The sequence below is a fragment of the Aythya ferina genome (genome assembly GCF_964211825.1).
Source record: "Aythya ferina genome assembly, chromosome: 1".
In the NCBI taxonomy this organism is placed as follows: domain Eukaryota; kingdom Metazoa; phylum Chordata; class Aves; order Anseriformes; family Anatidae; genus Aythya; species Aythya ferina.
The window spans coordinates 56,707,775-57,772,844 of record NC_140296.1 but is presented as its reverse complement, the minus strand read 5'-3'; the positions used below and the strand labels follow the sequence as shown (position 1 = coordinate 57,772,844).

The following is a 1,065,070-nucleotide window of genomic DNA, read 5'->3' as shown; positions in this document are numbered from 1 at the left end:
AAATCAGCCAATGCCAGTTAGGTTTTTGTTATCTTGAAGGAGGTTTACTCATGTATTAATTAGGTTAGCAATCTCTTGTACAGAGTTTTCTCGTACAGAGACTGTCTCTCAAGGCAGAGAGTTTGGCAACTACTTGCACATATCACTGGGTAATGGTTTAGCAATAGGAACGCAGAAGCCACCAAAGTGGTAGCCATGCTTCTGTAACTAATAAATGTTACTATTTAGGTGTTCAACTGCTCATAAAAACAAAGGAAGAAAATCACAGAAATATTAATTTAAAAGGTCTTCTCTTTTCTGCTCATTTTTGCCAATTTAAAAGGAGCAGTAAAAATAAGACCACATCTTTGGAAGAAACATGTACATTTATTACACCTTTTATATGACAGTAGGTCTCTCAATAATCTGCAGAGAACTGCTGAAAGGATTTTCCAAGTAAAAGGAGTGGTTAGATCATCCCAAGCATCACAGGACTACAGAAATCATTGGTAATGTTTTCTACCCTGTGCAGTGTGGTACAGATGGAGACTTGCAATACATACCCATCGATGGGCACTATGTTTGCAGTCACAGAGCTTCCCATTCCTCGTTTAGAGTGCTAATGTCCTGCTTATTGAAGACAACAAAATCTAGCAGGAAACAAACAAACAAACAGCCCTTCTCATGCTTATATTTATACTATTTAAATTTTAGCCAAAAACTTCATGGGGTGAATTTTCATCACATGGGGATACACACAGATATATGCACATACAGTTATGCACATATAAAACACGTTTTTTTTCTTATACAACACTTGCTTTCAAGTTCATACATGTTAAGCCTGTGGGATGAGATTAACTTCCCTTTGGAAAGTCTAGCACAAACTCAGCCTATAAGCCTTGTTAAAGCCCTATTTTCAGAGCTTAAATAGTATTAAATGTTGCGGGAGCCTCATGCCACGTCTCTGCAAGGGGATCGGGCGAGTTTGTTCACTGTGAAGTAATGTTTGTGTTAATAGTTACAGGTGGGGTGACTGGGAATCCATGCCTGGAAAGCCTGTGATCTTGCTGATTTCGGTGCCCTCTCTGGAATGCTGTGAAAAATCTCACATGACGGCTTTGAGGGTTGCTGGATCTCTCACCGGTCAGCTGCCCATTTTAGAAAATTATTCTTTGGATATTCCCTGGATGGCAGAAAAACCCATCACAACAGCATTTAGAGGGGAAGAGCAGAGGAACTGCAAAAGCAGACAAAGGTATGTATATAGTGCCTCCATTTCAGATAAACCCATCAAAAAACACTTTTAGGCTAGTAGATAAAAACAGTAAAACACTGGGGCATGGAGCTCATCTTGAGCTGTTTCTTCATTTGTTTCTGGAATAGGTTTTGAAGTCCAAATTGAACCCTTGCTGCAATGGGTAGTTAGCCAACAGTGCTTAGCATAATGAGCTTAAAGGTGTGTCTATAGGGCAGAAATACCTCTCTCTCTCACATCCCGGTCCTTTGGGATCAATCTGTCACCAGTATATACATGTATATATATAAATATATATATAAGTCTTTGTGCAAGAGACAAAACATTTACAAAAGGCATCTAAGTGTGAGGTTTAGGTAAAACGTGTGTAAACACAACCACGGAGCATCCTCTCATGCACTTCAAAGTTTGCAAGTCACCTCACAAAATGCCTGCATCTTGGCAGGGCTGCATGTGTCCTAGCTTTCAGCATTCAGAAGATGCAATGTAATTCAGAAGATAAAGTAACGTCCCCAGGGAACATGTTTTTTTTTAGAGGTACCCCTCAGACCATGCTGAATATACAGTGTCAGTAGGCAGTCATGCAACAGCTTGAGCTTGGAGGAGCCAGGGCTAGGCAGAGCAAGGAGCTTGCTGTCTTGATTTGAGACCATATCTGAGGCCGTATTTGAGGTAAGAGCAGTCTAGGTGTAGCACAAAGCTCTTCTGTGCCCTCAAGGCCCACTTCCCTAACCGCTTGCAATGTCGAACTGCAGAGGAGCCTCCCACACTATTGTCCCTATGTCCCAAACTGTAATTTGAGGGTGCCTGGCCCAGTATAATGGTTGACTTCAAAATAATGCCAGAATATGATCAAGAAATTGCAGGAAGGGGAAGAAAAACAGAGCTGGGTGTGGCCTTGAAGGAGTGAGGTGACTTCGCTCAGATCTGTCCCCAGGCCTCAGAGAGGGATCCACAGAATCCCGCCTGGATCATGTCCCGTAGACACAGTTCCCTGTCTGCACTCTCCTTCCCTGGGCAATTGAGCACCCGCCGTCATGTCCACATCAGCCCCAAGTGCTGTTACTGGTAGGCGTGGAGCCTGGACAGGCCTTTGTCACTTGTCAGGTAATTTTAATGATCAGTCTGGCACCTGCCCTTTCTTTCTTTTTTCCTTTCTAATGTATCTGGAAAAAGTTCTTTGCTGTGTGCTGAGTCTGAATAGGGTCAGAGGGCTTCCAGATGGCCCCTGCAATCGAGCTGTTTCTTAATCACAGTAAGGCATGTATAAAACTTTTTGCTTCTGTAGAGATCTGACAGAGCAGGGCTGGACTCCCACTGAGGAAACCATCCTTCAAAAGTTCATTTTCCTTCTATTTTCTTCTGACTTCCAGAAGCAGAAAGCATGTGTTTCAGCTGAGACGAGATGTCCATGTCACACTGGAAGGTGGAAATGTGAGGTGATAATCCTTCAGCTTGCCTGCCTGTCTAAATGTCTGCCGGGGTCTCCTCCCACTTTCTTATGTATTTCTTAAATCACAGAATCACAGAATCATCTAGGTTGGAAGAGACCTCCAAGATCACCTAGTCCAACCTCTGATCTAACACTCAGTCCTCCACTAAACCATATCACTAAGCTATATCACTGTTTTGCTTTAAGACATTCCTGTACAAAGTCTTGCTGAATTCAGGGAACTGAATGGACAAAAAGCTAGAGAAAAGTGTATATATATTTTTGTCTCTGTAGGTCAAGTTTTATGCCCCCTTTGTTTTCTGCATCAGCTTGCTGTGGGGTCATGGGAGCAGTGGGAGCAGTCTGACCTCTCACATGACAATAAATTCTGGTGCCAAAACTTAGTGATTCACAAATGTTGAACAAGACAGTTTTAGCTTTCGATAGTGCTAGGCACTTTAATTTCCCCATTCTCATCCATTAGCAAAATCTTTCTGTGCATAATGCCCCTTGTACTTTGGAAGAATATCTGCACATTAAAAGAACACCTAGTTTCCAGTTTAATGGAAACACATCTCACAGTAATTTCATTTATATCATAGTTGACAAAAAGAACCCCTCTCCCAGGAACAAAAGTCTGTCAGGATAACAGGAGGGTAGCATTTGCTTTTCCCTTGGTTGCAAAGCTCATTTTTTCCTGTAATTGGATGTTAGCACCTCTGACACTATGACAGATATCACAGACGATGTCCTGGCACCGTCCCAACTGATCCACAGTGCAGGCTACAGCAGTGCTGTAACTTGTGCTCCTAACTTCAGGTTTCAGTTTCCCAAGGAAGGACCATGCCAGAGTATTTCCTCTTTCCTCTGAGGTGTGGAGAGAAGAATCAGAGGAGTGTTGGCCTGATGGTCTCAGGCTGAATCAGATGGCCTTTTGCATATTTCCCCGTGCCATGGGGATCCAGCTACAGACTTAGAGATCTACATCAGTTTGGGGCATCCTGAAGTGAGCTTGAATATTCACCTGCATTCGAAAATCACTGCATGTTTTGGATGTATGACAATTGCTTTTCAAAGTTTGTGTTTGTTGGTTTGTTTTAAAGAAATGTGTGTCTGCATGTACATATGTATGTAGAGTCCATGTACACACTTATGAGTATACATATTTCAACCTAAACTTAACTTCTCTTAGACATATGTATAGAGAGAAAGTTTGACTGGGATATTGGGGCTATTCCAGGAGGGTGATACACCTTAAGTGCATTAGCACAATGAAGATTAACTCCAGTGTTTCAGGATCCTTCTGTACAGTAAAGTCAAAAGATTTTACAAAAAGCTGCTCAGGAAGGCAGTAATAATGGTAGATGTAAGCTTGTAAAGTGTTTCAACCTCTGACAGAAATAAACATTCCCATGTTCTTTTAAAATTAGAAGTAATCATATATGTGGAGTGCCCCCTAACAACACCTGTCCCCTAACAACACCTGCAGCTAGTAAACAGCTGCTTTCCAGGTTATACTGACCTGAATAAAGTATTTCTTACAACTAGATCACATCCACATCAGATCTCAAGGAGTTTGCTTCTGGAGATCAAGGTCAAAAATAAGCTCTTAAGCACTTCCATCACTTCAGCATGCCATGTGTTATTTGATGCTTACAGCTACACATGCTCAAGTGATAAGCCACATCTATGACACCATGAACTTTACTAAATTAAAATTTGTGGTGCTGCACTAGTGAAATAAAACCATTGACTCAGTAGACCCAGTTTTTATAGTAACTTTTTTTTTTTTTCTTTCTAGCAGGACTGTGTTTCCATTCTGACATGATTGGGTCCTATTACACTGGCCTGCTTTGAATCAGAAAGATTATGCCGCCTGTACAGTAAATTCTGGCGTTCAATGGATTTATCACCTCTCTATTCTCCTTCCCTCTTTCTGAAGGGGGCGATGAAATCCCCATCCTGATGGGACATCTGCAACTGCATGGGATGAAAAGACACCCTGCCTGCCTTCCTGGCACAAAGAACCCTCTCATCACAGTGACACTTGTCCTAATGTTTTCTGGAGCAGGGGAAAAACACAGCAACAACTCAATGAATGTGCTCAGTACAGTTTCTATATGTTCATTTTTGGCTACCAGGTATCGGAAGTGAAACTGGAGCTTTTACCCTATCTAAGGGGGTAAGGTGGAGTACCTGATTTTTACCTAAACAGCTGCCCAGAACTGGGGGTAGGTAGATACCCTGTGCTGCACCAGCACAAGCTCCTGTGCAGGTGGAGCCCAAGGGAGCCTGTAAAGCTTCCTTGAGGTAGCAGCTGCAGGTGTGAATTATTGTTGGGATTGCTATTATGGTATAATAGCATAATTGATATATATATATATATATATATATATATATTTACTGTCCAGTGCCTAAGAACAATAGCATATTGGTCTGTTATCTGCTTTTTGTTCAAAGATGATGCACTGTGAGTAGTTTGATCAAGTTTTGTTGGAGTGGTTTCAGCACCTAATATGTTGGTGGTCTCCAGTCCTTGTTTCACATCCAGACTGCTGTACACAGTGCCTTCTGAAAGTACTTGTGGGGACAGAAACGGAAAAAAAATAAAACCAGAGCCAAGTGGAGAGTATTCAGAGTACCACTTGTTACTGATACTACAAACCATGGAAAGATCACTATACTAAGTGCTTTACAGGCAAATGGATATGACTGAGTCAACAGTATACTTAAGTCAATAAGAGAAAGTAACTGAGTAGAAAGATAAAAATAAATAAAGCAATTGCTTAGGTATCAATTCATCAGGCTTGGAAGGGCCAGTCTCTCATCTGCTAAGGCCATGCTGCATTGTACAAGCAGCAAGTAGTGCACTCAGGCATCTCTTACATGTTTAAATTAAATTTTGGCTGATTTTTGGTTGTGACTTTCCATACCAACTTCCTGCTCAGTGTAGGGAACTGATCACGGTGGCTGCACTCTCAAACTGCCCAGCATAGGTGCTTGGGTTAGGTGTTGTGACTGCATCTCTCCATGGGTTGTATGAGAAGCCTTGGTCCAGCAGTCTGGCAGGAAAGGCAACTTGAATTATTTACTGCCCTGTTGAACTAAAAATGCAGTAATAACCATAATAACTAACAAGGCACTTGGTCTGAGGTCTAAATTCAGGTCTTTAAAGCAGGGAGAGGACAATATTAGAAAATCTATTTATTTGAATGAAGTATTTTCTGGAGCAGAAATACACCAGTGGACTTTTGTAGCCAACAAGTGAGGGGAGATATTCTGGAAACACAGCAGGCTAACGGGGAGGATGAGGAAAATGGGTGAAGGAGAACACATCTCTATATCTCTATTGTTCCCTAATATGAATAACCTGGATCCAGGTACTCCTAAACCTGCTCGGAGAAGGGGTGCTTCAGCACTCCTGCAGAAGACAAATGAGGCCCTCAAAACCCAGGCTTCATTCCCAGTGCACGAATATCCCACTGATTTGATTTAAATGAGTCAGCTGCAGGACTCTTGGCAGGGCTGGAGCCTGCGTGCTGGCAAAGGGCGGTAAATGGTTGTGGGAAATGGTAGGGGAGATGTGGTTGAAGCTGCACTGTTGGACATGGGAGGGTCTCAGGGTTCAGTTAGGACTAGGCCTGAGCTAATTAGGCCTTGAAAACTGCAGGCCAGAAAGATCTTGTCTGGCTTGGGTGATGGGCTCTGAGACCAGGGTCAGGAAAACTTGCTTATCCTGCTTCTGTGCTTTGGCAGCTGCTCAATGGCTGCTAAATTTGTGCTAGGTTACTCAAAACCCACCCAGGTATCTCCCTGTCCGACCCCAACTTGTCTGCGGAGGGATGTCAGAGAAAGGATTTTTGCTTTGCCGAAAGGCCTGGACACCTGTCACTGTTTTTTCAGGGTAATAACCAGAGCAGGTTCTCCTGGCACATGCTGGGCACCCTTTGGTTTAACCCCATGTGATAAGCCAAGTTCAGCTCTGGAAGCAAGGCTGGGGCACGCGAGGGTCCTCATGTCATCCCTTCTGTCACCAGTGGGCACATAAACCTGGGCAGCTCCCGGCCCACTTCTGTGCTGCCTTTGATCAGTTCTGCTGAGCCCAAGTTGCAATGAAGTGACCTTTCTGGAGACAGGTGACACCAGACATTTAAATGCTTCCAATAAATTGGTAATAATTGGTACTCGTAATGAAAAAATTGAATACTGCATTGGTATTCAGAGACTGGAGAAATGGAACAAGCACAGAAACTTTCTTCTTAAATGGCCCGTCGGCCAAATGTTATAATCAGCATTACAGATAGCATAAAATACCTTATAATATATATAACAATATATCATATAAATAAGTATTATATATCACTATTATGTTTTATGATAAAAATATTGTTATTTCCCTCTTATATTTATCAGGTAGTTTCTGATTTTTCCCCTTCTGGCTGAGGCAGACTGTTGCTCTCATGCTATCTTTACGATTTCTAACTTGGCTTCTGCAAATGAAATCAAAAACCAGTCCTCACTTCACAAACATGTGGTCATGCTTCTTAAATGAAACAGTGTGATGCTCAGAGTATTAAGGCTGTAATTCAAGTTGCTGATCACAAAGTGCCCAAGTCATTTTTCTTTCAGGATATTGCCTTGCACTGAACTTGAAGATTGACTTACAATTTGTTGGGCCATCCAGGATATCTGTTACTGTTAGGAAGAGTGATTAGGAAACACTGGCAAGGCATCCTCCTAAGTAATATGTCACTACTGGTAATTTTAAATAAAAAGATATTACAAGCTACCAACTTAGCTGTATGCATGTTTTTCCTCTGCTGTTTATTAACTATTGCTTCATAGCAAATGAGAATTTTAATGTTCTGTTAGCTGTAATTTAAGACCAACAAATCAAAGAACCTGGTTCAAGGAGGTTTCTGAGCATTGAAGCAAATTTTCTCTATTCAGAGCAGTACAGGCAGATGTTAAATTAGAAGTGCGGAAGTAAACCTTTAAAACTCTGTGACTTAAGAAGTATGTTTGCAGAAACTGACCCCTTCAACAGAGGGGTCAGTTTTATTTTTATTTTTATTTCATCAATCATTAAAGAAAAAATTGAAAGTGGTGTATTTCGAAAAGGGCTTTGTGCTGCTTTTGCTACTTCCAGTTGACTCTGGTAGCCTTACTGATTGCCATCCTGGTTGCAGGTAGCAGATGGCTGAAGAGAGCTGTGCTACAATGCTCAAAACAGTTGTGCCAGCATTGCTTTTCATTGCATTTTATCACCAAGAACTAAGGCAGTGACTATCTGGTCCCAAATTCTCCTGTCAGTAGAGCAGCAGGGAAACATTTTTCTGGGCAGATGAAATAAACCAGAGATATGGAGAAGGGGTCTCAGTGGCCAGAGAATGCTCTTAGAGGAGCCATTTTTTTCTTTTACAAGTGTACTACAACAGATCCAACCTGTTACATGGTAGCCTTTAGAAAAGGGCACTTTGCAGTTTGGCGTTGAAGGGGAGGGCTTGAAATGATGGAATAACTTGAATGTGCCTAGGGGAATTGATGAGAGGGAGTAGAGGCAACCTAACCCTTATTAACTTCTACAACCTAACTAACTTCTTAAACCACGGAGAATGTCCTTTCTCATGTTCCCTGCACAGATGCTGGAGATAATTCTGAGTCTATAAAACTTTTCTGGATATAGTACTGTTTGCAGGGGCTCATTCCAAGTTGAGGAGTGAGCACATTCTTTTCCGGTCTTCAGAGTGCTGCAGTTTGGAAAAAAACACTACATGCCAAAGCAAAGTTTCCCTCCATGTTGTCCTTGGTCAGCATGAATGTCTGCAACAGTGGGTGACATAAACACTTCTTAGTTTAGAAATAGGTTACAGTTTTGAAACACAGAGGGAGATGAGACAAGAGTAGCATATCTGTTTACCAATATTATTTGTCCCATTTAAATGAACATTTTACATGTAATATTGCTAAGAAGCACAGTTTAGTGCAGAGAACACTCAACACTTACTGTCCACTGTGAAATTTGTTGGCTTATAAAGTGTTGGAATGACTTGCCCTGTAAGTTTGGGTCCGGCAAGGCACCCAGTGATGTGGTAAGGTGGTGAGTTATCCCAGCTCGTGATCAAACACATCTGCAGTTGCTGTCATTCAGCAGGGTGTTTGCATATATTTTCCAATTTAATCCTATTGCATTTAATGAGATTTGGAATACCCTTAATTATGGTGCTACACTTGAGCGATCTTCTGATGTAGAGCTTCATCCAGAGGGTGTATGACACCTTGCAAATCTGATCTGACCCTTGGACCCAGGTCCTACACCTGTAATCCACTTTTTATTGTGGACCCCAGTAAAATGAGGAATGAATCCCATTGGTGGTCCTGAAGGGCAGGTTAGACAAACCTCTGCCAGGAATGGTTTAGGTATGGTTGCTTCTGCCTTGGGCTGGAAGAGTGTCCTTCTACAGGCAGTTGCAGCCCAATTTTCTGTGGCTTCTAGGAAATTTTGCCATGTAATGGTTAGACTGTTACATGAATGATAAATACAGCTACTAGCTAGTAGTCAAAATTAAAAACAATGACACTTATTATGCAGCTTTTTCTGTAGCTCTTCCAAAGTTTACCCAGGTATCTTCACAAAGAGAACACTGGAGGCAAGAGCATGCTTTCATGCTAGACAGAAAATCCTTTTTAACTTAATGATTGAGAGAACATGCTTTCCACCCAATTTTACCTGTTATTTCCCCCAAGGGAGACAGAAGAAATGTCTAAATCACAAGTAGCCATTTAAGTCCCACTTGGGCAGCTAAATCCAAACCATACAACCTGTAAATTGTACTTCAAACCACCACTTGACTCCTGCAAAATCTACCCTGTAACTCACTTTCCATGTGTAAACATGTCTCTGTCTCATCAGTTGCTGCCCATAGTTACAATTAATCAAATACAAATGCTTCTGTCCAAAAACATGGCCCAGCGGTTTTCCTAAAAAAAAATGCTTTATTTTTTTTTTTCTTTTCTATTTCATGCTCGAAGACCTAAGTTTAAATCTAACCCTCTTCATGTCATTGCTGCTGCCGCCTGGTTGAAGGCAGCTCACAGGGGATGCTCAAGCCTCTTCATACCAAGGGGGTTCAGTTACTACAGGACAGAGTGTGAAAAGCTGACTTAAAAATAACCAACATGAAAAATAAAAATAATCAACATGAAAGCTGGACCACTCTTTTGGGAGATACGGAAAGATGGTACAGAGGCAGCTGCACCCATAAATCTTCTAGCTGTGGGTAAAAAGGAGTTTTCAGCGCCACAGCTCTCATGATCTTGTCTGTGACGTCTACTGCAGGTGGTTAGGCTACCTTCCCTAAAAATTACCTTATATCTCTCTTAAATCATAGCTGTTTTTATGATTAGTGGACATTGGTTGACACAGTCAAGGGAGCCTGGAGGATGACTCAGATGCCCTACCAGTGTGGATGGTCGTCAGTTCTCCTGACATTGGCTCCTTGGTGCTATTTGATACTCCAGGGCTGATGAGACATCTGCACTGGGTGGCAGATATGATGCAAGGGCAAGGAAGCCCATGTTCTGTTTGGTGCAGCAACAGGATGCCAACCAGGGTAACTCCACGACACCTAAAAATAGCATCAGACATCTGCTTTTAGGCAACTGAATCATGGTTTTAGGAATGGTTCCTAGCTGAATTGGTTATGCAGAATGTATCTTCATGAGTCCATGAAGACTAGAGCGAAGCTAAACCCCTCCAGACTTAAGTGTTCTCAGCTGGAATTGAATCTTGTCCCTGGAAGAACTGAGTGGCCTAAATATGGTACCTGGTGTAAGGCTGCTGGGTGCCCCACCTGGGTGCCAGCCACTGCTGCAGGAGGCTGTGGGTCAGCATACTTTGTGTCAGGGCAGCCCAAATGTCTCCGGGATGGGAAGAGGGACTCTTGTCCTGTACTGAAGTACTGATTTTGTGCAGAAGTATTTTGTGACACCTGTCTCTCCATGATGATTTTGTGCTGTAAATACCACTTTCTGCCTTAAAAAGCATATTGATGCTGAAATTTCCATTTTCCATGGTACGGTTCCTTGTCCTAGTAATCCTGATAAGGTAGTGTTATCAACTGCAACAACAGGAACCCAGGATTTAACATTCATATTTAGCTGGAGAGAGATATCTCAGGTCTCCTTTTCAGTCAAACAGGTCAAACAGGAGAGATTTGTGTCTTTTACTTTGTGATATATTCAGTGTTTTGAGATTCTGTTTTGATATCAGCATAGACTTTACAGAGCAGCACCACGTGCCCCGATAACTGAGTAACTCCAATACAATTTGTCATTCAAGAACTCGTCTCTTTTTGTTGGGCTTTTTGGGTGAGAGCAAACTTTGGCTCCTGTGCACAGCAGTAACAGGGCAGGGAGAGCAGGCAATGAGAAGGATCCTGCCCTGTACTGGGGTGATACTAACCAACATAATGAAGATCCCCCTAGGAGAAGGGGGAGAGCATGAATGTCTTGCCATAGGTAATTTCTCCTTATGGCATCTTAGCCAACTTAATGATGAGATTTACTTGGCAAATACACAGTTATCTTTGCATGCAAGTGCTCTCATATACTCTTGCTTGTGAGTTTGTCTTTCCATTGTGAGAGACTAACTCACATAGCTCTGATCTCTTATTTTGTCTCACCGAGCAGGTGTGAGGATGACAAACTCACTTCCAGCAACCCCTTAATGCCGCGCTGCCATTTCATGTCAGGCAAGGAGTAGAGGAGATAAAAGCTGATCTCAGTGCTGAGATGATGAAAACTTTCCGTTGTCAGTTCCAAGCACAACCATGTGAGCAATACAAGGTTGTAAAGACAACAACTAAAGTCAGACTGGTTTGGGCAAACCTGTTATTTGAGACCCCTGAGCCCCATCCCAGCTGTTTCAAAAATGGAAGCTTTCAATTAACAGTTCACACCGTGACAGGCAGCAGACACGACAAGTATTTTCCTGCTTGCAGATAAAAGTGAACCTAGCTTTTGTATCATGAAAAATAATCATTTAAGTTAAAGGAATAAATTCCACCACCTTTCAATCGCAACACACCATATTTAAGCAAGGGGCTCTGTGACATCAAAATTCAGAAGCATCATTAAAAAAAAAAAAGAAAAAAAAAAAAAAAACAGTTTTAGTGCAAACCAGGAGGCTACAACCACAAAACCACCCTGCACATATATATGGTTTCTGTTTACAGCAGGTTGTTTTTCCCTTATACTTGGTTCAGTTAAACCAAACCACAAGTTATCACTGGCACAGGGAATGAACAAGTAGCAACTCCTTTAGACAAAAATTCCTTAATTGGGTGTCTCAGAAATTTTTTGCAGCTATAGTGGGAATTTTTTAAAGGATCCCTCCTCCTTCAAGTCATAGAAAGAAGACTGAAGGGTTTACACATGGCTCGCCTAGGGTGGGAGTGCTTCCCAAAGCTGGGCCATATTAATTACTGCTGTGAGCGCTTCCTTTACTCAGAAAAAAAGCTGCTTATTCATTGTCGCTGCTCCTTTTTTTTCCATGTGGGCAACATCATGTTTTGGCCAGGCTTTGCTGAAGGTGGAGCTGCTGAAGGGCGACAACTGCCTGGAGTGGCTGAAATGTTCGATCCTGGGCGTGGGCTGAAGGAGACACATCATTATAGACAAGTCCAGCAACGCAAAGCTCAGTTCGTTTGTCTGCTTTTAAAGTCCTTGTAGTTGGCAATTGTTGCAGGGAAAAACTCAGCTGAGATGGTGCAACTGCTACTCAGTCTTCAGAAGAGATTAACTACAGAATAGGCGGCAATTAAAACCGACACAAAACTATCAGTCTTCCAATCAAACTTCATAACTTGTGTGTGGATTACTGCAGGGGAACTTTTTGGCTGTGCCAGGGCACAAAGGCAGGCAGCTCACATGCAGGGGCAAGCTCTGGGGCAGGGGCAGTGTGAGGATGGGACATAGGAGCACGTTGGTTTGCAGCACTGGGTGGCACCTCCTCTCATCGCTGTTGCTGTAGCCCTGGATAAGCCCATGCTCTATTCATAGAATCATTAAGGTTGGAAAAGACCTCCAAGACCATCTGGTCCAACCACCCCCCTACCACCAATGTCACCCACTAAACTATGTCCCTAAACACCACGTCCAACCTTTCCTTGAACACCCCCAGGGATGGTGACTCCACCACCTCCCTGGGCAACACGTTTCAATACCTGACTGCTTTTTCTGAGAAGGAGTTTCTTCTAATTTCTAACCTAAACCTCCCCAGCACAACTTGAGGCCATTCCCTTGAGTCCTATTATCTGTGAGGAGAGGCCGGCCCCCAGCTCCCCACACCTTCCTTTCAGGTACCTACGGAGAGCAGTAAGGTCTCCCCTGAGCCTCCTCTTCTCTGGACCAAACACCCCCAGCTCCCTCAGCCGCTCCTCACAGGACTTGTGCTCCAGGCCCTTCGCCAGCTTTGTAGCCCTTCTCTGGACACCTCTTGATGTCCTTCTTGTAGTGAGAGGCCCAAAACTGAACACAGTACTTGAGGTGCGGTCTCACCAAAGCTGAGTACAGGGGGACGATCACCTCACTGGCCCTGCTGGCTATGCTATTCCTGATACAAGCCAGGATGCTGCTGGCCTCCTTGGCCACCTGGGCACACTGCCAGCTCGTGTTCAGGCGAGCATCGACCAACAACCCTGGATCCTTTTCCTCTGCACAGATTTTGAGCAATGCTTTAGCCAGGTAACAGCTGCTAACAACGTGTGTGGCACCTGGCAGCTCCTTACACAACATGACCATCCCTCCTCAGGCCTCTGCACTGAAACACTGCCATCATGCTCCACAAACAGCTTTTAAAAATGTCTGTTTTCCCCCCAGGTAGGCTCAAATACTAAGAGATCCTGATCTATTTTGGTTTTAAGTGGAATAGAGTCATGGAGTGGTTTGGGCTAGAAGGCTCTTTTTGGCGCTGCTGGTGAGGAGCAGTTTTAGACTTGCAGCAATAGTCATCCCAAAATATCTTTTCTGAATAACCTTGCAGAAGCTGCCAGGCAAATATTTCATAGCTTTAAGTATTACTGGTACTTTCCAGATAACGTAATTTGGCTTTCTCCAGGCCATTCCTATCACGTTATGCACATGCAGCATTACTGCAGGAGCAGCAGACAACAAAAGGTTTGCCAAGCCCCAAAGCTGTGCTGCTGGGACGTCTCGCCTCGCACCTCCTCTGCACACACCAATGTGATGGGACAAGCTGAGGAAATGTGTCCAGATTCAAGGGTCCCTCTGATTAAAAAAAAAAAAAAAAGAAATCAACACAAAAAAACATGCCCAAACTCTCCCTTCCCTTCAAACAGCCAGACTTTGCTTTATGTCCACAAAAGGCAACAAAGCCCACATTGTGCTCCTGTAGAATGACACCTATTTTCTGAAGACTGTTTTGGAAGTCCTGAAGAAATCACAAGAGCCCTGGTGCCAGGAGCTCCCCCTTTAGCGAGGTAGGAAGGGCTTAGCTTTGAATTCTGATTGTTTTAGGAAGAAAGCTGATGGCTAAATATCCACGTTTTCATCCTTTTAGACTTTTATAGCGCAAAGTCAACACCTTATTTCTCCTTAGGAGACAATCAGCATGGGTTTTCCCATGAAGCAGGTGCACGTAGTAGGCCAGCCAGCACTGAATGCAGAGCCCATTTACATCTATGGACAGTGATTACAAAGATGCGATGACAGACGTGGGAGCTTAATGGGTTTGAAAAAAATAAATATTAACAGTCACTCAGGATTACATCCTGCAGTTCTTGGACAAGGCTGCTGAGCTTTAAAACATATTGCATACTGCAGTGCACAGATGTCTATCAAGTCCAAGTGAAGCTGAAGGCTTCAAGCTACCTCTTTTTTTTTTTTTTTTTTTTTTTTTTTTTTTACCAAAATTCATTATATAAATGGAAAAAACAAACAAACAAACCACAAAACATCATACCAAATACACAAAAAACGTCTTACAGCTATGCCCAAGGAAATGAAGTCTTCTAATTTGTCATGGTTCAAGGCAAAAATCCCACTGACTTCAATGACAGAAATTTACCTTATGGTCACATTCTGACGTTTTCACTTCAGTTTCAGTATCATCACCAGGTTGGAGGACTAACTAGGGTATAGCCCTGCTTTGACTTGCATTTGATTTTTGATTTGCATGCACAATAGTTAGTGAATCAGACTTTCTATTGACCTTTAAATCTGTACAGTTGAGCTCATCGTAGCTAGGTTTATTAAAAAACATTGCATTCAGGTGGCTGCCAAGTCAACAGGGACTCTTCTGATTCTTTTTAATAAGGTCAAGTTACTCCCGCTAATGGTCTGCGGAAAGCGTAATTTCTAAGTACTTAACTCCTGCTGCAAAACTAATTGCTTAATCGCAATTTTGCTTGAGCTACTCATTAGTTGTTTTCCTGAAACTACTTTAAATCCATTTTTGTCTTTCTTCTAAGGAAGCACCACACTTTTCACAAGTGGAAGGGAAGCAAGGAGACTCTTCAGCTGGGTCCTGTTACTCAGACGTTCAATCATCTTTTACCACAACTAAACTCTCCCTGACTTCAGCAGCTTTACATGAAGAACAAGGACTTGCCAAATTTAACCCCCAATTAATTTAATTTTAATGTTACAACATTAAGTCAGTTCCTCCTCTGAGTATATAGTAACCAGCCCCAAAGAGATCGCATAAAGGCAGCCCTGCTGTAAAACTTCCCATTCGGTAAATTAAGACCATCACAATCCTTGCTCTATAAAAAGCTCCATGGAATTAGTTCAGGATCTCTTTCCTTGCCATAGGGAAAAAAAATAGCAGATGGTACCGAATCCTCTTCTGAGCAACCAGCTGAGAAATAGCAGAGGGGGCTGGGGAGGTAAGAGAAAACCCCACAGCAGTGCTAAGAGCTCCTTGGTGAAGGGTTAAAATTCTTCCCAAGCTTTGAGGGAGTTCAGACCTGAACTGACAGTTCAGCTTCAACAACTCCATCCCCAGGGAGTGGGGATCTTCAAACAGGTGGGGCCAACAAGCAACGAGGAAGGGGGACACCATGGCAGACCTGTGCTGAGAGCAGAGCAGCCAGACACTGAGGGACTGAGATCAACAAGGAGAAGCAAATTGAAATGATCACCTGCAGGCAAACAGCTCTGGGTTTTGAAAAGCTGAAAAGTGACTCTGCTGAGAGGAGCAGAAACAAGTGGCTGATTTTACACCAAACCTCACTAACCAACCCCCGAGCGCAACTGCACTGTACCTGCATGACCTGTAGCAGCTCACTTAATGGGCCTGTGCCACAACAGGAGAGACTTACAGAAGCTGGATGAAAACCTCCAGGATGAGGAAATTAGAGGAAAATCAAACTTTGGTACTTCTGGTACCACAGCACAATGATCCCCTGAGTGGGAGCGCAATTTTAAGTAATCGTCTGGCAAGGCTTGGCCTAGCTCGCTGCTTGAAGCCTCTCGTTGTATTTTATGTGGAAATAAGATTAACCCTGATGAAATTAGTGTGCAGCATTAAATCAGATACAGAAGAAGAAAAGACAACAACTTCCTGTCCTGTTGTTTTGGACAGCATTCCATATTTTATATCCACACAGACAATAGGAGGGATTTTTAAAACTATAAATATGAGCAGGTATTTTCTCTGGGTCATAGATCCATCAGCCTGTGTTTGGTCATCCTATGAAGCAAACAAACAAACCACAAATACACCTCATATACAAACATTTTTTTCCCCCCTGTGTATCCTGCTTTACATCTGCGACCAGTTCTGCCCTCCCAATAAAATCAGCACTTTTATTACGCAGTATGTAGACCGTATGATCATTTATGACCACTACCATGGGAAAAACTAGCCGAACCACAGAGGAGCAAGTTCCCAAAGCAGTTTATTCTTGAGTGTTTTATTTAGATATACAGCACATCATGTGAGGCAAAAGGTGGCGGGGTTTGTAACAGTTTATACCCAGGTGAAGCATTCAGGCAAACATCTGAGATCACACTCTTCAGACCTCTGCTGTGCTCAAGAATCAAAACATGGAGAGCCTCTGGAGACCCCACATCCACCCCTCTCCATGGAGGAAGCCATCCACCTCAGATAGGTGAGTAAAAGACAGCCTGTGCCAAGCTTAGAAGATGTCTTTCCTTTAAAAATAAAGGAAAGGCTGCATTTGGTTTGAGGACCCCTTCCTGCACTGCTCTGCTCTGCTGGCTGCTGTGGGTCGGGAAGGCCACTGCTACCTCTGGGTGCTGGTGACTTCGGGCCGGGGCTTTGTCCCTCGGCTTCAGGAGTGGGAGCAGCAGCCCACCAGAGATGCTAACCTGGAACCAACACCACCTTCCAGACGGCTGCCCTTCAGCAAACAGCACCGGCCCTGTCAGCACCACGCCGCAGACAGTTAGCTAGCTGCTGACAGCAGCTAAGAAGCCCCTGCCATTTGGAGAATGCAAACATGCCATCCACATCCAGAAAAGTTCAGCAGATGCCTACAGCAACAAAGGTGAGGAGAATCTGCCCTAGAACTGGGGGCCCTTTGTTCTTCAGTCATTCAGGTGGCCTCCAAGGCCCTCCAGCAAATCCTCAAAGTGAGGGAGACCCTGAATTCCTACAGGGGCATAAATATATATATATATATATATTTTTTTTTCCATCCTTATAAAATTCCAGCAGTCCCTTTACCTTTTTGATTACTGATATACTTTGGAAGGGTATTTTTATATAGCAGTCTCCAGTGCCACTAAGATCTCTTTTCTCAGTGACACCAAGTTTGAGCCTGTCCCTATGCATTATGTTGTACTTGTAGCACCACAGAAGGTGTATTGGTCACTCGGACAGCGATGTACCTGTGTTTTTCCTTCCAGTTCCTAGCTCAGGACTACTTGTTTCCACGGCTTGTCAAGTCAGGGGACTGCATGAGATGCTCAATGAACAGACACAGCAGTTAGATAGACTCAATACCTTACAGAGTTACAGTCTAATACAGTTAATGCTCAGTCTCAGGGATCAAAACAAAAATGTTTCAAATATTAGATTTCAGAGAAAAAGAACCAGGGAGCATTGGAGTGAGCATCGAAGTGTTTCACACACTTGGTGTGACTGCTGGAGACATCCAGTGGCTGAGGTGGGAAACGCACAGCCCCATGGAGGGAAAGGCTCATTCTGGGTCATTCCCGAGGAGAACTTTACCCAAATTTACCAGCTGTTCACACGAAAATGCAAATCCTTGCATACTGAGCTCAATTTGCTTTGCCACCCACCTCTCTTATTCTTGCTGCCCACCCTCAGTCGTTCATCCAGGGGCTGTCTTCCAGCCTTGCGAGTTCCACAGCTCCTCTCAAACTTTTTTACTCCAATTCCATTTCTTCCTAATAAATCTATTCCAAGAAGAGGGGAGGGCAGAAGTGCAGCGGAGTGGTAAATGCACATAACCCTCCCATTCTTGAAGCATATAAAGGAATACACATTTGGCTTACGCAGACCACACGGGAACACAGAGCCCTTGGCAGGAGCAGCCTTATGGCCCCGTGAACTTTTCTCCGCGCTTGGGCTACTGCCAAGCAGCCACTGCTACTACTGCGCTACTTTGCCCACGTTCAGCAGCTCACTTGGGTCAGGACTGCAGATCGTAACACCAACAAGAGCAGCAGGCTGAGGTTTCATTCCTGAGGCTGGAAAGCTTCAGAGAGCAAAGTCCAGGAGCATTCACATTTCATGCTGCAACTGGAAAAGAGTTTAGCGTGAGGCAGTAGGTGTCTGGTAATGTTGCCGTAAATAGCCCACCATCTCCCCCCGCCTGCACAGGGCAATCCCTTCCAGGTGCGTGCCCCTATAAAAACCTCTGGAGCGGGCATCCTCCCACAGGAAACTTCATCGCTCTCCATCGTAGCAGGTAACCATGCCACTGGCCCACTAACCCTGTCTGCAGCATGGTTTTTTTTTTTTTTTTTTTCTGCTGACTAACATGGGGAACAGGGCTCACCGTATTCCTCGACTGCAGAGAGCCAGGCCAGCCAACGCGCTTGGGCACACCCCGCTCCTGCAATTTCAGCAAGATGGATACTCAGTGCTGCTTTTCAGTATTTTGCATTTGCCTTGCGGGCTCACGTATGGTACAGGTTTATAGCGCTGATATTTATTTCCTAGCATTTATATATATATATACACACATACATAGCATTTTTATATATATATACAAACATATATATATACACACACTATATATGTTACATATACATGTATGTGTGTGACACCATATACATGTTATATATATGTGTGTGACACTACATCTATATATGCTATATGTGTGTATATAGACATATATATTATTCAGTGCATGAGAACATGAGGATATTGCATGAAGGAAACGCAAAGAAACACTGATGTTTGTGCATAGCGTGCTAAGCCCTAACTCACAGAGAATGCTGTGCAACTGCATTTCCCATTTGAGCAGATGGAAGTGGCTTTTGCCAAATAATTCAGACTAAAACGGACAACGCTGTATAACTTCGTGAAAGAAATAAATGTTTCAGCCAAGCGGTGTTCACAGCTGAAGTGACACAGTATTACTCAGTAACCTATCTTTTCTTCCCTTTTTTTCCTCCATGTAGTCAGATTTAAAACTCTTTCCAAGCAATGAAGGTTAAGAGGCAGAAAGTTTGTGCTTATAGTGGGTAAACTATAACTGTAAGGTTTATATTCATTGTTCAATTCACCCTTAATTATTTTATTACCTTGTTAATTTCATGTAACATTGATAAATAGACATAATTTTTTCAATTGTTCTCTTCCTCACGTTCTGAAGAAACCAAATGTGATTTTGTAAGCCATTTTGTTCATGACAAAGTTCATTAATGAAGTCAATACTAGTTTAAATACTTTGGAAACTACAAAGCTTAGACGATCTCCCTTCAGAATCACTTTACAAAGAAATTAGCTGTGAACAGAGAGCGCCAACAGTTTCTAAGGGAATAGATTTTGCTTGGCATATTATTATTATTATTTTTTTTTTTTTGTAAGATGCATCATTTTCAATGAAATATGGATCAGAATAGTAAGAATAGTAAGAAATGTCAGTTCTAGTCACACAGCAGCAACTTGACCATCTTACACAAAGGGCATGTAATAATGCAGACATCACCTATGTGCAATGAGCTTACTCAACACTGACTTTGTCTTCAGGTAGTTTGTCATTTAAAATAATAACACAAAGCTGTTCATCACTAAGCCCAAGACACTAATATACTTGAGTCCAGACTACACGTAGTTTGTAACTAAAAAGAAAACAACAAATTTTTCCTTCAGTTCATGAAATGTATCACTAATAGTTATGTCAGCGAGCTGTATAATAGAATAACTTTCTATTTGCAAAAGCTACACCTATGAAAAGATGTAAATGCTGTAACATCTAGAAGTTCAGCCAAAAACCAAAGCCCATTGTGATAAGTGATATATAATTGCAGAGTGAATAATCCTTTTCCTCCAGAACTGTTCTCTAGGAACTCAGGCTCCTTATGGACTTAAGGACCATTCCAGGCTCACCACAGTGTTAGCGTGTGTCTTCAAGCTAGTTTTTCTCCCGGCCACGGCAGTCACCAGTTACTACAGATCCTTCTATTTTCATTTCATACTTTGCCAATTACATAAGCATTAATATATTTTCCCATAAATTTCCTATAACATTAATAACATGATCAGATTTTATTCTAGCTCCATATATATATATATATGAAAAGGCATTACTGAGAACAGGCAGTATACTTTTGAAAAGTAAGGCTGCATAGAAACCACTGCTGTTTTCTAAGGAGACACATTATCAAAAGTGAGAGGAAAAAAACCAAACACATTGATGCATGCACTCAAATGCCAGGGAATGCTGTAGCTGCAGCATTATCTTCAGTCTCCTATCTGCCTATCTCCAACATATCTTGAATTATATAAAAAAAGATGTGCAGCCAGAACTTGTTGCTAGCTAGATGGAAGCCCTCTGAGGGGAGAAAAAACAATAAACACACCAAAAAACATATCTGTAGAAGTCAAATTGCTTTAAAGCATTCTGTTTTTTAAACAGTACAGATTCACTGCCACGACTTTTGAGCAAATGCATTGCTACAGGACTCAGAACATAAATCCTGTCCTTGTGAATAAACAGAGTAGCAATAAGGAATATATCAGGTAACAGAAAAACTGCAATGGTGTCAGTATCATGTGTGCAAATAAAGCACCCACACAAGTCAGCAGTCACTCTGCCCCTTAAAAAACTACCTGCAGGCACTGCTGAGCCTCCGAGACCTTGCCAAACCTCTCCCCCTTCTGGACAAGATATCCAGAGAAGCCTCCTGCGATGTGATGCAACCCAAATTACACAACCCTGTCTGCAGGACATGTGGTGGAGAAACCATGCAAGCACGCCTTCTCGAGAATGGGCAGAGGCCAGTCATGGATAAGAACTGAGCACGCTCCAACCATCACAATACATGGGAAGGGTGAATTTGTACAGCTTCTGGCCATAGGAAATCAAGATCCAGTTTCATTTATGTATGCGTGTGTATACCACTGATTAAAACTCACATTAAGCAAAATTTTTTTTGGCAGTTTCGTTTCTCCCCAGGCAGATTTAGATCCACCCCCATTCCCACTCGCTAGCTGGTATCAAGCAGTTCCTTACGATGCTGGGTGCTGCCCACGTGCACTGGAGATGCAGAGCCACATGACACACGTGCTGTTCTCCAAAGCAGCTCACTGTTCCGATCTTCTCACTGCAATTATTTCCTGACTGCAGTTCACTGCATCTCAATTAGCTGTTCACTGCAATTCAATTAGCTGTTCTGCAGGAGAAGGCAGAAGCGAAGGTAATGAGGAGGCAAAACCAAGAGCACTGGCTGCAGCAAATTAACCAGTTTTATCACAGGAATACCGAGTCCTGAGGCATAGGAAATGACACTGATAAAAAGTCGTAGACACTGAAAGGCAGTTCACCTTTTCCATCTGTTGCTTCAGCCTGTCTGAACACCAAGGAGCTCAGTGTGCAAGGAGCTCACTATTCAGACTGATTAGTGGTATCAATTTAGCGATATTATGATAAATTGCTGTTGTTTGTATGATAAAATGAAAACTCTGACTTCGTTACCAGAAAGTGTTTACAGCATTCTCCTTCTGAACGGGGATGCCACCTCTCATCATGGTTTCCTGCCCCCTCATCGTGCCATAAAAACAAAGCAGAACAAAAAAACGAGCACACAAACAAAAAAAAACCACCACACCTAAACTTCGCGCTTTCTTCTCCCTCATATATTATATGGAGTGCCCTCAAGCTTTTCCCTCCCCTCTCTATTTCAGCTCTTGTGCCATGATCTCTGCGCAGCAGCTACCGTTCCCAAACAAAATACAAAGAGTAATGGAGGAAGAAGCCTGTGAAGAGCAGTATGACTCTGAAAACTGCACTTGCAGCTCCACATGTGCATCATCAACAGAATCCAACTCAGGTTTAATCCACTTTAAATACTGCTACTGCATCTCACAGTTTCATTTTCCTTAGTCTTGAAATAGCAAATGTTACCGTCACTTTTCATTTTGAAGTCTATTTTTCCACTTCCCCCCATTATCACATTAAATCTAGAAAGAAGTACTCTTTCTCATAATTAAGAGAGATATTTTAAAAGGTCTCTGGATTTTATTTAGGTATCTGAGGATTATTTCTCAATTAACATCAGAGAGATGATTATAATGTGCATTAATTGGGTTGGCACTATTGAAGCTGTGGTATTGCAAAATTTCAACACTGGCTAAATTGCTTGAACATCTACCATGGATAACAGGCTGCCATTAATTAAAATCCATGCAAACCAAACCAAACTTTTTCTCTGCAGCCGAAGTTATCATCTAAACACATCCTTGTATCATCTAAGCACATCCTGCTAATAGGCTTCCAACAGCAGCACAGTCATTGAGAATGGAGTGTCCTTGTTTTTGATGAGAGCAGGTGGAGTAGTTAAGCTGAGCTCTCCTAAAAATCCATTTTAAAAGCCTCCATGCTCTGATGAGATACGCTAGCACAACTGCAGTAGTGACATTTACTGAACGGCATCATATATTTCAATACATACTTAAAAAGTGTATCTCACAAGCCTCCTTTTGTGGACATGTGATTAAAAAATGATACCACTAAAAAATGCTGCAATTTCTTCAATGTACAGTGTAAAATCGAACTTGGAGATCTTTTATTTGTAAAAAGAAGCTTAGCATCCCAGATCTCTTGGTCATCCTCTTCCTATAGCAGGCCTATCTAGTTAACTGAGTATATTAGTATAAAAAGACAGAAAGATGCAAAAATTTGGTGTTTGTATCTGCTGCATATAAACACATGCATATAAAATACAAATTTAATCTCTCTCTCACAGATTCACCAGTAATTCTTAAAATACTGCAGAACTGGGTTCCTAGAGTTTCCCACTACTTTGACAAAGAGCACTATACTTACGTAGGCCACCAGATCGTCATCCAGGAATCCATAGAGCACTTTGGAGCAGTGGTATGGCCCGGGGTAAGTATTTGACACAGCATCCAGAAGGTTGATATGACAGAAAAGTCAGTCATGACAACGGCATACAAATCTTAAGGAAGTTTCTTTAGATGACAGCAGAGGCTTCCTTGTGCAGAACCAAGCTGTGTCTTCAGCAGAAAGCTCTGCATTATGGCTAATTTAATACAGTTTGGACCAAAACAACTGTGGCACATAAATGAACAAAATGGTAAATTGTTTAAAATGTGCACCTTTAAGTGGAAAGGAGAAAAAAAAAAAAAAAAAACCACCAACACACACATCAATTTGTTAACTGGATGCAGATATTAAAAAAAAATATTTGGAAAGAGATGGATAGAAGTGTTCAAGCTTCTTCCATGTTTCCAGTCACTGCTGGGATGTAAACAATCATCATTACTGGAAGGAAAATAAAGAAGAAAATTGTGAGAGATTAAATAAAGGAGTTTAATATGTTTCTTTTAAATAACAGCCTGGAATAACTCCTTTGCAGTATAGAAAACCATACTTGCAAAGAGGTGTGCTCCGGTCTTTGCTCTCCCTGCTTGGAAAAACAGAATTTTATGCAGACTCAGAAATGTGTCTTTAATTGGAACAGAGGGTCAACTGATGGAGACATGAAAATTAGGATTTCAGAATTTTCCAGATCAACATTTATTGAAAAAGCTCACAAAAAATGGTAGAGAATTTCAAAATAAAAAAGAAGCGTATGGTTAAGTGGAACAGTAGCTTATTTTGGTTATGTCAGAGCATCAATTCTCAAATTAATCAGGTGTCAGAATGCAGATGGTAAAACTTTCCAAGAAAACCAAGAGTGGCACAAAGTGGCCTGGTGATTCATTAGTTGTCAGCATTCCCAGAGCAGGTAGTCAGTGTTGTATTATGAAAAGCACAGTAGTTGAAACAGTAACATCACTCCAAAGAAGAGAAGCAAAAGGGCAAGTTAGTTTCTTTTGCATCTGTTTATATTATTTATGATTAGCAAATAAATTGGCAGTTTATTTTTTTTTTGACACCTGTTCAGCAATACTTTTGTTCTCCTTTGCAGCAGTAAATTGTCTTTGAAATTTACAGTATCATCAAGACAAGTGTTGAGTGGATAATTTTTTTAAAAAACAATTCCTTTGCAAAAAAAGTTCCAAAAATCTCTGGTGAAGCCCAAATCTATTTTATGATAATAAAGTGTAAGAGTATTATAAACCATAACATGACTTTGTGCATATTGTTAAACTTCTTTTGCTGTTCTGTGTACAGTTCACACCTGAACTCTACTTATCTTGAGCTGTGAGAAGAATCACAAAGTGTATAGATGTATGCAGCAAATCACAAAACCTGGAACTAAAAAGGAACTGTTCAATTAGATTGATATAAAAGAACAGGACACAATGCTTCTTTCCATATTATCTTTATGTTACAGCCTTCAGTGTTTTCCACTGTATAAAAAACAGCATAAAAAAATCAAAGTAAATGCTGTGCAGCTTAACTGATATGTGATACTGATATTTTAGGCACTGGCTTTATCTCAATATCTGGAATCAAATCAAGAACGATTCAACCTCAAAGACAAGCAAGTTCTGGAAATTGGCGCTGGAACAGGCTTAGTTTCCATTGTGGCCTGCATCTTAGGTTAGTAAATTCCTATTTCCTTTGGATTTCTTATGAAATATAACCTAGATCTGCTCCTGTCGGTTTAAAGCAATGAAGCAACACTTGAAATTAGGCCTGTTTGACACTTTTTTTTTTTTTTTTTTTTTTTTTACAGATGAAAGTTATTGTCAAATACTGTTTTGTAAATAAAGTAACTACCCTAGTTAATGCTGAGGGAAGTAATACAGATAAAGTTATGTATCTGTATGTTCAACTATATACCTATGAATTAAAACAAATTAATATTTTCTTTAGGAGCTTATGTCACAGCAACTGATTTGCCTGAAGTTCTTGAAAATCTCTCATTTAATATTTCAAGTAATATACAAAATATGAATATCCACAAACCCGAAGTGCGAAAACTGGTATGGGGAGAAAGCCTCAGTGAAGACTTCCCTTCATCAACTTACCATTATGATTTCCTACTGGCAAGTGATGTTGTATACCACCATACAGCTCTGGATCCCCTGCTAGAAACAATGGTGTATTTTTGTCAGCCAGGGACAGTATTACTATGGGCAAATAAATTCAGATTCAGTACAGACTATGAATTTTTGGAAAAACTTAGCAGTATATTTGATACAACCATCCTAGCAGAATTTCCAGAATCAAATGTCAAGCTGATCAAAGCCACGGTAAGAGAGAATTGAAGAAAAAACAGTTACTGATTTTGATTTATTGTCAGCACCTTGCAGTTTGGAATGTGATACAGAATTATTGTGTACTCTGTGCATTTATGTCTGTAAAGCTCTAGTTGTATCTGAGTTTTGCATTATGAGTTACAAAAAAAACTTCCAAGAGAATGATACAGTCATTTGTTTTAGGTTCACACACAATTTTGTTCAAACAGACCAATTTCACTCCATTGAAAGAACAGCATTATTAGTAGTAAGTTAGTAGAAAGGCATTAGCAGAAAGCATTGATCTTCTCGGCTGCACTGAACTTCTGCAGTTTGTATGGTGAATTTCTATTTCAGCAAGTTTCATTTATCGGAGAAACCAATACAACGTTTAGCTTCATTATTTGTTTTTATTAATTATAAAATAATCTTTTAAAGTATCAGAGTGCACATGGTGTTTTTTGATCTTCAGTCTTGCACATTTATTCTGTTGTCTTACACTTTTAACATTATTAAACATATATGTATAGCTTTACAATACCTGATTAAGATTTAACTGTCTGGCACTTTTATACATGTATCAGCCTGTCCTGATACTCAGCTTCACGTGGATTTTTGAGTTTGCCTGAAATCACTCCAAAATGAAAATTTACAAGAGCACCTATGAATCAGCAATTCTTAGTTACATGTCGTAACAGTTTGAGAGGTTGAATTTTTCTTAAAAAACAAACAAACAAAAAACCCACAAATGTAAACTCTTGCAAACAATACAGGTAATGATGTCCCATTACTTTAGTCTAATAAATAAGTTTTTAGCTACTCTTGAAGTAGCTTTAAGGCCTTCATACAATTGGAAATGAAATTAAGATCAAACGTTAAAATTCGTTTTACTGTAAAAAATACAGAGCTTTTACAGGTTTGCAGTTAAAATTAACAGTTAAGAACCTAACGTGCATGCAGTAAGCTTTTTCAGCCTAATTCCGAATTCCAAATCCTTCGTGTTGGCAGTTCTGGCACATCCATTGCCAGCAATGGGATGCACAAAAAGGAAACTCCCTGATGACTGGAGTTAGGTTAACAGGTATTAAGCTGTACCCAGGTGCCTTTACTGATAAATACACACAATTTAATAATCAGCATTCAGCAATGAAAACATGCGTTCCAATAGAAATTCAAACTTATCTTTTCATATCCTGCCCATATAGAATCGCTTTAGGTTTACATTTGTCACTTTTCTAGAATACACAATAATCAGGTGGATACATGACAGGAAGCCAGTTTTCAGTGAAAGTTGCACAATGAGTCCATCCAAGTAACTTCATTAGCTAAACAAAAACAAACATGAAGAAAAAGTGAGATGGATTTATTTAAACCCTTCCAATGAACACTCTCATTCACATCAACATCTTATTTATGAAGTCTACAATCAGAAAGGTAAGATTGGAGACCTGGATATCTTTGAATTACTTAATGCTGAAGGGGGAAAAGGAAAACCATTCCACATGATCTACAGTCTTTCAATTTAACGCACAAATATTTTGTAGGACAAAATTTTTAGGAGTTATTGTAATTCCTATTACTTCCTCACCTATATTCTACTAGCATTATTTGCAATTAATACTACTAACAATAGCAGTGGTTAAAAACCAACGTAATACGATTTAAATACACATACTTTTTTGCTGTTATCTCAATTTTTTTTTTGTTTTGTTTTTTATGTCCTACAGTAAGTTCCAGAAAGTAAGTCTGCTAAAAGTGGTAATTACTCACAAATGAGATATTCTAGAAGGAAAAAACAAAGGCCAAACCACAAAAACCCGAATGAAGCTAAAGTGTTAAAGTTTGGCAAGTTCTATAATTTAAAAGATAAAAGGGATTATACCTCTCTTATTAAGGGAGTATACCTCTCTTACTTTTAAACATTTACTCATTATTAAGATGGCCCATTATTTTACTAGATAGACCTTACCTGAATGCAGTTTTTCAAGTTGTCTTTCGTTGGCTTTTCTTCTGCAAGTTTTGTTGCAAACTTGAGACCTCTGCCATACATTTTGTTTACCAATGCATGCTTATAGGCAAAAGTTAAGACCTACAATGTGAAAACAAACACAATTTAGATATTTTAATATTTGAATCCTATATATGCTTAGCAAAACATGGCAGATTTTGTTCAGGCAGCAGAAGTGACTTAAAGTAAAACATATGCACAAAATAGTTTGCATTTTTCTTTGCAGGAAAACAGATTATTCACAGTAGTAGTTATAAGCAAAAACTTCCTAGAGACTATTCTGACTTCCTGAACATGTCCAACTTTAGAATATAGTATACAATACAGACTTCAAATTTTTTATTCACCACATTTCTAGCTTCTTTGGACTTTCATTTGCTAGAGGCAACTGTACAGTATAAAATAGTTAAAAAAAATAAATTATCAAGAACCAGTCAGGTATATCTTTGACCCACAGAAACAAAGACCCAATTGAGAGTTTTGATTCCTAGGAAATGAACTTACTTCAGAAACAAGTATGAACATATATACTGAATGATATACGTATGTATATATGTATGAGTATATATGTGCGTATATATATGTATATATACATACACACACACACACACACAAAGGTATACACATAGTTATAAACAAGCAATGAAGACAGGTAAGCATGAAAACAAGCCTCAGATTTTGGCCAACTCCTCAACATTGATACTGTATTAAGAACAGATTATAAGAAAGCTTCCTCTTGATAGCGCAAACTCCAAAGAGAGAGTTTACAATACCTGTCAATGGTATAACCAGCACATACAAATGAATGTGTCTACTTCAAAGTTACGTAAAATCAGGTTCTGAACACTCAAACAGGGTGTTCAGGGTGATGCCAGACAGTTCATAGTACTTCACCAGTTACAACACTAAGAATTAATGCCAAATTAAGCAGAGTTTCATGTATTTCCTTTGGAACACTCATAGTAAGTAGGTTTTATTATTATTTTTTTTTCCCTCAAATAGTGACAGCACCGAAGTTGGAGAATATGGGATTGTTAGTGTTGTTAGCGAAGTTCTTATGAAATCTGGTATTAAAGTTTATTATTCATTTCCCCTCTCTTAGTATAATAGTTTTCCCTTTCCTCTCTGACTCTTCCAATAAAGTCGCATTTTTCCAACAATGTATACTTAAAACATAGAATTGAGAAGCTAATAGAAACACTTAAAGGATGTTAAAAAATAAGTATTTCGTATTACAATACAAAAATGTACATACTTTCCAGCAATAAGGACATCCCTACCCTGTAAGGACTGAAGACCCTTCCTAGTTTTAGCTACCAGAACACTTATACTGAATGTTAATTGCACACACAATCTTTGTGGAATCTACACTTAAAAGACTGAACTAGAAGAAATAACATGCTTAATTATCATGAAAGAAAAGGTGTGATTTTCAAGCTCTGAATTATATGCCAAGCACTTTTAACATAACACAAGTTGCTCGTTCTTCTATCTTCAAGTACTTATTTTGTTCTGTTAAAGTATTCACTTAAGCTGCAACAGCTTTTGAATACAATACTTACTAGTTAAAGCACAGACATATATGCAACAATGAGCTTACAGCACCATTCACATACAGATTTTCCAAATATCACTATTGGAAAAGTATTTTGCATGCTGGATTCTAAATCCAATTATTTTGAATATTTTCCTAAAGCAAAACACAAACGCTTCTGAGTAACTGCTCAGTGGGTCCATTAGCAGACTCAATTGGTCTAAACAACAAAAAAAACTCCCTTCTGGAAAGATGATAGAACCACAAAACAAAAACAGAAACAAATAAAGAAACCAAAATCAAGTGAAAGATGCATTGGAGCTCTCAGCAATTATAACATATTAGAGGCTAACCAAAAATAATGTCACTGCTCTATTAAGAAAGCTCTTACCTGACCCTGTAAGTTTTGAATGGCTACTGAACATCAGTGATAAAGGCAGGAGGAAAGCCACTTGACAGCATTTCTTTCGTAACAGGGCTTCCTAGAGTTTTTGTGGCAAGAAAACAAAGCATTTTACGAAACACCCTTGCTCTGGCCAAATAAAAGTTCGGGTATTTCTACATGAAAAACAAAAAAACTTCTGCTGGACCAAAAGTTTAAAACAATGCTCCAAGCCCTTTTGATAAAAGATGATAATTTCTGTCTTAGTGCTTGACAAAAAAAAAAAAAAAAAAAGTCAGCTGTAAGCAAGTTAAGCAAAACTATTAAAAGTTTGTTAGCACTTCAGAAGTTAAGAATAACGTAATAAATGCTTTAAAATCAGTATAGATTTACAAGCAAAAAAATATAGGTAAGAAATAATACTTTATAACTTGTGCATATATTGGTTAATGTAAACCTTATAATTAAAATATCACAAGCTTTATAGTATCACAGTAATGGAGGTTATGATTCCTTGATATGTGTAAGCAAAATGTAAACTGGAGTGCTATTAAGATATAACATACAGCTGCTATCAGAACATGTAACATCGGCAAATAAATTTATTATATACAAAAGCAGTTGCTATATGAACGAGTAGGAATGAACTCTCAGTATTTCATACTATTTCATAATTTCAATAAATATAAAGGCCAGCTTTCCTAGAACAAGTGACATGGACCAGAAATTGGCCAAGAACTATAGACAAAGGGTAATAAAAAAAAAAAACAAAAAAAAAAAACACTGTGCACTTCTAGAATAATGGGTTTGGGGAAATCACTGTTAAATACTACGTTAGCCCCAAGCTAATGGCCTGTAATAAGCATACTAAATGCCTGACCTGCAAAAGTAGTTGGATACAGAGCTCCTCATTAATTGCCTAAATTGCTGATGGTTACATAGAGATAGATGTATATTTTAGATTATAAAGTTCTGAAATGATCTCAAGACATCTGAAAGGCTGAAGCATTTTAAAGCCTGAAAATGCTCTTTAGAAACCAGTATGTTTTAAATTCATCAATACTAAACTCCTTAATAAAACCATTTCCAATACATAGAAAAAGGAAAACAGACTTATATAATCAGTTACTTCATTATTTGAACTGTTCATTAAAACATACCTACACTTACAAATAATGACAATGCTAGGTTCCACAATATAACCTATAGATAATACACCCCAACCACTTGTAAGAATGCCGAAGTTGTCATGCTTATTACTAGCGATTGAGTTTTTTCAGGTTCATACACATCTATGGCAATAAACTAAAGTTTCTTGGCTACCTTTGCTGACTCTCTGCTCTATCAAATGGCTCATTACAAATAAAAACAATATTCATACAAAAATCTACTCATTTTCTAGAGAGGGAAGGGAGTACATGGAATTGACTATACAGCAACGAGCTTTTGACAGTGACTGAATACGATCAGTTGGAAGAGACAGCTGCACCTGACAGTAATATGAAAAACACTCCAGGCTAAAGATGTTTAAAAGGCAGGATGGAAAGGTCTGGGTATTTTATTTGTTTACTTATTTTTAAACATGACTTTTTCCTTGTCCCCAAACAGCTAATTTAAAGGTTAACAGGCACTAAATTCTACAGATGAGTCAGTCCCAGTAACAAACAGGCAAATCCTACTAGTCTTCTGTAACAGTTTTGTTTAAAACTGGGGATTTGGGCCAAAAAATTTTGAAATTATGTTCTGAGTAGAAGAAAAACTGCAGGTTTTACATTCCAATGCTAAGAACACCTAAAGCACTATCACTAATGTGTTACCATAATCAAATACTGGCTGAACAGAACTGCTTCAAGTTGGGTGTGTTTGAAATGCTTTTGTGCACAGAATACTTAAGTATTTTCTTTCATGTGTCATTTAAAATTAAGCTTCAGAAACAAATCATCTAACTAGAACAGCTGAAAGTGTGAACAATATACTTACTATCAAGAGAGCACCAACTTCCCTGCATACTTGCTATAATGATGACAAGCATGACACTTCAATGGAAAAGAGGAAATTAAAGTAACTTAAGAATGCTCTGTGGTAACACATGCTTCAACAGCAGAAAAGAGGTGAAACCAGTAATAGCACTTGATTTACTAGATGGTGAGCAGAAACACACATCTGTGTGTGATGATATTCTCAGCTCACCTTTAGAAACAACACAGAAAAGATTTTCTTTCAGTTTTCAGAAATTCACTTAGCTTTGCAATTATTTTCATCTGGATGAACTTTGACTTAAGTGAAGCTTTGAAGTAGAAGCACCATGTTTCTCTCAATGCAATATTTCTATCTAAAGCCATACAAACACCCAAATCATTGCTGCAGTAACTCTAGTGCTTCTTTTCCATTTGTTCGCACCCAGTTGTTCTGTCTTCTGAGCATCAATGACCCAAAGCCATGTTCATGTACAGTAAAGAGCTTCATGTTTTCAGTTCCAACCTCATACATTAGAATAACTTGGCTGCCTTTTGAGGACTCCTTTATTTGAAGGACATTTATACGAGGCCTATACCTGATCCTAACTCATTACTTCAAACTTTATCTGACCTTCTTCCAAACTTCTGTTCCTCAAAAGGCAAGGCAGTCATCCAAGGCTAGGCAATACAGCCAAGCCAAAAACACTTCATTTTATCACTCCTGCCTAAGTCTGCCCAGAGTATTGTTACAGAAAAACTATTAGTCATTTTCTTGGTTACTATTAAGATGAGTTTTGCCAAGCACGGGTCAGCTGGAGATCTTCATCAACAGAATGGATGCTTTTGCCCTTACTCAAGCAACAATACCTGGTTATGTATTCTAACAATCTTTGCATCTGTTTTGAGCCTTCAATATTACTTTACAAAATTAAGTCCTCAACACTATTCTTAAACTCCCCTCCTCAAAGGATGCAAGCTACATGAACAGTAAGGTTCCTCTTGAATTTTCAAAACTTAAAATTTTCCTCTACCAATCTTCAAAATAAACTTATGCACTAAGCAGCTTAATTTGTTTTTAAAATAGCAAAATACTCCAGAAGTAAAGCAGAATATTGCATGCAACACTGAGCTGGAAGCTTACAGGACTGCTTCTTCTGTGTAGATAAAAAGTTACAAATGAGGAAGACCAAATGCCACTGAAGATATTTAAAGCATTCTATTGGCCTGTCTATAGGACAGAAGACACTTATATTTGTTCAAGCAGAAGGCTGAGAAAGTTTTAAGTACAACCCTACTTTTGAAACTTGTCAGTCATGATAAAAATAAATGAACACTGACAAGCCAGCTTGAACATCAGATGCAGTTTGGCAGAAGTGGGTAGAACGGAGGAACTATGAAGTGTTGAATTCGGTTTTTGAAGAAAAGCAACAGCCCATGACACACATGTATTGCTATTCTCAGAGTTTACAACGAAATATAAGAGGAATATAATTGCGTTTTTCCCCCTGTGCTTTTTTGCATCAGGCCATACCATAATAAATTCTGTAGTCTTGGAGATTAATAGTGATCCTTAAAAAAGCATAATTGGATACTCATCGTGTGTGGTCATTTCAAAAACATTAACATAAGTAACACTCCTTCACTGGCTGGAAACCACAGTGCTAACAGCTGAAACATCTGGTTTGAACTGTGTAACTGCTAACTACAGCTAGATCTCAAGAAAACTACCAGATGAACACGACACCTGTTAGAAATGGAAATGAAAGAATATGATCAGCAGCAAGCATAAAAATTATTTAATAAAATAAAGAAAAAAAAACAAACTTTTCTTTATAAAAATAACTCCCCTGACTCCAGCCTTGGTCCTTTTATCCCGATCTGTTAGTAGTGAAAATTATTACAGCGCACTACTATCTCCTTTTAAACCAAGGTTCTCAATCCCACTAAGACCGAAGTAATTTCACACTATTTTCACTACTCGTCCCTTTCAGTTTCCAGAAAGAGAAAATATAAAAGTAAAAACATGAAGAATTAAGTCTCAGTTCCAATAATCACATGAACAGTTTACTAAGTAGCAGCATATATTTCTTTCCCTTAAGACTTTTGCTTATTTTATTTGTAGCTACCGCTCGGGTTAGAATTACGGAACATTATCATTGGAGAGATGAGAGGACATATCCATCATGAGGTCTTTTGAAAGACTGATAGCGAAACTATCACTGCATAATTACCGACCAACACACAGGCTTATAGATCACAGAAAGGATGAAGAAAAGCACCGCAGAAACTAACAAGCTATGCAAATGTATTGGGTTTTCATAGCAAGGGCTTGGTAGCACGGGGCTGCAGGGCTGGTCAACCTAGAGCAGGTTGCCCCAGATCATGTCCTATCAGGTTTTGAGTACTTCCAAGGACAGACTTCAACACCCACATGGGAAACTCATGCTAGCATTGGATCGCCTTCACAGTAGAAAGCTTTTTCTTATGCTTGAGTAGAAACTCACATGTCTTTGTTCCTGCCCACGGCCTCCCGTCCTGTCACTGAGATCACTGTGAAGAGCCTGGCTGCCCCAGCACCACGTGTCTATTCATGTTGAAAAGATCTACTTCAGGCTCCACTTCTCTAGGCTGAAGTCTCAACCTCTCCTCATACAACAGATGCTCCAGTCCCCTAATCATTTTGTGGCCCTAGTAATATTACTCACACTAGTAATCACAACTGGCAATACAGGGCAATTTGTTCAGCTGTGGGAGATCACAGAAGACAAACTGTATGTACATGGGCCAGACGGGTAGGGTAAGTGAGGCTACGTATGGGTCCAACACAGTCAGGCTGCAGAAGAGCATGGGACGACGTACCTCCTGTGTCATTAGGAGTAGCGTGATAGACTCATTTTCTCCATGTTCAGAAGCCACCAGGTTCTAGAGTACTCAGGTACTGAGCACTCTAGAAGATTTCTGCACTAAAAGCATCCCCAATGAGTTTAGATTTCAATTTGACTGGTAATATCAAGAGGGAAGCAAAAAAGCACACTGCATAATATGATAGAAGTAATTTATATATGAAATGCTACTACAAGGTTAAAAAAAAAGTTGGCCATTTAGTTCTAATTTAACCATACAGAAGAATCCATTTTCAGAGCAAAACTTGAACATGCACTTAGACATGGATCCAAGAGAGGTTCAAATCCCTAATCTGTCCAATTCAAGCCAGAATTACTCACTCCAGACCAAAACACTTTTCTTGATCAGCTTCTGACAGGATGACTATACTGACAGTTTTCCACTGAAAATATTCCCATAATATTTACAACCAAAAGATGAAAGTAGGATAGGTTTCACTACACTGGAACACAATTCTGCATTTAAAGACAGGCAGCAGGAAAATCATGTCACACAAAACATGATTAAAGCATAAAATCTGCTACCATGGGATACTGTAATTGGTTAAAGATTAGAAGAAGATGAATGCTTAGAAGATGTATGTGTACGAGAATATATACACTGAGAGAAGTGAAGGTAGACACCATCAACCTTTATGTTCAGGCTGCCAGCTCAAGCACAAGTTCTTATCCAAGAAGAGTCTTTACTATCGAGGAAATTAATTTTTTTCTTTTGTGACTAGCTGAAGTGCTTTGGCAACTTAACTGAAGTATAAATAAATACATTGGTCACTTCATCTTCCACTAACACAGCCATACGTAGAGCTACACACAACAACTAATTAAATAATACAGAATAGCTCTACCATTAAACACACAAAATCAACTCAGTAAACTAAGAACTGTACAACTATAATGCCACTATAATGCCTCAAGGGATTTTTCTTCTGCAATAGCTGTCTTCAATGAAGCAGACAAACTTAAGTCTCAAGATTAGGAACCTTGAAATAACAGGGAATTTTGTGTTAATCAATTTAAGAGTAATCATTTTGAAGGGTTTCTTCTTTCACCTCCATAGACATTACTGACAGTAAAACACAAAACTTCTCTTGTCCATAGTGCGGAAGGCTACAGAATACAGGTCTGAACAGAGTAGGGATGCTGCACACTTGCGTACAGCTAGAACAGCTCAGAGGTTAACCAAAAACACTGCCTGAAAGGTACAGAAAGAAGCAATTTGATAAAACAAGCACCTTTTTCACGGAAATCTGATACCGTTCTATGCCCCTCCTGTAACCTCTACATTAATATGCAGACAGCCATCTTTTACCACGGTTCTGATAGCCTTCACAAAACCCCTGTGGAAAAAGGTCATTAAAGAAGCTCAACTTATGGGGACAGCATGAAAAAGTAAAAGAAGAATGTATGAGGCTCTGCTCACAAAGGTGGTGCATAATTCTGGGAGAGATCATCTAAATATACAACATGCAAAAGAAAAAGTTTGCTCTGCTCTCTTACCTTGCTGTCAAAAAGATCAGTCCATTTTGTTGTTTCCCAGAACGTCTCTGTCAAGGCTTCTGAGCAGCTCTCGTGATCTTCGTCTTTGCCTTCAGCATCACTGGATGCAGCCCCATCTTGGGCCTGCAGATGAAGAAGCTGGTCAGCCAGTGCACTTCCTTTCCGACAAAGTGCGTCCACTAAAGTACTTTTCTGTTTTTCCATTTCACTAGAAAAAAACAGCAAGAAAAAAAATATTAAGGACTTTTCACAGATACATCATTACGAACGGAATCAGTACTGACTTTAGCTGTAATCAGCAGTTAGCATACACAAAATGAAAATAAGCACACAGACCATTTAAAAAATAAAGCTATTTACCAAAATAAAAATAATTTAAGAAAAGAGAGATACTCTGCATTACACAAGCTCAATTGTTCTCCCAACCCAACATCTTTGGTGTTTTAAGGCAAGGGTAACTTGGGATTTGAAAACTGAGTAAGGCAGAATCTAGAAATACAGCTTTACAGTTCTTGGCATTATAAACGGAGTCAAATCCGGCACTAACATAAGCAGATACAATTCTGCTGACTTCAAAGGAATTGCATGCATTTAAAGCACCACTGCATTTGGTGTTCAATTTCAGAAGTTAGATTCAACCACATGATCTAATGGGTCAACCTCCCGAGAAATGTTTAGAATGAAATGTATTATGGCATAACTTTGTTTTTATATCAGCAACTCTAGGATTATATGCAAATATTCAGGAAAGTTAGAACAGACAGACTCATCTTACAACTGAAATCTGTATTTTATCTAAAATAACAAACAAATGTGCACCTCCTCTTTTAAAGGATTTATCTTCAAATCTGTTGCTTTTGTATTTGTGACTAAAACAACACCTCAACATGCACTACAAAATCCACCAGTTATTCTCCACACTACAGTGTCATGTTCCAATTACTGTCTTCCTAAGGATGTATACTGGTAATTCAGAGGAACATATCTAAAAACTAAACTAAAAATTCTCAAAAATATTCATAAGCACAAGTGTGGTCACCATGCCTTTCACAAATTAAATCTTTGGCAAGTGGTTATTTCTAAAACTGCTGTCAATTTTGCCCTCTAATACATAGCTGAAAGGTCACCAGGTATTATGAAAAGGCAGGTAGCATTCCAAACACCCAGCTTCATAGCAAGGTCCTAGTGTTCCCTCTGATTTGAGATTTAGCTTTATACAAAATCAATACCCTGTTTTTTGGTCTTTACATCCTGAAAGCACCTTTGTTTATTTAACATTTCAAAGCAAAAATTTGCAGGCTTCAGTGTTCCTGCACTCCTGAAATATAATAAAGAATGAAAACTTCTTGCAAGCAAGCTTGAAACTACCTGTGCCTAAAAAAAACAACCCATAAGTCATTTAGTAATGTTACAGTCATTCCAATTCTTACTTAACAGCAGAGACAAGGTACACAGATTAGAAAAATAGGATGCAAGAAAATTATTTACTGGGTAGGTACTTTTTTATAGTAGTTGCATCAGGTCTGGGATCAGTCTTCATGGCAAAATAAACCGCTAATGCCGTCTGATCAATATGAGAGATGACAGTATTTGCAGCTTCAACAATTTCATCAAGTCTTTTCATACGTTCCTAAATGAAGAATAAAAAGGTATTTAGCAATATGAAATCACACTACTTGATTATCGATTTTACTACCACTAGGATAATTGCAAAGGCACACAGAATAACATGAAGTGATTCAATATGAACTTTTCTTCATTTTTTCCAACTTCTCATGCAGAAACTCCCGATGAGAAGTCTGCATTATCAAGATTTCACACATATGTACTGCATTTGTTACTGAAAATAGATTGTAAAATACACAGTACATATATGCAAAATGCAGATTTTACAGGAAGAAAAACCCCTTCCAGTACAAATTAATCCTCTTAATAAATAATGGCAGCAGTTGTTCATTTCAGAAAGAAATGCAAAATCAGAATCAAATAAACAGAAATAAATCTGACTAAAAACTAGTGACATACAGATGAAGACATTTATCTTCAAGATGAACAAAAAAACATATGTAGACTTCTGTTTAATAGTTCATGGTTCTCATTTTTGGCAACAATGGCATATGATGGACTTTAACGGTGTTATTTCAAAGGGTTACTGTCCCCAGTTGTCTGGGCAATTCTACAGGAAATTACCAATTCAGTGAAGGAGCACAATGGGAAGTGTGCTTGTCTCAGGTACCACTGTTCAGAACAATACTCTCGTAGCCCGAAGCAGTAAAGAAGCTGCTTTCTCATGTTTATGTGTTTTTCGTATGTTTAACTGAGTAAGGAGCAAATGATAAGCAAACATACTTTACGAAGGCTTTCATTCTACTGCAGGGTTAAGGAATTCACACTGGGGAGGTGGCTTACTATATTATTGCCAGTCTAATTAGAAATTTCTGCTTTATTATACTAAGTACAGCTACGGCAGTCACTTCAAGACCAAACGCGTGGGAATAAAGATTCAGTTGTTTAGGCACAACAGATGCAGTGAGACAAACAAAGTTTTGAAACGTTAAACAACCTTTTCAGAATCCAGCTGATGAAGTCTTGCAACATATAGTGGAAGATGATTAGGAAAGGCTTCTTTCAACTCATTGTACATGTCAGGGGTATCCAGCCTAGAAGAGAGAAGGACAGAGCATGAAAGTACAGATTCTGGAGTTTTTATCCTAGCATTAAGCGTGTAGTATTTTTGTATAGCTGCTTCATGCTTGTGTAGTAATGACAGCAGACGTACTTGGTCATCCATTGTATTTTTAGATCTCGTAAAGCTTCAGCAAATTCTTCTTTTACATCTTTTTCTTTTTCCTGTTCTCTTTCTTTTTCTTTGCCGCCATTTTTACTCTTTGATGGTGATGGTATCAGATGATAATGAACTGTAAGGACATCCTGGAGGTGGGAAAAGAGGCACATACTGAGAAGGATACAGTACACTTTCTGATGTGATAGAAAAGCTAAATCATAGCAAGCAACTACTCTGAGCTATACATATAGTGAGTAAGGATTCCGAGAGCAAAGGTATATGTCACTAAGAATTCAGAAACTTCTTTAACTTTAAAAAAAAATATATAAAGATGTAAGTATCAGAACAGCACACTTGGTATAAGACAAATAAAGCTTAAGACTGAACAAATTTGATATTTTTGTACTCAAATAATTTAACATATTATTAGTTAGGGAACTGAAAGTTTAATTTTTTGTTTTTAAAGAAAGCAAATAGTTTGGTTAAAAGGCAAAGGAGTCAAGAGATTCTATCGTACAAATGGGGTAATTAACAAACAAATGAAGGTGACTGAATTCTAAAAATACTGCAGTAACATGAACGTGAATGACGCCATTGGATACATGAATTTATTCCTTTTGAGAGAGTATTTCTTCCCCGTTGTGCCTACTGAATAGCTGGTGCATCCACAGTTAACTTTCCCAGTTTGATGCTACAGACTTTCTTCCCAGTTTCACCTGTAGCTGTGCTCACATTAAGCAGACAACAGCAAGATTTTATTTTTGAAAACTGTATATGCTAGCAATGAAATATCATTATAGTTTGAGTTCATGCTACACTAGTCAGCAATTATCACATGATAATTGTGATATTATAGCTACAGCTATTAAAATGAAAATCCTAACAGACCTTAGCCACTGCTCTGAAGCTCACTTCCTGAGATAACTTATACATATGTTTCTGAATAAGCCAGCATTAGACTTCAGTCATTGCTTAATTGCTTATAAGACATTACAGCTGGTGGGAGGATTTTTTTTTTCTTTTACAAACTCTGAGGGCACATGTCCAGATAGTCTATATACAGAATATTTCACAGAGAACCTTACTTAAGTTTAAATCCTCCAAATACCATTAGCCTGTTGAATATTATGCAAACTATTGTGTTGCCTGCTCAATTCTTGTGGCAATTTAGGTATTCAAACCAATTATTCCAAAACAGGCTTTATTGGAATACATTTCCCATAAATGAAGTCAGTGTTGCATAATGAAATAAAATCTTGTCACAATTTATTTTAATCACTTAATGAATATAAAGGTGACTATTACAAACTGTTATGCAGAACTTTGGAATAATGGACTTAAACACTACACTTCTGAAGCTATGAAAGAATACTGAGGCAGAGCAATTTTACCTGAATAACAGTCCAAACAGATCAGCAGCTTGCTAGGGTTTACTGAAAACTATACTGGTAAGACTAAGCTGCAGTATTCCCCCCAAGACAATCCTTCCAGTTACTTAAAATGTAATTACAGCACAACACTAACATTTACAGAATTTTTTAAACCTAGTTTAGATCACCAGTACACATTAATGTGTAGTTTTCACAGGAACTACCCTGCACATGTGTACTTCAAGTATGATGTACATGACCAGGCATCTAACGAAGACCTCGACAGTACCTAGGCCAGAGCGTGATAAAACATATCACAAAGGCAAAAGAATGCAGCAGAGGGTACAGAAGTCAGGACCCAGTGGTACAGGGGCTAGCTAATCTAATTAGAAAGGTAAAAACTATGTACTCCATTAAAGCAAACCAAACATTTTAAAATGCCTACAAAGTTAGATCAGTCAGAAAATCTGAATCAGTAATTTACGTCTTTTTTAACATAGATCCTATGCTGAGACTAACATTTTCCTAAGAAAGAAACCTTCCTTCCTAGAAATCTCCTAGTATTTCAGGATTTCCTTCCTTTGACGGTACTTGGCAATGTGTTCAGGGTTATGTATCTAAACAGCCTGTCCATTCTCACACCTTGCCTATATGACAACTGTGCAGCCCCTGAGTTACCTGAACATCCCGGACACTGCCCTTGCCTTTACAGAAAGGCTTGTCAGAGCTTAAGGAGAAAGGCAACTCTTCACAAGAGCTACAGACAGAATGGCATTGAGCAACCATATTATACACTGGAAAGATTACTTGAAGGATTACTTGAAGGCAACTTTAAAACTAACAAGGAAGCTACCCTTTGTTTATCCTTAAAAAAAAAAAAAAAAAAAAAAAAAAAGCAACATTAAAAACTTTGGAAGCATGCATGATACTGCATACTTTGGGCAGAGTGCTCCGTGCACAATTTGGTAAGCCTCAGAGGGTTTCCTTTTAACTAGAACTACAAACTGTATGCTTTGTATGTTTTATGTATCTACTTTAAGACACAAACAGTGTGCATAACACCACTTACTTTTAAGGCAGTATTATTGTTTAACTGAAAATTGATGAAGTTCCTTTAAGTCACCAGCCAGGTTGACACAAAATTTGATCAGATACATTCACTTCATTGTATTTTTGAAGGCCTCCTGGTTAGACAGGAATAACCTCTAATGCTGAAATAAGTCATCCAACATATTTCTTCTTACGTTTGACTTCAGATATTTATTAGGCTTCTACTGCCATTTATCTATAACAGCATAGGAAAGGATGGCAAAGTAGGGAGAAATATGTACAAGCTGTCCTTTAACCAGCAGGGCAAGGGAGGACATTGTGCCTGCACTCCTGAGACCCCACCTGGAGTGCTGGGGGCCCCAGAGCTGGATGCAGGACAAGAAGGACCTGGAAGTATTAGAACAACTCCAGAGGAGGGCCATTAAGATGATCAAGAAGCTGGAGCACCTCTCCTATGAAGACAGACTAAGGGAGTTGGGGTTGTTCAAGTTGGAGATCACAGACTCCCTGGAGAAGTTGTGGATGCCCCAGGTGTTCAAGGCCAGGCTGGATAGGGCTTCAGGCAACCTGGTCTGGTGGGAGGCGTCCCTGCCCACAACAGGAGAGATGGAACAGGATGGGATTCTGACCCAAATTATTTTGTGATCCTATGATATTGTTCAAAAGATGCATTATGTAAAGTAACAAAAAACTTGCTTTCTGCAGACCAGAAAAAGTCAATCATCTGTTTCCACTCTGACCACATTCAGGACAAAAACTGGAGAAAAGGAAGAGTCAGATTTTAACTGTATGGCAGAAGTTTGGTTGTGAAAGAAGTAAGGTACACAACCACTGCTTTTTCCCCCTATTGCTGTTTAGCATGTGCTGCTCCATTAGAAAACAAGTACTAATAGGGGTAAATCAGCTTCCCATGCCAAGACAGTGGGGTTCTCAGTGGGGACCAGTTCAAAGAAAAACATCTGTGAATTCTGAACTTTACACTTATCTAAAGTTCAGTTGTCAGAAAGGATATATTTTTTTTTTTAAATAAAAAAAGTTCTGCACTTTGTGAAGACAGAAAGATACTTTGCAAAAACCCATACCTCTGTGATTCTACTGTTGTATTCAGACAAAATCGAGTCCTCAAAGCAGAGTATCAGGGACTAGGTGTACCATTCTGCAATTTGTGTCCAGTAAGACAAAAACTCTTGCTTATTATGTGAAAAGAACCCATTGATATTTTTGTCTAGTATGAAAGAATTAAATGCCTTCTTTGGAAAATCAGGGTAATATTTTCTGGCATAACCTCAGGCTTCTTTCATGCAAAACAGAAGCACTTTACAACTGCAAGAAATGCCCACCCTGGGTTTCTGGTAGTATCATGCACATAGGGGCAAGCTAACACCCCTCCACACCCCAAAAATCAAAACCATTTCTGCAGAATACTCATTGGTCATTGGAGCAGGACTATGTATAAAATAAAAATGAGATTTGTTAATAAACACTCCTAATCTTACAAGAGGGCCTGGACATATCTCTGCAAAATAAAATAAAAATCTAGATGTACCTTTTTGACTTGTCAGGCCACATAAGAAATATAGAAGCAAGTTTTTGAGCATGCAAAAAAATCTGTGTTGCATGTACACTTAGACATGACAGGGTAAACATTCAAAACTTGTCAACTCGGAAGCCCAAAGACTTGTATTCTTGGATAAAAACCCTATTCATTAATGGAGCTCTCATGGATCAATGCACTGAAACACAGTGTGTTTTTATGTATTCACTGCCAGTATGCTGATGCCTCTTGCAAATAATAGGTGGAAGTATCCAGAAAAAGAACAGTTTTCATTTTGGTTTGGGTGGGTACACTACTTGGATCTGAACGTAAGTCTACTCTAGAAGCAAAAAATAAAACAGAACATGTAGCCTCCTGGATCTGTTTAATACGTTTTGTTAAAGAAATTAAATTATGATTAGAGATTAACCACCTTTTTATGGATCCACTTAGTGAAGTTTTTATATCCTATCCACTGGAAACCAGGCGTTCACATGGGTTTTTAAATCGCCTTTCCAAAACTCATCTTCATAATTTTCAGATGCATATTAAAATAAAATTGTAGCAATGTACATCAATGTATGTTAAAATCCTTCTTGTAAAGCCTAATCACATTCCCTCACAGTTGTTACACTAATACCAGATTAGGTAAACAGGCTCAGTTTTCCAGCTCAGCATTAACAAGAAAAAATACAACAATAAAAAACATGTTACTGCAATCAATTGTGGCATTTGTGGTTCTCACACCTTATTTCTAACAAGAATCCTGAACTCCACAAGACGGTACCATGAAAACAAAAGAATACAAATAGCTTCACAACTTCAGAAGAACAAAACAAGAAAAAAAAAAAAAAAAACCCTAACCACTAGTTCTATAAAGGCAGATTGTTAAAATAGATCTTAGGGGAAAAAAAAAAAGACAAGCAGTCTTTTGTCTGCTGGGAATACATTGTACTAGCTAATGTAAAAGTATGAGAAATCACAAAACTAAACACTGCTGTGTTAATCACTCACTCCTTCCTCCACCTCCCTGAAATACATCTTACTCACATTTTCTTCCTGAATTCCACTACCTGCTACATCAGCGTACAAACTAACTTAAAACAAGTTACATTTCAATACATCTAAATCTTGAACTGAGAGACTTTTCAGTCAACTTCATCCCTCCTAAGAAAGATTGCTTATTGGAATTTTTTTTTCTATGACTGTACCAAAGCCATTGTAAACAGCTGTTTTGGTATACAGTTAGGTATTCAGTTCTATGTGAAGTGTTATGTTTGTATTGAGTTCCCCACCTGCAGACACAATACAGCAGGCAGAAACACTTGCCACTTGACTACAAATACTGAAGATTCCTGAGTATCTTACAAAAAGAATCATTTCAGACCACTAGTCATCACATGCATTTTTATGGCACTTATTGCAGAAGTATTCAGATGCTCACATGCCTCTCATTTAGCCTTGTATTACAGTAGTGTTTTGCCATTCTACCAGTAGATGTATTTAAGATGCTGAAGCAAATAACCCAGAACTAAGGAGGTAGATGAGGGAGAGAAATTAAAAATCAATACTGGTAGACAAATTCTTTAAGTCATATGAAAAAAGACTTAAGTATATCTTTTTCAAAAACTAACATTCAGTACCTTTTTAAATTTTCCTTGTCGCTTTGCTGCAGACTGCCCCTGGGAGTTAGAATAACATACTGTAAGAAAACATGCACACACCACACAGGATGGAGACACCTTCTCTGTACAATTATAGTTACACTTTCAACCTACATATTTTTAAACTGTTAAGTCAAATCTATGACCAAACATGCTCTTAAAGCATGCTTTCTTTTTAAAATTAACAATGCATTGTTTTGTATAGTCTGTTATTCCTGTAAAACAAGCAAGTGTTGTTAACCACTTAGCTTAAATTAATGAAGTTACAGAAATTCACTTCAAAAATACAAATTTCAGATTTTGACTGTTTAGTGGCATTGTTCTGTATTTCTCAATAAATATACAGAAATTAGGTGTATTTTCCCTCAAATTGCACCCTACTTGCTAAAATAGAGAGAACATTGCTACCTATTCCTCTCTTTTTGTCTGCTGGCACACTACAGATTTATTAAAGGCAGTGGAAAGAATCTGATGTTACCTGGTATCATCCTTTTTCCAAAGAAATATGACCATAACAGTAAAGCCTCAGAGTATGATGCACAACAGGCCTCACCTAGAATTTCTCTCAATGTAAACTCTTTCATACTCTTCATGAAGAAATTAAATTTGATAGGCAATACCTACTACCTCCTACTTCCCATCCCAAAAATCACTGTATAAAAACACTTTATCTAGTTTTAAAATAAGATAGAAAAGAATTACAAACAACAGTTCAAGGAAGCACAGAATTCAAGTTAGGTAAACTATACTACACTCCTATAATGGATTTAACATGGTTTTTATTAGAAGTATACTTGCAGCTTTGCATGAATCACAAGAAATCTAAACCTAATTTCAAAGTACTTCACTGTATTTTTAACCCCTCATTCATTCATACTTAGCAGACATTATCTAACTTGCAGTTATACCTAAGATTAATACATGCAATTTTCCCCAAAAGTTCTACCTGCAACCAAATCAGACTGAATAACTAAACTTGTCTACTCAACAAAATCTAACAGCATGTGCCCACCTCCAAGTAGTGAAATATATGATGGATTACTTCTAAATACCAGCTCACCACCATTCAAGCTTATTTTCAGCTTTGCCAAGTATTTGAAAAATATTTTAAGAGCTAGGGGAATCTTCTAGATACCTTAGCACCAGATACACGCACGAGTGACCTGGTTATTATAATCATTGCTGCACTACAGATTCATTCAAGTTAGCAAACTGTTTTTTTGCAGGATGCTGCACTATAAGTCAAAAAAAAAAAAAAACCCTATTGCTTTTTCCCACTGTGACATACAGAGATTTTATGTCATTATGTTGGAGCATAGTCATATTAGTGGTTGACAACATCGGTGTGCAGCAGTTAAGAAAATCTGCTTAAGCATCTGAGTCAGCAAAATGCCTCCTCCTTTGTAAAAGTAACATGTAGGTGTTAAGGAAGCACTTATATTTTCGCTGAAAACTGTATGCATGCAAGGAAGAGTATAGCTGTTTATTAGAGAACCAACATGCACAAAATACATGTACATTTTTCATTCAAAAATGATACTGATTAGGCAACTGAACAAAACCACTCTTAAAGACTGCCACACCAACAAAAAAGTTGCTTCTAGAAATATAGGGATTCAGAGTCAAGGAGTGAGAATTCAAAAATTAGAAGGTGCAATTAACTTGAATTGTAAGATGAAAACAAAACTAAGAAGTTATTCTGACCTCATAATGAAACAACTGCTTCTAAAATGTGTTATGTCACTAAAACTGTTGCTCTTTCAAGTACTAAAACCATAAAACAAAGTGCTTCCTTGGCATGCCATTTACCCACTTCAGAAGTTTCAGAAAGAGGCCATCATCCATTTAAAATACTCACAGCTTTCTTTCCAAGTTCTGTTTTAGACAATGTCAGAGCTCCTGCAAGATAACATCCTGGTCCTGCTCCTTTTGGTATTCTGTTCAAAGAAAGAAAACTCTGTGTTAAAAACTAGGTCCATTAACATGCCATTGAGGCTACAAATAAAGAATCCAATCAGTGAAAGAGCAAGACAAGAGGAATACCAAACCCAGACAGGCAGACACAGCATGATTTTAGTTAGGTGTAGAGGCAATCGGTTAGATGTAGACAAGAAAACAGGACCTCAGTTAACTTACTTGTCATCAGGCAGAGACGTAACAAAAAATGGCTGACTGTGTTTTGGTGGTAATGTCAAACTGTTGGATTTCTTCTTCCCTAAGAGAGCAAGGCTATGGTTTTCATAAATATCTAAGCTCAAGGTACTAGACAATCTGTGAGAAACAATAAATGGAAGGTCCTTGATGCGATCTAGTTCACTGTTCTGTTCATGACGAATTTGTAATCGAATAGTGTAGTCTCCTTTTTCCAGTTTCACAGAATACTGAAAGAAAGAAGTTACTGTAAATATCAAAATTAAATATTTCACTCACCATGCACACACAGAAACCCAGAAATAAAACTGTCATGTTTTTCTTGATCCAAATAGCTCAAACCATTTAAAACATGCTAAGTAGCTTAGTTTTGGAACGTCCTGAGAATAGAGCACTATCAAGACAAGAGCAGCTGAAGCATTTTGGATTAACTGAAAAAAAATAATTGTTTTCAGACCACAAAATAGGATTATATCATTCATTCCTACTATAATACTGTATTAACTGCTCAAATAGAAATCAGACAACTTGCTAAACTTTCAAGCTTTCAACTCAAAACCTCTTGCAGGTTTGCCTTGATACATTTTCAAGTTACTATGCAACTTCAGGTGTTGCGTGGTTGAGATCACAGTATACTTCCTACTATCTCTAATACGATGGGGCTTTGAGCAATCTGACACAGTAGGAGGTGTCCATGCTCATGGCAGGGGGGCTGGAACTAATTGATCTTTAAGTTCCCTATCAACCCAAACCATTCTATATGATTCTATACCACTTTCACACTGAGGGATCCAACATTCCTATGACGGTCTAAGGCTGCAGTTTAAAGAGCCAGCAGGCTCTCTGACCTGATTCTACAAAGCTTTTCATACATGCAGTTAAGAATAGGTGGATAACATCATCTCTATTTATATAACAAACAAAAACTCCACAGATTCTTAGTTATGAAAATGTTCTTTAATTTCTACTAATTTAAAAAGTCGCCTTATGGATTTTTTTAGTGCTAGCATGCTAAGCTTCCTTTAGGATGTTTCTGCTGATGATGCTATAATACAAAAGGCATCCCTGAGAAGGACAGTTGTTCAGGACTAGCCTGCTCCCAGAATCTCCTTCTTCAAGGTTAGTATCAACAGGAAGCTTGATTCTATTTCCTGGATTAGTAAATTTTTAATTACTTTAGAATTGTTCTGTTATGCAGAACACCAGAGAGGCACGGTGTGGTAGTCCACTAGGTACAGGTAACGGACTTTTTTTTTTTTTAATTTTACAGCACTTTAAAAATACAGGGTAAGGGATATGAGCTCAAATAAAGCAATTCCTGAACTTCGTAAAATTCAGAAGTCATGCTTTAAAATCAATCTATTGTAGACTTCCAGTATGACTAATCCTTCCTTTGAAAATGTCTTTGAAAGACAGCAACAGAATCAACTGAGCTTCAGCACTTAGAAGGCTGTTTAGAAGACAAACTGAGGAATAGGGAAGAAAAATCATAATGTTCTATTTCATGGTAACAAATCTGTCAATTGTTTTGTTTTTTTTTTTTTCATACAAATATCACCATTGAAAGGTACAATGACTTGTCATAATGTCTTCTTGTGAAGAGAAATGAACTAAATATTAGAAACTGTTAGGAGCTAACAGCTTGAAAAGCAGAAAAAAATGAAGCTTTCACACAGTGCAGAAAACAAAAGGTAAAATAAATATATAACTCCGTACCTGGTGCGGATAGGCATCTCCTGAACCCATCTGTCTTTTGTTCTGGTCAAAAATAATCCACAATTGACTGTCAAATTCAGATTCATACAGCAATTCACAAAGAAGTGGACAGCTTGGAGTTACTTCTCCACTCTTTGGCTATGAAAAGAAAGTTCAAAATACTTCATCCACTATTGAATAACACAAGTATAATTATTACACATATTCAAGAACAGAGCTGACCTGAAGTCACTTCAAGACACGCTAGATTCTAAAGACAACTGAGTTAAAGTTACTAATGCAGGGACTCTAGAGCTTATATCTCGACTTCATTTCTGACTGAAAGGTGAAGTTAAAACTTGCTTTTGGAAAGCAAAAATGTGTTCATTATGTGTTCATTAACAACTTGTTCATTATGTGTTCGTTAACAACTTGAAAAAAACAAGCATAAACTTTACCTGATGGAAGTTATAGGTCAAAATCATCTCGTACAGTTGGCGATTATTTGGTAAAATATCTCTGGATCCTAAAGGTTTTATTTTTGCACTCACTGGTCTGTAGTTAAAATAAAAAAACAGAAGACACTATTAAACAATGTGTATCTGTTGTCAAAATCTGTATTGCTTAAGCAGAAATAGATTCTGAAGCACATCTAATAGTACATAGCACAGCATATGTGATAACAGTATTTTAAGAAATGTTAACTACCTAAGCACTATAAATTTTACAGTTAAAATGAATGTCAATTCAAAAAGATGACTTAGAAACATTATGGACACCGCCAAAAAAGAAATGAACAGAACTCAGCAAGCACATCTAAGTCCAAAATTAAAAGCCTTAAGAAACAATTAGGAAAAGAGAGACTTCAGGATTAAGACAAAAAAAAAACAGGTTGCTATACAACTCCAGTATCTGCGTTGCAATCAGCACATTTATTCACAGATTGCAAGATCAGCGTCATCGTAATTAGAAGACACAGTAAGTGGTTGATACTTGTTTGCTACAGAAATTTTTGTCAAAAGAGAATTTATACAAGAAATCCTAGTAATACCACAAAGGAAAAACATTAATGCATATTGTCTACGTAGAAACTCAGAAACAGTTGGGACAAGCTACTGTTCAAAAAAGCACAAACACCTCAGATAATGAGCACTGAAGAACACCAGCTAAAAATAAGAAAACCACTGGTTTGGAAATAAAGGAACTGGAGAATTAAGGTGGTCTATACATCATATAAAACTACATTTCATATATACTATTCTGACAACCTTTAATGACATTAATGAAATTTCTCTTGGATACTGTCAGCTCTTTGTGTGCAACCCTGCTTCCAAGCACTTGAAATTCAGAAACCTCATAAGAAGCCATTCAGCATCCACTATCCCCTTACTTTAAGCCATACTCAAAAGTATGGCATTTCTTTCTCCTTCTGAAACTACCAACTTTGGTTAATGCTGTTGTTAGTAATTTTCCAATTGTTAGTAATTAAAAAAACAAAACAAAACACCTTTTCCTCAAAATCAGCATGTGTCAAACTGCCACAACTGATAACAGAAGAAACACAAAATAAATACTGTTATCATTGCCTACAAAAAACACTTCCAATCAAACAAAAAAGAGAGAAGACAATCTTCCCAGGTCAAACTTAGGCAGGATCTGAAATATCTGCTTAAAAAAAAACACCAACAAAATGACACCAAATAACTCAGTAGGATTTGTTTCTTTAGATCTTAATATGCCTTTTACCTCTGTCTCTCCTTTAGAAGCACCATAAGTTTCTGTAATTTCTTTTAAATTTGGCTAAAGAAAAATAATTTATATGGAAGAAGTTACCATAGTTGTCCATTTTTTCACAGCTAAAAGGAACCGAAAAAAGAAAGTGCTGAAATATTTAATAAAATTTCCAAACTGATGGTTCCAAACTTTGTAAGAATATTCTTGTTATTCTAGCTGTCACTGTTAATTTGTGACTATTTTAGCCACATTCTAACAGCTTTCCCACTTTCCCCAGAAACCGTACCTGAGAGTTTGAACCCAGCTTTTCAGATTTATGCATGGAGCAATATCTTCATACTTCAACATGGACTGAACATCAAATCGTACGATGCCTTCTGAAGCATGCTAAAGAAAAAATACATAACAGCTATTCTTTTATGCATCTGTAGCATCAGATGTGGACCATTCAATATATCCTTTGAAAACATAATACAAGATCTATTTATCAACATTAGAAGTAATAGTGCGTGAGTTTGAAAGTGTCACAACCCTATCTCTATTTTACAAAAACAGATTCACTAGGACATAAAAAACAACACATCAGTAGGAAAAAAAAATATAACAGACTTTTGGTCCAAGACTATCTATTAGCCACTTTTCAGCTGGTCTGATACTGCTGGCATAGGAGGAGCTTGAACCTGCTTTAGTAAAAAGGCTGTCATGTACGACACCAACACCACCTCTTCTTCCTCCTGCTCTAATTCAAGATCTGGTACCTTAGCACAATGCAACCTTTCCCCCCCACCCCCCAAGTTACTCAGCTCTTAGAGCATGAATACATTCAACCTCACCTGTGGTACAGGTCTAATTTGCTCTGACCCTTAGATTAAAAAAAAAAGTAGCAAGGAGAAATATGCATGGTGCTGCTTCCTGCAGGTCGTACAGCTCAGCTCTCAGAGTGCCCCTCTCTTAAGGGAGAGAAAGTCAAGCCAAAACACACTGCACAAGACAGCAAACAACACAGCAGTGAGACAAAGTACTGTAAGTAACATGATACTGATGTTTCTCACAATTTTTTAGTTCTTTGGTATCACAGAACCATGGAGTCATGATACTGTCCATCCACTGTACCTTTAAGTGCCCTAAAAAACGAATCTCAAACCAACTGGCACATCTTGATACAACACCAAACAGAGTGGAAAATAACTTTTAATGACATTTTATTCTGAAAATATTATTCAGAGTATCGTGCTTTAGCAACGGTGGTCTAGACAATCAAATACAAGAACTGTGATCCCTGCAAAGTTTCTTCACATAACATTTGCAATAGTTGCAATACGAACATTTTAGTACGTCTTTTCTACTGGTGTTTGTTTTTTTCCCCCCTCTCTAATCTTCTCTCCAGTGATTCATAACGAAAAAGCATAAAAGATTCATAACTAATGGTACTGGGCATTTGTGGGGGCCTAAGCTCCTATTTACCTAATTTTAAGAGAAAACATGCATCTCATGTATAACCATGCTTTTAGTCTACTTAAATAGAGGCAAGAACGAGGAAAAACTTTTTTTTTTTTTTTTTTTTTTAACATTCTGTCAGAGACTTCAGAATAATTTTAAATAAACAGTCTGGAAAACTTACCATGTTTAGCTGCGGAGTAGCACAAAGTACACCATGAAAAGAAATTGTGTAATTAATGCTGACTTCGCTAAGGCTTGCCCACCACCGAGCAACACAAAATTCAATGGTTTTTCCAGCCTGTGTAACAAAAATGCAAGGTTAGACACAAAGTCTCTTCTCCTTCTATTCACCCCAGCCTCCCTCTGCCCAAACCAAAAAAAAAAAATGGAATATGACTCAAAGATGACCCTATCACGCCCAATTTACACCAATTATATTGGTTTGTATGGTAGCAAACCAGACATTACACTTGATCCAGAAAATACAAGACAGTTCTAACACAAGAGTATGTCCAATTACTCCCAATATGCTACAAAGGAAGGTATGCAGCTTTTATATGTAACATCTTCCTTTCCTACTCTTAAAATTAGGCAGACAAGTTAGTTTATAGATGATGTCAATGCATATCAGAAAAAGAGATAGTGCTCTCTATCTCGAGAAGACGTGAAGCTTGGAATGTTTTTTTGTTGGCGCTGTTTTTCTGGTTGTTTTAAACACAATAAATTAATTCACAATCAGTCAGTGGGATGAATGAAGCTTAGTGCCTTCCTCTTGACTTTTTCACAGTACAGGACTGAATAGAAATTACAACCTCTCTTAGGGTTTAGAGCTACACCTCTCAATTAAGCAGTGAAAGGGGGGACAAGCTTGAGCACTGGACTTGATCATTCACATAACTGAACAGCCAGTTTTTGTTTTAGACTCTTGAACTAGCAAGGTAAGTCTACTGTATCTAAGCAATAAATGTTACCCAGTATTACTTGACCTCAACATCAAGGAGATTATCCCCATAATCACTAGAGTTCAGCATATGCTGAACTCTCTTTCTTCAAGAAGTTACAGCCCCTGTTTGAAAGGGAAAAACTAGTCTGTATAAACAAGCAGTAAAACTGAAGAGAGAATGAATGGCAACACAGGATAATTAAAAAACGTCAGGGAGCTGTTAGAGACCTTTTCAAAATGAAGAAACAGATACATTCACTACTATAAGAAATGCACGACTTGGTCTTTTTTCTTAATCATCAGCATCAACCAAACAACAACAAAAAAAAACAAAACTCTCTCTTCCTCCCACCCCACCAATGTAACTTACTAAGACAGGAAATGCTTCAGTCACTGATCCTTTTTCAGGTAAGGATGAAAATTTATAGAACTCATGACTTCTATATGCTTTTTGTTTCACTAGCTGAACAGCATGAAGCACAAACTTTGCAGTCACATCAGATGAACACGAACATACTGTCACTTCTAGATGAAAAAGAAAAGTTTTGCTTCAACATCCATGAATTTTAGATGGGAAATGGAGATTCAACATAAAATTCACAAGATATTCATGGTTTTAGAAGTTATGCAGTACCAAAGTATGTACTGCATAACATACAAAATATTCATACGTGAATTATGCTTATCTACAAGTTATTTACTAAGACCCCTTCAGATTAAGGAAAACTAAGTTCAGAGAGATCAGTTAAAAGAAACATTACTCAACTAGATGTTATGAACTAAGCAGATAGTACAAGTTATAAAACTGTATAGCACAGATGGCTGCTAAATTTCAAATTAAGTTTTATCAGTAAACTTCAGTCCAAATGAAAGATTCTTTTTTCTCCTTGCAGAATTACGAGCTCCTTGCCCATCACCTTACATTAAGCTATCTTTCAATACTATGGCCATAAACACTAAAAACCAGGCACACAGATTGCATTTGCTCGTTTCTAAAAGATGAAGACTGTATTCCACCATAACAGAAACCATGAGATAACCCTCCCCAAAAAACCACTCCTGTAAGAGCTTAGAATCAAATACAGATTTTACATACTCATGGATCAAATGCTTAAGTTCTTTCTTAGGCAGAAATTGGAATGATTGGAGAACTCTGTCAACTGTGACAGATGTGATTGCTTATTTAATCAATATGCTCGTTTTCCTTACCAGCCCATGTAGCTCCCTGGGGAACATCAATGAAGTGCCTTCGGATTTGACCAGGTTTAAAATGAACGTCTGTATATACAAGGTCATAGCTTGATGATTCATCTACTCTGTACATCAAAAAGAAAACAGTAGTAATTAAACAAGCTGTGAAGCATTTTTTTCTAAAAAAGTAGTTTTAAATAAAAAACTCTCCAAACAGACTATAATTGAGGATATTCAGTCCCCAGCTCCCCCCCAGAAAAAAAAAAAAAAAAAAAAGCTGAATTTAAGCAAAACAGATTTAGAAAGGTGAAAAAATTGAGCATGTGGTCAATGTTAGGTGACACTCCTTTTGAGGCTATCACTGATACTCATAGAAGCATAGAATATCCCGAATTGGAAGGGACCAAAAGGATCACCAAGTCCTGTTCCTGGCTCCACACAAGACCACCCAAAAATCACACCATGTCTCTGAGAGCATTGTCCAAATGCTTCGTGAACTCTGACTCACCCAGTGCTGTGACCACTGCCCTGGGAAGCCTGTCCCAGTGCCCGATCACCCTCTGGGTGCAGAACCTGACCCTCCCCTGTCCCAGCCCCATACTGTTCCCTCAGGTCCCTGTCGCTGTCTCCAGAGAGCAAAGCTCAGCGCCTGCCCCTCCACTCCCCTCGTGAGGGAGCTGCAGGCCACCATGAGGCCTCCCCTTAGCCTCCTCTTCTCTGGGCTGAACAAACCAAAGGACTTCAAACTGCTCCTCATACCTCTTTTCCCCTCTAGACCCTTCACCATCTTTACAGCCCTCCTTAGGATGCTAATGGTTTCATGTCTTTCTTATTTTGTGGCACCCAAAACTGCACACAGTACTTAGGGGCAAGGCCACAGCAGCACAGCGCATATTACTACACTCCACAGAATAGTGAGTATCACTCATCTTAATAACTTAAGAAATGGAATACTGCCCACTCACAGCTTCACAGAGACATGTTAGCAAGTTAGCGAGGTCCCAAAGTGTTTTTAAATTTCTCCTCAGACATTATTTATGATATTTGTTTTTCTAGCTTCTATTTGTTCAGTGTCCAGAATGTAGTAATTGCCCCTATTCTTTCTGTTAAGCGTACAAGAACTGTACCAGTACAGGATCTAACAGCACAATGCACCTAAACAATTTAAAACACCTGTTCCACCACATTATGTAGATACTTTCTCCCCTGGTCTCCCCAACCAGAAACACAGCTGTACTTAAGCATAAAAACCAAAGGTTTTCAATGAAATTGAATTTCATGGTTGAGTGACTTTCCACTGAAGGGAGCAAAGGCATGTGAGTAGTAATATTTTTGTGAATGAGTTAGAGAAAAGTTTTTATTTCTTCCTCTGAGCAGATTGTTCACTGAATAAATTCAATAATCTCTCCTTCATTATCACAATCTTTGATGTGTTTAAAACAGTTAAGGCCATAACACAATACTAACTCTAAATTTCCTGTATTAATGTTATGGTGGAAGTTCATCCCAATTTCCACCTGCCAAATAACGTCCACTGCCTTTACAGACTCTAGTCCGTCAGCTAGAAGTGAAAAAACAAGCTCCGACTGATGAACACCAAAGAATATTCTTTTGAAAAAGTCAGAAATTATTCTGATTGATCAGAAAACTCCTGCTATTGTGACCAAGAACATGCTGCCTTCTGGTTGCCAAGACCAGAACAAAACGCGAACACTACTGGTGTCCAAGCCTGTTGCAAGAAACTTTCCAGAGCTCTGCTCCCTTCCCTATCAGTGTCAGTAGTAAATTCAAGAACTCCTAGAGGAAGAAGGTGAAATAAATGACAAAAGTAAACTGGGTACACAAAACTAAACTTAAAAAAAAAAAAAAAGTAAAGCTTAGATTTACTGACCTTGTTGGTATGACAACTGTTATTGGAACTCTGAACAGAGGACCTGCATTAGGCGTTGCTGTATCATATCCACACACCTGACAAAATAAGATACAGCCACTTAAAATCTTTGGTCAAAATGAAATTACAGGAGACAATATTGAACTACTTGACTTAGTTGCAGGGTGTTTTGAATTGTCAGAGATGAAACTATACATAGAGAACAAATTAATAATTTATTTCCATGTATACACTTTTATTTTTCAAACAGAGATACTTAAAATCTTCTTCACATCTGCCGTACGAAGTTGTATAAAGTAACTGCTGCTGAACCCTGAATTCAGCCTGTATAATATGGAGTGTGGCAGCATTTCTGTTCCATGAAGCATAAAGCTTTTATTTCCTTAAAATTACTTCTAAAAAAAAGTTGATAGAGGCAATGTGAAAATGGAAGAGCATACAGTCTTAAATAGAATACCAATATTTTAATACCTCCGTATAATGTACTCCTTCTCTCAGTCCACGTGGATCCACACGAATATTAATGTGTCGACACTGGTTCATAAGCTCTAAATGAGTAGGGCACTGGACCCATGGTGCATTTGAAGTTAAAGCTAAATGAAGCTGGAGAGATATTCTTTCAGTGTTTTCTGCCAAGAAACAAATTAAGAACAATTCATTAACAAGTTATGTACTCATACTCTACTGTAACAATATTTGCCATTAAAATGTACCCATCTCAAACAAATTCCTTAGTCCCCTGAAGTCAGATTCTCCAAAAAAGAACACTGATTATCATCTCTTAACAAAACAGTCAAACCTCAGTCAGTAAGCTAGTAAGCAATGCTTCAGTTGCCTATAACATAGCCTGGAAGCAGGTATAAGTATTCTTATGTAGATGCAAAGTCTTGCCTAATGTACAGAAATAAAATAAAAACCAACTACACTCATTCTAAACGTTACACTAATTATCAAATTACATTACAGAGCAACCTAAGTGAGGGTTTATGCTTATTAAAAGAATTACTGCCATAATATAGACTGACTTTGCAAACAGTCAATTTAGCTGATTTTGTGAATCAGCTTCTGTGTCGAAAAAAACATGGGTTAAAGCATAACTTCTATAAAAACACGTGGCCCTGGAGTTTAGGTGTTTTATTGAATAGAAGTCACCTTTATCCTGCTCTGAAGATTAATGATGTTTAAAAAAAAATTAAATGCTTTCTAGATTTAATTGACCTTAGCTTAACATTCAGATATTTAACTTCATATTTAACTTCATTGCATCTTTGTGAGGTACAGAAAAGAGTTCTCTATTATCAGATGTGCCTTCCACAGAGGTACCTCAGAAGCGGTAAGAGCTCAAAGAGAACTTCAACAGACAAACTGAGTACATGAGTCTTCCTTTATGTCCTTCCTTAAACCCTCTCAAACTTAGTCTCCTTGAAGACACCAGACAGCACAGAAATGGCCAAAAGGACAAGTACAAGGGAAACAATATCATGCTGCAAGCCAGTCACCCGTTACAAATATCTATGTTTTCAGATTTGCTTCCTACAGAAGAGCATGATGTGTATATTTACACATTATAGTATATAACTAGTTTATTTCTCAGTGTCATATTGTCAATTTAAAAAAAATATTGATTGCAATGCAACGGATCAAACAACTATGGTACTCGGAGTCAGTAACCTGTCTTATTCACATTATCTCTTCTCCTAAATAAATTCACCACACTGTCACATGCCAACCTTCTTCTGGATCACTGGTTTACAGGAAAAGAACTAACCTCAGTAACAAGCTCTCATATGGTTCATTTTTTGAATAAGATACAACTCCATTTCTCATGGAGGTGAATCTCAGGTGTTATTTAGTAAAATATAGCGTGGTAAACCAGTTTATGGAAAAAAGATGTCAAACCTATTTTGACTGGGACAAGTTCCTTACCCTATCAATAAATAACTAAAACGTGTATCAATTCCTGTATTACCTTTAGGTATATGTATGCTGATCCACTAATAGCTAGTGAACGAAATGCAAAGCTAGAATTTGTGGTCTTTAAATATCCAGATATTACTTAAGTTCTTTTGTAAATTCTTTGTCAAGAGTTATCTGCAAAAGTATCTCCCAAGTTCTACAATTTCAGGAAACATTAATGATATTTGATGATTTTTCTGTATTTTTCCAGTGTCCCACAATTTCACTTCAAACTTTTTTTAGAGCAGAGACACTTTTTTTCAGTGACAGGAAGCTTGAAGCAACAGACTCACCAGAAACACAGATATTTAATTGTAACACTCCTAAGATTAAATGGGAAAGTTGTTTACTTGCTTGCCTTTATTTACCAACAAATTTAGAATTGCATTTTTTCCTTCTATAGTATGAGACTTCTACCGCTCCTCACTGTCATGGCTTTTTTCGTTTAAAGATTACATTCCATTTTTTCCTCATACAAAACAAGCTCTTTCTTACCTGTATTCTCAGGAAAGACAGGTTCTATGCCAACCCCATGATCAGAAGGTGCAGCTATCTGGGCAGGGTCTCTGAGGTAGATTCCACGATTGCTTCCAACAGTAACAGTAAAGCCTATGTTACTTGTGAATGATGAATTCTGAATGAGGTAGTCATAGGCTTTATCAACCTGTTAGAAGACATTCTAAATTAACGCATTTCAACTTGATTGCATATTATCTGCTACATGCAGCATTCATCAGATGTAGCAACAAGCAGTGAAATAACTAACACACTGTCTATTAGGCTCATACTAATTCTACATTACATGATATTCAATACTAAAATGAGACAAAACTTTCAGCATGCAGCTGCCATATGGAACACTGAAATAGTTGAGAACATTTAAAGGAACAATATGACAAATTCCCTTTGCAATAAATTCATCAGAAGATGCACAGCAAAGGTTTCCAGAGATGACTCTGAAGACATAGGTCCAGTTCTACAATACCACTTCAGCACTCCTTCTCATACATGGAGCAAAAACTAGTCAAGCATTTAAACCTTTTATACAGTACTGTAAGTTAAACACTCGAACACACAAACAAGATAGGACGCCCATGTAAGATTTATATAATGATGTGAAATAAGCATTTGACTGTTTATTCTCTTAAACTCAGATGACAAGGTCATCTTTCTGTTTTGAAAAGAGACCCTTCTATACCTCACTTTCTATTCTACCGACTCCAAAAATCTTACACTCTTATACTTCAGCAAGCTACCTTCATCAGATTAGGGGACTCTCCTCTGAAACAAGCAGATGCAGTATAGCCTCAGTCTCCCAGGTCACAGTTTTAACCACATTTTAACACATGCTTTTACCACAGATTAGTAAATCATAAGATGCAACTGCTGCATTTCATTTTTCTTTGGCAATGTTTTTATTTGATATGGCCACCAATATGCTGCCTTCTGTACAAAACTCAGCATTACAGATATATTTAGAAGGCATCAGCTACTGGGTTCTAGCATCAGAAGAACATGAGTTTAGGGTTAAGCTCTTAATATCTGGCATCATTAAGCATGACAGAAAAATCTCAGTACCTCTGTCTGGCTAGGATAGAAGTGACTGCAGGCAAACATAGCAGCAGCTCTTTAAGAGCCTCAGCTTATGCACAGGGACAGTGTCATTCACAATGCCTTTATCATAAAAAGGTTTACACTGCAGATTTCCAAGCTACTTAAAAGACCACAGGATACAATGAATGCCCAGATTTTTCTACAGGCCCACTCACAGCAAGGTCATTGCAAAACTGCAGCTGTACCGCTTTGTGAACCAGCGTGGGTATCTATTTGCATTGCCCAGAACTTACAGTTCCAGCTTTTGCCTATAAAAAACAAGTTCAGCTCTCTGACAACAGCATAAAGACATTTTCAGACATTAAGACAGAATTTAGGCATCCACATCTGTATGTGGGTGACAAAAACCCACAACCTACTTTTATGTCCACACACCCTTTTGGTCAGTCTAGGAATGTGTCTAGTTAACACATATTCTAAAGAAACCAACTGCATGCAGAAGTGAGAGGAATATTTGATTCCTCCTCCCCTCCCACTACATTCCCTTCTTCACTCTGAATCAAATCTGCTAATCAAGTAGCATGGGAGCAAGCTGTCTGAGCTCATCTAGAAAACTTTGTTTTTTTGTCACTTTTCCACTGGCTGTTATGCTGGTCTTCATCTCCCCCCCTCCTTTTTTTTGGCTGGCAAGTACCTGAATAATACCATGTCCTTGTGCAAATACTTCTATGTTTTCAGCTTTCACTGCAGTATTTTCTAAGGCTCTTCTGACAGAATGAACAGTGTAATGAATATCATTAGCTTTGAGTCCTGAAATTAAAAATAAGGCTATTACTGGAAAAGAATTAAAAACTTGCAAGTAAGATTCTTTTTCTCTAAAAAAATAAAAAAAAAAAATGCTATAATCTCTTTACATTATGCAGCTGTATTAAAGATTATAGCCTATTACCTGACAGTACTAATGCAATGCCTCCACATGCATTAGGAGAAGACATGGATGTGCCGTTCATGAGTTGTGTTCCTCGCAGAGTCCAGTTTGGAACAGAAGCAATAGCACCTCCAGGGGCACTGATACTTACTCCAAGGGCTCCATCAGTGCTGGGGTAAAAACAGAATTGTTGAAAAACATTTTTTCTGCATACTTTATTTTCAAGTTATACGTGCACTTAAGATAATTTTAGCTTTAGGTAACATTTAGTTTAGGTAACATCTAGTATATTAATTCACTAAAACATTAACCCATTAAAACCAAGACAAAGCATGACATAAACTGCAACTTAAAATGTCAACTTAATCATCAGCTATGCTTGTTTTCTCAAAATTTTCTGAAACTGCCCCCACAGGAGCAGGCCCCGGGCTAGAGCTGCAGCCCGTGGAGAGGAGCCCACACAGGAGCAGGGGTCTGGGGGGAGCTGCCGCCCACCCGTGGGGGACCCGTGCTGGAGCAGTTTGCTCCTGGGGGATGGATGGAACCCGTGGTACGGAGCCGTGTGGGAGCAGTGCTTGAAGAACTGCTGCCTGTGGGCAGCCCCCACAGGATCAGTTTGGGAAAGCTGGCATCCCATGGGAGGGACCTCACGTGGAGCAGGGGCAGAGAGGGACCTGTGAAGGAGTGGCACAGATGAGCCATTAGGGACTGACTGCAGCCCCCTACATGTTAAGACTTTCCAAGAACAGCAGGTTACCTACGCTCTTCCTGTGGGAAAGACATATTGTCATTCTGGTATTAATGACCAATTTTTAGATTTTGAATAACCTAATATGAACCCCAAAGTAATTAATTTCTTCTTTTAGCATAACCTACCTAGGCCCTCTGGATGACCAAGTATATTGATTTGCTGGTAGTTTTTCTCTCAAAGAATATTCAGCAACCATCATATCAGGTGACACATAGGCACCAACACCTATTAAAAAAAACATTTTAGATGTATACTGTTACAAACTACAAGGCTGCCTCAAAGCAATCTGTATGAAATCATTCACACATGTTCACACAGCTCAGAGCCACTCCACCTCAAACAGATGGCCACATCCACACAGCTCAACTACCATGGCAATGAGACAGTAACTATATTCCTGTTCATCAGTCCAAAGAGCCTAACACATGTCAATGACTAAGTTGAAAGCCCGCTAAATTTTATTCTTAAAACAGTGTCAAGCAAACACATTACATCCTTTCAGGGTGACTGTTCCAAATCGTACACTCTGTTCTTGTTACGACTGAAGCGCTATCACCACTGTAGGAAACCACCACACCAGGCTAACTGAACCACATTTGACATGGTCCACATCCATGCTGCATGAACTAAGCCATCCAGCCAACTGTATTTTGTTTTTCCCCTCAAACAAACCCATCTTGTTCACTCCAGATGGAGGACAAGGAGCAAACTGTAGATCAAGAAATCCAGTCTCTGGAGTTATACAACAAAGAAGCTGGATTGACAGAGTTGATGTGCCGTAAGAGCAAAGCCAATGCAGTTCCCAGCTGTCCAAGCTCACTGGCAGAGCAATTGCAAATCAGATTTTAGGAAGCAATAAGTGTTAATTCTACTAGATGTCCTGAAATAGTCTCTCTCAAACCTTCAAGTCTACCTGCTGTACTGCCTGCACGAGAGATTTAACAAGTACCTTGAGTACTGCAGTAATGCTGCACCAGAGCATTTATACAAGATTACAACCAGGAAAAGTTACCCTTGAGAGTTACATGGTTTAGTTAAGTATCGTACCTCAATCTTCTACTGAAATACCAAGAACACATACTAGCCCATCTGAAAAGCCAAGTCTTTAAAAGCCAAGCCAGTAATAGCCTGTCACAGAAGTGGCACTGCAACTGAAAGAATTATTCTCCGGAAAGGATTTGTCTAGGTCATTTCACGGGGTTATCTGATAACCAAAATAAAAAGATACGCTTCACTCCAAATAGAAGGAGAGCGTACCAGGATATCTGATGAAGGCAGACAGACCATCTAAAACTGCATTTCTGACAATTCAGGATGTATTACAAGACTTTTCAGGAGACAAATGACAATCAAACTTGCTAATATTTTTACTAGTTACATTTACAAACAACTAAAGGTGCAAGCGATGTGATTAGACCGTTACAGTTAAAAAGAAACATTCTGTGCTCTTCAGATAGATCAGACCACAAAGATTTATTTTCCAAATTTTACACAAAGACATATCAAATCTACATCATCTGCCTCCACCACCTGTTTTCTGCATAGCTAAGTTCTTGAAGTGTAAGAAGATAATCTAAAATTTCTATACCTAACCATACTGTAAATGCCTCCCTTAAGATTAATCTTGTAGGCCAGTAGTATTTGAGAATTTTTTTAGATTTAGTATAGCAATCAATTTGTGATCCCAAACATGTAACAGAAGTGCACAGATTGACCGGACAGAAGCTGAATCCCGTCTTTTTTTTTTTTTTTGGGGGGTGGGGGGGGGTGTAGGAGGCGAGATGGGTTGGGGAGGAGGTGGTGGTGACGTACCTATTACACTAGATGTAGTGCCACCAGGACATCCGACTGTAGAAAGGCAAGGACCATTATTTCCTGCACTTGAAACATAGATTACGTTGTGTTTCCACACTGCTTCATTAATTACTTCACAAATTCTCCTAAAGTAAGAGAAAAGTCTTTAATCAACAATATGGGTTTTTTCCCCCCTACATAGGAAAACCACCACAATTCCTAAGCAGAATCTCTGCAGGACCAGTCAGAGGAATATTTTTCTCTGCTTCCCGTATCAGGCAAAGCTGTTTCCAGTACTGAAGTTATCCAGAAAAAATACATTCTATTTTAAAAGGGAGTAACAATCATGTAGCAACATTAAGTTTAAAATATGAAAACCCAAAGTATGAAATACGAAACCCAAACAAACAAAAAGCACACCGAACAAAAAAACAACACCACCAAAAGAATTCTTTAGTATTCTAAAATACTCCTTGTATTACAAACCCATAGCACTTTCAATATGTTTAGTTAATTTTTGAAGATATTTAGAAGAGTAAATCAATTGGGCCTGCACAATTCATTCTTAATGACAGAACATTTACACAAAACCAAACCTTTGAATTCCACTTCCATATTGTTAATGCTTTTTATACTAACCACTGCAGCACTTACCCAGAATTTGGCCAATGTGTTGCCTCTCCATAGCTATAGTTGACAAGATCACATTTGTATTTTATTGCTTCTATCATCTAATAAAGTAAAAAGAAAAATGAAAATACATATTAATCTAGAATAAGTCAGTTATGGAAAAGCAAAGAATGTTTCCTTAAACCGATCTACAGAAAAGGAATTATTTCTTTTGACTCTACAAAACATAGTGACTGAAGTAAATTACATTAAAAAGTCATTTTCCATATAACCAAAAAGAACAAAAACCCCAGTCCTTGAACAACCTTCTATACTCTAGTCTCAAGATATGTCTGAAAACTTATTTTTTTTTTTAAAGCTGGTAATAAAATAGGACAATAAAAAACAACCTATAAACAACTGAAGCAGAAAGCGTTCCACAGTATTCTACAATTAAGTTAAACTGCTGAGATTAATAATTTATCCAGTTAAATACCCACAGCTCTTATTAGACCAGTGCCAGTTTCCATTGTACTTAGTCTTGTATCACCAATCTTGATTGCAAGAATCTGAGCCCCAGGAGCCACACCATTTCTTTCTGGTTCTTCTGGAAAGTATCCAGCTGCGATACTAGCCACGTGTGTTCCATGTGCTCCTGAGCAAATGAGAAGCCATAGCACTCTGTGTTTATTGAACTTTATTTATATTAATTTAATACACTGTTGCTCAATTCATTTTCATTTACTGAACTATAATACAAATTACATTTAAATAGAGTTGCATTATACTAAGAGACAAGAGGCCAGTAAAGAACAGCAATTTGCAAAACAAAAACAGCTTTTGAGGGAGACAGGATAAGAGAAGGAAATATTAACTAATTAACTCCACTAACAGAAGTTACCTGACAGGCCCAACTTTTCCTACTCAAAAGTTACAAAAATTTTTATCTAAAATACCCAGATAGTAGGGCTTAAAAAAAGAATTAGAATTAAAACTGCACGTAACTATAAAAAGGAATTTCACAACATTATTACTTATTTAGAAACCAGAACTGTTTCTGTAGTTCTACTAAGATAAGACAGTTTCATAAGAAATTAGAATGTTTTTAAAATCAAATACATCCATACTACCTTAACCACTCAGGATATTTCCAAAACAAAATAGGATTGTACACAGAACGTACAAACATGGGATGAGAGCAGTTGGAGCTACAGCTAGTGACATCTGCCATCACATAGAAGTTCAGATAAACTGAAATAAAAACTAAGGTGCACATCACAGATGTTTTAATTAAGATTCTTAAATTATAAAAGCACAAAGGACAGCAATGAAATTCAGTAACCACCCTATATTTAAGAACAAAACAAAAAAAACTTATTTGAAATACAGTTCACTACTTTAATTGTATGCCAGTAAGATACATGAACACCTTAGTGTAACTAACTATAAATACACTAAGTATACAAACATATGGATAAAAAGACTTTCAGAAACAAAAATGCAAGCAAGTTTAGTAACATGATGTCCTTATGGGTTTACCACAGGAAATCTGAATACCGATTTTTAATTCCTTAGTAGTGAGTGCTATATTAATAAACCGCCTTAAGTCATTGCAACAAAGTTTTCTTAACATTATTTTCAGTTACCTCCACTTGTCACAATGGAAAGAAGGTTTCCATCATCATATATATTCACGGAATAATTCAACATTTCAGATGTTCCAAAAGATCCATATTCCTGAGCCTCTTTGTAGGTTCTCAGTACCGTACAGCTGCTTAAATCACCACTCTCAGTTGTATCTATGCAGGCTCTGTTGACAACAACAACAAAAAAGGTAATTTTCCATCTGCTAAATACTTCCAGGTATTCTTCATACAGGAGCAACACAAATGCTTGAACAGGCCTGGTCCTGTGTTTATGGTATCTTACCTAGCATCACAGAATGAGTTGGAAGGGACCCATAAGGATCACTGTAAACCCAGCCTTTCACTGATCCAGAAACAAAGTTCTCTAAACTGATTTTCAGATGCTACTAAATTCAAAATACATCTCTAAGTGAAGCCAGCATATGGACTTTTTTTTCTTTGAGGAAATTTTAGGAAAGCTAGCTGTTCAGTACCAGAGTACACAAATATTTTAAGTCTTAAATACTGGTTTGTATGATACACTAATCGTCAAGAAAAATGACATAATACATTCTGAAGTTTGTGCAGGGAAATTTATGCCTTTTAAAATTATTTATTTCCTACTTCCAATGGATGCTCAAAGCAATTTTATTCTTTGCCTCAGAGGAAAATCCCACAAGTTTAAACACAGAACTGTATTGATTTTAGTAAGACTTAATTCTATCTTCATTTAAGATCAAAACTTTATCATGATATAGTAGGGTTACTTTAAAGCAAATTTTAAGCCCTCTACAAAGACAGATGTAAAAATCAACACACTCCTTAATGCAACCTGTTGCTTTATATGTGAATCAAGACATTTTAGACAAGCTGAGATATTTACCTCCAGGTCTCACCATCATTCCATACTAAACAATCATATACTGGGCCAGGATCACTATATTTTTTCTCAAAAGAATTTAACAGTTCCACTTGATTTTGAAGTTCCTCCTTTATTAGCTTATTTACCTAACAAGACAATAAAAACACAGTTAAGAATATTTCTAAAATCTTTCTAAAATCATTACTGTGCAGGTATAAATCAGAAAGGAATATGGCTTATCACTGTAACACTATGCATTTGTTCCACTACTTCAACAAAAATGCAGGACTATCACAGAAGTCACAAATATCTAGAAGCTCAATGGTCTCCACCAATGCACTATTTATTCTTGGCATGGCATGTATAGTTATTTCCAACTTCTCTAACTATCATATTTAATGCCATTATTTTTTCTACAGATTGTTAAATGATATGGAACTGCCTGAAAGAACGTCTGATACTTCAACAAAAAAGTATTTAGCTTACAAAAGAAAGCGTGTTTAGAAGATTCCAACTTTAAGAACAACTTTTTTTTTTGAGGCTACCATCTAGAATTAAAAATAAAACTTAATAAAATATGGTACTTCGTATTTGAACTAATACTCTTTTCATATTTGACAACAAGTTTAGCAAGTCAACAACTTTAGGCAAATCAAACCACCCATCCATTTATTTTAAAATCAGTCAGAAGATGTATTTGTAAATTATCAGAAGTGTCTTTCTTTCACTCATGTAATAAAAATATTTGAATCCTCTCAACCAGGAACAAATCATAAACAACACGTTTACAAACTTATTTAGAAGCATACTAACCTGGGAGGGAGAACTATGAGCAGCATCAAATTCCTCTTGTTTCCTGCAGGCCTCTGCTAGAGCCAGCCTGTGAAGAGGATCCCAGAGCTTTTCCTTGCGTTCCTTCTGTAATATAAAACTCTGTTCCTCAATACATATGTCAAAGTATGAAGACTACAAAGCCATTTGCAAGTTCTGATTTGAGACACAACGTTTAAAAGGTTCAGTGTAATATTGGAAGTAAACAATTGCTACACAGGAAAAACAGGTATCAGTAATTTCTAGACTTTTTGCCTCAATGGACCTATTTAAGGAGGACCACTTGACCACCTGATGTGACGAACTTCACAGAAATCAGGTTAAGAACACCTCTCAACCTCTGGCACATGTTGTAGTTTTCTGAAAAATTTCCACATCAGAACAGTGAAGTATGACTATACACCAAAAGCAGAATGTGCTTTCTTACCTGAATCCTCTCTTTAAGAGCTTTAGGATAGATGTCATAACCGTTTTTTATGCCAATGTGATATTTGCCTGAAGGATTTACCCAGTTTGCTGGAATCTAAAAAAAAAATTAATGCAGAAACAGGTTAACTAATGGCATTACAAACAAACAAAAAAACATAAGCAAACAACAACCAAACCACTACTGTGTAAGGGAGCTTAGCAGAACAGACTATACTTTATGTATATCATAAATCATTATCAATTAATGTGGCACTGCAGTCAAAACATCTTTATCTGCTGCCCACTGTACTTTCAAAACACAGCTCCCCATTTTAGGTAGAGATCTAGGGCACTAATAGTACTATCAACAAGGAGAAACACTGTCATCAAGAGTTACTAGAGTTTGACAGGGACAAACATCTGAGTGTTTAACTTCTAATCTTGGTGTAGCTTAGGCCCTCAGCAGACCAGAACCATTATCCTTGATAACAACAGGAAAAGAGACCAACAGATTCACTCTTACAATCAATGCCACGTAAAATTCAGAGAAAAGCTGGTAGATGCCTCTCTGTACCACCACACAAATTCTCACCTTTAAGGATCTTCCGGAAAGACCAATAATTTCCCCATCTTTAGGTTCTACAATGGTACATGTAGTTACATCACCACTGCCTGTTGTATCAATTATATCAACTATCTTGGGCTTCCCATCAGTTGTAATCTGAAAATGAAAGCACAGAAAAATTGAAAGTTCAGTTAATTATCCTCTAGCATACAAATCATTATTTTTGTTTTATTTTTTGTTAATAAGAATATCAAGTAACTTTATTAACCACCTAATCTTTAACAGAAGGACTTAAAAACAGCTTGAAAGCAGTGAAATCTCGAGCTAAGAGTAACACGCCTATCTTCCTGGCTTATAAATCTTCCCTTGATTTGCAAAACTGCTATTTGCAAAAACCACCATTTATGTTCCAGTGATTGGCAACATTGCTTTCATCCTACTGCTCCAGCCAAGTTTTACAGTAATGACAGCACAAACCTAGCAAGATGAAAGGTACTGAACTACATGCAGTTACAAGCTGGAGTCTTAACTGAGCATAAATCTAGCATGAACTCAGACTATAATCATCTTATTTTTCTGTAACAAGGACTCTGTCTCATATTTTATTAAATGTGAAGTGCTAAGAGCTAAAGCTATATATACCTAATACTTTATAAGGTATAGTTTTACCGGAGCGAGGAGAAAGGAGAACTGACTTGCTAGGCAGAATTTAGGAACACAGCTTCAAAGCCTTCTCCAGTTAAATGAAAACTAGCCCCAATGGACATTACGACAGGTCCAGTTTTCCTACTGGGAAAGAGTCCAAGTCTACCCAACCACAGGGAGACACGATGATGTGTTTTTAAGGGGAAAGAATCAAACGGATCAGAGAGTAGCAATACAAGGAGCTTCAGAAGTGAAGGAAAATATCACATAGCATTGAAGAATGACACACCATTTGACTTCTAATGACTTCTGAGAAAGAATATAGTTAGCAGGGCAAACAGTTTTTTACAAGATATACAGCAAAATAAAGAAACCACTGACACACCTATAGCCCTGTCCACCTAGAGGAACCTACTACACTGTTGTTACCAAGAGTATGACTAAGACCCTTACACATTTGGCAAAAATATTCAACGCTATCTTCTTGTAATAACATGCTTCGCCTATTAGATCAATTTACTGAGCAAATAAACTGTTCCATATGCAGAAGTAGCTGCTTGAAGGATAACTGGAATTGGCCATAAGCACCTAGTTTTACAGGTCTGCATTAAAGATTGATAAATAAAACAAACACCTCCTATATAATAACTGTACCAAAAGCAGGGGGAAAAAAAAGCTTCCTGTTCAGGACTGTGGCACCACTTGCTGTTTTCCACTGCTTAAATATTTGGTATTTTTGCTTTCATGCTCTATGAATAGTCTTGATCCTATACATAATGCACACGGCAGGTAGTTTTGCACAAATCATGCTCTGGAATTGTGGATTCCAGCCACCAGAAATGAACAACATGATCAAAGAATTTCATAAGTCAACCCTGCTGTCAAAAAGACAATTATCAGGCTTTTATCACACCTCAACAAATACGGACAAGTACTCCAAAGTCTCAAACTCCTGTGGTTTAAATCAACACAAAGCAGCAAACAATGGTCCCTCACCCCCCCCCAGTAAAAAACAGGTTTAATAGCTGTTGAAAACAACTGCAACAAGTACAAACAGGGCATTGATTCCTATTTCCCAGAAGGTAACAAACAGAACAGCTCTCATTGCAGAAACCACCACTGCTAGTCTGTTCGTAGAAATTCACGTTGAGTTACAAAAACCACTAAAACCACGTTAACCTTCTAAAACATCTGCTGAACAGGCATTACGCAGCAGGGAAAACACACTTGGGCAATTCAGTGCACAGGCTTTCACACAAAGTAAAATTTTCTTGTGTTTGTAATTAATGCCTTCAGATGCCTGCCTCCACTCACAGGGAAGTCAAGAGCTGCTTCACTAATAAAGCAACAGATTATTCGAATCAGACACTTTAGTTAGAGGCGTGTTGAAAAATAAGCTGTTCAGTGATCAAAGCACAAGAAAACAAGTACGAAAACATAATCCGAGGTGACGTGTGCGAAGCAGACAAGTTATACCGCAACAGGTGGCCCGAACACCAATTTATGCCGTAGTGAGCTTGGGTAGTTTTGAAGGTTGTTTCGCAGCCACTCCAGAAACGCTATGTGCAATTTCTACGCTATGCAGCTCTTTGTCTTCCCGCTGAATAGCAGATCCAAACACACACGTGTGCTTGCGCCATTACAATCAACAAATCGGAGTCTTTCAGTCAGCCACAGAGAAGTGAGCATTTCAGTTGCAAAGGTCCAAGGTTCAACTCCTAGTGGCAGCGATCCAGACAGTCAGTCATTCACCGCAAGCAACTGATACGGGTTCTTCTGCGGACATGAGCTGCTGCTTGGCATACTGCCCACCAATAGCAATGCTACAGTGAAACTCAGATTTCAACTGTTTTTTCAGGTCCTGTGTTTCTGAGGGTAAAAATTAAATCAATGTGAACTTGGTCAATTTCCTTGTCTGATCAGAGAATCCTGAAGTACTGAATGTATTACAGACGAGGTATATTTCAATACATCTTGCAATAAAATTCAAAAAACTGAAAATTTCTATGCAATGAAATTAAAAAAAAAAAAGTATCCATAAAAAAACCCACAATTGTACTTTTACTATCATGGTTTTGCCACAATCATTTGAAAAAAAAAAATCTACTTGTTAATTACAGAATTATTTTGTTGTTTATACATTTTTATTGAAGTTTCAAAAATGTGGTTTCATGTTAACTCTGACTCTAAAACACACGAAGAAGTAAGTTGAACACTTCAAAAATAAAGCATATGTATAATCCTGGCAGCTGATGCATATAAGAAAAGTACAGGAATACCACTCCCTGTGATGATGCTGCATGAAAAAGGCAAAGCCAGATGCATTTGAGCATACTTTTATCCAACCATACAACTTATCTATCGTGAAATATAGCAAGAAGCAACAGCAGCAACAGGGAAATGACAGGGTGGGGATGAACAAAGACAACACATATACAACCACAACTCTCCATTAAACTTCCGCGCCCACACAAAATTTCATCAGGTACTGTGCCTTAATGAGGAATCAAGAGCCAGGATTTGGCAGATAATGCTAGGAAACAGATTCTGCTGAGAGGGGAAGAAAACAGCATGTAAGAAGCCGACAAACTGAACTGTGAGTTGGTGGCAACACGCAGAGTGCAAAGCAATGGAAGTCTAGTGAGAAAGTTCACTTGAGGACACCGGCTACTAGACATTCAGAAAGGAAAGGAAAATAAGTACAAGTTGGATTAACATTTTACGTAGCGAAGCAAGAAAACCAACAGAAAAATACAGCTGATGCAAGTAGGTTTGTTAAGCCCAGTAACTAAAATCTGTATAGCAGCAAATGTCCAGGGAAGATTGTAAACATAAAGGTGCTTCTCTGTCATACCTTAAATCATTCTGTCCCTCGGCAACTGACTGCATGCTTCGCATTTACATTACTGGTGTTGACAAACCAAAGTATGAACAAGCAAAGGAAACAAGCAAAGGAAACCTACCTAAGAATGAGACACTGTGGAGCAGCAAAACATGACCTTTGTTTTTGTTTTGACTAAGAACCCCACTACACTCAAAACAGGACAGCTCATTTTGGCCTTTAATTATTATTGACAGTAACTTCTACTAAAAGATGCAATGCCTATTAACCGTGCTGCATATAGTGCCCTCTTTTTGCTTTAAACAATCGACTCAATTCTCCAAGTTCTAACACCATACCTCACTGAGAACCAGCAGCAAGTCAGACAGCAAGAAAAAGCAGCAGCAGAGAAGAGGGCAGGAGGGAAAAGTCATCCCAAGGCTGGAAACCACATGCCACCACATGGCTGCTCCTACTGTGCAGCATGCTGTCTCGCCCCAGGATACCGCCTTATTCTGGGGAGGCAGAACGTAAATTGCCTGGTTCACTGAAGAGCGAGGACATCCTCCTTCTGAAGCAACATTTACGAAGCTATGTTTCAGAGTATGCACTGCCTGCATTTCCCTTATAATTCCCCACACCCCGTGCAATAAGCTGCCACGTTGTGTAGATCAGCAATGTGCATCCAGCTAACACCCCCTGAAATTCACTTTCATCCACTGGAAGTTGTATTTCTTTTTCCAAAGTTCTCTACAAATCTTTTGCTTCACTCCCTAATATTCTATCTTCCAGATAAAGAAATGAGATAACCTCAGACTTTAAGGGATTATTATGAACCCTCATGATCCCAGCCTTGACCATACCTATTTTCTTTAATCCATGCCAAAGTAAAGCATCCCCTTATTGCCCACGAACTCATGCTTTTTTGGTTCACCACTCCTATTTACGACCTCTGAGGCATTTTGCTTTCACGTTTAACTTCACAACTATGCACATCCCATCTATATACACTTCAATAAGCCTGCCTTTTATTAATGACATGGACAGACCAGGGAGTACCTCGTTTGCTTTTTGTTTAGCTTTTGGCTAGCTTTACTCCAGCTTCACTGAACTAAGTCACAGCAGCTGCTCAGTCCCACCCCAGACACCCTCCTCGCTAACCCTGTTATTCCTCAGAAGTGCATCAGTTAGGAATGCTGGACTAAACCCACGCCAGGGCCAGGTCCCTGCCCCAGGGCACTTGAGACAAAACCCGTGCCAAACAAAGGGCAGAGCCCAGCGCCGCTCGGCTCACACAAAGGCCCCGACACCCAGGCGGGTCGCGTGCGGGCCATTTCTCGAGGCTTCCTTCGCCACCTCTGCTCGGAAACACGCTGGCAAGAACCCACGAGCAGCGGTGACATAAAAACCCACGGAGAAGCTCCACGATAAAGAAGCGTTAATAAACAAACGATAAAGAAATACCGCCCCCCCCTCCTCCCCAGCAGCCCACCCCGGCCCGAGGGCGGCCCGGCCCTGCCCTGCCCGGCTGCCGGCGCTGACTCAGGGCGCTCCGCCGGCCGTTACCTGCATGCCCGGCGCCCCCGGGTCCACGCCGGTGTCGAGCACGGCCAGCAGCACCCCCCGGCCGTCGAAGTCCGGGAAGCGGGCGAGGAAGGCGGCGGCGCCGGTCTCCTTCTTGGGCAGGAGGCCGTGGAAGGGGAACGGCTCCTCGGCGGCGGCCGCCATCACGCGAGGGCAGGCCCAGGCCGGGCCGCGCTGGGGCGGGGAGGCGGAGCCGCGCCCTGCGCATGCGTCCCGCTGAGGGGACGCGGGGATAGCGCGGTCCGGGGCTGCGCCCGCCGCCGCCTGGTTGTTAATAAAGGGGATGTGGAGATGCTTTGTGTGTTTCGTTTATTTATTTATTTATTCCTTCCTTCCTTCCTTCCTTCCCAGTCTTTTCATACCCGCCCCCCTTGACTACCCGAAGCGCCAAAATAAAATTTTAGGTGGGGTTGCCAAGGGAAAACGCCCGCTTCCAAGAGGGTCTTTAAAGCTGCGCTCCAAGCCTTCCTGATTGTTAATAAACCTGCAAACAAACAAAATCAGCTGCAGAGGGACAGAAACCAAACCTATGACAAACCCACGGAAAATCCATTCCGCTCACAGAGCCTGGCCCCAGCCTGCTTACCTGCTTCAACAGGCCGCAAGGGCACGATCTTTTGGTGTCTGCCTTCCCCAGGCAGGTTTCTGCTCAGGGGAGAGGAGAAAAAAGGATTTATCTGGGTGTCGTGCTCCCCATGAACAAAAGGGGACTGGTGCTTTTCTGAGTTCTGGTTTGGTTTGGTTTTCCCAGCAAACAGTGGTATACATTATGCTTTTTCCTTATTTTCTGGGCTGCCATTGGCAATGTCTTCCAGCTCATCAAGGTCTTCCAGCCTTAGAAATCTACAGAATTTTTATTCACATAAAATACCAAGATAAACCCGAAAAGCACTGCCTTTAAAAGTGCGTACTATATATATACATATGTTTATATATATATAAGAGTCAAAGCTGTACTGTATGTACTTACTGTGGAGCTCCATCTGCTTCCCTATTTGGCTTTCAATCAAAAGTCAAAATTTTGAATTCTGATGTCTAGATATCATATGATTGACTGTTTCTTAGAATACTACTGGTGTGTGATAGCCATATTCAGATTTTTTAGGATTATATAAAACACTGACTGATCTTACTTCGGGAGACAATTATTCTGACAATATCATTATTCACTTGGGTTACATCTAATTTATTGCCTGTTTGGGTTTAGTTTTCCTTCTATGCGTCATTGCTAATACAAATCAATGGGAGATACTTGCATTTCTGGCAGCACATTCAGATCATCAGAAGTCAAATATTTCCAATTCTAATACATTTTGAGACATCCAAGTACATCAAATTCTCAAAATATTTCATATCACATGCAATACACAAGCTGTATGTTGCAATTCAGAGACATTTATTACTAACTCTGAAAATTTCTGCACTGTTCTATTGCCTTCATCTCAGAGTTATATCACAAACAAATCATCTAATTATCGGGCACATTAACTGTACACATAGCTGTAACTCAGTGGTGTGCACTGCCAAGTAGCAAGGCAGGTTCTACAGGAAAAATCAGAATATGAGGAAGGTGTGCCAAACAGCTTTTAACAGATTGAAACAGTACCAAGAGAGAAGAAAGAAAAAACAGATTTAATTTACAGTCTTTAAAACTCATAACCATGTTTTAATACAAATGCTATGTGTTGTGATACTGGGTTAAGGTTAAGGCTGTGCATCCTACTGAGCCTTTGCAGATCTGAAAAAAAAGAGATTTTTTCTTGAATGGTACATTTAATTCTGAGCTTCTCATGTTTCTAATGTTTGGTTTGGTTCTATGGCTTTTTACAATAAGTCTGCAGCACATTTGTTTTATAAGAGTAATACTCTCAACATTGACTAATCTTACTGTATCTAATGTTCTGAATTAAATAAACAGAGCTTTGTTTTGCAATGAGTAATACTCTTGCTGTTCTGCAAAAGTAAAGGCAAAAGTAAAGCTGCCATATTGAAAACTCAAGAGTTTTTCTCAAAGCTTCTTGAAACAATATGGTTTGGTCATTAGAATAATGATTTAGCTTCTCTTGGGATCTAAGTTTATACAGCAGTTCATCTGGGTTCGCTGCATTAAATAGATTCATATCCCCATATTAGGAACCATTTCGGCTGTTTGTATGTGAATCTGGGGAGTGAGCCAAAGCAAAAGAGTAAGCAACAGCTGCCACGTCCCAGGACCCGGATTTTGAAAGTTGCACATGATTTGCAGATGTCTTTGAAAGCAGTGAAAGCCATGGCTGCTCATTTTCCCTAATTATTCTTCTACTGTGAAATGAGTTTTAGGCCTCCTCACAACATCTAAACAGCTACAGGTAGCTTGATTTCTGTAGGCAAGTGGTACTCCATCCAGCTTCATCTCTGAGGATGGCAAACCTCATGAGCATTTTCCATCCAGTGTGGCTTCCCGGTCACTGGATGAGAAGCATGTGTGACAGCATGCTCTCTGAACACTACTGGGTAAAGAGTCTATCATGTGCTTTAGCAAAAACGTGCTACCACTGCCAAAGATGTTGTTTACAGGTTTCCTGCTGTGATGGGACAGTCTGATTTGGACAGCAGCATTAAAGCCACTCCTACCAGAGTAGGTGGGCTTCTGTGTCTGCTTCTGAGAATCAGTAAAGCTGCTTCAGTCTTGACAGCACTGTGCAGTTCTCTACCTTGTTAGCGCTAGGCCTGCTAGGGCACAGAAATGAGACAATCCCCTTTGATTTCATGAGCAGCCCTAACATGCTTCAGACAAGGATGTTGAGGATACTTGCTGTGTCTTCTGCCTGAAGTTTCATCCAGAAGTTTTCATCCAGAAGTTGGATGCTTGTGTTCTGATCTCTCTTCTGTCTGAGCTTGCAGACTAAAAGCTCTGGATGCTGCAGGGTTTTCTCTGAGTCAGCCTTTTCTGTTTTGCATAGAAGCATCCCAAAGTGAACAAGAGGCAACATGACCCAGTATCTTGCTAGTGCAGGCATTGACATGGATGCAGGAATACTGGGGTTTTCATTCTTTCTCTAATTAACACTGAATTATTCTATGCAAAGTATCAATTGGAGCTGAGCACAAGAACTCTTAAAATTCACTTGCAAGCAACTACCTTGATCTTTGGGTTACAGATTTCACCCACTTATATCATCTTTCAACCTTGCCTCAGTTGCAACATGTTGGAAGGACGAATGAGCCTACTAGTTAGACCAGGGGCAAAGGCTGTTAATCAAAACACATTAGGCAAGGGAGGGACTTCAATATTCCAAGTGAGTTCATTAATTACTGAGGTGTTCAGTAAAGGTCCCTCCTCACTCCCACTTCATGTTGAAGAGTTAGCTTTGGTATTTAATTCTGAGGTTACAATGGGAATAGATGGTCCTTGTGAGAGGTGAAAATCAAGTTGTACCTAACTCCTATCATTTCCTTTTGGCCATCTTCCCTTTACGCTGGCTCTCATGAGTCCTATGTAAGTGCAAATCAACATGGGTCTTTCAGAAGGAAGAGGTTCCCATCTGTTCTTGGCCTTTCTGTGGCCATTTGCTCTCATTCTGCTTCCTCAGTCTCTTGTGGTTGTGGGGCTTTGTGGTGGAGTATATCAGGGAATGAACCTGGCTGAAAACTATCCCACAAAAGCAGTCAGGATCTGCAGGGACAGGTTCCTGTTACACTTCTGGCATGGTTGTGCTGGTGCAGAGCTTTCTGATAGCAAATCTTTCCTTCCTGGAAAATGTATCCTCAGCTTTGTCTTCATGAAGTTATTTACCTAATCGGGTCAGTTTGCCAAGTTTGTTCCTTGATAAGTATAAAATAATAATATCATTGTATACATCTTGAATGATGAGGTCATTAGTCACAACAGCTGGCTGTTTCTCTCCCACATAATCGTAATTCAGATATGCCTGCTAGAGTTATCAGAAGCTAAAATTCATGAATTCTTATTGTTCTTTGCCACAGACTCTTGAGGCCCAGCTAATGGTTTTAGGCTATGCTCTCATTCACAAAGTTGTTAAAAGTTGTCTATAATTATATTCATATGGAGAACTGTTCATATATTGCTTTAAACAATTTCTCAATAATGTGATTTAAAATAACTGATTAATGCTGAAAAACTAAGATAGGGTTCATTTACCAAGGCACTGGCCTCAGCAAAAATCTGCAACTGATGTTCCGTACTGATTCAACCTCAAACATCTGATGGTCTTCTAAGGTGCCTTTTGGTACAAAATTACAGGTATGGTTGTTTTTTGTTTGATTTTAGACATTTCTTTGAGAACACCTTTTATTTTCATTGTAACTAATGAGTTTTTCTTTGTTGTTTGTTTGTTTGTTTTCACAGAATCACAGAATATCTAGGTTGGCAGAGACCTCTAGATCATCGAGTCCAACCTCTGACCTAACACTAACAGTCCTCCACTTATCCATATCCCTAAGCTCTACATCTAAATGTCTTTTAAAGACTTCCAGGGATGGTGACTCCACCACTTCCCTGGGCAGCCTGTTCCAATGTCTAACAACCCTTTCGGTAAAGAAGTTCTTCCTAACATCCAACCTAAAACTCCCCTGGCGCAACTTAAGCCCATTCCCCCTCGTCCTGTCACCAGGCACGTGGGAGAACAGACCAACCCCCACCTCGCTACAGCCTCCCTTGAGGTACCTGTAGAGAGCGATAAGGTCACCCCTGAGCCTCCTTTTCTCCAGGCTGAACAAGCTCAGCTCCCTCAGCCGCTCCTCGTAGGACTTGTTCTCCAGACCCCTCACCAGCTTTGTTGCCCTTCTCTGGACTCGCTCGAGCACCTCGATGTCCTTCTTGTAGTGAGGGGCCCAAAACTGAACACAGTACTCGAGGTGCGGCCTCACCAGAGCCAACCCCTTACCAACAAAATGAAATTTTTGTTTTCTTTTGTTTTAGAAAAAGAAGGAAAGAAGAGAATTGCACCTTGTGACAACAAACCCCTGCAACGGAAGAAGACTCAGAAGAGGTGTGCAAGGCTCAGGGACAAATTTAAGGGATGATCACCAATTATCATAAAGAAAGCTGAACTTACCTTAGTATGAAGGGTGTTGAAAGTGATTTTGTTTTAGATATCCAGCTGTACCAGTGGGTTTTTGGGTTGTGTAAACAGCCTTCCCTGAGATAATTAGTAGAGAAAAACAGCATGGGTGGAGAAGGGTGTAGGCAAGTCAGACAAACCTATAAAGTGTAAAAGCTGAATAACCAACAAAATGAATTTTGAAGACAGCAACTGGCTTGATCTGGTTTCAACCCACATATTAATCCTCTGTGATAGGGACGCCCAGTGTTGTAATAATGACCATATAGAGACCATATAATGGTAATTACATTTGTGTTGTGTTTCAACAATATATTGCAATTGCTATATTGTGCTCGTGATTTCAGTACATTGCTGTGTCACTCTGAAATATTCCAAATCCAAAGTAACATCAAATATCTACAAATAAGGAAATTTGGTATTAAACATGAAGCTCTCCTAATGGGGAGAATCTCAAAGAATTTCTCAGAGCATATTAGGCTCTGGCACCCCTCCAGCCACAAGAGGCTTGAGGGGCCTCAGCCAAACACAGCTGGCGGTTGACACTTATAGCGAGCATTCCTTCCAAGTAATTATCCAAATCATTGGAGGTTGTATTCCAATCTCAAAGTGACTTTCTTGAAATTTATCTTTCATAAGAAAATTAGACATGCATTTTTTGTCTCGCATGTGAAGAAGACCTTCCAAGGAATTAGAGAGAATTACTTATGGCTGAGGTTTGAAATGGTGTAACACAGAATAATGAGGATCTGGCAAATGTGGCCTCCATGATCAGTTTTCTAGCTGGAGAGCATTCAAAGCCAAATTATTATATTCTGTTTAAGAACATAAATGAAACTGAGAGAACCATGCCTTCACCAGTATAGGAAAGATGCAAGAAGAACTGTGGGGTCTTTAACTTCTTTGCAGAACTGAGCAAAGAAACTGTTGGATATGAATATGTACTTGCTTTTCCTAGAGGTGAGCATGCAGATTGATTTTTCAGGTATCTATAAACCTGGAAACAGAATTAAGCCTTTTTCCCACACTTGGTCTTGCATACTATGTAGAGATTTGTAACTGAAATATAAAGATTAGTAGAGTGGATTGTGATGGAAATTCATATATGTAAAAGCACCAGAAGCAACAATACCAACCAAACATTGAAGAACATGTTATGCCGATAACTAAGGACATGACTAATATCAGTCAAAAGGGTAAACGCCAAGGAATGGGTTGTTTACATCAGGACCAGATGGCCTGAGCTCTGATGAGGCTACAGCATGGTGACTTTTTGGCAGAAGACTTGAACTCATAACAGGAGGATGGCAGCAAGGTTACAGCAATGCCGTAGCCACAAGGGTACCCAAATGAGGAAACCAGACCATGGGTGGCGACCTTCCCTAAGGTTTCTGGTAAAGTAAGCAAGATTCTCAAGCGAAACTTGATGCTGTGGTAACTACCTCCTAAAGAGCATAAAATGATGTCCAACACTTATTGTCAGCAAGAGGAATCCAAGAGATGTAGTTAGGAGCTGATGTCCCTTGTCCCCTGTGTCATGTCTAAATGGAATTGGCCAGACCACTAAGACACACACATTTTGCTGCAGGTGGATGTGTGGGTGTAGGAGAGTAAAATCTCTGAGATAATGAACATAATGACCCAAATTGGTTTTGTGTGACATAAGACATCTTCATCCCTGCAGTTTCACATTGATTTCTGCTATATTAAATTTCTGCAATCACAGGAATATTATATTAACAGGGTGATTGCCCAAGCAGCCAGCATTGCAGCAGCACATACTCTGTTAAATGAGAGTCATTTGTGTGTTTTTATGCTTTTAATTATTTGGATTTTGTAAGACACCAAAGCTTTGTTTCCTTTCAAATTTATGAAGGTAAATACTCTTGTGCAAGTTACAATTTTACAGAATTAAGTATAGCAATTCAAGCCTATTTATGCTGAAATGTAAAGCACACATCCTTACAAGCTGTTTTCAAAGCTTTCCCATAAATGCTTAAATTCTAAAGCCCCATCTTGGAAAGGCTGAAAAATATATCATGTGTCTGCATATGTATATGAAATATTTTCATATATCTTATGATGGAACTTAAGAGATTCTGATTTATAAATGCTTTATTTATTTAGATGTAAATACATGAGACATCTGAAACTATTTTCTTAGACAGAAACCGTGCAGTAAGCCAACAAAGAGTATATAGAAAATTTCTCATAACTACTTTTTAACTACTTTTACAACATTATTGACAGTGCTTTTTATTATAGATGAACCTTAACTAAAGTGTAGATATTCTGAACTCTAAAGTTCTAGCTTTTGTCTCCATAAGGGACAAATCTGAGACAAATCTTATTTGGCTTATGTGAATAGGAAATGGGGAGCAGCTATTGGATTCCAGTAGTCAGGACTGAGGAATTTGCTTAAAGTAAAGCTGGTCTTGAAAGAAATAAAAAGAGAACTGCATCAAGGTAAGAAAACTCACAGTGAATTTCCTTTAATACAAAGGTGTCTCGTGAGAAGTCTCCCAAATAGCAGCAGCTCTTACCGTGAGGATAGTGCTGTCCATTCCCCCATTTAAATCCTTCTTTTTTTTTTGTTTTGCCACATGCAGTGGCAAACTCAGTGGGAGTTTACCTCCATTTACAAATGGAGGCAACTACAAACCTCATACAAACTAGTCACAGCAGGTAGCAACTTTTAACATCTTGTAAGTAATTTCCCTTTTTTTTTTTTTTTTTTTTTTTTTTTTTTTTTTTTTTTTTTTTTAATGAATGCCTGAACACAATTAGTAGCCCTCAGCAGGGATTTCACTGGCTCTCTTCAAGGACATGAAGAAAGTCATGGCATAAGAGAAAAGGAAGCATAGGAGAAAACTATAAGGTCCTGCACAAGGTAATTGATTCCCCCCCCCTTTTCCAGTGGGTGACAAAGAGCAGCATAATCTATGCTGTTCTTGACTTTTATGGTACTGTTCACTTAATCTCCATGTTTTACAGATGCACATGTCAGATACATTTTCTGCTGAGGTCCCCCATGAACTAAAACATGTAAGACTTGCCACTGCCTCCAGTAAATAAATGAATAGATGAGCTTAAATCTTCAAACTAATACTTTTTTGTTTGTTTGTTTTGTTTGTTTGATTGTTTTTCTTAAGTTTCTCTATGATTCCATTTTTTGTTTATTACTCTTCCATTTTCTTGGAAAGACAATGATGTCACTAAATAGGAACCTAAAAGAAATTTAGAAATCCACTGGTAGAATGTTGCTAAAAGAACAAAACGCCGAGAATCCCAGGAAAGATTTTGACTACTTCCAGGAAATATCTTTTTTGAAGAGCACAGAGCTCTTTCCAGAAGATAGTAAGAACATGGCTCCTCAGGGTCATTTCCTGGGTTATTTACCCTATGCCTGAAGAATATATTTCAGAACCTAAGGGTGGTTAATGTGTCCATCTGATCAGTATTCCAGACAAACATAAGTGATGTTTGTGAATATTCTCTGAACCCTTTACTATTTTCAGTTCAGGTTATTTCCTAAACACGACGAGGCTTGTCTATTAAGTAACCCTGCATGGATATGCCTTCCACATGCTTGTTTAGGCTCCACCTGAAAGTCTATGGTGGCGGTGGTGGGGTTTCAGCTACATGGCATATGGATTTTTTTTTTTTTTATCTGGCTTAAAAATAAGAATAACTCCAAAGCTACTTGTTTCAGGCTCTGAAAACTCAGAAAAGACATATTCTGCCAGTGATGTAGTGACTGGGATGCACTTTTGTTTTGCAAAATATAAAAACCACCCCTCAGTTATTAGTTCTAACAGAGTAGTATCACAAATCATATATTTATTAAAGTTCTCCTCTTGAGGGCAGCAAACATTCAGAACTAAAACTTGTTCATGTTTCTTACTGGTGGGATAAAGAATATCCTGAATTTGAGATACATCAGGTTTAGTTTGGTCATTGGTCCCATGGCTGAGTAGATCTGCTGTGGTTTAAACTGGCAGGCAGTTCAGCCCCACACAGCCACTTGCTCACTCCCCTGCAGTGGGATGAGGGAAAGAATCAGAAAGGTAAATGTGTGACAATTTGTGGATTAACAGGTTAACAGGAAATAAAGGAAAAAAAAAAAGACAAAAAAAAAAAAAAGTGATACAGAACAGAATTGCTCGCCACCAATCAACAGATGGCCAGCCAGTCCATGAGCAATAGCAGCCCCCCTAGACAACTCCCCCAAGTTTTATGTTGCCATCCATTTAGTATGGGACATCCCTCTGACCAGCCTGGGCCAGCTGTCCTGGCTGTGTCCCCTCCGAGCTCCTGGTGCACCCTCAGCCCCCTCTCTGGCAAGGCAGCACAAGAAGCTGAAAAGTTCTTGGCTCTGTGTAAGCACTGCTCTGCAACAACATCAGTGTTATCAATACTATTTTCATTGTAAATACAAAACAGCACCTCATGAGCCTACACGAAGAAAATTAACTGTATGCAAGACAAAAACAGCACAAAGGCTCTGCCAGCAGCTTTACAGCTCTTATGTTAAAGGACAAAACCTGAAAGTTTAAGTGAAAAATACAGCCTATGAAACCAAGGCTTGACCTTATAAACCAACTGCGAACAGAGTAACAGAGAAGAAGAAACACGCCCATTGTTAGTAAGGCCAGGAGAAAAAAAAATCTACTTAAAATTAAGCAGTTTTCTTTTTCTACGTATTGTTGCCACTCATGGCCAGTTGCATGTGGTAAAGTTTAAAATGAGCTTTTAAAATATGGCTTTGCAATCATAGAATTCAACCAGACATTGTGTGAGAAGCTCAGGGGCCAGCCTTTGGCAGCACTGGTGATTTATGAACATGTTCAAATGTTCAGACATTCATAAATTACATCTCTGGCTGTATTCTGTCTAGTGTGTCTTTATCATGAACATAGTGCAATGCCTTAAAATGGAGAAAAGGAAAGAACTACAGACAAAATAGTAAAAACTACTGACGTGCTGGGCCTGCCTGTGTATTGTTTGTGTCTCCCACATGGCTTCATCCTTTGCTACAGTTTCATGCTGCAAAAGAAGTAAATGCAAATGATTGCAGGGATTAATAGGTCTGTTACATGTTTCAGGAAATATTTCTGAACCTCAGTGCAACACCTGCTCTTGCTACTTCTTGTGCTAGTGCCCTGCACTGCACCAGTGATGGGCAGACTCTCTTAAATGTCATACCAAGTTCAGTGCAAGGAATAAGCTTCCTTTCCTCATTTATGTGATAAGTAAAAAAAAAAAATAAATCAAGAAATGTTTGAACTAGTGCTGTATTTACTACTTCAGACAACTGTGACTTTTTTGTAATCACTAAATGAAGCTAGACAAAGGAGTAAATTAGACAAATCTAAGTGTAACGTTTCATGCTGCCAATGCTACAAATGTACATTGGCATATCTCATTTCACAGTTACATTGATCTTATTAATAGCCACTGTGATTCAGAACTTTTTTCTTTGCTTTTGACCCAGAAAGTAAGCCTGACCCAGAAATGACCTGCTTTCCTTGAACTTATTTCATGTGCTAGAAAACATAATACCCTCAAACCAGAGCTCACAGGAACAATGGAAAGAGTTTGACTGCCTTCTGTTCTTTTTGTGGCTTAATTCCAGTTCCCAGAAAAGCTGAATATTATTCCCTGTGTCGTATAGCTGTTTTACACTGAACTACACACTACAGGAGTACTTACAGTCGTATAACAAGAACAAGAGTCTAGATGTGTTACCCAAATCCTATATCTGAAATCCCCGAGTAGTTTACATGTACTGCATTTTTGGTGATATTGATCAGTTTGTCATAAGGCAGAGAAAATTTGGGAAAGTCATCCTCATGGAATGTCACGTAGTCCAAAAGAATGAAACTCATGCTGATGTGAACAGTGGTGAATGTTGCATGCCTTTCCTGGAAAGGCTGTCCAGAGGCTTATGGTGGTTTCACACTGATGGCTAGCTCAACTCTACCACAACCACTCTCTCATTCCCTCTCCACAAGGTAACAGGGGGAGAAAATGCGATGAAAAGGGCTCAAGGCTTGAGATAATGACAGGGAGGTTGTTCACCAGTTACCACCATGGGCAAAACAAACTCAGCATAAGGGAGTCTCATGCAATTTATCAGCTACTATGGACTAGAGTAGTAAGAAACTAAAAGTAAACTAAAAACACCTTCCCCCCATCCACCTCTTGTATGTCCTCCCCCAAAGCAGCAGATGGGAACAGGGAATGGGGGCTGCAGTCAGTCCCTAATGCTTCATCTCCGCCACTCCTTCGTGGTCCCTCTCTGCCCCTGCTCCACGTGGGATCCCTCCCATGGGATGTCATCCTTCCAAAACTGAGCCTGCGGGAGCTGCCCATAGGCAGAAGCTCTTCAAAAACTGCTCCCACATGGGTCTGTATTCACAGAAGTTGCCCCTGCAGCCCCCTGCTACCAAAACCTTGCTGTGTAAACCCAGTACAGGCTTATGGAGGAGACCTGAACATGCAGGTTGTTTTCTGTGGTGTGCAGGGTAAACTACATGCAGGTTGGTGAAAGAGCATGAGATTTAACACTGCATCCATCTGCATGGCTGGACTTAGTCCTATCACTTTCTGCAATGGTGACTCTTACTAGTAGGCATTTCAACTTCTTTCGTGCCTGTCTGTAAGGCTCTGCTGTTGGATCATGTGGAACCCCCTCCTGCCTTTGTTGTGCTTTGAAAAAATCCACTGGAGTTGTAGCCACATAACTCCTTCCTGTCCGACCTATGGAAAGGTTTCCTCTCTTTTCCCAGTCAGATTTGTACTCCACCAGAAGAGCAACTTGTTCTAACAAAAGAGAGGAAAGTTTTTTGTCCATATGCTCTTATGTGCTCTTATGTGATCAATAAAACATTGTACATATTTGCTTGCTGTCATATAACGCAAGCCTTAGGGTGGTGCTTTTTCTTTCAAAGTTCTTAAACCCCAAATTTTTAATATTTCTGTATATCTGACCATTTTACCTGTCCTATCTGAGTGGGTTCATAAATAGCATCACCCATTGCTCCCATACAAAATCAGGTTCACTTTGCCCATATGACATCTTTAAATGCCTTCTGAATTGCTTCTTCTATCCTTTACAATTGTAGCATTTTTTGCCCTAACATAATTCAGAATTGTAAAGTAGGTATTTGTACTCAGATATATGTGCATCTTTCTTAGATGGGTATTTCAAATTGTATTAAGATGAATACCATTTAAATAGAAAATAACATCTGCTAATACACAAAATGTCTTTTAAATTAGCTATGCAAAATATATAGAAATAATTAACTTTGTGGCCACTAGATGTGACTGTTGCTCTGTGTAAACACAGCTGAAGCATCATTCATTGCTATGTCCTTTGAAAACATTATGTGGGATAACTCTGTATCTTCTACCATTGTCCTTAATTCTATAAATTGAATCTTCACTATTTATTTTAAAAATTACACCTTAGAAATTTCAGAGCAATAATTTCATCATTCTGAAGTCTAACAATTAGACATTTTATTAGAATGAATACATTTTCTCTATAAAATATATTTATATATATGTATCTATATATCTATATATATCTCTGTATATATATATACCCAAAGATTCCATGTTGGATTATTGATGAAAACATCAAATCAATGCATGATAGGGCTCAAAAACCAAGTGAAATATCAATTTCTAGCGGAAGAAGCAGAGAATAAGATAGAACATCATTATGCCCTGCTCCATGGTTCATCTACATACAGTTCTGCTTCATCTGCTTCATGTTTCATCTGCTTCATCTCAAATAGGGAAGAATGCAAAAAATGTTCAGACAGAAGAAATGAGAAACTGGAACTGGAACAAGTTCAGAGAAGAGCTACAAGCCTGAGGAAGTTCATAGATTTCTTTGTAAAATGGGACTCTGGCAGTCTCTGAAAGAGAAATGAGGGGGTTAAGGCAGAAGTCTATAAACAGGTGTGCGCTGAAGGTGAATAGGATTCAGTTCTTCTCTTCCAGTACAAAACCTGGCACACAGTATAATTAAGCTGCAGGATCTTTTTTTTTTTTTTTTTTTTTGGATGGGATTTTGTAACCACTAAAAATTTATGGGTTCAGAGAGACCTTGTAGTTCTGACAAGTGACTGTTATTACGTGATTATTCAATATATACTATTGATATGTACTAAACATACCAAATCTACAGGTCACAAAAAGTTGGAGAGTATATGGAGGAAGCATCCTACATGTTTGTCCTGCTCTTAGGTACTTCCTTGGCCATCTCCTTCTGGTTCATGCCAAGGACAGGATACAGGCTGAAGGGACCTCCAGTCTGAGACAATGTGGCCACTCTTATTTCATAATTTTAACCAATATGGATAATATGAAGTTAATGAAGAGGGAGCTGTGTAGATATAGCCTACTTCAGTAAAATTTGAAGTGTTTTACTTACCTGAATACTGAAGACCCCATAAAGTGTCATTAGAAGAAAACAAAATCATAACCAAATTTTAAAATAAAAATTTGTTTTAAAAGTATAGTATTAACATCATAAGGACAAGTAACTACTAATCTAGTAAAAAAAAATCTTAATAATTTTCAAAGAACTACATGCAGATCACTTAGCTGCCTTAGAATTAAGATTTGTGTAGTCATATGGTTAAAGGAAGATTGTGATGGAGTATTAGAGATGTCACAGACTACATACAAGAAGGTGGCTTCTGAGACCCCTTCCAAGGCTCCTTACAGGAAAATAAGTAATTCTGGTTCTCCACCAAAAATGCTGTTTGCTCTTTCAGTTGGAAGTGACTGCTTGATCCAATTTTCCCTTCTTCTTCCTTCCAGTGTTTCATTCTTCTGGTGTTTTAAATGAAGCCAAAGTTTGTTTTTTTTTTTTTTTTTTTTTTTTTTTTAATATATTGCCTTTGAAAATTTAATTTGTCCTTTAAACAAGGCAATATAATACCTGTTCACATCAATGTTTATTTGCTCATAATTTTTTGCAGTATTTAGCAATATTTACCTCTGTATGCACTCTGGCGTATGAGAACTTACACTGTCTACTGTCCTAAGGGAGTCACTTCTTTATACACATTAGTCAGATTTTTAAAATACAGTGTTATTACATTTCTTTATCTCATAATCTTCTTGTATTTCAGTTTGCCTAGCCAGTGAAGAACTGTCAACACCAGAACCAGTTTTTCTCAGGAGAAATACCCATGTTTGTCTCCAGCTTTTGCATAATGCTAAGCTGTTGTTTTTTGTTCCTGTTAAATATTACACTAATATTTAATACGAAATGGAGTGCAATCAAATGGCAAAGCCATTATTAGCATGCCGGAAATATGAATCATTATGGTCGTTTTGTCATAAATAAATATATAGAGAGATCAACTTGTTAATAGTTCTTCAGGTAAAGCTTGCCACAGCTTTAGCTACTGTTATGCTGGTATTCTTAGAAGACATCTAAAACTCAAACCCTGACTTTCATAGGGTTTAACAGCGTCCTTAATAGGCATTACATTCGAACAGCCATACCCAAAAGATGCAGGAGTCTCTTCTTTCCACATCATGTAGGCTCCAGTGTCCACTGCCATTCAGAAATGTGGGCAAAAAGAAAAGGTAGTGTTGTTTTCCCATTGATAACATCAATAATTCCTCTCTCCGTTTTATGGGTTCACTTACAACTGCTTTTTCAAGGGTTACATTGAGGATCTCCCAACCTTGTGCGCAGTGAGGTCTGCTCTGTCATCAGGTCAAGACTTTTTGCCTTTTCTGCCAGCAGGAAAATAAATATAATCCCAGCACTTCCTATAGCATTTCTCAGTCCTGCAGACCAGGCCCTTTGAAGCCCTACCAGAACTGAAGTGATTCACAACCCAGGGCAACTTTCCATCAGTGTTAACAGTGTTAAAAGGCTTGAATGAATTATTTAAGCACTGCTGGATGTTTAAAATATCCAGGGCTCGTCACCTGGAGCAGTGAAACCTGGGCTGTCAGTTGGAGAGGCTCAGAAAGAATTGCAAGGCACCAGCCGGCCGTGTGACAGAGGCTGAGGACTGTCACCTTCTGGCAGAAACGCGCTCAGATCTCCGCCTGCTGCCTCATGGCTCGAAGCTGACGCACAGGCACGTGGCAGCCTTCCAGCTCGCACCATGCAGGCATGACACTCCTTCGTCAAGTGTAGTCCGCCAGCAACCTGTGTGGGCACACCGCTTGCCTGCTCTCTGAGAAAAGACGTAAAACGAATTAGCAGCTATACGAGCACATTTCTTAACCCTGAGACTTCATGTACAGTTCATTTTCATCCAGTCTTATATATATAAAATTCAATTTCTTGTCTTTTAATATTAAGCATGAAAATGTTGGCAGTGCTCATCACCTGCAGGAGCCTAGGTAACTTTACATACTGTTAAAATCAGTGGCAATCATCTTGATGTTAACAGTATTCAGTCTTGCCCATCACCTTTCCCTTGTCTCATTGTTTACATAAAACAAAATTTTGTCTAATGACTTTAATGTGCTTCCAGGGATGTTTCTTTGCTTGTTCGATTAACCCTATTATCCCTTCTCCCTTGAATTTACCCCAAATTACTGACAGCAATAGCAGAGTATAAAAAAGAACAGAAAATTACAACAGGCTATGCACAAAAGCATATTTCTACGTACTTATACTGGGTACCTAAAGTTAGGCACTTTATTTTCATTAAGCATAAAAGGTCTTATTTTAAATATTGCTAGCTATTTCACGGATCATAAAATCTTTGTGCTCACAGGAAGGCACATTTACACAGGCAGGAGGTGAATAATCCATCTCGTGAGGATCTCCATGTTTCTCTGAAGAGTAAGGTAGTGTAAAATGGCTTACCTGTGCCTCCATGACTCCAAGAAACTACAGAAACCAACAGTTTTTCAAAATTAAATGTTGCAGGTCACCAGGCATTCAAGACCATACCAGGCTGGAGGGATTTCAAAGGAACCAAATCTATTCAAAAGAGTGAACTTCCCAAACATTTATGGAGAAGCAGACTGCTGTAACAAAGTGCTTTTTGCTGGGCCTCAAGTTCTGCTCCTTCCTTACATGTACTTAGAAGTCTTCTGGATTCTTTCCCTCAGTGAACTGCAGCCCACTGCTGAGTTTTGTAAGTCAGCAGGGTGATGGGGAGTTACAAACAAAACAAGACAAACAAACACAGAAAGTGTCATGGAGTTCTTGCCACTTCTAGTCCTGTGTTCTCAGGTGGGTGAGAGATGAGGTCCTCAGTACAGCTACGCAGGAGCCCCAGGAGAAGTGAAGTTCCCTTTGGATGGGACTATATGGGGTGCTCTGTATATACCATCAGAATCAACACAAAAATTGTTATTCAAAAAGAATCCCAGCTTCTTTAACCACTATAGGAACAGGGACTGGAACAGAGCACCAAAGAGGGATGGCTGATCCTTCCCAGCTAGGAGCTGGTAGCTGCCAAAGAGCTGCAGAGGTTTCTGTTTAAGAATGTGTAGTAACGGAGAATTATACCTATGAGCTAATCCAGTGACTAATGATTGAACCTGTCTAGGATGGCCAGATCCTTATGTTGCTACACGTGTCTCAGGTAAGTTTGCAGAACACCTCTGAAGCCCTTTTCTTCCCCCCAGCACTTCTCTCCTGTAAGCCAGCCTAGCACCACTACCTGCTCAGTGCTACTGGATTCTTAAGTTCTTCCCTAATTCATTTGAATCATAGTTAATAATACCTTGGTACTTACACAGCACTTGAATATTCAAAGCGCTTTACAAATATTCTCTAATTAACTTTGAAGTGTTCCTTGGCAGCATCACAGAGAGTAGAGATGGAAAATGCTTAGAGATAGAAAAATGCTCTACCCATGCCTGTTTTCAAAATACTCAAAGATGGGGCCATCAGTTGCTTTCTTTGGAGTCTTTTGCCAATAAATAAATAATTAAATAAAAATCTATTAGCACCCTCCCTTATTCTACTTCCTACCCCCATCTTCCGAAATCTCTCAGGATTTCTCAAAATGTCGACTAATTAGATATTGGTATGCGTCTATACCAGACTGTGATTCGTCTTCTTCCTTCTGGCCGATGGAATGTCATCTGCACTGCAATTTGACTAACTGGTAGTATTCTGCCTGACTATACAGCATTGAAGAAAAGTATCAGGAGAAAGAGGACAGTGAGCAAAACAAAGATGAGGTATCTTTATAAAAACTGCTTAGGGGAGTTGTGGGAACAGCTCAAGTCCATTAAGTGAAATTATGTCTTCCAGGTGATAACCAGAATCAATAAAGATTTTTATTTCAAAGGCAAAAAGGGAAAGTTAAAAGCATCCTTTTCAGAGAAATGGGTTTTAGGGTGTGTTCCTCATACAGATAGGGTTAGGCACTGACAAAGCAATCCTAATGCACTGATGCACTTCGCCTTTAGCAATCTCAATAAATTTAGTATCTCTCTGCAATTAGCTTTTTAAATGAATGCACTGAATTTTTGGTTAAATTGCCCTGGATTGCAGTTGGGCGAGATCCATTTTAAAATTGCTAGGCTAGAAGACACTCATTTCTCTGCATTCAAAACTTAGTTTTCACAGGATGGGGTGAATGTTTTTAACATCCACCACTGTTAAGAGGCCTTGCTCCCTTTTCTGTCTGTATTGCTTCCTTCTCTGTCGTGCATGGTCCTCCTGCTGAGCTTTTGGAAATAAATTCAGTGTCTTAATCCAGCACAAAGCCAACCATTTTTATTTTATCTATCTATTTATTTATTTATTTTCTGTTGGGAAGGGAGCAGGACAGGGAAGTGACTCCTCTCCTTTCTGGTGGCGACAAGTCATTAACTCAGAGCAACTGCCACAGCATAATATAACAGATGAACCCTTAAAGCCAAATGTGATACGGTTGTGTCTGAGAAGGTGTCCAGTGGCAGGTGCTGATCTAATTATTACTAGCCCCTGATGACAGCTCCTGACCCCTAATATGCAGGAGAAGGAGAGTTTCTCTCATACAGGTGGCAATTCCTATGATTGTCTCAAAAGCTTCCATATAGGGGTGAGATTCATGCTAGTGCTCATTAAAAAACTTGCTTAAAATTGTCAAATGAAGTATAACCCTGAGCTCCTATGAGATGACAATTAAGTCTATGCTGTGTTTAAGCATGGTTCCACATCCTTTTTGATGTGAGTGTGTCTTGGGTCTGTACCAACCCAGTGTTGCTTGAAAGCTCAGGGTTTTGAGGAGCTTCGGGGCATATGAAAGGAGAAAGCCTGGGCCTCTGCTGTGGACTGTAGGGACCAAACAAAGAGAAGAGAGCAAAGCAGCAGTCTGCTTTACCAGCATAGAGTATCTCCTTGCCAGACCTCTTTAAGTTTACAAGGAATCAAAAAGACCAGCTCTTTATTGCTTTAACCCTTTCCATGGGTATCTACAGACCATTAGTTAAACATGCTTTTTTATACTTTTTTTTTGGTCACATGGCTCCTGGAGAAAGATTTGAATGCACATATCATGAAATTTATCCCAGACCCCACTCTACATGTAAATTTACTTAATAAAGTGTAAAAATGGAACAGCTTTAAGAGATTAAACTCATACATGCTATTAAGGGGTTAATCTAGGAGTTGTTATTAGTGCAAGGACAAATGAATAAAACAAACATATTAGCCGCAGTTTTCAATATCTGCTAAGAGAGGAATGGTCTTACCTACCCAAGCACAGCTGGACAGCCAGCTTACCGCTGCTCATATGCTGGTTAAAGGGCTGATAGACCACACAGCACAATGGTCTAGGTAGCTAACACCATGATTTAGTGGCTCAGGAGACATTCCCTGATCTTCTTTATCTCCAAAATGACTTCAAGTAATGCTGACATCTGCAAATGCTTTAGATTTTAATGGTGTTTCTCTCAAGACTTAAGCAGGATGAGTTTTTATTTTTATTTTTTCTTCTTATGAGAGGAAAAAGAGTATCAGTCTTTTGATGCAGCTTGCACTTTTCAAAATAAACCCAACATGGGTGCTGAACTCGTTTCAGATCCCTGCTCTTCAGCAGGTGTGGACCATTCATCCTGGACTACAGGAAATGTAGCATACACTGCCTCCGAGCTGCAATTAGGAGAATTCATTCTTTATACAGTGTGCTTCTGCTGAAGCCAGTAGCAAAATAAATGACTAAATGAATAAATCCTCTTTACATCAGTGGAGACCAAATTATCTAACAAATTAACAACAAATAACCCTGCTAAATTAAATCTTGTTTTCTTCAAATAGCCACAAGGAGTTAGAACATACAGCAGCAAGCTAATTGCATAGAAACAAAGACATCTTAGGCAAATACCAGCTACAACAAACAGAGTATTGTTTAACATTCTGATACTCAGATAAGAGTTTATGAGTATTATGCAGACTTTATGTAAGCATTCCCTTTTCCCTGTAAAGGAAATGTCAGGCAAGATTCAGGCAAAAACAATGCTTCTAGTCAAAATTACTGTACCATTAAAATAGAATTTTATAATGAAAGACGATTATATCTTTATAAATACCTGCTTCCTTATAGAAAGTTACAACCTACCTCTCCTGACATTACAATGTCTGTATCTTTTTGCTCTCTTCCCTTGTGTACACATACATACATGTACATGTAGATGTGTGCATTCCTGCTCTGACATACGTACAGACACTCTCACACACCACTTCCACACATCCTCTTGGGCTTTTACAACTAATGGAGCACTCCAGCATCTGTAGGCTGAGATGAAATATTCAACACCTTCCAAAGGTTATGCAAGCCTTTTTTATATGTAATTAAACTACTGTGGTTTACATGGATTTAAAAATTCATAAACACTTCAGTCCTTTTTGCTAAAGCTTCTGCTAGTACAATGAGGTACTCCAAGTAAATCTTCTGTACAAAGTTTCTCATGGTGCCAGGGAGGGTGTTTTTTCTTTCCTCTGGAATAACTAACAAGAAGAGGCTGACATGAAAATTTTGAGTTTTTTGTATGGCTATTTTTTGTTGTTATTACTATGGAAGCAACAGTCTATGAAACAAATTGCCTGTAAGTTGTAATACAACTGATTTGCTGTATCCTTTGTCCCCTCCTTTATTTTTCCCCAGGATGCTTGATGCTTATTTGCAAGAGGCACCACTACTGTAGCTGCATATGTGCTGACTGGCTCCCAGTCGTTGACAATCTGAGTGCATTACAACTGAGTTCTGCCAGCCTTTTTCTCAGTGGGAACATTAATTTAAGTCCCTTTCAAGAACCAGCAATTTTCACATTTTTTATCACGTAGAAGTCTTTAGTAGACTTCTCTTTTTTTTTTTTTTTTCAGGTCTTGTGGGAAACAGCCAGTGGATTCAATGGCTGGTCAGCATAACAGACACCTGGACAGGTAGGCAGAGCAATCACATAAATTCCGTTTGTCCTCAGAAAGCCAACCTAGAAGAGAGAAGGGATATAAAACATCATGTCTCAGGACAAGCTACAGCTATTAACTGAGAGAGCATGGGAATAAGTGTCCCATTGTAGATGGACCATTGTGTACTCATACAAATGTTCTCTTTGTTCCAGTCACTGCTGCAAATAGGATATGGGTTAACTGATTTTATGGACTGATCAGAAAGGACAGGTACATTTCTGCATCTTATGCAGCATGAAGATTTAAAAGAAAAAAGAAAAGGAGAGAGAAAAAAAAAGCAAGGTTCAGGGCTGCCCTGTGCTGGCCAGCTGCTCTGCTAGCACTTGTCATTTTCGAGGTGATGGCTGCTCCTCTGGATTGATAGGAGGCTGAGAAATCACCACCTTTACTTTTAAGCCAGTACTCAACTGGGACCTATTTCTGCCCAGCCACTGCTTTTCCTGGAGCCTGTGATACTTAGGACCTCGACCAGTCTGTCAGATCTGATTGAAATTGGATGGCAGGTTCAAAAATTATTACACAGTGAACAAACGAAGAGATGAACACACAGGTGGATAGGCAAGGCAAGACAAAAATACCTCTCCTCTTGAATCTACACTAATCAAAGTTTAATTAAAGTTTCTCATGAAAGTCACCTGGATGAGAATCCTGATTTATGCTTCCATGATTTAATCATATCATCATCTGACTTTCTGCCTAAGAAATATAAGTATTATTCTAAGAGTACAGAAGCCCAACCAAATTTCTTACCTAGGAATTAGAAGTCCTCAGGTGCTGGATTTCCAAGCTTGGAATAATATTTTTGCAGTAAGTATACCATGAATTTTATCTCCTCTCCTCTTTTGCTTCGCCTACCATTACAAAGCTATATGAAAGAAAACACTCTATGTTTTTATAGATAGTGTTATTCAATGACCGCAGAAAAAAATGAATAATTCAGAATCAGGTTCTGAATTCGGTTACTGGAAACTGCTTCACTCTCTTCTTTTTTTATCCTTTTAGTTTTCACTTTTAAAGATATCTTTTAAAAATCAGGTTAGCGCTCATTTAAAAACATTACTGGATTTCTTTGCAAGCAAGATAAGCACACAGTGTGGGAGCAGTCGGGGGGTGACAAGGATGTTGTTCTGCACAGGGGGCTGGGGGCAAGGAGGGAGAGAGCTAGTGCTGGTGCAAGGCTTCTGCTGGAGCTCAAGGGGAAAAACCTGACTTTGTAACTTAATAAGATATATATTATGACAAATACATGTATTATGATTTCATAAGATGACTGCTTTAACAAGACAGAATAAGAAGAGGAATATTGATAGCAAGTAAATCTTATGCTCCTTCAGAGACATCCCACATGCAGCCTGGGTGCATTTTTCCATGTTGTGCTGCGCTGGGCAAAGCAGATCCTGTCCATTGAGAGAAGCTCTCCCTGGTTGGTAATTTGAGGTGTTGTACGATGTCCTTACAAGAAAATAACTCTGCTCCTTGGGGATGCTCACACCAGAACATTGTTGTAAGCAGGGAGTGGGAGCTGCCGGCAGGCTCCCCAGTTAACAGTGAGCTGGCTGAGGTTCTCCTGTGGTCAGGGGATGTGGGAAGCACAACACAGGTCTACAGATTATATTAACAACACATGGGCTTCTCAAGCCCTAAATACCAGCCCCAGCAGAGCAGATTAGGCCTGTCCCTGGTCACTGACTCCCCCAACACAATGTCTTCCACAAGGCTCCCAGTACAGATGCATGTCTTTGAAAGTTTCCCTCTACATCTTCCATTTAAAAATAAGCTGGTACATATAAAATGTGTATGAATCATTTAAAAATGTCACCAGAGAGTTACATTAAAGGGTAATGTAGCACTCTATAGCAACTAGAAATAAATCCCTTAGCACGGAAAACTGCTGTAATGTAGAACAGCAATTACAAGCAAACAAAAGGAAACAACAAGATTCTTGAATCTTCTGGCTATATCTCAAAGCCTAATTAGTATGTTCTCCAGCTACGTCAAAGAAGTACATTAATGAACCTCTGAATCATCTGTACTCCTGTGTGACTGATACCATGACTCAGTATTACCAGCTACAAGGGTCAGGTGGTTTGGTGGTAGAGACACTAAATTGCCACCTGTCTCCACCTTCTGCCATGAACTTGCATGGGCAGACTGTCAACTCTACACCTCAATTCTTCATTGAAAGGCAATGCTTGTCGAGACCCTGACATTTACTTTACAGAGTGGATCACTCATTGCAAAGAGCCTTGAGCCTAGCAGGGTCTTCTAGGTAGTTCTGAAGAGCTTGAGAAAGGACAGAAAGTGTTCACAGCTGGGAAACACAGAATGACCTAACTTTTCAAAAGTTTCCCAATGGAGAAATTGTGGAAATGGCCAAATTGTAGCAGATGGGAAAGGAGGAGCATGGTTCTAGAGAAGCAGCGATTAAGGATTCATAGGGGAAAAAAGGATGAAAGAAAGGAAGAAATAGTGAGCAGAGCTAAGTTTAATTGAACAGAGAAAAGACTGAGGTGATTTGTGGAAATAAAATGGAGTTACTATCAGATTATGTGGAGCGAAATTAATGAGAAAAGTGAACGCAGAAATCCTGGTAGGGAAACCAGAAATGCCAGATGAAAGAACAGAGGATGGACCTTCCTAAGATGGTTAATTAAAACAGAAATTCTCTCATAGGATACTTTACAAAACTGATATTCATAGAGACCATTGTACTCTGAATGGTCCTGAAGACAAAGATACATTTTTGCTACTTTTTTTTTTTTTTTTTTTTTTTTCTTGCAGAAGAACATCAATAATGTACATCTTAATTACATTCAACTACAGGACCTGTGTGTTAGAATGGTGCTGCTGCTTTGGTGATGAATAGAGAGGTCTGCCCATTTGTCATCTTGCAAAGTACAGTACTGGGAAAAGCTTAGCTTGCCAGTGTAAAGCTGTAAGGGCCAGTCTGTAAGAGAAGACTGGAAAATATGTACTAAAAAAATACATTATACTGAATAGCAGTAGGTCCCCAATATGAATACTGTGCTGAATTCTGGCCCTATTGTTATAGCTCAGATATAGTGTTAGATGTAACTGAAGTACAAACAGTCCAGAAAGGAACAACAGAACTGAAGAAAGATGAGGCTTGTGCAACAAAAACATTGCAAAGTCAGAGTGATTAACCTGAAAATTAAATAGTAATAATAATATATATATATATTACATTTCAGGAAAAAATTATTATATTTTAAAGAATTTAGAGACTTCAAAGACGTTTATCTGTTTTTCTAACGTTCTTTCCAATCCACCATACAACGAAAAACTGAAGCCATCTTCATAGCACGTGCTTTTAAGTAGCAACAGAATTTCTGAACAGGTTTTGTTGTACATTGGCACATATACCACTTACTGTGCTCTACTGCTAACATACTTTTTGCAGTACAGGGATGGTAAGATTGTCTCCCTCAGAAGCTGTCTGTCAAAATCCTGTTTACTCTACCTTGTCATAAAATTCAAGTATAACAAACTTTTCTGTCAGTCTTAGGTTTTTAGTACAGCTGGATCTGACACCAGTTCTCTATATAACAAATTTTGACTGTCAGTTTAGATATTATAAAATTTCCTTGTTTTGAAACAAAATTTGGGTAGAAATGTTGGCTTTTCATTTCTTTTAATTGTAAAATATAAGGTTGAAGCTTCTTCAACCACAAGTACTATAGCTGGAGAGCAGTAACTGATTGCTTGTTGACTTCTGAAACAACCTTGCATGGCAGGAATAAAAATTGCTGAGTGCCTTTCTTGTTCTTTTTCTTGCTTGGCTCTAGACAAAGACACGTTGTTCCTCAGAGAAAATAGACAGTACCTTCTCCAAGGAACTGATCTGTAAGCATGGAAAAAGCATTCAGATACATTAGCATAGCATCAAAATTTGAAATACTTAGAAGCTACTATATTTTTCTTCAGGGGAGAGTTACTTTTATTTAAAGGTGAAACACCGAGTGTAGACTGTTTGGGCTATGTCTATCGTGTCTTGTAGCTTACCATATGCAAGCTTGATGTCATGGAGTTTACTATAGCCACAAGTTGTCCCTATGCCCTTTTGGAGTCTGGTGTTGTAGCTCAGGGCCCACGCACTTCTGCACAGAACTCCCTTCAGGAGCTCCAATATACATGGTGCAGCTTTTGCATTTCTGGGTGCTAGTGATCCTAATCAGAGGGGCTATTGCTGGTGGGTGCTCCTTCCCTGCAGCACAGAAATTTTGATGCTAGACAGCTCATATCCCCATGGCACACAAAGACTGCCTCATGATGCCTGGAGAACATCAGGGGAGTGCACTGTATCCCTGTCCTCCACAAGGAGGACTTCACAGTCACTGACTAAATACAATGACAGGTGTTATCAGGCACGCCAAATCTGCCTGAGCCACCAAAGATCCAGGGGCTGGATTCAGTTGCTCCTACTTAATGCCACTTGTGATGCCCTGGGGCATCTGAAACTTCTCTACAATGGAGTCAGATGTGGTATAGGAACTGCTGAGGATCAGGGTGGTGGCTATAGAGCAAGGAGGACACTGCCAGGCATCAGAAATGGTGCTAGATGCAGGTGTGTGGGCAACTGAATTAAGTTCCAGATGGCAATGAGACTAGTTCTGACAAATGATGGAAGGTGTCAAATGTGTCAGAAACATTGCTCAGAGCAGCCTGGAGGACACAGGATGACCCAACCATGGACAGTCATCACACAATATTCCCAGTCTTCCTCCTCCTGCTGTGTACTAACCCCTTGGCAGCCCCCATTACATCCAGATCTCTGCCAGAGGTAGAGATCCCTGTGACCCCACAACCCAGATTCCATATATGCCTCGGCCCCTGCGAGGTTCAGGCCCTAGGAGAGGCAACCAGGCTGGCACTCTCTTTAAGTAGAGAACACTCCATGAACCATGAGTTTTGGTGCTTCATATGCAGTCAGAGGGACCCCATGGCAGAATGGCACTACAAGGCAGGGCACCTACTTGAGAGGTTGGACTCGATGATCTTGAAGTCTCTTCCAACCTAGAAATTCTGTGATTACTTACTGACTATCAAAAGTCTTCCTACTCCCCTTCCAGGATGTCTTCAGAACCCTCCCTCATCTTCTCCCTCACAGCTAAGTGAAACCTTTCCAGGTACAGTCATGTCAGAGCTATCTGTAAGTGTTTAGAGCCTGTGACAAATTCCAGTTCCTCTTAGGCACAAGCAGTGTACCTGCATCTAGGGAACTTTTGTGTGTAAAGAGATGGTTGGAGAGGGAACTGCTTATTACTGCTAGCTTTCAGACAGTGTTTTTGGGCACAGTTTCCTGATTCCTACACCATACTGTCTTCTCATCTTTTTTGCTGTGTTTCAGAAAGGAATCTCTAGGCTATCACATCACCCAAAGGCAGTATGGAAACACTGTAGAAAATGGAGCCAGTTTTACTAGCTGTGCCATTTCTACCCCTGAGATGTCCCACACAATTAGGAGGAGCAGAAGAAACAATATGAGACATAAATCCTAAGCTTCTTTTGTTTTCTGTCAGGCCAAGACCTTTGACACCAGTTTTGGATGAGCGTGCCATAAACCCAACTGAGTAAACAGTGGAAGTCTCTATCCAAAGCTATCTATGTAAAGGAAACTTCCAACGTTGAGGAGATCTTAGGGAATCTGTTTTATGTCAGTCCTGTTAGTCTCTTTGCCAGGGATCTGGCTACCTAGTATTTAATTTTACTTTATTTCATTCCTCGAATAAAACTGTCTTATAGTCGTGTTTCTTTTCCTTTCACTCCCAGACTGCAAGAATTGCCTATCAGACACAAATGAGGTGTTGTCCTCTATCAGAATGCTGTTACTCTTATTGTACACTTCTGTTCTTATTTTTCTGTGCTCATTCATATCTGTTTTCTGTTTTTTTTTTTTTTTTTTTTTTTTTGATTGTTGTTGAAATTCCTCAAACTCGTCTTTCCACAAGTCAGAGCTCAGAGCACTTCAAGCATTTATCTTCATGTGAGATTTCACCAGAATGATGTGAGGTGTTATCTCTGAATAATTTTTCACTTTAAGTAATCCATCACATGAAGTCAGACAAGGCAAGCACTACGAGTTTTGTGTGGCAGGAAGAAAGTTCTGCAGTGGACATAGAACAAGCTACAAAGATCATATAGCAAGACTTCTTGTCCTTTTTTTCATTTATAACCTTGAAGGTTAACGTTAGATTGACCACTAACTCCATATTGAACCAGTAACACCTGTCAGTGAAGAGAGTGGTGATTTTTGTGAATGGAAAGGAAGACACAGATAAATAAAACCTTTCATATATTTATTTAATTCCTGTCAGTAGTATTCTGGGTACCAAAAGGCCAGAATTTTGGGTCAGTGAGACATGGTAGTATATATATGACAGTGCAAAGGATTTCCATGGGAAAATTACTGATGATCTCACACTATTTCACGTGGAGTGAAAGTCCACTGAACTGACACATGCTAGAATTAATGAGTCTCTTCTGTCCTGCATGACCCTTGTCTAGGAACTCAAAGTACAATTAGGACAAAAAGTGCAGTTCACAGACAGGTGGCATAATTATTCACTATTCAAGTGAGCAAGACAAAATTTTTTGTTGTTGTAAAGATTGTTACATTCTCTGCAGCTCTTGTGGTGCAGCAGCTCTCATTAATATTTGCTTTGTCATTCAAGTTTAAGACAAATATTTTAATTGAATTACTCTCAATAGAGTTTAAACATAAAGTAAGAAAGCTTAAAAACATCTACTGGAACAAATGTTTTGATTTTAAAAATAAATCTTACTTGTAGAAATAAAAGTTATGTAAGAAATACAATTTGAAACAACACTCTCTGCACATGAGAACATCTTGTACAAGTACTGCAATTACCAATATCCTTCAGACTGAAAAGAATGAATTCCTCTGCTCTCCTTAGCAATCCAACCTGAAGATACTGGTGCCTCTATCCACTGGGCATCGTTGTTGGATTAGGAAGGCTGAAGACTTGAAGGATATGTTTTGGATAGGAAGGAGTTATAGGGGACAGTATAGGACAAGACACGGTGAATGACTTGCTTAATTGGAGGCTTTTCTTTGCATCCTTCCATAGTCAAGGAAGAGGGTCCTGCCAGGCCAGCTGAGAGCAGGAACCTCCCAGTGCATATTCTGCATTGCCCTCGCCTCTGCCACTTTAAGTTAAAGCTACCTGAAATCTTCCAAAAGAAAGAGAGAAAAAAAAAAAAAAAAAAAAAAAAAAAAAGAGCAAAGGAGAAACAAAGTAGGAAAATGGCCAGAGAAGAACAGAGACAGAGTATGAGAGTAGAAGGACACTCACATGAGAAGAAGAACCACAGTTATGCAGCAATTTGGCATGGATTCTCTTGACAGGAGAGACCAGACTTAATCTTTTGTATTGCAGGGGGTAAGGATCCCACTGAGGATCTCAGAAATCACATCAGTTGTAATTTGGAGCAGAAATGAATGAATGTTGCAAACTGTACAAATGTAAAAAGGAAGTGTTTAGTGACAGCAACTAGAGAAAGAGAAGGATGCTGTAATCCTGGGGAAAAAAGAAAAAAAAAAAAAAAGACATAAGGTTTTCCTGGTGTAGATATAAAGAAAGGGATGGTTTTACAAGGATGTTAGAAAAGTAAATTTGCCCAAGAGAAGTATAAGAATGTCAGAGAAGTACACAGCTGGAAATCTGAATTACTGAAAGTACATCTGAAATGTCAATGACAATAACATAAAAGAAGGATAGGAAGAAAGAAAATTCAATTTTAGTAATCTAAAGCCAAGGAAGTACAGACCTAAACATTGATCCCATCTCTGCTTCCAGGGAGTCATGGAACAAGGCACACAGTGTGCATAATTTAGGCTTTTAACTGGCACTTTAAATTTAGGCAGATAATACCTCTTTCTGAAGGCTTTCAAAAGCACAATCTTCACTCCATTAGCTATACAGGAGACTCATCCAATTTACAGAGACCAATGATCTAGGAACAGAAAATTGAGGCACAAGTCTGTTTTCTAAGCTAGCTAGCATGGATCCAACCCAAAAAGATATTTAGGCAGAGCAGCAGACATTGGTTTAGGAAGCTAAAATTGTGGTTACACAAGCTAACAGTGTTTACAGAGAATATGGAGTAAAAGAGGCCGCTTGGGAAGTGGGATTCCAGAAAAGTAGGAAAAATACAAATATACAATGGCAATATGTTGACGGAGGAATGGAAAGACAAGGGCAGGCAGACACAGGACATGGAAAGGAGTAGTGAGTCAGAGAGAAGCTGAAGGAAAGAGTCAGTGACAAGAGCAGAGGAGATGCTACTGTACTTCAGTGACTCCGAAAGGTGATGATTCCTTCAAGTCAGTATTTGATTTGGGCTTGGACTACAGTAAAGTTTAGGAGAGGATCTCAAATTTTGCCATGCCTCAGCTGTGTTAATAAAACAAGAAACAGTTTTAACTTGGTGTTTCAATAGTGTTAAAGACAGTTTCAAGTCACTAAAACTAAGATTTGGTTATAAATTTCATTTGTCCACTTTTTGGGTATTTGCATTTGGATTTGATTCCCTGTCTTTACTGCATTCGATGAAGCAGATGCATCTTAGTATCTGGAGACATTTTGGCTTTTGTAGTGTTTGGCTTCAAACCTAATGCTTATTAAAGAAGGCAATGTATAGGATTTATGTGAATTGCTGCCTTTTTTTTTTTTTTGCCAATTTAAACTATTGCATAGAGAAATTAGATGAGATTGCATATACATTTATCAATACTATGAAGATAGATAGAAGCTGATCCCATAGCTCTGAGAATAAAACTTTTATGCATCTCCATAGACAAAGCTATCCCTTTAAAAGCATTAAAGGCAACTAAAAAATTGTAAAATTGTTTTCCAAACAACTGTAAAATATAGTGCTACAACAAGAACAACAAAAATCTGTTAGATGTCTATTGCACTAGAAATGATTACCATGAATGTGCAGTTTGGCTAAAATCTATTTAGAAACCCAGCTGAACATGTTTTCAAGGTGGAGTCATTCACTCTTCACCACTGTTATGGTGAACTGCAAAGTAGCAGTGCATAATCACCTCCTGGTCTGATATAAAAATGGGATTTTTTATTTTAAATAGCAGTTCTCACATTGCCTTCTCAACAGCAGAATATTTCAGGCAGTACTGCCTACCATGGTGTTCTACACTGTGATCTGAAATATTAAAATTCAAAGTGAAAGAAAGGAGATCGATTCACATATCTCAGCTATAAAGCGTATGTTTTGTTATTGATGATCTGACTCTAAAATCTTGACATCCGTAGGAATACTGGCATACAAAATTATATGTAGTAGCTTTGAAACTGTGCTTTACCAGTGGAAATATTTTAGTTTCAATCTGGAGAAAATGCGTGAGATGAACAGGTATTTTGAAAATTTTCCTGCCTATTCTATTTGTGTTGGCTTTAAAATCAGTCGGAAGTAGCTATATGACACATCAATTTTTAATCAAAAATATTTTAGCAATATATATTTGTTTGGGAAGCTACAACAAAATAACAAGATGAATTATACTGTTCTTTCACTGTACAGCTTAAAAGAGAATACTTAATAACACCATGCAGCACAAATTGTGCTTACATAGTGATTTTCACAGAGTGTCTTAAGGAAAATTGCACATAAATAATGCAAAACCACAAATTTAGTTCATTTGGTGGAAACCAAGGAGAATAAATAAAATTTACATCTAGATTTATGTCAGAAATTGAATTAATAATGCAAACCACAGTGGGCAACATGCTCCAGATGTGAGAAATAGTACCCCAGCACAATTTCTAGCTTTTAATAAATGTCAGCATACTGTTAAAACAGCTAAAAAGAAGTAGCACAGTTATAACCACAGTGACATTCTCTTACATATGTGAACAAAAGGCAGTGGGTTGTGCTAGGTTAAAATAAAATAAAAATTAAAAGTAACATAGTGCTTTTTGTAACAGACCTACTGCCTGAAAAAATGTAGGGATGAAAGTCAATACACTAAACCAAGGTAATCTGTGTAGATTAATGTGTGTTAAGTCTCCTAACTGACTAAAAATTGACTAATGATAGTAATCCAGAAATGAGTAAAGCATCAGTTGGTGCTTATATATCACACGATTATGCACAACTGAGTTTTATTCTCAGAAAACCTGTAAGACAATGATTTCCCCAATTGACCAATATCCATGGTTTTCTAGTTAATTTATATTCTGGCATCATATATGTTTAATGTTATTGCTGACTGATAACGGAGCAGTCATAGAATCATAAAATCATGGAATCACAGAATCATGGAATGGCTTGGGATGGAAGGAAACTTAAAGATCACCTAGTTCCAATCCCCCTGTCATGGGAAGGGATTACCTTTTTCTAGAGCAGGTTGCCCAAAGCCCTATCCAACCTGGCCTGAACACCTTTGGGGATGGGGCATCCACAGCTTCTGAAGCAACCTGTTGCTATCCTTCTTCATGGTGGGCTCAGTTAAATCATATTGCCTTGCATTTGTCATGAGCCAGGGCACATCTGTAGACTGTCACTGTGGCTCAGCCATCACAAAGTTCCTGTGGGAATGTGATCAGGTAAGGCCGAGCCTGGAGACTGAAACTTCTGCATTCATTGCTGATCTGAGGTGACATCCATATCAGCTTCCCAATTAATGTCACAAAGCAGTCTGGATTTCAGCCGTTGCATCTGTAGCCTTCTCTTGCCTTGTCAGAGAAATCAGGGGTATTAAAGCTGAGGAAACTAATCATTAAACTAATCCATTGCTCTTTAAATCCCAAACATTGCTATTTAGAAGCAAAGCAAAACAAAACAAAACAAACTAACAAAAAACATCACAAACCACAAAACTGTAGAAACAGAATGAAAGAAAAGAGAATAAAACATTTTCATTTGAGGCTGAATGAAACTGGAAAGCTGAAGGGGCAGGGATTATGTAGTGTTTTATCATATGTTTGATGCGCAATGCTCTTGCCTCCTTATTGTCTGATAGGTGACATTAGGTTTTTCAGCTAGGGTAGGATGGATTCATATGGAAACCGGACAATTCTTTTTACCACACTTTAGCTCTGATATAATTGATATTTCTTGAGCAGAGTGGCTTGCAACAAAATAATGGACTACTGGTGTTTAAAGGAGAAATAATTGAAGTTCCACTGCATGTGAAATTATTGCTTGTCACAGTTAAACAGAATTTCAGAAATAAAATGGCAATTAGTTTACTAAAAGAGTAAAGGACTTATATGGTAACTCATTAAAAGTTACATTAAAATGTCAGTAAATCAGAGAAGGGAAGTGAAAGACCTTGTATCTTTATCAGAAGAAAAACAGAAATAATCAATTAATTTTGTGTGCAGTAATACTTACACCTGCATACATTAACAAATGTATGTGAAATGCTCCCATCTTGGGATATGCAACTTGTTTTAGATAAAACCAATGTGCTTTGTTGTGTCAATGGGTGGTAATCCACAGGTCCTGTGTGGTTCCTTAGGGAATACAGAATATGAATTCATCAATCTCCCCAGGACTGACACTTCAGCAGAGGATGAAATATACATTAATTAATTAACAGTAATGTTTGTGGTTTTTAAATGGGAAAACACTTGAAAGCACATGACTATGACCTCAAGCTGCAATGAATCAAACAAAAATAAGTCAATGGAATTGGCTACATTTTATTTTTCTTTCTTTCTTTCTTTCTTTCTTTCTTTCTTTCTTTCTTTCTTTCTGGGTGAAACTAGAAAGAACTGCAGGTTTTGCTCTTGACTTATTGTATTACTTTGGCAATTCACCTACAGCTATTTACATAAACATAGTATTAAACAATATTTCTGACTAATAACAGCCAATTAACTGCATGGTTAACCATTCAAAGTCATTCTTTTACCATGGTAATGTATTAAATGATTAGGAAACTGGTCACAAAGAACAGACAGACTGTTTAAGCATAGCACTGATAATTAGCTTCTGGGGAGAAACCAGAATCTAAGATGCCTGCTTCTTGTACAGCATATTTCCTAATTTATTTATGGGGCTGTAAAGCACAGAGATGAGCCCACCTGGTACTGAGTTCAGCTCTGGACCCCCAGCATAAGAACAACATGGAAATATTAGAACAAGTCTAGAGGATGGCCACGAAGATGATCAAAGGGCTGGAGCACCTCTCCTAGACAGAAAGAGAGCCTTCTTGTTCAGCCTGGGGAAGAGAACACTCTGGGGAGACGTTATAGAGGCCTTCCAGTATCCAAAGGGGGACTGCAGGAAAGCTGAGAAGGGACGCTTTGTCAGGGACTGTAGTGATAAGAAAAGGGGGAATGGCTTTAAACTAAAAGAGGGGATATTTAGATTACATATAAGGAAGAAATTCTTCACTGTGAGGGTGGTGAGGCCCTGGAAGAGGCTGTCCAGAGAAGCTGTGGATGTCCCATCCCTGGAGATGTTCAAGGCCATGCTGGATTGGGCTTTGGGCAGCCTGGCCTAATGGAAAGTGTCCCTGCCAGGGGTTGGAACTGTGTCATCTTAAAGGTTCCTTCCAACCCAAACTATTCTGTGATTCCATGATTTCTATGACTCTTCAGAAATCTGTTTCATTCTCTCAGCAGAGGGTGAGGATTTAAGTTTAAGAGGTAAGTCCTGGGAGACAAAAGGCACGGGTATTTGGGGAAATTTCTTCAGATCTCTAATACTCAGTGCCTTTCAGTACCTTGGCAATCTTTGGAAAGTGCCAACTATGTGAAATTAAATACTGGAAAAAATACCATTCTTAAAAAAAATGTATCCTTATATCTGATACTTATATGGTTGGTTCACCAGTAACTGGGGATTAAAAAACACTCAATAGCTTTCTGTTGCATGGAATTTCTTCCAGCCTTCCTCTTTTTCCTCACACATTTTACAAATGTTATGCTAGCAAGATTTATAAGTTCATTAACACTTGGATTAATTGTACCTTCATTATAAATAGCAAGCGAAGCTTCTGGAAAAGTCTGTCTAATAGTGCCTTAGTACAACTTTGCAGTTTCATTTATGAAAGCATGGAAGTTCTATGAACTTAAACACTTAATTAAATGTTATCAATAATCTTAATGCTGAAACTGAAACCTGGGTCAATATCATCTACATTCCTCTCCAGATTGGTCCCTTAATCCTCAGTTCCAAAACCAAACCAAACCAAAACAAAAAAAAAAAAAAAATGATGGCAGGTTTAAATTAACTTACATCAGTGTTACAAGCCTCCATTATTTTGTAGAATGCTTTCAAAATCTATGAAATTTAATGGTAGATTAATAATAACAGCCCTTATTATAATAATTATTAACTGTTTACAGTTGCAATCAGGTTGCTGAATGCCCTACTCATTGCAAAGAGGCCGGAAAGAGTTCAATTTGTTGCATAATCAACTATCTGCTCTTCAGTACACAAGCTAAATATAGTAGAAGATGTCAGTTACTAAATATGTAAGACTTGACGATACAGCTCCTCTCTAACCTCAATACTTCCAAACAAGTGCTACCAAATTCTGTAGAATTATCTTTATTTACACACCAGTATGGAAAGAAATAGGCTGTAGACTGTGGGGTTTAGATGAAAACTCTGTGAATGCACAACAAGAATGGCCAGTACAATGAGGTTATGGGCACAGCTGCCAGTGCCTCTGCTGCTGCTTCCAGAATTCCCTGGCACTGGTTGGATGAGGCCCATGGCCCTCCTACCTGCCCTAGATGTCTATTTTGTAATAGGATGAATTAGTAACTCTGAGTTTCTTGTGGACATGGTGCTACTGGAATCTCTGGGGACGCCTGAGCAACTGACAAAACTTGGTCAAAGTCATCCTCCATAAGCTTGGAAAAGCTTTGAAGAAGAGTCATGGTGATAGCCTGGAACTATTTACAGCAGCAGGAGATACAAAATAGGATGAGAAGAGAAAGACAGGCTGTGACTTCTAGCTGCACAATAAATAGCTTAGTGTTTCCAAAATCAAAGGTGGGAGAAGCAGAAAGAGAACACTCCATCTGGCTTGAAGAAATTGGAAGAGATGACAGGAAAGAAGGACTTTCTGTTATTTATCAGACTGTTACTTCTTAAAGAATGCAAGTGAAGGGTTTTTCCAGCAAGGACAAAAGCCAATAGCCTCAAAAGAATCCATGTATGACATGTTATGACAACTCTAGTGGTTGGCAACCCTGCCCAGAGCAGGGGGGTTGAAACTAGATTATCTTTAAGGTACTTTTCAACCCAGGCCATTCTATGATTCTATGAGTCTATGATTCTATGTTGAGATGGGGACATATGATATTCCTTCAGAGAAGTGAGGGTTTTCATTATGGATCAGTCTTCCAGAAAGATATAAGAATAAAATATTCTTGAACTGACTTAGAGGGAAATCATAACTTCAATTTTTAAATTTTAAAGAGGATTTTAAATTAAAAAATTGACAATGTTATGATTAAAGATGGCTTACAAATCCTTCTTCCTCTGAATTGTTATGACCTGGGATGAAAACATAACTTTCAGACTCAGTACAGAGAGTTGGGAGATGTGACTGGGCTATTAAACTTCTGTTTATCTGATTGCATAGGTTTGAATTTGCCTATTTTGAAGTTGGTTTCAAGACAGCATCCTCGGGGCCTTTGGAATGATTATAAAAAGAAGACATCTGCAAAAGAAAGTGAAGAAGATTTGGAGAATTGCTAATGTTCTTTCTACTTCATCTAATAGTGAGGAGGGTAACAGACAATAGCTCCAATTGGGTGGGATTTGTTTCACCTACCTTCAGACATTTAAAAGCTAGGTATGTGCAGAAGGATCGCTCAAGCAGTGATAAAAGGTCTCATACCACATTCCCTTGTGGATTTAGCTTAAGACATATATGTTATCTGCATGCCACAAAAGGCCTGAAACATGGACTAAGGTGCTTTTAGACCATCCGACACTAACACTAAAAAAGAGCTGTTACTGGAGTTAAAACTTATCTGCAAAGACAGCAATTAACTGCAGTAATGGTGATGTAACGGACAATTATCAGGCTCAAATAAGGAAAACTATTAGGAAGGGTGCAGTGTTCATGCTAATCATGTTTTAAGATTTTTATACAGTGATATCTCCAATAGGAGATGAGTATAAAAATCGTAGGCATAGCTGACAATCCCTCCTACAGCTCAATTTGCCTGACACATTCCATTAGAAGGCTCTGTTTTCAGTTATTTAAAATGTTGCCAAAGATTAACCAAAGTTCTGGGCTAGATTTTTCCCAGGCTCAGAATTTGTAATTTCTTTCAAGATTTCAGGTAAAAATGAGACTGGAGACAAGCTCTTTACCTTTCTGCTACGAAAAGTGTTTTTGTGAAGAGCACTAATGCTCCCACACTTTAAAGAAGAACCTTGAAGTTTACTGGCAGGGTGTGTTTTCTCTCTCATAAGGATCTCCATAAATTTAAACAACCTGGAAAATGACCAATCATGCCCAGCTGGCAGTAGAGGCAATAAAGTTTGATCATTACAGTGGCTGAAGATCTTATCTATATGAAGCACCAGTTATATGTAGATGGAAATGCAGGGTTGTCTGCACCCCCAAAATGAGCACGGTGGATTAACCTTCGATTGAGATGGCAAAACCTTTTGGACTCATGATAACCATTTGAATTGAGATGATAACCATTTGGATTGAGATGCCAAAACAAGCAATGTGATGCTTTTACAAAAAGTAATCCCTGGGTAGCACTCCAAACTCTTTCCAATAGCCTCTCACAATAACACTTGTAAAATAAACCCTGATGTCTGCATGCCATGGGCTGCAAAAGAGTAATGACTTTGAAATATCAGAACCTAGTTGTCTCAGGCTGGGCACTAAAATTGGTGGGCACTTATTTCACTTTTCTCTCTAAATTCTGTATCTAAACAGTAAAGAGCAGATTGCTTTCCAGCTCCTGGAGACAGGTCTCTATCCAGTCCATGCCTGGACTGGACATAGGCTCAATAACCTCTTTCAGTTTCTCTTCTCCCCTTCTGGGGGATGGCTGCCAATGGTCAAGGCCAGCTCCGATACAGCCCAGCTCTGTAGTCTGGGAAAAAATGTTTGGGAAGGAGCTGGGTCAGAGAATGTGGTCCTCCCCATACTGATTTCACTTGGGCTCTGCTTTGGAAACCAGGCTAAAGCTGAGCTTTAAGCTCAGTTTCTGGTAGTCACCTGAGCTACACAACAGGAAAGCTGGTACTCAGTCTTGTATTATGTTGAGCCTGACCTCGATGTGCTGACTTGAGTTGTTCCTCCATCATTGCTATGAACTGCACTGCTGATCTGGACTCTCAGCTGACCCTGGCGACTGTCCCTGGACCTGCTCTGCAACTCTTGTGTGGGTCCTGTGGGTCTGTACTAGGTGGGTCAAGGTCCTGCCCTGGCTGCTCCCAGACATCTTATCCTTCTCTGGTGTAAATAAGAGCATGTATATTTTAGTGCATAAACTCTTCCACTCACATTGATGTGGTTGGTGGGAGCTGTAATGGAGTTTTAACATAGCCTTTTTTTTTTTTTTTTTTTTAATTACATTCAATATAAGAGAAGGTAGTAATGAACACTCAGAAACCACGATGTTCCAAATATCCAGGAATTATCCAAAAAAAACACATCACGGCTAGCTGGTCTTGCAGTTCTGTGCTGTTGCCCCCAGCAGTGTGCTGTTTGGGAGAGCAAAGAGATCTGAGGCTGTTTACATTCAGGAGCTGAGTCATGAATGTGTGATGAAACTGAGTGCCTTGGGCAGTATCTTCAAGTCCAGAAAGCTACAGCAAGAGGTCACTTATGCCTTATGCACACAGCATGTAGGATTTACAAACAAAGCTAGCCAAAAGAAAAATGAAGTATAGGAGCACAGAAGCAGTTTTGTGAACCAGCACACACCTCTTTAACTCAAACACAAAGTAGTAGTACTTACACCTTGTTTGCACCCTGTGGGATTGGCACATATCAGGCAATGGTAATCATCTTGCTAATGTGGTTATCCTAATGTGGATTTGAAAACCTGTTTCATCATACAGAAGCAAAGTCATAGTCTAAAAGTTTCAAGAATTCTGTGGGCTGAATGCACAGCTGTACTTGCTGTTCAGTGGAGCCACACCAGCCATTTGCCAGGACATACTTGTAGGAGGTTGTATTGTTAGTACTGGCCCAAGATCATTGTATTCAGAGGTGCAAAGGGTAAAAAATAAAATCAAGAGAAACAATTAAAAAAAAAAAGAAGAGAGTTTAACTAAAAACTATAGTATCCAAGTAAAATGGTCAAGACTATTTTTTTTTAGAAACATGTATAAAAAATAATGAAATTCTTATATTAAATTTGTTTTAATAGGCCTTATCTTTTCATTGTGAGACATTTTTCAGAAACTCCAAGTTTTAGTTTTTGTGAATTTTTCACTGGGTGGACCATTCTTACACTGAAAGCAGGCTGTGCCACTCTGCAATAAATTCTTCTGCCACCTGTGTACTCCTGAGCAGTGAATTGCACTCGAGGGTGACTGAACTTTGGCAGTCTGATAACCTCTGTATAATGTAAAAAAAGAGACAAGTAGGAATTTTGTGGAGCTACTTATAAGCTTATCTCCCCTGGAAGGTTTCACATTCCAAGTCAGTCAGTAGAAGTCAACCCAAACCTGCCAGTGACACTATTCTTGTAGAAAAGTGTGTGCTAGTGTGTCTGGAAGCAAAGAGAAAGCAGTGACAAAGTTCAATATGTGGTAGAAAAAGAAATCCAAACAACAGAGGGAGCCAATAGTGGTTGTGTTTTTACTTGTGTTTTTACTTCTGTTTATTTTTCTAAAGCATTCTAAACTAGACAATCATGGGTAGTCTCTCATTCTCTCTCCTCCACTGCTTTTGATTTTACTTTCGGTACCCGCAGAATAGCCAATGATTGCAGCAGCCTGGGAGATTATGCTAAATATCAAATCAGATTCCTGTAGGCTTACAGGAAGACAAAGGGTAATCTTGAACATGCCTCAGAACCTGACAGTCTGAAAAAATATGTCAACCCACATTTCCCTGAGCACAGTATTTAGGAACTATGATAACTTGGTGTGATGTCCTGTTGCTTTGTCTCTTTCCTCCCATTAGCCCACAGCTGCCCCTTCTGCTCTCTAATGTTATTCTTGCTGTTGCACTTTGAACTGTGGTACTCCACACTTAGGGACAGAGTAGAGATGGATCTTCCATCTCTACCACGTCCTCTCTTTCTCTCTCATTGGCCTGCTCTAACAAGCTTGTTACATTTTTTTTTCCATCTCTATGTTCCTTAGACATTGCCCTTCTCATCTGACCGCTGTTCCCATTTTTTTTTCCCAGTCCTTCAACTTCCCTCCCTTCATCCAGTACCCCTAGCTTTTATGCTGAGAATAAAAGTTGCCTCCCGTTTCTGTTACCTTCTCCCTCAGCCCCAGTTCAACTCCATTTCCACCTACCTATTGGTACCTCATCGCTACTTGCCCGCATGGTACATTTTCTCTAATCACAACCATATTTTCTTCTCTATCATTTTCTCTACCTAAAACTCTTCTTTTGCACTCAGACATTCCAAAGTTGGGGTAAAAATAATATCTCTAATGTTCCTTTTTCCCTTCCATATCTCTCACCTCATTTAATAGTTCAATATTTTGAGTACAGTTGATCCCTACAACAATTGCATGGAGGATGGGCAAAGAGTTGATCCATTTGCAGAAAGGAGAGTTTGCTTCTTCAGCATCCAAATGCCAGATGGAAAATCCTCTCAGATATGAGATCCATGGGCCATCTTTTAGGTGACATTAATTCCTGCTGCTGTATTTGAAATCTAAACAAGCCCGAGAATCTAAAAGAAAACTTCACTACAAGTTTACAATGAGCAAATGTAAAAGTCTGTAGCACCCGTCTATTTTCGTCATTGGACAGAAATGTAAGAAAGAAAGAAGATATAATATATATATAAGCATTAAATATATGTAAATAACTTATAGGTAAAAGTAGTTATATAATTACAGATACAAAAATGAAAATATTTCAGTTATAACAACGCAATAATTTCATGAGAAAAGACATATATATTTTTTCTTTTTCTCATGCCCAATTTACACTGAAGTAACTCAGCCCTCTTTATGCTCTGCACAATGCCTAGCCCAACAGAATTCTGCTCTGCATGGAAAATAAAATAAGCCATAAAAATGATTTTGCACCCGTAACACCACAAAACAAAACAAAACAAAACAAAAAAAACACACAGCAGTAATTTATACTACTGCTGATTTCCTCCTGTTTTACATCACTGCTGAATGTAGAAAAGGTGATGATGAAACAGGAACTCTGATCCTGAAAAAAACAGCACTGCTACTCTTCATTCAAAATCTTAATGAGGGAGAGAAAGGGAACAGCCTCAATTGAGTAAGACAGTTTTCATCACATGCAGCTTCACCAAACAGGTTTTTGACATAGTCATATTTTGTGTTCCCCAAAATAGCACTTCAGCATGCTTCAGTTTCTGATTTTTTTTTTTTTAACTCCTTTGAATTTAATTAGGCTATTCATCAGCATGGTAAATGCAAGGAACCTTTTAAAAAGGGAACAGTGATTGATTTTTAAAGTGCTATAATCACTCCATCTAACTAAAAAAAAAAAAAAAAAAAAAAATCCAAGGAAGTATTTCAAAAGATACTAATATTCACTTTATAAAATAATAATAATAAATAAATAAAATAAGTAAAAAATCCCAACCTCTGTCCTTCTTTTAATGGTTATCCAGGAAGCCACCATAATGTCTTTGAGGCTGAACTCCTACCCAGCAAAGTCCCAGTATAAAGCTCCTGCTAACATCTTTGTTGTCAGGATAACTCATATGAGTTGTCCTGACACAGGTCAGACCTTTTCCTGGGAGGAAATTTTGGAGTAAAAGAAAATTTGATTCTGCCCACAGAATCTAGGTCTGGGTCCGAATGGCCTCGCATGCAAAGCAGAGCTGTATGGCCATACCAGCACATCTCTCCACTAGGGTAAAATACAGTTTTGTGCATGCAAGTAGAGGTGTCTCAAGTACATGAGCATGTCGTTGAAGTGAGTGACATTGAAAAAGCTTAGAAAATGGGAATCCCGGATCTGCTTTGTCTGCCAATAACCCCAAAAGAATCAGGTCAAATTCAATTCCTCTTTTCCATTTTCCTGGCTCTTGGACCAACTGATTTATACGAGAATAGTACTGTATAGACTGCAGCACTTGTAGTTTTGACTGACGGTTAGCCTGAGGGACGGAACTCACCCCCGAGAGATGTTTCTGGCAAATGTCTCCAGCCTTCAGTGGTGTCCCACATGTGCACCTGCTGCAGAACCTGAGGTTATTCCCTCAACAACATCAAAAAATGTTTCTTGTCAGGCAATTCAATTTACAACAGACACTCAGATTAGCGGCATGGGCTGTAAAACTTCTCCCTCAAACCCCAGCCCTGTGCCCCTTGCCCAGATAAGGCCCATGTGGTGAAGAAGGGGTCGCTGCCATTCTCTGACCGATTTTCTGCCTTCCTAGGGCATTTGTTAAATAGGTTTTCTGCCCAGTGTCTTTGTCCATGAAAAGACAACTTTTGGGTGATGTTTCAGTTTGAGCAATAGCCCACAGAATTTAATCCAGTACAAAAATATCCATTTTGTAGATTTTTTCATTGATAGCTTACTGAGTTTCTCCTGTGTATGCTGTAGTCTCTTGCTGGGCATTTTTCAAGCAAGGCATTTCTTGGGCAGTCCTTTAAATAGATAACAAATACACAATTCCTGTCCAAAGTAGTAATGTGACCTGTGACTGCTGCTTGCACTTGCTCTCTTCACTCCTCTTATCCTTTTTTTTTTTCCTGAAGAGCTGACAAAGACTTGCATGTCCAAAAACCAGACCTTCTACACTGTTCCTCATGCACAAACACTCTTGCTCTTTCCCCCATTTGCTTAACAGGTACACAGAGCAACAGCTTGATTATCAGCACTGCCTAATTCAGATGTCTGACTGACCACAAAGTGTGTTGCTGTCACCACAAATTTGGCTGCTGAGAGCTCTCACAAAGGGAATGAATATTTCTCTGCTGTGCGAAACACTGGAGGTCTGACCAATTCTAGAGTGAGGGCTGTTTGTGCCTTTTGTGAGGGTGCTCCTCTGCAACCAGCAGGTGCTGCCAAGTAATGAAAGAGAAGAAAAGTTCAGGCTGGATATCAGGAAGAGGTTCTTCACCCAGAGGTGGATTGCACACTGGAACAGGCTCCCCAGGGATGTAGTCACGGCACCAAACCTGTCGGAGTTTAAGAAGCATTTGGACTCTTAGTCATATGGTCTGAATTTTTGGGTAGAATTGTGGAGCCAGGAGTTGAACTTGATGATCCTTGTGGGTCCCTTCCAACTCAGGATATTGTATAAGAAAGCAGGACACCTTCAGACTCTCATTTCTCTATAGAATGTGCTCTGAAACACTTCGTCATCTCTTCTCTGTACCAGACCAAGTAGTTTCCTTGACTTTCTCATTTTTTTTCTGTCTGTCCTCCTCACTTTTTCTTCAGCTCAGTGTACTGTGTTTATGTGAAAAGTTTTTGGTAGTAGGGGGCTGCAGGGGTGGCCTCTGTGAGCAGAGTCTAGCCGCTGCCCCATGTCACTTCAGAGCCAGCTCCAGAAGAGACCCGCTGCTGGCCACAGCCAAGCCAGTGAGTGATGCTGGTTGGGCCTCTGGGAAGACAGAATTAAGAAAGGAAAAAACAAACAAACAAACAAAAACCTGCTGTGCAACAGCAGTGGGAGAGTGAAGAGAGAGAAAATGTGAAACAGCCCTGCAGACATCAAAGAAGAGACAAAGCGTTAGGGACTGACTGTAGGCCCCATTCCCCATTCCCCTGCACTACTCAGAGGGAGGAGGTAGAAGAGGGTGGATGGGTGAAAGGTGTTTTTAGTTTGCTCTCAGTTTTTCACTGCTCTACTCTATTATCAATAGGCAATAAATTGCATTACACTCCCTTATACTGAGTCTGTTTTGCTTGTGACGGTAACTGGAGAGCTATTTCCCTGTCTTTATCTCAACTCATGAGCCTTTTATCATTGTATTTTCTCCTCTTGTGTTGAGGAGGGGCAGTGAGAGAGCAGTGTGGTGGAGCTGACTTGCCCATTGGCATTAAGCCATCACATCCTCTTCCATCTTGGCTCCAGCTATGCACAGGCAGACTTGATCATATTCCAGCCACAGGTGACAACCCTCTAAACACTGCTGTGTTGTGGTGCACACTTGTGAACTACTGTGCATCTAGAAAAAAATCATGTATTCTGCCCAGCTTGTGGAGAATCACAAAATTCACGTGAGAGTGTAATTGCCATTCCCATCATCTTACTGTTGGGTACAAAGCACATTAAATTGACCACAGGAAAAATATTTCAATTATCCCACTAATGGCACAGAGAAATCCAGTCATGAGTCACACCAGTAAATTTTAGGGAAGACAAACAGATTCATACTGTGCGCACACAGACCTCTTCTATTAATACAATGCTCTGTAATCCCAAAGTGCCTGACTTCACACTGCATACATGTATGTAGGGAAGGCTCAGCTCAGGAGTGAGGCAAGGCTTAGGGATGCTCTCCGCAGCTCCTTGAGCCACAGACTAGACCCCAGCAAGAAGCCTACACCACAGAGGAGAAGCAGAGCACAGGGCAAATCCTCTCCTCCTACACCAGGCAAGGGGATGGTGGTATCACAGCCAGCATGGTGTTTCGCAAGAGCACCACTGCACTCCCTGCTGACCTTGCAAGAGGCTGCAGGCTTCAGGCAGAGAAAATGTTGGTTTCAGGACAAAACAATGTGCAAATGGGCATGTAACTGTGGCATTTACTGAGCTTTGTGCTTGTCTGTTACACCTCTGCAGAAAGACTGCACTTGCATTTTAGGAGACAGTTTCAGTTCTTTTCAATGGAGAGCACCAAGGAGCAAGTGAACCCTCTGCACTCTCCTCCATTTTATCTAACTGATTTAAATAATTCATGTAATAGCTACAAAAATACAAGAAAGTAAAAGCATTTTAAAATTTGCTTCCATTTGTGTACTTCAGGCTTCAGTGAAATAGCTTAAAAAATATAGGTCCCCTCAAGCTGAAACTACTTGATTTTTATTTATTTATTTATTTTCCAAGGCTCTCACACTTGGTCTGCTCTAAGTGATTCTTTTCTTCCTGAGTTTTGTTGTCACAAACAGCAAACCCATCTGCCCCCAAGCCTCATCAGCTTGAGAAAACGAGTGCTACTTACAGGATTCAGAACACCACACATGTCATCAAAATATTACAATGCATCTCAAGTCTGGAGACAACACCATAGAAATATGTCCCAAGAATGGCAGAGGCGATGAAAGGTTGATGAATAGAACATGAGATGGAGTGCCCTGCTTTTATTTTTATATTTATTTACTTTCTGGGAAAGTTGATAGCTTGCCTTCTTCCCAAAGAATAAGTTATTTTCATTTATTACAGTTCAATCCCCCTGCTATGCATACCTTGCCCCTGATGGCTACAGGATGTGTAAGTGCTTAAAATGGATGCAAAATTAATTCCTGCTTTTATTCAGATTACAGGAAGTTCTAGCTAAAGCTTTTGTAAATGATTAATGCAGGTACCTTGATTAGTTTGCTGAAATCATTGGGTTCTATTCTTATGTAGTAAAAGTCATTTTTACAGGTTATATTTATTTTTCACATCTGTAAGCTACTTCCATACTTGAAATAAACGAACCTTCATAAATAACCTTAGTATACTTCCAACACAAGAGATAAAAGGGATAATTGGATGTAAGTCTACCCAATTTAATATTTTAATTGTCTGTGCATTTTAGGAGCCTAACAAAGCAAGCCTTCTGAAGCAAGGGCCATACTTTCCTATAAAGACAATTAAGATAATTACTTTGATGGTTTCCAGAGCGAGGGAGAGATCTTGTCTCTCAAAGTTGAATGCCCTGGATCCTGAGGGATGAGGAGCAGGAAGAGACTCATATCATCTAAGATTCTTTGATAATGAAACATTCCTGGTTCTAATTTTAACTAGGTAATTATTCCTATTTAAAAGATTTTTTAAAAGAGCAAGTTAGCCAGGTCTGGATTTCCTTATGCTTTTGCACATACTTTGAGATTGTTGACTTTAGACACTGGAGAATTGAGAGAAGGTGCTCTTTTATCATAATGCTACATATTGCAGAAAAGCACTGCATGTCAAAGACTCATCTGTGACATCCTACATTGCACTTCTTGACATCCACTTATACCAGCCTTGGTGTATTCTGTCCCATGACCTGGGATAATGAAGATTGTGACTTGTATGCCAGGAACTGACGTGTTGAGACATGGCATTATCTGCCTTGGGAAATGTGAAATGAAGGCATTGTCTGAAAAAATGTAATTAAGGAAAAGGTTTTTAAGCCCTTAACAGCAGAGCATGAACACTACCAACATTGCTGTTCTTTTCTAGAAGTAATTGGAATAACTAATGCCAAATTGAAGTGTTTTTATTCTTATTTCTTTGGTTGGGGGAAGCATTCTGGAGAATACACTCTTCCAAGAAAAATGGAGTGAACTGAAGCAATTAAATCAAGGCTATACAGTGCTCTTAAGGACATAGCTTTGTGTTCACATAATGTATTATTATATTTTCACATTACCTGTACCCCATTAAAATGAACTATTTCTTGAAAATCAGTATTCAGATAATTCATATCCTCACAAAGAAGTAATGTCACGGGAAACAAAAGCAAAAGTTTTGCTGGATGATCAGGACTCTGGGGTGAGTTTCCTCTTGTATTACCTGCAAATTAAATCAGCCTCCACTGGTGCTGAAATCACAGGTCTTTTTTCATAGAAAAAAGAAAAAGACAAAAAAAAAAACACAAAACAAAAAAACACTAAAAAAACCAACAAACAGTTTTGAAGCTCACAAATACAAACAAAAATGTAACACTAGTTATATATTCTTATAACTATTGCTAATACTGTTATTATCTGTAATGCAATGGCACATATGAGTAGCCCTAGTATGGATTTGGGATCCATTGCACTGGGCACCCTGCAGTCAGATGGTGTACACAACATCTGTTATATAGAAGCAAAAAAGATGGCCCTCTGTGCTTAGAAGAGCTTACATCCTAACATGACATAACAAATCAATGAACGTCATTTGTACCAAATTGGAGGGAACATGGAAAGAAAGGGTAAAATACAGAGAATAGCAGCATCCACTTATATAACTGAACAGGCATACTCATTACCTTTGCCTCCAAAGGACTTCTGAGATAGACCAAAGTAGTTGCATGTAAGACCTCAAGGTTCCTCGTGCGTGATGATGTGAGAACTGTGCTTACACTGAGCATTCTCAAAGATAAGCTTCTGGCACAGATACTGCACTTCACATGAGAGATCAACGTGTGGCAAAACTCTAAAAAGAAGAGTGTGTGGAGGATGAGGAATACAGGGTGACAAATGAAGTAAAACAAGAAAATGCTTGTGAGATCAGGGGCCTTAGTTTTTCATCCTCGACAGAATCTTTTAAATTGAGTTCAATGGAATTTCAAACCCATCCTTTCCCATTTACCTACGAGAAGAAGCTCTTAGAGATGATGAGGTTAGTCATGCAAGCGAGGTGAACACTGTTTGGCCTCATCGGCCCATCAAGGCAAGGATGTGGAAATTCCATTTTCATGCTATGACAGAGAATAAATAATAATAAGTGCGGCTGTACCTTCGTCATGCTCTAAAGCCCCTGTATCGGCAGCTAGATCAGTGTGAGAAGGCCTTGTTGTAACTGAGAATTAGACTTTGAGTGTCTACATTCTTCTCCAGTACTGTCCTCAGAAAGATGAAGTGCACACACACCTCTACCAGGATGTCTTTAGGCCCTGCACTTCTAGGAGTCGATAGAAATAGCCTCCTGAAGTGGCAGAAATAAGCAGAGTTAAGCTGCTGTAATAATTCATTGTCCTGGTTTCGGCTGAGATAGAGTTAATTTTCTTCATAGTGTCTAGTATATTGCCATATTTTGGATTTAGGAAAAAAATAATGCTGATAACACACCAGTGGTTTAGTTGCAAAGCAGTACTTACATGGAGCCAAGGACTCTTCTGCTTCTCATGCTGCCCTGCCAGCGAGGAGGCTGGGGGTGCACCAGGAACTGGGAGCAGACACAGCCAGGACAGCTGGCCCAGGTTATTATTGTTGTTATTATTTCCCTTCCTTTTCTGTCCTATCTTTATCACAACCCATGAGGGTTTTTTGTTTGTTTGTTTGTTTGTTTTCCCCAATTTTCTCCCCCATCTCACTGAGGGGGAGTGAGCAAACAGCTGTGTGGTGCTGAGATGCCTGCCAGGTTAAGCCACAACAACTATTTAGCAGTGCATTGCTAAAATGCAGGTTCCTCATCTTGGTTCTGCATTTCATCACTCCTTTAGGTTTTAAATGTGTAGTTTTTATTTTATGAAGGCATTGAAATACAACAGGCAAGCAAACCATAACATCCCACTGTTTGCAGTGCTGAATACTGATGACAGTGCAACTGAAATAAGAACACTGTGCTCAGGAAGAACTGCAGCTTTAATTTTGGTCTGTCTTCATCCTGCATGTGTTGGATATCCTGTAATTGTCAAAGCAATCCAATAACAAATTCCAGTAATGTGGAGTTGCTTTTTCAGCTCTTGCAAAGTGACAGTCACCAGGATTTGGATAAAATTGCTGAAAATTATGGCATAAATATTTTGCACACAATCACAGGTTCCAAAACAGTCACTTATGTACAAAATTTGGTTACAAAAGGTGCTATACTTTGTTACCTGCTATCACATACAAAGGACGCCTGTTGTCCAATACAGTAAATGTTGAATAAATTGGCCTCACTGCAGGAAGTGGTTACCTACATTAACAACAGTCACAAAAGACATTCCAGACTCCTTCTGAAATATTTCCATCTGTTCAATTTGCATTTTGGGGGGTCATACAAAGAAATGTAACCAAGAATACTGAATTCATTCAGAATCTCTTCCTCTCACAGATGGGGTCTTTTACATAAAGAAGAATTGCAAATTTAGGGCTAAGTTTTGAATGCTTTCATGCTATACAGTTATATCACTGTGTAATTATATTGTTAGCAGAAATCAAGCAATAGCATTCAAAACCACATCTGGGCTAGGCTGGGGACCGGAGCCTGCATTTAAGCACTAGGCAAAGATTCAGTTCAGGTTTGGCTTTGCTAATGCAGAAATCCTCAGAGCTGACCTTGCAAGACCATGGCTTGCACCCAGACCAGAGCACCTCGGAGCTTAGGAGTCCGTGACTGCTCGCTGATGCTATCTTTAGAGCTCATATACCCATATGAGCTCCACTTATCCATCCCAGTGCTTCTTGTCTTCTCATACTGCTCAAATCCTGTAACTTAATGCCTTGAACTTTCTGGCATTTAGACAAGTGTCCAAGTGAAATGGTCACTTAATTACCTGACTGGCAGTTTCACTCATTAATTGTTGGTGTTGGTCTGTTAGAAAAGCCATGCTGGTTTTGGCAGTTCCAGATCTATATGTCACTTCATATGAGCCTGTAGAGATGAACAGCAGATCCTGTGGGCACTTCCATTACAATGTACTGGGTTTATCCAAAGGGGCCAGTGAGAACAAAGAGCCACGTCTATCTTTCACCTTGGCATGTGCACATATATTTCATGCTAGATCCTGCAGCTGCATAAAAAGTTTCAGAGGACAAGCAGGAATGGATTAAAGGCGACTGACTGAAAATGTTCTCTCTGCAGTTCTCACAAAAAGTTACAGACTACGTATAAGATATTTTTAAAAGTCTTTTTACGACTTCCATTCTTTTCCTGGTGGTTCACTTTTCAGCTGACAGAATGATTTATTAACTGTCTTTAAAATGTTCCATTTCACTGAACAAAATGATAAATATCAAAACCTGAAGCCTGACCCAACATCCATATCTAACTAGCTCAAACATTTATGGGCTTAGTTTATTTTTCAAAGAATAAACAAAAGATAAGTGAATGAATACACAATGCAAGAATGCATTAGAAATGAGTTACTATTAGCCAGAGTGGCTAGCAGACCCAACTCACTACGTTAATTCCACTAGACATAGAAAATAATCACACTTGAGAGTTGTGAATCACTTGTCCCCCTCCTTCTCTGGAAAAAGTGCCTCTATGAAGTAGAAAACGTAGAAAGAATGTATAAGAAAACTAAAACAAAAAAATAAACTGCATCTTTCTGGTTTGCTTTTTCCTCACAGACATCTACCTTCCTAAAGGCTTGTGACAATTTGTGTGATCAGTTCTGTTAAATTCATGGAGTAGAAAAATGGTGCTTCTGCAAGGAACAATAACAGAGAAGATGCTCTTATTCCCAAATGCATACACATGCATACACGGAGTGTACAGGCAAAAACTGTGAAGCAATCAAAAGTACTTCATTCATTAGAAAATGTGATTTCCTACTGTTCATGAATGCTATTAGTTTCACATAAGTATGTTTTCACTTAAGCCATTTATAACTTGTTCATTGTATTTTGTTTAAGCTCCAGTTTTCTTAAGTGGATTTTTTTCCCAGTTCAAATACTGTTTAAATACAGAAAGATGTGTAACTATGAAGATATTCACGGCTTTGATGCAACTTGTTTTACATCGTGCTGATGCGTGTTGATCTGACTGTCAGAGAAGTTAAGAATGGAAGGACTCAAGCAGAGCCCAGATGCAGAGGTACTTGGCAATTCTCTACACATATCAATGTTAGTCAGCTCAAGCTCCGTGTCCTGCAAGAGAAATCCCCATGATCATGTGAAGATTTCTGCAACCATCACCTCATTTTATCAACATCAGTTTTTATTCACTACATGGAAAGAGGTGAAAGGCTGAAGACATCCAAAACCTCCCCCAAATGACCCAAAAGTTCTGCAGCTTGTTGTTTCTTAAAATACATTCTGAACTAGTAGAAAAGGAACAAGTGGCTCATGAATTTCACTTTTAGGGACGCTTTTCCCCAAGTAAACGCTAGACATTACCTAAAAGATGACCTCTCAGCATGAGGAAAGCCAGAATACCTTAAGTTCTTAAAAACATGGCTACTCTTCGTATTTCCTGGTGTTCATAAGGTGTCCAAAACAACACATACCAGAAACAAACTCAGTTTTCAGAAGGGATCTAGAAAACTTCTCCGGACAAAAGATTTTTGGGTAGAGACAGAGGGTTCAGGAGTGAGTCTCCAAAGAAAAAGCAAGGAGCTAGAAGCACTCAGGGTGAATTCCTCCACTGGCAAACACATTTCCTCAGAGAAAAGATAATCCTTGTAGGACACCAGAGAGAAGGCAGGTTTAAAATGAAGGAATTACTCACTTTTTGTATATATATCTGTGTTCAATGTATTTTAAAGGTGCAGTTGCACAGAAATATTCCTCTTCAATTTTTAATACGTAAAAGTTGATACTACAAAATCTTGTGATTTCTAGAAAAGAGAACAAGAGGAAATATTTTTTTTTTTGCAGCTCAGAGAAGAGTGAAGATATTTATTTTCAGTTGCTCTTATAAAGGACCCCACTGTCTTAGAATCTGCTGAGGGATAGAGAAGCCCCTGCATAAAAGTAAGGAATGGACAAAGAGGAAGAGAATGGCATTCTCCTGCAAGACAAGAAGAGAGTGCAGGCAGAAAAAGTGGATTTCCTGACCTATCTTTCCCTTTGTAAAATACCAGATTAGTAAACTGTAAGTGTAGATTGTCTCCCTGGCACTAGCTGAAGGCCAAAGATAGCACACTGACTGTCTCTGGGATCTACTGGGAGATGGGTAAACTTTGGGGTCAGGCTTGTCAGATTTACTGATATCACAGCAGATTGTCTCCATGGCTAAAACGAAGACTACTGTGGTATCTTTTCTCTGCTTATCCAAGTGACCATGAAGAAAAATAAATTTAAATTCTCTGAAGCAGAAAGGCACAAAACTCATGTGAGTGGAAAACTGTAGGGCTGAATACTGTTATGATTTGTCATAAGAATAAATTTATTTAATTATATGGCCCTAATCTCCATCAATATTTAGCTTTCTATAAAATAATAAGAAACTAAATTTATGAGTGTATTGGATTTACATAACAAGATTTGGTAGTGGGGGGCTGCAGGGGTGGCCTCTGTGAGAATCCAGAAGCTGCCCCATGTTAGATAAGAGCCAGTTTCATCTGGCTCCAAATGGGACCCACCACTGGACAGAGCCGAGCCAGTAAGTGATGTTTGCTCCTCTGTTAGAGCAGATTTACAAAAGAGAAAAGCAAAAACAAAAACCAAAACCTACTGCACAACAGCAGCTGGGAGATACAGGAGTAAGAAAACATAAGAGAAGCAGCCCTGCAGCCCCCAAGGTCAGTGCGGGAGGGCAGGAGGTGCTCTCGGCACACAGCAGCAGTTCCCCTGCAGTCTGTGGAGAGGCCCCTGGTGGAGCAGGCTGTCCCCCTGCAGCCCATGGGTCCCACATGGAGCAGATCTCCACGCTGCAGCCTGTGGAGGAGCCCCCGGTGGAGCAGGTGGATGTGGCCTGGAGGAGGCTGCGGCCCATGGAGAGCCCCCGCAGGAGCAGGCCCCGGGCTGGAGCTGCAGCTCGTGGACAGGAACCCACGCAGGAGCAGGGGGTCTGGGGGGAGCTGTCACCCACCCGTGGGGGACCCATGCTGGAACAGTTTGCTCCTGGGGGATGGATGGACCCCGTGGTACGGAGCCATGTGGGAGCAGTTCTTGAAGAGCTGCTGCCTGTGGGCAGCCCCTGCAGGCTCAGTTTGGGAAGGACTGCATCCCATGGGAGGGACCCCACATGGAGCAGGGGTAGAGAGGGACTGTGAATGGCGGAGATGAGCCATTAGGGACTGACCACAGCCCCCATTCCCTGTTCCCCTGTGCAGCTCAGGGGAAGGACATAGAAAAGGGTGGATGGGGGAAGGTGTTTTTATTTATTTATTTTAATTTCTCACTGCTCTAGCTTGTTAGTAATAGGTAATAAATTTCATTAATCTCCTTGTGTTAAGTCTATTTTGCCCATGACAATAACTGTAGGGTGAGCTCCCTTGTCGTTATCTCACCCCTTGAGCCCTTTTCATCATATTTTCTCCCCCTTTCCTTTTGAGGAAGGGGAGTGAGAGAGAGGTTGTGGTGGAGCTCAGCTGTCAGGCTGAGTAAAACCACTGCAATGAGAATGGCTGTAGCATCAGGAGGTTCAGTGAAAACTGTGCATAGGTGCTTCTGTGAAGGGCAAAACAAAAAGAATAAAGAATAATATTGCTGTAGGGAGTGGAAACTTTCAAAGGGAAACCCTTTATTTTAAAGATGAAGCTCAACAAGCTCAGAACACTGAAGTCAAAGGAGCTGTGTTACTGTGCAATCCCATGTGTCATCCAAGTCCAGTTTAGGCACAACCAACTCTAGTGTTTAAATCCTCAGCATCCACAGTGGAATGCCTTCTCCATGTTATTTATTACCTGGATTTCTCTATTCCCTGGACTGCTTATACCTTCTCAAATAAAGACAGAATACATATATAACATCTTAGCTCCAAAGGTGGAGAGTAGAGACAACTTGTTTTTATTTGATTTTAGAGATCAAATTCAATCGATGTTTTTTTTTGTTCCCATTCTGAGAGCTTCCTGGTCGGAATTTCAGTCCTTCAAGACTGAACATTATCATAAATAAAAAATCCTGGGGAGATATATGTTCTACTGAATCTTTGGTGAAAAAGATTTGGCTTTTCTAAATGGAAAAAACATATCTAATTGTGCTTTTTAGATCTAGTGATTGCAGGAAAGACTCTTAAATGTGTAAAAATCTGTTAGGGACCTAACTTCCATAGGAGATGGTGGAAATGGTGTCTTTAACTAGCATTTGTATCTTATGAAACTTTCCTCTTCAGTGAATATTCAATTACTCAATTTGCAAGCATAAATGCACAATTTTCATGATCTACTTAGGCCAACATATTGTACTGTACTCTGAAATGGTTGTAAACTATTTACATGGCTATCTTACTGCCGATGTAATACGCTTTCTAAATCTGGAAATACTCCACTTAGCTGTTGCTGCTGATTGAAAAAGAGAGCTGTGTTCTTTACGCTTTGTGGACATGTCCATTAAGTGATGATAAATTGGTATGATGTAAAATATCACAAATGGTTCTCTTTGACAATAAATATATATTTTCTTTTCTCTGTTAACAATGTTCAATTAATTCCTGTGTTTTTCCTAAAGATAAGAGATACTTATTTTTTTTTAGATAGCTCAACATATGTTCATTTTGGTCACTGCATATATTCAAAAATATTTTGCTCTTTTCTACTCTGATATAGTTTAATTATATCAGAACTATACCTTAATAAAACTATACTTTCAAAAATTCTGAGAAGTATCTCTAGCAACATAAATATTTTTGTCTTAATGACCTCCAAACTGTGGAATGTGTTCATCTGATTTGTGTCAATATGGAACAATGCTAGGGCCACATGGTATGATGAATGTGACCTTCTGTCATACATACCCTTGTATAACCACAGGTCTAAGAAAAACAGAGTGGTTAATGTATATAGTTCTTGTACCTTGCAACGGAATGTTTTAGCAATTCGTGTCAATAGAGAGCTTGAAGGGAAATGTATTTGCAGACTTTTCCTTGAAGTCTCTGATATCTGGGGGGGGGGAGGGGGGGGGTGTTCAGAATAACTGCTAACTATTATGACTATTGCATGGGACACTATGCAAGTCTCTGATATCTGGCCAGGAGATTAAGGAGACAGGAGAGCTGAAGAATGACTAAAAGATAAAGCTTGCAGGGGATGCTGCACAAGTCTTTTCATACAGCCAAGTTGGACAAAGGAGAAGGACAAGAGGGAGGAAGACTATGAGCCTTCAGCATGAGAGACCCCCAGAGGGACCAGTGGAGACTGATACGCATGCTCCAGTAGGAAGGTTTGGATTCCGGAAACTAATTATAATAACCCTGTTTTTTTTAGAAGTAGTAATGAATATGTATTAGCCTAGGAGCATAAAAATCAGCTGCTTGATGTAACTGGTGTGCGTCTTGGTGGAGCAGAGACTCCCGGCGCACCCAGCGCTGTTTGCTTATCTCTATTCCTTTAATAAATTGTAAACTTTGATTATAGTCCTCTTTTGCAGACTGAGCCATTTATTACAAAACCATCTTGACAGAATATATTTGGAGCATATCAGAGGTTTTTTGACTCATACAAAATTTCAAATTACCTATCTATTACCTACTAAATCAGTGAATTATACACTTTCTTCTGCACATAGGTGCATCTGTTTAGCTTTAAAATGTGATAGAACTATCAGTGAGCATGTTTGCTATCAGATGTGGCATATACTCAGATTTTTTGTTCACTTTGTATTTGAGCCTCACTCTAACAGTGGTAAGGATACTTATTTTCTGTTTAATTTTCTCCTTGCCCTTTCCTTAAAATATTAAAATGTCATTTCTTTTTAGTAAAGTGGTAGTAGGTCCACTACCACAAGAAATGTATCAGTCAAGTAGTATGTTCCTGTTTCTTTTAACAATATAATACAGAAACATTCCGGTTCTCTCCTTTTGTAAAGACTAAAATGCTGCTTATTTTCCTTTTTCTTTTCTTTCTTCTTTTTCTTCTTCTTCTTCTTTATTTTTCATAAATGTTTTTCCAGAATTCAGAAACTATATGCATGTATATATTTTTTTGGCTTACTCAATGGCCATCTTTACCACCTTGCTGTCAGCTTTCAGTGTTAGAGAAGTGTTGTTCTTAGAGGCTCCAACATTACCCTTGATCAAGAAAAAAAAGGAAATATCAAACTGTAGGGGGGCTACAACATTACCTTTGCACATGAGAACAATACAGTGCTGTAACAGTTCTACCTTTGCAATAGCTGTGGTACTGTGCTACAGTAAAATTCTTTGCTGCTGTAATATGCTGGGCTACCATAGTTGTTCTGTTATCACTTCAAGAGGAAGAGACAAAAAATCAAATACCTAAATATAACTCCTAAAATGAGAAGCTGATCCTACTCAGCTTATGAAAGGGAGGCCAAGACAAGATCTTATGTAGCTACTCATACATGTAGAGTGAAAAAAAATATCTGAAAGTGTGTGGTTCTGTTTTTAAGGAAAGAAAGCAATGTTGAAAGTGTTTTCAGTCTTACATAACATAAGATAGCCAGATCCAAGGAGCAGCAGTCAAACATATTCACCTTGACATAAGATGCTGTTTTTGAGCAGGGAGGATGATAAATTAGCACTGATTTTGGAGGGTGGTGCAGTCTCTATAATTAGAAGGTGACGTCAGTTGCCATCCTAAAGATAGTATTTGATCCAGCTTCTGAGAGCTCAAAGGCTGCATAGGCAGGTGTATAAGTAAGCCTATGTGGTTGTGTTCCTTCGTGCTTCAGATCTTGTGACTCCAAATGCTACTCTGCTGCCTACTTTCATCCACCCATCCCTAGGGAACAGAAGGATCAATAGTCTTTCCTACATGGTCCTACAGAACTGGCTGCTGTGCAGTAAATCACTGTAATATATTCCCAAGACTCCCATCTCCTTCAAGGTTCACCAATTGATCATTTGAATTAGAAGAACAACTGGCCAAATATTGTTTTCCATGTTTCTACCTTAATCTAAAATATTAGATTCTGACTGGAACTGGATGCAGAACAACAGATAGACTGGTACTCTGAGGTACACCAGGTGGGTCCTGCCAGTTGGCTGAAGATTGACAATTACTCAAAATTCAACTGAACACAAGACACTTTTTTTTTTTTTTTTTTTTTTTTTCCCCCAGATTAAGTAAAAGAGGAACAGATAATTTCTGTTGTAGTAGATCTCCTCCACTCTAGACTGACTCCTCAATCTTCTCTGTTCCCTCTGTGGTACAAAAGGGTTTAGTTGCCTAAGGATTTAAGTCTAATTAAAGTCATTGTGTTCAGTACAGGAATGTGTGGGTGACATTTACATGCCTTTAATACATGAGAAGTCAGTCTAAGTAATTTAACAGTCAGCTCTGGCCTCTTAAGATGACATGCTCCATGAGAAGATGAAATCACCACTTGTCATAATGATCTCCCTCATGAATATAGTATCAAATCCAGATGTCAGATTTCATTTGTTAGCCCAAAGCCGTTGGCTTACTGAGAGTCTTTTGGGCCCTTCTTTGCTTCAGCTCCATTCAGTCTCTGCCAGGATGAGTATGCTCTGCCAGTGATGATGGGCAGCCCACCTTTGCCTGCCCTGGTTCCTCTCTCCTTCCCCACAAGGAAGTCTGTGGGTCTCTTGGCCAGGAGCAGGGAGCTGGTACACCAAACTACATGCAACCTCTGTGACAGCTGGAAGGCAACACTTGGGACATGACCCCAGGTCATCCTTTGGAACTGGGAGCAGCTGCTTCTAGACATAGGCAATGGGTAAGGCTCAAAGCTGTCACCAGCAGAAAGGTGTCACATTTTACTGGCCAAAAGCTAGAGGAGCTAATTGTGTCTGAGCTCATGGTGACAACATAAGGAGCTCACAGAAGGCAGAAGTACATTCAGGAGGCAAAGACAAATGGAGAAGGTGCAAGAAAATTGAGGGACAGTCTTTCTCACACAGGGAACAGAAGTCACAGCCTTTAGCACATTTGTACAGGAACATGAAGCAATCTGCAATGAGATCTGCTCTACCACTTCCCCCCACACCTAGCATAGCTGACCAGCACCTTGGATTCACCTCTCCCTGTACCTGCTGTACCTCAATGATACACAGCCTCTCCTTGGGCATTGCTTCTCATCCCTGTTCCCAGCAAGAACTCTTGCTATTGGTCACACCTTCAAAATCTGGTTCCAAGCTCTTATTAGAATCATCTTGGAATAGACCTTGTTGGCAGAGGAAAAAAAATAGATTTTGAGATGAAAAAAATCCATATACAATCACATTAGTCATAGCATCTCAAAACTCCACTCTCTGCCCAGGACTCCTTTGAGCCAGACAGGGTACAAACACAGAATTAAATATTGCCATGTCACAGAGACTTACAATTCTTTGAGCTTAAAAGGCTGGTAGATGCTGTTTTACATTCACTTTATGCTGTACAGACCAAAAAAAGTGTAAAGAATGGACAGTCAGGCTGGTTCCCTTATCCTTTGAAAGTCAGCTGATCATTTTCTTGTATCCTAAAGTACCAAACATATGTACCATGTGATCTGACATTACATTGTTTTACACAGGGAACTTAAAATTGCAAGATTGATTGCATAATAATCCTGTAGAAGGCGAGTCCTTGCAAGTAAACCCAGAGTGTCTAGATAATGTGCAAAAATCTGCTGAAATTGTAGGTATTTGGGCCTGGTGAGGAAAAGAAAGTGCCTACACTGCCTTTAAAGTTAATGGAGAGTGTTAGGTGTCTCTGAAGATACTGAAAGGGAAGTGCAGCCTCACTAAATCAGACATTTATCTTTCTTCATTAACTTCATAGAGACTTTATGAAATAATAGATGACTTCATCTCTTCAGAATACATTCTGCATAGTCCTCTTTGAAGATATGGACCTAATAAAGCATGACCACTCTTTTTATAAAAGAAAATGATAACCATGGTGTTCCACTTTCCCATTGTATAGATATTAACACAGTGATGAGAATCCTTGCTCCAGATTGGGACAGACTCTGTTGTGGACCCTCATAAACCTGGGAAGTTTGTCTCTGTCTGTCCCAGGAAAATCTCTTAACAAACTGATTCTGGTGTACAAAGTAGGGGAAAAAAAAATCCACCCTCTCTTCTGAGGCAAAAAGGTTTAACTACCAGGTGAGAAAGAAGGACAGATGTGAGGTCTCTTACCTTGGATACCATCATTTTTTTTTTTTTTTTAATGTGAATTCTATCATTTTGATATACTTTCCCTCCTCTTTCCCTGCAAATAACTCAGATTGAATTGAGACTGCTTCCTTTCTAAGTTGCAAGAAATAGATGAACAGCTGCAATTCTCCAGTCAGCCATGTCAAGAAGTTGTCAATATATATGAATTGGTTATGACACCAGGGTGGAGGAGAGCGTAATACATGTAATACTGTGAAAGTTTTAACATAACTCCTGAGATTTAGCTACCAGCAGAGATAGCTAACTTACCCTCAGGGGACTGCTGAGCTCAACTTTGTAGTGATTTGATATCTTCAGGTTTATCAGTTAGCTTTCTCCAAGTCTTACTAACAATTTCAATGTTAGCACATATCTATCGTATTGATCTGAGGCTTTTATAAGCAACATTTTCCACAGTAGCTCCGTAATGAACAAGATTAAGCAGAGACTTAGAACAAAGTGTTATTTTTACAAGGGAGAAAAATACAGACATGCTTTTAAGATTTTAGACTAAGAGGCTCTTTCCTGCTGTCCTTCTCCTCCTGCCAAACAAACAAAACAACAACAACAACAACAACAAAAGCAAACAACAAATTCAATTGGTCATAAAAAGCCCTCTATGTAGATTTGTGTGAATTGGCTCTACAGGAACTTACAGACATGGACACGGATGAAGAAAGAGTTACTGGAAAAAGTCAGGGGCTGGAAGCAAGTGTGTGACCATGACTGTTGATGGATAATTACCTGCAACTAATTTTAACAGCTTCCCTCCATTAACCATAATAACTTTGGCAATAAAAGGTGTTCTAACAAATATTGGCTGTGGTTTGCATCTCCCCCAGTTAGACAGCCAATTAGGGGAAAGAAAATTTCCATGTTTTTCAAACTATTTTTCTGTAGAAACCATCTTTTCCTTTACAAAACAATAAAATTTCATTCTCAACCTTTTATCTTTACTGGTAGTTTGGGATTTTAGTTATTCATAATTATTCTTATCTCTTTCTGTTTATCTTACTGGTAGTACTGTATACGTGGGGAAGAGAATGCATCTTGTCAAAGCATTGAATGTTCTTATTTTGATTTTCAGGGAAAAAGCAATAAAATATTAATTTAAATTCATCAGAGGATGTACCTGATGAAGAACCAACACTTTTCAATCAGCCTGGTTAAGAAATAAATGAGATACCTCCTTGAGCAAACTATGATAGGAACAAATCAATATAACTGTGTAACTAGTGCATGTTCTGCATAGAGTAGGGTAGTAAATGGGTTGTAAAAGCAACAGTCTTCATTCCTCTATGTTCACAGGGACTTTCTGCCTAGAAATAAGCTCAGGTTTGTCTATTAGGAAGTGAGTAAATAGCGAGATCACTTTAGAGGCTTTTTGTAAAATTGAGTCTTACTTCAGCAGTCCTAAATATAAATCCACATCGCTTGGTACTGATCTTGTCTTGCTCTCTCTATGGTTGGAGTATGTCTGTATATGGGAATTTAACTACAAGATAAAATAGTCCTTTATATAAATATCTTATGAGTCAGTCCCAACTGTAACTCCGAAGTGGTGAAGTCGTTAAGTAAATGCTGTTAAGAGAAATGTAAAATGAGCTATGACTTCTTCACAAGAAAATGCTTTTATAGCACTTAATATAAGGAAAAAAGTGCTTTAAAAAGGCAGCACTGGACCCTGTGTCATGCTCTACAAATGACTATTTGAAAAGTAACAGGGTTAAAATAAGACAGAGATATGAATCAACATGTCTGATATAGTTACTGTGATGGGTTTACACCAGCCATGCTGGGGCATCCTATCCTATACTTCTGTAGATCAAATCTCACAATCTTTTCATAAGAAGAGAAATGTATCTTTTATGAATATAAAAATAATGTACTCTGTGCATAGTGTGTTTCTGCCAGTAGATAAATCTTTGTATTATTAGCTCATCAAACCCAGTCTGTTATTCTATTCTTCTTCACTGTGAGGGTGTCGAGGCACAAGAACAGGTTGCCCGGAGAAGTTATAGATGCCCCTTCCCTGGAGGTGTTCAAGGCCAGTATGGTGGCATCCCTGCCCATGACAGAGGAATTGGAACTAGATGATCCCTTCCAACCCAAGCTGTTCTATGATTCTATGAATATTAAATGAGATGCATTATTTATATAATTTTCAATTAGTTGAATTAACGCTTATAATGGAGACTTCTGTTATCTTTGATTTCTAGTTCTTCTTGCAATTTTTTTTTTTAATGATAATTAAATGTCAACCCATATTTCTAAGTTTAATTTTTACTCTGTTTTATTTCCTGGAAATATAATCGATTTATTTTATTTTATTTTATTTTATTTTATTTTATTTTATTTTATTTTATTTTATTTTATTTATTTATTTATTTATTTTTGTCACAAAACAGTTAATTTCTGTATAGCTTCTTCCAAACTGGATTTCCTGGGGACCAAGCCAATTTTATCAGCAATTAAAAGGTCATTCTTTTATCTTTTAAAACATACTGAGTAACATTTTTTATGGGCCATATGTTACAATACAGCCATGTTCTGATAAGTGATCATCATGTACAACTGGTTTAAGGGGATTCTAATTTTTATTGTTCTTCAATGGTTTAATTCCACATCTGTCACTTTACAACCACGTTGTGATTGCCAGCAATGCAAATGTAAGTGCTGGAGTATATGCTAAGCACCATCAGCAACAAATTTTGTTTCAGTTTCATTGACTTCTGTAGATGCTCCTGGACATTGCTGTTGAATTGTCTTGTGAACTGCTGGTAGCCTCAAACACGGAGCAAAATATTATTCCTGTGTGGTTACATCTGGCCTGCACAGTTAACACCAGCCGAAAGTATAAAATCATTCACATTTGATCTGATGGCTTTACACAACTGAATTAACATTGTAGCTCATGAAGGTCCTAGTGTTAATTGGGAAGTGGATGAAGTTCACACATAGAGCTTAGGGATATGGTTTAGTGGAGGACTGTTAGTGTTAGGTCAGAGGTTGGACTCGATGATCTTGAGGTCTCTTCCAACCTAGAAATTCTGTGATTCTGTGAAACTGCACCACAGTCAGCAAGACACAACGTGGTAAAGGTCTGTCTGCACAAACCACACTGACCAGAGCCTCAGCACCTTCCTAGGCCACCAGCACTGCTGTGGTCTTTCAGGTGGAAGCCATATACTTTATGGCAACAGTATGCAATTTCTTACATGGAAGCTCTTTCTTTAGTGAAGGATTTTTAAAGGCTCATTGGCTATCATTGATGTGGTTTAGCTCCAGAGGCAAGTACTGATACTGCACATAGCCCTGGTCAGCTTTCTGCACAGTACTGCCTACATTCTCTGAAATAGCACATTCGGGAAATATGACCTGGGTTCCCAGAGCAGTCCAGTTTGTGGGAAATGATTTCCAATGCATTTCTTTGCATATGAAATGAGTACCCCTTTGGTCAGTGTTATGCCCTAGTCCTAGACGAGAAATGAGAATTCAATACTTCTGTTTCTTATGGAACAGTAAACTAGACCTTGCAAATATAGCTGCTTAAATTTAGAGCATCTGGACTGTGAAGGAATCTGTAGACCTCAGCTAGGTGACAGTAAGAAAATAGTAATAGTATCTAATCTGTAAATGCTTCCAGGGAGTTCAGAAGATGTGTAAGTCCGCGGAGCAGCTGGTGAGTAGTGCTGTTTTTCTGATCTGAATCTCTGCAGACACTAGAGGAAGGACTATTCATCTAAGAAGCTGCCTCCTGTCTCAGACACACGTGGTCAGCCTTTGTGATAGCCTGAGAAAGAAGCAGGAACAGAAGGTATGTCTGTGGAGAAGTCATTCCTCTAATGGATATGAGGAGGAACTTTGTTTTTCTACCTACCCAAAAGACTGACAGGAAAAAGACAGAGTAACTGCTGAGCTGCTATGGAAAAAGAACAAAATAAACTATTCAGATGAGTCTCAAATGGGAATGCCATATACCCAAATACATAGAATTATAGAATTGGAAAAGACCTTCAGGATCATCTGGTCCAACCAACACCCTGCTATCAATGACACCCACTAAACCATGTCACTATGCACCATGTCCAACCTTTCCTTGAACACCCTCAAGGACGGTGGCGACTTGACCACTTCCCTGGGCAACCCGTTGCAATGCCTGACTGCTCCTTCTGAGAAGAAATATATCCTAATTGTTTTAATTGTTGAAGAGTAGGGACATGATATTTCCATTTTTCCACTCACCAGGGACATCACCCAAATGCCAGGACTTTTCAACTATGATGGAGGGACACTTGGCAACTACATCAACCAGTTCCCTCAGGACCCTGGTATTCTTGTCATCAGGTCCCACAGATTTGTACCTGTTTAGATTCATCAGGTGGTCTCAAACCTGCTCTTCACTTACAGTGGGTGGGACTTTGATTCCCCAGCCTCGATCTACAGGTTCAGGGAAATTAAAGACTTGGGAAGCCTGTCTGTCAGTGAAGACAGAGGCAAAGAAGTTGCTGAGTACCTCAGCCTCTCTGTGTCTGTCATTACCAATTACTCAGATATAGAAACTCACTCCTAATATAAGAAATTAGCCACCCATAATCACTTAAACACTACTACTTTCATCCCTCAGTCTACTTTCACAAATGTTAAAGGTGCATGATGGCCCTCAGGGACTCCTCCTGTCACCCGAGTGCAGCAGCCTGAAGGAAGCTGGGTCCTCTCCTGTGCTCTTCCTCGAGGCTCTGTTCAGAAGGGGTGCCACCTCTCACATGAGGGCTGGCAGATGGGAAAGAAGCACTCACACAACCCCTGTGAATCAGCAACTGAGTTCTCTATTGCCAGGACATCCTGCAGGTGACATCCTCTGGACATCCTCTGTTGCTGTATGGCTGAGGGGGCAGCCCATTCCCTGTGTTGTTGCGGTGCCAGTGGTACTGCTGATATGTGTCTGTGGGCTGAGTGCCAGAGGTCCCTTGGGCACTGGTGTCTGCTGTGCCACAGGTGCTTTCCCTCTGCCCAAGACACTTCTCATTAGGTGCATTCCTTCTCGGTGTTTCCTCAGACTGCATCGCTGTCCTCACACCAAGGAGGGCTGCCGCCCACTTTGCTTCTTCTAGCCTAATTCCTGCCATGTACACTGGCTCTCAGAGAACCTAGTAGCTGAGCAAGTGGTGGGCCAGCTGCAGGGGACATGTTTTATAGGGCCTGGAGAAAAGGTGGGGCAGTGGTGGCCACTGTGACCTCAGCAAGTCTCTGTGATGGAGAGGCCCACGCTTGGCCAAAGACAGCTGTGTTGGGAGTGGCCTGGAATATGCCCTCATGTGGAAGAAGGAGGAGTGTTGGGGGGTCTGAGGGCCCCTTTTCTGGGGCTGGGTCCCGCGGGGCCATTTGGCTTGCCAGAGAGAAAGGCTGTCCCTCAGCCACAGGGACTGCCCTCCACCTCCTATCCTGTGCCCTGGGTTTAGTTTTAACACTGTTTTTTAGGTAATTAAAATTAATTTAAATAAAAGAACAGAAGCAAGGTGCATCTTCAGCCCTAATTCCCATGTGTGCTTTGTGCTCTGATAATTTCTTCCTCACTTTCTGAAAAATTTCTTCCTCACATCACATCTGAGCTAAATCTTCCTCCATTTGCTCAAAGCCATTATTCCTTGTTCCATCACTACACTCCCCGATGGAGTCCCTCTCCAGCTTTCTTTTAGGCCACTTTTATGGGTTAGGTTAGGTGGCAGAACTGCAGGAGCTTGCAAATTGCAGTCTTACCTACCTTGTTCCACATGTTCCACATGACGTTTTCCAGCTCAGGCTCTAGCCTCTCAACAGTGTAACACAGAATCACAGAATCATTCAGTTTGGAAAAGACCTCCAAGATGGTCCAACCATCCCCCTACCGCCAATATCACCCACACCCACTAAACCATGTCCCTAAGCACCACATCCAGCCTTTCCTTGAACACTCCCAGGGGCAGTATCTATCATGATCCCCAACACCTTTTCTGTAAACATCACTTCCAGCGATCTGACTTCCAGAATCTACTAGTACATGAGATTTCTCCTCTTCAGGTATATTTGCTTTTGTTGAACTGCAGGATGTTCCTGTCAGCTCATTTCTCCAGCCTGCCATACTGAGATTATTCAATTTCCATAGTGATTAAAATTTATTATTGCTCGAGTCACTGCAAAACACATGAATTGCTTAACATGCTTTAAAGCTCTCTCTTAATTACAAGAAGATGTCTTAAATGGGCTTCTAACATTTTACTGTTATTATATAAGATACATGAACATTAAGGCAGGTATCATCAGTCTTAAAGACTTATTTTGAAGAATTAATTTAAGAAGTCTGTAAGAACTTGATCTCCAGAAGTAAAAAATATTTTTGCCTCCAAAAATGCTAATAAGGATGGTTAATTCCTTGCTAGATAAGGCCAGGGCTAGCTTTGTGACTCAAGGTCACACAGGCTATGTACATTTGGAAGCACTGTGACATAATACGAATGTATCTACAGAGCAAAAAAGTTCATACAGTTGATCCATTGTTCACACTACTTGTATTTTGGAGGACTTTCCTTCAGATGAGGTCAAGTCCCACAGAGGCCCACTAGTGGCTGGAGAAAAAATAATGTAATCTCAAAACACATTTATCAGTTTAGATTCATCCATAAGGAACTGTGCTTGTGAAGTGCAGCTGCAACTGCTCTGTAACGTGCACCGAAGTGGAGTCTGTGAGGTTGGAAGGGACCTTAAAGACCACCCAGTTCCAACCCTCCTGCCATGTGCAGGGGCACCTCCCACCCCTTTGAGGTTGCAACCTTTGAGGTTGCTCAAAGCCCCATCCAACCTGGCCTTGAGCACCTCCAGGGATGGGGCATCCACAGCCTCTCTGGGCAGTCTGTGATCTCCAGACTGAACAACCCCAACTCCATCAGCCTGTCTTCATAGGAGAGGTGCTCCAGCCTCTTGATCATCTTTGTGGCCCTCCTCTGGACTCATTCTAATACCTTCATGTCTTTCTTATGCTGGGGGCCCCGGAACTGAACACAGTGCCCCAGGTGGGGTCTCATGAGAACAGAGCAGAGGGGAAGAATCACCTCCATCAACATGCTGGCCATGCTGCTTTTGATGCAGCCCAGGATACAGTTGGGCTTCCGTGCTGCAAGCACACATTGATGGCTCATGTTGAGTTTTTCTTCAAGAAACATCTTCAGTCTCAGTTTTGACATAGTCATGTCACCTCTTTTCCTTTTCTCCTCACATGATCATGCACTTAAAAAAGGTCATCTCTTTAAAACGCTGGGCTTGCTCCAACCTTTTAAAACATATTTGCTTCTGCTACCACCTTTCTGTATGATAGCCTAGTGGACAGAGCAGCTACTTGGGATGCAAATACTATAGTCTCCTCTCTTTCTCAGGGGTTTCAAACCCTCTTCATAAGTATTAAAGTACTGTAATATCATGCAGCAACTAAGAAAGGGCAGTTAAGAATTGCAGCATTAGACTTAATAGTTTTTCCCAATTAGCCTTGTTCTGCATGAAACTAAGGAAGAGGAGAAGCAAAGAACAGACACAGGTGGATACATGTGGGTACCTAAAGCAGTGACATGGTCCCTGAGATCTCAGCTGTATTTCCAAGCATCCTCAGGGGAATATTTTGAAGTTGCTTGCATGTGTGTAAAGGGAAGAAATGGTCTCATACAGCAGCAGAGAATGGAAAAGTAATAAAAAAATTAAATTAGATAAAATTAGTTTAAATAATGAGAAAGAATATAGAGGAGATGATCTCAGAGGCAGGTGCCCTTTTGAGAAAGTAGCTTTATTAGATTTTGATTTAATTTATTAAAGCTAGGTTGACAGTGTCCTTTTTTTAATACTGTGTGGAACATTAGCTTCTACTCCTGTTGGTGGACAATGACAAAAAGCAGGGCATCTAGCTCTGAGTGTGGTGTGAGGGAGGACCTTCAAGTTTTGTTCTGTTTTTCATCTTCTCTCCACATTTCGGCCCCATTTGACAGCTGATGCCTGCTAAATGGTCTTACTGCAGAAAAGCCCTAAAGCCTTCAAATTTTACAGTACCTCATGGCAGCTAACTTGAAAATAACCTCAACAACACAATGAAGATGTAGATTTGGTGCCTAAATGGTCAAAAAAGCAATTAAGAAATTACTTTTTTTTTGGTAGGTATTTTAGTTAGAAGTTTACAAGTGCTTCCAGTTGGTTTATATGTCTTTTAGTTTCCTGTCTTCTTCAGTGGAAACTGAGAGACAACCTAAAGTTTATTCTATGCTAAAACCATGGATAATCTAAATGTTCTTTTTATCAAACCATATTTCTTGTTCTTTTTTAACTTAATTTATTTACAAGGTATGTTATAACAAGGAAGAAGTAGGGCCCCGTATTCCTAAACCTGATCGTTCAGAAGTGGGTATATTTAGAGATAGCAATACACCTGCACTAAATCCAAGCACTTCTTGCTGGCAAGATACACTGCATTAGGGGCTCTGCCCTGTTTCTCTCCTTTCTTTTTTTTTTTTTTTTTTTTTTTTTTTTAACTTTCTCATCACTTCTAATACCATTTTATTCTTTGTAATGACTGGTGTATGAAGATGCATGTTAATGAAACTAGCAACTGTCAAAGTTAGATTTCCCTGTATGGATCTCTGCATTTCTCAGTGAGCCCACGTGAATTTGTGAATGTTGTAAAAAGAGGTTATCATAAACTAGCACTGGAAACTACTGAATCAGCCTATGTTGTCTGCTCATCTTTCTCTAGGTAAGTCCAAAATATTCCAGGGGCAGCCAAACCTTGGACCTCTAGATATCTACACAAGACTTCTACTTCCTACGGACTCATTCTCAGCACATCCTGCACTCCCTTTAAATGCAGCAGACAGAGGATGGAAAATGCTCCCTCCTATCCAGATTCAGGTATTCCTGGGATGGCATTCAGAATATATTCAAAAAATAGTGGATCTTAAGTTTATTGAAGAGTGTAACTGTTTTGTTTTGTTTTGTTTTGTTTTGTTTTTTTTCTTTGTCTAATTTTCCACAGTTGTATTTTCTTCCTTGCCAGCTATCACCAGAGTTGGACTCTCATTAAAACTCCATTGAAACCTAATACATATTAGAAGCAGGATTAATTAATATCATCACTAATCTATTCACTCTTCAATGATTTCTGCAAACCTTCACTTCATATCATCCTGTGTGAAAATGAACCTCAACTGAAGAACTGCTAGCAGAATTTCTTCATCTTCTATAACGTTTGAACATATATTAATTTTGATGAAGCTGATTTATAGGACTCTTGATCTTGCTGCTCTACGTGATTTCAGATGCATAAATGGGGTTAAAAAATAGCTTTAATCTTTTTTTTTTTTTTTTTAATGCTTTGTTTTTTTTTTTTCCTCTCTTTAAAGAAAACTAGCTAAACACTACCCTGGAGCAGTCTGTCACTCTATCTTTCATTTATTTATTTATTTATTTATTTAAAAAATAGCATCAGAACAGCTCAAATGTCTCTAAAGAAGATGATTATATTATTCTAAGCTATACACTGCTCTCATTTGTATTTCTAGTAATGGACAGCAACTTCAGTGATTTGACAGTTAACTTCAGATCGTCAAGGGTGCAGATGGGAAGAAAAACTGGGCTTTGTTTTTGAAAGGCACTTTTATTTTAATACACCTCTTTGTACTTTGTTCTACAATTCCATGACACAAACCACAGATTAGTCATTTAGTGCAATATAAATGCAAGATCTAAGATGTGCAGTGGATACATTGTCAGTCTCTCTTGTAATTTATTATTTACAACATGTTCTCATCCATCTGCAGCTGAAAAGTAGATCACTTTGTATTTTAATTTATTAAATAGTAGATTGTTACCTGTAAGGCCCATGCTCCAAGTACAAAGTAAAGCCTTTAATTGAAATATGTTCAGTGATCTCTGTGCAGTTGAAGTGCCTTGTCATAATTTAAAATGTTATTCTAGCTGGAAAGGTGGTGAATTAGCCAAATCAGACCTGAAATTAACCGTTTGGGTTTTTGGAACTAATATGAAAAAAATCATGAAAAGCTTGGAGTGAATATTATTCCTTTTGGGAAGGAAAAAAAAAAAAAAAAGGAAAAAAAACAATTTAGAGAGGTATTCTACAGTAGCAGTTTGTTCAGCACAATCATCAGTTAGACATTGACATGAAAAGAAAGAAAAAAAAAAAAAGAAAAAGAAAGAAGTTACGTGTGTAATTTAGAACCTTTATCCTAAGGCAAGAATTTGTATATTTTGCCTTGGCTGTCTTGACTGGAATTGTTAACTCTTTATTGATATAACAAAAAGGAATCAATTTCAGATCTTAATTTTTCCAAATGCATTGGAAGGGAAGGGAAGGGAAGGGAAGGGAAGGGAAGGGAAGGGAAGGGAAGGGAAGGGAAGGGAAGGGAAGGGAAGGGAAGGGAAGGGAAGGGAAGGGAAGGGAAGGGAAGGGAAGGGAAGGGAAGGGAAGGGAAGGGAAGGGAAGGGAAGGGAAGGGAAAGGAAGGGAAGGGAAGGGAAGGGAAGGGAAGGGAAGGGAAGGGAAGGGAAGGGAAGGGAAAGAAGAGAAAAGAGAGGAGAAGAGAAGAGAAGAGAAGAGAAGAGAAGAGAAGAGAAGAGAAGAGAAGAGAAGAGAAGCGAAGAGAAGCGAAGAGAAGCGAAGAGAAGCGAAGAGAAGCGAAGCGAAGAGAAGAGAAGAGAAGAGAAGAGAAGAGAAGAGAAGAGAAGAGAAGAGAAGAGAAGAGAAGAGAAGAGAAGAGAAGAGAAGAGAAGAGAAGAGAAGAGAGAAAAGAAAAGAAAAGAAAAGAAAAGAAAAGAAAAGAAAAGAAAAGAAAAGAAAAGAAAAGAAAAGAAAAGAAAAGAAAAGAAAAGAAAAAAGAAAAGAAAAGAAAAGAAAAGAAAAGAAAAGAAAAGAAAAGAAAAGAAAAGAAAAGAAAAGAAAAGAAAAGAAAAGAAAAGAAAAGAAAAGAAAAGAAAAGAAAAAAGAAAAGAAAAGAAAAGAAAAGAAAAGAAAAGAAAAGAAAAGAAAAGAAAAGAAAAGAAAAGAAAAGAAAAGAAAAGAAAAGAAAAGAAAAGAAAAGAAAAGAAAAGAAAAGAAAAGAAAAGAAAAAAGAAAAAAATATTTTTGTTTCTCTTGATCACTGCTACTGTGAAAATGATTAGTGATAGCAAAATCTGGCATGTGGAGAGTTCTCACTGAAAAAAAAGACACGACACACGAAACAGCACTGTTTCTGCTTACTAAGCTCTTTAATTCCTTTAACTGCATTTTGTCTTATTTACCTGCACTATTCACGAATTGTTCTTTTATCGCATCTGACATATGTATAGTATACAGCAGAGAAAAGCTTCTGTCAGTGATCTTATCATTATGATCATAGGTATTGCTTTCAATGGGAAATGTTTAAATATTTTTAATGCTTGGGCTGTAGCCCCGACCCATAGACATGAAAAAAGTGGAGAAAAGTAGTGTCAATAACTTCTTCCAGCAAGCAATTCAGAGGATGGCTCTTTTGCCTTTTGTCCTAACACTTCTGAAAATGTGCTCATAAAAATGCCTTATTGTTCATTATGCTGATGCCAGGAAGGACAGTGTTAGACACTGTGCTGGGAGAAGGAAAAAAAAAGAAAAAAATATATATTTTATATACATATAGTAAATAAATATATATATAATATATATATATATTTTTTTTTTCTTACAATGACAAGTTTTACAGAGCATTCACAATTTGTATGTCTCTCTCTCCTGAAAGAGGGAGCTTCACTAGCTTTCCAGTTCTGCATTTGTAGGTGTGCCATGTTGCTGAAAGGATCAGTCTTTTCTGTGACCAGAGAAACAAAAGGCAAGACTCCTTAGCCCCTTTAACAGTCATGCTTAGTACCATGCTTTCCTTTGCCCATTGAGTTTTTGGCCTTCTGGCTGTGCAGTTCTTCCATCACTCACATCTGGAGCAACAATGCTGTGGTGACCACGTCCCTTTTAAGTTCATATTGAGAAGTATAGCCACATTAGTGTGGTTCTTCACCAAGCTACTTAAACATGCTTCTCACTTGTACCTAACTTGGGAAAATCTACACGAATGTCTCTGCAGTGTTCGAGAAAAGCAAAAGAAGGACCAGAAATCTGCCACAGCTCTCTCTGGAGCTTGACATATTTGTGGACATGTCAGAAGGAGAAAACCTGAATCTAGTGCAGGGCCCTAAGACAGATCAAGTGCCTGCCCTACATATGTTTTGGTACACTGGACTTAATGGCAACAGCTAGTGGTTGAGTGATAGTCTGTCACTATCTATGTAATCTAGTGATTATATAGTGAAAGATAATCACTCTCTTTAGATTGAAGAGTCTCTCCTCTGGAGCTACAACTGCAGCCACTGGCTAATTTAGCAGGTGGGCTGGATTCAGTCCTCTGAATAATCAGCGGAAAAATAAAGAAGGTACTCAGGTAGGACAAAATGGATTTTCCCTCTTGTCTCCCGTGGCAGAGTGATTCAGTGAGATCAGTTCCTATGTCAGGCAACTAAACAGATGAGCTGACTTGTATCTTCAGCTATTTCTTGGGTACTCATTTGAAGGGTACTCTTTATCTTATCATAGGTTGATGGCTGAGTTGAATGCACTCCCTATTGAGTCGGGACTCAAAAATAATATAAAAATTCAAAACCATTTGAATGGTTTGGAATCTCTTCCTTTAGAGGACTCTGATTTCCTCCTGTGGATGATGGATTCTTGTTTCAGGGAACATGTGTGTTAATATGAAAACTCTGCAGATAAAAACACTTCATGAAGAAAGTCCTCTGTGTCCAGCAGGTACATATCTGCAAATTCCCCTACTCTGCTTTGGTGGCAAACAGATTTCTTCTCTTCTTTGGTGATCTGTCCTAATGCTGACAGTGCTGCACATTTCACTGCTATCTGTTTAAACAGCTTGGCAGCCCACTGCACCACCTTTTTTTGCCCACCACTTTAATTGGTGCAGCTGCTGCCTTAGGGTGCTCTGCTAAATGGCACCAAGACAAATATAAACAGTCTGCAAACATGTGTTCAGTCTTGTCACCACTGTACTTCTCTTTATCTTGTCAGGAACCGAGTCTGCTTTCTGTATCAATTACACTCTCATTTAGATCAACATATATTTTATGCTTTCTTGTTGGATCATAGCACAAAGTATAAGGTATCATGTTTTATTTATGCTTTCATCAGCGTTTGCTTTTTTTTTTTTTTTTTTTTTTTTTTTTTTTTTTTTATTCCAGGGATCTTTCAGATACTTTGCTCCTCCTATTGCTCAGGCAATAAAACACTACAGTATCTTCTTTAGCTAATAGTTTGATATCTTCACATCTTTCAAATACAATAAATATAAAACTGAGACACAAATGTAAAAGCTTTTCAGAAGCTCCGCTGAAGCAGAATTATTTTATTCCACTTAAACCACTTGGAGCATTTTGCTGTCCTTCCCTGACACCATTTTTAATTTAGCCACAGAGCTGTAACACAAATATTTTGCCGTTTAAGAACTATAAAAGTTTCACTAGTTGGTCTTCATAGCAATTATGCATATCTGAAATTAAATCAGGCAACTACAGACACCAAACCATTGTGTCACCTAAACAACTTAGACTAAGCTATTTTTAAATGCTTCCTCTGTCCTAAAATCTGCAATATTTGCTTAGATTCACAGTTAATTGCTCCTCTAATGCCACTGCCCTTAAGTCCTTGAGACCTTTCTTTCAGTGTATCTTTTTAACTGCAAGAGCCTTGCTCCTTCGATGTTTTTATATTTCTGAAATTACTACCCTTTACCCTGTAGTACATGGTCTTGCACTTTATGAAACTTCTATTATTGAAGGGAAAGAAAAGAGGCACAATCTGCATTTGAAATCAGTGCTGGGACCAGGTTTGTTTAAAAATGAATCCCTTCTGCTCTAGTACCCATGGCTGTATTTTGTTTGTAGTATAACAACAATCTCACATTTGCTACAGATCATGGTCTCTGCAGTGACTGACTTGCGCACCCACAGAGGACATCACTGCAGTTTTAGCCTCTCAATTCAGTAAGGGATGTTCCCAGTCCCCTGGCATAACCACAGTGCTTTACAGCTACATGTCACCATGGATTAGCCAGGGCTCTGCTCCCCAAAGTATAGTGAGTTGAGCCACACTTTGTGCTGAAGCTGCCTGGAGCCAGCACTAGCGGCTGCTTCAGGCACAAAAGCTCAATCTGTAAATCTCTCACCTGTCACGCTATTCTCTAACCCCTGCCAAGTGCCTTAAAAGTGGTCACTGTCATCTGATTGCCCCAGGTTAGACAGAGATGAGTATGGCTGTAACAGCCTGCTCAGGTATGCTTGCCACAAGGGTGATTGAAGGAACTTTAATAGGCTTTCTGAAGACAAATCCCACATGGAAACCTACACAGGATCCTCCTGCATCATATGTCATCCCCTTTGCTGGACTCTGTGCTCTGCCAGATGATCTTCATTTAGCTTTTCCCCTGGAAAAGGCTGAGAAGGTACATACCCTGATGGACTGATAAGTGTTTATGTTCATTGGACCTCACTTTTGTCAGGGGAGTTGTTCACAGCTAAGACATACAGGAGCATTTCTGTGCTTCTGTGAACTTCTCTCATGTTGAATAATGAATTAAATGTTGTCTAGCATGTGACAACATCCGAACCACCCCAATCTGGGTGTTTCCTCCAAGCTAAGTTTCTTATTGTTTCTTGAAAACACTGATTTAGGCCAGGCGCAGTCTTTGATTGAGTTTTACAGGGCCCAGTATGCCAAGGTCTTGATACATGACTAACGCACTTTGGCATTACTAGAGTAATAATAACAAATTGTTCAGTAAAGCAATCTTGGCACCTCCCTGTAAAGCATTTCATTGTAATTCCAGTCCAAAACAGGGTAACAGATTAGAGTTTTTTTTGAGTGTCAGACTACGTTATGTAGCACTCAGTCCACATCATGCTCACATCCCACCCACAACCCCGTTACTCTCTCACAAAATCTTACTATGCTGTATGGAGACAGTAGGATTCCTCCCACAATTACTCCTCCCGAATATCAGGACCTGTTTAGGCCCCTGCTGAGCAGGCAGTGCAATGGCCCTTTTCCCCCCATTCAGTTAGCTCCTTTCCCACGTATGCAATGCCATCACGAGTACCAGGCTGGTCAGAGAAAAACAGATAATAAAGGGCACCACTCATGTATAAGAAAACATCCACTTATGTTAGCAACCTAAAACAATCCCAGTATCTCAAAGTATGTTCACCTTCACCCATGCAGCTCAGCGAGGCACCACCAGCACAGGGCACCATTGCAGCACCAGTTTAGAGCACCACTCACAAGAGTTCCTTCAGGAATTCTCTGCAGTTCTTCCATCATGTTGGAACAACAGGTAAATCCTGATGTTTGGTAACCTCTTTTTGTACATATGTAATGCTTGTAAGATACAGTCTATTCCCTGTTGTCTCCCTTTCTTTCTCAGATAAGAGCTGTCACCCTTACTGTCCTAAAGAATGTGGCACTGGGCTGGAACTGGTGAATGAACATGTTCTAATTTGTAAGATCATCCAGTATTCAAGCTCACTCCTTTCATTCTGCCAATGTGTGTGCCCATATTGTAGGAGAATGACAACCCTTTCTTTTTCCCTTTACAACTAGGAGCAAAGCAGAAATTTCCAAAAAGACTGTATCCCTTTATCTCCACTGATCTTAATACTTGGGCAGTTCTTTCTGATTTTCAATCATTAAATAGTCCAAGAGTCTACCTTGGACTACCTTGGAAGTATGGCGAAGAGTTCAGCCTTATACTCCCCTAGACTCTACTCCCAGCACAGAAGAAAAAGAGATGCAGAGCATTTTAGAATCAGCTGTACCCAAAGGTGGTAATAGCCTAGAATTGTAAACTTTTAGTTAAGCTTGTGGATAAAACACCTCAGATGAGGTATCTGTATACATGGAAACCTGTGAGCTGAGTACCTAAGCTCCATTGTAATCAACAGAGATTTAGGAGCTCTGTACAGTTGGCTTATGCATGGATAACCATCACTGGTCCTTTGAGATGCTCTAGGATGTACTGTGTGGCCTCCACCTGCAGGTCCAGAAAGCCCTAAGTCACCTGTAGATACAGCATCATATCTGCCATGCCTGATATTGTAAGATATCTTAGGAAGAGTCGAACACCACTTGATGTCTAAGTTTCAGCAGAAAAATCAAGTTTCTAGATCTCCATGGGCTATAATAGAGTAAAAGCATCTAACTCACAGACATCTAGATGCCTTGTTCTACAGGCTCAATTTCATTGAATGATAGCTATGGTCCTAGAATTTTCTAGACAATATGAAAATAACATAAGCTGTATAATTTTGAAGACCAAGGAGTTTGCAGCATTTTTTTTTTCCCTAACTTACTCTTGGAATCAATGTATACAGAAACTTTGGGTTGAGGGGGTTATTCTTCAGCCTTAACATATAAGCTGTGCATATGGTAGGTTTGCCTTGACATCCTGGGAAAACTGTCTCTCTTCTCAAAGAGAGTCTTCTTTTCTCTCATCCAGAAGACAGGGAGTCTTGGTGGTATGCTGTAAAATCAAGGGGCCTTTCATTTTGTTATGTTTTTCTTCTCTCCTCAACCTGCAATAGTATATCAAACAGAGGTTTTCTCTGTACAGCCTGAGTGCTCAGAATATTTCACTACTGCTTTCTCCATTTCGCCCAGAAGGGAACCTGAAATCCACGGAAAAAGATCTGACTGAATACGTCATATTGATTTTCACTTCTCTTGACTTGTAGATGACATTTTCTTCCACGGGTCTGCACATCTTTTATGCATATATCTCTTTTCATGTAAAGTCCCGTATTCTGTGGTCCTTGAGGCAGATCAGAACCCTTGAGGGAATGTTTTTGTCCAGTTTCCTTTTTTTTTTTTTTTTTTGATTGCTTGCCCATTGTATGCAGTAAAGTATGAAATTTATTTTTGCACATGAATCTTCCTTCTGTGATAAAATGCTTACACCCAGTTCAGTGCCAGTTAATGATAGGCCATTTATAAATTAATTAAGTGTTGAAAAGGATAATTTATACTTAGACTAAACAGGTTTGAGTAAATGTTTTAGACTTTTCAAGGTTCTTATACATATTTCAGCTAAGAATAAAAGGCTTCCTCTGTTTTCATCACATCAGGTCAACTCTTCTTTCAAAAGGCTAATCGTTCCATGACTTAGACTTTGCATAAAAAGGAATTCTGAACAAATCACATTCTTGCTCAGGTATTTCCCCACAGACTTGCCCTGTTTTGGGGACCTCCTCAAAGGCATTAAGTTATTGGATTCACAAGGTGAATGAGGTACAGAGCTCCTGCTTCTACCCTAACTCCAGTAACCCTTAAATAACGTATCACCTCCAGAATGAGAACCCTTTGTCTCTGCCGTCACAGATCCTGATACCTGAATGATGGTGAGATGCTAAATAGAAGTTTTACTTTCATTTAGAAATAGAGAGTTACATGCTAGCCTGGAGGAGGTACATAAACCAATTACTGGGGTGGAAAGCTTGTCAATGACTTATTGTTTTTCACAGATCACAGACTGTTCCAGCTATATAATGTTGGCTCTGGTGGTCAACAAAAGATAGACAGGGATCTCTGATATTTTTGGGAAGACTCTAGATCAATTTTATGTTTGCAGGGAGCAGTGACATATGAGCTACCATGAATAGCACTAGGGCTGCTACGAACTCCCAGCCAGCTGGTGGCAAGGTGGCCGAGCCAGATCATCTTCCCAGCAGCCTGTGTAACTCCGGCACGCTGCTGTCATTAATGTTGTTCATTAGTTCAACAGGCAGTGTGGCCATGGGGAAGGGGAAAGGGACTGAGACGCTTCTTAGCATAATCTTCTTCTTTGACTATTGCTTCACTTTCTTTTTACCTTTTCCTAAATTTTATCCATCGAATTTTGCTTATTTTATTTCTTGCAAACTTGGGTGCCTACAAGCAGATACCTCCCTGTACATATAATGCTCTGCAGTCTCCATGGGTCACTTCTCACAATATGACCCTTCATTTCTGTGCGTTATCCTTCATCTCCATATGACAGGGTAATGCCATTTAAATATTATGTAGATAGGGATCTCAAAACCAAGCAATTCATCTACTTGCATAAATCCATAAACTCACTGAAATGATAGCTATTGGAAATTTTCAGTACCTGTCACTTCTCTTGATGTTAACAGTCAGAGTTCACAAATATTGGTAGCCAGCGAGCCAGACGTCTTCATGGGGGAGGAAAAGCCCATAGAGAACCCCCTGAGTTTTTACACACTTTAGTCTTACTCTTCCTGGAGCAATGGCAGCTTCCATGGCCTCAGAAGAAAACACCAAAGTCTGACCGTGTCTGAATGAATGTAAATACAAACAGAAATGTCAGAGGTGAAAACAGCGTCCTGGGATTTCTGTTTTTGTCTGAGAAAAAGTAAATGGTCAACGAAAGGGCCTTTGTCCAAAGAGGTAGAAATGATCAAGAAGGAGGATACAGATGACTTTGGCAAGAGGAGAAGAGCAGGAGAGGAGAGAGAGCTGTTCTTTCTTCCGCTTCTATTACCCATTTTCTTCTTCCACCTTCATCCTTTCAACAGTTCCCTTCTACTGCTACCCCATTGTCTTTTCCTTCATTGCTTCATGCTCCCTGTCCCGTACTTCCAATACCTTCCAGTATCCACGCAGTCCAGCAGAGCATCTGGAGGGGAGAGGGAGAACACGGGCATCAACCTCCAGCCCTCACAGTGCCACCACTGCCATGCATGGGTGCAACCACACTGCTGCAGGGCTGGATCAGTGCAGTGAGCCTCCCACAGAGGCTGGGGAGGGCTGGTGAAAGGGCAGGGGGCTCTCTGCATGGGACTGCAGTGAGTGGCACTGCTCAGGAGCTGGCCTGTCTCTCTCTCTTTGGGCCTGTCAACTCGTCTGAGCTATGGGTGCTTTGTGGGGTTATTTTGCATTGCCTTTGTGGGGTGCTCACAGTGCTTGAGCCCGCCAGTAGCGTCCCAGGCCTCCACCGTGCACCATCCTAACACAAAACAGCACCTTCCCCTTTGGGGGCAGCCCCCAACCGCCCCATCACCCCTCCCACATCCAACCCCCACCGCCCCCCATTTCATGGTGCCGGCTGCGCCAACCACCTCTACCACCCCAACCCCAGCACCGCGACCGCACCTTGGGGGCAGGACACAAAGCCCAGCCACCCCCGGGGTGCCCGGCAGCCTGGCGGGGACCCCTCGCCCCCATCCCTGCCGCACGTGGGTACGTGCCGGCGCTGCGGGCCGGGGGGGCAGCGCGGCTCCTCCTCCCCGGGCGCCCGGCGGCGACTGGGCGCCGAGGCTGCGGCGGGCGGGCGGGGGGCGGCGGTGGCAGCGGCCTCCAGCGGGGCCGGGGGGCGGCGGGGAGGGGGCTGCGGGCGGGGTCGGCGCCCGGAGAAGGGCGGCAGGCGGTGTCTCCGCCCGAAGAAGAAGCCGGGCTTCGCCGGGGGCCGGCGGTGCGCTCTCCCGCCGCGGGGCCGCACAATGGCAGGCGCTCAGTAGGATGGATCCTGCCGTGGCTTTTGTTCTGCGGATCCACCCATCCTCCTAGCAGTCAAGTGCCAGGCTATGGTTTTCTCCTCGGGGATCTCTCCGCCGCGTTTTGCCGGCGTCTCCGGTGAGGGTTTGGCCTCGGCTGGGATTTCGCTACCTTACTTTTCGTTTGGCTTCGCGCTGAAAAAGGGGATTTTTCTTATTTTTATTATTTATTTTTCCCTCTCCCTCTCTCTCTTTCCACGCTTTTGGTTATAATCCAATGTTGATCTAGGGGGAATAACCATTCAGCCTGGCTGAAAAAAGCATCCATTGAAAAGTCTCAAAGAAATATACCACGTGAGGAAAAAAAAAAACAAAAAAAAAACTGGGAGAAGATCGGAATATAATCATTTTTTCTATGATAAAACTGGTGCCCCTCTTCAGGAGAACTGGTCTCAATTTATTATTATGCAACCACAAGGATCTCTTCTTTCTCAGGGTGTATAAGCTGCTGGATTGCTTTTCGCCCAAATCAATGTGGTTTCTTTGGAACATTTTCAGCAAAGGATCGCATATGCTGCAGTGTCTTTGTGGCAAGAGTCTTAAGAAAAACAAGAACCAAACTGGTAAGCAATCCATTGCACTGCGTTGTTTTTCTTTTATGCTACCCTGTCTGTTGCTCGCCGAGGTAGATCTGCAATCCTGCTGAGGGGAGAAGGGGGAAATGTAACGAGGCCGGCACGGACATGCATGTGCATACGTGTATGAATAAGCAAGGAGCAGCACGGATTAGCTTCAGCCCCTGTCACCACGGAGGAAAAAGATAATCCAAGGCGACCCTATAGCCCGGTCCGCATCTCCTAGTTGCCGTGCGCTATTTCCGAGGAGGAAACTTTGTTCTCACTGCCCTTTCCGAGGGGCGGCCGGTAGCGCCCACCCTCCCGGCTCCCGGGGGCGAGCCCCCCGGGCACTGCCCCTGTGGGGCGCCCGCTGCGGGGCCGAGCAGCGCGGCCCCGCCGTGCCCGTGCGAGCCGGCCCCGCTGCGGTGGGCGAGCGGCTGCGGGGCTCCGGTCCTGCCCCGCACTTTGTGCTCAGCTCGCCATAACACCCACCCACCTCGTCCGGTTTTGCCCAAGCCGAGCCCGGCACCCCCCGCCCCCGGATGGCGAAAGGAGGGGGGGGGGGTCCCTGCTTATTACTCCCCCTCCCTCCGCCGGGACTTCAAGCCAGGGATGTGGAGGGAGCGTGTGTGGGGGGCATGGACCTGGGGTGGCCGCTCGCCCGGGGTTTGTGCCCTAGACGGCAGCCGAGCACGGCAGCAGCACGGCCGGGGTGGCTGCGCCTCCTTCAGGATGCCCCCTCCGTGCACACCCGCCGGGGGCCGTGCCGTGCTTCTCCATTTCTGCCTCGCTGCCGGCATCATGCGCTTCCCTTCAGCCCGGCTCCGACAGGGAAACTTGCGGTGCATTACATAAGAAATGTAAATGCGGGTGCCCCGGGCCGCCCGGCCCCGGGGGGAGAGGGTGGGTCACGGCTGCCGCTGTTGCATCCCTCCGGCTCCGGGCGTCCGGCTCGGAGGGAGGGGAGGGCTGCTTTTCGGGGAAATACCGGCCCTCCTTGCCTAACCCCCCCCAAGCCTCGGTCCCCCCCCTTCCTCCCTGCTCGCTCCCCCGGCCAGCGGGTTGTCTGCAAGCACTTCGTGCCGGGGGAGGCGAGAGCTGCCGGAGCCCGGGCTGCGTGGGGAGGGATGCTCTGCGTGTGCGTGTGTGCCGGCTGCCCTGCAGTGGCAGCTCCCGAGCAGGAGGCTCCTGACGCTGGCACTGCAGTGTAGTAGATCATAGGCTCTCCTCGCCTCTCTGACACCCCAACACCGCCAAGCAGCAGCCCCGGCAGCCCGCACCCCTCTGCTCCCCGGCCAGCCGGGGGCCGGACCCCGCTTTGCCCGGCTCGCAAAGGTGCGGGGAGTCGCGGTGGGCACCTCGGCGGATTTTTTGTGCCCCCCCCGTTCTCCCCGCTCCTGCTTTGCCAGCTCGGCTCCCCCCTTCCCTCCCCGTCGCTGCAGCAAAGAGCAGCCACTTCTCAGCATACCAAAGAAGCCGAAATGCCCCGCTTGGGGCTGGGAAGCGGCCGCAGCCTCCTGCAGGCCGCCCCCGGCTTCCCTCGCCCCTTCCCTCTGCACCGAGACGCCCCCCCCGGGCCGGGGGCAACTCAAAGCTCCTTGCACTCCGCTCGGGGCAGGGGCAGCCTCGCAGCCCTCAGGGACGGCGCCTGCCCCTGCCCGGCCCCGGCCGTGCTTGAAGGGGTCGTGACCGCAATGGGGGGGGGGGGGCTTCAGGGGGAGAAACGGAGCCCGCTGCCGCCCTACGGGGGGGCCCGCACCAACACCGCCGTGCCCTGAGCGAGAGGCGATGCTGATGCTCCTGGGAAGGGTTTTGGGAGCGGAGGTGGTTTCTAGACCTTTCAGTTAGCAGCCCCGGGGGGTGTGGAGAGGCGTCACACCCCCCCTCTACACCCCCAGGCCCCCAAAAGGGTGGGCTGGTGGCAAACTGCACCTGAAGCCGAGAGGCGTCCCTGGGGGTGTCGGGGCTTGTGGCCCCCCGGCCGGGGTCGTGGTTCCCTCCGTCCAGCCGCTCTCCCATCTTCCCCCCGGAGGAGGAGACACCCTGGTCCCTAAATCCCGGCTCCGGGCAGCGCTGAACGGCGACTGCTCGCAAGAACCGGGCCGAGTAAGGGGGTCTTGGGGTACCGGGGGCAAATCACCTCCAGCTGCCGTGCGGTGCCCGCAGCAGAGCGGGGAGACGGGGCCGCGACGCCCCCTGGGGGGGGCTCCCTTTCCTGCCACCACCCCTCTCCTTCGCCCGCAAAACTTTTTAGGATCGGCGGGGCTCTTCGCTCTCCAAAAGGCTGCAACATGGGCGAGCAGCCGCTGCTGAGCCAGCCAAGGGGAAAAGCGGGCAGGTTGGGCAGCTGAGATTTCAGTTCGTTCAGTTATTTGCGGCCTGATGGCATTTATTTATTTATTTATTTCTCTATGGGTCCCTCACAACAGCTGGTCTCTTTCCAAAAACGGGTTTCCAAACGTTCTTTGCTTTGCATTTCCACCCCGTGGCTGGCTTCAGCCCTCTCCCCCCTGTGCTGACCTCCTCCGGGGCTTGCCTGCTGTCTCCGGGGGGGGGTTCGTGGCACAGGACAGGGTCCGGAACCAGGGCGAGAGGGGCAGGAGGGATGGGGAGCCCCGCGGGAGGTGTCAGAGCTCTGGCAGGGTTGCTGCAGGAAGCTTTGGTTTGTCTGTCGTAGAAATGCATCAGGCTGAATGCAGTGTTTCAGGTCCGAGATCCTGGAAAGAGGAGTAGCCTGTGAGCACTACAGTTGTTTACCTCTTTATGTTTCTTCATAAGGAGGAAAACTTTGAGGAACCGTAGGTGTGGCTTTGCTGGCACTGATTGACTTTTTTGTTTTCTTCCTGGAGTTTAATAATGCACACACAAAGCGATGAAGCCCTGTGTAGCTTCAGCGTCCTGCCCAGCATGAAAATATTTCCGTGCTAGGTTCCCTGAGCCTCACTTGCAGGTGTAATTACTCCCACCTAACTCAGCCACTATGGCTTGCCACACACACACACAGGACTTCACAAAGTGTGGGACTAAAGGAACACTTTCTCAGAAAGAGTTAAACATTGCTTGAAACCACAGGGCCTGTAACGGTGAGATGCCATCCTGGTGGCTTGCCCCTGTAGCTCTGCATAGTGCATGTTCTAGTGAATGGCTAAGTTTTCAGGAGAATTTGGGGCTTGGGAGGATATGGGGAAGGTGAGTACCCCTGGGTGTTTTTTTAAGGCAAATACAGGAAGTGACTAACATTTTTTACCAGGTGACAGCTGCTAGGTTGCCCATGGGAGATGGGATATTTCGCTGGGGTACGAGATGCCCCCATCGCTATCACATTTCACTCCTGGTGGCAGCCCAGCAGGCAGAGGATGTATCGCATTTCCTCTCCGTTTACCTCCAAGGAGAGGCATCTCTCCAACTTAGTCAGGGGTGTTGACAGGAGAGTAGATGGAAATTGGCATTACTATAAATATATTGCTGATAGAGGAATTTAGTTTCTGTTAGTATCAATCCTGGATCAATCTCAAGCACAAAACCTATTTAAAAAGAAGAACATCTGACATGCGAGTGGTGTCTAAACTGGGATCTCCATATAATCCCCATAAAGCAGTCAGGCTGCTCCTTCATGGTCACTTATCATCTTGAAAAAGTTTCCGAGCATAGTCATGCGAGACTGAATCTGTTTAAAACAGCAACTTGGGTCCTGCTCATAAAATATATAGTGTGAGCCATTATCTGAATTTGAAACAAATTGGGGCCACCCGCTGCGTTTCTTACTCATGGAAAACAAACCTCCCACCGAAAGGCAAAGGACCCCAGTAAGAGCTGTGGGATTGGGTCCTTGGAGTTTCTTTCAAGTAGGTCTGAAAAGCATCTCTGACTGCCTAAATACCGTAATTCCTGTGCTGTTATTAGAGCCACGGTGTGTTTCTCTCACTCAGATGTAAAATTGCCTATTTCATGTATCTCACCTACTGAAGTTTTGTCCTCTATGGAATACATTTTGTGAATTTATACAAATTTGATTATTGTTGAGCAAATTAGATTGCATGTTCTACTTGTTAAGGGGTGAAATTTATGCCTGCTCATGAATCTCCCTACTGTGATAAAATGCTTATACCTCAATGTTCAATGTCTGCTAATGATAGGCCATTTATAAATGAATTCAAATATACGAAGGATGATTTAGACTTGGAGAAAATATGAAAAATACATTTACAGAAATAATTGGTTTAAATGTTTATGTGTATGCCATTTTCCTTTAAGAGTGGTGTTTATTCTACTTATCTACTTAGATTATGTTAAGTATATTAATTTTGAGCTAAAATCCCCATTGACTTCAAATTCAGGTAAGGAGTGATTTAGACATTCAGAATTTGTCCCTTTCTTTGCAAAGATTTTCCGTCCTGTAAATGTCTATAAAAATGTAGTTTGGAGAGGAGAGAGCTGCTTGAAACTGTAAAGCAGTTTTTCAAGAGGACTTGATGAAAATTAAGGAAAGAAGCAGCTGGGCACTACAGCAACCGTGGGATGGTATTTTGTGGTTTATGGGGTCACTATTGAAATTTCTCTGTAATTGTAGAGTGAGATGCTGCAAGTGTAGAAGGTGGTTGGACAAATGAAGTGGTTGTGTGCAAGCTAAACTGTGCTGAATATTCACAGAAATTAGCCAAATGAGATTGTGAGTGCTGAGTCCTAGTAGAGCAGGTTTCATGCAGCCAGGGCTGGTCTTGGGTTCGTTTTGGGTCCATTTCTATATCTAATTCTGTTTAAGATCTCCCTTGGGATTTTGAACACACTATTACTGCCCTATGTCTTGTTTGCTGGCTTGTTAAAAATTACAGACCTGACCAACATTGCAAAAGCATGCTGCTGATATATTTTTTTTTCTCTGTGTTTCAGTGAATGATAGCTTTTTAAAGACAAATTAGTAGTTCACTAAACAATTTACTTATTAACAAAACACCAAATGCTTTTAAATTTGGAAAATCTCTGTTGTGGGGAAAGAATAAACAAACAAACAAAAAAACAAACCTGTTTTGGTGCAACACAAGACTTGAACAATTAAACCACCTGAGATCTACTTGCCACTGCATGGCAAGACTGTATTCAACAGACAGACAGTGTACCTGGAAATAAACTTTGCAGGACTGGGACCATGTTTTAATTGAGAAAGAGCCAGCATCTTGCACAGAGCATGTTTCAACTGTCAGAACAAACCAAGTGGGTGCAAGGAAAATACTTTTTCTTGGAGGCCACGTGATGAAATGCTCAAAGGAGTATATTCATCTTCAGACTGAATATTTCAAAAATTATTTATCATCTTCTTAAAGTGGATTCTGAGAGGTTCTGAACCACTCAAAAGTACTGAAAATTATAGTTGCAAGGGGAATTGATGGTGTTTGGCACCATGATGGACTGAACTCACAGTGAACAAAACATATTTAAGGGATGTGTCCTTTTGAATATACTCTGTGCCAAAGATAAATAACCAGCAAAACTGTTGTTCAGATAAGGAATCCATTGTCTTTGAAAGGGATCTTTTTGATGGCAAACCCTCCAAAATCATTAAGTGAAAGGCTTTTAATGGATAAATGTAATGCAGGCTTTGTGTGTCTGTAGCATACTCTGTTGTAAGCACTCCCATTAAGTAGTAGCAAGAGAAGTAAATAGTTGCTGATGAGACAGCACTAAGAAGTCAGAATAATAATATCTGTAGTAAATTCAATGCACAAGTCAGAATAATAACACCTGCAGTAAATGGACTAGTCTAGGTAACATATCGTGTAGAACATAAAAAAAATTAATAGTTTGGGAGTTAATATTGGATAGTTCTGTGTGGTAAATAACAATAAATGGAACTCAGCTGATAGCAGAAATCGGTGGTGTAATTTTGATGTCCTTATCCTGTGTTTTCGTTCTGACACCTGCTTATTTTACTTTTAGCTGGAAACAGCATGAGGATTTCCACTGAACAAGTTTAATGTTTGCATACAGAAGGTAGTATCTTGGAAATCATTTGGCTTGATTCGGTGGCACTAAAGTTAACCAGGTCTCAGAAGGCAGTATAATTATACCAGGGTTAAACATTTTAATTTATCTGAAATTATATTCATTTTTGCTGGCAAACAATGATCCGAAATAAGCTGTAATCCCATACAAAAGATTTGTTTTAAGGAGTTTCCAGAAAGGTCTCATACAGGAATAGACTTTGCTGTTCCCTGCAAATTCATCGCGTCATCATTTTTTTTCATGCAACTTTCTAATTTGGAAAGATAAGAAAAGGATGAGGACGCAGAAAGTGTGTGACTAGTGCCTCAGCTGTTGAACATATCGCATCCTGTCTCTAGCACTGGGCAGTAGGTGGAGTTAAAAAAAAAAAAAGAAACAAGGCAAATCTATGTTTGATCCTTCTCCTAATCTATCCACTCAGTTTTCAGTTATTACCAGACTGTCAGAGATCTCTTTATTCAGGCGTCTGCATTTATTAGCCTCTGAAGGAGCTTGTCAAAGAGCATTTCTACTTTGGTCTTCAAAAACTTTTGTGGCAGTGAGCTCCAAGTAATGATGTATGGAAGGGGTGTGTGAAGGGATTTGTACTTTCTGTGGGTGCTCCTTTGCTTGACTTCTGTTGAAAATCAGAAGCTAACAACACTATTGCCACTTCATGTTCATGATCATTGAACTTTTCAGTAATTATTTTTCAGGGGTATCTCATCTGTAAGGTGAAGAGCACTTCCCTTATGGTTCCTTCTCCTTCCTTGAATGGTCAGAAAAATACTCAGCATTTCTATCATCTCAGTTCCCACGCAGTGTAACTTGCCTTTGCTGAGGGTATAAGATGCCTCTGGCTTTGAAGGACGAAGATGAAGCAGCAGCTGACACATGCCTTTGCATGAGGAAACTGCCTCTTTGGTCCTGCTGAAGCCAGTGGAGGCTTTTGCTTGTGTGTGGAGGTGTCTGCAGAGCATTGCCCATGGTTTCACCACAGCCCAGAAGCTCACAGAGCCACAGCACAGTGAGGAAGATGGAGTCCAGCACTGACAAGTGGCTTCTGCTTTCATCCAGCTAGAAGGAGTTCATTCCTATATATTTTCTAGGCTATGGGATTCAGAAGTGTCTCCTGCAAAGGTCATGTTTTCACAAAGTCCTTTCTCTGGAGGGGGATATTGCTGCCTTGAACAAGCTTTTAAAGAAGTAAGCTCTACTGTCACTGAGAACTAGAATTTATACCACTGTTAAATGGTTTGAGCAGGAGAGAGAGCTTGCACATAAGATCAGATACTTCTGTTTACATATAAATCTCATGGTTCTCAGCAATGCTAGCAAAGGAAATTAGAAGAATTTAATTGTCCTTTAGTGAGGTTTTGAGTTTAAAATGTTAATTTAAAGAAAACAAGTTTGCCAGACTTGTTACTCTTTCAGTAAATGCATTTCTAAGCATGTCTTGCTATATTTAAACAAAACTCCCAGATAACAGGTTCCTGTCAGAGAAGTGCATTATGGAGCACTGCAGTTGCCTGGTAGTTTTCTACACATATCATTTATTGCTAAGATAGGTAAATTTACAGACACTGAATGGCATGACCAGGATCTAACAGTGCAAAACATAGTGGAAAACACAGAAAAAGGTATGGAAAAAATATAGTGTAAGTAACTGCTTAAAAAAAGCAGTGAAATCATTAGTATAGAAGTAAACAATAAAATAGATTGTCCTATCAAGAATATCTTGATAAGAGTTAAATTAATGGTAGTACTTATTAAATCATAGGGCTAATGATATGAGAAACCACTTTACAGTTCAGATATTCTTGCAACTAGAAACTTCATGTAGATACCTGCACTACTAATAGTCTCCAAGAAACAACCTAAACATGATTTAGACAGATTATCCCACTAAGAGATCAGCACAAGATCTCAGATGTGAATTAACTTTAGGCTATCTAAAACCCAGGTGTTATTTTGTTGCTTGAACTCTTTAAGCTTTTACTAAAATCCGTGTTTTTAAATGGCATTAACAGTTGCATTAAAATCTGTAAAGTCTTGTGTCCCCCAGGGATTTCCTCCTGGAACCGATGCTTTGTCCCCATGTGAAGGTGACTTTCTGTCTCAATAAGCAGGGTTATACAGACTTCCAGCACCCAAAACATTTTCTAATCTCCTGGCTTTACTGGGACCTGTTTTATAACCATGAATCTGATCTTGGGCCATCACAGACACCATGTCTTCCATAATAGCATCTTGCATCTCAGTTCTTTCACCTGTTCTCTGGGTTAGGATCTGTGAGGAAAATTAGCCCTTAATTATAATTCTTTCTGATGTTTTAAAGTTCTTTCCACTTTGAATAATTAGCTAGTGGCAGTGAGCAGAGCTATCTTACAGGTTATTACTGAAGTAATAGATATTTATGATGGATGAAGGGTAGGCTGATGAACTATCCTTGTTTATTGGACATGAGCAGTATGAATGATTGGTTTCCCTATTGCTGCTAATTTATGATAGCAGAACAGTAGCAGAAGTACATAAATGTAGAGGCAGCAAAGCAACTGTGATTGATTAGGAAAGGACAGTAAAATCAGCAGGAAGAGTCAGAAAACTCAAGAACAAATGCTACCCCTTTCTATTGTCTTGGGGACAGTTTGAGCATATTGTTTGAGGGTAAAATGCTTTATACGTGATTCTGCAGTTAAAGCAGGACAACTCAGCTTCCAGGAATATTTTCTGGATAATATTGCTGACCTCTTCTTACTTGACCTGGTACAGAGTAGTTTTTGGGGCCTGGCTGTGCTTGTTCACATGGGTGCCATGTGTCTCCTAGAAGATTGTGACTGTGGTACCCTACTAAAGCTGCTCCCAAGAGTTCCCAGAGAATTGCAAATCCTTTGTGGGTGCAAGACATGCCATGTATGTCTATATCTTCAGCAGGGTACAGACAGAATGAACTTGTAGTCTGGGTCCTGCTTACCTTTGATTCACCTTTGATTAACCTTGTTCACCTTTAATTGAGTTCACTTTTGATGGTCCAGTTCAGAGACATTATTGTATGAGAAAATTACAATATTCCACTTCAGTGCAACATACTTTAGGGTTCATGCTGACTAGGGAGATTTGTGACAAAGCAGGTGACTATATGCATTATTTCTCCCCGTGTCTTGAAGTATTAAGCTCTGTCAACTTGCAAAAAAAATTTGAAACATGTTGAAGATGAGTTCTCTCACCTTTGAAACTTGTATCATCAACATTTTTTTTTTTTTCCCATGGAACAGCACCTAAAAACAATATAGGATTGTTCTACAGCAAATATGTCATTATGTAGTATATGTGTTGAAGACTTTTTCTTTTTTTTTTGAAGAAGCCTGTATTTTGTTTTTGATCTAGACTTTAAACCCTGATAATATTTGTGGAGTTGTGGAAGTGTAAGGGAAAAAAGAAAAAAAAAAAAAAAAGCTTTTGTAGCTTCCTAGACAATATCTATCTGGGTAAAATCAATGAGTTTAATCATGGTTGGAGGAATGTGTGCCAAAGAACTGGGAATGGAGTCACTGTGATTTTATGTTCTGCTGTCTTTCCTAATTTCAGTTTGTCTTTGCAGTTTATAAGAGATGATATATCTGGGGTCCTACTGACATGAAGTGGAGGTGAGTCCTGAGATTTGTGAGCCACAGAAGATATTCTCTCCTCATTGAAGGTTTTCAGAGAAAGATTATCTTTGAAGACTTTGGCTGTCTGAGCACTGTCAAAGCACGCACATCAATTTTGAACATTGCCATACACCACTGAGGAAAATACAATACAAAGAGTTCCTCAAGATGCCTAATTAGACATGGTGCTCTTAAAAGCAAAACAAAACAAAAACAAAAACTGTAAGCACAATGAGAAAAAATAATTGAACCTAAAGATGTATGAATAGAATAGTAGTTTATCTACTTAATTTTATGGCCTCTTAAATGCTGGATCAGAAATATTTTATCCCTGTTGTGCCAGCTGCCTCCAGAATGAAAGAGGAGGTAGCAGTCTGGGACCTTATAACCAGAGCAGAAGTAAACTATAAGTTGTGCAGGTTAGGTTAAAACCTTTTAACAAAATATGGGGAAAAATGGCAAGATGAGAATTCATTATACTTGCTGAGGCCCATTTTATTGGCTTTCATTGACTAACTGGAATCATTATGGCTTAAGTTGGCTGCCAAAAAGAATATTGCTAAATAATATTAAGATGGAAGATGGGGAAAAGGTAATTACTAAGACCGAGTAGTCATATATATAAGTTAAGAATTTGGGGGTGGAATTTGATGAAGTTCAAACAAAAGTAAGTCAGAATGAGATGTTAGTACATTAAGTTAGATTTTTTTTAAAGTGTGGATGATACTTGAACAGTGTAGGATGATCTCTCTCCCACTTATTCTCAGAGGAAGATGAAAAACCAGAATGACAAAAGAAATTATAAAGTAAATAATAAAGGGATTAAAGGAATCTGTAATCATTTAGAGAGGTTAGTGACAGAGTCCTGCAGGCAAACAGAATTTAGAAATTCTTTAAGCTACTTATCAATTGAAGAGCAAATAGACCTGAAATTTAAGGACATATTCATGGAAAACATCTATTTCTAGAAGCATTCCTTTACCAAGGACATATAGGAGTTATATTTAATAGAGTCTGGCTTCTCTCAGTGTATTCCATTTATAGCTATCTCACTAAAGGTGAAATACCCTTGTAAATGCTACTTTGTTTTCATAAAACAAAGGCATTCTCACACTGGCATGAGTCTATCGTCTGTTGTTGCACAGCTCTGAAGGAGTGGCCTCCAGGGTGACCTTAGACCAAGTGTCCAGTACCTCCTGCCTGCTGGCATGTGGACAGTCTGCTGTCCGTCTGCATGTGCGCGCCTGGCAGCCGTTACTTTTCTGAACCTGCATGGGCATGTGGTATCCTACGTGTGCCCCAGCTGCCCAGGCTAACACCTGCGGGTTCACCGAAGATGGCACATGAGTCTGGTCATGAGGGTGACCAACAAGCTAACAGTAAATCAAGCTAACCCTAAACCATCAGAGTAGTTGCCTCAGCATCTGCTGGTGAGAGGAAATGTGTTATTTTTTCCACCCTAAAACTGATTTACAGCACAATTTTTAAAATGTGGTGTGTGTGCTTCTATGGATCTTCAGCTTTGTGAATCTTTGTGAATCAGACACCATGCAATGGGCAATATAAACTGTAGAGGTATCCAACACCAGAAGCATTTCACTATATTTTATCTTTAGCAAGAGGTTTCAAAGTCATTTTTGCATACTTGCAGACATTAGTACAGGTTCAATATTAATTTGACTTTTTCTTCCAATAACTTGTTAAGTGCACAGCCAAGTAGGCCAAGAATCTTAGGTGCTATCCAGGCAAACCAGATCACCATAAATCTGCATAAAGAAGTTTATTCTGGAGATCTTAAAGGAACATTGAGGGGAGAGTAAATCTCATCTTATTATCAGGTGGCAAGTAAGAATTGTAAGAACTATACTCCTTCAGTTGGGTATTTTTATTCTTCTCCCACCTTAAGCTCTTCCTAACTGCCAAGGAGCCTAAGCTTGAGTTTATATTGCTTGATTAAAAAGTAAGATGGATTGATCCAAGCCCAAATGGCTATGTCTAGTGTCTGGCTTGTATACACATTACTAGTAGTTACTGCCCTCCCTAGCAGGTATGGGTGGAGAAAGCTAGCTTAAGTGGTCCAAAAACATCTGTGACATAAATAACAAGTATGAGTGACCAGGGGTCTAGCACTTTTATTTACAGTACAAGCACAGCCAAAGAGAATTAGAGAACCCCTTTTGATTCCACTAAGGAAAGTCAGAGCAAGCTGTGCCTGTAGGGTGATTTGCTTTTACCCCCAGCCTTAGAGTGAGAACACACCTGGACTAATACCAGCATATGTCACCATCCCAGGCATGCAAAAGGGATATTAGAGCTTAAGTGGAACGGATATACCTCAGCTCTGAGAAGAAGCATCCAGGAAAGTTCTTTCCATGTTTTCTTGGTTAACCCTGTGAAAGCTGGTGAAGAAAAGACAGCAAAGCACCCAGCTTTGGAGTAAGTCTGGCAGCTGAATAAGAGAGACCCGAGTCAACAAGAAATAAATCATAATGGATTTCTGAGAAGAGTGAACCAGCCAGGAGGGAAGGCTCAGTCCTTCTGGAGAAAGCAACAGATTTCTCCTTTCTCTTTTCCCTGACGAACAGAAGATGTTGCTCCAGGGTAAGGAAGAGCTGAAGAATGAGAGTTTTCCTCTGTCTCTGCAAGAAACCTTTCTCATCTACTTCACTGACTTTTACTCACTTTCTTCCTCACTGACCTTACCCTTTCATCTGTGAGTGCATATGCAACGAAACTGGTCAACATTATTGGTCAAATGACTAAGCTGTTTTATTGCACTCTTATCTTCAATTTGCTGAGTTCTTTGACACCACCCCGAGTTACTGCAGCACATGCTTCTTAATCTTCCTTTTAATGAAAGGATATATATTTCTTCCTACATGGCTACTGGTCTTTCTCTTTCCTTATATAGTTGTGAGAAGTGTGAGCAAATAATTTTTTTTTACTGATTGTTGATATTTTATATATTTTAACAGGCTAAAACCAGTTTGTGAGTTGAAAGGGTTTGTCTTACAGTCTGTCAGCATGCACTGGTATAATTGTGTGCATTTTGCCTGCATTAATGAGAATTAGAGATCATAAACTATGTTTTATTATTATTATTATTTAAATACCTTTAGTAAAATCAGTGTATAGCACTTGGAATCTCTTAATTCTTTCCTCTGAGGCACTGAAGGGTATGTTTATTCTTGCATTAAATGATAAATACTAAAAGGTTGAATTTAAGCAGTGGATTCTCCTTTCATGAATTCCCTGAGAACCTTAGTTTTTTTCTTAGTGTAACTCTTTCTTCACAAATTACGTATCTTAAGAAACCCAAGTGTCATTACTTAGTCTGTGACAAAGAAATGTGTTGCATTTAACATGAAAAGAGATTGTGTTTGCATTGCCTGCAATAAAACCAATTGTAGAATGCTCTTGATGATGGGATGTAGTTTTCTGTTGCCTTAAAACAGACCATGGTGGAGGACTGTGTTCAGCATGTGGGCTTGTTACATAGAGATGGGATTTCTGAAACCACCCTGTAAATTTGGAAATCAAGTCAAATCTTCTAATCTGTCAAAATCTTTTTAGTAGTAAAGCTAAAAATAGAGTAAAAGACTTTCAGTACAAATACTTATCAAATTCTTAGGTATCTTGAAAGCTTGTTTCTTGAGTTAGCATAACACTAATGTAACAAGTCTAGGACCTTTTACACAGCACTGCAATTAGGTTAACTAAATGCTTTGAGCTTCTTTCCAAGAGCCCAAATATTCCTTCGCCATTTCCCCTTCCAGGCTGGGCAGTTGTTTTCTGGTATCTCCTTATTTACAGTGCCTTTCTTTTTGGCAGGCTAGCTGAATGAGCCACCTTTAACCCTTATTCTGTAAGATCCTTGCTGTTTGCTGTATGCTGTAGTGCTCCGGTGTCATATCAGGTCAACAAAGATGTCCAGAGAAGGTTTTACAGGGCAAAAATGGGTACATGTTCTCCATGATCAGACTGAGACCATCTGGGTGACAGAAGTTATCTTTGCGCTCAAAGGAAGGAAAGGAAGTGGTGGTTTTTTTTTTTTTTTTTTTTTGTTTGTTTGTTTGTTTTTTTCTTTCCCCCTTTGGCTTTAGCACACTGTTCTGGATTTTTCAAATCTTGTTAACCTTAAATACTCAAATCCTTTCTTCCTAGTACACCACTCTTTTGTTTGTTTGTTTGTTTGTTTGTTTGTTTTCTTTCTTTCTTTTTTTTCTTTTTTTTTTTTTCTCCTATGGAAGTTATTAATTGTACAGATTAAGTGAATCTGTGCCTAATCTACTCTAATTCTAATTCTTACAACATCATTTCCAGTCTGCTCCATCTTCATGTCTATTTTAACTTACTGTGGCTAATTTGCAGAACAAGCATGTCTTCTCCAGTTTGCATCCAAGAGAATTAACACATAATGAAAGTAATCTAGATCTACAGAAACCCAGCAGAACATGCAGCAAATGAACAGCTGAGACAGAACAACAGTTCTTCACTCACATGTACACAGTTTTTTTTGGGTTTTCCCTCTAAAAAGAACTAAGCTTTCTCTCAGAATCCCAAAGTTATTTGCTTGTTTGTTTTTTTTTTGTTTGTTTGACTTTATTTATTTGTCTATTTATTTATTTTTCACTCTTAATGTGCAGGCAACAGAGGAAACCAACACAAACTGGTGGTTATGCAAACAGATTTCAGAAGTCTCATTGCATCAGCCCTGATGAAGGCGAGAAAATTTGCTGTCTTTGGCTAGACAGAAGGACCTTGAAGTCTTTTCAAGGCCTCAATGTTTATTTTGTCTTGCATTCGCTGGCCACCAGGAACAGATATTGCCTTGGGGGTTTTTGTGCTGGTGATTTTCAATGAAGGACCTCAAAACAAACTTATAAAATGAAAGGCTTTCCCAAGTTAGCTGAAACTTCTAATGTTTTTGAAAAATCCTTCCAAAAAAAGGAATATCAGAAAATGAAAGTTCAAACTGCAAACATTGCAGCATGCAAATTAGTAAGCCTGGACTACACGTGGTAGTCCTTTCTGTGTGCCAAAACAATATCCTAAATACATAACAGAGTATGACCATTTATTTAATTATTTAATCCAGTACAGAAAGATCTGGCTAGTGCAGAAACATGTGGTATCTGTTGCTATAAACGGTACTTTTCAAAGAGTAGCACTAAGAATACTAGTCCTTTTAGGATTATATTTAATGGTAAGTTTATGATAAACTTCTGAGAGAGCACTGCTGGAATGGCTGCCCTGGCACGTACTGACACATATTATGGGCCAGTAATGATGCTGAGTTGACTCTTCAACTAATTATAAAATGAAGGTTCATCACATAAGCAAAACGTAAAAATTCCTGCTTGAAGTTTAATGCTGTTTTACTTAGAGAGCAGTTGAATCAGAAGGTTTGTGGTACTGAACACACTATTCTTTGCATCCTCTGTCAGTGCCTAAACCTTTTGAACTGAGGATGCACTGAGGCACTCAGGCTGCCAAGGTGGTGAAATGGTATTTTCTTGAGTTTATAGGAACCAGTTGTATGCGATTTGTTTGAATTAACGGTGAGCAGTATTACATTAACAATTGTCTTAGTGCTAACAAGGAGGAGTGTCCATAGTGTGGTAGTTTGCATGCTCACATTGTACCTGTGCTTCAAGAGGAGGCAGGTCGTTTGTCACCCCCAATGCTTTCAAACAGAAAGGACGGCACTGAAGCTTTCTCACTCAGATATTTTTACAACCTCTTTTTACTTCAGTGTATTTTTTGTTTCATCTTTTTTTTTTTTTTTCCTCTCTCTTTTGTTCATAACTAGGCAAACTGCTACCACACTATTTTCAATGTCAAAAATTAGCCATAGCTCCAATGTTTTCTGTCATAGTCCTGTGAAAAGACAATATTTTTGTCATAATATTCCACAGTGATGGACTGTTGCTGTCCCTGGATATGTAGTAACCTGGTCAGAGATTAGGTAATACTTTAATTTTTGATAAAAGTTATCCAATTACAGAGTTCCTGTACTTTCCCTTCTTTGCCCACAAAAGACATACATGTAAGCATAGGGAAACTACTTTTATCAGTGTCATTGTTTCTACCACAGTCCATCTGCTTATTCCCCTCCTTCCTGCTTCATCTCTCACTTCACATCCTCCTTTCAGACAAATCTGTTAGATTGAAAATCCTGCTTTAGAGCAACCAGCTGGTACATTTTTCCACCTGGGAATGGGATTTAGAGGAAGGCTTTCTCGCTGCTCTCTCCACTTCTGTGGGTACCATACAAAGCTCCTGTCAGTTCACATCTTTCCCTGCAGTGCGGGGCCTTGGGAGCACTGAATGATTCCATGTTCTTAAAATCCTGGTGGATTTTAAAAAGCCTGAGAGCTAGGACACCTCTGCTGTGCTCTATAACAGATCTTCCACTCTTTCTCCTTCACTTCTTTCCAGTGATGAAAGGAAATATACAAAGCCTGCTTTTAATGTTAGAGTGACAATTACTGTCATCCTTAGAGTGCATCGCTTGGCCCTGCTACCAGATGAGGTTAAGCATGGTGAAACTGTTTTGTAACAGAGGAAACCTTTGTTTTAGGAGTGAAGAGACTTTGAACTTTGAGTTGATTTTACTCTGGGGCAAATACTGCCCTTCTGAGAGTAAGCTCTTCTCAGAACAAATTAGGGTGGATTCAAATAACAGATGGGAGGGAAAAGGCTTTTGAAATTTCTCTAGAGAGAGTGCAAGCCCTGCTTGTTGTGGCAGCTAGCCTGTATGCAGTGGGATTTGTGTGTTGGGAGTTGGGTGACGAAAGAACAAAGTCCAATAAATCCACTGGTACCCAGATGTCCTACAAATGAGCTTTGGTTTTGTTCCTGAGATCTCTAATATTTAGCTATTATTACTAAAAGTTTTTGTTCTACAGAAGGTGTAAAAAGAAAGATAGCTTTAATTTTATTGTAGAGAGCCTTCCTGCACTTCCATGTACTATTCTCACAGTACTCACAGTGAGTACTTCTCCCTTCCTGCTCTTCCAGGCTCATGGATAGCACGAGGCTGTTAATGCTTATAAAATTACCTTTATTTTGATTCTTCTTCATCATGCAGCAGCCGTTTCAACTGTGTCCACTCAACTCCATTTGTGGGTATATTGTGATGAGGATTTAAGAAAGTGTCTAAACGGGAATCAGATAATCATATTTATGATGGATGTACAAGGATGTACAAGGATGTACTATTTATGATAGAGCACAAAACAAAAAAAACAAACAAACATACAAAAGCACTTTTTGTTTGGAACATTCAAAACCCCTTCCAAGGCTCGTTTCAGTAAGAAGGAATACTACTGCAGTCCTGGCTGAGTTTTTAAGTGAAACTTGTCCTATGTTGATGTAATACATGGGACTTATTCAATTAGCAAAAACATAAAATGGAAGGTGCAATTGGCCTGTTTGCATGTAAGGGATAATATTAACATTCAGTTTCTTAACCAGCCTTTCTCAATGCATAGTTTTACCAGTTCGTTTTAACATTAGGTTGAAAGAAGAGCTCAGTCATTTCAAAGCTGTATCCATTCAGCAGCAGGAGGTTTGCAGCCCTGTCTGTATCTCAGTCTCTACTTGGGTGAAGCTGCTACTCTTTGATTGTGTTACAAAAAATAGTAGCAAAAGCAAGTGCAAATTCAATGTATTTAAGATATTTTTTTTTTTTCTGAAAATGGTCCGAATGCTGTATTTATGCTCCAGACACTAATAAATTATTCTTTCTGAGTATCTTTCCTCTCACTGTTTTCATTTATTTATTTATTTATTCTCTCTCTCTCTCTTTTTTTTTTTTTTTTTTTTTTTTTTTTTCTCCTCCTGGAGACTGGAACAAAAATGTCACAAGTTTGGACTCTGCTTAGCTTGTATTGTACCACACAAGGCCTAGATAAAGACCGATTTTCCTGTATTAACTGGCTCTCAATGCAGCATGTACACACTGAGCTGCACGTTGTACTTACTGTACCACCAAATCAAATCTCAGTCTGTAGCTTTGAAGAACTGTGTGTGCAAAGATGACAATTTGTACATTCACAAGCTGGTGCCTGAGCTGATACTTATCATTCACATCCTGCATTACAAACACAAAAGGAAAATATTGCCTACATACAAGTCTGAGGAGATGCAAGAGCCACTGAGATTGCTGGGCCAAACTGTCATTCAGATAAACAGATAAACCATATCGACTTACTCAGCTGTCTCTTTATAAAGTAGCACTACATATGTATATAGTTCTACTAAAAAACTCAATTGGAGAGTGGTCCATAGGCCTAATATAATAAAGAAGTAACAAAATACAGTTATTTAAAAAACCTTATTAGTAGAGGTGGTAAACATGCAACAAAAAAGTTAAAAAATAAACTTAAAGATTGTACATTTTTTTATTGCCTAGAATAAGAAAAATATTCACATTTAATAAGCAGAATGAAAATGGATGAAAAGTGTGTTTTATTTATTTATTTATTTATTTATTTATTTATTTATTTATTTCTCTTTTACCCTAAGGTTATTTTAATTATATAAATAGGAACATATACTACCTGAATCATTAGAATGTCTTTTAAGAGTTAGTGATTACTCACTATTTACTCTAGGTAGCCTTGATCCTAAAGAACTTTCTTTCTGCGTCTTTGGTAGTCTTTGAAAATATTCCTGAGATACAAGACAGGTTATTCATTTGTCTTATCAGTGGCTTGCTCTCTCTTACTAACTAAATTTGTCACAGTAGCTATAGAGTGGAGGCACTGAAGGCTTGGTCATCTATATCTTGGCTTTTAGAACCAAAATTGGAAACTGTATTTCTTGAAATGCATTTTCAGGGGAGAAAAAAAAAAAAAAGGATTAGGAATAATAACATCTGGCTAAAATAGAATGGAGTGTCTCTGCTTTTCATCCCAAGACACCATGAAGCTCACTGCTTTCTATCCAGATTCAACATCTAACTGGACAGTGACAAAGGATAGGATTTTATTACTCACTGTCTCTGCTTTACCTGCGTAGTATTACCATTGTTATGACAGAAAAGCACTAAAATATGTTCTGATTCTGTCAGATGCATCTAAAAAAAATCCTTATACAATAACGTTCACTCATTTAAACAGTGCTATTCACATGGCCTCTCACTTGCCATACCAAAGATGAGGCAGTGCCTAACCCTTTCTCTTCACTATTTTCCAGCAGTGGCTGGCACATACTTATTTATTATATTCTGAGCATAGATGGATGTCCAGGAGGTTGTTGCTTGACAAAGTGGGAAAAAACATGTCTCTGATCTCTCTATGTCAGCCAGAAGACTATAGCTACACTGGTGGGGCTGAAGGATGTGGAATAATCACCCATTTCTCCCAGTCACAACAAATCTGACTCTGATATTACATGGAGTTGTGCAATCATCTTGATTAAAAAGGTTCCTGACTACTTGCTTCCCAGTGGTGTGTGGGACACAACCACAAAGTCACCACTCTGCTTCACCACAGCTAGCAATTAAAATTGACAACTCTGCAACAGCTGCTCATAGTATTTTTTCAGTGTTGTGTGGCAGAACATGCATTTCTCACTGCTCACTCATTTGTCCCTTCGCTGTAAAGAATAATTCTGCTTAAACTGCAGTTAAAGTCTCCAGTTTTCCACATTTTATCTGATCTGTTGATGGTGTACGCTACTGTCATATTTTGTGGAAATTAAGAATAACAAGTTACAGTATGTTATTTCAAATATTTGACAAATACTGACTTCTAAGCAGGGAGATGAATGGCCGGGGCTTTTAGCATCTTTCATCTCAGAATTCAAGCTGTGACTCACATACAATTTCTAACACGCAATATTTACAAGAGTGAAAGCAATACTACCTGTTCCACTGCTTTGTGAGCATCTGTTCAGAGCTGGATGTGCTTGATCTCTGGATGACTCTAACACAGCACGTGCAATGCAGGCAGCAAGAACGAGGCATATTTTCAGTTGTTGATGCTTAAGTGAGAGTGACTTTGGCAATCAACAAACCGAGGGAAGAGAGAACTCCTGTTTGTTGCAGGATTGAGATCACTCAATTTTCTGGTATTTTTGGTGTTTGCTTTTAATACCTGGTAATTAACTATGTCTGTGGCATGAAGGTTGTGCACAGAAATATGAGATAAATTAACTTCTTTGCAGCAGAAAGAGTTTCTAGATCTCTAGTTCAATTTAGAAATGTCATTTAATGTTGACCCCAAGGGGCTCAGATGACAGTGGAGGAGCAAAGAAAAGAAGTATGCCCCAGTTCCTCTGGCTTTAACCTTCCCTCTATGAACACATGTAAGAAAATTGCCCAAGAGCCATAAACATTTCTCGATATGATGTGGAGGCAAAGTTGACAATTCTCCCATGTTTAAGCAACTGGATCTGCAGGAAGATGCCAATAGCCTCAGGAGAGGAATTAGCCAAACCCTCACCATGGAACAACATCTCAGCTGATGAAAACTGAACGGCTTTCTTTCACATCGGTGATGCTGTGGAGATTTGCTACTGTCACAACAGCACTTACTTCCCAGAGGAACTGCTGTATGGTATAATATCTGAAACAAGAAGTGCTTTACATTTTATTCTGTATGACTAAAAGTAATGAAAAATGCTCCAGCATATTTTGTAAGTGTAGTGGTTTTGAGAAGGTATAAAAGTTGTTGGCTGTTTTTATTGATAATGCCAAAGATATATATATATATTATTATTATTACTATTACCATTATTATTATTTTTTTTTCTGAGAGAAAGTAGTGCAAAGAATAATTAGTGCTATGGAAACTTTCAGATGTGTCATAGTTGTACTTTTATTTTCTTCATGTAAAATCAGGTCCATTTAACTCCATTAATTCAGTAGTATTCTGAATGCTCTGAGAGAACAGAGCATAGCAAGGAGTTCTGCATTTTTCTGTGTTCTGTATGGTAGACAGAAATTAAGTGTGCAGCATGCAGTTCTTCCGAGATGCCATATAGAAGAGAGAACCAACAAAAATGAATTGCTTTAAAGTAGATTCATCCATCCATGATCATAAATTATTTTGAAAATGTTAATTAGAACTTGAAAATTTCTATGGGCTCAGAAGGTTTACTAACCTCCATCTAGAGATAGGGAAATGAGGAATTGAATAGTATAACAGCTTAATGTTTTTCTGTAATACTCTTTCTAAGAACACAACCTTATTTTTCAATGCATTAACCAAAAAACTATTATTTGCTCACTAGTCTTTGTATCCTGGCATCCAGATATCTAAAAGAAAGTAAATAGCTATCAGGCAGTTAAACCTGCTGCATGCAATCACAGTGCTTGTTTTTGTCTTGTTTTTGTTGCTGCTTGACAATATTTGTCAATACATTATTAAAAACAAGTGACTAAATTAAAGCACATTAGAAGGAGCTGCAAAATCCAAGCATTCATGTTAGGTGTAAATGACTTTAGAAAACTATATTGTTTTAACTACAGCAGTAAGATTAAATCCCTTGGTTTCCAGGCAGTTGTACCAGGAAGAAATAAGGTTCCTTGGAATAAGGCAATTTCCTGTTGTTGTAACAGTTAACTTTCTACTTAACTAATCTTCATTATGCATATTAATTAGGATAGATTTGGGCTTTAATTACATGATTGCCTGTTCCTTTTTATTTTTCATCTTCACTGCTGAGCATCACAAGAGCACAGGAGGTAGTATATCCCAGGTGGCAGGAGCAAATGGAGACAAAATCATCCCTGCCCACTGATGAAAACCCTGGGCTGAAGCATGCACAGCACAACCAGAATTTCAGAGACGTAAGCTGCTAAATTCTCCTAAGTCTGTTATAAATACAGTCTGAGGTTTTCTGTGGTGCTTTTTCAGCCGTCTGCTCTACTTCACTGATGCAGTAGACCTTTTCAGAGCAATGACTGAAAGGCTTTTTTAAATATGGGCAAGGCATATTTCCAGACAGCTCAAGCTGACGCTAATAAGTCTCAGGAGGGCTTATTAGTTCAGGTGTGATTAGAAACCAAGCTGTCTGTGTGTACTTGTGTTATACCATGCCTAAATGAATAAGGTTTCAAATAACCTGCTGTGCTGAAGAGCGCAAGGTGGGGATGGCCAAGTGGCTCCAAGCAAAGCTCTCTTGATCCGTCTGAAACTGCTGCTCATGTAGGGCTAAAATACCCTGATGATTACAAACTGATGCCAGGTACCTCGTGCATCTTGTTTCTGGTGTGAGCCTAGCTGGGGAGAGGAGGTGTCTCCTCCATGTAGAGAAGGTAGTTATGTAAGTGCCAGCTTCTTACTGGGAGTTCATTGTCCAAACACCTTCCAGAGTTGAGGACCATCACTTTCTTAACTGAATAGAATTTCTCTGTGGACTTTGACAAGAGAAATGGTTGCAATTGCTGTTCAAGTTGACAGATACTGTATGTGGATTGATGAAAGTATGCAGAATTCATAGTTTATTTTTGCCATTAGATTTTCTTTTTTGCTATTATGTTTTGCTTCCCCCCTTATGCATCAACATGACTAGATGTTGACTAAGTATTTTTGTTGTGGTAAAACTTTACAGTCTACTTTTCGGAAATTGCAGAACCACGTTATTTAAAGCTGTAAGAGTTAATTAAAAATAAAGTTTTTTTGTTTGTTTGTTTTTGTTTTTTCACCACAGAAGTGGATGAATTTTATTTAAGACTTTGGGAATGATTCATTACTTTGGGCTTTTCTAGGAAGTCTTTATGGAAGGCTTATTTTTCTCAAGTGTGTGTAAACACCTATGTCTCAATGTACTGAAGCAAAACCAGTGTAGCCACTGCAACATTTTACTTTCTGAATAGAAACTTGGGTTTTGTAGAGCTGTTTTTAAAAGAAAGTATTATATAACCAGACCTGGCATGTTGTATGGAAATCTTTAAATGAGGTTTAAAAAATTGTTCAATACTGCTTTTAGAAAGTAGCTTCAGTGCTCACATAGTCACACTGAGCAAAATACAACATTCAAAATGCTGCTTGAAATATTGTAAAGAAAAATCAACTGGGACTATAGTAAAGCAATTTGATACAGCTTTTCTTATAATATGTCTTTGGCAGTTTGCATAATGAATGTTTATGAAATAAAAAATGTATACCTTTGGAAAAACAAGAGAAAGAGAAGGTTTCAGTTTTAGCTCATGCACAGAGACATACATATTTAGTTTCGTGTTTGTTGCAGATTTTCAGTTTTTGTATAAGTGACATAATATCAATGTTCATGACAATTTGTGTATTTGATTGTTATTTGCACATAACCTTAAACATGACAGACATTAAGTAGGTGGTGGAGAATCTGCTTATAGGGCCATGGATGCTAGGAAAGCTTCTAAGGAAGGCAGGGTGATGGCAGGATGAAGACAGGAGATTGTATCCTGCTGGAAGTTTTTTTTTTTTTTTTTTTTTTTTTTTTTTTTTTTTTTTTTTTTTTTTTGTGAGGAACCAGTGAGCAGGAAGATGACTCCAGTGGGCTTACTTCTTGCCTGGGAAGAAAATTTTGAGGCAGCTTTGAGGTGTGAGGCAGGTTTAGAAGGGATTGTCATATGCAGTAGCCTGATGGATAATGAGTCAGGAATAAAATTGGCCCCTTCCTCTTGGGATGAAAGTGGTTGTTCTTGCTTACTTTGACTTCCTCAGTATGAGACAGAATGGGTTGGGGTATGCATGGATCCCTTATGTCATGATAACCAATGACAAGGGTGTCAGCTGCCTGCCCAGGCAGCTCCACTGGATGCAGGAGAGCAAGCTGAGAGCTGAGACTGTGTGACAGCAATGCCAGAAGAAACAGATGCTTGATAGCCCTCACCACAACATGAAATGCAGCATTCATCATCTGAGCCTTCACAAACAAAGGCGAAATTAGCAGCATATCAGGACCAAACTCTTCTGTAGGGTCAGAAAATGTGACCCTAGCCCTTCTCTCCAAACCTGCTGCAATATTATGGTTTTCTGGCTTGGAAAATATGTCCTAGTAAGTCTGGCAAACTGATGGGAATCTTGTCTGCTGGTAGTGCTCTACAAGTTTTACAGTCCAGCCTGGATGGCACCCGTTTTTGGCCTTCAGATGGCCTTCTGGCTGTCAAGGCAAGCCAGAGTAAGTTTCCCATCAGTGCCTAGATCTGTAAGACCTTGGTTCCTTTCCTGTACTCTGACATCAACAGCTTGAACTCTTAGTCTAAAGCCCTGTAGGAGGTACACAAAACTGCCCTTGAGACTCGCTTTTATAAGTCTTTAATAACTAGTTTGGAGCCTTCTCTTCTGGGTACATTCTGGGAAAATGGGTGGAAGAAAAAGAATGAACAGAAGCAAAGTGTCCTATTTCATTCTCTGGCTGCTTAAATAAGGATGAAGCTAGCAAATCCCTTTTTTTCATTCCTATTACTGTTACTCTCTTTTTGTTAATAACTCCCAAGCAATCCAAAATAAAATGCCACAGTTTCAAAGGAAAATTGGATTATACTCACTTGGAGGGAGGGAATAAAGGAGAAAACAGGGTTTATACTTTGACTGAATTCAATCCAGACTTTTGAAAAATTAAACTGAATAATTTTGCAATATTTTCTAAGACTGTGTATTCTAAAGATTCAGCTAATCAGATATGCATGCAGATTTAACACGGGTTGCCAACTCTCATGATTTTTTTTTTTTTTTTTTTTTTGCTACAATTATGCGGCGTAAAAATTGGCCTCTTGTGAGAAGTTGCTGACAGCTCAGCAGTTCTGCTTCAGTGCTGGCTGCAGAGGGTGGGATGGCTGCCAGAGTGGGAGGCTAGAGGATAGCTTTGGACAGGGTGCAGGATGCTCCCAGCTGAGGCAGCTGTTGCACAGCCTGCATTTGCTCCTGCCACCCTAGGAGCTGCAACCTGTGGGGCAAAACAAGAAGTCTGCTCCATCCCCTTGCACACCTTCTCCCTTCACTTGGGGTGAAGCGGAAGAGAGTGAAGCAAAGGAGAATGTGTAGCAGGTGCCTTGTATCTCTGCTTTTCCCAGTCTTAGCCCAGCTTGCATGTACTCAGATCCCAACAGGGAAAAGGTGAGCAGAGAGAGGGTAAAAACTTTTAGGAAATAACATCCAGGGAACAGGAGATAGGAGAGCTGGTTTTCTGGTCTTTTAGTTAGCCACAACGTGTGGAGAAAAAGGAAAGCAGCAGTTTTACAAGAGATGTGAAACTGGACAGAAACAGTGCTTGGAGATAGAATTCATGAAGATGCAAGGCTGTGGGCTGGAGGGCTACAGGGAGTTGCACATGGAACAAGGAGTTAGGGGAAGCACACCACCATAAGCAGAAAAGTGGAGGTCCCTATGGAAGGCTTCCCCAGAATACTCCACAGCAAAAAGATATAGTCCCTTCCAAATAATGGCCAAAGCCAGGACAGAACTACTCTACTTAACATTGTAACTGTGTTAGGCTTTGCTTGTGTATTGTTCTTGTGAGGTTGGATATTGTATATGCATACCTATAAAATCTGAGAAAATTTGCAGTGAGCAAAACGGGGAAGCAAAAACATTTAAGAGTATTTCTCTGTTACTGTTCTATTTAAGTTCTGAAAGGTTAGCTATTCCTTTATTAATTTAATGTCTTTATTTGACTTTTTGACAAAATACCTAATTACTGCCATCAGGTATTAGTCAATTGATGATAAAATTCCAATGCAGAAGCTTATATCATTTAGACAACAGATATGGTATAGTTCATTGTCTTTTGTATTCTTCCATGTGCTGTTGTTTATCAGAAGACAATTGAAAATCTTTGTTAGCCAATATTATTACCTGAAGTGAGTCCTGGTGAATGAATATCGGAGCCAACCCAGAAAAATAAGTTGCTTTGGACAACTGGACAGGTGCTTTGGTTTGTGCCAAGTGCTGACTGGAAAACAGACCTCTAGCAGCTTCTTTGTCTCATTATTGGCTCCCACTTTATTCTGTGGTCAGATTGGAAATTTCAAACCGTAGTAGGCAGCCAGTAGGAGCAAGCTGAAATGTAGAAAAGTTGTCATTTTTAGCAGTCTGCAAATATGTGGGAGTGAGAGCTAGCTGGTAAACAACTTGGAGAAACGTTAGGCTGACTTCTTTACTGCTGTGCTCAGTGTGAGGCCTCCTATATTTGTGCAAAGCATAGGGACAGTACTAAATTCAGTCTGTCTGCTTATTGCACTCTCATTTTGCATGCTTGTGAACTGCACAACTTACAGAATGAAGAATGGTGACATTATCGATGCTGGCATTGCATACATTCTATGATATGTCGTTCAAAAATCAGCTCCATTTGAATCAAAGTTGCATCACCATAACTGTATCTGTTGGTAAAGTGCATGCTGAATGCTAGTTCAGCAGGGGACTAATGAAAATAAAGGTCAAGGATCAGGTTCTGCCACCTCCTTGAGCTCGTACTGAAAGAGTGTATGGGCTGGAGATGTGCTTCATGGACTCAAAGCAGATTGACTTCACTGCCTCCTGGCACTGTCACCATCATCCTTACACTGTTCTCCTAAGTCCTGTTTGGAGGCTGTGGCACTGTGTTCTGAGTTCTGGCTCAGAGCCCCCTTCACTCCCAGCTGAGAGATGTGGCACCTCCTGAATTTCTACCTAAGAACATCCCGTTAAGCTAGCATTTTGTGCGCTGCAGAAGAATGTTGTCACATGTTGCAACTGAAATGGTGAGATTTGTTGCTGGAGCTATAATTCCCTAAGTGTGAATGTTTTCGAGTGCTAATTTTAACTTAAAGACCAAAGACTGAAGGACTATTTTTAACTTAAATTCTTGATTCTCTGTGCTGGGAAAGTAAAAGTGGGATACATTCAAAGGGTGTTATAAATACAGTGTACCTATTCTAATTCCCTGCTCTCTATTTTGATCATGTAATGAGTATTCAACCTGAATGATTCCTATTGTAAGGGGATGTTGACTTTTTTTACAAGTTATAATTGAAATTAAAAAGAGAAAGATGACAAACTGTAATTTTGTAGTTACACTGTGGTTATACTATGGGTTGAGAAGGAAAATGGTCCAGAAATGCATGTCTGGTACTGCGGACTTGTGCATATTTAAAAAAGGTCTTTGAAGGCAGGCAGCACATCAAAGCTGATGAATACCAAATGGCTCACTTACGTGTTTGCTATGAAATTATTAACGATTGATGCTAAGTGTTTGACACTTACAGAAAGAGAATAGCTCATATTTTTTCTTTTACACAAACAACAGAGAAGCAGAATGATCTTAATTTCATGGCAATGGAAACGGAGTCCTCTTTAGGACTTTCTTGACATATTTGAGGTATACAACTCTGATTTGTGCTGAAGAGTAGGAACAGAGCTGGGCGAAGCTGTTTCACTGAATTTCTCCCTACATATAATTTGACTCTGCCCAGGACAACAACTCATAGAAGCAGTTACAAAAACAGTGTTTTTATTAATTATAGCAGAATATTCATGAAAAGTAAATATTGCATTCAGGCTCATGAACTGACATACTGCAAATCAAATGAATTATGCTTGTGTAAACAGAAAAAGAGACCTTTGCCTTGAGACCTGTCAATTTTGATGGAATGTTGAATTGTGATCTTATGATGCATTGTTGTAATGGACAGGTTATTAAAGTCTATAGGGCAGGAGGTGCATGCATTTAAACATGTTCAAAAGGTTTTTGATTGATAAATACATTTATGGGAAACGTTTTGTTTCTAGGCAATTCTTGCTGAGTGCTAAATTTGACTTAATTGTTGATAATTATTTCTCACCATTCCATGTGGTAAACCCATTGAAAATGACCCTATTTTGTGAATTGGAGATTATGTAAAAACAAAGTGAAGGATTCTATTGTTTATTGAGAAATACATTCTGATGGACTTCATAAAAATAAGGTGAGTCCAATGTATCTTGTTAAATCTTTGAACTGCAGAGAGACTCTATTTTAATGTAATGGCATGAGGTCAGATGGAGCAGTACAGTCAGTATGTGAAACCAGTGGTGAGAGTTTGAGACTTACTCTGAGTTTGTGCCAAAGACATCTGATTTGATCCAGTTTTGCCTGGGCAGTGGATCATGAGTGCTTATGGAACAAAAAGAGTCAGGTGCTATAACTATAGGCACTATATTGCTCTCCTCAGTTGCTTACTTGGGCACAGAAACCTGTATGTGTTAACTAGACTAGTCAGCTTAGGCAGGTATCGTAAAAAAATTAGACTACATTAAGATGGTGAATATCTTTGACTAGGCTTTTGGACTGTGGATGTGGGCACATGTGGATGGCCATGTATAGGATACTAAAAAATCTGTAATGTTGCACACAGTATTTTAGTTAATTTACTGTGTTCTTGTTATAGGATAATAATATTTAACAGTTACTGTGCTTGAGCAAAGCAGAACATTTGTAGAATAAGGAAAGGGGGCTGACCACAACTTTGTTTTGCACTTAAGAATTCTTAAGTCAGGAAGTGTTTTCCTTCTTCATTGTTGCTCCTTTCAGAAATGCATTAAATTTTATTAATGTCTAATATAACGTATTAATATATTCAAACAACAGCATGTTAATTATTTCTTCATTTTCTTTAGATGGGTAGTGCATGTTGTGAAACTGAGTGCTTTGGATTATTAGAAAGATGCACATGATTGTTCTGTGGTTCTGTTAGAGAAGACTCAAAGAAATGCACCTTGCATTAGAAGAGAATTTTCTGGTGGCCATTCATTTTACTGAGAAAATCTTTACTGTAGAAAGTTCTACTGTGCCGGAAAGGTGAACTTATTTACCAGAGCCTCAATGCTTATGAGCTATTAGATATCCTCATGCTCAGACATTGAGAGATCTGAAAATAGGGATTAGGGCCTTGAAATTGACATTCCATGGAAAATGCACACAATCTAAAACAAAGTCTGATATGGTCAAAATGGATATGGAGATATGCTCTGTTAGACTGCATCACTTGGCATTTACTGTTCTGTATAGATTCTGTGTAGATGCTGTTCTGTATAGATGGTTGATAGGCAGCTAAGTGGTGCTGAAAATATAAACACCCTAGGGAAGTGCAGGATGCACACGCTAAAAAGTAAGCAAACTGTAGTTTCCCTTCAGTAAGGAAAATCAAGTAAACTCATCATTTATCTAGATAAATAAGTATACACCAGTCTTTTGTGCTGCTGTTCTGTGTGTATATATGCGCATACACACACACGTATACCTTTACATATGCATCATCTTTTCAAATCCAGTCTGGAAGGCAAGAGAAAGTATTTCTTACAATTATATGTGCCATCACGTATGCACATGTAGAGTTATATGCCAGAAGGTAGACTTCTATGGTTATACACAGCCTGATTATGCACTGCTGCCTTTGAACACAATACCTGTGCGCTGTTCAGCATGTCAAGAGGTACAATTAAAAGATGAATTTTCAGACTAGCTATTTGTACCTGGTAAGAACTGGAGCAGGTAAGCCTTATGGAATTTACATTTGTAAGTGCGTACTGGCAGTTTTGATAGAAATGAATGTAGTTATAATTAAAAAGATCTTTCTATAGTGGTTTTTGTTCAGAAGAAGGGTAACCTTTATATAATGCTTTCTTGAAAAGTGTTTTCCTTAGAGGAAAAATGAAATCCCTATTTTTACTCCCAGGCATAATTACTGTTGCATGTAGGATACACGGCAAACCTCTCCTTCCCAGTCCCCTCTCCTCCCCCCACACTTTTTTTTCTTCCAAGTAATTGTTGAGAAAGATATCTTCTTTTTATAGGTAGGTACAAAGTCATAAAAGAGCAACACCCTCCCATATGAGCAACACCCTCCCATATGTGAGACAATACTGCAAAAATAAAGAATAGGATTACAAGTAGTCATCAAAAAACCTGAAGCTCTAATTTTGAGTTTCAAAAGCCTGTATTTTTCTAAAAGTGCAAGGATCTCATTAGTGTAGCAAGGATTTGGGTTTGATTTATCATAATCTGGAATAACTGTTCTAAACTAGAGGGGAGTCACTGGTGCTACAGCAATATACAGCTGACATAAGCAAGAGACCTTTCAGACTGTGTGTTGGAGTCCTTAGCCACAGGAAAAATAATTTCTCTGTTAAGACCTTAACCTGTTGCTTATGTGATTGTCTTATGAAACCTGAGAGCATACTAACATTTTAGCTGCTTTATGAAAATATAATTGTTTATTTTGTTTGCCTTACTCATTAGAAAATACTCTTAAACAGCAATATTAAGTTCCCAAAAGGTCTTTTTATTATTTATTCATTTATTATTATTATTATGGGAGCTACAGCCTTTATGGCTTAGTTTGTGAATAAGGACCCAGTTCTTTTTTTCCATTGTCTCTTGATTTAATTCCCTAAGAGACAGTGAAAATAATTAGTTCCTGAGAGTGATACCAAGAGTGATACCACTCCTGCACACCAGGAATCATCCTCAGAAGCTGCTTTTTAAAGCACTCTGTAGTGGGCAGGTGCAAATATATGATTAACATTGTTGTTTTTTTTTTTTTTTTTTTTTTTTTTAGTGTATTAACATATAACTCAGGTAAGTTCAAGATTTTCCTTTCTCCTGAAGTTACAGTTAAAATGCTTTTGTCAAAAGGCAGTTTTGATGCTGCAGCAGAGCTCCACGTACTCCATCTGAGGGGGAGGTGGGATTCATACACTGTGATTCATCTGCACAAAGTGTTTGCTTTTCCACTACTGACTGGTGCAGCACAGAGCGGGGAGGACAAGGGCAATCCATTTTGTTTTAAGGGCTTAAAGGATGTGTACACTGGCAATGACGTTCAGGCCAGCTGACAACTGTAGACACCCATTGTGGTGTACTCACAGGCTGCCCAGAGAGGTTGTGCAGGCTGCCCTGGAAAACCTTTGCAAATGCAAATTGGTCAAACACCCGTGTAACCTGGTCTCTGGTGTCAAGTCTGGCTTGAGCAAAAGGCTGGACTAGAAATCTCCTGAGCTCCCTTCCAACTCAAATTACTTTGTGGTACTGATAGGTGATCAGAATAAGATTTCTCTTCAGCTCCCCAAGATTGTCTGGGGTTGCTGGCAGCCAATAGGCAGCAGCAGCTACTGGAGAACCTTGTGTCCACTCGGCAAGAGGGGTGCCCAAAGGCACCTTGGCAGCAAGGCACCTTCAGCCATTGAACCAATGGGAGGGTGGAGCATACCTACAGTGTGATGCAAATGTCAGCCTAAAAAGAGCCTCTCCTTTATATGAAGTGGCTGGTACAAGTGCACACTGTGTTGGTACTATGCTGCTAGGGGTGAAGCGTATCTTTGCATGACTTGAAAAAATCTCCAGGTTGCTTAAAATGCTGTCACACTGTCACAGACCTGATAAGTCTGTTTTGGCAACAGACACTGCTGGAATAGTATTTTCCTTCCTTCCTTCCTTCCTTCCTTCCTTCCTTCCTTCCTTCCTTCCTTCCTTCCTTCCTTCCTTCCTTCCTTCCTTCCTTCCTTCCTTCCTTCCTTCCTTCCTTCCTTCCTTCCTTCCTTCCTTCCTTCCTTCCTTCCTTCCTTCCTTCCTTCCTTCCTTCCTTCCTTCCTTCCTTCCTTCCTTCCTTTTTCTTTCCTTCCCTCCTTCTTTCCCCCTTTCTTTCTTTCCCCCTTTCTTTCTTAAATTTTCCCCTAAATCTTATTCTCCATAACTGGAATCATTGGAACACATTTATTCTATATTTCAGTTGGAAAACTCTCACATATTGGCAATTAGTCTGAAACTACTACATTAAGTTAGAAAAAGCTAACTGGTTGTACTGAGACATTTAGATTTATTTATTTATTTTTAGTCTAGCAGGCACCTCTCTCTCTCTCTCTCTCTCTCTCTCTCTCTATTTTTTTTAATTGTATTTTATTTGAAATAAGTCGTTAGGAGTGTTTTCCCCCCATGTCTTTCAGATGAATATAAATATGAGCTTATTTCAAAGAATAATTTTTTTTTCAGAACCCGGATTTATAGTGTTATAGTTGCAATGTCAATGCAAATTATGTAATGGTTAATCATGATAGCTTTGTCCATCAGGCATTAAGCAAAAAAATAAAATAATAATAAGAAGAAAAAATAATATATATATTTTCCCAAATAATTATTAAATTCAGTTAAGTTATGCAAGAAATGTTTTGCCTTGACTTGTTTAAAAGCATCATAAACATATCAGGGTCTCTGAAATAGCTGCATTTCCATTACAGCTGATTTATATATTTTTTCTGGGTAATATACAATAATGTAATTGATTGAAACTTTAAATTGCATGTACGTGAATGCCAAAAGTTTATATGAAATCATTTCTTGTTGCATAATAGTATCCTTCAGAGTTTAAGCCTTTGTAAATGTTATTTTCCTTTTTATTTCTAAGCTAAATTGCTTATCTTGAATAAGTGGGATAACTAGATTCTATAGACTAGGTTCAATGCATAGATGTTAAGTGGAATTATTCCACATTTATTTATTGTTGTTGATGACAACAGTTTAAGTGACTCTTGGCATTGATCATATACTTATTGGAGACTCGGTTATATTTGAAAATAACACGTTAATTTTTTTCAATATCTAGACTGAATAAAAAGAGGACAGCTGTTTACAAATCTTCAGTTTTGTTGGATATTCCATCTGAATGTTTAGAGGGAATGGTACTAGTACTGTGCAGTACCTCTATTGTTTTAGGGTAAAAAATGACGAAGTATTGGGATGAATAGATAATGATAAGGTAGCATCTATGTGTATGTCAGCTTCAGTATAGGTTAAGAATAAGGGCAGGGATCATCAAGGATGAAGATCGACTGCAAACATGCCGACCTCTAATTAAAATGTTCTAAGAGTGAACATCAGAAAGGGCTGATCTACTAAGGTTTACTCTGTGCAGAACCTCATAAAAAGTCTGCTAAAGTTTGCATCAGATTCTTAAAATTTCAGTGGATTTCATTTTATTTTGTGGACCATAAGAAAGGTATGAGCTCTGGGGATTTGCATGCTGAATTGCAGATATCTACCCTACAAATAACTGTTGCTTCATTGTTGACAAAACTATTTTCAGAACTTGCCAACATCTTCAAGAAGACTTTGAGAGAAGGTATTTTCTCATGAAAATATACTGAATGCAGCAGGTTAGTTCCCCCCCCCCCCCCCCCCCCCCCCCCCCCCCCCCCGGATTGTTTATTCACAGAAGATTAGGAATATCACCCCAGTTTTCTGAGAAATAGAATTGACATTCATAGGAGTAAAAGCCACTTGGTATTTTACACTCAGTATCTTGCAGTATCACATTTTATGTTGCTGGAAAAAAATATCACAGGATAAATTGAAGGGGATTTAAAAAGTGTGCGTCATTACCAGTTCTTGTGTTGGAAAAATATTTGTGCAAGGAAGCCAGAAAGTATTTTCAAGAATAGCTCTTTGTAGTTTTGATGACAGAACTGTCCAAAGCATGGTAATTCTCACCAGAAAGTATTTGACCATTTATCAGAGACTTACTGCTAGGGTAGATTATCTAGCAATCTTCATAATCAGGCTGAGAAGTTTTAAAGCGTTGATTTCAGGATCATTGCTGCATAAGTCAGTCTGTTTCCCTTTCAGAATCAGCAATTAGAGTTTAAAGTACTGGTATGATTTTGTCACAGAAGTTGATCATGAAGAGAAAGTCAGAGTTAGAAATTCAAAATGCAGGAGAAGTATATCATTTTTAGTTATGTTTAATTGCAGTGTGACGTATTGCATACTGCAACTGGTATATGACATACTCTGTATGTAGACAATATTTATAGTACCATCATGAGATGCTTGCATACTGGCTTCTTGAAGCTTGTGGGTATTTCCCAACATAACTATACTGCAGTGATGCCATGGCAGAATATTTCTTCAACATGCCAACTAATAGAACTTACTTTAAAAACAAACAAACAAAACAAAACCAGGGATTTCTTGCATATGTTATTCCATGATTTTTAAACACTTATGTCCCAAAATTCAGATATACTGTATTTTTCTCCCTGCTTAAATGACAGAGTATTTCACATTGCAGAGTGCACTATTTTGGTGCTTAGACTGTGCAAAGTTCTGTTATCACGTTGAATCACATGATTGAAACAAAATAACTTTCCAATAAATGTGAACCACAGCCTCCCCCCAGCAAACAAATTTCTGATAATTCTGAGATTTAACCTGCAGGCACAGAGGAAAAGAAATTCAGACATTCAGAATGCACAGCATCTTCTGTGCCTGAATAGCATAGTATATGCAGCTGTTCAGAAATTCCTTTAAAAAGCAGACAGAAAAACTGAATTAATAGCATCAATGCAATGCTGCTAGTGTGGCTTGCTATGTACTTTGTACTGAAAGTTCAATTTCAAATGTCAGAAATGATGCTGGTTATAATAGGAAGAGTACTAGCTGGCACTAGAGACCAGTTTATTCCTTTTCTTCTGTGTATTTTCTTGAAGATTGGGAAAAACAAATCCCTTCTCTTAGACCTCCAGGTAAAAAGTGGTGTGGATACTTCTTTACCACCCAGTGGTATTGAAAGGATGTGCAGGATGAAAGATAATGTGCTCAGAAAGGGTGCAGACTTTGTATTTCTAACATGGCATTGGCAAATCCTGTTGCTTTTGTTTTGGGTAAAAGAGTGTCGTTCTAATACGGACTAATACTTTATTAATGTACATGGTTGTAGGTACAATGTTTTGAGGACTTTAACTTCTTGCCTTCACACTACAGTGAGCATATATACATGTATATATATCTATTTAAATAGCTGTGAAATAACTTGTGTCTGGGAGCCACATTAATTGCTTGAGAAGGAGGAACAATGCCTTTAGGACCTCTATGCATCACTCCTGTGTTTAGTGAAATCTATTTCTGGAAATAATGCTATGCTGCAAATCTATGACTGAAGAAATGTCAAAGGAATAACGTGACAGAAGTCACCAGTGTTATTAGAAGCCCATTACAGTAAAAAGGATTAGTGCATTGTATGAATATACCTATGTGCATGGATAATACATGGATATACCATCTACCAACATCAATTCGTGTGTTATGTTTCTCATTTTGGAGTAAAATATGTCTATGTGGGTTGTTTAGCAATCTTAATCTCATTTTATAAGAAAGTAATTTATAAATGTCATGATCTCTGAAGAAATGAAATTGTTTTACATATACTTTGCTTATTCAGGGTAAACTCAGCCATAGCATTGCAAGTATTGTAATTTATTAGTGTTATGTCTATCATTGTCTAATTTAAAACATATAATAAAAGTGAATATTGCCAACAGTCCTTATAAGAATAAGAATAAAAGTGTTAAAACTGGAGCTTATATTTTGTGTATATGCTTTTTTTGCTGTAATCCAGTTGTTTCAGACTCCGGATATCTCTGTTTCTTTTCAAAGCTTAGACAATCTTACGATTTATTGACATGTACAACAGCTTTCGGGTGCATTGCAGGTACTTTGCCTGCATTGCTTTAAGGTCATGCAATGCTGTAAACGTCAGAATTAATTTAATTGCATATATACTGCATATGATTTAAATATTCATACCAGTAATCTGTTTATTATAATGGCAGCAACCATATGATTATAATTCTAAAGCTGCAATTCTTTTATAGCATTTTATGACACATTCAAAATGGATAGAGGACATAAAATACCCACTGTTTTATGAGACTGGCATAATGTTTACTGTGATCTATTCTTTTTCAACATTTTCAGTTATTTAAGAGTTATCATCAACAAATGCATTTCCTATTATTGGTGCTTATCAATGTTACATATTCAGTAACAAGCACTTTGCAATAAATACAATCTTTTTGTTTCTTATCAGTCTATGTTCTTCTGATCACTCTTACTATTTTGAATACTTTATTTCTTTCCTTTAAGTTGCATTGTCAGCACTTGAAATACTGTTAAATATTGTGTTCTCACACACAGATAAACAATGTCAAAGCAACTCTTTAAGTTAACAATTACGTGTCTCTAAAGCACTTGCTTACACAGCAGGCTGCTAACCAAAGTATGTGTATTATCCTGTTTCTTATTTACTTCCAGTCACAATTTCCTTTTTGGAAAATGAGGCTTTTCTAATCTTCATCTTTTCTACCACTGTAGCTGCTTATTTATTTATTTATTTTTAAATATATATTTTAATTTCACAGAATCACAAAATTTCTAGGTTGGAAGAGACCTCAAGATCATCGAGTCCAACCTCTGACCTAACGCTAACAGTCCCCACTAAACCATTTCCCTAAGCTCTACATCTAAACGTCTTTTGAAGACTTCCAGGGATGGTGACTCCACCACTTCCCTGGGCAGCCTGTTCCAATGCCTCACAACCCTTTCAGTGAAGAAGTTCTTCCTAACATCTAACCTAAAACTCCCCTGGCTCAACGTAAGCCCATTCCCCCTCGTCCTGTCACCAGGCACGTGGGAGAACAGGCCAACCCCCACCTCGCTACAGCCTCCCTTGAGGTACCCATACAGAGCGATAAGGTCGCCCCTGAGCCTCCTCTTCTCCAGGCTGAACAAGCCCAGCTCCCTCAGCCGCTCCTCGTAGGACTTGTTCTCCAGGCCCCTCACCAGCTTCGTCGCCCTTCTCTGCACCCGCTCAAGCATCTCCATGTCCTTCTTGTAGCGAGGGGCCCAAAACTGGACACAGTACTCAAGGTGCGGCCTCACCAGAGCTGAGTACAGGGGGACGATCACCTCCCTAGCCCTGCTGGTCACACTATTCCTGATACAAGCCAGGATGCCGTTGGCCTTCTTGGCCACCTGAGCACACTGCTGGCTCATATTCAGCCGACTATCCACCATCACTCCCAGGTCCTTCTCTGCCTGGCAGCTCTCCAACCATTACTCTCCCAGCCTGTAGCTCTGCTTGGGGTTATTGCGCCCCAGGTGCAGGACCCGGCACTTGGCCTTGTTGAACTTCATGCAGTTGACCTCAGCCCATCGGTGCAGCCTATCCAGATCCTCCTGCAGAGCTTTCCTACCCTCAAGCAGATTGACACACGCACCTAACTTGGTGTCATCTGCAAACTTACTGAGGGTGCACTCGATGCCCTCGTCCAGATCATCGATGAAGATATTAAAGAGGACCGGCCCCAGCACCAAGCCCTGGGGGACGCCACTAGTGACTGGCCTCCAACTGGACTTGGCTCCATTCACCACGACTCTTTGGGCCCGGCTATCCAGCCAGTTTCTAACCCAACGAAGTGTACGCCAGTCCAAGCCACGAGCAGCCAGTTTCTTGAGGAGAATGCTGTGGGAAACAGTGTCAAAAGCCTTGCTGAAGTCAAGGTAGACCACATCCACAGCCTTTCCCTCGTCCACCCAGCGTGTCACTTTGTCATAGAAGGAGATCAGGTTCGTCAAGCAGGATCTGCCTTTCATAAACCCATGCTGACTGGGCCTGATCGCCTGCTTGCCCTGCAAGTGCTGCATGATGACTCTCAGGAGGATCTGCTCCATGAGCTTCCCTGGCACTGAGGTCAAACTGACAGGCCTGTAGTTTCCCGGGTCTGCCCTCCGGCCCTTCTTGTAGATGGGCATCACGTTTGCTAGCCGCCAGTCAACTGGGACCTCCCCCAATAGCCAGGACTGCTGATAAATGATGGATAGTGGCTTGGCCAGCTCCTCTGCCAGTTCCCTCAGTACCCTTGGGTGGATCCCATCCGGCCCCATCGACTTGTGCACATCCAAGTGCCGTAGCAGGTCGCCAACCATTTCTTCGTGGATAGTGAGGGCCACATCCTGCTCCCCATCCCCTTCCACCAGCTCAGGGTACTGAGTATCCAGAGAACATCCGGTATTGCCGCTAAAGACTGAGGCAAAGAAGGCATTAAGCACCTCCGCCTTTTCCTCATCTCTTGTAACTAAGTTTCCCCCCGCATCCAGTAAAGGATGGAGATTCTCCTTAGTCCTCCTTTTTGTGTTGATGTATTTATAGAAACGTTTTTTGTTATCTTTAACGGCAGTAGCCAGATCGAGCTCCAGATGAGCTTTGGCCTTCCTAATTTTGTCCCTGCACAGCCTCGCTACATCCTTAAAGTCCTCCCTAGTGGCCTGCCCACTTTTCCAAAGCTTATAAACCCTCTTTTTCCTCCTAAGATCAAGCCACAATTCTCTGTTGAGCCAGGCTGGTCTTCTTCCCCGCCAGCTCGTCTTTGGGCACGTCTTTGGACAGACCGTTCCTGCGCCATTAAGATTTCCCTCTTGAAGAGCGCCCAGCCTTCCTGTACCCCTCTGCCCTTCAGAACCGCCTCCCAAGGGACTCCACCAACCAGTGTCCTGAGCAGCTCAAAGTCATTTTGACAAAATTTTTTTTAGTACTTCCTGGTTAAAGCCAGGCTTTGTCACTAGCAATTCAGATTTTTGTTTGCAGCTGTATGCTATAGATAGAATTCCACAGTTATTCATAATTTGATTATTCATGAAAAACTGTTACCTCTTTCCTTTATCTATTGTGTCTATCATTCATTCATCACCTTTTGAAAAAGGTTGAAAACTAGTTCACTTCACGTGTTTTCATTTTCCCCAGTGAGTGGAGAGGAAGATCAAACACATAGCTGCCACTGAGTCAATAATACTCACTGTGGAGAAAATGACCTGCAATTAGCCAGGTGCGCAAGCATTGGTTTCAGTGAGGCCATGCAGATGCAACTTAGAGTTGAAGTTGATCAGCTTGGGCTGTGCTGTGTATACCCTTACCTGGGAAATCCCTCAGATATAGGGAGGCTCTGCCTGGTGGTAACATTCACACTGAAACTTCTGCTGCTGGTTGTGATGTTGCAAAATGTTGTGGCAGTATCAAGGAGGTTGTGAAAAGATGCAGGTAGCATAATACATAGTTTAGACCAAAGCCTCTAAATAACCTTCTCCTTTGACATGTAGTCTTCTACTCTCAGGCCTTCCTTTAATATATATACACACATACACTTCTCTCAGATAGGAGGTGAATATGTCGAGAAAACCAAAATGTATTTGTGTGCATGTGGGTGTATGTATAATCTTTAATCTGTCATTGGTTTCCAAAGAAGACTTTTTTTTTTTTTTTTTTTTTTTTTCCATAGAAACCTTGGTAATAACAAGACCAAAGATTGTGATTTCTTCATATAGAACTGTGGAGCCATAAATCTATGTTCAAGATTAAAAAGAGCACTGTGAAGTCTGTAACTGCAATAACAGCGATTGCTTTAGTTTAAAACCATGTTAAATTAAAAAGCCTTTTTGTTGTTTTTGAGAAAATACTGTTTTCATGGAGTTTAACAGCTTCATTCCTATATCTGCAGTTTATGAAAGAGGGAAAAATCCTATCTATTTTCCAAGTTCAGTCTCTGACAAGAAGAGTCATGATAGATGTGATTTCTACCTTTCACAAGAGGGAAAAGTCAAAAAATCACAAAAGTGACTTGAGCTAAATAACTGACTTTGTCTTGGCTATGGCCATTACTGAGGATCAACAAAGCCAACAAGATTTTCTTCTGGCATTGGTTTCTGCCCATGTCTAAGTATGTATCCACCATTTCATGCACTTCCCTCTTAACCTGTAGGTAGTCAGTTCAAGCAACTTGCCTTTATGCTTTGATCTGTAGAGAAAAGGTACAAGGAAGAACAAAATCGGACTTTTGCTTGTTCCATAATGTAAATGGAAGTCCTTTTGCTGTAGTGTGATATAGTTGTTCTGGAGGATCACATGAAGATTGTTGCATGACAATAAACATTTAAGGAGAAGGTCTTGATATTATTGAATTTGATTTATCTAGCAGGGTAGACTGGTAGTGATGCACTTAATCACATGATATTGATTTCTCTGTTCTGACTGAATTAGGTCCTTTAGAGATAGAAGTGCCAGAAAGAGAGAGGTGAATTGTAGAGACTGCTAAGAGTTGTAGTTATGTAAATAATGAGGCTTTACATATGAGGGCACGATAGTCCAGCCATCACTTGACAAGAAGACGTTCAATCTTCTTTAAGCCTTGGAAAGAAGTTGTTTTTGTAGCAGTGGTTACAAATACACAGAAGGAGTCATAAAACAAGGTGAACAGCCTGGTTACAGAAGGTCTTGGTGATCTCAGGGCACACATTCATCATGAGGAGTGCTATTACAGAAGAATTTGTGTATTTCCATCTGCTTTTCTCCTTGCCAGCATTACTTTAGTCCTAGCTTTCAATTCTTCAGCCAATTGCTTACCTTAATTGTTGAGTATCTATTGTGCCACACATAACTAACAGAATGGGTGTCACTGCCACAGGCATGTGTCTGCCTTTTCCTTGTGACTCCATGGGCACCCTGGAGAACAGGGCAGAAACACTGTTGGACTTCCCAGGGGACTGGACTAGCAATGCAAAGTATATTCACCAGGCAATAGTTAATCTGAGATTACTGTGACAGTCATGGTTTTAATACTGGTTGGATTATGCTATACTTCAGGCATGTGTTCTTGTTGGAATTACAGTGCTTTGTACCCTCAAGAAAGTTGGTATTCTCAATCCTGTAAATGCAATAGTTTTTTAGTAGGAATGGAAACATCACAATCCTGGACAATTCTGCAGTATAGCATCCTCTTTATTGGGCTTAATGTGAGTCAGATGAAAGGATGAAAGGGAAGAAAAATACTTTATTAGGAGCCTAATATTTATGGTATTGTTTTGTTCTTGACAGCAGAATGCATTTTGGTTTAGTGAGGGAGCTGAGCTTTTTTTTTTTTTTTTTTTTTTTTTCTCTCCCAGTGAGTTAATGATAGCTTCTGAACTGTAATACAGCATACAGCATGTATTGTAAATCTTTTACTCTGGTAGACTTCTGCTGTGCCTTTTCTACACTGAAGTCTCCAAGACAGAGTAGAGCAGAAGCTGGTTGTACCAACTTTATGGCTACTGTTTGACTGTCCTGTTAAAGGTTGCTTGTTCTCTTCTGTGTAGTGGCAAAGAAAGAGAAAGTCTTGAACGTGGACTGAGGAATTTAAGCAATGCTGTGGAACAGCAAGACAACAAAGAGCAAGTGAAATGGTCACAATTATGACAAGGCTGGCAGAATTATGAATTCTGAATTGGTTCATCATCTCTCTGATTCCTCTTACTGCCCTGAAATGCCTGCTTTGCTAAATGAAAATAACCCTAGCTGCCACAGCTTTGCCATTACATTTTCAATCCACTGTGTCTAGTCACCAAAAAGAAAAAAAAAATCCATCAAACTCTAGTTCCTTCTTCATTTGTCTACACGATTGACTCACAGAGTTTGTTGCAACCAGGAATTCAGCTGAGTCACAGCAACATGCTATGGTTAATTCACAAAGATGTGATGCAACATTTTGTAAATGGCACAGATGGTACAGTATCTTGTTATTTTGAAATAGAAGTCTTCATTGTTTGCTAAGGATCCATCCTTAACATTTAGTTTATTGCAGTCCAGTTACTTATTGGAATACAAACAAAATGCAACAGAATACGGCAATTGCCTCAGCAGCCACCATACACAGCAGGAGAAGAATCAAGGGCTGAACTTGAGAAGCAATGAATTAAACTTAAGGAGCTAGTCAAAAACATATCCATATTGCTTATGCCTCAGAATATGTCCTTATTCTACACCATATTTTGTTTTGTAAAAATACAGGTTTTATATCTTGTGTTTGCTTCTTAAAATAAATAAAAAAAAAGAGGTAAAGATATGCTAGGATGTGACTGACTGTGAATCTACTAATACATGATTTTGCACTTCTCATGTTGCCCAATTCCACTTCCCTGCTCCTCTGCTCCCTAAACCCCTGTTGGCATTCATATGTTGGAGATGTGGATGGTTTGAGCAAATGTCAGAAATCCTGGCATTTTCTCTGGGACACACAAGGCTACATGATTTTACTGCTATTAGGACACCCTCTGGACATGATTGTGCTTCTAGAAAAACTGTCTATTATCTGCTCATTTGTTCAGGAACTATACACATGCTTTAGCAAAAAAATCACTGCTTGCCAAGTCCCACTCATGTAGTGGGGGATTCAAACAGCAGTCAGAATGGGTTTAATGAAATTAACTGTTTTTCTGAGAACAAGTGAATGTATTCTCTATTCTGGGATCCTGAACTGCTGTTACTGTTAAGAATGTGTCAGCATTTTCACTGAAGATATGCTTCATACTTTGATGGAAAATCATTTTCATCAGTCTGAAATTTGGTATGCTAGCTCAGCCTTTATTTAGACATCTAAATAAATGGATTGGTTTTATCGAAGTATTTATCATACTAAAGTCAACATGCCACAGAAGTAGAAATCACTGCGGTAGGACTTGCTGGCATTCAGCTCTTTTGGAAATATGGCACTTAGGTTTGATTTAGGAAGCTGACATTAGACAATCATGTTTTAAAAATTTGAGCCTGAGTGCATAGTAATATGTACTGCAGAATTTCTGTATTAGGAAGACTCTATCTTAAAATAATCTACCAACCAGCATTTCAAAGTCTATGGGTTGTTTGCTGCCATCATGGCCTGGATCTTCTTGATGAAACTTTTAAAAACTGATTGTTCATTTATTTTAAATATATTTTTTCTTTCCCTTTTTGATCTGCATCCAACCTACATTACAGCCTTCCTTGTCAAAACATCATCAGTGTCTTGACACAGTTTTAAAGTCAGAAATATTAACAGCTGAATGCAGATCAAAAATGTGAATAATGTTATCTGGGGACAAACAAGTTAGGGAGAGTCTGACTCTTAAATCTATAATTCTGAATTGGGATCAAGAAAAAACATAAGGAAGATTACTCACTGACTTTCTAGGTGCTAATTAGAATGTTCTGGTTGGTTTAGATCTAGTAGTTTCCTAATCATAGAATCATATGGCTCGGGTTGGAAGGGACCTTAAAGATCATCTAACTCCAAACCCCCTGCCATAGACAGGGATGCCACCCACTAGATCAGGTTGGCCAAGATCCCATACAGCCTGGCCTTTAACACCTTCAGGGATGGGGCATCCATGACTTCTCATGGCAACTTATTCCAGTGCCTCATTACCCTTACAGCAAAGAATTTCCTTCTAACGTCTAGTCTAAATCTCCTCCCTTTTACTTTAAACCACTTTCCCTTGTCCTATCATTATCTACTTGAATAAGGAGTCCTTCTCCATTTTTTCCAAAAGACCCCTTTAAGTATTGAAAGGTTGCAATGAGGTCTCTTCAGAGCCTTCTCTTCTCCAGCCTGAGCATCCCCAGCTCTCTCAGCTTTTCTTTACAGGAGAGGTGCTCCAGTTCTCTGATCATCTAATTTTTGACAACAAATCACTGGAAGTCTTTAAGGCCATGCTAAATGGTACAAAGCTGTCCCATGGAAACAAACAGCTGATGATATTTGCCGGTACCTCCGTCAGCTCTAATATAGCACAGCAGAGAGTTTACGTCTTAGAGAGTACCTCAGAACCTCAAAGTCATGCAACAATGGCTGAAAAAAACATTGAGGAAGACATAAAGGTAAATTAAGATATAAAGTTCCTAATATGCTAGAAAGGGTGCAGCAGTGCCTTTTGAAGATGTTTACAGAATGCACTGTAAAAACTATTGTTTTTTGAGTTTCTCCTAGATCAGAAGGAGATGTCAGGGGAAGAAAGGCAAGATGAAATATTCACAGGTAAGAAATAGTAGAAGGAATAAGATTTTTGTCTGCACAATTATAACAGGCTACCAAATAAGGTCATGATTTAGGTAACCATAAGCTATACAAATCAGGTTTAAGTTTAGATGGAATCTGCCTGGAAACAAGGTGATACTATAATTACAGCAACTCATCCTATTTATAATAAAGCAGCTTAATTTTAGCGATCAGGTAGTAAAGGATTGGATCTGCCCTGGAGCAAAGTTCTTCTGGCAAAGATTCATATTCATGTTCAGTTCTCAGTTGCAGGTACAATGGGACACCTTTTTCACCCCAGAAGTGACATTTTTAAGGAAGTTTAGGGAAAATTTATCACAAAGCTTATTTACATTTTTCAACCTACATAGTTGTAAGAATTCCTTTTGATAAATTATTAAACTTATACTTCTTGTGCCTTTTTTTCCTGTAATGTTTGTATTACTTTGTGTTGTAATGTTCCACAATTAATATTATAAGTAACAGTCTTCTGAAGTCCTGTGGAATACTTCATCTCAATCTGGAACTCATTTAGTATATACTTTTTTTTTCTTTTCTGCCTGTAACTAAACGTGTCTCTTACTTCGCATTAGGCACATTGCTTAGTGGCACAGTACTCAACAGTTAATGAGAAATGTCAAGGTATTACAGCAATCTGTTGGTCCAGACTACTTGGGAACCACTAATTTGACTAAAACATGTTTTTCTTAGCCTTTCTGAGCTCGTTCTCACCAAGTGTTAGATATGTAGTTTCCTGGTGGTGTAGCAGGTCAAAGGGCTGTGCCAAGTATATGTAGGAAGGTGTGGGAACAGTACTTTTGAAATACTGAGTCAGACTGAGTAGTGAGAGCTGCCAGAGCATGCTCAAGGTAAAGAAAAGGTAGTCTTCAACAAAAATATAGCTGTTCAACATGATTTCTGACTAATGACCTTGGTTTGCTGTAGCTGAGGAAATTAATCTATCCAGCACATCAACGGTTACGTCAGTGTGCTTAAGAGAAGGACATGATAAAATTAATTTGTGGTAGGAATAGTCTGTATTTTCAAAGTTTTTGATTTATTACATTTCTGCTTCAAGAAGGTAGAAATTAGAAAATCATTGTTACAAGCATTTTGAAGAAGTAAACAAAAGAAGAACATCATGCTTCTGTACTATTTCTCTTGTTTAGGTTTGCTCAAGTATGAAAATGGGGAACTAGCCCATATGTAAGGAATTTTATGCATTAGGCCTTGACCTGCAACATAAGATGCCATGTAGAGACCTACTTCAATTGGGCTTCTTGGCAATAGCAGCTAGAAGGCAGGGAGCTGGTGTTCCAGCTTGTGTCTGTCTCCTGAGCTCTTTCCTCTAATGGTTTTCAGCTGATCAGTCCTCATGTGACAAAACTCATCTCCTAAACCCCAAGACAGATTTCTCATTAATTATCAAGACCATTGCACCAGGCATGAGGCAGGGGGCAAAACGTATGAATGTGTAACAGTTGCTAGCATTCCACTCCTTGGCCTATGGTGCAGCCAGGAGTGAAACTGTAATGGCCTGTGCTTTTCACAAGAGAAACACTGCTTTCCATCAAAATTGCATCTAGCATATTGCTGCCCGATGCACAGCCATAGCTGTGCTACATGTGCTGTGCTGGAACTGGGAGTGTATACTCTGGAAGCTGCAGTGTGGGCACTCTTGAAAACATTTGTAAATGAGGCCAGATTCTCTACGTGCTTTCTACTTGGGGAAAAAAAGAGAAGACTGAGAGGCTTGAAACCTGCTGGGGGAAGATGTGCTATTGCTCCTCTACCATGTGTCTCAATGGTGAGAGAACTCCTCCAGGGCTCAAGGCAGGCAGCTCTTGGAGAAAAATTCAGTTGCTATAGTTGCTATTAATGTAGCATTTTGTTTTTCATATCGATGAGCAAAACGAAGTGCCACTCAATTGGAACAATTATGTCAAATTATGTTGTTCCCCCCCTCCTTTTTGATGAGTTAAAAAATCAGAAATCCTTGGATGTTTTCCTCACTTTATCAGTTTAGCAGCTGGTATTGCTTAATCACAAAGCCATACTTTATCAAGTCTGCATATGGCACATGAATGCAGGCAAAGCAAACTATAGATTGCATCTTTTCTCCTCTGCAGTTTAAGGAGTAGGGTACATCATCACTTTGTCCAAAAACATTTTCTTCTTTATAGATATTAGGAGGACGTGCTGGCAGTGAACTGAAGGTGGGTCTGTCTGCTGAGTACACAGGAGGGCAGTGCCAGCTGATTGCATGTTTCAGAGATACCTGCACTGGGAATCTCTTCTTGTAAGCCTCTGTCTGGCACTCTTACAGTACCAGAGCAGCTGTGAAGTTACAGATCCCCTGGACAATCTGTCCACTCCTCTGATATATATGTGCTAGGCAGTGTATGTGTCTTTATATCTGTCAGGCTTAATAATGCTGTGCTCAGTGCACAAAGCAACAAAATGATCAGCGCAGCATGTTCAGGGTCACAGGTACCTGCTGCCAGCTGAGTGCAGAGTGAGCAGATATGGGCTGGGGGAAGGGAATGATCCAGGGCTTCCCATGCCCTTAGCTAAATCAGATGGGTTTGATCAAGTGTGCTGGTTGCACTTTATCTGATGAAAATGAGACTGTGGGTTTGCTAAGACCATTGATGGAAATATTGTTGACCTGAAAAACTTACAGTGAACATCGGTGGTCCTCAAATCAGTGGCTTAGGATGAATAAAAATATAGTGGTAAAATCACTTGATTCATTTAACCTCATCATGTCAAACACCAGTGTTTTTCTTTGATATATTTATGTAAATGCTCTTATGAGGTCAGTGATGTTCCTTGGTGCAGATCACCAGTACTATGCATGTTAGGAACTGAGCAGGATGGGTGAATTCAAAGAAGTCACGATTCCCTTCATAATATGGTATGGCTTTCTGTGGCCACTTCTGCTCACATTCTACTGAACATTATATAGAATTGCTGGGAAAAATCACAGTAAATCTATGTGTGTGATGTAGAGATAAGATCAATCTAATGATTCGCAAAGGGACAAACACAAGATTTCTGCAACTCATGGAAGAAAGAAAGTATTGAAAAGGATTGAAGACATCCACTTTTTGTTATGGCAATATGTCTTATCCTTATCAAAATATATTTTTGTACCTGTGCACGCTATACTAATTCTTATGAGGAGGAGGATAATGAGGATGTCCATTGCAGTATGCTAGAAAGAAAGCAGATTTGAAGTGGGGCTCTATGCTTTGATTCTTCTTCTTCTTCTTCTTTTTTTTTTTTTTTTCTTCCACATACCTTGAATTTTTCAGTTTCTTTTCATCCCCTCTCTGTGATTTCTCTTTGCCTCCTTGTTTTTTTACATAGCTACACTTACTTTTACACTGTAGCTGTTGATCTAATGGTGTTACTGGAAGGTGAGAAGCTGAAGCAATGAGCAGTGCATTACTATTAGGGTTGACCTCATTTCTTATTGATTCTTTTCTTATAGTATGAGGAAAAAAAGAGCTTAGTTTGAAGATAGTACAGTGATGCACTTTCAGGATGCATTTGCACAAGTTAAGCTAACGATGTAATCTCAGGTTTTGCCTGCTTATCCCAACCTTCCCACCTCAGCTCTCAAGCTCTGTGGTTGCACTGGTACAAGTGGTCTGCAGATCTGTTCTACACACTAAGACTGGGAGATAATCTGGGTTAAAAATACCTTTTCAGAAAAAATGCACAACTGATGTATCTGAGAACTGTGGCAGATGCACAGGAACATGAAGCCAGAGTGGGAATCTCTTAAATGGGCTTTGCCTTCAAGAAAATCTATTTGTGGAGCTCATGTTATGACACAGAGCTAAGTCATGACTCAGAGAAGCATACACACCTCTCCCTAATGTGATCCTTCAGGTAGCATTCAGTTCCCTTTCTGCTATGCTCCACAAACCAGTTTCCTAGGTAGGACCAGCCTCTCAGCTGTGCACACCCATGTTGTGGTCATCTGAGCATCACGCTCTCGCACTGGGGAAAGGCAGCAGGAAGGAAGGGCTGTGGCAGGGAACCATCCGGTTTGCAAACGCTGCTCATGTGGAGCTTGGGATGATGGGAGCCTGGGGGGCTGCTTGCAAGGGTTAAAAATACTCTTTTTAAAATATTTTAACTAAATATATATATATATATATATATATTTGTAAGGTGAATTAGTAAAACATCTCAAAAATTAATAGTGAGCAAATTAATAAGTTGTACTTGTGACAGAGCTAATAATAACAGGGAAGCAGTGTCTGTATTCCACCTTCAGACTGTAGAAAAAGAGAAGCAAATACACCCAGCCTGCAGACAATGCTTTCTTTTGGTAGATTCCATATATTCTCAGATGAGATTGCAAGTTCTTAGCAGATTTTTGTGCAGGTTGATGGCAGGAGATCACTGGGCACAAGTAATGTAACACCTTCAAAATTTAGTTTGGTCACCTAAAGCATGTGTGGATAGGGACAACTGGAAAATGGCTTCCCCTTTTGGCTTTTCTTTCTTTCCATTTTCTTTTCATCAGCTTTGTTGATAGAAAATCATGTCTAGTTTCAAATCCTCATGGATTCTTAAATTTGTGCCTTGAAAAGTGCTTGATGATTGTGTTAATATAAAAGAAATTTCTATCTTGGCTGTTGATAAAGTGGATTTTTTAAAGCATTTTTTACTGTTATATCTAGATGCTGAACCCTGATTGGAAAAATAATCAAGACTTCTTGGCTTCTGAAAAGTGACAATAGTGGTTTTGAATACTGAGAGATAGCACAATTTGTGACTGACAGAGAATCATAAATGTTAGTCACTTGAGAAACAGTTTAGGAAAGAGTTATTTCTGAACACTCGATATCAAAAAAACATTGGCTTAAGTTATTCATATTTACTGGAGCAAATTTTACTTCAATCCACAAGTTATGAAATACTGAAGAATGGAATTGTATTTATTTATTTATTTATTAGGTTATAACCTGAACAAGGAAGGTTTAAAGAAAAAACAAAACAAAACACCACAGCCTGACGATTTGAGATTTGAGTCTGACTTTGAGATTTTAATGGGTAACTGCTTTCCCCACTCCATATCAATTCTGTGTGATTAAAGGTTTGAAACCAGAGATCTTGGCCAAGTGCTTCAGAACAGCAGGACCTTCCTTTCATATTAAAGAACTCCCTCAGTTACTCTGCAGAAACAGAGCCTGAAATTCTTCTGGAGATACAGCTAGTCAATAAATGGAGAATGATCACACATGGGAGATGTCCATATCCTACTGAAGTCACCATCTGAAAAATACCAGTACTTGTCAAGTGGGACAAAAACTCACAGAAACAACTGGCAGTAGGTCTGAGCTACAATGCTGGCTACAATGCAAATTGTTATTAATCTTGATCATTAATAAGTTTTCAGAAAGACTAAAATGTGGTAACTGACTAGGTAACAGCAAGCTGTCTCTCAATTACCAAGAAAAAATATTATATGCAAGATTTAATATTATGGTCATTTGATTAGCATTGCAAATATAAGTAATTTATTTGTAGCAACTAATTAAGTTTAAATGCTCTTCGGGTTTTGAGGGAATATACTTTCTGTTCTCTATCTAACAATTTTCAGGCCTGATGAATATTTGCAAGATTAAGTTATGATGTCAGATAGGCACAAAGCAGGACTTATGGAGGTTCATTAAAAGTCTCTCCAGAGAGTAGGCTTCGCAACTGTTTGTTATTTGCAAAATTAAAGCTACCTTTGAGAGTAGTTTCCAGTATGTGACAGCAGTGAGTGACTGCATATAGTGTACAAACGTGCATATATATTTAAACACATCTAGAAGTAGCTTAAGACAAGAAGAAATCTCCTGTTATTCCCAAGCAGACTGTTATCTATGGCTCTGGCTTACTTCAGTGAGAGTTATTCTTATCTTGTCAGAGATGAGTAAGTCTAGTAGGAATGGTTAATTCCAGACAAGATTCTTAAAAGAAGTGTTTTGGTAGATTTACTGTGCTGTGTAAGGTATGGTTTTGAAGCTCATAGGCTTCAAAAGGAAGATGCATTATGTTAAATGCAATGACTGCCTTTGGGAATGGGATAATTTTGGGGTCAGAGCGAGGCATGTATGATAGAAAAGACAGCATGTCAATAGGAAAAGATTTTCCATGGAGGAAAGAAAATCATCTTTGCTGGTTCTGAAGTGATTCATTGTCTGTCAGTACAAAAATTCATGAGGTTCTTTCCAATAAAACTGTACTTTGAATACATTTTTTGGTTTAATATTAGTGGTGAATTTGTTTTTCAAAAACAAACAAACAAACAAAAAACACAAACCAAACCAAAAGAAAAAAACGAACCACTACCAAACCAAACCAAAAAAAAGCAACCCTATGAAGGGTTTTACCAAGTAAAATACTTTGCAGTCAAGAAAGAAATTGACTCAATGCATTAAGATGGCACTGCTTGTTTCATATAAACACACTTTTTTATAATTTCAGCACTTTTTGGAAAAAGTCCAAAAAATATTCTTTCAGCCCATTTATGGATAGTTTCCCCATGTTTTGTCATGTTCAAAGGAATGAAGATTCATACCAAGATCCAATAAAAAACATTTTTATTTTATCTGACTATAAAATCTTTTTTTTTTTTTTTTTTTTTTTTTCTTCTTCCTCAACTTATGTTTTCATTTTTGTTGATTTAACTGGAAATACCTGGAAATGGGACTTAGTTCAACTTTATTATCCACTGTTCAGTTCACCAACAATTTTTCATCTTGTCTATCATCTTGCTTTCCTATTTTTTTCTTTTCAGAGGTGTAGGCAATGAAATTAAAATTGCAGTTACAGATATTTTCTAACTCTTGCAATGAGATATAGAAACTGATATAATATTACATAACATTAATGGTTTCAGTACTTGAAGGATATAATTTATAAAGCTTACCAGAAGCTATTAAAAGTTTGGTTCTGTAAGCAATATAAAACGTTGCCCTAAAGTTGTAGTGAAGACTAAATTTAACTCGTAAGAAAATAACCCGTTACATTCGTACTGATACTCCAATACACTTATCTGTTAAGGAAGGGGAGACAGAGACTAAAAAAATAAATAAATCAAATCTAAGTTTTGTGATGAATTGATATTCCTACACAACTGTCACAGGTATTCGATAACAGAATTTCAGTTCCTTAGAAGAGGAAAGTAACAGGACATTAAAGCCTACCGTGGTTATTACTCCAGGCATTTTTCTCAAGGTCTCTAATGCCTATAATTCTTTCTCTACGGGGATTGACTCCCACATTCCACTTTTGATCCAGGTGGGATGAAACCTCTACCTTCATTACAAGAAGATTATTGGTTGTCAGCATTATCATTACCTATAGATACTGAGGATTGTTAAAAGCAAACAATGCTTATTAATGGCAGCTTCTCCTTTGGTTCAACTAATACATGTTTCTTTCTTAGATCTCAAAACTCATGCAGAAAACATATAATGTGTTGATGACATAAGGTAGAAAGGGATGTTACAAGGTGTATTATTTTTAATAACTGACTTTTCCAATGGAGGTGATAGTGTGGAAAGTCTTTTAAAGTACATTTTAGCAATAAAAGTGAACTATGCATGAGCAAAATGTTAAAGGATTTCATTTATCATGTGTGAACAGAATAGCCTTTGTAGGAAAAAAAATATCAGTTCTGACTAATCTAAACCAGTATTTAGGTACAGTTACCTCATGGAGGGAACTTGAGAATGATTTTGTCAGAAGTTGGAACATATATCTGAATCTTCCATTCAAACTGGGCTATTTTTCTTTATCAAAACTAGTGATGTTTTCCATTAAGGATAATACAATCTAAGCTAGGTCAACCTTGCGTTTTGGTCAGGTGAAAGAAATGACAACTTAAAGAAGGGTATTATTTAAAGAAACTATTGAAATCACAAGAGGAAGAAGAGTAATTCTTTGACAACATTTTGGCTGACTTATCAGACAGGACACCAGAACATGGGTTACTGTGTTTTGTTTGACGATCAGTGCATATTGCTCCAACATATTGACTCCTGTCTTGTGGTTTCTACTGTATTGCTTGGCTTGCCCCATCTCTGAAGACCTTTTCTTTTCTCCAATTACAGCTATTTTTTCTCAGTTGCCTGTTCAAAAAACAAAACTTAGAAAATATTGGAAATTGTTTTCTCTCCCTTTGAGCATGACTCTAATGTCTTTGCTGAAAGGACAATAGTTGTGTGTTCATTTTGTTTACAAGTGTGCAGGTAAAAAAAAAAAATCACTAGAAAAATCAGCTATTACTTATTTTTAACATTAGGTTAATTTAAAAACTAATAAAAAACACATTAATAACAAAATTCCCTGCATTGCTACTGAATTCCAAACAAATTGACAGAATAGCTTGTATCTTTGGTTTCTGGAGACAAGCAACCTCCTTTCTTTGCTACTTGTAGAAAAGACCAGTAAATCTTTTTCCCCAAAAAGGCAAGGAGACATTCCATTCTCCTACTCTTTTAATTCTTCCCTATGAAATACAAGAGATTTTTGTAAGCTCCCAAGGAGGAATATGTTATTTATCAAGACTACCAAGTTTGATTCAGATAAATTATTCCCTTTCATTCTTCACATAAAGATTCTTTTATAAGGCATTACAGAAATATCCTGGTTCAAAAATAGTTAAAAATGACAATGTAAAGCATTCATTAAATTATAAGGAAATCATGTACTGGTAAATGTTTTGTAGAAACCCTTAATGTGCTTCTCAAGTAAGTGTCTGAGATGTTTTGAAGAACAAACTTTTTGGAGTTGCACATAACATACATACAAAATCACCCAGTATCAGAAAAGGAGTTTTATGTAAAAAAGGTTGGGAGTTTGAGCCATTTAGGTTATTGAGTACAATATGTTTGCAAATGTAGCTTTTTCTTCCGCCCTCCAACATTTTAACTATGGTCAGCTGTTGACTGCCTGATGATGGCTGGTCTGTAGGACTGGAGAAAGATTTGAAGAAAATCTGCCCTTTCAGTATCTTGGCTGCATGGATCTGTGTGAGGCTGGTACAGAAAAATGGAAGACTTAACCATAGCCTCTGTCCCCAGTCTGTCAAAAACTACACTGGCTCCCAATAGTTATCAGGATATTTGTCACTGAAGCACTGTGAATTGCATGCAAAGCTTATTCAGATTTTCTTCCCTTCCTCTCTTATTCAACAGAAGTGTATTGTTTCAGGAGGTACATAACAAACATGAAGAAGAGCAAAAGATATTCCATGTAGTATGGTGGATTTACCTGGTTAGAGCTGTAAGATAATGAGGGAACAGTACAGGAGATGCTAGCCAGGAGGTGTTGATGAACTGTCAGCATAACATTGTGCTTTGCTTCCACTGCAATTTTTTTTTTTTTTTTTTTTTGTGTGTGTGAAGTTTGGTAAGGGAGAGAATAAGATGGGGTATATGAGTTCTGACTTGATTTCTGGTAAACTAATTCTGCAGGTATTTCTAAAAATAATCTGAGTAGATGACTTAGAAGTGGAAATGTAATTCATATTGGCAAAGTGAAGTGACATTTTGCTAACTGAATGGTAATGCTAGGCTTTGGTGGAAAATGGGCTGGTACACCAGTGGCACAGGTTGTTCTGAGGTGGATCTGTTGCTTAGAGTTATATCTTACTCTGCAGCTCTTATGAAAATGTAGTGGAACTCATGTCTTGACTAGAGAGACCATATTCTATGGGCTCCACACACTGTCATCTTAAGACATACACTGCTCAAATGACAAGTGAAGCAAGGCAAATGAGTTGTGTTTCACAAAACTGTAGAACATTATAAAAGATTTTGTAGAAGGTGTCCTAAAAGTAACCAAAATGAAACCTCTTTTTACGTCATCAGATTGCTAAGAAATGCATAAATAAATGCAGTATGTATTTTCTTAGGAAAAATATGCATCAGGATGTGGGCACAAATATGTAGGATCTGCAGCTCTTGATGTTTGTTTTAGGAAATTTCAAAGATTTTGGAGCCAAGAATTTTGCTCAGTCAGGCAATTCTACAGAGATCACCGAGGGATAAGCAGATGGATTTTCAATGTTTTCCCTTCCCAGTCCCTTGTTTAGCTTGGACCAATTTTATGACAGTTTGTGTGTCATAAAGAATGACAAGCCTTGAAAAGGTGAAGAGAATGAAGAATGTTAAATGTATATTCTAGTATTCTGGGCAGATATATAAAGATAGAATCATAAAATTGTTTGGGTTGGAAAAGACCTCTAAAATAACAAAGCCTAACCTTTAACCTAGCACTGCCAAGTTTGCCACTCTGGACCATGTCCCTAAGCACCACATTTATGCGTCTTTTGAATACCTCCAGGAACGGTGACTCAACTACTTCCCTGGGCAGCTTGTTGCAATGATTCACAACATTTCAATGACAAAATTTTTCCTAATATCCAAATTAAACCTTCTATGGTTCATCCTGAGACCACTTCCTTCACTACAATCCTCCTTTGAGGTAGTTGTATAGAGTTATAAGATTCTCTCAAGGCTCCTTTTCTCAAAACTAGACAACTCCAGCTCCCTCAGCTGCCCCTCATAGGACTTGTGTTTCAGACCCTTCACCAACTTTGTTGCCCTTCTCTGGACACACTCCAGCACCTTGATGTCCTTCTTGTAGTGAGGGGCCAACAACTGAACACAGTGTTCAAGGTGTGGCTTCACCAGAGCTGAGTACAGGGGGAGACAAGGAGGTTTTGCTTGCATCTTGCTGGAGATATCTGAGAATTAAATCTCTAAATCTGGTCTGGTAATCCTTGGACAATTGCAGAAAGTGTTTTGTTTGATCTTTTCAGACAGCCTGTTTAGGCTGAGCTCTATTGCTCTCTGGAACCACAAGCTTCTCTCTTGAGTGCAGACTGCTCAGGTTGATTAAGTCAGATGTGGATGTCTAGCAGATTTCTATGGTGAGTTTCTCCTGAACTGTAGGACACAGGAAACTTTGATCCAGACTTGATCAAGAAGTGTGTTTTTCCCTGACAGTCTGGTTCTAGTACATCTTCAGTGACCATAAGACTCAGTAAGAGAAGCAGTCAATATTTACTTCATTTTTAAATACAGACTGTTTCTTCACAAAAAGTACAGTTCTGAGAGACAGAAGAAAGGTCACTAATAAAAAAAAAATAAAAAAGCAAAAATAATAATAAAAAAGCATAGTGTTTCTGTCCAATCCATCAGAAAACATTTAAACATTTAGAGAAAAATGTTCTGTAATGATTAATCAGGCCATCCATCCTTTACCGGATGCAGGGGGGAATGTGACTACTAAGCTACTAAGTATAAGGAAAAAGCTGAAGTTCTCAATGCCTTCTTTACATCTGTCTTTACTAGCCAAACCACTTATTCTTGGGGTACTCATCCTCCTGACCTGGGAGTCTGGGACAGGGAGCAGAAGAACCCCCCCTACAGTTCAGGTGGAAACAATTAGACTGTCACAAGTCCATGGGGCCCAATGGGATCCACCATAGGGTGCTGAGGGAATTGGTGGATGTGATTGCTAGACCACTTTCCATCTATCAGCAGTCATGATCATCTGCGGAGGTCCCAGATGACCGGAGACTTGCTAATGTGATGCCCATCTGTAAGAAGGGTCATAAGGAGGAGCTGGGGAACCACAGGCCAATCAGCCTGACCTCGGTGCCAGGAAAGGTAATGGAATTCATCTTGAATGCAATCATGCAACGTATGTGGGACAACCAGGGGATCAGGCCCTATGGTGAGGGTGCACCTCGAGCACTTTGTTCAGTTTTGGGGCCCTCAATACAAGAAGAACATAGAGGCCCCAGAGCATGTCCAGAGAAGCTACACCCTGACATTATTTTGTATCTATGTGTGGATGTTGCAGGAGATTCCTATGTCAACTATATAAAATGTGGTTCTCAAAACTCCAGCAGTTATCCGAAATATTAGTTTTTCTTTCTTCTAAGATTTAAACATGTTGAATACATTGTATATATAATGTGAAGCTCTATTTTCCCGTCATATTAGTTTATGGATGTTTCCTGACTGTATACTGCAAATATTGGGGCACAGTATAATCTCGTTTGCCAGAGTTTCTCTTCAAGATACCTCCTTCTCATTCACCTACATTTGTAACACCTTTTGGGAAATGTGGGAATAGAGGAGGCAGACCTTGCCAAGTACAGTCTTTCCATGCACATATTTACCCTCTGAAAAGTTATTTTTCTAAGCTCTTACTTTATTTTTCTAAGCTCTTACCATATTCCTGGGCTCTCCATCTATCTCCCTGGCACACCTTATCTTCCTTCTCAAGGCCTGACACTGCCTGTTGCTAATGATTCTATCTGACAGTTGCTGTTAAGATCTATTTGGCTCAGGATATTCTTATGCATCTTCCATTTGTCATTTATCAAACAAATATTTTTGGCTTTGTTCCTTAAGCTAGGAAGGTCTTCTACATGAACTTCTCCAAAGCACTGCCTAAAACTTTATGCATACCGTGGCAGTGTTACCTGTAAAAAACACTTTGTCTGTGAACTAATTGTAAGAGTTTCTGCCCAACAAAAGAAGAGCAAACTCTATGGATTAGTTCTATATTGCATTCAACATTTTTTTTTCTAATTTTGCGATTATTCAGTCTGTCCAAATCTTATCCAAATATTTATGAAACTGAGTAGAAGATTATTTACCTTCTTATCTACCCTCTTTCCTTCTTTCTCTCTCTCTCTTTATTTATTTTTTATTTTTTTTTTTTTGGGGGGGGCGGGAGGTAGAGGATGACACAGAGTAGAGGGGCTGGTTTTCTTTTCTTTTTTTTTGGTCTTCTTCACCGGAGTCTTTCCTTTTTAACCTTTAATATCTTCATTTTTCATACCCTCTGGTCTTTCTGTGACACTAGAAGAAGATGGGGGTTTTCTGCACTTTCGGAGAACTAAAGACATTGTTCCATTTAAGGCTATACCATTTCAGTAGAAGCCTTGCAATCATGCCAATATTATTTTCTGTTCAGTATCATACTTTCTAGTATTGTTTGTTTTATTGATTTGCAGGGTGCATAGAGGTTTTCACTGAATTCTTATGCAGAGTATAGTGCCCATGGTCTTTTCCCATAACACATTTTGCTTTCTATCATTTCTTCTTGTTGATTGCCTAAAATTAATTTCCTATACTATAGAAGTATTTAGCATTTTCCCATTCATTTGCTTTTTTTCTTCCTTCTGTTCTATTTAGAGATATACTTATCGGTATTTTACCACCTACACTTTTTAAAAAATCCTGAATTTTCTTTATGCTGTTGTTTGAAAAGTTTACCGTATTAATTCTCTACTTTTGTATCTTTTTGATTATCCTGTTCACTCGTCTCCCCTCCCCTCTTCTCATATATATATATATATTTTTTGTCTTATAATTTCTCCATGGAGGAAGTTGAACTTTACTGTATTGTGTCACTGTTAATTAACAGCTCAGCTGCAGTTACTTGATGTACTAGTTCCAGTGTGTTTTAAAGCAGAAATATGAGAATAATTTCCAGCCCTGCATACTGTAAAATAAGCTCTTCTGAGAAGCCATAGTTTTAGGGGTTAAACATGTTCTATGTGTTGCATATAAGCTGAAATATCTATAATCACTTGACATTTGGAGCTGTTTCCATTATATCCCTTAAATTTGTGCAAGTGATTTTCTTTTCTTGCTCAATTGATTTTTGAAATAAATGCACTATGTATTTATGACTCAAGATTTGTATTCACTTATATTCTGTTGCAGGTATCTCTTCACTTTTTACTTCTCATGTTTTTCATTTATAATGTTCCTTCCACCCACTACAAAAACTCTGTCTTTCCTGTATGTTTTAGGGTCCAGATTTACATTTACCTGTATATATATTCATTTTCTGTGTTTCTGTGATATCTTATATTATTACCAGACTAAATCACCTAATTTTGTTTCTCAGATACTTCCACTGCATACTAATATTTACTTTTTTTATTATGCATGCTGCAACTATTTGAATAAAAACGCTGCTGTCTCACAGTGTGTTATTTTTCAGAATTTATCTCAGGTGCTCTGCTGTTATGCTTTCAGTTCACAGTATGAATTCTAACCTGTCCCTATTCAAATACAACTCATTGTGTGTAGCGTGAGGAAGGAGAAACTGAGTTTGGATGGTACATGCTCAGTTTTCCCCAACAGATAGCAAAATATAGTTTTGAAAAAATGTAGGATGTCATGTTTGAGCTGGAGAATATTGTCTTTAAAACAAAGTAAATTGTCATTGGTGTGATAAATAAAGATGAATTAGACATAGGACTCAAAGATGATGGCTATCTGGGGACCAGGGACTAGTGATTGTAATGTAATTATGTTCATTATAAGAAAAAAGTGAAAATCTCAGTAGGAATTTGTTTTCTGTCTCAAAAGAGCAAAATCCTGAAAGTGAAGAATGTGTGAGAACAAGTAACTATATTTTTAAAAGCATAAACAGGAATAAGTTACAACCATAGGCAGAGTTCTGGCTAGCATCCTTTCTTGAGCTAGTGATGGCTGCTTCCATCACTACACCTTTCTTGAGGTGTAGTGATGGAAGCAGGAGCCATAATCAATTAAAAAATAAAATGATGAGTAAAAGAAAAAATTAAAGTGGCTATTAGAGGTTATGAACTATTGCATCTATGTTAGGAAGGTCAAAGTTGTCAGGGAAAAAACCTAAACCTGATAAATGTAACAGCACTAGAAAGTTTTTTTTTCTTTTCTTTTTCTTTTCTTTTTCTTTTTTATTTTTACAAGATTAAGAAAAAGAAAAAAAAAAAAAAGAAAGAAATGTTGGCAGAGGTGCCAGTCCAATATGGAATGAAAATGATCACATTGTTAACATGATTCAAGGGAAACAAAACTGTTCAAGAATTTTTATTTTATTTTATTTTATTTTATTTTATTTTATTTTATTTTATTTTATTTTATTTTATTTTATTTTATTTTATTTTAATTGGAAAGGAATAGGGATATGTGTTCTTGTTGCATGAAAATAATTTAGTCATTCTGGTCTTCGTTCATAGACAATTAGTATGTTAAATGGTGTCTGCTAAGGGTAAACAGATTTAAATCAGCAGAACTTGTAAGAAACTGACTGGGAAGTTGTCTACCTCCTTTATGTTAATTAGGAAAAAACATTAGGAAATGTTTGCAATTTAAGCAACAAACATTAGGAAAATATTGCAATTTAAGAGAACTATCGCAGAGCAACATTAGAGAAATATGACATGGGTAAACTGACATCAGTCCTGGGCAAAATAATGGAAAAGTTGATACTGGATGTAATTATTAAAGTCTTAAAGGATAAGCAGTTCATTAAGGCTAGTCAACATGGTTTTATGGAGAATATGTCTTATCAAAAAAGCCTTATTTCATTTTGGAAGAATTATACTTGATTGAAATGCTGAAAGAAATCTGTGTAGGTAAGATCCAGCTTCACAAAGCTGTTCATTTAGTTCTACATGTCATTCTAGCTTTGGGGTTTTTAGGACCTGAGAAACTTTTTTTTTTTTTTTTTTTTTTAATCATAAAGTTTCAAAATGAAATATGGAAGTCACTGCTGATTTAAAACAAACAAAGAAACAAACAAAATAAAACTATAGAAACTGGAGAAATGTGTATTTGAGAAAGAGTGCAGCTTGGCTTTCTGGGAAGGTCTGTCTGCTAAAACAAATATACATGAGGACAAGGGAAGGAGACCATATATATAAAATGGAAGACTGTGTACAGGAAAGTAGCAACTTGCAAAAAGGCTTGGGAATTTTGGTGGGTGAACACCTCAACATAGGCACCAGAGTAATACTTTTACCGAAAGACTATGCTCAGTCTTTGAGCAAGTTAGTATAAAACTGTGTAAACCTGATAAAAGCAGGTGGATACAGCATTTTTCTTATTGCTAATAAATTGTACAGTGTGTGCAGTTCTGATGTCACTTTTCTGAAGAAACCTGAGCAAAAGAAAATGATGCAGGAGAAAAATATGAGAAAGAATTTTGAAGCCATAGAAAATACCTTTTAGAATTGTACTTGCAAAACTCAGGCTCTTATAATGTGTCTCGATTACAGTCTACAAGCTCAAGATAAAATGTCAGAAACAAAGTTCTTTTTAGTTTAGCTGGAAAAGACTGCAGAAAATAATGGCTGATAGCTAAAACCAGACAAAATCTTACTAGAAACTATTTTTTTTCCTTTTTTTTATTTACTTTTTTTTAATGGTGAAAGTGGCTGATGGTTAGAACAGATTATTGAGGACTGTATTTCTTATGTCATCATATCTAGAAAGCGCACCTTTCTGAAAAACATGCTTAACATTAAACCAAGTTATTTGTTTTGGTGTCTTCTAAATTGGAATTCTCCTTGAGTCATCAGACATTGCTTAGGGCACAGGCAAGGGATTGTTTTATCTTTGTCCATACTAGGCAAAGTGTCTACATGCTGTCTTTATGGCTAATCCTGTGAATAACCCCTCCCCAGGTTATTTGTTTTTTTTTTTTATTTATTTATGGCTAGGACATTTAACAAAGTTTCCATAGTTTTAAAGCTATTTAAAGTAATGAGTTGATGCTAATACCATAAGTATTTCTCTCTTATATACTCTGCCTGTAGTGTTCCTCCTTTTCTTCTAGTACCTTATTCTTCTTGGACATCTTTAACATCAGTGCTTACCCGATACTCTGCTTTGGGAATGCAAAATTCCCTTATGACATTCCACACAAAGCCTATAAAAGTAAACCAATTTGTTTTATTTATGGAAGCTTTTGCCTCAAATTGCGTTTTGAATTAAGAATTTAAGAAGGAATTTTGGAAGTCATTCTAAGTGGTTTAGAATCATACCATAGAATCATCCAATGACAGGACAAGGGGCAATGGTTGCAAGCTGGAACATAGGAGGTTCTGCTTAAATATGAGACAAAACCTTTTTATGGTGAGGGTGACAGAACACTGAAACAGGCTGTCCAGGGGGGTTGTGGAGTCTCCTTCTCTGGAGACTTTCAAAACCTGCATGGACATGTCAGGTCACATGTGTGACCTGATCTAGGTGCTCTGGCAGGGGGATTGGACTAGATGATCTTTCAAGGTCCCTTCCAATCCCTAACATTCTGTGATTCTGTGCAATCATAGAATGTCCTGGATTGGAAGGGACCTCATGAATCATCTAACTCCAATCCCCCTGCCATAGGCAGGGACACCATCCACTAGATCAGGTTGCTCAGGGCCTCATCTAACCTGATCTTGAACACCTCCAGGGATGGGGCATCCACAACCTCTCTGGGCAACCTGTTCCAGTGCCTCACCACACTCTGAGTGAAAAATTTCCTTCTAATGTCTAATCTAAATCTCCACTGGTTTAAAACCATTCCCCCTTGTCTTATCATTATCTACCCAAGTAAAGAGTCCTTCTCCATCATTTTTTAAGACCCCTTTAAGTATTGAAAGGCTGTGATGAGGTCACCCCGGAGCCTTCTCTTCTGTAGTCTGAGCAGTCTCAGTTCTCCTAGCCTGTCTTCATAGGAGAGGTCCTCCAGCCCCTTGATTATCTTTGTGGCCTTCCTCTGAACCTGTTCTAACAGATCCACATTCTTCTTCTCCTGGACGCAGTACTCCAAGTGTGGCCTCACAAGGGCAGAACAGAGGGGGAAAATTACCTCCCTTGCCCTGCTGGCAACTCCTCTTTTAATGCAGACCAGGATGCAGTTGGCTTTCTGGGCTGCAAGCACACACTGCTGATTCCTGTCAAGCTTTTCATCCATCAGAACCCCCAAGTCCTTCTCTGCAGGGCTTCTCTCAATGAGTTCTTCACCCAGTCTGTACTCATGTCCAGGATTGTCTTGCCCCAGGTGCAGCACCCTGCATTTAGACTTGTTGAACCTCATTAGGTTCACATGTGCCCACTTCTGAAGCCTGTCCAGGTCCCTTTGGATGGCATCCCTTCCTTCTATTGTATCAACTGCACCACTCACATGTTTAATGGCTTCTCATGCATTTTCATATTTTACCCCAAACATTGATGAAATTCTGTATTTTGGGCTGATATCTCTCCCCACACTCATAATTGAGAAGCCAGCCTAGAAGTCAAAGTAGTGGTTTCTTTGGTCTGAGAGAAACATACTTTAATAAATTAGGCACATTTGTTGCCTTTCATCTTCTTTGATATATTTTACAAGCTACAGGGTTTTTAAAACAGCGTTTTCCTACCACACTTCTTCTGACCTCACCCCTTAAAACATGTCTCTATTTAATAAGGGATCTTTGAGATTTCATATCATATCAAACCGAAAATGGGCTTGTTGGATAACCATTTTTCTGTGGCCATTTCTAGGAAAAATAAATATATCTAGGCTCCTGGAATGTTTAACAGTTCAGAAAGTGAACCCATTTGTCACTTTAGACTACAACACCCTTTGTCAGGAAGTTTTTATCTTAATCATTAAGATTAGTTTTGACTATCTTACCACTTCGAATTAAAAACACAACATCAAGCTCTTGGTAAAAAAGAATGCACAAATGCATGTTTTGTTGTCTGTTTTCTTTTGCTTTTAAGGTCTTTGACCAATTAGAGTATTAGATAAATAACATATCTGTATTTTTTTGTTGGATTCTCTGTTATATAATTTTTCCTCTACTTTTACCCAAATGCTAGAATGAAACAAACGCCTTAGTAGGCAACTTCTATTTTTTTCTCCCCTAAATGACTTCATTTTGGCAGGGAGGAAGCATCTGCACAGTACTGTAATTTCTTCCCACTAATGTTCGCTCTGATGAGAAACACTGAGAAGAAAATCAGTCCTTGTTATGGACAGATTTACAGGGTGGTATTTGCTTCACTAAAAGCCTCCGAATTCCAATTTGTTGAAGCTTCATACTGATAGTGTTTGGCATAAATGTAGCCTGTGTCTATGTGATCTTGCCACTTGCATGAAAAGTGATTAACCATAATTCATACTATCTGCATTTTGTTACACATGCAGATTCATGTTGCAACAGCTTTTATAAATATTGTCTGACTCTCACGAATGAATATTTAGACAGGCATGGTCAATTTTAAATCTAATCACTTATTGGATGCCTTCATTTCTTGAATTTTGAATCTCTACATTGTAATTTCGATTTGAAGTTCACAATTCAGAATTAGCATTACTTAGTCTTACATTTTAAAACATAGATCAGTTTCTTTTGCTTTGCCCTTTATAAATGAAGAACGGAATTTCTTTCTTTTAAGTAGTCATTGCTTTCAGCCCTTCAGAGATTCCATACATCTCTCCCTCTTTTTTTTTTTTTTTTTTTTTTTTTTTTTTCCTATCTCCATACTTAGAACATGTCCCAGTTTATCAAAGACTTCTGTGGGTTCAAGCCATATTAAGCTGGTATAAGATAAAAGATGATCAGATTGTTAGATACTTAAAACAGAAAATACAAAAGAAGCTGTTCTCATATAGTCAAGTAGATGTTATTTTGAAATGTAAGAAAGGTTAAGATTGTCAAAATCTGAAAACAAGAGTCTTCTTTTTAAGATCATGTCTTTATGGCTTCTAGAAAACTGATGTCTTTTATTTTCCCATAAGTAAGAGATAGGTTCAAAGAACAAAAAACTTACATTTGAATATTTTATTCTCACAGTAGCCTTAGATAGTATATAGAGATCATGTGCCTTTGACTTGAGGCCTTCTACTCAATAAATGCTATCTTTAGATCAATGATACCTGCTTCCTTACAGGAAAAAAAGAAAAAAAATCTTTTTTTTTTTTTTTTTGTTTTTAAATTCAAAAATCATAACTTTCAATACCATCAGAATCAAATGTCTAAGATAGAAATCTATTACAGCATCATGGAGTAATTTAGGTTCTAATAGATGTCTGAAGTCCCTCTGGTCCAACTCCTGCTCAGAGTGGGTTCAACCAAATGAGGTCGCTCACGGTTGAGTGTTGAATATTTCCAAGTATGCCCACAATCTCTCTGGGAAACCTGGTCCAGGATTTGACTTCCTTCTATGTATTAGCAGAAAAATGCAAATATGTGATGGAAAAAAATATATGTTTTTTTCTTTTACACAATTTGACATAAGAGAGCATCTTTCTAGAGGACTAATCTGCAACCTCCATGAATGGCAAGAAATCAAGGTTTCCATCTTGTTTTTCCATTATCATAGCAGTGTATTCCTATTAGCTCATGCATAAAACATACAATAGTGTAGCTGATGTCCAGACAGTGCCTCACTTTACTTTCCTCTTGCTACTTGAGTCATCCATACACAGGTGGACCAGACCCATTATAGTTTTATCTGTCATTTTATAAGGCATGATTTTATATATTGTCTGTGATCATTTAGAAGGATTTTCAGCTGTCTTATTTTTAGCTTGGGTAATGTCTGATCAAAGCAGACATGGTGAAGGTTGAAGCAGCAGAAACACTAAGTTAATCCCATGATTCTCGGGAGAGCATCACTTAAGAAAAATGTTAAAGTAAAAGGAAAAAGTAGGTGTGCTTGGCAAACCAAAGATCTTTACAATTTTTGCAAAGACCACACAACTAAAATATTTTTGATCATGCCCAGGAATAAACTAGGAAACTGTCAAAGAAAAGAGTTAAGATTAACTGAATGGGTGAAGGTTTACATGGACTTTAAAGCATTCAGACATAGAGTGGGGAAAAGAAAAGAAAAAATGGTAACTAGGCTGATGCCTCAGCTACAGTTGCCGCTTTGTCTTCAGTGTTGTGACACTAGCCTACATGCCAAGGATCCACCTCTGGGATTCTGGAAAATTCAGCATCTCAACACTCCCAGGCATAATACTAACTTTAGTTATTACTGTGGGATTAGGAAGATTTCTTCCCTCCCAAGATGTACTTTCATTCTGCCTATTTCAGAATTTCTTGTGTTTTCCTCTGAAGAAATCCTAGGAAGATGCTGTAGACATTACTGGACCAGCAAGGCCACCAGCCAGGTCACCAGCCAGGCCCAGTTTATGGTTTCTGTGCTATGCTGGAGCAGAAGCTCTGTGTGTTTGAAATGGAACATGAGCCTATTTAGTAGTGCAGTGTGATAATTACAGTGTCACCACGATGTTCCTGAAATAGGATTTAACATTCTGCAAGCTCTCACAGCAGCTTTCATAGGACCAGATGCTTTAGCTCAATCTGTGTTGACTCAGCTCAAGTGAAAACTGCTTGAAGTTTCTGCAGTTGAGGGAGAAGTTGCTGTCTTCAGGAAAAAAAAAAAAAAAAAGTTTATTTTTAACCTTCCTTTACTGATTTAAGAAGTTGTAATTTTATTTTATGATTTTTATTTTTTTTTAAAAGACTTATGGTCTACTGTGAAACCTCAGTGGCTTTACAGTCACTAAAATGGACAGAAGAATACCTAAACACCTGTTTATAGGTTTTTAGCTTTTTATATAAATTTATTTATTTATTTATTATGGTTATGAAAATATTTATCAAACTCATTTTGGCCAAATTCCATATGCAGAGTCACAAAAAATAGGATTAGTTTCCAGCTCTATCAGTAAACTCTGTATGCATTTCCCTCATCTGTGGGGCTTTCTGAGCAGGACAGTCTTTTGCCTGATTCAAGCAAAAAAATCAAAGTCGAAGAACAGGCATAACTCTAACAATTTGCGCTTTGCATCATTTTATGGTGCTTTATCTGAGTGAAAAAACTAAGAAAGTACTCTTTATTGTTAATTTAACTGTGTTAAAAATGATAAATTCAAAATTTCATACAATACTGTTTTGAGGGAAGATTTGTTTGAAAGAAGGGATTATGACTGTCCTGTCAATAGTCATTAAAACGTAAATCACTGATTCCTTAGAAAGAACAAAAATGATTTCTTCAATGGTGATTCACTCTAAGCTAGGTATGACCAATATTCTTGAAAGACTTATCTTTTTTCTTCTTTGCTACTGTTTTGAGTTTCTAAAAATTGGAATAATTTTTATACAATAAGTCATTCCAGCTTTCTGACAGTTCAGATAATTTTTGTGGTGTAGTGTCATCCAAATGACTTGATGCATTTAAAGATGGGAACATTTTGTAAGTTATAACCATAAGATAATTTATTCATACAGAGAAGGCATTGTATTTGATAACTGATAAATTTCATTCTGTTTTCATGATAAAAGCAAAAAGGGTGTGTGAATTGCAGCTGCTAGCTTAATAATGCTACTGATGACTAAGTATGGAATGGATCTTTCTGTGAGTTATATAATCAGTTTAAAAGCTCTCCACATTCTGTCTATGACAGTTTATATATACATATGTATATAAAGTAAAACACAAACCTATGAGATAGAGGTTTATAAAATACAAAACAAAAAACAAAACCAGAAAACAACAGCAAAACACTTAGCTGTTCTAGATGAATGTAACAGCCAGTAAAGATCAGGTGTGAATTACTTAAACAGTAGTTCTAGGAATATCTGTAAAAGTAAGTACTAAATCTTTTCTGTATTTAAATTAAAATAAATATTATATTTATTTAGGCTCAGAGATTCTCATTTAGGAAGCTATGAAGGAAAAGTTTAAGCATTTAGCTCTGACTAATTGGGAACTTGCTCAGAATTGTAATTATTGACAACTAAGGGAAATAGTAGAGAGCTCTTTTCTCAATACACCAGGGCTTAATGCTTCCTAAAATGGAGCATTGGCTTCAATTATGATAGCCTAAATAAACACATAGTCTACAGAGCATTCTGGTTTCTTTTTAGCCTGGGACTGGTTATTAGCTCTGAAAATAGTAAGTAAATGCCTACCCTCTGCCTCACTGAAGGACTTTTATGTATATAGCATTTATGTCTGCCCAGATTCTCTTCAAACTGTTTTTTAGAAGCCATGATACAAAAATCACAATGGCCACGAAATGGATCACAGGATGTTCTGCACCAACATGCGAAAGAGCTTCTTCACAGTGAGGGTGATGGAGCACTGGAACAAGCTGCCCAGGGAGATTGTGGAATCTCTCTCTGGAGATATTTAAAACCCATCTGGATGCCTACCTGCTCTAGGCAACCTATTTGTTTGTTTTTGTTCTTGTTTTGAACAAACATAGATTTGAAGAAAAGCCTTTTTTGTCTAAGTCCAGAGGTTTCATGTCATCTCCAGGCAGACTGAAGGTGTGTTTGCCTCACCTGTTTTTCTTCTGTGGATCCAGGAGAAAGTAAATACTTTAAATAAATAGAGATCATAGAATTACAGAATAGTTGAACAGAGTATTTCGCAAGCTGACCAGAAAAGAGAAAGCAGAAAAGAAAAACAACAAAGGAAACAAAACAGTTGAGAAGGATAGGGAGTAGTTTTGAAAGATGTAGTCAGAAGAATCTCACCACAACCAAAGTAGTCTCTGAACATCCTCTGATGCTGTGACCATACATGTGGTGCCACAGACAGGCTGTGTTTGTTCTGCTATCTGCACTGTAATTCACTCTTCCTTTGTTTAATATTAAGCAAGCCATGCCATATTTTGAGACCTTGGCTATCTCAAGTGTAGAAAGAAGAATTATTCCCAATGTCTGGTAAAACAATTTAGATATTCCAATGAAAGGTGTTAGCTCTGTAAAAAGTGTCAGCATTGTATTGTTGAACACTTCTGTCAGATTATTTTCTATCAGGCATTCTATTTTCCCGTGCATTTTTTCCAAATTAAATTTCACTTTTATTTCTTCACAGGATGTTTTAGCCTCTTAACTACCTTTTGTATTTTCCATAATACCTCAGTGACTTTACATTTTTACAAAAATTGTATTCTTTTGTGTCAAAAGACATATGTCAAAGAAAACAAACGTTAAATACAGCAGGATCTATTAGCTTTATAAAGATCAGCCTTGGAAAGTAACCAATGGAGTCTGGTGTAGCTATCCAGTTCTACATGGGTGTTGTCTGGTTTCTAAACCATTTTTACTCATTCCTACTGCTCCTATGTTGCACAAGATGCATCCGCTTATTTATTGCTAATCTGGACATGTATTTGAGGTTTGGCTGTAGTTCTAAGCAGTTAGGAAATAAATTGCTTATGGGAAAACATCTATCTGTACATTTGTATAGTATTTCTTGACTTATTCTTTCACATAATTTTCAAGATTTCAGAAGACAGTCTGAAAGATTCAAGATCTAGTAAAGAAATAATGCCTTTAACAGTATTGACAGCAAACAAAAAAAATGATTCTGTGACAATGGATGGTCTTAGAGACAACTTAGAAAAAAATATTGTTAGAATCCAAAACTAAAACTGGAAATTTAACAAGCTAGATGTTGCAGCTAAGGGCTCTATCAGAGAAACACAGAATTGAAGGGGTTGGAAGGGACCTTGAAAGATCATCAGGTCCAACCCCCCTGCCAAAGCAGGTTCCTTAGAGCAGGCTGCCCAGGTAGGTCTCCAGATAGGCCTTAAATATCTCCAGAGAAATCAGTCTTATATTGCCGGGCTGGTGACTTTAGTGGTTGGCACACCTGTTGTGCCTGACCAATGTGATGAGTCCAACAACCAAGTTCTCACTTTGATTGTGTAGGGAAACGGTGCACACATTTGTTCATGTGCTCAAAAGCACCATGAGAAAACCAATGTAGTCCTTTTCAGCTATCCACATTATAAATAAATAAATGTAATAGGTTAGTGTGTTTGCAAGATTACCTGATATAAACTGATGGTTTTTATTTTGTAATAATGGGAAAAATAAATTAGACTGCACTTTCTTTATACCAAAACAGAGCAAAACAAGAAACTGAATAGATAACATTTTACCAGCCTCAGCTGTTTCTGAGATCTTTAGATAACACTGAGATTATGGTCTTAAAGAAAGTAGCTTTACAGAAATTCTAAAATTTGTGACGTTAATCTCAACTGATGAAACTGTTTAAAACTTGATGTCTTTGTCAGGTAGACTGTTGAATGGCTACCGCAGCATTTATTATATTATGAAATAACTGTGACATACATAAGAAGTTTGAAGGGCTTATTGATTAATTTATTGCTATTTTTGGCTGGCTGATGAGATTAAAAGACAAAGAACAGTTTTGGTCACTCATCTGACCACCTTGCATATCATATGGTTATGGAAGACTGTATCTAGGCCATCTGTGCAATACTAGATAATTGAATTGTTTGATAAAATGATTGTAAAATGGCATGTTTGGTTCCCAATGTGAATGTAAGGTAAAGCATTACTACTGTGATGTGCACATTGTGTTCTACCTTGTGCTGTACCAACATGCAAGCCACAGCAAGGCTTAATAATAATTTTATCTCTTTTTTATTTTTTAGTATTTATCTATTATTTTATTTTATTTTATTTTATTTTATTTTATTTTATTTTATTTTATTTTATTTTATTTTATTTTATTTTATTTTTATATTTTAAAGTGGTATGTTAAGACATGCCCACTTGGGTCTGGCATAGAGGAAAACAGTAACAGTAAACATTGTCATTTTAGGCATCAGTATCACTGTGAGGAGTGTAAGGGTGAGAAAAATCTAACTACACAAATCTCTGGTATTTCCTTTTTACTTAAATGGCATGCTGAGGAGGATGGCCCCATCACATACAGCACTGTTACTCTGGCTGCAAGGATAAGAGGATCTATCATGCTTGTCTCCTGGAAACATAAGATCATTCCCTACATTTCAGTAGAGAACTACTGCATTATTACTGTATTATTGAAATGATACTGACTTCTGTTTTAAAAGTCCCAGAAAATTAGATTTGTACTACTTCTCTTGTCAGATGATTCTGTGGCTGAATTGAGAGTGCATTTTCTGTAAATAGGTAAAAAATGTGCTTCTTTCTAATTTAATCTTAACATTAAAAAAAAAAAGAAATTTTTAAAATATGAGTAGGACACTGTCTTACACCTGCACATAACCAGTTATTTTGTAATGAATGCATCTAATCTTTTTTTCACACTAAAGCAGTTTGTGCTCCCTCTTATCCCCCTTATCAGATTTAGCATTGCTGTTTAGATAACATGGTGCGTCTAATTGAATTTGATGATTCAAAGGTAGTCACATTCAAGTGTTAAGGATGGCATGCACCAATTGCTAAAGATGGTGTTTGAAAAGGGCAGGAAATGATTTAGTCATCACAAAATCTGCAAGACATCATCTTTGACTTTACTTGCTTGAAGTTCAGCATCAACAAACACCTTTCAGGCATAAAATCAACTGAAGCAAATACTGTCTTTTGGTCTATATTCTTAATATTAGCTTTCAGTAATAATACTTTTCAGTTTTATTTTTGGAGCAGCAGTATCTTCCACTGTCAAGTATGCTTTAAGAGTCTAGGACTTGCATACTTAATTTTGAAACATGGGACATTTAGTGCTGGTAGACTTTAAATACCACAGATACAAGTGACATAATCACTGATATTAATCAATTTACTCTAGGTGTATTTTTTGATTTCTTCCAAAATTCAAGACCATCTGAGTAGAAAGTAGGGGTACCTTATTTTTCAGCAAGAGTAAAGATTGATGGCATCTCTCTTCTCATAAAATCTTTACTAAAAATTCAAGCAATATATTTACAGAATGATTTTTTCCTATAGGTATTCTGTAGATGTTATTTATTTTAATAAGTCTCTCACTGATGAAGGGAAATGGCCCTGAAGATATGACGTATTCCTAATTATTTATTATTATTTTTTATTTTTTATTTTCTTAACAAAGACTTTCTCCCTGGGAATAAACAACGTATTGCTTCTTCCTATTAATACACAAGCTCCCTTGCACTGTATGTCATGGAAATTTACAATGTTGCCATTTGTTTTTTATATCTGATATTTTGTGCAGATGAATGTAGTTGAAACTACAAAATGCATATTTTGGCACTGAATCTTTATGAGATTCTGCCTTGCACCTTCACCAGCTCTGCAGCAGATAAAAACACCAGTAACAGCTTGCAAAGGGTAGTGTATGGGTACAGTACTTTTTTTTTTTTTTCTGGAAGGCCGAGTTCATGGTCTTTTCTTTTCCTTCCTGGAGGGAAAGGATCCTGGGAAAAGAGATCCTGGGAAAAGTTATAACCAGCATAAGAAGATCTGCTGTAACTTTAAACAGCCTGTATTCTATTGAGGTCTATTTTAGCACTTCAGAGAACTGAAAATTTACAGGTGTCATAAATATAAGAGCATATGCTAGTCCTTTGCAGAATGAGTCTGTTTTATCTAGGATAGCAGTAACTGTGTATGTGCCATTTAGTTGATCTGGGCATGGGCAGAGTGCACATCAAAAATACATCCGTATGCATACAGTCTGCTCAGTGCATAGGCAGGCATCCTGGAAAGGGAAGGCTTTGTGCATATGCATTTGGAGCTGATCTATATTTTTGAAGAGGACATTTACCTATATTTACCTGTAGTTTCTGAACATGTGACAATGTGGACAGGGCTCCTGTTACTGTAGCCTGACCAACCTGGTAAACACCGGGACTCCTCTCATAATCCTCCTCGGGTATTGCGTTAGTGTAATTTCTAGGCAGAAAGAAAAACGTGTGCAAAGGAGATGTACCTTTGATGATACTTGGCATGTTGAGCTAGACAGGAAACTGTCTTGCATGGGATGTGGCAAGGCAGCAACATCACTGAAATGTTCATCCATATAGTGGGTCAAGATATGTACAGTTTACTGCAAATAAGTAGGAGAATTTAGACTTGGCTGCAGCTCATTTTTGATAATATGATGATTTATAAGAATCATCTTACACATGGAAAATCTAATGTTTTAAAGGACTCTGTTGCAGCAGAATTGTTTTATCCCATTTCCATCAGTTAGTCATTCCATAAATTTAAAACTCAGATCATAATTTGTATGCTTTGGTTATATATATATAAAACTATGCTTTTACTGTGATGTGTTCAGGCCAAGGATAATGTTGATCTGGTAAATGTGTTAATCTCTGTTCTCAGAAGTATTCTGTATGAGGCATTGATTTTACAGATTATCAGTGCTTCTAGGAAGTTTTTTTTCATGCCTGTCTGTAATGTTTGGATCGATGCTCCTTTTTTTCTAGCTGAATACTCCCATTTGTTTTCTTCAGACAAGAAATGGATTAATGTTAAGACTTTTTTTTTTTTCTTTTTTTTTTCTTTTTCTAAAACAGTAAATAGACATCATTCCTGTCTAACCCTCTAACCCTAAGGAAAAGTTTTTCAGCTGAAGTTCTGTTAGTTATCCATACCTATGCTCAACAGCAAAAATGTATTCTGGAGACAGTTCCCATGTTCCTTTTGTGTCCCATCTCAGTTAGGTGCTTCAGTTTCATATGTACATTAGAATGCTAATTAAATACTTATGATTAAACATGCATATAACTATTTTGCTCTCATGGGATATAAAGTATCTCTCATTTTGTTTTGAATGATTTCAAACTCTGAGAGATTAGTGATGATATCAGAATGTTTTCAGGAAAAGACGAAAAAAGTTTATGTGGGTTGTAAAAAGAAATAAATCAAGTGTTGCAAAAGAGATTACAGAGATCTTAAAAAAAAACATTATGCAGACCCTGATGTAGCAATTTATTATCAATTTCTCTCATGTAGATAAAGAAACTTCTTCTATAGTGTCTTATTTATGTTTGTTCCCTAAGATACTTTTTAAAAAATGTTTAGAGTTTGGGCATTGGTCTCCTATTTTTTTACAAAACTAATTTGAAGTAAATAATGAAATAATTTTAACTCAATCCACAAATTCTATATTAATCTTATTCATAGGAAGCAGGAGAGAAAAAAAAAAAAAAAAAAAAAAAAAAAAAAAAAAGTTAACAAATAGAGATAAACCCATCTAGATATAATTTTTGGCTTTCCAGGCTGCACAGTCCTTAAAAAGGTCCAGGCACACAGGGTAGCTCTTCCCTGGTGCAGGTCTGACCTGCTTTGCAGAGCCAGAGAGAAAGCAATGTATACCTACAAAAAGAAGTAGTGGTATAATAAAAGGAAATGAAAGCTCATCTAAATTAGCCCTTTATTACTTCTGCTATATAGCTCAGTATTTCATCTGAAGGTCTTTGTTCACCACTAGTGCTCCTGTGTGTAGGAAGTCCAGAGCAGGCAGTCCTTTGCCATCAGCTCTGCTGCCTCTGTGCCATGCAGCAGGACTGGGAAGAGCAGTGACTTTGCTGATATGGGGGTGACCGGAGCTTGGACCAAACTGGTCCTATGCAGAATAATATAGTGCCAAAAGAGGGAGAAGAAAAATATGAATCCCTGGATGATAACAACAGGAGGAGAAAACATCATCAGCAGCAGCACCTTCCACATGCAGCTCTGTAGGTGTGGGGTAGCTGCATGTGTACTCAGAAGAGTTTGTTGCCTCGTTTCTGTCCTGTTGGATCAGCATAGAAGTGGGGCTACTGGGGGGGCTCTGTCCATGACAGACCCTGAAGTGTTCTGCCTGCCAGAGCCCAGGGAACCATGGCTTGGAGCACTTTTTGGATCAGATAAGACAGTAAACAGAAGTAGCTGGGAAATAGCTCTGTAGTTTAAGAAATTCAAAGTGTAATCACAAGACAAACAACATGAATGATCTGGCTATTAAAATGAGATTACTGAAGTACAACATCAGTCTACTTGATTTTCTTGTATTAATATACTTGCTTATTTGCATGTTTCAAGAGAGAACTTTTTATGAGAGAATCTAACCGCATACCAGGTTGTTTCTCACTTTTAAAATATATTTTTTAGAAAAGCTTTATTTAAAATAAGTAATACAGTGAGAATTCCGCTAGCTTGATTATCAGGGTTTCAGGAGAGAGTCTGTAGATACTAAATTTTATTCATAGTAATGGAAGTGTTCATAGTCGGCATCTAGAATCAATTGAATGAAGGGGCTCCAAAGGAAACCAAGAGGAGTCAAATATTCTTTCAGTCACTCTCTAGGATAAGTCAACCTCTTCGCTTAGAGTCATAATAATTCAGCTATCTACTCATTGTATTTGCTGCTGTGTAGTTTTAAGTTTTACCAAGGCTTAGTTTGCTTAAGTGCATGCTGCACAATGCTGGACATTTTATGTGACTCCTTAATACTGGGGGCTTCGATCCTGCAGGCAGGATTTAAAGAGGATTTTAAATAGAGTTGTATGCAGCGATTTCTTCAAGAGATTTTTTTTTTTTTTCCTTCTAGTAACCAAACTGTATTGAGGAACATGCAGTTACTTACTGAAAATGTTTTTGTGCCAGTTTTTATGCAAAAATGCTAGTGCTATTTTATAAGATGCATTTGGAACTTTGAGGTGGTTTGGACTGGGCTGCTATAATGGTTAAAATGGCACTGTATTTCTTCAGATTTCATAGGAATCTGATACTATTCTATATCACTATAGAGATCTCTATAAGTTATTGTAATATCAATTCTTAACGGCTGAAGTTGTCTTATGAGTGAATGACTTCTCAGATTCAAACTGATAACTTATTGTATAGCTTTTTCAGTGTTCGAGATGCTTGATATTATAATTACAAAGCTTTTAGCTGTTTCCACTTCCTTATCTCATGATCAGAATTAAAATAATAATAATAATGATAATGTTGCCCTGGCATTCAAATGAATTTTATGCTGAGGTAAGGGACTAAGGTGAAGAACCTATGCTGTTAGGATATACACATACATGATAGATGAATTCAAGTAAATAATGTGGTAGCTGAGATAATCAAACAACTATTCTTTCTTCAACATCTGAATTTAATTTATGATTATCTGATTTTCCTTGTTCTTAAAAAAAGTTCTAGGCAAGGAGCAAGCTACTGCTGATGGATAAGTTATCCTTGAGGTGATATCATTCAGCTCTGAGCTAGTATCGGATCCTCATAACTTCTCAGAATAAAAAAAAAATAACATTTCAAACATTTATCCCTGTCCCATACTTCTGTTCTTCATGTGTTGAATTTCTTTTACCTTTTTCTTTTTCTTATCCCCTGCTCCTCCCCCCCGGCCCCCCCCACCATTGTAGATGTAGTAGCTAACTATCCAAGACCTAAAGACCTAAGTTGCCAACAAAGAGCAGTCATGAGCAGTGTTCATATATAAATTAGGTGAGGCATGTGAGAATCCAGCAGATGCGGAGTTGATAATCATGAGAAAGCTTTTAGAAGATGAATGGTGTTTAAACACCATTGACCATTCACTTGCCCACTAATTTGTCTCTGCCACAGACGCTAATATTCTAAACCTCTCAGCTGCTTCAGGTGGCTGACTTTTAAAAAATACATACCTGCTACAAATAATTTTCTTTCTTCTGGCAATATATGGTACTCTGTCCCCTTCTGTACAAAATATGGAACCACCTACTGCATTTTCAAATGATAATGATATTCAAATTAGATGAGTAAGAGTTTAGTTTCCCATGTTCCTAAAAGGTTTTCACTGTGGTAGAAGTTTTACTTATAGTTTGAAAAGGTCTTAGATATATGGATGTCGAACATTATCTAATTAGTTCTTTAATATCAGAAAGATATTAGACTTAAAAACTGTCATTTTTATGTGTAAATGAATATTTATGGATGACCATATAAGGCACAAAAAAAAAAAAAAAAAAAAAAAAAAAAAAAAAAGTGGCTACCTCTAAATGGTGTTTATTTGAACTTATTTTTACTGAAATATCTTCTTTGAAAAACTGGTCCTAAACCTAGTTTGCATTTTTAGAAATGCTTACATAAAATACTAAAATTATTTAGTTTTCAGAGATTAATGAAAAAAAACTTGATAAAAATAGTTGCCTACAAGTGAACATGCTTATTGTATTAGAAAGATAGAAATCGCTTATGAACTAAGGCAAGACAAACGTAAATAAAAGTGCTAAAAGAATTGTGTCCTAATTATATAAAATTTATTATTTCTATTTTATGCATTACTTAAAGTCCTGTCTAGTTAATCAAAAAGTTTAAAAGAAATAAATGAACCAAATGAAAGCACAGGATCAGAGAGGGTGGCAAAAATAAAAAGTGATAAATGGTTATATAGAAAAGTGGTGTAACTGTGATTTGGAGGTGAAATTTTTGATTTACAGGCTATTTGAGAAATCTCATAAACTGCCCCTTAACTAAGGGATAATATAACAATATTTATCTAGATTTTCACTTATTTAGGGGGTCAAGTTTCCTATCAAAAGGGCAAGAAGGAACTCCTTTTTGTTTAAAACTCATGTTCTTTCCAGTTTCATGAGAATATTTTATTGAAGAGTTTAAATTCCCATGCTGTGTGTTCAACAGAATATAAATTATTTTAGTAGCAACCTCACTCATGAAAGAGAAGAGAATACTAAGATTACAACATGCAGAGAAACTTTTGTTTTAGGGGTGATGGTTTAATACCATAAAGGATGCTTAGTTCACAGGGAAAGGTGTTATCTTTTGAATGTTCAACTGATACAGTCAGAAAAAACAGTGAACTCCTGTGCACTTATTACCATGCCTGAGACTGAAAGCTCACCTACTGCTCCTGATTCCCTCAGGTGCTCAAATAAAATATACAGCCTCTCCTTGAAACCTGGGCTGTTCTCATATAGCATGGAGATGTAGCTGCTTCTTGTCTTTAGGCTGGGGACTGGCTTCTTGAGTTCCTTTCTGGCAGAGTCCTCAAACTCTGAGCTCCTTTGAAGGTGAGCTTTCATCACACTTATACCACTAGACCTCCATGGCACCTTCTGAACAGCTAAGCCATGTCTAAAAGAAGTTTAATTTCCTGATACTCCTGACAAGCACTGTCTCTGCTTTGCCGTCAGGAAGAGCTTCGCATGAATTGCTATGCAATACTTCTCTACTGTGGATCCATTGTAGCCTTCGTACTTGTAATAGGACCTTAGACTTAACAGGAGCCATTAATGCACTCCATAATGCACTAATGCATATCAGCGTGCTTGATTTTTCAGTTAAAATCCTCTGCTTGGGAGTCAGGTGAAAATTATATATATCACTGTTGGAATTAGACTTTTACTGGATCAGAATTTGATCTCTATGCATGTGTGAGGCTCACAGTTATAAACAGCATTCTGTGAATCTGCTTGCTTTTGCTGACTAAAATGAGAAATGAACAGATAAGGAACTTTAAGAAACAGACCTTCTCTAATGTAATATAGTCTGTGTATAATTTGATTTTATTCTGACTCGTAGGAAAAGTATGTGTTTGTTTGTTTGTTTGTTTAAATCTCGATAGAAGCCAGACCAGCCACTTTTCCATCTTGAAGATTAGGTATTTGAACAACTTCATAGCCAGAATACTGCAAATGTCTCTAGATGAGAGATGGGAAAGCAGGGAAAGGAGTTGTCACAAAGAATGTCCATGGAAGATATCTAGCCTACAGGACCATGGTCACCAACTTCTGAAAAACTCTGGCCACTGAGAATTCTCTAGCTTTCTAAAGACTCATCTTACTAAGACTCAACAAGACTATTGTGGCATATTTATGTCCTCGAGTAGCTGTTTCAGCAGAACCCCTAAATAACTTCTATCCAGGTCTACCCACCTTGGTTACAAAGTCCATTACATAAGCAAAATCAGAACCAATCAAAAAGAAAAAAACTTTTCAAGAAAATACCATTTTCTCCTCAGACAAATCTGTTTGCCTACAAGTTTCTCAACCCTCCTACATAGTTTGGCAGCAGAAATAAGAGTTTGGACTCATTTCTTGCAGTGCAGAGCTGATATTTATCTTCTTGCCAAGGTGTCCCTTTGTTATAGGGCAATACCCTACTTTCCTTCCCTGTTCATTCTGTAGTGAGGGTCTGTATCCTCAAAATATTGGCTACATGACTTTTTGTAGACACTAAGGGTACAGTCTAAATAAAAGAAAGACAGGGATCTAGTTCATTGATATAATGATATAGTTCATTAGCCATTTTCTTTAGCTCCTCTACAGCAGACTGTCTGTCTGGAAACTATGTGGTTCCTAGCTTTGATTCTCCTCTGTGCCCTTGCACGGGGAATGTGTTGCAGCCCATCAGAGCAGAATTTCCATGTATGAAACCCAGGCTGATGCAATCTTTGAGGAAGGAACTGAGTGGCTGGGCTAACACTGTGGGCTTCTGAGATATTTAATTTTTCTGCAAACAAGATATTGCTGCAAGCAAGGTAGGAGTTAAACACTAACATGACTGTACTGCTTCTCATATCAGAGTAGTGCCACATAGGCATGGCTGTCTGTTTCCTCTTGCTGAACTCCATGCCTTATAGTTCTCAAAACAGATTAGTCAACTTACCAAGACTCCATCTTGCTGTCTTAAGCACCACTGTATTCATCCTACAGGTCATGTTCTGGAGCATTCACAAAGACAGCATCCCTGTCTTTTTATTGTTGGCACAACCCTTTTAATTTTGTTGTGATAAAGAAAACGATGAATCAGAAAGTTCACACTACCTGAAAGAGGTTCACTTTAGTTTTCACTTTCTCTAGATTATGAGTCCTTTGCAAACTACATCTTAGTAAGGATAAGTAGAAAATGCATTGAAGCCAAGGGCTTTCCAGTCATGTATAGTGATATTTTTTTATTTTTATTTTTAATTCTTACAGTGAGGTTTGAGCCTTGCAGCACTGCGGTCTTTGTGACAGAACAAAGTGACATTGAAGAGAAACTTGCAAAACAGTCATCATAATTTTTCTGCCAGGACAAATTTTCTTTTGCTTTTTGCTATAGTATATAGAAAGTGAAATGTATAAACAAGTTTTATTTCTTGAAAAATTGATATCCCTCAACAAGTATTTGGCATCTCATCTTCTTAGTGAGGCAAATGTTGAAGGTGCATTATCCGGCTTCTCTCCTCACCTGTACCTCAATTTTCCTGCCAAGTCTGGTAAGGGTTATAACTGGCCTTGGTATGGCAAAATCTCCAAGCAGATGGATCTCTGTGCTTGTACAGTGTCCTGGGAGAACACTGAGGTTAGTACCTGAATGTGTGTTAAATTACACTGTTGGTAACAGTTACAGACTTGTCCAGAAATGTGCAATATGAAACTCTTATGCTTTAAGATATATCATGTTTTCAACAGACAGTTTGCCCTCTTTTCTTCCAAAGAGGGGAGATGATTCCTCAATGTTCTTGATGCCTTTCTCTTTTCCACCATTCCCAGCTACCAGAACTGATAATGGCTGAAAAGTAGACCTTCATTTTATGTGCAAATTGAAAACCACCAAGACAATAACCCTTTCAAATGAACCTGGGTAACCAGTTTTTGACAGAAGGCAAAGTGGCACTCTTGGGCCAAGGCACCAAGGCACCTGGAAGAAAAGACTCCAAACTACACTACAAACCTGATGCTTATTTGCTTCCCGAGGTGTGTTAAGTATTATAGTATAGTATATTAAATGACAGTTCAACAACTTCCTATTTTGTCTGAAAGGAATGGCTCAGTATAAGAATAAAGATTAGATGTTTTTCAAACAAGCCATGATATAAAATGTAAAGCTTGAAATTTCATTTTAACATTACTTTTAATGTTGTCAGTTAAGAGAACTGTCAAAAGATGTGTTGCTGGGAGTAAGGGGTGTCTGCTCATTGCTCTCATCTTGAACTGTAGTTCTTTCTCTGAACACCTGAGGATTTAGCAAAGTCCTCATCTTTCGATAAATAACATACAAAAATAAAGCACAAAGATGGTTGTCCAGCTAGACTGAAGAGTGGGATTAGAGAATATGTTTTAAAGTTAATGTAATAATTTATCATTCGCCCCTAAAACAAGAGTTTCTTAATCACTCTGGAACTTCAGAGGAATTAATTTGTTTTATATGTGTGGCTTTATTTGTCTCTTTTGACAGTCTGCAAGCCCAGAGCCCCCCTTTTGGCCCCAGTAGGAGAATTCCTTATCCTCTGATAACCTCAAACTGTCTGACAGTTTATGGCTAAACTGCTTTGCTCTCTAGTGTGCTCTGAGAAGACAAGATTTCCTAGGCAACTTTCTCTCCAAAGGCATTTTTTTCTCAAGTAATTTTGCTCATTTCTGCCTGACTTTCTTGCCTGAAAAACAGCAAATAAATTTCACTATCCAGCCAGCAAGCCTGAAATCTCTGCAGCTGGTGCTGCAGCTGAATAGACCCTCCCTGCTCTTCTCTCCAGCAGCTCAACAGTCCCCAGTGAGTCCTTACTGATGCTTCTGCTCTTTAATATGACTTTTCTCCTTCTTCCAGGTTACAAATAGGGACACTAGTTTCAAAATGTTGCTCAGAGGCATGATTTTAAGGGGTAAAATATTTTTGCAGAGTTGTCATGCTTTGCTTTCAAATTGAATGGTCCAGCTAGTGTCAGAGAGCCATTCACCATCTCCAGGAAAGTACCTCTGCAGTAACTGATTTAAAACACTGCTTTAAATACATACTGCAATTCTTTGCCCAATTCTGTAGACAAAGAGGAAAATAGAGCTCCTAGCAGAGAATTCACTTGGAAACATACTCAGGTGTTCTGTGCTCCTAATGAAAGTTCCAGGACAGGTTCATATTAGATCATCCTTTATTTTATTTTATTTTATTTTATTTTATTTTATTTTATTTTATTTTATTTTATTTTATTTTATTTTATTTTATTTTATTTTATTTTATTTTATTTTATTTTATTTTTATTTTATATATTTTTTAATTTTTTCTTTGGCATAAATTATTCTACCCACGTAGGAGAACTTGACAAGCTCAACCAGGGTCAGGAAGAGGAGATGTCCAGAGTTCAGATATGAATGCTCAATTTATATACATTTGGTAACTAATTTACCAGACCCCAGGCCTTTCAGATATGTTGGCTCCCACTTACATACATTTAATATTGTGTTGTCAGTTGCCTATCCAAATGAGAGCTGTGCATTCAATCAACAGAGCTAGGCATACAGATTTTCAAAAAGTCAATTGTAACAAGAAGGTAAATAAATAGAGCTGAGATTGTGGAGCTCGCTGCCATATCTTGGTGATCTATACAGTTGTGTGTTCAGTCTTGCTGAAATTTTATCAAGTGTCTCCCCTAAATGCCTAGAAGTATCAGGAGAAAATTTTTCTTAAGTGGAATATTAGAATTTATTTCTGTCATTGAAAGAACAGTGACTTTGAGTTGGTCTTTGCAGGCACAATTTATTGAGGTGAATTTATTCATTGTTTAGTCTTCTTTTTTTAGAGTTTGATTCAGTAAAAAGACAAATTGTTTCTCTGATACATGTTTCATACCCCTAATGATTCAGGATGCTCAGAGACATGGAAAATATATACTCTGAGATGCTGGGAATATTGGCGTCTATACACATGATTTAAAATAGGTACTTATGGCTGGAAGTTATAGAGCTAAGAGAGAAGATGAGGATGACAAATATGCTGAATAATAAAATGTTTTTCATTTCAAAAGAATATAGTGACAATTACTCATGCATCTTATATCCTTGTTTGCAAGGAAAGTGGCAATCTCTCAAAGAAGAGTGAGATAAAAATAATTAAATAAAGGGGAAATATTCTGAGATCTCTTTTGAAGCATATTCTTCCAAACCAAGGGCCATAAATAACAAAAAAGGTAAATGTCAAATTGCACACCATCACAGAACAAGCAACCTTAGTTAATTTAGCAACAAGAAAGGATGTTCTGAATGGACACTTTACTGCCATATGGTGTACCGCATATGAAACCATGTTTTCCCTTAAGTTTCCTTTAGTTTGTGTATACTCCAGTACCCAGTCTCTCTTCTTTTCTTCAAGATTTAAAAAAAAAAAAACAAACAGAAGGGCCTGAAGTGAGGGGGTCAACTGCTAATGCTTCAAAATGAGGCTGAGGTTTTGGCTGCATTATGAGCAGCATAAACTGGATGCGCTCAGGTCTTGTGAGCAGACTGTCAGCCCAGACCAGTACCACACAGGGGCTCAGGTTTGCCTGTCACTTCATGAGACACCTGAAACACCCATCTCCTATTCTGCAAACATTCCAAGTTTTCATTTAGTACAAGGAAAATATAGAGGCAGGATCTGGTTTACTACTCTCCTTTCTTTTATCTAGCTTGACTTTTTCCTTCCAGCATCATTTTCCTTGAACTGGAGGAGAGTCAGTCTTTAAAAAATGCAGCCTCCTTTTCTGGTTTCGTCCAGATATCTTTGTCTTGTAATAGTTATTATTTTTTTCATTTTCTTTTTAATCTGCCTGGCTTCACTTTTTTTTTTTTTTTTTTTTAATTATATATATATATCTTCTTTCATGGCATTTTTGTTTAAACAAGAGATTTTGAAGATTCAAGCATCTCCATTAGTTGGTGATGTCACCACTGTCTTAGACTTCATCTGAAAATGGAAGTAAAAATATAGTAGATATATCAAGTTATTCTTAAAATGAAAACATAAGCTGTAGTTTTACAAAGATATAAAGAGAGTTCATAAAATCAGGCTAGGATTCACACCTTCATAATACAGTGTTCATATGGCCACACAGTAATTATATTTTATGAACTCCACCACATCAAACTGTGAACATCTTACCTTTCTGCAGGTTCTATTACCACCTGCAGTTTTTCAAACAGAGAAACCTAATAAATTTTCAGCACAGGGATTCAGGCAATACTAGAAAGAGACTGGCTATGGAATGCATGTCTTTCATTACATTACAACAATCTAGTAAAATAGCTTCATCAGTAACTGCAGATAACCCATAACAGAGTTTCACCATTGTTCAAGAAGTGGTTACTGAGGATGTTGGCTAGTCTAATGACAGATATGAACTAGTTGAAATCAATGGGATTTCTGTCCTTGGATATGCTTGAAACTCATCTAGGTCTGTCTACTACCTCAGGCACAATAGTGTACATCAGTCTATTGCACTGTCTTTTAAAGTACTGCTTGAGAATGAGATGTAAGCCTCAAAATTGCCTAGACTGTCGCTGAAAGTATTATTTATTTTTTTTTTCAGTGACTTTGTTCAGCACTAAATAATTATCTCTGATATTTATTTGTTTGTTTTTCCAGTCTGAGACCTCAGATTGCCTGTACTAGAGTAACCTTTAGGACAAACAGACGCAGCAACTATGTGCTTTGAGTTTCTTTTCAACTGTAATCAACCCCACTAATTCCAATAATGCATTTTCTTGCCAACACAAGAAGGTGTCTTACTGAAATCATAATAACAGCAGATTTTAGTTAGTCAGACTGAGGCAAAATCCAGTGCTAGGCAGGCTAGACTAACATCTGAATTAGATATTTTAATCTTTTTTCATTGTACGTATGTGTATGCACTCTGACTTTATGATTTGAGGATACCGGTATTATGGATGTTGAAATAATCACAAATTATGTGGTAGGAAAATGAGACTGCATTATGTGCAGTTAATACAAATACCTTGATTTCCATGAATATTTGCATCCTATTTTAATTGCTTGCTCATCAGCTTATACAAACGCATATTGAAAATGCAAGATTTGGCAAGATTAAGGTATCCAATAAAGGGCCCAAACTGGCCTCTGTCAGGGTTTTTTAAAGGTTCTTATCCATTGACTGCATCAACATCTTTGGTACTTCTATTGTGATGCTTAAACAGTGCTCTAAAGCATAAATGGAAGTTGAACAGCCTGGGTTCTTGCTGCCTGTTTTCTTTTCATAGCATTCATCCAGTTTGGGTTATTTTATGTTGGAAGAGAAGCCACAATCACAGCAGGTACAAATATCCCCAAACTAGCTTTGACCTGTATTTGACAAGAGACTGACAGGAGCAGAGATTTCAGTGTTGACTACACAAGTCTAACCACAATCTATTACTGTACTTTAGCACTATTACCACCTGAGCAAGGTACTGCATTCAGCTATGCTTCTGCTTGTGTCATACAGATGTGCCCAGGAACAGTGCAGTATAGGAATACTTAAACTCTCCTTGATAACACACATTATTAGCTGAATGAATTGCCAGCTGCTTATTTGTGCAGTTGGTTCTCATTAGCCATCATATGAACATGAAGATCTCTCTATTTTGTCTTGATAATCTCTCTGGCTCCTGTGTGGGAATTTCCGTGTTGTTTTCAGAAAACGTCAGTGCATTAATTTCCCAGTCTTTTCAAATGAAACTGGAGAACTTCAACATATACATGACAAAAGACAAGATGATAGGACTGTAAAACTGTCAGATTTTAAAAATTCATTCCCTTCCTTCCTTCCCTCCTTCCTTCCTTCCTTCCTTCCTTCCTTCCTTCCTTCCTTCCTTCCTTCCTTCCTTCCTTCCTTCCTTCCTTCCTTCCTTCCTTCCTTCCTTCCTTCCTTCCTTCCTTCCTTCCTTGAGACTTCTTGGCATGGAAAGAATCAAGACCATTTCTCTGGATTAAGATCTTGGTTGTTATTAGCCCGTCTTTCATTTTCAATCTGGATAGTATGCAATTACAGCACCAATGTGAGTTCTGATGTAGTTGCTGTTCCATATCCTGCAAGACTAAATTAGTTGCTTATTACCTAGAAGATATGATCAGAATATGATCTCCATCATTTGGCTTGTGGTGGCACCTTGAGATCTTCAGAGTTTCAGCTTCAACCAGCAAGTCAAGGGAGGTGATTCTGCCCCTCTGCTCTGCTCTCATGACACCCCACATGAAGTATTGTGTTCAGCTCTGCGGCCCTCAGCACAAGAAGGATGTGGGCCTGCTGGAGTGGGTCCAGAGAAGGGTTACAAGGAGGATCAGAAGGCAAAGACTGAGAGAGCTGAGGTTTAGTCTGGGGAAGAGAAGGCTTTGGTGAGACTTCATTGCAGCCTTCCAGTACTTTAAGGGGGTCATACATAGAAGATGGAATGAGACTTTTTACTTGGGCAGATAGCAATAGGAAAAGGGGGAATGGTTTTAAACTAAAAGAAGGGAGATTTAGATTAGATATTAGGAGGAAGTTCTTTATTCAGAGGGTGGTGAGGCACTGGAACAGGTTGCCCAGAGAATCTGTGGGTGTCCCATCCCTGGAAGTGTTCAAGAACAGCTTTGAGGAACCTGACCTAGTGAAATATGTCCCTGCCCATGGCAGAGGGTTGGACTAGATGATCTTTAAAGTCCCTTCCAATCCAAGCCATTTAGTGATTCTGTGAAAATTTCAGTGTAATAAACAGATGTTTATTAAAATGTTTTTATTTCTACTGCACTCTCAAGACATTGATTTTTAGTCAAGAATAATGCCATTTCTTGATTATTTTTGATGAAGTAGCATTAGGGGTCTGAACTATGTATAGAGGGCATGTACTGAAACTTTGTGATATACATGTTTTTTTATTCCTTTACACATCTATCTCAAACATGGATGATTACAGAGGAATCTGGGGGCTGTGTTGCTCTATGCCATTTCATGTAACACAAATTCTCAACCCTGAAGGTAAAAGGAAATTTAACCCTTGTGTTTGATTTGCCTTGGCACCTTAGAAAAATATGTCACTAATGTTGATGGAACATTTTGTGATGTCAGTTCACATTCACACTGGTGTATTTTTGACTCCTTGACTGAGCATCTGGGCTGGGAGATGAACAGTCTTTTGTGGCAGGACACATTTGGGCAGATTTTAAGCTGCATAATCAAGAGTGAGCATCCAATTAGTGTTCATTGTTTTCTGAGAAGATTGATAGAGTTCACTGACCTGAATGCCCGTTTTATAATTAGGAAGATGTTAAAGTGACTGGCCTCTAGAAGAAGTTCTGACAAGTTCTTGGTAACCTATCAGGACTGTTTTGCTTTGGAAAAGGATTGAACATGAACTTTTTTATCTCTAAGTGTATTTGCAGTATGCCTCTGTTAAGGACAGCTGTGAATAATGACAGCAACATAATTTTAGCATTTCAGAGTCTTTTGAAAGCAGAAGATATATAAGGTTTGGCAAGAATTTCTTTTTAAACTTTATTTCCAAACAGAAAAACCTTTCTTTCATGGTCTCTTTGAATATTGAATACTCCTTTTATCTTTTCTGATGGCACTATGCGTCACTGTATCACAATAGGTAGCAGCCTCCTATTATTTGCCTTAGCCTCTGTAACCTGACTGTCTGCTGTATGTCTCTCCCATGTTATTGCAAATGAGAAAGCCAGACTTGTTTTGGCATCTGTGTTAAAGTGAGGAGTGTATAACAGCATTACATCTGGCAAGTCATATGGATGCCTTATTTGATCACATCAATCACTGTTTTTGTGGCTGAGACTTTTTAATGATAGTACTGAGGGCATTAGATCCGACTGAAACAGAAAGAGCTGGACCCAAAAGAAAGATGTCAATATCTAATTATGTCTCAGGAAGAAGTCAGAAGCCAGTACACAAAATTGTGATGCGGAAACTACTGCTTATCTGCTCCCTAACCCTGGAAAAGCAGCATGAATGCTGCTCTCTGTAAAATTCCTTAGACACCTGATATCTGACTTCTGTCAACTGCAGGCTGTTTTGTTCCTGATGTGGCCAAATAAGCTTGTGTTTAAGCCCCATTTGGATGTAAAAATGTGAACTTCCTCTCCTTAACCCCTGGAGCACTCCTAGCATAGAGTAAACACACTCAACACAAAATGTTAGTGCCCACTGCTGTTCAAAACAGAGCTGAAATTCTGAGGCAGAAACTGCTTTCCTGATACCTCTGGAGCCAGAGTCCAAACCTCTAATGGCTGTAGAAGACCAGAATTAGATATTTGTGTTTATGTGATGGTTCAAATATGAGCTCAGACTGTCAAGCTCTGCTCGTACTATTAGCTTAGAGTCTGAAAGTGGTGATGGGAAAGAGAAGGAGAAGGAAACAGAAGCAATCTGATATAGGACAGACAACATGGGACTGTGTGGGGAAAGTGAAGGACCATGCCAAGAAGTCTTGGAAGAAAAAGGCAGTTAGTGGGAGTGTATAAGGAGATTGGAAGAAAACACTGCAAAGAGGGTCATCAGGTGAAGTGCTCAGGCTGGAAGTAGCAAAGGTCAGTTCAGTTCCTTAGTTAGCCAAATCTACCACCTGCTAGGAAAGGGCTCAGAACTGCTCGGTAGGCATGGCTCAGTAGAGAGTAAAGAAGTTTCTTCACTTTCCCCTTTTATACCTTCTTGTAAATAGCTCACTATCGTATGAAAAGAAACTGCTGTGCTCCCTGTCTCAGTTGAGAAATATTCATCTAATACTATTGAAATGAGTATTTAGAGCAGAAAATAGCATTTGTGTACTTCTGAGTGTGTATTGTAGTTACAAATACACTGTCTTCCTCTGTGTCCAGTGAATCTTGAGTTCTTTGAAATATTGTGGTGATTGTCATCGGCTTTGTCATAGCCTGTATTTGACTTTGTCAGATTTGTCTAGCCCTCTTAATATGATCCCTGGAAAGCTCGACAGTATTTTGTCTTTGAATCTTTGACCTCGAGTACTGTGTTCAGCATTGGGCCCCTCAGTACAAGAAGGACTTCAAGGCCCTGGAACATTTCCAGAGCAGGGCTACGAAGCTGGTGAAGGGCCTGAAACACAAGTCTTGTGAGGAGTGGCTGAGGAAACTGGATTTGTTTAGTCTGGAGAAGAGGAGGCTCAGGGGAGACCTTATTGCTCTCTCCAACTACCTGAAAGAAAGCCGTGGCGAGCTGGGGGTTGGTCTCTCCTCACAGGTAACTTGTGATAGGACTAGAAGGAATGGCCTCAAGTTACGCCAGGAGAGGCTTATGTTGGAAATGTGTAGACATTTCTCAGAAAGAGCAGTCAGGCATTGGAATGGGTTGCCCAGGGAGTTGGTGGAGTCACCGTCCCTGGGGGTGTTTAAGGAAAGGTTGGACATGGTGCTTTGGGACATGGCTTAGTGGGTGACATTAGTGGTAGAGGGATGGTTGGACCAGATAATCTTGGAGGTCTTTTCCAACCTTAATGATTCTATTCTATAAATCTAAATATTTTAAGCAAATAACTCTTTCCAATATGTTTGTGCAGTGTCTGTTTCTTAACTACATTTGCCTTTGTCCCTGCCCTGTATCTCTGGATGTGAGACTTTGCATCACTGATTTTTTCCATATAACATCTAAATGACTATTTATTTATTTATTACTACCTTGTTCATCTGAAGGCACAGGCAGGACAAGAAGCTATCTTTGGGTGTATGGGTGTATGCTGCAGGACATTTTGATCCTTTAATCATCCCATTTAGTGATGAATTAAAATAATTGTATCTTACGTGCAGAGGAAAGTCCCAGAGGAAAGGCAGAGTGTCCAGGCTTCATCTTGTGTCACGATATGTCACCTAATTTGACCAGAGAGTATGGAAGTTCATGGGTTCCTCATCTGGGTGTAGTCATACAGCATATGTAATTTTTTTTTTCTCTGTTTCTAGGTTTTTAGGTGATATTGCCTGATATGAGATAGGGTAACTCTTGAAGGTGAAAAAAATGAATTGTGAATGCCATGAGGAATATAGTAGGATGCATACATGTGTGAGGGTGGACATTTGAAGCTGAACTTTTGAATTGTTAAGCAGAAGCCTGCTACTCACTACCTGCAACCAGTACAAATTGCTTGTAAGATTTGGTAACACTAAACAAGTGCCACCACCTCAGTCCTCCTGTTAAGAGAGACATGAGCCAGAAACAGAAATGAGGAGGCTGATTCCATGCTGTGCTTCTGCATGTAGACAATTTAGTTTGGGACAACTGGGAGCTTGAGATGTTGGAAAGGACAGATGATGCCAATAAGAGTTTCTGAAAATATGAAACAATCTCAAAAGAAAGAAGGGAGTTTGGAAGGAAGGTGAACACCTTGGCTAGAAGAAAGATCCTCGAAGTCATCCTGGAGACCAAAGATCTCACCAAAGAGCTGTGTGGAGATGGATGACAGGGGACACCTGGAGACATTGGCCCATAAAACCTATGACTGTTCACAGTGTACAGCAACACAGCTGGAATTATCTGACTTGATGCCTGATAGTCATGGGCCAGCAGTGACATCCCTGCTGGGAAGGGATAGCAAGAAATCATGGCAAGAGCAGTGGGGCAAAGAAGGAGTGGATGCCTGGGATAACCAAATAGGGTAAAATTCTCACCTCACTGGTTCTTAAATAAGTCCCAGTATGTAGACATAGTGTGGGTTATCATTCACCTCTGACTCACTGACTCACTTCTGACACCCTGACTCATGGATGCCAGGGCTACTGGGGCCCCAGTGAATTGGGCAGCCTTGCAGCTGTGCAAATCTACCTTTCCTTAGGAGCAGAAGTTACTGAAGGATTTTTGACACCATCCATTTTCCCACCACCAAGTCTTAGAAGAACCTATAGATATTTCAGGGCAGGAACTCATATCAAGTTAGCATTTTCTCCTAAAACTGGGTCTTTGGAAGGGCTTGTAATTATCTAACTGAATGATGCGACCTGAACTTTTGTAAGACAGATGGTTTTAAATATAAAAATATCCTGCCTGTAGATACATAATATATTTTTGACTTATTTCTCCTCTTCTCTCCTCTCCTCTGCATAGTGACAAGTATTTAAGGCCTGCAGATTCCTCTGTTCAACTACAGCATGGTATTCTAATTTCCTTCACCTGTTTTTCCTTCCCTCCTACTGCGTTACTCTAACTTTCTACTTCTTGTCATCTACTCTATTCTTTTTCACTGTTGTACTGTATGTTCAAATCTTCAGTTTTCCCAATTACTTAAAGAGCATTCACGAGTGCAAGTTCATTGCTGTGGAAGCATCTGTGGAATATTTCCAGTGTTCACATACACTTTATCACAATGAGTTATAAGCATCAAACTTCAGTGTACCATTAAAGGAAGATCTTTATTTTCTTTATTTAAGGAAAACCACTAGCAACAAGCTTGGCTAATATAATAATCACATTAGTACCTTGTAGCTCATTCCATTTTATTTGTGGTTTACGTTTCCTGACAGGGATGAGTTTGGTCACAAAACCAGTTAAACCACTGGATGTGACTCATAAGAAGGGTATTGGTACTGAGTGTTTTTTTTGTATCAAAATGAGAGCAGAAATAGGCCATATGGGACACAGCTAGTAATATCACTGGAGGTACTTCTGGCACAGGAAGTGTACATGTGCTAGAATTAGGTCATGCTCCTCATCCAGTTTCTCGCACAAAATTGTCTGACCCTGGCACTTGCCCCAGTGCACCTGAGGGAAAGCTATCTGGCCCAGCATCTGTCATCAGTTTTAAATCTTAAAATGGAGATTTATGGTAGTCTGTGGAAAAATCATTGTTTCAAGCAGATCTGCCATGTGCTGCTCTACCCTCCCTGAGGGTGTCTGTGATTCTTGGTGGAGTCTAGGTTGCTAGTAAAGGAAACAGAACATTGGAAGGGTTTTGTTTTAAAAAAATAAAAAATCTTCTTACAGGGTTACCCAAAACAGAATAGTATGAGAAGATATGACCCTATAAAGATTCAAGGTGATCAGGCTAGAAACCCCTGCCCATATTTTGGGGATTTTTGCACTTTTTTCTTCAGCATGGACCACAGAACACCAGCTGAAATCATTTGCCTATTTCTATCTGACTGGTTCCTTGCCATTGCAAGAATCTTAGATATTGTCTACATGTCAAACTCTTCTGTTCCTCATATATAACTAGTGATTACTCAGTTTCTTTGTGGGTTGATTTTGTTTCTTTTTACCAGTAAACAAAATGAGACAGGAGCCATCCTCTGGCCCTGAAACTGCCTTGTGCAACATTCCTTGCACCCCTATGGTGATGCTCTTCCTTCCTAAAACAGAGGTACACAGACCTAGATAAAACCTTGTCAGAAACAAACAAACAAACAAACAATAAAACAATAAAACACACACACACACACAAAAACCAACACACACACACACTCAAAAAACAAAACAAAACAACAACAAAACAAACAAACAAACAAAAAATAGTAAAAATTTAATTATCTGATTGAAAGTTTGCCAATGCTTGGACATGTATATTGATGCCCAACAGATAGGCAGTAATCCAACCAAGGTCTCTGGGCCTTTTCTAGGTGTCAATTAGCCAGTTTATGTGTAATATCTACTTGATGAAGTATGTATGTCCCACATTAAAGTTATGTAGTACGCCAGTGCAGTCTTAGTAAACGGGCAGAACCCAAGCTGTACTGATCCAAAGGTGCAATGTAGGGCATGTGACTAGATCTGCTTGATGGCCTGCATCCTCTGCCAGTATATTGGATTGGGATTTGAAAATTAGACTCTGAGACTTTCATGACTGATAAAATTTAGACTGGTGGGAGAGACAAATGTTGCAAGTTTCTGTTGTATCCCTGTACAGAGGTTTCTCCCTGTGTTCTGTTAATAATTCTCTACTTAGAATTAATCAGATTTCAATGTTTTAACTGTATAAATGTTGATATATGTTCCATAACTATTTCAACTTTTTTGTTGTTGTTCCTGCGGTGTACTGTGACAGTTACTCTATTTATTGCCTGAATGATCTTGTGCCTTGTCCTAAAACTTCTCTGTAACAGAAAGTCCTTCTGGGACTAAGGTAGATGATGCAGGTGAAGAATCAGTCCTTTTTTTTTTTTTTCTTTTTCTTTTTTTTCTTTTCTCTCTCTCACAAAAGGAAACTTCTGTGTAGGAAAAAAGCACAATGATTTAAGATTTACATACCATTGTAATGTTAGATACATATCAATGAACAGATAACAAAGCACTATATTACACACTTCGAAGGTGATTAAATGAATACTTTCTCTATCTGAAGAACAGCTTAATGCTAGAAATAACTTAGGAGGCTCTTTTATGTCAGCCTGCTGTAGAGAGAGTGTGGCAGTGTTTTAAGTAGTGCAGTATGTTCTGCGAGTTTGGTGCAGTGCAGCAAGCTTGTATAATATTAGCATCATCTTGATGTTACATTTGGATCTTAACTTTGAGAAATGGAAAGCATCCAGTGCTTTGCCTTTCCTTTCTGTCTCTCTTCCCCTTGTCTTCTTCATTATTTTTAAAAATCAAATTATATCTTGACAAATGAGGTCCAGTACAATGTCGCTACCAGCAAGTCCACCATTTGCTGGAGTTTGATTTTTGTCTAAGACTCTTGAGGAAACTTTCTGCTAACTCTGGCAAGCTTAACTCTAAGTTTTTCTTTCTTTCTTTCTTTCTTTCTTTCTTTCTTTCTTTCTTTCTTTCTTTCTTTCTTTCTTTCTTTCTTTCTTTCTTTCTTTCTTTCTTTCCTTCTTTCTTTCTTTCTTTCTTTCTTTCTTTCTTTCTTTCTTTCTTTCTTTCTTTCTTTCTTTCTTTCTTTCTTTCTTTCTTTTTCTTCTTCTTTTTCTTCTTCTTCTTTCTCTCATGTAGGCAGGAAATAAATGATAGAAGTGCTGTTGTATTTTTCTTGGTTTGTCTTTGGTCTTAAAATTTAGTTTTAAAGTCAGGCCTATTCATTGTTAAATGTTAACAAAGGCTCCAGAGCTGGTGTTTGTTGCAAGACTAATATTTTATACTTCTCTTTCTTTGAAATCATAGAATCATAGAAATAAACATGAAATCATCATGGAAATATACACAGAAATCATCAGAAACATGCATGCAACACATCTTCCTTTTGCTACTGGGTTTGCTATTTTCTCATTCATATTTGTTTCCACGTACTGTGACTTCACAACCAGCTCTTTGGGTTCCAAAACTGTAAGGCACGAGTCATGAACTGTTGTCTTTAAGACTCTTCCTGCAGTGAAGGTGTGTTTTTCCAGGCCTTTTTCTGTAGATCTGCTTAGTCTTATGGTAATCTTTTCTGCTTACTCATAAATGGACAATCTAATTTAGAAGCCTACTTCTCCTGAGAGGTAATTTTTTTTTACCTGCCAATTTTAGCCTCATTTTTTGGAATGAAGTCATCTTTTTCACAACTGAGGACTAAAAATGATGAATGATTTCATTTATTTATCCAGGAAAAATAATTCACTTTTTTTTTTTGTTGTTTTGTTTTGTTTTTAAAATGTCAGGTTTATTTCAAAATTAATGCACCCAAAACACAGCCAGCAGTCACCTTTTCTCATTTTGTTCAGCTTGTTGTCATGATCATTAATTAAACTGCATCTTTCAGATGTAAATATCCTTCAAGAAACTAAAATTGTTTTATAGAAATAACACTCATGGGTGTTGTTGCTAGGCTGTTCATGCACACTTTGAGTATCCTGCAGCCCTCAGGAAGGATAAAAGTAATGCAGTAATTAATAATATCATAAAAATATTGATTAGTAATCATAAGTTTCAGATATTTTCAAAAAGAACATTTTAGTGATTTTTTTTTTTTCAATGTATCTCTCCCATAATATTTACTGGTGGTAAAAACATGACAAGAAAAATAATGGCCCAGGAAGGTTCTTTCTGGTACATTAAATATATTGTTGTATATTACCTTTATACATGTTGCATATTTTCAATTATCCCATCTGCCTCCTCTCTCATTTTTCTTCCATCTTCTCAGTTTTCTGGGAGGATTTCAAATCCTGATCTTCTTTCAACTTCCTGAACCTAACTACTACCAACATAAGAAGCAGTTTCTGATTCAGTTCTATGCTATACTGTTTCTGCTAAGAAAAAAAAAAAAAAAGTAAAGTGGGGTTTATAATTTATAATTTAATCTTTCTAACAGAAAATGAGTATTGGTGCTGGATGCTGAACTGAAATCTGATGCAAAGACATCTGGGCTAAGGCACAAAAGAAATTTAAAGCTAACTACTTTCTTCTTCAGAACTTGTTCTACTCTCTAACACACATAAATGCACAATTTCTCTTCTGCCTCCTGTTACATTTGCCATCACCCTTGTTCCTGAATCTTTTTTTTTCTCTTTCAGTAAATGTCAGAAAACTGGAACTAGAAGCCAGTTACATTCACGTTGTGTTCATTGTAAAAGGAAAGTCTGAGTGTCCTATGCAGGGAGAGTAGGTTAGTGTTTTATGAAGGGCATGGCATACAGTGGTAAGTGGTGAAAAAATGCATTGACATTTTGTTCAAACCTCTACTCCCTATTTTTGATAGTTTCTTGTTCTTGAAGTTTTACTTTGAACAAATTTTCCTATAAATATGTATACTATATATATATATGTATATATATATTTATATAATATTTATATTTTTAATATCTCTCTCTATATATATTTTTTAAGAAAGGAAACCTTATTCTCCTAGTATTTTTAACACTGAGTGTAAAGAATTATGAATTCTTTCAGCCACTGCCCAGATGGTCTCTCAGTTCTGTTAACAAAGACATTTTTTTTTCTCAACACTGCATATTCTCCATAGGATGAAAGCTGCTATCTTTCTTTAGCTAGGATGATGCAAAATCCAAGCGAACATTTTTTTATACCTCTCAAATACAATAACAGCTCAAAGGATAGATTAGGGTGGAGCCTAGAAGTCCTAATTTGGTTTTAAAAATACCAGAACCTCAACTTCACCAGGACTTCATCACAGAGATAGTTACCACAAAAATGCAGAACAAATATATTTTGAAAAAAGGGATGCAGGAAAGAAACAACATGTTTCATATTCAGAAAACTGCAATATTAACAACAAAAGATACAAAGTCATGGAAATAGCTGATGACCATTAACTTGGCTTAAACCATTATCTTGGCTTATTCCTCAGAATGCCCCTTTTGAGGGTATTTCACTTGTTTAAAGAGGAAGATCTAGCTGATGTAGTTACAAATCCAAAAAGTGTGATCTGAGTGCAAGTTACGTCATGCTGTGGTTCAGAAATATGAAATGTAGAGGTTGGATTAAAAACCTGTAAAAATTCTATCAGATCTCTTGATAATTAATTGTAATTTCCAGAGGCTGAATTATTTTCTTTATGAAGTTCTGAACTTAGTAGTATCATTAATTTATCCTTTTCTCCTAAAGCTCTCTCAAGAAATTTTAAAGTTCTTTGAAGGGAGAGTATTTTATTGATGTTACATAAATGAATTAACTCTAGGAAGGCTTATGCACTATCTGCTGTGTACCTATAACCTTTGGGAGCTTTTAAGGTTTAAATATCTTTTCACCTGCTGCCCTTTTTTTGTGGCTCTCTCTTATTTTGTGGTGCACAGAAAACACTCAACAATCCATGACAGCTAGATTATGGCAGAGTGAAATGTTTTTATTTATTGTTAAGAATAAAATCTTTGATATGATCGATTTCATCAAGACATAATAGAAAAGCTGGATGTCTGCATGGCCTTATTGTCATTACTCTTCTTCATGTCCTCCTCTTCATCAAACTTCTAGTAGCATTTTGTTGAAAATAAGGTCTCTGAAAAACAGTTTGTCTTTGCTTTTGCTCAATGTTAAGAAAAATATGCTTAGAGGTTTGGGGACTTTGGTTGACCATTTCTCCCACAGTTTATGACGTTTATTCTTTAATTTCTTTGTGAGAGGAAAAAAACTCTAATTATACGGGACACAGATTTTCTCGTTCATTTGTCCTATGAGTGATTGGAAGGCACAATCTATCAAACCTTTGCAGAACAACCCAGAGCAATGTAAGTGTTAATTAAACCTCCTTTCCAGAGTAAAATGAAGCCTGAAAATAATGTTTTTGAAAAAATCAGCTACCAATATTTAAGACAAACTTTAAGTTACCAGGCTTTTAAGGCAGATTTAAGTCTGCCTTCCTGTGTTTCACAAGGCTGAATTATATACCTGCAATAATGATCACAGATGTGGCTTTACACAAGAAAATTCCACTTATCATACTGGTAGGTTGATGGAAATTGAACTCCTAGAGAGGGTCACTAGTGACTGTGTGAACATGTGTCTTTGCCACATTATCCATGTTTTATTGTGTTTTATTGAAAAGGTGCAGTCAGTTCTTTGCTCTGAAATGTGATTGGGCCGTGAACAGCAGGAGGAGACTACTCCTTCCAGTAAAATCTGAATGTTTCTTCCTTCACCAGCAGTGCTCAGGAAATTTTCATCCCATCTCAGCTGGCCATGCACAGGAATAGAAGGTGATAATTTACACTTTATTTTTTTTTTTCTGAGACACTAAGGAGATGCTAGTTAAAAAAGTGCAAAAGTCGTAAGCGAAATGAGCCCCTTGAAAAGTGGACTGAATGTGAATTTTGAAGAGAATGGAGGTGAAAGACTGCTTCTAAACAATTCTATCACTTCCAAAACTGGGACTACAGTTTGGAGGCTAAATGACCTAACAAAAAAAGAGATTGTAAACTGTGACTTTTTTTTTTTTTTTTTTTTCTGTTGGCTAAATCTTTTTTCTCTTCTCCAGATCACCCTGCTATTTAAGGTTGAGCTAAGAGCAAACAAACAAACAAACAAACACCAAACCAAAATAAACCCAAACCAACTAACCAACTACACCCTACCCCCCATCATCTTACTGTCTTTTTTTTTTTTTTTTTAATTTAATGGTAAATTACATAAATATGAAATGTTTTAAACATTAAAAAATTCCAGAGTGACTATAGGCAGTTTATGTAGCTCAATACCACCCCTGTAGGGTACAGAGTCTCAGGTTTATTATCCATAAGGGATGGAAGAAAAAACATCTGCAATGATTTGCCTACATTTTGATATTATAAACATATTTTAAGTCCATCTATTCATATTTGTATTCAGTGCTACCATGGTGGTAACATCCCATTGGTGAGTCAAAGTACAGACAGAGAGGCTTTACATTCCCAAAGATGAGTAGGAGAGCAGTTTTCATGCATTTGCAGAGACAGCAGTAATTGTCATAAGGCTTACTGGAGCTTCTGCAGAAGAAAATTCTCAGTCGTTTAGAAATGACTGTCAGATGTAGGACAGCATGCAAATCAAGCAGATCACAAACACAACTGTGGCATAGCTCAAGAACAGAATTCTTGAATTTTTTGCAGTGCTAAAATTGTGGACTAAGAAAATAAAGCAAGTGATAAGGGGAATTATGGAGAAAATATGTTGTCTTACTATATATTATGCATAATCATTCACACAGACCACTTAATTGTGGTGGAAAATTAAGTGTTGCAGTTTTCCACACAGTGGGATAGAAACTTTATGCATAGTCATTCGTGTACCAGCTCTTCTCAAAAGTAATGGCTTCTCTGAAAGGATATATTTTTCTCTATGGCCACTGCTGTCTCAAACCAGGGAAATAACAAAATGATTCCAAATTAATTATTTGTTATCATAGAACCTCAGTGAAAATAATCGATTGTTTCTGTGGTTATTGTTTAAGAGCTGAAAAGACAATGTATTAGGAATAATTAAAGATATAAGAACACATCCTGAATCAACTGATGCATACAAATCAACTGATTTCAGGTTTGACAGGATATATTAATCTGCAGCTAAGTAGTGCTACTGTTTGTAACCCCTGAATGTTATCTTGCCTAAAGATAAATTCAATTTAGGATGAGTATCTGTTTCCTCGTTTTTCCTTGTGCTTCAGTGTTCAACAAAGCACAAAAAGCCACACAGAATTTTTACTTCCTTCTTTTTCAGTCCCAAAAGGGTCAGAATTGCTAACATACCATGAAATTTTCCCTCACCTCTGACATTGTATCTACAACCTGCAGCTGAAAGTATATGCAAATATTTTCTTAGTGGTCTAAGTTGCTTTCTACTTTGTATGAAAATAACAATTATAAAATCTTCTTAGGCATGACAAAGATGAAGAGATGCTGTCAGTAATATAATACTAATTTCTGTTTCTGTCACAGTGTATTTAAAGTTTTTATGAAGCAGTTTGAAAGCTAGAAAAAAATATTTTATACCTAATAAAGTTTATGACATAATTTAGGCACATGAACAAAGAATTATAGCAAGCCATTCCTGAAAACTAAATAATTTTTTTCTGTAGAAACATATCATTATAAAGCAGAAAGACATGGAGAAACTTTATTTCTACAGTATATTAACACTTCAATAACTACCTTTACACTTTATTTTAACAAGAAAATTCATCTTAACCAGGTTTGCTCTCAAGTTCTTATCCACTCTTGAATTGTGATGCTCAGTCTTACCTTAAACAGAACAGTGGAAAGACCATATAATTCAGAGAAGTAGACAGTTTACAGATCCTGCTAAGTATTGATTCTGCTAGGCTTGAGATTCCTATAAAAGTTCAAAAAGTTCCTATATAAAGTTCATTTTTTTGTATACTGAGATTTGTGAATGAAGCAAGATGTATTCAAATGTATTAAAACTGATAAGTGCTACTTTAAATTTATCTTGGATTTTTAATAATTGAACAATACATTTGGAGATTTGTAGACGGTAGAAATGTACATTTCAGGAAAAGTACATGCTATATGGTACTTCTTGAAAAGATCCTTTTTCATCTCATTGTCTTTTTTTTTTTTCCATCCAAGAAATATTGTTCCTCCAGTTTTACCCTATTATCAAAATAAGAATTAACAGTAAATTGTTATGCTAGGTAAAATGCAATAATCAATGGGTAAATCTCCCTCAGTCTTGACTAACTGCAAGAAACATATACTAGTAATAACAAAAATGGATATATAAAAGAAAAATACATTAAGTATTTTCTTGCTTCAGTAGGAATAAAACCAGACTCTGAACTAATGGAACCCATCAGATATACAGCATATTATTGATGGCAACAAGGAAATAAAATAATCTCTTTTAAAATGATAAGTCCTCATTTGCTTCATAACATTTTAAAACCAAACAATGTGAAAGCTGGCTGAACAAATATAAGCCTGCTTTGAAGTAGCGTTTCTTTGAGAGGACATCATGTTGAAATGCATCTCTTTTTGTAAGCGGCTTTATTTGACTTCTACTAATTTGTTAACAGATTATTTATTGCTTTATGCAATTTTCTTCTAAAGAGGGTTGGTGCTAATTTGCTTCTTTTAGCAGTACTATTAAATTAGGCAATCACCTTTGTGTCTACATGCTGGTAGAAAAAAAAGAGGTGACAGCATTACACAATGGGTTCATTCAAAAGAATGCAAAATATAAACATGATCTAACAAAACAAAATGGGGTTAAAATACAGCTAAGACTGATTAACAGATAGATTCTTCATGTTAGCATATCTCTGTTGCTGGGGCCTAATCCGTATGTTTTCCTACATAGAGTATAACAGAAGTTTTTCAAATGCGATATTATTTAACCAGGTAATCCTTTTAAGACTTTTAAGACTCCTTGAAAGCCTCACATTTAAGTTTGACTGGATTTTTCTTCCTTTACTCAAGTTAAGTAATATCTTTTATCCTTTAAAATTCTTATTATAATCCCTGAGATCACCTGAAGGATGAAGTAATGCTTATTCTCCCAAGAATGCAAGTATTCTCAATAGATTTTAACATCAAGAAAAACAGGTGAATCAGTCTACAGCTACACAGGCACAAAATGTCATTTGGAAAGCATGACACATAAAATCAGCATTTCCTTCAAAAGAGATGAGCTTTGGAACATATCCACAGCATATTTCAACAATTCAGGGCTTTCTGGGGCAACAGTTAATATCAACAATTCAATAAAAATTGACTATTGCCCCAGAAAGCCCTGAATCATAGAAGTGTACTGTGGATATACATTTTATATTTGGAGCAAATTTGAAAGTTATGAGCCTTTTCTGAAACAAAAATATAAATCCTTGGTAGCACTTTTTTTTTTTTTTTTTTTTTTTTTCCTATATTGAGAAATCTTCAATGAGAGCAATAATATTTAAAATGACAGTCTGTAGTAGGTCATTTTTAATTACATAATATAGAAGGGTTCAAAAAGTTAGCAAACATTTCTGAGCCCGTGGTTCAGAAGTAATGGAAGTCATAACTGTACATTTCTTAAATGCTTGAAGATTTATAAACAATGAAATACACCAAAAAACACTTTTTCATATTCTTTGTTTAAAAATATGAAGTAAATTTCAAACATACAACATAATATTTTGTAGTGAAAATAGTACTTTTACAATTCTTCTGTTGTTTGTTTTTCAACTTCCCTTTCCCTCTGTTTTTCATGTGGTGTTTTAAAGTTTTTCATTACAATCACAAATTTTTCATTTTTACTATATGTATATATTTTAATAAGACTTGTAATTATAATGAGCTTTCATGATTACAGAACTTAAAGAAAAAAAAATGCTCTAAAGTATTGAATGACTTTATAAAGTAATGAGTGACCATCACTATACTGTATACTGATGGCTTGGTATGGCACTGCTGGCCTGAAGAATTTTCACTGTTTGTGGCAGTGGAGCAGCAAATTAATAATTAATTATTTTTATTTATTAAATTTATTTAATTATATTTATTTTTTATTTTTAATTAATTATTTTTTTTTCAGTTAAGGATAAAAAAACATTTATGATCATTTAAAAATAATTTGTTCATAAAATTAATCATTTCATTGCAACATATTCTTCTGTTCTTCTGTTTGATACTTCAGTAATCTTTGTCAGCTTTGTAAAGCTTAAATCTCCCTGCAATATGTTTCAGTTGTTGGCCTAATTAATATATTGCTCAACATATTAACATAGTGCTCTACATAATTGAGTGATCAGTGCAAATTCAATATTGACAAAGACCATTGACCTAATGTGCAGACAATCCCAAAAGCTGGATTCCCAAAATTTTGCAAGGAATTCAGAGTGTGGAGTTAGCACCACATGCACTGCATGGCTGTAGTCAAGTATTAAAAATAATTCTTTTGCATTGCAGAATTGTATAGAGCACTCCAGTGTGCCCAGAGCACTTCATGACATCTTACTCCTTTAAAAACAGGAAGAGGCAAAAGGAAAGTGCAAACTGACCTCAGTGAGAGTTGGTATGTCATTAAAAATAAATAAATTAATTAAAATGATATTTTGAAGTGAACTATGTCCTTCTCTGGCAAAGTTTAGTCTTCTTATAGCACTCAGTTTACTGTAAAGGTGAAAAGGCAGGTAACACTGAGTTTGTGTATCTGTTACAAACAAAAATTTATATTATATATATTCCTGATGGGGAAAAAATAATCTTTTGTTGTTGTTGTTGTTGTTGTTGCTGTAATTACGTTAACTTAAATTGGTGGCAAATTAACTTAGAAGTATTTGTAAATGTTGATTGCTAGTATAAATCAGAGGTCAGAGCCAATGGCATTTTAAAAGACAAAGACAAGTGTATCTCTTGGCTCTACTTAACTCCTCTCTACAATTTCTAATCAGAAGTACAAGTCCTCATTCCCTTGGATTAATCTCAGGAGCATGTCTGTTGCTAAAATTTAGAAATGAGGGATACGATATGAGGAAAATAGTTCTGTGGAGAAGAACCTGGTAGTCCTGGTAGACAGCAGGTTAACCATGAGCCAGCATTGTGCCCTTGTGGCCAAAAAGGCCAATGGTGTCCTGGGGTGCACTAGGAAGGCAATACACCCTGGGCCAGAAATTTTGAGTTTGCATCTAAAAGCATAAATTATACCAGCAGAACTCTCTCAGATTGGTTTCACAATAAATGTCTGATACTATATAACAGGTAAAATCAAGTCCTGTTTGTTGAAGGGTTTGTTGAAGGTTTTCGTGGCATCTGAAGCTGAAAGATTCTTTGTAACACTTGAGAGTGAACAAGTGAGCACTTCAAAGCTCAGACACAGGGTTGCTAGCATCATCTTTCTGCCCCTTGTGTACAGCATCACAATGTAGAATAGGGAGGGATGTTTTGGAAGAAGTGTTAGATGGTTCCTTTTTACTTATTTATTCATTTCTGTATTTTTCAAGACTGCTCTTCATTTCATTTGTGCAAAGCAGATAAAATTAATTACTGCACTGCAGATAATAGTGCATAAAGGTCATCCTTTGAATTGTATTTTGCTTTGGTATCTTTTTCATGCTTTGAAGATAATGGTGTGATGTTGTTTGTACACTGTGGAGTACACTTCTTTCCCCTGGGAAGCCCATTGAGAAAACAAATAACTATAACAGGATGGTGCAGCATAGCTGTTCTGCAGTGTTTATCCCTGCTTTAAATGTCTCTGCTGCTTAAAAAAGTGCCTGATGACAGTGCAGAGGTTCCTCAGTCTGTAAATGCAAAGGCATCGATCTGAGGACACTGATAGTGATGTATCTGTGAGAAAAAGGATGTGCTGGGTTGGAGGTCATTAAATTATTCCAAATGGTTTGCTGCTGTTATGCCTTTCTACAACATCCTTCTTGTGCACCCTCCTTCCTTTGCAACTTGTGAAGGATGTCAGTTCAAAATGGGTTTGTGCTTGTAGAAAAGTGTTTTATATATCAGCTGCCTCTCCCCATACACAGTGCAAGGGTGTAAATGAGGTTACTTGGGAGAGAAGTGTTAGATCTCATCAGTATACATGCATTTTTTTTTTTTCCCTTTGGACAAGTGCTTTGGGTTTACAAATGGTCACAGAGCATATGGTTCAGCTTCTCCTCCTTGAACTGTGCAACAAACGTGTCGCCCCATCAATGAAGACGTAGATATCAATCAGAGTTGTTCACGGCCTAGTTTGAAAGAGATTTCCTATTTTTTAATCTCTGTAATTGTCATGTGATGGAATCATCTGGGCTCTACCATCACGTTTGGTCACATGATGGGCCTGTGTGGGTCTTGTTCTGGAGGAAGCATGCTGTGCCAAAGCATCAGGAGCAGGGGAGGTGTGCACAAGTGCCTGTGCACATGCCTGGTGGTTGTATGTCTATGCAGCTTCTCTCTGCTGCCTGAAAAGCAACTGGGAAGGGGTGAATTGCCAGGACTGTGGTGCTGAAGGGAGGAGCAGGTAATGAACAAGAAACAAAGTGAGGAACTCAAGGGATAACTGCTGAATTAATGTGGCTTGTAAACAGGCTTCTTATAAAGAACTTTAAAGAAAAACAAATACTATTTACTGCTTTAGCTTCAACTGTTGGTGATTGGATACATTCTCTCTTGGAATATATAAGCTGTACAGAAGTCAGAGATATATTATTTTGCATTATGAACAAGCCTTGCATAGGTCAGAGATGTTAAATTTGGAACTGTTTAGAACACATCTGGGTCATCTACACCCAGGAAAGTATGCAGTATATAAGAAGCGCCTATAATAAGTGACAAAATAGTTTGAACTGCCTCAGATGCTGTTGATAATTACCATGTGATTCCTGGCTATTGATAGAAGTGTTTCAAAGGAGATATAGTGCTGAGTCTTGAGGACATTGTTAGTGCTGATGAGATTGCTCATAATCAGTAAGTGGTTCATCATGCTGTTGAAAGCCAGTAGAGGGAAATGTTTTGGGAAAGCCAATAATAGAGAAAAAACCTCAAAGGAATGGTTCACTGTCTTGCATTACTCACGCCATTAGATGGATTCTCACAGTTCCTCACTGGAAATAATTATTCATGACAAGCAATATTTATGTCATTAAATGTTTCTGCCCTGTGATAGGACCCAGTTCTGAAGAGCTTATGCAAAGTATTTGTGGAATCTGAGATATTTGGAAGCTCAGAAAGACTTGTGTTCCTACTGTTTACACTGAAAGGATGATAAATATAGGATAATAAATTGCAATAGGAAAAAACAATTCAAATAAAACAGTGAACTACTTTGTTTTTCATCATAAATCTACCAGTCCTTTACAGAAGAATCAGTATGCTTTGACAATTATTGCTCTGCTGACAGATTAAGCTGTAAGGGAAAAGCATGTGTGCTGTGAGTGCCCCTTTAATTTTTGGAAGTATCTGGCTCTTTTCATGCTGGTTGCTAAACCTAAAGGCAATAAAAGAGCCACTATATAATTCTGAGATCTTGTCAAGGACTTTTAAGAGGATCAGGAAACTAGCCATGGATATCCAAGGCAACTATTCTGAAGCAATAAATTTAGTCCAAGTTTATTTATTTATTTAGTTTATTTATTTATTTATTTAGTTATTTATTTATTTATCTTGTGTGTAGACAGTTGTACAGCATGGTTCGTGCAGTGCAAATTGACTTTACTCTGGCTAGCTACTCTATGACTAACTCTGTGATCTTTAGGGTACTTTCTTCTTCTTCAGCTGATCCCAGTTTCTTAAAGGAAATTTGTCTAATCAAGGGTGATGCTAAAAACAGATTCTTTGTCAATTCAGAACTTAAAAAACAATCAATGATCTGCTAGCTGTTCTGTCCAGTGCTGAAACATATGGGGTTGCTCTACCATTGATTTCAATGGCAGCTGGGCACAAACCTTAGAGGATGGGGGCCTTGTTGCAGAGGCAGATCAAAGGGTAAAACCCACCACAGGTTCCAAATGTCTTTTCTCAGCAGTGACTTTTGGTATTGCTGTGCATCCTTTGAAAGTGCACTGGAATCTGTTAACTCATTTGACTGGAGTGTTTGATCTATTTTTTCTGATGAAAGCTGACAGTGGACAAAGGCACACTTATTTCTGTAATTCTGTGCAGCAGAGCACATTTGGGCAGAATTTCATTGTTTTATACCCAATAATTCTCGAGTCTAAAGAGAGACAGTAGGAACACAGTAGGTTCAGACCTATTCAACAACACAGGAAGCTGAACTGCTTCCAAAGTGCCTGCTTTGTCTGTTGGCAGTCTCTCTGAGACAGGATATTATGGGAAGATACCTCTCTCCCTCCTCCAGCTCTCATCTCCAACCCTTTATGTAACAGATTCTGTACTCTTTTGTTTTCTTAACAAAGACATTGCTTCTCAGAGCTGCTGGGATGCAAGGCGGTGGGTCTGCATTCAAGAATTGCTTCCCCAGGAGGACATGCAGGAAGTGTGAATATTAAAAACAAGATGACTCATATTATTGCTCTGGAGCAGGGGGCTGTGTGGGTCTTTCACAGATGACCCATGCCTCTTCATCTGGCAGAGAATAAAGTACCTGTGCAGGGTAACACCACAGGACTCAGGTAGCCTCACATAGGTGGTCCCTGGAGGGAGGATTGGCAGCAGCTTGTACATTCCTAGAGGTCTTGTGTCTGGAAGTAGTCTCCTTGTGGCAAAACACAGCATCAAATACTGGGCTACCCTCTCTAGAGCAAGCACAGACTCTTGATTCTGTGAGTGTGTGTTTCTTGCTGAGTCGGGGAGATTCAGCTCATCACCTTTCTTGAGCAACATAGTGCAAAAGAATGCTGGGATTAATCAGCTGGGTCAAGGCTGAGAATATATTCTTTGCATCAGCACAAGATGGGCAGTTCTGGTAGTGAGGGGAAATGTGCTGTGAAATCTACCTTATCTCTACCAGTCATGCATATCTTGAAAAGCATCTAGATCTTAGATAGCCAATCATTTCATGCAGCATCCTGGACAATATATTTCTTACTGCTGCGAGCTCTGCTTTTCTGCCAGAGCTCAAGAAGTGCTGAAATACAGGTGCTGAAGCAGCCAGCACTTTCCTGAGATGACTACAAAAAGAAACGAGCATCTTTATGTTATTTTTGGCCCCTCATAATTGCAGTCTGAACACCTTTCCAGTCTGTCCTGTGATAACTGTACCATGTTGTATCCTCAGAATTGTCTCTTTTCCTTGTTTCTGAAAGTGACAGTCATTCCTGCTCCTCATATAGCAGCAAAGAGTACGTTTGCACCCAGATATGCTATGGTGAGAGCAGAGGACTCAAAAATTCCTAATTTCCTATAGCGTTTATAGGGGTGATGTAGCCTAATCTATCACAACAGCCTTTGTCACTACCATAACACCAACTAAATTTAACCCTCATCCTTAATTTCAACCTTGGAAGATTTAAATTTCAGTGAAGCCTTGGATGTGGCAGTTTTCTTCCTAAAAGCTTCTGTCTCAGCTAGATGAGGCAATGATGAGTATTTTAGGTTCTGGAAGGTTTTGTGGCTTCTTAGCTAGATTTGTCAAAAAAAAAAAAAAAAAAAAGATGATGACTTTTTGCTGATTGTTGGCTTTTAAAATTTATTATGCTTACTCTTGTGAAATCACTATAACTGTGCTATTACAGATCAGTTGTTACAAGTATATGAGATGTTGCCTAGAAGAATGCTCTAAAGTGGTTTCTGCTTCTGTACCAGAATGATTTTTGAATAGATTCAGGCCACTTCTGATTGTTGAGATTTGCAGAGCTAGTATTTAGAGAAGAGAGCAGTGTTCATCATTGTGAATTTGGTGGTATTACTCAGATTTGGAAGCCAGTTAGAAATTTCATTTTAACTGCCCCTCTTTCGTTTAAAACCTTGAGAAGCATAAGTAGTTATTTGGTAAGCATTCTAGAACAGGAGCAGAAGAACTGTAAAGAAAAAAATGAAAATTACTTGACAGCAAATGTAATTCAGCAGAAACACCTGTTCTATCTTCATCCATACCTGTATTCCAATTTTCTTATGTTATTTTGCAAATAACAATATAATAAAATACTGAAATTATTTCCTAATTAGTACAGGCTCTTGACTTATGAATGGATAACTGATACAGTGAGTTTTTAGAGGTTTCCATTAATACAGTTCTTTTGTTATACTGCAGATGTTCATTAGAAGGGATGTCATTTGCCCTCCTGTTACTGTTGTTTGTGATTGCAGCAAGTTGCTGGATTCCTGGAGATGCCATACTCTTTCTGCCTCTTTACCCTGTGGAACAGACACTGATTGTCAGAATTCCTTCCAAATACTGCTACACCCAGTCCTCCCCTCTTTAACCTTGATAAGTCACAATCACACAGAGCAATTCCATAATCCACACACAAATTTAAGAAATGAAGTAGCGCTTTCTTTTACTGCAATACTTCATAAGAAGATTTGACTTCTCTTAAGCCTTCCTGTGAGTTCAACAGCAAAGTTCTGTCAAGATGGATGTGCATTTGGGAGAAATTTGAAAGGAATTCTATTTAAATTTGATGCTGGAAGAGATCTACCCTCAATAAACACATGTAACGGACTTTACATCTTCTGTAGTTGAGGTGCTTGGTGACTATTACACAGCTAATAGTTAGAGAATTAAGGCATAATGTAGATTTCAATACGTTTAATATCATAGAAGTTATTCAGTTTTTTTTGTCATGCTCTAACATTTATGAGCTGATGCAAGTGCTTCATACACAAGCACTGTCAAAGTTTCCTGGTTACATTTATGCATTATAATAATACAGTTGCATGTAAATGATAGTGCTTGTGTAGTCACTTTACCGGAAGGATTTGTTCTTTAATCAGAAGAGCAGGGAGGTGGAAAAGTGGTGGACTCAGGGAAAGGAAGTTAATATGTGTCCTTGCAGAACACTGCTCTCCCATGGAGTAACATTCAGCTCATCACTCTTCTTCTGTGCTTCAGTTATGCTGCTGTCTAATTGAACAGCAGAACTAGCCCTACTTCACCTGGGGGGACAGGTCTGAACTTTGAATAATTAGTTTTCGTTATTCTCATGGGGGATGTACATAAGCATTAAACAATTTTCTCTGTTTGCCTCATTTTTTTCAAATTCAACTGATACTTACCATGACTGGTAAGAAGCTCTGTATTGCACAGGGTGACAGCCATACCTAGCTTTAAACATATTAGTTTCCAGTTAAACTATATAGACCATAGTGGCTTTATTCTCATGCTGAAAGTCTGTTGTGTGGCCCTAGGTATTAAGAAATATGTCCCTGACCCACAGTTCCTTCCAGGTCTTATGTCTAACCTCTGCAAAAGATACCAAGTTAGTTTTTTTTCCCGTGGAATATGAGATTGCTCACTACCATAAAGCATACATCGCAGAGAGTGTGTTTGCTGAAGTTTCTTCAAGAATACAAGAATACGTGTTCTTTGAGAATGCGTGTGAGTTTCTTTAATGATAACCTCTAACACTTCTTATAGGCTTCATTGTGAAAATGTGCTTTAACTACTGAGTAAGGGGACCTTATTTGGTGGTCAAAAAATTCATCCAATCCTTCAAGTTCTTCCTAGAAAGAATGACAAAATTCTATTTGAGCAGCATACACTGTCCATATAAGTAGGCACAGAGTTGCACACAGCTAGGCTGCATCCACTGCTGCTGAGGTGAGGAAGGGATACGAAATTGTAGAGAAATGGGCTAAGAAATTAGAGCATGACAGGCAAAGAAGGATAATATGGAAATAAGAACCCAAACCCCAGATCTGGTTCCTGTGGCTGCCACAGTTGTACTAACTGGGTAATTCTACTAACTTTTCCTTCTCCTCAAAGTCTGTAGTCTTTCTATAATCTTCTCAGTTAAGGCTGTCATGTGGCACACTGTGAAACCTCTCAGTATCACTCAATAGCAGCCTTCCTACGTGACAAAATACAGTTTGTTGATGCCTCATATGTAAACGTATCCTATCTGGACTTCCTTTTCTCATTTCTATTGACGCTCTACTTCAGTAAAATTAGACTAGAAACACATTACTTTATGAACTAGCACCTCTTCTTTGAGTAACTGACTGAGCACTGGATGAAGCTGTAGGGGTGTTGAATCATTTCCTTCCAAACAAGCTGCTTAGGCTTCCAAAATGATTTGAAAAAAAAAAAATAAAAATAAAAAATGTTGCACCTGCAGTACTTAATAAGCCAAAACATGTCATTTTTCACCTGGTAAAAATTTAGCTCCTATACTTATTTTCTATTGCATTTCACAGAAAATAAAACAAAGTTCTATCTTTCATGATTAACTCTTGGCTAGTTTATACTGTTCCTTGAGACTTTATGTACCTTAGCAGATGGTGCTAAGTTTTCTGTGAATAGCTTAATTTAATTCCCACTTTCTTAAAATCACCCTTTGCTTTTAATTATTTTGCTTGCAAGTTAGCTAATGCAAACCAGATGAACATGCCATAACAATGGACTGCAGTTGCAATATAAACTTTAGGAGGTCAAAATGTGAAGCAATTTACTGATTTTTAAAGGAAAATTGTCCAGGAATATATCAACATCTTTCTTGCAGGTTATTACAGAAAGACAGAAATAAATACATCTTAGTGCAGTGGTAGGTATTCATGAATTTTGGCTATATATCATTTTGGGCAAATTTGATCATAATTTGGGCAAATCTAGTTGCAATCACTCTGAAAAGGAGAAACACCAGAATAAACCCCAACTCTGTAAAAATGACTTTTTATGTGGGATCCATGCAGATTCAGGGCCTTTTCCAACAAAAATACTAGGATGACAGTTTTTACTTGGAACAGTGACATAACCTCTTCAGCAGACTAAATATGTAATATTTTCTTAGGTGTAGAATATATCCCATTAGTACAGATAAGAAATATCTGTAGGCAAATTTCAATCTTATGTTCTGAAATTTAAATACTTCAGGCAGTGTTCAGTTGCCAAAACAGAGGTGTGAAGTGCCACTTAAAATATTGCTGGCTAACATAACACAAGTAATTTAGGAAATTCTTTGCCTTATGGAGTGACAGCTAAGGTTAGACAGGATACCTCACAATGCTCAAAATGATGCCACATGTCTTAGATGAGATAATTGAATCCAGAAGCTAGCACTGACATAGTGGGAGTTTTTGCATATCCACCACCTCCGAAAGTCATGCACATATTTAAGCATATGTCTTGCATCAGAATATCTGCAGGAGTTTAATTTTTGTAGAACAAAATAAAAGATTGTTCTACCTACTAAAGTACTGGAAAAAAAAAAATCCACAATAGTGAAAATTTTCATGGTGTGTTCAAAAAATTGTAATTATTACTGTCTTATCTGTTATTAATGGCGATCTCTGTATCTTGGAATCTTGTATGTTTTGCATCATTTATTGTAATATTTTGAATGACACACCATTAAGAAACTACATCTGATAATATATGTAGTAGTTTTACTCTTCTGCTGGTGACATCCTTTATTTTTTTTTTATTCTTATTTATTTATTTATTTATTTATTTATTTATTTATTTTTAAAGCTTAAGAAACATTAAGTTTCAGGTGATTTTTTTCTTAGACTGAAATCATGATCTAAATTTAATTCAGGTTTTTTATTATACCTATTACAGGAAGAAAATTCTGTTTAACACCCTCCCTCCCTCCATCCCCCTGCCCCCCCCCCCATTTGAAATGTCTAAAATCTACTTCATTTTAGAAATTTGACAGTAATTCATGTAGTATAGTTTCATATCTAAGAATTTTAGTTAACTTCCCTGGAGTCCAAAGCTTAACCCAAGTGAATTTTAATCAAAAAATGAAATATACAGAAAAAGGAAATGCATGTAGTTAATACATATAGTTAATTTTCGTCAATAAAATCAGTTATCCCATTTTAGATTATTAAGACCAGGTATCCAGTTACTGACATATAAAACAAGGACTAAGCATTATCCAGACATAAGACTCAGCCTTCGTGCCATTGTCAATGTAACTTTGTAATTGAATATAAAGATAACTAATGGTAGAAATAGTAATACACTGCACGTTGAGCATGCGTGAACATCTGTTATTAGGTATATGTAATAAAATAGTTATTAAAATTACATTTACACATAAAACCATTAAATATTGGCCAAAATCTCAAACATGGCTCAAGCAGTTCGGTAAGATTGGTCTAGTTTTTCAAAGCAGTAGAGGAAAAGTGCATTTTCAGATATACAGTGTCTTATAAAAGTGTGCAGGCTATTTGGGGTCAGGTAAGTAACTTTCAGAAGACAATGTTGAAAAAACTGATTTAACTTAGTATGAATTCATGGTGTCTTGGTCTTTTGAGATGAATTTAAAAGATGACTGATGGTATTTTTTTTTCCTCATTTCCCTACAACCTGGTTATGGTTTCTCTCATGACAGTAAAATCTCCTATTTTAAAATCCTCTCACTTTTAGAGCTGTCTAGGCTTTTTAACAACTACCCTTTATGCTGTTGGAACCCATCTCCTTTTCTGCAACATGCCGCTCTATCTCTACTCCATTAAATATATATATATATATATATTTTTTTTTTTTGCTCTACAGCGAAGCATTAATTTCTTTTACCTGAATACCAGTATCATTTGCCACCAAATAAAAATAAATTAATAAATAATTTGGTCTAACTACTTTGGTAGAGTTGCACACCTTTCAGGTTTGTTTTTATAAAGAAGGAAAAGCTATATTTAGCTAGAGTTACATTTACTGAACTACAGCCTGAAGCTGAAACTAGTTTTCATTTTGAAGTTCTGTTGTTTTTTTTTTTTTTTTTTTTGTTTTGTTTTGTTTTGTTTTGTTTTTTTTCCTGGCCATAGAACTGCCTTCTAATATGGGCTCTGCAGAAAAAAAGATCAAATTCATGTTGGAAGTGGAAACTAGTGTTTTCTGAACCTTTTTGAAAATGAAAACAAAGTCATCTTTGCATTATCCCCTTGACTAAAACTTTGCCTTTAGTCAGAATTTGATTAAAATAGCCTCTTGCTGGCAAGGTAAAATGTCTGTGAACTCCTGTTATGTTAACTAAATTAGAACACAAACTGTATTGAAGTAAAGCTCTCTAAAATGTGTGATTTAGTTCTAACCTCTATAGTAGGAGTTTCTTTTTCTGATACAGAATCATGAGGACTCTATTCTATGTGTCTGGGAAATTGGTAGGGAAAGATATAAACATGGACACATTAGTTGAATATTCATTTGCCCTGACATGGCTGTTAGTAATGTCCAAAGCTTATATGGCTGTGAATGACAGGCTCTAGTGTTAATTTTACCTTTTATTTTGCAAGTGATGTTGCTCATGTCATTTGAGCAACATTCATTTGTCCTTACCATTGTTATTATAGGTAAATGAAAGCTTTTTTTTTTTTTTTTTTTTTTTTAATTGTTCAAGATCTTTGTGTTGGTACTTTGGCTTGCCCCTTTTTCCAACAAATTTTGCTGGAGAAAACACAGGGCTTTTCTTAAGCTACCAGAAATATGCATTTTTAGTAGAGTAATTGTTTTTGTATTTAGAAAGCTTCAAAAATCTTTTCTGTGAAAAAGGAATAGATAAAATTTTCTCCAAATAGGAAGAAAAATAACACATGACAAAGCTTAAATATGTAATAATACCCTCTAAATTAACTAAATATTTGTAGTAGAAGCATTCATTTGCAAAATCTCTTGTTCTTTGGAATGCTTTAAATTTTAACAAAATCTTTATGGGATATTACCTGCATTTTTATACCTACACTTACATTTTACTGGGACTGCTGTGCCTGTACTTGAAAAATGTTGTCCTTGTAAGCCATTAAGGTGTTGTTCCAGTTTTCCAGCATTTACTTGCCCATGGTTTTTCCAAGACAGCTGCAAAGTGTGATAGGCTTCATTCAAAGTAGCATGACTTTTTTTTCATGTTCATTTTCTTAGTAGTTTATTTTACAGTGTCTACAGTACATTCAATTTATTCATACTTCTTTTGTCATCTTTTTAAAGACAGATTTCAAAAGAGATTTCAGTATCGCAACCATTACTGAAACATCATTAATTTAATCTCTCTTCTAATTTATTAACATGCCTTCTTTTTCTTGAAGTTTTGTTTTTGATGTTTATAAAATATTCTATTCTTCTTAACCTCTGTGGAATATGAAAAAAGCTTTTAAAATATGCACTATTAACCACATATTTATTCTCGTCTTTCCCTTCACATCTGCTGATTTTCACCCAAATTTACTGACGCATTTGCATGAGACTCCTGTTACCAAGTTTCTCATGAATACCAGAATACTTCTCTCTAAATTTTCTGCTCAACTATGCATCAATAATTGAATGCATTAACAACACAGAAGTAAATAAATATTTAATCAATAGCAATATCTGAGGTTGAGTGTCAGAATCTGTTGCAGGTAAATGTTGTTGCCAAATGCAGCTGACTGGTAAGGACCTTTACATAAAATAGGCTAATGTGTATAAATTTAGTCTCCTAAAATATTTCGGTAGAAGTACAAGTGCAAAGAGTTAGATAACTTAGAGGTATTCAAAGAGAGCCATTCTGCCTGAATCTGTGTATTTGTCAGACGAACATGCTATTCCTCCGGAGGCATTTCACCTTCTCCATTTGTAATATGGTGAACTTGATTGCTTCCTTAGTTAATGGCTTTACTGCCTCAAATTTGAGTGCAAATTAGGTGCTGGAGTTTGGCAGATTGAATCTTACTGACAAGGCTCAGCCCAGGCATAAAATCTTGCTTAAAAGGATTGTAATTTGCTTTGCAAAATAATTGTGTAGTTGTGCTGTAGATTGTTCAAGATTGCTGATCAGTTCCAGGTCAGGTTTTTGTATACCAGTTGTTACATGATTTAAGAATTATACATGGCTCCAGAACCTTTATTAAAAGTGTTAAGTAGACTGCCAAATCTAGGAAGTGATGGGGAAGAGGAAAAAATTAAATCTCCTAGTCACAGAGCAGTTTCAAATCTGTTTATTTTCACCTGAATTTTAGAGTCTTTTCTTTATAGCTTGGCTAAGCCAAATGTTTATTTTAAAGAATGGTACAGGCAGTAACATTTTAGTTTGGAAAATTGTGCAAACAACTTAAACAAGTATTTCAGTGAAGCCTAAAATTTTGCTCTGGCTTGTATCCAGAAAAGAAAAGCAGACAGAAATGCCTATCATTTTATATCCAATACATTATTTGTGAAATAACATGGGAAGAATGAACATAACTGTAAATATACATATGTTTTCACACGTGTTCACAGTAACTAACATTATTTTTTAATCTTCTGCAAAAGTCTACCTCCAACTGTTTTTCAAGTATGTATTGGTATGCTGGAGGAATTTTTGATAAAATGACATGAGAATTATTGTTGCAAATAGTAACTGTCAGAAAATAACCCTCTTGATTCCATGTTGCTGTTATACAATCAACTAAGATTTGCTCTGCAGAGCTTTATTTCAACACAGATTAAGCTTAAGAAAATTTGTGTTTAATTATTTTTTGGAGTAAATGATGAGTACAAAATTAGCTGAGACATGGCAATTTAACATTCAGCAGAAAATATTATCCATATATGGACTGAAAAGAACTGTATTGCCCATAGGTCTTAAATTCATCATTGATTAGGAAATGCTCTCAAGATCCTGGTTTATATTAGAGCCATATAAATATCAGAAAACCAGCTACAGTTTTTAATATGTTCTTTGCTGTAGGGCTTGCAACAACAACAACAAAAAAAAAAGCCAGGAAACATGATTCAAAAATGTTGTTTTAATACTGAAAAACAAGAAAGTAAAATAAAGTGTTGTGGTTTAACCTGGCCGGCAGCTAAACACCACACAGCCATTTGCTTACCCTCCCCCGTTCCTTTTTGGAATGGGGGAGAGAATCAGGAAAAAAAAAAAAAAGTCAGCAGATTGAGATAAAGACAGTTTATTAGGACATAAAATAAAGGAAAATAATAATGATAATAGTACTTATAGTAATAGCGTGTACAAAATTAGTGAGACATAATGCAATTTCTTACCACAGATGCCCAGCTTATCCCCGAGCTGATTCCTCCACCTCGGCCAGACCCCATATTAACTGTTTAGCATGACGTCAGATGGTATGGCCCCTTTGTCCAGTTTGAGTCAGCTGTCCTGGTTCTGTCCCCTCGCAGTTCCTGTTGCACCCCCAGCCTGCCTACTGGCAGGACAGAACGAGAAGCTGAAAAATCCTTGTAAGCACTGCTCTGCAACAATTAAAACATCAGTGTGATATCAACATTATTCTCATCCTAAATCCCAAACACAGCACGCTACCAGCTACTAAGAGGAAAAGTAATTCTATGCTAGCTGAAACCAGGACATAAAGGCACCTGAAATGTATACTTTTCCCACCGTAATTAATGCCTTTTGTTACGTGGTGTCCTGACACAGGACTTGTGAACATCTGACATCAGCAATAAAGTGAAGGCTCTGGGAAGTGCTTCTACTTTTATTATTATTTATTATTATTACTAATTCCTAATATATTGATAACATTTTCTGCTTAGAAACAAAGATTGTATCTCAGGGTTGGGGGAGTTGCTGGTAGTCAGTAGGCATCTGAGACTGTAATGGCATGGTGGGAATGAGAAAACTGTACTACTTGCTCAGGAGAATTAAATAATTGAGGGAGAAAAAGAAATAATTAGTACTGGAAGAAATAACCCTGGTCCTGGGACTTTCTGCACAGATTCATACTGCTACCAAAAGAGTATGTGTTGGCTAGAAATCTTGAACAACCTCCCCTCCATGATTCCCAATGCCATCAATATCGTGAATTTAAAGTAATTTTTATTTATTGAATGTTGAATGCTCTGGCTGGTTGTAACTTTAGGTATTGAATGTTGCATGGCCTTCGTATTGTTTCAGAATGGCAAATGTATGGGAAGAAGTAGTGCAAAAAGTTATTTGTTTAAATTATTTGATTATGTTGGTGCTAGCACATGTGTACAAACAGATATGAGGAACTGATGGAGAAAACTGAATGGGATGCTAATTCACAGCACTATACATTATAATAATAATATCTATTGTATGTTTTTATTCCTGACATTTAAGAGCAAAAAGTGTTAACCAAAAGCACTGGCTAAAAAGTCTGAAGAGATACCTTGATACCTTGACTTCCTTGGCAAGATGCTGGTAGTAACAAGACAGTACTTAACAAGACAATCAAAACAAACTCAGAACATTGTTACTGATATTCCCTTTGGACAGATAACTGTAACAGACAGCTAGCTACTTAGAGGCAGGATAACAGTATTGGCACCTGTCCATTGGAAGGCACTTAACAGTATCATTTTGCTAAAAGACTTGTCAGTTGGTATGTTGATACTGAAATACTCTGTCTCATTTCCTGAGAATGCATTTGGCCAACTTACATCAGCTGCAATCTGATCTACTTTTTCTGGTGGCTGCACAAATCATAAATAAATTTTATTGTTGTAAATGTCAATCTCCTTAATAAATCTGATTTAAGCAATCTCTTTCAAAGTAATATCCCTCCAGTTCATTCTGCTTTGTTCAATTTCCCACTTAAGGCTCTAATGTTAACTCAGAAATTTGGCAGAAATTAACTAATTATCCGCTTAAAACTTTTGGACAATTTGAACCTTTCCTTTCTTCATGGTTTATTGAACTGATCTGCAAACTGGTCCTATTCCACTCTATTGTAAAAGAAGATGATAGCTGTGACACGGATTTACGGTAATTTGGCGTTAATTATATCAGGTACTTCTGATGGATAAAATTAATTTTGACAAGATGTTTGTTGGAACCTTTTTCCCCCACTCCTATATTGTATTTGTTTGGGCTCTGAGTCTACTCACAGACCCTGATGGCCCTGCCCAGGTGCAGCTGGGGCCTCTGCCCTTACCCTGGCCAGCAGGTTAGTCCCTGCTTCAGTGACACTGTAGGTAGGTCAGCTCCCAGCCTCTTTCCCTGCTGCATCCTGGCATGACCTGGAACCTGACATCTCTCCTTGCGTTTTCCTGCTGGCTGTGGTGGGAACCATTCCCACCCCATCCTGCCTGGTGATGCTGTGGGACTGCACCCTGCTGTGCTCACTGTGCTACCTGCATGAGGGTTGGCTTGTGCAATACAAAAAAAATTAAAGTTAATTGGAAGTCCAAAATAATAGTCTGGTATAAAGGAGATCAAGCTGTAAGACAGCACTGCAGAAGGTGACATGTAAAAGCATAGGGACGTAACAACTGCAGAGGGCTGCTTCCATGGATATCACGACAGGGTTAAGACACATATTTATGGCGTACATCTGTGAACATCTTTTAGTAATTTGTTAAATTTCAATAAGGTTAGTCTTTAAGCATGCATCATTGAGTAACTCACACAAGAGAGTACCATCTTGCACTTTCATCCATGTTAATATGAACCTTTAGCAAATGTAATTAATGTTAGAATTACAAATATACTGTCATGGAAACCATAGGTGATCAACATGGTTTAATTCAATCAAATCGACCTGTTTAATGAGTATGCCTGATTTTAAAGGGAATGAAACTAAGTTGTTTCAAACAAGCCATGTTAAAAGCTCAGAAGTCTTTCAAGTCAGAAATTGATGTCTGTCAGTGCAGATTTGTTCTGCTAGATTTAAATAATAGTAAAGCAGCGTTTAACATAGGAATTAGGCAGAACAAGAATAAAAAGATTAAAGAAATACTATCATGGTCAATATGTGATTTGGGTTTGAAAATTCTTTAGAAAATGTAATATATAACTTTAGAATTTATTTATTATTTTTTTTCCTAGCTCAAGCTTTTCTCTTGAAGAACACTAAAACGTCACTGATAACACTGAAAATATGTTTTTCAAGTTTATAATATCCCTTTAAATTTCTGTCCCATGCAGTAGATATCAGTGGTGTCATAAGTGAGTTTATTTTACATGTGTACTGAAGGGATGATTTGTACACTCTTTAAGAAAAAAATGTGTCAATAACATTTTTAAAAAAATAAGAAATTATTTTGGAAGTTGGAGGAAGGAACAGCATCTAATTAAAACAACAAAATGATTTTTCTATCTTCCAAGCCACATCTACTCTTAAACTTAGAACAAATGTTTCTGTATCTTTTTTTTTTTTTTTTTTTTTTTTTTTTTTAAGGCCATAGTGTAAATGCATTGCAATAAAGTCTGGATAAAATATGGAGCTTCAGTTCTTGCATCTGGGTTGCTGGGACAGACTGTTGTTCCGGGGGTGAAAGCTATCTCCCATAGAAGAACTTGAGGTGGGCATGTCAATTCCCTCACATCAACTGGTGTACAGTTTCCCAGGCCTCAGTGTGCCAGTTATAGATTGTAATAAAGTCATGCTTTTGGCATGAATTTTTATTAATCATGCAAATGACTGGTAGTACTCATGTTCTTGGTGATGAGCACTAAAGCTCATCAAAAGAGACAGTCGAGTTATAAAAGCAGTTTCACCATAAAGCCACCCTCAAGCATTCTTGCTCTATTAAAATTATCCTTCTATTCAAATATCTGATACTTCTCTCTTGAAAAGAAGAGAAAAAAAATGCTGATTTCAATTCTGGTCATTTTTCTCCCTTAAACTTACACTTGCATATCTTCTTTAAATCATACAAAAAAAAAAAAAAAAAAAAAAAGAGAAAATGTTAGATATGAAAAAAACATTGGAGTTGAAGGTTTTGAAATATACTTTGTCATTAAACAGGTTGTATTCCTACAAGCATACACCTATCTGAATGTGAATGTAGTAGTTCCCTTTCATTCCGTAATACTTTTCATATACATAGAATTAAAACAATATTTTTTTTAAAGCTAAGTTTACACTATGCTTTTGTGAGTGTGTTGATGTTTTTGGAATTAGAAAAAAATATTGCTTAAAACCTCAGAAAAATTCATGTGTTATAGAGACAATTTAATGTAATAGCTACCATTTAGAAACTGGAAAAACTTCATAGTTTTGATTTTGTTGTTGTTTGTTTGTTTTTGTTCTTAATTTTTAATAAAGACTTTAACATCTATAGATTTATTTTTACCTTCACTCCTTGGCCTTCTTTAATTTTCATGTAGCGATGCATTAAAAGGCTATTTCAGATCAAACAGAAAATGATCAGATACTTCCCTTTTCCACAATGTGCCATGTCTTATTCTTCAGAACAGATTTATTACTTCACAAATTGTAGTGGTATAGTTATTCCTTACTGAACTAAGAATTCATGAGACATTCTGTCTCTCTTTTTGCGGAGCTGTCTGTGCTGCTGCTGCTGCTATTTGTGTTGGTGCATGGCAATGTAACCTCTAACTTGTGTGAAACACAGTTAGCATTTTTTTTCCCCTGAAGTGTACAGACTGTGGCTCCACTTGGAAGGAAAAAAAGATGCAGGTTTTTCATTCATGAAATGTGTTTCTGTATACTAGCATGTTTTATTTTAATTGTAGTTGAGCTATAGTATCACCTGCTGTAATATTTTCATTATTACAGTGCAGGGTGCTCTTGAATGCTAGAGAATATTTTTAAAGGAAAAACATGAATTTCTTATTTCCAGACAGCCAAAATAAATTTTTATATTGTTTTATCACATTTCCAGATAAAATATATATCTCAGTATGCATAGGTTGGATAAAGGATTATAAAAGTATTTGAAGTTTCAGCATGAGGTAGGGTTTTTAGACTCTTTCAGGCAGGTAAATGGTTAACAGGCACTGACAAGACAGATGGGATGATGAAATGCAGCTGGAAGGGATAAATGCACTTAGGAGAAGGAGGGTGTGTGCTTAAGGAAGTAGGGGAGAGCACTTAGAAGAGTGCTGCTGGAAGGGCATGCTATAAAGCTCAAGGTGATATGAGCCTCTGAAAGAAGGGAATAGGAAAACAGTTGCTATGTGAAGAGGAAAAGATAAAGATGTACTTTCGGGAATGAGTTAGAGAATGAGTAAGAAGGAGCCTTCTATTCCAGCAAGACCAAACCTGGCAAGGTGGAGCTCTGGCACCTTGACTTGTTTGTAGTGCCTGGGTGGGGTTCAGCTCTCCCTAACTCCAAAAGTTTTCTATGTGGTAGCAGTTTGTGTTTGAGCTCATTGGTGTTGGCCCCTTTGCTGTCAATGGAAAGAAACAGATGCTTTTAGGGCATGATTCATCTGACCTATTTTGGATGCCTGCCTTAGGAGGAAATGAATCATGCCCTGGAACTGCTTCTTTCTTTACATTGACTGTAAAGAGAGCCGAAGGCAAGTAACTCAGATTTAAATACCTGTATAACAGATATCTTTGCTTGGCCAGATATAAGCAGCCTCAAAGAATACCACTTAAGTGGTAAAGTAATGCTTGAATGGCATCATTGTGACAGCTCTAGGTCATCAACACTACAGCAGTTTCTTTGTATTTACATTTTACTCTGCATCTTTGCTTCTTTATATGACACAGTCAGTGGGAGATAGTGGCCTAAGCACCCTACGCAGTTCCCCAGGCTATGTGCTGAGGTCTGGTGGGTACTGCAGATATGTATGGCTCTCCCAACCATCCTGCAGCTCTTCTGGTTCTCAAGTATAAACCTTTTAATTCTCAGTCTTTGCTTTCCTCTGAGCTTCTGGGGAAGAAAACAAACAAAACAAAAAAAAAAAAAACAAACAAACAACAACAACAAAAAAAATCAGTAAGGAGAGAGGGGGATGGGATGGGAAGTGAACAGATTTACCAAGTTTTCCTATGTGCTAGAGTACCTTGCACCCCACTTATAAAGGAGGTCTGCAGCACTTCAGTGATTAGGAGGAAGATCATGAAATTTTGCTGCAGGAGGGATAAGGTTATCTTCATATCATTTTTTTTGTCAGTCCTATGGAAATATTCTGAGTTCTGCCTGAAGTGTATTTTAGTTCACAGAGACCCAGAAGGAATCTGTCAGTTTTCATTCAGTATTTGTGGAGACTTCTAACATTGCCTCATTGTGTCAGTTTCCTGGTTGTGAAATCAGGGTTTCTCTGATGGCCTTCACCTGCAAAAGAGATGAATTTTCCTGAGGACTTTGATTAGCATAGATGATGGCAGCCTTCAAAAAGACCATGAGGAAATGTTATTTGTTGTTCAGACCAGGATTTAAATCATCTATAATAAATAAATTATTTGGCTTAGCCTTAAACAACAAGGAAAATAAATGAAATGCTGAATAGCTGTTGATCAGGTGAGTGTTGTCAAGATGATATACTTAATAAGACCTAAGCATTGTGAAGAAACATTTTAAAGAAATGGGCACTCTTAGTTCTAGCATTCCTAAAGGCTAAATATGAGCTAACAACTTCTGCAACCATAATTTCTTTAAGTTAACAATTTATGTGCGACATCATAACATTTTTAAAATAGGGTGTTTGAAGTTCACTGTAATCATAGCTACAGTCTAAACATAAATACAGTCTTTACAAATAACAGTCTGACACTGTTATTATTCTGTTTATAATATTTTGTTTTAAGAACTGAAATGTCTTCTGATTCCTGAGCACAAACTTAAAATTATTGTAAATTTTCCTCTAAGTTCAGTACAAGCCAAGTTTGGCATATCTTTTTTCTACAGCTGGAGCTTGGATATGTGTCAAGAAAACAGTTCGGTAGAGGAAGTGAACTAATTTAGGTCAGAATACAGATATATCATTTATACGTATTCTTTACACTTACAGTAAGCAGATATCATTAGAGACTTTTCAAAGATTGCAGTAATTTTGTAATTTTAAATTGTTAATGGAACTATAACTCTTTGATAATTTAGAACATTTTCTGCGTACTTTTTAAATAGAAACATAGAATCATTAAGGTTGGAAAAAACCTTCAAATCATCTGGTCCAACCGTCACCCTACCACTCCTATCATCTACTAAACCATGTCCCTAAGCACCACGTCCAACCTTTCCTTGAACACTCCCAGGAAAGGTGACTCCATCTCTTCCCTGGACAACCCATTCCAATGCCTGACTGCTCTTTCCGAGAAGAAATGTCTCCTAATTCATTCTTTTACATTAAACAAGACAAAACACAAATAGGCAAGTGCCTTCAGCATTAGGATATATATATATATATTTTTTTTTTTTTTCCAGTCAATGCTTTGTATTTTTAGTTATTCTACTTTTCTTTCACAGGTGGTTAAAATGACTCAAAGAAAATTAAATATATGTTTAATGACTACTACACAGACATGTTTGCAGAACTGATACCAAGAACTGAATTCAAATGCACTGCTATTTTGTTCAACTACAAGAAAACTGACCTTAATGGCATACTTAGATTGTTATCTTATCTCTATTTATTTGGCTATATCTTATCCTGTCTCAGTGCTGGATGTTACACTAGATGATCTTTAATGATCATTCTAGTTCTGTCTTTATCATACTCCCAGATGAGGGGATAAGAGCACTGATGTGACACAAAGCAGGTCTTCTCCCTTACTATACTCGTATGGACACCAAAGCCCTTTTAGGAAGAACAGAGTGCTCCAAACTCCTATTCCAGTAAAAGGGTTAAATGAGTTTAGGAGAAAAAAAAGTTAGGATGCTTCAAAGGAAGACGGGTAAAGCAGATGAGATTATTTGATCTCATTAATTAGAGGTCATTAATTAGTGAAGAGGAGAATCCTCACAGCCAGACAAAACTAAACAGTATAACAAGACTGTAGAGCTTCAGTTTAAGGTGTTCTAGATTAGTTTGTTTTCCTTATGTATGGGTAAAAGACAAAGCCAAGAATGTTGCTAATAAAGCCAACACTGACTTTTAAAAATATCTACTATTTTATCTAATCTGAGCTGTTAATCACATTTCATACTCTGCTTAATCATATGTCATTTGAGGCAGAGGTTTGAAAGGAAGGCATCAAAGATATGTGTGGTGAGCCCCTGTGAAGTAGAGAATATCAACTTATTTTTCTTGTTAGATGTTTCTGTTTCATTCTAGCTGCACAAATTATATGCGTGCTCTTTCACAATTATTGAATACAAGTAATCAATAAAACCCAATATCGTTTCTGAACTCTAAAATAAGGAACCTTCTGAGGCAGACTAATTTATCATTTTCACATTAAGATGTGTTTTGAATATGTGAAAAACAAAACAAAACAAAACAAAAACAAAAACACATGGAAAATGCCTATTTTCCTTGTTTCTGAATGAGAACAATAAATGTTTGTAATTGAGTATCATCCTGATTTCTGAGAACTATTTGTGCTTTAAGTTAATAAACATGGATGCTGAATAACCCATATATCTGAGATCTTGGATGATCATATGTTCATATATACATATGTATACACTACATATGTGTGTGTGTTTTTTGTTTGTTTGTTTGTTTCCAAACTGAACTTCTGTTCCCTGCTAAGACTTCTTTCATTTCTAGTATTAAGGTTTTATTTCCCTTTGCTGGGATTTTTCATTACTATATTAGAAATGTGTCTTCATTGTTGGTATCTAGTGAGCTTAGTCCACACCGATCAACTTTGTGTGAATTGATAATTAACTTTTAACTGGAATTAAGTAGTAGCTGCAATTTATCCTGCATTTCATAAACAGTTCTGACACAGACTAGCAAGAAGCAGTATAAGGTTCACTGAACTGAGGGAGTAGAAAAATTTGTAACTGAAACTGCTGAAGATTTGGAGCTATTTCCTAATGAATTGCAATCTAGAAAGTACATAGCCTTTCTGCCAAAGCCTTTTCTCCTGTGAAAATGTGTTTAAGGTGACAGTTGTTATAACTAAGGATAAAGCACAACAGGTTAAATCAGTTACTGTCCATCTGGGTGTTCACCTGAAGAAGTCCAAGCACAAATGATTTTTCAGTGGTTTCATTGAATATACAATATCAAGGCATTTTAGTGTTTATAATGTACTAAAAAGCACATGAACAAGTCCCCCAGAAACACATCCCAGCCAGAGAAGCTTATATTCTTAGGTATTTAAGAGGAATTTTGAGGTGCTTAAGAACAACTCTGCTTATGCTGCTTGCTCTGCAGTGTGGTAATTTTAGTGAGTATGTAGGCAGTTTAGGGTTTAACTCTCTCTGGAAGTTAATAAGTGTATCCATCTCTCTGTTCTTTGCATTGGAAAACCTTTGTCCTTGTTGTCCAGGAACACAGAAGGAAAATCTGTGAAAATATATCCAAGCAATTACACAGATTTTTGTCACTGATCTAAGTTGGCACTGATAGGTGAGCTGTCCTCTTTTCCCATGTTGAAGTGAGTGTGCAAACTGAGAGCTCATTTAAAAAATATCAATAACTTCAACAAAAAGAAACATAAGTTTTAATTGCCGTTTTGTGGTGCATTGGGACATGTCCATTTTTTCTGTTTTTTTTTTTTTTTTTCCTTTTTTTTTTTTTTTTCCAGTTGGTCTGGAGTGTTTCCCTGTTTGATTGTGTGAGAAATCACTATAATCACTGTATTGGAATGGGTGCATAATAATAGCTTTATAGGTATAAATGTCAAAATGCTATTAGTGCTGAGAAAAATTGTTTTGGCAATAGGATCTTGTGTGGAACAACCTAATTTCTAATAATATAATTTGCTTAATGTTACATATTCATAAAATTAACAGTCATTGAAATTTCCCATGCATTTTCTTTTTTGAATTGAAATAGTTTTGCCTGTCAGATGCTGTGTTATTAAAGAACATTAGCTAAATTAAAATTGCACCTAAGCTGAGAGTGTTCATGACACTTAATGTACTTTTTACAGTTTACTTCCAAGTACTTGCCTACTAACAAAATTAAAGGCATATTAAGAAAAGTGTGTTTGTGGGGGAAAATTTCATGCTCTAAAGAATAAAAACACTTTCAGGTGCACATCTTCTAAACCATTATCTCTCACATAGAAAAGCAAGCCTTCCTTCTACCATCCTTGCTGTAGCATGTGAAGACATGGAGTTGTAGGAAGGGGCAAGTAAAAAAGATTCAGACACTGTGAAAGAAGCAGCTTGAAGAACAGGAAGAGAGGTCTGAGCTCTACGGACACATGCTGCACTGCAAGAGCTTCGCTCTCTACCAACCTGTCTTTTTTTGCTACAATATTCTCTTACAGTTCTTTTGCAATAACCTACATTCACTGAGAGTTTTGTTATGGATCTATGGTCTTGTGCAATTTGGTAACTCCTCCAGATAAGCAGAGTAACTTTCCACAATACAAGCATATTATTTCCCAAAGCTGTCAAGGTCTCAGGAGACTTCATCGGTGTTTATAAAATGTCTCTCGATGTTCCTGTGAGAGGTGCTTTATACTGCAATATCTGTTGTGGAACAGGCCCTCCACCCACCCTCCCTCCCTCTATCCTATACCCAAAACAAACATCTCCACGGTGGTAATGAGAAATTTCCGTAGTAGTGAAATAATTTTTTTCTTAAAGAAGCATGCCATACCCGTCATGAGACTTATTATGGTAGTGTGGAAAAGCTACCCAGACAAATACAATGCCCTGAATTAGGCCTGAAAACAATGCAAGACGACTTATTTTTGATTAACTGTAAGTCACATAGCTTTTTTTTTTTTTTTTTTTTTTTTTCCCTCTCTTTAGTTTCATCCTTAATTGAACTTCTCTTACCATTGTTTTTCACACTCTGTACCAGGAGAGGAAAGACAAAAGGCAGAGGTATGAATTGCTGCTTGACCCGTAAGACTGTCCCAGCATTTGTCAACCACAAGTTATTGAGCTGAACATCTGGCTGTTTTGGATGATTTCTCTTTTAATCTCTGTGCCTTTGCCTTGCCACCTATTCCTCGTTTCATACAAGCAACAACCAGATTTACTATCTTCTCTTTGGTCTAGCTACGTTGTCTCTGGATGGACTACTAAGGACTGAATCATTTTCTAAACTAGATCTCGTGTTACCTTCTTTTAATGGAATCAAAGCATGGGGCTATGGAGTAGTGGCAACTGACACCTGTAGCTGTGCTTTAAGTTTTGCAGCATTCTAAGTGAAAGATTTGAAATTGTTCTGTTCAGCTTCAACATGGAGCTCAACAACCACTTTCTGAAAGTGTAATTTTAGGTAAAAATTAATGAGAGCAACACGAAGGCAGGTTACAAGAGTACCAATGCTCCCAACCCAAATCAGAAACTCCACTTCGAGCTTTCAGAAGTCAAAAGCAAGAAAGTCAGATTTTAATTCTGCATCTTGGATCACAGACTCGTGTAAAAATGTTATTGCCAAAAATAGATACCTCTTTTTCACTCACTGCCAAAACATTCTGTACTGGGGAGACTTCTCTAGTATGTACTTGGCTCACCAAAAACTGTGTCATTTTTATGTTTTTTTTTTTTTTTTTTTTTAAATTATTATTATTATTTATTTATTTATTTATTTATTTTTATTTTTTTCTTGCAAATATGAAGATTTATATATGCTACTAGTCAGAATCTAAAAATCTAAAGATTTTTCTAAAGAATCTAAATCTTCTTAAACATGCCAGAAGTTTTGATTAACTATGGAACCAGAAAGAAGTCTTGCTTTTGTTTAGGAACAGAAGTAGAAGTTATGTTCGCATCTTTAATAACCAGAGGCCTAACACTTATCTTGATAAAGTCTCAGGGATATGAATACCACATAAAGTAGTTAATTCATGTATTTTGAAAGTGCTCACCTTTGGTTTTTATTTTTTTTTAAAGAAATATGTGTATGTTTATGTCCCTAATTTTTCAGCTTTCAGCCAACCATGACCATCTATAAATTTAGATCTACATAGATGTAAATCTAAAGTAGATCAGATCACAGAATCACAGAATCACAGAATTTTCTAGGTATTACTTAGCTGTGAGAAATTTGAAAATTCTCCTGTTTGGGCCAGATTAATCTTTACATTGGTCCAAATGGGACACAAATGATAGAAGAGATTAACTCTGGAAAAGCATAGTTAAAATATGCATGTGCAGCATCATCACCTTGGGCAGTGTAGGTTTCCCCTGAACAGCTATATCAGTTCCAGGAAACAGAAGCAGCACCGTTATGAGCAGGTAGTGGAAACCAGTGCCTAAATGAAAATCTTGAACACTTAGAAAATAATAATGCTGCCCAGTTAAACAAACAAACAAACAAAAAATCATTAAGACTCATCAATACTTGAGTAGGAGAGTCATAAGTCTTCCAATAAAATTAAAATACTCATAAACTTTCATTTCTGTGAGAGTGAGAATGAGCCATAAATTCCAGGGGAAGTTTATTTTCTAGCCAGAGAGAAATTATTTTTTTGTGTGTGTATAAAAGACTGAATTATAAAAGCTGGTCTCACAAAACTATTTATAAACTTGGTGGTTGTATTTGTATTTTATGACCTCAGCTTCAGCTTGTTTTGACTAATTACTTTTTTTTTTTTTTTTTCCTACAGTATTCCAAATATTCTTTCTGTGTTAACAAAAGTGATTTCTCATCTTTTATGATGAATCATATCTATGGCTTGCAGCATTCATTTATTATGAGTGAAATTCAAATCTAAGTTTTCATGCCTTTATTTTCAGAAGAGAAAGGTATTCTTAGAGAAAGATAACTGAGTAATTTAAGAAATCCATATCTGTCATCTAGCACAGTATAATGGTAATAGTCATCTGGAGAAGTTGCTGGAGACAGAACAAGCATGCTACGAATCTTCTTTCCACTAACTATCCTATTTTCCAGTAGTCAGAATTTTGTAGGCTTTCTTTTTATGCTTCTTAGCTGACAAAAAAATTGCTAATGGTCAGAGAGGGAATCTGTCCTGAAACCTTGAAATGAAATAGATAAGAATGTTTTCCTCTAGGAATGTCAGCTGTTTCTTAACATTCAACACCTAGGAAAAAAACAGTCCTAAAGACTCATGTTATACTGTCCTTAATGTTTTCTTAAAATACTTAGTGCCTTCAAAAAAACTTACTCTTTCTGTAATTCTTTTAATAAGAAAATAAATAATTTTCTTATGGCTGAGAAGAATTTAGGGGACATATTATGTTCAATGTCACTGCTGTATTCTCAGAGCTATAGGTTTGTCTGGATATGCTGCTATGATTTGCTAAATTATGTTCATTATGTCTCTTTATATAAAGATGTACATGTTGACTTTTACCCCATAAAAATTCTTCCCCATAAAAATTTCCCCAATTAAATTCTATCATACAAACATAAAATGTTAAGATATTTTCCAAAATCAGGAATAACTAGCAAGCATTAACTAGTAAGCTAATGCACAATGGCAGTGTTTTTTTTTTTTTCTTTTCCCTGTTCCCCCCTCTACCCCAGCTAGCATTAAATGTGGTTCTCAAAGCACAAAACAATGGACCAATAAAAATAACTACTGATGAACAAGAAGATTATTAGTGGTATACAAAGATAGACTTGTCTATTTTGAAGGGGGGTGTTTTATATAAAGGCACAATAGAGCCTCCATCTTGCTTTCAGAACCGGTTTTTACTAGATAGCAGATAAGTACTCTTGAAAGAGCTACTTTCACAGAGCTGTTTCACCTTTCTTCAGCAGTGTCACCAGTGCAAGTGGACAGGTTTCCGATGGATCTGAAATAGCTAAGTGGCTATTTGCTTCTGCTTACTCTCTGCACACCTTGACCTCTGTGTGCTTGTGAGGGAGAGCTGTCCTGACTGACCATTGTTCCTTGAAGCAGTTGTTGCAGTCACGCTTGTCCTACTCCTAACTAATTCTGGGGGCTCTTAGGCCATTTTTAGATAAAGAGACTTAAAATAAGGGAAAAGGGAAGAAGGGGGGCTACATGTGCTGTGCTCAGCAATCCAGCCCATCCACCACAAAGCTTTACTTTGCCTTGTAGTTACTTGTGCCTTCTACCCATTTAAGTCAAGTCATTTTAGTTAGGGACTGATGTATAAAATTCAGCTGGAGGAATGGCCTGAAACCCTCAAACACTCTCAAAGTCCAGAGCAAAACCAATGTTTTTTGCTTGTCCCTGCAGGAGGCATTTACTACAGTTTGTGCAAACCATGTTAATCTTAATCTTAATCTTAACCTTAATATAGTCTCACATGGCTGAAACTACACAGCATTTTGTAACCCAGTACAGTATTAACTTCACAATCTCCAGACAAGATTGCTTATAGGGATGGGAATGTAATAATCGAGAGGCAACATATAAGTTGAGAGGCATTTTTCCATGTTTTTGTATGCCTTTTCTCTAGTTTGTGTCATCAGCTTTTAGGCCTATACATACATACAAAAAAAAAAAAAAAAAAGTTATAGAGGAACATACCTAAGTAATACTAATTTAATGTAACTGCTGCAGTTTAAAATGTTCCCTTTGCAGTGATCAGTGTAAAGCTGATTTGATATTCAGAGGGGAATGGTGAAAATATGCATTTCCAGAGATTCAATCACCACAGTGTATTGAATGCTTGTTAGAATATCACACATGAAATAAATAGACAAATCTTAGTTGTAAATGCTTCGCCATATTTTCCTCTTGAAGTAAAAATCTTATACCTCAGGCTTTCACATGTATTAATAATGTATAAAAATTTAGTAATTGTCTTCTGTAAAGCATATACATATTTTTTTCTAAGATAAATTTCACTCTTGGATTTATCTCAGACAAGTATTTTTGTGGAAGCAAGATTGTACTCTACAGAAGAGCAACAGTATTTGCAATATGGTGTCCAAAACCAAGGGCTCCTAAATCTATATTGAAATAGCAAAACAAAACAAAACAAAACAACAACAACAACAAAAAAACCACAATCAAACAACAAAACAAACAAACAAACAAAAAAAACATGATTAAGACATTTCTTTCTTTTAAGTAGATGAGGATTGCTAGAGGGATATGGTTTAGTGGAGGGCTGTTAGCGTTAGGTTGGAGGTTGGACTCGATGACCTTGAGGTCTCTTCCAACCTAGAAAATTCTGTGATTCTGTGATTCTGTGATGGTGCATTTGTCCTCCTGGGTTACTTATGATTATGCATTACTGAAGTATTCATCAACCGTGGCACACTCATTGTCTTGCAAACATTTGACAGAGGCATCCATACAAGAGGTAGAAGCTGCCAATGTGGCAAAGTATGGTATCTATATACCTACATATTGACACCAGCAGCACCCATCCTGAATCTGGATAGGTTTGTCGGCTATGGGTCCTATTTGTTGGTCATGGGTCCTATTCCTTGTGTTGTGTTGAATACAGTCAGCAGTGGTTGCTCTTTAGGCATCTTCTCCTCACCACCTGTGCAGACATGTTGGGCACTTGTCTGGCGATGATTTCAGCTCCTGAAGTTGGGTTGCTGCAAAACAGATCCAGAATAGAGTGCCTAATCTGCCACCAGGTACGGTCAAGGTGTCCAATATCTTGCAGATATGGTCATGATTTACAATATCTTGTAGAAACTACTCTAGCTATTGCACAGCTAACTCACTGTATCTGTATCTGATGTGTAACTCAATGTGTCTCTATCTTCTTTATTCATAATTTTGTTGCGCACCACTGACATGTATAGTCATATAGTTATTATTTGTATTTTGCCAATGGGGTTGAAAGACACAGGGAAATTACAGAGGTTTTTCATCTTGTTATAAGTGGTTCTAGTGCAGGCTTATAGTCTTTGCCTGAAGATCACCTCTTTCCTTCAAATTTCCTGTGCAGAGAAGTGTAGAGAGTCTAATTTGAAGGCTAAGGTTTCTAATACATGTGCATATGATTTTATAAATGAGAAATTTCATAATTTTCATATGGCAAGTAAAAATATAAATCCTAATTGATAAATCAGATTCTTTATAAATATAATCTAAAATGATTTTCCATTTCTGAATGCCAAAAATAATCATAGTCATTGTGGAAAGTGTGTTCAAGGCAGAAGTGTAGTAAATAACACTGTGTAGAGGCTAAGAAATAACTGCATGATGTAAGATGAAAAAAAAAAAATAGAGTTACCATAAAAAGGTATAAAATTAGAAGAAAAATGTTTCTGTGAACTGAGTTTTTGACAGTTTGTCCTTTGCAAATGGCATGTTTCCCTGAATCTTCCAAATACTTAGAGAATAATTGTTGTGGAAGCTGGTGTATAGTTTTCATACAAATGTATGCTGATTCTGACTAACTGAGTGTTATAAGCATAACATTCTTTTTTCTTTTCTTCCCCCCCCCCCCCTTTTTTTTTTCTTCAAATGCTGAAAGCAGCTTAGAACAAGATTTCACTAAAAGCTGAACTAGCGGAAAAATAACACATTTTAGTTATTAGATAAATATCACTTTTATAATCTAATTACATATTTAATCACTTTTTAATATGTTGGAGTAGAAAGAAGGGAATGGAAATGCAAGGGTTAATTTTTGATTGAGTAGACCTTACTAAGAGCAGATTCAGAGGGTGAATGACAGACTTGCAGTTTTGAAGTTAGAGGAAAAGTTGGCCAGAAATGACAGGATCAGCTGGCAATTCACCAAGTGATGTGAACCCAGATGGAATGGCTGTTTGCTGTGCTGTTAAGGACTGCGCTGCAGCATAGACAGGAAGAAAAAGAATGCCTAACCCCAAATCGGTAACTGAGTTTTTCCTATGAGTAGTTACATACCAAAGTAGTTTCTGGATCGCTATCACTTTGTTCACAAGATGTGATACAAGAGCATAATTACAAACCTGAGTGTAAGAGTTTTTGAAGACTGAAAGACATTAAATTTCAAGGTAATGGTTAATTTTCAAATAATGAAAATTCTCTGCTCTGAGTTGAATTATGCCTTAAGTTGTTCTCATATCTTTCTCCTCTCCTAGTAGGTCAGCCTCTTTTGGTAGATAAGTGACAGGATTATGAGGATGATCATATGTAGTCAGATAACATTGAGTTTGTAAGGAAGCACCAGGCTGAAGTGCAGATCCTTACCATTTTAATAAAGCTTTTTCTCCCTTGACACACCCTTCAGAACACTAAGGCATATAACAGCAGTCATGAATAGAGATTTTAGTTTCCTCATACTCTTTGGAAAGATTACAACACCTCCTGGGTTGTAATCCACACTTACATGCTCAGAACTCTAAGCTCCGTGCAGGTAATGTACTTTATACTAGCCACAGGTTACTTGGGGTTTAACTCTGTTATAAATTGACATGGGGGAGATACAAGCCATTTGTATTTGTGCTGAAATGAAGCTTCTTGCAAGCAATCTGCAGCTGCAATATTAGTGGTGGAATAAAGCAGTGTCAGCTGGAGTTGTAGAAGGCACTGCTTTCTGCAAGCGATTTTTATTTAATTTATTTATTTATTTATTTATTTATTTAATTTTTTTTGGGGGGGGTGAAGTTAGTTTTGGGGCTAAAGGAAGTGAGGAACTGTGGCAGCCCCACCATAAATTAGCTGGAGCTATCAACAAATCACATCCTGAATTAATCCCAGGAAAGTCTCTCTCTTTCTGGCTGGGCTTTGCTGTCTTATGCTTCTCTTGCAAATGTACCTGTGTAGATATGTTCTTGGGTTTGAGCAAGTCGGATAGAGATTGTAACACAAAGACATCACGATGAAGAATGTTAAAATAGGGTAAGGTATAATTCCACTAGTGACTTAAATGGATCTACAGTGAGGCTTCTGCCAAAGCAGTTGTGTTGACATGGCCACCCAGCATGTTGACATCACACCACCAGGGCACACAACCTGGATCTTCAACAAAATCCTGCAATGACCCAGGGAAGTCATCGCACTGTTCCAGCTGAGTGGAACAGGGATAGGCATCAGTTGTTCATTGTCATATTGCCCTGTAGAGGCATGCACAGGAGATATTTGGCAACTGTTCTTGGTTAGTTCTGCTACAAGGTGGTTGTGTCTACTGCATGCTCATGATGTGGATGTATTGAGTTGCCTTGAAGTAGATGGAAAGTTGTAAATTCCCATCAGCCTCATCAGTTTAATTTTGTTGGCAAGCCTGCAAGCTTATTAGAGCAACATTTTGAAGGGCAGGGAGAACAATGTGTGCTTGACTGATATGTTGTATGTGTACATCTGAAAAGGCTCTTGAATGCTGGATGAAAAGTAAATTTTAAATCCACAAGATAATGTTATTGATTATAAAACAGGATTTGGGAATAAATGTTAGAATTGGCAACTATAGTCATTGGAGTTATTACAACCTACTGATGTTTAATGGATAAGAAGTAAAATCCTTGTTATTTTATTTTGTAAAGGGTAATGCCATAATTCTCCTGGGTAGCTGACTTCCTTAAGTATATGTGATCTTTAAATTGCTGAGTAGGTGAGGTGAATACAAACAGTAGCTATAAATTGCTGGCTTGGTGGCCTCACCTTAGTGCTCTTTCTTTCAAATGTGAGGCTTTGTCAGTGTTTCTTCCAGGGTATTTAATATTTTAAAAAGTGACAGTTGCAACAGTATATAAAAGAAACTAACAATAATAATCCAAAAAATGCTGTCCTTTTCTTCTTATGAGCTCATGGGTGTTTGCAGTATGTGGAGAAGCACAATTCTCTTTATTAAGATGAGGCATAAAGCAGTATTGAATAATACCACCTAGGAGTATCTCTTTTCTTTAGGATTGCTGCAAGCCAACATTTTTAACCTTCTGTGCACCTGTAATTGCATTAAACAGTTGTATTCCTTTTCTTCTCCTTTAACCACTGTTTTCTTCTTTCCCAAAATTGCATCTTCAATATATTGCTTACTAATGTTTTGTGTCACTTTTTTTTTTCTTTTGTCAGAGTTGAACATGATAAAAGGTAATAAATTTTGTGTGATGAATTTCATCTAACATATTTGACATATATATATTTTTTTCCATTCGGATAGCCGTTCAGTGAATTTTTGGCATAAGTAATCTTCTTTCCCTGGCAAAATCCCAAAAAGTAACTTTTCCTGCACCATAAGTAGAATGAGAGCTGATGAATGAATGTGAAAACAAAATAAATTTGAAAAATATTACATGGAAAAAAATAGGTGAGAAAAGATTAGACTATTCACATAAGCACACTTCCTAAGATTTTTTTTTTTCCTTTTTCAGTCTTTTTTATAATATTAAATTGGGTATAATTCTTGATTTAGTATTCACTGGGATTGTCAAAATACAAAACTAACTTGAGGAAATCTGTTCAATGATTTGTTTTGTTTTGTCTGAAGGAAAGAAAAACAGATTAAAATCCTAATTTTTGTGTTTAGATTATTTCAATTTATAGAAATTCAAGGAAGGGAATCAATCTGTTTATTTTTTTTGTTGTTGTTGGTGGTGGTGGTGGTGTTTTTTGTTTGTTTTTTGTTTTTTGTTTTTTGTTTTTTTTGACAGAATAGGCATGCTTTCAATGTGCTGTTGCATGACTCTTCATGATAGATTTTCAAAGTCAAAAATAGTAGAGAAGTGCAATAGAGAAGATAGCAATATCATGGTATGTATTTGGTTGGTGATGATACAGCTCCTAATCAGATTTTAAGACCAATGAAAAAAACATCTATTGGAAAGTTGTGACAAATGCCTGGCTGGGGCTGAGCATGAGCTTGTTTGTCCATGTGGCAGGTAGGGTGGGCACGTTGATGAGGTGTGGGTGCAAAGCTAAACCCTGGATACACTGTACTTGCCTGCCACATCTACCTGGTGGGTAGGCTGTCACCCGAGTGTCCCTTAATGAGGAAGGTTAGATCCAGAGGTTAGATCTGGAAGAGACAGGGGTGGCTGCTATGACCATGAAAGAGTGATATGGATTAACCTTGGAGGTTTGAAAATATTAGATGCAGGTCTAGGGGAGTGGAGTGGCCATGAAACAGTGTCAGGACTGGGAGTAATGTGTTTTTATCACATTTCCAATAACCAGGCTGTCACCAGTGAAATCTTGTATATGCCCTGTGGTGTTTTTTCCTTAAAAAGCTTGAATAGATTTTGGTAAATTGCTAAGGCATGAATGATGAGCATCCAGGGAATCTATGAGTCCTAAATAATGGAGGTTTGTGCAGTGCACACATCTGATTTCCAACAGAAGGTCCAACTGCAAAAGAGCCTTAGAGAGATGCAATATCATCTCTCAGTTTCTTTGGTAAGACAATTTACTCCCTAAGAAAGGAATGAATGTAGGTTGCCAAGTAATATTTTCAGGGTAGAGCAAGTTGAGTAAAGTATGTTTTTGTGTTTTGTATGGATTTATTAAATAATCATGCTTAAAAACTTATTTTTGAGTAAAACATGAAATAAAGTTTTTATAATAGAGATTCCCTATAGAGGATAAAAGAACATAGTTTTTATCCTGATATAAACTTTTATGACAGACTGAGAGGATATTAATATTTTATTGATTTGATACTTAGGATGATGCTATACTTACCAAATTCATTGCAAATTTCTCAGAAGGTATTGTCTTGTAACACATACATTTCCTATTTTTGCTAGAAATGTGCTCATTGGATGTGTATTAGTTAAATTATTTCTGTAATGAACAAGAAGGAAAGAAAAGAAATAGGAATGCAAATCTGCCCCTTCTCAGTGATCCTTCAATAGCTGAGAATTTGGATAAACATCTTATGATTTATCACTTTCTATAATCCTAAAGATTTGTTTTAAATGTTATGAAATGGGAAAAGCAAAGATTTTTGTTTTACTGAAACATGGTAGCTGAGTTAGAATGGTTAAAAAGTTATTTCTCTTGAGTACTAACTACAAAATTAATCAAATTTATCTGTTTTTCTTTTCCTTTTTTTAAAGTTTTTTTTTTTTTTGTATCAGTTTTTTTTTTTTTTTTTTTTTTTTTTTGGAAAAAGAGCAACAGTTATATATTTTAATTCTGATGAAATAAGTCTCAATTTCAGACAGAAAGGAAATACTGCAGTAGCTAATAACTTCTAACCAAAGTAGGTTCTTTTGTGATTACGGTTTGAATTACTGGACACTTGTAAAAGTATATAAATTATTTCTTTTATTATTATTATTTTTAACTGTGGTGTTGAGGAGATATTTCAGTCACTTAATGCACTCTGAGAGTTTAAATTTGCTGTCTTAAAATTTTTCAGGAAGAGGATGTCGAGACATAATCTTTCATTAATGAACTGTGCTTCTAGCTAAAATTAGTGAAACTACATATGAATATATTAGTAAAGGGAAAATGCATATTTTGAATTGGTTTAACTTTTCTGTGGAAATTAAATCAACCACTAGGTTAAATACTTTCTTCTACTCTATTGCCAACTTATTCTGTGCTCAAAGAGTTTCAAGCACTTCTGACTTTGAGGCTTGGACTAATTTTGTTCTTCAGGTTTTAAGAACCTAAGAAGCATTTGGGTGTTTGTATACAGAATCACAGAATTGTCTAGGTTGGAAGAGACCTCAAGATCATCGAGTCCAACCTCTGACCTAACTCTAACAAGTCCTCCACTAAACCATATCACTAAGTTCAACATCTAAACATCTTTTAAAGACCTCCAGGGATGGTGACTCCACCACTGCCCTGGGCAGCCCATTCCAATGCCTAACACCCCTCTCAGTAAATAAGTTCTTCGTAATATCCAACCTAAAACACTCCTGGCGCAACTTTAGTCCATTCCCCCTCGTCCTGTCACTGGGCACGTGGGAGAACAGACCAACTCCCACCTCACTACAGCCTCCTTTAAGGTACTTATAGAGAGCTATAAGGTCACCCCCGAGCCTCCTTTTCTCCAGGCTGAACAAACCCAGCTCCCTCAGCTGCTCCTCATAGGACTTGTTCTCCAGACCCTTCATCAGCTTCATCACCCTTCTTTGGACTCTTTTGAGCACCTCGATGTCCTTCTTGTAGCGAGGGGCCCAGAACTGAACACAGTTCTCAAGTTCTCAAGTTCTCAAGTTCTCAAGTTCTCAAGTACTCAAGGTGCAGCCTCACCAGAGCCGAGTACAGGGGGACAATCACTTCCCTAGCCCTGCTGGCCACACTGCTTCTTATGCAAGCCAGGATGCCGTTGGCCTTCTTGGCCACCTGAGCACACTGCTGGCTCATATTCAGCCTGTCCAAACTACCTCAAAACAATGAAACCCTATGTTTGAAAATAATTTGGTATTAAACATGCAGTTGGTTTGTTTTGAAAATGCTTTGTTTTGTTTTTAAAACAAGGTTATTATGATTGTTTCTTTTTTCAAGTAGGAGGGGAAGACTCCACTTGTTTTTGTATTTATCACATTGAGGGTTGGTGGCCATCAGGTTTCACTCAGGTTTACAAGGTATACTATGCTAATGCAATGCTGGGAGTCCTATTGTTTGAGCTCTCAGCTGGGAAACGAGAACAAACCTATAATGGGAAAATCATATGAATGAATGGAAATTTATGAGATGCAAGTAAGATGAAATTTTGAAATTTGTATGCTTTGTATCTCTTTCACCAAGTAACTTAGGGGTTTTGACTGTTTTGAATAGGTCTTGGTCTAGGTGGTTCCATATCACTGTAAGTCAACAAAGTTTTAAATTAATTAGCTCAACATTTCAACCTATCTAAACCTATAATTATTACAGCACTTAATGTATGGATTGAGTTCAAAACACAAAAAAATAATAAAAATAAAAGCTTAACAGACAAGAATTGCTTAATGTAGTGGTGCCCAGGAATGCACAAATGCAGATACTCTGCTGTTTGTGTATATGTGAAGTCCTTGGATTTCTTCTCATACCCATTTAAATAAGAGAAGTAAGCCATTCTTCAGTGCCTTACCTGACACTAGGACATGATCAGGGTGACTCTGATAAAGAAGATTTCTCTGAGTGCTTTCCTAAGGTCTTCATGCCTCAGCAAAGCTGAATCAGGACTTGCCTTTACATTAATGTGGTTGTACACTGTCCAGGTAGGTTTATACTGACTGCTGTGACAGTACTTGACTCAAATGGACTTAGTGAATTGCATTTGTGGGGTGAAGCACTGTGCTTATTTCTTACTAAGCTACAAATTGTTCTGGAATGACTAAAAAGTCCACATCATAAAAACTCAACTACAAACACCTACATGAGTCACCTCTGAGAAGGTTTCTTATTGTGTAGAAGAAAAAAAGTGTGTTTTTTTTTTTTTTTGGAAGAGGGAGAAACTCAGATGTGACTGATTCATCTGACCTGACATTCATGTAGCTGTTTAAAAAGCACAAGGTACAAATTTTTTTGATCAGAGCATTACTCAGGTGTAGGGATAAAAAAAAAAAAAAAAAAAATACTTGCCCCTTTACCTTGTAAAATTCTATGTCAAAAGTGCTTTATTTTTGAAGTATGTGTCTTATTTGTTTGGAATTAGCACTTTCTCTGATCACCCTCTTCTGCAAACTGTTGTGGTCAAATAAAAATTTGCCACATTTATCTTCCAAGGTGCTTGAGTGCTCCACTGACATCCTCAAATCTTGAAATTGTTTCTGATATTCATGTGTGTTCACTATTGAGGAATTATTTTTGCAGCAATAAACTCTGATTATCTTTTTCTTTGGTTTCTAAGGCTGGAACCTGTTGTTTGAGGAATCTGTCACTTTTTAATATTAGTCTTTTCAGTCTGTTTAGTGAAAATTTGAAACAAACAGGTAAAGGATTATCCTATGTTCCTTGCATTGTGTCCCTTTAACAGCCAGAGTTGCCTACGCTGTTCTTCTGCATGTGATTGCTTTGCCTGAGCAACAACTGAGAAGCAAATCTTTCCATGCTCCCCTTTTTCTATACAGTTGCTTATTGATTGTACTGAAGATTGACATATTCAAAATAACAAGCAACATTTGTTCTAACAGAGCAGTCAGATTTAACTTACACTACTTAAAATGATTTTTGCATTCAGAGTACAGGCATATAAGGAAAGAAAATATTAACCAGAAACATAATTACTTGAGCTGATTTACACAGTTACCTAGTCCTTTGCTTACTGTATAGAAAAAAAAATAGAATAAATTATTCTACCTATAGAAAAAAACTAAGTGTATTAGAGAATTAATAAAGATACATGGAGTCTCACAAGCCAACAGTAATCCTAACACAAAACCATGAATCCTTTAGGATTTTAAAAAAATCATCGGCTGTCAATCCTCTCTGAACTTGAGCCTTGTTTTATGTGAAGGATTTTATTACCTCATTTGTAAATGGGTGGGGGGGGGGGGCGAAGGAAGCTGTTTGAGACATTGGGATCTTTGTTAGCAAATTGGCTTGGTGGAAGGTAGAACCACTTTTTTGCAAAATATTTTAGTCTTGAAATGGTTATGTTATCCTGCTCTTCTGTGCTTTTATGGACTTAGAGGCAGGATCTGGCTGTTAAGTTGAACTCTCATTCTGGGAGATGGGAAATGAAGAAGTTTAACTACTATACTGCAAATACCAAAAGTAAAATATGGACAATTGAAAAGATTTAAATAAAACAGAGCATGGAAGAGCTCTCTTTGAAGAAGTAAAGATGCTCCTAGTGGATTCAAGTATTGATCTGTGTAAAATTTTCATTTTGGTTTGAAAAAGATCTAATAACATAGCTTATCCATAAAGTTATGTGTAGGATAAAAAACAGAGTGGGGAGTTTGAGATATACTCAAAAGACACTGAACTAAGACGCTGGAATCAAAACAAAACAACAGCAACAAAAAACAACAACAAGATCAAAACACCAGTTAAATATAAATGAATGTAAAGTAAGACTTATTTGCTTAAAAATCCTCTTGGGGAAAAATGTTCCCATCATAAGACAGACTGCTAGAAGGGCAACAAGATGGTATGCAAGCAATCCAAAAGACTTTGAACAGATGTTAGATAGCACTTTGTAACACAGGTGCAAGATTGGCTAGCCAATGGTGATAGTCTCCTGGATCTGCTATGCAAAAAAAGGAAGAATTGATTAGGGATGTGATAATTAATCTGTGGTAACCTTAACTGTAGGGACCATGAAATACTGAAGTTCAAAAACAGAAGGGGAGTAAAGAAGGCTTTTAGCCAAGCACAGATCCTGGGCTTCGGGAGACTAAACTTTGGTTTCTGCAGAGAACTGGTAGGTAGAATCCAGGGGAGGTAGTTCTGAAGGGCAAAATAGCTCAGCATTGCTGGCAGGTATTTAAGGACAACATGTAAAGTTCCATAAGGCAGCATCCTCCAAGCACAAGAATTCTCCATCATGATACTCAGGAAAGCTAGCAAGGAGACCCATTTGCTTAAATAGAGAACTCATGAATGAGCTCTAGCACATAAAGAATGTACACAGACCATGGAAACAAGGATAGTTGTAAAAGAGGAATAGAGAAACACTGTCTAGGCTTGTATGGAAGGTGTTGGGAATGCCAAAGCTGAAAAAGGGATACTCAAGGAAGGAAGAGTAGCTACTGCTACGTTAATGGTACTGCTACATTAATGGTACAAGGCAAAATGAGGAAAACGTAAGTCTATTAGTGAGCAGAGTGGGTGATTTAGTAACACATCTGCAAACACAGATAAGACTCAGTGCTTTCTTTGGATTGGTCTTCACCAGGAAGATGTCACAGGCCTCTGTGCTTCATGAAAATCTTCAGGCAGGAGAAGAATGTCCAGAAGCAGGTGAGGATTGAGCCAGGGATTACCTGCAAAAGCACAACACATACAAGTTCGTAGAATCAGACAGGCTGCATCTGAGGCTGCTGAGAGAGCTGACTTACGAACTTAAATGGAAAGTCTCTTTGAAATCATCTTTGAAAGTCACTGAGCTAGGGTACAAACCCAATGAGTGGAGAAAGGCAAATGTTGCATCTGTCTTCATAAAGGCTGAAAAGGACAAGCTGAGGGATTAGGCTTCACTGTGGCCCCTGGCGATATCATACAACATACTTCAGCTTCACTGTGGCCCCTGGGGATATCATACAACAGGTCCTCTTGGATCACATTTCTGGGTAAATAAAGAAGGTTATTGGGAGAAGTCATCAGTAATTCACCAAGGATAAATCATATTTGAAAGACCCAACTGTCTTTTATGATAATATCTGTATTTGTGGATGAGGGGAGGGCAGTGAATGTCATTTACCTTAATTCTAGCAAAGCTTTCAACACCATCTGCCACAGTATTCTTCTATACAGGTTAGATCAATGGACTACTGAATGGGTGAAAAAGCATTTGGGTGGTCAGGCTAAAGGTCAGTGATTGTTCTCTACCTGGAGGTAAGTTACAAGTGCTGTACTGCAAGGGTCTATCCTGGGTCCTATCCTGTTTAATATCTTTAGCAATGACTTGGAGGAGGAGATAAAGGCACCATCAACAAACAAGGGAGTTAATGCACTTGAGGGTTGGGCTGTAATCCAAAGGGATTTAGACAACCAAGAAGGGTGAGACAATAAGACAGTCATGAAATCCATCACAAGGAAATACGAAGTTCCACAGCCAAGATGAACTCTCTGCAATGAAAGAGGCTGGGGAGCAGCTCTTCAGAGAGAAGCTGGAGGTCTTGGCAGACAGTGATCTGAACAGAGCCAACAGTGAGTTCTGGCAGTGGAGATGGCCAACAGCATCCAGGTATGCATCAGTGGGAGCACAGCCAGGAGGTCAGGGCAGTGGTCTTTCCTCTTGGCTTCAAATAGCACCTGGAATCTTGCCCATGTTCTTTATCTCATCTAGGACAAGGAAGATGTTGAATTCAATTCCAGCAGAGGGCCACCAAGTCATTTGGTGGTAGGACAAACTGAGGGAGAGAGGCTTGTACAGCTTGGAGTAGAGGTGGTTTCAGAGGAAATACCAGCAGCTACATGATGCCTACAGGGAGGGGAGTGGGAAGTTCGAACCAGACTCTGAGGTGTACAAGTGGCAGTGGCTACAGACTGAACAGTGGGAGGTTCTAACCATTTATAAAGCAAAACTTCATCACCAGGAAGAGAGTCAGACTGTGGGAGATGTTGTCAGGGATGTTGTTCAGGCTCCATCCTTGGAATTTTTCAAGATGCAACAGGATAAAAACCTGAGCAACCTGGTCATGTCTCACAGCTGACCACTTGAAACTGGGATGAACACATGAAATCGGAAGGTTAAGGATTTGGTTATCTTAATCTGATAAGTGTGTTCTTTCCAGAATCTGAACATCGATATTAACAAGTACTGGGTAAGCAGAAGCAGAATAGAAGAGAAGGATATTCATCTCCTAAATTGGTGGTGTCTTCACTTGGCTTCAGTCAAAATAAAGTATTTTACATAAGAGATGGAGCCCATACCCTTCAATTTCTTTGAGATAATCTGATTCCAGTATGATTATTTACTGCATGTATTCCATATAACACGGTGTTTAATGTTTCTTTGACTGATTGTTCTGACAGAAATTTCTTATGTAGTCATATAAAAATAAAAGTGGGGGGCAGGGAAAGCTTGAATTAGCAGCCTTCTGAACAACAATATCATAAATCCACAACTGGGTTGCTTTGTCTTCCCTTGAGCTCGACATTATTTTCTTCTGACAAAATGTTTATCTTCTGAAGAGTGAAGGACAAAAAATTGCCACCATGTTTTGCAAATATAAGAATCTGTGAAATAGAATAAATTACCAACTATTGGCTTGATTTTAAAGCTTTAATTAAAGCACATAGTTGTTTAGTCACACAAATATTCCCTAAGTAAGCCAGCAGCCTATTTTCAGGTGTCAGATTTTTATAAATGACTATGATGTGATGAACAATTTAAGATATTTTGGGTTGATCTGAATATTAGAATGATAATTATACCTCCCTGGCTGTGTAGTTCCTTTCTGGTTAGTGTTTCCAATCTAAATATATGTAAGTGCTTTGAAAGCACAGACTGTTCTTTGTGTAAAAAAAGGTACATGCTACCACAATACAGGGCAATTTTGTAGAGAAGTTAAGGTATCATGTTGAATATTCTTCTACTTTCTACTTTCCATTAAAATAAAAACAATCTAAAAAGACCAAGGGCCTAATCTGGTATATTTGTTGTTGCCTTAGATCTGCCCACATCTCTCCCTTGAGGCATGCAGAAAGATTTGATAAGCAAACCTTGCCAGATGGCTAGTGCTTGAAGGGAACGTTTTGCTACAAACATTGCAAAGTACAGAAATTTTAAAGTGCAACAACATTCTACAGGCATAGGACTGTGCTCTGCTTAACATGTGCTCAAGTATCTTGTCTTCTGGAGAGGGGACAGAGGGCTGAATTGGTTTTTTAATACCCTTGGCACAGCTGGCATTAGCATACACATTTGTGTTATTGTCTGAACAGAAAAAGGTATACCTCCAGTCTGCAGATTCCTCACCATATTATGGATATATGAGGTTCTGGACAGGGAGTAAGAAAGCATGGAAAAGGAAGGGAAAATTGGCAAAGCTGTTATTGTTGAATTGCCTCCATGCTGTGTGTATTTTGAAGGAGGACAGGAGCTTGCTCATGATAAATACCAGCTGTTCACAGTTGAGAAAGCAGTCTGCTGTACTTCCTCTGTCCCTGTCCCTGCCCTTGCATACACCTGGTAAGCAAAAAGTTATCAGATTCATGAAGGCAGCTGCTCCAGCCAAGCAGGAGAACTTTAAATAAAAGGGCTCTTTGGTGCATTGATTGTTATGGATATGTCATCAAAATAATTTTTGTGGGGTTACAAGTTTGCCTACAGTGAGGAGAATGGTATCCTGTGAAATAGTCATGTTCAGACAAGCACTTAAAGAAAGCTTTTCATATACGAATGAAGGGACAGAAAATAAATTCAAGTCTGTATTCTATATTTGCAATTTGTCCTTTTAGATATTGTGTTTCAGGATGAGTAAACTGAAAATGATGTGGTTAGTTTTCTACATCCTATTGCATCAGTTCTCTTAGATTTTGAATTTTTGTGAAGAATGAGGCTGATTTTAAAATGAAAGGATCGAGTCCTTAGTTGCAAGAATAGTTGTAGAATATGATCCATCATATCTAGAAGCATACACAACTAGTACATACATTTGTGCTATGCACTTTCAAGGCCCAGCACCATACCCAGGCTGTATTTTCACAGGGTAGAGGCATTATAAGACTTCCTACAAATACCCTGCTTCTTTGCTCCTGGGTGAACTCTACCCAATCTGTAGTATAGCATCATGGTCTGAAGTGATGTTGGCATCCCTCCTAAGTCTACAACATTCTACGTGCCATTGCTACTTTCCCCTCTTCTTTCCAACTGCCTTCAGTCATAGTTACTAAGCATTGAATTCTTAAGTGCAGAACTACAATATACATCCTCTTACAAGTCCTTAGACAGCTAAACAGTTTGACTAACCTTGAGCTGTTGGAAATGAAGTATACCACCAAAGCAACAAAATAATTCTGGATGCTTTTCATAAAGTATCCAATGATGGCTTCCTAAGGCACTTAATCTGGAGATAGCTTCTCAGATTCCCACCCTTTCTGTAAGCAGCAGATCATAGGTCTGCTGGAAAAAGAAACTTTAGCAAACTGCAGAAGAGTTTTACCATCATAACATATGCAGCATCTCTTCCTGGTGTTCATCATGACAGGCTGACTGAAAAGTTCAAAATTTGCTTCCTTCATTCAATAAACATGGTTAGCTTAGCCACTACATGTGATGACACAAGCGCTGTCCATCAACTTTGCATTTGAATCTCTAAATGCATATTGTCAGAAGATATATCACAAAAGAGTTTTACTTTTTGGGTCAGAATAACAGTTCAGATGAGTAACTGTTCATTGGTAATTTAACAGTCAAGGTCCATTAAGTTACAGAATAATGTGCCTAAACTTACTGTGATATTAAAGTGATGTTAAAATCAGATTCAAAATATATTCACTTAAATGCTAAATAAAGATTTCTGGTTATATTTAGAAAAGCTGTGAATGTCTTTGTTTATACAAAAAAAAAAAAAAAAAGAATAAAATTCAAACTTAGTAGTCACTGAGGACCACAAATACCATTTCAAATTTTAACTGTTATTGCTGTAGCTTTCCCTTAAGGAATAATAATAATAATAAAAAGTGAGGATAAAATTATCAGCTTAAGAACATTATTCTTCAGTCTTTGACTTTTGAAGGCAAGGGAAAATGTATGATTACCTACAGTGCTGCCAATTAGTGCCTGGTAAAATGCTGCACAGGGAAAATTATTTACAAGAAAAGGGGGCCAAATACTTGCACAGATCATATTGATAAATAATGTACCTCTGCAGCTTCCTGTGGTGCTTAATCTTACCTGTTTCAAAATGTTTTCCATAATTGTATGAATAAACCACTCATTATACACAGTAAAGTGTTTTTATTATATTATTTTCTTCACTTCCTCTGTTATGATTGATCATGTAGCACACCTCAACTCTAGCAGAGAAGCTAGTAATGCATGCCAGTCGCTCTTCCTTCAGAGGTGAAAAGATACATTTAAGCTGCACATTAAACAACCCTGTAATTCTCTTCTGGAGTCAGACCTGGACTGGACTGGGGAGGTTTCTGTACTTCTGTACAGAGTGTGCTTCTGCTTGTCAGTGGAGCCTCCACTGAGGCTACCAAGAGGCATCCAGAGTCCCACAGCATTCATTAAGATTTTGAAGAATACTCACTAGGCACATGAAAAGTTTCAGGTAGAATATTTCTTCATAATGTGAAAGAAAGAAAGGTGCTTGCAGATTATTTAAATGAAAATAGAGCATGGCAAAGCACATCTGACTTTTATTATTATTATTATTATTATTATTATTATTATTTATTTATTTATTTATTTTTTAAAGCAGTTAATATGGCTTATAACATGCAAATGATACCTTTTTAAATAATGAAACCATGTCATGTGTGGGGCTTGTTTTTTTGGATGGTTGATGGCTTTTCAGGGCGTGTTTTTTGTTGTTGTGTGACTGTTTATTTTAATTGGAAGATTGTGCTTTGAGAGGTTTTGCAACTTTGCCAAATGTGAATGTTGGACTGAAACTATCAGTGCTGTCTGTCTGTCTCAGAATGTCTTTGACTGATTAGTGTTTTTTTGTTTTGTTTTGTTTTGTTTTGTTTTGTTTTTAAAGAAATATATTGAGTGGAAACAAAAGTTATGTGATTCCGAAGAATTTAAATTTATATGTATTCTACAAATCTTTGATGATCGTTAGCTGAATGTGACTCATCTTAGATCGGAAATGGCTAAGCACAACTTTTTCTGTCACAATTCTGCTAATAGTGAGAAGGGATTGTCATGCATGGAAATGAAAGTATAATTAATGACTGATGTATTTTGCCTATACAGAGAACACTGAATTAATATTTCATAGATATTAATATCTATCTTTTTAAATATTCTAACTTTTGACCACTTGTTAACTGTAACGATAGCATATTCTTGTTTAATATTTGGAAAGTTAGTTTTATGTAAGTGTTCTGTGTTGATCATATGTTTATCCTTGTAGGTTGCCACAAATCCAAGATAAGCAGTGTATGACAAGGGCATGCTGGCCACAGTAGCTGTTTTTTTTTCCTTTTACCAAATGTTAGTCAGCACAGGAACCTTAATTAGAATTCTTCTTCAACTATTTTCTGTTTATATTAATGGATGTGATTTTCTGTGTTAATGGGCGTGATTTCTTGAAATGTGTGAATATTTTTAAAGTATTTAAGCAGAATTTAATAAAAGGTATTTATCCAGCAAATTTGGAAGTAAACTATCTCAAAGAAGTTACAGTGATATTCCAACTCAGTCTCCACCACAACAAAACAATGAATGCACGAACTTTTAATAAGTTAAACTACCTTTATAAAAGAGAAGTATTAGAAGAGTGGTTTCTGTCTTTACTGTAGTGAAAGGAAACATTATAGCATGTCGCAAATGCTACTACCCCTGTACTTCACCTGCTACAATGGGTAATTCTGAAATTTGTATAATGTTTGTTTGACGTAACTATAATACTACCAATACCGTATTTCCTTCCTTCCTTCCTTCCTTCCTTCCTTCCTTCCTTCCTTCCTTCCTTCCTTCCTTCCTTCCTTCCTTCCTTCCTTCCTTCCTTCCTTCCTTCCTTCCTTCCTTCCTTCCTTCTTTCTTTCTTTCTTTCTTTCTTTCTTTCTTTCTTTCTTTCTTTCTTTCTTTCTTTCTTTCTTTCTTTCTTTCTCTCTTTCTTTCTCTCTTTCTTTCTCTCTTTCTTTCTCTCTTTCTTTCTCTCTTTCTTTCTCTCTTTCTTTCTTTCTCTCTTTCTTTCTCTCTTTCTTTCTTTCTCTCTTTCTTTCTCTCTTTCTCTCTTTCTCTCTTTCTCTCTTTCTTTCTTTTTCTTTCTTTCTTTCTTTCTTTCTTTCTTTGTTTGTCTCTTTCTCTCCTTTTTTTTTTTTTTTTTGTGTGTGTGTGTGTGTTTGTAGAAGAAAAAGCAGAGTTACATTATGTTTCTATTAATAAACCTAGTGAATCAAAGAAGTTTAATGTGTCTCCCTCACTGTGGGTGACAAATTCAGAGATCATTTGTAGTTTTAAGTAACTAGGTGTGCATGTATATCAGCATTTTAGTGGATGCCAGGCCTCTAACAACAGTTGCTTTGCTGCAGATATTGCAGCAGGCTACATGCTAATGTAGACACCAAAGGCTGCTTTTGTTAGCAGCCTTTATCAAAGACTGGGCAGGATGGATGAGAGACGAGAACAGGTAATGCCAAGCAATGGCAAACAATTAAACACAAATTGAGGCTTTGAATTTTGCAGTATGTCTTCATTTTGTCTTTCTTTTAAACTTTTTTTTTTTTTTTTTTTTTTCCCCTAGGAAGTGCATGAGTTTGTTTTGTTTTTGTTTTTAACAGAGAAAAATCATGCTTGCCTGCCTTTTACTGTATTTAGAACTGTTTAATGACTATTCTCTTAGGTATTAGGGAAGGGGTGGAAGAGAAAAAGTTAGTTGATATAGACTGCTGCTTTAAGTTTTTTTTCTTAAGACAAAATGTACTAGGAAAAAAAAAAAAAAAAAGTAGTAAAAATAGAAAAAGCCATTCTTGTCTCAGGTGCTGGAAAAATGTAGGCAGAACACATGGCCTCATCAGCTGCTCTGTGATGTGGCAAACCTGTATCAGGATTGGGCTGCTGGGAATTTTATTGAGTTACCTTATTTCTCACCAGTTCACAAAAGATGTTGTCTTGTCAAAAAGATGTCTAGGTGTATCATCAAATTCTCATGTCCATTCCTCTGGAATTGTGTTTTTAAGTTCAAGGATGTAGCTATCTCATTTGGGATATCCATACTACTGAGTTATACACCTAACACAGAAATCTAGTCTGTCCTTCTGGTCAGATAAGATATACTTTGAATCTAGAAGAGTTCTGTATTGTCTTTGATTCTGTAAGTGTTGCGTTAAGGGATGTAGCCGATTAACCATTACAGGTCCAGTCACAATCACAATCACAGATTCCCCAATAACGGATTAACCGTTAGGGGTCTGGTTCTGATTCATAAGTAACGCATTAACCATTAGGGGTCTGGTTGGATTCAGAGTACTGAACTACCACAGTCACGGATTCACCAATAACATATAACCACCCTTACTCTAGTCATGTTTAATGAGAACTCTCACGGCTAGGAACAATGCAATCAAGTGCAATTTATTACAGCAACAGTTATACAGGTTCTTTGGATTGCCAGTGATAGTTACTGTCTGCAAAAGCAAGCTAGCATGCATGAAATACACAGATGACACAGGTGCACAGCCTGGAAATTAACGCGTTAAAAGGCACAAATATTCTATTATTTTCTATATTTTAGGTGGAGCTTGAGTGACTCTAGTCAAGCATATCTTAGTTATGATTGGTGAAAAGCTTTCTTGTCTCCGTTTAAAGTAATAGGCTCAGAGAAATTCAGAGTGCATGCTCAGTGAGGGGTGGTTGCACCTTAGGGGCAGGTAGCTTTTGGGATGGAGGTGTGTTTTGGTATTATAATGATATTATAATGAGCGAAAGTACACTAGGGTACAGCATTTGTCAAAACATGACAGGCCGTTGGCTCAGGGTAGTAAAAAGTGCAGCTTATCAGTCTCGGTGTGCACAAGAACAGTTGAGTCCCCACCTGATCACAGAGCCTAGCTGTGGTGTCTCCACTCCACTTTATGCTCCTTACTTTTCCTTAGAGCTAGCACACCAGGTTCCCCCAGCACAACAGCATCTAAGGTTGGAAGCTTAGGGAACACTCAGGTAATGCACCTACACCCTACCCTGAAAGCCTCTTCAATGCTGTACATTTTCTTTAAAATGTGAATGTTAGTTTTATTTTCCTAGTTACTTCAGGCAATTGTATCACAATAAGAAGCCTAAGAAAATGATCTTTCCAAAACACATGTTCATAATGAGGCACCTAAAACTTTAAAGCTAGTTGGAACAAATGACACTCCAAGCTCTGATCTATGAACAGCTCTTGTGCCTGCCTCTCTCCTCAGTATTGACATCAGTTGAACATGAATACTTCAAGGAGCTCATGAGCTTCTTTTTTTTTTTATTATTATTACTATTATTATTATTATTTCCTCTTTTTCCCATTTTTTTTTCTGCTTCCCTGTCCCCTATCCATGTGTTTTATCTATTACTTTATTTGACACTATATTATAGAAAAGAATAGGTTCTGGAAACAAAGTTCTGAACAATAAAGCCTCCTTATTTTTAAAGATACGCATAAAGTAAAAACAGCAAAAAAAGTCAAAAAAAAGTTGCTAGTGCAAATGTATATATTTTATCATCAGTAGAAAAGTTTGATTCTGGTCCATGACTTCAAGACTACACCATTCAGTAATTTCTATACGAGTAGAACATCTGTTTCTTTTTTAAAATATGGGACAAGTTTGTAAACTACTTCCACAAGTTAAAAAAAAAAAAGGGCCAACCACTTTGTGAAACATTTATCAGCTGGGAATCTAAGTCATCCTAAATTCCTAAATGAGTGAATAGTGTGGAGAGAGAATTGAATGCATATGGGTGGTGCTACTATGTTCAGAGTTAGAAACTTTGACTTAGAGTCATCTTCCTGGATGAAAGTGTAGTAGTGGGGGTATTTCACAGGTGAGGAAAGGGATTGTGGAAGGAAATGCTCCAATGTTGCAGTGCAGCCTTGCTGCTCTGTGGTACCCAGCTAGCATCTGAACTGCGTAAACTGCATGGGTGGTTGCCCACATCTATCAGGGTGGGAGAATTGCTTGCATGACTGAAATCTGGAGCTGTCTTGTGGGCTGCTGATTCTGTTTGGAGACTCTGGCTGGGGGTAGAGCAGAAGCTACGGGTATATGATTCATTCCTGATAATGCGTGGGTGAAGCTCAGGCAGACAAAAAAGCTGTGATTCAATGAACCTTCTGAACAAAGAGAGGATGGGAGGTGAGCAACCAGCAAGGGTGTTTGGGGAATGAGTTAGTGTGTACCATTTTAAAAAATACCTACCTATGGTGTCCATACGCAACAACGTTTTTAGAGGTAGTTATTGTTCTTTGTAACCAAAACACCTGAATGTAATAAAGACACGTAAAGACATGTTCCTTGGTGCATTAGGACATATCTTTCTGTGATTTCCTTTATTCACTAGATAACAGATTGAACCAAACATCATAAGAAAAATTACAAATACCAAGAAAAGGAATCCCCTTATGAAAAAAAAAAAAAAAAAGACATTGAACTATTTTACAAATTTTTATCTGAATATTTTCTTGTGTACAGCCAATTCACCATTTGGAAGCCTGTTAGACTAGGGGAAGAAAAGAACAAAGAGAGAAATTATATAGGGTTCTGCCAGCTTCATGGATTCTGGGTGGGATAAATAAGGTAGAGTAACAAAACCCAGAGCTGATGGTCTTTTCAGTATTTCATCATGCCCTTTCTTTCATCACATGATAGGGAACATCTTCCGAGAGAAAAAAAAAAAAAAAAAAAAAAAAAAGGAGCAAGAGAAAGAAGAATAATTATAATTCAAGCACTTGCATTTGTGCTTATCTGTGCTACCTCTTATCTGTAGCTTTTCTTTTAAAACCCTGACTTTTTTTCAATTTCATGAGCAGAAGATACAGACTATGTAGAGTTTTATGGCTATTTCAGTGGTTTGGCATGGTCTGAAGAGCCTTGCTTATGAATTTCAATGCTACATAAACTGTCAGAGGGCATGCTCTCTAGGGCAGAGATTATTAGCCATTCAATTGTGCTCTGCTGAGCCTGTTCTAGATATTACCCCTGGACAGACAAGAGCTTTGCTTTCCAGTGGCAAGGCCCCTGTGACAGCATGCTGACACTGCAGCACTGCTGTGCGATTACCCTCACGGCTCTGGCAGAGTCCAAGGAGCACTGATAAGAGTTGAGCCTAGGCTTTATTTCCTGACTTAGGAGTATGATGTGGGTCAAAAAATATTTGCCTGTCATTTTCACTGGCCCTCACCTAATAGTACTGTGTGTATTCTGTTTCAGTAATAAGAATTAATTTGTTTCCATTTCACTAATAAGAATTCATTTGTTTCTAGCCAGTGTTTTGTTTCAAGTTGGCCAATATGTTGAGGTGAGTAATTTAGGAGGTAGTTATATAGAACTCATATGAAAGAATCAAGAGTAACAATAGCATGGCCATGCAAAATATCACTTCATATTTAGACAAACTTATTAAGTGTTTCTTAAAGAACTAGACATGTAAATATTATTTATTCTTTCTGTAGTTCTAGACAAATGTGTCCTGAGCTTTACCCTGAATAATCTGAATCTGAAAACTGTCATAACAGCAGGCCCTCATCATGAAGGGAAACTGAGAGGTCAGATGAAACATTAAAATGTTACCTTATAGTCAGTAAACAACTATTCATAGGTATAGTTGATGAATTAAGGAAAAAAAATATATCCCACAAATACTGCAATATGTAAAGAAACTGCCCTATTAATGAAGGCAAGCAGATGAAGCAGGTGGTATATTTTAATATATCAAATTATATGATCTGATATCTCACATTTATGGCAACAGGTTACTCTCAGCTAACACTATTGACAGTGAAGCTACTGTTTTCGTGGCTGGCTTTAAAAGTTTATTCCTTTTTGTAGAATTCTGTTTTTTAAATCTCTTTTTAATTGATATTGCACATTATATCTTAACTGAAAAATCTATAGGGAGAATTCATACAAAGTGCTATAGAAATGACAGGTGTACCACTTACACAGTGCAAAAGTGTAAAAAAAGTGTAAAAAAAAAGTAGGGGAAAGTTCATAGGTGCTCCAAGTTGAGAAAATCCTGAGTTAAGAGCTTAGTGTTTGTATTCATGAAATGATTCCTAATTAAAATATTTACTGTTTATCTGAAAATATATTTAAGCTGTAGCTGTAAGGACAACATCAAAATCTACTATGTCAGTGCTTTGCCTCTTTAAAAAGCCTTTCATTGAGGTTTCTGAAAGTATTAGTCCACACTGAGAGTCTCAGTCCATACTGAGAATCCATCTTCATATGAACACTTTGGAAGAAAAGATTTTAAAAATCCTGAGAAACACTGTTATTGGCACTGGAGCATTGGTTTTAACATCTGTACTGCGAATTTAACCTTGCTGACCCATTTTGCAGAGACTTTATGAGCTTATCAAGGTGTACTTCATGGCCTTTTTGTTTGGTCTGAGCTCAATAATGCTTTCTATTTTAATCACAACATTTTTGGTGGCAGACTCCACACTTGGGCTTGAGATGTGGAGCTGTTCTGTTGAGGCGTCCTGTTCTCACATTTGAAGTACAGTCTCAGTGCAAGCATTGCTAAAAACACATTAGGAACCTTATTTGGGTATTCTCTATTCAGGGCATGAAAGTGTAAGTGTTTCAAAGACTTTTTTTTTTTTTCCTCAGCAAACAGAAATGCAGTCTGTGACAAAGGTTCAAGGAGAAAAATAAGAGGACCTGCCTGACCTGAAGGCTACAAGGTCAATGTCCTGAGTACTTAGACAAGGGCGCTATCCCAGGAGCAGCCTGGGAAGCTTGCCATTCATATGGGACTACAGTATTAGAGTCATCTGCTGGGACAAAGTCCAGGTAGGCTAGCTGTGGGCAGTCACCATTCTTGGTGAACATGAAGTCAGTGAAGAACCTGCTGTGCCAAAAATGGCTTGGGTGTCATTCCACTAGAGCTGGTAGCTATAGGTTGAGTTGAATTCTAGTAGAGTCCTCCATCAGTGCAGTAAGAGTAATTACTGAGCAGTGTTCAGTGGTGTATATTTGAAGAGCCATGTGTAAACAGTGGTGGGCAACAATGGAATTTCTCAACTGAAAGTATAGCTGTTTGAAGGAAAGCTGGAGGATGAGATGCTACATGTTCACTAACAACTTCTTCACCAGCTGCATTCCAGCCTTTGAATGTGCCTCTAAATTCATCCACAGAGCTATTAATGTTTTTGAGAGTTTTGTATTTGAGCACTGCACAGTTATTTTTTATTTATTTTTTTATTTTTTATGGATTAGGTTCAAATAGTTAGACTTCAAATTTATAAAATTATGGGACAAAAAAAGCTGTGTGTGAGGGGAAGATTTTGCCTATTTATTTTTTTATTTTTTACATTTCTGTGTGGTCTATCTTGTTGCCATACATTCTGTTGGTCTCCTTTCTTTTCTGTAATTCTATAATTCTATGATTCTATGATTATGTTGCCATTTATTGATCTTCACAGAGGTTTCCTAAATCTGGACTCCATCTCGCTGGCTTTGGTGAGGACTGGAACAATTTGCATATTTGCAGGGTCTGGATCCAAACTCAGCTTTCCTAGTCACTGCACTCCCTCAGGCTCCACCATGCAACTTCTTACTTTGAGAAGATAAATCTATCAGTTTCTTCCTCCTGTCAGTACTGGTTTTTGCAGGGAACAAATGCTGACAGCATGCCCAGGTACAGGTATTACGGCTTTAGCAAAACTCTGGCTGCTACACAAAGAGTAGAACTGGTTCTGCTAATAGGTTCTGCTTAATACACTGTCTTTTTTAGCCCATTTTAGTACTTCCCAAAATATACAATTCTGCTGTAGTTTATAGAAACAAGTCTACTCATGTTTTTATGTTTTCTCTATGGAACCTCATCTCCATTTTTAGAGGGAGAGAGGGTCTTGGAGAGAAATCCAATTCCTAACCAAAAAGAAAAACAACTACTATTGCTGGCATATCTTTATTGCTATATAAGGCAACTAGAGTACAGTGTTTGAGGAAGTGCAGTGAAGGCACCTATTTCATCATTTGGAAAGCACAGAAACTAATAACTCACTTCTCTCAAATAGAGGTTTTCCCCAAAGGAAACTACTAGGACAACTAGCTAGGGTTTGTCATTGTATACCTCATTGAAACTAAAAATCTTTATCTTGCTTTTGAAAATGCCAGGAGAAAGAGGAGAAAATTATGTTGGTTGAAAGTGAAGTTTTGTTCTTGACTTTTTTTTGTTCGTTTCTCTTGTTTTGCCCATAGCGATATTTACATTTCATAGGAAGTAATTTCCTTTCTGGAAAAGATACAAAACATCTTCAAATCTATCAATAATGCCAGCAGAGAGGTTCAGTAAAAGACAATTCTGAGAATGAGGGCAAATTATTGAACTTATTGATGGAGGGAATCATAACCTCTTGCCAATGAAGATTCAGAGGTGAAGGTAAGTTTGAGAAACTCCAAACCTCCTGAGAAAAATTACTGTAACGACATCTTCAGACATCACATTTGCATAGTCAGTGCTAAATTATTAACTATATAAAAGAGACACTTTCATAAGTATCTTGTATTATTTCTAAAATAATGGTTTGATAACATCACATGGAAAGTGTAGAAGTCATATTAGAGAGGATATGAGTTAACTGGAAAAAATCAAATAACAAAATGAATAAGAGGGATATAAGGACAGGTTGGGACTGAGTGGAACACTCTGAATAGTTGCCAAACTCCACGAATACATGCAAGTAGAAAAGTCAGTTTAGATTAAAATAAATGTATTCTTTATTTATTGCAATAGTTGTTGCAAATTAAAGGGAACCTAGAATAGAAATTTCAGAAAGGCACTGAGATTTGCTGTTTTAATTTTTCTGCATAAAATCTTTGTAATTCTCATAAAAGCCTTGCCCTTCATAATATTTATTAATTTGTAATTTAATTTTATATAAGAAAAATGGGTTCTAAAAATCAAGAAACTCTGGTTCTTGATCTGTATCTGGAGAGCAACAGAAGAGATCATTGCCTCTTCTTGTTAGCCAGTTGACTTGTTTTATTTTTTTGCGTCTTACGGTTAAAATGCAGACTTCAACTTCTTTCTCTTGTTTTCATCACAATTTAATTTTTGCTTTCCAGTACTTGATTTTTGATTGAGAATTATTTCAGATTTAACCATATTTGTATTATTTATCCCTTTCTAACATAAAGCCAGAAATAAAGGAATAAATTGATTAGCAATTCTATGTCTTAAAATAGAAAAAGGAACATTAAAAAAAAAAAGTCATTAACATTTCCTTTTACATCTTCTAGGGCTATTATATTTTTCCACATTGGATATCAGAATGAATGTACAGTGGAGTACATGTGTATTCCTGCAACTTAATGAGCACTGTATTTTCAGTATGTGGTTTGAATTTAACTCCAAAATTCATTCTTTTTTCTTGATGGAGATCTGTACTGCTTTTTTTTTTCATCAGTTCAGAGAAGAGGAGGAAAATATTAACTTTTTCAAAGAGATTCAAGAGGGTATCATTAACAAGATGAGCATCATGCCTTTTGGAGAGACAGTGATTTGCTCAAGGTTTTGTCTTATTTCTTTTATATATATATCATATATATCTCTTATATATATCTGATGCTTACATCCAAGTCATTTTAAACCCTTTTCCAGTCTTTACAACATTGAAGGATTCTTATTCTAGTTGAAGTAACTTGGTAAAGTCATGATTTCCTTTTGGAAAAAAAAAAAAATTCTAAAAGTCCTTTAAGAGAAGATTTTCTTAGATCTTTAATTGTCCCTTAGCTGAAGTCTGAAAGAAAAAATGAATTAAAGGTGATGGAAGGCTGATACTAAATTTAAAACACAAGTATCTTTATAAGGGAGATAAAAAAAAATAAAAAAAAAAAAATTGTGAAATCAGTGTTTTCAGAAGAATGTGGTTTGGCTTACTTTTAATATATATATATATATATATTTTTTTTTTTTTCTTCTTAACAAAGTGACTGGCAGTCTTACTTGATAGAATTAATTCCTTAATCTATGATATTATTCATAAAGTTTAAGGATTACACACCAATCCAAAACACAATAGAATCAATGAATTTAAGAATGATCTCTTCAATATCATGACTCTTGCTGAAAAGATTCCAAGGTATTTTTAGATGAGAAACTGTAGGTTTGTTTAAAGTAGGCATTACACTAGTGTGGAGTGATTATCTGATGTTAATATTTCTGAACTTTGCAGGGTTCTGAACAAACTCTCAGTACATCTTATCTAAGGCTGAATTAGAGCCATCTCCAGGCAAACAGGTAATATTTATGTGGCTTCTGGAGAAGCCCAAAGGAAAATTAACTATATGGTCCAAAGCCCTGTTCTAAGTTTCTGCCTGTTATTTTGTAACAGTAGAGGAATGTTCTGTCCAGTCACCCCTCTATTCCAGTTCTTGAAATGTTCCTCATAAGTGATTGAAAGCCACTTGTGAAAGATAATCCTGTAACCTGTATAACTCATTACAAAAGGTTGCATGCCCAAGGCTGTGTAAGTTCATGTTTTTGGATAGTTCTCCCCCCTGTCAAAACCTTCCAAATATTCTTTTTATAGATGTTTTCTTATCTTTTTTTTTTTTTTTTTCCTGTTGTCTGGTGGATCAACAGCACCACTCATGGTATTATTCACCTGTATTATTTAATGAAATCAAAAAGTGTTTAAATCTTTCTATTAGGTTGTTTTCAAACTAGATGCAGAGAACACGTGTTATTGTGGAATGTTAACTTTTGTCTTCTTAATAGTTTAGTTTTCACAGCTCATCTAAAATTAAAATTCAGAAGCAAAAGATACTTTGTGACTGATTAATTTCTTGATCATGATGCACAGATTACTCATCAATTTTCAGGGTAATGTATCATACCACTTATAAATATCTCATTACCTTCTCTATGAAAACACCACGTGTATCAGAAATACAACAGTTGAATGCACTCAGGATTTATATTTCCCTAGGGAAAAATAAAACTTAGACTCATTACAGCATCCCTAGGCCTGTAAAGGTTGTCATACCAAGTTTTACCTGGCTTGCTGAAAGCCTCTTCTTAGCTCAGGACAGCAGTAAAATATTTCCTAGTCAGGGTGCTAGGCAAGTGTTCAGCTTGTTCATGGACAAACCAATATTTTGTCACTCTTCAGGAGATGTTCTCCCCTTTCTCCTTAACTAATTATATGAGTTAGAAGTTAATACAGGAGAAAAAAGTAATGCTTTATTTGTAGAGCTCATTTCCACATGCACAAACCATGCAAATGACTAATATTTTTGTTATTTTCAACTTTTTTTCCAATAATTTTAATTCTACAAGTTCAGAAAACGAAATGTGGTTTTAATCAAAACCAAAGAAACAGTGAGTTAGAGAATAGGAGATTTTGGCAAAGGATCCTGTTTTTTTGTTTTGTTTTGTTTTGTTGGGGGAGAGGGAGAAGCAAGGCTTTGGGTCATACAATATCTAAATAGATAAGAAAAAATCAAAATCATAAAGTTTGGTTAAAGGACCCTAATATTTTAAGCAACATAGAAATTGTTTTATCTTCATCAGTAAGAAGAAAGCTAATATATTAATCAGAACTTGAAATGGTAGCTTAGGCTGTGGTTTAAGAATTGATCTCAAAGAACACTCCTTTATATTCTAGTTTTGCATGTTATATATATATATTTATTTAAAGGATGCTTTTTGTTTTGGATAAAATATTTTTCCAAGTCAAAATATAATATCTCTTGTATGTTTACTTGTATGAAAAAAGATGATGTAACCACTGATGCATTTACCAGGGGAAACACATACCTTTTTCCTCTCTGAAATAACAATGCTGGAGTTTTTTCCTTAGAAATCTGTGTGAGTTCCATCTCGTCTAACTCCAGCTATCTAAAAGTTACATTCTTGAATTTCCTCATTAGAAACATCAATACTGTGGGAGCCCAAGGGTTCTGGTATTCTGTTTCCATCAATGGCATATAGCCATATAAGCTTGGGGAGAACACAAACAGGGACAACCATATACAGTACTTCCACGGAGTACTTTCCTAGGTTCCAGATGTCTTCCACTCAGCTGATTTACAAAGTCTGATGTTTCTGTGAGCTTACTAACCCCTTACAGATGCTTCTTCTAAGTACTTGTCCATTCCTTCCTTGCACTCTTGTAAACTTTTATCATTCAAAACATTTCTTATATGCAAGTTCCTTTTGTCTGCTTTGAATTGCACAAAGAACCACCTTTGTTGTTTCTTTGAGAATGAACTTCTACTATATTCATTTGATGCCTCTAGTTTTTGTATTGGAAGATGCAGCAAGTACTCACTGTCTATCCCTTTTGCCATGGCATTCGTGATTCCTTCTATGGAAGCTGTTCTTTCCTGTTCTTTCCTTTGACTACCTTCACTATTTCTTCTGGAATCTTCCAGTTATCTGATATGTCCTTTTTGACATGACAGAATAAGCACCATGCAGTGTTCAAGATGTGGGTGACCCCCAGACTTGCAAACTTTGAACTTGCTCTTTGTGTAGTTTTCTATTCTTTTTCCATCGATTCATAATACTTGATTAATTTTCTGATTACTACTGAGATAATAATAGTTCTATGAAAGTAACTGTCACAATGGTCTTAGAAATATGCGCTATGATAGTGCTCCAAAATACAGGTCCTTCAATAATTCTGTAAGGATTAAACTGTCTGTAAGTTTTTAACTATCTTAGTTGCTCTTTTTTAAACAAGTTTCTTCATGCTTGTGCATTTATATCTCTTGAAATAGAGGAAAATTGCAGTGTATCTTCCTGGTGTTTGTTTTGCCTGTAGAGATATTGACTTAGCTTATGTCTGCAGCTACAAGGTTTATTTAGATTCCCATGTGCTGTTTTGAGCAAAGCCACGTGTTAGAGTCAGGGCAAAGCTAAAGGGGTGTTCCCACTTTTTGGACTGCCTTCACAGCTGCTTCAAGGAGTACTCATCGATGGCCTCATAAACATATGACCTCTGTGTTATGTTCCAGTATTACATTTTCCAATCTTCGTAAAAGTATTTGAAGGCTCCTACAGTTCTTGTGTTTCCTGTCCTTCCTGCCTGTAATCTCTCATGGCATAGCAACCAGTGCTGTTATTCTATCTGGGTGATTAGTAATGTCTTACACTCTTACTTTTCAGGCCTTGAATTTTAGTCACTAAGGATAGTGAGGTGCTTGATCAGGTAGTTTGTAAATTTTGGTTATTATCAAACTTGGCTTCTCTAGCCTGGTGACTGCTGAGAGTGTATGAGTGTAGACATGAGGTCATGAGGCAGAAAGGGAGCAGCAACAGAGTTCAGGGTTCACGCTCCCTGTATTCACCCTGACTTTCTCTGTCATTGAAGGAAAGAGAAAGGATCTGTATAAAGAACAATTAATGCCACTTTCTTAGGAATAAGGTGAACCAATTTATGTTTAGATGTATAACGTTATATTGGCTGCTTCTAAGTTAGTTTTCCAATAGAAAAATACATGTTTGAGGTCTAAGTGATGAAGGATTTAAGTCTGTGAAGTACATAATCAGGGAAATATAAACTTGTAGTGTACACTGATTGGATTACCCTTTTCCTTCCACTGAAACTGGTCCAATTGCTTTCTTTTAGGTGTTGATGACAGAACTCTTTGGCTGTTAGGGCGTACAAGGGTAGGGGAGTAGAAATAGGATACAATGGTTCTGGTGCTTGGTCCAAGGACCTATTTTTATATTAAATATTTATTGGGTAAGAGAGAAATCCTTGGAATGGAGACTGTCTGCCAATAAAGCAACCTTACTCCTCAATTCTCTCAGTTCTTCTTAAACATAGAAACACAGTTCCAGGCACCTGAAGGATTTTGAAAATCGGATTTTGATGGCTTAAAGCTTTACTCTTTTCAGGGAAAATGTATCTCTTATTATATAAAGAAATATTATATAGATTATATAGATTATATAGAAAGATTATACACAAAGATGGGGAAAAAAGGACAAAAGATGTATTTTTATAGCCAAAGCAGATTATTTACATGCAAAGCTCAGAAAAAGAAAAAAAAAAAAAAGAAAAAAAAAAAAAGGCAACTCCCCTTAAGTAATTCTGAAGTCATACATCATTAATTTAAGAGATATAGTCCACTTGTATTATTTCACTAGAAATAACTTTTTTTAATAACATGTAAAGTTTAATATTTCATAAAAATTAAGTGATGCATCTGAGATTATATCTATGAGACAGAAAACTTAATGTGCCATTCCAGTTGTATAGGAGTAGAAACTAAATAATCCTCAGTTTGAAGGTGAGGTAAGATATCGCAGCCTGTGTCTGCTGGTCAATGACCTGCAAGTATGTAGAACATAGTTTCAACAGCTGCTTTGACTTGCCAAACTTAGTCTATTTTTTTTATGCAGTAGAAGATAAAAATAGAAATTCTTGTTGAATACCCCAGTAATGAATGTCTTCATTTGTTTTGGTCAATTTAAAATTTAGTAGACATTTGTTGGAGTTGCACTATTACTGCCTGAATTATCTAATACTAGGCTAGAAGAAGATCCTTGTGGACTTCTTAAGCACAGAGTGTGCTGTTTTGTTCTGGATACTTTTTATGATCATACTCAGAGGAAATATTTAATGGGTGATAATTCACAGATTTGAAGTCACTTTTCAGTGTATGTGACCCAGTGGGCTATATTTCATAAAGTACATCAGAGGGATTTTAATTAACTTTTTTTTTTTTTTTTTTTTTTAATAATATAGAAACTTTTATAATACTTTTACTTAGAAAAATACTAACTTTCATTTACATGAAAGTAAATATATTTACATTCCTGTTTAACAACCCATTGAAGCTACATAAGCTCATAATTCTCTCTACAAACAGAAATATTCTTTAAGTGCACTGTCATATATTTAATTATTTATATTCTTTTGTTCCATTTTATATTATGTAGATTTTCTTACTGTAATGTCTGAGCAGTCTTCTGAAGAGCAGAAAGTAATGTGACTTGCATCGATCATATTTGTTCTTGCATTCTTCCCCTATGGGAAAAATGAGAGAAGTAGAGATGCTTTGAGTTAATAAAAGGAGTCAAAGCTGAAAATAACTCTGGCACATAGATGTCCTTTGGTTATTCAGGAAATACACTTCAAACACTTAGCCCTGGAGAAAATGATGTCTCTAGTGCAGACGAGCTTCACCCTCACTGTAGAAAATTTCACTATGTCAGAGAAACAGTGCTGTTGGCAGCGTTGCTAATGTTGGCCTTTCAGTTAACCTTGGTTGAAACAATGACGTACCTTGAAGATAATATCACCGACCTTGGGCAAGGAGAAATACTATACAGAGGACCAGATCAGGAAGCAGAGAACAGATTTGCTACCCAAACAGTAAACAGTATTGTTTGAATGATGTACTATAATATTCTGAGCCTTTTAGTGTTTTCTAATTGCTGAAGGCTACAAAACCAAATATGTTTCATTGACTTGCTCAGCTCTGAATATTTAATGAGAATATATGATCACTGCCTATGGGCATGAAATAGAGGACTTCACGTCAGTGCAGAAAAACAATCCAACTGACAGGGTGATGTCACTAGTTTTAGGAGCCTCTAGCAAAAATATTATTTCAGGTTGAGTTTTAAGTCTATCCTGATAAAATACCAGCTTAATGCCATGCTCTGGCTGAACAGAAATATTAGCCAGCTCAGAAATGAGATCTAGCTTTTTCTACCTAGAGGGATTTTTTTTTTCCTGATGTGTGCATCTTACAGCAGTCCTAGACATTAAAACTAAGAGTTAGTTTGACACTTTCCCACATCCCCCAAATGATCTAAATAAGTAAATCCCACCCCTAGAATCAAGCAGTAACCTTTCTATGCCAAATTTTGCTCCTAAGCCATGTGCTTATTGTTTTTACCTACATGGGAGCTGTTTGTTTATAACCATGGCTGAAATTTGGCCCTTAACACTGAATGTATCATCACTCTTTCTAATGTAGGTCAAGAGAAGAAAATAAATGATGACATTGTGCTGCTTGCTGTGGCATCCCCCAGGAGTTTGTGTGGTCCCTAGTGAATGCTTTGAATCATTAATCAAAGGGTAACTGCACTGCACAGCCTACAATATATTCTCAACAGGCACATGCATTGATGATGCTGCACCAAGAAAAAAGACTTAATTGCAGTGACAGTACAGTTTTTTCACAGTTTAGAGTGTTTATCAAAATTGTGCTTGTAGCATCTAAAAATACTGTAATTAATGCAGCTTTTGGCCTCTTCACACACTGTTTTCTTTTTAATTTCTTCTGTTAAAGAAGACAGCTGTTTGCTAGGAAAACAAATTCATCTCTTTTCCTTCTCTATCTCGCCTCCTGTTTTGTGTTTGAGTGCATCAGTAGGAGGCTCACAGTTTGTTGTAAATGTTCATTCACAGTTACTGCAGATCCCTACATTCATATTCACAAAGGCAGAATATTTCAAGATGTCCTTCACATCAAGTTACTCTTACTTCACATTAGATGTGTGGAATACAGAATGCAGACTTCAGGAACTTTGCTTCCCTAGGCAAAACAATGATCCTCAAGGGAACAAAACACATTTTCCTTGGGGAGAGTGTGAAAATTTGGGTCAGTTATTTCTTCATTCTTAAATTATCTCCTTTCATTTCTGATTTAAGCATGGCTTGCAGGTATTAACATGTAGAGTATGTTCCAGAATAAAGAAAACAGATCTTTGATTAGATAAAACATCTGTAAGAGAAGGTGAGTGTGTTGGTGAAGCCACTAGGCAGCTGGGCCTTGGCTCCTGGGCAGGCCAAGGTGAGGATTTTCTTTTTCCTGTTAAATATTCGTGGCTCCAAGAAAAGGAATAGGCACAAAAGCATGGCATACAGTCTGTGCCACCAGCCGAGGCTGCTGTTTCTGTTCTGGGCAGTCTGCACATATGTGGGGACCTACAAGCACATGAGAAACCCCATGTATTTAGCTGCCAGCAGGGTGGGAGTAAGGGAGCTGTGGTTGCTGTCTTTTGTGGGGAGAGACAGGAACAATGGAAATTTATAATGGAAATACATCAAATTCTGTTAAAGAAGATACTGAAAAGAATATCTATTTGAGCACAAGAAAAAGGAGAAAACATCTGTTTTTCTCTCACTTTTAGAGAAAAATAGTACTATCATGACTCACTTTTGTCATTCATCCACTACTGTTAACTAAAAAGGACTTTTAGTGCTTTAGTAAAGCACTGAAAACTTTAGTGCTTTACTAAAAGTAAAGCACTAAAGTGCTTTACTCCTTCAAATATTCACATCAGGTTTTAAAATATTCGAGGTACTACCTATTGCCTTGTAAATCTTGTGTTACAGTGTGGAAGGCTGTGTATGTAGCAGAGCTCTGCAAAGCTGCAATTTCACTGAAATGACTGTTATTACTTCATAGACTGCAAGGGTAAAGCTCAAGTGGTTGCAGTATATGAAATCCAAAGGTTAAATAATGGACTTTACCATAATGTTATGCTGGACTTTATACTTCTACCACTGATGTAGGACTTGCAGCTCTATTAAGACAGGAGTATATTGAAAATCTTTATCATCATCTGGCAGAAAAGCCTGCACTGTGTACACACACAGCGTGAGGGCTCAAGATCGCAGGGGAGGTGGCAGTATCTCAAGTTCATCAAATGCTTTCTGAAGGAAGATATTCAGAGCCAAGCTACCAGTACATTGCTAGTTTACAGTGCATGTGAGAATTGAGGTTATTTATTCATCCAGACAGCAACCCCAGAGACCATTCATTTAAATGATCTTATGACAGTTTGAATGGCCAAGCATGAAGACCCACAGCCACTCCAATGGAGACTGCTGAGCAGCACCAGAGCTGGAAGCAGCTAGCAACATACTGGTCCTGTGGTCACCTAAATGTGCCTGCGCTCACCTAAATCTACAGACACATTTTTATCTTTGTCAGTGAGGTGACCATGGATTCAAAGGCTATGCACATTAAAAAACAAACAAAAACCAAACCAAACCAAAACAAACAAAAAAACAGCCACACGCACATACACACACAGAAATTATTAGTATAAATACTTGTTGTTTTGGGAAAGAATGGGTGTGGGAAAATCTGCAACCAGAATGCATTTGAATGGGTATTTTAAGTCTGGAAGATAACTGTGTGTGTGATGTAACCTCCATAATGAGGGTAAATGTTTCCCTTCTTTCCTTCAGACCTGTGGCCTCCAGGCATACAAAGATTTACAGAGCAAGTAGAGAGATATTCCAAGGTGTTTCTTAAAGATATAACTTCTGTTATGCTTATCACAGTTAAAATAGTTTTATTTTATTTAATTTTATATCACAAGATAAACAATTATATCAGAAAAAGGAATCTACATTAAAAATTCATCATTTAAATCTGATAGAATTTTCAGTTTCTCCCTCCCTCTGTAGATGAATGGATAATTCCTACACCTGCAATAAAATCTATATGGATTAATTAGTAACACATGCATAGCACTAAAATATGAAAATAACCAAAAGAAAAAGTAAACCCTACAAAGTGTTAAAAGAAAAGATTAATCAAAATCAAACTTGTTTTAAATAATTATGTTTTTAATGAAGGTGATCTTAAGGAGACATTTTCAATAGACATGTCTCTATACCTTTTTCATTGCCCTTAAACCCATCTGTCTCCTTTGATATGCTGAAGTGATATTTTGTGTGGGATAGAACACCTTGAAGAATTCTATTAGGTAGTATTCAAGAAAATATATTAGACTATTTAAGCTATCAGCTGCTATAACCTTCCACAATAATTAGAATTTATAGTTTTGAAAAAAAAAAAAATGCCAATTTCTCTCACAGTACAAACCCTATTCTTGTAAGTGCTGCCTTGTAGAGTAGAAGAAACTTAATGCACATAGATCGTGAGTCTTAAAACCACTTAAGAAGCAAGGTGTTCCTAGACCTGATGTGCCAGCTTGTGCTGGCATTTCTTTCTATTCATTAACAAAACAACATGTAGCTGTAGTGATTATACAACTGCTGTTAAAATTGCATCAGGACTTTCTTTTAAAGGGGATGAAAAACCATGCAGCAAACATTCTGTACCTGATACTAGCCTGCCTATTAAAATCAATAGTGGTCTTTGCATTGACAGATATTTTTTATTTGTATAATGCTGTGGAGAATGATGGGTGCACCTTAGGAATTCTCCTTTGTGTCTGTTATAGAAAACTATAGATGGAAAATTATCTTGTAATTGAGGATTATTTTCTGCCTTCAAAAACTACAGCACTCTGAGATGGTAGATGAATGTAGATGAATCCCTCACTTTGCATCTGGCTGTTGTTTTGATTTATGACTGTATGCTGAGGCTGAGGTTTTTGCAGCCTTTCAAAGAGGCTGTTATTATGGATGAGCATAAGAACATTTGAAAACCCTTTTACTTGCTGATGCTAGGAAATGCTGGCTTCCCTCTTCCCATGTCACTCCCAGCTTCATTTATTTCTTAGCAATAGGAACGTCATAATGTCATATCACTACGGTGCTATTTCAAATGTCTTCAGACAAAACAAACAAACAAACAAACAAACAAACAAAAAAAAACAACAGCGCAACATACCAAATACCTCCCTGGTACTACCATTGCTCCCTTAAAGAAAAAAGTGTGAAAGACATTAGAAAACAAACCATAAATGCCAGGCTGGGATCAACTAAGAGACTGCAGTTTACAGGTTAATGGTTACAGTTCATTAAATGTACGGTCATCCCCATACAGGTAGTCTACAGTTTTTACTCCTATCCTTGCCTTTTTGCAATTCTGCAGTTTACAGAGCTTTTGAAAAGAATTATCGAGTTAATAAAAATACAGAAGTAAAACATCATTTTAAGTTCAACCTTCTTTCTAATACTCTAATATTATCACTAACCTGTTTCATTTAATTTGGCTTTTGTCCTGTGCTATTTTTAAAATGCTTAGTAACATCAAATACTAAAATACAGGTGCTATTAATAATTTTTAAACTCTACAGTTACACTAATAATACAATTCTGAAAATATTCCTGTCTAATTTTACCACTTAGATAGCATTTGGGTTGAGACTCCACAGGAAACATTTCTGAGGAAGCAGAAACCAAGGTAGTTTGCAAGCAGTTCCTGTCAAGCAGCCATTCAGATAACTGCAGCTTCAATTGCTTTATAAAAAGCCAAATTGTTGTTTTCAATAACTGACTGCAGCACAATACATCTTCTGATATCAATGTCTAGTGATAAAAATTGATCTAAGGCTGCTGCCTCTTATACTGAAAAAAGGTCTGGAAAATGGATCTTTTTCATGATGTATACTTTGGAAAAAGGAGTTTTAAACAATTCACTATATAAAACCTTACTCTGCTCCTGCTCTTGAATACAAAAGAGAAATTTTGTGTAATATTTCAGCTGTTAGTAGATTTCGAATATTGTAAAGGTTTTTGTTCCTCATTTAAATTGTACCCTAAGCCCCTTTAGCAGTCACAGGAGTTATGAATGCTCTATCTTTTGTTCCTTATTAGTCTAACACGTAATATTGTGCATTTATAAATGAATGACATATAAACTTTCTTAGTTATCAAAAATGTACAGATTTTGAACAAAACCAAGTAGTATTTACAACAACAACTGTGGTATTTTATTACTACCTGATATTACACTTTCCTTCACTCATAAATTGATTTATCATACATTCAGGTGATACGTGCTTGGCAAACTGCAGGACTTGTGAAACTTGAATAATTCCTGTGAAACTTGAGTAATTCATGTGACTTCATCTTTTCCTTAAAAATATAAAAGCAAAATTATATAAGCCCTCCTTTCTAGGGGAATAACAAAAAAAGTGTCAAGGCCCATAACTGAACACAGCTTTTGTCCTTGTAATTCTGTGGCCATGCATTTTGCCATTTTAACAAGAGCTGTTTGTGGAGTTACAGTGTTTACTACCCTGGAATTCAGACTTTGCATCTTTCCATCAGTCTGGTACACACTGGTAAAAGATATAAACTGGGTCATTGAACTAGAACTTCATAATCCACCATAATAGTGGGTCACAATCTTTCCTCAACCTCACATACAGTTTCTGTGGTTTTGGATCAGATCCTGATATTAATAAAAATGTATTAATATTTCCACACTCCAACTTAGGCAACCTCTCTTGCCACTTCCCCTGTGTTTTAAGTGTTTCTGGAGCTTCACTGTTGTTTGCCATTGTGTAACCAAGGTTTCTATGGGCTTTCTATTTCTGCATTTCTCCCCTATAAACAATTGTTAGAAGGATATGGAATGAAACTATTTCCTAACTGGAGACCATTGCCTAAAATGCCTTTTTTTTTTTTTTTCCCCGTGTTCCTGAAAAACATACCACCACTCTGCTCTGCAAACTTGTCATTATGCTGGGCACCCAGTGTGCCTTGAGACATTAGCAATAGTGCCAGACTCATTATTAACAGGATAGGGCCACACATTACATTTACAGATACACCAGCAGGGTTGGTACTATTAGCATCCTCTGGCTGATGATACATTAACTTAACAATGTGTTCCAGAGGGAGTGGCCATGGCCAGTGTTAAAATCCAATTGTTTCTCATGCAATGAGGATGAAGAAGGTGTTGCTTTCTTTTCTCCAGAGATCACCTGCATTGGTTTCACCACCTGACTTTTGGGATCCTCTCTTTCACTTCTAGCATACAGTTCTGCCAACCTATGCATAAAGGCAGTAGGTGTTTTCTTATTCTGCTCATTGTATCTGCACCCAGACTCTCAGATTTTTTTCTTCCAAACCCTATTATTGTTCCACTTCAAATGCCACCCTAATGACTCATCCAGCACTCTTGGAAAAATAAAATAAAAAGAAAAAACCTCTGTGTCTTCCTGCAGGCAAGCCCTGTAACTAGAAATACGAGGGTCTGATTTGTCCTTGTTTTCCAGGGACCTGGATTGCTTGCCCTCAAAGCCTGTATTAGCAAGCATAATAACTGCTTGTATTTATTTTAATATTGTATTTATTTGCCTTATACGTTTTGGTTGGGTTTCTTAAGCGCTTCTCCTTCCTGGAGAATCTTCCTGTACCTCTCAGCCTGCCTTTCCCACTCTACAGGGTTCAAAGGTCCCATAATCACTTGCAATGCATGAGTGAATCCTCCAATGCCACATTTTTGAATAGCTTTTCATAACTACAAACCCCAGTTTAACAACTACAGCAACAGTTTAACTACAGACAGTAGCAGCTTTTTAACAATGTGTGACCCATTTGGTCTTTTTATTTTTTTTTCTTCCAAATGAAGCTCTGCAGACATGAATACAGCTGCCTTAACAGATCTCAACACTGGCTGCAACCATTCTAATTCCCTGTGGCTGGCATTTTGGCAAGTTCATTACACATGACCCAATCAGTGACTGCACAGGCTGTTTTAGTCATGTGATTTTGATTTGCATCAGTGAAACTAAACTGTGATTCTTCTGTGATTCAAAACCACCTGTCCCCCACATAGGTATTGCTCTTCAAAAGCCCCAATTATTTAGATAAAGCTCAAATATGAGTAGTAGCCAGGTGTATTTCAATGGTTAAAGTCTTGGTAGCTTTTTTCACTTGTGCTTTTCCCTCCCCTGCTATTTTTACCACTACAGGTTGCCTTTGTTTTCATGTCTGTCCCTCTTTATGCAAAGGGGCACATGCAATCTAGTGTCAGTGCTTGACTAGGGACAATTTACTTTCACAAGGAGTATGCTCAGATGGACTGGGATCATCCCAAGGTCTCTTTGACAGTTCTCAGGAACCCATTTTGCTAGCTGTTTTCTGGTTTGTACTGCAGCCATGCTACCTGTTCTACCAGGTTATCAGCTACCTTTTTGTAAGTGTCATACTTATCACCATCCAGTCTCCCTTCCTGTATTTTATCCAATAATAGCAGTTTTAGCCTGATCAAACTCACTGTTTGCTCTTTTTCCCTCACTGTGCTTTCCATCCAAACCTTCTTTCCTTAGTCTCTTCTCCCATGCTCACCATCCCCTCATAGCAGCAGCCATTTTAGCGCCTCTGCAGCGAAGGTACGTTCCTTTCTGAGATCCCCTATTTACTGTTCTCCCCTAATGCCCTGCTCTTATCTGCATGTGCTCTCACGAGCTGCTGTCTGTTGCCCAACATTCCTCCAGCCCAGGCTGCCCTCCACATTAACTCCTCCTTTTCCATAAGCAATCCTCTCTTTCTAAGGCCCCCCAAAACTCATATAACTCTACTTACTAGACTTTTAAAAGCCTCACATGTCCAGGGGGCAGGACCCTGGTGTTCTGCCTATGCTCCTTCCGTAGAAGACGTTGTAGCCTCCTTCAATGGCTGCAATATTCCCAAGTGGGTTTAAAGCCCCTTCCCTGTCCTGCCTTGGCTTACATGGGTTATGACCTTTTTTACCATCCTGGTATTCAAGTGTTCTTGTACGCTGTGTGTGACAATGATACAACTTCTATTTCTGCTCCACTCAGGCTCTCACATTCTTGCTCTCATAGCCTTGGCTGTTGAGTTGCCCGCATTCTCCATCAGTCTGTTACATGAAAAACGACGCCTTGTGCTGTTTGCAGGACCCACCTGTTGTAGGGTGGACTAAAGAGAACAGGACTGACTTTGTTGCTACTTTTGCAAAACAAAATTGAAAAAAAAAAAAAACAACAAGCAAAACAAAACACAACAACTGATAATTACTAGTATTTCTGTTGTGCTAGACAATTCTTGGGAACATCTAAATGTGTATTAATGTGCACAAAGTTGCACGGAGGAGCCAACCAAAGGGGAATCAGTCCTCACCTGGATACTCACATGGTAGGTGGACTTTTCTGTCTGGTACTCATTGTGTACTGTTTTACATCCATTTTGTTCTTTACATATTCTGGTATCATGGGAAAGTATGCTTTATCTAGCCTGAACTATCCTGTGTATTTTATTTTTTTTTGTACAATCTACTTTGCATATACAACTATATCAACATATCAGTGAACTTTTGTTTTGTGAGGATTCTTTAGTTTTGCAACAGCTTTGCAACCTACTCATATTGCAAAGCATTTAGTTCCACTAATCTGCTAAACTCTTGAAAGTCCATGGCAGGTGCTGTTTTCTGCAGTGGAAATAGTCATGGTCAGCAGCAGTGTCCAGGATTTTCTGTACTGGGTACTGTCCACTTCTGGCAAAAGTTCAGTGAAACTGAAGTGGTTTTTGGATTATCTTCCAGTTGTATCATGTGAATCACAATCACATTTCTCATTTGAATCTTTAGGAGATGAACAAGTCTGTCAAGACACTAAAATTGTTAGGAAATTACATTCTGATGCTTTCTTTAGGAAGGAGAATGTTGGTAATGAAACCTGCAATGAGTAAAGATACTTAAAAAGTAAAAAGAAAACAAAAAGAAACAAACTTTGGTTCATTTTAAGTTTTGCGGTGTGAAGGTTTTCTTTAGTGAATCTGGAGGGGGGTTGTCTATTGATTAGTTGTCCTATAGCAAGCCTGATGGAGCACCTGGTTGTGAGTGTTGACCATAAAAACTTAATTTTTATTTTTATTTTGTCTATGTTCAGTTTCCCCATTCAGTTTCATCAAAGTTGAGTCATCCTATAGATTTAATGAATTTCATAATTTCCCTTGTATGGAAGCCATGTCAGCTTTTTGTTACTTGCCATTACTTGTCAAACATCTTTGGCTTACTCTTAGCATATATCTTTTGCAGTGTACTGTTTTTCAGATGTTCATACTAGAACAGAAAATTTAAGGCATTGTTTCCTGTTCTCTTGTCAGAACTGTCAGTTTCAACAAAGTATATATGCTGGATTTACTGCAGTTGTCTTGTATTTACCCTTGCTTTGTTCGGCTAAATTGGTTTACTTCTGTCTCTCCCTTTTTTTATTTTATTTTATTTTATTTTATTTTATTTTTTCTTATCAATGACAAGTGTGTAATTCTGAAGTCTCAGGTTATTCTGCACCCATCTCCCACTTGCAGCTGGAATATTGGTTATAAATCACTAGGGATTATACTGTGAAGGTTTGGCTTATGGGATCCCCAGGAATCCTACTGGCTTTTGTGGGAGGAGGAAACTGCAATCCAAAACCAATGCTTTTTGTTTTATGGTGGCCAAGATCTGCCAGTTAACCCTATTTGTTTTAGAATTTCCAAAGGAATACGGAAGTTGGTACAAAGCAAATGGCTCAGACATCTTTATTACACCAATTACATATTTTTTAAAAACTGATAAAATAGAAACATTTCAGTAATGCAGATGGGTGTCAAACAACACTATGTATTAAATTAATATAGTTCATTAAGTTTAGCACTGGCTAATCTGTGAGACTGACAATTTAAAACTTATCAGGAATAATGTAGTGCTGTTGTTGCAGAAGATTATTAACGAAATGGTCATCAGACTTTCTCTGACCACCCTTACACTTCTGGCAGGTTCATCTGGATCTCCCTTTTCCTTTTGTGAGAAAAGAGAAAGACTACAGAGGTACAGAAGGCTGACACAGCTCATTTTTTGTACAGCGTGTGCTCCTTTCTGGCCCTACTCGAGAAAGAATGCCTCTTTCTCCCAAACCTTCCTTTTAAAGGCTAAGGCTATAAGGCGCCCTGTCACAAGGCACAGAGGGATCACAGGAAATATGAGAGATTACACTATTATCTTAATTCTTCCTCTATGAGGGTTGATTTGTTTAGTTTTGCTTTGTTTTCCTTTGAATCCTCAGGTGGCTTTTATTCAATAATGTATTTGTATTAATGGATTTACACTGGAAATGGCTTTGAAAATTTTTAAGATTATCATATGCATAATCACATGTATCTAGCAACATGACTGAAATGTTTCCCCTTCTAATCAACCTGTACACTTTAAAAATGATACTTACACACAAATGAATATTGAAATTGAGAAGGTAGACACCTCATACTCATGTTGGATTTTGGGTAAAATCCTAAGAACAAAAGCTGCCTTCCTTCTATATCCATCAGAAAATAACTCAGAAGACTTCTAGGAGTCAGAATTGAGTGTGTGTTGTACTAAAATTTGAAATTTTATATTAAAGGTGGCTGGATCATTCCTTTCTTTAAAACATGCAAAAAACCTCACCCCCCCCCCCCCCGCAAAAAAAAAAAAACAACCAACCAACCAACCAAACAAACAAACAAACAAAACTTAAAAAAAAAAAAAAAGCAGACATTCATTAGCAGAAATACGTGAATTTCAGGTATTATTTAAATCATGAAACGACTTAAAAAACAAATCAAACAAATAACAACAACAAAAAAACAGTCCACCATCAGCAAATTGTTTTAGAAACTAAAGTATATGTGTTTCTTGGTTTTAATAGAGAGCAACCTGTAAATTTTCTTATTTCAAGCATGGAATAATTTTAATACTTCTTATTTTGTTTTACTGGAAAGTGCCATTTTCAAAGAACAAGAAGTTCATGTTTGGTTATGATGTCACCTATTTATTCTCGCACTGATTTTTTTAAGAAACAACATCCATCCACTCAGATTTGTAAATAAGCAATACTCAAAAAAGTATGTAAAAGCCTCTGGCCCTGACTGATCCATTTTCTAGTGCAGACTTGCCAGTAGATGAAGGACTTTAGTGCAAGGGCAAAGGCTGTGTTGAAAGTGGATGAGAAACATGAGCTTAGTTTTCAGTTCTTCTTCTGTGACCTAGACATTGAATGGCTTACAACATTTCTTGGACTGGACTCGAAGGCAAAAACGTGTACTTCAAAAGGACTAAATAAAGGGTTCCAATTGTCTGAAAGACGGGAAGATACAAAATGTTCCTTCTTAACAGTCTGTTCTTTCATTTGGTCATGTTTGTGCCCCTGGTATAAAGAAAACAGCATTTAGGTTTATGACAATACCGTTGTGTATGCCAAGTCAGCTTTAGGTTTGCAAATATTATTCTTCATTCTTGCTGAAAACAGCTATTGCTGTACTTGATAAATTATGTCTATGTTAGAATGATAATAAATTGAGAGTTTATAGGTTTTGTATTTAAGAATAATTGATATCTTTGCTTCATATGTCCTTTCACATTGCATTATAGCAAATTCAGTTCTTCTTGGAGGATGATTAAACATTAGCAACAATCAAAGATGGCTGACATAGAGCAGTACAAAAATTCTTTGTAGTCTAGATTTTGTTCTTACTTTGAACATATTCCAGTTAAGCAAACAGTTAAATGTAAACCAAATTAAATATAGAAAATATTTCTCATGAAAACAAATTGTAATTTGATTTTGACATGACCATTTTTTTTTGTTTTATCTTTTCAGTGAGAATGTTTTTAGACCAGCAACATACATTATCACTTTAAAAAATATATATGCAGCTGTACATGTAATAAATACACTGCAAGCAAGCCTCTGATCATATGCTGCCTTCACTGGTTTAGATCATTAGGAGTATTATAATTTGGACACCTTTAATAGTTTATTTTCATTTTCTTTTTAATTACATTTAATCCCACACTTCATCAGTTTTGTTTGTTTGTTTGTTTTGTTTTTGTTTTTAATAGTTATTTTTCCTCTTTGTATCAACAAAAAGCCTCAGCTTCTCCTTGCATTGTGTGCAAAGTTTTACTACAGTTTGTTCAAGGTATATGGTATTTCAGCCTCACAGTGGATAGCCTTAAAATGAGCATCGGAGAAAATAAGGTGCATAATGAGTAAGGAAATATTTTAATAAATGAGGAAAATCTAAAGTAAAAATTGTAAAGAGTTATTCTTACTGTTATAGAAATATAATAAATTTAAAGCTGTAGCTTTAGTTGTAGCCGTAGTTTCATTTAATATTTGTTTTACCCTGAAAAAAAAAAAAAAAAAAAAAAAAAAAGAAAGAATTTTACCATGAAGAAAATTTCATACTGAAGAATCACTGGGAAAAGGAGCATGAACCAAGGATAAGTTCAATAAATTGTAATGTATCCATAATGTATAATGGAGGTGTCCTGATATACAGGATAGTCCTGATTACAGATAGAAACTCTACCAGGGTGTCTGTGTTCTGTCCAAACCTTTGATATTATCTCATAGAATCATATCCTGATTTGGAAGGGACCTACAAAGATTGTGCAGTCCAACTCCTGGTTGGACAAGACCACCCAAAACTCAGACCATAAGTCTGAGAACTTTATCCTTCTTGAACTCCGTCAGGCTTGGTGCCATGAACAATTCTCTGCGGAGCCTGTTCCAATGCCTGACCACCCTCTCATGTCATCCATTCTGCTCCCCAGCTGCAAAAATTTAGTTTAGTTTACTTTAGTTTGCTTTAGATTATTTTATTTTATTTTATTTTATTTTATTTTATTTTATTTTATTTTATTTTATTTTATTTTATTTTAATTTTATTTTATTTTATTTGTGGTCACTGCACCGAGCCTGTCTGAATTTAAGAAGAGATTGGACTGTGCACTTAGTCACATGGTCTGAACTTTTGGGTAGACCTGTGCGGTGTCAAGAGTTGGACTTGATGATCCTTAAGGGTCCCTTCCAACTCAGGATATTCTATGATTCTATGATTCTATGATTTTATTTATAGTTATCTAGATATTACCTACTTTCTACACTTCTCATCTGCATATTATCTAGATATTGAGATATCTAATACGTCTCTGTGAAAACAGAAGCCCAAAACAAGAAACTGAAGAAAGGGCAGATTATTATGACTTTGGACAAGTAATATTTGACTTCTTACTGCTTAACACTTAACATCCAAAAAAAAAAAAAAAAAGATCACATCAAAACAAAGCACTCCTTTGTAACTTTGAACTTTTAAGTTACTTCGAATCCATTGCAAATTCAATGTTTTCAATGTTCAGAATGTGTATGGCTACAACTGAGTCTTTAGATGTGATTTTTTTTAAGCTTTGGCAGGTGTAGACCAACTCTGAAGTTCAGCCTGCCTCATTTACCCAGATTCTGGAATATATTCCTAAGGTTGACCCTATTTAATCTACCAAGCTCTCTCATACATTCGTCCTACTCTCTAAGGTCTCCCCTTCATATACCTTTACCATTTTCTTACCCCAATAAACCAAGATGTAAAGGTAATATTAAAGACCTCTTTTTTTGAATCTAATTTCCCTTCTCTGTGGTCAGAAGTACACAACCTTTTATTCAGAGGTCATCCCAGCTCCAAAGCCACCAAAAGCCCCTGACCAAAAGTGATGATGATGTATTGTATGCTTGCCCGTACACCTGGTTTTATTTAAACTGGTATGGATGAACCAGAAAAACAACATTTTACCATTAGAATACATATACACTAGGTTAAAATACTGCAGGAAAAACAAACAAACAAACAAACAAACAAAAAACCAACACTGTGTGATATTTTTATTTTCAGAATAAGTTAAAAAAAAATTAATTTGTACCAACCTACTCTGCTGGGGACTAAAGCATAATAAAAGGCAAGGATTAAACAGAAAAACAAATACTTTTTATCTTGTAATCTTATAATATATTACACACAAGTGAATGTTCTTTTTTTTTTTTTTTTTTTTTTTTTGTTGTTGTAAGCATTGAAAAGTTTTATAACCTTCATTTCTGTTTTCTAAATCTGATTTATATGTTAAAAGACTTGTTGATATTTGCTAGCTGTCATCAGAAGTAGTTCAGAGTGTTGAACAGAAAAGTCCTACACTTTGTTTTGGTCAGCTTTTTTTTTCAGTCGCAGTTACTGAGAGACCTTTTTGTTTAACTGGGGGAGATTTTCATGAACTGACTGTATTATTTATTTTCTTATCTATTTTACTTTATCTGATTCTGTTTTGTTCCCGGAATCTTCTGTGTATAAGTTTACAACATTGGCTTTAATTTCAAGCCAGAAATTTCCCTACAAAGATTCATGTATGATATTCTCTCAATTTAAACTCTCATAATTACCTTTACTAAGTTTCAGCAAAAACTTGTGCTCATCTTCATGTTTTAGAAATCAGAATTTTTACTTGCAGTGGAGCTGAAATGAACTATCATATGTTCTTCATTAGTGTCTAGACATATACTGATCATAGTAAGTCAAACAAACAAACAAAAAAGCAAAAAGAATAAGAAAGTTATGGGGGACCAGTGACCCCATGGAAACAAGATAAAGATATTTTAGTCTTTGTGAAGATACTAGGGAGGGTGCAAGATGTCTTCTGAGTTGCTGTTGGCAATGAGGCTGGCAGCCTACTGGATGGATTACAGACTGAGCCTGTCTCTACTTCAGCTTCCCTAGCAAGCCTGATCCTTCCTGAATGGCATATCATTTATATATATATATATATATATTATTTTTGTTGTTGTTGTTGTTATTGTATATAATTAAACACTCCCCCAGAGTGGCTGTGGCAGTGTCCACCATCAGCTCTCAGACTCCTGGAGATATATTTGAATATAGTTGCTTTGCAAGGTAGTGCTTTATCTCCCCAAATTTATACTCTGCATCACAACTTTGGTACTTAAAGTAACATTTTCCACTTTCTTTTGACCTTGGGAAACATCTTCGTGTTCTTTCTTAATATATCATGATTATTAAGAAGATATGATTTTGCAGTTATCCTCAAAAATATCTCGTTTCCTCCTAGTTTTAGAGAGGGAGAAATCTATAATAGCAACAGGTAGAGAATCTGATTCATTTCTATGTAACTCTGCCTAAAGCCACTCTAACTCTGTCCACCAGAACTCGGTTGGACTGATTCGTGGGAAAACTGCTGAAATTAGAGTCATATGAAACTTGGGTAGTGATAAATCAGATCTATTCCGTTTTTAGCTGTTCATATTTGTACTACTTCTAGAGGTGTGCTTAGTAACTATGCCCATTATGAATGCTATCTTTGTGGGCTTTCTGGATGCCTACACGAGTCTTTGAACAGCCATCTGGTGAAATGTGCTATGGATTGTTATTTACATGGCATTTAGCTATGCCTGCGTAAGCTTCAGCAATATAATGGAGACCAACAATTTCTACTGAGCAGCTCATTGAAACCAAGTTGTAAAGCAAGCTGTATCCAACTGTTAAATAAAAGGAATCAATATTAAACTGTAGGGGAATTCCACTAGAATATAGGGAAGTTAATTTTTGCTTTCTGTGATTCTTGTTTTATTTATTTATTTTTTCTTTTAGGAAGCACAGCCAATCTCAGCAGTTGCCATGAGCAGTATCTTCAACCTTGGACTTTTTATCTTAATCATCACACCCTTTCTATTTCAGATGATTTGTCTTTGAGGACATTTTATTTTGTTTTCTTTATATCAAGCTACAGGAATAGAAATGCTTGGAACAGTCATATTGACAAGTTCCCCAGCATAACATACAAAGGATTAAGGCAAAGCTGTTAATTTTCTCTGCTTTCATTGATGTAATTTGGAATCATTATGACGCTGGCAAATGAGACTATTTAGCCACATTATTCTGTTGCTATTTATAAATGGGATCTCATTTAAATTTAGAACACAAAACCTTCCTGGGTGGAAAACTGCCATCTTGTGTATCTGCATGCAGTGCAGTGCAAGAGATCCAACGTGATCACTGTTAATATCGCTGCTGCAATATGGCCAGCCATAATGAGAAGAAAACTGAGCAGCCCACAGGTCTCAATTCTGTAACCTTGTTGTATGCCAACCTACGCCCTCATTGGTATGTGACGTTTTACAGGGACTGCATGTTTAAATGCATGTATTTATCAGGGATCATGGGGCTGGTGATATTCTGAGTGGGTGTCCATCTGAGCTATGGGAGCTCTGAGCTTCCAGGGGTGCCTCCCAACTACACTCCAGCAGCACAATGGGGTGCAAAAAAAAACCACCTAGCCTCATCTTTTCTCTTCCCATCTCCCGTCCTCCATTTCTTTCCTTCCCTAGAAAAGCAGGCTGGGCTTTTGGACAAGGAAAGGGCAATGGAGTTACAGTGAGCACTGGGTGCTCCCTGAGCCTGCCCTGCAGCTTGAGTGTAGCTAAGGACAACTTGTTCTTGACATCTTGTGTTTACACTGTTACCAGCTCTAGAAGAGTAGGACACAAAGAGTAAGAACTGCTGTTTTGCTGCAAATGTACAGAGAGGAAACAATATCACTAAATAAGACAGTTTCTGGTTCAAATTAGGTATTTGGGATATTGATCTAATTGATACCTTTCAATCTGTCTAAAGTCTTGTTAGGATATGTAAAGCCTAGAATCTCAGATCCAGCTCTGCTTTTGCAACTTCAGATTCTCAGAATTTGTTACAGGTAGTGATCTTCATCCATGTAGAGCAAATAAACTTGTTGCATTGGCAGTGATTTATAAGGATGCAGCACAAAGCAAATATCTTTATTATTATTTTATTCACACAGACATATACGTATACATATACAAAATGTAGCTGGGACTTTTTATGCCTCTGAGTAGATGTCACTTTTCTCTAAACTGAGATAAGGAGGAGTGCATTTATGAAGATTTATGGAAGTTTTTTCTTACCTGTAAATTCAGTGTCCTGTCAGCATTTGGCACTGTCAGTTTCAGCTCACATTTGCAAACATTTCTTAATATAAATTGCATGAAATGTGATTACTCCCAATCAGAAAAACAATGAAGTGATCCAGGCATTTTGAGCCACAATTATTTCATATAGGAGAGGCTGTTTCTCCCATCTTAAGTTAAATATCATGTATGAAGTAATTGTTACTCAACAGTGGTTTCATGAAAAGCCACATGATTCATAATAGTTTGACCACTTCGGATTAACAAATTACTGCCTGTCAACTCACCAGCACTAGCTTACCAGGTAACAGTTACAAAGATGATTGTTATTACAATTAATGTAAGTTTTATTAAAATTCTTCTTGGGACTTTCTATAAAATAACTGCATTCCTATGCAACTTTGCTTTATGTTGCATATCCTTGAGTTATTACATCCCCACAGGTCACCTGTGTGTGCGCCTGCAATATTTTATGTGTGAGATTTCAAACTGGCAGTCTCCTGTTTTTGTTATTGAAATACAACTTTTCTACTTTTTTATTGTGACAGTTGTAAATAGCATTTTTCAAAAAATAACAAGAACAAAAAAAAACATCATTTATGGTCTTGGAAGGAGATTTCATGAAACAATTCTGTGTTCTAATCCTATCAGAAGTATCCATTTTATTATTTGTTCAAGTTTGATATAAATCCCAATATTGCTAGAAATTACAGACTTTCACTGCTATAATTTGCACTGTTGTGGATGCCTACAATGTCAAAAAGAACATATATTTTGTATGTTCTTGCTGCTTGATTTTTTTCTTTTTTTGTGCATTTGGAGCACACTTGAGCCAGTATAGAAGCATAAGTTCAAAGTCGGGAATTCAATACCTGTATGAACAAACAGAATAGCTGGTGAAATCTATCACTGCAGGGATCAGTTATAAAATTCCTATGAGTTCAGTGGAGCCAAGACTCTGCCTTTATCTTAAAGTGTCAGAAATGATGTACAAAGGGCAGGGTAGATGTATCTTCATCTTTACTAAATATACTCCAAATTACCTACTTCACTGGCTGATCATTTATAGAACTGCTAGTTTATTAATCAGTGAGTGATAATAAACTGTGAAAACTTTGAAAGACTTGAAAAATTCTTTTTAACTTTGGAACATCAAAAACATTTCATTTGTTTCGGTTCTCCCTTATATCATCATACCATGAATTCATAGCTTTGCCAGCAGTGCAGGGTTTCAGGTGGTAGGAATATGCTTCTGGCACCAATGGCTGCAGAAGCTCTGCAGATGCTGCTTCCTTTGAAATACTTTCAAAAAATCTTTCCAAAAGAGTTTCAGCGTGGTTTAAGTGGCATACCATAGTGGTCTAAGATGGCTCAACTGAAGGACCTGTCCAGGCCCATCCCATTCAGTTTTATGCGTAGACTTTTTTTTTTTTTTTTTTTTTTTTGGGGTGTGTGTGTGTGTATAGTTCATTAGGAAGGCTCACTTTTCAAGCACAGATGCAGTGATGAGAATATATGATGCGACGTTCAGCCCAGCCTGATTCCCTGTGCAACTGTGTCTCCTTGAACTGCAATCTGCTCAGATTTCAAAAATGAAAACAGGACTTTGTCATACCAAAATGTGATGAACCTCCTTCACAAAAAAATGCATTGTCAGGGTCCTCAGGGCACCAGTACATCTTCTGGCCATGCCAAGCCACTAAGCTCTATACTAAGCCATACTAAGGTCCCCCCTACACTGCCGATCACCCAGAAACCCATTTAAGTCCTACCAGGACCATCAGTCTCTTTCAAGTGATGCCATAGCAGTCTTAACAGGCTCCTCGTAAGAGTAAGAGCTCTAACTTCAGGGTGAAATTCTTGTCAAGTTCTTTAGCTTGAGCAACAGTACACTGCACAGCTGCTTTAACCCACTACAGAAATACCTATCAAAATGTCACCTTTCCCTATGTTGATAGGAATTTGGTATTAAGCTGCTTGTAGCTTCACTGCTCTGTTTTGGAGGTGGCCGCATTTCCATAGCAGGCAAGCAATCGATGCATGCGAGTGTAAATTTGAAAAGGCACTTTTCCACTTTGTAGGGCCCCAGACAATCTAACAGTGTGACCCTCTGAGAGAGGCCACATCCGTGCCATTGGAGGGAAACAGCAGGTCCAGGAAAGAGGCCAGAGACTAAAAATATAACACACGCGTGCTGAGACAGAGTTGTGACATTTGAAAAACAGCACTCTTAGCCTGGTCATATTGGATAAAACCTGTATTTCCTGATAGCTAGAATATACAGTTGCCATTGCTTTAGCACCTCCAAGTGGTCATTTATATTATAAAATTACTAAAGGGCTTCATATCCACTGGGATTTATTCTGACCTTCCGAGTAAATACATTTGATGACAAAGTTAACTTGTAGGCAGGGAAGACAGATCTCTTCCCTATGTCTTCAGCATGCCTCCTCATCTAAGCAGCAAAACGAGTTTTAGTGGTTGTCTTCTACCAGTTTTCTATTTTTACATTTGAGGCATTCGTTTTATCCTCAGAGTGCTTTAATTTTATGACTTGGATAATGCAGCCTGTATTCAGCTCTAGTTCCTAAGAACATAACACGAATAGCGTTGTGGTATTTGAAACTGAAAATTGCATTCCTGTGAAAATCCAATGAACAGATTGAATTTGTGGTCAACAGTAACGACTTCTGTTTCTGAAGTGAAACCATGGTAAATATTGACAATAACAAGGGTGAAAGAAAAAGTTTCAGATAACAGAAAGGAAACTCATCCCCTTAACAGCAAACATACCAAAACTTTGTGTTTGGAGATGGGGCATGAACTTTTAATGCTGTGTTTTCCTAAGAACAAATTAGCTTCGTGTGGGCACCAAAGTGAGATAAGCTTGCACATACACTGCATTTTGCTGTTCAGTCAGGCAGCATTGGACCTCAGAAGAAAAAGTGGTGTGGAATAGCATGTCAAAAGGACCATCCATTCCAGACAATCCTTGTAGTGGGATTTATCTAGCTGTTCTGGAGCTTCAATGATAGCACTGTAGGTTTCTGCTTTGTGATAAGTCTCATTTGGTATATCTGTTCCAAAGTAAGTCAGAAAACCTTGCCTTGCTATGCTTGAAGCAGGACAGGCACCTCCATGGGACAGTTCACCCTATTTATTCTATATATGATTTGGAAGGGATGAACCTTCCTTGAGAAGTGTTTATTTTTCTCCTTGGGTTTAGAATAAAACCCTGAAATTCCAACACAGATGAGGGATGTGACTCAGATCCAAACTGAGACATCCAAGAAAATACCCGTGTGTCTAGAGCTGTTTCTGGGGACATCTTATAGTCAATGGAGGTACATGGTGGACCACTCAAAACGTGGTGGACGAGAGACAGCTTCTGAGCTGACCAACATGGGTGGTTGCTTATGGTGAAATGATAATTCATGTCTCTTTTGAAGATACTGACTAGATCTCCAGTGATCGTAAAGGGACTATGGGCAGTTGAAGTTAGGTCTTTGAATCAAGAACTGCACCCCAGCACTTGATGCCTAAGTTCTAAATTACCAAAGTCAAGAGAAATAATTTTAGGCCTAAAAGAACATTTTTTTTCTCCCTCCTTAATCCTAGCTCAAGATTTTGTTACTCAGAGGATTATATCCCCTCATTTTTCTGCTTTCACTACAACATTTGCCTTTAATGGTTCCTCTGCACTTCCATTCAATTAAAAATGTGTCTATACCTACAAAAGGAAAAAAAATAGTAACAGAATGAGATCTGTGTTTTCAGATGTTGGGGTAACAATATGAATTGCCTTAAACAGCCAGACTTTCTCTTACGTATTCATTTCTATTTTTTTCAAAGAGTCACAGCTTCTCAATCTTTACCTAGAATATATCATCTCTTGAATGGTTTGCCTAGATACTTTGTTAAAGGTATGTTTGTTAAAGGGTGTGCAACCCCCTTTTGTTCATATATTATAAAATCTGAATGAACGATATAGGCAATTGGTAGCCTTTTTCCCTCTGCTGAAATATTGACTTATTACTTGAATTTTGAGCTTAGTCTGAGAATTGGGCCCTAGTCCTGCAAAAGATGTATGTGTATGCTCTACATTTAATGACATGAATAGTTCTGCTGAGATCTGGGAGTGTTTTACAGTGTAAAAATTAAAGAGCAATAAATCTTTCCAAGATGAGTCTGTTTGAAAGCAAAAATTTAACTAAATGCTCGTAGTAGATCAAAAGTAGATGGAAGTTGGCATGCTACATTTGTAAGATCTGTCTGATATATCGATGCTTTTGCATTAAAGAATTTAATTTATTTGAATTAATGAAGCAATGCATTCTGTAATTTGACTAATATAGATAAGTTGGATTTTTTCCTTCTTTCCTTTATGAAATCTATTTGTCAGTAATTGAGTCTTTAAGAAATGAAAATGAGTCAATATACCGTTTTTTAAAAACGTTATAATTTGTTATGCATTCTTTGCTGAAAATTCTGATACTTACAGATGAAATGCATTTGTATATACACAAAATTATTTTTTAAAAAGCTTGAGAAATCCCCTTGCTTACCCATGCATCAGTGCTTCTATTCCCAGTTCGATGTTATTTCTGTTTGGGTCTAGGTAGAAAAACGAAACTACAAAACTTTTTACAAGATTGCTGTCAGATTAAATTTACATTTGAAAAGTTTGTTGGAAGTTTTGTTGGATTTTCTTTCTTTTTATGCTCATTAGGAGAAGTAGCTCTAATGGATGTCAAGAGTGTTATCTGTAAAAGCTGTACATGCCCAGCCATGTGCAATATTTGAAGCACTTGAACCTATAGTTTCGCTTCTGAAAATGTACTACAACAAAAACTGAAAAGCTTACTTATTTCATGGTGGTATATCACCTTTGGAGTTTTTCCTTATATTGTATGCAATTAATTACAAGTATTTTAATCCATCGTTTTCTAACTTAATAGTTTGGGGCTTTTAATATATATTTCTTTTTTCCCATTGAAAATATTAATGGACAAGTAACAACCAAGAAGGTTGTTTTTTTGTTTGTTTGTTTTGTTTTGTTTTGTTTTGTTTTGCTTTTTCCTTTTAACTGTTTTGTCTATAAAAATCCATCAAAATCTAATGCTAGAGAGAGAGTTGATAGATTTTGGGTACCTGAATGAAGGAAAGAAAACTCTTTTTGAAGGGCTTTACTATTTGTGTATTCCTCTCCAGGATGTACCATAGGGATGAACCACTGGCTGCTTCTGCTTGCACTGCTGCTCCCATCATTCAGTGACATCACAACTGCTTGTGCATACATTTGCCATATTTTCATATTGCCTCTAAATAAGCAGAATGGCTTCTGGTTTCAGTGTGCATTTAAACATAATTTTACCGACTGATGTGTACTACATCAGTTTTCTACAGAATTTTTTGGTCTTCAATTCTTATTCCATTTTCTACCACTTTGCTTACACAAGGTTTTTATATTCTTGATTTGGTATGGAGAAAAATCAACTATCAAGCTCTTCAGAGGTGGGGCACTCACAAAAACCTGGTTCTTCATTTGTACTGCTATCATTCACCACAAAAAAAAAAAAAAAAAAAAAAAAAAAAAAAAAAAAAAAAAGGTAGATGGTTGTTGAATCTTTACTGTGGAATATTTTTGATTTCTAAGTTCTTGTCAACAGAAATTAGATAGGAAATATGTAGCTGCATAAACAATAAAATACTTGTTTTTTATTTGCACTTCTAGTTCAATGTTTTGCTGTAACGAAAGGTTTAATAGGAGAACCTAAATTCTACCTCTCTTTTGATTATAGAAGCATACTCAAATGTCTCGTATTGAAAGCTCATCTCTAGACTGTATTTGTGGGAATATACTTAGAAGTATGTTTTAACAGGAGGGGGAATATGTGTTGATAGTAATAGGACAATGGGGAGTGGTTTTAAACTAAGACAGGGGAGATTAGGTTAGAAATTAGGAGAAAGTTTTTCACTCAGAGGGTGGTGAGGCACTGGAACAGGTTGCCCAGAGAAGTTGTGGATGCCCCATCCCTGGAGTCATTCAAAGCCAGGCTGCATGTGGCTCTGGGCAGCCTGCTCCAGTGGTTGGCAACCCTGCCCAGAGCAGGGGGATTGAAACTAGATGACCTTTAAGGTCCTTTTCAACCCAGGCCATTCTATGATTCTATGACTTTAAGACTCCAGGTTTTATGTGGCCTTTTAGTTAGCATTAGGACTTAAAGCCTTCCTTTATTTTTTTTTTTCATGAGGAGATCCCACTCCCAGGTCTAACCACCTTCCATTCCAACTTTCCAGTGTCTCTTTTGAGTTTTAGCTTCCACAATGAAATTAGTCATCAACTCCTTGGATAATACATTGAAAACTGAAGTAAAATGGTAAATGTCCCTCAGCAGTTTTCTTCAGTTTCATCATCTCACTTGTGAAGCCATGAGCCCTAGAGGAAGATAAAAACCTGTTAAGACTGGCGGTCTACTGCATTTTTTAATTTGTAAACCAGTAAGGATGCCTGTGTTCCCCTTTCCAGTTAGTCATCCTTGGAGATGTGTATTTTTTAGTAAGAAGGAGGGGATGAGCAGGTACAGGGAGCCTATAAATATTCCTGGCTAGACACAGCACTGAAGAATTGGAGTTCTTCAGTAATTTGTCAAAACACACTGAATGAAGCAAGTGGTGAGATCATACTTTTCACCATAGCAGTGACTTATTAGCTCTGGGAATGAAGCTGAGTGGCTGGAGGCTGAACCGAGTCTCTCCTGCCTCCAATGTAATTATATATATATATTAAATAAAGAAAAACTGATTTTGACTAATTGTATCTTGGTTGTGGAGGGTAATTTAGTTTTATTGTATTCATGTTGAACGTAATAACTATCGTCACACAAAACCTGTGCAGTTAACTATGTTTATTTGTTTTCTTGTTATAAATTCTTCTACTGTTTTTGATAAATATTTGGTAATTAATTCTGAGAGAAAAAAAAAAAAAAAAACTTGAAAATTGTTTTTAAAGTATATCTTTATAGATTAACTGTTTTTAATGTTTGACCATCAGACAGTAATGAGATTATATATGCAGTGAAGGAAGTAATAGTTATACTAATTAATATTAATGAATTTGCAGAATTTGCAGAACACTGTTCTTCTTGATGGAAATTTCACCAGATTCGGTATTTAACTGTTTTCTCTGTTGCTGTTTTATAGACTTTGTTTTCAGGTTGTTTGGTTAGAGAAGAGAAGTAGGGTCTCATGTTAATTAATCTCATGATAAGTCTTGCTGCTGCTAATTTAGTAGTTATGCAGCATGTCATGATTCTAGACTGTTTATATCAACTGTTATTGGCTGTAATTCAGTCTTTGAAGAGAATCATTAGGACAGTGTTTGGATTTGGAATGAAAGGTATCCTGGCCCTGGAAATGAAGGGCATGCAGTTGTGAAGTTTTCAGCCTTTCTCAGTGTTTCACCAAAGCCTGCTGAATGGTCGTTGCTCCTTCATGAAGTCTTAAAAAATAGCTGATGTAGAACTTTTATAGATCTCTGTTTTCATATAAAGTCTGTACTCTAGTCTATGTTAAAATTATAAAAAAAAAAGGGGGGGGGGGAAGAAAAAAAAAAAGAGAGAGAGAGAATTAAAGTCGTGCTTTATTTTATCTCCTTGTGAGAAATGAGCATATTTATATTTTAACAGATAACGTGCTATCACAATAATCTAATGCTCTAGCAGAATCATCAGGGGGAGTTTTGTAAGGGTGAGAGCTTGTGATTGCAAGTGTTATTGCTGACACGTACAGCTTTATACCAGAATTGCACTGTTCATTTCTTTGTGTGTGTATGTGTATATAATTTCAAATAACATGACACATAAAATCTGTAGTGTGTGTCTGCTGGCAGCTGCTGTAAAAAATCAGACCAGAGGCACTGCCCTCATCTCTCAGCCAGCCTGTCAGCAGAGTTCAGCAATATCACAGGACTAGCACCAGCAACCCGTTTCCAGGGACTCTCATCGTTTGTTACAGCTCAATAAATCTCTGTGTGAGAAGGAAAATCCATGCTCAAAATCCATCTGCGTGATCAGCTAAATCTTGCAGTCAGAGCAAAGAAAAGTACAGGTCTCTTTGTGTGGATGTGTACAGGGATGGTTGGGTCTTTTCACTCTATTTCTTGGTGGGTAGATTTTGGGTTCTGCCCCACAGCCTCCACATCATCCACCTGGGTGCACATAAGGACAGCAAACTGTAAGCAAACCTTTCTATTAAGGGAATTAGTTCTGTCTAAGATTTTCATATGTATTAATAATAAAGTTGCCAAGGAATCTGAGTAGGAAAAAAATTGCAATGTATAAAGTGAAACCGTGTTTAGGTGATGGCCAAGGTGAAAACGATACTAGCGCTTTCTACATCAATGTACTAGGAATACTTTAGTCCACTATCCCCTATAGTGTTATTGACAGTATTTCAAGAAAATTAACTATTGCAAAACATAATACTGCTTGTACTTAACTATTTTTAAAGAATTAATACTTCATGCTGCGTGAACTGTGCCTGCTCTGAACAATCCTTGAAATAGTATATGTAAAAGACTGAACTCTAAGCATTAACACTTACAGAATTTACTGTTCTGGTGGTAAATAATAAACATGCCTAAAGGTAGCCTAGAAAAATTGGTAATACCATGTTACCTTCAGACACAGAAAGCCATATACTAACAATACCCAGTGGAAGAGTAATCTTCTTCCTATTAAGATCTCACTGTCATTGTGCCTGGAATGTTCCTTTCTCTAGAGAGTGTTGTAGGCATAAAGTTTTCATACTGCCAGGGGATGTTATCTCCCCCTGAAAAACATAACTTTCCATTTCAAATGGATGTTGTTAATGTTTGAATACCTAACTTTGCATCTCAATAAAATAAAATAAAATAGAATAAAAAAAAAGGCAATGAGAGACTAGTCTAGGGTTAGAAAATGCATTTCCTTTTATTTTGTTCTGGGTACAGCAGCGTGAGAAAACTAGTTAACTTAAAGTGAAAAGCAAGTAAAGGAAACTGTACCAAAATCAACCAAACAACAAACCAAACTCCCCACATATTTTAGAACTAAACTTTTCTCTATAAGATAGGTGAATTATTATTAAAAATAAATAAATAAATAGTCATAGCAGAGTAATGCAAAATGCAAAGACGGAGGAAATTAATTGAATAAAGTGCTTTCCTAAGATCTCTAGTTAGAACAAAGACCTACTTTATTATCAAGGAGGAAAGGAGTAACCTACTTGTGTCATTTGTGCTCAGAAGTGCTCTATGGCAAGATCAGTGTGGATTCATTACCTAATATTGTGATAGAAAAATTAGAAAAATAGAAAAATTTTGCCACCAAAATACTTCTGAGTCCTGTGTGAAGGAAACTGGGCCTTGGAATTGGCCCACAACATAGTACCCTAGCAAGTACAGACACATGTATGATCAGCATTGTGGATCTTTTCCAAAATTAGTGAGGGCCCCTACTTAAAGCTAGTATTGAAGTGTAAGTGAGTGCCAACCTGGTTATTGTTTGTTTATTTATTTATTTATTTATTGCTGCAAAACAATATTGGAGATTTAAGTGAGTGAGTGTGTTTCATACATATTAGTTATAGATAGAGGTTTATTACAGTAGACTGTTGCAGTACAAAGAGAAAATAGCATATATACTTTGTCACATTTGTTCAAAAATGTTACAGCTTGACATTTAGTTACAGTATAGAATAACAGTTAAAAATATAAGGGTCCTCAGTGTTTCTCACTGCATTAAGCGTAGGCTCCTGTTCTAAGAATGCAAGCTCTTCTGTTTGGGGACACATAGGTGAAAATTAGTTTAATTCTGAATCGACATTTCTGGAATCTCTAGGTATTTGTGAAAAATAAATAAGTGATGATTGTAATATGACATTTCTGTGTTGGCATTAATTACTGAAACAGAGGACACTCAAGTAATTTTGCTTCTAGGACCATTCTTGTAACACAGATGGTTGGTGCAAAATTTGTGAAAAGCTTTAGATTGTACTGGATTTTGTCTATTTGTGTAGCATATCTCCAAACAATGTCAGAACATTTTTCATATGGATTTAATCTTTAGTAGTACTTATTGCCAAAACTCCTCCTCAGTTTTTTTATGTACTAAGCTTGGCGTTCTGATCTAGCTCCTTCACAAACCACCCTGGGTTTAGCAATTGGTGCAATTTTTTTTTTCTGAGTGTATACTTAGGAAGGCAATAATGTTGCTTAGTTTCATGGGAAAAAAATAAGTGCTAATGAGAGAGCTGAACTAAAATGTGAGAGGCAACTAATGCCAGAAATGTTTTTTCTTTATTGGTCTTTGAATTCATACTAAAGCTCAAAAGCAGATTGAATTATTTGAAATTATTCAGTATATGAAATTTCTGTGTGCATATAAACATATGTGTCTGAATTCTTTCTGAAGAGTGCGTATTGTCAACCAGTTTTGCAGTGGAGAAATTAAAAAGAAAAAAAAAAGAAATGGGTGAGGTTGCGTTTTCCTGACTTTTTGAGTGAGTGAACCACATGCTTAGAGAAAAACATCTCAACAACTGTCACTGGGCAATGAGTCAATGGGAAAACCCAGTTTGATCTGGTAACTGATTATTTTTCTATGCTAAGATACACTTTGACAATAAATAAATAAATAAATAAATAAATAAATAAATATCCAAACGTTATCACAAAAAATGTTAAGATGGTGGGGAGGTTCCCTACCTCCATTCCCCTTTGAGGTATCTATCTATCTTATGGTTAGTAAAAAGTTTTAGAATGTCTGCTGTTTAAATCATGAGATATATGTGAATACACAACCTGCTGAAATAAGAGCAGTGAGGTGTGTTAAGGAGAATATGTGGGTCTCATACACAACATATACGACAACACTGTATTATGTGTTTGTTTTTTCTTTTCTTTTTGAAACAAATAAGGGGTTTTATCCACCACTTCCTCCTCCCCCCCCCCCCCCCCCCCCCACTTTTTAAAAATATTATTATTATTTTTCCTATTTAGCTGTTAATTGTTTAAAAAGGAGGGATGGGAAGAAATAACCATCCTTTGTAAAACCTGTGCCTGATACATGAGATGACCAAGTAGAGAACAGGAAAAAAAGAAGAAATAATTTTAACTTTTAATCTAATGGTGAAAGACTGCAACACGTAAAACTCCTTCAGAAACTGCTGAAGCTATCCTTACAGAGACTTCTCACAGGCTTCTGCTTGGATATCTGAACCCCTAGCTGGTGCTGGCTGTAAGACAGGCAGTTTGGCAGGAGGCTGGAAAGGTGGCTAAGTTTTTTGCTTTCATGGCCTGGAACACCCATTGGGCTCTGTGATATGAGAAAATCCACCCTTTAGGTTTTGATTTTTCATTTTCCTAAGTATTTTTCTTGCAGTTATGCTTGTTCTTTTTGTACTATAACTCTACAGTCCAGTGCCAATAAAGCAAAACAAAAAAATTGCTCACTTTATCTAATGACAGTTTCTTGTAAACTGTAGTGGTAGTCTTAGAGAACAGTACTCAGAATACAGTCTTTGGGGTATGACCAGCCATTAGGCAGTCAGACTGGAGGTCTTGCTCTGGCAGTGCAGCTGGGCTTCAGAAGAGACAGGCTGCAAAGTGCAGCCAAATGTCGGCCAATGACTCTCGTCCCATGGGCCATGGAGGAGAAGAGCTTGAAGTCTGGAGTTTACCTAGAGATCAGTCACTGGCACTGTTTAATAACGTGCCCTCCACCACTCTCTACTTATTCCTTGGAAAGACGGTTTGTGGTCACTGCTGGGTGCACTGAAATCAGGGCGATGGATACCAAACAGACTAGGAGTTGCTTCAAGGAAAATGAGCACACATCTCTTGTTTTTATATTCCCTGCTGCTAGACATTTGTTGAGCTCCCACTCAGAGCACAAGTCCCTTGCCTTATCTACAGTTCTTGTGCATTGTACGCTTGTTCTGTGTCTAGCTCTGAATTTTCTTTTCTGCTCTTTGATTGAGCTTTAACAAATTAGACGTTATTTAGACATTGCCATTTAGACATGCCTAATTTAAGATGGCTAATTCTTTTACTGGATTATTTTTAAGTCTTTTATGAATTCAGGCCCAGACATTTTACGTTCTGGGCTTCTGATGTTTGTTGTTACACTAATCTCAGTCATCCTGTAGATTTAGTAACAGTAAATTATCCTGAGACTATAGGAAAGCAAGAAATGGAGACTGCATCCAAGACTAGGGATCTAATCAAGAACACTTTCCTGTGGCATATGTTTTTCTAAGTTGCTTTGTTTGTTTTATTGATGGATATAATGGAATTGAATATCTATACAACCAAATTGGTTCCATAAGCAGCAGCTCAGTGTAATTCTTGTCGAATTATCAATAAAGGCTTGAAATTTCTCTGAGGAATGAAAGACATCTCTTACAAAAGTCCTTGATCTCTTGACTGGTGGGAAAAACCTTTCCTCTGGGAGAAAGTCTGGTGGAGATTAGTTTCTATTTATCAGGTTGGCCCACGAGGTCAGCCCAAAATTCCTCCTGGGTTCTGAGGAGGTGAAGAAATACATGTAAATGAAAAAGTAGTTCCCACATCATTAATTTATAAATACTATTTTTATTTTATTTTGTATAGTTGTACTGTTTTCTGTCACTCTTGATATACGCTCTCCTTGGATTTCCATCAGTAGTCTGATTAGAAGGATAAACTAAAAATCAATAAAGTTTGGTGACTGCATTTGTGAACAAGACCATCTAGTTCATTTTCATGCTTATTATGATCAGCCAGAGCTCTACCAAAGCTGTTTTCAGCTCTGTTTGAATGCAGTTTCATTTTGCAGCTGGTGAAATTTAACTGAGGGTCTAACCCCCACACGAAACCCCAAGGATATGCAGTTTCAGTCTCCTTTGCACTTTTGCAACATGAAGATGACTCACAGTGATTTGTCTTGTGGAGAATTAACTAACGAAAACACAGGGTGCAGGGCTTCACTAGATCATCAAGCTCATCCCACTTGCCCTGCAGCCCCATTTTTGTAGGCCTGATGCACAATAAACATTGCAGGAGATAAAATGTAAATGTGCATTTGGCAGCAATGTAAAATTAGAATGTGGTAGGTATAAGATGTTATACCTACTGCTGGAGCATGTAGTGATTTTACATTAGATATTAAGTCTCCTATGAAGACTGGCTGAGAAAGCTGGGTTGTTCAGCCTGGAGAAGAGAAGGCTCTGGGGACACCTTATAGTGGCCTTCCAGTATCTAAAGAGGGCCTACAGAAAAGCTGGGGAGGGACTCCTTGTCAGGGAGTGTAGTGATAGGGCAAGGGGGAATAGTTTTAAACTAAAATAAGGTAGATTTAGATTATACGTTAGGAAGAAAGTCTTTACTATGAGGGTGGTGAGGCAGTGGAACAGGTTGCTCAGAGAAGCTGTGGATGCCCCATCCCTAGAAGTCTTCAAGGCTAGGTTGGATGGGGCTCTGAAACAACCTGGTGTAGTGGGAGGTGCCCATGGCAGAGGGGTTGGAATTTGATGGTCTTTAAGGTCCCTTCCAACCCAAACCGTTCTGTGATTCAATGATTTTATAATGTGATGTCTGTGTTAGGGTAATACTGAGTAATAGAGTTATTGTCTGGGTAATAATAGGTAAAGTTGGGTAGTAGTGTTAGTATAACATTTAGAGATCCACACAGACAGAGATACACAGAGACTGGTACCCCACCAGGCTAAGCATGGTACAAATAGGTGAGGAAAGGGCAATCCTTGTACCACACCAATGTTAGGATCCTAAGTATAGGACAACATGTACTTGAGAAGTTTGGTAGGAAATAAGCATGAAGATTCACCAGCAGTGAATATAAATGTCCTTCATTCCCTATCCATAACTGCATGAGCCCTTTTTAAGGTTAGACTACTGAAAGAAAATAGAATAACACCTGAGCAAGTAGCTTTTTTAATTAAATATATATATAAATAAATAAATAAATAAATAAATTGATATATATATATAGCCTGATATATATAGCCTGATATATATAGCTTTCATAAACCTTAGATGATTTCTGAAATTATTTTGGACTGCCTTTGTTTTTTGAGGCATTATTTTTTCACATATTCCTGGCATTTTGTCATTTGAGTATTATTTGTGACCACTGGTGTCTGGTAGACTCCTGACTAACCCTGTTCCTTGAAGATTTGGCTATTTTAATATACTGCATTGTTTTAGGTAGAGTAACTATTAAGTCATTACAGAAAGATTCTAAATCATTTTGAACTCATACACATAATTTATTTTTATGGCACTTATGGAAGAATGGTCATTTATTTCTACCTAAATAAGAAAACAAAAAGTATTGGTTTAGAAACCAGGGCAACTTTTATAGACTACTGGCATTTAATTTGTAAATGATTGGCTTTGAGAGATACAGATAACAGTGAACATTATGAAGACTTTCTTATTGCTAAACTTAGCTTTAATTGTTGTAGCATGGTCAACTACTTTATGTATAGGGGAGCATATACAATGCTGAATTTTCTGAAACCTTGACAGTTATGACTGTGAAAACATGTTAAAGTGGATTTTAGAACATGATAATTTTCAAGAGATGCAAAATTTCTAATAGAAGAATTCAAGTGTTGTGAAGTAAAATTATAAACAAATACAAGTCAGAACAACATAACAAATACTGAAAAAAAATTACAGACTCACAGAATGGAGAATGTTGGATGGGACATCAGAAGATCATAGAGCCCAATACCCCTGTCCAATGCAGGGTGACTTAAACCAGGTTGCCCATGACAGTATCCAGAAAGTTTTTGAATATTTCCAAGGATGTAGACTCTACACCCTTCCTGGATGACCTGTTCCAGTGCTTGTCCACCCTCACAGTAAAAAAAGTTTTATTGTGTTTAAACAGAATTCTCTGTGTTTCAGTGTGTGCCCATTGCCTCTTGTCCTATCACTGGACACCACTGAGAAGAATTCTGCTCCATCTTCTTTACTCCACCATCAGGTATTTATACATGTGGATAAAATGAACCTGTGAACCTTCTCTTCTCCATGCTAAACAGTCCCAGGTCCTCAGCCTCTCCCCATAGGAGAGATGCTCCAGTCCCTTTATCATCTTCATGAGCACTTGCTGGATTGGCTGTGCTACCGATGTCTCTCTTGTACTGTGGACCCCAGACCTAGGTCTAGCTGTCTAGGTATACCAGCAATGTGTAGTAGAGAAAGATCACCTCGCTTGACCTGCTGGTAATGCTCCTCCTAATGCAAACCAGGAGCCTGTTGGCTTTCCTTGCTGTAAGAGCACATTGCTGGCTCATGTCCAACTTGGTATGCACTAGGACCCCCAGCTCTACCTCTGCCAAGTTTCTTTCCAGCCAGGCAGTACTGGAACATGGTCCAGGTAATACAGCCTGCAAAAATAAACATGTAGCCAAAGATTAAACATAGCTAAATATGCTATTCATATTTTCTTCTAATAATAGCTTATGTAATTAAAAAAAATAGTCAGCAAAATTTCTGTAGGAAAAAAGATAAATATGGAAAGAAGTCTTGAACTGAAATGTGTGGTTTCTGCAGATAAGAATATATAGGGCACAGGAGGTTTTTTTATTATTATTTATTTATTTATTTTTTGTATAGTAAGAAGTACATTTTTATTATTATTATTTATTTTTTTTTTCTGCCAACAGGAGCACAGTTCCTTATATACAGCTTCTAGCTACATGAATCTAAAATAAATCATCTTTTCCTTTCCTCTCAGTTTTGTCCTTCACAGAACAGGATTATTTTCTGTTCATATAAAAATATATATACACATGATTAAGGTTCTAATTTTATTCTTGAATTATTTTTTTTTTGCTTCAGAACTTGTGCAAATATGCATGTTTTATAAACTAAAGTCATGTAACCTGCAGTATAGGGAATGAGTAAAAATATTTTTAATCCTTTTATTTTTCATGATGTGTATGTGTTAGTACCTTTCTCTCATTCCTCTGTGCCTCTTCCTGGCAGCAAAGGTCTGTAAGGTTGAAGAGACAGGTCAGGCTCAGTTATTGGAGGATACTCTAAGGAATCCTTTTTTTTTTTTCCCTTCTTGCCAAGCATAGGATTCTATGCAGCTGGGCCTCCATCTTTTCAGAGCAAGCTTTTGCCAGTGTCTAAATTACAGGTTGGCCAACTCTTCCATTCAAATTTCTTTTCCTTCATGTTCAAAAGTCTCAAATCCAGCTCCTCAGCTATCTTTTCCTTGTAGTGTTGAGTGAATTTTAAGACCTGAAATTTGGCATTCTGCATATTGCCATGTAGAGAGAAGTATCAAAAACAATGGGAGCAATATTTTTTGTTCAGATAAAAATCATGGGTACAGTTGACTATTGCTATTCTTTCCCAAATTTACAATTTAGACTGCTTGTAAACAGTAATCCCTCTCCAAACATGGGATGGTATCTGCACATAAGACTATACTAAAAATAAAAGTACTGCAGTTTTTTTCTGTATTCTGCAATCTAGAAGTTGTAGGCTATAATTTTTATTGTGTACTGCTGTTTTTTCTTTTTTTTTGTTTTTTTTTTTTGTTTTTTTTTTTTCATATGTTTTTGGCTTGTTCAAGAAAATGAACAAATGAGTAGATGAAGGAAGAGATTGTTAGTATTAGAATATAGTCTGCTTTATGATGGGTTTACAGCTCATTTGTTAGGTTGGATGGAGATTTGTGATTCTTTATCAGAATTTAAACTCAGTTTCTTAAAAAATAAGGCAAAGTAAAATACTTGTGAAAATAAATAACCACTGGGGTCCATTTCTACTTCTTTATTTTGCATCCCGCTACATATAAATATACTCAGCTTAAATATTAATGGAAACGGGGACTTGAGTATTTTCTAGATACCATGTTCACTAGATACTTCTCACATGTCTCCTCCTCAAATGTTATAGAAGAGCTTCAACAAGAAAAAAGAACTGCAGAGCACAGGAATATCTTCCCTGTGTTCCAGTATGTGATCTTTTTGTCTGCTAGTTGAGATGACAGAAGGAGTAGTTGTTTTAATTTTCACCTACCACTTGTATTTCCATCTACTTCACTTAGACTTTCACTGTGACTAGACCTAGGTATTTCTTCTTGGTCAACTTGTAAGACCAAAGTAATAGGGCTATAATATATACTTATGTCTTCAAGTCATAAAATATAATATTTTATTTATTTACCTTTATTGTAAAATAGTATTGTGTTTTTCAAGTTTGCTTGTACATAGCTAAATTAGATTATTTCACTGAAAGACTATAGTATTTTTTAAGGCAATTTTCAATAATGGGAGAGGAAATTAATTACTAAAGTTTGCAATTGAATCAACATTAACCTAGTTCCTGGTTATGATTTCTTGCAGCTAGAAGCTGGTTACTTTTCTAACTTTACTTTGATGTAAAAGTGCTTGAAGTGTCATTGGAAAGGCCAACAAATACTTACCAGTATTAACCTAAGATGCTGTGAAATTCTGTAATAGAAATATGTGTAGGTATTATGTTCTTGTTCTAATTAATTTTCCTAGGTACCAGATTATGTGTTAAATAAATCTGTGATTTTACTTTTTTGAGATGTGCTTGTAGAGAAAAAAATGCATATGGAATATACAGATATACACTACAGAGATAAGTTCATATCATTAGAAAATTTGTGTCTAGGAAAGCTTGAAAGTAAAACATCCTGAATATGTGAAACATGGTGGTGAGCATTCTCCTGAAACCGGAGCAATTTTGTTCCTCATGGGTGGTGAATATCCCCCCTTCTAGTAACTGCAAATGTAGTTTCCTTTGTCTGAATTGTCAGATTAAGTAGAAAAACTATGGGCTACTGTGGGCTACTGGTAAGGCTTCTCAAATTTTATCCACTGTTTTGCCTATTTGATTTGGTGGGAAGACAAAGGTCTGAAACAAGCAAGCATTGAGTTTTATTTAATCTCAACACAGAGGTTGATGTCTTCTAGCTACCTTCTAGCTTACTTGGGAATGGTTAAAAAAATATATATATATCTTTTTCTATTAAAGTAAAGATTTACATTCAAACAGTTAGATGTATTATGGCTCTAAAAATACAATGTTTTAGTTAAAAAAAAATCTAAAAAAAATATCTATTGAAATACATTATTAAGTTCGAGTGTGACAACTTCTACTTGGGTTATTCTGTTGCTGATTACAGCAGTCAAGAAAATCATCTGTATGGTCCATTTGCTGAAGGTTATAGAGTCATGCTTCCAGAAGCTACAATATGCTCTTTAGACTTTCTTTAATTTAATTCTTCTTTATGAATTTTTGACCACAGAGCATAATGTTACTAGATAGAACAGTGGAAACATTATGCAAATATATATGTATATGTACTTTTGCTTTGCTGGCTGATTGTTCAGGTGTCTGTCAGACTTCTCAGGCAGGGTTTCGCAGCTGGATCTGGACAGCTGCACATCTGAACAGCTTACAGGACTAGCAAAGGTTTGTTTTTTAAATTTCAGAACTACGTCTTAAGTCAGTTGCAAAGTGCACAATGTTTAGTGGCAATGTTCAGACCATAAGCCTAAGTTAAAGTGCATGTAGAACTCTCATACATAGTCATGCCTGAGCTCTCCAAGAAGATTTGAAAAAACAGCATAATTATACATTACATGTAAGTTAAGCTAATTATTTGACCCAGCAGTTATCTCATGATTCTGTAGATATGAATGTGTCCTATCACAAATTAATCTTCAATACTAACACTTTGAAGCTGGTGAAAAACTGTTTGTGTAACAAATGTACCCTTGTAATCAATAGCTTTTTTATTATTTTTTTTATTATTTCTTTTTTTTTTTTCCACCCTCACTCTCACTGCCAGAATCTCTAAAATTTTGGGAAGCACATTTATTAAATGGGTTGCAGTTTCCTCCTTTGAAAATGTATTTGAATCTGATAAAGGCGAGCTAAGGCCAATTAAATGATCAAGGGAAAAACTCTAGATGAATAATTAGGCATATTTTTCTGTATCACTAATAATCAAGTTTCTACACTGCAGCAAGAAGAAAGTTGTTTCTTGTTAGAAGGATTGGAGATAAACTTAATTCAGGATGCAAACCAAAAACTTTTGCTGTCCAAATGCAGGCATCCAGACATCTTAACTGTTTGGGTACTGAAACAGTTCTCTCTGAGCTGTAAAAACCATGTGTTCTTCTGTTAGCATGCATTCTTTGTAAGAAAGTTAAAAAGAAACATGCCTATTCATGTCTTTTAGAAAATAGGTCTAGAACCTAGAAAATAGGTTCAGAACAGGTCTACAGAAAAATAATTCTGATAAATCTTAAAGTTATTAAAGCTTAAAGAACATGTTATGTGTTTGAGGCTATCAATATAGAGTCATGGTATCTTGCTTTTCTGCCCTTTTTTCTACCCTTTGACTTTGTTGAGGTTAGAGAGGCCTTGCAGAGAGCTCTTGACAAATTACAGGACTGGGAATTGCCAACTGCATGAAGTTTAACAAGAGCAAGTACCAGATTTGGTGCCCGGGAAGGGGCAATCCTGGCTATATGTGCAGAATGGGGGATGAGAAGCTAGAGAGCAGCCCTGCAGAAAGGGAACTGGGCATTTTGGTCAATGGAAAGTGTGCCCTGGCAGCCAGGAGAGTCACCTGTGCCCTGGGGTGCATTAAGCATGGCATTGCTAATTGGTCAAGGGAAGTGATTGTTCCACTCTACTCTGTGCTGGTGTGGCCTCACTTTGAGTACTGTGTGCAGTTTTGGGCACCACAGTACAAAAAGGACATAAAACTATTAAGGAGTATCCAAAGGAGGGCTACAAAGATGGTGAAGGGTCTAGAGGGGAAGAGGTATGAGGAGCAGCTGAAGTCCTTGGTTTGTTCAGCCCCAAGCAGAACAGGCTGAAGGGAGGCCTCATGGCGGCCTGCAGCTCAAAAGGGGAGTGGAGGGGCAGGCGCTGAGCTCTGCTCTCTGGGGACAGTGACAGGACCTGAGGGAATGGCATGGAGCTGGGACAGGGGAAGGGTCAGGCAGGGTGTTAGGAAAAAGTTCTGCACTGAGAGGGTGGTTGGGCACTGGAACAGGCTCCCCAAGGGAGTGCTCATGGCACTGAGCCTGCCAGAGTCCAAGAGAGATGTAGAGAGATGATTATGCAAGACAGTATTTAATCAATTATGGAATAAACATTAATAATGTCCTTAATCTCTACTTAAGCTACAGCGTTTCAGCGCTGCTCTTTACCCTAGTCACCATTTCAGAGCAATTTCAAAACCAGAATAGTAAGGGAAAACCATGGCTTGTCATTATTGTTCCTTCTACTCATATGTCTTATGGTTGCAGAAAGCTGAATTTTCTTCAAGTTTGTTGATCTTCCATAAGATCTCTCTGGGAGTACAGGTTTATTCTGACTGAGGCATCTTGTTCTGACTTCCCAGAGGGTGTGTGAAAATAGTCCGTGAGTTACACGGATGGATCACTTTAATGGATCAGGCTCAGTGGCTAAGTTCTTCATTATTCCAGGACACACTGAGCTAGTTTTATGAACTTTAATTGTTTCCATTACTGATGACATGGAAAGGTAAAATAAACAGAGCCCTTAACAGCAGTTGTTACTTAATGTGAATCTTAAAAATGCTTGCTTTTTAAACAGTGTTTGCTTTTTGCTCTCTTTTTACTTAATCCCAGAAAGGAACAGACCCTGACTTTGCTTCCACGTATGCTAAGCAAATGTTTTAATCAACCAAATCTGTCTCTAGCAATCAAAGAGTTATTTAGCACTTGTATGCATTTGACAAATTAAACATATGTAGTAAAATATGTATTGTATGTAGAATACAGAATCACAGAATCACAGAATTTCTAGGTTGGAAGAGACCTCTAGATCATCGAGTCCAACCTCTGACCAAACACTAACAAGTCCTCCACTAAACCATATCACTAAGCTCTACATCTAAACGTCTTTTAAAGACCTCCAGGGATGGTGACTCCACCACTTCCCTGGGCAGCCCATTCCAATGCCTAACAACCCTTTCGGTAAAGAAGTTCTTCCTAACATCTAACCTAAAACTCCCCTGGCTCAACTTAAGCCCATTCCCCCTCGTCCTGTCACCAGGCACATGGGAGAACAGGCCAACCCCCACCTCGCTACAGCCTCCTTTAAGGTACCTGTAGAGAGCGATAAGGTCGCCCCTGAGCCTCCTCTTCTCCAGGCTGAATACAAGTAAGCTGTAGTTATTTATATGGTAGGTGCACTACTGTTTTGAGGACAAAAATTGAATATGTTTTGTCACTGTGATTCTTTTTCCTTCTTTGCTGTAGAGAAGGGAATATTGGTTAGCATCATTCTCTCCTGCTTTATGATGGATTTGCTTTTAAAGTGTTCTGAATATGTAGAAACATTATAAAGGGACAATGGCTAGACTGTAGCACATTGTGAAATCAAAGAAATTAATAACATGGTTAAAAGTTCATTCTCTTCTACAACCTCTGGACAATTTTTTCCCTGACTCAGACTCAGCTGACAGTGAATAATGTTTTTCTAAATGATTTCTCACATTTCTGATAGAACAAATTATGCCTTGATTGCATGACTGTTGGGAAGTGGCATAATCATGGATAAGTAAGTGCATCCTTTAGTACCAAAATAAAGGAGAAAAAATGGGTGAGAGGGAAGAGCGGACAGTTGAAAGGGAAGGGCATGGCCATCTGTCAGACTCCAGTCCTGCATGATTCTTTGAAGAATAACTGAGCAGTGGTAACTATTTGTTAATAAGACTTCAAATAATACCCCCTGGTAACCTGCATATTTTTGTAACTTGAAATCTTGTGAGATATTGCAAACATATAAGAAATAACATTTTCATATGTTGAACCAGTATATATTTAAAATGATGGGCAAAAGTATTGAAAAACAGTTTTAAGCTCCCCTCATACTCAAATTTTGTCATGCTTTTTGTTCCTATGCCTGTGCCAACCAGGTCCTTGGGCTTGCACAAACCTTTAAGCAGTAACATTGCTGGACAGTTTCTCCATGTTAAAGCTAACCTGTCATGAACATTTCTTTCAATGGCAGGTCCAGCTTAAGCTGGTTTAAAGTCTTCTCTGCTACCACTGCTTTACTAATCTACAAATGCAATTTAAAATAGTCAAGAAAATAATATGGAAGAATGATTTTAAAGCACAAGTCTTGATTTGATCTGTTGAAGCCGCTTCACAAAGATACTGACTAGAATCTGCCTTTACTGATTTACATGATTAATGTGAAAATGAAGTCTTTCCCCAGACCTGTAAAAATCTTGCAGGTAAGTTGGCAGATAATGTAAATAGCTCATGTATTCTACCTTTCTTTCTCTCAGCACGCTTCCAGCTTTGAGGGCTGTAGGGGAGGAATTTTCTGTAGATAGTAATAAATACAATAATAAAACCTCTGATGCCTGACTTCTCTGACACAGAAATGTTGCTCTTTGCTCTGTTTTGATGACAGAGAAATAGAAGGGGAGAAAGTGAAAGGTCTGAATAATCCATTTCCTGAAAAATTCAAGCTGATAAATGCCCATGTCATGTGTACTTCCTTTCTCCTCCTACTTCTCTGCAAGAATGAAGTCTGTGATGCCTCTTTTTTCCTTCTCTCTCTCTCTCTTTTTTTTTTTTTTTTTTGGTCTTTTACTAAAGAAAAGCAGGTCTGCTCTGTAGTAACAGTTTTTATTAGTAAACTCTACATCAATTCTTTGAACTTATCTGACTATCCATTTTGGATTTCTTGGGGACCGTGACTGCATAAATGATGTTGCAGTGCGAGGCAAAGAAACATTTTAAGGGTAGGATTTATCTATTATGAGATACCTAACTTTGCTCATGTAGGAGGGAAGCAGGGGTAATTGTCCATCTATTTTCTTCTTGCTTCACAAACTTTGAAGAAATAGGGAAATTGGACAATAAACCTATCTTTCATTTTGACAAGGCACCAGTTCTGTCCTTGTTTATGTATTCATCTTTGTGCATACCATTATGCTTAACCTTAACCAGATGCCAACAAGGGGAGCTGGGTTCAGGCCTGCTATTTCTAAACATATAATTCTAGGCAGTACAAGAGTTTTCCCAAGACTACATGAGCTTATTGCTGGTATTGGAAAACTAAAACATCACCTCATTGGCAGCAATCTTCTTTGTCTTGCTTTTATTTTAATGTAATTGTGTGTTCATGCTTGGAAATATGGAACTTTTTTGAAATTTTATTTTGGGAGGAGAAGGAAAGAGAAAGTGGAATATGAGGAAACATGTCAACAGTCTATCCAATAAAACAAGCAAAATTTCACGTGCATTCAGGAATGTAGTTTGCCTCATACTTACAGCAACTAAACTCTGTGGTGTCATTGAATCATAGAAAAAAACTCCTTGGCAGGTTTTGGCTTGTCTGTCAGTTAAAGTCAGTATTTCATGCTTTCCTTTATAATCTCTGTGCTCTTGCACTACCACCCACCACTGAAAGGTACTACAGGTATTTTTAAATCTTTGCAGCAATCTTAATCTGTCTCTCAGAGGTGTATTCCACAAATGGTATTAAAATAACTAGATAGAAACAAGGATTTTTGATTTGTCCTCTGGACACAATCTATGTTCAGTGGCCTTTGATGTCAAGAGCAGATCCCTTAGCTATAGCTTGAATGGTAAGCTGTTTTGTCAGTTTGATTTGTCCTGCAGGATCCCTCCCACCCACCAGTTTTTTTTTTTGTTGTTGTTGTTAAAGCTACTATATGATGCTATTCAGTTTGTCCTTGGTTAGGGATGGAGTCAGAATAAAAGTGACCCACTTGCCCATTCCTGAGTCTTGTTACAGCAGCATTCCAAAACTGCACATGTGGTCAGAGCTTCAGTTGCTTCTAGAGGACAAGTGGCATCCTGTCCCCCTAAACTTTTTATCACTGGACATCACAGATATCAGAAATAATCTCTATTCTGATTTTTAAAGAAGATCACAAAGCAAGCCTTTTCTCTGATTCTGTTTGATTTTTGTAGTTTCCTGAGAAATGCACCAGAGATTAAAGGGAAAAGATTTTGCAATTAATGTTTCACTTCCTGTTTCAAGGAGGTATGGTGAGCATGCTGTGATATAAAATGATTTGTACTGAGCGTGTTGTGAAATAAAATTATGCAGAAAATATTTTGTAAACCACAGTTCATTTTCAGTTTATAAATAAGACTTTCCAAGTCTTATTGGGAGAAAGGGAAAAGGAGAAGCCAAGGCAAAATAAGCTTGGGGTCTTCTGTTGCTCAATAAAAACAAAAATTTTGTGTAAGAAGTCTTCCCTGAATGACCTAGGGGTCAGATCTTTGACTGGATGTGGAGAACTGCATCCTGACCTGCTGCTGCTTCTGTGATTTCATATAATTAACTGCAATATAAATAGCTTCTCCTCCTGGATGAAGTCTCATTTCTTGCACAGTTCCTTTTTTCTTAACAGTTTAATCAAACTAATTGTGACAAGCAGTGTATTTGTATAAATATTTAAATGCGGAGCATGAGAATTGAATTATTTATTCTGCAAATGTAAGCTTAATGTAACTATCTTTGGAAACCATTTCATTCTCATATGGTTGTGCAATTCAGTCATGCATGCTGTCTGCTGAATTCCATGTTTAATGTTGCAAATGGCTCAAATAAATTATATTATTTGCATAAGTACTAAACAAGATGCCAGAAGAAACAAAACACAGGAGATTATCTTGCTTTAGCACATGGAAAAACTAGTTATCTTTCTAATGTCATGGGACCTTGGTTCCCTGAAAATGGGTTTACAAAGATACAGATGATGTCATTTTTTTTCACCCAATCTTCTCTCATGCACAAAGAGGCATATGTTCTGAGCTGGAAAAAAAAAAAAAATCTTATTGATGGCAGATGCCAAGCAGCATGGGGAGATTCTGAGACTGAATGTCAGAACCGGATTTTTCCTTCGTGCGATATGGTGGCTTGCAGTTTTTTTGCACTGTCCCTCTTCAGGGAGAATGAAGGACTGTATGTAACACGTCCAGCTGTGCAGATGAGTTATGGCTCTCTAGGGAAAAAAGTATCACTAAATACGACAAAGATACCATGCCAAAAAAACATCCTGCATCCCAGTGAGTGGGGGACTAGTGGAGTCTCGTGCTTGACTGCATGAATTAAAAAGGATGGCTTAATAATGCATAAAGCCTTCTTCCTTACAGTTTCCATACTGAGCCTTCCTGGTCGCTGCTGCTTCCATGGGCATTGGCCACTGAGCTGGGAGCTGTTCCGGCAGCTCTGATTCACAGGCACAGCAAAGCTTGACGGGGGAATCAGCACTGATAGGAATCAATGCTTTGCATGCTGACTTTCATGTTAATTAGGCACCGTGTTTCCAACCATCGTGTGCCATTGTGCCACCTTGTGCTACCTTTCCTCTTCACTTCTATTATTGTGGAGTTGTGGCAGAAAACTTTAAGGATATTAGTCAGCAAACTGAAAATGGTTAGCAACAGTAAACTCCAAACTCAGCAAATGTGATATTTTTTTACCCCCATATTTCTAAAAAAGTGCAAAAGCATTTTCTGAGTATAGGATTCAGTTGTTCACCTCCCACTGATGGCCCCCAGTGTTGATATCACCGACAGCACGCTCAGAGAAGGCTTTTATTTTCTGTCTTCTGAGACATGCAGCAGAGCTGTAGCAAAATAATTCTCTTTGGCTTTTGGAAACACCTTCTTATGAAGATTTGCTTGTTTAGTGTGTCAGCTCTACTTTAGACAAGTTTACTGGTTGATGTTAACACTGGGAGTCTTTGGTGGGAGGTGAATTGTAATCCCAAGTAGTATTGCTGCAAAAAAGGGGGTAGGCACCAATGCCCCTTTTTTCTTTTTTTTTTAATCTTTTTTTTTTTTTTTTTTTTTTTTTTTTTTTCTCTCAGTAAAATTTACAGATTCCCAGATATCCTGCTCGGAGACAGGAAGAAGCTAGTTTGCCTAAGCCCAGCTGATCATGTGATTTCAGTTTTATTCACAAGGAGACAAGTTTTGCTACATCCTTACTGTGTAAAGCTTAGAAATTTAAATTTGTCTCAGCACTAGTGGTTAGATCAAGTATTCAGGACAGGAATTTTTTCTGATTGGCTCTTTCTATTCAATATTTCACTTTCCTCTGGCAAGAAAACATCAAATTTTATCAAAATCAAGCATGTCTCCCAATGCAATTTTCAACAGTTCTTTCTAGGACTTAATTTCTGTTTTGAAATGTGACAAATCTGTCTTGGAATAAGTAGTGTATCAGAGTTTAGCTCATTTCCTTGAAATGTGAGAGACCAAGGTGTATGCATCTGTGGTTGGATTGTTCTGGTAAAGCAGCCTTTAGATGGAGAAGTTGCTGTTGTTTCTCTTTCACAAATGTCAAAACTAAAATGTTAAGGAAGGAAAAAGAATTCAGCACTTTGGGGGTAATTTTATTTTTCTATCCATCTCTGCCTGTGTCCGTCAGAAGATTTCATTCTCTGAAAAGAAGCTGTGTATTTCTAGAGACAGCTTATATGCTCGATGACATCAGTTTTACTAAGTTTAGCAGAACTGAAAAAATCTAAATTAACCAACTATTTAAATTTGCCTTGGTGCTATAGCTAGATCAGCAAATAACGTTTTCAGAGAAAGATTAATAATTTTTTTCCCAAGGTTTCTTGCAGGGTCTCAGCAAGGAAAGAAAATATATTCGGTGAACAGATCAGACTAAAACTACACTTTTATCATGTCACAGTTCTAGAGGGGCTTTTATTTCTCTCTGTCATGGTGTCTGATCAAGTCAGTAAATACAGTGTTATTGATTTTTTTTTATGATTTTTTTTTTCTTGAAGAACTGAAAAATCTCTGTTACCTAACCCTTATCAATCTGAAAAATATTTTCATTGGAAATGTTTGGAAATTAGAGACTTGTCTCATATGATGTGACAGGGAAACCGCTCATAAATTCCTCTACTGAAAGTTATGTAGAGAAGTGGAAATTGTTGTGCTGAATTTTGTGCTGTTTCAAAATTATAGTAGGGTATTTTCTACAGTATTTATCTTTGACAAGAACATTTATGGGGTCTTACTGAGAAACTGGATTGAAATATTTGTTGTGCCCTACTATGGAGATAAAAATACTTTTTTTTTCAAACTTTTTATTATTATCATTATTTTAATGGAAGGAAATAATCTGTGCATTAAAATAATAATATAAATGTTTTAAGTGCTAGAGTTTTCCCAATGTAAACCATATGTTTCAGCATATTTTTTGTCAAAAATCCTTCCAAGGTACTTGACCAGGCACTGAATTTTCAGGTTCATTTTGAGTTAAAGTGGAAAGGGATTATGGCTATCCAGAGAAGCATTATGTGGGCTGTCTCACATTATTATTATTGTTATTATTGTTATTATTGTTATTATTGTTATTATTGTTATTATTGTTATTATTGTTATTACATCACTGTGAAATTCGGGAACTGCTAAATTCAGCTAGGTTTGGCTATGCATGAGTGATGACTGGCACACATTTTTCAGTGGGAAAGAAAAGGTTAGGAAAGTGTGACGCAAGTTTTGTACAGTGAGGTGCTACCCTCATGTCTGTTTTTAGATCAATTCAGTAATAGACCCTTGAAGGGAAGATGATTCTTACTTTAATAAAAATTAGAATGTTTTCACTTTGTTTTTCCCCTTTCATTTTGTTTATTCTAGTATTTTAATGCCTTTCTTTCATGCTGTGTATATATTTAATCTTTCAACAAAAACCTAGGCATTCTTGCCTATTAAGAGCCCATCTGACAAAACTACATTAACTAGACTTTTTCGATAAGTTAAAAAATAAAATATAAAAATAGAGTTTCCTTTAAAACAAATAGGATTTTCAAGCTTTCTGTAAAGTAGGGAAACAATTCCATAACACAGCAGCATGCTTTACAATAACAAAAAGGAATCTATGACTTACCATTTTACCAGAAATTAAACCCAATGTGAAGGTGATAAGGAGACTATTGTTGCTTTTGCAATGAATGCAGCTTATATGTCATTATATGCCATAACAGTGTGTGAATGGTGAAGAAAAAGGAAATGATAATGATGGAGGAATATTGAAAGAAGCCCTGAAAACAGGCAGAGCTTTTGGAGGCAGATGAAGGAAATAGGACAATGAACTAAGCCTGTGTTTGGGGATTGTTGGTAAACAACAGTTTTCTTAAATGAAGGTTAATGTTTTATTATTAATTCATACCAAAAGTACATCACCTGCATTTGAAACAGTGTTGGAACTCTTAGCTGTCACAACACTGTGCAAAACTGCAAGCTTGAGTTATCTATGCTATGTTGATACACTATGTGACTGTTTCTCAAACTATAAAATTGGGAGTCAGAAATTAGTGTCTGCTTCAGACTATTTATTTCTCTTGCAGGTGTAATGCCAACATATACCTGTCAAAATTTATAGCATATTTCAGGTTTAGATTTTTAAAATATAACTGCACCAAAGTGCTGAAAGGCTGTTCTGTTTTCCTTCAAGTACATGGAAAATGACAAAGTTCTGAAATCTTAAGTGCTTGTTTATATGCACTGTTTTTAGTATACATTCCATTAATTTAATGGAATATATTCTATGTACAAGTGATAGCTGAGGTGAGTGACATTACCCAGACTCTTAGAGAATGTTAAATCATGAGAATAAATTAATTTAGAGAGGAAGGAGTGAGTGACTGAAGGAGTTAGACACTCCAGAAAAGATTATGTGCATAGCAAATAGTTCAGTCAACATTTAAACTCTTCCATATCAGAATTTCTGCACTGGTATCAATTTAAATTATGAAGTTATCAAGCATGGTGGAGAAAAGACAGAAATAGCGAATTGTTTTATTTCTTTAAGGAAAGTTGTGAGGGTGTCAGAGAAGTAGTGCCACGTTGCCTATTTCAGAAGAAGCTAAAGAAGTTGTACATCACCTGCGAAACAAGCATTTTTCTATCTGCAGGTTTGATAACTTATAGTAAAGTTGTTCAGATGAATTGACCAAAAAGCTTTGAGTCAGTGACAAATTTTAGTAAATATGATACTAATGATGTATTTAAAAGAGCTGTAAAATGTAATGTCTCAGTATTCTTTGATTATTTTAAATGTAAATACAGGCTGATTTAGAACACTGTAACCCAGTTAACTCATTGTTAGTCCTTGAGGACACCACAGGAGATTCAGTTCATTAGATATTAGAGGATGAATGTTGACTTGAGTCAGTCAGTATAATTTTATGAAAAATAGGACTTGTCACAAAAAAAAATATATTGTTGCTGTGTCATGCAAAGATGACAACTCTGCCTGGTGACTGTATTCCTGAATTTCTGTAAGGCACATGAGTCAGGATCACCCATGTTTTGTCTGGCATTTGGATTTTAAGCAGTCCCATGCTGCATAGGTTTGGTGAATTGAAAGTTTTTAATTTAATAGGCATTCTTACAACTATTACAGGTATTTTTCAGATTTCTTAAAATCATTATTATAATTTCATCTACTTTTCCCTTAATAACAAAGTTAAATATTGAGAGCCCTGGGGCAGAGAAACTTGAGTTTTGAAAACTTTTAGTGATTTTTGTTTAATCAACATTTTTGAAAGCCTGGAGCCACTGGATTATATTTGATATCAATTTGTAATTAAAAATTTAAAGGAAAAAAAAAAAAAAGAGTGAATATTTTTACTTAAAGGAAAAACATTTCAAAACTATGTTAGATAATAATGATGTTATCTAACTGATAACTGCTATTAGACTTTTTATGTAAATCAGTGCTTAATTTCAGTTTAAAATATGTGCATTTCGGTCATGATTTCCTATCAGATATTAAGTAAAACAGATATCTGAAGTAAAGATTTACTCAAGGCTTTCTTTTCTTGGCCAAAATATCATTTACATAGATTTACCTTTCATGACAAACTGCAAGAACTGCAGTTTGGATGTACTTGGTCAAATGAACACTCCTAATATCCTTGGTGTATTGGCACAAATGGCTTTGTGAATGAAGGACAAGGAGCAAATGAATGTCCTTCATTTATGTGGAAGCAAACATGAGGCCAGGAAGTGACATTGAGTGTTTGAATGCTGGTGTTCTTCCATACCTACTGAAACACTGCTTGTGAACTAGATAAAAAAGTCTTCACAGATTTCCTGGTAAGAGATTGAAGATGATGTAATTAAAAGGAAATACAGTATATATGACTTAGTAGCAGGCTGAAATCTGCTCAATTAGTAGTATGCTGCTCTGTAATTTATTCTAAAAATCAATAAAACATACTTCAGTGTAGAAAAACAATTTTATTTTGCATTTTCTGCTGAATGTTAGCACGATACATTCCATTTTTCCCATGCATCAAACATCTTCGAATATTTTTATTAAAGAGATATACTATATATCGTATACATAATAAATACGTAATAAATTGTTAGTATAGATTCTTGTTCATAGTACCCCAGCTGTCAGTATTTGCAAAGGTCTTCCTGATCTGTGCCGATTGATAAGACAGTGACTTTACTCTGTCATGATGCTTAGTCTTCAAGCTGTTACTATAGCATGAGAAAGGAAAAAATAGATTTCAGAATATATTTTTTCAGAATAGATTTTCAGAATATAACTGAATTTTCTTCAGTTATATGTCTGCTATTAAAATGTTCAGTATTCTAAATGGTGTTTATACAGAAAATCTTTTAGAGTTAATTCAGAAACTCATTACGGACCAATATAGCTTCTTGATCTTGATCATGATCCTGAAGATGAGCACTAGCAAAACACTGGATAAGATGCCAACTCTTTAATACTGAGTAAGATTATCCACTAACTGTTATAAAAAAAACTTTTGTATTTATTCTTTGCAAATTTTGTTTTCATCTAATATGCCTGAGAGATTCCTTAAATCTGAAATGTCATTTCTGACAGTCAAACTTAAGAGAGGAAAGAAGCTTTATTAAAAACATTTAGGTGAATCACTAAGTAAGATCCTCAAATATGCCCACAGAAAAGCAAGAACGATAATTTACGTCCTCATGCAATAGACTATGTTTCTTTTGTTATTTCTTTCTAGTTATTTCTTTCTTTTTAGAAAGCTTATCTGATATTGTTCTGAACAAGTAGCAGATGAATTAGGAAAGGTTATTTTGGTTACCCTGAAACTTAGACTTCAGGACTTGGAGCTGCTAGAGTGAGATTGTGCACTTGAAAAAGGCAGGAAATTCCCCTAAGCCAATCTGACCTGTGTGCTGCATAGACTAAAGGTGACTTTTCCAGCTGGCTGATCACCTCTGTGTCACTTTTTTAAAATGCTTTAGTTAGAGAGTGAGAGAAAGAAGTGACTCATTAACCTTACAGTGAGCACAGCCCCTCTGAGAGATCTGAGCATCCTGGTGGCGTCCACAGCTCCTGCAGCTGTGACTAGCAGCTTTTGGCTTTTTTTCCCCAAATGTTTATATTCTTAGCCTGGTGAAGATTTTTCAAGAAATGATACTAGAAGCGAAACAGACAGTAGGTTTAGGTGTTGTATGAACATACACATATTTATCTATTTTAAAAATATTGTCTAATAATGATTTAATTCCAGCATACATTTTTATTTTGGAACATAAAATATTGAACATAAAATACAGAATTTCTTTGAAATATGTATATTGTTTAGAATGTATCAATTGTAAAACTCCTAGTTTGTAAGTTTCTTTAGACTGGAATTAACAGGCAAATGATCAATATAAGTATAAATTAAAAAAGAAATGAAAATGAAAAGCTGTTATGAGTGCCATGAAAATAATTCTAAAGAGAGTTAGCAACAAGTGTTCTGTAACTTGATGCTAGCCACTAAGTTAGGAAAAATTAGGTATCTACAACATACATCTACATATAACTTGTAACTTACTTGTACTACTGGTTTAGTAGGAAAAGCTAGCACAGTAGAGTTTTCATGAAGAATAGTAGATATTTCCAAGGCTTTTTTTTTTTTTTTTTCCCTTTGCAAAACGCCCCTGGGAAGTATGCTGTGTGTCATGTTAACAGGTCTACCACTAAATTGTATTCAGAACCTTAGCTGCTCACTTGACCGAAACCAATCTGTATATTGCCTGTCATTCCTACATTTGAAAGACCAAAATTAATTCTATCTCACCTTAACCATCAACAGAACTACTCTCTGAATCATGTCTTATATTTCTGGGCAAAGAACAGCAAGACTATGTACTTATAGCTTGTGTTCCATCCAGTGCAAGTTTTACTAACATCACAAGTTCTTCTGCTGCTTTCTTTGGGTTGCTGATTTGCTACAGCTTTACCATAATATATATAGATATATATATATAAAATTTTCTTTCTTCCAAATGCAGTCATTTTTGGCAGAGAAAATTCACCTGTTCCAAAACTGTGAATTCATCCTTTGCACCTGCATTTAAGGGATTTAATGTCTGCAAGCTGGAAAGCCAATATTAGCTTGGTTACTGTGGTAACAGACTCATTTTCAGAAGACTGTAATGAATGCTGCTAGAAGCAGGGCTGCTATTCTTGAATTTTATTTATGTAAATGTGTTTTAAACACCTTTCTCCCGTACCGCATCTCCTTCTACCAAATCTCCAAGTATGAAGGCACTGGTATTTGAGGCTTTCTCATACAGTTCAGACCTAAGTAGGACTGTTTGTTTGGGTGAAGTTAAAATAAATTCGGATGCATCTAGAGGACTCTGACCTATAACCCCAATTAACTCCTTACTACCTATGTTCAGAGATGACTGTTTTATTGAATCTCCAGTCTGCTTCTGAGTTTTATAAAAGCTTGTAGAATAAAAGACCTTATAGCCTCTTGGATTTAAACCAGGTTTTTGAGAGAGGGAGACTGCTCTATGATGCCTCAGAAACTGGGTATGTATTTCAGTTTAATAATTATGTTCTTAGAGACAGGAACATTGTTCCCTGGATTTCTTGTAAAGTAGTAAGAACTCTTTAAATCACATCACAAAAAAATATTAAAAGGATTGTTCATCACTTATAAAGCTGCCAATACTTTTATGAAATACTTTTGTTTTTCATCTCAGTGCTTGGATCTCTTTGGAATAACATTTTCACAAATTTATTTGTGCACATTTATTCATTCTTAAAGTAGTATACCAAGGCTTGCTGGCCTGCTATTCTTTGTCCTGCCCCTTGCCCTGGCTTCTTCTCTTGCATAAAAGGGAAACCATCTGCTACTTCCCTATCCCCACTATATGAGATCAGCAGATTTTTTATTTTATTTTATTTCTGGGGAGTGGGAGGGGGCGGGTTATTCATGGCAAAACTTAGAAACAAAATTCTGTAGGTATAATCACTTTGAAATACAAAACAAGTATTTTAGTAATTAGAAAGAATAGTTCAAAACTTTAAAAAACAGTGAAATAAATATATCTGTCCTCCAGGGAGAGGAGGATGCAGTTCACCACAGTTCACCATGTTTACTCAATCTTTAGATAACAAACCTACCAACAGCTCTAGAAGCATCACCTTTTTCCATCTGTTTTGAAGGGTTCTTACTGTAACTTAGAATTACCTCTTTTTCATGTCTCTGGTAGTAGGATGCTGTCTCCCATGGCTGAACCTGAAAATGAGCTATGAGAACATATATAAAAAGGACCACCTTGGTGATGTAGACAGAATTGAGCATGGTGCTCTGCAGAGTGATTCACCCTCCTCCTGCAGAGTTCACCCTCCTCCACGGTGCTGCATTTCTTCCAGAGCTTCTATGCATTCATAGGTGGAATGGACTGAAAAAGCCATGCCATCAGAGCATCTAAGCCATGTTTATTGTCACAGTATGATACTAAACAAATTCAGGTTTTCTATTAAAAGCGGGGATGTTTTTCAGTCTTTTGCTTCTCTCCTGGAAATGTCTCAATACATCTTTTTAGCTTTTTTTTTTTTTTTCCTCCTCTTTCTACTCCAATCAGGAGTTAATAATGTACCAAATGCATGCAAATAATTTAAAGAAATTTAAGTACTTTTTTTTTTCTTTTTTTTTTTTTTTTTTTGCTGCATTTGTTGTCTATTTTTTGAAGTGCTGCTAAATTATAATTGGAAATGAGGATTGGACATCTTTTGCTGTAATAGCTTGACTTGTCTGTCTTCCAGCAGCAAGTTTCCAAAAATTCCTCACCTACTTTACGCTGCACTGTAACATGTGTGGATTAAGGATGCTAAACAGTTGCTATGTTTAGCTTTCTCCCAGAAGGTGATGGCTGTTGGGGATGAGCAAACAAGTTCAGTGATTTGGCATGGTTGGCACTGCAGCACACGGAGCTCGATGGGCTGGAGAGAGAATGACTTGTGGTAGCTCATTGTCCCAACCCTACAGTAACGGCTGGTGTCCTCTCCTGTCCCCACTTTGCTTGTATCCATGCACTGCAAAAGAATATTACCTCTTATATCCAACATTTTTTTAAATACATAGGATATAATGGTAATTTAAGATAAAGGATTGATGGGTCTTAGAGGGTTGATAAGCTCTTAGGGATCTGATAAAGCTTTTTAATATATTACTGGTGAGGGTGAAGGGCTAATAGGTGTTTTGAGTGTGCCTGGACAACAACAGAAGAAAATGCATTGGCAGAACATAATCTTGGAGGACTCAGTAAAAAGACATACGGTATGTAGATTTCTCTGGCTTCTGCGGATATTTGCCAATTTCTCTGATGAGACTATTCAGGACCAAACCTGCTAACAGACCACAACACAAAGCAACCTTAACAAGAATGAGCTTCTGCAAGACTGAGCTTCTTCACAGGGCAGAGTCCTGCCTGGCAGGATGGGGCAGAAGCTTGAGCTGTTTTTTTCTCTTCCTGTTTCATTTTTGTCTTGATGATGGTGTTGTACTGTACTGCCATCAGGGACTGTGGAAAGCTGTGACACTGTATCACAGGAGTTTGTTTCCCATGCAGTTCCTCAAAGGTCCACAAAATGAAGAGGCCGAAGCAGGACAAGCTCCAGAGCTATACACAGCATTTTTATTGAGGCTAGTTCGGGTTTTCATTCAACATTTTAAATTGTATTCAGAGACAGTGCATAGTCTAATCTTGTTCTATTGCTTCCATGGTCTTGCTGAGCTAAAAAGCAAAAAAGATGCATTTAATATTAGATTCCCCAGAGAAGCAAACTGTTTAAAAGAAGAGTATCACTGGCACCAAAGCTGAGTAGATGTTGAGGTTAATGTTTTTAAACTATAATGTTCTGCTCATTCTGTTCAGAACAGAGATTTGGAGCAAGACAGGAGGAAGTTTTAATATCCTGAAATATTCAAAATTTGTAACAATCAGTAGAATATACTTCAGGGAGTATAATTATCTCAGGGAGGATGTTAAAAATTATGGTGGCAAATGTTTTCAAAAATTATGAATTTAAATACAATTTGTTTGCAATTATTGGGGTTTGCCATATGATCAATATGGTCTTGATGGGGAATGGGAATAGGGGAATGAAAATAAAGACACTTTTTCTCAGTAGTTTTCATTAAAAAAAGAAAAAATCTGGTAGAACCTGCATAAATTAATAAAATATTTATGCATTGTCTTAGGTGGCTATTTCTATTTCTCTCCTGCTGCCCATAGGAGAGCACTTTAGAGAACAATTAGCAGCATTTGATTTCTCTTTATGTGTTTTTTTTACATAAGTTTTGCAATAAATTAACTAATTTTTCCAACACCTGTAGCAGTTGGCTATTTTGATTCCAAAGCTGAAGCACAATTAAACAGCTTTTATTCTTTGAGAGGAGAATGAGGGGAGAGTTTGTTTCCTTGTTAATAAATTAAAAACAGATTGGGCTTGTGTTCTCATTTCAAATCCCTGAGTCATTAATGGGAATATAATGGTGTGATAATACTGGTAATGCTATGGCTTATATTGAACAAGGGAAAAACTGATATTTTTGCAGTGGCTTTCTCATTTTGTTCTTTGGGTCTTTGATAGCAACAGGGCTTTTTGTCATTGTTGTTGTCTTTTTTTTTTTTTTTTTAAATAAAAAAAAAAAAACTGTTATTGGTAGAATCTGCTCACCACCAAAATCCATTTCTTCCACATCACTACAATAGGTGTCAGAATGACCCTGATTAGAAATGGCCTGAATAAATCTGTACCTCTTACAGTCTTTCTCCAATTGCACTGTTGGTATCCAGTCACAAGACATACATGTAGACCTCTTACTTTTTAAGTATTTCTTATTGTCATGAGCTAACATTAAGCACTCTTACTTTAAGGAAATGGTCTTATTCACTGCTGGTCACCACTCATCCCAAAGAGAAAAAGTAACAGCACTAAATCTTGCTGGATCACCCAGTTAGGTACATTTCATATGTGGGGCACCACAGCATGAGAGTCATTTCCAGAGTTTCAGCTGAAGGTTCATTTCCAGGGTTTCACTTGAAGGTTAAGAGGCTCAGGTCATGCTCAGAAATGCTAGAATAGGTCTTAGAGTAGGGGTAGCCATAGACATACTAATGACATATTGGAAAAACAGTGCAGTATGAAAGCTATGATTACTTCTGTACATCAGTAAAGAATTTTGCATGAGTATCTGCTCCATGTGACATTCAGGGCCTTCTCTGCCTCCAGTGACATATTAGCATGCTCTGTCATCCTGGTTGTCAAGCTTCATGTGAAACTTCCTTTAAGGAACACTGAAATGTCCCTGCAGAATGACTTGTGCAAGCTGCAGAGATTTCTCATGAAACCTTACCATGTTACAACAGCCTGTGGTTATAACTAATGGCAGCTTCTAACAAGTTTACAGGAACAGCTGCAATATAAAATTTAAATAGTGCCTGATGACAAATTCCTGGGGGGTGGGGGGTGGGGGTATATTGCTTGTTTCAATATGGCTTTTTTCTTGTGTTTCTCTCTTTTCCTGATGAAAGAACTCCATACGGTTATACAGACTGGCCATACTGTTTATTTAAAAAGCTGAGAGCACATATTTGTATGTCGTGAGGATAAACATCTAAATGTAAGCAGTAAGGTCTCCACTGCAAACTGACTTTTGATGAGAGAAGTATTTGTTTATGATGTGTTTTGTTTTTTGTTTGTTTGTTTGTTTGTTTTTTCCCTTCCAGTTGTAAGTTTTCTGGTAATAATGCAATATACATTTTTAAGGAAGTAATAGCTCTGTACTTAATGTCAGGATAGACTTGAAAATAAACGAGATTTTGGTATTCATGTATTTTCTAATGAGCTTGATCATAGCATCATAGAATCACAGAATGATTTAGACTGGAAAAGACCTCTAAAATCAAGTCCATTCGGAAACTGAGCCCAGAAATGCAAATGACTGATAAGATCATTATATTTCCTCTACCAAATGACATACATGAAATACATATGTAAAAGAATCAAAAATTGAACTATTTTAAAAATAAGTTGCTTTTACTAGAAGGCATTTGTTTTGCACCTCTGCTGTTTATTTTATTTTAGGATGTGTTCCACAGTCTACACCCCTACCTTCTGGAACTTGTACATCTCTTTAAAAAAAATTGTTGTGCAGCATATTTAGTGCTTTGGGTATTAATATCAAGCTATGTTAATCATCTAAATTTCTACCAAGATGCAGTAAACGATTTAAGGGTATACCAACTCAAATCAAACCCGCTCGTTTAGAAGTAGCATATTCAAACATGGCTTTATACAGTATTTTGATCAATTTTTGTCAACCTTTTTTTGTTTGTTTGTTTCCTTTACTGTGCTGTCTTCTGAGAGGAGGAGAACATCTGTAGCTGACTGTCTGGGGAGCCCTTCAGAGCTCTCCATATGCAGACCTGCCTTCCAAGCTCATTTAAGGCTGTTTAGATCCTTCCATTGTTTGCAATGGTTGAACTTTTGGTTGAATGTGCTGGAAAATAGGATAGGTGCATGGCACATCTCATGTTTTAGTAGTTGAGTTTGTGAGCTTTATCACAAGCTTATTTCTATTTATTTATTTCTTTTGAGCTGCCTTTGTCCATATAGCTAACAGAAGTACTGACTTTATCCTAAAGCAAATACCTCTTGTCAATAAGTTTGTTATGGACTTTGAAAATATATTGGCATATAATCTGCCCAAAGGTCTACCTAGCTCTGTACACCATCACTCAGGTGGAATACAGCAAAGAGTTTTTTGGGGAAGAATAAGAAAATGGTGGGAGGAGAGAATTTTTTTTCCAGAAACTCAGTTTCCAGTGTCAGGCAGTTTAGTGGCTTCCAGAGCCAAAGACAAAATGTTTCTATTTAATATAACTCAGAGAATTTTTGACTAAGAAATATTCTAAGTAATTTTTCAACTTACCTAAACTTTGATTCATCTACAGTATCCAGTGACTGGTTGAGCACTGATTTTGTTTCTTTCATACCCGTCCTCTCCCAAACTCATTTGATATAACAGTTGTATTCTTGCTCCCTTTTTACCTTCTCTATGTCACTTCTGAATTTATAGAAAGCTCTTATACACCTCATGTTCAGCAGTGTTTTTGCCTGGACTGAAGAATCCTAGTTTATGTAGCAGGCCTTACATTTCAATGTAAAACTTCATTAAAAAGCTGACCATTTTCCAGTATTTTCTTCAAAAGATTTTAATCTGAACTTTCCCCACAAATCCAAAATGTACTATAGGAATGGTAGGAGTCAATGTCTAAGTTTAGGGATTTTTTTTTTTCCTTTCCTATATCAATTTTTTACTGATTCGCAGTAATGCTTTTCTTACTTATTTATTTTTAAAGTAAAACTAGCTACACATTCTAAGTAGATCTTTTTAAATTTAATTTTCCCTGTAGATGACCTATTTTTTAGCTGATTCATTAGGAAACAATGAAGAATTATCTTTCCTTTTATGAGTGTGCATGTGTGTATGAGTGTGCATGAGAAATATTTTTTTTCAGCAGTTGCTATGGAAAAGTGTTATGTGTTGAATCATACTTTGACTTTTGTTGAGTAATGGCATTCTGATTATTTTATAATAATTTTAATTGCAAATATTAATTGCAATCTGAAATGCTAAGGATTGAGACCTATGTTTAAGTAGAGTCTGAAAACACTTTAAAAGCAATGCTTTTTTTGTAGTGTATTAATATGATGTGTGATATTTTAATGTAACACTATAAAAGAATATATATAAAATTCTTTGTAGCAAAAGCCTATGTAGGAAGAGTTGGGAGGGCTAGTTCCCTTGTTCATAGGATACGTCTCAATTTAAATGTGTTCTGTTCTGCAGCGGGACTGAGTGTTTGGAGATGAGCTCATGAGCATTTGCATCTATCACAGAACGGCTGTATATTATAGAATATAATAGACATAATTGTAATTTTCTCTTTGTTCTACTATGTTTAGTCATTGAACAGAAAAGAGCCTGATAATCAGCATTCGCTGGAATACGGACAGCAGAGTTATATTACCTGATGTAGGTTTTACAGCAAGTGGATTTTAACCAGCCTCCATCTCCTTAGTGTTATCTTTGTTGGGAATGTTATTTAAAGATTACTTCTCTCAGCCTTCTTTTCCTCTTTTATTCTTTCCCCTTCCCACCTCAATCAATCAATAAATTAATTCTTGTAAAAAGTGACAAATATGTTCCAGCCAAATGTTTGGATTTTGCAATTTTTTTTTTTTTTTTTTTTTTTTTGACATCTTTTCACATCTGTTCCCTCTTGTTTAAAAACAAAATTACAGGAAAAAAATAGAGTCGGTATCACCTTGTACTGCATGGATTTTTGCTGAGATGAGCTGCATTTAGATCATTAGGTGCAATATGCAAGAAGTGAGAAAAAGCTTCTAGTTTCAATTAACATTTTTGATAGCAGCCAAAATAGGTTAAATAATAATGATAATGAGGGAGGAATTTTCATTATGAATTTTCATAGCAGACTGGTACTTGCAAGTCAGTTTACAGTAAATAAACATTTAAGGCTTCATCAGTTATCTTTTTTTTTTTTTTCACTTGCCATCAACTCCCTCTAATGATCTTAAGTTCAATTGTGATCTTTGTAAGAATTATAAAATAGAAAAAATCCCCAGACCAGAAGTTGGCATAGTCATTTTCAGGCCTGTTCCTTCTCCTTTATATAGCTCTTCTTTCTTGAAGTCATTTCATGAAAACCTTGAAATTTATAGTTGGAATCAGAACTGTTCAAAAAGGGTCATACTCATTTAGGCCTGATATATTTTTTTCCTCATACATGAAATAAAGAATATAGTGAGTAATTGTTGGCTATCCAAACAGAGAATTTGGATTGCCCTAATACCTGTGACAGAGAAGCTGTAGTAATGAAAGATGAACATGTGAATAAGGCAATGAATCCCTGGCAGTATTAAATGTGATTCAGCATCTAAACTGCAGAAAGCCTGTAACTTAATTTCATCTAGACGATAAAATAAATCTAAGTCTTGAAAGACGTTAGTCTTTGTCTCACCCCTCACTTATGTTTACAGCTGTTCTTCATCACTGGAAAAACAAAACAAGAAAATGTCATGTTAGTTTTCATTCTAATTTCTTTTTTTTTTCTTTGCATTTTATTCTTTTTGCATTTTCTTCTTTCTTTTCCTTCTCCATTTTTCCACATGAAACAAACAACAACAAAATTGTTGCCTCTATTATTTACCATCTGTCTTTGAGAACTGAAACTACTTGCCATCCCATGGAATTTGCATATATGGAATTTGAATATATATGTAGATATATATACCGATTTCCCCTATGGAACCTGTCAAGTCTTTAGATTATGAGTCCTAAAAATGACATGCAATATATAAAGAACTGCAAATATACAAACACTGGAACTCTGAGAGTTATGTCTTCTAATTTTATGTCCTTCATATGTTCTTCACATTACTCTTGTTTAAGATAGCTCTCCTGTATCTGATTAATTTTCCATTGTTAGCAGGAGGAAACACTTTTGTGATAATTAGTGAAGCTTGATTTCAAGTCAATATGGGTTGTCTCAGTGATCTAATAGCAACTGAATTTCTTGTATTAGTATTTTGCATTATTATTCTGATTACTTGTTTCAGCACCATGAGAAGTAAAAATTAATTTAGAATAATAAAAATAGAATGAAAAGCTATGAAAATAGATAATTGTGATGCACCAAAAATGCCCCGAAAAGTTAAACAGATGTGATTACTTTCATCTGTTAATCCTTTTTTTTTTTAGTTAGATTAAAAGAACCTGTTTTAATTAATCTGTATATGGAAAGAAAACACAAGATTATGCAATATAGACAACATCTTATTTTCTTGCCTTTGTATGTTTAAGATCTTTCTGTTTTCTTACACATTTTTAAAGGCCTTTGTTTTACGTGGACTCTCTTGTCAATACTTGCTTTGTTTTATGTTCCTAAATGATTCTGCAGTAAACTTTATATATTACATAAACTGAAAACAGCAAATCTTACAATTTACTGGTTTTTATGTATATGTGGAAGGGTCCAAGTTTTTATGGTCAAATTAAATATCTTCAACTGTAAGTAAATAAAAGGAATTTTGGTGACGTTTGCTTGTTTTGGTTTGTTTTTTGTTAGTTAGACAGTCCTGATATGTATTGATCAGTATTGTTTCAGACTTTATGTTAGAATCAGTAATAGGTGTTGGGTTCCAGTTTTCTGAGTCGTTCTTAGAGCGGTCTCATGTGTCAAAATGGTTTGTAAATATAATTGGAAAAGTGTAACCAATAAAATGTTCTGGAGTTTTGTTGTTCTAGTCATGCATTTAAAACAAAGAAACTAACAAACAGAATAGCTTGTTGAAGAATTCCTTTAATTTTGCTTCTTATTCAACATTATCTAGAAGAATTTCAATTTTTGTTTTTAGTGATAAAACTAAATATCACTTGGAGCAAATTCAGATGAGTGGGCAAAGTGTGGAAAATAACAAAAAGATGGTGAAGCAACAGAGAGAAGGCAAAGTGTGGGTGCTTTGTTTCATTGTTTTGTTGAGTAGCTTTCCCCAACACACACCTCAACTGTATCATAGCAGTTTTGTGGAGACAATGATCTGAAGAAAGCTGTAAGCATATTTAATGAAATATGATCTTATTTCTAACACTCGCATTATTCAGGAATTCTTTATTGGAAAAAAAGTGTTGAACCATCTGGTATAGCAAACAATTGTTGTAAAGAGGACAGTTGATTAAAAAAAAAAAAAAAAAGAATACTTTTCTATAATCAGTTGAAAATGCAATTTTATTTGGGTTGAAAAGTGAAACTTCTGAATATTTTTATGTTATTGTCATGGTTCCGCTCAAGTGGGCAGCCGAGCTCCACCACAGCCGCTCTCTCACTCCCCCTCCTCAAAGAGGAATGGGGAGAAAATATGTGAAAAGGGCTCAAGGATTGAGATAAGGACGAGAAAATCACGCAGTAATTATTGTAATGGGCAAAACAGACTCAGCATAAGGAGATAGTAAGATTTATTGCTCATTACCAACAAGCTAGAGAAGTGAGAAACAAAGGAAAGAAACCAAAAGCACCTTCCCCCCCCCATTCACCCTCTTCCACCTCCTCCCCCCGAGCGGCGCAGGGGAACGGGGCAATGGGGGTTATGGTCAGTCTACAGCACTTCTTCTCTGCCGCTCCTTCTCAGTCACTCTCGTCCCCTGTGCTGTGGGGTCCCACCCATGGGATACAGTCCTTGATGAACTGATCCGGCGTGGGCTTCCCACAGGCAGCAGCTCTTCCAGAACTGCTCCAGATATGGGTCCGTACCACGGGGTCCATCCCTCAGGAGAAAACTGCTCCAACCTGGCTCCCCTATGGGCAGCAGCTCCTGCCAGGTCACCTGCTCCTGCGTGGGCTCCTCTCCACGGGCTACAGGTCCGGCCCAGAATCTGCTCCGGCAGGGGTCTTCCACAGGCGGCAGCCTCCGTCGGTGCAGGGCCACCTGCTCCACCGTGGTCTCCTCCACGGGCTGCAGCGTGGAACCCTGCTCCACCGTGGTACTCCATGGGCTGCAGGGGGACATCCTGCTTCACCATGGTCCTCACCACAGGCCGCAGGGGACTTCTGCTCCGGTGCCTGGAGCACCTCTCCCCCTCCTTCTACACTGACCTTGGTGCTGTTCCTCACTCCCTTGACTCTCCCGGCTGCTGTCTGGTGCAGCGTTTTTTTCCCTGTCTTAAATATGCTCTCACAGAGGCGCAAAACAGCATCGCTTATTGGCTCAGACCTGGAAAACAATGGGGCCCTTACCAAACATGGGGCAGCTTCTAGATCTTTCTCACAGAAACCACCCTTATAGCCCCCTGCTACCAAAACCTTGCCACGTAAACCCACTACAGTTATGTAGATGTTGTATAACAATTAAAACTAAGAAATAGGTTAGATTTGCAAATTTCCCATGTTTTTGATCTAAAAGAGCATCTGAAAGTTGTTTGGTTGATTGGTTTGCTTGATAAAGGAAAGATAAATGTTTATCTTCAGTCAATAGCATTCATTTTGTCCATTACACCTCAGAGTATTATTCTTTTTTCCAGAAATTTGATGCTTTTATTGGTGAGAACATGTGTGTTCACCTATAAATATATATATAAATAAAAATCATTACAGTCTAACCTTCTGAAATATTTTAAGTTTCTAATAGCACTGCAAATAATTGATAGTTTCCAAAGTAGCCATGATTTTTTTTTCAGGATCCATACAGAAATTATAGGTATATTCTTCTAAACCTTGATGAGTCAGATGCTCTGTCTCTAGAAATCCAAAGACAAGGAGTTCAACCAGTGATGTTTCTCATTAATAGTATATTTTATTGTTAAAGCTGCAAATCTTGAACTTGCTGTGCCCAGTCCACTTTGTGAAAAGATTTTAGAGGCTAGAAACACATGACATATGAAACTAATTTTTAACTCTTGATTTTCTTTTTCCTGTTACTTTGCTGAAAAAAATACTTGGAGAACAATGTAAAAAAAATTAGGAGTTAGAGACCCTTTTGGTGCAACTAGACATATAGATTCAAGAAGCATAGGCAGCATGAGGTTTTCAACAGTGAAAAGGCCATTATATTCCTTATGTCTTAAATATGTAAGGAACAATGCCTTTTTTTTTTTTTTTTTTTTTTCCTAACAGACACACTCAGACCAGCAGTAAAATACATAAATTTAGTTTTATTTTTTAATTGCAAAATATTCATATGTAAGTATAAGCTCTAAGGTTATATTCAAAAAGACAAAAACATAAGAATCTTTCAAAAGCACATGAAGAATTTGGTTTTGAGGAGTGGACCCATGATGGTAATGGCAGATATTTATAGCACATATGCAAATAATATGATTTCACTACTACTACTACTAAATAAATACATAAATAAATGTGTTTTATTGTTATGCGCTTTCTGCTCTTCTGTTTGCTTTATAGTGCCATTCTGTCATACCACTGTGTCCTTTCTTTTTCCCATTTTCCTCCAGGTCTCATAGGACCACATAGTTCAGTATTTACTTTCACCAAAGTAAGCTAGCTTTATTCCATAGATTTCTGTGGCTTATCATAGTAGCTTCATGACTGTTTTACCTGCTGAAGGTTGGCTTCTCTCTCTGCCTGATTATTTTTCTGTTCCTTTTTTTTTCCCTTTTTTTTTTTTTTTTTTCATATATTGTGGTACGTGGCTGAGTAAATCATAGAATCATAAAGGTTGGAAGAAACCTCCAAGATCATCTGTTCAGTCTCTGAGCCACCAATACTACCCAATGAATCATGTCCCTAAGTACCACGTCCAACCTTTTGTTAAACTACCCCAGAGATGGTGACTCCACAATTTCTGAGAAGAAATTTCTCCTAATTTCCAACCTGAAATGGAACCTTGAATTGCTGTAGGTTTTATTCATTCAGTTCTGTATACATGTAGATGATCTGTTTAACTGTATAATACTTTAATCACTTAAAAGAGAACAAGATCACATGCATTTTTAACAAAATTTTTGGTTTGTTAATTTGTTTGTTCTTTTCAACAGTTCAAGCATTTCTATTTAATAACTTGCTTTTAGTTGTTGTTGTTGTTGTTTTTTTTTTTTTTTTTTTCCCCCAAGTTTTATTAACTGAAGTTAATTCTGTCTAACATATACATCGATCTCTCAATTTTTGCTCCAGTGATAAAGTAGGCGAATCAAAACTATCCCATGTAATCTTATATACACCAAGGCAGAAGTTGGAGGCAATAAATTCCATAGATTGGTGGATTCAGTATGGGTAACTGAATCAAAGAATCTTGCATGTAACCATGCATGTCACTGATAGCTTCTCTATCTCCAGAAAACTGGTATCTTCCAGTAATCTAGTAAAAATTAAAATCTGTCCGATGCTGACTTATGTTGGTTAAAAAAGAAAACAAAAATGTCTAATTTACTCTTGTGACATGGCATTTGATGTCTTTCCTCTTCATCATAATGTGCAAGTCTGTTAGTTGTGTATGGTCTTCTTTTCCTTGTTTTGTGAGCAACAACACTGGACAAGTGGGCATGTGGAGTTGGTTAGCAAGGCAGAGACTGAAAGGTTCATAGAACAACATTTGCAGTTGTGCAGTCCATCATGAATTCTATTCTCTTCAACTTATCACTGGCACTTTCCTGTACAGATAAGAGTGAGCTATTCTAAATTGTGTTATCAACAGTACTTTTATTTTGGCATTTTCAAGTCTATCTGATATCAGTAAATGTAACTTTACTTCTCAGAGACGGAAAAATCAGATAGGTGAAATTGTAAGCATCATACTGGCAGTTCTGAAGCTATAATATTGCTTATATTGCTCTTCTACATACTTTTAGAAAAAGTCACATAAATGGTGTATGAATGGCATGGTTATAGCTGGGTGTAATGGGGGTTTCTGAAAAGCTGTCATATATTTCATAGAATCATAGAATATCCTGAGTTGGAAGGGACCCTTAAGGATCATCAAGTCCAATATTTGAAATGTTTATTCATTTGTTTATTCATTATGTTTATTCATATATTTGAAGTCCCATATTTGAAATGTTTCAGACTGTATTGGTAAGAGGAATAATAAGACTGAGTCACAAAACTGAAGGTGAAGAAACTTAAAAATACAGGTAAAATTACACATAGGAATTATTCATATTTTCTAGGAATTGAAACTTCTGTTTAAAATATGATTTATATCACTAGCTCCCTATTGCAGGTAATACACATTTCTGGACAGATATTTTCAATAAGTAACGGTTGCAGCTCCAATGAGCCTGTTACACTTAGCAAAGTTGTTCTCTGGAAAACATTATTTACAGAAGGTAATTAACCTCCTGCCTTTTCATGTTCCTACTGCATATGAGCAACTGGAACAAATAGCTCTTTTATAATTATTTTCATGCACTTTCATTCCTGTCACTTGTCTTGAAAAAAAAAATCACAACTTCCACTTTTTTTGTGTGTGTGTTTTTTATATTATTAGCTAAATTTTAATTGTATGCTGACTTTACCAGAGTCATGGAGAAGCATTTTGTTTGGACATAGCTGTCAGTAATTTTAGAATACAGTGACTGAGAGGGATTTATGCAGTTTTTCCTTATTATTTCAGGCAGCATTTTATAAATTATTCTACATCAGAAACTGATTTTTTTTTTTTCTTTCCCACTATTCTTCTGGGTAGATGGAGTACAATATCACTAGTATGATGTTTGATTTTTTTTTCCTTCCACTGCTCGTTTTCTCTGTAATGTGCATTCATATTTTGTTCACCCAATTCTGTTTTAATTTTACCTGACAGTAAATTTTAAAAGACCAACTACCTTTGAAATAGAATTTATTTTCACAAGATCAAATTCTTTTTTTTTTCTGTAAAAGTAACTAAGCTTTTTGTTGCCTTTGATTTAAATACAAAACCTCGAGCTATTTTTTACTTCATTGTTAATAAAAGTGCTCAAGCTTTCCAGAATGCATCACAGGATACAATTCTTGGTGCAAGCAGAAAATGTAGTTGTGGCACAAAACAAAGAGCATTTGAAGAACATTTGTGCTGCCTCTGCAACAGTACAATAGTATCTTAAATATTTTGCATCCTTTTTTTTTTTTTTTTTTTTCCTTTGGCAAGGGTGATGAAAAATTAATACTGCTGTTTTTACAGAGATAGCTGGTTCTAGGATGGATTTAAAGGTTTAAAAAAACTACATCTGGGGGAGGGGAAAGAGGGGAAATAAGAAATAAATTGTAGAGCTGAATAATGATGGAAAGCTGAAAAGCAAGGGGGATAAGAAGACAGCAAGAGACAGCAGTCATATCCTCTCCCCACCAAAAAAAAACAACAACAACAACAACAACAAAAACGGCAAAATTGAATAAAGTTTTTAAAACATCATTTTTCTAGTATCATTCACTTACAACCTAAAAATGCTTATTTAACAAAGATACTGTTCTTGCATCTCTGGTAATTGGAGATGGCAAATCCAATCAGTGATATCCAGAATTGCGGCTGGGCCCTCAGATGTGATGCTGGAGTGTCTCTACAGTATATAAAGAATAAATGAAATTAAAAAATATTTTTAGAAGAAAAGTTTCAATTTTTTCTTTTTTAATTCTGATTGCTATTTTCCATGACAGTGGGATAGCATAATTGTACACATGTAATTTGTATCATATGTTTTGACCATATTGAATAACTAAATATTTTTGCTCCCTTTATTGTGAGACTAGTAAATTTTTATCATCTGGGTGAGTTTTACTCTATAGTGAAAAGATATATTTTTGAAGCTTCATCAAAACCCATGTTTGCTTTTCTTAGGAAAAAAAAAAAAAAAAAAAGTAACTTGCACTCTTTGAACCTAAATCAACAAGAACTTTTTAACAGATAAGAAAGTAATTTACTCTCTTGGGCTTTGTTTAGTTGGGATTTTGAGGGCTGGGGCTGGGGATGGGAAAGTGAATATAAGCATGTATCAGTTTCAGTCTTTGTTTCAATATATTTTCTTAAAGGTAATATAATGGTAGGATGAATTTGAGTCCAACAACTGAAGGGGAGATCAATTCTAAAAGCTCAAGCTGTATGTACAGAAGGAGACATCTTGTGAATATTCCTTGGCATTGGTCTAGAATGCATGCATGCTTAGCACTTTGAGAAACATGGGAAATAGTAAAATTCTTCAAATACAGCAAATTCTTGTGATTGTTAATGAAAAAATCTGACAAGCTGTTGTAATCCTACTCACTTCAGAAATTCTGTATAAGAGTCTTTATAAGGCTGAAAGAGTCATATTCACATGCTTCAAGTGGCTTAACACGGTAATTCTGCAGTGGGCTAAGTTAGCCCTATGTGGATACAGTGTCCATAAAATTTAACATTTTTGTACAGGCAGCATCTTTAAAATGCAGGAGTCCCTTATCCTCTATGTGATTTCTGAAGTAGTCCTCTATGTTAATAGCAGGTGATTTCTGCTTGTCTTGATTCAGGAACAGGTGATTTGTCGCTTTTTCTGCTTAGAGATGTTTTTTTCTTCAGAAGAGGAAGATTTTTTTTTTTTTTGAGACCCTTTAGCATTAATGTTTAACATAGAATTTCCCAGCAGTATGAAAAAGTGTCAAAAAAAAAAAAAAAAAAAAAAAAAAAAAAAGGAAAAGAAAGTTTACTTTCATGTAGAACTTAGTGAAAAATGACTAACAAGATAGAATTTGGAAACTTTCTGTTTTCCAGAGCCAAAGACAGTAAATTATAACAGAATATTTTAACTACGTTTTACACTGCATTATTAAAAGTGCTTGAATCAAGAGAATGTGCTGAAGCTGTAGCCTGTTATGCAAACTATTAATTAAACTGAAATGATGGTTGGAAAAAACTAGTTAATTTATCATCTTAAAATGGCACTTGAATATAATAATTAAATCTATAAAATCTAGGTACATTTTTTTCATAACTGTGTAGTCTGTTGCCTTTCAATTTTTCTTAATAGTTATGTATTAACTGTGATGACACACTGAATATTCATCCATGTGATGATTTATAATGTAAACCTACCTGTATCCTAATATAATTACTTCAAAGATTCCCTTGAAATTGGTGGGAAGTAAAGGGGGAAGAACATTGAGATTTCATTAGCAGGAATATGAATATCCTGCATTTGGATAGTGTTGATGAAGTGAGTTTATTATGTGTGTGATTCCCTGATATGAAATCAAATTTTGTTGTGTTTGCCTGACTTGTTAAGGAATTTTGAGACTCTTTGAGGTGGAAATCCGGTTGAACTTTTTTCTCTTAATGCTAGACAACTATAAGTGAAACTTTGATAATGGGATCTGAATTCAGCTTAAATTATACTGTTTTGAAGGACAGTTGAATTTAGGAAATGGAAAATTTTCATCAGTCTATGGTAATAATATATTTAAACCAATTTAGTCTTTTGTTGTATATATTAGGAACTATTAGATTTTACTTGTGAATACAGTGAATGCTTTATTTATTTATTCTAACCGTATTTGAGTGAGCAGATTCTTGCTTTATATCTTAATTTTAGTATGCCTTATAGTGTCCTTCTGTATTATTTTAAAAAGTTAGAATACTGTGTAGCAGGCTTTGTCTTTTTCCACTTATAATGTTTGCAGAGATGGATAACATACTGAAAAATATATTTAAGGTCCAAACTAACTGTATTGTACTGTTAAGTTATTTTTCACTTGGTGTCACTGAAAGAAGATTGGGTTTCCTGAACTAGATTTTACTTTTTCTAAAACACCAGCAAGATGTTCTAATCTTATCTAGCTATAAAAATAAGGCATTTGGCTTTTAAAAATATTCTAAACAAGTCAGTTGCTAAGCATTTTTGATTTTTTTTTTTCGTGGAAGCTGTGGAATTAGGAAAAAAAATATCTACACAGCATTTCTTAATGTCCCTTTCTGATGCTGACATGTAAAGGATAACTGTAGCAAGACCATGGGAAGGTGTGCAAACCTAGACAATACAGTCTTAAGACTATATCAAGACTATATAAGACCATTAAGGCTATATAGTCAATAGTCTTAAGTAGCAAGTTACAAAGACTTACAAAGGATGAGTCGTACTTACAGTAAAAAGGAGTTTTAAAAGGTACAAGTGATTGGTAGGCAATTCACTTTCCATGCAGTGTGCAGTTTATTTTTTTGTTTTGTTTTGTTTTGTTTTGTTTTTTCTTTCATTCTGGAGATTGGAGATTTGTCAGTAAAAGGTTTTATTATTATTATTATTATTATTATTATTATTATTATTATTTTAGGAAAAGGAAATAAGCAAGACATTTGTCCTTCTGTACTATGTGCCTCACCCATAATAACTGCTGATACAAGTTAGGTACCGCTCAACAGCTGTCTGATATGCAGACTGGTCAAAATGCCAACTCTGAATTCAAGCTGTTGCAGCCTAATCTCATGTGTTCTTATTGCTTTAGCACACAATATTCTCCGAAGAAAAAGTTAATAGAGCAATGCATGGAGGAGAAATAATCAACACAACACTTCTACAACTGATGTTGTTCACCTGTGTTCCTATTCTAGTGAGGGGAGGGATACAAGTTTTAAAAACAGGCCTGCCATTATATGTTAGATTGAATTATTGTAGCATACAAAAAGACCTCAATATTCAAATATAATAGTGCAACGTCAGGTATTTAAATGCTATGTCTAAATACATGGATATATTGCACAATTTTTATAGGTTGTGAACACTATTTTAGGCATTCAGAACAGTGTGTAGTTTAGAAATACACTGAATACTGGAGTTTCTTGAAAGATACTGAAGTGCTATTAATTTACCTGCACTCCACTTACTTTGTAGATGTTTCATTCACATTATTCTTTATAGATGAATTATATTCTCTGAATATATATATATATATATTATCTTTTTACTATCTCTATCCTCTGTTAATTATTTTCTATTTTCATTTCTTTTGACGCCAGTCTCCCCCGGCACACATACCAATATAACACACACATTCTGTCTTATTCTGTTGTCCAGGCTGACTCCAGCTTTTGTTCATCTCTTCATGATGTTCTTTCTCTCTTCTCAAAGTGTATGCTTCTTCACTCTGTTCATATGAGAATCAGCTTTCTTAGTTGGGAATCATGCTTTCTCTTCTAGGTTAGAAGATCTTGTAATCTTCCTTCTTGATTTTCATGTAAAATTATACGTAGCACTTTATTTTCTTATTACATGTTCCAGTTCATCTCTCTTATAAAAGCTTTTGAAGGTGTGTTTTAAAGAGGATTTTCTCTTTTCTTTCCTGATCCCTCTTATAATGCTGTTCAATGAACTGTTTTTAGTGTTATCATATTGGTTATCATAACACTTAGTTTTTTGTTGTTATTGTTGTTGTTAGAAAGAATATCATTCATTATGTATTTTCAAAGAGAAAAGTACATTTATACATGTATGGCTAGCAACTCAAAATATTACAAGCAAGTATCTTTATCTTGAAGCATATTTAAAGAAGCAAGAGGTCTTTTCAAAGAAGTAATGGTGTGATGAAGAAACTGTCATAACTGACTAGCTTTACATGGCTATTGTATAGTTAGATGTGTTACTTATACTGCAGTAGTACCTCAGAGACCTAGTTATGGTCCAGAAACTCACTGTGTGCTGTAAAAACAAAGTCAATTTCTGTGCTATAGCTGTTATACGACTGAGGAATTACATCCTTCCTTCAGGCAGCATCTCTCTTAAATGTGTCAGTGAAGCAGAATTTTAAATGGATGACTATAATACGAGTCAGTGGTAATATGCTACTATTCTTGTATTTCGTGTATAAGCCCAGTAGAATAATATCTATAACATTTTCTTCAGAGTTTCTGGAGTTCCTTGCAATCCCCATAATCATATCCCATCAGACGTGAACTTTACAGTGTTTATAGCCTAGGGAATTCATGGTACATTCTTTCCTTCTGCAAGACAACTTGAAAACAATTGTCTTCATGTTCAATGGGTTAAGATACTAAACATGGTATTGTCAAACTGTAATTGTTTATGAAGCAAACATAAGATAGCAAAAGGAGTTGATTTATAAACAAAATAAACTCATTTAATTATATGCCTGCATTTTTACAGCTGGTATTTGCTTGACACATTGCTTGTTTACAGTACAGTGAGTGATTAACTCTTGTGACTAGAGAATAATTATTAATTATATTGTAATTTGGGAACTGTTATGTGTGTATCTGATAACTTAGGTTGTGCTACAAAGTCTGTTGGGCCAGAGGAAATTAGTTACATTTCTAAGAAATTAGGAAATGCCTGCATTGCACCTTATGCTTTGACATGTGTATTTTTAGTGAGCTGTGTAGTACTAAGCCTAATTGACCCAGACAATAGATCCATGGTCAATAATCTAACTGGAATATTCTTTCCTCCATTTCTGACTTGAAAATTCCTTGCAAGAACAAGTTCATTATGAAAAAGTACTTGTATTTGTGCAAGCAAGCATTTTTGTTTCTTTAATACAATCAGTTCAGAAGAACTTCATTCAAAAACATTGGCTATAAAGAGTAAGATGTTCAAGAAGTTGATAACAGAATACAGATTATTTTCACTTTGAGGATAATGGTTAAAAGCAAATAAACCTAGACAATGGAAAAAAAAAAAATAGTTGTGTGATCTCACGGAGGTTGCTTTAATGTTCATCTGCAACCTGTGAAAAATGTCTGGTCTCCTGCATTTAATAAATGTTACTGCTGTTGCAGATCTATTTTTTTCACTTTTTTGAGCAATACCTGTAAATGGCTGTAAGCAGAGCTCAATCTAGTAGATAGTTTATCCCATATGTTCTTTCTTCTACTTCCCTAACATCCAAGACACTGTTTTGTGATGATTACAATACTGCTATTTTTTACAATACTTACTTACAATACTGCTAGATTTGTGGAAAAAAGAATTTTTCCACACTATTTCTCAGATTTCATCATAGTTTTATATTCCCCTCTTCTCAGCCTACAAAATAACTTTACATACAACAAGTAATATAACTCCACCCACTTGAAATGAGGAGAAATAAGGGAAATTTCATAATGGAAAGTATGAACAATCCAGGTGTATGTTATCTTAGCTCACAGGTTTTCCTAACACTTGTTCTTCTGAGATCAGGCCTTTTGCTTCCAAAGGAAAATGGTGTGCTGGCCTGAGGTATATCTCATAAATCATATTCAAACTTTTGTTGAAGTTATTGACCCCCATGTCACGGGTTTCCTCCATCTCTTGGAGGAACAGGAGATTATGTATTCTACACATTGAGCTCTGTGTGTTGTCCAAGAAATGTCCTGAATCACTGAGATTCTAGCAGAGCACAGTCAGTTGTAGTTATCTCATTTCCTCAGTTTATGGTTCTCTCTCTCTCTCTTTTTTTTTTTTCCCTCCCCCTTTCTATTAATCATTTTCCCTTTTTTACCAAACAGAATTTCAAGGAAAATGGAAAATCCAATATTTTAATGTTATTTTCAGGTGTGTGTCTTCTACTTGAGTTCATGATAAAACGTTGCAGATATAGTTGGATCTCTTCCTATAATTTTAGGAGAAATTTCCTTTTTTGCTTTTTTTTTTCCCTGTTAAATAACTAAGCTCTTGCTTGTCTTTTTATTTTATTTTATTTATTTTATTTTATTATTTTATTTTTCCCCTGTATTCTGGCATCTGATGCATTCTTTACAGTAGATAAAGATGTCCTTCATCTCCATACAAAAGTGGGTAGACTTTTGTAACTGTTAGTATTTAGTCTTTCATTTTTTATAAGTCATTCTGTACTCTTAATTCTGTGTACATTCACCATTTGCTAAACAGAGCTCATCTCAGCTAGAAAAGGCTTCCTTCATAGAAATGTTTGCTTTTCTTTTTGTTTCTGCACTGCCTGCTTCTGCTCCTGCATTACAACTGTCTTTTACTCAGCCCAGTGGGACCCACTGTTTACATGATGACATTGGTTACATGATGACATGTAAGATACAAAACTTTATCAAACAAAAATTATTATGAAGATCTGTAGGAGAACTCCCAAGTCAGATAGTGTTCTGAGAAATAAAAAATATTTCTATTAATTTTTAGATTAATTCGCAAGAACCTCTTGAATATATTTCCAATATGTTACATATATATACAGAATGTATATATGATATGTGTACTTTTGTATACAGAAACCACCTGACTGAGGATACTCTCCATAAAGCTTCAGCAACTTCAGTGGAGCTGTTAGGACACAACATTTTTTCTGAAAGATGAAGAATGACAATTTCATTTCAGTAAAAATATATGTATTTAAAACCAATGTTTCTGTTTCTGTTTTTTGTTTGTTTGTTTGTTTTGTTTTGTTTTTCTTTGGTCAAAGAGCAAATTTTACACAAATCTTTGCTCTTTGAGGGTTTCATTACCATTAACATGGTTTTGGTGAAAAAATCTTACGTATTATTTGAAGATAGGATGACTGAGTGTAGAATTTATAGACCTAGCTCATGTTACCTGAACTGTTCAATGAGATTTTGGCCTCCTTTAGTACTCTGTACTCTGTTTACTGTGCAGGCTTGTAGTGGGTTGTGGTGGTTTTACTGTGCTGGGCAGCTAAACCCCACAACCGCTCTCTCACTCCCCCTCCTTTAGATAAGGAGGGGGAGAAGTAAAGCAAAGAACAACTCACGGGTTGAGATAAGGATAATTTAATTAAAGGGAAATAATTATAATAATTAAATAAAGACTACCATGAACTAAACAATTTAACTAAGGGGAAATAAAAGGGAAAGGGGAAAAAGGGAGGAAAACAAACAAACAAAATAAATGAAAGCTATATGGAAGTGCAGAGGAAAGAAATTACTCTCTACTTCCCACAAATGAGCGATGATTGACCACGTCCTTGAAGCAAGGCCTCAACGCACGCAGCCGGTGTTCGAGAGGAGGACCAACGTCTTCTCAACGAGAGCCCACCCCTCCCCTCTTCTTCCTGTTTCCACCTTTTATTGCTGAGTGTGACACCACATGGTATGGAATATCCCTTTGATTGGTTTAGGTCAGCTGCCCTAGTGATGTTTCTCTCCTCACTTTTTTGCCCACCCCCTAGGAGGGTTAGAGAAAGGCCCAATGCTGTGCCACTGCTGCTCAGCAGTAGACACAACACTGGTGTGATAACACTGCTGTTCCAGCTACAAGTACAGAGTACGGCACTGAATGGGCTGCTGCTGGGAAAGTTAACATTCCAGCCAGACCCAGTACATGGGTTTACGTGGCAAGGTTTTGGTAGTAGGGGGCCATAGGGGTGGTTTCTGTGAGAAGGATCTAGAAGCTGCCCCATGTTTGGTAAGGGCCCCATTGTCTTCCAGAGCTGAGCCAATAAGCGATGCTGTTTTGCGCCTCTGTGAGAGCATATTTAAGACAGGGAAAAAAACACTGCGCCACACAGCAGCTGGGAGAGTGAAAGGAGTGAGGAACGGCCTTGCAGGCGCCAAGGTCAATACAGAAGGAGGGGGAGAGGTGCTCCAGGCACCGGAGCAGAAGTCCCCTGCGGCCTGTGGTGAGGACCATGGTGAAGCAGGATGTCCCCCTGCAGCCCATGGAGTACCACAGTGGAGCAGGGTTCCACACTGCAGCCCGTGGAGGAGACCACGGTGGAGCAGGTGGCCCTGCACCGACGGAGGCTGCCGCCTGTGGAAGACCCCTGCCGGAGCAGATTCTGGGCCGGACCTGTAGCCCGTGGAGAGGAGCCCACGCAGGAGCAGGTGACCTGGCAGGAGCTGTTGCCCATGGGGGAGCCAGGCTGGAGCAGTTTTCTCCTGAGGGATGGACCCCGTGGTATGGACCCATATCTGGAGCAGTTCTGGAAGAGCTGCTGCCTGTGGGAAGCCCACGTCGGATCAGTTCATCAAGGACTGTATCCCATGGGTGGGACCCCACAGCACAGGGGACGAGAGTGACTGAGAAGGAGCGGCAGAGAAGAAGTGCTGTAGACTGACCATAACCCCCATTGCCCCGTTCCCCTGCGCCGCTCGGGGGGAGGAGGTGGAAGAGGGTGAATGGGGGGGGGAAGGTGCTTTTGGTTTCTTTCCTTTGTTTCTCACTTCTCTAGCTTGTTGGTAATGAGCAATAAATCTTACTATCTCCTTATGCTGAGTCTGTTTTGCCCATTACAATAATTACTGCGTGATTTTCTTGTCCTTATCTCAACCTTTGAGCCCTTTTCACATATTTTCTCCCCATTCCTCTTTGAGGAGGGGGAGTGAGAGAGCGGCTGTGGTGGAGCTTGGCTGCCTGCTCAAGCAGAACCACGACAAGGCTTTATTTTTATTAATCTGGGCAGGACCATATATCTGGCAGCAAACTGCTTTTAACAGTGATGTAATCTGACTGCCAGGTCTGTTAGGACATTCCTGCTTAATCAAATGTGTATGACTGTGGGGAGTTTGAATATGCATGAGAAATCCAAGTGTGCTATCCTACATCTTCAGTCACTGATATGTGTAAGAAAGACTTGACCGGAGTTTAAGGTGGCTGTAGGGTCAAACAAATTTCACAGTAAAAAAGCCAGCACATGTGGCCCCATGCTCTAGTTCCTGGTTCTTCTCCTAGAATTTCTTCTCCTGGATAGAATTTCTATCTTAGATCCTTTCTCCACTGGAAGACATTTCTGTAGGTACAACAGTAGAGGTGGTGTGTTCTCTGGATCTGTAGCAAGATTTTGACTTTAAGCCAGCTTGAAAACTCTGCATCAGGTAACTCAGACAGAAATGGTATATTTAGGAAGCCTGAGGCTGGTGGATACCATGTGTCTGTATCACTTGCCTGTATGTGGTAGCTACCGGATTGCTTTTTCTTTGTCCTCCATAAACGCAGTGGGTCATTTGGAGGTGCTACATAGTTCTATTCACTTGTGATTTGTGCATTTTCAGTTTTCTTGACTGTCTTAACATGTCAATGTTAGTGAATAGCTGTTCTTCGCTACCTAAATAAAAGAAGTCTATAACTTTTTATTTTGTAGCTATAACAAGGCAAATAGATCATTTATTTTGCTTTCAATGTATTTTAATTGCTCTGTTCCCTTGCACTGGTGGAACATTTCTATTTTCTCATAGCTTCTTTAGCTCATAGTTTAGTCTTTTATATATTGGATTATTTGGTCTTCAGACTGCCTTCTAAGTTTACCTGTGTTGATTTTACTCTTGGAAAAAAATGTCCTATAGATGTTGAATATTTATTTCCATTTATTGGATTTTGCTTCTTCTGTCATACTGCTGTTTCCTCTTGCTCTGACTACTCATTGTGACTTAATTATATTATTCTAAAGGAGACTTCAAAAGGTGTTGAAGAATTTTAACCTACATATGTTTGCATCTTTGCATTTGGTGTAGATATTTATTTTTTTTATTAACATCTTTTTTTCTTTTTAATATCACTGTAAAGTTCGTAATGCTCATAGTACTGTAATAATTATCCTAAAATGTGAACTTTAATTGCATTCCTGTTACCATAGCTTAGTAACTGAACATGGCTGCTGTGTGAAATTAAGGATTGACTTATGGTTTTCTCAAGAACGTCTCTTTTATATTGTAGAACATTTAGTTAAAATAAATATATGTAAATTGTCAGGGACTGTTTATGTACATCGTGTCCTCTTGTAACATTTGACCTGTTACTGCATGAATATCTAACCCAACCTACCCCACCCAGACATCCTACTTTTGGCTTAGTTGCCCACTTATACTTTGATATTTAGTGTGTAGAAACAGTGAAATAACCTCCTGCAACAAGGTATGCGTTTCACTATTCTTTCAATCTTCTTGTACTTATCTACAACCAATTTTGACCCACCTGCCTCACTCTGTTTAGTAGTCATTCTATCATATTTGTCTTCTAACATCAATTTCTCTTTATATTGTTACACATTATAGCTGTTTAACAGCTGTTGAATCCTCTTAGTTTAGGGTAGCTTTGTAGGCATGTGATCTCTGAAGTTACTGGGTTCTAATTCCCCTTTTCAGTACAAAAATCAAAAAAACACTTCTTTGTGCTTAAGAAATTTCCATACTTAATGTACTTAAGATACGACTTGACAAACACTAAGAAAAGGATAATCTGTATTTCAAAACCTGGAAATTCCAAAATTTTCTGTATGAGTCTTGTTGAGAACACTCATTTGTTTCTATACAAAAGGAGGCAGACCTTGTTATTTTTCTGAGCCAGCTACTTACAGCTGGAGTTTGTTGTGTAGTTTATCTCTCTTTCCTTCATTTTTCTGCATTATATAGATTGCTGTAACTCTTGGTTTTCTTAAGAGCTGTCAGATGGCACTGGTCACCATATGCTTCTATCTTCCTTAACCTAGACCACACTCTAGATGACACTATATCCTCACTCAAAAGTCATCTGATTTATTCTATGGGAACGGAATTTTAAAGTAATACTTGAAATAAGCATTACTTAGTTCTGTGAAGATATTCCATTGGGTACAGAAAAAGTGTAGTTGTTTGCCTGTTCATGAGCAGTGTATTGAAAGCATTTTAATCTTCTACACCAAAGGACTGAGGCAACAACATCTGCTACATGCAAAGCTGAGATTTGATCCTTGATGCAGTTCTTGCCACTATTGTTATCAACAAGATTTATTACTTAGTCTGGATGATTTTATATGAAGAATTCCTCAGGCTGGCAATAAAAGGGAGTCTATCATCTCCTGATTGCATTTCTTACCACTTCTGCTTGTTGTATGGAATCTTATTTTGTAGGATGGGAGGAGACAGGATATGCAAAAGTGTAAAATTACGTACAAGTAATTGTGTTTGTCATAGTCTTGTTTTCTCCCATCCTACCTTCCTCCCTCTTTCTCCTTTTTGCATTATAGTGACTTCCTCCATATTAGTATATTTCCTAAATCTGAAAAAAAAAATCTCTTTTTGTTCCCTTCCTCTCCCCCTCCCTTTTTTTTTCTCCAATGACTACAAGGGGGAGAAAGGGTGGAAGTTTACTGTATGTAATACCCCTGTGATTGACAGTCTTTTTACCTCCTAGTTCCTAGTAGGTAGATAACGCTTGCTGTATGGGATCTTGTTTTGTAGGGTGAAAGAAGAGGGAGGACTACAACAAACACAAATAGTGGTATGTAATTTTCCCTTTCTCCTTTGTCTCTCCCTACTTACCAATCTTAACACAGAATGTTCTTGATCATATGATGATGTTTTGTACTGCTATTTTCTGCTTTTTAAAAAACACATCTTCCTGGCTTTTGTTATTTAATCAGCTGAAGTGTTTTGAGAAAGAGCGCAAATTTAAATACAATGTATTTAAATGAGTATTGGGTCATTCTATACTCATTCTTGGTCGCAATGAGACTGAAGTTAAACAAAACAGATTCTATATCCCATTATTATACCTTAGTCCTCTAGGATATAGTATATGTCCTATATGTATATGTATCCTCTAGTCATACACTATCTTTTAAAACACCTTTAAAAGGCTACAGTATATCAGATATTGGAGAAAACAGCTGCAATGGCAATTATCTGGCTATTAATTAAATCTACTATATTCATACAGTGTGCTATTTTTCCAAAAAGCTAATACTGTAGAGCTGATAGATAACTGTCTGATTTTCTGGGTCAAATTTCATTAAAATATTGTAAACTTAAATTCTAGTTGCAGAGTCTTAATTAATTCAAATGGCATGAGGCAAATCCATCCAGTATGCACAACAAGAACTGTCTGGAGGTTAGAGGGATATTTCTCATAAAATGAAAAGGAAGATCGCTGTAAGCACAGGACCTGTATTATTTTTAAGGGTAGGCTAGCACTTTAAAAAGTACTGTGCTCCTTAGTGTTTGATCATTTTGCTCAAAACCACAGAAGTTAGTCGTATTGTTATTTTTTTTTCTTCTTCTTCTTTTTTATTTTCCTGTATTAAAGTGCCCTTAACTTCTGTCCTCATGTTAAAATGGTACAAATTGACAGTGTTTATAATGCATATATATATAAAACATCATAGTTTTTGCACAAAGATTACAGAAAAAATACTGAATACAGTTATCAAAGGAATAGAAAAAACAAATGAAGTGTCAAAAACTTGTTTCAAGAAAGATACCATCTTCATTAAAGAAACTTTTCTTAGAATTAATAGGCTATTTGTTCATTATTGCCTGAGAAACAACATGCCTGCCCAGTGAATCATTACTAGTTTCTATGACACCCTTAAGATCCGGAGAAGTACACCTACAGCAAAACAAAACAATAAAAAAAAATAAAAAATTGTATGGTTGTATGTTCAGTTCCTAAATATCTGTGAAATGAAAGCTGCATTTGTGTTTACCACAGTGATCAGAAGGTTCTTCCATTTCAACTGAAAACAAGAATGAAACCCAACAAAAACTCAGAAGATTAGTGAATCAGTACTCCTTTTGATAAGGGCACATTAGGGATCAGATCCTGTATGTTAACCGACCCACACAGATTGTGTGTCAAGAAAGTAAATGGAAAGGCAGAATAAATTTTATCTGTTTGATACTCAGTAAAATAATCTTAATATCTGCTAGGAGAAAAATCTATTATAATGGATTACGTTAATTCTCAGCATGCCGCTGTGGACTAACCTATGATGATGCCTCTGGTCAGAATATTTCCTTCTATTGTGAAAATAGAAATGACTTTTTTTTTTTTTTTTTCCTGGTCCACTTAAAAGGAAATTCAGCCTTTTGGTGGAATGATATTTCCCGGTCTAAGGTAAAATCTAAATTCATGTTGTCAACATTGAGCAAAACTACTTCATCATGCTGGGAAATTAGTCCCCAAAGTGTACTTTATGCGGATAGTAACTTGATGTTTTGGAAAAATATGAAATAAGATAATAGAGAACTAATTAAGATGTAGAGGTTTTGCATGTCTTTTCCTTCTGGCATTTTGAAAAAAGTTAATTGCTTTTATTCTGAGGTTCATAATATTACCATTAATTTTCATGATAACTTTGTTGCATAGACATGACACATACTGAATAGAGCTGTCTGTTTGATAGAGAGTGCATGGGCTACTAAGATGTCAAGAAAAATTGCACCTTTAGAGTTGCAAATTATTGTGGATTAAGTTCTAATTGAGGTGGATGTGGAAGGAATTACTTTTCCTTTTTTTTTTAATTTAATCTCATTTTATTTTATTTTATTTTATTTTATTTTATTTTATTTTATTTTATTTTATTTTATATGAGCATGATTTGTCTGCATAACCTTCACAAATCCTATGGAAATGATAGCTTCCTTCTCTCCATGCAGCATAGAAGGTTGTCCATTTTAATTGCAAGAGGTTTTCTTGGACTATAGCAGAGTGGCAGCCACCTCTGGGTTATATTCTCTTTTTCTGAATACTGAATATGTGGAAAAACATATTCAAAAAATGTGTGGATGAAATTCGTGGATGAAAATATGTGGATGAAACGTATTTTAGTGGAAATAGGTGTGTAGTGAGTATTTTACCAGCCGGAATGGAAAGGAATAGCAGAACTTGGATACTCTAAGATCCCATGGCATCACTGTGGCACCTAAAAGTCCTGGTTAGCAACAAAGATCTCATTATCTGTGTTGGCTGAATTGTGAGTGCAAAATATATGTTGCATCACATGAGTCTTGCATTTTCTGTATTTCCTGCAAATAGTGTTTACAACAACCCTCTTAATGTAATAAAATAGATATGACAATTTACTAAGACTACTACAAACCTTTTCAAGCAAAGCTTTCCTATGGACATAAGTGGATACTTAGAAACAGATATGTGGTTGTTCTTTCTGCAATTTGCTAGATTTTTATTATATTTCTATTATAAATAATGAAAGACAACATTTAGGAATACTGAATGGTTGATTTTGAGAATGGATAGCTAGAGTATGAAGTTTGCTATATTTAAAAAATAATAATATTTCTAGTTCTTCAGTCATACTGAAATCTCACATTGTTAACGAGAGATGGCATGGCTGAAATTCTCTCAGAACATGAAAACTGTGTAACAAATGTTAGGTGTAACAATTCAGATTAATAGTAACTTCATGTCCAAGCCTGTTTATTTTGCAGCTGGGATTTTCTTTTGGCAATCTTTTCTTTTTCTTGTTTTATGCCAAATATATAATATTTTTCTTACTGTGAGTATAATGACTTTTGCCTTTAAAATCATTTCTGGAGTCCTTTGTTTTTGCTCTTTAAGCCTATAATTATTATAACATGTTTGTAAATATGCCTATCCATTTTGTTTTGCCTGTTTCATTATTAATAATTCTCATAAGAGAAGCAATTTCTTGTGCGTACTGAAATGGGATTCTGATGGTACTATAAAAAGTGTTAGTTGTGGGATTGATGTCGAAACAAAAGAGATGTCAGCCAACGAGAAGCAGCAACTTTCTGCATCTACTTCCTAGGACAGGAGAATTACCAATACACTATCTTTCCTGAGGGTGTGGCAAGAGAAACCTATACCACATCCGCAATGAAATGAACTCCAGACTAACAATGCTCGAGAAACGTCTTCATGTTATCACTTCCTTCATGTTATGGCACCACTGAAGTTATGTCTGACCACTACAGGATCTTTTTTACAGGATCATTCAGCACATCTCCCTTTAGCTTTATTAGAAGGTAGGCAATGAATAGGTTACTTATTCAGGCTCAGTAGAGACACTGGCCCCATCAAAACCTGTTCCTTCCCAACCTTTTGTCCTAGCACCATGCCCAGAACCTGGGGAGGAGGGAAGGTAAATTGTTATTTTCACATTTCTTATCAAGCCATTTGTAGCTCTGAGAGGTCTACTATTTCTGTTCATGTGAGTTTTTGATAATTCATACACTGAAGTGCTTCTGCATTTTAAAAATATTAAATTACTCTATAAGAGATTGAAAGAAGAAAAATTTCTCTTTTTTAACAGATGATTTTTTTTTTCCAGTGAAATGAACTGTTTATGTAATAAGTTTATAACACAAAGAAAGATTAGTGGTCTCAATAAAAGTTAGGTTTCTTTACCTTATAAAGAACGAAATATAAACATTAGGTTCTATTCTTTTGCCTAAGAAACCACATGCTTTTTTTTTTTTTTTTTTTTTATTTTCTGATCAGAACACTGGTAGTGGTCTTCCTCAGAGACCTTTCCAAAGTTCTGTGTTACATGTTAACTTCCTTTAAAGAGATAAACTGGATAATTAATAGATAATTTTCTTTTCAGTCCTTTCATAAAATAATTTAGTTCATATTTAATTAATTTATTGTATATTTATTCACTAAGCATAAGAAAAAAAGTGTATTAAAGACCCTTGTGAAGGAGGGAGAACTTGCAGTAGTATTGAAAAAATAAAAATAAAAATAAAAATAAAAATAAAAATAAATAAAAATAAAAGCAGGTTTTGTAACACTACTGTTTGGGAGGTATATTGAGATGCCAAGCCTAAAAGATGTTGAATCATCAAAGATAACTAGACATTTAGTCATTTCTCTGAGGTAACTTCAGGAGTTCTTACTGAGAAATCTGGCTTTTTTTTTTATCTATCTATCTATCTATCTATCTATCTATCTATCTATCTATTTATCTATATCCTTTCTGTTCATGTTTGATGTGCTCAGTTTAAAGCACATCTGTTTGACAAAGTATTCAAACACTACAGAATTATCCAAGAATTTGAAAGTCATGTGGTCTCTCAGCTCTCCCACGGTGACCATCAGTATAGCTCTTCCTTCAATATGCTTCTTACCAAGCTACATATTGTGCTGTGCATTGTTTCCAAATGCCAGCCTAAGCTGCTACTGTCCCACCTCTCCCCACTTATTTTTTCCTTTTTTTTTTTTTTTTTTCTGAATATATCTTACTTTCAGAAAAACAAAACAATACAAAACCACACCTGAGGCAGAGGGTAGCTGTATATGAACATACAGGAAAAGAAAAGAAAAAAAAAAAAAAAAAAAAAAGACAAAGTTTTGCATAAAAAGGAGCCTGTCTTAGATGTTCACTGCACAGAGCAAACCAGCATTCCGTGGTCTTATGGTATGGACCTGTGATGGGAGAAATCAACAGAGACGCATGTTTGGATGAGTGATCTAGAAAAAAATGGTCCCATGCCTGTCTTCTCTGTTCTCTGCATGTACACCGAAGATATAAATATGTGTAAAATGTATCTTAAGCTCTAGCATCAGTTTAGTGCTTACCTACACTCCCCTTAAACGTGGGAGGATTATTTGGCTGTTTTCTATGCAACTTCAAAGAATACTTCTAACACAGAAATAAATTATTTATCAATCAACTTCATTTTGATAAACAGATATGCAAAAAAAAGAACAACGACCAATGGAGTTTAATTTAATTAATACTTAGTAGCACTTATCTTATTTCTAAACTGAAATATAATACTTATTTTATACCTGTGAAGCAAATATAATGTTTTCTGATTTAGAGCAGAGTTCAGAAAAGTTACTGTAATGTTAATACGTAGATAGTAGGGAGGTCCGTGGCTGAAAGAACTCTTGCTTTTCTATCTGTCCAACCTGGTATTTTGCTGTTCTGAGTTCTTGTGTTATTTATTTGACCTAATTTGATTATGTTATTTCCATTTGACCCACTGAATTTGGAATGTTAGCCATGTTTATTAAGTGTATTAAAGTCAAATGATTTACCATGGAAACCAAAGATTTCCCAGTCTTCATGCAATATTCTTGGAACCTGTCTTATTAATAATGGAATTTATTTTGCCATCTGCTTGATACAACCGATTTCCTTCAAGTAAGCTGAAGCAAAAGAGATGATGTGAACTACACAATTTTTAAAACCTCTCTTATTGAAAAAAAAATTGAAAAAATATACTTTATCTATGAAAGGCAACAGATTGTGCTTTTTACCACAATCATTTTTCTTATATACTGGTGACTGTCCCTTTAATGTAAGACGTCAAAATCACATGAGTGAATTTACAGAGGTTCTGACTGGGACTCTGCAAGTCAATAGGAGCTATGGCAGTCCTCCCTCTAAAAATAAATGGCCTCATTTTTAGACTGAAGAAATTTTTGCTAAAGCAAGAAAAGTGTCACTGCCAGATGGTGATGGAAGCATTACTACAGAAAGGGGACATTAACAAAGATACACTCAGCAAAGCAATTGTTACCATAGTTACAGGATGCTAAGCATTTTCAAATAAATAAATAAATAAAATCAGCCTGTATTATTTAGATATCTCAATGGGGAAGAATAATTTTGGATGATTTTTTCCTTTATGAAATGGAAGAGTTATATGTAGTATTGCTTAAAACTTTTTTACAGCACTCTCTTTGCTTACTAGGTGTGTTCCGTTCTAGTTAAGTACCTTTATCAGCTGTGTTTATTTTTTCTTCTAGAACAAATACTTTTAATTAGTGTGATGGTTTTACCCTGCTGGGCAGCTGAGCTCCATCCCAACTGCTCTCTCACTCCCCCTCTTCAAAAGGAGAAGGCGGAGAAAACACAACACAAAGGGCTCACGGGGGCTCATAAGAACAGGGAGATCACTCAACAGTTATCGTCACAGGCAAAACAAACTCAGCATAAGAAGATTAATATAACTTATTGCCTATCACTAGCAGACTAGAGCAGTGTGTAACTAAAAGAAAAGTAAAAACACCTTCCCCCCCGGCACATCCTCTCCCACTTCCTCCTGTTGAGTGACATAGGGAATAGGAAATGGGGATTGAAGTCAGTCCATAACACTTCATCTGTAACTCCTTCCATGGTCAGTATCTTCCCTTGCTCCAATGTGGGGTCCCTGCCATGGGATGCCGTCCTTCCTGAACTGATTCTGCGGGGGCTTCCCACAGGCAGCAGCTCTTCAAGAACTGCTCCCATATGGCTCCATATGGGGTCCATCCATCAGGAGCAAACTGCTCCAGCATGGGTCCCCCAGGGGTGGCAGATCCCCCCAGGCCCCCTGTTCTTGTGTGGGCTCCTCTCCATGGGCTGCAGCTCCAGCCCAGGGCCTGCTCCTGTGGGGGCTCTCTATGGGCTGCAGCCTCCTCCAGGCCACATCCACCTGCCCTTCCACAGGCTGCAGCATGGAGATCTGCTCCACTGTGGGGCCTGTCTGGAGCTGGCTCTGATCTGACATGGGGTAGCTTCTGCACTCTGCTCACAAAGGCCACCCCTGAAGATCCCTCTACCAAAACTTTGCTTCATAAACCCAATACACTTAGTCCCTTTCTATATTATACCACCATGTCTGTACAACTGAACAGAGTGTAATCATCTATATCATTTGGGAGAATAATTAGACTGATAGAATAATATGGCAAAAGGTGAAATTAATGTTAACATTATAAGAGCTCCTGACTGTCTTTAGTTTGTGACTGACAGCTTGCTGTGTTAATTACCAAATAAAAAGGTAGTTTCATGGAAATGCAGACACATTAAAGAGTCTAGAATTTGGTCTGAGTCACCATAAAGTGGACTAAATAAAGCCTTAGAGGAGGGAAGAGTCTGAGGTAGAAAACAATGTTAAAGCAAGTGTATTTTAATATAGGAAGCAGTAGTATGCATTTATTGCCACATGGGCAAGGATAACATCTTTACCATGATAACATCTTTATTGTTACATCTGTGTGCTGTGCAGATTGTGGGGTTTTTGTCTTATAAAAACTGTTTGAGCCATAACAAAAGTTGAAGAACTAATAAATCAAAAGAAAACCAGGCTCTTCTCTCAAAGGGCCTCAAACAATGCTGTTTGGGTATTTCTATCCTCCTCTTTTGCTAGAGATACTAATCAGATATCACTTATTTAAATAAAAATTGTGACTTTCTAATTCCAAACAGGTTAAGGCCAATCTGACAGGAGTTTATATGTGAGAGATTTCTCATCTTTACAGGAAGCACCGATGAGATCTTGGATATTTTGTTCTGGAGATCTTCTCTGTGTTTGAAAAAGCATTCTGACTAAAGGCCTGAAAAGGTTGAGATGTGGCATGGGATTGTCCTTGAGCTAATTTGACAATTTATTATTTTATATAGAAATTGTGGCAATTGTGTTGTTGGTAGCAAATCATTTTCTCTTTAAAGTGTTCACCACCGACCTGAGCATATGGAAAATTGGTGTTGCTCCTATAGCTGAGCTCTCCATTCTGCAGGATCACACTGTGTGTTGCATTTGCACCATCTGTCACTATTTTAAATATTTAGATTAATGGTCTAACAGTAACCTAATGTCTCAAGCTATTAATTGCTCTCTATCTGTGGAAAGGGAGACAAAGAGAAACTGATTTCCTCCAGGAAAAGTTATTATAATGTATTTTTTCCACTTAAAATATTTTGTAGATCTGGGCCAAATACGCTAATACAGTTTAAGCAAGCAAAATATTCAGATGTGAATAATCCATGAATATACATAACAAATCATATTTAATTACATTTTGATGTCTGGATAGAAGCCAGTATGTTTTCTCAAGTCTCATAGGGAAACTGCACAGACTATTTATGCATTGTTTCATAAATTGTTTTACCACCATGCTTAGTTCTGTTCTTGAAGCGTATTTTAAAGCTGACTTCACTGGCTAAGACCAGGATCATATTAAAAACAAAACACAAATTTCAGCGTAAAAGCACCAAAGAATGCTCTGGTGAAAATTTTTCACTCATCCCATCTGAAAAAGTTTTTTGATCTGTTTTTTCTGTTTCTTTCAATGCAATAAATTTCCCCCATTAAGAGATTTTTGATATTTAATTTGTTATATTAGGCAGTCTTATAAGCTACCTCTAGCCTTCTTTCAATATTTGGATGTCTTGAATTTACTAATCATTTTACATCTGTGGAATATCAACATCATATCTTGAGAGAATGTGGTAGGTAACTGTTATATTTGTTGTAACATTTAATAATAATAATGTACATTTGTCCTGAAGAAGTGATTTGTGGTCTGAAATGTACACCCACATAAACATCTTTTAAAATGTGTCATCAAGTTTCTTAATGATAAACAAATGCATTCTAGTTTTTGTTTTGTTTTGTTTTGTTTTGTTTGTTTGTTTGTTTGTTTTCCATTTACTCCTCTCACTTTTTGGGATGCACACTTTTAAAAAATGACTTTGTCGTCGTTGTTGTTATTAACCCTTTTATTTATCTTCTCTGTAGTAGTTAGTACCTCATTTTCTGTGGTTCCATAAATAGATAAAGATTTCAAATACATTTCCAGCCAGAGTGAAAGCAAAATCCAGAGGAACCAAGAAAAAATTATATTTTTAAAATATACTAGAATTATCATAAATAAGCTGCACTGTTACTTTAGCCATTTAGTACATGTGTTTAAGTGATAGAGAAATGTGCGAGTATACGTTTATTTGTCTTGGTCTTAAAATTAGTCATTTTTTCCAGACATTTATTTCCATAAATATTTAGTTTGTTATGGTATGCATACTTAGTCTTGCTAAGGTAATGCAAGATAAATTTATTACAAAAGCTGTTATTTTCTTACACATGTGTAGGTTACTTCACTGCAAGATACAACAAATTAATTCATCTATATTTGTTGTGCAGGCCTGCAAACCCAAACAAATTAAATAAAGTAAACCTGACTGAACCAAACAAAATACCAGGAGAAGTTTGGAAATGGATGCTAGAACACGACAATGATACTTTTGGTCTTGATCAATGATAGTGAATCTAAGCCAGGGCTAAGTAAATATTGCTGCTGACTCAAACCTGCATGAAGCTTTGAAGTAAAGGTATCTCCCATGGATTATACAGACATCCATGTGCCATCTCTTATGCCATATAGGCATCCAGCAGTGCCATCTCTTATGCAAATTACTTCCTTCTGTGTGCTCATAATTGCCACACATTTATGATTTCTTGGCTCAGGCAGAGTTACCCTTCTGCCTTGAGGTTCTCCTCCTGTTGCAGTTGGCGTTGGAAGAGCATTGCTGGCAAGCCTCAACTTATTTATGCCACTTTCCCACTGTGAGTGTTTTTGTGTCCTTCATGAAGTAAATTACTTGTCACAGAGCTTGTTATCAAATGTCTGAGACTTCTAATTTGTGAATTTAGTTAGGAAGAGTTTGATTAGTTTTCCTTTGATGGAAACTGACCTTCTATATGGTGTTACACACAAGATTTAAGTGATATTCTGTTTGGTGTTGTATACACGATCAAAATGATTTTCAATGAAAATGAAGTTTCATCCATCACAAATTTTTGCAGTTGAATTGCGTTATCTAAAATTATTAATTTTTTAAAAATCTACTATTTTTGGGTAAAGAAAAGATTAAATGGATGGTCTGTAATATATAGATATATTTGAGTCTGTTATAGAGGATACTTGCACTAGTAATAGCTTTGGGGTTCATTGCTCTTTTAGTGGCACAAGAGGGGGGCAGAGGAAAAGGAAAGATGGGAAAGTAGTTTTAAACTTTATTTTTCTTTTCTGGGAATTCAAACTGTTAAATAATACTTGTAGTTGCCCCCAAAAATATTACTGTATTTTAAAGTTAGGTGATTGATTTTAATTCGTATTTTACCAGATAGTGTTCTTATGGTTTGTTTGATAAATTCCTTTTAATTTTCTTTTGCAAGAAAGATTCAGCAAAAGTTGTATTTATCAAAGAAAAAAAAAAAAAAGTGGAAGGAATATGTCTATATTCACATCGAGCCATTTCTACTGCAAAATAAATATAAAAGGAAACATATTTTGAAATTTAATTAACAACTTGTAAATTTTTAAAATTCTTTATATATATATATATATATATTTTTTCTTCCTTCAAATTTTTGGGGGGTCTTTATGTTTGTTTTTAAGAAGTTTACTCAGAGGAAGTAAAATGAAAGATTGAAGGAGCTTCAACGTATAGTGACATCAGGAAAAAAAACTGTTCAAAACTTTTAAACAAAATTACTATCCATTTGTTGTTGAAATTTTGGATTGTGTAATGAGGAAAATAAATAACAGAAGAGCTTCAGTTACTATCAGAACAGTTTGGTGTTGAGTATTCACGGAATCACAGAATTGTCTAGGTTGGAAGAGACCTCAAGATCATCGAGTCCAAACTCTGACCTAACACTAACACTAACAAGTCGTCCACTAAACCGTATCACTATTTTTTGAAAGTATCTGATTTTTGACGCATTGACTAAGCGTGACTCTTTTTTTTTTCTACTTCATTTAAATAAGTATTCTGAGCTGAAATGATGCATAGGATGGGAAAATCAATGTAACAATCGTTGGAAATGCCTTTCAAATTGGTAAAATAAAAGTAAGACAAAATACAAACAAAATGTTTTTTTTTTTTTAATCAATATATTACAATTAAAAAAAAAAAAAAAGTATTTAAATTTCAAATAATTCTGAGCATGCAAGCCTATTTTAAAACAAGTACCAAAATGCTCTACAGCTGCATCTACTTAGAAAAAAAAAAATGCTTTAGAATATCAAGTTTCTTGCAACACTATCAAATGAGGCTTCACAATCATAGAGGAAAAAGTCTTAGCTAGTATTTTCTTTCCTCTTGCTTTATAGTCATCTCTCAAATTGTACCCTGATTCAAGTGCATGGGGCAGCAGATTTAACTTTCGACATGTAATCTTGTTTGGTTATATGAATTTTATTTTTAGGAAATTTTCTTCAAATTCGTATATGTGTGTGTACACAATGTAAATTTCCCAGGGAAATGTTTCAATTATTCTTCCAATCACAGTGCTTATATACCAAGTAGAAAATATTTTTAATCTTGGGGGTAACTGTTCTATGGTTTGATACATCAGTGAGCATGCTTATGTTGTGCCTTTTAAAAACGTTTCATTTTATGTGTATCTGTATTTAGCTTGTCCTAAGGTTTTATTTTGCTTATAGTGCCCTCACCTGTAACTTGGGGCCAACTGCAGAACTTTAGCATTTTTTTCAGAAATTTTGCCTGAATCTTAACCTGAGAAATAAAGCTAAATGTATTATTTTGACAGCTGTAAACAGTTAATGTGTTCCAGCTGACTTTCATTAGTTTGAAAGATTATACTTGACATATTAATGTGTTTTTAGTATACCCTAAACACAGTTTACTTTTATGTCAAACCTCAGTTGTGCACTTCTGCTCTGTAATGGAGCCTGCAAACACTAATGAAGCAATGCATTGGCACTTTAGTTATAGGTATGATCCTTAATTTTACTATTTATCAAGATGTGGGGCACAACAGATTAAAACAGAAAACAATTTGTGTGGGAGACACAAAACCAATTTAATTGCTCTTTTGGTTAACACTGTGTTTCTTTATTTCTCCTTTCTTCAGTTTACTTCTGTCATTTTTGGATAAAATCTCTGTTAGAAGCTCATAAGAACAGAAGTTCATAAGCATATCTTTCAGTAACAGACTTCATAGATTTTTTTTTCAGAAACACAAATGAAACTGAAAAAGGTTATGCATTTAGTTTGGATTTTTTTTTTAATTTAATTTAATTTTATTTTTTTAGGAGGACTCAAAACCGTCTCCCAGATAGGGACAAATACCATATAGGTTACTTTAATTTACACCATTACTCACATTTTAGTACATAGATGCAGGGCAACAGCTGGTAGAGTACAGGTATTTTTCTAATGACAGAGCAAATGAGTGGGGTGCAATAGCTTCTTTTTGACAGGGAAGTTTATATCTGGCAGGATTTAATCACTGGCAGTATTAGATCTCTGAGATTCCCTTTTGTTGGGAACCTTTCTCTCTCCCATGGTCTTCCAGACTGTGGTTCCTTTGATCTTGTGTTGCCAGTCAGGCTACAGAAGCTAGTGGAGACATAGTTGTGGAAACTTTTAAAATAGTGGAAACTTTTAGATTCTATAAGTTCAGAGTTCTGTACAATTTTCAGGACTTAGGCAGCTTTCCTTATGTGTGTTTTCCTGGCAGGAGTTTATGGATGCTTCTGACAAATTCTTTTTTACAGGGCAGAAGGGCAGAATCCTACATACTGTAAATCGAAGCTTGTTCACATGCATGCCAGTGCATTCTCTTTCCCTCTCCCATTTCCCTACAAGCACATATTTCCATTTATTTCATTCATACTAGCCTTAGTATTTCTCTTACAAATTTCTGCCCTGTTAACAGCAGATTGTTTAAGTTTTCCTTGTTCCTAATAAGAATCTAGTAGGCTGTATTAAAGACAAGTATCTGGTCTTCACGTTGTTACATTTTATGAATGTAGATGAGAGACAGAGAATGTATATGTTGAATTTTGCATGAATTACTGCACTGTTTCATGTCTGCTTTATACATATGTGTGTGTGTGTGTGTGTGCATTTACACATGGTTACTGTTCTCCTGTAATGCCTCAGAGTCTTAGGCCAGGATACCACTGTGCTGAGGCTGTTCCAGACAGCCTTTCTGGATTTGAAGCCAAAATTAATGGGATTTTTTGGACCACCGCCAATCTAAATTTAGTTTTCACCATATGTATTCCACGGTCATAAAAATAATTTAATTTTTACATTGTTTTTTATTTTGGCTTCTGTTTTTAGTTTTATTTGCTTCTCAGTTTTCAAGCATTAGCACTATGGTACAATAGATGGACAACAAAGACTAAGGAGGTATTTCTTGAAAGAAATATGCTTTCAATAAATAGTTACCTCATTATACATTTTTACTAAACTTAGGTTTTCAAAAAATATTTTTTATCTTCCTTTTGAGCCAATTTACATAGGGAACTGTTTCATTCAATAGTATTACAGCTGCAATCCTCAAAACTTGTTCCACTATACATGTTCTAACATTCTTTTTTCTCATTTCAAAATATGAGGTTATTTTAGAAAATAACCTCAATAAGCTGAATATATGTCTATCTATGTATATTTTGATCATAATAAGCTTTGGGAATTTGTATGGGTACAACAGATGGAAAAGGGCACAGGAATTTTTGCTGTCTTGTAATGTTCCTGACATTATAACCTTGGGCAAGGAGTTTGGTTTGACCTTCCAGAAATGAAGATTAACATCCTTTGCAAATATTTGAGATGGGTAGGTTGAAATCCTAGAAGCACTGTCTCGGGAGTTAAAAGCCTGCTTGATTTTGACGGCTTTGGCCTAGGCTGATAGCTTGAATGTTAGGGTGATAAATACAAGAGCATCTGCTAGTGGAGCAAGCTTCTTGTTTATGTGGTATTTTGTTTTTGTGGAGTGGAAGGTTTTCTTTGGAATTTTCCCTTAGAAACTACAGACCAGAGCAAGCTGTGCATGATTTATGTCCAACAAATTATTTTTAAAGGGAAACTCAACTGCAAGCCTTTAGTTTAAGAACAAGACGTTCTTATAGCTGAACGGGGAAAAATATCATATTCCTTTCATTTCAAATATAAAACAACAGTTCGTTCTGTGTGGATGTGTAAGCCTGCCATTATAACTACAGCTTTAAAGATACAAGAGATATGAATCTGCCAGTTCTGATGTTATTTGAGCCATAGCAACATCTTATTTTTCTTTTCTGATTATGGGAGTTGTTAAAACTATCAAAATGATAACATCTTTTAGAATATTCTTTTAGGTGCATAACTCCTCCCATGACTACTCACAGACAAATACTGACTTTATTTTAGAATGTGTCAAAAGAAGTGTAAAATTCTGACTCTGGAAACACCCTAGAAACTTCACATTTTTCTTTTTTCTTCTTTTTTTTTTTTTTTTTTGGGTTAAACAGAACACTTTTCTCACATTAATTATTAAAAATGAATTTGTTTTTACGTTTCAAACTTGCCATGAACTTAATCCTTAACTAAAACATTTCTTCATGGCTGAAGCAAATCAGTTCATACATCTTTATTTCATCCCCAATGTGTAATAAAAACATATCCTATATGTTTTTAAACCCATATCTACTGTGATATAAAATCTTGATGAAACTGTTGAATGAAACTCTCTGAGGTTACTTTCACTTCATGGTATTGAAAATGAGAATGAGCTCAAAGACAGGTATTGTCACACAGTCACTATTGTGTGTGAAGCTATCAATGTAATGTAAATTATCTTAATTCAGAAGAATGAATAGATCAGAGGTGTTTTTCTGAATCTCTAGTGGAATAAGAGAGTAGTTCTAGGAGCTATTTTTTGTTTGCTTTTAATTCTTGTGAGGAAATATCCCTTAAATGGAAAATGCATTTGGTTCTAACACTGCCAAAATTATATGCAAGGAGAGCCCTTCTTGTCGTGCCTCTGCTCATTCCCATGTAAAGTAGACTTCAACTGAAATTAGAAAGTTCAAACACTTAAGCTTTACTTCAGCCTGAGCAGTCATTTCTTTAACCATTAATTAATTCAGACTATTAAAAAAACAAAACAAAACAAAAAAAATATTAAATATGGAAAAAAAAAAAAAAAAAAGATGCCTTTATAAGTAAAGGTCATAGCAAATTAGGAAGTTAGGAATAATAGAATTAGCAACCTTCTTCTTGAGGCTGAGACTTCAAAAACAGTTATGGTAACTTAACAAACCTCCTTTCTGAGTTTTTCTATATAATCCTGGTCCTTCACTGGGAAACTGTTTTCTTCATGCTTCCTATTTTTGAGTAACAATTAGGTCACTTCTGCCTTTCTCGGGTATTTCCCCCTACATTTCCTTTTTCTTCACTTTTTATCCAAACTATTTATACACATCCAGCTCTTTACTTAATAGTAGACTGGAGTTCAGGGTCTGAGTTTAAACACACATCTGGTTCTGGAGGAAGGTGGCACAGATCTCATTGTTGAGGAAAGCATTCAATATGTAATAAAGTTATTTCAGCATAGGCAGTTTAGGGCTATAAATTTCTGATGGTTTTCATTAAACTTATTACACAATGTGTTCTGACCATCACAACAGAAAAGATACAAACTATGTGTAATAAAGTATTTCACTATGCTTTTTCATATTTCTTGTTTTATGAATAAATACGTGAGCAGAAATAACAAGCAGCTCTCTCCACACCACCCCAACAGATATGAACATTTTAAAATGCATCTGAAATAAATTTGGAGTACTGCATTTGGCAGCTATTTTGGGTCTTATCTATAAAAATCATTAAAATTTTGCCACTGATTTCCATGAGAAGTCACTTCATCAGTGCTATCACTATAATAAAAAAAAGTGCTTGTTATGAAGTGGGCTGGCATGAAAGAGGTTTTCAAATTCATAATGAATATAAATGTGCAATTTCTATGTTGCCTCACAATGTAATCAATTGAATCTGTATGTTTGAAATAATTGGGAAAACAAGTCAGTGAACAACTCAAAACAGAATTCATGTGCAAACATTCTTTCTAGTTGATAAATAAGGTTTTCTTCTATAGGTTGTTTAGATGGATTAACTGAAACAGTCATTCATACCTACTTATCCATTAACATCTTCTTTAAAAACCACAGTGGAAAGATGATTTGATTTGATTATTGATTCTATTCCCAAGACTAATTAACTCTCCAGTACATGTAGTTTTCTTCTATTACTTTTTTGGGGGATGTGAAGGGAATTGCATTTTAATCAGAACTACAGGTCACCAGCCCATGCTGTTCTCCATGGTTTTAATTCACTGTTCATAGTCTTTTCCCCTTTCAGAGACTGGCATAAGTCTTCATAGGTACTTACTAAACAGGACAGCCAAGCCCACAGTACCACACGTCTTCATAGGGCTTGTCTCATGGTGATAGTTCCTGTGTGAAGTATTAATGAACTCTAGTACAGAGGTCATACTATTACAAGCCTCTTATATCAGAACCTGTAACTGAGACTTGAGTCAGGCTAGTCTGCATCTTCTCAGTAGTGTAAGAACATGTACTGGAAGAATCAAGACCATTTGCTTTGACATATATTTTTTGGCTTCAAATTCTGAAGAGAGCATATTAACAGATCCAGAAATGTATGCAATGTTGAACAACAATAGAGCAATAGACCATTTGTGAACTTGTTACAATAGTCTCTGAAAATTCCTTGAGTCTATAGCATCTTCTTTCTCTCATATCAGAAGTCTTGGAATCATCCTATGTTCATGGCATTGTTTATGAAATAGACTCACTCTTTCCATGTTATGCTCTCTCTTTTAAGAGTCCCTGTAACATTTGTTATAGGAGGTTTCCAAAAAAAAAAAAAAAAAAAAGTCATGTAAAAGTCATGTAAATTAATTCTATAAAATATTAGTGTCATCTTTGTGACAGAATATTACCATCATAGAATTCTAGTAGCATTAACTACCTCTGTGCTAACAGATCCTAAACTGATACGCAAACTTCAGAAGTTCAAATATGCATGGCAATAATCTCTTACCAAGCACTAGATGTTTTAATGAATTATGTCAAGCTTTTGAAAGCCATTTTTATGAGAGGACTAGTGTTCTTCGTGGCCTCACATTCTTCTTCTGTCTCCTGCATCATGGTGGCTACAGGGCAAGTAGAATCAGTATCATGAACTAGCAGATACAAAGTGCTAAAACTAACAGTTTTTACTAACAGATCAGTGAGCTGCTCTGACCCCCTGGAAGAGGGAAGCAGAGATCAACAGAGGGAACTGGAGGCTAATGGTTAGATCAACTTAAAATGAAACTGCAGCTCAGTTAGAACCTGTCTAAACAGAAAAAGAGCAAATGCAAAAAGAAATACGCTTTATTTTCAAAATAAATTAAAAAAAATAATAAAAAAGTGGATTCACATATTCAGTGACCAGCAAGTTGTATTTCTATACCTCTTAAGATTTTTTAAACAGGAAATGGATTACTCTTCTTGGCTTTTCATTGGCCATGCTTAACAGCCCTCTCCAGACTTGAAAGTTGACAAAAAGGTACATAGGAGGAAAGAAACTGTCTGCACATATTGAATATCTTTGTGGGAGCATTCAATCACTAATCCTTAACATTTCTTATGTGCATTGTACTGACATCTACATGGCAATTTATTTTGCTTCTGCCACACCATTGTATACAAGAAGTGGGGAATGGCTAAATGTTTCCGAATTGCTTGTCAACCTTTTAATTTGTAACTGATGTTTTTGTTAATGGCTATGCAACCTACTGTGAACTTTTCTCATTAAAATGCCTTGTAACACAGGCAGCTGACAGTATTACTTGAATTTACATCTTGTATTTAAATTCTATGTCAGGAAAAAAGACTTTCTTGTTTCCTTCTAACTGTAATACAAGCCTTTTGTATACTAGCATATTTTTCTGCATCCTGTTAAAAAAAATAAAAGGGGGGGGGATTTTAGAAATATAATCTTTCAGCAATAACAGGAGAATAATGCTGAAAGTCAGTTTCTTCTCTGGCCAAAAATCTTTTTAATAGTTATTCCATGATATGCAGAATAATGGCTGGTATTCCTAACATTTTATAGGCAGCATGAAGTGTTGAGACTTTCAGAAATGACCACTGCATTTGTTACCATGATTTTTGCATAACTACTTTAAGATGATCTTTAAAGCAGTACCAACCCCAGATCTAAAATATATGCATGTTCAAGTGTTGTCACCCACGAACACTGCACCTTTCAGATCTTTTTTTTTTTTCTTTTTTCTCTCGCTTAAAGTTTCTATTTGTTTCTTCGCTAAAGTGAAAATACCTGTGTTTTTCACAGGTGACTTTGAAATGTGAAAAATTGCTGTTATTAGGCTACTGCACAGTAGTTTCCTGGTCAATCAAAATCATGTGTTTTGTGAATGAAATGTTTCATCTGTAGTTCCTTGTCCTTACTAACAAAAAAGGAATTTTACTTCTACTCTGCAGTTGTGCTATAAAGTACTCTAGAAATGTTTGTATTTGTCAGGCTGGTATTTACAACCAAAACCCTCTCCAGAGGGTTTTGAATCCTCTTCATTACTTTAAATATTAGAGCTTAGTTAATTTCTCCTGCATTCACGTGCAGCTGGTGCTGTAGAAAATGATGTTTATTTTTTATATAGTCTCTGTATTTATTCACTTACTTGTTTGAGACTATAGAAATCATAAGACATACAAACTAGAAGTCCTTTGCAGACAGGAGGACTTTGGGAGTTACTGTTTGCAAACCAGGCAGTGAGAGAGAGGACACTGTTCTTCCTGTTCAAGATGTAGCCCTATGCCACAGTCAATGGGAGAGGGGAGGTATGGGCATGACAGTAGCCCTGTAAGAAAAAATTCCATATGAAAGAAGGGTTTTCTGGCTTTGAGTTCCTATTCCTGGGGCAGTTCTTCACCCCACTTAGTGATTGTTTAGTGTAAAATCCATTACAAGATTGGTGAATATAGCAGGATTTAGAATGTGGAAGGGAAAGGTAAGAACTGTGGATAGAGGAAAAGTAATAGCAAAAACTTGGAGGCAGAAATTTTATAATGTACCTTCTGTCTCATTACCTTTTGTCATTGCTAACTACTGGAAGCATGTCTATTAGATATGATTTGCAAAGATTTGCTCAGGAGATTAGTAAAATATTATCTAATCAAACAAGTGCAAAATAATCCTCAAAAAAATTGTATGTTCTTAACTCTCAGAGTAATACGCGTGTGTGTATGTGTGTATTTAGTCATTGTCTCATAATCCCCAAGAGTTTATTGTCCTGTCACGAATCTAACATCTCAAATCTTCTACTGAGAAGTGCCTTCTGAAAGATTTGAAAGTAGCAGTTTGCACAAAGGTTTATTTAGACAAAATACATGTAGCTAATAAATTTTGAGTGCTCTCTTTACTTGTCATTTGAAGGACTTTCTATCAAGCATGCCTGTGGAATGTTATGAAATTTATGACCATCTAAACACTAAGACAGTGCTAAAAAAGTGCTAAAAAAAATACTGTATTCCCTCTCCTGTTTCACCACAATCCAAAAAGGACATCATGCTGATTGCATTTTGTCACAGTGTGGGCACTCAGAGGCAAAGTCCTTTCACCCTGCCTTGTGATTCCTCTGATTCTGGGCAGAACTTCTACAAGACCTTCTGCATTACCTGTCTTGTACTCAGAGGAACAGAAAGAGATCCAGAAAAGTAAAGAAGAAATAGTTAACATATATAGATAGACAGGATGAAGGTAAGCTAATGTCAGGTTTCACAAAATGAATTTATAAAATCTTGATCTATATTATTAAGAGGACACAACCACTGAACCTGAACTGGATGAATAAAGGGAGGGTATGGCTGCATACCGTCATGTACATAGCTGGGTGCAAAAATATGTCTCTTATACTGCAGCTGTTGCATGCTTCCCTTGGGTCTCACCTAATTCTTAGGATAATTCTTATGATCTTTTTTATGGTCAGTAGAGGGTTGTAAGGATTTTCCAAAGGTTCAGTGTTTGTCTTGTTTGGACAGGTTGGTTCACAACAGAGAGAGTCAAAATTCTGTACTTCCAGTGACTAAATTTATGTGAGCCTAATCTAGCTCTTTGTGTATTTTGTCTTTATAAATCCTTATTAATGGCAAAACTGAGCCTTTAAACATCACTTATTGCTTGTATTTATTATATATACATTCCTGTATTCAGATTCACACTGTGGTTTTTTTTAACAGTTTCACTAGCAGAAGATTTCTTAAGGACACATGGGAAAATTCTCTCTCTCTCTCTCTTTCTCTCTCTCTTTCTCTCATCTTTCTCATCTTTCTTTTTCATTTTTTTCCTTTTCTTTCTTTCCTTTCTTTTCCTTCTTTTCATGGCATTGCTAGTCAGTCAAGAAAAGTGATTGTCCCACTTTACTCTGCGCTGATACAGCCTCACCTCAAGTACTGTGTGCAGTTCTGGGCACCACAGTACAAAAAGAATGTAAAACTGTTGGAGAGTGTCCAGAGAAGGGCTACAAAGATGGTGAAGGGCCTAGAGGGGAAGACGTATGAGGAGCAGCTGAGGACCCTTGACCTGTTCAGCCTGGAAAAGAGGAGTCTGAGAGAAGACCTCATTGTGGTCTACAGCTTCCTCATGAGAGGGAGTGGAGGAGAAGACACTGATCTATTCGCTTTAGTCACCAGTGATAGGACCCACAGGAATGGTGTCAAGCTGAGGCAGGGAAGGTTTAGGCTAGACATCAGGAAAAGGGTCTTCACTGAGAGTGGTTGCACACTGGAACAGGCTTCCCAGTGATGAAGTCATGGCACCAAGCTGGTTGGAGTTTAAGAAGTGTTTGGACGGTGCACTTAGTCACATGGTCTGAATTTTTGGGTAGACCTGTGTGGTGCCAGGAGTTGGACTCGATGATCCTTGTGGGTCCCTTCCAACTTGGGATATTCTATGATTCTATGTTTCTTTCTTCTCTTTTCTTTCATTTCTTTCTCTCTTTCAAAGTTTGTATAATGTTAATGTTGATTAGACCTTGAGTAGTTGGATCAGTTGTACACAGTACAAAAAGAATGATCTTTGATCTTGTTATAAAGAAACTGCGGTACATAATAATGTGTTTTGGGTGAGTTTAAGCATTATTGTTGCACTTTGTGCTATCAGATATTTAGAGTATGTATAGCGGGGGCTAGCAAGATAACGTTTCACACATCCTAATGGTCAAATTCTGAATGAGATGGCATTACCCTCTTTTAAATATATATATATTTATATATTCATATATATATATATGTCATAAACTGGCAACTATTTTCAATTGCAAATTAATCACTTATGGCAGGATTACAAGTGAGATGGGTTGTTTTGACTCTTTATGCTCTAGGCTGGGAAAGAATGTATCCTGATTACACTCATAAAATTTTAATAACTTTTTTATGTCTTTTTATTAGTATTATTATTATTTTGTTCTTTTATTTGACATGCCATGTGGGGAGAGGGTAAGCAAGGAAATTACCTATAATTGACAATAATAATGAGCATTTCAGAGAATAAACTGTATTTTGTCTGTTAAAGTCTACCTACTGTTCTTCAGATTTCTGGTGGTTTTTATTTTTTTGTTTTCTTGTTTTTCCTATACTAGGAATACTAATTACCAATCTACCAAAGATCGTTATCTACTAAAGATCGGTAATTAGTATTAGTATTAGAAACTTTATTAGTATATAAAGGTTCCTCTAAGGAACCTGCTTTGGCAGGGGGGTTGGACCCGATGATCTTTTGAGGTCTTTTTCCAACCCCTACAATTCTGTGATTCTGTGATTAAAATAGCATATAGACATTGGTGAGATTACAGCCTTCTTTATACTAAAGTGAAAACAACTCTGTACTATGCCTCAGAACTTTCTGTATTCTCCAATACTGGCAACAGCACTTATTTCATCCCACTGTTATGTATTATGGGAGGAAGCTATTGCTAGTTTAGATGATGTAATCAGAAATTCTGAAAACATGGGGATCATTGGTGGCCTGGAAGCTTTATCTTGGCCTAGCTGACACAGAAATTCAGTCCCCACACTTGATACCTGGAATACAGAGAAGACCCTCCTCCAAAGAGCTCAGAAGGCAACCATCATGTTGTATCACTGTGGTTGGACTTCAGTGGCATGCAAATGAAAGCCCCACCACAAAACAGAGCATAAGATTTCATTATAATGGATCCAAACCAGATTAATTAATAATTCAAAAACTGAATCTTGATAATGTGTAGGAACTGGATTTCTGGTAGCAAGGCAAAGTATATGATGCCAAAGGGATGGCGCAGTGTAACAGGGGAGTCAAAGTTACTGTCCACCAAGCAGAGAAAAGAGGTACAGAAAGATGTCTTAGGAAAAGTAAGTTTGTTGACATTAATTTCCATTTGCAAGCTGAGTATCCACAAGAAGGTCTCAGAAAAAGAGGGGGGATATTTTGTCTGCACTTCTGTGTTCATCTGGAACTGAGCAACCCAGAGCAGGGCAGCTTTATCTTGCCTTTATATTCAAATGATATTAACTTTTATAAATGATATACTTTTCCAAGAGATACCAAAAGGTGCTGTTGGTTAGAAGGAATGAACTTGTGTCTTCTTTCTCAATAAAATATGTTTCATAGCAGAACTGCATTTTTTTTAATTTGGAATTAATATTTAACTTAATTCAGTGAACATAATTAGCAGTAGTCACATACAAAAACAAACAAACAAAAACCAATGAATTACATAGTATTTTAACACAAACATTTACCTCAACTAGGACGTATTTTAAATTGAAATATTCATTTAGATTCAGAGTTTGTGTGTGTGTGAAGAGGGTTGATGCTTGTCTTCCTTCTCAAAAAATGTCCTGCAACCCAGGAGTGCTTTACAACAAAAAGCAGCTCAAATTTTCATCTATGATTCTCAATCCCCTTCCTCTCTCCTACCCCTGGAAAACACTATTAAGTACAGGCAGACTTGGTTACGTGGTATGTCAGGTTAGTGATGTAAGTGCAGTGAGAAGAGAGAGGAAATCTTGTCTAGAGATGTGTTCAGGCATCACTGAATAACCAGGAAAATGATAACAGCTACGATGCAAAATTACTTAAGTTTCTGCAGATATACATGTAACTGAATGTGTCAAAGTCAGTAATTCTTGATAATTTTTAATGTTTCAATGTCTACATCCTAAAACTGCTTTACATAATCTTTTAATTAGCATTCTTGTTGGTTTTTGTGAGAAAATTTAAATGGCCTAGAGATTTCTGGTGAGTGTAAGCTTTTTAAACAAGAAAAAAAGAAAATCCAGGATATTTCAGCTGATGCTAGAATACAGAGAGCCCAGTTCAAACAATGGTTTATTAAGTACTGAAAATTAATAACTTTTTTTAATACCTTTGAAAATTTCCTTTTTTTGAAAGCTTATCTGAAGCTTTCTTATTAGTTTAAACTCCCAGAGCATCTTAAATGCTTCAGTCTATTTTAAGAATTAGAGGTGCATTTCAGAAAAACAGAATTAGACTTCTGAATCTAAATCTAATTACTCACTTTAGAAACAGAAAAACAAACAAAACAGTAGGTGTTTCACACAACAACTCAAAATCCATGTTGGCCAAATGACTTCACATAAAGAGTGTTGAATAACACTGTGAAGGTCCCTGATAACACAAATTGTTGTGATAGTTAATGATGGGGATTGTTATAAAAGGGATTTGCCCATCAAGTCCAGTGATTCTAGTCCTAATGTTTGTTTGCAGCACATGAAAAAGGCACAAACAGAGCAAGGCTTTTCCTAGAACAGTCTCTATGTCTTTCATTGAAATGTTACCATTCCTTAAAGATACTATTCCTCCAACTCTGCTATGTGGGTTATGATCTGGATTTCCATTATACTAATATCAGATTTGCTGATTGGTGACAATCTAGCTTCACCTAGAAAATAGATAATTATGATTTTGCTGTCACGTTTTGCACACATGCTATATTTCTATGGTGGTTGGAGGGAGGAAGGGGGCGGGGGGAAGCCCAGTTTATTTTCAGTCTGCAAAAGAAATTTTATCTTTTCCAAATTTTTTTTAATAGTTTAATTATTTTATTGAATACTTTGAATGAAGAAAGCAAACCTCCTTCATTTCTGACTAGATTTGAAATTTGCTTGGATCACTAAATTTGTCAGTAGTTTATATGAAGAACATTTTCATTTATTTTATTGTCCAGTCTATTAAATGTTTGTGTATTCTCAATTTGAATATGCAAACAACATACCTGTAATTTCTTTATCCTTGTAGTAAAAAAAAAAAAAAAAAAAAAAAATCTGAGTTAGCTTTTTAAAGATATGTTAATTTTTTTAAGGTAGGTATGGGACAAATCTTGAAATAATGACGTTGATGGGCAAGGTGCTGATATTTTCAAAGGAAATTATATACAAGATTGATCTTAACTTCCACAACATACTGGGAGACAAATGAATTCATTTGTTGTTGCTGTTGTTTTTAATTAGGATATTTAAAATAATATAAATTGATTTCTATGAAAGTTGACCTACCTGTATAAAAGACTTTTAACAGTCAGTTTAAAAAATGTGGGTTATTATTATTAATTATTATTATTATTATTATATAGTGAACTATTAGAACTATTATTTTGTGAAACATAAATTAAACATAAATTTAAAAAAAAACATAAATTAAAAAAAAAAATCATTGAAAATTTCTTTATATGAGTAATAATTACAGCAAGGTGCTACCCTATTCCACATTTGTAAAACTGCAGCAATAAGTATCTCTTTTCACAATAAGTGATGTGTAGGTTGTTTATATTTGAGTCTTTTAAGGTCCAGAAAGTATTACTTTGTCTCTGGAGAGAGAATATTAGTCAAGCAGCTATGGTTCACAGCAATTTGGCTGCCAGTATGTTCCATTTCTAATGAGTTCTGTTCTTCCTTATCAGTGTAGCATAGCCAGAACCACTCAGTTATTATTTACAGAGCACAGCTTTGAATTGCATCAAAGAGAGCTTCCACTCATCAAGCTGTTTCCTGGTATTAATTTAGATCTTCCTCCTTACATCTGTAGCTAAAGCAAGTTTCCGTAGTGCATAAACTAGGGCTGGAATTAAATCAAAAAGCTTTGAGACTTCGTCAAAATTCTTATATATATATATTTATTTATTATTTCTTAAACACAAAAACTACATTTGCTTATCTGAACACTGAAGAGCAAAACAAGATACACTTGGAGACTTTTGGTAACAAATGAGACTCAAAGACGTGTATGAGGAACCCTGTACACCAGTAACAAGTTCGGTTTCAAGATGAATGGATTGGGAAAATGGAGCTTTGGGGCAGCACAGTGTTCTGCCTACCTGTGCTCAAGGGTGAGCATGTTTTAGAGCTGATGGGACTAGACTGCAGTTTCAGCAGGTCTCTCAGTCTAGGCCTATATATAGTAGGTCGGTTCTGCTTTGATTGTATTCATCCACTGACTGATGACTTCTAAGTCACTTCTGTCTAGTTAATAAGAGGCTATGAACAAGAGTCATTGACCCAGACAATGCTCAACGTTCTTAAGTATTGAAATGCTGCCAGCTGTAAGCTAGCAACATTTCAGACCTCCTCAGTTTTCTGGGAGCTGATTTCAAAATAGTCTTAGATTGATGTGAGACTATCCTACTGCTGAAAATATGCATGCTCCTCTCTTTGCTTCATACCAATTTCCAAATCAAATGCAACAGTTAAAAGGGTTATTATTTTTTTTATTATATATATATATAAAAAATTTGGATCTGCAACTGACTTCACGTGACAAAAAGCATAGATCTAGGAGACTTACTCGGTGCCTTCTGTATACATACTGTCAGCAGATTATTAGGTCCTATTTGAAAATTTTCAGCTGCATTAGCCAGACAATGAACATTATGCTATTAAGATACCACATATTGTGGTGGTTTTACCGTATGGGACAGCTAAACCCCACAACCACTCTTTCACTCCCCCTCTTTTTAGATGAGGAGGGGGAGAAGTAAAGCAAAGAACAACTCACGGGTTGAGAAAAGGATAATTTAATTAAAGGGAAATAATAATAATAATAAAATAAAGATTATTATGAACTAAACAATTTAACTAAAGGGAAATAAAAAGGGGAAGGGGAAAAGAGAGGGGGGAAAGGTAAAACAAAAAGGGAGGAAAACAAACAAATAAAATAAATGAAGGCTATGTGGAAATGCAGAGGAAAGAAATTACTCTCTACTTCCCACAAATGAGCAATGATTGACCACGTCCTTGAAGCAGAGCCTCAACACACGTAGCCGGTGTTCGGGAGGAGGACCGACGTTTTCACAACGAGAGCCCACCCCTCCCCTCTTCTTCCTGTTTCCACCTTTTATTGCTGAGTGTGACATCACATGGTATGGAATAGCCCTTTGGTTGGTTTAAGTCAGCTGCCCTAGTGATGTTTCTCTTCTCATTTTTTGCCCACCCCCTAGGAGGGTTAAAGAGAGTCCCAATGCTGTGCCAGCACTGCTCAGCAGTAGACACTGGTGTGATAACACTGCTGTTCCAGCTACAAGTACAGAGTACAGCACTGTATGGGCTGCTGCAGGGAAAGTTAACATTCCAGCCAGACCCAGTACACATATATTTACATGAGAAGTGCATTTACATTATACAAGACTGGTAGGAATTTTAGGGGGAGCTTAATGAGGTATTTGAACATGGGGATTAAAAATGTGATTTGCTGTAAATGTTGTAACTCTAGGAAGATAATATTTATTATCTGTGATTATTCTTGTGTATTGCTTTTCTTAAATGCTTAGATTTTCTTTCTGTCTTTACGATGAATAGAAACTCTCTTCCAAACAGCTAGGTTGATTCCTAGCTAATTCTTCTGCAACATTCTGGGTTGGTTTTACAGTTATCTGTTTTCTGTCCTTATCCAATATCTACACTTCAGCTTAAGTTTAAAGTACCTGTAAAAGTGTCAGTGAGTTGTACTTTGCAGATTTTGAACAATTATATTCAAAATATAAAAAAGGATTGGTACAGGCTTCTGAAGTAAATGTCCTGTTTAGTTGTTTTTTTTGTTTGTTTGTTTTGTTGTTGTTTTTTTTTTTTTTTTTTTTTTAGCCTGCTGATTTAATTAAATGAAAAAATTGTATAAAAGCAATGTGAAACATTAAAGCATTTAGAAGGATTTACAGCTTCAATGTGAGAACCGTGGTTTTGTGAAAGAGAGGAAAGAAGGAATTTTATTTTTCAGTATCAGAACATCTTCTAGGACCTAAAATGATTATGATGGGGGAAAAAATCCCATGTAAGTAAGTCAGGATATTTTTTTTAATTACTTTAAAATAATAATATATATATACATATATATTATATATATGTATATATATATGTAAAGAAATGAACAATCTATCTGCTGCCACAAAAATATTGAAAAATATACCTATCATACAGTATTTATTCAGTTTTTGCCTGTTGTAAATAACTCTAGTTTCTTACAGCAAGGAAAGCAATAAAAGAAAAAAATATCAGTATGTGTTGCAAGTTATTCTCCAGCCAATATATCTGTAGATAACTAGAGTAACAGTGTCCACTGCTGGCAAATCAGATAATTGCACTGCACATTAGATTTTAACCGTTGAACAGTTTTGATGAGTTAACAATCTTGATTGTGAAATACTTCATAATTCAGGTTTATTGGACTTTTTCAGGTCATTATAGGAGTACTAGGTCACTATGTTAGCAGTATTCATGCCATTGCTGCCAATAATAAATGCTATGGCATTTGAACTAATAGTCAGGAATGCCAGCATAGTAATATAAACAGGCATTGTAATATTTTTTTTCAAGACTTGAAAATAGGTGTATTTTTTATATTTATGAGTAGTATTCATGATATGCTAACTGTTGTGTCTTCAAAATCGAGGACGAGATAGCTTAAGAGCTCTATTTTGATATGATAATTTATAGGAGTAACAAAGCAAAAGTAGATTGATTATCATTGAGAGGATGAGAAAAGTCTTGTACCTAAAACTTATTTTAATCAATTTCCTTCTAGTATTTTTGTGGAAGATAATATTTTTCTGCTTTTTTGCTGAAAAGCATGTCAGTGCAAAGAAAAAATTTCCATTAATGAAAATAGTGCAGAATGAAAGAAACATTAAGAATCACAAACAATAGTATATTCCTATGCTAGTATAAATTACCTTATCATATATATATATAATACATATCCTATAGATACTTCTGAATATATAAAATAATTAAAATATATATATTTATATCTGTCATTAATTTACTCCAGGAGAAATAGCAGACAATACACTAAACTTTCTGTTTAGAAACAAGAAAGCAGCTGTGGCTTTTATAGAAAACATTACTTGTGTCTGAACCCCAAAGGAAGGGATGTTCTTATCCCTTGGAACATAACTATTCCAAGAAAAGTGAGACACCCTTATTTAAAATACGTATTAGGGAAGAGTTTCAAAAAAACCTGTCAGTAAGCTTGATATATGTATACACATATATTGCTTGGATGGCATTTAGAGTTTCCTAATAATTTAAAGCAGAAGATATAATCTCAGTGTATAATTAGGGGTTTAAATATTGCATAAAGAGCAGACAGGTTATGCACTTTTAAATGTCACTCAGACAAGGCATCTGAATAAAAATATCCCCATACTAACCATCCCAAATTCTTATAAAAATCTTTTCATATACAAGTGTCAAATATTCTTTGTAAGATTTCACATATTCATATATTTTGTAATTGTATATATTGTGTGTTTTCTGTATACACTGATGTTATTTATTTCATGAGCAAAAAGACTAAGAGACTTGACTCCTCTATGAAGATATCAGCTGGAATATAATCATCTAATTAACTGGTAAATATCATTATATAATAAATTTCAAATTATATGAAGGGAGCAATTGCATATGTGTATGCTGGTAAATATTTCCCATGTTACAGTTATAAAGGGAGCTAAGATATTTTCTTCTTTGCAGTTGGAAAATTGCATATTGATAGCTACTTTTCTGTATATATATATATTTATATTTATTTTTCCAAGAACTCGTGTAAAAAATCAATGTGTGTCAAGAATTACATTTGTAGTGATTCCATTCTTTCATTCAGGATACTGTGAATAAGTTCATTGCAATCTTTTTTTTTTTTTTCTTTTCTTTTCTTTTACTGTTTTAAGAGTAGAAAGCCCCCTTAGAAGTATTAAGTCAAACAGGTATAATAGCTTACATATTGGCATGTTCTGTCAACTGTATTGACTTCAGAGGAAGTTCACTGCAGGCTTGAGACTGTATTTCGCAGGAATGGTGTTTCTTTTGTTTCTGTAGAATAAATTTTAGCAGACTCACATTGCAGTGACTTTCAGTTACTTCTGAAATATCTGTTGCTTATTTCAGAATTAATGCAAAATAGAAGACAGTCCTGTTGTGGCTACATAAGCAAATACAACAGATGTTTATTTAAGCTGTGCATACTACAAATTAATAAAGAAGCTCATCACTGTTTTTAGGTCTCTAATACTTAAACTGCTCTATGCATCTGTGTGCACTAGAGATGTGTGCTAGCTTTTTTTTTTTCTTTAACAAAAGTTGTTATGGCTTGTGTCACTGAAGCCTTTTCTAAAGGACTCTGATAGCAGTTTTTTGTTGTTGTTTTTATTATTTATCTTCAGTGTGAACAAAATAAAAGACAATGCAATTCTGTTATTAGTACTTAAGAATCCCTCTTCAAGGGGACTATTTAGTATGGAGAGTTAAAATCATACATATAGATATCATGGAAGAAAATGCAGTGTATTTCATTTTTAATTACTTTTATAGATTTGTCCCTGAAAGTGGTCTTGTTTTGTGTGTGTGTGTGTGTGTGTTTGGGTTGTTGTTGTTGCTTCTTCATTATTTTTGTTAACTGTTGCTTAAAAGAGATATTTTTTTGGGGGGGATAGGTTTTGGACCCAGGTGAGTTATCCTGGACAGCTTCATATGATCTTCTTGCTGTTCAGATTTTCCTGAAACAGGAATCCAGGTGGTATCTTTTGTTCACCTTATCTCAGAAGAAGCAATATCAGAAGTAGAGGATAAATAAGCCGAAAACTGGGGATATTCGTGAAAGATATCTGAGAAGTATTAAAAATTAGGAGCTATAATCATGTGTCTTGGTAATAGTGTGAGAATCTCTATTCACTTTTATTTTCACTGTAGAAGAATGGAGAGTTAGCCAACAGAAATGAAAATGAAAATTCAAGCAATTAAAACAGGTATATTCCTTGAGTTGTCACTATTCGTAAGACTCATTACTACAATATAATCAACGCTATTGAGAGGAAGGAAAGCAAAGTCAAAAAAAAAAAAAAAAACAAACAAAAGCAAAGCTAAGCAACTTCAAAATATGTAATTTCTAAAAAACAACCCAATAATACTGTTCAGTGTTGCCCTATTTGTCATCTACCAGACAATTTTATTCAGTTCCCTAAATGAAACTGAATCCTTACCATCATATATGTACTTCTTCCTTTGAGTTGCAGACGTATCCCAGGTCATGTTTGGAAGAAATCAGTTGATGTAGAAGATTTACTGCATTAGCTAAGGAATTGGCAGTGAGCTGATATAATGGCTCTGACTTTCTTATATGTTATGCATATTAATATTTAGTTTTCGATAGTTCTCTGCATAACCAGTAACCTAATATAGGACTTTCTTACATGGCAGTTTTTTTTTTTTTAATATACATTAATTACTAATTAGCAGATTGTCTAATTATTTGGATACATAAAGTTAAGTCTAAAGTCTGTGGAGAAGATGGATAAAACATGTGCAGTCCTCTAAACTACATATTGGAAACTTCCTTTTATCTTATTTAAAAGGAAAAACTTTTTTTCAATATGAGTATTTTTTTCAACATGTATATATATATATTAGATAGGACTTCATATGCAATCAGTACGGTTTAGCAGGTATAGGTTTGGATCCTTAAGTGCATCTTGAGATGAAAGCTGACTGCCTTTAATACAGAACAGTGTAAAAGCAGAGCTATCCAAATTCTGAAGTATATTAGCATGTTTAATAAACTTCATTCTTAATACTTTTCAAAGTCTAATCAACCAGCATCAAGTGTTTGGGGCATTAAGGATTTTAAATTGAAGCACTTCACAGTGGATTGTCTTTGGATAGCTTGACAATAATGCATGAACACATAAAACTGAACTAATTTAAACTGTTTAAACCTCATTGCATAACAACATTCATCTTATTATAAGCATAGAAAGCACTTCAGCTTTCTAGAAAAAACAAACAAACACAAACATTTATTATCTATCATTTCATATGTTCATACTGGTATGTTCTCAACAAATATGACCTTTTATGTCAATGAATATTTTTCTATGTTGTTAATATTTAAAAACTAAACACACAGCTGTCTATAGAGTAAACCCTCGGATATATTTCTTCTTATTCAAGTCATTCAGTTATATCTCTTGTTCTAGCTTTGCCATCCAAGAAAAATAAATAAAGAATTAGAAGTTGCTGTTTCTTTCCAACACCCACTCTCCCCTCTGTATAAACACATTGCATACCTCAGGCAGATACAAGTTTGTAGTTACATGAATAATCCTTTCCGTAGAACTGTATCAATTTTCCTTGCCATTTCATTATGCAGAATTTGATAAGTATGATAAGTATTTGATTTGATATGTAAATTGAATTTAGACACTTGAATTACATTCCACCAAAATTATCAGCAACCTTTAATAATTTTGATCAGTACTGACAAATGTTCAGAATCAGAAGCCTAGCACTGTGGTAATCAGTCTGCTGTCTCACTGAACATACTGGAATGTTGATTCAATTCATCCTTCAGAATTTATAAACAAGTATTTTTCACTGCTGAGACACCTTTTCTTGGAATAACATTAAAATTTCTCAATTGCCCAGATGTGCTCTTACGCATACCTTGCTACTGTTATGACTAGACAGGTACTTTTATTCCCAGAGAAGCCTACCCAGTTTGAAAGAAAGCATAAGGGGTAAGGAATTAATCTTCTTTGCAGGTATAACACAGGCTGTCTTAAAAAAATATAGTAATAATTGCTTTTTCAGGGATACAAAATGATCTTCAACTCTTCAGAGTCCAAAAGAACTTCTAGATTCACAATGCTCAACTAATTGCTTCTAGAATATAAAATAAGATGGATTTAGAGCATCATGTTCTAAGTTATTTAACCAGATAAGCAGGCTGCGTTTGTCTACTCTTGTTCAGAAAATGTAATAAAAATGTGTTCTCATGAAACTAAATCATCTTTAGCAGCAATCAAATAATCTGGCATTTGCATTTCTAGAAAATCTATGCTTGTTAGGACTTTGGGGTATTTTTCTTAGCGTGAAATTTTACTGATAGTAGTAGTAGTAGTAGTAGTAATAGTAGTGGAATGGTTTCAGGGTATCTGGGAGGAGGATACATGGTCTGAGTTTGTGTAGGTGAAAACATACCTATGGTAATACCTTTTTGTTTATATTGAAATGAATTATGAAAGGAAGAACAGTCTTCATACCCGTACTGGCCAGAAATGAGTCTGTAGCTTGTAACCCTATCCAAAAAAATTGAGAACATACACAAAGTAGAGAAAGAGAGAGAGAGAGGAACACAGCTTTTAAACCATAATGATGACAGTTTGACAGTTTTGCAGCCTATAGATCTATGTTAGGATAGGATTTAAAGTATAGAATCTTATTTTTTTTAAAACGGAAGCTCCTATAAAAACATACTATGTACCACTAGTACATGAATATACACAAATATTAATGGTGTATATTCTCACTTATTAAACTTTGATGCCTGAAAATGACACATTATAATTTACATTTAAAAATAGATAAAATGGGAAAAGTTTTGTCCCCAGAAATATTGCCAAAATAAAATTAAGAAAAAAATATGGTTTCATATCCTAATATGTGGTAAAACAAGTATTTCACATACACCTTATATGGTGAATGCTTTTCTCAAAAATTCATTAAAATAAGTAATTAAAAAAAAAAAAAAAAAAAAAAAAAAACAACTTTTATTTATTTATGTTTATTTTAGTAGACTCCTGAATTCTATGGTAAATTAATAGTTAGAAATGAACAGATCGAAAAATGAAGAGTATTGAAAATTCCCTCTTTTGCTTTAAATCATTTGTTTGCACATTGAGAATTTTGTTAATCAGAAATAAAACTCTATTTTAATGTAGCAAATGTTATAACTGAGATATTTCCATTTGTCCTAAATGCATAATCTTATGCATTTACTAGTCATTAAGACAGCAGATATGTTCTTACTTCTTCAATCCATCTGTTAGGAAAAGCTTCACTTTGACTAGAATTGCACACATTTTATCACAGGTTAAGACAGCAGATGGCTCTCTTGAGTTTTCTTTGCAAAACCTCAAACCGTAAACAACTGCTCTGCATTTTTGAGATGCAAGTGGAAAGCTATTGTTTTTGATCTCTGCATTAATAAACACATCTTCTCTTGTCTGTAGGCATACTGCCCATCTTCATCTTCGTTCTTTGGCCATGACCCTGAGCATCATAACACTGATAAATGTTAGGGTATTTTAGCAGAAGTCCAGTATTTGAAGGAAACTATGGAAATAGAATGAGAGGAACATAGAGGGGATAGTATCATGGATAGTACAGGGCAAAAGAACGTGGAACTTACTTTACAGATGGAGTCTCACACATAAAAATTAGGGCTGTTTGTATACCATTCCTAAATTCCTCTGAAAATTCAAGATAACAGTGGGATGGGCTTTATTTCACTCCCTCACATTCCTTCCTTTGTTTGGAGCCAGGAGCCAGGTCTGTGGGCTGTGTCCTGTAACCTCCTCCCTTGTAGGCAGGGGACGACGTCCTAGGGCCGCCCGCCGTCGGGCTTTCTGCGGCTGTCCATGGTGCTGAAGGCAGGGGCCGAGCCGGGCCGTTAGGAGCCCCCGGGAGCACCTACACCTGGAGAAAGACCTACAGGAGGCAACGCTGTGTCTTGCCCGCTTTCTGGGAAATATGGAGAGAGAAAGGAAAAAAAAAAAAAAAGCCTAATGCAAAACTAGAACAGTCAAATGTAAATATATAAAAAAAATAGTCCTCATTTTAATTACATTAGTTAAGGTAATTGTAGCAGTTGTAAGGAAATTGCTGTTCTGTAAAAACTACCAGACGGAAAATCCAGTGTGAGTGTTTTAGCTGAATCTCTTTAGAGACACTTTTAAATAGAATTAAAATGTATTATCCAGATCCGATTGTGCGTGTTCTGCTCCTAGTTGGTCTAGAATTAATACAAAATCCCTGTATAAAGGAGCTCCTTTCATAAACTTTTGCCCTTTGTATAAAAATAGTCCTTCATAGATTAAAAGATGTAGGGAAAAATGGTCAATATAGGAGATGCTGAAGCCTCCACTGAAACAAGAACCTGCTTGTTTACAATACACCTATAGGTTCTATATCGAAAAACAGTGAAATATTCTAGATGTGAATTATTCTGGATGCATATTTACACTTCAGTCTTTTTAGTTGTTTTTGATTGATTTATTGTTTTTGAAAAAGGCATCTAATTAGAAAGTAGAGCACTCTGACGAGAGTATAAAGGCTATATGTTTGTTTCGTTGTATCTGCCTGTGCAAGCTTTTCCCTGTAGGATAACTCTACATTATTTCTGTATTTAGTTACAACTTCAGGAAGTTTCACTATTAGACTAGCAGAAAGTAAACCTGAAAAACATTGAACCCTTATTTGAAATGGAAGATGACACAATATGAAAAAAAAAAAAAAGAAAAAAAAAAAAAGAAAAAAGACGAGTAGTGATATTTTACATAGTAGTTACTACCTGTGTTGTTTGTGAACTCATTGGGGCAGAGACTTGGTATCTAATAAGCTTGACTAGTGACTGCTCAAGGGCTTCAAGATGTAGATTATGAAAAATGCTAAGAAAGAATTTTACATTAAGATGGTGATCTATAAATCTACCTGCTGTGTCTGTTTGTGGGTGCCCTAGGGAAATCCTTCAGCATTTCTGAAACCACCAAAAACGGATTAGGTTCCGAGTTAAAAGTCTGCTCTTGATATAGTCTTGGTATAGACCACGAGCGCATGCTAGTTTTGGTGGAGGGTCCCGTCTGCTGCGTAGGAGTGTTTCTTTCTCACTGCTCTGAATCCTTCCCATGTGGCAGAACCTCCTTGCCCGTGGGACCGCCACCGTGCGAGGCGCACCCGTGTGCCCTGCCCGGCTCCGGGCGGGCTGGCCTGGAGAGGGAATGCTCCCAGAGCATCTCTGGCTTGAGCACAGAGGAGATACCTGTGTAAAGCAGCGTCTGGTGGGGGATTGTTTTGGCTGGTCGGCTCTGTCGGCGGGTCATCGCCGCTCCCCCCCCGTCCCCAGGTTTCGTGCTCCGTTTGGCGAGCAGAAGGGGTTGCTCAGTCGGCATCCCCGCCGGAGACCCCACCCCACCCTCCGCCGTGCCCTGTCTGAGGGCAGCAGAGCCGGGCGGCGCCCAGGGAGGCTCGGGAGGGCGAGGGAAGGTGTTGGGGGATGCAGGGCGGCAGGGAGCCGCTGCGAAGGTGTCGGAAGGAGTGCGAGGGAACTGGCGTGAAGGTGTGCGTGTTTGCGAGGGTGTCTGGGGAAGCACCCCGGAGAGCTAAGGGGGAGCAGCGGCTGCCGGTGGGGGATCCGTTGGGAACTCGCCGTCGCCCACAAGAAAAAGGCGTCAACGACACCCCCCGCCCCTCGGCCTTTTTTTCTTTATTCTCCTGCCTTTCTCCCGTCCCTCCTCCACCCCCTTTACCCTCGCCGCCCCTCGGCTCGGGAGGACAAAAAAGCTCCAGCGGTGCGTGTGTGTGCGGTGTGTGTGTGCGTGTGCGTGTGTAGGGAGGCTGGAGCGGGGTGGGACTGAAGAGCTGTGATTACAGCTCTCCCAGGAGAAGGAGATTGCTCTCTCCAGATGCTGATTTCCGAAGCACTTGGCAATCATCAGGCGGGAGCCTGCAAGAGGCGGCGGCGATAGCCGCCGGAGCCGCTCCGATGGCAGCGGCGGGCGAGCGGGCGGTGGCAGCGCGGGGCTGAGAGGGGGCAACCGGGGCGGGGGGCGAAGAAGCCCCCGGCCCGAGCGGGGCTCCTCGGAGCGCTGCTCTGCCCCGAGCCCGCCTCGCTCCGCGCCCCTCCGCCCGCAGCCGCCGGGGCAGGGCGGCGGGGCGCCCATGCGGTGACCCCCAGCGGCAGCGCAGCTCTCGGGGGGTCGCGGGGCGGGCGTGCTACCCCCCTGCAGCAGCCCCTCGTCCCGGAGGGAAGGAGGGAGGCTCTCGCTCGCCCGCTGCCCCCGGGGATGGGTCCCCGTCGGGGCTGAGCGCCCCGCCGCCTGCGCCCCTGCCCGTCGCGGGCGAGCCGGCGAGCAGCCATGGCAGCGGCCATAGCCAGCGGCTTGATCCGCCAGAAGCGTCAGGCGAGGGAGCAGCACTGGGACCGGCCCTCAGCCAGCAGGAGGCGGAACAGCCCCAGCAAGAACCGCGGGCTCTGCAACGGCAACCTGGTGGACATTTTCTCCAAGGTCCGCATCTTCGGGCTCAAGAAACGGAGGTTGCGGCGCCAAGGTGCGTCCATGGGGCCGGGAGCAGCCGGGGGGCGGGCGGGAGAGGGTGACCTGTGGCCACAAACTTCCCGGGCGAGGAGAGCCCCTCCCCGGCTCCGGCTGTCCCCTCCCGGGGTTTCCTTTCAGCCGTGGGTTTGGGCTCCGGCCGCGGGAGCCGGGGCTCCGGGGGTCTCTTTGGGCGAGGTGGAGGCGTGTGGCGAGTCGTCTTACCCCACCCGCACCACTGCATCTCCCTTTCTCCATTTTTTTTTTTTTTTGGTGTGGTTGTAAGGACGAATAGTAAACGGCGCGTAAAGCCTTTCAAGTGTCCGGTGTCTGGGAAGGCAATTCGAGGGAGCCGTCGCTAATGAGTCCCTTTGTTAAGCTGCTTGAGTGGTTTTGCCATGCAGCCTGTAGCGGTGCCCCCTCCAGCTGCCCTGAGCAGCAGGAAATGGTAACTTCCGAATTACGAAAGTAATAAATATGTCACGGTTGGCAGCCTTGGGAGCTCATGTTTGCATCCCCCTCTGTGTGTCTGCCTTCCCACTGCTCTTCCGAGTAGTGCCCCTGAGTAGTGATGAGGAAGTTTGGCAGACAGTCCTGGGTAGATCGCAAGTAGTCAACAAGCCCAACATGTCTAAAACCGGTACTACAGGGACTGCCTTTCATCACTACTTCGTGTCTGGACACTAGGCATAAAAGGAGTTAAGCGATAACGCGACTTCCCTAGTTGTTCTTATTTTGTGATACTCAATATTCAACAGTGTTCAGAACTTATGATGACCTATTTTGTACTCATTCTCAGGAAACAAGTAGTTTTAAAACAAAATAATTGTATCATGAAGAGTGACAATCTTAAGTATAACTCAAAACGTGGATAATACTAATCAATGATGAAATGCAAGATATACGTTAGAGAATGCCACCATATGTTGTAGTTCAATATGTATCGATATGTAGTCGATACTACATCTCCTTTTTAAGCTGATGTGGAAGGTAATTTTAAGAAGCACCATTAATGATCTGCCCTAATCAATTTCTCTCTCTCTTTTTTTTTTTTTTTCCCCCATGCATTTGAAATATCATACATTGTCAAAGTAAATCCAATTTTATTTTTACATGGCTCTATTACAATAAGAATTATTTCTTATAACTTCTAATGTAAGCTAAATCTTGCCATTTTTAGATAATGATACTGGGAAGATGAGTTATCGCTCACCCTGCATGTCAGTGGTAAATTCGATGCAGGCTTATTTTTAGGCAGTCTGCATGTGAGAGAAGACTAGACTTCATAAGAAGACTAGAGTACGTGGTTTATAATGGTGGATTAATGTATGTAATGTTTGTGCATGAGAACAAGTTTAGGAGGGTTTCCTAACTTAACAATTGTTTTGAACCACCTGTTCACTCTTAGTTGGGGGACAACTCTGCGTTTGACTATATTACAGTTTGAAGAGGCGATGACTGCCTCTCGGCACTGAAATGCAAACATTTTCTTAGGAAGGATGAAGCTTAAAAGGAACTTCCAAAATCATCTTTCTTCATTCTTTCCTTTTTCATAAGGCACTTTGTGTCATGCTTGAGTAAGGGCATTTGATTAGTATATATCTTACCTGTAACCCATACCACTCATACAGATGATATCTAAAAGAATGATTGGAATAAGGGCTGTTCACTTGTAAAGTCTGTAGCATCAAACCTTATTTCCTCTAAGAATCATTCAAATGAAGATATGATGAAGTTCATTTATTCATGTTAAGGTCTTGGAATTACTGTTCATCCAATAATTCCTTCTGAAAAAAATACTATTATACCTTTTACTGTGTATGAACTTTACTTTTCATGATTCATAGAGTGATATTTGGAGTACCTGTGGATTCAAAGTTGTATGCTATTAGGAGGAAAGCTGATGAAACAAGTTGATTGCTTTAAATGTACAATTCATATAGAAATTAATATTTATGTGAGTCACTTTTTAGTTTATCTAACCAGAGTTAGTTTACCTAACCAGAGTTAAATGATTGCTGAATTCTTCGCTGAAATTTACTGTCAAACCCATCAAATAAGTCTTTGCCAAGCAAAACAGGATGCATGTCAAAATATCTGTTGTCAGAAAGGCACTATGGAATTCTGACAAATAAATCTTATGTAGATGATATACAGAGTGTCATGAGAACATTGTGAAAAATGAGATAACCGAGATGTGACAAACAAAATGTAGCTTCTTCATTCAGTTCAATGGAAGTGTAGAAGTATATATAAAATATCTTTCACATATATCAGTAAAAGCTAGACACATGGAATTAAAAGTGTTTTGCTTTGTAAAGTTCTTCCATATGAAAAATAAATGTCTACCCATCTTTAAAATAGACGGCAAAACCTAAATATGCTGCTTTTTTAATTCAAAATATACATTTTCTCTTGTATATGCATATGTACGTGATAGACAAATACTTATACACAATGTATGCACACTTACCAAGATGTTAGCAAACTTTTGAAAGTATTCTTTATTTCTAAACTCTTCTTTAAAAATGTCTGATAATACTCTTGCTGAGTGGGATTTATTTGTGCACAAATCAAGTTATTATAAATATATAACACAATAATATATGCATATCTAATTGAATGTGATTTTTTTTTTCTGTTGTGACTAATTTTCTGTGCATAGTTCTTCTTTTAGAAATATGTTTTGGAAGACTAACACTTATGAAGGGTAGCATAAAAGAAAGATCCAGGAGATCAATCAGGGTAGTATTTTTATTTGCTTATATACTTATATACTCCAGTGATACATGCAGTGGTAATTTTAAACAGCTTTTCTAAAATTTGGCTAATGAATTAGACTGGTAATCAAAGTGATTTCGGTGAAAAACTTGTCTGGTAAGCTACTGAATAGATGAAACCACTTTCATTCACCAGACAGCTTGGGTTCATATTGTTTCATATTATGATATTTCAAATTTGTCTCATCTTCATTTTATTCTACTTGTCATCTGCAGAAGAAATCACTGTCATTAATTTTCAGGTAGCCATGAAGCCAAGATCTTGCTTGACACTGATGCCAGACATCAATTAATTATAAATTGTCCTCTTCTTCTGTATTAGATATTGTTCAATTCCAATTGTTTCCCAATTTATGTTAACATAATTGCAAGTGGAATGCTTCACAGACAAGATTTAAGGTTGTTTTGGGAAATAACCTAATATAACCTGGGACTATCCAATAACAGGAAGAAAACAAAAGCCAGTATACCTCATACATCTACAGTGTACAGAGATTAAAAACATATGATTACCACTAAGTGCAAATTCTAACTTCTTAGTGTATATTTTCATCTTCAAATGTAGCTTCTTTGCTAATCTGAACAGTCATCATTTGTTTAATTAAGTCTCTTGAGATTATTTTACTGGAAAATATGCAACATTTAAATGTATTAAAAACCAAGTGTAATGTTTAGTGTTTCTCTGTGTTAATACCACATTTAGAGGTCTAAATTTATACATACAGTGTATAAATTCTGGAATTACTTGGCCTCTGATTTGGTATATTAATATTTATGAGAAAGAGAAACCCAGGGAACATGTTCAGAAAATGCACTGATTAGATTTTATTGCATCTACAAAGGTAATTTAATTCTCCAAAGAAAGCATTTTTGGAAAAATCCTCAGAATATCAACTAATGTTTTGAGGTATATGTGGGAGTGGCCCAGAATTTCAGATGTAGATAATTCCCCATAATGCCTGAAGTAGTTTTCAGTTCTCCTTACCTGTAGACTGATAGAAATGGACATGCCTCGTTTCTGGAAACTTAAGAACCTGCATAGAATTCCAATCCATTAACTCCAATCTTTGGATGATCTGTCTTGTTTGAAGTTTCTTTGGACCACAACCTGTAGCTGCACTTCCCTGTGTAACTGTCTCTAGAGTTAATTAATCTTAACAGCTCAGTAAAGCCCACGGTTTCTGCATTGTCTAAGTATAAAACTTAGAAAATGAAGGTGTTTTTGATGGGTCTTTTGCTAGTGTTGCTAATTCTTATTTTTTTTTTCTTTTAATGAAATTGGCTAACCCACAACCCTTTTGGAACTAATGACCTAGTCTTAACAGTGTATATAAAAGAATCATTTCTTTTAAAATCAATTTTTTTATTTCTTTACTGCTAATCTATTCGAGGGATTGAATGCTCATCACTAATTGAAAATGTATAAATATTCTATTTCTTATGTAAAATATTATAAGCATATTTAAAATTCATTTTTAAAATGTATGGTCTGCTAGACAGAGTGTCAAGTTTTCTTTTCCATACATTCAGTATTTCATGTCGACTCTGTTCTTGCTAACAGAGGCTTTAAAAATAAATATAATAATGGCTGGACTGTAATTCTCTTATACTGAATTGGTCTTAGTGGCTCTAAAAGTGATGAATGAGAGGATTTTGAGAGGAAATTGGGAAAGAGAACTTTTAAATGGTAACATAATTTTAGGGACCATTGATTTTTAAGAATATCTCAAACATTAGTGAAATAATTTTGTGGGCCTTTAACCTACGTATAGTGCTGTACCAAAGTTATTTCAAAATATTTCTTATCTTAATGTCAATCGAATAGAAAAACTTAACTATAAACATAGTCTATCTTAAAATATTATGCTGAAAGTAGAAATCAGATAATTTCAGAGAGCAGTAAGTATTTAAATGTATGTTTTCTAAACATTCTGTTTAGTAGTAGTTGCATGCTAAGATTTCTTTGAAATCATAGTTGTTTTGGCTTGAATTCCTTGCTTGTTTCATCTGTAAAGGACTGTGTATTTTTTATCATTTTTTCTTCCTGATAAACATTGTTCTACACTTATTTGCCTCAGGAATTTTGCTTATCTGGAGTACATGTAAAATTGGAAGAAAACAAATTTCACTTTTCCTATAAACAATCATCGCTTTTCATGCTCTACACTTTGTAATTGCTGACTTAACTTTTCATTTGCAAATTAGCTCTTTATTCTTGAGTGATCTTGCTGGATCTCCAAAGTTCAGGCAGTTTCATTCCACACATAGTGTTCTCTCTTTTTTTCCTTTCTTTTTTTTTTTTTGGGGGGGGGGGGTTGTTTGATTGTTTCATTTTTAGAAGGTGTATCACATATTGAACCTATTAAACTTATTATAGAAATAATTTATCTGGTTAAGTATTATATTAAGAGAGATTTCAGTACACACAGTTTCTGTTTCATGGTAATATACTGATAGAAACATTGTAGGTGAGGTCAGTTTTTGTGCTGTATTTAAAGACTTTTAAAAATATACGTACTATTAATGCCACTGATATGTTAGTGGCAGTAATAAATTTAAATACGGAGCTAACAGTCAAAATGTTTACTGCAGAAAACTTTGCTGTTAAAGTCTTTTGATTTAGAGTTTAAACATAACTGGTAAACTTAAGAATGCACAGAACTGTGACATGAGATAGATGAGATACCTTTTTTTTGAACAAGTGAATAGAGGCCTGTCTTAGTTGGTTATATGTAAGCTCATTTTTACCTTTGTCAAATATTAGAGAGTTAGTAATATACCCCAATTGCAAATATTCTTACTGTGACATCATTTTTTTCTGAGACTCTTTAAAACTGGCACGTTTTTGTTCTTTCGAGTAATTAGTGCTAATTCAGATCTTATGCTCTGCCATACTCTGAGTGGTGTGAAAATACAAGGAATAGAAGATACTATATTTTATGCTAGAAAAGGATGAAAAAATTAGTAAAGCCCTGAATTTCTCTATTGTGACCTAAAATCTGCAACCTATTTTCATTGTGTTGTAGACCATGAAGTTTGTTTATATTTAGTTTTGTATTTCAATTATATAAACCAGAGAGTAACCTTAATGTGACGAAGTTTTGATCTTCCAATATATTTTTTATGGAAATGAGAATTAAGAAACATACCCTTTCCTGGTGTTAGAATATAGCTGCTTTTGGTGCTTGGATTTAGCAATACATAACTGGAAAAAGTTAGAGGTAGATAGAAGTCAAACTCAGAACTCAAATTCTGATTCTGTTCCAAACTATAAATGATTTTAGCATATCCTGAAATATGTGACATTACATAATTTATATTTCTGCAGATAAATAAATATGTAAACAAAAATGTGGATAGTTCTGGCACTTCAAAGAAAAGCTAACATAAAAATGAAATAAATAAGTGATAAAAGGTCAGTATAAAATCTGGATGGATGTACTATGTTGAAAAACATACAGAAACGTTTTTTCCCCAAGGTTTTTGGGATGCAAGGTTGTTTCTGTTGCCATTTCATAAAATGGTGAACATAAGTATTGTCTGTCTTAGTAAGGTTTTCATAGATGAAGCCAGATAAAGTTGACTGAAATGGGAATGTAAAGTGTGTCCTTGCTCTAAGATAAAGGATAATCTCTAGGATGTAACTAAATTAAACGGTTTAATTAAATCCATAGTCTTGCTTCTAATCCCTTGGCCAGGTGTAGACTTTTTGAAAGGCACCAGAGTTAGAGTGCTATGAATTTCCTGTAAATTGAAACAGGTTTAGAACAGAGATGGGTAGTAATCAGCATAACTAAATGATGGAATTCAGCAATTGTTTAAAATATTGTCAAAAGTTTTATTTCATGTAAGAATAATTCCATACTATGAAACACAAGAGCACAGTCTTTCTCTCTGTAGAAATTAAAAAAAAAAAATCCTTCTAAAGTATTTAATTATCATTTACATTTCAAAGCTTTCTACATTATTTTGTAATCTCCAGGATGTAGCTAATGTGTAGCTGCTGCTGCTTTGTTACTTTAAAGCCTGGCTCCACAAAACATATATTTTTGGTTGCTAGACTATTTTAAGAGCTTTATTTTATTATATTTTTTTTATGCAAATGTGAAAAAGAAGGTAATGATCTTTTTAAAACCTCTCTCTCTCTCTTTTTTTTTTTTTTTTTTTTTTTTAATGGTTCGTTGTGCATGTAAATCTGAATGAAATTTCATGTCCCAGTGAAAAAGGACTTTTCAAGCCTCAGGGTGTTTTTGTTACTGATTTTGAAGTCACTTTGCAAACAACAGATACATTAAACTTAGAAGGTTAGCAGATTTCTTCACAGTAAATGGAACTATGAACTTAGAGGTAGGAGTTGCTATGAAGGTCTCCCTTAATGGAATAACACATTTTAGGTATTTCTACATGTGTTCTTGTGAGAATGTGTACTTCTAGAACATTATAGGTATTCATGTTCTTAATTACCAGTACAAAACTGGAGCAATAGATTTTCCACTAAATATGCTAAGCTTTTATTGTAGTGTTTTCCATAGCATGAATGAAAGATATCTTTGAAATATAAGTATTTGCTTCAGACTTCTGTGATCATGAGTAGTATTTTTTGGTTTATTATGTCTATATATATATGTGTATGTAAAAAATATACATCTATAATACCTACACTAAGTTAGTGCTCTTTAAAAAGCACACTGTAGTGAAATAGTGAGTGCTTTACCAACAATAAGTCTATTTCAGTATAATACTTACATTTTCTTTCCAGAATTTCCAACAGTGTTCTTCACATAAGAACAAACAATTTTTGTGTATGAAGTTTATTGGTAATTCATAAAGGATATTCTGTTTTCTAGAGGATATATAAATTAAGTATTTGGGTGGGGGGAGTTATATTTGTTTTAATTGTTTGTGTTTTTTTTTTTTTTTTTTTTTTTTGTATTTAAGAACAGATTTCTAATAAATTGATATGTTCATAATTGTAATGAAATAATGAAAAAAAAATAATGATTTTTTCTCCAGTTACTCCTTCTTGTAACCTAAACTGTGTAGTTCACAGATTATAGTTCATGACTTGTCCAAAATCTTGCAACATTTACTGAGCATTTAATAATTCACACACTTAACTACCTTATGCATTGTCAATGTCTCAGATTAAACAGATGTTTCTCTAATTTTCATCCATGTAGTTTATGCATAACTGAGACTTGAATTCCTCTACCTTAATTAGTGGTTTGTATCTCTTCATATGAAATTCTGATGAGTTGAAACATTTACCACTGTAATCTGTATTCCAGTTACTATGAAATAAATGAACTCTTAAACTTCATTGCTCTATTTCCTTCTTTCACTTGTCTTGATATGTAATCAGAACAAATACACATGAAATGTGTATATTTTTTCTCAAGAGCATTTTAAACTGTGGTATTTAAGCCAACAAAAATTAAATTGCATCATCTATAGGATCTCATTCTGTGATACGAGAAAAAGGTTTGCATGGCAAAATGGCTTTCCTTGATTTTAGCAAGGCTCCCCCTTTGTCCACTGCAAGCCTTGTTCTAGAGCTCTGGGCAGTCTTGTATCTGGAGATGTACTTATGTCATCCATCTATTATCCGTGCTTGCCCTTAGACATGTGCATGCATGATTACAGGTTGAAGACATATAGGGTTGTCTTTCCCTTCTCTTGTTTGGAGATGCACAAAAACTAATAATGTATTTCTCCTGCTATTAATTCCTTTTCATGATCTTTTCAGTTATCTTGGATGGTGACTGTGTCAAGGAACAGGATTAACTATAAAATAACATAGGATATGTTAGTGATTTTTGTAGGATACGTTAGTGATTTTTGTATAGAATACTGTCCCTGGGATAGAAAAATAGAGGGAGAAGTATCCCTGCTGATGCTGGTAGTCTGAAGAAATGAAAGCCTTTGTCACTTCTAATACGTATATTTTAATTTAGCTTGTGTATATTTTGAAAATAATAATTTGAAAATATATAAATTCCTCCTAAGGAACCAGTTGGAAAATTATTAATAGTGATATACAGGTAGTTTTCGCTACCAAGCAAGTTATTCTTTTATCTGCATATTTTTGATATGCATACTCTTTATTTGAGTATCCAGTTTTTATGTTCATCTCAAACTCCAAACCAAGTCTGGTACACAGATTTATAACTGTGTAATTTATGATTTATAATTTCATATATATATATATTATTTAATATTAAAAATGGAGAACATAGTCTTGTTTTCATCACTAGTATAATTTTGGCTCACTTAAATTAACAGTCTGGATTCTGAGAACCCTTTTTTTCTTGCCTTTTTTTTTTTTTTTTTTTTTCCCTTTGAGAATGGATTTGTGCAGAGGTTACTTTACAGCTGAACTCTTATAGGCATTAGGTTGGTAAATCCCACTTTGTTATTGCTTCCAGTTATATTTTGTTTTTCTGACAAAGAAAAATGAACCATCATTCTATTTCTTATGTCCATAGACTTGTGGTAGGGCAAGTGAGAGACCTGTTTCCACAGAACCTCACTAGTGGTTGCAATATTTAAGAAAAAGGGAGATACAAATATTTGAATTCCAGCTCTAAAAGACAGATGCTCCCTAATTTGCAATTTGTGTACAAGTAGGAAAATTAACATTTTAGTCCTTTGTTGATGTAAATTTATTTAGCGAATTCTGTTGTCTAAAGCAACTGTGAGGTTGTGATGTTACTACTCTAAAACAGATTTTTGATGTAGTGCACATGATTATGGAAATCTTTAAAATTGAAATGTAGTGCTCTATAAAAAGTATTCTTCTATGTAAGATGTATCAGGTTTTCCATACAGTTAAACTGCTAACATCTAAACCTGAATAATCTGGTTGTAGTTAAACTAAGGTTTAATAGCTGTATCAGTGTTGTGATGACAGAGTCGCAGAATCAAGCCAATAGCCATCTCAGCGCTGCTTATCATATTCAGTACAGTTCAGTCAGCCAGTCATCACTCTGACATTACCAAGGTTTCATGTTGGCAGACTTAATGATTGAAATGAACCTGTGGCATAACACGCTTCTGTTGGATTATTAGGGCAGATTACTAGCTTGTTGGATATCACCGGGCAGATCCTATTCTATGTTGTGAATAAACACTCAGAAGTTTGGGATCTGACTTACTAAAACTCTCCATTTCCTTGCAGAATTCCAATAATAACAACTAACAAAAACAGGGTTTGAGCAGCCCCAGTGGCACATGCATGAGGAACATAGTGAATCTGATCTTAAAAAAGAAAATGTTTATGCTTAAAGATTCTTAACTCTGTTTTTTTTAGCTCATTACCAGCTTCACACAGTATCAGTATTTTCTTTTTTCTTTTTTTTTTTTTCAGTTGACATTTGTTTTAAATATACCAAGGGATATATTGGCATAAGAAACATAAGCCTGTTTTCTACTCTTTTCTACTTCTACTGAGGTAGAATAAGGATAGAGTATTTGAGAGTAGTTGAGAGGGGGATGCATTACTAGTAAATTACTGATTTTATTATTCCAAAAGCATACACTGCAGCTTTGGCTAAACTTTAAGAAAATTCAACCCTATTAAGGTGTGGAAAGGGTAAGTTAATGCATCTAATCAAACTGACCAAAGATTGTAGTGTTTGTAGATTAAGCAAAGAGAATGTCATTTCATTTTTTATTTTTTTTTTAATTATTTCTTTACTGATACTACTTTACTCATACTACTATCCATCTAGGACATAACTGGGGTTGTTTGGAGCAGTTGTCTTTGAATTCAGGCTTCTTACTCATGTAAGTAGCGTGATTCTAGTGTTCCTCACTATAGGAGGGAAACCAGAAAAGTTTGGAGCCTGAAGCAGCATAAGGGTTTTGCTTCTTTTTGGGTATTTTTGTTGCCATTAATCATACAAAGGATGACAAATACTACTATAACAAAGACCTGACATAGAGACAGTCTTTTTTTTTTTATTTATTAATGTATTTAGTTAAACCAAATGCATCTAGTTTTTGACAGCGTAACTGTTTATATATGTAATAGTGTTAGTTTTAGCTGATTTCCTGATAGGTTTGTGCTATCACATGCAAACAGTTTGGGTGTATGCTGTTTATTTTCTAAAGCAGTGCAGATGTGACACCAGAGCACTAATGGCACAACTCTTATCATGAGTCCAATAGATTGTGGCATACAGAGTTCTTTTTTAGGGATATGTCATAGCTGTGTAGGAAGTGAAAAAATGTTTCTTCACTTCTGCCATAGTATCAGCAGTGTCTCACACAGTGGCTCTAATATGCTGACAGCTCAGTGAGTCCTGAATGCCTCCGTTTGGTTATGGGGTTGAATTTTTATCCCTACGAAGGCTTCTTTTTTTTTTTTCTTTATTTCTTTCTTTAAGTAATATGAAAATTGCACAGTTTTGGACTCTACTGTCTACTGCCATGGAAACAGAGAAGTGTCTTTAGGGGACAACTATTGAAATAATAGTCTTTTTTGGTCTTGTATCTCTTGCTGAGCTTTGAGAGAACATTTTCATGATGAATTGGCCTTTGGTCATTCTTCTGGATGCAATTGGACTTTCTGCATTTTGAGTGCATGGCTTGTTATGTTTATTCTTCTCTCTTTACTGGATCAGTGTTTTTTAAACAATTGTAAGACAGTTGATTGGTGAGCTTATTTTGAATATTGTCAGTTTGTCTATTTATTTACTGGCATCTAAGCAGCCGTTTCAATAGAAGGTGAGAAGATTAGATTAATTTTCTGTATTGGGGTCATTCAGACTCTATGTGTGGAGCAAGAGAGAAATTTTCCTATTTGCATTCCCACAAAAGAAGGAGAAATATGAATTTATATAGCTCTGAAAGCTCTTTGCCACAAATTTTGCATGCAAACTTCAGCAGAGATGCTTTTAAAAGGAAACAGAATTGTTCTCCAAACATCCCAATATGCAGCTGCTCATTCTTGCCATTTGGATTCATGGGGATTTATTTTTTCATCCAGTGTTGTGAATGTAAGACTGAAGAAAGGCTAGCCATGATGTGCTGGGCTGTTGTTTACTCCTTACAGTAACATCAGACAGTGCTCAGTCTCACTTCTTGCTCCAGTGGGAACAGTGAAACAGATACCATGGTGCTGCTTATGCTTGGGTAGCTATTTGTCTGCAAATTAAATTTGAAAAGCAGTAGGAAGGAGAGAAGTTGGCCTGACTCTCCTAGCAGCAGGACGCAACTATAATGTGTAACACATGTAGATCAGTTATGGTATTAGATGTTAATATTGCTCCATACATTTGTGGCAAGTGTGTACAGTGTGGGGAATGTTGCTTCAACAAGCACCTGGACTCTGGAAGAGAACGATGACTCTTTCTGTGATGAAGTTGAGACCTAAGTGCCCTTGGCTCAGCCGTGACAAGAATTAAACCACGGGAAAGCATGCTATCTTATTCCTATACCTTGAGAGTACTCAAAAAAAAAGGAAAAAAACAGAGAAGTGTTTTGTGGTCTGCTTAATAGTCACCTCCTAAGCGCAGAACATTACAGTGGACTGGAAACTGCACTGTCTGCCTAAAAGCTATGGCTTGGAAATCGTAGTAGTAATACCAACAACTTATTAAACAAAGCTGTTCAGAAAATGCCTTTACTGTCATCTGGGAAAACAAACTAACATTTAGTTTTGTAGCGTTTCACACTGGTAAGTATGCTGTATTTTCTGTTTTGTCAGGACAGCATTTCCAGTCAAAACCTGTTTTGATACACACAACCTCCCTGGGCAGGACTGTATAGCCACATTGGATAGGTACCTGATTACCCAGTGGAAAAGAATAAAATGAGTATATCTATTTTGTTCCATCTAAGAAAACCTGTGGTGGGTATACAGGACTTACTGAAAAAGTACTGTAACATGAAGTAGTCAAGCTTTACCTTTTAATTTACAGGTTCTTTAATGCCTCTTACCTGCCATGTTCCTGCAATTTCATGTATTAAAACAAAACCAAGGGGAGTAATAGTTTGTTTGTGACATACTACTTAATGGCAATTATGTAATTTCGGTCAGTGGAGTGGAGCTGGCAGTCAAGTCAGGTTCTGCTGGAAGTGGAGAGGCATTTAATGATGAGTAGTAAAGAAGGGCCAGAATTCACTGAAACAGCTCTGAACTGCAGTTTTATTCTTGTATCCCCAGTGTATTTCACTGAGTTTATTTTTCTTACAGTTTTCTGCTATTAAAACAGGTAATTGGAATTGGTTTCATTTCTGTAAAGGGAAAATAAATATAGTCGGTTGATTCTGGGACTGTAAAGACAAAACCTGCTTACGGCCACAACCAACTTCTGTAAAGATTTCGGTAAACTAAATCAGATGCTTTGAATCCATTTTACTTGTTTCTATAGATCAAGAAACAAGTAAAGTTACATGTACATATATCTTTCAAAACTGAAATTCTTCATTTTGGCATGTAAAGTGGCAGAACTTACTCCTCATTCCGTCACTAGACCTAGCAAGCAACGCTTTGAGAGTAATTACTGCACATTAGAAGTAACCTTAGCAGAAATATATGCATGAACAGAGTTTTAATAACAACAACAAAAAAAATGCATTTAGCACTTTAGAAAAAGAGCTCATTTATGTGCATTAATTACTGATAATTCTGATGTCCTTCTGGCTTTGTTTACATTTGTAAGTTTTAACACTGTAGCTTTAACATTGGAAACTTCAGTGTTGCTAACACTCAGGAAGGTTATTACCCTGTCTGTTATGACTCCTGCACCTGACTCTTTTCTACACTACTGCTGAAATGTATCAGTGACCAATTAACTGGCAAAAATTTCTAACACAACCTCAGTGTGGTCCACACTGCTGATTTTGTTTAATTTGCTAAGCTATGTAGAGAGAGCTTAGTGATACCTTACAAAAGGTGAGATATATGGCACTGCCTAACATCTTTTAATCATCTGGAATAGGTTGCCTTAATTTTTCATCAATCTTTCCATTTCCAGACTTCTTCCCTGTTTTCTTATTTCCAAACATATCTAACCGATAAAGAAAGCATACAATACTTAATTACTGATGATCCTTAGTAGATGCATGCTGTCTGTGTTAGAATGTGATATGCCTAGTGAGGGGAACTGGCAGAGTGTGGATAGATGGTGGTACAAGTTAATGATGTGAAATACATTGGAAAAATGGGTCTAGGGTGGCAGCCTTTCTGTCTGGTCCTGGGCTTGGAAGTCATGCAAGCTACACAAGATGTTGTAAATGACAGTAAAAGCTGTATGCTGCATTAAGTATTTTCTGTAATTCATATATTGTAGAAGGAAGGTTATATTCTTTGTACTTTGGGGAGTCGGAGGGGAAAAATAACATTTTGGGGAATGCTTGTATTATTTTTGAGAAGCCAGGATGACCTAATTCTATGAACCAACAGATTTAGAGGAATGATTATAAGAAACACATCTTTTCCAGTAACCTTGCAGATACAAGGTCACTCATTTCACAGTTTCAAAAGAATAAAAATATTTTCTGAAGCAATAAAAGACAGAGATAATTTTGTTTTTCTAAAGGATAAAACCAACTGAGCAAATACTTGTCTTTCTACACATTACAGTTGAATTAAAAGTATGTCTTCCTTTAAGTTCACTTTCATTTTGAATATACCGAAATATATCTATGAATTCATTAAGCCACTGTGGCCTATTGCAAGTAAATTTGAAGGTTATCAAAGTTTTTTGAAACTAAGTTTTGTTTTCTGTTTTGTTTTGTTTGTTTGTTTGCTTTGGTTTTCCTGAAAAAAAAAAAAATCAAGATAGCTGTAAAGATTTTTTCAAAATACTTTGCAGTAGTCAAATAATAGGTTACTGATATTTTTCACCAATGCCTGGACATTATCAGAGAGTGTATGGTGGTATGGAGGGATGGTTGCTGTAGGACACTACTTTTTCTGGGATATTTGGATTCCATTGACATTCCACTATGCTTTCGAACCCATCAGTTGAGTTTCTTTGACTTTTGGAAGGAGATTCATCTGATCGAATGCAAATGCTGACTGTGTAGACATCAAGACTTGATGAACTTGACAAACTTGACCAAGACTTGAAAGTTCATATTTTGGCTGTCATGCAGTTAATGAAAGAGACTTTTATTTTTAGGATGACATCCTGAAGCAGATGGCTCCACTAGCTGTGGAGGAAGAGAGGCTGTGAGAGCTTGGGAGATGCATACTCTAGAAGTCATAATGCATTCTGTTCCAGAATCCTACTTTGGAGTAGGTTGCTTCTGGTTCCTGAGAAACTGCATGGCAGGCCTGAGGAGAGCTGAGACCTCTGAAAGAACTACAGGTTCCAAAATCAAGCTGTCTACATCTTCAAAACATTCTCCTGTTCCTGGACTGACAGCAGGCTCCCTGGCGGAGTGTGAGCCTGAACTGTTGGGGAGCTTTTCTTTGCATTGCAGTGGCAGCTCAGCTTCCTAGTCCCCAGGTCTGTGAAGCCGAGGAGAAAAAATAAATAAATAAATAAATAAATAATAATAATAATAATAATAATAATAATAATAAAAGATTCTTATCTAAAAGAGAAGCTTGATTTCTAAAGAAAAATTATTCTTTTATGATGGAATAAGTAAATTGTCTTAATTTTAGCTCATATCACTAACATCTAGCTTTTACATATCTGGAGTTCAGATACTTCTGTGGAAGAAACTTGAAGCATTTACTGATATTTAATTATTTCAGAGATTTTGAAATTTCAACATTTTAGACTTTTACTGGTATCCCAAAACTATAAAAGGTAATCTTCATACTTATTTCCAATTTAGTTCAGCTTTAAATGTAAGGATTTTTAGAGAAGTCTTAGATCTATTAACAGTACTCAAACACTGCCATTAAAATACTTCTTGAGGTTTCAAAGGGGATAATTTCATTTATACATTATTTATTCCAAAATACTGCATCCAGTAGCTAGCATGAATTGTACAAAATATAATTTTAAATTAGTTTATTTTATTTGGAATTGTCTGGAAACTGTTGACAAGGGTGTCTTTTGTTGTCTTTTCAGTTGCAATCATCACTAGATATTAAGGCACTGGGAAAATGTTATAATCTGTCATTCTGCTACACAGATAGAAGGCTTCTGATAAGTAATGTTTATTTTTGCTGACATCCATTTATTTTATTAACGGTGGCAAGTCTTTTCCCCTTGCTTTCCCTCCCTCGCTTTAAATTGCTCTATTAAAAACCTTCCACCTGCCTTTACAGTGGGATTAATACTGTTATATTATACAAATAAACACATTCAATTTAATAGGAAATCAGGGTAGTAACTGTCCTCTGACACGCTTATAAATAGTGGTTTCTGTATATCCAGTTGTTAAATGTGTCTTTTCCAGTCATTGCACATCCATTTTTATAAGCTGATGGGGGCTTCTACATCCTTGACTAAAATGCAGAAAACCTCATTTTCATTGCTGCTTTGGAAAACATATCCATCCTCTTCGTGCTTTATTGTCTATCAAGTGAGGGTGATGCTGATCTCCTGTGTTTAGGATCTGCCTGGGAATCTGCTGGCAGCTGGGCATTTTTACTGTAACTGCAATATCAGGCCAGTGCTCATTCTCCTCCACAACATGCTTTGTTAGTCATGTTAGAACATGATTAGACCAATCCCCTGCAAAGTGGATCCACATCCATTCCTCTCCTGATCAAGACATCTGGGCTTGGTGAACAGGAATATCTGTCACATCTTGACATCTGGGCTTGGTGAACAGGGCTTACCTCACTTTCTTCAAGCTGAAAGTCCCAGCATAAAGAAATAATAATTTCAATGCATAATTGTATGGTCTTTAAAATAATTACTAAAAAAAAAAAATCAAAACTAATCATCTTCTAAGAATAAAAGAAATACAAACTAGAAATGCAAAGGCAACTTGTGCTGCAATCTTGACAAGAAATCAAAAACTAACTTTGTTCTTTCTTTTTATTAGAGCTGGACTTCCAGAGATTTCAGGAAGCAGCTGAGGAGTTTCAATAGAGGGCATTTACTGTGCAGTAGTACATGAGTACATGACACTTTCTGAATGGGAAGGATGTTGATTCTGCTTTTAAGAGAATTTGAGTATTGCAGTAGTTTCCATAATGTATCTATATTTTAGAATAGGGCATACCATTATGACAAGTTCTCTAGGTTTTAGATACTTTCACATATATTAGAACCACTCTGGTAGATGAAACCATAAGCCAAAGAACTGATCTCATTAGCTCCGGTGGTAAGGATTTTTGTGTTTCATGTTCATGTTAGATGGGATAGATGGGACTAGGCTATTTTTAAAGATACATTACTTTCCAAGCTTCCTGATTCTAAAATGCAGAACTTATAGCAACAAAAGACTTCAAAGACCATGTTGCTCATTGTAGGACAAAGAAGAGAACCTAGAAGCATTCTGGAGTAAGGCTTTTATTTTCAGGTAGACGTTTCCAATTTTTATGATTTTTTTTTTTTCAATGTTGAAGTAACTATTTACTTCAGGTTGCCAGACAATTTAAATTAAAAAAAAATATATATTACACTTAACTTTAAAATTAAATATTTAGTATGTTGTGAAATTAAATAATTTAAATTCTTTGACTTACTGATTTTTTGTTTGTGTCTTTTGGTGTGACCAAAAAACTTTTTTGGTCACACCAAAAGACTTTTTTTGTTTGTTTGTTTGTTTGTTTGTTTTTGTGATGGTGGTTTATTTTTGTGTGTGTGTATGTGTGTGTTTGTTTGGTTGGTTGGTTTTGTTGTTGTTATTTTGTTTTGTTTTGTACTGGAGAAGTTATACAGCATTTTTCATTTTGGTCTAATAGAGATGAATGGAAAAGCTTTTACTTTTTTCTTTATTGCTTTTTATATTGTTGGTTTTTTTTTTTTTTTTTTTCTTCTTCTTTAATTTCAGAAAAAAACAAGTGGCTCTTTGTTTTAATAACAATGGTTAGTTGCCCTACTTCAGTCAGTTTCTGGTGATTTGAAGTCTCAGATAAGTCTTTTTCCTGTTGCAAATACAGAGTGTAACACCAGTGTTCCCTTACTCATGCCATCTAACTTTAGACTTCTGTCTTTAGCATTGGGTTCTCTGAATAGTTTATGACTTTTCAGAGAGTGAGTCAGCACTCATCATAGAAACCTAAATTCATGTGGTGTAAAAAGTTTCTAGTCATATGGTGTAAATAGTTTCTGAGTTGTGTGTCAGTCCTCTGCAACATGAGTAGCTACTAATTCTCTACTTCATTGTTATCAGGAGGAAGTAACTTTATAAAGGAAAAGGGAAGGGGAGGGGGGAGGGATAGGGAAGGCAAGGCAAGGCAAGGGACAATAAAAATAATAATAATAAAAAACTCTGTTGTTTTGGTAATACAGTGGGCAGAATCTATATGCTTATTTTAGATAGGGAATGGCCCCAATCTTCAGGCTTTATTTTGAAATGAAAGTCATTGCTCAGCTGCTTTCCAGTGTTCTGCGCTTCCTTTGCTGTGTTGCTATGTTCTGTAGAAACAGCTGAAGTGATACTTTGATTACAAAGTGGCAGAATTCTGGTTTGTCCACAGAAAAATGCACTAAAAAAACCTTCTGTAAGTTCTGTAGCACTCCACAGCTGTGGTGTGAAAGCAGATGGGAAGTGGAGAAAGAAGGGAGGGTGCTTGCTGCCTGCACCAGGGACTGGGTGCTGCCATCGTGTCACCAGAAGCATGACAGCGTATTAGTCAGGGTGATGAGAGCTTTTAACTTCTCTTTCCGCCTTCCTGCTCTTCCTTCTCTGGTAAATCCATGCTCTGCACACAGCTGAAAATAAGTTCTTAGAAAAATCAAGTATAGCCTGCTTGACAAAGACACTTACATGGATTTTAATGAATAACTTAATAAAGCATAATCAAGGCTCATATATGCCCTTCCTGTCTGTGTGTAGAAAAGGGAATTTGTCTTGTGTGTTAAATTTGAACAAGATTTAGAACACAGATTTCTTCTATTATTTGTGTATAGAAATAGAGAACTACCTTGAAGGCCTCAAAAAAAAAAAAAAAAAAAAAAAAAAAAAAAAAACATATACCATGTAAGCTTTGTTGGAGAGAAAGCAGACATTTTTAGACAGTTTCCTGAATTAGATATATCCCTTTTTTTTTTTTTTTTTTCCTGACTACACTGAGGAGGAGGAGAAGTTTTAATTGAAGTTTTAATTTACATTACAATATAAAGTAGAAGTGTTGGGTATTTCATGCTATGTTATATTGTTGATGTCTGTGTATTTACACCAGATGTCTGATGTCAGTACGTCTGTGTATTTACACAGATGAAATGTAGTGTGATACTAAACTTTATTGGGTTTCACCTGCAGTATGAAGCACCATCAGCATCTGTAGTTAAGGTACAATGGAATAACCTCCAGGCACCTCATCAAACTGTCCAAGGGAGTACGAATGTTAGAAAATGGAAATAGGGCAGGCAGGGATTTTTTACACCACACTGTGTCAGCATGGGGTTTTGAAGTTAGTGTGCCAGTGCATTAGTGTGCTGATGAGACTGCAGCTGAGAGGGTGTCAGCCATGCTCAGTGCTGCTGGTGGGGCTTGGGGCTGCCTGCCCTGCACTGGGCTCCCAGTGAGGAACAGCAAGCCTTGCTCTCACGTTGGAAAGCTTAGGTGCCAGATGTGAAAGTAAAGAAAGATGAGGGGAACATTCAGTTGAAGGCATCCTTACAGTGTCAAATTAAGACATCCTTACAGTGTCAAATTTGCATGAGTTGTTACAGCTGCTCAGTGATATCCTTCAATACGAGTGCTATCACTGGAGTGTCACCAGGCATGGACAAAAATTGCTGTGGAAATTCTGGGGTTGGGTTTCCTGCTTTTCAATCTCTAATCTTTCAGCTTCAAATAACATTTAAGTTGTCAGTATAACAAATGTTCAGGACGCATAAGAGATTTAAAGAGAGTTTAATATTAATATTCAGAAAAGGGTCTAATTTGTTCTTTCTAAGCATACCTGTTCACCCTTCTGAGTACTGCCTGGCACAGTAGCATCTCAGTCTTTGCTGGAATTAACAGGACATTGCTGCAGTACTAATGAATCGAGAGAATAAAACTGTTCTTGATTTCTGTTTAAAACATGCTAGTTGAATATGTGTGTTTTGTAAGGGAGTTTACAGGACAAGTTTCTAAGTAAGGAGTGGAATGGAAACCCTGTAGTGAGAAACATCAACAGCTGCCAGATTAGGGTGCTAAGCAAACTAAATTTAATTGTGCCCATATGGTAGCATTTTTGTAGTGTAGGTGGGACTCCTGACACAAAATAAGAAGCTGAGAGGGTCTATTTGGGTTATACCATAAGTCCAGTTCAAAGCGAATAGTCTGGGACTGGAGTTGTCCTAGGGAGGGAAGGCTCATCCAAAGACTTGAGAACTTCAGTGTCTCTAGGGGATGAACAGGGCTAAATACTGCATTATACCTATTTTTGGGTAGACAAGTAGGCTCTCCTGCATTTAATTCATTTGATGCATTGTTGACCTTTCCTTTAGAAATGAGGGAAAACATGCCTTGAGCTGCCCATTTCTCCCTATCACTATGATGGAGTTGAGGATAAATAGTTCAGACACCCATACCTGAGCAGAGGATTCTCACTTGTTTTGTGTTTGGAAGGCACCGACTACAAGTCATGGAATTTGCTTTGTTTAGTACCTTCCTTAGGTCATCCATAATTAAGAGACTTGATGTCAACCTTGACAGTTAATGGTGCTGGTGTAACTAGTTTTGACCAAGAAGATAGTGAAGGGGGAACCATCTTCATAGAAGTGTTGTGGCTCTTGAGGACAGAGACTTGAGGAATATGTTTTAGTTTTGTTTTTGTTTTTGCCAGTTGTATATTACAAATCTTAGAATAATATATACATTTGGAACTGCCATGCGTCTTCATTCTGAGTCACTGCTCTACAAAATGCATTGATAAGTTGCTGGTTGCTTTGTTTCTGTGTATACAGAAAAAAAATCCAGAAATTACAGACTGTGTATTACTTCCCTGGTAGCTACAAGGTGAAGTTTGTATCTCTGGTTAAAAGTATTGTTAGCCTAAAGATAATCTTATTGTTTCTATACATTTCTGAAGGAAGATGTATGTGAATGATGGCATATTTGTTTATTGCTTGAGTTTACAATCATGTTTTGTTATTAAGGTTAAGATTTGGTTGGGCAACAGGAAGGAGGGTAGTCTTTTGTCCTTCTGACTGCTTAGAACATCTGAAGATACACAGGTGGAAGAAGATGCTGGATTGCTGAATACAGCAGGTAGGAAGTGAAAGACATGATGTAAGAAAAAGGGCAAGTACAGATACTTGATAGACTTAAGAAAGGTACAAGTAGTCAATGACATACTGGAAGCAAAGAAAAATTAAAAAGCAGGTTATGAGGTCACAGCAAGAATGCACTACACAGGATGGGAGATTTGTTTTGGAGACCTTAGTGTTGTGTTGGTTTTTATTTATTTATTTATTTTACTCTCAGATTATTTTTTCAAAAACTACTTTTTTTTCTGGTTCATGTTCTAACCAACTTTAGTTTTAGAGATTGAAAACCCTTTCAATGTTTTCTGAGGTGTTTTGGAGCATCCACCAAAATGTTAACCAGCTCTGAGTTCTTCCAAAACCCAACAGACCTTTTCAGTCTTTTGAGAATCATCAAAAGACTTAGAATCAGAGGATTTATTCCTTCTTAGTGAACAATCTATTTGACCTGAACTGTATCTGCTCATTTTCCAGTAGATGTTCCAAGTATAGTTCTGCTTATTTTCTGGATAGTACTTAAATCTTATGGATTAAATAGCCAGAGAACCAGAGTAATCATGGTAGGACAAATGCTTGATTGTTTTTCTCTAGAAGCCTCAACTTCAAAGCATCAAAGGAGTTTGCTGCTTGTATTGATGTTGTTCTTGCTAAAGTGAGGCTTGGAGCAAAAGTAGTTCAGAAGAAGCAAGGTGACAATGTTTGCGCCAAGATCCCTCAAAAAAAGGGCTTGATGAGTGATCTGTCCCATATCAGTGTCAAAATTTAGTGATTTCCTTAAAGCCAAGCTCCTGGAGTCTTTTCTTTCTGTATGTTCCTAACTTTCATAGTAGCACAGATGGGGGAAGACAAAACAAACAAACAAACAACAAAAATCCTTGAAGTCATGGCCCAAGTTAATCTTGCACTCAAAAAAAAAAAAAAAAAAAAAAGGAATTACCTCCAGTAAAGAGGCACTGATTCATAATGATGATTATAGAAGAAGTAAATCTGTAATGCTAAAGTAGCTGAAGATCAGTTTTCCAAGATGCTTCTCTTAAGACTACCAATTGTGTTTAACGCCATAGAGGTCTTTCAGTCTATAGGCTAACCAGGATTCTTGTGTTTCTCACAGGGAGGTTCTGGGGAAAACTTAATCTCAGAAAACCAAAACAGCAATGTATTTCTTTCCTTTTTGTCTTTCTATCTCACTGCATTCTCGCAACTGTACAAGCGCTTGTACTATAAAGTATAGGAAAATGTCTACTATTTCTTCAGCAGGTCCCTTGTTAATTAGAAGTCCAAGACAACTCTTAGTTACACTGCAAAAAGTAAAGAACAACTGAAATGCTTAGTATAGCTTGCCATTTTTCTGTTTCAAGGAGTTCTGTTTCCTATAACTCATGACATTTCTTGAGTATTAATGTGTTCCTTGCTGTTCAAAGTTTAAACTGAAAATGGTAACACTTTGTGAAAGAACAAGGGAATGTTTTAAAAATACTAAATAATTATTAATTGTACTGTATGTATGATGATATATGTATAATGATAATTATTTCATAGAGTTTTTGTGTGAATTAATTCCAGAGTATTCATGCTTTCCTACACACATTTTTTTTCCTAAATATTTAATGTATTTTATTAATATTAACAGTGCAAACTTCAGCTTGCCTTGTAGGACCTTTGTAATCTTACTTTATACAACATTTTAAACAATAAAGAAAGTTTCTAGCCAGTAACAAGTATAGAAATGCATTTGTTCTCCTTTCGCAATGGTATTATCCATTCCACATTGGATAATTAATTATCCTTTAACCCTGACCTCATATCTTTAGAGTCCTATTTATACCTCCAGTAATATTACTTGTTCATGAAGAGGACTAAAATGTAGTTTGCATTTAATAGATCACATTTTGTTGGTATTTTATTACAAATATCTTCAGATAATGTTGGTGAGTTATGTGGTTTGGCACCGAGGATTTATGTTAAAGGATAACAATTAAATAACAACAACAACAACAACAACAAACATATTCAATGAAGGAAAATTTTAACTTTTTTTGAAATTTCATAGTTTACTGATCAATATTTTTATAGTAAATTCTGTCAGACATAAGCAACTAATCACTGTAGTTTATACATTGTTAAACATAAAATTAAAACTTAATTAATTAATCAAATTCCTTGGTAATTATTCATCTCCTTTTGAGTGATTTTCCTTTCAAGTATTAAATAGGTTTGTTTGCATTTGGTCACAAATTAATGCTTTTATTGTTTTATTAACCAGGAGTTTACATTTGTGTACTGAAATGTCAACTTCGATGAAAAAGAACGCAGAGTTGTGTTGATGTTGGCTGTCTGATGGGTGTCTTTAAATTTGCACTAATGTAAGCTCAGTCCACTCAAGCCAACTAAAATGGAAATAAAAACTTGTGATTTTTTTTGTAATTTTATAAAGTGTTGTAATGCATCTGTTTGTGGTGGTGGCAGTAGAAACTGAGAATGCTGCACTAAAGGATATTGGGAAACTGCTACATCTGAAACCTGGAAAGCCTTGTATGTTGTTCTGTTACCAAAGAAAAATGAGGCTCTTTGCTCTGCAATGAGTCGGTGACATACATTGCAAATCCTAGCTATTGCTTGTAACCAGATAAAATCTCTTTTGTGCCAGTTATTGGCAGTGTAATTTATCTGTTTGCCTGCACTTTTTAGGCTAGTCAGTAGAAAAAAAAATGTAAAATTTCTCAGAAGTGATGTGCCTTCTTTCGATGTTTTGTGCTATTGGCAAGAAACTAAAAGTAAATAGAATACAGTCTGTTCTTGAGGTGCACAATGCAGAAGTGATATTGCATATCTAAGCAGAGGGAATATACTGCTTCATTTTATGTGCTTTTGTGTATTCTAGCAAGAATTAAATGAAGTTAATAACAAGTTAAGGACCCCTGCCACTTGGTATTATTGAAGGAGTTTCCTCCATGTAACAATAGAAAATGGAATGTTGTTCAGAATGCAAATTATAAAGCTATCCTCTTTTCATTGAGCATAACCATGATAATTTGGAATACTTTTTCAATAGACTATTTATTTCCAAATTTAACTCTAAGTCAGTTTGTCAAAGAGATACGGACTGATTTCAAATATTTCATTGCTTTGTGATGCAGCATGCAAGGAGACCAATAATCAAGATGTAAAAATAAATGTGATGTTTAAACAGTTCATTCTAAAACTATGAAATATTTAGGAAAGGGAGAATCATACTCATTCTTTGGCAAGTTAGGTGCTGCCTGACATATATCTAAAGATGAAAAGATCATTTATGTCCATCCTATTGTGCTTACAGTGTGTACTGACATCTTCAGAAAAATCTCATTCTTAAAATCCACTTAGGCACTGATTTAAAGTGCAACACATAAGTCAACTTTTATACATAAATTAAATGGGAATAGAATCTGTCACATTGTGGTGCCTTGATATTTTCTGATTGTGACTAAAATAAGGTTTGTTTTTTTTTTCATCATGGGGCGTTTTTATGGGAGGTTTACCAAAGTGGAGCCCATTGCAAAAATGAGGACACAAAATTACTTAAACCCAGTATCCATTGTTTAATGTTTTTGTTTTCAAGAGGAATGCTGAGCAATATTTTGTATAATGTTTTATTGTCAGAAGTTAGAAAGAAGAAAACACTAGGTAGAACTAAGATGTTCAACTATAAAAATGCATCCTAAACAAAATAGTAGAAAATGTTTTTCCAGACAAGATGATTCATAAAACTTGATATTTTTTGTCTTATATAAAATTAAAAGGTTAAATAAAAAATACAATAGCAAAGCTGGTGTAAAATAGAACTTAGACAATAGAATTTTCTTATTACCATTTCAAAGTAAACTTTGAGAGCATGAGTATAGCTGTGCTATACTCACAAAGATAATTTTTAGAGTCAGTGGAAGGTGATGCCTGTTAGGTAACTGTTAATTCCATTTAAATGTTATTAGTGTTAACTGAGTAACATATCATCAGGTATTTTAGATAATGAGAAATGAGAGGTTTTTGAAATTTAGTGTAATAGAAGAAACATGGATCAACAGTAGAAGACAGTATTTAGGCAGAAAATAAAGTCATATGTTGCAAGATCAAAAATATTGGAAATGTACAATATAGTCCAGTAGGAAGATAAATGCAAATTATTAAATAAAGTTACTAAAATTAAACATGATCTGTCCAGAATATTTATTTGGAAACCGTGTGTTCTCTTAACAACCTAAACCTCTTCCCTTCCCATCCTTAAAAAAAAAAAAAAAAAAAAAAAAGGCTGGTAAATGAGACTGTTAATAATTATGCGATAGACGAGTGTATTAAATCCGATCACCTTGTGAATTTGAACAGATAAAAATTATCCCAGCAAGAAGTCAAGTTGCTGTAGTTCTATTGACAATCACATTTGCTCACATAAAACCACATGGCAAAGAATTTCAGGATAAGTACTATTATTACTTATGGGAACAGGGAATAATGGAAACTATTGCTTTTCTGAGTTCACATTATATCCTTTTCCTTTCCGTTCTGAACAGAGCCAAAATTTTCTTTAAAAGACATTTTTCTTTAAATATTTTAATTAAGCTTTAGTTGGCTGTTGTGTATTATGAGATATTGAAATCATTAACACTAGAATCAGAGATGGAAAGTAAAACAAAACTAACAAGCAAACAAAAGATCAAAACATTGGAAACACTTAGAGACTGACAGGACAGTTGCAGTTATAAAGAAGTTGGGAGCGTGTAAGGCTTTTGAATGCAAGAGCTGTATCACAAACAGTTGAGTTTAATATTCAGAATGAACATGGGGGGCGGGCAGACATGGGGGGTTTTAGATGAGCATTTAAGTTTTTATCATTGTTAAACGAAGAACAAAATTTTGCATTTTGAACTCTTCATTGGTTGGATACTTGTTTGAAGAAGCCTTCTTTTGTGATTGTGTAAGGATCAAAAGATCCTTAAAGAGCACATTCTTTTCTGTGTGCTGGGAAACAGCAGGTTTTGCACCAAAAACAAAAAGAAAGGAGTATGATGTAGTTCTCTGTATTGACTGTACCTTTGCTTCTCAGTGCTGCTGGAATTAAAATATCAACAATATGCTTGCAAAGACAACTTTTTGATACTGGGAAAAGTGTTTCAACAGGAACAGGGATACTTCAAATGAGAATCAAAAAGTAATGAAACATTATTTTACATTAGATTTGGTCCCTCCTTCTGTAGCTGAATTACCTGTTGGAAAATGTTTCTAAATTACTGAGTAGTACTGACACATTTTAAAATTTTATATGATCTTCATACATTAATATGAAACATTAAGGAGTTTATGCACAGATGTCAATGAAGGGCTAGAGGCTGCCTTCAGCTATGATCTAGCACATAGACTCTAATGCCTCCTGTGGTGGGCAGTTAATTTACGATATAGAATGGCTTCAGCAGGAGAAACTGCAAGAAATCCCAGTCCAAAACTCCACACAACAGTACTGTCAGAATTCTTTTGTAAGAAGGTGACAAGCAGTGGCCTTTTACACATCCTGGGCCTCGAGTACTCGAGTTGGTAGGTCGGTGTAGAGGGGGTGAGACATGCCTGTGTTTCAGGTGGGCACTGTGCTTCACAACTTCCCAAGAAATCTGTGTGTTGCTCTTTGTTTCATTAGTTGTTGTTGTTGCTTTGTTTTATTGGTTGTTGTTGTTGTTTGGTTGTTTTTTGTTGTTGTTGTTTTAATCCTAAAACAGGTTAGATACGGTTGTGGTTTTGTTTGTTTTTAATCCTAAAAAAGCTTAGAAGTGTTTTTAATATTTCAAATCAAGTATAACAGGAGAGAGAAGATTCTTAACAAATGCAGACTGTGTCAGAGAGAAAAAAAAAATAAAATAAAATAAAAAAATGATAGGCAAGTGACTATTGGATCATCAGAGAGCCAAAAAAGGTGGCTGGTTTATTCTGGACCAGCGTGAGTGGTATTTTTAGTACTTAACTATCCAAAAGTAAAAACTGCAAGAGGGAAATACAAATTATAAAGTGCAAGTAAAATGTGACAGACATGGAGCTACCAGTTAACATGAGTTTTATGCTATGCAATATGAGCACAATTTACCTATAAACACTGCTAAATACTCTAAATACATTTTCATGTGACTCATTGACTAACTTGTGACAGACTGGTAATTAACTGGTTAGTGTAGGTTATTCTCCATAAGAATGAGATTAAGCAACCATTAAGCATTTGTCTGCCGGCTCAAATATACTGAGGCTATTTACTCAAGAGAGGGAGTAGGTAAATTATGCCAGGCTGAAACAAACAAACAAACAACAAACAAAACCAACAAAAAGCCCTCTGGTAAAAAATAAAAATAATTTTTAAAATATAACTGTAGTTTTAAGACTTAAACTTTTGCACCAAAAGCAAGACAAGGAGTTTCATGTAAAATTAAAACTTCAGTGTATTCTAAGGGATTCATTTTTCATGGTGTTAAAACACTATGGGCATACCTGCCATTGTTTGTAGCATTGTAAGTTTATCTACGTCTGAAATGAAAGGTAAATGCTATAACATGTTTCTAATGAGTTTGTAACCTTGTTTATTTTAAATCTATAAAATTTCTGAAGAGATCTGTCCTGGCAGCATTAGGAGGAGAGGTGAGGGAAGAGGAGATGTTAAAAATATTCTGTTTATGTACAGAAAATATTTTTAATTTAAAACATCAAATGTCGTAATTGTTCTAAAGCAAAAGCTGTACTCAACTTGTCAAGACTTGATGACAAAACAGTTTTTGTAGCCACTATTAGAGAGAGAAGAGAAGACTACTTAATTAAACTCTATCTTTGTTGAGGACATCAGGCTACTGACAGAGTGTGCATGCTAACTGCAATCATACCTCCTGCTGCTGCCGCTGACAAGAGAAAGCAGCAATAAAAAGGGGCTGCAAGTGACTGCTCTTATGCAGGTTGCTGTGTAAGAGAGGTTTGGAAATGTGTTGATTTGTCCATTCAAGAAAACATTTCCAAAATTTTATAGGATTTCTCTAAACATTACAAGTGAGAATGATTCTCTCCATGGTGGGGCATTGCATTATTGTCACACTGAACTGTTCAAAATCAGAAGTGCAGACCTAAAATAAGATCAATAAAAACCATTAGGAGATGTTGCATTGACTTTAAATTTTGACTCATGGTGAAGTGGGCTTTTTTTGTTGTTTTTTTGTTTGTTTGTTCTTTTTGGCTGAAGTCAAAGTGCTTAGAATTTAATGTAATTTTTTTTTTTCACGTATTTGTCTGGATGACACAAGTAAGACTACCATAGAACCATTAACATAAAATCTATAATAAAAAATATGACAAATGGGAGCTATTTGATTAGATCATCCATTCTCATCCTGATAATTTGTGTTTTATGGTTGCGTTCTCTTGCCATTTCCTTTCTTTTTCATGTGAGAAGAAAAAGGCATGTGTGGGGAATAAAGGGTGAGGATAATTGCTTTTCTGTCTACCTGCATCAGCGTGGTGGGAGTTACAAGCACCAGGTATTGGGCACCTGAGGACAGGCAGCAGTAGGCTTTTGTTGGTATTACTGGGTGTTGCTATTAGCTCCTGCTTTCTAATGCACAATAAAGATAAATAAATAAGTGTGGTCAAGAAGGATTTGAGAAACTCATTTGCAAACTGTCTGAAGCTGAGACTGTTTCTGTAATATTATCAACTGACAATAGATAGATAAAATGCTGTAACAATACAGAGACCAGAGGATTTCTCTGTACTGCTTGCTGCCCAAGTATCTCAAAATTGACCTGAAAGAATCAATTATCTTTCTGCAAGGTGAAGAGATGAATTCCCTGCCTGACGAAATTGTCTGTTTCTTCTTTTAAGATATTTAATCCATTTTCAGACTATATAGAGTAGGCATTTTGACTATTGCTTATTATGACTTGCATTGAGATTAATGAGTCATTTCATACAACCCCCTCACTAAATTTGGGTTAATTTTTCCTAAAATAAAAATAATAAAAAACAAAATAAAAACATATTGTCTTGTCAAATTCTCTCAGTATTTTGAGCACTGTTCATCTTAAATATTTAGCTCGTCTCTTACTCTGATTTGTAGACCTGAAGTGTAATTTTAACTGAATATGACAATCAAGAACTTGTAAAAATTCTATGATTCTTTTTTTTTTTTTTTTTATTAGTTTTAACCTTGAAGTAGAAAAGACCTTCTTAGGAGAATGGGTAAACAAGGTTCTAATAATCTGTAGGAAAAAAAAAAAAAAAAAAGGTAAGAAGAAAGTTGCAATTGCTATGTTTTGTGGGAAAAAGGACCTTTTTGTCCTTGTTTTGGTCTATAGAGACCTATATGGCATAATCAAAATATTAATTAATATCATGTTATTAGTAATAAATTCCAGCTTTGAATGAAATATTTGAGTGAAAGAGCTGTTTTGTGACTATTCTCTGACAACTAGAACTATTAAAACTGTATACAAATGAGATAAAACACAACTGAGGTCCTCTTGTCTCATGTTATAATAGTTATTGTTTTGCTGTATTTGAACTTCAGTGAACAAATAAATGGGGGACTTATGCCCTTCCCCACCATATGAAGTCTGAAATGCTAGCTGAAATGCATAACTATTCACCAAATTATTTTCATTCAAATACAGTTTTGGATAGTTGGTAAATTTTGGTTTAATTTTAAGTAATGCTTCTGGAGAAAATATAGACATGATTGTGTGATTTCTTGTAACAAAGTAGATTTTATTTGAGAATTTAAAAAATAAATAGAATCACTATAAAGAATAACTTTGAAAATCACTTCTAAATTTTGCATTTTTCCTTTGTAGTGGTAGATGTAAACAACTGGTGATAGTGAATTGACTAATTGCCCTCCTGTGGGATACTTTAAGCTAAGATCAGATTTAATTCTTGTTTGTTAGGTATAGAAACAGCTTTTCAAAATATTGATATTTTTTCCCTGTAAATACTTTTTAAAGCTCTGGTTATAATAATTTTGCCTTAGTTATTTTCTTTAGTCTTTTAAGATACAATGTCAGTATGTATAAAGCAAGTATGTTTAAAATTGTCAATTTGGAAGTGTGTACTGAAAGAATGTGATGAAAAGAATAGCACCTGTGTAGGAGGAACTCACTTTTAATTTTTAAATGATGAAAATATTTTTGGTTTGCCTGATATTGTTGATTAAGGCAGTACTTTCAAAGAAAATAAAATTTATTATATTTATATTTATATATATTAAATTGATTATTCTCATATAAAGACAGAGCAATTTTTGCTAAAGTATAAATAAATCAAAATTTTCATTTAAAAGCAAAAGAAAAGTTTTAATGTTCTTGTTTATCACAAAATACTTTATTTCTTTGCCTCAACAGTTTGTGTTAATATTTCTATGATATTTACAATTTAAACTTATATTTTTAATTTAGATGTGTTTATTGTTTCATATGACTTTGTATTTTCAAGAAAAATGTATCATTTTCATGCACATTTCATGGAACTCAGCTTCTGTAGAAAACTTTAGATCATTCCACTTAGAGACAATTTCATTTATTAGTGTTTATTTTCATTTTCCCTTAGGATACTGTAAGTAACACAGCATGATTGACTGTGAGAGCAATTATATACAAATTCAAGGAGGATTTTATATTCTAGCTACAGGTTGCATGAAAATCATTTCTGCCTTACTTAAAATTTCATCTCTTCATTTTACGTATCTGCCTCAAAGTCTTTGTGTTCATTACTGCAGAGCTAAGCATAATGTGATGTAGAAGCCTTTAATGCCAATGTCCCCAAAAGTTTATACCATATTGTACTGAATGGCTATAGTTGGGCCTAATAGTTTATGTTATCAATATTAGGAGCAGTATCACACGTGTAGCGCTGTTATTTTTTTTTAAGATGTGATGTCATTTTCTTCATCACTAAACCAAATCTTCAGCAGCTTAGTAAGTGGTTTGGTAAGACACCATCCTTGAGATGAATCACAAAGTTGTTGCTTGGTAACACCTACTCAATTCTTGGCAAGTTTTACAATTGTAGGTAGCTTAGCTGTTCAGCTACCTGAATTCCCATTTAATTTTAGCTTACTCAGGTATTTTTATTGTTTGGTTTGGTTTTTCTTTTTTTTTTTTTTTTCTTTTTTTTTTTTTTTTTTTTTTAATCTCATAAAGAGTTATGGCAATCACCTTGCCGTGATCGTGGCTGTTATTTCCTGGGGGATGGGAGCAGGTGAATCATATCTGCCTCTAGAGTGGTATCTTGGGATTTTCACAAAATATTGTACCAGATAAGTTTATGACTTCTGGTAGAGAGTGAAATGAGACAGATGCTTTCATGCACATAATCTTAGAACTTATGTGATAGTACAGTAAGTTACTAACAAGTATTAAATAAAAGTAGTTAATAAATTAATTAATTCATTCATTTTAATTTTGTAGGCTTCTGTAAGGTTTGCTGCTTGTTGCTGAAAGCTACGATTTTTGTAGGGCTTAATCTAGTTTAAGTCTTTTGACTATGGGTGTTTGGTGTATTCTATTTTTATGTTTGTTTTACCTCTGTTAATTGTAATTAAGGATGTTTAAGAAAGAGAACAGGACATGAAACTGGCATGATTATACTCTGCAGAAAGATGTTTCTCCATCTCCATCAGGAACCATCTTGTTCTAGTACAACTTTAAGACAGCAATGGTGCTTCACCAAACTTCCTTCTACAGTGAGAGAAGTAGGGATAAGTCTTGGAAAAAGTTTTGAGGCTAGTGACAAAATATGTTTGTCTTTCAGATCCCCAGCTCAAGGGTATAGTGACCAGGTTATATTGCAGGCAAGGCTACTACTTGCAAATGCACCCCGATGGAAGTCTCGATGGAACCAAGGATGACAGCAGTAATTCTAGTAAGTGAATGTCATAGGGGAATGTCTTAATCGCACACGCAGATTGAATCATTCAAGTGTATACATGCAGACACACTTTTAATGTATTTGGAGGGTTTCTGATGTGTTTTGTCAAAAGGAAGAGGGTTCTGTCAATTGGAATCCTAATAACCTCTGGCACATCTTGTGCAGGATGCTGGCCTAAATGTATTCCCTCTGAAGGTGTAAGTGCCAATGGATCTTGGGGGTGAGATATTTAGGCCAGTGTTGTCTTCTGATATTTTTATAAAAATGGTAAAATCATGTAATATTTAAAAAAAAATAAAACTATACATTTAACAGAAATTTATTGTTTTTGATTAAGTAACAACAACAACAACAACAACAAAAGATAAAGGAATAAAAAAACATATTTGAAAATCTGATCATACAGGCACTGATTCAACAAAACAAATAAATGTGTGCCAAGCTATCAAAGTCCTGTCTAAAGCAGAGGCTGAAGTGCCTTGCTGAATTGGAGCTAAAGATCCTACAGTCTGTCCCTACACTAGCAAGAGTTCCAGTGATTTAAACAGGATTTCTGCCAGTGTGGGGACTGCTACAATTTTCAAAAATACTCTAAACAAGAGTGGTCTTGATGGGCAGTGTGGATCATTGCTTTGGTATTCTTTTCCTATGATACTGCCACATACTTTCATTCAACGGACATATATACATTTGATAACTTCAGCTGCAAATGTTAAACAAACGTATTCTTACTCTAGAAAAACTTGACTTTTAATTTTCCATTTTGAAAAGAGCATTTGTATTTTGTTTAGTTCAATGATAATGGAACATTTAAGCAATATTTCTATGTGGTCTTGGGGTCTATTTTAAGCATTTTAATACAAAGGATTTATCTATTTATTATGCATATATAAATAAGTCTTTAGTTCCCTCAAGAATGTTGGAATTAGGCTGCAGAAATTAAGGGATTTGAAGCTTCTGCTTTCTTTGGCAATGCTCCTTATTTTACTTGTTAATGCATGGCTGTCATTTTAACATATTTCATCAGCAGATAGCATGATCTTCCCTTATTGTTATATTATTTTTAGAATTGAGAAAAATAATTGACTAATCTATTTTGATGAATATTTCTCTCTCTGTGTTTGTTTTCCAAGTGTGTTTTTGTTTGTTTGTTTCCCCCTGTCCCTTGTTTTTTTTTCTTCCCATTTCCTTAGTGTGTTCATCTCTCATGCCCACTTCTGTACTGGACCAAATACTAAGATGTTGTACAGACAAGATTATTCCTTTTTAGAGAAGCTTTACTTATATGAGATCTAAGTAATGTGTCTTAGAGTGCAAGCTCCTATTTCTCTCCTTTTCCACTCTCTTCCTGTCTTTCTCTAATTTTCCACTTCAGTGAAAAGGTGTGTATGATGGCAAAAATTTTGGATTTTTTTTTTTTTTTTAATCTTAGACATCTATGGATTTTGAATCTTTGCAAAGCTAGCCGATCATGCCTTCCTTTCCTCTTTTCTCTGTTGTCAGCTTTACAAATCTTCCCTTTTTTGTTTATTATTTGTCTTTTCTCTCCTCTCTTCCATCTCTTTCTGGATTTCCATTTGTCTGCCAGTCTCTTATTCTTCTCAGTTGTTCCAAAATGCAGAATTAATATTTTATAGAATAAATATTTTGAAACATAGAACTTGTCCAAAACCAACCAAATACCAGATATATTTTGGATGTAATCCATATAATCCATATTTTGGATAAATACTGTTAGGTAATATAATGTTTTAATTCAACATGGCTTTTAGGCTAAAGTGATTCTACAAAAGGATTTTTACTCTCTATCTGGTGTGCTTCACTGTTTATTTCTGCAGTAGTCCAATTTTATAGTATAGTTAGGTTACACCATAAAGATGTATAAAATCCATGTTGTTTGCCAGGAAAACATACAATCTTCACATTGAATTTTGCCAGTATATCGACTAGTATCAACAATGTATCAGCAGTTGAAAAGATTGATCCATCTGGTATAGTCATGAATATATGATTATGTGTACTTCTTTTGCACTGTCAATCTTTCTCCCTAGCTCTTTTCCATTCCCAGTCCATGACCTGTTGAACTTTTTATTTTCTATCATTTTTCTCTATTGCAGCATATTTTGTTTTTCCTTTTTCTTTTTTACTTTATAAAATAATTTTGTTGTGGATATAATTTCTCATCTTCTGATCTGTTATTTGGTGAGCTCTTTATCATGATAATTCATGTCTGAGAAAATAAGTAAACCGGTAAATAAGGTTTGGCAGCAGTAAAGGAAGAATCCTCCTGTGTGAGGGGAAAATTCTTCTGACCAGTGTGCTTGTAGTCTGCCTATTTAATGTACCCAGTGGGCAAAGGGATGGACATATATTAGCTGTTAATAGGACAGTACACTTACCTTGGTGGTGAGGAGGACTTCTGTTTGAAGTGTGTTTCATAAAAAGAGAGGTAATTGAGATTGCTGAAGGGCATGCATCTCTGCCAGGCCTTCCAGGCATGTGCTGCGCTATTCGTTGTCACTGCAGCCTGTGAAGCAGTCCTCATCACCTGCACAGCCTTTGAGTAGTTCACTGTCTTGAAGAAACCAAAGTGAGTGAATGGCAAGGGACAGAGAAGAGGATTTTGTTTTCAGCGAGGAAACTGTTTGAAGCTTAGTTATGGTTCTACATTTTGTGCTGTTGAAATTTCTTTTATCAAGCAGTAAAAGCATTGCTTAAAGTTAAAATTCCCTCAAGCGCAGGTCTTTTTGTACTCATTTTGTATGTATACCAGTAAACATGTTACATACTATTGGAGTCATGGTTATGGAGAGACAGTGCAGAGAAAGATCAAAATGTAGTCTGTTTAGACTGAGTGGTTACGTTAACACTCATTTTTGTCTTTAAAGCTAGTCCTCCTTAGTGGGGTCTTTTGCTGCTATCTGAAATCAAAATGAGTTGTGGTTTCAGTCAGCTGTTGAAGAGTAACCCATTATAAAGTGTCAACCATTGTGAATGGATTGATGAGTTTCAGTTTATTGTTGATATCTCTTTTTATGTATTTTTTAGGTAGTTATGTTTTGTGATAGAGTATGAACTAATACAGCTATTGGTTAATGTTGCTTAGTTTCCTTTTATTCTCAAAATAAGACTATTAGTTTAAACTATCTTGTATGTACAGTCTGCATTTTTGCCAAACTCACAGAAATATGTGGAAAGAGGCTTCATTGCATTGATTCTTTTCTTTTAGCTGTTTTTTTTCCTTCATTCAATGCCTTACAGTTTCTGGTATATGGTTTTTGTTTGTTTGTTTGTTTTAATGAAAGCAGGAGTATCTGTGGTTAAAGTAGTAGACTTGGTTACTGTGATCTTACTCAGCAGGAGTAGTAGGAGTCATAATTTTTTATCGTTTACAGCAATTCTCAGCATTACTTGCTGAAAATTAAACTTATACTGGGGGCACGTGCTCACAATGATCTCCAGGGACTTCACCATTATTGCTTTGGAAAACCAACCTATCGCAGAGAAACTATAAAGAAATAGATATCCATGTGCTTTTGGTAACAAGCATTACATTCCCCTCATGACTTCCCCATCCAGAAAGTCTCATTTTCAGGCTTTAGTTTATATTCAGCATTTTGTCTCACAAATGAAAGGTAGGTTTACTAGGAAGAATAATCAAATTTGAGAAACAAGCAATTCTAATTCTTTAATTTCTGAGTTTGAAATGCAGTGGCTTATTTTGATTCATATGAAGACAATATGTGAACTCAGACAACCACTGAAAAAATTCAGCATTATGATATTTCCCATGATAATCTTCATTTTAACATTCAAATGTTGCTATTCATGCCTTGTATGAAATTACAGTAATATTTAAAATATATTAAAAAGGCATCACTCATTTTTAGCCCTATTTCATAAACAATAGGTGCCAAATTTAAGATTACCCAAGAAACTTTGATTTGGCTATGCTGTGCACATCTTTTGGTTAATTATGCAACACCACACTTTATTTCTTTCATGACAACTGGTACCTAGAAGAGCTTACGTTCAAGAAATCACGCACCCATTTAACATTCCTTTATTTTAATCTTTTAATGCATGCTCCTAATTCTCTGTTTATATCTTCCAAATGGAATGTAAAACTTTTAACTTTTTAATGTTTATCTAAGGTACGTACCACTAGAACATTTTGGTTTGAAGATATTAATAAATAATCTTTACAGCATCCTTGTAAGATAAAATAGATAATTAGAAATAAAGTATATAAGAATTAAAAAACAACACTTTTAATGCTTTTAAATTTGTGTTACTAAATTGAAATATTTTCAGTCTGAATTTTGCAGTACTGTAGTCTTCAAAGAATTACACAGGCATTTAGTCATCTGTTCAACACAACCTCTGGAATTTAGGAAAGCCCATTTCTCCTATCAGTATAGTCTTAGTATGACAGGATCAATGGAGGCCATGTTCAGCCACAATAAAAAGTGCATTTTAATTACATCTTGTGTTACATCTGTCAGGTAGAATGGGTTTGCTCCAAGAGAAATGGATGTACAGATCTCTAAATATCAACCTCCCTGCACTCATCATTAGTCTAAAAGATGTTCAGATGGAGTTGTTGTTTTTGCCTGTGGGCCCATAGGTGGAAATATATTAAAGAAATACTTGCCTTGATCTGATTGCAAATTGCTGTGGAAAGTTTTGTTAATTGACACCAGGGCAGCGCACATGCAGAACGGACAGGAAGTTAATAAGCCTCATGCAATTGGTTTCTAGCAAGTTTCTTGAGAAAAGAAATGATCTGTAATGGCAATTTTCTTGTAGCTATGTCAGTCATACCTACACAGACTTTCACAGGGATATTTAAATATCTAAATTCAGACATTTCAGATTTAAAGTTAATATACTATGATGGCAACACAATAGGGGGAAATAGGGAAAATTAAGCGTTTACATTTTGCTCAAGTAAAGGAAGGATTTATTACTTATCAAAAAGAGGGCTTTTACTATAGCTTTGGCTAAAACTTTTGAATGATCAGAATCCAACTCAAATTAATGCCAGCAAATCTCCCCCCTGATACCTAAAAGAGTAACAATGAAAAGTTTTCTCTTTTCTGGCCAGTTGTTGCGGTTGACTGCCCTCTGCCTCCATGTTCTGATCTTGTATGTGATGAAAGTAGGCTCGCAGGCATAAGAAAAGGAAGTAAATTCATCTGCTTTACAATCATGGATTAGATGGAATACAAACGAGACACACAAAAAAAGAGCACAGGCTCAGAGCTTTGGAGGAGAAAGTGTTTTACTTTCACCATTTCTGTCTATTGGTTCTCTTGATTTCCCTGATGTTCCCGCCTCTTATTTGCAGGTGGATTTACCAGGGTTTATACTTAAGCATAAGAGGATTGAGTACTGTGCAGATTTGTATTTTCTTGACTGATTAAGAGTGCTGTCTCTCTCAGCATATCAGTGTACTCATTGGGCTAGGTTCAGAAAAATCAAGATGTTCAGGGACCTAACTCCCCATTTATTTTTGGTTTTGGATGATTGTCTAAAAGACAGACAGAAGCTAGGGGCATAATTATTTTTTACCACCACTTAGGTAAGAGTAGAGCTTTGGCTGTGCAGATCTGATAAGCCAGCAAACTGTGGAAAGCTTTCTGCTTTTATAAGGCAGGTTCTTATTAGAGTGGGGAATAACACAAGAAAATCCTAGAAAGGTTTGAAATTTGCAGTTGGACACCGAAGTCTTGCTCGTGTGGAGAATGGCACAGCCTGGCTGTGGAGGAAGGTGATTTTCCTTTGGCCAGCTTCAGAGCATGTAAAAATCACATGCCCTACATTACTGGTGCATGCTTTGCTGATCTCAGTGTGAAGCACATTGCTGAGCATTTATCAATCAATAGTAGACTAGCCTCCCTACTTTCTCCAAAGTCTGAAAGCTTTTGTGGTAAATACTGAATATTTGGTATGTGCAGAATTACAGCAATTCATATCACACTCTAAAATTTTATGGTCTTACACTAATTACAGCAGCTCATACTATCTCTGATTAATAGTTGGTTGCAGTAGAAGATACATTATGTCCCCTCCTCACTGCTTTCTAAATTCACCAGCATCTATAAGCCACTCCAGTAATTTTATAGGTAGCATAAAACACTACTATGTTACAGGCTACTAATTTTTCTTCAATGTGTTTTTTTTTTCTTTTTTCCTGTTTTTTTTTTTTTTTTTTTCCTATTTCTGCTTTTTTATTTTATTTTATTTTATTTTATTTTATTTTATTTTATTTTATTTTATTTTATTTTATTTTATTTTATTTTATTTTATTTTATTTTTTTATGGGTAGTATAGTAAATGAAGTGTACATTCCACAAGTTTTGACAGAAACTCTATGATTTAAGTTTATTTTTCACTAGCTTTTCATTTTGTGTGTGTGTGTGTGTGTTCACCTTTTTCATAATAAAAATAGTTGTTTTTTCTTCCTGACATCCCCTAAATATTTGCTGCCCAGCCTCTATAGGGTGCTCATATCCAGGTATATCCTGGAATTTCTTTTCTTCTAGAAAGAAAACAAAATTAGCTGCCTCTTTGTCCATTTCTGTTTCATTTATTTCTTGGTCCTTTCAGCCTGAGTAAAAAGGCCTGATGGTAAATTCGCTCCAAAACCTAGTTTTACTGTGACAGACTCACCCTACACCACCCTGTGTAGTGGTTTTTCTGTTTTTCACATCGTTTCATTTGAAGGTAATAGCTATTTTTTAAAACTTCCAAATTATATTGAACATTTGAAAGCCTTCAAGTCAGGTAGCGCTTAACATATATACTCGTAGGATATCTTGTCTGTTACTACCATATTTCACTGGTTTACATTTATCTTTTATAAATTAGAGAGGGAATCTTGTTTGTATGCAGTATTTTTACAGAGACCAGCCCAGTAAAAACCTAACATGACTGAGACTTTCAGAAATTACTGAAATTCAAATACTACATATTTGTGCTAATTCTTATGTGATTTCATCTCTTCTATTTTTCTTTGTAAATCCATAACTTTTCTGTTTGTATGAAACTTCTGTTCCATAACTTTTCTGTTGTTCCAGAGTTTTTTTTAATACAATTTTCTTTCTACAGGTGCCATGACAATTTCTGGCTCACTTTTTGACTTCCTAAAAAGAAAAAAAAAATCTTATGGAACTATGTCTTTTTATACACGAGAATATTCCAGAGAATGTTGCTGTTGCTGAGGAAAGGGTGTTAGGGTGTTTTTTTCTTTTTTTTTCTTCCTTTTTTTTTTTTTTTTTCCCATCCACTTCTATCTTTAAATTATAATAGTATATCCATATGTTTTCTCAGTTGTAAAGATTTGATCAGCTTTATCAGCTTTTGCTTTGATCAGCTTTATCTGTGACTTTATGTCCTTAGATGACCCAGGAGTTTTCACATTTTATGAAAATACACTTAACCACTGCAAACATATTGCCCTTTTTCTCTTGATTTGGGCTTTACCACTGCCATTCTAATTACAAGTAGCCTCATAGTGCACACTTTCTGCTTGCACTTATGGATGCTATTCCTACAGTTTGAGGAACTTAATGTAGGTATTACTGTGTTCCTGAGACTTGGCTTGGTACAACTATTATCTTTGCCTACATTTAACACAGCGGTTGCACTTCTGGTTTTCATCCAAGTAATTGTGAATCCATGACTCATCCACAGTGAAAAACTGCTCAGCACATCCAGGTTTTTCTTCAGAGACTGTTTGATGTGTGCTTTGCGTTTGGTTTCCTGATATGAGTTAGTAAAATTAGTATAGGTGTGTTTGCTGGAATAATTCTTAGAACAAGAATTGGTCTGTGTCTTGTTTTTCTAACACAGGTAACTTCAGTGAATGCAGTGCACAGTCTAAAAGATTTGTTGAAGAATATTCTAATCTTCTGGCTGTGATTCTAGATCTGAATTGTAAATACCATTTAGCTGCTTGTTCTTACAATGCACAACTGTATTGTGCTTGCAATGCAGAAATCCAACCATATCCTTTGTGAGAAGAAGTAGGTTGAAGTGAGGTAGAAGTAGGCTAGTAGGTTGAAAGAGGTGATTCTCCCCCTTGACTCTGCTCTCATGAAAACCCACTGTGTTGAGCTCTGGGGCTCCCTGCACAAGAACATGTATCTGTTAGAGTGGGTCCAGAGGATGGTCAGAGCTCTGGAGAGGTCTCCTATGAAGAAAGGCTGAGAGAGCTGGAGTTGTTCAGCCTAGAGATGAGGAGGCTCCAGGGAGACCTCAGTGTCCTTCCAGTACTTACAGGGGACCTACAGGAAAGATGGGGAGGGACTCTAAGTGAGGGAGTGGAGTGACAGGACTGGTGGTTTTAAACTAAAAGAGGGGAAATTTAGATTTGCAGGAAATTCTTCACTCTGAGGGTGGCAAGGCACTGGAAGAGATTGTCCAGAGAAGTTTTGGATGCCCCATCCCTAGAGGTGCTCAAGACCAGGTTGGACAGGGCTTTGGCAAACCTGGTGTAATGGAAAGTATCCCTGCTCGTAACAGGGGAGTTGAAAATGGATGATCTTTAAGGTCCCTGCCAACCCAAACCATTCTATGATTCTGTGATTTTTGTTTTGTTTTGTTTTGTTTGTTTGTTTTTGTTGTTGTTTGGTTGGTTGCTTTTTTGTTTGTTTGTTTGTTTGTTTTTCAGGAGAAAGTAGATTTTTCAAATCTCCTTGCTCATTCTTCTGTAATTAAAAAGATGGTTTGATATAGAATTTATATATTGAAAGTAAAATTTACTTATACCAGTTTTTCTTCTGTTGTAGTGAACTTTCCATCACTAGTATTTTTCAGATGAATCAAAGCTATGTCTGCTTTTGTTGTTACAGAGGTGTACATCATTGCTAGGGTATCTGCTGTTATCTATTTTTTAATTCAAAGCATGATTTTCCAGAACTTATGCCTTTGAATACATTTTATATTCAGCTCAATAATATTTATACACTTTCAGAGTCAAGCACATATTTCAGTACTTTCCTGAAGTAGGACAAGCAGCTACCTGAGGCTTGTACCAAATATACCATTCACAAAACCAAGTAATTTTTTTAGATTTCAAATCACGATCCCTTAAAAGCAGTCTTGATAAGAGTACATCTTAAACTGGTAACATAAAGTTGCCTAAGAAAATAAAAAATGTATATATTTGCCTGAATCAGGAAGGTATGTATTCTTCAGGGTATCTCACAAGCATTACCCGTCTGATCCATTTATATTGGTGAAGGAAATGTTTGTCTCTGACTCTTTTCAGATCATTTGAGATACTTGTGGCTGCAGTGCTTGTATTTGTATTTGCTTTGTATTTGCTATTTGGCACTTGTACCTAATACTGAAATATTGCAGGACTTACTGCTAAATAGATATTTAGGCTTTAATTTTAAGGATTAACTTTACTAAAAACAATATTTTCTGAATAGTTTTAATTTTAAAGTCAGGAAAAAAAAATGAAGGAAACACCTGTCTTTCTTTTTATCAATGTTATTCATTAAAATATTTTAATAACCATAGTATATTCATATACTATGAATCATATCTGATCATATCTGGTCATGTTTTTTTCTTCACAGCATTATTCAACCTTATACCAGTGGGACTTCGAGTTGTTGCTATCCAGGGCGTAAAAACCGGGTTGTATATAGCCCTAAATGGTGAAGGTTTCCTCTACACATCAGTAAGTACCTTTCTGAACTCTGTGTAAAAGGCACAGCTGAAGCTGAAATCTACACTGTAATATCGATGTGTAGTCACTTGTAAGAAGTTCTGTAGTGTTCTATATTTATCTATGCACATGGTACACACACCCGTGTACTCATGTACTTATGTAAATTGTATGTACATCTGTAAATTGTATGTAGTAGAAATTACTGTGTAGTAGAAATTACTGTCTCATGTATGCGAGTGTCTGTTAGCAGTACTGATTAAGACTTCTGCAGAGTTCTTTTTCTGGTAGGCTATACTGGCTGCATGCAACACAACACAAATTATTATTTTCAGTTAATTTCTCCAGAATCTGGAAATAAAGATCTGCAATTATTTTCTTAGGGGTTTGTTGTTCAGAATCCAAAAGCTGCTACAACAGTTATATTTATTTTAAGATAAGACTTATAAATTCCATATAAAAAGTCATTTACAGCCGTACTGTTTATCTTAATCTTATAACTGTATTCTTAGCATAATGGATTATTTTCTGTCATGTGTCAGAAAAAATATGAGTTCTGTGAAAGACAGTATCTTTGTAGAACAAACTTTAAGAAAAAATATTTAGAGTCATAAGCAATACTGCTATATAAACTGATTGGATCTGATCCTTTAGATTATTCTAAACGATTTAATGCTATTCAGTCAGTGTGTTGTTATGAATACAAAAATCCTCAATTTTGTGTAAATTTAGTGTCTTAACCTCCCTTAGAAGAGAGAAAAAGTTTAATAGGAACAGGCAGTTCTGTCAAGTCTTAAAAAGGTGTCTTAAAGGATTTTTCATGACTATATTTTCATTGCGCTCTATGTTGAATTTATTTTCATAGTATCTTTTCTTTTTCTTACGTCACGTAGTACTGAATTCCCTACTGAGTTACAATGCACTGCTTTGTTTTCAATATCCATTGAAAGGAAATTGGACAGATTAAGTTTCTGATGCCCTCAGGGAAAGTATTCTGTTTGTTTCAAAAATACAATTGTCTTGGAAAACTTAATTAGGGAGAAAAAATGGAACTAATCTTGAATGTCAATGTCAAGACAAAGAGAAAATTGTTGCTCGTAAAATATCTGTTGGAAACTCGAGCAGCATGATCTGAAACATTTTTTATCTTCTGTTCAAAACAATAATAAAAAAATCTATCAGAGGAAGACAGCATATGACATGCAATATTTTATGACAGAAGAAAGCTAGAAGAAAAAAGAAAAAACAAAAACTAGAGCTGGTAGCATTAATGCTCTTCTGAATTCTCAGTTCCAACACTTTATGTGGGGAGTTCACTTCAGTATGATAAACAGTACTTTGTTGTGTGTTGGAGTATATTCTTGCCCAAAACTTTCTGAAGTTAATTCTTCTTCCTTCAGAAAAAACTATAAATTTCAGAAAATGCATCAGTTTCTTGGCAGGTTACTGTGCAAGGAGGGCCCTATATGAAAAAAATCTGGGGTCCCCTGTGCTTGTGTATGATTTTGGAGACAGGCCAAGTTAAATGAATGGTGTCATCTGGGGAAAGGAAAGGAATGGAAAGTACAAAGCAAGAGGTGGCTGGATCCAAACTTCGAATAGACATGAACGTGACCCTTAAAGCATCTAACAAGATACTTCCATGACACCAGTGGGAATCTGAATTGCTTTATTCCTATATCATCTTCTTGAGAAATACTTAGGTGGTGAACAGTCTCATGGATATGAATATAAGATGATATAAATGGAAAATGTAATCCATGTATAACGTATTGCAAGATTGTGTAATTTTAATTGCCACTGGTGGCAAGACTTTTGGACTTAATGACTTCTTATGTTCCTGTGGTTACTGGAAACTCATTAAGCACCTCTGAATGTTGTTCTGTGGATGTTTTTATTTATTTATTTTTAAACATATTTCATTTAAAGATTTCTTGGGAGAGTGTCTCGATCTGTCATTTTACTTTGTATGAGGTAAGGAAATGTATGTGTTTGGAATGTACTGATTACTATTCCTTGTACAGAGAATAAAAGATGAGCGGCCCATAAGGTGACAAAGAGAAGAGACATCAAAAAACTGAGTGGAAGGCTTGGTTTTGGTATTTCTACAAAAGATTTTCAACTTATACTTTTGTCAAAGTTGAAATCTATTAATATTCTGGAATTTAATGCAAATTTATAGGTAGTAATTTCAAAATATCAGTGGTGTAACACAGGTTTGATAGTTTCATGTTAATGCATTGAAAAAAATAACTATATGTTTTGATCTTAGTAATTGCCTATGTTCAGCTTAGAGACTAATGCATTAGAAAATGCATAGAAGACAAAGCATCAGAAAGAATAAAACCTTCTCCCTGAGGATCAAGATGAAAAAATACTGCATGCAGAACATTCTAAATAGTGTCCTTTGCAGAAAAATATTTTTAATCACTTTCTTTTAGTGTTTTTCTGCTGTATTATTATTATTATTATTATTATTATTATTATTTTATTTTACTATTTTTTTATTCTTGGTCACTATTGTGTATCTGTTGCAATGCAGAAGCTATGTATTAAGTGTTTTTCCCGTGGTTATTTAGGGGAGGCTGGGAGAAAAAATGTTTTCTCAAAGTAAGTTTGGTATGACAACTGACATCATTGAAAAATGTGTGAAATAATAGAAGCACTTGTTAATACTTTTGTGTATTTAGGTATCTTACCAACTAATTATAAATATGTCCAAAAATTGAAGCTAATTAATATTAATTATTATTAATATTAATATTATTAATTAATATTAATATTAATACTATGCAGTATCTGTACTCTCTAACTTGAGACTGAAGTCTTGTATAGCCCTTCTCTGGAGAATGTCTCAGTGTCTTTTTCCATTCACAGTCTATGAAAACTGTAGTTTGTGAGAATATCCTACATATTAATGCCTCTCTTTAGAGGCTGGAATTGTCAGCTCAATTATTTTTATCATAAGCTTCACATAATATTGACTAATTAAGCAACAACACTGACAGGAAGGGTATTATGTGTGATCCAACTTTGTCTGATGTAAGGTATTCAGTAAGAGGAAAATGAAGGTGCAGTAACAGAGACCAGTTTTGCATGTAGATTGTCATAGGTAGATTTGCATTTTTTTCTTGCCTTTATGTATATAAAGGAACCTTATTATATATATTATGGTTCCTTTTGCCAGTTTCAGAATCCCTTGTTTTTATCGTATTTTTTTTTCTGCCATATTTGTGTAAGACTTTTCTCAATTAATTCACATAATTAGAACTAGGTGAAAAAAAAAAAGCTAAAGAACTATCAAAGACAAGTGTTATCACGATATTTCTTTTTTAGAGTAGGAATGGAGGGACAACAAATTGTGTGGGAAAATCAGTTTCAAGAGTGCTTCATACCTGTTTTGCTTGCTGCAGCAGCTGAGATTTGTATTCTGTCCTTTGGGTACTGATCAAGTCAGCGTCCCTGTAAAAAAAATATCAAAGCCTTGTCAAATAAAGGGGAAGCAAGATCTTTGGAGTTTGACAGGACTTTGCAGAATTCTTAAGAGAAAATACATAACCAAAATTAAAAGCTTATTTTTTCCATGATTTTAAAGGAATTACTATAATGCCATAATTCATTATTTTGAATGGTATAGAATATGAGAAAAAGAGCCTTTTCATTTATTTTTTTTTTCTTACACTTTTAAGGGTTATCACTCAGAGACTGTTCATTACGCTCAGCTTTTTTGAAGCTTGGGTTTATTGAATCCAACATTTTTGTGTGTCTATACTAAATCCATGTATATATCCATGTATAATTTGAATACATTTATTTAGTGACAGCTTTCTAATTCTGGCTAAATTAGTGAACAATGAGTATTATAAAACAAAGTAGAGATTTATTTCAGATGAATTAGTGAATTATGAATATGTCAGTGTTTATGAGTGACTTTATCGCTACAAAAACTAGTTGGAGAAACTGGAGACTGTTCAACAAAGAACTGTGCCAATTACTAGCAAGATTTTGGCTTAGAATTTTCATGCTAAACTCCAAAAATATGCCTCACTTTGATCTCACTTTTGGGAACGGTGAACAAGATAAGATTTTATTTCAGGGATTGAGCCTGTCAAAATCAAAAGGAGTGGAACAGGATCCATACCCTGAAAAAAATGAGCGCAGACACTTCTGATTGCTCATTAGAAAAAGGTACTGTGTGCAGCAGAAGATGGCCCTACAATGGCAGATGCTTTTGTTGATTTTTATGTTAATTTTGATCAAATGACTGCAAAAAGTTAATTCAATTTTCAGGGCAGGGGCTGCAGCTTCTTGTTTTGCTTCTAACACTTTATGCTGCTGGAACGGGATGAACTGAGGTAAAACATATGTTAGTCAATTTTATAATTCCTATTTTACTAAAATGAAGATATGAGAGTCTTCTTGGACTGTATCACCTCCTCTAATTTGTTGTCAGGCTGGAGTTCTGACCTGCACCTCCACGGCTCCCATTATGGGTACAGGACAGTGGGAAGACTGTCAGGAAAATGCAGAGAAAAATGGAAAGGCGTGGCTGTATTTCTTGTTACAAAATGTTTATGAAGTATTTTAGAAGTAGAGACAGCACAATATTTGTTTTACAAAGTAATCTTCTTGTAAGATGAAGGTTTGTGTTTGAGCAGTCGTGTTACATGGTTTTGAGGGTGTTGGTTAGGTAGTGTTTCTGTGGTAGTAAGATGTCAGTCTGCCTTCATGAAAGAGAAAATGTCAATACCTGATACTGTGAAGCATATTTGCTATATCACAACTCTCACCTGAAAGAAAAGTCTTTGAGGGTTTCTCCTGACATTTCAGTAGCTTCTCATTTCTGATATTTCCACTATTTCTTTAAGCCCAAATAATTGACCTGTCTGATGAGAACATGTTTCAACCTTAAGGATGAAGACGGGAGCACAGACAGCATGCAAAAGAAAGCGAATTGAAGTGATACATATTTCTAGTATCTAAATCAAGGTCAAATGAAAAAGAAGTTTCTGTAGCTTTTCATAGTGCTTTTATTTGTGCTTTGGAATGCTAATGCTTAGCATGTGCAGTAATTTGAACGTTCAGAGATACCCACAACATAATAATAAAGAGAACAAAAGGAAGTTTAAACTAGGCATAATTAAAGAAGAAATGCGATGTTCTAAAGTCCATATATTTTTTCAAAATAACAATTAAAAAGAGCTTAATGTGGCATCAAGATTTCATTTTTCTGTTGTTTTTGTTTTGTCACATTGTAACAGTGCTGAAACCTATGTTTTGGCAGAGATTGTACCACCCCCACATCATGCAAGGTATGGCAGAAATAGTTAAGAATACATCTGTATAGAGAGATGTGGGCAAATATGAGCTTGCTGTACGGTTTTAGAGGCAGGTGTTTGTGTTAAGAGTCAGAAAAAATACTGAATAAGGTAAATCTTGCTGCTTTTGAGGTATTTGTGGTTTTGTGAATGTAAGCACATCAGAATGGAATGACTCCTGTAATAATGCTGTGATCAATAAGAAACATAAGATTTTATTTCTTGTGTCTTCTGCATTGGGTTCTCAACCTTCTCCCGCAATCTTACATCCCAATGTTGACTTTAGTAAGACAGGAATTGGACCTCAGTTCACTTGTCATTATTTGTGTCTTGGAACTACTGTGGCATGCTTTGGAGGGGAAATTAGGTGAAATTAATTATTGGAAAATCACTGCTTGTGGTAAAGGGTTTTGAAAACTCGTTATGTTAACAGTGCTGTTTTTAACTGTGTATGCACACAGATCTTATGCAAGAACCATCAGCTACTTTTAAGCATTTACCACTGAAGTGCTCTATTATGTATAAGTAACTTATTTACATAGCCTGTTATCTTTGATATCAATGGGAAGGTGATCTATACTTGCTTTATATAACAAAAGTTTCTTTGAGAGGATGTTAAACAGCACATTTCAGGGATGTGTTCTTCTGTAAGTTGGGATGTGTTGCCTGGGAGGTTAAAATAAATAAATAAATAAATAGATAAATAAATAAATAAAAAGTTCAACATGTTTCAGAAGGAATTGAGATTCAGTGACAGGAAGGAGGAAAACATCTGCATGGTTTATACTTATTTATATCTGTGTTTGGAGGTAGATAATTTGTCTCTCAAGTTCTCTGCCAAAAATAAATATAGCAAATTGCTAATGTATTTATTTATACTACAGTGCCACTTAAGGAACAACTGTTAACAGAGTCCTGTTGTAATGTACAAGATAGTGTCAGATGTCCCTGCTACACAGTAGAGAAGGGGTGCAAAATGCATACTAAGTCCATTTTGTTTGTTGTTTTTTTCAGTGTGCTAGGTTTTCACTACATTTTTGGTTTGAATGTGCTTAAGACAATGTTTTGTCACACAAGATAAGGGAAAAGGAGGCATGCACAGATGCATGAGAGTTGATGGGGCAGGAGAGAAATGAGAAGCAAAGAGGTGAATGGAATGAGTCTGTTATAAGAAGATCATGTTAAGCAGAGATTTAAGAAAGTGGAGAAATAGCACGATTAAATGGAACAGAACTGTACAAAAATGTTCATAACATTTATGTAGTAGAAGTATGCTACTTTAAATATACAACAAAGATCATTAGAACTAGAAAAGAACACAATATTTTATATTGGCTTCATCTGTGGCAGCTCTTTCACCCTGCTGCCATTTAAATGCTGTAGTGGGGATAAAACAGTTTGACTCAAAACTTGCAGTGATGTTTCTCAGTACTTAAGCCAAATATATATGTCCTGTTCACTGAGGTCCTCAATATCCTTTACAAGATTTATTAACAGTATTTTTCTATAATAAATAAATAAATACATAATCCATATTTGGTTAAAATATTTATTTTCCTTTCCCACATTTAACACTCATGCACATGCAAAGATCTCTTGATATATATATATTCTTTTTTTTTTTTTTCCCTAAGATTACAAAAATGTGCAATACAAGTAAATGCATCAAGGTTAAAAAGCTTTTCATCTAAACTTCTTGTCAAAGCATGGAAGTTTACAGAGCTAGAAGCTACAGCTGAATATTTTTCAACTAATACTATGACAATGAATAGTACCTGTAGGTAGGTGTGCTAAAATGAGGGTGATCTAATCTCATGCTTCAGGAAATAAGGTGATTGATACAGAAAGCAAAAGGAATGCTCTCCTCAATATATGGCATCTCTTAATTGTAGATGCACTGAGGGAGGTTTGCCTCTAAATTATTGCACAAGGTTCACAGCCAAAGGCTGGGCACAGGCTTGATGGACCAGCAGCTTAATCTAGTCTGTCAAATTTGTGCTTCTAGCATTTCTTGTGTCTTGTGGTAACCTCGCTGTACTTTGGCCAATGCTTGTTTTGTTACATAAATACAATTACACTTTTCTGGATGTTTCTTTACCTTCAATTTAGGCATTCAGGCTTGTCTGTAATCCAAAATGCTGAATGCTGTTTTACTGTGCATCATATAGTATTTCAATGCCCCTCTTCCCTTTTTTTCTTTTATTTCTCTGGCAATTGTCACTGCACAAGTATATCAAAAGGATTGTGTTCAAATTTTCTAATTTTCTATTCATTATTATTCAATCTTATTTAAATGTTGCATTCGAGTATGAAAAGTGGCTACCAAAGATTTTAAAAACTTTTACGGTTTTAGAAAGCTATCAACAACATGTTTCTCATCAAAACCTACTACTTCTTTCCATTATTGTTTAATTAATATTTTAAATATTGAAGACAATTGTAGATGGATTTATGGTTAGTTGAAATGTTTTCCATAATAAATTTGTTGTAATGAAGGCCTCTCAATTCATCTTGAAGATTTCTAGGTAAGAAATAAAAATGAATTCTGTGTGGACTGAAATAACAACAATTAGGCACATATGGTGCTGTTTATTACTGCCATAGCTGAATAGCTAATGAATTTTCTGTTATTCAGGTCTATTTCTAAAAGGTATATAGCTTGACATCAAGATGGTTGAACAGAAATGAATGGTGAGATTTTAAATATGACATTTATTTTCAGAAAAGTTTAGTATAGGCTGAAGAATGGCTTTAGGCAAGTAAAATTCTGTTTTCTTTACCCAAGAAAGAAATATGTATTATCTTTCTGAAATTATTAAAAAAAGAAAAAATGTATAAAACTGTCAACTACCTGGATCAGAATATTCAATTTATATCCCATAATATTATAGTATAATGTATCCTATAAATATATGCATAAAAGAGGAAAATGTTGTATTTACCTATGTAATTAAGGAAAGCTATGTAAGTATTCTTTAACTTCAGGGAGCTTGGTAAGGTACTAATCATGTCCTATAACAAGAAATTGTTGGCACAAGTATGTGATTATTAATGTATCATTGTATCTTTGCAACACAATGCTATAAAATGTGTGCAAAACAATACAGTAGGGTTTTGTATAAGATGTATGCTTCTATAAATACCAAATGATGAAAAAGCCATGGTAGTCTTCCCCACTGTTTTAAAAGGAAAGTATTATTTTCAATATGATAGCCATAGACATTTTCTGCATTGGTTTTTACAGTCCCTCACTTGTTGACAGAGTATTAACTTGGGATCTGTCCTAGGGTGTTTATAGTCTTACGTGTGCATGCTGGCAAAGACAGAGGCTGCTTCCATGGCTTTTCCTCCATTTCTGTGCCTGGCATGTGCCAACATGTCATTACAGCATGTGACTCTGTGATAGACTGTGGATAATATGTCCACAGAATCAACTGGGATTGTCTCTGAAGCATTCTCATTCCTATGGAAGTAAAGCTCTCAGAAGGGATAACACCACTTTTCTTTCCTCCCTTTAGCTAAATTTGGAGTTGGTTATTGGCTGATTAAAGTTTCTTTGCAGTTTAATGAGATGTGTTAGGACTGATTGTCAGGTATCTATTCATACAAAACTGGCTATGAAGGCAAGTATCCAGTAACAACTTCTACACAGTTATAGGAAAAGTCAGGTCTCTTAGAATCTCATGTCAAATTTCTCAATCCTCCACTCTCTCTGCTGGCAGCTTTCCCTAATGGATAGTCCATTATCACATGTACTCGTTTAGACAAGTGTCATAGACCTTACAATCTATTTTTGACATTTTTCTTTGTCAAGTGTTACTCTTTCCTCCCCCCTCATTGTTCCCTCATTCGGGGAAACTATTCAGTACCCAGAGAGGGAGTTTTGGGTAGAGATAGACACATGCAGAGTTCTGGGAGAAACATATATAAACCATCTTTTTTGTTACTTAACCATGCAATATCTGTGATGTGACATCAGAAAAACATCTAGCAGTAGTGGGATGCTTTTCACCCACAGCTAAGTGTAACTAAATGCATCTTAAATCAAATAAAAGTCCCAGTGTCAAAGTTCTGGAATATTGTCTGGATATTGGAGAACTCAGAAATTTTCAGATGTAGCAAGTGTTGGCCTAAGTCTTGCTAGTTATGATTGTTGACTGTGGTGGTAGTGGGGTTGGCATAACTATTGGATTTACTTGTGAGAATCCCTCTTGCAAGGGTTAAACTGGTGAGGTTTACTGTGGAATATTTATTCAACATATTCTACTCACTGTCAGATGAGAAGCTCTCTTGACTGATTCCTGTTGACTTGACAAGGATTCTTGCTTTTTAGCAGAATACAAACACAGCCTTGGGGAAGTACTGTCTCCCCTTGAGGGCATCTCAAGAGAAATCATAAATCTTTAGAAAAAAAGCAGTAAAACCTGAGTCCTGCACAAAAAGCTTTGGAGAAGGGTTGAGAAGGTGATTCACCCCATCACATTTGAATTCAGTTGTGAATGTTCTCTACATTCTGTTCTCCTGATACATTTGTCACTAAATATTTTATAATAAAAAGTGACATGATACTACTACTTACCAAAACACAAACCTCTGGACTTAATATGCAGGGTCTACAGGAAAATCCTGTACTTTGAGTAAATGAAACATGGTGAGGGTTTCTTCACGTTGAGGGTGACGGAGCATTGGAACAGACTGCCTAGGGAGGTTGTGGAGTCTCCTTCTCTGGAGATATTCAAGGCCTGTCTGGACACCTACCTGGGCAGCCTGCTCTGAGGAACTTGCTTTGGCAGGGGGGCTGGACCCGATGATCTTCCGAGGTCCCTTCCAACCCCTACAGTTCTGTGATTCTGTGAAAAAGCTGAAGACTGAATTCCTGCAGTGCACCTGTGGATTTCTTTTTCCGATAGTGCATTACATTGCAAATGGCTTTGGCTTATTCATGGGTTGGTAAAGCTTCTTCAGCTTTGCCAAACTTTTACATCATATTACTTAACCTTTAGCGTAGCTGTGGCTGCAAAGCTGAAAACAGTGTTTCAACATAAAAACAGAACATTGGTTCTTTGCAGCTCTGCAGATGTACTCAGCTTCAGACCTAGAGTTTTCCACAAAAGAGATGTGATTGCCTAATTCACCATGGAATTGTTTACTTATTGCAGAATTGCCTAACAGCTGATGAATTTTACAAAGATAAAGATTGTTTTATACCTCAGGCACAAAGTAAAATTTAGCCAACATTTCAAAAACATAATATGTTCTCTTTTTCATGTCCCTTTTGGCCATCATCTGACCTCCGTGTTGTGACTGATGTCCCCTAAGTAGTTATACCATGTCACTTTGCCAGTCAGGCTACAGGCCAAAATCAAACACAGTTCAGACCAACAAGAAAGAGAATAATATTAAGAAAAGATCTACTCCTAAATGTAGCTTAGAAGATGTTATGAGTAGCTAAAAGTATACAAGGGTATTCTTTATTCATTTGCTAAGTATTGTTACTGTTTCTCCCCCCAGTATTTTACATTAATGATTGAGCATATATTTATTTCAAAAAAAATAGGCTTTTATTTTTTATAAAATTTTAATTAAAAGTTAAACCTGCTTGTTGTTAAGCAATCATACTTAATATTTTTTTCTTTATACTAGAACGTGTTTGAATGTTCCCTGCTGAGAGAAGAACAAGGCACATTTTAATGCAGTAGTGTGAAGATAGACTGGTCACACACAAAAAAAGTATAATTCATCAAGAATAATCTGGAAGTGCTATCTCCATAAATCAGGGAGATACAAATTGGAAAAAATGTATTGTCTATGAACTTGGCAGCAGTTTTAATTTCGTACTTTCATAAGAATTACCTTCCTTTATATAACGGCATAAAGTAATTTATTACATTTAGTAGGAACTTCTCCATTAGTTCCAGTGGGATCTGGAAATGTTGGACTTTACTTCTCTAGGTACCAGAAGGATTTAAGTATAGGTATCTTTTTAAATTCATCTTCTTCTTGAACAAAGTATAGGATGGAGAATCTCTCTGTCCAATATAGAATAGAATACTTGGAAGGGACCTACAAAGATCAAGTCCAACTGTCTGACCATGTCAGGGCTAATCAAAAGTCAAAACATATTAATAAGGGCCAAATGCCTCTTGAGCACTGACATACATGCATGGAGCATCAACCACCTCACTAGAAAGTCTGTTCCGGTGTTTGACCACCCTCATGGTAAAGAAATTTTTCCTAGTATCCAATCTGAACCTCCCCTGGTGCAGCTTTGTGCTGATCCCTCACATTCTCATTGGTTATGAGAGAGGTCAGCAGCTCCCTCTCCATTTCCCTTCCTCATTATGGGAATCCAAATGCTGCTAGTAGAAAGTATATTTAATTTCAGTGTACATCCCACGTATTATTATTTTTTCTTTCTCTCTTCTCTCTTCTCTCTTCTCTTTTCTCTTTTCTCTCTTTTTTTTTTTTTCTTTTCTCGAGAATTTATTTTAAGGCTTAGGGTATGATAGCAAGATGAAGCATATAATGTCTTTATATTGGTCATGAGGGGAACTGAGTTGACTATTTTCTTCTTGACATTTGAAGATCAGGAGTGTGCCCTTGTCTCTTCATTTTCAAGTATCTATTGGCACCAGCAGCAAAGGAGATGAAGGAATCAGCCTTTCAGGCATTGGAAGTGACAACTTTAGAAGAATCAACTGAGGCAATTCTATCACCCATTTAGCATTTGTTTGAGTGATGAGGGTGGCTGTAGAATAGCTTTTGAAAACAGAATAAGAGATAAAATTGATATTTCCCGTGAACACTTGTAGAATTTTCACTGTATCTTTGAAAGCTGACAACATCCTATCTAGAGCTATCCTACTAAGAATTGTGAAAGCTGCTTTCCTTCAATTGGCATGATTTGAGTAGTAGATAGATCAGTTGATCTTTGATTTTCAGTGATTATTGTATGGAGGTGTCTGGTCTGTAGATGAAGTGAGAAATAGTGAGATGGTGTCTAAAATACTGTGTTTGACTCATAGCTTCGAATGTTTAAGTATGGCATTGAGAAAAAGGAGACAGAATAATGGATTAGGATGAGATGATTGACAAGTAAATCATAGGATGTTTACTTCATACTCTGCCAATCATATAAAAACAATTTTATTGATATATTTTGCCTGAAATTATTTAAAGTGAAAATAGCCACACCAAAACATGCTGAAATTAACCCTGGTAGGAAATGTGGGGGTGGGGTGGTCAGTTGTCAGATTCAGACAAGACACAAGCTCCACATAAAGTGTCCTTGAATTCTGGCAGATCACAGATTTTGTTAGTTGTTCCATTTCATTAGTCTATAGATAGGCCAAATTCAGAAAAATAGCATGGAGTTCTGCTGTCCTGGTCTTAAGAATAAATGTACTATAGCCTTGTCCTCATGACTTCAGTGCAATTATTCCTATATGAGCCTAGAATAGCCAAAATTTCTTGGGCAGGTTTGTGGAATGAAAATATTAAGTCATGTTAATTTGATGAAAATGTTGATGTGTTAGTTAATTGAAAATTCACAAACGAAGTCCTTAAGCATAACTGTTAACATTTTACTGAATGAGGAAATGGTGAACAGTGGTTGTGAAACTGCAGCTGTTGACAGCACTAATTTCTGAATATTAATGGGAGCGGAGAAAAGTTGATTGTGCTCAGACATTGTGTACATCGTGTGAGTAAAAAAAAAACTGTTTTTATTTATTTATTTTATTTTCTATATATCTAATTGGACTCAATGAGAAGTAAAATGAAAGACTATTATCCAAATAAATATTGTCTGTTTCCTGCATTCTTGGAATTTTTTTAGAATATTTCCAAATGGTAGTAAATACTGGAAAATCTTGATGCTTGCTTAAGGTTTTTACAGGGTAAAAAGGAAAAATGACAGCTTGTAAAAAACAAAATTTTGTGATTTAAGATGTTAACTATAAATTAAAATATTTTGAAAAAGGTACTTTGTAATTATTGAGATAAACAGTTTCCTTTATTTACAGGAATTACTCATCAAAATTGTCAGCAACTTGAAATGTATTCTGATTTATTGTTGGGGAGAATACTGAAATCTTCTTAGAAATTTTAGTCAGAATTCTAGAAAAATCACAAGAAAATATCAACATGAATATGAACTTATTTAATCATCCTTCTACTGCTTATATATGAAAGAGGTTTGTAAGTGTATACTGTCCCTGTCCCCCAAATAAAAGCAGTATGAATTATACATAAATATATTCATTGTATTTCTGCCAAGCTTTCAATTAAAAGGAAAGTGTTGATAATCAAAGCAGGAACTATTGCATTCAAAGGTATGTAACAGCACCTTATAAAAATACAAAGAACATTAGACAAGTTTTTTGCCTTCTTTGGTATTACCATCTCTTGGTAATTTCTAATCAGACTGGACGGTGGTTTTTTGTTGTTGTTGTTGTTTTGTTTGTTTGTTTTTTGGTAAAAGAAAGGGTCTTAAAAAGTAAATATGTTTGTGCATGTGCAATGTTTTTTTTTCCTCAAAAAAAAAAAAAACACAAACATTTTCTTCACATTCTATTCAGTAAAGCAATAACTGTTGAAAAAAAAAAAACATTCACATCTATTTTCTCTCTTTTTTGTCAACTCCTATTTGTTAAAGAAGTACAGTACTCTTTTCCTTTATCTCTGTATGGTAAAAGGAATTTTATTTGGCATTTCATGGCCTGCTGCTTTTTATAAAGGTTTCTGACTCAATTCCCCTCACCAGTAGGCAGCAGGGGGTTCTCTAGCTCACGCTTAAGACTGTTAGTAGTATCTCTCTGCTAATGTCAAATTGATATTGTTCTGTGATTGGAATGACCTGGAAAGCAAGCTCTGATAGATAAGCCCTTATTAAGGTAGCATATTGTGAAATATGTCTCTAGGTCCAAATGTAAAGAAACCACAAATACATAATAAAAGGACTAATTTGTTTATTTTACAGTATGAATAGATAATAAAAGAATTTTCTTACATTTATGTTTGGTTTAACACATTTTTCTTTACTATATGCATTCTAAACATCAGAACTGAAACACTGAGAGGAAGGCAGGTTTAAAACAATAATCTTATATTCTACTAGTAAAAGTATACACTGAGGAATTCTCATATGCATCAGCAGTTTCATATTTGCAGGTAGCCTTAGTGGGGGAAAACTACAGCTTCTGTGAAAATATCACTGTGAAACCAGAGCCTGGGCAGCACCAGAAAATACCCATAGTACCATGGCAGATGTTTCTTGTTTTTATTAATGGCTTACACCCTGTGGACCCCAAAGAACCTGACATGCGGGAATGAATCCAGCTTTGTAATTACCATGTGTGCTGGGCAGGAATCCTCATAAACACTTTTATCTTCCTTTTTCATTAAATAAATAAAGGAAGATGTTGAATTTAGAAGTGTTTAAGTGCCATGGTAACAGAAGTATATATCAAATACATAGCAAATAATTGAGAAAAGTGAGCATGTAGCAGTAAAAAGCTACTCTGCACAGAGTCCCTATTTCTTTCTGTAGACTGTTTTTAAGCTGGGATCTGAGAGGGTTAGAAGATAGGTACCCAAAATTGACATTGTTTTCTGAAATTTAGAAGTCATAACAAATTCAATACTGTGCCATGGGAAGTTGTTCAAATGCAGTCACAGCATCTTCTCAAGGAGAAAACCTGCACTTCTAAAATGATTGACCTAAATTCAGATGATTTGAGATAATTTTATGAGTTAATTATTTTTTGAGTTAATTTAACAAAACTTTTAAATATTTTTTTCTGGATGCCTGTATATGGATAGTAGTGTTGAATATCCTAATTTCTGCGACTAAACCATAGAATAATTAATTTTTTCATCCATACCCAGTTTCCAAAAATGTTTTTTAAGCAGATCATCTAAAAGTCCTGTCTCTTTATCATTTCAGTCACAGTGAGACACAGTGAGAAAATAAATATTCCTTCTAAATAAAGTTTGGTATGGGCTAAAACCTCATGTTCAAAGCTGACGTCTAAACTGAGTATCTTGCCTTCTCTCTTTTCCGTTTCTGGTGACTGTTCCTTTCCTCAAGCTTGGTTTGTTAGCTAACAGCATTACTGAATACCTGAATTACTAATATGTAATTTCTCCCAAGGGAATTTCATATAGAGCCACTGTATCACTACATAGATACAACTCTAAATGCACAACAAGATTTGTCTCATTTGATCCTGACAATGGAAATCTAGTTGTGCTAGAGTAAGACTAAACAGCAGTACCAGAAGCCAACTAAAACTAATATGACAACAAAGCATTACCTTAGCCTTAAACTGGTATGTTGTTTTTTTTTTAAGATGCTGCCCAATAAAATAAAGTAACATCTAAAACTAACCATTAGTATGATATCTCAAGAGACCAGTCTTATTTGTCAGAGCTTCTGGCCCTGAGGAGCTCCATACAGTTCCTTGAATGTTTTACCTAAGTGTAGCTCACCATGTATAGAGCAGATTATATGATTGCATTGATTTGAGGCTTAAAGAATGCTCTTGACACTTTTTACCTGATGCCACGTATAATCTGTTGAGGCTATTTTTCCTGCTTTTTATATTTTCAAATATTTCATGTATGTATATAAGCCAGAAAGTGTAATAAATGAAAATGTATTTTGCATCTGCCACTCTTTCCCTCTCACTTTAAAGATCAGCTTTTTGTTGAAAATTAGTGGTCTATGAGGCAGGATGAACATTTGTCCCAGAAAAAAAGCCTGTATCACACTAATATTAGGAAATTCAAAGACAGTTGTGCCATTTGGGGAATAAAAAAAAAAAAAAAAAAAAAAAAAAAAAAAAAGTCAAACCTTCAAAGGGGAGTATAGGACCTGGCTTACACATTTTCTTTCTTCATCCGTACCTTGCCTAAATAAATAAATAAATAAATAAAGCTAAAACTATATAATGAAAACAGAAAAAACACCTACATTTCTGAGAAAAAGTCTGCAGTAGAACCTAATTAAATAATATCCTTTAGTGTGATGTAAGCATGAGGATAAAGCCATCCTGCTATATTACTGCAGTTAAAATTGCATGCGCTGGAGTATTAGGTTGCAAGCAACATGCCTGAGGGGGTCAAAATCAGTGAGTATTATGCAAGTAGCTTATGCAAAAGTGATTATTTCCTGGAAAAGTGCATATGTAACATTTTCTAGCATCCAATTTTCTATTTTTGTTTATTAAGACTGTTGTTTCCCATGTGAAGCGTGGCTATATATTTTCATTCTGCATAAGCCTAGGTAAGAATGGCAGAGACAAAGATAAATTCTTCTGTAGTAGAATTTGTTAAATGTGTATACATGAAGTTAGCAAGCAAAAGTATTTTGATAAGTTTTTCCATTTTCCACTATTTATAATCATATGAATTGCTGTTCAACAAAACAAAACAAACAAACAAAAAAACCCTTTTGTATCAGTTGTAAATAAAAAGAAAAACTTTTATTTTTAAAGGGAATGCATCAGGATATACTGTACCACCTAGACAGTAGCTAACAGTATGATGCTGGTTAGATTAAAAAATTTACAGTAATACAAAATTCCAGTTTACTTGGAAACATAACATACTAAAGTGAATACAGTTTTCTAATGCACAACTCTGAGTGTCTCAAGTCAATTATCAGGAGGTAGGAAGCAGACAATTGCAACTGAAGCCATGAAACTGAAGCCATGAAGCAACTGAAGATATGAAAGAGAAATTGCTGCAGAAATTGTTCTGAAATTAGAGAGCAACATATGAGTAAAAGGATACTGAATCTAATCTGCTACTGGAGGTAAATGATGTGAAAATCTGTGAATAAATGTATCATACTGATGATATCTGAAAGGTAAAATGTGATTGTAAACTATAGAAGAGAGTTTTATTATGCAAACTTGAATGCTTTCTATAGCACAAATAGAAGGCTTCTTAATAAACAATGAAGCTTTTCCTTTATTTCTCCCTTCCTCTTTAAATACCATTACTATAACTTATTACATTTGGGAATCTATATTACTTTTCCATTAGCAAAAAGACAAAAGACTTTGAGAGAATCATTTGTTGATGAGAGTTTGGGGGATTTATTGGATTTGGTTTATTGGTATTTGGGGCGGTGGGGGGAGCTTGTTTGGTGTTTGTTTGTTTATAACACGGGAATATGCATTATTTGGTGTTCCTTTGGTCCTTAGCAAAGAATTAAGCAATGTACAGCAACAATATTTGACATTTATGTGATTCTAATTTGGTTCCTGTCTTCTGTCAATTCTTCTAACTTTGTTAGAATGTGCATTTTATCTCATTAAATATGCATATAACATACTCATATCCTTAAACCTTAATTCTTTTACATTAATTAAAAAGTGACTAACTAAAACACAAGTAATTCTTAAACATTAATATAGCTATAAATAAAATAGTTTTGAAGACTTGAAATCATGAGTATAGAATTCCTTTTTTTTTTTTTCCTCCATTTTATTTTTTCCTTAAGTGTGATAAGTGATACCTAGTGGTAAGTAAATTTTATTTTTTATGAATTATGCCATGAAATGAGATAGAAAAATTAAAAAGACTTTTTTCTTTAAGTCTTTTATTCACAAACACATCTAACAAAGGTGAAAATACTATCTATAATGCATGTTTCTCATCTGAAGTTGTGGTTATTTACAAGATAGAAACTATGTTAAATAGAAAAAAACAAGTGTTTTAAACAGTATAGAAGAATTACTTAGGATGAAGTAATATTTACAATGCAAATTAACCTGCCACATATTTTGTTAATTCAGTATCTATATTGCTCATCTGATAGAGGTGCTGGAATGTCTTTATTTTCCTCCAGAGGAAATAGCTGCAAATGCTGATTTTGCCAGTGCTTGTCATTGTTACTGCAGTCCTTCCACTTTCCTTCCCTTCCCCTTTCCTCCTTTGTCCAAGCCAATTGTTGGCCTTTTGAGCCATTTTTTAGACAGAGCTATAAATGGATTGATGTAGGTGTCAACCACAACCTCAAGCAGAACCCTCCTTAATTTCAATGCAGCTCTGTCTGGAACTACATATAAACACAAATCTGCAAAGGGGTAAAAACGTCCCCCAAAAAATCAGTATTCCAGATACCCTAAACAGTTTCAGTACCCTCATTCAGTGCATAAATTTTAATACAGCAGTATTTTCAATAGATGGACTTAGGGAAAACCTAGATTTGGAGGCTACTTACAGGTAAAGGTGATCACAAATGATGGAGTGGGAAAACAATGAGTTGTTGCATTCAGGAGAGCTGTTGGTTATCAAGAGAGACATCATATAAGAGAAAAAAAAAAAAAAGTAAGAGACAGCTTTGACTATTAGTCATACTAATTGTAGAACAAGTTGTAGAACAAGTGGAAACAAGTATGGGATTAAGTATAGGTATGAAGCATATAATTTGAAGCATATAATTTTGAAAAGATAAAGCTGAAAGTTACAGTGGGAAACACAGAAGGTGATAAGAGCCTGAATAAATACACCAAAAGTAAGAGAAGAAATAATGAGCCTATTGGTCTATCCTTAGCAGGATGAGGAGCAGTGTATGTCATTAAGACAGTCAAAGTGGTCCAAGCTTCTAGTCTTCACAGAGATATTTATCACCAGAACTAATTGGACCCAACAGAAAGTGAGTCAAAACAGGAGTCACTCAAAGCTAGAGTATTTTTAGACTAGTTTTGATTAGAACTGCCTGATGTTGACTGTCCTGTAACACAAAGGGATAGTATGTAAATCCCACAAACCCCAAAGCAGGCCAAGCACTGTATATAGTTTTGAGGGATGAGGGTGGGGTGAAAGGAGGAGGTAGAATCTAGCAAACAGTATTTTTCCAGATAGATATATTATAGATACATTATTAAAAAAAATCATTTTATAAGCATGGAAATATGAATACAGTTAGAAACAACCCACGTGAATCTATCAGGAAGCAATTGTGTGAAATCAGTCTCGTATCTTGTTGTTCTTGAATTTAGTAGGGCTTAATGTTGGGGAACTGGATTACATTAGTCTGTACTGTAGAGGCACAAAGAAAGTAAACAACTATTTTTATGTTCGTCTCGGATAGGACAAGAAGTAATTAGTTTAATTATCAATGAAGTCAAGAAAAAAATCTTTAACTAAATAAGGTGCTGGGACAGGGTGAAAGCCTATCAATCATCTCACTGGAGGCTTCTAACTATAAATCAGACAAGCTTGTCAGTGTGAGGTAGACAGACTTGTTTCTGATTCAGAGCTGGAAACTTCAGCAGAGCCTATAACCTCTCTACCAAAATGCCTTTTCAAGTCCAACATTTACATGATTACACTCATTTAGACAGTCTATGACCCTTGGCCCTTGAGAGATAATGCAACCAAATGATTACTAACTGCATCTTTTTTTTTTTTTTTTTACCTTGGATGTATTGTCATTTGGACTGTAACACTTAATCAAGCTGTCAGAATTGAAAAAGAAGTAGCTAGGGGACTGCCCATTGCAGGATTTCAGTGAGTACAGTAATAATGAAAAGACTTGAGGTTGAGTTTTTCCTTCTAGTAACCTTAGTTAATTGGAAATATGAGCAATGTACTGTCATTTGGGAAAGGTAACGGCTTGGATTTGAAAAGGTAGTAAATGTCTGCCATTATTTCTACTAAGACCTGCACAATTCTGACTGTGAGGTCTAATTTCACTGGACTGATTTGTCTGAGTCAGTATTTAGTATACATGTATTTTCCAGAGAAAGTTTTCCTCAGTGTCATGCATAATCAGAATAGTTCCATATAGTTGATATGGTTTCTGAATCATTATTTTGGAGTCCCTCAGCTACTTCCCACTTAGAAATATAAAATAGGAATCTAAAAGTATGCTTTGGTTGCCTACTTTACAATAAATTTAGCCTTTTAACTGAAGACTGTGAGAGCCCTGTGGAATTTAGACTTACAGGACTGAAATCTAGAGTCGCCTGTTTTTTAGTGAGCACTTTTCCAGGGTCAGTAACATTTTGTGGTGCCATGTGAATTTGTTTTTGAGAATTTCCCACAGATGTCACACTTGCTCTAGGAGGCTTGAAAGATACCAGTGAATTTAACAACAGGGGATGCTTCAGAGGCTGAGATGATTTCTGAGGCTGCTCACTTCCATGTGAGTGACTCACTAGGCAAAGCTTTCAGAATAATAATAAAAAAAAAAAAAGTGTCTATAAAGAAGTAACACTGCAATTACATAGCACCAGCTTGTACAGGGTAATACTAGGTCATTGCCAATTTTGTATATAATACAGATTTCCTCTTTTTTCTTACTTGAGCACATGAGCTGGTGGTGGATTGATCTGTCAGATAGTTAAATTACGCTCTAAAATAAACCCACCACCACCACCACCAACAACAAAACAGTACAACTCCCCATTGTATTATCAGAGCTTTCTTTGCTTATAAACCTCAGACCTGCCCAGTAGCAAACATGCCCAGCATGGAGCTGTTCACAGGGCTTTGCAGCAGTCACCACCCACTCCTGCCTCCTTGCAGGTACCTCTTTATGCAATCTGTTTGCAAAGTCCTTCCTTCCCACAGGGTATCTCATTTTGGCCTCCTCATCTAAGACACTCATCTCTCTCCATCCCCTTTTCTCTCCCTGAGTTTTAGTGTCCTAAAATATTATCATCACAAAACGGTTGCAATTTTATTTTCTCTTCCGTCCTTAAGTTTTTATAGCCATACCCTACATATAAGCATCTTACTTTATTCAGTTGGGAAATTTTTGTTCTATACTAACAGAATCACAACTAATTGTTACAGCAAGGACTGCACTGCATCTTTTCTCCCTTAAGAGGATATTTATGTCCACACAGCAAAAAGACATAAAAGAAGTTACATGGATGTGTTGTTATTGTTCACTGTACAAATAAGTCTGCCATGTGTTTTTCATATTTAACATGTAACAAAATTTTATATCAATCAGCATAATGTAAGTAATAGCAGTGTTTTCCCTGCATTCTGAAATCTGTGAATTAATATCTTCTCTACTTCATTTGGATTTTTAGCTAACTTAAGGAATACTGTGCAAATATGAATATATGGAAACCTAAATGTACTAAGGTAGTAAGGTGAAGTTGCTTGATTTGTATAATGTTATTTAAAAAATTAAAAATCAATCACTGTAACTGGTAGCTGTCATCATATGGTATGATAAGGTGTATTAATGTTTATATTTCAAAGGCTATATGTATACACACCTTTTGAAAAAGGACACATTTGTTAAATAACAGGGAAGCTATTGAATTCCGTGGCAGGCAATAAACAAAACCTGGGGTGTTGTAGATCTGCAGTGAGATAGTTACATCACTAATAGCAATCCCCAATTTTTTATCTTTATCCTTTCTTGCAAAATACAGCTAGAGGTTTATTTTGAATGGTAACACAGAAAAACAACAACAACAACAAAGAGTACAGAAAGGAGACTGGGAAAGAGTCGAAATAAAAATGAAATCCAGTTAGTACCACAGAGAATAGAAAATCCTTCCATTAATGTTTTTTCCATATTATTTCTCTTTTGGGTTGTTTTTTCTTTCTTTTTTTTTTTTTTTTTTCAGTGGTCTCTGTTGGTTATTTTTCTAATTTCCTTCCCAATGTTAGTGTTATAGTAGAGATTTGAGTTTTTATTTTAATGTGCAAAAATAAAAAATAGTGTGGAGGAATCTTTACTGTAGATTGTTTCACATTTGTGCTTGAACACACTGGTCTTCAGTGTTGCCTCTATTTATGTGAAACTCTATACTTTCATTTTTGTCTTGGGGTGGGGAGGGGGGGGAATTAAACAAAAGGATATAACGTTAATTATCTATGAGAAGACAATGCATGCAATGATCTTCATTTGCTCTCCAGCAGAGCTTAAAGAAGAATTAATGTGTGGCCGCTGTCCCTAGCTGAAATCTGATGGAACAACAGCACAATTTCACAGCTATAATATAGATAACATCTAACCTTCTTCAGCAGCTCCAATGGCCCAAGCATAAGAACGTGCATTTTAGCATAAGACTAAACTCAGTTGGAGCAAAACCCAGATAAGGGTGAATACTTTTGAAAACTCTACTCTGCTTATCATTAAACAGAATGTTGAAACAATTGTCTATTTTCTGATGTAATTATGTTATCACAGAAAATGAGATACCATGTACTGAGAAGTAGCTGAACTACTAACACTTAAAAAGCATAAAATTCTGTGATTTACATTTCATTTTTCCTAGCATTAGTTTCATTGTGAATTATGGTCTGAAAAGTTTTGGATATATTCTGGAAATGTAATGTTTTTGTGAAGTACAAAAAAGATATTAGGGATAATTTTTAATTACTTCATCAAATTGCTTATGAGAATGCTATATTTTAATTAACCCTTCTGTGTTTAGGTATTGTTCACATTTTCTTCAAAATTTTCAGTATCTTAGCTCTACTGTGTACTGTGAGCATTTTAGTCTGAGTTGCTTTTCATTGCAAAAGGAGCAAATAATATTCAAGGAGGGAATGGCATGATGACCAGATGACAGTTCAGAAATGGGGTGATAATCCTATAACTAATACCATATTTCATGCTTCTGAGAGTGGAGAAAAGTTAGGAAACCACAGGAAAACAATTTTGATAAGGTATTTTAAGAGTAGAGAAATATTTCATTTAAAGTCATGGATGAAATTCAATTGCTGCTTACCGTTTCATTACTCCACCTCTTCAAGAACAGAACAGAAGTAACCATTAATAGTCAATATGTGAAATTTTGTAACAACTAATAAGTAAGCTAAGTTTGAGGTGGTCCTATTAGCATGCTAAATAACATTAATAACTGAGGTTTATGTTCTCTGAGAAACTAATTCTTTAAACTTTAATGTGGCTTTTTTATTACGTTCCAAAGCATACCTCCAAAAGAAGCTTCAGTGTAAACTTGCAGGGTGCACTTGTGTTGCATTCTGCAGCTTTCAACACTTCCTCATTCCTCTGTTACTTACTTCCCAGCAAAATCTGGAAATAAGTTTAATGCCTAGAAATTTGTCTTGAAAGCAGTTATATAGGACATGGATGTTCAGTGGGGCACAACCTTTAGAGCTTGCTGTGAAGGTAAAGCATACTTCAGAAATACTGCAGAGATTAGGAAACAATCTGACAGATGGTTATGACTTCAAGACATAAAAAGCCACCACAACACACAAAAATTAAAAAGGGAGCATTGAGCCTTTTTTTTAAGTTGGTGAAAATGTTTCAGAACAAAATTGTATTGTATAGAATAGCTACCTAAATTTTCCAAGAGAGTTTGCGTATGTGCAGTAAAAGATAAAAGAGTAAAATTTCATGTTCAGTCAAAAATGTTGGGGCCACATAAAACTAGTGCACCAATCTCTTCATCTTTAGTTTTTGCAAGTGGAGCAGGAAGTATTTGAGGTAATCCATCATACTGCTATGATCTCTCTACATTTTTTTTAGATTGCTTTAGTAGTACATAGGCATAAAAGACTCAAAAAATAAATATGTAGGCATTGTCAAGGAATATAATCACCACCATTATGAAGAGGAGTCTGCAGCTTCCTTTGGTTTAATTAGCTAAAAGATACTGGTGATGAAGATTACCCAGCTAATCTTTCTACAAAACACAAGGTTATTGATCTATAATTTTCATGGATCAGGTCCAAAAATGTATGACTGAAAGAGTATGTAAATGAACGCCGTGGCTTCCTCACAACTAATTTATAGAGCACAGGTTTACCTTGATTTCATTTGCTTTAGGAAGAGATCTAAAACTCTGCACTTTCTGGGGTGTAAAGTGACTACTGACCTGATTGTTCTCTGATACAGGCATAGATTGGGAGTTATGTTACTGAAAATAAATGAAACAATCTGAGTTAGTGCTGTTAAACGGAGGCTATTACACAGATAATCAATCTGTCTTTGAAATATGCTAAATTTAAATGAAGTCCAAGGGCAGGTAGTTTATCCTACACTATAATTTAGTCTTTCAGAGAGAGATGCCTGTGCTGTCATTTTTCTGTTCATTTAGAATACAGATTCTCCTTACGTGATAGCTTTTGTTTCTTGGCACACAAAATTACATGCAGGGTCATGGTGGCATTGCTTTCTTGATTGGCTCATGAAGTCAGTTCATGTAGACTGTGTGTTCAGTATAATAAGTGATAAACATAAGGCTGTAATTAAGCCATATAATACAGCAATAGCTAAATGTTTTGAAGATGGGAGGGAGAGGGGGGCAGAATACTATATTGTAATTGGAGTCATCACTGAAGATAAAATTATATAGATTATAACTGTGCATGTGTAGTTCAGCACACCAAATTCCCAAACTTCCTTCTGCACTGGTGGATAGCAAATTGATTTAAGTGTTTAATTGAAAACGTGGAAATTCCACAATTACAAGTCCAAAACAAAATTATAATAGCATTGTGTCCTTTATTCAGAACTAATCTTCCAGTTTACACATAAACATTGTGTCCAGTATCTTCAAAGACATCAGGAAAGAAAGGTGTTATTCATTTGAAAGAGTTCTGCCTTTGTCCTCTTCTATCTCCCTTGTAGTATGTGCATGTGTTGTTGCTGTACCTGCTGTAAGATAGGATATACAATGTTCATAAGTAGCTTCCATTTTATATAGATCATTAGTATTCTAGGAACATACCTCCTGAATATGTTGTATGAGTTTGGGCTTGTTTTCATCCCCATGTTTATAGAGGGTAGTCCTTCTGGCCCTCTGTGTACCCAATGTTCACTGCGGGATTTGTTGTTTTTGTTTTAATCTTTCTTTAGGGACCTGGTTTTGCCCACTGATGGAGATGGGTTGCAGGGATAGACAGACTTTGTTACAATGTGCTTTTTCTCTGTGGAGCCCTATATTCACTCAGATTTCAACTGGGTTTATAATGCTGCAAGCCTTCTGTGTCCCATGCTACTACCTACAAAGCATGAGGCAGGTGGAGTAATGGCAATATTTAAAGATTTTTCAAGGCCATTTGTATAATTCTGCTGTGCCACTATGCATTCCCTTCATCTTTTGTTACTAATTCAAGAGCATATTTATTTTCTATTTTTATGTTCCTCCAAATGATATCCTTGTTGTCTCAGCAACAGCAGTATTCCACTGCACTTGTGGTCATAGATCTACAGTACTAGCCAGCAACTGACATCAAGATCACATGTGCTGCAAATTATTCCTTAATGATGCAAAGATATCCATCATATTTGATAGGTACAGAACTCAATATGAATTTTATAAATTCTAGCTTCAAGAGGATGTTTGAAAAAAATTCTCAGCTAACAGCCATTCATGAATTTTACTTTCAAAATGAAATGTTGCCACTGTTATCTATTTATTTTAAAGTAATTAGCTGAGAGCTGTGTCAGCGTGTAATTTGTGAGTGATTGTGTCAAGGTCTATCTTGACTTCAGTAAGGCTTTTGACACTGTTTCCCACAGCATTCTCCTCAAGAAACTGGCTGCTTGTGGCTTGAACTGGGGTATGCTTCGTTGGGTTAGAAACTGTCTGGATAGCTGGGCCCAAAGAGTTGTGGTGAATGGAGTCAAATCCAGTTGGAGGCTGGTCACTAGTGGCGTTCCCCAGGGGTCGGTACTGGGGCCAGTCCTCTTTAATACCTTTATCGATGATCTGGATGAGGGGATCTAGTGCACCCTCAGTAAGTTTGCAGATGACGCCAAGTTAGGTGCGTGTGTCGATCTGCTCAAGGGTAGGAAGTCTTTGCAGGAGGATCTGGATAGGCTGGACTGATGGGCTGAAGCCAACTGTATGAAGTTCAACAAGGCCAAGTGCTGGGTCCTGCACCTGGGGCGCAATAACCCCAAGCAGAGCTACAGACTGGGAGAGGAGTGGTTGGAAAGCTGCCTGGTGGAGAAGGACCTGGGAGTATTGGTGGATTGTCGGCTGAATATGAGCCAGCAGTGTGCTCAGGTGGCCAAGAAGGCCAACAGCATCCTGGCTTGCATAAGAAACAGTGTGGCCAGCAGGGCTAGGGAAGTGATTGTCCCCCTGTACTCGGCTCTGGTGAGGCCGCACCTCAAGTACTGTGTTCAGTTTTGGGCCCCTCGCTACAAGAAGGACATGGAGGTGCTTGAGTGAGTCCAGAGAAGCGCAACGAAGCTGGTGAGGGGTCTGGAGAACAAATCTTATGAAGAGCTGCTGAGGGAGCAGGGTTTGTTCAGACTGGAGAAAAGGAGGCTCAGGGATGACCTTATCGCTCACTGTCAGTACATTAAAGGAGGCTGTAGCGAGGTGGGCGGTGGTCTATTCTCCCATGTGCCTGGTGACCGGATGAGGGGGAATGAGGGGTGTTTTAGGTTGGATATTAGGAAGAACTTCTTTTACCGAGAAGGTTGTTAGGCAATGGAATAGGCTGCCCAGGGAAGTGGTGGAGTCACCATCCCTGGGGATCTTTAAAAGACATTTAGATGTTCAACTTAGCAATATGGTTTAGTGGAAGACTTGTTAGTGTTAGGTCAGAGGTTGGACTTGATGATCTTGAGGTCTCTTCCAACCTAGACAATTCTGTGAAGGTGACGCCATCTCATCTGTTTCCTGAGCTTTCTGAATCTGGTGTCATGCCTGGTCAGAGCGATCTCAGGAAACAGGGCTGGACACCGGGGAGATTTCTGCCTCTTATTAGAGGCAGAAATTCTTGGAAATTATTCTTGGAAAATGTAGCAAGTGTGTGGGGGCCTGGCTGTGGGCACAGCGGGTGGCTCCATCTATAATAAATCTTTAAGAAGCTGTTCTGACTTCTGTGGAGCATCTGTTTTACTGAGACTGCTCCTGGAAGGCAGTATAAGATCGAAGAACCAGAGTGGTGTGTAGCCTGGTTACTCTTGCCATTGCCCTGTCTGAAGACATTGGTGGGGCACTTTGGTTCAAAATCTGTTTCTTGGAGGACAGGTATGCAAGGTATTGCTGTCTAACCAGGCACAGATAGCAGTAAAGAGTGCATTTTGGTTTTATTCCTCTTTCTGAGGAACTATGATACTGGTGTCAGGCCTGATTGTGCCGCATTAAGATGAAGCATGTCAGATCTCTGCACTAGCTCCAGGAAATTCCACCAGCATTATCAAAACTTTGTGTGGGAGTTTTAATTAAGAAGATCTTAAGAATGACATACCTACTTTGTGCGTGCATTGTTGCAGCAGAAACAGTAATTTCTAAGCATGCTGTAGCTGCAGATCAAAAACTGACTGAAGCATGCTACTGAGGAGAAGGAAGGCTGTGAATTCATTTTAATTTAATTTATTTTATACTTTTTAAACTAGAGTTACTTTTTAAAACTCAGGCCATAAAGGAGACTAGACACATGTTGGCTCTATGCATGCCAACAAGAAGGACGCTAAGGCCCTGGAATATGTCCAGAGAAGGGCTACGAAGCTGGTGAAGAGCCTGGAACACAAGTCCTGTGAGGAGTGGCTGAGGGAACTGGGATTGTTTAATCTGGAGAAGAGGAGGCTCAGAGGAGTGGGAGACATTGCTCTCTACAACGACCAGAAAGGAAGGTGTGGGGAGCTGGATGTTGACCTCTTCTAACAGGTAATTAGTGATAGGACTAGATGAATGGCCTCAAGTTGCACCAGAGAAAATTAAGGTTGGAAATTAGTAGAAATTTCTTCTCAGAAAGAGAAGTCAGGCATTGGAACGAGTTGCCCAGGGAGGTGGTAGCATCACTGTCCCTGGGGGTGTTCAAGGAAAGGTTGAACGTGTTGCTTAGGGACATGGTTTTGTGGGTGATATGGTTGGACCAGATGATCTTGGAGGTCTTTTCCAACCCTAATGATTCTATGTGAAATATGTAATCCTAAACTTGGTTCAGTTCATAATCATTGGTTCATATAATTCTTTATGAAACAAATCTTTGGCTGAAAATATAAAAGAGGGATAAAAGAATTGAGGTAGAACTTTGGTTATCATTTACTATTTTTTTTCCACATACAGAAATAGAAAGAAGTGCTATACAGTAAAATATATTATCTTAAAATATATTCTTTTCCATTGGTGTGAAATACTCTATCTTAAACTGGCAAACACAATTGGAATAACAGTAGGTGTATATAGGGTATATAACATGTGAGGACGCGACTTAACCCCAAAAAAGAAAGTCATTAGCTCACATAACAAGCAACAGCACAGTTATTATGGAACTAATAAAAATCAATGTTTTATTTTTGTACATGCAAAACTCAATTATTTTTTTTTTGTATGTACAAAAAAAAATGTACTATAGGTAGTCCCTTTGAAGAGTCCTTCCAAGTCTCAGTTTGAGATTTTCATGGTAATATTAATTACTAAGTTAAGGCAGCAAACTTTGGTTGGACTCAGAAATACTTTATTTCCAATAAAAGGACAGATTTATTTTAAAGAATCTGGAATGATTTTCTGAATTGCTTCTTTTTTTAATAAGGGTGCTGTGTTGGCAAAAGAAATCATTATTACTACTAGTGATCTTGCTCATTTCAAATGTCTGAAGGCAGAATTCAGCATGAAATTCAGTGAGCTAAATTTGCAAATCAATGCTATAAAAATGATTTGTTGTGCTTCAGTAGAACAGCTGATGTGTCTGTTGCCTGTAGAACTGAGATATAGCACATGGTGGAGTGACATATATGCAGATATGTAATAAGCACAGATAGTTGTTTTATTCTTTTCTGTTCAGTATTTATCAAGAATGAATCTGTTTTATTTCCTTTTAAGGATATGCTTTTATGAATGACTTAATGTTTTAGACAAAACAGATTTACCTCAAACTAAAGCAACAGATTAATGGGACATTTTAATAACAAGTACCATCAGACAGTAGAGACAACTGATTTTATATGTTTCAGAAGTGAATGTAGCTCTAAACTTGGTGCCCTGAATTATTTCATGTAACTAAAGACAGTTCACTCAATTGTTTCATATTATGTCCATATTTGGCCTTGACTTTACATTTAAGTCTGCAGTTTTCACATATGGTAAGGTACCCTTTTTCTTTTCCTTTTTTTCTCTTGAGTTTTCACTTGAAATGAACTGGCCTTTTCATAAGGAAGATTACCAATTTTGATATAATTTTAGCTTTTGATTTTGCAGACTATGGGATGGTTTAACTAGACTGCCAGGTAGAATCTTTTTCAATGTTGTCTATAGGGAAGAAAGATTCAGTATTTTCTTTTGTTTTTGAAAAACATCTGTCTCTCTCATGACTGACATTTAAATCAAATTCAATTTTAATGTTTTTATTATTATTATTATTTATTTTATGCAATGCTGAAGATAGGAAGAAGTGAGAAAAAATTATTTAAAAAAAAGCACAAAACAAGTTGTTCAAAGCAGTCTGTACTTTTCTTTCTACTTAATTTGTTATTCAGAATACTATAAAATATGGAGCTCTGATTTTTAAAAAGCCTGTTCTTGTCATCAGCCGCGACTTTCAGTGACCTGAATATCCTAGGAATAGATATCCTTCCAAATTCAAACTTTCCCCTTGCAGTACATTTGCAAACGTGAATTTGTCAGGTTTAACACTGGTTAATACCTTCATTGTGTAGTAAGCAATATTATCCCTGCATTTTGAGACTCCACAGGCTTTGAGAGAGTTTGAGTTTGAGACTTGGTGAGGCTCCAGAATACAGAGCCATCTGTACTGCTGGAGAAAGAGGAGATCTCTATGCAGCCCCAGATGCAGCACTTGTGGTGCACTCTGCGCTTCTATATTGTGCAGGTTGTGCAAGCTTCTACCAATAATTCAGTTTGACTAAAATACTGCATCACTCACCTCCATATGAACAGACTGTAGAAGTTCTTTTGGGAGGTGGCTTTAAGCTTGAAGAGGAAGGCAGCTGGTTCTCATGTGGTCAAATCTGATCAGACTTTAAGTAGTAATTAAGTTGTAATACTGCTGACACAGGGACATTTAACCTCTACGTACCTCAGCTTGCCTGGTTTTCAGTTATCATTGCTGGTTTCCTGTTTGACCTCTTTTCATTCCATTCCTTGAAAATTAAAGCAGATATGAATTCTATTATCTTTTTTATTATTATTTTTTATGTATTCCACTTAAAATGTAATTCTATAACAGTCTTACTTCCCAGGCTTAATACACCATTAAAAAGGTTTGCATATTAGCTGTGCAATTTTGATATGAAGATTGCTGAAGTTAGAAATGTAAATCATCTTAATTACATTTTTTTTCCAGTTGGCTTTCTGGAAAGAAAACAAAACAGAAACAAAAAGCATCTTAAATGTACACAGTAAAAGTAACACAATATCCTGCTTTAAGAACAAAGTGGTGTTTAGTTACAATAAATAGCTTTGGAACTTTTGTCAGCTTGACAAAACAGATAACTAGGAACCCTAAGAGCATTTAGAGGTTCTTTCCTTTATGTGGAAAGCTCTCCATTAGCTCTGTATTTTCTGTAACTTGTAGCATTTCTTCATACAGTAATTTATTTTGTGAAATTTTATAACTAGAAATTCAGAGATGATGTGACCTCATTACAGCTGTGCTGAAAAAAAATAAGTGTTAATAACTCATTCATATCTCTGGCTGCAGGCTACTACCTCTTTTGTTCAATCTGCCATGGTATATATACATATATATATATATTTATCTATTTTTTCTGCTGTTCTGCTGTAAATTATTTGATATATTCAAAATGTTCATAATTTATATCCTGCTTTACACAGACCTTTGGTACATTCTTTAAGTATTTGTAATCATATACCCCAGTACTGATAATAATGTAATATTTTTATTGCTAAACATCTTAAGTTCAAAACTCAGAATTGATAGAAACATGTTGTTTCAGCTGTTACATATAAATAGTGAATTAATTAAGTTGGAGAGAAATGAAAGTTTGAGGTGTAGTTTCAAAAATATGATGTTTTGATTAAGAATTTGGGAAAAAAAAATAATCTTCATGGACTTTTGGTCATAGCTATAGTGAAGTTTCCTGTATGTCCTTCAGTGTAGAAATTTTCAACACAATAAGAGTAATATGTTTGAAGTAGCTCTGATTCCCCATACACCTTCCATGTGTATACAAAGCAGAACTTTAGTGACTTAAGGGTATACATTTATAAGCACTTTTTTAGGAATTATGTGCACAAATGTTGGAATAAACTAAAAAAATCACACAATCACATTTATGATCCTTTGTGTAAAATTTAACATTCCAGTTTATAAACGACTTGCAAAAAGGTTTTCTTAAACATTTTATAAACTTTTTATCAATAAAAATATTTTAGAGAACTCCTCTCTTTGGTAATGATCTGATATGCTTAGATTTCGTAGTACAGCTGCATTCTGGTGACATCTGTAGAAGAACCATACACTGAATTTTACAAGTGCTCTTTTATGCATGATAAGTATTCAAAATCTAATTTAAACATTCTTCTTCATAATTCCTTGGGAGACTTGTTGCCCCAGTTATGAAGGTTGTTGGATTCAGCACAAGTATATTTTTAGACACAAGTTCTGCAGTCATCTTTAGGACTTTAGCTCTACCTAAATCTAGTATAATGATAAGCTACGGTTTGTCTCCTTGTTCATGGAATTAGCCCCATGTGTAGTTGCCAAATGGATTGTGTGTGAATGAAGAAAATATGTTTCCCAGTGATTAGTTAAACTGCCATTTTGTGACTTTTGGTTGATTTTGCAGTCAAATAATACAATTTCCTTCAGGCTGAAAAGTTTCTCATAGCAGAGTGAATTTAGTAATATGCAGTTAGCAGTGTTACAGCTTCAACAAACCAGTTAAACTAAAGACTATACCAGTTGGCCTCTCCTAGTCATTGCTATAGTTGCATCACAACAAAATTTATGAAACCTTAACTAACAGCAGTTCCATACCCAGTTGGGAAACATCCTTCCTCAGTGCACACATAATCATATCATTCCCTCTCTCACAGCATCCTTTGCTTATGTTTCATTTTCAGTTCACCTTAGATTTCTAGTGTGTTCAAACCTGGTCCTTAAGTTGTATCTTTTAAGTTCCAAATAAACCATTAATTTTAAAACTGCCACAATTTCAAACAACGGAAATGAAGAGACACCAATACATTTTCTGTCAGAAACTTGGTGCATTTTTGTGTTTTTGTCATATGTCATCTCCCATCCCATACAATATGTGTTGCAACATAGCTTACTTCAGTAAAATGTAGTCAATTGCTAAAAAAATAAAAAAATAAATCAATAAACCTCTTTTATAATTTGCCACTAGGGAACATTATACTGTGTTTGATAGCTGATGCTTTTACCCTTCAGATGTAAGAAATAACAGATTTGTTGAATTGCCATCCCAAGGGACCTGAACAGACTTGAGAGGTGGGTCTGTGCGAGACTCATGAAGTTCAACAAGGCCAAGTGCAAGGTCCTACGTCTAGGTTGGGGCAATCCCAAGCACACAAACACAGGTTGGATGGAGAATGATAAGCCCTGATAAGAAGGACTTAGGGGTGTTGATTGATGAGAAGCTCAACATGAGCTGGCAATGTGTGCTTGCAGCCCAGAAAACCAACCATGTTCTGGGCTTTATCAAAAGAAGCATGGCCAACAGGTCAAATTAGGTGATTCTCCCCCTCAACTCTGCTCTCATGAGATCCCAACTAGACTGAACTGTGTTCAGCTCTGGGCCCCCCAGCACAAGAAGGACATGGAAGTATTACAACAACACCAGAGGAGGGCCACAAGGATGGTCAAATGGGCTGGAGCATCTCTCCTATGAAAACAGACTGAGGGAGTTTGGGTAGTTCAACCTGGAGAAGAGAAGGCTCTGGTAAAATCTTTCTGAAGCCTTCCAATACGTAAAGGGGGGCTATAGAAAAGCTGGAGTGGGACTCTTTATCAGGAGTGGCGTGATAGGACAAGGAATAATGGCTTTAAACTAAAAAGGTAGGTTTAAATTAGATATAAGGAAGAAATTCTTTACTATGAGGGTGGTGAGGCACTGAACTAGTTGCCCAGAGAAGCTGTGGATGCCCCATCCCTGGAGGTGTTCAAGGCCGGGTTAGATGGGGCTTTGAGCAACCTGGCCTAGTGGGATATGTCCCTGCCCATGGCAGGGAAGTTGGAATTAGATGATGCTTATAGTCGCTTCCAACACAAATCATTCAATGATTCTATGAATCTTAGTGTATCAGACTGCTCCTCTGCTGGTTGATTGTGCTATATTTCTGTAAAATGTTGGCATAACTATCTTTAAACTAGGTCAGCTCAGATAGCAGCAGTAGTCCTGCCTCAGTGGTATGCCGCTGGAGGCTCAGGTGGTGACTCTTCAAAAAAACATTTTTTGAGCTCTTTTTAAAATCTTGTTTTCATGCTTCCTGCTTCCTCAGCTGAACCTTCAAATGATTCCCTGACTAGATAATATAAAACCACTTGTTGTAAAGGAACAGGCATACTGGCATTTAGAGCTGGAGTTCTACCACCAAGCAGGTTTATTCCTCTCCCTTGTAACTGGGACTGTGAAGAGCACCCCAGCCAACCAGTCCTAACGTTGGTATTTTTCATCCGTCCCCTCCCTACCAAGGAGATCCCAAACACATTCAGATCTGGTGATCAATGCACACAGTTTTCATACCACCAGACAGGTTAATGAGAAACCATCAGCATAAAAAATTCAGAGATCGGAAAGCATTAAGTGTTTTTCTCATACACTCTTGGTTTTCTTTTTTTCATACTTCCCTAAGTTTTTTTTGTGTGTGTTTGTTTTACTTTATTTTTAAAAGCTGCAGTTTTGCAGACCATCAGTCAGTGATGTAGATTAGAGAAATCACCTTTGGATCTTTTAGGAACAATGAAATCAGACAATTTCTTCATTCAGAATAGCAGTCACTGGAAAATGTTTTGCTGAACAATTCATATAAAAGATTTAAAGGTGAAGCAGATAACAGTTAATTCTGGTTGTCAAAATAAGAGGTAATTTTAGAGTTTTCTTGTTCTTTAGTCCTTGAGCCTGGGGAAATCCAACCCACAGTTTGTTCTAACAACATGTAACACAAAGCAAAATTGGTTACACGTATGTTTGTTTTAATGACAGTTTAAATTTTCTTTTATATATATAATAATATAAAGTACTGCTCTTTTTATAGTTTGGGGAAGTGGTGGGCAGAAAGCTGTTCTCAAAACCCAGTAATGAAGACTAGAGGCAAAAATATGATGTAAAGTAGGCAAGTGAGCAAAATTAAAGCAGAAGTTAAAAATGGTCTTCATTTCAGCTCTTCCCTGTGCACTGAAGAAGCTTCAAATAGATTTCTCTGTTGAGATGTAGGCCAAAATAGAGAATCTGAATTTGAGGTTGTCCCCACTAACCTACCCTTCTCCTGTTTAGCACAGGTGATATGTACAGTCTTAAAGTTGTTTAAGCATATTTATCTTCTGCACAGATTTTTAAACTTGCAACAGAAATCAGTACAAAAGGCAAAGCTTCAATAGCAGTACATTATCCACAAATATAACGGTGCTTTCACATAAAATTCACTTCAAAGCAACGTGCTTTTGTGTTTGCTTTGTGATTGCACTAAAACTCAACATCTCTCATTCCTGTAATGTGTTGTGTCAGGCTTTGGAAATATTAGGTTGCCTGATATATTGTTGTTACTTCCTCCTTGACATATTATCCCATGAGGCAAATGAGCAATCTGCACTGACATATTCCCCAGTGGCTTCATATCAGTGTAATTAATTCCAACTTGAATCCTCTCACATGCTGTTGAGTGTAGAAAATAGTTAGACAAAGCAGGTATGCCAAGGGCTGAACAAAATCTAGAAGGCAAAATGATGAGCATAATTGTTAAGGTACAAGAAATGGCTTTATTTCTGATTGTAGTTAAGTGTAAGCATTGCTGTCGGTAACAGGATATGCCCTTAAATTAAGGGCGGTCAAGAAGACCCAGGAAGATCCTGAAATCTGTGGTAACAAACCTCCATAACAAAGTGCAAAAATCCTGATGGCTCTTCCCCAGAGGTCACTTGCAAGATGACTGAAGTCTGTAAGACAGGATCCCACAGGTGAGAAGGGAGATTCGCTAGGAACATGTACATGTATCTTAGTCCGTATTAGAAACATCTTTTTAACATCTCCAATGCACCAAAGCCCACTCTGTTTTCTTTACTGCTTTACAGATGTAAAATAGTACAAAATCTACTCTGTTCATGTGCCCTCTGATAAAACAGGAAAAAATAAATAAGGGTTAATGGTTCAACATATATATTACTGGAAATATTCCAAACTGACTTCTGCTTTGGTTTTTATTTCCCAATTTGCCTGCACATGCTGTTTTTTTGTTTTGTTTTGTTTTGTTTCTCTTATGTACCTGTAGCATTATTGCAGCACTGCCTATTGGTGATATTGGAGGCCAGGCTATGAATTTCCTTGCCTCCTTGTTCTGTTCACCCTGTGGAGCTGCATCTGTTTGGTGGCAGGTTATACCATCTGCAGCAATGTTTTCTGCAAATGCACATCCAAACTCTCAGCTTTTGATTTTTATCTGAATGGTCCTTTAACCATACAGAAACATTTCTTTTTAGGAACCAGTCTGAGCTGATAAAATAGTTAAAAATTTGGGGTCAGGTTTGGGAAGAATTATTTTTACATGCATAGACATACCTAGGTTCAATCTCATCCCTTCCCATCACAACCAATAAATAAATAAATAAATAAATATCTGATTGGGTGTGGTTGCATAGTCTTCAGAATTTTTACTATGTAACTTTTCTCATACACATATGTCCAGCATGAAAGTCCTCTGAAATGAGCTCTGTAAAAAGGCATCATAGGTACTAAAGCTATACAGGTAATGATGACTAATAGAGTCTCCACCTCTCTTTCCTCCTTCTGTCCATCTGAAACAAAACTGTGGCAGACTAGAGAGATACATATTGCTTATTTTCTGTCATTGCGATCTTGGAAGATTTATTCAGGACCCCTGAGAGGCTTCAGAACAAGCACATTTTGATTTTTCTCTTTGATTCTGTCAGAGAAACATTGTTTTTGTCCTATCCCAAAATATGGGTTTAGATTTGCCTGAGCCCTAGGGCAAACAGCAATCACTTTAGGGTCAATAGCAGCTTTTCTGTAACTTAAAATGTCATCACTTCTAAACATCACATCTTACTACTTTCCAGGAGTGGGATCTGAGGATTTCCAGACTCTCACTGGATCACAGCACTGAATTTAGCCCTTAAAGGCATGCAGTGTCATGATGCTTTTAAAAGGAAAGAGTATTGGCATTCCTGTTAAGAGACTTTCGGCCACTGATAGTTTTGATATCTTGCAGAAAAGTGAGGAGCACTGTTCCAATACTTCCAATTTTAAAATGTTAGTAGACTTTTGCATAGTTTTCCTCAATACAAGAGTTGTGTATGCCATCTTGCACAACTGAACAGTATAAATATTTTGATTAATACTAGCATAAAGTGATGTGCATAACTTTGGCATTTGCTTGTCAGTTCTGAGTTTAATGTACATCTGTGTCTAAATTGTTATGATAACTGAATTTCATTTTTTTACTTCACTGTTTTATATTCATTCAGTTTTAGAGCAATGCAGTTGACTTATGCCCAAGGCAGTGAGAAGGTTAATGAAACACAAAAGGAGCATATTTTCCATCATTAAACTGTCCATGAACCATGAAGCAATGAGCCAAATATTTGTACTACAGCTTATTAGAGTGCTATTTATTCTGTATATATTTATATCAGAAATCTTGTAACCCCAGCGAGTTCCGTGTATATGAAGTAACTGGATAAAAGCTTTGATTCAGCATTATTCCTGTGTGCCTTTAAATGTGGAGATTGTGCGGTCTCTTGAGTGACGATTACAACAATATTTTTAAAAACCGCTATCACAACTCTCAGCTTTACTTTCATATGTTACTGATACTGTGCTATCTTAGTACACTCATTAAAATATATCATAGTATACTCCCTGACAATTATGTTATATTAAAGTCAGATTCATATTCCTAGCAGTCAATAAGTCAATAATCAATTGACTTTAATCTCAGTAGGAGTCAAGCATGCTAATGTGCATTCTAAAAATATTTTATTTTGTGATACACATTTTTTGCTCTAGCTCAGGTTATATATTGCATCATGCTACATCTCGGTACATTACATTTGTTCTTCCAGGATTTCTAAAGATACAGCCTGCATTATTTATTTTTTCTCCAGTGTGGATATGAAGTGCCCTGCAAGTGCCACTGCAAGTACCCCATAGTCCGCTGTAATACTGCACTATCAAAGTTTTTGCACAGCTTCTACCTTTGTTATGAAGATGGATTTCAAAGAGATTTTTGAATCTTTTTCCATGGCAACCCTTTCTCACAGCAACATTTTATAGTAATAACTAATTGTAGCAGTATGCAGGCACCCTGGTGTCCTAATACTACCTTCAGGCTTACAACTTGCTAGGATATTTTTGCATTGTGCTGTGCTGCTCTCAGAGTATTAATAGGTGTTCAGGATCAAACAGCTCTTCTGTGCCCAGACTGTTCTCTGTCTCAGAAAACTGAAAAACAGATGAGAAAGAATAAGTCCAAATCTGAGCAGGCACAAGATGGTTTAGAGACACTGAATACGATTATATAGGCAGCAGAAATTTCACAAAACTAAGCCAGATGTTAACTCAACAAATATTGCTGCTGTTGTTGGAAGCTACGTCAGAAATACCTTCCTTTGCCATGTCAGAAATATTCTCATGAGCCACTTGCTTCTTCATGGAGGTAATCTACTGGAGCACAGTAGCAAAGAACGGCAGGCATGTACTGACTGAAATGCCTTTCCTCAGTGGAGCATGAGCACATTGTGTGGTAACAAACTTTTGAGTTTGTGCCAGCACCTACTCTGCCAACATCTAAACAAGAAGATGCCCTATGCTTTGCTTCCTCCCTGGGTTAAGATAAAACTTATTTTCTTAAAAAAAAAAAAAAAAAAAAAAAAAAAGCGATAGAACAACTCTGTCATTACACAATGGAAAAATTAAATAAATGTCTGCTAGCATACAAGAGGTAAAATGAACCTCAGTCCCTACAGAGAACAGGGTTGCTTCTGTTCTATTCTTACAACATTCAATATTTTCTACATGATTACTGAACTGAGGTGCAGCATGCAAGCTTGTTTTGTACTTGAAATTTTGATCTAGCATAGAAAAAAAAATTATTTTTTATAAAATCACTTTTGTTGAGTCCTTCTTAGTATGTTTGTAAATTGGTGAAGTTCAGGTATTCAGCTGCCAAATTGTTTCTAGATATGCCTTGAAATTTTCAACACACAAAAAATAACTTGAATTGGTACTGTTCTGTATTTTTTCTTTATTTCCTTTGTGAGTGTTTTTATATTTGACTACATTAGAAGTCTCTATTAAGGTGGTTTCTTTGGGGAATACAGACTTTTTGGGTGACTTTATGACCTCTTTTTAAAAACAAAACAAATCAAAAACTAGATTGGCTGGGAAAACAATGTTTTTGGCATGCTCCTTATCATAAGTTGTTAATGATTAACAATTTGTCGTCCTCTGTGCCTTCTTTTACCACATACATAGCCCAGGAACAGACTGGCTACCTTGAAGTACAGTGTCATTATTCCCTGGCATTTATAGGGGGAAGAGAACTGTTTGAAAATTGTGATGAGACATTGGGAACAAACTGGTGAGACAATAAAGAGTAGAGGGTGTTGTTTGTTTATTTTGTTTTGTTGTTTATTCTCTTAATGGCTGTAGTATGGAGAGTTGTGAAGCATTTCCTTCTCCATTTTTCTCTGTGGTCTTGTTGAGTCTGAAAGACTCAACAAGTCTCAGACTCAGACTCAACAAGAGTCTGAAATTGCTATTGTTTTATGTACATTGTGATCCTCAAAGACAGTAGTGTTAACATCCTCAATTTCGGATAATTTCAGATTTCCCACTAGAATAATTACCTGAAGATAAATATTTCTGATCTAGAAGTAAAATAAGGAAAATACTGAATTTCCTCCACTGCATTTCCTTTCAGCCAGGCATTGGCAGGACAGTGGTGTACAAATTATGGGCTACAAACTTACAATCTTTATAAAATTCAGTGCAACAAGCAGGTGAAACAAGTCATGTTAGAAGTCCTGAAGTGGTGCGCTCTTGTCTTTTGCTGTGGATCCAGGCTGTAGGGCTGTATTATTGTTGATATTTATAACCTTTGTTGCAGCTATGAAAAGAAACTTGTGAACCAGGGCTCTATATGCTACCAGAATAAGAGTTAAGGACAAACACAGCACTAGTCACAACAGAAGAAAAACTGGGTTGCTCAGGTCACACATGGTATGGTACAGTCCAGCTGCTAAAACTCATTAGCTATGTTCCAGTTTGAATTTGAAGTCACACTGTGGGATTCACTTCAGCTAATTTTTGTTACCTAAAACATATGGTTCCAGTCTAAGGCAGGAACCATCTCTGTGGGCTCTGCATCTTCTGTGTTGCCTTTCCCAGTGAACTATTCCTTGCTAAGCAGTACTGGGGAACATTTCTCTGTGCGTTGTATGAGTGTGCTGCATTCATTAACTGCTACTGAGTCCCTGCACAAAATGGTGTTACACTCATACACAATACCAGCATGTGGCAGCACAGTCTTTCATTTATTTCCATTGTTTTCTTGCTTCAGAGCTGTGCTTTCACCATGTTGTAAAGTTCGTCTTCCATTAAATTTTGTCTGTTTTGAAATGTCTAAAGCAATATTTGTAGTCCCTCATGACTTCCTGCACTTGTGTTGATAACCTAGGTGAAGGAGGGACTCTTCCAAGACACAGTGAGGTCTTAAAGCTCCTGAATTTATAGTCATGTAATCCTTGGGCAGCAGAGCTGGAAAATCTGATTCACAGTGTTGCAGACAATGGCACTGTCAGTCTGATGTCAGAGAGCTGTTTGTGCTGACAGTCACCTACACAGATTGCCACAGTGGAGACGTGCCAATAAAAGGCTCACAAAGCTCCAACAATTACTATTACTTTACTTGTAGAAGGTTGGGATTCAGCTGCTGGGACTGAAACTTGATTAGAATACATGTATGCTCTGGACTGTACTAGAAGAAAATGTTTTATAGCGTAAGCAGTGTCTGCTATATTTTCAGGAAGAAACCTCTCTCAGGATAATTCCTTAAATAGTTCTCAGCCTAGATTTCTCTCTTTAGATGTCCTTGGTTGCTTCATAATCTTTCTTTTGGGGGACTGTTTGATACCAACCCCCGGGCTGCTTGTGTTCCTATCCCACTGATGGCAGCTCTTTTTCAAAGGACATTTGTAGCAGCTATTTAATTCTGTGCGGGGAGCAGAAGCCTTTGAAATGGATGCAGTTCTGGTGAACTGTCAGAGAGGAGCACTAAAGACAGAGTTTTCCTGTATTTAGAATATTGTTAGCATTTTACATAATTTAAACAGTTGGGAAGTCATGCTTTCTTCCTTGAATGCTTCTTACTGTGATGGGTCTAGCAACAGAAATGTGAAGGGAGAGGAAATATTTCAAAGTAACCCAGCTTACTGTGGCAATACTCAATTGTATGAAAAGGAGGCGATCTGAGGGGATTATGCTGTGCTTATACATCTATAAAGTATTAGAGAACAGTGGCAAGCAAAAATATTACTTTAAGAAAGGCCTCTGTTTTTTTCTCCCCTTTTTTTCTTCACCATTTCTGTTAGACAGGTCTGACCTCACAACACTGCAGGGGAAGTGAAGGTTGTCATGGTTCTGAGGATTTTCAGTATTTTTGAAAGCTGCAGGTGAAATTAGGAGGAAGAAAGGAGTCCTAGGAATTTGAGCTGAAAATTATTTTGCTAGAATTAAGAGTAAACACAACTGATCTTAAAAGGACTGGACAGTTTCTTAAATGTAGCTGCATATTCTGAGAAGCCTGTTTGGGAGTATTCAGAATCTGACATCTCAGAGACCTCAGCTATTCTTTGTGACATAGCATGCTGCAGGTATTTGTCTATGGATGAATAGGCAAACTCCCAGGCCATTTTAATGTTTAAAATAAATTTCCAATAATTAAAAAAAATGTCAAAAAAAATCTTTTTTTTTTTTTATTGCTATCAACCCTGCAGACAAAAATAGGAAACCTTTTCTTTGGATTCTTGTCATCTCTTTTTGTGCTTCTTGGAGAAAATCTGCTCCTGAAGGAGATTGTTCACTGCTTTTACTGTGTTTTTAGGGAGAGCTTTTGAACAAGCTTTCTAATCATAGTTTTATGAAAGTGCATTTCAGTTTACTTGAACCTAGAGTAATGCATGGACAATGGACTTATGAGAAAACATGAATTATTCTTACAAACTTGTGAATTGAAAAAGGACCAATAGTTGCATTTATCAACACAGTCATATATTTAGTAAGATGTTAGGTTGCCACTTACTGTACAAGAGCAAAACAAGAGGAACACGTGTGGGAACTGGAGAGAAGGACAAGGAGGATTTACTAGTATAATAATATCCTGGAGAACATCATCTGAACTCCAATCTATTTTCCCATGTTGTATGGTTACCATCGTGTCTGATTTCAGATAAATGCCAGTGGTGAGCAAAGTGTGTTATTCTTTTCTATGATTATAAAAAGCATAGTTGGCATGTACTTGAACACTGAGGAACAGCTGGGATAATGCCCAGGTTCACCCAGATGACTTCAGGTAATTGTCATGCTTAACTTAGGAGTTCAGTCATTCTATCTGCCTCTGGGGTACAGGAGCCACCAGAAAGTAACTTAATTGGGCTGAATTTGGTTTTGGGGGGCCCTTTCCTCTATTGACTAGCCTTCAAACTACACCTTGAACTTGGACATCGTTGAATGAATTCTGGAATAATCAAGCTTTCCACGAGGGCTGAGATGCCCTCATCATTGCTGAGATGTTAATGTACACAAACAACTTGACTTCTTCACTTCTCTTTTTGGATAATGGCACTCTTTAAATGTTTATTAAGTCTTTTGTTAACTTTTAACTAAAAATGTGTTTTATTTAAACAGAGTTAAAATTCTGTTTTTGTCAGACTTTCTATAAAAAAGCACTATATATTTTTCTTCAGTCATCAATTTCAGTAAGTTATACATACAAAACAGGTATACTCTTGGATTCTAGTGCTTCATCTTTGACACTATTCCTTTTTTTGTAGGGGAATAAATTGCAGTCAGTCTGCTGTGTGCTATTTGGTTTGACAGGGTAAAAAGCTTCAGAATGGATGAAGCTGTAGGTTACCATCTCCCCGTTACATTCCTTTGCAGTAGCACCCACCTGTTGACAGTGCAGCCCCTCAGGAATGCTACTGAATTACTCATGCATTGATTCTCATTCTTTCTCCACTTGTTTGCAGTCTTAATATGAAGACTTACAAATTAATAAAAATGTAGTTATCACAAAGTGATTCGTCTTTGTAAAATAGCACATCTCTTGCTACGGAGAGCTGAATTAACTGGCAAGGATGTTTGCTTACTCACTGCACTTGCTGTTTTTAGCATGGGCCAGGTTACATCAAGGCACATAGTCTAGCGTAGGAAGGAAATTGAACTCAAGATATCTTCTGCAGAGAGCTTGGTCTAGCTATGTTTGTATGTGACCAGTGCTGGGTATAACTGAGCCTGTTTTTTCCCCCTCTTGCCTCAGCTGATGCCTCCCAAGTGATAGTAGCAACAAATGCTATGCATTTATAAGTGATTTTTTTGGAGTTGACATATTTAGTCTAGAGGTGCTTTATATTGTTTTCTCATGGTCAGTAGCTGCCCTGTCAAGAAATAAAGAAACAGACTATTACACCATTTTTCATTTTATTTCATTTTATTATTATTATTATTATTATTATTATTATTATTATTATTTTGAATACAACTTAGCATCATCACTGAAGTTTGTGTGAGTGTGAAGTTATACAAGATATGTCTATGGCAAAACTATCTTTCTGCAAATCATCAGGCAGATTACATACTTGAAATAATTTTGAAAATATGAAAAAAAAAAGTTAACAATAAAAATTCATACTTCTGAGAAACTAATGCAAACTTCACAAGAAAATTTATGTTAACATAGCAAGAACTACATTGTCTTCTAGCTGGCTGTCAGAGTCCCATCTCAAAATACCTCCTTATAATAACAACTCAGTCTTGCCATCCTTGCAAAAACATTTTTCTTGATAGAAATATTTAAGTGTCTAGTGAAATGTTGAGCACATTTTAAACGTTATCCTTTAAAATCCTTAAAAGGATAAATCCTTTAAAAATGGATTTAGTATACTCTCAGTTTGATTGATATTTATGATATAAAAGATCTATCCCACCTGGTCTTCTCCTTTGTCAAAGCAGGATTATTCTTTATTATTCAATAATACTTTATAAAATGGATTGTGTTTATTTAGATACATAACCTCAGTTTTTCTTGCCATAGATCTTTCCTTTTGTTAGTGCTTGGCAGCAGTAGCGGATTAAATATATTTAGTATACAAAATCTAAATAAAATTGGAATGGCAGCTGTCCAATACAGCAATGTAGCTTAGCATAATGAGCACTAATAAAGCAGATAACAAGTCTATTAGCGAATAGTAATTCTTAGACAATGGATGCAATTAAATCTAGCATAATATGGGTGAATTTAATGGTTGGAAACACATTAGTCTGGCTAGTTTGGTAATATCTATATTTAGCTTTGGGAAAGTGAATCCTGTTATTGTTAATTATATCTGCTTCTATCTCCTTGATCATCCTCTTCTCTAAATGCACACTTGGATGTGGAATTTTGTATTTTATCCTCCCATCATCATGTTCTACCTTTCAAATATATATATATATATATATGCAGATATATATATATACATGTATATATGTATATATATATATATATTTTTTTTTTTGCCTGAGTGAATGAACCTTTTCAACCACTTTTGCTCATTTCCTCCAAAAATCTTCAAGTTTAGCAGCAGAGAGGAGCCTCAAACTGCATATAGTGTTCCAAGTGTAGTACCAGCAAAGTCATGTGATTAAAGAAATCAGTTATGTGAATATATCAGCATATAGAAAAAATCTTAGAGCCTTAATAAAGAGTAGTACCACACATACCTCTCCGAGATGTCACTTGTACTATCCTGTTCTCCTTGGGACTCATTTAGTTTGGGAAAAATGTAGTCCAAATCTTCCTGCGTGTGTTCCAACATGTTTTCTCCAGAGGCTTTTGTTTCATGTTTACTGTATGTGAGACATGCTTTCTTTCATTGTCATTGTATTATCATCATTATTGCTTTTGACATCTGAGTAAGCACATTTTAATAAAATGATAAAATATAGTAGGAAATGACCAGAACTTAATATCTTAGCTTTGCATTAGCTTTTGATAGAGCTTACTGGTATAAGAACATCTTCAGGTTTGAGGAGTAATTCCTCTTAGTAAGTTATCATTCCTTTTTATTATATCCCCAATCCCATTACAGTTTACAGCAACTTTCAATTTAATATTATCTGTGAATTTAATTAATGTTGTTATCCCATCAGATTAGTTTTGATGTTGTTAATTAAAACTGGAATTGGCACTGTTGTTTATACTTCCCTACTGAAAATCTAATGCTAACTAGGAATGTGTTAAAATCATTAATCACTAAAAACACATATATTTTTATATTTTTTTTTCTTGAATGACCTATATGAATGACCTGGACTACTGCTTTTTCTTTTTAAACTTTTTGAGCAATGACATGGAGACAATTTTTTGACCTTTTTTCACTGATGATTTTTTCTATCCTTCTCTGTAATGATACAGTGGAAATCTTGGAGAGATTAACAGAGATGAATCCAAACAATAAGGATGTTGTAAGATTTGGTAAGGTTGATGACTGCTTTAGATCAAAACAGATTGAGGAATGAGAATTTTTCATGATATGAAGTTTAGGTTGGTTTTGTCCCTTGAATTCAGTAGAAATTATCTGCTCTTTGTTTCTTCTTGTCATTCCGCAGAGTTCTGTAATCTTGGGAGCACGAAATCTCATATCTTGAAAAGCTTCTTAGAAAAGTCTCTCTGTTAGACAGAATGCAGTGGTTCTATCACAGTGGTGATTTTCTCTTTCTTCTCATAAGGTAGTCAACAATAATAGCCAATTTTCCATGTTTTGAAACCCTTTCTGTAAATAGGAAAAGTAGTTAAAACATTTTGTTGAATTTTTGCAAAGTTATATTTTTATAGAATACTCCGTCATATTAGGTTATTACTTGCAAAGCTATGAACCATACTGTTTTGATACTGTTTTCCTGCTTGAGTAGATACTGCATGCCTGCTTGAACAGAGTTATTTAGAAGGTATTTGACAGTGGGTATGCAGTTAATTGTAGAAACATTTCCCAATTTCATGGGATAATGTGTGATGATAAGTCATGTTACTGTAAGTTGCAAAATATTTTTTTCTTATATCTAAATGCCCTGCGGTCATGCACTAGAAGCCACAGGTTAGCATTCATGGCTCCATAACAGTACAATAGAGACTTAGCAATAATGAAATTAAAATATATATATAAATATGTTGACACTATACAAAATAGTATAAATTAAAACATATATTTTTAACTTAATCTTGTTCAGTGTTTTTGCTAGGAATATCTCTTCTGTATCCATATGCAGCAAGTAGGTTTTTATATAGCTTTCTTTGAAAACATGTGTTTTTTTTCCAGTATATGCTCAACAAAAGATACAATAAATTAATCTAAACTCTTCTGTACAATAAGTTTTATCTTGGTATGGAATGCAAAATAGCCTGTGTTCCTGGCATTACCACTGATATTCTGGTGTTCACCTGTATGGTGGATGGTCAGTGGTTAAACTTGACCTGTATATCAACAAATTAGATTATGAGCTTTATCTAATTCAAAATCATGTTAGTGTTGTGAAATGCCCAGCTGATATATTTGTTTCTCAAAAAAAATTTTTAGCTTGAGCTCAAAAATGTGTTGTTGGCACAGGGCTTTTGGACTAGAGCTGTCTTGTGCCTTGTGCTCTAGAGCACAAGGCAAAACTTTCCTGAAATTATTCAATCTATGCTGTAGGCATCACCTTAATGTTCATCAGTTCTCTCATTTAACTTTATATTAGTTCCTCGTTTTTATAATATAATAATAACAATCATGTAATAACCATGGATACTAGGGAGACAGGTGAAGGAAAAATCAGTAGCATTTCCTTTAAATGCAGGACACACCCTGTAACACATAACAGAAAAATGTTCAGATGCACAAGCTAGATGCAGAGGAGCTGGCTCTAGCACAACTGCCAGCAGCACCATAGCCTCATCATTCTAGCACTATAGAACATTCTAAATTCTCATGAGAGTAATTAGTATAGGTACAAAAATATGCTCATGTACCCTTTTTCCTTTCCAAACCTAACTATCTCTGCATGGCTATTCTGTGCTGTAGAGATACACTGGGCAGTAGGAGTTATCTTGGTTATGTCTGGTTATCTCTTGGTTATACCTTGACATGGTGTTGCAGTATAGGATGATCCCAAGTCCCCCAAAGCAAGGATTTTTTTTGTACAGCTATCTTCTGTAGATATTGTGGTGATATATTATTCATACATGGACCTAAACTTGCATTCAAGTTTCACTTGGAAGCCTTCCTATGAATTTAAATGATAGACAGTATACATTGGGAGTTATTTCAGAAGGATTTTTTTTTTTTTAATTGCAGAGACAGTCCAGCACACACTGAGATACAAAAGTAGCCAGTTCAGGCTGACTAGTTTGTTTACCTGCTCACAAGATTTATACATTTTAGGACTCAACATCTCATCATTTTCAACAGTTGCTCTTGCATCAGTCTCCAAAATATGTAATATACATCTTCCAGAACGAACCGTGATGAAAGGACAGGTAAATGAAACACTGGATAGCTTTACAGTTGTTTACTCCTACATCTCCAAATATAAAAGCTTGAATACCAGAAACATAGATGTTATTCCATCATTGGCCCAATAATGCTGTATTTATAGCCTAAAGCCACATTCTCTGAATTTTGGATGGTCTTTGGCTTATCAAGTCTAGGCCACTATTAGACCCATTTGCCATGACATTCTGCACTGAGAATTCAAGTTAAGTAGCTTGTCTACACTGAACTTCTTTCCTTTTAAATTTAGCATTTTCCATAATTCTTCCTCCGTGTTTTAGAAGTATTGCTTGCATTTTGTCCGTAGATGCCTGAATCTCCATTTGGCTATGTTAGCATGTGTTTTGTCTGAATTTGCCCCTTACCTAACAGTCCACCTAGTACCTGTTTTTCTCATCAGCCAACAGGTCATGGAGTCACTGGTGAATACAGCAGAATACCCATCTAGGACAAGTCCATAAGGGATCATGGTTGAGATGTCTTAATTTTATCAGTCAATATGCTGTAAAATATCAAGTCAGATGCTTTACCAAACTGAATATGGTGTAAAGAAACACCTTTGTCAGATGACAAATTTAAAGTCGTTTTGGAGAATGAAGCAGGATTTCTCTGACAAGATATATTTTCCATAACATGATAATATAATATCATGTTATATCACCTAATTAGATTTCTAACTTTTAATTATCTACTAATTAAAACAATTTGAATCTGTTCTGTTTTGCTGTTTTGCTATTCTTCTGCCTGGGACTGATGTTTTGTTAGCTGACATGCATGAGTTCATTTGCTCTCTTCAAGTACTGGCATACTTTAGAACTGTATTTTACTCACTAGTTCATGTATGTATTAAAAATAAACAGAGTGGTTAGAGATTCCACTTAGGTAGCTCTCATTTTGGAGAAAGAATACATGTTCACTTCTTTTCTCTATTATCAAAAAATTGTCAGCTGTTTGTAAAAATTTTGTAGATAGTTATTGTTACATACGGAACTTTGATACTATAAAAGACTGCAAAATAGAAAATGTAGTTGCTGCCTGAAGGATTTTAAATATACATTTCTTATCAGTGATGCATATTCACACATGGCATGTACATCATACAAATACAAATTTTCTCATCCATGGACAGAAATTGTGAAGTTATGCTAGCTCTCACAAAAACTAAAAAGGACATTGCCAATAGAGATTTCCTGCACCCAAAGCAAATGGTATTGTGAGCACTACTTCAACAAAGTTAGGATGATCCTTTTGTCTTTAGTGGCTTGAGATAGATGTCCATTTTTCACATCTTCTTGGTAAATTTGTAGATTTGTTAGCTTTTTTTCTGTGCTATTGGAGTTGGGACTCAGATGGGCCCACACTTTCTCCCTAGCCGTAAGTCAACAGAGACTAAGAAGCCCATTGGGATCATGTACATGTATATTTCACGTCTAGATGAAAGCAGACTTCTTATGCATTTATTATGTGTTTAACTTAGTGTGACAGGTAGTATTCATTTTTCAGTTTTGATTTTTGAAAGAATGAGTTATTTCAATAATTGCCAGCAAGTTTTACATTTACATCATACCATTTGGAGCTTGGTACAGGTAGTCCATATAAGGATCGGTGTGACATACTTTGCAGAAACCACTAGAATATTTGGATCAAAAGTGAATCCAATATCAGCTTTAAAATGTGGTCTTTACTCTTTGTATCTTTGGTCTATGTAATGTGGAAGTTCTGAGGAAAAAAAAAACTTTGGTTGGAGTGAACATCAACAACTGTAAAAGAATGTGCATATTCCAAATGAAAATGAGAAAAACCTCTACAAAATATAGTATAATTTACAAATTGGAGTTGTGTGTTCCATAAACATACAGAAGTGAAGTTTTTTTTACAGTCACCAAAAGAAGAGAAAAAATCTGGAAGATGAGGGTATTCATATTTCCATCAAACAGTCCTACATTGTATCTTTATATTATTTCCTCCTTGTTTGAACACGAAGAAAACCATTTCTTCTTCAAGTTCAAAGCAATTTTCTGGTACGTCATTCCATAAACTGCATCTCTAATTTTTATTTATTTATTTATTTATTTATTTATTTTATAAAAGAGCTGTGTGGGCAGATAATTTCACCTAAACAGAAAGTTTTGGGGGAAGTCAGGGGATTCCACATAGGTGTAATGATCTATGTTTATGCACCTGTGGACCTCAAGACTCAGGCAATTTCAGTCATTAAAAGCTTTATTTGCTTGACTACTTCTAATAATTTAAGTAAGGATATACATTCTAATAAGCACAGGGCTCAGCAGTGTTTGCAAGTTCAGCCCCTACAGTACTTAAATGATTATGCAGTTCTGGCACCTTTTCCATTTGATTTCCATCTCTTTTTCTTGTGTAAACAAAAGATGCAATTGGAAATGTATGCCTAAAAACAGTGGCATCTCTACGGTATTGACATATGTTGATAGATACTTGTCCAATGATATTGTACATGATTCTGTAATTGTCCAGTTTTCTTCTCTGCTTAGGGAAAAGCCCAACAACAGTTGCAGAAATATCTTTTGGTAAACAGATGATCTCCAAATGCTGACAGTTGTACCGTAAGAGTAAAATCCTAATTAGAGATAACCTTGCTGTGTTATTTGACTTTGTAAGTAATGTCTGTCCTTTTGTAAATTGAATGATTGGATGGAAATTGTCATTCTTAATATGTTTACCTTCCATTTAATGAGCAATCCCATTATGAAGGCTGAAGACAACGCAGTCTCACACTCGGGTTTTGTTACAGTTCATCAAAGAAAATACCCTTTCAATGTCAGAATTCCTCTGTGGCAAGTGACACGAGAAACTGCTTAACAACCACCCATAAAAGAGGGAATCTTCTAAAGTCAGCGTGAAAAGATTAAAGGCAACAAATTTCAAACTAGGGCTTAGATAAGGCCAGGAAATGCCTCGAGGTATCATCTGCAGAATTTCAGTAGTTTGCACTGTCTGGTAATATATTGTATGAGGTCTTCTAGTACTCAGGAGTTCTTCTCCCCCAGCACATTTGTGTCCCCCCTCCTCCTCCCCCATTCCTATCACCTAGGATTCATTCTCGTAACAGTCTAAAGACAACAAAAAGACAATTTCAGAAATCTTTTGCTTTCATGAAGATTCTTTAACCAATTTCTGCTATTCTATTGAAGTTTACAATGTTGTTGATGGCAGAATCTTTGTTGCTGACTTCAGTTACTGACTGACCCACATTTTGTTTGGTTACTTAATTAATGTAAGAGAAGTCAAATGAAAGTAATGTATAGACAAAAGCTAACATAAAATAGCCAGGGTACATGTGACATGCCATACTGTTGCCTGTCTTTTACAACCTGTTATTCCAGTGGATGATACGTATTGATACAGATGCTTCTACCAAATTAAATTTCATTAACAAAATGTGAACAACATCTTGGTTTCAAAAACAGGCTGGCAGATTTGGTGTCCAGTTTGTAAGGTTTCATGTATGCTTCATGAAATGCTGGGTCTCTGTGTCCTGCTGGTTTCAAGGGCAAGATAGGTTTGATGAGCCATTCAGTAAAGGTCAACTCTGTGATAATTTTTCATCTCCCCTCATCTGAAGCTAGCAGGATTGTTTAAATGCTGTTATGTTGCTGAAGTGTTTTCACTGTGGCTATTTATTTCTTGTGTCTCTTGCTTCCAAGGCAAGAATCTGGAAATCCCTCAGTTTGTATAATTAGAATATTATTTTCCACTTCATTCTAATAAATGAACAGATAATTTTTTAAGACATTCTGTATGTTTTTTCTGTCTTTGATTCGCAGGGATTCCCCTCTTCCTGATTTTACAGATTATATGTTTCTAACCTTTTCTAAAGCTTTAAGTTTAATTAGAAGCATAGTACCTGAGCAGCAAGACAATAAAATCATATAATATCTAACCATAATAGCAGATTCACATGTTGACTGGAAATAGACAAGCACTATGCTAAATTTGAATCTGTTTCTTGGTAGAATTACAGTTTCCCTGTAGTTAATTTTGATAATATAGAGATCCTATTTTAATATGGGTAAACAAAGTCAGTATTATTGTATTTATTCAGCTACAAAAAAACAACTGGAAAATGTGTAGATGACTTTTAAAAGGTTCCTTTTCTGCTGTTATCACATACACAAAGTAAAATTAACCAGTAAAATTAAGGAAATTTAGAGACATTATTTTTTACTTATGCATGTATGTTTTAGGCAGCTTTCAAACTCCTATTATTAACTTCAGATTTTATTTTCATTCCTAATGCTTACTTTTAATTAGCAAGAAGAGTTTCAAAAATTATCAGTTTGAAATGGAAGTTGAAATGATAACAATGAGGTAATATGAATATGTTGAGAATAAATCATAGCCATTTAAAAATAAGGACTACTTTTGCTGTTCAAATACAGAATTAATATTTACTAGGAGCTTACCTTTTGATTAAGCACAACTATATATACATTTAATTAAAATGTCTTTTTTCAGATTCTGCAGAAATCCTCATACTGCTTCTTGGAGCTGATGTTACCAACAGCAAGCTCAGTTATTTCTGTATTTTCAGGGGCTACTGGAAATAATGGAGACATCCAAGTGAGGAGGTTAAAATAAGGGTAAAACAACAGCTTGGTAAAGCATGATTGAAAAGGGAAAAAGAAATGGGTTTGTGCCTTACCCAGTGGATCAAAGCAGTTTCATGTTCAGTGTTAGTGCAGAGAAAATCACTTGAGGTCAAGAGGGGTTTTTGTTTGTTTGCTTGCTTATTTTTGCATTATAGTGAGAAGATGAATATCACCCTGTACTATTCTCTGGTGAAGCCTCACCTTGATTACTATATTCAGTTTTGGGCCCCTCACTACAAGAAGGACATTGAGGCCCTGGAGCGTGTCCAGAGGAGCTTGTGAAGGGCCTGGAACACAAGTCCCATGAGGAGCAGCTGAGGGAACTGGGGTTGTTTAGTCTGGAGAAGAGGAGGCTCAGGGGACACCTTATTGCTCTCTACAACTACCTGAAAGGAAGCTGTGGGGAGCTGGGGGTCGGCCTCTTCTCACAGGTAACTAGTGATAGGACTAGAGGGAATGGCCTCAAGTTGTGCCAGGGGAAGTTAAGGTTGGAAATTAGTAGAAATTTATTCTCAGAAGGAGTAGTCAGGCATTGGAAAGAGTTGCTCAGGGTGGTGGTGGAGTCACCATCCCTGGGGGTGTTTAAGGAAAATGTGGATGTAGTGCTTAGGGACATGGTTTAGTGAGTGATATTGGTAGTAGAAGATGGTTGGGCCAGATGATCTTGGAGGTCTTTTCTGACCTTTATGATTCTGTGATTTCACCCACCCCCTGGCTGTTTTCTTTTTGTTTGTTTGTTTGGGCAGGTGTGGGAGACAAATAAGAGTGTTGAAATTTCCATTTACAATGCAATTGGAAACAGCTTAAAACTGATACATCCCTTTACACCAGAAAACCAATTTACTCATGAAAAAGTTAATGGAACTGAAAGCCATTCACCAATAGGATACCCAGCTGAGGACTTAAGGAAATTTTTGATTGTGTGCCTGTGTGTCTTTGTGGTGCTATTTAATAATCTTCCAACTGGAAATGTACCTTCAAAGACATGCCTACATGTAATGGTTATTAACTGAAAACAAGTTGCAGCCTGAGTTCAAAAATGCAAGGGTTTTCAGACCTCTTTTCCCATTCTTTGGGCAACTTTTCCTTCAGTTTCTTTCAAGGTCAAAATTTTGCATGGTAACATAGGCAAGCATTGTCTACCCAGTGCACTGCAGACTCCCTAAGAATTTGTTGTCCAAGGTCCAAGTGTAGTTTTCCCTTACAGTTTCCTTGACTTTTAAATTAAATGTACTTTCCAAAGTTTATTTATTTATTTATTTATTTTTCCTTGAAGGAGTTAGCAGTAGACATCTACTATATGATGGTGGTGGTCTCAAGGCTGTATTTGCTTATTTTATATGGAGTAACAGTGACATCCAGTGGTTGGATATTCCAGCCAGATGTATAAGTCACTGTACCAAGCAGTATTTCAGTGAATGTATTCCTGCTGGTATTTCAGCCAAAGCCCTTTCCAAGGTTCCCTTGGGTGGGAGAAGGGGGGGTATACAAATAAACTTTATAGCAAAAGAGATTTGCACTGGGACTTTGAGATGTGTTGAAGTGGAAGAAAATTCTTTATAGTTTTTTGAATTTAAAATTCAAAAAGCATTTTTGTGTTTGCTTCTGTGGTATAAAATCTGTTCGTGTAGCAGTTGAAGGTTATCACTTATTCCGTCATGACTTACTGAGTTTTACTTTGTGTCTGAAGTTCGACATATACTTAGGCACCTGTGCACATAAAAAAAGACATTTTCCTTTGCTATCTGCAATTAATATTCTTGTATTTGAAATGGAAAGAGGGAGAAGATAATGAGAAGCATTCCTCTTTCCTTTGTGGTCTGACCTGTGTCACTCATTAAACTAAAAGGTCTGTTATTATTTAAAAAATAATAATTGTTTTGTTTTGTTTTGTTTTGAAAAAAATAAAAGACAGTAACTGCATTCATTCTGTACTGTGCAACCTGTTGGGCAATTTTTTTGGTTGTCAAAGCTTGAATGAAGCTTTTAACTATTAAAGAAACTTTTATTGTTCATCTGAACTCATCATGTTGGATAAGGAAGGCATCTCAGATAAACCCTTCCCAGTGTTGTTGTGTTATTTTTCTTGTATTGACTTCCATTATCAAGATGATCTGTCAGCTAGCAATATAGACCTAAATGTCTTCTGCTACATAAAAGATTTCAGTTATTTTCAGTCTCAGTGTTATCTCGTAAGTTCTGTAATAGCTTCTTTGTAAGCTTTCAATGTTAATGGTTTTCCTGGATAGTAAGGCAAAAGAACCATTGAGGTACCTTTCTACACCTTCCTTATGAATACTAGAGATTTTTTGATCTGCTTGGTAGGGAATCTTTGTTCTGAAATGTGAAAGCATTTGAGATAGAGTTTGAGCTTTGAAAGGTTTGAAGTGCTGGTGCATTGCTTCTGAATTATGGAAGTGGTCATTCCTGAAACAGGCGTCAAACCAATTAAGATAAGGTAGCTGGCAATGCCTAAAGAGTAATAAAGAAGTGTTGCTTTATGGTCCTCCTTGGTGATGTAATTGAAGAAGTCAACACACTGCAAATCAAAATAGGCAGTGTCCCCATAATTTCAAGCCACATACAGGGAAAGCTTATCAATTTTATTACTGGTTAAGGAAGTAAGGAACTTTGGTTTAATTCTGAGAAAGCAGCCGTATGTTTCTGTTCTCTCATTTTAATATATTTTCCTTTTTCCCTGTGTACTCTGGTGCTAGCAGCTCCAGATGAAATTTCTCATTATATGTTAGAGAGAAAAATTTTGGACATGGGTAGCTGTTGTTGACCTTTTAAAATTCAGTAATTTGTCACCTGTCTGATCCAGGGTTACTGTGAATGATATCTTTCAGTTAAAGGTTGAGAACTGTAAGATTTACTTTGAAGTTCCCCTAGGCTGAAAATTGTGGTTTCATCTGTGTGTGCAGTGAAGCGTTTATTGTGTAAGTGTCTGAGAAGACATGTCAAATGCAGTTTTGGGGCAAATCTTGTTCTCTCCAAGTCTTTGTAAGTTTGCAAGATGATTTAAAAAATACAATTGAAAAAAAAAAAGAAAAAAAAAAAAAGTTTATTTTAGCCCTCAGATTTATAAAATGTGATTTTTGGTTCATATTTATATTTACCTTTCAATTCAAAATTTAAGTAAAACGCTGGTGTTTGCTGTTCATAGTTTCAGTTGTCATGAGGATGTAAATCATTCGGTGCATTCAGGTAGGCAAACTTCTGGGGAGACACACTTCAGGGCTAATTTCTGATGTGTAATGAAGAGAGGTGGATGGCTTGCTCCAGTACTTTAGCTGTAGATGGAGACATCTGTCTAATGAAATTCTTTTAACATGAAGTCTGACAGTTTCTTTAAAAAATACTTCACAGCGTATAGTACATAGAAAATATATTCTGCAAGAAAACTTCTCAATTAATGTAATAGTAGTAATAAAAGTAGTTTTCCTTTTTCTAGTGAAGTATGTATCACTAGTTAATATTATATTCTACCCAAAATACTATCATCACTTTTCCTCTGGTTTGGAAATATGTTGCAATAGTCCAATACAGCTATTTCCTTCAAAGATTTAATTTAGGTAATGTGGAAAGAAATCCCCTCTTGATACTCGGGCAACAAATTATGCCTTGCATTTAAAAGCAAAATAAAACTGATGTATAAGATAAAAACTGACTAAAGATAATCTGGTCTGTGATAATTTTACTGTAACAGCTATGTTGATATATTTCCTCCAAATGTGTAAAATAAATTATTTTATGTTAAAGCATAAATACCTTATATAAAGTTTTTCTATGTAAAACTTTTCAGCTGCAAAGGTTAGAATGATCTCCTTTACCTCTCTTCACATAGGGAACAGTACTGCAGATTGCTGTGTAGGCAAATCATTTCACCCTTGTTCTTGGATGATGAGGAGACCATTTTAAGAGTGCTGTATGAAATGGCTTATTATAATCATAGAATCATAGAATGGGTTGGATTGGAAGGACCCTAAAAATAATGTAGTTCCAATCCCCCTGATATGAGTAGAGATGCTACCCACTAGAGCAGGTTGCCCAAAGCCCCGTCCAGCCTGACCTTGAACACTTCCAGGGATGGGGTACCACAACTTCTCTGGGCAACCTATTCCTGTGCCTCACCACTCTCTAAGTGTTCCTTCCTACATCTAATCTAAAGCTCTCCTCTCTTTTAGTTTAAAACCATTCCCCCTTGTCCTGTAACTCTCTGCCCATGTAAAAGGACAGTCTTCTCCATCTTCTTGATAAAAGCCCTTTAGGTACTGAAAGGCCGCAGTAAGGCCTCCCCAGAGATAATTCTTCACCAGGCTGAACAACTCCATCTCTCTCAGTCTGTCTTCACAGGAGAGGTTCTCCAGCCTGGAACACCTCTCCAGATCATCTTCCTGGCCCTCCCCTGGCACCACTCTAACAGATCCACTTCCTTCTTGTGCTGGTGGTCCCAGAGCTGAATGCAGGACTCCAGGTAGGGCCTCACAAGGGCAGAGCAGAGGGTAACAATCTCCTCCCTCAGCTGACTGGCCACGCCTCTGCTGATGCAGCCCAGGATGCAGTTGGCCTTCTGGGCTGCAAGCACACACTGCTGGCTCATGTCAAGCTCTTCATCCACCAAAACCACCAAGTTCTTCTCTGCAGGGCTGCTCTCAATGAGTTCTTCTCCCAGTCTGTACTCATGCCTGGGGTTGCCCCAGTCCAGGTGCAGCACCTGGCACTTGGACTTGTTGAACCTCTTGAGGTTCATGTGGGCCCACTTCTTAAGCTTGCCTAGGTCTCTTTGGATGTCATCCTTTCCTTCTGCTGTATTGACTGTACCACTCAGCTTGGTGTCATCTGAAAACTTGCTGAGGGTGCACTTGATCGCACTATGTTACTGACACGCACTGCTCCCAGGACAGACCCCTGAAGGACACCATTCATCACTGGCCTCCACCTGGACATAGAGCCATTTACCATAACATTAATGTATCTGGCTTGCTTGCTTTTGAAGCACTGCCAGTACACTGAGCAGTCCAATCTCACTTGTAATATTTCTGAATTGTATGACCTTAGCATGCCTCAATTCATAGAATTGTAGAATGGCTCAGGTTGGAAGAGACCTTGAAGATTATCTAGTTCCAACCCCCCTACTATGGGCAGGGATGCCACCCACTGGATTTCCATATATCTATGCAATTCTGATTTGGCAAGCAAGAGCTCTTGGTAAGCTTTTTCGTATCAAAACTCTCTTCTCCAAATCTCCATCAGATTCAACCAGCATTCCTAGCACAAATCTTAATTTAATAAACATGTTTGGTGGTAATGGCATTTTTCAGTCTAAATGGGTTTTCCTCATGTCTTTGCCTCTCTATAGCACACAGCCTATCATTAGTCCACTCTGTTTCAAAGTTGGCATAATGAAAACACGGTTCTGCTTGAACCTTTGCTGTTGTTATGGGAAAAAAAAAAAAAAAAGTCATTTCTTTCTTTCTTATTTTTAACCTTGCAGTTTGATCTTTAGTGACAGTTTAGATTTAAAATCACTTCCTACTTTATCACAAAAGTAGAGTGATTGAAGGGAGCTGGAATCCAAGCTGTTTACTCACTTAGCTGTCAGAAAGTTTCGCTTCAAGCGAATCATTTCAATTAATGCTATACAAACCACAATGGCAGCAGAGACCGGCCTGAAGCCATATGTATGGGTGTCAGTTAAATTCAGATATCAAACATGTCTTTTAATTACAGTCTTAGAACTGCTGATCAGTGGTGTTTAAAACATGCTGTAGGTTTCAACTTCATTTTAATAACCCATTATATTTGAAGTGAAGTAAGACTACAAGTAAAGGTAGATGCATGCTCCATGTGCTTGGAATTCTGAATACAAAAAGATGCATAGGAAATATGTGTTTATTTTTTCATAAGAAGGGAAATCTCATAAGTAGACATATTTCTGTTTCCTTAATCATGTATTCAGATGATAGATGTGGCATCCTGGAGAGGGAAAACATGGGCTATGGATTCCTGAGAGATCTTTCAGCTCCTCCATCTATAACCTCTATATATCTTGTCTGAGACTGAGAGCTCTCCCTTTGGGCAATCATTTTGGAAAGCATGTTAATGTCTGAAGGTATCTTTTACTTTTTTTAATTCATCTCTTGGCTATTCACACATTTTTGTATCATCAGAGGACACCTCAATTCATCATGACAAATCCTCAGATTTGTTAGAAAACTTTTTGGCTCAATTTTAACTCACTGTTGAAAGAATGGAGTAACATTGTGATTTCCAAATAATGAAAAAATTGGCAAGTTGATATTAATATGGTGGTACAGACTCTTCCAAAATTCATTATTTGAAAACTTTGACTAAAATTAAAGAATGTGAGCTTACTGTTCAATTCAGTTGGAGATAGCAGTATTCCAGGTAGAAAAAAGTATCTTTCCTTTCTTTCTTATTCAGTGTTTTGCTCACTGCCTGATAACACATTATTGTCACACTGCTCTGCTACCTTAGTGATATACTTTTTCTGTGACAGTATTCTTAGTACTTGGGAGTTTTTCTTTTAGTCTGGAAAGCAGAAGAAATCTTTTGGTTCAAAAGTATAAACTTACAGATGGAAATCTGTAATTTCCAGTTACAGGTAATTTTCAATTTTTGTATTCACAGCCAAGAATCAATTAGACATTTCATATTTTCCAGAGTTTTTCTCTTCACTTGTTCAAGAAAAAAATAATTTTCCAAGTGAATTCTTGCTGCAGTCCTAGCATTACAACAGCAAAGCATCTTAAATATTTAAATTTTACCATTATTGAAGCAGAACTATGGCTGAAGCACAGAATAAAATCAGTTTGACATGTTACCTGAAAGCATGCCTTTGGAAACAATGGTACCTGTGAGACATTATTGAAAATATACATAAAGTCAGTTAGCAAAGAAGACTAAGGTTGTTCGGTAACATAACATCTCTGCATAAATAAATATTCAAACATAATTAGTTTTTTGTTTGTTTGTTTTGTTTTCTTAACTTATGCAAAGATATTGACATTTTCCCAAGCCCTTCCTCTGCTGTAACAAACATGTTTACTAACAGCCCCTTTTGTCAACATAAGCCAAGGCCCTGTACAGCTCATTCAGCGGGCAGCAGGCTGCTGCCCCAGGCAGCTTGTGAACAGTCCTTGCTGAGAAATCAAGTCAAACTGCTTCTGGTGAGCCTTCTGGACAGTGAAATAAGTTCAAGTAATCACAGGTCCTCTAAAAGATACAGTGTAATTCTCACCAAATGATGAAACACAGCCAGGCATGGCAGTCCAAACTCAAGTCATGTGAAAAAGTGCCTAGAAATTTTCAGTGAAGTAGAAAAAGGAAAAGATTCTCCCTTGAAAAATGAATAAATAAATAAATAAATATGGAAGGTTTAGAGATAATTTTTGTGAAGTGGAACAGAACTTAAAAGTGATCACTGTTAAGGGATTTTGGCTTAAAAGGTGAGATATACCATGCTGGTCTGAAGTGTGGACGTGCTTAAGTTCTTGATAACAAACCCTGGGACAGCAAAGAGAGAATTCACATCTAAGGTAGATTCTGTGAATTCAGCAGAGAAAGCAAAGTTAAAAAAAAGTAGTAGCTGTGTCCTCTTGAGATCTGGTCTGAAATTGTGGAGGACAGGAACCCGGAAGAGTAAGGCTTGTTAATTACAAATGTACTGGCAGGGTCATCAGCATCCCATGTCTTTTGCATGTAGGCAGGTGACTACAATGCTTGTCTGCCAGTAGGTTTTTTGGTCCCTTGGGGTTTGGCTTTGTCCTTTGGCTCTTTTTCATGTAGCAGAATGTGTTCAGAAGAGACGGGCACCTTAGTATCCACAGAACAGCTGGTTCTGAATATTTGTGGATGTGTGATTTTTTTTCAATGAGGCAGTTAGTGATGATTCTTAGTATGCACAAGGAAGACAGTACTCAGAAGTAGTTACAATGGATTTCATTTCTAGTAATAAAGAGATTTTTAGGCTCAAAAGTTAGTTTCATTAAAATTGTGGTAATAGTGTTCCCCTGTAGTTCATACTACTTTCATTTCTTAGAACAGCTTGAAATTTGAATAGTAGTTTTCAGATTTTATCCCAGAAGGACCTATTTCTGGGTAGCATGCATTTGATAATTCTAATACAGAAGTAGTTTTATTTGTTTATTTGTTTTTCTGGGCACATTTTTGGTAGCACCTACAAATTAAAGGAAGTGCCTTATGATTATGTTTAAAAACATAACATGTTCTTTAATGCAGAGTAGGCCACGAAAAACATTTTTTCTATTTGTATATACAAGGACATATATAAGTTTACACAAATGATTCTCATCAGTCAATGCACCTACATCTATCTGGAGAGACACATTTTGTTTCAAAACCATCAATTATTTCCCATTCATTATAGAAAAATACTCTACACTATTTAACTTCCTCATTATACATAACTGAATAAGTTTTCTCATTTCCTTTTCAGAAGTCATTTGAAGAAGGTGCTGATAAGGGTTAGATAAAGTGTTAATTGGGATACATTGTATTTGACAGAGCTATGAAAAAAAGAAGGCAAAGTCCTTGCTGTGATGAAAGGCGTGGAAGTGACCTCATGTCCCAGACTTCTCACTGCTATGTTAATGTCATTTATTCCAATAAGTTGCAGGTCGTTTCGCTTAAGGGAGAGTATAATTGGCATGTATTCATGCTCTTATTTTTTTTTTTTCCCCTGCTCTAATAACAGTGTCTGCAAATGAAGTTTATTTATTTGTATTTAACTGGCTATTTCTCCATGTAGGCAATACATACTAGCATCAAGTTGGAATTGAGCTGCCTGCTACACATTTTTGTCACTCAGCTATAGTGTCTCTGGGACGCTATAGCTTGTGATGTACAGTGATCCCAAGAGTTACTGGACAGTGGCTAGGTGTCTTCAGTTACTTTAAGCTATCCTGTTATTTGGAAAGTCTCCAAACTCAAGAACTGAAAGTCCTCATTCTGTTCTTTTGTCAAATGTGGGTTCTGTAATGGCACAGAGTCTAAGATTTTACCGCCTATATTCTGAATTGCCAGTGAGATATGGAGATTTTTTTTTTATTTTTTTTTCAGTGGAGATGTTACATCAAAACATTTTACTTATTGAAAATAAGTATCTTCCTTTGGTAGTACTGTACTGAAATGAAAATTACTGCAAAGATACCATAACAGGCTGGTTTTTGTTTGTTTGTTTGTTTTTCAGTTTATAAGTGTATCTAACAGGAACATTTCTGAAAAATTTATATTCTATATAATATTTAGTAGATATGCAAACTGGAAAGGCTCATAATACATAAAAAATATTTTATTCTTAATGTTTCTATTTACTGACAGCATTTTCCATTTGTTGATTATACTGTAAAGCCCCTTCCTGCTTCCCACAGACTGCTCTTGGATCTAAGTAAATAAGTCATCTTCAACTCTGACTTCTATTAAGTGCAGAGACCTGTGGCTGGAAATCTGAATTAGAGAGAGGGAAGAGAGCTCTGTCCATGAATCTTCTGAAATGTGTGCCCATGTTTCTACACTGCAGTCTGTCATGGTGTTTTGAGCTCTGACAGGTGAAACGATGCCCCACAGAAATCAAAAATAACAGTCTCCTCCTGATGTAATCTCTAGTAGCAAAAATTATATGCCTTTAGCAGCACATGCTTACAGAAAGCATAATTATTCCTTACTGACCATGTTTTTAGATTAGCATACAGAATTTTCCCACCCAACACACTCCCATTACTGTAGATTGAAGGTAAATAACAAACCCATTGGTTTATGTACCCAATGATCACTATAGACAGGGGCCAGGGCTCAGATCGTTATAGGGATGACCCACTAGAGACCAAAGCACATTCAGAACCTACACTGTGTCTAAATTTAAGGAGAACGATGAACCATGAAGGGTAATTATTATTCCAGGCCACCACATCCAGTATTGTGCTATAGCAAAAGGAGAACAGAATGGGCAGTATTCTGGCTGCCAATTACAGATGATTCATATAAGCATCACAGCTCAGCCTGGACATTTATATTTCTAGACACCATTAAGAATCTTGGCCATATATTTTTATCTGCACCCTCGTTGCCAGTATTGTAAGTAACTATGTACTTTTGCACTATAACAATCTCCTAAAATGATATTGCTCCCAATTTTTTCTGTTTGCTTTGGTATTGAAAATATGAGCTATTTTTACACAATTAAAGATATGATATATTATAATGTGCAATGCAGAAAAAAAAAAAAAAGAAAAACATAATTGGAAAATAATAATGAAATAGTTGAAATCCTGCATAGCTTGTCTGTTCTTAAAACACTTAACTATTATGACACCAAATAAGTAATTTTGTTACCATCTTTCATAATAATCCTTACTATAACTCATGTCCTGAAGAAATACTTGCCTAATCTGTTTTAAACAGGGTTCTTTAGCTCCATCACATGAACATCTTTTGCTGACCTGTCCGATTATCAGAAAGAAGCTTCTCCATTTGCTAAAGGACTTTTTGGCACTACAGTCTAGCAATCCACTAGTTTACTTCTCCAAGGGAAGGTAAAAGCATTTTGTTAGGCATGGATTAATCTTTGTTATGCAGTTAAACCATGTGTTGTCTAAGAGTCTCTTAATAGAGAGAATAATGTAAACTATCTGCTGAAAATAGATTAAATTAACACAGCCTTTCTCCTCCTGTGTTACTCATATAACTATGAGCATCCAGTTGGTCTTACAAACTAAGAGATTCCTTCATACATTTAATTTGTTTCATTTTAAAGTAATAATTAAGAAAAGATTGGTGACTGTGGTAAAGTAGTAAGTATGTGGTAATAACTGACTACCTGAAGAGATTAAAAGGATAAATGAAAATCAACTAGGGGACTAGTACTAGCAAAGCACTGTGATCAATTTAGGACAAGATTCCCAGGGTTTGTGAAGAGGAAACAGTGGTAATCAGAAGTTCCTCAAGTAATTGGCTCCGAAAACTGTAAGACAGAAAGGAAAAGGGAGTTGCTAATAATGAAATTAATAAAATAAGGTGATTGGCTTTTTCATCATACGATGATGAAATGCCAAGTGAAATAATTCTTGCAGAAAAAAGAGCAGTTGGATTAACATAGATGAAGGGATGTTTGAGGAAAGATCACCAGTTGCTACTGTTGAAGCAAGCTCCAATGTTACCAGGATTGGTCAATGTCATGGCATTTGAAGCTACCGTTCTTTTAGAATATTGCATGATCTGAATTTATGGGTGTTACCATTTCTCTCATACTTTGTCAAAAGAAACATACACTTAAAAAGTACAATGTTCTGCCTGAAGTTTTTCTGGTAGCTCTGTTTTCTGAGTTGGACAGCTGTGAGCCAAGATAGGCTATCATGAATTGGGAGCAAGGTAGAGATGAAGAACATATATTTTTTAACAAACTACATAAGAAAATATGTGGTATGGAGAACAACATTAGAGGAAGGGTGATAACAAGGAGGAATTTTGTTGCCACTTGAATTTTTGTGAGATATTTGGATTTGCCTTTAAGTCTCTCTCTAGATGACCACATATACTTTAAAATATACTTAGTAAGACTAATTAGTCATAATTGTGTTATTTACTCTGCTAGCCAGAAGATACACTATCTGTCTTGAAAGAAAATCTCTTCTGATGAAATCATAGCATCTTTAACAGTTATTTATGTGTGTTGATTTCTGAAATACCGTACACAGTGGGGTGATGACTAATAGGATGTTTTGTTCCTATAGTAAGATTTTTTGCAGGGAGGTTCCTGGCTGTTGTAATTAAAGCTGGTGACACTTCAGAGAGGTCTTCAATTCTCAGAGCAGAAATACTAATATCAGGCCCTGTATGGTTGCTGCTTGTATACAAAAGCATTTGTGATGTTATATAGTTGTGAATGAAGTTTTTGGTTGTAGAATCATAGAATCATTTAGGTTGGAAAAAACTTCTAAGATCATCAGGTCTAACCATTAACCTACCACTTCCAAGTCTACCTCTAGACCATGTCCCTGAGCACCACATCTACGTGTCTTTTGAACACTTCTGGAGATGGTGACTAAACTACTTCCCAGGACATCCTGTTTCATTTCCTCACAACCCTTTCAGTGAACAAATTTTTCCTAATATCTAACCTAAAGCTCCCCTGGCACAGCTTAAGGCCATTTCCTCTTGCCCTATCACTTGTTGCCTGGGAGAAGAGACTGACCCCTATCCTGCTGCAACTTCCTTTCAGGTAGTTGTAGAGAGCAATAAGGTCTCCCCTGAACATCCTCTTCTCCAGACTAAACAACCCCAGTTCCCTCAGCCGCTCCTCATGGGACTTGTGTTCTAGGCCCTTCTCCAGCTTTGTTGCCCTTCTCTGGACATGCTCGAGGGCCTTGATGTCCTTCTTGTAGTGAGGGGCCCATAACTGAACACAGTATTCTAGGTACGGCCTCACCAGAGCTGAGTAAAGGGGGACAATCACTTACCTAGTCCTGAACACTATTTCTGATACAAGCCAGGACACTGTTGGCCTTCTTGGCCACCTGAGCACACTGCTGGCTCATATTCAGATGGCTATTGAACAATAGCTCCAGTTCTTTTTACACCAGGCAGCTTTCCATCTGCTCTTCCTGCAGCCTGTAACATTGTGTGGGGTTGTTGAGCTCCAAGTGCAGGACCTGGCACTTAGCCTTGTTGAACCTCATACAGTTGGCCTCACCCATCAATCTAGCTTATCCAGATCCCTCTTTATAGCCTTTCTACTCTCAAGCAAACCAACACTCCCACCCAACTTCATTATGTGGACTAATGGTTTCTTTAGATGGTTGCATGCTGTAGGTTGGGAGCATGTGAAAAGACCTGTTATCTTGGGTCACTTGACCTGTTTGCCACCAAGTTTCCTGCCAGGTGGTGATGCCTTCTGCTTTCCCCGCTATCCACAGCAGTACCCAGGCTGTTGCTCAGCCCTCTTTTTTTGCCTTGGGTCTGCTCACAGGTTTCCTTTCCATCTAACTAATTTACCTGAGGGGAGAAAAGAAAAAAAAAATATACGGCTTTATGTCTCCTGGAAAGTTAATTGCTCTTAGTGTCTTGGAAACACCTTTCAGGCTGCAGTTACTATGGTGATAGAAGTGGTATAAGAATATAGATTGCCTTAGCAGCATGAAACTTCACTTTTTACAAACCAAACCACTGCCATTTTTTGGTGTTCATTTTTTATTTTTTTATTTTATTTTATTTTTCCTTCTCTTTGACAAACTGGGTATTAGCCCTGATCTGATAACTGAGGCAGCTAAGTCTGTATCTGTGAGGTCTGAGGTCCTGTTCATGGACCCTACAGTTCCTCTGTATAAACACAATTTGCAGCAGGAGTCAATAATGTTTAGTTAAATTTTTAAAGTTTAAAGTTTAGTTTAGTTTTTTGATCATTAATTTATTCCAGTATATAGGAAATGTTCTCAGATGCATGCCATTTTGGTAAGACATGCTACCCTGGAAAATGCCTTTGATAGTCATGATAGAAGAATCATATTTTAGTATTAAAGTACATATTGCTGAAGATTCCTCAAAACTAAGTAATTCTCTCTTAAAAATACATTCTTCCAGAGATACTTTCCTCAGTCTGCTCAAGCAAGTAGGAACAATGTGTAGGGTTTTCCATTTGCAGCTTTTTAGTTAATTTTTATTCCTAAATAAAAATGTATTTTAAATGCATTTTATTTTATTAAGTGAAGAGCACTCTGAAGACCTTTATATCACCCTTCCTATTCTCCCAGTCTGTGTAATTAAACTGAAGAGCAGGTTGCAAATCCTGGCACAGCTTCTGAGACATCAGGGCAGAACTAGTTTCTAATCACCTCTGTGGGGTTTTGTTTGTTTGTTTTTGTTAATTTTTTCATTAAAAAACAGGCATTAAATACATTTATTGTTGTTCTTGTTCTTGTTTTTTTTTACCATTGCAATAAGCATTTGGTGAAGCTGGATATTAAACATCAGGAAATCTCCAAACCCTGAGGTTCCCTGATGCTGATTATGTTCAGGTGTTCATCCAGCATTTATTTTATAGAAAGGCTATTTCTGTTAGGTACTGATGGGGTGCTGACATCATTATGACATGCTGATCTCTATAACACCAAACACAAAAGAACAGAAGTGAAACACTGCTTTGAATTAATCAAGGACACAATTGCAGTCATATACTTACTATTCAATACTCATTCTTCACTCTATGGGTGTGGATTTTCTTTTCCTGACTTCAACAATTCATATGGAATCAGTCTTCTAGGCATCCTCCATGACCAGTACAAGAGAACCAACCCCCCAAGGGAACAATTAAACCTACTTATTTTCAACATTACAAGATGCAATGGGTCACTTTGTGAAGGTATTATCTTTCAACAGGCTATTTAAGAAGACTTGATAGCTAAAGACATGCTAAAGATATCCAGTTCTACTGGATCCTATGCACCCAATGCTACTGCTGGGGTTGAATGTATGTCCTGTGTTCCACAAGTGTGGAAACATAATGGTTGTTAAACTCTGAAGAGGCATGTGCTTATATGCATTAGTGTATGCATCCTTGATTGCTTTTTGTCTGTCTGGCATGAGGGGAGAATTTTTCAAAGGTAACTAGTATAACATAATTAATTTCTTGATAATTTCTCAGAATATTTTTGAAAGTCTCAGATTATTTCATGCAAGACTGGAGGGGATGTGAGAGACTTCCCATGAGAAGCAGCAGTCAGAGTTGGAGCACTGCAGGAGGGAGGTAGCCGCAGCTCGAAAAGGTGCTCCCCGCAGCTGCGACAGCCAGCCTGCCCTAATGTAGGTCATGAGCTGCAATGAGACTGTTCCTCCAGGCATATGTGGAAAAAAATGACAAGAAGGAAATGTAGCTGAAGCAGTAGTCGGAGGAAATGTGACATTTCCAGCTACTGCTGTTGAATAGCACCATTTGAGGCCACCCAACAGCTGTCTAATACTGTAATATTAGCAGAATACTAAGCGAGTAAATATCCTACAAAGATTGTAGTTAGTAGTACATCGAGGCAGGAAAAAAAAAAAAAAAAAAAAGACATTTGGGGCAAGGTCTAAAGCTGTGCAGTTGTAATATGTTTTTGATGTCCTTTCTGCCAACAGCTTCAGACAGCTGGATAATGACTCATCAGAAAGCATCTTGGAGCAATTCCACAGTCCTTTGAACCTCCAGATTTGTTGTGTTGTTGGTTTGTTTGTGTGTTTTGTTTGTGTTTTGTTTTTTTGTTGTTTTTCACAAAAAGAAAAAATGCCATCAGCTATTCAGTTTCACACTAGTTAGCCAAACACCATAGACTAGCACAGGAAAAAGTCAAAACAATGACATGTTTTTATTTTGTCACTGCTCTTGAGAATATAGGGCACCTCATAAAATGTGTCAGTGTGCAATGTTTTGCTCCAGGAGTTCCACAAAAGTGTTGTTCAGCACACATCATTTGGCGAACTGTTTCATATGAAGGCCAGAGTCATTTGCAGCATGATGAAGGTTTTAGACAGAGGATGCTGATCCCTTCCAAAGTGCACTTTTTGGATTTGGGAAATTGTTTGATTAAAACTAACAGAAAACCTGCTGGGTAGTGCAGCAGTTCATTTGCAACTCTTAAGGTCTGTGCAATAATCTTCACTTCAGTTATTTACCCTCATCTGTCGAGAGTGAGATCTGGATGATCTTTAGAGCTGTGAACAAGACATGGGATTGTTATTCTTGAAGAACATACTTTGAAACTGTCCAAAAGCCCCATAGAGAAAACAATTTTATGTCTTCATGGAGTTAGCAGTGTGTTATCCACTTACATTCATTATAGGTTAGGGCAGGATTGCTCAGAAATTTGCAGGACAAAAACCTCAATGTGCTGCTGATGTACTTTGGCTAATAGTGGCTCAGTTTTTACAATAGCCTGCTGTTCTTTTATTTCCTTAACTGTAAATTGTATACATCTGCACTCCAGTTTGCTTCTGACCTGAGAATTTTCTCCTTATGTGCTCCACAAAAAGATGCTCATTTGCTTCCTCCCACACTTTCAGAAAAAAAAAAAAAACAAAAAAAAAAAAAAAACTTTACCACTTTGTCCCTGGTTTTGGTCTTTTTTTCTTTTTTTTTCTTTTTCTTTTTTTCTTTCTCTTTTCTCTGTCTCTTTTTTTTTTTTTTTTTTTTTTTTTTTTTGGGGGGGGGGGCATAGCTAAATCTGTTCTCAATTGTTGTGTCTTTTTTTCTGCTCTGAAAAATTATAACAAAGATTGGCAACAGTCCTGGTCTCTGACTGTAAGTTATTACAGGGCTTATTTCTCTATATACTGGAAACGTTGCACATATGCTGCAAAATCCTTGACAGGTTTTATATCCCAGGCTCAAAAATTATCACAGTAAACACTTAGTTTTTCCGTTGTGGAAGAGATGTCAGAAAGGCTCCCGCACCTTTCAGTCATATTGTTTCCATTTATTTGTTGCTGTCTAAACAAAGTGATGGATAGGCAAGAAGTCTGCATTTTCCCATCCATTTTGTTCTTGAATATTGGTATGGATGAAGAATTGCTATTTAATAATAAGGATCTATTTATTTATTGGGAACAGTGAAATACATAGCAAAACAGCTAGTGCTGACTAGAAGAAGGTGGGCAAAAGCTAATTCTCAACCCCAAGAAAAAAATGCCATGCAGGATACGCATGGGGCTGGTGAAACCAGGACCTCCCGTAGACCTGGAGGAAGCAACATGTGGGACTTCACAACACTAAAGTGACACTAAAGAATTTGATGAACACAAATTGGGAAGTGGTGCAGGCAATTAAAAGAAGCAAGGGTGGTACTGATAAAAGAGTAAATCAAGGAAGGTAAACACAGTGTTAGGCAGACAGAGAGACTTTCTTAGTGGATATTTTGGAAAATGCAAATATGCCTTTGTTCTTACTTGTCACCAGATTGTTAATCTTGGGATCTGCCTGTGCTTGTGTTTCAGCAGAAAAAAAAAAAGGGGAGAATAGCAATGTTTGCTCATTTCTGTGAGGCAGCTAATAAAGCACAACACTAAACTTTGCCTTGCTGTTACCTATTTCTTTTTGAAATGCATCAGAATACTACTAATATATTTAAGTGTAATCTTGATAAAATTTAAAAGAAAGATTAATTTAAGCTGTTATTAAATTTTGCTAAACAGACAGAATCCTCAAATGTATTCAGCCTCAGCCATATGTTGTTTTAAGTGTGGTAAGGGATTAGAAGTGGAACAGCAGATTAATTTTGTCTCTATTTCTTATGGTACTATAAAGGGTATTAACAATATGGTGAGTAGGAGTCTTAAGGCTGATATACTGCAAAAGTTTATTGCAAATCCAAACTAAGTGCAATGTACAGGGAAAATGAATTATTTACTATTCTTTCCACTAATAAAATATTTTTCAAACAGCAATTTATATCTGATGCTATAAAATGAATCCAGAAAACAACATGAGTATAAGGTGGTAACGTGTTGGCTGAGAATTAGTCTTCTGATTTACTTCAGAAGTATACTGAAGACATGACTACAAACATGTAGAGCATATGGACTGCCACAAAAATAAATAATTTGCAATTTCTTGATTAACTTCAGTATCATTTGGGCTGGTTTCACTGAGCATTGTTACTTTATATATATATATATATATATATATATAAAAAAAAAATACTGGATCTTAACCATTGTTAGATCCCGCATGAATGTCTTTCTAGCTTTTCTTTGGTTCTTGGTAAATCAACTAAAAGAGGATATTTATTACTTAATTTGGGGGACATTTCACATGTTTTAAAATGAACATTTAGAATTCAAAGAGTTTGGGTTGGTGGTACGCTAATTATCATCTATCAGCTAAAAGCTGGTTTAAATATGAGTTGGAAATGACTCAGAATGGATAACCAGTTAGTCACAGGTACGCTTGTGCACTGTTTCTCTCAAGTCATCAGAAATCATTGATTTAAAAATGACAAGATATGAAAACAAATAGTAAACATAGAGTTTAATTTAATTTTCTGTTGTCTTCTGAGCAAGAATGTCCACTTGTTCAGAGTCTTTTAGGAGCTGTGAAGACTAAAATTTTTCTTTCAATTATAAGAGAGTTGACATTCTCTAGTAATTGCTCTCCCCCAGTGTAGAAAGTAAACAGAATACAGCCCTCAGCAGCCTCCTCTCATAGCTGACTCTGCCTGGAGCAGGGCAGTTGGACTTTCTGAGGTCTCACAGAATCACAGAATTGTATGTGTTGGAAGAGACCTCGAGAGATCATCGGGTTCAAACCCCCAGCCAAGGCAGGTTCCCTAGAGCAGGTCGCCCAGGTAGGCGTCCAGATGGGCCTTGAATATCTCCAGATAAGGAGACTCCACAACCTCCCTGGGCAGCCTGTTCCAGTGCTCTGTCACCCTTACCGTGGAGAAGTTCTTTCGCATGTTGGTGTGGAACATCCTGTGATCCATTTTGTGGTCATTACCCCTTGTCCCATTCCCACAAACCACTGAAAAGAGGTTGGCCAAATTCCTCCATCTCCCACACTTAAGATATTTGTAAACATTCATAAGATCCTCTCTCAGTCTTCTTTTCTCAAGGCTGAACAGACCCAGATCTCTCAGTCTTTCCTCATAGGGGAGATGCTCCAGGCCCCACATCATCTTTGTGGCCCTCTGATGGACTCTTTCCAGGAGATCCCTGTCTTTTTTGTACCAGAGAGCCCAGAACTGGACACAGAACTTCAGGTGAGGCCTGACCAGGGCAGAGTAGAAGCGGAGGATCACCTCCCCTGACCTGCTGGCCACACTCCTTTTAATGCACACCAGGATCCCATTGGCCTTCTTGGCCACCAGGGCACACTGCTGGCTCATGGTCAACCTGCCGTCCACCAGGACCCCCAGGTGCTTCTCCACAGAAGAGGTCTCTTTGAACTTGAGTTATTCTTTGAGTCTATGATAACTGCTGCTGCAGCTGAACAAGCTCTGACAAAGCTCCAGGCAGGCCAGAGCCATGCAAGTCCCACGTCCCATGCCACTGGCCCAATGCACAATCAGTGGCCTGTTATAAACAGTGAGGCCATCCTGCTCTACCTTCACATCTAGAAATCATAGCTGGGTTTTCCTCCCCTCAAGACAAAAAGAGGAGAACTTGTTATTTCACTCATTCTCATAGCTGTTGTAATCTTGAAGGGCTGATCGGGAGATGATGTACCTTCATTGTTCTTCCTGCTCCATGCAGCCCCTTCTGCTGATAAACAGTTCCAACCACGCAGCCCTTAGAAATATATGGCAATAAAATAATTCAACTCGTCTCTCCCAAGGCTTTTCTCATAACTCCTCTGAAAAAAACTGAAAGGTGGAAGGTAAGGGATTGTTTACAACTTTTCTTCGCAAGTATACTGAGCAGGAAATTTACCTCCATAGGGTTTAAATCTTGATCTCACACCAATTTCTCCTCTAGGGATATTAGGATTATTATTAGGAGTATTAGGATTTATCATGCTCAGTTGTGTTCATTCTTGGTGCCGATTGTACTAATCTTTTTCTGTTAAAAAAGATTTGCAATGACAGAAGTTCACTTCTTGTTGGGTCCCTGATATTTATCTGCACTGAGTAGCTGTATTTCAGGCTGGTTCATAAAACTCTGCTTTGCCAAGAGATTGACACCAGTTCTTCTCTTGTGAAGAATGGTGTGAGATTGTTCAATTGTCTACTCAACCTGCTTTAGGAATGAAACTATAGATGTGGGTTTGGGGCAAATAAAAGATCTGTGAATCTGCAAGTGAATGCATGCTTACAAAATTTTTGTTTCAGACCCAAGTGTCCTAACCTCATGATTGCAAAAAAAGATGAGATTTTTTTTCTCCGTATAATTTTAGAGAGACAAATGAATAAGGAGGTCAATAAACAAATGGCAAATATAAAAATGTCAATTATTTATCATTGGAATTTTAATATTATTCCATGATCATCTAGAGGCAGAGGTCATCGCATTTTTGGGTTTGGATGCTCACATTTGAATGCAGTTTATTCAGTGAAATTTAAATTTACATTTTACAGTTGAGTGCCATGTTTTGAGCTAGAAGTAGCAGGAAGTCTCTGATTAATATGTTATCTCCGTCTGCCTTTTAATACCACTCACTGGTATTCAAAATACAATGAAGTGTAGCTCAAGGGATCTGAAATACTTAATGCTACAATAGAATAGAGTTTTATGGGTTAATTGGTTTAGTTACTACCTGTTCCACTTTAAGAGTTTGATATATCTTTTAACAAGTGCTTGAAAATCAGTTTCATGAAGTGGAACTTAGAATTAATGACTCCTTTTAGTTACTGCCTGGTGTCCTCTAGTTCTGGATTTGCGTCATAGTAAACTGTGTCCCAATCCAAAACATCTCTCAGTGGGCTTTTAAGGAAGATGCACAAGAAGCAAAGCAAATCCAGTATCCACTGGAGAAAGAACCTTATCTGAGTCAGATTTCAGATGAGCTCAGAAAGGCAGGGCAATGATGCTGAACTTGTGTATCAGCAATATTTAGAGAAGTGAAAGGCAAAAAGGAATTTTTAGCAAGGGATTGTATTTGAAGAGATTCATAACTAATAGCAAGAAAGAAGTGGTCTGTACTTTGTAAGAGCAGACATTGGAACATATTGACGTACTGCATCAGATGATAATGTGTATCTATAACAAATCGAATTTATTATTGAAGATTTTTTGCTGTTGAAAAGATGGGTATCTGACTTTTGCCAAGAAAAAAAAAAAAAAAAAAAAAGGATCAACTTGTAATATAAGGAAAATATAAACACAGATTAAAATGCAAAATTAATGGACTGATGTTCAAACTGCTGATATTCAACAATTCAAGGTGCTTTTCTAAATTTTATCTGGTTTTAGTGTAGCTGTAATCTCTTTATTTTTTTTTAACACTACAGCTGACCTCATTCCATTCACTGTCACTAGCATCATATACAGCTAACTTACTCATAAAGAGTATGAATGCATTTGCCACTTTGGAATAAGCATCTCAGCTATGAAAGCATAGGAGTTTCCTTTTGACTATGCAAGGGAAAGAAATGTATCCCAATCTAGCCATTTTGTTTTATATTACATTTCAAATATGTGGTTTATACATCTATGTGTTTTGACAGTTTTCAGCTGTGATTTTGGTAGAAACAGTTGAGGTCACCTCCATATCTGCTTACAGGAACCTGCACTGATAAATACCTGGAATGCTTTATCTATCTTCAAATAATTAAGTTATTAATTATAGCTATGTATATGTTTTAGTTTCAATATATGAGTGTCCCCCTAGTGTCAGGTACACTAATTAAGGTTATTGATATTTGTAAGTGTTTACAGGTTGCAGCTTTGTTAAAGGCCATGGAGAGTTTTTAAGAATGCTGTTTTATTCCATGTAAAATAAATATAACAAGCATTTTCCTGGTTCTGTGAGGGCTCTCTATTCTTCACAAGGAAGAGTTATTCTGTAAGTAATGTGTCTGCAGCTTCTTTGCCTTAGAGAAAATTAGAGAGTGCCCAGCAATAGCAATTCAATTCAGATGAGATTATCCATACTAGTAATTGAATGTTCCTGATTTTCATTTTAATAAAATAAATTATAGCTCATAACATTTTATGTTTCATTAAGTAATTTCATAAATGAGAATCATAAATATTATATTTAGACAAATAAAACATTGATGATTATAAATTATGCAAGGATACTTTTACTCAGCTTTGAAATATGCTCTATTTTACTATTCTGCTCATTGGCCCTGAGGATTGACTCCTTGTAGAGGCTTAAGCAAGTCAGAAAAATGTTCATGACATTAGAATAGAGAAGATTATGCTAATATTGTAATTTTTGCATGTTATTTATTGCTTCATTTAAAAGCATGTAAAACAGAATATAATTAAAGAAGAATTCCTCCTGCTTTGCAATTTACTAGTTCTGTTGTCCTTTTGAAGCAGTGAATTATCAGTAAATAAAATTATGTTTCATCAAATATAATTAACAATTTATTTACTTTTAGCTGTTTTATTTACTTTTAACTGTGTTGATACCTACAGAAGGCCTTTACCTTGAGCTATAAACAAGGAGTGACATATGAGCAAAAAATGGGTATTAGAAAGATGTAAAACCACAATTGCTCGAGGACATGATTTTAGAAAAGAAATCTAATAAAAGCATAATAAAGAAATGGCTTAGATAATGAAAGCCTGTGTACCCACTGAGCTTCAGTGAAGGGAGAGAAATTTTATCATCATGTTCATAAACCAAGCTGTGACCCAGCCAAGAACAGTGTCCTTCACCCACTGACCCGGTTTGTGGACTCCTTTAGAAGAATACAAAAATAAATCATAGAATCATAGAATTTCCTGAGTTGGAAGGGACCCACAAGTGCCATTGAGTCCAACCCCTGGCTCCACACAGGACCACATAAAAATCAGACCATGTGTCTGAGAGAGTTGTGCAAATGCTTCTTAAACTCAATCTGGATCAGTGCTGTGACCACTTCCCTGGGGAGCTTGTTCCAGTTGGGCTTGGGCCCAACCACCCTCTCAATGAAGAATCTTTTCCTACAACCCAGCCTGAACCTCCCCTCTTGCATCTTCATGTTGTTCCCTTGAGACCTATAGCTGGTCACAACAGAGAAGAAATGCATAATATTTAGCTTCCATCAGACCTTGCCTACTTATCTGGGAAGCTTAAGTCAAGTTTTACTGCTGTTATGCACTATGGCAACTTCCAAGAAGACCCCAAAATCTGGGGTCTGGACAGGCACCCACAGAGGGTACCAGGGAAAGAAGCTGCATCCTCCCTGTCATCGTGGCCAGCCATAGACCATGTGCTTCCTGAACTGGGCTCCTTGTCCCTCACAGGAGCCAGGCTGGTCCTAGAGAAATGATCTACTGGCAGTCTGATAACAACCCCACACTGTGTTCTGCTTGTGGTTACGTGCAGGGCATTATCTGACTTAGGGGTCTTCAAAGCCAAAAAAGTTTGAATTCAAGAAAGTCCAGGGAAATTAGTGTATACAAATCAGGCAAGATATATACTTTCACTATGTCACTTGGCCCTTCCCTTCCCTTCCCTTCCCTTCCCTTCCCTTCCCTTCCCTTCCCTTCCCTTCCCTTCCCTTCCCTTCCCTTCCCTTCCCTTCCCTTCCCTTCCCTTCCCTTCCCTTCCCTTCCCTTCCCTTCCCTTCCCTTCCCTTCCCTTCCCTTCCCTTCCCTTCCCTTCCCTTCCCCTCCCCTTGGTGGAGTCTCTGGCCAGAGGTAGCTGTGTAGTTGTTTCCTTAATCAATGAAAAAAATTAGAGCTTAACTAAAGAGAACAACTCATCTTCAGTTTAAGAAGCAAATATACTTCTATTAGGCATGCAGAGATGTGTAATTAAAATGTTAATTTTTATCCCACAGTGAGGACCCAAAGTGTTTTATATCAGTTTTCCAATCAGTGTAGTAATTCAAAACTTCATCTCTGCCTTGTAATCCAATGTAAATTAGGTTCGAGTCTGGCTTGTTTAGCAGATATATGTGCTGAGACACCGGAGGACTCTTCGGAAAAAAGGTATGCCGACTGTGGGTGGTGCACAAGTCATGAGCCTCAGAAGTGTCAGGCAGGAGACAGACACTGTGTGGGTAGAGAAGGGATCTTTTTTTATATTATTTTTTTCTCAAATATTGCACCTCTCTGTTATTATTGATAGGAGCAAATAACAGAATACCAGTAATAACATTCTGGGTATAGTGATAGGTTAAGAAAATAAAGTAGAAGGCTTTACCCCGATTTTCTTTGTAAGTAAGAATTCATTTACTTAATTTCAGTTTCTAAAATAGCTTCATTGACAATGAAAAAACATCTATGGTGGCTTAAATGCCCTCTAAACACATTCTTTCTCTTCCCAGATCTTGCTATGTCCCCTTCTTGGGCCTGGAGGTCCACAACTTTGGGAGAAAACATATTTTTTTTTTTACCTTTCTGGGCAAAAGCAGGGAAATTTACATTACCTACTGTCCAGCTGGTCTCAGATACTGTTTTTGGTAAGAAAAATGCCAGTCTGTCACTAAATTTACAAGCTCTAGAAACAAACCTGAATGGGTTGCAGGATATATAGGTAGAGAGGTCTCTATGAACAATATTTCAAAAAGCAGCAGAGCTGCCCCACATGTACACATAGGTGCAGCCAGCATGCAGCACAGCACCCCATCAGTATAAAACTTGGTGTGCAGGGTGGGGAGGGGCAGGGGCTGCTTCTTTAATTCTAAAAGTTAAAGACATACAGTTCTAAAATGCCAAATAGATGCTACATTACCATCTCATTTATAATGCCTGAAATACAGCAGCTTCAACCCTCTATGAGTAAACTCAGTCTCCTTACTGTTATTTTCCCACACCTCTATATTCAAGCCATTTTAGAAATCAGATATTTGAGCAGAATAATAGGTAACAGTATCTGAGCATAGTGTTCTTTTTCAGTAGCTATAAAAACTCCTTGCAAAAGAATGGAAGTGGCATGGACAAAATCCTGAGGAAATACCACTGATGATAGGCTCAGAGCCAAAGAGCTAATCAAAGAGTTAAATTTCTAAAACAAACAAAAAAAAAATCTAAAAAAAAAAAATCATACAATGGCTTGGGTTGGAAGGGACCTTAAATATCACCTGCTTCCAACCCTCCTGCAACCGTCAGGGACACCTCCCATTATAACAGATTGCCCGGGGCCCCATCCAACCTGGCCTTGAACACCTCCAGAGATGGGGTATCCACAGCTTCTCTTTTCCAGAAAAAGAAAGAAAACAAGGCAGCATAACACCAAAAATAATTTGCAAAATCTTCCATTTATTCCAGTCAATGTTCCCTTTCTCTTATTTCTTCCTCCAAAAATCATTGGTTTTGCACATTTTAAAATGCAGCTGTGTTCTGTCCTTGCCTTAGCACTTGGAGATTATAGGCACAGCAAGCTTGTTGCATGTTCAGCCTTTATTCCACTATGGAAATAGCCACTTCTGCAGGCTTACACTTTGTCACAAGGGACATGTCAGTACAGCAGAGGGCATGGATAGAGATGTGGTGGTCCAGCCATCCCTCTGGGGCTGCTGCAAAGTAGCACAGATGAGATCAGCTGTGACACTCATTCACTCCCACCAGCCACTCAAGTCCCAGTGGAAAAGCAGACATGAGTGGAGCTTATGTATCTAAACCTCTGAGTTAAAGGCTACTGTAATATTCAATGTATTACAGCTACATACAGAAGAAACCTTTTAAAATATAAGTGATTGTATTTTAAAATTTTTTTTACAAATGTATACAAGTGATTTTTTTCATTCCCAATATCTTGTACAGGTAAAGAATTGCATTTCCAATGGACTTGGAAATCAACATACCTGATATTTTCATGTACATGCTTTATATATTAGCATGCTGTTTGCAAGACCTAAAACCAGTCTTTTCTTTGCATTCGGGAGTTTGCTCCTGCGTCTTACAGATGATGTAGTAAGGAACACCTTAGTCTACTGATTACATTTCTTCTGCCGATTGAAGGTGGGTTACAGATAGACATACTCTATTGAGTAGGCCGTTGTTTTGACCCTGATCCTATGCCTCCAGTTCTTTTTATACACATGATTTAGTAGTGATACACGTTTTCTAGCTCAGTTTGTCTTTGCAATTAACCATTAAAGTAAATAGATAATGCATTTTTTATGTCATGTTGGCAAAGAGAATGATCTTCCACTTCTCAGGAACACGGGTGACATAAATGCATTTTCAAGCAGAAGTAAAGGCAACTATAGTCTTGTATAAAACCGCATTGTTTTATTTGAAACATATTCACCACAGCTGAGCTTCTTTGCAAAAGTTGTAGCATGTGTGGCATGTTATAATGAATTCTGTTGGAAAGCAATAGGATATAGAGGAGGGATACAAAATAGTATATAGGGAAGATTCAAAATTCCCATTAGTTCTGCAGATGCCAAAAAAAGTGTTTTGTCTTGTTCCTCCCATTTGCAGTCTACATTCCTCATATATAGATTAGAAGGGTTAAAAGTTAGATTTATACATATCTCATTATTCACCACAATTATTCATCAATAGATTAAAACTGCTCTAGGATCAGTATGTTGTCATCCATGCAATATTAAGCTTTGACTTTCCACAGGACAATTATAGGAATATGCTATAAAATACAATGAGGTAGGTGGAGGCCTGAAAGCAAGGGGCTAAATGATTTTATTGGAAATTGTCAAATTTCTAACACCTTGAGCAAATAGTGACATTGATTATCACTCAGTTGCCAGCAGCTATTTATAAAAATCTTGTTTTGTTTATTGTTGCTATGAATGCTATTTACTAATAGTATTTCCAAACTTTTTTTTTTTGAATCTGCAGTACATATTGCAACACTGAAGCAAATAAGAAGTCCTAATCCTTTGTTACCACTCTGAACTTTATCCTTTTATAATTTTTGCCAGACATCTATATATTCACAATTGTTCATAATCAACCTTCATAATCTTGTTGCTAAAAGAGGAATTTTATCAGAGCATCAGGATGTATCTATAATCATCCTGCTGTTACCCATCCATAACAAAAACAAGCATCAGTGCTGAGTGTATGTTACAAGTTGCACATAATCATCTCCTATTTAATGAGATACAGTAAATTTCTTCTTTTTTAACATGTAATGATATACACAAAACTGTCTGACTTGTTTCTTTTCACCACTTCTGACTGGTTAACAGTGTGATGCCATTCCAAAAATATCTTTTAGTGGCTGACATTTTATTTCCCATTAATAGTTCAGTTAAAACAGGACACAGAGTGGATTTTATATTGTCTTTGGTATTGATTCACCGTGCATCTTTTGAAAGTTTGGGTCTGAATGGTACCTTGGGTACTTTAAGGTTCTCCTAAAAATGGATCCTTGAAGTAACAGTTGTGTAGATGCTATGAGAATTAAATAATAGCAGGAAAATATTTTTAGATTTCTGAATGAAGTATATGAAGTGAAAACAGGTACTTTTTTTTTTTTTTTTTTTGAAATTACTATTTACACGAGAGTTATATATATGAATATTTTTAGCAAATTGGATTGAAACATATTAGCAAGAAAATTAGGGATTTTATATGTAAAATAATTTAAAGATGGACAACTTTTCTCCTATGTTACTTTTTCTTGTCAGACATGGCACAGTGAAAGAAGCAAATAACAGTTCTTTTTCTCCTAAAATACATATTTTCTACATAACAAGAGTTAAGTAACAAACACCTGACAAAATTTTTTCTTTTTTCCCTTTGCCTCTCCACCTTCAGTGGTCAGCTGTAGCTGGTTTGAGTCATGAAACTGAAAGAAGACTTAGCTAATGTATGGTGGATAGTCGGCTGAATATGGTGGATAGTCGGCTGAATATGAGCCAGCAGTGTGCTCAGGTGGCCAAGAAGGCCAACGGCATCCTGGCTTGTATCAGGAACAGTGTGACCAGCAGGGCTAGGGAGGTGATCGTCCCCCTGTACTCAGCTCTGGTGAGGCCGCACCTTGAGTACTGTGTTCAGTTTTGGGCCCCTCGCTACAAGAAGGACATCGAGGTGCTTGAGCGGGTGCAGAGAAGGGCGACGAAGCTGGTGAGGGGCCTGGAGAACAAGTCCTACGAGGAGCGGCTGAGGGAGCTGGGCTTGTTCCTCCTGGAGAAGAGGAGGCTCAGGGGCGACCTTATCGCTCTCTATAGGTACATCAAGGGAGGCTGTAGCGAGGTGGGGGTTGGTTTGTTCTCCCACGTGCCTGGTGACAGGACGAGGGGGAATGGGCTTAAGTTGAGCCAGGGGACTTTTAGGTTAGATGTTAGGAAGAACTTCTTTACTGAAAGGGTTGTGAGACATTGGAACAGGCTGCCCAGGGAAGTGGTGGAGTCACCATCCCTGGAAGCCTTCAAAAGACATTTAGATGTAGAGCTTAGGGATATGGTTTAGTGGGGACTGTTAGCGTTAGGTCAGAGGTTGGACTCGATGATCTTGAGGTCTCTTCCAACCTAGAAATTCTGTGATTCTGTGATTCTGTAATGCATTTTCTCGGAGAATTGAATACATTTCTTACAGAATGGTTTTGCAACTCAAACTGAGATTTCACTGGTCTTGTTTCTCACATTATCCTTATGGACATCCAGCATAAAAGAGCAAAAGGCTGACAAAGAGATATCAACATAGATTGACCTAAGTTAATGGACTTGTATTCATTCCAGTCCCTATCTTTTATAATAGTTGATTCTTTAAGTGGTTTAATTCATGCACTGAAAGATCACAGAAAGAAGACTGCATGCAGAAAAACAAGCTCACAACTGTAAAGAAGAAAAAAAAAGAAAAAAAAAAAAAAGAAATTGAAAAGAGTACACTAAAGTAGGACATTTCTTATAACTGGAGTGTTCTTGTGACTTTTTCTAGCTCCTCAGCTTGTAAATGACACCCATTTAAAAATTTCATAAATTCACACATCTTTTGGAAGGAACATGTAGAACTGAAAGAGTCTAAAGTATACCTTACAGAATACCTCAGAATTTTCCCATCTATTCGTATTTACTTTTGCACTTGCAGATACTTATGGAGATATACTATTATACTCAATGAGGTCTGCAAATACTATATAACAGTGTGTATATGAAAACATACTGCCTTGTTTGACATTGCATAATAGTAGCTAATTAATGCTAATATAGCAGTCACACAGTGACAAAAACTGGAATCATTTTTCTTTATCCAACATAAAGTATTGCAGGGGAGCAGAATTTCATTTATGATAACTGGTAAGAAACAATTATCCTCTGGGTGATTATTTTTTTTTTTGGTACTTGGTCATTTCAATAACTATTTTGCATGTTTTCACAATGATTTATATTATTTGAGGTTTTTTGAATACAGAAGATTATCTACAGTGATGACTAAAAATGTCTGGATAAAATTGTGTCAAAAAATTCCACTGTCACTTGGAAAGGTTCAGTCTAAATCTGAGAGCAGTCTGTGCTACTCCTACGTTATTTACCTGTGGATTGAACAGTGGATTGATTGGCAATGGATGAGAATTTCTTCCCTCACCCACTGTGGCTAGTTTCTACAGCTCTTTTACTAAGTCCTTCCTTTCAGTGTCTTAATTTAGTGCTTTCCCGTTTTTCCCTTGGCACTGGCCTTTTCTGGCTGAGAACCTGATGCTGTCTACATGCTGATGAATCGTGGCTGTTCTGAGTGGAAGTGACTTGGAAAGATTGGCTGGTTTACTCATTTTCTTCTATGGAACATCCCATAACAGTAGCAGAAGAAAATATTCCCTACAATGCACACAATTTCTTCTAGTCATGCCTTGGGGTGTGTACCTGTCTTACTGATATTGGATTTTGTTAATCACAGGTGTGTACAGGAGATAAAAGATGTCTTTCTGTGTTGATACAGAGAAGAGTTATAGCTGGTGTTTAAGCTGAAACCTTAAAGCAGATTTTTGCTGCAAATTTAAATTTTAAGGGAAACTAGGTGCTGAGGATTAGGTAGGGAAGAGATTATGCTCTGGGGGAAAGAAAGAATATATCATATCACTGCTACAAGGATTCTGGCTGCATTTCCTTTAAAGCCAAGGTTGCACTCAAGCCAGAAACCATAAATTTCTGTGGAATTTCGGAGTGGGACTGAAGCAGAAAAATAACATCACCCCCGTTTATATGTCTCTGGAGATTAAGGAGGATGTTACACTTGACCACATGCTACAATGTGTGATGGTTGTGGATGGACTGCAGCCCATTCTATACCCATATTTACAAATCTGGTTTATCACTAATATTTGTAAATTTAATTTTTAATTCAGGTGAGGCAACATTTTTTTATCAGTTCTCTCAATGTATTCTAGTTTTGGCATGTAAATGTTAAAAACACAGTTGTAAACATTAGGTACCTTTCCAGGCTTTTTCCCCCAAACCTCCTTTTGCATATGTTTGAATTTAAACAACCTGGATTCACTTACTCTAATATGAGAGTCATGATTCAGATCTGCATTATGGGCTTCATTTCAAAAACATTAGTTCTCTTTTGCAGTCAAACTGTACGACATTAAATAACATATCAGAAATAGTTGCATCAAGGGAATTTTGTTCTATTCCATCCATGTCCTGCTGAGTTGATGACTCTGAAGTGTAGGTATCAATCAAAAGCACACAAATATCTCAGCACTGGTTGTGATATAATATTGTGTGCGGATGGGGAGAGAGAGAGAAGAGTTGTACAAGCCCCTATAAGTATTTGGGATCATTCTTCAAGTTATTATTTAAAATACACTTTTATCTGACATTTAGCCTTGCAAATAGTAAGTTTATGGAAGTGATGAGTATGCGTACTGCCTTCCATACAAGACATTATTGCCTGTGATCAATTATATTCTAATACAACCATCACTGCTGGTTGCAATCAAAACAACTTATTTTTTTATGAAACAATGAAGTTTTTGTAATTCAAACTGTTTTATGTTCTCTTTCGATCTGGACAGAAAATGAAGCTAAATTCAGGTTGTGATCTTAAACACACCATCTTAAACAGACAGAAACCTGTCCAAGATATTTTTTGCTAGTTTGTGCATGCTATGTGCCTTTTATTCTTGACCTTACTGTGAATCTCATGAATGTACATGAATAATGGAATTGCTATTTTATTAATATTACCAGTCATATCACTGCTAATTAGAATGCCAGTTAAGTGCTAATATTTGCAAGAGCACTGATTCACATTTCCTTTTGCCTAAATTTAGTCAGAAGTTGGTTTTTATTGTTATTGTTTTATCAGTTCTTAACCTGAAAATATTTTATAAGAAGTGGGAGCTGTTTTTCCTTAATTTTTATGCACAATCCCTTCTTTCCTTCACATGAATATCTTTTTTGTTTGTTTGTTTGTTTGTTTTGTTTTTGTACAAGCAGTAATATTCACATCATTGTGTCTTTGAGAAGGTCAAAGATGAGAGACAAGAATTATAGCTAAAAGTTTTGCTTTTACATGTTGGCATCCTGACTGCACTCTCAATGATTCTTTAACCAGCAGGATCATTCCTGTTTCTTTTCTGCACGATATCAAGTCCTGTGTTTGTTTACTTATGTATTTAGGAATTGTATTAGGAATCTTCCAGAGAAAATAAATAACACTAACTCTGAAAAGACAATATTGGTGTTCTCCAACTGTTAAGAGTATATTGAGAAAAATTTCTGTCTTAAGAGCATGAAATATGTGTACACAGAATTCTGAGCATTTGCTGCTTTCATGGGGTGCCTGTAGGATTGGCAGGTTCAGCTATTACTGCTTTCTATTTTGAAGCTTTGTTAGTAATGTTGCTGCAAAGTTCATAGTATGGCAGCTAGTCTCCTGCAGTCTTCCTCTTCCTTGGTATCTTACTCAGCCAGTTTGCATATAGAAAATTCTGCCAACTTTTCTTGTTCTTGCTACTATGTTTAAAAATTAAATCTCTATTAGGGGATTTTAGGTACAGATCAGCAACGTCTTCTCAATATACAGGGAAAGCTTTATGAATTTCTCTTTTATCAAGACAGTATCTAACCATATGTTGTTGAGTTTTCTGCCAGTTGAAGAGGAACTCTTGGACAAGATGATTTTGAATGGTAACATTTTGGCCAGCTTAAGAATTGGAAAAAAATAGTGCTATGGATAGGAAGTCTTGAGTAGATCTTTTATTCTTTTATATAAACATTTGTCAAATAGCCATTCTGCAAGACAACAGCCTAACTAATCTAATTCAGTGTGCAACAAGTCAGATAAACGTTGATTTAGGTATTTTCCAGTACTCCTAAACAGGTGAAGCCTCCATATCTCCTGATTTTTGTTGCATGACAGTGCCTTTTACCCTTCTACAATGCAGCAACTGCTGTCTAGGATCTCATCATTCCACACCTCAATTACTCCAGTGTCCTCCCCTCCTGCACTGACAAATGCAGTACCACCCCCGCTGTTTCAGTTCAGAAGCCTGCCACAAAGTTCATTTTCCAGCTTCATTATTTTAACTGTATTTCTCTTCTCTGTTGAGTGCCTTCTCCTCATTAAACACAGACTGCTTCTCTTTAATTTTAAGGCCCTTCTTCATGAGTCATTTCCAACCTTATTATCCACTATCAAAATGTCGCTTCCTCCTTTTGGTTCCTGTGTCACTAGCCTCTAACACCCCCAAAATACCTTTGTGCTTACTCTGTGCTGCTTTTCTCACCTTGCAGAAGTTTCCCATAAGCATCTGCAGAACTAGTGTTGTCTTTTCTCCAGCCTCTCTTTAGAACTCATTTGTCATCATTCTTAGCAAAAATGTTTGATAACCAGCTACTAGTATGCTGAGATCATTGTTGGAGTGTTTTGTTTCTTTATACCTTCTGTCATTCTGTATTTGAATGGTAACATGTTTGCATCAGGCAGACTCTGCTTGGTCTGTACTTCTAAAGCATCGATGCCCAGTTTCATCACCTGGACTTCTAAATGCAAATAATAAGTATGATTAAAACAGGATTAAAACTGGTATTGAGTTCTGAAATGGATTGGTAATCAGGTCTTTCTACTGTACATGATTAGACTGGCTGTTCCTCACCTGGCAGTTTCTTTGAGTTCGTCTTACTGTTGTGTTTTCTGCTTAGCACCATAGAGTAGCTCGTTCAGCCTGCAGCAGTGCATTTGCTGCCTGGTGGGATGAGCAGGTCCCATTGTGCCCATCTCCAGGGGAATCCACTGCCTCCTTATGTGCTGCTGCCTACAATTCAAGAGGCTGACTGCTAGGTATATCATTTCTGTGAGCTGTAACTAGAATGATACCGTCATTTCCTATATTTCAATAAATAGAACAAATCTAAAGAGGTTTGAAGGTTCAGGAGCAGACAGCAGGCAACTTTTCTAGCAGGCCCTGTCCATGGGGATTCTTTCATGCCTTTCAACAACTGAGGTAGAGCCATGGCCTTATGTTATCCCTCATGGTGTGCAGTGAAAGGCTACATTTTGGACAGTCCTGCCAGTTCATTACTGGTTGACTTACTGAATACAGATATAGTTTAAAATTGCAGGAGGAGTTCATATAATTGTTAAACAATATCTAGAAGTTATATGGCTAGCTCATGCTTTTACTTTGCAATGTTATGGTTCACAACACAGGTGTCTTGTTCAGAGCTGTATAATTATTCTTTCTGAGTGCTGTAACAGAAAACTATATGTTGTGGTTTTTTTTGTTTGTTTTGTTTTGTTTTTAGTGAAAAACAGTCACTACAAATGACTATTGCAGTATTAAAGCTAGCTAAATTGAACAGATGAAATAGTGAAAGACTGGCAAGTGGAAGTTACAATGCATAAGCATTACTTGGCAGGGAATTCATCTCACTGGTCATATGAATAGCCTCACAGCAATCCCTGTTTTTTATCCACAGCATGGGTAACCTGAGCTCCTTTTTTTCCAGCATTCCTAAGTTTAAGAGGTGGATAAAGTGGCTTTACAAAAATAAAAAAGTGTTTTGTTCTTAAATGAAAACAGATTCTGACGTCAGCACATATCTCCGTGAGCTAAGGCTCTGCTATCATGATGTAATGCTACAATGAGGAGTTTTGGCAACACTGGTGGTAGCCCCAAAACTAAGGTCTCCTCAGTGGCAGAACTTTTTGATCCCAAAAGGGGAACTCACAACCTATGTGTTATGATACTTATTAACTCTACAACTACTAGGAGAATTATAATCTCCAAATAAGACACACACCAAGCAAAAGCTTAATGGGAATCTAGCAAAAATATTCAAGTGACAATTCTTCCCAGCAAGGTGCAATTTAATACATCTTTCACTTCCATAGGACCCAGGAAGCTGTAACTGATTGCAGTTTACAGCCAAAGCCCTCTCCTGGGGTTTTGGAAATTGGCAGCTGGCATGTACTTTATTTTTCAAATGTTGCTTTGACAGAAGAAAACCACATTTTATGTAAGACTACAGGTTAAATCTGAGTACTGACCTTGGAAAATAAATCCTGAGCATAAGTTCGTGTTTGCAAGTCATATCCGGTTTTGCAATTCATTGATTTTGTAATACAAAATGTAAAGATTGTCGTGTGATCAAAACCCAAAAAGTCATTTTTGCAGGGAAGATCTACATGATTCATGTCACTCGGATGCAGATTTAGATTCCTTCTGTCTGAATACAGATAGCCAGGTAGCCTAGGGGAGTTCTCTCATTGAGTTTTTCTTATAAAATGCCATCATACTGTTTTCCCTCTAACAGTGACTTCAGATAAAGTGGGCTTAGTTGATTTTTTTTTTTTTTTTAAGGGAGTGCAGTTAGCCCGTGATAGTCATTTTCTGAGAGTTCCTACTGGGTTGAGGCTTAGCTCTACAGAGCTAGACTTAGCCTAGGTACATGCAAAAAGCATCATTTTAGGTGCCAGGGCTGCTTTACTGGAGAAAATACGTGTGTAAGCAGTTTTTTCAGCCACCTGAGACGGTGTCTACAGCAAGGCTTTAGAAGTCAGAAATATTCAAACCAAAGGAAAAGCCCATTTCAGAAGTCGCTTCTGAAAGTCTCAGAGGAATTGGTGGCTGTATTTCAGTATAGTCATCATCAGGTGCTTAATTTTCACTCATGAATACCCTCTTTCCACTTCACTGAAGCTATTAGCATCATGCTTTAATCTAGCATATATTTAAGTGAATTTTTGATTGAGAGTTTATCCCAAGCATAACTGCATCCTAATAGACTAGATGAATGCAAACCGTGACCAAAACTGATGTACTACCAGTTCATCTGGAGTACTAGCTGCAATAATTTGGGGCAGAACACTGTCACACTGACATTCAGCTTTGGTTCTTCCTTCAAATAATAATAATAAAAAAGTATCATCAGACTATTACTTTGATTTTTATAACTATGAAATAGTAATGATGCCAGTTTGTCTAGTCTATCAGCCTAAATCCAGGAGTATATAAGTAACTGTATTGATACAATCCTTTTTTATTATTATTATTTGGTAAAATAAAATACCCAAAGTCTCCTATGCTGTGCAGTGCTAGAGACACTACAGAACATGCTAAATAATGGAGTTGAGCAAAGAACTGGGCTTAATTCAAACATGGAATATGGTTTTCACAGAATTTTGTTTAAGTGTCCTAATGGATATTGTTTGGGGAATAAATAAATAAATAAATAAATACTAATCATAGACAGTCAACCAGTAAGGAGGAATAGAGAAGGACAAATAGCTTTTGTTTATAGCAAAAAGTGACTGTTGGCTAAGAAGTAGTGTTTATGGTAATTGAGCTTTTACAAGGAAATAAAATGTAGTGGGGAGCACAGGGGGTAGCTTTTGCAGCGAAGCAGGTAATGAGGAGATCTGTGTAGTCAATTCCTGATTAGCATCTGCTGTTTCAACAGCTGAGGAACATGACTTGCATGTAAATGCCTGTGCTAGGGTGTAGCAGGTATTCCCTCTAGCATGTCACCCAACCTGCTGGTTTTGAGTCTCCTTGAACCCTATCGTGATTTGAAATCAGCAGAGGGGAAAGGAGAGTAACACAACCATCAGCTGCCTTGGAACAGGGGGAGAAAAAAAAACAACAAACGTGGCAAAGGAGAAACTGCTGTTACGAAATTTCCTCTCGTGGGTTTTGGGTGCCTCTAGTGCAGATTGTATTTGCATTTCTGCATATGTACATAAATACATCTGTACACATAGGTGGTAAAGAAGTGGTGGTGCAAAATTAATTTATATAATTTATATTAATAGTGTTAAATGAGTATTGCAAGGAGCCAGTAGCAGAAAGAGAGAAGTAGAGAAAGAAAGAAAAGATACTGTGATGGAGAAGAGAATATATATTATATTTCCAGAATTTTATTTCTTAGGAAAGATAACTGAAAGTAATATAAATAAATAAAACTAAGAATTAAAAAAAAAAAATAATTTAAAAAAGGAGGATTTACGGCTAAGAACTTTTCCACCTTCTCCTTTTATGATGGGATTATCATCCAGTCCACAGCCTTCAACATACATGACCAAAGATTGAAAATCTTTGTTCTATGTTCACAGAGAATCCCATTTTCTCATGATAAAAAGTGTAAATGAAGTTTAATGGTACATTAAAATATGTAATTTTATTTGTTTATTAACTTGCTTTTTTTTTTCTTTTTTTTTTTTTTTTTTCCCCTAAGGATGTTGGTAAACTGTCCCAATATATGTGTACATTATTTTACTATTTTTTTACTACTTGTTTTATTTAAAGTTAAAAGAATACAGCTACTGGGCTCCAGAAGTTAGTGCTTAGGTTAACTTTAATAAAGAGTTCAGAACAACTGCTCTGTTACTGAACGTGACTTGTGGAAACACTAGCAATATTGAGATGAATGCTGAGGATGTCAATAGGAATTACATTTTTTGGTACAGAAATCTGTACATGAACACAGTGTTGTCCTGCAGTGTTACAGGCCCCAAGGCCTACTCTAGGAAATGATGCATTTTATAATATGTTGGTAACAGTGATTTTTAAGCATTAAATATTAGTTGTTGTAAACCATAGAGGGAGTTTATAGCATTTATTATACCTGCCAAGTAAGCTAAAACTGAACAATTGTTTTCTTATCAATGTTATTTTAGCACAGACTTTCTCAATCAAGATAAACAAGGATATCCTTGCAGAAAAGCAAGAAATAACTATGCCTATATTTTAAATAGTGTTTTTATGTTTGTGCTGCTTCCTCTGTATTTGAAGATATACTATCCCTGTTGCACAAACAGGGAAAGAGAGGCATCCACGAGCGGAGAAATAACTTCACCTTGAGGTCATCTAGAGGAAAACAGATCTTCTGGTCTCAAAACAGAACCTTATTATAAGTCTTATATTGAACTAATCAAGAGGTGTTCATGAGTTAACAAAACAGAAACAGCACTTCAGAGATATCATTTAACATTCTTTTCCTCCCACAGGAACTTTTTACACCGGAGTGCAAATTCAAGGAGTCTGTTTTTGAAAATTATTATGTAATCTACTCGTCCATGCTCTACAGACAACAGGAGTCCGGAAGGGCCTGGTTCTTGGGGCTGAACAAGGAGGGGCAGGTCATGAAAGGAAACAGAGTAAAGAAAACAAAACCAGCAGCTCATTTTCTACCCAAGCCATTGGAAGGTGAGGTTCAGTCCATCACTGGCAGATCTTCCTATAAATCCCAGGAAAAGAAGAGGGAATGGTTTCTAAAATACCTTTTGCAAATGTATGTGCCACATATAGGGGCCACTCCAAGTGACAGTCGCCAGGATTCATGGAGCAGATTTGTGCTTCGGCATACTGATGCTAGAAAGGACAGGTCTAAAACCATTCTTTCAAGGGATTAAGAGGTGATTTTGCAAGAAAAGAAATCTTTTGTGGAAGTGCTTTGTGCTGCCTTTAAAATATTCTCTTGCTAGCAGCAAAAATTCTTGTGAGTCTTGCAGTGAGATAATACTCTTTTCATTAATCAGAATGAATTAATGGATATTGTAGGATAGTTGGGAGTTATAACTGGAATGGATGAAATGTCAGTATTTCAAGGTAAAAACCTTCTAATACAAAACACATAGGTCTGTTTATAAAATAAATTATACTATATTAATTAACCAGTTGATGTAATGCACATAACTTGTGTAAGCTGGTTATTAAACAAAGGTAGAAGCAAATAAGTCTTACTTACTTTACACACTAAAATGGTGTCACATGTTCCTTGGAAAACTCATTCACTTATATCTTGGAAGCAGAATTTATGATCATTTCTATTTATTCCGCAGGCCTTTTCTTACCCCTTTTGCTTTTTGTATCCTGTCCTGGCAGCACTTCAAATTTCACTAAGACCATTGCTACACACAGCCTCAGTCATTCTGAAAATTATTTCATTACTTAACATCATAAAACACACACAAGTGATGCTTTAGTTAGCAGTCTCATTTCTTTCTTTTAACATTTTAACTGAAAGTTTTGATTAATGGATCAGTTTGTTAAATGTTTTAGATTCTTTATGATGAAACTCTGAACAATCCTATGTTTTAAATTTGTCTTTGAACTCAGGCTGATGCCTTTGTGCTTCCCTTGTTTTGCAAGTTTTATGAATTTCCATAAGCTTTCTATTCTACTGACATTTTATAAGTCAACCTGTGTAAATTATAAGAACTGTAGGGGGAGATCCCAGTGCATTTTTAAAAGTAACATCCATGCATATAGATTAGGAAAAAAAAAAAAAAAACAACTTTTTTTTTTGTAAATGTTTGGATGGTTAGATGCTCCCAAAATACCCCAAGCAAGGCATAGAAAAAATAGAAAATATATATATATATAATATACATATATATATATATATTTTTTTTTTTTTTACATTGCCCATGACGGTTATTAAATATTGCAGCTCTTCTATGTTATTCCTTACTTTACAGTTTCATTTCATGTTATTTGACTTAATAATTTTTGTAGGTCACAATGTTACTTCATCAAGATCTTTAGTTAACCAGAAAAGTGTCCTAAACACAGCTGTGGGGGCTCACCCTGAAGACGATCATATCCAGACTTATGTACTCTAGAGAAAACATTTAATTTCAGACTTTCAGAAGTCATAGAGGGATTTAGAGTATGGTACTGGAAATGTTAGAACAAGTATTTGATTAGTTACCAAATTTCATATTTATTATGAAACCCCACACCACCGAAGATTAAGGCCTGTACTTTGATGCTCCTGCCTCCTACTCTAATTAGCCAAGGAATGAATTGTGCTCTCTATAGCAGCACACCCAAATCATAGTGTGATGATTAATTCTTTTGACTGCTTTGATATGTCTTTTAACACTGCTCTGGTATATTATAAATAAATACTACTGAACTTAGGCATAAGTGGAAATATTACCTGATTCACTGACATGGAAAAATAAATTGAATGATCCAAGAGCATTAATCATTAAGGCAGCTTAATGCCGAAACTGTGTAATTGAACACATGTATTTTTCTCAAAGGATTTGAAGTGGTTAGATAGGTACTGAAGCCCTGAGGCAAAGTTTTAATTCATCTAAGAATTCTGTTAATAGTTAATTTGGAGTTTTCTACACTTTGTTCAGTGAAGATAAATGGATCCTGCATATGGTTTTGGTAAGGAAGAAAACCCCCAAACTTCATGTGGACTCTGCAGAATACACCTGGACACTTCTTCAGTGCAGACCTCAAGAGATTATGGCCAAGGTCCTCAGAGTTGGGAGCCAGATGTACAAATAATTTAGTACAACTGTACCCAAGCCTAGTCTTGCTATGTAGGTCTGAAAAAGGACATTTAAGTCTAGACAACTCATAACATTTTACTTCTAAAAACTCACAGAATATTTATTTAAGGGTTGTAGATATGTGTGTATATAAAAATATATGCCTGCCTCATGCAAAGACATAATGGTAGTTTTTAATTTCTGAGGCTTCTATAGTTTACTTTTAACGGGCAAGCATAAAATTTCCTACCATTTTTAACACAGACATAGCAGAAGTGAGAAATATGGAGGGTCAAGCAAAGATAACACTAATGCAAAACAAGCCTCTGTCAAAGTAAATAATTTCCCTTGCATGCAAAAGAAATGTGGTGTATATTAAAATACTAGTTATTGTAGATAATTAATCTTATTTGAGTTATGTTCTTAAATGAGATACATCCTTAAGAATGTCTCTCTTTTTTTTTTTTTCCTTTCCTCCCCTCAGTTGCCATGTATCGAGAACCATCTTTGCATGATATTGGAGAAACAGTGCCAAAGGCTGGGGTAACTCCAAGTAAAAGCACAAGTGCATCTGCAATAATGAATGGCGGCAAACCAGTTAACAAGAGTAAGACGACATAGCCAGATCCTCACAGGTGTTGTGACTGACTGAGTCCCGAGTGCAGTTGAGCAATTTATCCTTGCCGGACTTCCCCTCTGCAGTGTCTGTGGATCAGCTCGCAGCAAGTACTTGCGCGTTGCTGTTTCTGAACTGAGTTGTCGCAAGCGGATAAATCTCAACATGTAGCTCCCCCCACAACAAGAAGACACCTGGATGAACCAGCTAAACTCAGACCATGGAATGCCCTACCAGATATTGGAATGCCTTTTTAATATCTTTTCTGTGACTGTGACACTTCATGTGAATGACATACTTCACAAGTACACTTGATACCTTGCCTGCTGACAATTACCCATAATCCCTTTTTGAGTCCAGTTTCAGCAAAATCCATGTGTTTAAGTTCTATTTTGTAGCACACAAATAATCAAGTAATTTCTAGGTAGATGCTGTAAACCTGTGCTATTATGGATTTCTCTTCTTCCCTTTTTTATAAGGCTGCTCGCTCCACTGTCTGTGACCTTTTGCAGGGATTGTGTTTCTCTATAACTTAAGTGTTGCCGGCGGCTTAGTTTTGAAAGCAATCAGGGAATCAGGAAGCCTTCAAAAATCTATTATTACAAATTATATCTATAAAGAATAGGATCGTTGTCTCTGGCTTACAATGTTGATAAATGTGAATACTCTTTAGTAACAGATACTGTGCTTCTGAGGTGGCATTATAGTGGAGGGAAGAGTGTCAAACACAACCAACAAGAAGTTTTCTGAAACACGTGTTTGGCATCCCCCTATAGTTTCTTTGTGTGTGTGTGTTTTATACATATCACAGGCTTACTGGTAATGGTAACATTTGCCTTGCCCAGCGAGCAAGACCCACTCATTTTTGGGAAAGTGGGTCCAAAGAATTTTGTAGGCCTTGTAGGCCTGAATTAAGGCTCATTTTTCATCTACTAAATCTTCATTGTTTGAAAAACAACCACCACCAGTAAACAAAAGAAGTTAAGATTAACCAGAATTGCGCTACCTAAATCCATTTCAAATATAATCCTTTCCTGTTTTTAAGGAACAGAACTTAATGCCATTGTTATTTTTGGCTGATTTCCACACTTACTTAGCAAAGCATGGGCAAGGATGTTGTGTGTTCTTTTTGCAGCACCAATGCAAAGGGTAGTTAAAAATTATAGTTTAATATTTCTGGTGTTTTAAAATAAAAAGTTTTAAAACTGGACATATTACAAAACTTTATTTTTATTTTTAGCTAAGCATGCAAAGTCCAGTCCTATGTATCTCACTGATATTCCAGTACGTACCTCTACCCAGCTTCCTAGGATAATATGCCCACCAAATTGCTAGATTGAAGGTGCCTTGCCTTGATCTCTGTCTACTGTACTTTCTCCTACATGAACCTAGAAGAAATCAAAAACATTACAAAATTGAAGCCTTGGATCATATTATGAGAAACACTATCACCACTTTGAGTTTGTCACTTCTGAACAATGAAAATGATGTTAGGGGGAAAAAAGAATTAGACAATACCACAGAGATGCCACTGAAGTGTTACATACTTAAGTCACGTGCTTTCAGAAACTAAGAATGTGGATAATCTCTGTATGCTTACTAAGGTATTTGTTTCTCTGAAAGGGCAACAAGGACCAAACTGTACCTCAGTCTGGAAAACTGTGTGACAACACTCACTTGGCCTCTTGCTGTTATCTTGATATTTAAAGAAAAAGAAAGAAAAAAAAAAGAAAAAAGAAAAAAAAAAAAGAAAAAAAAAAAAGGAAATCATCCATTCCTTTTTTACTATTGTATTTCTTGCAGTTTATTTTATCATGTCTTTGTGCTGAAGTGTCCCTAACAGAGACCACTGGTTATTTCAAACTTCCTATCTGCTCAGCTGAATAACTGATTCAGTCTAAATTAACTTTTCATGCTAATTTTCAAATGTGTTCTGTTTTTATATGCAACATTTAGTGCACTGTTCAAGGAAGCTACTATAAAGCTGCTAAATTATGATTTCCTTTTTGGTAGGCCAGACTTCCTTGTTTATATATGTAATATGAGAACAGCAAGCAAACACTTGATGTTGGGTCTTTCCAGGGAGGGAATGAGTCAAAGAAAACAAAGAAATGTACAAAGAAAACAAAATAATACAAAGCTAATTTAATACTGTGATAAAAATGCAACAAAACTTTTAGACTGTGCCCTTGCCTGCTAGCACTAAATGTGTGTGTGTGGGGGGAAACAACATTTTGATAAAAACCTCGGTGCACCCTTCTCATCCCACCCAGTCCAGTGGGATTTGTGCACCATCCCTGAGGAAACAGAACAAAACCAAAGCAACTCACACGATGAGTTGGTGGCTTGCTTTGCATCAGGAGGACCCATGGGAGGCAGCAGTCTTGATGCTTTCCTACCTGCTGGGTCTCCAAGGAGAAGCAATTCACAATTATTTCAAGTAACCTAATACAACTGAAGGCTATATTCTCTTTCTCTCTCTCATCTAATTTTTTTTGAGAGCTCATGAGAAGGGAATACATGTGTTCATGTCCCAATCCAGCTGTCTTTTGATTCTTGCAAGTGTAAGAGTCTGGGCACAGACAGGACTGGAGAACTGGCTAAGTTGTGCAAGGAGCTTCTGGTTCATAGCCTGATGGTACATAAGTATGTTTTTTAACATTAAACTTTCAATCCCAGGTAATTATAATCTGAGAACCAGTTTGGGGGGGCTACAATTAAGGACAGGTTTAATTTTTGTAAGCAGTTAATACATTCTGGAAATGCACCATAGTATTTTTAATTTCTATTTTTGTTTGTACAGTCTAAATTCTTGTGTGTTTAATCCAATGAATAGATATCCTATTTTTATTTCTTTTTTTTTTTTTTTTTTTCTAGTCTGTTTAAACATTAGCAAAGGTGTCTTTGTGCTTTGGTTCCTCCATTTAATTTTGTCTCGTCTCATCCATTGCATGGGAGAAGGATGGCAAGGATTAACCGCATGTAGTAGGTTGTGTGTATCACAGAGTTGTTGGTCTGTATTAGTGAATTTACAAACATACATGCAAAGAGTTTGTCTGCATTGTACAGTTTGTGTTTAATATTATTTGTTGTATCCACAGATTCAACATGATGAATAAAACATTTATATGAAGGCATACCGAAAAACATCCAGAAAGTTTATGTAAGAAGTAGACTGTGCAAAACATAGTTGTGCTGGCCACAGTTTCGTGAAACTTCATATAAATAGGCTGGCAAACTCAATTCTCCCCTTTCACCATGCCAAAGAAAATTTTAGCTCCTTAATATAATACCTCTCTTGCTGTTCTCTAGGATGAGACTTCACCATTTTGTTCCCTCCAAAATTAATTTTGCTGTTAAGTGAAAGTTGTTTCCAACTGTCTGTTACTACTAACATACTGTATAGTAAACCTGATGGAATCAGTTTGTATTTACAGATTGAGTGTTTTGTACTTACATGTCCACCTGTCTGTGAATTTGCAGCTTTTGCATGCTTGCTTTGTATTTTTTTCTTTTGGGTTTTATCTAACTTCACAGAGACTGTTTGCACAGCAATCTAACTTCATCATACCATTTCATAATGCACATAAATGTTAATGCTGCACATAGGCATCTCTTTATATATATATTTTTTAATCTGCATTTCAACTACGGTTTTATTTGCCAAAATCAGTCACACCTGCACAGTTTTACAAATCCAGTTTTAAGTAGATATGAACCACTTCAACAAAGCACTGTTCTGTTATACTTCAAATATTTTATAAATACACAAGCATCCTTAAAAGATATTATAGAGCCTATAGAAAAGTGTCTATAGCTTTTAAATTCTTTGCAGTTGACATAACACAGCTTTTGCTTCATATGATAGGTTTTTTAGCCACATTCAAATCATATTTTTAATGTAATGACATTTTCATAAACTTTAATGTGTGTGGAGTTAGGTTGGTCCTTAATAAACCACCCCCAGATACAAATATAAAGCAATTCACTTTGACTGTGGTATATGCCTGAAATAACGCTTAAGAACTCTGGCCTTTTCTGAACTTTTTCTCTTGGTTTAGAAACACTGTAAGTGATGAGGTGTGAAAGGAGGAAGTTTGGTCCACACATTAAAAGTGTGTCTTGCTGATCCATCTCTTTATTGGTATAAATAAGAAATTATTCAGCTCCATTCAGATGGGAATGCGAGTGAAATTAGACAAAGTAAGGAGGTTATCTTTCTTTTAAATGCCCCTTTTGATAAACTCATATACTGTGCAATGCATTTTAAAATGCATAATAACAATTTTTGTGTGTGATTTCTTTTGTGACTAATGCAAATGCTATGATTTATTTTTAAAGCTGTAATAAAATCTTTGTTCTATTACCTAGTGACAAAAATACTCAATTTAGATATTTTTTTTTTCATCACAGTATCATTTAGCTACAAAGATGTCTTTCTGTCAAGAAACAAGGACAGTGCATCAGAAATGTCAAAGCAGGTACAGGATTAAACGTTCTTGTATGTGTTTCTGTAAGAGTATGGCAAGTGAAAAAAAGGATCATGAGGAGGTTAATAATTTCCACAAGCAAATCAATCCACAGCTGTTTTACAGATGATTTTACAGATGCTATATACAAAAGGCATACTCCCGAAAGTCTTCTGTAGAACCGTTCTGCACACTTCTGGATTGTGTTCTTTCTACCAGAACAAAGCAAGGGTACAGTATCATTGTTTATAAGCTTTATCAAACTATCCATAATGAACTCCCCATTTACCCAATTTGTTTTCACCACCTACAGACACCTTTTGCCACTGGCCTTGGAAGCAAGTTTTTACATCCACCACATAGAAAGAATCAGCCAGTATGTTTCAGTCCCTTGCGCCTTTTCCCTCTTTTACTGTTTATGTATCTGGAACTCCTGTCACAGGGAATGAGGTGTTAAAAATCACAATTTATTAATACAGCTATTATTTTCACATATGCAGAATAATAATCTTATTTCTTCCGTTCTCATTTTTCCAGTGAGGAAATGAGCCACAAAACAGAACTGCTGGGAGTCCTATCACCAGTTACCTCAGCATGAAGGGCGTGGGAGGAATGTTCAAACAACATAATAAGAAACAGAATAAAAATTTGAAAGGAAAATATGTATTCATTATATTTTAGCAGTCTTAGAAAATATTTTAAGGTTTATAGTGATAGCACCATTTGATTTGATAATTTACATTTTAATTAGCCACTGACAATAGTTGTCTTAGAATGTTCTAATGTTTTCCCATATATACCTTAACAAAAAATGTGGATAACACTTTTGAAATTCTATGGCCATGTAATCCACTCAACAGCCAAAATGTTGACTTTGATTTAAAACAACAACCAACAAACAAACAAAACAAAACAGAATAATCTTACACTAAGTATATAAATTTTAAATGAAAGCAAACTACAAAGTAAAATACATAAAATGGGACATTGTAACCCTCTATAGAAGCTTTTTTTTTTTTTTTTTTTTTTTTTTATGGACATGAGTACCTGGAATTCCAAGGCTGATCTATGGTACGTATAAATAAATCTGTTTGTCATACCAGTAAACAAGACAAAAGCATGCAATGAATCTAGAAAGCGTTTTTATTATCACAGAATCACAGAATATTTCTGTTATTACAATACTAAATACAAACAGAAGGAAATCAAATCCAACATTATATTTTTCATTGTTTGCTCTCTGACTCAGCAGAAAAATATATACGTGAAAAAACACCAATTATAAGAGGATTGTCAGCAGTATTCATAAATACAAACAAACTCAATAACCTGTGCTATCCAGATACCAGGGCTGACGAAACGAATATATGTTAGAATTTAAGAAAATATTTCTATTAATCTGTACACAGTTTAAGGGTTATAAGTATAAAATATAAATAATTATTTCAAGATGAATTTTACTTTGAAGTTTCTTAATCCTGTATCAATACATTTTAGAACTCTGCCTGATATTTTGGTTATCTAAAAAGAGAGCAGTTAGCAGCTTTGGGATACATGTCTTGTGCATAACTCCTAAAGTTATGCATGGTTATTTGGTGATTTGGTTACTATGCCTCCCTGAGAACATAGGTTTCACAAGCTTCACTTTTAGAAAAAAAGAATTCAGGTTAAGGAAAAAAAATGGGAAAGATAAAGTTACATGTGAAGGGGGAATAATGAAAGTGACTAAATACATTCATTCAATTTTTTTGCATTTTATTATACGTTCTGTACCATTGTATTTTCCTATTTCAAAATTGTCCTTTCTAAAAGAAAACAGATTTCTAGATGAATAATGGAAATACCTTTTTCAAATGATATTATAGTTCCCTTATTTCTGAGTCATGTACCTCTTCAAAAATCAGAACCTTGGCACCTAAACCACAATGCTAGTTTGATATTAAAAAGAAGTATTTTCAAAACATTTAAGCAATTTCTTGCTCAATCATGACTTCACAAAATGTAAACACTTTTGAAACTAAAATGTATGTATTTTTTTGCTCTAAGGAATTAAAGGGCTGCCAAATCTACGTGTATTAAAACAAAAAAACAAAAAAAAAAAAAAGAGACTCATATGTAAATAAGTTAGGGAAGTCCCAATAGTTGTGCATCGTTCATAACTCAATGTGAATTTCACACTGAGCATATCATCATTGAAAATAAAAATAAAATTTTTGTTCATACCACTGCTTTGTTTGTATTTACTGTATTAAAACTTCAATTACTTGTTTGAGCATCGTTGGCAGAGACCAGACTACCGCACACCACATCTGATTTTGCAGGTCAGTTGACCTTCAGGCTCCCAACTTCTTTGAAAACAGTGAAATTCAATGAATACCATGTGTGACAGTGCAATCTGTTCCAAGCAGTGATTTCTAATAGCATACAGAATTGTCATCCTAAAAGTTATTAGTATAACAAATTTTCATTTGCTTTACTTTCAAAAGGACTAGACAGCTATACATACATAAAACAGTATGAGGAAAGTACATGTGAGATGCAGGTTATATATTTGGAATAGCTAATCATACATTTATTTCTTTATTAGTTTAATTCCTTATACTTCTATAGGTTATGCATTTGAAAGTATTGTAGTATGTAGAATGGATAACCAACTTATGACACTCTAACAGAAACTAAGAAGTTCTTTTGCAGACAAGGGTTTCTTCAAACATTTTGGGTTTTCAGTCTGTGGTTGTCATGTAACTGAACATCAGTTATACAAATACAATTCTTTGACTAAAAAAATAATGTTTTGATAAGCTTCTTTACTGCTTCTTCTGGATCTAGGGAATAATCAGGATGGTTAGAAAGAAAACAGGTTCAAACAAAGTATTTGATAAACAGTGTAAAGTTAATCAAATTAAGTATTTGACAAATACTTAACTAGTGCTACTCTTATACTGCAATACTGTTGCATACTGATAGGGAGAGCCAACAACCAAATAGATAACGTAAAAATAAAAGGGTTTCTCACACTTTTCCCCAAAGATTGCTTTAGAAATAGGCATTAGGGGTATAATCTCAGCCCCACCGAAGTTACTGAAGCACTGTAGATGACCATTTTTTTTTATAATTTCAGCATATAGAGCTTGGACTATCCTGCTCCAAAATTATTATTATTATTATTAGTTTTCTCATTCATTTCTTTAAGGAGCAGACTCTCACATTACTGTTCTAGAGTATTTACACCCATGTATATGTGCTTCCAAATTAAATGCTCTAGCAGCCTAAAGAATATTCAGACAAAAAAAAAAAAAAAAAAAAAAAAAAAACAACCTCTAAGTCTCTGGTGTCCTTTGTTAAGGGTACTCTGTCCCCAGCCAGATTTCACAAGCATTTCCATTCCATCCTTCCCAGCATTCGCAGTTTCCACAGTTACAAACACCATTGCCTAGAACAGAATGAATAAAGAATGAATAAAGGGCAATTACCATTATTGAAATGTGCTACATCAGAATGTGTTTTATGAGGAGGAAAAAGCCATGTTAAAGGAGGTGCATTGTTCCTTTATTATTCCCCCAACTTTTTTTTTTACTTTTTTTTTTTTTCTTTTTTTTTGTGGAAGGAAGCAATTATTCCACCATTGCATTAAGAAGCCACCTCAAACCCTCAAACCCACATTTACATGTAATTAATAGGCATTCTCTCAATAATGCCATCAGCAGAATTGCAAATATTGTAATTATGCCACTGCTATTTGCACCCAGCTGTTGAGGCTCACTGTTTCACACTGTATGTTGAGGTACAAGAAGAAACAAAAAAAATTTTTAATGATGACGCAGAGATAAAATGTTACAAACAGAATATTAACAAAAATATCCCTTTGAACCTGAAAAACTTTAGACCTAAATTCTCAGAAGTGTTATACAAATATTATCAAGCTCTCTATTAGATGAAAAATGCATTGGTACTGTTTTGCAAAGGGGAAACATTAAGTACTGAGACCCATATTTTGATGTTATTTCAATAATTTTCATGACTCCTGGATGTTCAGCTGGAGAGCTCTACAGACTGGGTTTCTGATGTGAGATGCTCTTCCTACCGACTCTATGAAGATCTGTGAATGCCCACTGCCACTACGAATCAGGCTTTTGTTGCTTCTGTACTGGCTACATGGCCCAGAAAAGGACCCTTGCTAATTGGGCTAGCTGGGACACCACATTTGTGAACACAGTTTACTACTGTCAGCCTGACTCTAACCATCTCACAGATTTCCTCCACAGCTAATAATTGCTCAGCAAAGATTTTCTAAAATTAAGATCTGTAACAGGAAGCAGCGAGCAAGTTAATTTAACAATTCCCTTGTTACTGCCTGTCACCAGATTTGTCATGAGTGTTTGCTGGCAGCCTGCCCAATTTTATTTGCATCTGCCACCTGAATACTTGGACAATGTAAGGATGACACCACTTTAATCACTGGCCATCACGTCATAAGAAAACTGTCAGGTATTTCACCCTCTCACTGAGAACTGTCTGATTGAAGGAATATCTAACCAATGCCTCTATGCCTCTCACCTACCAAAGATCATCAGCCGAGCGAATGTTTTCTGTGACATACATGTATTACACACATAGAAAATCCAGCACAAGAGCAAAAGTTAAAGAAATCTTATGATGACAATGCTGCCACTAAAAGTTCTTTGTCAAAGAAGAGTCAATTGTAGTCTACTACAATGGAAACTGTGGATAGATTTCATAGCTGTTGTACTTATTTTAATTCATACTCAGACTTTCAAATGTTGATTTGAAATCTTAAGTTGATTATCACACTGCATGAAGAAACAATTACAGTGTGTTTGAATAACCCACAAATGCACTTCCTCCATCAGTGGAGAAAGAAGATGGGCTTTGTCTAACAATTTCCATCAGTGCTGTTTGTTTCTTAGAGCAATTAAGTGTTAGCCCGTACTGCACCTGTGCAAATGAGACCATCATGTTTGTCACAGTCTCTGTCATCACATTCACAGAAATCGCCCGAAATGTACCATTCCTGTGGTGAACAGATGCACTTTCCACAGTGGCAGGAACCTGAAATCACAAAGATTATTACTCACAGTCAAAGAGCACTGTCATTTTCAGGCTAGAAAATAACATCCCCAGACATGCGTGCACACACGCACACACACATGCACAAAATTGCTACCTAAGAAGCTATTGTATAAAAGAAAATAATCAAGCTAAAAGCTTTTTGAATAAAAGGATTCTTTCAAAGTCACCATGAGTATGGCAGGACGTTCCTCCTAATGCTTTCATTCTGCTTTTTCACTTAATCAGGACTCACACTTTGAAGCTTTCCTTTGGTTTCCGAGACCTACAATCAGGGCCAGTCTTCCCAGAAACTTTTTTTTTTTTTATGTGTGTTTTTTTTTTTTTCTTTCTTTTTTGACTAGAAAAAGCTCAAATTGTCCTTGACCCACTGTTACTGAAGGCAATAAAATCATACCAAGAAGAAAATGGCCCTCCACATCTAATGCCCTTAGGGATGTGCCTACAAAAGACCCAAAGTCTACCATTTAGACCCAAAAAATCTTCAACATCACAAATTACGCTGCTCCACCTCCTATGGAATAACTAAATATTTTCTCCAGGTCAGGAAGTGTTTGTCCACATAGTTATGGTTCAGCTGTTTGCTTATTCCTGCAGAGTACCCCAATGCCTGTTGTTGGGATAAACTGTTCTCCTCCTCTCCAGGGACGTCAGGTTGCATCTCCCCAAGCAAAGCAGGGACTCTGTGGTGACATTTGGGTAACACCACCCATAACCCACCAAGAAGTGGGGTAGAACCAGAAACCTCCCTTTAAGGAAAAACTCAAGAGACATCCCTATCTTCAGGAGAAGGTTCATGGCTCTGAATCCTGAAAAAGGGCAGTTGCCCCTGGACAATCATAAGTTGAGAAGTCTATAGTTTCAGAAGGGTCTGAGAGAGGCTTTTCTGCAACTATAAATGCCACTGGTTATTTCCTCCTGTCTGACTGCAACATTTGCCTGAAGAAAGCTGGCTTTTATGAAGCCCATCCTCAGCTGCTGGAACCTCCTTCTCTATACAGAGTTCAGATACTTAAATGCCAAGGTGAGGAGCTTAGCAAAAAATCCTTTGAGCAAAAATTCTTTTGTGGACCTAGCTCTAAAAGGATGTTACAGCACACAGCAAAACAAAACTATACAAAAAGCTCTAAAAAAAGAAACCCACCCCAAATAAATGATAACAAAGAATACATTTGCAGCTTTCAGTTACGGGAAGTGGAGTTTAAAGTGACCAAAGAAGCTGTTGACCTTTAACAGGATATACTTATAAATGAGTTAGATGCTGTTGAAAATCACACCTTTTTGCAATATTTCCAGAATGATTACAGCACAAAGCCACCAATTTCTTTAATGCATGATTAAAAAAAATATAGAGAGATGTTGATTCTGTCAGAACATAACTTAAACAGAATGCATGGGTTACTTAATAGGGGCTAAGACACCTTTCCATTCCTTTCACTGACCTCTGAATAAAATCCAAACCCAAATGTGGATTTGTCGACGTCAAACAATTTTCCCAGTTTTTTCCATAAGCGCTAAAGTCTCTCTGATCAATGAAACTTAATTCTTTAAAACTTTGGAGCAGCCTCAGCAGAGTATCTATTTTTTTCATTAAAATTTAACTCATTTATTCAGTTTATTGTAAGTTGACAAAAATTAACTCAATGCCTACTTTTAGAGAACTGTTTTAACCTGGAACATGTAAACTTACAGTGGAAGAACTAATGATTGGAACATTTGGGAATGGGCATATTTGGTTAAGTATTTTTTCTGTGGGTTCAGTGTGTATTGCTTACTGTGCCATCAGCATAGAAAATATTGACATTCCTTATAATAATAAAAAATGACATTACACAAATAGGCAATGGAGAATTGCATATATATTGCATGGCCACTCTATAGAAGCTACACTAAGACATACTTGAGAGTCATCAAAGCAGATATCCCTGTTTATAAAAGCTAAAAGGTACTGACAGCCGAAAATAGTGATGAATAGTATGAGAGTTTTAGTGAAATTAAAATAGTTAGTAAAATCATGGCATTGTAAGAAACCTGAAATGATTCTGCATAAGCAAACACTGATGGATGTTCACAATGTTTTAAAACTATTTTGCAGAAGATACAGGAAATTTAATGCCAAATCAAGCAAGAAAGATCAGGCTTCACAATGTAAAATCTGTTAGGGAGAATGAATGTATCAAGTCTTTTCCCTGAACAGGGCATGCTGCTCTGGGAGCCTCCTCAGTTTAATTAAAACGAGTCTAATGAGTTGCGGGGTGTTCCCTGGGATGCTGGCCAGATCCTCTTGGATGAGATTTGGCTCATTACTTAGCCTGCGTGTCCTGCACCATTACAGTAGCCATCTGCAGCCCTACATTTACTGCCAGGGAGGCAGCAGTATAGTGGGTGTTGCTGTTTTCCTTGGGAAGAGCTTTTACTACAGGTGGCACAGTCAGTAAGCCAAGATTCTGAAAACAGCCTAGGAATGTGGATGTCCAACTTTGCTTATATTTACAGAGTGTAATTTTCTACAAGTGTGCAGCAGTTACCTGCTGAAAACCATGACTCCTTAGACAATTAAAACCAACACAGAAACTCAAGCTCCCTCAATCCATTATAGCACTTGCATACCTTGGCTAGGTTTCCAGCAAAGATGGAAATAACAAACACTGCACTCTCATTAGTGCACAGGTTCTGAATTCTCTGTTATTGGACCAGTAATTATTGCTTAATGCACTGAAACAGGAAGAACCATTTTTTATTTTTGGCCTCTAGACATTGCCAGTCACACTAGCTATGAACAACATTTTAAAGTATGGGCACCCAGTAAGACATATGTTCCAGGCATATTTAAGCATCAAGAATAGATATACCTAAATAATAAATAATACATAATAAATAATAATTAATAATAATAATAATAATAATAATGATAGAGAGAAAAAAAGTTTTGAGAAATTTGTCTGTCTTTGCCTGTAATCCCCTTCCTGCTCAGAGAAGATGAATGAGGTAGCAGTCTCCTCCTCACAACTGAATCCTTATGGCTATGAAAGTGCCGCCCGCTTTAGCCTACCACAGCTGGAAAGTTGAAGTAGGTTTGGGATCCCACCCAAAGGTGGAAAAGTGCCCAGTAACCCTTATTTAGGTGGACTAGATCAACCCTTCCATTCACTAAATGCCTCTCCTGTCCTCCACAGGAAACACAGGCACCATCAATAAAGGAAACAGATTGCTCCCCAAGTCTGAAGTACTGAAGGAAAAAAAAATCAGTGCCTAACATTAGAACTTGTCTAAGCACTGCAATTTGCCTCTTGCATGTTCATTGGCTACATACCACTGCAAATTATCTTCCATAGATACTCCTCTGCTGGAGCAGGCACTTGCATATGCCCAGCTGTTTCCACAATAAAGTTGTTCTAGCATCTCATTTGGCAAAACTATGTTACATTGACTGTCCTGAGGGACACTTTCCATCACACTGGAAGCTTTGCTGTGCTTAGAGGCCAAAGAAACTTAAGAAAAAAATCCCACCAGTGTTCATGAATATGGATTTAGGGCCAGGTTTGCAATTCCCATGATTCAACAGTGCACTAAAACAGTAGAGAACCTGGGCCTTTGGAGCCTCCATTCTTGCAGCCAAGTTTAAAAGCACTGTTTGCATGCAGCTGGGCATAACTTAGAGCAATTTTCAGACTGCTCCAGCCTACATCAGTGACCAGATCCCAAACCACTCCCCAGGCAGCCTAGCAAACAGGGGGAAAAAAATCCTTGATGTCTCTGCAAATTCCTACCAGATGATCTGCTACCACAGCCTCAAGTTTATTTTGTAGCCCTGATATATATGCTCAAAGTTACTTGCTGACAGAGCAAAACCCACGGGCTGGAAAAAATAGCTCCAAGCCATCCTTACAGAAAGATGGCAGATAGATAATACAAATATTTTAAATTTCAAGATCATTTTTCATGTTTACATTTATTTAGAATCCAATATGGTGTATTTTATTGATTTTAAGCATGTTTGCTCACCTTCATGGTTTATACAAAGATTCGAAAGGAGACCAAGGCTATGAAGAGAAAAGTTAGCTTCTGCAGTAAAATGGAGTAACTCCCATTCTCCGGTAAGTCAGTATTCTATTTCATATACACTTATTTAAAGATAGCCATATCTTCTGGAAGCAACAGAGCAACAGTGCAACTTCCTCAGTTTCTATGGCTTTGCACCAGCTGTAGGAAAACCAAATGAAATGGTGCATTGGGGGGAATTCTGACAAGTAATAAAACAGATGGAAGAAGGTCAGGCTGAAAACCCCATATACATTTCCTTTGCATGGAAATAAAAGTTACCAGAAGGGACAACTGGAAATCTGCCTGATGTAGAAGGTTCCTACTTGTTTTTTCCAGCTTGCAGGTAAGATAATATCTTCCCCATGCAATGGATATATGGGCAGAGGAAATGTCACATCCATGTCCAGGTGCATTCTATCCTCCAAATACTCCCACCACCTATTTTCTGTCTCTTCACTTTTAGACCTTTTATATAAAAAACAGATAGCTTGCACCATGGGGGAGCGAAAAAACCCTCTTTCCAGTAATGCAATGTCCAAGCTTGAAAGACTGCAAGGTAAAAATCTCAGAGAACAATTTCAGTTAATTATGAATATTTTCTAAATTTTATTTATCCCTCTGGCATTTTCTTTTATAACTGAACCGAAGCTGATGCAACCATCTGAATAAAAAGCAGAAAATGAGAGAGTCTGTGGGGCTCTGTCATGGAGGCTGACAATGTCTACCCCTCTTTTGCTGCTGTGCTGCGGGAGGGAGGTTAACCATATCAAATGTTGCTGCTAAACACACTCCCCCACTTACTGTTGTCTGAGATATTAGATTTGCCATCTTGTCCACCACAGTGTTATCCTGTCCCTCTGATTGAATGGAGCACCAACATTTAGATTATAATGTACAGCTGCTCGACACAGAGCGTCAGATAAACACATACAGGAAATTATCTGCTATTAACAAATTGCATAGGAGACCAACACTGTTAAGCATGCACGGCTGTGGTGGGTGTTGACAAAATGGATGTAAGTGCATTACAGAGCTGAATGTAACATCCTTTTAATAAAATGTGCCTTTTAAAGAAAGGGTTACTAAACAACAACCCACTGCCACACACATTAGTCTGCCAGAATGTGATCATTTTCTTCTGCCAGGGCACTGCCATAGGGTAGCTCAGCTGCAAGTTCTTACCTTTCCCCGAGCATAATACACCATCCTCTGACTCGCAAAGACTTCTGCTCTCCTCTTCTGTCATGTTGCATTTCCTTGAATGCTGGCAAAGCTTTCCAAACCACCCATTCTGGCAAATGCATCGGCCGCAGGAGCAGATGCCATGGCCTGTAATGACACCAAGGTAGGTTATGAGTAAAACAAGCAGAAAACAGTGACATACTGAATAGCATAGGTATGGCTCACCGCCTCCAGATCTTTTTCCATTTCTTTCCTACATGCTGAAAATCTTCCCTCATCCTGAAAGCTAAGCATCAACTCAGCATTATAGGATACTCCATAATCCACAACCTACTGAAGACAGACACAACCCCTTCCCTCCCATGTCTTTTATTCTGCAGCCCCATATTGAAATCTCAATTGCATATACCATGCTATCACCTGAAGAAGCAGACCCCAGCTCAGGGCTGACTGAAGTGCAGCACACAGCAGAGCAGACAAGGGCTGTAAAAGCTGCAGTCTCCTCCAGCAGCCCATTACTGCTGGTTATCTGCTGTAGTGAGTGGAGCGGCTGATGTGCAAAGTCTGGACTCAGCATACTCTGCAATTACTATAGATTAACTCATGCAGAAATCTGATGGAGGATGAAGATCATTACACCAGGCTCTTGTGCACTTTCTAAAACTGGCTGTACCTAAAACCAGGGACCCTACAAATAGTTGCTCTCACCACCCTAACGAAATCCTGTTTCTCTTCTGCATCTCTTCTACACATACCCCTATCTCAGCTCAGAAGTTTAAAAAAAGTTTGCCACTTTCAATCCTGATACTGTAATGAAATACTGAGGAAGAAGCAAGGAGGAGGAAGAGACCAGAGCATCCTCCAGATCATATAACTGTATGGCACCAAGGAAGGCCTTTGAAGAAGAAGGCAGATACAACTACTAGGTGGGCACAGATAGACTTCAATTCCCAAACTGAGACAAGAAGCCTGAGTGAGATGGAAAGTGGACAAGCAGAAGAAAAATATAGTAATGAGGACAGCTCTCAAAAGGTGCTTAATAACAAGGGGGGAATGAGGGTGAAATGAAAGGACAGAAAGAAAAGAGGGACTAGAAAACAAAACATAGAATGGAGGGTAAGTGGACAGAAATAGATTGTGAAATCATAGTGGAAGAAGAAGTGGTAATGACAAGTGAGGGAAAAGCCAAAGAAACCCTAGAACATCATTCAAATACAGAGCCTAGATGGTATAATTGATTTAAGGAAAAAATATAGATAGATAGATAGATAGATAGATAGATAGATAGATTTTTTGAGACTTATTTGTTTGAAGTGAAAAAAAATGTCAAATACTAAACTAAGGTGAAAAGCTAGAAGAAGGAAAAAATATCAGCAAATGCAGACAGTACAGAAATGTAAAATGGGAAAAAGAAGAAATGTCTCCCAACCAGCATTTCACTTTTCAACACAGATTTGTATTTCTCTGGAAAAATAAAATAAAATAAATCCTTAGCTGTTCAGTTTGCTGGGCTTAAAAGAAACAAATTATATATACCACTGACTTTTGTCCTATCCCACCAGTTATGTAGGGCAACGGGAGTGGAAATGAAGGAACTGAGATAATCTGGGAGCTGGGAAGAAAGGAAAAAGCAAAAAGCAATAGGAGTATCTGGCAAAGCACTGAGCTGTAGGATGCAAAGAAGCAAACCAGCAATTTACTTTTCTGATTTGTGTTCTTCTGGTGAGGCAACACTGCAACTTGACTTTGTAAACCAGGAGGCGGTACTGATAGCAGTGCAAAAGAGAGACAAATCTTGTAGTTGCAGCAAGTGGAATTCATTAAGGTTTTACTGATAGCCAAATACTTCACTAATTTAAAATAGAAAATACTGGAACCTCCAAAATCTTGGAGCTGTTCATATTTACAGCCATGTAAATGTCATTTTCATAGCCCAGATTGTGTATTGATTGCTCCTTATTTCTTTGGTCTGCTTACCTACAGAAATGTAAATGCTCAGTAACAATGACACAGCTTTATTATGAGAGTATTCTAGCCCACTTTTGCAACTGACATTCAGGAATTAAAAATTTACATATATGCATTTAACATATATCAAATACTATACATCGATAGCTATTAATAATAGACACTTGATGCTACTTTAGCTTCTGTGTTGGACTGGGAAACAACATCTATACCACAAACCAAAACACAAGACGAAGAAAACAAGCAGACATAATTTCCCATATGTTGCTTCCAGTTAGATGGCATACAATGGTCTACAAAAACTTACTATGGATAAGCTACTGTCAGAGCATTTTTATCTGCCTTGTTAATTCTTTTCTTAGCAACATACAGATTAGATTTAAGAATACATCAATTACTGAAGAGCAAAATGCTCAACTTGATTTAGGTGTTGGAAAATTATTTATGGAGATAGAAATACTTGTACTCATTTTAGCAAAGAATAGTAAGAAATCCATGCTTATTTAACCAAGGAAATAATTTTGCTTCATTCTTCTACAGTCATTATGATTTAAAGTATGCACAGAATGGTCATGTCTGTAAAGCCTTCATGCAAGTCAAATAAAAAGGTAACAAATAATCCATTAATTTTCAGCAAATAAAACTTAAAATAATTCCCCACAATTTCCCACATAACATTTACATGCTTTTTTTTTTTTTTTTTTTTTTGGGGGGGGTTTGACCCTCCCTTCTAGAGCCAGCTGGAACTGGCTGTGCACAACGCGGGGCAGCTTCTCATCTCACAGAGACCACTGTGCAATCACTACACCCAGTACAACCATATAAATCCCCAAAGCATAAAAAACTCTTTTGTCTTGAGGAGTGTAATTTACTCAAATAATATTTACTATATTATGAGGTGAGATGAGATGTGAGGTGAGGTGAGATGAGACAATGCTGGAATTACTGGAACAGGAATCATCAAAGACTTATCTACATCTCTCTCAATTAGATTTTCTCTCTACAATATATTCAGATGTCTCCTCCGACTTATTTGCAAATCTTTCAAGATGTTGGGCTTCCATTTCTGGTGGAAGAAGAAACCAAAGGGCAATAGTTTTCACTATTATGATGCTCTCTCTGTAGCCCCTGCTGCAAGCTTCCACCCTGCCCTGCTAGGTCCATTGCTACCCATGTCCAAAGGCACTGAGGCCAACTTTAGTCTGTCCTGGCTGCATGACCTACATCTTCATACTGAAATTTTGTGAGACCTAATGGGCAGAGCCTGGGGGTGCTGCTGAGTGGTATATTTGCAGCCAGGAGACCCAGGCTGAACCATCAGTGCTACAGTGGAGTGGAGGCTGAGGCTTGTGGCAGCTCCTCAGGACTGTGGGGTCTCTGTGGAAGCCGTGGCAGCTGGCCTGTCCCCTCCTGGATGATGCCAGCTCAGGCAGCTGCAGCTCTTTGGGGGCCTGATGATCCACCTGGGTAGTGAGCATGCAAGTGCTTAGCCCAATGCTTGTTAATTCCTCACTGTCTTCCGCATATGCTAGCCTGTAAATAACTGCTTTATTTGGTCCAGTTATGTATATCCTACTTGCAGACAGTCTTTGCATTTGTCTAAAGATGGCTGAACAAGCCAATGAAAAAAAAAGGGCCAAAACATCATAACCATTGCTTTCAGTGAAATTCAATATTCAAATTATTTTGAAAGTGTCCCAGTTTCATTCCAATGAATCTCAGACTCTCAAAATAATGAACAACAGCAACAAAAAGCATGTAAGGTCCTTTTAGATCTGAAGATAATTCTCTTCATGGAGGAGTTTCAAATTCAAGAATACAGCAATCACAGAAAAAGCAAAGGACAAAAGGAAAATCTCTAATTGGATGTGTAAAGTTCAGCCCAACTGAACTGGCTAACATGATGAAATACTGATTTAACTGTTCAGATCAAACAGATTTACTGGAAAGTGTTGGTCTATCATCAATTCAGACTTAACATAAAACACAAATTAAAATCACAAACAAGTTGCATACTGCAATGGCTCTGAGACTATAAATCTTCATTCATAAAAATCAGTGTTAATGAACATTTAATTATGTAATAAGAATGTTTTAAACATTAATCTTCAGTAGAAAAAATAAGACTGATAGTGAGGCAAAGGAGAGGAAAAGATCATATTAAAAAAGCTGTCACTTTTTTTAGAATTATCAATAAATCCAATAACCACAAGATTTAAATGTGAAAGATGAATGCAGCGACAAAAAAAAAAAAAAAGCTTAGACAGATTACTAGCAGAGGTAATTGGTAACCCCGATTGACCCAAATCAACTTAGACATTGAAATGAGTTATTTCTTACCATGCTTAGAAAGAAAATTGTATGGCTGCGGGGAACTTCAGTTCCAGAGAACACATGCAGTCAACTCCAAATGTTGTCAGACTCCACTAACTCTACTAGTTAGGAATGAGAAGTCTGTACAGCCAAAGCAAGAATGATGAAATAGATATCAACGAATATAAATAAAAATTTGGTTCTTTGGTTCTGAATAAAACTGACATAATAAAAACCAAAGAGATGCCAAAAAAATAATAACTGGATGAATAACAGATTTTAAAAGTGTTTTAGGAATATGAAAAATCTCAGCAGAATGCAAAATCCTCGATTTAGAATGAAACAGTAAATGAAACAAATATTTCTCAATATATTTAAATATAAACAGGACCTTTTTTTTTATTACCCAAGAATAGTAAAGTATTTTCCATTATATTATTAACATAAAAGAATATTAAAAATCTTCTGTTGGGAGATTTCTAACCTGCCTGCATATACTAAAAGAGTTGATTTAAAAAAAAGTACTTGATCACTTTTATTTTTATTGAATCTTGGAATGCCAGGAGAATGCCAGGAGACTGGAACAGCTGTGACAACTACAGTCAGAGAAACCTAACAAAAATCTGAAACAAAATACTGATTGTCTATTATTTTCATAATAGTTTGCTTAGTGTTGTCCAAGTCTAGTAAAGGTGGACTGTAGCTCCAGCTTGAGGAACGCAACAGACAGGTAACTCAACAGAAACATCCAGTGGAATGCTGCAGTGAAAAGATCTAATGCAATCCCCATATGCATGTAAGAGGAGAGAACTGAGTTGGAACAGAAGTGAGTAGAAACATTTAGAGCACTGATGAGATGGAAACTCACTGTGATAATCCATATTTCAAGAGATTTTGAAAAACTTGGAAAAGACCCAAAAAAGTTCCAAAGAAAGAATTCAAAAGGCAGAGAAAATGGCTTGTTGAAAGACCTTCAAAGATTTGTATCTGTAGCCTGGGAAGAAGAAAAAAAAAAAAAAAAAAAAAAACCTACCACAGAAAGACAAAGCAAGAACTAGAAAGAAAAGCTGATACTGGCAAATTCATCTCAGAAATGAAACAGCAGTTACACCAGGATGATCATTATTGGAACAAACTTATTTGTGATGTTGACATAGGCTGCCCATCTCTTAGTCTTCAGAGCACAGATGGATGCCCTTCTCAGAGACAGGCTTTAGCTGCACAAAGTACACAGACTTCAACAGAAGCAAAACCTGTGTATAGTGTAATGGCTGTAGTCTAATGACTCTGTATAGTCTAATATATAAAGTTCAACGTATAAGCCCCTTTTGGCCTTTGTGAATTAGTATCTATTAGTCAACTTAAATACTGATGCATTAGCAATTTATTTATTGCTCATTTCAACAGTAAGATTCAATTAGAAAGCTTATTCCAATCCTAAATCATGTTTTATGCTGTCTTAAAAGCTGAACAAGCTAAATTCTCTATGCATCTATGTGAAGTCTCACCTACACGAATGTCTGTGTGACCAGGACAGAAATCTGTAGTACATTTAAAAGAAAAAATATGAAATACTGAGCCAAGTAAAACCAACTGAATTTAATACAGAATACACCATGCACATTAGTACATGCACTGGCTACCTTTTGAATATATTTGTTGTTGCCCCTGGATGTGCCTCAGAGCTAGGATGATGCAGTTAAGAGCAAGGACATAGGCTTTGAATCGCTGACTCTCTACTTAGTGTTACCATATGGTCATTTGTACTTCCTTTTTTCAGCACCAGTTTTACCCTCTAAGCATGTGTTTGATTTTTTTTTTTCCCCAAGAGAATCATCAGCATTCATTTTTCAGTAACAAACGTCATCAAAATCTCTACTAAATAGCATAAAAATTCTAGTGAATTTTGTAACAAAGACTGGTACTTCAGATTTCTCAATCAAGAGAACTTAGTCCCCTGCTCTGAAGAGTTTACTATTGAAAAGATGGGGAAGAAAAAAAATAATGTTGTTTGCACACAACAGGAACCAAAGAGAAATTATGAGTTCAGTTCAGATGCCTAGCACCATTTGACATAGCCTAAAATATCAAGGATTTCCTCATGGCAACTACACAGGTCTCCCTGTGTCCTTGTAGAGCCACACTGGAGTCAGGTAGGATAACTCTGGGCATTGGAAATCATACATAGTACCTGTGTTTGGAAAATTGAAGGCTTTCAACTGCCCCATATAGTCTGTGAAATTCATAGTAGTCAGGAGTTGAATTCTTATTTCTGAACTTTCAGACCCGCCAGTTTCAAAAGCTGTCTGTGGTTGGAAGATAGGCTGGTATCATTTTTTCTTTCCTATTTGGTGTTCCTAAGCATTTTAGCTGTACTATGTCCTATATACTTCTGTTACCGTGAAGCAGTATTACTGCAAGAAATGAGGAAATTGTCTAACAGCAACTGCACTATAGTATTAAAAGTTAGCTTTGCTTAATGAAGCATATCATTAATCATAGTTTTCTCATTTTTATGGTTATGGCCTTACTGGTCTCCTAAGAACATGCCATCTGAAAATGTCATGTTTCTGCCTCACTGCACAGATGAGAGAATAAATGTCATTCATGATTTCTGCAGTATGGACCTAGAAACCTTCATTAAAAATAATTAACCATTTTTGTAGTATATCTTTACCATATAATAATGCATAGTTATCTTCCAAAAAAGGAAGTCAGCATGTAGTCTGAATCAAATTACTTAGCCTGGCTCAATAGTAATGAAAAACTTATATTCAAAGAAGCATGGCAATCAGGGGCAATACCAGCCTTTTGAGAGGCAGTTCCTCCATTGCATGTCCTGGTAATGATTATGTGATCCTACAATCCTTCACTAATTTTAAGAACATGGTGTGAAAGTTTGTGTCTGTTGCAAAACTTTAAAACAGAAAGCTGGCAATTGTGGCTTTAAGTATATGTAGACTTTGTAAATCACAGGTGTTCCCTTGTTCTCTATCAATACATAGACTACTCTTAGAAATTTAAGATTGTTGTAAATGAATGAAAATGTTTAGGTAACCACCAGAAGAAACACCAGAATGAGGTTAAAAGCATGACCCCCACTGACAGCCAATAGCACATTCATAGCAGAAAAACCGATGAATGTATTATTTTGTCAAGACCACAAGGCCTTTACTCTAGTAAGAGCATGTCGTGATGACTCGATGTGAGCAGAAGACTGTGCTCAACAAAAAAAGATGTCAAAGCAGCACATAGTATATGTCATTCTTTTCCTTTTGAGCCCAACAGGAGCAATATTGTCCTAGGAATGTGAAGACAACAAGCACCAGACTTGCCTAAAACTTAAGGAAGTAAAAGTAAGCAAAAACCTCAGTCAAGAGAATGGGTTCTAAAGCATATAAAAGACATGTCTAAAGACCATCAGCTTGTTGACAGTCAAGAAGAAAAGACCTAGCAAGGACTTGATAGCAGGTGGCTCTTGTTCATTTTCTGCATCACACTCAAGTGATCCTGGACAAACATTTAAATCCAGACATTTTGGTGCATGCAAGTATGTGAGCATGAGGGTGTGAGATAATTAAATCAATGAGAGAATGTGTCTGAGTGGTGAAAATTAATTTACTTGGGGATTTTTTAAATACATGTATATATATATAACTTCTTCCATAAAGCCTCATGTAGAGTTTTGCTTCACTGATTTCCTAATCTTAGAGGAGAAAGAGATGGGAAAGCAGACCTGAGTGAAGTGCTATTTATTACCTCAGCATTTTCTCCAAAGCACAGAGCAGCTCCTCCACTTTTACAAGGCTCCAAACTACAACCAGAATCCCTAACTAATGAGCCTAAATGCATTGGTAAAAACAAACAAAGAAGATAGCTGCATTTACTCTTTGATGTGACAGGATGTGACATGCCAGTTATTTCATTACCCAATGTTATCACTGTATTTTGATGTGCAGTGGCCAAAACAAAGAGTTAAGAAATCATCAAAGTCAATTTGCTTACTTGAAAACATATATATTAGACTTCCCAAGGTATTCTATTGCCACCAGGCAAATATTTAACCTACCAGAGTGACCAGGGGTTTAGTTGTTTCTTAGTGTGAATGACAGTACAAACTTCGATGACTGAATATGAAAAGGTCTCATCAAAGATGATTACCTAATTGGTGGCCCAGTATATAAAACACAGACAGAAATACTGACACCAAACAGTATGGCAGCAACCCTAGAGCTATGTAAAGGTTTTGCTATGAGTTATAAGCTTCAATCTTTGCTAAACACCCCAGTAAAGCTTGTGTGGAGCTTCAACCAATATTTTTTTTTCTCATTTTCATCATAGGATTATTAAGCAGCACAATCTTGCACCTACTGGTAGCACATGGAGGACCCTGAAAGGCTTCTGTTTGTTTCCTTCAGTAGACGATGCTTTATTATGACAAGAATTCACAGCAAGGCCAATAACGATCCAAAGAACAAATCAAAATAAATGGAGTTCAGGGCTTTATCAGATCAATTTCAAATTGATCTTTACTGTTGTCCTGAATTCTTATTGCCTGCCTACCCTCAGTCCTGAAAGTGAGCAGAACATGTAGAAAAACAGTCAGCTCAATGAGGTGGAGCAGCCAGCAGTGATATCACTGAAAAACATTACTGGACACAGTAGGGGAACAAATGACTCTTGTAAGCTCAGGACACATCTTCAGCTTGTAGCACAGCCATAACCTCAGAGGAGCGAAAGAAGTATCTCTCACCAGGACACAGGATATGCAAAGATTAAGCATTGTGTATATCAGTGACACAGCTGTGCCAAGAAAGAACTCATGCTGGCATACCTGTGATTCTCCAGTCATTTACATGTATGTGCTGCTGTTGGCACCAAAAGAATTTAATTTGCACATGAAAATATCAGAAACTGTGTAAAGTCAAAGAAAATACGATGTAAAATATTTCTGAGAATCAGCAGTGCAATACATCAGGGCAAATCTTACATCATGGAAAGAAACTGAACTCCAGGGAACAGGTCCTTAGGTAGGTAGAACACACCAATCTCAAAAAAAAAAAAAAAAAAAAAAAAAAAAAAAAAGATGCATGAGAGACCTGCTCCAGACATAGAATATTAAGTCTCTGCAGAGGCATGGACAAAGGAAGGGGAATCTGTATGTTTTATCAGAAGGCTGTGGAATCTGTGCTGAGTCCTCGTGAAACTTCTGTCTTTGTGGAGAAGCAATGTCTCTATTCCTGGTACTGCAGTGATGGGCAGCTGAATTTTTAAGTGAATGACTCACTACAATCATGCAGAAACATGGTAATAAGGTCTCACTCAGTTGTACCCTAATTTATCATATCCTTCGCCTCATGTCTTTCTACCATTGCATGGACAGCTGGTCTGGAAAGCAAGCTATTAATCAATCTCTGCTGGTCAGAGGAGGCCAGTAACAATTCTTATCCAAATGATTTAGGTTGTCATTCACATTTCTCATTTCAGCATGCATTTTATTTTGAAACACTGGTCCTCTTTCTGTGTACTTACAGGCACTCAATGCTCACTGTCAGACTCTGCACAGTCAGAGTCCAGCTTCTAATTCTCTGCAGCCAGAGTTACTACCAAGGGCTTATGGCCTGACAGTAATTGCCTAGGTAGTGACAGTGGTAGAAAAATAATAATGTAAAGAGAAGAAGGAAAGAGGAAGGAATAAGCAGTTCAGCCAGAGATTTAAGATGCTCAGGCTGAGATGAAGATTGGTAAATACAAAAGGAAGAGAGAGAGGTTTGTGCCATTAACACAAAATTAGTGGGGGTTCTTTAAATAGATAAATTGTGAAATGGGCACGAACACAAGGCTAGAATTTCCTAAAAGCGAGGAGATGAGAAATACCATATATCTAAAAAAACATTCAAAATGTTTTCAGAAATGATAGTTAAGCAAAATATCTGATAATTCGGATAAAAGGGCAGTGCTGAAACTCTCGGTCACATCAGATACTGTGAGGAGCTGAAGAGGGTAACAATGAAAGACATTCCTACATTTCATCAGAAACCGAGCGAAGAGAAATTTCAGTGAAAAGACAGAATGGAAGCTGAAATCACAGAAAATGAATAAGGAGTAAAAAGTTTATCTTATGAGTCTGAAGGTGAGGGATTTCAATTCTTAAATGGTGAGTTGAAGAGAAAGCTGCAATCAGTGGGGACTCTCTGAAGATAATGCACATGTAGACATTCCTGTACTTACACCTAAATAGGTGTTCCCTCAAGTGCTAGAAATTTAAGGAAGTGGTAAGAAAATAAATTATTGGAGTAGAGGGGTGGCCTTTTGGGCAGGTGGATCAGAAGCACAGATATAAGGGCTTTGGATCTGCCAGTAGTTTAAAAAAAAATATATAAAAAAAAAAATGAGAGAGAAAGAGAGAGAAAAGAAGAGAAAAGGGAAATTAAATGAAGAGCACACTCTACTGAACTCCAGCAGCCATGAGAATGAAAATTGCTATATGGAAAGGAACTGTGTGATTAGTAAGACATATATGTTTGTTAATTTGAATCTTGGCACTCTTCACATGGAAAAGCCAGACAAGCACAAATAAATACTTGTGTGGCCTGAAACAGAAACAGGGGAAGAGGGGAAAACATTCTCTGCTGAAAAAAAATGAAAGCAGATATAATCATATATAACCATGATACAGGAACATGCTTCAAAGAGTAAACTACAATCAAATGTAGAATAAGCTAAAAACAATTTGATATTTTAAAATACAATAGATAGAGCAGAAAGTAAAATGCCAAGAATATGAAAAAAATGATCTGCCAATTATTTACCACTGTAATCCCAACAGATCTACCACAAAAGTCCAACAATATTTAGAGGGCAGCATTAGCAGCAGTGTGGCTTCTAATTAGGAAGACTAAAACTCTAGACACCAGCTGCACCTCATTTTGTTCAGTTAGCTGCAGGTAAGAAAAAATTCTCTGGTCTCTCTTGAGGCATTTCAGGGGTTACCTCCAATCTTGGTGGATTTAATCATCATCTTGTGTTGTGCTTACTTCTCTCCCTTTACTTACAAAAGAGCCTGGGACAATAGGATTCCTGATATGGTGCATATTCTATGTTTTTTTTGGGGGGGAAAAAGAATAAGGAATAAACTCAGCTCCGTAGAAAAGGAAAGTCACAGGCTTGGCCTTCTGAAGTCCTGTCAATGCAGGGTGTGCACTGCAATTTCAAGCAGGACACAATCTCTTGAGTTGTGTTTTCCCATATAACTTTTCAACCACATATTATCATTATTAATTAAACTATCAGCTTGAATAAAAGTGAAGGAGTTGATCTTAAGACTACATTTGATTTGTAATTTCATGAGCTAGTTTTCCTTTCTATTCGTTATTTCAAAATTAGGAAAATAAATTTTAAGTGTATTATTTTGTAAATTAATTAATTAGTTTCTGTCATTGCCACTGGACAATGCTGTTTAGACTAAAGCAGAGACTTTATTCAGGTAATAGTGTGAATTAGGGTGTCTCCTACACTGTACAAAATGGACACTAGCTCAAGTGTTGAGCTGATTATCATTTCAATGTGAGGCCCTGTATCCAACAGTAAAAGTTAAAATTATCACTGTGCCCTTCCTAATAAGGAACAATGGAATTTTTGTCTGTAATTTCCAAAATGTGTTATTTAATTAGATTAAACATTGTTATTGAATAGTGTAAAATATGAATGACATAAATGGAACGGATATTTTTAATCATGGAAGATGATGAATTTTGGTTTCTAGCTACTTAACTTATAACCAATATGACCTAGCTTTTCAGTGCTTTTATCTGCTTTTATGTCCTTTGAACAAAATTAAATTTCAAATTATTCTTCTTCTACACACTCATATTATTGAATTACGTTGAATATTATAAACTATTATTACTGTTGGTTAGAGACTTTAACAAGAGTTTTTCCATTCTGCTTGGCAGAGCCCTTGAAGAAATATTCCCTGTAGTCAGAATTTATATGTACACAAGGATTATGAAGCAATATGACTTTTTCTTACATAGAAATAAGAAATATAATAAAATGTGTCAGGTTTCATACTGACTACTTTGTTAATATTATGAATATTTCAAAAATAAAGCCAATAAAATATAGAAAGATATTTTATCTTTCTATTTAGAATTGTATCTTTCTATTTAGAATTTAGGACAAATACAACTCATTTGTTTTTAAATACTATATGATAGGTATGCATTTACATGTCTAAAAATAACTTGAAATATTTTTTAATACCAACATTCATTACTGAAAAATCAACAAGTGAGGTTTTTACTGTCAACACTAAAATAAACCATCTGCATATACATGTACAGTGGCAATATATCTCAAGCATTAAATTCTTCTGTAATATATTCTACTTTTTAAGAAAATAGAAATATCACTGTTACTGAATATGAAATATTCAAATGTATTGCTGGTCATTATTAATACAACATAATAAATCAACTATACTAAGTGCAAAAGAAAAATTACCTAATTTTTCCAAGTTTCCATTTAAGCATCTTTATTCTTTAAAGAACACTGATGGAAGCTGACATATACTACAACACTTACATATATGTTATTAGCAGGATCTAGTCTACTTCCCTCTGAGTGCTTCTGAAGTTTTTAAAATAAATATTCACTAACATTCAATATACACAGGGCTTGTTTCTTACAAAAATCTATAATCCATTATAACTGATCAATGATGTCAATGTCTTATAGTGCCATTATGTTATGAAATCAAGGGAAATATAAAGTTATAAACTGCCAAGATTTATATTAATTATATTATATTGAGTGAATGCATACCCCCACAGACTTCGCCATCTGCACTTTCACACTGCCGATCATCACATTCGCAGTTTTTACCATGAACTCTGTTGTCTCCTGGAGGGAAACAAGTGCATTGGCCACATTCACATTTCCCTGTAATAACAAACAAATGTCTATGAGTCACAACTGCAGTGAAACAACTGAAATAATACAACAAACTTATTCCATAGTCTACCTCCCAAAGACAAAGTATAACTCTGTATTAATTAAAGTATCCATATAAGCCCTAAAACAAAACAAACAACAACAACAAAACACCACTATCCCTCTTCCATGGCAACCAGAAGCAAAATATATCATTGTCACATCCTGATGAAAACAGCAACAATAAGCAGTCATTGACATTGTATCTGTTTCATATATTAACTTTGCATAACAGAGCAATGCCACATGTTTAACTGCATAATTAACCTCTGTAATTGATCTAAAATATTTAGCACAAACCTCAGAAACTCCTAATGAATTTGATTAGAATTAAATCATTCATGCACAGGACAAAGATGCAGTCTACTTTATTCATGTAGAATCATAGCTCTTTAAATACTCTCTCAGGCATTTGGAAAAAAAAAAAATCTATGATTTTTCTTTTCCAGACTTGATGAAATAGAAGTAGAAAGCACAACCTCTGTCATAGTCCCCCCTCCCATCAATCTGTTCACAGGAGAAATCTACAGAGCTTAAAAGGGGAACAGATTCAGCAAGACCCACAGATTTTCTTCACCGAAGCTCTCAGAGCAGTCAGAGCTAAATGGTTAGATATCAAAATAAATATATATATATAAAATTAAGGACAATCTTAAATTACACAAATACAAGGAAGACTTAAGGTAATGTTGGTTTTGTTCCTTCCTAACTTCTAAGTTTGACTGCATATTTGTAAATTCTTTTAACATGATGCTACTACATGTTTAAGAATACACAAAATATGACACAAGGCAGGGACCAAAATAGCAAATTTGATAGGCTTGATAAGAGATAACATATGCAAAAATAGGACCACCTATAGGAGACATGCATTGGGTACAGAAACAGCTTTTTCTCTGGATCTATTCTATCCATACCATCAGTGTGACTCAGCACAGGTCTGGGACACGGGTCTGCAGAACCCAAACTTACAGTAGCAGCAAGTATTGATCCAAAACAAAAAGCCCTCTAAGCACAGCCTTTCATTATGTATCCAAACAGTTCATCATGGGCATTACTTTTTTTCAGGATTTGCTGAAATATTTTGCCCAATGAAAAAGTACTGTTAAGGAGAACCTTAATGGAGCTTTTCTAACTGTAGGCTTTGTGACAATAAAACCTTTTAGGTCAACATACAACCAGATCATTGTTACTCCATATTTTGTCAGCTTATAAATTAAATTTGTTACAATTCTTTTTCAACAAAGTCAGTCTAATTAAATCAGATTGTATCATTTCTGGACAAAATTTCCAGCTTATTTTATAGCTGCCTTGCTCTTCATCTTTCCAAGCATTAATGTTCATTGCATTTTCAAGCTGAAATTGTATGTGCCAGGATGCAGTCTAGAAGAATGCTTTATGATTATCTAAAGTGTTGTAATCTTAAAAAAAAAAAATGCTGATTGAATTAATAGCAAATGCTTCATGAAACCTTTATAATATACATTACTCTAAAATGATGTTGCATTGGCAATTGTTTGAAGATATTAGTTCCAGAAAGAAACATTATAGGAAGTTCATAAGTTCACCTACTATATCATGAAATACACTTGTATTTGGTAATCGTTGACATTTAAAATAGAATTGTATAAAGAATGATTGATATTATTTGCATGCATTGCCTAAGCTATAATTATTTGCTAAGGAAACCTACATTAGTAACTGCTACAAAATAGCTCCTTAACACTTATACATATACAGAGACTTTTAATGTGTCCAACTTGTCACTGTTTGGGGATATCAGTCTCTTTATATCCACCCATCTTAGACATCCTGGCTTCTTCTACAACAATGTCACATCACCAAGTGTCCCAAAGCACAGTCAGCTGCCCCTAGGCAGAGAGGTACCTGGTGAACAGGACCCATCTGTTGTGAAGACTATAAAAATAAACAAAAGAACTGTCTTGAACTGGTGACAAGGAGGATGCCTGAAGGACAATAAAATCAGTTTAAGCAAGTTGTTTTGAAGAGAGGAGTCAGCAGAGATGGAAAATCCTCCAGAGGGATGAGCAAAGGAAGGTTCTGTAATGAGGCTCCTGCATGTTCTGTAATTAAGCATTACCTTCTGTAATATGTAATTTAGTAAGTGAGAATGACTTGAGAGACCAGTGTTTGGGCACTTGCACTGGCATGGGATCAGATTCCTCTCAGTCCCTGCTGCAATTAATATTTATTTGTTTTTGTTCATGTGCAACAGTTTCACTGGGGAAAACCTGAGGAATATCCCACCTACAGGCAGATAGGGCACATTTTTGTCATGTATGAGATACAAGCTCAGTTTGCCTTTTCAAAATTGAAGGGGATTTACTTTCTCACTTCTCTCATCTTAGCTAATGAATAAAACACCAACATTCAAACAGGCCAAGTTCCTTGTTGGTACTTGTGCCTCACATTTTCTTTTGGCTAGCTTTCCACAGAGTTTAGGGTATGATTTAGATCATCTGGCTGTGGATCTCAGCAGAGCTGGTTGTTTCTTGAAAATGGACAGAAACCTCAGTTAGCTAGTGCTCTGGAAAAGAATTTCCCTGAGCTATTTCTCTGCTCTGAAATACTCACAGATACAGTCATAATAGCTGAGTACACTGCTCAAAGTGGTACTCAAATTATTTCTTCACAGTTCCTTTTCCAAATATGACAAAGACAGCACAAGGAACATGAGAAGGGAATTTAGTGGTGGCAGTAAATAACTGCAACTTTGTACTGACTTAAAAAGTATGTTTTCCTCCAAAAGTACTGAGATTTTGGTTAGATCATCTAAGGTGGGCACATTCTGGAGGTAATTCAGCAGAGGATTTAAATCCATTTTGCTTCTGAACGCCTAACTAAATGAGATGCAGCAAATGTAAAATTCAAAGGCTGAGTTTATCGCCATATAGATAAACACAAAAAATTAATATCATTCTGTAACAATAAATTTCAGGTTTCTTCCCTGGGAAATGCAGAAGATGTCTGAAGGGTGAGTTTGTTTCAGCCATACCTTGCTACCTTGTCAAATGTGTCTGCTACTGAAATAATAGAAGCCACACCTTATTCTGCAACCTTATTCTCTTGGTTATTGTGTTAAAATACCATACAAATTCAGTCGTTCAAAAGTAATTTGAAGCTCACATTATACTGAAGAGGGATCAGCACTTCACTAAACACACCCTTTCTTTGTCTGGAATAATAGGTTTACCATAGCAACCTGATTATAGAGGGAAAGCTACTGCCAAACACATCCTAAATTCTCTTTAAATTCCAGGGCATACAGAAACAATTAAACACATGAGGGCTATAATATTCATCACCTTTTCAACTGTCTGAGCGAGAGCTACACTTTATGAGTAAAGAGAAACAAGTTCACCTCAGACATTTAATAGCAACTGGCTTCCTCTCCTCACTAAACAGGGACAGTAAATTTCCTCGTCTGATGACTTCAGATGAAGGTAGCTTTACGATGGATGTTGTATTAGCTATTAGTATTGAAAAGCTTTACCTACTTATTGCAATGCAAGATTCTAAAAATAGAATAATTATACAAGACATTTATTTGTCTACAGTCTTAACATTTCCTCTCACTCTGTTCTGCCATTGATGTCAATAGGAGTCTTAATTTATTACTGCTAATTGTTATTACTTGAAGATTGAAAAAAGACCAGCTTAGGGCTTTTTGTTGTTGTTGTTTATAAAGGGAATTAAAATGCCACATCTCATTAAAACACATGCGTGTTAGGTAGCTGGCTCCAGAATTTTAAAAATCTGGGCCCTAAGCATTTAGCTTTTGATTTTATTCATCATTTACTATAGTAGTTTTTCATTTCTTTGTCCAACATTTATGAAAGCATAGCTAAAGTAAACAGTGCCTTACACTTACATTAAATCTGCTGCCATGCAAATTGCTGTGACACTAGCTGCTTGCATTAAAACCAATTCCGAGCTTCCTACATGGACTGACTGAAAGTCTCTTTTATACAGATAATTTTTATTTTAAAGCACTGCACTAGAAGTATATAACTTGTGTAATAAAACATTTTTACTCTGTTATTGCCAGGAAAAGCATCAGGAAGAAGCAGCAATAGCTTTCAATGTAAAAATAAATACAAAATATAATAAAATGTACTTCATTGTCTTTTCCTATCTATAACTCTAAAGCATAAATGATCTTTCTATGCATGGTGCTGATTTTTTATCTTCTAAATGAAAACAAATAAAGTTTTGTTTGTTTGTTTTTCTCTTATGTGTAAGGAATACAGTACCAAACTGCAGCACTAGCCTTCAGCACAAGCTGAGATTGTGCTGAAAGCAAACCAGGTTCATCAGCACCTAGGAAGGATGGTGTTTCACACTAGTGATGAACAGAAGGCAGTGTTCCTTCAGGAAGGACTTTTCTGCCCCATGGCTGTCCCAGGTTTAACATCTGAAAACACTAACTAACAGAAAACACAATTTATTTGTTATCAAGCAATCTCGGGCAATGAGCAGCTTTATTGCTGCTGTGTCTGTGTTGTCATCAGAATCCATTTCATGCTGGACAGGAGCAGTTGATCCAAAATAATGTTGATAAATGGCAAATTAGAGAAAGGGGGGTGGCAAGATTTGCACAGATGATCGCAAAGTTTCAGGGGACATGCTGGGTGGGGAGAAGCAGATATGACAAGGAAGTATATAGATAGAATATAGCAGCTTCAGTTAAACAAAAGGAAAACTCACTGACTGGCAGAGTCAAAAGACTGCCAAAGAGAATAAATGGTACAGCAAATGAGTACAAAAAATGCAACACTTGCCAAAAATAGTGTGGACAATCTCATCATACCCTGCTCAGTCTGAAGCGTTAAGAGCAAGTGTAATCCAGTTGAGTTTAATTGATGTGGAGAAATGCATAAACTCAAACAGAAAACAGTGGACACACAGTTTATTTAGCATCTCCCATTCCCAAAGTAGTCTGCAATGGCTTCCCATACCTATAATGGCTTTTCATTAAAATAAATAAATAAATAAATAATTGTTCATATAAAAAAATGTAATGCCTAAAAAAAAAAATAGCAATGCTTTATAGTTTTCTTCACATTGCTGGGGTATACTAATGCTTTCTCTTATGCTAAACAATAGAGATGACTTGAGGAACTGTTAGTTTACTACAAATTTAGCTCAGTTCTGACATAGATGGTTGCCATATAGTCAATTGACACAGAATACGTAGAGATTAGAGGAGGGCTTAATATTTCATTATAAAGAGTAATTAGGACAATACATGGAAGGATTTCCAGCTTTTAAAATGTTGGTAATTCTTGGACCTAGAGGATAGTTTCTGCGGTGCCAGATAAAGGAAACATTTGGAAGCATTTTTAATAGGTGCAAAACTATCCTTACAACCTCTTTAAACCTGTGAATATTGGCCTGATCTCACACAAAGAATGAAAACCTTGAGATTAGTTTCTTGCAAGGATTTTGGGCAAGGAGGAGCAATATTCTGCTAGGAATATCTGAACCTGAAATTCTCTAGTTATATTGGAAAAAAATAAAAGTTTTCCTCTTCTAAAAAAAGCTTTATGAACTTATATCAGTACAGTTCTGTCTCAAATGCTCCAACATGCCTGATGATTTCTGATAGAATAACTAAATGGGCTGGTGCTACCTCTTTCGCAAAATTCAACATCTACATTAAAAATGCAGTCCTCCTGCTGGACTTGAAAACTCTTTGTCTGCACTGAAAGGCTATTTTACCTTCTCAGAGAAATGAAGAACATCAGAGTCCTAAATGTGGCTTGTTCTCAGTAGAGTGCTGAGCTGTAGCTGTGGAGTGAGGGAGGTGCCCTGTGTTGCTCACCATGACATACCAACCACTATCACAGGTATCAATGTTGGTGCATTCTTGGTGAACACCACAGAGAGGAACAGACGTGTGTAGGAGCTGCATTAGTAGTGTGGCGTCTTAGCTCTGCCAAGTCCTGCACCTCATGAGTCTTCGCACAAAAGATAGAAAGCCCAGGAGGTGAAATCCTGCACAACAACCTCCTTGCATTTGAAACATCAGACGAGAATAATGATTCTTTAGTACTGGAACAGAAGCTACAAGAATCAGGAAGGATTGCTTTTAGTAGTGTACACAGAATTGCTGTGTTAGGGTGCTAGAGACCATGGGAGGGGAGGGTGCTTTTTTTTTTTTTTTTTGTGGAAATCTGGTGAGAATTGATCTTTCCTCACAATGTTCAAGCAGCAAGCACTTTGTTCTGCAATATATTGTGAATTATAAAAATGTACATTTAATTTCTCATATATAAGAAAAAGTGTGCTGCAACTATTACAAGAACCACTTGTTCAGATTTGGTTAGGGAACTAACTCTTTCTAAATCAATACACAGAAAAACAAACATATGCCTTAAGTCTACTCATAAAAAGAGATTATTTGCAGCATGACTGACCCAAGACCTGAACTAAAGATATAAAAGCTCCAGAGAAGAGCTTAGCTGAGTCATGCAGACATAAAATGAAATGAAAATTGCTTTAATAAATCTCAAGTCAAGTTTCCAGACTTCGGATCTGTGAACTACTTTTTGTGTCAAGAATTCTCTACACTGAAGTGAACTTGTAGCAGCATGCTCAGAGATTTTTATTAAATAGCATCAACAGTTGCTAAAACATTTAAGTGGGTTAAATATCTGTATTTTCCTTAGTCTAAAGAGCCAGCTGTCGACTGCAAAAACTGCATTAGGTATTACATTCAGCACTATTCACGGGTCCATAGTAACAACAGTCTACCTCCTACATCACATAGCTATAACACACACCTAGAAGATTTGTATCTACAGTCAATGAGTTCTTGTTCTAGGTTGTATTATATTACCTTAGGCCTGTATGTGACTTCCAAGGCAAAGACACTTTCACTTAATGCTGACACTGATATCTGTGTTTTTCTTTTAGTGTCCGTATCATGCTTGGAAAACCCACCCCAAGCTTGAGTTCAGTGCTCAGTGACACTGGGCCATCCAATTCTATATGAAACACCATAGTCCCATTGTGTAAGGGCTGGGAACAGGTTGTAGGGCATCACAAGGCATATGCTATGCTGGGAGTGTCACGGTGGCTCTAGGGACTTTGCTGTGTACAGTTTACTGTGTACAAGTTACCAAAAATCCCTTGTCTGCTTCTCACCTACATTCATTTTCCTGCAATGGCTATTGGTATCAGGACTTGACCAAAGAAAAACCTCAAAAATTCACAAATTAAGAAACAGTATTGTTAAAGCTGTCTCAGACTCATCACTATTGCATGTATGTGTTAAGAATTTTTTCAATAGTACAAAGTACCAAATTGTGCCTCTTATATTACAATGTATTGTGTTGTTTGTTTTTTATAAGACAGAAAATGTTTTCTTCTTTTAATCTGCTTTAAATTGAGTTACTTTATTATGTGAAACTGTTTTTAAAATTATCTGACAATTTAGTTTTTCCCTAAGGAAGAAAAAAAAAAAAAAAAAAAACACAGAAAATAAATATCCCTAAGATAAATACCCCGAGGAAATAAAAGATAACAAGTATTTTATCCCAAACAACAAAAAATCTCAGGGCAGTTTCTGAAACTGAATATCCAGGGCTGTAAAAGCAAGTGTTACGCAACAGCAATTGCAAATGGCTGAGGCTTGCCCCCTGCTTTAGTACAGGCAGCATGTATGACTGGAAGCCTAATTGCACAGTTGGCATATGGCATCTGAAGTAAATGCACTTCCTTTGTGGCAGCCTAATAGTGAAATACTTCTTTAGACAAATCCAGTCAGCAGCAGCACTTTACAGATTTAGCATCAGATAGTCTTTTACAGCTCTAGCTGATCATCTCTACTGATTTGTTTCTTCTCTTCCATGTTGCTTTCATTTTTTTTATTTATTTTTTTTTTCCTTCCTCCTCCCTCTCTTTAAACATTTGGGTAAGAAGCACTGCTGTGCTTCTAGTTTCCTTTTTTTGTTAACTTGTTGACATCTGCTATCATCATTAAGCCGGCATGTCTCCTCCATCTGCCTCCTGTCAGTAGCAGTGCTTTGAGGACACCCTTCTTGAAGGTTGCTATTGTGTTTCTGCACAGCCAACAGGGGATTTCTAGAGGAGTTCCAGGAGAGGAGTCATCCACAACACTCCTGCCCACTTTGCAAGAGCAGGATCTTAGCCGAAGGAACGCCTCGCTGCTCCCAGTGCCACCTTCCTCGGGTCTCCCGCTGGGGGCATGCCCTTGACAATTTGCTCACTATATTAAGGGGACAAGTAGGACTACGATGGCAATTACTTCTGTGTTTGAAAGAAACATGATAGTCAATGTCACCACACAGTGGAGAGATGTGTGAAGAAGACAAGAAAGAAAGTGGGAAAGCACTTTCTAAAGAAATATGTTGTTAAGGCAAAGAACAGTGGAAATGGAAGAGGAGGAGGAATAAGTTGGAGGGGAAAAAAAAAAACAAAAAACTGACAGCATGGCAAATGGCACTCTGAAGATGTAAAAAACTTAGAATTCAGCAAACTGAAGCCTTATTTTTTCTACCCTTCCTTCCCCCCATTCTTCCCTCACCTCAATAAAACCGGTTTCTTTCTTCCATCAGCCTTTTTTTTCTGCTTTTCACTCTATTTCTCTTTCTACTTTTTCCAGTTGACCATTCCCACCTTTAAAATGCTTCACTGATGGGTACCATGCGTTTTCTAGTTCTACAAATCACCTTGGCTTTCAGATCACCCTGTGTTACCTTCTCTAGCTTTCACTGAGTTGTCTTTTCATCTCTTCATTCTTTCCCTCCAAAATGCTTTCAATAACTCAAACTAACAGGAAAAACTACTGTAAAGAGATGCCAATAAATCAAGTAAAGGATACACGGCATCCTACTACAACTAACATCTTCTCCATAGAATATGAAATATTGTATTTGATTTAAAGGACCTGACTCGAATATACTTTTCCTTCACCTTGACAACTATCAGGAAAAAATAGGGCTCATTCGCTTCTCAGCCTGTCTGATACTTTGCATAAGCTGCTATGAAATATTTGCTAGCAAACCCCAAACTTAATGAAGAGCCACAATGCAAAAGATATATGAAACATAAGGACATTGTTCAAGAAGCTGTGATGACTTTTGAGCCATTTGCAGCTGTAGACATTTGACTGCCTTATCATCCAGGGGATTGACTGCTTACCGCTCTTTTACATGATCTGCCATGTAATGAGTCATAGCACTAATTCCACAGAGATATTTAATTTGCAGATTAATTTACTAGAAAATGTCAACTGCTTTGTGGAAGTTTAATCACCAAAATGTTAACCTTGTTCACTTCCTGCTGATGCCTGTTGTTTATTAGGTAGTAAATTTCAAGATATTTTAGGGTTGTAATACAAGCCTATCTATTATAATGTTTAAACTCCTAGACACGCTGTTCTTTGAAGCTTTAGCCAAGATTAAAGAGCTGTATAATTGCAAAACAACAATATGAAAAGATTCAACTGCATAGCAACCATCAATATTATTTGCAGATAACAGACTGCTAAATTCAGAAACCATGGCAACAAATGACATCACACTGTATCTACCTTATTGATTAGCTTTCACCTCAAGACTTTTTCTAGAAATGAAAGACATTACCTAGCAACTGCATCATCTTCCAAGTTGTTCCAAGTTAAAATGCTCTTACCAATCACTCACAAGCAAATTTCCCCCTTTTGTTGCCAACTGGCCAGATTGTGCACTAGCCTCTTGCTACAAGGCTTTCTATTTAATCTGCTGTAAAGACAGTGCCTTATGGCTCCTAAAATCTTTGCCCCAAGTGTAATTGTGAAAACTGTGAAAAAACACTTCTTCCTGGGACCCAGAAAGGAAAAATAAACAATGTATAATGAAGGAATTAAAGGCACCATTTTAATAGCTTTTTATATGCAATCTTTGTCTTTAGAAAACCACACAATCTTTCATTTTCACTCTCTCTGATTTCAAGCATTAGTAGTAAATTCTTCATTGCAGGTTTCTCTGAATCCTTGTATTTCAGGAAGAGTGCAAACGAATAACACGAGTGAACCAAGAGTTATCAAAGGACACCAGGTAGGCATATTACCTACCACCCTACAAGAGTACTTGTTTGAATTTCTTGAACACAATACCCTCTGAGCTCATCTGCCTTGATATGACCCTGCGAGTAGACAAGAAAAAGGCACTGTATGTTAAAACGGCATTAGACAGAACAGGTGTAATTATGAGCTTCACATATGTATACTCAGCCTCCTGTTCAGAGGACCTGACTAAAGCACAGCAATTAAAGCGAGTTGGCAATTTACAAGACAGTTGAAACACATGAAACAAGTAATTAAAGCCTGTCTGTGAGGTCACACTCTTCCTGCAATGTCTGCCACAGAGAAGATTGATTTGTGATCAGTCTCCAAACCTCCCTGACAAATACAACAGTAATCAGGAACACGAAAATTAAGGCATTTTATTTTAATTAGCAAACACAAGCAACTGCTGGAAAGAGCCTAAGCCTGAAACAATTGCCTGTATGTAAACATTGATGCAAGGTATCAGAGCAAGAAATCAGGTTAACAGCTTGCAGTAGGCCCAAAATTTCTCAAAGGGTTACCACTAAATAAGACGTATGTACCTGCCAAGACTTCTTCTGTGACTAGAATTGACACTTGTTTCGCCAGTCAGCCACAAGCAATCAATTTACCCATGTGCTTGGGTTGTGGCTAAAGAGCACTGCAGTACCACCAAGCTGCCACCCATCCCTCCTTCAGCCCTGAGCTGCCTCTGCAGCAATTGCTCTGTGTTTACTCACGGCAGGACAGGCAGACAGCCAGAAACACGTGGAGGAGTCCCATACCTTGATCCATGTCACCCACTGGACAGGAGAGGAGGAAATACCACTGATGAACAAGATGTGCTTGAGGCTGAACAGGAACAAAGCACCAAGAAAGCAGAGACTCGCTCAAGGAGAGAGACTCTTCATCAGGGAGCATAGTGATAGAACAGGGGAGGAGTCAATAGCTTTAAACTAAAAGAGGCCAGATTTAGATTAGACATTAGGAGGAAATTCCTTACTATGAGGATGGTGAAGCACTGGAACAGGTTGCCCAGAGAAGTTGTGGATGCCCCATCCATACTTCCAACCTGGAAATATTTAAGGCCAGGTTGGATGGGCAATCTGGTCTGGTGGGAGATGTCCCTGCCCATGGCAGGGGGTTGCAACTAGGTGATTTTTAAGGTTCCTTCCAACCCAAGCCATTCTGTGATCCTATGAAGAAAGCATTTTTCAAATAAGTCACAGTACTGCTATGCAACTGTTCAGAATGAACTTTTGGTAGTGCTAAGGGAGGTTTATACAACTCTCAATTCCTCCTATAATTCATTTATCTTTAGAGAGAAGAAGAGAGAAGAAGGAGTCCAGCATTCCCCAGAAAATGTGAAAAGCTCTCCAGCAGATGGAGGATTCAAAACACATGGCCAGTTATGAGTCCGTTGAAAAATTCAGTCAAGATACTTCTGAGAAGAAATGGTCAAATAAGATGTAATATACTTGATATTACATATTGTTTCTCTTGTTTTAAGAATATGATTAATCTTTTTCTTCTTTAAAAAGTTAGCTTAAAAAGTGATACTCTTATTTACATTTATATATAGAAAAAATGGAATATGAAAAAATGTCTATTTTTTATAGCATAGAAAACGTTTTGAAGTCAAATGAAGCAAAAATAGAAAAGCTGAGGTCTATTATATAAATCAGAGAATAAGAGGATCTCTTACAACTGATTAAAAATGTTAAGACGGTAAAGCCTGATAAGTACTGTAGGGAATTCTATACTAAATTGAAAACATCTATCCTCTTCTGTTTTAGAAATTAGTATAGATATTACACAAAGTACTACTTTGTCAATCTCCTCAGTCACCATGAAAGAACACAAAGACAATGCAAATGGTGCTTTCCACAGACCAATTGCTTTATTAAATATTTAAAACTTTATCAGAAAGGAGACTGCTGACTAAAAAAAGCCATCTTTTCAAGGGAAAAAAAAAGTAGCAATGTTCACGGCAACAGTTTAGAGCAAAAATAATAAAAATTGAAATCAGCCAAGCAAAAGAACAACTAAGAGCAGAAATCTGAACCTAGCCATCTAGCCAGTGGACTGAGTGTTTTTGTCTCCCTGGGTAGAGAAAAAGAAAGAAAACATCAAAGCCATCCACAGTAGGCATTGTTGTGCCTTTTCTCCCCCCAAATACTTGAACTCCAAAACCCATATTAAACATGTTACATCTCACATTCTTTTCTGTATCCAGTAACAGCAGTAAATAATCAATACTCAACCTACTGAATCATCTTTAAGTTACGTTATGAGCTATGAGAATGTTGCTACCTTTGTAATATGCATAAAATATTAGTAAGTATGGACAGTGGTGGATTGAGACACTAAAGAAAGATGTGGACGCAAGGGATGGGATTCTGCATCACTGATTCCTGTACCTAGAAACATTCAAGCATTCTTTATCTTATATTTACAGAAATAAATTTTACAGCAGAATTCTTCTCATTCTGAAATAGATGTCTAAACAGGTCCAATGAATTGCAAGCTAAAACTGCCTTTTCCCCTCCACTAAATATATGGAGAACATAGTATTCTCAGTTATATTAGTTACTTTTACAAAAATCTGAAGGTAGATGAGACCTTCTAGCCATTCCCACTATCTAGGGGCAGTTCTTTGTAACTTAGGAGCACTCTTACTCCAGTGGAAAGGAAAAGGAAGAACTCAGCCTTTCAGATAACTCAAGCTTGTGAAATAAACCCTATAAAAGCCTGTTTTACTACTTCGAAGCAATAAAGAAAGCTCACTAGTAAGATAGTCACTGACAAAGTCTACAAAGCGAAAACAGTAGAAAAAAAAAAAAAAGTTTGTTTGTTTGTTTGTTTGTTTTTATTTTTATTTAAGGGGAGGAGTAGGAAAAGTTAAATAAATGGTTTCCAAGGCAGAGGAAGATGGGACCTAGAGAGAAAAGAAGACCATTACAATGACTAGTCACACTTTGGTAAACCCACACGTAACCTAACAGGTTACACAGAATACAAGATCCTGGGACTAAAGCCACAGCTGAAGATGAAGGCAAAATTTGGATAGGAAATGAAAAGGTATGGGAGAAGAAGGAAAGTAGGAAGCACTGAAGGCTTACACATCTGCAAAGATTTTTACATTACATCCCTAGATAAGGAGAATGGGACGCATATGGCAATTATGCCAGAATAAAAAAGGAAACAGGTAAAAACTGGCTTGATGACTACATTTGGGGTGCTCCAAACAGCTTGAAAATGAAGACAAGATGTGAAATGGAAGGAAAGAAGAGCAAAGAGGTCTGCAGATGAGGAACAGACAATGGAGGAAGGTCAATATCATAGATCACGGAAGAATAAGTGGGAGATGATGTGAAAACAGAAATGAGATGATCCACCAAGAATAAAAACAAAGGGAGAGTGAAAATCTCTGACTGCCACTCAGAAAAAATAAAACAGATTAATCTCAAAAATACATGGGTATGCAAAAGTAGGAAAAGGATGAGAGTGAGTAGTTCTGAGGAATATGCTTCAGAAAGTGGAAATCCAGGTGTTCTAAGGAAAATTTTTCCAATCTGTAGAATAGAAGTGGTATTAAAAGAGAGTTAAGGACTAACTATCAACTAGTGGTGTAAAAGATAAAAGCTATGTTATTCCCTAGAAGCAAATGAGCTCCTGTACAAATCAAAATTACTTTATCTGTGGAAAGAGCCAACACATTTTCCATAATAATAAATAATCAGACTCCATTTCCAGTGGAAGACAGCTCTGATTAATCAAGATATTCACCTTGTTGAACTCAGAAGCAATGTATCATTTTGCAGACCGCTGAGTCTACAAAAATAAATAATATTTCTTGCACCACCACGCTTAAAAACATTGCCAGTTGATTTTTATCGTTTAAGAACAATTGTGCTGTTACTGCAATGGCCACCTTTCCTCTCATGCAGCAGCACCAAATCATGTCTGAACAGGAACAGCTCATAAGGACTGAATGGTGGCCATAACAGCTGGGAGGCGTGGTGGCACAGCTAGGGAGCATATGCCAATCAGGAGAAAAACAGCATTTGACTGGGGTATTAAATCCAACTAGATATTTCTTTCAGTAAAAGCAACCGTTTCTGTATGTTTGCTTTTTATAATTAGAAAAGGTATCAGGGATTGAAGTACATGGTTGCACCTTATGAGTTTCACCGTGGATTCTACATCTCAATTCAGATGAATCATAAGCAACCTGCCTTCTTGTCTACACACAGGAAGCAGGATTACAGCACCCAAGAGCACAGCACCAGCACCCCGAGAACTAAAGTAGTCAGTGTGCAAAGTGGTGTTAAGAAAAGAAAATAATAAAATAACAACCTACACCTTGCAAGAAGGGGAAACTTACAAAGGGAATCTCCAGATGGAGAAAGAGACCGTGGTGGAAACTGCCCCTTACAGCTGCAAGGTACAACTTAGCAGGTGGCAGGAGCTCTTGTACTGTTGTGAAAGTCAGACACTCCCAATCCTCAGGGCCTGCTATGCTCAAAGAAGCCACAAGAGCCTGCAGCTCTTGTTTTCCATTACAAGTAGTGGCTTGGAGGAGCTTGCATTTACCAGCCACCAGCCTTGCTGCTAGCTGTGGCCTGGCAGGCCTCAGGGCAGATGGCACTCATGACTCTTACCAAGACCTGAGCTCCAGAGCATCTTTCAGCAGCAGCAGGATGTCTGAAAGGCAGCTGCCCCCAGGGCCTAATTCAGCTGTTGACCTGTATTTCCACAACAAGCACTGGAGATGAACCAGGCAGCTTTGAGCAAGTGGAAAGGAGCATTTGTTGTTCATGGTTTTCACTGAGAGGGATTAAAATGGTGCAAGTGAGGAAACAGGAGGTAAATCCCAGTGGTGGGAAACATTGTTCCAGCACTAGGGTACCATCTCTGATCTTAGTGTTGAATGGGTTAACATTAACACCATGTTTTCTCATGTGGATTTTTTCAGCCTATTAAAAATTCACACCAGCCCTTTTCCAGGAAGTGTCAGAGCTCTGTTTAGCAAATAAGAAAAAAGCCCCCAAACAATTTCTGCTAACCAAATTGAAGACAATGAGTTTGGCAAGATCCGACATACCTGATTTCAGCTGGAAATCAGGATTAGATGGAGCATTCCACACTTCTCATAAGTGTCTTATTAGAGAAACAAAATAGGCTTGGTATTAACAGTTTAAATTTGTCAAAATTGCTTTAAACACAGCATGAATGTAGGATTTATTTTTATTAGTGTTTTAGAGTAAAGTACTCAAAATTACTCAGACAAATAAAAACAAGTTTAATGCTATGCTTAATACAAAAAGCAATTAATTCTGCAGAACTGTTTTACTGTTTTCAAGCCAATAAAGGCTTTTTTTTTTTTTGCTTTTTTTTTTTTTTTTTTTTTTTTTTAGCAACTTGTAATAATGGATTAAGCAGCTTTTATTTCATTAAAAATCGTATAGGCTCTTCTTTGTCAATACAACACATAAGAAAATTGTATTTAGACCTCTGAGTTCTCTGCAGTTGAAAAGCTGCATTGTTACATTCCCGTGCAGGATGATATAAGGTCCCAGCAACTGCCTGGGCTTTTCTCCCCAGGAACCTGAGTTAGGGCAGAGCACTGACAGCAGCAAATAAGAAGCTGCTGCAGAAGAATTAGTAGTTTTGTTGCTATTTTCATTTGCCCCTCTTGGCGTGGGGAGGCTGGTGAGGCTTGGTGCTGAGAGAGTGGGAAGAAATAAGGAAAATAATCAGTAGAAGTCATTATTTTTCCATGAGAAAAAGTAGGAGGCATAAGTTACAGGGGGTGGTAATTGTAGATCAGACAAGGGCGGGAACTGAATATAAGTTGTGAGAGAAAAAAGAGCAGTGGAGACATCAGCTGAAAATCAGCAGCATCCACATGCACTGTAAAATCAGTAGCATGCAAAACATGTCGAAACTCTTGCAGCACACACATGTACACTCACAGAAAAGGGGCATTTATTTTAAAATTCATTCTCTCTTTGCTTCCTTCCCAAGAGAAGCAGTCCTGCATCCTCCCCAGCATCTCAAAGTCGCTGCCTGGGAAGCGGGATCTGTCTGCCTTGCAGCAGCAACTTGGATTTCAGATTACAAAGGGGAATGGGGTGAGCAGGCACAGCAGCAGCAGGCGACTGCCAGAGCAAGCTGCATCAGCACAGACCATGGCAGCCTGAGGTTGTCACCCTCAGGGCCAGGAGACTGAGCAAAGCACAGAGACAGTAGTTCATATTTGCCTTGAAACCTCCACAATCATCTCAGCTTCTTGAATGAATGACTCATTCATCTCTCCTGTCTCAAAGATCACAACAGGAAACATTATGCTCATCTCTAGCTGCATCTCCACTGCTGTATTTATAGCTGCAATTAATGAAAATGAAATGTATTTTCCCAGGAAGTTCCACTACAAAAGTGAAAACTGTCAGGTTGTACAGTATATGAAATATGTATAAAATGATACATGCAAAAGCAACAATTATAGTATCTGAAAGACAATCTAGGTTTACCCCTAAAAATGTCACCACAGCTGAGCAGAGGTGCAATATCCAGAAAACCAATAAAATCAGCATGTAAAAAAACCACACCCCAAATGTCAAGAGACATGCCAAGTGCATAATTTCGATACTGCAAATACAGTTATTTTCATGGGCATTTTTTCCCCAAAAAAAACTTTTATCTGAAAAAGTGTACTACACATTAATACAGTTATCTTCTACACACAGAAACTATACAAGACTACATACATGCATGCAAGTGTTTCTTAAAGGCAAGAAGTGACAAATGCTGAAATTTCACAGCAAGCTGCACCAAAAATCACTTAATCACAGGGCTTATCATGACACTGAAGGTCAATAAGGAAAATACCCCCCAGCACCACCCAAAAATGTCAGATTAAAACAGCTTCCAGATGGAGGAAAATTTGAAATGGCAGGTACGATGCAGTTTGCAGCATGCACACAGATCTCTAACAGTGTGAAAGGCACTCACAAGTCAAATAGTGAAATTCTCTCATTCATGTCATTTTCAACAAGTACACCCAAAAAAAATGAACACAGTGCAAGCCTCTGCTTGCTCCTTTATTAAAGGATAGAAGGTTGCATGTCAGCTTCCTCCCAAATAACCTGCTTCTGCTAGGAAGAAGATAAAACATTTAAGGATTGGTCTGAACAGTCTTTCCAAAGAGACCGTATCCAAAACTCATTTATCAGCATGAACACAGATTTTTAGCAGAGTTTAGCAACTCAAGCATGCTGCTGTGCTAATGAGGTTTCATGTCTGGAGCTCATTCTTGTTGGGTTAATATACTATGAAACAAACCGGGGACTTTCTGTAGAAGACCCTATGGACAAACTCTACGCAATGCCAAAAAGCTTCAAGCTGATCTGTGGACTGTGTTCCTTCTGAAATGATGTATTTGTCTGAAGAATCTTATTAAGTCCTAGACAGCTGTATATGCCACACAAAGCCCTTGATTAGGTATGATCCATGGTAGCTAGGGAGATGCGTCTGGAACTCAGGCTGGGGGAAGCTTGTATATTAGTCTGCTGCAGACAGATTTTTTAATGAAAATACTTGTTTTTAAGACTGCCTGTGACTCCAAATACCTCAGTAAAGGAGAGCCCCACTAAATAGCACAAAGGCTGAAGTGAACAGTAAATCAGCCTAAAAAGGATGCACTATTTCAGCACCTGAAACTCTGAAGGAGCTGCTCTCTGAAGTGCACCCTGTGGCTCTTCTCTTCCATCATTGCTCTCCTCCCAGAGGAGCCCAGTCAGTTGCAGGGATTACCCACTGCAAGGGAGCGAGTTACCGAGTAGTTAAACAATGAGTGCCCTTCCAATTCTGACACATCCTGTTACACAAGGTAAAAAGGGAACATCGCACAACATAAATTAACAGCAATATCCACACAGATATCTAAACCAGAGATATACACATGGAAGTGTGTCTTGGCATTTCCTTTGTCTTAGAATATAGGAACGGCTCCACTCTCAAGCATCAGCCTTAAAATCACACCATCTCAAACTGGAAAAGTGGTGGACTAAGTTTCTACTCCTGTTGCCTCTGACACATATAGGATTGTAATGCCTTGCCTTTAATTGAAATTAATTCATTCATATGGTCGGCAAAAATGAAACTGCTACCATGAAAAGATGTCACAAACTCAAACAGATTTAAGTGTCCTTGTGAGAAAGTGTTCAGCTGATGTGAGCAACAGTGTAATCAACAGGAATCACAGAACAGCTGAGGTGGGAGGGCACCTCTGGAGATTATCTAGTCACTGCTCAGAGCAAAGTCACATAGAGCCAGCTGCCCAGGACTGTGTCCAGCTGGGATCAGAATGATTCCAAAGATGGGGACTACACAACATGTCCAGGCAACCTCTGTCATTGTGTGGCCACCCGTACGGTAAAAATGTCTTCTCTTCATCTTAGTCCTTTTCCTTCTCTGATCTACTATGTCCCCAGTATGTTTGTTGGTTTCCATTACCCAGAAAAAAATCACAGAATTTTAACATAAATGATTGCAATACCTCCTTATCCTAGGAGGAAAACACACACACACACACACACACACACACACACAAAAAAAAAAAAAAAAAAAAAAAAAAAAAAAAAAAAAAAAGAAGTTGGTCAATTAATTAGAGATTGAGATTTTTCGGGAAAAACAAATATAAGTTTCCTAAAAGCTTCTCATGGAAATGCACAATATGCATTTGCACTCAACACTTTCTGATTAATAAAAAAAATATGAAACAATTTGGGAAATGGAATATTTTATAAAACCCAACATCTCTACCCTGCATTCCTTTGAAAATGCACTTATGTATCTGTTTTGCAAAGGCTGTATAATATTTCTAATAGATTATGTTGTGTTTTTTTGTTGGTTTTTTTTTTTGTTTGTTTGTTTGTTTTCCAAATCCATATACTAGGACGCAAATCAGAGCAGCAAAATATTTTATTGACTTCTAAGTAACACAATGATTAATTCTTAACAGTGTGCTTTGGACAGCTACCTTTAAAACAGCGATAAATTTCAAATTTCTATAAAGGATGTACTACAAGTAAATCACTTTTCTCACCTGACTGAGTGGGAAGCCTCAGAAAGTACCTTACTAGAAGCAATGTGACATTCATTAAAGCAGAAAGAAGTACTCTGCTTTTCAGTCTTAGACTATAAGAACCAGGCTCCACATTGAATGTATTTCCCAAGGAAGTTAAGTATTTGTAAGAAGTATCATCAGAAAAGAGTGAACTTTTTAAACGAAACTATGACAGGATTAAAATTCCCAAATATCCTATCAAGAAATTTCAACTTAGTTTTCTATTATCTTTCATTAAAGAATCAAACAGCTTGTAAAAAATATCGGGGTTCTTATCTTTGAGTTACTCAGGAGCACTGACTATAATACCTAATAGTTTGTCTTAAAGTCTAGTACAAGATCATAGAATCATAGAATGGCTTGGGTTGGAAGCAACCTTAAAGATCATCTGCCATGGGCAGGGATGCCACCCACCAGATAAGGTTGGCCAAGGCCCATCCAGCCTGGCTTTGAACACCTCCAGGGATGGGGCATCCACAGCTTCTCTGGGCAAATTGCTCCAGTGCCTCACTACCCTTACAAATAAGAATTTCCTCTTAATGCCTAATCTAAATCTATCCTCTTTTAGTTTAAAACCATTGCCCCTTGTCCTATCATTATCTACCCGAGTAAAGATCTACAGTAAGGTCTCATATTCAGATTAGACACAATGCACTTTTGTATCCGAAACAAAGCAAAAAGCTATACTACAGTGAGAGATTCTCAGAAGCAGGTCTGTAATCTGAAAGCAAATATTTACAGAACATGAAGACTGCCACAAGAATTACCATTCTCTGCTTTGAGGTTCTTTTTCAGCATCTCCTAACATAAAGCAGCAATTCACCTCCTCAAAACCAAATACTTCCTTCTGGAAAGGATGAGAGAAAGAGCAGATCTCAAATGGTAGTACTCTTCCTTCACAGGCAGAAGAAATGCACTTGGATATGGTGGAGATGTTGTGTAAGAGCATACATGGATTGCAGTGAAGTCCAAACACCACACAAAGCAATTCAGAAAAAAAAAAATCAAGATGACAAACAGCCTTATGGTGTTTTACAAAGCAAGGCAACGAGCCTCAAAAGCAGATCAACAACTTGAATGCAAAGCTCAATGAAGACTTTAATACGAGAATTGTAATAGAATATGATCTTGAACAGCATGATCTGCAAGGAGAATAAGTTTAACTAAAGTAAATGACACCCATTGAAGACAATTATAAAACAACTTCAAGTTGCTGAGATTTTTGGAGAATACACTTTTCTGCACCTTGTTGAGAGGAGCTCTGATGTATAACAAAGTTCTCAAAATGCCATCATTTCAAGTCTATGATTATGAAGAAAAATAAAAAGTCACTACAAGTCTGTGAGGAATATCTGTATTCTGTCAAGACAGGTTCAAAGCATATCAATGATACCAATGGACTCCTTCTCAAGAAAAAAAAAAAAAAAAAAAAAAGGAAAAGAAAAGAAAAAAAAAGGAAAAAAAAAAGATTGAAGTGTACTGGTTTACTGTAAGGGGAGCATTTCATTTCTGACAAAAGAAAAACAAACAAACAAACAAACAAAAAACAAACAAACAAACAAACAAACTGTGATAGTAGCCTAAAGTCTCAAAAATACAAAAGCATGGAAAGCATGGGAATTCCAAGTTACATATCCCAGATCCCTTTACCTGCGACCCTTTTTTATAGCAGAATATACTATGGCTGAACACCAAAAATTATGCAACAGTACCAAGTGTCATTGCTACTGTGTTCATTCACTTACATACATACATTTGAAAAGTCACACTAATCAAGTGAAGTTTCCAGTGACTGGAAAAAGGAAAACATCACTCTGATTTTTAAAAATGGTAGAAAGGAGGATGCAGGGAACTACAGACCAGTGAGCCTCACCTCTGTGCCTGAGAAGATCATGAAACAGATATTCCTGGAAGCAGTGTCAAGGCACAAGCAGAACAAGGAGATGACTTGGGACAGCAAGCACACCGTCACCAAGGGCAAATCATGCCTGACCAATCTAGTGGCCTTCTGTGATGGAGTGACTGCACCAGTTGATATAGGAAAACCAACTGATGGCATCTCCCTGGACTTCTGCAAGGCCCACATGACATCCTCATCTCCAAGTTGGAGAGATATGGACTTGGTGTGAGGACCATTCAGTACATAATGAATTGGCTGAAAGGCCATACAGAGAGAGATGTGGTCAATGTGGCCACCTATGTCCAGGTGGAGGCCAGTGACAACTGTTGTCCCTCAGGGGTCTGTCCCGGGACCAGTGCTCTTTAATATCTTTATCAATGACATACACAGTGGGATCGAGTGCACCCTCAGCAAGTCTGCAGATGACAGCAAGTCTGCAGATGACAGCAAGTTGAGTCAATACAGCAGAAGGAATGAATGCCATCCAAAGGGACCTTGGCAAGCTTGAGAATTGGACCCACGTGAACTTCAGGAGGTTCAATAAGTCCAAGTGCAAGGTGCTACACCTGGGTCAGGGCTACCCCAGGCATGAGTACAGACTCATTGAGAGCACCCTTGCTTGAAGGACTTGGGGGATTTTGGTGGACGAAAAGCTTGACAAAAACCAACAATGTGTGCTTGCAGCCCAGAAAGCAAAATGCATCTTGGGCTGCTTCAACAGAGGGGTGGCAGCAGGGTGAGGGAGGTGATTGTCCCCCTCTGCTCTGCCATGCCCTTGTGAGGCCCCACCTGGAGTCCTGCATTCAGCTCTGGGACCATCAGCACAAGAAGAAAGTGGATCTCTCAGAGCAGCACCATAAGAGGGCCAGAAATATGATCAGAGGGCTGGAGCACCTCTTCTGTGAAGGCAGGCTAAGTGAGATGGAGTTGTTCAGCCTGGAGAAGAGATGTCTCTGGGGAGGCCTTACTGCAGCCTTTCAGTACATAAGGGGTCTTAAAGGAGAGGGACCTTTTACAGAACAAGGGAGAATGGTTTTAAACTAAAAGAGAGCAGAGCGTTATATTGGATATTGGAAGGAAATTCTTCACTGTGAGTGTGGTGAAGCACTGGAAGAGGTTGCGCAGAAAAACTGTGGATGCCCCATCCCTGGAGGTGTTCAAGGCCAGGTTGCATGGGGCTTTGAGCAATCTGGTCTGGTGGGAGGTGTCCCTGCCCATGGCAGGGAGTTGGAATTAGATGATCTTTAAAGTCCTTTCCAACCCAAACCATACTGTGATTCTATGATTCTATGTATGCATGTAACTAACTGCTTTCTTCATCATATGTAAAATACAGGAAAAGCTAAATTGACTAGAAATAGATTGTTTATGATTTTAAACTAGAGGATCTCTATTCTGCAGAGTTGATCATGAGACTCCAGGTTAAAGACAAGAGTCATCTCTCATCCTGCACTAAATTCATTTCAAATCCAGTCCACGTTATCTGATAAACGGCTGTGGGAAGCTTCATATCCAAATGTCATTTGAATGAAAAGAATTGCTCAGTATGCCTCCATTTTTTAATCTCTGAAAGATTATTCAAGATCATGGGTTAACTCCTGCCAAGCGTTGTTTCTATGTTACAGTTTGTAGATGAAAGGGCAATAGAAGTGCTTTTCTCTCTTTCAAATTATTTCAGTGAATTATTCCTGTATAACACTAGGATGAAATTTAAGTGCTAGCATCAAAAAAGAACTAATAGTCTAAGAATGAATGTATGGGCCTCCAAAATACAGTCAATTGAATTACTTGTCAGAGTTAGTACTGTGAGTCACCAACAGCCATGAACAAATAAAAGGGGCCACCTCAGCACCATTTGATGTACTGAGATAGGAGCAATGATTAATTAAGTCAAATAAGCAGGTGATAAAGAGGGGAGACAGATGTACTCAAATCCCACCGTTAGCACTGCACGGTCTGGGCAAGGCAGCTTACTGGTTTCATGTTCTTTCTGGGAAAAAAAGTAATATGCCAAAGTGTAGAAAGTCACAGGTTCATGGCCCTGCTGACCCATTTCATCATAAGAAACACAACTGATTCTCTGAGACATGAATCAGATTACACTGCCTATAATAGGTATTAACCAGGCCTGGACCCATTCATGAACCCCATGAACATCTGTATCTCCTGCAACTCACTTCTGTTATCCCTTGGGTGATTTTCATAATAAAGATATTCTAGTCTGCAATGCAGATAAGGGATAGAGGAAGAAGGACAGGAAATTATCTGTTGTTACTAAAGCCCCACAATTTTTGCCCTTGAGCTTTATCTTTGCTTCAAATTGAAGTATTTCTGTGCATTGTCTCTCATGAAGTTATGGTCTTCCTGATATCTGACTCAATAATTAATGTGTAAAGTTATTGCTTGCATGCATAATCTTCCTCTCTCATGAATATGTGAAGGAGGAAAGATTATAAGTTGTCAAATGCTTCCAGAGCCTCTCTCCGTGACAGAATGATAGATCCCAATGCTGTATTTAAAACACAGCTGAATAGATAAAAATAGTGTTTAACTTTTATAGTCATTATGAACCACAGTAATTTATTGAACCCTTCAATCAGCTGAAGAAACAAAAGATTGGAAATGGATGAATGACTCACTTCTTTTCATGCCGTGCACACTGATGCTCCAATAACTTGATGATCTGAAGGCTAAATAAGACTGCACAAATGTATCACAAAAATGAAGCACACAAAACACATCATAAACAAAAACAAATCAGTGGAAAGCACTGAGGGAAATTCCAACCAGTGGTTGGCTCCTAATTAGCTGTATCTGCAGGGTGTGTCTGAAACAGTTGGGAAGACAAATGTGGATTTCACAGTGATTCAGAACAAAACAAAAACAAAAAAGAAGTAATTGCAATAGGAACAAGAAGTCTGAGTAAACAGGCTCAGAACTCGACTGTTGACTACATGAACATGTTTTGCTCCCTCTTCTCTTTTCCCAGGAGTTAGGACCAGTTTGACTATAACCTCATTGGGTATAATAATGGAAGGTATCCTCTATTTATATTTACAGATGACAATGAAAATAGCTTGTGCTACCCTGTTCTTGAACTGGAAGCTAAGAGGCACCACCTGTTATGGAGTATCCGTTAAGGTGATAGCCTAAATAAATCCACCAAAACATACAAAGAGATCCACATTCAGCATAGACAGAACAATGAAGTGCAGCAATCGCTGTACTGAAGCAAATAAACAGTATTTCTCATTCTGTATCCCTTCACTCACCATTAAAAGCTTTGAAGATTCAGATTTGATATGCCAAACTCCATGTTACAAGACTGAGCACCCTTTCGTGCATACCTCACAGAAGAATGAGGATCCCTTCAGGATTGCCTACGGATCCACAAGTAGACATAATATCAATATAAAGTCAAATGGGAAAAGGCTTCTAAAATTCAGGAATTACAACCATTCTTAGCTTCCTCAGAGTAAAGGGGAAAAAAATCACTCTTTGCCTTGTTCCAATCTCAAAATAATTTTTTTCCAAAGGATGTCAAACAATAATCAAAAAGATCATTCTCAGCACCTTAAATGAAGGTCAAAAAGTTGAAAGAGGTGTAGGTAGTTCTCACTGATTCTTAAGAATGAAAATGCAACCATTAATACGGGGACTTCTATGAACTCAGCCACAAATATGCAGTTTTCTTTAAGATTTTCAGTACACTGATGCCATGGGTTGAACCGTAAATGCCATCACCATTGACACATTGAAACTTTTTACTTGCAAAATGAAGATAAACCTTCTTTCAGATGCACTTTAAACAGTATTGTAAGAAAAATAATAATTCTGCATTTTCTTTTCATTTTTTTTCCTATTCCTTACAATATCCTAATACTCTTTGAAGTAGCTGACAGAAGCTTTCAAGGTGTGGAAAAAAAAAAAAATCAGATAGATTACCATGTTGAAATTTCACATCTAAGTACCAAACCTGGCCTAATTACTAGAACTGCCCAGTATTTCTTTTCATCTCTTTGTCAAAAGTTTTTATAACATCAAATGCAATCCAAAATCATACTAAATAGAAAGTGGTACAAATAATTTCTGACAGAATAAATATGAAGGTAACAACAAATATCTGTTGCAATCCAATTCATCCGTGTTGTTCTGAAATATTCTGTAACACTTGTAATTACTCTTCGTTGTTCCACTAAGGTGGTAGTCAATTATGGAGGTTATTCAGCCCCATTACGAGCAGTGAGAGCAGGTGTTACTCAGTAATTCAGGCTAAAAGTTTGGAATATTCTTTCCTGCTGTTTTTAAGTACCCTGTTATATATTTCTTACTGGGCTTCACAATAAAAAAACAAACAAACAAACAAACAAACAAACAAAAAAAAAACATAGTTTGTTCAACCCTGGAGCAGAGAAATAGACAATGCAACTGATAATATGTAAAACAAAAGAACATTTTAAATCTCAGCTACCACTAAGCCTAAGAAGGCAATGTTCATTTTGTCTTCCATATTCTGTTATTCATTGTCAACAAAACAGAACGGTCCTTCCTTAAACAAGAAACCTGTGAGACAAGAGCTATCACATGTTGCCTAGAGTGGGCATAGAGTGCTTACTGCTGCTTAATGCTGCTGCCAACTCACAAGTGGAGATCAGAGGCACTAAGAGAATACAAATCATCACGGAGTAACTGAAACTAGGCCTGTGAGAGCCTGTGACTAAATTCAGTGCCTAAATATAAACTTTGATTTAGTTTATTAAACATATAGACACAATAGAATCATTAGTTTGTCATTATGCAAGCTAATCTCACACAAATAGTGTGATTTAAAAGACTCACCATGGAGTCATCATGTATTTTATGCTTCCATAACCATGTATTTTATTCTTCCTTAGAGCAAATGTCGTATTTCTGAAGGCAAACACTAAGAAGGATGTGAGCTACCACTCAGGAGACTGAAACAAGAGGTTACCTTGGAGCTATGAGCAAAACTACAAAACTATCCTGTGATGTATTGCTTGGTAAATTCATAGCACTTTAAACAGCTTCAGGAAGTGTACAAATGTGTCTAATACACTTGGCTACATGCCTAATTGAAAGAACTATTCTTGGGGGCTTTTTGGAAAAGAGGACAGGTCCTATTCCTTGCATTATTATCATCCACAATATTATCTCAACATCTGGGTGTTTTAATAACAAAGTTGACAGTGGAAAAAAAAAATCCCACACAAACAAATGAAAAAAAGTTTTTGAAAGTCTCAATCATTTCTGTTTCTCTGTTAATAAGTCTTTGCTCATTCATAAGACATCTGTTTTTACCTGTGAAAGCACTTTAGCCTATCCTTTGTTGTTTTTTTTCCAGGATACATAGTTTTGCTAAATTCCAATGCCATAGGTTAAAATAGACATGCTGAAAAAAGGTAGTACATACCAGTAAGTACTGTTGTTGTTTTTTTAAATCACATGAAGCAGAAAAAAGAAGAGGAGAAAAAATTTGAAAAGAACCTTCTTTCCAACTGTTTTTAATCTCTGTGTAAATACATAGAAAAATTCATATTTTTGCTTAGTATGAAATAATCATTTACAAACGTGGAATAAGAAGAGACAATATCAATGTCTCGTTGGGCATTTATATTGCAAATGCTTATAGTAATGGATCTGCTTAATCACCAGAACACTAACAGAGAAAGTAATATATTTACCTTCCATTCAGGGTCATAGACCTTTCTTGAAAATACAGTTTTGTTCATAAGTCAAACAGAAACTCATGACCACAGTACCTAAATATCTGTATGGAATCTAAACATATGATGTCAAATGTCTTTTCAGCTTTAAATTCACTAAAACAAGAACATTTGGATTTACACTTGTCAATTACAAATCTTTACCAAACACTTTCCTAAAATTCTGAATGAGAACAGAAAAGGAGAAACATTCATCTTCTTGAAGTAGTGCAAATCAGGAAATAATGGAATTGCACCAAATTAAAAATAGTACAATCCATTGTACTATTAAGAAAAATTAAGTTCCTACCCTTCCTTTTTTTTTATGTGCTGAGACATGAAACTCCATATTGATAACTTAACCAACTTTTGCATAGCCTTAGCCACATGTTCTTATTCTTTAATTCTTCAACAAGATGTTAGCAGTTGACTGTACTGTATACACCTTAAGAAAAAAAAAATGTGAAAATTATTTAAAGTGCACTATTGATAGTCCCCTCACAATAAACAGAAATTGTATAGAAATGCCTTGTGGAATAACTTGGCTAAGCCTTGAATGGGTTTAAGTAAAATGCACCAAAAAAAAGAACATTTACACTAATAGGTGATGACTGTTCTCATTCAGTTGTATGCATGATGCTTATCTTCAGTGCAGCTACTGCATCAGAACACAATATATCAGGTGATCCAACATCAGGCATAATTTGGTCCGCCTCTATTAGCTTTCAGTAACACTTCTCAGAGGCCAGAAAGAGACTATAGCATGCATTCTCCCCACAAAACAATCACCACCACAGTGCTCTGTCTCCTAATCTATGGAAAAACAGAGATTTGGGTTTAGCTCTCACAACTAACAATCTTCACCAAACGTTCTCTTAACATTTGTGAGGAGAGAAAAAAGGAGTCTGAGTTCCACGTGTTTTAAAATCACAGAATAGATAAAGTGGGAAAGGACTTGGCCCACCTGGCCCAAACTGACACCCTGCCCTATACAAATGTATACAAATGATGAAAATGGGATGGGAGAGAAAATAGGGAAGAAAAAAAAAAAAAAAAAAAAAAAAAAAAGAGTTCAAAAGCTCATGGACTGAGATAAAGACAGGAAGATTGCTGACCTATTGCCAGTGTGGGCAAAGCAGACTCAGCTTAGGGAAAATTAATTAACTTCCAATTAGATTAGGTATTTAGTTAGTAATTCAGGTACTGACAAGCAAAAAGAATGGGGAATGGGGCTGTGGTTAGCCCGTAACAGCTCCTCTCTGCTTTTCCTTCCTCCTCACACTTTTACCCTGCCTCACCATGGGTTCTTCCCACAGTCCTTGAGGATAAACCTTCCCCAGTGTGGGCTTGCCATGGGCCCAGATCCATTGTTTTCTGCTTTTTCTTACATGTATTTTCCATGAGGTGCCACCATCTTGGCTGCTGGACCTGGCCATCCCCTGTGTTGGGGCCATTGGAACTGGCTGAAAGTGGCACCTGTACCCAGTACAGTATGAAAATAAGATGGATATTTTCCATCATTTTTTTTTTTTACATTTTATTTTCTTGCACTAGGTGCAATTTTACATTATTTAGAGTTTATCCTCGTGTTTTAGTGCTTCACTACTAAGCTGTATATAAATACTCAGATACAGCAGGAACATTTACCTTGCCATAAAGGTTTCTGAACTCAGCCCCCACTGTCCCCAATGGAATTTTAAAAAGCTGAGTGAAGATCTACATGATACATTTATTATATGACTTATTTGTTATTTATGATAGTGCCTTATACTGACATTTCTGCCATTATTAGACAGATCATACTATAGAAATTTATCATTACTATGGCAATTATTCTGCAAAAACTTGTTGAAGAGATGTAGATATAATTTTCTCCCCAAAGAATGAATGAAGAACTCCCTGAAGGCCTCTTACATGTAAAACTATATGGAAAATGCTCATCAGAATGCAAGGGTATTACCCATTCTGAAATTTCAGTTCTGCAGAATTTTCTGCACTAGGCACAAGGTATTTGTGATACTGACAAAGAGTTTTAGAAACCATAACAAATTCTCTATAAAATATACAGAGCCTTTAGCAATGCAGTCCTTACTGATTCAATGTAATGTAGTAATTCAATGTAAAGATTGTAATCAGGTCATTCACTGGCATATTTACTGCCTCTAGATGGAGACTGAAAAATTTTGCCAGTCTGATGAATCAAGCTACGACACTGTTTAATAGCAATTAGAGTGTGAATCTTCAAGCTTTTGAACATGAGATTCACTTTCTAAAAGTGCCTGTGCAAGTAAATCTCATCTATTCACAGATACAAGTTTTTAAATAGGGGCACAAGCAAGACAACAGGAAATTGTTTTTAATTTGAATATTCAAAACCTCAAAAAATTGTATTGCCTATAACAATCCACATTATGGTTAGACATCTTGCTACTGGAAATCTGGGCATGTGAAAGCCCAAAGAAAACTTGCTGTTATGAAAGGTGGAATAGCCTTTTTAGAGCTTATAAGAAAGAGTTGTGAAATAGTCACCCCTCTGTTTCCTTTTTACAAGTTTTTAAGTAGACCAAATCATTATCACACTCTATTATCTAAAGGAACTACTGCTCCACAATCCTTTTAAACGAATCTAGACAAGATTACACTACCTTGCTGTCTGAATTCAGTCAACGTATAACACTGAAGAGTATACAATAATCCACGTGGATAAGACACAATATACTTGAAAATGTCACAATCTTTAGTTTGTGATTAAATGAGTCACTCCTGTTGAAAAAGAACATATACCACCTCAGAAAAAGCTCTTCAGAAATGCAGCTGTACTTGCCATATCACAAAATGACAGTCAATATGCCATAGCAGTAAGCACGATCTATAAGGTCAGTCACTGTGAATTATCATTCACATCAAAAAGAGCCTCAGATTTAATATAGATGTTATTTACCATTAGCTAAGGTTTGAGGTTCTGTTTGCATTTCAGCATCGTTTCTAACTCTAGCGTACCGAAACCCATCATGCGAAGTTTTATAACTGTTTGCTATAAAGAAAATAAACTTTAATCTTAAGAATTTACAACTTAAACAAAACAAACTGCTGAACAGGAGAACAAACACTTGTAGATTACTTGTTCCCACCTATAGAATATCTGCTTACTAGGTCATCCTTGACAGTTCTTTGTGCAAGCTTCCTACCTAAAAGGCTGATGGTCTCTGAGATAACCTAAGAAAGGAACTGTATTAATGCTCTAAGTTTGACATGTTAGATAATTCTACAAGTTATAGATTCTTACAGGTTTTGATTTGATTTTAATACAACTGCTCATCATTATACACTTCATTTTAGGCCTCAGAAATGTATGTATTCATTTTTATATTTATATAAATATAAATACTAATGAATGTATTCATTTTTATATTTATGATGCCCTTCCATGTGTATCTTTAGAGCTATTATTTATGTTCTTTTGCTTGGTTGCCGTTGCCTCCAAAGAACTATTAATGATAAGGAAATAAGAAAGATATATTTATACTTTTTATGATTTACCTTCTACTTGTCATTACCTTTTTTTTCTTTTTTCCTGTGTTAATTACATGAAATGTTTATAAAATAATCATTGGCTCTTTATTATTCAATTACTACTCATCTACACCCTCACAAAAACTAGACAAATACATTCTTGACCATAACATTACTGTGATATCTCCAGTCAAAAATCAGTTACCTATGAGTAATGAGTGTCAGACGCCAATAAAGAAATTCAGTATATCACATATATGAGATCAAGATGCCTCTGAGTTGATTATTTATTGCAAATATCTATATCAGACAGTAATCCATGGTGCATCACATTCAAATTGAAAACGGATCGGTAATAAGGTCACAGAGAGGTATCAATAAATATCACTGAATCTGTGATATGAAATAAAATCTACCTAACACAAAATAAAGTGCAGGCTGTTCAGACTAACCACCTAATTCTTCATACATCCAGAAGAGTGAAAAAAGATCAGCATATTTCTTGCTTATGCAACAGCTTTTAAGTATTAAAACATTCTGAAATTAATAAAACAGAACTATTACTCATTTGGGTACAAGCCCAAAAAAAATGTAAGTAGAGGTAAAAGCTTGAATGAAAAGATCTAGAATTTATAACATTTGCATGCCAGCTCAAATTAATTATCATTTCAATAATGATAAAACACAGATTTGTAGCCTGTGCTTTTTGATAAAGGCAAGGATTAAAGATAACCAAATCAAGTTTGCTAATCACAACAAACATTGAAGTCCATGTAGTTTAATCTGATATATCTGCAGCAAACAGAACTCAGGTATGCCACTACATACATAAAATCATAAGTCTGCATGTTTGTGATATTTCTGTTTATATTAATTCCTTTCACTGTTAACTTAAATCTTATATGAAGCTTCAAAAGGTGAGAGACACTTCTAACTGCTCTTCAAATGTGTTCCAGTGCATAATCTGCATCAAAATCTGAACCTCTGTGCAGTGAAGGATACATTTCTGACTTCTTAAGCTCCAAAAAATTAACGCAGTTCTTCATGTAGTAGGGTAATATTTGGGACAAGTTCATGTGCCAGCATCTTCAGTAACTAATTAGCCTTTGTGAAGGACATTTCCAACATAGATTAGGTAAATGGAATAATCGCTGAGTAGCAGAGCATTACGTGTGACCTGAACAACCCTTCTACAGATATTTTGCCCATAATCATAAACATAATTAAAAGACTTTTGTTTTTCCTTGACTCTCAACTTGATGCTCAACTACAGCATCATGACAAGAATCACCACCGTATCCTTTCTATCCAGTGACACTGTGACCAGCTTACTGCATGCAGGACTTTTGATGACCTCAGGGGTAATATAAGATTTTGTCCAGTTAGAAAAATGTGCAGCAAAGTAAAATTTTAATTATTTTGTTTCTTCAGTATTACACAGTCTAAGCCTATGCAGTAAGTCTAAGCCCAGTTGACTTACTGGGACAGAGGATCTTTCCACCTAGTTCTTCAGTTTGACGCTACTCTACACTATTAGGGACTGAAAAATCACTGCCGTTCAAACTTCAGAAATGAAGATATTCCCAATATGAATCACTTACTTTGTAGACATATATTCAGCATCACTGTTTGATAGTACCTCCTCCAACTAGAGTGGATACTACAGGATTTTGAATCAGAAGAGAACCAGAGGAGGCTCATTTGCCTAGAATCTGATCTGCTGCTGCCCACACTCACTTCAAGTTCATATCTGGGTAAACAATGGTGTAAAAGCACTAAGTGATGGACTCCGTTTGCATATGATTCCAAATTTAACCAAGTGTACATTACTCCAGTATCCTAGACATTAGACTTGTAGTGCACGAGCCTTTAGGTGTGTCCACTTCCTACCTACTGGCTGTGCCTATGATATAAACATTCAGCACACACAACAGCCACAAGGATCAATATCTGGATTATGCAGTCAAATATGTGATATATTTTGTAACGCAACATTTCTTGAAATATCTTTTACACTTCAGTATCTCATTTATCATTGCAAAGGTCATGGATTCCAATATTACTATTGCTCTAAAAATCTTCAGGTTAGCTTCCATCAAAGTATCTTACTTTGTGAGCAGCCCTCTCATTTTATTATCCACTGAAAGAGCTCAAAAACATTCTGTTGTCAACAAACACCTCCTTGGGATTTGGGTTAAGTTTTCAAAAGGAAAAAAAAAAAAAAAAAAAAGGAAGGAAGGAAGGAAGGAAGGAAGGAAGGAAGGAAGGAAGGAAGGAAGGAAGGAAGGAAGGAAGGAAGGAAGGAAAGAAAGACAGAAAGAAAGAAAGACAGAAAGAAAGAAAGAAAGAAAGAAAGAAAGAAAGAAAGAAAGAAAGAAAGAAAGAAAGAAAGAAAGAAAGAAAGAAAGAAAGAAAGAAAAGAAAGATTAGTGATCTATAAGTTACACCTGGACTCAGGTTACTAGGTTATTCCCCAGGCATATGACAAATCTGCTACAGCCTGTAGGTTCTGTGGACAGTAAGTAATAGCCCCTCCCTCCCCCCCCCCCAAAAAAAAAAATAAATACCTCTTACAGTAATTTTATTGAATGAAAGCAGCAAAATTAAACTTTCAGTTCCTTGTTATATATTGTTTTTATTATTCTAAAAATAAAAAATCCTTCTTTCTCACACAAACAAAAAGAAAAATTACCACATCATATGAATTACATATTTACATGAATCTGAAATGACTGTTTCATTTTGGACAATAAATAAATAAATAAATAAATAGTTGAACGGAAATAATGAAATTTGATGAACCATTTCAAAATAGATAGGCAGGATTTCTGTGAAAATTCCAATACTTTAAAGAGGGAATGTCTGTCAACCTTACTCCCACACCCATCCCCCCCAAAACACCAACAAACACGTTTCAAACTATTGGTTATTTAGTTAATATAAAGAATGCCATCTACTGGCAGCACTAATAAGTAGCACTGTTTGTAAGTTGGTCCTTGTGGTAAGGTTTCCACTTTCATGTACTATATTCTAGAGTCCAATGGTAATTTAAGAAACCAGGTATGTTCCAAGTTTCCCTTTAACATCCAGTAGACATTGTGTCTAATGTGTTTGGGCACAAGTCCCTTCTAGGAACAAGGCAGTTTCATGACCTGATTAGAAAGAAGGTTGTTTTTTTTTTTTTTTTTTGTATGTATGTTCCACAGTCTGATACACATACACTGCACTGGCAAAATGATCACCTTTCACAACGAGGAGAAAAGCATGTGTGTTTATATATTTCCAAAGTTGGCCTGCCCAAAAGAGGCAGAAGATGCATTCAAAAAATTCATGAGTAAACTGGCAGAGAAAAGGAATGTATTAGACTTACAGAGGTTGATGTTCAGTTCTGTGCACATTTCCTAAAACATTAATTGAGTAAAATGTTGTCCTTCTGAAGCAGATATTTGAGCAAGGACTGATTTATAATGAGCATTATTTTTATAATTAAACTATATGCTTATTTTATTATATTACAAATATGATAAATAAAGGGCATTCATGTAGTGTTATCAGAAAATAGTAAATTAGGATCAGATACTTGGGTTTTAAATCCATGTCCATTACCCAGTTAATAAATAAGTAAAATAAAATAAAATGAAACAAAATAAAACCATTAATGTTTAGCAACTCATTTGGCTGCCCTTCTCTGGCTCCATGTCACAGAGTTAGCAGATTCAGGTATTATTAATATTTTTATGGCAGCAATTTCCTGGATTTAATATATATCTTTCTGAAAGCCGCTATAATAGTCAGATAGCTGTTTCGTTTTGTTTTACCCAACACAAAGCTTTCAATTTTAGAGCTGGAAAGCTGAAATTCCAGTAAATTTCACAGAATTTATGATTTAATTTTTTTTTTAATTATTTTTTTTTTGGGTCATGTCTTGCTTTATTGGTTCTCTGAAGTGTGATCTGTATGACAAACTAAAAAGAACACAGACAAAGCCAAATATCAGACTTCAAGTGTGCCATAAAGTAATGCTCCTAACAGAACTGACAAAGCTGTCTGCTTAAAGTATTTTGAACACCGGACAAATTAAGATGGCAATGAAAGGGCAGAACATTTGAACCAATGGACCTATTACTTAGAAAAACTGCAGCAGTTCCTGTAAAAGAAATTCAATAATGACATTCAGGAAACAAAAATGAGATAATATATTACAGCAATTTCTAGTTCGCCTGTGAGAAACAGTATCACAGAAAGAGATTCACACCTTCTGGGACAAAGATTTTGACTTGGAAGAAAATTTTGTTAAGATTTTCTTAGCATGAAGACTGGCTTTCAGCCTGACGTTTCTTGATGTTGAACCAGCACTGAACTTTGCACCAATTCCTCCAACCATAAACTGCAGAAAACATTTTTACCACAGTTATTTCCCAAGGTTTCATATAGATACTTAAACTTATATCCAACAAAGACTTCAGAAAGTATTTAGGTTCCTAGTTGCTAATTATACTTCCTACTTTCCTCTGATAACTGCAAAAACTCTCAGTGAGACATCAGAATACTTCCTTCAATCTCACTTCTTCTCAGGCTCCTTGCTTCCAGTTAAAATATTTAGTCCAGTCTGTACTTGGTTCTCATAATACACAGATCTCTTAAAAGTAAGGAAGCACTTTCTCATCTCCCACTCTCTTTGTGCAGCTTATGATGTTGTTTCAGTTTTCTACTGAAAGCAAGGTTACAACTGTTTGTACAATCACGGGGTACAAAATACTTCAAAAGCACTGTCCGTATAGAAAATGTTGCCAAGTTTCACCAACCGGTGTTTGACAGACATTTGAAACACTAGAGAACTGCTTTTCTAAAGAAAATATTTTAAAAGACAGTTCTTACTAGACAGCAACTCATAAACATTTTCTTTTTAATTTCTTTAGTAAAAATAATAAATTAATCAAATATTACATGCTCTTGCAACTTAGTCCATTCTTTGTTTTTTTTTTTTTTTAATTAATTTATTTTTTTCCTTGTAAATAATATAATTGATCACTGTGTTCCTTTGTACTATAACAGCAGCCTCAAAAAGTAGCAAAAGAAAAAGTCAATTAAAATATCAAGATCACACTGACTTAAATTTGTCACTTACTAAATATCTTAATTTCTTAAAAGTACTTTACTAAACAAGTTGGATTTTTCTTCCTGATAGGAAAGTCTACATACTTTGAAAATTATATTCACTAACTTCATAAATTTCCCTTGTAGTTTTTTGACTCTTACAAATACCTACATCTCTATTATATCCGTCAGTGCTTCATTCAAAGCTAGTAAATAGCACTTTACTAGAATTTAGCTAAACCAGAATATAACTATTGATAAAACATGTTAGATTATTTTTGTCTATCACAAAAAATAGATTGCTTAGCTTTTTAATGTCTTTATCCCTTACAGAATTGAAAGAATTTTTCAATCTTTGTATCTATATACTTTAAATGTGCTTTACTGATACACATTTACTGTGGGAGTGGAATAACTCATTCTGCAACCATAAACATTACATAGCAGAATACTTGAAGAGAAATTGCAAACACCTCAAACAGGAAACTATGAGACAGACAAGTAAGTAAGCATTATTCAGGCTGGAATCTGGTCTAGTCTAAACCCAGCTAAGAAAAGTGTATAGATGAAGGGAGGTTTCATTTTTCTATCATGGAAATTTGTGCAATGCACACCATGCATTGCAGGCTTCTTTTCCAAAACATAGCTTCTGGAAAGCAAAGTGTCTTACAGTATTCACCAAAACCCCAAACCCTTTTGATTCTTAACCATTTTCAGCTAAAAAGACTGCTTCCATTTGATTTTTCAGGGCCTTTAAGGTATTTTTAAGTGATTTTTTTATATAAGCACAAAAGAAGGAAGAAATCTAACTACTCAGTCAACCTGGGAATCTATTTATTTTCTGTTTCACTATACAAAATCAATTTGGGGACAGCACCGATCCGTTTATTTTACATAATCTGCTGTCTTGGAAAAGTCTGAGAGTAGGTAGCGGCTTCACAATAGGCAGCAGGCCTTTGGCAAAGTGCACTGGAGACTCCTCTTTCTTTCATTTTTTCCTGTGGGCTACACATGTACCAACCACAGTGCAGAACGAAGGTCAGTCTTCACTGTTATAACAACAGCACAGTGTTTGATAGATGTCTCTTTACTAGTCAGTTAAATGGTATTGGGACTGTTCCCTGGCACTGGGGCCATCTGGCACACAAGAACTGGCATCCATACTACAGAGCTGTCTTCCTTGAAGGTGGCCTCATCCAGGCTGCCTGCTGGGACCAGTCAACTAGCCCACGCTAATTCCTGTACTATAAGCAGGAATTGTTTGGAAAGAATACTAGCTGGCACAGGGCAGAAGTAGACCAGTGATTGTTCTAACAATTTGACATTACAGGCAAACAAGCTGCAGTGCCTGGGGAGGATCCATAGCACTGTTTAATTTTCTAGTCTGGATGTCACTGCTAAGGCAGCTTGAAACAATCCATAAACTACAATTCAGTACAAGGACTCATATCCGGATATCAGCAGCAGAGGTTCTTCTCTCCAGCCCACACAGACATCTATTAATATTATTTGCAGTGTAATACAACATTACAGTTGGGGTAAACAATTTCATAAACTGGTGAAATTCATAGAACCCAGATGAAGGCATCTGAAGATTAGCCTGAGAGCCACTCTCATTAAGGACAGTAGAGAAAAGTAGGAATTATGAACATTCATCTTTTAGTGACACAGAAATATAAAATTAATGGAAAGATTGCCTCGCACCTGAAGGTACTGTCATTCCACTGAAAACAAAGGCTGAAATATTTCAAAGTGGATAACTAGCTAAATTCGAAATATGAACGTCACACAGAATATTCTACTGTGTTTACATTAACTAACATATATTTAACATGATGTCTTGATTTTTTTTCCCCTTACAGTATGCATCTCTACAGGTTAAAAAAAAATAAATGCTTTGTTGTGCATACACCAGTCAGCTCTGCATTTGCAAATGCAAGCTGACTCATTCAGTAATGTTTCAATATACATACATTTATTATGAGGATGTTAGCAAAATTTTTCAACAATACTGGCTTTCATTTCAATTTTTGTGGCAATAAACAACTTCATGACTTTCTATCAGATATTTTTCTGGTCAACAAGCTGTGAAATTTAATCAGCTCTCACATATAAACATGTACACATACTTCAGCTGCTTCTTGTTTTTCCAGCAGGGATTCGTTTGGAAGGTCTCCTGTTACTGTGATCAAACTACAAATACTTGATATATCAAAGTAATCAGAGAGATGATACTTACAGGTACTTTTGTTTTGCACACCTGCTATATTTCCAAAGATGCAAGATGAACCTGCATTTCTCTCTTGCCTCGTATGCATTGCATAAATATTCCATCAGACAACTGCCCTTGCACGTTCTAATGAATAACTTTGTCTGCAGTGTGAATCATTCCCATATTTCTGCAAGTACTCAGGACATTGATAAATCCTGACTTCAGGTTAAAGATAATTTTTGAAGTGAATCAAAATAGGATGACACCTTGGAGCAGCAAAAAATCTAATCTACTTTTAAAATTATTATTAATTTTAATTGGTTCTTGTCTTCTGTGAATAGAAAAAAAAATCTTATGTTCTACCTCTTTACGAATGATATTGGTATATCAAAACAAGCATATTTGATGTTTGTTAGGCATCCTTCAACAGAAACTAAAGAAATGTTATTGCAAACTTCTGACTATCAGGACTTTCTACTTAAGTGTATGCGATTCTTCCATCTAGCATTCACAACAATACATTGCTTTTCTAGACTCTGCAAACACACACTATCCATCAAAGGTGTTGATGTGTTGCGGGTCTGTATTCAGCCCACCATACAATCAAATGAAAGAGACAGACTAGACAAAAGATTCAAAGGAAGTCTAGCACAAATGAGTGTCAGTCCATTCTTTGATTAGGTAATGGCAATTATGGTAATTACAGCAATCCACTACAGGGAAATGTTCCAACATTGCCAGCCTGCTGCCAAGTGTAGCACTTGCCGTATCCACTTATGCAAAGCTTTGCATGAACTTTTTGAATACTAACCCCAATCTTTCAATTGTAAACAGCATAAGTTGGCCTGATAACTTAAGTCTGTGACCTATTACATCTTATTAATATACGGGAAATTCTTCTAGGGTACATGCATCATCTACTGATACACATCACTGTGAAAGTTTAACCTAAACTTACACACCATAACATGTCAAAAATATTATTTCTCACATACTCTTTTTCTGAATAATAATTCCCAAGCTAAGATTTTTATATTGAATGGCCATAAGGTAAACACATTATGCTTTTTTTTTTTTTTTTTTTTTTTTCCTTTTTTTAAAATTATGCTTCCTGCTTGGCTTAACAAGAAGTTCAAAAATTTTAAGAAACAGGGGTGCCTGAACAAATAATGCCATCTATGTCAGAAGACACTCTAACAATCGCTGAGTGTTTTGGAAACAGCAGGAGAATCCCACCAATCCAAAATGGGAAAATACAGGCCGAGAACACTTAGGCAAGATTGGGATACTGAAGAGAGTATGTGCAGAATATGGATGTCAGAAAGAAGAAAGACCTGGCCTTCAAGTTCTTTCACAGATGTCTTTCACAGATGAAAGAGGTCATCTTTGTCTGCTGGAGCAATAATTAAAATGAAGAGAACAAGAAGAAGGAAGAACATTTCACATGCAAGAGGAAAATTTTGATGTGTTCAGAGAAGGTAGCATTTCAGAGGCACTGACTGAGAGAATAAGGGAGAACTATCATGTGGATAACTTGTGCAGCCATCAGAAAAATAAATTCCTCTCAAGAAGTGAAAGGAATGAAGTCCAACTTTTTACAGATTTGTGTCTTTTGTGCCCTATCCATTCTTAGCCACTGTATTAACTCTTATGACGGAAATCCTCCCAGATATAGGATTTTCCATTTGCCTTGCTGAAATTTTTGTCAGCCCATCTTTCCAAGCCTGTCCAGGTCCTTCCCAATAGTAGTCTCACCTTCCAGTGTATCGCCTTCTACTCCCCATTTCCTATTATCCACAAACTTGTCAGTAGTGCACTTTGTCTCATTATCTAAGTTAACAATGATGTTGAACAATTACTGTCTCTCATATCAACTCCTGTGAGGGTTGGTTACCGTTACTAATCATCTACCAGAGGGACTTTGTTCTGCAGATCACCATTCCTTGTGACCAACAGACCAGTCACTTTTCCATACATCCATCTAGCCAGTCCACATCTTGTCAATTTGACTATACGGATAATCCAGGAGACTGTGTTAAAGGTTTTGCTACAGACAAGGTATACAACATTCTCTCCTCTCCTCTTATATATACAGAAGGAAATCGGGATAGTCAAGCATTAACTGCCCTTGGCAAATCTCCATGTTCTGTGTTTATAGACAACATTTTATCCTTCATGTAGCTGGAAATATCTTCCAGGAGGATTTGCTCTCACTTTCCCAGAGATAGAGATTAAGCTGACTGACCTGTAATTGCCTTTGGTTTTACCTTTCTTCAATCATCATGAACCCTCCCCCAGTCACCAGTCTTTCAAAGGTGACAGAAAACAGCCTGATGACGACATGACCCCCATGCTGGCCCACTTTTGTCATGAAATTTTCTTCCAATTATGCCAGAGATTTGGATTACTTGCATTGAGTTCTCCTGATCATCCAGCAGGTATCAAGGTGACTGAATTTGCCTCTGTGTAGCAAGGACAACAATCTTGAGGTTTCCTTCAGCTATCTGCAAAAGGCTTCTTTTACATCCTCTCTTGATTAGATGGTCTGAAGCAGACCAAAGCATAACCTTTGATAGTCTGCTCTCTGATCCTTACTCAGTAATAATAATGTACTTGTATATAAATAACTATATAAACATATCATATATAAATAATTCTGCCTGCATCTTACAGATCCATTTAAACATCAGAATTTGTTTTGTCTTGCACTTTTTCTTACTGGCAAGAATAAAAAGAAAGGTATTTGAATCTAGAAGTACTATACTGAAAAAGAGCAAGTCATTTTCATTGTAAAGAGGAATCCATGGTAGGTACTCTGCGAGCCATGAATGTTATGCTGCTGATTTTATCCCACAACCCTCTTTCCTAAGTATCATCATAAAATAGACATGTTACTTTTCCTCTGTTCTTTACCTCTTTGCAAATTTCCCACTTTGAAAATCAGCGGGAAACTTCAGAACATTCACACATTCTATTACAAAATATTTTGAGGACCTATCTAGCAAATATCATCCACATCTCAGAAACAGACAACTTCCAACACACCCTACGTCTACCAGAACAGATTAAAAAAAAAGAACACTTAATTGGAAAACAAAAAGTACTTCCTGAACCAAGTATTTATTACTGAGAAAGAGAGAGAGAGAGAAAGAGAGAGAGAGAGAGAGAGAGAGAGAGAGAGAGAGAGAGGAAGGAAGGAAGGAAGGAAGGAAGGAAGGAAGGAAGGAAGGAAGGAAGGAAGGAAGGAAGGAAGGAAGGAAGGAAGGAAGGAAGGAAGGAAGGAAGGAAGAAAAATAAAAGAGAGAGGGTGGTACAATTATTATTATTATTATTTTTTTTTTCTTAGACTTCAGCAGAAAACAAGTGGACTTAGGAATGCTAGTCCAGCCTATAAGGGTATACCAAATTGTATAACACTGCTCATCTGGCATTAAAGTACTAGCACAGTAAGAGTGCATCTCTGCTTGAAGTGAAGAGTAGATGAATAATGGAGCTCAATCTTAAAGCTAGAGATGCTCACTTGGACGCATGACTTGCATTTATGTTCTGTTCTTGTTACACCAGCTAATAACATTATTTGCTGCCAGACTATCTACTATAGTGCTTTAATTAAGACCTCCTTCAGAATGCAGGGGTCATGCAAAATGAATGAAAACAGCAGGCCAAATTCAGAGATGATGTATATTAGAGTAATTTACACTTCAATTAAACAGTGCAATTTGCATAGTAAGAGGCTGCAATAAGGAGCTGGTATCAGGGATAGTAACCTAGATTTTACCTTAGGTTTGTTTACACTTTTCTTCTGTAATCCCATCCTGTCATATATAAAGTATACTGAATTACTCAAATTGCAACTTCTACTACAACCTTGCTATTCTGAGTCAATAAGCTTTAAAAGTCTTTAAAAAATATGTTTTTCTATAGGTACTTAATAAATATACAAGATTTTTTCACTTGGTCATTTTTGACAATATCATTCTAGACAGGAACCCCAAAGTTCTTAATTAATATCTGCACTTAGAAAAAAAGAACCAGAACTGTGAGGACATAAAATAATGGTAAAGACGGCTCCAGTGATGAAAGCACAGAACTGGTTCCCACCAGCAGCCCTTTGGTCCTTGTAAGGCATCATACCTCTGTAGGGATTTATCTGACAGAGAGATCATAGAATCACAGAATGGTTTGGGTTGGAAGGTATGGTAAAGATCACCCACTTCCAACCCCCCTGCTATGGGCAGGGACACTTCCCACCAGACCAGGTTGCTCAAAGCCCCATCCAGCCTGGCCTTGAACACTTCCAGGGATTGGGCAGATGAACTGGTTTGCATCCAGGTTTAAAAATGTAAGATCATGAAGATCTACTGAACAACATCCACCATAGGTTTATATGAAACTATAGTAGTTGAAGATCTAATCCCAGAAATTATTTACAAACTGATTTATTTTTTTATGTCATATTCATGACCAGTTGGGTAAGTCATCACAAAGCTCAGAAGAAAACAATGTAGTTCCCTCTTTTTCCTTTTTTTTTTTTTTTTTTTTTTTTAGCATGCATCTTTATATCTCATTTCTACTCCTGTTTATACACAGATATGATTAATTGCATGTAGATTTCTCTTTCCTTCTGCATGACATGGTATGTTGTATCAATTTGCAATATCTCCTGTGTCAACCAAGGATTTGAGGATCTATGTTCCAGAGCAACATAAACAATATAGGAGGCTGTAGCAAGGTGGGGGTTGGTCTATTCTCCCACGTGCCTGGGGACAGTATGAGGGAGAATGGGCTAAAGTTGTGCCACAGGAGGTTTAGGTTGGATATTAGGAAAAACTTCTTTACTGAAAGGGTTGTTAGGCATTGGAATAGGCTACCCAGGGAAGTGGTTGAGTCACCATCCCTGGAGGTCTTTAAAAGATGTTTAGACTTAGAGCTTAGTGACATAGTTTAGTGAAGGACTTGTTAGTGTTAGGTCAGAGGTTGGACTAGGTGGTCTTGGAGGTCTCCTCCAACCTAGATGATTCTGTGATTCTGTGATATAATAATACAATAGTACAGCCAAGATATCCCCAAATGTATTAGGACTTTGCAGCAGCCACTGGACAGTGGCACTGCTCTTCAGGGTTGTCACTGATCCTTGTCCCTAAGTTCTGTTTCTAGACTCCAGGAGATGGTATCTTGCAAAATAGAAATATACATTACAGAACCCAGCACTGAACACATGGGATTGATTCACTGTCAGTTCACCACAGGGAATCTGTAATAATGCACTGAGCACTGTTGCTCTTACACTAACTCCAATGCTTTCTGATAGTTCTACAGAGAAGAAACAGCAAAGTTACCGTAATGTAACTATGGGGAGAAAACTGTCAAAATGTTATATAACAAATTTAATATTTTGATAAGTGGGACTTAGGAGAGTTTGAAAAAAAAATCAATACAGAATCCAAAAAAATTGTACTTTAGATATTCATTGCTAGAGTAAAAGCATAAAGGGAATTTCATGGATAAAGAAATAGTCCCTTTCTCTCCATATGAAAAATAAATAAAAGCAATTATAGAAATGAGATTAAAATGGCATAAGACACTACCAATAAGAAGATTTGTCATTTATTTTTCTTTGAATCACTGCCATGGGATGGCTGTCTTCACTTAGGATAAGTGAAGAGAACAAGATTATTAAAAAGAAAAAGAAAGCTATGATCTAGTATTCTCAAAATCTACTCTTTCTATTTTCACTTCTCTTCCTCACGGCTTATTTGCAATAATTATTTTGACATCTGCTTTTTGCCCTAAGGGGAAACTCAAGTGAGTGATGTGCATTATAAAGATAGAAAAGTGGTTTGTCTTGTCCCTTAATCCTGATAACAATAAATTATCTCTTTATTCCTACCATAAGAACTTTTTGCTATGTCTTCTCCTTTATCTTTGACACTGGTCTTGTTGTACAGTGTGTTCTTAAAAGGGACAGACTTTTATTATTAAAATATTGCATCTATAATGAAAATCATGTAGCAACTGAAAAAAAAAACACTCTCAGGAATAAAAGTGTAGAAGGTATTACACATTTTATATGAATGAAGCCAGCTAGAAACTCTCCTCCTCCTCAACATGCTTTTTATGGAAAGTCATTTTTGGAAAGTACCTAGTGATAGTGTGTTTGAATTCCCAAAATTGTCATCTGATCCCTCCCTTTATATATAACTGGAACTACTGAAAGTAAAGACAGCCTGATTGATGTAACTGAGAGGATATATATTTCTTCTGTCTTTATAACATCATTTAAGAGTACAGAAATTCCCACTTACTGCTCAGCATGCCAATATAAAGCCTTCTATCTCCACCTACTTGAAGCAGCTAAGAAATAGAAGACCATGCTGAAATATATTTTTGGCAGCTTCTCTGCTGTCTCCACGTGTTGATCAGCATCCATGAAGTTTGTTATTCCTGTGAGTAACTGGGGAAAATCAGGAAGGGAATTAAAACCTGGAATAGAAGTACCTTGGTTCATCTGCTCTCTGGAGAGCAAAAGACAGATTGAGAGATTGTATTCCAGCATTTTATGGATGGTGCTGATCAAATCAGGTCATGTTCTTAACAGCTTCCTTTTAACTCTCTAAATGTTTTAGTACAACTTTCATGTACCCTTGATATATTAAACACTTAACTTTAAATTTGGGTATCACAGGCAACAAATAATTTTCTTACTTTGCATTACTGATGTCTTCTCTTTTCCTGCTTATGGAGGAACATAATTTGCATCATAAGTGAATAATAAAAATTTGGGAACACTTAGTTAAAAATCTGGAACTTTATAGGAAAAGTTAATATTACAAAAATATTGGATGACTGAATCATAAAAAAACTTATATTGAATCATAAAAAAGAGTAATATTGGTTTAACATTCTCTGTCCTTTTCTAAACATTCTAATCATTACTACATTTAAAAGCAGAACATAAGGTATAAAATAAGCATCTTCTCAAAATAAAGTTCAAAGATGGAAGATTTTTGTCCCTCAGATTGATTAACAGTTTTTGAAGTGTATAATTTTGCCATTATTTTTGTGCTAATGTTATAAAATGTTATAAGGTAAAACAAATGACAAAATTTTTATGTAACCCTCACCACCTCGAATCTCTGACATAAAAATATATAAATTCCATACCTCTTTTTATGAATTATTTAGAGGATTTGTGGATTTTGTTTGTTTGTTTGTTTCACCTTCTGTAATTATTACTGAAGATTTCAAGGACTAAATCATTGGGAGTTTTGTAGTCTTCCATATAAGAAAGTCTTGAAAAATGCACAAAAAATAAAATAAAATAAAAATAAAAATAAAAACATGGCCAGATGGGTTTTGAAATAATATTTTTTCAATACTTATTGAGGCAGCAAGGAATTTTATTTGTGCACTGTTTAAGTGAAGAATTATCACATTTTGAAATCATACTTAACTTTGAAATCATACTTAACATTTCAACAAGAAAGTGCCATCAACAAAAATATAAATTGTGTTAATCTTGGGAAAAGGGCATCACAGTTTCAACCTCCTCTACTTGAAAATCTGAGCATATCTTAGCATTTAGGCAGAGACTATAGAAAAAGACGAATTTAAAAAAAAAAAAAAAAAAACACATTATGAATTATAATAATTCTATCTTTCTTTCCTGTTTCCCGCAATACATTATGGCTAACTGTAATGCCATTAAAAATCATAAGAATGCTTTTTCTTTCAATGTATTTATCCAAGAACATAAAAGTGGTTACAAAAGAGTCTGTCAGCTATCAGAATTGCTGTTGACTAACCTAGAAAGAAAAGGTAGGAAAGGAAGGTAGAAAAGGTAGAAAAGAAACAAAAGGAAACAAAAAAGTGAGCAGAAAGCAGTCTTCAAGGACACACAATACAGGACAAAATCATAAACTGCAGCAGCATTTCAGGGCTCTTCGTTATGTGTTCTACTCCATATATGAACTACCTTACTAAAATATCCTATTAAGTAAGGCCATTATATTTACTCATATATACTCAACTTCACCAGCAGTGCCATGGTGTCCTTGTACACTTACTGTCCTTGTAGCCAACATAAAAATATTACAAGGAAGTCATCAAAAGAATAATGTTTACATGGAAAAGAAACACTTCAATTTTCTTTGGAACCTTCCCTTCCGTGCATTCCGTGCTTCACTTCCGGAACATTGCTTGCTCCTGACTTCAGAAAAACTTGTACTACATGGCCTTTCCCACTCCCATAAGTTTTGATTGGAAATCCTTAATTTATGTAAATTCTGCTCATGATGAGCTATAATGACAATTAGTAGAATTTTCAAATGGGACCAAAGAATTTAACTGTGCAAGTTAAATTTTTTTAAATTTAATTTTTAAGTTTAATTAAATTTATTTTTTTTTTGACTTTTTTTTTCATAGCAACTAAACACCTATATCCTTTCAGCAGTACAGGAAACTTCCTACAATTTTAATTATATCCACAATATAGTGGAAAGAGGAAATCCAGGGAGTCCAGGCTCGAAAAAAAGCAAAGCAAAACAAAACAAACCAGAGCAAATTACAAATTATTAGTCTAAAATTAGTCCTTTCTCCTTTTCTCTCCCACTTTCATAAACAAAATTATTCATAGAATTAAAATGAGATACCACATTCCATTGTCAAAAATGAGAGTTTTTAAGGATATTTTTTTTCAGGTGTAGAATGCAAAACTCTTTGTTTCTTCATTACAGCAGCTGCCTATCATACTATGCCCTAGACACACTTCTGTGCCTTTTGCACTCCTCCTAACACTCAGTATTCTCAAAAAATAATCAATGAAAATTGACAAAGTTCAGTGAAAACTGCTATCAATTAAACCTTTTGTTCCAGCATTTTGTATTTTATTATAAAATTTTGACCACCAGAACAGTTAAATGAATTCACTTGAAAGGGACTTATTTCCCTCCTACTGCATCAATATAACACTGTTGGATTTGTTTTGTTCTGTTTTGTTTTGTTTTCAGAAAGCCAAGAGGATAGAATTATTGACATTAAAATCAGTTAAACATTAACATTAAAAGTGAGCTTTAAACTCACATTTCCCATTATACTTTGTAAGACTTTTCAAAATTTAAAATCTAAACGGAACAATGTTTTATAATTTAAGACTGTGTTTTTATTCACATCAAACTTATTCTTATCACTATCGTTCTTTTTTTTCTTTGTCATCTGACTCAAAATGTATGATACTTTTTCTTTTTTAGCAGTGAATGCAGAGTTCAGGCTTTGTTATGCAAATAATATAACTGACTCTAATTGCACAACATACACAACTCCTAGAGATGCAGATGAGAAAAGAAAAAAAAAAAAAAAAAGACAAGTCTAGTTTGTTTTAGTTATAATTATTGCAAGCATGATAAACGAAATGCACTGAATTCCCTAAAGATCATAGAATCATAGAACGGCTCAGCAGAAGGGACCTTAAAGATCACCCAGATCCATGGAAGGTCCTCATTCTATCTGGACATTGCCCAGGTTCTCGTTCTATCTGGCCTTGGGTGGGGCATCCACAACTTCTCTGGGCAACCTATTCCAGTGCCTCAGCACCCTCTGAGTGAAGAATTTCCTCCTAATATATAATCGAAAGTTCTCCTCTGTTGTAGTTTAAAACCATTCCCCCTTGTTCTGTAACTCTCTGCCCATGTAAAAGGTCAGTCTTCTCCATCTTCTTTGTAAGACCCCTTTAGGTAGTGAAAGGCCGCAGTAAGGCCTCCCCAGACTGGGGATGGCTCTCTCAGCCATGAACAACTCTCAGCCATGAACAACTCCAGCTCACTCAGCCTGTCTTCAAAGAAGAGATGCTCCAGCCCTCAAATCATCTTCCTAGCCCTCCCCTGGGACCAGTAACAACCCCACATCTTTCTTGTGCTGGGGACCTCAGACCTGGATGCAAGACTCCAGGTGGGGCCTCACAAGGGAAGAGCAGAGGGGGACAATCTCCTCCCTCAGCTGGCTGGCCACCTGTCTGTTGATGCAGCCCAGGATACAGTTGGACTTCTGGACTGCAAGCACACACTGCTGGCTCATGTCAAGCTCTTCATCCACCAAAACCACCAAGTTCTTCTCTGCAGGGCTGCTCTCAATGAGTTCTTCTCCCAGTCTGTACTCATGCCTGGGGTTGCCCCAGTCCAGGTGCAGCACCTGGCACTTGGACTTGTTGAACCTCTTGAGGTTCATGTGGGCCCACTTCTTAAGCTTGCCTGCTGGCTCATATTGACTTTTCATCTGCCAGAATCCCCAAACCTGTCTCTCCGCAGGGCTGCACTCAGTGAGTTCTTCTCCCAGCCTGTCCTCCTGTCTGGGATTGCACCAACCTTGCACTTGGACTTGTTGAACCTCCTGAGGTTCACGTGAGCCCACTTCTCAAGCTTGCCCAGGTCTCTTTGGATAGCATCCCTTCCTTCTGCTGTATTGACAGTACAACTCAGCTTGGTGTCATCTGCAAACTTGCTGAGGGTTCACTCGATCCCACTGTCTATGTCATTGATAAAGATACTAAACAGTACTGGTGCCAAGACAGACCCTTGAGGGACACACTCATCATGACTTCCACCTGGACTTAGAGCCATTGACCACATCTCTCTGGGTGTGTCCATCCAGCCAATTCCTTATCCAGCAAATAGTCCATCCTTCAAATCCTTCTCTCTCCTTATTTGGATATAAGGATATTGCACAATAAGGACAATAAGGAGCCCAGCTAGATGACATTGGTCAGTCTTCCCTTATTAACTGATTGAGATGATCATGTTCCATCTAACTTGTGCCCATAAATTCCATTGAGAATTTTTAGCAATAATAGCAAGATGTAATCCAGTGGAAAACTGTAATTTAAAAAAAAAAAAAAAAAGGGCAACAGTCTCCTAACACATATTTCTTTTAAGATACAATTAATCCTGCATTTACTAAGTTATGAGTTATACACGTTTACAGGAGGAGAAAAATATAATTATGACAGTGCTAACTTGGGTGGACAGCCTACAATTTCTGAATATGTTAGACAGTATGATTGGAAGAAGCAGTTGCAAATGAAATGACATTTAGGGTCAAATGTAATAATTCAATACCAGCGTTAGACCTTTCCCAGCAAACATTAAGTGAGCAGAATTCATAACAACTTCAATTGCCAGCTCTAGCAAAAGTCTGTGTCATATTTACCGTTCTCTCTGTTCTCTACAAGAAACACATTTCACACAGTGAGAATGAAAATTAGCAGGTCCTTGTCCTTCTGAACAATGTTTCATTTTGTTTGCAATGTGCATTTCAATTGTACCTATGAGTTTGTATATTTTTTCAGTCAGAGATTTTAAAAGGCTACAGTGTCACAAAGAAATGATTTCAAATGAAAAGCCAGTGGCTAACTAGGAAACTGCACTAAAGAATAACTGTATTTTAGAAATCAGTACTGCATTCGTTAGGGCAAGTTCTTTGGCAGTGTGAATCTGAACAGTTCTATCACAATGGTGCCACAGCATTTTACACAGACTGAAAATCATTGCTGTTTCTGTCAAAGAATGCAAAGAATAATTTCATTTTTTCAATATATCCATAGCAAGACTTAATTGCAACGAAACTTCAAAGCTTCCTTGCAAACTCCCCCCCAAAATATTGAGGCAAGTAACAAGTAACATAAAATAGAGTGCAATAGATGACAGTAAAAATAGGTGCCCTTTTTATTCTTGTCCTCCCTTACAAATAGCTCATAAATTATGCAGGTCTGACTTATCCACAGTAAGCCAAGAGATTCCACATATTTCAGTTCTAGTAATGCTGGAAACCTGTAAAAATTCTTTTGGTGGAGGTATGTTTCTAGAGCATGAAAATGCTTACCTCTTCCAGAGCAAGGTAAATTAGAATTTCCTTGGCATTTCTTAGCACTTTCCTCAGCTGACAATGGACAAGACCGTGGATGTTCACACTTCTTCCCAGTCCATCCTTCTTTACAGTCACACCTTCCACAATTACACTGTCCGTGACCTTTCCAATGAATACAGTTAAAGATTAACTTCCATGCTGATGAGAGGTATTGATACTGATTAGACTGATATTGATTAGATTAACTGTATCAATTTATTTTTCATTAAAGTGTCAGTTGGCAAAAAATACAGTCAACTCACTGCATCTACTTTTTATTTTTTTTTCTGACAATAGTTCTGCATGTTATTCCATTTGAGACATATTTCCTTTATTTTTATTTTTTTTCCTTAAGGGGTGTTTTGTCACTTGACACACACTCCTCATGTGAAAGAGTGGAAAGGAGGATACAAATACACTTTTCACTGTCTGGAGAAGTGAGGTCATCATAAGGCAGTATTTCATTTATCTCTATGTTCCTTTTTTTTCTACCACAGTTGTAGCATATTCTCTAAGTAATGTACCAATACCATCTTTTATGTACTTGCAATCAATGTGATCCTCTAGAGACCAGCAATTCCACGGCAATTCCAAGTCTCAGAGCAGTGCCTTCTACTAAATAATGATGTGCAAATAACAAAATGCTGGGCTTAATCAATCCTCATCCCCATAGGGCAGTCAGATGTGGTTGTGGTATCTCATTAGCTAACTTGACTCTTCCTGACCATGTCTGAACGTGGAAACATAAATGTAACTTTCACTGTGCATGCTGGGATGAAGAAAAGCTACTGGTTTAAACAGAAGCTTTTATGGGAAGTTTCTTTAAAAAAAATGTAACAGCCATTACAGTAGTCAGAGATGGATCCCTCCTGAGAATTTAAGCTATAAAGTTAAGAAACCAGACCATTTCCTCTATCTGAATGCTAACATATCCAGACAAAGCAAACCCGAGCTAGTTGCCCAGCTTCCTTCATCTTGAGCCTTTGAATCATGATCTCTTTGCATCAAGCAGTGGGATTCTGACCATTCAAAACGTTCCTTTAGCACTAGTAAAAACATCCCTTACGATAAAGGTAAATATTTATTTTCATGACTTGTGACAGCAGATTAAATCTGTGAGATCTATGAGGAACAACCGAGGGAACAGGGATTGTTTGTTCTGGAGAAAAGGAAGCTGAGAGAACATCCCATTGCTCTCTAAAGCTACTTGAAAGGAGTTGCAGGGAGGACATTGTTGGTCTCTTTTCTCTGGTAACAAGTGACAAGGTGCAAGGAAAAGGCCTCAAGTTGTGCCAGTGGAGGTTCAGATTGGATATTAGAAAGAATTTCTGCACAGAGAATTGTGGGCTCTGGTGATTGGAACAGGCTGCCCAGGGAAGTGGTAGAGTCTCCATCCTGGGAGGTATTTAAGAGATATGGATGTGGCACTAAGGGACATGGTGTAGTGATGGTACTCAGTAGGCCAGGTTAATGGTTGGACTTGGTGATCATGAAGGTCTGTTCCAACCTAGATGATTCTATGATCCTGTGATTTTCTCTCACACTGTCCATATAGTCACTACAATGGATACATGTCCCCAAAGCATTTATCTGATGATGCCCACTTGTCTATACAGTTTCTTCTTGAAAATCAGAAATACACATTTTATATCTCCCTCTAACTATATTTGCATTTTAATATTGGCTTATATTATATTTATGAAACATATGCACTTCACGAGGTGAAAATGGAAACAAGCATTCTATGCATTGAGTAGTTCCCAGATTACATGTGTTATTAAGCTCACAAGAACAACTTTTTTTGCTTCAGTTATTTGTTTTCCTTGGAAAGTGTTAAAAGCCTCCTCTTCTGTCCCTTGCTGCATGTGTACCTGCTGACAGGTTGCGAATTGGACATATGTTCTCTGATCTAGATAGATACTTATAAGAGGATGATGTTCTTTTATATAATATTTTTGTTGCTAGAGCCATGGAAAATAAGGCTAATGAGATGTGTGAACATAAGAATTTTTGTATGGAAGTCTTTTTCTTTTCTATGTCAAGTCAGGAAGGCGATTCTCTTTAAAGAATGAAAATCACTTTAATGTTGTGAACACTGCTGAAAGAAAATCATTAAGTAACATCCTGAGCATCATTTCAGAAGTTCAAAGAAGGCATCCAGTCACCAATATGAGGTGCTGCAAATTGACAGTCACCCCAAGCCATATGAAGCTTCTGGAGGGAGCTGCTGTTGTGTGATGTTAAATCCTCACAGCAGGGCTGCCAATTCCTATCACTTGTAGTTTATGAAATCAACATAGCCTTTCATTTAATTACAGTGAAACTCTCTATTTGTAAACACGGTTTCCCATCATTTCAACCTACTACTCAGGACAAGTGAATTTCCTATCTCTACCTATTAGGTAAGCAGAACAAGACAGGAAAAGTTTTATATCAGTTCAGTTTGATGTTGGTCTAAACAGAGACAGTCTCTTTTCCCTAATCTGAATAATCTCTTCTGGATTCATCCTGAAATCAATTTACAAATAATTGTTAAAACCTGAGAAAAATGTGCTTTGGGCACTAAGTATATTTATTTCATATAAACAAACAAAAAGACTATCCAATTACAGCTCTGCTAATAAACCCTAGATTTAATTGCAGATGCTGTCTGTCTACCACAATAAACCAAAATTAACACTTAAGCATCTTGTCCATTTTTGAAACGGGACTAAGCAGCAGGACAACAAAACACTGTTCACACTGCTTCATGCGAATATGTGAAGAATTTCACACAACCTATTTGAGGAATGCATTTGGGTGGCTAACTAAGGTTAAAATAGGCTTCTCTTCTGAATCATAACAGAGAGGGGAAGGGATAAGAATAAGAAGAGGTACTGATTTTTTTTTTTCTCATTTCACAGAAAAACTAAGCTATACTTAAAAACAAGTTTGCTATATAAAGCAAGTAGTATGAGTACATCATTTGATACCTCTCAAGACTTTCTCATTTGCAGTTATGTCTGTGTTATAAAGAACACTGTTCTGGTCCCCAGTACAACGTAAAATGGCAGTACCTTTTCCCACTTCTTTATAACTGTCCATACTTTGTTGTGCTTTCTTTCAACCATTACCACTTAGGGCAGCAGCAGTAGCAATGGCAATAACATCTAAGAAAGAGCGAGTTCAAGTCCTGTTTAAGGGATGTTGCATTAGCTGTAGGTGCCACAGGTTTGCTTGAACCTATATTTAAACTCCTGTGTTCCCCCTTTAACTACAGAACACATTTACCATGCTTTTTAATTTTGTATTCCTTAGATGATGTTGACATTTTGAACAATCCCTGAGTATTGAAACATACTTGGGAACACAGTAATATGTTCAAAAATTGGTATCCCAAACTCTTGCTGATATCATGACTGCAGTTTTACATCCTTCCAGCATATTAGGTAGGTAAACCTATATAGCATTTGAAGGTGGCCAAAACCATAGAAAACAATGAGTTCACTAAAGGTTTTTTAGAAATGCTTCTGTATCTCTTTTTCCATTTTGTTAGTTAGTGATTCATGAATATTTAATAAATAAATAAATAAATAAATCAGACGAGAAACCTTGCATCTTTATGACAGGACAAGAGAGTAAGAATTTCATGTATTGTGTTTATTTCAGCCTCTTATCCCTATTACAAACACCTCCTATAAGTTTTCTATGAGGTATTACTCATGCTGTTAGGAGGAGGGGAATATACCACTTTATTATTTTCCTTGATGTGACTGCATTCTTCCCATTATTAATTAGGCCAGATCAGATTTCTACAGGACAAGCTATAATTGACAAACTATCATCTGCCAAGTCCATTTGAAACCATCATTACTTGTTTTAGCAAAGTTTTTCTGTGTATAAATTGCATGTTGTGTACTGCTCAAAGTCCTCCTCTCTTGCCCAGTATTTACATCTTTAACAACAGCTTAACAAAATTGTATGTAATTTTGTATGAGATTGCTCTCATACTAAACAGGAGGAATTCCATTAGAAGGAATGCATTGGTGTTAGTTAATATAAGAAGCATTGATCCAAAAACGGAAGAAGAAAGTGTCTGAGATGTATAGATAACACATTCATATTTTCCACATCTTGACCTTTCCATTTCTTGTTCTTAGATAAACTGGCATTCTAAGGGTACTATTTTTCATTAAATCATTAATTCAGTTTTTCTTGAATTTCTTCCTTTCCCTTCCACATAATACACAATAACAAATAAAGCACAATCTAATTTAAATTTCCCTAAGATAGGATATAAAGTTTCATCCATTCATGAATTTATGTTAGACTACACTGAAGATGATAGTACTGAAAGGGAATTGACCACCTAGAAATAGTTCATATTTACACAGAATAAAATATATTTAAAGAAAACTTTATTTTTTTTTTTGTTGTTTGTTTTGGGTTTTGTTTGTTTGGTTTGTTTTTTTTTTTTTTTTTTGCTTTTACTTTAAAAAGTCCATTCCTCAAAAAAGAGTTGTTTTTTCTTTTTTAAACCAAACCAACCAACCAGCTAAAGCCTGATATATTTTAAGCCAGGTAAAATGAGAATTGAAGCAAATTTAGACCAATTTGAGACTTTTGTTATAAAACTACACATAAGGTAAGATACATTTTTCTTACCTGAGCAGAAGTCATCAGAATATCTATCATACACTGCTTTGCAGTTTCTTTCATCACACTCACACGTATCTCCATGTATATCTCCCCAGTCACCAGTTGGGTCCACATCATGGCATGTACATTCCCCACATACACATGTGCCTAGGAAGGAAGAAAAAAAAAAAAAGACAGAGACAGAAGATTAACCGAGTAATTTAGAGTAATAATAGTTTGATTACATGAATTTTACACTCGTGAATTTTCTGCTCTCACAGGAGTGCAGTGTCAAAGCTGCAAGTGTTAATCATGAGTGTATGCTCATCTTGCATGATTTAAAACTTTTTATGAATAATTTAGTAGTAATACTTTGTACAAACAAGTTGGCTTCCTGCTCAAGTTTCTTTTTGCTGTTGAGCCTTATTAGGAGTCAACAAAAATGTAGCACACAAAACATTAGTAAATCTTTGACATCAACAGTAATTTGCGCTGACACTAATGACGATAAAAATCAATGATGTTTAAATGATTTTGGCTTGGACACAGTGGATAATTAATGAATGTTAAAGCATAAACATTTAAACTAAAAGGAAATACAAATTCTAATCCAGCTGAAAATGGCTGGGAGGTAATAATTTACATAACAAGAACATTAGCACAGGTCTACATGAAAACGATACTTTTTTCATTTTTCACAAATTAGTATGCATGGCCACAGCTTTTTATTTACAATAGGAAGGAAAATGTGATATGTGACAGAGGTATTTATTTGGCATAATGTTACTGATATACAGAGAACATACAAGATACTTGTTTAGGAAAAGTCAGAACACACACACACAGAAATACAGTTTCCGTCTTCAGAAATCCAAATGTGCTTGCCAAATAGACACAACATCTCTGAAAGAACAAAAGGCCTTTATAGCTTGTTTTGCAGGGCCATACATTTACAGCTTTTGCTGAGATGTTAATAGGTACAAAGCAGTAACCTAAAGTTACAGGTGCAAGCAGTTGCATGCAGTTAATTTCCTGGACAGCAGCTTCACTTTTCTGCTACTCTGCTGAAGATTGTCTTCTTATTCAGATTACTCTGAACAACATAATGTATTTGAGGAGAACAGGGCAGGCTGACTAAATGGTACACATGCACTGTCTCTAAAAAGACAAGGTCCACACTATTGCGCATGTCTGACTGTCACATGAAGCCGGAAGAGATGCTGCCCTGTCCAGTGTTTAAGCCACCAAGACAGCCCTTAGGAAATGTACATGTGATTATTGATTTTTTCAGAATTCAGTGACCTTACTGAAGGAGGGGAAAAAAAAAAAAAAAAAAAAAAAAAAAAGACAGCAAAATCAGAAAATGAGGAAATACTTCTGGGGAGTGATTAAATCTCACCAAAAGAACTTCAAAGTGACTTTGGATCAGATGTCCTGGATATGAGGATATGAAGCATCATCCCACCAAAGTTTAAAAAATGTAAAGGTTCACATCTGGTCTCAGATGGTTTACTAGACAGTTGGTGGAGAGATACAAATAATTTAACAATCTTAGCACTGATATAAGCTTCATAGTGAGGTTAGCCTCATTAATATAATTTTTAGAACACTCATGACTGACAAGATGAACTGTACCTATGTCACAAAATGTGTAAACAGAAATCTGGGTAAATAGGACTAAAGAGAGTAGAAACACCATGTTGGAAGACAACTTTATGTAGTCAACAGTCTAAAAAATTGTTATGTGGATAAAATTACAAATAGCTGAAAGGGTAAAAACATATAGAAATATCCCATGAATGCATCTTTGTATGGCAGTTTGTAGCTATTCAGAATATCAGCTATACTACCTTCATTTCCCTCACTTGCAATGTATATTTAAAGAAATACTTCCACATACAAATTTAAAATTTCCTCTAACAAGAAATTACTTTCTTGGTGCAAAAAAAAAAAAAAAAAAAAACTTCTGATCTGAAACACTTCCATATTTATTACTTCCAGAAATACAGATTATTTTTTTTTACTGTTGAAATCCCAAAACGAAATGAGCCTACATGATCTCTGTATTTGAGCCAATACTTCAATTTCCTCATAATTAAGAGAAAAGAGTTTTCTAAATGCTCTCAAGATAATTAGATGTTCACACTATAGCAGGTTTTGTCAGCAGAGATGTTTTTAAGAAAAGTATCTCTGAGACTTGAACTTACATTCTACTGTAATTATTCTGTACTATTGCCAAAAAAATAACATGCTGTTTTAACTCTTTGTTCAACCAAGCCAAACATTGCAGTTGGTGAATACCAACCTCATTTTGTGCTTTTTTTTTTTTTTTTTTTTTTTCCAAAAATGGAAATATTAAACAGAAGTATAAGGTAAAATTTAAATTCTGGAACTTTATGCAAAGAAAGCCTCATGTATTTAGAACTATTGTATAAAATCTGCCTTTCCAACATCATATACATTCATTGCATTGTTACTGCACAACTCTTGGCTGCTCTCTCAGGTTGCAGTGGGAAAAAAAAAAAAAAAAAAAAAAAAAAAAGAGCCTTGTGTTTTTATTTCTCTATTCAGTTGTGGGTCCTTGGTCTTATTTAAGAGTAAATCAGCACACAGTCCTGTTGGCCTTAAAGCACTGATCCATCAGTCATCAATCTGTTAATATTTAATTTAACAGGACATGTCTCTCACCAGAGCAGATGTCCTGATAAATTCTCCTGCTCAGTCTTACTACAGAAATGAAGGTCAAGAAGAACTTGCTATTCTTGGGTCAGTTTCAACGAAAAATGGGTGTGTATATATGTAAGTTTGTATGGAAACACAGGTATCCATCCACGCATTTAGAAATATTTATCCAGATTTGAAATTAGTGAGAAAAAACTAGAAATCATCAACAAACACAATGCATGTTCTGTTGCAGAAAATGCATATTTTAAAACAAAAGCAAGATACATAAATACGTGTAGAACGAATGTGCAAATGACACACCTCTGTTGCTGCAGATTTTGCCATCTGGAGATGTGCATCTTTTCTTGATCTCCCAAGGGGTGATGTCACACTGGAATTCACATTTATCTCCATGCCAACCAGCCTCACAGTAACAGTTTCCACAGTAACACTTTCCATGGCCTTAACCCAAAACAAATTTTATACAGTGAGAAAGAGGCAAGTTTTTTAGAAGCATTAGCAATTTAACCATTTTGATTATTTTTCTTTTAAAAACTTTTACTGCTAGACTCAGAATAGAAACAATTTGTAGACTGCATTTGTCTACATCAAATAAGACAAAGGATATCTGCATTCTTTTTCTCCCCCTATCTATATCAGAACATGTTTTCATTTAATCACAGATCTCTCATTAATAAACACTAAGAAAATGACATTAACCTTTTTTTATAGTTGTAAGCTTTTTTTGAACCTTTAAAGGTAAATTTGAAAGCGAGTAAATGTAATAGTTAAATGTTGAGCACAGCTGTAAATATTGAGAAGAGACACTTTCCCACCATTCTGGGTACATCTAACAAAGCACTGTGTGTTCTCAGCTACTCAGATAATTCCACCAGAGGGATCCTGATTTACTACAAACTGTCCACATTGTATACGGCTTCTGTTCTTACCTAGCAAGAACATTTTTAAACACAGATGCACCAGCTCATGAATGATAAGAATTAGGAAAATGAGTGTTTTAAATGTTCATTTAACAAACCTCCCATCTCTTGAAAAGATACATGGGTCATCTGGGACTTCAAGAAACAAGCTCCTGAACATTCTGTTCCAGGAAGATACTTATGCCATGTGCTTCAATGACACAAAGCATTTAAATTAAGTAGCTGCAACTCTTACTAAAAAGTCATAAATTAATTTCTTTATTGCAAGGACCCAGGATCAAGTCAGCATCTTGTCCTTTTTTTTTCTCTAGGTATGCTAAGCTTAGTAGACCTGGTTGTCTCTATCAGAATCTACTCAGCTGATATCCTTAACTGTAAGAGAGCAAATTGAGACCTGTGGGATACATTTTTGTTGTTGTTGTTGTTCTGCTTTTAGAATTACACATAGAATTTTCATTACAATTGTTTGCTGGCATGTGAAACAATAACAGAAGAGAATAATATCCTCTTGCGTATATAACTAAACAACAAATACAGCTTATAACATTGCATATTACAAATAGGCTGTTCATGAACAATAGACAGGAAAAGTGGAAAAACTATGAAGGAGCAAATTAATTTAAGCTATTAGCAGTTTTTGCAGATTAAAATATCTCTGCTTCATCTTTCACTCACACTCATATCATCCCCAACCAGGAACCAGATAATCATAAAATCGTAGAATGGCCTGGGTTGGAAGGGACCTCAAGTATCACCCAATTCCAACCCCCCTGCCACAGGCAGGGATGCCACCCACTAGATCTGGTTGCTCAGGGCCTCATCTAACCTGGTTTTGAACACCTCCAGAGATGGGGCAAATAACACAAATAATACAAATAATACAATTTGCTGCTATCTCTTGCCCTTGACTGAAGATAAATTCGCTCCATTAAAACGCACAGCCTTAGATTAAAAAAAGATCAGGATCAGAATTTAATTTGCTAGAATCCACAATACTTCATGAAAAATAAGCTGCAACTTGATTCCAAAGTTTGTGTAACCTCAAATATTAAGTGAAACAAACACAAATTGTTTAAAACAAACAAGCAAACAAACAAAAAAAACACTGAAGCTTAAAAAAACTTGATCCACTGTTGTAACTGCTCTAACGAATATCTCAGCTTTGCATTCTAAGCTTTTCCAGGATAAAATCCCAGCTCACAGCTGCAGACCTTGAAAACAAGTGTATAAATAGAAGGTTTGGGTTTTTTGTTAGCTTGATCCTCCTGAGTTGGCTTTCTTTGAAGACAATTACAGTCTTTGAGACTTGCCTATAGCCAGAGACCTTCAAGGGAAACAAAGAGTATGTAGCAAGTAAGTAGGTGCTACACACACTATGATAGCAGAACTGGCACTGATTAGGTTCACCCTCTCTGTGGAGAACATCCAGGGGACATCGCTAGATAATTACAGCTTTCTTGGGTTGGAACAGCATTTCTTTTTACTTCATAAACAAACCTGAATGATTACTGTGGTGGAAATTCTGCAGAAGGAAAGACAGGATAGAAGATATCAGGGTGGGAGAAAGAAGCCATAAACAGATATAAGGGTAGGGTCTGCTTTTTCTGCTATGAAATTATGTACCTTTGATCATTAAGTCACATTTTCTTTCTGATTTAACACATTGTTATGCACTGCAGAGGTTCATGTTAGAAAGCAAAGCAAAATCTAACACTCATGCTAAATGTGTACTTTTCAGCTTACAACTACTTAACAAAGTCAAGCACACAAACAATTTATATTTACTTTGTATGGCTCCAAACCTTACATAAGGTATCAAAGCTTTGTGTACTGATGAATTACAAACATTACAGACTTGAATCTACCAACATTTTTGTCCTTATGTATCAGCATACTTTTATTTCCTCATACACATTAAACTAGTGTGTTTACAGAGATGCATCTGGCCTGTTTTAGGACACGGCACCACTGGATGAAACGAGGGGAAATAAAAGAAATAAAATTTAAGAGAAAACTAACAACATAAATCAACAGCAACACAGACAGGAAAAAAAAATGACAAAAACTGAAAAAGGAGAATTTACTGGAACTAAATAAGTGGTGAATTTTTATCATAGTTGGTATCATATCTAATGTTTACAATCAAATAAATACAAAGAGAAACATTGGCACATAATACTATTGCCTTCCACTCATTTTGTTTTAGGTAATTACCAGAAATGCTGTCCTCTGGTCCTAGATTTAGATTTCAAAGGGCCATTCTGTTTGCCTTCATTTAAAATCCCTACCTAATCCTGTGGGGAAAAAATAGTTCTTCTTGCCTTAGAAGGCACTTAAATAAATAGAATTTATTTTGTTCTCTGTGTGTGGATAGAGATAGATAAAGCTACTTGGTACAATTACTCTTATCTTTTTACACACACACATGCACACACACATGCAGATCATGCAGTATAATCAGAGTATGAACATTCTAAAAGCAGCTCTGAATCCTCCGGTATGCATATAGACACTTTATGCATATGCATAAAATATTTCTAGATTGTAAAATATTTCTAGTACCTTTCATTTTGAGGACAAGCCTCCCTAGTAATATATGCAACAGCATTTACAATATTATAAATGGTGTGTATTACACAGTATTTAATTGCTAGGTTCTTAATTCATAATGAAATTAAAGTACCGCTTGGATTTTGTTTGCATTTCTATCAGCAGAGTTCACTCTATCTTATTCTCTTGCCTTTTCTATCACAGGTGGAGTTTTTCTTCATTTGTTCCTTTCCCTTTTTACTGCCTGAATTGCTTTTGAGTTCTCATCCTACATTTACTCTTGTTCTTCTTTTTTTTTTTTGTTTTGTTTTTCTTCATTGCCCAAAATTCTTAATAATTTCTTTTCCTTTTTTCTTTTGTTTTCTCTATGTCTCTTCCTCTCACAGTCACAGTGCCACAAAGCATTCATATTACTTATTTTATTCCAAAGGCAGACACAGTAAGGTATGAAGTACCCTAGTGAATTATCTTGTGAAATCCTCTATCCAATTTTTCCAAAAAGAGGAGGATGTCACAGGATTTCTTCATTCTCTAACCTGCTGCTTAGCTCATTTTTGTATCTGAAACTCCCAATTACAATTTGCAAGCCGTACTCTTTGCTTTGTTTTGTTTGTCTGTTTGGTTGTTTTTAATTCATGCATTCAGTAAAGACATTTTGTAGCTCCACATAATAAAATTATTTTATAAGACTGCATTCATCTTCCCCATTCTTATTGCACCCACCAAAACACATACCTGTACAAATCTCTTCCGTCTCATCATCTATGCATTCTCTGTCATCACATTCACAAAATTTACCATAGACCAGTCCATTTCCTTCTGAGTTTGCACATTTACACCTGCCACACTGACATGTGCCTGAAAACATTTAAGATATAACTCAATGACTACAATTTATGGAAAGAGTTTCATCAGTACATCAGAGACAGCATGTATTTTATTTCTGAGCAGGCTGAAATCTAAGGCTGAACTAACCAAATAGGAAAGAAATTGAAACAATCCATACCAACAAAAGGTCTAATCATAGCTGTAAATATATACAAATATACACAATATATACATAGCTGTAAATATATACAGTGTTTCATCCCTAAAAAGAAGTATTATATTTTCCTAAGTAAAATTCACTCCCAGGGATGTCTGTCTCACTTCATACACTTAAGACATGAAGTCATCTTTGGAAATTATATCTCCTGCCCACTAAAAGGAGAAAATTGAACTTAGTCATCCTCCCAAGAATGAAGCCTGATTTCGTCCAGCTCCACAGCCATCTTACATGAGAACAAGTGCTTAGCTACTCAGAACCTGAAAATATGTTTGCATAAATTCACAAAGTTCCTTTGCACTTAAGTCTCCAGTCACTTTTCTATAGCTATTCTCTGAGGAATAAGATTTAAAAATCTTAAGACTCAATCTAGAAAGTGATTACCATACCAGTATATTAGACAACATACAAGCTAATTGAAATGAAATACATTCATAGCGTTATTAAACAAACTCTAAGTATTATTACACCATATCAATGATTTTACTGCAAAGTGCATATTAAAAGCCAGGATTAAACAGCCAACTCTATGATAGTTACTGAAACTCTTGACAGTGTTCTCTATTCACATTTTAATACAGTTTCCACCAACCACTTGCAGTTTGCATGCCAATAGCTTCTTTTTTTCCCAGAGGTATTGGTATCCAGAGTTCAAGTTATTTCATTCACTTGAAGGATTGTAGGCACCTCCATAATACTATTTTGTTATTTCAGACATTTGACCCAATCCAACTTTAAATTTTTAATGTTCATTTTTCTTCAATTTGTAGATGATGTCTCAGCAGAGAGTAGATCTTGCAAGAAATTTAAGAGATGTGAAAAAAATGTTGATTTGCCACTACAGCAGCACAGAATAAAACCTTACAAATTGAAAAGTTTTAGGCAGAAGTATGAGAGTTTGACTCTCAAACCAGCAGGTGGTTTGACACTGGTCTATCTGAGGTTCTCCCTTGATGTAAGTACACATAGGACTCCCAAATGCTTCGGAATGAGAAAGTTGGATCTTCTCAGAACATAAACCACAACAGAAAACATTTGGATGTGATGAAATCACAGAGTGCTCAGGTATTGCAAAGCATGGAAATGCATTTGTAAACAGATCTCACTTCTGTCGCTTCTAGCCTGGTGACACCTGTACATGTTCTTGGTCTTTTTTGTCTGGAGATATTCAAAACCCACCTGGATGCCATCCTGCGCAACATGCTCTAGGTGATCCTGCTCAGCAGGGAGGTTGGACTAGATGATCTTCAGAGGTCCCTTCCAACCTCGTCCATTCTGTGATTCTGTGATTCTGTCTGGTTGCCCACTGCACCTCAGTGGCTGTCTCTCCATTACTCACCGTCACAAACAAAAGAATTTTGTTGCTACCAAGAAAGGAACCATCACCTCCTTTTCCCTCAGAGAGCCAGGACAAAGCCAAAAACTGCCTTCTCGTCCACCTTCTCAGTATTTTCTGCTTTGGAACACGATGCATGATAATATATATATACACATATATAATGACTGTTCTATATATATATATTAAAGAGTTAAACAGTGAAAAACCCAAAAGACTATCAAATAGCATCAGAAACAAAGGTATTACCATCATGACTGTATGAGAAACCCCTTTTCTCCAACTAACACCTGTATTAAATTGCAAGGACAAAACACTGTGCAATAGCATGTTTAAATGGGGCCCTGTAGTCAATGGGCCTGTAGAAGCTGTTTCAGCAGTTGCTGGCATCACTATGCCAGTGACATTTAGAAACTTATTTCACAAGTCATATACCTCCTATTAGGTACAAACATAATCTGGCAAACATGGTTATTAACATAAAATAAGTCCTCCAAAAGAGAAGTTTTATGCTGACATTATACAACTAGTTTGCAGAAATCGTTTTACTTCTTGGAACAACAAGTAATTACAGTACAGGTTTTACTAACATAGTATCTATCCAAAGAGAAGAATAATCAGGCTCCATGATGTACATGCCTAATCTAAAAAAGCCAAAAACATTTGTAAGAGCTAAAATAATAAAATAATAACATAACTGATAATATAAGAAAGCTCCAGAACTAGTATTATTTATTATAGTTACTTGGAAATAAAAACAAATAACAACTTGATAAAACTGTCTTCTTAAGAGATAATTCACAAACATGAAAGGAGATAAAGATCAAATGATTCATAGGTTGGGCACCAAAGGAGGTCAGACAGTCTTAAAGTATCCATTTCTCCACATTGACTAGAAAGGGAATCGATCTACATTTAGGTAGGATGCCCCACTCAGTCTGACAAATGATTAGGAATAGTTGGATCAGAAAAGTTAAATTTAAGATTGATATTGACTGGTTCATGCCAGGAATTGCAATAAATGGTGAGCTGTGTGATAGTGAAGGATTGTTCTTGCAACAACTCATGTCATCCCTTGCCATCCTTCAACAGCAATTAAAAAACAGAGCTCAGACACCAAAGGCAAAGTTAGCAGGAGATTGAAAGGCAATCCCATGAAGACAAAAAAGAAATACGTATGGTTACAGCCCCTCTAGGTCACCCCAAGCTCCCTAGCCAGTCTCATTGGTAGTCTTGTCCTGTTTAATACCAGCAGAACCAAAAGCTCTTATTTTTCTCTTGAGCTCACAGACGCTCCCCTTTTAGCCACTTTTAGTCATTACTCATCTGCATTGTTTTTCTTGTGAAGACTGAGCGATAAACAGACTGAGGCTACTTCTAGCCAAGAAAAGACAGAGAAAAAAAGTCTTAGCATTCTTGCTTAACTGCTTTGATCGCAACTTACCGTGCGTATTTCTGAGTTAGTTTCTCATTTATTTTTTTCTTATATCTTAGCCAAACAATCATGATTTTCATATAACCTACATCACTGTCATAAATAACAAGCATCATTTACTCAGTATGCCTAGAATTTTAAGTTAAATTGCTCTCACTTCTTATTGTGAGAGACTAGCTTCTCTGTACCGAGTCCCATAAATTATTGATTTTTTTCTCATGCCAGGCACATCAGCAACCATCCTGTGAGAAATTTAGTTGTATGCAAATGTATGGACCTAGTCAGAAATTAAAGGTCAACAATAGTTAGCAGAAGTCGGGTTCTTAAAAAATTCTCTCACTGGGAGATTGTTGCAATAGTCTGGAAAAAATGGAAGGCAGTTTCTGGTCTCAAACCTTGATTATTAGGCAGCCAATGCCTTTCAAAAATTTACTACGATGCAGTGGAGTCTTCTAAAAGGCCATCTCTTTACCCTCTGATTTTTACAAGGAAAGGACTTTGTATTTAAGTTAGCATCAGTTGTAAAATTAAAGAATGACAGCAAAGAGAGCCACAAGATCAGAAAAGTGAAGATGAAGTACCCTGTCACAGAATCACAGAATCACAGAATTTTCTAGGTTGGAAGACACCTCAAGATCATCGAGTCCAACCTCAGACCTAACACTAACAGTCCCCACTAAACCATATCCCTAAGCTCTACAAAATGGTTCAGCAGATCTTCTACAGTATTTTTTCAATAATCATCATCACAGCTCTGTAGTGGGTCTACCCTGGCTAGCCCATCCAGCTACTCTTTCTCCCTTTTTCCCCCGTCCTCAGTGTGATGGGGGGAAAAATGCTATGAAAAAGCTTATGGGTTGAGATAAGGACAGAAAGATCACTCACCAATTAGAGTTAAAGGCAAAACAAACTTGGATTGTGGAAGATTAATTTAATTTATTGCCAATTAATAACAGAGTACAGTAGTGAGAAATAAATAAAAACACATTCTCCCCATCCCCCACTTCTTCCCAGGCTTCGCTTCACTCCTGATTCTTCAACTTCCTCCTACCAAGCACTGTAGAGTGATAGGAAATGGGGGCTGCCATGCTTCATCTCTGCCACTCCTTCATGGTCACTCTCTGCCCCTGCTCCACGTGGGGTCCCTCCTACAGGCTGCAGCTCTTCAAGAACGGCTCCCACATGGCTCGGTACCATGGGGTCCATCCCCCAGGAGCAAACTGCTCCAGCATGGGTCCCCCACGGGTGGGTGGCAGCTCCCCCCAGACTCCCTGCTCCTGCGTGGGCTCCTCTCCATGGGCTGCAGCTCCGGCCCAGGGCCTGCTCCTGCGGGGGCTCTCCATGGGCCGCAGCTTCCTCCACCTGCAGCCACATCCACCTGCTCCACCGGGGGCTCCTCCACCCATGGGGGGGCTGCAGTGTGGAGATCTGCTCCGTGTGGGACCCATGGGCTGGAAGGAGACAGCCTGCTTCACCAGGGGCCTCTCCACAGGCCACAGGGGAACTTGTGCTGCATGCCTGGAGCACCTCCTGCCCTCCTGCTGCACTCACCTTGGGGGCAGGACAGCTGCTTCTCACTCTTCTCTTCCAGTCACAATTGCACAGCAGTTTTTTCCCTTTCTTAAATTTGCTCTCCTAGAGGCCCAGCCAGCATCACTCAGCTCAGATCTAGCCCTCAGCAGGTCCCTTTGGGGCCATCCAGAGCTGGCTTTTATCTGACATGGGGCAGCTGCCAGGCTTTTCTCACAGAGGCCATCCCTGCAGCCCCCACTATGAAAACCCTGCCATGTAAACCCATTATAAGCTCAAAAGTGTCTCAAAAAATTGTATAGTGTATAAACATCCTGAAAAAGTATTTGCAAATATTATCTCTGCATGCTACTGATATATACACACAAGTCACATTCTATTTTAATGCCATTATAACAACCTTTTGATAGGCAGAATTCATGACATAACTGCGGTTTCATCAACCTGAATCAGCTATGGATAAACTAGACTACTAAAGTAAGCATTCTGAATCATTGCACATCATGTGCACAGGAATGGGCCTAAAGGAAAATCAAGCATTTTAGTATTTATACAGTTATTTCTCAGTCTCTTGAAACACACTCTATAAAATTCTTAGTGAGAAAATAAAATACAATGATACACAAGATAACACAGAGAGAACTTCTTAAGCCATCAAAACCAACAAAAGACGTCTTACCTGCACCAGAACAGATGATATCTTGAGAATTCTTACACATTTCATTGCTTTTCTTCCGTGTAAGATTGCAAGAAGTTGGATACTGACAAGCTTCACCATACCAGCCTTCATCACATTTGCACTTCCCACAGTCACACTTCCCATGGCCTAGCAGTGTAAGTAAAGAGTGTGTCAAGTCCTTTTTTCTCATTCAGAAAGTTATATTTTTCTGATCCATTTTTTTTAAAATAGATTCCATCAATTATAGATTTAAATGAATATCATTAACAGATTCACTTATCATCATTCATGTGCATTTATAAATAGCAATGAATAAATATGTTCTTAAATATATAGAGACATCTGAAATCACCGTGACTTTGAACTCTAATATATGTCATTTTGATAGATCTACAAAAAAAACATTTATGATGGAACATAGAACTAAAACATCTTGTGGGAACAACTGGTTTTCTTATTACTTCCACCTCTTCTCATTCCCATATTTCTCGACTGTTAACTAATTAACACAATATAACTGGAAGTGCAGAGATTCTATTCACCTCTTTGGCCAGCTGTATGCAAAGAACAGCCAGAAACTGAAGACACGGAAATTAGCTATAATGGCATAAATCCTGAAAAAGTGAATGGAGGGCCAGCTACAGTAACTCCCTCATGCAGCAGCAGTTCCAGCTTCCCGTCGCACTGAAAGGTGCAAATCTGTCTTCTGAAGCCTCCTCTGGCTACTGATTCCTCCAGCCCTCTCCCACCCACTTAGACTCTACTTGGCTGGTGCTACAAAACTGAGTTTTACCTTTAAGTATTTCCATAATATTGGGAAATTAGCATGTTTTACTACTTACAGGACTATATTTACTTACAATTATTTGTTAAGTGTGAAGTGTCTTAAAGAACCAATGCAGCTGCTCAGTGGTATCATGTCCTTCAAACAACTGAATAATACATTGCTTAAAATGTGTAATATATGTAATAACATGAAGAATTAAGAGTAAAGAAAGATTAAATTTTCTAAAACTAAATTGTTTAGTTTTCTTTAAAAATACACCAATACATAGACAGTGCAACAATTTACACTACATATGTCACATATTACATATTACATTTCACATGAAATTCTAGGTGCAATTTTCTCTCAGTTAATCCTTTAGCATTCCTTTACAATTGTGTGTTGTAAATGTAAATACATCTGCAAAATCCTTTAAAATAGAATATTCCATTTTAAAATAAACACCATTTGAAAGCATATCTACTTAACAGAAGATTCTCTTCCAATAACTACATCTCAAAACCAGAACCTTATCAGAGTCTATTTTAAATGCATCTGTTGCCAGCAGTTAAGAGTCAGCTACATGAAAATACAAGGCCAGCCTGCTGCCAATAAGAAGAAATGTAAATAGCTATTGTAAATAGAATATTTTAAAGTGAAAGAGAAGTATCTTTTGTTGCTCAGTAAAATTTTGTTTGCATTCTAAGGTGGTCCTAAGACAAATACAAATCAATAGCTGGAAAAAAAAAAAAAAAAAAAAAAAAAAAAAAAAAAAAAAAAACTGGTTCAAAAAGCTGGTTCAAAAACAACTGAGAGAATCATGTTAGTTCTTGTTTTAAAACAGAAACTGCCACCTTGTTAAAAAATGCTGAATAACTCCCTGGTGGTAAAGGAGAAGAAAAAGGAGTAGGATATAAAATATATAATAAAAACCTACTCTGCTTCACTGACAGGCAGTAGCATAAGCCATTCTGGAAAACGGAGATTAATCCTCAGGTAGCTGAAAAAAACTAGACATAACTATCTCCCTATATTTTACTTCTTTTCAAGGATTACTTATCACAGTGACTTTGGATTTTCCATTTTAGACACTCTTGTGATTCAACAGTTTGATGTCTGCTGATGAAAGGAAAAAAAAAAAAAAAAAAAAAAAAAAAAAAAAGCTCTAATTATAGGAGGACTGATTTTCCTGTTCCCAAGCCTAAAAGATAGGGCAAGGCAGAAGCCACATCTGGTTAGTACTGTTGGTTCAGCAGCAATAACATCTCTGTTAGATATTCGGTAATAATACATGATGCATAAAGGAAAAAAAAATCACATTTATACAGCCCACTTAAAGAAAATAAATATAAAACTTCCATAAGAATAGTTATACAGAGTGGAGTTTGGCTTTATTTGATAAAAATATATTAAAAAAATAATCATGAAATTAAACTGAGTGAAATAATGGAAGATAAACTCTTGCATGTTACTGAAAACAATAAGGAATTTAACTAATATGAATTTGTGAGATTGTATTAATGATTGTCACCTTGATTGCCCCCTTAAAATATCCAAATTTTGCCCATTGGATAAGTTTTTTTGAATTGTCAAGCAATGACAATATTTTACTCAAAAAAATTGGGTGAGAGGACTATAAGTGTAGAAGGCAATAAACCTACTTATTATTCCTTACACCTTTCCTGTCACGTGGATAATGCAGTACACATGCAAGTGAGTGGCCACAGTAATCCTCTTGCCTATTTCCTACATCAGCATGCACCAACCACAGGGTTCTTTCTCATGACAAAAAAAAGTGATGTGATGTGATGTGATGTGATGTGATGTGATGTGATGAACTGTCAGCCAAGTATTCCATAGGCTGTAAGAAAATTAGAAAGGGTACAAAAGGTTTCTAATAGTTTCAGATTCACTTCAGAGAGGTTTGTGTTGAATACATTCTGTCTCATTTCTGTTTTAATTAGAAAGCAAATAATGCTATGAAATAGTAAAAAAAAAAAAAAAAAAAAAAAAAAAAAAAAAAAAAAAAGGAGTAAAGCATCCTGTGAAAGCTGTGAGGTGAAAAAAAGGGTATAAAGTGCAAGCCCTAGGTATCAGAGGATATGTCACACACAGGAAAAGTGAGCTATAAGACCTTATGATATGAAATAGTTGATCAAGAGAGGCATGTTTCAAGGCAACTGACATGAACTCCATTTTTAAAAAATCAGTGTAACATAAATAAAAGTTTAGCATAAATAAATCAGAAATTCACATTAAAAAAAAAAAAAAAAGAGAGAGAGAGAGAAATAGCGAAGACTACAGGAAGTTCTAGAATTATTTTAAGAAAACATCTGTGACTGTGGGCTGTAAAAATTTCAGCTTCAAACATGTGGAAAAACCTTTCATAATAAAGGACTCAATCTCTAACTAGATGAGCAATCACCTCAGAGAGTCTATCTGGAGCATACAGAGAGCTCATAGGGTGGAAAATGAAACTAATATGCAAGGAAAACTGTCTGATGTCAGAAAATATATGGAGAAAGTGAGAACGGAAAATGTTAGGCAGGGTCAGATCTTGCAAAATTGCAAGTACTAAAGTGTACTTTCATCATTCAAATAAAAAGAAAACAGAAAAAAAAAAAAAAAAAGAAAGAAAAAAAAAAAAAGAGTGACTTCACCAAGCAGCAAAGAGCAGTTAAGATTACAGATAATTTACAGACAGTCCAAAACAAAATTAATATGGGGATGTTGACTACATTAGCAAATGCAGTGTGGCTAATGATACAGACTGTGGAAATGAAAATTACTCATCGAAGACGAGAACAAAACAAAGACATAAAATTGTTTTTAAGGAAGTGTCTAGACCAGGAGGGCAAGACCCCATATCTCTGCTCCAGAGTACTTGCAATACTTGCACATGAAAGGCCAGCCTAAGAACAAAGACTTTTAATGAATCTATCAGGCTGGCAATCAAATGTCTGAAAAATAAAATAATAATAATAATAAAAACCTTTTAAGAAAAAGGAATGTACATGATCTAGGCCACTAAAAAACAAGTGGCTCTGACTTCATGATGTCCTTTTCAAGGATTTGAAACAAACAGTGAAGATCATTGAGGTAATGAAAAATGGAATATAATGAATAACAGCTTTATCCCAAAATAGGCTATCATTATGTCAAATTAACCTGGCATCTCTCTTTATAAGATTACTGATATTTCAAGAAAATGAACACAGGAAATATAGATGATCTGAATATATGCATTGAATTCAATACCACTTAGGAAAAAAAAAAATATTCTGAGTAACGTACAACAGAAATGCAAAAGAATCACAGCTTGGTTTAAGGGACGGAAGAAGTTAGGATGCAAAGGGTATTACTAGAATAGGAGAAGATTATCAGTTATGTTTTAAAGGATGTTTTGGAACTTAAAATATGTTTTTATGATATTCATAAAAAAAAAAATCAGAATAGGCTAGCAACATCTGCCAATGACACAAAACTCTTAAGCACTTAGTAAAAAAGTAAGATGTAAAGGTGAAATCTCTGTCACAGCTCTGAACCCAGAACTGAACTCTGTCTCTTCAAGGCACCAGTTTGGAAGCCTGATTTCACTGGGATCCTTCTGTAATACATCATGAGAGACAGGCACTTCTGCAGGGTGACTCAGATCTTGTCTGGGCTGGACAGCCCTTGGAGGGTGGATGTCTTTCTTCACTAAACTACTGTTAAGCATACAATGATTGAATAGGATACACAAAGACTGGTGGGACTTTGGAGTTTGGTGCAACACAAGACATGTATGTGTGCAAATAAACATTGGTGTTTTGGGGGTTTCATTTGTTTTGGTTTTGGTTTTGCTTCACTTATCTATACGATAATCTATGTCAGGTTTTAAATGTTCTGAGATACTTTAGATAAGAGAGAAGGAGATAGCTATCAGCTTACTTAAAGGTTGATCTCAATCAGCTGATGAAAACAATTATCTTATGTGATCACTGGGTAAACCAGAAACTGAATTGGAACATTACTTCCATTTCTGTGTTCCTACAGAAATTATTGCATTCTGCAGTACTACTGCTATTTCTGTGCCTCCCTCTGGAAAAGATTCTCTCCACCTTTGTGCCATTTTAGTTTAGATATTTTGATTTCCTACTAATGTTCACTGTGACTAAAAGATCTGTGACATCCTGTTGGTTAAACTTTCTAATGGGAATAAATACATTCAAAACAAATAACTTTTTTTTTTTTTTTTTTTTTTTTTTTTTTTATCTACCATGCTTTTGCACCTACAATCACCCTTTTCTTTGTAAGATGAAAAGAGCACACCTTATCTAGGGGTAACTGTAAAACTATAATCATGTACTTGTTAAACTGCAAGGACCAAGTTATTAAATAAGTCCCTTTGGTAGAATACTTATTTATGTGGTTGTGCAGTATTAGTTATAGATTAGTAACTCTTGTTTCAAGAGAAGTCTCTTATTGGAGTACAAAGAACCAGGCTGTCTAACCAGACATTAAAATGCTCTCAGATGTCTTCATTTTCACTTATTTTTAATAACTAAAGCCCAATTACTCTGTGTAAGAACACAGTTCTGGGCAGCTTTTAATTTTTACATTGTAATGGAATCAATTTCCTACAGGTAGGTAAGATTTAGCATAAGGATTTCTTTCTACGGCATAAAGTCAGCCATCAGAAGGAAATCAGCAGCTGGCATGAAAATTGAATTGGACTCATTATTATTCATTTTCAGCAACCACTGAGTGAATCATGAAATGCTTTTCAAATCTAAAAAACACTTCATTAAAGTAGGAGAAGAAATATGAAGAACTTGTTATGGATTCCCTCTTTAAATTTGGATGATAGATAGGAAGGATGATTGAGTTGTAAGACTTGAAAACTTTGGGAAAGTAAAAAAATAAAATATTGTTCTCTGATTTCAACTTAGACCAGTACAACGAAGATGGTTTTAATACTTTCTTCATTGCATTACTTTCTTTTCTGTATTTAGTGAAGCAGATTCTGCTGTTTTACACCAGTGTAAACTTGGTGAAATTATTTCTGATTATGCTAGGATAAGAATACTGATATGGCCTATTCTGTTGAGCTGCATTTGGGGATCTCCATAACTATGCATTCAGCAGATGCATCTCTCTCCCCTTTTCAGAATTTTTACAATTTAAAATAAAATTTAAAAAATAAGGTATCATAACTTTTTTTTCTCCTATGCCAATACACTCCAAATGAATCTCTCTTTTTGCCTAGGATGTTGGTTCTTTCTGTTGTGCTACTTCCAATAAACCCCAGCTGCCTTACAGACTTTTGCACCCTAGGGATTCTGGCCATACTGAAATTAGTTTCAGCCATGCAGGGGTTTTCACAAAAATACTGGCTCCTCCTTCCCCTCTCAGTGACTTGTTTCTCTCCCTGTGCTGACGCAATTGCTTATGAGGCTAAACTATAGATTGGTTGAGGGGATTGATTTACATTTAGAAAAAAAAAAAAAAAAAAATAGATGATGATAGTGCCTGATGATAGTGGAACTTTTCAAGCCAGTTTTGCCACTGAAGCCCTTTTATCATCAAACCACAGTCGTGATAAGAACTGCATCAAAGATTTTCAAATGTACACAGTAAGCCCAGAGGGCTTTAGGGAGGAAAAGAAACCAAACCTTTAGTTAAATATTCCCAAAAGGCTGTTAAAAATGCCAGAAACTTTGAACATAGAAGTTCTTATGTTAAGCCATTTTCTCTGTTTATTTAGAGTGTCCAAAACTTGAAGTAGCCTAGAATAACAGATATGAACAGCAGCTTGTGAGAGTGACTGAGTCACAGTGACAAGAGCATGCTGGATCTGTAACACAGTGTGCCTCTCAGCTCTGCTTAGAGATTGCATTCTGCTCCTCCCCTTTGAAGTCCATCAGAAATGGATTTTCAGAGGTAAAAGAAAAAGTGGTGACAAACAATTTCAATTTAATTACTACTAGATGTGCTTTAACAATAAAAATGTCATAAATTGTGTTACATCTAGTAGAAGTAAACTTTTAATAGTGTACTAAAAAGAGAAAATCAATCAGAGCACATATAAAAAATATGCCCGAGGTGGATGTGAGGGCATGACCACTAACATTGTTTAGTTTTCAAGTTATAAATCAAATAGTTATAAAAATATATTTCTATTATATGTAGTCTGCAATATCACTAATACCAATAATTTATTTGTTCAAAAAGGAGTTAATATTTTGGTGTGGTCTCTATCATTCAAGCCAATGTGAATGCATCAGTTTTTAAAACTTCCAATCAAATCCCAGTACAAATAAGTTGTTTTAAAAGTAGTATTGATAAACTAGGAGATGAAAAGTGTTAGTCTTATTCGCAGAAGAATATTTTAAGTGCCTAAGGTTCACATCCACATCGTACTTGATCCTTAAGTACTGAGTTCTCATTAGATAAAAAGTGTTATTTATTACAGTACTAGCATCCTTAGAAATGGAGTTAAACTAGGAAATTAAACTGGGATTTAAAAAAAAAAAAAAATCAAAAAGTTGCCCTCTGGAGGATATCTTAGACATCAAAATGAGTTATATAGTGCTGGTAGATAACTCTGGTAGAAGGTAAAGGTATTAGACTTTGTTTACAGAATTAGAACTTTTACGTAATTTCTCTAAATTATGGCCAAAAAGTGGGAAAGAAAAAAAAAAAAAAAAAAAAAGAGAGAGAGAGAATACTCTTCACTGCTGAGACTAAAGTTATTTTTCTTTGTCAGAAGAGCTCATCATTCTCGATTTAATTTAGTCTTGAAATTGTAAACCCATTTTACTATCTATTGCAATTCAGTTGCCAGGGTTAGAATTAATAGTAAAGCCTATGGAAACCTTTATTTAAACATGCAGGTCATGAGTTGTTTTTACTTCATACTGCCCTAATCCTATATTTCAGAAGCTTGGAACAATAATTTCTGAAAGACATCAAGGAAGGAATTTCACTTGGTGCATTACTTTATATATATATCTTTTTATTTTTATTTTTATTTCTGTCTCACTGCTCCATTAAGTACTGAAAATCAGTCACAGTAAGAGACAGCTATCGGTGAGATTGTCTCCTGTACTCTTAAAATTTCTCTCCATACTACTCTGTATGTCAGGTAATGTGGTTGCGCAGCCCTTTTTACACTTCCATCTACCTGCTTCTTCTTAAACCTAACACATGACATCAGAAGCCAAGTGTTCAGCAAATATATATTAAAATAGAACAATATGAAGGATTTGAGCCTACAGTCCTTAATGGGGATGTTTAGCTCATCACACTTGTAAATCAGGAGAGGCTATTGTGGGTGTCCAGATCTGTCTGCTTTCCTCCATTGTAGCTAGAGAAGTTATTTTAGATTTTATGACCTAAATTTCTATTTAGTCAACATTAAATTATCCATCTGATAAAACACAAACATGCTTTAGTTAATAGTGTCAGGCTCCATATAACATTTGTAGAGTTTAGTTATTGGAAAGGCAAGTTATTTTCATTTTATAGCCATTTCACTGGATATAGTCACCTAGATATAATTGGAATGCTGGCACTTTACATTTTACACTTGTTTTTAATACCCATTGATATAAGGTGTAAATGATATTGGTGTATGTCATGACTGGAGAATCACAAAATCACTGAATGGTTGATGTTGAAAGAGACCTCTGGAGGTCATCTGGTCCAATTCGTCTGCTCAGGAAGGGCTACCTATAGCCACTTGCCCAGAGTATCTCCAAAGAGGGAGACTCGCCCTAGGACAATCTCCCTGGGCAACCTGTGCCAGTGCTCAGTTACACTCACAGCCAAGTGTTTCCTGATGTTCAGACAAGCCCTCCAGTTTGTGCCCACCACCAAGAAGAGCCTGACTTTATTCCCTTTGCACTCCCCATTCAGTTATTTATAGACATGGATAAGATGCCCCTGAGCCTCATCTTCTCCATGCTAAGCAATCCCAGTTCTCTCATCCTTTCCTCAAACAAGAGATGTCCCAGTCTTAATCACTTTAGTAACCATTCACTGGACTCTCTTGTAGCACTCTCTCTTACAGCCAGAGGCCAGAACTGGACAGAGTAAATCAGAACACTTTCAACAAATTATATACTACAAGTAAAATGTTTAAATTGCAATAAAATTCAATAATATATACACATATATATATTTAAATGTAACGCACAAGGTTTTGAAAATATTATGGCCAGTGGGGGAAAGGGAGGATAACATGAATAAGAAACAAAACTGAAGTGAATAAAAAATTTTCATCCCAGCTCTTGATTTAAACATAGTCTTTTATGCAGTTCTGCTAGATTGTTTGCAGAATTACAAAATGGAATTCATGGTTTTTTTTTTTTGTTTTTTTTTTTCATGATCAAGAAGTTACAGATAATTTGAAAAGTTTTTTTTGTTTGTTTGTTTTTTGGAAGTTCACTTCATGGCAAATTTTGAAATCTTTCTTAGCCTTCATTTAAGAAAACCAATGTGCAAGACATTTCCACATTTCCTAAAAGTTACTATTCCAATTCTATTTTGTTTCCTTTTGCAACACATTGCAAGTTTGATGCATTGTTTTAGCACTTCTATATGCTGGACAGTGTTCTGAGTCCAAATTATCTTTCACAGTCTTTTACTTGAAGAGTATGTAAACTGCACGTTTATATATGTAAAGCACTATGTATTTTATTACTTTGCAAATGTAATTAGTATAAGTAAAGCTGTGTCTACGTATACATACACATTCTTCAAGAATCAAAGACAATATGTATTTTTCCTCTACATGCACCTTTTTGTACAGGTACAAAATATAATAAAAATTATGATGCTGGTTACTGCCATTACTCTCTTGACTATCAATCCAAATTCCCTGTAAAGTGAGCAGACTCAACTGTAATAAAAATCAATTAGATATTGGGAAAGAATGAAATGAAGGAAAGCAACACTCAGTTGAATCAGCTTCAGTTTGTTACCCTGGAGGTGGCACAAGTTGATATAATTTTAAATGTGATTCATGCTGTTTAGACAGATGATATAAATATCTCAGGAAGACAGAGATAAATTAGTTTTATCAATCAAAACAGTCTAGAGTCAAGGTTTCTGTTAATAATTCAATGGTTCCATGAAAGATTCCTTACTTATTTTTAACCAAATGGTTTCTCATTTTTTGAAGAACAAAAATAATCAACTATTAAGTAGGAAGATCTTTTAATAGGCAGAGTGAGTATTCTTTGGCTTCTCCAGAAGAATGCTTTTCAGTAGCTTACTTTCCCAGCATAGAATTTTGTGCAGATATTCCACATAAACAAAATTATACCTGAGATATGAACAATTCCTTTCCATGAAATAACTTGCAGAGAAGGAAAAGAAGAAAAAAAAGAAAAAAGAAAAAAAAAAAAGCACACACAAAAAAAAGCCTAATATATTCAGCTATGTAGACACTAAAACTTGTAGACACTAAAAACTACATTCCTGTGGGAAAAAAAGGTTACAAACCCAGCAGGTTCACATTTGCATTACTATACTCAAGAGCTGAAATAACCAAGTTAAATAAACCCCGTTTCCTGCGTCTGAGCTGATTTGGTGTGTGCTCTGGGTTCCCTGAGGAATGGCAGCTCGGCCAGTGCCAGCTGGCCCAGATACCCTTCACTGGCTCCTTCCACTGTCTGTGGCTACACATGACCTTTTGTCTTCATGAGCCCAAAGAAGGCTAATACAAATTGGACTGAAGTAGAATTCCTGAGATTAAACATTGAGATAAAATGAAGCAGTTGATCCATGAGATTAAACAGTTGATATTTGGCTTCAAACCCTCAAAAAAAAAAAAAAAAAAAAAAAAAAAAAAAAAAAAAGATATATATAACACATATTTATCTATTTTTTTTTTTATATATAGATGCTATTGTGTTTCTTTTTAAAAAAAAAAAAACAAAAAAAAAAAACACAAAATTATTGACAATTGTGCCTCCAAAGGCCTGCCCAGCAGCTACTTGACTTAAACCAAACCATCAAAGGACTTCTAGACTCCCACATGCATGAAAAAGGAACCTGTGAGCGTTTCCACAGTTCCACCTGTTCATATGCCTGCCAGCAAGCTTGGAAAGTTTAGAGGCCATGTTTCCACCAGAGGTCTCAAGCTTTCCAGCTGTAGATCTTTCTCCCAAAAGAGAGAGAAAGGACCACTGATGTTCCAGCCTCGGAGATCTGCTTCCCACCCCAAAATCACTTGAAGCATTAAGCATATTCTCTGATCAAACATCAGTGACCATGCATAACTCTCCCAGCAATGTTTTTATCACCTTCAGCAGTTCTACTGGGCTCAGTAAAGCTGCTCAGGGAGCCCCTCAGGTCCCTGGGGACACCACAAGTCCTTCCTGTTCTTGCCCAAAACACAAGGTGCTTCCTACATACACCCTGTTTCTGCCACAGGAGCCCATTTCAGTCCCTGGGGCTGTCAGCCCCTGCCCCAGTGATGCCACAGCAGAGCCAGTCACCAGCTTCTCACAGCCCTGCACTGCCCAGCCATGGGTCCAGCTGAGCTGTATCCACCAACAGGCCCACATCTTGGCTGGGCTTTAGCCTGTCCCTGTCCCCAGGGAGGCAGTGATGCCCAGAGCTGCCCTCCTCCTGGTGGTGGGACAGGCCTGGCCAGCACAGCACCACAACAGGACCTTGCCTCACACAGGGCTAGCTGTTGGGTTAGCAAAGGAGAGGCATTGACTGAAATTAGTACTTTTCTCTGAAATTGGTAGGCTTTCTCTGATATCAAGCATAGTTGTTTACAGCTAATACTTGGGGGAAAGCAGCAATTTTGGTAATAAACTTCATGGCAAATTGAAATGGCCAAGGTTCCCCTTCTGTTCCCATAACTTGTGTTGGGAAATTGAAGGTGGTGAAGCCTTAGCGGGCGGCTGCCATCAGCCTTTCAGTCTTCTCGTATCCTGCCCCATATATTTGGGTCAGCAGAGGAGAACCACTGGCTGACCAGGTAAGTCATACTTCATGGGTTGCTCTTTATTTGCAGGATGATATTTATTCCCTCAGACAATTTATAATTGAATGATAGGAGCACTGCAAAACATTCAAATCCTGCTGGCCTTTCTCAGCTATCTGAAGCAGAGGAGTTGTTTACAGAATGAGTTTAATGATTTTATTACAATTTAATGCTACACATAACAATAAAAACATATCAAGCGGAAGGCTTTCCTGGTTCTCCAGTCTGTACGAGAGAGAAGGAAGGACTCCTGCAGTGTGCTGAGTTGCTCTCGACAACAGAGATGCAGAAACCGAGAACAGCCTGTTGAAAAAATCAGCTATGTAGCATCAGTGGCCACTTACTGCAGTAAAGTCAAGGTTTCTAAACTGGAGGTACTAGAAGACATTTTCTCAAAAGGGCTGCTTTTAGTTCATCAGTGGGTACCTGAAGGAAAAGTAGCATTAATGTGAAGTTTGTAGCTCACCTTTAAGAGTTTAATTACTAAACTGAGGAGTTAATAAAGGACTATATGGCTAAAATATGTACAGTTAAGTACAAACTGATTTTAAAAGTAACCAGCCTATCTAATCACTCAATTTATCTTTTTTTTTCAAACTTTTTTTAGGGGTAAAGTTATGGTATTCATATTGCATATTTAAGATGAATTCAGGTAGTACTGAAGACTAGCACAGGTCAACACCACAAACTTTGCTTAAGGAATGGGTGAGTTGCCTGTAGTACTGTTTGATTTGCTATGTAAGAAGTGTGGCCAGGCTACCATTCAATGTCTGGAGAGGGTGTCACCTGCATGTCCTTGCATTTATCTTAAAAAATATATCATATTGTCATATCAATGTCCTTTTGCTTGACAGCAAAAATGACCCATGATGTTTACCTTTAAAATAATCCTGTAAGAGGTCTAAAGGCCATAATGTTGGTGAACCTCAACACAGACAGAATCCATGCTGCCTACTGTGCCCTGATTAGAGGTCTAGTTGATGCTGCACAGCTTGGGGCTTCTAGCATCTGAAGGAGCTTAAGATTATTTGTGCTATACCCTTTTCCCTCTTGTGTTATCTCTAATAAAAGGTATTTTAACAAATATCTTACAGAGTGCCTTTCTTACTGTGATCCATAATAAACACTAGCACAGGTGTTAAAATTCTCCCTAGAATTCCCCTAAAAATAATTAAAACAAAAAACAAAACAAAACAAAAACAAACAAACAAACAAAAAAACAGATCTACAGTTTGCTGGCTAGCAGCTTGTTGAACAAGCTGGCAATAAACACACCAGTTACATAAATATTCCATGGAACATGTCAGCTGGGTAAGACAATTCCACAGAGTACAAGAATGAGCCTTAGATATTAGTCAGAGTGTGGTAAACCTAATGCTGAAAAGGTCAAAATGACAAACCTGGCATGATCTGTATATGAGCTGCATACAGGAGAACCAATGCTTAATTCAAGCCAACTCACTGCACAAAGCATATTCAATGATTGTATAGTCACCATCGAGTCAGGAACTAACAAATTTATGATACATCTCCTTTGCGTGGTGAACTGCTGGGGAGAATAGAGGACACATAGTCATACAACAAATACAGGCTTCTGACAATGACTATGTGTAAGTGAAATTTAGCAGTATTATGAAGAGTTATCATTACTCAGTAAGTGTTTTTGAGGAATGACTAACTGGACATTCAAGGACTTTTTTCAAACCAATGATCTCCTGGAAGATATACTTTCATTTTTGAAGCAAATATATTTAATGTTTTCTAACAATAATAGAATAAATGTTAATATTTGCTATTGAAGTTGTGTATGTGCCTTGCAAAACATCATTTTTCCAAAACTCTTCATGATAAGCATATTAGTGAATTGGAATGGATATTAATTTTATTTAATGATGTTTTTACATATGTAGCAAATTACAGGATATACTTGTACATTCTTCCTACAGCTTTTGTTGAAAAGCTTAGTTTGAAATAAATTCTTTGTGGACATGCTTCACACAGCAGCATCTCAACAAGAAAGCATAAACGAAGTTAATGAGTTCCTCAGATTTAAATCAAAACATATTTTTCAGTCTTTTGGTTAAACCGGAAAGTTCTCTAGCAATTTATGAATCCCTAAGCTGAAATCATAAAGATCATTAACTGACTCCTTTAGACTTGTGTCTGGCTTCTCCCTCTACAAAACAATGCAGATTCACACTTGACATAGAAAATACAAATAGGAAACAACAGTTCAATATCCTGTCACAGCATAGATTTAAATTATGAAATACCAGCTATTAATCCTTGGAACTGAGTCACTAACCTCTCTAAAACTTTTGTTAGCACATGGGGAGAATTCATGATGGAAGGAAGAGGTGTATAAAACTGCATTATTCATGCATGTACTAGCTTGCAGTAATATTGGAAACAAACAAACAAAAAAACACCTGAGCATTGCACATAATTTCAATAGTCCATTATTGGGGTGAAACAACAACAACAACACACATAGGTACATTAAAATCTCATTTTAGAAAGTTTTGGAAATATCAGAGCACCTAACAGGGGCACACACCAGTATTCCAGTGAAGGGCATGGGTCAAACGTGAAATATAATTCTGAGCACATTAAGAAATGCCCACCTTTATCCACTCTTTTCAGTACTGCCAAATGTTAAACTTGCTTCTCATTATTTATTTTGGATATACTCTTCTTTCACTCTACTGCTAGGTATTAGGTTTTGCTTCCCTTGCATTTTGAACATTAATCATTTTTTAATAGTGTCTATTTTTTCCCTATGTTTTAAAAAAGGATAAATATCCGAGAACTTTTAACCTGCTCAGAGACCATGGGGTTCTTTTACATTTTTTAGAAAATTCTGAAGTTCAGCAAAATAAGACTGATCCCATTTCCTAGAACATACCTTCAGTTGAAAGTTTGTTCCTACAGTCTAGCCAAACCACCTGCAGCACCTCCTGTTGTTATCACAGTCTCCAAAGTACAGACTTGCCAATTTGCCAAGTTGGTCACTGGCTCCTTGATGAAACTAAAATAGACATGACTTTCAAAAAATGCTGTATAGTATTTGGGAAATTTTATCCCTAACCTAACAGAGACGGAAGATTAAAATATTTTGCAGTTGTAGTCAATTTTTTAAAAAGGCCAAGTCTGGATCGGTAGCATCCTGACTTCTAAGAATGTTCTAAATCCAATAACTTGATTTGACCAGGAGGGCGCAGCGAATGGAGTAATGGGAGGATCAGTGAAGAGATGGTAGCAGAAATAAGGTTTTCAAAACAAGATTCTTTAACAAATCCTTGCACCTTCTTTGCAAATAGGAAGAATAGCAGAGAGAAGGAGGGGAGGTGATTAAAAAATAAAATTTGACCTTTTTTCCAGTTGTTTATTGGGAGGGGACTACGAAAACACTTTAGATTAGTCTGGGATCTGGGTGTTGTTAATTCTTACATGGCCCTTCAATTCCTCCCATGGAAAAGAATTCGCAAGAGCTCCTTAGCAAAGTTGAACGTGCATCACCCTAAGCTTGTCTAAATTCAAAGGGAGAGATAGAGGTGGCTCCACTAAGGGGTTAGATTTGATTCACATCTTAAGTAGGCCTACTTATTTTCTGTGGAAGTCTGTCTCTGTTAACCATAACAGGATGTCCGTTATTTTTGCTTTCAGATCCCTAGACATCTTGTAGCAAACATGACACTTTTCAAGAAAATTCATCTATTTTGTCAAATATATGTTTGAACCTGATTTTTTCAGTTGCCTTTTGTGAAAACTTTACATACAGTACGAGTCCCCTTGCACACTTGCACAGCACAATCTGCAAACCTATGTAAGTGTTTCAGCAAGGTTATTGGGTTCCTAACATAAGTGCCTCAGGTTTGGCACTAAAATTGTGTAGGAACTTTCAAATGTTTCAACTTTGCTCAGAACTTTCTTTAAAAGGCAACGTCAGAGAAGATAGGGAGAGGAAAACTAATACACTTCTTTTGCAGAGTGGGCACTACTGTATTATTTAGTCTTTACATCAGGTAACTTAACGAAGAGAATAATGAAAAACTACTTGTCCAGAGACACAGGGAGAAAATAACTGGCAGGTGGGAATGGGGCTCCAACAGCTATAGTATGTACAGATTACCATCCTTTTAAACAAAGAGTAATCAGCACAGTATTATACATTTTTAAAATACCAGAGACTGCAATTCATGGCAAACTGACATTAATTCTATTTTTATTCCTTGGTTTGAAATAAATCAGAGAAATCTCTTAAACTAGATTCATAATGGAGAAAAGGTGAACAGATTGCTTTATTTCTTCCTAAAACATTATGTTTCAGATTCCTAGTGTAAAAAACTATTCCTAGGTGTGGGTGGTATAATTGAACTAATCAGCCCCTTTATGTTGTTATTCTCCTTGATGCACATTTAAGTTTAGAGCTAATAAGTAGTAAATTTAGCAAAAAATCCAAACAATTGAATGACATTTTCCATTCCTGAGAAAGTATGAAGCATTGGGAAAAGTATATTTCAAAGTTCTAAAGTAATTTTAGGTGAGTCCTGAATTCTTTCCATTTCAGATGCTTACATAGTTCAATTGTCATATCATCTTAGCATATCATTATGTTCTACCAGGTGTTTGTGTGGCCACTTACATTCACAGTACCCAAAAATTGTGGGGGGAGAAAATTACCCATGCTTTACAAATTGGGAATTAAATGTGGTGGAAAACATACAACTGTGTTTAGCTAATGTGCTGAAGGTATCCATATAGCAGAATGAGACAAGCTTCGTCTCCACACTCAGTTCATGTCAATCAGTGGTCTTCTCCCTACACCTTGCACTGTGCATTTTCTTTCTTCTTAGAGATCATACAGAATGCATCCTGAGAGGAGAGAAGTAAATAGAAGAGTATGTCCTTCTGAAGTCAAAGACAACGTTCACATTGATTTAAATTTGTCAGGTTTCATTCTCAAGTCTAATCACAGAATCACAAAACTGTAGGGATTGTAAGGGACCTCGAAAGATCATTCTGCTCAAGACATGCAAGTCCTCTCATCAAAAGAAATGATCAAGGGATCTTCAAAACCTCAATGGTTTTCCTTGAGAACGGAAGGCTATTCTCACAAAGGATGTAACTGTTATTAAGAAATATTTTGCATACACAGACAAAAAGACAGATTCTCTGTCAACTTTGGGAAAAGAAGATTACAAATGACTTTGGAGGAAATAGATGGGAAAGGAAGAGCAAAAATCTCTCTCTCAAATTAGAGATTCAGTAAACAAGACTCCTATTGTTCCTCTAAATCTGAGATGAAGATGATGAGTATTTTAAAGACAATAGAAAAAAGGAGTCAAACCATTAGTTACAGCACAAACTGTAACCAAAAATTACAGAAAGACCCTGGCCAGTCAGGGAATTAAATGGTTATTAATAGAGTTTTAAAGAGAAGACAAAAAGAAAGAAACTAACTTGAAACAAGAACATAATGGAGTCACAGAAAATAAAATTGCTAAAATAGTCCTTTGAAAGATAAAACCAGTTCTAAGTTCCCTTGTTCCACTTCTTGGTAGCATAGCTTTAATTCACAAAGTTTTTCAAATGTTTAACCCTGGCATTTTTCATACTCTGTGGAAAATCACTTATCACAGAAATTAATAATGTCTGCTTATTAGGGATATATTACTTGTTCTAGGAAGTAGATCAATTTGAAAGATAGGTTAGACAAGGTCAACAAATTCATGTTAACATTCTGAAACTTATGAATATAGATAAGTGTAAGACCAACAAGGATGGCACAGACCAACAAAAGTGAATGACAGATCAACACAACTATTTTGCAGAGGGTACTTGAAATACTAAAAGCTGAGAAGAACATATTTTTCCTTAAGAATTTAATAACATCATAAAAAATTAATAACAACCAATATCCACCATAGAGAATAATAATAACAACAACAATGTATTAAGAAAAGAGAAGGCTGAAAAAGCTGGGGAAATAAAGTCAGAGCTGTTTTAAGTGCATAAGGATTATGGCTGCAGAAGTAGGCAGTGAGCAGAATAAAATACAGTGTGCATAGTGAACCTGGGAGCAAAGGAAGAAAAAATGATGGAAAATACATAAATAAAATTAAAAAAAAAAAAAAAAAAAAAAAAAAAAGCAGTGATGGATGAGTAGAAAGGACTGGGATACAACGTGGAATACAGTGAACAAAGCAGCAAAATGATAGAGAGGATTCAGAACAAACACAGGACATAAAATAAAAAGGGAAGGTGGGGAAAGAGAGAGAACTGTTAAAAGAATAAATTGTTAAAAGAAACTGGAAGAAAGCAGTGGCACAGGGAGGAAAATGCAAACAAAACAAACAAACAAATCAAAAAGCATAATAAAATAGGTTGCCAAAAAAAGTCAACCTTGTCAGTCAAAAGGGTGAGATGTAATCACATCAAGAGGCAGTTCTGGCCTTCTAGAAGATATTCTCAAACAGAATATAATTACCCTAAAGGAAATGTCTTTATAATAATAAGAATTAACAAATCAATAGAGGAACTGTTCAATTTTCTTGCCATTAGTTCAAATTTATGTTTCCTGCAAAGAATGTCTGAATGACAATCACTGAGCAAAGCAGAATCTCATTTCTATTACAGTTGCCAATCAAAGTTACAAAGCTACAAAATGTATATGACTGGGATCTTTGGTAGATACCTACAATATAACAGTCCACAAGAGAAAACAGTGTTATTTCATAATGGAAGAAAGAATGTTTTATTCTTTGACTGGATATAAATTTGTCAAACATTCTCTGTTACAAATATCTTTAAAAGTATGTGTAACTAAGTGTGTGACATGTTCATGAAATAGGTGAATCTAAATGAACTTGGGGAAAACACTGCTAGGTTTAATTCCACTTAAACAGTTGATATTTTTCAGATCTTGGAAAAGCTCATACAAACAGAACACAAAAATCATTTTCTTGACAATTTTCTTTCATATAAAACAACTGATTACTTGCTAGTTTATTGGTATTTTTTATGAACACCCTAAAGAATGCGTTCCTATGAGCTCTCCAGTCCTCAAAACACATAATATTTGTCCTTGCACTGCCGTGTCCACAGCATGCAATGGAGTAGAAGCAAATGTTGAACTCATTCAAAATGCCAGCTAAATTATTTTGCTACATTCACACCCCTACCCATAGCATTTGAATAAGGCTTCTGATTTTCAAAAGCCAAACTGTGTATATTCCAGAGCAACTGTGAGTTTTGAAATCAATGGGCATTAGGGGTGCTCAGTACACTCCAGTAAAAAAAATGAAGAAATGTTTATTTTTTCCCCACATGAAGCTAACAGCCTACAGAAGCAGCGGGGTTTACGTTTTGCAGGCATGAATTACTGGTTGGGAAAATAAGTTTACATTCATTTTAGAAATACATCCCAGGGAAACTGTATTGGAAGCATTTTAGCATGCATACTAGTTAAATTGACAGATCTTTGCAGATTACTTTTAAGTGCTATGTTGGTAGGCAGAATTTGCCTAGCAACAAGTGCCAGATTTCGTTCCATTTCCTGTGCATACAATAGAGGTCCATAAATTGCTTCAGGCTGTAGGCATTCAGGAAAGATAACTGCTGCTCAGAATGCATCTAGTCATAAAATTTCTTGCACACAAATACTGTACGTAAACTCTTTACATAGGCGAACATGTCTAAAGATAAGTTTGAGGGGCTGGCTGTTTGTTTACATGTTTTGTTTTGTTTTTCCCCCAAGGCATGTGGTTTGGAATGAATTCATCCTCTAAAGGGAAAGTTACATTGAATATAAGCAAAAATATTTTTACAAACATTTTTAGAAAGAAATGACAATATATGAATATCCCTAGATGCCAAGGAGACCAAATGTAGAAATATTTAAAATGTCAGACTGTAAAGCAGAAAATCAGTAGTACCCAAATACTAATAGGGAACTAGCCAAATACAACTGTTTACTGAATGCCTGATGGTTAGAAATTAAATCTATGTGAAAAATAATGTCTTCTAACGCAAACTGAACAACCTGACTATGGAAAACACCAGCAGAAGGAATGTCCTTTAACAAAAAGAGAGTCTACTGATAATGAAAAGAGAATGTTAAAAAATTTTAGGATGGATATTCTACATGAAAGTAGGTATTTTGAAAAAAATATATATATTAAAAAAATAAATCACTGCAGTCTTCAGTAAATCATGTACATGTCTCCTTACTTCTTTCAGTTTCCAGCTGTCCTTCTGGAACATAGCCTGCTCTCCCCATCATTTGTCAAATTTACTGCTTTTGAATGTAGTACACAGGTGACTTGAGGGACAACTCAACATTACTTTTCCAAGTAATCAAATTACATAAAATTCTTTAAAATCTATCCTACCTTCATTTGCTGTCTGAACCACACTGGGACAATTGCCAAAAAAAAAGTAAATGGAGCATATGTGAATGAAAATGACATCTCCCTAGTGCTCAATTTATAAGCATAATACAAATTATAATATGAATTTCATCCTTGCATGGCTGGTGTTTTAATATTGAGATTACAAAATATGTGAATAGGACAATTATTTCATTTTCAGTATCTACCAATATCTTTCTTGTACTTCAGTGGGATTTGGACCAAGACCTGAACAGCTGCTAAATTGTTGGGGTCTTTCCCTTTTTGGAACTGTTTTTTCTCTGCATTAATATGAACAGTCTCAAGAAATACCTCCAGACCTCCCAGCATTATCGTATAACAGATCAGGATGATTTAGGCTGGATTACCCAGGAGAATACGTGTAGGGACAAGAAATACAAAACTCCATTTTTCTTTCCTTGGGAGTGCCTCCTGGGAATTGGCTGGTCACTTTTCAAGAACCACCTCTAAAAAGCCCAGGTGCAGGTAATCCCTTTGTGTATCAAACCAATTAGGCAGGGCAGAAGTTTGACTAAACAGGGAACTCCTCCTGGAACTTGGGCAGAAAAAGAAAATATAGGACCCCTAGAAACAAGGCAGCTTCACAGCTGATTAGAGAGCTGCAGTTCACATCTGCAGGGAGAAAACAAGAAGAGTCAAGGTTCAACTTGAGATGGCATTGACCACTTTTAGTGGTGCTACTTTGCTAGGCAGCTGAACTCCATCGCAACTGCTCTCTCACTCCTGCTGCTTAGAAGTGGAGGGAAAGAAGAAGAAAAAAAAGAAAACAAACAAACAAAAAAAACCCACAAACATAGGTACATAGGTTGAGATAAGGATCTGCCGTTCTCCTGTTGTTCGGGAGGACAGATGTCTTCATAATGAGAGCCCACCCCCTTCCCCTTTCCCACCTTTTATTGCTGAGTGTGACGGCATGGAATATCCCTTTGGTTGGTTTAGGTCAGCTGCCCCGGTGATGTCTCCTCCCCGCCTCCAACCTACTGGCTCTTGGGGGGTTGGAGGGAGCTCTGATGCTGTGCCAGCATTGCTCAGCAGCAGACACAACACTGGTGGGATACCACTGCTGTTCAAGCTACAAGTGCAGAGCACAGCACTGTATATGCTGCTGCAGGGAAAGGTAAGTCCATCGCAGCCAAACCCGGTATAACACTGTGGAGTCAGACAATAAAAGGGGCTTTTTTAAGTACATCAAGAGCAGGAGGAGGTTTAAGGAAAACACTGGACTAATACTTCATGAAGATGGTCACCTAACAAGTAAGGATCAGGAAAATTCAGAGGCATTCAATGCCTTTTTTTCCTTAGCTTTTATACTAATAATAGATCTTGGCTGCCTCTGAGTTGGAGTACCATGACAGAGGGAGCAGTGACTTTCCATTTGTGGTTACTGAAATTGTAGGGGACCAGTAATATCAGCTGAATGTTCACAAGTCCATGGGGCTTGATAGGGTTTAGCCCAGAGTACTGAAGAAGTTAGTGATATTATAGCTCTCAACAGTTAAAACGTTAAAGGTCTTTGGAGTCTGGGGAGGCCCCTGCTAACTGGAAGCAAGACAGTGTTATACCCCTCTACAAGAAGGGCATGAGAGAAGACCCAGGAAGCTACAAACCTGTTAGCCTAACTTTAGTCCCTGGAAAAGTTATGGAGAAGATTATCCTGGGTACTACTGAAAGACATTAAAAAAAAAAAAAAAAAAAAAAAAAGCTTTTATCAGGCATGTTCAACATGGGTTTGCGAAGGGAAAATCCTGCCTTGGTAATTTGATCTCTACAATAAGGTCACATGATTAGTGGATGAAGTAGATGTAGTCTTTCTGGATTTTAGTAAGGTCTTTGATACCATCCCTCTCAGTACCATTCCAGACAAACTGCTGAACTGTGAGATAAGCGGCTATGCTGAGAGATGAACTGGCTGGAAATAGGGTTCAAAGGATTGCAGTGAATGCGGCTACATCTGGCTGGTGGCCAGTCACTAGCAGTGTTCCCCAGGGCTCAACTCTAGACCTGGTTTTGCTCAACATTTTTATCAATGGTCTGGATGTAGAGTTTGAAAGCATTCTTAGCATGCATACTAACGATTCTAAACTGGGAGGTGCTGTTGACTTTCTGGAGAGGCAAGAGACCTTGCAGAGGGATCTGGATAGACTGGCACACCGTACAATCATCAGTGGGATGAAATTCAACAAAGGTAAATGCTGGGTGCTGCATATGGGATAGAGTAATGCTGGACACAGGCACAGTCTGGGAGGTGAGTGGCTGGAGAGAAGCTCAGCAGAAAGCGATCTGGGGGTGCCAGCAGAAAGCAGGATCAATGTGAGCCAGCAGTGTGTCCTGGCAGCCAAGAGGGCAAACTGCATTTTGGGGTGCATTAAACACAGCATAGCTAGCTGGTCAACAGAAATGATTCTCCCATTACATTTAGCATTGGTGCAGCCTCAACTTCAATATTGCGTACAGTTCTGAGTTCCACTGTACCAAAAGGATATTAAGGTAGTGGCATGTATCCAGAGGAGGCCACATGGGTGGCCTCATGTAGAATAGAGAAAGCTGAGAGGTGACCCCATTGCTCTCTGCAACTTCCAGAGCAGGGGAAGTAGAGAGGAAGATGCTGGTCTCTGCTCCCTGGTAAGCAATGTGTGGTGGTTTTATGTGGCTGGGCAGCTGAGCTCCACGACAATCGCTCTCTCACTCCCCCTCCTCAAACGGAAAGGGGGAGAAAATATGATGAAAAGGGCTTAAAGGGGTGAGACAAGGACAGGGAAATCACTCAACAATTATTGTCAGAGGCAAAACGGGCTCAGCATAGGGAAATTAATATATTTTATTACTTATTATTAACAGACTAGAGCAGTGAGAAACTAAAAACAAACAAAGAACACCTTCCCACCATCCACCCTCTCCCAACTCCTCCCCTTGACTAGTGCAGAGGAACAGTGGTGGCTGTGGTCAGTCCCTGATGCTTCATCTCCGCCGCTCCTCCATGGTCACTCTCTGCCCCTGCTCCCTGTGGGGTCCCTCCCAAGGGATGCCATCTTTCCCAAACTGACCCTGTGGGGGCTGCCCAGAGGCAGCAGCTATTCAAAAACTGCTCCCACACGGCCCCGTACCACAGCATTCATCATCTACCAGGAGCAAACTGCTCCAGCACGGGTCCCCCACGGGTGGGTGGCAGCTCCCCCCAGATCCCCTGCTCCTGCATGGGCTCCTCTCCACGTGCTGCAGCTCCAGCCCAGGGCCTGCTCCTGCGGGGGCTCTCCATGGGCCACAGCCTCCTCCAGGCCACATCCACCTGCTCCACCGGGGTCTCTTCCACCCATGGGGGGGCTGCAGCGTGGAGATCTGCTCCATGTGGGACCCATGGGCTGCTCAACGCCTGGAGCACCTCCTGCCCTCCTGCTGCACTCACCTGGGGACTGCAGGGCTGCTTCTCACTCCTCTCTCCCAGCTGCTGTTGCCCAGCAGGTTTTGTTTGTTTTGGTTTGGTTTTCCCCTTTCTTAAATCTGTGCTCACAGAGGCACAAACAACATTGCTTATTGGTTCAGCTCTGGCCGGTGGCAGGCTGCTTTGGAGCCAGCTGAAACTTGCCCTTATTTAACATGTGGCAGGTTCTGGATTCTTGTAACAAGAGGCCACCCCTGCAGCCCCCAGCTACCAAAATCTTGCCATGTAAACCTAATATAAAATGACAGGACACACAAATGGCAAAAAACTGCACCAGAAGAGGTTCAGACTGAAAACATTTCTTTACTGCAATGGTGCTCAAAAACTGGAACAGGCTTCTTAGCAAGGTTGTTGGTGCTCAAAAACTGGAACAGGCTTCTTAGCAAGGTTGTTGATGCCCCATGCCTGTCAGTGTGCAAGAGGCGTTTGGATAATGCCCTCAGTAATATGCTTAGACTTTTGGTTAGTCCTACAGTGGTCAAGCAGTTGTGCATGATGATTTTTGTACATCTCTTCCAACTGAACTACTCTACTCTACTCTACTCTACTCTACTCTACTCTACTCTACTCTACTCTACTCTACTCTACTCTACTCTACTCTACTCTACTCTACTCTACTCTATTCCTTATTGGTTTGTTTCTTTTGTTGTTGCTTTTAATAATAGTAATACCACTGTGATATTTTTCAGACTGTGATTTGCACAATGGTGGAAGTACAGATATCTAGATGCTTTGTTTGTTTCAAATTCAACTCAAGTTGAGATTGAGGTGCAGCCATGCACTGTATTTGGGCAGCTGCTTGAGACTTATCTTTTAGTTAAGTACAATATCTTTTTCTGTGTGGTATAAGTTATTTCAGTACGTATTTTCCCCTCTCTTACTTCACAGCCAGAAACTCTCCCTTTCACTATTTCTGGCAAAAATAGATCAGTGAGAAAATTATTCTAAACATATTAACCCACTTTGTAGGAAGGGAACACCAGGACTTAAAGTAAAGCTGAAAAGCTAGACATCTGCGTGATCTTGAGCTGACCTGAACACAGAAGGCTTCCCACGTGCTATTAAGCTACAAAGCCCAGGGCAGTCATACTTCCAATACCATGGCTTTAATTTGCAGTGAAAACTAGCAAAATGAAAAATTGTCTTGGTGAAATCAGATTTCATCTTCAAGATCTTGTGTCACCCACAGTACCAGCACATTCTGTCCTACTACTAACTCTGTCCTACTGCAGAGAGAAAGGAAAAAGCACCAAGGAACAAAATTCATGCTATTTTCAGTAGCACTTTCCACCCTAATTTCACCAGTGCAAGATAGAAACATCTCACACAATGCTATCTTCCCACCTCTGTTTCAAGAGATGACTTATCTGATGGTCTGAAAGAGCCATGAGTGTTAATTAATGCACAGTAACTTTATAGGTTCCTATGAGAACGAGAGAACAGGACATTCTGCAGAGCCTTCTCCCCTGCAGAACTCAGAAAATTTTTGTCTTGTATGAAAACATGAGAGGTCACCGTGATTTAACACCAGTAAGAAAATCCAGAGGGGTTGTGTACACTGATTTGATGTATCATGAATTTGGGACTTTCTATTAATAACTTGTTTTTACTATACATATTTATTGTATGGATCAGTCATAGATTCTTGTATTTATAAAAAAAACTGTATCTGTATCTACAAGTCATTTCTTGCCCTTGCAGATATTTGCAAATGCACATGGGGATCTAAGGCTTGCTATGACACTTCATTGGTTTTCTCAGCTTTTTAGTGACAATCCAGTTTCTAAGAATATTTAATTTTCTAAGTGATGAACGAGCAAAATAATTCCTTTACAACATGCAGTGGAAAATAGCTAAATACAACATTATGTATATTTGTTTTGTTTGTTTTAGACAGGGAAATTGTCCCAGTAAAGTGAGATTGAATTTCTGACTAGTCACTTTTTATTTTATTTTGTTAAGCTTTAAGTTGAATTTTCATTGGTTTTTATCCTTTTTTTTTTCCTAATAAACTTTTAATATTAATATTTATTACAGAATGAATATGTATAGATAGCTTACTTCGAATATTTATTTATTTATTTATTTTACAGAACCAGCCGAATGGCCCTATTGGGAACCAGACATCATTTGGAATTGGCTTTGTGGAAAACACCCATGTAGCTGTGATGAAATATTCACTGCCAGCCCATGCTCACACTCCCATTAACTCCAGCTGGACTATGGTGTCACACAAAGGTCAATAATATTTCCTATGTGGGAAGTAGAAAACCAAAGATTTTGCAGTTCTTAAAAATTATAGCTGGTTGTAAGTGAAAGTACTGGGATTGAACAAAGATAGCCCTATTAGACAGAAATCATTATGTAAACAAATGTTCACTATTGGAGGCAAATGAGCACTGCCAGTGAGCTCCGAGAAGCGACCTGCTGGAAATAACAAAACGGATGTGTGTGCAATAGCAAACTCATTTAGATGGACATTTGCCAGCAGTTTGCTACACAGGTGCATCTTTCTGAGTGTATAAGCAGTCAACTTGATCAGACATAACTGAATTTCCTTACTGTATTTATTTTATTACTAGTAAATCTCCTGCTCAAGCAGGAGATTGAAAAGAATGACTTTGAACTCTATTAGCCATCTAGGAGAGAGTTGAGGGACAGTGGAGCCCACACCATTCAGCCAATCCATCAAACCATCAAATTTTTATGAGACTAGTTGTTTTACAGATGTTAGCAAAATGGAAATGAGAAGTTGCTTAGGGCAAAATGTATGTCCTAACCAACAGCACCTGGCTTTCGATGGATCTAGCAATTTTGTTTCTGTAGTTAATAAAACATGAATCTGCCAATTATCATAACTAGTAGTGTAACGAAAAGGGAAAACGAAGTCTCTCTTGCACTTCCATGTCTAAACAGCTAGAACCAGGATTTTCTAAAACTGAATGAATTAGCATTTAAAGGGAAGGGAGGAGATAAGGACAACATGCTACATACATTTTCATAACTTTTATAACTTTCTCTTGGTTGTCATTGTCAAATAAGCAATTCAATAATAATAATAAATTTAACTATTTATTCATCAAAATTATTATTATTATTATTATTATTATTTACAATAATCAGTAATTATGCCTAGCTCTTACACAGAGCTCCAAGTGTTTTGAGAAGAAAGGCGGTACCTTTGCCCTTTTTTTTCTGGAAGGAGAAACCCTGACAGAACATCACAGAGCAAGTCACTGGCAAAACCAGGACTCAAAAACAGGTCTCAAACCTTGCTGCAGTTATCTGTCCCCTAAGCATTATATTTTGAGTGAGTGTCTGTCTCTCTCTAAAATCACCCTTCATACATAAGTTTCCTATGTCCTGTAAAATCTTAACCAGAATCTCCTCTGCTGACTAGAATGAAAAATTATATGGTGAGTAAACTGGAAGCAGGGCCCTTTTTATGTTCCATCAGTGGGTATGTCTGCCTGAGTATTATTTTGTGCTTTTGAGTACCTGAGCCTTCCAGGTGTCACTGTTTTAATAAGATCTCAGCTGGATCACCGCAAGAAAGGCTAAAGAGTGAAAATTTCCTAATGGTAAACGTTCACAAATGAGCAATGAGCTAATCCAAATGTTCTACTTAAAAACAATACAACTCTGACATTCAAAAAAAAAAAAAAAAAAAAGCTTTCTTGTTTGTTTCACGTCCAATTTCTTTCTGGTAAGCTTTTGTATATTCCTCAGCTTTGGTATTTTTTTATCCAGATGTTAAAGTAAATCATGCAGGTTTCCATGGAACTGTACTACTTTACTTCTTGACGACACTGGACTGAAACATGTAGTATTCTTCCCTACAGTCTTCATACTGTAATAATATACCATGGCGTGCTCCCATCTCAGCAGTCTAATATCAACGGATATTCCCCTAATAGTCTAAAAATTAGCATTTAAAATGTTAATTGCTTCCTGACTAATGATGAAAATGATGAGTTAAATGTGCAAGAATTATTTATAAAGTGCAACGGCACAGTAATTTTCTCTTCATATTTTAAAAATACAGCAGCCAGTGAGGAATTTCAGAGCAATTAGTAAGGTAGACCAAACGAGTATGTGCACGTCAACTTTCTGCAGTTTGTACTCCGTGCAGTTTTGGTCCCTAAGGGTAAAAAGTGTCACATTTCTTCACCTAAGATCTATTCTTGTGTTTGCCTCACTTCACTTACATAAACTGTAAAAGATTCCCAGGTAGAAACACACTATACCTTTCAGTTAAATTCTGTCCTATTGTAGTCAACATGTTAGCTCTATATTAAATTGCCATGACAGCTTAAAATATAGTTATTCATGGTAGGACAAAAATCTTCCAGCACATAGTGCTAATCTCTTGAAACAGAGATTAAATGTGGCCACCTGACCAGAAAACCTACTAGATAAATTCACATTTGGTGTTTTTTAAGCTTCCATCACTTTTGTAAGGATTCAGTGAGAAAAAGGTGATAGTTACAGAGGCATCAAGTTTTACATATACACATTCCCACAAACAATTTATTTATTTATTTATTTATTTTGCATTGGCTCTTCCAACACCTAGAATTTCCTTAGGTTCATACATTTTAAGAGGATGAATGTAGCCCCTAAATTTCAGTAAGACAGATTATGCAAGACAGCTTCCTAAAAGTTAAAGTATACAAGAACCTGTAGAAATTCACTGTGCAGTACAGAAAAGAAAAAAAAAAAAAAGAAGAAGAAGAAGAAAAAAAGGTATGTATACATTTTCTGCACAACAAAGACAGAAACTGGGTTTACAAGAGGAGTCACTTCGAGTGGCTTCTGTGGATCCCCAAAACAATTCTACTGTAAGCTCTACAGTTGTGGTTCTGGCTCACTGTTCATTGCTTTTAAAAGAATGAAAAGCTGTTCCTTTTCTCCATGAGTTTCAGAGACTCCATGCAAGCACTACCTGCAAAACTGACCTAACAGCAACAAGTCCTAGGCATTTACAGTGTAATGTCTTTCAACATAGTGTTATTCTTTTTGCTTTATCTATTTGGAAAGTGACAGAAGAAATGTCATTGTCTGACTGACATGTTTTCATTACTTTATTTTGTGGCCTATTGAAGAAAATAGATTTGTCCTACACAGTAACAATTCTTTCCCAAAAGTACAGAAAACTACCTAAGCGTGATAATCTTCTTTTACATGCCTGTTAGTCTGTTTTTGTTTGTTTGTTTGTTTGTTTTGTTGTTGTTTTGTTTTTGTTTTTGTTTTTTTGGTGGTAGTGGTGGGTTTTTGTTTGTTTGGGGGCAACAACAAACAAAACCAAACAGAAAAATAAAAATAAAAACCAAAAAAAAACACCTACCTAACAAAAAATATAATAATAATAATAATAACAATAATAATAATAATAATAAAACAGTCTTCCATCAAGAGCACAAAAGACTACCAATGCAGTTTTGGTAGGACACAGGAGAAAATCACTGCTGCCCCAAAATGAGGTATAGGTATAAAACATGATTTATTTCACAAATAAGAACATGAAATCAAAATCAATACCTGTAAGAAGTAATATTAAGGTTACAGAATAATATAATTACTGAAAGTGTGTAAACAAGATCGCAATACACAATTAGGAGGAAAAACTAGAATGCTACAATGGCGTTTTATAGCCAGGTTTTGAAGGCAGACTTCATTTTTAGTGTTATACTGCTCATTTGAGAAAATAACAAGATGAGTGAAATAATTCATTCTTATGTACCTTTGCTGGCCTCAAACTATCACTTCGGCAAGAAACCAGAACTTTGTACCCTAACCTACTTTTAGCCTATGCAGATTTAGTGTAGACTGAATTAATTCATCATCAGTATTCATTTATACTGAAGTGCCTATGCCTCAAGGTGGAAAAGAGATTGGAAAAAAAAAAAAAAAAAAAAAAAGAGAGGTTAAAAAGAAGAAATATAGCATAAAGTATAGCATAAAAGTATTTGTCCATTGTTTTTTCTTTTTTTTAAGAAAATTAATTCATTAATTAATTAAAGCAGAACTTGCTTGTTTGGCCATCACTTTTTGCAGCAGTTATGCTAAGGTCACAGTTATTTTGATAGCACCATAGGGGACATATTTTCACAAGGGTAAAATGTTCTGGAATAATTGTTCCAGTGTATTAGAAATAAAAAGATTCAAAAGTGGCTACATAGGGTTACTTTCATCTTTCCCAAACACAAAAATGTCAGACCCTGCTCCAGCATAGCTTTTCTTTTTATTGATAGCTCACTAAAAAAGCAGCATAGCACATGTTTATGTGCATAAAGAAATGGGAGTGCTGCCAAGTATGATACCATTCAGACAAGTCATGTTTAAACTATTAATCTGGATTCACTTTCAAAGTCAATTGGTTTCAGAGGCTGGAAGAAAGAAATCTTAGGTCATCACAAAGTCTTTTCCAACTTTCCTGCTTTTTCACCAGGTAGCGTTAAGATGAATCTTCAGTTATCTCGGTTTAGAAATTCTTTCTCTAATTCAACAGTTTTATCCACAAACAAGCAATAATTTGGGGATCTCACATGGCAGATCAGTCAGCAGTCAGCCACCACACAGCCCTGATGCACCTAGGATCTCTGCATGCACTATATATCAAAATTAGAGAGAAGTAATGGGGAATCATGACTGGCTTTCAGCAGACATAACCAGATGAATGGTCCAGCTGTAATAAAACAGACTAAAGAATGACATGCTGAAGAAACTGCCTCAAACTCTTAAGATGCCATTAATACCTAGCCTCACCACCTGGTCTTGGCATGTGAAGCAGAATTTGCATCAGAAGAGATTAACGTTGCCCCTGGGGGTTAGTCAAATTTATTCTAGCAAACTAATGTAAAGCAAATAAGCCTCCTTAATAGCATTTATATGAATGAGACAAAAGAGATCAACATTTAAATATCCAGCAGGATTATGTTACTCATCTATTGTCTAGGGAAAGTAAAACTCGCTATAGAAATCATGATAATAAAAAAGTATGAAAGTAAGCACAGCTTAAAAAGCCATAATAATCTCTCTGTACAAACAGGCCTGATTTGTGGAAGCTAATGAGGATATAAGGCACCCAATTCCCAGTGTTTTTCCAAGCCTTGTAACAGAATACAATTGCTCAGAATGCAACTATTTAGAGCACTTAGAACTCCGGATGCTTGAAAACATATTTGTTCACTCTTTTATAAAATAGCTCAAAAAAATAAAAAGGGAGAAAAGAACTGAACAAGGTGAATGTGGAAAGATAACCTGTACACAGCAAAGTAGACACTTATGTTATAAAGCAATTACATCAATTTTTAGTGGTCCCAGCATTTTATCACTAGTCAAAGGATGTAGACACAAACTGACATAATTTGAAAGTAGGCCCAGGTTAGTAATTTGCTTTGCCTGAAACCCTAAGTGGATTGAAAAATAATAATAGTAATTAAAAAGTGAATTAACAAAAGAAAATTTATACTTGGTATGTAGAAATATTTTCTAATTACTTGGAAGACAAGTCCATGAATCTACAATGTATTGTGCAAATAAAAGACTGCAAAGAAGAGAATATTCAGTAAGAATTTTATTGTAACTACCATTTCTGATCCAATGTTAAAAGCAGCTGCCTGGACATGTTGTTTTCTATAACACCAAAAAATAAGCACTCCTTCCCCCCCTGATGAGCCCACCTCCCAAAACACTCTGTCTATCAGTTGAAGACCAAAGTGACCTGATGTTGACCTGATGTGCATGCATTTTCATGTAGCAATAGAAGTACTTTTAAAAAATCATTTGTAGGAGATTGTTTTTATTTTGGTAAAGCTTGTCCATTTAGAGTAGCTTAACAGGGTAAATATTTAGATGTCTGCATGTTCAGAATCTTAACATGCAATCATATTTTTACCTATAGCATATGAAAGCACTCTGTCAGTGGGCAAAGGAACTATTGATATGGCTGTTGTTTAGACAACATTGGAAAATCATAATGGTCTGCAATGTTGAAAACGTACAAACATATCCATTATTCCTTTCCAGTGTGCACAGAGTGGATGATGCTATTGATAGAGCTTGGTATATTTTACAGGGATTGTTTATTATCTCGATGTGTATCCTTGATCGGCCTTTTACAAAGTGCTGTTATCAGGACTTCCCCACATCCAGTCATTTATTTTTCCTGGAAAGCTATTTTACTTTCTCAGCATACAGAATGCCTTGAGAAATGCTGCCAGATATCCCAGGGCTTTCTCTTGTGCCTTGGTAACTGCAATTGCAAAAATTTACATACACTATGCCAAGATACATTTTGTGCAAATACTGCCAGAGCATAATGATCTCCAGGGCAGTATTATTGTTATCAGGGTTTTTTGGACAGTTCCCATCATCATCCTGACTAGCACTTTCAGCTATTTTATGTACCAAGTGCTGCATGAAAACACAAAGAGGGTATTTTTATTTTTAATTTAAGTGAACAACCTACTCTCCTGTCACCTGTGCTCTTTCAGTGCTCTTCCAAGCATAAGCCTGAGCATATAAGCACTCACATAAAACCTTTTAATTATTGCCTTTATCCTAAAAAGAAAATCACCCAGAAAATGCCGTCAAAGAAGACAAGTCAATTTGCCAAGAAAAGCCAAATCATGAGGCAAATGAGGAGACAGCCCTGAAGCTGGCAAAATACTTGTCTGCAGAATCTGCCAAATAACCAGATGTTTCTGCTACACATGCACATCCAGAGCTCAGCACAGGAATCCTACCAGAGATAACTACAGTACAAAATTAATGACTAAAACTTACTTTGGGAAAAAAAAAAATGTTAATTTCAGACCATGCCTTCACTAGTTGTTGTCAAGGAAATTTAGAATAATTGCAGGAGAAATAAATTTACCAAACATCTAATTGATAAATGTATCTCTAATTTGTTATAACTACCACCACCATCTACCAAGTAATTGAAACATAAATCCATTTCCATAATATTTCTATCAAGATTTCTGAGATGAGTCATGGAAACAACTAAACAAAGTTCACCAATGTTTTTGTAGAGAGTAACAGGATGTTTGAATGAACTCCAGATCATAACATTTGCATATTTAAAGTAGAAAAGTAGTGAAGAGACTGATGACAGAGAATGACTTTACAGCTCTTACAAAACCACAGCATTTAGCGATATCAATGGGAATTGTTTCTTTGACAAAATGCGATACCCTCCTACAGTTATCCCAACTGAGGCAAAATTATAGGGACTGTACTTAATTTTTATTCTTCTTTTTGTCTGTGCTGAAATAGCAGAGGGATGAGTTAGGAAAATCAAAACTTCTGGTGGTTGTAGATGTGATCCATTCACTGCTCTTTGCAGAAAGAAGTGCTGAATATAATTTGCTGCAAAATATAACTAATAATGCTAACACAGCCTAGACCCTATCTTGAGTTCCTATGTCTCTACATTCCAAATATTTCTTTATTTAATGTTCAAACTTGTAATGCTTTCTATGGCAGAAGAGAAAAAAAATCAATTTTTATTTGATTTTTTAACCATTTAAGTATAACAGAAATGAGTTAAAGTAAATATACGCATTCACTGTGGATCCACAATGTCGATATGAGAATTTAAAACCTAATCTTTGGCAGATGCTCTGAAAACCTAAGTGAATAAAATCTCTGCTGGAACTGAAAGGAAAAGAGGAATGGGGTTTTGAAGTCCAAAGAATGGGACTTTGCTCTTATGCAGTATTTTTGCTTATGAGATGCACACATTAAACTTCAGTTTAAAAGATGTTTAAAACTTACTGAAGTTCATCTCATTTACAAGTGTTCTACTAGTTTAAGAAATATTCCTCAACACTGAATGTTGTGATTCAAGTTAAAACAAATAAAAGGATTATTGACAGTTACTTCTGCACATTCTGGAGACCTAAAGAAGAACATTACTAAGGCTAATACTATTTAAAATTTGAATTATTTTAAGGGAGTGTATTTTTTTTTAAAAGCACTTTTAGACACTCTACTTACTCCATCTCCAAAGAAGTTCATGAAAGTTAGAGCAGTAGCTGGATATGTGTGAATCAAAATTTTGTTCAAAATAAAAATGTTTATTCTTCCACCAGTAGGATAAAGGAGAAAGCCACCTTGGCCCCCAAGGCCTTGTCCCTCACCTTATCAAGTGAGCCATGTAGTCACACTTGATATGCTCCTGGCTGTGTTTCATGGAAAAGCAGCAGGGAGAATAGTCTGGACCAACCTCACCAGTTTCTCCATGTCTCAAATCCCTGGCCAGCAACAAACCACGCTAGATGGTAGGTCAGGGTAGCTGACAAGGACCTCCATCCCCTACCACAGCAAGTCCTGCGCTGTGGTCCCTTGCTGCTTCTCCCTGGCGCTGCGGCATGGCTCAGGCTCACCCAGCTCTGGGCCTTCATCAGACGCAGCTCCCAGCCCCTCTTCTGCTACCAGGGCACAGACTCTTCTGCTCAGACAGGAGCATCATCTGAGTTGAGGCTTCTGATGTTCCAGAAATAGTTGCTTCAGTTGGTGCTGCGGATGATCATGCCCTGGGGTGCATCACCACCACTGCTGAACACGTGTATGCTGCTCTCAGCAGAAGTTCTGCCTATACTTCTTCTTACTGCTTGATTTCCTTTGCACTTTGCTGATAGCTCATTATCATGAAAATGTGTGCTTACCATTCTCTGCAAGCTTGCTGCAAAAGCAGTCCTATTACCATCATTCACCAGTGGGTTGATAACTGAATCAATAAATTCATGAGTTGCATTGAAAACAGAGTGTATACTGGGTATTCTTCAGTAGAAATGCCTGTGAGTGCCTTAAAGAAAGTCACGATTCTTCGCCTGTTCTTTTTAATGGTGTCCCTAATTCATTCACAGTCTCGCTGCCATCATCCTGCCATGACAGCATCCTCTACTGCAGTTTGTCTTCCAGGCTTACTTGAAAAGTTTATTTGCATATCCATTTTCACAGAAGCCATAACTCAAAATAGCACAAAGACCTACTGGAAGCCCGGTGGTGCAAAATGTATACTTGTAAACATAAAAATATGTATGACCTTCACATGCATAAGCTTTTTCGTGAAAACCTTGTTCCTGTTTCACTTGACTTCCATAGGTTTGCATTTACTGATGTCATCAGCTTATTCAGCCAGGGGAAATTCCGAATTGTGCATTTAGAAACAGCACAAACGACACACCTTCTTTCCTTTAGTAACTTAAAATCTTTTTCATGTTGCATCAGCTATACAAAGACGCTCACTGATAACAGTACTCCAACAGTGCCTGTTGTGAGAAATTTTGTACAAATCTAGGAAGTCTGCAGAGCAGTGAATGGTGCAATCACCTCCGGAGGACCCAGGGGTCCTTCCTCCCCTCATCCTCCAGGACACATCCGTTCTTCTGCCTACATCAGACAGGGGACTATTGCCAAGTTCAAGCTTAAATAAAAAAGAAAAGTCTCAGAACTCCTGACTTGCCTTTAAGCAAAATTAATTCCTCATCCAACCACACTGGAAATACAATTCCTTGAAAAAAAAAAAAAAAAAAAAGTCCAGTAAGTCCAGTTAAGTTAAGTAGAAGCTGGATTTCTCTCGCTGTCTGTATGCACATTCTGTATAATAATCACCCCTTCAATCCCATGGATTAGAGTTTGTTCAGATCTGAAGTCCAACAGCCCAGTAACCATCTGGCTAAGTCGTTATCTGGCCAGCTATTCACACGTATTGTTTAAACAGTTATTCTTTTGTATCAGCAGCTTTTAGCTTTCCTTCTGTGGCTTCTCTCTTCACATCAGCATCAAAGGTCTTCTGGCTTGAACTCCCTCAGAAGGCAGCCTCAAGCTATTTCCCAGCTGGAACAACACAGGAACAATCCTACACAAAGCCTCCTGCAACATCTACCTTGTCTCTCAGCTTTTCCCTGCAGCAGTTGAGAGGTGTTGGTTTCCTCTCTGTGCTTGGAAGCATTTGCCCAACAGTACCCTGTGCTACACCCCACAGTCATCACTAGAGAAATGCCAGTAAAGGGCCTCAGCCCTAAGCAATGCCACAGAAACACTTTACCAGATATTGTACTTTCTTGTAAATCTTCTTGTCAAGGGAGACATGGGTCTGCTGAGAACTAAAAAATACTCATCTCCTAAATAACCAGCACATATTTTCCACAGACAAAATAATTTTGCCATTATTTTAAAGCCAAAGGCACCAGCTTCTTTTGTATATTATTTATCTGAGAAATTGTAAGTGCAGTTTGGACCCAATTTGCACAAAGGGGATTTAATCTCCTTCTCACTTCCTCAATGAGAAACACTATATTCGTGCAGAGGCCAGCCTCTGGCACCACCTATTGGTGGCAATCCCGTCTCTTGTGACCTTTACAATACACGTGGCTTTCCTTGCTGCAGAGGACAAATCTCTAGGAACACTTCACAGCCAAGCCAAAACCTGTGCTAAAGAGAGCTGATGATACAATGAATCTTCCTTGAGCAAGTGACAGCCTGTGTTTCCCCTGCTTGGGAACTATCCTTCCATTTGTCTGTAAGGGAAGCAATTTCAGCAGCAAATATCTCCCCAGACAGTGTTTCCTCCTGTCTATTCTTTCTCCCAGCCCCATTAACTGCATTTATGAATTAGCGATTTGTTTCTGTAATACGTCATGTGAATTCTCCTGCCTGGGCTGTATGCTGAAACAAGCTTCCTATTAGCAGATACCACAGTATTTTATTCTGCGTTCTGACATATTCTTTCACATTTAAGTGGATTGAATAGCATCAGCCATCTATTAACCCATCCATTCCATTTATCTAAATCCGTATATAATCTGTAAGAATGGCCATTTGTTGGTACTGAATCTAATTGAAGAGTATCTAAAAAATTAGAAAGGTTATTCATTAGCCCTGCCAAACTAATCATAAGTGTATGACAAAAACATTAAGTAATAAATAATAATCTTGTTCATAAGTAAGAAAATCTATTACCTCAGTATTACTTTTATCATTTCAAACATTTAATTTAAGGCTAATTTTTGTTCATATTTATTCAGCATTATATTCACTTCCAATTTTCATATTCAACAGTTCATTGTCTTCATAATTGATTTCCAATGTAAAAACTTTTCTAGTTGCACACAGACTGTTTACTGCTAATGGTCAGTGCCAATTTCAATCAGTATTTTCTTCTCCACTCATAAAGACAGCAACTTTCTCAAAAGATCCTTAAACAGCAGCATATCAGTAAGATGCAATCATCTCTTCTTGTTACAACATTGTTGTCAAATACTATCTTGTCAGGGATCCTTTTTTGAGTTAATTGAAATAACTTCCATGTATTGTCCACCTTCTATGAGAATCTCTGAGATGTATTATCTTTATTTTGTGTATTTCCTTCTAAAAGCAGGTCTGGGTGGTAAAGACTGGACATTCCCACTTCCTTACTGCAAATCAGTATTACAAATTTAGTGAGAAAATGAAAATGCTGGTGCTTTCTCCACTTCTTTTAATATTCTTGAGCATTCCTGGCTCCCAGGACCTATTTCACCTTATCACCAAAAGCCAGATCCATTACCAGCATTCAGTGGAAATCTTTTCAGAGAAGATGGATCATGCAAGCATCACTGATGTCAGTTAGACATATTACCGATCTAGTGCTATATGCCCTAAAGACCATCCTAATATTGACTCACAAAACTTCAGCATCCCATGGTAGCAAATAAACAACTCTGGCTGTCTCCAGACTGATGCTGTAAAGCTGCTTTCCCCTTGTAAAAGGAGTGTGTTCAGTAGGTTCATAAATTTACAGTAGAAACCAATAAGCCTGGACTGCAGAGACCAGATGTCGTTGCCCATACACTGAGCTCAGGGACTTACTCTTGACTAAAGAGCCAGTTCTCCTGCCCCAGGATAACTTAGCACACCAGCATGTGAAAGGCACACCTGCACTGATGGTTTGAACTCGTCTTTTATCCAGATTGGTAAAATTCTACTGCCGTGCCCTGAAATATACCTTACCTAAGACATTGAAACATAAAAATATCCATTATTTCTGCACACAGTTTATTTCAGTTGGTACTCCTTGTGATGTGGACCTTTGAGCCTGACTCTGCAGATGGAAGGACAGCCTCATTTAACATAGGTGAAGAAGCAAGAATTCGTGTCAGGCATTACAGCTACAAGACTGAAAAGGCAAGGATAACAACTGCAAATAATAAATCTAGCTAAGGGTAGACAGGGCAATGCAGGCATGATCTGGAATTGTGAACTCTTGGCCCAGATAGCACCCTGCCCATTCTGAGGTGATGCCTGCGCTGCTATCTCAGTCCTGGAGTCTATGCCTGGAGCCAATTTAAACCACAAGAGTGGAAGGAAAGAAAGAAAGAAAAGCCTCTCAATTCTTCAAAAGGCAGGGAATTTTTGAGCTGTGGGATACCTTCTCCAACAAAAAACATACGCAATTTTTTACAGTGTTAATGGTGGTCAACTCTTAATCTAGATGGGAAAGGGTTTGTCTGTTTGTTTATTTGTTTTGTGTGTATGTGTTTTAATGCATGAATATACTACAGCATAGACACAATATCTTGATCATTAAACAAATCTGAGTTCCTTCACTGAATCGGTCTTCATCCTCTACCGTTTACCTAATTCTTGGTCGTTTTATTCAGCCTTTCCATTACTGAACATTCATTTTGAACTGTGAATTCCACCAGTTCCATTTATATTGTTTCTGTTGTCTTTCACATGTTTTCCTGATGTGGGGGTAGCAGTGGTAGTATTTTCTTTATTTGTACATTAGACTGCATTAATGTGACGGATGCACTACATATACTGGATAAAAAACACTACAGGAGTAGATCTTGCTTGACTTTCCTTTTCGACTTTTCCTGGTATCAAGGAATTTATTTATTTATTTATTTATTTTTACATAGAAGGCTTTACAAATCAAAAATGTCCTAATTTGTAGGAATGTCTAGTATTTGTCTGCTTAATTTTTTACTTCAGGTATTTTAATTTAGTTTTAATAGATAATTTAACACATAAAGCTGTTTAAGCTTGTAGGTCTTTCAGTATTTATCATCTTTTCCTCTCCTGACTACATTCTGTAAGAACTAATATCTTGTAATTAAAGGGAAAGAAGTGGATGAGGGAAAAGAGTGAAAAAGTGAACAATAGATAGCAGTGAAAAGCCCTAAAATTTATCTCACTCCCAAGGCACTGTTTGACCCCAAGCTCATTTTTCTGGAACTTACCATTCATTTTGTATTTGAGATTTTGTATTATTAACAATGTACTTGACATTTGTTTTAATTAGACTGTCAATCAAGTTTACTTTTTCCATTAATTTATATTGATATCTAATATTGATGGAAAAGTAATCAGTACAGAATATTATTTTAGAGCAACTTCTCTAAACAGAATTACATTTCACTTTAGATTACAGAGCTATCCAAGGAAATAAAAGGAAGGAACCTGCTATTAAAAACTATTAATCTTTAATCAATAATATAATAAGCATTATAAATATAGGTTTTTAAATAAAGCAACTTGCACAAGTGAAAGTCTAAGCTAGAAAGTCTTTATTTGAGTAATCAAATGAAAAGAGACATAATATATGATTCCTTGCATTACCTTAGCCATAATAATGCCAAGTATGTTCACAGTAAGAAGAGTAATATTCAAACAAGTGAGGAAACAGGTCCCAGGTAAGATGGAAAATATCCTTTTCTAAGAAAACAAGGTGAGTGATAACAGGCAGAGTTAGAATTTTTACTTAAGCGTGCTTCAGGAGAATAGACCAAAAGCATTGGGACAATAAAATACTCTTCAAATGTCAGTGTTTATTAAAATAAAGCAGAAAATCTAGAAAAACACATAACATATATTGAAAGTCGACTTTTTCCAAACAATTTTAAATGCTGATGTAGTCCTTTAAAAATGTTAATGTTTATTCATACTTATCCGTCTGACACATTTTCTAAAAGTGCTATAAGCAGCTCACACCTGCATGTATTTTCATTACTGTTCATTCAAAAGCCTGTAGTGATAATTCTGTAAAGCAAATTGTTGACTTCCCTAAAGGGAATAGTTTCTTCTGAAACTATTATCAGTATTTTTTTTTCTCTTTTGTTTGTTTGTTTGTTTTGTTGTTAAAAGCAATTAGGATTTTTGAGTATTGGAGCACTACAGAATTTTTATTTTCCTGATCAAAGTTAGGGAAAACGTACTGTGGTGTTACTCAACTGATGTATATCTATATTCTATATTTTATTTTTTTTGTAATCTTTATATAGAAGAACATTAAGGTACCCTTAATGGTACCTTAAAAGATGGTCCTAAAAGTAATGACTTTGTTTGGCAAGGGTCTTGCTATATTTTTTCCCTATAACCTTTCACTACTCTATTTTTAAATCAAAACCCCATACACAGAAATCCCTGGGAGCAACCTGTCAGCTCCAGTAGTAAATTACAGAATACATTCAGTAATGCTAAAGCAAGGTTAGCAGTACTATATACCAAAAATATTAGAGAAAGGATAAGAAGAATACGAAGGTAAAGGGGGGGGGGGGGGGAGAGGAGGAAGGAAAGCCATTAAGCTGTTAAATTCCCAATGGAAATACATGGCTCAGAATTAAAAAATGAACATAAAATCTCACACTGAGATCTTATTCTGCTTTGATATATAAAGGATCATATATATATGTGTATATATATATATATAATATGTATTCCTTGTTTCTTAGCAGGGCAAAAAGAATGGGTTACCCCAAAACTTGCTGGCTTTTTATATGCTTACCAAGATAGCATAATAGGCCAAAAACCTGTACCTGGTATTCTCCTTTCTCCTCAGTCAAAGCCTAGACACCATCTCTCTGGCATGGAGACATCCAGAAAGCCTGTGGGGCTCCACATTTATCGCCTTCTTTCTGAGGATGAGGAGTGAAACTTTTTGATCAGATAAACACATCAAATGTACACACAGGAAAACACAGGCATACACAAGCACTACATCTTTCTAGAAAACTAGTCATTTTTTTCCACAGCCCAAGGTGGGCTGTGTTCCTGTGCTTGCTCACCACCTCCAATGCAGCCAAGCAATCAGTCATCCTCTTGGGTCACCCCTGTTGACATCCTAGCTGGTCTTAGCATCATGGTTTTAGCATCTGGCCCACATGAGGCAGAGAGCTAACTCTCCCTCTTGTGCAAGGCACCCAAAGGCAAAGTGAAAAATGTTCAAAAATATAGAAATGCAAAATTTAGAAAGTTAAAAAGTTACCAAGAAAAAAAAAAAAAAAAAGTTAAAAATCAAGCTGGAACTCATAATGAAGAGGCAATGTCAGAAGAGGCAAGAGTATCCCATTGAAGCAAGACTGCCTTGACTTAGTTACTTAGTTCCAGAGAAGAGGCAACCCTGTGCCTCCTGCTGTTGCTGCCTGCATCTCTTGGTTTTCAGTTTATTCAGTTTTTACTTTACTTTTTTTCTAATTTATCATTTAGTTTATTTAGTTAGTTAGCTTATTTTTCAGTTTGTTCAGTTTTAGTTGCTGCCAAATTAGAATCACACAGCAGTAAGTTCACAGGGCTAGCCAGAACTTTATAATAAGGCAAATCTCAAGCATCTCTTCATATTTACTGAACAATGAAATATCAAGCCAGAATTAAAGGGTGTTTCTGAAAATAGTTTGAATGTGAATCACAGGATATTTTAGCAGATCAAATGGAGTAATTACAGGGTAGGAAGAACAAATAGACTGTAATAGAAAAGTGAGACAGGCAATCATAGACAAACTGTTTACTTCCCCACTGATGGATGAATAGAGCAAAGGTGGGTTTGTTATTTAACTTTTTCTGGTAGTTTTATTCCTGATGTCAGACTTAACAGACAAGCCCAGGCTGACTATTTGGAATCAATGTAGCAGATATTTTTAACACCAAACAGCCCCATGGATGTCTTCCATTACCATCTAAAATATTTTTTTTTACAGAAGGATGATAAACATTATATCCCATTTATAGAAGGGAGGATGAGACACGTTAAATTAACCTGTCCCATAGTCAAATTGAGCCAGGGCAACAAGACCTTCCAATTCTTAACCCAGTTTTTAAGTAGTGTCAAAGCAGCAGGCTTTGCAAGACTGTAATCAAGTGCTAGAAAAAAATCTTCAGCCAAAGTCCTCAGAAATTGTGAATCTTGGAGTCATTAAGTCATTAGTGATGAGTGACAACACAACTTGATACAGTTGTGATGAACCATGTCACTACTTTTGATTACTAATGGCCTCTTACTAGACACAAAGTCTGAGATAAACAGTAATTTTATGATTGGGTCCTAAGCTAATAGAGAGAAGAGTTTTCTTTTCTTTTATTTGAATGATGAAATTTTCATGTTTGTTCCTTCAGGGTTTTTTGTTTTTGTTTTTGCTTGATGAACCCTTAAGGTCCTACAGCTTCAAAAAATGATCAATTGCAGGACTAAGTGAGTCTCTATTCCCCTGCTTTCTGAGGACCATGTATCATGTATCACCTTCCTGCATTTTCCCAACAGGAAATGCCCAACAGTTCATCACGTAGTTCACAGAGAAACCCAGGAATAATCAACCCAAACATTTAGTTTATATTCAATAGAAAATGCCAAGTCTGATAGAGGCTTAAGTGGTCAGAGAAACAAGACGAACATTAAGTTATCTAGGGCAGATGGACTGACTCCGTGCTAATGAGATAGGATGGACTACCTAATTATCAGCCCTTCCTTAAAAGACAATTGAAGACAAAAATATTATTTTCTGCATCTTTATCTCAAGGGTTGCTTTTCTCTGATTTGAAGTACAGAGCTTTAAAAAACAGTTCTCAGGATAAAAGTATTACACTTTTAATATAGAAAATGGCAAAATAAATTGGTTTGGTTTCATAACCCATCTCTCCTCATGTCAAAAATTATTTTTAACTGTTGCTAATTTTTATTAAATGAGTCAGATGAATTAAGCACTATTTCAGCAGCAGTTCACCCAGACTTCTTTTGAGTCTTTTTAGCTTGACACATAGATATATTTTGACTTTATGTCTTTGATGACACTGAGTAACTGATCCTACTTTGAAGCTGGCCCTGCATTTAACAGGAGGCTGGGCCAGATGAGGTCCACAAGTCCCTTCCAATCTAAGTCATTCTGTTCTAAAAGACTGGCTGTGAACCAGCCCAATCTTTCTGTTTTCACAATTTAACCAATGCTGTTAGAAAATGATGGTAAAAAGGAAGAGCACTGAAACTGGGCAAGCCTTACTTTGTGATGATGTATACACAGGCAAAAAAAATGTATTACCATCTGTTTATATCAGGACTGTATTCATTTCTTTTCTGTCAAAACTTCTGCTTGAGATAACTAGCACTTTTCACAAAAGTCAGAGAAAAAAAACTGACTAATTGTGACATGTGATGGATTTTTGGTTGGGAGTACAGCTGAATTTCAGAAACAATAACTGAAACTCCCCTTTTGACGATGAAGGTGAGTCTGTCTCTAGCAGAAGCATGCAACAGAATCAGAATTGTGACACAAGGATAGCTACAGTTGATAGCAATGGTAAGAAGAGTTTGAAAATTCTAAGTACAGCTGATCTTAATATTCCTGACGTTCGATTTTCCTAACCCTATCATTTCTGCTGCCAGAAAAACATATGCCTATGCAACCTCTGCTACTTGCACCTGAATCCCTTCTGCATGTTCTAACTTCACCACAACCTCTAAAAGCACCACATGTTTTGCTGGCAGGCAAGTAATGAGGAGAAATGAATGTTGTTTCTAATAGTTAATAGTAACCCTATGCCTATTCATTTCTTCCTTGTTTCATCTTCTATGATGAAATCCTTCTGCTCATCCTCTAGGATGAAGAGTTGCCTCTAGGCATTCTCTGTACTATTTGTTCCAATACCAATGTTTCTGTCAGTTTACTGACTCTGTAATTTTTTATAGGATTATGAGGACTACATTTCATTACTCAGGAATCAAAATATATCTCTTGAAAGTTCATGACAATACTGGTTTAAAACACTTACAGAGAGAAGCCCACAAACCTCAGAAGACTGCGCAGCTGTGTATCACTTTTTATGGATTTACTAACCCCATGTTTGTAAATCATCTTGTTAGGCTCTTAGTGCAAAACAGCAAAACTTACCAAATGTCTCAACCATGTTAAACTACAGATGGAAACATGTTTAAGAGAAAACAGAATTTGAGAGTTGGGCTGATATAAATGGTATGTAGTACTCTGTCTTCAGAGAGCATTGTGTAGCGTATCTTATCATTAGGTGTTTGGAAAGTAGCTGAAAAAAATTGACTGAAATCTGAATACATCACTAGGACAACACCTTGCAAATAGAAACGGAAAAAAAGTTGTTTCAAGACACATTTATAGACCAAGTAACTCTCAGCAGAGCTAATCTTGTTATATTACCTTTAGAAATGTTTGAAAGCCAGGTAAATCAAAGAGCACCTTTGGCCAAAATACATACTCTACCAACAGAGAAACTACACAGGAACAGCAGAACAGATGGTACTAAAGGCTTTATGGATGCTGATAGTCCATTTACAATACAAAGCGCCTTTGTTTTTAATGTTTACCTATCAAAACCATGGAAAATTCAATCTGACTTTACACTGATGCTTCTCTATAGCACCTAGAAGCATGATTCTAGGAGTTTAGATGGTGATGCACTATTCATCATGTAGCATCACTGCATTTGAACCAGAACCAATGTTCTGATTTTCAAACCTAGAAGTTTCAAAAGCTATGATGCAGGCATTGTTTTTAACCGCTTATTTTACATATTTCAGTACTTTGGGTGGGACAAAACTAACTTTTTTTTTTTGTTGTTTAAATTGCACTTCTAAGTACATTTATTGTCACAAAGCATGCTAAAGTGCTTTTAGCATTGAAACGCCACTCTGGAAGAAGCAATTACCCTGGAAAAAAAAAATGAAGACATTGAACTATGTTCATTTCCCTGCTCATTTCATTTTAATGCCAAAACATATCTTGTAATGCCAATACAATATGTTTCAACACAGCATTCAAACAAATCATCTTTTTTTGGATCTCTCCCACATATTTTCCAGAGTTCTGTCTTGTCTATCCAAGTGTCTAAAACAGGATTTTCCTGCCTAGCCGTTTGCCTGGAAAGCTGATAGTATTTACCTATCGATTTTTGGCATCTGCCAGTGTAGTCTCCCCTTCCACATGCACAAGGTCTTTTGTCTCCTTCACTTACAGGCTGAATAAAACCATTGGGTTAGGAATTTGGTCAATGTTATCATCACAAAATTAGTTCAGTATTTAAAAACTGTGGCTGCTATGGCAGACCTACATTTTCCTGCTCTGAGGAACACTTTGTACTGCATGTATTCTCATACATTCCAGCTGCTGCTTGTATATGAATTCTTAACATTTGTTTCCAACCTTCAAACCTTTTCTTCCTCTCACTTCACCACATTAAATTTCCTGCATGCATTTAGATTCTTTCTCAGCCAAGCAATAAGCCACAACAGAGTGGAATTCTTGGCTGCTGATGCTTGCCAGAAGGTGTGAGGAGGTATGCAGCCAGCGTAATGCTCAGTCTGATCCATTTTTGAAAAAGGATTTAAAAATTCAAACTGACAGTTCAGAATATAAACAAAAGATTGAGTTTTTGACATTGCTATGAAAAAAAAAGAAAAAAAAAAAAGAAAGAAAAAGAAAAAAAAAAAAAAAGGAAAGCTTAAGAAAAGCAAGTGCATATTATAAAGGCATCAAGTAGATGACCAAATGAAATGGTAGCTTTTAGGTAGCAAAGAGCCTCTGTACATAGTGACATTAAAGGAGGGACAGAATTAGAAAAAAAATTGTCAGAAATAATATATGACTCACTGAAAGGCATTTAAAGCCATTTATGTGACTCACACAGGGAGGAAAGACAGGGCAAAAGGGGAAAGAACAGAGTGTATGGTGGGATTGTCCATAATGCCAAGGCACAACGTGACTCTTTAACTCTGGCCTTCATCACTACACCTGTGAGGTGACGATGCTGTTGTGCAGCACAGATGGAGCAACACCACCCTCTAAACTACTGTCTTTTCTTTGGAGGCTACCCTAAAACAAAATACTTTTAAGTACCACAAAGTTATTTGCTTTTATAGAATATACAGTCTAGAATTGCAGGTATTTCTGTTATAGCAACTTCTGAAACCACTGATTCTCAGCAGCAACAAACAGAAAATGCCATTATATCAGCAAGGACATACAGCTCCATGGAGGGCTCGCCTAAAGGGGTGTAGGGGTGTCTTCAGCCCAGACACTGGGCTGAAGGAAAAGTTAAGCAGCAAAGTTTTCAGTTTTTTGGAAGCAAGAGAAAAGGAGAAGTCTGAAGTGGGGGTGTGGAACTGCCCACTTCCTTCCTACAAATGTGAACAAGAAGCATGATGAAGACCACACGCTTGGGCGACGCAGGAGGACCAACAGTGGGAAGGAAGGAAGAAACCTTTATACAGATCTGCGCTCAGATTACCCTGTGTATAACTGGGTGCTTTTAAGGTGAAAAAGGGCATGGTAGGCACAATTCCCAAATTCCCACTGTTATGACATAAATCAGGTTGATACAGGTGTTGTACCCCCATAATGCAATATCTTTTGCTGGGCCATCCATCTGGATAATGTTTTCAGCTATCATCACTGGGTGCAGTTCATTGCTGTCCAAATATAATGAGCATTTTGGGGGGTATAATTTTGTGTAGAGACAATATAAGGAATGCATATCCCTATACCAGCACTTAAAAAAAAATGGTCTATGTCTATAATTTTATTAGCAATGTAATCCTACTTGCTACCCTTTTTCATTATCTGACAAAACATTTTTACATATTTACTTCCAGTGAAAAATACAGAACAGATGTGGTTCCTGTTTAAGTAGGAATTAAGTTATTTGCAGTTTAATGGGTCCAAAAAGGATAAGGAGCTTCTAGAATATCATTTTGGTCATGGTATGCATTATCCTACAGTAGACTGCATGGCAACAATTCACTTTCCCTAACTGTTCTGTACATTTTGCCAATTATCCACAAAGTCAGTGGTTAACTAAGAATGTATCTAGCTAAACAAGACCTATATATATATATATAAAAAAAAAAAGCTTCTGTTTAATGCTTCCAGTGCTTCATTACCATCAAATTACAAAAGTTGGATAAAAAGTTTTTCCATGGCTCCCAACTCATTACAGAAGTCAATCCACCACCTATCTCATAAATTACTTCTCATTAATTTCTGCCTCTCTGTTAAAATAATGTTTACACTTTAAACAAACAATCTTGTCCTCAGGATTGTTCTTGCTTAGAGACTTGGTAGTTGTCATTTAAAAGTGTGGTCACACAAACTGGAAACAGACATCTGTGTTTTGTAAAGTACTATAAATACTGCAAAAGATGAACGTTCATAGGCTTAAGGGATTAAAAACAATGGTTATGCATCCCTTTCAATAAATTATTGCAATTTAGAAACATAATAGCATGACTAAAACTCTCATTATACTACCGCGGATCCTCCTCACTAAAGCAGAGCACCAGGCCAGAGAACTGACTTCACAGCAGCATCAAAGAAAATCAGCCTCAAAGAGACCTCTGGAAGCGATCATCTGGTCCACTTCTGTGCCTGGAGGCACAAACGAGTGTGTGCTTATCACTCCTGACAGATATTTGTGCAGCCTGCTCTTGAACCACCCCTCTTGACAGGGATCCCACAGTCTCCCTCAGACAAGCTTTTTTACTGTGGGCAGGAAATGCCCTCACTGGGGGATTAGAAAAGTAATACATAAGTAATTTAGAGTAACTAGACTAAATTCTAAAATTTCAGGCCACCAGGTCCAGGCAGGGAAAAGGGGGAAAGCTGGGAGAAATTACGACACAGTGGTGTACACATGATTTAAACCTATTTTAAGAATTCAGTGGTTTAGCATCATTTCCTACCAGGAGTTTCTACAACTGAACAGCACTTACATGAATAAAGCATGAGCTAACATAGAGTATTTAATTTCATACAACTGTGGTTAACTTCTACAAGTCTGTGAATACACAAGGCAATTCAGCTCACCTTTGAGGCACACCTTCTCCAGGAAAGCACAGTCCCAAGACACAGGCATGACAGTAGAGGTCACTGAGCTGAGAAAGAGCCACAAGGAATTGTAAAGAGAGCCAAAGTGGCTCAAATGTCCACCCAGGTCTTCACAGAAACTGTTCTTTGACGAGCCAGAGGAATAGATTAGGAAACCTAATTTAGAGCACTGCCAAGGAATTGGGCCAGATAGAGACCACCCAAAATGCATAAAAGACTTGGAGAGCTGGGAGTGGTGGCAGGAAGAAACAATTTGGCAATCAAAGATAGGCAAAATGTTCAGACTGCAGTTAGCAATCACTGTTTGTACAGAAAGTAGAGGAAAAATCAAGACACCACCCGAAACCCTTAAAGTCAGCGGACAATAGCCCATCAGAAGGGCTAGAGAAAGTACACACTTGTTTGGAAAGAGACTGGTAAATGAAGACCCACGTTGAGTAAGTTCATTTTAAAAACGAACTATGAGTACCTTTATTAGGGACCTGTGAAATAAAATTAAAACTCTGCCTACTGTATTATTTAGATATAGCTTCCAAGATACTATCCCACAAGAACTTAATTCAAAAAATTCCCATGTGATATCCCTCTTTGAAACCGCCTATGGAGAAATCGTACTATCTTCTCTGGGTACTATCTGTAAATAAAAATTCTTCTAACCTTCATGTAAGGGTCACAGATACACATTTAAGCAATTAACAGTTGAAATTAAAATGGAATTTGCTTATTTGCAAAACAAAACCCTACAGAACTCGTATACAAAAGCATTAAGATTGTGAGGAGAAAGGGGATTGACATTTAGCCTGTTCATCTAATTACAAAATCTTAATCTTATTGTGACTTTCCAAATCAGCAGACCACTTAATAAAACTTGGGATAGTTCTGTCACTGTAACTGCTTCCTTAATTAATACAGCAGAGTTTAACTCTGAAAGAATTATGTTTTCATTTATTAGAATGCTTTCATACAGAAGTCTCATTTCTGCTAAATCCAAGTCTGGAGACAAAATATTTCAGTAAACGTCCTGTCAAACTACCTCTGAGTAACACGTAACTCCTTATAGCAGTACAATACACAGAAGAAGACTTAAAAAAAAAAAAAAAACACATAAAAAATGTTGGTGAGATTAAAAGCATTCTTAACTTTGGAGATTTCATCATTATTATTATTTTACTATTACCATTTGCAAGTAAATGACATGGTCTGTACGGTACTGCTGTGATATTTGTCTGCTATTAACTGGAGATTCTGGTCAAACAAAGGAAGGAAATGTTTAGAGACCAATTCTCTGTTGACATAACTGTATTGATTTCATTAGACTTATGGCAGAAGAAAACATAGGCTTCTGTTTAGATAGGAAAAAAAAAAAAAAAAAAAGAAAAAGAAAAAAAGCTATATTTGCTTTTATTAAAACATATTTTAACCCAAATAGTAGAGAGGAGTGACAGGATCCACTTCTAAATCAAATAAAGTGTATGTCTCAGGTTTGGTAATTTTGCCAATCCCATCTCCAATAATTTTTTTGTGTGTGTGTTTGTGCATCACATACACAAAGCTAGAAGGAAATTAAGCATTATAAATCTTGAAAAGAGCTTGTACACTTATTTTTTACTGTGAAACACAAATTTATGCTGCAGTTAAGTCTCTTTGTTCAACAGAGACCACAGAAAAAAAAAAAAAAAGGAAAGCAGTTTAAAACCAATGCCAATGATATACTGATATACTCCTACATTTCTCTTCTATGCTTCAATTCATTAAGCAGTCTTCATGAAAAAAGGCAGTGGGAAATTCTCCAGCCCCTCTATGTAATATGATGCACTAAAGCCCAAACTGGGCCTGGGAACGAGCAAAAGATTTTGGGGAAAGGGAAGAAATGTCCACTGTATCATGAGCTGGTGAAGGAACAAGTTTCTCAGAGTGCCTCGTTTGGGGTAGTTCTCAGATGGGTTTTCATTAACAGATGCAGGAAATACAGAGCTCAAATAGTTCTCCAGGGCATGCCAGGCTTATGAAGTTAAGTAAGATCTGGGCCAGCTAAGACTAATATATATATATATAAGAAAGGACAATTGTAAAAATGAAACTTGGACACTCTGCTTTAAATAAAAAGGATTTCCACAAATGCAAACTGTATGTGAACCCACATAAATGGAGAGCAGCTGTATTCAGTTGCAATTGCTCCTATATTCTCAATTCACATCCAGAGAAAGTACCCTTTCTGGAGCTGATGGGCAATTTTCTTGCAGTGATAGCTGTCAGCTGGATCTGTTCCTAAAGTCAAACTGGGAGTTGTGCTTTATTACACTTGCTGTGTTTGTGATGAGGACTATCTGTGGGTGAAACTGGAAAAAGAACAAAACAAAATTATTTCAAAAGATGGTCACTGGAAGTATCAGTCTTACAGAAGTACTCCAATGAAGTGCTTCAAGACCACTTTATGATTTTAAATACATTTGTTACCGGTTATCCACTTTCCACAGAATTTACCTGACTACAAAAGCAACAGACAAAAAGCAAAGTACATTTGCAATACTGACTTCTATGACTCTATAACAGAAGGTCTCAGACTTATCGCTGAAAGTCAGACCGCAGTTGTACAACTCATTCATTGCTGCTACTCTTTCCAGTTTAAAAACTGCTGGAATAACTTTCCCCCCAGGAACACAATGCTGTGACCAGGTGCTCCAGATGCAACATCTGCTGCCACATGCAGCTGCCAAGGCAATAGTGCTTGGCTGCAACATTTTCCACCTCATAAAGTTATTACTCAGTTCACTAAGTTCCAGACCAATGTCAGAGTTGGCATTCCTGGTCACTTTCCCCATAAAAAGCCCCAGGTACGTCTCTGAAGACTCCGGCTGCCACTCGTCAAGCCATCAATGAGAAAATACCTTGGATTATATCACTACTGCTTCTCCATTGGACAGACAGGTGAAGCAGGTCTTAGGAGATTTAGGAACTGCTGTTTCATGAAAGAGGACAAGTGCAACTGCAATTAACTCTTCTGAAGCTTTACTCTTCATCATATGAGAATGTGATCATATAACTGCTTGAGTTGGTGTTTCAGCCCACTCCCTATGTACCACTTCCCAAACCTCTGCGTATAAGGACCCCTCCCTCCCCCCCCCCTTACTAGGAAAGGAAGTTTTGAAACAGCCTTTTAAAATACTGTTTAAAGAACATTATTTTCAGTATGTAGTCATGCTTGGAACAGGAGTGAAGGAAAGTACACCTCTGGGTCTGGATATGTGTCTTTCAATCTAGTGTTATTACTATGAGAAGAAATTGCAAATGGTTTGGGCCAAAAAAAAAAAAAAATCCCCTAGAAGAAATCTTTCAGTAGAAAAATCTTTGTAGAGAAAGTAAAAGCCAAAAAAAAAATAAATCTAATTCCAGCTCCTTCACTTTTGCCCTGTTCTTTACAGCCCTTCCAGCTCTGAAGGGAATTTGCAGTAATACAGCTGTGATATACCACACAGGTCTCCCTCCATCATACACTTGATTTAAAACATTGATAAATTCTGATACCGAATATATACTTTGGGCTCTTTCGTGGCATGGAAGCCAAGCAAGCACCAGGCCTTTTTAGGCCTAAATTGCTTTTATTCTTGGGATGTAGCTAGCATAGTGTTCCTTCCTCCCAAAAGGCTTACGGAAACTTTTAAAATCAGAAATCTGTTCCCTGACAGGACAAACTGACTGGGAACACCTACACTAAAACGTCTGCTGCCCAGTAGCAGAAGCAATGGAGGGTTTGAAGCCCCTTGCCGTACCAGCGATCAACACTAAAACTTAAAATAAACAGAGAAAATCTTACCAATCCAGTCAGTTCATCTGACAAAGGCTGTCATAAGAACAATTCCTGAAACCATCCAAGGCTGAAGCAGGTAAGATCACTTCTGTCACATTAAGTGCACCATTTATTATTTATCATCCACCTTTTCTGTTAGTGAAAATGAAACGCAAGTGTTCATAAAAGAGCTCAGTCTGTGAAAGCAGTTTTGTCATAAAGAGCATGCTTTCCAATTAAAATAAAGAAAGGACTGAAGTTCTTTATCAGCCCATGAATAGCATAAAAATTCAAACCCACTTCAGAACACTTATTTACATTGTCAAAACTTGCACAAAGGTTTGCTTTTTCTCTGCAACAGACAAGCTTGCCAACCTAGCCTGAAGAAGGGTGAAAGGTGCAGGAGGTGCTGCTCTCATCCCCACTTTGCTGTTGGTGATAGCCTGAGCGGCTGCATTCCAGTCCTGTTACAGTCTGTGAAAAGCCTCTCCTTCCTCCTACCCATTGTACTCACTTTTATTTTTTAAATTAGCACACATTTTCTGTGAGTAATATCTGCATATAAGTGCTTTAGTTTGAAAGGCACTGAAGGTGCTTGAAATGATGGCTAGGCATTCAACAACAAAGCCTTTATTAAGACACTTTCAGAATGCCTCCCTTCTTGAAATCTCACTCGCAGTGTCTCTGTCTGAGCTTCTTCCTCATGCCTCACTTGTCACTGCCATTAATGCTCACGCTGCATTTGGAACTACAGCAGCTGTAGGTGTATCCAAGGCTGCTTGACTTTACCTACATCAGGTACCAACAGGATAACGCAGTGTGCTTTGTAAACCTGCCTAGGACAACATGCACTTAGCAAGGCGACGAGCCCACACTGCAGTCTGTGCTATCACAATTTCACTCCTACTAGAATCTGGAGGGCCTGCTTTGAATTGAATGCATATGCTATTATCACACCTACAAACCCCTGCTCCAGAGAAATGTCACTTGAAGCCAATTTCTGAAATCCAGGCTGTGGCAAATCAACTCAGAGAAGGATTGTAACCTCTGTTTTTGACGGTAGCCTCCTGTCCTGATGTTACTTTAGCCATTTTAGGAGGCTGTGTCCCAAGTGATCATATGTGCCACAGCTGAATCTTGACAGAGAAAAGGCTTAGACCTGTTCTCAAAATTTCACTCTTAAATCAATCAGCAATCAATGCAGGTCACAGATGGCTTTTCTTCCCATTTTAAGCAAGAATGAAAAACCAGCATCTCACACCTCACTTCAATAGGAATACAAAGGTACAGTTGCTTGAAAACTTCCGACTCAACTGAGACAGCTCTGCCTAAAAACATCATTCAGCTTTCCCGCAAAGAGCATCAGCTCAAAATGTTCTTTAAATTCCATTCTCAATTTTCTACTTATCTCCAAGAGATGTATCCAATAAACTTACATAGATGCATAACTACATATTACAGCAATACTTTAATTCAGATTCATCTTGTATTTCTACATCTGTTCCTTGTCCATTTAATTTTTCACTTGTGTTCTCTGCATAATTTAGCTTGTATCCTGAAGCCTTACAGAGTGGAAAATAATTGTACTGTTATCTTTCTGTCCTTCACATAACTATGATAGCACTTCTGGCTGTGAAAAGCTACGACTGACACTGCCATTACATTGCTGAACTAGTCCTCAAATAGGTACAGCATTTACAGCAACTAGAGCTTCAGAGAAAGAGTCAGAAAAATCTTCCACTGGCCTGAGCAGAGACAATGAAATTCCCACAGCAACTGCTTATGGCAGTAAATCATGCAGTGCTACTATTATTCAGTAGTTGTGAAAAGTACTTCAGTTTGGAAGGGGGAAAATGTTGTTTATCAAATCTTAAGAACTATGGAAAAACAGAGGTGCTCAATTAGTTATGAGCAAAGAGGATCCTTTCCTTTACATTGCACTCTTTCTTTCTGCTGTCACAGTCGTGCCTACCCCTTGATCTCACTAGCTATGAGCAGTGAAATCATACTCTGTCATGTTCCAGCTGGCAATTTCCACAGTCTGTTCTCTAGGAACACCTAGAGTGCTCCCACTCCAGTTGGCTACAGGCGTCTATGCTTAGTTTACTTTTTCTATCTTCATTAATCACAGGCACATTAGAAAGGATTAACTAAAAAAAAAAAAATCCATTAAAATTGATTTTCCTCTATTCTGAATACCAAAGAAAAATAGGTGTCAAGCAGCTGTTTGATGGGAATTCATGCCACATTCCATTTTCCTTTGCACACAACACAGGCTCTGCTTATGTTAAGAAAGCCTGAGGCAATATGAAACTGTCTAAGGTTAAAACTACTATTTGAAAATAAACAGCATCAAATACACTGTCTGCCCTGAATGAAGCATAAATGCTTTGGGATTATGATTCATTGTCTTGCAGTCTTCCTACTCTTGTCTTCTCCTTGAAAACCAACAGCAAATGACAAAATAAAGATGTCACCAACATTGCAAAGAAAATTACAGTATTGGGACTTTTCTCTCCTCTGCATTCCATGAGCAGGCAGACAAAAAGGCAGACAGAAAGTCCACTGAGGAGGATAGAGTACCCAATGACTCAAGACTCCAGCACTTTGTTTCTCCGTTCTTCTTTTCTAACTCCTTGAAAAATCACCTACTGCTTTATCAATCTTAGTGGGATAAAAGAAAAAACTGATCACTATCCCCTCCAAAGCACCTGGAAACATCTTGGAAGGGAAATACAGCAGGAAAGTGTCAAGCAAGGGAGAGTGAAAGGACAGAGAGAGACATTTGTATCTGCTTTTCTTCATTACTCATGGCATAATTTATTTTCCATTGTGATAAGAAAAAGCAACAGATAAACAGATGGGCATCTCATCTATCTTCAGGCTTTCCCTCCTTAGAATATGGGTTTCCAACAAGTGGTCCAGAAAGCAGATCTGACCCAGAAAGTGCGTTGAAGATAATGAGCTGCATACTGAGCAACTGAGTATTTTGTTTAGCTTGGGACAGGAGATGGAAATTAAAGTATGTCTGAACTGATTGGCAGGGAAACACCAAGATAACTGTCCTTGGCTCTAGTGACACAGACAACTCTGTCTGTCCAACTCAGAATATGAATATCACCAGTGATTAGACATCAGTCACTTGAAAAAGTCATCATTCTGTCAGGGTGAAAAGTGGCTCATTTGAAACAACATTCATCTCAAATATCGTGGCTCTCTAGAGGAATATTCAATTAGTGTCCAGAAGTTCTGCATGTGGTACCACTCGGCAGCTATTGTTATTGCAATCATCAGGAGAGACTAGCAATGAAATAGCACAGTAGATATCAAATTAAAAATAGAGAAAAGAGAAGCAAAAAATAAAACAGGAACAGAACTTCGGTAAGATACTTTGGCTATTCACCTAAAAGGAATATAATTTCATAACTGAGTCCTTGCCTCTAAAAGGCAAAGAAACAAAGGCATGTCATACATAGGAAACCACCTTGATGACCTAATATTAAGAAACATCAGAAGATACTGTTCAGTGAATGGTCAGTCACCGTCAACACAATTTTTCTTTCTGCTGAAACATATTGAATTTGTTTAAGAGTGGTGAAATACAGTAACAGAAAAGATTTCTCGGGATGCTTGAGTTGTAGATTCACACAGTGAATTAATGTAATAGTGGTACCAGTGCAAAGTTTGCTCTCAGAATATGAAGACAAGAATGTGAAATTCCCCATACTTGGCATACACACAAGGATTGGTATATTAAAACTGAAATATTGACAACATTTCTCTGATGTGCCATGCAACAAAATTACAGGATAGTTAGGAAGATAAATGCAGTCATGCTGGTCTTTGAGGATCAGTGTCTATTGATGCCAACCACATGACAAGGCACTACTCCTGAAACTTTGCCTTTGGGTTTTTTTCTGGGGGGAATGAAAGGTTGTTAGTCATCAACATAAGGACCAGCCTCCTGCCAGTTCCAGTAGATGTGACCATCTCTTCTATTATCCTCTTCTCCCATATGCACCCATCCTAAAGCTAACTATCTGGAAATGTGTAAGAGGATGGTGAGCACAGCCTGGAAGCAGGATTTCCACTGGCTGGATCCAGACTCTGCTTCTCAGCCCTGAAGAAGTTACCTGTGATCTGCTCTCCTGCAGTGCAGGTTAACCCTGGACTCCAACAAAGTCATATGGACTTTCAGCACCAGTGACAAAAATAATAATAATAATAATAATATAAGCTGAACTAGCAAAAAATTAAGTCCTTAGCAGCCATTTCCCTCCCCATAACTTTGTACTGATTTTTTTTACTGCTTTCTCTGCAGAGAAGTGAATTTTAATTATTTGACATCTCAGTGGTAATGCTGTTTCCATACTCCAACTAGAAAAGGTGACAACTACAAAAACTGCTTTTTAAAAACACATTTAATCACTTAACATTTGCATCTTTAAACTGATGTGTAAAGTGCTACACAAAAGCTAAATATTGTTAGAAATTTCTTGATTTTGTTTATCCTGTCAGCACTCCTTCCCATCAAAGCACTGACAAAAGTTTCAGCCACTGCTCATGACATTAACAGGAACAGAACAGTTGAGATTGCAGTACAGCATTAAAATTGGAGGAGCTTTCAGTTTCACTTCATACAATTCCCCCAGCAACAATGCCAAGCATATTGAAATCACAGCACTGATCAGAAAATTCACCTTTGGGACAGCAAAGCACTGACATGAGCAGTGGTCCTATGATATTTGTTATGTAACTGGGCTTACATTGCTGACTGGAGAGTCTACAAATCAGTTTCTCCATAAAACTCTGAAGTCATAGGTGCCAAATACAAACATTTTTCTTATAATCCCATTCTTGATCTTCTCATGTTATTATTGGACTTATTCTTAGCTACATTGTTGCTAAAATAAGTTGCTCTTTTTTTCCTACAAAATTTGCCAAACCCACTGCTGGAATGCATTTGTATTATCCTCTTGCTAGCAGAATTCCAGTAACATTCCCATTGACCTAATTGCAGTTTTTGGCTTGAAAAATGACACGTTTATGTGAATCTGGTAAAGCTGTTTAAGCAGGGACACTAGAAATGAAGTGTCCATGTGGCCCCTTTCATCAAGTTCCAGACCAAATCCCCTGAGGAATGTGATGGCATTTCTTCTCCCTGTTCTTTTCTAAAATCCTATTCTAAGCTGCTTTAAAAATATGTATATATCAAAAATCTGACAGAAATAGACCAGAAACTTAAGTAAAGACAGCTGGAAAGATGAAAGAGTGATAATGTTTAGATGCAAACCAAGCGATGCGTCCCAGCAACTGGCAGCGACTAAAATCTGTCCCAGAAATGTACGTTATTTCATCTGCCATTAAAGAATACAGTGTCAGCGGGGAAATCTCAGAAACCGCAACACAATTACATTGTTTTAAGTCTCTGTTTGAAAACATTATCTCTACTGGAGAAAAAGCATTTTATATATATACCCATAGTGTGATACTGTTACAGCAAGCCTTCAGGTAAAAAATTACAGGACAAAAACGATTGCTCAGCAATAGTTTAAGGCCTTGGTAGATACTGCACACTATTATTAGGTGAGCGGTTCAAATGTGGTAATATTACATGGAAAAAAAAAAAAGAAAAAAAAAAAAAAACACAAACAAGCAGTATTACATCCCACACTAGATTCTAAACACTGTCTGCAGAGTCTCCATACCAATGATACTTCTACTTCTGCCCTTGCTGCTAAAAAAATGCGTAAAGTCACATTTCATGGCAGAGACAGTGCCTTTGACTTAGATCTTTTAATCTTCTTGGATGTGCCGACAACCCCCCATTCAGAGTTTCCCCACTTTCCTCTGTTATGAAGCTCTGTCCAAAAGATCTGAATTAGTGGTTAAAAAGATCCTAAATTATGGTTGTACTTGATGATCCTGAAGGTCTTTTCCAGCTGATATGATACTGAGATTCTATGATCCTATGGTCCAGGGATGCATTCATAGCTATGTCTCTACTGTATCTTCATTCTGTGTTCCCAACATATTTCTGGTTATGACACGTATTCATAATTTTCTAAAGCGTCAGTCACCCCAGTGGCTTCCTTACCTGCACAGATCTTCCCGTCATAGGTCTCGCACACCCAATCATGGCACTCGCACAGCGGACCGTAGTATTTGCCGGCCTCCGTCACTTGGCAGATGCAGACTCCACAGTCGCACCTGCCCCTGCCGCTGCACAGCTGCCCCCCAGGGACGCGGCACCTGAGCTCTGCCTCGGCCCGGGACAGGCGGCATGCAGCAGGACTGCCCAAAGCGCTCCTGAGGAGGACAGCAAAGAGGAGAAGCTGTAGTCAAAGCCAAGGGCTGTGGAGGAAACCACCCCGCTGTCAGGACTTCACCTGTTCTCCAAAGCCCTGTTTTTAACACCACAGCTTTGTTTATGGTTGTAAACTACTACTTGCCTCAAATCACCCAATTTTCTTCCCTTTCATCAGAAATCTCGTTGTTATGTGCAGGAATGCTTATGCTGTATTGTAATTGCCATGTTAAACTGCAATAGGCTCATCATTTTCATTACGCCTATCTGGTATATATGCATATACACATAGAGTTTGATTATCTACCATGAAACATTTTGATTTGAATTATCCCAAAAGCTTTAAAAATGACATATACATCCAAACATTTAGGCACTGTAACTGGAATACAGAATACCAAAAAGCAAGCCTATGATTGATTCTACTAGAATATATTTGAAAAAGTAATCCTTTTGCAGTCTTCTGTCTGTCAGATAGAGAGGATCTATGCTTTCATCCAAACAGAAACAGAAGTAATCACTGACTTCCATGTAAAAGTATAGTTAGTGGTTATGTTTTTAATAAATTCAGGAGAATCCAGATGTGAGACCTGGATTGTACCATGCAATGGAGATCAGGACTTGCAGGACATACACAAGGAAAATCAACATTGCCTCATTAGGATCAGGATTACAGGAAAACAAAACAAAGGACTGGCCAACTTCAGGTGCCAAAGACAGGTGTTCACAGCGCTAGGGAATGCTGAGGATCCAGGTTAGTACTTCTCAGACACTAGATGTTACATGCTTGAGAGCAAAATTGATGCTGGCTGTAAGCACAGACAGGTGCTGGCCCTGGTGGAGGCAAAGAGCAAAGGGAAAAACACCCCGCTGTGCTGACACATGAAGATGCAGGAACACGCATGGATTTGTGGTTAGGCTCTCGCTCTACTCAGGCAGCAGGATTTGGCAGCTTGGGTACAAGCAGCCATCAACATCCAACTTTTCCCCACTTTACTGCACAAAAGATCTCCATCTCAGACAGGAAACACCTCATGGCAACAAAAAGCCCTGACACCCTTACGACACCCGTCCATGCCCTCCTCAATCCCAAGCACCTTCCCTGGGTGCCACAGGGCACCAGGCGGGGGCAGAGCTCACAGATCGCCTCTAACATGCCCTCCGCACCCTGACCCCAATTTGTCAGGAGGGTGCCAGCCCCCCTCATGGTCACTTCATAGCCACACTTACCTCAGGGACGGAGGGGCGGCGGGGCGCAGGCCAGGCAGGGAGGTGACCGCCACCACCAGCAGTGCCAGCCCCGGCAGCCCCCGTGTACACATGGTGCCGGGCTGCGTTCCCACTGCCTCCTGCGGACAGATGGAAGGACAGACAGACAGACAGAGCCGGCGGGTGTGCAGAGAGCTGTTAGCTGGGCAAGCCCGGCTCCAGGGCTGCTCCCCCCGCGCCGCAGTGGCGCTGATTAGCTGCCTGGGAGCTGGATTTGGGCAGCGCTCTGGGAGGGAGGCCGGTGCCAAACCCTGAAGTTTACAGTCTAAGCAGGGGAGTAATTAGAAACAGTTGCGCAGCCAGATGGTTTATTTTGATGTTTTAAAAGTGGCCCGTGCGCAGATGTGAACGAACTGTCTCGGTCTCAAAGCTCAGGCACCGTAAATATTTGAGGTATGCGTATCCCCGCGTCCTTTGATAGATGGCTGTTTGGGGTAAGTGCTGCGAGGCTGTCAGGGAAACATGCACGGCTGAGGTGTTGTCTGTAGGGACTACAGAGAGGACAGGATGGGTGATCCCTAGAGGCCCGGGGCTGAGTGGCAGCAAGCCCGGTCCTGGGTGCCAGGGCTACCTGCTGGAAGCCTCACCCTGTGCCATGCCATGGGCTGGCACCTGGCTGGATGACCCTGAATAAAACATCCTGAGCGAGCTGAAGCACCACACCTCATTAAAACACAGCACAGTGCTGCATCACACCAGTGGGTGGTTTGGGAAGTGGCTTAAAACTAAGCTATAAGGAGGGAGACGCACTCAAAACGAGTGAAATTTGGCAGGAATGGCCACACACATTTCTTTGGAAAAGTCATGCATAGAGGAATAAAAAAGTCTCTTCTATGAGGAGAAGCTGAGAGATCAGCTCAGCCTGGAGAAGAGGAAGCTCAGGGGGGATCTCGTCAATGTCTATAAATACCTGAAGGGAGGGGGCAAAGAAGATGGGGCCAGGCTCTTTTTAGTGGTGCCCGTTCACAAGACAAGGCAACGGGCACAAACTGGCACACAGGAGGCTCCCTCTGAGCACCAGACAGCACTTCTGTGCTGTGCAGGTGACAGAGCACTGGCACAGGTTGCCCTGAGAGGCTGTGAGGTCTTTTGCTTGGAGATCTTCAAAAGCCACCTGGCCATGGTCGTAAGCAAACTGCTCTGGGTGGCTCTGCTGGAGCAGGGATTGGACCAGATGGCCCCCAGAGGTGCCTTCCAACTTCATCTGTCCTGTGGTTATCCGGCTGATTGCCTGATACTTCTCTGATATGGAAAGCTCTCAAGGAAACAAACTTCCACCATGTAAGATGGTATGGCATAGGTGTCCTGATCTAAGCATCCATATCTGCATTTTTGAAGTAGGCAGGTTCACAGAAGCTTTCACTGGTTCCAGGACCTGAGGCAAAAGCTGTCAGTAGCTTTCACAAAATGAATAACTTTTGGTTTATTCTCATATTAAATATCTGGTATACCACAGATTATACTGTTCTGGAAACATTTTAAGATTTGGTTAAAAATCCTTCTAGTTAGATGCTGCCTTTCCCAAAAGTGTAATTAGGCCTAACATAGTGAACTCAAGTGTACAATTCCCAGGATTACTGCTACCAGACCTAGTTCTGCTAGTGCTTTTCCTGTGAACAGTAAGTCAAACAATTGACTTTGCTCTGCTGGTCTTATACATGCCAAAAGAACTGTTTTTAAGTTCAATTTGGGGCCTGTAAAGTCCAATTTTTAGACAAGAATGCATTCAATAGAAACATATTTTCACTGAAACATGAAATAAGAGGTTGGGAAAAAAATGTTCGAGACTAATAGCAAATATACATTCTTACTTCCTGAAGATATAAAACCAAACATGATTCCAACAGACTATTTAAACATAAAACTTCTGCCTTATTTTAATAGATTACCTTGAAGCTATGGCCTGTAAAACTTGCTGTCTACTTGTAGTGTGCTATCCTCTATATGACACATAATTTTGCCCTGTAACATGAACAAGAATATTTAGGAGGAAAAAAAAAAATCTTATAGTCCTGTATATAGCTGCTTATTGTATACTAATTTTGTAATAATCTTGCTGCAATAAATGTATATTTCCCATTGCAAATATGTTACAGAATTTTCTCATACAATGCTGATGGTAAAAATCTTGTATTAAGTCCAATCTACTGGTTTCAGTCTTGCAAATTGCTTACCATTGTGCTAAGTTCTTGCATCTGACTTTGATGGATCTAGTGAAAAGGTAAGTAAATTGGCAGGCTTTTATTTTTGACAATCCTTGAATTTTGAAGTCCATGCTTAATGCAGTAGTATGTGCTCTGTGTAATAGTTTTTCAAATTTATCTGTAATGTTACAATAAGAAAAAAATCAAATGGCAGCACTTTTAAGAACAATGTAGTTGTCAGAAATCATACTGCTAGAAGTCTGGAGTTACAGAGGAATAAATAGAAAGCTTTGCATTTTAAACAATAGTAATTCCCTTTTGGCACTAAATTTATCTTTAATCCACACACTAAAATGTTGCCATCTGTTCGTCTTCCTTCTTTTTTCCTGTGCAGACTGGTGGTGATAGGTGTGTGCAAGACCTTCGAGCAGCCTGCAAACTGTAACTTCAAACGTACAAGGAGAAAACATCTGTCATGATATGTTGACCTTATCACTTTCTTATTTTTTATTTATTTACATCTGTCAGGGTTTTAAGCAATACACGCATTTTGGCTGTGGATCTTTTGATTTTGGAGAAGGCAGTTAAAGAGCCCAAGGGTGGAGTATTTAAAATGTGCACCCAGAGCTTAAGTTTAGTAATTGCTTTCATATGTGCTTGCCTCTATTACTGTATCTTAGTGCTTCCTTACTGAATTTTAACCTTTGCTTGTGTCTATTATTTAATCTTTTAAGCTTAGAATGTTTGTGTGCATGCACATATATATATACATATATGCATATACATACACTATGTGCATATATGTACAATGCATGCATATATGTGTACTATGTGGTCTAAGAGGCTCCCAAACAGAATGTAAAATCAATTCAAAAGGAATCAGTTTCTTTCTAAATGAGAACCTGACATGCTGTCATGAGGACAGCTCACTTCCTTTCAGCCACTCCTGTATGTAATCTTAAAGAGCTTTGTTCTTTTCTGGATAACATACACCTACACTAAGTACAGTATTCATAAAATGCTAGCTTTCCTACACATTGGAGTTTCAAACGAAGGCTTTAGACCTGTAGGTGCTTGGTACATGTACACTTAACTCTTTGTAATATCACCACCTGCAGAGAAAAAAAGTAGAGAAGAGAAAATCAACACAATGCTGAGGAGGAGGAGGAGGAGCTGGAACATACTGCTAATATTGAACAGCCTTCTGAAAAGTAGGCAATAGGTTTAAGTAACACTTGTCAGACAAGAAATGTCTTCAAATAAAGACATGGAACCAAGAAAATAGGTGCTGCTAAACACACCTACACCTGAACCTCAGTTTAAGTCTATCACTATTAGTGTTCTTATTAAAAACATACAGAATCTGGTATGGATTTTTCTTTTTTTAGAGGCAAGCAACATCGTAACTGTCACTGTGCCAGAATTTTTCCAGTGTTCATTCTAACACTGGAAGAGATTGTGCAGAGAGGTTGAGGAGTCTCCCTCCTTGGAGATATTCAAAAGCCGTCTGGACATGGACAACTGGCTGTAGGTGACCCTGCTTTGAGCAGGGAATGGACACGATGACCTCCAAAGGTCCCTTCCAACCTCAACTACTGAGTTGATTCTGACACTGATTACATACTCTGCTGCTAAATGAGATTTGATTTGCTGCACGGAAGCAGATGGACTCTTCCTACTCTTCTATTACAGCCTCTTAGTGGCCAGCATAATTTTGCTGTCACTTTAATGAAGGCATTAGGCAAACCAAAATTTCATGCTATTTTTAAGTGTTTGTTTGTTTGTTTTTAATAAAACAAAACAAAACAAAATGTGCATCCAGTGAAGAGTTTAAGCTTAAAATATAACTGGAGACCACCAAAATTTGCAAATACTGTTCCTGTGTTTCCATGGATCCCAGTATAGTAACACCACCAGTTTTTCTATGAGGAGACTTTGCGGAGGCATTAACTTCCACAGCATTTTTCTAAAATTAACAAGAAGTTGAAAATCCCACATATCACATAAGTTATTACTTCTCTATAAAACCTGTAATGAGGAGATTTGGAAGCTCTCAGTGATTTTGCATCACTTCTGTCACTGAAACACCATCACTAACTAGACAGCTCTAAAGACCTAACCTATGACAAGCCACTTTAGCATCTGCAGACTAAAATACTTGATGAAGATAACTGAAATCTGTCGAAATTAAACAGTTCGGAAATGCACTCAGCTCTTGAGATTCATTGCTGTAGTAGCCGATGGCAGCCTTGGAGCTGAGCAAGAGACAGAGGATGCCAGAGCTGTGCAGAGCAGAAAACCTTGTCTTCATTTTGCTGACATGAGATGGAATCTGGGACAGCTGATGGTACCACACAGGGAATAGAAATAGCTTTTAGAGTTATAGGATCAAGGTTAGAACAAGATTAAAGCTGCACTGGCCTGAATGTTGCTGCTCTGAATAGTAGTGAATATAAGCTATCCAAACAGTTCATAGGTCAACATTAATCAAGATGTTATTGTTTTATACTCTAGTGTAAAACCTTAGCTTACTCTTTCAGCTCCTAGTCAAAACTTTAAATAGTAGATAGGTCTTGTGTTTGTTTAATGTTTACAAGCTAATTCCCCAAAACAGCAGCAGTACTCTGCTTTTACAGAGGCCTTACAGCAGCATGAGATTTTTAAGCATGAGCTTGCAAGACAGCTCAGAATGCCAGAAAAAAACAGCATGTTTAAAAAAAACAAACATACTATTACGTTCTTAACCTTTTTGCACCTATTTTAGAAAGCAAGTCAAGGTCTGATGCAATCCAAGCTAATAATATGAAGCATTCTTGAAGAGGCCAAGAAAAGATATAAATGGACATTTTTTGGACATTTTTTGACATGAACCCTCACTCTGTGGTCACACCACATCTTATTTTTCAAAGGGACTATGATACTTGCTGCTGGGAATCTTGAAAAATCTAAAACAGTGTCAAATACAGTAAAAATAACAAAACTATGCATTTTGTATTTTTTTTACTAATTACCAGAATTAATTATATAATGAATAGTTCTTGTCTCTGTGACTGAAGAGTTGTTCCTAGGGAAAGTAAATTAAAAAATGAATATTGCTGACTTCTTAGGGGAAAACAGCAGCATCTCAGGTTTACATTTGAGGTGAACATATACACATCAAAATATACAAATTCTCCAGGCAACAGCAACCCCTCTTGTATGGTTTCAGTGCTCAGTCACTGGGTTCTGCAGCTTGTTATTAAACCAAAAAAGAAGGAGAGACCAAAATGAAGAGAAAGTGGGGTGTGACTAGTATTGCCCCTCTTCCACATACTAAGCATTTTTGAAAAGCAAGCCATATATATACACAGTTGTAGATTTAAGGACCCTACTTAAGGTCTGAAAATGTGAAAAGCATACTTTGTATAATCTATTTTGGTTCTTCAATGTTGACACTGGTCACAGACACTTAAGAATGGAAGTTTTGCAATCCTTCCCAATCAAAATCTCTCATGAATACTAGCTGACCTTCTCTACCAGTCATTAGCCTGATGTTGCTCTGTGCTGATTTTTGTTACAGTCATATGGTTCCAAGTGAGAGCACCTCTCAGCCTGAGCCATACTGAGCAGACAGATGGAGGAAAGCCAGACAGCTGTACCACTTTTAATCAGGCGGAGCCCTGCCATGATGCTGTGGTGCTGCTTTGCATGTGCAGAGCAGACTTAAGATTTCTGGAGAACTTTGTGGTAACAGCCATTAAGATGACTAAGCACTTCGGGTGCTTTGGGGTGAGACAGCAACAAAGCAGGAATCTAGCACTTTTTGACTGTTATCCCATGCCTAAATGATTAAATCTTCCTTTGGGTCTGAAGTTTAATTCTGAATTTCTAAATGACATTTTATGACCTTTTTAAAAGCTTAACCATCATTTCAAAATGAATATTTCATGAATTCTTTTACTCATTATGGAATATCTGAAATCTGATCAAGCAGTGAGTTCTTTTCTAAGTGGTAAATCAAATTCCAACAATAGCATTTCCACTAAGCTCAGCTCCTTGGGATAGTTTCTTTTTTTTCTTTCCCTAAAAAAAAAAAAAAAAAAAATCCACTACTCTTCAGCTCCTTAAGATATGTATGAAAAGTGAGAACAAGAGATGTACAAATAAAGCTCAAATACATTCAGAAATAAGACTGTAATTTCACTATTTCTAACGTGGCTTTTCCCATTTTCAACTACATAAAATACACAAATTGCTGTGGAAATGTGTATTTATATAGATATCAGCAAATGAGAGAGTAGCAATTGGATTTTATAAAACAGAAGAGTTGGTGCCTAGCATTAGTGCTTTCCCTTCATAACAGTTGCTCTTTCTCACTGAAAATGGGGAATATGAGATGTCCATTACTTGCCTGCTTTGGCGTACCCTATTAAAACCATGACACTATTTTTTATCTTTATAGATAAAAACTCTTTAGCTTGAGTCAGCTGCATTCCATAAAATAAATAAATATATAAAAATAAACCATGGGGCTTGTGGGCTAAACAAATTCTGCAATGAAATACATAAAACAAAGCTTTTATTTTCTCCTTGAGACCTGCCAAGAGAGCAGGCCTAGAAAACTTTGGTTTCACCATCACCTTTTATCCAGGAAGACCTTACTGTGTTTTCAGATCATGTTACAGAAATTAATAAAGTGATAGGTAAGGCTGAGAACTGTCACCTTGAATTCTCAATATCAGTCTTCTGGAATCTTCTACAATTCCATTTTAAATGGAAGTTTCCTCATGGCCAGATTCAACTGTGTTGAAGTTTGAGGAAGGAATAAGAAAATTCCTTTTTCTATTCTAGATTTAGAGAGAATAAAAGTAAATACTTACTAAGATATATCTTTCCTTTTGATGTATTTCACATTACAGTAAAGTTATATCTTCTACTTAACCCTCAAATTCAGTCCTTATATGTACATTTTTAGCTTGCCCTTTAAGTCAATGAGAACTTTCTAAATCAAAATAAAACCACGCTGTAGCCCCAAATATTAAATGTTAGCATGGATTTTAAATGGCAAAATTCGATCAGCAACTTTATAAATATTTACATTTTCCACTTTATACTCATACAGTAATATGTGTAACTTAATTTTTAAATGTTCGTAATTGCTTTTTCTGTGGCAGTCATGAAGGTGGTGAATTACCAAATCAAAAAAGGGCTTTTTCAAGCTAACAGTAGACCTTCATTTCCTCCACAAATCTTCAAATTAAAGATATTACTATTTTTTCCTCATGCATAGCAAGCATGTCAAGGTATCAAGAACTAAACCCTTTTTCCAGCAGCAGCACCACCTGATGCAAGTCATGCTTATAGACAGATGACCCAGAGAAACCAAACTTCTGCTGAAAGCATTGGTCTCTGTTAACAGCCTGCAGTTCACAGAAGCTTCGTATGGATAAGGAGGGCAAACTTTAATGCTGTGTTACCAAATCTGATCCCAGGTTAAAGTGTGAAATAAGTATGGAAATTTGTATTCTGTACTACAAACTATATGTCAGGAAACATCCCCTTTTAGTTGGCACTCATTAAACTGCATGTAAAATACTGCATCCAATTCTGAGTCCAGATGTTAATACACTGGGGTAATGTGAGTTACATGCCACCAAGAGGGCTTGGACTGGAGCACTTGCCCCATGGCTGAAGGAGCAGTGTTTGTTCAGCCTGGAGAAAGGACGGCCTTGGGGATACCTCAGAGCGGCCTGCCAGGGCCTACGAGGATGGTATCATGAGGATGGAGCTGGGTTCTTTGAGATGTATGAGGGGAGGAGGAAAGACAGCAGACAAGAGGGTTCAACTGGATGTTAAGAAAATTAATTCTTCTCAATGAGGACAGTCAAGCGCTGGAACAGGTTGCCCATAAAGGTTGTGCAGTCTTGGTCTTGGGAGGTTTTCAAGGCCCAACTGGTTTCCTGGTGTGATCTAATAGCTGAGTTGTTTTCAGCAGATTGGCCAGACAAGGTGGCTTCCAAGGGTCCCTTCCAACCTGAATTGTTCTATCACGTATTATTTTTCCTAGGCCAGTATGTCCATAGAAAAGCTCCGGCACAAAATCACATCTGCTAGCAAATGCTGATTTCTTTTCCTTAGATATAGCTGCTATGCTTCACTTTTTGAAAATGTCACTTTTCATTCACAAGATGCTTTCACCACCAGCATAATGCTGCCTAGCAACTTATTCCAACTAATAAACTATAATAGAGGAAGAGACAAAATATGAAGAGTATTATTTGTAAACACATTTATTCCTAAATTGATCTGCTTTTTTTTATTTATTTTATTTTATTAGTTATCAGCTGGCTGCTTGCTATTAAAGACACTAGTTCTGTGAACACTAAAATTAGGTGCTTAAATTTACTGGAATTGCTAATGTTGTTAATGCGGGACATAAGCACCAGCAGGGCTGCATCCATAATCCTGAGGCCAGCTCCCTAACTGGTTTATTAGTTTTTTGTTGTAAACATCAAATAGATATAATCTAACGGGACTTAATGCAATTTATGCCATATGTTTTCCTTCTGTTTTCTGTGTTATTTTGCTAGGGGTTTTGTTTTTAAAATCCTATTCCATGTCTTTAATGCTATCTTCACAACAACTGTATTTGCAGGATTACCTCTTTGCTTTCACTAATTTTACAGGCCCCAGGAAGCTATGAGTTTGTCTAATATCACACCAACTACAATCATGTAAAAACGAAACAATAATATACTGAAATTTAGGCTTTTTTTTTTTGGCCCAAGAAGATAAAAATACAGATTGGAACATGGTGACTTCACACATAGAGGCAGTTTCCCAAGTACTTATGAACTTATTTAAGGTATCCCTTTGCTACTTTATGGATGATGCTACTTTGTGAATTTATTTTACTGTGGAGCTCAAAACCCAGCTTTTATTTGGATCTTCAGTAACCTGACAAGGAAGAAGACCACCTAGTTGATGTGACCATTGCTGTAAACTGTGTGGTCACAAAGAAGTGCGCACCTACTAGGAGAGCTCTGAGATGGACACATAAGGTTCCTTACCAAAATAAACAACTGCCATAGTACTTGATGACCATGCCAAGCAAACAAACAGAAGCAAAAGAAACACAAAGCCAACATCCCAAGCCCTACAGAGCTGCTGCACAGACACACTTGGATGCCATAGTGCTGCTTTCTCCTGCTGCTTCTTGCCCAGCTACTGCTTAGTTTGAGCCCCTAGGAAGCATCCTGGCCTCCTTCGTACTTCCTTCACCCGTTATTCGTCTCGGGGCTCGGTGAACAAAGCCAGCCCCCCACGCCAGAACAGCTGCGAGGGGCCGAGAGGCAGCGGGCTGCATCCCTCTTCCAGGCTGCGCCTTCGCTCTGCGTGAGGACACCGCCGGCCGCCTCGGCCGCCTCTCCCCTCGGCACCTGCCGATGTGAGGCACCCGCCTGGATCTCGGCGGCGATTCCCCCCCTTCCCTTCCCTTCCCATCCCTTTTTTTTGCCGCCCCACCCGCCGCCGCTGTTGCCGAGAGACCGAGGGCGGCCGCCGCCGGGGCCCCTCCGCTCCCCGCGACACCCCGGGGCCGGGGCCGGCCCCTCCCGACCGCGCCATGAAGGCGGATGCTGGCGGTAGGTGGGAGGCGGCGGGCGCGGCCGGCTCGGTAAGGGGGTCCCCGGCTCCTCCCCGCTCCCTCCCCGGCCCCCCTCCCCCGAGCACCCCGGGAAGACCGCGGCGACAGGGCCCCGGCACCGAGCCCCGGGGGCCGCGGCGGGCTCGGGGCCGGGGGAGCGGCCCTCGGCCTGGGCAAAACGAGCCCGGGATCGGTGCCCGGAGCGGCTCCATCCGGGGGGAGCTGGGGGGGACGCCGGGAGGATGGCCGGGACCCCCCGCGGGTGGTTTTCGGGGGGAGATGCTGACCCCGAGGGAATCTCCCCGGGGTTAACGCGCAGTTTCAAGGGCCTCGGGTAGTTATGTGAATGGAGACCTGCTTATTATTATTATTATTTTAATTATTTTTGTCTACGTCTTTTTGTTCGAGTGCTCCTGACGTCAAAGGCGCGTTTGTAGGAAGAGCTGAGCTTTCTGGTGGCCTTTAGCTACGAGCGTGGCTTTTAAGTTAGCTGAGGTTTCTTCAGTTACCCATCCTTGCGTTCAGAGTCACTGATATATAGGAAATATTCACAGTGAGAAAATACAAAGTGTATGCTGTTTGAGTCTTTTGTCTTTCACATCTTCAATTTCCTGGTTCATTGCATTGTCCCTCTTTTCATTTCCTTCTACAGCAGCCTCATCCCACCTGCCCCCTATGTGACCAAAAAAAAAAAAGAATACCTATTAAAAATGGACTAATTTTTACTGTATAAATCACAAGAAACTTCAATGGAGGGAGAAAACAAATACCACTTTGAGCTGATCTCTCAGGCTGCTAGAAGACTCCGGCTTTCTGCAACTTCATGAGTATACCTCTGGGAACATTTAGGAACAGCTAGGGGAATCATTTCCTTAACTGTTTTAGCTGGGTGCTGTGTTCTGAAATGAAATATTAAAGCCATAACAATTACCATGTCATTTGTTATGTAGTAATGTAGATCCATAGTCTTTTTGTTTGGCGTGTCTTTTTTTTGTTAATCTGAAATGTGGTCCACAACAGATTGTTCCCATTTGATATACGTTTCCTGGATATACAACCTTCTAACATACAAACTCTGCTTTGACTTCCACCTTTTGGGCATTGCTGTTACCGTAGACACCATGTGGCATTCATCCAGACCCAGATCATGAGCCACGTAGATCTCGAGCCTGAAACTTTCTCCACGAGAAAGTAGTATCAAGCTGTGTTACAGGCAGTAATAATGGGCTACTGGACCAAATTCTGGAAGAGGTGCAAAGTCACTGATTTTCCAGGGTAAGAATCTCTTCTTAAGAAGTGTCATGATGAGCTAGAACTATTATTGGATTCCGGGCTTTGGGGTTTTCCTCCCCTCATGGTATTCAGGCTGTTGAAAACAAAATTTTATCCATGTTTATGAGAAAAAGAGAAGTGTTCACATTCATGAAATAAACTTATTTTTACTGTGTTACTAATTCAGTACTTCCATGGCTGGAGAATTACTTGGTTTTCCTGTAGATTTTGAGCATGAAATCTTTTTTTGAAGTAAAAAGCAAAATCAGCCAAATATGCCAGTTATATGTCAAATCACATTTTAATTCCTTTTCAGTCTTTTTCTGTTCTTCGTTTTATTTGAACCTCCATTTGAAGTTCCATGTATCAGGTTAAGTACTAGTAAATGTCTTATTTTTGATGATACTACCTCTAGACGATGCTTGCAAATTGCATTGTTACTACTTGTTTCTTTTTGTTTTCCTTTATTTTCTATGATCTTTTCGTCTTTCATCCCTGATATTTTTCCCTACTGTGAGAATACTCAGGCAGTGGAACAAGATGCCCAGAGAAATTGTACAATCTCCGTTCTTGGTGGTTTTCAGGACCAGACTGGAGTAACCTGAGTAAACTGTAGGCTTGTCTGACATCTGACTCGAGCACCCTTGGGCAGGAGATTGAACTAAAGACCTTCTGAGTCAGTCTGTGATTCTATGTTCTCAGTTTTCCAGTATAATTTTTCCCAAAAAACTTTCCCAAAGTTTGGCCTTTTGTTCTTGGCCATTACATTCAGTGTTGTGTTTATGGAGATAGCAGTACAATACCAAAGGTTGTGGCTGCAACTTGTGGGAACTGTCCTGCAACAATGAGAGTCTGTATCACAGGGCAACTTTTTTTTTTTTTCTTTTTTTTTTTTTTTTTAAGAAAAGAAGATGAGAAGGAAGAGTCCTGATTGTGTTTTAAGGATTTCCAGCTTAAAATACATGGGTATTAACAGTTTCTCTGGAAATTCTTAAAGTAGTATATATAAACAGAAGAATTTGGAAAAGGAAAAGCATCTAGAATATTCATTTTTTTTAAATAATTACTTTAGTAAAATTGTAACAAGGCTAAAAGTAAATAATCACTGTTTATTTTATTTTTTAATGTATCAATTTAAACTCTGAAAAAAATGTGTATACAAGGTTCTAGGCACTGTAGTGTGTAATTAGTAGTACAACAAAATCCCAGCAACATTAAAATAATCACTTAAGCAGGCATGCTGCCAGCCATCTGCCTACAGAGAAGCTCCTTTCCACCCCTTCGTCTTTCTGGGAAGGGTGCCCTCAACCCTTGCTTTAAAATCCTGCAAACTGTATCTCCTGAAGCATTCATGGGAGGTTAAAGAATGTGGGATCTTTTAAAAAGGGTGGGTTGCTCACTGAATCCTCTTGAAGATTGGTCTTCTCTTGCTTTCACTGGGGGCTACAGTTGCCACTTCGCGATGAGTAGACCACAAAAGCTAATCCCAGAATATTGTTCTTGTAGTTTTTCTAGCATGGTTCTTACTAAGCTCATTGATGCATTTCTTCGTCAGCTTTTAAGGATTTTCATATAGACAACATTGCAGTAGATTAGTCATAATGTAGCAAGTGATAGGTAGGTGGCCTGCCTATTTGTTTGTTTTTAATGCAATTTCTTAATTGAAAAATGTTAAAACACCAAACTTTGTATAAAGATATGAAGTTCATTATCTGTCTTTATCACAATACTGTGAGCATGCATAGGTTCTTCAAACTTGTGTCTTGTGGTTGTGGAAAGGCTTAAACGGATTTGTCCCATGACATTGTGTGGTAGTAGTGGTAGTCTGTATATCTTGTTCATGAGAGCTCTGCCTTTACATGCAATTTGATACTTGATTCTGCCTGCTGATTAGGCCTGAATCATTTTCACTAGGTCTGAGAGGAAGAACTTCATAAGAAGTAAATATGGTGTGACACTGTCCTTAGCTGCAAATAATACGAGACATGTTGGGAGCAAAGAACTAAAGCCTGGACACCTGTCTGTTTTCACACTAGATGCTCTGAACACTGGTGGCCATCAGCAAACATTAAGCTTTCCCTGGCTGTTGAACCCCAGTATGATCTTTTTGGCCAGGGGTCCTGTTAGTATAAACAAGCTGTCACCAGCTGTTCTTTCCTACTTGTATCCAGATGATTTGAAATTGTGAATGCAACTACTTACTAGGGTATTTCTTTCAGTAGACCTTCTTTGTGAAAAATGCTGTTTGTTTTTAATAAGTACTGAAGTTTGATCAGCTATTAGGTGTAAGTTGTATTTAAATTAGTAAGGGAGATCTTTTAGGGCATTTTATCAGATGAAATAACAATACAACATGAAGAGAAAAATTATTGACATAAGCTTTTCTTTGAAACTAGTTATGAGTTAATAACATCCATAGTGGTATGTGCCATGTGATTGTATCAATTGGAATCCTGTGTTTACCCTTATAAACTTAAATATATCTGTACTATCATGTCTATAATTTGCTCACTTCAAATGTTCTGGTACATGAAAGCAAATCCTGAAATACCTTGCACATGTAAATACACCAAAAAGGAGGGATGGAAGTAAAAGTTGGTACAGCAACAGGGACAGTTTGCTAAGAGGGAAAGGAAAAAGGCTATTGAGATAAAAGAAGGAGAATTTATATTTTTCCTATAACTGTAGTACAGTGAAGAGCAATTTCTTCCTTAACATCATCATGCTATTTGAATGTGTGTCAATGCCCTCCCTCTGCCACTCATTATATATTTGGCAGGCTTTAGATTTTATAGACAGTAAAAAGTTCAAAGCTAATAATTTTCTAACAATTTTAGGAGTCGCTTCGTGTGTCCCAGCTCTGGGAAGAGTTGGAATTGGAGCTGACATTTTCAGACAAGAGAGAATTTGCATTGAAGGGAGTTCTTGTAGGTGGCCAGCCATGGGAGGACCTTCAGTCAGTGCTCACACAATCTCAGGTGACAAAGTCAACAGACTGAGACAGAAATATGTTGGAAACCAGACATAGCTGATGCAAAGGATTTGTCTAATTTTTGAACTCTCTCCATAAAACTTAGATGGGTATATCTACTTTATTTTTCTCTTTATTTTATTTTTTTTTTGGTAAAGTCATTTTTCTACTGCTTTCTTAATCTACCAGAATTTATAAGCACATTTTCTTGAGTTTGTAATAGAGAATGCTTGAGCAGAATATGCTGTATGCAGTGAATTTCTTTTTTCTTTTTTTCTTTTTTTTTTACAGACAACACACAGATTTCTCAGGTTTTGATGTTGTGTAGGATCAGCTACTTCTTTTTTTTTTTTTTTTAATTTGTCTTTTGATTTTTGTAGGAAGTGCAAACTTCCATTAGCAGAAGTGTCGTAATGGCTAGTGTGTCTATTCTAGATCTCACAAACTGGGATTAGACTTTCTTCAGACTTTTTCTTTCCCTTAAGTACACAGTGGGACTTGAGTTTACCAGTTATTGTGCTTGAACAATACTCACATTTAACCATAAGCTGAAAATGTATTGTGATGCTGATATTGTAGTGATCTAGTTTATTGTCTAAAAGTTTAGTTCTGAGATAGTGTAGTAGTTGTTGAACATGTTGAAGTTCAGAGGAAGAGAGGGAGAGCAGGCTGACCAAAAAATGGATCAGAAGGGGCACAGTGCATGATTCATATTCTGTTTTCTTCCTGTATTTTTTTATTTTTTTTTTTACATCTTAAAATAGGGGAGAGTTTTAAAAGCAAAGAGGCTACTTTCCTGCCTGAGTAGGTTGACACCTGTGCTATAGATTTTCATTGCTATTGTAAAGAAAATGCTCCAAAGAAAAGTGATGTGGGTGTAGCCCTTAAAACTCCATGGTATTTTCTTGTCTCAAAACCTGTCTTTGTCCCGCACCCAGTATTTCTTAAAAACTCTGGAGCTAGAAATATATCCTAGGGAATGCATTAAGCCTTTCATGTTAATAACAGGTTGTGATCAAAGAAAGACCTAACGATGTATGTCGGAATCAATGTGGGAACTGCAGGGGTGGATTTATAGTCAGGGTTAGGGAGGACTGCAGCCTCCCCATTAGCACAGCTTGGTGTGGTGCTCCCTGCACGTCACATGCTGCAAGGAGTGCCTGCACAGCTCCCTTCCTCCCGTTCGTCTTTCAGCTAGTTCCCTCTTAAAAAAAAGGTGCAAAAGGGGTTGTAGGCCACACGTTAAACTTCTTCAAGTATATGGACCAGAGTGCAAAGCACCAGGCCTTGTGTTCTGCTGTAACAGACACATGTAAAGCTGTGGGTTCCCTGGAAAAATGTAAGCAGTGTGAACAACAACAACAACAACAACAACAAAATGCATAAAAGCTTCAGAGCAACCTTATTATACTTTTGAATAATAATCTTGCTAAAGACCATTTTCAGAAGATTCTTGACTTGTGGTCTTTATTGTGGTGTGTTTGTCTGTTTGTTTCATGGGCATTTCTGTGCATTTCAAGTAGATAAATAAACAAGGTGGTTCTTGTATTCCATAAATGTTTATTCTCTTCTGTTAGATTTATATGTATGGCAATTCATTCAAGGCTACTGCATAAAAGGAAGAATTCTGATCTCTTTAGTTGCAACACTTAGGAATGTGAACTGAATCCATTATTAACAGCTAAAGTTCATGTGTCCATATCAATTCCAAAAATAAAAAAGTTGGTGTCACTGGATAGAAGGGTAGATGTGAATTTCATTGGAAGGATATGGCTCACCTTCCCACCTATCAGATGTATAAATAAGCAATTATTTGGTAATTGTCTACTCTCTACCCCAAAAGCTTGTTAAAGTGTCATCTTAAACCAAAAACAAAGAAAGAAACAAACAAAAAAACAACAACAACAAACAGTAGTGGCTTGTCTATGTTTCATATCCTGAGACTTCTGAGACTTTTTTCATAATTCTCTTATTGTTTGTACTTACCTTATTCAACCTCTATTTATTTTTGTGTATTTTCTTAAGAGTTTATTAGGAAATGCAGAAAATGGAAGCATAAAATTAATATTTTATTGATTGAATAGCTTTTGAGTACCAGTTTACAAACGAACATATGTGCAGGAAACATTTTAGATTTTGTTTTCCAAGGTCTCAAAAAATGCAGCTCCCAAGAAATTGCAGTAAACTTATCACTTTACTAAATGTAGCCATTTTAAATCTTCGTGACCTCAAAAAAATACCAACAGCTCCAAGGCTTTGAGAGTTTCTAGTTATGATTTGGTCCAAATAGAGAAAATGGGTCGGTACATTAGGCTTGGAAATAAATAGGAGAAAGCAGTAAAAACTGATCAAGAGAACTGAGTGATGAAATCATTTATGGGAAGGAAGTGGGAGCATGGAGCTCAAGCATGAGTTGAAGGGGCATATGGCTTGTATGGGTATGTTTGCAACCCCTCATTTGTTAGAATATTAATCTATAATGTTCATTTTACAATATTTGCGTATATTTAGTGTTACCTTACCAGTTCCACTTCCACTTGGTGCTGTGATTCACTGTCTAACACAAATAAAGGTGTCAGAAGTTGCCCCTTATTTTGTGCCTTTATATCATTTGTGTTTCTTTAAAAAAAAAAAAATTAAAATACTGCATAACTTCAGCTCCTTCAGCTGGGATTGCCAGTCTAGGACCTCAACCCTATTGCTTTTGGGTCTGTCCAGACTCAGACCAATGGTCCAGACTTGGCTTTTAAATATTAGGCAGCAGATAGGAGAAAGGTGCATGCATTCAAGTCATGATGATGACACAAACATCATGCTCAGGAGTTTTAATTTACTGACAGATATGAAAGAGGATAATCCAAAAACGTCACAGAAGCTTGAAAGGAGGCCTTTACGTATGGAGAGACACCATGGGAGAAAGCACTCTTCTGAAAATAGAGCAAGGGAATTACTGAGATAGGAGCTGACCTCTTGAATCTGAAAGAGGGAAAATAGAGTGGCAGTAGACTCTGAGGGAGTTGGAATAGCATGAGTAGGTTGTTTGTCATGATAGCTTAAAGAAAAGACAGACAGGGATGAATAGGTGCAGAGTGGACTTGAAGCAGTGGCTGGTGTGGTGGAAAGGCCAGTTGAGACAAAGCACCTGGGCACTTCCATACTCTTGAACCTCCTGCTTCTTCCAAGGACAGTCTTTCTGTCACTCATGCTGCAGTCATCACCATGCCTTGAGATACCTGATGGTCAACTTGTAGCTTTCAAGTATTTTGTACTAGTTTTGACAAACTTTTTGGAAATATAGTATCACCTATGAACCAGACTTGGTCCAGGGTAAAGGTTCATGACAAGGCCCAAGATCCTGCTTTCTCCTTCCCCCTCACCTTCCTGAAAAAAAAGCATCCCTAAGAGACTGCATTTCATGAAAGACAGTTCTTGTGCAAGTCCAGTGCTCCCTGCTGTGCTGTTACTCCCTGCGCATATTCATCTCTTTGCATTTATTTTGATTCTGAGACTCTTGCCCTGTGTTTGGGGGAAAGTTGATGCTAATATTTAGCTCACCTTAGCTCTCGTAGTGCATCTGGTGGTTGCTGCTTTGAGTACTGAGGTGTGCAGAAGGCTCAGCCTCTGTGCCAGCAATGTTGAAACTCAACCTAATCTTGGGGAAACAGCACATTTTCCTTTGTGCTCCCATGTGCCAACAAAAGCCCCAGAGAAAACCAACTGTCCCACCGTTGGATAGATAATTACTGACATTAAAGAAAGGTATTAGAAAAAATGAATGTTAATAGTAGAAGTAAGTAGCAAAAAGACTTCCAATTTCAGTAAAGAACAATAAAATCTGTTGGCTACTTGGCATTGCCTGTTTGCCTTTGGCTTATTGGGCTTTATATTAGCCTAATATAATAAATTGAAATGTCACCATTAAATTAAATGGCTTCAGGAAATCCATCCAATGATTTCTTTCAGTTTAAGTTCACAGCAATAGCTGCCTTCGCATATTGGTCAAAATTTTCTGCCAGTGCTGCTAAATTGTAGTAATTGGGTTGTATACCTTTATGTAAATTGTTGTAAACTGAGAGTCATGTCAGTGATTTATATAGGCAAGGCTTTTTAATAAAATGAAGATCCTGTTAATAAATACCAAGTCCCTTTGCCATAAACCCTGAATGCTTTAGGTTATTTATAAAGCTGTTCAAAAGGGCATTATAAAATGGTTTCAGTGAATTAATGTCTTTTCTCTTTTTTTTTTTTTTTTCTCCCAAGGTGGTTTCATGATCATAGATAACAAAAGTTAACTTCAGGATGCTAAAGAGAAAACAGAGTTCAAGGGTGGAAGCCCAACCAGTTACAGATTTTGGTCCTGATGAATCTTTGTCAGACAATGCAGATATTCTGTGGATTAACAAACCAGTACGTATCTCTTCCTGTAGTCGCTAATTGTAAGTTAAATGTAATTTCTGATGTTGAAATATGACTTCTAAGAATGGTTATGAAATAGGTGTTTGTCAGAGACAAATACCAAGCTGTAGTTGCTGATCTACCAGTTCATTTCTAACAAAAAGTCCAAAACTAAATACAAAGGTGGTTTTTGGTTGTTACAAAGTGATGGGGATGATCAAGCAGTGTTTTTCAACATTCATCTACTGACTGCTTTTTTATTAAGTAGCTATCCTTTCAATGTATCTGTTTCCTAACGTTTATTGAAATTAGAAGTTTGTAAAGTGAACTTTTGAAGAGAATGTCAAAAAGAGCACTTCATTGCTAAAGCACTGGCCAGCAGTTTCATTTTGACTTGAAAGTTTTTACTTTCAAATCTCCCTTTTTACATCCCTTATGAACATAAAAGTGTATTTTGGTTGTTTAGTTTCAAGTTCAGCTCATATTTTTCTAGTATCATTTCACCTACAATGTGCCCTAAAGCAATAGATAGGTGAAGAAGTGTCTGTCAACTTGAAACTGGAGATTGTTTCATTGGGAACAGAGTTATTAACAGAATGTGCTGTATTAAGAAGATACCTTTACCACGTAAAGATGGTTGTTATGATTAAATCACATATTCAGCTGTCAGTGAGCATCCGGGATTCCTGTGTTTTGAATGATTCATGGTTTTGTAGAGAAGGCATTTTTGTTCTTCTCTCAAAGGAGAGCAGAATTCTTTACTTTGTGAAAGCAAAAAGTCAAATATTCTGAAATAAATTAATACATGTTATTGGCATGGCATTCGTTTAATTCAACTATCATCTCATTTGCAGTATGAATCCCAGATCTCTAAGATTCGCTTCTGAGTTTTAACACCTAAATCATTTACAAGACAACACCCATGAATTAATTATTCATGCTAAATAATTTAAAATAGAATGTTCTTATTGAATGTTGTAATTAGCTCAAAATGTCATTGCAGAAAGATACGCTGAGTTATTTACATATGTTTCTCAGTGCACAGCATTCAGCTTTTGGATGGAATCATTTTTTTTCTTGTCATGCTGGTATAATAGTTGCATATTGCTTAGCAAGTATAATATTAACATTTAACTATGGCAGACAACACATTTATCTATAAGCCACACTTTACTACTGATGTTATTTCTTTTCAGTTTAAACAAGGTTTGAAACAAGGCGGGTATAAAAGGGACATAAGAAACAATACATCACATGCCTTCCACTTCCAAATTATTAATTTGGGCTGAGAAACAGTAGAGCTATTCAGTTTAGGTCAAATTTCATTACATTTAGGTGAGCATATGGTGAGTGTTAAAACAGGTGGGTTTTCTTACGGCTTCTTCATATTGAAATGTTCGAGTTGGTGTAAATGAGTGTATAATTTTTTTTTGTTTGATGAATTTTATTTTTTTTTGCTTGCTGAATTTTTTTTTTTTTTTTTTTACAATAGACATGACCTTATCAGCTCTGATTCATTACACTTGTCTGGCTTTAAAGATGTTTCAGTGGTGTTTTGATATAAAAGAGAAAAAAATCCAATGCTAAACCCAGGTACTGATACATTCTACCTTCTCATTAGACCTCCCACTGTGCCTGGCACTGAATATAGCCTTATTAATAAAGACTGTTTTGAGATTGAGACCTAAATAGTCATAGAAATGAACTGTTCTCTTACAGCAACAAAACTTCTTTGGAACAAAAGGGAATCCTGATATTAAGAAGTAGCTTTCTTTGACATAGTCTTTTTATATTTATTCATTTCATAAATGGAAGGATGATTTTAATCCCCGTGCCTCTCTTCATTTTTTGAATTGTGAACTAAAAAAAAAAAAAAAGTTAAATATAAAATAAGTAAATGAAAAATCAGTTCATCTAAATGTGAATTTTTTTTTTCCACAGATATTTTCATTTAATATATTCCCCCAATTTATAACATCAACTAATTCTACTTATTGTCTGCATAAAATATAAAATACAACAAGTTGTCATTTGAAAATAAATTGGACTGCAAAAACTGCAAAGTAGGAAGGATAGTATCCTGACTCTCAGTTTCCTGGCTCTTGAAACTTGGTTTATGAATTATGCAACCTCCCAAATTAACGAATAATTTATTTTTTGTTTCATAAAATCATGAGAGCTTATTTTTGAGATGAAGACCTTAAATACATGGATTATTATGTAAAAGAAAACTGCAAAAGAGTGTTTACAAAAAGTGCCCGTACAAGTTACGAAGGCTAAATATTTGAGCTGTTTTTGAAAATTAAAACAATCTTGCAATGTCTTGGTTTTCTTGTGTTGTTGTTGTGTTTTTTTTTCCAGTGGGTACACTCATTACTACGAATCTGTGCCATAATCAGTGTTATTTCTGTTTGTATGAACACTCCAAAGACCTTCGAGCATTATCCTCCTCTCCAGTATGTGACATTTGCTCTTGATACTCTATTGATGTTCCTTTATACTGCAGAGATGATAGCAAAAATGCATATCCGTGGCATAGTTAAGGTAAGCATTTTAAAAATATTCTACATTTGCTCAAGAAAATGGATCTGAATATGTTCTAGTGACATTTGATCTTTGTTAACTTCTTACTTTTCTTTTTATGATTGTTTTTAATGGCAGGCAATGCCATGGCATATAAACAGAAAAGACAGGATGAGAAAGATGCAGCTTTGCTACCTATTTAATCCCCCCTAAATTTATTACCAACATTCATAATAATGTTTTCCTTCTAAGGAATGTTTCACATTCAGTTCAGAATGTGTGTTCATGTATGTTCATGTATGTTCAGAAACATACATTTTCACTGTATTATTATAAAAAAAACGAAAAGCAAAATGAACTGCATATACATTAATAAGGATCTTTTGTAAATGTCTGGAGATGCATATTTGGATATATGACTGATTTTAATTTCGCAAGCCTGAATGTTTTGTTGTGTGGTTACTTTGTTTAAAGAAGAAAATATGTTTTAACAGTGAGCTGAATGAAAAAGCTATCTTGCTTTTCCACATTTTTTTCCTTAATATAAAGAACACCGGTAAACAAATATTTCTCTTGTCATATGTTTACTGTTGATATTGGACTAACTTTTATTAGTAAATATGATACAATAGAATATCAACCTGCAGAGTTTTTCAGTGGTCATCATTATGCAGTATTACTTTGCTGATTGTTTCCAGTCTTTAGTGAAAAAATATGAATTTGGCTTACATATAGAAAAAAACATCTGTGGTGCTTATCAACAATATAATTTTGTAACTACTGCACAGAGTAGATAATCAGTGTTATCTTTCCCTTTCACTACTGAAATGTCTTGATGACTCTAGAGACATCTTGGGTTCCACTTCATTCTTAGTTAGTGGGTGGCATTTTATAATAACTATATTAAAACTTATAACTATATATATGATAACTGACAAACTAGGCTGTTATATCATCATATATAATGAATATTAATAGCCAAAGTTAAAGCGACATTAATGTTAGTATTTAGGAAATTACTGAAATAAGATGATTCTAAGAGAATATTCTCAAGTTGTTTAAAAGCCAAAGCAATCCTTTGTGAAGTGGTATTTCTGGTGTTGTGAAGTAGTACTTCTGGCCACAACCTGTACTCTCTTATCCAGAGATGTCCTTTAAGCAGGTGAGTACAAGGACACATAAGCTCACAAATAGGGAGGTAGTGACCACTGTGAGCATTTGAACAGTGCAAGAGTAATGAGTTATTATTACAGCTGGTACAGGCTTTGCAAAGAAATGGGCATGTGAATACTAGAGCAGAGAGAGGAAGGGACAGCCAGCAGTGTAAATTTTGTACAGAGTTGATTTCTTAGTCTTTGTGTATGGAAATACCAGCTTCAGTCACAGTAAGCACCTATGGGCAATGGCTACCAGAAGTCATCTAGACCAGCCTGCTGCCCAGAGCAGGTCCAGTTAGATGACATTGCCCACGGCTGTGTCCACATGAATCTCAAACTCCTCCAGGGATGGAGCTTCCACAAGCTCTTTAGGCAGTCTGCTCCAGATTTGATCATCCTCATGCAAGAAATATTTTTTCCTGATAACTAACCAGAATTTTCTGAGTTTCAACTTGCTGTATTGCTTCTTGTGTTACCATTTTGTACCTCCAAGAAGAGTTTGGGTCCATCTTTGTATTTTGATGATGCAGCTGTGGACAGCAGCAAGGTCTCCCACTCACCTTCTCTTTTGAAGTCTGAACAGTGTCTTTCACCCTCTACTCCTGCATCATGTGCTCCAGCTCCCCAACCTCTTTGGTGGTCCTCTGCTGGATTAGCACAATTTCCTTTCTGTGTTTCTTGCACTGGGGAGCCCAAACCTGGACTTAGCTCAAAACTGGAGTTGTGGATGTGGTCTTAGAAGTGCTGATTAAAGGGAAAGGATGACTTCACCAGACCTGCTGCCTATGCTATTAATGTGAGTAGAGCCTAACTGTAGGAGAACAATTTGGGCTTGTATTATGTACAGTAAACTTCATAAAACGGTAATAGAATAGGATTAGCCTTAACTTGTTTCAACTGTCAAATTAGAACTTTTTGAACATGCTATCCGAGTGTTTCTTTGAATGCTAATCAATGAATAATCCATTTTTAGTGAATTATTTGACTCGCTCTTGGGGTTATTGATTCTAAGGAAAATGTTGGTTCTATTGTTAGTATTGTAATTCTACCAAGAAAGTAATGATCCATGGACTTACAAAGATAGTAGCAATCAAAGTAAAATACGGCACTGTTTAAAAGCCTATTAACATTTGTTAAAGATATTTGTATATGAAACGTCTTTATAAAAGGGAATTTGTTTATGAACTGTGGTTCTAATTTAAGTGCACTCAATACTTTTCATAGAATCACAGAATGGTTTGGTTTGGAAGGGACCTTAAAGATCATCTAGTTCCAACTCCTCTGCCATGGGCAGGGACACCTCCTACCAGACTTGAACACCTCCCACTTGGTCTTGAACACTTCTAGTAATTTTAGGTTAAAGAATCATGCACTGCTATGTGATTCTACTGAATTTTACCATCAATCAGGATTGCTGTAAAGGCCCTTGGGTTTGAAATGCTAACAAACTTTTGAACCTTGACTAATGCAAAATTTTAGTCCAGAGAGAAATCTAATTTATGGAGAAGGTAGGTACTACCCACTTAAGTCTCAATTAATAACAATGTGAGTATAGCTGAGCTAAGAAGATTTTTGAAAATATTAAGTCATGTCTAATTAACACCTTCTGAGGAGAAGTTTTAAATTTCCTTCCTCTGATTCCCAGGGGGTTTTAGAAAAAGAAAGTAGTTTCTGAGAAATCTAGCCTTTCCTCTGTAAAAAGTTTCTCTTTACCTATGTGAACTAAGTGGCAAAATAAAGTGATACATCCATCAAAGTGCTTTATTACCCCAAAAGGAAAGTTAAACTGAAATGTTGCTGTGACATTGTGCCTTTTATTACTCTTGTTTCCTCCTGAATAATTCTTAGTGTGCTAGCAAAGTCTATTTAAATTTAGGGCTGCCTATACCTTGTGAGTAATGGTTGTTGCTTGTTCTGTTTGACAAGACAATTGATTCAGTCAGGGGACTTTCTGAATTACAAAGGCACTGCTCATATTGATATCCACCACTTACAAAGAAAATATACACTGACATGCATTTAGGCAAGGGGCATGAAATACAGACATTAAAGAAACCAGAAGATGATAGTATAGGAAATATATGCTATAGGATCTGAGGTGCTTTTTTTTTTTTTTTTTTCAAAAGAGCATATAGATATTTATTACCACTATTATACAGTATTTGCTTCTAATTGGTGTTACACTAGATTGACTCTTTTAGAAGAATTAAAATGGGCATAAAGGTGCAGTCTAATGGATTGTATTCTGTATATAGGCAATACTTGGGAAGAAATGACTGAAGGGCTTGAGATGATATTCATATTATAGTTTGGGGGATAATAGGCTATTTCTACTTGTCATAATTTTAAACAGATGCTAATAACATGTCTGTCTTTACCGTAGAAATTCACCTCTGAAAAATGAAATACAGGACATAATTTCTTACTAACTGAGGTCTTCTAAAATACAAAATTCTAGGATAGTCTTCTATAATGCGGCCAGCCAACATTAATAAAATATATGCACAAACATCAAACCAGCTTGTAATGGTTTGTAAGAATTAGACCAAAACAGTTTTTTTTTGTTTGTTTTTGTTTTTGTGTTTTGTTTGTTTTGTTGTTGTTGTTGTTGTTGTTGTTTACAATATACTTTGATACTTGTATTCTAAATTATGTTCTAAACTGAAGGATGAAGGTCTATGTTAGAAATCTCTGTCAAATAATATGAAACTTCAGGAAAATACCGTGTACACACTATTAAATCTATTTCAGATAGATTTGAAATAGAGACTAGAGAATAACTTTCAGGAATAATGCCTGGCCTCCAGCTAAATATTTTGATGACATTAGAAGATAGGTGTTGATTACTTAGTCAAGTAAGTTATTCAAATAGTTTAAAAAGAAAGTATGGTCACTCACTGTTTTGATTTATGCATAACCTATTAAGGTTTTATGAGCAAATAATTTTTAAGGTGGATTTCAGTCATGAAAATTTGTTGTAATAAATACAAGAATATTTGAATATTGTTTTTAAAAAAGTATTGTCTTCCTAGATATGCATGTTTTCATATTTAAAGATTCTTTTTTGTGCAAACTTTATGTGTAAATCTCACATTTTAAAGATTTTAAAGTAATGTAAATTCTGTGAATTAATAGATGTGACTTACCCACATGAATATTTTTGTAGAAATAACAAAGGAAATATGTTAGCAGATGCCCACCAAATTGTAACATGTTTTAAAAAGACCTAATATTTTAGAATTTAAAAATTCTGATTTCTTTGAAAGTCATTGAAGAGATGAAAAATATTAATGGTAAATATCACAGACATTCTACACATTAAAAAAGCTACGGATTGTGTGAACCAAAAGGGACATTTTTATAAAACTGTGAATACCGTTCTTTTACAGTTAGTACATACATATTACTTCTTTATCTCAAATCTAGAAACATTAATATAAAGGACAGCTCTACTTCAGGGGTGACTGAAAGTAAAAATTAGGGCCAGGATATCTCTTTGACTTGTTAAAACATAAAAATGTGATATGCAAGCAAAGACAGGGTGTTAAAGCATAGAATCCATGGAATTTAACAAAATCAGATGAATGTGAATTTTAGGAATAGGAATGTTTTAATTGAATGAAATCAAACTTCTCTTTGTAATCATTGCTGTCAATAGAGTCAAAACAGTAGCTATCACTGTCATGGACAGAAGGTTTCCCAGTCTCATGGTGTCCAACCTCATCGTTCGGTCAGCTCAGTGAAGAATTCAGACGTGTTTCAAGAGATTGCTTAATTAAATTTTGGTTCTGATCCTCTCATTTAAGATCGTCTTCATGGTGAAATGTTTTCCACAGCTACGCTTAGGTACATCTGCTCAGAAAAAATACAGGCTAAATCATAGTCTCCTGAAACACAAAGTTCCATTAGTACTCAGGTGGCCAAGTAACACTCTGTCTTATCAGAGATTTAGCAGAAGTCAGGGATGTCTTTTATGATGGTACAGTGAACAGTGATAGGTTTTGTTATCAATCAGACTCTCACAGAATTCATTTACTTCTTTGGCAATCAGCTTTTTATGTTCTAAGTAGCATTTTATTTGATCAGAAATGTTACTCGATGTTAATTGGAGTTTATCAGGACACATAAAATAAGGTGATTGCCAGAATATCCAGATTATGCAGATTTGCAGACCTAGGTAAATTGAGGTAAGTGACTAACCTCTGATCTGTTGGAATCAAGAAACTGGGACTGTTACAATGAGCTGAAAATTATCTTATTTTCTGCAACCACTGATTTAGATTTGTATAAAAAATCCAGAAATTAAACATTGTGCGCTACCATAATATATATATATTTTTTTTTTTCTGTGAGTGAAATTAGTTTTCTAACGAATAAAGGCATTTTTTTGCCACCATATTCCCACACTATGTATTAATGTATAAAATGTAATAAATTTAGTGCAATAGTAAAAGTTACTGAATTCAATTTCACATCTCTTAAATTCAGAATTACACTTCCTTCAATTGATCATAGATTTTGAGTTTTATTTCTCAGACTGTAAGTATTGTTCAGTGGTTCTTTGGTTCTGATTTATTTTGTGTCTCAGGCTCCTTGGTCAGAAAGAGCCCTGCTATAAATCAGCTGTGTCAAGGAATATTAAAACTGTTTAAAAGAAAGCAGTTCAGTCTCCCCCACTGTATCTTGAATAAGTTTTGAATTGTGCTCCCCATTATACGTAGTTTGTGTCTTCTTTGTAACTTACTGATTGATTGGCAGGATTCTGAGAGCACCATGAATTCACTAATGTTTGTAGCTGCTGAAAATAGTTTGTGAATGAACTTGTAAACTCACTGACAAGACTTGCAGTCCTGTCGAAATGAAGCTCACATTTTATATGCTGCTCAAATGTCACTTATGAATATGGCTGTATGTGCATTACATAGGTCTGTTCACTGGTTCAGGAAAAGTTTCCAAAATGATCTGCACATTGGAAAAGGAGGTGGGGTGGAATTGTAGATAGAGAATTGAAAGATAAGTCTGAAACATTAAACAGACGTGGTATTGGCTCAGCATTACTCTTAGAAAAGAAAGCAGGAACCCTAACCTCAGATGGAAGGACTTGGTATTTCTTTTAATGTGTGATACAAAAATTATCTTTTGCTTTCTAATAAACTGTCTTCCAAAAGTCATATCACATGGGAATGAGCAAGGTAGGGATACCTTACTTTAAAGGTATATTTTCTTTATTAGAAGTTTTTACTTTCAGACTTTGTATGAAGAGAGAGAAAAATACTTCAGGTAGACTGCTTGCATTAGACATAATTACCCTGTTGGCATTTTAAATTACCAAAGAGGAAAATGTGCCAAAGTCTGAGAAGGTTCGAGGAAACTGTCTAGGTTGCAGAAGAATTCATGTCCATGGCAAGAAAAAGAAACCAAGGAACAGATGTCTCTGCTGACAGTTCTGCCTTTAGGGAACAAGAGACAAATGGAGATGGTTTCACTCCATGGACACTGTAAGGGTATGTGGAATTATCTTCACTATATCCCATACTCACTGCAATTTCTAATTGCAATCACAATGGTATTACAAAATCTACGCTGAAATCTTGTTGTGACAAGCAGGCATGGTTTACTCTGTCCCTCTGCTAAAAGAGTAACACTTCGAAATAGAAGGTGTGAGAGTTCTCTCTCTTCTGTCTGTTAAAAAAGTGTAGTTGTCACCTAATTTAGTACCATCATGCTGAAAATAAGAAATCTTATACAGAATTTAATAGAAACGTCTTTCTTTTTGCTGTGTACTTGTGACACATGCCAGCTAGCAAAGGAGATTATAGAGAGTCGGAAGTAATGGTCCATGACATTTTCCCTATTGTTAAATCAATTACATTCACAGCAAAACTTTTGTACTGACTAAAGAAGTTGCAAATTGGATTTGTCAGACTTTGTTTCAGTAGCAATGGATGCCATTCACCGACTTCAGTATTCTTGCAAGAGTTTGAAGGAAATAGTTGCATCATTAGCTTTCAGCACTGCAAATTCATACAGGAGCTTAAACAAAGCCTGATCTTCTCCCAGCTCCATCACAGATAGGCTGGAGCTGTTTCCCTTGTTAAGTAGTACAGCCAGGATCCCTCCTTAACTGAAATCAATGGCTTTCAGCATGTCACATGTTCCCAGGCAGCATTAGCTCTGTGAGGACAGCACGTTTTCGTCATCATTTTTCTGACGGGTGCTTTGGTTGCTGTAGTTGCTATCTGTCAGCTCCAGGTGAGAAAAGCATGGACAGAGCTGGCTGGAGCCTTATCTGAGCCGTGTGGACTCGCTGTTATATTTGGTTCTCTGCAAACACACAGCTTTCCTCCTCCAGTACAGGCAGCGTGAGGTGGAGCAGGCACTTCCACAAGGTAATGAAATACTCTGGTTGCCATGATCAAAGCTGGGATCTGCCATGGTTTCCAGGGGCAGCTGATGGCCACTTGCCCACTCTTTCCTTTTTTCCATCATCTTTGCTTGCATGAAATAGTTTTCACTTCTTAGTTTTAGGGCTTAAAATAGAAACACATTTAGTAGGACTCGTCAAAGCTAATTTGAGGGTCTGCAGTAATTAGCTGTTTGTGTCCAAAATAGACTCTTCTGAAAGGTAATTCATCTGACCTGTTTTTCTCCATTGACTATAAAGGAAGCTTAAGGGTAACAAGTCTGGATGGTAGCACCTAGCCTTTAGGTATCTCACAGTGAGGGGTTAATGTAACTCATTATTTAGAGATTTGTTGTTAATGGACAAAGGGCACTACAGAAAATATCCAGACAGCTGGGTGCCAGCTTCTTCTTTAACTCCATGCCATTAACTCATTTATGCTTAAATGAGTTTCTTCCATAATCATCCTCATTCAGAAGTTTTTGAGTTATGGATTACTTATGTGTACTATAACTTATTGCAAGGACCTTTTTTAACCTTCTTTTCAGTATTTCTAATATTAAGCAATCCACCTTCAGCTAACAAGAATGGAGAGATTACAAAATGAATGTAATCCTTCTGATAAATGATGGAAATGCTGATTGAATTATAGTGAAACACTGTCAGCTTGCTCACCAGCTTTTAATAACTTGGTCAGGTCAGTCTGTGCTGTGTTACAGACTGAAAACAGAAGATGGAAATTCCAAAATTAATGTTCTCTGTGTCTTTAGATAAGCTGTATACTCCATGGCATACAAATGAGTTGAGGATCGGGAAGTTGTGTCATTTTCAAAGGTCAGGTAATAAAACAGAAGATAAGGTTCCTGTCATCCCGTGTCAGCACACTCTGATGGCTTGTGATGCCTGGTGGTGAGAGCTCAGTCGCAGGACGTGCACATCACAAATGGGAGCAAAAGCTCAACCTGGAAGACAGGGATACAACCAGTGGAATCACTGGTGGGGATGAGAAAATGCTGAGATGCTTTGATTAAAGTGTAATTTGGCAGAGGGGAAAAAATAGAGAGAACTGCTTGCCCTTCACAGTAAAAAATCTCACAAAGCAAACATGAAAGAAAGATCCAGTTAACCTGAGATTTGAGTTTCCCCTTTGACTCTATGACTTGGGACTATAAGTTGAATATTATTTGTCCTTAAGAATAAATTATTTTACAGATGTATATTAAAAATCAGAATTCAGTACTATGTATAATGCTGTTGGAAACCTAGATGTGTAGTACAGGTCCTATGTTAGTCTGTTCTGGCAAACTGTATATTATTGCAAATTGTCTTAGCATTAAAAATACTGGAATATCCAGTTAAACATCTGTGGCAGCTGTGATCAATAGTCCTCAAATGTTATTTCATGACACTTTTGATATCCATTACTAGAATAAGACTTTCAGTCCTGTGTTCATCTGTTGCTGTCTTGCTAAGCACGTCTGTCCATTGCAAGGACATCAGTTCCCAGTCTATTGGGATCCTGTTGCTAGCAAAATGCCCTGATGCTGTTTCCAGTCACAGGAAATTAAAAAAATTAAAACTGATTATCATGAGGAAAACAAATAAGAAGTTGCCTGCAGCATGCTGCCAGGTCAGTGTCACTGCTTGTGGGCCAGGGAAGGGTAGAGACCACTGCTCTAGAATATACGCACCTGTTTCTATGGTTACTTGTGCCTGTTTTTGTCGGAGTGTTTATTACAGGAACATAATGACTCATTACACAGTGGGGCTTTTTGCACAATTTTTACGTTTGAGTATTAGAAAATCAAAGGCATTTAAATTACTTGCTGAACTTACAAGGGCAGTATTTCTAAAATAAAAATGGCAAATTCTCGAACCAGTCAATGGGTGACAGAAATTTTTAGTGAGAAATTATTTGGGAGTATGGATTAACATACATGTCCAGTGTATTTAGTGACTTGCCACAATGATCATAATTTAACTTCGAAGTTGCTAAAAAAAAAACAAAAAACAAAAAAACTAACTTTCATAATATATTTTGAAATGCTCTTTCAATATACAGACCAATTAGATGGACAAAACTACAAAACTTTACTTTTCAGTGATGTTATTTTTTCCCTTTTTTATAGCAATCTCGAGGATTATTTTACTCTTTTTATTCATGAAAGCAGCTATCATCAAGGCACGCTGCTAGTCTATCAGTTCATATCAGGATAGAATGATACAAATACGGGGATAGCAGTGAAATCAGCATACTGATTAACATTTTATGTATTCAGGTCAGATGAAAGTGAACTTTATCCCTAATGTGCCATTCTGTGTTGCAACTTGCATTTTCAGAGAAATGTGCTATAATTAAACAATATCTTTTTTATTATTATTTTATGCACATTTCTGTCTTTAATTCGAGGGAATAAAAGAAGCCATCAAGAAAAATCATAATGGCATCCAAATCCCTATGGAAGTGAATAAGACCATTTCTGTGAAGCTGTACTTCCATTAAAAAAAAAAAATTAAAAAAAATGGGAGGGTTTTAAGGTAGTAAGCTGAATGAAAAAAAAAAAATCATTTCAGAGTATAGTGTTCACTGCCACTAATGAGAATTTTGAAAATACTGCTTTCTTATGGCTATACTAAGATTATCATTTCCATAAACTTTTTCTGGTCTTTTAGCATAAAATGGCTTCATCAGCTTTTAATAATGTTAATTACCGAATAATAAAATCCTCTGTCTGAAAATTGCCTCCTCCTTATCTACCCCAGCTTTCATCATTGTGGTTCTTTTTTGTTGAGGGAGATCAGCGAATGATGGCTATAAATGTGGGTTTTGTGATGTGAGATCAGACCATTTGCATATCAAGTCTCTTGGCACAATGTCCCAGCAATATCTGATGATTCAAAGTGTGAGCTTTCACCTTGAAACGTCTCATCCAAACCGGCACATTGCATCCACTGTGAACTGGGAGCTGTGGGAGGGCAGGATCCTGCTGGCTAAAGCAGCTGTCTTGTTACCAAACACTTCAGCACAAGAGCATTTAACACTCATCACCCTCTCAAGGCTTCAGAGTGCTTCCAAACACGCACGTGGAGCTGGATGTAGAACTGGAGTCTGCCCCAAAGAACTGGCATCTTGAGGAGGTTGTCCTAGAGGCACAGAGTCAGAGCCAAGTCTGAACTGGAAAGGACCTATGGAGATTGCAGCAACCTCCAACTGAAAGCAGGGCCTTCAGTTGTGTTTTCCAGGGGCCTGTGAAACTGTCTTGAATATTTCCAGGAAGGGGAGTGCTAGCACACATCTGGGCAGCCTGTTCCAACATTTAATCATTCTCACAGTGTAGATTTTTTTTCCTATGTACTTCCTGGAAACAGTGATTGCAGTTCCATTGAAGGGGAATTGTATTAATACTGCTCCTGATTACCCACTTTCAGAGTTGGTGAACCATTAAGACATCCAAGGGAGCCGAATCAGCTCGTAAGGCCATACTTACGGCACTGGATACAGTTCGCTAATGAGCAGATGGAGAGGGAAATGAAATTCAGGCTTTCTGTGTAGTAACCCATGAAATCTCTCTGCAGGGCATGTTAGCACTCAACAGCTGTGGTGGAGTGGTGTCCTGAGAAAGCAGCCCTGTAATACACCTGTGGAGCTCCTACATGTTCTGTAGCCATACCTGCTGCTGGGCATTGATAGGAACGTTAGTCCTCTGTGACTATATGGTATGACAGTGCCTGGCAGTTCTGGATGTTGGACTCTCTGAATTACTTATCCTTCAGCTGAATTGAGGTGCCATCTGCTGATTTTGTTTATGAGGGAGGTGTGTTGGGCTATTTCTTTCCAAAAGGAACTGGGGGTGCTGATCAATGCCTACCTAAACATGAGCCGGCAGTGTGCTGAGGTGGCCAAGAAGGCCAACGGCATCCTGGCTTGTATCAGGAATAGTGTAGCCAGCAGGACCAAGGAGGTGATTGTCCCCCTGTACTCTGCTCTGGTGAGGCAGCACCTCAAGTCCTGTGTTCAGCTTTGGGTTCCTCAGTAAAAGGACATCAAGGCCCTGGAGCATGTCCAGAGAAGGGCCATGAAGCTGGTGAAGGACCTGGAACACAAGTCTTGTGAGGAGTAACTGAGGGAACTGGAGTGGTTTGGTCTGGAGAAGAGGAGGCTCAGGGGAGACCTCATTGCTCTCTACAGCTATCTGAGAGGAAGCTAGGCGGAGCTGGAGGTCAGCCTCTTCTCACAGCTAGCTAGCTATAGGACTAGAAGGATTAGTCTCAAGTTGCACTGGGGGAGGTTTAGCTTGGAAATGAGGAGACATTTCTTCTCAGAAAGAGCAGTCAGGCATTGGGATGGGTTGCCCAGGGAGTCCCTGGGGGTGTTCAAGGAAAGGTTGGACATGGTGCTTAAGGACATGGTTCAGTGGGTGACGTTGGTGGTAGGAGAATGGTTGGACCAGATGGTCTTGGAGGTCTTTTCCAACCTTAATGATTCTGTGATTCTATGATTGTTCTGTGGAAATGGTCAGTCGCTTTGAAGCTTTTTGTACTTGAGGAAAAGAGCATTGTGTAATGTTTTCATGTCTGTTTCTGTGTTGTGTGTTTAAATTTTCATCATCAGTTTTGTTTTAAAACAGCATTTGTTAACTCCTCTCAGGTTTTTGTTTGTTTTACAGCAAATATGGTTACAGGATTTTTAGCAAGCAAAATGGTCCTTGTGTGTGTATTTGAAAGTCTTGTTTCTTAGTTCACTATACATACATGTATTGTTTCTTGCTTTTGCAAATTCCCTATTGCCATTTGTTCATGACATAGGTCACTGAGTCAAATGAAACTGAACTGCATTTTTTATTGTCTTTCTCTGAACAACCCAATAAAAATTCTATTTCCAATTATTTTTTTTCTTTTGTTTTGTTTTATTGTTTTTATTTTTATTTTGGCTGTCAGTAGCAGCAAGTGAGATGATGAATGGTAGAGCTCAAAAACCTCCCATTACAATATAAAAAGTGAAGTACTAAGTTTGGTGAAATTAATTACATAAATTAACAAAATTCAAACCTTAAAAATGCATCTGAGACTTTTTTAATGAATGAATTGGTCTTACATTTTCATGGGTAATATCTGAAATAATCAGAAAATCTCAACTAATCCCCTTTATATCTTTTTAAAAATTATTTATTTTATTTTATGGCAAATGATGAAGTAGTCTTTCTGTAGTGATTATAGCTTTTTTTTTTTTTTTTTTTTTTGTAATCGTAGATTGGAACTGTGTGCGTTCTATGTCTGTAACATATATAGAGTCACCTTGTAATTCAAAGGACAGCAAGAGCTGTGCTTCCATTTTTTATAAATAGAGTAGCTTTGTTTTGTTTGTTGTAACATCAACACTTTTTTCCAAGATTTTTCTAGTACAGAATACAAGATTACTGTACATAGTACAATACGTGTTATCACAGAGGTAAATCATGCACTAAGTGATGTGTTGGAAGCATTTGATGATGGAGCAATTCAGTGCAATACACAAGTAGGTACAAATTGAACTTGTGTAACTCCATGATGATAAAGTAATACTACACCCACTATAAACATTTAGAGTTACATTTCACAATTCTAATTTTATTGGCTGGTCCAGATGAACAGCTGTTATGTGAATGTATTTTAGAATATATTTTAAAGAAGTTCCTGCCTTGGGTAATGAAGACTTTTTTTCTTAGAAAAAGACATACAGAAATAAGAAGTGGTGGCCTCATCTTTTATTGTTTCTTCTTTACTCAAATACAGACTTTTTAAAAATAGATTTTGGTTTGTTCGGAAGTGATACTATCACTATTGCAGAGGGATAAATTGGAAGTGACCACCCATTTAAAAATAAGCCAGGCTTTCATTGGTTGTCAACACAGATAAGCAATCATTCTCAATTTCTTTCCTTTCCTGCATGGACCATCATTTTACAGTTCCACAAGTACTTTGTGTTAAAGGATGACTAGTACATAATTTGCTAGTTTTTACATAGTAAATTTTTTTTTCTTTTTTTTTCTTTTTTTTCAAAACACAGAGTAAAAACAGAGTAGAGGCTGGGCTTTGAGTGGGTAGTGGATCTGGGAGTCATATGCTTGTCTGCATTACCGCCTAAGCCAGGGCAGTTTAGGAACTGCAAAGCTCTGAAGAAGAGAGAAGGGGGCTGATGTTTGACACATGAGCTGACTGGAGAAGTCATTTTATTTGGGGGACAGGAGAGGAGAATTGAGAACAGAACTCAGAGACAGCTTTCCTTCTTCGCTAGGCTTTATCTCTTCATTTTCTCATCTGTGTAAGGGCAACATTGGAAGTATGCGTAAGTCTAGGGGCTGGGCTGGGTTTGTCCACATCATTCTGCTACTAAACAAACCTGTGAGCAGCAGGTTTTAACAAAAGGGGAGAAGTTTGGATTTGAGCCAGAGACATAAGGGGTGTATGTGTGCACATGGTGGAGTAGGAATTGGAGTTCGATACCCTGCATGTGTGTATTTTTATTTGCCTCTGCAGAGGGGAGAGAGGTTATGCAAGATGATCCCTTGAGATCTGTTTTCTTTCTCTGTCCCATTCCCTCTTCATTGTCCTACAAGTGCTTGTGTACAGTGAGGAAACGGGGAGGGAAGATGATTCTTCTGTCCCTGACTCAGCTCTGCCCTCTGTTCTGGCTTGCTCTTTTTGTGTTATAATGAGCATAGTGGAGGGGGGAAAAACGATGCTCCCATTTTCTCATTACCTCTATACCTTCTATTTCCTCCTGTGTATTTATGCTGCTCCTAAAATGCCAGTAAATGTCAGCTTCCATCCCTTAATGCTTATTTGTAGTGCTACACAAAGTAGCCCGCAGGGTGATCTGAAAAATTTGCTAGTGTTCTTGATGTGTTTTATTTATTGCCAAAACATGCAGGATCCAGCAACCATGATAGAATAGCAAGCTAGCTGGTTTTTACTGAGCTTGCTGGTCTTGTTGCATTTGTGCCATCTTTCAGCTGTCCTGTGTCAGAGACTGTGAGGAAAAGTGGGAGAATAAGGTTCTGCTAATGACAGAGCCAAGACTACAGAACTGCTTTCCAGAGCAGATGATGATAAATCTGATTACTATCAGAGCAAATGTCAAGTCACTTCTTTTTTGTTTCGCTTTCCCACAGAGGCAGCTGGAAGAGGCAGGAGGAGAGGATTCAGAGAACAGGTTGTAGCAGTGATGAGAGAGAAAAAGAAATTCCCAAAGGCAAGCAGAGAGGCAGAGGAGGCATTTCACTTGCAGTGATTTGTCCTGCAGCCTTCCTGAGATGTTAAAAGAGAAGCAGGGCAGAAGTGACCTAGGCGATAGACTGCTCTATAATCTAGCTAAGCTGTCTCCTTTGCCACTCAGGTCCTGAAATTGCTTAACAAAATCAGCAGGCCTAATCAATCTTCTGGGAGGCTGTTTTGAGCAATTCAGATGTTGATTTCATAGAGCAATTTGTCTTCTGCAAGGTTGACAACACAATAAACTTTTATTAACAAAACAGCAGTCTGGCCAATCTTCCCTACTGGTGGACACTAAAATGCAACGGCTCTCATGGTATGATTTTCTCAAGTGTGATATTGATCCTGGCCATGGTTCTATCAGTATTTTATATTGGCTTACATTTCTGATGAGCTGGATCTAATAAAGTGTGGGGTTTTCTTCGGTGAATGTGTTTAACTGCTGTTTAGGGCACATAATAATGTCAGTTGCTACTTTATCTGCAATGTGGTGGTTACAACTGAGAAAGTGTGTCTTTCTGTATCTCCATGCTGTCATTAGTTTATCAGTATACCGAGTGAAAATCAAAAATGAAGAAATGAGCTAATATGTTGTACTCCCTTGATGTAAAGATGCTAAAATTGGTCAAAAAGTGGTGAAAAAAAGGAGAGTGTAGGGAGGGGATCTGTTTCTTTATTCTATTTTCAAATACTTAAAGGAACCCTAAGACCTTATGCTGAATTTGAGGTATTCTTCCTTAGTTAAGGCAGCATTGACATGGTAGGACTCATTTACATTCTTACAGGGCAGAGAATATTGCAATTTCAGACTGTTATGTCAAGCTTGCCTGTTCTTTTGGGATGTCAAATTTCAGATTAATTCATATGAGCATCTCTGAGAGAGAAGCAAACCTCTGATTCATTCCACATGGAGTGTTTACCAAGAATACCATTTACATGGTTGTGTACTAGCCTCACAGCGGCACTGGCGTAAATAAATGCTGAGGGAGAAGCTGGTAGTGTTATTAGGAGAAACTGTTTGGGGAGACCAGGAAGGGTGCTTGCAAAGTAATGAATAGGCCTTTAATTAATGAAGAAAAGATTGATCCATCTAGCTAAGCTTTATTGCTACTTTGGACTTGAGATTTTTTGAGGATCTTAAAATGCTTTGTGTTTAATAGGTGTTAGCTATTAAGCTAGCTGTTAGCTAGTCCACTGAGTTCAAGTGGCACCCCTTAGTTTGCCTGGCAGAGACATTAAGTGAGGGCATGGCTTACTGCACAAAAGCCTTCTAAAGGCTGTCCCAAGCCTGTGGTCATGGACTGTGTAAGTGAACTTGCATCCACTGCTCTGTCAGGAGGGATTTTTTTTGTCTGTAAGTGTGCTGGAGAAGCTTTCATTACTTGCTGTGTACATTAAAGAATCCAATGTCCACTGCAAGCAATAGGGAGCCAGCAACTTTAATGGCTTTAAGAGGTTTGAAATAGTCTCAGCATGAGGTTTTAGCCTACAGTACTAATTCTTCATCTTTTGCAAATATTTGTACCACATTTCAAAGGCTTACAAACCGTGATGTAAATAGTATACAATAGCGCATTCACAGAAAAATGCTAAAACTACCTTACAAATAATTTTCAGACTGCAGCAGTGCAGCAGGCTTGATGAAAAAAGGGTGAGGAATTAACACAATCTTAGGTGAGAGGTAACCACATGTATTTAAATTTCCTATATATGTATTCCTTTCCTGGAACAGAATGCTATTGTCTTCATGAGTGTGGTATTTGAACCCAATAACAAAGGTGGAACAGAGTGAATGAATCTCACTGTTCAATGCTATTAATACATGAGTATTAGCCTGTGTTTAATCTGAATTAGATTTTCATGGAACTAAGTAGCACCAGAAGTTAGTATCCAGATTCATAGTAAAAAGTATATTCTGATTTTCATATTAAGCATGTTATGATCCTGTTTTAAAAATAACTTCAACAGCAAATAACAAACAAACCATAGACCTATACACAGAATAATCTAATTAAATATTCCCCAACATGTCCACTGTCAGCCAGATGACAAACGTGAAAAGGGTTTAGTCAAGGCATGTAAAGCAAATAGGACCTGAACCTCTCCAAAAATGAGTAGTCTCTGTAAATGTAATTCAGATGCCATAAGTTTCTGTGGGTGATCCAGTGAAAGCCCAGCTCAATGGGAGGATGTGTTGGGGGGGAAGCTGGCCTGAACTGGCACTGAGAAGCAAGGTGGAGAAGCAGTGTGAGTAGTGAGAAGACTGAAAAGGGTCATGACATCCTCCTTTGTAAGGAAAAGGATCAGAGCCGATTCAATCATGCCACATGTATTGTGGAGAGAAAAAGCAATTTCTAAAAAAAGATTTGGCTTTTAGTGAGTGCTTGAGGGATTATTCAGAGGAGGGTGAATACAGGAACTAAGTTCCTGCTAAGATCTGTATAGCATAACTCAGGTAAAACTTCTTGCTTTACACAAATGGTGCTGAAGAGAAGACAAGCAAGTTTCAAAGAGTTCTTCAGCTAGAGAAAGACCAATCAGCATCTTTGTTCATAGGTGCAACCGAAGGACTCAGGCTGCATGCTGAAACACCACCGGGGATTTGTGTAGTAAGTGGGAACAGGGATAGCTTGTGTCCGCTTCGTTGTTACTGAACATAGCAGCTGAAACAGCTACGTTTGTTCAGCCCCAAGTGAAGAGTTTCTTTGTTCAGAATTTACCAGGGAACTAAGTACTCTCTTCAGGAAGGACAGGTTAAAATTATGATGCACAAATTCTGTTATTTCCTGATTTGGAGTCTTTCTTCTCATAATTCTTAGGTGGAGGAGAACTTTAAGGTCCTTATTTGCTAGAAAACCTATCTGAAAAGCATTAAGGTTCTCCGTCCTTTATTTCTGATTTGAAAATAATGTACTGTATTATTCTCATACCTTTCCTTTTGTTCACTTCTGCCTTAAATAATTTTTGCAACTGAGATAAAACAAACAAAGAAAACATATTTTATCTCTATTTACACAATACATCTTGCTGTCACCTACTGCAAGGAATGATAAATCCTTTTTAGGAGAGTGTATGACATTGAAAATATTACATTAAAACAAAACTTCTTGTCCGCGCTTTTAGAATTGATGAAAATGCTGAGACATTTAAAAGCAAGCACAGGTTTACTGAAATAGCTATCTCTCAGATAGGAAACAATGCATATCAAGCCAGGAATCACAGAACAGGCAAAAGTCCAGTAATGTCTTCAAGATTTTTGAGACCTGACAGATCATTTTCTTTCAGTTATATCTGTGACAAGTGGATGCAAAACACTGTACCTGGAAGAACACAAAATAAAGAAAGAAACCAGAGAGTGTATAAGGCAGAGGAGGGCATGTTCAATCCGTTGTGAGAAACCTGATTTGGAAAGTGGAACAGGAACATGGTGTTCATGTGCCCTGAGGTATACTACCAATGTCTCTGCATACATTTTTACTGCTATGTAACATAAAACTGGATTATTCACATTCCTTAGGTCTAGTCTCATCTTACCTCTTTTTTAGCAAGCTGCATCTGAATGCATTTGCTCTACAATTTCTTCTGTGCTCTGGGTGGTACACAGAGCTCTATAACCTTCAGACAAAATCTACCTAAAAGTGTAGTTTTTTGTTTGTTTGTTTGTTTCAGTTCAGTGTTTGAAATAAAGTGTGAGCCATTAGCAGTTTTTATATTATGTGGTGGAGACAGTGTTCTGTATGTCTTTGGGAGTGACGTGAGATGTCGGGATACCTAAGCAAATAGGTATCCCCATACCTCTTCAAACTGGAGCAGTGCAGTATGGAAGAAACTGAGCTTTGCTGCAGTATTATCCGTGCTGCCTTTTAGGAGTGGTCTCTGGATCGAACTATCTCCAAAACCAGGCTATGGTCTTATTTTAGAGAGCTGACTGAAGAAGTATAAAACAGAGACAGAGAATGGGTAGGAAGGCATATGGGTGATTGAGGATGCAGTGCTCAGTTTTCTGTCCTGAGTCTCTTCTATTCAGTGGTACAAAGGTATATATACTCTGAATACCTTGTGCTAGACAATAATTGGAGTGCTGATAATATCAATGATAAAAAGTTCAACGTGCAGCTTCTTACTGAAGTTAAAAGAATGATTTATCATTTAGAGATAATATGGAGCTTCTCAAGAGTCTGAAAAAAAATTGAAAGCCTACATTGTGATGAGATAGTGATTACTTTCTAGTGTTTTGTAAATGGTGGGACTAGAAAAGTCTAGAGCATGAAAAATAATTTAAAACTTATGAGAAATGAATGTAAAATTATACTGAATTGATTGAAGCTTTCGAAAAATACTGAAGTAACTGAATGGCATAATACTAGATTGTATTGTACAGATTGTACTAGATTGTACATTTTACCTTCCTGTGCAAGCATCACTTATTAGGCAAGACGGTGGAAAAGCGAGTCCTGTGTTCATTTTTGTGTGTGTTTTTTGATGTATGTTGAAGTAAAAATAAAAGGTTTCTTAATAAGTTCTTTTTGACACAAGCTGAAGAGAAGTGCTGCACAAGACTGAAGCTACCATTTATTTTTACTCACTAGGTGTGTTTATATGTTTTTACTAACACTGGGCTTTTGGAGTCTGTCAAAAGTGGCATTTTAAAAATGGTACAGAGAAGACTTTTCTTTCTTCCAAGAACTTTAATTTGTGGTATTAGTAAATCCTGACAGTCAAACAACAACAATAAACCTCTCAGCTTTTTTCTCTCTCGTAGGGTGATAGCTCCTATGTAAAGGATCGTTGGTGTGTGTTTGATGGATTCATGGTCTTTTGTCTTTGGGTGTCCCTGGTTTTACAGGTACTTATTTCAGTTACCTTTTTCAATGAATAGGTATTTGATTATGGAAAATATGTGGCACAGACAAGTAATTATGAGCTGTGGAAGAATGGGTGTATAGGGGTCAAATTATTTTTGATGTTGAATGTTGAATTCAATAGCACCGTAATTGCACATTGCAGCATATCTACAGTAACAGTAGAATTTATCTTTTAGTATTTATCTTGATTAATTTTTATCACTGAGAAGTCATTAACAATCTGAAGCTTGCTACCATAAACTCTGCATAATCAAAAAGGAGAGAGAAGTATCTTCAGAGAGCCATTTGTCCCTTACACATTATGACAGTTGTGCTCATCTCCTTCCATTGAGTTCGGTTGGATGTAATGACGATTAACATAGGTAACTAAAGGGAGACTGATTCGTATGGCAGATATTTGCAATTTTGTAGGCATATTGACTGGGTAAGTGGAGGTTGGGTCACACCCAACAAAACCTTTTCCATAATAGAAGATAAATATAAAAATATAACAAAAAATATAAAAAATACATTTGGAAACAATGTGATAAGTTTCCATAAAGTAATGAACTCAAACTTGTTGCAAAAAAATGTATGGCCTGTTAAGGTACAGGTCAAATTGTGTCCCATAAAAAAATTGGTCCTTAAGCCAATTTTTTGAATGAGAATAGATCAAGGACGGTGAGATTTGGCCTTTAATAATATAAGGACTGTAAAAGGCCCATTGAGATTGCCATTAGACAAAGCTTAGCCATTTCTGAAAAAAATTAAGATACGTTGTCATTTTCTGCTTTATACATAGTGAAGACTTTGGTACATCGTGTATATGTGTACAGTCAAGATAGGCTGTTACAGATAAGCACCACAGGTTACCCAACCTCTGCATTGTCAGGTTCCCCCTCCATTTTCTTAGTATTTTGAACAAATACTAAATTAAGCAGTAACTCTCAGAATGGAGACAAGGGTAAAGAAAAGATATTTTTACCCAATCATTAAGATAAATAGTCCTTCTGGAGTGCCTGCCTTGTCAAAGTGTTAAGGAAATGTTTCCCTAATCTGTGGCTTGGCTGAGAAATTTGTGTCCTAAGTAGAGCCATAGGAGAACATGTGCAGTTTTCTCATGCTCTTGGAATTAAATGGAGAATTAATAAGTGTATTGCAATGTGTAAGGCAATCAGAATGTATCTACTTTTATGTAATATAAAAAGCCTTGGTGGTGTGCCTCATTATCAGATACTGATTTCCATAATGGAAAATGTAAATTATTCACTTTTAATAAAGTTGTGGGAAGTCTGTGAGGTAGCACTAGCACACATGCATGCAGTTTACACGAAGTTGCATGCTGTTCTTGAGTTATTTGAGATAGAAGCATTATGAACGTAGGCAGAGTATATTTTTAGAATTTCATTAGGATAACTTAGAAATGGATTAAAGGATTTATTAATACTTTTCTTTTAAAAAACATGTTTAAAATGAATCATAAAGTGTACCAAGAGATGATTGAAAATTAAAATGAAAATAAAAATCATATATAGTGTTCGTAGTTTTAAAAATTGTGTAAGTACCAAGAGGAACAGGACAGAGTTGTCAAAAAAAAACATGCTTCTTTTCTTTGGTAGGTGTTTGAAATTGCTGAAATAGTTGATCAGATGTCACCTTGGGGCATGTTGCGGATTCCAAGACCACTCATTATGATTCGAGCATTCCGGATATATTTTCGTTTTGAGCTGCCAAGAACCAGGATAACAAATATTTTAAAGTAAGTAAGTCTGTGTTATCTAAAGAACCACAGACTCAGAACACTGAATAAGAAGCTCAGAGAATGACTCTTAATGCTTAATGTGCACCCGAGTTGTAGTTCTGGCAAAAAAAATCTTGCTCTTTTCTATATTTAAGGAATGATCAGGTTTCTATAAAGTGATCAAAAATGACAGGTATTTAAATAAATCTTAAATCATTTTGCTAATAATTGTAGCCAGCAATTTTCAACCAGTTGGAGTAAATTCTCTTCAATTAGTGTGAGCATATAATAATCAAGGTGAACAGCTATGTAGTTGTATTGGTGTATGTATACAGACACATACAAGCATACACTCATAAGTATATTCTGTCCAGCATATAATGGTAAAAAACACTTAATGGTAATGTGAAAGGGTTTCTTCTATTTATTTGATGTCAACTTCGTCATCTCATCTTGCCTGTGCAATTCATTAGATACTATTTTACGAAACCTAGACTTTCTACATTTGATTTACTTACTTATTTTTATTCTGTTCTTTGTAGTTTACAGCTGTTTTAATTACTCTAACTTAGTTTAGAAAAAAATGTGGCTTTTTTTTTTTTTTTTTTTTGACACAGCTCTGGCACAGAGCAAGAGATCAGTTTTGAGGACAAATTTTCTGTGGGCTGAAATACTCCTCTGTGTGTGATCATACTTTCTATTCCGCAGTTTTTCAGAGGTGTCTTCACATTGCCTGGGCACTCAGTGTGCTGTTTCTCTTTTTGCCAGGCGTTCTGGAGAGCAAATCTGGAGCGTTTCAATTTTCCTTCTCTTTTTTCTCCTCCTGTATGGAATCCTGGGGGTGCAGATGTTTGGAACTTTTACGTACCACTGCGTGACTGATGACACACAGCGAGGGTAAGTTGGCCTGGGTAGGCATAATGTGAGGCCGTTCTTTCAGTGCATATGTGTATTTTTAGTTAGCATCATTGTGTGTAAAATGGAATTAACAGGCTAAAAATGGTCCACCAAAATCAATTCCCCAGGATTTTTTTTGAAAAAAAAAAACAAAAAGAAAAAACACAAACAAAAAAACAAACAACATGAATTTAAAATGGAACAAAGATGACAAATGGTTTTGAACACCAGTCTGATTTAGGGGATGAGTGCGTGGGGATGTGTGTGGTTAGAGTATAAGTGAGAGAGATCAAGACAGTAGGAGGGCCTTTAGGAGGAGCATTGCTGTTTGTGGCTGAGTCAAGTCAATGATGTTTCATCAGCTTTTGCTGTATTCTCCTATCTTTTCCCAGAATGTCTAGGAATGGGGCAAGACTTAAGGTAAAGGGCAGAACTTTCCACAGAATCTCACACCCTTGTTGGGATGAGAGGTTACTGGGACCTGATACTCAGATGTAAAGCTAAAGATCCTTTCTACCCAGCCTTTCGAAAGCGCAATTAGTATTTTACACTGGTTATCAAATGTACATCATGTTTTTGATTCAGCACATACTTAAACAAAAGGGCAACTTGAAGCACAGTATATGTAGCCTCTTGTCATTGGGATGCCTCATAGGATTACAGTTAAGTATACGCTTCTTCGTCCTGTTGAGTTGACGGCTTGGATGTATGCTTGACCACCGTTGTTCTATTGCATCTATTTCTTTGTTGCTTCTCCTTCTTTGGATAGGGAAATGTTAGCTCTGGAGTTGAAGCCTTTGCATTAGTCAAAAGTGTATCCTCTTATTTCTGTATTGAATTTGTCAGAAAGTAAAATAAATAGAATAGACATTATAAGAAACTCAAAACACTGCTTAATCTGCTACTGTGCTGAATAAAAAATCAGACTGTTACAAAATAGCATGTTAAAGATTTTTCTGAACTAGGATCTATAAACTATCAAATTCAAAATGATATTATTAAAAGTGGCAAATATAAAAAAGGTTACAAAATTACTTGTGAACATGTTAGACGTTACATGATGCTTTGTTAAAGAGGTGATTGTATTTTGGATATTTTCTTATGCATTGAGTGTTACAATGTATGGTTGTTTTTCACTTAGAAAATGAGATATTTTATTCTGACTTTTTCTCATTTTTAAAAGAAAATCTTTATAGCACTTTGTTTTTTTTTTTTTTTTTTAGTTTCCCATAGACATGGGAAAAAATCTTTGTGAAAAATGTATTTGTAATATCTGTGATTCTGTGATTTGCCTATGTAGTTTGGGAAAACAGGAAATAGGGTTGATAATACAGGAAATATCATACATCTTGAGATACAGGCTTGACATCAGGAGGGGGTTCTTCACAGAGAGGGTGGTTGCACACTGGAACAGGCTCCCCAGGGAAGTGGTCACTGCACCGAGCCTGTCTGAATTTAAGAAGAGATTGGACTGTGCACTTAGTCACATGGTCTGAACTTTTGGGTAGACCTGTGCGGTGTCAAGAGTTGGACTTGATGATCCTTAAGGGTCCCTTCCAACTCAGGATATTCTATGATTCTATGATCTTATTGCTTCTATCAGAGAATGTAGCCTTTCATTGAATTCAATTGAAAAAGATAAAATGGGACATTATAAGGTGTGGTTTTGATACAAAATAATGAGTCTGTAATTTTAAGGTTGCCCATAATTTTAGTTTCTTCTGTATGTACTGGGTTGCTCTCTGAATACTGCATTATTGAAAAATAATGGGAAAGTGGTTATGGTTCAATTTTAGGTTGTTGAAAAGATGAATTACAGGAAAAGGTTAAAATGGTCAAATATCCAGTACAGAAAATAAATAATAATAATAGGAGCCAGTCTAAAATGTGTTAAAGATGTAAAAGTGAAGTATGCAGAAATAAAGAAATGTGAGACCTGAAGTTGAACATCAAGTCTAGACTTAACTCCTTGTTCTTTCAGTATCATCGTGTATTTATTTTTAGCTCTTTATAAGTTAGGCATCTAAAATAAGTTCTATTTTAGATACCTAGGATAGGCATCTTCAGAAAGTAATTAATCCCTTTTGCCTTTTCCAAAACTGACTTCTAACTTTAAATGGCTCCTATGTTTGTGTATGAGGAGTACAGTTACATTGAAAACCACTTTTTCCCTTGATTTACTCTGACAGATGAAGGATGCTCACACAATGAACAATATCTTTTTTTCTTTTCTCCCTGACATGTGGATTCACACCTTACTTGTGACACACTGCTCATTCCTACTCTGAAAACACTTATTTCTTCTTCTTTCTGTAAAATTCATCATTATGCTTTGTGAACACTTAAACATATGTGATTGTTTTTCATTCTAAGGAATGCCAGGCAGGAACTCTGGGTGGAGTTAGTCTATCCCCTCTTCACATAAGTCAGGACTGGCCCTAGCAGAACTGCCTGCATAACTTTTCCGTGGACTGGAAAAATAAAAAGAAGTAACAGTTGTACTGCCAAAAGAGGACAAGTTGGAGGCTGGCACTGGTGTCCAGAATGTTCTTAGAAAGAAGGCATCACTCCACCTCTCAACAGAGGAGAGTTTATTAGCTTTGATGTAGTAGAGCACAAAAGCATGAAAATTACCAAGAAAAATCTGACTTCTGTCTTTGAGGTTCAGTTTCTCAACTTCATAGTAAGGCTTCCCTCAAAATTTGAGTCTGGCTGTCTGTGTCTCTCTACCTCAGGTGGTTCTGTTCCACGCCATGGAGAATGGCCAGTGCTGACTGTACTTGGCATTGAATAACTTCAGAGACTAAAGCATAGCCCCTAATGAGTCACAGCTGTAAACACTCAGTATTTCTGCAAGCCAGATCTGAGGCTCCCAAGTCAAGCTTTGAAAATGAAAAGCACACAATTAGTGGCCACCTTTGAGAACTTACATTTCGTGTAATTTATCTCGTACTAAGCAGAATTGTATGGCAAGAAAAGCAAGGGTAAAATCTAATTACTGAGGTCAAGACTCATCCATTTTAGAAAGCAGTCTTAGTAAGCCTTCTGATTTATACAGGAGACAAGCATCTCCTGCAAATGGCATCTTAAAATCTTGCTATTCCTTCCTATTTGAAAGGACGTGGCAGCCTCATCAGACACTCATTGCCTCTTTGACTGCTGCAAGTTCTTTTATCTTTCCATCCCTCTTGACGCCCACACTCCCTGACCTCCTGTCTCTCCACCTCCTCAGTCAGTTTCTAATGTTAACTCTGACAAACAGAAATACTGGAGTGAGCTAACTGCAGTCTTAAGTTTTTCATTCCATCTGTGAAATCAGCAAAATCCGACTTCCTTCCAAAGGCTGAAAAGTTTTTTTGTTTGTTCATTTTATAAGTCCTTTTTTTCCCTCATTTGTGTGATCTTCTTTATTTTTCCTGACTTACTTTTCTATATGGGGAACACTGTCACCTTCCTAGGCAGCTCTCTAACTCAGTGTTCCCGTTGTGATTATTACTTATCTTTTTTAAAGCTCTTCTGTTACAGCTTTTTCCTGATGATTTCTCTGACTGGTGTATCTGTTTTCTGCCAAGGAGTGCTATACTGCGTAGACTTCCTTATCACACATCTTCTTTGGGGGCAGTCCCAGACCTGAGCACAGCCTGGGAGAAGAACTCACTGAGAGAAGCTCTGCAGAGAAAGAATTTGGGATTCTGGAGGATGAAAGGCTCAACACAAGCCAGTGGTGCATAGGCTGGTTCAGCCCAGCAGGCCAACTGCGTCCTGGGCTGCACCACCAGAGGGGTAGCCAGCAGGGGAGAGAGGGGGTTGTGCCCCTCTGCTCTGCCCTGGTGAGGCCCCACCTGGAGTGCTGCGTCCAGGGCTGGGGGCCCAGCACAAGAAGGATGTGGGGCTGTTAGAGCAGGTCCAGAAGAGGGCCATGAAACTGATCAGAAGGCTGGAGCACCTCTCCTGTGAAGGAAGGCTGAGAGAACTGGGGATGTTCAGCCTGGAAATAAGAAAGCTCAAGAGCGGCTTCATTGAGCCTTTCAGTACTTAAAAGGAGCTTATAAAAAAAGATGGAGGGGGACTTTTTACATCAGCAAATAGTGATAGGACAATGGGGAATAGTTTTAAACTAAAAGAGGGGAGATTTAGATTAGATGTTGGGAAGAAATTCTTTACTGTGAGGGCAGTGAGACACTGGCACAGGTTGCCCAGAGAAGCTGTGGATGCCCCATCCCTGGAGGTGTTCAAGGTCAGGCTGGATGGGGCTTTGGGCAACCTGGTCTGGTGGGAGGTCAGTCTTCAATCAGCTGATCTCCTACTCTAGTGGCAGGTGTCTCTGCCCATGTCAGGGGGGTTGGAACTGGGTGGTCTTTAAGGTCCTTTCCAACTCAAGCCATTCTATGATTCTATGATTGTTTCTTGAAAGACATACAGTATGGTTGTAATGTAATATATAGACAATTATCTATATAATTTGATACATTATAAGCAGTTTGACAGGTCTTTTTGTTATATCTGCAACTAGTTTCAAAGAAGTGAACAAATGTGGGGAAAGTAGGTTGTTTTCCCAAATCTACCCTATTTTATTCTTGGGCACCTTCAGTGTACAAAAGGTACTTCCACAAGAACATGTTAGAGAAATTATTTCAAAACCTTTTCTTTGGCTCTTTTAGAGAGGTTTATAAATCTTCACAGACATACTACTAAGTGTTTTCTTTATTTTTATTACCAAGTTATGTTTGACTACACAAAAATACTTTTGTAATGTATGATTAGATTATATTTATTCCACAACAGCGTATTTTCCTTTTTATAGGGGAAAGAAAGCTTTCCCTCAGTGAAAGGAAGGAGGTTAGCATGGCTAAAAAACATAAAACATACCTAAATTACCTAATTCTCCAAACTCACTCTTTAAGGTCCTTTATTTATACTACCAGTAGGATATGGGATGAGTATTGCTGTAGACCTGTCTGCCTTGTCACCATGGCAGTCAATTTAAAATCCTTCATGCAAGGTTCAAAGTAAGAACTGACCAGGAAAACAGATAAGAAAAATAATTACCAAGTAATAAAAAGATCTAAGAGGTTCTTGTCATCTTTCCCTCTATCTATCGATAGCCACCAACCCCCCCAAAATGTCAGAAAACAGCTTCAAAGACACTGGAGCTTAAAGCTTACCACAATATCTAATAGAAGAAATAAATATGTTTAAAAAGAACAAAAGGGATTTGGGATAATGTCTTACATCAGCAGTGGGAAAATAAGTATGAGTAAGCAATCGAGTTTTGGAGAAAGGGGAAAAAGCAAAAGCCAAACTTGAAAAAACAACATAACAAGACTTCTTTAACAGGGCATATTAATTTGTTGGTGCAAATTAAACAACCAGCACTACTTTATTATTGTGTTTGGGGTTTATTGAGAATCTTTGTAATGGTAATATGTCTGGCATTTCCTCAGGGAAAAGAAAACTGGAAGAAATCTTGTTTTTTCCAGGCCAGATGTTATTTAGACCCTAACCAAAATCAAGACAAATACAGCATCAGACTAAAACAGAACTAATCCTATTCAGATGGGATCCTATCAAAAGGTGGAAGACAATGTTAAGGTGACGGCCAGTATAGAAACCCAAGAAAAGTTGTCTTCATCCTCATTTTCAAAGGGCGCATGATTTCTGAGCACAAGTCCTGATTTTGACCAGAACAGTTGAATAGATAGTTATCCAAAGCAATTGAACTTTGATTTCTTTCATATAGGCTTCCCAGAGCTTCTGTTTGTCCAGCTCCACCTGAGCCTACCAGAGGGTAGACCCCGCTAGACCTGCTGTTCATGAACAGAGAAGGACTGGTGGGAGATGTGGTAGTAGGGAGCTGTCTTATGCAGAGTGACCATGACATGGTAGAGTTCTCCATTCTTCATGAAGTCAGGAGGGTTGTCAGTAAAACTGCTACCTTGGACTTCCAGAGGGCAGGCTTCAAACTGTTCAGGATGTTGTTAGGGAGGGTCCCTTGGGAGTCAGTCCTGAAGGGCAGAGGGGTCCAGGAAGGCTGGACGCTCCTCAAGAAGGAAGTCTTAAAGGCTCAGGAGCAGGCTGTCCCTGCATGCCATAAGATGAGCCAGCAGGGAAGAAGACCAGTGTGGCTGAACAGGGAACTTTTGCTCTGTATTTGGGAGAAAAAGAGAGTTTATGTTCAGTGGAAGAAGGGACGGGCAACTCAGGGAGAGTACAAGGAGGTTGCCAGGATATGAAGAGGAAAAATCAGGAAGGCCAAAGCCCAGCACAAGCTCAACCTGACCACAGTGGTCAAGGATAACAAAAAATGTTTTTATAAATATATTAATGGAAAGAGGAGGGCCAAAGAGAATCTCCATTCTTTACTGGATGCAGTGGGGTTCATGACGACAGAGGATAAAAAAATGGCTGAGGATCTTAACACCTTCTTTACATCTTTCTTTACTAGCCAGACTGCATATCTTCAGGGTACTCATCCTCCTGACCTGGAAGTCTGGGACAAGGAGCAGATGAAACCCCTCATAGTTCAGGTAGAAACAGTTAAGAGACCTGCTGCTCCACCTGGACTGTCAGAAGTCTATGGGGCCAGATGGGATCCACCCAAGGTTGCTGGCAGAGGTGATTGCCAAGCCACTTTCCATCATAAGTCAGCAGTCATGGTCATCTGGAGAGGTCCCAGATGACTGGAGACTTGCTAATGTTACGCCCATCTACAAGAAGGGTCGTAAGGAGGAGCCAGGGAACTACAGGCCAATCAGCCTGACCTCGGTGCCAGAAAAGGTGCCAGGAACAAGGTGCCAGGAACAGGTCATCTTGAATGCAATGTACGCGGGACCACCAGGGGATCAGGTCCAGTCAGTGTGGGTTCATGAAAGGCAAATCCTGCCTGACTAACCTCATTTCCTTCTATGACTGGGTGACCTGCCTGGCGGATGAGGGAAAGGCTGTTGACGTAGTCTACCTAGACTACAGCAAGGCCTTTGACACAGTCTCCCACAGTGTTCTCCTGCAGAAGCTGGCAGCCCATGGCTTGGACAGGTACACTCTTTGCTGGTTTAAAAACTGGCTGGACGGCCAGGCCCAGAGACCAGTCACCAGTGGTGTTCCCAGGGGTCAATGTTGGGGCTCCATTCTCTTTAATATCTTTATTGATGACTTGGATGAGGGAATTGAGTGCACCTTCAATAAGTTTGCAGACAACACTAAGTTGTGGGGAAGTGCTCCTTCTTCTTCCACCTGAGGACATCACTTAAACATTAAAGGAGGAGATCACTTAAACATTAAACATGTAAATAAGTCTAATTTGATTCCCTTTGTTGAAGTGCAGATTCATGCAAGCTAGATAGATTTGTTGTTAACTCTTCATTTCTATTAGCACTAATATTGATAGCCTTCTTTGTTGTGTGAATTCCATTTATTCATGTTGTTTTAATTCCTATGAAATGTCTTGCATTAGCATATGTACCTTGCAATTGCTATTTGAATTCAGTTCCCTCTTGAATGATTGTAGCAGCCACAAAGATGTGCCATCACAGAGTTGTTATGCCATATGGCATTTGGTAAAATTTCAGTATAAGTACTGATCCATGCATACTACACATGAAAAAATCCACACTGGAACGTTTGCATTGTCGTTTTTGAGCTCTGCTTTCTCAAGACTGAGTGTACAGCAGTGTCCATAGGAAAGAGTTCTTCTTCTAATGACTTTTCTGTGGCTAACTTTGGTGGCCTTGTTAGTCTGAAGGGTAAGGATGAAGTGAATTGAATGAGATTTTCTCTAATTTTGGTAACAAGTGATCAAACCAATGGACTGGCAAAGTTTTTAAGTAGCTGCAATCATTCTGTTCTCATTCACATGGTGACAGTGTTGGCTTTGGATAATGTAAGAGATCTGTCATAAGTACAGAGTCATCTGGTTTTGATGTCAGCACCAGTGTTAGGAACCTAAATGCCTTGAATTCCCTTTCTGGCTTGTGGAGAGAGAGAGGTACTTCTGGAATATTATGGAACCCACCAGCCTCCAAACCCTTGGAGGTGTGTTTCAGTCTCTTCAAAACTCACGTGAAGTGAATAGTAATAGATAACATCAATGACACAGTTTGTACACCCTTACTTAGGTCATGTATGAAATGAAAAAAGCAACAAGCCCAATCAAATCAGTGTTTAACTAGTAGTATTGCTTTATGTAGTAGGCAGTTTGATTTAATCGTACCTTATGACTGATTATGGGTGGAAGAGAAAGGGAATAAAATCAGTATTTAAGTTAATTTATGAAATAAACATAAACCATTTATTTTTTCTTGAAAAGTTGACCAAAGAAGCAAAATAAACTACCAGTTTTGTCTATAAAGATTCAAGCTTTGACACTAGCAGACTATGTGAAAACTACCAAAAGATAACGAAACCTGAAACTGAACATGGAAAAAAATCAATAAAAAATCAGAACTGAATGACAAGATATAAAAATCTATGTATTGTGGGGTAAATATACTGAAAGACAATGTATTAGCAGGGGTGAAATATTACAGTATCTATACTTCAAATTTATAGTCAGAAGAAATTATTGGATCATCTAGTCTGATTTCATTATGTTTCTCCTGAAGGGAGCTTTATAGCTTGCATCTGATTCTAGTGTGTGGCTTGTAGGTAGGCATCTATTCTTGGTTAGAGTAGGAGCAGAAGAATGCTTTATAAGCAAGGGAACTTTTTAGTTTATATCAGAAACTGTTCCACCGTTAAAAACTATGTTCCTAATTCATCATCTTAATTTGCCTGGTTTCAGCTGTTAGCTTTCTATTCATGTTACACCTCTTTATGCTAGATTACACAGAACTGTAATTCCCAGTACTTTCCCTGTGTGAATCCACTTACACAAAATAATTTAGGCACCCTTCAGTATGCTTTTTAATGAACAAGCATTATGTAGCTCTTTAACTCTGTTGCTGCTAAGCATGTTCTTTTCTCTCATTTTCATATTTCTATACTCTTCCCTTTAATTTAAAAAAAAAAAAGAATATAAACAAAAAAACTGAGCACAATATTGATCATAATTGGTGTGAGTGCAATGCAGAGAGATATATTAATTCATTATTGTTCTGATTGTACAGCCTGGGAAACACTGGCTCTTTCTTGCCATGATCGTAGAATTGTGGAACAGTTTGGGTTGGAAGGCACTTTAAAGATCACACAGTTCCAATGCCCCTGCCATGGAACTAGAGTTCCATGCCACTAGAGTAGGAGATCAACTGATTGAGGTTTGACCTCCCACCAGACCAGGCTGCCCAAAGCCCCATCCAGCCTGGCCTTGAACACCTCCAGGGATGGAGTATCTGCAGCTTCTCTGGGCAACCTGTGCCAGTGCCTCACCACCCTCACAGTGAAGAATTTCTTCCAAATATCTAATATAAATCTGCCCTCTTTCAGTGTAAAGCCATTCCGCCTTGTCTTATCACTACACTCCCTGACAAAGAGTCCCTCTCCAGCTTTTCTGGAGGCCCCCGTTAGGTACTGCAAGGCCACCATGAGGTCTCCCCAGAGCCTTCTCTTCTCCAGGCTGAACAACCCCGACTCCCTCAGCCTGTCTTCCTGGGAGAGGTGCTCCAGCCCTTCAGATTATCTTTGTGGCCCTCTGGACTCATTATTAATACTTCCATGTACTGGGGTTCCCAGATCTGAATGCAGTGCTCCATGTGAGGTCTCTGGAGAGCAGAGTAGAGGGGAAGAATCACCTCCCTTGACCTGCTGGCTACAATTCTTTTGATGCAGCCCAGGATGTGGTTGGCTTTCTGGGCTGGAAGCACATACTGATGGCTCTCATCAACTAGCACCCCCAGGTCTTTCTCCTCAGGGCTGCTCTCAATCCATTCTCCACCCAGCCTGTATTTGTGCTTGGGATTGCTTCAGCCCAGATGCAGGGCCTTGCACTTGTCCTTGTTGAACTTCACAAGGTCCACACAGGCCTCCCTCTCAAGCCTGTCCAGGTCCCTCTGGATGGCATCCTTTCCTTCCAGCTTGTTGATCACACAGTACAGCTTGGTGTCATTAGCACAGTTGCTGAGGGTGCACTCTATCCCACTGTCACCAACAAAGATGTTAAATAGTGCCAGTCCCAACACTGACCCCGAGGAACACCACTTATTACTATCTCCACCTGGTCACTGAGCCATTGACTGCGACTCTTTGAGTTTGACCAGCCAGCCAATTCCTTACCCGCTGAGTGGTCCATCCATCAAATCCATATCTCTCCAATTTAGAGACAAGGATACCATGGGGGACAGTGTCAAATGTCCAAGTCCAGGTAGGTGATGTCAGTTGATCTTCCTCTATCCACCAGTGCAGTGGATAAAAAAAATATTGATAAAATAATATCAGAAGTGATGTATTATTAAAAATTATGAGAGGATGCCCTATTATATCCCCTTGTTTTAAACTCTCACATAGCATCTATATTCTATAACATAGCATTCCTATCCTCTTTTATCCTCTTTATTCTGTAGGTTATAAGACCTAACATTTGCTGTCTGTGATCCTTCCTGTGTAGCTTTGTATTTGTCTGTACTAAATCACATTTTGTTTTATTGGATTCAGGTAACCAAGTGATCCCAATAACCGTATTGCCTTGTCCTTATCGTAATTTATGTTTTCTATGCCTCTTCTTGATTTTATACCTATTTCTCCCTCATTGATTATGGTAGATCATGGTGATCATTTCAATAGCAAGTATTTCTTAAGATGTTGATTAATCAGTTTTCAGCCCCTTTATCCTGTGTTTTATCAATACTATATAATGCCAACTTTTTAACCAGTTGTGTTATTGAATTAATCACTTTACAAAGTCTAAGCTAGACAATTTCATTGGGCAAATTTGCAGTCTTATCAAAATCATGCTAGTATGATGATAATTATTTTCTGTATTTGATGGTGCTTGCCTTTAATTACATTCAAGTTCTTTACTCTTTATCAATTAGACTGTGTAACAGCTCATTCTTTCTTTTGTCTCAGTTGATGTCAGGCTAGCCAGTCATGCTGCTTGTCCTTTAATGGCATATTAGCATTCTTCAGGGATTCCCCTGCTATTTCAAGTTTTATTAAAAATTAATAGGGAGATGAGAGATGCCCTCAGTTATTTGGGCCTGTTGATTTGAATATAATTATCCCTAGCAGATGCTATCTAATATTCTCCTCAGTTACTAAATCTTGAGAAGTGAAATCTGTGTTTGCCAAGTTAAAATGTAAAAATATGGCATGTTGCCAAAGCTGAAACGTTGTGCTTATACTGTCCCTAAAGTCATGAGTCCTTGAAGCATGCACTATTTTATTTTTTAATGTAATAAAAATAATAAATAAATATCAGAGACAATCTGTTACCAGACAGCTTAGAGAGCTTTATGGTTATAATTACAGATATAATTATGAGAAACATTAAATATGGATGATGTTTTCACACTTACAGTTTAAAATATAAAACAGATTTTGTTCTCTGATTAAAAACGGGAAACTGGTTCTGTAAATATGGTTCATGATGACTTTAGACCTGAGTTTGCCTGAAAGTAAAACGTAACATTAAAAAATTACCCTTGGAAAGGTCATAAAATATCAGAGGGATAGTGCCTAGACATATGTGTAATCCTTAAAGCCAGCAGGGTACTCTCTAAAATTTCTTTATCTCTCACCAGTGATTTTGGATGATACTGTAAGTGGATTATCTAGAACCTAAAATGACTCCAGCAGCAGCGTTGTTCTAAGCTGCAATCTTTTTCTGCAGAAACAGGAAGATCTAGTGAATAAGATTTTCAGTAGAAATTGATTACAGCATGACTCCCTGCTTTTGAAGTTAATGGTTATATATGTCTCTGACTTTGGTGACAGACGGGTTAGCTGACAGTGAGTGTACTTTGAAAAGATATGCTCAATAATAATCGTAAACTACAACTGTGAATGTTAGAAATATCAATATTACTGATCTATATATTAATATCTACCTTGTTAAGCAGAGGCCATAGTGTGATAAAAGCTATGAAAGCGGTCAAGAGAAAACTTCATGATAGAAACAAAATTCTTATAAAATAATAAATAATTTATAAATATTGTTACAAAATATTATTACTCTAACTACTGTGCAGGAGTGCTGATGTTATTGTTTGGTCCTTCCATAAAAAGAGCAGTGGTGTAAGGAAGTAGTCTAGGAACCATCTGTTAATAGCAGTTGTGTGTTCAGAGCTCCCACTGGAGGAAATGGAATTGATTGGGTTAGCACAGTAAGAATTCAGGTATGGATTTGGGAAACAAGTTACATTTAAAAGGGCAAACTGAAGGGATGAAAGGGGGCTTTTGGCTTTTGTAGTAGGTACTTAGATTCTTTTCATGGTCACCAAGAAAAACAAAACAAACAAACAAAAAACTTAACCCTTTTCTCCTTTATTTTTTTTCACAAGGAGACAGCTAAAAAGCAAGCACTTATCCTTTTAGGTTTCCTATCTTTCAAATTCCCAGAGTCTCTGAAAACAAAAATAACTTAGAATATCAAAGAAATATTTTAACTGCCTAGTGATAACAGCAACTGTACATTGGCTTGAGCTGTCTGACCTTTTAACGGGACATATTCTAAGTAGAAAAGTTCATATAAGTGTTCTTTCTATGAAGTGTTACTGGTATAAATTGGTCATAGGAACCTTAATCTCAAATTTCCTGATTTTTATAAGATTACAGCCATTAATTATAGGTATACCAGGAGTATTTTTTTTCTATAATTTACCTTCTTTAAGGAAAGTCTCTTGAGTAGAAAACTAGGCTCTGTGATCTAAAACTGGAGGATGATATAAGGGTAAAACAAACCAAGACTGATGAGTTGGTTTATTGACCATAGGAACCATCATTTTTTGACTTTGAAGGGTTTGAAGCAGTTATCCATCTGTAGTCATTCAGGACTGGACCCAGTATTGACCCTTGGGGTACTCCATGTTGAAACCTGGGGTACCCTTTAGCCTGCAGCCTTGAAATGCCTGTTTTTAGTGTGGAGAGAATTGTTCTTGTCTAACACAGAAGATCGTTCAGCTGCAGGTAATTCATATTTAATTATTGAACTCTTTACCTAATTCACTGTTTGGAGCAATATTTTTATACCTTATCAATAATTTTTTTTTTTCTGTAATTTTCTGGGTCTGGAAACTGAATGAGTAAGTTGGTAATTTCAATTAGCTTTCTGGTGATATCTTTAAAAAATAATAAAATACCAGAATAAACAAAAGACTTTTTTTTCTTTTTTTTTTTCTTTTTTTTTTTCTTCTCAATTTCTGTTGAATAGATGCCATAGAAAAGGGGCACATGTACTGCCTCAAGTTCTTCTTGAGATATGTACACCATATGCAGTGCACATGTAGTCAGGAAGCTCTTCAGGCAGTTAAAAGCATATCAGAGAAGTGCTCTCATGTCTTTGGCAACAATCTTGGTATTGATGGATTCTGATCAAGCAATGTGGAGTCAATTATCTCCTGGTGTGTACTTTGCATTCCTGTGCTGAACTACTTTCTCAGCTCATCTATTGGATTGATGCTGTACTCCACACACGTTGAATACCATGCAGAGAAGTACTCAGTATATTAGGACGAATTGTTTCTTCACATTGCAAGTATATATAATTTTATCTAGGCACCCTATTCAGCAAGGTATTTAAGTACATTGCCTAGCAGAACTTCTCAGATGCTTGATGCTAGTTATGTGCTGAATCAGCACGTCAGTCTTTAGTTAATGTCAAGTATGGTCTATGAAGGTGTAAAATATTTTAAATCATGTTGTATTGGAAATGACTGGTGATATTATAGCCAGTTCTAGATTAGCAGTCTAATGCTGTCTATTCCATGTAGACTAATCTATTCTTATTGCTATCCTGAACCACAACATAAACTGCCTAGTGACACTTTTTCTAACAAGCCTATACCTGTATAGGTACAGGTACTATAATCAGAGATTCCTCCTTTTTAGTATAAGTCATACCTGGTGCATGGAAACCATTTTTTTTCTGGAGATTTGAAAACAAAATACAAAAAGTGACTTGAAAACCATACAAAAGTGACTTTCAGGGTAGTCGGGCACTGGCATAGGTTGCCCAGAGAAGCTGTGGATAACACCATCCCTGGAGGTGTTCAAGGCCAGGCTGGATGGGGCTTTGGGCAACCTGGTCTGCTGGGAGGTGTCCCTGCCCATGGCAGGGGGTTGGAACTGGGTGATCTTTAAGGTCCCTTCCAACCCAAACCATTCTGTGATTCTATGAACTTGGTTTAAATGAACCCCTTAAAACGAGTGCTTTGCATTGTAATGATGGAGCCAGCAATACTTTTAATAATAAGCCCTCACACAGCTAGCCTTTTGAATCTGAGGGATTTTCTAATGCAAACCATAATATAAAATTCATTAGGTACCAGTAGCCTGGGCTCTGCATCTGCCTGAGCCAATGAATTAATTTACATTTCTGATAATATTCATAAAATGTTGTCTTATGATAATCCTATATTATAATGGCTTTTGTATCACAAACCTGAAGTATTTAAAGCATACAAATGGGTATGAATTAACACATTCTAGTATAAAAAAATTAAGGTGCCCAGAAGAAGTTCTGAATCCTTGAGTGATGTATGCTAAACATGTTTACAAAAATGGAAATGGGTACACATGTGCCTGTATATCTATCTGTCTTTCTAGTTAAGCAGATAGCAAAATTTTTGGGGAGTCCTTTATAGTGCTGGCTGGAGGCGTTTATGTGTCTGTGTGTTCATCTATGCAGATATGTGTGGCTCTCAGGCATCATGAAGAAATAGCTACAGAATGGGTGCAGCCACTGTTCTCTGTATTTGTAATTGCCTAGGAAAAATTGTGTAGGAAGCTTTAGTTTCACACTGACAGGTTTATAGTAATCTATTGCTATCGCATGCAGTGCATAAAGGCAAGAAAAATAAAGTAATTATGACTCCTGTTCACCCAATTTAGCTGTCAAAATGCATCTGTGAGTTAGATTAAAGGAAGAGGACTTTCAATAAAACAACAATAAAATGCTAGTTATACTAAAAGGCAGGCTATAAATTTCACCTGTTCTGTGGACAAATAAGATTAATTAAAGTGATGAATTTTAAGGCATTGGTCTGGAGCCTCAGGATAACGGGGTGAATACTACAAGATTTTCTCTGTAACTTTCAGTAATTCATTTTAAGTGTTTTTATATCAAAAGTCTGTGCTGTGACTAGAAAGTCAAAATCAGCCTGAACATGAATGGAGAAATGCTACAGACTGTTTTTTTCCTCAGACCGGAACTCTCCCTGATTAGCTTTCCAAGTCTGATTCAAAATTGCTCTGGGACTGAGCCAAAAATCAGGATTTCCATTTGTTGGAAGAGAAAGTACAAGCAGGGAGAAAAATGATGTTGCTCGCTTGTGTGCCTGTTCAATGCAGTTGGAGCTGTCATATTGCAACCTTACTTCTCTTTGGTTTACCCAGTTGGCTCGTAGCACAAGTAACGTGAATCCTTACTTACGTGCTGTGCTGCTTTGTGGGCCCTAGCAGAAACCTGCTCAGAATGAATTTTCATTGCTAAGGTGTACCTTTTAACTAAACCGCTTCTTGGGAAATGGGATGAGCAGGTTTTAATTCTCTCTCTTCCATATTTACTGCCATTATCAATGGTGTGCTGTGAATGCCTATGAGGAGCCTGAGCTTCTCCTTACAGAAGTTTGTGAGTACTTGTGTATATACTTGTGTATATGCCACAGATACAGACCAGGGAGCCACAAATTTGTCCTCCCTCACCTTTTAACTTCAAAGTCTGCTTGCACTGGAACTACCTAAAATCCCATTGTAGTGCAGCTTGACAGAGCCTCTTCAATAGCTCACACAATGTGCCAGAGGAGCAGGGAAGACAAGTGATGCTCAGCATCTGGCAACAGTGAAAAATGGGAGGCCTCTCACTGGCTAGCACACTGTGTTGCAGTGCTGTCTTTCCATTTTTCAGTGTTATATTTACCAGCAAAAATCAGTTTGAACCAGTTTGAATATTTTTTTTATTTTTCCACCTGTTTTACCAAACCATTATTGGTGTTGTGAATCACATCTGTTTCAGTCGCATCAGTACTTACACTAGATGTGTAATGATTTGACTTTTTCTGTGATCATGGCTATATGTGTGCAATATGAAGGATTTAACTATCTGTGGTAGAACCCTGGCCCAACCAAGGTACAAGAAGCTAACACATTCTTACATGGAAGACAAGTCATTCACAATGATCCTGTTAAAAGATGTCAAAGCTAGCTCAGCTAGTGTCTGTGGAACTCAAAATCACATTTTTCCCTAGATTTGAACACATTCTCAGGATTTCCAAAGGTGTCTGAAGCAGTTAAGTGTCCAAATTACATGAAAACACAGTTGGAACAGCTCTTATGTTAACTTTTGTATGTCTTGAAGACTCTCCATTTTTGTTGAGGTCTCTAAGTATTAGTATGAAACTTCTGTTTATATTTGTACTGTCATTTTATAGGTCTGAAGCCACTTTAGCCCTCTTGCTTTCAAGCATTTAGTATTGCTCTGAGCTGAATTTATGTAACACCGTAATTTTGTATTTTTCACAGAAATGTAACCTGGAATAATTTAGCTATCCCCGACACCCACTGTTCCAGAGAGCTAGAAGAAGGTTACCAGTGCCCACCTGGATTTAAATGCATGGACCTTGAAGATCTGGGACTAAGCAGGCAAGAGCTGGGCTACAGTGGCTTTAATGAGATAGGTCTGTCCTACTGGTAAAATCCATTTCAGTATCCATTTAAAAATGTTTATGAAATGAGTAGAACAGATAGCTCATGTCTGTGCTGAAAAGATATCAAATGCAATCAGTATTCTGCTCAAGTAGAGCACATGCCAGAAAGAGAAGCTGTGCTATTTGATTTGGAATGATGAAGTTATCTATTTTTACATTGCTTGGGTTCCCAGGATTTAAATAACTTTAAAACAATGTCTTTATTTAAAAAGAGTCAGCTGTTGATTATCACCAATATGCAAATGCGATGACTAATTACTGTGATTTATTTATGATCCATTTTAGAGTATATATTTCACCTTATTTGTCTAATTTTAGTAGTAATTCCTATGCAAAAAAAGAAGAAAAGAAGGAAAAAAAAAAAGGAAAAAGGAAAAACACACAGAATTACTTGGTACTAAAGTTATCCTCTCAGTCCTAAGGAGGAGGGGGAGAAAGTGAGATCATATTTGTCTGTGACAACCTGGATCCAAACTGCGTTAAGTCAGAATAGCATTCAGTAAAATGACTGAGAGTCAGACAGATAGATATTGTACTACCAGTGCAATTTTTCTCCTGTGAGAAATACCTCAGAATGACCAGCACAATGCACTCTGCTAGTTGGCACGCGTCGTGCCATCCCCACAGGGAACACAGAGCAGTAATTCAAGAAAGGTGGCAACAGTACAGGCATCTGTGGCAGGATTCATATCCGAATGGAAAATGTGCAGGTTACCCTATCAGAAAATTGTGGTTATCTCACATTTATTTAACAGACAAAGGTCCAACAGGAGCCTGCAGCTGAACATTTTCATGAGTACAGGTAGGGAGTTCCTTTCAAATGAAAAAGCGTGCCTACAGGCCATATTCTTTCTGATGCCTCTCTCTTACTGATAAGCTTATACTTCATTTTTCCTGGCTTGAGCTCTAGACAGTAGACTGTTATCGTGGCCTCAGATGAACTTGAAGGTAATGAAAAGGTTTACTGATGGAATGACTACAATCCAAAAGGATTTTTTTGAGAACTGAAAGCCCTTGCAGCTGAAATTACTTCAGTTGTTTCCCAGGCCACTTAATGTACACAATGAGCCAGAGACTTAAAAGAAGTAGTCTCCTATTATGACAGGTACTCTGTGATACCAAAGAATTTCTGAAGAGAAACTGCCATTTCTGTCCTCTTTTTTTTTTTATCCCTTTCTGAGGAGAAAAAAAAAAAAAAAAATGATTTCAACAAAGTTGTATTTTGTTTCTTCCAGAAGCCATAAGTGTAACAGTTGTACCAGTACTGCTAGCTGTATAGCAGTACCTGTAGTACCTACCTTTTGTATGAAATTTTTCTTCAGTGGATCGCAAAGGACAACCTTGTCTGATCTGTCAGTCAACCGTCAGATTCTTAAGTCATAGTGCCATGCCTGGGTAAATATGAGCTGAGTTTACACTAGAAGCTAAAAACATCCATGTGCAAGTTCTCTAGTTCTAGTATATCACCAGAAGAATTATGCCTTAGATAGATTGAAATCACCCTTCTTATCTTGATGTACAAAATCAGTTGTGGCATTGAAGGCTGTTATTCTAGCTGCCTACCTGGTCACTAGGGAAAATAGTTGCAACACCTTAGATAAGCTTAGTTATATGGATGATTTGAACAAGGCTGAGTGCTTAATAAACATTTTTTAATGATGGCAAGGCATCCAAAGGAAACCAAAGGTTGGCAAAGACAGGTGAAATAATTTGTCCAACAGTGCCTTGATTGATAAAACAGGTTTAAAAAGTGGCTGAAACTCCATTCTCCTGAGGCATAGTCCTGTGCTTTATTGATAGTCATTCTGACTGCTGTGTTTGAAAGCCCAAAGGTTGCTAATAGATGTAGGAAAATTGTCATTAATACACTGTTTTTGTCTAGATGTTGCTAATCAGGAGATAAACGCCTCTCAGTACAGTAGTCAGAAATTGACAATTGAAAGCTGATTGCTAAACTTTAAAATACTGGGTAATTTACAGCAGCTTTGCCACAAAAATAAGCCTCCTTAAATTAGGAATGTTAAAAACATGTTAATAACCAGCAAGTTTATCAATATTTTATAAATCTCCATTTTGTGATGTACCTTTATATGTAGTTAACAGGTAAGTAATGAAGTAGATCTTTCCTGTGTAATTACAGTATTTTATTGTGTACATTCATTGATGTTTTATTTCTGCATATTATTATATGCAGTCTGTCCTGTTGGTTCCTGAAATATATCATTACAAAAATCACAAGAGCATAGCAGTTTGGCAGCTACTGTATAATTAGTGCCACTTAATTTGCAGTATATAAGTACAAGTTATGAATATTTGAAAATTTCTCTTCTTTAAACAGAAAGGGAAAGCTTTTTTACAATTTTATTATGGGGTGAAAACCACACTGTCCTAATTAGATATAAGTTAATTTAAGAGTTTTTTATACTGTAAGGATATGCCAAGTAAGTAATATATTTGGAAAATCCCTGAATTTTCGCCATACTCTGTTCCCACTTTTACAAATACCTTGGCTTTAAAGAGATGAAAGTTGGAAAGATAGCATAAGTTTTGGTACTTCAGAGTTTCCAGGTTTTCTATATTTGATTTTGACATGTTATATTTATCTGTTTTATGTATACTTGTTTGCATACATGTATTTTTTAAGGAAGAACATAGTTATAGATTATTAATAAATAGTACTTGAAGTCATCTTGTCAAGATAATCTAGTCTATCTGCTTTCTTTCTGAAGCAGACAATCTTTCCAGGCAATCTATTGCACTGTTTCATTGTCTATACTCATAGGAAGAGTTTCCTAAAGTCTAACCTGAATCTTTCTTTCTGTGCCTTAAGATTGTAATTTTTCATTTTATTCAGTATGGACATAGATAAAACGTCAAAAAATATTTTCTGCATGTCTGAAGACTATCATTATGCCTCTTCTACCCTCTACGGAAACATAGGCAATGTAGTTTTACATGTTTTGGACTTTTGCTATATGACTTAAATATTATGCATTAAATTATTCTTGTTGGCCTTCTACAAGACTTTCTCCAGCTGATTCACCTCTTTGCTGAAGTGCAGTACTGGCAGAATATTCCAGTAAAGCCTTTACTTCATGTATTTTTAAGCTTTATTACAGATTCTACATCCCAGTGAGATGTTTTCCATGTTCACAACAGCATGATGTGGGTGATTCATGTGTTTTTCTGGTTTGTTACAGCCCTTGTTTCCTTTCGTAAAAGCTGCCATCACTGTTTCCCATCCTGTATATTTACTTTTTTTTTTTTTTTTAATGTAGAACCTTGCACTTGTACTCTGTTGAATACTTTCTTTTTTCATACTATTTCTTCAGTTTGCTAAGATCTTTTTGAGTTTTAACTCTTTCCTCCTGAATACTTTCAGTACCTCTTAAGTCTATTTTTACCTGAACACTGATGCTTATAATTTATTTATTTTTCTATAATTTATCAACTTGGTCAAAAGTAAAAAAAGTAAATAACCCAGATCAAGAACAGACTGATGGAACCTCATTTGATAGTCTTCCATTCTGACAATGTGTCATTAGTAGCTGCTTATAAGGTTACTTAGCAAAGGGTTTTGCACCCATCACAGAACAGTTAGTTTCACCTAGCCATGTTTCTGTATGTTGTCATAGTGAGACAATCATAGAATCATGGAATGGCCCGGTTTGGAAGGGACCTCAAAGATCACCCAGTTCCAACCCCCCTGTCATAGTCAGGGATGGCACCCACTAGATCAGGTTGCCCAGGGCCCCATCTAACATGGTCTTGAACACCTCCAGGGATGGGGCATCCACAGCTTCTCTGGGCAACCTGTTCCAGTGCCTCACCACCCTCTGCAGAATTTCCTCCTAACATCTAATCTAAATCTCCCCTCTTCTAGTTTAAAACCATTCCCCTTGTCCAGTCATTATCTGATTGAGCGAAGAGTTGCTCTCCTTTTTTTTTTTTTGTAAGTTCCCTTTAAGTATGGAAAAGCCACAATGAGGTCACCCCGGAGCCTTCTCTTCTTTAAGAGATGTTTTAAAAAACCTTTTAAAATGAAGATGCAGAGGACTGAATGCTTCTCCTCTGTTTATAAAAACTGCTTCCGTTTTGTGTTTGTATAGCAGTAATACAGTAAGATTTGTGCCATAAGTTCTCCAGTGCCTACAAAACGTCAACGTGTATTAATATTATAATGCTTAGGCCTGATGTTTGTGATAATTTTTCAAACATGGGCCACATCAGCATGTATCTACAGCTAATGCCTCTGTTTTTCTTCAAAATACGTATTTCTAGTTAGGATGTAGAAGGAAATTAAAAGCACTGATCGGTTTTGATGAATTTACAAGTGTAACCTCTAATGAGAGTGAAGTTATTAAAAATCGGGGCAGTTCTGTTTGGCTACACCTCTAGAAAAGTTACAGGCAACAGTCATGGAGGTATGTTTTAGACCTGTTTATGAAACCAGCAATGAATGAAACATGGAGCAGAAAATCGATTAGTTAAGGCCTCAGTACCCAAAGTCCCTTACTCTGAAGTTCTGAGACAGGAGGAAGTAACAGCAGAGAAAGAGTAATCTGCCCCCTAGGTAAGATGGTTTGAGATACATAAGGTTCCAGCTGATGGGAGGCTACAAGGAGTTACTGCTTTCTTATACGAAGTTGCTCAGGAACTCAGTAGAAAACCGAATACTCTTTCCAACAATTTGACACACAACTTGACTTTTTAAGTAGGTGTTGCTCCTATGCAATGGGAACCTTCATGTTAAATTAAGTCTTTTGTCCGTCAGGATGCCTGAAATGTTTTTTGAATACTACCTGTGGGGCTGAGTGGGAGTAAAAGAAAGGGTATGAATGAAAGGCTTGGCTGACTGTGTGGATGTGGGAGGCAAAACTCCTTACTACTGACTATACCTGTATAGTACTGTCAAGCTCTTCTCTTTCTCAGACTTCTTAGCTGCTTTTGATTCAGGCTGCTATAAAAAGGTTGACGTTTGCTTCACATTAGTGCAGCATTCAGCCTTGACTCCCACTGAGAGCATCAGGTGCATTCACAGTTGGCCTGTTTCTTCTTTCTGATTTTACTCTCTTCTTGTCTGTGTTTTTCTTAGCAATGTTTAATCCCATAGGGTGTAGCTGACAGCATGACAGTACCATGAAGTGTTCAAAAATCTTGGGGTAAATATTCAGAAAAATGACCATACCATGACAGTACCATGAAGTGTTCAAAAGTCTTGGGGTAAATATTCAGAAAAATGACCTTTGCTCTATGAATAAATCCCAGTTACTGTACAATTCATTGGGCACGTGATCGTATTTGTGCAAGTATTTTCACCTGATATATCTCAAAAGCATAAATATAATTGTTGAGTTAGATAAGAGCATGGAAGACTTGGCAGTTGGGGAACTATGACAAGTAATTCTGCCTTCCATGTCACTGTCTGAGTGTGTGTCTACATTCAGTCAATTACAGCAGGAATTGCTGTCAGGGCCATGCTAAGAAAATTGGTATGGCTGTCTGCTTGGATGCTGCTGGAAAAGGTGCTGTATAAGCAGAAAAGTACCAGGCCCTACCCTGTTGCTGGATCTTGGGCAGTTTTTATCCTTAGCTATGCTTTCCATACAATGCAGATCCTTTTGCATTCAGATTTTTGTAAAATCTGGCTAGTAATCATTTCACATGTCTCATGGGTGCAATCGTCTGTAATCATCTACAGATGTACACTTGCAGCTACATTACCAATTTTACTCTTCACATAATCCTAGAGACTTACTTTCTCATGATTTACAGTGCTTAACATATTCTCAAAAGGAAAAGAAATTTCAGAGATGCCTAGAAGTTAAAAAATACTCTGCGAAGGAAGGGAAAGAAGTTTTATGCTATGAAAGATCATTCTGAGGAGAGAATCAGATCTTATTCTATACTCTAGCACCAACAGCCTATTTGTTATTTGCTAGGGCCAATACCCTACCAAATGATAATAATTACCTCCATTACCTGTGGAGAGTGTTTGCCAAGACTACCATATTAATGTCCATTTTACGGATAGGAGATAAACACATACATGTTGCATCTCGGAGACAAATAATAAAATTTCAATGGTAAGGAGTGCTTCAAAGCACACATAAGAAAGTTAAACCTGAATTAAACATTACTCACAGTAACAATGAACACTGTTTGATGGTACAATGAGCCAGCAAAATCATCTCATTTCATGGGCTATAAAACAGCAACAGAGCTTTAGGTCTCAGATATTTCACATTCATGTTATAAGGACTTTTCCCTTATAATATGTGACCCAGAATTTACATATTCTTGTCTTGCCAACAGTAGTCTTTTTTTTAAATTGGTAATTAGGAGAAATATATGTCATTGTGAAAAATGTCTGCCATGAATAGCTTAAAAGTGAACCTAATTTAATATTTGTTAATATTAAAATATCATTGTGGGGCTGAAATCAACTTCCTCCATTCACTTACAGCTATTGTTTTAATAAAAGACTTGTAAAAGGATCAAAATAGCTTTCTGTTTAGCCATTAATTGGAATTTTATTCACCAAATGATGGAGTTACATTAGTTTGAGGTGTGACCAGCAGGTCAAGGGAGGTGATTGTCCCCCTCTGCTCTGCCCTCATGAAGCCCAACCTGGAGTGCTGTGTCCAGGTCTGGGGCTCCCAGCACAAGAAAAATGTGGACCTCTTAGAGTGAGTTAGAGAGTGTGTAACAGGTTTAAATTAAAAAGGCACAGCACTTAAAATGGAAGAAGAGTAGGGTGCCATTAGTTCTACCATTCAGAAGGAAGGAATTAGGGTTAAGATAATATGCCATGAATCTGGCTTTTGCACCTCACTCTGCCACAATCAATTAAATATATTTTCCATGAGATATTTCATGTTTCTGAAAGGTTGTGTGTCTGTCTGTAGGGTTGGAATTCCTAGAGGCTGAGTTGTGTCTTGGGTGGTGAGGTGTGATGTTCACATGAAAGCCAAACTGGAAAGGGAGGAAAGGCTCAAACCAGCCTGGAAGAAAAGCTGAAGTCAGCCCAAATCTCCACTTAGGTACTCCTGGAAACAACAAGCATTAAAAGCTACAAGTCCATTTGCTTGTGTGGACACCTATATCATAAATTTGGGTGCAGAAAACTGAGGAAAGTGAGGAACAAAGACACAGTGACTAGAGGGATTACTATAAAGACCTGCTTTTTGTCATTCTTTCCTGGAGTTACGTCCAGTTTTTCTCCACTGAAAGTGGTTTAAAAGCACCTTTAACATTTAGGAGGCTGAATGCTAACAAGATTCAGCAACATAAAAGAAAATATTGAAAAATCCAACTTGCTATTCCTGCTGACACTGGATGAGGAACAGAGCCTGTTACTGGTGACAGAGGCTGATGTTTTCTTTTCTCCATCACTCACCCACCTGACGAAGCCATCTTGTCTGTTGGGGGAGGTATTAGCAACTGTTTGGTCTTTCCTGACATAGATGAAGGAGGCAGCTGATTATGAGTGTAGTCTTGGGCAACTACTTATTTTGCCCACTTTGAGCTTTTCAGGTCTGTGAGGAATGGTTAACCTCAAGTTAATGAACAGAGTAAAAATATTTGTGGGTTATTTGTTCAAAGTAGGAAATTTCGATAGTCAAAAGGATTACAAGGGTGTTTTCAGCCGCCTAAGCCGCTTTCCTCCCACGCTGTGCTTTCACGCCAGCAACCCAGCTTGAATGAGAGCAGCGTTGTTTTAGACAGGCATAGAGGGCCAGAAATGCAGAGCAGTATCACCACCGCAGCCTGAATCCCTTGGCTCTGAGTCTGTTGGTATCTGGGATAATAAAAAGCAATGAGTGGATGTAATTAAGTCAGAGTCTCCACTTAATTGTACCAGTCAAAGGCAGAGCTTTTAGGAAAACCACTGGCTCAGTAATGATTTCATCAAAACCTGGGGTCAGACTTTTATTCTATAGATAATGTGTACATTTGATAGTATGTATTGATTCTTAGTGCTCCATTTTATCCAAGCAAGTGCATCACACTATTAAATACTTTGATAAACAAGTCTAATGCCATTCCATTTATATGGCTCTTTGATTCAAGTGCTTGCATGTGAAGAGCCTAATAATGAGGCCTTCATCCATGACTGTGACCTGTGTGATTATTGTGTGGTAACATGACAAGTGGTAACGATGCTAATGTATAAAGGTGCCAGAATGTAGTTAGGGAAGCTATAGAGGGCTTAGAGATAAAAGTCATATTTTCTAAAGGTGAACCCAAATGACTTAAAGCATGCCCCAATAGTCCACTGACTGAGAAACCTGTGAAAACCATTATTTTAAATATGGTGGTAGGTTTTTGTTTTTCTTACTGGATTTCCTACCTAGACCTACCTTGCAGAGAGCAATAGGGCCCTGATCCCAGGTGAGGCACTGTTGTGCACAAAACAGCCTTTGCTCAAGGAATTTCATTTAATTTCTTATTCCCATTTCATTGCCGTAAACTTCTTATCACTGATTTAGGTATTGAGAAGCGAAAAAGACACTTAGAGAAGGGAAAATACCTTCCCTCCTTCTCCTGTCTCAGCTTCAGTCAGCACACCTCTCGGGCCAACATCCTTGTCCCCAGCCCCTGCTTTCACCGCATGTGAGGTGAGGGGGGGCACTGATTCAGATTATGGATTCAGAGTAGCTTCTTTCTTGCCTCTCTTTGTTTTGTACTGTTCTTCTGTTGTTCCTTCTTTATGCATGTCCTCTGCTTCAGAATGAGCTTTCAGGGGTGGCCATGCTCTTGCGTGCCGCCTGCTGCCACAAGCCCTGCAGACACTGCTACCTAGCTAAACCCTGGCATGTAAATAAACCTATTTTAGACTTAGACTGCCTTTGAATAGGCAGCTTTAGCAGATGATACATCTTTTTGGTGACCACGAAGGACTAAGGAAAGTGGTTTGATTGCCCTGTGTACACAAGATCAGAACAGTTTAGATTCCTTGTTGTACTTTTCCTCTTGGGAAATGATTTGAGTTACAAGGATGTGAGCACTGTGGGCAAGGAGCCATGGCTGTGTAAATGAGGTAAACAAGTTCAGGTTGTTCCTTAGGTAAAACAAACAAGGTGAAAGGGAGTAAACTAATAAATCCCTCTGTAGGCCTAAGGCACAACAGTGTTTTCACTGCATACAGCTTCTTAAGGACTTGCATACTAAGGCCATCTTTAGTTTCCCATCAGAAAGAGTTTAATGATAGAAGGCCTTAGGGGTTTCATTTTTGTTCTGGGGTTTCTTTTTATTTAGCAGGAAAAGTATTTATGCAATACAGTGGCTGTAAGTTGAACATAAACAAATGTAATTTAAGAAAACGAAGTTTTTTTATCACTAATTTTCACTACCTATAGAAATGACCACCAGGAAGTCCTGAAGTGAAAACACTTGGTATCTTTCCTAAACCCATGCCAAAGCCCAAGCAGAATGTACTTGTTTTGGCACAGGAATTACTTGATGAAAATCTCAGCCTTTTTTTTTTTTTTTCTTTCTATGCAAATTAATATTAAATTCTTCTAGTTTAGTTCTGAATTAAATCATCTCAGAAGTATCTTTGGGTCTATATATTATTTAGCTGGACAGTTTTGTCTAAGTCCTGTGTGTTGCTGAGAAATTAATAACCTCCAGTCATAGTATAGGAGGAACGGTCATTGTCCTTTGCTTTATTTTCCCCTAGTTATTCTGACACTTTTATTCTCTAAACAAAAGATAACAGAAGATAAATAATACCAAGCAACCATGGTCATCGGTAGTGTTTTATTTCATTATAAATATCTGTGCTGTATTTTAGCACTTATATTCGTGAGTGCTGTTTGACTTTACTCTTAAGTATACATTTTTTTCTGTTCTCCAAATATTTCTTAATGATTCTAAGCCTGTTCTTCCTTCCTGCATTTTAAAGAAAATGTATATGTACATTATATTCAGTTTTTACAAAATATGAAATAACACTTTTTGACACAACACTCCTCTCTCTTCATGATCACCTTTAATGCCATTCACTGTTTAGCCACTCTTCCCCTTACTGAGGGTCCAAACTGAGTTTCCATAGAGTCTTGGCTTCAGAAAGTGCAATAATGACCTTCTTTCTACAAGGATTTTGCCCACTAACATGCTATTGCATTATGCTCTTCAGCAGAATGTGTAATTCTAGCCATCATATGAGTGAGATTCTGAAAGTGTCAGAATCTCCGTTAATCTTATTTTATGCTGTTTTGTGTTCTTTGTTAATATTATATCTTTATACAGACTACAGGATACATAGTATCTTCTAGATCAAGTTTTCCTCTCCCAGAAATCTTGCTATGTCACATCCAGATAGCATTTTAGGGAATCTTGTCATGATCCAAAGTTATTGAGGTATATTTTCCTTGATGTTTTTTCTCAGAACTTCAGATTTTTTTATTCTGTTTGCCAAGTCATGACAGTTTTGATGCCTTGTTCATGTACTGCTTCTCATACTTTTATGTCACATTGCACAGTAAAGCACAGTGTAACAAACAGCACCCTGCAGATGACAGCAATAAGCTTTTTCCCTCCACCCATCTCCACATTCTGCAAAGTGAACGTTATATATTAATCCCATTTCTTCCCATTTTGAATGAGAAATATTAGCAAGAATATTAAAATTAGCCACAAAAATCTCCAAGCAGGTCACCAATCCTATACTTCTTATGGCTGTGTTGTTGAGTAGTGCTGTGGTGGTCTTCCAGTGGAAGGATATCCTTATACTAGTCACTTGTCCCCCTTAAATGAATGGTTATGGTTTATTGCTACCTGTATTTTAGCCCAGCTCTGAAAGGAGGTCTCTGTTTTGTTCAGATATTATGTTTGTAGCCCTTATAATCAAAATACCAAATTTTAAGTCATTTCTCAGTTTCAAGATGACTGGCTAGAAGCAGACTAGTTTTAGAAATACAGATAGCGTCTATATGGAGCTTTCTCCTGAGCAGACACAGAGTGATTGGCCCATACTGGTTGACTTCCTTTGGTCATAATTGGGTTGGTTGTCCTTTGAAAATGACTTGCTCCTGCAGTCTGACAGGACAGGGTTAAATACCTTCTGTAAGCAATCTACATAAATGAATATCTCTGGACATTATGCTTTGAAAATATATGTACTGAGGCTTATGAAAAGTAGACAAGTACATGTAATTCACTATTTCTTCTTGACAGAGATGAGATATATCAGTTACAAAGTATATGGGGGCTAATAGTGGGTCTAAGGTGAGGGATCATTAGCTGTGTTTAGCAAAAATTCTGAGACACATAGCAAAATTGTTATTGCTATAGAAGGACTGAAAATGCCTTTCAAACCCTAGGGCTTGATGAGCCTTCCACAGAAGAGGTATACTTTGCGACAAATCTTCAGTTTATTTCAATTTTGTTCTTTAGTATGACAATTCCACTTTAAACAGGCAGTGTCCTTTTAAAATAGAGGTTCTCTAATGTAGGTCAGTTAAATTGCATGGATTATAGATGCATGTGGAAAGGAGAAAGCCAGTCATTTTTCACTTGAAGGGAACACAATGCCAAAGATCAGACTCTTATCTGGGAGTGTGTTTCTTGAAAATTTTCAGTCTCTTCCAGGCTCTGAAATGTTTTGTGTGTGATGTAGATTAAGTTTTATCAAGGAATATGCTAGTAAAGAGCCTTTCATGAGGAAGTTTCAGCTGATTAGAAAGGACTGTATCTTAAATACCCTACAAGTAAATAAGTGGCCTGAATTTGGAGTAAAAAAAATATATAGTGGGATGCTCCAGCTAACTCTATTAGCCATTCAGTGTTTCTGTGTACTTGCCACTTTCCTCAGTGATGCCATTTTAGTTGTCTCATTAATTAAGACCTTTTCTACTTTTTTTTTTTTTTTTTAATTAATGGCTCATAGACACACAACAAATAGCACAAATAATAGTTCTGTTACACTAACAAATGGTTTGTGGGAAGTCGTAAGAGTTTTGGGAACTTAAAAGTAATTTGATCAATCCTCCAGAATTTTAATTTATTGCTGTGTTAATCCCACAGTAATTGAGTCCTGCATTAAACCAGGCAGTCAGGTGAAACTAATGTGAATAGATTAGTACAGTTGTCTTGTACTGACAGTCGAAGAAAACTTTACTGCTGCTAAGAGAATTTGCTGGAACACACTTCCCCTGGCATTCCAGGGTATTAGGTGTTAGTTTCAACAGCCAAGTAGTTGGCTTTGTAAGGGGATAAAACAACTTTCCAGAAAGACTTTCCAGAAAAATGTACTTTTTTTTTTTTTTTTTTTTTTTTATTCTGATCTCAATTTTGTTTGTAACCATGGGTCTTTGCTGGTGTCCATCCTATTCTGCTATGTATAGTTTGATATATCACTCATGTCAATATAATAGTACCGTACATGGCACACCTGTGCTCTGTGCCTTGTTCTTTCTTTTATTCTCTTTTGTACCTGGGAAGGATGAGAGAATGGTTTGCACAGTGAACCAAAATGTTTTGGTTAGTTTTCATTTTGAAAGTAGTTGTTTTTAAGTTTTCTTTCTAATATGCCTTCTGATAAATATTTGTGTGATAGGGATGGTGGTGTTAAAAAAACATACTTGCTGATGTTAAGTTGAAGACCATAAACCGTCACTGGTCATAAGGTGAAGGGATGGAAGAGAGAAGTCTTATGAGAAGGTTTTAAGAAAATGAAAGTAACTCTTTCCACTGTAACTTATATCAATCACCTCTTATCAATCCCTTATTGACATGGAACTTCATGCACTGTTTCTTAATGTATCTCAAACAGTATAAGCTTAAATTCTGTGTAAGTAACTTTTTCCCTGTGATTACAAGGAGACCACAAGTAGAATCATAGAATCATAGAATATCTCAAGTTGGAAGGGACCCAAAAGGATCATGGAATCCAACTCCTGGGTCCACACAGGACCACACAAAAATCAGACCCTATGTCTGAGAGCACTGTCCAAATACTTCTTGAACTCCTGAAGCTCAGGGCTGTGACCAAAGCCCTGGGGAGCCTATCGCAGTGCCTGAGCACCCTCTGGGTGCAGAACCTTTCCTTAACACCTAGCCTGACCCTCTCCTGATAGCTCCATTCCTTTCCCTCGGGTCCTATCTTAAATCTCTTAAGAAAGTTCATTGATGTTCTGCAGAATTTCACAGTTCATTCCTTCTCCAATAAGCATGTAAACTATGATGACATCCATCTCAGTCCACTTAGTGGAAGGAAATCTCTTCCTATCCAGCTTTATGACGCTGAACTGCATTTCTTCATGCAACATGGAGTATAATAATGAGAACACATACAATTCAGTAGAGATCACTTGTACCAGCAGTAGTGCTGGCTTCTTACTAAGCTAGCTATCCCTTCCCCTGCTGCCCTATGGCTTTGTGTCTCAAGAGGGCTTATTTGCTCCAGCATATGGTTTTAAGGAGTCCTGGAATGGAGACTGCTGGGGAATGTGGTGCTGGTGACATTGTAACTGGCTGGACCCAGGCTCCCAAAGGGAGCCTCTAGGAAGCCTTCACATTGTGCTGCCTGAGAGTCTTCTGTGTGTTAGTACCCACTAGTGCCAGTTAGGAGTTAAATGTAGTGCAAATACTGTTTCCACAGATGCCCACCTCATGTTTACTTTCTGCTGCTCCTGCTCCAGCACAGCAAAGCCTCCCAGTGTGATTCTGAGATGATATGTACTCTGTGAAGGCAGAGGAGGATATTTGCTTTTGTACTGCTGCTATGGTTTACTTATAATTCCTATGGGAACCATAAGTTAAACACTCAAGTCTATTATCTACAGTGACATTTCTTGTTCCTGTAATGCAGAATGCTAACCAAAGGGTCAGGTAACTTTGAGAAGCTAAATAAAGCAATCTGGGAGCATGCATGATAGGCATGTTGTGGTCAAAGGGAAATAAATACACATCTTCTTAATGAGGATTTACTAAGAAAATTAATAGAAATAGCTTTTTCAAAGCAAAACAGACCTTCTGTCCCATCAGTGCATGAGTTCTCACTCATACACTATGCATGGGAATTTAAGAAAGACTTGTGTCAACCAGTAGCTGTTTGTGCATGGATAGCTGCTCAACAGCTCACAGTCTGGCAAGGAAAGAGAACAACAGGAGAAAATAAAGGAGTTACAGGTGTAACAGCAGTGTGCACTGCCCTGAAACCCAAGGCATGACTGATTTCAGCTGCAGTATGGAGCAGAAAACTCTTAGCCAATGGGCAAAGCGTGGAGTTAGGCAATTAGAAACCTGTCATTCCATACCAAGAAAATTAGATCCTATCAGTGTAATTATCAGTCCATGCCATTAAGACAATATAGCTCTGCATAATGAAAGCTGCAGTTACTGGGTAATAGAGGTAATTGTTTTCTCAGTGGAAGATTTTCACTTTCAGACAAGAGCTTCAGTATGTGACCACTTTACAAGCTTTGACCTTCAACACTTGCATAAAGCATGGGACATGTTGTTTTACTTTGCCTTCTGAGATTTGATTATTTTATCCTAAACAGCATTTTTGTGAAGCTGATTGAAATAAGCAAAAACTCACTGTGAATACAATCTGTGATAGTCATGCAACATTCCCCTCTGCTATTGTAATTAGAGTGATTTACCAAATCATCTTTGATTTAAGATTTGATAACACAGGGCCAGATTGCACTTGGCTTTCTCACTTCTGCTAGGGAATAAGGGGGAATAATGCAATTCCAGAAAATCTGGATCACAGATGGTCACTCTAGAGGGGGTAGCACAGAGATAGCAGAAGTTTAGGTGTGAATCTTCAGCACATCTGTGATGACTGGCTTCACGTGCTGCCACTCTGTATTGCCCTGTGGCAAATGTGTCTATTTACTGAAAAATACCTTTTTTCGGTAAATAGTGCACAATCTCAATTTGTTACTCTGTAACTCAATATCTAAAGATCATATGTTTCTTTTCCTAAGTGTCTTTTCCCTACTGTTCTTGGTTACCTTCAGTAGCTCCTGTATCGTACTGTACAAACTGTCATTAAGATGTCCTGTGAATAAATTCTTGCACAATATCTATTATGCACTGTATTCAGAGAAGACCTTGGTTGCAAGCTAAAAGATTAGTATAATACTTTGTATCCATTGTGAAAATGGATATTCTGTAATATTCTGAAAATAGTAGTATTCTGAAATACTACTTCAAATAACTGTAAGACTGCAATTCCAGTTCCTGTCCTCATAGGAATTGAAATAGAATAGAAATCACTTGAAAGAATAAAAGCATGTGAACTAAGAACATTACATACTGTATGTATTCTTTACATTGATCATAAATTCTGGTTGTGATCAAACTGGGAGATAGATCTTGCAAAATCTAGTAGGTGATCTGAATAAATACGTAACACATCTAATGAAAAATTTAATCTAATGAAAAATTGCCACTTCTCTATTTTTCTGTATTTGGGGCACAGTGCTGGGAAATAGATCTTGATTTCTTTGCCACAGGGACATTTTTGTGCTGTGAATTGTTTGGATATGCAAATAGTTGTTATTCTTCCTAAAATCTCTGTAGTCATTTTCAATGGTCAGGGTTTCAGTGGCACAGGCAGCTTTGGATGTTCTCCCTAGTACTTAGCAGTATTGAAGACTTTTTGAAGACATGCTATTCCACCTCCACCAAAGGTGGGACAGGTCACCTTGGAAAGTGTCAAGATGCTTCTACTCCCATACTGTAATCAGCATTTTCCACTCTCATCTAAACACTCCTTTAAAAGGTTGTCTTCTACTTTTCCATCAGAACTGCACTACTGCCACATAGAGGGTTACCATAATGAGCAGCACTTTGCCTCATTTTAGACCACAGTTTATGCCTACTAAAAATACATAATTATTGTGAACCCTTCACTTAGGAATCTTATTTCACATCTGAAAAGGAGTAAACCACACAATATTATCACCTTTTTATTTCCTTTGTGAAAATTGCAGTAACTAAGCTCAGAATTTTGGCACTTAATTTAAATAGCTGCAATACGTGGCACAGGTTTCCAGCTAAGTTATATACTTTTATAATTAATGAGACTGGAAGAATTAAAATAACTTATTGCAGATATTTCAAAAGAAGTGAAAACAGCAAATTTCCTGTCAGAAGACCCTGTCGGTCACCAGTGGGGCATGGTCATACATACAGCACAGATGCTATGTCAATGTGTACAGGAGAAAAACCTTCAGTAAACTATTCTATTTCTAGAGGAGCTGACTATACAGCACTGATTCATCTTGGCAGAAGTTACCCAGGGGCTTACAAATTTAAGTAAAATAGATTAGTCACAACAGGACTTCTATATGTCTCTTCTGATAAACTGTGGTATTATTTTCTTTTAATTACCTGCCTGTGGCAGGTTTTTTTTTTTTTTTTTTTTTTTTTTTTTTTTTTTTATAGCGGTATGTGTACTACTTACATATCTTTCTGTATTAGTCAACTTTGCTACACCCTAGACATAATATTTTTCTTACATTTGCTTTTCATCTGACATTTCTGTATTTTTAGGCATTGCACTTACAATTCCGAGGCTAATTTACAATTAATTAAATATGTTTATTATCGTCTCTCAAACAACAAAAAATTCAGTTGTATTTAATCCTCTTCTCTGGAACAACCTCTATTTTTGTTTTATTTTTCATATTTTGTTTTTTTTTTTTGCAGTTCATATATAATCACAGTTCTGCCATTGCCTGTATTTTTTTTCTTTCTCTCCTCAGTATCTTATATAGAACAATGGACCAATAATGGTGATTCATAGAGGAGTAGCAGCAGTGAATGGAAATTGCATATTATGGAAGCCATTTAATAAGTCATCTTTCTACGATTATCATAGCATAGACATGGATATGTATCCCACTGACATTCACATATCAAGATGATAAATGGTCTGGAAATAGCTAAGGTTGGTGACTGAGGTAATTGGGGTGCTAAATTCTCACAGAGAAATTCTGAAGAAAGTTTGGAGTACTGAGGGAGAGTACTGTTTTTAAATAGTTGCTCTTGAAATCTTGTAGGATTCATTTATTTCACAATCAGATTAGTCTTTGCAGTCTTTTACCTGGTCAATCTTTTATCCAGTGAAGAATGCTGTTTCTGCTGTGCAAAGCTGGTTAACCTGCTCTACAGTAATTTCACAAGCATCTTAATCCTAATCAAAATAGACTATGTTAGCTGCTTCACACCTATCTGCTTTCTGTCTTTTCTCTTCTCAAATATTTTGCCAGATTTGTCAAATATGATGCTTTATGTTATCATACTACACTAGTTAGTCTGCATCAGCTTGTCTTTCTCCAGATGCTTTCTGATTTCAATCATTCCTTAGAAATGCTATGAAATCCGTAACACATATGCTTTTAGGGATATGGAAACTCTTGGTATCTCCAAGAGCTATGATTTTTTTTTTTTTTTCTAAAATTATGTTTAGTTCCTTCTGGTCCTTAAGCAGTCCTTCATTTCAGTTAAATATTATAATCAGCAATAGATTTTACCCACTATGCTGACCGCAGTTTTGCGACTAATAAGTGTTCAAATGGTTAGGGCTGCTGTAGTGAACATTCTTGACTAAAACATGGGAGATAGTATTACTTTTTAAAGTAATTCGTGTACTGTGAAAGATGCAGGATTGCAGCTGTGTCCACAGTGTCCTCAGGCACAATGGGGAATGTGTGATTTAGGAAAAATTTACTCTGGAGAATTTCAGTGCAGTTCAGAGTAAACGGGTATTTTGTAACAACATCATTTCCAGTACCAAAGAGTGACCTTCTCTAGCTGTTGTGTAGTACCAGCCCCATTGCTGAGAACCTCCACAACAGAGCATAGTGTTAATCCTTCCTGCAGAATCTAATTAGATGCATTCTTAGAAATTTCCCCTGTCATGAAGCCAATGAAAGTGAAATAATTAACATTTTTGTATTATTTGCTAATTAAGGGTTAGGCCTGCATTAATTTGGAAAATATAAAATAAAACAAAACAAATAAACAAAACATGGCTGTTGAACTCAGAGGATTTTTCTTTGGGATTTATATCATCACACTTACTGATATGAAAAACATCGCTTTTCATGACAGTGCAACACAACTGGAAGGACCCTTGGTGGGTAATGCTATTGTCCACTCCTTCTCAAGACTACAGGGAACTGTGCCAAATAAGCATTGTTCATAAAAATGTCAAGTCTCAGCTGGAAAACTTAGGAATGGAAGAGGCAAAACAAATGAAAAACACTTTCAGGACTTCGTTTCCTTAGTGATTAGAAAACACCTGCAATACACTTATCTCATATTCATGGCCACTTGTTCTAATGCCAATATTGCCTTTTACACTTCTTACTATGGCTGGAGACAAGTGTGTAGTGATACTTTCCCTCTGTATCTTCTGTATTATGGCAACCTGAAATTGGGAACTTCCTACTATTTACTAGAGGTTGTATTTGTCTTTAGGTACTTAGCCATATGTCATTCGGATGTGTAGCACAGGTGAGCCATACAATGTGACAATGTGTGAACTGTAGAATTCAGACAGAGACAGGATTTACACTAACAAAAATAATCTATTTGGTGTTGATTTTTGGTCCACAAATAACACAATATAGTCACAGAGTCACAGTCACAGAGGGGTTGAGGTTGAAGGGACCTCTAGATACCATCTGGTCCAAGCCCCCTGCTCAAGCAGGGTCACCTAGAGCACATTGCACAGGATCACGTCCAAGTGGGTTTTGAGCATATCCAGGGAAGGACACACCACAACCTCTCTGGGCAACCTGTTCCAGTGCTCTGTCACCCTCAAAGTAAAGAAGTTTTTTCTCACATTCATGTGAAACTTCCTGTGTTTCTGTTTGTGCCTGTTGCCTTTTCTGTTGGTGGGTACTAATGAAAAGTGTCTGGCCCCATCTTCTTGACATCCCCCTTAAGGTATTTGTGCACATTGATAAGTTCCCGTCTCAGCATTCTCTTCTCCAGGCTAAACAGGCCCAGCTCTTAGCCCTCCACTGCACTCTCTACAGGCTCCATGTCCTTCGTGTACTGTGGAGCCCAGAACTGGACACAGTACTCCAGATGTAGCCTTACCAGGGCTGAGTAGAGGGGAAGAATCACCTTCATCAACCTGATGGCAACACTCTTCCAGTAGACTCTTCCCATATTGACTGACTCATGTTCAAACTGCTCAGGCCTAGTGCCTCCTAGAGCAGAATGGTTGTGTATCCACTTGTACAGTGGTTGGTTTTGATCCCCACTGGGCCATCTTTATGAGTCATCTTTATGGCCCCAAGACATAACTAAAACATTTTATGGAATTGTTCAGTGACAAGTTCCTGTGAACATTGTGTCGCTTTCATGTTGCCATAGCCCACCAGGGTTGTGGTTTCATAATCCAGTATTGAAGGTATATATTGCATGAGGAAATGCCAGCCTATGGAGGATGTTGAAGATGTGAGCTTATTTGGAATTGTGCTAAGGGTATGTATAGGCTGGAGGGAGCTACACAGAGTACAGGCACATCCATGGGAACACATCAGGGAACAGGAGCCACATTATTTGACAACATAAGTGCTGTCAGAAGTGCTGGTTTGCAACACACTGAGGCTGTGGTTTGACTTCTGTTATGACTCATAGTACAGATTGTTTAAGATGAGGCAGGGTACTTGAATGTCTTACTGTCAGAGTCACAGAGGTACGTGGTACTGAATTTACACTAGCTTAATACCTCTATGTGGGAGGTAAGAGACCAGACAATACCTACTCTGGCTGAAATTGAGGTACCAACAGACAATACATGTTGCAGTGTGCAAGCTTTCATTTCAAAATGAAACCATCAAAAATTAGTATTTTTTTAACTGGCAGTACCTTACATCATGGTGCTTTTACCATAGTATTCAGAGCCTTACAGACAGATTAAATCACCAAATCACGGCCTGAGTGGCATTTTATTTATTCACAGTGTTACTTTACATTCCTGCGCCCTAACCTGTGTAAGAAAAATAAGGTTCCTTTGTAAGCTTAACGCTTCGCTTCTGCCAGATGATTCACTGTTAGAAATGGGATTCACATGAGTGTTTTCAGCAGAAGTCAGATCTACAACCCATGACTCATGAATGCTTCCCATAGGAAAGAAAAAAAAGAAGGGGATACTTACTGAAGAATATGATTTAGCCAGTTTAGAAGTAGTGGAACTTGGCTCTATGCCATCACTCCTACAACTGTTTTCCAGATGAAATGTAAATACAAGCTGCTTTTTGCACTTTGTACTCTGCTTTAATTTGTAGGCTTTATGTGCAGCATTTGGAGAAATCCAAGCATATGAAGGGCTATGTCAACACCTGATGATTAGGGTCAAACAATTCATTTTAAAGTCAAGAGAGGCTTGATTTTTGTTGTTGTTCATTTTATTTTATTTTATTTTATTTTATTTTATTTTATTTTATTTTATTTTATTTTATTTTATTTTATTTTAATTTATTTTATTTTATTACCTGTCAGAAAGCAGATTAAGTTTCATTCTGTTAGCTTCCCAACAAAAATATTTTGAAAATTACTTTTTTTTTTGTCTTGTAAAGAATACGACATGCTTATGGTCATGGTCAACATGCAGATTTTGATGAAAAGGCAACGAGCAAGATAGTTTTTTGTTATGCAACTGCATAGATTTATATGTGGCAATTTTTATTTCTTTGTAGGAATCTTAGTTGTTTACAACTACAATTTAGAGAATAATGTAACAATACTAATATTTGCCACTTCTATTTTTTTATTTTATTTTTCTTTACTTACTATTGCTACGTATTATTTTTCTTATACTATGCTCCCACTCAAAGAAAAAGACCTCATTGGACCAGTCCTGAACAAACTCAATTTTCTTTATGCACATTAATATCACTTTTTTATAATTACTGAAGATGAGACTTTGTTCTGGGTTTACGTGGCTATGAAAAACTTGAGAGGATTACCTTTCTTTTCCTTTTCCAGCCTTAGTTTCCATAGTGTTTTTTTTTTGTTTGTTTGTTTATGATAGATCAGTAGAAAATGGCCTTGCAAAGCTTCCTTTGCTGTTATGGCAAATCATGGTATGTTAGACAAGGAAGCCATATGCTTGCTAGGCCAAATAATTTGAATTGTCAGCACTATAGAGAGAAGCTGGATAGCTGTTTGAAGCCATTAACTATAACAGTTAAGAAAAATAATAATAATTTTTGAAAATTTTTAGTCAGCAAAGTTCTTTATCATTTGAATTCCCCACAGATGCAGGTTTCATTACATGCCTTTTCCATCTTTCGTTCATTGTACAGATAATAATTTACAATATTATCAGGTGACTGGAAGTAAATACTTTTCTTTTTGTTTTGAATGTTGCTGTCAGGATTGAGTATGAGACCTGGCTAGGAACAAATTTGATTTTAACTAGCTTTATCACAGAATCACAGAATCACAGAATTTCTAGGTTGGAAGAGACCTCAAGATCATCGAGTCCAACCTCTGATCGAGGAAGACAATAGTTGCAGGTAAAGGGGCCTCAGTCCCAGATGTTCTTTGTGAAACAGAAATCTTTAATGCTGAAGAAAAAAAAATATATAAATAAATGAAGAAAGCTACTTTGAGCCTCAAATCTATTTGAGGGTCCAGCTCGTTACGTGGCCTCTCCAAGATTAAGTCACCTCTACTTACCATCACTCTTTACAGATGCTTATCTCATCTGCTTTTAAACAGCTCTTGCCAGACGAATTCTACAGTTCTCTCAGTTATTTCAGTGTTTGCTATTAACTACTAGCAGTTTTTCCTCTCTATTTCTGACCCAGGCATGTTAATCCTGCTAAAAGCATTTAATTGGTACTTCTGCAAGTTCCTAGGGAAAGTTGAAGAAAAAGGTTTTAATGCCAGAACAAGACAGATCTGCCTAATGGTCAGTTTTGAAAGCACACTTTTTTTGAGATTTTCTGTTGCATTCATCTTCATTTAGGAAGCCCATCTCCCAGATGCTGTAAAATAAATGGGTCTGGAAACAGTCGTGCTTTCTTCTCTGATTGCATCTTACAGAATCAATCTCTAGCTTTATTTTTAATGTGGCAGGCAATTTAATAAGTTATTTGAAAACAACATATTGATCAATCTACTATTTCCCCAACATCTTTTGTGTTTTCCAGGGACTTCAGTTGTTGAATTGCAGAACCAGAGATCTAATCCTGTCTTTACAAAAGGAATGCTAAAATTCCACCTGGCTTCAAGCACTGGCATTCGGGCCAGGACTAAAAATTTAGAACTTGTCTCCATCAGCATCTCAAAGAATCAGACTAGTTTTAGTTATCGGAACATCAGCTCACATGCCTGACTTTGGGCAGTGCAATTCTAAAGTTGTGAACATAGGTTTCTCTTTAAAAAAAAAAAACACACAGGTTTGTTGGCATAGCTTCCAAGTTAGGATCAGGATTTGTTTCCTGTTCTGAAAAACATGGGAACATAACAACATAAAACCCTACCCAAGCCATGGTAGGACCTGCAGACAAATTACTGAGGATAACAAGCTGTGTTGATTATAAATGCCAGCAGTAGCTGTTCTCATGTATGCTTTTACTCCAAAGTAAATGATAGATAATTAGAGGTGCCTTAGAGTTCAGTGAAGGGAGTGGGTAGACTTCTAGACATCTTTTTCAGGTCAAAGTGGGGAAAAAAAGTAGTCACAGAAAAGAAAATGACATTTAGAACATCATCCCCGGATTTACACGTCACTTGTTTGTGCCTTCATGTCCAAAAGCCCTAATTTCATTGCACCAACTGAAAATTGCTTTCACATGGAGAATGAGGTCTGTTTAGCTCATCTATTGATAAAATGTTGTTGGGGGTAGGTCTGATCTGTATTTCTTGGAAAACTCTTTCACTGAGCAATGCCAAAACTCATTTTTTTCCACACACAGTCCCTTTTTTTCAAACCACGTGTTCATGTGGCTCAGTACAAAATGCCATGTTTTCCTCTTTAGCAAAAAGCTTTGAAGAAAAATATGTTAAATATCATAGGTCTACAAGATATTAAAGCGTCTTTGAGTCAAAGCACAGAGCTGACACGCATATACACAGAGAATAAACATCTTTCCAGCAAAACTTTATGCTGAGAAAAAAGAGAAGGCATATCTGAGAAAAAAAAAAAAAAAAAAAAAAAAAAAATCATTGATTTGACAGTGAAAAGTTCAGGAAATTTCTCTTATGGGTGTGTTGGGTGTGTTGAACTATCTCCAGTAGTGCATAAACATCAAAAAGGGTTTCTGCAGAAGGAGATAATATTGAAAACAAGGTTTAAACAAAGTGTATTAAAATTTTGAATGTTCTCTCTCTTCCCAAATACCTGGCAGTTTATAGAGCTATTCTTGCCAAAAGGTTTTGATTTTCATCTCCAAATAAAACTGGCAGCTGCTTAGTCTATTAGTGCTAGTCTTGCAAGAATTCTTTTGATAACCAGTAGATCTCTGGTCATGCAAACACTCTATTTAAGACAGTCAAGAATAAAAGGAGTGAAATGTTACATGAATTATTCTTCTTTTCAAGTTAACTTTTCATTTTCTGAAGGAGATCTAAAAAATAGTTGTCTATTCTTGCTGGCATCTGTGTATATTTTTTATTAAATAAATTTGGGCTCATTCTCTTTGAACATCCAGCTAAAGAACAAAAATTTTGAAAATCTAATCCCTCTTTTAAAATCAGAAACCTTTAAGTTACAATCCCATTTTAAACATTCCTCCGGTTTTCTGAGGAAGATCTTAGGGTCTCTAAATTATTATATCCATCTCTGAAATGGGATTAAAACTACACTTAGCTCACAGAGGTGCTGTGGTGTTCAGTGAGCTAGCAGCATACTAAAACACTTCTCCCTGTCTGCTCCTCCTCCTCCTTAACACGTTAGACTAGTGGACAAGCTTCTTTCTCTCACATCAGCAGAGTAAATTCTTTTACCTCCAGTGGCATATAGCAGATACCAGGGAATACTCTTCAATGGCTAAATGGGTCATTGAATGACTCTTTTGTTGTGTTTTTTTTGTTTGTTTGTTTGTTTGTTTGTTTTTTGTAACAGTCACAGAGCTCCTTTCTGCCGTTTGAATATTTTGTCTCCTCAGATAACACTAGTCTTTTAAGATGCATTTAGCACTGTATATTTGTTCCTGTTACTCGGATGTGTGGAGGCTAATGAGATTTCTAACATGTATCTGTTTTATAATGCCTCCTTGGCTTTCAAGCCTCTTTATAAGCTTTACTGTTGGTTTTTTGTTTGTTTTGTTTTGTTTTTCCTTACAGAAATGCACTGAGCTAAGTATTACTACTGTCTTATTTCTAGCCACCAGTAGTGTGTGTGTATATATATATATATATATATGTATATATATATATATGTATATATATACTCAATAGTGAGTATTCAGCAGATCTTGCTAGTTGGGCTCTTCTACTGTTGTCATTATTCTCAGGTGAAACTTATGAAAATAAAAAAAAAAAAAAAAAAAAAAGAAAGAAAGAAAGACTTGTTCGGACATACACTATACCTACAGCAAGGGGGAGATGCAATTAAATTAGGATGCTATGGGGAAGCATCTTCAAACACATTCAGCATTGGCCTGATTCATATCTGATTTAAGATGATGGCTGTTCTATCACTGATTGGAGGATGGACTGAATTTCATGCAACTGCTTTTGAAAATGTTATCTTTGAAAGAGGAAGGGGCTGATCTTTTCATTATATCTCTGATTATATCATCAGAGAAATGCATACATGTACAATTCATAAGCAATGCCCAGAGGAATCACTGAATGACACTGAAAGAGAGCTTTAGGGCAGAGTCATAGATTTGTTTGTCTAGATTCCTTTAAATTGTTGAGTCTCCTGCTCTATGATAAAATAAATAATATAGCCTTCAAAGCTATTGAAATGATACACTGTGGAATTTTGTCCTTGAATACCGTCCTGTGTACTTAACCTGCTGTTACTTATTATCAGACTGAGCAACCACTTCCCACACACAATCAAAAGTATGGTTTCTTGTATAGTAAATTAAAAGCTCTCTTTGGTTCACCTTTGTCTCTTTCAGCCTCTGCTGGGTGTGTGGAGGTTGTTTCCTTTGTTAAATATTTGTACTGTTGTGGGTGTTTTTTTTTTTTCTTTTTAAATTGATGATTGGTTGGACAGTTCGAAACTTCAGGATAAAGGAGTTGCACTGCCACTGGAAATAATGAAACATGTTGTCATGGAGGTCAAATAAAATACACTGCAGTAAGTTTCAAAATCACTTGCAAGAGCTTTTATAGCACCTCATAGACATGATCTTCTTTTCTTCTCTTCCATACCAGCCTACTTCTTCTATAAGGCCTTTTGTCTTGAGCTTCTCTGATTCTTCAGTTATTGTTAATGTAAATACTACATTGTTAATGCTCCACTTAGGTCAAGTAACTTCTTGTAAGCCTTATTTCCCAAACATGCACACAATTTTATGCACTCTGTGCGTCACAAGCACCCCCAGTTATTATTCTGTTCAGCTGAATCACTTAAGCATGTTTTCAGTAGCTCCTACATTTTTTCTTTTAGTGAACTTTTTCTGCTTTCATCCATTTTCATGCTTTCAAGACAGTTGCTATCAGTTGGCCAGCCTGAAGACACGATGAAATAATTACTCATATGTAAAATATACAGTCATGGTTCTTATTTAACTCTGCTTTTGAGTAAAACATAATCGTGGTCACGCTAGATATGGAAATATTTCTATAATATGTGTTCTGCGGTCTCATTCTTCCACACTTCAATACGTGACTTCTTTCTGCTTACAAAGCAGGTGCATTTTTTATTAGTTAAGCAAATTAGTTGACGCTATGATACATGCTATCTTTGCTGTTTCATGACTGCTCTTAAAATGAGTTGGATTACTCTGACTATTGGAAAAAAAAAAATAATGCAAAAAGTGAAAGATTTTGATTGACAGTATGAAAGTAAATGCTGAATTTACATGCCTTATGTCAAGAAAGATTTGCATACTTAGTTTTCTCTCTAACAAAGGAATCCATCACTATCTTGATTTTAATAGACATTCCTAATATTTAATATATGACTGAATGACAATCCAAATACATAATGTCTGTAGCATGAGCATTCTTTGAATTTTCAGGTTTAATATGATAACCCTTTATGTGTTTCTTAAATTTTAAATGTAACAATGTGTGATTTTCTGAATGCTTGGGTTTTGGACTGTCACTTTTACTGTACAGTTTTAGAGGCATCTACATACATAATGTATTTTAAAAGAAGAAAAAACAGTCCTATAAAAAGATGGCACATTTTCAAAGGAATAAGTTAATATAAATTATAGAGCTTCTTCTGTTTAACATGTTTTATGTTACACTATTTTGTCATAACATTTACTGTAGCAGTCATTTTCTCTTCTGTGACTGTACTTTAAATCAGAGGCATTTCATTAGAAAGACTGAGGTGGTGGCAGGCCCATCTTCACAGAATTTGTCAGTTTTAAAAGCAAGGCCTAGGGTTTTCTGTATTCTTGCTTTCTAGGTCTGAAAGTGATTTTTATTAGTGTTTGATAGGGAAAAAACATATTCAGTTTTAGTACTCCCTGAAGCCAGCTGCATGAATCCAGTCCAAGCTGCTTGTCCAAGCATGTGGCTTGGAGTGCCTGGTCTTTGCTGGTGACCCTGACTCCTCTGTGATATTCCATGGGGTTTATCAGGATAGCACACACAGTTATATGTCCACCTTGAAACTGTTCCATCTTAATACTGCACAACAGATGTTTCTCCTGAGAGGAGGATGGGTTTTGCATTTGGCATAATTTCACCGTGCTTAGCTCTAGACTACTCTCCTGGATTTCAAAAACCCTAAAGGACCAGAGCCTGGAGGCCAGGTGGACTCTGCCTTGGGTTTCAGGTAGCACTGGATGCCTGTCAGGGACAGGTGAGTCAAGCCCTCAGTCAAAGCACAGCTACGGCAGTGTCCTACTTCTAGGCTTCAGCCTCAAGTTCTGCCAGTGCTGCTGAGGATGGGAGCGTAGGGATCTGGGAGAAGCTGCCTCCTTAAAAAGACTCTCTAGGGAGAAGGAGAGGTGGGAGTTGTTGACTGTACTGCAAAGCTTCCAGGTAGTGGTGTGCGAGGTATGAGCAATTCACAGTTCAGCATTTCCTTGATCCTCATCAACTGCCAGTACATTTTTGAAAGTTGCCACACACAAAAAAGCTGTGATTCTATGAGAGTGTATATTAGCACTACAGCTGTGTGACTGCAAAAAGGGGAAAGCAGACTGTACTTATGCACATAAAACCAGCTTTTGAGCTTTGCTGACATTCTGGATCTCTATTTGCCATTTCTTCATGACCATTTAGATGAGGAGCATTTTAATTAAAAAAGTGTTAAAGAAAAGCAAATATGAATGCTAGTCTGGTTAAATATCCATAAATATTCACACCTAAAGTCATTTTGAAAAATGATTGTCTGATTTACACCATGGACTTGTTTACAAATGTAAAGTAGATTTTAAAACATAAAATATTAAAGCAGGGAGCACAGACACTATCACTATCACATGTAAGATATTAATGGTACAAGTAAGTATGAACTGCAAAGCTCCTATTTACCCTGTGCTGCCAATATATATGCAAACATTACTACATTAATATTAGCAAGCTAACACTTTGCAATAGTGAACAAAGTTGTATTTGCATGTGCTGTGTAATTGTCTAAGTCTGTCCATCAAAACTTTTGCTGAAAATTGTCTGACTTTCTATCTTTCCATCACCAGGTCTGTAGAACAAATCACGTTGATTCTAGCACTTACATTTGCAGTGTTTCATCTCCTTATTTGAAGAATCAATAACATCAAGAATAAACACCAGTAATTCAAAGTTACTGCACTTCCATGGGTTAAATACTGCGTTCAGACTGGGAATGGTGTGGGTTTTGTTGTTGTTGTTGTTGTTTGTTTGTTTGTTTGTTTGTTTGTTTTTTCCTTCTATTGCAAATCAGTGCTCTGTACAGGTTCTGTTTTACCATCTTTGCCACAGCTCAGTCACACATAAATCACAGTGGGCTTGAGGTTTCAAAGGAGGAGCTGGGTGTTGGTATAGTTTGTTTTTCTTCCATTCCTCCTCATCTCTACTGGCTGGCAAACTACCTGATACAAGTTGGTTTGGGAGAGTAAAAAGGTCCGGATGGCTCACTCAGAGACAAGCAAGAAACCCCATTAAGCCGTACAGGATTTGATCTTTTTCACAGTGTCAGTCATATCTACTGTCTGCTTCCCAGAAGTGCAAAAAATTTTGTCATTGCATTTCTGGGCGATTTTTACTCCTAATTTCACCAAAGCAATAGGGTAAGATAGCTGGAAAATCCTGACTGCATGCAATGCTTTACAAATATGTTAATGCTGAAGGATGACACATAAACTAAAAGCTGGCTGGTCAGTGGGAATATCCACGTGTTCATTTTAGGACCATTCAGCTTCATGATTTCATCAGTGAAAGTGAGCAGGGACAGAAACCACGTTGGTAACATTTCTGTAGCTAGGAGAGAGGTTGTTCTTTATGGGCACAAAACCATCCTAAGGAAGGATACCTTTCAGGATTCAGCACAGCAGAGATAAATTAGCACCAGAAGGTTGCTTCGTTTTGCCGGGAAATAGAAAAATCAATCCTTTTGCTAGCTCAATGGGAGGTTATCAGCCTACACGGTCTGGGGTGGCAGCTTAGCTGCTGCCTGATGTTCCAGATGTGCTCGAGGTGCATGATCGCCATCTAGTGGATATTATAACACGACGAAAACGAGCGTGTTCCTATCTGGACACGGGCGTTTCACGGGTGAAAACATGTAGTATTGTAAGCTTTTAATAAAAAGTATGCATTTTTACTTGCCTACAGATTCCTCATTAAAAAGAAAAAAATACAAAATAAAACCTTTACCATTTTTTTTTTTTTTTTCAAAACTGAACTGTTCTTGCATCTGTCTTAAAGGAATGGTGAATGTTTTATATCCTTTTGTTTTTCCTAACCATGCAATATAGGAGTCTCCTGCTAGAGGCTACCCAGACCACTAGAGGTTTGTCTCACGGAAGTTCACCCAGTTGGTGCGGGTGGCCTCCCCTGTACATTTTCTTTCTCAGCAGCTTCACAGCAAGGCACAGCAGAACTGAGAAAACCCTGATGTAGTGATCCAACACAGCCAGTAAACATAGAATACATACGCAGAAAATGCTGGAGCTAGTGGTGTTCCATATATTAGGCTTTGTTTTTGTTTTCCACCTGGAGTGGCTACAAATGCCATAGGGCATAGGTATTAATAAAGGACTACATCTTGACACAGTTTATTCTTTTCCCTTATAACATGAAGTTTTGAATCTTGAAACAAGAACATAGCATAGAGTTAGGAGGAAAGTGTTGTGTTTCAGATCTGGTAAATTTTGCATATGACGTTTTAGTTCGGCTCCTTTAATTCTGTAGTCTTGAAGTGACAGCCTTAGTGCACTCCCTTTTTGCTGATGTCCATGCACAGGATGAGCTGACTATAGCAAGATCTGATGTCACAGATTGTGGTGGTGTCACAGAGGCTCAAAAGAGAGTAGGAAAACCTGTATTTTTGTAAAATATATATAAGTATAAAATATACTGTATAGAACAGAATCCCTGCATAATGATGCTATTGTTCTCTTCTGTCAAGTTTTGTTTTTTTTCCATAAATAACTTTTCCTTAGGTATTTGAAAATCATCAACCATGTGCACTTGTAATTTTAATTCCTTTTTCTTTTTTTTTTTTTTTTTTTCTACCCAGTACACTATTCATCTGCGTAGCATGGAAGAGCCAGGCAACTTTGCACTCTGTTAGGCATGAAAACCAGTAAAATTTTCTTCAATTATAATAATTTGTAGTCATTATAATCATTTGTCCTTTGGGTGGTAAAGCAACAATTCTTTCTCCATGCCCCTTCAGGCTAATGCTCCCAGCTGGTAGATTTGAAAGAAACTTATGTATGAAGAAGGCATAAGCTCGCTACATTTCAGTGCTGAATACTTATATACCTAAATGAGCATAACTAGTAGTGATACAGTTTTTCCTCCTGATTACTGTCTTTCTTCTTTAAGTTATGAAACAAATGAAAACTTTGCACAAGTTGAGCAAGATTCTTTTTTTTTTTTCCCATACTTCATTAAATCTTTCATTTTCTGGACCTTTTCTTTTCTTTTTGATAATAACCATGTGCAGTTGTAGAACATTTCCCAAGGTAGACATATGTATTGGTTGTATAAAAGCAGTCTTTTGAGTCTGACACAGATTGTGATATTGATGTATTTATTTGGATCCGTGTATTGAGAAATGTTTTCCTTCCTTGTTTTGATGAACCATCCAACTTGGTTAAAGGAAGTATTTTATTGTAACGTAAAAATGTGGAATGTATTGGATGAGTTCAAACAAAATCACTAAACCAGAAATTTCCAAGCATATTCCTTTATTTCACCTCTGTTCTCATCAGAAAGTTCCTCATAAATGACTTTAATCTTTCTTGCCACCAAGTTTTAGCCATCTACTGAGACACACAATAGGAAAATTATCCTAAATATTTTGTCAATATTTTTGTTTACTAATATTTAACAATATTGTAGATGCAGCTGTTGAATTCCTAGTCCCAAATTTGGTGTTACCCATGCCTTCATGCCTTAACTGTGCCATTACAGTCTTGTGTTTAACCACCTTTAGAGGGTGATATTGGTGGTAGAGGGATGGTTGGACCAGATGATCTTGGAGGTCTTTTCCAACCTTAACGTTTCTCTGATTTTGTGATCTTTATGGCCCAAAGCATTTTAATGACTGAAATGTCTCACTGACACCTATAGTTAGATTAGATTAATCTTGATTAAATGTCTAGAACGTTGACAAGGGATGACCATATTTTACAGTAAATGGGGCCTGTTGTGTATTCAAATGGCTAGGCTTTGCAGGTTTTCCAAGCCCTGATGCCCATATTCCTTCTTGACTTGCACAACTACACGAAGTCCTCCATTCTCACGTGCCTTAACCATGGGACTTCTAGCACTATGTGGTCAGGGCTTAATCCCTCTGAACTAGTAGAGGAAGACATTGTGTCACTGATGGACAGAATACTGACAAATACTGACAAATACTGACACCTATGGAAACGGAGAATTTTGCTGTTTGATCTGAGGCATAAGTTAAGTTTCACAAATGGCTGCATTGCCACCTCAGGTTGTTTTGTGATGTATCCTACTGTCACTTAAAACTCATAGTGAGAAGAACAGAGCTGCCACGAAAGGAGAATCTTTTCAATAGCTTATGCATTTGCTTTGGGAGAAGAAGTCTAGAGACTCACAAAGAACAGAGTTTGTTGCTGACTGTCTTTAAATGGATGTAACTTTTAGAAGAGCAAAGAACATGCAGTAATGAAGTTGTTAACCAAGGGAAAAAAACAAACAAACAAACAAAAAAACACTTTTGAAAGCAAAATATTTCATTGTTTTGGATCCCTTACTGTCATGCCTTTATTCTACATCCAGATGAAACAGCATTTTTAGAGGTAATTAGCAGCATGATTCTTGGCATTGATTTTGAAAGCAATGTTTCTTTCTAGTCACATACATTAAGTAAGAATGTGTCTTCTTAGGGGCAATTGCATTATAATGGTTAAAGGAAGTGTTTTATTCCACATACAAATATGTGGAAGGATAGCCTTAAGAACACCTGTACCAGGTACATACAAGGTATTACTCTATTACTCTAATGTCATATATAAACACATCATTTCAAATGGGTTAATTTTGCATTTTTGTCCATTCACTGTGTTGCCTTACTGTGGCAGATGGCCCAGTGTGTGTGTTATAAATACTTTGCATGACATCCCCGCTATTTTACTAATCTTCACTGTGACTTTCCCATTGGTAATGACTAATTACAGTTTCCTAGCCAGCAACTTTTAATAGATTTCTTTTTTTTTCTTAATCTCTGCCTGTCCTTAACAGCACTGTTTTGTTCAATAATTTAATCAGTTCAGCAACAGTATAATATTAGATAATTGAACCATTACTTTCTGAATTTTTGAAATGCAAAATACCCATGAAGTGATCACTGATGAATATTTCAGTATTGATAGAGACCATACTCTTTTCTGAAGAATCTGGAATAGTTTTGCTATATATGCTTGATTGCTTTTTCTTTCCTCTTTATTTTTTTTTATTTTTTTTTTATTATTATTTATTTCTGTCCATTGGTCCTGAGAAGCACATGCAATAAATAGGAAGGAATTCAATAACCAAAGGAATTAATAGACTGGATTAACATTTTTGCCTACCCACTGTGACTATATCAACCACTCTACACCTATAGATCAAACTAGCAAGTGTTTACAAAGAGATTCCATTCAGCCTTGTCTCCTCTTTTCAGTTAAGATCCATCCATAAAGGAGACTCCCTAAGGGAAAAATACTTCCAGGTTCGTCCCACCTGTGTGTGGGATCCACATTAATATGTGGATGGTACAAATGTAGAGGGATCGAGAAGTCAGCTGGTTCCTGCTCAATATCTCCATGTCGCTAGCAGCTGCTGTGTTTTGCTAAGGGCAGCACTCCTCAAGCTGTTCTTCTCTCTTTTATGAAGGATTGTTCATGAAATGAAGCATGGAGCAGAGTTAAAAGGTGACTGTAGGACAATTCTGCAATTTCACAGCAGTTTGTGAGATTTCACAGTTTAATTTCACAGTTTAATTTTGTTCCTTCTCAGGGTAAAACCAAGAGATTTAAAATGTACGTAAATGGAATAGAGCTAAAAATCCAGTTTTGGATTAAGACCTGATTGTTTCCGACCTGATTGTTTCCATGTGGGACACTGGATTACTGCCGTTCACATCGCGTGTCTACCTAAAATTGAAGGAGATTTCATGCCAGAACTCTGCAGTTGGAGAGAAATTGTGCCTTTAACTCCATTCTGTGCCAGTCATATTGAATAAAAACTCTTGTTCCTGGAAGAGTCTCCTGCTTTTAAAGGACCTCCACAGAATCAGATACAGCTCTGACAAGCATTGTGGCTTTGGAAAACACTAATTTTGATGACATTTCATTCAAATGGTGAATGCTTTGGCCTGCCCCACTCCTGTCTCATTCTCTCCTTTCACCTCTGCTCCACCATATACATGCTGTTCTCAGGATGTGCACAAGACAAGACCTGCCTGAAATGTTGAGGAGTAGGAGTACAAGATGAGCATGAGTGCTGTGATGAGGACAGGTATGAGAGGAGGAAATGCTCAGATGGGTCAGATAGTGTGCGAAGCATAATCAAATTGGTACTCAACATGGAAACGATGCAACCCTCTAGGAATAGATATATCATATGAGAAACCAGGGTGAAGGAAATTTGGTCTAGCTGTAAAGGAAGGAAAGGATGCTTGTCTGCTCGAGGCATTAGATGTTAGCATCAAGTTAGAAAGTCACTGCTGTATTGTTTCTGTGCCAGTAGGGTAAATCAAGACTAGAAATTTTCATTCCTAATCTTTTCCCTTCAAAATAATTACCGTATCACATAGACTTTTTCTTTTAAGCAGTCTCCTCTTTCTTTTGCCTTAGCTTGCTTGTTTCCTTTACCTGTCAAAGAATACTTCTAATTTCTGCAGAGGTCCATGCTGGAGCTCTCCAGTAATTCCACAAAGAGCTCTGAAAACAAAGAAGGTGCATTCTCCCCTATCTTGCCTGGCACAGGAAGAATCAGTGTTGTATAGACAGACATCCATTGGCAAGATCTATTTAAATGCAGGTCATGTATTTGGTCCAATTTAGGTCTAACCATGATTCTCTGTAACACTAGCTACATTATTTATTTACTTGTCTTTATTTATTATTACGCATTTATTTCCAGGACTACATAGTGAGAGGAAGGAAATCAATTATATATAACAGTTGTGCAAACAGTCCAATTTTCTGTACTTAAAGAGGACCAAACTCTTTCTCATTGTAACTCATGACAAATTTATCATTGAATTTTGGAGACACTCACTTTAGAGTGTATTAGCAGATTTAGCACTTTCCAATTACTGAGACTTTTTAAGTATCTCTGTTTTCAGTAAAGCGAAGCTGATCTATCATCTCTTACTGGCTTCACATAGGGAAAAATTAATAGGTAAGAAAAGTGATCTCCAACAAGTGTTTTCAATCATATCAGAATATTATTTCTTATAAAAAAAAGCTATGAAAATCTCTACTCTCCATTTATTTCTGCATATTTCCCTAATTTCTATCTTTTATAGACTAATATAGACTAATGTAATAGACTTATTATTCTGTTCCTTTTAGGTGGCAAAAACAGAGAGGAGGATGAGCAGTATGTGGCATTTCTTTATTTTATTTTATTTTTATGTATTTGAGATTTTGAGACCTACCCCTTCTCAAACCTTTTGTGTCTTATAGACTTGCCAATAGCTAACTGATGGAAGGGATGAAATCAAAATCAGAAGTGCTTAAATTTAGCTGTTGTGTAAAAAATGTTGTCAACTTAGATGGGAGTTGCGTTGTGGCTGCCAACAAATTGCAGCCTCTAGTCTCTGCAACCCCAAAGCATAAAAAATAAACAGATACTTCATTTTCATCAATCCAGCATCCATTTCTATAGAATAAAGGGCTGAAGGTCTGATGTTGTCTACGTAGTCTTTGGAATAATAAAACAAGGAGACCAGATGCATTATCCCCTGGTGGCAAGCGTAGCTGTGTGTGGGTGCTGCCAGCTGAGTGCATGTCCAAGCGTGCTGCAGTTAAGACTCACCATTCGGTTTGCACACCCTGGTGCCCATACCAAAAGGCCATCTAAGTCTGAGCAGCCCAGCTCCCTTTGAGTGGAGAAAATTTCTCTTTGCGTTGTTATTGTGAATCGGGGCACAGGCACAAGCATTTTAGCATCCCATCCAATACAGGTAACTAGCTCTTATTTTGCTAAGCATAATGTTTGTTGAGCCAAATTACAGCTAGTGGTGGAACTGAGAGAGACGTGCATCACTCAGCATACTTAAATTTGCTCTATAGTCTGCCCTGCACTTTGCAGAGTATCTGTACAGACCTTACAGTGGTTTCCACACACATAAACCCCTCATAACTTTTCTTGCCCCTTTCCAGAATGTTATAGTAAGATCAACTTAAAAATACTTTAACAGCTTTTAACACAGAACATCTATGTTAATGCAACTGTCATGGCTACCTGCCCAAGCTTCAACATCATTCAGTAGCTTCTTGCAGACACTTAATGGCACTGACTAGTATCAAGCACCATTTTGGTGTATTGCTGCTTGTTCAATCTTGCTTGTATTAATAGTGATTCCTTTCACCTACTGAATGTTGATCCTGATAGTTTTAATTAAATCTGCCTTTTCTCACAGGTGCTGCTGAAATCACAAGAGGGGAGAAATTCTACCTTTGGAGACATTTGCATAGTCCCAATGAACCCATCTAAGGGATTATGTATGTGTGTCCAGGGAGAGAATGGAGTCTGGTCTGATATAAAATCAATTCATATACAATTGCAGAAAGAAGAAACGTAGAAATGCACCTGAAATCTTCTCTTTGAAGTGGGGAGAGGAGGGCTGATATCCTTCCGAGAAAAGAAAAATAGATAAAAGATGATTGTTTTTTAATATTGAAAAAGTTCAAGGGGCTTAATGGCAAACATTTTCATTTTTCCTTAGGCACAAGCATATTTACTGTTTATGAAGCTGCTTCTCAGGAAGGCTGGGTGTTCCTTATGTATCGAGCAATCGACAGCTTTCCCCGATGGCGTTCATATTTCTATTTCATCACCTTAATTTTCTTTCTGGCCTGGCTTGTGAAGGTACTGAAAAATTTCTTCTTTTAAAACTATCTGAAAAGCAGATCTGAATGAATTTCTTCTCTTTTCTGCTTGCCGAGCTTTACGTCAGCCATTCTTTCTTTTCCTTTTTATAGAATGTTTTCATCGCAGTTATCATTGAAACATTTGCAGAAATTAGAGTGCAGTTTCAGCAGATGTGGGGATCCAGAAGCAGTACCACTTCAACTGCCACCACCCAGGTGAAGTACCCAAATACTGAGCTTCTCTGGGAGCTTGATTGGTTTTAGTTTAGGAATTAATAATAAGTCAAAAATTCCTGTGAATTATTGTTTCATCCCACTAGGTTCAATTTTACTTCACTTTACCTGTTACCACTTATATTTTAAAGTTGATATATGTATTTTCATATAAAATTCTGTTCTGGGAGATTTTATCCTACTAGACTTAAAAAAAAACAAACAAACAAACAAACAAAAAACAAGAATGGTAAAGACTTTAAAGTGGTTCTCTGGGTGTCTGGGTATGATATGGAAGAGTTTCTATTTTCTTTTAATTAAGATAAAGTTTTTTGTTGTTGTTGTTTTTCTTTTTCTTTTTTTTTTTTTCCCTCATGTCATTGGAGGGTTTGGAATTAGGGTTGTTAGTGAATATCACTTTCTGTGCTAAAGAAAAAGAGCTGAAATCACAAACTGTATCTAGAAGAAGAGAGGTCAGAGTGTAGCTGAAGTGTCTGGGGAAGTGAGTCCTGGAACTGAGAAGATCATGTTGAGAGCAAAGAGGAATGAGGTGTTAAGGCAATGAAAGAGCAGTGCTGAGATTTGAGGTTGCCAACCTCAACCTGCATTTGAGAACCTGGTTATAAGATAATGGGTGGGAAGAAGCTATGACAGGAAGCTTGGATTGTGTACTGTGAAAGACCCACTACAAAAAAAAAAGGTGGGCTAACTTGTTGAGATGTTAACTCTCTCACTTACTATTCTGAAAATCATATTAGGTATCCTGAGTGTACAGGTGGTCAGGCTTTTCCAGGCAGGTGCTGTTTGCCATCTGTGAGGGACCAGTACAAACTACCTGCAAAAAGCCCTTAGGAAGCTAGATAGGTGATATACGAATGAGGAAAACTGTTATAACCACTGTAGCTAGAGATTATTTGTTTTCTTAAACCAGGGGATTTAAGCACCTTCAAAATATTTATTAAATATTTTCTGATATACCTTTGGATATTCTTGTAAACCTTGTGTAAATCTATTCCCTTTCTACTTGCTGCTACATTTTTGGCCTCAAATAGACTTTGTGGCAATCATTTCTACTCTACCTACTGCTTTTTCAAAGCAGGCTTGGTGATACCAACTTAATGCCACATAAAAAAAGGACTTTTCCACATCATACATACTTTGCCCCAGGTATGTTATGTTTATGTCATGGGACAAATACCTCAATCATATAGGCTTAACCTACATACACTGAATGAGGAGCTGGTCTATATATGGAAATTCAAGAAGCAGCCAATGCTAAAGAATTCCAAGAATAAGAGAAATTCCCATAATAATGTCATTATGCTGAACAATATGAACATGTTGAATATAAATAGAATCATGCAAAATAAAAATGGTATGTATGCTGGAGACAAGTAAATGGTTACTTTGCTTCTTGAGTCACTGGCTTAAAGAGACATAAAAGAGTCCAGCCTACTGAACTACAAAAAAAAATTTTTAAAAATATATCTTTTTCTGTATTAAGAAGGGCAGAAAATTTCTCACAGAATTTCTTGTTCAAAGCACCAGATGCAAGTTAAAAACCTTGATTATTTTGTGCATGAAATAACCTTTAGAAAGAGCAACAGTATCTTGTTTTCCCACTTCATAAATCATTGATCTAGTCCCAAAACTTAGTCCTATGGAAAAGGTCTGAGAGTCAAAGAAGGGGGCTCTAGAGAAGGATAGAAAAAAGGTTCTTGGAAAGCCCTCCAGCACTGCACACTAAAGCATGGTACAAAGAAGAATAACTCAGTGCTGATCTGAGTTAGCAACTCTTCCTAGTGCTATGTAAGGACTTAGCAGCATCACAACTACAGTTGTGTGACATTGCCCTCAGTTTAATGAGCACTTCTCTCTGAAGGGTTTTTAAGATTTAGCCTTGCTGTGGTGGCTGTGTTACTGTGTAGAAGTAACTTTTTTGGTGTTGGGTATCAGGAAAAAGGTGGGAGTAAGACGGGAACTTCTCCACACTTCATTACATAGTACATGCAGACTCTCAGGTGACATTTAAAAATGGTAGAGCTGTTCATTTTCTTTCAAGGACACCTTCAAGGACAGTGTTAATTACTTCCAGATATGATTTCTCACCCTTCCTTAAGCCCAGCAGTCTACATGTTTTATGTTCTAATTTCTGGAAGGAAAAACAAACAAACAAACAAACAAACAACAGAATTAGTAAAATTTGAGTACCGCTGTGTTTATGAGATTTTTTTTCCATTTACATCATTTAGAGCTGGCATATCATTCAAATATTTACAGCAATTAAGAGCTTTGGATAACAGTACAGAAGAACTGAACAGCTACTGTTGATATGCATCAGTGCAAGAACAGCAAAGTCTGATCCTTGGAGTAAAATAATTTTGGCAGTAAAAAAGATGAGGGTTGTCTCTTGTTTGCAAATGCACCATGAAACATACCTGTAGGTCACAATGTGTTTGTGTTTCCTTAGGATAAGTTTACTGAGCAAGAAATTTATTCTGAACAAGTACCACCATCTAATGATACTGATCAGAGTTGAATTGAATTAGTTTCTATGTTAGGACTAACAGAGACATTGTGTTTGATGTTATCTGTGTAAAATTCAGAATCTATTTATGTTGGGAAAAAGAGCACGTGTCTTTTCTTCTGCAGAAAAAAAAAAAAAAAAATCTTTTCCCCTTTTATTTTAAATTAACTATGATCAAAATGTATAGAGGCCCGTAAGGGGAATATATTAGACTTCAACAGTATTTATCAATACAACATTTCTGACAACTATTTTCCTTTTCAAGATGTTTCATGAAGATGCTGCTGGAGGTTGGCAGCTTGTGGCTGTTGATGTGAATAAACCCCAGGGCAGAGCTCCTGCATGTCTACAGGTATGACATTGCTTTTTAATAAATCACTGTGTGTAACCAGCACCACTCAAATGTTGGCATAAGGAGACTGTGGTGAGAAATAGCAGCTACAATATTTATAGTCATAAATTGTTTTAAATCTATTGCTTTCAGCAGTGTAGGCTTGTTCTTCAAAATCACAGATTGGCAAAAAAAAGATGTACCACACCCAAAGTGAGAAGATTAGAAAAATGTGTTCCTTATAAATGGTCTGTACTCAGAGCGTTGTGTCCTCATAAGAGAAAAATTATATATATATATATATTTAATTTAAAGTAACATAAGTAATCCTCCTTTACCTATCAAAATTTAGGTACAAACCAAGTTCACTCCCAGGTTATTCTCAACAGAAATGCTTGTTTAGTAATTACGAAATACAATAACATAGAACAAGAAGCCTGACTGATCACATTAAAAACAGAATTCCTTCATTCCTCTTGAAAATAGACTTACTGAAGTAGGGGAAGATGCATGTAGGTAGTACGCCATACAATGTTTCAGACTTTGAGATCTAATATTATCACTTGGATATGGATGAATTTATAAAAATGTGTCCTCATTTTTTAAATAATTCTAGACTAATATAGGTAATGTTTTTATATATCCCTTTTTATTAGAACACAGTAGCTCAAATTTTTATTTGCATGTTAAATAATGACACTTTTGAATAAAACAAACTTGCTTCAGAGTAGAAAACCAAACCTACTCTAGCAACATGATAGCTTGATGGTTGATGGCAGTTTTGGTTATGTTTGGTTTAACATGTAAACTAAAATACATGTACATGTTGGCAGCATGTACTCTGCTGAATGGTAAGCTTTCACGTATGTTTCATTCACTCCACAAGCTGTTCATTCTCAAATTTCTCTGTTTTGTCAAACTACTGGCATATATTTAATTATAGCATATGTTTTAACTGATGACTCCTTTTCGCAAGTTTAATTCTTGTTTTTGAAAGCAACAGAAATATCATTCTCAAGTAACAGTCTCAGGTATGTAGATAAAACGTAGCTCACAATGAAAACTCCTCCAGTTAGAATCACAGAAACATAGAATGGTTTGGGTTGGAAGGGACCTTAAAGATCTCCCATTTCCAACCCCGTGCCATGGGCAGGAATACCTCCTACCAGACCAGGCTGCCCAAAGCCCCATCCAACCTGGCCTTGAGCACCTCCAGGGATGGGTTATCCACACCTTCTCTGGGCAAACAAATGTTTGATGATGAATGTTAGGATAGCATTCTGACTTACCTGGTCTTCCTTTGCCCATTGTATTGCATTTGCACCCCTTTGGGGTATCATGTGAATGCATGGTAAAGTGTGTTCCAGGAAATGTAAACCTCCTCCATTAGTGGGTGCTGTAACAGTATTCTTGCAACTCAGCTCACAGTTCTCATCCTGCTTACCTTTGTCAACATCTGAAGGCTTTCCAGTAATCTAGGACCTTGCTGGATGTGAGTGACAGTCAAAGGAAAATGATGCCTTAAAATACTATTTTATTAGGATAGTACCCCCCAAATGCTTTATTTTAATGAAACAAAGACAAAAATACAGAGCAAAGAAAGCAAAATCTCAAAGTCTAGATAAACATACATGCCTTTATGCATCTCACCATGTGTTATTCTTTTAGTTCTATCAGTCCAAAAGTAAAAAGAAAATAGGCTTTCTAAAAAATCCACGTATTTAAAGTCTTTGCAGTATTTTGGAGGTGTTCTGAAGTCCTTACTGGGTGCATGAAGTCCTTTCTGAGAGATGTGGTTGTTATTTTTTATGGGTTTGGGTGGCTTTTGCTCCTTAAGGGGAACATGATATATAAATTTGAATCTGGGAAAGAGTTAATCAGGTTGGAGAATATAAGTCCTGCCTTTGGCTTACATTCAATTCATATGCATTCTTCTGATCTTTATTAGTTAAGTATGTTGTCATCCAATATCCTGTGAAGGATGGAATTCCCAGAAAAAGGTACTCGGGATTCTATAGTTCTATATCATTTTAATTAAATTTCTTAGTAAGCTTGATTTTATTAATTCCTCTCTGGGCTCTTTAAGTATTACTGCCCAAAATGTATAAGGGTATGCTATTAAAAGTTCTCTTTTAATATGGGTGTTGGTCTGTGCTTTGGAGAAACTCTACTTATTCGATGTATTCAGTAATTTAGAATTTACTGCTTCAACAAACTATATTGTGCATTGGGAGAGGAAGTACCCTAGCAGCTCAGGAAAAGGAGCAGGACTCTGGAGATCTGGGTTCAGTTTATTGGCCAAGCACAAATTTCCTGTAGACCTTGAGAAAGTTATTCAGTAGGTGTCATTGCTTTGCTTCACGTTTGTTAAAGTGGTAAAGTGTATCCATCCCAGGTTTGGCTACTGTGGTGTTTAAACATACTGACTATTTGAGAGGCACTTCAATAAGAGGGGATGTGCCATCTAGGTAGGTAAATGGATAGAGCCAGCTCTCTAAAGCTGTGAGTGATGGGAGAAAGAATGATGTGATGTGCGTGCTTTAAGTATCATAAAACCTTTCTAATACAGCTTTTACAAGTCACTTTACGTGCACTAGTTGGATCTGTCAGGTTTTAGTAGTTTTACTTTTGTACAGCCATGCTTACTCTCAAAGACCAGTTCAGGTGTTTCAGCCTGGCAGGCCTTGCTATCTTAGGTATAACATTACAATGGCATGTAGACCAACACAGGTCTGGTGCTATTCTTGATCTAATAATAATTCAGACAGAAAGACCATGCAGAGCTATTGTAACTTGCTTCATCTCACTCAAACGTGTCATTATTGAACCAAATTGCCCAATTAGGTAAAATGAAATCATCAGTCTTTATACTTCTATCACCACTGATCTGCAAAAAGAGGATTTCAGGCAACTTTTGAGAGAGGCCATCTTCCTCTCTGGTGGTTGAATGGCATACAGGCAGAACAGAAACAGCATGTATGTATAGATCTGGAATGTGCACTTGGATACAGGAGCATAGCAGTTAAAAGTGGTAAGACTAAACCATGAGAGATGGGCAGAAAAGATGGGTATTAATCTTGTATTTTAGAAGAACCTTTAACTCAGACACATATCTGCTAAGTTTTCTGTAGTTTTTTAGAACTGCCTGGAAGTAGAAACATGAGAAGTCAGTAACAGTAATGTTCCTGATTTTGATTTACAAATCTAACCTAATGTGGGGCAAAAAGGCATTTATTTCAGTATAATGTGTTGTGTGTTTTTTTTTTTTTTTTTTAATTTATTTATTGCATTTTTCTTTCAAGTGTTCCCAAAGGTGCTTTGTGGTCTTTTGTTGCTTGTTCTCACTGCTCCCCAAGACTGTCATTGATTTTAAATATTGATTTTCTTTTGTCACTGAAAAAAAATCTTTGTGTTTTCCATTTCAACATGTACCATTTGGCATGAATGCATGCTGAGGCTCCCACACTGCCACATTATTTTGCCGTTGTTGATATTACTTTAACACATTGCAGTGTGTTAGAACTTCCTGCCTACCATGATTTACTCCTACGAGCACAGTAGGAAGCTCTCAGTTCACAAACAAAGAAAAACTGAGTACCAGGTTCCAAAAAAAAGCACTAAAAATCTTTGGAGATGTATTTACCCTTTAATATCATGTTAAAGGCACATGTTGTTTTTTTATTATTATGATTTTATTATTTTTTTCCTGCTTGTTTTAGAGGTTCTTGAAGTTTTTATTATTCCTTCGCTCTCTTCTAAGTCCCCAGAGACTTGTGTATGTATACTGATTTAAAGAACTGGGAAATTTCAACTCACATGTTGTTCCATGAAACTGGTTGGTATTGTAGTACCAATAAATGACGTCTTCTGTCTTCTCGGTACTTGGATTTGTAATAAACAGAGAAAGTCTGGAAATGTGGTTCCTGTGGAAAACAATGAGAAAGACAATAGTTCCATGTTTGTGCTAATATTTGGGGGTATTCTGTCCAACAGAAATGAAAGACAGCTGGAAATTGAATGCCATTTAGAAAACGCCAGGGAGCACTGTGTGTAATGTGTAAGCATGAATGGAAATGGTCACCTACTCACAAGCTGTGTGTGCACTTATATTGTGATAGTAAAATCTTTCACAAATTAAAGATAGCTTATTCACTTTTAATCATAGGCACTGTCTAGGGAAGTAGAAGGTCACAAAGCTATGATCTGAACAAGCAAGGGGCATTATTATGATTACAGTGCTCTTGAACGTATGATTAATGTCAGAAATTTAATCATGTCTTTTTCCCTCAAAAAAGTTATTCCTTTATGCTGTGTGTTTTTATCAGGATGGTTGTATATATTACAGAAGTTTGGAGAACCTTGAAGGGGTGGACAAAGAAATCAAAAGTAATATAGGAAGACAGAAAACATATGGAGGGTGGAGAAGACATGATTAGAAAAGCAGGAACTGAGTCTTTTAGCAGTTTCATAATGGATAAATGTGAGAGAAAAGTGAGACAAAACAGTATTTAGGGATTTTCACTGCTGGAATAAGAAGAAGAGCACAAATGGGTTTTCTCCTCTTCTCTTTTATGGGACGTAATTCTTGGTGAACCAGAAAAGCATGTTAGTCTATTTATGTACTAATCTGCCCTTTACTGTAACTTTGGGATCCAGTAAAAGGTATGCCTACTCACTCCTATTCTCTTCTTATTCACAAAATGCATATATAAATGACTTTCCTTCAATTAACTGAAGTCCTGTCTTAGAGTGGAAGAAAAATGTTCTCCTTCAGTTGGATAAAATGAACTTTTGATTTGATTGAGTTCATTAACTTATTCAGGCGCTGATTTAATTGATTCCAAATCCTAAACTGCTGAAACTCTTCATTAAAAAAGAAATAATCTACCTTTTTCTATGCCTTATTCTTGCTTAGAAAATCTAGAGAATGCATCAATTAACAGAAGCTTCAATAGTTTGGTGATGTGCTTGGCACTGAAACAGCAGTGAAAAATAGCCATATTAGTTTTACAGGGGAGACTCAGGAGCAGAACATGCAAAGTGCAACGTAAAAGTAAGCCATTAACATTCTGGTGAGGTAAAACAGGGAAAAAATGAGATGGAATGTAAGACCGTGGGGAAACTAAAGATTTTGGCAACAGAACATGCACAAATAAAGTCCAGTCCCACAGTACCATCCTACCTTCAGCTGCATGTAGGAAGATAGTAAATCCTGGGCTTTATGTAAAAAAGAGACTCCAAGTATTCCCCATTTGTTCATAGAGTGTGGGAAGAAGATATGAAACTGTGGAGCAGAGGGATAGAAATTCTATCATCTGGCTAACTCTCAGACTCTGGTTGAGAATTCACAAAACAAAACAAACAAAAAAAAAAAACACAAAAAAAGTGTTCAATGTGTGCTCAGTTTCAACTTTATGACATGACACATGAGAAGTTCAAGCTGTGGCCATCCTCTGCTGCCTGCTCCCTCTTTTTCCAGGGTAATCACAGTAGCAATGGCTACTAAAGAGGCAGTGAGTTTTATCCAGGTTTATACCACAGTTCACTGTCTCATCTAGGAATGTAAACTGGCATTATCCAGTTTCCGTTATTGAAAGAAGTTATGAATTCAGACAGCTGAAATTCAGACAGTCCATTTAACCGGAGGAAGGAAGGACTGGACAGGCCAACTATAATGTAAATTAACTGCTATGCTGTTGAGAACCACTATTATTTTCTAATATGAATTCATGGAATCATAATGTCTTTTAGATTGGAAAGGACCTTCAAGATCATCAAATCCAACTGTCTGCCTGACCTACTGAGTCCCCTCACTAAACCTTGTCCTTCAGTGCTACAAAACGGGGACCTTTCACATATTCAGAAAGATTGAGGATCCCATTTTTAAGCAACATCTTTAAAGAAAATCCAATAGCACTGGAGGATCAAACAGTTTTGCCCAAATACAGTTTTTGCATGGTTAAGTTTGCCATTTTTGACTAAAAGGAATCTGAAAAATAATAAGCCTCATAATGTAGGTATTCAAGTGCTCATAAAACTAACAGACAAACAATGCATTCGTCTTATCTTCAACAATCGCCATTACTAGAAATAGGCATATACAGATCATCCTTCTCTGAGCTTCTGGATACCCATTTATGCCCTCATTCTCTGTCTTGGACTTCAGCAATCATTCATCTAGGGACTTCCTGGAGTGGATGTTAAATTTAGGCCATTATATTTAGTATCCATTGATGGATTTGTCGGTTATAAATTTGCCCAGCCTTTTTTTGAACCCATTTATCGTTTTGGCCTCCAGAACAACTTGCAGGAATAAGCTACATAAAGTAACTATATAGCATTTCAGTTGATTACAATTGAGGAATTTGATTTTCCTGAGATTACTCAGAAATAGAAAAATTTTAGTACAAACATTATTGTTTGTAATTTTGAGATTGATGCTATTTATTTTTTTCTATGAAATTAAGTATTTGAAATTCCCTTCCTTCCTTCCTTCCTTCCTTCCTTCCTTCCTTCCTTCCTTCCTTCCTTCCTTCCTTCCTTCCTTCCCTGCCTGTCTTCTCTCTCTCTTTTCTATTTTTCTTTTTTCTTCCCTGCCTGCTTGCCTTCTTTTCCTTTGTAACCATTATAACTAAGCACATTAACAATGACTTAGAGACATAGTTCTTCTTTTTCTTAGTTTCTTCTCCTTAGTTTTCCATTTACTTCACCTGTCTGTTCTTGTTCATTGCAACTGAAGTAAATCACCAGCCACAGTTCGTAGCAATCTAACTGCAGAAAATAAACAGAAAGAAGGAAAACACATTACTGATTTCCCTGTTCTACATTTGAACAGATAGATTTCATGAACATGAATTCCTCAGCTTGGACGTGTAATTTTCCTGCAGACTTAGAGTATCAGAATCCCATCACAAATACAAAACAGATAGGAGTTAAACTATGATTTAGGCTTATGAAAGGATAATGGTTTTCCTTGGCAGGATTCTTTATTAGAGGAGGGCCTGCTGCAGCAGAAGACATGGTCACATGAGGCCCTTGGCATCTGCTTGGGAGATTTAAAATGGAGTATTTGGAATTTCTCTGAGGCAGTATGTTTTAAAAATCTTGGTATCACAGACTTAAGAAAGCTTTGGCTGACACTTACAATCAGTCAAGATCTCTGAACTTCTCCTTATTTTTGGAAAATCTGAGAGTAGAACCTTTTGCGTAACCCTGATTTCAAATGGGGCCCCAGAAAAACTGTATGCTGCAATGAAAAGATCATTTTATATATATATATAAATTTTGACTCTCTTTTGCATAGGCATTGACAGTTCACCCATAAAGTGGCATTAGGTAGTGACATTCAACCCTTCCAATGCTGTGGTCAAATTAACTAGCAAGAAATCTCACATGCTAAAGATATGCAAGTTGTTATAATATTTTTTAAAAGACTGCTCTGGGTGTATGCTTCTTTTTTTAACACGAGTATTTTTGCTGTTATTTGAGCAGGCAGAGGACCATTTTTTTTCGCGTTCTTTTCAGTGATGGACTTCAATACAGCCTGTAGTCATAATTTGCACTTACAATTTGAGGGGCACATCAGTGTCAGTAGATTATAGAAGCTATTCAGTAATGCCACTAAAATTAAAGTTCAGCTGAGTTTCCTTTAGAAAAAAATATTTCTGGGGTTAAATATGTCCAGTGTTTCAAATCCCATCAAATTGAAAACAGGTATTTAAATTGTCATGTAGCTTTTTTGTGTTTAGCACAATTACAGCAATCAAATTGTTGGAAGCAGCAGCAGCAGCAGCATGACTTCCTTTAGAGCTGTAACTCAGATGACAAATCTGAGCAAAGTGGAAGACTGCAGAGTCTTAGAATAAAATTAGCAGGGATTTTTTTTTTTTTTTCATAAGAGTTGTTTTTGCCCCATTATTTTCCGTATTTCTCAAAGAAAGGTCTGTTTTCACTAGGACTGCATAGAACATTGGGTACTACGGCTCTATAAATTGGTAGATTTAAAATCTGGGTTCTTTATAGAATTTTGAAACTTTAAAAAATATCTCTGCAGTGTCTTTTTATTATTGTTGGGTTACTCAGTAGTCAGTGAAGAGAGTGATTCGTATCATGAATCCGAAAGTGAATTTTCTATACACATGCTGGGGGTGCTGAATTGCCTCTTGTATTGTCTTCTTCTTGCCTCTTCATTTCTACAGAGAGGTTACATGAACTGAGTGGCCTTCTTAGCTCCTATGAGTAATTCGGGTGAATCTGAGCTAAGCAAACAGCTCTTGGTAAATCCTGAAATATCTAAGTGTCTATTTCATATTCATATGACAAAAATTATCTTCAAGGTTTCCTAAACATATCTAACCTCATAACCACACTTCTCATAAGTATTTTTATGAGAAAAAGTTTTTGCCTTATCATATTCTTAGTATTCTGAACACTGACTGTAAATTCTCTGAGAGCCAGCAGGGTCCTGATTCATCCCCCATGTCCTTAAACCCTTAGCAGGTGCCTTTGTTACGATCATAGAGGTACAGGGTCCTCATACAGCCAGTGGAGGAAAATGGGCATTGCCAGAGGGCACCTGAGGATCTGACTCTGGTGGTGTCCATTGCTCTACAGACTGCATCCAAGTGGAAGGGCTTTACTTTTCTATTCTGGGTGTGCCAGTGGTTTTAGGATAAATCTGTAAAGCCAAAGTCTGTACCTCCATTTTCTCCAGTACTTCATAATAATCTGTTTTTAGAGTTTGTGTGTCCTTGGAAGCTTAGTAAAATTTATATAGTGCAAAAGCAGAAAAGCGTTTTCTTAGAAAAAAAAAAAAAAGTTACTATTTCAAGCTCTATCTCACAAATAAGCTTTTATAATATACAGTCCTGTCTTTTTTTTTTTTTTTTTTTTTTTTTAGAGGGGACAGCTTAATTACCACTGAGTAGTGCAAATGCATTGGTTCTTTAAAGATGTTGCTTCAAACACATCAAGATCATCATAAGGGGTGTGGTTTAGTGATGTAAATTGGTAGGTCAGGTTGATGGTTGGACTTGATGATATTGAAGGTCCTTTCCAACCTAAATGCATCTATGGTTTTACATATTTATTTTATTTTATATGCAGATTTAAAGCAAAATCGAGTCTTGTTTCTGGAAGCATGCCTACTGAATTTTCATATGTATTTTGCGCCTATTAAATCCTACTGAAAACAGTAAAAGGTACCTAGAGCTTTGAGAATCTTTTTTATATGTGTGATTTCATTGACATGAATGCAGTTATTATATAGAGAAGTATTTGCACAGTCATATCATGGTAAAGTCTATATCCTTTATGCTTTGTTAATCTTGAAGTTCACCAGCTGGAGAGAAGCATCTTCAGCTGACCTATGCATTTTTACAAGCTAGAAAGCTGCAGTTCAGTGTAGTAAATTCAGATCTTCGAGCTGATTCCCTCACAGATTTGTTTTCCCTTCCTAGGATTCCCCTTCCCTCCTACACTTACCTCAGATCTTTGAAAAGAGGGGCTTTGAGGTCCAGGAGGCAATGGAAATGTGGCATATGGAGGAAGGCTGACTTGCTTGGTGTTTACTGTATGTAAACTGAGAGCAAGTGTTTGCAGCCATGCTTTGGTATAGATGTACTTTGACTTCTAGCCTGAGATTTAGTTTGATGTTCAGGGTATTCTGCAGTCTGAGGTCTTTTTTATTGTCTGTTAATTTAATTCTTTCATATTAAAAAAATATATAGTTTATGTTCTCGTCTCAGAGGTTTTGGAAAATTTATAAAACTCAACTGTCACAATAGGAGTGCAATAAGGATGTCACAGTAAGGATGGATACCTAGCCCAGAGGCTATCTGGACTGTGCCTTTCACACTTGCTTCTCTAGAACAGTGTAGTCATGTCCACTGTACACTGTACTTGGCCCTTGTTCTTTTCTGAACCCTGTGGCATCCTTCTGTCCTTCTGGTGCAAGTGTTTCTCCATGCGTTTTTCATTTCTGAGTGTCTAAGATGTTAGGAAGGTTATGTTGCAGCTCACCAGAATGGTAATTCTGTGGTCTGATGCTGAGATCAGGCACCACGTACCAGTAGGTTTGGTATTGGGGTGAGGGAGGTGGGTCAAAACTGAAGATTTCTGTGACAACAGAAGATTGAACAGAATGGAGGGAGCCATGGTTGCTCTCAAAGAGAGCTAACTGAAGAGGCCTGAACCAGAGCCATGCAGCCAGCTAACAATTAAGCATGCTGGTCATGGTGGTCAGTTTTTGAAGTTGTGTCTTGGCTTTCTTCCATTTCATACAGCAAAAGCACCAGCTGGTACTAGAGAATTAATTTTCCTCAGATGAAAGCTTTTTAACAAACTCTTTCATAACATGGGTAGGATAAAGCATAACACTTAGGCATGGAAAACAAGAATGCCTGGTTGTTAATGCTGAGTATTTAAAAGGAGTGAGTAGAGAAGACATAAAGCTATTCTAGGGTAGAGCAGAGTGTACAATATATGATACGAAGGATGTATGACTAAGAGTAATTAGGAAACAGAAAATGTATGGTAAACAATTAATGTTGTAGGCTGTCTGAAAGAGTTTGTGTGGTAATAGGGAAATGCCCTCCTATGATTCTTGTCAGGCCAGGCTGGAAAAAAGGCTAGAAAATAATTCTTCATTGGTAGGGATAAAGGTTTGATACAATGGAAAATTCTTTTACTTTCTTATAAGATAAGAAAGATAGAAATTAATCACAAAAAAAGTGGCACTCAATTATGTTGGATTTTTTTTCCCCAGGTTTGCCTGGTAGCCATGATAAGTTTCCTAAGGAAATTCCACTTTGAATAATTGAATAAAGCCTGAGACTTCGTACTTTAAGTGCAATACATTATTTTGCTATTAATGCCACCTGTTATTTATAATGTATGTGTTGACATTTTATTAATTGCACTGTGCTCAAAGTATGTTCAAATCATACCATTTGCTCTAGCACAGACTTTTCAGAAAAGTTAGACTCAGGAAAGCAGATACATACACTAGCAGGCTTGATTTCAGAATCTGTCTCTGCTAATCTCTGCTAATATAGCAGAGTTGGCAGTATGTGTGCTGTGCTCCTTTATTTCTGGCCTCCACTTTCCTCTGTAGGATCCTACATATTCAGAGGAGGAACTGGAACACTAATTAGTGAAAGCTGACTGTACACTCAATTCTCTCCTTCATGCTATCTTTATCTGCATACACTTTTGCCATCCAGTCTGTTATTCTGTTGGCTCAGAGCTATCGTCTTGGATATCTTCTCAGTTTTCTAAGATATCTTCTAAGCCTTTTCTCTTCTGCTCAGAAACTGCCTCTCACTAACTACTCATAGTTGTTTGTAAGAAAAGCCTTACTATTTTTACCCTAAGTCAGTCAATGTCATCCCATGCCCAAAGTAAGATTTTCTGGTTCTACAGAGCTTAGAAGCCACCACCAGTAAATCCATCCACCAATCCTTAATCTCTCTTTTTTCCCATAGCCTTCAGTCTATACTGGCTGTCCTTAACCAAGTCTGATAAGCCTTCACTGTTCAGACCTACTTTCCCTCATCCATTTAGTTGCTGCCACTCAAGCTGAAGTCTTAAAGTTGTACATGCTTCACTCTTTTACTGAAAACAGTTACTGAAACAGGGCAGAAATAAAGCAACTTTAACAGAGCAACTGAGCAACTCCATTATGGATGAGCAGTTCCATGCTCCACCTCTGGAGGATAATCTGAATCATTTGTTCTGGGCGTCTTTATTTTTCACTGTGTGCAGGCTAGTTGTATGCTTCATGGAGCCAGAATAGCTTCTGTACTACTACTATACTGTACTCTTTTTTGTATTGATTAACCCTTTCCTATTAAATCAAACAGTATTTTGTTTGCTGCTAGGTATTGAGTAGACTTTAGCCCTACCTACCTGTAGTATAAGGTCAGAATACAGCTGTTATCTCAGCACCGTTTGCTTGTTGTTGTACCATTACACTCTAATAGCAATCATTCTACTAAGCACACTCAAAGATAAGCTTATTTGAAAGGGAAAATTTAGCAACGATAAATTCTGCAAACCAAACTGTTTCTCCTATATTTGTACATTAACTCCTTTAAGTAAACTTCCCACTTTTCTGAGCATTGCTCAGTTTCTTTCTGAGTTTCTCTCAGTTCAATAAAATGACTTTGTTGAACAAAAGATTGAAATTCACCAAAGCAATTTAACTAAATGCCCCACTCAACTATTTGCATGGCATGGCTAGTCTATAAACCAGAGCTGTTGCAAGGCTGCCTTCTGTAAAAGACAAAAAAAAAAAATAAAAAAAATACAAGCCACCTCCTCTCCAGGGACTTGTTTAAGAAACAGCAGTAACGCCTAAGGAGCAGCAGCAATTTCTGCCATGACCCGACCATGACAGCAGAATATTTCCAGTAGCACTGAATTAAAGAGAGGGTAAGAGAAAAAGAAAGGTGCTATGGCACTAGTAAGGCATAACCATAATGCACAGCCACCTGTAACTCACTACTCAGCTCTACTTTGGAAAAGTGTGGCAGGACATGGCAGGCAACACACTAGCAATTCATATTTTCACCCTATTGAGTCAGATACTTATAAAATGTGGAACACAGTAGTAATGACAGGCTAGAAAAAGTTTCTGGCAGCTTGGTTAGCATCACAGAGTTTCAGCAGATGCAGACATTGAATACAGTTCTCTAAGAAAGTATTGGCTGCCTTAGTTTGAAGCCATCCTTCTGGTTATGCCATTCTCTGCCTCACTCCACCACGTTTTACAGGGGTTTTCATTTACTGAGGTGGATCATACAGCTCATTCAAGTTCACTGAAAAGTTTGGAAACTTTGTTCAGCGCTTTAGTGACCATGTCGTTAAAGATTGAGTTATAGCATGCACACACCAGACGTACACGATCTTAATTCCACCATTTTATAACTTTATATCTTTGGAGATTTAATACTGTTCTGTTGTTCCCAGATTTAATTTTAACAGGAAGAAAATTTCAACGAAACCTATTGAGCATATAGGTCTGTCATGGTTTAACCTGGCCAGCAGCTAAACACCACACAGCCGTTCGCTCACCCTCCCCACTCCCTCTCTGGGACGGGGGAGAGAAATGGAAAGTGAAGCCCGTGAGTTGAGATAAAGACAGTTTAATAAGACAGGAAAATAATAATAACAATAATAATTAATAATAATAATAATAATAGTAATACAATGATGATAATAGTACTACTACTAATAATGTGTACAAACAAGTGATGCACAATGCAATTGCTCACCACCCGCTGACCGATGCCCAGCCTAACCCTGAGCAGTCCGGCCACCCTCCCCCGGCTAGCCACCCCTATATATTGTTTAACATGATGTCAGATGGTATGGAATACCCCTTTGGCTAGTTTGGGTCACCTGTCCTGGGCCTGTCCCCTCCCAGCTCTTGCTGCACCCCCAGCCTGCCCGTTGGCAGGACAGAGCAAGAAGCTGAGATGTCCTTGGCTTGGTATAAGCACTGCTCTGCAACAATTAAAACATTGGGGTGTTATCAGCAGTCTTCTCATCCTAAGCCAAAACATAGCATTCTACCAGCTACTAGGAAGAAAATTAACTCTGTTCTAACTGAAACCAGGACAAGGTCCTTATTTTGTCTCCTGAATATGTGTAGTTTATTCAGCAAAAATTCAGTTTAGCAAACATAGGCATATGTTTGAATCTCATTAAAGCCTTTGAAACGTGTAAAGATTTTGTACCCTAGTCCTCTTATTGATGCCATTGGGATTGTTTGTGGAAAGGTAAGCATGCAGGCATGGATGGGAGACTGGCTTACACTATGTCTTACACTATGTCTTATTTTGTATTATTTTTTTTTTTGTGGTATATTTGTTTTATTTGTGTGCTTCGAGTGAGAAGGATTCCCCTGAGAGGAGAGCACTGACCTGTTTTCAAGGATGCCACAGAGCACGCTTCAAATGGAAATGGTTGCAAAGGATGTGGATAATGTCAGGCAAGGCATCATTCCATTAAAGCATTAGGATCTTGCAACTTATGCCATGAGACTTGGAGGTGGCAGTGAGCAAGAATCCTCAGAGAGGTGATAAGAAATTTCCTGGGGAATAGAGCAGGCTGAGCAGAGTTTATTGCAATTGAGAATGTCATTGAGTTCACTAAAACAAAGCCTGGAACAATGATCTGTCTACAAGGACACTTGGACAAGGAGAGAGCCATCTAAAAGCCTTTTGAATTCCTATGATTTCTAATCAAGTTGTTTTGTGTTTTGTTTTGTTTCATTTTTCCTTTTTTAAAGAGTTAACTTTCTACTTTTCTTTCAAGTAAAATACAGACTTTTTTTTTTTTTTTTTTTTTTTTTTTTTGTCATTGATGGTAGTATTGCTTAAAAGCTTTTTGGTCTTTTTAGGGCAGATTTCTCTAAGGAAAAGGTCTGAGTAGATCCATCACAAAAGGAGTACTGACTTGGAGTCAGTCAACAAACCCTTTAAAGAGAAAACTGATACAGAATACAAAGAGCTCTAGGATTACCTCAAGTGAACATTATTTTAAAGAATGAAGTAAAGCAGTTTAGCTTCAAACTAAACTTTGTAAGAATAATATACAATATTTTTTATTAGAAACAGCTTTCATTCTCTGTTCAAAATTCTATCCCCAAATCAGCTTCATCTGGAAACTATTCTACGGTAAGAAAAATTAAAAAACAGGTACAAAGACATCAACTTCGGCTTGCAGGTCTTTCATTTGAGTGTTCTGAAGCAGGTTGTTATTCACTGAACAAGCTGCAAAAGAGGATGATTCACTGCTTTTGGTCTGGATTTCTGAAAGGAAATTGGTGGGGAATTCTCAGTGTTTTGCCATGCTAAATAGAGCCAAGTGACAGTGTTTAGAGACCTTGTTCTACCTATTCCTACCCTATCCCTCAGAGAAGAACATCCACTGAGGAGGACAGGGTGTGTGGCCAGTGCAGTTTTTTCCACCCTCTCTTCCTCCAAATTTTCTCTCTTTCCATTTGGGAGAAGCGCAGAAGATAAATAGTAGAACCCTGGCATTATCAGACACAGCAAGAGCTGTGCCACCAGTTGCAGTGGAGAAGGATTTCATCTCTAATGTTCTGAATATACAGTATTGTTTTGGCAGTCATTAAAAATTGGTTGAAATAGATTGGAATAAATCAGATATCAGACAGTCTTGAAAACAATAAAAATGCCACAAACCCGTGAGGCAAAAGGGACGTGCTCTAGGGGGGTATGGGAGAAACTAGCTATTTATTTCTCCCAGCTATAAATATGATGAAAAAAGGAAGTTCCTTAAATTTACTGTAGCTATAAGAAATTCATTTTCCTGCATATCCTTAATCTTGAACACATTTCTACAGTACTGTCTAGTTCTTGGAATTAATGATGTTCTGTACTTTAGCGATTCCAAGAATTGTTTTGTACTTACTTAATTTCTTCAGAGGAACTTACATGCTTAAATCCTCTGGCTGTTTGAAAATCTTGATCTCTAAGACTATTCCAGATGTGAGTCTGCTGTGTTTTCATAAACCAGTAAGAAGCTTATGATGAGACATTTTAGTGGACATACAGAAGACATAGTAAATGCTACAAACTCTTTTCGGTGGATTGTGATTATGCAAATGTCTTAAGCTAAAAACATTAGGAACTTGCATCATCATTTAAATTAAAGGCCAGTAATACCAGTGGGTATATATGAAACAGTGTAGTTGGTCTCACAAATCATTTGGAAAATTGTCTGTAATAATACGAACACTTAGGTTCCTTAGGCACAGAATGGAAAAAAAAAAAAAATTGTAAATGTATACTTTGTTTCTATTCATTATTAATCATGACTATATAGCGAGTAAGATTAACCCTACTGGCTGTTTAAGAGAAGAATAAGATTTGTTATGCAAAGAGTGAACAATAGAATTTAACTGTGGTTTACAAAAGGTTGTGGGTGGGATAACATTATTTGAAATTGTAAATTAGCAACATTAACTGAAAATTAATTTTAAAATTACTTAAAAGTCATATGGGTGGGAATGGGGGCAAGGATAGATATTTATGGATAGATATTTATGTTGATACAAAGGTTGTACAACAAAGGTTGACATAGAAGGGAATGGAGGTTTTTTTTGCCAATTTTCTGACAATTAAATGTACTGATCAGACTTGATCACCTTAGGCACTCTTATCATTAGCAGAAAGAAATCTATGGAAGGTGATTCATATAATTTGAAGATAGTAATTGATAACAGCTCAAATTCCAGGTGATTTAAAGGTGATTTGAAGTTCCAGCCATATTCACTCTTCAAATACTGAACCACGTACTGAGCCGACACATTTTCACTGGGCCTTACTCTTCATATATTAACAACAAGTTTTTGAGCATATTCTAATTTGCAGGCACACAAAATTTCATCTGTTAGAAATAAAGCTATAGTTTGCCAAAGCTGAAAATTGGACACATATGTCTGTATAGTCTGTAATTCATAGGTATTTAGAATGGCATATTAGCTCAGCATGCTACAATATGACAGTGACAGCAATTCCCTCTAAATAATTTGTAGAGGCTAAAAGTACACTGGGAGTGTGTATTTCATGATGTCTTACAAACAGTTCTTCAATTTTGCATGTATTTCAGTGGCCTTCGGTTTTGGTAAAGACAAAATAGCTTTCTTAATACCTGATATAATCAAAATCATATAAAATACATGCTTATGAAATAGCTTGAATTTCTATATTTTCCTGTTTTTCAGAGATGACTGTATACATGGAAATACTATTGTATTGTATATATCAGTGTGACCTTTTAAAAAAGAGCTGTAGATCTTCTTCCTTGGAAAAATAAAATCAACTGAATGATTTTCAAATGAGAAAACATAAATTTGCAGAACTTGCAGCAATATTGTCAGATTTATGTTATTAGCTTGTTTTATCATTTAATTACAGCATACTTCCTCTTTCCTCAAGTCTTATGAGATACCTTATAATTCCATTGAGAATTATCAAATAAGAATTATATGCTACAAATATAGGACAACAGAATTTTCCTATCAAAGGATATTCCTTTGTTGCTCCAAAAATGTTTGATGCTAACATTTTTAAAGAAACCCTTTGAAGTTAACTTCAATGGAAACTCTTACCATTCAAACTAGAAGAGATTTAGTTTACTAATTAGCTCCTTCATTTTGATTTAGTATATATCAAAATCAATTCACAATTATAGATTATTTTTTAATTAAACTTTTTAAAACAGCTGTGTATGTGCTGATGCCAAACTTTCAACCTGCCTTTCTCTTTTATTTAATTTCTTTTCTTTTCAATTCCCACCTTGATTTAACATTCTGCATGTTTAAGCGAACAGTACATTCACCAGCTGAAAAGCAAGAAGTCTCATGTAAATTCTTATCCTGGAATGAGTTACACTGTCCACAAATGGCAGTTCCTGTATCATTGCCATCAAGGTTACATCAGTACTCTTAACAAGCTCACTATGGTTCTGAAAGCTTTGTTCTCCTTTGCTTCAGTTCTGCTTTCCTGTCCTTCACATGAAGTGAGGATGAGATTTTTTACGTTCCACCCCATGTACTCTCACACCAGGTAAATATTTGTGCAATGACAATTCATGCAGGACATATGGGAATAATTTTTTAAAGGATGGGTTTTAGGGAGAAGAGCATCATAAGAGCTATTTTGTATTTTTTATGTATTTTCTTTTTACTTAAACAGCTTTTTCCTATCCATGTTGTTTTTGTGTATTGAGGGTACACCCACAAAATTTATTATTTTCATACAAAATCACACATTACCTTGGGTGTCTTTACTGCTTTCTCAATCCCACTTATTTTACTGTAATCTCATCCATTTCTAGCAGCATTCTGCAAAGCGGCTCTTAACTAGGTAAAACTGACATTGTTGCAAATAGGGTCTATCTGCAGCTAAGCAGACATGCAGAACCTGTGCTCAGCAAACTAGAAGAGGCAAATACAGTTCCAACAAGTTGCGATGGTGAAAAGAGTCCAAAAAATGGAATTGTACACCCCTAAAAATGGTCTCCCAGCCTTTGAAACAAGACTTACCTCCATTTGATCCATCTGTTGATTTGCCTTTTGAAGGACCTACTGGGTTTTCTGCAATAAGTATGACCATAGTTATGACACTGTGTGGTATGTTTATCTCTTTTCATATGTCATCTACATTTTTAACTCTTCTTAATCCTATTTGGAAAAACAGTAAGAAACATGGGAATAATATGCAGGTTTGGGAAATACTATTTTTCTTTTTTTTTTGGGGGGGGGGGAGGTAGCAGAATGATTTTCAAAGAGGACTGAAATTTGGATTAATGATGGTTTAGATTATTAGGCTTGAGACAATCTTAACGTCTTTTCTCTCTTTTCTTTAAATAAAATTATTAAAATAAACACTATAGAAGACAGCAACATTGAAAATGACCATTATAAGTCACTTCTGTGTATCGTTACAAAAATGAAGAGCTATTGTGCAACTCATTCAATTACCAAACTATTTTTGTGTGGATATTGAACTAAATTTGAAATGATGAACTTCAAAATAACCAGAAAGCTGCAGTCTCCCATGTCTTATGATTCTCGCCTCATCAAGATTCCTGTGTGGCCCAGTCCAAATCCAACCTTAATTCCATTAGCGTAGATTTAACATATTTTTATTCTGAAATGCTGTTGTATTTCATCAAGGCCACATTAGTTTGAGTTGCCTTTCCATGCCTACACCTCCAGTTCTACATTAGTGAAGGGAAGACAGATTTCATAGCTGTAGCTCAGTAGTGGGTGTAGCAGGTGGACGTGGAGAATGGATTCCTTTTAAGAAAAAGGAAAGGGCATAGGCAGTCACTGCTTCTTGCCCTACAAATTAATGGCAGTCAAAATCTCTGATTAGCTCTGCTGTCCCCTGACTAAAGGTGACAGAGCCTATAAGTAGTCAGCAGTTTCCCACACTACTCCAGTTCGGTGAAAATACTCCAGTGACTCTTCTGTGAGTTATATTTTGTTTGAATGCAAGCTGCTTTATTAGAAAGTAGGTTTTGAGTCTGAGTGCAAATTCTTATTTCATTCTAATTATTCATCTGATCACTTCTTTAATGGAGCATTTGATTTATTTCAAAGTAATCTCTGCTTTTATATGTAAATCACAAGTTTTTGAGAAGAGTGTGGTAATTAAATTATGCAAGGAAAATGCAAAGAAAAACTGTTCTAATCAAAAGGTGGAAATTCCATCAAAATGTTTTATATTTATTTATACAGCCAAGTAACTCATTTTAGAAAAACATTATTTTCTAAAAATGAGATTTTCAGTAGCATGCTGCTATGGATATGTTCTCTATTTTTCCCCTCCCATACCTGAGTAACTACTTCTGAATGTTCTAAACCTTTTTGTATGAAGCAGATGCATGTGTGTTTTGAAACATATCCACTGTGTGCTGAATTTAATTCAATTACCAATTTCCCGACACAAAAACTTCTCCCACAGTGTGAAGTTTTATTGCTTCATTTGGGCACATAAACACTGTTATATAAAGGTGATAGAGACCAGAACCTGAAGCGTTTTAAGAGAGGTAACTATTGCCTGTCCAAACTATATAGTACTCTGTGTTCCTAAGACAAGTAAATATAGCAACCCAGAAGATTAATTAACTGTTAGGCAGGACATTGAAATCTGAAATCAGTAATCAGTACAAATGAGCAGCACAACCCAGGAAAAGATTTTCATTAATTCTGGGTAGAATTGCGCAAATTTGGTAGTTTTTGGTTAGGAAGGGAAGTTCTCAAAGAACTGAAGTATTCTTGTACTGCTAGTGCTGTCCAAGTACTTCTGTAAGTTTTAAACAGCTTGACCATCTAAGAGCTATGAAAAAGCACTGAAATTTAGGTCATTAAAGAATTTCAAAACACTCATGCTATAAGTGTTGTAGTAAGATAAAAAACTGTAATAAGACCTATGAGAAGATAAGTAACTCTACTTCAGTTTGGCACTTTTCCATAAAGGATGGGATTCCCAGTCTTTGTCTGGGAAATTCAAATAGCATAATTCAATAGTAGTAAAAAGAAAACCAACTTAAAAAAAGTTCCTTGAGGATCTGCTTTCTAAGAAGCTCATTTTTATACTGTTTGGAAATTATGGCAGCAAGATCTCTGAAGGGGGAACTAAATGCATAAACACACATATTTTGATACTGGAAAAGAAGTTATTCAGAGGGACATATTTATTGCTGTTCCTATATTAGACAGCCTTTGAAACATTTGGGTATTATTTCTGCTTTTTCATCATCACTTCACCACAGAACAGGTGGGTTCCAAATTCCTTACCTACTCACTCATCACCCCTGCAATTTGGAGGAAAGTTGAAGCACATGTGATAATCAATTACTAGTCAAAGTGAGAGTTGATATGTTGCCATAGGAGTGATCAACATTTTATGTACTACTGCTTGCCTATGGTACAGCTTTTGAATAATGGCAAATAGATTTAGTCTTAGAGATGGAGCTGTCCTGCATAGTAAACAAGACATTTTTATGTTGTTGTTGTTTTCCTCTTTGTGGTTAAAATATTTTCAAAATAAAAGTATACAAAAATAGGAATTGTCAACATTATTGATGTGCGTGAAATAGTACCTAAAGAGTGCTCTTAAAGTACCTAAAGAGGACCTAAAAGAAAGCAGGAGAGGAAAGCTTTGTCAGGGAGTGTAGTGATAGGAAAAGGAGTACTGGTTTTAAACTAAAAAAGGGTAAGAAATTTAGATTAGATATTAGGAAGATTATTTTTTTTCCTATGAGAAAAAAATGGTGGTGAGGCACTGGCACAGGTTGTCCAGAGAAGCTGTGGATGCCCCATCCCTGAAGGTGTTCAAGGCCAGGCTGGATGGCGCTTTGGACAACCTGATGTAGTGGGAGGTGTCCCTGTCTATGGCAGGGGGTTGGAACTGCGTGGTCTTTAAAGTGCTTTCCAATCCAAACTATTCTATGATTCATGATATGTAGAGGATTCAGAAACAATATGTAAATACAATGTTGTATAGCAGATTCTGAAGCAACTTGAGGTTTCAGAGAAAATTAGAAAATGTAGATTAAGAATGTGAAATGCATCCATTATAACACGGCCAACAGAGCACAGCATCAAAAATTAGCTAGAAATTTGGCCTACTCTCTAAGTGTGTATATATATACAGACACACATATAGAGATGTGTGTACATACTTTTCAAAACACATTTATGTGGACATATGGTGTATTAATCCATAATGTAACGTGGTGGGAGTGTTAGGTTGGGTCTTTACCTCTTCCTGCATCTGACATTAAGTTCATTTACCACTGTGCTTTTAAACTAATTCAGATATCTAAGCTACTGTTAAGAGAGCAGTGATAATTTGAAAATGCAGATTTTTTTTTTTATTATTATTTTGAAAGGAAAAGAAGCTGAAGGCTTTATTTCTGAAAGTACTATGGTGCTAGGAATCATATGAATTCACATAGGACAGATGGGCGATTAATTATATCTTGGTAAAGTACAGGGTCCTCTTCATTCCTACAGCTTAGATGAAGAGACTGGTAATAAACCAAAAATTATTTTGGCCTGTTTTGTTTTATTTTTTATAAAATAATTCTTTTGACTCATTGTGTTTGCTGAATTGAACAGTGTTGCAATGTTTAGAAAAAAAAAGAGTTAAATTTCTATTCATCTTCTGTCAGTTCTGTTTTGAATTTCAGAGCTTTAAGAAAATTACTGGTGAGGTGATGATAGACTTACTAAGAGTTTTAAAATCTGAGAGGAAGGTAACAATCCTTATGCATTATTGTTGTCATGAACAATTTAAGTAGTATTTTTAGGTTTCTTTTATGTTGCAGCTGCAGCTTTCCATTTCTCTAAGTCAGATTGCAGGCACTGAAAGGCTGCTTACTTCCTCTGTATCTTTTGCAAAGAAAATGACATATCTGCGCTAGCTGATTTATAAACTGGTGAGGAGGAGGAGGTTCATTTAGTTTCAAAGAAGCCATTATTTCATGGATTTTTAGGGCAGAAGAGTCACCATTTCTCTTATTGACTGTTCTCTTGGAAGTTTGTGGAAGGAGAAAAGTGGCTACTGTTAGTGGTAGAATATCTATACTACTGCTTTACTCTGTTATTACAGGAATTAACAGAATGCAGCTTGTCTGAAAAAGGCATATGCAACACTCTTTTGCCCTGTAGCAAAAATAAGGCTTTGGCTATCGAATCTAGAATGTGGAGGAAAAGAGTATATAATTTCTGACAGAAACTTTTCCCTTTAAAGTTTGGTTAATTGTAAGTCATATCTTACAGGTTTCCATTTCTCTTCAATAAGCTTTCCGCCATTACTTCCATTCATTTACTTCCTAAGTGCATATTCTCTTTCTTCTTGTTTTACTGACTTTACTTTGTTTCTTTGACTAGAATTCTGTTCTCTTCTTTTTAAGTACATTTTTATTTTCATCAAAATTTGCTGAGCAAAAGAAGACAGGAAGGTCTGGTACAATATGACAGATTCATGAACTGCTTGTATTTTCAAACAATTCAGTGAATTGCTTATATTAAAATCCATTTTGATTATTGGAAGATAGACCTTGACAACTGCTGAATTTTGTGTAATTTTAGCTACAAATAATCTGAAAGTGATATGTGTTGCCTTAAAAAATGTATTATGATAGCATGAAAAGCAGGACTGCGCTTGCATATTGGAGCACATATTTGCATCTTCTGGTATGTCATATTGTCCTGTTCTGATATGATGCCATTATTCAATAATACTCCCATTTGCAGCTTATTTTGAGGCCCCAGAAGTAGTACACCATGTAAAAACAAATAGATCCTCAACCTTTACATGCTGATCAGATAAGGTAGAAGGTGGAAAAGAGAAGCACGGTAAAGTGAAATGCGTATAATATTTTTCAAGCCAGGGCAGTTTTCTGTCTACACTGTTCTTTCTGCCAGACTAGAGTCACCTCTGCAGCAGCCAGATATATAGTGTTTATGGAAAGGTTTCTGACGGCATATTCTAAAGTTATTACTTGTTCTGTGGGATTTTGTCCTTCCTTGAATATCTCCACATCTTCTGCATTATCTCCTACGACTGGGAACAAAGGTTCTCCATGATGTACAAGATCATCTTTACGTTACTAGAGTTTTCAAGGAGATTTGCCATTAGACTATTGTACCTGAAAGGGTCTTTATATCCATCTCACTGCCCTGAAAAGTCCTCTGCCTTCATGAAGAATGCTAAAGCAACCATTTCCGTTGCCTAAACCGGTGAGGAATTGTTCAATTCTCACTTCACTGGGACAGGCAGCTTGTATTTGAAAGGAGGGACTACCTCCCTGCTTTCACCGAAGTTGTGAATGTCTGAGCTGAGATTTTCTTTGCACTGTCTATAAGCCATCCCTCTCAGTGTCTTTCAAATTCACCCTTCACCTTGTTTCATCAATTAAGTTAGATTACTTGAATTTCTCTAGCACTTTGAAGTTCCTCTGCAATACAGATGATATTTCAGATCTACAGTGGTTTATAACGCCCTACATTGATATATAACTGCATCCGTGTAAGATATTAAGAAGTCTGTTCCCTTAAAATTTGTGGTTAATGCTTAATAATTCCCATAAATGTACAGATTGCAGAGCATGAGAATAATTTGCTAAATTCTCCTTACAAGCATATCTTTGTCAGGCAGTCATAAAGTAGGTTGAAAGCAAAATGGTTTATAGAAAATTAGTTACACAGCTTGTAAAATGCTCTACAATATTCTGCAAACAAAAGGGAAAATTTCCTGCAATTTCACAATTTTGTACTTGCTCAGATGGCCATTAACCAACAAGATGAAAATCAAATTTATCCTATTCATGCTATGAATTATCTATGATTAGCAGTGTATAGAATGTGATTTTCTAAAGCTCCTTTCATAGACAAGGTATCTTCCAGCACTTCATTAAAAAAAAAAAAAAAAAAAAAAAAAAAAAAAAAAAAAAAAGAGAGAGAGAGAGAGAAAAGAAAGAAAAAAAAAAAAAAGAAAGAAAAAGATTAAATAAACACCACAAGTATAATAAACCTGTACAGGATCAAACCTTGTTTTTTTCTTTAGGCCAAGATGGAGTCTTTACTCAGCTACTCTTAGAAATCATGTTGCATAGAATCCTAAAAGTCAAGCTTTCTTTTTGTTACGTCTAGACTTCTTGCAGGACCTGTACCTTATAATAGACTCTGAGGCATATTATGTCTCCTGCTGCCAATATCAAACCAAAATTTGCTAGCATCTTGAATGACTATTTCTCATGTTCCTTTCTTAATTTTGCACATACATCTTAACCTGTCCCTATTGTACAAAACACATGATCCCTCTATATGTATTTTGGTGTTGTGGGTCAAGCTCTGAGGAGAATGCCAAAAAGTATGAGAATTCACTGATAATGCTTTTTTTTTTTTTTTTTTTTTTTTTTTATTTGACTTACTGTTTTCTGTGCTGCCGTAACGAACTTGAGTAATGTTCTGTTAGCTTTTCTGAACAAGGCTTTTGTATTTTGTGATACTCACGTAACTCCAGATAGTGGTGCTCTAAGAAAAGTACCAGGTACCATAAGACTTAAAGAGCAGTTACAAATTCTAATGGCACCACAAGTTTCCAGTGGTGCTGCACATGGAAATGAGCTAGAAGTCATACTGCCTTCATGCCACTGCATTAGCGCAATCTAGGCTGCAACAGGCCTGTGAGCAAAAAAGATTGGAGTAGCATAAATGTAACCTTTTCAATCACAATAACTATTTTAAAATATAAAAATAGAAACTCTTTTGTCCACATGTAAATAACAACTTTCATAAGCCAAAAGTTATTCCAGCTACCTGAACGGGTTGTGTTCCAATAGGCGTGTGTAGACATTAGTACAAATAATCCACAATGCCACTGTAGTGATAGGTGCAAAATTAATCACAATAATCATGTAGCTCATGTACAGTCTTTTGATAGCCATACCTGCAAGCTTTGCTGGAGTATTTTAGCAGGACCTAGCTTCCTTAAGTAAATGGCAAAAGCTAATGAAGACGAAAAGGGAGTAAACAGCTTGCCCAAGCCATCCTATTAAAACATGGGAGGAGGAGATGCTGATGTTTTAGGAAATGTTAAAGTATATCTAAAATACAAAGGTAGAACTGTATTTTTCCTGTTGATGGATACAACCTTTGAGAGTACTAAGTTAGGAAAAAGACTGCATATCCATACAGAAAGTTATCAAAGTATTTTAGTTAAATGATGTTTACACTGCTCATTAATTTATCTGTTACTTTTAAGAGCTGCCAGTCTGACAATTACGTCCTCTGAACTTTTAACACATTAAATGGCCAAAACAAGCAGAACTTTTTCTGTGTATGAAATTGTCACCATGTCTTGCTTAGTAGTAATAAATGTAAGGATTTTGTACGTATTTTGTTTATTCTTCAAGCCAATTTGTCATCAGTGTTTTTTCCTTAGGTCATCACCAAGAGTTAATTATTGTCAAATGCAGTATGAATTTCCATAAATCTGAACTAAAACCATTGCCCCCTCTGAAGACACCTCTTTCAAGGTTTCACATGATAATATTGAGCATTACCGGCTTGGCCAGTTTTGAGCTAGTAACATCAGGGTAAAATAGCCCACATGTTACTAGTAGGTCAGTCAGACCCTAGAAGTTTGCAATGCATACCTCTTCACTTGGTAAGTAAGGTCTGTTATAGACTTGAAATAAAAATGAGATGTAAAGGATGGTGGTATAAGGAATGACCTGATACAAGTAGAGCCCCCAAAAGGTGTTTAGCATCAGGAAAATATACTTCCATTTCATTTAGTTATTCTAGTTTGGATTGTGACTGCATTTTGCATGGAGTGCTGCTTTCCTAACTCAGGGCGTATATGGCTCTAGCTGTGTAAGGTGGCAGTTGCTGTGGATATCCTCCACGAGAGAGCTGGCAAAGGCCAATTTGTGTCACTCATCCTCCCTCTGCCATGTAGGAAGCTGGAAGGAGTATTAGAGCAGTGTACTATGTTCTGACACTGCTGGAGTGACAAAAGCCTGCTTTAGGCCCACGTGTGGTAAAGCTCTGTCAGACTAAGTGACTCAGGTATTATTCTCTAGTCAGCAATTCATTTCATTGCTTACTTGATCTTTTGGGTGAATCTGCAATGTTAAATATCTGGGGGAGGGGGGGGATTTGTTTTGTTTGTTTTCATTTAGAGTGCCTCAGCTGTAATAAACACATTCTTAATGCAAAGAAAAAGAAAAATGTAGAATTTTAGAAGGCTTTTCTGCTCTCATGAAATTCCAGTCTACTCACAAAGCAAATGTTCAACTCCCTTGTGTGTTTCCAAACACTGAAAGAGTTTGGATTGCCAAAGGGTTGTCCTACACTGGTTTTGAGGGCCCTGGAAGTATTAATGCCCTGTGCCATCCACATTTATCACACTGTTGTCCTGGACACTGAGAACCGTCATCCTGCATGAAGCCAGATGCTGGCATTAGAAGTGACTCACAGTAGATGTAAGAAATTCTTCACTGCTGTAGCTGATTGATGGCAGCAACAGGACATTTCACTTGAGACTGCTTCAGCACAGCTAATCGTACGTCCAATTTAATATTAGACTCAATTTTCCCGTCATGCAACGGGCTGACAGCAACATCAGAACATTTCTCTCATCTTATTCCTGCACAGTTTAAGAAACGTACATCCAAGGGCTGAAAAAGGTCAGTAAATTAAACAAGAACAAAACCTGGCATTATGTCTCTTTCAAGTTTGCAAAGAGAATTTTCCATGGCTGTGTGCTCTGAAAAGGGCTGTACTCCAAATGACACACTGCTAATCTGGTGATCCAAAATAATTTTTAAGGCTTGGGTAAGTGCTGTGGGCTAAATTCAGCTTTTTCTTACACTTCATTCCAAATGTCCTACAGAAATTTGTAAAGAGACAGTGAAGACTTGTGGTCAAACATTACAATAGAGGTGCAGCTGAGCCACTTCAAGGGTACAAATCCAAATTAAATTCTGTGATGCAAAAAGAACAAAATAAGACAGATGAAAGTAGGGGGGAAGCTGGGCACAGTAGGTGTGTGGGCTACATTGATCTCCTAAGGATATTGCAGTCTGTTGCTGAGAGGCCAGCAGGAAGGAAGCTTATCATGTATGGTGTTCATGACAGGTGAGCAGCTAGATTTTGCAGTGCTAAAGAAAAAAATAAGAAAGTAGCCCATTCAATGTTTCAAGGCACAGTAATAAATATGTCATAAAGGGTCACACAGCTAATGTAAATCCAGTTATTTGTTCCTCCAGGAAGAATATTTTGTGCTTGTATATAATGAGCTTATATTCACCTTTGATACCAAAAAGTTATAATAGAATATGAAGCCACAGGATGCATATATGGTGCCCATGAGCAGCCCAGTCCTGGGATTTAAAAGTAATGAGTTTCTGGTTTGGGTCTCCTCAGCATAGTGTTTTTGCTGTGCGTGTGCTCACATACTTGCGTCTTGCAGGCCCTTTGGGCTTTCTGTCTTTCTGCTAGCAACAGGCTGCTTCTGACATTGCCTGCCACAGCCATCTCCTAATCTCCTGCCTCATCCAGGTGTTGCTGCCTTTATATAGCCAGTGCATAGCTTGTATCCTGTCTGGACCTCTTTCATTATTATCTTGGTGCTAAATTGTGATATGCAAACATAATACTGTTAGCTAAATTGTCTACTTTCAGTTTAGCTGAGAGGGGAAGGCAGCATTTAGTAACTGACAAGAAGCTTTATTGAATGTTACTGAGCTTATTATACTACTGTTAGCATATTATTTACATTTTTGCATTTTTTTTTCCAGAATTAAATATAGCACTGGAAAACCTTTTTATGAGTATCCCAAGATACAGACTGCAGACTGTAATGAGAAAATATACATGATTATACATGTATACCAATACCAAAGTGGTTTATGTATGTTTATTCTTCTTCTAGTACCATTTTTCTTTCCTGATTTTGTTTTTGCTTTTACAAAGGGAGAGAAAAGTGCATTTTACAGCCTGATCTACTATTTTTTTTAGCAAGTCCTGTCACAATTGAGACAGCATACTTTTTGTTACTATGAAGGAAATTTTGACACTTATTAAAAATACAGTGTAAAATATGCAGAGAGACTAGCTGTTTAGAACTTGTGTGAAATAGAAATGTAACAGATAAGATGCTACCTGTTTTGAATCATACACTTAAAAAAATGCATGCTTGAAACCAGTAGTCATGTCTTTTATTATCTTATCCTGATAGCATGCCTTGTGCTTTAAAAATAAAAGCAAGACCTCATTTAGCCACTCGAGTTTTAGAGACTTCACTGCACTTCAGGCATTGTTATTAGCCAAGGCTTGTTATGTACATTTCTGCCTGTCAGGCTTTATCTCCTAAGCCTCCCTTTCTTGGTGGGAATACATAAGCATTTTTTGTGCCACTAGGGTCTAAAGAAAGCCAGTTGGAATTAGTGTTGAACTGTCCTCCGTCTCCAATGTTAACAGTGAATCACAGATTAAATCCAGATGTTAAGATGGCAAGAGGCACTCCTGTTAGCTGAATGCATGCAACTGTGCAAATTCTCCACTCCACTGCAATTTAAGTGGGATCCAAAGAGAATGAATTTTAGCAAGTCTGCTAAAACTCTGAACAACTGCTGGTCCTTGCAGTCTTCCATATATACTGTACTGTGTTCTAATTTGACCACCAAAAACAAACAAACAAACAAAACAGTAGGTAAAACACAGTAGGACTGTAGTTAAGTCAAGACCTTAAGCTCCTGGCAGGGTTAAACATAAAATGTAAATATGTCTTTGTCAACATAGCCTCAGCTCACTGAAGACCGAGTTAGTATTTTACAAATATGTGTAGAAGTCTTCTAACAGTTAATATATCCTTACAAATGTAAATGTATATGTTACTTACTTCTACTATAACATTTTCACATTCACAGACCCCCATATTTTTTTCTGGGGCATTTTAAGCTCCCTGATATTTGTAGGAGGTGCAACACAGCAGGGAGCAAACAATGCAGTAGATTTCTGGAGTGCTGTGGTGGTAACTTGCTAACACACAGGCTAAGGAGATGATGATGGCAGGTGTTCTGGCTGGACCTCTTACAAACGAAGAGGAACTGGTTGGGTTGTGAGGGTCAGAGCAGCCTTGGCTACAGTGACCACGAGATGTTGGAGTTCAGGGTTCTGCAATGAGAGAATAAAGCTAAAAGCAAGGCCACAACCCTGGAGTTCAGGAGAAACTTACTCTGTTTGGGTATCTGCTTGGAAGAATTCTGTGAGATACAGTCCTGAGGAGAAGAGAGTCTAGAACAGCTGGCTGATTTTCAGGGATCTTCTGCAAGTTTCAAAGTGTTTCATCCCCAGATGTGGGAAATCAAGCAAATGTGGCAGAAGTCCCACGTGGATGAACAAGTAGCAGCTGTCAAAACTCATACATAAAAGGAAGCACACTTGAGGTGGAAGCTGGACCAGGTATCCCATGAGGAATACAGAGCTGCTGTCTGAGCAGAGATGGGGTACTGCTACTATTGGGCAGAGATGGGAGTCAAAGCCCACGTGGAGTTGAATCTGGAACATGAAGGGCTTCCATGGGTACAACAGCAGCTAAAGAAGGACTAGGGAAAATGTGGGCCTGCTGCTGAATGGGTTAGGGAAGCTGGTGACATGGAAACAGATGAGATACTTTGTGCCTTCTTCACCTCAGTCTTGATGGGTAAGACTGACCTTCAGGAAAACCAACTCCTGAAACCCATGAGAAAGTTTGAAACCATTAGTGGAAGGGGATCGGGTTAAGAAACATCTAAACAAAATGGACATACAGAAGTCCATGCAATCTGATGGGATACACGCATGATTACTGAGGGATCTGGACAATGTTCTTGCAAGGCCACGCTTCGTTCATTAACATCCTCTTTAATGACTTGGATGATGGCACAGAGTGTACTTTCAGCAACTCTGCAAATAATAGAAAACTGGGATGAGTGGCTGATCAACAGATGGTTGTGTTGCCATTTTGCCATTCAAAAGGTCCTTGTTAGGTTGGAGAACTGACCCAACAGAAACCTCAAGATATTCAACAAGGGGAAGTGCAAAGCCCTGCACTGAAGAAGGAATAAACCAGTATAGGCTTAAGACCAATCAGCTGGAGAGCAGCTTAGCAGAAAAGTCCTTGCAAGTTTGAAGGGACAGGTTGAACGAGTCAGCGATGTGCCACAAAGAAAGCGAACAGCTCTCTGGGCAACATTAGGAAAAGTGTTGCCAGCAGATTGAAGGAGGTGATCCTTCCCTTCTACTCAGCACTGGTGAGGCCACACTTGGAGTGCTGGGTCCAGTTCTGGGCACCTCAGTACAAGAGAGATGTGGACATACTGGAGAGAGTCCAGCAGAGGGCCACAAAAATGATTAAGTGACTGCAACACCTCTCCTGTGAGGAAAGGCTGAGAGAGCTGAGACTCAGCTTGGAAAAGAGAAGACTTGTGGAATCTCTTGAATGTCTATACATACCTGAAGGGAGAATGCAAAGAAGGTAGAGCCAGCTGGCTTTCACTCTATTCACCACCACTCTCTGGGCCCAGACGTCCAGACAGTTTTTAACCCGGCAGAGAGTGTACCTGTACAGGCCATGGGCTGCCAGCTTCTCCAGGAGAATACTGTGGGAAAATCCCATGTCACTTGTCTTTCTTGGAGTAAAGGCGGTGATGAAGATAGAATTTATGTTACTTGATCCTGAACAACAAGTCAGTAAGATCTGCATGAAGAAATCAAAATGGAGTAGTAACCAAGGGGAACTGAGTAGTTAGAAATATGGTATAGGCTTTAAACTTACTAAAGTAATATATATCACATTACATCATAAACCTCCAGTAAGAAGTCAGTTGGCAAATAACAAACTGAAAAGTAAATATATATATATAATCTTGCATACATAAACCAGCTGAAGCAATATATTGGAATATTTTTAAAGATTAATATTTTAGAATTGTGTAAAAAAGCTATATAAAACATATTATTATAGCTGATTGTATTTCGACAGTATAATAAAGCTTTATATTGCATGTGGTTGAGTCACTTTGATGATAAAATTTTCTTTTTCTTTTGCAGAAAATGATGAGGTCATCAGTGTTTCATATGTTCATACTAAGCATGGTGGCTGTAGATGTGATTGTTGCTGCTAGTAACTACTACAAAGGAGAAAATTTCAAGAGACAGTATGATGAATTTTACCTAGCTGAGGTGAGTATGCTGAAACAACTATCTAGATGTTTTTCAAGATAAGCTAAAGTAGAAAATGTGAATGTCAAGCACATTTAAGTACGTAATTTTTTTATTCCCTTAAGCATTCCAAGAATTCTTTGCTAACTTGTTCAAGTTCCTCTGTCTGACAATGTCTGACAGCCCTATTTTACAACCTTTTGAAAGGTAATTTCCTCAAACAAAATGTCAGTGGTAATGAGCTGAGGCTTAAGTATAACATTTGCAGGCAATGCATGGCTGCTGAGTTGCTATCTTTTTGCACCAGGACTGTAACATCCGTAAGAATTTAACTTTAAAAAAATGGCAAAACTCTGTCTTTAAATATTGTATTTCTTTCTAAATCATCTTTATTTGACATATATGTGTCTTCAAGATGGCCCTTGAGCATAACCAGAATAGTGTTGCGAGTAGCCTAGCTTCAGTAACCTCAAGAGCACAATGCAAAGGAACATTTATTCAGTCTTAAATTCAGTGAAGGAGAAGGATGTGCTCCTGAACCAGTGTAGCAGAGGAAAACAGTTTCTTTTTACGTGGCGTTTTGGCTGAGAGCCTGCTTGACTCTTTAGTTTGTCAAAGATATTGCTGTAGAGCATGTGCTAAAGTGCCTAGAACATTGCTTACATGACTTTTTAGTTTTTTAGTTTAGTTCAGTTATCAAAATAAATAAATAAATAAATAAAAGTTTTGAATTATGTGGTAGTAATATATAGGTATAGTTTCAAATACATTTTTTTCCCAAATCAAGAGTGAAATCAGTACTGTAGCATTCCTTATCAACAATACTTAATTCCATGAGCACTATGAATTGTCACTTTATCTGAAGATAAAGCTACCACTGCTGAAATTCACTGAGATGGGTTATCTGAAGATGCTGATCACTGTTGCCTGGATTGTACATGTCTAGCTGTGTGGTTACTGCAGTTCCCCTGACTTCAATAATTATTACACCGTCCTTTGGAGCCAGAGGGTTCAGTTGAAAAGAAGACGCCCTGAGAGTAATTTATGGCCTCGCTTCCTGGGGCTGACATTCTTAGGCTAGTGCACTTGACAGCATGTTTTGACTTGTGATTCTGCTGCCTCTGGTATTGCCTTCAAGGCTGACAATGACAATGGCAGAAGAATTGCAAGTCGAGAAGTTTGATGGCTTGTACTCCTGGGGTTTTAAATGTCTAAATAGACTTGTGAGTCACGCTCAAGTGCTCAACTTTAAACCTGGTAGTGCTTAACATTATGGTGCTTAATGCATCTCATTGTTTTAAGGGAGGTTGAGTTGGTACTCATTTTTAAATTTCTGTTAGTTTTAGAATTTGTGTGTGATCTCTTAAGGTCCTACAAAGCAGAAACCACCAATTCTGAGACAAAAACATGAAAACAAGGAAAAATTAAAGGTAGCACCAGAGTCCAAACCCTCAAAAGAGTGCAGGTTGCATCAGTACTGAACCATTTCAGCAGTATATCCCATACTGCTGATCAGCAAACGGTAGGACTCATCAGATCTCAAATATGGGATTCACCCTACATCTCAGAAAAACAAGTTCTGGCTTAGTTTCACTGTTTAGAACCAGAATACCAGTCAGAAGGTAGCTAAGTGGTGGCTTCATATTTTCAAATTATAATCAAGACTAAACAACCTCCTCCCAAAGAGTTATGAAACTACTTTGTTCCAGACATTAAACAAGTTCTTAAGAAAAGCCCACACATTTAACATACTGAAATTATCTCAACTTTTAGACAGTTGTCATAGAAAGAATAATTGTGAAATGTGTTAATGTATTATCTTTATTTTATCTTGAGTTCTGAGCATATTCTAAAAACAACATGAATGTGAAAGAATATGATCCTGGGAATAAGATGTTGGAATAAAACCAACAAAGTCTGGATTCTCTTATGATAACCCCTGCAGGGTTGACAATATTTTCACTTCATAGAAGTGAAGACAGTGAAACTCATTTTAATCTCCAGGACAAAACGAGTAATTAAATCAGCATTAAAGCCTGAGACCATGAACTTTTCATGGAAGGCATTTTTTCTTTATGCCCAGGATACAGCAAGTGGAGTCTGGATTCTTAACAAAATAACTTTAATTCTATTTATATTCAAAATAGGAAACGCTGCATGTGCTATTTCTATTTTGGCACTGAATATATAGTATAATTATGCTTTTATTAATCAGTGCTAGAAATACTCTCTTCCACATCTATTTGAAGTCTAGGTTTTGGGCTTTTTTTTCGATAGAAATACTTGCCAGGGTTTTATACTTCAAAATGAGTGTATTGTGTAGATTAGTGTACTAAATTTCTGACCTATGAACAATGTCTCATTTTCTTTAAGGATACATTTTTCTGTCTCTGCATAGCTTAGATTGATCAGAATACCAATTTATTAGTGAGGAAGCTGTCAGAAAAATAATTTGCTTATATTCTACGTGTTTACTTTTCTATAAGCTAAAGTAGTCTGGAATAGGGAAAGGTATTCTGCTGATCTGTAAGGCATACTTGTTTGTTGTCCATTTGGCTTTTGTTTCTTTTGTTGTTTGTTTTTTAACCTGTGATTCTTTCACTATAGAACCTATAAAAATCAAATAACAACCCCCTAGTATTTTATGGCAGGTGGTATAAAATGCAGCATCAGAAGAGCCTAAAAAATCCTAAGAAACAGGAGAAACTGATAAGGTGGTTTCATTTCCTACTCAGTTATTGTGAATCTTATTATTCACAGCACAGTGTGTACAAATAAATTGTTTTTAAGAGCCTTAAAAAGGCTGCATACTCAAAGAATGCAGACTATTCCACAGTGGCTGTGTTGTTTCCTTGGTGAGGGAGACTGGTTCGTGCAGGATGCACTGCTGTTGCTTTATATTTTTCATTAAACTGGTCTGGAGAACACTTTCCCTTCAGAGACAGCTTACCAGAGCAGCCAACAGCAGTGAGGATTCCCTTTGCTTAAGGAAATAGCCAGACAAGTTAAAGCAAACACATCCAGCAGATGCCTTTTCCAGAAGTCATCCTGGAAGCTGCTGGCTTAAGGAGCAGATGCGGTCTAAAAAAGTAGATTCATTCTCATGGTCACAAGTTGTAGTGGCCTATAAATGCACTACTATGTCCATTTAAACTAAACAGACAAGCCTAAGTTAAGTTATTGAGATATTCAGTACCAAGAAAAAAATCCTGCTTTTTTGTTGTTGTTGGAAAAAGACAGTCTCAAAAGAAAGCAAGGCAAAGGTGAGGCAAAAAGAGGGTAGAAATGAGTTCTAAACCCAGGTCCCATTGGTTGCATGATTTAGTATATTCAGTAATAAATAAGAATTTGGGATGCATTTCAACTTAGATACATCAGCCCTGCAAGGAAAACAAAGAGAGACTTTTAACAGGATGAGTCAAGAAAACAACATAGTATCTGAGAACTTGGAAAGAATAGAACTCCAAACTCATTTTAGTAGTTGTGGCTGAGGATGTTGACTTTACCTGCTCAGCACCTAGACAGAATAGTGCTGAATATTTGTCTTTATGCTACTGCATAAACTGCATGTTCCATCAACGGAGGCTACACATTAGAAGTCTTACCAGGCACAGGTGGGATTCCTACAAGTACTGTTTCAAAGGGCCTGAAAATTGATGCATTAACACCATAAAGCTTCCAGGTGGCTGGGTGGGAGGCAGCCCTCAGAGAGCAGCCAGGTCGTTCCTCTGTTGCCTCACTTGCCTTCCACCCTTATTTCATCATTCAGAGCAAGGACAACCAGGCGTTTTGGCAAAGTTTGTAAACTGGTGGAGGGTGGCCACTCATGTGTTACACCTGTTTTTCCTGTGCAGGTCTGTTCTGGTGTCTAAGGTGAATCTGCTTTTCCCCTGTCTCTACAGCAATGGAAGGAGTGATTTCAGTTTTTAAAAATGTCTGTAAAATTGCATTGCGTTTCACACCTAAGAAAAAGTTCTACTCAGATATTCTCAATCTTCTCCTGTAATTAATTACAAGGAAGGAAAAAAAATACAAGCTCTGTCAGCAGGAAGACAGGTGTATAAATGTAATCAGATGTTATGCAAACCATTTGATACATTTTTAAGTGCTAGTGGTTTGAATTCGTTTGACAAGCATGTAAAATGCAAATGATCCCGCCCACACATTTTTAGAATAAATTAAAATACACTTAACATCATATTTGTTAGTCTTGTCCCTAATGGGAAGGCTATGTACTCTGAAGTATGTATGGTGTATTTAAATAGTATTGTTATTCCACCTGCTCTGAAAGTGAATTCCAGCAGCTTTCTACTCCCCATTCCTAATTTGCCCCCCTTACTCTTTTAAGACTTAATTAGATCTGTTTTACTTTAGAAATGAGCTTTCATTTTAAAATTTTTGATATAGCATTTTCCTTGTGTTTTAGATTGGGATTTTCATGTGGAGGAGTAGTTTCTTCAGATTTGGCATATTATTCTCCTGGAGCTCTTTGAACTATAAAGGCTGAAAAAATAGGTAGATACATTCAAGAATATGAGCATCTTGTGTACACTGATGTGTGTATATATGAAATCACACAAATATTTATTTGCAACAGTTGTTTCCTAATTTAATGAAAGGTTTGGAGGCCTATGAAGCATTTTGCCTTGATTTAATCATTCAGAGGATATTTGAAGACTGGTAATTGTTTTGAATGCCTTGAGAAAGCCATGTAAGTATAGATGGTAGCACCACCCATAAACAGCTATATGGTCTAGAGGAATTAGCATAGGACATACACTTCAGTGTTTGATTTCCATCATTATTCCTTCTTGTGATAGTCCTGTACACATAAAATATGTACATTTTTAATTATCTGTCTCAAAAACAACATCTTTCATGTTGATAAATGTATTTTTGATGGACTGATTTTAAATAATGTAAGTACATAAGGCAGAATCCCAGAGACTGTGACTGTCAGATTCAGAATTCAAATATTAGTCTCTAATTTTGTTACCACCTACCAAATCCAATAAGCCTCAATGCGATCAGTTAATCTCTCCATCTTTTGCCATAACATTCTGTAATAAAAAAGACTAATAATACTTTAGCTCAAAGAAGGCTTGAGCTGTACTTTGTTAATGTTTGCACAGCACTTGTAAATTATTAGTTGTATATAGATACCACCTAATGTTATTTTAATGGCTCCTTTATGCCCCGAAGCATGTTAAGGGTCAGAGAGCAAAGCTGCTGAGAGAAGGAAAAACATCTTTTCCGTCTTGGGTTTCTTGGCTGCTGGGAAATGAGGGAGAGAATATCTCAGAGTATGTAGAGAAGTAAATGAAGAAAACAAGTGAGAAAGAAATGTGTCTAGCCAGGATGGTTTTTGTTAATGAGAGAAGAAAGAGAGTAAGTTTTGAAGATATAAATCTATACAGAATTGTCTCACTTTTTTGAATATCATGCATTTCACTGTGTAACTATTTCAGGAAAGGCCTCTGTAAGAACCCCACGGGTTATCCTTTTTTTTTTTTTATCCTATCCCTCTGCTCAGCTTCTTTTATATCATCTCTTTTTTAAAATTGTGAAAAAAATATGCCAATTCTGGATTGAGCTTGAATTTCCTCTTTTTTGTTTTTGTTTTAATGATTAAGTCCCATCATCCTTTTTTTTTTTAACCTGTTTCAGTTGTTTTATTACTATGGAAGTTTTTGAAAATTTGAAGTAGCAATTTTGATCTTACCAATGTATATACATATCTTAAGGGAGGTTGTTAACACGATGGGGGCAGACTCTTTTCACTGGTGCCCCATCATAGGACAAGAAGCATCGGGCACAAACAGAAATACAGGAAGTTCCATCTGAATATGAAGAAAAAACGTTCTGTACTGTGAGGGTGACAGCACTGGAACAGGTTTCCCAGAGAGATTCTGGTGTCTCATTCTCTTGAGATACTCAAAACCCACCTGGACGTGATCTTCTAGGTGACCCTGCTTGAGCAGCGGGGATTGGACTATATGATCTCCAGAGGTCCCTTCCAACCTCAGCCATTCTAGGATTCTGTAGTTTTCAAACAAGACACCTTCTAACTTTGGTTTCTTAGATCTCCTAATTTTTTTCAGACAGCTTATATATGTTGCTTCACATTTTGAAAAAAAATCTCTTCAGGTTTTCCTTCTTGTACATGTACACAAAGTGAAAAGTTAATTGGATCTGTCTATTATTTCATACCCTCCAAATTGTGACATCTACATGTCTGGGTGTTAGGACATCAGAAATTTTCACAAAGTGTACATTTTAAGGAATGATATGGGCAAAACAAACATGAAAAGACAACATAATATATAAAAGAAGTCTGATCTAAATTTAACATTGTGGTATTAATCAACAAATTTACAATTTGAGCATAGAACTCTTGAAAACTTAGGTGTCAGATTGTACAACTGTTTCTATGAGTAAGTCAAATTTTGAACTATTTATAAGGGAAGCTGAATAAAGAATTTGACTAGTTTTTTGGCACCACGGATGTAATTATTTAAAGGAATAGTATATACATGATTTGTCAAAAGTTTATTTTCATTATATTATCAATTAAAAAATCATTTTAATGGTTATTTATCAATAAGTGTATTCACAGAAAGCTTCCAAAATATAACAATTTCTGTAATTTTTTCTGAAAATGTAAAAATTCATTTCAGTTCTATATTATTCATAGTTGACCAATGAACAAATAAGTGCCATGCAATCACAGAAATTTAAAAAAATCTATTATTCATTGTTTATTATGTTTAGAGAATGATTGTTTTTCCTAATACAATGAAGATCTTTATTTTTACCAAACAAAACCTTTATGGATGTTATGACATAGAAAGTTTTAATTGAACTCAGTGGTTTGAACATATCTCTCTCCTTTTATGTATTCGTCTAGGTTGCTTTTACAGTTTTGTTTGATTTAGAAGCTCTCCTGAAGATCTGGTGTTTGGGTTTTACGGGATACATCAGCTCATCTCTTCACAAGTTTGAGTTACTACTTGTAATTGGAACCACTCTTCACATTTATCCAGACCTCTATCACTCTCAGTTTACATATTTCCAGGTACGATCATCTGTGTTCACATTTTACCCTAAATACCAATTAAAAACATTATCCATCAAAAGGAGTATATATTTCACTGTCATTTACTTATATTCTCAGATTACTGATGTTCTCACAATATTGACTCTTGTTGAAAATGTCTTTAAAATACCAACTAAGTCTGTTTTTAACTATGTTTCTTGTGTGGATTTACAGAAAGAGGATTAATTCTAACTTTGTCTAGCAGTCCTGCACCTTTCTGTTTTCAGTAACTCACATTTCTTATCTAGGCTGCACTGTTCAGTAGGTTCTGGATTAGTTTATTCCTCGTCCTTCATTCAGCTTTGACCTTGCATACAGCTGCTTATTTATCACCTTCCTATAGAGTCCACCACTGCTTTCCTGGTTTCCATCTCTGACACCTCGACAAACATGCTGTTGCTCCTCCAAATCTTAATGTCTACAGCAGCCACATCTCTAACCAAGACAAGTCTTCACTCCAGTCATTGTGGGTTTTCTCCAGAACCATTTTAGAGTTTGATTTATAGCTCTCTGACCATTCCTAATTGAGAGGGAAAGTGTGTTGAGGCTCTTCACACATTTTTACTTTGGGGAAGAGTAGGGAATAGAGACAGGGAAAGACTGATTAATTAGACTTCTGAGCTTTTCTTCTGCAAACCAATACAACCAATTCCCTGATCAGCCTCATCAGAGTGCTTAGGGTTGCGCCAGTTGTCGAAGAAGGTGTTAAGATTCATTATAATGTGCTATATTCTACACTGCTGAAGAAAGTGATTCTCTTTAATAAAAATAAAAAAAAATAAAGGATACGCGTCATGTTTGTCCGTTATTTAGCAGTGGATTGTCATGATGAAATATTAATAATAAGTAAAGGCAAAGAATGAATGGCCTGACAGAATCCTGTTGATATATGTGATTAGCTCCAGCAACACCCAGTAATCAAGTGAGTACACTATGAGGGTGGCACTCTCCCCAGGTGTGAGTTGAAACATAATGGCCTTTTCAGACTTCTGCAAATCCCATCTTGTATTCTTTCTAAACGGTTCTACAAACCTGCTCAAGAAGGATTTCAGAATTTCAAATTCTATTTTTCTTTCACCTAGAACCATTTGAAGGCTTTTACATGGCTATACTTTTTTTTGCTGTCCAAATATGTGATTTTTTTAATTTTTTTTTTTTTATTATTCAAACTTGGCATGATATTCCTAACATATAAGAAAGGATGCATGTGCAGGAGAATGCCTTTGTACTCCTGTGCAAAAGCACCCAGGAAACCTAACTGGGAGCTTTCAGTTATATTAGTTAGCCACTTAGTTAACACATTGGTACATAGTTACTAGGGCAGGGCCCGCTCACATTTGTTGATTTCTTTCTAGAATTTTAAAATATAAATTATGGGCACTTTGGACTAAATACATAATATTATCACTAAATCATAGGACTGAAAGTATAATTAAAATGTAGCCAGATGTTGGTAATAAAATCATAAAAGAAGTTATTTATTTCTAATGATTTTAAGTAGTTTCCCTTTCTTTCTTTCTTTTTTTTTTTTTTTTTTTTTGGTTGTTTTTTTCTTCTCTAAGTACTTACTTTTCTGACAGAAAATTTCAGGATATGATTTTTATCAAAATACATGTGTATAAGAGACACACATTTTACAAGCAGAAACAGTTGCTATGATGAACGATTTAGGTTGTCTTTTGCAATCCAAATCCCCAAAGAGGCGGATGACAGTAAGGTTGGAAAATACTTTACCTTTGATGTCAGTGTGTAAAGGAAGTACACACCATATTCTCCAGCAACTAAGCTTCTTGGCAAACTAGATAACACATTTTCACATCATCCAAGGTCAAAAAGTATTTTTCACTTGGATAAATCTTGATGGTAGGCAGATTTCCAGGCCTTTAGATATTAATAATGACAGGTTAAATGTGTTCCTTGTCAGCCAACAAAACAGGTTACTGAAAACACAAGTCTTATTTGACACATTCCAAGATAGTAAGCAGACATATTATTTTCCTTGTCTAGTCTTCCTTAGCATATATTTCAGTCTGCATTATTCATTGGCTTTCATCATTCATTACCTTTTGCCAGCACATCATTTGCTCTTCACCACATTGGCTACTGTCCAGCTTCCCACCTGTCTTTCTTACAACATACAACATACTCGCTGTATGTTCATTCAAAGCACTTTGCAAAGCTGTCTGTGAAAGAAAATGTCTATGAGTTACGGCAAAGCACCATTCTGTGGCCATTATCTGTAGAACATCTCATCAGTGGACAAATGGCAGAATTTGCATATTATTGCAGATATCTGTAATAAACTGGCATTCTTATGCCAGTTTATTAGAGATTTAAACAGAATTTGACCTACACTGTATTGAAGAGAGTATTTGTGTCTGGGAAAATATTGCTGAGTCATTTTCTGAATAAATATCACTTTTAGGAAATGCAGCTATTATTTGGGACAGAGCAGTGGTTTCTCTTGTAGTTTTCTTCTTGATTCAGTTTTTACATATTTTTACATTTAATCCAGATAAGGTGCCTTCTGCATCTTTCATATTTAATACAGTTTGCCACCCAACTACGTGGAATGAATAAAATGTTCATTACAATGTACTTTTGCTAGATTTAATTTGTTGCCTAATGAAAATAAATGAAAAATACAGTATCAATAAGATTAGTGTGTTGCTTAAAGGTCAATTAAAGTTCCCCAAAGGAAGGGAAAAAAATAAGGCAGTTAGTAAAGTTTATCTAAAACAGTTCAGAATACAGACTAGCATGAAATCTTCACTCCACTGGGGTAAGTGTTAACACTAGTACTGAAGAACATTTACACACAAAGTAGATATGCTAGCATTTACACTGCAGGTAGATCTTGTAAGTAAAGACACCATGTTTAAATGTTCATAGTAGTTAGAAATCTCACTAATGTCTTTGGCTGTCACTGTCTTAGTAACCAGTTTTATGTACTTAGATTATTTGTAATGTGAATACATTACCAACGTGTTTAAGTATCTCACCTTATTCTAACTATGTGAAATTTAAGCTGTCTTAAATATTGAAGGCAGTGAAGGCTCCCCCATCTCACATTAGGGGTTTGGTATGTTTGGAATAAGTTGCTCTCTGATGTTAACTTTCCATCTCCACTTTGACAGTAAAGCCTATTTGGAGTCCTGCCAGACATTAGAGCATATTCTGGGTACCTGACGGATAGGTAGGGAGATAAATTGCATGTAAAATACAAAGGTGTACAATATTAGCAACCTACAAGGTACAGTGAAGTCTTTCTGTGAACAACTGCCATATCCTTCTGTCAACCTTATTTTCTATCCAAAAGAGCACAGTAATTGTATTTGACTTGCACATAGGGTCAGTCTCTAATTGCACTGTAATTCCTACCTTTCAGTTTCAATGTGATTCGTGTGGAGTTATGGGCTATAACTTGGGCTGGAGAATCATTTTTTTTAGGAACTGCCAAATGTCATTTGCCCCACAAAGAATCAGAGTCATAGAATCCTGTCAGTTGTCTCCAGCAACTGCTGTGGTTTGCCACTGCCTCCTGTTGATATTAACATTCATGTCACTGTTTCTGCCACAGTTTTTTGATCTACATGGAAGGATCAGAGCTTTCACCAGCTTTCCCAAGGTAGATTCAACAGTGAATGGGTCAGGCGTCCCACACACACAACAGTTCTGCTGCCACTAATAACACTGGGAGGTGTAAAATATGTCAAATACATCAGTGGCCCCCAGTGCTGTTTCCTCTGATATTGAGAAATACCACCCCAAATTCCCTTGTTGTTTAGAGTATGAAATAGCAGCATGTGTTTATTACCAAACTTGGTAGTTTATACTGTACGCAATGCCAAGCAATTTCACTTTGGGTCACTGAAATGGAAAGATGACCTGTGGAAGAAGATTTGGCAGTTTTCATGCAGATATGTAACCTGCAGTAACAAATAACAGAATCACAGAAAAGTTTAGGTTCAAAGTAGCCTTTTAATATCATCTTGTTCAGCCTGCTGCTCAAAGCAGAGCATTCTTCAAAGACTGTTCAGGACCTTGTCCATTTAAAATAAGTGTGATTTTTTAACTGTGATGATAAATAAGCTTTGGAGCAATTTACCTAGCATTGCAATCAATTCTCAGTTGCTATATCAAGACATATTATTTTGTCCTCTGCTGGAGACCATTCTTATTATTCTGGAATTCCTCATTACATCCAGATTTACTATCTATAATATGTTTTGCATATGTTTTTGTTCCCTTTTTTACCCCTAAAAAAGCCCCAGCTGCATTTCTGTGATGACCATGAGTCACTGGTGAGTTGATTTTAGCATTGGGGCCTTCATTATACTCCTGTGCCTATACTTTCAAGACCTCTGCTGTCATACCATGCCTGTACACCTTGATGCTGCATTTTATGAAAGGACCATACATAACTTATTCTATGCAAAATTTCAGCTTTTTATTACAATATATTAGATGCAAAAGATATATGGAACAATAAGCATTACAGCACACAATTTTAAAAGGCTATGCAAAAGACAAAATAGACAAAATAATGACCAGTCACCTGATCATTAGGTAACTGCTGTTACTAGCTAAAACAAAGCTGAAGGCATGTCTAGATGAGTACAAAGCCTGACAGGTTCCTCTTGCCTTGAAGTCTCCTGAAAAGTTGTTGGTTAACATAGTAATCAAATAATTAATGCAGTTGTATTTTCTCTTTCTTTACAGGTTCTTAGGGTAGTTCGGCTTATAAAGATTTCTCCTGCTTTGGAGGATTTTGTGTATAAGATATTTGGACCAGGAAAAAAACTTGGAAGTTTGGTTGTATTCACTGCCAGCCTTCTGATTGTAATGTCAGCGATCAGTTTACAGATGTTTTGCTTTGTGGAAGAACTGGATAGATTTACAACCTTTCCACGGGCAAGTATAAGACGCATTGATACTTTGTATTATTAGTTTCTTATATTAATTATTACATGACCAGTTTGCCTTTTCTTCTAAGAACCATGGAGCAGGATCAACTTAAGTAGAGAGAAAATAATTCGCCATGTGTAATAGTCTTCCACTACTCCTTCAGTAGTGAAGTTTGCATTTTGGTTGAGTTTTGTGTTCTATTTCTGTTGTTCAGGGAATATGGATAATTTTTTATGTGTGGACATGGATGATGATAAAACAAAGCATATGGCTTAACAGTAGTCTAGCATGCCAAAAAAAAAAATTGATCTCATAATCATAGGTATTATCCACAAAATTTATGTAAAATGTCTTCATGTGATTTACATGTATATCTACATATTGTGAAATGGTTGATCTTGATTCGTATTGGAATGCTTGTTTTACACTGGGTTATAAAACCTGTCTGCATTGAGAAAATAAGTGTTTGCCTTTTGGGTATAAATAGTGGATATTTATGAGCATTACGTTAATTCAGAACAGAACACTGAAAATCAGTGGAAATTGGAACTAATGTATTTATTGAAGAACACTGTTCTGAATGAAAATACTGCCATTTCTTTAATAATGTATTAGACTGAATGTACATGGATTGGTTCCAGTCACAATTTATTTGTTTCTGTCATTACAGCTTGGTTATTCAATGTATCTATTTTGGTGAAAGTGCATTGGTGGGAACAATTAAACAACAATTAACAAGACAGCCTCAAGGATCATGCATTTAGCAAACAAAATGGCTAGGCAACAATTTGTAATTATCAACCTGGATTTGATTTACGGGATGCTAGCCATCGAATGTAAGACAAAAAATACCTACCCACAGGGAATAAAGTAACGCCATGCTTTCTAGTTTAGAAAATGTGCTTAGAAAAACAGCCAGTAGGATCATAAAGAATTCAGTATAATTCATTTTTGAAATGCTGAAGAAAGCAAAAATAAGATAATATAACTAACTTAAACTTTACTTATGAAATCAGGCCTCTGTCTCTAAAGTGAGTGATATTACTATCGTATTCTATGTCCAAGTCCAATGCATAACTTCTGATTAAAAAATTCCAGCTGCAGAAGGTTGAAAGTGCCATAGAATTTAGTTTTAATATTGCTTTGTTTTTTAGGCAAAATGGTGATGACAGTCCTGAAGGAGTTATTGTAGTATAGTTAAAATAGGAGACATTCACAATGTGTGTATTTTAACTAGATTAACTGGTATAAATATCTGAGAAAGATTGATTTGCAGTAAAATGTTGCCAAGGTATATCAGGATGTTAGGAAAGTTTTAAATGATTTGGGGTGTTCAATCTGAGGCCAGTTAGGACTTAATATGAACTTTCAGTGTATTGAATTTTAACACATATATGTATATACCAAAATACATTTGAAGAGTGAGAAAATATTTTCTCCAGTAAATTATACATTTAAAAACAAACAAACAACAACAACAACAACAACAAAATCCAAGGTTGTTTTCTATCTTCTGATAGAATTTTCTGGGAAAAAAAAATGCAAGGCCAGTTACTGATAATAAAGGAGTGTTCCACTAGTAATGAATTGAAAAATTTTCAATAGTTTTTGTATGATAGCCTACAGTAAGAGTGGCTGCTTGTTTTTTACATATTGTTTATTTGTATACATATTCAGCTAGTCATAAATGATACAGAAATCTAATCTACAGTATGTTTTCTTTCTGTAATTTTCTAGTGAAGCAGTTTTTAATAGTTCAATAGAGTCAGCGGAAATTTTGTACTAAAGAAATTTTGACTGACAATGCCCCTCTAAAGTGTGTCTTCCTACTAAAGGCTGGGGGATTACCTCTAATGTTGTCTGCTCTGAATAAAGAGCACAGAATAAGACAAATAATGCAAGACAAGTAAGACAAGTTTGCAATAAGGCAGTAATAAAACATGCAGCTCTGGGTTTGCCTGGAACATATTCTTTTCATAATGTACTGAAGAAATGCTTGCATTACTATATAGCGGAGGAGACAATATGAGGTCTGCATCAGCAGAATTTGTGACAATGAATTTTTAGGGGCTTACCCCCAAATAAGAGCAAACCCCAAATGGCCAGCACTGTTGCTGTGGGCTTCTTTCACATCTGGATATGCAGAGGACAAGTACACTAACAAAGTGGTGGCACCAGAGGTTAAATTTGGAGTTTTTACTTTGAAGTGCCTTCCGCAGTGAGACAGACAAAACGTAAAATCATTTTTGAAGCTGTTAAGTGCTTTATAAGAAGGCACAGTATGGGTTTTGGAACAAGGAGACCTCCTCCTTTCACTAATGCCTATAAATTGCATGTTTTCACATGGTTTCCTGACAACAGTCAATAGGCACAGGCTCGGTGTTGCCATGGTTACAAATTTCACTCTTCTTTTGCCCATTGCAACTTTCCAAATGGACTGGCTTTCTCTCTAATACTAAAGTATAAAAATATAGATGTTTGCTCTCCTGTTTCTAACTGACCCGCCATCTCTATTTTTGCGTGTCTTCTTTGGCTGCACATACCAAGCCATGAAGGGAAATAAAAAAGAGGGCGGCTGAGTGTTGGGCCCTAAATGAAGAAGAAATGAGAGGGGGAGTTCTGTTCAAAGACAGCAGCGTAAGATGGCTGCTAAGAAATTTAAGCATTCACTGTGTAGACAACAAAATATATTGTTAGTGCCTCTGACTTCCGTGCCCCAGTTTCTCTTGAAGTTTGGGACCATGTATTCGACTACCCAGTTTCTCAGATAAATGGCAAAGCCAGGAACACTGTTCTTCTGTTAAATGGGTCAATACAAAATGAAATCCAGGCCCACCATATCCCAACAGCAACAATCCCACCATCTTCAGTAAAACCAGGACCTAGTCTTGAGCTTGGAGGAAACTCCATTTGTGACTTGTTAGTTCAATATAATTTTAAGTTCCCTTAAAAAAGCTAAACCACATAGTCTTAATTCTCTGATGCAGTTACAATCTTAGTGCTGTGGACATGTTTTTGGAGGGTAGCTGCTCTTCTCACAGAGTGTCATGGAGCACTCATTAACGTGTCAGGAGAAAAAGGATAGTTCAATGTGGGTAGATGCAGTACAAGCATTGCACAGCATTGGCGTACATCCTGTTATTTTCATTTGCAGAAGTAATCCCACTGATTGCAGGACAGCTTCCATGAATTAAGGAATTTGGGAACTGATTACCAAATTCCTCAGGGATTTGGTCCATAATTTTCTAGACAAAGCAGAAGTTACAAATCAAGTACATTATAGCTGAAAGTAGTTCTTTGTGTGGCACCACCCCAAAATAGATGGACAGGCTATCAGACCTGGCACTTTTGCTTGTACATACCACCAAACATTCGCAGTCTTTCACTAAAAATAAAAAGGTAGTTTGACTTCCATCATCAAAACAGCTAATTAAGTAATAGGGCATAAATACTCAAAGAAATTGACAGCCTTTTCTATAACATAAATTAATTCAGAAAGTCACCATTTGCATAAATCTCTAAGTCTCATCTTCACAGATGTTGATTCTGTCAGCTAGATAGTTGCATTTCAAATTCATTTTAAAATAAACAGTGGGAAGAGCACCTTTCAGCTAAAAATAGCTTGCTCTGAAGGAGATTGCTGGGTGCAAAACAAACTCATTGTGCACTGCCGTGTTTTCTTAAAACTAACATTTTTTGGTATACCGGAATTTAACATGATAATTAAATATTTAAATTAGATTGAAAGGCCACTTTAAATAGCTACATGCTTTATGGACAGCTGATTTAGATGGAAGATTAATCTTTATTAAAAGATTAAAAAATTTGTTAAAAGTGGGCTTTTTCCAAATTAATATAGTGCCTGTACTAATATGGGGTCCACAACAGAGAATTGGAGGTATTTTTATACCTAAAGAATAAATTAAAATACACGTTTTTAAAAAGCAATGAGATGTAATATTTTAATATGATTCAGAATGAAGAATACAGCACTGGTTCAATTACCAAGTAACCCAGGTGTTTTTAAAGCCAGCAGTGGGGATGTATTACTTAATGTAGTATCCCCCTATCTTATATTTCACATAAGAGCATCACACCCATCAGGTATGGCCACCACTGTCTCCAGAGATGCTCTGAGCACAGTGAAACAGCAATTGTTTCTTTTAGCTTTATCTGCACTTCATAACAGGAGGCTGAGAACCGGTGCTGTGCACTGATGGGGTCATTGTCTTCTTGTCTGTAAGGACCACTGGCTGATATAAAAGAGGCTGAATGTCCTGTTTGTTTCAAATATGCACCCCTGTCTACAGTCTGTCCACAGCCACAGGTCCCAGATGTCTCCTTCTCTATGTTTTGCGCAGGGAGGGACTTCAGGGATTTCACAAAGCTAGATAACACTGGTTGGTATTTTGGCAGGGTCAGGGGTTAGTTTTGTGTCTGTTTTTTTGCAGGATTCTCAGCATGATTTTTTTTGTGAGGAAAAGAATCACTAATAGGATTCTGTCTTGGCACCATGCAAGGAGTCTGCAGTTGTGGCTGGGAGGGGACACGAGTTCAAAGGCATTGTGCCTGTGGAAGGACCTGGGCACAGGCCTGCAGCATGCTGGTTAACACCTAGCCTACGGGCAGGAACGTGCAAGTAGAGGGCACTGTGCAAATTCCAGTCTGTATTAGGGCTCTTCTAACACATGACATAGAAAAGATTTTAGCTGACATAACGGATGTATAGAAAGGTAATTGTGAACAGTTTTCTAGTTTATACTAGCCTTTGTTCTATGTGTTGAAAGGAAAAGCTGGGACATGACATTTGGTCAAGATGTTACTGACATAGAAATTGCAGTCATAAGTTAAACGTCATCCCCCAGTGTGTGCAATTGCTCACTTGGATGCTTTGATTTATTCCTTGTGCACCTTAGCTTCCCTTCTTATGAGTGATTTGGACATGTAGACCTAATCATCTCTGAAAATGTGGTTAGTGTGATTTAATTCTGAAAAACAACTGTCAAAATAGCTGCCTCACTCAAACTCCATGGTCTTAGCCTGACTTCTTATGCTTCTGTTTGCTTCAGAGAATCCATTTCATTGTTTTTCAAGTGAAAAAGTTTGCATCTACATATTTTCATCTTTTTCCACATGCATTTGGGCTTAGGATAAGTTGATACGAAAGGCTCTCCAGATAAAGTTTTTTCATGGGTGTAACATCTTCAATTTCTAGCACTTTTTTGGTATGTATTATACTTTAGTAAGATCTCAGCTTTGATCTTTGCTGTCTGGAAAGACAGTACCTCTGATGCCAGGCAAAAGCAAAGGAAACTTGTGTGATGGTTTGTCATTGTTGAAAGATCCATAAGGATCCACACATCATTCCTACTCTGTAGTCAAACTTCTGTGACTGAGGCAGAGCAGTCGTCAGTGCCTGTGTATGATGTACATTTCATGCTCATGGGTTTGTCATACTGAGTTAGATTCTGGTCTGTGCCATGGTCTACGGATGCCATTAGCTCACCTACCTTCAGCCAGTGACTATGTAAACCTCTGGATCTATGGGTTCCGCCGTACCTTTACAGTCAATGATGAGATGGAGACAGAGGGTGATGAATCTGCTTTAGCTATTTATGTTAAGCAAGCATTTAGTGAATGCATGTAAAAGTCTGTAATGATTGTGGCTGAATCTGATCAAATAAATCCTACCCCTGACTCAGGCTCTGTTTTTTTCCTGGTGATCCCCAGTTCCATGAGCAGTCAGTCCTTCGGTAAAACGGAGGTGTCTCAGCTTGTCCCAGAGGGCTCATTTTGAGAGTGTGTGTGTCAGGTACCACCTTTGTCATCATTCATTTTTATCTCTCTGAGCCTGTTTCCATATTCTGACCTGGAAGGCTTTTAACACACCTCCAGCAGTTAGGCTGCATTAATGGATAGTGACCACTGATCTGCGCCATAAAAGGATAATATTTTTGGCATCTCATTGGCATCTTACTGTCATCCTATCCTTCATGGATTGGGATGTAACTTGTCTTGTGCTTTACGCTGCTTAGTGCTTGCATTTTGATCTGTGTGCATATGGGGTTTCAAAGTTTTGAGATATCTGGGTTCTAGGGCTCATCTGGATTCGTATCCTGTTACCAAAGATAGGAAAACATTTCATTTATTCCTTCTGTTTTTGACATGCACCCCTGGTCTGAAGGAATTTGAAAATGTTACAGAAACAAGTGTACAAAGAATGCTACTGCCAAAACTTGGTTATGCATTGGAACGGGTTGCCCAGGGAGGTGGTGGAGTCACTGTCCCTGAGGGTGTTCAAGGAAAGGTTGGTCATGGTGCTTGGGGACATGGTTTAGTGGGTGACATTGGTGGTAGGGGGGTAGTTGGACCAGATGATCTTGGAGGGCTTTTCCAACCCTAATGATTCTGTGATTCTATAAAAAGTGTAGGGAAAGGGTATGACTGACTGAAACAGATGGAAGAACTGGGACCTTGTTTTATATTGCTTAGTTTCATCAAGTAGGATGCCTAAAGTGCTTCTGCTGTTAAAATAACATAAATGTATGATCTCATTTAACTTTTACATTTTATTGTAGGCATATTTATAGAGAGGCAACCCTGAAGAATGTGTATAAACAAAGAATTACAATAGTGTTGTATTGTAAACAATGAGCTGTGATGCTGAGGTTATCCTTCCAATTTTGTTACGCCACAAGGCAACCAAAAAAGTTTTTATATTGGCTAATGGAGACAAGACTATACTTACAAGTTGCAGATTACAATGCAGTCAGAGGTTAAGCTATTTCTTTCTGCTTGTGCTCTGAAATAGCATTTCACCTGACCTTACATATTGAAATATACTAATTTATTAAGATTTTAAAAGAAAAAAAATGTTTTGCTCTGTTAAATCGACTTGAGGAATATGTCTATAAAAACATATTTATATAGTTCATGAATTGTTAATATTTATGTGTGTTTTTTTTTTTTCTTGCAGGCGTTCATGTCAATGTTTCAGATTCTCACACAGGAAGGATGGGTAGATGTCATGGATCAGACACTGAATGCTGTAGGACATATGTGGGCACCAGTAGTTGCCATTTATTTTATACTATATCATCTTTTTGCTACACTGGTAAGTTTTGACTTGCAAATGCACTGTGCTTTTCTTTGTTTTAAATTACTCCCATACCTATTCAATGCTTTCCTCATCTAGTTAAAACTAATTGTGATGCTAATTTTCAGCATAGGGGGCTTTTGCTTTAGTTCTTTGATGTAGTAGAATTTACCCTACAGCCATGTGGCATAAGTGGGGAGCCTTTGTTCTGGTGTGAGTTGTTCTTCCTAAGATCCAAGTCACACTGGTAGACTAATAATATAATTGTTAACTGTCTTGTGCCTTCACAGTTCTGATGATTGCAGAGTGAAGCAAGCGCTTTTATTTATCATGTTGAAATGGTCCTCTCAATTTCCATTGCAGTCTCTTTGCAGCTGTAATTAAAGTCAGAAGTGTTAAGCCTTAGGATGCAAACTCCTAACTATAAAGCAGTGCTTTCCTGTTGTCTGATGCAAAATCAATGCATAGAAAATATGTGATATAGTATATCAGGCAATAAAAGGATGAGAATTAATGAAGCGGTTCCTGCATGTGTATGAAAACGGGTATTATATATAAAAAGATGTTTTTTGTGTATGCATTTCAAGTGAGATGATTACATTTTTCAGTAGAGACAATGGTATGGAAAACATGGTTTTGGAAATCCTATATCAATACGGGCTTGGCACCATATTTTGAATACCAACCCAGAGAAAATACCACACTCAGGGGAATAACCATTTTATCCACTTTTATTTCACTTCTACATTTTGTATTTTGCATTCACTGCAGTTTTTGATATACTTATTCATAGTTTCATTTTCTTCATTTCCTTTTTTTTCTCAGTTGCCTACTTAGTTGAGGTGCTAATTGTATTTATACTATCTCCATCAGTTTCCTGTTACATTTTTACTTTATTATGTGTTCTGCTTCACACATAATGACTGACTGATCAGACTGTAATTGTGGGTGCAGATTTCTTCACATGGGTTGAAATCCTCAATAAGTGGCAGTAAAGGGAATTCAGTTCTCTTGGAGCCCCTTAACCAAATCAGAATATAATCAGAGCAAAGGTACATTGTCAGCAGTTACATGGAACTTATACTTGTAAGGCGTATTGGGTCTAGAAAAGTAACTTCTTATGCCAAAGAAAACTTTAAAACTCCATGGGAAATGGGGAAAAAAAGCAAGAAGGAAGAGGAATTTGGTCATGAATTTTCAAGAAGTTACTAGTTAAAGAATCTTACTGCTTTTTTTTCCAGTATGATCTGGAATCTGTTTTGTTTTTTTCCTCTTAGATAAGCATTAAACAAGTAATAAAGTAGTGTCAGATGGCCTCTGTGCTAAAAATTCATATCTTAATTGTAAAATAACTTAGCTGTAAGAAATTTTTAGTATTCTGCTTTATGTGTTATGTTTTGAAAGAATTATCTGGGACTCTTACATTTGTTTACTCAAACTACTTATTTTGCTAGGAGCTAAGTCACCTGTCTGTACACCGTCCTTCAGTCCTTTTCCAGGGCATTCACATTTTAAGTCAACAGTCCTTGCTTTGTTCCATAAGTATATACTTCTAATTCACCTGTGCAAATTTTATATGGATGAAGAAACTATTTTTTAAGAGCACTTTGCAAAACTATCTGGCCTTATGAAATTGTTAGCTTCACTTCTAATATTTTACTCAGACCTTGGAAGAGAAAAGCTATGTAGGACAAAGTTGTCTAGAGGCAAAAGACAGGCTTAAAGAAAGAAAATATCATGGAATTGGTAAAGTAGCATAAAAACAGTTGGGCTGCTCCTGAAACCAAAAAGAAGAGATCTAAGAATAAACAGCCCTAAGTGAAAAACAAAAATGAAGTCAAATGGAGAAATAACTTTCACCAGCCAGAAGAAGGGGGAGGATTAGAATTGAGAAGTGATAATTGCCGGCATTTGGCAAAACAGACTATAGAGCTTTGGAAAGAAATGAATAGGTTTCACATGAGGAAGCAACGAAAAGTTGAAGCTCAAAAAACAAAACCTCTCTTGGAAGTGAAGACTGTTATTAGATGAGATGGCAGTGGAGGAAGTTAAACAAATAATAAGTTTGCATTTAACTTTTCTTTTGTGGTACGAGGTCTTCCGTTCTTGTTGAAGAAAGTGAAAATGGAGTTAATGAATGTCTTGATGCCTTGATACAAATCTGTGCATGAAGCAGCTGTAAGCAGTGATATATTTAACGAGTACTGCATTTTTTTTTGTCATGTGGAACGTAAAATAAATTTCCTTAACTTTCCTTAATTCACTGAGCTCAGGTACTAGACTATCATAGGCTGTATAAAGTATCTGAAGAAGAAAAAGACCATACTGTAAAATCCTGACAGAATGATAGCAAAACCTTTCATTAGCAATTAGGGATCAAAGTGCTTTGTACCACGGATTAAGTATTTTATCAGAACTCTGTCCTGTTTTTGCATTCTGAAGGCCATCTTAACTTTCACAATTCATAGTAATCAGATCATCAAAAACAGTTTGAAGTCCTGTTTAAGTATGTGGCATATTTAATATGTGTTTTCTAACAACTGCAGGAAATTCTAAATATTGCCAAAGACCGTTCCCTATTTAAAAAAAAAAAAGAAAAAAAAAAAAAAACACTTTTCTGAAGACTGGTATTTTATAAGTTTATGAGTGAAAGTCCTTTCTTTGTCTTCTTCCCAGTATGCTTGAATGACAGCAAACATCAACAGTGGTGAACAGATACAATTGTCTGCTCTGGTTGTCAGTCAGTGGTTCAAAACCAAAGAAATATTTTAGACCTGTAACACCTGTAAAAGAGATGAAATTCTTACTGATATCCCTAGGAAATTGGTGCTTGCCTGTAGAAGCTTGATATGTTTGTAAACATTTCCCTTGATCCTCAGAGACTAAAACCTTGGCAGTAGCTGTAAAGCTACATCTGAATGCATTTGCTGCTTTAAGACTTAAGTAATCTGAAGAGAGATGCTGAATGGAGGTATCCTCCCCCACCTATATCCATTCTCTGCCTGTTCTGTCTCCTTCACAGCTATATCTGTGAAATTTTCCCCTTCTTTGGCCTCTAGTCACTGCCTTTAAAGGAAAATATAATCTGATATACACATACTTTCTTTTTCTGTGATTCTTCCTCCTAAAGGCATATCTACACAATATTTAATGGACAATAAATGAAAATGCATGTGTTTCCAACATTGTGGCTCCTGATGCAAACAATGACACAAATTTACTTCTCTTTCCAAGTGGAGTCAGCTACTTTGCATAGAGACATCGTGAGCGTTAAGCAAGTCAAATAAGCCAGAAACAATTTACTACTTACAAAATGACTAGCAGGCATATATAGGCAAGCAATATTCGTTCAACAAATGTCGAAGGCAGTACCCCCTTTTACATGAATAGCACCCTCATTTTTCCACTGTATTTAATAGCATTTCTTGAGAAATATAAGGCAAGCTTTAAAAAATAATTTGTAATTGTTTTGTAGATTCTACTCAGTTTGTTTGTTGCTGTTATTCTGGACAATTTGGAACTTGATGAAGATCTGAAGAAACTTAAACAAGTAAGAACATGTTTTTTCTGTGCTTGAAAGTATTTTCAGTAAAACATTTCTCTACCGTTGTTCTTATGGCAAAATATGTGAGACATTTCATGAGTATGAAGAAAACAGATGTTGAAAAAAATAGCCATACTTTGATGCATAGTTGGTCATCACACAATATAAGGTAGAAATTAAGAGATTATTAGAAGAAAAAAAAAAAAAAAAAGATTTAGAAAATAGCTTACATCATAGAATCATAGAATGGTTCAGGTTGGAGGGGAACTTAAAGATCATCTAACTCCAACCCCCCAGATTGTCATATATTTGAAATGATGTAAAAATCATAGCTAGGTAATCTTTTTGCTTATAATCTACTTATTGATAAAATGTTGTTTAGCTTATTTTTGTGTTCACAAAGGTTCTACCATGTGACTGCTGTACTTCAGCCTAAGTGGTTATAGGTCTGTATTTGCACTCCACTATGAAGAAAAGTGAAAATACAGTGTTTCCCCTATACCACATCAGACATGAGTAGGATATGAAGCATTAGCAAACCATGGACCCATTTCTGCAGAGGGTAAACTTTTCTAAGATGTAGTTCCCATAGCCTTTTGTAAGTAAAATTAAGTAAAAATACTTGATTCACAGCAAGGCAGACAATCTCCCTGACTTTAGGCCTCAAATGTTAAAATGCTATGAGCCATATGGCAATATATGAGCACACTGTGGAACCACTGCAAGTGAGAGTACTGGCAAGAGCTGACAGATAGGAAGTGATAGAGGGGCCTTCGTTGAATGTGTTGGGTGAGTCCTAAAGACACTTGTCAAAGTTACCATGCTTGCTTGATTCTCCAGATTTGAGAATCAAGATTACCTAGAAGCCACTGTCACCAGCTTGAACCCCAGAATGAAAATCACATAAAATGAATATAACTAGTGGGTTCATGTTGGCCATTCTGACCTTGTGAGCAAATCACCACAGAGGAAGGTGTCTCTATGTTTTACGTAAATACACAGGTGTGATTTTATTTGTGCAGAGATGCAAACTAATAAGCATTTGCTTATTTCATGTGTGAGATAGCATACTGAGAGCTTAATGTGTCGAAAGTGCTTTTGAAATATTTGGGTTGTAGCCTTCTTTCACCCATCATTTGTTGGTGTTGTTTTTCTTAAATGTGCATCAGCAATTGGTGTAGAATTTTATTCTTTTAATCCTTGAAAAATAATCTCCCATACAATTTACTTATTTTGCACTGAAGCCAATGTGCCAAATTAACTTTCCCTTATTTTTCCATCCATATTATTTCTCTTTTAGTTTTAAAACTAAAGTTATGCATTTCTTCATTTATTATGTTTGTATTGGTTGTGCTTATTTTCTACAAATTTCCCATTTCTCTAAAAATGTTAAATGTGGATTTAAGGATGGTATGTTTCATGTATGCTCACTGAATAATATCAATGTGTCAAACTACTATTCCTTCCCAAAATTCTAATATTCAGGGCACTACAAAATAAAAATATAGGCACTTTAAGATCTTCATTATATAATTCAATCTAAAAATCATTACGGCATTTGCTGCTGCAGTATTGAATATCAGTGTATACTGCAAATGCAGTGAGTTAGAAGAGTAGGCATTTTCTGGCACAAAGAAATATAAATACTGGGTATCAGTTAATCAGCTCACATATGTGAAATGAGAGATCTTATAGTAGATTCTGGGATGGCCAGACAATCTTGAGTTTGCAAATTGAATAGACCAAATCAAGTTTAGTCATTTTGCTCCTTACCAGTCTCAAGAGGTAAAATGATCTGAAATGAAAATGACTCAGATATATGATAAGCAATGTGATATCATACTGATAATCTTACAGGAAAATTTTCATAATGTCTGCATGAATTAGGAGCACGAATCAACTTTCTCAAGTGAACAGCTTGAGACGTAAAATCCTGTGGCTTTCCTGTGACACTTAACTTCTTTGATTCATAAACCACTTATAAATCTACACCTTTGCTTATGAGATGACAGCAACATGACTTTGTGTTTTAGGTGCACCCCTTTGAAACTGGTGAACAAAAAGCAATGATGAGAGGCTATGGTGGTTTTACCCAGCTGGGCAGCTAAACTCCACAACTGCTCTCTCACTTCCCTTCCTCAAAAGATGAGGGAGAGAAGAAAGTATGATGGAAATCAAAAAAAAAAAAAAAAAAAAAAGCTCATGGGTTGAGATAAGGATAGTTTAAGTTTAATCAAAGTAAGGGAAAAGGGAGGAAAAATGAGCAAAGGACACACAGAAGCAAAGAGGGGGAAAAAATATTTTCTACTTCCCATCAATGAGCAATGTTTGGCCATGTCCATGGAAGCAGCACCACTTGCAGTGCTTGCTGCTGTGTTAGCCCAAAATCTTCTTAGCGAGGTAGGAATCCTGTCTCCATAATAACTATAAATAGACCACACTCTATTAAAAGACATAAATATAATTATTGGAAAAAGTCCCTAAATTTCATAACTGAGAGTGGCAGCAGCACAACTACACAGGTTGGATGCTGGGCCATAGTAAAACAGATGCCCAAATGAGCAGACCTAGCTGCCAAACTTTCTAGCTGCATTGCAGTGTGGCACCATCACTTCATGCACAGTACATTTTATTTCTGTGACCAAGCCAGTATTTAAGGAAAAAGTCTGCACTTTGCCATTGGACATGCCAGTTTGGTTTACTCTGGCATAATGGTGCGTTCATTATACACCATTTTGACGTATGAACATGTCCAGGTTGGCTGACAGCGATTCCCTTGTATTCATGCTTTGAAATATTGCTTTACACAGTAGCCTCTTCTTGACTATTGCTCAATACTACTGAATATATTCTCTTCTGGTGTTTCATCCAAACAAATTCATATGAAATGAGTGTTATGGTTTAAAAATGCTTAAGATGAAAGAAAGTAAGAGATTGGTTCTCAGAGCTGAATCACAGGGAATTATTGGAATGATTGCACACCTGACTAAGTGACTAGAATAGAAAAGGTTTCCTGTGGGGTAAATGTGATGGTATCACAGGCTCAATGCTGATAGTGGCTGTGCACTATTATACTGAAATATTGGTTGTCTTATCTCAGAAGATAAAGCAGGAAGAGTTTTTAATTCAATGATATTTTGAATTCTCCACTAAAAATAAACTATAAGAAGAAGGAAGATTGTGAGGTAATTGTTATGTTTTAATCAAGACCATTTCTATAAGGAAACAGATCTGTATCACTGCAAAGGAAGTTTTTTGACATCTATAATTCAAAGCTCAATGGTGCCAAGGGATAAATCAGTCATTCAAACTGTTAATGTAAAAGACATGGATTTGTTAAAAATGGTCAAACTATAACGCTTTCAGAAATATTTCTGTCCTCGTGTTTGCATTTTTTTTTCTCTACACTTAATGGCTGTTAACTTGGGGGCATTTTCAAATTATGAAGTACTGGATGATTTTCAAGGAAGGAGGGAGAATATGACACCTAGCTAATAATCCATTTGGGATGTATACTTCTTAATTATAACTTATTTTCTTGATCTTGATAACAGAAATATTATTACTTATCTTTCAGATTATTGAGAAGGGACTAATTAGCTAATATTTGCAATGTACTCTAAAATGTAAAGTGATATATAAACACTTGGTATTCGTGTTGGTTCAGTAAATGTGTTTACATATGAATAAATCCAAGCAAAGAATACATTACACAAGTAGGAGATTATAAGTAAGATTGTAAAATAATGTAATTAAAAGCTAGTAAACTTTTAGAATTAAATGTACCTGTGTGAATTTATATCCTCAATTTATTTAAGGATATACATCATGATTCAGTTTTCAATTAGATCACTATATAATATTATTTCCAAAAGTCTAACCTCGTATAGGGCAAAGAACACATACAACTCACTTTAACAAGCAACTAGCTGATATTTTTTCTCTTTATTGTACAATGTGTGATGTGTGTATTATTTATGGCACAGTATTCAAGCTTTGCTGTGAAGACAAAACTATTAATCGCCTTCCTGACTTTCTATGGTGCCCTTCATAAGTATCTAGACCAAAAATAACACTTGTAAAAGATTGATTTAAGTGATTTACTTAGCTTCAGAGGTGTACATAGGAATAGAATCTATTTTTCTAAGACGCCATTCAGTTGGTTTAGGAACAGAATCATTCTTCGTATTCTTACAGCTCTGTGTTTCATTCACAATATGTCTCCCAGCCCCTGCCACATGTCTCATCTTGGCTTTGTTTGCCTTGATAGCTCATGTCAAGTGAAAAGGGGTTGTACAATAGCTCATGTTCACTAGCTGTCTGTACAATAAACTTGATCCTTTGCTGCAATACAGACTGACCCTAACACATTAGCTCATCTTCAGATACGAGGTTGATCCTGCTCATCCTCCAGTGATGCCCTCTTCTGTGGTGTTCAGTGTTCAGTTATGAAGATGACAAGGATCTAAGGAACAAGAAATCTATCAGCTACAGTCTCTCTTTCCTCCCCTTTTATTCTTTTCTTCTGCCCCCGTCCATAAACTGTTGCTTAAAATTTAAGAAGCTGAAAGGATTTCTTTGAAAGCCAATTTTTGGACTTTTCTTTTTGGATATTCAGTTGCATTGTGTGAGTTATAATCCAGGTGTTGTTTGACTACTTCAAAGAACTCTTAACAGATTGTGAAGCATAACTTTCCTTCACAACAGCTCTGTTAACTTTTCCCATTATATTTTCCACATATTTACTGCTTACAGGTTTCAGCCCCAGAGGTTGTCAAAGCTGAGAGAGTATGCAGTAAACATAATTGCTTTGTACTTGATCTGTTCTTATACTCATTTCCTAGACATCTTCTGCTGGTCATATCAGAGACTGGACACTGGTGAGATGGACCTTTGATCCAACCCAGTGCAATCATTTTTAAACCTCTAATTTTCCATAATCTGAATGGGATTTCAGAAGCAATTTGCAGGTAGCACAATGAAGAACTAAAGTCATAGAGCTCATTGATGATTAAAACAATGTACCATTTAAGTGTGTTGTGTTTCCACAAGGGAAAGAGCAAGCTTCTCAAGCATCTCTAAATGTAAGCAGTTGCCTAACTTCTTTGGCCATGTTATCCTACTTCTGTAATCCTATTTTCTGGAACTCCATAGTTAAAATAGATGTAATTTCAACAGTAGTAGAAGATAAAATATTCTTGATACGCTTTATACTTATGATAACAACCCCTGCTTACCTTACTAACTTTGAAGGGTTCATTTTAAGGCTTGTATCAGATGAGATTGTTGTGTCCCTATTTTAGAACTAGAGAATCAAAGCTGAAGTGTCATCTTTGGGTTCATATATAATTTCACAACATCTGGATTTTCATACACGGAGAGGAGGAGAACAAAGTCCCTCCAGTGCCTAGGCCCCTCAAGTCAGACAGGAATATCCATCTACTTTCAATTACTGAAGTCACACATAAGTGTAGTCCTGCTGCTTCAAAGGAATATTCCCTTAGGGAAGGTCAGATTTCTGTCATACCATCACACAGATGCTGTCTTTGCTCTCTTGTGTGCATTTAAACATGAGTACAGATTGCATTCATTACTAAAAATATTTTCTCAATACATGCATTACTACCTAGCAACAGAAATTCTTGGAGGAGTGATTAGGAATATGCAGTAAGGACATTTTTCTTCCAACTTAATGAAATTTTTATTCTCACCAGATATACAGATATACCAGATATACATTCTCCTTTCCCTCCCCTTCTGCTCCATACCATAAAGTTGATACAAGTTTTTTTCCCCTGAATCCATATTTAAGCAGTATATGCAGGAGGATGCAAAGATGTGTATAAATATATATATATAGTGTATATTTTTAACAAATCCTGCCTTTACAAATACATTATTTTTGCCTCTGTGCTTTTAAAAACAGCAGATGTTTACTATGTTTAGTTTCTCTTTTTTAAAATCTCAATGTTAACTCTTTGATGTTGAAAACAGAAACTTTCATAAACAGAGAAGCCTGGAGATAAACATAGCTTCTTTGTTTGTTTTGTCTTTTGTGATAGATTCTTTGTTTTGGCAACAGTTAATGTCTGAACAGCTCAATTTGACGTCAGTGACTTAGGGTCAGGTTTTAAAACGCTTAGAAGCTTTCCAGAATGAAACAGTTCAAGAAACATCAGTATTCTTGACAGGACTTTCATAGTGAAAGACAAGAAAGAAACCATTAGGTACTCTGTTTGATAAGAAGGAGCAATTGTAGCAGAATAAAGTTAATCAAGACTTGGGTACCATCCATTTGATGATGGCATCTGGTTCTGTAGTACTCCTTGCTGTCGTTTTTGGTGGTGGTAGTGATGGGGGCATAAGGAGTAGGGAGGTACTGCTACTAGAATCCACTACCACCTGATCATCCAGAACTACAGTACAGCACCAGAAGGGTACAGATGTCTTTAAAAATAAACAAAAGAAGAAAAAAAAAAAAGTTTTAAGTGTTAATCCATTTAGTCTTAAAATCTGCCTTGGTTTTTCTTTGATTTTTTTCTAGTTTTGTTGTTAGGGAAACAGAGCAATTAACACTTCTTTTTTTCTCACTAAGCAGTTACTTCTGTTCCTTCGCTATTCTGCTTGGTACTAAGGTTAGAAAATCCCCAATTTATAATGACAATTTTGGCCTCCTACTATGTAAAAGAAGAGTACCTGGTGTTTACTGAACATTATACAAGATATTTCTGGGGACAATATTCTAAAAATGATTTTGTTACTGATCCCTTTTCATGCAAGAATGCATACATAAAATTTTGGTTAATGTCAGTGAAGACAGGGTAAGTTAGTCTTTAAAAAATTGCGCTTAGTCCTTCCACATTATTCTCTAAAGTAGAACTAATTCAAATAAAAGACTCAAATCAAAGATTTATACTAAGTAGGATAAAGTAGTTCTTCAATATTGTAGGATTCTGATCACCATAGCATCTCTTTGATTTTAAGAGGGTTACTGGAACTTAGTTGCTTGTAGAGTTGTAATTTTTATTCAACTAATAGCAGCACTCACATGCCAGAGAATTCCAACTTACATCCCAAGAACAAATATAAAATTTCCTTTCTGTGATTGCCATAGTTTTCAGGTTTGTTTGTCTGTAAGCTGGAGAAAAAAAAGCAAAATGTATACCTTTGATCTTAAGTTCACATGCAATCAGTTCAAAGAATCATAGACTATGCTGAGTTGGAAGGAACCCACATGGATCATCAAGTCCAGCTCCTGCCTCTGCACAGGACCACCCAAAAATCAGATAGTGTGTCCCAGAGCATTGTCCAAATTCTTCTTGAACTCTGGCAGGCTTGGTGCCATGACCTCTTCCTTGGGGAGCCTGTCTCAGTGCCCAACCACCCTCTGGATGCAGAACCTTTTTCTTATAGCCAGCCTGAACTTCCCCTGTCCCAGCTCCATACCATTCTCCCGGGTCCTGTTGCTGTCCCAAGAGAGCAGAGCTCAGCACCTGCCCCTCCGCTCCCCTCATGAAGGAGCTGCAGGCCGCCATGAGGCCTCCCCTTAGCCTGCTCTGCACTGAACAAACTAAGTGAGCTCAGCCTCTCCTTATACATCTTCCCCTCTAGGCCCTTCACCATCTTTTCTGGCCCTCCTTTGGACACGCTCTAACAGCTTTATGTCTTTCTTATACTGTGGCACCCAAAACTGCACATGGTTCTCGAGGGGAGACTACACCAGTGCAGAGCAGAGCAGAACAATCCAGTCCCTCAACCAGCTTGCAATGGAGAACCTGATGCTCCCCAGGATGTGGTTGGCCCTCCTAGCTGCTGGCTACTGGTGGCTCACATTCAACTTGCCATCGGCCAAAACACCACAATTCCTTTCTGCAGTGCTGCTCTCCAGCCTCTCGTCCCCCAGTCTTGTACTCATTCAGGATTACCCCTTATCTACTTGCTTTTGTTAAACTTTTTATTATTGGTGATTGTCCAGCCCTTCAATTTGTCAAGATCTCTCTGCAAGGCCTCTTGACAGAGTCAACCATTCCTCCCAATTTAGAGTCATATGCAAAATTGCATAGTATACCTTCAGGTCCTGTGTCCAAGTCAGCATGAATACATTAAACAGAGCTGGCCTTAAAATTGAGCTCTGCAGAATCCCACTAGTTGTTGATTTTACAGTTATTATTTTTATGCAGATAAAAATATTTCCATGGGCTTTACATATCTAACTTAGATCAATTAAATACATGTTTTGAACTCCTGTAAAAGAGATCTCCAAAGAATAAAAAGAAACTTCGTGCACTTAAAAAGATAGATTTATTTTTGAGACAAAAGTAACAGCATATCTTCTATTCAGGAGAAGCAGAGGACACTAGGTTTGTCTAGTTTAAAGGAAAGGAGGTTGAGAGGCAACCTCATTGCTCTCTACAACTTCCTGAGGAAGGGAAGTGGAGAGGGAGGTGCTCGTCTTTTTTCCCTGGCATCTAGTGTCAGGACACTTTGGAATGGATGAAAGCTGCATCAGAGGAGTTTCAGACTAGGCATGGATAAACTTCTTTACCAAGAGAACATGGATAAACTTCTTTACCAAGAGTAAAGAAGTTGGGACAGGCTTGCTATAGAGGTGATTGATGTGCCTGCCTGTGTTAGAGAGGCATTTGGATAATGCTCTTGATGATGTGTTTTAACTTCAAATCAGTCCCAGAGTACTCTGATATTTGATTTTTGTAGGTCTCTTCCAACTGAAACCTATTCTATTCTATTCTATTCTGTTCTGTTCTGTTCTGTTCTGTTCTATTCTGTTCTACTCTACTCTACTCTAAATACACACTGAATAAGTAAATAAATAAATCCTTAGAATTCTCTGTGCTTATGCAGTAAGCAGCGTAACAAAACACTTTCATGCCTTTGTAGTTTATCTAACACTCAGAATTTTAGAAGCTATTATCCTCAAGTTTTAGAACAATTATGTACCAAGAGAACAAATTCTTACTCTTTTAGATAAAGGTTACAATTTTCTAAAATGTCAAAGGACAAAATTCATGTTATCTTGTTAGCCATGCAAAAAGTTAGACATTAGTCTAAACTAGTCATCTCTGCTTCCCCTGTAGTCATAGTCACCCTCTGAGTAATGATTCATACCTTCCAAAATGGGTGCTCACTTTTTCAATTTATTACAGAGGGAGTCTAGACAACTAATTAGGCAGTGTCTGACTTCCAATGGATAAAGTTTAATGACATGAATCTCCAACATTGGGAACCATGTTTCACTGACATTTAATAGTATGGGTGCTTCTACATTTCTGAGGCCCAAAATCACCACCTGTAATGTTAAGTATCTTACAGAAGTTTCTTGGTTGGGATCCTAATTTAGGTTAGGCACTCACTTGTTAATAGAAAGAAAGAAGCACAAAAGTCAACATTTAAAGCTGCTTATCTCTCTCCATTTGCAGCAGAGAAAGAGTTAGTAGTTTGCGAACTTAGCTTCATAAAGGTTCCTGGCTTTGGCACTTCAGTTAGTTTTCTAAAGGTGTTGCAAGAATCCGATAGGATTTTTGCAGTTTCCCAACTTCCATCTTGATGGGCACAGAAGGAAATACAGACCTTATTCAATTGAAGAGCAAAAGCTATCCACAGAAAAAAAAGATGGGATGGTCTGTGTGAAACCAGATATTCATTGTTTGCCATGGGAATATGTCAGAAATGTGGCTGTCATGGGTCTTAATGTATCCCACTAAGTTTTTTTAGTTATATTTGGTCTTGAAAGGCAAAGGCACAAATAATTGCTTCCCCAGAGAATAAAGCTCTAACTGTACCACCAATGATGTTGAGGATATCCATCTTATATTCCCTGCACTGACACATTAGCTTGTGTTGCTACATCAATGCCAGGATTCTGCAGGATTCTGGGATTTTTTATATATATATATATATATATTTTTTATTTCCTATAGTACTTCATTCTTCTTCTTGTCAATATGCTCAGCACCATCATTATGGTTCTCATTTTTCCACCTGTCGTTTCTTTTTCTTTCATATCTAGAAGCAATAAGGATAGTCTTTTGTTTACATTAGTTCATATGTTCACATCTGACTGTATTCACTTCTCCCCACTCATTGTTGAAGGAATTTGTCCATCCTTCCATCACTGAAAATTTGCAAAACAGACATCTCTTTATTAAGAGAGCCTCCAAAAATTCAAAAATGCAGCACTGGTTTCCTTGCAGTCTTTCATGGTTTCTCTCCTTTCTGAACTTGGCTGTTGCTCTGGGAATGATCACTGCTGTCTTGAACAAAAAATTCCTACTGACGTTTGATGCTCAGTGTTTCTGTGTCCAAAGCGTGTAGTTATTGCTGAAGTTTGTGATGTGAGAAAAAGCTTTCACTCAAACCAGGTTTCCAATATGGGAGTCACACTGGCAAAGAGATAAAAATGAGCAGTACACTGATCTTTCCCAGAGCTAAACACAAAAGTCCATTCTGCAACTTAGTCTTCCATTAGCATGCTTTTTCTCTGTCTCACATACAGCATGTTTCTACTGTCAGTGCTGGGGAAGGTTACAAATTTTAACTCATTTTCAGGCTTGGGTTATTTTTTGTTGTTGTTGTTGTGTTTTCTGTTGAAGTCAAATGAACAGAAAGAAAAAGCCAGGGTACTGCCACTGACCTGAATCACATGATAACTTTTGTTTTGATGAAGCACACGATGTTTGCTGAGACTATTTATCAGTGTATTTAAACCTTTCTAGGTTTTGTTTGCTTTGTAACTGTTCCTAGATACTAAGATACGGAATTTGGTTTCCATATGCTTTTGCCCTCCAGATACTCATCATCTCTATGTAAAGCAGTTCTAACAACTGAAACAGCACATTGGTTTTCTCGCTAGTGAAAATACATGCTATTTTTATAGCTTCTGCTAGACACTCCTGCTGCTGTCTTTCTGTATGATTGTCTATAGAACAAATGAAGAAACTAACCTGAACTTAGTCCCCTGCTTATTTTCCTTTAACTTTTCATTGTGAACTTCTAAGATTAAATATTTTACATTGATCTTTGCTATGTTTTTGTCAATAAATCTTCATAATTAAACCCCTCTGATAACTTTACAGAGGTAAGGGCTAACAAAGTAATTTATTCAGCAGAATTGGTTATAAAGAGAAGATAAGTCACAATCTGACCATCAGCCAAACTGAAGCCTGAGTGGTGTAGTACAGTGAGTAAGGCTGAGAAGTTCTTCTTCCTAAACTTGGTTCCAAAAGGAGAAGGAAATCTAGATTGTCTGGCATCAGGGATAATTGAAATGGGATTCTTGAAACAATACAAAAATTAAAAGGTTTCCTTAATGTGGATTTGGGAATTGGGAAACTCGAGTTACATACTGTAAAAAAGCTCTAGAAAACAATGATTTTCATCTCTGTTAAAAAGAAAACACATAAACCAACTAAGGCTCTACAGGGCTTGTTTTCTCTATGTAGAACCTTGCTTTCCTACCGAAGACGTTCACATGCCAGCTAGCCAGTATTCTGTGAACTGCTTGCCACACTAGCATGCATGGTTTGTTAAAAGCAAAGTACTTTCCTTTTTTTGGAGGGAAATAACTCTTTGGAACACAAGCCATTTTTAAAAGCACTCTAAGGAAAAGAAAATAATGATTTGGAAGAGTCCTTCATCCTCCCTTTCACCTTATTATGAAAACCAAAGCATAAACAATTCAGGTTTCAGAACACTGCACAGGTACATGGCTATCTGCAGCCCAAACTATCTGTGAATGTGTATTTAGAGTGCAAGCATCTGCATTATTCTGAAACCAGAACATTTGCAACTGTGAAGCTTTAAGCAATTGGCAATTTTAACAGCATTAACAACAACAAAGGTTGTATCAAACAACATAGCTATATTCAACAGCCTGTCATTTTAGAATGCTCCCTGTGCCTTATATGCCTTAGCCTTTTGGATCTGTATACTCATATGGATAACAGATGAGAAAAATACAATGCATTCATTTGTTCAGTCTGTATCTTAGGTAAGTTTCTGATGTGTATCAAGTAATTTTGAAATCATGAAAAGATGTAGATGAGCTTGGAGAAAACAAGCTGCTAGCAGTAGCTGCAAGTAATTTTAAAGACTTGCCAAAGCTACTGTAGGAACTAAAGCTGTTAATGCTAGCTGTCATTTTTAATCTTTGAATTGTGATATCAACAGATATGCATAAAGCTTCTCTAAAAAGACTTTCAGTGTCAGCTTTTATCCATATACCACATTATGTCAAGATATCATAGGCTTACATTAAAGTCTTTCAAAAAGCAATGGACAATAAATTTTGATGGGATACATAGGATACAGGATGAAATCCCACATGGTGTAAAACAGTACTTTATCTCTATGGTTCTGGACTATCCCTCATCCTCTTCCTCTTTTTGTTCTTCTCCTTTAAAAACTCAGTGAATCTCTCTCAAAATTCTTACAGTATTTTTCTATTTTATATGATGTGTAAAAATTATTTTCTGGTTCAGTTCTAGGAAAGAAGACTTCTCCTATTTCATTTACTGAATCCGTATCTTATATTGGAGTTTATAGTTATATAGGAGTGGTAACAAATTGTTACTAGACTTTCTCCATGAGTGCCTTAATGTGATCTTCATTTACATTTGACACCACTTTTATTTTCCTTTCTTTCAAAATGTGTCTGTCTAGAAAATCTGATGTGTCAGTCTTTAATGCATTTAAGATTTCATATTAAAAAAAAAAAAAAAAAAAAGTAGAATATTACCCATGGAAACCTGTTGAAAATTTTAATTACTTAGAGATGGTAAAACTTTCAGCAGATACCTTTTATCCACACTTGATGTGATACAGAGAATGCATGTTCTGTGCATTTGTGTGAGGACTTCACTGGCTTCCCGTAAGCTCACAGGAACATGGCAATTTGGGTTCAGCATGAGCAGGGGTGTGCAGGAGAAGGTTATAAAGGCCTTTACAATGAGGTGGCCATTGCTTTCTATTTTCCAATGTATAACAACTAAATGTTCCTTGTCTTGTTAGAGTTACTTTGAAAAAGAATAGCATATACTCTTGCTTTGTATGATATTGTTCTCTCAAACCTCCTCTGTGTTAAACATGCATATGTGCACAGACACACAAACATGTCTGCTATATTTTTTTCTGTTAAGAACCCTACTACCAAAAAAACAGTTATATCTGCCACTGCAAAATAGTAAAGCTGACTTACTGGTGCAAGTGGCAGGGGCTTCAACATTGACTTCAACAGAATCAAGATACATAAAGCCAAGGTGAACTGCAGTACAACCTAGATAATGACCATCATCTCCACTCAGAATCACTTCATGTGGAAATCAAATCTGCTAGTTCAAGGTCTCCTGTTGGCAGCTGAAATGAATGTACTTGAAAATGGAGTTTCCTATCCACCAGAGAAAACAAAATCTAGAAAAATGAGACATAGCCATGGTAACACTTACTGTCTATTGGTCATCACAGTGCAATGATGATGAATTCCTATTGGTGAAATGTGTCAATAAAACTTCCACAAAATGGTCAAGCAGCAGCTGAGATTTCTGAATTGCATTACCAGCTATCTGGTTGCTGATTTTTTATGTCAAGTATAAACTTAGGTCAATGTTGCATCATCATTATCACTGCCATTTTTCAGGACTGTCCTCACGATGTCATGCCCAACTGAGCAGAAGTGATCTCTTGCATGATTTCAAATAGCACAAGTGACCTTAGGCCTGATTTAATCTTTTTGGACATTCATTTCTTTCATTCCCCACCCACTACTTTTTTCATTCCTGAGCTCCATAAGTCTTTCAGTGTCCTTGTGAAAACGTGCACGGGGGGGGAAAGGCTTTATTTAGTTGAAACCTAGCTTCCTTTGCTAATTTGGACAGGTCACTAAGGACCATTCTCTATTTCTATGGAGGCTTCTTATTATCACTTTAAAGAATAAAACAAGTTCAATATGAGTGAAATGCTAGCCTTTTGCCAAACGGATAACAGAAATTCTTACAGTCCAATCTTCCTGTGTCTTGGTGAATTCAAATTCTAACATCATGAAGACAGACAAGGCATGTTTAAAGTGTGTTGATACAGATAAAGTCTGGCACAGTGTGGTCCCAGGCTCTGCTGAAATCTCTAAACACTGTTGGAATATCTGTAATAATTAATAGATGCTGGTGAGGGCTTTTGCTAGGAGATAGCAGAGAAAAGGGGTCCACATACTTTCTCCTTCTTTGCATAAGTGTTTAGATTGTGATGACTGTGTGCTGAAGAAAAAGGTGCATGATACATGCAGATTGAATTTTACCCTCACATAACCAGGTAATATAATTTACATTTTTATGAATAGAATCATAGAATATCCTGAGTTAGAAGGGACCCACAAAGATCAAGTCCAGCTCCTGACTCTGCACAAGACCACCCAAAAATCAGACCATGTGTCTGATATTCAGGGTTGCCTTTTCCAAGGTGCAGAATCTGTCACCTGCTCTCATTAAACTTTATATTGTTGGTGGTTGCCCAGCTCCTTTGAAAGCAGTAGGCAAAAAAGTAGATCTCAGTTAATGGGTTTATACTGCCATAGTAGGAACAGTGCCACTAACTCAGCATAGTGAAATGATACTGGTTTGGCTCTGCAAGCTATTCTAGAAACCTTTCAAGGTGTTTCTTTTTCCTGATAGAAAAGAAACAAACAAAAAAACAAACAAACAAATTTCTATTTTACACTACTAGAGGTAGTGTAATCCTTACCTATCTTACCTTAAAACCAGTGACATATCTACTAGATTGAGCCGGTCATGTAAATACTTAAACTAAATAAAAGCCATCATAAAATGGTATACAGAATTTTAAGTTATAAATGCTCACAGCTAATCATTTAAATGTTAAAGCCCAAATCTTGATAAAACTCACTGACACTAGTCCTATAGGAGCTGACTTTTAAGGCTTGGGTTCACAGTCTCTAACTTCTGGCCTTGTCAATATAGCTTTTGCCTCCATTCTGTGAGCAACAGAGAGGAATAGACTTCCCCAGAGACAGCGTGAGAACTTAGGTATCCTAAACTGTCTTTTTCAGATTTCTCTTTTTCTCCATCTCACTGTTTCCTGCAGCTAGAGTTCACGTACCTAAGGTAGGTTACTTAATTAATTGCTTACAGTTGACAGAAATTAATTTAGTGTCACAGAGCAACTTTTACTGGAGAAATAATTCAAAATTCAGTCACTTTAGGTTTATATAATGTCCCTATGTATTGAAGCAATATGTTTGTAGAAGTACAGCTATTAAACATACAAGCCAATAGCAATTGATTTCACTAACTTACAGACCAGAGGGTTCCAGGCATCAGGCTAAAAACTAGGATGGGAGAGCAGACTAACACAAGGAATTAGTAGAAAAGGTACAATGCGGTCACAACGAAGAATGGAGAGGCAAACTGTCACTTGCATTGACCATATCCTTCTGAAAAGAAACGTACTTCAGTCTTGTTTAAAATATCACACACAGTTTTAAAAAAAAAAAAATGGAAAAAAAATGTCAAAAAAGGTAAAGAGTCTTAATATTTGTCTTTAAAACCATTCAAAAAAGACTCTGAAACAGATATTTTTTGGTTATACCAGCAGTGCCTTGGGGCAGGTAGAATGCTTATAGTGTGCTACATTCCATTCCGAACTAAAAATAACATGCGAGTTCTGGGAAGATGAGGTACCCTCTGGGCAGTGGTGGAAGCAGTTATGTTCGGGGCAAAAAAGCACTGATCAAAATGTCAGGACAAGCTCTTGTTTTTGCAGTTGTTTTTATGCTATTTGAAAAGAGTAAAGAATACGAAGACCTCCTAAGTGTTTTTGCAGATGCATGTTTTTCTGTTCTAGGCACCTGATTATCGTATCCTAAATGTATATTTTGTGTCTGCTTTCCTGTGGAACCATAAAAATGTAATATATATTTTTTCTTTCAAACGTATAAACATACTAGCAGCTTATATGATTTTGAATTTACTGGCACATATGCACAGATTGTTGCAGAATCATTAAAGTTTTCCTTCATTTCTGCTCCTACAAATACCTTCCTTATGTATGCATATGTGAATGCAGGTGTGCACACCCACACACACACAGTAAACTTGTCAAATATACAGAATTTTTCAAAGTGCCCCGATTTTTGCAGGTTGCAGAATGACAACAGATCCCTTTCAAAATCAGGTCAATTTTATGTAAGTGCTGAACGTATTCCCAAAGCTTGAAAGTTTGTATGCATGCCTTATAAGAATGCTGCTTCTTAAAATAACAAAACAAAACAACAACAAAAAAAATTCTCGAGTTTTAACAGCTCCTATGGTGCCATATATAACACAGCACCTCTAATGAGCTTTCTTGTGTTTAGTACTTTTTTTTTTCTTGTTTTTTTTTTTTTTTTTTTCACCAGGCATGTTGTAATTCCACAAGATTATTTTATCTATTGTTGGTAACAGAATGGTGTGTGGTACTTACATGCATCTCTTGTTTATAATGGCAGTGGACTGTCCTTAGAGAAAAAGTTATCATTAAAATAATTTATTTTGGTCACCCAACTATACCAAGTTCAAATATAAGTCATGCTGTGCCTCTACCCTAAAACTACTGCTCTTGAGTACGATTTTGCTTGATGTTATTCCTGCAAGATGATGGTCACTGACATCAGAGGGAAGCCTTCTGCAGCCCTTTCCCTTAGGAACCCCTATTTCTGAGGCAAGGATAGTTCCTGGTAACCCATGTCTCCCTGTTAGCTCTAGTTAGATTGGTACCAACATTGCAGTCATCTGAAAGGAAAACCAGGAAAGGAAAGTCAGACAGTCACTTGAAGGTTTCTTCTGACCAATGACTGATACAATTTCACTAGCAATATTTCTGGTAAAAAAGTAACGCCACTATTGTGCTTAAATGTCTATTATGAGAAGGTTCATAATGAGAAAAAGGTTATTATGAAGGTTCTTCCAAGGAAGAACCTGTAGGTTCAGAATGTAACAACAGCTGTAATGGGGGGAAAAAAATATCGTTCTGGTTCAATATCCAGTCTCTGGCAGTGGCCAATAAAGATGTGTGGGGAATAGTAGAAGAACAGCGAAGGCACACAGTGAGTAATATTTCATTCTCCAGTGATATTTCATACTTCAGTGATACTCACTTTCTCCAGGCATATGTGGCTTGGGAACTTCTGTGCCTAACATGGTGTATTTTTGTTTAGTAGTTCTTGCACATACATGTATTTGTTAAATCTATCTTCAAATCTATGTACATTTCACCATTTACAGTGTGCAGTAGCAACGATAAATTTTACTATGCATTATGTGAAGAGATATTTATGAATCTGCCACTTGACTACAATGCCCCTTACAAAGTGTAGTCATTCCAGTCAAACAATTCCTCAGTGCTCTCTCCTTCCTGAGGTGCCTGTTATTACTTCCACTGTATTCTCTTTTTGTATAACTATATATACAGCTTTACAATCGAACCAAACTTTCAGTTCACTGGGTAAGCCTATTTAAAGTGTTCTGCATTTGCAAGAACATTTGTCAGTTTAACTAACACATCTTGGAATAAGTCATATTTAATATCCATTGCAAAACCTCTAAGATTTTTCTAAGCATAGGATAGAATTTCTATAACACCACTTCCTGGAAAATGCATTTTTTCAACAAGAAATACAAACATCTTGTCAATAACAGAAAAAAATATATATTAGCAAGACAGTCTGAAATAATCAAAGTCCTGCCTCCCTGCATTCAGCTTGCTGTTTTCTAGGGAGTCCATCTTTTTGCCTCCTCTATGTCTCCATTTCCACTCCTCAGATGTATTTCTGGCGAAGCAGCTTAGTATTTGAAAGCACGCTGTTTCTAGGGGAAGGCCAGACCATCCAGACACAGTCATTATTCATTCAGTTTTGACCTTACTCCTGTTAATACTAAGGAGTGTCACTATCCTGGCAATGCAAGCATCATTTTGGCAGAACTATTAACAACTCCTTTATTCAGTGAGGAGCAAAACCATGTTCACACTTGGTGACCCAAGTGTGAATATGGTTAACACTTTAAGTGTTAAGGGAGTTTTCTTTTTTGTTTTCTTTGTTGTTGTTGTTGTTGTTGTTTGTGTTGTTGTTTTTTTTTCTTTTTCCTTTTCCTTTTTTCTTTTTTTTTTTTCTTTTTCCTTTTTATCTTTCTTGTTTCTTTTTTTCTCCCTTTTCCTTTTTTCCTTTTTTCTTTTTAGTTTATCTCCTCTCCTCTCCTCTCCTCTCCTCTCCTCTCCTCTCCTCTCCTCTCCTCTCCTCTCCTCTCCTCTCCTCTCCTCTCCTCTCCTCTCCTCTCCTCTCCTCTCCTCTCCTCTCCTCTCCTCTCCTCTCCTTCCTTAGGATCCAGTGAAGAGCTAAAAGGCAAAAAATCGAGGTACTCCTAATCCAGCCCTGATAGGGCTGGGCTGGTCAGAGCACAGAGCCTGATCCTAATGCCTTTCCCCAAGCACCACCAGGCACTCAGCAGTTCTAGGAAGATGCCAATGACAGTTTCAGCAGTAGCATCGAACTTGCCACTTCCAAATTTTGGGTGCTGAGGTTTCATCACTGAAGTAGGAGTTTCAGCATACGGATATTTTTTTTTGTGAACATATTGTGTGAACAAGGTGTTATAATTGGTATATCTAATTTAAACACACTCTTGGCAAGACATTATATATATATAATGGAGTGTGTGTGTGAAAATCAAGGAGCTTTTTAAAGCCTAGTTACTCTTGCCTCCAGAGTATTATTATTCTGAGGATAGTGCTTAAGGTAATTCCAAATGGGAAATAACTACAAAATAGAATAAAAATGAAAAATTACGTTTCCATTATATCTGATGCCATGTAAATGGATTTTTAACAATTGGTAGGAAAGATAAGTGTTGAGCACATTTTATTAACAAATGGAAAGTGCAATAATGGTTCCAAACTGAATTTTAAGTACTACATAATATGGATGAAATCCATCTTTTCATCATAGAGGGAAGATACTAGGAAGTTCAAAAACACATGTTGGTCCTCCATTCACAGGCCATATACAGAGTATTTAAAGCAGTGCTATTTTAAAACTTAACAGAGAATGTTTCCATTTCTAGAAAACAAGCTGTCCTTCCAAAACTGAAAAATGTGGTCAGCTGGAAAACTACTTGTGCCAGAGTCTTTACTTTTGAGTAACTAAAAAAATTTTGAAAGTCTCCCTGAAGGTTGTAGCTTCCACCTTTGTTTATTCCACCTCTTACCTTATCTACCATCCTTTTTAAAAAAAAAAAAAAAAAAACAGTATAACTGGATCATAAATTCTGGCTTATATATTTATGCCCAGTGGTAAAATAAACATCTGAGTGTTAATTCAGAAGTTGCCACTCCCTGGTGTTTGCAGTACTGTATTATTTATCAAGAACACACATTTGATTCAAGAGGGTTTCTCTTGGAGGAAGGTTTTATTGTATCAAATAAGGACGTTTGAAAATTCTAGTCAATGATCATAGTCAAAGCACACACTTTTCAAGGAGGAGAGATGGGAGTTCAATTGGCTATGAATGTGTGAATAGCAGTAACAAAAATATAAATGTAAGTTGCTGCTGCTTCATTTTATATCAGTAGGGAAGGAAATATTTACCTGGCTTTTATATCACCATCTAATCTTTATTTTTTGTTTTATTTCATTGATACCTAAGAAAAAAATGCAAGTGCACATAGTGATTCTAGATGCTTCTTCCTCTGAAGCAAGGAACAATCCTGTTGGTCTTTGGAAGGAAGGAGAGGGCTTATATAGCATTACTCATTATTTTGATGGCAATTGCAAATCCATGCTGTATTTTCTTTGGCGTTCATTTGTGTCATGCAAGTTTGCATTGCCCTTTCTGAACTGTGTCTTAGGCCCATAGGAGCTTGTGGATCTGTGTACTTCTGTAAACACTGTACACAACAGCCTTTGTATCCTTTGTGCACTTGCAGCCCAGAACGCCAACCATGTCCAGGGCTGCATCAAAAGCAGAGTGGCCAGCTGGTCAAGGGAGATGATTTACCCCCTCTGCTCTCGTGAGACCCCACCTGGGGTGCTGCCTTCAGCTCTGAGGCCCCCAGCACAAGAAGGACATGGACATCTCAGAATGAGTTTAGAGGAGGGTCACAAATATGATCAGAGGGCTGGAGCACCTCTCTTTTGAAAACAGGCTGAAGGAGTTGGGGTTGTTCTGCCTGAAGAAGAGAAGGCTCTGGGGAGACCTTATAACAATTTTCCACTACCTAAAAGGGAGGCTACAGGAAAGCTGGGGAGGGACTCTGTCAGGGAGTGTAGTGGTAGGACAAGGAGTAGTGGTTTTAAACTAAAAAAGGGTAGATTTAAATAAGCTGTAAGGAAGAAATTCTTTACTCTGAGGGTGGTGAGGCAATGGCACAGGTTGTCCAGAGAAGCTGTGGCTGCCCAATCCCTAGAGGTGTTCAAAGCCAGGCTGGATGGGGCTTTGGGCAACCTGGTCTGGTGGGAGGTGTCCCTGCCTACAGCAGGAGGAGTGGAATTAGATGATCTTTAATGTCCTTTCCAATCTAAAACCTTATATGATTCTGTGATTCTGCGATTCTATAATCCTTACAAAACTGGAGGCTTTGCATGAGATTTAATTCTTTGCTCACTAACTAAAAAAGCTAGCTGCTTAGAAGGGTGAATTCATTACTTTTTTGTTGAGATTTTTAGGTTCCTGAGTGTAAGTCACTTATTTTCCACTTAGAATTCAGAGGACTTCTCTTTACAGCTCCTCAAGAATGAATCAGGCAATCTTTTAAAAACATGACAGAAGATGAGGAAGCACACACAGTTTTTGCTGCATAATATCCAACAAATGGGAGCACTATTTCAGAATTAAGGGAGAATTCATGCCATATCTTCCTCTCCAAAGATGCAATCCATCATCACATGAACACAAATAGAACCATCCCCACTGCCAGTGAAAGGGAAAAGCAGGATGCATAATTCCAGCCCCAGCTAAAATTTCATCAGCAAACTTGTATGGTAGAAAGGCCAGCTAGTAACACCAAACTATCTTTTCATCTAGTCCAGCCAAGGTTTCTGAAGTAGCTTGCATCAGCCTCTGTGGCCTTCCCATCATTACTCATATAGGTTTGCTTCTTCATGTCCTTTGTTTAAATTGATTTTCTGTGTAAATTTCTGTACTGGAGAAATACTGTAAAACTGCAATGAATCTAAAACTCAGGGCAGCTGTGTCAAGTAAAATGTACTGCCTCTGATTAAAAACAAAGAAACCACTGAAAAAGCAAGGGGCAGCTCATTTGTGCAAAGACGAAGTCGTTCTTGTTTAAAGAAATATACTGTATTCTGGCCTCAAGCTTCAGCGATGACTTTTCTTCTCAACTTCAGTTATTTTTGCTCGGTGTTATGGATGTCCAATTGCAGAACTTGGTTCACCATGTTGATTGCAAATACTAGCTTAAATCTAAGTTATATAAATTGCCCTCTCAAAGAATCTAACAGAGCCCAGTAATGGTTTGAATGAAAGTACAAGTTATCAGGAGATGGCAGATGCAGGCATAAAACAGTGAAGTTGAAGGCAATTGAAGAATGGTTTGGGGTCAGATAACTATCACCAAAAATAGAATCATAGAGAAGCCCAGGGCTTCTGGAATATATCAAGTTGGATATGCTGTATTTCCACACCAGTTTACTCATGATCCATTCTGTGTAATTCCCAGGACAATGAATTAATCAGCCTATATGAATTACAAGGAATACAATTTTTGCATCAAATTCCAGTCTTCCTCTAATTTGGTATCGAAAGTTACTTTTTTTTTTTTTTTTTTTGTCAGGCTGTGAGCAGAGACACACAGATTCCCTGCAGACTGAGTCTTTTATCCATGTGACCTCAGTACCATTCTGCATTTTTTATGCTTCTCACTGTCTGTACCTTGATAGGAGGTCAAGATGATGACTTCCTTGGTCAATCACAGCCCAGTTCTCTTCAGGTCCTTTTTAACTAAATGGGAGCTGCCTGTGGTGAGAACCTTTGAAAGTCTGTCTGTAATTATCATTTCCGAGATTGGCCCTATTTTTCTGTGAACCCAGCAGGGCAGATGAATTTGTATGTCTTGACATGTTGGTAAGCACCATTTACAGAGCTACCTCCATGAATCTTCCTTTGTGCAGGGTCTGGAATAGGTAAGCAAACATTAAGAGTCTCTGAATTTCCCTGCAATGCTACCTCCTTTGCTTCCTAGACAGAAGCACCCGTTCAGATTGTAATTAATATTGCCATATGTCTTGGAAGATTAATACATTGTACCTAGTCAATATTGAATGATTCTGTTTGTACAAGAGCAGAAATCATACATCTTGTGCATTTGTTCACTTGAGAATGTATTAGTTGCTTATTTATCAGGACATATAGTTCATAACAAATAATGTTGCCTAGTTTTGGTGGACTCAAGCAGTTTCTTCGGATGAAACGGACCATGTAATGCATGTTTTTATTATAATGGATATTCTTCTGTGACTCAGTAACCTTTGTATGGAAACAGATATTTCTGCTACTTATCACAAAAGAAATTGCCCTATTAATATGTAAGTGGCAAAGATGCAATTTATATGTGAAAAAGCTATTAAAAGAACAGTTAGCATGTTAGCATTAAATGTATGTTTCATTTCCATTGTCTATTTCACTGGGCATCACACATGTGACTTAAAGAACATACTGGATTTAAGTTCCCTGTTTAGTTGATGAAAAAAGATAAGCATGGCTGAAAGACATAGCAAACCCAATATCTGAACTGACCTCTAAGAAGTGTGTCCTTGTGTCTTTTGGCTGTAAAGAGAGACTAAAACAACCAGAATGCAATTAACTGAGGTAGGTACTTCAGTCTGAAGGCATGGAGGTTGAATCTGGTCTGGTAAGCACATTCGTAGGCCTTGAATCTGGTCACTGACTATGCAGAATCACAGATTTCATTTCTTTGATTAAATACAATTCTTGTCACCAAAAGATAGGGTAAAAAAATGGAAGAACAGCTGAATTTTAATCAACATAGCAATGTTTGTCCAAGCTTGTAGAGAATATTAAGTAATAGCTCTGGAAAAATCATTTATCTCAATCAAAGGGAAACTTTCTGACACACTGGATTCCTGTACTCTATTAAATAAATGGACTAAATCTTAGCCGAGTTTTGCCAGAGGAGTTTTATGCCATTTGAATTGCAATCACATCTTTTCAGCAGCATTTGTTCGTGAAGAACCGATAGGAGTTACAATTACTGAAAGGAAGTTATTAAGAAAACACATTTGTGATACTTTCCTCAATATCTTATTAATTTGGGAGACTTCATGCAAAATTGAGGAAAAAGTTACTTAAATGAACAATTGGGAAATAGCAATCACAGCATCCAATCATGCTACACAAAGCATATAAACCCTGTGACACATAAAAGTTGTTTATTAAAAAAAAAATAATCTTGTGCATATGAGAAATACATGTGCAATCTTGTTCCTCCATAAGCTAGGAACTTTTTCAGTTTATTTTACCCTTTGATTATCAACAGTGCAGTCTCTGCTGTGAATGCTAGCACCACTGTAATCATATTTTTTGGTACATTTCAGTGAAAATTCCCCAAGGCACCACAGAATGTGGTTAAAATCAGTTTAGGTTCTGTTTTATAGTTGCTACATGGGAGAATTTTTTATTGCCTGCAATGTCCCCATTTGTTTAGGTGAGCCCAAAGGGCAAAATGCAGAGTTGGTACATCTAGATTGTTAACTAAAAGAGGACAAGACAGCTAGAGCAAGCTGAAACACAGAGCCCTTGTCTATGCATTCTGCTTAACTGTTTGCTCATGGCTGGCTCTGTCTTGGGCCTCCATCTGGATTTCCTGGACTTTCTCCCAGACAATGCGTTGGGAGTAGTTTAGGGAATAGTTTACTTGAGGGACTGCTTTCAAAGGAAGCATGGACAAGCTTTCACCAGGTTTATCACCTCTAAGCCACTCAGTCCTTGTCATGCTCTCCCAGCAAGCCTCATGCTTTCAGGCAAACTCGCAAGTTCTTGTCTCTCTTAGAGTAGGCAGTTCACAACCCAAATTTCATAACACGGAAATGTGACTCAGCTGAATTGCACATAAAAACTATCACTTTATTTCAGGTGCCTTGAAGAACTGGAAAATGCATAGAAATGTAACTACTGTAATTATGTCTCAAGGTCATCCCAAGGGACCCAGAGAAACCAAGAGCCAAATATTATGAAGTATGATTGAAGTCAGCTGGCAGGACTCTAGGCAAAGGTTAGGCCCTTGGTAGCCTTTTATTTAGCACTACAGACAAACCTAATAGGATCTACATGTCATAAGTGCTGTGGTTTTTTTTCTTTTTTCTTTCTTTTTTTTTTTTTTTTTGTGTTGAAAGTGTTACTTTTACCCAAATTCAAACTACTGCATTTTGTCAGTATTTTTTACCTTAATTTTCAGATCATTTTTTGCCTTTCTATTTTCATGTTGCAGTTTGCACAAACAAAATTGAGCTGCTTCTTCATTTTTATTGGAATTACAGGTGTAAATAGTAGTAGTTCTTACATTACATTACAACTTTTGATTTCTCTTGAATCTGAATCCAATATAGGTACAATGTGTTGGCACAAATTTATGCCAGAGCTGAGTCTGGGCTATGAAAGCTTACCCACATACATGTTTTCTTGTCTCAGCTCTCATTCATGTCCAGAAATTTACCAGATCTATATGGCTTCAGAGTAATAACGGAAGGGGAAAAAGCAGCTCATTTAACCCACCGTTCTGATTTTTAATTGTTTAATTTAATGTGTCATTTAATGCTATAAATAGCATTACTAATTACTTGGATTTCATTCAAAGTTGCTGTTGACAAATCAGGTGTTGATAAATACGAAAATTTGGATGAGAAAAAAAAATCTGGAAAACTGTTGGATAGGTGCTGGTATCAGTCTTTAATGTTGTTCATCCCCTCCTGTGTTTGTATCATGCTCAAATTGTGTGGTGCAGAAGCACAGAGCATATCCTACTAAGAGGGTAGCACAGATAGTGTATAGCAACTGTATGCTTCAAATATAGCCCCTAGAGGATATTTCCAGTGAAAAAATGATATATAGCAGTGCACTGTAATGTACCAAGCAATATTAATTTAAAGCTATCCTGTAGAGAGACCCCCTGAACTTTCTCCAACAGCTTGAACTTTCCACACTCACCATGAAAGTACTCTGGGCAGCTGACCAGTTCCTAAATAAACTGTGTGTACATCAGTTGCACAGCTTTTAATTTTGAACATGATTGATCTCAGCCTGTTATGAAAACTGTCAACTGAAATGACAAGAGTTTGAGCAACGCAGTACATTTCTCATAATTATTTAATTTCATTGAGATATTTATGCAATATTTAAGTGAATTTCACAGACTACATGAAAAGCACATCTTTCATTCTTTATGTTTTGCATGTTACTAGCTCTTCTTCCACAATCAGAATTAACTGAATAGAGAAACAAATAAAAGTTAGGAAGGGTAGATCTTATCCCTTTGGATATGATTAACTCTGTTTTTCCTCTGGCATGTTCCCACCAATGTGTCAATGTCCTAGAAACTCAATGACTGTATTAAATTTGAGCTTTCAGTTTGCCTTGCCAAGAACATTACTTTTAAGGATGTTTCTGTCTCTAAATGCAAATTGGTGATATGAACAGATACTCACCTTAGCTCTTTGAACTGTTAAAGTCATCACATTTATATTACCTGACCCCAGAGCACTTCAATGTCCCAGGCTGTTAGCTCCTGCCTATCAAAGAAGCCGCAGTACACACTTGAAAAGAACTTGCTACTTTTGCCCCAAGCACAATTTTGGTGATTGAGATCTGTGAGATTATAGTACTACAGTCCTTTAAGACAGAAAAAAAAAAAAATTTAGATGCACCATTTGTTGCTTTACTGGTCTATTCAGGTTCAATATAACAGTGTATAGTGTGTGACTTGATTACTTTAATACAGCATATTATACAAAAGTTTAAATGTCATCACTTGAGTTTCTAAGGCATGGATGAGAGAGTCTTTGTAGCTGGCAGGTAGGAGGGATGGTCTTGTGCTGTGGCTCTGTTGGCCTGGCTGGACTAGCATGATTATGTGGGAGATGCCAGCATCCTGCTGGGAAGGCTGTTATCTCCAGCTGGGCAATTGCTTTGTTGACCATCCCAGCTCACATGTTTGACCATAACTGGTGTGGGTATGTGCTAAAGAGCTGACCCTGCCCCTATTTCTCACTAGTCACTACCTGATGTCTCTTTTATTCCCCCTGCCTCTACCTTCTTCTTCCATTTTCACCACCATACTTTATGTGTTTAGAACAACTTCTTACAGGTTCTCTTTGGTTTTAAGGGCCCAGGTCTTGGTGATTTTAACAGTCGCCCTTTTATAAAGAAGCCTTGAAGACACAAATAAATATTTTGTAGTATTATGTAGTATTATGAATGAAGTCATCTCCCATTAATGCCCTGAACTGTGTCATGGGAGAGAATACCAACAATGCAGCAGCTGATGCACCACAGTTACAGGAGATGCAGTTCAGGGTGTTTGTATGTGTGTTTGCTAAATAATTGATTTGCTGTAACACTGCACTAAATGCCCCATTACACAAAGGGTTTGAAGCTACCCTAACAAGCAGCCATTTGTTCTGATCCTTCCATCAGTCTTAGTGATTGGGATTGCATTTGTATTCAACAAGGGTGGAGTGGAGCTTGCAGTTCTGTTTCCTCCAAAAATAATCTGTTTTGCTTACCAACACAACTCACAAAATCACCAAATAGCAAGTAAAGATAGTTGGGGATTCACTTCAAACTGCTCTGAACCAAATGGAGGTGTGGCCATCATGTCTTTCTGGAAAAAATAAAAATAAATCTAAACACCATCAATAAGTGTACCTTTCTGTCAGCTGCCTTTTGTACTCATCTGAGATAGTTACGTGAACCAGATCTAGATATCTTGGTGCCTTGGGCCTGTATCTGAATGTGTTATTCAACTGCTATTATCCAGTGGAATCCCAATTTAAGATTTCCTCTCCATCACTCCCTACCATTTAGGTGATGTTTTAATAACTTCTGATCTAGGGTCAGAACAGACAGTAGTACTGTATGCATTGTGCCATTAAATCTGCCCTTATAAACTTAAGCACCATGGAAATAGTGAAAATAGACATAAATTCCTTCTGTGGCTTTACAGGAATTGTTCTAGGAGGCACACGAGAATTTTGCCAACCCAGGCTGACAAAATGTCATTGAACTGCTTCCAATAGGCTCTTAGGAGCTGGAGACAAGAGCCAAGCAGTACCAATCAAGACCATGCACATTTCCTTGCTAATTATAATAATAACTAAAAAAATAAAAAAAATAAAAATCATAGAAACAAAGTCCTGGTATTTTATTTTGGGTTTAGCTGTTGCTAGAAACATTCTGCACCACCATCACCATATTTCAACATAATCCTGTACCTTTAAAACCCTGTACCTTTAAAAATATATGTGTTTGTTATGTGTTAAAGAAAGTTGAAATGTAAAGGATTTAAGCAGCAATACAAAATGGGATGTGTGTCATGCAGAGCAACAATTACACCCTAAATGTGTAGAGAAGAATTCAGTGAAGCTAAATGCTTCACGCTCCCCAACATGTAATATTATCACAGCATGAGTAATTGGAGAGAGATTCGGTAGAACTGCTCTGACTTTAGGTTATTTTAAAGTCTATCTTGGATCATTCTCCTTGTTAGGAGGGGGATATTTCTGTTCCCTTGCTTATCACTTCAGCTATACAGTTCCCTGTTTCCAAGCTCTCCCTGATCTGTTCTGCACTGAGACTTCAGGCAACATTGCAATCTGTGGTGTGTGCTCTATTCTGCGTACGCTGACTTCTGTGAATGGGAGTCCATAGCTGCAGGGGACATTATTTGTCCGTGCCAGAATCTGCCTATTTATACAGTGATTTCTCACTAAAGCAAACTAGCAGAAACTCAAAACTCTTTATTCTTCTAAAAATTACTCCCTCCCAAAGCTTTTCAACAGCACAATGTAGCAGAAAAGCCCTAGTAGATAATTTGATTCATTTCCGTGACAGTGAAGGATTTCTTTCTGTGGTACGCTGGCATTTCAAGGGTTCTGTCTCACCTGAATCTGGAATGATGAGGCACTTCCCTCCAGAGACCTTTCTGAACACTCCTAGATTTCTTTGTAACTATATTAATCTTTATTCTCAGCCTAAAAAATCCCTATTTTCATCCTTTAATTCCTATACTTGGGTCACGCTATCATATTCTTGAAATAATATGTTTTCAAATATTTCTTCCACAATTTTACATCTCCTCCCCTTCTTTTACTATCAGGTGTGGTTGCTGAAATATAAATATCTGTCCCCTTTAGTCTTTCACTCCTTTTTTCTCTCCCACTCCAGTTGGTTTCTGTAGCTCTCTCCTTTTTTTCATGTCTCTCTTCTGCACGGTTTTGGCTTGTCCGTGTGAGACTGCTGAAATGGGCTTCAGAATAGAATGCTTACCCTGGTACAGGCTCCTCAAAGCAGCAGAGAGAGGAGCTGTGAACTTCTGTACAATTTTCTAAGACTGTATAATGCATAACCAACATTTGGCTGGTAACATAATTGGTGCCCGAATTGCCCTTTTGATGCTGTATTGAAGTACAAGTTCTGGTTTAGTTTCTGCTCTTATTCTTGCTCTAGAATTATTTTCAGTCTTTGTTATTTCCTGCCCCTACTTCTAAATCTGTCCTCTTTTTTCTCCACCGTGGTATTTTACTCCACATTTTAATATCAACTGAATTTCATTAATGTCATAATTTCTTCCTTTTAAGGATCATTAATGAAGCAATTAAGTAGGACCGAACATAATACAGATTTATACAATATTCCATTCCCCTTCTCTTCTGACCCTGTGCTTTACCATTAATCATTAATCTTTGTTTGTAGCACTTCATACAGTTTTCTGTCTACATGACAACTTGTATCCAGCCGAATATGAATTGATTTTCAGTTTAAGCTGTCCTGTGGCTGGAAGTGGTGATGTTGCTGATAGCATGACAGTGCAGCAGAGCAGTTGTTCTTCTATAGCATGCGGTGGAAGCATGGATTACACAAGGCAGTGCAAATGGGAGTTAAAACTTCATTCAACTTCCTGGGCAGTTCACCATGGTAAAAATCTATAGCTGATACCTATCAGCAGTATTCCCTGCAGGTGCTGATTGGGCATCTCTGTTTTAAAGTATAAGCTCCTAAGCTTGTGCTCACAAGCTGGCATGGGAAGAAGAATTAAACTTCGTATCTAAATAATCTCAATTAGACATGTGCTAACTGAAACGGTACATGATATTTGAATATATAGAACTAGATAGAAATTTAACGTTTAAATTCCCATTTAATATAAACATAAAAACAACCATGTTTCACTGAATCCTTCTGACTTGGTATTTTGTTGTTATGACACAGTTGAGTTGCAAATGCAGTAATCACAATTCAGGAATCACAATTTACAATTCATATCTCCATATCAAATCTATTTTATCTTATATCATTAGATGTATCCATTATCTGTCCACATCGGTGTATCTGCCTTATCTGTATTTAAATGTGTGGTATTCCTTGGCATAACTGTTTGTGGATATTTACAAGTGCAATGTTCATTATTAGATTTGCTGCAGCTCAGTATCAGAATTGCTGACATAGATGGATTCTTTTGAGTCTTTTGATATTATTGTTAATACTCATCTAAATGCAATTTTCCTGTTACTTCCATGTTCTGAAAGCTGGATTTCTTTAAAATTACTCCCTTTATAAATGCTGTTTTCTATTGGAATATTTTAGGGCTGTCAAGAAATACAGAAAGATGTGACTAGTAAGAAAAGAGCATGGATGTTTATTTCCTTGATAAAGTGTTAGGGAACTGTGAAGGAAACATAGAAACAACCATATTGAATAGGGCATTAATATGTTTCATATTTTAAAATTAAAATTATTAGCAATCCTCCCATTTTATGACTTTCAGTCAAAGGCATGATATTGTTTGGAATTTGTCAGCTTCTAGCACAAGCAGACCAATAAACCCGAGTACCAAATTTATCCTCTGTAGTTCTTTGCTGCCATCTTCTGTTTCTTTATATAATTGCTGTTATTATTTGAATTATGAAAAACAAGGCTGCAATATTACAGAGCAATTTTTTTTCTTTTCTTTTCTTTTTTTTTTTTTTTTCATTTCCGTGTTTTTAGCTGAAGCAAAGTGAAGCAAATGCAGATACAAAAGAGAAGCTTCCACTGCGTCTACGCATCTTTGAAAAATTTCCAAACAGGCCACAAATGGTGAAAATCTCCAAGCTTCCTTCAGATTTCACAGTTCCAAAAATAAGGTATTGAAATATTCCCATTGCTAATATACCATAAGCTGGTCTGGTGCCACAGAGTTCCAAAAATATTTAACTGTTTTGCTTATGGATGAAGCAGATACTTCAGAAAATCAGAACTGAAACAGCATTAACAGAGTTGAAAGGAGCTGACATTCTATTTTTATCTTACTTTTACTTAAAAAAAATAAAATCCTAGCACTCATTATAACATTCATGAAAGGAACTAGATTGACTGAAACCAACACAAATAAAATATGATTGAAAACTACATTGTTGTTCCTCCCCTCCCATTTGGGTTTTAGGTTCTTGGCTGAAATGGACAGCTAGAAGTCTAATCAATTCTCATGTGGCTTTTTAGAGATGAGATCAACTGGCAGCAAATCATTAAGAGTGGATAATGCAGGCCATCGAACAGCAGTTTCATTGTGATGACCTTGTCCCCTGTTTGGATGTGCACTTGTTACTACTTTCCTGTAAAACTCACCTTAACAAAGGATCTTTCCCCCAGTTGGCTACCGGATCATCAATTAGTAATACTGTTTTAATTGGTGTGGTACCAAGAAAAGAGAAGTATTACAGAAGTCTAAGGGCTGTTGCTGCAGATACAGGCTGATGAGACTGCTGAAACAGCACAGGCTGGCCGAGTAGGTATCCCAGTCTCCCCAGTGAGCACATGCTTGGAGACAGGATGCTGTGAAAGATGGCTGTCATTCTTATTTGTCTTCTGAAATTACATTACATTCTGATTAAATTCACAAGGATACTAGTTCAACTGATTTGATCTGTTTGTACCATCTTATATGAATGCAAAGAATAATGTTGGTGAACAGGGTCAGGAAAAAGAGTTCCAAACCTCAAGGAAACAGTCACAGATAACTTTGTTCTTAGTACCAAAATACTGCTTAGTTATATATTGAGTGTGCTGTCCCAGTCTCCCTCTTTTTTCTTTTTTTAATTTCTTTTTAGCTATGTTTTTTTCCCAGTACCCTCTAAATGTGATCATGCTAAATCTTAAAATATGAAGCTATTGTACTATATGAAACTACCTCTCCAGATAAAAATTAGTTACAACATAGTCAATTTACGCTTAAAACAGGGCAGTGATATTAAATTTAAAAGACAGCAAGATAAATGTATGTTTCTTGTAAACAGAAATACTTTTTAAACATGGCATATGCGAGCCACAGAATTGCTGAAGTGCCTTAATACTGGCATTCAAAGCAGTTATACGAACAGATGTTGTTTGAAATCTTGAAGAAACAATTTCTTGCAGGAAGTATGTTTCCTTTGGATTATACCAGCATTTGATTTATATTGCAGTAACAACTCACTGTGTAATGAGCTCAAAAGAGCCAAAAACTGCAAAAGGCACTTCAAATATTTAGCACTTTATTTGGTAAATAAATAAATAAAATGGTTATTATAAAATGGAGTGAAACTATTTTCTTCAAAGCTACATGCAAGCCACACAGGTCTCAATTCAGCTGTAGATTCTTTTAATAAACTGAATGTAAGTTTTATCAGTTGTTTTTTCTTCATTCTGTCCATTTATACATCTATAGGTCAGTACATCCGTTTCTCACAGTTTATCTTAGCACTAATGGGTTGTGACACATTGTAAAGGAAAGCAAATAACTGTTCCTGGGTTTTTAATCTATCAATATCCTTTGTTTGTTCACAAGGGAAAGTTTTATGAAGCAGTTTATTGATCGCCAGCAACAAGATACCAGCTGTCTGCTGCGAAGGCTTCCTTCAGCATCTTCTTCCTCATGTGACCACTCTAAAAGATCAGCAATTGAAGAAAACAAATATATCGACCAAAAGGTAAATCAAGAATTCACAGCAGTATATGTCTATCCTTGAGTATTGTGAGGAGAGACCTCAGATTATTCAGTTTGTCAAATTACATAAAAGCAAACACAAGCTAGGGCAACTGAACACAGAATAAAATGCTATACTTAATTTAGGTATCCTAAAACTGACATCATAGTAGAGCCTTATTTTGTTTGAATTCTCTCTCCTTTGACTTCAAAATTTAGGATGTGATACATAGTTTTGTTCAAAGCATCCATCTTATGAACCTATTTTTTCTTTTAAATGGTCTTGCTGTTAATCACTGCGAAGCTAGTGGAAAATTAAAATTTATGAATATCACAGTGGATTTCTGAGTGTCTTGCTACTTTTACAGTGCTTTATACACTCACTGAAGCAAGGTAAAGTGTAATCAGTGGAGATATGTAAAAATCTAAGAATTATTCTAGTTACTTAGAGGGCATTAACCTCTGCATAGGCCTGGGAATTCCTAGGAAACAGGTGATAAACATACAGTTTTGAAACTCGTTATGTTACATGGTGATAGTCTCCCAGCTGGACTGGCATAAATGTTGGGTTTGAAAAATATCAGGACTGCTTGGAATGATGATGACAACAGTGCAGCAGCATGAGTAAATGTGTGTGGCTTCTGGCACCTTGCAAAACTGCAGGGTCAGAAAAAAACTCAGTGTGTACCATGGAAGTACATGGTTTGCAACTAAAACTCAGGATAGCATTCATACAGGCAGGAAGCAGAGTTAGGGAAAGCAATACTCATCTGATAGTGTATGTAAAGAGCCTATTTACAAACTGTTAATTTTCACTCCTAATGCAGTGCAAGAACTCACCCCTGTGGCCAATGTAGTCTATGCCATCAGTAAGCCAAAGCTGAACAGCACAGCCTGAGAGGGAGGTCTCTGATGCAATATTATTCAGAAAACAAGTCCATGGGAAGGAATCAATCTGTTCACATTAATATATAGCTGAAGTATATTAAATTGGAGTTTTAATTTCTTCTGCCTGCTGTTCACAAAAGTGAATCATTGTTGATTGTCTTTTAAGATACGTGAATAAATGGCTTGCTTTATTCAATGATATTTTGAAATATGAAAATGGAAAGTTACATTTTTTTCAAATTTTCACTTCCCTTTAAGAGCAAATATGCATGATCTGACTTCACTTTTTTAATTGAAATAAGTTTTTACAAATTGTTTTTGCACTATTCAACCTGCTTTTAGTATGTACTTTTGTATTTCCATGGCTCAAAGGTAGGATTAATGATGAGTAATATTTCTGATAAATGTAGCTTAAAATGAGGTATTTACACTTTCCTATTAAGAAGGAGAAAGCACTAGGTAGGATTTTGTGAAAGTAATTACTATGGCTTCCTATACTTACAGTTGCCAAAGCAACCTTACTTTTGTATGGACAAATCTTCTTAAAAATATCTTATCCTTAAAACAAGATTGGAATGATTGGTTGCATTTAAATGTAAACCTTACATGTATGTAAAAAAAGAAACCTGAAAAAATATTTTACTGATACCATTTCATACTAGGATGCTCTCCCACTGCTCATGATGACAGTGGCTTCAGAAATTTTTTCATGTCTCATTTATATTGTAGTTGCTGGAAAAAAAAAAAAAAAAAAAAAAAAAAAAAAAGGTAGAATCAAAAGGTGGGATTCTGCTGGCAGATTTGACTCTTTGCTTCCTTTGAGGTGCCTGAAATATGGCTGGCTCCTCCAATGTCTTCTGGATGTAGATAGCATTTCTGCATTGCATATCTGCTGAAGTGATTGGAAGTGTATATGATGCATATGTTCCCTTACTTCCACTTCATGAATGTTCTTTTTTTCTCTCTCCAAAAATGTGCAACTATATTTATGGTATTTTTTTTTTCATTCAAAATCAATCTGACCTATAATTTGTCATTATCAGTAAAGCAAATCGTTCTATGTTCTATTATATAACAGCTTTAGCAAGTCTTTTCAGAATTGTAATTACCTACTTCCTTGAAAAGCAGCTTTAAGTTGTAAGTGGGGAATGGATTTTCATTTATCTTCTCAAAATAATAGTATTTATTTGTTACCCATAACCAAAATGAAAACCAGTTTGAAATTATTTTCATCTATGCCAAATCAAAAGAACAGTTTTGAAAAACAGGCATCTGTAGTGCCTTTTTCTAGTCAAGTCTGTGAGTTCCAGAAGTTTTTCTAACTCCTCCAAATTTATAAACCAATATCAAAGAAATAAACTAACAAAAAATAATAGAAAAAATGGCTTCTGGGTACCTTAATGCCCTTAAAGTTGTATACCTCCCCTAACATTTCTCTCTCACTGTGTGTGGTTAGGTTAAGTTAAATGCATGAGTGGATGTGTGAGGACAGACCACACCACATTCATTCTTACACATCACATGCCAGCTATATTTGGGCTGTCTCAGTTACAGACACTTGGTAGGCAGCTTCTCCATGATGCTTTTGTTGAGCTGTTTATGACTATATGTAACATTATGTGCAAGACTGGGGTTCTCTGAAATTAACACTGCTGGAAATAGAGGATGGTCATCCTTTGCTCCTTCCTTGAGCTGTGCTGAGCAAACTTTCTTAAACTCATTGATCCTGCCACAGATCTCCTCTAGACTTCTCTGATGTGGCCTGCAGGCCACAAGTTGAAGGAAGGGGTTAAAAAATAAAAATAGGGAATTATGGCATCACATGAATATTGTAGATGTTGGAGAAGGGGGGTTTTTCAAAGGCAGAGGGAAATGTTCTTTTATACTTCCACAGTCGTATGAAAATTATTCACAATATGATGGGAAATTCCTTAGCTAACCAATATTTCAGTGAATTCTTAGAACAGGATGAAATATGTGTACACGGATAATTTTTGTGTGAGTGGGTGGATGAGAAGAAAGGAAGTTGTCAGAAAATGAAGACATCTCACTGTGATGGCTCTCACAAGAGCCTCAGGGACAGTCACAGCCAGTTGTAAGGGACAAAAGCGAATAAGCTGTAAGATTTACAACATGTCAGGTGTCTAGTAAAATACAGTTGAGTTGGCTGTTGAGCATTGGACTTGGGTTCGTAACTTCAAGACTAGAATCAGAGGAAGGCACAAACACCTCAGAGCACTTTCATAAGAGACATAAAATGTTTAGTAAGCCATGCTAAAAAATGTTGCAAGGAGGACGCTCCTGAACAGGTTACTTATCTTTGACCACACAACACAGCACATCACTGTTAAATTATATTTCAAATCTGACAGGCTTATGAGATGAACTTTAAAAATGCCTGTGGCTCATTATGTAGATATGACCATGTGCATGTCTACAGCTGTGGCACAGCAGGACTGAATTACAAAACAAAACAAAAGAGTTTTCAATATATCCACATTGTTTATAGCTCAGATTTTTAGCATCTTCCATTTAGTTGAAATATTATAAACAAGCTAGTGCCTTTATTTCTGCATTTTTAAGATTAACTGGATAGTAGCAAATGTATTTTCTCTTTTCCATCCCCTTTATCATCCTGTTTCCTTTTACTTGTATGAGTTTTGTTTTTAGTTCTGCAAGCATTGAAGTTCATAGCTATTCCTTTTTCCTGTGGGACCAACATCCATAATTGAGGTCTAGCTCTCATGGAAGCTCATCCTCCCACACCATATGCCTCTCCCACTGATTTCCTAGTTACAGCAGCGGCCGTATGACAGGAGGTGATGGTCAAAAAGGGAATGCTGATCTCAAAGGTAGCCACAGCCATTACCATGGAGGACAATGAATATTAAGCATCAGACCTCGTTCTGGATTCTGCATTCTTTGGGGAGTCAATGCACAGAACAGAGCACTAAGGTGATGTGTTCATGATGACCTGTGTTACCTAGCAGGTGTGCTGCTGAGCTTTGCATCTGCTTTTTTATAGGCTATTTGGCTTCATCCCCAGATGTGATCCTTCTGGCATCTGTTAAAGCTAGATGGAATGGGACAAAAACATCAACCCAATTACAAGCCTCATCCTGGAAGGGTCTGAGTACTCCCTTGGAAATTAAGTCCCCTTGGTTTATGTAGAAATTAGTGGTTTTCAACACCTCAGGGAAAGGTTTTATTTTTATCTGTTCACTATTTCAAACACACATTGAACACACAAGATTGACCACAACTGTTAATGCATGTTTGGTTAGCATCATAGATGCTTCATTTGTGAGCTGCTGAGACATGCCACCTATTCTTGATAAGATGTTGTTGTTTAATGTGGAAATTTGTTCCAGCATGTCTTTTAGTGGCCTGTCCTTTCATTAACTATTTTGTGTTTTGTTGTGGTTTGTTTTTTTTTGGCAGAAAGAACCATATGTATTCTGAGAGTATTCTGAAAGGAGTTCTTGCACAAGGTGTTTGTAATTGTTAGAACTGAAATTACTTTTAGAATCAAAAACAGGGTGTCCTAAGATATTTTTCAGAAAATCATCAGGCGTGAAGACATGCTTATAAACTTTATTCCTATTTTTTCTTAGAAAAGAAACAAGGGTAGAATATTTATTCATAAATCCTCATTTCCAGAGGTGAATTTGTACTTCTTATGCTAATGAACTCATGTCCCAAGTTAATCAGCCTCTTCTGAACTTTTCTTTGGCTATTGTATTGTGCAAAGCAGAACATGGGCACAAAAAGTACAATAACATTCTGTTGTGTTCCTGGTTCTTCTTTTCCCTATGTAATTTGAAAGAATGACTATATCACACTACTTTTGAATACAACAGAAGCTAATAAAGTGTAATTGCACATGAATTCCAAGCACAAAAGGGTACTTATTTCTAAACACTAAGAGTACATTTTTTTCTAAAGTATTTTTTTGCAGAACTCTGTGATTAAGTATCAACAAAAATCACTCAGACTTTTTCTACCCTTACTGAGTATCTGAGTAGATCCCCACTCACAATTTCAGTTTCCTGGTACCTCTTGTTAATTAAACACAGCCAAGTGCTTCAGTCTTACCTATTTATGTCATTCACAGGATATTGCCAAAATCTGTCTAGTTATAACATTCAGAAAAGCCATTAAAACAATCTACCTTATAGAATAAGAGTGGCTTATGAACTTATCATTTTCTTGGTCATTACAGCCTTGATTTTCAAAGGAGATGATTTTTGTCCCATGTCTACTCTTATCGAGATCTTTCTAATGAAGTTAATATATGGAAATACATCGATGCATTTCAGGTTTTTTGAAAATTAATCAGGAGGCCTCTTTGTCTATTTTGCATTTTTCAGATATTTTGTTTATTTTCAGATAAAACAGAAATGTAACAATGTCCCTATGTTGAAATAATAAATTTACAGGAAAAGAAAAACTTATGAAGTACATTCTCATAAAGCGTTTTACCACATACACATTTCATTTGTTAATATTTTACTTTTGTGACCATGTTTCAGAGCAGAGAAGATAAAACTGCAATAATAGGAAGGCACTGTTCTTGTTATGGTCTGTCTCTAGCTACTGATGATTTTGAATTGGCATTCTTGCCTCTACATAGTGTGCTCAAAATTCTGCCTGGAAAAGAACAATTTTCAATTACATTCTGAAACAAAGGAAAATGGGGATTGGGTACTCTGCCATTTTCAAAGTGCCAAAATTCAGCACTTCTTTCTGGTATTAGCTTTCTATTTTCATCACTTTTTTGTTTGTTTGTTTTGTTTTTGTTTTTGTTTTTTTTGTTTCCACTTTACAGATTGCAAGGTTTTGATGCAAAGTCTGGGAAAACGCAGGGGGCTGATCATACCCCTCTTGTTTCTTCAATCAACAAAAATTCATACATGGCAAAATTTTTAGGGCTGATGGATTCTAACAGATAAGAGCATACATAAATATGGAATGAAGGAAGAGCTGATGAGGGACTAGGTTACAGACAAGCCTTTCCAGTAGAGCCTTTACTCTCCCTTTCCGTGATCCTACTGAATATCCAGATCTCCTTCTCTAAGCCCTTTGATCTGTTACCCACTTATAATACTCATTCACAAAAACTGATTAAATATAGTCATTATTACTTTTTTCTAGTGAAGGGAATTATATGCTTGTACAACCAGAAGCAATGTTCTTTCTTATTCCCCCAACCCAGGTTACCCCAAACTTGAAACTCTCACTCTATCTCAGTCTTCTTCTGTTCCCAGTCCAGCCCACACTAGCAGTATCTTCTTACCTAGAAGTGAAGGTGTGGAGTGGGGCCTCCAGCCTCATTGCTGTACACCAGCAGAGCATATCACAACCCCATATCGGGTTGGCCAGAAGTCCTCACTTTTCACCCTTCTTTTGGCAGCCATCAGGTAGATACCCAGCCCTCCTTACTGGCTTTTCCCCTGCTTTCCCTGTCTTCTGTCTGGTGTAAAGATGGAAAACAGAAGAAAACAAAAGAAAGCAGTGAAAGTAAAAAGCTCAGATATGTCGAAGACAGAAACCCAACCATATTATGACAAAATGTTAAAGAAAGGGATTCTTCTCACTTCCTGGAGCTGCTCCCCTGTGTGCCTGAGATGGACTATTAGCATCCTCTTTAAGTCTCTGGGGGTTTTATGACTATGTCGATATTAGCCCTCTCCACATTCTCAGACTTAACTGAAAAGTGTTCCTGGTTATGAAAGACCATGTAGATTTTCCAGACTGGTAATCAGCTAATTAGAAGAGCATGTCTTTCCTTAAGAAATAGGCAGCAATTAAGGTCTACAAAAGGAATTAAGACTATTTCAGGTCAATGGCTCAAGAGAGTTAAGGAGATAATGCCCAATTCTCACTGAAGCCTTCTGATCAAAAGGGACAGCCCTTGACTCCTTGTGGCACTTAGATAATGGTAGGCCACTTTCTTGACTGTTCTGTGAGCCTTTTTCTTATGTAGGACAATCTTGCCAAGGGCCAGATTTTCAAAGTCAAAATGAAAATAATTAGTTCTACTTTGAGATAGGGATATGGATCTCTAGAGATCCATAATTACATCCTTTATGATTCTGTAAGTATTAGGCAAAGTTTTCAAAAGAGCTGTAGAAATTTCCCACTGATTTCCATATGATTTAAACATTAACCTGCATCAATTATTTGAAAATATTGTTAGGTGCCTACCAACAACTTGCAGTCTTGCAGTTTGGCCTTCCATCACTCTTCAGGTTTCTGTCACATTCATTTTGATACAGTCTGATCTCTTCAAGCTGAAGATGCATAGACAGGATGTTGTCGAACAAATGATTATGTATGTATTTGAGAGGCTACATATCAAATTCATTTGGGCCCAAAATATCTTGTATTTAATGGAATGCTCAAATCTTTAATAGATTCAGCCCAAATAAACATCTCCTCACTGTTTCTAATAAGTACTTCTAAAATATCATTTACTGTAGTGACTCTTCATATTTTCCATAGAAGCTGTACATGTTTAAATAATGATATCATACCTAACAATCTGTTCATTCAGCAGCTCTACATAAACCATCAATTGATGTCCAACAAATTCCAAATTGAAACAGGAGCTTGGGATGATTTTTTTCACTTTGCTTGGAATTTCTGTCATGGTACAGAAGACTATTCCCGTATGGTCCTGCAATTACCTATAAAAGCTTGTTATTAGCAGCACTAAGCTAAAATTCTAATGTTCTTATAACACTTGAGGGATTGACTTAGAAAAGTATGTTGTGTTCACTTTTTTTTTTTTTTCTGTTGTCACCTAAACATTTCAGATATTTATATTTCATTATTTTCCTTGGGACTTAGTCTCCCCTTATGTTGCAGAACACCTAGCACTTGTCTCTTCTGTCAGCTCTGCACCTGATATAAAAATAATACACTACCTCACCACAGTTTAACCTCTTGATAACATGCTATTTTATGTCAAATTCAAGTTGAAATTAATTGATTTATGCAGTGCTGGCTGCTGTTGTGCACCACAAACACCACAAACACTTGCAAAATATATCAAAACCTTGACAATGAATAGCATTTCTCAAAACTTAAAACTAATGAGATATATCTTAACTGTTATGACTTATCGCAGATCTCCCTGAAGTCAGCAGTGCTGTGCCAGTACACCTAGGTTGTGGGACCGATCCGCAATCATTAGCAGTCATCTAGCAATGGTACTGTGTTGTGCTGCTTTCCTTTAAAACTTCGACAAAGAATTTTCTTTTTTCCAGGATAGAAAGCCTAGGAATTTTACACAGACTACTCAATAAAGATTTTCATTTAAAATGTCTGCAGTACCTTTTAGAAGCAGCGGGTGGCACTTGCAGAGCAACAATGTTCTGAGCTTTAGCTGCCTTTGCAATGGTTATAGTGGTTTATTGCTTTGTCCTTGTAATTTTGGACAAATTGCATAGGAATGCAGAACTCAGATCAAGTTCATACTAACAGGAATGAGTCATTTTCTCTGCCTGAAGTCTGTCCTACCAACAGCAGCAATGAAAGATACCAGTGTTTGTGGAAGAAGCACTACAAACAGACTTCCTAATTCTGTGTCCACAGGCATACTTGTATAAATAAACTGAAAGGAATATGGGAACCATGCTGTTTTATTCATGTTTTGATAGGAGTATACACATCCTATCTAAAATATTTTCATCCAGGAAGTATTATTGGTAGCTTGCTGACCTGTCACAGCTGTTCCTTACAGATCCAGGTAACCTGCAGGAGTTCCTTAAACGTGTTGTTGAAAACATATTTAACAGTAACAAATAATGTTAGGCGATTTGAGGACAGTGTCTTGTGCTAAGAAAAAATGCTTTATAACAGAACATTAGATGGCATTGTTATTTATGCACTAAGTGTACTTATAGCCTGCATAAATAAGTGAATAAATAAATAATGGTTAATGATGATACACTGAGGGTATCCTCAGTACATCACAATCTATAATAAAAAAAAAATCAGCAGGCTACATGGATATACAATAAAATAACCTTGGTATTGTATACTTATTTAATTTTGTATCATCTGATCAAGTAATGTGTTTTCCACATTAGCACTGCCAGTAATTTCCTCTGCAACATTCAAGAACTCGGCAGGTACCACAAGTTTTTAATTGCCAGCCTCCTACACCAGCATGCTGTATCCAGGCATTATTAAACAAAACAGTGATCATCAACCCCATTTGCTGTTTTTACAGTTCTATTGCATTTGCCTGGTGTGCAATGCGAATTTTGGAAATTAAATGGGAAGCAGTTTTTTTTCTTTATCTTAGAACTAAGGGCACTAAAATCTATATTGATGTTTGATTTTCTTAAACATGTTGCTATTTGATTTACTGCTGAATCCTTTAAATATGATAAATGGATCATTTGTACACATTTAAAAATACTGTCTCATATTGCTTCGTCTGGCTTAAGCAAGGACTCCTAAGTCTTAAAAGCAATGAGGACTGTCATCTTCTAAAGGTGCAATCCTTGGAAGTGCCTGAGTTGTAGGTATTATCAGTTCCATTTTGGAATCAGTCCATCAGTATGCTTAGACCAGTTAATGCCCAAGTACATACTGCTTCAGGGGTGAGTTTCACATCTATTCTTTTGTTAACCACACTGTCTAGAGAAAGGATACAGAAGTCCCTAGAAGCCTAGCGTGCCAGATGTATGTAGTCCTCAGTCTAGACCTGTTGGCAGCTTTTCTTGAGATGTTATTACTTGCTGGCACTTGATGGCTTGGAAGGCACTAAATGTATCTGCACATGTGCCCAGCCTCCCTATGAACTCCCACTTTTCCAGGGCACCTTCCCTTGTTGACAGGCTGGGTGAATTTTCCTTCTTGGGCCACATGATTAATGCCAAGGTGTTCTGGCATCTGTTTTAAACACCGAAAATAAGTCATCTATGGCAGATAGAAAGCTGTAGAAATTTTCAGGAAAAATTATTTGACTCAGCTTTTTTTCTGAAATTGGATGAATAAAAACTGGATTTGGAAGGAAATTAATGTTTTCAGTATTTGAAATATTTTACATTTCTAAGACATGTCAACAAGCAAGTAATTGACATTAAAAATAAATGGATTACACTAGGAGGAAGTACCCTTTTTCCCCCTGATGTTTGATGCAGTTGTAATTATACTAAGACAATCATTTATAAAAGGAAAAAAAAAATCAAAAAAGCTTTTTTTTCCATTTTCATTATTGCCTAAATTTTAAGATTTTTAATTAAGCCTTTAAAAAAAAAAAAAAAAGCTAACATCTCACAAAAGGATAGGTACTCCTGAGGTTTGGAGTTTTATACATGAAAAAATTAATCATCTGGGATTTCAGCTTCTAATCACTGACATTAGAAGAAAAAAGATGTGAAAACATTGCCCTTGTATTCACCAGTATGAGTTATATCTAAATCCATAGTAAGGTACCATGCTGAGGTACTGTAAATAAGTGTAAAAGTACTGAAATATTTTTTGGTATATGAAATATTTACTCCTACACAGCATTTAAGTGGTTTATATCATACTGTGATTTTCAGTTTATCTTGATGTTAACGATATCCTGGTAACAGAACAATTTTTTATTATGTCCTATATTATACTAACATATTACGTTAGTTATACTATACTAACAGTGCTGTTAGTATTCCTGGAATAGTTCCTGACATGCCAATATCTTATTTTCTAAACTACATTCTGAAGTGTTCCGTACCTTTTTTCAGTTTTCAAGCTGCAAGATTTTTTTAAGAAAATCCTAGAATTCCAAGAATAGTGGTATTTTCAATTCATCCATGTTCTTACTTCCACAGTCTATACAGAGATGAGTTAGGACTCAGTTAGGACTCAGTTAGGACTGAGTTAGAAGGGTGAAAGGGATCACACTTTAAAAAGGCAGGTGTTAGGAAAGAGATTGTAGTTTGCTGTTACAAGTGTGACTTAAAAGTCAGTAGCCATTATATTAAGGACAGCCAGAATATGTAACAAGTTTTAAGGTAGTTTTTAGGCTTCTACTTTTCTCCACTGTGGACATCCTACCATGAATCAGAGTTGATCTAAGTCTTGAGAGTTCTAGCAAAATTGTTTGTTGAATGACTCTGGACTTGTGGTATCTTTTTAGAAATCTGTAAGTAATACTTCTGTAAGTAATACTTACATCCTTAAGTCAGACGCACACAATTTAAATAAATTGAATAGTTATAATAAACAGTTTTAAAGAAACATGCTTAAAGATTCCATTTCAGATTGATTTATTTGAAAAGTGCACATTTTGCTAGAAGCTCCTAATATCTGTCTCAAACATATGTTTCAAGATAATAATCTCCAAACAGTTGACAGAATTATGTCTTCTAAGGTACCAGAGGCTTTCTGGTCATCACAGGTCCAATTCTTCAGCTAAATTCTTCAGCTGTGATTTGTTCTTTGATTTGCCATGTTTGTTATCACTTTCTCAAGAATTGTTTGCTTTTCTTCTAGCCCAGTCCTTTCATTTAATGTCCAGGAATTCCCAAACAATGTTCGCAAGTAGATGCTTAAAATGATGATCATGACCAGAGGCAGTCAGGGGGAAGCATAGTAAGGATTAAGACAAAGTAGTGACTTGGCCAACTGGGGAAGAAAATGAATTTGTAATAAAGGGAATAATATTAATGCTAATCAACAAAACTATCTGCTTCTTTGCACCCAGAACCAGCTAAGGATTGGCATAGGAAGGCCAAAAGCTGCAAGATAAGACTAGGATTTTACATATTCCTCAAGAAATTTGCTCTGTATGACCATTTTGATCTTTTTCCACTAACATTTTCCTGTAAAAAAATACCAGTGCCACAAACTGTGAAAAATATCTGTATGACAGACAACATTATGTGTTTAATTTTATATACACTCAACACAATGTTTCATTGGTCTGTCAGTGTGCATGCTGTTTTATGGCAATTAAAAAATACACTTTTTTCTTAATTTTATAGCTCCGTAAATCTGTTTTCAGCATCAGAGCAAGAAATCTTCTTGAAAAAGAGACAGCAATCAATAAAATTTTAAGGTAGGAATCAGCAGTGATTTGGTGTTGTCTTGAATGTCAACTGATTTCTCCTAACTTTGCTTCTCATTAATATTACTGCATGTACAATATTTATGATAACCTGTCCCTTTGTAGTACATCTGTTGTCTTCATTATCAATGATAAATTGCTCTTTGGGTATATAATGTGTTTGAACAGCAAGGAGAGAGAGATTTCTTCAACTCTGTGCTGTGTAGAAGGATTGTGTTTCAGTTCCTTTCACTTCTTCCTTCAAAATTAACCCAAACATATCTCTTCAGAGGCAATGCTACTTTGCCTAAAGAATTCCAACCTAGTTCTTGTGTAGACATGCAAATAAATATTCATAGGGATTGTGCACTTGAAAGCATAGACTTCAGATAATCATATTCCAAGTAGGAGACATACAATGAAAAAGACTTTAAAACTGTGACTTCTGTAGAAGATATCCATGAATGTTTTAATAATAATCACTCATTTTGGTACTCCATAAAAAGTAAATACTCAGTACTGTAAGGAAATAACACACTCCCAAGTCTCTAAGACCCAAGTTTAAAGCTATTGTCTGTGTAATGCCATGCTGCAGTTTTTCATGCCACTGTCTGTTTCACTTTAGAATGATTATCATTGATACAATATGTATTAGCAATGTCAACAAATTATAGATCATTTGTATTTTATATTCACATTGTCACCAAAGCAGGTTCCTTTCTAGAATGCTGTGACTGGGAAATGACTTGTCCCAGGGAAATAATCAGTATAAGCACGAATACCTGATTTGAGAAGTACAGCTGTGGGATTAGATGAAGTATGGCAGTGTTTTATGGGAAGCAGTGCACTAAGAATTCAGTGTGAGTTCTGAATTGTGTTGTTTGAAAAATGCCTTCTACTTACATGCTATTTGAGAAATATTACAGCTCTTCAGTTCTTTTGGTATTCTGTAAGAATACAGCACAGAGAGAACTGTAGAAATCAATGTGCAACTTTATCTGTCTTGAAACCCATTGTAATGAAAACACAAACAATTACAAATTCAAGTGAATGCTCTTTGTCAAAATATTAACAAGAAATATAACTGAAAGGCCATAAGTATTAATTTTTAAGAAAACTTAGGGCTCTCTTTATGAGCATTTCAAGTCTGTGAATATACTTTGATTTTATGGGCATCGCTGTTATGGATGAATGAATACCTGTTTCTTTGTCTTAATCAAAAAGCTTTAAAAATATGGTTTTGCTGAAACACTTCATGGCAGTGTTTCAGTAAAGAATTCATAATAAAATTCTTTGCTATATTCTTTGATATTAAGTTATATATATTTATACATATGTTCTTTGCTATTATGTTATATATTATTACATTATCAAAATTTTATTGATGCTTCTAGGGTTACACAAATTTCAGTTTCTTTGGCATTTTCCTTACACTATACCACAGAGAAAACATGGACAGAGAGAATACCTCACTTTATATATACATATATATTGTTTATTTAAACTGTCACATCTGTAGGGGCTCAATTTCTGGTGAGTTCTTCCATCAGCCCTGAACTTCCTCCTTTTCAGGAGAAGTCTGAAGCAGAGTGGGAGGAAAATCCAAATGAACCTTTCTTTGAACTTCACAAGGTTTTCAGAGGTACCAGGACAGAATCAGAAATCAGTCCCTCCAATTTCAGTCCCACTGACTTCCTCTTGGTCCTTTAGAGCCTGGCTTCTGCCAAATCTATTTATCAAGGAGGACTTCTCATCAATTCATCTCTGAATTCTTCTGAAGAAAAGATTCAGAGGCAGAAGAAGAAAGTTTTAATCTAATAATTTGTTAAACTATTATTTTAATTATTCTATTTAAATTGATAATTTAATCTACATTTAATGTACTTTCCCATCTACTTCCTGTGTCATGATTGATGAATTTTCGAGGAACATGGAGAAAAGGAGAGAACTTCTGTCAACTAAGCAAAATGTGGTATCGTATGTCCTCCAGTGCTTTATAGGGCTGCATGTAAATCACTTACAAAGAAACAGTCTTTAATCTCCTCAGAATCGTTTAATCGCCTCAGAATTGTAAAGTAGGCTCTGAACTGTGACATATCCACTGCATGTTCCAGCATAAAAAGGTTGTGTTCATGGTATATCTATTTGGTGGGCGTGCTGGTAGAGAGCATTGCCAATGATGGGCATGCTGGTGCTGAGCACTGCCAGTTTTTCCATGATAATAGTGCAGGGGAGCTTTATAAACAGAAAAAGAAGTGATAAAAAAGGATAATCTTTACACCTGAAAATTTGGATTCAGCTCAAGGAACACAGGAAAACCCAAATGTGCAAGAGATGGGAGATTCTTTTTCTCATTTTTACTTTCATCATAAAAGCTATATACTCTGAACCTCAGCCATTCTGAATATCTGACAAAAGAAGAAATGACATTTATGCCAAGAACAATAAGAGAAAATTCAAGTCATCCCTTCTGAAAAGATTCCTTCTAAAAGTCTTTTTAGTTTTTGTCTACCTGAATTAAGTATCATTTATCTAAAGCAATGCCTCTTCAAGCTAAAGCTGCCTACAGGCAACTTCAACTTGATCAGATTGCTGTAATAAAAAGAGCATTTTAAGTCTGTTCTGGCTTAAGCCCACCTCTTACCTTTTTCCCCTTAGTTTTTAAACCTGGAAAAATTACATTTTAATTGAATTCTAAAGGTTTCAACATAACCAAGTAGGAGGAAAAGAGGTATGGTTACTCTTCTCTTGTGCATCTTCCTCTATCCAAAGTTTGTTTTTCTCCTTGTGTGAAACACTGAACTGCTGCTTGACATCTTCCCCCAAGAGGAAGAAGAAGGGCATAAACTGTCCTAACTATGCAGAGTTACGGTTCATACATTCAATTCTAAGTGTCTCACCTGCTCATCTATTCTTACATTATGCAACAAAAGGGACTGCAAGTCCCTCAAAGTAGAGGCTACCTCAGGTCTTTCCATTATCCTGTAAGTTTCTTACTCTATTTCAGGTGAACCACCTATTTTCTGAAGAGCCTTGCTTGCAAACAAGCCTTCACTTTTTCCTCTTGAGGTCTTGGTGCAGTCAGCCCTGGAAGCAGAGTCACCTCTGACAGTATCAGAGCACAGAGCAGCCTGATTCTTCACATAAATCAAGAGCTTAACCCTTCTGAGGAAAATGAAGGAATATAAAAGTGAGTTATAGCCAGTTAGCATAACTTTTTCAAAACAAGATCACATTTAGTATGAATTACAACCAGCTCCATTTTTTCCCAAAAATGAAGATGCATTTTCCTCAGCAGCAATAGCCACTTCTAGCAAATTTCATTCCTCCTGTGTATCTTCAGTGTTTCCCACGTTTTATCAGTCTCTCTTGATATGTTCACTGTTCTAACTGAAACCAGGACATTATCTTAAAAGCAAATTCTGTGCATACAGTTCTTTTGACCTTCATTCCTTGTGGGATTATCATCTAAAAATGAGTGTCTAGTTCTTGATTGTTCCCACTGGCTTTTTGAAGTGGTGGATGTGGAGAAGATCCAGTTGAAATCTTATCTATAAAGTAATCTATTATTTACAGTGCTAAGGATAAATTGTGAATGAAGTAGAACAGTGGGGAAACTGAGCAAATTAACAGTAGTCTCACATAGGTCAAAATATAATCAAAGTATCCATAGTGGTGCAGAACATGATTCTGGTGTCTATTAAACCATACTTCATAGAATCATAGAATAGTTGAGGTTGGAAGGGACCTCTGAAGGACATCCTATCAAGCCCCCCAGGCCTTGTGCTCAAACAAGGCCAACCAAAAGCTGTTTTCCCTGGACCATGTCCATCTGGCTTTTGAAGATCTCTGAGGAGGGAAACTCGACAACCTCTCTGGGCAACCTGTGCCAGTGATCAGTCACTCTCATGTACGGGCTTATGCCCATGTTTTCTAAAACACAAGGAATAACTTGAAAGTTTTATGGTCTGTTGATAAGGAAATCAAACTCACTAAAATCACCAAAATTCAGTGTATTATAAAATATATTGTGACAGGTTTGGAAACTAGCATTTTTTAGACAAGTAGCTTTTTATTTGCTTTCCGTTATAGCTGATGCTATATATAGTGAAACTGTAAACTGGTGCTAGGCATCTGCAACAGGATTTTCACTGTTCTGGTCAAAGTTTGTCTGATGCTTTTACTGGGCCTGAGGGAATAACACAACTTATGCCTAAGTGCTTAAGTTTCACAAACAGCTAATTCAGTGAAGTGAATTTATCATATGTCTGAAACTGAAACTGCCATGAATGCTTCTAGGGGAAAGAAAAACAAAGAATTGCTTGAATTAAATATCCAGTTCTGCTAATTTGATAATATGGTACAAGATATTTAATCCAGGCTGTGTTCATACAAATATATCGTTAAAATACAGTGATTTTTTCTGAACAATGAAGCAAGCAAAAAATGACTTTCAGTGTGCTTCTAGGAAAGTTATAAAATTAATCTATGAATAAATAGACAGTAATAGAGTGATATAATACACCTCCTCCCATAAGGGTCTGAGCAAACATTTATCATTAGTTTGTTTATCACAAAAACACAGACGTATTGGTTGGAAGGGAACTTTAAAGCTATGTTGTCTAACCACCCACTTGAAGTAGGTCTACTGCTAACCTTGATTCAGTTTTACATTTTCCATTTTTACATTTTTACAGTACTTCATTACCCTACTCTTGAGAAAGGTTTTCCCTATGTCCGGTCTGAACCCTGCAACCCACAGTTTCTGGCCAGTGTTGACTTTTCTGTCATCTTTGATTAACAAGAGCTTAGCTCCATGCTTTAACATCCTCTTTACCAATATAAAGAAGCCCAACTCCCTCAATGTTCTTTGGTAGTCTCCCTGTATTGGCCACCTGCCAATTGGGTAACCCCAGTGTACATGCTCCAGTGTTTCAGCATCCCTCTTGGAGTATCCCGAACTGTCCCCCAGGTGCAGCATCTCCAGCTCAAACTAAAGGAGAAATAATAACTTCCCTCCATCTGCTGACTACACTCCTCCTTAATATAGTAGGCAGTTCGCCTTATTCATGGTAGGAACATATTCAATGTACATCCAGTTAGCTCCATCCCAGCCAGACACAGTGCACAGTGTAACTCCCAGATCCTTTTCCTTAGCCAGTCATTCCACAGCCCACATGGATGCATGGAGGTATTCTGCACAAGGTGTGAAATGTTGCACGTTTCCTTGTCAAACCTACTGAAGCTTTTGATGTCTATTCCTCGTGTTTATCAGTTCTAAATCACTTACGAGAAGTTCCTCTGCATATAATTTACATTTTGTCTTAAGTGTGTGATTTCATTCTTCCTAACTGCCAGGCTTTAATACTATGCATTTCTCAGGACAAATAATCTAGTTAAGCTCAGATGATGATGATTGTCACGAGGTACAACATCCAGATTTAGTCACTACCTTCTTAAATCTCCATGAGCATATGACATCACAGGATTTCTTCTGTAAACACAAGCAGAAAGAAATACCGGGATGCATATATCCATTGGAAAGAAGTTACCCTGATTTATGTTTTTAGTGCCAAGTGATAGACCCACCATATTATAGATCACTGTGATAAATAGCATTGTGGTGACATTGGGCTAGTGGGCTGTGAAGGCTGCAGGTATTGCAAAGCAAGTTAGCTAAACATCTGCCCCAAATAGTGTAGATACCATCCATTCTGCTTTGAGAGAGATGATAAATTAGTTAACCCCTTGAGATTCCTTCTGCTCAGTTGATTCTATCAATTCTTCTATAATTCTCTTCTGTAACCCAAGGGAAATAATAATTATTCTAACAACTCGTAGAAGAAATGCTGAAACAGCAAGGCAGGGACGACAATGAGAATACAAAACTCTCTAACACATGTAGCACAAAGTATTTTTCTAGCATGACAGTATGATTGAAGGTGATGGCACTGAAAAGCATTCTAAGCTTCTCATTTTTGTTCCAGATCTCACTTTTGATCTATACTCCTATTATTTAGGTGTCTTAATTAAAAAGAAGGAAAAATACCAGAGAAGAGTGAAAAACAGAGTAATAGTGGGGAAAGTAGACAGCCTTTTGCAAGATGATGCCATGCTGTCAAGAATAGCATTTATCCAACCATAGGTAGAGCAGAATGGTGAATAGAGTGGTCCCTCCAATAGCATATAGGTTTTTTGTGTTTTTAAAAAAAAAAAAAAAAAAAAAAAAAAAAGGAGATTAAATTCATTAGAAAATATGAAATATCACCAGCTGGGTCTTGTGTGAGCTTCTCCGAGTAATCATTTGCATAGCAGAGAATGAGCAATAAGTCACGCACTGTGTCAACTTAGAATTGCAATACCCTTGGAAAGTGAAAATATTTTTCCAAGGTTGAAATTCCATTTCTCAGTCATCAGAGGAGTTCTGTCAACTATCTTAATGGAAATCTTCTAGCCAGTGAAAGAAAGATATGGTTGCTGTGTTTAGCTATAGCACACTTACTAACCAAATCTCTGAATTAAATTAAGTACTAATTTCTGGCAAAATAATGTACCATATGTGGTTGCCAAAATTCAGTAAAAGCAAACTGAAACAAATGAGCAAACAAGTAAAAAAACAAAACAAAACACCAAAATGCTGCAAGTTCAGTGCCTTCCTGGAAAGCAGATGTTGCATATTACAGGATGTCAGCAGTGTGCAGTGTTTCATTTCAAACCATATTTGGTCCCTGTTACATGGAAGACCACTCAAAGACATGCTGTAAGTCTGGAGCATGTACATAAATATTTTGCTTAGTACAGCCCTGGAAGGAAAGTACCCAAAAGTGACAGCTGCACTTGTACTTTCCCCATCCCTGTTGCAGAGAAGCTGGTATTACTTACTGTTGATTGGTGCATTGCTTGATCTTTGCACACTTAGAGAATTAAGTCTTGTGGGAACATAAATTCTACAGAAAACTGAAAAAATACTTCAAAGATAAGTCTTGCTAAAACATGGAAGAGGCTCACCAAATAACTGGTTATGGTGCAGAGTGGGAGTCATTACCTTGGAAATAACATATTTTAATGGAAAATCTGTTGCTGTTTTATCGTTTTTGTCTCTTAAATCATGCTCTTTTTTCCCAGAAAGCCAATCTGACTTGTCTGAACGCACTACCTCAGAAATTATCATATATGCTGAAAATTCTATGCCATCACCAACATATTTCTTCATAGGGCCTGCACTAGGCAACGCATGCTGAGCGGATCCTTTGAGGGGCAGCCTGCAAAGGAAAGGTCCATTCTTAGTGTCCAGCATCATATACGACAAGAACGCAGGTAAAAACAGACAGAAAGAATGGTTTAAAAATGTTCTTAACGTGAGGGTGATGAACAGAGTTAAATTTGAGCAATACCTGGCATGTGTAAAAATGAAATGAATTACATGTACAGAGAGCTGAATTCTACATTCTTCACTGTAAATGTAATGAAATTCATTGTAGTGTATAAATGGAAAAAAAGCCTTTTTATTTCAAATGTCATTTCCTTTGCTGACAACAAAGCTATCAATTTAAAGATCAGAAGGAAAGAAATTGGCTTATGTTAGACCAGATTGAAAACAATTGAAGTACATATAAGCTTCTGATGTTAGCAAGAAAAAAAAATGATAAGAATATGAGATATTGTATGGCTGGAGAACAGTGCTTTATAATGGCCATCCTATAAAGGTCAAAGTTTCATCTTGAGATATATCGTTAAATTGATTATGATTGTTTCAGGTCACTAAGACATGGTTCCAACAGCCAGCGAATCAGTAGAGGAAAGTCTCTTGAAACATTGACTCAAGATGTAAGTCCTCACAAAAAAGATGGTTTCAACTTGGGAATACAAGAAATATGAATATGTACTAGATAGTAAATGCTTGTATAAGGCTAATATTTTATCTGTGATCTTGCTTACAGTTTGTCTTTTGAGATCTTGAAATCACAAAACAAATACTGTAATTGCATTTATATTATCCTCAGAAAAATTGCCAAGGTTTTATCACTGATAGGCTTATTGGTTTTGGGGCACTTGCTGAGATAGATTTGCTGAAGCTGTAGACACTACATTAGGAACACAAAAATCGCTATGCGGGACACCTTAAAAGGCCTTAATCTAGAATTACACAAATAATTCAGCATGGCAAAAAACACTTCAAAATTCACAGTGAAAGCTTAACAATATTTTCTAAACACATGAACTGTCAGACAAAAGGACAAAGACTAAAAGGGAGAATGGTAATCAAGGTTTTCACTGTGCTATAGTTTCACACAGTTAAGTGCATTTTCACTCATGCTAATTCATAATGATATTATGTGGATCTCTGTGATTATCATAGAATCATAGAATCATAGAATATCCTGAGTTGGAAGGGACCCTTAAGGATCATCAAGTCCAACTCTTGACACCGCACAGGTCTACCCAAAAGTTCAGACCATGTGACTAAGTGCACAGTCCAATCTCTTCTTAAATTCAGACAGGCTCGGTGCAGTGACCACTTCCCTGGGGAGCCTGTTCCAGTGTGCAACCACCCTCTCTGTGAAGAACCCCCTCCTGACGTCAAGCCTAAATTTCCCCTGCCTCAGGTTAACCCCGTTCCCGCGGGTCCTGTCACTGGCGTTAATGGAGAAAAGGTCTCCTGCCTCTCGACACCCCCTTACGAGGAAGTTGTAGACTGTGATGAGGTCTCCCCTCAGCCTCCTCTTCTCCAGGCTGAACAGGCCCAGTGACCTCAGCCGTTCTTCGTACGTCTTCCCCTCCAGGCCTTTCACCATCTTCGTAGCCCTCCTCTGGACACTCTCCAACAGTTTCATGTCCTTTTTATACTGTGGTGCCCAGAACTGCACACAGTACTCGAGGTGAGGCCGCACCAGCGCAGAGTAGAGCGGGACAATCACCTCCCTTGACCTACTAGCGATGCCGTGCTTGATGCACCCCAGGACACGGTTGGCCCTCCTGGCTGCCAGGGCACACTGCTGGCTCATATTCAACTTGCTGTCTACCACGACCCCCAGATCCCTCTCTTCTAGGCTGCTCTCCAGCGTCTCATCGCCCAGTCTGTACGTGCAGCCAGGGTTTCCCCATCCCAGGTGCAGGACCCGGCACTTGCTCTTATTGAACTTCATGCGGTTGGTGATCGCCCAGCTCTCCAACCTATCCAGATCCCTCTGCAAGGCCTTTCCACCCTCATTCAAGTCCACAACTCCTCCAAGTTTGGTGTCATCAGCAAACTTGCTCAAAATACCTTCTATTCCTACATCCAGATCATTTATAAAAATATTGAAAAGTACCGGCCCTAAAATGGAGCCTTGAGGGACCCCACTGGTGACCGCCCGCCAGCCTGACGCAGCCCCATTTACCATAACCCTTTGGGCCCTGCCCGTTAGCCAATTGCTCACCCATCGTATGATGTTTTTATTTAGCTGTATGGTGGACATTTTGTCCAGTAGGATCCTATGGGAAACCGTGTCAAAAGCCTTGCTGAAGTCCAAAAAAATCACATCAGCTGGTTTCCCTTGGTCCACCATACGGGTGATCTTATCATAAAAGGAAATCAGGTTAGTTAGGCAGGACCTACCCTTCACAAACCCATGCTGGCTGGGACCAATGACTGCTTTGTCCCCCAGGAACGCCTCAATAAGTTCGAGAACCATCTTCTCCATGATTTTACCAGGCACTGACATGAGACTGACAGGCCTGTAATTGCTAGGGTCTTCTTTCTGACCCTTCTTGAAAATCGGCACAACATTTGCCAGCTTCCAGTCTACCGGGACCTCTCCAAATTCCCAGGATCGTTGAAAAATAATTGAGAGAGGTTCCGCGATGACGTCCGCCAGCTCTTTCAGCACCCGGGGATGAATCCCATCCGGACCCATGGACTTGTAGGGATCCAGGTGGAGTAGCAAATCCCGCACACGTTCAGGGTCGGTTGGGAGTTTGTCATCCCCACCGTCCCAGTCCTCCAGCTCAGGGCACCCTGGGTCCCGAAGCCCATCATCGGCATTGAAGACAGAGGCAAAGAAGGCATTAAGCGTCTCTGCTTTGCCTATGTCATTGTCTGTGAGGAGACCTTCCCTATCAAGGAGCGGCCCTATGTATTCTTTAGTTCTCCTTTTTCCGTTCACATATCTAAAAAAAAACTTTTTATTTTCTCTCACAGACACAGCCAGCTTCAACTCTAGGTGTGCTTTGGCCACTCGAACTTTCTCCCTACAAACACGAACAGCATCCCTGTATTCTTTCCATGACACCTGGCCCTCCTTCCAGTAGCGAAACACTCTCTGTTTCCGCCTAATCTCCATTAGAATGTTCCTGGTCAGCCACGCCGGCCTCCTGCCCCGCCTGCCTGACTTGCGATATTTAGGAATTGCCTGATCTTGTGCTTCTAGGAGGCATCGCTTAAAGAATGACCAGCACTGGTGGACATCGAGGCCTTCAAGAGCAGTTTCCCAGGGGACCTTATGTCAAGGGGAGATTTTTGTCTCTCCATTTGCAAACTATGACAGCCATTTTCATACTTAAAAACAACTGCCTAAAAAGTAATTGTTGACTTACTCCCCATAGTGGTAGAAAGTTGTAGGTATCTAATATTTTAAACCAGGGTGTGGCTTTGACTGTGCCTGAAAGGACACCCAACATTACCACTCCAGAAGTGGTCCAAAGAATCATTTAACTCTGAGCAGTAATATTGTACCCTCCATTTGATGAGCTTAGGCTACCATCTTCACTCAGCTTCCCCCTTCTGTGTGTCTGTGCGGTCACTCCCTGGGTGTTGTGCACAGCTTGCTGTCTTCCTTTGTTTTGTCCAGCAGTTAATCAGAGAATGATAGAATCATTAAGGTTGGAAAAGGTCTCCCAAGACTATCTGGTCCAACCATCCTCCTACCACCAATATCACCCACTAAACCATGTCCCTTAGCACTATGTCCAACCTTTCCTTTAACAGCTCCAGGAATGGTGACTCCACCACCTCTCTGGGCAACCCATTCCAATGCCTACAAACTCCTTCTGAGAAGAAATGATTTCCTAATTCTAACCTGAACTTCCCCTGGTGCAACTTGAGGCCATTCCCTCTAGTCTTATGGCTAGTTATCTGCAAGAAGAGGCTGACCCCCAGCTCCTCATTGATGTAGCAGGCTCTAGAAAGCAAAAGTGTGGTTAAAGCCTTATCCTTCCCAACTGCTGTCCTTGGTAGATTTGATGGTATTCATTCTAGTTTGGACACATCAACTGTGTTTCCAGAACCTTTGGTTTTAATGTTAATAGTTGCAGGACTTCTCACATGAAATTAAAACTGAAATGAACCTTGCTGAAAATAAAAACAACCTTGATCTGTAGATAGAAAATACTGCACGAGATGATTGGCTGAGTTGATGTGCTGTGTATCTGGAAATAAAGATTTTTCATTAGAATATTCCTATGTAAAATACCATATCTTACTTTCATCTGAAACATTAAAAAACAATAATCCATGAACCTCATTGAAAAGGGATCATTTTCTTTCTAGCACTCCAACACAGTGAGATACAGAAATGCACAGAGAGAAGACAGTGAGATAAAGATGATCCAAGAAAAAAAAGAACAAGCTGAAATGAAAAGGTATTTAAAAATCAACAGTCTAAGTGCACACTTTTCTGCATTAAGTATTTTCTATATGAAGGAAAAAGTATTGATGAAAAAAAAAAGAATATTTTTTGCCAGGTATAATGCATATCACTTAGTAATTACTCTGTATTTTAAAAGGAAAGTCCAAGAAGAGGAGCTTCGAGAGAATCATCCATATTTCGACAAACCACTTTTCATAGTTGGTCGTGAGCACAGATTCAGGAATTTCTGCCGGGTTGTTGTACGAGCTCGCTTTAATGCGTAAGTTTATTTCATATCAACAGTTGGGTCAGACGAGTGTTTGCGTTCTTTCATGTTCTCTGAAATCTAGGCATAACTTTTCTTTTGAAAGGGAAACTGCCTACCATGTGGTCACAACAACAGCTGGCAGCCAGTTGCCTTTGGGGGTAGCCTTGCTCTGGAGGACAGGAACCAGTAAAATGCTGTGTAAGGATAAACACACTTGAGTAGTCTGCAATGCAGAGATGGAAGAAGACTGTGGGGAAACTGCAGGGTAGTGTTTTATACTGCCATTTTTAGGCCTTGGTGAACCAATTTGCTGTTCTGTTCCTGTCCTCATTATAAGGCAAGAAGTAACACCAACAGTTATTCACAGAGTAGAAAAAAGTGAAGATAAATGAATCCCACCTGTGCTCACCTGAGACTCCTTAGCCTAGAGACTGAGAATGGGATGGGGGAGGTGTTCAGCTGTGGGAGATAGAAGCAGAAAAGCAGAAACCAGCTGAAAACCAGGAATATTCAGTACCTAAACTGTAGGTGTATGTGAGTCCACACTCAGTCCACAAGGAACAGATGTACAAGTAGCATGATACAAAGTTATCTTACAACTCTTCTTTTGAACTTCTGTCTGTGGCTAGCACCCCTGTTGAGGGTGCACATAATCCTAAAGGGGTTAATGCACATCATCTTACCAATAAAGTGTGAGACAGAAGATAACTCAAGGACATGAGCTTGGCGCTTCGAAGAGATTTGAGATTTTTCTCTGTGCCCTTCAACAAATTACTTTTAGGTAGAACAGGAAGGTTAGATACTCAGCTTTACAGTATCTATATTTAAGTGTTCTGCCATTTATGCAGGACATCCTTGAGTAAGGTGCCTAGTGTTTCCATGCAGCCACTAACTTCATTGTGGTCCACTGGCCCATGAAGCACTTGCAAATTGAAAAAGCAAAACCAAATGCACAAACACACATCTGAAATACATGTCAGTGCCTGCTAGAATTCTGGACTGCCTAAAGGTAACAGGATATTTATATTAACAGCAGTTTAATTAAAATGGTTGTAATTATGTGAGAAAATATGATTTTGTTAAACAATTTTTGTTTGTTTAAATCATGCCTAATTTATTAATTGCCACACCCAGCTTGCCAAGCAAGATACTCTTAGAGATCTTTTCAAACTGATAAGGTACATACTTTTTTTCTAGTAAAAAAGGCTGAGGAATGCCATTGTATATAAAGTGGGAAAGAGGTATGAGCTTAAGAAATCACAAAAATCAGTGGGTTCATTGACAAGGCACCAAAACAAGTATATTCTGTATACTGAAGTGTGCAAGTGGCTGAGCCTGTCTGTGGAAGATACGACTTGTTCTCCTTGTATGCATCTTGCTATCTTGCAATCCATAACCATGAAATCTCTTCTAGTGGTAATGCCTCAAGTCAGGTCAGTCCTTTTTTCACTTTAAGCTCAGTGAGGAAATGATGGCAATTTCACATCCCAATGCCTAGAGCCCTCACATGGGATATAGGATTCCTCAGTGCAGATCCTTTCTCTGCATGATTTGCTACAAGGATTTGAAAGATATGTAAAAAGTGCCCTTAACAACTGGGACAGAGGAGAATTCTTGGATAGGATTCTTACAGCTTCTCCTGCTGAAGCCATTCTGCGTTATATAAAAAGCCTAAATAATTGCTGGAACAAGATCTTAACTCATGTCACCTAGATACGTTATTACATACAGAGCAGTTCTTACCCTCTGAGGCTGCCTAATGGGTGTTTGGATATTGTAGGTGAAGCAAGACAATTTTGGAGGAAAAAATCAGATGTGGAAAGTCTAGAAATATTAATCAGGAAATGACTGAATGGGTAATAAAAGAAATGAGGCTTGTGGAAGAAATTTTATGTCAAGTCCAATAGGTTTTGAGGTAAAAGGAAAGAACTCCTGAGGAAGCGCTTTGGAACATAAAATTCAGTAGCAGGTCACCCCCAAGCAAAAGAGAAAATTAAGACCTTTGTTACAAAAACAAGACCTAAAAAATTAGCCAGCTAAACAGTCATTACAGAAATTACATGTAGACCATGAATTGGTACCAGCTATGTTGACAATATGACTAAAATTGTGTAGAATTAAACAAAACTTATACAGACATTTGAAATTAAGCCAATATAAAATGTGTCCTTGATTTTGGTTATGAATTATGTTGAGGTGATGGATTCATGGTATAATGGCAATGCTGATGAAAATAAAATGTAAATGACTGTATCTTTTCTTCTTTTTATAGTTCTAAAACAGATCCTGTTACTGGAGCTGTGAAAAATACCAAATACCATCAGCTTTAGTAAGCACTGCAAAAGTAACTTTGCTTGGTCACATAAGCCTGCAATATAAGTGAGCACACACATGCATGTGTGTGTGTATGTGTGCATGCACATATGTATATCTCTTCTTTCCCCAGAAAGGTTTTTCTCTCCATGGATTTGTATGGGGAGGAAGATGAATAGGAAGAGGATTATTTTTTATCAGTCTTCTTTCTTTAGTTGTTTGTAATTTCCCTAGTTCTACTACATATTTGTGAAATAGTGAAACCTTTGACATTTCTCAGTTTAATTTACTTTTCATAGGGAATTGTTTAACTGTGGTATAGACAAAACACAAATGACATAGTATTCAGCCTTTCTGTACTGCCTATCCTTATGTGTTTTTAACAGTGACTTGCTGGGTTTGGTTACTTACCTGGACTGGGTCATGATCATTGTTACTATATGCTCCTGCATTTCCATGATGTTTGAATCCCCGTTTAGAAGAGTTATGCATGCTCCAACACTCCAGGTACTGACAATGAATCATATTACCTCTAATGAAGCACAGCCACCCTGTGTTTCTTCACTGCTTTTGCTAAATTATAATTTCTCTGCTTTGATTTTCAGATTGCTGAATATGTTTTTGTAATATTCATGAGCATTGAGCTTAATCTCAAGATTATGGCAGATGGCCTGTTTTTTACACCAACAGCTGTCATAAGAGACTTTGGAGGAGTTATGGACATATTCATATATCTCGTAAGTTTTTATATTTATGGGAGTTTTATGTAGCATTCTTAATTTTGATCTCTTTGCATATATAAATGTTGACGAGTGTTAAAAGGTTTGGCTCAGCACCCTGGTGCAAATGCAGTAGTGTACTTTGTGTACAAACACAACTGTATTCATCTGCAATACTGTCAGTTATGTGTACAAATATTTGTTCAGATATTTAAGAATACCCAGACATTTGTTAAGTGTCTGGCAACTCAGTGTAGGTTTTACATTTTATGGTCCCTTTTAAGTGTTTATTTGTTGATCTGTTTTAAGTATTAGATCTCATTTCATTCCAATGTAAGCTCAAGATCTCTGACCTTGCTTTAGCATTTTTATGCAGGAGAATCTGCGTATCTATTTCTTTGTCATTCATTGCTTCCTCCCCTCTTGACAGTTCTTCTGCTTTATAGAAGATATTTCAAAAGCCTCCGCTATTTGACAGAAGGACATATCCTTGTTGTTGGTGTTGCTGTAGCAGAAGGAAAACAAAGCAGTCGTTCTGTTATTGCATACCTATCAAAAACTGTTCTTAAGAAATTGTTCCCCAGAAATTTCTTGCATTCCTCTTAAATTTAAGAGAAGAGCTTCCATTTCCTCTTCATATATGACAATAAATACCAGAGAATGTGTCAAAACCAGTGCTCGGTATAATACAGTATGAAATATTTTATAACTGAAGAAATTACTAAGTAAAATTGCTTTGATGGATTTAGATTAAATCTTTTAGAGATTAATCCACCAGACAGATGTGCTGCATAAAATTTGTCACGATCAATTTGTATCAAAGATTCCATTGTTACCATAAATAAAAATATGCATACTTACACAAAGCTTCTACTGTAGTATGCATAATCAGTAAGTGCCTTAGTCTCTTGAAATCCCTCTGAATCCCTTTGTTTGTTTGAAGAAAAAATTAAGCAGTGTACCTTGGTTATTCTAGACGTGCCTGTGATTTTAAAACAATATGAAAGAAAGTCGAAAGCACTGGCAAACGTTTTTGTTTTGTTAAGAGTGTCTGTTTCTTAACACTGTTTTTTTTTAACAAATCCTGTTAAGTTTTAAATCATACTGGTGGTATCAGGTTGATCCGTCATTTTTTCATGCACGTACCTCTGTGTAACACTCTCACCTCTGTCCCCCTGTAATAACACCGGCTTTATAAATGCTTATTAAAAAAAAAAAAAAAAAAAAAAAAAACAGAAGTAATTAACAAACTTTCTAATAAATATCTACCTATCAGAGATTGTTCAGGCTACAAAACATAGCTACACTTTGGAATGCATATTATTCATATGATAAAACCACAGAATGACAATGCTACCTATACTTGTAACAAAGTGGTGGGAAGAACTGGTGAGGAAACTGTTAACACTTTCAAGGTGAGGATATTTCGATTTCAGGACAGAGTCTCTGAAATGAGAAGAGGAGGGAGAGATGATACTCCCTGGTCCAGGAAAAGAGTTCATGTCCCTCCTCTGAGTCAACCAATTTGATTTCTTCTTTTGGAACTGTTCCATCTGCTGAAAAGAATAAAATAGATTTTGAGTCAAAGGGGAAGACAGAGGCTGAGGCTGGTGCCCATTAGTTAGGACAATCAGCCAGGCTACAGATCCGAGTCCTCTTTCTAAATTAGTCTTTTTTTTTTCCCTTAATCTTCCCTTTAAGGAAGGGAAGCATTTATTGATCTTCTATACTGTTTTATGTCAGGTAAAACATTGTAATCCTGGTCCTTCTTTGCCTTTTCTGCTCTGTCTTTTCAAGGTGAGCTTGATATTCCTGTGCTGGATGCCTCAAAATGTCCCTGCCAAATCTGGAGCTCAGCTCTTAATGGTACTCCGCTGCCTCCGACCCCTTCGAATATTCAAACTGGTCCCTCAGATGAGGAAAGTTGTACGAGAGCTGTTTAGTGGATTTAAGGAAATCTTTTTGGTATGTCCTGGTTATTTTTTTTTTCTTGTTTTAAAAAACAGATGTAGAGGAGTAATAAGATAACCATTTCTCTATATTGTTCATGTTATTTAATATCCATTGCTGTCTGTTTAAATGTCATTGTAGCTACCACTACAGATGAGCACAGAACAGGTTAAAAATTAGGAATATAAATAACTCGTTTTCATTTATACTGAATAAAGCTACTGTAATAATTATTTTCAAATGATATTTTTTAGCATACATTTGGCCATAATTACATAGAAAGACTACTAAAAGGAAATCTACCCCCTTTTCACTGGTCTGTCTGGGGAAGGAAGATGAAAAGTAGGGTATGACAGCTCTTCAAGAAAAAAATTAACCTGGTCTCTGAGCTGAAGGTCTATAACTCTAATTTTTCTCAGAAGGCAACCAGAGACAATACAGTTGCTTATCATAGATCTGGATCTCATTATGATGTTGTTGTTACTATAAATGTTCATGAATACACAGTTATAGTAAAAGTAATGATTATAATGGAGTCTTCGACTGCTTTTTTAAAACCTAATCTGTTGTCTTGGGACCCAGCTTTTCCTAAGTGGTGTGTATCAGCCTAAATAACAGGCAGTTTGTGCTGGAACAGTATTAGGTCAGGTTGTTACAAAAAGCTAAGCTACAAGATATTTGTAGTCAGTTAGTAAGAGAGCAGCGACAAAAAGTACAAAGCTAGTTAGCATTTCATAGATGCTGTAACTTGTTAAAGATATTTACATCATAATTTGCTCATGCATATCTTTATTGTAGATATACTAGAATTAAGTATCCAACGATGGCTTACTTAGATTAATTGGTAAAGCCTGATTCAGCAAAGCAGAAGATGCACATATTTAAGTACTTGTAGAATTCTCTATAAAGAAAATGGAAATTCTTATGTGTGCAGAATTTAGCAAGGTTGTACATTGAGTGCAAGAAAGCTTTGATCCTTATCTACAATTCTTAGATGCTATATTAATAATATTAATAATAACACAGCACCTGGTTACTGGATAAGAACCTGAAGATACATGTTATGAAAGCCTTATCTCCAGGTTTATGTAACAAAATGATTCTTCCTGCATTTCACTGAAAGATTTGACCCCCTTTCTCAACTCTGCAGCAGGAGAGCTTGACAAGTCTAACTTCATCTTTACAGGTTTCTATTCTTTTGCTGACATTAATGCTTGTTTTTGCAAGCTTTGGAGTACAGCTATTTGCTGGAAAACTGGCTAAATGCAATGATCCTCACATCATCTCTAGGGTAAGAACTGCTTTCCTGTTTCAAAATAATAGTATGCTGTGCCATTTCTGCCTGCTGGGGAAAGCAAGTGGGGCAATCAGAGAAATCATATGAGAGATGGAGATCTTGGGCACTTTCTGTTTCAGAAGCAGGATGACAGAGGGAAACGTGATAAAGGAAGAAATGAATGAGGGTAAGGCTGTGTTTTCATGTCAAAAAGGAAAGTAAGTCCAGATATTGGGGACTGTCTGAAAAAGCTGTGGAATTCATTCCATGTTATTTGGAAAAGACTGTATGTCACATGGAATTAACCATGGAATATGGCACCTTTGCATTCCTAAATCAGTGGCTGAAAAATAGGTTAGGCTGCTGGATATCAAAAGTACCGGGAACGTTCTAGAGGTTCCATGAAGAAAGTTAGCTGTGTCAGAGTGACGCGCTGGGTGGACGAGGGAAAGGCTGTGGATGTGGTCTACCTTGACTTCAGCAAGGCTTTTGACACCGTCTCCCACAGCATTCTCCTCAAGAAACTGGCTGCTCTTGGCTTGGACTGGCGCACGCTTCATTGGGTTAGAAACTGGCTGGATAGCCGGGCCCAAAGAGTCGTGGTGAATGGAGCCAAGTCCAGTTGGAGGCCAGTCACTAGTGGCGTCCCCCAGGGCTCGGTGCTGGGGCCGGTCCTCTTTAATATCTTCATCGATGATCTGGACGAGGGCATCGAGTGCACCCTCAGTAAGTTCGCAGATGACACCAAGTTAGGTGCGTGTGTCGATCTGCTTGAGGGTAGGAAAGCTCTGCAGGAGGATCTGGATAGGCTGCACCGATGGGCTGAGGTCAACTGCATGAAGTTTAGCAAGGCCAAGTGCCGGGTCCTGCACCTGGGGCGCAATAACCCCAAGCAGAGCTACAGGCTGGGAGAGGAATGGTTGGAAAGCTGCCAGGCAGAGAAGGACCTGGGAGTGATGGTGGATAGTCGGCTGAATATGAGCCAGCAGTGTGCTCAGGTGGCCAAGAAGGCCAACGGCATCCTGGCTTGTATCAGGAACAGCGTGACCAGCAGGGCTAGGGAGGTGATCGTCCCCCTGTACTCAGCTCTGGTGAGGCCGCACCTCGAGTACTGTGTTCAGTTTTGGGCCCCTCGCTACAAGAAGGACATCGAGGTGCTTGAGCGGGTGCAGAGAAGGGCGACAAAGCTGGTGAGGGGCCTGGAGAACAAGTCCTACGAGGAGTGGCTGAGGGAGCTGGGCTTGTTCAGCCTGGAGAAGAGGAGGCTCAGGGGTGACCTTATCGCTCTTTTTAGGTACCTCAAGGGAGGCTGTAGCGAGGTGGGGGTTGGCCTGTTCTCCCACGTGCCTGGTGACAGGACGAGGGGGAATGGGCTTAAGTTGAGCCAGGGGAGTTTTAGGTTAGATGTTAGGAAGAACTTCTTCACTGAAAGGGTTGTGAGGCATTGGAACAGGCTGCCCAGGGAAGTGGTGGAGTCACCATCCCTGGAAGTCTTCAAAAGACGCTTAGATGTAGAGCTTAGGGATATGGTTTAGTGGAGGGCTGTTAGCGTTAGGTTGGAGGTTGAACTCGATGACCTTGAGGTCTCTTCCAACCTAGAAAATTCTGTGATTCTGTGATTCTGTTTCTTACTTAATTTGGAGAAATATCATAATCACTTAAAGAACACAATGGTCTGTAGGAAAGAGGTGAAAGGCTAGATGGGCTTGCAAAATGAAGAGCGCTCTCAACCCTGGAAGGAAGAGAGTCTTTTGAATCCTTTCTAAGCTGCATTTTTCCTTTGGGTAAAGGTCCATGACTATTAATCCCAGGACGGTAAAAAAACCTGTCATTTCCATTTACACTGGTTCCCTGTGGTGGCAAATGTGCTGTTTATATTGGCATTATAGCCTCTCACACAGGCCATTATTTAATCTCTGTGGTTTATTTTACTATAGGAAGATTGTCATGGCATCTTCAGAATAAATGTAAGTGTTTCCAAAAATCTCAATTTAAAGCTAAGACCTGGAGAGAAAAAGCCTGGATTTTGGGTGCCACGAGTCTGGTGAGTTGCTACATCTTGGCCTGTCTTTCTTCAAAATCTCAGCTATTGATGTAGAGTATGACTCAAATCTCATGGCATTATACTGCTAATGGAGGGTGTTTATTATAAGTAAAATGTCTAAGAATAATCTTACCATTATAGGTAATAAGGGTAAGAATTCTGGTATATTTAGTAATAAACTAGGCATGTGAAAGTTTTCCAGTCTTAGCCAGCTGTTCTATTCATAATGCAGAAAGAAAAGAAAAGAAAAAAAAAGAAAAAAAAAGAAAAAAAAAGCATAGTTTGTGTATTCAGGAATTAGACATATTATTATTATTACAGTGGGAGTAATTGGCTTGAACCAGGATTGTCACTTCATTGTGCTTAGTGATGTTATGAAGACATTCTAGGAGCTATTCTTCATCACCAGAACATCAGAATAAATGGGAAAAGCTAGGAAGAAAAAGAAGTGGAAATCAATGTGCCACTAGAACCAGTGAACAAGTCATGCCTGAAACCAACCTTTCCCTTCTATGGCCCTCAGTTATGCCAGCTGCCAGCTGCTTCCTGTGTCCCATGTAGGGAATGTTTGGGGTCTATCTGGCATAACAGAGCAGTGATAATTCTTTAAGACCTAATATTATACTTGTGATTAATATTTTGATACAGTGCACTTAATATTTCCTAAGACCTGAACAGGCAAAAAACCTCTCTTTAATTGTTTATATTTTTAAGTTGATTGGCATTTTGCAAATTCAGCTTAACAGCCACAATTATTTTAATTGGCTATATATGTGGGTAAAGAAAGCACCAGCAATGGTATATTCAGAGCCATCCTACAGTAATGAAATAATATGCTGTGATTCAAACAGTCAGTGAAACTCTGACATCTGCAGAAGTCTTTGTTTCTGTATGCTTCAGACAAAATTCTTCCTCGAGTAAGCAAATTCAATCCACTTCAGCTTGATCCAGAAATAAGCAAAAACTGTCTTCATCAGCATAACTGTAAACTTTGAGGAATGTTTTGTTATTGTAGAAAAAGATTTTACCTCAAGGACATTCATGCCACCTGTTGGCCATGTCTGGCTAGATTTTCAAGAGCTGGATGACACATGAGGGCTACAAAAAGGGCAATAGTAAAGGCCACATAAAAACAAATATATATCAACATCTGGGAGCTCTCTTTTTCACTGACTGGTTAGATTTTCAGAAGCACCAAGTACTCAAAGATTCTTCTGGAATCCAACTATTTGCATTTATAAGTTTTTGAAAATTAATTCAGCTCCTTGGAGTATTCATCTGAGATTGCAGAGGCAGAGCAATGTGTTAACCTAGCCCATAGAAGGGACTTTTAATGTTCAGCTGGAAAAATCCTCTTGAATCACAAATGATAGACAAAGCCAGAGCATATGGTATGGGAATGCCAAGAAGATGTGATTTCCTTTTAGCATGTTTTGCTTTAGACCATCAGTTTGTGGTGATAATGAAATTATGAATAACATTTGCAAAACTATCTCATTGACTTAGAAGTCTGAATCATTTATGTGGCTTTGAGACTGATCTCCTTAAGGTAAATTTAGGAGAATCTGGCCAGTGGCATTAAATCCATTTTTCACAAATACTGTGTTTTGCTTTATTGACAAAAACACCAAGATGCAGCAACATGTTATAGATTAATTACTGTGAATCAGATTATATATAACAATATAAAACATACATAGGGATCAAGAAAAACAAAGCTATTCATATTTATTACTGCTGCTATTGTTTTATTATTTCTTGAGACAACTTTTCTTATATTTTTTGGTCTTTCACACCAACTTTGCAAGGTATTTAAATGTTAGACTATAAAGTATAAAGATAGCAAATAGAAAGAACAGCCTCATTTCAGGAGTTTACACCTATTTGTATACTCATTTCAGGGCAAATCCTCGGAATTTTAATTTTGATAATGTTGGGAATGCAATGCTGGCACTATTCGAAGTTCTTTCATTAAAAGGCTGGGTGGAAGTCAGAGATGTTATTATTCATCGCGTTGGGCCGGTAAGAAAAAGCATCAGAGTCTTTGAATTCTACAGCGAGTACTTTGATTTGTTTGGACAATTAATCATGTTTTTCTTCTATTCAGATCCATGGAATCTATATACATGTTTTTGTATTCCTTGGCTGCATGATTGGATTGACCCTTTTTGTTGGAGTTGTCATCGCTAATTTCAATGAAAACAAGGTACTGGTTGAGATGATTTATTTTGTATAGAACTAGCACTGCAATAAATATTGAATGTGATTTTACACATTCTACACTAGCTGGTGGTGTAAGACTGCCTTTAAGATGAACTTACTAGTCTTACATTCTACAAGCATGGCCTCAGACACACCTGATCTATATCAGCTACAAAACTCAAGCCTGGAATGATAGCAGTCCGTCACATTCTCTTTCAAAGCTCTTTTAGTTTATTTATGATGCAGTCGTATTGGCAGATGGAGACTGAACCTAAAGCACACTATATTTACAAATGCTCCAGAGTCTGCTCTTTTAGTTTGATGCAGGCATACATGCAGTAGCAGGTAAAAAGTCATGCTATGTTGTATGTTTTACAACTAGAGGGTCTCATTATAGCCCTGCAATTGTAGTATTTCAGATCCAGAGAAAGCTACATGGCTTTTTCCTGGCAGAGAGCAAAGTACACTGTAAAATTAATTGTCCATCACTCAACAAAAAGACAGAAAGTATTCTAGGAAAAAAAAATGTGATTTAAATGGCCTTTGTGGATTACCCTGAAAAGTAGAAAAAAACAGTCCCTTTTTCTCTGAGTCTCTAGTGGTGCTCCTGTGACACCAAGACATACTTAGTAATTTTTATTATCTTTCGGTTCACAATGCCCCAAAATAATGAGATGACTGTGCTACAGCTACGTAGAGTGATATTTTTATCACTCATGGTACTGGAGGGAAAGGATCATTGTGTCCTCTGGGGCTTGGGGATGCAAGACACCCTGGTGAGCTATAGCTGGAGACAGACTGGGTGCTGGCATTGCCCCTGCTATGGCCCTGGCCTGAACTCTGCAGCAAACACAACTGTCAGGTGTGCCCTTTGAGGAAACCACTTGACTCCTTCTGCAAGGGAGCTGAGCAACACGCTACCTTCTCTTCAGTGTGGGCAAGTACAGCATCATGAGCTGCAGTTAAGGAGTAGTAATGTACTAATTCTGTAGAATTTACTATGAGGAAAAACAAAAATTAAAATTTGAATTGAAAAGATTAATATGTTGATTATGCAGAAAGAAAAAAAAAAAAAAAAAGCAGGATCAAGTAGAGTGAAAAAAAATACAGGAACTGAAAAAAAAAAAAAAAGTGCAATAACACATAGAGAAGGATAGAAATTAGTCCAAAAAGAATAGAGCAAAGCAGTCCAGTGGGGACTGTTTGAGGTTAGTGAAAGGGAGTAACAGTGTGAAGTTAATTTTCATCTTCTTAAAACTAATTACTTGGCCAACTATTGTTTTTTTAAGTAGGTGCTGGCTTTAGAAAGTTCATAGCTGATACATGGTTAAAATAGTACCAGGAATTGTTGAGGAGGGTCAGAGCTGGACAATTGCTGAATAAACTATTTTATATGAGAAGCAACAATTTTCTGAAAGAAATAATACATTTTCAGATATGCCATAATATTTCACAGGATGTCTAGGAGCTTCAGGCCTAGAGATGTTGGACTGGGAACTACCACAGGTGACTCAGGGCTGCGTCTCCAGCAATCCCAGCATTGCAGCCCAAAGCACCCCAAGCCCCCTCTGTTGCACAGCCCCCACGCATCGCTTGCCATGCCATGTGTCCAGTTGGCAGCAAAGATGCGTCTGACTCAAACACTGTCTAGCAGCTTTGAACTGAGGTCTGAATGCAAACATACCTATGTCAGCAGTAGAGCCACTCACAGACCCAGCTGTGCTTTGTGACCCTTTGTAACAATCCAGCTGGTGGAGTGACAGTTTTTGAGAAACAGATTGACTTGTCAACTCTGTTTATAAATTTTATAGAGTTTCACTTTTTTGCCACCTTTTGTCTTCTTTGTGGTGAAAGCTCGCCAAGAACATAAAACGGACACACACACTTGTATGAAAGAGTTGCCTTTAAGCTTTTCTAAGCAGTACAGTTTGGGACCTGACACAAATAACAGGTATCCTTGTATCTGTTGCTTTGTCTGCATCATGTTTGAAGGCACCTGCTCCCAGGGTGCCATTTGGGGATGCAGCTTCATAAAGAGATTATGTCTGCTACAGAGGGAGCTCTCCTGACCTTATTAGCAGCACAGCCGGCTGCGGTTCCAGCGCCTACACAGGTCAATGCCGAGGGAAGCCCAGACTTAGCGCGACCTTGTACTACCTGGGCAGGCCGCCTCATGTCAGGGCGACGGGGCTCTGACATTTACCTTGAAAAGGTCTCGCTTGTGCCTGCAACTCCAGACTCTTTCCCTGAGATTTTACAGTTCTCTGAAGTGATGAGGACCCTATTTTGCTTTGAAGGTCATTCTGTATAATGTTGAATTCTGTTTAGGGTTTGCATATTTTTTCCTATGTTGCGAAAACACATTACCATCTACCACAACCTGTCCTGAAGGTGTGTGTATCTCCACCTCTTCTTGCTCTTCCTTTGCGGAGAGCTCTTGTAGATTCACAGTATACTGTGAATTTATTTCAATTATACCCCAGCAGAAGAGCTGTGGAGAGCTGCAGCAGACTCTTAGAAGGCTTACTACCTGAGAAACTATAGCAGCACTGACAAGCCACAGGATTTTTTGCAGCAAAGTCCAGACAAAATCGACCACTCTAAAACAGCTCTTCCTGGCAAGTGATGTTCAGTCAAATGGAAGACATCCTACAGTGCTTCACTGGCCACACTGGGCTGCTGCTACAAAGAGCAACAACTGTGCCTGCTGAGTTGAGTCCCAGAAACTCACGGCTAATGCATCCCGAAATCCTCTTGAGTACAGGCAGATACTTTGACTCCTTTACCCAAGCTGCGTGTTATTTAAGGAGAGTTGTGTATGTAACTTTATTTCAGACACCAAAGAGAATGTTGTTTTCATGTTTACAGCATTAAACGTTCTTGCTTTTATATGACAAAAGCTTTATACGCTTCTCTTTGTTTATTAAGGGGACAGCTTTACTGACTGTAGATCAGAGACGATGGGAAGATCTGAAAAGCAGACTGAAGATAGCACAACCTCTTCATCTCCCACCTCGTCCGGGTATCAAAGATATTTTGATTTTATTCATGTTGAGCCCTAGTGTTCGTAATTCCCCAGGAGTCCGAGATTCAAATTAAAATTGTAATCGTGAGGCCACTAGGAGGTTGTGCATAAGTTAATGTGGAAACAGGCTGCAACCACAGATCTCTGTGTAAGGCTATTAAAATCAACCCAAAAAAGGTTGCGCTTCGATGGTTTTAGGATAAGCCTTAATGAAAAAATGAATTTTTAAATGAAATATATTTGCAGTTGGCTGTTAATGATATGAATGGAATGTATTAACCTGACAGCAGTTGAATGATGCACTTGCCCTACAAGTACCAAAGCCTTCATGCAACACTGGTGTTCAGTATTTGAAATTATATGTTCAGAAGACCTATTTGATATGGGAAATTGTAGCAGAAAATTAGAAATGTATTTCAAAACTGGTCAAGGATTATGTTGCCACTAATGAACATGGAAAATATGTCAAGAAGTGGAGAGGGAAGAATACCACTGTGTATTTTAACTCTCCTCCTGTAACTCTTTCAGATAACGATGGCTTTAGAGCTAAGATGTATGATATAACTCAGCATCCATTTTTTAAGAGAACTATTGCTGTGCTTGTTCTGGCCCAGTCAGTGCTGTTATCAGTTAAGGTAATTGTGTTTCTTTTTAAGTGTTTTATTATAGTCATGTAGAATGTATTGCACATTTCCTAACACCAATTAACGATCAATTGAGCCATTACTGTGATGAATGTAGTGAAACATATGATTTCTAGATACAGAAATCTCAGTTGGCACAGATCGCTGTAGATTAATTGTAACTTGTGGTGCTGAATCAATTTCTGTTTTTTTTGTAGTCTGGTCAACTATTTTTACTTTCCAGCTCAGCTGTAAATCCATGAGAGAAGAATACACCCAATGCTGTTCCTATCTGAATATGTTTTAAAGTGAAATCTATTCATTAATAAATTCTTCTAAGAAAAGTTAAGGCAAGAATAGACATTTATTTCTGTTTAACATCAACTCTTCTATGAACAGATTTTGTTTGCATTTCAGTGGGATGCTGCAGATCCAGTGACTGTGCCTTTAGCAACAATGTCTGTTGTTTTCACCTTCATTTTTGTCCTTGAGGTAAAGTAATATACTTTATGTCTTCTCGAGATTAAGAATAGTATGTGTATATTTTGTTTTGGTTTTAGGAATGCTGTCTCATTCTTCCCTAGTTTTATTTCATAATATGTACATTTGGGATTCTCCATGTTGTTTGTCCTGAAACATGTATTATAAGAATAACTTTTCATTTATTATAGTCATAATGTTCTGGCACCTTGAGCTTGGGGGTTTTTATATATGTTCAGCTCTCATCACTTCAAGTTGTGTTTTTGGTGAACCCAGTGAACTCTTTTTTTTTTTACAGAACGTCTCAAATTAAATTCACTCTACAACACAATGCCTGTCTGTCACAGGAGTTCTGCTTGATCCATTTATATTTTGCCTAAACCTTCAAGACAGAGGACATTAATCCCCACTGTTGTGTAGCTGTAACATCCTCAAACCTCTCACAGTTGTTATTGTTTTTCCTTTTAAATTATTAATAATATTATTTTATTTTAATACCTTTCAATAAGCTATGTCAAATTCCAATGTTGGCTATCTTTTGTTGTATAGATCTGGATCCTAATATGGTAACTGTTCTGTATCTATGACAAAATTGTCATCAGAATCAACTGAGCAAGTTGCAGTTAGCCTGCTTTCATAAGACTGGAATCTAAGGACCTAAATATATTTTAAAATGCAATTATAAACTGTAAAATGTATTTTTTAATTATTTTTATATATAAGGATATCCATAGCATAGCAAAGCACACATTTATGAGGTTAAAGAAGGTGCTTCCTCTGTTAATACAGAATTATTTTATAAGTTTGTTGTTGAGTATCTTTCTTTTCAGTCCCTTCTGAATATCTGATACTGACCACTATCATAAACAGGACAGTGGACTAGATTTCCCACCACTCTAATCCAATATGACAGTTCCTATGTTCCAGTGATAGGTTTTGCCAGCAGTGATGAATAAACAATGAAGTAAATACCTTGTAGCAGCTGTAGATAGAGTATGTCCATGTTGTTGCTTCTTTTTTCTCTGCCCAGGAGAAATCAATATCTCCTGAGAGACTGAGCAAACACAGAAAAGTTTGATTTTTATCATATATAGACAGGTTTTAACTTACCTAGTAACTATGTCTTCATAAATACTTTTCCTCTCACAGTGCCAGGGGAAACAAATGCACTTCTAGAATTTCAAAGGAACTTTTTCAGAGCCAGGAAAAAAATGTTGGCTGTCTCAACAGGCAAGCTATCACATTACAAGTGCACTCAATTTATGAAGATAGGAAGCAGCTTCCTGCCCAGGACCTTCCCTAATGCATCAGGATGATGTTTCAGACTCTGCTATGTATGTTGTCTGCTACCACTAGCAGATATGGTGCTTGAGGAAGGCCAAGCCTTTCTATCTTGTTTATGGCCCTGCGTCCAGTTTAATGAGTCCTGGTTCTGTCCTAAACCTCTAATGCTCACATCCTTATATGCGGTGTAGAAGAACAGGAAGAACTCAGAGATCTCACTTTTGTTGCAACACTGATGATCACAGAATAAAGCAGGATGTGATTTTTTATTTGCAGGGAGTAATATTCAGTTCAAGACTATAGACACCCCAACTTAGCTATTTAAATTATATAAATGAGGTAGGTGTTCAATTTGTTGCTGTAATCAGGAGAGATGTAATATGGGATTCAGTTGCCTAAATAACTGAAGGCATCAAGAGCTATTATGGATAGCCTAGCTGATCTCCCCTTGCCTCCAGAAGCTGCTACAGGAGGGCAAGGTTGTTTGCAGGTCATGTGTTATCCCTGACAGCCCCATGCAGCTCTCTCTGATATTCTAGGGCATCTGAACTGACTGGATAGAGGTGAGGCAAGACACCCTTGGGTACCTCAAATGCTAATTAGAGAGTCAGAGGCTATATTCGTTATTTGGGCTTCAGAAAATATACATTAGAAAACTAACCAAAGAAACAGATTTTTGCTACAAACTAGTGTCCCTTTATATGTAGTTTAGTTTTCAGAAATTTCAAGAATACTGCTAAAAGGCAATGTTGCAAGCTGGGATGGAAAAAAAAAAATCACGTAATGAATGCCTGGCAATTATTCCCTTTATATAGTAACACTTCAATTGCTTTGAGATTTGATGTGAATTGTGTATGACAAACTCTCTGGTGTCCCTTCTGCATGCATCACCCTACTTCAATATCTGTTACTTGTTGTGAGTTTCCTACCAGTATCTCTTCTTAAGCTTCCTGTCTGCACTTCTGTTACCTATATTGGAAATGTCAAGCACTTTTGCTGCAGTTTTTACCAGGAACATTTTGAAATGTACTGCCTTTACTGTTGTTAGCTTTCTTCTCTTATACACTGCTGAGTACAGATGGTGCTGAGTACAGACAATTCTTCAAAGAAATGAATATTTGCAATATGGGAATGCTTTTTAATTAATTTGAAATACAGGATCTACAGAACACAACTGTGTTCTTGAATTCAAATATGATTATGTGATTTTAGCCTACTTGTTTAGACAGCTATATAGCATATTACTACCTCCTGTAGCTACATATTATCAGCATAATCATTTTTAACTTCATAACTTAATTATATGAAATCTTAAAACCACATTTAATTCAGTAATCTATACATTAATTATTCAGTCTGACATGGTCACCTGCACTCCTTTGGTATTCCATCAACCATTTTAGAGAATGGAAGAGGTTTCTATAGTAAGAAATAGTAATTTCTTCAGTACAACTGAAAACTTGTTTTTTATGTATAGGTCACAATGAAGATTATTGCCATGTCACCTTCTGGCTTCTGGCAAAGCAGAAGAAATCGGTATGATCTCTTGGTGACATCTCTTGGAGTTATATGGGTGATACTTCACTTTGCCTTGCTGGTAAGATTTACAAAATGCAGTTCCAGTGCTTAAGCTTAATTTTATCTGTTAAGCACCAGCAGTAGGATCACTACTGTGCTACATCCAGATAAGCCCTTGGTAGTTTAACAAGTAAAAGGCTGAAATATGGATGAAACAAATTAAGCTTGTTGCTAAGAAGGAATCCTTCTCTTGGGCAATGATGAAGTAAGACAATTGTCTGACTGGTATGAGGTAGTGTCTGTAAATATGGTAGAAAATTGAAGTCTTTAGGAGGAATGTAAATGAGGAGGGGAAGGAACCTGAAAAGGAGGAAGGAACCTGGAAAGACTGAGAGCTCTTGTCAGCAGGAGTCTCATGAGGAGCGAGGAAGTAGACCATGCACAGAATCCAGATAGGAGTAAAGAAGGCATAGGTTCAAAACTGCTGAACGGTACAATCTGTCCCAAACCCAGCAGTGTTTCTGGCCCACTGATGTTGGTTAAGAGGCTGTGTTTAATCCAAGAAAGTAGAATAAATCATTCATGGAAGAGAGAGGAAGAAAACAGCTTTCCCTCTATCTCATCTTTTTTTCTTTTTCTTTTTTTTTAAAGTTGGCTACAGCCCTAGTTCCCTTATATATGAGGGAAGGAGGAGGGATTGTTGATGCTTGTCATTAATCACCAGCTGTGGAAGTCACCACCATATAACGGCTGGGGCTTCACTTGTTTGCCCTAAGCTCTGTTTTGAGGAAAACCTGTTTAGTGTGGCTAGTCCTTTTGCTCTGACATCCTCAGTTTGCTCCCTGCTGCAGAGTAGTTTGAAAGGCCTGAGCAGTTTCTTTAAACAAGCAGCCGCCTAGACAAGTAGACCAGGGGAGCTGGACATAATTACTGCCCAGCTAATAGGAGGACTGAAAGCATTTTTGTTTTATGTGTGGGGAGGCTGGGTTAGTGTTTTTGAAGAGGTAGAGCATCTTCTGTTATTTTCTTACTGTTCCATCATTCTTATTGAAATATTGGTGCTCCTAGTTCATGGTTTCTCTTATTTTATATGGTGACTTCATTATTAAAAGACAGATTACCCTTATCTTTCTGTGAGATCACTGGGGGAACGTGCTGTATTCAGTCTTTCATCTTTCTGTTCCAGAATGCATACACATACATGATGGGGGCATGCGTAATTGTCTTCAGGTTTTTCTCAATTTGTGGGAAGCATGTAAGTATAAATTAGCTACTACAGCCATTGCAGTGCTCATGTGTAGACTAAAGGAGTAGTTGCTATGTGTCTCTAGTGCACATTCTATAGGGATCAATATTATATGCCAACAAAGGAGACTTCCAGCAGCAGTCTCCAATTTTACATGCCGTCTTATAAAAGTCAGAGTTTTAGGTATTGCATAATAACAATATATTATAATTACTGGAAAAGCTGCACTTTCTTAAAAAAAATAAAAGTTCTACATTTTAAAATGTTCTTTAAAGCTCTGAACATATACTGTGCTACTCTCAGTCTTTTTCATTTCAGTATGGTGTGATGTGCATGCCAGGTATTTTATTTAACTAGTGGAGTGGTGGAAGACCCACTCATCTTGTTATGATTGTGTTCTGCCGTAGAAATTTCTTCCTCTAGAATGTAGGTCTGTGTCTGTGTCTTTAGCACTGTATGTCTTACCACAGTAAAGGATTTATATTCAATTTGAAAAAAAAAATGTGCCAAGATATTCTTCTGGAGGCACTGGGATGGCTACAAAGCAAGTCATTTCTAAAGTTTACATTTCTTTCGTGCTTGGATTTACTCTGATGTAATTGACAGTAGACTAGCAGAATAAGCATAGACAGAGAACAAACACATTTGTTTAACAAGTGGTGACACTGCATTCTCTTGCTGTAGAACTTAGATTATCCAAACATTTTCTGTGAAGTCTGATATATTAAAGTAAATGCATTAAAAAGTAAAGATTGCTGCAGTGGGTCACCAGGGTTAAGAACAGTGAGCCAGAAAGTTTGTTGAGTAAAGATAAAAACTTTTCCTTCAATCAAACTACACAGAGCCTGTAGAGCCTTGGAAGTCAAATGAAATATCCTTCCTTCTTCTAATGCAGCCAGACCATGTAATTGCCTTCAAAGCTTTCTGATTGATTCTGAAGTTTTTTCAAAGCTTTAACATAATCATTTGTGCTTTTGTGTTAGGAGCTGCATCAGTCTCATTAATTTATCTGCTGTGATACAATGCAATACCTAACAGTCAGTATGATTTACCAGTTTGGCATGATTCTATAGAAAACCACTATCTCAGTCCCATTAAAGACAATTTTATATAGCATCCAAAGTGTTTAAGGGTGTTAGGGCAATCTAGAGTAATAAATGTACAATATGGCTGCATGGGAAAATAATGTCTATTATCTAGACCCATTGCATATGTAATTTCCAGAATTATGGTCTCTTCTTAAGCTCTTTGGCCGACTTGCATGAGAAATTAACTAGTTAATCAATCTGTGCTGATCTTAAGGAAATCCCCTTCTCTGTACATTAGCCCATTTCTTCAGATAAGCCCAAAGTAGTTTACTGTACCACCATTTGTACAATGCTAATTTTGGTACTCCTGGCTGATCCTAGAATATTACAGTAAAGCATATGCGGTAGTGTTGCTATATCATCCTATATGGTATTACCTTATACATACTGCTTGAGGACCAACATTTTGACATTGTTAGGTGGATGTGGTGATATCTTCAACGAGTAAAAGGCATACTGAATTTCAAAGGAAGACACAAAACGTTCAGTTCCAATCAGATTCATAATGTACCATTTCACTGGGTTCTTCCATTAACTTATGTGTGTAAAGAATTTGTTGTCAAAATGGCAACTGCAATAGCTCTCATTTTTATCTCTGCTTTCCTGAATGACATGATGGATTGCTTTTTCTGTCCTTCCAGGTGACACTGAAAATGCTACTCCTGACTGTAGTTGTCAGCATGTACAAGAGTTTCTTCATCATAGTGGGAATGTTCTTACTGCTCCTTTGTTACGCTTTTGCTGGAGTGGTTTTATTTGGTACAGTGAAATACGGAGAGAACATTAATAGGTACAGTATGTACTATCTCATGGGGATGTTCCTTAAAAAGCACCCCCAAAAAATCACATTCTGTTAGAAGCTTATCCCTGGTAAAAAACAGACATGTCCCCCGGTCTAGCTGAAGCACTCCGAACAGGATTTCTGATAGGAAGCACTGAGCCATCTTTCCGATCCTTGTGCATTGGACCAAATGACACCTAGTCCAGCCCAGAGCAGACTGAGATCTGCTCTTCATTATGCCAGCTGGAATGCACTTCAGAGCAGCAAAGCACTAGCCACAAGCTGCAGAAACACAGTGTGCTTACTACATACTCTTGGCGTTATGCAGCAACAGGATCTATATACCAGATTGATACAGAGGGAACAATTCTGTCAACTTAGCATTAGCAGATTTCCCAATCAATATCGTCATCAGACTTCAAGAAGAGAACAGAGACAGGAGAAAGGAACTGGCCTTGAGTCTACTTTTGCTCTTTAAAAGAATGAGCCTGAATATACAAACCTGTGCCTGAGCTAAATTTTAGTTGTTGTATCTTAAGTCACAGAATAAATAATTTAATGAACTCACTCAGATAATACTGTAACTAATTTCAGTTCAAAATAGTAGAACAGTAGAAAATGGAAATGGTTTTCCTTTTTTTTTTCTTGCCATAATTTAGTTCTGGGACATAAAATGATCTCTCTCTCTCTTTTTGTTTAAAACAGACATGCAAATTTTTCATCAGCTGGCAAGGCTATTACTGTACTCTTCAGAATAGTTACTGGAGAAGACTGGAACAAAATTATGCATGACTGCATGGTAAATACACTAACAGAGATAAAGTAGGCAAGGAATGGGAAACATTCTTGCATCTCACTGTGTTTCCAGTACCTTAGGTGGTACAAAGAGTCATGTGCTTGCTTTTAGCTCTTCAAGAGACCTAGTTTGGTAAACCTCAGAATATGACATAAAAATTGCAGTTTCAATCACAGACTCATAATGTAATATTTCATGGGGCCAACCTATTAAATGGTTTTAAAATAAAAATGTGTTTTCAGATTTGGAAGCATGGTAAAACACTTCTCCACTGTTATTTCTCCTTTGATTGTGGCAAGGGGACTTTCAAATAAACTTTGTCTTTAATGCCTGTGCTGTGGTTCGTTCCAAGTGAATGCTGGTCTTAACGACCTCAGAATTTGTTCTTGAATCATTTTACATGGCGTAAATAAATTTCTGCCCGTGGTTTCTGTTGCAATGAAAATCAAATTTTTCACTTCCTTCTTAAAATTAATGCACAAGGAAGCTTTTTGAAAGCCATGTTTCAGAACACCAATTTGTTCCTTTCCAATGGTATAACTGCAGAGTGCCTTGCATGTGTTAGTGAGATCCATGCCTATTTTTTTTTTAATCATGCCTCTTTCTTTTTCTGATCTCTGACCACTAAAGAAACCAGAAAAAAATGCCCACAAGAGTCAATGAAAAAGATCTTTCCTCCTTTTCTATAAAGGGAAATGTCCCCCACATCTTATGTTCAGCATTATTCCTTAATTATGAAGCTTTAAAAAAATGATAGTCATAAGCCATAATATGGATTACAGATAAATTAATGATTGTCTTTTTAAGAATAACTGACTTTGTTTTCTATTGTTTTAAAGGTTCAGCCTCCATTTTGTACACCAGATAATAGCACCTACTGGAAAACAGACTGTGGAAATTATGCTGGTGCTCTTATGTATTTCTGTTCATTTTATGTCATCATTGCATACATCATGCTAAATTTGCTTGTTGGTAAGTGAAATTATGAAATAACAAAACAGTCCATCTTGGCATGTAGTGTATTAATTAGACTTTATTCTGTTGTGCTGTTCCGGTATGAAGTTACTTTGTACCTTCACTTTTACCTTATATACATGTCATGCTTTTGATACTTCTCTAGTGTGGTGTATGCTAAAACATAGGAAGTTTGGGAACACACGTTTTTTGAACAGAGATGGGTTGTATTCATAGTGTGTAATTATATATGTATTATGTTCTGACCTTCCCTATCCTCCAGTTAACATTTTCCAATACTATGGGAATTCTCCTAATTGATTTTAGAAAATGTTTGATTAGGCATCTCGCTAGCATTTAAGCACAGCTTTTTAAAAGAAAGCACAATGAATATTTATGCAGCAGCCCATAGGCTGTGAAGCTTGCACAGCAGAATTCACATTCTGTTGAAATTCATTGTTGCTTATATTTCATCAGTTAGAATGTTACTACAGGCTTTCTTTACAGTGTATTTTGGTTTTGTGTTTTTTAGCTATCATTGTGGAGAATTTCTCATTGTTTTATTCAACTGAAGAAGACCAACTTTTAAGTTATAATGATCTTAGGCATTTTCAAATTATTTGGAACATGGTTGATGACAAGAGAGAGGTAAGAAACTTGAACATGAGCACTGAAATCCAGTAAGTCCACATTTTTCATTGAAAAATCATATGGGAAAAAAGTGTGCTGACAAAGCTCACTGAATAATTACTTTCCAGGTTTTGAAAGCTCAGTAAACATGATCTAACATTGTTCATGATCCATCAAATACTAACCTGTAGTCTTTACCACTGTGAAGTACTTACAACAGCAGTTTTAAAAACAGACGTAAATATTCATAGTATCAACACAGTCGCATTCGTACTCCCAGCTCCACAACAGCTGTGTTTTTTTTTTTCAGTCTGCAGACCCACAACCATTTATGTGTCTGATATTCAGAAGAGCTTTGCTGAGATTTTGGCACTGTCTCCAATAAGGTCTTCATAGTGAAGCAAATGAAGTATGGGCTGGATGAGCAAACATCAAGATGGATTGAAAAGTAGCTGAATAGCCAGGCCCAGAGGGTGCTGATCAGGGACACAAAGCCCAGTGGGAGGCCAGTAACAGTCTGGATAATGGGGCAGAGTGCACTCTCAGCAAGTTTGTAGATGACACAAAACTCAGCACCAGAGGGTCATGCTGCCATCCAGAGGAACATGGGCAGCCTGGAGAAATGGGCTGAGATGAACCTCATGAAATTCAACAAAGGGAGGTAAAGAGTTGTGCACCTGGGGAGGAACAACCCCAGGCACCAGAACATGCTGGGGTGACCCAGCTGGAAAGCAGCTTTGCAGGAAAGAATGTGGGATTGCTGTTGGACACCAAGGTGGACATGAGTCAGCAATGTGCTCTAGCAGCTTACAAGGCTAATGGTATCCTAGGCTACCTTGAGAGTGTTGCCAGCAGGTCAAAGGAGGTGATCCTTCCCTTGTTTTCAACATTGGAGAGGCCATACCTGGAGTACTGATGTGGTGGTTTTACCCAGCTGGGTTGTTCCTCCCCAGTGTCATCACTAAGTTATGAATATACGGTGATAGAAGTTGGTTGTCTGCAGGTGGCAGGTGGCTGTGATGGTGTTGGAAGCTGCAGTCCATTCTGATGGAGGTGGAGAGTTGTGCATCTGTCATGCCCAGAACTGACAGTATCTCTCTGTGATGTGGAACAGCAATACAACAACAGCAAAAATACTTCCAGTTAGGCTAGGTTGAATCTTAGAGCAGAAGACCTATGAAAAGACAGTGAACTACAAACGTTACCCTGTCCAAAAATTCACACAGAAAGGGAGAGTTTTACAGCTAGATATAGGCCAGGCTGTGAATGTTTAAACTGTAATTTAATTTCAGTTTTTCAAAGGCAGCTTTTTGGGTGTTATAACTCATTTCAGATTAATGCAAATGGGGAAACTAAATCCCCAAAGCAATTTCTGAAAATTTCTGACAAAATGAACAGCACAGAATCTCATTATGTATCAGTCAAATAACAGCAAAGTTCCATGAACTACAAGTGATGTGCATGTGCTGAAGAGCTGGCTGCAAGGTTTGACATGGAATCTTTGGAGAAATAGTATTTCTCTCACTGATCAAGTTGAATGCCTGAGTTGGTTGTTAGATCACTGTAATAATATACCGGCTATTATGCAATTTTACCCAGGGAGTAATTCCTACCTTCCGAGTTAAATTTCTGCTGAGGCTTCTGCGTGGCAGGCTGGAGGTGGATCTTGACAAGGACAAGCTGTTGTTCAAGCACATGTGCTACGAAATGGAACGGCTGCATAATGGTGGTGATGTCACTTTCCATGATGTGCTGAGGTACTATGAGATTTTCTCTAAATTTGTAGAAATCATATAATGTCCTGTATTTCTTGCTAGGCTAAAAGGTATTCATTAATCTTGGGAAAAGGGAAGGTCAATAGCCACAGAGGCACTGCCATTTAAAATGTAATACAAAAATTGGATTTCCCTTTTTTCCTGAAAAAAAATATTTATGATGGAAAACATGGGTCTTAGGGAATCAGCTGTAAGTGATTTTAACATTTTTGTCTGAGACAAATTGTCTTAACCTGCAGTCCTATATTGATCTTGAATCCCAAGAAATGCAAAGTTGTTCTAACACATGAGATACTCAGACAGTGTATCTGACTAGAAATAAAATAGAAATGAGAACATTACAGAATCACAGAATTATCTAAATGTAAAAAATTATCAAAAAAAAAAAAAAAGAAAGAAAAAAAGAAAAAACCACCAAAACTACAAATGTTCTAGTTGCTTACAGTTCAGTGAAACACCTTTGTTGGATTGTTAATATACCTGCTAGGCTCTTCATTTGTTTCAAGCACCAAAAGTCTCTTCTAGAATCATCTTAGCATTTTTTAGCTTCAGATATGAATTCAGTGCATGTGCCAAAATTGCATTTGTGGTTTTTTTTTCATTAATTATGAGTTTTGATCTTCTAAATTCAATTAGCTGTACATCAGCATTTAAAAAAGACAATATGTATGTTTCTTCCAGCATGCTTTCATATAGGTCTGTGGATATCAGAAAAAGTCTTCAACTGGAAGAGCTGCTTGCTAGGGAGCAACTGGAATATACCATAGAAGAGGAGGTAGCCAAACAGACCATACGCATGTGGCTGAAGAAGTGCTTAAAGCGAATTAGAGCAGTAAGTCAAGCTAAAACAGATTCTAAATGGCTGCAGTAAATTGCAACAAAGCTGGAATTTGCTGTCACAATGCTTAATTTATTCTGGAGACACAATAATATTTATATGAAAAAGAATGTAGCAGTTGCTAACTCAGCAAAAAAAAATGTCAACAGATCAATTCAAAGCATTATAAAAATAATCATCTTTTGAAAGCAAAAAGCTGTTTTCCTGACAAAAATATATCTGTCTTTTCAATACATCAGGAAGATGTATGTGCAAAGACCAAAGTCAAAGGAATAAAGGAAAAACAATGTAATTTGATGAAAACTCTTCAGCCTAGTCCTGCCTCTAAATACAATTGTGTTATTTCCTTGCCTCTGTTGACACAAGATACCACTAACAGCTACCACCAGCATATGACTCTTCAAATGGAATCTGTATCAAGATTCATAATTGGAATGAGTCATGAGATTAATTGTGTGCAAATGAGCAATGTGTACATGCAAACCAGGTCTACAAACCATGGCCCACAGTAGCCATGTCTATGCCAGTAGATAACTAGGGCCAGGTCACTGGCCCAGGACTGGCAAGGGATCACCCATACTCACGTTCCTTGGCCCGGTTTTGGTCCATGCAAGTTCCTGCTCTCACAGACTGCTGCCTTCCAGATCACTGCTACAGGAGGCACAGTTCAGGGCAAGTAGAGTGGGGACTGTTCCCAGTCAGCAGTGAATTTGAAGCTTTCTTGTAGAGGAGGTCAGCCAAATCATGCAAGGCCTGCCGCTTGGCTTCAGCACTGCAGGAAATCTCAGTCTGTTTAATTCACTAGCACAGATACAGCCAGTGCTTCTGTATTCTCTTTACACAGTGCTGCTGATTGTCAGAAACATTTTTGCCTTTGCTCAGCATAACTTCAGTATTTGCTGATCAAACTTTGTCTTGGAAGAAATTTGTATTAAATATTTTCAGGAAATTTGAATTGGCCTTTACAATTATTCTCCTCTTTTCTTCAAAAAACAAATCATCCTTTATATAAAAAGTTTTATCCTGGCTATCTTAATGAGTGATTTTTCAGTGGCTGTAAGGCTGAGTCCAGGTTTTGTTATTTTTTATTTTTATAAAGGCTTATTTTTTGTGTGGAGGTTTTCTATAAACATCTGTGATCATGAGATCTCGCCTTTCCTGTTTGCAAATTTATAAAAAGTATAACTGGGCGATATGAATGTAATGCAGATTCAAGCTGAAACATGAGCGTTCAAGGCATATTCAGATAAATAGTTTCATTTTGGTTCCATCTCCGTAATAGCAATGACAGTAAATTTAATCTCAGCTCTCAGTTCTGGGTTTGTTCAACTCAGATGTTCATTTCATTATGATATTGAATTACACTACGTTAAATATGCTGTTCATTTCATTCTCTTAATACAGTTCAGATCATTTCACATTATATGAACCCTTTATAAACTGAATATAATTATGGAAGTTAAGATGTATTTTCAAATTCTCTTGTTAGTCTTTAAAGAGGGAGCTTGTGAAAACTACCCAGGCAAGTGAAACCCTTCCTAAGGGCTGTTTATTTTAATTTAAAAGCAAATTAGATTGTATGATTATAATAGTAGTGGTTTTGTTTTTCTATTTGTACTGTAATTCTATACTCAGTCCCAAGGTTTCCTCTACTGTTTTATTCATTGTTTTTGGAAGTCTGTTCCAAAGTCCATGAAAACAATCATATTTTTTTCATTGCATTCATGTAAATCTTATGGTATCTCTAGCAATTTCCTTGTTTCTTCTTTTGCAGAGAAGTTAGCATATGAATTAAAAACTTTGTGTATTTTTAACCTCTAGGTTTTTATGAGCAATTTGTCTTCCACTTAATGTAGTTTATAAGTCCTAGCCTTCAGTTTATACATAAAGGCTAGATGTGCTGGTAGTCACTTTATTTAAATAATGGCCATCTGATACATGTGGCTTTATTGATGCACCTGGAATCCACATTTGGCACTCACTATTTGGTTAAATATTTAAAAGTTCATGGGTTTATTTTTGTTTTGTTTTGTTTTTAAATAATCAAACACTAAGATACACCAATGAGATACACATTATTTTCATCACATATTGTACCTTGATAGAAACAACAGCAGTCGTGCAGCATTATCCATAGTCTACGAGAGAGTCAACAGCAGGAGTTGAGCCGATTTCTGAATCCTCCCAGCATTGAGACAACACAGCCAAGCGAAGATATGAATGCTATTAATCAAGATAACAGCGCGCAGCCAGAGGTATGTTAACTGGGAGACTATCAGCACTCAGAGCAAATTAAAAAATAAAATAAAATTCAGTGTTTCATATTTGTTCTTTTAAATATAATTTTCCCTGGAAAAGTTGAAAGCAATATTTTATTTTGCTTTTCTCTTTGCCTTTAGATGTAAAGACAAGATGACCTATGGCAGGAATACCCCAGTTTATTTAGCTGCCTTGCTAACACTATGTAGGGTGAACTCAGCTGTATGACACTCAGCACCAACTTCCAGCACTAGCATGAGCTGTGTACAGGCTCAGGGACATGAAGTTTACCTTTCCAGAATTCTCAAGTTGTTTTCACACTGGGAGTGATAGCACTGGGCATGCTGGGTCCTGTGAGTAGGATTCCTGGGCTTTTCCAGAGTAGGAAATGAAGAAGGTACTCTAGTGTAGAAGGCTGAGAACAATTTTGTACCCTTCAATGCAACTGCATAATGGAATTGAGCCCAAACGGTCTTTATTTTCATATCAGTTGTGGAGTTTGGGAGCAGTAAAGAATAGAAACTATATTGCCTTAACAAATGGCAATATATTTTGTTTGGATTTGTGTACAAACTTGGAAGTAGACTAGAAAGGTTAGATAGCCTTTCTTGGGATTATCCCCATGTGATGCAGAACTTTAACTGAGGTTCTTGTTTCTCTGTTCAGACAAGTAGCCAGCAGCAGCTCCTTAGCCCAACGCTTTCTGACAGAGGTGGCTATCGACAAGACTCTGCAGATGCTGGGAAACCTCAGCGGAAATTTGGACAATGGCGTTTGCCATCAGGTAAGTGAAAAAAGTGTTTCAGTAGAGTTTCCATGTGCCTGCTGTACAGTAATAAGACCATAAAAAAGTATAAAGCATTACACTAACATAGAGCAAACACCAGGGAGAGGCTTCATAATTCACAGTTCTACCTCCTGTCTGTAGCTTGCATTCACATCAGACTTTTTCAACCCTCATCTGTGCTGAAATACAGCAATCTCTCCCCTTTCTGCCAATTCTGAAAGTTTGGAAGATGGTACATTAAAGGAGGCTGTAGTGAGATGGGGATTAGTCTATTCTCCCGCATGCCTGGTGATAGGACGTGGGGGAACAGGCTAAAGTTGCACCAGGGGAGGTTTAGGTTGGATATTAGGAAAAACTTCTTTACCGAAAGGGTTGTTAGGCATTGGAATAGGCTGCCCAGGGAAGTGGTTGAATCACCATCCCTGGAGGTCTTTAAAAGACGTTTTGATGTAGAGCTTAGTGATATGGTTTAGTGGAGGACTGTTAGTGTTAGGTCAGAGGTTGGACTAGGTGGTCTTGGAGGTCTCTTCCAACCTAGATGATTCTGTCCACTTCAGAGGTAACTATGTTGTGTATGTAGTGTATAAGGTGCCACGTATAAAGTCAGAGAGGTGATCATGCACTGAATACCATTAACCCTACTTTAGTGACCAGAGTACTTGTCCAAGAAATGGAATAGCTTACTAGAGAGCTTTCAGTCCACATTTTCCGTTTAAGTGTCACTGAGAAAAACAGAGAGGAACAGTAAAATAGGGAACATGCTAAGGAGGGATCATTGGGCTATAGCCAGCTGGATACATTTTCCAAATAAGAATGAGGAGTTCAGGGTTCCCTTTCTTAGCACTGCTCTTGACCACATGAATCCTGACAGTTCGATGCTGGACAGCAAATGAGGGACACCCCCATGCACAGTAAAGTCTGGCATGTGGTAAGTACTCTGTTCCCAGTCCAACAAAGATTGTGAATAACACCATTAATATCAATTGTGGTTTTCATATACTTACATTTGTTTTACTGCTTTCCAAAAGCCATGCCAGCACCTTGCACTGGTTTCTACTCCAAGGCTGTTGTCAAGTATCGCTTTCTAGGCATAGAAATGCTCTTTTCCTCCATTTTTCTGGTTGAAGTGGTAACACTTTCACCATTTTTCCAGTACATCAGCTCAAGTAAGTACTACCTAAATCATTTAGTTTACAATCAGCCAGGTAAGAAGAGACCTATTGCTTCAGCTATCCCAGCAAAAGGAAATCAGGCATTGCTTAGTTAAACTGCTCTACCAGCAGATGAGTGGGAGTAGGGGGAGCAGCTGGAGCTGAAAAAATCATTGGGATAGAGTCTTTCTGTTTCTGCACTAAACCACTTCAAAGCTACCCCAGTCCAGCTAGTTCTGTACACCTGAATTCTAAGCAGAAATGTTCAAGAAGCAAATGTACTCTAATACAGAGCCTTCTGTTTACTTTCATAGCCCCCAAACCAATAAGCCATTCCGTGTCTTCAGTAAACCTTCGCTTTGGTGGACGTTCAACTATGAAATCTGTTGTATGCAAAATGAATCCCATGTCTGATGCGGCATCTTGTGGATCAGAAGTCAAGAAGTGGTGGACAAGACAATTAACTGTGGAGAGCGATGAAAGTGGAGAGGACCTACTTGATATCTGAGAAAGACTTATGTAAGATTGCAACAACAACCACTTCAAACACAATCTAATTTTCTATGTTTAGAATTGAACACACTGTAAGTGATGTATGATTTATTTAAAATCAGTGTCATAAAATCTTTCAATTGCTTATCCTTCTGCCATATGAAACATAGCACATACTTACATGTTAGAGTTCACTTCTATAGGTATTAACTGTACTTTAAGAAACCTGTATACAATAGCACTACTAATAAAGCCAGAGAGACTGTATTGCCTTTACAGAGCTTTGAAAAATTTCATGTTCTGCAAGTACATAATGGAAATGCATTTTGATATACGCATCTGTGTTTTTCTTCAACCTATACTGTACTTTAAAATTGCAACACTTTACAATACAAAGGTAATATATTTCTTCTTCTTGTGTTTTCCTTCAGCTTATTTATTAAGATTTCTTTAGAAAGATTTTATTATTCACAAATGACCTGAAGAGGTCAGCACTGACTTCATGTTAAAGGGAAGTATTTTTACAAAGTGCAGATTCTGAATTACAAGTCTAAGCTTTTTCTGGACCTTTTTTTAAAATATGCAAGATACAAGATAACTCATTTTAAAATCAGATGGTGAAGGATTGGCTTTTAAAATGTAAATATATTTGGGTTTTGTTTAATTATGTGAAGAGCTTGATTTTCATACAGAAAAAAAGAAGAAAAAAAAAAAAGACATGAAAACTGTGCATTTAATCATCCATCAAAAGACTTCCATGTGAAAAAACATGATTTATGCTACATTTTCAGATTATGCTGGTTACATATATGTATTACGCTGGTCATGTATGTCATTATTCTCCTGTTAGTTGGGTCCCATTTCCTTGTGTAGCCATAAGATAACTTTGTTCTTGTCTGTGCAATAGAAATTAGCATGTTGGGGGTTCTCTTTAAAGAGCAGTGTTGTATGGCTTTTAAAAATATGGTTCAGTTTATCCTGTATAGGTAGAAGTGAATTTTACTTACCCATGATACTACTCATGCTATTAGCTGTGCACTGCTGAAGCATGACATAGTACTGTGGTTAGGTATCTTTGTCCCTTTTACCCTGATATTTAATATTATTACATGTTAGCATTCTTTTATTTTATGAAGCACCAATAGTGCTAAATTATCACTGGTGAAAAAGCAGCTGTCCCTTTCATAAGTTTTTCCAGTGAAAGGCCAATGCTATACAGACATGGAGGTGGAGAAGAAAAGCAACACAATACAGGAGAGCAATATTGCACACATTAGTCTCAGAATTTAGGGTGTCTAGAAATGTGGGCTAAAATTTGCCCTTCCTTCGAGGAAGAACTGCGAGATTGTACATTTTATAGCTTGGCCACTGACTGGGTTTTTTAGCGTAGATGGGACTTTTCATTACCATTGTTTCCTATGGAAATGATAGGTTGCTCTAACATGGCCTGATGTGAGATCTTGAAAGAGGCTCACAGCTAATGTATATCGCCACTTAAAATATATATCCTTTAAAAAGCTGACAAAAGACAGTGCTTTGTGATGTTTTCTGGCCAAAATATTAACATAGGGTGGTCAGAATACAGAATTGTTTTCACAGATGCCTTCACTGTAAATGCAAAATTAGCTTTGGCCATAAAATACAGTTTTCTTGGCATCTATCAGTGTTTTGTTCTCGGTATCCAGTTGAACATTGTTTAGATTTTTTTTTTCCAAAAAATGTCACATTGCACACATCTGTATTTTGTGGTTACTTTATTTGCTTTGGGATATATTTAAGTTTAAATCTAGTCGATTCTATATATGTAACAGAATCTGTGCATTCTCTTGTTTACTGGCTAGATTATGAACCATCAACAAAACCTCATATGGAAATCCATGATTTTGTGTTCTATTCTGTGCTTCTTTAAGTTCAGCTTTTGTATATATGACAATAAGATAAATATTGGATTTATAAAAGACGGTATCTTTGAAATTTCAATAATATATTGAACTGCAGATCTTTCTGAACCATTCTTGCTGCAAATCTTCTTTTTAAAAAATCTGGCAGACATTTTTTCCTTGCCTTACAGTACTCTGTCAATAAAAGTGAGTTGCTTTAAGCAATATTCCTCCCCCTGGCTTTCATTCTAACTGCATTTGCTATATCTAGCTCATCTGTGATAATGCTGCATAGTGGCTAGGTGTGTGGTTTGTAGAGGATCACTTAAAGCGATGCTTTCAAATTCCTCTAATTGGAAGGCCTTTGTTTTTTTTTTAGAGGGACTTTCAGTGACTGACCTCAGCAGTACTGCCACAGGGTTTCTCATTCAGAAAATGGGACTATATAGGATTGTTTATTTTTTATTTCTGTTTAACTCTTTTTCTTTGTTTAGCTCCAAGATGTGAACATGCTTGTGTGTGTGCGGATGATGCGTAAGTTTGTGGTGGAGAGGGTGTGATGGTTTTATAGGCTGCCTTCAAACATTTTACAAAACACTGGAGGTCCCTGGACCATTCATTTAACCTGCAATCTGGTTCTAAGAAAGCAGTGCTCACCTGCTGCCTCCCTCACTTTGCTTTTGTAAAAATATAGGAAGTGAAATGCAATTACATAGACATGAAAATAATATACACCAGAGCACCCAGGGGACTAGATTAGGGTGAAAATCTTCTTAGGATGGCACCCCTGGCATAACTAGAGGAACTAATAACCTCCTACTTTACCACAGAGCAACCACCGCACATTTGCACATGAAGGTGAAGAAGCAAAGTTCAAAACAACATGCACAAACAATGGAAGAGAGACAAGGAGGGAATAATACTGCATTAGGAAATTAGAGTCAGTCCAGACAGCCCTGGAGAAATGTTCAAACAAGAACAGATCCTAGACAAAGGTAAACAAAAAATTGCCAGGGGAATATCACTACCTGCAGCGCTCTTGGCTCATAGCATTAAATGCAGTATTATCCCATAAAAATAAAAAGAATAAAGTGCTTAGACCTCTTTTCATCCCAAGGAGAGCTCTCTTCCATAGGAAGCAAGTTGTAAAAGTCTTCGTGGCTTGGTTGGGGCAAAATGAGTGGTCCATGTTGTCACTGCTCAAAGAAAAATGTTCCTGTGGGAAGTCTGAGAACACGCAGCAGACTTGTATCTTAATAGCGTTCCAAAGTCAGGTCCTTTTTCAGACAATCACATTTAGAACGAAGAAATTAATAACTTGAAACCATTTGCTACTGGATGATATCCAACTGAATTAAGAGCTAAAAAAATAAAGTGCACTTTATCTGGCAAGCTAAAATACCATCATTGTTTTAACTAATCAGGACCAATCAGATTTAAATATCTTCCAAATAACTTTACATTCAGTGTTGTCTACATTCAAAGACCAGTATCACAGCTTCTGAGAAGCCAGAGCTTTGGATGCCAAAAGCAAGTGACTGACTTTGTAAGAATAATCTTTTTTGTTCTCTTCTGTTATTCACAACATGCCCACTGCTCTTGTTATTGTGCAGATAAGGATGTCCATGAATAACCAAAGCAGGAAAAGAGCTCGCACTGTTGTAACAGTACATTTGGAGCCCCAGCAAGCAAGATCTGTGCTAAGCCTCCCATCCAGAATGTCCGCTCTTCTCCTCCCACAGCATTTCCACACAAGAAAATAAACTCTGGCCTGAGTTGTCAGTCAATGTTTCCAATATGATTATCTCAGTCTCACTGACTTTAGTTTTAGAAGGCTTAATCCATCCCTTCTACTGCAGTCATTTTAATCACACCAAGGATGAACTTGCTGATGATGCTGGGAAGTTGGCTGCCCTGCTTTCTTCAATTGCTCTGCAATACAAAGGAAGCCTCACTAGAATTCAATTAACCTTCCTCTTCTTCCCAAGGGTGCTAGTGTCGGACCCCATTAGCAGCTGTTGCCCATTGTTCTCAATGACGAACCTCTAAGCACCGAGTTATTAACCCATCAGCGAGCTAAGTGTACAGGCAGTGGCATTTTAGCCCCCTTCCACAGGTTCCTTTCTCAGGTAAGTGTCTCAGCACCATTACTGGCTTCGTGCATTTATCTGCCTTGCATACCTGCAGTAGGGAATTTGGGCAAACTACTTGGGCACCTACAAAATTGCATTTCATAAAATGATAGCTTAGTGGATGTCATATGGAAAACTGACAGTAGAAAAAGAGGACCACTGCCTTTGTTATCAGTATGTCGCAGAAAGAAATAAAGAAAGAGAGAGAGAGAGAAAGAGAGAGAAAGAGAAGAGAGAGAGAAGAGAGAAAGAGAGAAAGAGAGAAAGAGAGAAAGAGAGAAAGAGAGAAAGAGAGAAAGAGAGAAAGAAAGAACATTTTGTTTTATTTGCTGGAAGTGATTTTGCCAAATGCTGGCCACAGAAGGTGAGCAGATGCAGGGTCCAGCTGACTGCTCCACCATGGAAGGGAAACCTCCAGCACTGTGGTGCTTGGGTACTGTGGGTGCTTGGGTGCTGTGGAGCAGGCAATGGGTGCAGTGAGGCTCACCTGAGCTTTTCTGCCAAAACTTTTAGATCTGTGATGTTAAGTGTGCGTGTAATCCACTCTTGTGCTGTGGATGCTCCTAGGGGCATGATCCCATGAACGGTTTTAGCTGCTGTGAGTAAGAAGTTCTTACACATGGCCGCTTGTAACCAGGTCCAGCTCTTCTCCCACTGGGAAGTACAATGCCCTGAACTTTGCCAGTTTAATCCTTCACCCAGTTGCGTCGACTCCTAAGGCCTGCCAAGTACTCCTGGTTTTAAAAGCCAAATAGTAAAACCTTCATCTTAATTGGATCAGCAACAGCAAGAATGCATCTCTGACCTTGGCCTATAAATGTATTTCAGCTTCATATGCATACTTCAATTCAAAGTATATCTATAAGGGCTTATCTACATGAGGAAGTTGCACCAGTTTAAATTTAACCTGTTGTAGCAAATTGATTTCACTAAATCAGTTTGCATACCCGTGGAAATGCTTATTTCACTTTAAAGATTTTTTTTTCTATTGATCTTTGTTAAAACCCAAATAACCTTGGTTTTATTCTAACAGCAAGAGGGCTCCCACAGGTCTATGTATCAGCTATCTTAACTGGTTTTAAAAGCCTCACCTTTAATTATATGGCTGTAAATTCTTTGTACAGAGGAAATCTTTCTCTGGGTCTCTGGCTAAGCTCAGCTCCAGCTCTGTGTCAGGCCACCCTAGCCTCCTTGCTCCAAGGCATTGCTGGGCAGTTTGGGTAATTCCCTCTGGGAACACCCCACCCCCAGGAGACATTCTGGATGAGATTATGCTGTGTGTTTCTCCCTCTGCCTTGCACAGCCCTCAGATAGGACATGAGCAGCTTTGTGCTCCCAGGCATCCCTAGAAGCCCCTTTCCATGGCACACTCTATGTGGCATTATCCTCTCAACTTCACGCTGTGGTCAGTGCGACATGTCCCTTGCCTTATTCCAGACAACTGTAATGAACAAAGCACACAAAGAATATGTGATAGCTCCTTACAGGGGCCATATAAACACCAAACATGGCTCAGGGATATTCATTTTATGGATGTGACAGGGCTCTTCCCCATGCAGTGAGGCCGTGCAGCTCTTGCCACATGCCATTGGAGCCAGGGACACCAGGCTCCTTCTTACTTTGCTGTTCAGAAACAGTTTGTACAAATGCTACTAGCTTGGGCTTGGGTTGCTTTTATAAGGTCTTTCTTCTTTGAAGTGGTTTTCAGTGCTTTTCAGTAGAAAAATCTCTTAGTACAATCTGTACAACTGGTTTTCTGAGCCAATCCAGCTGCAGAGATATATTTTAATAGATGTTCTGTCAGACACAGTTCTAAACAAACATTATAATGCTCCTGAGCTGGACAGTCAGAAATGCCAAAGATAGGCTATTTCAACAATTTTCAATAGCTGAGCCATCTTTTAAGATATCTCAGAACTACAACAAATTTGAAGGTTTTTTTTTTTTTTCCTAACACTAGAGGGCTAGCGCTGCTTTACACAGCCTGTCTGCATGTGCGTACACACACACATTCAAGATCAGTAGGTTGATCATCTCTGTGGCAAAATTTTATTTTTCTGTTTTGCACAGCATTTAGGTATCACAATGCCAAGGAATTTTCAGCATGATTATAGAACAAGGGATCTTTCACTAACCTTGTGTTACATACTGAAAAAAATGCTTTTATTTTTGTTTTTTGTGGAAGCATGACTTTTTGGGAAACTTAATGACGTTTGCATTCCCACCTGTATATGATATGCAAGGAATTTGTAATAGAAGATTGCATTAGCAATAGCATTTAATTTTTTCTGTCTCCAGTGATTGCAATATTTGCATGTCGGTTGAAGTGGAGCTTATCTTCGTATTTCGACTCCAAGGAAAATTCAGGAGTGACATAATTTTCAAAATCTAGCACCTCAAGTTGAAGAAACAAGTAGCTGTCAGAAATCTTATGCCATTAATTAAATACACTTTTTTTTTTTTTCTTTTTTCTTTCTTTTCTTTTTGAGACAAATTATGCTCAATAATTTGAACTGTGACACCTGCTTTTTATGATGTCTGATTTCCATGTCTGAAAGTCCTTTTTTTTTTTTTTTTTTTTTTTTTTCCTTGACTCTAAGCATATGTTCATTTACAAGCTATGGTTATGTGGTGGTTTTACCCAGCTGGGCAGCTGAACTCCACCACAACCTCTCTCTCACTCCCCCTCCTCAAAGGGAAAGTGGGAGAAAATACGATGGAAAGGGCTCAAGAGGTGAGATAAGGGCAGGGAGATCACTCAACAATTATCGTAATGGGCAAAACAGACTCAGCATAGGGAGATTAATATAATTTATTGCCTATCACTAGCAGACTAGAGCAGTGAGAAACTAAAAGAGAATTAAAAATACCTTCCCCCCATCCACCCACTCCTACCTCCTCCCCCTGATTGCCGGGGAACGGGTAATGGGGGCTGTGGTCACTCCCTGACGCTTCATCTCCACCTCTCCTTCATGACCACTCTCAGCCCCTGGCCTGCCCACAAGCAGCAGCTCTTCAAGAACTGCTCCCACACAGCTCTGTACCATGGGGTCCATCCATCCCCCAGGAGCAAACTGCTCCAGCACGGGTCCCCCACAGGTGAGCGGCAGCTCCTCCCAGACCCCCTGCTCCTGCGTGGGCTCCTCTCCATGGGCTGCAGCTCCAGCCCAGGGCCTGCTCCTGCGGGGGCTCTCCATGGGCCGCAGCGTTGAGATCTGCTCCATGTGGGATCCATGGGCTGCAGGGGGACAGCCTGCTCCACCAGGGGCCTCTCCACAGGCCGCAGGGGAACTGCTGCTGCATACCTGGAGCACCTCCTGCCCTCCTACTGCACTGGCCTGGGGGGCTGCAGGGCTGCTTCTCACTCCCCTCTCCCAGCTGCTGTAACACAACAGGATTTTGTTGTTGTTGTTTTCCCTTTCTTCAGTCTGCTCTCCCAGAGGTGCAAACAATATCCCATATTGTCTCTGCTCTGGCCAGCAGTGGGTCCCCTTTTGGAGCCAGCTGGAGCTGGCTCTGATCTGATATGGGGCAGCTGCTGGGCTCTGCTCACAGAGGCCACCCCTGCAGCCCCTCTGCTACCAAAACCTTACCACATAAACCCAATACAGGTTGGATGAGAAATACCATTACAGATGACATTTGTTGACTAATAGTTAATCATTTGGAGAAACATTTTGAAGCACTGCTTTCTTTCTGTGCTTTAACATGAAAAACAGAGAATGGTGTTATTTTTTCATAACAGTTTTTACATCAAGAGGGAAAGGGAATGAAAAAGCACAGGGTTATATGCAATGTCCATTGAAGCCAGCATGAAGTTTCCCTATGGCTGCAATGATCCTGTGGTGCCTCTCCTTAATGGGCCCTTGAAGCTAATGTGATTTATTTCACAGTTTCAGGCTGGCTACACACATGCCCACATGCATACTCAGCTGCGTGCACTGATTTGATCAGCTGTGGTTCACCCACATTTGGTTATGTGCCCACATCTTTGCTTAACATTACTAATTATGCTATTTAGGGCTTCTACCTCAAGGATTCATCTAACACAAACCACAGGATTTTATGCCATGTTGAAATATTTGCCAGGTAAGCTGTCTTACCAAGGGATTAACTGACTTGAACTGCACATGAATTAGTTAAAAAAATTCACCACTGCACAATGCACAACATCTGAAATTTGCTGCATGTGCACTGCAAAGTGATGTTCGGGAACTGACACAGCCTGTGAGCACACAGCGTACTGCTGCTGTCTTGCAGCGAGGGCATGGTTGCCATTCACTATGGTGACTGCATATGGCATTTAGCTTCATGGTTAAATGTCTCTTGCACTGCTCAGCTTCTGTGTGCTAAGACAGGGGATGCAAGAGAGAGAGATTTTCTTTCCTGTGTGCTGTGGGATAATGCTATCAGGGTACAAATCAAAGTAAAATCCTTCCATTGCTCTTTTCCATCTTACCCCAGCATTTAGTTGGGTGGGAAGGAATTAAGGGAGTAAATTCTGGCAATTTCTGTCATCATCCTGCTAATAACTACAAGTAGGCTGCTGCAGACTTGGAATCATGCAGTCAGTAGAGCCTCGGGGCAGCAAGGACACTCTCAGTATGAAGAGCAGGTTCACCACATCAGCTTAGCAAGGCTGAGAAATCAGGGACAGTAGTGGTCTCAGATGTGTCGCCAGCAGATTCCATACAAAATCATGCTGAGCAGCCCAGGAAGGCAGGTTGTGCCACTGTTTAGTACAGAACTGTCCCCAAAGCTGAGGTGTAGAAATAAGAAGGAAACAAATTCTCCAAGCAGGAGAAAAGCAGCTTGCAAAGCTGTATGATCTCTGTGCCAAATCAGACCTTTAATTGGCACAAAAATTATCTCTACTAACACCTGCAAGTGCGTGTATAGTACACTGTAAAATTAATAGTCAAAGGGAGAAGGAATTCCTCAGAGCTCACAGAGAAAAAAAAATATCTTGCAAATGATGGTGTAGCATGGTATCTCAGGCTGCTTCAAAGCCAAGGACATTAATAAAAACAAGAGTTGGAACAATGACACCCTGCTTTATTTCAGCCTCTTTGGTAAAAGTGCTCTCCTGGCTGAAGCTCTGCAAGCTTGCTGTCAAGAAAGGTCAGGCAGATGAGGAGCAGTTCACAAGCACTGCAGAAGAGAAGTCCAGGACATTTTGTGGTAGTGTAAAAAGAAGGAGGCTGGTTTCTGGTAAAGTGCTCTCTGTTGAGCAGTGGGTAGAAGGAGTTGTTAAAAACATAAGCAGCAGGAAAAAAAAAAAAAATCATTAAAAAAAAAATCATTAATATGACAGCTTCCTAACCTAAAGTACTTACAGCTTCCCTGTGTAGCTGTCATGTATGCTTCCTGCTGTGGCTTTCCCTGCTTAGCCCTGAAAGTAGGGCCAAGAAGGATCTTCCAAATCCTTCCATTTTCCATGGTCTGCCTTTGTGCAAATTTTCACAGGTGATTGTGACCAAAGGAGGTTATTCTCTATGCTACTCTCATGAGACCCCACCTGGAGCACTGCATTCATTTCTGGGGCTCCCATCACAAGATGGACATGGAACTGTTAGGTCGGGTCCAGATGAGGGTCAGGAAGATGATCAGAGGGCTGGAGCACCTCTCCTTTGAAGACAGGCTGAGAAAGTTGGGATTGTTCAGCCTGGAGAAGAGGAGGGTCCAGGAAGACTTTACAGGAGCCTTCCAGTACCTAAAGGGGGCTACAGGAAAGCTGGGGAGGGACTCAGTCAGGGAGTGTAGTGACAAGTCAAGGGTGAGTGGCTTTAAACTAAAAGAAGAAAGGTTTAGATTAGATATAAGGAAGAAATTCTTCACTCTGAAGGTGGTGAGGCACTGGAGCAGGTTGCCCAGAGAAGCTGTGAATGCCCCATCTCTGGAGGTGTTCAAGGCCAGGCTGGATGGGGCTTTGGGTGACCTGCTCTGGTGGGAGGTGTCCCTGCCCATGGCAGGGGGCTTGGAACTAGTTTAAGGTTTCTTCCAACCCAAACTTTTCCATGACTCTATGACACTGAGCACTTGTCTATATGTAAATTACATTTCCAAATGCTCTGCCCTTCATGTGCTTCTAACCCCCAAGGCTGCATTTGTGACCAACCAGCATCCAGCACAGTAACTCATCTGGGGTGTCTGAGACACCTCATCAGTCACACAGCCAGCCCTTCACCAAAGTGACCCCCATTGCAGTTGGGCTTCTTTCTTAGGCCGAACCAGCCTGTTGTTTGAGACCTGGGATAGGAGGGACCAGTAAGGTCTCACCAGCTGTGTCTGCTTTGTTTGGCTCTTGCACTTGAAACAATTAGACATTCCCCAAAATGCAGTTTGTAAGCACTGGGCCCATCAGCATCTATATGGATATATTTTTTGCTGTAATGCAGGACTCTAAGGCTTCTAGCTAATAACTGAGTGAGAGTTTGCAAATTTACTGCAACAACGGCCACCAGATGCGATCAAGTTCACAAATCCTGGATCACACAAAGTAGGAGTGGAGAGGTGTGTTGTCCCAGAGTTGCATGATGTGTCCAAGCTAGTGGAAAAACTGAATTTAAAAAGGCATATCTCGGTAACAGGCTGCCATGGGGGCTGACCAGAGGCTGTTTAGGTGAAATACAGCTTGTCCGTGGCTCCAAAATACAAATATTTTTGTAAATTGTTTGGGACATTGTCTTTTTTTCTCTGTTTTTTTTTTTTGGATCTCTCTTTTTTTTTTTTTTTTTTTTTTTCTGGGGACAGGGGCATAGTCCAAGTGCACCCAGCAATGCCATGTTCAGATCAAAGCTGATCAACACCCCTAGTGGATTTCTGGGACGTGAGTGGTTAAATGGACCCATAACACCCTTAGTGGGTAGCGAGGACTTTCACAAGCAAATATAGCGAGGCTGTTAGCAGGTCTGAGCACAGAGAGAAAAATAATGGGAGGGGAGAAGAACACTTGGATTTATTGAAATTGGATTTATTGAATTTCTTCTAGAAAGTAGTGTCCTAGACCTAAGGGAGGACTCAGTCATTTAGTCATTTGAAACATTCATAAAGAAGGATGCTCAGTTACTGGGAAACTACTTCAGTAAACCATGGGGAAGTGTGTACAGGCTTTACTTCTTTTTTCCTGAAACATACACAAAATTACAGCTTTCCAGCAGCAAAAGTTACCGTGAGGGCTTCTGAAAGTGCTCATGTTTCTTTCTTTTTTCTTTTAATTGTCATTTCACCCCCAGGAACACCACCGCTGACCAGGGCACCTGCACAGGGGTGAATCCAAGGGATGCTGTGCCGGTGGCTGTGAGGCCGCACGCAGAGGAGTGGCAGGCCCCCTGTTTGTGGGAGGAAGGGTGCCAGGTGGGAAGTTTGCCCCTGAGACTGTCCCTCAGAGCCCTTTTTGGGAGCTGTCTGGATGCTGCCCAGCTCCAGCTGGCACAGAAGTACCTGGTACCTAATTACAACAACCTGGTGACAGCCCAGCAAGAAGACTCCTTCATTAAACGTGATGGTTTGGATGCCACAGCCGGCTTGGGAAACTCTTAAATGGTTATTGCTGGAAATGGCGAGTGCATACCAGGGGAAAGATCACTCCATAAATGCACTATTTCTTACATTTTTTCTCTAAGCATCTGTTATTGCTCTCTGCCAAAGACAGGATATTGGATCCCTAGCTTGGCTCAGCATAGTCAATCTTCTGTTTTTATGGTCAAATCTGCAGCAGCAGCTACAAGGAAAACTTTAAAATACTTGAGTGAAAAAATCCTTTAATAGTGTTTGTGTCTTTTTGTTAGGCTCTTGGAGTATTAAGCAATACAAGCAAGATCTGTCAGTGTTGATCAATATGTTCCTATTAGAAGTATTTGTTTTCTACTTCCATTATTGTTATTTCTATTCCATGTAATGACAATATTTAACATAAGTATATTTTTTATATATTTAATACTTTACAAAGTAGAAGAAAACCCTTTTCTGATACTGTTAGTTGTGCTGTGGTGAATAAAAGCTCTCACATTGCGTGGCATGAAGGGGAAAAGCTTTTTGCCTTTTAACTTTGATCAGGTAGAATAAAGAATGGGTCAAACCGGTAGAAACCTGTCTGATCTAAAAATAAAGCAAATGGCCTAAAAGTACTACACTGCACCCAGGGACCTTTGACAAGGTCTATTCAGGAACTGAATGCATGGCCTCTGGATTTCAGAAACATTTTTTCCCTTTTCACAATTTGCTTTGCAATTTTTTAGAAGCCAGTTTGGTGATTTGGAGTGTGAATAGCTCATCATCGGCCAGAGGAGCAGTGAGAAGTCTCTCCTTGCCTTTGGTTGGGCTCAGAAGGTCTTACATCTCCCTTGTACATTATGTACAGTGACTCTCTCCAGGCCACCATCAACAGATATGGACCCTTGTTCATCCTTCCCCACCATCTTCAAATCTGGTGTGTCCTACAGATCATTACCATGCAATTCCCTCCAAGTCCAGTTCTGCCTCCTGCTTTGCCCAAGCTTCCTCTCCTTTCATACGTGCAATTGTCCGAGTCACCCCTTCATTGATCGTGTCCCCTTGGGTGTTAAGTTTCCCAGAAGCAACAAAGTGTGCCATTTCTGTGATCTGTGATAACATCGCTGGAAGTCTGCTAGCAGGAGTTTCTGCAGGGATGGTAAGCCTTAGCTGCACTGACTTGGAACTATCATTTCATTGCTAGTGTCACAAATAATTAAAAATGACCCGAAGTCACTCCAACGGTTTTTAATTGCTACTCTTCTCCTGTGAATCTCTGCTAGCAACAATAGTCAAAACAACAATGCAACATAAAAGCAGGCTTACGTTTCTTTTTTTTTGTTGTTGTTATTTTACCGTGCTGTTTCCTTCTGAAGTGGGGCACTGCAGGGCACGTAAGCATAAATGCAATATGAACTACCAAACATGAAAGCCCTGACCACCTGTTCTTTTGCTGAGATGAATGGTTAAAAAAAAAAAAAAAAAAAAAAAAAAAAAAAAAAAAAAAAGGAAAGAAAGAAAGAAAAAAAAAAAAAAAACAGTTAAAACAAACTTTAAAGTAAGTTTACTTTAAAATGACCCCCAACTTTGCAAATCCAAGTTTCCTGGGCTCCAAATAATAATTATTTTAGTATCTTCTTGTTTTCAGATGAAGTCTTCCTCTCCAAGAGTCTTCCTTTGTTCTTTATTTGTGAGCCATACCAAAGCAGTACTTTCCATTTGATGGCTTCCACTAAGCTCAGGTCTCCTTGGTGTTATAAAAATATGCACAAAAAGGCAGTTATTGCCTGAAGGACTTTCGAGTCTAGAATCTTTAAGGTCTTGCGGAGAAAAGCCTGAGGCCACACTGTTGTGGGCATGGAGAGCCTCATCTCCAGCAGGAAGTGAGTGTTTTTGAAAATCCTGGTGTACATGGACATTTGGAAATGTGCTTGCCAAAGCCTCCCCCACAGAGCAGTGCTGGAGATGCCCATAACCCAGTGATACCTGTTGGCTCCTGTGTTATGAAAAGTGACAAGGCTGGGAAAAGATTTAATTTAGGGGAGGCTGGAGGCATATGGCTCTGTCTGTATAATGGCTGTGTGTTGCTCCTTTGTAGAATGGGGTTTATGGGACTGCACATGATGCAGCATGGTGTCTTGGGGTCACCTCGTACCAGGCTTGCCAGGTGCCACTGCCAAGTGGGACGGTTGACTAGGTGCTTCCTACTTCATGTGACTACGCCACAAGGGCTCTGCCTCCTGCTGTGTTCCAGGCTTCCTCGCTATGTCATTCCATACACAGAAGTGTCTGGGGTCTTTGGCACAGCCCTGTGTTCAAAACAAGTTCATCTCAGACCCTAGCTCTCAATAACAGCCTAATGTGATGTTGCCTCCCCCTTAAAGCAACAGCACACAGTCAGACCCTTATCATACGACCCCACATGGATGTATGACTCCCAGTGCAAGTCCAGCCACGGGCTCCATCTGGCACACAGAATATACACCAGCAGCATGGGTCATCTTGTAGTATGTCCACCAGTGACATGCAGCAACCTGAAACATAACAGATTAGTCAGCTCCTGAACTTTGGAAAGAGACATGCCTTCAGATGTGCATAAAATCTCTGTTCTTAAAACTGGCCTTCCAGCTCAAGTGGTCCATTCCTCTAAGACAAAGTCCTGGCACCACAAGTCCTGCCATATGAATCTGAAATGGTAGGAGTCAGCCTTCAACAGGAACATCTCTTAACTTTGCTGTATGCACTTAAGTAAAACTATTTATTATCCAGCTCACTTGCTTTGCCCAAGCTGATAAATGACCCATACAAATAAATATTTTTCCAAGAGTTCTGCTCAGTCTTTTTGATCTGGTTTCATATCCACAAACAACCATTTCATCTCCTCTACATTTTAAAAGCAGAACTTAAAGTGTAAAGGTTATTAATTTCCTAAACCTCCTGTCTCTGGGCAGTCTTCTAATGTCCGTGACTACCAGCAGCAGCTTGCTGCTCGTCCTTGTTTTGCTGATGTATAAGTTTATTCAAAGTCCCCTGAAGAACTGGAGGCTTGTTGCACTCGTAAATTTCCCAGGAAGTCTGCCAGAGGCATAACATGCTCCCAAGTATCTGAAAATCATCAGTAAACTCTGAGAAGACGATTCTTAAAAACAAAACTAGACGTGAGTGTTTGCACTTTATACAAACTTAGTAAAACAATCTTCAAAATAGTTTATTGATGTGCTTTGGAAAGCTGAAAAACTATGGAAACAATTTTACCCTCCAGGTCAGAGAGAGAGAGATGACTTACTAGCCTGAGTATAGGTAGAAAAACTGTTGAAGAATACCCACTTGTTAAGTAGTTAAATACAGGCAAAATTAGATGCTATGAGCAGAAATATAGGACACAAAAACTGTGAGTCCAAGATGGGGAGGGGAGGGCGTATCTGTGAAGGCACCTCCAGGTTTATGTTGTTTGGAAGGAGCAGCAACAGCTCTGGGGGTGATAATAAGAAATGGTGTCTTAATTTTGAATTCTTACGCTAAATTTTGGAGATACCTGAACAATATGGTATCCTTAGGTTGGGGCAATTAAATCAGAGATTGTTGTTACCATTAGTTTCAATACTGTTTGTGCCAGGGAAGCCTCTGAAGACTTAGTTTAGCCACACGTCATGAAAAGGAAGAAAATATCTCTCCAGAAGCCCAACAACTGTATTCTGGCCATGCATGGAAATCAGATTTTTCCATCAGCTAAGAACTGATGAATATATTAAGACAAGTGAGAAGGCAATGTGCTTGTGGGGGAATTTAGCTTCTAATTTGCTGAGTTAAGAATTCTTGCATGCAAGATGAAGTGATAAGCTTTTTCCCTTTCCTTCCTTCCTTCCTTCCTTCCTTCCTTCCTTCCTTCCTTCCTTCCTTCCTTCCTTCCTTCCTTCCTTCCTTCCTTCCTTCCTTCCTTCCTTTCTCTCTCTCTTTCTCTCTCTCTTTCTGTCTTCCTTTTTCTTCCTTTCTTCCTTTCTTCCTTTCTCCCTTTTTTTTTTTTTTTTTAATGCTAAGTTACTGTTATTTAAATCTGCAGATGAAGAATCCACTTTTTCCTGGAGATTTTCTTTCTTCCCTTGGAAACCGTCTTACATCAGGTGTGGGAGACATGATAATGGCCAAGGAAAATCAGTCTTACACTCCCAAGTGAAGCTAACTGGGTCCCACTGCATGTAAAATCCTGTATAATAATGCATTTATTGGTTTTCATCCAGAAATCTTTCCTACTGTTGCTAGTTTTCTCCACCAGCTGAGAGCCTGGCTTCCATGCAGCTCTCTCACCCAGCCATTCCCCCATCCTTGAAGAGTTCCTTGAAAAATGGATTTGGGATGCCCGCAAGTCTGTCTTGTTTTGGGGGCTCCCTACCAGGCCTCCTGTGCTGCCGCCTGCAAAATAGCAGTTATTCAGAGTAATGAATGTCGCTGGTCCAAGAGCCAGTGGGTAGAAAGTGGCTGTGAACATGTTTAGGATGGTAATTAGACAAATATTTCCGAGTCTCAGAAGAGGACAGTTCTGGAAAAGCCTTTTGTTGTAGCTGCAGTAGCTAAATCCTGAACAAATTCAATTAAAAATAGAAGTTCGAGCAGTTTACATTCCTCCTGAAAAATGAGAGGCCAAGCCAGCCTTTTCAACTGCTGTGCTTCCAAGCCTGGATATGAACTTGGGCACATCAGATGTCCCCGCACTGCACGGGGGTTATGTCAGGCCGAGCCTGTCCAACAGGAGGGGGCGAATGGCTCTTCAGATGTGATATCCCCTGGGTTGAAATGCCATTTCCAAAATGCTGCTCAGGGAAGTTTGGGCTCCCTCTGTAGCTGGGCAAGCTGTGGGGGGCAGCAGGGCTACCCTCAGGTCTGGGATCACAGAATCACAGAATTGAAGGGGTTGGAAGGGATTTCAAAGGGTCATCGGCTCCAACACCCCTGCCAAAGCAGGTTCCTTACAGCAGGCTGCCCCAGTAGGCATACAGACAGACCTTGAATACCTCCAGAGAAGGAGACTCCACAACCTCCCTGGGCAGCCTGCCCCAGTGCTCCGTCACCTTCACCATGAAGAAGTTCTTTCGCATGTTGGTGCGGAACTTCCTGTGCTCTATCTTGTGACCATTACCCCTTTGTCCTGTCCCTGCAAACCACTGAAAAGAGGTTGGCCAAATCCCTCTGTCTCCCACACCTCAGGTGTTTATACACATTGAGGAGATCCCCTCTCAGTCTTCTTTTCTTCAGGCTGAACAGATTCAGGTCTTTCAGCCTTTCCTCATAAGGAAGATGCTCCAGGCCCCGTATCATCTTTGTAGCCATCTGCTGGACTCTTTCCAGGACATCCCTGTCTTTCGTGTACCAGGGAGCCCAGAACTGGACATAGTACTCCAGGTGAGGCCTGACCAGGGCAGAGTAGAGGGGGAGGATCACCTCCCTTGACCTGCTGGCCACGCTCCTTTTAATGCACGCCAGGATCCCATTAGCCCTCTTGGCCACAAGGGCACAGTGCTGGATCATGGTCAACCTGTCGTCCACCAGGACCCCCAGGTCCTTCTCCTCAGAGCTCCTCTCCAGCAGGTCATCCCCCAGCCTGTACGGGTACATGTGGTTGTTCCTTCCCAGGTGCAGGACTCTACACTTGATCTTATTAAACCTCACTTGGTTTCTTCCTGCCCATCTCTCCAGCATGTCCAGGTCTCGCTGAATGGCAGCACAGCCTTTTGGCGTGTCAGCCACTCCTCCCAGCTATGTGTCATCAGTGTACTTGCTGAGGGCAGACACTATTCCCTCATCAAGGTCATCGATGAAGATGTTGAACAAGACTGGACCCAGCACTGACCCCTGGGGAACACCGCTAGTCACAGGTCTCCGGACTGACTCTGCACTGCCGATCACCACCCTCTGAGCTCGGCCAATCAGCCAGTTCTCAACCCACCTTACTGTCCACTTCTCTATCCCACGCTTTCTCAGCTTTGCTATCAGGATGTCATGGGAGACAGTATTGAAAGCCTTGCTAAAGACAAGCACTACTCTCCCCTTATCTACCCAGCTTGTGATGCCATCACAGAAGGCAATAAGGTTGGTCAAGCACGACTTCCCCTTGGTGAATCAATGCTGACTACTCTTCATAACCTTCTTCTCTTCCAATTGCTTGGAGATGGCATCCAGAACAAGCTATTCCAACACCTTTCCAGGGACAGAGGTGAGACTGACTGGCCTGTCATTTCCCAGATCATCTTTCTTGCCCTTCTTGAAGACAGGAGTGACATTGGCTATCCTCCAATCTTCAGTCACCTCTCCTGTTCTCCAGGACCTTTCAAAGATGGAGAGTGGTTCGGCAATCACCTCTGCCAACTCCCTTAGTACACGTGGATGCATCCAATCAGGACCCATGGATTTGTGTGCGTTGAGCCCACTCAGACGCTCCCAAACCACTCCCTTGTCAACAAGGGGAGAGACCTCCCCTTCCCAGACTCTTTCTCCTCCCTCCAGGGTTGAGGAGTCCTGAGAGGGAGTTCTTGAAGCAAAGATTGAAATAAAGAAAGCATTCTATGCACCTAATGCACCTAGGGGACCATCAAGGAGACTGTGTGATGGTGAGGGACTGAAATGTCCTGGGATTTGTGATGGAAGGGTTTTCAGGAATGTGTAGCTGCTCATCTACATTGTTTCAGTGCTGAGGTTTGCCAGTTGTATTGCTGATACTGGTCCTAGACATGTGCTTCAGTGGTTGCTCATCACTTACTTGTCAATAATAAATAAATAAACCACTTTGATCCTGATCAGGTGTAAACAACATGACCATTTCCCTGTGACACAGCAGTTGAAAAGATGGTCCCCACCTAAAACTTTACAAGGGATGGATAAATTGGATGTAGAAACACAAGAGACCAGTGAACCAAAGGGATGCTGCCAGCCATAGTGCTGGGCAGAGGTCTCTGCTCAGCCGCAGCTCGACCACTGCAAAGTTTTGCTGCTGGCATCACAGAAGAGCAGTGTTTTAAGGAGGGATCAACCACCAGAGCAACTTCCTTCTGCTTCCTTTTGTGCTTTTGTGCTTCAGCTCCAGAGCAGCAGGTAAATAGCGCACATTATTGTCTGAGTTTTTCATGCTGTTATTGATGATCTGCAGCAGCACAATGAGAGCAAGCGGAGCCTTGGAGAGTAAACCTCCAAAGAAACAAAACTAAGAAAATCAATGTTTGCTAACAGAGAAAAGAAAATCAGGTGCACCAAAGAGGACTGACTGATGGAATGGGGTTTGTGAATCCCTGCTTCAGCTCCCATAGGCAATCACCCCTGTTTAAAGAGAGAAAGCAGCAAGGAGAGGGAGAGGAGAAAGGTAAAATGCTGCTCTTTGAATTAGGGCAAATTCTTCCTCCCATTCTTGGATGTTTCAGCATTGCTTGTAGAGTCTGCTGAAGTCCCTCTCAGGTGTGTAGTGATCATGAACTAAGCTGTATTTAAAGCAGCACCAAGAAGTAAGCTACTGGCCCTAATTTATGGTGATGGAGAAAAAAGACATCCCCCCCTCCCCCCCCTTTTTGATTATTATTAATATTTTTATTATTATTAATACATTGAGTTCATGTGAATGGGCCCAGAATGGGGTGGTTAGTTCTTATTCAGAAGTGTGCACTACATGGGATTATTGATTTCTTCTCTGCTTGGAGATAAAAAACGGAATAAGCAGGAAACTGTTTTCACACTTGACCTCATGTGTGTTCGGTGCTGAATTGTTTCCTAGCAGGTTCATATGCATCCATTTTTAACCTTTAGATGCTGCTGTCCTTACAAACTCAGCAAGGGCACTCCACACACTGTTATCTCCTCCTAGCCATCAGCTAATTGGTCTTTCCAAAATACACCTCATTCATCCCCAAATTATTAAATCAATGGAGTTTTTTGAACAAATCATTAATCATTTTACCACCGCTTGTCTGCTTGGTTTTGTCTGCTTTTCTCCACCCATTCACAGGCTATACTTAGCTATTGTTTTGAATTATGCCTATTTTTCATCTTCTGTTATTAGAATAGGTGGTGGTCACACAAATCTGGAGGAAAAATGATTAATTAGAGCATACATCAATAATCCCTTGGCTTTTACTTACTGTGATGTAGCTGTAAGGGATTTAGCAATCCTAGAAATAATAGCCTATGAAATAAATATAAGTCCCTTTTTATTGAGAAGTATAGTTAACTTGCAAATTTCTTTTAAACTATACAATGCATTTACCTGCTCTGTAATTTCAAAATTGGTTGTTTTAGAAAAAGAATAAAAAAAAAAAAAAAAAAAAAGCAATTTTCCTTTCTTGAACTGTTGATACAAAACTGTATGTTATATAGTGCAGAAAATGATGTGGAATTATTCTTGTTAGCTGGAGAGTTTGATTCAAATATCTCTTCCACATCTGTATGTGTTTTCTCATGTATGTGCATGGTGCTCATATTTTGTTACCTACAAGTGCTCTCCATTATGTTGTTCCAGCAGCCCCGGATGAGAAGCAGCAGTAACCAGCCTTATGCTGCCAGCAAGAGATGTTTAGTTCAAGGTCAATATACCCGAAGCATTTCTGCAGTGTTTCTCCATCATCCTTCTCACTTGCAGGAAACGTGTTTTAAATGCTAAGATGGAAATGCAAAATCCTCAATGGTCACAAAAGAGCAAAATTCATCACTGATATACTTTAAAAACATAAGGGCACAAGCTGCCAGGATTAGTGTATGTCCTTTAGTGTCAAATCTCAGTTTGTACTCAAAGATACAACAAAAAGCTAAGGAAAATAAAAATATTTTTGTGTGGCATCCTTTTGACTTTGTACTGCTTGTAACAAAGTCTTTTTCCTGTACTCATACTTTAACTCCTCAATTATTTTAATCCAGCTGATCCCATCTCTAGCAAATATTTACAAAGGAAAGATGAATTTGCTGCAGCTAAAAATCTGGTGTTTAAGGCAAATAAATAATTCCAGATAGTTCCTATTGGTTTTCTAGTGGTGTCATATTTCCATGAACAACAGGACATTTTAAAAATATAAAACAACAATTGAATTGTCACAGTATGGGTGGCATTTCAGTTCTACACCAGTTTCTCACTGGACCAGAAGATAAAAGGTTGAAATATTAAGGGACATGGAAACAGACATGCTTCATCTGTTAGCATCCCAGCATGGCACTAGAAATGCATCTGCGGAAAAAAAAAATTAAAAAAAAATTAAAATGACATCCAAGTAATGTTAACCCTTGTGTCACCATTCTTCATCTTTAGTCTATGTATTTTTTCCTCTTCTCGGAAAATGGGGATAAAGCCACTGTGGTGGCAAGTGCCAAAGGACGTTGATGCTGAGGACCTGCACCTCTCACCAAGGGCATCCTCTGGGTTCAAAGCACGTGCACAGGTCTCCAAGGCGTCCTGTGGCATCATGCCCTTGCAGATCCACCACCCTTTCTGCAGAGCAGCTGACTGCACCAGAGTGCCTGGACCCATGATCTGACACTTCTAATTTTCCCAGTGGGGAGGCAGCCTGGATTTATTATTTAGTCACTGACTGCCTGTATCTTCATCTGTATAGGGTTATGATGTTGTTTCAGAAAAGCCCAGTTTGCTTGCCATTAAGAAATAGTCTCTTCGTCAAAGATAGAGAAAAACTTGTCTGGTTTCTAATTGTTTCTAGGGGGAAGAGGAGTGAGAAAATTAAATGGGACAGAAATGTAGCATAAATAATAGGTTTTCGATTGCTTTGGAATCTTAAGTTAGATGTAAAACGCTTTTTGAAAAGGTCACGTAGTAGAAACCATCAATTTTAATAAGACTTACTTCTATGCTGTTGAGGCAAAAGTGTCAACATGCCACCACCTCCTAGCAAAAGTGCATGAAGAAAAAGCCCATGGTGTATTTAAATACTCTTGGAAATGATGAGAAAATATACTCTTACGAAGTATGCAATTTATAGCTTAAATAAAATCACATATAGAGAAGGTCACACTTGGTCTTAGTAAGGCTGAATGAAAAAGGAGCTGACTAGTGTGGAGTGAATTTTCAAAGCAGTGCCTGAGTAACTCTTTTGTGGGACTTCATGTCTTGCATGCAAACAGAAAATATTCCTCAGTAGCATATAGTGAAGCAACTGCAATCTGAATTTCTGAGCTTCTCTTTATGGTAATCAGGTACATGCACAAAATTTACCATCAGTTGAAGGGCCCTGGAGAGTCACATTAATTAGAATAGCCTGGTCTCGGTCAGAAACAGAAGAGGTCAGAGCTCCCATGCAGACTGCTTCACACCCTCCAAAGTTTAATTGATGTTTACACAGACTTCACTGATTTTTGTCCATACCTTAACTTGCTTTTCCTTCTCCAAGTCAGTCTACCTATTAACAGGTCATTGTGTAGTAAATATAGTCACCCACCTTACTTGAAGCTTGTCCCTCCTTACTATACACATTTGCAATGAAGCCTTTAACTGCTGCATGTGTGGATTAAAGATATAATTCATTTTTTGCTACTAGCTGCTGCTGATTTGTGCAAAGGTAGTTTATGTGTGAGAAAATGTTGCCTCAACAACTTACATGAAAGATTAATTTGATCAATGTGCTTCTATAATCTATTGACCAATCTAAAAAATAAAAAATAATAATAATTTTTAAAAAAAGTCTCAAATATAAATAGAGGAGTGTTCAGATTGGTCTAGTCATTTGTCTATGCTTGTGAAAGCAGTTGTTTAGCTGATCATATTCTGGTGTATACATAAGCCTTCAGTACACAACTGCTGGTACTACCAAGAATAGAGCTAATAATATCTGTTACTGAAGTTATTGTGTTCCTTGAGTGTCTGCTTGCACCTACTGTCATTGCCAATGGTGAAGAAGATGGAAAAATTAGAAGGCAGGAAGACAGCACGAGAGAAGGAAGGGTTATGGGAAAGAAGTCATCGTGGATATGTAAGAAAGCCTGGATTTTTATTGGGGCTGCTAAGATGAACCACTTTCCAACAGAGAAGTAAAGAAAAGTCATCTGCAGATTTCAATGTGTCCAGTTCCACTTCAGAAATGAAAACATGATAAAAGGGGAAAAGGGCAGCTCATGAGAGGATTTTGAAACAAGGGTGGCATAAAGAATGAAGCTGATAACAGCAGACACCAAAATGCAGCTGCTCCTGTGTATGATTTAAAGAGTGATACAACTTCTCTTATTCTCATAGTTCTGCTCCAGAACTTCCTGATGACAATCATTTTTTAAAAGAGCTCGAATCTTTGGGTCCTGCTCACACACAGACCCAAGTCACATTGCAGAGCCATGGTTCATGTTTTTAAGTGATTACTTTGTCACTTACAAAAGGAGGTATTATAGCCATTTTAGTCTTTATGTGCAATTTTTTAAGGACCTTGTTTTACAGAGGCTGAATGTAGGATCCCTGCAGGCTTAATGAACAAAATTCATTCTCAAGATTACATATTATTGCCATCATCCAGCTGTCATCTTGCTGTCTATTTTGTGTGTTCAGTCACTATTTTCTTTCTCTAATTCCTTGGATGGGGCGTTTTTCAATGTACCAGAAAAGGAAAAATATCAGATTTCCCTCTGGCTAATGGGTAGCAAAACTAGCAAAGCACAGCAAGCTTCTGATTTTAAGGAACAGAAAATATCCTATCTCTTGTTGATTGTGCTTTTATAGTACTCTGGTTAAAAGTGAACAGAAAAGTAGCAACAAGGCTGAGTAAGGGCTGAATAATGCTTACATCAACTGTCTTCTTCCAAATACTTTAGAAATAATAAAGAGATGAATAAAGACAGTGATGGCTCCTTTGATTAGTGTTTAACAGTTCTCAAGCCCAGCTTTTGGAGTGTTTGTGTCAGCTGTGCTGCAAGAGCTTTCTGCAGCCATTGCACCAGCCTCCAGACACCAAAACGCTCACTTTGGAAAGATGCATAGCTTGGCCAGGGATCATACTTACACAGGGTTGCCCAAGACATTGGTTTTCTAGAATAGTTAATTTCTGAGAGTAAAACAAACCCTGCACAGGAAACCTAGCACTGCTCGCTGTTGAAATGGCTATTTAGAAAATAATCCTTGCCTGTTATGAGATTTCTGTTACCCTGTGACTATTCCTGAGATTGTATGCCACTCTTATGCAACAAATCAAATTAACCAACCTTTTTCACACTAGCCTTATCACAGGATTATGCATTTGTGGGTGGACAGCTGTTATCACAGTCTGCTGAGGGGTACAGTCTCAGAATTACAGCAGAAAGAGAGAATGGCACTTATGCGTTGTTTGCTTCTCACCTGGGGCACCATAAATGTGATTTCTTGTGAGAGCTGATTGTCTGTCTTAACCAGAAGAAAAGAACATGTAAAAATGTTGCAATTCTGTTGTTCAGCAAAAATCAGGTGGAAATTTTTGCTGGTATCCAGAGAAAAACCTGGCATTCTGTTTTTCTCTCAGTTAACGAGAATCTATACAACTGAATCCTTGACATTATTTTTTTCCTACCCTTTGCAATATTTTTTTTATGGCTGACTGGCTTCAGAGAGTATCCCTTCACTCTTCTGCCTTTTTCAGAGGTATACTTAACTTATGGGATTCCAGTTTAGTCAGGGGAGATCTCTGTTTTATCCTTACAAGGTGGAATGAAATCTCTCCTATGTACACAGAAATGACTAGAACATTTCTACGAGAAATATAGTGACCTTCACAGCCACACCCGGGATCCTGTAAAGTAACTGCTTTCATTGGTACAAGAAAGACTTAAACTTGTCTAAATGTAGTATCTCAGGATTGCCTTTCTGTAGCAGAAGGGGACAGCCAGATATTTCAGGTTATTTCCTTTTTAGTCTGTGATATTTGAGTTTAGTGGCGTATCTACCTCTTGCCTACCTGTGACTGATACACTGGTTCTTATATTGGAGACTACTATCACTATCTGAAAATGACATTAGCACTTATTAGCATGCATTAGCCTTAATAAAAAGCAGCAATGTATTGGCTGTTTTGCTCCTTCATACACGAGCCACTGGTTCAAACCAATTTTTGAAACTCTCACAGCAAAACCTTAATATAAAAGTCACACAGTAGTGAGTAAAGTAGATGCATCTTCATGTTTTACATAAAATGCATATGCTAAGAGACAGATATGCATCTTGCCATTGAAAACCCATAATTTGGTGTGCTTCTCTAATGATACATTTGGGAATTCTGGAAGTGTGCTATACAAATTTCAAAATTCATCACTGAAGTTAAAAAAATAACAACACAGGCATACCAAGGCAAAAACTAATAATCTGGAAACCAAGCCAAAACTCTCTGTAGATGCAAGCATTATCTTTGACTTTTTTTTTTACATGAAGAAGAATGTCTCACCTTTGTGCAGGTGGGTAAAAAAAACACTCTGCAGGTGTGCAGTGCAAATGCCACCGGTTGAAATATCGATGTGAGTTTTAAATTGCATATTTGTACCTTACTATATGACAACCAAAGAAGGATTCTGTTCACAGATTAAGACAGTTTGAGCCATCTTTTTATGAGCTGGGAGTCTTAGTTCCCTATATACTCAATGGAAATCCAGACAATATATAAAGATTTGTTCATTTCCCACACAGTGATATGTAGGCCCATGAGAGATACTCTATAGGTATCCACCCTGTCTCCAGCCACTACTCCACACTATGTCCTCAAGGCATGATCCTCACAACAGCTCTGTCAGCCCAGTGCATCTATCTCAGATTGCTTGGGGTGCCAGAGATATGCCAGATGCCTCTATTTAATATATATATATATATATAAGTATAGACTAATATTTATGCTGTGTGTGGAAAGGGATTCATCTGCCCCTAGAGCAGACACCCACACATCAGCTGAGCAGTTCCCTTGGCTCCACTGACTGTGCTGGCCAGACAGGGACACCCCTAAGAGTCTGGTACCAATGGAGATGCTCAGGAGCACTCCAGATACCCAAGCAAGGTAGGCAGGCACAACACAAGCTTACTGCTTTTTTTTTTTTTTTTTTTTGAAATAGACTCAGGACACTGAGTGGCCTCAAATGATTCTGTACTCCAATGTTTAGTTAGGGCAATTCCTTCAGAAATCTCCAACACTTGTAACAGAGATTTGACACCCTGTTCATATGTAGACATGTAAGTGAGCACACTTCAAGTTAATGAGTCCACATTAGACTCCACAGTATAAAACAAAGTAAAACATTTTTTTACAGGTCATGTTAAATAGCTAGGGATTCCTTTTGTGATCATTTATACATGTATATGCATACCTGTAGCAGATTTAATCATATTGTCAACCCATGGCCTACAGGGAACCATAAACTGATCTCACAGACTTAACATACTTTATGAACAAAGTTATCATCCCTCATTAAAAAACATAAACAAAGACAGGCACAAGAATAACTCATACTCTTTCCCTTCACTGTACATAATGTCAAAACATAAAATGGGGCAGGAATCATTCTTACCCTGTGTTTCACTTAACCATAAATAGAGAAAGGAAGCATCATTCCTCTAACACCATGATCAGAAGGGCAACTACACAGCAGCCTGGGGACCCTGTCCAAAAGGGTAAATTCCAGTATTGCTAATGCTCTGGCTTTTATTAACAGTTTTGTGACATTTTTCCTTAGAGACAAGGATCATATTATTTTTGAGAGTCTCAGCTTCAATTACAAATTAAAAGAAAAAAAAAATGGACAGGAGAAAATGGGAAAGGGAAAGAGAAAGAGGAAGGGGAAGAGAAAAGGGATATGAAAGGGGAAGGGAAAGGGAGGTGAAAGGCAAGGCAAGGAGAAATACCTAGAGCTAACTTTTATGGACAAATCCTTATGATAGTAAGTCATATGTACCCTAACAGCTCATAAAACAGAAAGAAATAAAAAAGCTCTTTCTTATTTACATTTTTTCCCTAAAATCTCCTGGGTTCTAACTCAATATCACTTAAGGGAGCGTGATTTGTGAATTCTGATCATTTGGGGTCAGCAATATTAAAACACATATGGATCAAGAGTAATGGAGGATAATCAGAATGGTATAATGTCTCTTCAGATTTTACATCTGATGAATTCCACTCAAAGAGAAAAACATTAGAGGGAACATCGCTGGTAGTAAAAAGCTGAGCACTTGGATGCCTGCCATGCCCAATTCCCCATTGACACTGAAGTGCCTGAGATAATGCAGAACAGTACCTAGCAAGACTTGCTTTAGTTCTCCTTCGCTGCATGTAAATGTTTCTCTTTCTTCCTACGGCAACCACTTAAAAAGCTGAGTGGTTATGTTACCCAAATGTTTCAAATATAAAAACTTACCGTAAGGTTGAGAACTTACTATAAATATCTCCTGACTGTTTGGTCTACTTAACGCTGAAAATGGATGTGCACTTTCAATCTATTAATATGCAAAGTGCCACCTTCCTCTCTTAAAGATGAATAAATGGCAATATAATCTGAACAAATACCTCCCTTGTGCCCAAAGAGGTGGGGAGGTGGAAGGTGATTTTCCAGGTGCTGGGTGAAACAGTAGAGAAGGAGACTCCACCACCCTGGACTTAAGCCCTCCAAGGCTTAACATCAGAGATCTGTAGGACAAGGAGCGGTCACACTCATCCATTTTGTCCCTCTTTCATAAGAGAGGAATTCTCAGTCAGGACCAGACTGATTATCTGAGATGCTGCATGCAGATCTTTCCAAAGTCCCAAGATCTTCACATCACACTTGGCAATGATGTACTTTCATGGAGGATAAGTGCATGCCTGCTCCTCCTACCTGTTGAAGCCGCCAGTCCAGGCATGACAAACTGTTCCTGAAACCATGGATCTCCCCTAGGGTGTATATAGATCATATGAGTCGATTTCCACACGAAACAAGCAATTCTGAACTGATATATCCCCTGTCTTCCTGCTCTGGAGCGATGATCATCTGCTTCTGAAGTTATGACCCATTCTTGGATGAGTAACTTGTTCAGGTAATTGAATAGTCCATGCCATCAAATTTCAAGCACCATTGCTTAAAGGCATCCCACATTTTGAAATAACTTTACAGCAGTCATTCAAAAAAGACATCTAGGAATTTGACAGTAAATAGCTGCTGTTTAGAACAGAGAGTGTTGTCTGTTTGTTTTATTTTGTTTTTCTAGAAAACAATAAACCCCTGCTTCCAGGGGATGCAGTATTCCAAAAGCCAATCACCAGTACAAGATGACCGAAAAATTATCTGTTGCCTAGGTAGCAATGATCATGATCTGATTACATTTGTGTCGTACAAACAGGCATGGCACCAACAGATGATGTATAAATTTTAGTGTTTAAAAACACCAATTTTCTAAAAATTACAGCAACTGTTGGCATAGCTGACTAGTTTTAAATGTGGTTCAAGAATGCTTTAAAAACAGTGTGCATAAATGCCATGGGCAAACAGCCCATCACTTAAAAAAAAAAAAAAAAAAAAAAAAAAGCATTAATAATTAATAAAAAATTTGAAGCAAATCAATGCATAAAGAGTGGATAAAAGGGAATGCTGAAAAATACAAATAAGGAAAGCAAACAACTAATACTGATAAAGACACTGAGTACTCAAGATGTACTCAGAAGAAAATGAGCCTTCCTTCAGACACTATAGATGCAGATGGCAAAATGGAAAGCAAAGGTATAAAAATATTCAGTATATATATCTATTCTGCATTTTAAATCAGAATGATGTATCTACCCTATTTGATGCTGATGGAGAAAGTTACTACTGACATCAAAAAGGGTCATGGGGAAGTAGGTGGTGAGGTTCGTGTTTTCTTTCACACACATGGACAATCTAAATCTGAAAAAGTAGGTGAGGAGCTTTCTGAAACCATCAGCTTAATCTGGAACATATAGTGGAAAATTGTGACATCTTCCAGTTGCAGTGCAGAATATCAAAAGGCATGTCAAAAAGTATACTGTTATCCTGGATAATACTGATAGCACTTCAAGGATCTCATATAAAATAGTGAAAGCCCTAAACACAACCAGTGTAATTCCGAATATTAAATGAGCTCAAGGGGTTTACAAGCCAGTTTGCCTGATATGAAAAATGAAGAAAATAAACTAAAGACCCAAGCTAAATGATGGTTAACTGTGGATTCTGGCAGTAAGGAGTTAAAGGCTAAGGGTGAGATGCAAACAATATTCAGGACACGAGGAAAATTTGAGAAAAACTTTAGGCACCTACCTTAGACCCCTTAACACTCCCTTAGACCACTTAGATCCCATAACACTCCTCTGACCATACATACACAGAGCATGATGTTTTTGCTTAATCAGTGCTTTCCAAATTGCAGAGATAGGCTGCGGTCTTGGAATCTGTTGTTTAATTATCTATGAAACTTGTTCCATCCATGGAGATAGTACAGATGTAGAAAATTACAATACAGGCATCCTCAGACCTAAGTCAGAAAGCAGAGACCCTTGCCAGGTATTCCAGAATCTGTCTTTACATACTCAGGCAACAGAGATCTCAGCTCAAACCTGGCAGTTCAGTTGCCTTTGCCTCTTACGAGATGGCCAAATGGTTAGGACACTTCAGTGGGAAAGCAGGATGCAGGATACCTAGTTCCTCCTGACCAGGTGCAGGATTGCCCATCCAGGACACCCCTAGTTTCCAGGCTATCAAGAATAGCAGGTCCTGAAGGGCTGAGCTGTTTCTGCATTTTATCAGATGACAAACACTGAATAAGAAACTTCCAAGTGGAAGTGCACATGCTTGGGCACAGCACTTGGGTGAAGTCGCTCTGCTGACTCTAGGTCAAACCTGGTTCATGCTCCTCTCACCAGTTTTTCCTAAAAACTTCAGGACCCTGATTACTGAGCCAGGTGAAGAGATATAATGAGATCTAAGACAGGAATTTGTAGGACATTGAATGATTCAGTGGGGTGAAAGTATGCAGAACTTTGGTGAGAAAATGCTGAAGCGCTGAATTGGGGCACCAATTTTTTGTCTGAGGTCTTACTTTAAATTGCACTGTAATGGGTCTTGACTGTAATGCACTACTTCTGACTGACTTCTCACTCAAGCATTCCAAAACATGTGGTTTGCCTCAACTCAGCTCTGAATGAGAATGAAATCACTTTCTGAAACCCACCACTCCTACGACCACAAATTGCAGACTCCATCAGGAGATCGACAATTTATCTGTCTCAGAAAACTGGCACCTTATTGCTAAAGGCAGGCTTGTCACATCAGTGCTGAAAAACTTGTCCTACTGCCTCCCATGCTGCACCTGGTCTGCAGATAATGAGAAGACTTCAGGCTCCAGGACTGTCAGACTGACACCTTTGACAAGCTGTAAATCTTTGGAGGGGAGGGTGGATTTTTTATTTTTTCATTTTGTAAGCAAACACTTATGGCTACAGCTGACCACCTGGCCCCAGCTATAGTACATTGTCATTGTTTACAGCCTGGCTTTTCACTTTTTGGAGTTCATGCAGACTGCCCAAGAACTACCAGTAAATACCCAGGTTGTTTTTCTGGCATGCTCCCAGCATTACAATCCCATACCTCCAATGTGCAACAGCTTTTGCTCCAGCTGTGACAAATGCCGCCTTGTGTTTCTGGGCTGCAGCCAGGACACCACTGCAAGGATTTTTTCCCTAAACCTATGACTTTGTCAGCTCACCCCATCTGCATATCCTTTCACAGCTTTGCTGTGTCAGACAAAGGCCATGCCTTCCTCCCCTGTGGCACTCTTCTTCCTCTCTCCCCCTTCTTCTCTTCTCTCCCTCCCTCAGCATGGACAGGTCAGTTCCTACCTTCCCTCTCCTGGAGAGATGCTCAGCCTGCAACCTCTCACCCTTCTCAGCATTTCTGTTGTTTCATTAAGGTCCCAAGCTGTGGGGAGAGGGGCTGTCTCTTTGTTCTGTATGTGTGTAACACACACTGACAGACAAATACCTCCTGTTTCCAGCTGCTTTGGTAATACAAATTAAATGAGAGTAGTGGCATGGCTGCCTAATTACCCTGTTTTCTTCCCTGTGTCAGCAGCCTCTTCAATCAGTTGCATTTTGTAATGATGGATTTAAGTGTAGGCACCATACCAAGTCTCTTCTTCTGCCTTCTGATGGCTGAGAGCTTCTGGGCATGGGTCTTTAACGAGCTAACAGCACCAAGGAAAGTTACAGACCACTGTTGCATACCCCTTCGAATGACCTGGAGATGTTTTTCTTCTCCTTTTTTTGACTTATTTCCCCTGCCCAGCCCTTTGATAGGAGGCTCTAGGGATCTCCCCCTTTGCTCTCCCGCTGGGGGAGACAGCTTCTGCCAGTGCCACCAGCCATGTCCCAGGCTCAGGCCACTCGTGTGTTGTCCTCCTAGCACCGGCTGCACTGACGCACTACAGCTATTAGATGTTCTGCCACGTTGCGTTTTTAAAAATGTGCAACTTCTGCTTTGATCTTGGCAGCCCAAGACACTGATTTAAATGCCTCCTACTTCCTTTCCTTAGCGAACACTTGAGCATCACTGCTAAGAAGTGCAGCTGGCTGACAGCTCCTCAGGAATTGGCCTCTTGAAACAAGTCCCTGGGAGAGGGGGATATGGAATGGTGCCCTGCTTGATTTGCAGATCTGAAAGACACAGGGGCTCAAATGACTAATTCTTTAAAGATTTTTTCATTTTTTAAATGAGCAGCTTTCTAAACACAGCAGGAGCCCTCAGTGCTGATTCTCACCCAAACAGCTTTTAGGTACATTCCACCCAGGACCACCTCTCCTGTGGCTTTATTTTTATGATGCTGGATGTCCAGGCAAAGCCCCAGCACACACACACACACCCTTATGACACTGCTTGTGCAGGATGCCTGCATGGTCTCCAGGGGCAGCTCTCCTTAACAGGCTTTGAGAACTCCCTGCAATAAACTCAACAGCTCCCCAGATGAGAAGCTTGCACCAGTACTGAATAAAACAGCTAATCATCAGTTATCATCAATAGCCATCTATAATTCAGATCTAAGCTTTCTTGTAACCCAGACTGCCTTTTGGAAGGCACATCCAACCTTATTTTTATTGCTCCTAGCACAAACCTAAGAAAAAGCCTCCACGAATCTGCAAACTAATTGACTTTTGTATTAGCTTAGGATGTTTAGTATGACTGCATAACTAAGTAAATATTGAGTTTAGTGCTCTCAAGGGTATGAACTTTCTGCAGAAATTTTGGTTAGAGCTTTGGAACGTGATATGATGGCAAACAAGGGATGATGACAAGAAAGCATATGTAATACAAAGTAGACTGCACATAAGAAGCTATTTAAAATAAAAAACAAGAACGAGAGGAGCTGATTGGTTACAAAAATAATTAATGCAAAATTCTTTTTTTTTTTTCCAGGTTAAAATTATAGGAATTTATGATATTAAGATGTAATTGCAGTTTGAAATAACTTCTGAAGTACTTTTGTAGACAAGACCCCTGGCCCTACAAACAGTGGCTACAGAGTTTTGTTTCCTTCATCTGACATAGACTGTTGTTCTTTGTAAACAGAAGGTGATCATACTTAATGAGTATAGCCCAGTCAGTTGTTTCTGATGACATTTGCAGAATAATGCCAAAATCCCCACAAAATTGATGTGAAAGCTTATGCATACTGGTAGGCAGCAGCAATGCTGACTAGCTATATGGGCATCTTCTTCTTCCACAGACTAAGAACATAGAGGCACAAAAGGGCATCCTTGAACCTTCAGCTGGGAATTTGGCCTAGAAACCAAAATACCCCTTTCTGCTCACAGATATGGTCCAACACTGGTTTTGACCCTCTGTTTTCCTTGTGACATGGGGCAATGCTTACAGCTTAATCTAGTGAAACCAGACACATTAAACATGGTTTGTGTTTTCTAACACAATGAACTTTGCTTAGGAGATCTCAAGTTCATAGCCTGCCTTTTCTATTTCAGATACAATTTAGGTTCTTACTACTATAGGAATTGCCATGCTGAACTGGACCAAAATCCTGTCTTGTCCGTTTCCTTGTCCTTGACAATAGCCAGTGAGCAATACAACCCTGGGAGATGTAAGTGCAGGATAATGTCTTTTACTAAGACAGCAGGAACCCTTTTTTGCACATGCAGTCATTTAGCACCTGACGAGTCTTGCAAGACACCATTTTCAAGATGACTTCTCTGAATTGCAGCAATTTACCTTACTAGGTTTTCATTACATAGCTAACTTTACCATGCATATGTGAGCAGTATACATTTTAAAAGCTGCATATTTTACAGCTACTGCTCATCATTTTACAAGGCTTATGGCTTGGTCAAATGAAACCAATTCCCCACACAACAAGTATAGATAGTTCTTTTCAGCAAAAGCTGTTTGCCTGCCAAATTCCACTTACAACCCAAAGCCTTTCCACTCATCTCAGATCATTTTATACAGCTGCTTAAAACAAGAGCTTATTCTAAATCTCCCGAAACTCAAAAAATTCCTCATCTATTTTTCCTGTTTCTTTTATTCCACCCCCCTTAAGGCAGAAAAGAAATATTTGACTCATTTTTACTTTTTACTCATCTGATTCTGTAGAACAACACTTGCATAAGCCTGGAGTAATGCTCTAGTGGGTCCTCAAAGGGGGTTTCTAGAAATAGAAGTGCTTGAAAATTTTCAGTAACTAAAACACAAAGATGAAATGAAAAGTCTTCAGCAAGTTTAACAAAAGGGGTTAACACCTCTCTTTTAATTAATGAAAGGACCCAGCAATGTAAATTGGAAGCTAGGCAAGTAAATGCTTGAGTGTGATCCATTGTGGTAAGTTTCTGCCCCTTAATGAAGATAAACCGATGCATATTTTGTGAAACACAACTACTTACCCTGGGAGAATCAGCCATTATCATGCACTACTAGTCTATGACTCTAATTCTTGTTATTACAAGCCTGATTTGCTCAAAATAAAGGTGTGTTGAAAGCCAAGAAGATTAGACCTACTTTTGTTATGATGCTGAAATAAATTGACTGACGAGACTATGAAAGCTTTGAAATGAAGGCTGTAGGGAAGGATTATCCTAATGTGTATAAATCTTATTGTAACTCTTCATTGCATTAGATACTATTTTTTGAAGATCAGAAAAATAAATGAAGAGTGGCCCATTACATACCAAATTGATTTTGTCTTTCTCTTTGTTGAAGAGCAGTATTATAAACAGATCAAGACAGTGCTCCCTGTGTTATAGCCTTCTAAACATTATCTGAGCCATAATTAAGCACTGTGGCTCCTCAGTATTTTCAAGGCAGGACAGAAAGTCAGGGATTGCAATCTCGAAGTGAAACTTCCAGTCACTTCAACATGAGATGCTTAAATGAAATTCACCAAACATAGCACTTGGCCAAATCAATCTATGAACCATGGGAAAGCTAGAGAGCAAAAGAACTTGAATCATATGACTTAAAAAGTCGTTTTCTTAGCTCCTTAATAGCTATTTACCATCAAACAGATATTTTGCTGTACAACCAACCTGGGAGGAAGACTGGAATTACTTTCTGATCATGATAAATAAAATGCACAATACTTGTAGTAAGGCTGATTTCTACTGAAAAAATATTTCTCAGTAATGCTAAGTCTTACAGCTATGTGTGTGGACCCTTGTTAGTTTATCAGAAAATTCAGGAACTGAATTTTCTCTGAGTTGAAAGTTTCTGAACTGAAGTTTCTCTGAGTTACTGGATGCAGGCCTTTTTGGTTGTGGTTAAAATTACCAGCAAAACACAGAAAAGAAATTTGTGGATTAGTGTCCTGTTTCAGTTTCATGCGACTGTAGACCCAGACATCTAATTTGCTTATTAACAAAAACAGTTTAAAATTTCACTTTTGTTTTAAAATAGAAATGAGATGCAAATCAGCATTCTCAGATTGGCTGGGAGCTGAACTATGAAGGAGGTTAGGAATTTCATATACTTTCTAATGATCACTGACAAAGTTTGTCTCTAAAATGTTATCAAAAGAAGGTAAGAAACATACATTTGCTATATTATAACCAACTATAGATGATCTGGTAAGTCCTGTCATTCTCCTGAGGGTGTATATCAGTTTTGGAAGGCTGGGGATCACACAGCACACACACACACACCAAACAAACAAACAAACTGAAAGAAAACCCCACACTTCCCTTTTTACAAGGAGCCACATGGGAAAGACAAGGGGCAACGGGTGCAAGTTATACTGAGATAGTTTCTGATTGGATGTAAGAGGATTTTTTTAATTATTATTATTTGTTTATTTTTTTATTTGTGAACAATCAATCACTGTAATAACCTCCCCAAGGATTTGGTGGATCCTCCAGCACTGGATAATTTTACAGCTTGGCTAGATAAGGTGTTAGAAAACCTTATGTAGGCCCTGTTTTTACCATGAAAGGTCAGACCAGGTGATCTCTGAGACCCGGGCTTTTCAATTATTTCCATCATTTCTAACTTCCCAGTCCAAAGATAAAACTTGACAGGCACCTCCTCCAAAGGAAGAGGACCCCAGTTAAGTGAAGTAATCTGGTGCCATCTCCTGCATGAAGGCTCTAAGCCATCATGATTTACAATGGCTAAGGATCTGAACTATTGGTTCTATATCTTTCTTATTTTTCTTGATGCACAGTTGAAATGAATTTAACACTTAGTAAAAATATTATTTCATATTTTTTACTTTAAAAAACTGAGCATCATAATTTTTATTCACTTCAGAAAAAAGCAGGACACCACTTCCCTAAAAGAAGAAGAGGTTCTTCCCCTTACACAAACTCTCTCTAAACAAACACTCCATCTAGAAGAAAGACATGCTGACATTTGTTGTGCTGACATTTGTTTGTAGGGGAAGCATCTGCCTCAAAAGCTGTCTCAATAATAGAAAAGATAGGGCTGTCCACCTGGTAGATAAAGCAAATTCCATTTGTGCAGGCAAGCTTTTGTATGTGCCCTGTTTCCAGTCTCAGTTCAAAGGACTGCTCCAACCACAACAACATCCTTGTTAAGAGAGATGTTGAATGAAAAGCAAGCAAAAGTTTGTTTTTACTCACATTGCCTTGAAAATACTGATGTACCTTGAATTAGGCAGTGTGAGGTACAAAGTGTGTTCTTTATAGCAGACTTTATGGTTGATGGTCAATATAGCTGTCTAGTGTGAGAATGAAGCCACTGGGGACCTTCGATCACAGAAGATGGAAGCGCATTGAGAAAAGCCTTGCAATCAAACGTCAGAAAGTTGTATATGACCCTCACTCTGTGTTTCATAACCAGCAGCACAAATAAAACTAACTGTTCCCTGAAGACCATGCACTTTTGTTCTATTTTTTATTAACTAATAAAAGTACCTCACCTCCACTGTCAAAAGATTCTCTGAATCTCAGCATCAAACAGGAAGATACAGAGGCATTGAAGAGATGTAACTCACCGTTTGTCTTCCACAAATATCGTGACTAAATGGTAGAAATGGCAGCTTTTTCTTCTGGGAAAAATCATTGATGCTCTCTTTGAAAACTGAATGAAACCCATAGGTTGCCTAGCTAATACAAAGCAATAATATATTAAGCTTCTATGGCTTGGCCTTTTATCATTGTCTTTTTCCTTCATTGAACATGTGATTTTCAATTGCTCGGTGTCAATCTGAATATACACATTCCTTATTTGACTATAAACATGAAATTAGTGAAGGTTTAATAAAAAAATTTTTTGGACAATTTGTCTGAACCTGGACCACATTCTTGATCCAATTTAGAACACAAACATACATATATCTGAGCAACATTAAGAAGGGGAAAATGGTTTGCCTTCAGGGGATAGGCATGTGTAGCTTGGTTTGAGAGGAGGCAAGAACTTCTTTAGTGAGCTTTATCACCAGGAAAATCAGAGCATCCAACCACTCCTTGGTGCTAAAGCTTATAGTTAATGCAATTAGGCTGGCTTAACCTCCAAGTGAACCTGTCACCAGCACAGAATAAAGACAAAGCAATGCAATGCAGAAATATAATGGAGCTACTTTTGTTTAAACTGCTGTTTTATTCCCAGGAAGGAATTGAGAAGTAGATGGATATTAATAATTATGCTGGAAGAACTGAATAAAAGAGAATCAGCCTTTTTAATTATAATGTGTTTTTACTAACCGTGGTTTCTTGTTAGTCATGGGTAAATTTGGTTGTGCCTTGTCAGGAGCATGACAAAGGCACCCTGTTCCATTTCTGTTCAAAGAGGTGACTTGACATTCTCGATCATTTGACATCGCTAAGATTGGTGAAATGGGAACTAGGGAACTAGGTTTAATTTTGATACTGAGTTTGAAAAAAAAAAAAAGTGTCACAAAGGTATTTGAATCTCCATTTCAATGTTATTTTGGAGAAATAGAACAGTTCATTTTAGACACTAATGTGCACTGTAAATGTACTGCTAACACATCTTACAACTACAATAATGCTGCAGGTAATTAGGTCTAAGAATCACTTATTGTACGTGCTAATTTATAACATCCCCTTCACTATCAGTTTAATCCTGGGCCTGCTGAAGTTAAGAAGAAAGCCCATTTGCAATATTAGGGCTTAAATTCACACTGTACCCTTGTCACCTCTCAATGAATTGTAGCATTAAAATTCTCAAATGTGTATTCCCTCACACAGTAAATGCACTTCTTGTTGCTGTAGTTAACTACAATATTGTTTTAAATGCCCATTTGCACTAATGCAGGGAGAAGCAATTATTTTAAATTCCTGACCCATTTCAGCCTATTTTTCCATAGAAGCAGTCTTGCATGACCACTGTGGATGGGATTCAATCTACTTAAATTCAGCTATCTACAATGCAGATATTTATCTCTAGGTATTCTTGGATACACATCTGTCTTATAATTGGTTTTAATTTCTGTGAAATTGGGCAGCTAGCCAAGGAAGATAGATCCTGTAAGTATCCAAACAAAGGGAAAAGATACAGTTATAGTTCCTTCATTGACAGATATCAGAAGAGCCACAGAGATGTAATCTGGCAGAAATCCCAGGCAGACAGGGGCAACTATTCCCCCAAAATAGGCACCTGTCACAGATGTAAATATTAGATATCTATAGTGAGAGAAAACTCAACCTTGGAAATCTCCTAGCTTTGCAATATGTATATTTGCACTTGAAGTAATCACCTAAAATTCCTTTTTTCATGGAGAAAAATAAAGATATTCAGGGTCCTGTTCATATGACCCATTTTAGAAGTCTACGTGAAGCTGAGAATTGTACCCTCGGTATATCCCTGTCCAGGGATAATAAATGATTTTAGGATGGCTAGCTCAGATATCCATTTTTGTAATGACTTTCTTCCTAGTGTCTTAAAGATGATGCCTACCTTTCCTTTATTAGCAACAGGGAGTGGAAGATGCTATCAAAGGATTAGAGAGGAAATGTGATCTACCTAAATAAGTTGCCACTGATTATACGGGAACCTGGGGCATTTAATTCAGGTATACTGCCTCACTCCTTCTCTAAGTTTTAAGAACCTGTTTGATCTCTGAATTAGGTAGACTAGATCTCACCACTAGCTTTCTTGATTCTCCTTCTTAAAAAATAAGTTGTTAATTTTCCTCTCCCTCCTGCATTTGATGTAACATTATGGAATAATTAGGAAACCACTTACTCATATTTCTTAATGTGAGCTGCAGAAGATCTTAATACTTGTTTTGTCGGGGTAGTAACACACAGTGAAATGACCCTCTTGTTTGGTCTGCTGAAGAGTAGAGACTCAAACTAGTGGACAGGCTCCCAACAGGAAAAGTATAATTAAAGCAAGGTTCAGCTGGTAGGATCTCCAGCTTCCTGGAGAGTCTTACCTAAAGACAACTCAGTTACTCAAATTCTTTCAAAGTATTTGCTAGACATTTTGCAAATAAAGAAAGAGAAGTGGATGAAACAAAGTCCAGAAAAGAGACACAAGCTCCATGTAAAAGAATAAATATTTAGTGTAATTGACATCCAGAAAAGCCTATTTATATTTGGAAACAAATACTGGATTAACTCCCAACAAATGCATAACAGCTAGTCATAGCTTTCCCAAGAAACTGTATCACTATTAACTGTTTCTGACAGCAACTATGACTGTAGTTTAGATGTTACTCTATACAAAAAAATAGCCAAATATTACAGTATTTCTGTAGTAAGTTATTTTTAGTTTCCCAATTAAAAGGTTAGATTCATCTCACCCAGCTTCATCTCTCTACGCCCTAGCTGGCTACGTTTCCTATAATTACAGGAAAGAAATAGGAAAATCTAAACTGATATTTATCCTGGGAGGTTGAAGTTTCACAATAATCTTTCACCAGCCCAAGGCCATGGTGCTCTTGTGTTTCTGCCTAACCCATGCTCATCCTCCAGCCAAATCCCTAGTGTTGGTGATGCTAGTTGTGATATGAGTCAAATCAGCTTGATGGACACTGGGTGTTTTTCTTTTTCTGGACAAAAAGAAAAGCACAGAGATCATTCTCGCTGAGCTGTGGTCTGTTTGCTAGAGACACCACAGGGAGGGCAATGCAGCTACTCAGTGGGAGGGAGATTGAGGGCAGCCATTTCAGCAGCATCACATCTCATACAGGCTTAGACTGATCGTGACACTGCACCCTCAGACTACTGTCAAAGCGGGGATGAATTGCCTTCTTGAGGGCCTCTTTTCCTCTTCTGGCTGCAGATGGAGCTTAGGTTTATGCATTTAATCCACAGATGTCTAAGCTGAGTTGATGAAATTGCATCAGGACCTAGAATGAAGATACCATGAGAGAGAAAAAAAGTACTGTTCTCAGCACGTTCTACCAGTGGAAGGAAGTTATTCCTTCCACAGGGACAGACCAAATGAATGCTCCAGGGAAGCTTCACTTACCTGCCATAAAGAATTTTTTTTTTCTTTTTCCTTTACAGGAACCTGCAGTATCTTGCTCAGCAGCAGCACTCATAGAGGGGATGTGGTGACATTCAGCTCTTCAGGTGACAAGGAAACTCCCAGTCAACCATCTAACCTTGTACTCATGGATTGCATAAACAAAAATGTTGCCAGCAAAATCTACCCTTTCGCTACCTTTTTTTTTTTTTTTTTTCCTCCTGATTGTGGCTTCTAAATCCAAAATATCCTTCAGACACTACTTGTTGTAACTATAGAAGGTATCTTGCAGCATTAGACTTGTGCACACAGACTGCAGAAATAATGCATTGCATTTCTATAAGCTTTTACTAGTCTGTTGTAATGGAAGTAAATCAGACATGAGTTAGGTCCTGCATAAGAAATCTAATTACTAATGAAGTAGTAATATAGGAAATTCAAAATTTTCTGGAGCACCGTGCTCAAGCCTTTCAGATAGATTCTCATCTCACTTATCCACATTTTTCAAATCCATCAACTTAAATTGTTTATTTCTTGTTCATACTATGGTAAGTAAAATTAGAAAAAGAGAAAGAAGAAAAAACAGAAAGAGAAAAGAGAAAAGAGAAAAGAGAAAGAGAAAGAGAAAGAGAAAGAGAAAGAGAAAGAGAAAGAGAAAGAGAAAGAGAAAGAGAAAGAGAAAGAGAAAGAGAAAGAGAAAGAGAGAAAGAGAAAGAGAAAGAGAAAGAGAAAGAGAAAGAGAAAGAGAAAGAGAAAGAGGAAGAGGAAGAGGAAGAGGAAGAGAAAGAGAAAGAGGAAGAGGAAGAGAAAGGGAAAATGAAAACTAGTTCATTTGTGGGGAAAAAAAAAAAAAAAAAAAAAAAAAAAAAAAAAAGATTAAAGAACCTGCTCATCTACAATTATCATTCATAGGTGTTGCAGTTTAACCTGGCAGGCAGCTAAGCACTACAAGATCCCAGTTCACTCCCCCCGGTGGGGTGAGGGAGAGAGATGAGGGAAGGTTAACATGTGAGAACTTGTGGGTTGAGATAAGGACAGTTTAATAAGGAAAAGAAGAAAACAAAAATATAAATAAATAAATAGAATTAAAAAACAAGTGATGCACAATGCAATTGCTCACCACCAGCCAGCTGATACCCAGCCAGCCCCTGAGCAGCAGCACCCCACCAGCCAAGTCCCCCCTTTTATTTGTTGATCATGATGCTATACAGTATGGAACATCCTTTTGGCCAGCCTTGGCCAGCTGTCCTGGCTGTGTCCCCTCCCAGTTCCTTGTGCACCCCCAGTCTCCTCACTGGCAGGGCAGCATGAGAAGCTGAAAATCGTTTAAATTAGTGTAAACACTGCTCAGCAACAGCTAAACCATTGGTGTGTTATCAACGTCATTTTTCTCCTAAATCCAAAACACTGCAACATACCAGCCACTATGAAGAAGATTAACTCTATCCCAGCCAAAACCAGGACAGTAGGTTAAGTTGCAATCTCACAGACAACTTATTGATTGACTGATAAATGTGATCATCTTGTACTGAGGAAAAAGAATCCAAGGAAGTGAGAAAATAAAATTACAAAAAATGAAGCAGTTTGATTAAATTAGAGGCAAAAATGTTTAGAAAAACATTTAAACCTTAGCTAAAGTATCTAAATCTCTTTACTAGACTCAGTCCCACATGATCTCACATGGTGCTCATGGATCAAGCTTTGCGTTTGTGCATCTGCTGAACTTTTGCCAAATCAGTTTTGCAGCATCTGCTGCCAGTTGCACCCAGAACATGGGGTGAAAGAGAAAGCAAAATAGGGCAGAAAATTTTACTGAATTTTTAAAATTTTCATTGAAAAACTTCCATTCATGTTTGGTTTCAGTTTTCTGCAAAATATGTTTATTTTTATAGATAAATCTGAGTACTAGTTGCATAGATGCTGGCACCAGATCAATTAGTAAAGCCTTGGAAAAATAGAGACTGAAATATAGAAACTGCTTTCAATTTTCCCCTTGCAGATAAAAGAAAAGCAGAAACAGATCTAAAGCAGAAGAGGAAAAAGTGAACACTTTCCTGTAGTGCTACATATTAGCCTTGTGAAATGCCTTTCATAATGATTACTGGCCCTCTCCCACTGTTTCTGAAGGTTGGGACATTAGTCATCAAATGAACAATCGTCACTATGAATTCATGTGGCTGTAGTCCAAATAGAGTTCTGGGATAGTTGCGGAGTATTATATACAAGAAGACACAGGAGCATTTGCCTGGTTACTGACCATTTCAGAAAATCCCTGAAGACACCTTAAATACACACACACAAAACACCGCCACAGAATATATACACGGGAAATTTGCTGAAGAAAGGTCTTTTCCTCACACAGATCAATACCACTGTTTGCAATAAAGTATGAACAGGTTTCAAAGAGATATTAAATCAGAAATCCTCCAAAGTATGTGGTATCCCAGGCCATAACTTTCAAATTGGAATAACTATGATCAGACTTCTGAAATCAGTGCCAGTCACTCAGTCCTGAAATTTTCTCATTTAGTCTACATATAGATTCAGAGATGAACGTCTGGACTGCAATCAAGAAAAGAAACAAAAAACAGAGGACAAAATGAAATACTTTTAATTTATGGCATACTGGAATGCAACATAAACCATTTCATATGAAGACATAATAAAATACAATCTGGCTCTACTCTGTTTTTACTGTAAGGCCCTTCCTAACATAAAAAACACATTTCAGAAATATATAGGAAAAAAAAATGCTAAAAGTGTCTAAGAACTCAAAAACTATTCTCCTAAGACCTGATCCAAAGCATTCTCATGTTAATGGGAAAGCTGATTGTCAAAGCACAAGATGTTATATGGTCTCAGTGAAGCTATTTCTAACTCTTGTGAGAAATGCATACCTATGGAGTTTTTTCTTGTTGCCTAGGCTTTGGCAGCTAAAAGCATAAAGTTTAAAAAATAAAAGATGGTAAAATTAACTTGCGCTAAGACAAGTAATGGCTCTACCAAAAAATTCAAGTAGCAAGCCAATTTATCTTATAAATTGATTTAAAGCTTATATGCTAACTTTGTCCAATCTAATGAACCATTGAGCTCATGCAGTTTAGGGTGATTTTGACAGTTAATTTATAAGTGACTGCTCAAAACAAGCAACTACGACTTTTGGTCTCTCTGTGCCAAAAAGTAATTAGCTTGAACCTACATGAGTTCGCTAGCACTTGAAGACAAGCTGAGCTGTTTTATATACTCTGTAGAACATAGTCCTTTCAACATTGTGCAAATTAGCTTTCTTTGCCGACTTACACAAGTCTATTGTAAGCTAGGACCAGATTCTGTCTCAGAGGAATTCTGTGAAATCTGGGGACAAAATTTGACCTATACTTTCTAATCACCTGCAAAATTAAAAAATGTCATCTCTTCCAGGCACAGATTTGTCATCTCTTTTCAAATTGAGCATCTACAATAAGCCGTAATGACACAGTAAATTATAGTGAATATCATTGTAACCTAGCATTAATTAAACACATGTGTGAATTCTCTCATAGCAGAAATACAGAGGCACTCTGATCTGTGTAGCCAACGAATGTGGAAATTAATGCAAGTTCTACAATCCCCAACAGTCTTTTAACAATGCGTGGGTAGTTTGATAAAATGACAGGATGATAAACTATTACATTTTACTTCACAGCTGAATCGGTGCTTTAGGAAGTCTCATAGACTGTAACGTTCCTAGCACGTAATAATAATAATAATAAGTCATTGTGAGATGATGATACAGGTTTCAGTGCAGCCTTTGGCCTTTAAGGATGTGCACTTTCGTTTCTCATAATCACTGTCATTGAAACTCTGTGTCAGGTCATTCTTGCCAATTAAAACACTGTGAACCCTAAAGGGCTTCACTGAGAAACGAAGGGAAATTTATTTCCTTCTGAAGATGCATAAAGAGTATGATTGACTTGAAAAAAGTTTTCTAGTGTTGCAAAGTCTGCAAAGTTTGCAAAGTTTGAGTTGCAAAGATTGGACTAGGAAATAGTCTTCTTCTAAATTTTCATTCTTTCTGTTTCCCCTGGATCTCTCTACTTTTGTATAATAAGAAACCCATGGGACAAACTTCTGAGCTGCAAGTCACAACACAAAACAACGTTTTTTTATTGAAAATAACACTTTCTAATTGAAGTGAAAGAGTGTGTGCACACTACAGCAACATAGTTAGCAACAATAATCTTCCATCAGTATGAAACATCAGTCACTTGAAGACATGCTGGTACAATAAAGAAATAATTAGGTCATTGCACTTTTCAATTTCTGGCACAAAAACATTGAACAAAGGAAGAACATTCTTTTCCATCAAGTACAGAATGAAATTAGCAGCAGTGAAGACATTCGCAAGTGTTTCAGCCTTGGCGTCATTCACTCTGCTCTCCTAGTCCCATTGATGTGACAAATCGCCACTCCTGCTTAAATGTAGCCCCATTTCAGTTTCTCATTTTCTCCAGTGCATCTCAGTGGAATAAAACCCATGTAAAGATTTGCTCTGCAATATTTCCTGAAAAATTTCATTCATATATTATGAAAATTAAAGATTGTGGTTGGTGTTAAAGAAAAAAAAAAAAAAAAAAAAAAAACAGTTTCTGTAACTCTCTGACTTCATAAGAGATGAAGGTCCATTTGTTTAAAAGCCACAAACTTCAAACCTATGTGTATAGAACTTACCTTTGAAAAGAAGATACAAACAATACTGCCTACGCTCAGATGCAGGCCTAGCTTGCAGCTTGCGAGCTTCAAAAACTTGGTGGAAATGCAAAGAGATAAAGTACATTTTTCATCTTTTAACAGAGATTTCTTCTCTTCATGGTATTATCTGTTCTTATAGTTCAAAGCATAATGGACTTTTAAGCACAGCCAGGTAAAGTGGGATCCAGGTGATTTCCCATCAAATCTAGTATCTATCAAAGAAACAAAACACATTTTCTGTCATAGCCATGTTTTTCCTCTCTTTATCTCATAAAGAATAAACAGTTCTGCAGTTACAGAAAGAGGCATTTGGTAATCTATGACCAGCTGATATTCCACAATTGACAAACAGATAAAATTATTATAAAAAATTCTCTTGAGGAAAAAAAATATATATACATATATATATAAATATATATACATATACACATAAAGGCACTTGTTAGTTTCCATTTTATACAGAATTTATGGAAAGAGACCTGGTTGAAATTTCTGTACTCTTAGATAAACACAGTGGCAGATATAAGAGATGAATGGAGTAAAATACAGGTTTTCCTACTACACTTTCCAATCACTCTTACTGTTAATGGAATTACATACACTTACTGAAATGCAAATACACATCTCTTCAGTGATGTCAAAAGAAGGAAATAAAAAGTGTGTTTATTGCAGAAAAAGATCTGCATGCAAACTATGGGACTGATATTTCTAAGGTTGTTCCTATGACAGCTGTTTGGTATTACCTTGATGAACAATTAGGGTTGTCAAGACCTTGAAGGAGGAACTGCCCACCATTATTTGTGGACGCATTCCTTATTCACACTAAAGGTCTAAAGGATGGTGTAAATGACAACTGGGTAAGAATTTTATTTTATAAATAGCAGGGGATATTTGAACATAGCTATTGTGTCAGCTCCTACAAAGGCATCACAAATCTGAATATATTTAGTATTACTCTGAAGTGTTCAGCTTCAATTATGTGTACAGGAATTGGAAATCTATGAGAATATCATCTCTCACTTAAAAAAAAAAAAAAAAAAAAAAAAAAAAAACACAACATATTTTAACTTCTCACAGTGAAAAATCTGCTGTTTTGAGGTGTTTGCTTGCTTGTTTTGGAATCTTCATCTTGGCTTAAGATTTATACTTTGGCACTGTTATACTGCTACAGAGTTTGAGAGTGGTATGCAACCAACAGATTAAATGTAAGTTATGCTTTGGTTTTGTTTTTTTGGTTAGGCATTGGAACGAGTTGCCCAGGGAGGTGGTGGAGTCACCATCCCCAGGGGTGTTTAAGGAAAGGTTGGACGCGGTGCTTTTGGACATGGCTTAGTGGATGACATTGGTGGTAGGGGAACAGTTAGACCAGATGACCTTGGAGGTCTTTTCCAGCCTTAATGATTCTATGATTCTTGGTGCCTCTGTATAGAAGTTCAAATGGATGTATCTAAACTCCTGTTCTAGTTAATAAAAACCTTACTGACAGTATTGGTATTGTCAAAGGAACAAAGAGATACACTCAGCTGGTGGAGAGCAAACTGAACCACTCTCTAGACCTCAGTGACAGCACTGATTAGAGAGTCAGTTTTATGGAACCAAAGGCACCCAGTGATATTTGAGATGTCATATGGCATCCTGTCTGGCCTTCCAGCATTTGGATCACCTTAATGTCCCGTGTTGTGTCTGCTAACCCCATACAGACATCTTGCAGCCGAGGCGTCTCTGAAACTGCTTTCTGACAGCAACTTCCTGCCTGCAATTGAGCTTCAGAAAGGCAGTATCGAAAAGTAGATGTCTAAATATCAGTGACCAAATGGGAGGTGGTTGTCTCAGAACTATTGGTGACTGGAGAGCTCCATTAACAAACATGAATGCTAGAGACATAGCTTATTTCTATGAGTACCTGACAGTGAAAACCTAAACTTAGGTGCCATAAACTACAAGGAAATCTAGACCCTTATATGACACACTTTCCCCCAAACATTCTGCTCGTTTCATGTTCAGCAGTACCTGCAGTCCTCCCCAGGGGCGAAGCAGATACTGTTTCAGCAGCTCTTTCCCACTTCAGTAGGAAGACGTGAACAAGAGATGCAACACAAGATACCAAAGGGAACTGCCAAAAGAAAGGGCAATGAAAAGTACACATGAAAGTACAAAACTCATACCAAGGAGGGCAGAGAAGGTGAGATGGCAAGGAATAAGTACAGGCAGCAGACTGCACACACTGTTGCTTTGGAAAATGCCCTTCAGCTGGTATTGGCAGATCTGGCTACCTAATTACAAATGATATGAAACATTGCAAGTTTCAAACTCAGCACCAGAAGGTTGCTCTCTCAGGGCCAGGGAGCAGGGCACTGCCAGGACCCCATGGCTGAGTGCAGCAGAAAGAGCCAGGACCAAAAACAGGGCCACCAACAGCCCCCAACACTTTTGGGGAGTGCTGAACTGGGACCCTGTCAGTACTGAGATGGGGCCAGGCACAGGCAGCCCTGTGGTGTAGCTGGGGATGGACTGCAACGTGGCTGAGCCAAAATGGGACCTGAGATTCTGAGTGGGAGGCCCACTGAGGACTATAAGGCCTAGTGGTACCCTCAGGGCCCTGGCACAAGCTCTCAGAGGAAATCTATAATAATGTGAAACATTTCTTTTCTGAATGCCTTTAGTGTCCCAGATCTACTAGGGAGATGAGTACTGATAAGCCAAGATACATGCCAAAAAATGACCCCATGAAATCTGCATATTGCTATGTTCATTTTCCCACTGGCATGTCTGTTGGAAACTGCCCTCTCTTGCTACACTTCAGACTCTGAAACAAAGGAAGTTCAGCTGGTCCAACTGGAAATGAAAGCGCCTCTTAAAGGCTGAATAATGCAAGTGGTTTTAGGCCACAGAGAGACTTGCTTTTCCCCATCCAGCTCTAGAAGTGCTGACTGCCCCTTGTCAGAAACCATTGCCCAGTCTGACAGTAGAACGACTTAATTCTTTTCAGGCAAACTCAGGCTGATTGTCTTAGACAGTTTAAATCTTTGGTCAAAGCTTACCTGACTGATTTTGCCTATAGCAAATTATTAAGCACATGCATGTGTCACTTTGCAGGTCTATGGGCCCAAACCTTGCTCTTATTGACATAAATGCCTGCCTTAGCTGATTAATTTCTGAGAATGAGAAGGCCTGCCAAATAGTAATGTAGAGAGATATAATGGAAGTGGCTACTTTTGCCTGTTAGATTGTGAAGGAAGGTATCGAATAATAAGGGTTTTCTGTGTTATTTCAGTTTCACATTTAGATTGCCACTTTAAAATTGACAGATGATATTTATTTTATTTCTGTATTCTCAGTTATTTGCTATGCTCCTCAGCAAGGTTGTAAAGGAAATTACATGGGGAGAAGGTTCTTGAAGCTGCAGGGGATGGCAGAGAATAGGGGGACAGACAGCAGAGAGCTGGGAGCTTGTACCTCCTCCAGAAAGCCAGAGAGTCTTCTGTCGTATCCAGAAAGCCAACGTCAAGGCTTGAGAAGGAACAGAAGGAATTTCCCAGGGCACAGAAGGGACTGGGAAACTCGTATTAAGGCTCAGAAAGTCACAGAGTTAGTTGCAACTAAGCCTGAAATTAGAATCTGCCTGCAAAGACACAGGGGCAGGAAGGACCTGTGCATAAACCAGTATTTTTTTTTTCTGTCTGACCTAGTTGTTTGTAGTTTTATCTATTTCAAAAGCTAAGTTTCTAGTTTTTATTCCAGTAAAGAATGACTTTTTCTAAGTCTAAAACATTCTTAGGTTTCTTGGAGAAAGAAGTTTGTTATAGAAGAAAGTCTGCACTGATCTGCTCGAGGCTGTAGCTCATTCAGGGTTCCACAAATACATGTAACAACCTCCAAAATCAGGTGCATAGATTAGTGGGTCTATAGCTACAGAGGACCAGTGCATTCATCCAGCTATGCATCAGGGTGTGTAACTGAAGACGTATAAGCTAAAATCTTAGATTCTGTTCAAACACAACCAGGAAGACACCTACCAACAAAACAAAACAAAACAAACAAAAAATAAACAAACAAACAAACAAAAAAAGAATCCCTGATTACCAGAGAGAGGCCAAGGGAACTGCTTGCAGATAGTAGGGTGTTTATTTGTATGGTTCTGGTATTGATTGCTCAGATCTCATGTATTTTCATTAAATGAATCTCAGCTTTGATAGACATTCAGTTTGGGCTCTGCTGAAGCCAAATTGGTAAATCTGAACTTATAATTAGGAAAACAGATCTAGCAAGTCAGTAACCTCCAGCAAGACAGGATAATGTGCATCTGAGGGCTGTATCATCTTCCATTGGCTGAGCTATATGGAAATTGGCATTTACCTGTGCACCAAAAAACAGCACCTCTACCAAAAAACAGCACCTCTACCAAAATAAGAAGATCCATGAAGTTTTTAGGGTGTTATAGTTATATCACATCATGTTCACCAGCCTAAGCAATGTAAATATGAGGGCTTATGGGGATCATCTGCAGCATTCTTTATTCTACAGAAAGGATAACTGTGACAGTAGTCCACAAATTTTGGATGGTTGGACTAGATGATCTTGTAGGTCCTTTCCAACCTTGTGTTTCTATGATTCTATGATTCTCAGGGCACAAATCTCTCTATCTTCACTTTCTTTGTGTATTTTTTTTCAACTTTTTCAACTTTCATCTACTTTTGATGAATGTGAGCCTTCGTAGATGTTCAATTTTAAACAAAGAAGAAAAACATAGCCTACTTACTGCCAGATACTGCTCAGAGTACAAGTCAGAACTACAAATGAGAAATCCTTCTGTGTATTGCCAGTGTTACACCGTACTACTGTGTCTGCCTCAGTATTTTGCAGCAGGAGACACTGCAGCTATCCTCTCAGTTTTCACAGCATTTCAATCCATTCATGAAACTAATGAAAAAAGTGTCACACAGTGTCTTTTTTTTTTTTTTAAACTAAAAGATCTTGGCAAAGACTCAACTTTTTTAAAAAGTTATGTTTCATTCATTTCTATAGCATTTATTTTTTGGCTCTGCATTTTTCCTCTTGATGCGTAACTGCATGATGTCTTTGTGTCTCAGAGTTATCTCAAACAAAACATCCTGCAACACTTAGCTAAGTAGCTCCAGTACTAAGTTGGGTCCTCCAATATCAGTTCTTACTATGTAGTTCATATCAGATGAAATCTTGACCACTGCCAGGTGTTTCCTGTATTTTTGGCCTCCCAGGTAGGATTTTCAAATAATCTTCAAGTTGCGCCTAAAGAGACAACATGTTGCCTGGTGCTAGGTGACTCTGAGCCTGCTTGATGACTGTTAGGACTAATTGAGTGCTAATGATGCACAATGTTTTCACAGGAAATAGGGCCATAGGGACTTTTAGACCATGTCCTCTCAATTTACATATATGTCACAGGCTTTTGAGTTTTGTAAGGTTATCCTTGCATTCAAGCTAGCCAATATTTCCAGATTGAGCAAGGCTATATTCCTGGCCTCATTCAGGACAAGCAATTCTATCCCTGGCCTGAGAGAAACAGCTTACATGGTTTTGGGCCCCAAGAGAGTGAGCAATGGCCCCTGGGTGCTCACCAGGCTGCATGTGTGTCAGTCAAATATCTCACTGTGCATCAATCTTTAATATGACTATCTTTAATATCATGGAGGCTACTTTGGGGCTACTGGTCACACATACATCATTGTGGAATTTAGAAGGGGAGACGTTGCACTGAGCTCATCAACAAAACTGATGTCCTCACTGAATCTTCTCCAAGGCAATTTTTGGATGATATAACCAAGCTGATGTCATTTAATCATCCTCAAGGGACCAGCCAACTTCATAACTGCTTAATGCATGCTCATCACAGAGGAAGTATACATAATCTTCACATGTTTTGTAAAACCATCCTCAGCCTCGTGGGTCAGGCCAGCTACTCCCTCTGTCTGGTCACATAAAATGTCATGGAAGTACATGCAATGTCAGCAATAGCACCTTGTTACTCCAGTGTATTGTGTATTGTATCTAGGCAGCAGAACACAAGTAAATAGCACACCTCTTTCCTTCTCTCCTGCTGAGTTTTTTTTTTGTTCAGCACCACTAGTGGACACAGAGACAATTTTATACAGAGGGATTCAAGAACAGAGTGCTTTGTGCAGGTTCTCGCTGTTCTAACACTACCTTTTCACAGTCTAAAAGGCTATGAGTCAGTGAAATAAGTGGTTGGGTGTGACACCAGGTCCACTGGTGTTGGCAGATTCACCATCCTCAAAGACTAATCATGACCAATGCATATATCTTCACCTGGACTCGACTCTAGACTACCCTTCTCTTTCCTGGGTACCTTCCCCTTCAAGGGGATTTCTCTATCATCCATATCCTCCATGTAAGCAAGAGCTCAAAGAGGTGGTTGAAGAGATTTCTCTGCTCAGGGTTCTCTGCTCAGGGTGCTCTCTCTGTCCTTTTCCCAGTGGAAAAGAAACCATTTTTCCCAAAACTTCATGCAAGAGATGACTATCAGACCTGTCTATTCGTGATGTATACTTAAGTTAATGAGGTTTCTTCTTATATATTGACTTCTTGGATTATTTCTGGAAATTTTTACGTCTCTCACTGTGCTCCCACCAGAGTTCTTTGTCCAATGGGATAAATACACAGGCCAGCAGCCAAAAAATCTCAGCTTTTAACATTTGTGCTGCCCCCTCAGACACTGCTGGGACCTGTTCCATGTATTCAACATAGCCTCAAGAAAAGTAATGCCCTGGAGGTACGGTGGTCTTCAATATTTGTTTAGAGATTGTTGGATCCCACCACATATACTACTCTTTTATTCTCCATATATCCCTAAGGTGTCAACAAAAGTCTGTCAACTGCCCTCTTTCCTGAATGATGCCAAAACCCCAAGGCCAAATAGTCAAAATGTGTAATGGCTGGAGGAAGGATACACAGAAGGGAATTTCCACCCTGCACTCCAAGGAAGCGGAGGAGAGAGACCTAAGGGCCATCTCAGAGACTACTGAAATGCTAAGGTTTGAAAGAGAAGGACCCCTCTGTACAAAAAGGAGTTTTTGGCATGAAGTGAACCCTAAAAGTCAGACTAGAAATAACAGATACTTCTTTTCTTCCTTGGAGATCAAGAAGCCATGCAGAGTATTCACACATAGATGTCTCCTTTTTGGGACATCTAAAATTACTTGGATTTCATTTGCATAAAAGACTGTTCCTATGTACAGCCCTAGGCAGGATATTCAAAGAAAGATGGGAAACATAAAAACAGGCTACCTCCTGGCTTGGCTTATTAGAAAATCAATCATTGTGGTGTGAATGGGTTCTGTTAGATTCAGTTGATGCTAATAGAAGGGAATACAAGCTCTCCTCCTGCCTTCACAGCCATTTTCTTCATTTATCTCTTAATTAACTTTTCAGAGCACATCAAGAACAGAAAACTACTGATCTTCCCTTCCCACTTGATAAACTATTCTTTATTATTATCCTTCAGAGACCCAAGATTTTTCTAGTGCTCTACAGTTAAATGAGGAAGAGCAAGGCAGTTATCAGGGTGTATTAAAGAGATTTGAATTCTATTATAATCCTAGAAAGAATGCAACTTGCAATATTTTTCATGTAAGGGAGAAAGTGAGGGAAACTTTTGGACTTCATAAAATTGCTGATGTACCATGTGCATTGCTGAGGGCTTTCCAGTCACAAGTGTGCAGCCTGCTTTTCACTGCCAGCTCTGTACCCTCTCACTCAGGCTTCCATAGCAACATTTTCCAGAACCTCCAGGGCAAGGGCAGTATTTTTCCTTGTTGCTCTCATGCTGTTGCTTTCATGTTGCTTTTCTCATGGCCTTGCACCTACAAATCCTTTTAGTGTTGTTATGGCAGATCCTCATTCATGCTGCTGACATGAGAATTGACCCTTCTATGTCCTTTTCATATCCTTGGTTGTAGCTTTTGGCTTATGTTATGGAATCCAACAATATGCACGCACAGAGCTTAACAACCAGTACCTACCTTCATCAAAGCATGTTCTCATCAATGCTAATAGCAGCATGAGTGAGAATAGCAGTGAGTGAGAAGAGGCAGACCAGAGGAGACAGCTTCAGATCACAATTCAAGGCTAGGAAGTAAAATCAAGACAATACCGAAGTTCACTGAACTATGAGATCATAAACCATTAACATGATATAGAGCTAGGACAAAGCTTCCAGTCAAAAGCCTAAAAAATGCAGTCAGAGTGAGTGTAAGAAACAGCATGAAAATTGTTCAAAGGCTAGAAGCATAGACATTATGTTCAGTCTTCAGACAGCTTTTGTATTTTTAAGAAGCAAAATCATTTTATGGAAGTCTAGAGACATGGACTGACAGTACTGTAAAAGAAACAAAGTGAAAGTGCTGTAGTAACCTATATTTTCATTAGAAGGTTTCATCAACAGGGAGACATTTTTAAGCAGGGAATCAAGAGGATCTGTTTTGCCAACTGTTTAAGATACAGCTACATGCAGGAAGTACAATAACAAATAATAAAATGTTAACGTCTAATTATTAATGTTATTAAGTTATTATTATCCATATATATATTAATATATATTAATATAATGCTATAGGTTTTGTAGGATTATTTGTGTATTTCTGTTGAAAATTAACAGTTATGATCAGGGCTTCGATATTCTTTATTAAATGCACTGTACCAGATAACACACTACAACTGTTAAGAGGATGAATGTTCTGAAAAACTAAGAGTTCAAACACATTTTTTCAAATTCTATATAGCAATAATCTCCTCTGCCTGTTGAACTGGTGTAAAAAATGTTTCAAGGTTATTTTAAGAGGCAAAGGAATCAAATATAAACCCCTTTGAATTTGGCACCACACAGTAATAGTCTAGTCCCTGCTTGCAGGGGCTGCCTCACGATAAAACATTTATTTTATACTAAAGCATGGAATTTAATCTGGCTACTAGCTACTGGATTTAAAAGCAGAGAAAACATGAATTCGTATTACCACCATGAAAAAGCAGGTAGAGTGGATTAAGTTCCAGGAACACGTCGCTTATAACCTCTGCAGCTCCAGTGGGTTGGTCAGGAAGACCTGGAGACCAGGTGCTACGCAGGAGGCAATGGAGCTCTGAGTCAATTTGGGTCTTTGACAAGGTGGCTCGTTTCTAATTGAAACAGGAGCTTTTTAGAGTGAGTTGCCATTATCAGGCCACCATGACAGGAAGCACCTCTCATATGTTGTTTAGCACATACAGATTAGTTGACAGACACCTGGCTACTCTCACAATATGGCTAAACAAATATCAGACAGCACCAAGTCAATGTGAAGGACCACAGCACTGACCAGTTGTCCATCCAGGCTCTGACAACAGCCTTGAACTGTGCCTCATTTTAAAAGGTCATCAGACAATGGCCATCCAATAAAGTATCAACACCCAACTATTTCTCCTCTTCCTGCTTCCTGCTGTTTTCAGCCAGCTTGTGAACCCACTGCAGTAATTGTTATTCTTCCTTAAATGACTGAAGTTTCAATCTGTGCTATTAAATTTCATTACAGCTCTAACCCTCTAACCTGCAGGCTCATCTAGTTTGAATGTAATGGTCTGTTTCTCTTTGATATCAATAATGCCAACCAGCTTTATGGCATCAGCACTAGCAAATTCATTTGTGAGATGCCAAACTTTTGGTTGAAAAAGAAGAGAGAGAGAGAGATTCCCAAGATTAATTCTAGAGGGAAAAAATATCAAAACTAAAGCTGGGTACCTGAAATGTTGACTTCTTGCTCAGAGCTGTTGGCCATTTCAGAACTTGTTCTATGCATATCGTATGCAATTAGTCCTTGCAGTGGTATAAAATGAAAATTTTAATACATGAACAATTACCCTCAGATTAAGGAGATTTTGTATAGACTGAGAACAAATTTGAAAGGTATTAGTTGGCCAAGTCATATTTGCAAAACCAACTGTATTCAGCATTATAAGCTGCACATTTATGTAAGTCTTTCACTTGTAAGGTCTTTAATTTTTTATATATATATATATTTTTTAATAAAGATATCAGATTTTTAGACCAAATGACATCAAATAGACCAAAAAGAAATAAATAAGAAATACCAGAAGATTGGCAGTTGGTTTACAAATAGTTTTTACTACCCCAATTAGTCTTCTCATATTTTTCATATTTTCCCATGCCTTTTCCTATTTTCTAGTAGGAATTAAGATTATTATCATTATTTGAATTTATTGTCAGTAATCAGTCTAATTGAGATGCTAAAAATGCAAATCCAGAACATTTTAACATTCTGTGTCTCCTTAACATATTATGAATAGATGACAGAACATAAAAATGGTTTTGTGTATTTATTTTTTGCTTGCAAGTCAACATACAAGCAACCTATACAATACATGCTTTGTTCTGTACCAGATATAATAGGACAAACACACTTCCTTGCCCTGTTTTCCCTTCCACCAATATCACAGCACAAAAGGCATACAGAGCAATGAAGAGAAAAAGTGCCAGGCCTGTGCTGCCAGTCCTTGAACAGCGCAAGCCTGGGAACTGCCTTTGCTACTGATGTAAATCCTATGCTACATCCCATTTCTCCCAAGTGCTAACTGTAGTAGCTTACATCTCCCACGTATGTTAGATAATTAGCAAGCAGTGCTCCTCACTGAAACTCGTAATTCCCTTTTGCTTTTCTCTTTTAATTAAAACAACTCCCTATCATATTTTCTTGATTTGTCTGAGGTGATAGTCACACTTTTGCCTGTCAGCAAACAGCAGTAATTCCACAGCTATCTCCAGGAACCAAATGACTCAAGTTAGGGAATAAATCCCTGATGTCAGGGGCTGTTGTTGATTCATTCTGCAGAGACTGACAGTCAATCTGATACCATTTCTGAGGTCAGAGTACATAAATAGCAGCTTGTGCTGTTTTTCCCATCTAAACCCATATCTTGTATGGATTCATTTCCTGGAAATGGGTTCATAAAATGCCTTCAGAGAATGTTTAGAGATGAACATCATAATGGGGATTAGTGCTTTTCTGTTTCTATGTTGTTTTTCTTTCACCATAGCATCTGGTCTCTTTGGCAGCATGGGAACATGCCATTAGTAAATAATATTACTACCCTTAAAAGACTCACATTTCTGGCTGGCTGTACTTTATGGTCCCCAGTCTAAAATAACTGACAAAAACAATATGGGCAAAAAAGTTTCCAAAAGGCTGAGGCTGTTTTGGGAAGTGTTGGTGGGGGAATGGATTTTGAAAGTATTTTTTAAGCATTGAAACTTATTTTTCACAACTCCTTTGCTCACACTTCATCAACATCTCCACTGTAAAATGAACAGGAGGTCATAGCTATAGTCACATATCTTTCCATATATCCCAGGGTATTTGAGAGTAAGTCTTGGTTGTCAATGAACTATCAGATGGGTTCTCTGTCTCTGTTCAACGTATCTCTGAAGAGCAGAAAAGACTTTGCTTTACTGTTATTTTTTTCAAAGTTGTCCAAAAACATGGGTAAGCATGGCATGAGACTTCAGATTTTGATTCCTCTGAGGAAGACTAGATTTCAGTTTACAAGCCTATTTGGAAAGTCTGATCAATACGAAGTATAAAATTACTCCATTAATTTTTCAACAGAGAACTTACTTAGCTGGAAGATACTGGATGTTATTTTTCTTTCCAGATCAAAAATGTATGAGAAATGTAACCAAGACATACTGCAGGAGAAATGAGTAATGCAGAATCAAGGACAAATTAATATTTTTTGTTTTGTTTTGTTAAAATATATCCAAGGAAAACATAGGTACCTTAAAAACATAGCTCATCTTAAGGCTAAAGCAGTACCTATGGAGTTAGGAGATAAAGGTTCATTTCCTGTTTATGATACATTATAGCTGGGTGACCTTGAGTCATTCATATATGGCTCAGTACTGCTCCCATGGAAGCCAGTGAAAAATCTCTCCTAACCTTCAGTGGTAAAATGGCTAATGTGGTAAAATAGCTAATGAGGTAAAATGAGAGCCCTGAGGCACTGTGGATTGCTGATTTGATGCAGATGTGTGGAGGGACATCACATAGCCAGTTGTGGTACTTGATGCCACCTTGGCCCTAACTGAACATTGTCTATCTGGGAATTAACTATCTCTACTGCTTTTCTTATAGCTATCTAGGTTATAAAACCCTCAAATATGCAATGTAATGTAGTACAATACAGTACAATACCATATAATATAAAACCTACTTATATAAATTCTAAAAGATAGAAAACTTTAAAGACATTTAAGCTACTGAAAATGTGATGAGCAGCAGTAATGAGGAGCAGGTACAAAAGACTAGTCTTAACTCAGCTGTGGGACTCATTGCCCCAGGATGGACCACTTACTAGAAGTTCAGGAGAAGACTGTTTAGGCTCACAGAAGGGAATTCCACTATTATTAAATTCATTGTAACCATACTTCACTTAGAAAATACCTGGCAATGCTAAAAGTCAGAGGCTGGTGGAGTTTTCAGGAGAAGCATCACATACCTTGTCCTGTTCCCAGTGTTTTTCCAAGAAACCACTTAGAAATAATGTTTTAGCCATAGTCAGAGATGAGACAGATAGCTGCAAAGAAGCACGTGCAGCTAGTGAACTGACCAGGGTGGACTCTATTTATTGGAGAGGGAGTCTGTAACTCTAGACTGATGTACAAAATGACTCTGGGGTGTTGATGCTGTAGACACTTTAGCACATGATAACTTTAATCGTGTGAATGATCCCACTGAAATTAGGTCTTAAATTAGTACCATGTTTCCTACATTACTGAAAGCTCTGAAGCTGTGAGAATCAACCTGGAAAGGAGAAACAGCTCTTGAGCTGCAAACAAGCCCAAACAAATGGCTGCATAACACAGATGGGTTGTGAGGGCACATGGAAGGGTGCACTAAGGATTTTGTGTCTGTAGTCAGTACAGATAAAGCACATAATGACTGAGAATTCATGGTTACCATTCTGAATAAGAAACTATTGATTAAAAACTGGATGATGAAGCATTTGTAGCCTGGAAAGAGAAAGACCTAGGATGGATGGCCATCTCTGCATATGCACAAAGATTATATTCATGCATGTATAGCTGGGGTGAAATCTGCCACTAGGGATTTGGTACTCCAATTTATACAGAGCAAAAATATTTTAAAGGTGATAGAACTTACTGAAATTGGCATAGATAATCAAACAGAAAGCACCAACTGTTAATTGAGGATAGTTAAATTGATGGACAGGGGTTTTATTTATTTATTTATTTATTGCTTTTGCCCCAAAAGTTTCTATCTTAATCATATTTTCTTTAGACAGTGATCACAGAACACTAAAGAAAGCTAAGCTGTGAGATCAGTTGTTTCTATAATGCAAGGACTTGTTTATTGGATACCCTATTTTTTAAAAGTATGATCAGAATACTGAAGCTTCATAAAAATTTGTTTCAGGGGCCAAGGTCCAGAAGTCTGATAGCACTGTATTGCATTCCTTAAAAGACTGAGGAAATGCTGTTCCCATTTTCCCTGAAAGTAGTAACGTATGGTGGAATTATACAGCTGGTGTGCTAGCTGATTTCAGCTGTAAAAAAATAATCTGCTCAGTCTGCCCTCAGGTCTGTTCCTGCCATTTGGTGTCAATTGGCCATAAATGAGAACTATCACTGTGAATCATCAGATGACATTAGGGGGCTTAATCATCTAAGATATTATTTTAGAAGAAAACCCCCTACTATGATTTTTCTCCTCAGTTAAAATAATTTGTAATAAGGCAAAGGCCATAATTAAAATGTAAAATATGAATATCTCTCTTGTGTAGCTTCTGGGACAATTAAAGATTTGCACTTGATAGATCCATAATGATAACTGAATCTCTGTATAGATACAAGTTACTGCAGGATGAAGTATGAACAGCACTTTGGACTCACAGAAAATTTTTCTGTTTATTTCAGTAGAGCTCATTATTGCATTTCAAAAGGGCTAAAGTATTTCAAGGAGAATGTTCTTTATTTACGAAACCTGTAACAGAAAATTGGGTGTGTTATGTGCAAAGATAACACACCTAATTTTGAACAACTCACAGGAGAAGGTATGGCAATTAGATACCTGCAGAAAGTCCCACATGCTTAACTTCAGTGTGCACGATCAAGACCTAAAAATATTTTTGACTGACATGTAAGTTATGAGAGATGCTGATACTGGGTTACCTAAGAGGGTGGAAAAAAATCGCCACCTCTCTGTGGTGAAAAAAAAAAAAAAAAAAAAAAATGTAGATTTTAAAATCTCCTTTTCTGCACAGCTCTTCACTTTTCCCACTGACTTTTCCTTAAACATTAGTTCTTCTCTACGCAAAGGATGTGTACTTCAGAATTGGTTTGATGTTAGCTGAATTTTTGTCTCAGACTTACTGTTCAAGCTAGTAGAGTAAGCAATGTATTTGTTCATGACTGTGGACATTGCTTGAAAGCATCCTACACAAATTTCCTGCAATTATGTTTATAAAGCATCCAATGAATAAATCACAGAACATGTTCTGCTTCCAAATATGAAAGTAAATATTCAAGATGTGAGAACACATGACTGGTACTCTCTGCATTTCAGAAGATATTTCAGTGAAGGCATGGTTAACCCGTGAGGCATCTGTAGCAACTATCAAGTACAGAAAGTGATTATTTCATGTTCAGTCTGTTTCAGAGGATTGTAGTGAAGGCTGAACTCAGAGTTCCTTTAAAACCAACTATCCTCTGTAAAGCACAAAGAATATTAACAGGAAGAAAGATATATTTTATTGATAGTATTTTGACATTTTTATTGCACAATCTCTTTCCAAACTCTTCTAAATCTCCATGAAATCATCTGCCTCCATACAAGTGCCTTAAACAAGAACTAAAACCTTTATAAAAACTGATTAAAGCTGATGTCATGATTAATAGGCTAGTGCCTATTATGAAAGATAAAGTTGAAGACTGCATTGATTTCAGTGAAACAAACGTGGCTTCTTGGTGCCCGAGAGTACAAAATAAGCACCTGGGAATAAAACCATGTTTGCAACAGTCAAAAAAATTTAGAGTTAGTGACATCAGTCTGTATAACAGTCTGTGGGGTAGCCACAGATGTCTTCTGGTTTCACAAAAAAATGATGGGCATGCCTCAGAGCACTGCTAACTATTTTGGTCCGTGTTTCCCAAAACAAAATAATCTTCTTTCTTTACTGCTCAAAAATAAAGCAATTTTTGCACCTATTGTCTCTTCATCTGTCTTCTCACTTGAAGAAAACCTCAGACTGACTGATAAAAATATACAAATGTTTGCAGTGTTTGTCAGCCTTCCCCCCTCCCCCTTCCCCCCCCCCTTTTTTTCCCCACTGGTTCTGCAGCTGGCTCTTAACAGAAGATTTAAGAAAGCATTTGAAGAGGTTTTCTTTTCATCTTCAGTTAAGCTGGTACTTTTTCCATTGTTGAGCTAGTCTGATGGCAAAAAAAAAAAAAAAGACCCTTTTCCAGAGAAATTTCCTATAGTCTTTGTTTTCTGTAAAGATTCATCTAGGATAGTACAAGTGCCTTTGCACAAACCCAACAGGCAATGGACAGAAAGAGGTTCCTCTCCAAGGCAACTCTAATTGACGTTTATCTGAGAATGAGAAAAGTCTCCTCCTGGAAGTGTCTTTTTCCTTTTATATGCCCAATGGCTTCCCAGAAGACTAATTTTAATGGGGTACCTGTTTTTCACAAAGGAGATGAAGGGATGCAACAAAAAGTTCTTCTAGAATTCCTCAGTCTAGCTTCTCACCCAAACCTAAGGTTTAAAAAAATAATAATAATAATAATAAAAAAAAAACTTAGAGACTTAGAGTTTTGTGTCCATAAGCTGTAGAACTATTGTGTCTGAGATTGCCAAGTTTAGAAGTTCAATTGTAGAGGCTGATAATTGCATTAATTCAATCAAGAAACACTAAGGGAAAGCGTTAGAGACAACATCATTGGCAAAGTGTTGATTTATGCTGTGCTGCACCAAAAGCAGCACGGCCAGCAGGTCGAGGGAGGTGATTCTCCCCCTCTGCTCTGCTCTCATGAGACCCCATCTGGTGTGCTGCATTCAGGTCTGGGGCCCCCAGCACAAGAAGGACATGGACCTGTTAGACCAGGTCCAGGGGAGGGCTACGAGGATGATCAGAGGGCTGGAGCACCTAAGACAACCCTCCTTAAGACAGGCTGAGGGAGTTGGGATTGTTCAGCCTGGAGAAGAGGAGGCTCCAGACTTTAAAGTGGTCTTCCAGTAAAAAAGGGGGCTACAGGAAAGCTGGGGAGGGACTCTTTGTCAGGGAGTGTGACAGGTGATAGGACACTGAGAAAATTATTTACTCAGAGGGTGGTGAGGCCCTGGCACAGGTTGCCCAGAGAAACTGTGGATGCCCCATCCCCATAGATGTTCAAGCCCAGGCTGGATGGGATCTTCCTTCAGCAACCTGGTCTGGTGGGAGGTGTCCCTGCCCATGGCAGGGGGGTTGGAACTGGATGGTCCCTTCCAACCCAAACCATGTTTATATGATATCCTGTGCTTTCAACATGGCTAGAGGGTGTTTCCTTCTGGAATAGTCTGTTTAAAGGTATTCAGAGGAGACTATTATAAACATTCCTTCTGGAATGCAGAATGAAGCTCTAAAACACCCAAAAAAATGAACTTCAAAGAAGAGACCATGGTGTTTGTCTCTTTGTTTTCTGTATATCAAACATTCACATGTTAAAGCTTTCTTTTCATGTCTGTTGTTTCCTTCTTTCTTTTTTAAAGGAGAAAATGTAAAAAAAGAAAAAGAAGTTCAAATGCTCTCTGCATTTTCATTACAGGTTTGGTAGTGTTGAGACAATAAATAAAATAAAATAAAATAAAATAATAAAGGGCCCTGATATAACTCTGTTAACTTTCATTGGAGGGACAGTCTCCATGCCGGTTCAACTGAATAGGAAAAATATTCTTTCTAAGATATCTTCATGATGTAATAATGCTATATTATTACTACTATCTTTATTATTATTGTTGTTATTATATCAAGTTGTATTTTGATTTTATTTGTTTTTAAACAGCAACTTCTAGAATAGAAATGGGCATGATTTGTGTTTTAACAACAGGTAATTTTCTCAACACTATGAACATAGTAGTCCCTTTATTAAGGGAAAATAATAAGTAGGAAGCCATCTCTTATTTTAAATCACTGTCACTTCACCATGGAAGAAACTCTCTTCACTCACTGTTCATATGAAAATCCTCCACGAATATTACATAAAAGACAAATTAAATAAAACTTAACAAATCCAGAAGATAGAAGAGTCTGTAAGTGCAGATAATGTAAAGCAATAATCAAATAAGATACAGGAAAGTGAGTCTGAGCTTCAATACTGGGAAATGGGACAAGAAACTAAAATCTCATTTTAGAAACCTAATAAGTTCAGGTTAATCAGGTTAATGATTTCAAGCTCTTTGAAATCAGTATTTATAAATCTCTAACATCTGGATATGATGGTTGTAACTCTCTCAGTATTAGCAACATTCAACTACAGCAGATGGCTACTGCCAAAACACAGAAAACTTTGTTAAGAAAATATTTGGGTTTTCTCCTCCTGTTACTTAAGTTTCACAGCTTTGAACATAGAATTTGATGGAGGCAGAGGCAGCAAGTTATTTCCTTACAAAAATAAGGCAAATTTCTCATAATTCTACTACATAAAAACTTTTTTTCAGCATAGTAACACTGCAAATATTCAAGTTGTACTGTTGATCTAGTTTTAATTACAATATTCATGAGAATTATGCCAATCTGATTTTCCCTGCTTGTTTTAACAGCTTTAGAACACATTCCGTGTCTTTACTGTGAGTTTAGGATTTTTTTAGTTTGAGCATTGCAAATTTTACATCGCATATAAAACAAATATTCTTTATTCTTCTACGTTGTTAGGAAAAAAAAAAAAAAAAAAAGAAAAAAAAAAGAAAAAAAAAAGCAGCAATCACAATTCGTTTATTTCTCTCACAATTAGTGCAGTTTTACAGTTGATAAATATCAGTTCAAATCCACAAATACTTTGTCAGCCTTAATATCCACAAATAATCTTATTGGAATTGACAAGTAGGATTTATAGGATGCTCAGTAGCATTCAAACAATCTTCCTATTGACTTAAAAGAAATTCAGGTCAGTCTTCATAAGAAAACTGGGGACAAGAAGTTTCTCGGTCATTCCTGAATCATTTGTGAATTTCTTAGAAATCTTGTGTCAAATATAGTTTCACAGAAAGGAGAAGCATACCTGTAAATGAAACTTTCTTTGAAAGGTAGGCTGGGTCCACTAATTACTCATTTGAAATTCTGTTTTTTTGGTCTGGGATAGCACTACATATGTTTATTACTAGTTGGAAAACAGTTTGAAAAGCCTTTGCTGTTGTTCTAATTGAGCCTAGTGTGACAGTCCATTAGCACTTCTAAGTACCACCTTTTTTACTCAGTGGTGGTCACACAATGGCCCTGATTCAACCATAGTCAATCCCTACATAGGACTGTCATGTGAGGAAACAATTTAGAACTTATTGCCTTTTTATAAAGGAAAAGAAACAGCAAGCATCATGCAGCTCTAAATTTTTCCCCATGTCACTTTTCCTAAGCATCCAGCTCATGCAGCACCTCAGCTAACAGCTTGCCTTCATTGCCAGTATTCAGTACATTCTCTCATGAAACAACCTGGGCTGAGAAAAAACCTTCACTGAACACCTCTGAAGCATCTCTCGGCTGCTGGAAAAGAGCCATGACTGGTCTGCACTGTTTCAGACCAAAATGCTCATTCTGGAGAGGAACCTCATCTTTTTCTTTGACACATCCAATTGTGTGCTGAGCCTTGAAGAAGTTTGTATTGATTTGACCTGGTGTCAGCCCAACATCCAGCATCTCAGTCTGAGGCGAGCAGAAACAGAAACTCGGCAAAGGCTAACTACTCACTCAGTGTAAGCTATAACCTGAAAACAGCCAGTTGTGTGTGCAGGCTACATGGTGCAGTGGGAACAGCTATTGCACTGCCTATGATTGATCAGCTGCTGTCAATGGATACCATTCCCATCTGCAGGGATCTCTCTGCAACATTTGGCTGTCTCAAGTATGAGCTGTAGTGGTGCCAGATGAAGTATTGGCTCAAAAAGTTCACTAGTACAGTTTAAATCTGCCCTGAAGAATAGTGAAAGGAAATTCCATCTCTCTTTGTGTTGCCTCCCAATGTTTGTCTGTCACTTATTTCATATTCAACATCTACTTACAACTGCAAACTCAATGAGTAAGTGGATAAAAAAGCAAAGGGCAGCATTCTGAAAAGTTTGCAGAGAAGAAGATTCACATCCACAGAAGTACATTCAAGTCCCCATTCCATTTTCTTTACTGTTGTTTAGCTCTTTTATATATTCTTAAGTAATCAAGTAGTTCTTTGTGGTTAGGAGGGAGAATCCTATCCTCTGCCTATTGATTTTTCCTTTCTTTTATATGCCTTCATCACTTCCATAGGGACAAAAGCAGTGAAATAACCCAGGCTTCAACCAGTACTGAACATTCAATATGAAGCTTCAGCAAAGCAGAATCCTAGGAGCATATAAAAAACAAATCTGATTTCTCCACTGGCTTTCCAGGAAATATCAAAAGTGTTTCAATTCCTCTTTAAGACTGTCTGTGCCTTAAGCCTGGAATAATTAAAAATGCTGTAATGCTGCAGGCTGACTATGTAGTTGACAATTCTGTTCTGCAGGCACAAGGTGATTTTCTATTATAAACGTATGGTTTTTCTGTTTCAGACAGGCAGCTTTCTCAAGGGACTGTATGCTGCAGGACTGTAGCAGAAACTAAGGACCATCACAAAAATCAGCACCTTCTTCCACTTGAACTTTTCTTTCTGAGTGTAAATAGAGGCTGACTTGCACAGCAGATGCAATTCTCTAAAAGTCTTCTAAGAATAAAAATTTGAGAATTAACATTAAATTACACATTCACCACACAACCTTCAAACTTCACTTAGTTCAACAAAAAGTTCCTACACTAAAATCAACACAACCTCACAGCACTGACAAAGATGGGCAATTTACAAACACTCCAGCCCTTGGCCTTTCACCACATAACAATGCAAATCTCCTCAGTTATTACCATCTTCTCCACACCTGTATTCACCAGAAAAATCCTAATTCTGTACTGTCTTGAATCATGAATACAAAGTGTGAATATCATGGTGGTGCTGCTTGTTTTTTTGTTGTTGTTGATGTTTTTTAACAGTCTTGGAATTCTCTTTGCAAAAGTGCAACTGATTTTACAAAGGGAAAGACAATGAAGATCCAGTAGTACTGGGAAAAAAAAGGTTTTGTCCTCTTGGTAACTTAGAGAAGTGTAAGTTTGCCTTTGCCTGTCAGTTCAGCTATATTTAATGACTCGGTTGTTTCACCAGGATAGCAAAAAGAATGGGGGATGATATTTAAGCATCTGTACGGGTGAAGAAAATTAAAAAAAAAAAAAAAAAAAGTATAAACAAATGGTTCTTGTATCACGGTACTTTCTTACCTGCATGGAAAATGATGAACCAAGTGCTGATTTTAATCTGTATGCCTGTATGCATGCCTGTAACTCTTACAAGGAAATGGTTTCCTTGGAAGTGTAAATCCTACAGAACTAATCTGTGACAGCTTAGGGTTTTCTAGATTTTATTTATTTACTTATTTACATTTCTGCTTAATAAATAGACTTAGTTCGTATTCACTAAATACGTATTCACTAAATAGGTATATTAACGTATTCACTAAATACATTAAAAGATGAACTGTATGCCTTTTGTCTTTTTAAAAATTATTTAGGAAACTAGATTTTGTACCTTTCATATAAACCAAATTTCAACAGAAGTGGTAAAAGAGTAGCAAATGTTGGAGTTGAGAATTGTTTAAAAAAAGCAACAGTGTGTTCTTAATTCAGACAGTTGCTTTTGTTTATCTCATTAGCTAATTATGACTTACCTGAAACAGAGAAGGTCAGTACACAGTTAGACAGGCTGTGCTACATTATCAACATTAATAGCAGGCATCCTAATTTAGAAATATTGCACGTAATTACATGGTGAGTTAAGGTACTTCTCCATTATAAATGTGTAAGAAACAAGCCTGTAGCTGTCACAGTGAGCATCACAGGACTCAACTAGAGTAGGATATGGGAGCAATTCCAAGAGCAATGAATCCCCAGTTGAGTCCCAGCCATGTGAGAAGATGAAACTTGGGTCCATAACATCTGTGCCCACACCACAGTCTATTTTCAATGGGATGGCAATTTCAGCAGTCAAGCAGTTTCGGAGATGTTTTATACCCTGATGGACCTCCCAGTGTGACAACTGAGGCTCCAGGGCATCAGGGAACACTGTACAGTGCATCAGTCTGCATCTCACACCGCCGTAATGACAGATGAGTATTACAGACAGCTCTGTTCACCTTTGAGGGCCATTACTGTTAACACTCCACAGCCATTGACATTTTAAAGCAAGACAAGGAAGTTCAGCTGCACTGCCTTTTGAGAACCCATCCCTACTCTCTTGCAGAGCCAAATTGTCTACACACGCTGTAAAGCCCCATGTTGCATAACTTCTGAGTACTATGCATGCATTACGCTAGATAAACTTTAACTAGCTAATGTAAAATTTGTCATAAGAGAAAATGTGTAACACAGTTTTGAGATATGAAAGCTCTTCTAAGTGAGCAATTTTGGAGGGCGATTTTGCCTCTTAACAAAGCATGTTGAAATAGTAATCAGCATAGCACAATTAGAAACTGGCATTGTTGTTAGGATGTGGAGAGCTATAAAAAGCAGTTAAACTCTGTCTTGTTTATTGGACTACTTTATCCTTCGGCAGGCATTGATATGTGCTAAAAAGCATGAGTTTATTAAATAGAATTGCAATTACATGTATGTTGTGTAGCCTAGCAGAATTTTACTAGTTTATATTTCATGTCATGCATTAAAGGAATATCAGAGGAACTATTGCAAGGAAAATATCAGTCACATTTTGTTCTCGGGTGCACTGGTTCCCCATTGAGCACAGGACTTACTGGACATCATCATTTTACAGTTGCAACATTCACACTATGAAATGTTTCCAAACTCAGCCTTAGCCCTAGATGAATGTTCATTTTTTATCATCTCCTTTTTATTTATGATTCACCATATTTATTAAGATAAAAGCTTGCGCTGCAGAAACAGACTAAAGTATACCCCCTACATACAAACTGATCTCCAGATTACCAGCAAAATTGCTGCCTTTGTATACTTATAGGCTGACGTGATAACTGAAAATAACTTCCATTAGCACTATAAAACCTCCAGCTGATACCAAATGAATTTCATTTGATACCAGCAGAGAAAAATATTGGCTACTGAGATATTCTTTGTTCATGGTTATTTACAGTTAGCTAGAATCCATGTACTGTTCAGGATTCAGAAGTCTCCAGATGTTTTTCTTTACATCAGGTTCTTAAACATAAGTATTTCTCTCTAAGACTACCCAGCATTCATATATTTGTATGAAATTCCTCTTTCTTAATGTATATAGCTTCTTCCATGTCTTTGACAAAAAAAAAAAAAATCATTGTAAACACCATATGTGATTTTGACTATTTTCTAGTTTGATTTTATCTTATTTCTGCAGAGTTTGCTGAAAAGATTGCTCCATAGATTCATAGAAGGCAAGGGCAGCCAGTGTTGCAAACTATGCAAAATGATTTTTTTTTCCTAGTATCTTGCCAAACCGTCATGCACATGCACAACCAGGACAATTTCTCATTAAGGTAAGACCAGGATTCCATACAAATATTTAATATTACTACATCCCAAAGTGAGAAATCTTGTACACCATATGCTGAAAGGCAAGTCACACAGATTATTATGTTAGAGCATTTCAGGTGATCAGCAAAAGAGAGGTCTTGATGGTTAGTTTGAATGCTCTGATATTGTTGGATAGTTCCATTTCTTCCAAAACACAGGGAGAGCTTCATTTGTCACAAAAATAACACAGTGAAACAATGCTGCTTAGATCCAGCTGCAGATTGTTTTGAGTTTATCTTTGCTAAGCAATTACTGACTCAGGGGCTACCAAAAAGAAAAAAGGGGAAAAAAAAAAGGGGGGGGGGGGGAGGAGGGGGGGGAGGGGGAAGAAAAAGAAAGAAAAGAAAAAAGAAAAAGAAAAAAGAAAAAGAAAAAGAAAAAGAAAAAGAAAAAGAAAAAGAAAAAGAAAAAGAAAAAGAAAAAGAAAAAGAAAAAGAAGCACAAAACAGAATCTAAAGCCATAGTTAAAATTTATTAGCTGTGTATTTCTTTATGCAAAAATAAGGTCATGAAAGGTGTGGTCAGTGGATTGCTTAAATGTAGGGTTTGTGTTTGCTGAATGGAGTATTTAAAAACATTTTTTTTTAATATTTTTTAGTAATTCAATCCATGCTTTTTGCTTTCCTTCTTAATTTTGAATATAACTAGAAACTGGATTCCTACAAAAACCCATTACAAATTTTTTGTCTGTTTTGTTTCTGCTTTTTTTATTTTCTATGTGTTCTTGTGTTTTCCAAGTTTTTATTTTATGTTAATGTTTTATGTTTTCTATCCCTAATTGGTAAAAAATAGGATTCAAATCTAATCAGTTATTTTAAGTCTTCCCTATAGTTAGAGAAGAAATTACCATTTTCAGATAGAAGCTTAACCCATGTAACGATAGGTGTCTAAGACATGGCAGGATAAGGAACTCTCTTGGTTTGACTTTGTTGACTATAGCATGAGTCTAAATGATTAGCTCTTGGTAGACATCTGATTTTTTTGTGGCTCCTGGTAGATAAGATAAATCTCCCATGTGGCACAGTATGTTTCATACTTTTTTCCAATGGCCCAAGTGATACTAAAATTTATATCCTTTAAGCTTAGCTGCCCAAATGTAAACATGTCATGAATGGGTATCGATAGTGGTCTGTGCTAGTTCCTCATGAATTAGCTTTTCTATTTATAGATCCAGCAGATCCTAAATTGTGGCTTTCTTGTTGCTTCTTGTCTTTTTTATTAGACTTACTTTAAGAGAATGCTAGACACAAAGGGTTATTTATGTTACATTTAATCCCAGCTATGTGAAGTCCCGCTTCTCAAGCGTGTTCTCAAATGTTACTTCCTCTGAAATTAGTGGTTTGAATGTATTCTGATTTTCTAAAAATAAAGACAGAAAATATATCTGAAGACTTTATCCACAGGTCTCCAGGTCTGAATCATCTTGTCCCTTCTTCTGGAGGCTCACTGAGGACACAGCAGACGTTTTGTAACATGGCTCTGATCACCACAGGTGCTCAGAGTGCTCCCAGGTGCTATTGTGGAGGGCAAAAGTATGTATTGGCAGCTGGCACCGTGCCTCTTGGCTGTCTGATTAGCCACCCAGATAATATTGCAATGCTGGAGTATGGAGCTAGCTTAGTTGCTGAAAAATTTCTTCACCATGCAACAGTGAGCTGTGCACTTAGATGACTAAAAGCGTTTGTGGTTCTAAGCCAATTTCTTCTATTTCTAACTTAGGTGTGCTGGGTGCTACTTGGTACTAAACAGCACAAGTAAGGACAAGTAGGACTATGTCCCCTGGTAGGGTTCTGTAACAAGCATGGAAGGAAGAACGTTTAGTTTCTATTTTACTGGAAAAAAGTACTGAAACTAATTTTGTGTGTGTTTGTTTAGCAGTCTTTATTATTTTAGGAAAATATGTTTGAGGTAAAACTGTAAACTCACACAACTGTAATCAACATTTTAAACTCAGTATTTACAAGTGTTACATGTAGAGAGCAGACAACTTCCCATTGTCTCTGTCCAAATGCTTTCTGAAGGAATTTTGAAAACTTTTTCATACGTCTCCTTCATTGGGTGATTTTTCCACTAGAAGTTGTGGATCTTACTATAAAATATTCATAGTTGTTTAAATATCTGTGGTTTGGCTTTGCTTGGGGGTTATAGGATAAGCTTTCCAGTATAAACTTCTTGACCACCCAGAAATACAAATGAATTGCTTATGCCAAAGTCAGAAAATAAACAAATTCTACTTTTTTCTTTACTTTTAGGAATATTGTTAAGATTATTTCACCAGTCTCTGTGTTTCCCACTTAGACATACCAGGGAAAATACTTGCTCTGGGCCTTTCTGGTGAAACATCTACTGCACGCAGTTTTAATCTTCATGAGTTGGATTTTTTTTCATTCTTTCCTGAAAAACAAAATAGTAAAACAATGGAACAAATGAAAGATAGCAGCTTGAATATATACATTTTTTTGGATTGGTTCACTTGGTATGATTTAAGAAATGAGTTGGTCAGTAGGCAAATCAGGAAAATCAGATACCCAGTAGAGCTCTACATACCAGAGATAGTCTATAATGTGCTCCCTAATAATGACAACTTGAGACTTTACAACCTATATGCTGTTAATTTTACTTCCATGGTGTTCAAAAAACTGGAGCCAGTGATATTTTCTTCTTAGAGACTTAACATATAAAACTGATATAAAAAGAGACTGAATTGAGCATCAATGTAGTTAGCTACAAGGAATAAAGAAATGGCTTTGAGATCAATGTGATAAAGTCCAAAAAGTAGAATAAGACAGAGCTCTCTTAGCCTACAAAATAAAACAAGGAAGTTTATGTATATTGATCTACTCAGCATCACAAAGTGAGCTTGTAAAGGTGAAATAAGTCATAAATTATAATTAAGGTTGTATAATCTTTGGTTTACACATAAACATAAATGTGGGAGGACTGCCGTGATCGGAAAGATGGAATGAGATTCCTCCCTGTCAGTTATTTACTTCAGAGTCTGTCAATGTTTGTGCTGTCAAATCCTCTGCTTCAAGCCACATAATGACCTTCAAAGTACCTGGTATCAAGGTCCATTCAAGCTGACAACTGGCCAATTTTCAAAAGTAATAAGAACAGAGAAGTAGGGATGCATATTGTCTATAAGGTAGCTTAAGCTATACTTACTGTCAAAAAAGTGTTTTGTTTCTATGGAAAAAAACAGAATGTGAGACCTTTAAGCTCAGATCAGATTGACAGATTGGAAACATAATGTTGAAAGATTGTTTACCCTGCAGCTAAGCCTGTATTTTTAACAATAATGTTATACTCTGAAAAGTGACTGAATAAATGGCCCAATTTTTATTTTATTATTTATTTGGATTTATGAGTGTATCAAAAGTGGGTAAAGTGTGTTTTGACATTTTAAACCCCCCACAAATCAAACTACAAAGAGAAAACCAGCAGCAAATACCATTATGTACCAGACAGTGGTAAGGAAGCAATCCTTATAAAAGATTATGGGGCATCTTACTTTCTGACTTTTCCAGGCTCAATCACTCTTTAAACTCAAAGTAACATTTGTGTCACGCTTGTTTCTTATGGACCAGAATACAAGCACAGTTGGTCCCCTTTCCTGCGTTCACTACTGTCTTTGCTAGTACCAGATGTATCATTACTTTCCACATTTTGCTGTCAAGAGTGCTAATACTGGTTTTGCTCACTATTAAAATTCCATTCAGATCTTGCCAGACAAGCTGGCATCTTTCTAACTTGTGCAGCCACAGCAAGACAAACATTAGCAGGCCCAGCAGGTGATGCCAGAAATTAGTTAATGATTCTGTTGAGGAATGGACATGCCTCAGGGAGCATGAGCTCCAGTTCATGTGCTTTCTTCGCTTCTGCAGTGCAGAATATCAAAACATATCACAGAATATCAACATATCACAGAATATCAACACATTCTTGGCTAACATATAAAGGAAGTAGGTATGGGCAGCCTGAATAAGCCACGTTTCTGACCACCACTGCTCTCCAGAGGAGAACTATTTTCTCAGTTACAAAACCCCACGAACATTCAAAAACAAATTCACAGCTGCCTGAGAAGAATAAAATTAAAATTGATCAAAATCTGACAGATAAACAACTTCCATTCTGGGTATTCTTCATCTACCAGGAAAACAGAGATCTCTTAACCTTGTGCAGAGCAACATCTCCTTTCTAGTTTGTTCTTCAATCCAGATTTCTCCAGAAACACAGAGTATCAGTGTGGTGAGGAGATAGATCATAGAAACAACCACCTGGCACCTGAAACTATTGTTTTATGTTTGTTATAGATGCTCAAATTAATCATCCTGGAAACTGTGATATCTAAACTCAAGAAGCTAATGAGTGATTCAGACAGAAAAACAGCCAGGGCTACCAAGGCTGGATCTCTAGGTGGCCACTGAAGTCAACTAGTTTTGATGCCTGTTGGACATATGAAGTTGGCATGGTTGGTGCACCTGAGATGGTTGGTGCACCGTGTTACCTGAGATGAATACAATTCTGGAATTGCCCATCTCCGGGAACTTTAAAGAGAGACAACTTGTTTACTCCACACCTTTTCCTCAGACAATAATGTAATTTTAGCATGACCCCAGCCCTGCTAAATTAACAACAGTTCTAGCAAACCATTCAATTTACTCAGACAGTTAGTAGGCATATTTGTTCTCATTTGTTCTCATCTCCAGGATTAAATTGCTATAACATCAATCCATGGAACAAGCATCTCTAGTACTTGCTTCTAGAAGCCTCTTGTTTTAATCTATTCATTTATTGATTGGTGGATGTTTGCAAGGGGCCTCTGAAGTCAATGAAAATTCAAATCAGCAGGCTTGCATCAAGTCTTGCATAGCTGTGCCTTAAGCTGTCCACATACAATAAAACTTCAGTTATACATATCATCTCATTTCTACCACATCATTATTCCAGTGCTATTGAAATGCAAAAGATATTATTTAGCTGCTCAAAAAGCTGCTTATATCTATTATTTTTTCTAGGAGCCTCCCATGTAAGGTGAGCTCTATAAAATGGTGAGTTCTATAACACACATATTGTTTAATCTCATGCTGTTTGCAATGGAACAGAGAAGAAAGATGCCAATAATAAGTAATATCACAGGTCTATAGGATACGCGTGTTTATTTAATATATTTGTTCATGGATACTCCAGAACTATTTACTGAACTCTACTAAAAAATATTTCAAAAATAATTTTACTATTTATTCGATTTTTCTTTCCTGCTTAGGAAAATTTCCTTAACTTTTGCTTGTGCCATGAAATCTGGACTGACACAGGATTCAACAGCATTTCCTCAGGATGATGGTCTCCTGGGGATTCACAAAGCCCAATGTGTTTCCTGGACTTTGTAAGACAATTTGCAGGGTATAGGAATTTCCTAAAACTTTGATTGCCATTGTTTAAAATTTCATATAACGTGGGTATCCATTTTACCTCTCTGTCTTGCTGCTTTCACTTTGCTAGTTGTGTAGAGTGCTTTTGAGAAAATCTATCCACTTCTCTCCTTTGCGCATCTACCACTTACCATCATTAGCGTCTTACTGTCATTGGGGATCTGCTTTTCTGTCTTCCTTGAAGTATAGCCTTCCTCTGCCATATTCCATATTCTATTTGCTCATAGCTTTCCCATCCCCTATTTTTGCCCTTTCCAAGCCACCAATTCTTTGCTTACAGCACAGTGTCTTCCTGAAACAGGAAATTTGTCCCGTAAGGTAACTGTAAAATTTGAAATTGTCTATTTTAAAACATAGTCAGCTCACCACCTCTCTCCATCACTTTCTACATATGTAGTCTAATTTCCCCTGAACACAAATAACCTGGATCCTTATGGAACAATATGGTCTCTATATTACTTGGGAAGTCCCTGACTGCAGTCACACAACAGTTGCTGCACTCAGATAGACAGGCAACATAATGCTCGTGTCCTTTGTTGATGCAACAGAGAAAAAGAACATGAGTTTCCACAGTCTGCTTACTTTTGGTGCCTGACTTAGGTGTGTTGCAGCACGAGCTAAGGAGGATACTCTCATAATGCTATATATATATAAATACATATCTCATAATATGTAGATATTATACATTATATCTATATTATATGTTATATATATTATATGTATTATATGTATTATAGATATATTATATATAGATAGATATTAGAGTGCCCCTTTGCAGCCATCACTGCAAAGGGGCACTCCCTCATCTGGACTTGCCTTGGGCCTTTTGATATTTTTTTTAAGTTTCTCTCACTCTGGTTGACTGCTCCAGCACCTAAACCCCTGCACAAGATGTAGGAGCTATTCTGACATAGGTTAAGCTAGATCTGAATGCATCCAGCTTTTCACGGTTCTGCAAGAATTTAAGCAAGTGCATGCCCAAAAGCAGAAGATACTTAGCTTTAGAAAATGGGAGGTGTTACCCATCTCCCAGAAACAGCCATTTCAGGACTACTGTACACAGGCAGTTAATAATAAGCACCAGAGGGAATTTCAGGTTAACTAGGAAGGTATCTAGAGAGATGAGGTACTTAAAAGAGTCAAGCAGTCCTGCAGAATGAAGGAACCAGGTTGCTGTGTCACCCTAGGGTAGGTTTTAATCACTACTAGTGAGTGCTGTTTCCTCCGAGGCTGAAAATGCCTGGATAGGGTTCTATTCATGCCTGCCTCTCACTTCAGACAGGAATGTATCTGTCTATCATTTTCAAACACGGGGCAGGTCCTGGCCCCTTGACTTTTTGCTGATTGCTGCAACTCTTCTGTGATACAAGGTAGAGTCTGGTACTGAAAGGGAAAATAGTTTTTTTTTAGTTGTTGTGGTTGGGGGAGTTGTTTGCTTTGTTTGTTTGATTTGCTTGTTTGTTTTTATTGTGTTTCCTTTTGTTTGCTTTTTTGGAGGAAGAGGGGCTATGTTGCTAGTAGACAGAAAACATTGTTTTCCATAAAACTCTGTCCCAGACCCAACCATGGTCACTGGACACATTTGCAACGCATCATAAATGTTTCTTTAATCCTGGCATACTGATGTGAAAATAATGTCTTGACTAGCTGGGAAAGAAAATGTGTTTACTTTGCAATATCAGGATATTAACCTATGGAATTGCCCAACTTATTTAAATCTGCCTACAATCCCAGAAATTGTACATGACCCTAAATGTTGCAGAAATAGGATCTGCAAACTAGTAACAGAATAATTAGAGGCTAGATATCATAGCAAACCAATTTTTTTTCTCTCCATGCAGTTCCTTTTTTCTTTGTTCATTAGTTGCTTTTGTTTCTAAGTTGGGAAAAGGCTAATTTTCTCTAATAAAAGCACATTAGTACCGTGAGATATACAACAGTGCAGCACCCTGGCACTGCTACAGCGCGACGCCAAATGAAGCCACTATGGAATTAACTTTTTCCATATAGAAAGAAGCATACATGCTCTGCTCACTGTCCTACACCCAAAATTCACACAGGGAGAGTAGGCACTTCTCACCATGTGGAAACTGTTAAGAGGATTTGAAAACAAATGTTTCTAATTGAAATTGTCATTGCTGAGCCAGACTGCTGTCTGGGGTATCTTGCTGAAAAGTGACAGCAGCAGCAGGGAAACAATGTAAGAGATTGTAAAACCAGTTTCCATTCTGCACTAATTCAGGGACCGCATATGGGGTGCTTTCATGTTGTTTATTTTAAGAACTATCACCAAGGGTGGAAAGCCCCTTGATAGTGCAAGTTGAGAACTGGGGAGGAGGCACAGCCTAGGTCGAACACTGGAGGTCTGAGCCCCTCTGTCACAGACCTGCTGTGCAGCCTTGTGCCATTCGCATCATCCTCTGTGCTTGTATGTCCTCTCTAATTCTGTGATTCTTCTGCCTCTTCACATTGGTATTTCACTAGGGACAGGGATGACCTTTTTGTAATACATCTTTAAGTATCACCACAATAACACTGCAATCAGCACTGTAAACAGTAATGAATAATAGTTTACACTGGTACATAGGCTGTGGAAGGTCTTGTTTCCCTCCATTTCAGCTCTCCAAAGCTGTGGCAAATGGCCTCAGGTTGCACCAAGAAAGGTTCAAGTTGGAAATGAGGAGACATTTCTTCTCAGAAAGAGCAGTCAGGTGTTTGAATGGGTTGCTCGTGGAGGTGGTGAAGTCACCATCCCTGCGGGTGTTCAAAGAAAGGATGGATGTGGTGCTTAGGGACATGGTTTAGTGGGTGACATTGGTGGTAGGGGGATGGTCGGACCAGATGATCTTGGAGGTCTTTTCCAACCTTAATGATTCTATGAAAGAACCCAACAGAGACTCATCAATCCTGAAACAATTCTATGTAAAGATTAATACTTCTTTATTTTTTATCCAGAAAATTCTTCTATCTGTTCTTTTTCAATCTGTTAAGACTTCGAAGTCTGAGTACGTAAGTTTTGTTTGCATAGGTCTGCACATTGTGAATGTGTATGATTGCCCAGCACACACGTTAGCAAAGTGCCTCTCCAGTGGGTCGGTACCAAGGCACAGTACCAAGCTGCCCCATTCATCTTGCTCAGCAAAGATCTCAGCTGTGACACGTCTGCACCTCTGATTCTCACAGGAATATTTATTGCCAGGTTGTGTTCTGTAAGAACAGGTATCTAAAGCTGATCCTGGCATCTAGATGAGAGGTGATTCATGCATACCTGCTCTCCAGCGCTTCCCTCTCAGCTCCTGCTTCAGCCTTGAAAGCACCCATGACAAGCAATGTCATCTGGTTTCCTTCTGCTTTCACAGAAATTTACACAGCAAAAGGGTGAAGGGTGTGAATCCCAGGACTAGGATCATTTTGATTTTGTCAGCTTTTATGAATGAGACAGGAGGCAGGGAAAACAACTTTTGCTAAGGCAAAATGATCTCTCTGAACTCAGAAGACAGAGCATTGCCAATTCTGCCTAAATGGTCTCAGTTACATGAATAAACCCGATAATGTATTCAGACAGGCCAAAACTATCTGCAAAAAGCTTCTACATCAGTTCACAGCATGAACGAACTACAAGCAAGCCTTTTCGGTTTCAGACAAAGTGGAACTGAAACCAAAGAATTAGTGCAATTTTACATTCCAGTTCAAAGAATTATGTAACACTCGCACTACCACCGAATCCATAAATAGCCTTACTCCTTCTGTGCGCTCTCACCTCCCTAGTTCTTGAAATATTAAATCCTTTTTGATAGCATCCTTTGGATTCCTAGTTTAAACACTGCATGAGCAAATTAAGTTCGCATGTGTAAATTAATGTCCATGTGAGGTGCCTCTTCATTTTGTGCATTTGCATCTTTGATACCGAAATGGAAACGCTTTAGGTGCATAACAGCATTCTGTAGACCATTCTGGACTCATGCACCTTCAGCAAGGAGCCAACTGCTACATTTTTCTCCTGGGTTCTGGAAATGCATTTCCATGCATTCCCCTTAAAATAAAAAGGGTCACATACAGCTTTCTCAGTGCGAATGTCTGGGGAGGGAAATACATGGTGCAGCTTACGCTTGCTCTGCTGTTTAAACGTACCCAGGGCTGTTCAGTATTGCCCCCCGTAATAGGGGACAAGACTTGATTCCCCAGTCAACTTCTTCTGTCCTTGTCCCTTGAGTCACATTTTAAGCACATACCCTGCTGCCTTCTGAGGTTGCTTCCAATTCTAATTCCGAAGTCATCTCCCTTTGGCACAGATTTGTGTCTCCACACTTTTGTGATGGAAAATTATGAGCTGAAATAAATAATCATGAGCCTGTGGTAGCAGAAAGAATGATGTACCCTAAAGGAAGGAATCCTCAGCAATTTCAGTTGTCTGCATAATTAATTTTTTTGTATCCCTCATTTGGAGTCTCTGTCACACTTTGCAAATCCACACCAGGGCATTGCAGCTATTGCTTTAGGGCACAAGACATTTATATTCTCTGAGTCCCATTTTGGAAGCCTCATTCCCACTGAGTAGATATTATACATTCAGAGAATCTCACTGATACCAAAATGACTAACCCTGTGAGTGCAACTCACATCATCAATAAGCTACGTGACCTACTAGATAAATTAGTATTGCTTTGCAAATACATTGCAAAGTAATGCAAAAGATGTGTATTATCTTGCAGAAGGAATGGGTCAAATCCCCTGATAGCCTTGCCTTCCTGACGGCTGGGAAAGAGGGGGTTGTTAAATCTTAAATATTTTTTTTTCTCTTTTTCTTTTTTTTTTTTCTTTTTTTCTGAAACCTGTGTATGGCTCAAACAGAAAGCATGGACTTGTTGGGGAGTGGTAAGCAAGGGCCTGAGTACAAGAAGCTGGACTGAGTAATCATAGGACAAGTAAATGCCAAGTAGATACCAACTTCACATACTACATCTCATTCTGCCAGCTCGTATACATATTAATATTAATATGTTAATATGTTAATATTAATCATAGAATCACAGAGTGATTTGGGTTGGAAGGAATCTTAAATACCATCCAGTTCCAACCCCTGCCATGGGCAGGGACACCTCCCACTAGACCAGGTTGCCCCAAACCTCATCCAACCTGGCTTTGAACACCTCCAGGGATGGAGCATCCACAGCTTCTCTGGGCAACACTTAAAGTGAAGAATTTCCTCCCAACATTTAATCTGAATCTCCCCACTTTTAGTTTAAAAACATTCCCCTTTTTTCTATCACTATCTGCCCATGTAAAAAATCCCTCTCCATCTTTTTTATAAGCCCCCTTTAATTACCGAAAGCCTGCAAAGTTACCAGCCATGAAATGCTAAGCATGCCATGAAAATGGTTGTTTTTAATGTATGTCATTAAAAAGTCAGTCAAATTCAGACTCACATCTAAAGACATATTTCGGCTCTTCCCCCTGCTTCCACAAGTGTCTGTAGTATCTTAATTATTCAGGCATTATGCTACCCCTTACTCTCTAACTAGAAATGCAGGGATCATAGGCTGACATTTTTTCATTACTTATATTCATTTCAGAAATAGCTCAAATTACTTTGAACTTTATTTTCTATGACCTAAATGACTTTGTTTGTGAGCTCATATCTATAAAATCTGTCATTTTTGCTAAGACTGTCACATGAAATCTTTCATCTTTTTCCATAGTGTCTGTTCTATACAGAGCATGAAGAAATTCCTTTTGTTTTAACTTGTTTTGTATTGTTGCTTTTGTTTTTTAAGAGTCGAGACATACAATGTGCATTTGAGCCAGGCAATTCAGTGCTCTTGCTGCCCTTCCTTGGAAACAAACATTATTAACATGGAGTTTCCTCTGGATTTAATTTTAGTTCCCCTAAAGCAGCTTCTGTATCTTGCCTCCTTTTAGACTGACCTCGCTGAACACAGCTACCATTTCGTATGCATTATCCTCTACTAGAGCTCAGACATTTAAACAACACAAAGAAATCACTGCCTCTACCTCTCTTCCCCTGAGATGACATTCTCTTCCATAATTATGAATAATCCCCCTAAGATGGCTGATGTGATTGGGTTAGCAACTCAACTATCTGAGGAAAGATAGCTTGGATCAATTTAAAAAAATAATAGCTTAATAGATTTCAAGGCCACAGGGGCTGCTGTGATTGTATGGGTTAAATTCCTACAAAACAGTAGGGTAATTCCTGGCTGAGTTAAATAATATATTTTTGAAAGGGATTCAGTTCTGAATTAAAGATACGTCCCTTGGTAAATTGCTCCAATGATTAATTACCTTTGCTATACAAAACTGTCTACCCCCCCTTAAAATGCCATGCTCCACTGTCAGGTACTTCCATCCTCAGGGTGTGTTCAAACACTGCTCTCAGCTCAGCTCAAAATCTTTCTTTCTTTTTTTTTTTTTTTTTTTTCTGTTTCCTTTTTTTTTTTTTTGGTAGGGTTGTTGTTTTGTTTTGTTTTGTTTTGACAGGCTAAAGGGGTTGCTTCCATATGAGCCTTATAGCATAGAATATTTTCCATACACATTCTCAATCCTTTCTAAAATCTCTTTAGATTTCTAAAACAATCCTTTCTAATTTTTCTCCAGCTTTTGTCATATATCTCTCTTTTATTTTTTATTTTTTTCTTTAATTCCGAAGCCTGGAAGTAGCATGGGGCACAAAATTCTGCAAATGATCCCATTAGTGCTATATGGGGAGGCAATACAACCTCCCACTCCTGCCTGACATCCTGCTGTTTATACCTCCTTGCATCTCATCTGCATTCTCAGCCAGCGCATCTCAGTGGGAGCTCGTGTTCAGTTTGTTAACCAATGGGACTGCCCCAAAAACTTAAAATGTAACTTCTTTCCAGTAGAAAATTTTAACGCTGCTTTCCCTGCTTTCTGTCATGCTCCAACGCACACATACACACATATATGAGACCCAGCAGATAAAATGCTTCAATTAAGACTTGCTGCTACAATGCCCCTTGGGTACAACAGCTTGCTTTCTCTGTTGTCTCCTCAGTGGGTCAGGCCTCCCAGCCAGGCTGAGAGCTGAGGAGCAGAGATAAAAGCAGTGACAGGAACTGGAGCAGTGAGGAACAGAACCTCCTCCCCAGCATGGCACCAGTGCTGTGCTTCTCCTGCCAAACAGCATGTCTTGGTACCACGAGGAACGGCAGTGACACAGCACAGTGCATTCGGACCTGGCTTACAGAGTGGCATGGCAGCATAAGTCATCTGAAACCTAAACACCATGGTACTCTACAAATAGGGCTGAAAACTGGTGTTTTCCATTTAAAATAGCTGCAGATGTCATTGTCCAGAGACAGACATCCCACCAAAACCTGCTGCTCTTCATGAGCAGGTCTACCACCAAGCCTTTGGTCCTCTTCAAAGTCCCCATTACCCAGATGAAAATCTCCTCCTTCTCCATCCAACAGGAACTCATGATCCTTCTGAGGCAAGGCAACACACTGGGAAATCAGTGTTTGAACAGGGTGCAGGCACCGTTTGACTGGCCCAGCGTGGTCTCTGCACCTGACCTTCCCAGGCGCCTCTGCACATGGAAGGGGCATGGAGGGTCACTGACCCTCCCTCCTTGGCTGCCCCTTTGGACTATGCCTCACACTGTTCATATAGGGGATTGTTTTTATCTTTGAAAACCTCAAGACCTACACAGGCAGCTAATACTCCCTCCTGTCAAGGTTTCAGGTCCATATTTCAAATACTTGCCTTTGCTCTCCTATAGAAGTCTCTCCTCTGACAGAAATGCCTCTACAGGGGTATCTGAAGGCTCTCAGTCTTGACTCTCTACTCCTTGATCACTTTCTCTCATTCCCATTTGCTTTATTTGAGCTGAGCTAACTTTTTTATCCCAATGTGGTCACTTCAAAATTAAATGGCTGTTTATTCTTTGTTTCTCTTGCTTTTATCTTTATCCTTTCTTCACAGCAATTTTTGTCTTTGAAAGTAAATATATGTGTTTTCATTTCCAGTACAAGTTATGAAAATAGACATTGGTTCATGTTGAGTCAGCCATGCCGCACTGATTCGGTGTATGTGTTGTTTAAACTTAAAATTATCTTAAAATAATATTGTATTTATTATAAGACATCATCTTTTTGATTGCCTTATTCTGAAGTTTATGATGTGGGAAGTTATCTTTCAGGAACACATAGCAGTTCAGTAGTTTCAGATAAAACTCCCCTGATTATGTTCCTCTCTTGGTATAACTTGTCAGGATTTGATCTCTCTCTTTGTTTTGTGTTTTTGTTTATAGTATACTTTTACATATTACCAATAAAAGAGATGTATTAAAAGAAAAAGAAAGAAAAAAAAAAAAAAAAAAAGAAAAGAAAAGAAAAATGAAATGGAGAAGTCAGAACTAGGCAATTACTTCTGTCTTAAACAACTGAATTGAACTGAAAGTTCACACTGTTATGACTTGGTTTTACAAAAGCTGCAAAATCAAGACTGTAGTGAGGACAGTCTGGCTGCTGCAGCATGTCATAGAATGAATAAGGGTGGTAGAAATAAGCTTGGACTCTGCAACTTAGGTGCTTTTGATCCCCATCCCCTGCCATTAGCTTTCACTCATAGCCTGTCTCTAGTCACCCCACACTTCTCATGATTATGTCTCCAAAGGATTGATTCCAGTAGAAGACTTAAGGCATTTACTTATTCCTTCTTTATTCACCCCTTCAGTGAAACAGGAAGGGGGCTCTTCAGCCAGAACTTCATACAGCTACTCTTCCTGGAGAGAAAACAGAAGAGGATGTGTGGACACCAGGTGTGTAAAAAGACAGTAGAATGGTGATTTTCACTGAACACAAGCTATCTTTTAAAACGATAGCTGAATTTCCTCATTATGTAGCTCTGGTCCCTAATGCATTGCAAGGATAATAAGGGTCTAAAATAATAAAGCAAGAACTGTGAAATCAGAGCACCAAATTTTGTACTGCTGTAGAACCCTCTTAATCTGACCCACTGTAAGGCGTTATTAACTGGTTGGGAAGCCAGCTCAGAAGATGAAGATCAGGAAGAATTTCATCATTTAAAGCTGTAACAGGAGGCTGCCTAACTGCAGTATTTTGAACAACCTCTAAGTTCATAATTAAAGTTTAAGGGCAGCCAAAATAAAGAGAATTACATCAATCAACAACCAGTAACGGACACCAGCAAGTCCTCCACTTTAGTGAAGCTATGACTTCATAAAGATTAATTGTGTTGCATGGGAGAGGGTTACACTGTGTAATTATTGGAAATATTGCCTGATGATAGTGAATGCAAAAAGACCAGGAGGTTGTTTTTTACACAGGACTTGGAAGGCAATTGGAGCAGAAAGGTCAAGAGAGGTGCTCTTTCCTTTCTACTCAGTATTTGTGAGGCCACACCTCACAGATTTGTCATGAACAAATCTGGGCCTCTCAGTACAAGACAGGCATGGACATGCTGGAAAGAGTCCAATGGAGAGCCACCAAGATGACCAAGGGACTACAGCAGCTCTCCTATGAGGAGAGGCTGAGAGAGCTGGGACTGCTCAGCCTGGAGAAGAGGAGGCAGCAGAGGGTAGGTCTCATCAATGTGTATAAATATCTAAAGGAAGTGGATGAAGGAGATGGAGCCAGGCTCTTTTGAGGGGTACCCAGTGCCAGGAAACAAAGGCAATGGACACAAACTAGAACACAGGAGGTTTCCTCTGAACTTCAGGAAGCACTTTTGCACCATGCACGGGTTGCCCAGAGAAGTTACGGAGACTCCATCTTTGGAGATCTTTAAAAACAACGTGGACATGGTCCCGGACAACCTGCTCTGGGTGTTCCTGCTTGAGCAGAAGGTTGGGCCAGATGGCCTCCAGAGGTCCTCTCCAACATTAACCATCCTGTGATTCTGTGAAGAGTCATAAGAGTCTCCTGAGCAGCACCAGAGATCTCAGGAGAGATCCCACAGGTACTGGATGTCGAAGTTCATGCAGTGATTGAGTCCACCCTTGACTGGGCCAGACAGCCATTTGGTGTCATTTGCAAGGCCTAGCCCACTTGTGCTTTGGGTCATTCAGACTGTGTTGACTAGACACATGATTTAGTTACTTATACTTAGGCTTCTGGTTTTATTTTTAGGTACTGTGGGGTATCCTGTTTGTCATTGAGCAGACTCTCAGGATGGAATAAGTCATGGGATACACCAGGCATCTGCAGAGGAATATCTTGGATGTCTTGGAAACTATGTGGCCTCTCAGAAAGCACACATAGGTAACTGATCTCCTAGACCTCCATCAACTACAGCAGGAGCTTGTACTCACAGCTCACATGTGAAGTGTGACGTATAAACACACAAATTTAGGTGGCTTTATCTGTGAGCTGAATCTCATCCCTGCTGACCCAATAATCTTCATTTATCATAACCAAAATACACTCCATGTAAAAGATTGGTGCTCACTGGCTTTTTCTTATTTGTTAGGGATCTTTAGACTCAGCATACTCATGAAATTTCTTGTAGCTCCTTTCATGTTTTGTCCTCTGTCCTTTGGTTCCCATGCTCCATGAGTTACTTCAGTGTCTTCCCTTCTTCATCCTCCACAACTTTTATGCACCCCTCTTTATACATAGAATGGCGTTCTTCAGTCTCAGCATCCTGAATCCTGTCACAATCTTTAGAAATTATCAAAGCCACTTATCTTTGCGAGGTAGCAACACACCCTACCAAGGAGCACCAGAGAGAACATCAACTGCTGTCTGAGATCTGTGTTTTGCCAGCTGAGTGATACAGTTCTGAGGAACTCTTTCAGCCTTAGTCCAGGCTAAGCCAGGTCAAATGCTCTCTCACTAAACAAGGTGCCATACAAGAGAAAAAGTAACAGCCTTGATTTTGAAGAATGATATCCCAGCATTATCCCAACTCAAGGGGAAGTACCCTTCCCTGATGCACCTCAGTTTCCACAGAAAGGAAAAAAATGTCCGTGCATGGGAGAGCAAATACACTGTTCTCCAAGACAGCAGTAGGCCAGGATGCTGGGTGCACAGCTGCACCCCCAGTTGGTAATCCAGATTCAGAGGGTGTCTCCTAAACCTTTGGAATGTGTCTGATTTTTAATCCCTGAGATCAAAAGCTCTTGCAGGCAGAGAACACTTTGTGTGCTGCACAGCACAGAGCAAGCTGTCAGTACTGAGTAAATAATACATAACAAGTTTTATAACCAGGGCTTAAAGTGTGTAACTGTTCTCTCATGGCAGCTGCATATTTGCTTACTGGGGGAGCTGAATGACATTTGAATGTATGCATCTAAGCAGGCAGCTAGTCAGGCTAGGGAATTATGTCATTCTTCTGATTCCAGCATCTGATCTGCAACTCATGAGTAATGTTAGGTTCCAGCTCCAAGCAAATCAGAACAGAGACTTAGATTTGCTTCTTTGGGGTGTACTTCAAAGGGTGTAAGAGAAGCTGCTTTTCTGGGCCTTTATCAGCTCTGAATACCTGAATGAACATTTGCAGCATTGTCCTTGGGGCATCAGCATCCCTTTACCAGGTACATCTGGTATGAGGAGGTGAGAGGGACTTGGCTGTCCCTGAATCCACCTCTCAGAAAATGAAAAATAAATGTAAGTTAATGTCTTCAAGGAAGGGCAATATGTGCATGTTAAACCAGTTTTCATTTTTCATTTGCAGTTCTCAGTGATATTATCCATGATGTTTTCATTCCAACTGGAAAAACTAGACAGAGTCAAATAGTTTTTCTGGATTTGTTTGTTTTTAAAGCAAAAGTTTTTGGTTTTTTTTTGTTTTGGTTTGGTTTGGTTTGGTTTGGTTTGTTTTTTTTGTTTGTTTGTTTGTTTGTTTTTCCAGAAGAATACAGACTTGGAAGCAACCCACACTATCAGATCCTGTTCCCTGCTACCTCTTTCGATCATGTCACTTTATCTCTTTCATCAGCTGATCATGCTCTATCTTGAATCTACTTATGTCTCCTGCAGTCCCAGTTCCTACTGGGAGGCCATTCCAGAGCCTCATTCTTGTTCTGGTTAGAAGTCTGTTAATTTGCAGATTATGTGCAAAGCTAGCCTGTTTATACCACTTAGTTCTGCTGTCTGCCTTGTCTTCTTCCTTACAGAGTCCTGCTTCCCTGAGGTGTTTTGAGGGAGCAATCAGTCTCTGTTTCACTTGGCTAAACAAGCTAAGCCCATGTTTCTTTTTTATCTCATATTCAGCAAAATAACTTCCAACCGAAAAGAAAGTCCAAGCAACTCTGTTCCATACCCTTTGGGAATTTGTACTTCGGAAGGAAAGCCATCTTTATAGAAAAAGACCATGCCATAAGGTGACTTTTTCACTTGCCTCTCCATGGGAGGGATATAGATTGCCCAAAAATGTCATGAAAATGGGTGTTTGCAAGAGTGTAGAACAGCCTGGGTGCAGGTCTGTGCCATGCATTTGTCACCGGTCTCTCTATCCCTTTCCTCTGTGGGGCTATTCTCATTTTGACTCTTTGAGATCCTTACCTATCTAGAAGTGCCCCCTGCATTTGGGGTAGCTGTGAGGATGGCTCCATGCATTAGTCAGTATTCCCATAGATAATCTCAACACTTACACCAAAACAGGTCTCTCTGTTCTCACAGAGAGAACGGTCCCTCTGCTCCTCTCAGCAAAAAGGCTTATATGCCATCTTGCCTTTGCAAGAGGCTGTGAAATGAGCAGGCTTTTGCTTGTACCCTTTCCTTCTGCACGCAAACCAGTGGGAGCATTTGTGGGTCTTAGCACATGATTGTACTTGCACAGAGTGCAGGCACGGCAAGATGAACTCTTCTGCCACAGATTTTAACCTTGCATTCTTCAACATGAAATAACACCTCTGGATTTCATGTTTGTCATAAGGACATGACAGCCAAAGCTTCCCCCTCCAAGAAAAATACAATAATGATTTCTTTTAGAATGTTCTTTTTAAAAGGTTGTCACAGATATGATCAAACCATAGGAGGTTGTTAAAAATATGACACTCCACACACTTCAACCTACACAATGTTTTCAACAATTCATGTTTGAATTGGGAAGTTATTTTCGCAATGCTCATCATTATCTGTCCATATCTGAACAGGTTTATTTTACATCCTTACCTTGCAGTCTTTAGGTTTGTGTTTCACTTCACTTGCAATTAAATCTTTCTCTTTTTGTTGTTGTTGTTGTTTTTGTTTGGGATTTGGTTGATTTGTTTGTTTGTTTACCAAGCAGGTACACTGCGACTGCTAGTAAAGAAAAAAAAAAATCACTTACTCCTAGGTGATAAAAATTCACAGTAAAGCCACAGATGTAGCAGAGTGAGAATTACTGTAGCAGCAGGAGCTGAAGATAAAAGAGGATTACATACGATGAAATGTAGTAATTGACTAGAAGTCACTGAAAAATACCAGATGGATGTCACTATTCAACACAACTCTAATATGCCTGTAGACTTTATTGAGCTTCACTTGAGCTTTGCTTTTAGTATTTTCCTGAGTGTAATTGAGGTTTATTGATACGCTATTATGGGCCAGTTTATATGTGACCATAAAAAAATACAGTTTGGGGCCCGTGTATATCCAGGAATACTGCACTACCCTGTGTAGCTGAAGACAGTCACGTTAATGACTGCAATAAGATAAATTCCTGTTTCTTCCATTAGCCCTCTGCGTAGAGTATGAACAGTAAATGCTTCATGCAGCATTTAAATTGCATGCAGCATTTTCAGTGAGGGATTGTGGCATAAAAGATCAGGCACGCTATTTCAGATACTGCCAAAAGAAGCTTATACAGGATTTTGATTCTGGTTTTGTGTAAAAAGAAAACAAATCTGCATACTGTAATGACTTGCCAGAGCCAGTTCAGAGCTCTGTTTAGTTATCAAGAATTTATTTTTCTATTTATTTTAGCACTGAGGGCACGGGAGGAAGGAAATATTTGAATTTTGGCCTGCTTTATCTCTTTCTACCTAGCAGGAGTTGAAATAAATGGAAGTGAGGGAGAGCCAGCTCTCCTGTTTAAAGCTGTCAGGTTTCAGCTCTTCTGACTGACTTAGGGGGTGCTGTTACTCTTCCTGCCCAGTTGGCAAGAGGGTGCCTCAGTGGCCAGGAATTTGCTATAAACAGGATTAGTTGGTACATAATCCCAAAGTTTTTGTATTCCTGGCAAAGGACTAGATCATCACACCTGGGATGACAAGGTGTCCCATCTGAGAAATCCACTGTAGCAGGATTTTCATGATGGACTGAAACATGGTTCTTCTGGGCAGGTGAAAGCAGCTCTGAAAACCCCACCTGCCTTTCTGCAATCCTCCACCACAGGGTGTGCCTACTCTCTCTAAAAAAAAAAAAAAAAAAACAACTACTACTTAGGAGAGTGGAGTACCTCCTCAAAAAAGGGGCTATGGAGGCAGCCAGAAATTGGAACAGACCCTGACATGGCACCTCCAAAATATCAAAACCTGGAAATGTCCCAGATGTTGGTCACTGGCTGAGCCAGGAGCTCAGTCCAAGCTCTGGTCAGAGGAAAGGCAGCTCCTGCAAATACCTGGGTGTACTGCTTTGAGAACAGGTATGAAGTCAAAGAGAGGAAAGGAGCTCAGAAACCTGAGTATAGGGATGCCAGACCAGGTAAGTATGGCTGACCAGCCAGGGGTGATCCCCTTCCTCTGCTCTGGTGGATCAGCTGTGAGCCCTGCCCAGAGAATCAGCTCCTCCAACGGGTCACCTTCCCTGGGAATGCACTCTCCTCATCTTCGTCTTCTTCTTCTTCTTCATCTTGATCTTCATCTTGACCTTCATCTTCATCTATCTTCCATTTGTCTGTCATCTGTTGCTTTTCCAACTTCTCCACCTGTGGCCTTTTGCATTAGCATTACAATGCCAGATCAGAGGCATACAAGTTTAAAGAGTGAAATCTGGGGGTGCCAGCACTCCACCCTGCAGCCAAGCAGCTGTCCCTGAGCCAGCTGATGGCACCAGCAGGCTTGCAGAGGGGCCAGTCAGCTTCAGCCATCTGCTGCCCACCATCTGGGGAGCAGCACTGCAGCATCAGCACTGCTGGACATGTCAGCAAACCCTGCCAGAGTTGCAAATGCTCATCCCCTTCTTCCCATAATTGATTCCTCTAAACCACCAAATCAGCATCACTCTCCAGCTCTCCCTTCCTGACAAAGAGGTTTGCACATGTGCCCTGCCTCCATCCAGCTTTCATCCAAAATGAAAGGAAGGCACTTTGCACCCCTTGCAATCTGCTTCAGATGTTTCTTCATAATGCGTTCATACAAACAAACTGTGCTTCAACTTCATGACATCGTGTTGACCATTTTACTTGCACAGGAAAGAAAGCACAGTTGCTTCAGTTTAATTTACACGCTGATTTTCTTTTATCCTCAGTAAAGGCTCTTCCTCTGTTTTAACCCTGGCCAGGTTACAGCTGGAGAGCCAAGCAATGTAGCGCCACTCTGCCATATATGCCACATGTACAAAATTGCATGCGCCCTTGTTTTCCTTCACACCTGCCCAGGCACCTCCATTTCTTATAATTTCTGCTCAGTTTACAGAATCACAGAATCACAGAATTGTCTAGGTTGGAAGGGACCTCAAGATCATTGAGTCCAACCTCTGACCTAACACTAACAAGTCCTCCACTAAACCATATCACTAAGTTCAATATCTAAACGTCTTTTAAAGACCTCCAGGGATGGTGACTCCACCACTTCCCTGGGCAGCCCATTCCAATGCCTAACAACCCTTTCGGTAAAGAAGTTCTTCCTAACATCCAACCTAAAACACCCCTGGTGCAACTTTAGCCTGTTCCCCCTCATCCTGTCACCAGGCACGTGGGAGAACAGACCAACCCCCACCTCGCTACAGCCTCCTTTAAGGTACTTATAGAGAGCTATAAGGTCTCCCCTGAGCCTCCTCTTCTCCAGGCTGAACAAACCCAGCTCCCTCAGCCGCTCCTCGTAGGACTTGTTCTCCAGGCCCCTCACCAGCTTCATCACCCTTCTCTGGACTAACTCAAGCACCTCCATGTCCTTCTTTAGCAAGGGGCCCAAAACTGAACACAGTACTCAAGGTGCAGCCTCACCAGATCCAAGTACAGGGGGACAATCACTTCCCTAGCCCTGCTGGCCACACTGTTTCTGATACAAGCCAGGATGTTGTTGGCCTTCTTGGCCACCTGAGCACACTGCTGGTTCATATTCAGCTGACTATCAACCAGTACTCCCAGGTCCTTCTCTGCCTGGCAGCTCTCCAACTATTCCTCTCCCAGCCTGTAGCTCTGCTTGGGGTTGTTGCGCCCCAGGTGCAGGACCCAGCACTTGGCCTTGTTGAACTTTATACAGTTGGCCTCAGCCCACTGGTCCAGCCTATCCAGATCCTCCTTTAGTTTCTCTTTCTCCTCTACATCTGGACAGAAAGATCACTTTGTAAATATCAAAAACTATTAAAATAGTTGACTTGACTACTCTGATGAGCTCCTAACCCAGACCATGTCACTGAGCAAACCAGGGTGCACTGTGGCATCTACTACAGATACTTCTGCACACAAAATAATCAGAAATGCCCTTACACAAAGTGGCAAAAAAGGAGCTTAGAAGTAAGTAATTTCAAATACCATTTTCTAACAATTTTTAGCAGACCAAAAATGAATTTTGGTGACAAGAAATGTATAGAAAAGCTTAGTTGAGTGAAATTAAAAGTACTGTTTCTGTTTGAAAAAACAAACTTGTAGAAAATTAAATAAAGGCAATTTCTAAATTAGTAACATTTAATACACATAAAATCAAATAGTCACCTAAATAAATTAGGAAAATAAGTATTTACATTATTTGGATCTTATTTTGTGAGGTTGTTTTTTTTGTTGTTTAGTTTTGTTTTTAAGAATATTGCTCAATGATAGCAAGACAACCTCACGAAGTTGCTTGATGGTATAGAACATACACCATATCTGTAGAGAGGACAATCTTACTTACAGAAAAACTGTGATGCAGTTCACCTTTGCTTTATACAATTTTCCCATTCAACAAAATGCTACAAAATGTCTACAGTATATTTTTCCCCTGAACAAAAGTTGGCTGTGTCTTTTGGTCTCTAGCATCTGCATCTTACAGACATAGAATTTTCTTATTGTTCCTATAACTTCAGTTTTCTATTTGACAGAACACCTGTTGCCTACATATTTAGGAAAGCACCACTTATATTACCAGTAATAAAAAAAAAGTGGTTGCAGGAACAGATAATACAAAGATTAAATGCATAGTTCAGCATTTGAAGATGGAACTGTAAACGCCAGCAAGCTGTCACTTTGATATTTGCTGACATTCATCTAGAACCTGATTTAAATATGTTTGGCTGTTTGCTTCAGTATAATGCCACTGCCTTCCTCCAGAAGGATGCATTAAAAAAATAAATAAATAAATAAATTTAAAAAAAAGTTATAGAAATAGAGCATAACAGAAAATGGTTGGATCTAATATGCGACTCCATTGCAAATGTCAAATTATATTCAGTAGAAAGCCATGTAAGAAGAAGTTATAGGGATCCTAGCACAGGAACAGCTCTTTGAAAGGGAAAAAGAGCAGAACTAGAGCAGTTTGAATATGTCAGATATTTACTGTCCTGTTATGGAGCATGGGAAATAAAAGTATTTTTATTCACTTTTCTTAATCTGCACATATATATGAATTCCCACGTAACCACACACAATCACACACCGTCTGATAAACTGCAGAGTGGGCATTTGGTACCAGCTTTAATTATTCCCCAGTGACGGCCTCCGTTGCACCAAGTATTTGCTCATTATCATGCCGCCCTACTGCCAAAGGATGGATGAGATAAAAACAGAAACAGGAGAAGAGATGAAAGGAGATGAGTGGTGGGGGGGGAAGCCTTTTAACTGCCTGTCTCTCTTCTCTCTCAGGATCTCCCCCCCAAACTACCTTAAGTCAAGTAGCTTACAGATGGTTGTAGTGCTGGTGGAGACACGTCTGGCTCAAATGCAGTTATTTGGTACATTCCACAATGGTGATGAGAGGACAGATTATTTCAAGTATCCCCACAACTATGGCAGAGAGAATGTGCTTGGTTGCTAATAATAGAAATAATAATTTTTCTGAGTTCTGTATTTTATTCAGAGCCATTTCTCTCAACTCTGATAACTTCATATTTTCAGAAATGCATATAATTATCTTTCTCGTGGCTGAAGTAAAATAAGCAAAACTGTTCTCTCATCGATCAAAAAGAAGTCAGAGAAAGGAAGGCTGATTACAGTGCACACGTGGCAACATCTAATCTAATATTCTGCTTTATGAGGGAGAAAAGAATCAGACATGAAGTTTAAATCATAATCATATCAAATAAATACTTGCCTGCTGTCTCATCTGCAGTTCTGCAGCTGAACTGGCATGACAGACCCAGTATTTATGAAGTCTGACAGAGGAACGCAGCTCAAGGGGTTCTGATATATGCTGGCACAAATATGTCCTTTTTATTTTATTTTGTTGCTTGGATCAGACAGAAATTTATCACTCTGATTAGTAAGTATTTATGCCAGAGAATTCATAATTCTATAAAGCATTCCTCTTCCAACTTTTCTGGTTTCACAGCTTTGGAGATTTGCACGGAAACAGGGCAAAGCTGGAAAGATATGTGCATTTCATAGCAGATGCAATTTCCAGTGAGAACTGTAGGCAAAAAACAACTTGCAAGCTAGTAACCACCATTTAAATGGGTTTGGAGCTCCTTCAGGGAAGCTAAGGGACCTTTCTTTTGAATTGTAATCATAAATATTGCAATACATAGTAACCCGATTTTGCCTATATGCCTCACTGTGGGGATAATAGAGGGGCTGCTTCTTTATGGAGCAATTTTGGGTCTCTGTGTAGAAAAAGATAGCTTTAGAGTACTCATTGCTCACAGAAATGCCTGGCCCCCATCCTGAGCATAATCAAATCTACTAATAAATACCAGCAGAATGCTGGTGCTGGGGAGATATTTATGGGGCTATCCTAAGTGTTTCATTCTCCTGATATATGTTGTCATAAACAACCCATCTGTAAAATACATCATTAGAGCATCAGTCCTTATAATTATGTACAGCAGACTTCAGAGCAATGGAACAGCGACATTTCCCAATTTAGTACACACCAATTGTTCCCCCTTGTTTTTAAACCTACTGTTAGCAATGCAGAGGCCCCTTATTTTACACCTCACTCTAATGTTGGCACCAGTCAGAAGCCTGCCTAGCACTTCTGCACTGATCAGATCATGTTTCTGGTATGGTTCTTCCACTAATAAACCTTTCCCTTGGCCTACACTTTGACAAACAGCTTCACAAAACAGAGATGAACTAATGAATAGATATGAATTTCATAATGTTGGCTGCAGAAGCATTCTTTCAATCATGCAGAACAAGTTAATTCAGTGAGCATCAAATGCGACAAAGCCTCCACTTCTTGCCATTTGTGTCCTCTGATACTATTTTTGCTTGCCAAATCACACAAAACCTTTCCATTATCACCACTAATACATGCAATGTCTTCCCACAGAATAAGCTGGCATTGATCCTTGGGCTGGCACTTTCAGTCATGCCAATAAGCCAGAGGGATCAGACGTGAGCCAGGGGTGAATTTGCAAGTGTTCATGGTCCCATCCCTCATCTACCCAACAGCCTGTTTTTATAAAACTGGTAAAAACGTAATTACTTTTGAGACCTCAGTCTCTCTGTCAAAACTGGCTGGAAGCAACTACTGAGTTCAAGAGTTATTAAGAGTGAGGAGAGAGACGCACAGGCTGAAGAAAGGATCATCCCAGGCTTGTTTCCATGGGAAATCAAGATGCAAACGTTCAGAAAAAGTGGTCTTTAGTACAGTCCACAGCCTGCAAGAGGAGAGCTGGGAGTAAGCCAGACTCACTCCAACGGGGAAAGCTGTCAAGGCTACTCAGGAAGGGAATGGCTAGGGGAGAGGCATCAGGTCAGCCAAGAGAAGGAAAACTGCTGGATTTCCAAAACAGGGAAATTTGCAGCCGAACTCTGCTACACTGCCTACACTAATGGAACCCTTCACAGCAGCTGCTGACAAGGCAGAGAGGGACTCCTACACCTTCTGGCTCGGCTTGGCAGCAGCTACAGAAGCCCTGGAAACAGCCTCTCTTGGTGATGCCCTCTGAATCCCAAGAGGGAAATGGGATGAGGAAGCAGCTCCCATGCCAGCCTCATCTTGTTCAGCAATCCCAAGCACTCAATAGCCTTACCATTAATCTTCAAAAGGACTTTTCCCCATGGAGCTTCACAGACATCCTCCGCATTGCTCAGACTGATCTCTACTCATAGGCAGGGTTTTCCTCCACATTCACATTGTAGTGTCCAAGAAAATGAAAGCTAAAATTGAAGCCTTTCCCTCTCTTACGGGCCTTAGCAGACATCTCTCCTGGATCATGTTTTCAGTATACAATAAAACATAATTTTTTTTGTTGGTTTTTATTTGTTTGTTTTAAAATAAAGCTGAAAATGCAGGAACTTCCTGTGATTTAAATGGTTTTATAGTGACTCTCCTGACACTTCCTAATAAAAGCCTTACAAATTATCCATCTGATTTCAGGCTAAGCCTGGACAACTCAGAATGCATAAACTGATTGTGTTTTTGTTTATAATGGCTTGGTTTTTAATTTCAGATTTTAGGGAAACATTTAACAAGGAAAAAAAATTCCATGCTTGACTTCTTTTCAAAATTAATACTACCTGCATTAGTAGAGCATGGGATATCTTTGTAGAGAGATTCAACTGTTTAAATCTGCTATTTTTTTTTTCTAATGAAAACCATTAATTGAAAAAGTTGACTATAGACAGTAAATCTTTTCTGCATAAATATATTTGTTTGATAATGAATTGACTGTAACCTGAAAATCTATCATATGTTGTTCTGGCTTTTGTTTTGTTTTGTTTTTCCATTTAGTTCAACATCTTGAATAATGCATTCACTTTCTCTAATTAATTGTCTGTACAGAATGCATTTCCACCTGGTCTTTTAGAAATGCATCCGTCAACTTTGGCCCTTCTGTCTGGATCAAGCCTTTGAAGAGATTGTGCATTGCCCTCCAAGTGTGTTCATTACACGGCAAGGGGAACTGCAGACAAGAGAAGCCCTGATTGAAAATAAGATATTTTTGAATCACATATGTCACAGTACCAGTTAGAATTAAAACATGGAAAACGTAGTGCTGCCTGCAGATTGTCGGTATTTATGCATTCACTCTACTGATGGCACAACTTCTTGTTGTCTGCTGTTGAATATCCTTTCATCTTTGTCTCTCCTGTCTAGTGACGTGTGCTAAGAGACTTAATCAGTTCTGTCCAGATGGATGCTAATGAAGGAGACATTATACAAAACACTATTATAAATTCTCATTGACATCTCATTTTCTTTTGTCTCATTCTATTTTTAGAGCCGATTTCTAGAGGTGCAATTACAATCCCAATATTTATCAAGTAGGCACCATCTTAAGGTGTTATTTCACATCCACCCACTCAGATTTTTATCTGTCAACAGCTAATGAACAAATCCTACAATTCTTATTCATCTGTCCCATAATAATATTGACATTGTGTGACATTTATGTAACAAACGATACCAAAAACACATTAGGCTTTTAGATACAGGATAAAGATGTCTTTTTATCTACATATTAGGGCAGCCATTTTTTACAGAGATTATTTGAACTCACACATAGGCAGCAGTAGCACATAAATATTCAGGACAGCAACAGGAAAATATTTCAGGTTCCAATTTCAGGATATGTTAGGAAGGAATAAGTGTTGCTGTGAGATGTTAATAAAGTCTGATTACTGTCAGGCTTGAATATTGTAGCTGGCTGACTTTGGTCCCTAAGAAGCTTCAAGCACCAGTGAAACTATTGTCAGAATTGGGACATTCATAGATCAACTCTCCTGTTGAATTTTTATCGTGTCAGTAAAGGAGAATGTCACACTGCCAGAGCCTCAACAGGATTTCTCTCATCAGTACCCACCCTCATGAAGTTCACAGAAATGGATGCCTATCCTCTTGCAAAGTGACTGAAGCTGTCAAATGTGTCCAGAAATAATTAACAGGAAAAAACGGGCAACTGGATGGGCACATGCACCAAGATTTGACAGACTTGCAAAAAAAAAAAAAAAAAAAAGTGAAATCAGACCACACCAAGCATAATTCCAAATGGTGTACTTGTGCTTCTTTACCAAACACAAGTGTTTAAACTTCAGCTTTACTTTAGATTCAGAAAACAAAATTTTATACAAAAGAACATTTGCTCTTCTTGTACTGGGATATATTTTCACAGCTGAATTAGTGGTAGATATACCTCTTGAGAAAGGCAAAAATTCGTATTTTGTGATGCTCTAACCGCTGGGACTAGGGATAAAGGGAGGAAAAGTGCTGGATCTGATGACTGCTGTGAAGAGAAGAGAAGAGAAGAGAAGAGAAGAGAAGAGAAGAGAAGAGAAGAGAAGAGAAGAGAAGAGAAGAGAAGAGAAGAGAAGAGAAGAGAAGAGAAGAGAAGAGAAGAGAAGAGAAGAGAAGAGAAGAGAAGAGAAGAGAAGAGAAGAGAAGAGAAGAGAAGAGAAGAGAAGAGAAGAGAAGAGAAGAGAAGAGAAGAGAAGAGAAGAGAAGAGAAGAGAAGAGAAGAGAAGAGAAGAGAAGAGAAGAGAAGAGAAGAGAAGAGAAGAGAAGAGAAGAGAAGAGAAGAGAAGAGAAGAGAGAAAAAGAGCATGTTTGTTTTGAGAGAAATGGCTTCTGATAGGATTCCAGTTTCCACTGTGGCAGCAAAATGTCACACCCAGTGCCAATGACACCTATCTGTCTCAACAGCTGTGTGGACAGAAAGGATGACACCATCATGAGTTGGGTTGTCCATCTTCTGCTTTAAGGCATCCATGTGGTTGTAGCACTGAGGATGTGTACTGAGCTGTGCCTTTGGAAGACAGTTTGAAATTATCAGGGAAATCATCCTGTTGGAAGGGATATGGCATTTGTGCTTTCCAAAAACTGCCCCATAGCTGTCTGTGTAATGAGTGGAGAAATCTTGTCTTGCCTCAACAGTTTCCTCCACACAGGTGTACACTCCTCAGAAGCAGCAAGAAGCCCCCCTCTTTCTATTTTGAGGTTGCTATTTGCTGGCTGCTAGCACCACTGACTTATTATTATTATTTCCTCTCAACATTTGTGCTCCACTGGGTGCTGAACAAGCACAAAGAACAGCCAACCCCCCTCCCTGGAAGAGCTGCCAGCCTGACAAGTACAAGACGGCAACCAGACTAACTGATTTCAGACTGGGGAATGGCTCTCTTGCAACCTTTAAATTATTCACAAGTTCTCTTTGTAAATTATTAAGTTCTCCCTTCTTAGATTTAGCTCTTTGAGTTTACAGGATATGTTTCAGATGCTCACATCTGTAGCTGGCTGCTGTTCATCACACTCAAAGGATGGCAGCTTAGCCCTTCAGAGTTAACCATCCTAGTTTTGTTTTCTTGTTATTATTTTATTGTGGCTTCTCTGCTCTTTAAAGGCATGAGTACCAAAGGGCAAGGGAAAGGGAGGGCAAAATACTGACACTGAGACTTAACCATTCCTCAGACCACTCAAAGTCTTCCCTTCATTCTAAAGACCCGCACATATTCCACTGTGAAATAACCATGTTTTCAGTAGCCACAGAGTAAATAAAAAGAACGTCAGTTTTGGCTCTTACACAGGTCTCAGCCCTATGCTAGGATATTCTGAGCATGGTGTCTGCATTCCTAGGGCCAGTAACACCAACATATATTCCCGAAGCTACCTAGGGAAGAAAGATACCTGTGATAGTTCCTTATCCTCATTTCTCCGGTCACCTCACCCCACCTGTCCTCACCCCCCCACTGGTTGTTGTCCCATAGCCAGGACCACCTAGAGCAGGTTGTCCAAGACCATGTTCAGGCAACTTTTGAAGATCTCCAAGGAGGAGATCCCGCAACCTCTCAGGGCAACCTGTGCCAGTGCTCCGACACCTGCACTGCACAGAAGTGCTGCCTGGTGCTCAGAGGGAGCCTCCTGTGTGCCAGTTTGTGCCCCCTGCCTCTTGTCTTATGAACAGGGAACCAATGAAAAGAGCCTGGCTCCATCTTCTTCATCCCCTCCCTTTAGGTATTTGTACATATTTATGAGATCTCCCCTGAGCCTTCACTTCTCCAGGCTGAAAAGAGCTCCCAGCTCTCTCAACCTCTCCTTATAGGAGAGGTGCTGTAGTCCCTTCTCCATCTTGTCTTGTACTTAAGCAGCCCAGAACTGTCCACAGAACTCCAGGTGTGGCCTCACTAATGCTGAGTAGAGGGTAAGGATCATATCTTCACCTGCAAGTGATACTTTCCCTAATGCAGCCAAGGATACTGATAGCTTTTTGTTATTGCTGCAAGAGCACACTGCTGTCTCACGTCTTATTGCATCAACACTTAAGTCATTTTTCAGCAGTGAAAAACTTTCCTGGAGGCCAAAATAAACCTTCTAAAACCTCCTGGAGATAGATCACAAATATTATACTCAGTAAATAGAAAAATTTTGATGTAGCATTTATCTTCATTGCTTACTCCATATTATAATTCACTTAAAGGTCACTAAGGATTATTGAGTCCTCCGTCTGTTGGAGACACCAATAGATTCAGGCCAGCATCTAAAATTTGGACATCCCAAATGCAAAGTGAAATTGAAATGTCTGAGAAACATAATGATATTCTTGAATCTTTTATTCTTCCTAAGGGAAGACAACAGTGTTTTCCTTCACAAAAACATTGTGAAGGGGACGTTATTCCGTCTGTCATCTTTCTGGGTCTCAAGACTCCTTTTGAAACATTCATTGCTGACAATAGAGAAAGGTACCTCAGTGAGTTAGGTGGACTGGAGGTCTGACCTGGCTTGGTGTTTACCAGGCTCCTGTTTTTTCAGAGGTGTTGGGTATCCTCAGCTTTCATACAGGTATACAGAATTTTGTAATGCAGGCTACAGAGGTACATGTAATGCAACATACCATTAAGCAGAGGAAAACCTTCATCTGGAAGTATCACGAAGGAGATCCTGGAACTCAGCAAACTGTTGCCTCTAGTTTCAGAATAAGCTAGATCTTCTTTGTCACATTTGCGTGATGGACTCTCCTCCGACTTTGCAAATCACAACTTTCTCTTGTTTTAGTTCTCTGACACTGGCTATCCTCAACGTGTGTATGTTCTTGTCCTTCACTCTGTATGCTGTCAAGTAAATCTTAGTGCACCAACAGCTTGTTCCCTGACATAAGCTTACCTCTCCCTGCATCTACATGTACAGACTTCCCTTGGTGGTCTGGCTTTGCCTTCTTGCAACTACTATTGCAGATGTTTGCTACTCTTCGCCAGGTCTTGTACATTTATTCTCGCCACTCAAACTCATCCTACATATCTTTTGTATTCCTTGTGCACATGTCATATGGTTCAACTTCCTTTATAAACTGTGATAAGAAAGATTTGGAAACCTGCTGTGAAAAGTTATTAACCCAGCCCCCGAGCTTCCAATTTGAAACTTTAGCTACACTGCTGTGTTACTTTCCTTATCTTTCCAGTACATTAATGTCACTAAAAATTTTGTGTTTTTTTTTTTTCTATTTGTTTGAGAGCTCTAAAAAATCTGCCCCAAAATACACAGCTATAAGCTGGATCTCTGTAGCTGTAGCTGACCTAAGAGAGACTGCCAGGGTTCATTCTCCAGCAGCTTCAGCACTGCTGATTTCAATCCTGAAGGAGCTCAGATGCAATATGAAGGTAAACTTTTGGGACAGGCAAAATTCCTTAGCTCTGGGACTTCCTTCTCCACTGTCTCCAAATAATTCTGAGTTGTTTTTCCCCCAAGATTGGAAGCTTTATTATGGAACATTGGAAATGTTTTCCCTGTACCATGAGAGGAGCCTTCATTTGCCTATGAACACGTATCCTCAGCAGGTCCCAGCTGTGCCAGGCAAAGAACTCACCCTCCCTTGTTCACATGCAGTTGCTTGTCATTACTCTTTCATGGAAGATGACTTGCTGATCAGGTAGCCAGCTGAGCAGCTCAGATGAATGCTCCCAATCTGTTTCCTTGGAAAATACGAGATGGGATAACAAAGACCTAGCAGTTAATTTCCTTAAGCCTGTCTGGCTAATCAAACCTAGGACGAACTAGCGAGCAACTAGATGAGGAGTGCAGCCTGCAGATGAGAGGACGATCTCTCCACCTGGCAGGAGAGTGCTGGCAAGGAGCTCTCCACCTTCTGGGCATGACAATCTCTTCCAGAAATGTCACTGAAACATGTGTACAACATGAAAGATGTTGTCATGGTTTTGGCAGGGATGGAGTTAGTTTTCTTCATAGAGGCTCGTACCAGTTTAAAATCACAACAGTCCTTTTTTTGGAGCTCAATGTGGGGCTCGAAGGGTGAAGATAATGGCAGATTAGATTGGAGTGTGCTAGACCAAATTTAAGTTAATAGCTGTTTAGCTGCTGATTTGCAGGCTCCTGTGCTTGCAAGCATGTATTGTATATTAGTATGGTGCTTGTTAGTGGCTGTTTTTTCTTCTGCTGTTTTCTGTACTCCTTATCATCTTGGCTTGCTGTGCCTAGGAACATTTGATAACAGCTATGGCTATGACCATGGCATGGCAGATGGTGAGGGCATTGCTGCTGTTCCTGTGCTGCTGCACTGGGCAGGCTGAGACTCCAGAGTGAACATCAGTCAGAGGGACTGTGACCTGTGGATGAGTCCACGTGTGAGGATATTCACCTCAAACCAACTGTGGTCATGGATAACTGTGCTGAGCAGGTGCATGGACACCTTGCAGTGTCCATGTCTGTGCATAAGGCCATGACAGAATACCTCAAATCATCTGTGGCTCATGGATAAGACCACGTCGGAGCAGGTACACTTCCAGGGGGTGGTGGCCAATGGACAGGAAGAGGGGTGAGGGGAAAAGTTCATTGCAATGTTACACCCTATGGCCTGATCCAAAAGGACAAGCAGTGGAGATTGTAATGGATGTGCCTTTAAATTGTCATAACCCATGATCTGAGTTGCATATAATAATGAATATAAGGAATTCTAGAGCAGGAGCCCCTTTCCTCTAGCTAGGCATGGATATACCTTTCAATTGCTTTAAACCATGATCCGAGTTACACGTTATAGGAGGTCCTATAGAAGGAACCACTCAAACTGATAGAGGAGGAGGCTCACAAAAAGCAGAGCAAGTGCAGTCTAAGCTGGCTTTGGTGGCCAGTAAATCCATGCAACACCCCATCTCTCCTCACCTGTCCCAAGCAACCAGCATAGCAGACAGAACCAAGGTTGTGGACTTAAAGAACTCTGTAGACATTTTATGGACATCTCACAGGGGTGGCTCATAGAGTAAGGGAATAAAAACTGTGTATTAATTAAAGAGTAGTGGTTAATAAAGATGTATTGGATAGTATGGGACTTGGACACAGGTAGATATTGTCGTGGTTTTGGATGGGATAGAGTTAACTCCTTTGTAGAGGTCTTATGATGCTGTGATTTGGATTTATGATGAAAGTAGTGTTGATAATACACAATGTTCTATGCTGTGCCATACATATCACTATTTATGCTGCTTTAGTTGTTGCTTAGCAGTTCTTGCAGAGCCAAGGACTTTTCAACTTCTCATGCTACCCTGCCAGTGAGGAGGCTGAGGGTGCACCAGGAGCTGGGAGGGGACACAGACAGGACATCTGGCCCAAGCTGGCCAGGGGGATGTCCCATGCCTTGTGGTGCCATGCTCAGCAGTAAATCTGGGGTGAAGAAGGAGGAAGGGGGGCATGTTTGGAGCAACAGCATTTGTTTTCCCAAGTAAACATTATACATGATGAGCCCTGCTTTCCTGGAAGCCTGTTAATGGGAAACAGCAAATGAATTCCTCATTTTGTTTTGCTTGCATGTGCAGCTTTTTCTTTATTAGTAAACTGCCTTTATCTCAACCCATGATTTTTCACACTTTTACTGTTCTGATTCTCTAACCCATTCCCATTCCACCTGGGGAGAGTGAGTGGCTGTTTTATGCTGAGCTGCCTGCTGGGTTAAACCATGATAGATGTGTTTGCCCAGCCCTAATAGTGCCACATCAGGCAGTGCCAAAGCTTTGGAGCAAATACACTGTTTCTCCTCAACTTCAGTCTTCTTAAAAAGCTGAAGCTTGCTAAAGAGAGATGGGCACTGGCACACATTTGCAAGGAAGCTACAGCCCCCTCCCACCCCCCCTTCCCCAGTGAATGGGGTCAATTAACATTTCCTCCCCAGGGCTGTTAGGAGGATTTCTGATCTGTTTATACAACAGTAAACAGTCTGAAATCCAGAAAACAACACTGTTGTGTCAGGCACAAGCTGGCATCAACAAACTAGTTGTCCGAATCTAAACAAAGCCTTGTTAGGGCCCAATGAAATGTTTCTCTTTCATTGGTTTTCATTTATTTTCCACAGCTTTCCATTTATTTTAGACATTACTAGGCAAAGAGGTCAAAGAGGTAGAAGTACACACACAGACACACACAGACACAAAAAAAAAAAAAAAAAAAAAAAAAAAAAAAGAAAGGAAGGAAGGAAGAAAAGAAAAAAGAAAGAAAGAAAGAAAGAAAGAAAGAAAGAAAGAAAGAAAGAAAGAAAGAAAGAAAGAAAGAAAGAAAGAAAGAAAGAAAGAAAGAAAGAAAGAAAGAAAAAGAAAGAAAGAAAGAAAAAGGAAGGAAGGAAGAAAACATATTCATAACATTTTCAGTCTTAGAAGTAGCAGAAAACAGGGAGGGGTTGCTTCTGAAAATGCCTAATTTTAGGTTTTTCCATCCAGGCATTTCAAATAGTGGGTGTCCCTGTTTGAAAATAATCTGATTTAAACGACTCTTATTATTTATGTACATTGTCAGAAGAGATCAGGAATAATCAGAAGCCCAGTGATTACAGCAGGAAAATACCAGGATAACTGAACTGTTTCATGTCCAGCCATTCGTGCTCGTGTCGTTATCTCATTTTGCAAAATCCACAGCTTCCTCAGCTTCTATTGAGATTGTTGAGCAATGCAGTGGATTTTGCAGAGCAAAATCTTTAGCTTTTCTCACTTACAAGGTGCTTTGTTTGTTGTTTGGCACGGGAACCTTTTACAGAGCCATGAATCGATCCCACTCAGATGCTGACCTTCACTTTGTTCAGACATAAACCAGGAAGAGGAATGGATCTACAGGAGAAACACAAACCACATTAGTTTTCTTTTCTTCTGGGTGACAGAGTTCATAGATACCATTCATTTCCACCTTCGGGCTACACAGAAGGGCATTGCTAGGCAGGCAGATACAGAAGCTGAGTGCCTTCTAGCTGAAAAGCACCTGGGGAGATGCTTTCAGCTCTCCTGAGACATTCCCTCCCCAGTGACATGTAAGTGGTTGCATTCCCAAAATAAGTGTAAAAATCTCAAGCCAGATATTGTATCTCTAGTATAACTAGGCAGGCAAACCATGGTTTGTCATGCAATGAAGTCTATGCCAGGAATAGTTTATGTACTAGCCAGTATGCTAAGGTAAAAAACAAACAAGAGAGAGCAAAGGTGCACAGGACGTCAAAGTAGTCCTGTGAAATTTGCAGTGATTCTGGCTCAATGCTCATTTTGTGGGGGGAAAAATGGTAAGTAAACAGGTGAAAATCCAGGCCCTGCACACATACACACAACTCTGATCTTGGCCCTGGAGTTCTTGTAGAGCTCCTTGAAGTGACAAAAATAAAACCTTGCTTCAATGAGAGTGAAAGCTGTGAATGAAGTCAGAGCTTTGAGGTTTGTGCCTCTCTTCTACTTGTTGCTGTAACATGAAGGCGGGCATATGACTCAGTGCTTCAATAACTAAAGGCTTTTGGTATGCTCATGAGGGGTTATGTGCAGATTATGAATATGTGTATAGCCACTGCAAATCCAACCAGAAGGGAATCTCAGAGCTAATGGAAAAGGTAGAGAGCTTGTAAGGGCTTGTGAGAGGTCAGCCAAAAAGGGTTTGGGGTGGGGAGTTCCAATGTTACCACAAGAAGCTGGGAATGTAAAATCTCTGCAAGAATAAAATATTCTTTTTTATCTTTTTTTTATGTTTGTTTCTGGAAACAGAAAAAAAAGTATGATAAAGTGACTCTTAAACATGGAACTTTTAAAAGAATATCTGCTTAGATTTATGGACCCAAGTAACAGGTTGGGCAAAATCCCTTCATCCTTTGTCTCCTAGCAAATGAAAAACAAAAGACTTCTTTAGGAACACTGACAGAAGACCTTAATCCAGACTGTGGCTGTAGCTGTAGACTGTGTGCAAACTGTTACGTGGTTGGACTATTTTTATTTTTTTTATTTTTAATTACTGAATTTAGACAACAGGGCTTTAAAGGGAAAAAAAAAAAAAAAAAAAAAAAAAAAAAAAAGCAGGAATGATCAGGTTTTTTGACCATTTATTTCAAAGTCTGGTGGTTTTTCTGTTTCAGGCTTCTATTTACCTAAAATGATAGGGACATTTAGGGACGTTTAGGATGCTTAGCTAAAAAAATCAACATGCCAAGAAATCTGAGGAAGTGCTCACACTTCACACTGCTGTGGCAAACACAGCACTATTTGCCTAAGCTTGAAGAAATATATGGATCATGGTAGACCATTATTTTCTTTCCAGGTCTACCACAGCTTCTTCGTTTTTTGCTGTTTAGCATCAATGTTTATTTAGGCTACTAATTTTAGAGTGGGAAAAACAAACAAACAAACAACAACAACAACAAAAAGTTTCCTTTTTGGCATTGTCTTCTTCAGGCAAAAAGAACAAATAATCATTCTAATGGGTGCATTACTTCTTTTCTATAGAATACAAACAAACAAAAAATGTGTCATCATAGTTATCTTAAAGCTGAAATAATTACAATCCACAGTTATAATAATACAGGGCTGTACCATTGTTACCTGGACAGTAGCAATTGTGATTATTGGTGATAGCTTCCTCCTGCTAACCATCAGCTTGAGTGACAATAGTGGATCATTTGCTGTAGTTTGGGAGAATAACATGCATAACAAAATATATTTATTTCAAAGACAAAGATATTACAGATCATTTTTAATTTAAATGTATGTGTTTTTTTTGTTTTGAGTTTTGTTTGTTTTTCAGGCATGTAAAAGTCCTGTTTATATTATTCCATAAGAGGGAGTGCAAAATGCCTATGGATGCTTTTTATATTCCTGTATTAATCTTCCTGGTCATTCAAATGCATTAGGTAGTGAACCTCCCAGATGTTGTGTACGGCCCAAAGGACAGATTCAAAGACTCCAGTTTTGTGAGGTAATTAAATGTTAATGCGATGGGTAATCCTATCTTTACAAGCCACAATGAAAGACTGTTCATAGACCATGGTTTGAGATTGACTCCAAAAATAAGTTGAATGAGGAAGTTCATGAGGGAGGTTTTTAAGACAGCTGATTTAGAAATTTTTCAGACAGCAGAATCCTCTGGAAGTATTTTTGTGAAGGCGAGTGGAGTCATCTGCAATAATAATTCCCTCGGTTAGGTGAAAATATATGTTCTAAATAACATTGATGAGTGCAAGAGAAGCCTATCAGCACAAGATTGTTTGACAAATTGACAAAAAAAAAAAAAAAAAAAAAAAAAGAAGATCGTTTGACAAAAAAATGGTTAGGATTTCTTCTCTAAATACAAACAAAATCCCACATACCTGTATACTTGAAAACAACATCTCTCCTGTTACCTGTCTCCCACCAATTCTCATTTCAGATTTTTTTCTGCTGTCTTACCTGTTTTTTTCTTGCAGAAAAGTCTATGTTTACTAAGATTCAATAATTTATAAACAAAAGTATGTAAAAGGCATAAGATGCTGCTATAAAGGCAATGAAACGAGAAGACAAATGTTATTAGCACGGTAGATCAGGCTTGGGTTAATCCAAGCAGATGGGCTTGTTTCACTGTGACCTGTAGTGAATGTTGTTCTCAATTGTGCTTACCAGATGAGACGAACAAAAACCCCAGAGATACTCAGCTGGCACCTGGGTTTCTTGCTTGTTTGGTTACTTGCTTTTTATTTTTGAGGAGGAAGAGACTTTTGAAGTGAAGAAAAACACAAGGAGAGTAACTCCTAAAGTGACACTCATCCTTTCCCTTGGCGTAAATAAGGGACAACTACTCATCAACACCTGCTATGAAGCAGAAAAGAAATAGGATATAGACATAGCATGGTAGTTCAAAGGAGTTCAGATCTGAAGTGAACAGAAATTTCAGTGATGCCACAAAAGGACTCCAATCACATTACGTACTGGCATATTGCAAGGTGCTTTATTTAATACAATTAGATAAATAGGACTGATAATCCAATTGTACATGTCAGGTATCAACAGAAAAAATAATGAACGTGCTAACATGGGAATAGTAACAATTGCTATGCTGATTCGATTAGTCATGTGTAAGCAGGTTAGGGTGACAGGACTCAAAGCTCCAAAAGCACCTACCCCTCTTGTCTGAATAGCCAAGGAAATTTGGGTGTATATACATCTTTATTTCCAAGTTAACCAGCCCCTTGTCAATAAGCACAAAGGTAATCTTTTGGATAGATCTAATTAACACAATCCACACTATTCCATTCTGCTTAGTAGGTTACCAAATATTGATGGAAAAGGTAGCATTCAATGCTAATTAAATTTGCTAGGGCAGAGTGCCCAATTTGAAATAACAGAGGAACTTTTATTATTTTACTGCATGACTTGGACTGTCTGTGCAGGCCTGACAGCTGATTGCTCATTAGTCTACCTTTTGTCCTGAATCTAGCTGTGCAATTGATGGTCTGAAAACTCCCATTAAAAAGGACAAATCCTCCTTGATGAAATTTATCAATCAGGGTGAAACATTTAGCAATGTCAGAGGATTACCTGAAATGTGTTCTTCTTCTAGGTAGGTAGGGGGGAAGTATTCTGAATTCATTGGGTTGGACCAAGCAACATATGAGCTGCATAATGAATCCTACCTTGATTTATTCCTTCCTCTCTAACAGTAAGAGCAAACTTACTTTTCTCAGAGATCATGTTCAAGCACTACCAAGGACTCAATTTTTCCATTTTTTCCAGAGTGTTTCCTCTCTTGCACCAGGTGGTGCTGAAGTTGGCTGTGATGAGCTCAGTGGTTGCTAAGCCTCTTTCGCCTTTTGAAAAATTAGGGATCTTTAAGGTTTCATGCTGCCAGACTTTCCCAACAAAACAATAGCTCACATAAGTAGCTAAATCATCCCAAATCATCTTGAATCCCTCCTTTGTATGTATTTAGTGTGGTGTCACACAGAGGATGTTGAGATAGTGTTACATGCACAAAATGTTATTTGTGGGGTTTGTGGTTGGCCATACATTGACTTCAAAGTTACCACCAAGAACAAAAAAAAAAAATGCTTACGATGATTTTTTGGCAGGTTCTTCTGATAATCCTAGGTACTTTTCATCAGGACCCACTCAATCTCCCTCACAGCTGTTCCCACTATTAACACTGACTGGAGCACATTTTGATCAGCTGTAGGTGCTGTCCAATCATCTGTCACCAATCTTTGTGCATGCACATCATTGAGCAACATTTATTGGCTATTTAAATGACTACCAGTTAAATGGTACTTTGCTATTTTCTGAGGCCTGCTTTTCCTCTGATGTGAACTAAAAGCTTTGAAACAAGGATTAAGAAAAAGTGGGTAATGAGCTGATTCCCATGCAGTTGGCAACTGCTTCACATGAGGAACCCAACGCAACAGTGACATTGGGGTTTGCTGGTGGAAGATGGTGAGAATAACAGCAGAACAGAAATGAGAACTAAATACTGCCACAGCTCAGGTAAAAGGTTGTAGACTGCAAGTAAAAGGGAGACTACAGGAATGCAAATAAAAGATGTCTAGCATTTCAAAGGCTAAGGCACTGTGCAAGGATGGTGTTCATAACCAGAGCAAAGTAAATATTTAAAGTTCTGATTTTCTTAGTTATAAGGCAACTGAGAAGTTCCCAAATGGCAAACCTTAGCAAAAATCTCCCATTGGTTTGCCAGCCACTTCATTGCATCTTAGCTATTCTGCACTGAATCCACTTACACAGTATTAAAATCTGAGTACACCCTGGGCCACTTGAAGAAATGACAAGTTCACCCAAAACTTGCTATTATTTCAGCTTGTCTTCTCAGAGTTAGAAATGTTACTCTGCACCTGCAGAAGATACACAGGGAGTTGCTCATTCATGGTTCTGGTCACACACGAAATACATTTCACTCAGAAAAGGCACAAGAAGAAAACCTACAGCAGGACTATAACATTGTGCACTGGCACTCTGGCAGTTCAGGAATGTTGAAGAAAGTGGAAAATAACCTTCCTTTCCTCCCTCCAAAGCTTGCTGTCCCTGTAGCAGATGGCCGAGTGCATGCACCATTGGACTGGCACTTTCAAATCATTTTCCTCCCCATCCAGCTTATAGCAAATGGTAGTTATTTCATCCCTTTTAACATGTCTGTTTTTGCAGAAGAAAAAGCTCCAAGCTATATCTACAGATATTCTTGACAGTTTTAATAATCCCAATGAAAAAAAAAAAAAATCAGGGAGAGGGGGAGGGTGATAGCTTTTGGAGACAATGCCAGAATTGTCACCAGCCACAAGGGCAAGGACGAACCTAGTGTGGAATTTGTGAAGATTGCCAATTTCAGCCATTCTCATCTGATGTAAAGCACAAAGCAGAGTGATGGTACTAGTGAGTGTGATTAAAGCTTTAAGGGACTTGTCAGAGTGTGTGTACATCTGTGCAAGTGAATAAAAATAGAAGCAAAATCTGATTCTAAAGCATGCTTTCAGTTTTCCAAAGAAGAGCTACTAATTCAGTCATTTCATCCTTCCAGAGCCTGGTTTTTCCATTTGCATTTCTGCCAGATACCCCAGCAACAAGCACTAATAATAGCAATTGCCATCCACCACAATAAGAGTAACAACCACACTCATGTATTCATTCTAACCTTGAATAGAATAAATGAAAATGGAAAAGACTTGCTCCTATACAGACAAAACTGAAACACGTCAGGCTCAATGTAAGCCATATATACACTTTGTATAGCCCCTGCCCTTTTTGTTATAAATGAGGCATCCCTGAAATTAATGAAATTATGGTAGCATGAAATCAGCACAAAATTATTATCAAGCCTTATGTGTGTAATCATTAATACACTAGGAAGGCATTGCTATACCGGATCACAGGCTATATGTAACTATATGGCACCATATGCAAATCTGGTACCATTCACACATGTGGCTGATGCAACATGACATTGATGTCTCAGTCAAAACTAGAACGTCTTTCACCACACTGTACATGCCAGAGATATCACCCGTGCCTTAATTTGGTAACATTCAGCAATTACAGGGTAAAGATTTTACAGCATTTCCAAAATGTTCTGGAAATGTTATCTAATTAAGCCTTACAGAACCCTGTTCAGTAAGTAAATGTTATCATCAACGCTTGTAGTGATTGGAAAACTGAGACACAGACGTTTAATGAGTTTCCCAGCTAAGGTCACCCTGGGAGCTGCAAATACCCTATAGTAAAAGCAGCCAAACCTCAGGAGAATAAAAGTGAAAAATCCTTTAGACAAGAGGTTAATAATAGTTTTGTTTGACCGTATTTGAATTTGAAATTGCTGTTTGTATTCTACACATGTGCATGACTGAAATAGACACTAGTTCCTCACTCTGGCTGCAGGGCTCACAAGACCATGCCTTTTCAAAGCTTCTTTATCAGTGGAAGTACTTATAAAGTCTACATTCTGGCAAATTGAAAACTGTTCTCCTTCTGTCAGTGATTTGCCTGTGCTGTGTCCATTCTGTAAAACTGATGAAGCCCTTCACAACAGTGTATTTCACAGGAGGAGCATGAAAAAAATGTTGCACTGCATTTAAAAAAAAAAATAGAGATTGGCACAGAGTTGTGAATGTGAAAACTAAATCCCTAATGAAAGAGGAAGCCTTCACTAGGATGGTCCCCCTAAAGTTGAATCTGCAGGAGCAGAGTCCTGACATAATCAAGGTAAGTGACATGGCCATTCATGCCATGCCACTGAACATTAAATGTACTTGTTAGCTGCTTTAGGACTGCAAAGTCTCACACTTTCAGGCTGTCATACTTCCTATATGAGTGGATAAAGAAATGAAGATGTCACTCTGGGCATTCACTTCTGATTTCCTAGGTGTCAGCTCATTAAGAGTAACTCCCTTAAAAAGAGCCAGATGCAAGTCACCTAGCAGACTATCTGGAGCTACCAGGCTGCTTCCCTAGCACTGGCATGAAAGAGGAATTATAAAGAGGAGGAGGAACACAAGGACCACTGAGGTCTCCCTATATATCCCTATAACATTCATTCTCCTAGATTTATGTTTTCAGCAGACAGCAAACTATATTGTAATTTTCCATCAATGCTCATCCTAGAATACTTGCTTGTGTCCTAAATTTGTAAGACTGCACAAAGATCTTACTAGACTGTAAAGTCTTTTTGGGATAGACTTCAAATAACAGAGAGGAGTCCTGGAAAAACAGCTGTAAGCAAATTGTAAAGAAACCTTGTGTTAGTATCTTGGTTTTAATCGTTTGTAAATAAGGACAACATATTTTACCCTGCTCACCTCAGGGCTCTGTTCCTTGGGTTCCAGCAGCACTGGGACCATGCTGAGAAATGTAGAGGAGCCTTCTTCACTTTTCCAGAAAGTGTTCTGAGATTTCCCAGATAGCTCTACTGCATCACATCTCAGGAAGATGCTCAGAGGAAGGTCTCAAAATCTGAAGGGAGAAAAACACAGCAAACATAAGCTTCATTTGAAAACTGTGAAGGACTTGAGTGACTTCCAGTATTCCACATGACCATTGTTTCCAGCCAAAGGCAAAAGTACTACAATGTCAAGCCTCTTTAAAAAGAGTTGCCAGCAAATCCAGAAGGAAAGCAAAAAAGAATTTTCTCTTCTTTTAAAAAGTACCTTTACCACACTGAGAAACTGATCCCATTCTCCGGCAGAAATAATAAAGTTCAGTTCAAAGACTTGATTTCCTTCATCTCTGGAGCTTAACACAGAGAATGTAAATAGAAAAGAGGGAAACCAATTGTAAATCTACCTCTCTTTTCTTCCATAGCTATTCTCCTAAAGAGTTCTCATGTTCCCTGCAAAAACATCTTAAATATTACCACTTGAGAAATCTCTTCTCTAAACATCCATGTCTTTAATCTGAAAACTGATGATAGAATGAAATATTAGACCATATCAGTGGAGAACATAAAAAACAACCTGAAATTATAGTTGTTCTTATTGCAAATTTAGACTGCACATTCCAGCATTTGAAAACCAGAAATCAAGAAGAGTGAAGGAAAGAGAAAAAGAATAAAAAGGTAGAAGGGAACCCCCTCCTCCAGTTTCCATATCAGCACTTCTAGCAAGTGATTAGTTACACCACTTTCTTAGTATCACATTGTTTCTGCCTTGATATTTTTTATCCCATACCTTCATCTTCTTCATTTCCATTGTGCTTTTTTTTTTTTTTTTAAGAGATGCCCCAAATAATCACAAAATACAAATTTGATGAGCAGCTAAACCAGAAAAATGGTGGAAGGCTGACACGGATGGTTGCCCCTACCTCTTCTGCCCTTTCTATATTCAGTTTTAATTAATATAGCTTACCATTTTTTTAAGTCTTTAACACACATTTCTTTCTTCCTATGTTCATCCTCAGGGACAGGAAAGAAGCTAAATTCATCAGTTCCATAGATTGCATCTTGACCCTCATCTTATAAAACATTTCAGTCTTAATTTAGTGAGTCTAACAGTCATGATGCCCCATTTCAGGTGAGTATATAACTTTAATTTCATGCAGGTATGTAAATTCTTCCCTTTGTCACAGATTAATCATATAAAGTTAATGAATAGCTCAAATATAAACAGTCTATGAAACCTGCAGAGTGAAAGTAATACCCTGCAAAAATGAAGGAAGACTAGACCTCAGCAGAGCAGAAGTGGTAGGGCATGCATAAAGGCTGCTGAAATATATCTGTGATAATGTAAAAAACTGGCAACACGAAAAGAGTGGTGTTATTTTAGTGACAAAGGTCTGGTCTTCAAGCAATGTTTTTGACCTGCCATTCCTTATTTGGGTCAGTTTTCAGCTTTAAACACTTAAACACAGAGGTTCTCCAGCTGCATTACTCATAGTGTCACCACTAAGGAGAAAGCAAAACAATGCAGCTGTTTTATTTTGGGTTCAGGAAAAAAAAAATATATCTTCAGTTGCAGTCTTTTAGATTTCTAATTTTACACATCCACAATTACTAAAATCTTCATGTTCACAGACTGATCCATAACCAGGTCTGGCTTTGTAATTCCAATCCCACACTACTAGAATATCAGTATTCTGGAATTATGATAATCACCATACTTAAATATGTAGCTAGAAAATTCAGAGATGAAATGTCTACACCCTAATCCTGCTCTAGTGGGATCCCAGCCCGGTTACATAAATTTGAGAAGATAATTTAGAAAATATCCAAAAAAAAAAAAAAATAGCTTTAAATGCACATGACAAAAAGGTTTCCATAAAACATTAAAATCACACAAATTTGGATTAGTCAGAATAATTATAAAGAAAATTGCAAAGTCTACAGAGGTAGAAATCAGATGGACTGAACTCATGGATCTTAATATTTTGAAGTACTATATCTCCTGAGCAAAGCAGTTGAAGTATGAACCTCAGGAAACTTTACAAAGATGTCAAAGTCCATCACATCTTTTCTGAAATCAAGACAAAGCCATCAGCCCTTTTCTTCAAATCCTGTATCCTAATCTAAAATCTTTCTGAGGAACTCCCAGAAGAACTAAGAAGGAGTCATTCACACATTTGGAGTGGATGGTGGGAAGTTACTGCAAAATTGAAATCAAGTACAGAGTTGATTTAACAGGGCATAGTGACTTAATAATAATAACAACAACAAACTTTGTGGGAGGCTTTTGAAGACAGTTTTTATAGCCTTCCCATTTGGTTATATATTCTTCCTTTGACAGCTCTTGGAACTCCTGTCTCTAATGTAATCTTTGTCACTTATGAAGTGGAGCAGACACAAATTAGAATTCATGATTCTCAGTAAAAAATGATCTTCTCATGATTAATAGCATCTTTTATATTAGAAGCATCTAATAATTATTAACAGAACCCACTGTTCCTAGCTCTTCAAGTTTTACCACCACACAGATGCCTTATTTGTCAACTTATTTGACTGGACAGAAGTAATTGGTGCACTCATTTTTAAAAAGGGCAAAAAGAATTATCTAGGCAATTAGAGGTTGAACTAGAAAGCTTTGCAGGGCACTACCAACTTGAATTATCCTATGACCTTATGACCATTAAGTTTTTCCTCAGTCTTAAATGAAAAGTGGAAATATGTCACAAGGATCCTCAGAACAATTAACTTTGTTTTCATTGAAATACAAGGAAAAAGATATATGATTTCTCTTATGTATTTCACAAAGAACTGAGTGGATGTTTTCTGAGTAAGAAGCACAAACCTGAAGAGGATTTAACCTTTCCCTTCATGGAAGGCCACCTTAGTATGGCTATGACTATAGGGGAACTGCTTCACCATGCACACCTAGGCTTCACAAGAGTTTAAACAGGTTGAATCTACACGTAAAGGTGTCTCACTTGAAGCTTAGTGGGACAACAACCTATGCCAAATTCGGTGTAGGACACAGCACATGAGGTTGTAAAAAGTATCCAAGACTTAACACTAAGCAGGATACTTGCTGCTATTCTGTTGACTGATGTGCAGTCAGATACCTTCCTTCTTACTCCCCGTTCAGTCTTTTTGTCTCCTGACCTCCATTCTTTGCTCCCTGAATTCAGCATCTGTGGTCAACACAGGCTTGCATTTAGCCCTCTCTAATCAGCTTCTTCACATCTAGTCAGGGTCCTGAACTGGTATAAGCAAAAAAAGCTTCCAGATAGTGCTCTGCCTCCATTTTGTCATTTCGAGGTCAGGCACGTACATTTGGCATATGCAAGGAGTGAGGACATGATTATCTCCATTTTTCACCAACTGGAAGTATATCTTGAAACTGATACCATTCTTTCCTAAGGATTTATTGTTTGTTGTTCATATATCTAAGATTGCTGTGAAGACCTTTCTGCATGTTTCTGATGTATAAGGGGAAGAAGAAATGAACTGGTAGTGATAAAATACCACCTACTCTCTGGATGAAACTGACAAGTAATAAACTGCAGGGTATGGTTGCAAACAGGTTGTGCTTGAGTTCACACCAAAACAAATCTTGAGTTTTCTTTCTTAAGGGCAAGTTCAGATATTCATGGGCAAGGACTCTTCAAACCTCCAAATCATTAGCTGCTTGATGTTTTCAGTCTTTTTTTGATTGGAGGAAGACTGAGTGATGTTATGTATAATGACCAGACTTTGGAAATGGAACATGTATCTCTACTTTTCTTATTATTATTATCTAGAATGTCCTTTGGGCCAGGACTGCCAGCCATCACTTCAGGCCACACAACAGAATCATTTCTCCTTTCTATTGCTCTCTAGCTTACAAATTCATACACAGGTTTCGCCTCATTTACAAAATTGTAAATATGAGGGAAGCATGCTATATAACATAGTCTTACTTTTAATTACAGAGTTTATACTAAACTCCCTTTTTTATGACAACAATTATATCTTCCCAATGGATGGTTTCCAGCTGAACTACCAGCCAGTCCCTTTCAGCCAGGTCCTTAATCTGAGCCTACTCACTTAATAAACTCAGGCCTTGGGGCTAAACAACAACTAATATTACAAATTGTACATCTGCAAGCAGTAGCCTGAACTGGGTATGACATGCTTCTGTATATCAAGAAGTAGGCACATATCTCCTTCCAGTCCATGAAACAGTTTGGTATGATTGTAGCACAGTAAATACACTTTAAAAGGGCTGCGTCTTTAGCGTACAAGATAATCTTAGAAGTAATTAACAGTTTATCACATAGTCACAGGGGTTACTGGAGAGTGCCAGCTCCACCATAAGCATTTGTACAGACTTCCTGAAATCTTAGTTCATAGCACACAAAAAAGAAAGAGACCTTGAGGTCAGAAGTAAATTGCTATTATACATCACCACAGACAGCATGTCAAGTACCATATTTATGTGTGAAGTGGAAAAGAATTAATGAACAGAAGTAGAATTCAGAGAGTGTATGTTCTCTGGAGCAATACAAATGAATGATGTGTTGCAACAATTATTAAACCAAATCTATACAGATAGGAATTACTAACATAATACCATGTTAACTGATTTGTTAACCATCATGGCTATAAAGAGCATAGAAAAAAGTTTACATTATTTTTCTGAGTTTTTTAACAAGCTAAAAACATTCAACTGTCAATAAGTTTTTCAGCTATCACAGGCATTATACATGGTGTTTAAACTTTGGACTATAATATCTAATTTTATACAACATGTACCTGAGTATTGTCTGTGAAGCTGAGATAAATAATTCATCCCTGAATGCTCAATTCTCAGTGTTCAGGGCAACTAGTCATTAGTGTCTGGTTAATTTAACCACACATTACTTTTTTCCTTCTGAATATCCTTTTCTTTACTGAGGGACTGATTTTGTCACTTTTTCCCATAGTGGTAGATTATTTTACACAGATAAGGCTATTCAGTGTTAGTGGTGAACCAGGGATGGTCTGCAGAAGACAAGAAAAAAAAGAGACAACCTTAACAGCAATAAACACTGTAAAACTGTGGTCCTGGCAAACTCTGATACTAAACTACCTTAGAATTTGGAAAAGAACCATTTACAGATTTAAGAACCTACTTTCAAAACACATAATAGAGGATGTTCTCTCTAGTGTTATCTCACAGAGGAGTCAAGAAATTTTATCAACAGAGAGAAACAGAGAGGCCTGTGGAAGTGTAGACAAAGTACAAAACTGTTTTGTTGTTGTTGTTTGTTTTGTTTTGTTTTGTTTTGTTTTAACTGGGAAATGAATAGGGCTTTTAGCTAAAGTTAAATTGCCAGTCACAGAGCAACTATTTGGCAGAGGAGAAAGCTATCTGTCAAAAGTGGTGTGGTGGGTATAATGCTGTGTCAAACTATTCATGCTAATGTTATTACAGTGTCCTTCTGTTTCTGTATTTCCTCAACAGGAACTACTCATTTGAGTAAGATAAACATATAGTATTGACATTTATGCTTAGACAATTAAAAATCTATGGCATACTTTTGTGAAATAATGTGTGAAAAATCAAAAGACTAGTTTTGTAAAGTATTTTCATATGAAGTAAATGTGAGATTATTGTATGATAACACCAGAAAGCTGGGTATTAAACAAACAAACAAAAAAAATGTAATAGAATGAATTTCCTCAAGGACAATGAAGCAGTAGATATTTTGGAAGTAAGGAATATAATCTTTTTGAGATTCCAGTGAACAAATGTTGAAGTTAAAGCCATCCACACATCAAGAAATGTAATCATATTATATGTCCAAACCACCCAATTCTCAAGATAGTGAGTTGAACTGCTCCAGATGATCTGAGCCTTTTTTGCTGTTCTGGGAAACGTTTGTGCATTGTGTGAGAAGTTTATGAGAAAGAGAGAGATGCTGGACTAAACTTGTGCCTCCCTTACCTTCCAGAGATTTGACTTCATGTGTCTCTGAGGTAATGAAGCATGAGTTCAAAAGGTCAGATTTCATACAAGTAATCATGGCAGCAAAGAGGGAAACTTCATGTCTGAAGCTGTATCTTTTTATAGCTGTTTCTATGCAAATGGTTTACATTCCAGAAATAACAACAACAAAAACTTTATGTTGTCATGAAGATTATCAACAATTGCTGCAACTGAAGATGTATCAAATGCAGTTTACCTGCATACATTGTCAGGTATAAACAGTGCTTATGTTTATTTCCTGGTATTTCATCCTTTGGATACATACAAATAAGACTTTTTGGTGAAACATTCTTCCTGAGACAGAGAAAAGTGAGAATCAATCCTTCAACAGACTGTAAAAAAATCAATATTTTCCAACAAATCTGACACTTATTTATGGAGCCGTAGAAGGATTAAATAAACTGTAATGTTTTTCTTGACTTATTCATGACTTCTATAAGCCCTAAAGTATAGGGCTGCTATGTGCATGTTTCCACATATTCTGCCAACAAAAACTCCTCTAATAATGAAGAACCTTTCCAAAGTTTCAAATGCCTTTTCCTCTCAGGAATTATTTTATTTGCTAGCAATATTTTCTCCCAGCCTTCATGAAGTGTTCACTCTTTGTTTAATATTAATAGGATCCTTCTGTGTCTTCTTTGCAAAAATTGGAAAGAAAGAACAATTCTACCCTAACCTTTTGGCACCTAAGCATCTAATTAAAACACTTTCATATCTCCCAAATAAACATTAACTCTGGCAATTATCCCAGCATAGTCAGGAAGTCATAAAGAAAATATCCTACTGCAGACCTGCTTACTAAATAACCAGGGCATACCTTGCAACCTTGGTTATTTTTGTTTTTCAGTAGTTTTCGCTCATCACTGATGCAAAATAAGGATCTGAGCTGTTGTACATGTATATGACTAGGTTCTACATATCCCCAGCTGCCATAAACACATAGCACAAATAGATGGTAATTTGTTGGAAGTGGAATTATCCTCTAATCTACTCTCCTCAGTCATCAATATCATCAATGAACCAGAATAAAGCCCTGAAGTCTAAGCACTTATTAGATTCTGTGACTGCTGATGCATTGGTGAATTGTCTTGGGAGATGGGATGTGTTGTCAGTTTTAACTTCATGATTACTCTTGCTTCATGCTGTTTAAGACCTGTTCCAGCTACCATGGAAGTCAGTGGACAGATTAGGACTAACTTTATTTCTGCAAAAGCCTCTTTGTTCATGTCAGGATCTCAGAAGAAATTGGTCCTCTTAAACTAACTGCAAATTTATTTCCATTTCAGTTACAAAATCTGAAAAAAGAATAAGTGAACCCATGAAAGAACCTTTTCATATTATCTATCTGTGCAACCTGGTCTGTCAGCCTGCTTGAGTTTGTGCACTGCTGTAAATCATCATTGTCAGCTACACTGCTGCAAATCATTTGCAAACCTACCAGGATCAGTAGCTTCAGCAACCAACTTGTATCCATGAGGGTCATAACCTAACCCATTGTAATAACTAACATGATGAAACTCAGTAGAGAAACTACTTTGAAGAGATCTGACTTCCCTCTGT

At 37.5% G+C, this 1,065,070-nt stretch overlaps 5 protein-coding genes and 1 long non-coding RNA gene across 15 annotated transcripts; 4 read left to right on the top strand and 2 right to left on the bottom strand.

Annotated features, from left to right (window-relative positions):
- Window positions 1-18,182: 18,182 nt before the first annotated feature.
- Window positions 18,183-25,946, top strand: METTL21C (methyltransferase 21C, AARS1 lysine). The gene is made up of 5 exons (XM_084506326.1): window positions 18,183-18,592; window positions 22,039-22,184; window positions 23,100-23,242; window positions 24,748-24,865; window positions 25,142-25,946. The coding sequence occupies exons 2-5, from the start codon at window positions 22,049-22,051 to the stop codon at window positions 25,534-25,536; spliced, it is 792 nt and encodes a 263-aa protein (XP_084362452.1). The 5' UTR covers window positions 18,183-18,592; window positions 22,039-22,048; the 3' UTR covers window positions 25,537-25,946.
- On the bottom strand, window positions 25,897-72,339 carry TPP2 (tripeptidyl peptidase 2). Of its 2 annotated transcripts, XM_084506323.1 has the most exons (30): window positions 72,152-72,339; window positions 67,147-67,275; window positions 66,574-66,669; window positions 66,129-66,233; window positions 65,337-65,461; window positions 64,475-64,638; window positions 63,329-63,483; window positions 62,874-62,950; window positions 62,238-62,365; window positions 60,551-60,650; window positions 59,696-59,844; window positions 59,441-59,556; window positions 57,688-57,856; window positions 55,708-55,865; window positions 55,237-55,313; window positions 53,364-53,470; window positions 52,525-52,679; window positions 51,393-51,509; window positions 50,058-50,158; window positions 48,496-48,592; window positions 48,059-48,196; window positions 46,328-46,572; window positions 46,050-46,128; window positions 44,171-44,209; window positions 38,568-38,719; window positions 38,352-38,448; window positions 37,288-37,418; window positions 35,789-35,996; window positions 27,476-27,595; window positions 25,897-26,831 (listed from the first exon to the last, which is right to left on the bottom strand). In XM_084506323.1, the coding sequence occupies exons 1-30, from the start codon at window positions 72,311-72,313 to the stop codon at window positions 26,742-26,744; spliced, it is 3,786 nt and encodes a 1,261-aa protein (XP_084362449.1). In that variant the 5' UTR covers window positions 72,314-72,339; the 3' UTR covers window positions 25,897-26,741. The 2 variants fall into 2 exon arrangements, with proteins under 2 accessions (XP_084362449.1, XP_084362450.1); XM_084506324.1 differs by lacking the exon at window positions 44,171-44,209.
- Window positions 72,340-149,088: 76,749 nt separating this feature from the next.
- On the top strand, window positions 149,089-560,064 carry FGF14 (fibroblast growth factor 14). Of its 7 annotated transcripts, none has more exons than XM_084506784.1 (6): window positions 149,581-149,773; window positions 385,554-385,593; window positions 454,171-454,281; window positions 463,881-463,984; window positions 552,786-552,984; window positions 555,553-560,064. In XM_084506784.1, the coding sequence occupies exons 3-6, from the start codon at window positions 454,230-454,232 to the stop codon at window positions 555,687-555,689; spliced, it is 492 nt and encodes a 163-aa protein (XP_084362910.1). In that variant the 5' UTR covers window positions 149,581-149,773; window positions 385,554-385,593; window positions 454,171-454,229; the 3' UTR covers window positions 555,690-560,064. The 7 variants fall into 7 exon arrangements, with proteins under 7 accessions (XP_084362907.1, XP_084362904.1, XP_084362910.1 ...); XM_084506780.1 differs by lacking the exon at window positions 149,581-149,773 and adding an exon at window positions 317,647-317,891; XM_084506778.1 differs by lacking the exon at window positions 385,554-385,593 and having other exon boundaries at window positions 149,092-149,773.
- A 2,137-nt stretch (window positions 560,065-562,201) lies between these two features.
- ITGBL1 (integrin subunit beta like 1) lies at window positions 562,202-709,355 on the bottom strand. The gene is made up of 12 exons (XM_084506777.1): window positions 709,149-709,355; window positions 707,709-707,920; window positions 650,088-650,234; window positions 644,798-644,920; window positions 640,893-641,033; window positions 637,935-638,075; window positions 633,267-633,413; window positions 583,575-583,691; window positions 570,468-570,614; window positions 565,110-565,223; window positions 563,472-563,586; window positions 562,202-562,978 (listed from the first exon to the last, which is right to left on the bottom strand). The coding sequence occupies exons 1-11, from the start codon at window positions 709,238-709,240 to the stop codon at window positions 563,495-563,497; spliced, it is 1,473 nt and encodes a 490-aa protein (XP_084362903.1). The 5' UTR covers window positions 709,241-709,355; the 3' UTR covers window positions 562,202-562,978; window positions 563,472-563,494.
- LOC311424841 lies at window positions 671,259-676,796 on the top strand. The gene is made up of 2 exons (XR_014686209.1): window positions 671,259-671,389; window positions 675,805-676,796. It is a non-coding gene; the product is annotated as an uncharacterized lncRNA (long non-coding RNA).
- A 9,527-nt stretch (window positions 709,356-718,882) lies between the features above and the next one.
- On the top strand, window positions 718,883-950,416 carry NALCN (sodium leak channel, non-selective). 3 transcript variants are annotated; one of them, XM_084498000.1, is made up of 44 exons: window positions 718,883-718,953; window positions 727,459-727,605; window positions 729,955-730,137; window positions 749,690-749,773; window positions 751,391-751,530; window positions 752,281-752,409; window positions 769,018-769,172; window positions 804,898-805,040; window positions 805,154-805,258; window positions 808,048-808,134; window positions 839,270-839,401; window positions 846,288-846,455; window positions 851,199-851,390; window positions 858,361-858,498; window positions 861,956-862,030; window positions 892,315-892,451; window positions 894,131-894,272; window positions 906,145-906,218; window positions 913,422-913,523; window positions 913,964-914,033; window positions 917,734-917,825; window positions 917,970-918,092; window positions 920,353-920,409; window positions 920,780-920,900; window positions 920,999-921,130; window positions 922,910-923,077; window positions 924,249-924,353; window positions 926,276-926,382; window positions 928,284-928,404; window positions 928,490-928,588; window positions 931,513-931,606; window positions 932,138-932,244; window positions 932,650-932,724; window positions 935,474-935,593; window positions 936,701-936,769; window positions 938,490-938,638; window positions 939,335-939,428; window positions 940,265-940,397; window positions 940,912-941,027; window positions 942,609-942,766; window positions 943,466-943,616; window positions 945,728-945,877; window positions 946,548-946,665; window positions 948,134-950,416. In XM_084498000.1, exons 2-44 carry the CDS (start codon window positions 727,498-727,500, stop codon window positions 948,325-948,327), a joined length of 5,217 nt encoding a protein of 1,738 aa, XP_084354126.1. In that variant the 5' UTR covers window positions 718,883-718,953; window positions 727,459-727,497; the 3' UTR covers window positions 948,328-950,416. The 3 variants fall into 3 exon arrangements, with proteins under 3 accessions (XP_084354126.1, XP_084354127.1, XP_084354128.1); XM_084498001.1 differs by lacking the exon at window positions 920,353-920,409; XM_084498002.1 differs by lacking the exons at window positions 718,883-718,953; window positions 727,459-727,605; window positions 729,955-730,137; ... (1 more) ...; window positions 751,391-751,530; window positions 752,281-752,409 and having other exon boundaries at window positions 769,035-769,137.
- The last annotated feature ends 114,654 nt before the right edge of the window (window positions 950,417-1,065,070 follow it).

Excerpts from the sequence above, each read along its gene's own strand:
- METTL21C (XM_084506326.1), top strand. The coding sequence starts at position 22,049 with ATGATCTCTGCGCAGCAGCTACCGTTCCCAAACAAAATACAAAGAGTA. Across the intron at positions 22,185-23,099 it reads ATCAACAGAATCCAACTCAG|ATTCACCAGTAATTCTTAAA; the intron begins GTTTAATCCACT and ends TCTCTCTCACAG. Across the intron at positions 24,866-25,141 it reads CATTGTGGCCTGCATCTTAG|GAGCTTATGTCACAGCAACT; the intron begins GTTAGTAAATTC and ends TATTTTCTTTAG.
- FGF14 (XM_084506778.1), top strand. The coding sequence starts at position 149,566 with ATGATAAAACTGGTGCCCCTCTTCAGGAGAACTGGTCTCAATTTATTA. Across the intron at positions 454,282-463,880 it reads GGATGACAGCAGTAATTCTA|CATTATTCAACCTTATACCA; the intron begins GTAAGTGAATGT and ends TTTTCTTCACAG. Across the intron at positions 552,985-555,552 it reads TCTACCCAAGCCATTGGAAG|TTGCCATGTATCGAGAACCA; the intron begins GTGAGGTTCAGT and ends TCCTCCCCTCAG.
- TPP2 (XM_084506323.1), bottom strand. The coding sequence starts at position 72,313 with ATGGCGGCCGCCGCCGAGGAGCCGTTCCCCTTCCACGGCCTCCTGCCC. Across the intron at positions 63,484-64,474 it reads TTCCATTGTGACAAGTGGAG|GAGCACATGGAACACACGTG; the intron begins GTAACTGAAAAT and ends TCATTTGCTCAG. Across the intron at positions 55,866-57,687 it reads TGTCTTTCCTGAGAATACAG|AAAACACTGAAAGAATATCT; the intron begins GTAAGAAAGAGC and ends GTTTCTTGGCAG.
- ITGBL1 (XM_084506777.1), bottom strand. The coding sequence starts at position 709,240 with ATGTGTACACGGGGGCTGCCGGGGCTGGCACTGCTGGTGGTGGCGGTC. Across the intron at positions 633,414-637,934 it reads TTCTGATGACTTCTGCTCAG|GTCACGGACAGTGTAATTGT; the intron begins GTAAGAAAAATG and ends TTCATTGGAAAG. Across the intron at positions 565,224-570,467 it reads TGTATTATGCTCGGGGAAAG|GTTCCTGCCACTGTGGAAAG; the intron begins GTAAGAACTTGC and ends TTGTGATTTCAG.
- NALCN (XM_084498000.1), top strand. The coding sequence starts at position 727,498 with ATGCTAAAGAGAAAACAGAGTTCAAGGGTGGAAGCCCAACCAGTTACA. Across the intron at positions 730,138-749,689 it reads ATATCCGTGGCATAGTTAAG|GGTGATAGCTCCTATGTAAA; the intron begins GTAAGCATTTTA and ends TCTCTCTCGTAG. Across the intron at positions 920,410-920,779 it reads ACCAAATACCATCAGCTTTA|TGACTTGCTGGGTTTGGTTA; the intron begins GTAAGCACTGCA and ends TGTTTTTAACAG.